General features: G+C 40.0%; 11 protein-coding genes and 4 long non-coding RNA genes across 43 annotated transcripts; 8 read left to right on the top strand and 7 right to left on the bottom strand.

The window, feature by feature from the left end:
• Positions 1 to 2,623: 2,623 nt before the first annotated feature.
• On the bottom strand, positions 2,624 to 3,946 carry LOC104909530 (uncharacterized). Its single transcript, XR_792385.3, has 3 exons — positions 3,839 to 3,946; positions 3,230 to 3,511; positions 2,624 to 2,720 (listed from the first exon to the last, which is right to left on the bottom strand). It is a non-coding gene; the product is annotated as an uncharacterized LOC104909530 (long non-coding RNA).
• Positions 3,947 to 32,761: 28,815 nt separating this feature from the next.
• LOC146544872 (uncharacterized) lies at positions 32,762 to 46,529 on the bottom strand. The gene is made up of 3 exons (XR_014881883.1): positions 46,490 to 46,529; positions 33,132 to 33,324; positions 32,762 to 32,999 (listed from the first exon to the last, which is right to left on the bottom strand). It is a non-coding gene; the product is annotated as an uncharacterized LOC146544872 (long non-coding RNA).
• A 55,991-nt stretch (positions 46,530 to 102,520) lies between these two features.
• Positions 102,521 to 134,983, bottom strand: HAO1 (hydroxyacid oxidase 1). Of its 2 annotated transcripts, none has more exons than XM_085218990.1 (8): positions 129,506 to 134,983; positions 123,152 to 123,330; positions 112,642 to 112,897; positions 109,162 to 109,337; positions 107,567 to 107,658; positions 105,295 to 105,453; positions 104,977 to 105,046; positions 102,521 to 104,325 (listed from the first exon to the last, which is right to left on the bottom strand). In XM_085218990.1, the coding sequence occupies exons 1-8, from the start codon at positions 129,640 to 129,642 to the stop codon at positions 104,255 to 104,257; spliced, it is 1,140 nt and encodes a 379-aa protein (XP_085075116.1). In that variant the 5' UTR covers positions 129,643 to 134,983; the 3' UTR covers positions 102,521 to 104,254. The 2 variants fall into 2 exon arrangements, with proteins under 2 accessions (XP_085075116.1, XP_085075117.1); XM_085218991.1 differs by having other exon boundaries at positions 102,655 to 104,325; positions 123,152 to 123,303.
• Positions 134,984 to 135,167: 184 nt separating this feature from the next.
• Positions 135,168 to 160,313, bottom strand: TMX4 (thioredoxin related transmembrane protein 4). The gene is made up of 8 exons (XM_085218992.1): positions 160,088 to 160,313; positions 151,703 to 151,818; positions 147,483 to 147,528; positions 146,234 to 146,362; positions 145,289 to 145,334; positions 143,350 to 143,451; positions 140,504 to 140,567; positions 135,168 to 139,213 (listed from the first exon to the last, which is right to left on the bottom strand). The coding sequence occupies exons 1-8, from the start codon at positions 160,258 to 160,260 to the stop codon at positions 138,921 to 138,923; spliced, it is 969 nt and encodes a 322-aa protein (XP_085075118.1). The 5' UTR covers positions 160,261 to 160,313; the 3' UTR covers positions 135,168 to 138,920.
• Positions 160,226 to 176,833, top strand: LOC146544871 (uncharacterized). The gene is made up of 4 exons (XR_014881881.1): positions 160,226 to 160,505; positions 161,220 to 161,344; positions 174,694 to 174,846; positions 176,711 to 176,833. It is a non-coding gene; the product is annotated as an uncharacterized LOC146544871 (long non-coding RNA).
• A 33,263-nt stretch (positions 176,834 to 210,096) lies between these two features.
• PLCB1 (phospholipase C beta 1) lies at positions 210,097 to 587,870 on the top strand. 2 transcript variants are annotated; one of them, XM_085218977.1, is made up of 33 exons: positions 210,097 to 210,507; positions 220,875 to 220,952; positions 318,871 to 318,939; positions 431,424 to 431,564; positions 438,013 to 438,092; positions 443,090 to 443,143; positions 443,719 to 443,794; positions 450,104 to 450,204; positions 451,598 to 451,764; positions 471,588 to 471,734; positions 478,999 to 479,156; positions 482,486 to 482,568; positions 489,419 to 489,503; positions 489,962 to 490,139; positions 494,663 to 494,733; positions 495,373 to 495,469; positions 499,646 to 499,730; positions 500,813 to 500,937; positions 502,268 to 502,422; positions 504,168 to 504,332; positions 506,197 to 506,296; positions 508,994 to 509,098; positions 509,461 to 509,570; positions 513,672 to 513,804; positions 514,381 to 514,434; positions 515,708 to 515,927; positions 519,520 to 519,700; positions 521,231 to 521,307; positions 521,401 to 521,490; positions 525,132 to 525,189; positions 526,143 to 526,229; positions 565,123 to 565,187; positions 584,609 to 584,748. In XM_085218977.1, the coding sequence occupies exons 1-32, from the start codon at positions 210,409 to 210,411 to the stop codon at positions 565,159 to 565,161; spliced, it is 3,468 nt and encodes a 1,155-aa protein (XP_085075103.1). In that variant the 5' UTR covers positions 210,097 to 210,408; the 3' UTR covers positions 565,162 to 565,187; positions 584,609 to 584,748. The 2 variants fall into 2 exon arrangements, with proteins under 2 accessions (XP_085075103.1, XP_085075102.1); XM_085218976.1 differs by lacking the exon at positions 565,123 to 565,187 and having other exon boundaries at positions 584,609 to 587,870.
• LOC146544870 (uncharacterized) lies at positions 513,493 to 518,997 on the bottom strand. Its single transcript, XR_014881882.1, has 2 exons — positions 518,383 to 518,997; positions 513,493 to 515,352 (listed from the first exon to the last, which is right to left on the bottom strand). It is a non-coding gene; the product is annotated as an uncharacterized LOC146544870 (long non-coding RNA).
• On the bottom strand, positions 568,960 to 628,266 carry LOC116216286 (uncharacterized). Of its 4 annotated transcripts, none has more exons than XR_014881879.1 (4): positions 626,798 to 628,074; positions 613,762 to 613,900; positions 571,035 to 571,146; positions 568,960 to 570,582 (listed from the first exon to the last, which is right to left on the bottom strand). XR_014881879.1 is itself a non-coding variant. In XM_085218998.1 (4 exons), the coding sequence occupies exons 2-4, from the start codon at positions 626,914 to 626,916 to the stop codon at positions 588,018 to 588,020; spliced, it is 336 nt and encodes a 111-aa protein (XP_085075124.1). In that variant the 5' UTR covers positions 626,917 to 626,942; positions 628,139 to 628,266; the 3' UTR covers positions 587,864 to 588,017. The 4 variants fall into 4 exon arrangements, 2 of the variants coding, with proteins under 2 accessions (XP_085075124.1, XP_085075123.1); XM_085218998.1 differs by lacking the exons at positions 568,960 to 570,582; positions 571,035 to 571,146 and adding exons at positions 587,864 to 588,095; positions 628,139 to 628,266 and having other exon boundaries at positions 626,798 to 626,942; XR_014881880.1 differs by lacking the exons at positions 568,960 to 570,582; positions 571,035 to 571,146 and adding an exon at positions 571,623 to 577,580.
• A 198-nt stretch (positions 628,267 to 628,464) lies between these two features.
• On the top strand, positions 628,465 to 829,410 carry PLCB4 (phospholipase C beta 4). 11 transcript variants are annotated; one of them, XM_085218964.1, is made up of 43 exons: positions 628,465 to 628,603; positions 649,144 to 649,203; positions 700,124 to 700,191; positions 738,061 to 738,161; positions 742,077 to 742,157; positions 742,448 to 742,507; positions 743,803 to 743,946; positions 747,338 to 747,451; positions 748,746 to 748,820; positions 752,277 to 752,356; positions 752,868 to 752,921; positions 759,294 to 759,375; positions 760,488 to 760,588; positions 761,215 to 761,272; positions 765,437 to 765,545; positions 767,257 to 767,467; positions 768,058 to 768,151; positions 768,763 to 768,842; positions 769,312 to 769,396; positions 772,124 to 772,214; positions 773,134 to 773,229; positions 774,679 to 774,779; positions 775,624 to 775,635; positions 776,457 to 776,492; positions 779,039 to 779,180; positions 779,788 to 779,872; positions 780,088 to 780,212; positions 782,473 to 782,524; positions 784,845 to 784,947; positions 786,816 to 786,980; positions 789,794 to 789,998; positions 795,354 to 795,442; positions 795,716 to 795,866; positions 798,113 to 798,162; positions 798,276 to 798,341; positions 805,258 to 805,373; positions 810,490 to 810,565; positions 815,555 to 815,730; positions 820,167 to 820,268; positions 821,944 to 822,001; positions 822,410 to 822,496; positions 824,705 to 824,741; positions 827,529 to 829,410. In XM_085218964.1, exons 4-43 carry the CDS (start codon positions 738,078 to 738,080, stop codon positions 827,615 to 827,617), a joined length of 3,822 nt encoding a protein of 1,273 aa, XP_085075090.1. In that variant the 5' UTR covers positions 628,465 to 628,603; positions 649,144 to 649,203; positions 700,124 to 700,191; positions 738,061 to 738,077; the 3' UTR covers positions 827,618 to 829,410. The 11 variants fall into 11 exon arrangements, with proteins under 11 accessions (XP_085075090.1, XP_085075092.1, XP_085075100.1 ...); XM_085218965.1 differs by lacking the exon at positions 628,465 to 628,603 and adding an exon at positions 628,676 to 628,796; XM_085218966.1 differs by lacking the exon at positions 700,124 to 700,191.
• Positions 827,614 to 842,322, top strand: LAMP5 (lysosome associated membrane protein 5). 2 transcript variants are annotated; one of them, XM_085218993.1, is made up of 8 exons: positions 827,614 to 827,674; positions 829,442 to 831,232; positions 832,707 to 832,799; positions 833,037 to 833,209; positions 833,302 to 833,433; positions 833,514 to 833,619; positions 834,958 to 835,146; positions 841,149 to 842,322. In XM_085218993.1, exons 3-8 carry the CDS (start codon positions 832,760 to 832,762, stop codon positions 841,325 to 841,327), a joined length of 819 nt encoding a protein of 272 aa, XP_085075119.1. In that variant the 5' UTR covers positions 827,614 to 827,674; positions 829,442 to 831,232; positions 832,707 to 832,759; the 3' UTR covers positions 841,328 to 842,322. The 2 variants fall into 2 exon arrangements, with proteins under 2 accessions (XP_085075119.1, XP_085075120.1); XM_085218994.1 differs by lacking the exons at positions 827,614 to 827,674; positions 829,442 to 831,232 and having other exon boundaries at positions 832,198 to 832,799.
• Positions 842,323 to 844,771: 2,449 nt separating this feature from the next.
• PAK5 (p21 (RAC1) activated kinase 5) lies at positions 844,772 to 1,011,889 on the bottom strand. 8 transcript variants are annotated; one of them, XM_085218981.1, is made up of 14 exons: positions 1,011,779 to 1,011,889; positions 1,011,092 to 1,011,166; positions 979,576 to 979,627; positions 977,432 to 977,511; positions 908,682 to 908,821; positions 889,777 to 889,876; positions 883,865 to 884,079; positions 863,785 to 864,582; positions 858,402 to 858,893; positions 854,817 to 854,950; positions 852,915 to 853,041; positions 849,293 to 849,418; positions 847,619 to 847,753; positions 844,772 to 846,999 (listed from the first exon to the last, which is right to left on the bottom strand). In XM_085218981.1, exons 5-14 carry the CDS (start codon positions 908,709 to 908,711, stop codon positions 846,844 to 846,846), a joined length of 2,313 nt encoding a protein of 770 aa, XP_085075107.1. In that variant the 5' UTR covers positions 908,712 to 908,821; positions 977,432 to 977,511; positions 979,576 to 979,627; positions 1,011,092 to 1,011,166; positions 1,011,779 to 1,011,889; the 3' UTR covers positions 844,772 to 846,843. The 8 variants fall into 8 exon arrangements, with proteins under 8 accessions (XP_085075107.1, XP_085075110.1, XP_085075108.1 ...); XM_085218984.1 differs by lacking the exon at positions 979,576 to 979,627; XM_085218982.1 differs by lacking the exons at positions 977,432 to 977,511; positions 979,576 to 979,627.
• LOC104909535 (estradiol 17-beta-dehydrogenase 2-like) lies at positions 964,736 to 977,530 on the top strand. The gene is made up of 4 exons (XM_085218995.1): positions 964,736 to 965,231; positions 974,611 to 974,730; positions 975,312 to 975,413; positions 975,894 to 977,530. The coding sequence occupies exons 1-3, from the start codon at positions 964,835 to 964,837 to the stop codon at positions 975,410 to 975,412; spliced, it is 618 nt and encodes a 205-aa protein (XP_085075121.1). The 5' UTR covers positions 964,736 to 964,834; the 3' UTR covers position 975,413; positions 975,894 to 977,530.
• Positions 993,103 to 1,007,472, top strand: LOC104909536 (D-beta-hydroxybutyrate dehydrogenase, mitochondrial-like). Of its 2 annotated transcripts, XM_085218963.1 has the most exons (4): positions 993,103 to 993,710; positions 1,000,876 to 1,001,028; positions 1,003,537 to 1,003,667; positions 1,006,448 to 1,007,472. In XM_085218963.1, the coding sequence occupies exons 1-4, from the start codon at positions 993,371 to 993,373 to the stop codon at positions 1,006,793 to 1,006,795; spliced, it is 972 nt and encodes a 323-aa protein (XP_085075089.1). In that variant the 5' UTR covers positions 993,103 to 993,370; the 3' UTR covers positions 1,006,796 to 1,007,472. The 2 variants fall into 2 exon arrangements, with proteins under 2 accessions (XP_085075089.1, XP_085075088.1); XM_085218962.1 differs by lacking the exon at positions 1,000,876 to 1,001,028 and having other exon boundaries at positions 993,242 to 993,710.
• ANKEF1 (ankyrin repeat and EF-hand domain containing 1) lies at positions 1,011,841 to 1,027,933 on the top strand. 5 transcript variants are annotated; one of them, XM_085218987.1, is made up of 11 exons: positions 1,011,841 to 1,012,021; positions 1,013,692 to 1,013,819; positions 1,014,707 to 1,015,053; positions 1,015,475 to 1,015,674; positions 1,017,223 to 1,017,372; positions 1,018,001 to 1,018,124; positions 1,018,948 to 1,019,770; positions 1,022,105 to 1,022,331; positions 1,023,436 to 1,023,617; positions 1,024,793 to 1,024,927; positions 1,026,435 to 1,027,933. In XM_085218987.1, the coding sequence occupies exons 3-11, from the start codon at positions 1,014,708 to 1,014,710 to the stop codon at positions 1,026,597 to 1,026,599; spliced, it is 2,352 nt and encodes a 783-aa protein (XP_085075113.1). In that variant the 5' UTR covers positions 1,011,841 to 1,012,021; positions 1,013,692 to 1,013,819; position 1,014,707; the 3' UTR covers positions 1,026,600 to 1,027,933. The 5 variants fall into 5 exon arrangements, 4 of the variants coding, with proteins under 4 accessions (XP_085075113.1, XP_085075115.1, XP_010704895.2 ...); XM_010706593.3 differs by lacking the exon at positions 1,013,692 to 1,013,819 and having other exon boundaries at positions 1,011,842 to 1,012,021; XR_014881878.1 differs by lacking the exons at positions 1,013,692 to 1,013,819; positions 1,023,436 to 1,023,617 and having other exon boundaries at positions 1,026,435 to 1,026,685.
• Positions 1,027,934 to 1,075,354: 47,421 nt separating this feature from the next.
• On the top strand, positions 1,075,355 to 1,140,569 carry SNAP25 (synaptosome associated protein 25). Its single transcript, XM_085218961.1, has 8 exons — positions 1,075,355 to 1,075,516; positions 1,109,870 to 1,110,004; positions 1,110,673 to 1,110,714; positions 1,119,248 to 1,119,296; positions 1,128,928 to 1,129,045; positions 1,132,982 to 1,133,107; positions 1,134,714 to 1,134,858; positions 1,139,002 to 1,140,569. The coding sequence occupies exons 2-8, from the start codon at positions 1,109,933 to 1,109,935 to the stop codon at positions 1,139,068 to 1,139,070; spliced, it is 621 nt and encodes a 206-aa protein (XP_085075087.1). The 5' UTR covers positions 1,075,355 to 1,075,516; positions 1,109,870 to 1,109,932; the 3' UTR covers positions 1,139,071 to 1,140,569.
• The last annotated feature ends 12,864 nt before the right edge of the window (positions 1,140,570 to 1,153,433 follow it).

The following is a 1,153,433-nucleotide window of genomic DNA, read 5'->3' as shown; positions in this document are numbered from 1 at the left end:
AAATTAAGAAGTGTAAAACAGTAATTAAAGAACAGTTGAAAAGACATCTGCTGAAATACACATTTTAGAGAATTCCTATAAAGATAAGAGCACTATTTCCTAATAGTTGTATAAATCCATAAAGACTTATCTATAATTTCACTGACAGATCACCACTGGAAAAAGAGAGAGAGAGAGATGGAGAGAAGAGAAAAATCATAAAAGCATTCCACCTGTATTGCTGGCAGATGGCTTATAAATGTCGCACAGACTTAGACCTACTACTGGCCCATGCAAGAGGTATTAAATAAACTGCTGAACATCTGCTGGTAAATACACAGCAAACAAGAATGCAACTCAGAGCCAAGCATCTGGCAAGTGCGGGCCACATCTCTGCTCATAAACTAAGCAATGTTTTCTGCTAATCATTAACAGAGTTATTGATTTTAGAAGTGTATCACACAGCTATAATTTTGTCAGAGGGTAGACCACATAAGTTGTTCTTTTTCTGGTTGTTTCATTTTGTCTTATTCCAAAAGTCCGTAAATTGACGAGCGGGACAAAAATTATAATTGACATCATCTGTGGGAAATATTTCATAAAACAACAGGCCCAGATGTAGGATTAAAGCCATGTGGTAGTAAAATACCACACTGAAAAAAGTCCAGATTCCATGATTTCTTACGAAAACAGATGTGCTATTACTCCACTCTACTTGTTTTTCAATGCTTTTTACTCCAAATAATTCTTTCTTTTTTTCCCTTTTTTTTTTTTTTTTTTTTTTTTCCACGATTGCACTAGGGAAAGATCATAAATTGATTGCAGATGGCAGCTTGTACTTCAAAATCCTAACTGTCACAATCTTTGAAATAAAAATAAATGAAACATTTTGTGAAATTATATTGAGCTGTGTTAAAAGTAATGAAGATTATACAAACATAGGTCTGTTTGTCATTTATACACCACCTTCAAGCATGACAACCAAATCTATTAGACAATACTACTCTCCGTGGAAGGTGGTTATTTTGTAAGTTCAGGATGTACTGCAATATAGAAGGTAATCTATAGTCTGAGTGCTGCTTTATCTAAGCCTCGAGAAGGTCTCTGAATCTCCTGCAACACAGAACCAGGCATGCATGTACTTGATTCTCTCGCATACAAAGAGGCAACATGGAAACAAGATAGAACAGTTCTGTGCATCCTGCTTTGCACATCTTTTTATATTAGTACATTCTTGACAAACGTATGAGAGATCTACGAAAGACAGACGCTTGTATGGTTTGAATTTTAATTTGTCATAGTACAGCGCAGAACGGCAAACAACTGCATTTCTTACTAAACAACTTACTAACATACGGAGATCATTACAATGCCACTAATTACAACTCGTTAAGTTCTAAATTTATGCAGTTTCACAATGGACTTGCAGAGATTCCCCATTTCAGTTATCAGAGGTTTTGTAAGACTTTATAAAATAAAGAACAGAACAGGCTTCCATCCCGTGTCACTCTAACTCCTTCAGACAATGTCTGTTTCCAGTAGAGCTGATGGTGTTTGATGCTGATGGAAAGGGTTTTGACTAGGTGTCTCTTTTAGGTGTTTCCTGAAGATAGAAAGAGCGAAAAAGCCATAGGTACTCATTTGGGAAAAGGAGATGTTTTGGCACTACACTTTAGGGGAGGTAGTGAAGCAAACAGGAGTATGAAACTATTAAAGTCTAGCCACTCTTTTGTAAAATATAAAAGAAGAATAAACCAAGAGTAGCGAGTGATTGAAGGAGCAAGAATGGAGGACTTTCAGGACCACAGAAATCATTAGAAATCTAGAGCAGGAGTCAGTGCCCACAATAAGATGCAGGAGCAAACTGAGAAATAGCATTGCTTCTTCTATTAAATCTTAAAATCTTTATATGGAAGAAAGTTACTAGAGAACCTCCTCTCTATTCTCTCTTTTAGGCAAACTTTTCAGAGACAAGCAGTCCTTGCCATCTGGCTCGGAAAACTTCATATCTTTGCTGTGAAATCCTTGCTAATGATGAAGCCGCACTTACAGTATCCCTTCTTCAGAAGCAGAAAACTTGGGCAACTATTCACACACCAGTCAAGAATCCCTCCTGCCATGAAATGCCATGAGTAACCAGACTCAGTTCAAGACATTAGATGCAGTGTACATTAGACAAAGTACATAGGAAAGCTGTCAGAAACTGAAGTGGTGTATGAGGGAGAAGGGGTGGAACTGAACTGTTGCTCAGTTGGCTAGAAAAAAGGTTTTCGAGCAATAAGGGGAAGACTTGGAGGAAGTTCAAACTGGGGTCATTTGCCTTTTGTAACAGATGAGTCTGAAATCCCATGAAGACTGGTACTCCGAAGCATAGAAATTCACAGCGCTACTAAAGCCTCTGCAGGAGGACAGCAGTTTAATACCACATCTTTCTCCCTAAGAGAGATCTGGTTCAAATCCTATTTAAGAAACTGTTTAGCTTTACACTGCCTGGTATTTTGGTCTGTAGGTTTAAGCTTTCTACACTGGAGCTAAGGTCAAAACAGCAAAAATAGAAGTTCATGGAGAAAGACAGCAAGGGTTTTGAAGGCCAGGTGAAGGGAAGGACTGCAGTGACAGCTAAACAGGCATACATACATACTTACACGTATTTCCATGCCTTCTGTGGCTCAATCCATACCCTTCCTCACCTCCCACTTATTGGGAAATGACATTCTGGATTGCAAAGAGTGTAACGCAGCCTTCAAACAAGGAAAGAGATAGTTCTGAATGCCTCCAAAAACTTTGCTTTAAACCACTGTTGCATTGGTAGACTTTTTTTCTGTATATTATTTCTCCTCCCATTTTTCTCCAAGGAGACATAATTCAACTGATGGTAAAAATTACTTTGACCAAAACATTTTCTGATTGTATTAAGCTGTAGAATAACCAAGGAATACTGAAAACCACTATTTTTCATGAAAATACTTTCCAATTAAAAACAGACAGCACATTCTTTCTTAATTTGCAATTGTTTCAAACAAAGGTTGCCTTCTGCCATCAAATTCAAAAGACACTTTTTCATTTAAAATCTGTTTTCCAAGTGAAAAAGAAAAGAATTGAAGAAAGTACACACTTAATGCACTGAACTGCCCAGAATGAACAACATAAAGGAGATATTTTTGTGAGTAGAGTAGATTTAAAAATCTAACTCCTGTTATGGCTGAGACCTGACAAGCTTACAGAAATAGTCAAAGAGAATTTATCTTACCTAATTTTCAAAAAGTTTTCCTCTCCAATAGTATTTGCATGAAATCTGAACCTGGGACATCATACCGTTAAAATCAGGAAATGAAGAGTAGTACTTTTTTGTTATTGTTTTTTGTTTGTTTGTTTGTTTCAATTCCAGAGGTAGTAACTTGTGCTCTTCCTCAGTAGCCGGTATGCTTTGGCAATTGTACTCTCAGGTTTTTCTTGTTATTTCTGTGATATCATTTTAGTATCATCTGAAAGGCTGCATATTATGTCTGGTCAGCTGAGTCCAGCACAGCAGCTAAAAAAAGTAAAACAGAAAGTAGATCAGAGGCTCTATAAGCAGACAGGGAATTCAGGAGATATGGGTAAGAGCAGGCAGAAAATGATCCACACGAACATACAGCCGAGCAGAGGAAAGACTAAAATAAGGTATTTGTCAGCTGACTCCTGGCCTACTTTTTTCTACAGGACCACTCCAATAACTATCTCATGTTTTCCCATAACAGCTCAGAGGCTGAAAACATTGCCCAGAGGAAAGCCATGTAGTAAGTGCTGTGCACAGAGTCAGACCCAGCACAGAGGAATGGCACATTTACTGATTTAGTTGGAGTACTCAGTGACTTACTGACTGTTCTGGCCCTCTTTATCACAGGACTTCTGGTCTTTCAAAATCTTCTATTGTTTCTAAAACGGCCAGCAACTTTCCCCAGCATTCCAAGTATTGCTTTTGCACGCTGGAAAAAGAGAGAACATGTTTGATAGAGACTGAATAGGTCAGAGAAACATAAGAACAGTTTTAAAAAAAAAGTTCCTAAATCAAGATGTGACCTTTAATTGAAAGAGGCTGCACTGGAAAGTTTCCATTCATTATCAGGTTTTCTTCGTATCACATTAAGAGCCTAAAAATGCATTTAATTTTCAAGCAAAAGTTTGGAAGATATTTCTGAGTTCACATTAGATGAATCAACAAGATCAATGGGCTACTTCTACAACTAGAATTTAAGATTTTTCTTCATAGCTGCTATCTCATTCCACCTCTAGCAGTGAAGGAGTGGAAATGGGGAATACATTGGGTACTGTAATTAAGACTGTTTCATCATCCCTGCTGGTACTCTTGACACAAGACAAAACTGCCCCACTATGCTGACTGAAAAAGGGGTGGTTGGTGCTAGAAGATGGTTTCAAACATTTGTGATGGATGAAAGGAAGCCCACAGCCATTAGCACTGTTGGAGACACAATTCTTATTATGAACACCATCTGCAACATGGACATTTTGGTCTTTGAAGAAGGAAATATGGAGCTGCAGACCACCAGCAGCAGCCTCGAGTGGGTGGAGCAGGGAGGAAACATACCACAGTAGTAGCAGCCACAGGATTTGTGATCAATAGGTAGGAGGATGGATCTGAACAGGATGTTGTTTGGTTAGCAGCCATACGTGCCCTTGGACATTTGAAGCACTACACACTTCACTATGAACAAGGGGAAACAACAATTCTTGAAACATATTTCTGCTCTGAATCAATTCCAGCCATTGTAACAAATCATGTAGAGATTTGTGTCTATCAGCAGCTGGTCAGAAGCCTCAACAGCAATCAGCAAGAGAAAGTGACATTAGCAAAATCTGCAGAAAGACTAGGCTCTGTTGCTGAAAAAAAATGGTAACATTTGATTTCATTTAAATGTCCTGAACATCCTGATACCACCAGTGAAGGAAGAAAACTAAAACAAGACAGAACACACACGCAATTCATACCAAGGATAGAGGTATAAAGGAGCATACAAATAACGTGGTTCATGTTTCAGGCACCAAGAACTCTCTCTTGCAACAAAGAAGCCTCTGAACTGCTAAGGGAAGAACGTATCTAGCCCAATTACATGACCTAGCACAGGCAAGACAGGCAGCACAATCATCAACATCAGTAGTGTTGCAAAACAACCTTCCAAGCAGCATTAAAAGCATTACCTCCTGGAAAGGGATAATTATGGTTGGCCCCACCTCTTCCATGCTCATGTTGGCCTTAGTAACAGCCACAAGAAGACAGCACTGCCAGTGACAAACTTATCAATGACAACTTCCCAAAAGCTGCATTTCAAACCACAGCAAATATTAGCCCATAGAGCTTGTGGTAAAAGCCTATGACCTAATTGATGGGGCAGCTGATAACATTGTATCAGCATGCTGCTGTATGTTTTCTGGCTGCGTTTGGACCCAGGAAGGCCACCTTCTCACTTTCCACCAAAAGAGAAGGACCTCTATAATTTTACTGCAAGATCAAAGGGAAATGGGAGTAAGATATACCAAAAATTACGATGTTAGCATCTTTCATATCATAAAATGGCTTAGATTGGAGGGCACCACCTAGTTCCAACTCCCCTGTCATGGAAAGGGTTGCCAACCACTAGATCAGGCTGCCCAGGATTCCATCCAACATGGCCCTTAATACCACCAGAGTTGGATATCTACAGCTTCTCTGGGCAGCTTGTCTTAGCGCCTCTCTGCTTTCTGAGTAAAAAATTTCTTCTTAACATCTAACCTAAATCTGCCCTCTTTTAGTTTAAAGTCATTCTCCGTTGTCCTAACACTATCAGATTGCATAAGTCAGTCTCCCTCCTGCTTATAAGCTTCCTTCAAGTATTGGAAGGCTGCAACTAGATCTTCCCAGAGCCTTCTCTTCTTCAGGCTAAACAAGCTCAATTCCCTCAACCTTTCTTCACAGAAGAGGTTCTCCAGCCCTTTGATCATCTTTGTGGCCCCCCCTATGGATCAACTCCAACAGCTCTTCCTCCTTCCTGTATTAGGGGCTCCAGATCCAGATGTAGTACTGCAGATGGGGCCTTCCAAGGGCAGAGCAGAGGTGGACAATTCCTTCTCTTTCCCTGTGGGCCATTTCTCTGTTGATACAGTTGGTCTTCCAGGCTGCAGAAGTGCATTGCTGGTCATGTACAGCTTTTGGTCCAACTTTTGGTCCATGAGGATCCTCAAGTCTTTCTCTATAGGGCTGTTCTTAATGAGCTCTTCTCTCAATCTGTGCTTGTATCTGGGATTTTCATCATCAAAGTTCATTAGATTATCATGTGCCTACTTTTTGAGTGTGTCCAGGTCCCTCTGGATGGCTTCCCTCCCTTCTATTGCATCAACTGCACCAGTAAGTTTGGTGTCATCAGTAAACTTGATGAGAGTACACTCAATCCCACTGTCTATGTAATCAATAAAGATGCTGAAGAGCACAGGTCCCAAGATGGACTCCTGGAGGACATCACCTGTGACTAGCCTCTATCTGGACGTAGAGTCATTGACAACAACCCTCTGGCTATGGCTATCCAACCAATTATTTATCCACTTAGTAGTCCAGCCTTCACATCCATCTCTCTTTAATTTAGAGATAAGGATGTGGTGTAGGATGATGTCAAAGCCTTGCAAGAAGTCCAGGCAGATGAAATCAGTTACTATTCCTTTGTCCACCAATGCTGTTACTCCATCACAGAAGGCCACCAGATCAGCCAGGCACGATCTGCCCTTGATGAAATCATGCTGGCTGTCTCATATCACTTCCACATTTCATATGTGCCTTAACATCTCCTTCATTGGCCTGCAGTTTTGCAGGTCTTCCATTCTCTGTTGTTTTTTTTTTTTTTCTTGGGTTTTCTGGTTCTCTCAGCATTCCTCTCTGCTACTGAAGGTGTAGAGGAAAATACCACTTGTACTCCCTGTACCATCCACTAACTGCCCCAAGTTCCCCGTCCTTTTGATAGCCCTCAGGCTTCTCTCAGTGATCTTTTTTTATTCAGCACTAGTTCCTCAGGGAAGAAAGAAAACTTGTTTGGAATAGACTGCAGAACAGAAATATATAACGCAAGATTCACCCATAAATTAAGTGGTAGGTTTTCTAGTTTTTGCTATTCTTTACAAAAGCACCAGTGGGCAGGTTTGCAATTGCAGCCTCTTTTCTCTCTTTTGGTGTGGCTTCCAGGTTATGAAAGTCAGTAGCACATGAGTCAAAAGTTTGCATTTTATTGCTCTCTGTTCACACCCAAGGGTTCTAACCTACACAAATATGCCAACTTGGTTGTGGTCTTTTGTTGACGTTGTTTTTCTTCAGTACTTCTGGACCACAACATTTTCCAGCAATGAATTTAATCATTTGGACACATACCATTCCAGGAGAATCCAGTCTGAATTCTCACTGAATTTCTCTGGCACTTCCTATATCACCTTTCATAAGAAAAATATCTTCCACTTTTCAGTTCACTCTTCCCAACTGCTCATCATAATATTCATCTCTATTATAGTATTCATCTCTATTATCTCTCTAATACTGATCTCTATCAGCAATGCTCAGTTGTTTTTTCCTCAGGTGCACATTAGCACAGTTCATCTATCCTCATATAAAGACCATGCTATAATAGAGACAAAAAAAGAAAAAAGAAAAAAGCTTTTCTTTGCATTTTTTCCAGTTCTGCTGCATCTTTTCTGAGACAAGGTAACAAGGACCACTTAGTACAATTCAGATGCTGGCAGACTATGAGTTTAGACAATAGTTAATAACATTCAGTTTTCTTCTCAACTCTTCCTTAACAATTTCTAAAGTGATATTTACTCCTGCTGAGCACAAAACACTGTTCACAACAATCATTGTTTTGACTGGCTTCCAGGACCTCACCCTTGATGTCTAACATTGCTGCACCATGTGAAATTAAGATTATTCCTCCAATGTGTATCACTCACTTATTTTGGTACTTAGCCACTGTCATGAGATCTTCCAGCAGCTATTTTCTCTGACAGCTTTAGTTCTGTCTGCATAACTTACATCAGAAACAACTTCTCTCACTTTGATATTTTCTCTTACATCTGTTACCTTCCCTTCCTTCTTCCTGCCCCACAATGCAACAAAGCCAGCAACAGCACATCAACAATTCTAACATAGAAATTAAGCACCAATCCAGCTATTCAGTGCTACGTTCTCATCAGTCCTCAAAGGTTGCTGCAGTACAGACTTCAGAGTCCACAGACTAATAATGTACCTCCATCATAATTTTCCACAAAGAGGCAAAGGTAAACAAACGCCATACAAATAAGACCTTATTTTATCTACCCAGTCTTACACAGCTTTTCGTAACAAAGCCCAGGGCTAGAAATGACCACATAGCAAAAAAAAATCAGGAAAAAAGTTACATATATATGAGAAAATTTACAAGTTTTGACATAGGAAAAGGATCCAAAGGATCAACATCACTTGCCAAAAGGCAATTTGTCTTCTTGTGTAATAACAGCTGCTAATGGGAAACACACTCATTACTCCATCACTGCTGGCCACCAGAAGTGGATTCACATACAACCACCAGCATCCCCAATTTCACTTAGAGCCAAATCACCTAGGTTGAGCCTTCATTGTTTCATTACTCAACTGAAAATCTTTTCTTACTTCTGAACAGAGGACTAGCATTTATAATTTTGGTTTTTGACAAATCAAATTCAATTAAGTGACAGAGGCCTTGGGGTTGTTCCTAGGCTCATTTGTTTCATTAGCTTTTGAAAATACAAAAGCCCATGGAGCTGTGCACTGGGTGTCCTGCCAAGAGTCCCTCGGTTTTGAAGGCCTCAGGGCACTAAGAGGAAAACTCCCATCAGTCTCATTGCCCAAGTTGCCAGTTGAATCTATCATGACACTTTATAATTTAGATACCATCAACAAAGTTTAATCAAAGTTAATTCACAATTTCCTGGTGCAGAAAGAACCACAGGGAGCCACGCAAAGTGTGCAGTTTCTTGGAATTAACTTGAAGAAATCACTTTTCACACACTAGGGTCCGAGGCACAGCCAACCATTAGCAAGGGTCCAGTAATTCAGCTGTCTAAATGCCTAGGAAAGAAGCCAGAGATTTTCTGAAGTTTGCTTTTCCTCATTATCTATTACTAAGCAGCACCTAGTCTATCTGCAGCAGCTATGTAGAATCTGCCAACCTACCATAAATTTCCTTTTAAGCAGCTGCATATATTTCACGACTATGTAAGGCAATAGGAAATGCTCATTTGTTAATGATATACCGTGTCCTTTCCAAGTTTTATCAATTCTATTAGTTTTCATTTCCTTCCAGAATATGGTTCAGTGTAAAAATTCACATGGTCAAGGCATTATCTACAGAGACCAGAACTAGGTTTCTAGCTTCCAGCCTCCCTGAGTTTGCAAAATTACTTACTCCTTCAGTAAACAGCTGAAAAAACAACCAAAAAGTGTAACTTTCGTTAGTCGTTTAGGAATATTCCTGACCAGATCTTTTATTATTGGCCTTTGAACCCATTTTTTTATTTTATCACATGCTTATTTTCAGAGGAGAAGTCGTATAAGTATCTATAGTTTGCTGAAAAGCATTAGGATTTCCTTTTTGCTTTAGTCTTCCCAACTGTATCAAGAACCATGAGAAAGGATGTTATAATTACCCCTGCTATGTTACAATAACTATGGGTCTGGGTGACCTACAAAGCTAAGAAAGAGCAAAAACAGTTGAAGACTTGTCCAGTGTTGGCCCAATGCAACTTCCTATTTGCACGTAGGATTCTGCCTGTATTACATTTCTCCTCTCTGGTAAGTAAACTATGGGAAGCTTCTTCAGTGCCTGCAAAAAGTATCAGTTCTAAACATTACTTACGGTTTGTATGAATGATTGAGGATTTGAACAGGGCACTGCATAAGGCTCTGGGTCTGCTTCCCTTCTAGAATTATGGTCTTTTCTTTATGGTGGTCAACCTGACTGGCATGTATATTTATTATCCATCTTATAAATTATAGTATTTTAATCAAACAATGCTTATTAACTGCAAAACTTAGAAGGAATAATGATACACTTGCATTATATCATATTGCTAAATTCACATTTCCAAGTCTATCTATTTACAATTTACCATTTACAATTAAAGTATTAACATAAACAACGCTGCAGCATTATTGTATTTGTAACATTGTTAAATTAATGTTACAAACAATAAGTTTAACTGGAGCAAACTCATTCTTCCATTACTTGCTGACTTCTGAGATAATTGGAAAGTGATCTCTCTTACTTTGACCAGTAAACATCTGTATATTCAGGAGTACTTTGCAAGCATTCAAGAGGTCACTAAAATCTCAGCAGGCTAGGAGAATGCTGCTTTCTTTAAAGGACGAGATTTTTGCTGGTTACTACTGTGAAGGCTCAATCAAGTCAGCAACTACAACAGCTCAAACCACGTGTGCTGTGAGACAGATTACACCCACTGATACTATGAGTCTATTCCAGCAACATGCTTGGTTGAAACATCTCAGTACCGCTATAACGCAACACAGATCTCAAGTGGCCAAGTACAAATTCATGTTAAAAAAGACATCTCTTAATCTCTCCTTATCACAACTAATACCTGGGCTGAATCCATTGCTCTCCTGAGGTTCTTGCTTGGTACAAGTGTCAGAGTAGCCATGCTGAACAAGACCCAGCTGTGGAAACTAGCAGAGGCATGTTCACCTCCTGGGCACTCTCTCAACTCAGCCAAATGAGGGAACAGACTAAGGATAACATCCAGTGCAACATGGGAGAGGTGTATGCACTATATTCCTCTGTGTCTTGCCAAGACAGCAGCACCCATAATTAAAGATATTGCTCATCTAAAAGGAAGTTTCCTGAGCATGTGCATTCAGACAGAAGACCATGCCTTTACACACACTCAGCTCCAAACTGCAGAACTTCCTCCCTTGTCATAGTTGTCTGTTTGTTTAACAGTGGTTTTTGTCCCATTTGGGACAGAAAGATTTTGTGGTTTTCTTGGGTTTTCTTTTTTATTTAAGAAGCAGAAGTCACTGTTGATTATTTATTTATACTACCTTATTGCTCTCATAAGCCAGGTCCCCATTAGCTGAGTTAATTTTCTAGAGTTTTAGACTGGCAGCTGTCCCATTATTCTGCAAAATCTTTGACAAGGGGAATATGTCAGAGACATACCAACCCATTTTTAAGTATCAGTTCCCACTTTGAATTTCTTTTAAAGCTTTTGAAGGAGAGCAATGCTGAAGCACAGATGGCATCATTAAAAGTAAACATTGGCCAGGATACAGTATAAATACCTTACTGTGCCATCCGTTCTAAATATAGGGCTAAATATAGGATATACCACAGTCAAGCCAATTGCATGCTATGATATTGGTTTACCTTTTAATGAGATCCACAGTCTTACTTTAAAAAAAAAAAAAAAAAAAGGAGAGAACTGTAACATGTGATATTCTAAATTTGCCAGAGTAAGGCACCGATGTTTGAATGCTAATTATTTGGATTAGGCTTAAAACTGCCATTTAGGGAGAGCCTGGATGTGTGATTCTCTTAGCCACAGTCCTTCCAAGCCTCAAGGGAGACAGTATTATTCAATTTATTAAGCTGGTGACAGCTCCTCAGCAAGCTGACCTGAACTAGCATAGAGCATAGCACACAGCTCCCCTGAGAGGAATCCCAAGCCAGTGTTGATGTCTACTTCCTCCTCTGTCCCAAGGTAACTGTGGAAGCAGTATAAAGCACAGCAGTATTACTTCCGCACACAGGCTGATGAGAATTTTAAGCACATAAGTGATCTAGAAATGTTAGTGCTGAGGAGGAGGGAGCTGGAACACACTAAATCTTACAGTTTTAATGTATTCCTAAAATGTAATCCCATTCTATCATCCTACCTGACTTAATATCTTACAGTACACTGTAGGTATCAGCAGTTCTTGCTATAACCAGTAGGTGCTGGTTAGGGTATGGTTCCCAAGACCATCTGGAGAATTAAATACGTCAATCTTCAAGTTACTAGTGGGAACCAGCTATCCCACTGCCTTATATTGCCTTGAGAAATCTTTCCCCAGACATAACTTCTGCACACTATGAAGTCTAGTAGTCCACTGGTAACTGCCCAGTCCTTTGCCGATGAATCCAAAAGAAAATACATGAGTTCACAATCGCTGTACTGATGATGTCTTTCCCTTGTGATAGAACATCCTCAAACAATACAGAACTTCTGCTTCCATACACTAAGGCCAATCTTCTCAACATAAACATTTCATAATTTTAATGTGCAGAGATAGAAAGCAGGCATTTTCTCTTCATGTATATAACCAACTATCAGTTTGACTTCTGGCTGTGTGAAATTTTGCTGCTCTAGAGACAGATATCAATGCAAAATAAAAAGACTACAGAGAAATTTCTATTCATGGCAGAACAGGAGTTGCCACCTAAGACTTTCAGTTTAGCAAAACAGCCAGTCCATTATTTTCTTCTTCATAACTATTCCTTATGCATTTTATCTGCTATGCTAGATGACTCTCCAGGGATTAAGGAGTTATGTTTCATTTTTCACTGATCCTTAACAAAATACTGCAAAAGTTTCTACAGTATAACAGAAGGGATGCTGTCATTGTTCCAAGCATATTATATTTTAGACTAGCTGAATAACCTTTGGGGAATCAGAATGCTGAATCACAGATAAAACATTACATACTCTTAGCCATTAAGCCATATTTACGCAGAAATTCATTCCCTGTTTTGGAATGGGGTTTTTTCATCTGTAGAGAAAGGGATTTTATTTTCAGCTGGGGGATAAGATCAGCTAAAAATCTCATAATATTTTCTTCCCAAAATACAATTATTTTCATTCTTCCCTTCCCATGTGCTTCACAGACACATTTGGTCTCATCAGAAAGGTTTGTTGATGAGACACTACTGCAGCAGCAGAAGGAAGAAGGGAAAAATACTAAAAACTAGCCCATATTTCACATCACTGTCTCTCCTCCTTGATCTGGTTGATGTGGGATAGTGGGGGTCACATAACCTTTATTTTCCCCTGCTGTTCCAGCTTATGTCACTTGCCTAGATTGCTTTGCTGCAACAGTGAAACAAGCAGCAGTACACAAACAAAATCTCAGGTTCAAGCTCTTCTTGCAAAGAAGTCCTGCAAAGAACTGAGCAGTGAGGAAGGGTGAGAGCCTTCGTTAGCACTTCTGTGCTTCTTCACACTGCTAAAACTACAGCAGTGTCAGATCACGGAGGGCAGCTAGAACCCCCATACCTAAATGTTTCTAAACGGCACAAGGATATTCATCCTTTTAACCATAACAGCCTGACCCTTGTTCTTGGAAACAGGGAAATGAAACGTTACTTAAAAAGACAGAATCCAGATCTTATCCTGACAATAATTAGAACTCTGTAAACATCATTTGTTTTTGTGAGAGGTATTTGAGTATTTGTATCTTCAGGTACATCTCAATTACCTTCCAAGTAATCACAGAAACGTAGGGTTTGGAAGGAACTTGTGGAGATCACAAATAGTCCAACAAACCTGATAAAGCAAGTTCCCTAAACTAGATTACACAGGAAAGCATCCACATATGTATTGAATATCCTCAGAGAAGGAGACTCCACAATCTCTATGGGCAGCTTGTTCCAGTGTTCTGTCACCCTTTAATTAAAGTTTTTCCTCATGTTTATTTGGAATTTTCTACTTTTCAGTTTTTGCCCATTGCCCCTCGTCCTGTTGCTGGGCTCTGCTGAAAAGAGCCTGGCCCCATCTACGTGACTCCTGCCCATTGGATATTTATAAGCATTGATAAGATCACCCAACAGCCTTCTTTTCTCCAGGCTGAACCGTTCCAGGTCTCACATTTTATTTACTAAAAGCTATTAACACAATTTCAGTTGCTGCATCGTAAGTCTTTTATTAGCTAGCAGATTTTTGCAAATATTTAAATAGGAACACCCATTCAATCATTAGGTTGTTGATCTTTTGAAGATCTGGTATGAACTCCAGCAAGTCACTTAGTATGTAATTATCAGTGGTGTTTTAAACACCATTGTTAAGGAAACCAAAGATGTTTTCTGCAAAGATTTGGGTTCTGCCTACAGACTTGTTTCATCATGAGCAAGCAGAGATTGTCAAGATCTCCACAAAAACAGATCATGAAAAATAAGGAAGTCACATACCAAGCTGCAGAACATTAGAAAATACTTAAAGATAGCAAGGCTTGAGTAATTATCTAACAAAAACTTTTACATCATTTGTGTCATCAAAAGTGAACAAATATAAGCAAAAATCTGAAGGGCCAGTAACACGTGAGACAAGTGTTTGCTAGAGTACTGAAGCCCTGATAAAACAGAGAAGAGCGTAAGCATCCCAGCCACCCAGGCAAGGCAAACCATAGCAGCAGAGGAAGTTGGAGTAATGTGTTCAGGCCTTACTGCACATAAAAAATGAGCAGAGCCATACAGACTCCCTCTTCTGTGCTGCCAGTGATCGCCCCATTCATTACAAACTGAATGTGAATTCTTTGAGGGAATGAAAAAGGGAAACTTAAACATTTGCCTTGCACTATGATACAGATATTTGTATTTCACAAATGCAAGATTAATTCCCACTCCTTCAATGCATTTCATAATCCTGAATCCTGAAGATGTCAATAAAGCTGCAATGAAAGTTAAGATGGGAGTTCTACCGTCTCATCATCAAATCCTCATGTGTGAGATCTTTCCACCCCTTTCAATAGTAACATGAAGGATAAAAGAAACAAAGACTAGCACGTGTGTCAGAACAGTCTCCTCAAACCATGCATAGGTGGGTTTCATTCTGGAGAAATGACTGTGAAATTCCACAGCTATTGTTGTGTAAATGTTAAGTATATCACCTCAAAAAAATGCTCTCATGTTTAAAAAAATAAAAATGCAGCAATTTGACCCCAGCTGTGGTTACTCAGTCACTTTTTACTCCAAAATCAGATTCAGCACTGATGAGCAGGAACAATTGCCTCTGGCTGTTACAGTTATGAAAGCTGTGGTAGAAATACCCACTTTCTTTTTACAAGGAAAGGTGTTCATGTTTCTCACAATTGAGGAAAAACTGAATCTGCACAACTCTATTCAGATATCAAAACTTTGATGGATATTTTCCAGGGTCTGACAAAGCCTAAATCATCAGGGGAATACCTCTTTAAGGATGTGAGAAAAAAATCAGTAAAAAGACCCCTTCTACTGTAAGACAGATAGTGAATTTGAATCTATCAGGGCTGCTGTGTAGTGCTTAGCTGCAGATTTCTTCCCTAAAGGTACAAATGACTTGCTTTATGCAGCTCTAACTAGCAGGAAGGCACTCAGTTCTTTGCTCAGTATGAGCAGTTTCTCCCCACTTCTGCTTCTTCACTCCCCACCCCACTACCACACACAGCAAAAGAGAGAAAAAAGGAAAAATAGTACCAGCTTATTAAATAAAACAAAACCAAAGCTGTACAACTGCTGTTTTTAGCCCCATTGGAGAAGTCTTTGTCTAGTTTTACAGGTCTAACATGTGTCTGGTCAAGTTCAATTTCTGAGGAAATCTAGATGGAAAACAATCAGGTGTTATCAACAGTATCACTGGAGCAACATCAAAGCCCTGCCTTAGTGCATGAGCCTTGATGCTCCCCAGCTGCTGCACACAGAATCCAAGGAGAAACTCCAGGATCTGACAGAGGTTGCAAGACACCTTGTAAAGATGGAGAAAATTAACCAAGCAGGTGTCTAGCATGGCTTGTTTCTAGTTTTAAACCGTGAGGGGAAAAAGAAAAAAAAAAGAAAAAAGAGTGTACTCAGTAACAAATGCTTTTTAAAACCGAAATAGCCACAAACAAGTATTTTGGAGATGGCTTCTGGTACTAGCCACAGCTGGACACAAGATTATGCCCAATTCCTCCTCCAGTTCCACAGGAGGAATTGAACCTCCTTTGATGACTCAAAAGAAACGAGTACATACTGTAACTGCTTATGAATTAGGACTTCGTGCAGAGGTTGTATGCCCTGCTAATTAGATACAGCCACAATTAACATGCCTCTGGCAGTTGTCAAATCTCAGGAAGTTTGATAGTAGGGCTCTCTATTACACTCCTGTCTCTGACTCACTGTTGCCTGGCCAATTCAGAACACAGTTTTACCTTGAGTCACAAACAAATGGGCAGGAATGGTGAGGAATTGCACAGGTCTACACAGGAGCAGACAGATCTGTTTGCTGGCCAGGTGCTGGAAGACGGGCAATCTTTACATCCTATGCTTTTCCTTGGGCAGTGAAGGTAAAGTATGAGTTGACATTTAGCCAGCAGCCCAAAGGATCCATCCCCTAAGTATAGTGGGAGACTTCACAAGTGCAAAAGATCCATTTCATTACCAAAAGCAGATCCTTGTATACTAAACAACACATCTTCCTCTCTTCCATATGTCTCCCATCTGAACACACAGCAGACATAATCAGCTCCAGCTGGGACATTTCCTGTTCCCCCCCCCCCCCCCCCCCCCCCCCCCCCACAAGCTTCATTAACTCTTTCTTTCTTTCTCCTACTAAGAGGAGCTTAGAGCATAGACACTTATCCCAACCGTCAAAGCACATCCCACAAAAATCATTACCTCTCATTCCTACCATTTCAAAACTCTATGATCACAATGAGCAACACAAATATATCCTTATATAGCACCTTAATAAGTAGGCATTGCAGAGATATTTGATCCATGACTAAGTATGCTAAGGATGTGTCTCTCCTACAGATCACTTCACTGTTATATTTATCTTTTAGAGATGGTCCCCTTCTTTTGGATTAATATCCAAGTAGGTTAAACCAGGTGATGCTCTTTGAAGTAATGTTTGTTTGCTATACTCAAAAATGAATACCTACTAAAAGACATGTCTAGCCAAACAGGCCATCCTCAATCAGAAGCTCTATCTGTCACTGACATCTGCTTGATGTTTCTAGGGCTCAGTACTTCAACAAATTTGTAAGACAGCCCACCTGTGAGGTAGGCACGCACTTCCTCCGCTTACAGGACTTACATTAAAGTCCTGTAAGAAAGCTGGGATTTTATGAAGCTGGTCTAGCCAAATCTCAAAGTGAATTCATAGGATAGGCATCCAAACAGAGTTGTGCATCGCCTTTCCCAAATTCAATATATCTTGTGAGCCCGTCTGGCTTCAGGTCTAATATTAACAAGCTGTGCCACTCACTCTGACCTCTCTATGACCACTAATTCCTTCCTATTCTCACTAGCCTCTCTTCCCAACATGCATTTGCCAGATTTTCTCCAAGATGACAGGATATACTGAAGTGGTAATCAACTCCAGCTGAGGTGCCTCCTGCTTCCTAAAGCCTGCTTTGGCTACACTGGTATTTGTCACAGGGTTTATACACATACCAATGCAGAACAAAATCCCATGACGCACACCAACATCTCCAGCAACTCAGCAGCCAAGCTGACTATCTGAGAGCCTACCACGTACCGCATTTTAAAATAAACACAAGTTTGCTTACATTGTATCTTGATCTTTCACCAAGGTCTTGGGCTCTGCCCAGGAAGCAGACAGAAAGACCAAGCTGAGCAGAAAGATGGCCTTGTGGTTAAGGCACTGGTCTGGGAGTTGACACAGCTGGGATTGGACCTTGCTTGCTTACCATATTTCTCCAAGACCTTGAACAAGTTGCTAATTCCTCAGGACCTTAGTTCTCTAATCTTCAAAATGGGATGCAACTTTCTTACAGCATCTTCCTTCACTATAGGGATTGGCCAACAATTGAAGTAAAAATGGGATTTTTAAATTGCATTTCAACCACATTCCTACCATTTAGGAAGGCATAATGGAAGTAGAAATGGTAACGTCACTTATTGCACACAATGAACTGAGAGCTTCACCTTGAAACCCAAAAGTTTTAACATGTAATAGATCAGAAAAAATCTTGTATCTGTGATGTATAGTGTTTCAGAGCAATACTGGTTGCTCAGGTGTCCAGGCTGTTTTCCACCATCCCCTTCCCACCTGTCCTGGGCAGATTCAGTGCACAGACTTGTGGTCAAAGCACTTGATGGCCACTTGGAGTACCTTGAGCAGATTCAAAGTTACACATCAACTTAAATGAATGATGTTGAAGCTAGAGGGAAATCTGCCTTGGAGGACAAGATTGGAATTCCAAGTAACATTAATAACTTACATGGTGAAAACTATGCCAGTAAGTATAATATCATTACAGGAAAGTAGGAATACCCGCCCGTGAATAGATGTGAGGACTGTACAGTACTGCTGCTTACAAGAAGAGAACTGGAATTTTGGCTAAATAAAGTTGTAACCATCACCCTGAAACATATGTGCAGGAGTAAAAATTGCAAGTTATATGAAGTGTCCACTTCATTTGGCTTTTGTAAATGTGGCCAGCAGGTCAAGGGAGGCAATCCTGCCCCTCTACTCTGCGCTGGTGTGGTTTCACCTGGAGTGCTGCATCCAGGTGTGGAGTCCTCAGTGCAGGAGAGCTGTGGACCAGTTGGAGCATGTCTAGAGGAGGGCCACAAAAATGAGCCAAGGGATGGAACACCTCTCCTATGAGAACAGGCTGAGAGAACTGGAGCTCTTTAGCCTGGAGAAGGTTCCAAGGTGACCTGATAGCAGCCTTTCAATATCTAAAGGGGAGCTACAGGAAAGAAGGGGACAGACTCCTTATCAGGGTCTGTGGTGATAGAACAAGGAGAAATGTCTTCAGGTTTAAAGAGTAGATTTAGGTTGAATATAAGGAAAGAGTATTTTATAGTGAGAGTGGTGAGGCACTGGAACAGGTTGCTCAGAGATCTAGTGGATGTTCTGACCCCGGAGGCTTTCAAGGAGAGGCTGCATCATGCCCTGGGCAACCCCTTTAGCTGTGCATATCCTATTCATTGCAGGAGAGTTGGACTAGATGACCTATACAGATCTCTTCCAATTCTAAGCATTCCGTGATTCTATGGTTCTATGAACTGAATAATTACGCCCTGACTTGTATCATTTTATGAAATTCCAGAAAAGAGTCACGGGAATGGTCTGAAGTTCAGAAATCATGAACTGCAAAACAAAGACTGAGAAATTGGGCTTTCTTAAAGAGAAGAGAAATGAGCTGCTGAAGAAAAAAAGGGGGAAAGAATTAATCTGTAGTGGTCAGAACAAGTAGAAATGTGATTAAGTTATATATATTAAGGAAAACACTGGAAGTAAAGGAACAGTGAAGCACAGGAATGTTTTTCTTGGACAAAACATCCACCATTAAGAGAATTAAGGACAAGTTGAGAGAAAATCTCTAAGGAGTGAGACTGATTCAGTCCTGCTACAAGCCAGATGATGTCCTAGAAGACCCGCATTCCCTTGCGCTGCATTTTTTTATTATACTTCCATTTCTGTAGTGACTGGGTAAGTAAAGAGCCCACATTATGGAAATATTCATGAAGTGAATCCACCTGAAAATTCTCAGGGTTGTGTTTTCCCAGATTCTTACTTTTGAGGAAGAATCACAATAAGCATGTGTCAAGGTGAATGTTTCATTGCTAGATTGTTTGCTGATAAACATTTAGAAGTGTTTGGAAGGTGCATTACCCTGGGTGCTTACCCTGGGTAAACAAGATAAAAACTCTCCAATTTCCCTAGTCATTAGAGGTGAATGTCCAGCAAAATGCCACGTAAATGCAACATCCTCAGTGGAAGTATCAGGTCTCCAAGTCACATTCCAAGAGCATGGCCAAGCTGGGGAGGAAGACAGAGGAAGAACATGTCAGCTTTCCTTCTGTGCTTTCTTTCAGACTCCATTCATCCTCCTGCTTCATGAACGTGGGGAAATATTTCAGCAAGAGGAGCCAGCTACTTTAATTACAGTATCCCTCACACACTCAGTGTTCATCTTAGTCTTCTGGGTGAGGAAACAAACACAGACCCCTTCCTCAACCTCTCAGCTGAGCACCACAGACTTAAGTTTCTTTCAGAACTGACTGATGAACTTATAGGATGAGAAACTGAGTAGTGATTTTGGACTATATTCAACAGAAGTATTTGAGGAATTTCTAAGTACAGAGAGATTGGACATTTTCGTCTTGTAGACATTAATGAAAGACCCCAACAAAAAAACAAGAATGCAAATAATTTACAGGAAAACTTAGAGTGCTAAGTCTGGGGGGGGGGGGGGGGGGGGGGGGAAAGGTTTATAAAGATACACACTTCTATATGACCACATAAAAACTTGTTAAGTTTTAGTACCTAGTAAGTCACCTATGTGTTAATTTTGAAAGATTAATTTTCAACCATCAAGCTCAACAATTGCTCACATTCAGTGAGTGACCCAAAATGTCACAATTTAATTATACACTGCTGAACTGTAAGTCTGTAGTCATAGAATGGAATTAACCTTTCAGGGGAGGTATGCAAAGGAGGAAAAGTAAAAGAATTGTCTCCATATATGCTTGATGCAGGTGTATTTATAAAGATACAAATCATTGGTGCCACATACCTATGTGTCTGTTAACATAACCGCAGATAATCATTCTACAACCTGTGCTGAACTGAAATTAGTGGGCTGCAAATCTGGATATTGCTCATATGGAATTGGAGCTATCTTACATACCACCTACTGATGATCTGGTTATGTCTCTCATATTTAGACATACCACACATTTAGGAAGTTCCTGGATTATGCTAGAACATAAGTAAACACTGAGTGAGTCCTGTGAAGGCAATGGCCATCACCAGACGCTTTAAGCAAAAGCAAAAGTGGTGTGATGAGCAAGCATGAAATAAGAACGTGCATGGAACATTTCTCAAAAACAAATCTTGTACGCAGATTCACAGGAGTGAACTGCTATTTCAGTGTTAATGTTCACATCCTTATTGCTAAGCACAATCTTACTTCATCATCGCACATCCATATTCTTCCCATTCTTGTTCTCCTACTCTAGGCTTGCTTACAGCTTTTACACTCTCCACATAAGAGGAGAGACCATCTGTTCAGGCCTCCTCCAAGGCCTATCAGCAACAATGAAAGCATATATCTGTTCCTGCCTGTTGAACTCACACTGCAGCCTCACTTACCTTACCACATCAGCTCTCCCTCAGCACATCAAGAGTTCAGCCAGCAGAAACAGAACTCATTTATAGTTTGACTTGCACTCAGCTTTCTCATTAGTTTGATGACTCTGGAGAGTGCACTGGGCTTCTATTAGAACAAGAGAACTAAGAAGGCATTTTGACTACATTACTTATGCCACTGTGAAGATGTCATAAAGAAGAATTCAGAACTGAACCACGAAGTCACAGCTAAACACTGATTTGGCCATATAAATGTACTTACATTATGTAATAAGAATACTTTTGTAATACAGAATATTTCTATAGAGTCTCAGCAAGATAATTTCTAGACACAGAAAAGAGAAGACTTTTTAGATTTCAGTAGAATATAATACACATATCTGGGAAACAAACAGAAAGACAGAAACGTATTTAAAGAACCAGGAACTCCAGAGTAAATTGAAGAATAAGAAGCAACTTTATTCTTTCTCAATGGATCGTAAATAACAATTCCTCTGTCCTACCACCTTATCTCTTTGTCAAAAAAAAAAAAAAAGCTATGCCAAATTTTTGGCATAAACTGACCTTACAATTAGAGACAGGCCCATAATGCAGAGCTGCATGAGGACTTCGCCATTCAAAATTCAAGCTCGGACAAATCCAAACATTTGGGGATCATCTTTATTTTTGTGTTTTTGCATGGCTCATCTCTCAGATCTCTGGAAGGTGAAGAGCATGGCAGCTGGTTCTGGTTCTGACCGACAAAATTATATGACTCAGTTGTCAGAAAAAAAGAAGAAAACTTCCCAGAAAGGCCAGTGTAGGGTTATGTCTGCTCAGCTGTAGCTCTAAAATGGCTCCAGCTATTCACATGGGTCATACACAAATATTTACCGGACTTTCAATCAAAAACAAATATTTACTACTCTAATTGCAGCAGTACTTGGCAAATGCACTAGTCTGCAAATACAGAGCATCTTCCTAAGGAAACACATACACAAAATGTAACGAATGCAAAAGAAAACTGCTCTTCCCGCTATTAGAAAGACATTTCCTTCAGCTTTCTTAAAGTTTTGCCAATCACATAAAGTCATCGCTGTTGTTTTATCCCATCATATCCTTGAGTCATTTACCAGCTTGTTATACCTTGCTGAAGTCTTGTGATCCTTTTTCAAAACAGTGTGGGTGGCCTCCAATCTATATTTGTTCCTGCACCAAGCCACTCCAACTGACTAGTGCTTCATGTGTAATACATAACAAGTCTTTGCTGCCACCAAAAGAAATTTTCTTTTCTATGCCCATGGAAAACATGATACCTGAAAGGCTGTTAGATTCTGAAAACTTGTAAGAAAAATCACCACCAGGCATACTTCACTCTCTCAAGTGGAAGAAGACAGATCAGAATCTGATTCAGAGCACCAGACACTGCTTGTGAAGGTTCACAGGTAACATTCATTTTTCATTATACAGTGAGACTTGCAACAACTAAGCAGGAAGGATTGCCCCATATATACAGCAGCTTCACGCTAAAGCCAGACTAAAATCTGAGCAACATGCTTATTCCATCAGGAGGCTTTATGGTACCAGAGAAGCTGCAGTTTTAAAATCAGGTCAATGCTATAGGTCATCACAGCTTTCATAGAATCACCGAATGGCCTGGGTTGAAAAGTTTCTAGTTTCAACCCCCCTGCCATGGGCAGGGTTGCCCATGACCACTAAAGCAGGCTGCCCAGAGCCACATCCAGCCTGGCCTTGAATGCCACCAGGGATGAGGTATCCAATATCCTCTTGGGCAACCTGTTCCAGTGTGTCACCACCCTCTGAGTGAAAAACTTCCTCCTAAAATCTAACCTAAATCTCCGCTGTCTCAGTTTAAGACCATTCCCCCTTGTCCTATCACTATCAACCCACATAAACAGTTGTTCCCTCTCCCTCTTACACTTTCTCTGTGAGTGAAAAGCCTGATGCATCACAGTTAAAATCAGAGGCCAGCTAGCCACTGATGCTCAAGAGAGCAAAGTAACTCAAGAGAAACACAAGAGGAGGCTAGAAATTTGTGAAACCAGAAGTTTTTAAGATGGATAACCCCACTAGATTTCTTTTCCCATTTAAGAAATGCTTGGAGGGTGCTGCTTCAAGTTCCTCTGACAGGTAATGCACAACATTTTATCATTCTAACTCTAAGGATTCTATGATTCTATGATCACATGTCCACTGAATTTCACAATAACTAACTGCAGCGAATCATTCTTAAAACTTGTGCCAAATGTACAGTAGCACAACAAGCAATAATAATCTAAATGTTACATAACTTATTTATTTTGTATTTGTTTTTTTTTATGTAGGCAGAAGGTATGATAAATTCTTTAAGAACCAAGATGTCTATTGTAATGCACACATGAAGAAAGCTAGGATGTTAGTGATGCTTTTAAAAGATGAAAAGACCTAATTAAAAAAAAAAGACAAGAGAAAAAGTTTCATCCTTCCATGTGAGATGCTCACTTGAAGTGTATTTACGTGACACTTAACAGAAGTGATCCTAGACCATAATAGACTCTCATAGGTGCCTTTGAAATATATTTTTAAACACACGTAACCACATTTTATAAAGTAGTTTGCTAGAAAAGCATCCCCTACACACATTTCTCAACACTTTTCTGGGATGCCTACAGTAAAAAAATATAATAATTATTTAAAATAGGAAGAAATCTTACTGGACAAATAGAATGTGAGAGCCAATTATATGTTTGTGAAACTGGGTAAGGCATTGTAAACAAGCACTTTGTAAAACAGAAAATTGAAAACCTCTGCAGAGAAAAGACACACACAAATCTGCTTTGTTGATACAAGACAGAAATTCTGCCCAAATTTTCAATATGTAAAAAATTAAAGTGCCTTGCTTGTCCTCAGTCTGTGTTTGATGTAAATAGCTTCTGTGCCTTCAGATCTAAGAGGATTTTTTTATAAGCTTTCATTAATAATGTACTGCATATTATAACAAATATTAACTTCCTTTCTGAAGCCATAGAAGACAAGAACACCCTTATATGCATCAGGGATAATTTTTATAATTTCATTTCCAACCTGGAATGTCAACCAACTTAAACAGAGTAAGATCTTTTTAGTGCATGATGAAATGCGCCTTCAACTGCATGTCATAAACAGATGGAAAATTATGCTTACCCACTCTATTCTCTACGACCAAAGATGGAGAGCCCACAGTAGTAGCTTCCAAGACATCAGTATATTAGAAAGATCCCACATATCCTATTAACATCCATATTCCAAAATCTCACTTAAAATAAGCAAATGCTATAATCCTTGATTGATTGTGGCACATTTGATAAACTGGATGAGGTACTGCAAGAGAAACCAAACTCAAAGAGTCAGGCAGCTATTTTTGTTGTAGATAATATTTTTATATTTTAAAAACTGAAGTCTTGAATTATAACATCTAACAATGATTTTCATTTATTAACAATTAAACTATTTACTTCTACTCTGGAATACTTCATAAAAGCATCTCAAATAGTCAATAAATAACAAAAATTAATTTAAAATGAACAGTTCTACATTAGTTATGAAGCATAAAAAGGAAGGTTCCAAGAGTTTAGCTTTGTATACTGTTTCAGTCATGCAATTGATGATAAAGTATTTAGAAAGTATTCAGTAATAATAGTTACATTTTCAGATGGCCATCTAATTTACTTCAGTCATCATACTTTGGAACACAATGATATTTTCATGTTTTGAAAGCCTTTAGAAGAGGGCTTTAAGTGTCCCAAGTGTGCCTGAAATAAACCTGAGTGAAGGTGTGCATCAACCTAACCCATATATTTTTGTAGCTAACATGCCCACAGCACGCTATCCATTACCAGTGATGGAACTCTATATTAGAAGCTTTAGGCTAGACCATCATCAATTCCTTTGTTCTTTCCTTCATCTCACAATAAAAGTTAAATTAAATTTTAAATAAATGCAAACGGGGAGAGAATTGCTCACTTTGAGTCATTTGTTACCATAAACTCGATGACTTACAGATCCCATCTTTGGACAAGTGTGTCATGAGACCTGCTGAAAAAAAGGTCTGTTTCAAATAATAGACACAGTGTCACACCCATCTGAATGGTCCTTCTGGTTTTGTCTTCACTTTGGGTTTGGTTTGGCTCTCTTGGAATGTGGTATTTCACTTTTTTTAAAAAAGCAATCTGCCAAATGTGGGCAGTGGGTGTGTCTTGTTGACAACTTGTGGTCCGCAAGAAATGGCCATTTTGCTGATTGTCAGAGCAATGTAATTAAGATCTTAAAATCAAGGGAGATTTTAACCAGTTACATTAGTTGAACAGCAGTAGTATTTGTTGAATGGCAACAATTTTAAGCTTCTTTTCAACATTCAAGTATGACTACCTCAATAACTCATCATCAGTGCAGCCTCTCTTAATCCCCAACTGTATCATTTGTCTGGGTTCTCCTTTACCAATCATTACGAGGTACAGCTACAACCTGCTATTACTTTGCAGATAAATAACAGCAGTCAGAATGAGCCAAATCTGAGATCCTTCTAGTCCAGTATGCTGTTTCCAGCCATGTCCAGGAAACAGCTGTTTAGGAACAAAACCAAAGTAAGAGAATTAGCCTTTCTGTGGTATACTCTTCCAGCAATCAGCAGCTTAGGGAAATATTTCTTGATTTCTAGAAGCAAACTGTTCCCACAAGATTACATACGTCCAAGGCTTGGTGGTCCATACAAACCAAATCTCAGAGGTTGAATCTTTAATCGATCATCCCTTAAACACTGAAGGATATGGCAAATTCTCTGCCAATAAAGATCATAACATTTCAGCAGATTGAAAGCACTTAACATTATAAATAAGTATTTTGGACTTCAGTATTAAAATGAAGCATGCTAGGACCCAGCTCTCATTTACGTGGAGGTTATTATAAATCATAGCAGCAATAAGGAAGAAATTAGGAGCAATCATGAATTCTATTTGCCATGTGAAAATATAAAAATTAAATAAGACTGCTGTAACTAACCACTCACATAGCTAAAATGATTTACTGCAGCCAAGAATTCAGTCAAACATTGATATGAAGAGAAGCACATGGACAATAAGATTATATTTTGTAATGCAACAGCAGTAGAACCTTTTCAAAGAACATTTTGGTGCGAATAAGTTCAACAAATCAGAAAATCCCTGCCAATATTGTGTAACACATATCAGACATGACACAAAAAAAGTACTTAAGTATAGGATACTCTTATTAAAATTATAGAATAATTTAAGCAGGAAGGGTCCTCTGGAAGTCATCTACTCCAACCCTCAATTCAGAGCAGGTGCAATTAGATCAAGTTGCTCATGGGCTTGTCTGATTGAGTCTTGGAAACCTCTAAGGTCAGAAACTCAAGAAATTTAAGCCATGAGGTGAGAAAAATCATTGCTTTTATGCTACAAATGTCAGACGTTATTCCTCCTATACAGAGTGCGAACACTGCAGTTATTACTCATCATGTCTGATTCTTCCGGCCCTTCTGCTGAGACTCAGAAAAAATATTTGATCAAGAAGTTCTTTGCAGAGGCCTCCCCTGTTCCTTCAGCTTCTGGAGTTGGTGGCATGGAGGAAAGGACAGGTTTCTACCACAACATTCATTGTTTCATCCAATACATTGTCTAAAAAAAATGTAAAGCAAGACAGCATATGTGCATATATATTTTCAAGGAATGAGTCAGACATTCCTAGTGAGTGACAGGTCTTGGGATAAAGCATCTCCAGTCTGTAAGGACACAGCAAGAAGCAGGCAATAGTCTTACCAAGGTAACCTGGCAAAGACATTTTGAAAGCTGCATAAGAGTTTCATGCAAACTTCAGATATTTCTGTGGGATGGCAACTCACTTGCTAGCATCCTGTACATGATGATGACAAGCCACAGTTTATGCTCCATGAGTTAAATGTATTTTATTTAGTTGTTGCAACAAAAACAAAATTAAATTTTACATCATAGGATAATAGATTTCAAGCTGTCCCTGCCAGCCAATAGGAGGGATATATATTAATAGCTGTCTTAATTCTTCAAAGTGCAACAGAAATGGAGCCCAGACATCAACAATTTATAAGCTCATCTGGGCAAATAAATGTTTGCAGATTATTGTAAACCTGCTTGCAAAGCATGTCTATAAGTGATCTCACCCTTTTTCTGAACCTGTAATACTCTAGGATTTACAACATCCTCTCTAAACTTAAATCAAAACATCACTGCTTGTTCTGATAAGAGCTTTAACTTCACAGACACTATCCCAACAACATTCCTTCAGTTAAACAAAAGGCTTAAATTTCTGACTACCCTGAAAGAGGCAGGTTACTCTTTCCTTCCTTCTCAGCTGCAGAGGAAACATTATGGTGAACTACAGAGGGCACACAGGTGAAGAAAGTTGATGGGCACACTTTCACAGCCTTACAATAGGGTAGTGCCTACCTTCTTGTATGTAAATTCATAAAATTCCATCCAGAATCCTTGACATTTCTGTCAAGGGCATTATAAACCACAAAACACCAAACAAACTGGTCAAAAACATTTGCGTTTTAAGATCAATTGCAGATTTTGTGTTGAAGGACACGGTTTAGTGAGTACTATTGGTGATAGGTGGATGGTTGGACTGGATGATCTTGAATGTCTTTTCCAACCTTGGTGATTCTGTGATTCTGTGATTTTATGGAACACACTTACCATTCTGAAGAACCTCCTAATGTATCTCCTACACAGGCTATGTCTAAAGCAGGATTTCACCTATCTGCAATCTGCAGAGAAATGTGTTGAGTTCCCAGACTTTCAAAGGAAATTTTCATAAGGGAGCAGCAAGCTTGGATTTCACAACCAGCCAAACTCACCAGTTCATCTTTACTCTTTGCATCTCTCTTTCAGTCTTGCCAGGCTTCATTTCTCTGCCGCGAGTCTTGCTGGAGGATCAGAATTGTTACTGCATTGCACAGCCTTTCATTCTCTTGACTCTCAGCAATGCCCTTAGTAGTCTCCCTTTTTTCAAGGGAAAATTTTGAGATTCCAGGAAATCTTGTGCAGAGACGCTCAACTCCATTCCTTGTAGCTTTCCCATACTATTTCCTTTTCCTCAGGAAACACCTTCATAACAACAGCTTTCATCTTGGGCAGTATTCCTCAACAACATCAGGCTACAAAACAAAATCTATCCCAAGCCCAAAACTGCTAATTTCCAATTTCTCCCACAGAGATCTGGCCAGAAGTAGCCTATGTTAGCATCTAATTAAAGGAGCATCTTCCTTTCCTTAGAATGTGAATTATTAGTACAGTATATGCAGACAAGACAGACAGAAGTGATGTATTCCCCATTTCTTGTCTCAATGCTTTGCTTTGTGGTAAACTGCATCAGAGGTAGTTAATCTTTGTGTATTGGACTGGGCTGGGCTGCCTATGCAGCTCACCCAGCTTGCTTCTCTTCTGTAGTGTCCTGAGGGCTCCCAAGACATCATCAGTGAGGAACTATTGAAGCTTGTCCCTTTTTAGGACTTTCAGTTACACCTACATGCCATGGTCTCATTGAAGATAGATGAAAGCCGTCTAACCATAGGTACAAGCATGTTACAAGTATGTCTGGATATGTGCCAGAGAAGATTCTCTGCTCATATACAGGGAATACTTTCATTCAGATCACACAAAGAATATTACTGTGCACTATGGAGAGAAGGGTTCACAGGTTCTTGCAAAATGCAGAGGGGAGGCAGGGTCTCTTAAGGGACTTTTCTTAAGTCTCTTCCTAGTCTGAGGACATCAAGTATTGAGGCATAGTCAAGCGCCAAACCTTCTCATGTCACTTGACACAAATAGAACCAACAGTAAAGGGAACACAGGCAACATTAAAGGATTATTTTCTGCTGGAAAGTGAAACTGGAATGTGGAACCATAATGAACATTTAATTATGACAGTCAAAAACAAGCCTAGCTGGATTTGGTGGAAGTCTTTTCATTGATTTCACTTGGCAGGAAAATTTGGCTCATCCTTAGAAGAATCCTGTTTTCTCTTGAGATCCCTTATCAGCCTTGCAGCATTAGAATTGTGAGTTGGAAAATTTGTGATAACATCTTTACCCTAATATCATCAATATATGCTACCATTAGGGAAACAGAGAATGATGAAAGGTGATAGAAGAAATAAGACTTGCATTCTCAACAATACAGATCCTCTTTATAACAATCTGCCATCTCTGTGTGTGAGAACAGACCTTCTCCTATTCAGTTTGTGGCTTTTTCCCAAGCAACAGTTCAAAATAATGACTAAAACAGGACAACATCACTAATTGTTTGCACCAAGTACTTTAAAAGGCCAGAGCAATGCATATGCTACCAATTCACATCATCTTCCCAAACCAAGGAACGAAAATATTTAAGGTTTTTGCTTTGCCCAAACAACCTCCTGTTATCCTGGCAACTTGTTTCCATTTGTAATATCCTACCCTCATGTATGGGAACTGTTGAGTCACAGTCTGAACCACTGATTGAGCACCTGGGGAAAGGACCAGGTCAGCCCTGGGAGCACAGGTGAAGGCAATTCAGCTAGAAGGTGCAGAGCGTGGCTCCACCTCTCTTGGACCCCGTTTAAGGGGTTTCTGTACTGTGGGTGGCCTTAGACTACTTAGGAAATCTTGCATGCTGCTATTTTCCAATTGTTGTCTAGGAAAAAGAATCCCTCTTGCCTCCCATATGTTGTCTTGCTGCAGGGAATAAAGAATTAACATTTCAGAGGGGACCTGTCTCTTACAACATGACACTCTTGATTATAACAATGGAACCCCAACCACAGCAGCAGCTTTTAATAAAAATAAATTAGTGTTGCTGTCATAAAAACAAATACATAACAATAATAGCTCCAGGAGAATTCAATCAACACAGATAATGAGCAGGGCTGTCACAGTACTTAATTTGCTAGGTATCTAGAATTTTGCTTTTACCTTTTACCTTCTAGAAAGTCATGTTACAGAAACTTCCCTGAAGTATGCTTTCTTAGTCTCCTCCAGACAGCTGAAAGTGAGATTCATGCACTGTCTGTCAGTGAAGAAGTCACTTCAAACCCACGATTCAAACAACAGTACTTTAAGAGCTTATAATGTTTATATTGGCTTTGTGTCTGTAATGCTATTTTGAGAATGGTCGGCCTAAGGCATTTTTTTCATTTCCAAACTGAAAGGTACTTTAATGGAGCCACGCATGCAGCAGTTTAGTTCCTGCACTGGGCTCCTTGCTGAGGTTTCTACCTGCCTGTCTCAAGGCAGAACTTTGCAAGTGCTCTGCATGGATCATTATCCAGATTTTTAAGAGTTCAGCAGTGGTGGCGAACTGCATGGTATTGAACACCACGCCCACCTTCTGTCCCAGGGCTGAGAAAAATCGGAGCTAGATGGAGCAGGGGAGGAGTGAGAAAAAGCAGTGTTTAGACAGTAAACTTTCCAAGCATCCAGGATAGAATGGCTTGCAGATGTACATTTTAAATGACATTTACATTCCTATTGTTTCCTTTCACTTGGTACTCATCTTATTCTGGGTTTTCTGATGAAAAAAACAATACAGCTGAGAGCTGTGTTCTTTTAGGTGAGAAAGAACACCCTTCCCTCTCAGTGAGACTGATTTTTTTTTAATGTTTTTTAGGTAGCATTTTGGGATTACGTGTGTAGGGGGAAGGTCTCCATTAGCTGCATGAGCTTAATCTCTTGGAACCTTTTCAGACCCAGCAGTAAGCGAATGCCTTCATATACACAGTACAAGGCCGCAGAGCAGATGCAGTGCAACACATATCATATGTTATGTATATCTCATGTTATATCATATACCCCAAGGGTCCAGATAGAAGGAGAAAAAAGGAAAGGGACAGCTTGATGTAATTTTTAGATCCATTCTTCCCCTTAGCAAAGACAGATAACTGAACCAAACCTTCAGATATTTATTTTATAAAATGGGAGTCAAGCAGACAAACATCTTTCCTGGCTCAGCAATCTTGGGATACTTTGGTCAACTCACAGGTGTGTCTGATGCTTCTCAGGTAACACCACATCTCTGAATCTAAAGTACTCTTAAACCATCAAAATCACGCTTCGATGTTCAAGTTATCTCCACCCTGAAAATGAGTGCAAATGGAGCAGGAGGTTTGGAGTACATACACTTGTGATTTTTGGATATTTGATAATGTGATTCTCATGCAGTTCTGCTTCTCATGCTGACAAGTTCAAATAATAGCACTTGCATCATACAAATTCAGAAGTATTGATTGTTACACATTGGTGTAAGGTTATGCATTCATGTCACAGGTAAAACAAAATATGATAATAAATACTGTAAAATATTATAATAAATACTTCATGACTGACTTTACAGTCAGTCATGGCTGAGATGCCTCATCTACCTTTTTATTACACTAATTCAAAATCAGTATCACAGCATGTGGACCTGACTTATGCAGTGTCAGTGAGGGAAGAATAATTCCCTCTGAACTCAGCAAACTAACTGGGATTCTTCAGGATTGCATTCTTTATGTGGTTTTGTTCAGATACCATTGCATATACTTTCTGAAGAAAAGAATGTACCTGATAGCATTCAGAGAAAGCAATAATTAGCTAGGAACCAAGTACATTAAAACATTCTTGTAAAGAATTTAAATAGTTATGGAAATAATGAGCATCTGGAGCTGAAGATCAAACTGAACTCGGTGTAGATCAATATTTCTGAACAGAAGTGAACTGCTAAAAAACTACAGAAACCAGTTAATTTCATTTTATTATTTGTACAAATACCAAGCGCTGTTCTTCACCAAATCTTTTTTCTTTAAAAAAACAAAAAAACAAAAAACAAAACAAAACAAAAAACCCTAAACTGTCATTTACTACTGTACTGAATAGAAATGATCAAACTGTAGTCACTAGAATGAGTTCTGTACATACTGGATTTGATTCTACTGGAATAGTTTGAAACAAATGTTTATATATACTTTCATTAAGTTTATTTTCTGAGAATGAATGAAAATAGTAATGTCTCAGAGCAAGGCATGCAGAAAATCAGCCTTCCACAGAAACCACAACTGCAAAGAATTTTATAAAAATACCAAATAAAGATTATTACGATATTAGAAAGTTTGATGGAAGACTTATCTTTCTCTAGAAATTGCCTGCACCTTAAGTATTTAAACCTGGTTACCTACTTATTTCATCATCTTCCTACAGAGAACAGACAGGTATGATGTGATGTTGAGTAATGAGGAATAAGGGGTAATTTTTCTAAGGTTTCAAAATTTGAAAACTGTAGCTTAACATATAGAAGTTTTAGTGTTCTTTCCTAAACCTGGAAAAAAACAAATTACCCTTCTTTTTCAGGTGTATTACAGCATCATTTCTCAGTTCTTAACATCAGTCCATACCTGACACACATAATTCAGATTAGAAAACAGTTGATAATTTGAAGAAATACTGGTGTTTTCTTCCACTGAAGAATTTCTAGCATTTTGGGATTCTCTTACTGTGATGAAGGTTAAGTGACTACTCTGTTTATCCACCATCTTGGGATATCTGAAGAGAGACATCAGCAGGGCAAAGAATAGTTGGAATGATATGGATTGGTCAAAGACCAAAGATCAGCTTCAGAGAGAGAATTTGAGAAATGAAAATGTCATTAAAGTCAGTTTATTTTCTTTTAAATAAATGGAATTTATTTTAGATAAGAGAGTTGGACAATTATGCAAATTCCTTTATTTCTGTCAACTCCAACTCTGAATCCTGCTCTTTCAAATTCTCTTCAAGGAGAAAACGTGAAAGGCCTATGTGTCCAGTTCCTGAACTTTGGTTTTTCATTCAGTTCTTCCTGAGAGGATGCACAGTGTCCAGAGAAATGAATCCCAGATACAGCTAGGACCTATAAGTGTGACTGCAACCCAAATAATAATAAATTAGAAGAAAATGAATTATTTGTGCCATTGAAAAATAAGCAGTAAGCCATCTTATTATAGTACAGGAAAGGGATGATTTCCATAGAATTGTAAGAAAAAAAAAATCATACCCAAATATTTGTTGTGAAGTCAGTATCCGTTTTGATGAATAAATGAATAATCGGCATGGCTGAAGGTGAGTAGTTCTGGGTATCTTGTGGAATATGCCTCTCTAAAATGGCTGGTTTTACCCAACTTCATCATTCACAAAGTAGTGCAATGTTAGAGCAAATTCTGCAGTGTAACTCAGATGTCATTCAGGTCCTGGGGGAGATAATTAAACAAGAGAGTCTTGGAACTATGGGTCCCATGAGACACAACTACAAAACATATACAGAGATTTATTTCTCTCTTAACTAAATTCCATTTTCTGATAGGGACATATTCAGTCTAAAATGGACTTGCTGACTTCATTTATTGTTCAAGTACAAAGCTACAGGAGGAATAGCATTCATCTGTTTTACAACAACAGAAGGCAAAGCCAAAACACTCTCAGTGTGGTTTTACTCCATGTGTTCAAGAATACTTTTCGTATTGTTAAAAAAGTCACAAGTCTTGATTTGTGCAGAGCTCATGATAATAAAACTGCACACTAACAACATTCTTGTCCAGTGATAAGGTGAAAGATGAAAATGACTAACGTGAAAAGATGCATCAACCAAGTTAAGATTTGAAAAGTAATATAAAAAGTCAAAAGCTCTGAAACCACAACTCTCTAGTATTTCTTTGGAGCATGTGGAAGGACAGATTGGTTTTGACTAAACTGTTTCATTCTGCTAAATAGTTATTTTTCATGAAAACTCCTCAGAGCTCCTCAACCCGTGGCGAAAATTCCACTGAGTTGAAACGGAAAGAAAGATCACCTTGACAGGATTTCTTTAATATGAAAGTTCTGAGGTGATGTGCTCAGCATTTTTGGCCGGTTGCCATGAAAGATAAGTCATTGTGTGCCAAGGCTTCCTCTGTTCTGTTAGAAACATAAAAACAACCATAGATGCCTTGGCTGAGATCAGCTTGAGGAATGGCCTCCTGGACACGGCCATCAAGCACCTGTGTGACTTTGCTGGACAGCTTCAGATGGCCAAGAACAGAGGTAGGTAGGTACACTCACTGCATATGTATAACCTTCTTCCTGAGCAATCCAGTTTCATTATTGGTAGGTATGACAACAATACCTACTTCTCTACAATACCTATTTCTCTAGTTACAGTAGTTCATATAGTGGCTATTCAGCTTCCATTGTGTCAAGCTCAATTCTGCAAACAGGCTTTAAAAATTCTAAGTTACTTCTATGCAAGCAGGTCAGAGCTTTTGTATTTTTGCATTTATTTTACAGCTAACAACATGCTTTTTCAATAATTTGCTAATAGTCTTTTTACACAAAGCATAACAAAAAGGTCTGGAAAAATACATGCAAGTGGAAATGGAGAAAAGGATTTCTTTACTCAGCTTCTCCAAACTGAAGTTATCTATCTTTCTTAGCAAGCTGACTGCCTTCTTTTCTTTGCTGAGGGCCTTTCTTAGACCCTTCTTCCTCTTCCAAATGATTCTTCTTTCCACTGCTGACAAACCCTTTTCCAAGGCTGTTGGAAGCAATTCAACTTATCCGTTTAACAGTACCCAACAAATACACACACAAAAAATCCCATTTGAACTATCCATGTTCTTCCCTTTTTTGAATTCTCCTTCAAAGAACCCCAGAAAGGACCTTACCACTGTGTTTTTCCAAACCACAAAGAGAACTATGCGTGTGTATGAATGAAAGCTGAGGTTCCACTTCCAAATTAGGATGTACATATGGGAGGAACATAGCATGGCACTACTTGGAATACTCTGGATAACAGAACAACCATTAGCATGATTCCTCTCCTTACTACCACCCCGCTACATTTACACATCAGACAACTCTCTCAAAGGGCAGACCTTCAACATTGCTGCTGCATCTGTCCTTAGACCAAGAGTCCTACATATAGCAGAGTAACTTTAGATGTATTTGATTTAGACATTCCCAAAATAATGTCATTTCATCTTAGCTTTTGATCCTGCAGATGGACACCACTCCAGTATAGAGACTACTGTTTCTGCTTAATTCACAAGAAATCCTATCATTATTCTATCATGTGGTCATCACTAACAGCCTTCAATTCGGGTCATTCCCGGTATCCAGCCTGGAATCTGAGATGCCATTAGTGACAGAACCCAACTTCTAGTCTTTAGTCTAAGTCCCAGGACTATTTTTAAAGGATTATTTCCATTCTGCTTCCACTCATATGCTGAGAACCTAACTTTCCTACTTGTCAAAAACTGGTCTGGACTCATAGCCACTCGAACAAACCATTTCAAAGCACCCATTAATCATTTATTTTTCATCTCCACTACGGAGATAATCCCTCCCTCATAATTTGAATCTGGAAGACATGGAAATTTTTAGTAGATTTAATCTCATTTCTGTTCAATGACTGTCCTGCCCATTGCTGGTGACAAGATGGGTAAGTTTTTTCAAGCTGAAAATTTTACATATTTCAAACGTGCATATACTTTGATTAAAAACAGCCATTTTCCTAGGCAGAAAGCTACTGAGCATTTGTGCTTCAATTACACGTCCAGACCATTTTCAGAAGGCACACACTGCAGCTGGCATAACTAGTGACACTGATCACATTTCACTGTTTGGATTTTTTTTCTAGATCTTCTTGGTGACCTAAATAGCTTTAAGCCAGAGATTTCACATAAAAAATGCAGAATATACTTCACATAACCCTGTGAAAACATGATCTCATCCCACAGAAGAACAGTGCTTCATAAGATGCCTCACCCTCACCAGATTTTGCCAGCCTTGGAATAGTGGCTGCCAACCCATGAAAGGTCCAAATTTTTACCACTCCCTATCCCTCCCCTCTCCTTCTCTTACCTCTCCTTTAAAGCCTTTACTGGAACCAGCTGCCCAGAGAGGCTGTGGATGCCCTGTCCCTAGAGGTGTTTAAGGTCAGGTTAGATGGGGCCCTGGGCAGCCTGGTTTAGTATTAGATATGGAGGTTGGTGGCTCTGCATGCAGCAGGAGGGTTGGAGCTTGATGATCCTTGAGGTCCCTTCCAACCAAGGGCATTCTATGATTCTATTATTCTATGATTCTATGTTTCGCGCGCTGCATTTTCCCCATTAGTTGTTATAAACATACAACTGATGACATCAAGATTGGCATCACATGTTCTGTCCTACAGACTTGCTTGATTAAGACAAAAGTCCAGCTCTGCACCAAGGAAAATGCCAGGGCTGGCAAAAAGTTCACAACTGTTTTGATCTCTGTCCACATGCAGTGTGGAGGAAGGGAAGGGGAAGGACATGTAGAAACGTTGTAGGGTGTGGGGTTTTTTCCAAATAAAAAATAGGTGCTCTCTTTCTCTCTGGTAATTGCCCCATCCTGCTTCATCTAGTGTCCAGTTGCATATCTAACTTGTCATCCATTAATAAACGCTCACATAATGTGATGCAACTACCTCTACTCTCCACTCAATTTATCACGACAAGTTCTTGTCAAAATCCACCAGGGAGCTTAAACTACTCACTAAGTTTTTAGACATTTCTCGTCTCCTTCCACAGAAGCTGACACAAGGGACCTAGTAAAGCTGAAATTCTAGGAAAAACATATGTTACCCTATCCAAGTAATATGTTCAGTGTTCAGTTGTATTCCTAGCCTTCAACGTATTCACTTGCCCTAACTCCATATTACCTTTTTATGTAGTAGACCAGCCAGATCTCTAGTAAACAAAAAATGATTTGGTAAGATATGAATTCCTTTGTCTTCTCTCTCATTACTTCCATCTCTAGTGCAGATACATTTTCAGCATCATTTCAGTCAGGGCTTTCAGCCCTTATGTGCTGAGCAGTGACACATTCGCTGTGAGTCTCTGGAAAATGTCCACAATTCCCACAACAACTTTCTAAACTCATATAAGGCTCTGCAAATGATTGTAATGTTAAGTTTTTTATATATATTCTTCAGTACCATCTTTTTGGTATTTCTGAAATGTGTAAGTGTAGTGATATCAGTAATAACATATCAGTAGAGCAAATACTCTACCATCTTGGTATCTATAGCTTTCTATTCCCCATCAGATGCAAAAGGTTTAGTACTTGCAATCTCTTATTCTCTTTCAGATTATATTTCACTCTAAAAGTATAAAGCATGAATTTTCTCCTACATCCAGTTTTTGCAAGTACAAAATCTGGATCGTTTGACCATGCTCTAGTGCAGTGCAAGTCTATGCAGTGTTCATAAGTGAGCTCATACCTGCTGTTGCCATCTACAAGCATTATGTAATCCAATAAAATCCATCCATTAGTGCTCACTTTTTAATTCTGATTAGCACAGATTAGCACTGTTTGAGAGAGCCCTTTTTTTTTGGTCTGCAAAAACCTTTCCATTTTCTTCCCTGTTTTCAGGATTTTGTTATCTCGCTCTCATGAGCCAAAATATTCAGTGATACTTTGCTTTCATAATTTTGTACTGTTTTCATAAAGAAGAAATACTTTTCAGAACTGTCATGCCATTCCATTAAGCTCTACACTATGACTATTGATGTATGCGCTGAACTAAGGGGTAGTGATCCTTGCACTCAGCACAAAACTAGGAATCCTATTGCTGGTGCTCACATTGCAGCTGGAAATAATGTATTGGGCAGCATCCAGTTCTGCCAACAATTGTCTCTGAATTTTTACATTATTAATGCCACAAAGTGAACTGTCCCACTGCCTATCCCTCTAGGACATTTCTAAAAGAAAAATATTCAGTTCTTTTTTTTTATAACTCCACCACAGTCATAGGCACAGAGCCAAAAGTCCAGAGCAGAACTCACTGTAGAGGCAACTTGCAATAGATGCCTTCTCTACACCGTCATATAAAACCATCCCAGACTTCCTGGCAGATTTATTCTTCACAAACATCACATTCCTAGATCCAGATCTAGGCTGCATCTACTCCTTGCTAGTCCCTACTGGCCTTCCCTTCTCCACTCCAATGAGGAGCTGGCAGGGGGCAGCTGATCAGGTAGGCTCAAGGCTACTGCTTCCTGCACTAGCACAGAAGGCATAAGCCCACCAGGCCCCATAGAGTCTGACACAATCAAGCACAGTAACGCTGTCTGCAGATGAAAAATCTTCTCATTTCCTCCCCAGCTTCCTCCGGCTTCTCTCAGGACAATCCAGATTCTGTCACAGCCATTGTATAGCTCCCCATGAGCCAGTTATCATCTCAACATGGTGCTTTCACACTAAATCCCTAACCTATGCCAAGACCGCATGAGTAGATTGTTCCACAAGCATGAGCTCTGAAACCCACACCCCACTATGACATTTCAGCTTCAACCACAGCCAGAGGTCACAAACCATTATACACAACTAGCTTCCCTAGGGATCCATCTTTTTCCAGGAATCATTGTCAGGGCATCTCCTTGGTTAGGTCACACCAGTTCAATATGGCCAGCCTGAACAAGAGAGCATAATTTCTTGCAGATTAGAGCAAAGAAAAAGAGATGCATCAGATGCTAGTTGGTACTTCTCGTGACTGCTTAGCATTGTGCCAGGCTCCAAAATCATGTCAAAGCTACATGACCAGGGCTTTGACTGCTCCTGGCTGGGCCCCACACAAGTAACAGAAAGTCAACAGGTCATCAGAAGACCATTTAACTGCTGTCACCATTTGCTCAGAGAGTACAAAGGATACTCCTAGTAACCCGTATCTCTAAAAGACTGCTAATCCACTTGCTAACGCCTGTGCAAGGCTGTTGGACATCCTCTCCACCCGTTACATCAGGGCAACTATGTACAAAATAATCAGTCTGTGCTCTAAGAGCTGTGAACAACCAAGTAAACTCCTCTCTGAGCAGTTATGTAGAACTGCTTCTGATATTGTCAGAATGAAACACAAATAACATAAACCTATCTGGAGTACGTGGAGCACTGTGTCCAGATGTGGAGTCCTTAGAATAGGAGAGTTGGTACACATCCAGAGGAGGGACATAAAAATCACCCAAGGGATGGAACACTTCCCCTGCAAGGACAGGCTGAGGAAGCTGGGGTTGTCCAACCAAGAAAAGAGAAGGCTTCAGGGAGACCTGATAGTGGCTTTTCACTATCCAAAGGAGGCCTATAAGAAAGAAGGGGACAGATTCTTTAGCAGGGTTTGCTGTGATAAGACAAGGGTAAATGGTTTCAAAATAAAAGAGGGGAGATTTAGACTGGATATAAGGAAGAAGTGCTTTACAGTAAGGATAGTGAAGCACTGGAACAGGTTGCCCAGAGAGCTGGTGGATGACCCATCCCTGGAAAAAAACAAGGTCAGGCTCTGAGCAATCTGATCAAGCTGTTCAGGTGTTCCTGTTCCTTGCAGGAGAGCTGGACAAGATGACCTTTAAAGGTCTCCTTCAACTTAAGCAATTCTATGATTCTATCAATATACCTCTTGATTTCTACCTCCTTTAGACACTATGAATAAAAATAAGTCTCTTCTTTTTTGCCTAAATCACCCTATCTGTAAAAGTGGAATAACAATGAGAGTAAGATACAACTTCTTGACACTGATACATGATTTCAATTTCTCTATTTACTTTTTTGTAGATTTGAATGAATAAAAAGGTTCTCCATAATTTTCATTCAAATGATTTCTTTTGGATACATAATATTTAAGGCTGACTTCTGCACCTATTGTTTAAACTGGAGATTGCATTTCTAATAGTTATTTAGCTCTGGAAAAAAGAAATTTTTTTCATTTAAACAATGCCCATAGTGTAACTTATTGTTAGTTTTTCTCAAAATCTAGTGTGGAAGTCAGAAATTGATTAAAAATTGACTTTTATCTCGGAATTGGCTCTGACTTAGAAAAAAAATCACCTTTTCCAAAGGATAATATTTTCCACAAAAAAACAAAACAATGAATTGAGTAGGCTTTTTTTTTTTTTTTTCTTCACAGAATATCAAAATGATTAAGATTGGATGGGATCTCTGGAGGCCATCTGGTTTAATCCCTCTGTTCAAACAGTGATACCTGGAGCATGTTGCCCAGGACCATGTTCAGGGCAACTTCTCTAATTTTTCATTAGCACTGGGATTATAAGTATTAAGAAAACAGACTTCCGTACACTTTCCTTTATGTCAGCCTAAAGCATGCTGAACATAATGCCATTAGAGGGCTACCTGCCTCAAAGGTAATCAACTTCACCTGAAGCAATATATTTTACGTGTCGACAATATGTTGAGATGGTAAAGGAGTCTGAATGTTAAGAGTTCTTCAAAGACATTTAAACCTTATGTGATGCACAGGTTAGATGTGAAGGAACTCCATTTAAAACAGTAGATGTACATTGTGCTCTATGCTAATGTAGCTGAAAAGAGAAACTTTTGTTTCTGTGCCTATTACAATAAGCTTTCTCCACAGTCTGTGGTAAGCCCACAGAAAATTTCACTTGATCTTTTCCTTAATTACGTTGCTGCCAGTTGATACCATTTCAGCAGAATGTAAATATCAAAGTAAATCATTGTCGTGCCAGTTGGGTAAGAAGCCATATTCAAAGGAATCAGTGTTTGATCCTCTGTGTTCTCATTTCAGCAAACATCTGAGTGACCTTACTGATATTTTCATTTGAATAAGCTAAAGCCTAGCATTATTTTTGTGTGGAATTCTCCCCCCCACCCCACCCCCTTTTTTGTTTTTAAACAATTGTTACACATGTAAAGCATCTGATTGATTAAAATTTACTTCCCCAAAGCAAATATTTTTAAAAATCTTATTCTCATAACCCTGTTTATTAGCTGAAAAATAAGACAGAAAAAAAAATAAATCTTATGAGGGCCAAGGCACAAATGGAATGGGATATAAAAGTCCACTAACACTTTAAAGATGTACCAAAGAATGTGATAGAAAATATCTGTGGTCACTTGAAGATGCTTTGAGGGGAGATAATTTCCATGAATTATTATGTGATAACTTTCCTGATCACAGTACACAAAACTCAAAGTTAGGATTCAGAATATTTTTTACTGCACAGGCAGAACATTTTCCAGGCTTCTAACAGTGAACAGCTTGGGTTTTCAAATAGGCACAAGGTAACAACCAGTTCAGTTGGAACAAGGAGACTGACGTTACAATGTAGGCAATTAAATTGCATTTGAACTTGTCCAGGAGTATCAGGACTCAAGTGCGTAATAACACAAGCCCAATTTATGGCAGGTCAGGTAGAGTCATTTTAACTATGATCCTAGTGTGACAATTCTCAGGCACCGTTCCCTCCCTCTGATCCCTGTCTGCTCTACCCAGTGGCTGCAGAGGCCTGACTTGTACAGTGCTTCAAAGAAATGAAAGTGGTAAGGAAAATCATTCTGTTGTTAACAATATCAGGTGAGTATTCTTGGGAAGAAGTAACTCCAGATAATCATTTACATTTTATTGAAGCCCAGTAATCTTTCCTGGGTGAGATGGACTCCTTAAGCATTTTATTAACTGCCACACCTGACACTACTGTAGGAGCAGCTCACCTAATATTATCTTAGATGAGACGTGGGAGATAAAAACATTCAGGCTGCTAGGTTTTGGTAGAAGGGAAAAAAAAAGAAAAGAATCACAACTGGAAGAAGATTGGAAAGACCAGACATATTCTCCTAACTTAGGAAAAGCTCATTATTGGTATTATTAGAGCTTCCTCCCTCAGTGAGACTATGAAATATTGTCCAACATCAAGCAGTTACTGGTTTAAAGATTCTGTGATTTTCCTGTCTTCTAATTTTCCTTTCCCAACATAAGGATCTTCTTTCATGTCAGTAGATGTTCATGAAAAAAGCTGGAAGGAGAGGAAACTTAAGTTGGTTCCCATCAGTTCACCTGCACCTGCAAATTACTGCCTCACAGCAGCTATAGATCTGATTCATACTACTTCTCCCATTTCTATTACTGACTGACTTGCAAATGACAGAGCAGGTATAACAGGCATTAACGGATGAAGTTGTATATATCAGAAACATTCAGGGAAGGATTACTGCTCTAGAACAGTTTTTGTCATTTTGTGGCCATACCATCACTAATGAAAAGTCACAAGGTCAGATGCTTGCTCAGTTGAAATCAATGGATTAGCATGGTTGTTGCAGGGGGAAAATGTGACTCAGGATCTCCCCAAGAAATAGCTACATCTCAATGAGAATGAACATCTGCTAGTTTGGCCTTTGGTCTCAATTTTATTGCCAAGCATATAAAAAGAAATGTTCCAATATTTTATTCATTCTTTCCCACAGCAGCTGACTCAAGTAACTTCCTTCCACCATCATCTCTTTTTTGCTAGACATCCTATAAGGCTCTACACAGTTAATAGTCCCATCTACAAAGTGGCAGAATTGCCCACTAGTTACACAAATATCTTAAGAACAGGGTATCTAATAAGGTAAGCCCAGATTTAACATATTACATTTTCATAGGAAGAGCTAGGTATAAAGTAGACAATGCAAGACAACAGCTGCACTAATGAAATCTTTAGCTACAACAGATGTAGCCTATGAAATGTAAAGGAGAACACACTTGCATCTTACTTCTGTTCTTTTCTTTGTTATCTGTACCCTGTTTTTTATTGTTTAAATGAAATTTCTGAATCATCAGGAGATTTCTGTGGTCATATAATGGCTGCAGCTCATTCCTACCACCCTTGAATTTCACTGCAGGCATCTGGCACGAACAGCAGAACTCTGGAAGGAGTCTTCTTGGTTTAAGACCACCAAAGAGAAACAATTATAGTTTGAAGAGAGTGAAAAGGAAAAAAATCTCAGTGGATATTTGTCAACTCTTTTTTTTCCCCCCTATATGTAAACCAATTTCAAAGCAATTTGACTAAAGAAGGTTGCAAAATTCAGTTTAATTAAAAACATCTTTTCCCTGTTTCTGTTTAGGAGAAACAGCAACACTGAGAAAAGTCTGGTCAGCCTGGTCAGTGTGTTGTTTAAGTGATAACAGTCTTTCCACAGTCAGCAAGGATAACTCTCATTAACTCTTTCAAAAAATTGCACTAGACTAGCACAAACAGCCAATAAAGATGAAGAAGTACTCGAGCATTTTTCTGTGAGTCCTTATAAACCTTGTCATAATTTTAACTCTCCAGACCACAGCTTTACTGCTAAGACTGTGAGACCTGGGCACGGCCTCACTGACATCTCTGCAGCTCATCTGCATTGATGCTGATGTAATTCAGAGCATGGACTGGACCATGGGGCTTCTTTCACCAAAGTCTTTCACCACGTGCAGTAATTTATACTTTTGTGGTTTTTAGCTGGTTTCCAAAGGAAATGAGACGTATGCAAGCAAGTTGTGTTTGTGGGTGTTTCATCCTGACGAGGAACTTCTGAACCCACTAGCCAATTTTAATTGAATTGGACTCATGAGTATGCATCTGATAGAAAGTAAGTTGCCACAAATGGAGGGAGACAGGTTTCACTGTACAGACTTCCTTGCTAACAATGAAGAAAGGCATAAGTGGAAGGAGAGAAGAGGAGTATATCAACACAGGAACAGTTACAATAGGAGTATTTTAGAGAAAGAATCAGCCAGAAGAAAGTGCAAATCAGAATAAGATGGTTTGAAAATGTTTGTGAAACATTTATAGATGATCAGAATATTTTTGACAATATTTCTACATAAAGGTACACAGTTCCATTAAAATGTTCCATGGAAAGAGACTTTTACAGTAATGTTTTTAACATGCAGAAAGACTTTCTAGTCATTTTTGGGAAAAAAAAAGACTTCTCAGAGCCCTTAGTTTTTCTATTTGAAACAGTAATTGTCTCTTCTCGTGAAATGTAAAAGAGCCATTGACTTGGGTGAACTTCATTCCAATGCAGAATAAAGAGAAATTTCAGATGTCTGGAAATTTTCATGAGATGAAAATGACACTGCTGGGACAAAACTCTTGAGAGCACGTCTACTACAATATCCAGCTATATCCCCACACAGATCTATGGAAGCAGACTACTTCTGCTTTACAGAGCAGTGGTAAAGCAGTGCTTCTCACTTTGTGTTTAAGCCTTTTATTTAAGCATTCTACTTCTGTATTACAGACTGCTTTATGGACTATTTGTGTTCACTTTGTATTGCATGTATGCGGCTCAGGGCATCAGTAAAGTCTCTTTAACTTCTCCAGGTTTCTACAGATCTCCCAAATCATCATAAAGGTTTCAAAACACCCATACTGAAATCATGGCTTTAGAAAGAAATGCAGCAAACATCACTTGGAAAAAAACAACAACCAGTTTACCGACTTCTGTCAGAGACTTACTGGGATCGACTTGCATTTTAGCAAAACGCACAGTCGTGCTCACTCAGGTGAGGGAGAAGGAAGAAAAGAGGAGAGAAAGAAATGCATTTTTTGTTATGTAGTCATTTCTAAATGTAGAAGCTGAATTCCACACGTCCTGATAAAATACAGAAACTCCTGAAACCTTCACTCATTTCTATTTCTTCAGATCTAGGCTGAAGGCCAAAGAACAGTACCTTAAACATACACACATAATAAGCTGCAACAAAACTGAAAAACAATAAGTAATAATACTCAGTTGAAAGCTTTCTCTGAACAAAAAAATTCATTTTCAGAAAAAAGAAGGTGAAAAGAAAGCATATACAGAGGCTGCTACAGTGTTGCATAAGAGTGGCAATGCTGCTAAGAATGGTAATGTTGCTCAGACTCCAATTTTCTATAGGACGTTTCAGTGCAGCTGGACATTTGGGCCCAGAAGGGGTTATAGGTGTGACTTTCAAAGGCCAGTAAAACCCAGTAGGTCAACGTGGGGGTTTTCATGGGTTTCTCTGACCCTTCTAAGTTTACATCTATACTAAAAAAATAGTACTCCAAATTCATCCCATATGCCTAATAGCACATTAAAATAGATAGTGGAGTCTAATGGATGAATTATTCCTCTGCAGGAAATCTGAGTGAAGATTAAAAAAATTAAGTGCAAAATCTTAAAAAAAAAAGAAAGTAATCTCAAATAGATTTTTTTAGAAGTACTCAAATGAAAACCATCTTGATAAGTAGCGTGCTGGTACAAACACTCTGCCTAACTTCTGTGCCATTAAAGACTGCTGAAAAGCAAACTTCTGCCTTGCAAAAGACAGATAATTTAGACCATGCTTCAGCATCCACATTTTAGAATGTTTGGCTTCTCCAGTGTGAATGTGAATAAGAAACAGCAGCTGCAGAAGCAATGAGGACACTAGTTGCACTGGTGGATTACTGGCCATGAGGAGGCACATTGAGTTCTCCACCTCTCTTAGTACAGCCCTTTGAACCAATGGAAGAATGCAAAGAATGCAAAGTGGGGCCTGACTATGAATATGATCTGACTATTTTCAAATACTGTTTTCAAACATTTGTTTCAAAACTTCTTAGCTTCAAAATTTACATGGGGCACTGCTGGACCTCAGTTCCAGCCCTCTCATTCTCAGCATTCTGATTAGCAGAATGTCCTGTACCAAAATGCAGTGTTCAGAAAGTACTAACATTTTAAGTTTTACACACACTTATAGTTTACTTAAGGGTAATGTAAGCACTACTCCTTCTAAACACTTAAATATTTTGTTTCTGATAATAAAGTGCATCTTCACACAATTTTCTTTATTGGGTAGCTATACATTGGTAGACAGAGAAGAATCCTACAAAAACAATAGAGGTATCAAGGCCTAAAATCAAATACACGTATGAGGACATGGGAAGCTGGAAAAACAACAAGAAAAAACAAAGTTTATTGAATACATGCAAAGAAAAGATCATCCTATGTGTGTGGCATATATTTGTGCTAAGTCTCACATTTTTTTCTGTGATATATATTTTTTACAAGGTTCTAAGCTTTTTTTATGAGGTGAATAAAACACACAAGAGCGAAGCCTCCAGCAGCTAAAGGGCAGTAGTAGATGTCTCTGCTATGCATTTGCTTCTAATAGAATTCCCATTTACTTTCCTTGAACAAATCAAGACTGTTGTTGGAAAAGGTTCTTTAGAGACCAATGACCCAAATTAGCCTTTCCCAAAGGAAGGAAAGAAGCATTAAAAGTTTGGAAACTTGCCCCCAAATATAAATGCACAAAATGCACTGTTGAGCAAATGAAGTGCACAGTAGTTCCTGATGAAATCCTGCATGACTTTGAACTCTAGCTGAGAGACTTCAAAGGACCTCTTGCAAAAGCATGTTCAAAATTCCACAATGCCCTGCACTTTCCCATACAAATTTTATCAATTTATCTTGGAGGTGCAATGCCCTCCCTCACTGGAATTCAGCTAAATGGTTTAACGTCTAGTTGTCCATTTTAAAATCAAATGTTCCTCTACCATTAGTCAGAGGTCTATTGCTCACTTAGCTCTCTTTTCATATCATTTGTTATCTCTAATTTGAATCACATTCAATTACCTCCTCCAATCCATGTCTTCTTTTTCTGTTCATTTTTTGGGTGTTCTTGTATTCTCCCCTTTTATCAACAGCAACTTTTAGTTATGCACAGTGATTACATTCTTCTAAGGATGTGGAAAGTGCAACAAGCTTTGGTTACTTCTTGAAGGACCTGGAAACCTGTCAGTGGTAAGGGAAGGATGCTGGCTTCCAATGTGTGGGAGAAAGGACTAAAATGAAGCACATGACAAAAATTAGCAAAAGAAAAAAGGAAGCTTGAACACATGGAAAGAATTTTGGTGAAACAAATAGGATCTGCTGGACCCTTCTCATATGATTCAACAATTCTGTTGTTGCACTGCAAGATGCAGTAATGGAAAACAGAACAACATTTAGAGGGTGGGAGGTAAACTGAAAACAAAACAGTATGTTACCTTATAGTGCAGAAGAGGTGAGGCTTACATGTTTATGGCGCATTAAAATGCATCACTCAGTTGTTTAGTGAAAATCCTGCTAAAATCCTTCCACTCATTTTGATTTTTTACATTTAATGTATTAGCAAAAGTTCTGCATTCCACAAAATAATCCATGATCTTCTCAGAACGGACTACTGACCCTCTTCGTGAAATAATCTTCAGATTTACAGAGTCTGAGCAGCAGTTTATCTCTGAAAATGTCTATGCCAGGTTCAGAAGCACGTTGCTTTACAACTCTGCTAACTCATAAAGAGAGCATGTCACCACATTTCCTGACATGAGTCTTGGTTATGAATGCCGCTTCTAATTTTCTATAGTAGGTTTCATTAGCTTTCACCACCCATTTTTACACTTGCACCACTTTTCAATAAATGTATCTGTAATGTTAACATTCCTCATCACTGTGTTAGGAATTCTTGAATATTTGTGGTTCTATTTGAAAAGATTTGCCTCAGCCCACCAGCGATACTAAACTGCAATCAGTTTTTACTTTAAAAACATAGATTTCTAGTCATGATAGATATGAAGAATTCAAAGACTCATTAGTGACTGAAGAAAAAGGCACTCAGGCAGTGGGGAAAGCTAGCTATTACTTTTAATAGGAGTCTAAGAGAATTCAGTTCGAAAAGGGTTAAAACACCAAATATTTAGTCACTTTCAAGTGAAAGAGATCAGAAGGCAAGTAAGAAGAATTCTCTGTTAATATAGTGGGGTTTCATGTATATATTCATAGACATTTTATTTCTTAGTATTTAAGCCATTATTGCTGGAGTTGCATGCTTTTGTTTCAGGAAGTATTCAACAATGGAACACACCAAAGCTGGGCCTTACTAAATATTGGTTTGCATTTACGGTGCTGTATTTGCACCTAAATTTCAAGAAGAAAAAAAGCGATCTTAGCCCTTGATTTCTAGCAATCACTGTGCAAAACAGTTAATTGGAGAGGCATGTCTGAAACCACAATCCCTGCCTAAGGTTATGTACTTCATGTATAGGTAGAATGACGCTCCTCTACAGGACTGGAGGGTTAGAATGAAGTTCTAATACTCAGAATACTGCAAGGACTATAACCATAGGCAATTATTCTATAATAAATAAATAAATAAATACAAACAAATAAAAACTAAGACAAAACAGATATGATAATTCTCATTCTTAGCAAAAGACCTCAAACATCTTCTTACCTGCTTTCAAATTCTATCCATTTTGCAGTGTTTATCTTCAGAACAAAGAAAATGGTTACACAAAACAAACAAAAAAATCCCACGAAAAACAAAAGATGAACCGGTAGAACCATCATAACTTTCTGCTTTCAGTGTAAAAGCCTGGCCTCAGCACACTGAGGTGTACATGAAACACAGAGATCCAGAGAAGCTTCTCCTCCTCTTTAGTATCTCAAATCTTTAAGAACCTCACAGTGCTTTGAGTATTTCAAATGCCCATGCACCTTGATGGAGCCTCTACATCACTTTCTGGAATGGAAACTTCTGGAATGGAGTCCATTTAAGACTAGAAGAACATAAAATGTCTGCTTAAGGCTGCTCTGATGCCCATTAAAGCCCACAAAATGATTTCCCATTGGCTTTACAAGAAGCTGTATGAGTCTGTAGGAAAAGTCTCAGTGTAGCAAATAAAATATTTTGCTATGATTATACTTGGATTATTCGATAGATAAATACCAGACATGGTGGGTGAGAGATGAAGTCTGAATTTCTACCACAGCCACCCAAAATGAACTGTAGGAGGTTTTCTTTTATTCTCCCTCTCCTTGACCAATACCACTGCCACCTGTAGGAGGACAAGCCTTAAAATCACACAGACACGGTTATATAAACCAACATTCCAGTGAACAGTTGCTTTGGAAACGCTTAAGCTATGAGCTGTCCTGCAATCCAGAAATTGTGGATTCCAGACATGAGCTAAATCACAAACCACTGCCCAAGGCGTCCTTTCAAACATTTTTTGTGTCATCGTTTCAGAAACAAAGCTTGTAGTATTTTAATCTCATGACCACAAGAGCTTCTCTATTGTAACATGTAAAGTTGATACAGAAAGTAAGGAAAGCACTTCAGCTTCCACCCCACTTCAGCTCATTGACAAATCTACAGTCTGTCAGGAATATTGGGAAAAGAGGGCCACAGTGGAACAGCTATTAGCTTATCTGCAGCAGTAATGATAAATGCCAAGGTGATAGTAGAGACTCTCTGGCAGTACTATCTGCCCATCTTAGTGAGGGAGATTCAGGGAACAGGATATGCCCAGACAGGAGGAGGCTTAAGTTCTTTGTCCTGCTCAGTCTCATATTTGATCATGTACTCCCACTCTGTAGCCAGGACTAACTCTCTTCCTTTCTGTAGCTATTGTTCTGTGAAATGAAGGGTGTTAAATGCTCTGGGCTTTGAGAAAGCTGAGCATAAGAATCTGCACAGACTGGAAAGGAGGGTACTCAGTCCTGGTCTCTACTTTCTGAACATTTTAATCTAATCTTAAAACTCAAGAGGTCACAACTGTCCACACTTCGTTTCATTTTTTTAATTATTTTTTTATTTTTTGCAAGCAAGAACCTTCCTAATTGTTTTCAACAATTTTTCCTGCATCTCAGTGTATATAGTTCTAGAGAAACACACATTCCAGGGAGATATCACCAGTTAACAAGAGATGTAAAAGAAAGGCTGCTACAAAGAGTATCATTTAACTTTTCATCCATGTCCTCAAATCCACCCTTCATTCTCCTGTAATTCACTGAATTCTGATGTCTTTGCAGGTTGCTTTTTTTACCTGTTTTTGTTTGTTTGTTTGAGTTTTTATTTTTCTGACATGCTTAACAACTGGCTTCTGAGAAGCAAGGAAAGAATGACATTCTGCACAGTCATTTGAAATCTAACAACGTGGCAGACACAAGTGAAATTATCACAGGTGAAATATTACCTGTAATATTTCTGGTAATCCCTACTTTGATTCAGGAAAATCCAGAACCTTCAGGGATAAAGGCATCAAGGAAAAAAAGGGGAACTGAAGAATCGAAGAAATTCACCTAAGAACACTTACTTTGTCTGTTCTAGAGTGACTTACAGTGAACTATTCTAAAGCAATAAAATACAAATAAAATTTTCTCACATTTATCTCCGTGGCAGAATGCAGATGTCTGCAAAAGTAAAAATATTCAAGTAATTCAGCCCACAGAGATTCCAGGAAAGTGAAAGGAGTTTGACTGATTCGGGATAACACAAACTAACAACTTTCCAAAGTTTTAGGATTCAGAGAGAATTTTAAATGTTGCTTGATCAGCTAAAACAATTTAGGCATTAAGTTTCTCCAACTTTGTTGCCAGAACTTTAGCAAAGAACTTCATGTCAATTTTAAGCAAAGATACCGCTCTAAATTGAAGACATTATGAGTCCTCCTCCCTGGCTTTCTGAGTAAGAAGATACGAGCCCTGGAGAACAAGGCATCTTTCAACCTTATTGAAATCTGGAAGCCAGAAGAACGCTAAGGATTAAAAATAGATTCAAGATTCAATTTAAATAAATAAATAAATAAACTCCAAGTTGAAACAGAGGCTTTACTTGTTTTCATAACAAAGTTAGTTTTGTCACTTTGCTGTTTATAGGTTACAGAGCAGCTTGCTTAATTTTTTTTTTTTCCTATGGAATGAATACACTTTCAGTGCATGCTTTACACAGTTTACATGCTTTCACACTGAAATGTTTTTCGAAGGATTCTTATGACATTTTGTCATGCTTATTGTAATATTTGTGTCTACGCATGTAAATCCCATGTGTTTAGAAGAGATGGACACTCTTGTTTCACCCTGTTAACCAGATCAGTTAAGTCATTATCAGTTAATCAGAGGACTGAACACCACACAGTCCAACCAAAGCCACATAAGTTGACATTTCTAACAATTTTGCAAGGGGCAGTGAGAAGAGCTCTGTATAAGTAAGTCCTTGTAAAAATGCATCATAAATTAAATTAAGAAAGTAGATTTTAGTGAGGAAAGTCGTACTGAGAAATTTTTTGCTAACTATGCACATAGTCTCTCTGAGGTGGATGTGGCTGACCAGCAAGCTCAGTCCAGTCTCTGACAATTGACCCTGGTAGGAACCCGCAGCTATTCAATTCCTCCTCTAAGAAATGACAAAAATGCTTTAAGGCTAGAGACTGGAAAAATAAAACCATGGAGGTTTCTACAGAGAAAATGTGTTTGGAGGGGATCCTTTGATATGCTTTGTTTATTGTTGTAAGTATCTGTAAATCTCAGCCTATTCTCACTGCTGTTCTGATCTGAGTTCCACAACTGGCTGTTTGTGTTACTGTCAGCTTCGTGGGAGATTTCTACAGAGATCTCTACATGATAAATACCTGTTTTCTGCAGCATGGTGCTCAGGTCTGGAATTTCTTTCTTTCTAACCTCGTACTGAAGGCTCATAAGTAGAGCACAGTGACTCATTAACAGTATTCAAGGTTTCCAGTCAGGCCCAAAGTATCCCAGGACGCAAAACTTTCAGAAAAATGAGCGTTTTGGTCTTCGTTGACCACGTCAACCAAAGCTTTATTTGTTTGCTCATGTCCAATAAAATAACACATTTTAGTGGTCAACCTTACCACTGTCTCCCCCACAGGTCCAGTGGAAATGTCTGAAGCATGAAGGTAGTTGGACTGTCTGAAGATTAGCAAGTCTATCATGCCTTATCTTGGTTGTAACCATGGAAGTAACAGAGAGTAGAGCTATTAAGAGGTGACCTGCTCTGTAGCCTCGAGAAGCCACTTTACATCTCTGCTGCCCTGCTAGAGACAAAATAAGGGAAAACCAAAAGTTTTCCTGACTCAGTACATGTCAGAATCTGTATGCTCTTATGAAAGTCTAAGGATATTTTACTTCTGCAGCTACTTCGTTGGGTTTAGGCATCTCCTCTAACTACTTATTCATATAATTACAACACTTCAGACTTCAGCAGGAGTCTGAAAACCAAGATTCATTCAAAACAGTACAAAGAACCTTCATCCTTGAGACATTGTTTGGGATTTAAATGAGTCCTCAGTTGAGAAACTCAAAACCTTAAATTTTTAATGAAGCATGCAAACATGGATGTTACCTTTAAATTTCAGATTGCTCAAGATTTGCTGAGCTCTCTGCAGTGCTCCATGAAGGCTGGTTTCCTACTACCCACATCCAGATCTGTGTGCTATGAGTACAGTATCACTCATGGAAACTCCCACCATGCTGAAAACAAAGATGCTGAGTTCTAAGGAGATCACTGTTGGTTTTGAAATGTGGGCTATTACATTCATGTTTAACATGTGGATTTGGAAAATGGAATTAGACCAAAAATGTATTTTTTATGACATTCTGATTTTTTATGAGCTTCATTTAGTTTTGCAACTCCCTGAAAACCACACAATCTGTAATCTTATTTTCTGAGGAATTCTTTATGCAAAATTTGGCTGGATTATCACTGAGACAAAATACTTCATGCATTGTATATGTACAAATGAGCCATAAATAGCCTCTTTCTTTCTTGTAAAGGAGGGTCGTTCCAGTGTTTGAAGTAAAACAATAAAGGTGACAGAGGACAATGCCAGCACCAATGCCAGCATGCAGTATGTTCTAGAAAGTCTTAAATTCCATCTCATCAAGACAGAAGTTGAAAGCAGTATTTGGAACCAGTATTATAATTATAATACTGAGTCCACTTGATTAGGCAGGATCTTAATTTTAGAATTCTGAAACATTTATGAAACAATGCTCACCCCCAGTAAACTGTTTGACTGTTTGATGTTTAATGTACTTTGGGAGATTGGGAAAAACAAGCTTTAGAGAAGCTGCTATATGGAAAGAAAGAATCACCAATCCTCCTGTGTCTGAACCATTAGAGAGCAAGGTCCATCAGAACCAAATGAGTTTTCCAAGCCTGCACAAAGTAGTATATTTATCCACCTCTGACACTTGTACACGAGAACAATCATGTATTTCTACATTCTACTCCTAGTTGACTCCATGTTTAAACTCCTAAAACTAGGAGAAATACAAACAGCTCTTCTACAGCCATATGGAGAGTTCAGACCCTAAGAGTCTTTGTTTTCCTATGCTTAAAGCAAAAGACTCTTTTTTCGTTATTGCCAGTAAAGGGAATACATTTCTTCCCCTCTCCTATTCCTTGAAATATCAGTACTCCATTGCTCTAAGGAGCATCTCTTCCCAGTTCCTGTTCTTTGGTCATATATATTATATAAATATTACTTTCTTTCCAGACTGTCTCTTGGAATCACCTGATGAATTCCTTCTAAAACAAAATCCAGGTATGTCTCTGGCTACAGTTCACTTCACAGAATGCTCTCAAGAAACACAGTCAATGAGATTCAACCACCCTTGTTCCTATCTTCCCTATGTAGGACTTCACTAACCCAGAAACACGTCTATACTTGGACACACATGTACCACTTCTCGTCATGTTTTAAAAATTTCACTCTTAGGCTGCAGCACAGCTTCTACATATATTTTTAACACATTTTGAGCTATAAAAATTCTAACAAGTTTTGGGCCATAGAGATAACAATGTGAAGCTCAGGACCACATGCTGTGCAATGTAAAGGAGCCCAGAGTGATTTGCTCCCGAGATCAGACCTAAGGAAGTTACCCCATGAACACACACACACATGAACACACACACACACCATGTAAGCTGTCTGATCCCTTTATTATATCAGATGAGTTTCCCAATAATCAGAGAATCACAGAATTGTAAGGGTTGGAAAGGACTTCTGGAGATCATCCAGTCCAGCCTCTAAGTCTATTTTGCTTGAAGCTAACAGTGAGAGCATTTTAGGAGCACAGAAGTTTCACCATTTAACTTGACCTTTACACAAGAGGAGGCCAAGATTAGGACTGAGTGTTGCCTCTACCCTCTAAGAATTAAATGTGTTCCTGAATCCCTCAGGAAGCTCCTTGTTTGCAGGAAGAAGACTTGAAGGCCTTTTGCACAATTTTTTCCCACTCCAGGACACAGCAAGCACATAATGAATCAGAACTCTCCTCCTCATGCCTAGTGAGACAACCAAGTGAGATCCTGCTGCTCTTGAGAATTTCAATTCACTATCACTGTCTAATACTTATCTGATAGATAAAACAGTCCAACTTCTTTTGATTTTTCAAGGCAGTTACTGCACACTTAGGAACTGATCATAGAATTATGAGACATGAAGCATGAGTTACAACCTGTAATTTTGAATATATTCAAGGTTACAACTGCAACCTTGAATATATTTATATTTAACTTAGGACATATCACACAAGCTAGTTATACCAATAATGCCTGGGACCAAAGCAAGTTGAAATATTGTTCAGTCCCAAAGTATAATCATTCAAAAAAGAGATAAACAGCCACAGGGATCTCCTTCAAATGAAAAATCCCATATCAGATGCCACTGTCCACTTACTAAAGTCTAAATTTCAAACCTCATTGTCACCATCTGGCAAACCCAAAATTATGCTGCCTTTCAATTGGTGTCCACTGTCAGAAGGAGCTCATTTTTCCAGTAGGACCAGGACATATACCTGGGCCACACAGTAAGTGACTCATCAGGATGAGGAACTAAATGTTTCATATGTTGATGACCTTGTCACCAATGTTTTGGCAATCCAAGGAGCTACAGGAAATTTAAAACAAGTGCATGTTTGATTCACTTTTCAACATGTACTGGTAGGAAGAGAGAGTTCCTTTAGGAAAAGTGTTATTTACAGACTGATGGTACCTTCTGGTCCAAAATCTGTGCTTAGTTTTTACCACAGTCTGACCGCTTGTATTGGATACAAGTGATTTTTGTATGCAGAATATCAGGCTAAATACAACTCTTATTGTGAAAGAAAAATGCAATAGGTAAAGGGAATTCCATGTAGTCCCATTCCATGGTTCCCTCAATTGACAGAATTTTTCTCCTTTATGATTAAGAAATTTTGAATAAGTAACATTTTATGCTCTCAAGAAATATCAAAAGTTTGTTCATGATAGATGAAAAGAAAATTGAGCTTTTCATTTTCAATTATTTGCCTATTAAAAAAGCAGAACATATTTTTACCAAATGACAACTTCGGTTTTAGATTGGTAAGCCTCTTTCCCCCTCCTCACAGATAGTTGTTGAAATAAAATGACTTCTGCCTAGTCTAATAGCACTGTTAAAAAATAAAAAATAAAAATTCTTTACTCTTGTCACCATCCTGTCTACAAACAAGTTAGATGCTATCAGCTGCTCTGGCAAACACCTTCCATCTAGGTTCCATCCTCTTTTTCAATGGTACTGAAAAGATTTTTTAAAAAGCACAACATCAAAGAGCCAAAGCTATTGGAAGTGCATTTCTTCCGCAGAAGAAACACTCATACATGGACCATGAAATGGTTGGAAAGGAGTACAACTCCTTTGGAATTTTCAGATGCAAAAAAGAAAAAGAAAAAAAAAAAAAAAGATAAATCAAGCTTAGGATTTGTATTAAAAACAACAACAACAACAACAAAAACCCACAAAACTGCAAAACGTGTGTGTAACAAGAAACATTTAACAGTGGCAAGATGATATTTGTCAAGAATAGTGGTAAAGCATCTTCATTTAACATCATTTAAATACAAAGTGATAGATTTAACTAACTTGTAGCCCCTTGGCCTTCATGGTTCTGTAACATACCGTCCAAAATCAGACTGACTGCTGCAGAGGAGTAATACTAAGCAGAAATCACCATGCTCATATTGGCACCAAAGCCTGGAGACTGAGTTCACTCTAGAGAATTCATTTTGAATTCTTTATTGAATATTGAATTATCTGGATTCTTTATTTATAATGAATTCATTATTCATAATATACCGCTTTGCAAAAAACTTTGCAAAAACAAGCATGAGGTGACAAAATGAAAGTGAAGAAAGGTACAAGTAACTAACATTTAGTGGAACACTGCACATTTCAATTTTACCTATAGCATCATAGCTACATTTTAGCTAAGAGAACAGTTGTGCTAAGTATGCACCACAAATTGAAACGGTTCTTCATCAGCTCCATCTATTCTTTCAAAATTATTTTCCCCATCTCTGTACATCTTTGTATTACCATCATAAAATGATATTTTTGCAATGGAGGGATGAAATAGAATACAAGCAATAGTGTAACAATTTCAAGATTAGGAAATTTCCAAGAGTTCTGAAGATTTTTCTGATCCAGTTCAAGCTTACACATGGTCAAGGCTTCACAAATTTTATGGGCCATCTGCGGGCCTAAGACAATTTATGTCTTCAGTATTATACCAGATCTTTAAGCCCTATTTTCACAAAAATAAAAAATGCATAACATTTCTGCTTAGCATAACTTTTCCTCTGCTGTTGTTGGTTTTTTTTAATATCACATTCCATCAGTGTGCAAAAACAGCTTTTGCTGTTGTCTTTTCACACTTCCTAATATGTAGTGTTCTTTCATGGTTCTGCAATGCATTTAGGTATTTTTAATGATTTCTCTTCTGCCTTTTCCCGATCTCCTTTCAATCTCAGCAAAGAAGCTGTGAATAAAGCCCTTTCAGGGTACAGTGAGAAGTGACCTCAATCTTTATCCAAACCACAAGCCAAAATGCTTGTGGTTTGACAAAGTTTGGTTAACATTTTTTTCCAGGTTTTGGCTCATATTGGAACTAAAAGTGACAAAAACTCTACTGAGAGAGGTCCATTATTGTTAGATTTCATTTCTGATTTTGCACAGGTGTGAATTTCAGATAGACTGGCTATCCAGTGCACTCCAGTGTTTGGGTAAAAGAGAAAATGTAACAGGATATCTTGTTTTTCTTGCATTTTTAAGTAGTCCCAAAGGGGTAAAAAAATGTCAATTATAAAGCATACACTTTTTCACTTTGTATGCATTACTCAGTACATGCTCATACTCAAAATTCTTGAATTCCTTCTCAACAGAGCATCAGTGATATCTGTCATGTACTAAACTCCAGTCAGAATGGAGTCTGTGTTTTCATTTTCTAGGCATATCAGCTATTTTTCTAGTAACTACTCTGCTTTGATGTCTTGCTTTTGCTTTTAAGCTCCATAATTTCGATTAAAGGAACTCTGCTAGGAAAGTTCAAGGAAGCACAGATAGGCTGAACAAGCTGGTATTTATTGGCATAAGGGTGCCACCTATTGTCATGACAATTATGTGAGAAAATATTCAACAGATTTTCCTTGGAAAAGATAGCCCTATTCATTCCTTTTTTAGATCATTATGACAAGATAATGTTTTTGTGTAACATATACAGAATGCACACATAAATACTACTTCTTCCACTATGTCTCAATGCTGCAGAGCATGATGACAATAGCCCCTGTCATCACACATATCTTTTCAAATATGACTGTCAGAAGTTGGTCTGCTATTCTTATTACTAGGACAACCGATAAGGTCCCAGGAGTGCCAGTATGCATCAGTATAAATCCAAACACATTATTTGTATTTATCTAAGCAAATAAATATAGAATTAGCCATTTTTTATGAGTATAAACCCACTGTTTGACCAAAATATATCTAACACTTCCTAGTTTTATGATTACTGAAATTTTAAAATCTATAAACTGGTTGAGTAACTTCTATTAGGTATCTAATCTGCTAGAGATTGAAAGCAGAGAGGGAACAGCAAGAGGGAATAGCAAGATTAAATTAAATTCCTGCAAAAAAAAAACAAGCACCACAACTTCACCACTACATTTGAAAATACTTCCCAATATTATTGTCCTACTTCTCTCATTGGCTACCTGGGCAAACTTTGTAGCCACACAAAGCACAGTTTTCAGCTAGAGAAGTACTGATTGTCATCCTGCTGACCTATTAACAATATATCAGCTCTTTTTTTGTTCTTTGCTTCAAACTTGAAGGCCATATTTCAATGACATTCCAGCATCTCAAAATACTAAATTCTTAACTACTTTCTATTTTCATGGTGTATAACGTAGGCCAGATTTATTTGAAACTATCTCCTAGGACATAGAATGAAGTATGTTATTTCAACTCTTGAAAAAACTATGGCAAACCATTTAGGCAGTTGCTTCCATAATACAAGAAGTACAAAACTGGAAAATGGAACATACAGATGTGTTCTTGAAAGAATTAGGAATACAAAACTAACTAACTGGGAGAAAAGATGTCTATAAATAAACTGTAGCTCATTATATATGGAAACTACTAATAACTATGCAGAGAGGATATATAAAATATATAAAAATATACAAATGAGTACATCTTAATTTAAGGAAGTGCAACCTCCAATATTCCACTTCTGCGGACGCTCACCTTTATACAGTAGCCTTCAATAATGGATAACAAATGTTGAGCAGTCAGACCACCCAGCTGCTGCTAAGCCCAGAGAAACATCTATTTCCAGGCCTACTGTTTTGGGACACTTCTATGTTGACAAAACACTGACAGAATAAACACACCATGCTGTGACAGATTAGTATCTGTGGTATTTTTAAAACATCAGCCTTAACTTTAAGCAAATCTATGGGAAATGAACAGGCATGAAGACACCATGAAGCTGGCCAATCTTATTAAAATCTAGCTAGATACAACAGACTCACTGGCTTACTGTATGTAAGATATTCCACACTTTTGTACCACTTTTCAGAGATATCAGGATACATATGAATACCTCTCTCAGAATTGGTTTGCTATTGACTTATGCTAGGCTTGAAATTTCAATTTTTAAGTTGGTTTTGTTTTTTGCCATCTCAAAGAAAACTCACCAAATCCACTGTGATGCAGGGCTCTCTTTTCATGAGCATATAGATACAGATAAACAAAAGTACAATCTACTTGGAAGATAAAAATGGCATCACTGTTAACCCTCTTGTTGAAGATCGTTTGAGCAAATGTAACCCTCAAAGCACATGGCTGTGAGTCTGAAAAGCTGAAGCTGTTACTATGGTTATCATGTTTACCTCCAAACCTGAATCCCAAACACCAGTATGAATTTGGCTCTTGCCTTCCAGCCACAGTTACTCTAAAATTAATATGGTTGTTTCAGCTTTACACTCAGTGTTCCAAGAAAAATTCTTATTCTTCATGGATAGTGGTAATAAGAGAAAGAGGAAAATGCTATTATAATTTGGCCACTATTTGTAAAAATGCTTTTTTTTTCCCTTTTTTTTTTTTTAGTTTTACTTTTCTTTATATTTGAAATCTGGGGGAAAAAAAAAGAAAGAGAAAAACAAGATCCCAGAAATCCTAGTTCTATTTTCTTATTATCTACAGTTAGAGAATCAGAGAAGCGTAAGTTTGGAGCATCCTATACCACCATAGTCAGGTAGGAGACAGACATCTATAGTCTGAGATATTCTCAGAAGATGCTGGTCTCTGTAGTCTTGGACTACAGGGATCATGGTTCAGCTGGTTCAGTTAGCCTCATAACCGTAAGTGGCAACTCACTCTCAGCAGATCCTCATCTACATATACAGCTGGAACAGAATCTCAGTTAGTTTTGCAGTATTACTACTATTTGTCAGCAGGCTGTTTCAGCAGAAGGTTCTCTGATTTGCTCTATGGTTCCCGTGGTTCCAAAGCCTGCAAGAATTACATGGCAAATCCAGAGAAGGATTGAAAAAAAATCTACCTTGCATCAGCACTATTGACACACAGAGTACTGTGTTCCCTGCATGCCATGGACCCTCTCCTGGATTGGCATGACTAACTCCTGTTCCCCAAAATCTGTTTGAAACTGGTACAGGTTATTGATTAAGAATAACAATGGCTACCTACAAACTGTAACATTTCCTTCAAATATATGACACAGGAGTCTTGAAGGAAATCTGGGACAGAATCTGTTTCTGAGTTAGCAAAATATTTCAAAGGCGATAAAGAAAAAAACTCTATTTTTACTCCATGAGCAGCAGCAAATATACATTTCACCCAGGCTGGTAACACCTTCAGTGAGGTTGCTGATGTCTCATTCATCAATAAATGAGACGAAATCATAGAATCATAGAATGGTTTGAGTAGCAAGGGACCTTTAAGACCACCTTGTTCCAACTCCCCCCCTGCTATAGGCAGGGACACCTCTCTCTAGACCAGGCTGCTCACAGTCCCATCCAGCCTGGCCTTGAACGCCAGCAGGCAGGGGGCATCCACAGCCTCTGGGCAACCTGTGCCAGCATCTCACCACCCTCACACGTAAAGAATTTCTTCCTGACATCTAGTCTAAGTCTACCCTCATCCACTTTAAAGCCATTTCCGCTTGTCCTGTCACTATAAGCACTTATAAAAAGTCCCTCCCGAGCTTTCCTATAGGATCCCTTCAGGTACTGGAAGGCCACTATAAGGCCTCCTCAGAGCCTTCTCTTCTTCAGACTGAAGAGCCTCAACTCTCTCAGCCTGTCCTCACAGGGTAGGTGATCCAGATATCTGTTCATTTTCGTGACTGTCCTCTGTACCAGCTCCAATGACTCAATGTCCTTGTGTTGGGAGCTCCAGAACTGGACACAGTACTCCAGGAGGGGTCTCACAAGACCTGAGTAGAGGGGCAGAATCACCTCCCTCAATCTACTGATGACAAGGTTTGTATGCATCTTGAACAGATGGATTTTAATAAGAACAACTATTTGGAGTAACACACACACCCCTTTAATTTTACCAACTAATGGGATGGGACCCCTGAATATAATGTCAAAGCACACTCTTCAGTGGTGAGGCTATGCAACTTCTTTGCAGCCACCTTCCCACAGATAAAAAGGGAATTAAAATAACTAGTCTGAGAACTTCCTGACTTGGTTCCTACCAACAGATTAATTCTATGCATTCTCTAAGGAGTCATAAATAGATTTTTCCAAACTTTGAATAGATTAAGTGTTTGCCTCAGAAGTTAAGACTTTAGAGGGATTTCTAGGTAAAAAAAGAAAGATTATAAAATTCTGGGCCTTGTCTCTCTGCACTTTACAAGAAGTCTGTACCCACGTAACTAGTTTCAAGCCATCCTTTCACAATGATGTGACCAGCTGTAGTAGAATGCACCAAGTGAACTAGGATTGACTTATTTTTCTAGATCATTTTAAGGACACTCTCAGCCGGTGCACCAGGTAGGTAAGGGGAGAAAGAAGGCGAGTTCAGGTTTCTAGAGCATCCAGTATCAGCATCAGCCTTAAGAGGAGTATAAAAGATGTAAAAACAGATCAGCTGCCTGGAGCTCCATATGGCTCAAACAGCTGCTGAAAACTCAGCAGCACCACAGCTTTCTCCTTCACTCTCTGTTCTGACAAAAAAATTGGGTTCCCAGAGAGGCTGGTAGAAAAGCAGATCCCTCCTACTTACAGCAGCAAGTGCCTCTATATTACAGCAGAGGCCTTCATAAACAGATTAAGTGTAGCTACAGCATAAAACAATAGGAGAAAGTATTATAGAATCATTTGAGTTGCAACGACCCCTTAAAGTCCATTTGGTCCAATCCCTCTGCAAGGAACGGGGATACCTACAGGTAGATCAGGTTGCTCAGAGCCCCATCCAGCCTGACCTTGAATGTCTCCAAAGATGGGGCATCCACCAACTCTATGGGCAACCAGTTCCAGTGCTGCGCTAAGTTATCTTATTGTGAAATCTTCTTTATATCCAATCGAAATTTCCCCTCCTTTAGTTTTAAACTATCTGCCTTTGTCCTATTACAGCAGACAGTGCTTAAGAGTTTGTCCCCTTCCTTCTTATAGCCCTCCATTAGATTCTGAAAGGCTGCTATCAGGCCTCCCTGGAACCTTCTCTTCTCCAGGCTGAATAGCTCCAGCTGTCTCAGTCAGTCCTCATAGTGAAGGATCCATCCCTTGGATCATTTTTGTGGCCACTCTCTGAATGCACTGTGATGTCTCCATGTCCACGCCTCTTCTGAACTGAGGACTCCACATCTGGATGCATTACTGCAGGTATTTTTAACAGATATTCACACAGATCCTGCCTCCACGGCTTTTGTGCAAAGGTCAGTAGTTTTGTACTATCATTACATATTTTTATAATTGGTAAAGGTATGTCAGCACATTAAGTAAAATCGGTGTAAGTACATTTATTGAGGTGAAGCTGAACCATCCCTGCTGAAATAGGAGTTATATACTGAAACTAGAAGGGCATATGCAGAAAATACCCTAAAGTTGGCTTCAGTGGTAAAGCTATACATAATGTCTCAACGACATTAGGCACTTGCTCAGGTAGAACAGGAATGCTTTAAAATCTTTGCTTTAGGACACTTCACCTCTGTATAATGTCAGTTACTTTATACCCACCACCCAGAAAACCACACATCTTTTGAACAAATCAAATATTCCTGATGTCACAGCTTATAATTAACAAAAACACTGAGGAAAGAAGAAAAAAAAACAACACACAAAAATAAATAAATCTAACCAGTGGTGCTTGGTTAGACCTTGATATTTATTTAGCATTCCCTTTGTTGGCAGTTAAATGCATGTTTAGTAAGGAGTGTCAACATGTTTTCCTTTATCAATTCAGCCACCTTTTTCTTTCTCCATTTTTCCCCACTCCAAATTCAATTTTCTTCCTGGAGATAGGAAAAAAAACAACAACTTCTATACATCAAGAAAACGAACTTGGACTCTGACTCTCATACGACTTTTCCATTCTTTGAAATTCACTGTGGATCTGTATATGATTGGGTTTCCTTTTGCACTTCTTGGCAAAAGAAAGTTTGGAGCTGGCTAGTGAAAAATCCACCCTTTGCTGTATTTTGCCCACAACATTACCTTCAAAAGCCAAAAATCACAATTTGATGTACAAAGGGAACACTCAGTGGCTTAGAAGCTTGCCTCCTCCACTTACTTACGCAGTATATATTCCCTTGAGTCTAAGCATGCACATGAATTCCCCTCCTTGTCTAGTCTTTCTGCTCTACTGACACTGCAGCATGATTGACACTGTCCATTGTCCACATCAGAATGAACAGAAATGAAACAACACCAGAAAGATGCCTGTGTCCAATATTTCCAACTAGAGAGAAGAGAAGAATGGTCTTATTCTTGCCCTAATTCCTGACAGAAAATATGACCACAACAAGTCTGAAAATACACCACAGCTTGTCTCTAATACCAGCATCACTGGAGAGCTGAAAGCCACCTGGCAAATACCTTTTACTACCAAACAGCTAGAAATTGATGTAAAAACTAAAGACTGTGATAATAATCAATGGAACTGTTTGGTGTATAAGTGAGTAAAAACTTTAATTAAAAAGAAACAAACCATCTATAGGTAGCTTCTCCATTTTTGTATGCAATAGTCATGTTCTGTGCTCCTTCCATGTTTGTATTCAGAAATCTGAGGCAACAAAAATTGGGCTCAGTTTCACTTTTGGTGGACTTGCTCCATGTCTTGTGAATGAGAACATGGCCTATATGTCATGTTCTTAGAGCAGGGTCAAGGGAGCATGAGTAGGAAAGGATCCAGTGGAATCCTCGATATGGATGACCATGGGACAAAACATACATGTCCAATGAGACTTTTGACACAAGGTGATCCTCCAACTGACCACCAGCACAAAGCATCTGTATACTATCATAACACTGTTCTATTTTACAGGGCAAGTTGTGCCCTTCACATACTAACACTAGGTTCTACAAGAAAGGACTGGAAGATGAACTGCGTGACAGCATCTACCCTAATTTCAGTAAAGTCTTTGTTGATACTCTGCAATGAATTTAGAAATATCCTTCAAAGATACCGGAGACAATAGCAGCCTTTCTTTTGACATGCCCAGGTATTCACTTGGGCTCTAAACTCACATAATATCAAATAAAAATACACATACTTGGTGTGACTTCTGCTGTTCCTAAAGTCAGTCATTAAAATGGATAAAACTGGAGGTACAGAAATCCTACTTGACAAAATCCCCTTTGTCCCTCATCATGTATATTGTAAACTTACAAGATATTGTAAATTTGCTTCACATAAACAGTGAATAATCTGCTTAGCAGTAGTGGCAGAAATGCAAATACTTCTTTAGCCAAAGGCAGACTAATACTACACTGGCAAACTCATACTCCCCACCTTAGTTTGGGAACGGTTAAAACAGTATAAAAGTGTAACACCAGTGGATAAAGCCTGTAGCATGCTGTACAGCCAAAAAGCAATATTTGAATTCATGTGGGGAAACATTTTGTGTGCTGCAGAAACCAAAACTCAGCTTTGAAGCCCCATGGGAGAGCTGATCTGGAAATGCTGTATAATTCTGTCTAAGTTGCCTCATGGAGCTGGAGTACAAACAGGTGACGTATTGTGTATTCTGGACTTCTCTTTGGAAAACTGGGCTCTAAACCACAAATATTTGTACACAGTCTCACCCTCTCACCAGGGCCATCATCTGTTTTAAAAAAAAAAAAAGTGCAGGAAATTCAGTGCAACAAGAGGACTGTCAGTCACAATTTTGCTTCTTATTCTAATACGGAGTGGGCTTTTTCTGAGAAGACAAAAGAATAAAATTAAAGGAAGAGAACGCTCCATCTCCTGGAATCCTGAGAATTTCAGTGTTCTTTTCTATTTGGTTTTACTCCACTGAAAGAGAAAAAACTTGAAAACACAAGCCCTAAAATATTTTTAAGCAAAAATAAATTATTTTAAAACTGTCTTTACTTTTAAGCCTTGGTCATATTGCAGCTATTGCCTTGTGATTTAGGGACCCTTAGAAATAACAAGATTATAGATCAGCTCTCCTGCATACTCCATAGGTCACAATCCAAACCACTAAAATTATCTAATTCACATGTTTTTTATTATGCAATATTTTTCCTGCCTGGAAAGAGCTTCCATTCCTTTATCTGTGAAACTTTCTGTTTGTTTTAAATAAGACAATGAACTGCTTTTAAAGACAAGCTTAATTCTCTTGGAGAATTCCCTGTTTGCTATTGTACCTCATACCCACACAGCAGCCAATTCAAACTGGCTGACATATAGATAGTTGCAGTAGCAAGTACCGTGGATATAATTCAAGTTAAAAGAGCACTTTCAGTGCTGATGGACAGACTGGCCAGTTTTCACCTAGTTTTGTTTTTTCATGGCTATCTGCCCTATGTGAATTGCAAGCCATACAAGTAAGAAGAGTAGTTTAAAGTAGAAAAATTATCCAGATTTTTAAGATCCCTTGTGGCTCAGCAAACAAAATAACTCTATGCTGATATTCTGGTATCCTCCTGAATTTTGCAGCTTGTATGAAGCATGTTGCATCGTTCTCCAGAAATCACCAAACTAATGACTTTCTCTGTTCATTCCTGCCAAGTAGCAGTTGGCAACTGTGGAACACACTTCGGAGAGCAATGCCTTTTACTGATGACATCTTTAGCGTTCAGCTACATTCTTGTTAATTTAATTGACCAAAACAAATTGATACTGGAACAAGAACATCACCTTGCAAGTTTCAGCATATTGTCATAGTAAATGGGAACCTGTACATGCAGATTCAAGCAATATTAGAAATGAAAGCTGGATCTGGAGAATCTCACCTCATCTACAAATTTTGTAAGCACCTCACAGCATTTAAAGAACAGTTAGCAAATTATTTCCCTTTAAAAGATTTTGTATGTGTGTGTCCTAATACAACCTTTTTTAAACTACAGAAACAGCATCACAGTGTGCAAAGGTAGATGATGTGAGCCACAGACTAGATGACCCAATCTCTTAGAGCATTTTTTGCAGTGCAGGTGAGCTAGTTCAGTTAGCTTTAACCTTGCAGTGCAATGTACCAACAGAGTACATACAAGTTTGAAATACCAAGAACTGCAAGTCTCTCCAGGTTATGAGGCACTGATAAAGCTTCACTGAGCAAACAGCTTCAGATGCTGTGATATTTCACTGTTCCATCAGTGTTCTTTCATCTCTCTTCACTAGAGATTACTGTCTGACTTCTCCAAGAGCTGTGAGCAAGAATATTTCTTTACATCTGCTTCTTTCTCAGGTAAATGGTGTGAGCTACAAGGGATCTAGCCAGGTTTCACTGCTATTTATCTCCTTCAGATTGTCTAGGTTAAAAACAATCTTGTGGGTAGGTCAGAGTCTCATTTAAACTTGATCACAATAGCTTTAACAAACTCTATCATTTACTGACAGTTTCATGGCAATTTATTTACTTTTTTCTCTACAAATCCCCTAGCAATTGAAAAAAAATGAGTATTTGAGCACTTTCATTTTTAATCTCCACCTTGAAATTCATAGATGACAAAAAAATCTCATGCTAATTTGAAACTGACCTGTTCCCTCAATGTGTTTGTCTTCAATACTGTACATTGCCTGGAATGAGAGAACTGCCTGGAATGAGCAGGTTAGGGTCAACGGCAGCAAGTTGAAGCCTGCTTCAAACTGTTTGCAGGATCAGGGATTTCTATGCCTGGAATGCATCATTGTAGTGGAGCACAGTTTTCAAACATGCATCTGTATTGAAACACTGAAACTCATTGGAAGCTCTTAAACACACCTTTTATGTAACTAAAGGTCAAAGGGAACCTCCAAATGTGAAATTTCTGACATCCAATCGAGTAGCCCATGTTAAAAATTGGGCCAGTATTTAGTTATGTCTGGAGAATACATGAGTTCAGCTGAGACAATTCACACTAACCTAATGTGTTTTTCAGTTTTTTTTAATGGTGAAACCAAATAAATATTCTTTTGCTCCACAGATGTAGTGGATCAAGGTTTAGCTTGTTGCACAAAAAATAAATCAGTTTATATTTCCTTGACTTCATTTTTCCAGCTTTGTCATTCTGTCTAAAAGCATACAGCACGGTCAAGCCAGGCATGGCTATGCATGTTAATAACCTTTGGAAAACTCTGGATACTTCCGTGCAAAATCCTTTTCATTTTTTCCAAAAAATTGTCAAAGCACACCTGGTAAAATATACTGTTCTCTCTCTCTCTCTTTTTTTTTTTTTTTAATTAAAGACTACATTTCAAAAAGCAGTTGAAATTGAAAAAAGAAAAAACACGACCTTAAGTGGAACCACAACTGTGGTGCTGGTTTTCAAATCAAAAAGACAGTACAGTCTTCACAGGATATGGCTTCCAGCCAGTTGTTTAATGCTTGTAGGTCAATATACAACCAACCCAGCTTCTGCTGCCTAATTGACAAACCACATATCAGACACAGGAAGGTTAACAACTGTTCTTTCTTTCACCTAAAGTCTGTGTTGAGTCCTTGGGCTCTCAGCCCTTTTTTATTTTATCATTCACAAATATCTACTGTGAGTTCCCTCCAGGCACAACAGACTAACTGCATGCCTGAAAGAAATGAGACCCCTGGTAAGCATTGGGTGTCTGGTCAGTCAGGAGCCAAGCTAGCTGTTCATCATGCTCCTTGATTTCAGTCTGCCAAAGAGGTTTAGACCCACTGCTCCAAGCGTAAATTATTTGTGGATGAATGAACCACGAAGAATTTCCTCCAAAAATATTTTTGATTAATGGAGTCATGACATCAAAAGTCAATGCATCACCAAGCAGGTAAATATCTCTTTTCAAAAATGAATGTTAAATACACAAAATTGTTCCACAAAACACCAACAAAGAAGCAGCCTTTCTTTTATTATGTTTCTTGTTTGTTTGTTTTTTATTTATCTTCAGTTTTGTTTTCTGGTGTTCCTGACCATTTAAAGGCAGAAATAACTCACACGCATAAGTAGATTCCTGGAGGAGAGCACATGAGCAAAGACTGAGCAGGGAAAACAAATATTTACAAGACCCAGATATATCTATTTTAAGTGATTATAAAATCACTTTCCATGTGTACTAAATGCATTTCCCCTCTTCTATCCTCTCTACAGCACAGCAATAAAGTACAAAGGAAAGATATGGACAATAACAGACCTCCATCCCATGCTGAATTAGTATAAATGGGATATGCTATATGCTAGATATTCCAGTACATTAAGGGATAAGAGAAGCCACTAATATTATTCCAGACAATATAGTCATACAGACTCCTGGAGATACTGCCCCTTCTGTACCATACTAGTAATGCCTTGTACTTCACTGATGAAGTGGCAACAAACTCCAGCAATGCAAGCATGGAGGTTTCAACTCTGTGGCCATAAGACACGTGTATAGTGGCAAAAAACATGCATGTGTTTCTTCCATTAATATTGAATGGGCAGTTTTCATCTGGAAGAGAAATAACCTAAATTCTTACATTTATCAAGTATTATATTTGAAGGAGACAATGAGTAGGTTCCATTAGCACAGATGAGTCAAGAGAAACAGGATGTTGTTCTGCCAGCTTCTGCTGACAGCATTTTCAGAATTTGCTGACCTTTGCTGTTTGTAGGTTCAGAACTTGATGTGTGAGGACTGCGAGCATACAATACCCTCAAACTGATAGAACTACCTTTCCAATATAGCTCCCAAAGAGGATAGGGATAGTTTGGTAAAAATGCTCTGTTTGGATTTGGAATTTAATTATCCTTACTGAAATAACCTTACACATACTGACTACAGATAGCAGATCCCTCTTAGGCCCCCTTTCTTGCTCCTAGTGTTTGTACTACTGGAAGAAGAGATCAGAATAGCTTTGTATCATCCTTCTAGCCACCTCTTTCAGGCATCAATTTCATATCTTCAAAGTTTTTTGAAGCACATTTTGAAGATATTGCCATTCAGCAAGGACCTCCTCACATACATAGCAATAATAAATATGAACATTTAAACATTTTGCATTAGTTAGCAGCTTGCAGAACTAAAAGCAACAGAAGCCAGGTTTTGTGTCTAAGCTGCTCATTTATCCTCGGCAAATCCTATCCTGCTTGATAACCTCTCTCCTTTCCCCTCCAATTCTAGTTTCTCCTACACACATAGAAAGGTATCATTAAGAAGGTCAGTACTGTACAAGGGGCACAAATACAGGTGGTTCTAACTTAAACTTGCATTGATTTCTGGCAGGAAAATTGCTTCAGCTTAAGCTTATATCTTCAAAGCTTTGACGGACAGTTATTGTTTCTGCATGTTTGTTTCTCTTCCTTACATGACACTGAGAAATGCAATTCCTCCTGTAAAGGAGGGAAAATTCCAGTATCCATCATATTGAAGGATTACAGCCATTGCCATTAGCCTGCAAATACAGCTCAGGTCTGAATTACATTTTCTCTTAGGGTATTCTGAAAGTGAAACTGAGCATAAGACTTGAAATTAAACCAGATAGGGAACAAAAAGCCTAGGAATATCTTCCCTTTCCAGAAAGTAGCTGAAGTCACTTTACATTGTACATTTTCATTTTCATCAGCTTGGAAGATAAAGCTCAATTTGTCTAAGTAACTTCGAGAAATGAAATTTTTATGATATAAAATGTTAAATAACAAATTCATTTTACTTTATTGCTCAAACACCAGTTTTCACTTCCACTAATTTAATTTTTCAGGCTTTCTGATCAATTTAATTTACATAAAACTAAGTCTGTTCACTTTGGAATTAAGTGGAATATGAATGGCCAACTGTTTTTCCGGTCTTTCACATTTTTCACATAACTGAGATTAAAAATCCAAAGTTTGATTTTTAAAATATAATGCAAATCCAATTGTCAAAAGTGCCTTTGCATTTCTGCTCCCACTGAAATCAACACTAAGAAATTCAATCTTCCTTTCTTGTGATTACAAGAAAAAAAAACAACACAAAAGCATAGGCTGCCGCATTGTTATCTTCTCTAGTCTGTAGAAGGCTTCAAATAATGTCTGAGGGATGTGAACTCTTGTCTTTTTCATTCTAGTAGTGAAGATCTAAATCCAAAATATGACAGTCTCTGTGAATGTTACTTACTCTTCCACTGCTAAAGATGACAGAGGAAATGCTCACCTGAACTTCTATCACTTTTTTCACCACCATAAGAAAAATCTGAAACTCTGCCATGAGTCCAGCATCTGCCTGTACAACTTGTCTGAAACAGTACAGTAGTTCAAATAACTTTTAGCATAGTTAGAACCAACACCATGAGGGGCAGAGACAACAGACTCATCTGTTTAACACCTCATCTCTTTAACACCTCCACAACAGCATCTCCTTCCAGCTTCTATGTCCAAACAGAAGTTCTTCTTGCTTACACAGTAACCCAACCTGACACATGGGCAGTGCAAAACCCACTTTCTCCTACAGGAGAATGACTGCTTTGTGAGACCACAGAAAATTAATTCCCTACCAAAATCAAAGTCTCTAACCAGACAGCAAGTAAAAATAACTGAACAATCACTTATTTTAAGCTCTTTCATTTTGAACAGTTATTTAGCAGGTGAACGAGATTTTTCAGGCTTCTCGATCTTCAAAAATAACGTAGCTGCCTGAGGGACTATGTAAGGTAATGGCACTATCCTCATATGTACTCTCCCCTGGATTTCAGAAGTTCACAGGCTATCAGCATATTACATCAGTATACTTCTTCCTCTATTCAGAAATGAAATTTTGTATTGCTAAACAGCCTTGTTCTCAGGTTTCTCAGTTGACTCTTATGCCACTCTCACTGCCCTCTTATTCAGCTGACATGGTGCCACAGTGGTAGCATTAGAAATATTTCTGCTGTCTTTCTAAAAATAATTTCACAACATCCAGCCTAGGCAGATTTACTAGCAGTTAACAGCCTGATAATTTCAGAGGATCACATATTCAGAAGGATCCTGGAAACAATTTGTTTTCATTTTCATTTTTTCCTCATTTGTTTCTCATTTTCTTCTATCATTTATTCTCATCAAAAAGTCTGCTGAAATGTAGAGCAAATCTGTTTTATGTAATGTTATAGCTTTTTCAAACCAGAGCAAATATTTGCAGATATTCTGTGTTTTAATTAACTGGCTATGGTCTCCTCAAAGTGTGTACATAGCGTTGGTCTATTTGCAAAAGAACTCCACTCACTAAGGAATGTGTCTGTTTGTTTTTTCCTCTTTTGTGTATGTAATATTTGCCATTACCTGGTATATCAGATTAGGAACGTTATATGAATACACTGATTCTGGCAATGAAGTTTGGAAGTAACTGTGTAGATTCTGTTCATCATGTTTCTATGGTTATTCATAAATATTATGGCCAACCTCAGTCAATATATGTCATTTGCAAATGAAATATGTGTATTATTTTTTTCAAATTACTAAAAGCTGTTTTCTTTCAAAACTCATTTCAAAGTACTCAGAAAACTCCAGTTTATTAATATAATTTAAAGGATGCCCAATGCAAACACAGTTACTCAGTGCCAATGTCTTCATGTTTGGACCAGTACACTGCTTTTATGCATTGTTTACCTCTGTGCTTGATTTGGTGGGAAGGAGAAGCGGGAGAAGGGCGAAAGCTACACAAACTTAAAAAAAAAAAAAAAGAAAAAAGTCCTCGGGCAATTTCTTTATCCCCTGACAAAAAGTGCAGTGCCTGGAAAATTAAAAGAAATCTGATCTGTAACTCCAGTGGAAACCACTTGTCATCTATTGTCCAGATATAAGAAATGTTACTTTTCCTCTTCCATACACCCTGAAAGAAGAAATACAGCTGAATGCTTTGCAGGGACTAGCAGGCCACTAGAGACCAAATGTAATCATCCACTGGCTTTCTGGATGACACAAGCCATGGAATTTCACCCAGTTATTCCTGCATCAAGCCTATAACTCCTGCTACAGCAACAAGCGCGGTCATCAGAAAGACATCCATTCTTGATTTAAAGACTTACAGTCCATGTTCCTGGACAAATTTTTCCAAAGTTGTTAAATGCCCTCATTGTTACAAATGCAGCCTTATCCCTGCTCTCATTGGATCCTCCTTTTTCTAGTGGTTGGCTCTTGTTACACCTTCATCTGTCAAGTAGATAAAACTCCGCAGTGCGCTCTTTTGACAGCATAGAAAACCGTATACCGTGAGCAAGTCACTTCTCAATAAAGTGAAGACCCTGAATTGCTTCTGTCTTCTGATGTAAAGGAGTACTGTTTACTTACTCTATTTTATCTTGCCTTTTAAATAATCTGTAAATGGAAATAGTCTGTGTATAAAGAATATGTCATGACTTACTACAAAAATAGCTGATACCTGGTTTAATCTCTCCAGTATTTAATATTATCATTAAGTTTAATATTATTCTAAGAGTAATGAACTCTCCATATACTTTCACCTCCATCCCTCACACTTGCCAGTGTAACTGGAGCAGATAAAATACCAGTATAAGCAGTCAACATATAGGACTCATTGTTATCAAAAGAACTCCATAGACTTGCAAACATTTGATCCTACCCTCACAGAGACATCGCTCTGAGCCAGAGTATCCACAAGCAACACATTAGTCTGTGTACTTCCCTGTTTATAAATTAAAAATGGAAAAGCAAGAAGCGACTGTTCAGTTTTCCAACCATTTGGATAGGAATGGAGCTGAACAATAAAATAATTTTCTCAGAAAATCTCAATTTCTTTTCTTTTGTTTGTGAGTAGCTTGAGATATTCTCAGATTCTTTTGAGAGGACTTATGAACTTCTTTGACATTTTCCTCACAGAACAACTTATGAGAAGTTTTTGTTAAAATTTTACTATTTAATTTAGTACACTACGTTGTGCATGTTGTCAACAAAAAACAGTCACTATTTCTATCCAATGGTTAGATACTTAGACCAAATCTACAAAGGTTGAATTAAGAACATTACACAGAAACAGTAAGTGTTTCAGCCTGTGCTTGAGCATTCACACATAAAAGTATCTTCTTATGAATGTTATAGGAAAGCACTAAAAAGGAGAGACCAGAATGCAGGAGGCAAGTTTTGATGTGGGACTTAGCTCAGGATGAGAAGAGACATGCAATAGGGATGCATATGTGGCTGATACACATATGAAATCCTGTTTCTACCAGCACTTCTTGGTTGCTGCATGGTACATTACTAATTGCACTATAATTATTCATGCTGCTTCATGCACGTTCAAAAAATATGGCTACATAGGTATTATGAGTAAGTCTGAACTGAAAGCCATCTTTATACCACCTGCTTAGGAGTAGAGAACAGGGTCAGGATGTGGACAGCCAGCTGGCTCATACTAGAGTAGCATTTAGACTGACTTTAGATTTATTTGGAAACATTTTGATAACTGGCATCTCTATAACCACAGGAGCAGAGCCATGAATTACAGACACATGCTTCTCATTCTGATGAATTTGTAAATGGAGGATATCACTCCATATTTCCTATATAAAAGTACCCTTTTTAAAAGTAGCCTTCTTTCTACATTTAGAGCTTATTCTGGAACTCTCTTAGCTAGTGTCTGAATACAGTTCAAATACAGTCCCATTGCTGACATTTGCGCATCCTTCTCTTCAGTGTTTTCTCAGGCAAAATTCCATTGGCTTTGAGAAAGATTTTGCTTGAGCAAGAACATCAGATTTGACCTTTCAATTGCACAGTGACAACTAATAACAGTTCAAAACAGATCTTTTTCTTTTTTTTTGACACAATTCAAAAAATCTCCACCTATTACAGTATGTTTGCTGCCACTGAAGCTCTCTTCTCCCAAAAATAACAGAAATAAGCTGTTTTTTCCAAAGCTACTTTAACATCCCTTGAAGAACTTCAACAGAGTTCAGAAGTTATTAAACCAGCACCTTTGAGAGCCCATGCTTGCATCAAATTCAGCAGCACAGTCAAAAGTATCTTTTTCCTGTACAAGTAAAGGCAAATAGCTACACGTGCAGTTATTTCTGTGGAAGAAGAAGGCTGTCAACTCAGCTCTTGTCCAGTCCTGTATCTGTTAGTAAATGTTTTTTTTCCCCTTCCAACCTCAAGACAAATAAGGGAGATCATGTGGTTCAGTGTCCAATCTAATCTCTTTCCTGTTAAATCTTGTGAATTGCTGTCTAAACAACTATTCTATAGAGCAAGGTCTTTGACTGACTGGCTGCACATATCATAGGGCCAGGTCAGATAGGTATCTCTTCACATATCCCATGAATGTGAGAGGGAGGCCAGTAAAATTTTCATGTTAAATTTACACTTCCTTAATTAAACTATTAACTACATGTAACAACAAAATCTGCCAATGAAAGGGGAAAGGTGACATTACACCAAAGGAGACCACATGAAGTTTATGCAAGCTTATGAACTAGTCCATTATTTCATTCATCCATTCACACTTTATTTTAGGACATTTAAGTCATAATTCCACTTTCCAAAACAGTCTGAAGCTCTTTCATCTTTTCAGTGGCTGAAGAAAAAATACTAAAGTATGCCCTCAAAGCTGAACAGGAGGTACTCTACTTCCCATTTCAGACTTACCTGCTGTTGAATCCTGAGTAAAACCTTGGCCTTTTGCAAGACAATAGCAACATTCCCACTTATTTCATCAGAACCAAGGTTTCCCTTCTCATATGTCCTATTTAAGACGAGGTAACTTAGAAAAGCTGTAATTCTGGGTTGTTTTTTTCCTTTCTAAAGTCCAGTAAGACAGTGTAACTATCATCACATAGAGGAATTATAAGTCATAATTTTGGAGCCTGCTCTTTTACCAAAAATATTGCCTGGAAGGCTGGAACAGTACGTCATGAATTTAAATCAACTACACCAGTCATCACTTGTGGCTTAGGGAGAAAAGAGTTGTCCAAATGCTGCTTAAGTCAGTGCTAGAGTAATGTTGCATTGTGAGTTAATAATGGAGAAAATACTGCATGGAAGGGCATATCTTTTCCAATCTTCTTGTCTTTTCAGTTTGTATTTCACCAGAAATTGTCATGTTTTAACATTTATATTAGTTCTAGCACAGAGCTTGCACAAGTGTGACGTATCTGTCCTGGTTTCTTTGCCCATTCTCTCTCTGTCTTGTTAGTATTTTCTGTCAAGTATAAGGAACTCTAACTATGGCTGTACCTGTTTCTTTGAGATTCTTATTATGTTACTCAGGAAAGAAAGCTGGACCTGTAGACAGTGTGCTGCCCCCACACCTTAAGAACCGCTAATGAAAACTAATTCTTCTGTACTTTATATTATTTACTTGATTTTTCTACTTTATGGTGCCACATTTCAGTAGCACATGAGGACACCGATGCATGAAAATCACAGAAAATTGAGAACACTCATAATGCCCATAGAAAATTCTCTGTGTCTATCTGCCTTGTCTTTGGAATTAAGAATTCTGCTTTGGCATTGTTTCTTACCAAGTGCATTGATCCATGATTTTCAGGTCAACTTATTTCACAGCTTTTTATTGTTATTTGGTATTATGCAAGCTGGTTTCACGGGGTTGGAGAATCTTGAGATAGAAGGACATTGTCAATACTGAAAAGATCAATAAAAAGGAAGATTTTATAGTGTTTCCCAGTGATGGTCAGACTCTTTGTTGTCTCTGGAATACCTTATATTGTCAAATCCTTTCCACAGAATGTCAGAATTGTAGGCATTGATAGCAACCTCTGGGGTTCACCAAGTCCAACTCCCCTGTCAAAGAAGGTTCCCTGTAGCAGTTTGCAGAGGAAAGCATACAGGTGAGTCTGGAATATCCTCAGAGAAGGAGACTCCACAATCTCTCTGTGCAGCACATAGCAGAGCTCTGTCAACCTCACAGTAAATAAGTTCTTCCTCATATTTGTATGGAACTTCCTGTGCTGCAATTTTTTGCCTGTTACTCATTTTTTAAAATAATGGCTTATTTTGAAGTCTCTCACTCCTCATGAACACAACTGTAATTTTCCTTGCTATCTTCAAACTGATCTCTATGGGTTCATGACTAAAACCAGAGATAGTTGTTCCTTTTTTGATTAGCGTTACTTACAGTAGCTATCAAAGAAACAGACTATCTCTTCATGCTCTGTAAGTCTGTACAACACCTAGTACAGAAGAGCTTCATAAATCATATGTTCTAGTTACTTCTGTAAGAATTAATTCTGTGAGATTTTTCAAATCTAACAAATTTAATTTGTCAATTTCTCTCTCCTCCAGTAATTGTTTTAAATCATGCTGCATTACAGCAGCTAGCTGGCAGAAGGAAAAGGGGTTTTAAGTGCTAACTTAAAATACGGAGAATAAGCTGACTAGAAGGACAGCTCTAGAAAACACAGAGTACCTAAAATACTGTCAAATCAACAACCAGTTGGAAATTTACTTCTGTAGTCTTCTAATTCCCTTTCTAGATTACGTTCATCTTCACGTTTGCAGTTCTACTACCTTTTAATCTTTTAGCTGTTCACTGTAAATCTTGAAATCATTATAACGGAACTGAACCATACTAAGGCATACATTTGACAGGACTGAAAGCTGTAAAACAGGAAGTCTTTAAGTTAAGTCGAAAGCTCAGAAAGCATCACACAGAGGCCCTAATAACTACTGAGCTGTAGAGTTACCAGGTTTGCCAAAAGCAACAGATTTCTTTCTGATCTCAGTGCAACTGCTTCCACACAAATCACATATGGCGACAAGTCATAGGGATTATGTTATCTATGCCTCCTCTGTTTTCTCCTTGTGTAGATTCTTATATTTTGACACTAATTCTCCTCCCCTATAAATAACCTTGTATATTAAATTTATAGCTTTACAGCTAGGGTTAGTTAAGTACTATTTGTTCTAGTTTGGAATATGAAATAAGAAGGAGTGTTCTTTAATGTTTTAGGACAGACATTACTGTTTAGGAATGGAAACAGCCTCCACCAGTCACTAGAACAACAAATTGGGAATTGGGAATCCCATATTTCGTCCTGGCTGTCTGAGTGAACAAATCAAGAAATCTTTCAGTGGCTCCAGTTCAACCATCAGTAAAGAGGAAATCTGATCATTCCTGTCTCCTTCAGAGGAAACCAATCTGCATTAAGCACTTACATATTAACATACAAATTACTATAAGTGCATAAATCTGTGCCTCAGTAGTAACTTGTAAAAGTTAAATCAGCTCACTGTTCAGGAGAATGGCTCAGAGTCCAACACTCCCATCATACTCTAAACATGTTAATTGTTACCCATGCAGCAGTTGCCAAAAGTATCTTTGGAAGTGGCGGGTACTTAGCTTGACTGCCATAGGCATAGTATGCTTTACCCATTTCCTACAGTGAACACAAAGAATACTGTAGATGCCATAGCACTGTTCACTGTCAGAAATGGAAAAAGAGTTCTAATAAAAAGTTATTGCAACCACTGTGTATGTATCAGTGTGTAAAGGCTTCAGGAGAATGGACAGAACATTTCTGCAACCCCTCTTGAGAAGCCAATTTGCTTCGCTCTAAATTTCCATCACTTTACCACTTAATGATGCACAAGATGCTGAATTTGTTTAGTTTCACAGATTGTTACTGGGCATATATACTGCTCATCCCTGGAAAGTTATAAAACAATCATAAGTATTATGATTATGCAGAGAGAAATGATGAAATAGAGGGAGAATTCACAGTTAGGACTCACTAATAAATTTGAGTGAAGAGTAAAATCCAATAAACAAACACTGCACAGGCCATTTTGTCCCTTCTAGAAACAAATTATGATTATGGCAGATATGTAAGAAGACTAACATGTTTTTTTTCTCCACTTCTTTCTCATCCATTCCCCACTCAATGATTACAGCATTTTGGCTTCTATTTTCTTGCTAAAGAAGGCAAAGTTAAGTAAGCAGGACACAAGACCAAGAGTCAACACAACTGGAGTTTTCTCTTGGCTATACTATTGACCTACTGCTTAACCTTTTCCATTGTATGGAAACAAATAACACCTTTGTGTGTCTTTATTTCTGTTCCTACACTTCACATGTTGTATGAGCAGAACTGTCCATACATATGCAGATTGTAATGCATAACAAATCTCCTGTCTTGGTCAAGGTCTTGACATCTTCAAATACTAAAATAAAACAAATAATGATTACAAATTGTCCAAACAGTGCTCTCTCAGAGAGGAAAATTTGTTGGCAGAGAAACTTGTAAAGAAGTGTCATTCTTTCCATTTTCACTTCCTCTTGCTAGTTCAACATTCAACTTTATATATTAATCCTACAAATATTCATAAGAAACTAAGAACCATTTAGTGGTCATTTTTCAGACCTAATACTGGTGCAGTCCTCATCAGGGCAGTGTACCCACTTCTTAAATTAAAAGCTGATTTTCTGAAGGCTCAGTCATGGTCAATGATAATGCAGTTAATAGATCACACAGTTTGTACTGGTAAAGGACGAAAAGTAAACAGAAGACAGCCTGTTACCTTAGAGTCGTTTACTTAATCTTCTCCTACATTTCTCCATTAGGCTTCTTTGAATGTTGCCTTCAATTTCTGGAAATTTAAAAAAAAAAAAAAAAAAAAGAAGAAGAAAAACAGAAACAATTAAAACCTGATATCACATGATTCATCGGAAAAGTAAGTAATAATGAGGGTTATAATGTAAAGCTAAAATCTCTTCCTAGTACATACTCTGCAATATGCTCGGACTTCCAGACTGTCTCCATAGCATAAAGGTGTCCATCCTGCCCTCCAAGCCAATGTCAGTTTGGTGAAAAACCAGGATGGATAAATGAAATCTTTGTTGCCAGTATGATTTTTTTTTCATTAAACAGAGATCTAGACATCTTACAAATAACCAGGAGAAAAGCAATAGCAAAATATACTTAAAACATTCAAAGCCTGTACGAGATGCTGATTGTCCATACCTCTCTGCAGCTTCCTCACAGTCAATATAAATCATACATTTGTGAATGCTCATGTTTTTAAAAGAGAAAGATATTTTTTACAATAAAATAATAGGGAGTATGATGTACACAGGAAAAGTATTTGTATATACATATACACACGCATACACACACACACATAGATGTAGGCTGCTCCAAAACTAATGTCTTTTATTTATTTCTGCAGAAACTACAGTAGATACAAAGAGCACAGTAATGCAGTTTGATAGAGTAAACACTCAGCTACAAAACACTATTTTTCCACATAGTCACCACCATTAAGCCATGCATTTTCACAGCAATGAACAATAGTCTGCATACCAGCACTCATAAAAATCTGCAGTAGTAAAAGTGAACCACTGTCCCTATTGCCACTACTAAAATGCACCACCCACCACCTCACTCTGCTCACATCCACTGTTTGGTTTCTATAAACGTGCCAGAAGTGTCGGTAAATGTCAGTGAGTGTGATATTTTTTACATGGAGAAATTCAATTACACAACTCCACATCAGATGCCATTTTGTCAGACCGCCCTGCTGCTGCCATCTGTTGCACAGCAGCAATATGTGACAGAATATTGGATACTGGTGGGAAGATTCACCCTCGACTGACATTTCACCAACACCCACCTCTGATGTCATGGCCCAACATAATAAAACAAGAGGCGTTACTTTTGGAGTAGCTTCTGTATATACACATATTATCATACATATATATGTATATATGAATACATAATCTTATGTGAAAATGTCAAATAAAAATAGCATTTTTCCCAGAACTACCATTTTAAAAGAAGCTCTTTTTTCCTTTAATATATAACAATGATACAACCCAAACTTTAGCTCCAGATGTTAGCAGATCTGAGTTCTCTGGCATAAAGTATGGTATAGCATACTGAACTCCTCTCAGACTATGCTTTAGAGTTCACTCTTGTTTAAAGCCTCATCAGAAACAAAAAAGGCTGAATGAATTTGAAAACACACTGTTCTTATGCAGCAAGGTAATATCTTAAATTCAGTCATCTAGCCAGTAAATTGTATAACAGGAAAATCCAAGTTGAAATATTCAGTCTGCCAAAGATTATAAATTCTTTGTTTTGCTTTGGAAACAAATGCACAGCAGAGACCAGAGTCATAGAGCTAGAAAAACATAACAAAGGCTTTGTTTGTAAGGGGATGGAACCACTGCTCTCTGGTCAGAGATGAGGTTGGCTGATGTGTTTTCCACAATAGTCAATCGAACAATTTCAGCACTCAATCCTGGCCAAATACTAATCTACTGAATTTATTACATTTGGTTTTCTAAATTAAAATTACCGTCTGTAACGTATGTGTGATAAACAGCACTGAACACGTGACAAGAAAAGTAGCTTGTGAAAAGCTGGGCAAATTACAGTTTGAAGAGCCCAGAGAACTGCGAAACTGCACACTGAATATTTTCTGCCTGAGAAAAAAAGCATAACAGCTTAATGAGGTTATTTGTTAAAAACCCCTCTGTTCCCCTCAGTAATGGTCTGTGCAGCCCAGGTCTGGAAATGTCGTTGGTTTGACCAAAGCAATACTATCATCTAACAAAGCCAAATTTAATAGGAAAAATTCCACGGTAGCCAGAAATAATACACGTACATGCATACAAAAGAATATCCCAACTTAGAATTTCTGCTGATTTGTTTGTTTGTTTTTAAGATTTCCACTCTCACAATCATAAATATTCTCAAAACAAAAGCTAATACAACTATGTAGCTGCATGGGCTGAGACGGGTGAAATCCCAGACCACTGAACACAGAGCATTTGCAGTTCTGCAGTCCCACCGCATCATTCAGCATCTTTGGTCAATAAAGTTTCTGGTAGTCCCTGTATGACCTAATTCCTATTTTTTCACAGAAACGTTTTTCTCTTTCACCACCATGTGCTCTCTTCAGAAAAGCAGTCCTGAAAACAGCAAGTCTATTCATGCCTACTTGAATAAAAATGAATGCCAATTGGTTGCCCATTTCATGCTTTCACTTTGACTTGTGCCAAACCATTTTTTGACATGATTTCTACACAGAAATGGAAACAGGTCTAGGCTTAGTTGAAACATGCCACACTGTATATACACCCTAAAAGAGTTGCAAATTACCCATTTCCAGTGTTGGGTTGGTTTTGTTGGTGGTTGTTTTTTTTTTTTTTCCTGTTTGTTTTTGTTTTTTTTTATTATCATAGAATGGCTTGGGTTGAAAGGAACCTCAAAGATGATCTAGCTCTAATCCCTTCCTTCCAAACCATCTAGTTCCAAATTTGGTGACTGGATAGCCAATCACTAAATCAGGCACTAGAACAGGTTGCCCAGGGCCCCATCCAACCTAGCTTAGCCATTTTTTTCCCAAGTTTCTGCAAATGCTATGAGTGAGCATTCAAAATAAATTTTTAATGAGGGATTCATACAAAAACGGATCCTGTATTACTGATCCCAGGAAACTTTAGGAGTTTTAGGAGCCAGCCAGCCAGGGTCTTCTTACCTTCCCATGATATCATTGCTCCCAGGAAATATTTCACAGTAGAAATAAAAACAAGTAGGAACTCAGATATGCTAGGTGTTGTACAGAGTCAACCCACGCCTAGAAACTGCTATGTGAATACCAGGCATTGACTAAGAGCTGCTCATAAAGACTACCTGTACTCTCGGTGGTGACGAGCGCATTCAAATGGCAACTCATCCCATTCATGAGATGGGATAGGATATCTCTGTAGATATCCATCTCTCTTTGCTCTCTGGAAAGTAACTTAGAAAAAGTAGTTCACTGTTTTACTGGTGACTGGTACTAGATAAGAAAAAAAAAAAAAGTTAAATGCTAATAACAAACAAACAAAAAAAAGACTTCCTATCCTCTACTTGCCAGTTAAGACAGATGAGGTTAAAATGGTCAAAATCACTTGCTCAAGATTACAAAAAAGGTTTATCAGAAAGCTAGAAGTAAAACTCAGGGTTTTTTGGGGTCAGCCCTTCCTTACTCAGGGTGAAATAGTGAAAAGGTTCTCACTGCTTTCCAACAAACAGAAATAGAGAAGGAATACACAATAGATTTCACACTTTGTGCTTCCTATCCACTTCTCTGTGAAAAGAACAGTATCCCTGTTGTTTTCTTTCTTCCTGACCTAAGTCAAAGACAGAAATGTAGTCCACATTTTCTGTTTCCTTGGCATTTATTCCTAGAGACGTTGTTTATGTTGTTAATCTCACTAGGGCCTGAACATTCAACTGAGATCAGTGCAAGACTTGCAACCAACTTAATGAATTCTGTGTAAGGTCTTAGAGCTATTTTAATGCAAAAAGCAGAAATCAGATCTGAATTTTCAAGGAGCAGGTTGCTAACATTCTTATTCGAGAACAATGTGAACATCATCTTTCACATGACTTTTGTTTCAGTGAAACCAGCTTCACAAATCTCACATCTGATAGATCTTTGCTCTTTCCAAATCTGGGATAAACAGAATTAGAAATCTGCCTGTATTTTCTTCTATTTGACTCTTATATTCTATCTGTTCGGCTGAGAAATCAGCATAGAGAAAGGAGGAGTAGAAGCACCTGTGCAGAAAATTCTCCGAGCAAGCATTTGGCTCACTATCTCCAGAAAAGTTATTTAATGGTGAATTATTACAAATAAAAAGGTAGAAAAATAAACAATGAAAATCAATTCTTCAAAGATTTAAAATGATATGTAAAGCAAGACTGAAACTCATTCTCCAATAGCTTGTTTGTATCAGGACATCATTACTGATGACATTCAAAAACAGAAAGTTCTTCTCAGTTCCCCAGAGGAGAAAACTCACATGCAGGTTCCTCAGAAACAACCTGAGGAACAATCTGGACAAAATGCAGTTTGATTCTGGTCTACACCTGTCTTTTTCTCACTCAGCCCCTGGGGTTGACCACCCGCACTTCAGCCACCTCTCTTTCACCTCCGATGACCTATTCTCCATTGGTTGTCGCATTATTTCTAACATCGCCCTTAAAACAATTACTCCCAGTCTCAAGAAACTCTCAGTGGAAGTCAGAGAAGTTATTTTCATAGCCACCACCAATATTCCATTTTGAAGATGAGTGCTGCATGGAGTTCAGGGAGGTGGAACACGGCAGCTATGCTATTATTTGGATTTAGCTGCTAGAAGGTTATGTGGAGTAGAGAGAGTTAAAAAACAATTGACATTTGTGATTTTAAGTTGACATTAACATAATGGAAACAGTGTGCAACTCCCATCTCCCCAGCCATCAAGGGTCTGTCAGCCTTAGTCAGTGTCCCAATGCCCTCTCACTTATCCTCCTTAAAGTAAATGAGTCGTTATGAACCTGACATTTCTTCCAGAGGCAAGCTCAGCAGGGTCCTCCTTCCCTCTAACTTGTCATCATCCAGAGTTTTATGCTTTAGTAACTTGAAACATCCTGTAAAATCTATCAGGATTAGTTTCCAGTATAGAAGCACTTGTACTTGATCCAAGCTAATCAAATGTTCTTTAGATACTAAGCCCCGGGGTTTAAGCAAGCACACCCAACCTATTAAGCAAAAACGACCTTCTTAGTGTGGCTACTATATCCTCCTTTTTGACCCCTTTTGACACAAATTTGGCTGAGATAAGACAGTTAAAGTCATTGTGAATGGGCCAAAAATAATATAGTAAGTGTGTTCCTGATCTCACTAGAATGTTGTAAGATGAAAAAAGCTGGGTTTTTTTAGATGAAACTAGACATTTTTTAAATACTAGTCAAATGAGCTTTTTAATTAATTAACATTTTGTTTTTAAACTTCTATATCAGTCTTTCCCAAAGGAATTAGTATCTAAATTAAGGATTTTAGAAGCTCATCTTATAATCAAACGCAGGTTTGAACTTACAAGTCACATGTGACCTGGCAGTCAAGAGGTTATGGTGAGTAAGAAGGTAGACCACAGAAAACCAAAGAACAGGAAACTTCTGGTCTAGTGTTGATGGAAAAGTTTTGGATTAGACGGATGCAGTACTGAATAACTTATTTCAAGCAAACAGCTCTCACAGAACTTTCTGACCCTTTTATAGAGGAAACACTGAAGATGTATGATGTAAGACTTCAGAGGTGCACATATTAAGCAGCAAAGTCTTCTTTTGAGTTATATGCAGTGGGATCTGTGTTTACACAGCTATACGGAGTGAATTCCGCTTCTTCCATTCACAGACTCCATTGACTGACTGACTTCCTTGATTTCAAAAACAATATTTATTATTCCATGGATGTTGCTATAATACTGAGCATGTCTAAATGCCTAGACAATTTTACAGAATTTCTGGAAGGCCCTGAATGTACATTAGACAGTCCCACTCAGTGCTCTATTAAAATCACTCTGCACAGCCACAGAAACAGTCCTTTTCGACTACTGACAATTCTAGAGACATCCAGGAGCTGGCAATCTAAAAAAGGCAAAGCATTTCAGTCACATTAAAATTAATCCAACCCAATCCAACACTTTCCATATTCTTGATGGGAGAAGACATGTTAAAATCAGAACTTCACATATAAAAAAGAGCTTCTATCTCTGATAGATACTAAGAGGCAGCAAATAAAATGGCTTAGAAACATGCTCTCCTAAAGCCAGTTCTAAGATTGTATGAGGTTGTGCTGCCTTAACTCAGCATAAGCCTGGATTCTGATGAACAGGATGTTAATTTTAATTCTCCCGACTAAAACGAGACACAATTTGTCAATGAAGAACATAGAGAAGGAGGCTGCTAGGCTATTAAGAGGAACTGAATTCCTTGAGTGAACTTAGGCTTGATTAAATTTCTGAAAATGTAACGTAACATTAATAGCAAATTTAAACTTTGACCAAGTTTAGCTCTTTCGTTTCCATTGGAATAAAAGCAAATATGTCTCCAGAGTAAAATGAACAAAATAAAAAGTATTTTTAAATTGGTCAAACAGTCCAATTCTCACTAGGGAGGTTGTACATACAGTTCCATTCACATTAATTGTAGGCATCAGTCTAAGAAAACATGTGTGATCGGTTGCTACAACTCAGCTGATGACTGGTAACTTGATGATGTGCTTGAGGCCAAAACCTAAGGGCAGGCTCCTGTGCTGGCTCAGAGTCAGCTGATGTTTAAAAGGACATTAATCTAAATTAATACCGAGGGTGTTTGGATTAAAGAAAAACAATGAAAAATGAAAGCTGATAAAATATATAAATTCCAGGGAGGAGTGTCTTCCTCATCCTTTGGTACATTTTCTTATTGTGACAACAGCGCAAACATTCCAGGTATTAACAAATCTGGAGACTTGGAAAAAAGCAAAATGCTTATACAATGGTTTGACTTTATCAATACTGTTATTTCACTTTCGTGCTCATAACAAAACTCATCCAAAAAGACCAAACCACCACTAAACAGACAAATTTTCTCCTGTTGTTAATCACTATAGCTTCCACATACATATCAGCAGTACACTTGCTAAAACAACAATAGTTCTAGAACAAGGCATTTAGAACCAATTCCTTTTTTTTTTTTTTCATAGAATAAAGGTGGAAATTATTTTCCAGGCAAGTATTAGATCTATATTGCTAATACTTATAATAATATTTTGTAATATAAAAATTATCACAAGATTTTGGCCAGGAGAGGAAAGGAAAAAAGAGAGAAAATAACTTTTTGTAGAACTTTCTCATCTCAACTTTGTGGATTTATGAAATGAGATTTATTCCTAGAAGTCAGATGTTAAGAAATATCAGATCACATTAAGAAGTAAATTACCTTTATCTTCCTTCCAGATCTAGATCACCATATCTTGGCCACAATTACTCATGCTAATATAGTATTCTATCATAAAAATCAGTATTTGCTAATTCTGTTAAGTTTTGCCACATTCAGGCTACGTTACTTGCCTTAAAATTCCAAGAAACCACACGCTTTGTTTGGAAACATACAGAAATAGCATGCTTGGGTGTAATTTATCTGAAGCTAATTTAGAGATTAATTTTGATATTGTGGCAACAGTGTAGGTAGGCGTGGGATGGGAGAGACTGTAGGATCAACACCATGGACCATTCATTATGCTGCTACGGAGCTACAGGGAGAAACACAGGGTTGCTGTTCGGAGGAGGGAGAGTTTAGTGCTGGAAAAGGACTGAAGGTTGTCTTGGAACAGAGATCAGTGTCAAAGGGGAATCCTGCTGTGAGGGATTTAGTGGTCTCAGAAACTGCCTCTGTTTTTATTACTATTTATAATTATAAATAGATGAGAGTAATTTTTAAATCTTTCCTTTCATAGCAAAATCCCAAGGTCATGGGAATTATCACCACCACAAACACATGATGAAGAGGAAGATCCAAAAATCTGCAACCACACAGGGTTTGTCAGTTCTGGCTCCCTCCCATTCCTTCTCCCCCTCTCCTCAACATACAAAGCTGATGCAGTACTTGCAGAGAAACCAGTATATCAGAACACAAGTCTTGTGCTTCCCTGTGAGATCCTTTCGGCTTACTCCAGGCATTCATTTGACCTCTGCTTGCTCCATTGATGCTAACATAGCTCTGATTGCGATGGGGCCCCTTGTCATCATCAGCAGCTGGGATTAGAGCCCAGTTCAGACAGTGCATTGTGAGTAACAGCTGTGCTCGAAAGAACAATTTCAAGGTGATCCTAGTTTTCAAGAGAAAAGCCCCTCATTTTCTAGAGCAGAAACAGTACACTGGGAGACAAAGCCACATCTACTTTTTGAGAGACAGCAAGGAAAGAGTCCAAGGAATCAGATAGGCATGATTGTGACAGTCTGGGTTCCGTGACATGCTGGCTTTTTCCTTGCCTCTCACCTTTCAGCTTTTTTTTTCCAGCAAAACTCAGTCTTCACATCTTTCAGCACTTGTACTCCAACACTTCCCAGCATAGCCAGATCAACCTGTGAGAATTTTTTCCTACCACATACTGCATGCCAGTATCTTATATTACTTTCACATCCACTGGCGCTCATCTTACTCTTTCTATGTTGAAAGGAGATTCAACTGCTGCTCAAACTACCCAGATCCTGTGAAGTTTGAAGAGCTCTGTCCTTATCAGTACTTCAGTGTAAAGAAATGATTCTGCTGGAAATTTGGGAATCATTTGAGAGAGAGTGAAAGCCTACATGCTAGCTTCAAAACATGACAAGTAGAGGATGCAGGTCATCATAACTCTAGTCACTCCCTGGGTGTCTCACTGCAGTATTGACCCCTCCTGGGATAACACACCACTCGCCACGAGTAAGCACTACAACTCAGTGAAAAGTTTCCTTAGCATTCGTTCCTTTGTCAATGACTAATCAGGATATAAGTCCAGGTATTTTTCCTACCTTTCTGAAATGCAGGCAGTACACATGATTACATCATAGTGGAAACATTACTCCAGCAACCACCATTAGCAGTAACTGCATGCATTGCTCCTTTCTTCCCATCTCTTCTGAGTGACTGGGTACTAGCAGGTGCCATGGATCACCTACTACTTACAGCTGAGTTGGATCTACCCCTGAACCAATGACAGACAAAATTATCTTCACAAGCATTGTTCCCTACTTTGTATTAGGAAAAATGGTTATTTTTACTGGCCTGTCTTTCAAATGTTTCTGTATGCACCACAAATCAGGACATTGGCTTGTCCCAATAAGAGCATCACCTTTTAATTCCCACCATCCTGGATAACAAAGAAACAAACAACAACAAAACAGCAACAACAACAACAAATCAGTAATTTTCCTCTTCTCATTCTTAAAAATGAACCACATGATACTCATCCTCAGTGTGTTCCGAGACTATTGCTTCTGATCTAGCAGATTTTTTTTTTTTTTCCGAAAGTAGCAAAAAGATTTTTCTTTGAATATATAGATACTTTCATGCTTCACAATTGCTGCATTTTATTTTGCTTACAGAGGAGAAAGTACAAGGTTTATTTCCAGTGAGCAGCAAATACTCTGTGAGGAATATGACAGAAGTCAAGAAGATAGCTAAGTCTATAAAAGAGAGCAGAACAGTATCATCCCATTTCTTTTTGTTATCACTGAATAACACAATGATGCACTGAGAGACTGCAGGTCGGCTTTTCCAAACAGTTTAAGCAGATTGCTGCTAAACAGGGTTCTCATTGACTGTAAGGCAGACACTTTGCAGCAGTGAGGCTACAAAAGCATTTGGAAACACATACACCTTTTTCTGAAATTGTTAAATTTATTACTTGTTAATCCCGTATCATAACTTGATGTAGCAAAAAGAAATAATGTAGACAATTTCCACAGGAAGCATGAACTTTCTGTAGTCTTGACAGGCAATGAAGCTCAAACTTTTGCATTTTAAAAGTATCCTTTGGCCTTTCAAACAAGAGAGCCTAAACTGCAACTCAGGAAATGCAAAAGGTGCTACTTGTTCCTTAATTGTAATGAGGAATCAGAGTTTTGTTTATAGAAACAAGGATTTTTTGTTCCTCTGGTTACAATAAAGCATTTTAAATGTGAACTGAGCTCAGAAAAGTTTTTCATTTTGTCAGGACTCCAAATTTTGCTGTTTAATTTCATGTTCTAGGTCCAGATGTAGCTAAAGAAAAAGAATGGTGCATTTTACTATCTGTGGGAATATGAGGCACAGCGGGATCCTGATTTCAGCTGGGATTTCTACTGCAGTACAACCCTTTACAGTTTTCTTTTGTAAAAGGAGTTGGTTTTTCAGTTTAAGTGATCTTGAGGCTAATTCCCTTTCACTACGGAGAACAGAAGACCTTCCTGTCCAGTTCCCAAAATCTTAGTAGTGACCTTGTTTTTTTTTCATGTCAGCCAAGAAGCAACCCATCCCTGTTACCACACAAGGGCACTTGTTTAATGTTGACGGAGAAGGAAATGTACCACCTACTGAGTCACCAATGCCACATCCTAAACACCTGGCTTTTGCCTTGCTAGGCTTCCATTTAAGTACAAATCTAGAACGAGTAGAGCTGTAGAAAATGTCTATAATAAAACCTCAAACCACACAACACCTTCCTGGATGGGAGGTATATTGTGATTTAAGTTTGTGGATTTCCAGAAGAAAATTGAAATCCCTTCCAAAGCAGACCTCCAGACGTGAGTTATCCTTTCTGGTTTTGTCCAGTTTCAGGGACAACGACTGCAAGTCACAGCCCAACACAAAAAATTAAATTAGTTTCCTTGAAGTCAAAAATAAAATCAGAGCTAAAAAACATGTTTACAGCAACTGCACAAAATTATGACCAAGTCTACCACAGCTTTAGATGCCTCCTTCTGGCCTAACTACCTTTGTAAGCATTGACCTAACTTCCTTCTATTCTCAAAAGACTTCTGAAAAATAAAAACAAATGACAACAACAAACATTTCTTAAAGCCAAATTAAAAACATTTCTTACACGTGAAATTTCTGTCTGTTAGACAACAAATAATTTGCCGTTCAGAGTACATCCCACAGTTGATAAACAAAGCAATATTTTACCACTCTATTGCAAAACACAGTACAACATGTTTTGGGAAATAATAATCCATTGAAAAAACATCATCTGGAGCAATACAATGCAGCAGGAATCACATGAACATGCTACATCCTGTGACTGGCTCTGAAGGAAATGTGGATACAGTCACAAAACATTGTGGGGCAAGAGGAAGCTCATCTTTTCTGTTGGACACCAGTTCACAGACAGGCCTGCTCACCTCTAACTTGCTCACCCACCACTCCCTTAATTCCCCACACTGAGAAGCTCAGCCTGTTAGCAGCCCTCCCACGGGTAGCAGTACCTAACCAACACTTTGAAGACACTTTCTGCAGTGTGCTGCCACAAGGCAGCCCATGGTTTCCACTAAAAAACAAACATTTATCTACCTATAAAGCTTCCTTCCAGATGTGCTACCTTAAGATATCTCTGTGCTCGAGCTCAGAGTCCAAAAACATGAGCATGTGATTCAAAGAAAGAAAGAGGAAAGGGTAGGGAAGAGTTTAATGATACAGAGTGACAGTTCCATAACTCACATTCTCAATGCATACAAATTTCCTTGCCTCTTTTAAACTAATGCTTGCAACCTATAATTTTCAAAAACCATACATGTTGCAGAAGGTGTTTGCTACAGCTGCTCTGTTTATATATATATACGGCACCACAATCCATCATTCCAGACAAGCATGTCACTGCCTACAACAGAGAGAAACCAAGTCCACGCAGACTGTCCCTGGACCAAGGTCACCTCAGTACACACCAACAATAAAGCTGCTAATAATGCTTTAGAGAGACTTCCCAGTACACACTGGAACAGCAAATCTACTTTTAAACTAGAATACAGACTTGAAACGTTGATGATAGCAGCAGTGAGTTTTCCTTTCTCAGTGCACATCCTCTTACCAAGAACTACTGGCAGCACTGCATTCATGCTCTAACAGGCCCCTGCTTAGAGGGCAGTGGGACTGGAGCATTGTTATTGCCATGGAATACTCAGCAAACAACACTGGGCAACTGCCCCCCAGCAGAAACACTGACAGTAGAATATCCTGATGAAACAAGTCAACTTAATTGATATTTTCTGTTTTATAGAACAGGAGGATAAAACTCCCCTGTAACAAAATAATTCTCTGTATTAGAAAATACAGAGAAAAGAAAATACATTTTTTTAAAAGTTATAAAATTTTTAAAATTTCAACATGAAGGCAAACAGTCCAATTCCTTTTTTTTTTTTCCCCTCACATTTTTTCAAAACAATCTTCAGTTTTCTGGGAGACTTACAGAATGTCTCATAACTATCCACTTTTTATGGAATAATTATTTTGATTGTCCCTCATCAGCAGCCTAAAGCCATGTTGTGAATTCTGGAAGTGACAGCTGAAATAAATTATTTGTTCTCTGCTCAGAGCTCATCTCTCTATCCCGCACACAAGCGGAGCCCCTGCAAAGATCCGTTTTTTCCCTGTCTGAGTTAAAGTCTCTCAAACTCCTTAGAGAAGGGGCACGGACAGGCATGACGGAAAATGGCAGTTCACAATCCTTACCCTGCAAAAGGAGTGTCAGCACCCACTTCCCTTCCCACACCAAGATAAAACACAAAACTGCAGCATAAAACAAATACAAGAGTGACAGGAAAGCTTGGCAAGGAGAAAAGATGAGGATACTTCACAGATTTTTCCTGAGCCATAGGAGCCTCCAGGACAGCTGCAAGTCCTGACAGAAGGCTGCTTCACCTCTACAGCATCCTCTTGCATTTCTGCAGGAAACATGCTTTCTACCAGCTAAATGAAAGAAAGCACAAAGACTACAACAAAAGACTTCTAGATCATATTTCTAATAGGTTCCATCTTATCTGAGTTACAGATTAACTTCAAACTCCAGCTTCTCCAGATGCAGTCAAAGGAACCTGGCTTCAGAAGCATTACTTCACACCTCAACCTGACACTTCACGCTTCATTGAAGATGCAGGGAAGAGCCTATCTTGTCTGTGTTCCTGCTTTATGCTTTGAGTCACATGTTGCATTAGCCAGAACACAAAGTAATTGCCCTTCAACCACTTTTCCCTCTCTAAAATGAACAAATTCTCTGAGGGGGCAGGGTCTTTTTTATTTTATTTTATATTTTATTGAGAAAAATAACAATCTCTAGGGGCCTTCTCATGTGCAACCTCCATACTGAAATAAGTCAAGTTACAGAGCAGCCTGGCTTTGCCTCTGTCCTTAACTCACTCTGGTGCAGTTCTGTGCCAGAGGGATCAGGGAAGAGGCTCTGTGCTCCAGAAGTGTAGATGTAGAGTCCCTTCCACCACTGTGATATTAAGCCATTCAAAAAAAAAAAAAAACCAGGCGGAAAAAAGAAAAAAAAAAAAAAAAAGTTCAATTTACACAGAATGCCCTAAGCGCCTATAAGCGGGACACGCCAGTACTCCCAGCACATCCCTTGCTTTTCAAATCATCTTTCAACTTTACAGCTCAGCGGTATAACAAAAACAGCTGCGCAGCACTGCCGGGTCCCTCCATGAGCACATCTCGCTGCTGCCCGCCTGCCTGCAGCTCCACGGTGGTACGGTCAGCCTGAGGGATGCCAGGCCCTGGGTTGGCAGGCAGGGACAGCCACACACACACAAAAAGCAAACATTTTGAGGATTTTCCACTGGGAGGAAAAATAACACATTTGATCTACACTGCTACCAGCTGACGTCGCCATGTTTTAAAGAGTTCCCCCCCCACACCCTGCTCACAGCATGCGAGGGTGTTTCTGCATCTCACTCTGGGCTTTTCTTCCTCAGCTGCTCCTTTTTTGAGGGTTTCCTACAGTTTTTGGTGCAGATGGGTGTGGAGGCTGCAGCGGTGCAGTCCAGCTGCCAGGGAGAGCAGAATTCCACAGAGCGCCAGAAAGTTGCAGAAGGTTCCAGAGGGGCAGTGGGCTGGACTGGCAGCAAGGCTGTAGCGCTGGGCACCAAACCATCATTTGTTGCGTAGTTTTCAATTATATTTATAAGGAAAAATTGCCCTCACTCAGTACTCTCAACGCTACAGTCAGGACTCACCTCCACTCCGACTCTGGGCACAAACCCGCCAGGAACAATACCACGGGGATGGAGGTGAGCTGGCGCTGAGGGTGCCCTCTCTAAGGGGCAAACTCAAATTGAAACCCGCGCTGCCGAAGGGCCGAACCCCTTGGCACGGTGAGGGCTGTGAGCCCCGAGAGCCCCCTCACACAAGAGGCGCGCAACTTCCCGCCAAATGCCCTCAGCGCCCGCCACGCCTCAGGGCGCCACTGCTGCGCCCCAGGGAGCGCGGGCAGCACCGGGTGCCTCCGGGCCGTGCTGCGCGGCTCGCGCTGCGAGACTCGGTGTCTTGCAGCACCACCTGCCGGTGCCTCTCCCTGGGACGCGGGAGCATCTCCCCGCGGGGCAGGAGCTGGATTAAATTTTGCAAAGCACCTGGGGACTCTGAAGTGACTGGTCCATTCTCGGCACTTCTGGGTTTCTGTATAACCAAGGTGAGCAGCTTTAAATGCACTTGCACGTCACAGAAAGTTGCTGCTCTGAAGGAAGATCAGACGAGCCACCCACCTGCCTGGTTAGCAAACCCAGCCTGACTTTCAGCAGTTACTTCCTTCATCTGGTTTCCTTCTTAGGCTCGATTCATCCAAATGGTGAAATCACGCTCACTAGCTTTAGTGAAAGTTGCTCCTTGCTTTGAGTTTATATCTGGTGAAGGCAGAGAGATTTGGATTTTTTTTACCTCAGTGGCTGACCAGAGATAATACAAATACGAAGAAATACATTACTTTCAAATTCCATTATATCTGACGTTCTTTTCTTCCTCAAAATTCAGGTGCAATACTTACTGACCCGTTAATACTGTAGACTGCCAGTACATGGAGGAATTATTGTGGAACTACTACACAGAGAAAAACAGTACGACTTTCATTTTAACCCAACATTTATTGCCTGCAGCAGTTAAACGCAACACAATATATGTGCTGTTTCTACGTTTAGCACAGTATAGAGGAATGCATAAGTGTTTTTTGGTATCCCCCAGCTCTGCACTCAGATCATTTGCTTTCTATTTCTTCTTTTCAATAGATGTGCAGCAACTTGCAGGACAGAGACCCTGCTTCATACAGATTCCTAGTGAGAGAGATGAGCCTGCATACACCAACAAACACCTGAACATAGTCAAATGCTACAGGTCTGTTCAGTGACATCTCTAACTTAACCCTTTTTGTAAGTATTATCTTAGCTGGATTTGGAGCAGCACCTCCTCAACACCCATACCACCCTGCATCACTTTGTATTCTGTCTGACCCCCTCTTATCCTGCTTGCACTTAGTCCCACCACCAATGTAGGAATGACTAAACAAAGGAAATCTCTCTAGCTCTACAGTGTGCTTGATTTGTGGAAGAAAAGTTTCCATTTATAGGGCCCAACAAACCTCCAAGGTTCAAGCAAAGTACAAGGTGCTAACGAACAGAGCCTTGACAAACATTGTTTTCCTGTGCAGGGGCTCAGTACATAATGATTTCATTCAGCATCTACTGTTCAAGCATGGAAAGTGTTGGTAAAGAAATCCCACAGAGTTCAGATGACCATTTTCCTAACTTAAGCTTCTCTCTCTACTCCTCCTCCCATTTGACTTCAGGGCCTCTGCCAGGCATAACATAAATATTCATCAGCTGATATTTGCAGTAGCTGCAAAGTTATGAATGAGGCCAAACGCCTTTCCCTCCTGCCCCCTCTGCAAAATGGCAGCTTCTGGTCTTAGCTCATGGCCAAATAACACTTTCCAAAATCCCCAAAGTGCACTAGCAGGCTTTTCAAATTCAGACAGATTTTTAATGCACAAAGCAGAAATACTGTCTACATAATATTTACCCTGGGATTACAGAGAAATATATATATATTACTTCACTATACTTTTAACTTTGTGATGCCTTGACGTAATAGACAGAAGTGTTGGCAGCTCAAAATGTTGGTTGGTTTATTTCAGGGGACATGACTGCTGCAGGTTTCCTTTCTGAATCAAATACCAGACATTTGAACCATTTGTTGTGCAGAAAAGAGAAACAGCTTTAATTCTTAATGCTGGTTTCTGAACCACCTGGGTGCTGTCAGAAGGAGCCACATGCACTGGAAAACACTTTTAATAAGACTCCTATAAGCCTGTCTTGAACTCTCGATCCTGAAAAATGGAATCCCCACTGCCTGTCACGTGCTTTCCCTTTGCACATTAGGAAAGGGCTGCTGTTTTACAAATGTTCCCTTGTCACAAAGCCTGGAATTACGCTCTCAGACCTACTGTAGGTCAGTAAGACAGTGGGTATGCTCACACTAGCAAAGTCAAAAGCAGAAATGTCAGAGAAGCAGGAAAACAGCGCAGATACTTTTTGAGTCTAATTGAGCAAGGTACAAATCCAGCCAAAAAAAGACCCAGAAGAGGATCTTATGCAAAGCAGCACTAGATCTTAAAGGTTTTAAAATCCTAAATCACTACTGTAATAGCATAATTCTGATAATGAGGCATTGTAGCTTAGGTCAAACAATGATGAAAATTTGTATCTCTTGCCTATTACATACTGATTTTGCCATAAATAAGTCACACACAAACACACAAAAATAAAATAACAAGGGAAGTGATAGTCTTGGAAGGTTTTAGAGGTTTGTGATCACCTAATTTGATTTCTACCATGAAAAACCCAGAACATTTCATCCAACAAGTCTCCAACAGTTTGTGGCCAAACCAGAGTATATCTTCTAGAAACACATTTATTTATTTTTCATTTAAATGCTACAAGGAATGGACAATTTACCACAGCCCTTGGGAACATCCCAACACTAATAACCCTTGCTGCTAAAAAAAAAAAAAATCCCATACATTGTTTTTAATACTTCCAGCTTTGAGTCTGTATGTCTTCACTTTTGAGATGAAACAACCTCAACATTATCTCTTTGCTACCTCCTAAACAATATCCAGTCCTGTCAATCTCCTTAATATTCAGCCACATACACATCTATTTGCACAGAAATGTATCAGAAATTTTTTGCTTTCGACATTAGATGCTCCACTAAAGCTACATGCTGTTTTCTTGCAGCAAATTACTGTATTTGAAAATCCAGAGTCCTTACTAGATTGATGACTTCATTGCTATCAGCTATTGCTATAGCTATTGCTATAGCTGATAGCTATTGCTACCATGCTGCTTAGGAGTATTTTGCTGGGACAGCTAAAGTGTCTGTGGTTGCATAGTTGAACAGTAATTAATTGACAACATATCAAAATAGAGATGAGCTGCTTCTGGCATTTACTATGATGCTGCACCAGAAGACAGTCTGCCTATTGCCAGCACTGGAAACAAAAACCAAGAAAATAATAATAAATAAATAAATAAAAATTAATCAAAACAACATCTCTCTACAATCGATGAGGAAGTGGAGAAAAGTGTGCTCACCAACTCTGAGTAGAAGAAGAAAGAAACTTCTCTTGTAGTCATTTCCTCAAGACAGCAGGAAGACGAGATTGAAAAAAAAGCTAGCTGTGGAGAAAAGAATACAACTTACAAGAGCTCTCACCTGAATTAAAAAAACCAACCCCAAAAAAACCCAAAACACATTTACCTTGATGCATCTTGTCATACGATATGCAGACATTCTGCTTTTGTAAAAATTTTGGAAAATGTCAGTCACTGTACTCTTCTAACCATGCAAAGCAATTAAGATTGAGACATACTACTACGTGAGGACCCAGGAAAGAGCATGTTTCCAGATACATACTACTCTTCTTGTACTCACAGCTAAGAGGCTTCTAACAGGGGAAATAAAAATTCTCCAGGGTAGATTGTTCAGTACATTACAGTGAAGATTCAGTCAGAATGAAGACTTTCTTCGTGAGTCTGCATGGAGAGCGAATGCACTCTTGGCTTAGAGAAGTTTACTTAGCAGCCAAAATTATTTCATATCATATAAGACCAAAGATTTTCAATCACCCCAGTAAGCAGTAACACAAGTTAATGTAGAATTGTGGGCTTGATGTACTCTACAGTTCCTCGTTCTTTGTAGATTCTCTGTACCTTTTGTAATAACTGACATGTTCCATACATATTAGAGTACAAATGGAAAAAGGATTGAGAATCAAAAGAAATAGTTTTTATCTTTATGGTAAAGGGCCTTTTCTGTGATAGGCCAAAAGCATGCATCATGTTACAAGAGGAAGGTTGTGGTCTACTCTGGCCTGACTCTGATAGTTTGACCCTTCAGCTTCATCATCATTATGATGTAGTGGTCAGACCTGATGCTCTGTCTGGGTTCCAGGAAATCCAGAAGGATCACTCCCTTCCTATCCCAAAATATATTACCTACTTAGGACTATGTCTTGACCTTTTTTTTCTGGAGAATTTACAGGTTGCCATTCCATGGACTGCCATTTTGACTCTAGTTCACAGTGATAACACCATATCTTGTCACCAGAAATGATGCAATACAGGAAATTGTCACCTTCAGCCTCATGTTGATTCAATAGGTCCTGACAAAATTGAATACAAATTCTGTTCCTTTGTGAACATTCATGGGATCTACTTGGCACAACATAGTGATATTCTAACACTGACACCATCATTTCCAAAGCACTGAAACCATATTCAGCACTGTACACAGTTTCCTAATAATACTCCACAAATGAGCTCAAGATGCTCAAGATCAAGTTGTTCTTCATTTCGTGGTGTGACAACTACACATTGCCATCTGGAACATGTCTTGTCTTTCACCACCCACCACCTTACTGTGCTCACATCCTCTGTTTGGTCTCCATTAACATTCAGGATGTGTTGACAAATGTCAATAGGTGTAATTTTTTCCACATAGAGGAATTCAACGACACACCTTTGCTTCATATACACTTCCATGTTAGCTATCCTTTTGTCAGACTGTCCCTCCAAGTCCATCTGTCTCACAGCAAAACAGAATATTGGCAGGAAGGTTCAACTTCAACTGCCATACTACCAACATCCACCTCTAATGTTGTGGACCAACATAATAATGTATGAGGCACAGCCCTCTTGTTCATGAATGACTATCCATAGGTTAACACGAGAAGATATGGTTAATGAAGTACCATGAGGGCGTACAGAGCTTCTCTGGCACCACTGCATAACCAGAAAATAAGCTAGGGATGAGACTGTCAGAGATAACTTTTAATAGATAACTACTGCACAGCTGTGGCAGTCTTCCAAGTTAACAGTAAGCACATACAATACAAATTTTGGGAGATTTAATTCTGGTAAGGCATAGTTTTTATGAGTAGATAGCATAAGGAGTGAAGAAGTCAAGAAGCACTTGTTTATATGTTAGTGTGTATGTCACACACCAGAGCTGTTCACACAAGAGCAAGACCTGATATTCAATCTCAACTTTATAAAAGGGCAACTTTGCTTGGGAAGTATCTGCAGTATTCAGGAGGAGTTTGGTAAAGTTTGTACAGCTAAGAACATCTTGGCCTCAGCATAGAACTTGCTACTTTCCTCCTGCTGTCTCAGAATTCCTGATAAAAGGTGACAATCAAGCATCTTGTATGACAATTTCAAGTATCTGATTCAATTATTATGGACCTAAAGGGATTTGTAACAAACTTTCAGTTAAACCAATGAAAACTGATGCTTCTTTGGAGGACAGGGAAAGAGACACCTGTAGGTTCAGATTCTCAGCTGACAGAGATCAGAACAACTCTGCAGACTGCAACAAAGCTACGCTAGTTCAAGATTTGGCCCTAAACATTTGAGACAAAGATAGAATCGGCATCCAAACAGATTAAGTGGGATAAATGTAATAGTGGTAGTCTTCTTTATTTACCCAAATGCATGACCCTTGCAGCAGAACTTCCAGAACAGCAGTCCCCATCTTCCCTGGCCCCTGGACAATATTACTGACTTATAAGATAACATGATGTAGGCAACAGTACTTCAAGGTCTTTGCTGGCCTCCCGCTTAACATCTTCAGGTTGTACGTAGCCTGGGAACCAGTGACTGGGATTCTTTGCCAAGATGTGCTTCATCTACTTATGCAAAGTATTGAAGTATCATATGCAACCTATAGCTCATGCCAAATTCCCATCTATGCAGATCTCCTACCTTCTGGCCAAATCCATTCACCAATACTCACACATATCCACGCCTCATTTGGAAATATAGCAAGTGGCAAAGACTCTACCCAAAGGTCCTAAGCATCTCTTTTATTACTTCTTCCTTGCAAGATCAAAACCAAGGACTCTGCAGGAAAGGCTGGTGCAAACATGGCAGCACTAGGCAGGACACAACAAGATGTAAGTTCACAACGCAGAGCTGAAACTCCTGAACTTGCAACCACTGAAAAAGCTATAGCCATCAGGCAAGAAGAAAATGAGGTGAGTTACTGCCATTCTTTATTTGCAGATGTCTTTATTACCAGATAATATTTGTGTCATTTTAAAACTGTAAGCAAGTTCTCTTTTTGCAATATAAACTTCTTTGTTTGCAACTCTTTCTACAGAGTGAAGTTTCTTATATGAAGGGCATGTAAAAAAAATTTTTTTTGCGAGTTTCTGGGTGAAAAATGTATGCTTGTCAACAGATTTTGACTATACCAAATTCAATATTTTTTGTTACTGTTAATCATTTGATGGCTGTAGATGTATAGCTCTGGAGTCAGAAATAACTTAGACTCTACTTACTACAGACTCTGAGGAGAGTTTGGGTATGTGAGATGATGCTGCTGGTCACATTCCCATTCATAGACATCATTCACATCTTACCTTTTATGAAAATTATCTCATATCCATGGCAGAATTCTGGGTCCAGTAACAATACATGCTGAATTAATTTGCTAGCCTCACCAAATAGAAAAGTACACATATTCTGAGTTTGTATAAAAGTTAACTTTCTACCACATTGGCTTATTGTAGGATTCTTGCATCTCTCTTTGTAGACTTAATGGCCAATCTTGAAAACTGGACAAATCTCATGTAAAATTAGCTTAACCATAAATACCTAATCTGTGGAACTCTTGTAATGAGCAAAACGTGCTTTGTATCCATTATGATTCTTCCTAACAGGAAACTTCAAGGTAAGTACACATAACTAAAGGTGTTAGCATACTGAAGGGCCTGGGGAGAATCCAAGAAAATCACAGTGTTTGATTGATTTATAGATAATAAGGAAGAAATATTAAGTCTACTGCAAAGCCACCACAGCCAGAGTTTGTCTGGCTAACTGGCAGAGTATTAGATGTGGTCCCAGGTGCAACAGGAGTCCTCCTCTCACAATGAAAAGTACAGAGGTTAAGAGCTCTTCTGTGACCCAGGTCTATTCACTGTTTCGGAGTACATCTTTGGACCTTTGCCAAAGATGCTGGGTATTTGCAATACGTAATGTTCACCTCAGAGTCATCTGCCTTAGGGGGAAAAGCAAGGTTTATAACTAAGGTGGTGAAAACGACTAAAAGGAACTTGGTTCTATCCTGTGACCGAGTGCTGGTGAAACTGGTTAGTCTCTTTATAAAATAGAAATAAGAACATTCTTTTCCTGTGTCTGTTAATTCACACTTCAGCCTCGGTTGTGCAGAGACTGCTGATGACATAGAAGCATCTTTGCATTGCACAGTGAGATCTTGACTTTGAGTAGAACTCACAGCTGCTGCTGTAATGAAATAAAAACAAATATTAATCATTGTCAAGATTATTTATTTTCCCCTTTCCTGAACAAACCATCTGTATGTATCTACCAGCCTTGCATACCATAAAGGTGCAAGTACAATGGATTACTTAATAAAGTTAATCCTGTGAGCACCCAACAAAAATGTTACGGAGATGTATTGATGGTCTCAGGGTCATTCCTTTCAGGGTGCTCCTAGGCACAATTCACACTGCTTATCTGCAATGATGACTTTGGAGCTGAAAACCACTACGAGGAAATAAAATCTTCGAGGTTTGGCTGGGACAGCCTCTTGGTGCCCCTTCAAGAACTCCAGGGCCTTGGAGAAGCATGAGGCTGACTCTCCAGAGCAGTCTAATATTGACACATAAACAACATACCTATCCAAAGGAAGAAACTGAATGACAACAAAAAAGCATTTTGCATCTGGAGGACATGTTCTCAAAGCAGCAAAACATCTTTCTTATGAGTGTAACGTATGTGGTATTCTCCCTCTGTTTGGCAAGAGATAAGAAAAACAGAAGCAAGGCAAAATTAAAACAAAACGGAGCATATAGGCATCATGAAACAATTACAGTACTGTGTCTCATTAGTATCCAAATTTGGGATTGGCAGTCTTGTTTTAAAAACAGTTTTCTTCAACACTCAGTGATAGAATTTAAAAGCTGACATATCTTCCTATATTGTGAGGCCACAGTCACAGCTGGTGTAAATCAGTGTGACCTAATGAAGTCAATAGAGCTTCCCTGATTTACACTAGCTGAGGTTATGGCTCAATAACATTAGATTTGCTTTCTAGGAGCGTTCAAGGAAGCCAACTTCTGTGTGTCCTATGATGAAGTGGTTATTTATAATGGTCTTCAGTGTGGTTTGGAGCCAAATTTCCACATCAAAAGTAGCTTTATAAGAGATATCCTTACAGTGAAGTTCAGTGAAAAATCATGACTTAAGAAGCCAGCTTTCCTTGTGCTCTCAGTATTTGATTTCAGCCTGAAAACCATTTGAGAAGCCAAGAAAAGCAGAGCCATTCCTGCCTACTTCCCCAGTTCTGCTTCATCTTTGTGTCGCCTACAGATCCAACAGGCCCTGACCTATACTGCCCGTTTATCAAACCAAGTTACTCTAAGTATCTGTTTATTTATGTTCAGAAATTCTCAGTAAGACAGACAAGTTTCATCCTTCACCTGAAAAATTGGGGATGGAGGTGGAGTTCCTACCAGTCCCAGAGCTATTTGTTTGATTTGGCCATGGGTAAAAAGCAAAATACAATAATGTGTCCCAGAGTTACAGCAAGAGGCGGAGGTCACAAGAAAACAGATCATGTCTTTCACAGCTCTTCAGCTCAAGTGAACTGAATTATGACTCCTATTATTTACTTAGTGGATTCCCCACCCTGTGCGCAGGCTCCGAATGTTCAAAAAGCAGCAGGTCTCTACTTCAAAGAACTGACAGGCTAAGCGAGGATGTAAGACCTATCCCAAAGCTACTCTAATCTCCTTCCCTTTAGATCTGAAAGGTGAGACGCAGTCCTCAGCTGACTTCTGCCATCTTCTGCCTCAGTCCTGTACTTCTTATGCTTCAGCACTCTCCTCTGCTGTACATAACTGCCCATCTCTCACAGCAAATACGTTCCTGATACAGCCAAATCTTTCCTCCAAATACACACCTACCTGCTTGTTGCAACTCAAGATCTGCAGAAGCATGCTGGTTTTTTTTTCCTCTCTTAGGAAGGCCCTGCTCCTTGCATGTCTGGCTTTGATACACTCTACCAGATGTTCAGACAGTGTCACAGGCTCTTTCCCTGACCCTGCCACTTTGACACAGACTGCCTTTGATAGTGCATGTTGCTAGGAATGGGTCTCTGGAGTCCACACCAGAGCTGAAGCCTCTCTGCTTCACACTTGTATCTACATAGCCTTGCTAGAGAGCTGTGCTCTTCTGTACTCTCTTTAGTGGATTTAATCCTCTATGGGCTTACAGAGGCCAAGAAGATAACTTTATGGTGACATTTTCAGAAGATCTTTCAAACTGACAGCAGCAGAGAAATCCAGACAGGCTGAATATGGGGGGGAAAAAACAAAACAAAAAGCAAACAAACAAAAAACCCCACACAGTATATAAATACCTGTCTCACATCTTTGGATCTTGTGAGATACCACTTTCTCCTCAAAAGTCCAGGATCCTCATCTTGTACTCTCTCAGGTGTTGCTTTTGGATCTTCTCTCTTCACAAAACAGTGGAGAAATCCACTAAACGTAATCCTCTTTTTTCCACAGTATATTCCTGGTCTACTTGAAAAGTGGTTAGAAAACTCCATTCAGATACTATTCAGTTACCAGTCTATCAGGTGGGTTGATTTTTTTCAATCACCCAGCACATCAGTTGACTGCTGGCTTTCTGGGTAGATAAATATGACTCAATGTACTTCCCTTACTACATATTTTTCTATGAAGACATTTTCTTTTGGTATCCATGGCTTAGAGCAAAGATAAAATCAGAAAATAATTTTACAGTTAAACAAGATGGTGTGTTCATTATTTGACACAGATAGGCAGACATACTAGAGCATCATAAATGCAAAATATGCAAACTGTTCTGTTCTACTTCTATGCCTTCTATAGGCTTATTATTTTCTTTAGTTATATTGCATAAGTTATCTTCAAAAACATTCTCAACCTCCAGAAAGATCCACTACCACTATGTTATGCATGGGGTGCTTCCTTCTCTATGTGAAGATGCCATGAGCTAAAGTTTTACTTAGATTGAGCATTGTTCAGAATGGCTGAGTCTCTCTGATCTTCCCCCAATTCTATGACATAAATAATTAAAACATACAAAAAAGTTTCATTAGCATTTCAAGAAGCAATTGTATTTGGTTGTCTCCAAATCTAGTAAAATTCCATTGACTGTGAAATATATGTACTTTTTCTTTTAAACAGAAACTAATTTCATTTCTGTCAACTTTGTCTCACAGCCTTTCATACTTGACTCTGTTTTTATTTTTTAATGTGTGTATATTCTTACTAGGATTGAAAAGGAAGACAGGCAATTATCAGATAACAAGCAGGAAAGAACAAATATAAGCCCATTTGCCCAAAGGAACTAGAAATAGTTAATTTTGCACCAATAACAAAATCAGTTTCCTCACCAGCAGAATTTACCCTGGCCCACAGCGTTACAGAACTTTCCTTGAATTTGGTTGGGGCTAAGACAGGAAACTGCATCTTCTAAACTTTAGAAATGGATCTTAAACATGTAAACATAAGATACTATCCCCTATCTTTTAAGCAACATTTATATTATTTAAAATAAACAGTCTTTCTGAAGTTAGTCTGTAATTGACATCTGACACAGTCCACATTGCAACAGATATGATAAGTGCAGTAAACAGCAGAAATTATGCTTCTCTATGCTCTGAGAAACATTCATAATTCCTTACACAGATAAACTTTATTTTGTTGCTATGCAACCCCCACACAACACACTACAATCTGCAGTAAATAAGAGAACAAATTTTCAACTGAAGGGCAAGCATGCGGCCTTTTGGGTTTTCTCCCCATTTTGAGTTCCAGCCCCTGCTTTAGTTCATATTGTACTATTCCATCATTTATGACAAAACTGCCTCTAAAACTCAATACAGGATATTTCAAATAAAGCAAAAAGGGAGAATCAGAATGCACAAGTTCTCCTGACACTGATGGGAAACAAATGGTATTGTTGTATCAGTGACAGTGGAACAGTGTAATGGTGGCTTTAAAAAAAAAATCCACAACAAGATTTTCAAAACCTTTCTGCAATGCTGATGCAAGATGCTACAGATTTATCCAATAATCTAAAAAACTGTAAACAATTGAGTCCAGTTTAAAAACATGACTTAGGGATCCAGCTGGATATAGTCAGCACGGTTTGGTGAAGGCAATAGAACTACCAAGATTTGCACAAGCCAAAGAGCTGATGTGTATCTGATTCACAAGCACAGTGGTTGTCTGATTGCAAAGGGCTTTGAGTCACTTCTCCAATTTCACTTTGCTGTTCAGTTCTTTATAACTAAGAACTCTGAGTTTCTGCAGCCTACATGATATAAGTCCACATACTTATTAACGAATAGCACATCATTATTAGGGAGAAGAAATTATATTCATAAGAAAGCAAGATTTAATTTCTGATCTACAGTGTAGTTTCTCTAACCAGTGAGAAAAGTACCTTTTACATTTTAAATTTCTACATTTTGATAGCTGTTTGCCATCAGAAATTTTTCTTTTATGGTTTCATTTTAACACTAAAAAGGTCTGTAAGCTAATATCAGCATTTATTGCAAAACACCTTCAAGTTTCTGTGTTGGTCTTGTATAAAGACTCATCTCTAATCACCAGTAACAGCACAGCAGCTTTCCATAAGTGCCTAGCAGAATAGGCTGTAAAACTTGAAGCAAGTAACTTCTTCAACAAGCAGTTGCTTACAGAAGACTCCTTCTCAGTCAGGATTGCAGCATGAGGCCCAAAGAGCAAATAGCATTGCTTTTTATCTAGCGTGCTTTCTGTACAACAGGCAACAGGCGAGGGGATCATCTTCAGATCTAAATCTTGGAAAGCAGTACTTCATGTCTTCGTATCAATGTCCTGCCAATCTCTTTTACAGTCCGGCAGCCTAGAGAACAAGTTACAAAGAATCATAGAATTCGGGACCTTTAAACGTCTTCTATTCCCACTGCCTTGCAACAAACAGGGACTTGCATGCCACCATCGGTTGCTCAGAGTACCATCCAGTCTGGCCTAAAATGCTACCAGGGATGGAGGTTCCACCATATCTCTCGGCAACCCGTTCCAGTCCCACACCACCCTCAATGTAGAAGACTTTTTCCTTATATCCAACAAATATCAGTCGAAATTTGGGAATGGTGGCCAACAAATATCAGTCGAAATTTCCAATTGCCTACCCCATGCTAAACTGGTTCATTTTCTTTTCCATAGAAAGCTATGTTCAGTCAGATGTAATCCACCCCTTAGTGACTGAGGATTTGACATCACTTTTCTATAGATCTGTGGCTCTTCTTACCCAAAATATTTTTTCATTTTTCACTTACTCTTTATGTCTACATATATAGATATCCTATATATAAAGTTGGGGTTAACATCAGTTTCTTTTTTCATCTCTCTGCAGGTTAACCTGTTTATATTGCAAATATTTCTGTCTCTCCTCTATAGGTTACTATGGTGCCTTGCACAGGGTGAATGAGAGCTATGATAAAATGTGAGGGAGAGGTGGTTATTACACTAAGAGGAAACACTGATGTCTCACCTGTCAGTGCCATTGCCAGTCGAAACTCTTCCTTCAGCATTTGGAGAACTTCTTTTGCTCCTTCTTCACCCTAAGCAATTAGGGTGCATTGTTATGCATACTTGCATCTATAGACAAGCTATAAATACATACCAGGAAAGTGTCATGGACAACTCTGACTCCTAAGTATTTGATAGCAAATTTGAGATAATTATATGATCTGGATACATACACACGTAAGAGATTCATTCTCTCACGCATACATGTGAATACACAAAGCGTAAAAAGCTAGTATAGGCATCTACAAACATATTTTTCAGATTTTTTTCTTTTACTTACTTGATAAACCAAGCCCCAGATGAGAGGCCTGCCGATGAATACAGCTTTGGCACCCAGAGCTAATGCTTTGAGTATGTCTGTGCCTTTTCTTACACCGCCATCTAGGAACACCTCCACCTTCCCCTCCACAGCCTCAACAATTTCAGGCAAGATATCAATCTAGAAGAGTGAAATCAGAAATACAGTTTCTGTAACCCTATTTATTTTCTGAATAAATTATTACGTAAAGAATTCAAGCTTCAAAAAAGCTAAGTGAGCAATTACTTGCCTGATTGTGTGCATAAATACAGCTTTGTGTGACTTGGCATGTTAGCAGACATATACACAGGTCAAATTTATTTGGACAGCCACTTAAATAAAATGAGAATCAGCAGGGTCACATAAAATGTCCATCTAATCTCATGATGTGCATCCAATACAAGCCTGTACAAGCTTTTAGGAAGAATATAAGAAACAGCAGGCAGAGAGGAGAGCCTATTCCTTGATATTATTACCCTAACATTCAGTGTTCAGTCGTTTAGGAATGAAACTCAATCACTGACTTCTTAAACAGTCATCTACATTTTTTGCTTAAATTCACTATTCATTAATAAAAGGGACTGGCTGGCATTAAGGAGCACAAAGGTAGGCACTGTATCTGAAGATAATGAGTAAGAGATCTGTCAGAAAAATAAAATAACACATTTTTTTCATTTGAAAACACATCTTGATCTCAGGAATAGTTGTAGAGGGAACTTATTTATCTAAGAAAAACTCAACTTTCTCTGAGTTTTGAACAAGGAGAGAAACATTTTCTTCTTCTGAACGCATATACTTCTCTCACTAATTTCCATTTACTCTCTGCACAAGTGGTAAAAGCAAAGACAAATGGATGTTCCCAAGATACAGGAAGGGAATTAGCTAAAACGTCAACACCGTGCAAGAAGTTTCAAGAAGAGATGAGCCTCCTGAATTCAAAGCTCAAGCATTAATTACATAGCAGCTGTTCCTACAACATGCATACAGTTCCTATTCACGAATATCAGGAAAGAAACAAGACTAGGAGCCAAGTACTAAGGAGTGTGCGGTAGTAAAACAAAAGGCACACCAATTCATGCCTTTCAAACACGGATGCAATTCATTTCCTTTCTAATGGATAAAAAGTGACTAGGAGATTGGGGAAAAAACTTGAAAGAGCAGTTTGTTTTTAGATTTGGATTAAAATTTTCTTGAAGTTTGGCACTGGCTGTGATTTTTTCCCCTCCCTCTGGTTTTGCTCTCTTGCCAAACATATTTTGGATTTATTTCCATATACAGAGACTACTTTCTACATCCTGACAAACTGTATCAACATTAAAGTGCTATAATAACTAAAGTATGATGCAAACCATAATTAAAACATAGATTTCCTCAATGTGTAACTAGACACTAGAAATATTAGCCAGCTCATGTTCTGAAAAGCCATGAAATTATGCTTCAAAAACAGAAACTCTTTGCATGATTCAATACAGATATTCTCATGGAAACTGCATTTTGAAATACACTTTTCTCTGTAAGATGAAATTCAGTGAACATGCTGGCTTTGATAGTGTCATCTTCTCTACACAGTGACACTGTAAAGAAGAAACTTGAAAAAGTAGTCCACAAGCTTAATTTCAGTTCTACTTCAGTAGAAAATAGTAATTCCTAGTTTTTGAGCTCTCATTTTTCAAAATGCTTTTTTTTTGTTTTTGTTTTTAATATCCTCATATTTTTTCTGCTGGGTTACCTCACACAGACTTGCACAAGATTTTCCAATACTCTTGGTGAAACTGAAGGATACATTCTCTGCAGAGGACAAGAACAGGACAGAAGTTGAAGAAAATTGATTTCAGAAGTTTTGGCACCCACACTCCATAAAAAGAACCAGTGGGTCCACTTGAAGACTTTCAAAAAACATCAGCAAGTGAATGGAATTGACTGGGGAAACCCTCAATTGTCCCTAAGGAAAGACTCAGAGAGCAGAATAGCTCTACAGGAAGGGGTGACACACCAGTGGGCCTGCCGAGCTGACAGCAGCTCGGGAGAAAAAGGGAGAATTTCCTTCTGCCTTTAGTTACTCTGTAACTCCAATTTTTCAGAAGTCTATGGAGAGTATTAAAAGTGAGAACAACTGTAGTAAGAGATTACTTCTCATAGATTAAGGCACACAACATGCATTTGCAGGTTTTCCCTCTAGCTATTATGTATTCAGTGGAAGGAGCAAGAAGCCAAAAGCAGAAAGAACTTGGTACTTATTGGCACCACTACTTACCGTTGCAGGAACTCCATCAAGCTGACGTGCTCCATGATTTGACACCAGTATACCGTCTACCCCAAGCTTTACAGCTTCTTTAGCATCATCAGCTGAAAATACATTAAAAAAAAATTCTTTCCAGAATGGGATCTTGAACATCATGATGAGGGAAATTATGACATCAGTAAAAAAAAAAAAAAAACAACAAAAAACACTGGAAGCTGCTGGGAAGCCACTTTGGGCTTCATCCTTCCATAGGCTCATCTTATCACAGATCAACAGTTCTATCTTGAAGCAATTAGGCTAGGAAGATCACTTGAAATGTTGGAACAGAACATTTTATCACTTTGGACTAACAGCAACTTTTGATCAAACTTGTTGATTTTTTTCCCCTCAATGCCAGTTAACAATAAGATTGTGGTAATAAACCACAGCTAATGAAAACACTTCGCTGTGTCGGTGTTCATTTAACAGAATGGAAATTCAGCTTCCCTTCAAGTAGCACACTCAGAATAGAATTAGGGTTTACAAGCACAATGAGCTGTCCTTCCTGACTGCATCTGAATTTAGATATAGCTGCTGTTACACCAACATCTCAACCTGAAAATTTAAAGTGTTGGTTGGGTTGTTGGTTTTTTTTGTTCTGCTTTTTTGTTGTTAGTTTTTTTTTGTTTGAGTTTTGCTTTTGTGTTAATATTTTTTTCATTTATGCAGAGTCTAAGGACCCAACACTCCTGCTGTTTTTCTCTTCGAACACTTGCATTCTCATAGATAGAGAGCAGCAAAGTGAAATGGTCCTTTTTCATAGATCTCCCAGATAAGTCTATTGGCTAAGGAAGAACTCACAGCACAGGACAAGGAAATAGGGACACCAACCACTGCTTAGCCCAGAAAACACCATGGCATGGCAAAGTGTACAGACTACAGGACTCCAATCCCTGCCTACTGAACTTCAAGGTAAACACATTCTATAGCCCAGCCATGCAAACCACCTGAAAACTCCAGGTATTTATTAAAGCAGTGTCTTCACTTTCTTGGCTATTTGGCTCATGTGCATTCCTGCATTCTCTGCAGTTCCATCAAAGCCAGTAAAAAGTACATCCAGGCCTTATAAGCCACAAACCTTGACCCGTACCTCTGACTGCCAAAATGCAAAATCTCGTTCTTCAGTTTTTCCCCAGATAGGAAAATAATAATGTTCAGTTTCTGCTGGAAGAAAAGTTTGTCTGATTCAGACTGCCTTCCACAAGGAGAAGCTAATGCACAGAGGCAGAACGATTATCACCCTCACCAGTTCATATTGCATTGATCCTAACCAAAACAAATGGACATTTGCTCATGTCTGCGATCTTCCACATCCTAATCATGCACAAGGAAGACAACTTTTTCCTTTGTTTTGCAATCTACTTTGGCAAATCTTCCCTGTTTAGCACAGTATACGAATATGAATGCACAATCCATCATATTTTTTTAATGTAAGCAAAACAGATGCTTGCCATTGAAACGTAGTGTAATTCTACAGAAAATTCAGCAGCACAAGCACTTTTTTTCCCTGTTGCCTCTGCAAAAAGGGATGCCTTGCCCTCTCCATGGAAAGCAGTAAAGCTACACACCTCTTAGGATTCCTTTTGCAACAATGGGCAGTGATGTCAGCTCCCGAAGCCATTTGATGTCTTTCCAACTGATACTTGCATCAATTGCATTGGCTACATAGACAGCCAGTCCGCTGTTTTCCCCGAAGTCTTGCCCTGAGGAGAAGGCCAAGTTGTTGCTTGAAAAATTTTTTAACCTAAAATGACAAAATAGTCTGTGAAATATTTAGTGGAGCCATAAAATATCAGTCCTTAGCATCAGCATTCAACACGTCTGCATTAAATGTGCATTGCATTATACAGGGCAGAAGTAAAAAAGCCTACCCAGTATTTTATTTCTGAACCCTTTTAAGTCAAAACCTCCTCCTTGAGAAATATTTGATAACTTTGTTGCAAATTCCTCTAGCCCAAGGCAACCCTCCTAATGCTTTCAAAGGAAATAAGACAAAGTTCAAAATCTAAAGGTTGAGCATCAAATCTACAACCAAAAGGAAAAATCCAAAGATGAAACTTAGGGTTTGGGTTCAACCATTCATCCTGCCACAGACATCCTCTGTGACTTTGGGCAGAACATTTGGTCACTCCTTTTGCCTGTTTCCCATCATAAAATAGGAGCAACCACATTTTCTGGAGCACCGTGAGGATAAACATAGCAGAGGCTGTGGGCCATTCAGACCCTTGAGGAGCAGAGGATGTGTGTGCTGAGGGAAATATCAGTCTTTCATAACATAATTCACTTCCCACTGAAGTCAAAAGGTGCACTTCTACTTTCCACTATCTGTAGCAAAAATCTCTTTGGCTTTCTTGCAGCAAGTATTTTCTTCACTTTTGTTTTTCATCTAGTGAATTCAGCTACTGGAGTAAATAGGAGACTACTTAGATGGGAGAGGAAAAGAGGGACGTTTTTTAAAACTCTATTAATTAGATAGGTCTGCAAGAACTCTTGCAAAGAAACCAGAATTTTCATCTAACTGACAAGACCAACATCCAGGCAATAGTTCTTGTGTACAATTCATCTTTTTTGTACATCTGCCTATAACATGTAGAGGAAAATGTTTGTATGAAAACACTTGCTATTATTTGTTTATTATAACCAAATCAACCTCACAAGTTCTAGGAACTGAATGGCAAACACCAGCCCCTGAACCAGAGTTCAATCTTAGTAGACAAAATATGGGAGGGGGAATTTGAGAAATTGAGGCTGCATTTATATTAGAAACAGAAGCAGCCCAAGTGCTCTCAAGCACCAGATCACCATCAGTGACAACAGTACAACCCAGGACTCTGATGTCCCACACCATGTTGATTGCTCCATACTTTGGAAATTGCGCGTCAATTCACGTTGTGCTATTTTATACTCATATTCCACATCTTGGGAACATGCAGTATTTTTGCACGGAAACTGGCTAGTTTCACTGCTGATTTCATGCCTGTAACAAGCAACATTTCACTTGGGTTTTCTGTTCAGCTCCAAGCAAAGAAGAAAATGAGAAAGGAGCAGGCTCTCAGCAAGATCCAGCTTTTCAGCTGTTGGTTTGTGGAGGGTGGGGTACCCAGAGAAAAACAGAACCATGGATAAGATTATATAAATAACCGTTGTTTTTCTTGGACTGTGAAATGCAGGTCAACACTTGAATGAATGTTGCCTTACATACGTTTTGGAGCACAATGGCACCTTGTTGTTGCTTTGAAACTGTTGAAACTCTGAAGCCAAGAAAAAGTTATCAAGTAACTGAGCAGAGCCCCACACTACCGAGTTTCACCACTGACTCCGCAACAAAACACTGAGTGTCATTCTGAAATCTGAAGGAATTTGAACCTTAAAAGATTACTCCAACTTCATATTATTCCATATGGTTCTCTCAAACAAAACCTTGTTACTGTTAGGTCAAGTGGGGTCAAAGTGTTTCAGAAATGCAATATTGCTTTTCTCAAATATTTTTGCGTTATTTGACTCTCATCCAGAAACTGTATAACCCCAGGTCTTAAAAATGACATTGCTCCTAAAAAAAAAAAAAAAAAAAAAAAAAAAAAAAAAAAAAAAAAAGCTATTTAAAGCAACTTTCCTTGGGGGTAAAGACAATCAATAATGCTTTGTTAGTAACAGATCTATAGCAGGCCTAATAAATGGGGCAATGGGGCATATGCATATTTCTAATGCCAGGTTTGTCAAGGATTCTTTGTATTCTGGTGTTTTCCTCACAAGATGGGCCTTTTATGCAGAAATCATTGACAAAACACACTTAACTCTGCCTATCTTTACCATTTCATCCACTAGCTTCTGGCATACGGGGCAGGGTACCTGACACCCCATGGTGGTACAGTCCCATGGTTTACCTTTGAAATGAAAATTATGAAAATGAAGGAACTTAGGATTTGGCTTTATATTACTTGCCACATTTTTTAAAATATATTTTGTATTTCTTGCTATATTTCATGCTAGGTATGGTATGTATGCAGCATATCACAGTTGTGAGAGACACTGGAAGAACACTTCAGATTCATCAATAATATTCAAAACTAGCTCTCACCTAGAACTCAAACCAAAGTTAATCCACTTCAAGATACTTTCAACTATCTTTTACTTTTTCTTTCCTTTTTTAGTTTTCATTTTGATTTCATTTACAGATTCTGAATAAGGGCAGTAGTCTTAATATATACCATGACTAACTGCGGCTAGTATCTGGTCCTAGTAAACACAAGATTCTTAGCTCCATTTTGCAAATTCAAAAATGCTGCATATCCCATTCATTCTTTTACTGTTCCAGCTGGACTGGGTGCTAACACCATGCCAGCACTTCAGCAAACATTATTCAGGGTGATCTTACAGCCTATCAATTCATGTTTGCAGGATGCAGTGAAATCAGGCCAGCATTAGCACCCATAAAACACTGCTGGAGAACTTTTAAGTTAAATTCTGCATAGGCCCTAAAATAATGAGAAACCAGAATTAGTGCAGAGACCTCTAACTTCTCCTTGAGATATAGAAAAAGTCCCAAAAGAGATGTAGGGGTGGATTGCTTTTGTGACATTTAGGAAAGCTGATCCCCTCCATTTCTGTACTCGGCTAAAAGGACAGTTGAAGTTGCTTGGAAAAGGACTCCACATTCAGTACTGAAATGGTTCCAGATGCACTGCAGTGTCATTGACTGGGAGAGGTCTTTGATGGTCACTTAGTCCAGCTTCCTGTTCAGAGCATGATCAACCCTGCAGCTGGATCCAGCTTCAACGCCAGAGCAGATTCCAGAGGATCATGCCCAGTTGAGTTCTGAAGGTGCCCAAAGATTAATTAGCAGACATTCAAAGAAATGCCTCATCACTAACTTTGTCAGTCTGCAGCCTCATGCAGCCTGACATACACCTTTTACATTGTATGAAAATACCAAGATAGCATACTTCTGCCCCTAAGCCACAGCAAAGTACACGAGCTCAGTGTGTGTCATCTGGAAGACAGACTGCACTGCAGCATGCTCACCCCACGCCCCAACTGGAGGCACCTACCTGAGGTGGGGGGGAAGCTGGAACTTGTTGCGCACATCATCAATACGCCTTCCGAGGAATGGTGTGTCCACAGTCACAAAGATTCCTTTGTAACCTGCTCTCTCTGCACGCTTCACTAGGGACTTGGTAACCTCTCGGTCCTTGTACACATAAAGCTGCAGCCAGCGAAGGCCTCCAGGAGCTGCTTCAGCAACTTCTTCAATGGAGGAGGTGGCCCAGGAGCTCAGCATCATTCCTGTCCCCATTGCCTGGCATGCTGGAGGAACACAAGGTCGCATTCAAGACTGTCTGAAACATGAGTGTCAGTGCATGTAATTTCACACTGCCTTTCCTCAGTTTTAATATGTTTTTAGCCCTCCAGTAAATATTATGTTGATAGTTTCTGACAGGGTGCTGCTGTGAGAACTCTCTGGTTTATTTTCTGTGCTTATAAGCCAATTAACATCAGTTGCTGTCTACATAATGTTTGGGATGACCCCTGTTTCAGTATTAGGAAAAAAAAGTATCATAATTAAAATAAATATAATCTCATATTAATTATTCATCCTAATGGGAACCTATTTGTAAGACTGGAGTTTGGCTATCACTTATCAGAATTTTAGAACACACATTTAAATACACATTCACATACTTACAGTCTTAAACAATCTAAAAAAATGCATTTAAGGTTTCCAGCTTTCTGACTGCTGCCACATGGCTGCACAGGTTGGTATTTTAGGACTGTCATTATCAACATTGTACTTCAGTCCTCCTCACCACTGCCATATATGCTCCCCTCAAGCACTTGCTACTTTGGTAAGTTTTGATCATGGCCTTTTAGCAACTTTTTCCCACTTCTAGAATGTTCACTAGCATTGCACATTTTTACTGAAGGCCTCTCCCACCACTTCTCCGAGCAAGGTGCCTATTTTCATCCCTACAGAGTATTTCAGAATATGAAAGAGAGAAATGGACACTGTCCAGCAGACAAACTTATTACATAGCTATGATTCCCATTATGTCTAGGATCTCTCATCTAACAAATGTTGCTCTTTTTATGGTTATTAGTAATTATAAAAAGGTAGCTACTGGTTTCAAGGTCAAGAGCTTCTCATTCTGCACAAAGGAACTTCCCATAGATGTAAGCCAGAAGAACCAGCTTAAGTGTATTGTCTCTCTCTCTAAATATTGAGCTGAAAGGATGGTCATACTTACAAAGGAACAATTTCATTTCTCCTACTCACACAAGAAAGGATTTTATTTCCTCCCTCCTTGCATTTTGAATTATGTTAAAACATCATTCTGTTGTTCATTTACCATTTTATAAAATGGGTAAAAGATCAGTTCCTGAAGTATTTGCTTGTAAAAGTAATAGTACAAGTTGAACATGTCTGTGTAGTTACACATTGCAAGTGGTAGAAAACGAGTGTGGTAGTATAGCTCAGTGGAGAACAGATTAAGTAGCTAATTGCATTTTCTCCAACTGAAAAACTAAAAGATGAGTTGGCTTCCCCTAAACATTGAACAACATTCCCATTCAGCTCCAAACCTACCCAAGAGTGAAGATAAACTTAGGAATACAAAGCTGATGTTATGAAAACTGCCATCCACAGGACGACATTTTATATCAATGCACATACAGGATCAATGGGGACTAAAAGACTTGACGGGGAGCCTCCACCATTCTTTCTTCTGATATCTCTGCCTCAACACCTGAAGGAGGGGAACCCCACATCTATCATGTGATCCCACACAAAGTTTCAGTCTTTGCAGTCTCCACCCAGCAATTCCTAGAAGAGAATACACCAGCGAAGTGGAGCTTTTTGGAGACTACTAAGGCCAAAAGGATGAGAGTTCACACTGAATGTTGGGCTCTCCTCCTCCCCCTTCCTTCAAAAGCATTGCAGCGAAATCCATCATAAGGAGTGAGCAGCCAAAGGTTAAACATCACCAAACAATACCAGATGGGATCAAGCAGCTCAAGATTCTGTCCTGGCTACCTCCATGAGGCTGAATTCCAACCTGGGCTGAATGACAAACCAGCTAACCTCATACAACTATATTTTTGAGAATATATTATTACTTATTTTAGGAGTAATCTATTACTTAATATAAAGGAAAGGAAAACACTGTAAAACTCAAATATTACATAAAGCCTTATTATTTTTGGTCTACTATAGTACACATATTTTTAATGTAAATAGACTTCTGTTTTAAAACCTCATCTCCAGCCTGTGGGAGGCATTCAAAAGTGGTCTTTATGACAGCATTTTATTATATAAGAATTACAGATCTCAGTTTGGAAATTCACAAAGAACTTGCTCAACCAAATTGGATACAACCTCCTATAGCCACAAGGCACCTTTCAGTCACTGGAAACAGCCATGCTTCACTCTTTTGTCTTGCAGATTTTGCTACTCCGTGAAGAGCTGTAACCTGCAGAATCAACGGATTTTAAGGAGTAGCCTAAAGAGACATCTAAAATAGGCTTCAGAAAGTGCTGCCCATTTCCCTTCTGCTTCCAAAAACCAGCATACATCACAAAAGACAAAATATAAGGCAAACAGATGTAGAAGGATCTACACTTCCTAATGGAAAATGAGGTAAGATAGCTTATCACCCACTGCCTACTTGAGAAAAAGTGCTTTACAAACAACTGATTTATTTTCTTTACCAATCCCTTGAAAACAGACTACAACTTAATCAAAAGTGTAAAGAAGTCAAACTGTTTGTTGAAAAATATCTCACAGATACTCAGTAGTCAACCAGCCCAATTGGAAATGTGTCCATTGTTTAAATAAAAATTATTTATCTGATCAAATACAGGCATATGCACGTAGGATAGTCTCCTGGATTGACATTTCAAGTCAGTGAAGTGAAATAGGCATGTACAGGATACAGTTCTTCCCACTGGCAGCCTCAGGTAAATAGATGTGTGTAAATGATTAAAGGTAGATAAGCTGAATTACACTGCAGCCATCCACTTCATTCACTGCAATTTTAAATTCAGTTTTTGTTATTCCTGCTGTTGCTGTTCTTGCTTGACTGAAATGCATAGGAACAAAAATCTGGGCTGAAATAAAGTATAAATATTAACTGACTCAAAATATTATTCAGTGGAGAAAAAGAAATGACTCCATTCATCTTATTAAAATCCCAGGCTGACCTCATACTAGTAACTAATGAAAATAGCCCTACTATTGAAAATATGTAGAAGGATGTGCCAGAGAGAACAAGATTCCAGTGGTGCAACAAGCACCCACCTAGCAAAGAACCTCTATATTGTAATCCTTTGATCAGTCCCCTTAAATTTACTAGAAACAGTTCATTCTCAGAGAAGTACCCAGAAATAAATTTCTTCTAAAAACCAAAAAACGTATATTGAGTGGGATGTCACAACTCCAATTCAGAGTGATTTGCTCAATCAAGCCCATTATGTGATGCTAAGAAACAACGGATCAACATTCCTGTTGCTCTGTCAAATATGAATTCATGAATGAGAGAGGGTTAACTAATCCAGCAATTGCAAAACTCTCAGATCAGATAAGGGAAAAAAATGTAAATGTTTTGGTTCAATCTGTTTTTAAGTATTCATTTATCTATAATCTCTTATTCTCAACTCAACATATACGGCCTTAAGGACATGAGAATTGTTGCAAAAGTGGAAAATGTAATCACAAAATTCTTCCCTTGTCTGACCTATGAAGTTAACCACTCTCTCGTAAAGCAGCAGCTCAACATGCGTATTTTGGATTTTCATGGTAAAATTCAAAGTCTCTGCACAAAAAAATGCTGATATTTTAGAGATCCCAGGTTGACCTGTGCATTACATTGATCCCTTGAAGCTCATTTTACCATTTTTGTAGACTTTAAAAAAGATGATAGTCTTGAAGCATTGCCAGTGTTTTTCCTACCTCAAATCAAGATTTGTTAAAAATATACTCAAATTTCTTACATGTCTAACAGCCATTGAAGAAAATAGAAAGAGTTCAATTCCTTTAGCAACTATATTTTACATTTCAAATATGGGGGACTGCAAATATTTCTCCTTATTATTACAAGTCAGTACAGGATCTATATTCTCATGGGAAACTCTTTCAGCAACAGGCAACATTTGCCAAAGTTTAAACATCAAATTTTTAATTTTTTTTTTTTTTAACCAGCCTTTCTTCATGCCAATCCAGATAATTACTTTTCTTTAAAAAAAGTAATCTTTTAAGCCCAAATCCAGAACGTTCGCTGAAGGATACATTTACCTTTGTAGACATTGCGGGTTCCCACTGAGGTCAGTGACAGCGCTCAAAGCCTGGCAGCAGGCACACAGGGACACAGGGGAGATTGAGGGATGTTGTCACTATCAGGATGGTGAAGCTTTAAGCTCTTTGTGCTTCACACAATTAGAAGGCCCAGTGCACCACAAATAGGGATATTATGGGGTGCTTAGGTGAGGGGAAGCTCCACTGACTTAGCTGCACAGCTGCCTCAGCCACATTGTTATCTATCTGCACTTCACCTGGGGAAGCCTGGAGACACTGGATATACATGAACTGAGCCTCAAAGACATCTCTTCTTACCAGGTAAGATAAACTTCAATGAAACGGAATTTTCTTCAGTAGTGGGTATTTCCAATGAAGTATTTTATGCAACAACAAATCAAGGTTGGCAATGGAACAGGATTTACTTAGGAAGTCTACAGGAGAACAGAGCAATATTGGTGAGGCACTGGCACAGCTGCCTGGAGAAGCTGTGGGTGCCCCAACCCTGGAGGCATTCAAGGCCAGGTTGGATGTAGCCCCGGGCAGCCTGATCTAGTCGAAGTGTCCTTGCCCACAGCAGAGGGTTGGAACCAGATGGTTTTTAAGGCTCCTTCCAACTCAAACAATTGCATGATTCTATAATAACATATCTCAACCCACTTTTTCATCCTGAAATTGTGTCCTTCCCACCTCTGATGGCATATCACTCCATTAACTAGTATAAAAAGGTACAGAGTTTACTCCTACAGGCAACCCAGAGCATATACTTCAGCAGAGGATGCCTGCTGGAGAGGAGAGTCCAGTTTGAGCTTTCATATTTTGTCATTCTCATTACCTTGTATGAGAATGGTAAATCTTGCTCTCTTTTTCCTGTGCAAATTCCCCTTGTTTTCTTTTCAGGGACATCTCATGGCAGTCAAAATACCCCACTGTAGTCACTTCTCCCGTTACCTGCTGTCCCTGAATTAGGGGGCAAAGGACATATTTGGGATCAACATGGTGTCCTTTTGTCACACTGGTATTTCTCAGAAGTAGCTATGTTCTTTGAGCTGCATCTCCTAAGAAACAGAGTTGTTTAAATTACTTAACATTTCTCTTGATGAAACACATTTGGCTGAGAGATCTCCTGCCCAGCCTTACCTCACTTACCTCACTTACCCCTTTCAAAATTTTCTGTGCAAGCTGGGCCTGCAGTTTGTTGACACAACATTTTGTCAGCTGTGCAGGAAAACTGGAGGCAGCAGGGCCAAAATGGATCTAGCCAGTCTGGAAGGTCTATCATGCTAGAGAGCCTGTGTATACACCGGAAAGTCCCCAGCCATACTAAACTATAATATAGATTTTTTTGAGGAGGAGGAGGAGGAGGAGGAGGAAGGGGCATGATAAGAACAGCAGGTGAGGGATGGGTACAAAGTCCTACTGTAGTCACTGTCGCTGAGCACAAACAGCAACAGACAACAAAATCCCTCACTTGGTGTCATGGATGGGCACACCAGATGAGCACAAGGAACCTGAATTCAGAGGACCAGCAGCATTAAAGCAAATGAAAAACATTTCATAAGTCTGTTGAAGCCAAAGGAATAAGGTATTGCTCCCAGCCTAGGTGAAAATGATAGGGCTGACAGTAGCTAAACAGAGTTGGAGAAAGCATTTCAGTCAGTATTCCTATTCTCTATTTGGCAAAGTAAACTGTGCAGATGCATCTCAGGTGGTGGTGAAATCCTTCGAGTCAGAAGTAACTCTGTTGAGAGCAATTGCAGAGAGTAAATAAAATCATCAGATCTGAACAACTAACATTCCAAGTTTTCAAAAGATCTGGCCAGAAAACAGTCAAGCTGTTCAGCCTGATTTTAAGCAAGTCTAAGAGAAATCAGTTACTGCAGTACTGCTTCTGAGTTGAAGCAACAGAATACTAGGAAATAAGTAAGAATTAAGACAAGAATATATAAATAGCATCAATATATAACAGAATGGAAGTATTGATAAAAATAATTGTTCATATCTGTTAATGTTCAACTGAGATGTCAAGAAACTGCTATTTCTTGTTAAGAAATAAAATCCTAAGCAGTATCCAGCTTCAGTATACTGCAAGGTGGATCCCATTTACAGAACCATGAGTGCTACTCTACTTCAAGGGAGTACTGACTGAAGACTATATGGAAATTACAGTGGTTTGTGAGCACAGCGTGAAGCTGGGGTGGCAAATTCATGTCATTGCATGAAGGAATAGTGAACATTTTTCAGACAAGCAGAAAAATACTGTGTAGAATTAGAAAATTTCTGCTGAAAGGTGTTTAGAGAAAAGCCCTTTGCTCTTTAATGGTGGCTAAAATTATTCATCAAATTTGGCAAATATTTTTAGTTAACTGAGTTGAAATTTGAGTGAGAAGGACAAGAAAAAAATCACTCTAAGTCAAAATGTCACGCGTTGATATTTTCAAAATGGAAATGTTTTTTTCCAAGCTAACACTTATGTTTCAAAAGTAAGCTATGGTTAAAAGCATTGGCTAGTAGGAAAATTCAATAAAACATTGTCTTTTAGATCAAATTAAATATTTCAGTTAATCCAAAACCATTTTCCACCCAATTTTTCAGTTTCTCATGAAAAAAAAAAAATCCTTTATTTGCAACATTTCCATACACACCAATTGACTGTAACTAAAATCCAGGGAATATACTTGAAGAAAGCCCTGAAAAAAAGTGGATTAACTTCTGCCAAGATCCATGGAATTGTTTAAAGGACAAGGAAGCATTATCTATAAGAGCTCCAAGTCCATTTAGACAAGGAAAGCTGAGGAGGAAACATATTGCTGCTTATAATATTTATGTCTACATAGTCTAGTTAACAAAAGTATAACAATCTACTCTCTAGAACTTGAAATCATGCAAATTCTGACCACAATTACAGCCTATACTGTTAGGAGTGGAATTAGTTAAACTTTAGAGTGACTTACAAACACTGTGTTCAGTCTTATCATCAGGAACTTTTAATATCACAATTCAACATTTTTTCTAAAAAAATAACCTTTTCCAATGAAACAGGACTGTTGATGAAGGTGTGTTTAAGGGAATCAGCCTGCATTAGACCTATTTAAGATGAGATACATGCTCTTTCCCACCAATTTGGTCACTTGTGTGGGAGTGTCACTTGAGCAGCCACAGTTCCCAAAAATCCAACAAGCCCTGAAGCAAAGGGTCTGCAAGGAAAGGGAGTTTTATCTAATGAGAGACAACATGACATAGATGCCCTTCTGTGTGGATGAAGGCACCGAAAAAATACAGCATTTCAAAGCAAAATGTTGTTGCTTAATAGAAGTAGCTGGGAGGACTAGGCATTGCTCTTGAAGCATGGAAAAAGCTTGTTATTTCTACCTGTACCACCTTGTTCTGCAGGTGAAAATAACATGAATCCGAGACCATCTCTTGAGGTTTAATCCCAGCCAGGCAGCTCTGTTGTTTGCAGCACCTGCTGCGTACTGCCTGAGCACACAATACACGTGTGCACTGTGGGTGCTCCACTGGGCAGCTGCCACGCTCCTGAGTGTGAGTCAAGGTTCACTACACCTGCTCAGACCAGGAGGGACAAGACTCAGACCACACCATGTTTTCCAAGGGCCATCACGACAGCAGAGGCACCACTGCATGAGTCGCTTCCTACATACCTGAGCCAAAATTCAAGCATACAAGTACGTGGTGTTTTCCAAAAGCCACAAGACTATGATCAGACTTTCTTGGCTTGCATGAACCATGGTGCAGCTAAAGCAAAAACCAATTTAAAGCAACCAACAATCTGGCCACTTCATTTCTGAGGTATTGCTAAGTTAAAGACAATTTGGATGTAGCAAAATCCTTGATCCCAAATGTCCCAATTTTAAGGAAAGCTTTAAGCCAAACGTGTACTTTACAGCTAACTCCTGTCATCTTATAAGGTCAGACCAAAAGCTTGGAACTGAATGCCCTGCTCCACCTCTAACAGAGCACAAAACCAAAGACTTTTTCTACAAGAAATGCTAATGCAATACAGAGGGTGTGATTTTAATTGCACTCTCCTTTGAAAGTGATGAAAATTTTACCAGCTCCAAGGATATGTTTATTTGGCCATATATTCAAACCACTGCCAGTACACCAAGCTCTGCTGTCTTGAAGATCCAAGAATGTTAAATGCAATAATCATATGTTAAAGTTTGAAACTAAATGCAAAAGAGTCAGGAAATTCCAAAATTAAGTTATCTACCGCAGCCATAACTCAGACCTGGTAGATAGCCTTAATTTATCACTTGATTGTATACGCAGTTACAGATTTATGACTTAAGATGTGGCCAGGCAATAGTGTCGGTGGGAGGTTTTGCTAAGGAACATCCCGGATTTTGTGCATTTCTAATCTCCCTCTTAACATGGCATTAATGTGTTTGCACTTAACAGCACTATGCCTCGGGGTTTTCTTCCAGCATAACCTTGGCCAGAAATAATCTGCGAGTGTTGCCAAAGGACAGGACAACACTAACACAGCTGACAGAACTCAGCTTCTCAAACCAGTTCAAGGTATTCGAGCTCCATCGTGTGGAGTGTGCCTGCACATACCATCTGGTTTTCTAATAAATCTCTTAAAAAAAAAAAAAAATAGAAGTATGCTCAGATACACTACAATCAAAGAAACCTTTGACAGAAATAAGATTCAGACTGTTCCTTGCTGACGAGCAAAATGTAAACCTTGTGTCAGGGCTGAGTTTGCTGGAGCCCTAGGACAGCAGCACAGAAGGACTGCAGCTCATCACAGGACACATCCCAGTCATGCTGGCTGTTAACAAGGATCAAGATCAGCTCACTGCAATGTTTGCAATTAGACTCACTTCACACTGGTATTTGCTGCATTGATCACGGAAATGTTGTTAAATTAAATAGCTCACAGGACTATATGTTTTGTAACCTCATTCTGCTCATTCTGGAGTATTGAGATGCACACCCTGACTCTGCCTGCTGCATACAAACAGTGTGACCTCTTCTGGAAATCATTTTGCAGCTTGAGTTAAATAAGCAAGAAAGTTTCACATCTGAATTATCCCATTTCTCACATCCTTTTAGGCTGTAGGCTCCACTTTGAAAGCATCTTTGTGTCAAATTTAGCCCAGAGGACCCTTATCTTGCTGGCTCCCTGGGATGTGCTCAAAGAGCTTTATACAAAGCAAAAAACCCCTAAAAAGATCGTTCTGAGATAGGCAAAAGCTTGTGCATTTCTGGAAGCAAAGACATGGATGGCCCCTGGAGTGCATAAAAGGTTCTGTGACAGGAAGCATTTCTTGTCATGGAAACCCATATACATTTATATTTATAGAATGTATATAAAATATATAGACCCTGTTTTCATTTTTAAAATTAGAAATGGCAACTAGGATTCCTACAGGCCAGTGAAATATATTTTGTTACAAGAAAGCAGAGCAGCTGTCATGGTGTGAAGGACTTGGTGAAGTGGGCAAGGAGGACACCAAGGGGAAATTTCTGACATCAGGCAACTCTTCAGCCAAACAAAAAGTGTCCAAAGCTGCCAAGACAGAGGCTCAAGCCACAAATCAGACAATTTTTATTTTTTAATTTCTACTTCTTGTGACTTCTCTCTATCACTTCATTCCCAAATCAAGACCAAGAGACTATCCCAGAAGGGCCAAAGCAGTGCAAAAATAACCTGTCAACAAATGTTGCACTAACATTATGCAGTTATAATAGCTAAACACTGTAGCCTCTTCTGGCCCTACAAACAATTAGGGAATCTATTTGTCTGCATTACAGAAGATTACAAAAACCTCTTTGCCAGTTCTCCAAAATGACACCTCTTTAATTGGAAGGCATTACAAGAGATAAGGGTTGAAAAGAGGACTCCTATGGTCATGACTCAGCCCCAGATCACCAATACAGGGATGTTGCACTCGCTGCACTTTTTCTCCTCCAAGTGCAGATCCCCACTTTGCGGTGTGTATTTGTTGGGTGACCTGGCTTAAAGTGGATAGCACTTTTTTCCCCTCCCTTTTCACTCTTGAAAATTAAGAGCTACTAGACTGACATGTTATCAGACTGCAAACGCAATTGAAGATGTATGGGCAAAAAACACACGCCTTAAATCTGAGATGCAGGTAGGTCACCTCCTTTTCTGATGTCCTTCTCCATCTGAAGACACTGAAAACAAAAAAAAAAAGCACTCGGCTGCCCCCTTCCCACCAAGACTTAACTTTGTTTATTCAGAGATAGGAGCAAGAGGACTGCAGGGACTCTGCACAATTTACCTTTAGCGGTCGCCGTCTCTCCATCAGGGTGAGCCATGCGCTGCATAGCAGTCGCCGCAACGCAGACCGGCATGCTGATTTTCTGCCCTAAGACTGAGGTTGACAGGTCCATTACAGACACGTCCCTGAGCACCCGGGGGTACAGCTTCCATCTGACACAGAGAAACAGAATAAAATGTCTGCATCATTGAGGTTATAACTCTGAATGTCCAAGAGCAGATTTTCCTGTTATCAGAAGAACAAATGGTGAAAGCTGGAGGGGAGGAAGCAGCACAAAGCACCAAGCAGCAGAGTGTTTGACCCAGAGCAGAGCTTCATTATATGATCCAGACACAAAGGGAGCTGCAAAATGCACAAAGCCAAGAAGAAACAGGCTAGAAGAGATTAAAAAAAAAAACACACAAAACAATGGAGGGTGAAAGGAAGCAAAGATTCTTTGAAAAGCATTGGCTGGTATTATTTGAAAGAAAAGACAGGAGCTGCAAAACAATGTTTACAGTGAATCTTAGCTTTTCTGAAAGCTCTGTGGCAGAACTAGATTACAGAGGATATGCAGGACTCAGGTTAGATACTAGGAAAAACTTATTCTCAGAAAGAGTGGTAATGCAATTAAATAGGCTCCCAGGGAGGTGGAGGTGTCACAGTCCCTGGAGGTGTTCAAGAACCACGGAGATGTGGCACTGAAGGACACGAGTTAGTGGGCATGGTAGTGATGATGGTTGGACATGGTGATCTTAGAGGTCTTTTCCAGCCTTAATGACTATGAGATTCTATAACAGAAGTCACCAGCTCCCCTTTCACCTCCCTCAGTCATTCCCTTAACAGATCAGGGAGCCAAAGGATACAGAATTTTTGGATAAAAGTAGCCTGACCAGTGCTCTCACGCCACCTTGTCCCTTTAGTATGAGTGTCTGCACTGAGAGCACACAGAAACAATTTGCCATGCCTCTTCCTGCAGAAAACAGATGAGCAGGAGCATGCCTTAGCTTAGCTGTAATCAGATGAGATAGTTGGGGAAATTGGCTGCACTACATTTCTATTGGCACCTTTTGAAATCCAGCCCCCACGAGGTCCCACCCCAGCAGTTACAAGCTGCTGTGTGATACATACTTCACTGAAAAGTAACTGCAGGCCCAGGGACGGCCCACAAAGAATTGAGACTTCCAGGAAAAGACCAAATGCAGCCACTATAATTTGGTACAGAAAAAGACTCTGTAACAATTGCTTTCCCAAGAGAGTAAATTATAATCTACTCCTTGAATGACTTGGCCCAGAACCCACTCAACTGTTCCTGACCTCGCTTTGCTTCCAATGCATCCACCATAAACCACACCAACCCAGACCCACGGCCATATTCTCCTTTGGGGCCTACAGCTCAGATACAGACAGAAGCCGACTCCAAATAAGAACCAAAAAACACCCACCTGAAATTGCAATTAGGCTGAACATCATATCACACAAAAATTTACCTTTGCCTTCTGCCACCAACTGGACAACAATTCATCTCAGAGCATCAGCTACACAGCACTTCAATATCCCAAACCATCTCAGTATGAATGCATTCATGAGGGAGTAGCCATGAAATCAGACTTTTTCTTATCAATGAGGTAATGTTGTAGCAAAGCATCGTTAGAATAATACCCAAGAAGGTGCACATCAGCAGGTGCTAGCTCTCAGGGGTTTGCTCTGAGCAAGGTGCAAAGGTTCTCTGCAAGCAGTAATAGGCTCACTGCCTCAATGTCTTTCTGATGCACCCTTCCCTCTGAAAGGACTTTCAATGTAGATTATGGCAATTGAGTTTTAATTAGAAGAAAATAATTAAAAGCTTAGTCTACTGCTGAACCTGACTACCTATTCAGCACTAAAATGCCTGATGGAAACTGAGTACTGTCATTAGCAAGGAGATGGCAACCAGAGCCTTCATTATCCTTAGGCTATGCTCTGTCTGTGAGTAGCAGTCAGCTTGGGCTTGCATACTAAACAGTCTGGTTGGGGTAGGGGAAGAGAAGAAAAAAGGGGGAAAACTGACAACACCTTCATTTTACTGAAAGATCAAGAGAAATTTCCATAAGAAACCTGGGACAGAGTCAGGATGAGACCCAAATTTCTTAAGCCATGGAGCACAAGGCCATGCCAGTTCTCCAGAAAGCACTCCCCAGGGAGGAGAAAGATGGTTATGATGCTTGGAAGGGATGTAGTTGCAGGACTCAGCTGTAACATTTGATGCCAAGACACACACTGTAAGTATGCCTCCTTGGACTTGTTTTCATACTATTGTGTCAGACTGTTATTTTTCAGGGAAAAATGAGCTGAGGGTGGGACAAAGAAAACATGACTTTTATCCCCCTTCTTCCTAATCCTCATTCCAAGGGCTTTTTCCTAGCTCTGAGAGATCCTTCCCCAGCAGATACAAAGAAAGTACAAATCCTTTCATAACCTTGTTCATGTTTACAGGCTAGCTTAGAAGCATAAGGATGCAAAATGCCTTCTACTGCAGACTCCTAGTACTCAGCTGTTCCTGACCCATAGGATTTTTACCTGGTGCAAATGTCTGCCACTTTCAAACACACATTTGAGTATCAGTCCTGAAGCAGCAAAATTCCTTCAGTGCCTCTAGCTCAGAGAAGCAGAGACAAAATCTTCTATTTTCCCCCAGGAAAGTGGGGTGTTCGAAGCAGCAAACACCCTCCTTTCCCACTCACTCTTAAGTGTATCAAATAATCGTCCACAAGCTTTTTGGTGCCAGATTTATTAGCACCAGTGTTTAAACAAATTTCTCTTCTGATCCCCTTAAAATAAACAAACAACAACATAAAAACAACACAGCTTTTCTCCTTGCATCTCACTAGGTTGTATGCTCTAGACCATCAAAAAAAAAAAAAATCAGTCCTCCTAACTGGGCACTGTCTGGGTCTCACAAAAAACACTGACAGGATCACCCATCATTGCACTATACTCTTTGACAGAAGCAGCATCAGATTTTACTTAACATGGATTTTTTCAGCTGCAAGTTTATCAGGCATCTGAAGAGACCTACTTTCTGGACAAACCATGTGGATATACCCTTAACAATAGTAAGCAGAAAACAAGCACAGTACTTCCCAGTATACCAATGTAAACCCTGCAGTTGGGCAAGACTCACTTTTCATACTCATTCTCCACTGTGAAGAACTACTGAAATTTTCAAAATGTAACATTTTCAAGCAACATCTCTCACTTTTCCAAATTCATACTAAATCCCTTCAACAGTGCATCACTAGCAGAGTGCTTGGGAAAGGACACACTGCTCAGACAAAGGCCCCCTCCCAGCCCCTACCTGCTTTGATAACCTTAACAAGAGGTTGAGGTCTCCTCCAGCTCCTACTTCCCAACTTCCCATCATAACAGACACGTGCTATTGCTGCACAGGGCCAAGTAATAAACAGTTGCTTTTGCTCAAGGAACATATTTTCTCTTCTCAGATGTCTCATCATCCATATGGCAACTTTTTTCAGGGCACTCTGAATCTGAGGTGGAAAACATGGCAGAAACCACAACCAGCTTATTATTAAAAGCATTCATTTCTTCTCTTTTCCCTGTGACCTGACATGCTTGTTTGATCCTACTCAGATTTTCAGTCTCTCTATTTTTTTTAAAGGCCCGTGCCCAGTCATTTTAATGCCCTTAACACCCAACTACGTGATGACACATTTGCAGGAAATATGCGTCAATGCTAACACAGATAAACAAGAAACGATGTTCCTTGTACACGACAACAAAATGCATCTTCTCCAAATGCCACTGGGAAGTCAGTGGCAGAACCTGTCACAGCAGATTATTGGAAATGTGTTCCTAAACACACACATTATTTTCATTAAAATGCTGAGAGATTTCAGATTGATTTCTTGAATGCCATCAAGCCAAAGGCAACTCACCCTTGTCTTGAAACATACTCTTTATTCAGGCCCATTGGTTTCTTGACAATTTGAGAGTGAATTTAATCACCAGACAGAGCAGTGTTGGAAGGACACATGGTGTTTTGGAACACAGAACAAACACAAGGTGAATCAAGTCAGATGCCATAGGGAGTAATGTATGCTCTCATGTCCTAAATAATTGTCCCTGTCCTTAATGCCTCATTTATGCAACTGATGTCTCCATATAAAACAAAGAAAAACTGATCTGGCTTTAGCAGGAAAATGCTGATGTTGAGATGCAAGCACTGGTTCTTCACATCGGCATCAATCTCAGATAAACTGGAAGCCAGAAGAGAGTTGCTGTAATTATCATTAGTCTCATCTTAAGCCTTGGTCTTTTGGGGGCACTTTATACTGCAGTATCTGATTACAGGTCCAAAGTACTTTAAGCTCCTGTGCTGTCAAGAGGACAGGACATTTGATTTTATCAGCAAATGGATATGACCTGCACTGTTCCAAAAATTGCATGAGCCATTCCAAAGGTATTGCATTATCTATCAACACAACCATTCATTTGCTACATTGCTCCAGAATGATAATCTATTTCTCTTGTAACTGCAATCATTACATTGCCAAAAAATTAAGAGCTCAAAATTAACAGATATTTTTTCTAGATATGCCAGCCAACTAAATAACCTTGCAGTGCACACCACAAATGTCTGGGCTACAAAAATCACACTCTGGGTTCTATTTCATTCTTTTTTCTTTTTCATTTAAATACAAACATTTATACATATAAATACTTAAAGACATTGTAAACATATTTAATCGGGGTGAACCCTATGTCCTGAAACAGCACACAATTAACTCTTATTGATTTCTCCAGTCAAAAGCTTGTCTGATCATTGCTAGCAAAGCTCTACGTATGCACTTCTTTCACAAAGTTGTCCGACTTCGTGATTGTTGTGGGTTTAAAGTCCATCTTACTTAATACTTACCCATCAGCTGCTCTCAGGAATAGGGAGATAATGCGTAACACGTTCAAAAACACAGACTGAGATTCAAGGACTGACCCCATAATAGTAGTCCTACATCCTTGCCATGGTTAGGACATGCCCCTCTCAACATCATCATAATAAAGGTTTTTTGAAGTTGCTTGTGCCAAAGTTAAGTCCTAAAACACAGAATAATCACAAACCCGTATACGAGGTTTGCCTTTCTAGATATGCTGCCAGGAAGCCATCAGACACATGGATGTTGCACTCAATAGTTTTAGACCCAAGGGCTAATAAATGAAATCCCACCACCACAAGAGGTCCTCAGCAGCTACAAGTGGGGGCCACTTAAGAATCAGGATCCAGGCCCTGGAAACCTGTGCTCAAATGATTCTGAAGTTCCACATCCCATTAGAATAGGTGGGAGGGCTCACCTTTGCAAAGAGGAAGGACCACCTAGCAGACAACTTCAATTACGATGCTCTTTCTTATAAGGAAGTTCTGTGCTAGTGCTGTAGGTGTCAGAAACTAGGGGACAGAGTATCTTATGCCAGGGACTGGGTTTTGGACTCTGATCCTAGCTCTCCCACTGCTCTATTGGCAACCTTCAGCAGCTCTGGCTGCCTTCCTTCCTTCCAGCCACGCTTGAACTGATGCTCTGGCAGTTGAGCAGCAGCAGAAATTCAGGGAATGTGGAACCAGCGCAACACAAAGTGATTCGGTATCAGTTTTGACAGTCCTCCACCAAACGATGCTTTACTCTAGGTTGAACCCAGCACTCACAGAACAAAGGAGTGAGTTTGGGTTTTGACAACAGGACAGGGAACAGAGCTACAGTCTGCAAGTCAAAACCAATTTTATAATAGTTCCCATCACTTACAATATTTCATGGTTAAGTGCTGACCATGGCTGAAATCTGAATGCAGCTCAGGCACACAATACTGAGCACTGGCCTTCACACCTTGCTCCCGAGCACATTGCTAGGATGCACAGCTCCAGTTCAGCAATACTGCACAGAAACTTAGTGGGGGAGGCCACTAAAGTAATTTAATTTAGGAGGAACAGTTCAGTCAAAAGTGACTTGGGGCCTAAAAGGTACAATAAAACAAGAAATCTTTGTCTGTACAACAGCTTAAAATATAGAAACAACAATAATTTCATCAACTTTTATTAAATATTTGTCCAATCCAGAAATTTTGCTTCCCTAAACAAAACAAACAAAATGCAGGTAAAGCTAAAAAGCATGCTAATGAATCTTAGGGACTGCTCTGATAGAAAATTTTAGCAGGGGGAAAGAAAGGGAGGAACTGATGTTCTGAGAAGGATTTCATTGAATTTTCTTGCTAAAATTTGCAGAGTTTCAGAAAAGATAAGTTTTGTTAGCACAAAATCTAACACTGTACCACATCTACTAATAATGCAAACACACACACACAGTCTACAACCTTAAATCACTCTCCTACCTTGAAAATGCTGCTACATTATCTGCTAATGTTTCTTGATCATCTGCTCCGGATCGGTAATAATCATACACTGATTTGGGGAGAAATGTTTTAGCATAATGTTCAAAATCAGCAACACAAACTGGCTTTCCAGACATGTCTGCAGATTTCACAGGATAAGTTTTTTCCTACTTACCTCTCTTTTAAACTCTGTATTTCTGTCTGTAAATCATTAACATGGGATCTCACCAAGATTTGACTTTCTTATCTATCCACAAAAAATATACACCAACTTCTTGTGTCCCTGGACTTCAACACCATGTTTCATTTCATGTGGTCAAAGCAAATGCAGAATATACTGGAATACAATATGGTGAAAAAGAAATGAATAATCAAAGAAATATATGGGTGTGATATGTATGACTTAGACCTCAAGTAAGGGATGTACCATTCCAACTTTCCATCAAAAAATACCCTGGTGACAGAGAGAAAAGGTATCATAAATCCAAAAAGCAAATTTCTGTTTCAGTTGACTTAGGAATGCAGATCCAGGCCTGGACTGGCATTTATAACCCTTAAGACTGTTCCCAGTTATTTACATTAAAACTGTGGATTTGGAATCAAGTTGCAGGGACACAGCTGCCAACCAGCTAGGACAGCTACTGCATCCTCATGCAAATGACAGCTGCTTTTTAATGTAATTCCACCTCCATAGCCCAGAAAGCTGTAGTTATTCTTAGAGTATTATGAAGTCAGATACACTTACCGGCTCAAAATAAAGTTATCTTACCACACGAGCTTATAGTCAACCAAAATGTAACAGAATAAGATTTCTTGATTTAACAAATACACATACATACTTCATTTGCAACAGGTATACAGTACTTGTTTGACAGGGAAAATTTACAGTTGGTCATGTGTATACATAATGCAGCTTTGCATTCTTCAGTCTTTTTTTTCTTTTTTTTTTAATAAAAGATAGATTTTGGAGAGAACAGACAAGTCAATCCTTAAATGGAAACATTCTCCAATGCACAGTGTAAGATGTGACAGAACTTGGCAGTGTGCACTGCAGTCACCACAGCCCAGCACACACCTCTGTCACTAGGCACAGCGCAAACAAACCAGGGGGCTGCCATTTGTTCATTATTAGTTACTTACAGTGCAACATAACAAAGAAATGCAGTGCAACAGAAGTACACCTGCAGCTTTCTTCCTCCAACAACATGTGGCTTTAAGTGACTTGATGTTAGCTAAATTCTTCAGTCTTGCTGAAGGCATCTAGTTAAACATAGACAAACTTCTGCTAAACCACAACCTTCATCTCTGCTGCTGGTTTATAAATAACAGCTAGGAACACAATATTCTGCAAAGACTGAGAGAAGTGTTTAAGATTCAGATGAGACTGCCAAGCATCTTTGGAGGAATATTTCAGGGACTGAAGCAGGAATGATGGTGCCAACTGGAAGGTCAGGTTCAAGAATTGTCTAAAGAGAATGAGGTTGTTGCCTAAGAAATTTGCAGCTATTCTGAACTGCTTTTGCAGATCTCAGGACCTCTTGGCTAAAAACATTCAGGGTGTGTAGGGGGTTCTTCTTCCTAGCCAGTTAGAATATTCATGGAAGAAATCATGTGAATGATTATCAATATGCATAGTTACATCATCAGGCATTCATCACACATCCATGATGAATACAATTTAAATGCAAACTGGCTTATATTGACATTTCTCTGTGCTCTCAGCACAAAACCTGGGGATATATCTGCTTTTCTTATTGTCTGCATTATCTATGCTGAAAACCAGGTATTTGTCCTAGAGCATAAAACTGTAAGCACTGCACAATAGTTAAATGTATTAATATATTGCTGAATCCAGTTGCACATAATTATGTTGGAAGTTTGCACAAAAACTACTGATAACACCTACACCATTTTGCTGTTGATCTTCCCCCTACACTTTTACATCTGTATCTACTTCAAAATGAGTTAAGCTCTTCATAACACTTCCCACATCAATCTTTCTCTCCATTTTTCTTTACATGCCATATTCACATGACAAAAGCCTGCCATGACTTTACTGGACATTATTTATCAATCATGCTAAAATTTCCTCTTCCCTCTCTTATCACTAAGTTGTTTACATATGATGCCTTATGGATCCCCCAAGAAAATGCCAAGCATGCTAAAGCACTATGGCTTCTTGCTGCAGCACAGACAGCACACCCTGGGAAGCTACAGCCCTCGGCACACCAGGAACCAGGGATGCTTCTGCTCCAACACACAGCTCTTCCTGCTGCTGGCCAGTTCATGAGTTGAAGCGTGGAGGAAATTGCTAATATCACTACAAAAGAAAAATTAAGCTAACAGCTTAATCCGCTGCTAAGTTGCAACCATAGCCTCTTTCTCACAGCACGAATGTAATCCGTTAAGACAGCACTGCAAATGTCTCTCCAGTGTATCTGACAGCAATGTACAGACCAGTTTTGACAAAGCTTCCTTCCAAGCAATTGACTCCTTATTTAATGCATCAATCTGGTTTACTGTCTCTTAAAATGAGGAATATCCTCTGTCTGTTTAATGAGACATCAGCTCTTTTAACTTGAACCTCAGAGCAAAAGAACATCTTTCGTAACAGCAAAGGGTAATCAAGGCAAACATCCCTGGTAAAAGCCAATGTGCAAGTGAAATGTTCAGATGTGATTTTATTTCCCCTCTGACCTGATCACCACCAGTGTGGCATTAACAGCCCCTCCCATATCAACTGTTTTCTCATTTGTTCCCTTGCCCACTAGAGAATTACAGAGGGAAAATAGCATCACGTACTCTGCCAGAATCAATTTTCACTGAAGTTAAATATATCCACCTATCTATCACAAATCCAGGAAGGAAAACCCACAGAGGGCTGCAAAAGACAGAGATACGACTTAGAAGCCAAACAAGTGTTTTACGAAATATCGCTACACATCAGTGTTTACGCGTGTTATTTGACAAACAGAGAGAAGAACAAACAACATGAATTTTTAGCCAGAATCGCTGTATTCCTATTGCAGAATTAGAGAAACAACATTGGTTATCTCTTGTGAAGCAGCAAAAAGTCCACTGAGAAAGAATGAGTCAACTGGGATTTTCTCTCTTCACAAAAGTTTAACTGGAAAAGTTAACTGCAGTACATAATTAAGCTATTTCAAGGTACAAGTGACTACTGAAGTGTTTCTCAAGAGCGCTGTGGAAAGCTGTTTTATAAAGTAACTTTTTACATAATTAAAAGGCTGTTTTGACTTTCAAATTCCCCGTGAACATTCCTGAATTTTCAAAAGCAGAAAGCATGTCCTGACAGACTTTAACAATGCCACATGAATAGTTTTCAGTATCTCTTCCATCAGAGCTGAAGGAACTGATCTTGGCCCCTTCAAGTCACAAGATTCAACGGAAAATATTCTTCTCCAGCAATTTGTGACTTCAGCATGAGACTGAACCAAAGGCAGTGGATGTAGTGCATGAATGAGGACAATTTCTTGCCAATTGGCATAGCAGCAGGTATGCCCAGGTATGGGGCAGGAGAGCCCCACGGAACATCTGTTTTGTGAAGTCACTTGGGAAGTCCAGGACTGCTGGAGTGGAAGGAACCTGGAGCATCAATTACACAAATAGTTCTTGGAGTAACTATAAAAATGGGTACTAAGAAAACAATCCAGGGAGATCTACAAAAAGATGTGCAGCACCAGTTTCGGCCTTGCAGCTGCACGGCAAAATCCACAGTCCTGAGAAAGCCTAGGTCTAGGAGGGGTGGCTTTCAACAACGTTGTGTAAAACTCACAGGCAGACCAAAGAATCATAGAATCACAGAACTGTAGGGGTTGGAAGGGACCTCTAGAGATCATCTAGTCCAACCCCCATGTCAAACAGGTTCCCTACAGCAGGCTGCACAGGTAGGCATCCAGATGGGTCTTGAACATCTCCAGAGAAGGAAACTCCACAACAGCCCTGGGAAATCTGTTCCAGTGCTCCATCACCCTCACAGTGAAGAAGTTCTTACACTTGTGCAGAACTTCCTATGCTCCAATTTATGTCCACTTCCCCTGGCATAGAGCTTACGCTCTATGGAACATAGGGAGGGACAAATCTAAACCTTGAATTAGACACCAGTATTATTAGACACCAGTAAATCAGAGACTTTACCTTCCATCACTTTGATTTCTATTGTGCATCTTCTACAGCAAAGCTCGGTACAGGCTATAAAGACCTCCTTTCAGCCAGAAACTCAGTACACCAAACAAAGTCATTTACTACCCAGGAATGAATCAGGGACCAGACTTCTAAATTTACATCTTATATTTCCAAATTGGATAAAAGGCAGCTTATTCCAGAGAAGAGTTGCAAAAGCATCACAAAGGAGACACAGTGCTTCCTCCTGGGCAGCTCTTTGCAGCCAAATATGTGAGTGTTCAATGAATGTGAATGCTTTGTGTGTGGGGGGGTATTTAATGCTTGGGAAAGGGAGAAAACCCATTTCCTTCCCACTAGCATACTGCAGCCAAGAGACCATCTGCAAAGATGTTGGCTGCAGTCATCCAGCTTTTCATTTTGAATGTGTGCTCAGCCCCTCAAAAGAAAAACGTACTACTCAACATCACTACTTCCAGACTTCAGAGCCAACGCAATTCAGTGTTGTTCACTGGCTGCAAAGAATGGGGGGCTGACAAATCAAGTCAAAAAGTCAAGACTGCTGCAGTTGCAATATAAGGAATCTAGTGCCATCCTTCCTCTATAAAAACAGAGCTTAAAAGTAATTTTCAGAACTTGACTGGATTTTCAACTGTAGTATTCCACCTGTTCATTTTCATAGGGACAATTTCAAACTCTCACATAATGAGACAGGAGCAGATAATTAAGTAGTAGAACATAAAACAAACTAAGCCTTTGTTTGAAACCACACCCCTTAGAATTTACATCAAGAAATTGATAGTGGCAAATAAAAAGTGACCTGCACATCATCCAACCTGCGCAGTAATTCCACTCCATGTTGAAAGGCAGTTCAGGAAACTCAATGTTTTGAGAATGAATTTGAGTGCATACTGGATCCTGTAGTTGTTTACATCGTCCACATACACTGACATGATGGTTCCTGGCAGTCACAAAACACCACTTCTGCCTCCAGCATGCCTGGCCTTGAGGCCTATTTCTTCAGCAATGACTGCTCCCTATGAGCTCTGAAAAGAGGAACCATTTAGACCTGTGATCTTCTTCAGCATGTTAGCAGGGAGACATCCTCCACGTTCTAGAGAGAGCAGCACACTGATGGTTAGAAGACTGGATTACTCAAGAGGGGCAAAACAAACCTGACACAGAGGTGACACTCACCAATGGTTCAAAGCTACACTGTTTTGCTCAGCAGCCTCCATATACCCAGCTGAGTTTTGTACTTACACAAGTTCTCTGCTCAGTTACTACCATGAAAAGATCAATCCAGGTGCTTTTCCAAACAGTTAATGGAAAGGTCCGTTTTCTCAAGAGTTTGAAGAGTCTTCACAAGCAAGCTACAAGCTACAAGCTTTTATTAATACTGATCTCCTGACTAAAAATAAATTGTTAATCAAATAAGCCATCTATACACTGAAAAAAACTGAAAACTGCAATAGAATCATAAATACAAATTTATATGAAATTTCAGTAAAAATATCCATAGAATAAATCTGCAAAACTTTAATATAAAAAAGAAGATTCTGTATAAACATTTCAACGAAGAAAGCCCACAGAGCAAGTGTTGCCCAGAACAAGTGCAGCATATACCGTATTCCAAGACTAGTACAGACATTTCACACAGATCTTGAGGACAGCAGTTGTTAAAGGCTGCGTTTCTAGCCTCTTTAAAAAGTAACCCATTGGATTTTTTGAGTGACTTGACGTCAAGCATTCATATTCAGATCCATCAAGGACTGCTTTTTAAAGTGGCACACATACCACACTTGAAATTTACACTGGTTCTCAAAACTCTTCAGTCATGTTTTACATATAGCTCTAGTTTACAAGCCTCACACTTAACAGCTTTATCCTTAATCAAAACACTATGAACAATGTTCACAGCAGCTTCTCCACGGACATTTTGTCTATGTTGAGATTGCAGGAACTTCCATTAAAAAAGAAAAAAAAAAAACACACATCGATCTAAACTGAGGACAGATGACAGAACACTCATCTTGCACAAGATGTTCACACTGACTTTAAAGGAAACAATGATCAAATACTACTGCAATATCTAATGAGTACTATATTTGTATGATTCAATTAAAATGTGTCTTAGTGGAAAACAACTGACTCTGGAACATACATTGACACTGCACTCTTACTGCATACAGAGTGGCTACATTTAGGCTTAGCAGAAAGACTTTTACAGAGCATGCTACTTCTTAGTTGTTTGCCAGACACAATATTACAACTCAGCATTTGCAATACCATGCTACAATATTTTCCTGCAAATGTTAAACCAAGTTGGAGATTAGATTTTAGAAAAGCAACTGCTGTGCAACCATTTAAACACAACTTGCTGAAGTCTGGAATAAGACACTGCTATACGTGTCAAATACAATCAAACCCAAGTTAGCATACTTCCTATTTTATTCATAAAAAACACAGGACCGATGGCATGCAGGTTGTGTTGTTTGAGAGACCTTAGAAGCTTCCTACTAGTGACTTCCAGATTCACAAGAAAGATCTGTGAAGAGATGTACTGATGTCACTTGCTGCCTGCTTACTTAATCCCTTCATATCAGTGATCCTGTAGTTTGGTTCATTATGATGGAAAATATGAACTTCATTTTAAATAATCCAAACATAACAGAGATATGCAAAAACAAGAACGGTAAATAAAGACTCCAGACAACCATCAAACAACAGCTTCTGATCTTTCTCACATCATCTCGAAAACCCTGCATCTGCTAGGACAAGGTGCCATTTCTGTGGGGTTTTTGTTTGTTCTTAAAAAGAAAAAGAAATTCAAGGACACCATATTGGAATACAACACTCGTGAGAACATCTTAGTCATAAAAACATTCAAAAAGCCCAATTATCTAGTCCTGAGCACACACAAGACATAACATCATTTAATACTTTTTTAATACTTCATATTCTCAGCAGTGTAAGACAAAGCCACTGGAGGAATAAGGATGTTCTGAATTTTTCAAAGTTTGGAGCATCTTTAAACAGCCAGAGAGGAATTTAAGATGATTAGCTCTACATTATTAAAAAAGAAGAAGGAAACTGAATAAAGTGTAATACTTACGCATTCTTTCTGACACATTACAAATATCACAATGCTCTACACAGCTCAAAATATTCTCTTCGGTACATAAAGGCATCACTGTCCTCAACCTGTGCTGGATACAGTTCTTTCATATTCCCCAGTGTGCAGGAGCTTTGGACCCATGATTGAAAGGATATATCAATTCTTATCTTACACAAGCCCATGTAACACCTGTCCCCACTCGTCTCATGAAATATGCTCAAGTCTCATTTTCATTTTAGATAACGAAAAAGGCAAATATGTCCTAGAAACTACAAAACTGTGCTCTGTGCTCTTACATGCACATTTTTTCCCTCTGCAGTAGCCACAAAAGCTTTAAGTTTTGCAAATACATGCTTAGTTCGAGCTTTTTATAAAAAAAAATTAAATATATCTCAACTGATATGGAGTCCTGCTGTCTGTGAGATTCTACAGCTTCTTAATTACATGGAAGAATACACAGATAACACAAGCCAACTGTTCTCATTATAGTGCAACTGCATTGCCTCCACATATGTGAAAGCATATTTACCTATCTCTACTATTGTAGAATGAGATTTAACCTCAACTCAGCTCACTCCATAAAAAATCATATTTAATAGATGCAGAGTAATTTTATCTGTTACAGCTGTATAAAGAAAAACTTAAACTTTCTACCATATGGTTCCAAGACACAATATGCAATAGTTAAGCTCAGCTTTTTTTGTAAAGTTGAGTAAATATGCTCTCTATGAGCATTAAAAATCAAATTTCAAGACAAATTGGCCCTAATAATATCAGTCTCAAAGGAAACTAGTATTTTGCACTTGCAACTTCTCTTCTAGTAAGAGAAATAATTTCATCTGATTACACTTTATTCTAGATGAAATTCATGCACATTAGCAAGTTTTATGCAATATAAAAAAGTTAATCTTAAGATATACCTTATGCACATGTGATCATACCTCAAATTAGGGACATTCACGATCTCACTATAAATATTCTTTACCTAAAAAGCCATTAACCAAGTCAACCAAAGGAGAAAAATACACTATCATTAATGAATTAGTTTGGGTTTCATACCTAATGCTGTCTACATAGCAAGGCATTTTGACTTTATACAGTTTGATACATATTTACCTTGATGAAAGTAGCAAAACCAAAAGCTTCTCCTTGCTTTTCACCCCTGCCTATCCCTCTTCCGTATGTCCTGAATCTAGTAACAAAGTAGAAAAGTGACAAAGCGAACCCTTAAGTGCCCCCTCAAATAATACTACTACAGCAGTATGAGCTCTGCCAAAACCATCCTGAATTCGAAACAGCAGAACTGCACTGCAGGTGTCAAGCCTGCATTGGGAGGAAATACACAACCCTATGGCTGCCAAATGAGTACTTCTTGCTACAATCTCCAAAAAAAAGAGTCATGCTTTGGCAGAAGTTTTCCCTGACCAAAATAATTTCTTTTAAATCTCTTAATTTTAAAAGATACATTTAGCATCTAGCTGTCATTCTTCATGGGCCTGAAGCTTTTGATCACTCAAACTTCTTGGGTCAAAAAAAAACCCAAAACAGCTGACAAGCCTAAGCTGTGCAGCAAGCCTCTGAATTACCATAGTCTGAAAAATTTGGGGCTACAAAAACCAGGGCACAAAGCAAAGCACACTGCATGATATAATTCCACAACAAACATTAAGAAAGACAGAAAGGTGCTGCAGTTGAAAGCAATAAAAATAAATCTGCTGTATACAATGTCTTTAAACAGAGGACTAGTAAGACTTCTTCCACTGCTCTATCGCTGATCTGGTGCTTGTGTGGCTTTTGGAAAAAAATTAACATTCAGACAGAAAAGTCACAGGCCTGCCAAGCTATTTAAGAATTCAAAGTCTTTGCCTTATTTAGGTCAGTGCTGAGACTCCATCACACCCCCTTTTCCCTTAAAAGTCTTCAAAAACGTCATAACACTCACTTTGATTGTCATGGCTGAAGTTATACAATACACAGCATTTATGCTTATAAAACAAACTCAGTGAATAATTACTAGTTTAAAAGAAAAAGAAAAGCCTGCTGAAACAGCAGAGATTTTCCGTAAACACAAGTGATAAATCAAGTGTAAGCTTCCGCTTCAGACCCAGAGTCTGATACTTCTTTGGTCCAAGTGTATAAAATACGCCCCAAAAACTACAATCCATGATCAGCCACCTGACTTCGACGCTGTCTTACTGAGCTTTCAGTCTCTGAATCAGCTAAAGGCTGCTCATTCAAGTCTTCCATTTCTTCTTCTTCACCTGATTCTTTTCCAAGTGCCAAGTCCTCTTCAGAGTCATCAACGCTTGAATTTGGTGCATCTTCTTCTGAGAGGTCTTTTACCTCTGCAGCCTCTTCTGCATCATCTGCAGAAAGCTCTGTGGCCTCCTCCGGTTCTTCTAACACTGCATTCTCTGCATTCTCCACATTCTCCTTTGTAATTACTTCTAAACAAAAGAGTTCCATATGAAGTTAGACTGATAGTCAGAATAATGTCTTTTAAAAGTACATCATTAAATACGTAAAATACATCAGGTACATTACAATATATTACAACTCCACAATATTCATGAACTTTGCTGAAAACTTTTGCATAGTACTATTTTTTCCCTTATTTTTCAATTCTTTCAAATAAATCTTCCGTAGTCTGCCTTTTCCATTATAATTTGTTTTACCTGCATATCAGGCAGAGAGCTTTCAAATGCTTCCACCAAGTTACAAACTAAAGACAGGACAGGTTGCTTGGTTCCTTGAAGAGATATCATTACTAAACAGATCAGTGAGAAAGTGATCCCGGTCAGCTCTGGCTGCTGGGTCAGTAAGCCAACTGGACAGCAGACTGCAGCAGTACACTTTTTCTGTCAATACAGTGATTCTGAAAAGAGTAATTTTGCATATTTAAGAATTCTGAATTTGTCTAAAGTCTTACTGGCAAGTGTCACAGTTGCATCGTCTTAAGCAGCAAACACAGATATACATAGTTACAAAATAAAGTTTAATTACAGTTCAGTTTTGACACCATTTGATAGCACAACTGTGCCACGAGGAGTTCTGGAACTTCACAGACATATGATCCTAACAACAGGCTCTGTTTTGTGTGCAAGCTTTTGCCTCCCACTCCCTATGGAGCAAAATGCTGGTCTGAAGCCCTCTCAATGGGCATCAGCAAGATGTACCCTTATTTTTTATTTGAAGTAGATGCAACACCCTACACCACATATTATTTCCTTTAAGATTAGTGAGTCACATTAAAGTTTCAGAGGGAAATTTAGTTTTATATGTGGTGAAGGAGAGGTTAAAAAAAGACATCTAATCACCAGGAAGCTAAATTTCCTCATATAGCACATACAGGGATATGGAAGTATCCTACCAAAGTGAATCACTTTTGCATGTAAGCAACAGATCTAGCAAAGATGCAGCTACACAAAATAAACAAAACCCAGTATATTTATATAAGAAATAGTAATTTTGAAAGCCTCTAGCCACTTGTCAGTTCTGTAAGAAATAAATACTGCTGTTTTTTAGTGGTGTTGGATTTTTTTTGTTGTTGTTTGCTTAACTTTCCTCTAAGTAAATGCTTTTATTAATATTTCAGACATACAAATTCCTGTCACTGGGTGATTCAAGTTCATACTTGGATTTACTGGCTGAAATTTAAGTGCTTGACAACACACTGCCCTCCCTCCTACAAGCATACATTTAAAACTACAGCATCCCACCCACTTAGGAGTTCTTACCAGATGTTTCATTTCTGTAACTTGACTTTGATGGACAAAGGCAGTCTGAAATCAAAACCAGCATCTGGGTGGAGAAAAAAAGGCTTGGTTAACAAACATGCAGTTCATTCCAGCAGCCCCTACACTATTTTATTTGTACCTGATGTAAAAATATAATCGGCAAGCTGGTGATGAGAAGAAATAGTGTGACTTGGGATACATCGTTACTCATCTTCCATCACCTTATTACTGCACTGATTCTGGATTCATTTCTTTTTTCTACTTCAGAGACTTTCAATATACTTTCACTTCAGACTATCTTCACTGGCAGGAGCTCTTAAAAAGGAAACTTGACAAAAAAGATTAGTGTGCTATAATTTGAATAGCAAAGTATTCTTAACAGCATGTAATTTTAGTACTCAGACGAGTGCTTTTCCATAACTCGAAATGTGCAAAAAGCTGTTGAACAGCAAGATGTTGCTCAGAGAACAAGTGATAAATGATGGGTCTTACCACCATCACAGATATGATAATTCACTCACTCATCCATAATGGATTTTTTAATTTTTTCGTTACGCTAAAAAATGTCAATTGAATTTCACAGGATCTCAAGAACAACTTCAGAAAGAATACACGGTGCATATCCACCCCTACCTGGATCTACACTGAGTGCTTTAACATTTAGTTTATACAATAAATGTTAACTGCTTTGGCTTTTAAAATGGAAAGTAACATTACTATCTCATTCAACTTTAAGCTCAAACTGCAAAAATATCAACAGATTTCCCTTCTGAAAGTGTCCAGGAAACAAAGAAATGCAGTGGTCAGAAAGTTCTAGACAAATAATATGTCTAAATATTTTTTTCTAGCCGTCTTCATAGCTATACCAAGGAAACACCTATCTTACTACTCATCCTTTTAGATAAAATAAAATCTAGAAAGTTGTATTAACTGGCTCGAGGCAAGAGCTGCCCGGAGGAGCTTAATTAAAAATCTGGGGGAATAACTAAAAGCTCAGTATACGAACGAATATTCTGTTTTCCATTTCATAGTTTCTGCCTCCTACCTCCCTGAATTTATTCAGAATTGAAATGCTTAGCACCTTCAGAAGAGATGCTCAAAACCAGTTAAAGATTTTTGTTGTATGTCGTACTCCAGAAATCTTCTTGGCCAAGATTTTCTATGCTATGGCACCTTACGCAGTTCTGACCCACTGCCTCCCCCGGATACAAAAGGACTTTAATCTTTCACATTCGATTCTGTCTTATGGTTTTGTCTCTTTGTTAGATCAGCCTACTGTGGAAAACAAACAATCAAAACACAGAAGGAAGATCCTTCTCTCATTGCCATAAGTTAAGAATAGCAGGAAACAAAAGAAACAAAGGATACAGTGTTAGAACTACATTTCAACCACAAAAGGTGGTAGAAGAGGTTGCAATATTAAATACACATTTTTTTCAACTTTTTTCAGTTTGGGAGTTGGGTCATTGTTTGTTTGGTTTATTTTATGGTATGGGCTTTTTTTGTGGAGTGGAGGCTTTTCTTGTGTTTTTGTTTGAGTTTTAGGTAAGTGGAAAAACAATTAAAAAAATTCAACACGCCATTTGCTTCTAGTTACCTTGATTTGTGTTCATTTTTTGATGAACTAAAATCTAGAAAGATGCAGCTGTATTAATTGTACAATCAAAAAACATATAAGTACTGCATATATTAAAAAAGTGTTTTTGCCTAAACATATGCACACTGCATTGAAATAACAGCTTATAAATGTTCATTACACAACTTCTCTTTATTTCATCAGAATTTGGGCTGAAGGGCAGAGATCCAAGTGCCCAAAACAACTGCAGGGAATGGCAATTTAGCAGCTTGTTAAGAACGTTAGGCTCATCACGGGTTGAACAGGCTTGGCGGTTGCAGGGTCTGCACCAAACCACTGATTTGTACAAAACTCTTGTTCCTATCTATATCTCCTTTTCCAGCTCACTTTCTCATTTAATGTTGAGATTAGAGAGTCACAGTGCTTAAGTATTACAAGAAAGTCATTTCAAATAACAGGTAAAGCAACTTTGAGTGTTTTCCCCACTAACAGAACCCTCAGGGTTCAGGATACAGCTCTGAACTTTAACATAAAGCTTTCTTTAAATAACCTTCCCGATGTGTTGAAGATACATATATCAATGCATGTGTTCTGGCTAATAAGACGTTAGGTTTTTCAGTTACTGATTAAGACTTAAAGCAAAAAAAAAAAAAAAAAAAAAAAAAAAAAAATCACAAAAGAGGAGGAAGTCTGTTTACTAAAGAGCGATCTGTAACCACAACATCAGCGTCCTGAAAATAAAGTCAATTAAAACCCTCTGAATCTTCAAAGCCTTTCAGATTTTTGTCCTTTCATTTTGAGTAACAGTACAGCAGCATACTTGCGTTGCTAACTCCCACAAATAGAATCCCATTTCAGCTAATAAAAAAATCCCTCTATAAAAGCCCGTTTTAAGGAGTTGGAGTCTTTACATCATCATTCTGACCACACACATGTAATCCTGAAGCCTTTAACATGAAAGAGTAATGCAAGTCATTGGTTTGGTGTATGGACTAAGCATACTGAAGCATAAATTTCATAAATAGGCCAAATTATCTGAGTGAACAGCCCTAATCTTTACCAGAAGTAGACAACAAAACTAGCAGGACAATCAGCAGTACTAAATACTTCAGGATTTTAATTGTATACTAATTAAAAAGCAATTAAGGACCAGGTACTGCATTGTAACTTATTAGCAAAGTTTTTGGTCCCATTGCCCTTCCCCACCCCCCCTCCAAGTTACTACAGACTCAGATTTCTAGGTAACTAAGAAAGTAATACACTTCCTTACCAAACCCAGGATCAGGCCAATCAGTAAGGTAGCCAAGATGAAGATTGCGTAAGAAATCCAAACGTGAATTCCAAGAGTGTCAGTGAGGTAGCTATGAATTTGCTGGAAATGAGAAGGTACTTATTAACTTCATATCAAACACTACATGTGATTTGTTCTGCTGAAACAATTCCATAAATCAGCATCTAATTAAGACCCTACACAACAGTATTTATATATACACACCAAACTCTTTTCACAAACCCCAGCCATTCTGGGGGGGGTCTACTATGACAGTTAAGCATACAATTAAATCTTCCTTTTGTTTTACTGAATTGTTCATGTTAATTTTACTGCAGATAGGCACATGGAATCTTACTACAGGTAGATGTAGGAGATATATTCAGAGCATAGAATAACGCATTATAGCATTCTTGGGTTCTTTATTTTCTGGAAGTACTTAAGTGAGATTAATAGGTCAGATGTACCTATGGCATAAACCTGTACACGTGACTGTCAGAGAACACCAGTGAAGGCATTTTAAACAAAGGTACTTTAGAAGTTAAACATTTCGAAACCAAAAAAGCAAAGATGTCAGATTCAAAGCAGGTGTTATCTTATATCCACTTCCCAAGCCCATCACCAAGCAAAAGACTCCATACAGAGCTTTATCCTCATAATTACACCTGGGAAGCAGAGTGGTGGACACCGTTGCACAGGATCAAAACACACTTAATCTTGGGAATTAATTCACTAAATAAAATAGGGCAATTTCTCTCTTATTGAAACTCTCTAGCTCTCAAGAGCCATCTATTCTTCACAGATACCAACTAAGTAGTTTCTTTTTTTTTTTAATAAGAGAAAAATCAAACTGCAACATGAAGATTTCTTTGAAATTGAACTGTTATTCAAACTTATATATTCATCTGCTTGAACTAAGCACCACATCAAATGGAACAGTCCAATAGGAAGTCAATTATAATATCACATCTCTTCTAAGAGTACATCCATTAGAAAACAAACCACAAACATTTACAGAAGCTTTAATATTCCAAAGTCCAAAATTCATCTCTCTCCTCTCCTTAATATAAGAAGAGCATCCAACATTTACTAAAGCATATGCAAGGACAGCACAGCAAAATGAGTAAGGAAATGGACAATTGAAATATCCATCTGAGTATAAAGCAAATCAGAGAAAGTTCCTTCTCAGAATATTTAATCTTTCTGGAAGGAAACTAGGCAAGGACAACATCACAGATAAGAGAAAAAACAGAAGGCTATAAGAAGTTATTGTTATCCAATGAAAGAAAGAATTAGAAGATAGCTTGCCCAGGAAACCTAACTGAAAGATTTATTTGATCCTGAGATAAACGCTTACTGGAAAGTGTTGCAAACTCTACATAAACTCCTTATACTTATTTTTTTGTACCAGATACTATAACAGCAAGACTTTTGCTACAGATAGTCTTTCAATCTCAGCTACACTTGATGACTATGAGAAAGAGCATGTTTCCTGGCCAAAACTGGAAAGATCTGAAAATGTTCAGTATTTGCGTACTGCAGGGAAAAACACCTTCCAAATGAAGCACCTCAAAATAAGTTTTGTAAGTTCAAAACATACTCCAGTGTAAGTGTTTCTCTCGTCATCATTTTTCTACTGTCCAAGCCTTTTTTTTTTTTTAATGCGAATCTTGTTGGTAGTTTGAAATACAGATGCAGAGTGAACATTTTCAATATTGATGATCACCTTTATAATCCAACTGCTACTTCTTGGCACAGGGCCTGCTGGCACTGCAAAACTTCTAGCACAAAGATACTACACATCCACTCTATTTTAAGCATAAGGAAAGTTTCAGTCTCATAAAATGATACAAGAAACATTCAACTATTTTGACTTCCAAACAGAATATTATTTTAAGCGTGTAGGTGGTATGGAATATACTACCACATAGTTACTTACCCTGATGCACCCAGAGAGATGAAATAGTCCTGCCATACCATGCATCCTAAAACACAATGAAAACGGAAGAAAAGGTTCTAGGACAAATAAAATTAAGATATACAAAAAACTGCCCAGAAGCAGAAAACGTATTCTTCCTATGGACTTCTAATAACTGTCAGAAGGAAATGAATGCAAATTATGTTTTCCCTATATTATTATTCATTTAAGCTGGCTCAGTACAAAGCACTGAAACAATGATTTGAGATAGCATTCAAATTTAATCACAAAAAAGCTCCCACAGTTCAGCTTTGAGCATCTTTTCCCCACTCACAGCAGCATGCAGCTCTGTAGCTCCTTACCCTGTTACTAAATACTGTATACCCACTGGATTTTTCATTTGAGTTTATACGTAATAGTTTTAGTCAAAATGAAACGCAGAGCAGTCATACCTTTGTTTCATCTTTTACAACATGCAAGCAGACTACACGATTTCAAAGGCAATCAAATACCCCAGAAATAAGATACTATGTAAGCATTATGCTGTCTCCTACTCTAAAGAAAGACACAAGACTTCCTTTCAAACAAATAAATAAGAAAAGGTTATAGCTAAATGCTTCTGCCACAAGCAGCTGGAAATCAAGTAATCATTTGTATAAACATGCATTTGATTTCAGTACTTAGGAGATAGAACTGGCACTTACGTAACGCTCAGTGGCTGTACTTTTTTCCTCCTTTAATACATTTTCAGAGATGATACAAACAAACCTCAGCAGGCATGAACAAAATCAAATGCACAAAAACTCATTTTGAAGGTGAGAAACTGCAAAAGGAGGCTGTTGATATAGACTGCTTCTGCAAAGCCTACATGTCTAGGGAATAAAGGCTTTTTGTCTTTCAGCTGTCAACATAGCACCCTTAATGAATACTGAGCTATAACATTTGTTAATAAAAACAAAGTATTACATTATAGAAGATGGAGACTTCCATCCTGCTACAGGCTCCACAGCTTCCCATTTTTTCTCTAGAACATAACTTTGAAGATCTTCCAACGTCCGTGAGCCTCGGTATCTGCGAAATACTCCATCATTGGCACTGAAAATCGTAAGTACAAATTAACAAACATCTCTTTAGCTCTATGGTAAAAATACAATCTATTCCTACATTCCCCACCCCCACACAGACCCCCCAAAAAACCAACCAAATCTACATACAGCAATTTGACTTGTCCAGGAAGCTCAACACTTACATATTTTCAGTGTTTCAAAATTTATCTGATAGATAGTTGCAGTTTTTCCACCACAGTTAGTTTCTGCTGTTTATTAAAATTGCTATTATATTCACTCTAAAGTGAATACAAAACATATGAAGAAGCAAACCAATTTTTACACACCAGAATTAAAAAAACCTATATATACACACACACACGCACACACACAAAGGTATGTACATGTATGGCTCAGTACCATGACTTAAAGGGTTATCTATTTATAAGATGTGATCCTTTACTGGAAAGACACAAAAAACAGCTTTTGTGATTTGTTTCCAACAGTATTGGTTGCAATGGAATTTACTAAAGCCACATAAGTTAAAGACATCCCCTGATGAGGACTTTGTTAATGTAATTAAAGCTATAAGCAACAACTGGAACTGAAACTGAAAGACAGTACTCCTTCATTGACATCTATATTTCAGCATTACGGCGTAAAACAAAAGGCCAGAGGGACACAACTGCAATGTACTGGCACCAAGTCATCAGATTAAGAACTTAGTAGTAACAGAAGCAGTACTACACGATTAATAAAAAATTTCTATACTATTTTACATAAGGCCTAGGCTGTTAATTATTAAAATGAGAAACTGAAAGTGATGAACTTCTTTAAGGTCAAGTGTTCCTGTTTACAGATGATCAGGTTTCTAGATGTCAATAAATGCCAACTGGCATCAGTTCTTATAAATTATTAAACAATGCTTTCAGACTGAAAAAGCATCACTTATTTAGGTACAAAACTGTTTGCAAGAAAAACCTTCCACTGTAAGTTAAAAATACACATTCGACGTTCTGTAAATGCACTGAGATAATGAGAAATGTTTTTTAAAAAACTCAAAAAAATTATGTAATCTAGTCAGCCATTCAGTCTTCCATACCACTGTACAAATGGGACAGAAAAGAGACCATTCATTGAAAGAGAATTTTTTTCAGTATGATACTTACTGGTAAATTGTAGGAAGTGTTGTGATAAAGAAACGACCACTCAATCCTACAAATGAGGAGAAAACACAAACAGTTATGTAAAACTGAAAACTTCCCAGCATTCTGACTCACCTATAAACACCTACAGATCAGTATTTGTACACTAGAAAGCTGACTGCGTAACTTTTACCACTGCTTTTAAAAACAAGTTTACAGTTTAATTTCAGAACTGCTACAAACTAACAGATACAAAATACTGTTGTCAAATCAAGTAAAATATTTTTGCTACAAGATTTCTCTTCGGAGAAGATGAAATTCACTCACTATTTGCACACTGTTTCTGACCAGACAGACTAGCAATGCAACCTTCCAACCAAAAGAAATAAGAGCCACAAAAAAAAAAATGCACTTCTATTTCAGGATCCCAAGTGCTTATGTCTGTGTACAGTCTCATCCAGATGACCACTAGAAAACTGAACCACTAATGATTGTAACAATGACAACAGTGCCTTTTTAACTCTGGCCTGGATTTTATTTCATCCTCCCGTTGATTTTAAATGATTTAGAGCTGCATATTTAAGACTGCCTGTACTTAAGTCATTAAATAAAGTAATTCATTTGCTTGTTGTTTCTTCAAAACAATGTTGTATGCTGCACAACCTATTTGTTCTGGTATCCATAGGAAGACAATTTGTCTCACGAACACAACTGTAGCAAGACAATATTTGGATATTTCTAGGTTCTTACCCTTCTTTCCCATACATTATTCCAACATAGGTAAATGTAAGTGCTATGCTAACATACTGATAAAAAAGCTTGGGATGCCTCAACATTCTGTTTTGTAAAATATTACATGTTTTGGCCATGAAAGTAACTTTTCATATCATACAGAAGGGTGGCTCACATCAGCATTTTGGGCAAACTTAAGAGATGGAAGAACAGACAAAGAGAGGTTGAAGCAGGGATCCATAAGGCTGGCTAGAAGCAATACCCACACTGAAAGCACAAAGTTAACAGTCACAACGTAACACAACTTGGAGGACAAATTCTCCAAATGATCAAAATGATTGTCTGAATAACCAAAAATCAGCTGTGAAGGGAAAAACGTTTGGAGTTTTCTGACCTTGTGTCCAGTAATGCTACAGAGTAATAGGTACAAGTGCACCCAGCATCACTGCCGTGTTTGGTACACTAACGGAAATCTCCCTGTCTATAGACTCATTGCAAGAGTCAGCTGTGAAACAGAAAGCTCCCAAACATCTGGTAGGCAGACTGGCTATAATGCTCAATTAAGGACAGTTGTCAAGTGAAGATACCGCTCTCTCCCTGCTTCCAAGACTGACAAGTGTGGGAGCTACTTGACACTACCACTACCTGACAATTAGGAAAGTCCACAAGATGGAGGAAGAACTTGCCTCAAAAACTGTAATATTCAAGACTACCAACTTAAAGACTGCAGAGCAAGAAATGAGATATACTGACGCCATCAATTTTGGAAAAAAAAAAACAGACTTCAGTGGTTATCAACCCACAGATAAACAGTTTAACTCTTTTAATAAGGGCTGAACACATTCAGCCATTCATACAAAATTATATTGGAAGGGAGACAGGTCAAATCACTTATGTAACCTTCCCTTTTGTAAAGTTCTGAACTATCTTCCAAGGAACCGAGTCATTAATTATCTTTCTACACCAGGAAGTTGGTAATGGAAAGGTATTTCAGCAAGAGTATCTGCCCATAGAAACAAAGGGGAAACCAGACTGAACTAATTCAGGCATTTTTAAAATTTCATTACTAATTATTCTTTTACTGGAAATCCCTCTATAGAGCAGCAGGAAAAAAAAAAACAAGAAAGATTTTCGAATCAAACCAAGCACAAGCTTCTTTAACGTTCCAAGATAGAAAGGCATCTTCACCTCAGTTTTTCAGCATTCATCTTTTACTGCTGTGGGGGGCAGGGTGGTGGGAAATCTTATAAAACAGTTTCAAGCTATGGCAGCAGAAGGAAAGATAAACAAAAATGCAAGCATAACAGTAGAATTAATCAAGCAGAAAGCAGAGCAGCACAAGAAAAACCAAAGTGGAAAGCCATGAAGACCTTAACAAGCTTAAGAGCAGACAAAGTTAAGGGAATACTGAAAAACTCTGATATTCTAATGAGGACTAGCCAGGCAAACAAAATGAGATAGCTAGCTTAAATCCCTCTTATCTGTAACCTATCCCTGAGCAAGTACCAATGGTCTTACAATGAGCAATGAAGTAAATAAACCAAAATCTGTTGCCAAAATGTACTGACACATCCTAAAACTTCACTTGGAAGATTTTTTTGCATATTTAATACACCTCCTTAAAGTGAGCTTCGGCGAGCTAAGAACACACTGCAAATTGTTTTGGCACGTGCCTAATACAAACTTTAACTGGCTAATAGTTTTAACTGGAAGTTAAGCATGTATTTACAAATCTAAAACCAGCATATGCCATTAGGTTGTCAGCAGAAAAATAAAAACAGGAAAAAAAACCTAACAGCTTTGGTATTTACCACTCCTCAAAAAATACAGAGGATACAGAAGCTATCTGAAAAATATCACTGCTTTCAACAAGCAAGTATTCCAAGAAGATTAGGTATGGAATGGTAGTGTCTGATCCGCCCCTCTGATTATTATCCTTTATTGATAATTCTGGTATTGACTGTATGGCAGGCAAGCTATGACCTAGTTGCCATTACGGAAACATGGTGGGACCATTCCCACGACTGGAGTGCTGCAATGGACGGCTACAGACTTTTCAGGAAGAACAGAAAAGGAAGGAGGGATGGCAGTGTGGCTCTATATTAGAGAGTGCATTGATGTTACTGAGCTTGTGGCTGGGGGATGATAAGGTTGAATCCCTATTGGTAAAGATCAGGGAAAAGGCTGACAAGGCAGACATCCTGGTGGTCGTCTGTTATAGACCACCGAACCAGGATGAAGAGACAGATGAGATGTTCTAAGAGCAGCTGGCAGAAACTGCGTGATTGCCAGCCCTTGTCCTCATGGGGGACTTCAACTTCCCCAACATATGCTGGAAATACAACACAGCACAGAAGAAGCAGTCTAAGAGGTTTCTGGAGTGTATGGAAGATAACTTTCTGATGCAGCTGGTGAGAGAGCTGGTTTTGCAAACCTCCAAAACTACATCAACACAAAAAGGTCAAATCTGTAATAAATCTTTGTTTTCCAATTTGAGTATCTACAGCCTTCATACTCTGAGCTGAATGGGATATTCCAGGTATATTATGCACACGCTGGCATGAATGCATCATTTTGGCCAATTCTTTGACTCACAGAAATCAAACACATTCGGAGAACATGACTCTGAGCAATAACAGAAATTCAAATATTTGAGGAATTTCTAGTTAAAGTCACACCTAAGACCTTTAGTACTTTGCATCACTCAAAAACCAGATAAATTCAGACCTGAAGAAAACTTCAAATACACAGTCCCTCCAGTTCACAACATAAGCATTCTTTACTAGGAAGATCAACATCTTCAAATCCTAAATATTTTATTGTCAGAGTCTCATTTTAGGAGTGCACTTCTAAGTTGATCACAGTGAAACATCGTAATCAAGACTGAAATCCCTAAACTTGAATAACACCTAAGCAAAGAACCTCTAATTGGGAGACAATTAGAAGATGGGATTATAATGGATCCTCATTCACAGTCTTAACTCCAGAGTAAGCACTGCTTTGTTTATGTGAAGAAGCAGAAACAGGCTATAAGTTTTATGTAAAAATTGCTTGTGTTCAAACTCACCTTTATTGAGCCGATATTAATTTTTATACACACTACAGGCAAACCTAACACCAAGAAGTCAGTATGTCAGAACATAGTTTACACAAACATATTCAAAACTTTGAAAAGAATCACCAAAGCAGGAACAAGTAAGATTGTATTTATGCTTCTGTGGACTGGTAGAAGTTGTTTTTGTAAGCATTCGCATACATGCATCAAAACAGGAAAAAACAAGGCTGCACTTTTAAAGCACTAATACAATTAAACAAGACAAACAAACCGCATCATAATGCAAATCACTAAAAGCCTATTAAAGCCAGCTCTCACTGTGGTAGTGATACTATACTCTGAAACACAGAAATTGGAGGCGACGGAACTGTTAACCCAGGTACTCTAGTAAAATAAAGCACATTCAGTTACTGATACTTAATTCCTTTTATTAAAAAAAATTGTCTACATACTATACCTGGCTCTTGAGTGACATCCACCTTCCCCACAGTGATATCCATCTGCTCACTTTCTTTTGCAAAACTCTCCCATATCAATTCAATCTGTTGACAAGCTGGACACCAAGGAGCATAACTAAAGAAGGCAGGGGAAAAAAAGGTTAAAATATTTTAATCTCTTCATACATATGCATTCAAATTGATTTACCATACAGAGAAAATACAAACAGATCAATAACAGGAAAAAATGCAGTTTTTCATAATCAAGTCTATTGAATAAGATAATCAAGTGGCTTTGCATCAAACTACATTCTTCTTAATGTTATTAAAACAAACAATATTTTTCAATCTCGTAGAAATTTGTATCTAAAACCATCACCAGACATTATTTATTCTATTTACATAGAAAAATAAATCTATTTTCATGGTAGCTATCTGAATTATTAAAACCAGGCTGCCCTCTGAAATGGTATCATTCAATTTAGCATTTTGTATTGATTTCCCACACCTCTGTACTTCTAGAAATTACATTTGCCTCAGCCTGCTACTCAATACATCAGAGCATGCCCTTTTCAATAGTGCTCTTTAGAGATTTAAAGAAAGTTCACATTAAATGTCTACTGTTTGCACTGTTTTGCTTTTCCTTAGGATTAATTTCAGCAAGATAAGAACACATTTTAAGAGTTGAGTTTTCTACGCTATTAGAGCATTAAAACCATTCAAATCAAGTTTGGCATTCTGACTGATATTATCAATACGGAGATAGATCAGCTGATTTGAAAGTCTAAGTCAGAAAACATTTATGTTCTGATAGAACCCCATTTGCCATCTTTATGTATTCTGTCTTAACAAGATTCACAAAGCCTGTGTCAAGCTTCCACAGCTTGCAATGCTTGGTTATATATTCCTATTAGGCATATATATGTGCTATGTCTATTTTTTCTGTGAGTTACAGCTCACAGAATGGGGGCCAGAATTTCTAATATTTTAAAAGATAAGGAATCAAAATTAGTTCACCTAGAGACACTATTTGTCACAGTGCTCAATACACACAACCACATTTCTCATTCTCTCTTAACAGAAAGAGGAAATCTCTACATGGGCCGAGTCCAATACCTGTAATAGCCCACATATCCACTGTACTCTGACTGGGGACCTCTACCAGACTGCCTCACCCCCTTGGTCTGACTGCCAGTTCTGCTGTCCAGCTCAGACAGAGGCGCTTCTCGCTGCCTGGTGGTCTTCTAACCAGGAATACGTACTCTCTCAAGCCAAAAATGTTTCACATAAACAAAAAAAAAAACCCTGAAAGAATTTCTCATGGAAGACATACAATCAAGCTTCCTGAGTAATTAGTACATTTCAAAACCACTACAAAAAAAAATTGTTTTGGAAACGAAATCTTATAATTTTGATGTTAAAAAGACACTAGTTAAAATCAGTAGTTTCTATTACAGTAAAATACAATGTGCATTTTTAAAACTAATATTGTGGTTTTTGTGAAACAGCATTTTTATGAGTACATCTGAAACAAGTACATAACTCTAATTGTGCCAAGAAACAGCTTGTCAATATTGTTTAAAAGGATGCTGGGAAAAAATCTCAACACACAGAGCTGCTGCCCTGTGGAGAGCTTTTATTAATAGTTTGACAGATACCGTACTTTAAAAACAGACTACATTTTATTACAATAGTTTGAGTGACAGGTAAGAAACCACACGTCAGATAATGCTACCAATGCTGCTCTAAAATTAAAGACAGAAGATTGAATGTTTTCTAAATCCAGCTTCTCTGGATGAGTCAAATTCATATATTAATCTCCAGCCTGCTTAAGGTATACTTGAAATACATACTTTTGTGTGTGTGTGTATATATATATATATATATATATAAAGACATATACACACACACACTAGAGAGAGCAGTAGGAAAGCAGCTCCATGCACGTGCTAACTAGTCTTTATTATAGTCCATCAGTTCATACGACCCAAGAACAGGTCATTTACAAAAGCAGATGCAACCTGAACCTCTTCAGTTACACTCCACAAACAGACAAGGAAACCACTAGCACTTCTGTACAAGCAGTGTTTGGGCTGTTGCTCCTCTAGCTCTCCCTCCTGCAGTAGTGGGTACATTTAACTCTTAATACGTTGTTTGCACAGTGTCTTTTGGCCATACCAGTGTTCCAAGAAAACAGCACTCAGGTCTTCTCAACTTAAATTGAAACCTACTGGAATTATAGCCAAGACCTGGACACTTGGTTGACAAAAGAAAGTTTCCCATAGGTTGTTGCATATTGAAAAGTAATTTAAAAGAATCTGATTGAAACACCTCATATCTATAAAATTACACATGCCAAGTTTGTTATCACAAGCATGTACATACTCATGATACTGCATCTGCAGCCTTACTTGGCCTCTTACACACCATAGAGCTTTACAGTTTAAATATCCTCATCCATCATCTCACTGCTGTAAATAAGGCAAATGCCTATCTAATGGTCTGAGCCATTGCAACAGCAATAGATATAATTGATTAAAATCACTGTTTCAAAGAAGCCAGGTGTCTTCCCACCCCAATCCCTTAAAGGATTAGAATTCTTCTACAGAGAGCATAAGAATGTCTGGAAGCAGAATATTAAGCTCTTTAAATCAAGACAAGCGAAGTCTATTTCCATCTCCATGAACAGCTGGATCAGCTCATGCTTGCAGTGATTTGTGCATTACACAGGCACAAGTCTTGGCTTTCAAACATCAGCAACTGCATTGACGGCTGCAATAAAATAAAACGAAGTAAAATCTGCTTGAATAAGCATGCCATTCAGTCGTATCACTAGAGGCAATTAGTAAACACAGAAGAATTTGACCTAGATTTCCTGATACACAATGCAGCAGGCCACAGCACTGATCATTTCCACTCTTAACTGCTTGGCTAGGGAATTGACCAATTCACTCATCCTCAGACAAACGTAAGTTATTTACTATTGCCTGTTTAGTATCATTATTAGTGACTATGGACACTGAACAGATGCAACCCTGAATACTGTACTTTGCTTGCTGGCAGTTTCAGGAAGCCACAGGAATCTGTGAACAAAGGTAAAACAGCTTGCAGCGACAGGCGGAGAATTTCAAGAGAAAAACAGCAAAACAGCGAAGATGGAGATCTCCTGTTCATTCTAGCTTCTCTCCTCTCCAAACTCACAACTTATCTGTTTCTTCTATGAAAGGCACCGTTTAAAACAAACCAAGCTGTTAGCCTGATTTCAGATCAGAAGTACTATAAAAATTAGAGGTGCAATTGTTGAAAGGTACCAGCAACAATAGAAAAGATATTTTTATCGCGTCAAGTAGTTATCACTTGCCTAACAAAAATTCTGAACACTAAAACAAGCTAATATTTAGAAAAAGTAGAGATTTTGTAACATCGAAACACAAGAATTTAAGTGCTCAGCCATCCACATCAGTCATAAAACCATACAACTGACTGACAATTCAATGTCCAATAAGAAAATACTGTAAAACAATAAAACAGTTGAAAGCAGAAGTCCAAGCTTCTCCCAAACCTTCAATAGGTGAGTAAAGCAGATGGCTAATTAGTCCCATGGCAAGACTTCATTTAAAATAACTTAAGCTTAAGCACCCTAGAAGCATGTAGAACAGTAGTTTTCAGACCTTCTCCATTCAAGTATTCACCCAAAAAAGATCATTTAGATCTGTTTTTAAGCTAAGGAGTACTACAAAGTAAAACTGCTATACTTGAGATTGTGTTCTTCTTTTAACCAGGTTTCTACAGCTTTCACACATGAAAATTCTATCATGAAATGCTGCAGCCCATCCTTCCTCACTACAGTCTGACAGAAAAAAAAAAAAAGAACAAGTGAGGAAGGAAGGTACTCAACTATGCCATAAGTCAAGCAGTCACTGTTTCCTCAAGAGACTAAAGGGAGCACAATAGCTGCAAGTGAGCAAGAGGAAAGAACTCCTGTAGGAACTGCAGACAGCCAAGAACCAGCATGAACTGGGAAAGAGGACAAGCAGCACAACTACTGTTCTTCTCAGTGACACACATTTTTCCCCTTCAAATTACACACAGAAACATGCCAAAGGTTTAATGAGTATAGAAACAACACATTTAGGCTAGCTATTCCTCCTTAATGGCTTCGATTGCTCTCCTTTATATCCTGTGCACTCTCCTCATCTCCATTATTTCCAACTAACTGTTAATATAAGGTATTATGTTTTATTACTGACAACTCTAATTGAAATCATTGCATTGTTCCTCTTCTCATCTGCAGCAAGGGCTACCAAGTAGTACACAGTACAGTGCATTTCCTATCCTCAGAGTCCCAAAACAGATGCTTCACAACAGTTAAGTCTGCAAATTGCTAAAACCCTAGCAAACATGCTTGCAGCATTCATTACAACATTTGAGAGGAACCAAATACCTCAAATTCTTTCTATAAACCAATTTCTGTGGACCAACAGCATTTTTTAAAGGTATTGCTGAGCTAGGTTTGAACTTGAATAAGAGCTCACAAAAGCTTAAGAGATTATTTTAGAGCCACAAGCAGGATATCTAGACCACTTCATGCAGCCCAAACCAAGCGGTAAGCAGAAGCCAGGCACTGCTGTTGACTGACCAGAATGGCCATGCACTAAGATGCTGTTCTGGGGACTTCATTTCAGAGCTAGAAAGCTAGCTCCCATTTTGTTGTATTTCCCTCAGCAACCTGATACGCATATCTTTTCCAGTAATATCCAAATCAAGGGAAAAGCAACTGTTGACCATTGTGGGCTAACACACTCTAAGCCAATGAAATCAGATTCTCTAGAAGAACATTTGAAATGCCACCCACCACTCATTCTATAGACTAATGAAGTGCACTTTAACCTTTCAAGAACAAGATGGGAAGCAAGGCCACATATATTGGAATTATTCAGCTTTCTACTTTCAAGAACAAAGAGAACTGTAGGAGTACCATCTGCAATCCAAAAGAAAAAACAAATGTTCCATTCACAAGGTTTTATTTTATTTTTCAAAAGGCCATGAAGGAGCATTCATCTTGAAAACAGAATGCCAAACAACCCCTGAAAAATGGATGCAAAATCTTCAAGTATTTCAGCAAACTAAGTTCCATCATTTGATACAGTTTTGTCCTTCTGACAATAGTAAAGCATCTGCTACCAAGGATATTTCAGATTCACATTTTATCAGTATCTGTTCAGCCACTGTGAGGCAAAGACAATGCTTAGTTATTAAACAAGAATTCACAGATCATTTGGTTGCTTCCTCTCAACTCAGTCAAGAGGTCTGCAGAAGCTGCACAACCAAACAGAAGCTCTAGCATTTGGGTTTTGTTTGTTTGTTTTTACTGTTAGGACAAAGAAGTCCAGGAATTCAGAAAATGAGACGATACTCTTACAAGTGACAAAGTTCCCCAATCTAACTGAGTTCTGAATCTAAGTGAATCGTTGAATAATTTACTGACTTCTAAAGTTTTACAGAGTCTTTTGAGCAGTTTAAAAGCATTAAACCATGCAAATGGCAACACATTCAGCTAGACTTAGAGCATATTCATTTGGAAGTGTAGCTTCCATAGGACGACTGGGCACTGACCCCTTGCGATAACTTCACCTACTGAGCAGTATAACAATATTTTAACTGTAAACGATAAGGAAATAAATAATGGGCCTATGCTGTATGCTATATAAGCTAGATTTGAAAATATGATTATTGCTTACTTATTACTACTATGGTTATTACTATCCTTCCTTTTTTCCTGCCCCCCTCAAAGCCTTGTTGAGAATTAAAACTGAGAACACCCAAGATCACGTAGCACCATTACTTCACTGATAGTTTCACTGAAGGGAACATTTTACATTTTACATCCTGTGTGGGAACTGAAGTAGAGATTTTCCTCGGTGGCAAACACATGAAGTGTTGTAGGATCAACAGGAGTTACTTTATAATCAGAGGCATAAAGACTACTAACATTTATCTGCTTCAAGAAGAGGAAGTTAAATTGAGATCAATCAAGTGTGGAAGGAGCTATGTTCACAAATGCAAAACACACCAGCCTGTAACATGCTCAAGGACAGAGACCAGGAATCAGTATTCTATCTTCCCAACAGACACAACATTAAAAATAAAGACAAAAAGCTCTTCACACTAGCCAAACATTATCATGCAGCTGCAAACTAGAAATAATGAAGCTTTTTACAATGGTTTATTCCAGCATCATACTTTCAGCACTTCAGCAAAGGTCTGCATGCTGTGATAGTAACAGCAGCAAAAAGTGTCTTTAAAAGACATCACAGCACAAAGTTACCCAGAACATTATCATCAAAATGCAGCAGTGCTTCTAGGCCTGCAGTTTTATCAGCTACAAATAACTGATTATTTATAAGTAGTCAGTCAAGTACACGCACTTCAGCTAGGAGGGATGAAGGAAGAAGAATCCTATTACTCCTACGAATCCTGCATACAAGTTATTTCTGGCTTAAGTCTCTCCATTCGTACAACCAGGAACAAATAAAAATAGTGGCAGCACATCATAGTTAGCCTACACTTCTTTCATAAAAGGAAAAAAAAAAAGAGACTTTTCTTTCCTGACAGCTTTTCATTAAAAAGTCTTATAAAGAAGCAGCAAGTTCTCTGATCGAAAGTTTGATGAACAGTGCTGCAGCCTTGCCAACAGACCCACGCAGTGCAGAAGTGAATCAGCGAAGTGCAGACTCCTGTCTACAGCACCAGCTCTAAGCTACATAAAAATCAGCAGAAGGCAAATCTGCCAATAGGAAAACAGCTGTAAGAATCATAAGAAACGAATTCTGAATCTCAAACTATTGTTTAGACAAAGCTAAGAATCTCAAACTTCATTCAGAAACAGTAGCATTAAGTTAGCATCCCATGAGATGCTAAGATTCCTTCTCAGAAGTAGAAGCATTAGAAGTGTGCCACAGAAAGTAGCATGGAGGACCAAGTTTCTTTCCCATATGAAGCACAGTCCATAGAAAAAAAAAGACCTAAAGGTAAATTAGCCAATGGAGCAGCATTTCACATAAGTAAAAACACACAAAGCAATCTGAACTGCTCATCATCCCAATCACTTCTGATTTCAGTCAGTTCCTGTCATCTTCTTTGCATGCACCAGTAGTTACTCAAATGCTTTCTCAGAAATACAAGAAAGCACTGAGTCACCTTAAGCAGGCTATTTCCTCCCTAAGATTCAGTGAGCTGTGTATTAATAGGCAAGTTCATAGAACTTCCACCTAGGGCCTGAATGTCAGAACAAGATAAATAAATATTGGATCAAAAAATAAAAATAAGACGACTCAAAACCAAACCAGCAAACCCCTGTCCCCTCATGCAAAGTGTGTATCCCTGGGCTCCGATCAGCTATTTCAGGATCACCTCCATCCATTCATTGATAACGTGAGGTCTCCAGTGAAATCCAGAGCACCACAGCCCATGGAGAAGTGACAGTCCTTCTCCTTCTAAAAAGATCAGGATAATTCAAATTCAATATTGAAGAAGAATAAAACTTTGAGCAGTTGAGGAAGCATTTATGAAGGAGCACAAGTTCAGATGTTGGTGGGTCATATCCTCTTTCACTACTTAGTCTGTTCAAAACTGTTAAACCACCTCCATAGAGGAGTAAATAGCAACACACCACAATAAAGCCCCGCTTCATATCTGCGCAGCACAAAGCTTACACAGTTCCTCCCTTTTTTCCCTTCTAAATGCAAACAGGCGAGCTCCCCTCGAAGCACAAGACACCATGTGCTCTTCAGCAAGTTTTACACCACCAGGGAAGTCACGACTCCACTGAAGTCATCCAGCAGCACTCAAAGCCCTGCCCACAACCAGCAAACCTCTCCAGCAGTCAAAAAGATAAAGCATCGGCAGCACTGAAAAAGTAACGAAGCATAACGCACAATCCTTAGAGAGCAAGAACACGAGAGCCACGGCACACCGCGTTATTTACGTAACACCACCCCTGCCAAGCACTGCATGCCCGGTTCAGCGCTCCTAGCTCACACAAACCTCAGTGAAGGCCCGCCCCACAAGAGCAGCACAACGTGCGTTGCCTAACGTCGCACCTGTGCGGAACACAAACCCGGAGGAAAGCCTTCTTCACCAGCCCCCAAAGCCCGGCGCACAGCGCGCCCCTCAGCTCCAGACCACAAAGGGGACTTCGCAGAGGGCACGGCAGGCGCGGGGCAGGCCGAGCCCCCAGGCCCAGTCCCAGGCCGCGGCAGCCCGCGGGCGGGCAGAGGCCTCCCCGGCTCCGAGCCGGGCCAGGCAGCACAGAGCCGAGGCGAGGCCGGACCCCGCGGCCGCCCCACAAGGGTGAACCCCCTCACACCACCCCACTCCCAGGCGGGCGAGCGGCCGTTACTCACAACTCCACCATCCACTGGCCCTGCAGCACCAGGCTCCAGTTGGAGCCGCTCAGCACCTGCACGCGGCTCCGCGGCTCGCCGGGGCTGCCCACGGGCGACGAGGAGAAGACCGAGGCGGTGAGAGAGCCGAGCGCGGCCGCCAAAAGTAGGACCGCGCGACCGCCGCCCGCCATGTTGCCCCCGCCCGGCCCAGGAAGTGAGGGCGGTGGCGGCCCCCGCCCAACTGCCGCCGCGGGGGCGGGGCCGCCGCGAGAGCGCGAAGGGCGCGTGGCGGGGCCGTTGGCCGTGTGGAGCTGGTTGTTGCGGCGGCGCCTCGTCGCGAGCTCCGGCCCTGCCCGCGCCAACGCTCCGCTGTACTTGAGCGGGTTTATGAGCGTTTGCTGTGTCGAGGGCACCCGTAATGGGGTGCCGTCTTCAGGTACTCGCGTTTCTTTACAGACTAAACCGAGGTTCCCGTTGGCCCCACTCCTTTAGCTCGCCCCGGCTGGTAGCCTTCCCCCGGAGTGTAACAGCTGCGGACTCCAGTCCTCTTAACAGCCAGCTTCCTCAGCCTGCTAAACTGAACAGAATAAAGCTGAGGAGATCATTCTAAACGTTTGGTCTTCCTTCCTGCCAGATACGGATTGTAGAATTTCCTAAAATCTTTGCTGATGCCTTGGTTTATGAGGAACTGTCTGAGAGGTTCTCCAGAAGTTAACTAGCTGTGTTGAGAAAATATATACATGTCAGTGTGTTTAGTTTAACCTGCTTGAGGAAACACTAGGACTTAATGCCTCTAACTGTTCGTCTAACAAGGCTCTTACACGTTGTTCTTCTCCATGGGAATCAAACCTCCTTGATCAAATCATTCCTTAGAGCCTGAATATATGTCTGGCCCTTGTTTGTTGAAGCTGAAGTGAACTCAGCATTAGTATCCAAACACAGAAGGATAAGACAGCCCATAATCAGAAGGAGAAGCAGCAGTGGGCTTTCACAGTCCTCACAGAACTGACTGTGCAGGGAGACAGACCCACCCGTAGTACTACGCACACTATGCAAAAGTGAATCGAGCAGTTTTCCTTGTTTGCTACTGCACAAGGGTAGGCCACATCTCCCAGTGACTCACTGGTGACTTACAATCTCTTTTCACTAGGTTTTCAAAAAGTACCTGCTATAACCAAAGAAGATTTTTTGTCGATAGCTTCCCAGCATTGCTGAGATCCCTGCCTCTGAGCTGTGAGCTTCCTGCCACCAGGATTAATGCCAGCTGAGAATGAAGTAAGAGTCTCATGTGACACATACTTTCTGTTCTTTCCTATGCAATACACAGAGACTGAAATCTCTCTATATTCCATTTTTTCCCCCCTAATCATTTAGCTGTTTTTGTGGTTTGTAAAAGGAAATATCATAATTTATCAGTGCCCTTCCTACTTGAATAAGTAGATTGAATATTGAATGTGGCATTTTAGCAATATTTAGACCTGGAAATATTTGGACTTGAATTATGCAATGAAGAGAAAAAATACAACAGTGGAAACTATTTGAGAAGACATATACTTAGTTAAAGTTCTTTTGTGAGTAAGAAGGGATTTACATTGCTGCTCAGTAAGAACTAGGGAAGCCTAAGATAAGTACACTTTTTTTTATAGATTCTCTGAGAAAAAGGAAGGGAGGGAGAAAAAGGATGGAGGAAAGGAAAGGGAAGGGAAAGATAGAGATGGAAAAAGGAGAGTGGAGGAAACAAAGAAAGAAAAGGAAGAAATGATTGACCAAAACGAAAAGTAGTTTTATACACGGTGGCAGTATTCACTTGCTGGAACCAAATCAGGTAAATTTATGTGACAAAGAGCTGATGTGTGGAAGGACAGACTAAGGAACATTTTATTGTACCAGGTCTTGAATGTTTGTCCTCGAAGAGAATGTGGATGAAAAAAAGATGGCAAAACAGGTCTCCATGAAGTGGCTCCAAATATATGAGGAGGAACTAGTAAAAGGACCGGGAGAGACAGATGTCAGGAAGAAAAAAAACAAAACTCCTAGGAGTACATCTAGGGACCTCTTTAGTACCAGGTAGTATAGGTAGCCACATGTAGCACTGAGGATATTTAAAGTTTAGATAAAGGCTGCTCAGAAGAAAGGTAGAGTTGCTTTCATTTCTAAAACAGCACCCAGTGGTCCTAAAATGGGGTAGAAATGTCATGGTGCTGTTAATCCTTCTAAAGTAGGTCAAGCTTGCAAAGATGGAGCAGATACACCTCATTTGAACCTGATTAGGAGCATGAAATGGGAAACATAAAAGGAGAAAGCAGGAGGGGCTGAACAGTTAATAACGACCACTGTCTGGGTCAGACCATTTATTACTTTCCTAATTACTTTAATCACTCTATCCCTTGTTAAACTTACCCTCCCTTAGCTTCACTGTGTTTTTGTTAAACATGTGCATCTTTACATTTTACTCCATTTGTGTCTGTTTCTCATCTGGCTTTCTTAAGAGAGACATTTTTCCAGCTTGCTTACTACCCCTTCTGTTACAGAAAGGGTTTAGGAGTCAAGATGTGAGTTTAGGTTTTGTCCACTATTGTAGGAAGCATATCCATTAACCACAGTTATTTTTTTGATAGAATTTGGAAAAAAAGGATTTATTAGTTAATTTATGTAGCTCCATGTTTTCATACTGCAAAGCCAGGATTAAATACTAGAAGAACTAAGGACGTGAAAATATTGTCTTTCAAATGGAGAGGTCAGTTTCTTTAGACTTCAAATCACAGTCTGAGGTGGTTTGAGATTTTCCTTATTCCACCTGTCTGCTTTCCCTTCTATCAAAGGCCTGGCAAGAGAAGCCAGTTTTTCAACTAGCTGCATTCACAATCAAGTATGTTTTATATCTTCAGTACACAATATCAGGGGGAGCTGCCAAAGGAAATTTCTTTCAGTAGCAGGACAGAGGGCTAAAAGGAGCTTAGAAGGGATGTGTCAGCACAGAGCATTCCAGGAATATAGGTGTATTTTGATTGTAAAATGGAAAGTTAAACTATAGTATTAAAAAACACCACAAATTAATGTGATAGATCTGAATGAATGGACAACTGCAAACATATCTTCCTTTTTCTCTGTGGTGCTGTAGGCACTCATGTCACAAATATTTCTGTACTGGAATGTTTATGTACCTTCATGACCAGTCCATATCTAACCAGAGGAAACACCAGTTTCCCAATCTTTCCTAACACTAATTTCTGTTTCTTTTGATAGTCACTAGAAAGTTTGTGCTTTGTGCTTCACAAATATTTTACTTCTGTATAATTTTTATGTATGTTTACTGAACTGTGATTTAGAATTTTCTGATTGTGGGGCTTTTCTCTAGAAGGAGGGAATTAAAAACCCTTTGATCTTCGGTGTGCGGTATAATGGTCTTTCCTTGTCGAAGACTTTTCCTTGTAAATTTGTTTCTGTTAGCTTTATTTTCTACTTTATTGAATGCTGTTCAATTATTAATTCAGGCGAGTGTCTTTTTAAAGGAATGTATTCTAGAATTGTTGATGTTCTTTCTTTTAGTGTGTGCCACAATAAATTCATGACACTGCCTAAAGCACAATAAATTATTATAACATTCATCTTTCCCCAAATGTTCCCCATTTTAATATCCACATTATTTTTTTCTGTTCCATATTAAAGTTCCAGAACTATGTTTCTGAACTCTTAGAATTTGCTTTTGAAAGATGTTTGTTAAGCAATGAAATATGAAGTTATTATCATACAAGCAACAGCAATTGATACTTCTAATTTTAACATAATCAGTCCCTGTGCATAATGAAATAATAGTTGCAGTAAGTTTTTCACTATCTGAGTAGTAAAAGAGTTTGAAACTTTTTTCCCCAATTTAATGCAAGTAACTTAATAGAGAATAAGCAATACGTGGCCACAAATAAACATTCCATACATGTTTTAAGAGGGATTTGTTAAACCTAAGGCATATTATGTTAATGGAGAAAGTTTTAGTTTGAAATAGATAGATCAGCAAATACAGCACATCACTACAATTAGATAACTCTTGGAAACTCACAGTGGCTATGCTTTTGATATGTATTTAAAGTGGTTCAAAGCTTTTATATCAGTTTGACTTTTTGACCAGAAATGTCCATATCTACCCTTCATAGATTACACTACAAAATTCCCTGAAATATTAAAAAATATATAAAGATTATTTTCTTCTTATGAGTGAAGTTTGGCAGAACCTTATCTAATGCCTCCCACCAAAAGGTAAATATACAGTGAGAACATGAAATCATATTTTGCACCTTCTTACAGAAAGCCAGAGAGGATACTGAAACCATAATACTTCCAGTTAAATGTAGATTCCAAGAACATTTCTGATTAACTTTGAGGCTTGCTATCCTGCATAAGTGTGAAGAACTGTTCTTTTAAGCACTCTGGTTCAAAGACAGGTTATATATCCACCAAGCTACAAGATGAACAGACAGCAAGTCATTTACAAGCCTTATGTAATATCCAGTCCTACAAAGAGTTGCATACTGGGGGATTGCTCTACCCACGTAGCTCTCCACCATGCACTCAGACCTCCGCATCCTTATCTTTGCATAACTGAAGCCCAGTCCTCCTACAAGATGATCTCCCACCTCTGATACGCATCTGTTCTTTTATCTGCCTGTCAAGGACATTCAGAATCTAAAAGAAGTTGCAAGAAATAGCAGAGCAAGCTTTTGAGTTTGTACATAAATCAAGGCAGATCTGATAAGAAATGCAATTTTTTATTGCCTGGCTTCTTTTTCTTTCTTTTTTATTTTTCTAAAAGTGAGTTCTCCTGCTGAATAAGGAACTAATTCTTGCAATATATTGTTCTTCAGCAGTCAAAAATCTCCAAGGCAAAAGAACAGTTCTCCTTTTAGATCTGACATCTCCAAAGCCTGATATATGTGGTCGAGTGATCAAGATGAAAAGGAATTATTAGGTTTTTATTAGAGTATAATCAATGGATATACAGGTGGTATAGATATATATCCAGGAGCTTGGCTAATATAATTTATATTGGAGTAATGAGAGAAAGTCACTCACCCTGCCCTGGGCTCACCAGATGAACTCTGATGGAGCAGATCTCCAGACAGATCCTTCCCCACTGGCAGTCAGCTCTTAAATGGGTCTAGAAGAGGTGGGGCCAGGCTCCACCCCTTCCTGCAGCACAGGTGATTTGCCTTCACCTGTGCTCCCATGGCTGACTCATTGCTCATCTCGGGTGATCAATCAGAGGTTCAGGCCGTGATTCAGCAGCCCCATACAATTAGATTGTGATGCAAGCTCAAGCTAGCAAGGCTCATCAAACATTACAACTAGTGCAAACATCTGTGTACGCATTTTGTTCTTACACATGTTGCTGTTTGACTGCAGTCAGTATTCTTCTCTTCAGTCAGTTCCCTTCTAACAATTGTCAGAATGACACAGGTACACACAGCAAAAGATTTAAAACATACTTAAATTGTACATCTTTTGCTCCAAAAGTAATACCTCTTATTTATTTCCATGGAAACTGCAACCGATACAAAGAACACAATAACATTCTTTGATAGAGCAAATTCTCAGCTACATATCTATTTTTCAATATAGTCACCAAAATTAGCTAAGCATTTTCATCAGCACTGAACAAGAGCCTGCATGCTGTGCTTGTAACAATCTGCATGGCTACTGGGAGCATGTTTTGTCTTTCACGTCACTGTCACGACTGCTGAAAAATCACCTACCATCTCACTGTGCTAACATACACTGTTTGGCTTCCAGAAATGCCCAGCAGGTGTCAATGAATGTCAATGGGTGCAATTTTTTCTTCATAGAGGATTTCAATGACACACCTTTACTCCATATGCATTTCCATCTCAGACACCATTGTGTCAAACTGTCCCATTGCTGCCATCTGTCACTCAGCAAGACAGTTTAATGGAATACTGGCAGAAAGGTTCAACCTCTACTGCCATACCATCAACTTCTGCCTCTGACATCATGGGCCAGTGCAATAAAATAGGAGCCAGTGCTTTCAGAGCAGCCTTTATAAACAGTTATTGATGTGGAATTATTCTGATTGTGCTCCTGAATTAAATCAGGAATAATTATTTTAAAGACAAAGAAGCTGTTCTTCTTTACAATACAGGAATCCAAAATTCAGGCCTTCATCTGGTAACTTTTGTTGGACGTGGCTTTTTACCATTAGTGACTTCTTATGTCAAATATAGCCCTTCTTCCGCTCCTTTATGGTGGCTAAGTGTTGTGTTAAAAGCATGAATGAAACTGTGTTGAAATCAGATAGATATAGAGATCATCCATTGACTTAAGCAGAGACCATACAAGAATTGCATATCCGAAAGCTACACTGGGTACTGCAAGCACTGGAAGTTCTTTTTCTGTTCCAGTGATGGTCTCACTAATAGTAGACAGCTCTCTTTGCAGTACATCATACTCATTTTAAACCTGCTCTGAATGCTGCAGAAGTGAAGTAATGAAGCAGGTTGCCCAAAGGCACAGAAGTAAGCTAAGGCTAAACTTGCAGATATTCTACAGTGGTATATCTTCCATGCGCTATAAAAATTTATGGTGCTTTTTTTAAAGGTCACAATACCTTCAAAACTCTGAGCAAAAAGAATAAAACTCACGTGTTTGGGAAATAAAACGCTAAGTTCTTGCTTGTGGTCAATTTTTGAATGAGTGTTTCAAAGACACTGCACGAGATCCACAAATGCAGATATTATTGCACATAGTTCTCAAGTCCACAAATTTCAACTTTTGTGACAACCTTTACGTATTAATTTGAATTCAGAGCTAGAGATAAGTAATTTCTAATGAAAACAGTTAAAAACAGGGTAAACAGGAAAGAAAAAGAGAACTATTTTCTAAAGTAACGCTATATCCACACTAGCTTTTCAGAGAATGTAATCAGTCTCTCTCACAGTAAGAAAATATGTCTTCATTTAAATGCAATGAAAAATAATCTGCTCCCCAGCTGCATGGTTATTTGGTATGTTGGCTTGATATAGTATTGTATGCCGATTTTTTTTCCAGAAGTTCTCTAATCATTTCCAAATTTTGAGAAAGTAATATTCATCTCTTCTTCAGTATGATAAAACAAGTATAAAACACTTCACCTGGACCTTTTATTTAACTGGCGAATGCCTGCAACTCTGTGCACATTTCTCTCCTCTCCCTCCCATTGACTTGTGCATTATATAGATAAAGGAGAAAGGACAAGTAATGCTGTCACTTTCCCACTGCACTCCCCAGTAAGCCTTTAGAGAATGTAAATGACAGCAAAGACAGTGTAAGACACTGGAAAAACAACCTACGCAGGGAAAAGTACTGAAATGCAGAAAGAATCTGAGAAATGTAATTGCATAACCTTCAATATTCTGCCATAGCTTTGCCAGTGTTATTCTCCTGGTAATTCTACCTTCTTTCTAAGTTAAAATAAGTCACTTGAAAGAAGAATTACAGTGCAATATAATCTGAGTTTCTCATCATTCATCTTCTATCAGTAGCGTCCAATAGGCATTTTGAGCCATTTATCTTTTAGAAAATGATCTCAAATTGTTCCTGGAGAATTAGGAACAAAATCAGACGCTTTCAGTCTTAGTCGTAAAATCACTCCACTGATTCTGGGGAGGTTTCTTGTATGAAAATTGGATTTATCGAAATAAGTTTTCTGTATTGAAATGTAAAACAGACTGAGTTCACAATTACTGGTCTCAACAATGTCTTTCTAATAAACAAAAAACGGATGAATGAAGAGCCTACCAAAGCAAGGGGATTTTATTGTGATAGATGGGTTGGATCACCTCTACAGAATTGCTGCAAAGTGAAATGAGAAGGTTGCTTATGTTTCATTATAATTTATGTGGCCATAAAAATATTTCTCTCTGCTGCTCAGAGGGAGATTATAGATGAATAGGCTTCTGCAAGGATGTATTTATGAATGTTACTCTACGGGTGGCGACTAAATGCTCTTATAAGTGCCAGAGAATGTGGTCCACCCAGATAACTGCTTCCAACATAAGTTTCCATCCAGCACAGAGCAACTCTGGAACTTACACTGCAGCTGCTTGAAGGTGACACTTACCAGAGACCCATTTGCTGCCACTGGTGAAAGTCTCTGCTAATCAGTTTGTCATCTGGAGGTTACAACTACTTCTCATTTACCTGGGACAGCGATCACGAGTCTGCTATAGAAGTCCCTATTTAGACTAAAGGCTGTTAGTAGAAATTCTGCTTGAAGAGTTACTGTTGGGTTAGACTACTAATTGTTAGATTTAGGAATCGTATTTTGTTGCTGGGACTAATGAAAGCAGAAGTCTATTTATATGCAAATTTTCTGAGAGAGAAGGACTGTAATCAAGCTTCCAGGAAGCTGAAGTTCTAGTCTTTTATTTGCCAAGGACACAAAAATCTTCAAATATACCATCAGTGACTAATTATCATACCATGATTAAATGCAAAATCCAAAGTGTCCATAAATATTTGATCCTATTGCAATTTTCAGACATGTCATTTGATAGCGAAGGTGACCAGTATAAAGGAAATTGATTTTTCTCTAGGGGTTTCCTGTGCAGAACATCTGTGAGATCTAGTCCTAGAATACAAGGGTATCAAGCGGATGAAGTCAGGGTAACATTTTGCTTTTGACAGAAAGAAGAGTAAGTATAGGAGCTGCACACTTGTCTGAAGTGTGGGCTAATGACAGGGCTTATTTTAATCTTTCTTGCAGAGCCACTCTTGCCAAAGGCTGCATTAGCAGATATCTAGAAATAGCATGCTTTGTAAGGAATATGAAAGTTAAAGTTGGTGAGTGCTCTGAGTCTTATTTGCCAATTAAGAACTGCTCAGCTCCACAAGTAGACAATAAGTGCATTACAAAAGTAAATAATCCAAAGGATGCTTAAAGGATATAGGTACACTATCTTAAATGACTAATTCCAAAAGAAACGTCTACTTGAGGTTCACTGTTGATTTCTAAAGTATTCCTACTTTTCAGCTTTCTGTGTGGCAACAGCTTCCTGGAAAGCACTTTGTTCTTTCAGCTTCATCCATATGCTTTTAAACCAGACTTCCTGAATGCTTTTTGTGCACTTGCAAAGGTTTACATATCCCCAAACATCTTTTCTTTTTTCATCCATACCAGCTGATTAAGAAAGAAAAACTATCTTGCTTTAGGAATGGCACATAGTATATTATATCAATGTTAGTGAAGACTAATTTTCAGGGATCCTGATCTGACCCTGTAATGAACTGCTTTTGGCATACACTTAAGAACAGATAAATAAGGCAGTTTGCAAAGTAAAGAGCTGCAAAGCAGCGGCTGCCAAAGCAAGCCCTCTTTGGCTTCAGACCCTCTCTCACCAAGAGAACTGTATATCCAAGGACTTCATTCTAGTCCTGTAACTCTGGTCACTCCTACAGAGCCCTGTTCCTGAAACAAATGGCATGCTTGCCCCTAAATAGTTTATGTCACAACTCTCTTACCCAGTGGGAATGCAACTGTCCCACTGCTCAAAACACAGTGAAAGCGTAGAATTTGTATTTCTGTGCCTCACCTAGCAGACAAGCTTTTGATCCAAGAGCTTCTGTAGCACAAATGATGGAAATTTTCTAAGCTGATGCTTTACATTTTGTTCTATTATTTTCTGTGAACTTTTCCATGAAGAAATGAAAAGTTGAAGAGGGAAAGTGTAAGATAATGATGGCCTCCTAATACAACTTCTTGATTTATATCTAAAATCTGACAGGCAGGCATTTTGCTGCAATCTCACTCAGAGATGTAAGAAAATAACCAGGATTTTAAACCTGAGGACAATTGAAGCCAAAACGCAAGGCATCTCAGAACAGTTATATTAAGTGGCTGAGAAGACATTTATACCAGTAACCCTGACAGAGACTTGACCATAATAATGAGAAAATTACTTTCTTCTTTGGCTTTATGCTCCTCAACAGGGCTGCTCTCAGTGAGCAATTACAATTAAAGAACTGTGCTTTAGTGGCCCTGATCAGCTGCTTCTAGGACCTCCACTTCATACTTATACATGTGTACAGATTAGGACAATACCTCACTGGGAGCAGCCCTGCTGAGAAGGACTCAGAGGTTTTGGTAGACAAAAAGCTGAGCATGAGCCAGCAGCACATGCTTGCAACCCAGAAGGGCTGCGTCAAAAGAGGAGTGGCCAGTAGAAAGAGGGAAGGGATTATCCTCTCCTATTGTGCCCTTGTGAAGCTCTGTCTGGAGTACTGTGCCCAAGTCTGGGGCCCCCAGCACAAGGAAGATGTGGAGCTGTTGGAGCAGGTTCAGTGGAGGGCCACAAAGAGATCAGAGGGCTGGAGCACCTATCCTACAAAGGAAGGCTGAAGGAGCTAGAGCTGGACTTGCTCAGCCAGGGGAAGTCTAGAGAGAGACATCATTATGGCCTTCCAGTACTTGAAGGGAGCTAATGACCAGGAGCTTTTTACATGGGCAGATAGTGATAGGACAAGGGGGAATGATTTTAAACTAAAAGAGGTTAGATGTTAGTTGGATATTTTTTATTCAGAGGGTGGTGAGGTGCTAGAACAGGTTGTCCAGAACAGCTGTGGATGCCCCATCCTGGAGGCGTTTGAGGCCAGGTTGGATGGGATTCTGGGCAGCCTGATTCACTGGGTGGCAACGCTGCCCATGACAGGGGGTTTTGAACAGGATGATGTTTATGGTCCCTTCCAGTCTGAGCCAATCTATGCTATGATATGATGATATTTCTCCCCACTGGCAAGTGGGCCCCATTCATATAATGAGCAGGGCAGTGTGCTCTGGTTTGACTTTTATTATAGGATTGTTGGTCTTCAGCTATGTCTTACAGGTGTACTTGATGCATACGTAGCAGCATTATTTTCTGTCTCGATGGCTATGGTACTTGGTTCACTACCTTGCTGTGCCTGGGGCAGGATTTTGTTACCTGCACCTTGTACTGCTTGCTCTGTCAGATTCTGTAGAAAAATGTCCGGGTTAGTGGGACTGATCTGCACTGGAATCATCCTGCAATCCTGGTTTAGCTTTTTACTTGTGGGCCAGCCCTGCTTTTGCTGCTCCCTGATACTTGAAGTGGAAAAAAAGTAGACCAGGGCTAGAATGAAAGTGCTGAGGGCAAACATCAGTACTATTCTTAAAAGTTAAGGTTAGATTCTTCTGGAATTTTATTAACAGTGAAAATTGTGTAGTCTTTCTCTGAAAATTTCTAGAACTGGGCTATCCAAAATTTTCTTTCTTCATTAAAATATTTTAATCTTTAATTGGTCTAAGCGAGGAAAGAAAATTGTACTTCTCAGATGCTATGTGCTGCATGATGTTTTGTTACAATAGGATATATGCTTGTCACAAACTCCTGTCTGCCAATGAAACCAACAGGATTACAGAAGTAGGATTTGCTTCTCTACTTCAGAACAGGCTGTTTAGAGAAACAGATTACTGGCTGCTAAGATAATCTTCTGGAAGAACCTACTTACTTTCAGCCTGAAGAGGAATGGAAACTACTCTCAGTTTGTTGAGAGAGCAATCTATAGCCAGAGCTTTTCGAATGTCTTGCATGCTTGACCAGAGTGTATAATGTTCTGATTTAATACTTGTTTACGAAGTATCAAGTTTTCATGACTGGCAAGCAGCACCTTGGAGAAATCAGATAAGGAATGTATACGTACTGCTATACCTAGGCCAGATTAAGTTAAAGCTTTTGAAAGTTTCAGTTTCAGCACTCACTGAATGGATTAACCCGGCTCCTTATGGCTGGATTCTAATTAGAATCACTGTATTTTTCTGCAGGGTAGCATAGCATATCTGGCATGCTTAATAACGTTTCCATGCTGATTTCACAGCTTTAACTGTCAACTTACTTTCATTCTGAAGAAATGAAATGGCTGTTTGTTAAAGTAAAATCTGGGAAGGAGAAAACAAGTTAGAAATGTTGGAATTCTGAGCTTTCCTGGGGCATGAGAAAACAGTGGAGTATGTATCCCACTTCATGAGGATGACTGCCCAGTAAAATGTCTTTTTGGATCAAAGTTTCCCTCCTCTTTGATTTGGAAGATATGTGTACCTTTGCCAGCACATTTTACAGCATGTCTTGAGGTGTTTTGTAGCAGTTTGCATCAATTCTTGCTATTTTTGATCTGTTTTGCAGTCTCTGTTCAGTTGCCTGTTTCTCAGGACATCAAGGTGATAGTACATTGTGAGGAGCTGAGTATTAATGAGGATAAAGGTGTCAAATCAGTCTCTTTGGCAGCTTCTTGTTTTAAGAAGCTTGTGAAGAGGTCTGTGTAAGCACTCATCCATAATGCTTTGCATATATCCTACATATGTTTTTTTTGTTTGTTTGTTTGTTTGTTTAAATCCTTAATATCTCAGTATGGTTAGTGAAGAAGCTGATACAGACAAAGAATAACTTACATAGCCCAAGGCCACTAAGCTCAGTTGAGCCAAGTGAAATGTGCTTCCTTCATTGAATTACTTTAACAACTCAGTCACCGTTTCTTATGTTCATTTCTATGTTCTTATCAGAACATAGTCTTAACCTCTCAAATACCCATTTTACACATAAGCACAATTGTTTTTATTGTTATTTGATAATAAGATTTTTGCAGACTTTATTTTCATGAAAGATTTTTCTGATGTGCAGAAGTTGGATTTTAACCTCACTGGCATTTTGGGCAAGCTATTCTACTTTTGTGTTCAGATTTATTTGACAAACTGCGTGATATTAAAAGTATACTAAGATTTTTTTTTTCAGTATCTCCCCTTCACTAAAAATTTGCACAGGTAGAATACCTTTAAAAACCCATATCAGAATACCCCAGTGAGAAATGCTCTACTTACCTAAAAATTGTAAGTCATAGGAAATGGTGTACAAAATCATCCTGAATCTGTGGAGTTGAAAGGAAAAAGAAAGCTAAGATTAAGTGAATTTATGGAATTTCTCTTAGCTTCCTGTTTGTTGTTTCTGAAACCTGGCTCCTCTTTCTCATCTAACTAAGCTAAGCTTCAGGGACTAACATCATCCTAAATATAAAAATTGCAGAGCTTGGTTATACATACTTCTACCAAACCAAGGCTTCTGTGCGACTCTCAACAGCAACAAATTTGTAGGGAAAGAGTACAAGCTCAGACTGTGTACCCGATCTTCTCAATCTTGGAAATATCTGGTACTAATACTTCAAAACTTTTCTGGAAGAGAAGCTTTTTTTTTTTTTTTTTTTTTTTTAAATTTAATGATCAATAATGGACTTCTGTGTATTTGTTTATCTCTTCTTCAAACATATTCATAGCTCTTAGATCCTTTAGCAATAGCTTCCAAAATTTGGTCATGTTTCATATTGCAAAAATTGTTTATTTATTTAAGACCTGTGGCTAAATAACCAGTGAGTTGCCTCTTAGTACTGTAAGAAGCAGAGAACAACAGTTTGCTTCCCTGTCCTTTTTATGATTCCTTACATTGTTAGTCAACTGGCAGCAGTGGAATGTGGGCTGTTGATTTATGAAAGGAAAGCAAATGCCTACTGTTGATGCAAATTCTGCTCACATCTACCTCTCTCCTAGCTACTTGGCATTGTAGTACGCTAATGACAGCTTGGGGCAGGTGTGATTTCCTTTTCTGTGATAAACCAGTTGTGTGCTTATCCTGTGAAAATGTGATGACAGATCAGGAACAATTCCAGTTAGACAACCCATGTCTCTTCAGCACTTGCTGTGTTGGTGGTTGCTGTGCTCAATCAATTAACAGTTTGTCAACAGTGGATTATACGATACCAAAAGTAAGATAGCACCTCCTACTAAGTAGATTTTGCTTCTCTTAGGATATTGGCACCTTGGTAATAGCATTCAGTTTCCTTGCCGGTTCTGCTACCCTCTTGCTGCTCAGAGCTGCAATGTTAAGAGCAACTTTGTTGTACTTTCTGAGACTTCGAAGATTTTATCAATTTTTTTCATGATGCCAGGGAAGTAACTGCCCCTGAAATTTCTCAGCAGCAAGTCAACTCTTCTGCTGCTGTAAGACAGGTGGAAAAATATTCTATTTCACAAAAGGTGAAATGGCTATTTTGATTTTGACTAAACTTTCTTGTGTGGTGTGGGTTTATACATGAGTGGTGTATGTGCTTTTTCTTTAGCAAAACTGTAGTTGTGAGTACTTCTACTTCCCCTGGATGTACTTCCTCCACCATGGTTTACTCAGATTTTCAGCTATCTTTCAAGATGCTCTTGAGACATGTCTATATCAGCAAGAAGAATTACTGGCTCTTTCTTGCTCAGTCTTGAATGCCTGTTCACAAATCTGCTTCAAAATATCCATATTGCTAGAGACTCTTTAATTTTCCCTTAATTTCTGTTTTGCGCATGTTTGTATTTTTTGTCATTTTATATTCTGGTGTGGCCAAACTGTTCTAGCATATTTTATTTATCTGTAGCATTTTAAAGTGTATGGTTACCAAATCAATTATTTCTAAGGTATAGGTACTAGACAACTAATTATGCATTTCCTGAGCTTATAATGAGACATACGGAGATATAAAGCACTTTAAGAATAAGCAATCACAAACTCCTGAAAGTTCAATTTTTGTGCTTATTGCAGGCCTGGAAGGCTGCTTGCGAAGACCCCCTGCACCTCAGTATATTTCAGTATGATGTTAAGTATCACAGAGTGGAGGCAGCATGCTGAACTGTGTCAGTTCTGAGCAGCACTGCAACCCATAGGATGGTTTTGAAGTTCAGCAGGCTCCTAAGGGTAAGTTGCCCAGAATACCTTTTTGTGCCCATCGTTCTTCCTCTGCAAGGCTGAAGGCTGTAGGAGACAGTTCCATGTTAGTCTTACATTGCAGTTAGACTTTATTAACTTCAACTATAAAAATGGATGTAAGAAATCCTGGTTAAAATTAAATAGTGTATAAGTAACTTGTTATTTTCTTGGAACATGTGATCACATTACTGGATTCTTAATGGCTGCTACTCCACTGTATGTTTAGAAAAGTCTTCTGCTGCCTCTACAGAAGAAATGAAGTTGTTTCACCTTGTGTCTTTGTTCACATCATAAACGACTCTCCCAGTTAAAAGTAAAGCTAATAACACACTATACAAATTATCTGCTTGCATCTTTAGCAACATTTTCTCTTATTCTAAAAACAAGAAAGATAAATTGAATATGGCAAAATGGGCTATGTCTAGATCTTGTGACTCTCAGCTTCTGACACCCTATCTATTTTCTCTGCCCTGGAGAAAATACAACAGAACATAAAGATAGGAAATAAAATTACTTCTTGGAGGCCTTGGTATTAAACAGTCCATGTTGGCTGAGATCTAGCAGAGCACTCACGTGCTTTCTCAACTTTTTAATGGGAAACAATACCTGTCATTATGCCACATGAAAAATGAGTCTTCTTTCTGGAATCATCTCAGTTAATTACCAGGCAAAAGTTCACATTTCCTTGTAAGATGAATTCAGATTTTGCTGATAACTTTATAAAAAGCAGTTTCATAGTGTTATCTTTGATTTTCTTGTCAAAACATTGCTTCTTAGTGCATTACTTCATTACAATAAATTGAGGGAAAAGAAAAAAAAATGCAAATAAAAGCAACTTTGAAACTATGCAAGCCACTGTGAAAGATTGAGACCTGGATTATCATACCTTCTTATAAGGATTGAAAATGCCCCTTCACTCTCCACCACCAGCTTCTTGCACAACATGCATGGAAGTATTGGATGAAGTAAATCTATTTCTTTTCCCCTGCCAGAAGCAGAAAGGTAGCAGTAATAGGCAGACTTTCAACTTCCACTCCCATTCTCTGCCCTAAGAGTGGGTGAACAACCAGGAAGCTCTTATGGGTGAACAGTTTTTGAAAAGCTCACTGAATATTGAGCACTTTGCATCCTGCATCTTATTAAAAGGCAATGGAAATTAGGTCCTTTGCCAGGTCTAAAAAGGCTGAGCATTAGAAATGTTTTCGTGTGAGAATTTGGATTCTTCTTTTTGCCATGTCTTTGGAAATCACCCTTGACTATTTAATGTTACTCAAGGACAAAAAGGGCAAGAAGAGCCAAATACTACTGAGGACTGCAGTAGGGCAGGCATGCTCAACCCACAGCCCAGGGGCCATATGCAGCCTGGCACAGCTTGCACTGTGACAGCCCCTGCCCAGTACTATCATGCAGTGGCTCTGACATGCAGAGTGACCCAGCCTGGTAGCCAAGCAGTGATGTGCTATGAACCCTATCTGAGCTGAAACCAGGGCACTGGGAGGGCACTTTGATTACTAATTCAAGTCATGGCAAATAATTTCAGGCATTTTCTTATATTGCCTGAACACAATCCTGTGAACAGCAAAAAATGTGCAGCTGTGCTTTCCATTTTGATGAAGGAGTTTGAGAACTGATTTCAAGATTGCAAAAAAATCATCAGTTTTTCAGTTTATTTGTGACTCCATTTTCAGTCAATATAAATACATTACTTGTGAAATTTTGAATGGAATGTATAGAGTTGCAATCAAAAATTTGACCATGTCTTTTTACCAGATCTTTGTAAGTTCTGTGTAACTAGAGAGAAATGTCCCTCACTTCGCAGTTGCACCTTATTCATGTCATTGCTTCCTGGCAGTACGTACATTTGTGAACAGCTGTCTTCAAGGAAAAAGCACAGGAAGAGCAAAATCTCATCAAAAATCTCAGTGGAACACCTGAGACCTCCTCAAGAATTGCAGCCACTGCCACTGAACCTGACTGATGCATTAGTGTTGCAAAAATAGTTAAATATCCCATTGGTTTTATGTTTTTTGTTGCTCTTTTTAAATTTGTTTTAATAAAAAATATTAAAAAGTAAGTTCTGTTACTTAAATACATTAACTATCTTGTATATTTTATGAGGCCCTCTCCAAAAGTAATACCTCCTATTTTATTTTGTTGACCCACAATGTTAGAGGCAGATGTTTGGGGGATGGCAGTAGAGGGTAAACCTTCCCACCAATATTCCATTCCATTTTGTTCCTGTGTGACAGATGGCAGCAGAGGGGCAGTCTGACACAATGGCATCTGGCATGGAAGGGCTTATGGATCAAAGGTGTGGAATTGAATTCTTCCATGTGGAACAAATAGTACTCACATTCGTCAAAGCTTGCTGAACGTTTATGAACACCAAACAGTGGATGTGAGCACAGTGATGCAATGGGTTATGTATTTCAACAATGGCAACAGTGATGGCAGTCACTTCTACTAGTGTAGTTTGTTCAGAGTGCAGCCTGCAGGCTCTTGTCCATTGCTGGTGAAAATGCATACCTAATGGTGGTGACTGTTGAAAAACAGTGTTTTGTAGCCGACAATTTGCTCTAATAAATGTATTATTGTGCTCTTTGTACTGATTGAAGTCTCCACGGAAATGATTAGGAAGCATCACTTTCAGAGCAACCTTTGTAGCTGCAGCCCTAGACAGCTCCACTTCACACAGCATGGCCTAAGCAAGCCAAAAGGTTGGATGCTCATGCAGTAGGATCTGAGCTGAAAAACATCTGCAGACTAGTTGTGAGGCATGTTCCAGGTGTAAAATAAATGTTACTAAAAATATATAGTGAACATCACTATATAATTTAGTCAGATTTGAGTGACAGATCATACAATAGAACCTATTTTAAAACAATAGAACATACTCCAAAAAAAAAAGAGAACTGATAAATTTAACCCATTTCCACTGTGAGATGTGTTGAACAGACTCTTACTTTGAGCCTGCATCACCTCAAGTGTGGAAGGAACAAGCCCCTGTTGATATGAGAAGAATGGGTTTAAGACCCTTTTCTGCCACTCAGTGCTATTTGCCCCCCCTCTAGGTGTATCTGTGGCTGCAAATGGTCTGAGGATCACAGATTAAAAGCTTTTTGTAAAAATGCATAGTAGAAAAATGATACACTCCAGAAGGTTTCACTGCCATTGTATTTAAATATAATATTCATTTAAGAGTTAGTTTAGTTAACTAACAATGATAAAGTCACTAAGCATTTTTAAAGTAAATGGACAATATATTCTTTAAGCAAGTAGTGTGATCATCTGTGGGCAGCATCCTAATTTAACTCTGATCAATCTCAAAATACCTTAGTGAGACATTCACTGAAAAAGAAAATGTAGTCACTCAGTACAGAGTGACAATGTTTAAATCCTAAGAAACCTATGTATTCTGTTTTTCATTAGCATACAAATACCTGAAGTATCCAGAAATACATCAATTTCCTGTAAAAACTGCACACTTTTTGTAAAAATACATTTGCTCAATAACAACATGCTCAGCCCTTTATTTTCTGAAAAATATCAAAGTATGCTTAATAAAAAGTAAGGAGTTCCTGCTGCTTCTCTCCTGGAAAGGGATAGCACAATTCATCACTTTTCATTCCATGCTATCTGATTTCCATTGTTATTAAATGAAGACAAATAGTCACAAGTTTTCTTAGTTTATGTTCTTCTTGCATGAGCAATGTGGGATTGATAGTCAAAACAAACTGACTGAAGGAAAAGTATTTGCTCTACTGAAACGCTGTATGCAGATGTTGAAATGAGAGGCATGCCAAAAATGCTAATCTTTTCCTTTCGATATGTTTCCTTGCAGATTTACTGTTACCAGTTCTACTCATTTTGTTGATGTACACAAGTTCCTGTGTGACACATTCGAGAAGTACTTAGAAATGAACAAGGGGCGGAAAGGGGAGGGGTGTTGCCTTTGAACATTTGAAGAGAAATGAAATCAGCAATGAAAATCTGTCCTGGCATAGGCTTTCCTGTAGAAACAATAGTTGCTTAATAGATCACTTGATCTTTGGAGATACTGTTCTAACTTTTATTAATTTATGTGCTCAAAGCGTTATTTATTCCATACAAATGGGAATATCAAGATATTAACCATTGTCAAACTGAAGTGAATAAATACTCTGGCAAGGCTCAACAGCATGGGCTGGCTGATCTGCAAGAAAAGAAGCCAGGAGTTTAGCATGAGAGTAATGCAGGCAGGAGGGGTGACCATGAGAAGTTAGGATCAGAGTTCAAAGTTCAGAACAGTATTTTTTTAAGAATGAAAGATATTCTGTCTTCTTTTATTCCTGCTTCTGCTTATATGACTATACACACACACAAAAAAAAAAAAAAAAAAAAAGAGAAAAAGAAAAAAAAAGAAAAAGAAAAAGAGAAAAAGAAAAAGAAAAAGAAAAAGAAAAAGAAAAAGAAAAAGAAAAAGAAAAAGAAAAAGAGAAAGAAAAAGAAAAAGAGAAAGAAAAAGGAAAAGAGAAAGAGAAAGAAAAAGAAAAAGGAAAAGAAAAAGAAAAGGAGAAAGAGAAAGAAAAAGAAAAAGACAAAGAAAAAGAGAAAGAGAAAGAAAAAGAAAAAGGAAAAGAAAAAGAAAAGGAGAAAGAGAAAGAAAAAGAAAAAGACAAAGAAAAAGAGAAAGAGAAAGAAAAAGAAAAAGGAAAAGAAAAAGAAAAGGAGAAAGAGAAAGAAAAAGAAAAAGACAAAGAAAAAGAGAAAGAAAAAGAAAAGGAGAAAGAAAAAGAAAAAGAAAGAGAAAAAGAAAAAGAAAGAAAAAGAAAGAAAAGAAAGAAAAAGAAAAGGAAAAGAAAAAGAAAAAGATTCTGGTTAATAAGAAACTGTGTGGAGCTTGTGTGAGCAAGTTTCTTAATGTTTTTTGTTGGTTTAGAGATGATTAATTTTTTTAAAGTTTGAAAAATAACTTCACAGAAAATGTGAAAGCCAATATAGTGATTTAAATCAGTGCTTGGACTATAATCAAACTAGGATTATCTTCACAAGCGAGTTTGAAGTTTGGTAGAAGCATTTAATCCCTAAATGATATACTTCAACTGTGAATTGTCATCCAAGTGCTTCAAAATCACTTCTCTCTGGTCTTTCATATATTTGAATCTGAGTGATTATTTCCTCTTGTGTATTCATTTTAGTCTACTATTTACCATGTTTCAAGCATCCACTGTTTATTCAGAAACTGACATTTCTGTCAAAAAAGTGTATGAAAGATTTTAAGGGCCTGGCTTTCCCTTGAAAAATTAACTTTCTGATAAATTTTCTGCCAGCTCATGAGTCATAGCAGATCTATTCCTTCTGAACAGTAAGACTATTTAATGCTGTATATATTGTATGATATAATGTGGAATTTTTAACTCCTTAAGCCACCACAACTGCAGTTCTAGTGCAAAAATGTCTTACCTAGGGATAAGAGAGGTTTGATTCAATGTATGTGATTAACAGTCAGGAAGTACACCTTCCAATGTCTCTTATGCCTCACACAGGTTATTTTTTCAGATACACAGAATTAGATCTAAATGCACAGAAAGCTCATGTTGAAAGTACTGGGGACAAGGCTGTACGTGCACATTAAAAGCAGAAGAAGGGCCACTGCACAGTGTTTTCTAGTGGGGGAAACTCCACAAGTGAAACCTATTGCTATTGTTACGTATGTAGCAACTCCAAAGGACAGTGAATGGCTCGCTCAGGCCGAAGAAAAGACAGAGGGCATTAGAACTGGAAGCAAGCTGGCAGAATGGTGGATAATGGATTAGTCAGTACATGAAAACATTATTTGGCATTCATGCAGTCTTCAGTTTCAAAGAAGAACTGCACTGTTCCCCTGGGAGATTATTTTAAGATGCCAAGGAATGTATGTGATGCTCTTTAGTTCTGAACAATTTCATCATGTGCCCATCCAGCCTGTTTTGTTGTTATTTTTTAAATTCAGTAGTAACAAGAGCAGGGTAGCTAATGTATAGTTACTACTCTTCTCCAGGGAAAGAGGAAAACAGAAATGGTATTCTGGTTTCCTGCTCCTCATTAGCTATTGGTCTCCCCAGATCCCTTTTGCAACGCACTACAGCCCTTGGTTCTCTCACTTATGTTAGTCAGGAATTATCTGCCACTACAAAGGCAATAAAAATGAAATTTTCTTTAATATAACTGATGACAAATTATTTTAGCTGCTAAATGCAAACAATTTTATAATTAATTCAGATTAATGTTGGAGGTTAATTGTCAGCCAGGGGTCCTGACATTTACTTTAAAACAGTTTTACTGTTCATATTGTCTTTGAATTAAATTGAGTATTCCAACCTAAGCGCAGCTGTGAATAGCATTGGCATTTGAACATGAATATCCAAATACTTGTGATACCTGAAAAGTCCCTTTCTTATAAAAGGGACTTTTACCAGCAACATTACAGCTGATTTAGATTGCTATTAGAATATCTAAACTATATTTAGGTTATTGCTGAACTAATGCACAAAAATAAAATTTGAAAGTTCAGTAATGAATATCAAACCTAAAGTCTTTTCCTTATATCTGATCAGGGCTTAAAATGAAACACTGTTGATGATCAAAAACTGAGTGACAAATATGTATGGATTCAAATAGAGGAAAAGAGAAAGGGGCTTTTTCCACAGCACTGGAACAAGAGACAGACTCAACATTAGCACTTGTGGTTATAAAGATCAGCTGTCTTTACCTGTAAAGTCACAGTCATTAGGGCAAAGCTGTATACTGCTGTAACATTAATTATTCTCCTTATATTCAGCTTTACTCAAAGTTTGTATGAGTTTGGAAAAAAACTTGTAACCTGTTGTAAAGAACATTGGCAAGTATTGACTTGTAAAAATAAGATATTGGATCAAACTTTTAATAAATAATTTCAGTTCACTCTCCAGTTAATCTTGACTGCTGTCATGGCTGAGAGGTAAGAACAGGCAAGAGAAAGATTCAATATGACTTTAATTCTGTTAGAGAAGCTTAAGATGCAAAATATAATTCCAGTACATTTGACTGACAATTAACTTCTTAATGTAAGATAGTGGATGCAATTTTTATGTTAGTAATGCCATAAGAGAATAGACTTTCTTCTCCTTTCCTCTACCTTCATCATATACATATGTATAGGAGCCCAGACCTGAAAAAAACAACTGCCTGGATCTAAGGCTGTGGCATTCTGCAGTGGACTGGAATAATTATAGTTGTGCTCAAAGGAGGCTTCAAAAATTGTTATTCAAGTTTTGTAGATGATGTAATAGGCAATGTGACAGCGAAGCTGGATAATAGACAGGGGTATCCATAGTCTCTTGAAGAAATGAGGTCCATGCAAGCTACCTGTGACATTGTGGGATGAAACTGTAGAGCAAGAACAATCACGGTATAGCACTTAAAAATATGCAGCATCAAGTAAATAGTTGTCTTGCTTATGAATACTGATAGCGTAAGTTTACTGTCTGAGTAGAGTAACTGAATTATTAGCAAGCAAGAGACTGTAACTGGTAAAAGATTGTAAGAAGAGAAAGTACTAAAGAAAGCCACTGACTGTACATAGGGGAGAGAACTTGGTTTGGGGCTATTTTTGGATTTGGCTTTCAACACCAAGACCCCGTTGTATGCTGTCTGGTTATGTCTAGTTATTTTGTGCAGTGTTACGCTTTCCTGTCACAAGTAAGAAATAATTAAGAAACCTCTTTGATGAATCTGATGAAGTTGAGCTTTGTAGATAACTGAGTAGTTTCAATTCCTTATGAGACTGGAAACAGTGCAGAGCTGAATGTGGCCACTGGGAGAGGCAAGGCAGACTCTGAAACTGTAGTGATGAATTCCAGCCCCTGGGCTGTGGAAGGTACCTAATGGGACAGAGCAGCCAATAAGTGACACGTTCTCAGGGGCAGCCATATTGTAGTGGCCAGCTCTAGAGACAGTAGAACATTTTTAGTCTACTGCAGCCCAGGAAAGAGCTCTTTCCCTTCTTTGGTCATCACAGTGATGGACAGAGCCATTCTGCCCTGCAGAAGATGACGTTGGAAGAGCTCAACATTCTTTTATTTCCCTTACCTTCAAATCTTTTATTAGATTTTTGGAAAAGCAAGATGCATGGCAGTAATGGACAAGAGTATACAGTGAATTTCTCTGCATGATGTAAGGAGAGGATGCTCTAACTAGGTGAGCTTGGCAGTAGACAACATGCTGGAGAGAGCAGTGTAAAGGGACTGAATGGTTTCTTCCAGAACTTATGCAAGACTGTTGGAACTGATTAAAACTGGAGTGAGCAAACTCTACTAGATTCACCTTGGGGCAATGATTGACCCTCTCCTTCAAAGCCTATGCCAGCTTTGGAAGCAAAGCACTTGATCTGCACAGCACTGTACCTGTACTAACACTGAAGCCAAGCAAGCCCTACACAGAGCCAAATCCTATGTCTGCAGCAGGGCATATGTGCAATAGATGGCACTGTTAGTTTGCAACTCAAGTGGGAATTGATGGTAGCTGCCATCCAAAAATAAATTTGTGTGCTGGGCTGAATAGCAAGTGAAAACTGCCACTGCCGCACAGGGGATTGATTGACAACTATGTTTAGCTTCTTGTGAAAGTTAGATGACACATGTAGAAGCAAGCATCAAGTGATTATCTGAACCATGGATTCTGTGAACTCAGTTTTATCTTCAAATACACCTATGATTCCCAAAACTCGGTGTGTGATGTAGTGCAGAATTTCTGGTTTGCCTTTTTGCCTTTTAAGTTCAAATCTAGGAAATGTTCACAGTTTATTCTTTCTCCTTGGTGTTTTCTTCTGTGACTTTAATATCTTCTTATACCCCTGTCCTTCCCTCCAGAAAGATCACGTTTTAGAAGTGTGCTGTGATCCTGTTTCTAAATGACCATATTCTGTATTTTCCACTGTGATTGACATAGTTGACTTAGGCAAAGGAACTGTGTAGCTCCAAGTATCCACTATACTGATCAGATACCGTGTTTGATTGAAACAAGTAGATATTATGATTTCAGGGCACCTTTGCTAAGTTCTAGGAGCTGAATAAACTTTACACTGCACGTTTCAGTAGGTGAAATCTCTCTATGCAGGACAGATACCCAGTGGAGACACTGTTCTAATTTTTAAAATCATGAAAGGCTTTTGACACTTGCTCTATTAATTTTCCACTAAGGACAGAGAGTCCTTAAAATAACTGTTTAGCTAACCTCTGTATGAACGGGCTCTGCTTGTTACTACTAAAATTGGAAGTACTCATTGTACTAATGGATTTTGGCTCTTCTCTACTGCTTTACCTTTATCTTTTAAGCATAGACATTATTTGAGCATTGGTTTTCTAAGCAAAAAGATAAAATGTGCATTTCAAATTAATCCTCCTTATCCTCTTTGCTACCCTTTCCCCTTAGAATTCCCTCTTAGAAGCTCAGAACAGCTAAGCAGCAGTGTAGTGCAGAGCTGTCAGCTAAACCAACACCACTGTGAGACTTCGCCTAGCTTTTCTAGCATACCTTTTTGTAGGTACCTGCATTTTTAGCTTGATTTCTTTAAGTCTTCATTCTCAGGACTTGACTTTACTGACCCAGTTAATAAATCTGGAGACCTCTGTCGTGAATTATGGTGAGATATCTTGACTCAATTTTGTGCTATCAGTATGTTACCATTAATTTCTACACACTAAGTATTTCATCCTATTTTGATTCTCCATTCCACAAATTTAAAAGCTCAGTGTGGAGGCTTAGGACTGCTTTGATAAACACAGTTAATCACTTCAGTGACTTGAGCACCCTGCGTATCATATCAAGCCTCAAACACATTCACTTGCTAACTTCAGATCCTAAAATGCAAACTGAGGTAGTAGCAGCAGGTTTCAGACTAATTTCCTGACTACCTAGAAGGGGGCAAAAGTCAACTGCAGCTCTGGATGTAAGGAGGTGAGCTGAACTTTGGAGCTGCATTGTACATTTGCATGCAATTAATTCTCATGCAACTTAAGATCTGAAAATCTTTAAAAAGCAAAAAGCTTGCTCTTTTGGGACTTTCCATATTATTGCTTATTCTCTCAGGATTTGCTGGGAGGGAGGAAAAAAAAAATACTCTAGAACAATTTTAAGTATGTGTCATTAAAAATGTGTATAACGATCCAAACATAAGACTATACATTGATTATATTCAAGAAAATGAGATAAAAATGCAGAATATTTGAATTCGTGGTTATCTAAATTTTCTTTGAATATCATCCAATCAAAAGAATTTCCAAGATTTAACACACTTGACAGCTAATTATAACTGAAATTAACATATTTCAATAGCCCATGGTACACTGTAATCTTTTTCTCAAAAATATTCAATGTGAGGGTGCTCCCAGAATTTTTCTCCCATTTTAATCAGCCTTTAGTGCAACTGATGTCTTAAAACAAAATGCTGCCATTTACTTCTGTTGAGTCTGTTTTTTTCACTTCTGTCATGCCACTGCCGAATTGCAGTGATGTTTTATATACACAGTCAGAAGCTGTTCAGTGCTTTCACCACCCATGATTGCTGCCTGATGTATTTCAAAGTGTTGTCATTAATCTCCTTGGTCTTGCGGTACGGTTTGGCCATTACCCAGCACTTAGGTACTGCACCCTTGACATCCCCAGGCTGATGTAAGTGGTGCGGGGAAGGCTCGTAACAGAGGAATTTATCCTGTTAGCCACGATTTTCACTGCACAGCTGTCACACCTAGAAGTTCGTTCAGATCTGTCTCCAGCAGATAAAGCATGGAGGTGACAGAGGAGTGGGTTTAGTACTTGTTGAAACTCATGAATACTTTAACAAGAACTTCAATGGATGTTACATTATAACCAAATTTCAGCCTGTCACTGAAACTCAGGCTACCTGTTCAGATGCCTGTATATGATTTAGTGATAAATCCCTTGTGATTTATAGGAGATTCGTGCTATATAACTGGGCTTGCTAAATTAAATTTGACAGGGTCAGCATCAATAAAAATGTCCAAAATACTCTTCTGCAGTTGCTGCAGCAATTTCCACTTTTATCAGCACTTTCCTGCATGCACAACCGCTGCTTTCCTATCAGTGTCCCTCATAAACTGCAACCATTTGCTGATTATTTCTAATGCTGTTGACCCTCCTTTTTACTCTAAATAGAGAAGCAAAAAAGCAGTTGTGGATGTTGCATTTTGACACATGCAGATGCCAGTAATCAGTCCATGCTTCCGGGCAGGTGCTAACCAAAGCTGTGGGGCAAGTCAGAAACAGGCAAAGGCCAATGACTGACAATTACTTGTGTGCAGGCACTACTCACACTGACTCAAGAAATGCCTGCATAGGGGCAGTAGAGAACAGTTTCAGTATAGCCTGATCAAAGTCTGTGACATAGCAGCCTCTGTCATCCGTTGAATAGATGTTAACAGAAAGTTAAGAAATTGAAAAAGCAGGGCTCTTTTGACCAAACTGCCATGCTGACTGTTGCAAGGTAGTTGTCATCTAGCCTTGCACTGAGTGTGAAACAGAGCAAATGAATAGTAATTTACTTGGTATTCTCCGAAGGTCTAGGAGGATATTGGCTATTTTAGATGTGGAATAAACACTTTGATTTCCAACGTAAATTAAACTATGTTCCAGCAGTGATAAATAGTTCTTTAGTCAGACAACATTTAGAAAGCCTGTGGCTTCTGTGATGCTTTCTGCCATTGATCCTTCTTTTTTTTTATTCCTTTCCCAGCTAGTCTGTGCTAGAAGAGATCTGATGTCTGCTACTCTCTCCAGGTATAAAAATCATTTGAGAAGGTTATAGGGTAACTGCCTGAATCTGCAAGCAGGGGAAAAAATACTACTGGCATTAGATGTAGAACTGCTTGTTTTTTATCACCTTGAGTAACTATTTTTCTGTAAAAAAGGTAAGCAGAAATAGGCCAATAAATATCTTGTCCATTCTGAAACCTCTGCTGTGATCTCTTGCACAAAAAAAAGCATGCTATTTGAGAGTGTCTTTGCCACTCACAACCAAAGATTGTGTGACTATTTTCTAGAATAGATTTGCTTCTGCTAGTTGGGGTGCACGACAGAAAATATGTTTTTTTTTTTTTAGCCTGCAAATCAAAATAGGTTTGGACTAGAAACAATAAACCTGCATCTTAGAGCTATTCAGGTAGCACCTCTTCCACTAGGGAAGGTGCAGATGTGCTCTATGTCCTACCATCAAAGCCTATTTAAATAGGAAAAAATAAAAGAAGAAAAATGCTCAGAATTCACTGTGATTTTAACTTACCATATAACTGCTCTACTCAGTGTGCAAGGAGCAAGCAATTGATGCAGTATTATATGCACTAGGTCTGTAGAACTCCACATTGCTGGCACTGTATACAAATCACTGCTTTACTTGCAGTGATGAAAGCTTAAGACGATCAAGTAAAGCTTTTGAACAGAGTTTTGCATTACAGTACTAAATAAGATATTTGTTAGGGGAAGACATTTTATAGAGGGAAATGGAGGTTTCACACTGTTTCTGTGGTGTGACGACTGTTCTTTTTAAAATTCCTTTAGTGGTTGCTTGCACTGCTTTCAGACCATGCACTTAGTACTTCAAAAAAAATCTATTCTGTAGCTGACAAATTTTAACAGAAATATTGTTACTAGGTCCTTCATCACTACTGATCTACACAGGTCTCAGACAATGCTGGCAGCTACTCAGCCTGGGAAGCAAGTTGGCTTCCAAGATAACAATCCCATTTCCTTAAGGGATTGTCATAATTAAGGAAGTCAGAGTGGAGTTAAGAATGACAGCGACTCATAACAGATACAAGTAGGTATGACCATGGCAAGTGGATTAAGATGGCTTATGCTGTGCTATGGGAATTAGCACAACTAACAAGCAGCTGGTGAAACACGCTGTGCAATACAGCTGGTTTCAGTGAGACTGTGGTGGAGTAAGATACAGTAGTCTGTTTTATTCATGCTTCCCAGCATTGTGAAACTATTGTGTGTCTTTGACCACGCAATTGTCTGACACACGTGTTCCCAGGCAGTACCACTGAAAGTACACTATTTTCTAAATAAATTTATTATATGTTTTGTCAGATCTTTGTTTCACACATGCTTAGGCAAAAGTATGTTACATGCAGCCCTTTGCTCATGAAAGAAAATGTCTCTGTTTTGTGGCATGAAGGCATTTAAAGCAAAAGAAAACTTTATTTTTATTAGTGGGATACCAATAAACCCTATTTTTGTATTGGAATTGCACACTGCTATGTGCTGCACACACATACAACACAGAAAATCCCAGCTTCAAGAGCGTAAAAGTCTCAAACACACTGCATTTGAAGCTGTCCTACTAATAATTATATGTTAAGAGCCTGTATTTAAAGAAGAGCCCCTTAAGTTATAGTGCTGAGATCAGCTTGATTTCTAAAATATTCAAATATTCTGATCTGCTGCAAACCTGGCAAAACTCAGTTGAAATCAGTTATCCTAGCCAGTTTGATATCACAGTAAGATAAACGCTTTTTTCTACTATAAAAGCTTGGTCTGACATCCTGTGCAGTTAGACAACTTACAAAAAATCCTTTTAACAATCAGTCTTTTCTTACTAAGTTTTCAGATAGCAGCTCAGTTGTTTTAGATGTTATTTATTAAATATTGTTTAATTAAAATTGATTAACTCATTTGGGACCTGAATCAATCCCCCTTATATCGCTGACGTTTTTTATCAACTTTATTAGCAACTAGATCTAGTTCTGAAGCCTTTTGGAAACCACCAGTAAAAATGCACTCAGGAAGAGCAACTGAGCTGTCATTTGTTCAGCTACAAATGTTCCAAGGTGTCCTGGTTTCAGTCGAAAGAGTGTTAATAGAGCACAGATGGTTGGTTTGATTGTGGCTGTAAGCAAATAAAAGTACTTGATAGTCTTTCCTGAAAACAGTGGGCATTAAGTCCACTTTCTTTGCTGGCAAGTGGCATATCTTGGAAGAGACACACAGCTGGCATTACCCAACACATTGAGGAATCCTCAGAGAGGCCAAGGACCAAATATTCATGAAGGATTAATTGCCTTCCTGGCAAGCAGCAGAGTCCCATCAGGGTGTAACTGATTGTCAGAAGGTGGGAAAGGTTGTGTTCCTGTCTGCAGAAGTTGTTCTGTGCAACTGGCAGTTTGTGTGACACTAACAGGATGAATGTTCTTTGTATTTTCTGAACACAGGGTTCAGGCTGAAGTGACATTGCCAAATCCTTTGACAGCTCAGGCAAAGATTTAAGGACTGCAGACAGAGGATACCTTGCAAGTTAAAACAGCCCATCTGTAATTTAGAAAGAGGCTGCAATAGATATGTCTAAATTGATTACTTTCTACTCTTAAGGTACAACACCTTCAGTCTCAGGCAGTAACAGCTGTTACCTATAGTATCAATCTCAAATGTGGTGGCTAGTGGGCAGAGAAGCACAAAGATGCTCAGTTACATTTCCAATTCATTCCTGTTAACAGGATAGTAAATGGGCAAGCAGCTTTTTGTTGTCCTCATGTTTCTCACTTAGGTAGTGTGCGCTGTGTATGGGAATGCAAGGTAAAGAGGAGAATTTCTAAGGACTCAGTCTGAATTAGAACAGGGAATAATTTGTATAGTTCTTGTACTCAGATTCTCAGATATTTGTTCTTGCATGCTCTCCTGCTCCTTGGTTACACTGTGGAAAAAAAATTAACTTCAGGTTTGCACCATTCTCCCCTTAAATTCCACTACTTGCTATTCTTTTAGAGTATTGACAAAAATTACTTTTAACAGAATGGTCATAAATTCTATCTGGAAATATGGTCATGGAGATTTTTGTGCACCTTTAAGGTACGCATCCTAACCCTAACCTCTGGGTTAGAGTTAGGATTAGGCTGGCTACTGCAACAGCCCGGGGATGTTTGTTGGGTAATCATGTCCTGCGATGAAAGTGAAACAACAGGATGATGGTGAGGGGGAAGTAGGGCGTTTTAAAATAATTGAAGGTTTTGGAGGGAAGCTGTGCTCACTATATCATTTGAAACGTCTTTCCTGACTTTTTCCCTGAAATTTGTGAGGTGCTGAATTGCAGTGGCAGAGATGACAAGAGCCTTCTGTCACGCTGTGTGCTTTTCCTCACAACTAGAGTGTGAGTCCTAAAAGAATTTATTGTTAATTGAAGGCCCAGAGATAGGAGCTGAGTCAGGAAATCTTCCTCAAGGTTTATTAAACCTGGAGTATTTGTCTCCTTTACCTCTTTTCTATTGCATTGTCTGGTTTATTTAATCCTAATTGCAATTTCCTTCCGAGTTGTATATCTGTGTGGCTACTAGAGGTCTTCATTCTTGAAAAATAAGAACAATAGATACAGCAGAAAGGAAGTTCTTCAAAAAGACAGTGCTGGAGGTGGAACTCTACCTAACAACTTAGGAGACTGACCAAACTTTCTACCTCAGCCACAATTTGGTCCTTATTTTCTCTTGGGCAATTCATTTAATTCACTTGATCCTTTTTATAAACATAGGCACAATACTCTTCTATAAGCAAGCTGTAATTTAAAGTCCTGTAAGGCTCTTAAGCTAAGCTATGTTGCTATCTGATATCTAACTACTACTGAGATGTATATTCAGAATGATGTTATTATTCATTAACTATAATTTTTTACATTTTGTCCAAACCAAATAAGTGTCAATTTAACTTGTGTTGCACATGACCTTTCTGTAATTCACATTGTATTAAAGAAACAACTTGTATTACAGAACTAACTGCAAGCAGAGATAGTGGAAAATAAAGATACGTATTTTACAGTCTATTAATTCTGCACCATTTCAGAGAGAGCAGGATACTTAGTGGATTACTTAGGCTAATAACATTTCTCTAGGCTACTCAAGGTCATATATAATGGATGATGTACCTTTTTGTGTACATATGCATTATGAATGGTTTTTGGACACTTGTAATCAGGTCTAGGAATTATGCCAATTTACTGTTGAAAAAAAAAGATGGTATTTAGCATTTGCATGGCATTTTACACTTTACAAGGAGAATTTTAACTAATTAACCCTTATGCATCTACAGACTACAAGTTTTATCACACATGTGAAATACAGTTACTAGAAGTTAAGTGATTTTCCAAAGTTAGAACCAAAGTCAGAATTAAACCTCAGATTGCTCACTCGGACTTGTGATCAGTTTAATAAGACACGTTACTCCATTATCCCCAACAACAGAGAGTTCCTAAAGTAAGGACTAGGTTAGTAGAATCCTAAAGTGTTTTGATTTATTTATGGGCTTGACTGTCCAGATACTATGTCTTTATAGAGTGAGCAAGTAAATAGAAATTGGAAATATTCTATCATCAGGTCTTTCTGGGAACATCTGGGTGTTGCTAGCAAGGATCCACAGCTGCTGGGTGTTATTTGCTTTTGTTGTTTGTAAGTTTACCCCACTTAATTGCCTTTTATACTAGCTAAGCACATATACGACAAGGAATTGCAGGTGATTAAGCAGAAAGTTGGAGGCCACACTGAATGTTACAGAAAGGAGACACTGAAGACTATAAAGTTGGTTTTTTTTTGCTAAAAAAATTGTGAATTGTCATTGGCTGAGCTAAGGAATATCTTTTGAAAGTTTGGTTTGCTAATTACCTTTGAATGTAGAAATGCTCTTCTTTATAAAGTCAGTTATGGAAAAAAGAGAGGTTAGAAAGTAGAAAGTTCTGATTTCAATGGATAGAAAGCTATATTACACAAGTGGGAGAGAACAGCTTCAGACAAAGATCCTAGATGGCTCTGTTTTCAACCTGGTAACCTGTCTTCAGGAAGCAGTTTATTTTTGATCAAGGGGTTACTTTGGTTCAATTCTTAGTTTAGAAAATATCTCATGGCTAAGAGTTGTTGGTTTTTTGTGGATTCTTCTGATCTTCATTGCTTTTTTAAAGATTATGCACACTGTCACTTTCTGTTTCTCTTATGGTTTCTACTCAGTTGTAAGTATTGCTAAGTGTTAGCGTGCTTGCTCTTTTGCAGTCTCCTCCTTTAAGTCTATTCCAAAGAGTATTGACTTGCGCCTGAAAAAATGGGGTGCTCTTACCTATTCCAAGCTGGCACAAACTCCAGAGAAAGATGGGGGAAAAAAAAATCCCAACCAACCAGAACAATAGGTCTTGTCCCCAGCTTCTGGCACCTGTTAAAAAAGAGGCAGAAGTTGTAGCCCGTATAGACAAATTGTTTCATTCAGCTTGCCAAATTTTGTTTTCTCAGGCTTAGTATAGTCACAGGTAAATTGAATTGGTTGTCCTTGCTTAGCTGTTGACTTGCCCTCATGCAGAGTTTTAGAATAACTTCAAAATCCTGGTTAGAATCCAGCATGACCTTGCAGTACAGTTTAGATCTGTTGCCATTATCTTTACCTAAGTGCTGTTCTGTGCATCAAGGAAATCCTACAAGGGATATTTTTTCTCTTAAAGCATGGACAGCATAAGCCAACTGTATGGAAATCTATCTCAACACTTTATTGAGACATCCTGGGAGGATGTTGGTTGTCATCAAGGATGACTGTCTTTTCTTCATAAATGCCTTTTATTCTAATCATCGGTAGTGTGTATTCATATACATATTAAAGTCCAATTTTTGTTTTCTTACAGATTAGATTTTGGAATAACTTGTGTCTGCAGAATAAACCAAGTTGTAATGAAAGCCAAGAAGATCTCAAAATGACATAGGATGTGCATTTGAGGTCACTCTAATACTAAGTACTATTTTAAAGTTGTAAAAATGAGAGAATGACAGTATAATGTTACTATGAAAGCACAATTCATCTTGCGTCTTTCAGTTTCCCACACTATCAGGCCTATTAAGCTTCTGAAACACTCTGAAGAGGCTTTAAAACAAATTGTTGATGAGAGAAGTTCTCATCAAAGTCCATTAGCATAAATGAGTGGTCACAGTAGCTGCGGCTGACATATTCCATATCTTTTCCCTATAAGAGTAAATCTGAACTTCTGAAGAGCTTTCAGGCTCAATCTTTTTCAAAGATGATCTCAGAATGCCATTTAGCATTCCCATTGCTTTTCACGCGCTTGTGAGAGAAGCTAGCTTTCTGAGCATAAAGTGTACATTCATCTTAGTAGATAAAATAAAAAAAATGGGAGGAAGGGAAGGAACTGAAGCATGGGTGCAGAGAAGACTGTTTCCTGCATTCTCTGCTTTGCACAGCTATAGAACAAAAGGCCTCTCAAAATGGTCGCCGGATCTTCTATAGAAAAGTCAAACTCCAATTCTCCTGTAAGAAGTATAAATATCAATGCAGAAGACATCATAAATTTATGGCATAATAAACCTGATATTAATCATGGTAATGCTTTGCATTTCAAACAGGACTGATCTACATAGAAGGGGCCCTTATCAAAATCTGTAGCTTACCATAAAAAAATCAAACTACTCAATCGTAATGATTTCCTTCATTCTTGTTCATAGTACAGTCACTTCAGTAATTCAGGTTTGTTTGTAATTGTCCATGCTTGCTAAACTTTAAGGACCAGTGTGCGGGCTTCACAGCCATGGTGCATGGCATGGATGGCTTGAATAGCACTACCTGCCAAGACAGGAGCAGCACCATAAGCAGGGTGTGTGGGTGGGTTTCACAAAAGGGCTAGCCCCTAACTGGGTACCAGATTTCTTTTGAAAGTCTTGATCCAAAAACAAGAACAAAGTGTATGAAGATCTGATCCTGCAGTTAATACTTGCTTAATCCCATTTAGCCGCAGACAAATCAATCATTATTTTCACCTTCTCAGACTAATTACTTAACCCGCATAATTTGAACAAATTTTAGAGCAAAAATTTTAGCATCTCCTTAAATAATATGGATGCAGTGTAAATTTTGAAGTTCTTTTGTGACAACATTTCAGAATTTTCTAGAATAAAGGAAAAGTAAGCATTTAATGTTTGTTCAGAGTTGAAAGGTATAAATACACCATTATTTTTTTTTATTGCTAATTATGTCTTAAAACTATTTGTTTAAAAAGGAGCAAGATTAAAACACAGATATATTAGAATGCATTGCTTATTCATGAAAGCATAAGCTTGTAAAGAAGGGAATAAAATTAGTACCCTTAACAGCAGTAGTAGAATAGGAATATCTGTTGTCACGCCCTTTGCGAGCTGGTTGTATTCTTCTGGTAAACAGCGCTTATCAGAAACTGTATTTTATAGGAGACTATTATTCCACACAAGCCTAGACCTTGCAATTTTATCTAGTATCTCTTTGATAATGCAGTATCAGTTACCAAATGTTGATCCAAGTAAGATTCCTTTCTCTCTGTTCACATATGCACAAATTTGTAGCTTTAGGATATCCTACAAATTATCTCATAGATCATTAGATATGCATTAGAGTGTTGTTATTCCAAATGTAATAAACTAAGAAAAGATGGATTAGAGTTTGTTATGATAACACTGAGGTCCTTCTACTGTTCTTGTCCATTGTTATTCACATGATTCCTATGTTGATCACAGTTACAGTTGATCTTTTTTCCATAGAAGAATAAAGTCTCAGATTCTGCTCTTAATTAACCTCTGTTGTGTTTTGTCTCAGAAGCTGTTTTTGTGTAGTCACTGGGACTAGTCTGACTATAAGAATATTAGTTTTTGCTGACTAAGAAGAGTTAGGGGTTGTGAATCAATGTTATTCTGTTGTTTTGTGCCAGTTCACATCACCTGAAAGTCTTGGATTATTTTCCAAGAACAGTGGAGAAAAAGGACTGAAATATTATTGGAAAGAAAATTCTGGTAGATGCTGATACTCTCACCTCTTGCTTTCCTTGGTATGAAATTCTGAAGCTCATATATGCTTTACTTTAGTAAAGCTGTTTTTTACTATATGTGCAATTTTTTTATCTGCTCTTTCAGAATCTTTTGCATTTTGCTCTTGCTGTCTTCTCATAATTTTACAAGCTGATACGGAAGCTACTATTCTGAAGCTGCTCCTTTCCCACAAGTGGACTCTACGAACCTTGTTTTTGCAGTTTTCCCATTTCTCAGAATAATGCATTTGTCAGATGATGCTACAAGACTTGGAATAAAGCCTGATTAAACAGCTGAGAAACTTGTTCTGTTGTTCTGGAAACAACCCCTGGTTATCCATCTTTTCTTTCACATTTAACATTTCTCTTCTGTAAAAGACTAAATGCCTGTTGATTGGCAAGTTATCCACAGAGCGTATGTATTCACCTCTGATTTTACTGCGATTAAGTAAACTTTCAGCTGACTGATTTATGAAAATCGTTCATATTTCAATCAGATTAAGACTTGAATAAAGCAAAAGTATTTTACATATGTGCAACCTAAAAATATATGCCTGAATTACTGTACAGACAATGATGATTTGAGAAAAAAATGGGTTTAGATCCAAGCACCAGTTCTAGGAACACTATTTTTGAAACATAAAAGGAATTGTTGTACTGTAAAATAATACCGTAACGTGTGAGTATCTTTCTTTTAAACTGATACTGTTGTCTGTATTTATAAAACAGTGCTTGAATATTCACATGTAACTCCTTATAAAGCTCACCTAAAAATCCATACATAAAGGCCATAATTGAGATGTGGCAATTATGGACTGGAAGACTGTCGTTTTCTACTGAACACTTAAAGCAAGCAAATCAATGCCAACATTTTGCTATTAGCAAGAAAGTGTGTTAAACAGTGAGCGTAAATCACAAAGCTATTACGGTGCCTTTATAAGGAATAGTTCAAGAACAGGTCACAACAAGGAGAGCTACTTATAACAAGTACGATTCTGGCTTCAGACATATTTAAAGTGTTTTACTGCATGAGGATTTTATGTAGATCACAGTTCGTTCTGGACTGTTTAACTCTTCGCTGCTGTTAAGCCTGTGAACTGTCTTCATTGGGTGGCTACTCCTGTGCTTCGGTGTTTGACCACATTGCTAAATCAGGCAAAACTTTTGGACTTAACTCTAGCTTTTGCTGTGACACAGTCGTCAGGATGTATGTAAGCATGCACCACAGCTGGGTCAGCAGTCAGCCAGGATGGTTTAGGCAGCCTTCAAGGAAGTCTAAGCTTAGCTACAGGAAGGGTAAGGACTTTAAAATGCAGCCTCTCCTTTATCTATGAATATCTATGATCTCAACCTGTTTCAGTGTATTCTGCATTATACCAGTTGGTATAGAGAATGTGAAGTTCTTTCTTGCTTACTGATGTGGAGACGAAAGAGGAGACATGAGGATACAATACAATTTCCTTCAGAGATTCTGGGTGCTCTCCGTATGCACTTTGATTGGCAGCCTCTCTTCAGGCAGTAATGGTGCCCAAATGATTGGCTTTTAAATAACAAATGCATAGAGAGATGTGACTACATTTTGCAAGCACTTCACTATTACTTATCTATTCCAAAAGTTACTTATCTAAATATGAAACCTGAAAGATGTTGGGCTCAAATGTGTGACACAGGTAAAGCAAACTGAGCTAATCAAGAACCAACAGTAATGTTTTGGGAAATGATCCTGCATGCAATGCAACAATTTCTTAGCGTATCTAGGGAAACTAATTTGTATGCCATGGCACAGACAAAGCACCTCTGTTCGCCCCTGTCTCAAATGTGGTTAGCCCTAGAGAGTTGTTGCAGATTAAATGACACAGTGCAGCAAATGCATTAAAGAACAAAACAGTCTTCAGGCATGCAGCATACCCATTTCTGGAAGTCTAACTTCAGGAGAGGCAGAGAAATGTGTTTATTGCAGACAACTGAACACTCAAGATCAGGAACTTAGAATAAAAATACCTTCAAAGACGTAAATGCAGCAGCTTTATTACAGTCACACAGTATCTTCAGTAGATACAGAATACTTTGATAATGCCACTATTTTTCATGTCCATAGTACTACATATTGTGCATAAAACAATCATTCTTTTCCTTTTCCTGCCTACAAAAATGTTGTACGTATTTCCTTCTCTCAAATTTATAGCACAGAAGACGTTTCTTTTAAAATAGCTGTATATATAAAGTACCTAGCAGCAAAGTGGCTTTCAAGTCATTTTTACAGCACTGTAAGGCAATATCTTTTTAACAGCCTTTTCTCAGACCATAGAAATGCTGCCATTAGAGGCAGGCTGTGGTTGTCTGTATCTGCTGGAAAGAAGGAAGTCTTCTACAGAGGTTAAGACTCTTCATTAGAAAATACAGCTTTATCTATTCAACTGAAAATCTAGTTGTTTTTGAAGTTTTCAGAGGCATTTAAAAAGAGTAAAGCAGGAAAGCCTTTTTATTCAGTTGCTGTAAGCAGCACGGGCCAAATTCACACAGCTATCAAATTCAGTGTACATCTACCTCTTTGTCTTTCCCCGGACTGTTCTAGACCTCCATATGTATTCCCTGGTTACCTTAACAGGTGTTCTCTGTCACTCAAACTTCGATCTGTGAAACAAGGCAAACTTATATTAAGGAATACAGCATCAACTTTGGAAACATAGCTCCTGTGCATTGGTATTATTGAGTGAAACACTACCTCCTGGTGACTGTAAGAGTAGCCTTGTCTTCCATCTGCCACCTTGAAGTACCAGAAGGCAACGCCTGCTCAAGTTCCTTTCAGCACACCTTGCTTGTACTTCGGGGTCAGACTCATATCTGAGCAGCAGCAGCATCCAGAATCCTGGATGAGTCACCTCCTGTCCCTTGCAGATTTGCCCTGGGCTTCAGGCAGACGTGCCTTCTGATCATCTCAGGATGACACTTGACATACATGAATAGTCTTAGCCTGCTGCATACATGGTTTTGGACTGATGGCTTTTCTAGTCACAAGATGCAGGTGAACTGGAGCAGAACTGAGCTGAGTGTAGCAGACTTGTATTGAGAGAAGACTGCTAGTATTACCACTGCCCCACCATGCCTACAGCCAATTTCCATTTCCCCACTAGGTCCTGAGAGGTGATAAGTGCAGGCTGCAGGCAAGAGGCATCTAGGAGGCACCCACTAACCCCTGCCACAAAAGCAGGAGTGATGAGAAGAACTGATGGATATTGTTTTGTTTGGGAAGTGGTGGCTAGTGGTTTCATAAACTAACAGCTTCGTAAACTGTTCTCAGCTGTGATTTATCTAATGGTCCGTGCTGCAGGCTGATTTCTTAATGGCAGCAATGAGTTGCAAAAGGCAGGCAAAGGAAGCTGAAATTGGGCTTGGAGATCTAAGTGTTGCAGAAGGGAAAATCAGTGTTCCTTCTGTTGAAAACTGATATTTCAAATAATTTGATTTAGAAACTGAAGAAAATAATGTTTGTAGAAAAAGATCTAGTTCTCCATGAAAGCATCTGCTATATCACATTCCAGCATCTTTTAGGGGTAAAAGTAGGAATGTGTGCAAGCATGGACAACATAGTTGTATCGTTTTTCCACATAAAGGCAGAAAGGCTTAGCAATTCCCATTCTCATACCTCAGAAAATACCTGAAAATGATCTCATATTTAATATTCATTTTACAAAAAAAAAAGTTATGCTGAGAAAATACTATTCCATAATGCTAATTCTTTTAAAAGATGTATGCATGAGAAGAGCGTTGGAAAAAATTGTTTGGCAACCTAAAATGGAATGCAGTCTAATCTTTGAAACACTCTTTCTGTATGGAGGAATAAACTTTATTTCCTAGATAATTACACATTTATTAGCTTTGCTGAAAACCCTTCTGAAGCACACAAAGATATTTTAGAGTACACAGTACACTGCCTTGTCAAATGAGGAAGAGACTGCAGCCCTGCACACCCAGACCACTGTACATAGCACCTGCAAAGTGTTTTCTAAAACATGTCAAATGCAGCGCCTCCTCAGGGAGACAAAATCCTATCTGGCAGGAAAAGAGGGCAACAGAGAAGTTGCTTAGGCTGCTACAGCACTGAGGAATAATGACTTGCTTTCAAATAAGAATTGAAATGAATAATTTGAAGCCCATCAGTTCTGCCAACCTTGTCTAAGTCTGGAAATCTGCCATCTTCCAAAGCAGTTAAAGAGGGAAAATGAGAAAACTACGACACCTTTGTGGCATACCAAAAGCCAGTTGTTCGTTACCAGTGAGTGGCAGTTTGTTAGGATACTTCTGGAGAATGCTGCCAGGGCCTGCATAGCAATAAGTTGTTCTTCTATCTTTGCAGCTTGAACTTATTATCCTCAGTGATCCCAAGTGTTCCAGGGAGCTCTGTGAAACTGCTTCTCAGATCTTTGCTCTTGTTCCATGTTGTTTTTTTTGTTTGTTTGTTTTGTTTCTGTTGCTTTTTTTTCTCCCAGATTTTGAGCACATGCCACACATTTTATTTCATTGCCTCCAGTTAATGAAAACACTCCCCTTCCGCATATGTGTTGCTATGGCATTAAAATTGATTGCGTTTTGTAGTGCCTGTTAGCATAACTCTAACTTTTCTATGCAGTATCTGAGTTGCACATTAAGATGCACTACAAAAAAGAAATACTGAATCTATCCATGAACTCTCCCTAACGTCACTGCAATAATGCTTTGAGATTCAGTTTGTTGTCTTTGTAGGTTGCATGGCATTTCCTGTTGACTATGAAGCTTCTTCTCATCTTCACACACGTAATATCTGGAATCCTTCACCTACATAAACAGTCTGGTATTAAAACATCGCTAGAACAAAATGAAATTTTCTAAATATGGGACAGAGCATGAGCAGATTTGCTGCATGTTATAAAGCTCATAATTGAGGCTCATTCTGTGGCAGAATCTCTGCATCCATAGACATGTTTTCCACCACTCCTTCCCACAGTGGTATAAGGTTCTGATCAGCTGCTGATGCAGCAGTACTCTTTCAAATCTTACCATGCCAATCATTGTGTGTGTAATGACTTCTCAAGGGAGAGGCTGGTGAGGGAGGGAATGAGAAGTTGTGTGGAAAAATACAGATCATGGCCTGAACTTGCGACCAAGGCATAATAAGAGGGAGTGTGAGAGCTTGTGAACATGGGCAGGCTGCCCTGGCCCGTGCTTCTACAAGCTGTAACTTGCTCATGGGTAGCTGCTCTGTAGCAGCACCTTGCTTATGTGAATGATATATATCCAGCCCCTGTGCTACGGGGTGGTGCAGATGCTCTGCTGACAGGCTGCATTGGTGATGAGGGCTTGGTGGACACTCTACTGGCTGGGGGAAATCCCAGGGAGGACACTTCACCAGCGAGCCACCACCAGTGATGTGAGTACCTCTCCTTTAAATCGATTCACAGTAACTCACTTCTGAATACTTTGCTGGGATTGGTGAGCCTTACGCAGAAACATTGGTGCTTTTGCACAAAAGAAGTTGTGGGGGCAGGCAGAACCACGTGCTCTCCCCTGTGTAGGAAAGTGCTGAAAAACTTGAGAGGTCTTAAGTGCAGATAATTTAGCTGCAGATAATTGAAGGGACAAAAATGCAAATACTGAGGGCATAAAATGTAGGGACCACGTTCCTTACTTTCCTACTCTACTTCGCTATGTAAGCAGAAGGCCTGAATACTTCCATAAAAACGTAAAAGGGAAATGGTTTCCTATTAGGGAAACAAACTGGCTCCAAACCAATGCCTCTGTTTCCATTGCTAAAATTTACCATGTTTTCTATTTTCATACAATAAAGCAGTGTTTTTACTAACATTCTGTTGTACAGTTAGGTATTAATCACAGATTGCAAAATTTGTATCAAATAATATCCATGTTCCTTTTTTAGATCAGTAATTTGAGGCATGAGGAAGTTTTCAGAGATGAATAATGAGGTAGAAAGAGAGGAGGAAGGAGACCTGAGTTTGAAATGCATGTTTTGCAGAATACAGATCCTAATTTTGTGCAAATAGTCATATGTTATTATTTTGCATCTCCTATCAAAAATAGAGGCACCCTATTTGCATGTGGTGTTCTGATTTTCTAAATTAATACAGCCTCCAAGTTAAGGGCTCCTTCAGTTCCCATATCCCACTTCTGTCTGTGAAAGCCACCTCTTATGAACTAATCCCAGGAAAAAATCAGCATCTACAACTCAATGGAAATCAGTGAAATAACACAGTAGATCAGTACTGTATATGATCAGCCACTTGGATCTGAAATTCTTCTGAAGCAGGACTGAAACTGCTCTGGCTTTGTAGTTGATGAGCTCACACTACTGAAATTTCATTGACTTCATTTAAAATGACAAACTGAAGTCAGATTGCTGTGTTTTAGCTCTGCTTTCCTGTCCTGAACTGTTCCACAAGGCAGCTATGCAGTAATTAAAACACTTCTTCAGGATTAAGTCCTGTTATCTTATTTTGACTTATGTTTGAGATAGTATCAATGGTTAGAATTTTATTGAACAGCTTGGTACCAAATCATATTAAACACTAATCATCAATTAATGTTTATATAATGTTAATCACAAGATCCTTTTCCCCATCCTATGCTGCTCCGTACATTTTTGTTTTTGCATCATATCTGAAAAATCTGTCTTTTTTTATCTGTGCCATGAGATATGTAGGAGAGCAGAGAAACAATACTTGGAAATCTGGACTCAGTTCTCAGTCTGTCTAAGACTTTTTGTGAAACTGTAGTCTCTTAGGGGAGTGATAATGCTCACTCTGAGCATGCTTCCTTTCATGTTGCTGATTTAGATAGTAATAAACAGCTCTTGTCCAAACAGCTAACAATATGTATCTGGAAAGTGTGACTGTAGTCATAGTTGAATTCTTGGTGTATTACAAGGTCATAAATAAGTTAATATTTTCTTGGCACTGTAAAGCAAATAATGTCTATTGCTCTTGTGTTTGTTTCCTACTACATAAATAAGAAAAAAAGTAGTTTGTTTAGTTGGCATTTAGATTGAGATTAATTTTGTAAGCACAGTCAGCTTGCAGATGATCTATGAAATACTGGAAATACTAACACTGGGATTATTAATTCACATCAGTGCATGTGCCAGATATTCTCTATAACTACTGCAAATCTCTTTGTTTAGAGAAGTAAAGAGGTATTCTTTATTATAGTCTGATGTTCTTTTTTAGCTTGGTTTTGCTCATAGTTCTGCATCTGCTGGCTGCTTTGAAACCTGAGATTTTGCAATAATTGGTCTTTCTTATTTGAAATTATATGTAATGACCTTTACGTATTTACAAGACTACTGGGAAAATGATTGCTGAATTCTAAATTAATCACCAGCTGCTTAATCAAAACTGTTACATAATGTCATAGAAAGATAATTGTAAGATAAGTTATTTGCTTTCAAAAGTCGTGTTTAAACTGATGGAATGACTTTGACCAAAATTTGATTGGGCCCTTTGGTTTGACCTATTAGTCTTCTTCATTTCCATCTTCCTGGAACAAGAGAACTTTTGGTATTGTTGAGCTTAATGTGTAATATCAAATTTGAGGAGAAAATGGGAGTAAAAAGATTGGCACTGTTTGTTGGTCATTTCGTACTGTTGTAGAAAATACACACATTGGCTGTTTCTCTCTTTCCTTCTCCTGTTAGCTATGTTTTGATCAGGAATATCACAATGTAGCCTGTGGTCTTCTTCAAAAAGGCATCTTCCTCCTCCACTTAACCTCCTACCTTTCTCTGACAATGGCTTTGTGTTTCTAACAATGTCTTCCGGTTGGGAGGTTGCTAAGTGTTGTTTGATTGCTCAGCGGGCATCCTGTTAGAGCAGTTTGCCTCCCAGACTGCTTTACCTCTAAGTGCTTTTCCTTGCCACAGACACACACTATGATAAAACAACCCAGCCATTCGCTGAACCTGTATTTCTAGTGTCAGAGCTTTTACTGAAATTCGAGGCTTACAGCATCAGCTATGGTTAACAGCTCGTGAACGGTTCAAGAGAATAAACTAAACTTTACTTAAAGACTTAGTGATTAAGCAGCGTAAGAGTTTGGATAGGCTGTAATAGCTTTTGGCTTATTGGGCTAAGCTCCAGTTTTTTGGTCAGGAAAGAAAACATTGTCCTCGGACTTTGGCAGTTACACTTATTCTGCTAGTAGACTGTAGCTTAACTAGTCCTTTCTTTCATCAGATACCTCATTAGTGACCACAGTGTTTTTTTAGATAACTAATGTTAAGAACTGAACTAAATTTAAACCAGCTAATTAGCTTCCGACCTTTTTTTTTATTTTTTTATTTTTTTGCCGTGAAGAGTTACAATTAATTTCAAGAGCTATTGTTCAAGGTTTACAGAAATTGCTCCAAGCCTTAGAAATACAGTTTAGAGCAACTGCTTTCAACTACGTAAATGGCGTTCTGTTGCTTTGTGACTAATGTTTTGTCAGTCATGGAATTTCACCCTTTACAACTGCAAGTTCTGTGAAGTAGCCAGAATGGGAATGAGAAGTCTCTGATGATTCAGAATAGTGCTTTAAAAGTTCTAAAAAGGGAAGAAAGAAGAAATGAAACGTTTGTCAATTACAGCAAGATGTAAAATTTTAAATGAGCTGCTTAACTTCAGGGTAAGGCAGATCATCAAAATCTTCCTGGCTAAATCTGTGAGAAGTAACAAAAGATATAAAAGCATTTGTGAAATCTTAAAACAACAACAACAACAACAACAAAAAAAAAACAAAAAACAAAAAACAAAAAAACAAACCCACCTTGGAAATACATCAAATTGCCAATCTAATAAACTCAACAAAAAGAATTCTCCTTAAATTTGTATTATCTGAAATGATTATAAAAGCCTTTCTATTGTGCTTCCTTTTTAAGCTACTTGAACCTATGCTATGGGTAGTATCTAGAAATATTAGGTTTCTTCCCTTTAGGAACTTAAGAGTCTAAATGGACAATACAGTCATCTGTTTATGGAAAGAAGACTAGAACAGATCTGAGAATATAATTCTGTTTTGCAGGCTTATAATCTTGTATAATATCTAAAGACAGGCCATCCTGTACCAGCTTGTGGAAATTAGAGAAGGGAGTCCAGGCAAAATTCACACCGACTCTCATTATGATCCCAAAAGACACCATGAGGGGATTCCTGTAATTCCAAGACACTCCAAGAAAAGAATAAACCAGGGAGTTCCCTCTTCTAATTGCATGAAGAACAGAGCACTGTCACATTCATTTGGCAACTACAAAGTGTGAAGCACAGAAGTTTTGGTTTCCAGAAGGGTTGTGGTTGAAGATTGTTTTCATTGCAACACCTGCTTTGCAACCCATCTTATTTTTGTCTTTTAGTTCAACACACAGCTAAATTGAATGTAAATAAAAGCAGGTGAGATGGGCTGCTTTCCAGCTGATTCTAATCTACCCACATAATTATTAAGAAACAGGAGGAAAAAAAAAAGTTGCAGGCATGACAGTGGTGTAAGTAAATGTTCAGCTTTGAAGACAGTGAACCTCTGATAGTTTAGACCAGCTGTGATTTAACAAATCTAGTAAGCAGTGAAGTTCTTCACAAATAACTTTATTGAACACTCTTAAATATTTTGCATGTTTTACAGGCAAGTTACAACAATCTGCAAAAAAATGCTATTAAAAAAATGATATAAACTAAATAGAGAAGCAAGAGCAGGTTATGTTATGTAGCAAAGGGTGAATTAACACTTTCTTTCCAGAGAACCTAGCTACTGGCTTTTTTACTTATGACTCTAACTGTGCAAATGTTACAGTAATTGAGTGTTTTTCTGGTAACAGTTTTGCCTAAAGTAGAGGTTAGGCAAGGAATGTCATGGCAACACAAGGGCCAATGGATCCTTGGGGACAACAATGCTGGGCACCATGGAAGGTTCCACTGGCAGGGGGCAACAGGATAGGATCGTGGCAGCAAGTGCTCATCCCTCTGCCATCACTAAAGAAGCTGGGAAAGCCAAGGGAGCAGCTCCCAGTTCAGAGCACCCGGCACCTTGGTGGGACTGGAAGAGGATGTCAGCGTGTGGGCAGGGGGCAGGCTCAGGCCCAGTGAGAGGAAGCACAGCTAGATACAGCCTTGGGATGGCTGGCCCATGCGGCTGGGCCAAGGTCAGGCTACAGCAGCAACTCACATACAGGGCTGTGACAGAGCTGGAGACTGTAGTTCTTCAGCATCTCTGGGCAGCGACTGACAGTCCCAGGCTGAGAAGAAATGGGGCCTTGTGCCATGGGCAGGGCTGGGAGAAGACCCCAGGGTCAGGACCTTTACAGCTTTAGTGCCCTCAAGGCCCTGACAGGGTTAGCGGGAAAGTAAGGAAAGTTTCTGAGTAAAAAGTAAATATTTCCATCCAGATCAATTTCAGCTTCTGACTGTGTACATGAAGTGCACGTGCAAAAAGTACATGCGTGGAACTCTGCTACTTGCTACAGTAATAAAGTACCATGGCATGAAATGTCATGATGGGAGTCTAAGGTTCCAGTGGGTCAAAAAGTCTGCTCAGCAGAATTCTCTGCCCAAGCCGTCAGGAGGTCATTCACCTTCAGGCAGGGCACTGAATGGAGGAACTGTGTAGGGTTTCCTGCAGCACAGAGATCTACAGGTGCCAGCTGTGTACCAGGACAATTTATCCACTGTAAAATATGGTCCCAGGAAGTGTAACAGTGTAACAGTTATTTCATATACATAAAGCTACAGCCTGTGTCATAAACAATTCCAAACACTGTGCATTCATCTTTATTCTCTCATTATTTTAGAGACATTTTATGATGCTGATGGGAAGGAAAAAAAATTAAAATGCTTTTGACAAGAAATAGACTTTTGTACAAGATCATTCTCTCCCCTTCCAATTTTCTTTTTGTGCTGCAGCTGCTGTTGCCAGGCTGTCTTTGTTGCTATGGTGGTGTTTTGTGTGCCAGAATTTTATATTCATTCTTTTAGAGTCACCTGATTGAGTGGCTGTGCCACATAAGTTATCAGCTTTACTCATAAAGATAAAAGATATATCAGTCTGCTGATGTTATTTACCTATGACATCAATAAATTGATCAAACAAAATACAAATATATATATGGCCACCAGCCATAAATTTATGGAAGTATTAATATAACAGGTGAATTCTTATAGTAAATGAGTGACTTAAAAAAATCTCACTTGGGGCTATTACCTTTAGTAGGTTTCATTTTTTGACATGACAGTCATCTACAAGGCAGCTTCACTATACCTTGCCTTATATTTGTCTCTCAGTGGAAAGATTTGAGTTTTATAGTCTAAACAAATTGAAAGGTGCCTTTCTCAGAATGACTGTGCTTTTACCAGAGATATAGAGCCACATTTTCTTTCTTTCTTTTCTGAAAAGTTGCTCTGTACAAGTTAACGATCCTGCTCCCACTGATAATTAAAGCATAATTTGGTCCAATTTAAAACGCAATTAGGATAATATACCTCTGTTGAAGATGAGTTTATCTTTAATCCCAAATCCTGCAAACACTGTCACTTATCTTTAACTCTCTGTACACCAAGACCACCAGTGTACTTAAGCATTTTCAAGTCAGGGGCCACTGCTTCTTTTCAAAATGTAGATTTACACCAAGAAATTCAGGATAGCAAGTGGCACTGAGATATTTCACATACATGTCTCTGAAATCAATGTTAACAAAGCTATGTTTTAATGCATAGCTCATATCACGTCATGATACAGTCCTTCAGTGTAGCTTTCTTTGTATCTTCATTTGACCTGACTTTGATCAATGCCATCCGTTACAGCGCTACCTGCCAACGTCTATTTGCACATCTGAATCTAAACATATTGTGTATTCATCTTATTTTCTGGAAATTAAATAGCAAAACATAAACATATTTTATACAAATGGTGACTTACAAGTATATTGCATTCTAGAGACAATCATTTTACAGTCCAGGCTGCAAAACCAAAAACATTCAGAAGTTAGTTCCTGCAATGCAAGACCAGTGTGTTTCCCATCTGATAAGTACATTTTTCAATAAGTGCCTTAATAATTTCACAGCCAAGTTTATTATTATTAGCAATACAACTTTATTTCAATTTCATGAAACTAAAAGCGGCTGAGTAAAGAAGAAACAGAATACAGGCATAACAATCTTGGTATCTTGTGAGCCTTACTGTACATTTGGATAAAATGTGCCTGCTTCTTCCTGTGCCTGACGTAGAGCAATCACTTAATGATAATTGTACTCTTTATGGGTATAATGATCCTGCTGAACGTAGCCTATTTCCAGGTCACTGATGCCATGCTTTGCGGAAAAGAGTTTCAATTTAGATGCACATAGAATTTAACTGTTTGAAACGTACTGTGTAGCAAAAAATGTATTCTTAGCTGGAGCAAAGGCTGATTAAGCAGCACTGATAACACATAAGCTAGCTAGCTTGGTTGAAACTGAATTCCCACTGATTTCACTGAGCCTAGGATTTCAGCAAACACTGAATATCAAGCAGTTTCCAGAATTGCTGCTTAGTAGGCAGTCACAGTGCCATTTCCTTTTGTGCTTCTTCCTCCTCTAAATGCAAAATCCATTAGATATCTGCCATTTAAAATGCATGTTTTCCTTTGGCCAAATACCATGTTCTGGTACACTTCATCAGATTAAGGCTGAAAAGCCACAAAATTGCTCCAAACAGTTTTTTGTATTTGAAATATCATATCCAAGCAAAAAAAGCTAATGCTGATTTATAGAGTCACTGCCTACATGATCCTGCTAATAGATTCCCAGCGCTCTTTGGTATCATCAGAAATCAAGTGGTATCATTGTGAATTATAACTGCTTTTTCCTAACAATTCAAAGGCTAGGTCAGGGAACAATGTACTTCAGCCTTACTGAGAAAACTGCCAGAGACGCCTCCACCTATGGCAGTTTCACATCTTTCAAACAGCCAGTTTTGGCAGACTGCCGTGAATACAAGTATTTAGGTGAGCATGCGACTGTGACACTGTAGTATCTGTGCTCTTTGCTCTTATTTTCTAAGGATTTAAATATTTCATTTTTTGTTCATTTGTAAAATACATTCCCTGTACTCAGCTCCGGTGAGGCTGTACCTCCAGTACTGCGTCCAGTTTTGGGCCCCTCACTGCAACAAAGACACCGAGGCCCTGGAGCGGGTTCAAACAAGGGCAACAAAGCTGGTGAGGGGCCTGGAGCACAGGCCTTATGAGGAGCAGCTGAAGGAGCTGGGATGGTTCAGTCTGGAGAAGAGGAGGCTCAGGGGAGACATTATTGCTCTCTGTAACTACCTGAAGGGAGGTTGTAATGAGCTGGGGGTCGGCCTCTTCTCTCGTGTAACTGGTGATAGGACGAGAGGGAATGGCTTCAAGCTGTGCCAGGGGAGATTTAGGCTGGACATTAGGAAATACTACTTTTCTGAAAGAGTGGTCAGGCACTGGAATGGGCTGCCCAGGGAGGTGGTGGAGTCACCGACCCTGGAGGTGTTCAAGGAACGTTTGGATTTTGTGTTGAGGGACATGGGTTAGTGAGAACTGCTGGTGATGGGTGGATGGTTGGACTGGATGGTCTTGTAGGTCTTTTCCAACCTTGGTGATTCTGGGATTCTGGGATGAAAAGGTAGTTGTGAAAATGGTACTGAAAAGCTCTCTCCCTTACTCCCATCAAAATAGACAATCCCATATCTACGTCAGTGCAGTCAAACCCTGAATTTGTTATCATTTAAGTCATAGCAAATCAATGGGAAATATCACAGCAGTGAATGAGCAAAGTTTCATTCTGCCCCATATTTGCATGGCAGGCTGATGCCAAAACAACTGAGCAAATGGAGTAATTGGCCATGGAACATGTCTGTTGTCTGCAGAGACTATTGGAAAGGTGTAGACTCAGATCCCACTGAAGGCAATTAAAAGTTTCTTATTGAAGGCAAAAAAGATGGAAGAGACCCAGTAAGCTTTAACAACTCAGGAATTAGGAGCAAATCTGGAGTCTGACATGCCACCTTTGTATCTTTCCAATTACAAACAAAAAAAACCCAACCCAAACAAAACAAAACAACAAACAAAACCAAAAAGCTTTCCCCGTTTATATAAAACATATATTTCTACCTAGTAATTTTTTAAAACGCTATTCCTTTGAAACAAAACCAATTTTTCTTTGTAAACATTCTTTCTACACCGTTTGCTTTATCTTAAAGAAATTTGATCTTCTGCCCCAAAATCTGAAGGGTCAACTGAAAACCTCTACAGAGAAATTTGAGATCTCTCGTGCTGTGTCATCTGATGCTTTCTATCCACTGTGGCTGCACAGGGGTGTGAAAAGAGACAAAGTCATTTTTGGAACACATATGACTTTGTTCTTCGAAAATCTTTCCTTAAAAACATTGGATTTAGGATTTTGTTGGGTGAAAGGAGATTTTGCCATTGTTGTCTTTTTTGTGGAGCATAACTAAATTGAATTAAGAAATTATGAGGAAGCTGCTTCATTTTTTGAGAGCACAAAGCTTTGGGAAAGCAATTTAACAAAAGTCACGATGAGAATTGTATGCACCATTTTCTTTAAGAGTCTTTCCTCTTTTGCTGCCCCATTCATCGCTTGGGGTCCAAGTACTGCCCTGCCATTACGCTTTTTATCCCGGAAAGGTATCGTTAAAAGTGCCCAGCTTCCCTCGCGCTCACACCTTGCGGAGCCTGGCGTCGGCAGGAGGTACCACTCATCGTCCATCTCTCCTGTCGGTAGGACAAGCGATCGAGACACTCACCTTCGGTCCCTCGTCCGCCACGCTGGGACGTTAGCAGGGACCCTCGGCTGCCTCTCCCGCGGTGGCTTTCTTCCCCGCGCTGCCACGCGTCTCCCCGTCGCCCTTCTGCGAGGCCGGTGCCTCTGTGTCAGCTCCCCGGTTCCCGGCCAAGGGTAGACCGCGTGCCACTCCCCCGGCGCGCTTCGAGGAAGGCAACTACCGGGCGCCAGAGGCCGGGGGCCGTCCCGCCCCACGGCGGCGCCCCGCAGTGGCCCGCGCCGAGCCCCGTCCCTCCCCTCGGCCCCGCGCTCCCCCGAGGGCCGCCCCGGGATCGGAGCCAGCCTAGGCCTCGGCCCGGGGCACGGGCCCGCGCACCGCCGGGCGGAGGGCGGCGGCCGCCCAACGCAACTCGGAGGCCGGCCAGGCTGCGCTTCGCCGGACGGCCGGGCCGGGCGGCCCCATCGAGAGCGGCCCGAGGCCGGCACCGACCCCCCGCCGCGCTCCCGGCCCGACCCCGCGGCGGGTCCCGCGGCGGCGCCGCTCCGTCCCGGCCGCGGCCGGCAGGTGGCGCCGCAGTGCTGCCGGCGCGGCGCGCTGACCTCGCGCGGGGGAACCTCGGGGGCCGAGCTAGGCGGAGGAGGGGCGGGCGGGGAGCGGGCAGCGCCGCTCGCGCCGTGCCCTGCCTGCGCGTGTGAGAGCGAGCGGGCGTGTGCGTGGCGGCGAGCGGCGGTATATAGGGGATGTGCCGCCGCATGGCTCGCCCTGGCCGCCGCCGCACCGGGTCTCTCCTCGAGCGCCGGTGAAGCCTCTCGTCCTCCGGCTCGGCGGCCGCTCCTTCGCCCGCGCCTGGCGCGCCGAGCGCGGCTCCCGGCCTCCCTCCCGGAGCTGTTTCTGGAGCCCCGCCGTCCCTTCCGAGGCGGCCGCCGTCTCCCGCGGCTTCTACGCTCCGGGGTGAGCGCGTAAATGCGGTGCAGATGGCCGGGGCACAGCCAGGGGTGCACGCTTTGCAGCTCAAGCCCGTCTGCGTCTCCGACACGCTGAAGAAAGGCATCAAATTCGTCAAGTGGGACGATGTGAGTAGCTTCTTCGCTCGGGCCGAGCGGCCCGGGCACGGCGCGGCTCCGCGGCGGGCACGGGGCGGACGGGAGGCTCCGGCTCCTACGGGCCGGCGGTCGGTCCGCTCGGCCGGGCCGCCCCGCGGGCGCCGTGCCCGCTGAGCGGGGCAGGTGGAGGTGGCGGGAGCCGGCGGCCGCTCGGCACGGCCGGGGCCCTCGTCCGGCAGGCCGTCGCCTCGCGTGGTCCGTGCCGCACCGGGGAGCGCTGCCGGAGCGCCAGCCTCGTGCGCCCAAACTTTCTCCGAAGATTGACGTCTCCTCCGCGCTCGCGTCCCCTGGCCGGTGCGAGCGGTGCTTGCGCTGGCTCCTTTCGCGAGCGTCCTCTTCTCCCGCCTCGTTTTATTCTGCACGTTTCCTTCTCTGTGGTTACATCGTAGTTGTTCTCTTTCTTTCTCCATCTGCCCTTCCCGTTGCCTTTCCGGGCCTGGTGGTGTTGCCCAGCTCTGGGCGCTTTTTCTCTCAAGTCAGGTATTCCCGCCCCTCTCCTTCCTTGGTTACTTGGAACACAAGATCTGCTTTAAAATCGCACCTGCTTGCCACTTGCTGCTTCCTGTCACACTTCATTTGTGTTCCTTTGCATAGAGCAGCGTGGTTGTTGCTTTACCTTCAGTGGGGCAGCTGTTCTGCCTTCCTTTGCTGTGCCCATGATGCTATCAGAGAAAGGTAGCCCTTCTCTGATCAGCTTTCTTTTTATCAGATCATGGAAGTAAGAATCCTCTGCAGTAGAAAAGAAAGGCAGAAAGGATGGGTCCTCTCCTAGCTTTGCTCTTGCAGTATATTGTGCCTCCGGTATAAGGTTGGGTGTTTGTGCCCCAGTTGTGCAAAGAGTGCACGCCCAAAAGTCTGCCTGTGATCTAGAGACAGAGGAGCAGGTGGGAAGGCAGGCTGGCACACTGGACAGTTTGACTGTTGTGGGAACTCTTGAGGTTAACTTGAAGGATGTAACACAGCTCTCACTTTCTCTGTGTATTTGGCTACGCTAAAGACTTGCACAACAACAACTGGAGGGACAGCGGAGAAGGGGAGAGAAGGGGCAGTGCATGTGTCTGACAGTTGTTCTTGTTCTGCTACGTATTGTGGTTTTGCCATTGCTCTCAGCCTGTCCGGCAGCCAAATGTGTAATCCTGAACTCTATAAACCCATGACAAATGCTTTCAAGGAAGGAAAGAACATCAAAGAAGTGAACGAATTGTAGAGTGGAATTGTACTTACGAGGAAAGGCTGATACCTTTCTAATAAACTCAGCAATCTGACCTTGTCCACAGTAATAAACAGTGCTTTGAAACAGGTTATGATTGTTGAGAAGATAGATGGAACTAAGCTTGAATGACTTGTCTGATGGTCAGAAAGATAGAAGGATTTTCTTTGGTCTGTTTTTTTTTTTTTTTTTTTTCCATTAGTATATAGACATAATAACCTCAGCCTTTGCCACTGTAGTTTTATTTTTGGTAAGCTATCAAGATGTTTAAACAGATAAATGTAGGGGTCAAGTGAATGGTAATTTATGTCTTCAGAATGGGGCTCCGAGTAATTAGGCAACAGTTGAAATTATTTGCATGCAATTTCCAGAGCATTGTGCTGCGTACATAGATTAGCCATAGAATGTCTGCTGTGCATGGAGAGCACCTGCTTCAAATTCTGAAGGTTATAGCCTGAATGGAGAAAGATTTTCAATTTTAAATGTCAGCATTGCAGTAATAAAAAAGGGCTAAAATGCCAAGAACTATGCTGTTCGTGTTAAGGGTGATTGTGAGCAACACATGGATATTACCTGGAATGTTACTGAGGGAGTTCTGTTGTACCCAGGGAGTGCTTTTATCAGCTAATTCAGGGAGCTTGTGGAAATTGATGTGTATTGAGATACACCTGTGTGATGCAGAATACCTGCATTAACTCATTGCTGACGGTGCTCTGAGTATGTATGCATGTTGCCCTGCCAGTCCTGTGTTTTGCTCATGGTGTTTTTTCTCAGCAGTGGAAGCATCACAAAATCAGACTTCAGGGGAAATTATTCTGTTCTGGCATTAACACTGTAAGGAGTTCTGTAGACCAATGCACATTTAGTGACTTTGAAAAGTGTTGGCCCCTGAGTAGCCAGTAACAACTTCAGAGTATTTGTTTTCTATCAAATGAAGCTGCTTGTAGAATTTTAAAGAATGATGATCGTTCATCTGAACCTCTGTGGTCTATTGTGTGAGTACACATGCACAGACTCTGAGTGAAACAATAGGCTGTAATGAGAAATGGTAAACTACAAAATGTAACAGTGAAATGGAATTGACCATAATGAGTACTTTGGATCTGCTGTGCTCACAGGGCTGATCAGAAAAGCTGGGCTCGCATACTGGTGTTTATTGCTCACCATTTTGTATATGTGACTTCAAAGAATGAATGGGATCCAATCCTTCATTCCTGTTGTAGGCATACCCTTTTAGTACACCTTCTTGCTGTCTTGTTTTGCAGATGCTCTACTGACGTTTTTCTTCACTTCTCATAAAGTAGGAGAGTTTTTTGTCCGTTCCTATGATTTGTACCAAGTTTCAGCCCAGAGCAAAATTTTTTCAGCTGATATAAATTAAAACACTGAAAAATAGTGCTTTTAAAAAATGAGAATGCAGAAAGAATTTTAACCAGGGCACGAGAGGCGTGTAAGGAATTTCTTGGTGTATAGAGTAATAGTTGTTAAAGAATGTGTTTGGTAGCTTTTGGAAGGATGCTGCAGGGAGCTATGCAGAACGCATCTGAGAAAAGCAGCAGTGCTGCAGACTTGGAAACAGACCCACCCATGGACACCCCGTCCTGTACTCCTGGTAGCTCTGTGCCTAACTGGTAACTCTGAGGCTGCCGATACATAGCTGTGGTTCTGATGTTGTTCCACAAGTGTCCATTCTGAGGAAGAGCAGGGAAGCGTGCTACATACTCTGTGAGAACCTCATCCAGTGCCTGCATCTCCTCCTGCCTGACCCCCCCAAGCATGAAGGTAGGCCACTTGGAAAGAGAAAAGCCTTACCTGAGCTCTTCTGGCAGAAGAGAGGGAGTGGTTATGTCACCTCTCAAGGTTAAATACAGGCAGGTGGAAGGCAGGCAGTTCAGGAACCCTGATGTTCCATTTCCTCTTCACACCGTTTTCAGTTTCTGGATTGTAAAATATCAGAGACAATTAAAAAGTTTTGGCTTTGCAATTCAAGTCACATGAGCGTGCATTGGCACTGGCTATAATATCACTTACATTCTGCCATGTAATGCCTGCTAGATTCTTCACAAATTCAATTTTGGATCAGAATGTAAAGCACTAAAATCCGACTGATGACTATTAGCCTATTATTTTGCTTTCTCTTTCACTGTTTCTCTTTTAATCTATAACAGTCTTATAGTCAAGAAAACACATTTTAGAGTTATTGTTATTGATATCTGGATTGGGTTCACAAAGTACTGTAAAGAAATAGCTGGAGTTTGAATGAGTGAAAGACAAGTGACCGTTCGTCGGGTTTTTGGGGATGCATGCAAGTGTGTGTCTGGCACATGGCACCTGTTTGCTGAGCTTCTTCATGTTGCCTTCAATTGGGATTTTTATAACCACTTTTCCTTTGCTACCATAAAGAGACAGTGAATTTCCAAAGTACTGGTGTGGTCTTTAAACAGATGCTTCTCTCTAAGAACAGCAGAGCACAACAACTATGCAAAGCGAGGGAAGGCTTGAAGAGGAGCTGACTTGATTCATTCAGCTGTAGTGAAACTAAGGGTTGTAATAGCTGTTCCTGATGAGTTTTAAAACAGTCTAAAATGAATAAATAAAAAAGCTGCCATTAAGTCTAAGTCTTTTCTCTAGGTGGTTAAATTTAGTGTAGGTATGTTGCTAGCTGAAGAGGTCAATGAAACTTGAGTATAAAGAACTTCCTCAGCACTGATCTGAATGAAGCCTGAAGGGGCTCAATCCTGCCTTGCCTGTGTCACCTTTTTGCAGTGGGAACAAGATGGGTATAACTGAGTTAACAAATTACTCAACAGCGCAGCTGAAGTGTGCTTTTCCAAATGCAGTAATTGGTACTGAAGCAAGTTAATATGATGGTGTATATTCAAAAATAGGTTTGTTATTAGCTCTTGCTTAAAGGCTTTCTTATCTATGTTAGTGATAATATGTACTTTACGTAAAGAATTTGACTGGTTTCTCTGTGGCTTATGCTATTTACTTTTAATTGTGAGTTAACTATTACAGTAAGGTAATGCAACGTTACCTAAGTTGAGGGGTGTGATTGCCTTTTTTTTTTTTTTTTTATTTAAAAAGAAATTTTTAGTTACTGAAACAGAATTACTAATAGGTAGTATTGGTTAGTGGCTGCAACATCAGCTATTCCAGTAAGGAGTAAAAATCAGCCCAGATCTATTTTAATACCTTATTTCTCTTGGAGTGCTTCTTTGCCTTTATAAATATTTTTGAGTTCAGATGATGAGTGCTATGTGGAGTGTTAGGCTATATTTGTTTGGAGTCTTTTAAAGAAGATTATCTGGGGTATAGGATACATTTACTTGAAACTTTAAAGGAGATGTAACATCCAAGTGTCATTGTTAAAGATAAGCTGAGAACAAACAGCAAAAAGAAGATCAGAAATCTTCAGAAGGACTTGAAGATGTTGCGGGGGGGGAAGCTCGTATAGCTTCCACCGCTCCCCTTCCCCCCCCCCGTATATTTTTAAACTCAGCATAGGTCTTTCACTGCAGTGTATTACAGAGCCTATGAGAAATAAGCAACTATTGTTCTCTGTATTTAAAACTAAAACAATAAACTGAAAACAGTTTATTTTTTTTCTGAATGTTTTCAGCCTGGAGGGAAGAAGTTAGTCAAACTCTTCAGATTTTTCATTGGTTTTCTGTTCTTTGTTGCTCATCTTCCAGTAATAAACAAGTACTGGCTCTGTGCTATCTAAAATATTTAACCTAAACGAATAGAAGTTGTGGTTTGGGTTGTTTGCAACGTGGGCAATTATCAAATTGTTTAAAATTTCTTAATATTAAACATTTAATGAAGAGGAAAGCATCTGTCCTGCAGAGTGAATAGATGTGTACCACAGAAGATCTGGTGAAGCCTTCATGTGGCTTAAGCTCCAGATAATATCTGCTATTGTAGAATCTGAGCATTTGGAGTGTTGCTAAATATTAAGGAAAGTGGAAATTGGAACACAGCTCCTGTAAGCAAATGAGAATTCTGTGTGAAGGGAAGTTAACAGTGAATTGAAGTTGTCTGCTGCATGCGTACTGTATGCATTCTTGACTTTAATGTTTGAGTGCTTCAAACTTTTTTTTTAACTAAAATAGACTGTGGTGAAATAAACTTAATCATCATGAAGTCTTTTATGTGTTATAAAGTAAATGCTTCATAAGCATCTCTTAATCTACTTTCACAAGAACCATTAGATGACAGAATGTGTTCCCAATTGTACTGTTTTAGATTAAAAAAAAAAAAAATAGACCAACATTAAAAACTACTAATTTTTAATTTGTGATCAGATACCTTGGACCTAATTTTTAGACTGCATCGCATCATACAGTCAGATGTTCAGAATGACTCCCAAGTGAGTTCAGATGAATTTGAGCTCAGCATCTCTAAAACTTAGATAATGAAACATGGAAACACAATTCTGATTTTCCCTCAAATCAGAATGCTGCATTTATGCTTATGGACAGTTTGGTTTAATTTGTTTGCTCATCATCACATAAGAGCTGTCTGGCAGAGATAATATCGTCCCAGTTGGCATTTGGCTACATACCTTTCTTTATTCCTTTCTTCTTGACTGCATAATTTGTAACACAACAAAGAAGGACAAATGGAAACTACATGAAACAAGGCTGTAATTAGCCCAAGACCGTGAACACCTTGAGAAAGGAGGCAGGGGTTGTTTACTTCTGAGTAACAAATCCTGCTTGAGGTAGCTCTTAAAATTGCAGGAACTTAGTCTTAATTACCAGAGAGCTGGCTCCTGTCATGTGGTGCCATCAGCACAGTTGCTCCAGGGTTTAACCACACTAATGTGAAGAATATTTCCCTGTGTGTGTCCCTGTTAAACAAGTGGGATTTCAATTTACGAGTCCCGACTTTCATTTTTAATCCTGTGTCCAGTCCTACTTTATAACTGCATTCCATTTTTCATTTCTTGTCCTGCTTCTAATCTCCTGCTCTTTTTTTCACCTTCTCCAGCTTCTGTTTTAGCAGGTTGTTCCTTTACAAGATGACTAGGGAGTGGGCAGTTTCTCCCTCCCTTCTTGGTAGTTCAAGAGGGAAGTTGTTGGGGCTAATAAGGCAGTGCTGTGAGCCCCATCAGTAGTAGGAGACGATTGTAAAAGTTGTCTTGCTTTTCTTTTAAAGATCTGTTGATAAGGATTTTGACTTAAGTGTTCATAGAGAACAATAGCAGTATCTGCATGGTTTATTGAAACCCATCTGACTTGTGATCGTGCAGTATTTCATTTCCTTGTAGGATCCACTAGAAACTTATTTATGATGGGATTGATTCACTATTTGCATCATCGGTACGCTATTGACGTTCTGATCTTTTGAACACTGATGTGTGCTTGGCATAAAACATGGTGCCAATAGTATGTATGTCTGCCTTAGCAAGTAATGAATGAAATACAGAGAGGTGGTGGTCAGTACTATTAAAGTGGAGGTGGCACTTCTTGCTCACTGATGTTGGATGTGGCTTAGGAGGCCTACACCTGAAATTTGGCCTTGATCAGTTGGTTACTGCACATTTGCACATTTATGCCTGTGTTCTGCAGTGCCTTGGAAGAAAGCAGCCTGGAGTTCTGTCATTTTGAAGACTCTTTGTTTAAAAATATAAAATGTTATTTCTATTGCAGGGTATGAAGCAGTGCAATCAATTACGAGGCAACTGAAAAGAAATAGTACAGAACAAAGCACATTACTTATTTTAGGCTCAAGTTGATTGAGAATAGAGAACTGGCCTGAAGTTAAAATAAATAAATAAAGGAGAGCCCCTTTAAAGGTCAATATAAATACTCATTTTAAAAATGCTCACTTGAATTCAGGCTAGTGCAATACACAGCACAGTGAGACTGTCAGAATAGGACCACTGGAAATCTTTCTATGTAAGGAATTTGCAGAGTCAGTCAGCCAGAGATCAAGCCCCTGCCTGGCTGAAGCACCTGTGGTGGCATTTAAAAAACCTGAGAACTTGCAATCATTTTCACTGACTGCAGTGCTCTGCTTTTTCTCTTCTCCTCTGTCTGATCACATTTGATTCTTGCCTTCATTACTTTCTTCTGCTTTTTTCCTTCTATACTTGCAGGGTTCACAAGAATCTGGGGATGTATAACACTACATTTTATTTTTTTTTTTTTTCCTCCCTTTCTGTTTTATTTTCATGTTCTGGATCTGATTGGGTTGGGGAAGAAATTGACCTCTGCTTCTCATCTCTTTGTCCTTCAAGGTGTTTCTCCTCAACCTTCTTTCTTTATCTTTTATATATCTTGAGAGTATGGAGGGCTGGTGGGTAGTGCAGATTATTTGTCCTGTCTGTTACCCTCATCTGAAGAGGTGTATCTGTTTGGTAACTGTTCAGGGTAGTGGTGAGGTAGTCAGCTCTTTGGGTGAGGTATTAACATGAATGTATCTCAGAATGCAGATGTGTCTTCTGGATAACAAATGGCATTTCTTTCCAGATAGTAGAATGTTTTTGTAAATAAATGTACCAAATAATTGTCATTTGAAATAAGTTTCTAATTCAAAACCTTGAAACACTCTTTTTCTTCAATGTCAAGTACGTAACGTTTTATTTTCGGTGTACCTTCTTGATCATTGCCTAGCTTTGTCATCCCTGATAGCAAAATAGCATAAAAGCCACAGACCTCTTCCATGTGACCGAGGCTGTGTGTTCATATGGAGTGGGCAAGCCTGACTCAAGGGGCTTATTTCCATTCTGCTCTCGGATGTGAGTGGTCTGGCTCCCAGTGGCAGGGACTTCAGAAGACTTAGCAGTTATCTTTTAGAATATATAAAGCGTTCTGCACGTGGCTTTTATTGCTGCTGTTAACCGTGTGGAAGGCTTCCTAAGACTTACGTACACAGAGCCACATGTACAGAGTTATTGTCTGATCCTCTGTTTGTGTAGTGTGACAGAGTGAGGTTCTTGTGTTCATCAGCGTGTTAATTACATTCTGCTTAATGTCAGAGTAGCGTGGCTAATTTAGAAAACAGATGTAATGTATGGCTGCTTTTTTATAGTTACTTTTAATATAAAATCTTTCTGGAGCACGGTAGGTCTTAAATTAATTCAGCATTATCCTTATCATGATGAGGCTTCCTTTATGTCACCTCAAAGATACTGTCCCCCCAATCCCAACTTCTTTCAGTCTGATTATAGTCAAAACCTTACAGCCCGCATCTAGGAAAGTATTGCTTTGACAGCTATATGTCATCAGCACAGACAAATCCAAACAGCTTTGGGGCTGAAGCAGCTGATTTGAAATGATAAACCACCGCAACTGATAAATGTTAGACATAATCTCTTCAGGCCTGTCTGTTTCCCATTGCTTCCTTCTACTTTTGTCCGTCCCCCCGGGTGTATATGTCTTATGGCATTGCAGAAGGACTTAGTCTTTTTCTTTTCTTATTTTACATAGTTATGTGTAGATTGCGTGGAACGTGAAGCAGGAAAAATGGAATAGGATGAAAAAGGAGAGTTATCTCAGAACAGCGTCGGTGGTGCTGTGTGCACAGCCTCGACCCAGCTGGGACGTGGCCCGCAGCACCGACTGGGACAGCTGCACTGTTCCCAGTCTCTGAAAGCTCGTGTGGAGCCATGTGGGGTATCGCTGTACTGGGGCACAGTTAATCCCCACGTCTTCCAGTGACAACGAGGATTTGTGCACTCACTTAAAAGTTTGAATTTCTATTTCTTCTTGGTGTAGAATTTGCTTTGTGTTTTTTTTTTTTTTTCCTCAGTATAAGAGACATACAGACTCCTCTGTTTCATGAGTGCCCCTTATTGGGAGTTTGTTATTCCATCATAAAGGACTGCAGCGATAGCGTAATATAGAAGTGTTATCTTTCTGCCTTAGAAATGACACTTAATATGTTAGTCTTTGCTTATGAGCCTGCCACCTCCAACAACTTTATTTGCGCTTAAAGTGCTCCTCCCCGCCTCCCCAAATAACCAACACCAACAAACTCCACTGCTACTACAAAAATAAACCAGCAAAAAAGCAACAAAAAAACCTCCACAATTAAATGCATTTGATTTTGATCTGAATTTAGGCTGACCTCACATAATGCTGCTTTGGAAGTAGGTGGATGCTAAAGCTGTACAATACCTATAACGCTTCAACAGAAGCATGCATCCTATTTGAGGAGATGCTTAGGTTTCCTGTGGAGATAAGGCATAAGCTATTTTTTTTTGCTGTCTGTCTTCCTCCTCTTTTCTCTGCTCTTTCTGCTACGTTCAACTAGAAAGTTTTAAAATATAGGGGTCTCAAGGAAACAGTGTTTTTACATATATAATGAAAAATGGTAGAGCAAGGATAGAAGGGAATCCTGTTAGGAGCAGGCTACATAGATTTCAATTATTGTTGGACATCAAGGAATCTCAGGGTGAGAGATGTAATGAACATCCACTTGTGGGAAAGACTTTAGTTTGAGCCTGTATCTCCTGGGCCAGGTGCCAGTCAGAAGACATGTATGTAGGAAATCAGGTCTCCTTAATGTTAGCATTTGCAAAGATGCTTATTTTCAAATTACCCAAACTATGTATTTTGACATAGCAAGCAGGTTTTTAGTTGATCTGGGGGAAATGTATATGTACTTCCATTACTGAAAGCATCAGTTGTGGGTTTTTTTTTTTGTTTGTTTTAAATACAGTAATCAATGGAAGTCTTACTGTAGTGTAACAGATACTGTTTGGGTTTTCTAGGCAAATTCAGACTTCAGGTATTAAATAAAGCTTGTAGGCATTTAGCTTGATCTATATATATAAGTTAATTTGGATTCAGATAGGACTTCTGATAACTATAGTTCTTCATTATATGAACTCTAGTTTGGCAGTATGTTATGCCTGTTTAATTCCACTTCTAGCTTTTCTGGAAATAATCCATGTGTTCATAGGTTTGGAGTTACTTAACGCTGTCTCCTAAGCAATGGAAATACATTATGTCAGAAAAATAGAAATTAGGCAGGTGATACTAAGTCTTTTAGTGGCATCCTGCAAGGGATACCTTTGGGATACTATTGGAATTCATTCAGATGGGTGGCAAAGTAACTAGTGCATAATTATGTGTTCTGTACGCTGACGTGTTATTTATTTTTTTCCATCTAGGACTCAACTGTTGTGACTCCAATAATACTCAGAACAGATCCACAGGGATTTTTCTTCTACTGGACAGATCAAAACAAGGTAAGAGGGAAAGATTCCTATTCCAGAATGGTTGGTTTTGTTTCCAGTGGTATGATGGCAGGAATTAGGAGGTTTTGCATGCCTGTTCTGACATAGTAATGAGCATTGCATCAGCCTATGTTTCTTTGCTCTTCTGGGGAGAAAGTATAAACATCTCATCTCTAGTGTGTAAAACAAGTTGAGAAGGGTGAAATTCTGGAATTCTGCTGTACACTGGTCGTATACAGCCATGTTAATGGTCTGGCCAATGAGATGTAAAATTTTTTTAGTTTACAGGCAAGGATCAATTTAGCATGCTGTTTTGTTTCATAGTTGTGGTTTCTCTGTTTTGCCCTCCATGCACGGAGGATGTTGGCTGTGGTGCATAACAGATCTTGGAATACCCAAAGGCCAGAGCTCCCTTTGAATTCTTCCTCGTGCTGCACTGTTCTGTGGCTGTGCCTGCTAAGACACGTCACTAAATTCTTACTAATCCTCACTGGACACTTACTTTAAAAAACATTCCAGCTTGCTTAGATCACTATTATGGCTGGGGAGCTGTTGGGAAGATCATGGCTTGATTCATCCCTGCTTTACACCACTTTCACATCTTGTCACCCCTTAAAATCAGCACTCTTGTGCTTCCAGCTGTTGGAGAGACTATGGAGCAGCAGCAGGGTTTAAGCATTGGTACCCCCAGTAACTGGGTGGAATTTGTTTCATAAAGATTATGAAACATAATGTCAAATTATTGTTGCTGTTGTTAGAGCAAAATGCTGTATTACAACTTGAAACAAGTAAGTTTTCTACAGACGAATTTTCAAGTACTTATGAAGTGCTTGTTGAAAACCTGGTTGTGTTGAAGCTTTGGCCTTGTTTTGAAGTATATGCCAAGATGACTAAATATGTAGTTGTGCTATTCTTCCTATAGAAACTCATTGTTTTCATTTGTAAAGCTATTTTTCACAAGTTCATGCTGTTTTTGTTTAGATACCAATGCAGAAATTATTTCAGGAGGTAGCAACCATTGAATATGCGGAATGTACAGTCAACTTACTGTTGCATTAGGTCATATTTATCTTCCTATGTTTGCTTTTTAAAGGAGATGGAACACAGTTTTGAGTCAGTGTATTTGGAAGTCGTATTGTGGAGCCGCAGTAAAAACCTTGCCTCACTATGTGCTTCTGTAAGGTGGTGCTGGTTAATAGCATGTTCATGCATTGACAGTCCAGTGCTGTTAAATCACTGTCCAAAGATGGGAAGTGAATTCCCAAAGAAGTTGAAGGATATGTCTGATTTATACCAACCCAGAAGCTATATCAAAACACAGCACAGTCTACTGATTTGTCCCTTCCCTTGCATAAACTAATTTTTTAAAGTTGAAAAATAATGGCACACTTTGTAATAATAAATGGAAAACCAGAGTTGATTGGAGAGTTTATTTAACTTTTAATATATTTGGCACTGAGATCTACTTCAGTTTCCTACTGTTGTCTGTAAAAACAATGTCTTGAAGCAGTTCTGTGAAGAACAGCTATTTATAGAATTGTTGTTCTCATATTCATGAAAAAATGTATTTATAATGCCCCAAGCATTTTTAAAAGCTTGGGTATTTGTACAAGAGACGTTAAGTGTCAGTTTGATTTTTAAACTTGCAAATCAAGCCTCTGTGAAGGGCGACAAAAGGGATTTTTCTGGTTAATAATTCATGACAAGTAGGTAAAGCTCATTTCTACGCCCCATTATAACAGCATCTAGTTGAAGAGAGTAAATGTTTCTAGTGGGGTGCTGATGCTGCAAGGACTGGGAAGGAAATGCTTTCTTCTGCTGTTGCAGAGAATGGTTGGATTTACTGTGGAATTACAAATATATTAAAAAAGGAGATTATAGGAAATTCTCTTCTTTTCCTTCTTTGTGTAAGTGGTGATCCTGCGATGACAGAGGAACCACTTGAAGAAATAGTATCAGAAGAATAGAGCCTCTATGTGATTGCTTTCTCTTTTTTTTTTTTACCTAGTTATTTTTTTGAAGCAACTGTCTTTTGTCATAAACAGGTCTGTTGCTTTCTTAATATGGATGGATTGATCTTGCATCAACAGAGTGATAAACTGTGAGAAGGGTGCTTGTGAGCATAGGCTGTCTGACACATTTTCCTGGGCAATCTCTGCAGACAGATGGGGAGATAAGGCATGAGTGGCAGCTGTCCTTCCAGCCATTTCATTGTCCTGTTTACCAGACACTCAGCAAAGTTGTAAATTCCCAACTGAGCAGTGATGTGGCTTTTAAGTTGGAGATCTAGCTCCATTGGTTCCTGTTGCTTTGTCAGCAAAGTTATCTTAAAACAAACAAGCAAGAAAACACCATTAAAATAGATATAAAATACATAAAAGTTATTTCACTTGTTAAAAGTTAAATTTTTATTTAACTTAGGGCACAGATGGTTGTACCTGTGCAACTTTCTCTAACTCGCTGAGCTGGGTCTTGCAGTTTTTTCGTTTTTTTTCTGCAAAGAAAGAAAAGTAATACATGGTGTCTGATATCTAGCAGTCTCTCTGAAGAGTCCTTTAGATTGAGCTCTGACTACACGAAGAACCAAGCTCCTGAAAAGGATATGCATTACTTTTCGTGCATAGGATGGATGTTAGAATTTCCCTTCCCGCATCTGACAGCTTCAGGCAAGGCAAACAGTAAACTGCCAAAGATTCCTTCAGTGGAAGATATGCATCCATCTGCATTGCTTCTTGCCTTCATGGCTGTGTGTGTTTTGACCACTTAAACACATCTGGACAAAGATGTGTTCTGCCAGATGCCTAGGCCCAGCACTGCTACTTTTGGACATTAACAGGTTTTATGTTAAAAAGTGGCTGATGCTGTTTCTCTGTTTAAATGACATCAACAGCAGAGTAAACAGTAACCTACAATGCAGATGCGTTCTTCTGATCATGTGCCATTTCTCTTTGATTTTTATATGCTTGGCTCGCCTTCACTGCCTATCCTAGTATGGTCTCAGCTGCAGTGAAGGTCTGCTAAGCAAGTCTGTTGAAGCTCTGATCTTGCAATTTGACAGGAGCAATGTGGTGTCCTGCAGTTTGATATGCTTACTGTGTGTTTGCATGTCTAAGTAGATATTGCTGTCACCAGTAAAGATAATACTTCAAAACAGTGTCATACCTAGCATTTTGCTATATTTTTCCTGATAATGAGACAATTAAAATGCTTTCATTTTAAACAGATAGTAGGACAACTTTCTGATTTCATTTGTAGTTTTCAATATTAAGGTATTTTTTTAATGAAGATCCTGGAATATTTGCTTCACCTATATGCAGAGTGCTGGCTGACTTTATATTAATTATTCTTTAAAAATGAAAATTTAATGTGACAAGCTAGTATCTCTTACATGCCTTATTGTTTCAGTAAAGTTTCTTTAAACTGTAGGAAAACCAGACAGTATTCATTGTGTTGTATTTTTATGACCTGAGTAAAACAAGTCTCAATTCCTTTAGAAACTTTAAAAACAGAATGTCACTTCTTTCATTTGTTCTTATTCATGAGTGTTGAAGAAAGATGAATTGGAACTCAACCACGTGAAGAGAAAGTCTACCAGAGTACAAAGGAGTAATAACAGAAAACATTTCTCAGAAAATGAGAAGATGCTGGAAGTGTTTGATGCGATTAGGCTGCTAGCACAGCTAGAAAAGGATGGTGATTCCTGTGTGAGTGTATCATGGATGAGCGGGCAGAATGGGACCAGAAATATGTATTGTTGGCCACTTTGTGCATTAATTTTTTTGCATTCCTTAGCTGAAAGTTCTATAACGTGGTCAGATGGATGTTAGAAGAAGCTACCTGTTGACTCTGTAGCTCTGACATTGTCTTAAAAAAAAAAAAAGTGAGTAAACTGAGGAAAACTAATAATTGTCTTTGAGGTAGAGCCCTTCAAGTTTTTCTGAGTCAGAGGAAGATAGTGTGATGTGCCTCCACTGAAAATGTGGAGGGTGGAGGCTTAGTTGCATCCACATGAAATGAGGAGCTGCCTAACAGTGTCATGAAACCTGACATAGGTACCTACTCTTGGGGAGTTAACAATGATTTCTAATCTGAAGTTTTCTAATCTAACAGAAGAGCTGTTGTAATTAGATGTCCTCATTTGTCCAACAGGATTTCTGCTGAGAAACTGCTTTAAGTGTTTTTGTGGTGCTCGGTAGGAAGAGACATGTGGCTGAAGTTTCCCTCCTTTGGTGGCTGCAGTTAGTGATAGCACCACAAAACCAAATGGTTTAGCAGGAAGCGGTTCCTGCTGCAAAAGAGAAAATGCAGAATTAATGGCTCATGCTTTTAAGTGTCTTTGGGAGGTGGGTTGATGAGTCCACCATGGTGTTGGGCATTTCTTCTAGATCTATCTTACCAGGACTACCAGGTGCAGACTATCTGAAGCCAGAGAGACTCAACCTGTGCAGCTTCTTGGTCTTGGCACTAGTTGCAGTTTTCAAGGGAAGGAGCAAAGTCCCTTTTTTTTTTTTTCCCCCTGACAGGGATAGAGTTGTTCATGTATGTAAACATCACTGACAAAACTGGTACCAATATGCTGTAGCTCAGCCACAGAATACAAGCTTGTTGCAAAAGCCTGTAGCAAAACTATTGTACCTTGAGCCAGATCTTTCTCATTTCATGAGATTGCACAATGTGATTCTGTGTATAATGGGAGAAGAATTTTTTTGGCCTCAAAGGTCCTTTTCTCATGCATCCTTAGGTGACTGTATCTTTGGGCCTGAAAACCCAACGTGGATGGCTGAGTGAACATGTGAAGTAGAGACCTGGGGCTGTGCCCATGTGAGTAGGATTCTGTAGGCAAATAGCTGGGCCTTTGCCTGCTTTTGTGGTCATCTTGGTTGACACATTGAGGTGTAATGTTAGGAGCTGGTGTAATGTTGTGAGGAACTGGACACCAGGGATGTCATTGCTTGAATATGCTATGGATGCAAATATTAGCATCTGAAGTTGCATGGCTGTTAGGTTTTTAATGAGAAATGGAAGATAATCTCTTCAAGGATGCAACTGCATGCTTAGGGACTGCTGAAGCTGCTAGGTTGGGCAATGTGGACACTGGAAGGTGAAATCTTGTAAGTGAGCTTTTCCTCCACAGAAGGTGCAGATGTGAAAGAAACAGAACAGAGATCAAATTGGCAATAGATAATCTAACTGGTTTGTGATTTTTTTCAGTCTCCAGGCACCAGTTCTTGCTTGAAATAGCTGAGGGCAAAGCATTCAGAGGTTGAGCCACTAGTTCTGATTGCAGCCAGACTGGCTATCCTGGAAAGTTCACTTGCATGCATGTGCTTGCAATCACAGTCTACTTGTGAGTAGAGAATTAACTCCTATCATGCAGGGGGATCAGCTTAACAGTGATTCTCAGTCACCTAGAAATTGCAGCTTGTGGTTTTTCACAACTATTAGAAAAGATGGTATATGAGTGGAATAGAAGAAGGTGAGGAAGTCGTTAGGGGATTGCCATAGGAAAGCGAAATGGAAGGAAATATTTCATGGAGGTCAACTTCCCATCAGACTGATTTTATTTTTAAAAGGAAATATCACTGCTTTCAAAACATGGAAATTGTTCAAGGCTCATTAGGGAAATGGTACTACATCAAACACGGAAGATCTCTAATGAGCATTTCCCACTACTAAATATCTCCTTTATTACTGTGAGGGAGGTAGGAATAGAAAATAAGGCTTGGATTTAATTCACAATATAGAGCCAGTTTACAATTTGTGAAATGAGGAGTTTAAAGAATGTGAATAAGGGGTGGTGATTCCAGGCAGTCTACTACCTTCTGAAATCCAAATCTAGGCACTTTTAAATTTTTGGTACTGAGAAGAATCCTAAGATATTTTGTGGTATGTAAGAAGTTTTGCTGTCTACTGGGAGTGAATTCCTTTAACTACGGGATTTCACATTGTCTCCTGTTCAAATAAGTTGAGAGTGAGGAAGTTTTGGATGCAGCTAAAAGTAAATGTTAAACATTTAAAAATATGTATACTGGAAATGTGAGTTTTTGTGCAAGCAGCAGTTGTGCTCTGGCTGTTGAAAACTGCAATTGCAAATTTCAGTTGAAATACTTTGAAGAAAACTGGTGGCTAAGTCCACTAGTGAGCATACCCTGAAGCAGCATCTTTAATGGGTATCTATGTTAAGCTTTCAAATGCTTTGTGTCTGAAGTAGAAATTTTCATACGAGTCGCATCTCTTGTAGTCATAACACTATCTTATGGATCAGTAGATACTTGGCCTTAATAAACAGCAATGAATATTATTAGTTCTGGCTGGGAGTCGGAAGGCATGGTTACCTGTCATTTTTTGCCATAACTTGGCAACAGGGCTGCTTTGCCTCCTGTTCTGCCACGTGCTGGTACCTTTGGTAGGTGAGAGCAGCCTGTTAGTGCTCATTTACTCCATGGTATGGAGTGGTTCCAACCTACAACACTGTGCACCCTGCTGTTAATTATGTTAATGTATGCAGGGCTTGTGGTAAGTGAAAAAACAGTGGTTTATAGAAAGTTAGTCTTCAGTCTCACTACTTTTTCTTAATTAAAAAGTCTCTTGTGTTCATGTCTACAGCTTGCATGTATGTTTGGCTGGATTTCTGCAGCATTTGCTTTGCTGACTGACCTATTATTAGCACAGTTCAAAAAATTGGCTTCTAGGACATGAGCTTGCCTGATTGCTGGGAGGATAACTGATCTCTCAGAGTGCCTGTCAGATTGCTTTTCAGCTGTAGTGAGCAAGCTGAGTTTCTTCTGCTTCCTATTCTAGGTGCTTCCCACCCCAACTATGCTTTGGTATTTTTTTTATTCTTAAACACTTTAGAAAATAGTGCACTGAAAATAATGATCTTTAAATAAAATATGTTCTGTATCTGTAAATGTGATCTTCCTCTGTGATTGTGTGTACTCTTCTAGTAGTCAATTTTGTGTGATAAATGTGTTTCACAGAATCACCAAGGTTGGAAAAGACCTACAAGACCATCCAGTCCAACCATCCACCCATCACCAATAGCACTCACTAACCCATGTCCCTCAACACAAAATAGAAATGTTCCTTGAACGCCTCCAGGGTCAGTGACTCCACCACCTCCCTGGGCAGCCCATTCCAGTGCCTGACCAGTCTTTCAGAAAAGTAGCATTTCCTAACATCCAGCCTAAATCTCCCATGGCGCAGCTTGAAGCCATTCCCTCTCGTCCTATCACCAGTTACACGAGAGAAGAGGCCGACCCCTAGCTCGCTACAGCCTCCCTTCAGGTAGTTACAGAGAGCAATAATGTCTCCCCTGCGCCTCCTCTTCTCCAGACTGAACCATCCCAGCTCCTTCAGCTGCTCCTCATAAGGCCTGTGCTCCAGGCCCCTCACCAGCTTTGTTGCCCTTGTTTGAACCCGCTCCAGGGCCTCGGTGTCTTTGTTGCAGTGAGGGGCCCAAAACTGGACGCAGTATTGGAGGTGTGGCCTCACCAGAGCTGAGTACAGGCGGACAATCACTTCCCTGTTCCTGCTGGCAACACTGTTTCTGATGCAAGCCAGGATGCCATTGGCCTTCTTGGCTACCTGGGCACACTGCTGGCTCACGTTCAGCTGAGCATCAATCAGTGCCCCCGGTCCATTTTCCTCTTTGCAGTCTTCCAGCCACTCTGCCCCAAGCCTGTAGCATTGCCTGGGGTTGTTGTGGCCAAAGTGCAGGGCTTGGCATTTGGCCTTGTTGAAACTCATCCCACTGACTTCAACCCAGCTGTCCAGCCTGTCCACCTGTGTGTTTGAAAGGGTCAGTTCCCTTTTTCTTTTTTTTTTTTTTTAATTGATAAAAGCTTTTGAAATACAACTAGTAAATGTCCATATAGCTTTACAGTTTGCTAATAGAACACACCTTACTTGCACTGAGTTTTTTTGCCGTTAAAAACGTATACTTGACCTTTCTTTCCTCTCCTGCAGTCTTGGTGTATTGTACAACAGCTTTCACACTTGCAGTTTGCATCACACAGAGCAGAAATGACATAGCCCTTAGCCTTGTACTCTGTTGTACAGTGTGCTTTCCTTTCTGTTGTGGAGTTAGTGTATGAGGACAGAAGGCCCTCTGTAGAGTCCTTTCTAGAGAATCATCTTTCAGTCTTATTTTCTTTGCTTTAATGACGTCTTTATATATATATGTATATATATATCCCAGTGTTGGGATGACACACAAACAACCTCATGCTATAAAGAGGTTTAGGTTCGCTGTGCATGACTGGCTGTAATTTCTGAGCATTAGTAACTACACAGATGCTGTTTATATGTCACCATTCTCCTCCAAATATTTTGCTGGGTTAGGAGGTCTATAAAATCAGTAGGCGGCCTCTGCCAGTGGCCTCTGCCAGTGGCATGCATATTATGTTGTCTCCTGTCTGTGGCCTGCCTTTAGGTTTTTCTGATACTTTGTGCAGCTCTGTCTCCTTGACAGACAAAGGTGTTGCCACTAAAATCCAGAGTTAGTTCTGGAGGATGCCAAATCCCACCAAAACAGAGGAGACTGTTAAGACACTGTCCCTTCCTGGTTCTGTTTTTTGTACATGTTCACACGTATGTGCTATTGGCAGACAAGCTCCCTTCTTCGTTTTCTTAGAGTTAGGGCTTTTCACCAGAGAGGAAATGAGTGTTCATTACTTCTAAAGAATCTTTCCATGTAGGTACGATTTCCAATGTATTCTGATTTCTTGACGTCATTGTCCATCCTTCACTTACTAAGAAAAACCAGTAATAGATGTACATTCTCATCTCAATTATGTAATATATGATATTGTAGGTCTACTGACGTCAAATCATACCCCTTGCACTAGAACTAGGAGAAAGGAGTAGAGATGATGACACAGAGGATTTAGGTTTTTGTCTTCACTCATTTCCAAGGAAAGGTGATTTCCAGTGCCTGAATTCCTATTGTGGAGATTGATCTGACTTAAGACTGGCACACATCTTTATCCAAGGTGTGCTTTGTGTGTGCTACTTTTACAAAAAACTCTTTTTGGTTAAAGAAGGCATTGAAATCCTGAATCTCTAGACCATGTTGAACACACTGCTGTCCACTTAGCTCAGTAATATTCTTGTCTTAGAGGTCACGTATGATAGCACTATTTCAAGATGGTGTTATCTATCCAAAGTGGAATTTTCCTTCTGCACCATATCCACAGAGAGATCTTGTACCTTATGGGAGCTAGGGATGACCAGAGCTGCTTCCTACTATCAGGATAAGTCACAGTGTGCCTGCTGAGCTCCACTTAGCCTTCTTAGTGGCTGCAGTGCCATGCAACTGGCTGTTGCTCACTACTAGCAGTGAGTCCCTGGTACCTCAGCACTGCAGAGTCTGCCTCTAAATTGGGGAAGCCTGTGAGTTGTTAGCTGATACAGCACAGCTGTGCTGCCAGCTCTCTTTCAAGTACTGCTTATTGAAAGCTAGCTTGCAGCTGACCTAGGTGAATGCTGTCTTGCTGATAACAGTATGTAGAATAAACTGTGCAAATGCTAATGTGTTTACCTGTACAATATGTCTTCCTTAGGAGACTATGGATAATTTGGACAGGTGATTTATTACACATAGAGCTGGTTAGTTCTGATTGATAAACAGCAGTAAGTGCTCTTTAACAACAGTAATAATTAAAACATCGATTAGTGGAGTAGCTGCCTGGTACTAAGTGATGATCATTGAAGCCACTGTTAAAACAGTAGTAAAATTCTGCAGGAAGTTTATCTATTATCCTAGCTTCTCTGTGCTTACTCTGTGCTGTTGGATGTAAGGCTTTATTGAACAAGAAATGCCATAAAGCAGAATACAACTGTGTGTAAATTAGAAACATGAGAAAAAAAATGCAGGGAGTGCCATTCGAAAAATTTAAATTCTTTATCTTTGACAGTAACTAGAACTTTTGCCTTTCAGTTCCCCTAGCTCAGGGTTTTTCTCTTGAAGTTTCATTGTCTTTAGATGTGGATTCACAATGGCCTACTAGCGTAGGCTGAAAAGAAATGTGATAGATTATAATAATAAAATGGCCCATAATTCATTGAGGTGGCTAATAAGTAACTGGTACTTCACAGTAAAGTAACATGGTTTAGCAACTGTAGTTTAAATAATATGCATGTACTGGTTCACTGTGAAAATTGTACTCTCAGGAACTTAGCTTTCTGTAGGTAAAAAAGTACATCCTCTCTGCAGTGTGTGGTTTTGAGTTAGTTGTAAACTACTTGTTATGCAAAATAAATTGGTTTATTCAAGTGGTATAAATAGTCTTAAGATTATCTCAAATCACTTTGTGTTGTACCCTTCTGCAGACATGGGAAGATGGAAACCAACAGCCAAATCTGCCAGCAAAAGTTGTTGGGAAAAGCCTGTTGGAGATCCTGCTGGAATACTCCTTGAGCATAGTGATGTCATATAGAGTCATTGGATGAGATGAAGAGTAATACTCATTAGACATACGTGCAGTGTATTTTAAAACGTGGGAAAATTGTTTGAAAAATGGTACTGCTTTGCAGCTGCCAGGGGTAAACTGTCAACAAACTGATTGCAGATGTCAGTGGTGAGAGAGCTACAGCTCACACAGTATCTTGCGTATCAGTGTGTTACATACTCAGATTTAGGTTCCTGTCTTGCAGACATGCATGTTGAATTTGGAATTGATATCCTTTGAAATCAAGGAGTACAGAAAGATAAAGAAAGAAGAGGAGGAGTATGGGTTATGATGCAGGAAGCTAGAGATCGAGCTAGTTGTTCAGACTTGTGATTGAAATATGTCCGTATTTACACTCATCTCCATAGTAGTCCTACATTTCACTGACAGAAATCCTTCTGGATTCATAGCCAGAAGAAGAGGAGAGAATGTATCTACCCTTTTGTAGTTACAAGGAGGAAAAAGTTTATCTTAGCCTCTTCAGAGATCCTGTTCCAAAGCAGTTAGTGGAAAAAAGATATCCTAATTCCTTGACAAGGCCTTTGCTCTTGGCTGGAAAGTAACACAAGACATTTCTCATAAGCTGGAGTGAAGCCGTTCTTTTTTTCTGCTTTTAAATGTCTGACATTTCATATAGAACTTACTGGAACTGAGGCTAAAATTGTGTTTCCTCCTCACTGTGTCTCCAGGCTCAAACTTTGCTTCGCAGAGATGATAGAATCTGCATACACAGTTCTGTCTTGATCTGTATCTGAGTTTCCTGGACATGTCTCATTTTCTCATGCAAAAATTTTGCCTATGCAGAAGGATGGCTTCTGTCATTTCTTTGTTTCCTAGATGAGCTCCATAGTGTGTGTGCTGTGCAACTCTGATACGTCCCAGTTTTGTTAAAATGGCTTTTCACAGCCTGCTTCAGAGCAAGTTAAGCAAGTGAAGTGGATTTACTTATGGTTGGAATGGCAGTTACAGACACAGTTGTGAATGATATGCCAGCATGTGTCACCATCTTTGGAGTGCTCAACTTGATATATAATACGAGTAGGTGAGGTAGGAGAGGTGGAGGACTTCCCCTCCATGTTAAGAAGTGCATAGGATCTGCTGGTCAAGCCGAGGGGAAAAGGAAAAACATAAGCAGTGGGACTGGAGAAGCAATATTCCCTCTGCTATAAGCAAAGATCAGAATCATGACTCCCTGAGGAAACTGAACATCCCCAAGTCACAGCATCACAGAAACACCAAGGTTGGAAAAGATCTAAAAGATCATCCAGTCCAACCATCCACCCATCACCAGCAGTTCTCACTAACCCATGTCCCTCAACACAAAATCCAAATGTTCCTTGAATGCCTCCAGGGTTGGTGACTCCACCACCTCCCTGGGCAGCCCATTCCAGTGCCTGACCACTCTTTCAGAAAAGTAGTATTTCCTAACGTCCAGCCTAAATCTCCCATGGCGCAGCTTGAAGCCATTCCCTCTCGTCCTATCACCAGTTACACAAGAGAAGAGGCCGACCCCTAGCTCGCTACAGCCTCCCTTCAGGTAGTTATAGAGAGCAATAATGTCTCCCCTGAGCCTCCTCTTCTCCAGACTGAACCATCCCAGCTCCTTCAGCCACTCCTCATAAGGCCTGTGCTCCAGCTTTGGAGCCAGCTTTGTTGCCCTTGTTTGAACCCGCTCCAGGGCCTCGGTGTCTTTGTTGCAGTGAGGGGCCCAAAACTGGGCGCAGTACTGGAGGTGTGGCCTCACCAGAGCTGAGTACAGGCGGACAATCACTTCCCTGTTCCTGCTGGCAACACTGTTTCTGATGCAAGCCAGGATGCCATTGGCCTTCTTGGCTACCTGGGCACACTGCTGGCTCACGTTCAGCTGAGCATCAATCAGTGCCCCCAGGTCCATTTTCCTCTTTGCAGTCTTCCAGCCACTCTGCCCCAAGCCTGTAGCGTTGCCTGGGGTTGTTGTGGCCAAAGTGCAGGACTTGGCATTTGGCATTCTCATGTGCCTACTTTTTGAGTGTGTCAAGGTCCCTCTGCATGGTGTCCCTCCCTTCTATTGTGTCAACTGCCCCAGTAAGTTTGGTGTCATCAGTAAACTTGATGAGAGCACACTCAATCCCACTGTGTATGTCATCAGTAAAGATGCTGAAGAGCACAGGTCCCAAGATGAACTCCTGGGGGACACCACCTGTGACTAGCCTCCACCTGGACGTAGAGTCATTGACAACAACCCTCTAGCTATGGCTATCCAACCCATTATTTATCCTCCTGGTAGTACAGCCTTCAAATCCATCTCTTTAATTTAGAGGTAAGGATGTGGTGCAGGATGATGTCCAAGCCTTGTAGAAAAATCGACAAAGATGACATCATGGATACACATGATCATGGAGCAGATCCTCCTGGAAGCTATACTAAGGCACAGGGAAGACAGAAAAGTGATACAGGAGAGCCAGCATGGCCTCACCAAGGGCAAGTTCTGCTTGACCAAACTAGTGGCCTTTTATGATGGTGTAGCTGCATCAGTGGAAAAGGGAAGCCACTGATGTCATCTGTGTGGAGTTCAGTCAGACCTTTGATATGGTCCCCTACAACATCCTTCTCTCCAAATTTGAAAGATGGATTTGATGGGTGAACTGTTTGATGTATGAAGATCTGGCTGCAGGAACGAACCCACAGAGTGGTGGTGGTCAGTGGCTCAGTGCCAGTATGGATTAGTGGTGTTTGTGGTCCTACAGGGGTTAATGCTGGGACTGATATTCTTTCATATCTTTGTCGATTTTTCCCCTCTGCTCTTCCCTGGTGAGGCCTCACCTGGAGTACTGTGTTCAGTTCTGGGCTCCACAGTACACAGAAAAGACAGGGATCTCCTGGAAAGAGTCCAGCAGAGGGCCACGAAGATGATAAAGAGCCTGGAGCATCTTCCCTATGAGGAAAGGCTGGGTGACCTGGGGTCTGTTCAGCCTTGAGAAAAGAAGTCTCAGAGGGGATCTGATCAATGTCTATACATATCTGTGTGGGAGGCAGAAGGACAAGGCCAGTCTCTTTTCAGTGGTGCATGGTGAGAGGGCAAGGGGAAATGGATGCAAACTGAAGCATAGGAAGTTCTGCATAAGAACTTCATGGTGAGAGTGACGGAGCACTGGAACAGGCTGCCCAAGGCTGTCGTGGACTCTGCTTCTTGGCAGATGTTCAAGGCCCACCTGGATCACTACCTGTGCATCCTGCTGTAGGGAGCCTGCTTTGGCATGCGGGTTGGACTAGATGATGTCTGGAGGTCCCTTCCAACCCCTACAGTTCTGTGATACTATGATCAGTGAGGTTGACAGTGGGGTCAATTTACTGAGTGCATACTCAGTAAATTTGCTGATGACACCACGCTGTGGGGTGTGGTTGACACACCTGAGGGATAGGATGCCATTCAGAGGGACCTAGAGAGACTTGAGCAGTGGGCCCAGGTGTGAACCTCCTGAGGGTAGCTGCTAAATCCAACTATGAGGTCTTCCACCTGGATCAAGGCAGCATCCAGTACCAATGCAAGCTGGGGGATGAAAAGATTGAGCACAGCCCTGCTGAAAGGGACTTGGAGATACTGGTATATGGCAAGCTGGGCATGAGCCAACATTGTGCCCTTGCAGCCCAGAGGGCCAACTGCAACCTGGGCTGCATCAAAGGAAGTGTGGCCAGTAGGTTGTGGGACGTGATCCTGCCCTTTACTTTGTGCTGTTGAGGCGTCACCTGGAGTACTTTATTTAGATGTGCAGTCCTCTGTGCAGGAGAGACATCTGTTGGAGTGCGTTCAGGGGAAGACCATAAAAAATGATCCGGGGGATGGAACACCTCTTCTACAAAGACAGTCTGAGAGAGCTGGGGCTGTTCAACCTGGAGAAGGGAAGGCTCTGGGGAGACATATAGGGATATAGGGAGTGGAGCATCTCCTTTATAAGGAAAGGCTAAGGAATTTGGGTCTCTTTAGCTTGGAGAAGAGGAGACTGAGGGGTGACTTATTAATGTTTATTAATATGTAAAGGGTGAGTGTCAGGAGGATGGAGCCAGGCTTTCTCAGTGACATCCAGTGATGGGGACAGTGGGTGCAAGCTGAAACATAGGAGGTTCCACTTAAATACCATAAAAAAACTTCTTCATAGTTAGTGTAACAGAACGCTGGAACAGGCTGTCCTGATAGGTTGTGGGGTCTCCTTCTCTGTAAATGTTCAAAACCTGCCTGGATGTGTTCCTGTGTGAATCTGATCTGTGTGTTCCTGCTCTGGCAGGGGGATTGGACTAGATGGTCTTTTGAGGTCCCTTCCAATCCCATTCTGTGATTTTTGTGACCTGATAGTGGCCTTTCAGTATGTAACGGGGAGCTACAAGACTAGAGGGGTCTGTGGTGATGGGACAAGGGGAAATGGTTTCAAAGTTAAAGAGAGATTTAGTTTAGATACAAGGAAGAAGTCTTTTACAGTAGGAGTAGTGAGATGCTGGAACAGGTTGCCTAGATATGTAGTGGATGCCCTGTCTCTGGAAATTTTCAAGGGGAGGCTGGACCAGGCTCTGAGCAATCTGATCTAGCTGTGGATGTCCTGGTTCATTTCAGAAAAGTTGGGCTAGATGACCTTTAAAGGTCCCTTTCAACTCTAAGGATTCTATGACTGTAAGCACAAGGTGTTGCCAGTGGGTCGTTGCAGTCCCAGATATGAGTACAGGCTGGGTGAACAAGTCATTGAGAGCAGCCCTGTGGAGAAGGACTTGGAGGTTCTGATGAATGAAAGGCTGGATACGAGCCAGCAGTGGGTACTTGAAGTCCAGAAGGCCAACAGTATCCTGGGCTGCATCAAAAAAGGGGTGACCAGCATAGAGAGAGAGAGGGGATTGTCCCTGTCTACTCTGCCCTTGTGAGGTCCCATCTGGAGTACTGCATTCAGACCTGGAGCTCCCAGTACAGAAAGGATGTGCTGTTGGAGTGGGTCCAGAGGAGGACGTGAAGATGATCAGAGGGCTGGAGCACCTCTCCTCTGAAGAAAGGTTGAGGGAGTTGGGCTTGTTTAGCTTTAAGAAGAGAAGACTCTGGAAAAACCTTATTGTGGCCTTCCACTACTTGAAGGGAGCTTATAATCAGGAGAGGGACTGGCTTTTAACATGGTCTGATAGTGACAGGACAAGGGCAAATGGCTTTAAACTAAAAGAAGGAAGATTTAAGTTAAATGCTAGGAAGGAATTTTTTACTCAGAGTGGTGAGGTGCTGGATGAGGCTGCGCAGAGAAGCTGTAGATGCCCCATCCTTGGAGATGTTGTAGACCAGGTTGGATGGGATCCTGGACAGCCGGATCTAGCAGTTGGCAACTCTGCCTGCGGCAGGGAGTTGGAACCAGATGATCTTTAAGGTCCCCTCCAACGTAAGCCATTCTGTGATAATACTGCAGCTAAAAATGTGAACCTGGAAATACTACAAGGCTTCTAATATGGACAAATGTAGGTGTTTAGTCACAGCTGTCCATCCAAATCCTGTAGATTCATGCTGACGCTCAGTCATGACCACTCAGTAACTTCCCTGCATTTATGCCAGGAAGATGGTTAATGGAACAGTCTTTTTGTGATCTGTTTAGCTAAATGACTGTAATAATGTAAGAGAGTAACAGATGCTGTTGACCATCCTTCTGTAGATCAAAGTTTGTATATGCAGGAACTATGCACTTCCTTTCCGAGTCACGCTTATAATTTGGACTTTCTCATTTGTTGCTATGGCATTATATTATCAGAACAATGAGAGACAGAAATGGTAATTCTAATGAATTAAGTCAGAAGTCCTAGTCTGTAATGATCCTCAGCTCAGAAGCAAAGGAATAGTTCTTTGATATCTGTGATAAGTCAGTGGGTAGCTAAGTAGATCTCTTCCTGATATTATTGGCATCTGAGGATTTCCAAGACTTTAGAACTACTGGTCCAAACTTCTTATGAGCCAGATTTCTCCAAGTCTTATGACACAGTACTGTGCTAACATCTGGAACTGAATTTGCTCCCTGACCTCTTAGATTGGGGCCTAGCAATCAGCTTCCCCTGCAGTGTGCGTTTGATGGGTTGCACCTTCTGCTGCTGAGTGCAGAGGTGATGAAAGAAAGTGAGAGGTGGAGGTGAAGCACCCAGCACTTCATTAGAAGACTAGCCCTTCTTCTTGGGATTTTCTCCTGTGAACCTCTTCTTAGAGGAGGGAGCAAAGCTTGTTTTATTTCTCCTGTTGTATAAAATGAGAGTGACTGGCCAACAGAAGATCCCTCGGTCTAGAAAGGTCTAGATGGAAGATTCTCCAGTCATGCTCTGCTTTGTTCTAAAGGGATATGAAGTGTAGAGCTCTATCATCTATGTATCAGAGACTGGTAAAGCTGTGTTGAGTTTTTCTGCTGTGAATTAATTTTGCATGTTTGAGTTTAATCAACATGATGACACCAACATCAGGATAATCTCTGAATCATGAGCGTTACAGGTTGACAGTAAATTCCCCAGAGACTAAAAAGATCTCAATTATATGGGTACAAATGAGAGAGAAACATTTGCTAGGGGAATTAAAAGCATTTCACACATAATCTTAATGGACTGTTTCAGAAACTGTAAAATCTGCTCCACTAGTATAATATCCTGACATCATTAGATATGTTGTTTAATTGGTTTGACTTTGTTTGGAATATAGATTGTTGCATGGTGTGAATGCTCACATTGATATTGTTAATTATGTTGTTAATGATTTACAGAATTAGTGTGAGAACATGAGAATAAGCATGGCATGAGCTTTAGAGTTGTATTCCAGACAGAACAGTATTGCTTCAATTGGATGAAAAAGGCTGTGTTTATCCTCAGTTCAGGTTTAGTTACGTAGGTTGCTCCAAAAGTAGTGCCTCCTATTTATTTATTTGGCAACTACTGCAGATGCAAAGACCACTACCATCATTTAACAGAGCAAATTCCTCCATTGAGGAGTATAGGGTGTGTTTACTTGACCAGTCAGTTTTTATGGTCCACTTCAGCATTTTGTTTTCTCTTTTTGTTTCATTCTGCTGGTATGCAGGTAGAACATGCAGTGATAATTTTGTGTGTGAGTATAGCTCTCATGGATAGTGATAGTTGATCACTTGCTATTGCTTTTCACTGCCCCCTGCCATCAGATTTATTCAGCTGGGAAGAACTCCCAGGGGTTATCTTGCCAGCTGACCTGTGGGTGCATCCTGCTAACACTGAGAGCTCATTGCTGCCTAAAGGTGTGCCTTGCCACAGCTGTGGCTTCATACTTGTTATGGAAGGAAGTTCTCTGACCTGTCAGCTGTAAGGGTGGTTGTAAGGAGCAGGCTGCACTCAGCTGAGGAATGGCTCTGGGCTTTTGGAGCAGGGCTGGTAGTTACTTTGATGGCTGTGATAGGGAGGCTGTAGTTACCTCTTCTATCACCAGTCGTTGCTGTGGTGTGTACCCCAACATGTTGTTTGGGCACCAGAAGAGGCAGGACTGCTACTTAGATCTTGGGCTCCCATCTGCTGTGTGAGGGATGTGGGGAAGTTCTGCCTTCTTCAGGGTGGTTCTTGTATCAGTGTTACTGGCAGAACAGGCATACTTCCTAGATTTGATCAGGCTCCGTTTGGGTCTTTGATGCTTGGTTCTGTAGCTGTAGGAAAAATAAGAGAATAACTACTATAGGCTTATTACTTTCAGTATAGGAAGGCTTTCTCAGGTTGAATGGAATACCTTCAGAAACTTTCATATTTGATATGATTTACAGTCATGGGGAACAGGAGGAGAGGTTAATATCAGTTTATGATCATGTACAGCAGAATGAACATTTCTGGTTTAAATCCAAACTTACTGCTGATTTATTTATTTATTTTTTAGAAGACAGATATTCTGGTGCAACTTCCTTGCACTTAGTAATTGAAGTGAAGATGCAGTAATTCCAACCTGTGTTGGCTTGAAGATTCAGGCCATGTTTGGACATGTTTTGTTTATCTGCTTTGTTTGTTTTAGAGAAATCATATGCTTGTTGTTTTTTTCCCCCCAAAGACTGTCTCTAGACAGTCCAGGATATTCTGGAGTTTGAAATGTGCCACAAACATAGATCTATGTGTGTGCTTTTCTTTTTGTTGCCCTCCTCAATTCTCAAGAAGTTAATACATCTTCAAGCCTCACAGAAGAGGCCTGAATATCTTTGACTAATAACCTCCTGATACAAATGGCACTGTTTGTTCCAGAGATCCAATTCCAATCAGACCACTACTAATTAATAAACTACTGGATAAACCAACAGGAACAAAAAATAAAATATATTGCAAGATGATCTATAAATTTTCTATTAACTCTGCGTTCTATCAAACTGATGTCTGCTGATCCTGAAGTAAAATGTGTATGTTATTTAATACTTGCAGAATGCAGGAAAGTGTTTTCCTATTACATTGTGTTGTTTTGACCTGTTCTGTCTTTGTCTTCTGCATCCTTTAATCTTTTTTCTGTTTTATGTAAAGAACAAGTGGCTTAGTAATGGTGTATGTGAGAAGCTTTGGTAAACTGGAATCACATCAGGGTTGACCAGTAACACATGGCATGGGGCTGGACTGCTGATCCTAGTCAGAGAGCTGGTGTGTGGGCCTGAGGGTAGGGGTGAAGAGAGGAGTCAGGAATGCAGGAGTGCTGTCTGATACATAGTAATCTCAGAGCTATTAGGAAACTTGTTTTGTACCCACTTTGAAATGTTGTGCTGCTGATAAATAGCTTTTGGCAATGGAAACCTTAGTTCAGAAGGCAAATTAAAAGTAAAGAATGTATGATTGAAGTAATACGGAAAATAAAGAAAAATAATAATCGTTTAAAAAAAAACAATCAAACCTCCTATTGCACTCTATGGTAAAGCTTTGAGCTATTTCCTTTAAAGTCTGGAATCTTTTTCTTTTAGATCATTTTCTGAGTATCCTAGAATGGCTAGGGTTGGAAGGGGCCTTAAAGACCATGTACATCTAAGCCACCTGACATGAGTAGGGTTGCCACTCACCAGATCACACTGCCCAAGGCTCTATCCAACCTGACTTTGAATGCCTACAGTGAAGGAGTACCCCCAACTTCTCTGGACAGCCTGTGCCGGTGCCTCACAACCCTCTGGTTAAAAATTTCCTCCTAATATGTAACCTAATTCTCCCCTTTTAGTTTAAAGCCATTCCTCCATATCACTCTCCATCTCTTTTTTAAGCTCTTTTTAAGTACTAGAGTGTGACAAAGAGTTTTCTTAGAAGTCTTCTCATTTCCAGGCTGAACAAGCCCTGTTCCCTCAAACTTTCTTCATAGAAGAGATGCTCTAGCCCTCTGATCATCTTTGTGGCCTTCCTCCGCGCCTGCTCCAACATCTCCACGTCCTTCTCTTGCTAGGGTCCTTGGGCCTGAACACAGCATTCCAGATGGGGGCATGAGGGCAGAGTGGGAGGTACAGTCCCCTCTTTCTCCCTGTTGGCCACCCCTCTTTTGATGCAGCCCAGGATACTGTTGGCCTTGCAGCCTGGAAGGCTGGCTCACGTCCAGCTTTTCATCCACCAGAACCCACAAGTCCTTCTCTGCAGGGTTGCTTGCAAAGAGTTCTTCTCCCAATCTGTACTCATGCCCGGGAGTGCTCCATCTCCTCCTTCAATTCTGGGCATAGGTGAGGATCCAGTCTTCCTTGACAGACTGCAGTAGCACACAGGACATCTCAGGGTTGCAAGCTAGTTTATCTTCTGCATGTAGGGATTTAAGAATGGACTGTTGGTCTGCCTGTGTCAGTGCACAATACCATACATCAATTTCTTGTGTTCCTGGGTTCTGCACAGCCTGGTGATTTCATCTTGCAGCCTGGCTTCTTGCTCAAGAAATTCATTGAGCTGGGCACACTTGTGACTGGGTCTTTCACTGAAATAGATTAGAAAAAAAGCCCTTTTTTTCTTTAACTAAGCAGTGTAAATTTCTGTGCCTTTGAAAATTCAGTCATGCAGTATTTGAGCCTGTGAGCTTTGTCTAGCCTTCTATATAAAATGGAGAGTCATGCTCTGGGGCTTCTGGCTTTTACCAAATTTGTGGTGATTAATTCAATGTCTATTTTAGGAGTGTTCTTACTGTGTCATGGCTAGTTTTTGAAATGTGGACATGGACTCTCCACCTCTTAAGCTGTTGTTTGCATACTGTATAGCATAATGTATTGCTGATGAACAGCAAGACCCTGTAGTTGTAGTTTGTGCATGCAGATTCGTTCCCAAGACTCAGGAGAAGCTGCTGGATGCTTTCATCTAGGAGATGCAAGTTGCACCGAGGTCCTCAAACTCGTTACAGGTTCTCATGGGGCAGCAGCAGTGGCAGAGGGAGAATAGCATGGGTGATGCTGGCTCTCATGGGAAGCCCGTGTCCTGTGGGGGCAAAATGAAATGCTTTCAGGACCGTGTGCGTTGAGCAGTGCCAGACCCAGGTAATCTAAAGTTCTCAAATTGGAAGTGGAGGCAGTTCTGTGGTTGACTGGATATTCTGGATGTGCAAGTCCACGAAGGGTGCTTAATATAGATGTGGCACTCTGCCAATAATTTTTATGTTAAACAAAATAAATGCTTTTCATGAATTACATAAGGATTTTCTTATCAGATAGATGCTGATCTGTATGAAGTGGTGTGACTATGCTGTGCCACTCAGCGCAGGCACATGCAAAGCTGCTCTGCCTGCAGCCTAGGGTTACTTCTGTTCCAAATGCTACTACTGCAACATGGTGTGAACCACAGGTGGCATGCTCTGTCGAGCTTGCTTGTTGCTGATGATATGGGAAAGTATTTCATTGAGCATGCAGCTAAGTATTAAAGCAGAATTCACTGCATGTTACGAATTCAGGGAGGGGAGAGAGAGAAGGGTTTGATTTTCTTGTCATGATCTCTGCCCCCTGCTTACCGTTTGTGTGAACGGGGCTTATTGTTGACTGATGCTGTACCTCGTCTGAATTTCTGCCTTTCCCAACTGGCAGCCATTAGACAGCTTCTTCTCTGCTGTTTATCCTTCTAGCAGTAACTCTTAATTCCTTGACAATTTAAAAGTCAATTAAAACAGCTTATTGCTGCTGATTTCTGCATTACTTGTAGCTGTCTAACCATGGCGCAGAAGATGAAGTGGACTGAGTAATTTATATGTTCCTGCAAAACTCTTACAGCAGAGTACTGACCTTCCTTAGTTCCCTGTAACGTTGCAAAGATGGAAGAAGGGGCAGGTCTTGTGGAGCAGTGCTCTGTGCAGCATATTAAATCGTAGTAGATTCTTTCAGTTGTAACTGTTCTTCTGCTAGGATTTTCTGAGCTTCCTGTAGTCAGATAAAAAAAAACAGACAAACTTCACTTGTTCTTTGCTGTGCCATGCAGCCGCCAGCAGAAGCGTAACATTCTCCAGCAGAAGCTAAATGGTGTTCATTGCCTGGTGCTATCTTCTGGGAGCCAGCATGTTTCCTCCCACCAAGGACTAATTTGTACAGAGCGGAGGCTTTGTTTTATTGTCTCCTGGCTGTGCAGAGAGCCTGATAGGCTCCTAGGACTGTGAGATCAGATTTTCCTATCTGAGCTTCTGATGCAAAGTAACTCTTCAGTGATAGTGAAGACACAGCTGCACCACTGCTGTGGGAGCAGCTGGTGTTAAACAGTCTGGTGTAAGCGTGATGCTTACTTCATGCCCCTGAAAAGTGATGCTTACTTCATGCCCCTGAAAAGTGGGTATAAAAGCACTTCAGAAAATGGGAAAAAGCATCTACTTGGGTAAGACCAGTCTGAAAGCATTTGAACCTTTGCTATTTTTTGTGAGGGCTGGTTGTGTTTTCTGGCCGTATCACATTTTTACGGATAAACATTAGCGTTGTGTCTGAATCTTCTCCGGAGGGTATTTGGCTTCCGCTTTCTGCAGGTGAATAGTAACAAGGCATAATTTAGCAAAGGAAAGGATTTCTGCCAGCTATGTGTAATCCACACCTGTTACTACTAGTGTAATCATTAACTTGGCCTTTTAAGTACCTGGAAATCATTATCAGTACAGAGGATATTAGGTACTAACAAAAACTTCCAGACATGTCAACTTTTCTTAGAGTGCTTTTGTTGCTGATTGTGTCTAACACCTGTGACCTGTTAAAAAGTTTTGTACTTACAGGGCGCTGAACTTTTGGAGAGATGTGAAAACAAAATAAGAAAACAGTAAACAAAAGAATGACTTAGCTTGGTGCTTTTTTTGGAGTTATTGCTCTTAAAATTTCTTCATCAGAAGACTTCATAGTGTGGTTCTTTGCACTTCCTAGCAGCAAGCACTAAACCCTTTGTGATTCAGTCAAATAGATTGATCTGCAGGGTATAAAAAGAGCTGGGCTCATACAGTACCTTTTAACTCAGTGATTTAGACAGACAAGCAAAATGATCTATTTTCACTAAGCGTTTAGGAGAGGACCTGTTTCCTGGCTTCCATACAGCATTGTTAAGCTTGGTGGGAATTGGTCATGTGCTAGTTAAGTGTGACAGCAGAGTAACTGAGCTGGGGAAATGCAAGACAGACAACCAACCATCTCATAAGCTTTGTTTGCAGTGAGCGCAGTTACAAAGTTTTGCATAGGGTAGATAGAGTCCCTTTGGCATACAGAGTTGTTTTTAGATGGTAAATCATGGTCTGGGATTATGTCTTTTGAGTTGTCAGAGTAGTACATGTACTTTGTCCAGTTAAGTAATGATATGTTTAAAACAAACAAACAAACAACAAAAAACAAAACCAACCAAAAACCCCTCTAGCTTTTCAAAATATAAATATGGCTATAGTGTGAATTGTTAGCTTTTCTGGTTTTGTCATTAGGAGGAATAATAATAAAAAAGATGTCAGACATCAGAAATATGGATGGATTTTTAAAAATTGTGTAGGTTGACACTTGGAATTATTTCAGCTTTCTTGAAAACGGGGAGAACAACCTGGAGTTTAAATTACTTCCGTGATTCATCCTCTGCTAGTGTAAAAGGAAAATGCTTTCATCGTATGATGAAACATATGAGGTGATCTTGTTTGCAGCAACACTTCTTGAAATGAGCCTTCAGAAGCCTGTGGCAAAAAGGTGAGGTGGGAATCTAATTGCTGTTTCCAGCTACCTTGTGGGTGGTGGTAGGGAATGTGGAATTGGAGCCTTTGAGGTGCACAGCAACAGGACAGGAGGCAATGAGCATGTGTGGTAGCCAAGGAAATTCTAACTGGGTGCCAGAAAATTCCTCACAGTGGAGAGTGTGTGTGAGAGAGAAATAAATAGCTCAGAGAGGTTGTGGGATCTCTGCAGTGATATTCAGATCCTGAGCGGATGGGACTCTAAGCAGCCTGATGTGTTGCTCGTGCTGGCTTTGTATGAGCAGAGCCTGAACTAGATGAGCTTGGGCAGTCCTTTCCTACGTGAATCATGCTGATTCTTTGGAAGCTAGTACAATTCCAAAGCTCAAGATGCAGCCAGGTGTACTGACCTAATAAGATGCCGTGTGTGATAAATTCACTCCCTTACTTTTAGGATGAATGAATCTCAGCAAATTTGAGGCATTGCCACGGTCCTTGTATCCTGCTAAGAAAAGTAGAAATATTGGATAGAAAAGTTGACTTTATTGTTCAAGATTGACTTTAGTAATTTGGTGAAAATAAATGTACATCACTGAGGCTGACAAATACATCCTGGTGTCTCATCAAGTTCATTGGCATTACTTTGCAAGAGACTGATTTATACAAAACCTGCAGAGTTTGTCTTAACTCACCGAACGATGGTATTGAAAGCTTCCACAGATGGTTTCTACTACCCTTACGCTATAAAAAGTTGTATATTATTAACACTAAAAGGTCCACTTAAAAGAATTTCTTAGCTTGGACATTAAAAAAAAAAAGTCATGACTGCAGCTGAGCAAACGAAACTTAAATTTTTCAGGGTATTTGCTGAATGCAGTGATTGTGGCAGATGCTGCTCTTTCCTTCTGAAAGGTTAAAGTGTATCTAGATTGATCTATAAGAGCTAGAGCAGTGGAGTTCATATCCTCAGTTTTTAGAGTTTTTTTGAGACTTATTTTATGTCAGCAGATGCTTCAGTAAGTAGAAAACTTTTCTAAGATGCCAGCTTTAAATTCAGTACAAGCCAATTGAGATACTCCATTATCTTATGATTGCTGATACCTGAGATTTAGGAATTACTGAGCTGTACTATTTGTTTAGCTCCTGAAAATACGCAGTTGAGGTGAGGTCATGAAAACTTGTCTAATACTGCAATGCTAAAGAATTTAATGTAGGTACTTTTAATAGAAATTTGAGTAATTTGGTTTTATAAGGGTCACTTTGCATTTGTTCTCAAAGCTGATGCTCTGGTATGGTATCAAGTACTGTAAAATTCCAGGATTTTTAATGCATCCTTGGAAATTCATAGCAAAACCTCTACTCAACAGAAATATGGTTGAGCCAATCCCTAATAGGGATTCTGTCCTTTAGATTAAATATGAAACCAAGGTCCCTTCTGTTATGCAGAAATAGCTCCTTCAGAAAGGACAGGTTGTGGCCTTGGCAAATGGGTCGAGATTACCTCTCTGTCACTTTGCGATGTTCCAGGCTGCCACATACACACCACACACACGTGCACAGCACTGTGCTCCTGCTCTCCTGCAATCTCTTGTGGAAAGAGAACTACTTGTATACTTGGCTGAATGGGATCCTCATCTGTGGCTTGGCATCCTGTGGCACTGCAAGACAAACAAGCATTTTATTTAGCAGGCATTGGTGTGTTTAATTTCTAAAGCCTCAATGTGAATGTAAAAAAGGTGTTTAATAGTTGCCAGCTAAATACTTTTTCTTGTTCTCCATTCTGCAGCTTCTTAGTAGATATTTAGAAACCAGTAGATGTTTAAAATGAAATTGTTTCTTTATTTGTTTATTTAATGCCAAGCTAAAATATTAGTTCTGGAAGTAATTACTTGAAAGGTGTGGTAGTGTGTGATGTTGAGGAGAAACCTTAAAACTTATCCAGCATTTCCCTATCATCATTACCCACATTATATAACTTGGAGAATGAAAAATTTTTTCAGCTCATGCAACGTTTTTGTTTTAATCCTTTTCTTAATATCAACTTTTACATTAGATTCAATATATATATTTCTAATTATAAAGCATGCAATTGTGTTTTGCATAGAGAATAGTAGTAAACAAATTACTATTGACTTCTGTTATGCATTAGTGTAGACATCTCAGCCATTTGAGCTCTCAGCTTGTTTTACTGTGTGTATTTGCTTGTGTTGAACGTGTTCCAGCTTTTCATTTCCCAAGGCATAATATTGGTGAAATTCCATGGGAAAGGGCTGTTTTGGGTATGTAAACATACAGCGTTTTTAGAGCTCAGGAAGAGCAGCACATAAAAGTTGTGGAGGTCAAACACATCCGGACAGCATGCTCATGGGCCTTCCTCCTGTTAGCACATCATGTTAGGATACCACATGAACCTTCAGAGATGGTCTTCCCCAATAGTTTTATCCATGTTGATGAAGTCAGGAGAAAACAATTCTGCTGTTATTTCCTGGATGATGTGTATTTACCTCCTAGAAAAGTTGTGCAAGAAATAAAGCTAGACTTGGCCTGGCCAGGGTTGATGGAAACTTCCAAAGAAAAAATGTCTGGACAGTCAGTGTTTTCCTTGAAGTTTTTGTTACACTTGCTAAAAAGAGAAGTAGACATGTAAACAAACAAGAGTAAGTCAAGTTAAATATGGAGATTTATAGTCTAAATAAGTAGATATTTATTATGAAATGTGCAATTTGCAAGTACTTCTTGCAAGATAAACAATAGCTGCCACGAAAAAAACAGCAAATTGAAATGTATTCACTACTGTCCCAAACATTTCATTTTCCAACTAGTGTTTTGTCCTTAAGCCAGTAACTAAACCTTAACATGGCATGGTAATTTAATGAACATGCTTTGTTGTCTCTGTATTTAGCAGTTCCTCAGTTTGGCTGAGCCAGCATGAGTTTCTTCCTCAGTACCTTCTGCAAATGATCATCCAGTGAACCTGTCTCCAGCTGGCCTTGCTGAGCTTACTTGGGCTGGCCGGGTATGGTGGGCATGCTGTGCTGGCAGCATCTGCTGGAAGGAGAGTGAAGTGACCCCAGCTTCATTCTTTGTTAAGGCCATACATTCTGTCATGAGAAAAGTGTTTGGAATAGTCGAGTGTGCCTCCTTAGCAGTCTTCTAGGCATTCTTACAGAGAGAGCCTTCAGTGTGGATGAGTCTCTGCAAGCAGAGGCTTCCATCAAAATCTGCAATCACAAATACTAAGAGGTTGGAAGTAAAAGGACATATGTGCCCCAAAGGCTGCCTCTGTGGCCAGGGATGACTTTTACAAGAAGGAGAAAACAAATTAGCTTACTGAGTATTGAGAGGGCAGTGAAATCACTGCAAAAGGGAGGTGTTCTTTCATTTTTATTTTTAGGGTTTGCATGTACATGTTTGTATGGGCACTGTAAACATGTGTTGGGTTTGCTTCTTTAGTTGAATGGAGTTTGCAGCTACTTTTGGAGAAAGATGCTTTTGATGAGAACCTTGTAAGGTATTACCATAGACATCAGTATGGTGTTAAGCTCTTTTCCTTTCCACCATTCTGTTTTATTATTTGAGACTTTCCCAAGACCAGTCATGTAGCCCCATCCTTGTATGTCTTCTATATAGGTTGCTCTGAAATTAATGCCTTGTATTTATTTCTGTGGAAACTACAACAGATGTAAAGAGCATATTAAAACCATCTGATAGAGCAAATTCTCAGCTACAAAACGCTATTTGTCAACTTAGTCACCACTATTAGCTATGCATCTTCACCAGTGTTGAACAAGAGCCTGCATGGCACTGGGGGCATGATTTGACTTTCATGTTACTGTTTCCTTTGCTGAAATGAATTATCCAGCACCTCAGTGTCCCAGCGTCCACTGTTCGGTCTCCAGAAACATACAGTAATAGTTAATGAATGTCAGTGGGTGCAATTTTTTTCCACATGGGGGAATTAAATTCTACACCTTTGCTTCATATGCACTTCCATGTCAGATGCCATTGTGTCAGACTGCCTCTCTGCTGCCATTTGTCACACGACAACAAAATGAAATGGAATATTGGTGGAAAGGTTCAGCCTCTACTGCCATACCCCAACATACCTCTGATGTAGTGGGCAACAAAATAAAGCAGGAGGCATTACTTCTGAAGCAGCCCTCGTATCTGTGGAAGTGGTGCACACTGCCTTCAGGACAGTTCTTTCTACTTCTAATCTTCACTACACTGGGCAAGAGGGTGTGTTATCTTTTATGTGTCTTTTGATGAACTTTGGAAATGTGTTGTCACTGATGTCTTCGTTGTTTTGGAGAAGGGTTTTAGAATTGTACCTTGAAAATTCAGTGATTGTCTGAAATGTGTGTCTGCTTTCAGAGAGCTCTGTCTCAGATCTTAACATTTTAAAATGCCATTATAAACAAACCGTCCTTGGCAGTATTTGCTGGAGATGTCACTGCCAAATTAAGGTAAAAAGCATGTAACAAACTGCCTGATTTGTGTGGCAGAGAGAATGTCAAGTTCTCACTTTCTGTGGCTTTTTGGAGACCTGGAAGGTTGCATCAGTTTTCAGGCAGTGAAAGGATTTGGTTCCATGCAGCCAAATACCAACCAAGTCAAAAACTTACAGTGTGCTAAGCAGAAGAAGGAAAAAAGGATGTCAGAGATGCTTCTTTCTTTTTGCAGTTTGTGGGATACGTACTTCAGCAGGAGCTCCTCAGGTACTGTGAATGGAGAACTACCCCTCAGATATTGTAGAGCATTCAATAGACTGCGTAGGAATTTTCTGGAGGAGATTTTTTCATTAAAAAAAAAAAATCAATAGTTGGGAAAGTATAAAAGACGCTGACAGATAATCACTGTAAAAGGCAGCCACTTCTGGTGTCATTCTCCCTACTGATGACTGTGGGTAATGTTGGGACAGTGTCTTGATATTCACAAGAATTCTTGTCTTTTTGACCAGCAAAAAAAGACTCACTCGTGAACAGTTAAGGGATTTCTGAAATGTAAATAATTTCAGCACGTCTTATTAAATATAGCCAGGGCAACTGGCAGAAGGCAAACCCTGAAAGTCAAAACGGTAGGAACAATTGTTTATGTTCATGTAAAACTGTTTTTATTCTATCGGCAGCCTGGCCATGGACATTTTCAGTCATTTGATAGTTCAGGCTGCAAAACTCCTACTCCTTTGAGCAGTGTGCCATAATATATAATCATAGAATGATTTGGGTTGGAAGGGACCTCTAAGACCACCTCGTTCCAACCCCCTGCTATGGGCAGGAACATCTCCCTCTAGGCCAGGCTGCTCACAGCCCCATCCAGCCTGGCCTTGAATGCCTCCAGGGAGGGGTATCTACAGCCTCTGAGCAACCTGTGCCGGTGTCTCACCGCCCTCACAGTAAAGAATTTCTTCCTAATATCCTTCTTAATATCTAGTCTAAATCTACCCCCTTCCTGTTTTATCATTAGTAGCTCTAATACTGAACAGTGCCAGAATCAGGTTTATAATATGCATCCTCAAGTAGTTTGAACAGTGTTTGAGTTCTTGTTTACTGGAAGATAAGTGCTTCTTGAGTATCTACAAACTTGGAATGGATGTGAAGCACCAGATTTAATGTGCCCTTGTACTGACACTAATAATCTTATTCAACTCTTGGGCGTCAGCGTAGCTCAAATGCTTGCTGCTTTTTTTTTTGTTCTCCCTACAGCACAGTAAATGTCAGTAATTACTCCCACATTATTTTAAATGCCATTGTAAGGCCAACTGTTTTAAAATGCCAGTTCTACTTAACATAGCTACAGTATCTTTAAGTTTAACTCTGGAAGGAATTCTAAGGAAATAAGCAACGGTTCCATAAGGATTAAATGAACTATTTCCTTTATCAGCAGCTCAAATATTGCTCATCCTTGTGTGCTTTCAAAGTAACACCAATACTTGTGTGCTTTTAAAGTAACACCAGTACTTGCAGTATGTATTTTTTACCTTCAAGATAGTTTTTAGTTATTTATATAAAAATTTATAATGGGGGGATCAAATCCTCAAGGTTTTGTGTAAGCTATTTTGAAGACTTCCATTCTACCGTTTTAGTGATAAAACTCTCTGAGGAAAATAAAGCAACAGATAACAGTCTTGAGCTGCCTTATTTGGGCAGGCTCTGTCACCTGCCCTTTTTTACATGTTGTATCAACAGTTTTGCTTGAGTGTCTTCAGATTCTGGAAGTCCTCAGAGGACCAGAAGGTCTTATTCCACACAAAGAATGCATGATGTTACCCAGCTCTCTATGTCGCTTTCCACCAGCCTCTGGTATGGCCAGAACAGATACGACTTTCTTCCTCTACCCCCTTGCTGTGTTGGGTGATTGCATGTGGTATTGTATTCCGAAGAAAGTGCTTTTAGTGAGGAAAAAGAAACAGATATGAAAGGGAGCTTTCTTTGGGAAACTCCAAATGAAATACTGGTTAGGTCAGAAAGGAAGCACCCATTTCTCTTCAGAAGTGATGGAAGGCCAAGTTCCTTTGACCAGAAAAATGGTGTGTTTTGCACACTGTTGTCAATTGGAGCAGCATTATCAAAAGACTAATGGAGAATGATAGGTTTCTTCTGTCACTACAAGCTGGGATTCTTCACTCTCAATTAGTAGATGCATGCTTTTGGCAGAATAAAATAACATATTAATGACAATAAAAACCTCATGAATTGTTCGGGATTTTTTCCTATAGATGGTGTAGGTGACAAGATGGAAGAAGAATCAAAGGAACAATCAGGAACATATATAGAGTATTTCAGTGACTATCTGAAGATGACAAACTGCACCTTAGCTGCAAATTTGCATCCTAACTCTGTCAGTGGTACTGTATAGGCCAGTGTATGTTTGAGTTTTAGTTGGTATTTAATATTTTTAACAGGTATCCCTTTTCTCAGGGCACAGGCCAATCTTAGTATGCATTTAAGTATAGCAATTTTATTTTCAGAGAGATGATCTTTGATTTCCAGTGCCCCTTCTGTCTCTCCTTCTATTTGTTCCCCAGGCTGACACTTAGAAGCCATGATTTAGTTTTTTTTTCCTATTCTAACAAAATCTGCTCAAAAGAATGTGAGTAATTGTTTTGTTAATATATTGCCTTGATACAAAGCTAGAGGATTAATAATGGTAAGTCTCCAAATAGTTGTCCTGTACAAGTACATCACCCTAAAAGTCTCTTAAGTGTCGTATCAGATACAGGCTATTTGTTTCTCTGACTTACTCTTTGACCTGCCTTATGCTTTGATGTACGAGAGTCAGTGTCTCACTGCCAGAGCTCAGCAGTTCCCACTGTCATTTCATTAAGGCTTTGTTCTTCTAAAACTGATTTCCACACCGACATGTGTAGAGACTTGTAATTCAGAGAAGGGAGAGCCACTGAGTTCCTTCCTTGCACCACTTTATTCACCTAGACTCCTTTCTTCTTCTAGGCATTCTACGTTCAGTCCAGTTGCTTCAGTTGTACACTGTGTCATTACCAAATTATGTTGTCTGCTAGCTTCTAAATACTAGTTTTGGAGGGAAGGTACCCAAATGCATGACTACTAGATTAGCCTTCCATTGATATCCTTCCTGGTAGTGTCTGTTCATATTCGTTCTGTGCTTGTGTTGTTGAGAGAAGTGATAGTCTTTTGAGCCACACTGAACTCCGGCCTTCACCTAGAATAAAGTGTTGTTTCCTGGATCTGTACTGTAAATGCAAGGTTCTGCATCATTGAAAAAAGTTTGCTTCCACAAGCTTTGATGAAAATTAATACTGGATTTCACATCGATTGTGTGATGTGATATGGAGTATATAAATGCTTTTATACATTGAAATCTGTTCCTTCTCTTTTACTTCTTGATGCTGACAGCTTAAAAAATCACATCATGACAGTGTGTGAGTCATTTATCTGTATTCATTATCTGTAGAAGATGTGTTCTGTTGTTCAAGTAGCATGTAGAAAGGTTTTAAGGAGAACATTTTAGGAGTTGAAGAATTAATTTATGCTGATAGCGTAGACTACAACTTTCCCTTATATCTGTTTGATATTGGCTAAAGTTATAGAAAACTGAACCAGCCATTTCAGCCAATTAACAGGTGTTAAACAGTTAAGAGAAATTAAACTGTTAAATCAAAAGTTTCAACTTCACATAGTATTGTCATGAACCCCGTTGTCTATAAGATTGGGTATGCCACAGAATACAGAAGGTACTAGCAGGAAGTGATCATCAGAGTTGAATTTGAAGAATGCTTCTGAAATGTGCCTGAATAAGTCGCTGCCAGAGGCACTTTTATTAGTTTGTAGGGTTCCTGATTAGAAATACAGAACTTTTTTACGTTTTTTTCTGTAATATCTATGTTCCAGTGAATGCTGTTGTCTCTGTAGCATGGAAAAGCATTATGATAGAGGAACTAGATTTTGGTCTTCCCACTTTCTACTGTCTAATGTGTGTTACTCATTTACATAATAAAATTCTCATTCCATGTATCTCAAGAGGTAAGTAGTATATTAACCTTTAGTCTAGAAACACAGCTGAGACATTAAGCGCCAACTGTGATGACAATATTAAATAACTCTTTTAGGTGCATTCAATTCTGACTCAGTGTTATTCTGATGGGGCAAGAAAGACATTTTTCCTTTCCATTTTACACAGACATTATAGCTGCAAGCACAATGTAAAATCACTCTTTTGCAAGCTACTTTATAGCTTTTGAATTCTGCATCTTAAAGGTGTAAGGCTTTATTGTATACTTGTTATTTAGAAGATGTCACACCATATTAATTAGTCAATGATATTCTTTTTGGATGTCCTGTTCAGTAAAAAAATCTTCTAAGATCACTGTTAGGGACCTTGTAAATCTTAGGTGTGTGGTTGCTTCAGAAGCAAGAAATTTAAGACCAGACTGGATCTGTGAGAACTTAGCTTTGAATAGTTATTATTGTTAAAACTGCCTTTTATTCTGAAGTAAACAATTAAGGCTGTATTTAATGGAATGAACAGCCTAGCTTCCATACAGGAGAAGCCAGATAATAAAGATGTATTTGGTAGTGTAGTGAAGCCTTGAGAATGAATGATCCAGTTGAGGTTAAATCCAATTGTCTGGGTGCTGTAATAGGAAGACTCAGGTTTGCTTTTATTCCTCCAAGTAGTTGGAAAAACTGTGCTACATTTTGTAATGAAAGATTGTGATATCATTTGAGGATCATGATAATAACAATAAAGAAGGATGCATGTTGTATCTGACTTTCTTTGGCCCACTTAGTGCAGTATTTGGTATCTCTAACTTATTGTTTGCACTATGAGATTAAGTATTTCATTTGAATGAAAATAAACAGAAGCTAAAACAAGGAAGAAGATGTGAAAAGTAAATACTCGAGGAAAAATATTACTGTGTACTTATAGCACTTTAATAGGTAAGAACTAATTCTTGTGATATTTATTTTCATTTGTTTAGCTCTATGAAGAGTGGGTTAACACAGTGCTGATTCTAAGAAACTCTCATACAACGGATGCTCTTGTACTTGGCTACAAAATATGAGCATTTTGGGATAGAGCTTCTTGGTGGCAGTCCTGCAGTGACCATGCTAGCAGACTCTCATTCTGCCCAGTGCTGCCTCATGACTTAATGAAATACAGGATTTTCCATGCTCTCAACTGGATTTAGCCTGTAGCTGCGAATGCCCTGTAGTGTATGAGTAATGGCTTTTAGAAATGCAGCTGCCAGTCAGATCTCATCTGTGCTATGACTTGTGGAGACATCATTAGGAGGCTCTGTGGGTTTGGTACCACAGCCTTGGCTTTGGTTTGGTAGGTGAATGAAGAGAGGATGGTGGTGATACCTTCTTAACCCTGTGGTTTCAACTGCCTGCTGCTTTTTGCTGGTGATTGTCTGTATCCCTTGCCTCATTCCATTAACTGGCCCAAGCCCCAGGACCTCCTCTTGGCTGGCTCTCCTTTTGCCAGGGCCCACTCCTGCTGGACTCTGCAGCTTCTCTTCGAAGTCAGAGTGGTGGAGCTTTAATTCCTTGATGCTAACTCTGGAGAAACTACCTTTTAACTGATTGATTTATGCAAATATAAATAAGAGTGCTGGAAGAATCTGCATGTTCTAAGTTCAGGGCAAAATTTGCTCAGTGTGCTTATTATTGAAGAAGATTCTCTGATCAGGCTTAAACTAATGGCATTTGGTAGAAATAAGACCAGGATCTGGTTTTAAAAATACCCTCAGTGCAAGTAAGAATAACATCTTGATGACAATCTCCTCATCTGCAGAAGTACAGCATTTCTGCCCTGCTTAGAATGCAGCTCTTGATGTGGACTAGGACAGAAGACAGCTGTCTTTCATGTGCTCCAACTAACAGTTAGATTTAACCTATTGCAAGTTAGCTTTTCTTCCTGGTTGTAGGAAAACTATTGGAGTAAATTACCTTTATTGTACAACTGAATTCAGTGACTCTCATTGGGATAGCTGGAAACTGACAAAAACCGATAGTGTTCCTGCTCCTGTTGTCAAGTCAAGAAAAAATCATTCTGAAACTTGGCAGCTTGAGCCATTCAGCTGCCAAGTGCATTTTACATGCAGCTCTGGGTATTAGCCTCAGTGTGGAGGAGGATAAAGGAAAGAAGGTGTGAAGGGATCAAACGCATTTATAGTTCATTCTTGTCTTGTACTGGGAGTGATGTTAAGTAACTTACACTCAGCCAGTGTCAGAGTGGTGTTTGCTATGGCATTACTAAAAAGAATAAAAAAGAAGACAGTGTTCCTCTAGAAACCAATTTGCTCTCTTGCATCTCAGGATTTGCAGTGAGATACCGTAAGAGCTATGGAGATATGAAGGTGAGAGAAAAAATAAATTGCAAAAAAACAATAACCTACCCATCCTAGTGCTAATGCAAGGTACTAGTAAAAACATAAGCACTCAGAAACATACAGGATTCTTATACTGGGGTTTCTCCTTTATTACTAAAAACAATGTATTAACCCTTCATGTTACTGCTTTTCACATATGCCGAGGTGACAGAATAGCATGTGTTGAAGAAACAAAAGGAAGCGCGGATCCTGAGACTATATGGATATAAGACTGCAGTTTAACACTTTAAGATAAAATATTATCTTCTGAGAAATTTCACTTGTTCAGAAGCAAATGCTCAGAGCCTAGAACTTACTTAGCTTTATAAATCTGCTCGTTGCATAGTTTATAGTTGTATGGGGCTGCTGAATCACGGCCTGAACCTCTGATTAATCACCTGAGGCGAGCAATGTGTCAGTCACGGGAGCACAGGTGAAGGCAAATCACCTGTGCTGCAGGAAGGGGTGGAGCCTGGCTGCACCTCTCCTGGACCCATTTAAGAGCTGACTGCCAGTGGGGAAGGATCTGTTCTGGAGATCTGCTCCGTTGGAGTCCATCTTGTGAGCACAGGATGGGGTGAGTGACTTTCTTTCCTTACTCCAATATAACAATTATATTAGCCAAGCTCCTGGATATACCATACCATCTGTGCATCCATTGATTATACATATACCTTCTGTACATCCATTGATAATACAATAGTTTAACTTCAGCTCCACTCTCAAGTTTTCATGTATGCCCTTTGTACAGCTAGCAAGGCTTCACTGGCAGTACTGGCAGCATTGGGTGGCCACAGACTTGACACAGGCCTGCTTGCATTAGGTGCAGTGTGAAATGGCCGTGGCTTTCATTCTGTGTTTGTTGCCTTTACAAATTGGTTTGTTGTGCTGGCTTTCTGCTGCTAGTTTCTGGTGAGCACGTGGTGAAGCCCTTCGTACAGAGCTTCTGAGACACAACGTGACTCTTAATGGTGAACTTAGTAAATGTGTTTAGGAAGTATCTCCTTTTGCCAGTGAGATACCATGTTTACCTACACAACAAACTGTCCGTTTTCCTGAACATTAGTGATTATCCTCAAATGCCAAGTAGCCCTAAGTTCTGGAAGTAAGCAGCTGTTGGCACCTGTAGGCTGTGACCCACTGCTTGGTAGCTGTTAATGATTCTGTGCATCTGCATGCTTCCTGTGTGCTCGTGAGAAAGTTGCTCCAGGATATCTCTTTTTAGTGAATTTGGGTTGCTTTCCTTTTAGAGAACCAAACATCTGCTATTACTAAGAAAACAGATGAGTACATTTTCAAATTATTGAATAGATAATTTCTTCAAATTTTTTGTGTTTATGAACAAAGCGTACTTAACATCTGAACTTCAGGCTGCACTGGCTGCATGTTATGTAGCTGTTCTTTCTGTTGATGATTGTAACTTTCAGTATAGTGGAGACATTTCAGTTCAGAGATTAGCACTGGCTAATCTGTATCTCATTTCTAAGAATATTCTGTAATGTCGCTTGAAATAAAAATTTCAATTTACTTTCCAGGTACATAAATTGTTCTCCTAAAGTGCTCATGGAAAAGGCAGTGGAGGAGAAAGCCCGGACTGCTCCTCTCTGCTTGAGAGAAGACCAAAGTGCTGTATTCCTGTCATCTGTGCAGATGAGCACCTAAAACGAGTTAGAATTAAACTGCACCTCCCTGAGTTTCAGACTATTTCTTAGAAATTGATCTTGTTATGAGAACTAAAATCCAGTGTCTGGGCTCTCTGCTGACTGCAGACACCCTCCACCAGTCTGGAGTTGATTTGAGAAGACTTAAGGTCATGGTTAGCTGGTGCTGAGCCTGGGCTATCCAGTATGTCTGAGAGACCAAGTTGTTTTGCTGGTCTGGGTACAGTGCTGACATGAGCACAGGGGATAGATGGTCCCTTGGAAGTTGAGGAGACCTCTTGAGACTATAAATATCCCTTTAGTACTGACCTTTCAGGTAGGAAGAAAGAACATAAGGGAATTTAAAGTGCCTTTATGCTTCCTATGTCTATAGTTTTCAGGGCTGAAAAAAGCTGCTGGTGGATGTATGAAAGCTGCTGGTTGCAGTCATGCTGCCTTGCCCTCTTGGGAGGGAGAAAGGAGCCTGAGAGCCTCTGCCCTGATAGTTGCCCCAGCAGATGTCAGGCAACGGGACAGCCCATATGAGTAAGAGAGTCTGTGGGAAAGCAGCTTGCTCTTCATGGCCTAGAGACTGGAGAAAAACATACAGTCTTTTAAAGCATTTTCAGGCACTAACTTTAGCAGATCTGTTTATTGGAAATTATTGTTATATTCTACAAGATCTTACATGACTCACCTAAGAAATTTCATGGCATTTCATAAGGATGGTAGGAGACTAGATAGAATTTGCATATAGCTTCAGCAGATCATGGCTAAACTTCATGTGAATTTACAAGTTATTTTTAGTATTTCTTTCCTCTTTGGCTGTTCTTTTACAATTTAATGGTTATGCTAGTTTCCTTTATACGCTTGGTGACTGATCCCTATGATGCTGGAACATTAAAACAGTGTAGTTTCTGTGGTTTTAAGGAGGACAGTTTGCCATGTGTGTTATATATTTGCATGGTGATTGGAATTATTTGCATAGTTTTCTTTTCATCTGAAGCTCCCAAGAAGTCCTAGTTAATCTCCAACAAAAACATTTGTCTGTACTCATACTATAAGAGGCTTTACTGTTGTGACTTTAAAATGTGCTTACAGTATGACTGGCTGATTTATGCTTATTTTCAAGGATTCTGCATTTATTTTGCATCCTATTTTCATCTTCAAACGTTTTGCAAGGTTATAAACACATACGTTGACCCTGTGAATTTTATTTCATGTATGACTGTCATGTACTTGCTGCTCACTGTATCAGTGGTATTATTTCTATAGAGTTTTAAAGTTTTCCAGATGAAAGCAACTTTCCCAAGCAGAACATCTCTCTCATGGCCAGGATATAGTAAGACCAATTCAAATGTACGTGAGATAATTCTACCTCTAGAAAGCTCTCGCTGGCTGAAGTGAAGTTTCCAGTGTCTAGATGCTGACTGTTTGTTAAGCTTTTTCCCATCTGTTCTTTATTGTTTAAATAATAATAATTAAAATGTCTAAACATGTGTATAATATTCTCCAAGGGAAAAAAATAATAGCTTGACACAAGATCTAGACAGTTTTAATCCTACGGAGAGATGTACGAGCTGACACTGGCTATGAGGCACTTCTTGAATACAAGACATTCAGGGTGAGAAACAGCATGACGCTAGTAAATGACAAGTGCTGGTGTACCTAATGGCTTTTGGCAGGCTGCATCGTTTTCTTCTGGTCTCTTGATGCCTAGAAAGGGAAAGAAAATGAAGTCTGTGTCAGAAATGGGCTGCAGTGTATGAAGAGCAGCGGAGCGATTGGGTGGCATCTGCAGTAGTGATACATATAAGCTATAAATAAACATTCTAGATATGTCTCATATTTGGGAATAGAAGAACTATTTGGTCACAGTTCTGCAGTAGCACATTCTTGGTAAGATTGAATAACTCAGCCTTTTGAATTTTTATTTTAGTCTCTGTTACTATTAGTAATTTATAACAGTTTATTAATTTGTTTCTTTTAAGGTGTGTTTATCTTGAGAGTGACAGACACATACTGTTTGTTAATCATATCATTACCAAACAGAGCTGTCATCTTAGTTTTCTGGCCTGAACTTGTCATGTGCATTCATGTTGGCAAAGGGAAAATTTTTGGACTGTGTTCAAGGTCTCAAGATTTTCCCTTATCTGGATGTCCACTTGCCTCTGTTTGTTCCCCTTTGGCTTTCATTTTTCAACAGCGCTGTAGAGAAACAGCATACTGGCAGCAAGGCTGAAGGACACAGCAACTTCTGAGTGAGGGATACAGAGTTTTCTCAGTAAGTGCTCTCTGATAGAGTACAGCTATTCACATCTCAAGTTGAATTCCCAGAATTTGTCTTTTGGTGAATAAGGACAGTTTAACAGCTGTGTGGCTGATTAAACCTAACCAGGGCTACACAAATTCAGAGATACAGACAGCCATCAGTTGCCAACTGACTTAAAACAGATTGTTAGCCAGCTCTCTGTTGATTTGATTAGTTACCCGAATCAGTTGTTTCTAAGCATATTGCTGCCAAAGTGCACTAAACAAAAACAGGGAACTTTGTGTATCTTGATCCTCTTCGCTACTGGCTGTAATGGGATGGAGGCTTTGCTGTGCATGGGCTGAACAGTGTGGAGGAGAAAAGGATATTTAGGGACTGATGACTACGCCTCTGCCCCACCCAGGCCATGGGCCTCTCTAAGATGTGGGAGTTGGCAGTGATCTGTGAGGAACCACCTGCTTCCTTGAGATTGCTGAGATGTCTTAGCTTTGCTCTCTGTCCTAACATCTGTTTCCTGCTCTTGGATTTGGAACTGTGAAGAGAGCGTGGCTGTAGGAAAAGGAGTTTCAGAGTTACTCCGGAAGCATCGTGGTGGTATGTACCAAATCTGCAGGGCAGCAGGGCTTCCTCCTCCTTCTGCTGTGCCACTGGGGGAGTGGAAGAGGAATAGGACACAACAGAGAAGGTCTTCTAGTTGTGGTATAGGTACTGGAAACAAGTGCAGAAGAAAGCCAAGCTTGTAGAGTGGCGAAACTGCCTAATTCTGTGATCGAAGCTTGCACCAGCTCTTGTGTGAGCGAACCTCTTCTGAAGCCTCCCAGTGTTCCCATGAAAGCTAAAGGAGTCTGAGTGCCCCTTTTTGAAATTAAGCGTGTGTTCAGCATTTGCCAAAAACTTCAACTGTTTTAAGGGCAAAGACTGAAGTTAATGATGTCCATAGATGCGTTTTTCTCAAATACCTTTTTCCAAGGGTGGCAGCATAGAAATGAGTGCGAGATAACCATTATGATCCCATGACTGAACATTGTATTAATGACTAGTAGTATTTATTTCCAATGTAAGTTGATGGTGCCAGGACTGGGAAGCAGCAGATATAGTAGGTCCTTCTTTATCTCCTTTCACATCTATTTCATTTTCATCTGTGATCACTATTATCACTAGTTTTTATAAAGTACTTTGTATTAAAGAACAGCACTAACTACAACAGTAACAAGTCTTTTCTAAGGCAATTATGAATCTAAATGCGAAGAAGTTTAAAACGTTTTGTTTTAAACAAACAAACAATCTATCAAACACACTAAATTAATAAAAGAATAAATTATGAAACATCTGAAGGTCAAGCAAATATAAGTATGCATGCTTATAAGCTGGGACTAATTCATTAATAGAATAACTTGTTTATCTGTAAGTATTTTCATAGAATGGCCTGGGTTGAAAAGGACCACAATGATCATTGAGTTTCTACCCCCCTGCTATGTGCAGGGTCACCAACCACCAGACCAGGCTGCCCAGAGCCACATCCAGCCTGTAGAAAGACTTATTTCTTCTTTTCTCTCCTTTTTAGATTTTAACTTAATATTTTCTTCTTTTAACCATTAAGAGCCTTACTGGTACACATTTTTGCCCTGCGTGTTGTTTGTATAAACTTACAGTTTAGTTTTCCTGTGTAATGTACTTTCAGGAACCTGCTTTAGCAGGGGGTTGGACAGATGTCTCCAGAGCTGCCTTCCAACTCCCAGGATTCTGTTAGTCTACTCATCTCTGATTCGCGCAGCCTAAACTGATCAACCTTTTGTGCTGCTCGTGGAACCAAGAGCAACCAGGCAATAAAGCAAGTTGTTGAGCAGGATCAGGTAGAGAAGATTTCCCCTGCCACGTCTCCCAGCACATGTACTTGTAATTCTCCTGGTAGATGTTTTACAGCTGTGTAAACACTCAATTATGTGCTGCTTCTTATCTAGGGTGCTTTCTTTGTTTCAACAACTATAATGCTGATCTTAATTCTGTGTATAATGTTTCCCCTACCAACTCAAACAACTCTTTCCCTTGAGTTTGAGTTCTTAATTGCAGCTTTAAAACAACTTTCCGATTTAATGTAACATTTCTCTCCTTTTGATCTTGAGACTTGCTTCAAACATGTTGTAATTGAGCATGCATCAGCCACATCTTAAACATTCTGTCTTAAAAATTGCTTTTAACCTGAAATTGCTTAATTTGTTGATGCAGGAAGGTCTTAATAATAAAAAAAAAGTGCAAAAAAAAAGAAAAAAGCTTGCAAACCACCAGTTTTTTTCTTTTATGGTTAGTTTAAGTATTAGAATCTTTTGAAGTCAGCTAGTTTTACTTCATGTGGTGTAAGTGCTGCTAACGTTTTTCAGACTCCAGAGGGCACTTGTCAGAGGACTTAAAATAGCCTAGTGATCTATCCAATTGTTTATTTTTGAATGTAGCTGTTACGGGAAAATTTAGAGAAAATGCATGCTTCTGTGATGTGCCTAATGATGTGCCATTGTGTCCCATTCCTTAATGATGCCTGAGCGTGCAGCTACAGATTGTATTTGTCATAGTACGGGTATGTATGGACCTGTTCTGCCGAGAGCTCTTTATCATGGTGTTGGCTGTGTCTGGCTCTTGTAAGAGTGTGAGGGGCAGCTGAGTGCCTTGGTACCACCAGGTCATCTCCAAGAAGCCTGAGAGTGTCCCTGGAACGTGTCAAGTCCTCATTTAGCTGGAGACTGACAGAAATGTGTGTTGTGGCAAGGTACTACAGAAATGCATATATCCACACCGCGTATCAAATCAGTTCTAAGAGAAGCTAATTTTACAGCTCCATTGAGAGGCATTGCCATCTCTAATGTAACGGTGTTTGTAGACCTTCTGTGCAAACAGGATGGAAGGGAAAGTATTTGAGTGACAAGTAAAATAGTCTGGGGAAAATGCAGGTGATACTTCTGGAGTCTTAAGAGTCTTGTTCTGGATTTGTCTTCCCCCAATCTCTTGGTCAGCAGGAATTATAAAATAAATTGTTGACTGGCCCAGTGCTCTTAAAATAGTGCATGTTAAATCATCCTTCTAGCCTTACTTAACTGCTGTGTCTTTTCTTCTGAGCTGTTAGCTAATGATTTAACCACTATTAATTGACTTTCCTGAATTAGTTTGTTTGGAAGGCTGTGGAAGATGCTGGAGGTCTCATTGTAGCTGGAAATGTGCTTCCTGTTAGTAGACACAAAACATGCTGTCTGCTGAATTAAGAAGGCATTCCTCCTTAAAGCAAAGCCATAAAGGACCTCAGACCTGCCCTCTGAGCTACCGCACTGGGTGTCACTAATCAATTCCCGAGGAGAGGGGTGAGGGTTTTTATAGTCCTTTCATAAAACTTGCTGTGAAGTATTGCAGCAAAAACACTGTTTTTTTTCTGAAACTGGATGAGTTTTTCATCAAAGAAACTTACTTTAATATGTAACAATTTCTTCACAATAACGAGTACCACTATGCCATAACTGTGGATAAGGCAGATTTTAATTTAATTGGATTATTTTTTTTAACTATAGCCTTCTTAAAGAGTTTTTGAATGAATGGACACATGGGAAAACCATGAGTTGATTTTCAAAGCAGTTTGTTGTACTGCATCAAAACTGTGTGGATGCTTTTCTTCAGCATTACAGTGGCCTAATTTGATTTACTTTATTTCACTTCCAAACTTAAGTAACAAAATCATATTAAAGTCATTTTAATTTTGAAGGAAAGCATCCAAATAGAGTTTAACTAATCTTTTTTAGGTCATATGTTAAACTAATGCCAGTTGACTTTTCTGAGCCTCCGTGTTAAGCTGTGCCCTGAGAGCTGTAGACCCTAAGAGCTTCCACTGTCTTCAGTGAGCCTTATTCTAGATAAAGGTGGCAATCTGTGGCCCAACTATGTAGTACTGTGTCACTAAAATGCAAGTGTATTATTCATTTCTATGCTGTAGGTACGCTTACTATGCGTTAATTTGTTGTTTGTGGGTTTTTTGTTTTGCTTAATACTGAGTTAATGAAGCTCTAAGAAAATGTTTTCAAGTAGTTTGTTATAATAGTTTGTTTATGCACATTGACTTATAAAAATATACCCAAAGTGTTTGAAGTACATTTGCACTCGTGGTGCAGGTGAGCCAGAGTACTGGTGGCATGCACTGTTGCTTTGAGAGTAAGTGCTAGGTGATGGGTTGCAGTAAAGCAGCTGTAACCCACCTGTAGGTTTTAAGCAACTGCATGCCAGACTCTAAGCAGGTGCTCATACTTCCTTTGACTGTCACTGTCTGGAGAAAGCAAATGCGTGTGTGTTTTACTAGGTCACTGGACCTACCTTGTTCTTGCACACACCTACCCACTCTGATATTGCTCAGTCCTGGTATGTGTTTGGGGGACTGTGACCATCCTTATGTTATTTTGTGTGCTTGTCTAGGAGGGAGGAAAGCATGCAGAGGTGAAATATACCACAAGGTATGGTGGGCTCTTTGTAGGGCCCATCACCTTGTTAGTGCAGACACACTGAATCTGCTGAACGGCTTAAAATCTGATCAGTTCAGAAATCTGTTCTTGATGTCAGTTTGGAGATCACTCCATCGTGCCTTCTGGAATGGAGATGCAGCTGTGGAGGGGGTGCAGGAAGGATCCTTTTAACTCTTGATTGTGCTGTATATTCCTTAAGGCATCAGGTGGTGTCTTGGCATCTAGAAAACAAGATGTTGAAAGCATGAGATACATATACGTAAGTGCATTCATAGATGTCTTTTATATTGGTAGGTAATTCTGTGATTCAATGTGAGAAGATTTTTAAAGTGTTACGGTGGAGTCTCAGGAAGGTGTTGCAGAGGACAGGCATGGGTTTGTTTGAGAGGCTGAATCCAAATGTTAAATTTTCTGTCTTTTCCTGTTTTTATCAGAGGCTGATGCTAGTGCTTAACAAAGTTAAAAGGTGTGTGTTGACCTCAGTGGTATTTTTGAAGTAGACCTCAAACCTCAAGTAAAATCCTTATGTTTTGATATTCCTTTCAGGGCACTCCAGAAAAACGAAAGTTTGAGTATGTCTTGGCAATAAAAACATTACAAGTACATGAAAGAAGCCTCCAAGGCACCCTGCTCTAGCAGAGCTGGCATTCTGCTGGCAAGCAGAAACAAAGGGAGATGCATGCCATCCAATGCGCATCCTGATCCCAACCTGTTCTGACAGCTGCTTTAGTCTGTCTGGTATGGGTTTTCATTTTTGGTTGGTTGGTTCTGGTTTTGGATCCTTGTGTTCTGCAGTGCACCACTTCAAGGCAGGTAGTTTTGTGAGCAGTTTTTAGGAGAAGGGAAGGAAGGTGAATTCCCAGATTCAAAATGTTCACAAGAATGCTGATTTTTAACATCCTACAACTGTGGAAGCTGGCATTTCCAAGGCATCAATGGTATTGGGCATAAGCTATCTGTTTCAAAAGTTCACTGTACTTCTGTTAACTCTGTGAGCATCTAAGGGAAATACTGATAAAAGAATTAGAATCTAGCAGTCTGAAGACCTCTATTTGAAGGGAGGGCTTATGCCGTACTGTATTGGCTAAGCTGTTACAGGTATCCTACAGACTTATATATTTATAAATACACTTCAGTAAATACTGTGTATAAAGTATGTGCAGTATAAAGTAGTAGATATATATTTAGTAGATAAATCAATAGATACATGATGTACTATGTATATCATGTAAGGTTGTCCTATGGCTTATAAATTCTATGTATTGTACCTTAATATCACTTACATTATCTGACTTACATTGATTTTATTTATCTGTACCACATTTGTCTGGTTTTATCAGGCAGCTTTTAACTGCAAAGTTGTGTGATCTGCAGGACAGAATCTGAGGGCATGCTTGTCTCTGCCAAGGCAGCACTTAAGTCTCTTCATCTTTCAGGTCTCTACAAGACATGTTTTCTTCCCTGATAGCTCTTTGACAGTGTTCAAGTGCCTTCTCCTACAGAGGGACTTAGGCTGAGATGACTCAAAGGAAATAGTACTATCTAGATGGATGTGAGGAGTTATTTGCAATACTGAAATACCATCCTAGAGGTCAACCTGGCTATTGTAAGCCATAACATTTTCCCAGTGTAGAGGAAATTACAGCAACTGGCTTCTCTCATGAGAGAAGAATTTACAACCTATTAGTATTTTCTAATTGAGACCACCAGCAATCTCAGCTCCATTCATAGGTGACACGGTGGCTTTGAAATCCTGAAATGGATCAAAAGCTGTGTCACGTACAATTGCCACTAAAATTGCAGACCTGGCAGGGAGATTTACCAGGCAAGTGGAACAGGGTGTGCAGTGTTAGCATCTCCACCTTACTTATGTCACGCTTGCAGTTGGTTATGGGTTGTAAAAGACTTCTGTCTCTTAATAGCATGGTTCACCTGATCACTCTGACATGTTCTGGTGGCCAGATCCTGCACTATCCTTTCTGGCAGCTATTCCAGCTGGCAGTTGTTATCACCTCTTTGAAGAAAATCAACCACTTCTTGTCGTGGTGGGTTCCTCTTCCCTTTGGCACCCCGGCTGTTCATCCCACTTCCAGCCATTGATAGAACAGATCCTGAATTTTCTGTTTGCTTGTTTAATAAAATATTCCAGAACTGTTGGTGGCGAATTCAAATGTTTCACTGCATTTCTTGGAGATATGGCACGTTGTTTCATGATGCGAATGGTCATCAATAACAGGGCTTCTTCTAAGCTGATACAAACTCCCCCATCTCTTTTCATTCTTCTGTCTGTGTGCTTGTACTTGTTTGAAATCCACACGGTATTTTTGCCCCAGGTTGTTGACAGTGCTGTTGGCAAGATTAGATTCTCGTGTACAACAATTGCTATTAGAGCAAATATGCACAATATTGTTAATCTGACTTCTAGGAAGGTGCATCTCCCAATAAAACTGTAAAGGGGAAGAATGTTGTACAAATGATTCATCATTTGCAAAGATGATTATATATTTTGTCTTCCTCAGAGTCCTCCTAAATGTGAGTGAATGTCTGGCATTCCTCTTGATTAAAGAGGAATCCTGTTAAAATAAAAGGCATAAAGCTAAGAATGTATGCCCTTAAAGTTGTAATCCAGTGGTCACAGAAAAGTTAGTTCTCGTGGATTAATCCCTGTGCAAGCTGAACAGACACAGTTTTGTTTTCATTTCAGCTAGAGATCTTGTGTCACTTCAACCAATTTACTTATCTGTGGCCTTTTTCCCAAGAGTGTAGTAAAAATAATGTTTTCTATTTCCTTCTGTAATTTTGATGTAATTTGTAAATTCTCTGAGCTATGGGTTTCTCTCTACCACGACCAGGTCTGCACTCATTTCTTGTGTCATATGGCAAGAACAGGTAGGAGATAAACACTGGGTGTCCTGTACTAATGAAAGCCTTGATAAAAGCATTGCTATACCAGCTTAAACATGTTTTGTTTGTTTTTTCTTATTATAGCTCTTTGTGTTCTGTTGAGTTTGTTGAAGCTAAGCCATAAGTAGTTATGATGTCTGTCTACAATGAGTGATTTCCTGACTGAAGTGTAATGACAAAGTTCATTAAATATAGCTCTCATCCCGGTGTGTACACAAAGCCGAATGAATGCAATTAAGCTGTGTCATGGGTGAAGCTTAATTATAACAACAGGTGAAATCCTGCAGCATGTTCTGCCCTTAAAATGGTACAGCCATGCTGCGCGACACATAATCCAGCACTTTGCTCCAGCTGAGGTATTTACACAGTCGCCTTCTTTTCTCCACAAGAAACTTCTTAAGGTAGCTGTGCTGTGCAGCATATGACCAGAAGCTGGAGGCATCCGGTGGCATGAAGTGCAGAGCTACAGGTTCCCCCTTGTGCGTCCCGCTGGCAGCATGCTCTCCCCTCCCTGCCACAGCACAGCCCAACTTGCTGACCTTTGGTTTTGCGCAGACAGGAGTTTAATTGCTTATGGATGAGTCCCAGCTGGTTGCATCTTTAAATAGTTGTGAATGCTTGACTGGAAATAGTGTGGTTCAAAAAGGAAAAGTTCCTTAGCCATCCAGCATGCTTGGCTGGCTGCGATGGCAGCGGGGCTGTGCGCCAGGGCTGCCAGGAATGAGTCCCTTGGGTCTCAGCCAGGCTGCAGCATTGAGTGCATTTCCCAGGCAGTGACCCAGTGGCAGCTCTAATGCTGCTGTGTGCACCTGAAATGCAATCGCTGTGTGGAAACCTTGCTTACCTTGGGAGTGAGACACAGCAGTCTCTATGGAAGTATGCAGATGATGTATGTTGTGCCAGTAGCAAGCACGATTGTGGCCAGTTGTTGGGCACCATTTAACACAGGATACTTGTCAAGAGGCAAACAATAATCTGTTTCATTTTGAGCCTGCTGATGTTTTATTTATCAGAGGCAAAGTGCTACAGTTTGTTCCTCACTGCTGTGGAGCAAAGGTGGAAAGGGTTCTGTGGGCTGCCTCAGAGTTGGTCCTTCTTTGTGCGGGGATGCAAAGAGAAAAGCTGGTTTCAGGGAGTCTGAAACGCTCTGTTTTATTTTTGTTTCAATGTGTCCAAACCAGGCAGAGAAGTGTTGGTTAATACAGTGGGAAGCTGTTAGTTCTGCTGGATGCAGGCGAGCAATTTTTCGTGGGGGGTTTAGTGCTTTCTGGACTGTAACTTTCTGGCACCAAACTACTCACAACATATTGAATTCTCCAGCAGAAGCGTGAGATGACACACAGGATTTCAGGTATTTTTATTAGATAACGTTATCATTCTTTTCCCTCCCTTACCAAAGCCTTTGGTTTTTGCAGTGGATTTTCTGCTGTACTTATCTGCTGCATTCAGCTCACCAGAGCAATCCTGTGCTTTCGTTTCTAAAATTGGACTTCACTGATACGCCACAGAGTTCCTCTGCATGCTGCAGTTAGTTGAACAAATACACAAAGCCCGGCTCTTACTGAGAGTGTTTTCTTTGAAAGACATGACCAGATCTAGAAATTGTTTTCATCAAGCCACAAAATGCTGTTTATTCATTACAAACTGAACAGATAGTGGATGAAGCCTTGGCTGTGTGACAGAACATCCCTTAGAAGGAAGGTAGTGCCTGTGGCATTGGCCAATTCATTGCGCAGGGCTGGAGTACTGAGTGCCCTGGAGTTGTTTGGCTGTCTCTGTAGTCTGCGGTGTTCAGAGGATGAACTCGTTCTGCAGGAAGCCAGTCCCTGACCTGATGATTGGAAATAAATGCTGTGAGCTGCCTCTCGGATCCTCCCCCTCCTTGCTGCAGTGATCTCTCATCTAACTGAATATCTGCCCGTGGTGGTGCTGCCTGCTTTCACCCAGTTGATCTAACAAATGTACCTAAGCTGTTATTTTCATTTAAAACACTTAAAATTTAGAGTTTCAAGCAGCTAAAAAACTTCCTCAAACACAAATTATTTGTTGTGGTGACTGCTGGTTGGAAATACTGTCAGTGACAATTAAAGGAATGAGCATACAAGCAGTACATAACGTAGGCAGCCTTATTGCCAGTGTTGCTCTAGGAAGACTAAAGGAAGGCATTTATTCTTTGCATATCAGTATTTGAATTGACTTTCTGTGTGAACAAACTCCTCGTGGGACTTCTCCTGGAATGGGAATCTTAAAGTGAGAATTGTAATATTTAACAATCTTAAAAATATTTGCTTGCACTTAAACTCTAAGAGTTAAAATAATACCTCTATGAGCTCAGCATGTCTCTGTGTTAGTTCTGATGTATTGCAAGTTTGATTAATGCTAATTTGTGGATGTAAAAGGATTTCTTTTAGCGACGTAATTGTAACAACTAAGAAGAATAAATGTCCTCATTTAATATTTCTGTAGGTGTCCTAGTAATAGACATCCTATGTTCTAATTATATAAGAAATCACAGTGCTTGTACTGACCTGAGATCATATATACTTGTAGGATAAGAAGCAGAGCTAGGTAATCAGATTCATTCTTGACAAACAGCTCCAATTGTACCTACTTATGTTAATACCTCATGAAATGATCCTTTAATTTACAGCTGATTGGTAGTAATATGTAATCTCATATTTTTGGACAAGGTTCTACAGCCTTTCTGCTCAGGGTCTCTCAGATTGCTTACTGATGTCACTTCCTTTTTTTGCTTCCCTAAAGGTATTGTGGGTAATCAAAGGAAGTATTTATCTTAATGAGTTAGTATGTTAGTAGGTCTTAACTGCCAAGGTAGTGAAGTTATGAAATTGCTTTATGTTTTTTTTTCTTAAGTTTACTACCTGTAGTTTTGAAATCCAGAAAATAAATCCATCTGGTATTTGCTCAATAAACCAGGAACTAATTGGCTGGTTTCTGATATACAGTTTTAAGTAATAATTTTGAAATTATTATGGGCCTGTTTATTTATGGGTGATGTTTACTTGTGAGAGGAGAATGTTACTGACTTCAGTGTATATTAGCAAACTGGAAGGAGTAAGCATCTTTAGGTTTAGAGAGCTAGCTGTAACTGCCTGGGAATTGCCCCTGTACAGAAACCTTTTTAACTTCTTCTGTTATTTGATATCAAAATAAATCAGGGACTAAAAGTACTAATTTGAAGGGTGGAAAACAATTGCATTTTACAAAAGCTTTATGGCACAAATTTGAATGCAAAAGACAAGAGGATGAAACAAATGAGGCAGAATCTTGTGTGCTATTTACTTACTTATTTTTGGTTGGGAGTTGATACCACTTTGACTAAATCCTTTTGAGTATTTGGTTCTTTAAACCCTTTGTCTGCCTTAAGCACCACTCTCTGCTTTGCAAATTAAAATCTTTCCAATAGTGTGGTGGAGCAGCTAGGTAGTTGCTTTTAATGAAGATAAATGATAATCACAGCAGGATTTTTTGCTTGAATAAGGGTTGGTGCTCTGATTCAATTTGGCTCTCGTGATTTTAGCGACTGTGATGTCCTGATTCAGGAAAGCTTCCAAATCTCAGCCTGTAGTGTCAGAGCAGAAGTTAGGTTATGCTCTGCCTGTTCCTGGTGAGGGAGGGATGGCTTGCTACATGCTTCCCTGAGTAGAGCTGGGAAAGAGTGGAAACCAATTTGATTAAGCAGGTCTGGATAGCAAAATGACTGGTGGTTGTAACTAAAGATCTGAATCTATCTAGCTGTTTTTGTGCTTGGCCAGATTAGCGCGTAGAAGGGACCAGTTAATTTCACATGATGTTCTGGTTGCTTTGTGAAACATCTTTCAGCATGTTAAGAGGTGATAAAACGTTGCTGTGTTGGTCTGCTGCAGGCTGAGTCCTTATTGGTGCCAAGAAGTTCCTGAACGTGCTGTGAATGTACTCTGCTTCTGAAAATGCACTTCAGTGCATCTCGATAGCAAAATTAACACCAGATTGGAGGGGAATCTGAATGACAGTAAAATGAAACTGGATGGCAAGGATGCAAAAGGGAAAAGTGTGGGTTGTATTTTCAGTCCCAGAATGCCCGTGAGCTCTGACAGGGCAGTCTTTTGTTCACAGTACTTGAGGTATACCTCGATACACCTGAAAGCAAAACTTTGGGCTGGGATCAGAGTGTTCACATCTTAACTAATTTGTGACCAAACTGAACTTTTCAGTTTTAATGAATATTGCATCTGAAGAGCACTATTATTCCATAATGGAAGGAAGTCTCACACGGTTGCTCTTAATGTGGGTCCCATTTCTCCCTTCTGTATTGCTTTAGCATGTAGTCCCTAGCAGGCAGCAACCCATGCTGGCTGACAAGAGGAGATCCATGCTGTATATCAGTTGGGCAATATTGTTGTTCAAATGGCACTTAGAAAGTTTCTAAGTGAACTTAATATTGTCATAATACTAGACTCAATGCAGAGAATACTTCTGTCAGGATCTTAAAATGCTTCAAAATAATTTCTTTGTTACACAAATGTGTTGTTACATGCTGGCTTTAATAACCAAAAAATTGCTGATATGAAATGTCAGTCTACTGTATGCTTCACTTATTTTTGAGATTATTCCTATGGCACATTACAAATTTGATTGGCTGTGCAACTCTAATGAGAACTGGAGCTGGAAATTTTTTTTTTTTAAGTCTTGGGTAATTTCTGCTGTGCCTCTTATATTTAAAAAAAAAAAAAAAAAAGGAAAAAGAAATGTTAAAAAAAAAAAAAAAAATGTGAGAGGGGAAAAAGAGAAACAACCTGCATCTAGAGTTGGTTGATGTAGCCCTGCTCATCAGTGCAGCACTGTGGAGTTGGTGAGGCTGTGCTTCAGGTGCAGAGAAACTGGAAAAGAAAGAATGTTTAAATTATTTTGCTCCAAATGACTTGTTTTAAACAGCTTTGTCTTGACGTACTGTGAAATGGTGGTGTGTATGTGTCCATGTATGTTTATTCGTGTGCACGCATTCAGACACAAATGCACACATTGCATGATAGTGTAAGTACTGCTGTGTTAGTATATACCCTGTCACAAGACTAGCAGCAACTGCATGTCTTAGTTGCAATTTCTGACTAATCTTTATGAAATGCAGTGTTCCTGAATGGGATTGTCTGTGCAGTTAGAGGTTTACTGTAAGGTTTCTTTTCTCTTAAGTAGAACTGGTTAGAGCATCTCGTCTCCAAATGTTGGGGATGTTAGTTTTGTTTTTGTCTTTTAACAGATTGCTTAGATCATCATAAAGTCAGCTTTTATAAAGCACTTATGGTTCCAGATGAAATATCATGAGGTTACACTGGAAATAATGGAACTGTTCCTTTTTTCAGCCACCAAACTGAAAATGTTTCCTTTTGCAGCAAGAAGATATTTTCTTAGAGAAGTCTGACAACGTATTGTTTTTCATCAGATCTTCTTGCAAGAAAAAATCTTCCTGGCTTATGGGCTCATCCTGTAACTCAGGAATAAGAGCTTCTGTACTTGCAGCTTCTGCTCTGTTACATGCAACTTGATCAGAAATGTCAGCGCTTTGTGGTTGGCTGAACAGATGGCCGTGTCCTTTGGTGTGAGGCTGTGCTTTGGCAGTGCAGCAGCTGGAGAAGGCCGGGCCTTTGGGTACTCAGACCCCTTGTCAGGCCTGCCCTGGCTGTACTCGCTGGTTTGGTTGAGATACGAAGGAGCTTGTTCTTCTCCTGCATCCTTCTATCACTCGAGTACTGTCATCACTCATACAGCAGTCAGGATGTGCATTATTTTGCTATAATAAGCAGGCAAGGACAGTGTTTTATTACCTACTGTCAGTTGAACTTGTCTATCTTAATGTAGCACTGTGCCTCTGCGAGGTTTTTACAGGTACCAACTGTGTGCTACCTACCAATGGCAAAAAGGTACCTTCCTTGGCAGGGAAGACAAAGCGTGTAGGTGTAAAGCTGCCAGCACTCAGGCACTAAATGACTTGGGAAGTGACATGCTGATTATGTGGGTGGTGGCGATACGTCTGCAGTGTGATTTGAGTATGTAAAGAATGAGTGCATTTAAAAGCTACAGGAAAAGTTGTAGGTTGGTTTGGTGTTCTTATTTCTTTAATTCTTTTAATCTTGAGCTCTTTCTGATCTGAAATGTACTTCCCTACTCCCCTTTAAGAATAACAAGGGAAGAGACAGTAATTTACCACAAAATAACTGTTTTCATCTGGAAAAATCTGTTTTGGCCTTGTGCTGACTTTCTATTTACTGATTTAAAAAGAACAAATATGGGAAATTACTTTGGAAAGTGCAAGATGTTGTTTTTCAGATGAGTTATTGTGGGCGGTGTTAAAAATAAATATTTAAAACTTAAGAAGAACTTACTAGCATTGCACCGAAAGTTTCATGCTCCTAGGTTTTATTTCATTTTGTTGAGGATTTGCTCTTACCCTATGTATTGAAAATGGATGGGATTTCATTGGGCCCCTGACTACAAGACAGGTTTTCAAAGCCTGGAGCATGTCCAAATAAGAGTAATGAAGCTGTGAAGAGTCTGGAGCACAAGACTTATGCAAAGTGGCAGGGGAAACTGAGATGGTTCAGTATGGGGAAGAGGAGGCACAGGGGAGACCTTATCGCTTTCTACAGGGACCTGAAAGGAGGTCATAGTGAAGTGGGAATTGGCCTCTGCTTCCAAGTAACAGAGATAAGATGACCGGTAATGGCCTCAAGTTGTGCCAAGGAAGGTTCAGGCTGGATATTTAGGAAGAATTTCATCTCAGGAAGAGCAGTGAGGTATTGGAACAGGCTGCTCAGGGAGATGGTGAAGTCACTATCCTTGGAGATGTTAAAGAAATGTGGAGAGGTTATACTGAGGAACATAGTTAGTAGGCATGGTGGGGATGGGTTGATGGCTGGGCATCACGATCTCAGTAGTCTTTTCCAACCTTAATGACTCTATGGTTCTATGACTGGGAGATAAAAGTGTGGTGATGCTTTTCTGAAGAAGTTTGGATTGTGCAAAATCTTGTTGTTGACAAGATAGCTGCCTACTATTGGTGTTAGGCTTGTTTCATGTTGATGTGATCTGGGTATGTGCTATGAAAAGCAGTTGGAACTCACCATACTCATTCTTTTATGCTCTGCCTACAAATGTTAACAAAATGCTGGGGCATTTTAATTGTGTAAGACAGGCATGTCCAACCCACGGCTCACATGTGGCCAAGTACAGCTCACAGTTGGCCCACCTCTGCTGCTGGGCTGTTATGCTGGCAGCTCTGTGGTGATGGCTCTGCCCTGCTGACTGTGCATCCACTGCTTAGCAAGAGCCAAATGTTGGTGTCCTATCAATGCTGCCTGGGCTAAAACCAGGGCATGAGTAGAGTGCAGTGCCGTTATGGCAAATAATTAGATGCATTTTAATATGTTGGCTAAACACAGTCTTGTGAACAGCAAAAAAAAAAAAAAGTACGTGTAGCTGTACTTTCCATTTTCATAAAGGTATTTGAGAACGGTTTTCAAGATTGCCACAAACAATTGGCAGTTTCTTTAGTTTATGTTTGTGACTCCATTTTCAGTCAGCATAAATACATGACCTGTAGGTTTTCAAATGGAATGTACAGAGTTGCAATTAGACATTCAACGCAAAAATTTGATCACGTCCTTCTAAACTATTATAAGCTCTGTCTTACTGGAGAAAAGTATCCCTCACTTCACAACCACACCTTGTTCATGTCATTACTTTTTGGCAGCATGTATGGTTGTGAATAATTATTGTAAAAAAATCTCTAATGAACACCTTGAGAGCTCCCTAAGAATTGCAGCCGCTGCCACTGAACCACTGATGCAGTAGTTTCCCAAAAACAAGATCAAACATCCTGCTGGTTTTGTTTTTCTCTTTTTTTTTTTAAATGTTTTAAGAAAAATATTATAAATTATTAAAGTAAGTTTTGTTACTTAGATACCTTAACAAAATTATATATTTTACAAGGGCTGCTCCAAAAGTATTACCTCCTATTTTATTATGTTGGCTCATGTCAGAGGCAGGTGTTGGTGATGTGGCAGTAGTGATTGAACCTTCTCACTAATATTCCATTCCATTTTGTTGCCACGTGCCAGATGGCAGCAGAGGGGCAGTCTGACACACTGGGGACTGACACGAAAGTGTGAGTAAAGCAAAGGAGTGTCACTGAATTCTTCCACGTGGGGAAAGAATGGCACCATGGACCCTGATGGATGTAATGTAATGTAATACAGTGATAATTTGTTAGTTTCTCCTGTTCTCCATTCCTCCATGCATTTTACACCAGTCTACATTCAGAAATAGAGACTGAGACTGGGCGGTTGTGATTTTGCTTGCAGCCTCTGCTCATCAGTCAATCAATTTTAAGATGACTGTTCAAAACTACAGGGGTTCAGAGGCGGAAGTAGTTCTATATATTCTTTTTTTCTTATGTATGTACAGTAGAACTTGGAGGTGTTTACTGACTTTCTAGTTTACTTTTTCCTCTTATGAATGCACTTAGCTTTTTTTCTTAAAAAAAAAAAAAAGTGCAAGGGAGTATTTGCAGTACAATTGTCTTAAGTGATTGGAGCTGTTATTAACTCAGTCCATCCCATGGATGAGAACACATCTTTAAGATCTTGAGTTCAAGTTTTGTCTGGGCATGAGACCAAGGACTTCAAATTTACATCCAAATCTTATATCTGATCCTATGTTAAATGCATCCAGATGGTTGGTGATATTCTAATGTTAACAGTCTGCTTCTCCTCCCTCTGCTGCCTTCTAAGAAGTTGCTGACAAGTCCTTCTGACAGTCTTTTTTAAGTAAATGAGATCGAGTGTATTGAAGGTCTTTTATAGCAACAGCCCCTGAGAAAGGTTAGACTTTGCAGTATTCCTGCAGAATACTTTTTCCTACGTGGCTGTGATTTTGGTTCATCTTGGATATACACTCTTTCATCTTTATTATTATGCAGATTAATTGATGTTATTCTAGCTCATTGCAAGGATGCGGAAATTAAACATTATTTCTTTGTGATCTGAATATAAAAGAAATGGAGCCTGTCTTTTGACAAAGATAATTTTGTTTGTTTTCATCTAATGATTGCCCCAATCTTAATGCATTTCAACTCTTTAACTCCTTATGTCTCTAAAGCTGATATGGCAGTGTTCTAGCCTTTTTTTTATGTACATATTAAGAGATGTTTTTAAATTTCTTCACATTGTTGACACCCAGCAACTCCCAAACAGATGCTATCCTTGGTAACAGGTTTCTTTTGCTTGGGTCTGTTCTGTGGGTGAGTCAGGTCAGCCTCCCACTTTCGGCCTCTTTGTGCCACGTGGTCACGCGGTATCGGCTGTCCTTAATCTCCACCTAAGTCCTCTGTGCCTGCTGTAGCCTTCCTGTTGTGCTGGCCTAAGCAGTGCTTGGCCAACAGCAGAGCTATGCAGGTGCCAGGTGGAGGTGAGTCTGGATCACTCTGCTCTCTGACCAACTTGCTGATAGAATGGGTTCAAACGCATCACTTAGGATTCTGTACGTCCTCTGCCTTCAAACTGACTGTGCCTGACACTGGGTGCTGCATGTTTTAAAACTGCCCAGTTTGCCTGCATGTAATGTGAGGTTGCACAAAAGCTCCTTACTTCTGTGAAAATACTGTGTGGTGATGGGAAAGCAGTTCCCTTTCCTGGGCTGGTCAGCTGGATAGCCCTGGTATGACTCTTGTTTCTTTTTGAAAGAAATGTATGGTAAAATTGATTTGCTATTAGTCAAGAGATCCTCCATAGGAAAGCATAACGTCTTTCCTGATGTGTAGCATTTGTTATATTGCATTAGAGTAGAATTCTTGAAGAGTATTACCTGATTCACAGAAGTGTGTCCAGTGTTTCAAAATTGCTCATTTTAAATTGGCTCTTCCTTGAACTGTACAAGTAGCGATTCTCAAAAGTCTGCAGATGCTGTTCACTGCTGTTGGACTAGATCCATACAAGTCTCCAATTGAGGCAAGGGTTCCATCCACCTGGAGAAGCTAAATGCTGGTAAGCCAGGTGCAGAGCTTAGAACCCTTCTGGATTTACTGTGAGTCAGCAGGGTTCATTGGCTGCCTCCAGGTGCACAGCAGCTCCTGAGCAGTCACTGTACAGGTAATTCCCCACTCAGGGAGCATAATGTACTCTTTTAATCTCAGCGTAGAGATTTTCACAGACTCAGAAGTTATTCTTTACTTGATTGTGTGTTCTCTGTATATAAATAGACATGGCCCTGGAGGGACACATTCTCAGTATGCATGGGACTGTGTCTCCTACCAGCAGTAATTAGAGATATGCATTGTGCCAGCTCAAGGTTTCAACATTGCTGTTTGTCACCTCAGCAGTCCAAGGACGGACTGTACTAAGACCAACTCATGGTGGGCGGTGAGGGTTTGCAGAAGACCATGATGTTGGATCCACAAAGAGTTAAAATTCTGTGTTTTTTGGAGATGGGCTACATGCAACTCCTTCTGTCAAACCGGAGCGATAATGCACTGACACCGATGCGTCATCTCTCTGACAGTGGGATTTGTACCAAAGGAATATGGGCTTATTCATTCCTGTCCTCTCGGGCCAACCCAGCTCAGCCTGTCAATTAGTAGTGACTTTTCAGTTTAGAACTAATTCATTCTGATTTATTTCAAACCTAGGCCTACAGTTAACTCATAAAGCTCAAAACCCTGCTAGAGCTCTGGAAAGTTATATCTTTGTGATGGGAATTAGAGACATTGTATTTATAATACATGAAAACTTTTACAGTAATTCAGGAGGAAACTCACTGCTTGCAGTCTGCAGAGTGAGCTGCAATAGCTTCTCAGTTGCTGAAAAGGTAGCTGCACTTCACTGCACCCTGTCAGCTTTTCAAACTAATCCACAGTACTGCTATAATCTGATTAGTTCTCTTTTAACTTTAGGCAATTCATTTAGCAGTTTTTGCATCACTCAGTTCGTCTCTGAACAAAGATAAAGCAAAGTTCAGTGAGGTAGTAACAGTACAGGAAGTGAAGTAAGCTGCATGCACTGTGGATAGATAGCTGTGATTTATTTGCCTGTATGGTGGCAGGAGAGGAGGGGTTGGAGATGGCCAGAAAAGCACTTAAAAGGGGGATCTAAACTAGCATTATCTGCTCCTTTTTCTTCTGTGTACATTTTTTCTCTGTCTCCTGCTGTGAAAGATTTACTGATTTGCCTGTGTGCAAATGTCGGAGTAGAATTCCTGTAAACCTTTATTAGCTGGAAGGAAGTCTGTTTTGTTGCCAAAAGGTTGGACTGGAAATTAGGAGACGGGGACTTGTTTTCCAGACTAGATGCAGACTTCCTGGGTAATCGAGAAAGGTTCACTTAACCTTTCTTTGCTTCAGTCTTGATTTTTAATGTGGGATTAATTTAATTTCCCTTCTCTCTTCCTTAATGTCTTGTCTCAGCTGATACCTTTTCGAGACAGGACTGTAACTGATGTAACCTGGGTCTTGTCGAGACCCTATGGATGCAACTTCTATCAGAAATGAGAGTTGTATCCAAAAAGCAGAGAAGCCGATGTCTTTCTTGGAGAGCAGGCTCCATTAAAAAGTTTATAGTTATTTGACTGCCAGTGAAAAAAACAACTTTTCAGCTTTCTGTGAGGTGTGGGAGTACCATATGCCAAACTAAAGCTCATCATTTGAAAATGTCAGAAAGTTTCTTCTGGGTTGTTTCTAGCTTGTGAATTTATTTGTGTTCTTGTGTTTTCCACGGAATCAACTAGTGGCTAGTTGGTATGGATGCTTGTCTGCAGGCAGATTTCTTAGAGCTGTTTGCTTAATGCTCTTGTACAATTGGTTAGAAAAGGTGGCAGTTTGAGCAAGATGTTTTCTGGCGGTACCTTTGCTGTTTTTGCTACTTGTGATGTAATTAAAAATGCAATATTTACTTCTGTATTCTGTTGTAATAGGGAGTAATTGTTCTTAACCTGTTGCTGAGAAGTAGCAAGTCACTGCAGAAGCAGCAGCCAAACGTCCTGCCAGGCCTCCTGGGCTCTGAATGGAGCAAGGCAGGAGCTGTGGGCTGGAGTGAGTGTGGAGTGGCAGTGTCTGGCATGCATCTCGCTATGCAGCTTTCATTGGGCACCACATCCTTTCTCATTTTAATGCAACAGCAGTGTTGTTGTAGTCTGACATCCAGAGCAGCCAGCATACTGTGCAGTGCTTACTTGCATAGCTTCTAGGTGGTACTACCTGAACTGCTGCCTTACTGATCAAACTTTAAGGAAGAAGGTTCTTTACCGCTGGATAAATAAAGACAAGGGAACTTCAAATCACACTCTACTGGTCACACTATGACATGTGGAGCAGGTATTTTTGATCTGCAAAAGCCTTTGAAAAAAGTCTGAGGTTGTCATATCACTAATGCAAGGCTGATGTCAGTTTTTAATAGGTCGAAAAGCAGAAGGCTTTGATTGGTACTGGTGCAAGGACCGATGCAAATACTGGTAGCTTGCAAGGCAGTTTACCTGGGAATACTCAGAGCAGATAAATTGTGTATTTTGCTGTCTTGTGGGGAGAGGCAGTGTGGTGCTAAGCGTAAGCTTGGGCCCCATGCAGCATGCAAAATTCAGAGTAGTGTAAAATTTTCTCAGCAAGATGTATGCCTGGGATCTACACGATTCTATAAGTGACTAAGTCAGACTTTATTAAATTAACTCACTGCTGCCTGTGTGTGGTGATGCTGTGCTTTCAGAGATTCATCACATCACACTTCTGTCCGTGTGGAGCTTTTCTGCCTTTGGAGTAAGATGCAGGGAGCATTAGACAAACCTTTGCCAGAGACTACTGTCTTTCTGTGTTAGGTTAAAAGGAACAGTCCTGTCTGATTTAAACCAATGCAAAGGGAAGAAATTATCCCTCCTGTGGGCTGGGACCTCCAGAGGAGGCTGGTGATTAACCACCAGCAAATAACAACAGGGTCTGCTGACAGTTATCCAGGCTGGATTAGCAGTGATTGCTTGCAAGTAAAGACCTCTGACGCACTGTTCATCTTCTGAGCCTTCTGATTTCCTCAGAATGTTCCTTGTGGTTGGGCTTAAATTAACTATTCAGTACTATCTCAGAATCTTTTCTCGAAGCTTTCCTAAGTCTGCAAACACCAATAGCCCAGAATATTTATCATTTTACGCGGGGGTAGGAGAAGGAGAATTAAAAACTGAGTTCTTTTATTGATACTATCCAAATCATCATCTTTGTAACTTGTGTTTTCTGTGATTTTTCTGAAACTTGGGATATTCCTTCCAGCATTACTTTCCTTTCCAGTTTTGGCTCTGGGATGAAATACAAATCATTTGGGCTCAGAAGAGTGGTAAGGGTGAAAGGAAAAATGATTAACCAGAGTCAACTGGTGTTTCTGCTGTCTGACTTATGAACCATTCTGTCCTATATCCTCTGTGAATTATTCTTACGTCCTTTTCATCTGGGATAGCATTTCATGATCACTATTATTGGATGCTTTAAGTAATGCTGTAAGTGATTTTACCTCAGGAAAGGGGATTATATGCAACTAATAAGCATGATAATGCAAGTGAAAGACAAAGATAGAACTGGTTGATTCAAGGATGAAGAACCGCTGCTGGAAATACTTGAGTTTCTCACAATATGCAAACAGCCCTCATTAACCAGGACATTCATCATCCAAAGTGAACCTGACCCTGACTTCACACACTTACCTCCTTCTTTGGACTCCAACAAACTGTTTCAAAAATACTTTACACTGTGATCAGCAAGATTGAGAAAGAGATGTCTGCCCCTAGCATTTCTTGTCCTCTTGTGTCCTTTTTCACCTGTCACAAGCAATCAGACTATTACAGCAATGAAGTCGGGAGCAAAGATGCTTCAAGGCCCACTGTGCTGATTGTCCAGGAATAGACTTCTGCCAGCTCACTGTTCTTGTCAGCTGCTGACTGAACTTGAATCTTTGTCCAGACTTCTTGCACTGTGTGAGAAGTATCTCAATGGATTAGGAACTGAAATATAACATCTTTATATGTTTTCCCTTTTCCTTTAAATGTCTCTTCCTAATTCTGCCTTCAAAAGGTATTTGAATTTCTGCCAAAGCATTTCTTATTAATTTTGTAGAGTGTACAGTGTCTTGAGAGATGGTACTTCATTACATATTTGCAAGATGAGACTTTTTTCACTGGGCAAACTTAATGGCCTTGTGGTTTACTTCAGATTAGGGGCAGTCACTGGATTTTGATGCACTTATTTTTTTTCTTGTCTTTTCAGTCTTTCTTGTAGATATAGCCACATTCTTCTATTCAGAAAAGCATCATGTTGCTCTTCAGCTTGCAAAGATTGCATAGCGTATGTATTGATGATTAAACAGGAAATAGCTGAGAGGGAATATGGCTTGAAGAGTTCATGGTGCCAAGTGAGTCTTTTATATTTCCGGAGTTTGGCTTTCAAAAATATTTAGGCCTTGTGTTTAACTGATCCATCAGTCTGACAATACATTTGCCTGTGTATGAATTCACTTGATATATAAGGGTCAATGCAGTGTTTGTATCCACAGGCTTTGCCTGTTTGTAGCAGAATGGAGTCAGCTTTGGAGCAGATGGTGATGGAGACTGACTGGTAAAGCCAAGAACAGTGGCATCTGAGCAGCTCCCTCTGAAATTGGTGGCAGAGGTATGGAGCTACCTATTGCTACCGAAAAGGATCAGGCAGGCCAGTCATCTTCCAAAACAGTGAGTAGTGCTGTGATACAGAGCAGAGCAGGCAGCCAGCAGCAGGCACTCTTGTGCTTCATTTTTTCCCCCAAAAACCTGGGAAAAGCAAACATGGTAGCAACATAGGGGCCCTTAGGCTTGCTTTGTTTGGCATTCATTGAGCATCCCATTTTATTTTAATCTAGGTGGTTTTGTTTTTGTAGGGGGATGCTAAATTTCAGGAAAGCTAACTTTCAGTCCTTCAGTAGTTAGTCAGCAAAACACCCTAGGAAACAGCCCTCATTGGCAAGGGTGCAAAGCAGAGCTGGCAGATCTTTAAGGAAGCTTTCCTCAGAGCACAAGAACTCTTCATCCGCAGGTATAGCAAGTCAGGAAAGGAAGACCAAGACCTGCTGGTCAAACAGAAGAGGAAGAAGAAAATGCAGAGGCAGAGAAAACAGGGACCATGAGAAGAGTATAAGGTAGCTGCTAAATCCAAATGCAAGGTCTTCCACTTGGGTCAAGGCAACATCCACTACGAATACAAGCTGGGAGATGGAAGGATTCAACACATCCCTGCTGAAAGGGACTTGGAGATACTGGTATATGGCAAGCTGGACATGAGTACCCTTGCAGCCCAGAGGGCCAACTGCAACCTGGGCTGCATCAAAGGAAGTGTGGCCAGTAGGTTGTGGCCCCTCTACTTTGTGCTGTTGAGGCGTCACCTGGAGTACTGTATTTAGATGTGCAGTCCTCTGTGCAGGAGAGACACCGATCTGTTGGAATGCGTTCAGGGGAAGACCATAAAAATGGATCTAAGGGATGGAACACCTCTTCTACAAGGACAGTCTGAGAGAGCTGGGGCTGTTCAACCTGGAGAAGAGAAAGCTCTGAGGTAACCTCATAGCAGCCTTTCGGTATCTAAAGGGGAGCTACAGGAAAGAAGGGGACAGATTCTTCAGCAGGCTCTGTGGTCATGGGACAAGGGAAAATGGTTTCAAGCTTAAAGAGGGTAGAATTAAGTTGGTTATAAGGAAAAAGTTTTACAGTGAGGGTGCTGAGGCACTGAAAAAGGTTGCCTGGAGAGAGGAGGTGGGTGCCCTGTCCTTGCAGATTTTCAAGAGGAGGCTGCACAAGGCTCTGAGCAACTTGATCTAGCTGTGATGTCCCTGCACTGCAGAGAAGCTGGACTTAGATGACCTTTAAAGGTTCCTTCCAACTCCAAGGATTCTGTGGTTCTCAGAAAGGAAATTTGTCTGATTTTTATGCAGATGCAGGAGGGAGCTTCCCTCACCCAGGAGGTGTCTGGTGGTCTTTCTCTGCTCCTTGGCCTCCATGTGGCCATAGACAGTATCCTTTATTTTACGAAGTGCTTGAAGGCTGCTTGTCTAAGTTGACTTTTACAGCTACATGGGACAGCACAGAGTAGTGTCATGGTTTTCTTTTCCTGCAACAGTCAAATGTGCTGCTTTAACAGTACAGCCTACAGCTTTTGAAGGGAAAGGGGTCAGGAGGCTGGACACCCACCTCTGCCTTCCCGAGCAGCTTTTCCTAGTCACTGTGTGATATACTGAGGCAAAATTGCTAACTCCCAGTGTTGTGATAAATGAGTCAAAGAGCTCTGTGATCTAGTGATTTATGGGCAGAGGGGTTCTGTAACAATAATTGGCTGACTGTCAATGGAGTCACATCTGGTTTTGACTCGTGTTCATCTGTCAGTAACCCTAACTCAGGCAAGTAGCTTCTCCAGTAGTTGCACAGAGGTGAGATGAAAAGCTCTGGCTTGGCTGTGGTGCGTGGTGAGCCCCTGTGCTGTTAACGGAAGCTGACAATCTAGCATCTCACTCCATCTGCTCCCAATTTATACCTTGAGATTTATTGTCCTTTGAAAATATGAAATAAAGAAACAGAATTACTGATTCTGAAAGCTACAGGAGAAGTGTAGTGTATGTGCCCTTCCATACTTTGGAAGTTTGAAAGCTGAAGAAATGTGTTTTTCAGTGCAAGCAATACCTTTGTCCAGTCCTGCACTTAAGGTTTGTGACAGTCTTTTGGCTGATGCTGCCATCAGGAACAGGGACTAACAGATCTCTTGTGTTTCTATAGTCTGAACTTGAAAGTTTTACTCATACACAGCAGTAAGAGAGATGCAGTGTATCCCGGCCAGTCCCAGAAGCCAGGATATCCAGAGGAAGGCTTCAGAGCCATATGTTTTGGCATTTCTTCCTTAAGGGCTGAACCTTTCATGTGCAGAGCAGTGTAACATCCTCACGGTTCCTTATGGCAGTGAGAGCTTGCGTTCCAGGCAGACAGGAAACCTTGCTGAGGCTTCTCTGAATCCAACTCCTGCAAGTCAGGAGGTGGGTCCTAGCTCCAGCTGGGGACATGGCCGTAGAAAAAGTTGATGGATCTGAGTAATGTGCTGGGTTCTGTAGATTGAAACAGCAGAGGCTGCTTCTGGCTCTTGGTAGAGCTGTTTGTGGAACTCGAGGAAAATGTTTCAGGGCTGGAAGTTTGCCAGAAGGCTGTATATGCTCTTGTGAAATCTACATTGCTGTAGGTAGCCTAATGCTGGCTCAAATGCAGACTTAGATCCCCAGCCTGCAGCTGTGGCGAATGCTGGCGTTCCCAAAGTAGGTGAAGCTCTCTTGGGATGGGGTTGGAGTTCTGCTGAGCTGCTCCGTGTTCTGCCCTCTCAGTGATATAGAGGAAGGCAAGGGCAGCACTGATTACGGAGGATAATGTGTGTAGTAAATGAAGCAGCAGTTAGGGAGTGAAGGGTGTGAGGCGCTGCGAGGGTTGCATGTTTGCTAGAATGACACAAGAAATTTGATTACCAGCATTCTTATACATATCACCTTTGTTTCAACTCCTTATCCACGTGGTTGTGATGGAAAACATGATTAGATGAGCCTTTATAACAAAAGGAAGTGGCCTGAAAATAAAAATCCATCAAAGACAGAAATAGGAAAATAAAAGAAAAAATTGCGAAGGTAAACAATTTTTTTTTTCCCCTAAAATCTGGGAAAAAAAAAAAAAGGAGCATCTGGATATAGATATTTGAGAATGTCTAGTGAAGCTTTTGCAACCTTTTGGAATAGATCACAGGCAGACTGTTAGTCTATAGTGAGAGCAAAACAGGAAGTCATTGATTAAAATGGCCGTACCTATTGAGTAATGATTGAAATTTTGCCATTGGTTATTTAACTGAAATTCTATATAGTGTATAAATAAAAATAGTGAAAAATATCCTGTTGCAGTGTTTAAATAAGTGTGTTATTAGAGAATTTTGGGGGAAAGCAGTTGAACTGGCAGTGTAACTCATTTTTATGTATTTATATTTTTTGTGGAAGACTGCTTTTTCTTTCTCTCAAAAAGGAAGGATTCTGATTTAAAGTGAAAGGAGAAGACCTCATTCATACAGGTTTTCAAACAAGCAAATGCTTATTGAGTATTAGATTATGAAAATGCTTTAACTCTGTGGCTCTCGATTCTGAAGTCTGCTAACTCTTATGTGTACTTCAGGATTTTCTCCCAGAATCTCCTCTGAAAGTCATTCAGAGCACTTGTAGGTCTGCTATGTGTTGTGTAGCTGCAGGGTTGGTGTTGCACAAACTTGCTTAGAGTGCAGCCATGTTCGGGTAGGCATTGATGTCCCTGCAGGTTGCGCAAGTCTCTTGTTTTCCTTTGAAAAGTATGGCCTCGTGAGCTTAAGCAATTTTCCTTACCACCAGTCAGCTCAGTGGCTCTTGTTCTCAAGGTGTTCAAGATGAGATGCCCTGGGAAGACCTATTTGTGTGGTTAGATAGTTTTTAAGAAAAACAACAACAAAACCCTTCATTTTCTTTAGCTCTCATTTTAGCAATCTAAAATATTATACATGCCCTTTGGAACTTGAAGATGGTAAATACCTTCAATGGGACTTTAAGTACTTGTGCAATATCTAATTTTGAAGGTATTTTTGAAAACATAGCTAAATCCTATGGAAATTCATACTACCTTGCAATAGGACTGGTGAAATCGTAGGAAAATTGTTATGAGAGGTGTTTTATGGTGAACTTTGGCATGTGTATTCGTTAGCAGTTGTCTAGTTGCAAGATTATCACATATTGCCGAAGAAATAAATAGGAAGAGACAAGCTTGACAGATGCAGCATCTATAACAGCCCTTTGAGCTGAGGGAGTTTATTCTGGTTCTATAATACAAGCCACATTGCTTGATGAGGCTCTGACAGAGGTTCTTCAAGAAGCTTTGTGGTGGTGGTTTACACTTTTGCTGCCAGCAGGAGGACTGCTGCAGGTCAGTGTGTGACAGCAAGGTCTTCTCTTTGCCTCAGGCTTTAGGACCTGGGTTGCCCCGCTGGCACCGTGCTGTCCTGCAGCTGGGCAGACGTCTGTGGGAGGCAGCATGTTGTGCATCCACAGCAACCTTCACTGGAGAACATCTGCTAGCCTCTTTAGCGTATGTTGCCTCTTCTGGTTTGCTTCCTCTGTATTATATTCACCTCCCTCCTGCTCTGGGCCGATAACGTTTAACGCTTGCTTTCAGTGCTGTGATCAGAAGTGATGCTGAGCAATGAAGGGAACAGCCTTCCCTGAAGTCTTTGGTTAGTTATCATGAGGACTTGAGGGGGAGAGAAGCAGATATTTGCAGCTGCGTGCAGCTGGAGAGGGAGGCTGCCTGGCTCACTACTAGGCCGTGGAGCAGGTTACAGACTTGCTTTAGAGGACGCTAATGTTCCTACCAGCTTGTGTGTTGAAATGAAGTGTGTCTACTGCTAAAATATTTCCTTGTTTTTAAGTTCCCCCTGTTAGGAAGTGCATGCAGTAGGACAACACACATAGGCTGCTTGGTTTTCTTTCTGTGGGAAGCGAAAGTGTGTTCCTGTTTCAGCAGTGGGGATTGGACTAGGTGATCTTTCGAGGTCCCTTCCAATCCCTGACATTTTGTGATTCTGTGAAAACAGCCATTAAGATGACATTATATGGAAAAGTATAAATTGACAACCTGTAGAAAAGAAGTAGAAATAGGCATTAAGACTGAGAACAAGAAGTAAGGCTGAATATTTTGTACTTGCAAGTCACACCACTGACCTTTTGTTATCTGGCCAGCCAAGCGATAACTTGATAGCTAATGATGAAGCAACAAATTTGTCCCTATTTTTTTTTTCTAAATTACTGTAGTGCAGTATTAATGCAAGCTGCCCTGTGAAATGCAATCTGTCTTAACCATCCTGCTGACAGCTGTTTTCTTCAGCCCTTGATTCATGGCTCATTGGTGGCTGCCGATTGCCCTCACGGCCACCCTGGCATTTCTGTTTCCATGGCACTGGTTTGCATATACAAGTAGCACTGTGGTGTGTGCCCAGCATGTTTATACCGGGCTCATGGTTCACCCCTGAGAAAGAGGTATGAGGGCAATTGGTGAAATGAGCTTGCTGGGGATTAAGGATGAATTGGTAACTTCATTTGCCAGTGACAGAGGACTTGCTGTGGTATCTCTTTAAAAAAACAAAAACAAAGAAAAAAATGAATAGCAACAACAAACAACCCAAACACCAACAAAACAAAAAAAGCATAAAGGTAGCTTTTTCTTACACAATCTTTGCCTTTTTTTTTTTTTTTTTTAGCATTTTTGTGGTATGGAACTAAGCTCTAAGTTCAGGTTAATATTTCCAAGTATCTTGATGATACAGTAGATTTTTAACTCCTATTTTAAATGTTTGGTGTGTGTTTGTTTTTTATATTAATTCAGAGTCCTAAATTTCTGTTTCAGCAGTCTGCCTTAGGGCACTATCCTATGAATGCCCATTCTGTTGCTTGTTGAGAACAGCTGCTATGCTAGTGGGTACATGCAGCAGACAGGAGGGGATTCAGTCTTCCCAAATGGAGAGAGGCATTTGTCAGGGATGCTTTGCATCTTCTAATGTGTCCCAGATCTTTCCTTCGAAGAAGGATGACAGCCTTACTATTTGTGAATCTGCACACAAAAACCTTCACTTATATTCTAAAGTTAAAAACAAGCAGCACAGAAATAAAAAACAAGATATCTGAAATGATGTAAGATTGTTCAATCAATAATTTTAAAAGCTTGAAAATGCCAGAAATGGTTATCTTGAGAACCTACCCATTGACTTCTTATGCACATACATTATGTCTCAGTCTTTAATTTTGTGATTCTGTATCAAATTTTCTCTGACTTCTGCCTCATTTGCTGCAACAAATAGGCGGTGTTCTTCGAAGGGACGAAGTTTATCAGACTTTGTTTCATCTTGCTGCTCAGTGTCCAGCTCATATCTGTGTCTACCCATTGTGTGTGACGCTGCATTCAAGTTTTGCTGAGAAGATGGTGATGGTAGTTGCCTTGTAGACTGAGGTGCCTCACTGTGAGGTTGAAGTGAGCCACCAGAAAGGACTGTCTGCTATCCTGCTGTCAGGTGGGAGATGTTAGCTTGATTGCATATTAAGAAAGTAGGGCATAGAGAAAGGAGGTAGAACATATCCCCTGACTTGGAGATGTTTAGGTAGTTATGTGGTTGTTTTGTATTTTCTCCTTGAAATTAGGCAGCATTTTTATGTTACAAGCATAGTTCCCTTGGTCTTGGTTCTGTCTAGAAGTACTGGCTTTGTAGCAAATCCAGCTCTACTGTGCATCATAAGAATGAAGAATGCATCACTGATAGCCATTTATGCAAGCTTGAAAACATACCTTACTGCAGGCATGTCCAACCTGCAGGCTGACATGGCTGGCAATGCAGGCAGCAGCTCTTCCCAGCCCCAGGCACATGCTCATCACTCAGCAACAACCAAACCCTCTGTGCACTGCTGTCGCTGTGTCGGCTGAACCCAGAACACAGGGAAGGGCAGTGTTGAGTCCAGTGATGGCAAATAATTGCATGCATTTTGATACACCGGCTAAGCATAGTGTTCTGAACTGTGAAGCTGTGCTTTCTGTTTGGTAAGGGTTTGAGAATGGATTTCAAGATTGCAAAAAAACAAAAACAAAAAAAAAAAAAACACCAACAAAAACAACCACATCAATTTATGTTTCCAACACTATTTTCAGTTAATGTGAATATATTACCTGCAAATCCTGAAATGGAATGTATAGAGTTGCAATCAGATATTCAACTCAAAAATCTGCTTGTCTCTTCACTGAACTTTTGTAAGATCTCTTCTACTAGAGAGAAATATGCCTTGCTTCATAACCACACCTTATTCATGTCATCACTTTTTGGCAGTACGTTTATGGTCAACTGTTTTCAAGGATGAAGCACAAGAAGAAGAGTAAAATTTCATCATAAATCTGTAATGAACAACTTACAGCTCAGTAAGAACTGCAACCACTGCTGTTGAACATAACTAATGCGTTGGTGTCACAAAAAAGATCATACATTCCACTAGTTTTATGGTTTTGTTCCTCTTTTTTTAATATTTTAAGAACAATATTAATTTTTTTTACTTTTTTTTTACTTTAACATTATTCTGTATTTTGAGGGCTGCTAAGAAAGTAATACCTTCTGTCTTATTTTGTTGCCAGAGATGGATGTTGGTGGGGTGTCAGTAGAGGTTGAACCTTCCCACCGATATCCCGTTGGATGTTGTTGTGTGACAGATGGCAGTACAGGGGCAGCCTGACACAATGGATTCTAACATGGAAGTGCATATGAAGTAAAGGTGTGTCATTGAATTTTTTCATGCAATAAAAATGGCAAACTCATTGGTGCTTGGTGAGTATTGATGGAGACTGAACAGCGGATGTGAGCGCAGTGAAGCTGTGAGTGGTGCATTTTTAGCAGTGGCTGCAGCAACAGTGGTGGTAGATTTTTACACGCGTGGCATGCAGGCTCTTGTTCATCACTGATGAAAATGGACAGCTAATGGTGATAACTTTGTTGAAAAAGATGTTTTGTAGCTGAGAATTTACTTTATCGAAGAGTTACTGTGCTCTTTATATCTGCTGTAGTTTCCATGGAAATAAATAGGAGTTGTTACTTTTGGAGTAATTTATGTGTATGTGGTCCACGACAATCCTTCTTCACTCAATGTGGCCCAGGCAAACCAAACGGTTGGACCCCCATACCTTACTGCAAGTTTTGAAACGTTTGGCATCCAGACTGTGTGACTCAGATGTGCTGAAAACATGTGTTGTAATGCCTGTGTCCCTTGAGGTTCTCCATGTAGGAAGCTGAGCTGCCATATGGTTCTTTCCCTAGAGCAATGGGATAAATGCCCTGTTTTCCTAAACGCCAAGGAGACCAGCTTGGCATTGGAGGTCAGCAGCACTCAGGAGGACTGATGTACGTCTCTACTGCAGTGAGGGCTGGCTGGGCTCTCCCTGCAGAGAAATGAATTCTTGGCATGTGCTCATCTGGCTAGCCATCCAGCTCCCCAAGGTCGTGAAAGTGTTTTGTGTGTAGAAGGGGCTTGGGAGCTGATTCTGAAAACTGGTAATAAGTACAAAGACATGCCTGAAGTGGTTTGCCTGACACCTCCTAGCAGCTCTGGAGAAAGAAGGGCTAACAACAAAACATGACTAATTTTGGTAAGACTTGAGCTTCCCTTCCTGTTTTTCCCAGCCTCATTTACTTGTTTTCTTTCAGTTTCCCTACCGTATTGAGTAGCAGCCTTTCTCTCTGTATGTCCTGCTGCTGTTTTCTTCCCTGTTGGTCAGCAGCTGGGCATTGAGGCTTTACTGGGGCTGACTCTGGCTGCCCAAATCTCCAGTGCAACCTGTTCCTCTCAGGGCAAAGCCATGGAGAACTGCTGCTAGAGAACATCGTGTGGACTGGCAGGGGAGTCTCTAGTGTTGAAGTACGAGTTTGCAGTTGCCAAAAAAGGATTATTAGAAAAAATCTGCCAGTAGTATTCTCTTCTCTAATTTTGAATTAAGAAAACATTAAAAGCCATTTGAAATGCTTTGTTCTCATTGTGAGATCACCCTTATAGATATAATTGCAATGTGCTTAATTGAGCCACTTTTACTGGGACATCTCCCAGGGAACCATCTTTGCCTAATGATTATCAATGCCAATGGTTGTTGCCTAATCAGGTCAGTGCCATAAATTCTGCTTAACAAGAATGCATTCAGTGAGTATCAAGTGATTCAACAGTGTTTAAATGTGTATTCAAAGTGTGGGATGCCATGCTTAAACACAGGGAAAACCAAAATAAAATGGAAATCAGTGGGCTGAAATCTCAAAAACAGTAAGTGCTATCTTTGTCCCTTCTTTTCATGTAGCCAAGGGTTTCCTCTAAGTCTTAAAGCTCATCTGGAATGTTTCATCTTTCTTTTTGGGGAGAGTGCTCCCATGAATGGAAGCTGGACTGGTGCTTAGGAAGTTTATACTGGTTCCCAACTGCCCTGATTAAGTTTGCTACTCATGCAGGACTTTCCAGAGACCCTTAAATACTCTAGAAATGTATATATATTCAGGGATGTTATTTTTGTTGTTGTTGTTCAGGGATAGTTACATAGCATAGCTGTAAAACAGAGCTGTACACCCTGGAGCCACTGTTAGGAATAGCTAGATCCTTCTGCTGCTGTTGATTTGAGAATCTTATGATAATGCAGAAAGCCTCTCATTTTCCAGGCACTGTGAGAATGCTTGCAGTCCCTGTATCCTGCTGCTTTCTCCTTGTCCTGAATACAAATGGAAGCTGTTGTGGTTGTTTTTTTTTTTTTGCCCTCTACAAATGCAAGCTGGACAGAAACACACGTCCATTTCCCATGGCACAACTTTTATTTGAATGGGAAGGTATGCTGTATCAGGATTCTACTGTGCAAGCTGTACTCTGTATTTTTGATCTGATTATGTGCCCTGCAATCCCTTTGATTTATAATAAAGTATAACTGTGATGTTTTGTGAGTATGCAGCACTAAATGGAATTTGGGGGTGAAGCTTAATCAGCTCTATGTAAAGATTAAGAACAAAAAGCATGTACTTTTTAGCAGGAAACTACTATTTAACATCTGATATAAATTCTGTGATGATCAGAAGGAAAAAAAAAATCCATCTCTTAATCTGGAAAGATATTTATGCATCAAATGTGTCTACTGTAGTAAAATAACTTTTTGGAAACGTACTGAAATATCATTTGAGTTTTCAGTTCTCCCAATACTTTTCTTCCTTGCTCCATGCACTAATTTAATGGATCGTTAAGAGTTTTAAATAGAAGTAGCTCTATATTCTGTTACATAGCAAGACTGGTGTCAGAAGGTATTTTGGAAGTCACAGGAAGCAAGGCTGGCATTATAGTAGCTACTTTATTTTTGCATTGCTTCCCTAGCTTTGGTACATAGCCACCAGATGCAGAGGGACAGGTTGTGATAAATCTTTAATGGGAGCATTACTTAATATTGCAGAACTAAAATAAATAAATAAATGCATAGGAATGGAAGAGATGCTATTAGCACATATGGCATTCTGAACTGAGTGAATTTTCATTCCGGCACAAAAGTGAAATCTGTTGCTTAAAGCTTTGCCCTTGCGAAGTATTGAGTTATTCAGATTTGGTATATATTTTCAAAAGTTCACATTACATTTATTTCGTTTATAGATTTAAAAAAAAAAATCCTAAATAATAGGATAATAATAGAGTGTGTTTCTTATTCTGGAAAAAACTTCTAAATGGTAAAGCAAAGTCTGGAGCTGAAGAAAATATTTTCATCCTGTAAAGGGGAGACTGAAGTACTGTACAGGTTAATGATTTTTTGGAGGTCTCCCAAGATGGATTTAGCAAAAGCAGCAAACAAATGCTGATTTCCTGAATCTTAATCTAGTGTCGTGAGTATAAACCTGGCTTTCCTTTTGCATATGAGCTCATCAGGAGTTAAAGATGCGAATGCTGCGGCCCACTTCCTGTTCAGCAATTACTGCTGTAGAAGGAGAGGCCATCAAAATTCATCCTTGGGGTAGGTTTCATGCAGTTGTCCCACCCATGGAGGCTAGCTGCTGTGGCTTGCCAGCCCTGTAACCTCCTTGCCAGGCTTTGCGGTGGTACTCAGTGTTTCCAGCCTTCAGTTGTTGCTCTTAGACAAAGGCAAAGGATGCAAATTTCTATTCATATCTGAGCCAGTCTTTCTTAGGCTCCCTAAGAGGATAGGAAGGTCACTTACAGAACCTGACACAACGTAAGGGTATTCTCCTTTTTTTCTTTCCCCTTCTCTTCATTTTATTCCCTAGTGCAGTTGTTTCTCCATTCCTTCTTTATGCTAGATCTTTTCTAGTGGAAAGTAATTCACAGGCTGCTCCAGTGTAATGTGTCAAAATGCTTATTTCAATGTTTATTCCTGCAGCCTTTATTAAATAGGACAAGGCTGGGGATGGCCTGTTGCCTCTGTCAATTATGATATGACCATGAGGAACTGTATTTTGGGAGAGGTGAAGATGTGGGAGAGACAACACAATTCTCCATAAACTCTGCTGTGTTATTTGCACAACCCACAAAATAACCTCTTAAAATATGCAGAAAGGTCAGTGAGATAATGGAAGGATTTAGCTACCTGGGCACCAGTGGCTGTGTTCCATTAACAAGGAAATAAAATGGGAGGTAAGTGTGTGCTGCTAGCCTTGGATCTCTTCCTAATTCAAAACACGTGTGAACTGGCAAAGGAGAGAGCATTGCTAGTAATTCAGAGAATAATGAGTAAGGATGTGAGACTAGAAGCTTCTTCACAGCTGTGAAGAAGTTGGCAGAAAATAAAAGTTTAACCAAGTGATTGTTAAATGCACCTGAAAGATGAAGTGTAGAGGAATGAGGGAGAGGTACAGAATAACACCAGATTCTTACATCTAGATGTTAGAGTAGTTCACTACAAGATGTTGAGTTCCTTCTGAAACTGGCTATTTCATTTTTTGCCTCAACGGGAACTAAATGATCCCTTTTGAAGTTTTGGACCCGAAGGTGAGTGTTGAATGCTTTGGAACATGTTGGCCATGGGTGGGATAAATTTATTCAATTTATCTAATTTATTCTAAGTTTGACTTGTTTCTGTTCCAGCAGCCATCCTTTAGGGGCATAACTGGCTTGCTTTAAACCCTCCCATCATGCTGATACAGCTATCTTTTTGTGTTGATGGCTGTTTCACTTTATAACTTATTTGAAGAGGTTTGTTGAGCTGTTGTTTGGTTCCCTTTCTAGAGGAAGATGAAGTTTAATTAATCCAAAGATCAAAAACTATTTTTCTTGACTTTGTCCCTTTATTATTATTTTTTTTTATCCTGTCTGATCCAGCAAGAAACATACTCTCATCAACTGAGAACTGATCATACAGGTCCCCCATAGCAATGTTGTTTTCTGGAGCAGGAGAGAGCTGATTAAAGGCAGAAACTGAATAAGCTGAAGAAATGCAGAACAAATCCTCTACCTCTAACCTACCTTCCTTTTTGGAGCTGCATGTTTTGAGATTGTATGGGGAAGTGCAGTGTGATTAAAGGAAGGAAATCAACTGTTCAGATGGCCAAAATAATGCCAAAGAAAACAGAAAAAAAGGTCAGCAGAGGAAAGAAAGAATAGGTGCAATTAACCTGTAGAAATAACAAATCATGGGAATGGGATGTTACAGGTTGCTGGCTGGAAGCAAGCAGAATGAGAGGAAAAGATTATTTCTCCTCTCCTTCAGCTTGATGAACCTTCTAGTATTAGTTTCCTTTCAGAAAAATCTGGAAGAATTTTTGGCATCGCAAAACAGGTCTGGATTTTCAGCTTTACTCACCCTTGTATTGCAGGTTTCAGCCATTAATAGATAATACCAGAAACAAAATCAATGTCACCATTTTCAGAAAACCTCAGTTGGTGCAGTGAGGAAGATCTCTTGAAAATCATCAAGTGAATCCTGAGGTGTTTTGAAAACATAGCCAGTCAAGTTTACTAAATGGAATACTGATATTTTTTTGAGCAGGCTTACGGGCATCTGTCACAGTGAAGATATGCTGTGATGTTCTTGGAAAACATCAATGTATTCTTAATATAGATGATGTTCTGAGATTTTTTTCATTATTGAGTTTTTGTCTGGGGCTTCTTAGAAGTGCTTATGTGCCTCTGATAATGCAGAGACCTAGGTTCATTGTGTTCTCTGGTGCTTCCTGGTCAACAAAGAGCAAAAAGGTGTTTATACTAGCAGCTGGTGGTGTAACTTCAATGTGGTAAGTACCCATCGAGCTGAGTTATTATTTGTGAAAGATGTGCTGAATCAAATTCTGGCTTTAGTCTTTTGTATTTGATTCCTTTTGCTCTTTTTCAGGAGATAAAATCATTGACTTGCGTTAGTGAATGTAGTTGTCTCTGATAGAGTAGTTGAAGCTCTGTTTTCTTGCCAAGATGCCTTTTTTGCTATGCTTTATAAACTGAAAGCTAAGTAAATTAGTTGGAGATACACCGAATAACAGGCAGTAGTAAAAGAACTCACTGCTGGGACCAGTGGTCAGAATGCATTGTTGTAAGATGTGGACTAGTCTTCAGTACATTTGAATGCCAAGTGTGGAACATTTGAACCTTATTGGGTACAGCTCTGAAGATGCACTTGGAGGCAAGTCTTTAATGGAGGCAAACTGTAATTAGAAGTTAGTTGTCTCTTCGGTGGACAGTCAATATTGTGCCTCCCAGATAGTCATTTCATACTTGTGATAGTGTGCATTAGCTTATTTTTAGCCATGGAAACCCAGGAACCTAGCAGTCTGATGCTATCTCTCCAGTTTGATTTTCTGTACTAGGTTTCCTTCTTTTTTTAGACCTACTTCCATCCTGTCTCTCTCCAGATACTCCTTATTAAAATAATTCCTTGTGAAGTGACAGGCATACAGAGACCTGAAAAAAGAAACGAGGTAGAGGATGACTGAAGGTGCTGATAAAAGGCAATCAGTTGGAGAGAGCAAAGCAAAGCATGAGGCATCGGATGTGATCTGTCTGGCATGTGCCTAATTAGCACATGCCTTCAGCCTTGTGGCTGGGCAAGAGATGGGAAGTTCACCGAGCGAATTCACTTTCCTTCTCTACAAACCGGTTTTTACACACGGGGAGAAAAAAAAAAGTAAAAAATAAAATAAAATAATACTTCCTATGATGAGCAATAGGACCCTGAAAGAAGGCGTAGAAAACAAAAAGGTTTTACTGGAGCACTGAAGCAGCTAATAAGGTAATTAGAACTGTGAAAAGTTGACAAAGCACTTGACCAAGACAAATTGCATCCCCAAGTGCGACAGGAAATGGGCAAGGAACTAGAATAGCTTCTTTGAATGAACATTTGACATGAGCCCTCATTAACTACAACACAAGATGCCCAACAAGTTTTTGTCCTTTTGAAGCGCAGAGCTTCATAGGACTGGGAAGGTGGCTGACCTAATGCATGAAGAGGAAGGAATAAAATAATTCAGAAGAAATAAAAGTAATGCAAATGTATTTACTAAGAGTGAGGAAAAACTGGGAAAGGAGGAAGTTGCTAGAAGTTGATGAAAAGATTTATTTATCAGTAGTGGTTGTACTGCCATTTTAATAGCAAAAAGTCAATAGTTAAGTGTTTTCATTAATATGCAATTGGCTGCAATTAAATTAGCATGTACATAATTTGTGTTCTTAAGTGTAGGGGCTGTCGTGCAGCTTGTTTATGTTGGACCTAGCCAAAAACAGCACTGAGTGCCACATGGATTTCCAGGCTCTGATGGGTACACATAAGAATCCTATCCTTGCAGCTTTTGCTTTTGTTCTGAGGCACCTTTCCTCTCCTGCCTGTTATTGGGCAGTTACTTAGTATGTAAATGTACTTGCAGTTATTGAGTATAAAAACAAAAAAAGCTGTGAAAGAAATTCAGAAATGTTTATCTGTAGAGATGCTGCCACTTGCTGCCCTGGGAGGTTGGCGATTGAACACAGGCGTCCTTTGTGGGCATCAGAATCCAAACTCTGTTGTTGTCTTCCATGAAAACATGTATGGGTTAAGATGCATTGTTTTGAGCACTTGTCTGTGTGTTTCTGTCTTTCCAAATTTATACTTGAAACCAATCAGGTTGTTTCTGTTTAGAAAATAAGAGGGACTTTGCTTTTTTAAAAAAAGTTCTAATACTGTATTTTATTTACATCTGCAACGTGAACATTGCTTTATAAAAGTGCAGGAATGTGCTACACTTAAATCCCTTGCATGTATCCTGCATAAGCACTTTGTCAGTGCATTCTGAGCTTTTTTAGATCATGTTTCAAAACACTTCATACAGTTGATAAGAGGATAATGCTGGAAAAAAAAGTAGAATAAGGATAATAACTACATATTTCCTACTGACATAAGGCAATCTCGTACTGGATTCCCCTTATGGATGTACATTCTTTTCTCTGACCTGATTTTGCTCTTTTTTGATGTGGCAAAATAGTCCTTAGACTCTTCAGAAAATGATGGATATCTTCTGTGAGGCAGAGTGAATGAAGGCTTTTGCATTCTATCGTTATAAAAGTAGATTCAGCCTCATTAAGATGAATGGAAAGACTCCCATTGATTTCAGTGGAGTTGATTCAGGCTCATATCCTCAATTTAATGAAAAACATTATCCACATGACTCTCATTAACTCTGTTTGCAAAACAGACAGCAAGATATGACTCCAGATTTCTTCCGAGGCATACTATGATGATGATGATTATCTTGCAGAGCAGGCAAATGCACCTCGTGTTAGAAGAGTATCATTTACTGCCTGAATTTTTTCACATTACACCTGTTTTCCTCTTAGAAAATAATTTGCTCACTGAATGGGTGGCGGGAGGAGTAATTTCATTCTTTTTTTGTTGTTTGCTTCTTGAGTTCAAGCTATTGGCTTGGCCACAGGTTCAGGTGGGATATGCTAGCATGACTGCGTGTCTGTGGCTCGCAGCGTCACCCCGACAGGGGGCTGTGCTGCCCTGTGCTGGGGTAAAAGGCAAACAAATTACCTCTTGAATTTTATTTTTAACATTTGCTTATCAGAAGGGTGACCAGTGCGTGCTTTTGGGAAGGCTACTGTAGTACTTCATTGTGATTTTTGTTTAGCTGTAGGAAATGTCATTTCCTTGCACTTTTTTAACCTTGTGAAATCATTTAAAAAATTGTGAATTATAACAGGGGGGCAAGATGCCAAGGCACAATCAGCTAACAGAAAGGAAATTAAATTTGAATAGGCAATATGAAAAACCTGGTCCCTGGAATCAGTTGTGAAATTCCCATTGATGTCAGAGATGCTATTATTTTACTTTAGATGTTTGTAAGTTCAGTGAAGTTATGGTTACAGCCCTAAGCCTCTTCATGATTGGTTTTTAATTTTGAGGCCCAGTTTCTGCAGCAGTCAGAATTCTTTGTGTTCATCAAGGAATTTTCTTGCCATTGTAGTTGAGAAGAAAACTTCTAAATAGTTATAAAACAAGGGAAATAACAAGCGTGTTGTGTTTTAAAATCATGTAATACATAAGCTTGTTTGAAGACTTTCTTGATATCAGTGGGCACAAATATAAAATACTAAGTGTCATGTAGAAGGAGTCCTGGGTGTGTATTTGATGGTGGTGGTAGGAGAGAGATACCCTAAAACACTATTCTAGCTAATTAAAATGATAGTTTAAGTGAGAATTTAACCTAAATAATATAAAAAGGGATGTGCAAACTTTACGTTACTGTAGTCTAATTAAAAATAGATTAAAAACAGATTAAATGTCTATGAAGACAGCAGATTCCACCAACACCGTAGATCTGCTGACTTTGGATTTTGCAGATGTGGGCAGGTCCCATTGTGTTGTTTTTTGTTTTTTTTTTTGCTAATAGATCTTTCAATTGTCACAGGATCTCCATATTTATTTCTGCAAAGGGAGGAGATATGATGTGGGTTGTGTATCCCGGTTTCTTAGTTTGAAGAGGATGTTTGGCAATCACTTCAAAGATGGTACATTTTCAGGAATTTCATGTTTGTTTATTTTTAAGTTGATTTCCTCTGAGTTTTTTGTTTGTTTTGGGACTTGTGTGTACATGAGGAGGATCAAATTTGAAGGGCTAGGAAGGAGCAGCTTATATTTATTTTTTACCACAAAAAGAAATATTTTCTTCTTCTCCCACGTGTCTAAAGGACGAGCTGTGAAATGCTAGGGTAAGTTGAAGTTGACAGTTCATGGCATGCACCATTGGCTCAAACAAAACAGAGGAACTTTTTCATGTATGTTTTCATACTTATGTGAAATTTAAAATTAGCCTCCAGATTATTTTGGCTTGGCTGGTCAGAAGACAAATGTGAATCTGCCCCCCCTCAGATATCAAATACAGCCACATGTTGTCATTTGCTTTATGTACTACAAACAGAGACAGATGCTGGCAGCAGGAGATTTGTGAGAAAATAAGCAGTAATTCTGCAAAAATAGTAACAGGGAGGAAATAATCTTATTTTGAGAAGTAGGAAAGAGAATATAGGGTTAATTATCTTCTCATAAAAAATATTCGATCAGCATTAAAAGAGGATGTCTCTCTAAGACCTTAGTTTAAAATAGAAATCGACCATCTATCTTCTGTATCATTTCCAAATCAATGTTCTGAAATAAAGCTCTTTGGTTTTGGAGCAAGAAGGAAGAGCACCCAAAACTGTGTAGAAACTGTAGAAGCAATGCTTTCCTTCGCAGGGAAGTCTGCACTTGGCCTGACATCAGTCAGCATAGTAGAATCTTGGTGTGTCCTCTCTCCTGAAATCAAAATGTTGTGGAACTGAAGCCCTCAAAGCCCACCCAGTCCCAACCCCACGCCATGGGCAGATCTGCTATCCACTAGATTGGGCTTCTCAGGACCCCATCCAATCTAGGTTTGAATGCCTCTGGGGATGGGGCATCCACAGCTTCTCTGAGCAGCCTGATGAGCCTGAGCACTTTAATTTGGTCAGAGTGAGCATCCTGAGCCTATAGTAGCAGTACAATGGGTTTGTATGAGGAAAGGAGACTTTATTTATGTGAAGAGTCATTTGTAGAACTCTAGCCTTGCACGCACAAACCCAGCGCTAGGTCTGTGCACTTAAAATTGCTGGTGGAGAGCAATATTGTGGTGTATCCAATGACATGAGCCCTTGCCAGCAAATCTGTTTGTCCACTCTAACTGCTTTAAAATGAAATCAAATCTCAAAGCATCACCATACAAGTGGAAACTCTACAGCTGCTTAAGGGTCTCCTTTAAAGATAACAAAACCACCACCCAACAACAGTGCTACTGCTCAGTCAACAGAGACAGCAGATGTTGCAAGATCTGTTTGTTGAAGTCTGGCACTCGAATTCAGGCACCTGTCACTGGGAACACAGCCACTGCGAGCCTGGCTACTTATCCTGTATATCCCAGGAATGGGAACATAGAGGAAGATGAAACCACAGAAAGGGAATGGCAGATGAATGGAAGCAGGAGTTCCAGATTGCAAGATGTGATGCTGTGAGCGCCCACCTGTAGTCAGCACAGCTATTGTGCTTCAAGGAGTGCCAGTCTGTAACTTTCAACAAATGTCTGGTTCTTAATTTCCTGTATAACCTTTTGAGGATTTCTGAAGCTTACCCATGTACAGGATGGTGGAGTAGTTAGGATTAAAGACTAGAAATACATGAAATACATGCTTAGCATTAAACTTCTATTTATCATTACCTTACTGCAGTTTTCGTTGCTTAAAAGAGAGTGGGCCCCTTAATCCTACTGCTGATTTTTAGAGCAGTTTTTAACAAACATGTGAAGCAGGAGACAGAAATTAAACATTCTTCTTGTCTGATGGTCCACTCTCAGCATCTTACAATGTGTGGGCAATGTGCTGGGGAAAGGCACCTGTGGCAATTTGTTACAGTACTGACTTTTAGCTTTCTGTTTAATGAGGTATCAATTGAGTGGACAAATGTGTTGGCTGCATAGCTCTGGAAATTCAAAAATGTGGGAGTCTACCTGGGACTTGATCCTCTTCTCACTGCTGTTCTTGCAGATTGAAGAAACTTCTGCTTGGCTGCTGCCCGGGACTGATGCCTTTTACCTAGCATCAGGAAGGTTGGACGGAGGCTGGTGCCTTCGCCTGTGCTCAGAATCATGCAGTCATTAAGGTTGGAAAACAGCACTAAGATCATCAGGTCCAACTGCCAACTCATCACCACCACACCCACTAAACCCATGCCCCACAGTGCCACATCTACTCTTTTCTTGACAATCTCTTTCAGTCAGGTCTTGCCTTTGCTTAATCCTGTCCTCCTTAGAGGCCATCAGGAAGGGCACAACCACCCCTGAACCCAGCAGCAGCTGAATGTACCAGCTGGTGCTGTGTGGGGGTCGAGAGAAATGATGAGCAGTCAGTGCTGGCTCAGGGTGAAGGACCAGCTCCTTGCACTTCCCATGCCATCAGCTTGAGTGTGCATGTGAGTTTTCTCTGGCTGTTTGGTTTGTTGTGAAATGGACTTTTACTTCACCACACCAGCCATTTTGTACATATGTGCCAAGCTTGGAACAGACAAGCAGTGGCTTTGCTAGGAACTGACAAGCCTGGGGGGAAATGCTAACAAAGGGATGGGAGAGAGATGAATCAGGTGGGTATTGTGCAGGTGGATGGCCAGCTCCTGCCTTCAGTGAGTGCTGGGTGGGAATGGAGCCTTCTTGGCCCTCAGCATTTCCTATCTGCAACAAGCTACAAGTATTTTACTACTACTTTTTTTTTTCTTAAGACATATCCAGAGACATCTTAATTACAAAGTGTGAAAATTAAAGCAAGGGATTAGCAGTCCATGTGGGACCATGACCCTGCCCACAGCAAGTGGATATGAAACAGAGAATGGGTGTGGTAACAGGATTCCTTAGAAACAGAATCTATTTTTAACTTCACCAAACCCTCTGCTTTATGAGCAAAAACCCTGCAGTTTTATGAGAAGGAACTGCAGTGCTCAGTGAGCGTGAGGCAGATAGGCCTTGCCCACAGGTGTCAAGCCAAGGGCTGTGCAAGCATGGCACTGCTAGCCAGCACTGAATGCCAGCCCAACCCCTCTGCAGCTCTGTGGGAGCTGAGTGTGCCACCCGGGAGCCTGGCTTGGTGGGACACATCGGAAGGCTGCCATTGGTTTCAGCCCACTTAAACCTATCACCAACAGCACTGAATCACAAGTGGGACCTGTCTATTCAGCAGCCCAATGAGGCCCAGCTCAAATGCTCCTCTCCAGATTGTGTGAAATTTTATTCCCTGCTGGAGTGGGCTTGAGTCCAGCAGGCTACCTTGCCTGCAGAAGTAGGGCAGTGACTGTCATCCTGGCTGTGTGGTGTAACTGGCAACCTGGGGCATGGGGCAGCATCTTCCCGAGGTGGCTGTGAGCTGTCCTGGCTGCCGGGAGCAGAGTCATACAGCCTGACTGTGCGGCACACTGGCCTGCTTCTGCTGGAGCTGGAATAGCGTCTCAGTTGTGCTGTCAGTGGCATACTGAGATGAGGTCGTGTACATTTTTTTTGTGTCACCTGTTGAAGTCAGGCACTGAGAAATGCTGGATTTATCTGGCAGTCTCTGTTTAGCACTGTGCTAGTTAGCCTGTTCCCGTGTTTGCCACAGTTTTCCCCGGTTTTGATTCTTGTAGTTGCTGCAGAAATATTGCATGTAGCACTGAACTCTGCTGCTGCTCTTGGTTGTGTAGCAACCCTAGAATTGTTTGTGTGATGGTGTGCATCCCTGCAACACTTCATTCAAGGAATGTGAAAACTGGGCAGTGTCTGACCCTTCAGAAAGGATGCACAGAGAAAGGTATTAAAACAGTGTAAAAGTTAGTCTTTGTTTTTGGTTAGAGGTGGAGTTCAGAACAGTATGCGCGTGTTTGTCCTGCAGTTAGTGAAAAGTGAAATGACATTTCTGAAGCTCTTTTTGGTCTGCTGCCATTCATTTACAGTACTTTCATTGCTGCGCTGGCTTGGAGATGAATGTTCAAAGTGCAGCTTTGCCAAAGTTCCTCTGTCCTTCAAGAGTCATAGCAGGGTACATAAGTCATACAAGCTCATTTCGCAGAGGAATTATTTTTGGCTGTCTTCCTCCATTAGCACTACTAGTGCTTATACAATTTATTCCAGTGGGAGCTGTGCAACTCCCACACTTAGTGCATTTGCAAATTCCAGCCTGAAGTTTGCTGTTATCACTAGCTAGAAGATGCCTGCAAAAAGGAGCATGGCATGATTGAAAGCAAGAGAGATGTGTTGAGACGTGGTTACTTGTAGAGGGCCCTGAAAGTATGGTCAGTTGGACTTAGTTTTGTGTCACATGTTGGACAGGGAAACTGCTTTGGCTTATTCTCCTTTCCTCCTCTTTACCTCTCTGTACAAAATGCTTTGGCTGTCCTAGGAACAGAAGACAGAAGCAGAGATGTAGCTGGGCAATAAACTACGACTTGTTTAACATGGCCTTGGCTAACCTGAGGGGATGTTCAGGGCCTGGGGTGATGATATGGCTTTCTCCTATACTCGATTATGGCAGCTTCTTACAGGTAGTGACGGTGAGAAGGATGGGCTCCCCCAGCCCCTCCCCCACGCACCTGCATAGAGAAAAGAGGAGGGTTTCCCTGCTCCTGAGATCTCAGAGGTTGTTTGTGACATCTCTACTTAGACCATAGGCATGCAGGTCTCTGATGTTTTTTTTTTTTCTGATCAGGAAGTGTGATGTCAGTTCTGAGCTTCATGATACAGGAGGGATTTCTCAAGCGTGGGTCAGGTAACTGTCTGTCGCTGCTGATTAGCTTCATTGTAAAAGTAGAAAACACAGGATGTTGAGTTACTGAAGGAAACATGAAAAAAGAATTCTGAGCTACATAGGAGTTTTTCAACGCTAGCCTGCTGTGTGAATTCTGTTTATAGAGCTGTGCTGCTAGAAATGGAAATTCATACTGGCTAGTATTTTTCTCCTGTATCTTGCATCTGCATCACTTAGTAAATGAGCTTTAAGTAATTATGTGGTGAAGTCCTATCTGGGCTTGACAATTAGACTGAGACATTGCAGTAGAAGCAAACAAACAAAAAAAAAGCATAATCATAAATAACAGACATTGACTGGGTCTGCCAAAACCTGCAATAAAGAAATCTTGCCTCAAGTCTTATTCCTGGCATATAGATTAAAGAAACAGAAAAAAGGAATCCAGCAGTGTTCAGTATAATTCGAACTGCCATGCATCATTATTTGTCAGCTAGACTTTTTTTTTCCCCCCGTATTTCTCTTGCTGGAGCTCATCTTGATCCCAAAGGTAGAGACTAGTTTCTGAAAGCACGCAACCATGGCAGGTCTCAGCCAGCACTTCTGCATGCAGTACAAGTCCTAACAAAGAAATGTTAAGAGTGTAATATAGATATCCAAGCTGTTCATCCTTTGGCTGAAAACTATTGCTTTGGTTTTACTGACTGTTGTTGAACTGGGCTTGTAGGTTGCCCAGAAGATTGCCTCCAGCACTCATAAGCTGTAAGGACAGGACCTCTGTAGGGTTCCTGAGCTTTCCTCTGGCAAATTCTGCCCTACCCCATATGGGTGGTGCTTCCCTCTATGCCTGTATAGCCCAGCAGCAGGCCCTTTTTGGTGAGAAATGCAGCCCAAAGCTCTGAGTGTGGCTGCTGGGGCTGAGCTGAGAGGGCAGATCCTGCGGCTCTGTTGGGAAGCAGTCCCGTTATTCCTCAGAGAGGAGCCTGTATTCAGCCTCTGCTCAGACTCGTGCTGCAGTTGAGGGAGAACAAAGCATGTCTCACTGACAGAGCGGGTGATGCTGTGAATTAAGATGATAATCTGTAGAGAAGTAGTTGCAATTGTTTGTGCCGATCCTTGGAGAATAAGTGTGAAATTATAAATGAAGATTGCAGTCTGATTTATATATGTAATTTCTGTAATGTATTTCTATGGTGCTGCAGAGCTAATTATAGATGACTCTAAATATGCTGTTGCAAACTTTTAAAACATTTATTTTAGTGCTCTTGAGAAAGCCAGTACCAAGTTTAGTAGGCTATACTGAATTACTGACCTAACAAATTACAACCATGGCCTGCTGTATGGTATTGACATTATGGATTGTAATGTCGTCTTTAGAAGTCATTACAGAATTTAATTCGGTGCACGTTGAACTTTGATATTTACATTGGGTGGGATACTGGTTCCATAATGCACGAGACACATGTTAACCTGTGTGCATAGCAGGCAACTGTTGAAATGTTTTTTGTCAAAGCCATAGTAACTGCCTAGTAAAGTCAAATCAGCCTTTTTTACCATCTCCTGTGGAGGGAGCAGTAAAGGCAGATGTATGAAGGCTTGCAGGGAGTGGCACTTAATACCCTGTGCGGTGCAGTGTCTGCTGTGAGGCGGGCTTCCCTCACCAGCACTGCTGCTGGTGTGCAGTGTGTGTGCTGCCATGTTACAGCAGCATGTTACGGGGAACTGCTGCCTCAGTTGCTGAAGTCAGAGCATCGTCTTGGGCAGCTGCTCAGTGCAGCAACGTGCTAAGACCGTCATGAGGAGGAGCTCTGTGTTTTAGGAGAGTTTACGTAGCCAGAGTAAACGGTAATTCTCTGGCTTTTTTCCCTAAGTTTCTCTTTTAAATCCATTCGGGAAGTGTGAGTCTTTCCTGTTCCTTCATACTTTGTGGCATTTTGTTAGCCTCAGAGTCTGATGGAACAGGAAAGCCCTTCCAGAGAAAAACTGATGTGGCAGTGGAGGAAGTTAAGAAATGCGCACTGTGTTGCTTTGTCCTTCACTGAGAGTTATTGTTAGGGAGAAGATGTGCAGATTTCTGTCCCTGTAGTGCGAATAGAGACTAAACCAAAACGAAGAAATGCCTCCTGTATTTCTGACATGAACAGAGTTGATATAGCCAGCCTACAGTTTTATTTAATTCTGGCTTTTGTTATGGGGAAAACCATATACTGTCAGCAGAGCTAGAACAATGTTGCATTATTTAGGCTTTTGCTGGATAGTAGATCATTCAAAATCTTCTCAGAATGAGAGGCGAGGAATTATTTATGGAATGATCACATGTGGATACTATATCCAGGGTGGTAAAATCTAGATTGTTTGATGAATTTGGTGATAGTTAACATGCCACTCAAATACTTACAGGATTTTTCCTAAGCATAAACAAGTTAGTTTGTTAACGCAAATATTTAATGTAATGAAAAATAAGAAATACCTCTCATACTGGAGAGGTTCTGTGGTTTTGAACATTGAATTTCCCAAATGCCTTCGGGCCTGTGTTCCTACTTTGGTGCCATAATGCACGGGGATGTGCTCGCCTGTGAAATCAGCTGCTGGGAAGTTCTACCATCTTGGGAAACGTACTTGTTCGAGAAATTAATCTACTGTTTAATCTGGTTTGATACTGTAACTTAATTTGTTTTGCTGCTGCAATAATTGGCTAAGGTTTGATTATTCATAAGGATAGCTGCAATTGTAGCTCCAGGGCTAATTTCAAGTTCCATAGAAATCTCCAGCTCCTTCAGCTTTTTAATCGACCACGTTATTCTGTTCTTATTTAATTGAGGTGGTAAATAATCCCCTTGAAGAAACTGAGACCACTGAGAGAGATTAAGCCTCTACCAACATGAATAAAAACTTAAAAGGAAAGATAAACACATTAAAAATTAAAAAGCCCTTCAGTATTGAAATAGGTAAATTCTGATCTGTACTGGCATGCAAAGCCAGATTTTCAAATAAATTAATTTGTTTCTGCACATTTTTTTGTGAATAGAAAATCATATTTGCTTTAGGAAAAGAAGCAGAATGCCGTTTCATCTTCGTTCATGCACAGCGCAAGAACTGCTGGTATGCAGATCAGTGCTTTGAGTCAGTTTTAGAAGATTGTTGGAATTTATAATCCAGAATGAAAAAGAAGTAGTTTTTGAATGTCATATATCTGCGTGGTGGATTTTTTCTTGTTCTTATAGAAGAGGCAGGTTTAGCAGGAATACAGGCTGTCCTGGAGTCTATTTTACATGATTTGCTCTATTACTGTCCTCTGAAAAAACAAGCAAACAATCCTAAGATTGTGCTGGAAGCACTGAAGGCCATATTATGTTGTTGTTTTTTTTGCTTCTTATGCAGTACATTGGAGTGGCTTCACCCCAGAAGAGAACAGCTCTTACATTACTCCAAAATAAACGGCAGCATTCTGACAGGATTGCACTCAAGCTGTGTACCACACTCAATGCTGCACAAAACAAAGCAGCCCGCTTTTTACATTGCACGGTTGCAGTTTAGGGTGTGTCAGCTTGTCCCAGCAGAGGGTCATGCCAAAATGGCTTTTTTAGGTTTGACTTTATGCTATGAATTGCTCTGCAAAAGCTCTACAGTGAAAATGCATGAACTTCTGTAATGCCAGGCATCGGCTTGAGTAAATTTAATAATGTAACATCATCCATAATGGAAGAACTTCCTGTGGCTGCGTGGATTTGGATTTCCTTAGTCCCATTGACTAATAGCAGAAAGTGTGATTCAGTGAATCCAAAATCAGAGGTACTGGAAAGCAGCTGGTTCACGAACCCAGTGATTGTGTCATGGTTTCTGCCCATTTTGAAATAGAGTACATTCACTTCAGTCACCTGTGATGAGGCTGTGAGAAACCTTGTTGTCACAAGCAATTCATTTAAAAGACCCTGCAAAAATAAGGGAATATGGCAAGAAGCAAGAAGTGGCCTCTATTTAATTCAGTTTGCTCACTGGCACACTGGGAGAGATCATGGGAACCAAGGGAGTGTGATTTAATTGGATAAAATATTTTTTGCTGAGTACATGTAAAGTTCAGGAAAGACGTCCAGAATCTCTCGTCCCTCCACATGGTGCATGTTTAAATCATGCAATTCCTGCACATGAATTAGGTCTTCTGAATAACGTTTTATAAATAAATAATAATCCCCAAATAGAACTTTAAGCATCCCAATTGTCATCATAAAGCTGCAGGAGTTGGCTACAGAATGTATCAGTCTGACCTTCTAGCAAGTTCCTGTTTATTTGCTCTCCCTGGCCACGAGTCTTCAAGCTGGCGTAGCTGTCAGACAGTTTCTCATTCTGAGTATCTTCTGTCATCATCCGTCCTGTCCCGATTTGCAGCCAGCCTCTTTGGCTTTTCTGGGAGAAATTTTTAAGGGTGACCAAGCTCCAGTGGGAAGCTCATCACTAAAATGCGTGATCTAAGGGGTGCGTGGATCAGAATCACAGTAGGTGACCAATAACGTAAGCCTCTACCCACACACTGATCTCATTGTTTTTCAAAATAGATTTGTGTGCTCTTCTTGTTTTTCGAAATACCTTTTTTTATTATTATTATTTGGAAAAAAATAAGCTTGCTGATTTGCTTTCTGTTTACTTTCCATAACTTTCTTTGAAGATGCTAACAGAAATAGCTGTTTCTCAATCCATGTAATTACTAAAAGAAGCATCAATTTTCTAAGTCTGCCAGGCTTTTTCCTCCCTCTAACTAGCATGCTTTTACCCATTAATAGCACTTTTTAGAGTTATTCCAGAGTCAGCCCTGCCTGCTTTGAAAGACACACTGCTTCCTACGCTCAATTTTTAAAACTAATTTTATTACACGTGATATTTCATGTAAAAAGAAGTGAGACACTGGCTAAAAAGATAGTAGACATATTGAGAGATCACTTAGGCTGCAAATCCAACCACTTAAAGGCTAGGAAATGCTAAAAAACCTTGATTTCCTTATACATTTTGAGAATAAGAATATGAACAAGTATTCTCTGCAGTTGTTTTTTTTTTTTTTTTTTTTTACTACTAATGTGCAGATTGAGAACTTCTGGAGGGTGATTTTGTCCAGACAAGACTGTATTTACACAGCTCTGGTAGAAACAGATACAATTTGTTTGGCTGTGTTGAAATGCACAGGTATTGCTGCAAGCAGGAAAGCATTAGATCATCCCACGTGTAAGAAGTTGCTGATATTTTTGAGTGAGTGTGGGACATGTTTTGGAAACAGCTTTGGCTCACGTTCATCTTCTTTGCAGAAATATGTCTTATTTCAGAAATTGCAACTTCATTAGAGGAAATTGGTAAAATTACCCTTTCTGCTACTTCAAGAATCAAAACAAGGAATGATCCCCAGCCCAGGCAGTTATCCGGCATGGTTATTTTCATTTTGAATGGTTAGAGTTGGGCAAAGAATGGAGGAGCTGACAGGTCTTTTAATGGAGAGGGCTGGCCGACTGCATGCAGGGCTGCTGCACGTCTGTTAGAGAGGAGCAGATTTAAGCCAGTCTGCCTGGTGTGAAACATGTTGGTTGTGCCCATAGGTGCTGCCCTCGTGATGCTTGTAAATGCAGTGATAGGGAAATTACTGCATGTTTTAGTAGCTTGGATGTCTCAGCAGCATTGTTGCGCAGATCCACAAATGGTTGGGTCTTAATTTGCCAAAATTGCCTGTCAGTCCTTTGGTACTTTTTCCAAGATGCGTTTTGGTTACCTTCAAGAAGGCAAACTGCCTCTTGAAAAGCCATCAAATATTAGCATGCTGCTGCCAGAGGAGAAGTACTTAGGGTAATTATGCTCTAGAGAATGAAACTTGGAACGTTTGTGGAGGAGAGAACAGAAGATTGCACTAAAACTACCTGCTAAATAAGGAAACAGCGTTAGACAGCAGGGTGAGCTTGCTGCTTTGCAGTTACCTCTACATACTGGAAGAAAGTATAAACAGGAAAAAGCAGGCAGTGCCCTGGGACGAGGTAAAAATGGCTTTTCTGTGTGTGTGTGCTGTCAACAAGGGGAGACGACTCACAAGGTGCTCTGCAGTGCAGCAGTAGAACGCTGAGCACAACCAAATGTGAGACAGCAGTGAGTCCCTTCTGAGAAAAGTGCGTTCTAAAGTGTAATTCAAGATGAGACCTAATCACAACGTGTCTATGTGTCACCAGGTCTACTGCTGAACTCTGCCTATTCTGTGTGCCTTTCCATGCCCCAAGCAGCTGGCTACTGCAGGAGAGAGCAGTTGATAATTAAGGCTTGAGCGTGGTTTAGGGCAGAATATTTTGGGAAACATGGCTTGGCAAGAGCTCAAGATCTTCAGACAAGTTGCCGTTCACTTCTTCGTTTTGTTTGTGGAACAAACCGCATTTCCTCATTCGGTGTAAATTCTGGTTTTAAGTTCAGCTGCCAAGACTAGAAGAATTTTAGACATACACATGCAAATACATTAATAAAAATAATTTCCCAGATGTATCTAGAGATTTATAAAATAATAATGAAAATTATGCATTCAAATAAGTAGAAGATGAATGTAAATTAAATCTTTAGAGATTCACCCGCCAACTCTGATCAGGGTATTTTTTTTATTTTTTTATTTTTGCTTTATCCATAAATGCTGGGAGTATGCAAAAATAATAACTTGTATAAAATAAATCAGCAAGAAATTTTTTACTTCAGTCTATTGAATTCACTCACTAAGAAATACTGAACAAATAACTGTGTCCTAAACTACTTATATTCACAAGGTAAGGAGCAGGCGGAGGTAGTAAGGACAATTACAATGAGACAACAGCAGGTGAAGTGCTGTAGGCTACAGGAGAATGGAGTGAGTGTTCTCCAACAAGGAGAATTGCTTGTATGTTCTTGCAGCATGGGGAGGACATCCTCCGCTCCCACTGTTTATGTACTTCATCCTCCTTTAGAAGAACAAAGCATCAAGGATTTAACCCACAAGTCTTTTCTTTGTGTGCAACTTACCTTGTTTATATATGATGTTGACAGAGCCCCAAACTATCTGTCTCCTTTGGGATGAACCTCCTCTGCAACTGCTGGAGTGTCAAGACCTACTGAATAGCCCACTTTTGGACTAACATATAACAAATTATTCTCTTATCTGTCCCTTGGGATTTTATAAGCAAAACTGTGCATTGGTTGGAATGGTGAGAAGTCAAGGATTTAGCTATAAATAAAAAAGATTATTTTAGATGTATAGATTAGAAAGGATTTTCTGGATCCTGTTTAGTGCATGTATTATTTTCACATTCAGAAAAAAGTCAAACTCCATTTTAAAAAGTGATTTTTGCTTTCAATATCTACAGTAACACAGTTGTAAATATTGCCTATAATTATTAATGGGGAAATTATGTAGCCCCATTCTTATTTCTTTTTATACTGAGTAACTCATTTTGTCTCTGCTGATGCTAGAATAGATATATTTACAGGTGAAAATGGTACTGCTTTTAGCTTTCCTTTTGTTGCTGTGTGGAAGCCAAGCTCTTTTAGTTTCCTTGAATCAGAGCATGCTCCCAGCTCTCTGCTCCCATGTGAAGCCCTCCCCATACCTCCTTCATGTTACATTCAGCTCTTAGGACTGGTGAGGGTTAGAGGATGCTATGTCAATTCTGGCTTATGTAGTTCATCAAAATTCGGGTAAGCTTCAAAGCTTTGTGTGCCAAGAAAAAAATGTATCAGCTTAGGTAGATATGATCTGGCTGGCAAGCTCATACCGTCTCTTTCTTTTTTGTGTTTTACCTCCGTGTTATTATGCTCCTTTCATCGTACAATCTAAAGCTTTGCCTATAAGCCTGATGCATCTACAGCTGCATAGGTCTGAGCTCCTCCTTTCCATTTTCTGAGATGTAGATGTTTTAGTTTTTCTCCAGTCTTCAGGTTTGATACGGAGTATATGCAAGACCAGGATGATTTATTTAAAAATCCACTGAGATTTTCATCCTGTTATAGCAGATATGTTAACAAAACCAGTGATCCTGAGATATTTTGTATCTTGGGGAGAAATCTTGGCAATGTCTTCTGATGCTCTTTCAGTTTGAAATCTCCAAAACCAAACCTTGGACCATGAATACATTAAGTGCTTTCATTTACAAAGGTTAATTCACGACTTTTCAGCTGTCATTGTTAGTGTCTGAAGCATCATGTTTTAGCTGGAGTCTCCTGTTGGAAGGTAGCCTAAATTACAGGTTTTCCAGTTTAGTAATGTGTTGCCAGGGCCCAAGCTGGAAGAACTGGAAGGAAATACACATTGTGCTGCTGTATAGATCTCAGTTGCTGATCCTTTTGCCTTTTCAGTTGGTGATCCTTCTGCTTCATTCCTCCATAGAAGTCGCAGATATGTGCACAGAGCCTGTATTGATACCTTGAAACTCTGTGTACTTTGCAGGGAGCAAAGCAATTCCAAGTTCCTAATCTCGCTTTTGTTAAATTTAAATATATTAAAAATATTTATTGCTTTAATATAAGGAAGCCAGAAGCTTTCGGCTATTAACACAAATTAAAAGTGCAGTCTGCAAACTCCTCCACAAAAAATGCTAGCCAGAAAGAAAACCATTCCAGAACAGTGCAGTTCTGCCAAAACCGCCCTCAGCTGATGAAGTCTCTTCTAAAAACATATATCCAAACCCATAAATGTGTTGGCATTATTTTAGATGCATCAATCTAATGTGGCGTAAATAGAACATTACTTCCATAGCAGAAGTTAAAGGGGTTTGCTCTTTCTTTGTCTTGGAGAAATCTCTCACTGAGTGAGCAGTTTCCCTGAGCAGCAGCTGGGGCTCAGGACTCTGTCCATGGGTGTGAGCAGGGAGGGAAATCCCTGCTGCAGCTCCATGCTCCATGAGGAGCTCTGCTGAAAATAACATGCTTTGCTTGCTTCAAAAGCAGAGCTGTAGTGCTGGTCCTTAGACTCCTTTATCCCTTGTCAGCATGAAGTAAGGATGCAGGAACATCACCCCCAGAATGTGATATGGTCCGTTCTAGGAAGGCGTTTAATCATCATAATCACACATCATTGTGACTTTTCATTTAAAACTAGAAGCTTTTTAATAGAAATGCTGCTTTTTTATCTGCTGTTTAAAACTTCAATTCAGTGTACTTTTCATTGTGGCTCTAAAGCTAAAAATTGCCAGGTTATTCTCAGTTATGTGAATAAAAATCAGTCAAGTACCATTATGAAGGCTGCCTACAATATGCTTTTGTATTTTCTTTGCAAGCAGATCCTCCCTCGCCTGTTTCCTTTCTTGAATACTGGCCGCACCTCATCAGTTTCCCCTCTCCTCCTGTGGTTATTCATTTGTGTGCATGCAGAGAGCAGCTCTGCAAGAACAAGTTCAGCAGAAGCAAACTGATCCCAGCCCTCAGAGGTGCTGGTGGCCATGCAGCACTGCTGTGAACTGCCTGGAAAGGAAGGCTTGGGATGAGAAACACCCAGCTGCAAGCACCAAGGGCACTTGTGTTGCTCTAGCGTGGGAGAACAGCTCTTGTGGGGGCTGGGCAGTTTGCTGTGATGAAGGCAGGTGGGGAATCTTTACTGCTGAACTCTTTTCTGCTTCCTGACAATTTCTTTGGCCCTAAGAGTTGTGAAAACTCTGGTTAGGCACCATCTGCACATCCAAGTAAGAAATTTTCCTTAATGAAGCAGTGAGAAGCTATATGAATAGGTATAGAAGACTTGTTTAGCTTTCTCTTTATTAAAAGAGTATTTAGCATGAAAATGCCTTCTCATTTTTTTCCATTATAGCTCAGTGCTTCAAATGAACGGCAGATAGTTTTTCCTGTACTGGAAAATGCTTCTGTTTGTAAGTCTGCAGGGGTACGTTGAGAGACTGAGCATTATTAAGATGTCAAAAACTTTTCAGTTGGTCTTATGGTTCTGTAGGAGCACCGCAAGGGCCTTGCAGTAGTGATGTTGTGTAACTTGGCATGTGAGGAAGGACCTGCAAGCACAGAAACCTTCAAAGGTATTTGGAGCTGATTCCCAGAGCAGCCTAGCTGATCCGAAATACTAGTTCTGGCCTTGCAGAGGCTGAGGTCCTCCAACTATTTTTGAGTTAGGAACAGATAACGATCACCAAGATAAAGCCTAGCTCAGATTGAAGCTTGCAGATAGAATGACTACTTTCTACCCACAATAAACTGTTTGAGTGTTTTAAAAAATAGTAAATAAATAAAAAATCCAGGCCCTGCAAATCAAACTCCTTGAAACAGTTTCCCTGAGGGAGATGGTCCACCATCTGGTTGCAGCTGATTGTAGTTGTACATCACCTTCCTCTTTTTCTGAGGAATGGAATAGATAGTAGTAGGTGCTTCATATCTCTCTGTGGAGAGCATCACGTAAGAAGAGCTGTAAGAGGTCTGGTGGCTTTGGGCCAGGTTGGTGAGTTAGAGTATTAATCTAATGCTTTCCAATGGCTCATTAAAAAGGGTAAGTAGGAAGGGAATTAAGTACTTTGGACTTGTGAAGGGCAACTTTATGCAGACAAGGAGAGATTGTCAGGGAGTGATTTACTGTTGACTTCTGATGCCTCATAGCTGAGTTGTGTATTGGCAGGAAGAAGCATGCAGGCAGGTTCCTTAGGGCCTGCCTCTCTTGAGGAAGAAACAGCTTACAAACTGTGCAGTGGCACTTCCAGGAAAATGCATCTCTACCTTAGGTCAGCTCCAATTAATGTCACTGACAGACCTGCTGTTTGATCTTGTAGCTATCAATGCCAGTTTCTTTTCAATCTTCCCTCTTTTAAAGCTTGCCTTTGGTATAAAGAAACAAATTCTTAATGATAAAGGAGAAAAAATATATTTTTTTATATTTTTAATAGAAGGATTATATACACCTGTGAAAGCAGCCTTTCTACTTAGTGCAAAGTATTTTCTGATTGTGGAGAATTTCAGTCCTGAAGTAATTTGACTACGGCTGATTTATAAGCGCATTGTCAAGTATCTGAAATCTGAATGAGGTTTATGCTATAAATGGTTGTAAACTATTGAGTTTGTCTACATATTTAGTCTGAATGTGGATGGCCAGATATTTATTTTGCATATCTTGTAATTGTTCCAAATCTCATTTGAAGTTTGACCTCAATATTTTTTTTTATCATGCTGTGAGAAAATTATAATCACTTGTGTTTTTATTTTAAATAACACTTAAAAAATGTAGAATAATAATAAAGATAATGTAGAATAGAATAATTTTTTCTCGTTAAAGGAATCTTCACTGTTTCCATGGGCAGAAAATGTTTAATATAGAGAGATGGAATCCCTGTATATTAAAGAAACATTTCATTGTGATTAACTGTTCCCAACAGAAGATGCTGTTTAAATTTCTTTGGGAAGTTTGTTGCAACAAAATGCTGATTTCCCTTGAAAACTGTTTCCAGATGTTGACATGTGGAAGCATTAAGTGGTGCTTGTTTACAAAGTGGTCTTAGTTTTTCAAAGTTTATTTTGCCAGGATGGTGTAATTCAAACTTTGAATGCAGAATGTTTTATCTACATATCATTTATTAGTGAGACTGGTAATACTTAGAAGAATTACCTAAGCTTTCAGGCGCACAGCTTTTTTGGATTGAACCTGGAACCGCAGCAGGTTTCAAAACTATGTGAAAGTTGAATTTTCAAGTCAGTTAATTGAACATCAGTTAGACTGTACCCCTGCCCTGCAGTGGCTATGGCAACACAGCAGCATAAAGTGAAGCAGGGGTGTTGCAGCACAAGGAACATCAAAATGGAGATTGGACAAGTGGAGGCTTAAGCACTGCCTGACGGTTCAACCAAAAGGAGCACTCTGAGCAAAGTGGAATTATTTTTGTTCAGTACATAAATGAAGTAATTAGATATCTACTCTGAACCATGCAGCTGTTGCAATGCACACCGACTTTTGCTATGTCTCCTTGACATAGTTTTTGTGAAATTCTGTAGGACACTTGATCCCACTCTCAGACTTCCGTGCCATTGAGGGCTATTTAGCAGAGCTCTCCAGCAAGGTTGAGGAGGATTCCTGCTCCGTTGCTGGCTCTACGTCACCAGCAAGTTCCCCAGATAGAGTGATTCACTCGACATCATTCTGGGCAGTTTAAAATAGGAGTGAGCCAGATCCTCCACTGGTACAAATTGGTGTTACTATATTAAATTCAGACGGGCCTAATTATAAGTACTTAAGCAGTCACTGAAGGTTGCACAATCTATTGCTTTTGTTGAGTGTGTGCTCACCCATAAAAGTGAGGTTGTGCAACTGAGCTCTATATGAATACGTCTCTGTCTCAGCTGATAATTGAAAACAAACAGAGTAGGATTAATAATTCACTTCTCAGGAATTTCTGTATCATAAATTATGAGGGGAATCTACCAGTTGCATTAAGAAAGATTATTCTGTTGCAAGATTCATAAGTCCCAATGGCAACGACTGGAGGTTGCTAAACAGGGAGAAATTGGACTTGTGCAGGGTTTTGTTTTTCTCAGTTGCTATGGCTTTCAGGCCTCCTGCAGCATAGAAAGCACTTCCCAAGCCAACACAGAGGAATTTGGTAGCAAAACTACTGTTGACATGAAAAGGGGAGGACAGACTGTTTTGATGTACAGGAAATGTGGCACTTTGCTGTCTGATACCTGTGCCTTTTCAGTTTAAAGACTGTGTTTTGTAATAGGGGCTTAGAAAATTGTCTTTCCTGTCTTTGGGGAGGAAGTTGCATTCTGTCTTCTTAATTAGTTGGTTGGAAGATGAAAGCAGGTGCCCTGGAGGCAGGGGATTCCAGGAGGGTTGGAATTTTTGAACCAAGGAACTTCTAAGAAATGGCACATTATGAATTCTGATTTATCTGGGCCTCGCTGAATGCTGCCATCAAAGACATTTACGTGGATGTGTATCCTGCTCTCATCTACCTAGATGCTGTACTCTGTGCTCTAAAGTACCATGCTACTGATTTTGCAGTCCTGAATGTACATATAGAAAGTAATTATGGAGAACAAGTTCATTCCTTTTGGATATCTGATGGTGGCTGAGACCTTGGACTTGGTTTTCCTGTGGCTTCCATGATTACTGCCTAGGAAAGGGTCCTCAAAAATTAAATGCTCTTTTCAAATTAGGGTATAAAGAAAGATATGTGGAGGATTTTAAAATCTGCTCTGAGAGATAACACAACAGAGAGGTAAATGCACAGAGAGGCCAGAAGATAGGTACTTGGTCTAGCCTTCCTGGTAGCTAAGCCAGTCGGCGCTGTTTAAGTAGCCCCAGAAAGTTCCATTCTTCTGCTCTTCTTCTACAGCTATCCATCGTGGGTCTCAGGTCCAAGACCTGTTGCACTTTCCATAAGCAGGTGGGTGGGGTGCAACTGACTTGCAGGGAAGAATCAGGACCTGGAGCAACGCTGTGCTCCTCAGCTGGAGCATTGGGTTGGGACCTCTTGGGCAAGCAGAGCCCAAACACTGCAGCCTGAAGTGGGTAATCCAGCTTGCTGCTATTCATCCTGTGTGGTTCACCATCTGTAAGGTCTGTTTTTCTTAGGCATCTTTTATTTATCTGGTATTAGAAACTGTTTTTAATATTTGTCAGTTCTTTCAATATACAACATTTTAGTTTCGTGGCATGCAATGCATATACCTGTATCTTCTATAGAACAATTCATTGTGGTCCAGAGACTATTTCGGGGCATGAGTATTGTTTACGCTGCTACATATAACCCCTGGCCTTTCATCCAGAAACACCACGCTCCTGTTTGGTGACAGCAAAATGATGTATGTTTGCTCCTTAGTGTGCGGTCTGTAACACTTGTCTGTTCTGTGCAGCATGTTTTACTCTGGGCAGTTCCTGTTGCTGGATTTGCATTGTGTCACTGCCTTGCCTCAGGACAAACCTGGAATGCAGCACTGCCATAAGTCATGATTTTCAGATCTGAAATTTCTATATCCATCTATCCATCTGTGTAGCTATAGTTTATAGACATTCCTCATGCAATTATTTCCCTGACAGTGGGAGGTTATTTGGACTTCTGTACATGAAGGGCCTTTCTGCACTCAGAGTATTGAGCTCTACCCTAAGTCCCTTGTGGCTGTTATGTGGAAGAAAGATAATGTAGAAGAGGAATGTAGGTATGGAGCAAGACCGGGTTCAAACTGGACATGAAAGTTGAGTTCCTGAAACATGAAGTGCTCCAGCTGCGTCAGGAGTGCTTGTATGCACACGCCATGGGTATTGGTGTGTTTTGGGTGATTTCCTAAGGGGACCTATAAAATACTAACTTTTATAACCCTGCCTATTCTTTCTAATCCCTATAAATTTTCTTCTGTTTCAGTCAAGCTTGAGCAAAAATAAATAAATAAATAAAATAAGTCCAAGTTTCTCCTCAACAGGATAGACTGAGGAAAAAAAAACAACTGCTCATGTAATTTCACTTGGTACTATACAGGAGAGAATAGGGATGGAGAGAGGAATGTTGTAGATGTGTAGTCACATGGTAGAGCTCATATCTTGTTAGACAGCAAAAGCCTATGAGAGCTTTGCAGCAATGAGTCCGGTAAAATGAAAAAGAAATAAGGATACAAAGTATTAATTCCATGGCAAAATAATGTCAGTGAGAAAAGCTTTTTTCTTCCCCTTGAAATTAAAAAATGAAATGGTTCTATTCTGCACGGAGCTCTCTCATTCTCTGCACAGCATTTGCAATTACTGCTGGAAGACTGAAGCGCACTGAACTGGTGTAGCTCTAATTGTAGCATGGTCCCGTTCTCACTGAAGTACGTTTAAACTATATTTAGTATGTAATTGAGCTGTTCTAACATGGACTATTAGTCCAAATACTACTGTAAATGAGGCAAGGAGTATTAAGATGCTCTTAAAGATTGTTAAGCAATGCCAAATAGATCAGATGGTCTTGCTGTGTCTTGTGAAATGGTTCGTATTGCTGGGGGAAAACCAAACCTGTGTAACATTGCATGAATGTGCATGCTGGTGGGGGAACCACATTCCCCTGTCTCCTTCATGCTTCCTTCTCCCGAATGCTCTGTGTCCACAAAGGTGAGGGCACTGAAGCAAGAACTAGCATGGAACCATCAGAAAAGGTTCTGCCACAGAGTGAGGCTGGAGGGGAAGAGATGTTTGTGGGAGGGTCAGTGCTTTGTGGCCATCCTGGGGTGAGCATCCTGCTATACTGGCCCTGCTGTGGAGTAGAGCAGGCCTGGGACTTGGCCCTGTTCTTCCCATGCTGCCAGGGCAATGCAGAGCTGATAAGCCCCTGGTGACAGGAGATGGCTTGTGGTACGCGCGGGTAGGGAAGGACAGGAAAGTGCCAAACAGGAGGTGTCATCACGTGCCAGTTTCGTTCCAAGTAAAGTATGTTTTGTATAACCCAGACCTGGACAGATGATAAAATGCTTGTCATAAGTACGTGTTTTTGTTAAGCACCGCAAAATTCCTGGAACATGCTAGCACTGTGTCTGTAGTGCTTACAGAGCTTTATGTGGACTATTCAAAATGTTCTGACCATAATACAGTAAGTTTTATATTCCAGAGACAGGATTTTCTGTTTTATAGCATTTTTCACAGTGACAAGCATCAAAAACCTAAAATTATATTAAAATAAATAATTAAAAAGTACAGCAATATTTCGTGATCTAGAAAGTAAGCTTGACTAATGTGACTTCTACTGATTCTATATATCATGAGACATGATCATATTTGAGCAAACTCAGTTATTTATCTGAGACATTGTGGTGCTTATAGAATAGACTAAGTGCAATACAGTATGCCTTGAAACTGTCCTCAGTTTTTACAGAAGTCACTGCAGACAGGTGAACCCCTGATATGGAAGATAGGGCAGTGGTTTTTTTTTACTAATGTAATAATCATGTGTTGCAATTTTTCCTTCTAGGAGACAGAGCTGCTTGATATCAGTCTTGTCAAAGATGCCAGATGTGGAAAACATGCCAGAGCTCCCAAGGTAGGCATTTCTGCTGTATTCTGATTACCTGTTGCATTGATTACCTAGGTAAAACAGAATGTGAATTACATGCAAGAATTTTTTTTATAAAACACTCCTTTAGATTATAAGAAATGCTTTGTCTTTGCTTCATTTATCGTAGTTGCTGATGAGAAGTATTGTGATGGTTGTGCTGTTGTCACTGATGCTGTATTTAGAATGCTGATGGAAGCTTTGCTGGCAGTGGGTGAACAGAAAACTGCTGGTTTGTCTGGCACTGTGGTTAAACTTGCTTATGTTTCCAGTTTCCCCGATGGCCAGGAACTGATGGTTGTGGAGCTCCATGTTGCATTTGGTATTGCTTATTTTCTTATTTGAGCGCCTCTTGAGGACAGAAAGAGGAATTTTTTAATTATTAAACTGTTCTCAGAGAGGTCAGGGTATCAGTTCCCTTAGGCCCTCTCTGATACATTGCACACTCATTTGCCCTCTTTAAAAACAGTAAGTTGTAGATATGTGTTCTCCGTGGTGTTTTCATTTGGACAGAAGCAACACATAAAAGAGAAAAAAAGAAAAACAACAACAGAGTGCACAACTCTGGAAGCAAGAGTGTGCCTTGGGGCATCGCAGGAATGATAAGCAGAAAAGATCTCCAGAGGGTACTGACAGTATGGCCTTGCTGCTCCTTAGCTGCAAGCCTGCGAGTTTGCAACAGCCCAAAGCAATCCTTCTCCTGCCTCCATCCTGGGGAGGAACACAACCAAATCTGCGGGCTGCAGCTATACCTGAGTCTGCCACTGTGCTCTTTGCACCCAACCCCAGGCCGGGGACAGCCCTGCAGGTTCCTCAGCATGTGAGATACAACATGGCAGTGGGAGAGGTTGCTTCTTCGTGCCAGAATGTAACTGCAGTTATCTCTGAACAGACTATTCACATCTGGTTTGCAGAGTTTTTCATGTAATGTTGGCAGCATTCTAAAGGCTGAGTTATAATTGAAATGCAGCAGAAGTACTTTATGACATCCACATTAATACCAAGTGAGTTCACCATGATTAATGGTTCTATGATGAATAGCAATAAAGTATTAACAATGGCTAGAACATTATTTTAAAATGCTACCCGCTTTACAGAGGACATTCATGTTCTTCTAACAAAATGTTTTTAGCTAAAATTTATGCATAGCTATTGCCTTGGTGACTTTTATTTATTAGGTTATATAAAGGCTGTTTTTGTTGCCACACGTTATGGATTGACAGCGGTGGTGTTAAATGAAGGGTATGAGAAAATCCTGACTTTTAGGGTGGTGAAATGCACCACCTGTGTGAATGAGTTTGCTTTTTGTCATAGATTTATGTGTGGGCAGAATGGAAACAGCACCTGGGTGGGTCGCTGATAGAATTTTGCAAGTGATATGAAGCAAAAGGCTCATTTTGGGGCCAGTTGTGCCTGTTTTGCTTTGAGCTGTGAGGTGGCTCAGCAAAAGAGTGAGTGTTTTAGAAGCCCTGCTCATGTCTCGTACACAGAAGACACAGCTCATGCAGCAGCAGGAAGGCTTGGCCTTAAGTCAATCACTGGCAGCTTGTGACTGCATGGGGGTTTCTAGGAATAGCTTGATACAATGGCTTAAGAGAGCAGCATCACTTCTGTGTGCTATTTGCCAAAGTTCCAGGTTTTAGAGACTCATCCACAGCTGTACTTTCAGATGGAGCAGCCCTGGCACTCAGGTGAGCATAAATACTGAATGATGTTTCTGGGTGATTTCTGTACAGGAAAGCAAAGCTGTTTCCATTAGCATACAAAGAGGTCATTCACGATCTGCTCACTGTACAGTAAAAGTACAATATATATGACGATAGTGTTGTGATGATGAATCTGAGCTGTATCCAGCATGGTGGGTCTGTTGGGATCTACTGGTACCTGCCGAGCATCTCGCCTTGTGTAAAGTATGATATCCAGCATAACTTGCAGACAAGGCACAGAGTTTCAGCTGCCAGAAACAAATACTTCTTGCTGCTGTGGTACCACTTCACGCATTTCATAGTCATCCCAGAAGTTATCTGGTGGGATCATCATTGACAGCAGAACTTGCTTCCTTTATTTGCCTTTCCAGATGGAATGGACAGTGTGTTGTTTTGCACTGGCACAGCTTTCACTGTACAAGAGATTTAGGCAATTTTCTATAAATTCCTCTGCCAGCCCCTTCCTCCCCCCTCATACTATTGTACAGTTTTTAAACTATGTTAGGGGAGTTCTGCTAGTTTATGCCGATTTTTCCATCTATTTTCAGAGTTTTAAGAGGGAGTGGATTCCATATGTGGATTGTCATTAAAAACTTGAGAAGTTTGTGGGAAACTTTCAACCTTATTTAGTGTATGTCTGATACAGTGTTACCTTTTGATAGAAGTGTCACCTTTAATAAGCTTTGACTTTTCTATTAAACATAAAGCTAGCAATTCTTTTTTATTTTTCTAGCAAACTAAATTTGAATGTGATTAACCACACTCATAGCAAACTACCTAACCTGTAGAGGTACACTGCATCAGAAGACCATCAGCAAGTAGTGATTTTAAAGGACTATAAGTAGGCCTTGTTACCAAAAATAGTTTCTTCCTCTTCACCATCTGGAATATACACTTCTTTGCCATAAGTCACTGTATCCACCAGCGGGAACATTTCTTTGGTTAGCTTCATGAATGTGGCAAACTTTTGTTCTTTCTGATGTCTAGCAGCAGAGTCTGTTCTCATGCTGCATTCAGGGTACCTACTGTGCAGCTGTTGGCATTGCTAATTACTGAAAAGCAGAGAAATACAAAGGGTTTTTCAGACAGCTTCTCTTTAAGTCTTGTTGGTTGGCACTTAATTTTCACAATATTTGTCCATAAATCAAGAGAAATTTTCTGATCGCTGTGTCTTCTAGTCACTACTGTAAGCAAAACTAAATACTTTTTCATTCTGGAGAAATTTTCCTCAATTAAACAGCCAAATGCTTTATTCTTATTTAGGAGGTATAGTACTCTGTTTGATTCTATTTCACAAGTAGTTACAGTTAACGAGCAGTCAGAGTGAGATCCGTTAGAATAGCCCAGCTCTAGATGATGGCCCTGGAGCCAAGGTCATAATCTTAGAAGTGGAGAGTAATGATTATCTGCGCTATTGCATTCAGGAGTCCTGCAATGCATCTGTGGCTATTGCACTTCAGCTTCTTTTGTTGGAAGGGGGCTTTGTGTTCATCCTTCTAGAACCTTCCAGAATCCTTTTAGAAAGCTAGGGAAGATGAGACAAATCCAGGAAACTTAAGGAAGTTGCCATCCTTTGGACTGTGCCATCTACTTTGGATGCCCAGCTGAAGGAAGTAGAAGGCACAGTGGTTTTACAGCAAAGAAAGTGCAGCATAAAGAGTAAAGGTTGTATATGGAAATAAGCCTCTTACCTAGAAATGTAGCCAGCTAATGATGAAGTGATATCTTTAGTAGGTACCTAAGCACATAACAGCTGGGGGATGCAAAGGTTGTCCTCCAACCCCTAGATTAATAAATAGTGTACTCAGGTGACCCTTGTGTTACCAAGAAACTTCAATATTACCTTCTTTTTTTCACATCTTGTCAGGGATAAGTCCTTCTGTCTTCAACTGCTGTTTGCAGGAAGAATAACAGTTCTCCATCCCACTGCAGTATACATACAAAGGTATATTCTTTGGAAGAAGGGCAAACCTTACGCAGTACTGAACACCGCTGAAGATCTCTAAATGTGAAGATAAATGAAAGTAATGTTCTAAAGAGAAAAAGGGAAGATTTACCAATTTTGTATGTTAGAAAAAAATGCCTGAATTCAAAATACAATGAAATTTATAAAGTAGTGTGGGAATTATAAGGTGATTATCAGAACGTAGCCTTTTTAGTAAGCATTAGAATCATTTAGGAAGGGAAGAAGATAAATTTTGAGAGTAGGAGATTAATATGCAGTTCATTTCTTCTTTCGGAAGATGTGACTGCACATAAATTCAGCAGAGCCTTTTGGAAACGCAGCATGCTTTTTGACACAGAACGGCATCAGCAGAGGTAGAGCATCAGGATGCTGAGAGCTCCCATTGTTTGTACTTACAAATGCAGAAGGCCATGTGGAAACCATTAGTTGCGATGAAGCAATTATTTATTTCCTTTTATTCACACGTTACCTGGTAGCACTCTCTCCAGCTTTCTTTCCTTTGGTGTGCAGACTAATGAAGACTAGCAATTCCTGTTGTAAAGTTTAATGAAGTGGTCTGCAAAATAAAATAACTCAAACACTGCAGAGAAACATATGCTTTTTTACGATGAGACACACAGGTAGATCTGATCATGCACACGGCTCTGTGAGGCATGGACGGGCCACTCAGAAGAATGTCTGTAATCTTAAAATCGAGATGTAGCATTAACCCTTGGTGAAAGGCGAGGCAGGGAAAATGGGTCTGCAGCAGCACGCTCACAGGACTGTGAAATTCACACTTCTTACTATCTTGTATTTACTTTAGCCTGTAACAGTTTCTATGGAAACTAAAATCGTAATGCAACTGTGCAAGTGTTTTTGGTAATGAGAAGAAATTTCGGGATGGGTTGGCACGAGTGAGGAAATAACCCCATGGCAAATGTTCACATTTAAAACTTTAGATGCATTTGATCAGTATGTTTTCCCTCAAAAAAATCATCATTCATCAGGAGATAAATTGATTTAAATGACATATGCTCTGGAACCTGCAGGAGAGGAAATTATGAATGATGGGATTGCGCTCATGCCAAAATGTTTACAGTGCGCGGTCCCCAGTTTGAAAAACACTCTCTGCCCCCTGGCCCCGAATATTCTCACTTAATAGAGGATACTCTATAGAGAAAAATAATGAAGCCTCCCTCATATAAAAAATTTACCAAGGCCTCAACTACTAGAGTATCGTCAGTAGCCTCTGCACGTGGTGGGTTTGCCTGAAATCCCGAGCTAGAGTGCAACGATTTCAGGATTACCTCACCTTCAATTTAAAAAATACATGTATCTTCCTCACTGCAAAGAGCTGGCTGATTGGTGACACGTTTGCAGAGAAAAACTCAACTCCCTGAACTAGTCTCAAAAACTAACAACATAATCTAAATTATGCAGCAGAAAACCTGGTGATTTTCAGGGAAATTAGGTCTTTATTTGAATGCTTAGAGCTATCAGGGCTGCTGCCTTGCAGTGCCTACTTCTGTGATCACTGCTCTGACTTTGAATCAGGAGGATTTTGCTGGGTTTTGAGTAGAACTGGTGCAGGTAAGCAGGAAGTAAGGCTGCTGCCTGGTGTGTTGCTAATCACTATCTATTTATTTCTCATCTTTCAAGCCTGCACAAATTTACAAATGTGAGGGGAGAATTCTTGAACCCACTCAAAGCACATATACACAAATAAATAAATTACAGATGCAGATAAAGTATATTACAGATTGATTTATGTTGGAATAAAGCTATAACTTGTTACTTATGAATACAATGACAAGAAACCTAATTCAGCTAATTGATTTGTTTATGGTATCTAACTTAAATTTTAGCTAGCAGACATTTTATGGTCAGGTTTTTTTTTTTTTTTTTTTGTCTTTCTTTTGCTATCAGAACAAAAGAAGCTTCCATCTTGAGCACATTTGAAAGCTGTACAGATATTCATTACTTTGCGATAAGGTCTGAGCTGAGGCAAGTGTGTTGTGTTTAATAATCTTCGCGATTAGAGTGCCTGTGGGGAATGACAGATAGATGTAGGCTTTTCTTTTTTCCTTTTCTTTTTTGTGGTCCACTCAGTAAATTCCCCAGAAAATCCCCTTGCTGCCTGCATGGGGTGCGGGACCTCTCAGAGAGGTGCAGCCCTGGCTTTTGTGGCACATACTGTTTATCACTCTGCCTGTCTCAAATGTTGCTGTTGCTGTTATTTTTATCTACTGATAAGTGCATGTCACTTTTCCTTCAATAACCTTGGTGTAAATTAGGAACTCTAATGTAAATTGTGCCTAAGCAGTGCTCTATTTCTGCCAAAATCAAATACAAATGGAATGAATACAAAACTCAACAAAAATGGGATATGCATGCAGCTCACCTGCTTCCCAGTCACTTTAGATGTAGCAATGACATCCTCAAACATCCCTTCCCAGGTTGTTCACCATCAGTACTTTTTACATAACGGAGAGTATATTATTATATCAACATTTGCTTAAGTTGAGCTTAATTAAGGAAAGTTAGGATGGATTTGTGTGGATGATATTAGCACAGCGTTCATGTGGGCACAGCTGTAAGGCAGGGAAGTGGAAGCAGCAGAAATGCTGCAGACACCATGGGAGCTGTGACCATGTGAGTCCTCCTGGCCTGGCTCCCTGTGCTTGGCATCACTGCTCTACCACAGCCAGTAGGCTCCCATGGCAGCTGGCATCTCTCCTGCCACATCTCCCCTGCCAGGGCCAACTGCCTCTGCAGAAAGAAATGGCTAGGATGCTCTAGAATTATTATTATTTTTTTTTGTAAACTAACCTCTTTGGGAAAGTGTTGCATCTCCAGAAATAAAGTTGACAGTGCTGCTATCCTGGGAGCTTGGACAGGAGATTCTCACTTCTTGATCACCTAGAAAAACAGCATCATTGGAAAAAACACTCATGGAATTGTGGAAGCAAGATGAAGCTTCCTGCGAGCTCCGATGAGGCTTGGATCCAAGCATTCAGTAGCAGCGCTGTTCTCTTTATGCTTCATCAGGTTGCAGTTTATGTCTTGAGCACAGAGACTGCTTAGTGGTGTGGATGAACACCAGCGAGTTGCACCTGCGCTCTGAAGCCCACAGAGATTCCCCCTCTGCCTCCAGGCGCAGCTCACTTGGCTGCTCTTGCCTGAGGCAGAGGCCACCTCCGAGATGATCCATGTCCCCTTGCACCACTGGCATGGCTCAGCACTGTCAGGGTGTTTTATTTACAGCCCTCTGCTCCCTGGGGAACTGGGACCTTTCCAGAAGCCTGGCGTAAACTGTAAATCTTAGCCATCGGCTTCGCTGTTTCCTGGCATCCAGGTATAGCAGAAAGCACAGGTTTTTGTCCAAGACTTTCACTATGAATCATTGCCAGGAAGTTGTTGTTTTTTCCTGCTCACTGACTGTTTCAGTTAAATTTCTGTGCTGCTTGGTTTTATGTTTTCATTTGTTATGTTTATATCAGATCTATCTCATTTATTGTCTGTATTCTTCTATGCCAAAGTATGTAGCAGAAACCAGATTACAAGAAATTCTGTAGTTCAGGAAGCACGGAAGTATTTTATAAATGTGATATTTTAACTTGACTTGTAAATTTTAAAAGCTAGAATAGGAGACTGCTCAGCATGTAGATGACAGTGGAGTTGCTGAGAATACCAGTGTCAGTAAACCTGAGCTTCAAATGTTGCTGTTGAGGCTGCTGTTGATTAATCCTGCATGCTGAGTACAGTTATTTCTTTCTACTTTAGTGTGACTTTTCATGTGATTGTGAAAAGAATTGTCAGAGACAGCTTTGCATGCTTGCAAACACCTGTAATACTCCAAAATTATTTTAAATCCACACATGAAGCACTTGTATGAGTTTTGTGACTGCAGTGGGGGGATTGAAGTAGTGCACTGGAGGGCACAAATTCATTGCTTACCGAAGCATGTACCCCATGCAGAGCAACACTTGGGTAATGTTTCCTGTCTCCTGGCTGCCATAGCATTGTTGATGGTAATCACCTCTGCCCTGTGTCAGAAGGAAGGTTGAAGCTGGGTTTCTTGCCTTCCCCTCCCTATGTTGGGACTGGTGGGAGCAGAGCTGATTGCAGTGTGGGTATCTGCAGGCAGATGGCTACAACAGTAGTACTGGACAGGGGACTGGAATCCAAAGAGATTGAACCACTGCTGGCACAGCCTGGCGTGTCATGTAAGTCATAGTAAAGCTTAGTCAAATCTGATGAATGGCATCTTTACAGTGGCTAGCATATAATTTAAAAATCTAGGATAATACAGAGTTATTTTGGAGGTGCTTTTAGCAGTGCTGAGATGATAATATTCATAGAATCATAGAATGGCCTGTGTTGAAAAGGACCTCAAAGATCATCTAGTTTCAACCCCCCTGCTATGTGCAGGGTCGCCAACCAGCAGACCAGGCTGTCCAGAGCCAAATCCAGCCTGGCCTTGAATGCCAGGGCATCCATAACTTCCTTGGGCAACCTGTTCAGAGGTGGAATAAACAGGCTCAGATCAAAAATGCCAAAGCAGAAACATTTTTCTGCAATTGTTTAGAACAAATGATGAAAATTCCCCTATTTTATTGGAATATGCATTTGGTGGATTTCCATGATATCCGTATCTCCTAACTTACTGGTTAGTGAAAACTGCTGGCTCTAATTGATGGAAAAGGTTTGATCTGTTTCTGATTGTCTGTGTATAAATGACTCTCTCGGTACTTCCTTGTGGAACCAGACAAAGTGATCGGACCTAAAGAAATGAATGCAGAAGCTGAGCAATGTGTCATTGATTTTAAACAAGTGTAAAGTGTCTTTGGTCGCAGCTTGGAACTCTGGAGAAGTTACTGAGGAAATTTAGGAGTCATCATAATTTTCTTTGCTGCTGAAGCTATTTATATTACATTTTTGAAAGAGTGAGGAAGGAACAAAGTTTTTCTTCTGCTCTAGTGTGCAGTGGATATACAAGAATAAAATGTGGAGATAAGTACATCCAAAAGTCTGATCATTTGTTTTAATGCTGTAGTATTCTTCTTCTTAAAAAAAAAAAAAAAAAGTCAAGCACACCTTTCTATAATGAAAATAGGATTATGCTACCTACTAAAACATAGGAATAATCCAATCTTAAACAAATCCTAATTGTATTTTTGTAGTATTAACAAAATACTTTATCGTTTTATTGAATGCAAATTCCCTCTCTGGTTTTTCAGCTTCATTGCCTTTCAGCCTAATCCTGGGTTAACGAATAAAATTATCAGCTGTTACCTCTGGGGAGCTCAGGCTCTGGGTTCTGCTCTGACGGTGTTAATGAGCCAACCATGGGGATCTTCCCAGAAAATGGATGGGCCGGTGGCACTTCTGTTACACGAGCAGGAGCATGCAGGGAGCAAAGTGGTTACTTATGTGTCAAAGCTAAGGGAATGCTTGCCATAGGCAAGGCAAAGTGTGCTGGAGAGCTTGAGTATCACAGTTTGTCCTAGAGAAGGTAGAGAAATAGCAGGTTCAGTGCTGATCTTAACTAAAGTTCAGTTTAGCTCTATTTTTAGGTAGTAGAAAGGTCTCAATTGAATTGCAAAACTAAGCAGAGTAAAACCTCTGTGCAATTGGAAATGACAGCGATCAATTGAAGTGAAACTTCATTCTTTTAAAGACTGATTCCACATTTGTGAGTTTCTGAGTTGCACTGTTTAACTTGGCGAATTTGGTTAAAAATAAAAAAATCAATTACCTTTGTTCGGAGAAGAAATACCCTTGGCTGGGAGTTTGTAGGGAGTTCTTGACTGTGGTGCTTTGCAGTGTCCAGTTCTGTGTTCGTTTTTGGAATAAGAATGGACTTGCAAATGTGCCTTTCAGGAAATAGGCTAAGCCCTAGTGGCTGGTATTTTCTTATCCTCTTGTGCCCTATCTCTGGGTCAGGGTTCAGCTTCCCTCAAAAGGGAGACCATTTTCTAGATAAGAGATTTCTCTTAGATTGATCATCCTAACAGCCATTAAAAGAATGTATTTTTCCTCATATTTCCTCATTTTTCCTTAGGGAAAACCTAAGCCAAGTATCAGTATACGTTAAAAACACTAACGTTGTAATCCAAATTGGTTGGTTTCTGCCATATCCACAGCACCTGCTGCCTGGGCTGCAGAACTGCTGCACTGGAGCAGATGGAGGTTCTGCAGCAATTAGTTCTCCTCCAGCAGGCCACGGGTCTGCCAAGATTTTGGCTATCTTGAAGGGTATTGTGGCTGAATTTCTTCTTTACTTGCAGGTAGATTATGTCTAGTCTGCTCCTAGCACAGAGTTAATGCACAACTAATAAATGATTGAATCTAAAAAAAAAAAAAGTACAATTTCTGTGTAATTTTTATATAAATATATATATATATACACGTCAGAGGAAATTAGGCCTTCTGTTGTGTCCAAATACCGAAGTAAAAAAGCCACACATTACCAATTCACAAATTTAAGGTTTTATGATAGAAGGATCTAGTAGTTCTGAGGTGCTGTAGATACTGCAGGGTCTGGCTTGCAGTGCACTTAAATGCTTTTTCTGTTTTGAAACTAGTCCTATATTGTTAATGCCATAAGTGAAATTACACAGATTTTTTTGTTGTTGCTCTGAGTTAACCTCCTTCCTCCAAGATTAATGAAATACAGAAGGAAAATCTATATGAGAAATTGTGTTCTGCGCCTGGGATGTGTTTTATAAACAGCTTCATGATCATGTTTGCTGATGAAGTGGCAGAAGCAGAACAGTAATGTTAGGCAGGGTCACAATATAAAAGGAGGCGGCTATCAAATTCAGCTCAGAAATAATGGTAGCAATTTGCATGTTGTTAAAACATTTCAGGAAAACCAAGTTCAGGTGAGCTGGACCAGAATATTTGGATGATTACTTTTGAGTTTGGCAAACATAAGGAACTTGTCTGTGCCAGGATGGCTGATAGAGCAGTGTGAAAATACAAAGCATCCTATTCTGCAGAGAAAGACCAATGACAGAGGTACTTCAGGATTGCCGGCACTGGGTACCTTGGCTGCATTAAAATCCATGTGTCTGTCTTCAGATGAGGAATGCATGTGTGAGTGGGACGGCAGCAGAAGCTTAGTGCTGGCTTTTGGTAGGACCCATGCTCCATTTTGTTGCAGAACAACAAACAAAGGCACTAAAAAAACCAACAACAAAAACAAACTTGGCCAAATGACCATTTTGTATTTTATGAGAAGGACAGCTGAATTCTGCTAGCCTAGTTGGTCCAATTTGATCTCGTTCTGCCCCAACAAGAATAAGAATTTCTTTCTATGCATCTTCTCCAAGCTGTCTCAGGGACCTGCCCAGCCTGCTGATTCTGTGGGCAGCAGGAGGCTCATAGCTGCAGCCCTGCAGGTTTTCCTCCACTATTTCTTTCTGTTTACATGCAGCTAAGACAACACTCTGGTTTTGTAGGGGGAAGTCATCTTTTTCTATAGACAAATTTACATCTATTTGTTTTGATTCTGTTATAGCCTGTTCTTCACAGCCATGGACTGTTTCTAACTGGATAAATATTAGAATTATCAGGATGAGAGCAACAGGAGGGGAACAGAGGAGCTGTTTGTCTGAAGGAGAATGTTTGACAAGACAGTGTAGGAATGTCATTTCCTGAACTGCTGTGGAGATTTGATTTTACTTGGTGCTAACTGGAAGAACAGGATAGTTTTGGCTTTGGAATTACCGACACACTGTCCTTCTTAATGGTCAGCTGGGCACTGTGTGCGTTGGAGTTGAGACTGCTGATAGTGTAGATGTTCGCTCCTGCTTTGGTCCATGCTGACCCAGCACATTTTGGTCTCGTGGCTATGCACTGTTTCTACTTTTCAGCAGTATTAGCCATCCACTTTTGATTTGGACGTGGCAATGTTCGTGTTATCCTATTATGCAGTAGTGTAAGTTAAAATCATTTTTTTCCTCCTCCTACGTTCCAGTGTTCTCAGTGGGCCCTTGCAGATGGTGCCCATTTGTTTTGTTAACAGTGTCGGATGTTGGACGTCGCAAATCGTATCCATCAGATTGAACTTTGCTTTGTACTTCTCATTGCAGTCGAAGTAGAAATGCTTCTGCATATGTCAGAGGAGCTATATACTGTTGTAAATCGTAGTAGGAAACACTGAATATGTTCTAGCTCTGTTTTAAGGCAATGATATGTTTGTATTTCAATTGGGGAAACTAATTTTTTTTTACACTGGATTTTCTACATCCTGCAAGAGTTGGGAGAGCTGCAAACAGTGGGAGGACAAGTAGGATTATTTAACTGTTACTTATGTAATAAAAAAGAAAATTTGAAGGCTGTGCTCAGCTCTGGGCATATTTTGATGATGCTTGCCTTTTCCTTTTAGTTTATTTATAAATTGATCTCTGAAATCATAATCACTTGATATTGCTAATTTAATGTCTTGTATGTGACACTTGCAGATTATGTAATTAAAAGAAGGCCTTTAGTTGTTTTTTTTTTTTTTAGCTATCAGCTTGATTAAGAGCATTTAAATGCCCATGCATCAGAATGGAAAAGTACTGTTTTCTACTTTAATTGAAAACTTCTTTGTGCAAATTACAAATGCCAAGGTAAAACTCATCAGGCTGTAAACAAATGTTACACAATCTCTATTAGCTTTCTGGCACGTGGCAAGGCCCGATTACAGTCATGCAGTTTTATGCTCTTTACAATGATGCTATTCTTGGAAATATGGAAAATGAGTGTTTAATGACAGCCCTGCAGCGAGTGGTGCTCCTGGGGAATGAAAAGGAGTGCTGGAGGCGATGGTCCCCTCGCTGTGGGCCATCACACTGTTGTAGGTGCCAGGGGTCTTTTTAGTCAACACCTTTGTGCTGACTAAAAAGAGACCGTCTGCTGGGGCTGGTGGGTCCATTGTATTTACTCCAATGCTAAGGAAGAAAACTGAAATTGTGTAGCTTCACCAAATCAAGGAATGTGAACCTGAGCGTCTTTCTAACGCTCCCATGCTGGTTCTCTCACCCTTATTAAGATCCCCTTATGTACATTACCCACTGAGAGCTCATTTTGTGATGAGAACCAGGAAGCAAAGATTCAAAATTGTCTGGGCTGGATTAGGTGGCTGAGCCATGCACATGCCATTTTAAGGCAGTGCCTTGCTATCCTATCTGCTCCCACAGCCTGTCTCATCAGAGTGCTCAGCAAGCGCTTGGGAAGCATTGTTGGAAAAAAACTAGTAATGACCAAATATTTCTTCGGCACATACGGGGAAGGTGTGACACCAGAACTGGAGGGCTGAGAGGCAAAGTGTTGTTTAAGGAGATTTGTACATGAAGTAATCCAGAATTAGGATGAGCGATGAGAATGTAAAAGCATTGTCAGAAGCTTTTCCCTGAGTAGTAACTGTGCCTGTTAGTCATGCAGTTTATTCTGATGATAAATTCCAAACTATTTGGAGGATTATTTAGAGTATAACAAAAATTGAATTATCCTTCACTCTTGGAGTTGATATCAGACGTGTTACAAAACTGTTTGATATAAAGTTATTTCAGTTGCAGTTAAATATGAAAGGTACAATTCTAACCTTACATAGCAAGGGAAAAGATGATGAGAGAATAGTCAGAATAGTGGAGCCTGGTGTAGATGCAGGTGAATATTTTCTTTTTTCTTCTCAGGAGAGCATGTTGTGGGTTGCTTGTGGGCAAATGGACGGCATGAAGAAGTGCATGCTGGTGAGGTGAACGTCATACGGTTGTTCTTGCTGCTGAAAGTGGGGGGCTGGCAAGAGGGAAGCTGAGAAATGCATCTTTTTGTGAGCCTTTGCATATGGGGTTGTGCTGGGGAATTGCAACACTGTGTACATGTGAGTTACTGTGTACATGTGAATATGGGCTTGTGGCTTCTACAGTATGCAGAATAAAAGCAAAGCGTGCATAGCCAAAGCACTCATTTTAAACCAGTGCTCTCAGTTTTGGACAGAAGGAGCAGAAGAATGCATTTCAGGCTGACTTGTGCCAGGAAGACAGTTGTTTATGCAACCCAGTAGGTTTATAGAAGTGTGCTTGTCATATGCTTTAGAGCTGGAGCTCATTTGTATCAGTTGCTGTAAACTACAGCTCTGTGTGAAGCCAACATTTATTTATAGGACTGCTATCAGTACTGGCCACACTTCCCAGTTTCCTTGATGGCAAAGCAAGCCCACCCCTGAAGTAAATAAACTCATAAATAAACTGCTTCTCTTGCTGGAGCTGTGAGCATAGGCAGAAGTCTTAAAATTTCCTTTTTTTTACTTTTCATTTCTTGCTCTCACATTAGTAAATGATTGCAGTTTGGTAGGGGGATTGATTTTCTTTTGTTTGGTTTTAGGAAGTAGAGGATTTAGAAATGTCTCCAGGAAATGAACAGGTGATCAACAAACACATCACCAAAGGAAAGAAAAAGTCTCAATATCACTTAGTTATTCTTGAGGTACGTGAGAGTATTCTTTAAAATTCCTGTCACCAGAGTGGGTCGATTGGCTTACTTCTAATTTTACGTAACATAGTAAGTTTTGAGCTTGAAAAGCCAACAGGAGTGGTCTCTGCATGGCCACACTGGCTCTTTTCCAAGGTGCCCTTGCCACAGTTCTGTGGTACAGCCCACAGAACTGTCACGTTGCAAAAACTGGGCTGACTTGTCACTTCGTACGTTTGTACATATCTGAGATAGAATAATGCTCAAACTACCAATAAAAGCAGTAATATTTGAAACCGTGGCTGGCGAAAAGTACAATTGTATATTGTGTTTGAAAAGCTTTCCATTCCTGAAATGATGTGGCCAGCAAATGATGCTGAAATGTTTTTGAAAGCACTGGGATGGGAAGGCAGGGTGCTGACTGGGCACACACAGCCCAACATTCAATATTTTTGTTTTCTGTGTAATTCGCTGTATCATTTCTGACTTCTTTGCATTCACGCCTTATGAGCTTAATTAAAAGCTCTGGAGACTTTGTTAACAAATGTAGAGTAAATTTTATTTCTTGAGCATAAGACTGAAGTGAATGAAGTTAAAATTCTAATGAGTATTTTTAGTAAATAATATCACAAGGGGACTCTACATCTACATTTTAGAATAGAGCTATTTAAACTCATTAGTTTAAATGTATTACTCGTCTGAAATAGTTGGTATTGGATAAATTCTTGTGCTAGGCTAAAGATAGTGCTAGATTAAAATTATTAGGTTGGTTCAGTTTTTTCAGCTTCTTCTAGTAGTGGTTTTATACATATTATGTCCAGGAGTCCTGTTGCAACATTTCAACTGGGCTGCCTAGAAAATCTTCCTTTAGGAATGTGGGAAACGCTGCTTGCTTGTTGCATTACAACCATTTGTATCCCAAGGGATACCTTGCCCTAGGGAACTCACAGGGCTGCAAACCATGTATGGTCATCTTAGAGTCACCTTCAGTTCGGTTTGGTTCCCCAGCTCCTTTTGCGTTGGCAGCGGGCAGCCTGGATGGAAGCCACAGAGCCAGCTTCCCCAGACAGTGCCTGGAGCGACCAAAGGAACTGTGGGGTGCAGCTTCAGCAGCGTTGTTTGGTTTTTGGTGGGAAACAGCTGACTAACCTCCGCTGACCAGCATAAAACCAATACATCTTTAGTACATCTGCATATTTGTTTATTTACTCTCTCTACAATTATTTTACCTGGAATCAGTACAGGTACTGCTCTGAAGTGGTTTCAAGTGCCACTTGAAGAACCTTCAGTTGTGGATTTCAATCCATGTCACTGTTTGCTTATACACAACCCACCACTGTATTTATATATGGAGTAGTTGCATTTTAGTGAATGCTTCTCTATTTTGTTTAAAAAGTTTCTTCACAGTTAGCACAGTTGCTTCCCGTAAAATCACTCCAAGCAAATAGCTTGATTCAATGCTGTGCAGCTCACACCACTCGTGAGGGTCCTGCGTTAACCCACAGTTCACACGAGGTTTATAATTTGTTTACAGTTTCATTCCTTTATCTGCAGTGTGTTTCTTGGAAGAAGAAAATATGTTTGACAATCTACCTGGTGTTTGAGAGCTAAGATGCAGTTTATCTGATGGTACCTCGGTACCCATGTCAGTGGTGCCTGGGCCGCACAGTGCCCTGCCCGTTAGCATCCTGCAGCTCGTCTCAAACAGCTGAAGTACAAGGTGGGGCAAAGGTGGGTATGGACAAAGCACACCACCTCCTGCTACTCTGATCTTTTTCTGTTATGTGTCCTAATCTAATTACAATTTCATGTTTTTCTTGGTGTGTTCAAAGCCTGAGCTGTTTTTAGTTCTGTAGCCGCATGATTATTTATTGACATTGTTCCAGTGATGAAAGAGATGGTTTACAGAAAGTGAAAGATCAAGATAAGTTATCTGCAGTACTATAAATGTAGACTTTCAGTTGTGCTTTATAAACTGCAGACTAGCAGGAATGGCACAGAGAATGTTTGCAAATGTATGTGTTTTTGTAGAAAAGCCAAGGAGCAGAATAGATATTATTTTGAGATCTGTGTCTAATGCAATTTTATGGTAGTAACTAAATCAGACAATGCCCTATATACATAGTTCTGCAGCTATGCAGGAATAGTGTGGATATTGGAAGGAGCATTGAGAAGTACATATGGTCTTTAAAACAGGATGCATGTTTTGTTTTATTGAGGTGTTTCTTCCCCATTGCACTCTATTGATTCAAGTCTTTTCCTTGCTTATGTTTCAATTTTATGAACCTGTAGAGCTTTTTTTTTTTTTCCCCCAAATAAATTTTCTTCCACAATTGTAAATTGTAGGAGAGACTCCTTGTAGGTAGAAGGTCCTTCAAATCAGAATAGTAAAGTATTCTCAATTGATGACATGCAGCAGAGCTTAACCTCAGCTATCAGCGAGAAAGGTATGTAATATCTCATCTATTTCCATAAATTGAGGAAGAAAATCCTGACAAGCTCATTGCATTTTATACACATGCTATTTTAACTCTCTAATCTGAAGTAATTCAATCTAATTGTGCCACTCAGACTCATCAGATGCTTATTTTTTTGAATGAGAGAGGTCGTTGTTAACTGTCAGAGCCTAGGAAGCACCAAACATTTCTAAAGCTACAGTAGAAGGCAGAGTTGGAACTCTGAATATTCTTTCCTGCTCTGTGCAGTCTGAAAACTGAAGCAACTGTGCTGTGCCTGTGACTGCATTGCTGCTGGTGGTGAGCATGACTCCCTGATGTTCCTTTCACAATTATTTACTGTCAAATAAAGACATCTCAGAAAAAGAAGCTGTGGAAAGGCAGCTTTGTAAGACAAGGCATAGCCAGAAAAGTGCTGGTGTTAATGCTATTCTACTGCTGTCATCTGGCTAGGATGATTTACAGCAGCTGTAGATAAGTAAACGATGTAGTGGTTCATGTTCATGGCACTAATGAAGTGAACTTTATGCTAAGTTTATGTCACTTTATGTAGAACATAAAATGTTCTGATAGCAATTTTTCCCGTAATTACAGTTTTTGTTACTTAATTCCTTATTGGGAACTGATATGAACATCAAGAAGCTGGGTTTTCCTGCTTACAGAGATCTTTTTAAAGAGGCAGATCATAAATGAATTTTCTGCAAAGGAAGCTGAGAGAGGGAAGGAGAGTGGAGATTGGTTGTTAAGAGAATAGAGACAAGCCTGTGAGATGCTACATGCAGCGCTGCTGTATTTGTGCTCATTTCCATTTTCAGGCTCTGTCTTGAGCCTATCTTCCTTTGCCAGAAGGTTCTGTGCACATGGAGGACAACCGTCTTCTTCAAGCCATTTCACTGTAGTTTTGCTATGAATTCTATCCTTGTTCAGTCAAGAAGACTTCCCTTATAGAAGATTTCAGTGTCTTTTTAATACCTTGTTTGAATTGAGCAGTAATATTTAAAACAAGATGCTGAGGCTGTACCTGTCAGCAAATTCAAAAGAGGTGTTTTAAAAGCTCTTAAGTGGAACAGTGGCCGAATATACCCTGCCTGCTCTTGGTATAATGCTGTGGCAGGCCATTCAGTGGAGGTCACTCTGTAAATACTTGCCTCCTTAGACATTTTAAAAGAGATATTTCTCTTTTCTATAACTGGGTAATCTCTGACTCAGGATGCTGTTAATTAGGCAGAGGATTTCAGCTCCTGAAAGATGTGCAACCAAGTGCTAATTGTCCAGGAAGCAGCAGCAGTGGAGTGGGCTGTGCAAAGGGCATGGCATGGGCTTTTATTCCTTGGCAAGAGCAGAAATTGCCTAGTGCTGGAATTTGAAAACTGGTTATGTTGTCAGGAGGTAGGTGTGGTTTGAAGGAGTACACACGAAGATTTGATTTACTGAGAACAAAAGGAGGAGGATGAAACAGTAGCTTCTCCTGGAAATTATACCAGCCCTGTGCTGTTGAGGTGCTGTTACAGAATATGGAAGATGCAGCTGTCAATTCCCCTCTCACATGAATCACATGCTGTCTCATTTCTCACAGTGAAGTTAACATTTTATGTATTTTAAAAACAAAGGCAAACAAAACATCCTTCTTTTTCTTGTGCCCCACTCTGTTGGCTTTGGAGCAGCATCCTGGATCTTCTGAGGTTTATTACTTCTCACTGCATCTAGCAATCCAATTCTTAAAATACTGATGCATTGAAGAAGGGCTGCATTTTATTATTTCACTTCAAAATACTGTTGTCCTCACTGATGTTTTATTTTAAATGGTTGGTGTTTTAATGAGAAGATCTTTCCTAAGATTTAAATAAAAGCAGACAAAGTTTATAATGGAAGACTAGCTGAGCTGCAGACTTTGGGTAATATTACTGCTTACAAATCAGCTTCATTTGTTTCTGAGCCACTATGCCAGCTAGAAGAATGCAGCTCATCAAATACACTTCACAGAAATCAGAGCGTGACTAATACTTTGTGGGAAAGATTTGTGCAAAAGAAATGGCCAGAGGAGCTCAGGTCTGTAGCAAAATATTTAAAAGAACAAAATCTGTGGCTATTCATATATCAAATAACCTTTTCCCCCAAGGAACAGTACTAGGGCTTCGGCGTAGTGAGAGGAACATAGCCTTTGTGAAAAACATCAGTGAACAAAATATTCTGCATATTGGAGACATCTACAGGGAGCACAGTTTCTGAATCAAATTATCTTACTCATGCAAGCTGCTTTGTTCCAGATAAACAAAAACAGACAGGCTGTAAGCAGATTATTAAAATACAGCACAATTAAAGAAAACTCTTGGAAATACAAACAATTATTTCCATTTTAAATGTTCTCAGTTTAGCCTTAAGACTGCCAGCACAACTGTATTTAGCTAGGCTTTGTAAATATGAATTGCACAAAATCTAGTATCTAGCAGTGCTTTATTCAAGATTTAACTTAGCACTAGGGTAAATTTTCCATCTAAACTAAATGAAGAAGCTGAAGTCATACTGCACCTTGACAGGAGCGCTCAGCAGTGTTCAAAATCCATCACTTAGTAGTCATCATCAGCAGCGATTCTGTGAGAAAATTCTTTTTTGTCACAGTGATGTTAACTGTATTTCATGTATTCTAAGCAAGCAAGTCATAAGGAGAGGAAGTAAGGATTCTGTAAGTTATACAGTGTCGCACTTTGCATTCAGCACTGTGATTTCTTTTGAAGTGGAGACAGCAGATAATAACACAGATAATTGCCACTACCACATAAAAATAATTATTTAACAATTCTAGCAACAGAAACTAAACAGTAGATACTGTAAACAGAAGAACTGTGAAGAACCTTCATAAATCCCTAAGAAGCCTTTTCTCTTGGAAGTTACAAGATTTTCCAGTGAAAATGGTGCTAATTTTGAATTGGTGATGGCAAGTCATGTGCAGATGAATCCTCAAAGATAAAATCAGATTTCAGAGAGAAGTCAAAGAAAACTCTGTATTTCAAGAAATAGGTTTGTAGCACTAAAGGTAGTATTTAAGCACAACTAGAAAATACTTATTTTAAATACATACCTACAGAAGTTGGTTATAAGTCCTAATGTAGACAGAGGAATTAGTCTTATTTGAGGAAACAACACAAACACTTGAGCTTTTCAAATTAGTGCCACACTTGTGAAGTGTTGGCTTTTATGTTAAGGTATGGATCTAAAAGTTTAGAGTTTGTCCTCCAGTGGCTGCTGCTGAAGTAGCATGCTGGTAAATTGGGCAGCTGATAATACCAGAACTGCTGAGAAGGCTCTGAGGTGCTGTGCTGCAGTGGGAGTGGAGAGAACCTCAACTCTACAGAGCAAGTACCAAGCATTTGGTAGGGGAATGTGCAGAGAAAGAAGTTCTGGTTGTGATCCCAGCACCACAGCTTGTTATTTGTGATCTTAATAGTTATCAAATGCAATAGATTTATTTGTCTTTAAGTATAGTAGGTCTTGTGTGCACTTGGGCATATAGAGCTCCTATAAGCAGCCACCAAATTGCTAACTTTGGGTTCTTGTTGAAATGGGAATTTGATCTGTGAAGCTGCGTGGCTGAAGGAGGTGGGGGAATTTAGGCTAATGCTAACAGAACAGTGTTGCAAAGTCGTGCAAATGTCATTGGTTTTATTGTTTAATATATTTGAAAAATATACACTTTGCTTTTGTTGTTTTGGCTGAATCTGTTTGTGCATACACTGACATGTCCTCCAAAAGAATTGGTTTAATTGGTGTTTGTCATGCTCTCAGGACTTTATTTTAGCTTCAATATTGCTTCTTGCTGTGCTGTTACTCAGCCCTGCAGGGAATTTCAGGATGTATGACACTGTGACGAGCCTCCACAAATAGCTGTGCTTTCTATAAACTAGGAAGTGTATGTGTGCTGTTTTCATTCGACGCTCTCTGAAAGGAGTTAATACGTCCCTCTGGGCATGGGAAAGGAGCCGAGGACTTATGTTTGCCAAGAACTCACAAAAATCCCCCCTTGGGCCTTCAGTTCTCAGCTCAGTAACTCACCGAGAAGTACAGCTTGACAGAAGCCATACAGGAACTCCAAGACTAATGTAATTTTAGAGCTTTTGCTAGAAAAACTTGCATAGCAAAAGCCCTATTACAGGTCCAGCTGTAGAAGTGCAACGGTTCTTTTACTGGTTGAAGTTCAGCTCTTTTAAAGGAGTGGGTCTACTGACAAAATAAGTTATTGCTCATAGGAAGCAAAGTCTGTACTGGGCTGGTTTGCTGTTCCATGCTAGCAGGACTCAAAGATAGGCAAAGACTTGAGTTTCGTGTGTGGCAGCCACCTGGAACTGCAGAGTGACAGCAATTGAGAATTAGGGTCTCAGATATACCAAGTATGAGATTGTGATTTATTGTTGCTGTCAGTTAAATGAGGAGAAGGATTCTGCAATCTACCCTAATGGAGTTGAGATACTGAAATTGAATTTATGAATGAAAAATGCCCCGGCCTTAGTTAAATTTAGTGGCTCATCGACTCATTGGTAATTGTACACTTGCAATTCCTTCATCTGGACTGGACTTAAAATATGTACTATAGTGATCAGATTAAATGAAATTTTAACGATCAGCCAGGGTTAGGCAAAATACTAATTAAAGCCAGGAAGTCTATTAATATAATTAGCCTCAGGGCAAGACCATTCAGGAACTGAAAACAAATTATTTGTAATGTCCTGTCATTTCATAAGTAAAATGTTCTAGTCTGCAGAGAAGAGATGAAAAATGGAAGCCTTTGATTAGAAATGAGAAGGGCTAGGTGTCTTCTGTGTTTTCTATGTGCATCTAGTTTGCTTCTGACCTCTCGCACCAGCATGAGGTCCTGTTCTCAGCTGCCAGTGACAAGTGAAAAGCCACCAGAGAATTTGGTCCTATTGTAAACTGTGTGTTGAGGAATTGTTTTCACTTTTTTTTGAGAGCTACTATCTTAACCAGTGTCATTAAGTAATAAGGAAGTCTAGAATTGGAATGGGTCCTGAAAAATATAACAAATCATTGAAAGCTTTTATTTTTGTGTTGAACCATTCTCCTTTCAAGTTGTGTGTTTGAAAGTGAGTTGTGCAACACACGAGGAGGGATGTTCGTCTACTTTCTGGGCCTGTGTTTTTTGTAGGAGTCTTCAAAAACAGTTCTAGAAAGCGTTCTCAGCTTTTGTAGACAGACATGTTTGCAATGTCACACTGAGTATGGAAAAGGTGGGAAGGACTTGGGTGCCATTCTTTTCTGACAATTTTGGCTACGATTCATAGTTTGTCAGTAGGCATTCAGTTAATTCAGGACTGTGGTGCAGAAAACTTGTGAAGATGCTGTTGTCTACTGACGGCCTCTTGACATGTCCCATACCCTTGAATTGAAGGAATAGAACATACTGTGTTGAGTTGTCTGTGTCTTCTTGTGTCACTGGCAAGGGAAACACTCTTCATTTTCTTATCATGCAGTAGCCACACTGACACGTGCCAGAAATCCCACTGAGATAGGAAGAAAAAGTTTGCTGCCATTAAAAACAAATACACTTTTTTGACATAGTTGGCAGATCTAAGGTCACATACCTCATGACTTGACAGGATTTTTTTCAGTAGATCAATCAGTAACACCATAAAAGTGTTGTTTCATTTTTAACTGTCCCGATCCCCTAGATATCCAACAGCAATCCTCTGAAAATCCTTCTGTGCCCAAGGGCAGTTTCTTCCTGAATCTCATTCTAATTTGTAATGTAGGTTTTAGAAAACATCTGCAGTTTGCAAGGGTGGCGTGGACAAAATCTGATTCAACTTTCTAGGTTGGAATTTTCAGGGTTTTTTTTCTGTCTCATTGATGCAAAAGACAAATGTGTGATGCCTCTTATTTTTATCTACAGCAGATAGCTATGAAACATTTTATTTTAGGGTTATGGAATGTTATGTTGTTAAATATGTATGCGAGTTATACTATCGATTAGACAGTTATGGTTTCAGTTTTTAAACTTAGATGCTTTGGATTAGGAAGTAGCATTTCACGAACTTAAGGTACAGTTTAAAAGGTATCATTATTAATTGTCTAGAATTCATGTTCTTGAAACTGAGTAAAGCATAATGTTTAGAAACTTATAAAATCTGAAATATATTGTTTAATGATTAAGAGTTCAGAGCAAAGAGTGAGAAGTGTTTTTTTTTTTCCAGCATTTTTTATTCTTTGCTATTTAGCTATGTGGCCTGGGATTGGCTTTAGTTTAATTTAAAAATCCGATCCCTGTAAAACAGTTCAAAATGCATCTTTATAAGAAGGACATACAGCAGAAAATGTCTACAGCTCTTTCAGCTCAACGTAAAAATGACTATGAACAGCCTTTTAAACTGTTGGGATTGTCTCCTGCCTGCTGCTCCTCTGCTGGTTTTGCTTTGAAAAACAGGTTTACATTGTGTGCTCTGATGATACCCGTGGAAGAGTGAGGAAGCTACAGAGCTGCCTCAAGCCCTCTTGCTCTCAAAGTCTTTTCTTTGTCATTATTGATGTAGGAGTAAGCTTCAGCAGAAGAGCTGCTTGGTGGTCCTCTGGGAAGAACGTTGGACAGGCAACACAGATCTTTTCCTCATGCTTCGTAAACAAAGTCAGTACTCAGTTGAGATGTTTGATCTGTGGCTGGATGTCAATGAATGATTTAAAAGTAAAGTTGAACTCCGTTGTTAAGCAATCTATTTGGAAGGATACCTGAACCAGTCACAGAGCCAAACATTCACCAGAAGTTTCACCAGCAGTGTGTAAAACTGCAAAAATAGGCCCTGATGCAAAATTATGTTCTTACTGTTCAGCCCCACCAGGAAATACTTGATATTTCCTGAGACACATTAAAATGAGGAAACCATAAAACCAAACAGAAAAGTAATGTGAATCAACTGTGTCTACATTCACTCCAGTTGCTTGATGAAGGATCATAACCTAATTATAGGTTCAGCTCTTAATCTAGTAAATTTTTCTGAATTGTTTGTTTTGTAATAAACATTTGGGGAGGTGGAAGGGGAGGGAAAAGAAATGTCATGCTCGTTTTCTTTGAATATGAACAAAAGCTTTGGTTTCAGCTGTCAAGATATCTGTCTGTGTGAGATGTTTTGATGACCCACCAGATATATTTTAATGTAGTTTTATTATGTAGGAACAAGAAACCACTGTCTTGAAAGACTGAAGCATTAGTTCCAAAGGGACTGTGCCATGCATTGTGATGCTTTGGGCTTATTGTATTAAGCATGAAGCTTGGGCAGGCTTTGTTATCGTTCTGCTGGTCTCCCTAAGGTTTGAAGCTGCAACTGTTGTCAAGCCAAGCATAATAAGAAGGGTGAAGCAGGTACCAAGCTGCAGGATTTTCACTGCTTTATCTTCAAAGCAAGGATTGGCATTTACAAACACTACTACATAAAACTTTCATATGTTTGTTCTGCAGAAACTGAACGTAGAGCAAGAAGAAGTGCCAGCTACTCATGTAGGTATAGGTTTAGGTGCTACCAATTATGAGCTGCTGTTAAAATCTGTTGCTTAAAAGGAGAGTCAGAGAGCAGTCGTTCTGAGAAAAATCAAGAGGCTACGTGCAGTGTATTGCAAAATATATAAATATGTAAATGATATACACAATGTATAATTATATGTATAGCATGTATGTACTCACACTGCATACTGCAAATTAAAGGGAATTCAGAGAAGAATACAAATTATTAAGGCATTGCATTCGCTGTCTTATGTATAAAGCAGGAAATATTTATTTGTTTTTCACTTGGCTGAATAATGACCAGGCAGTGTAACAAAGCTGAAGTCTATAAGGCGACCACAGGGAAAACAATATCCTACCCAGCAAAAAGAATTCAAACACACCTTATCTTCACCTCCTGTTTGCTGTGGTAGAACAAGTGGCAGCAGCGGCAGCCGTCAAAATAAGCCACGCTCACCGTGGACAGGATACGGTTGACGAAGCGATAATTAAATCCTTTTCTCTGGCTGCCTAAGCCTGCTTCCAACTCCATAACACAGATAAAAATGTCTTTCCTTTTCAGAAGCTCCCAGCCTGGTCTCTGCTATGCAAAAAAAAAAAAAAAAAAAAAAAAGAAAGAAATCCACCAAAAACTTGCAAAAGCTTTTCATGAAAGTATTCATGAAATGTCTCCCAAGTTGTGGGCCTCCATTTTTCACAAAGCTGGTTTGTTGACAAGTACTTGTAGACCTCAGGACAAGTCACCAGCAGCTGCTCTTTTCTGTGGGTGAGTGCATGATGACCCCAAAGTCCTTCCCACAAATTAGACGCTTGCCTTGCAGTGCTCTGGCAGCCTTCGTTTGCTGCTCAGCTGTGGGAGCTCTTTCCTGAGCATGGAGACCCTGGCAGAACATAACAAGTTACTTTGGGGGTTAGACTGTTCCTCTGGACTGAGTGAAATACAAGCTAATGCTTGGTTATGCAGAAATGCAGTAAAGAGTGCCTTTTTTGTATCTGTCATGATTGTAATTAATTAACTGACCCTATTGTAATCATCAATTAATTGCCAGAATTTTGGATTGCACTTCAGCATCTTAGGCCAGGACAGTGCTGATTTTTGTGCTGCAAGCATAATTCAGATTTGTCATCTGCTTCATGCAGCCGGATCTGGTGTTTGTGCAGAAGCAGGAACTCTCTCTTGCTGCCCTGCTTGGCTCCAGCCCCTGCTGTGTGCCCCCTCTTCTGCCCAGCCCTCCTCCAGGAGAGCTTGTGGGCACGGGTGAAGCTCAGCGGTCGTGGCTTCAGTTGCTCAGTGACATCAGTGGGGATACTGACGTAAGGAAAATTAAACGCATGATTAAGCACTTGGCTGAGCAAAGGCCTGAGCTAATTCCCTTTTGTAAGCAGATTTGGACACAAATTAACACTAGATTTCTGTTTTCTTTTGATTATTATAGGGGTTTGGGTGAAGGTAATTTAATCTCCCATCAAAGGCTTCAGCAAACACAGGCCTTAGAACAAAACATTCAAATATAATTATAATAGAGCTTGTCAAAAACACTTAGCATCATATGGTTAGGACATTACTGGGACTCACCTCTGCTAGCTTGAGGTACCTGAGTAACTCAGGCAGAGCTGGAAGGCAGATGATAATAAAATAGCAACAGAAGAAATATTTAATTCACTGGGGTTAATAAATGTAGGCAGTAATGCACCTATGTGAAGAAGCAAACAAAACCTCTGTTATGTTTGTCAGAGTGAAAAGCTCATTGGTGCTGGGTTGCTTTTATGTTGTTGTTCCTTTTGTTACTGTGGTGTAGAAAATTATTTTCACTGTTCTTTCAAATCTGCTGTACCCAGGTTACTATGAGGGTGAAATAAGTATGAGCAGAGCATGGCTCGTAATGGCCGCACAACTGTGTGGGTTGGTGGTGCTCTCTGCTGATTTTCTGGCCTCTCTGAGCAGGAAATATTTTGATAATAATCATCTCCAAAATATTAAAAAGGGAATTCAGCAACAACCTCATCTTTATAAGCATCCCACGCCAGATATTATTTTATCTTCATATGAAAAAAATGAATTGGTGCACAAATATCTGAGCATATTTCTGTGTATCTTAACATGCTTGATATGAGTAGCTAGGTTCAAGTCCCCATCTCCCTGCATCACGGGAAGTATCCCTGGGCCTTCATGTTCAAGTATCAAGCTCAGCATAAACTACCAGTGCTCTTAAGGGACCCACGTGGTTTAAGCTAGCTGGGGATCAAGTGTGTATTCTTCACCTCCATCTGCAGAACTACCGTGCTGTATGGAGTTGCTGCAGTCTGAGTGAGATGCAGGTACCAATGGTGAAGCTGACTGTGTTTTGCTCCATCTGTGTCTGAGCAGTGTGGGTGGGCTGCCTGCAGTGAGTGCTGGTCGTGGGGAAAAGGGAGGAATCGTGCACATTTGATTCCAGGTTCCTCTGTATGAGCACGTTCCTGTGTGTGACTGCTCCCTGCAAAGTTATGATTATCTCTGAGATGCTGCTGTTGGTTACACAGGTGTGGATTCTTTCTTTTTTTTTTAATCTGTCTGACAGGCACAATTTTCAAGATGTATGGGCAGTAATTCTGTACTAAACAAAAGACTGGCATAACTGACGTGGGTAAATGCCTATTACTAGAAAATACTAAATGAATTGGTTGGCTGTCTTTCAAAACTTAAAAGCAGTATTGCTTTCTGTTGGAGCTGTACACTAGCTAAATTATGTTTTTCTAGCCATTTTTCCTGTTTCGCTGATGGCAAGAGAAACAAGAGCTACATTTATCTTTACATTATTTCATGAAGCAGATGATACTGTTTCAATAAGATGCTTTCTGAAAACAAACCAACGCTTTATTTTATTTCTAAAATAAGGGCATATTTAAATTGCCCTTATTCATTGTATCATTCTTCATTTGTCATACTTTGAAGTGGTAAGTTGTCTCCATCAACAGCACAGAATCATCTGCATGAGGTGCAGCTGCACGAGGAGCCTGGAGCTGGGGACATTACTGACACCGAGAGCGTGCCTCTTTCTCGTAGCTGCTAGCAAAAGTGCTGAGATTCTTATTGTATTTATTTATTTTAATTTTGTGTTGCTGGAAGAAATACTTGAGAAACAGTAGAGCTCTGTATTTTGGTGCTGTGTTATTTCATAGTTCTTCTAATGGTTTAGTAGCATTGCTTCTTTACATACCATAGGTTTTGTGAGAAGAAGGCGTAATAAATAGTAATTTTTATACAGACATGTAGAGGAAAAAAAGAAAGATATTGACAATTTATATCCCCTAAAATACATTGTTGAGCTTTATATCCTGCAGTTTTATGTCATTGGGTTTCAGTGTCTGCCTTACTGCCTCAGGATAGCAGAGTGCTGTTGACCAGCTCAATTTGTATTTGCCAAGCCAGCTCCAGTGTGGTGACGTGCCAAGGTGCTCCCTTTTCTTAAGTGCATCAGAGTCTGTGTGTATGAAGCAGGAACCAGGTCCTTCTACTTTGCTGCCAAAGAGCAGCAGTAGGAAAGTCCATCTAGTGATTCCACTGCCAAACACCATAGAATGTAATTAAGGTGGGTAAGGTATTTGAAAATTAATGTCAAGCTACATTTAGTCAATAGCAAATTTGTCTATCAGTAATAAACTGAGATGTTGCTCAGTCTCTCCGCTTGAAGGATGGATTGAATCCCTGCGTGAGTCACTCTGGTCAATTGTCTGCAGAAATGGGAAAGACCTATTCCAATTCTTGATCTAACTTCACTTTCCAGGCAGTAGCTGTCGTGTCAGCCTTCTCTTTTAACAGTTCCTGCATTTTTTCCTAGTTAATTTCCATCTGGATTGCTGGAACTAATAAATCAAGGTTTTGGAAAGAGAAGCAGTCTTCATGTTCGAGGGAAGATGAAATAAAGTGAAGCGTTATCAATGGTGCAGCTTTACATCCAGTTGGCTGTCTGTTGCCCACTCTCTGACAGATGTAATAGTGAACAGAGAAAAGCACTTTTCCTAATGTAGCTGTGTAAGACACATCTATCCTAAGTATATGAACTTAGTGGTCAAAGAAGTTACGGAAAAGGGGAGCGGTGAGTTCTCTTTCAGTCTAGCAGTACCTATTAGTTGAAATATAACCATGTCTAGAACTCAGATCAGTGTATTCTTTTGTTTTGTGTAGCAAAATTGTGTACAAATTCACTTTTTTCTTTTTTTTAATGGATCAATTCTCTGCCATAGTACTGTGCAGTCATTACTGCTTTTTTTTATTTAATAAAAAAAACAAAAAACACACAGAAATAGCCACATGCAATCTGTGAAACCACTGTTTCTTACCGCTTCTGCTTCTTCAACAATTTCATCACTGTGTCCTATTTTAAAGTTTGAGGAATGCAGTTCATATTGACAGCCATCAGGACATGGCCTTGGTGTTACCTTGGTGATTTTGAACAGGAGATTATTTTATTAAGCCAAAACACTTGAACTGAAGTCAGCACCAGATACAGATCTTACTTGCCCCCATAATACAGAAACAGCTGTTCTGTTTGCCAGAGGATAAGAAACTGCCTTAGAGATGACACTTGCTGATTGTAGGTGAGAAGGACATGTTTTGTGTTTGCTTGGTTTTTATCGGGGAACTTCATTTACTGTTGGAAATTCTTTACATTGTTGTCAGTGAGGATGAAAACAATTTTTGTGAGAGAATATTCAGCAGTAGGTTGACATCCCCCAGGGTCTGTTAGAATGTTTTGCAGGAGAGAGATGCCAACCCCATCATGTAAGTCTCACACTGGGCACACTTCTACTCAGATTGCTCAGCAGTAATGCCCAGAGGTCAGCATCAAATTCTTACTTTGTTCTTGAGGGACTTAAATCTGTCTTAAAGTAGCTCAGGGTCAGCTCTGTAGCTTTTAATGGGCAACTATCCCAAACAAATTTAAAGAGATGGTAGGTTGTAAGCTTTTTTTCTGTTTTGTTTGTTTTGTTTTTTAAGGCTTTCACACTCTGCCTAAGTTTGAGCTTCTGAGTTCCTAAGGTCATTCGGTAAGCAGTGAACCTGTGAAGGTCTGTGCTTTGCAGGAATGTGAGGCTGGATTCCATAGCTGTGGATAACCTTAATGCCAACATTTCCGTTTCCCTCCTGGTGTCATCTTGCATAGATTACCCATTACTTTGCCTAACCAGAAGGGTGCTTTTGGTATAAGCATCGACAGTTTCAAAGCTAATGTACTGCATTGTTCAACATTCAACTTAAATAATCCCAATCAAGCCATTTGAGACAAGACTATAGGAATACCTTTTCTCAGCTCTTTTGGAGTATCTCCCAGTAATTTCCAAAAATCTTCTAGAAGAACTGGAATGTCTTTTAGGTATAAAACCTGATTACAGTTTCCACTCAGTGTGTATGCTTGTCAGAACTCCACTATCCTAGAAGATACAGTATCCCAGTACAGTTTATACAAACAAACAAACAAAAACCAACTTGTCCATGTCTCTCCTCCTTTTCTATGCTGTGGCTATAAAACTACACTGTTCTGTGGCAAACCATGGAAAGTTTTACTGTGGTACTTAGGGAAAGTAGCAGCTTCTCATTGCCATTATCTGCATATTCCTGGGCCTGTGTTGGAGGCAGTTGTGGACGCGTCTCAGTTTGTACACTGCAGTGCTGTGAGTCCATCCAGCCTTGCTGCAGATGTGGGCACGTCCTTTTTGGGTAGGGTACAACATTGACAAATTCTGTACAAACAGGCCTAATAAATGTGAGTCACTTTTATTCTTGGAATTCATTTCTGCACTTAATTATGTGACTGAATTGAAAGGAGCCATAAACAAAATAGCACAGACAGCTAAGTTCTGAAGGAAGTCATCAACTAGAGTCTTTCCATCAACAGCTTGTGGGAAAAGTGGGTGATACCAGAAGGAGAGATGAAAAAAAGGATGACAAAATGTCAGCTTGGGCTGCATATGCAAGAAGAGTGAGTAGGAGTCAGGGAAACAGCATCTGCAATAGTCCTACGGCTGCAGATCAGGTAGGAACATGGTGAACCACCTGCAAGTGGTGGTTCAGCACCATCCTTACACGCACTTTCTCTTGCCCTTCCCTGTCATGTCATGCTCTGGGGTTCCACCAGCAGTGGGATTCTGCTTGCAACATCATATGGGCCGCTTTGCTATGGATGGGAGACCTTAGCAGATAAAGAATCTGCAAATACAATGCTATTTATTGGTTCTCTTGTTTTATTTTAAATGAATAACTTGAGGAGGTTTCTTTTTCTCTCTCTTTTTTTTTTTTTCTTTCTCTTTCCAACTTTATTCTCAGTAGCAAGGTGTGTTATTTGTGGAACTGAGGATTTGGGTTTACGTAGCTTTGCTTCATGTTGCTGTTCCTGCATTCCTATACAGTGTGAGCTCAGTTTTTTTGCAAGGTGGCTTTGGCCTTCGTAGAAATCTTCAGGATAGCATCACAGTTGCTGAATATGCCATGTGGAGACTGCTAAGCCCATGTGATAAGTGCAGGAGGGCAGAGAACTGGCAGGTGAGACAGAAGGAAGAAAAAGCAGGGAGAGCTGAAATACGAATTAAAAATCATAAGATCTTTTCAGTGCGCAAAAATGTGGATGCTAAAGAGACATTGTTTTATCCTTGAGGATTGTGAGGAAAAAGATTTGTTATGTTATACTGTACCCAAGCATGGGTAAGCCTCTAACCTGAGAAAGCAGAGCTGCTGTAGTAGACTGTCCTGCTCAGCAGCACGTTCCTGCAGTTCATGATATTCAGGAGACTTCCTCTCCCGAGTCTTTTTGGGAGCTAAAAGAAGGAGCTGGAGCATGGCATGGGTCCATGCATTTATATTAGCATGGCTTCTTTCTTCATTCCCTCAAATCAACATATTGGCAGCAGTCGTGAGTCATGTTTCCCTGAACTCTAGCTGGCAGCAGTAGGAGGGCAAAGAAGTGATTGTGTTCCCTCCTTCACACCAGTTATACTGCCAGTAAGGCATTCAGAGAAATACAATGGGATATTGTGCTGCAAGGGTTGCATGCTACTGTTTTGATGGGGTGGGGAAGAGGTCATTATTTTTGTACAGTGGGAGCTAGCAATCTGGTACAAACTGCTTTAGAAAGTGCCCAACTTTCATTATTACCAAAGTAAGAAATGTATTATACGGCAAAAGGACTGCATGCTGCTTATGTTGTGGAGGGTATTTTTTTTTATTATTTTTATTATTTTTTTCCACCTTTGTCAGATATTTTTATCAAGCAAAAAAGCTCAGGAAACCCATTAATTTTCAATCTTTCTGGGGGTATATATGTGCCACTACTGGTTGGTAATTATACCTTGTTTTCCAAAAATCTGCAAATCTGACTTCAGCTTCTTTGGGAAGGAAGAAATGCCTTTGCATGGCTAATGGGCTGGTGTGCTGCAGAGCAACCTGCAGGTGCACTGTTCAGACCCAGGTGGAACTGAAAGGTGGGAGCCACCTTCCTGAGCCCAGTGCCTTTGGAGGTGAACACAGTGCTCACATCTGCATGCAGATTTCTTGGGAAAGCAGCCAGCTCAACTGCAGGAGCTTGTAGGAACCCTTACAAACACAGGGGTAACAAGGAATTAGATGTTTGAGTAAATGGGAAAATCAGTATTGGCCTAAAAGGTCACAATTCACTACTAGCAATGTGTCAGGGTCCTTGTCAGCTAGTCTTTGGCTGAGACACCAGCATGTCTGCAGGGGTTTTCCAGCAGGGCTTTATTCAAGACATGGAAATGGAGTACCTGTTCTATTCCTCCTTAAATTTGGGAGATACTTATGACTTTAGTGTGACTTTGAATAATCTCCCTAAAATTTTCCTTTGCAGTTGTCACACGTGGTATCTCTCTGGCTAGTTACTACTGACTCTTTGATTTGAGTGAGATTCTTAGAAGTAAGCCTAGAATCAGAGAATGGCTTGGATTGGAATGGACCTTAAAGCCCACCTAGTTACTCCTAGTTACTACTCCCAGACATGGGCAGGGCTGCCCCCACCAGCTCAGGCTGCATGGTGCCCCATCCAACCTGTCCTGGAATGCCTCCAGCTTCTCTGGACAGCAGTGCCAGCCTCTCACAGTCCTCTGATTAAAGAATTTCCTCCTCACGTCTAACCTAAGCAGCACTTGCTTGTGCTGTGTCATTCTGAAGATACCATAATACCATTTCACCTGTCTTTTATATGCATGCATAGAAATTGAAGCCTGCTAAATATCCAAAGCTGTGCTGTTTAGTGGTTTTTCATTTGTCAAGATGAGAGGAAGGTGTCAGGAGCCCTTGAGGTTCTGGAGACAGATCACATTTTATGGCCATGAAGGTAGTGAGGACTGGGGCACAGCTCCCAGCTGGGGACTAAGGGCTTTGCTGGCTGTATGGGTGGGTTCTGGGCCCTTCTGGTCTTGTGGTCCAACTCTAGGCATTGTGGTGAATTCATCTGGAGCACAGTGAGGGAAGTGGTCTTGGAAAGTAAAACAGAAGTAGGCAGTATTGTGTCTTTAACACATTGTATTCAGTAATATATTCTCTGCGTGAGCTGCAGATTATGGTTTGTATTTGTTCTGTTTTCTGTATAATATTAAGCGTTTGAAAAGTATCTGAGTGTACAGCCATTGCTGTCCCTTAATGGAGGTGTTCTCTGGCCGCATATTCATACGGTTGTTCATCCCTGTAAAACAGTGTGGCTGCACACTGGGCGCACACACAGTCATCCTTAAATATTAACACTCGCAGCAGGTTATTTTTCTTAGCAGACACTTCTTTTGTATCTAGGTGAGGATACTTCTTGTAATTCCAGGAGTCGAGTGTCATTGATTATTGGCTGTCGCAGCTGCTTGATGTTGAATGTTGTTTTGCTGTTTATCAGTTGCTTGGTTTGCTACTCGTTCCACAGCTCTGCAGAGTGAGCCCATTGTACACCTGCCTGTGGGACTGGTGCAGCCAGCAGCCTGTGCCACACAGGTATGCTTCACTGTCTCCTTTCGTGCCAGCAGAAGGCTTGTGCATGCCAGTGCTTTAGGAGCGTGCTTTGAGGCAAATCTCCCCTGATTTGTTTCATGTTGCAGAGCAGACAGCATACACAAACTGGATGAAACTAAATCAGAAGTTGTGCTCTAGGTGCATACCTAATGCACTCCCACTGTTAACGGGTGTTCAGCTGCAGTGCTAAAGCAGACATCCGTCCTCAGCCCTGAGATGCATAAGGATTGAATGTGAAGGTTTCAGCATGAGCAGTATCTTTGCAGTGCAGATCTGCTTCTAGCATCCTCACTGCTTGCTAATATACTGATAGCCAGTGACATTAAACTTTTCCCTCCTGCTTTAAGTTAGGACATCCCATGCTGGTCTTCTGTGGAAGAAGTGTGGTTAGTCTCACCGGCAGAGCCCATTTCCTGCGGTACGTGACATGCTCACCTTACAACTTTTCATCTTTGGCTGCTTTAGGAGTTATACTGGATCTTGTGGCTTACACAGGAAAGTAGAGCTGGGAGAGATCCTCCACACTCTGTTTTTATGACCTGTACCCTAAAATCTTATACAAAGACTTGTTACATTCTTTGTGAGAGTTCCATAGGTTAGGTCAGCTGCTTCTGCAATCCAGCCTTGGCTGCACCAAGGTCTCTGAATGCACTATGTCCAAGCACATCTGAACTGTGCACACTGTGCAGAGAAACAGTGTAGAACTGTCAAATGGTTTTCTTCCACTCCATAAGCATTGCCTCTTTTGTGAAGATGTGGTATGAAATAGATTAAGCATTGAGTTGGAAATCTACATTGTGCCACTGGACCGGTAAGCTTTCCTGATTGCTAGAGCATAGCCCACTCCCTTTCTTGATCAGATGTTCTCATTTTCCTCTGAGGATGTGGGTCAGCTTGCATACAGAAGGCACTAAACCCCTTGCATCTTAATCTGCAGTCTTTCCCAAATTAAGAAGTTGGTGTCTGAAAAACATGCAAATTCTGCGCAAGGTGGCAGGCTGAAGCTAAGCTTGCTCTTAGCTCACTTTTCTCTTTCAGTTTGGGTCAGCTACATCTGATTGCCATTTTCATGTTTGATGTATGCCCTGTCTCTTGTGGCACTTTTAAATAACACTAACACCATATTCCAGTTTAAAGAGAGAAACTGCTGCAAAGCATATGGCTGATAAACAGTCATAAAAGAACAACAATTACTAACATTTAGCAAGGAATGTACAAAGAAGCCACGTTGTTCTCCCTGTAAGGAAGGAAGAACGTTGTCACAGTAGCACAGGCTCCATGGAAGTGATGCCTTGTTGTTTGCTGCCTGATGCCATTTTAAGCTTTCTTATCAAAGTGCTCATACCCATGTAATCTTGAGCTGGCTTTTATTAAAAAAGTATGAACATGATTTCTTTTGCTCACTCCCAATTCCTTGTCATGGTGTTGAAAAGGGGCAGTTAATAGGGGCATAAGATGTTTTTCATTTCATGGGAAGGATTACAATCTGGCGCCAGTTGAAGTCATTGAGATTACATTGTCTTGTCCTGGATTTACGCTGACGTGGATCCAACCTTTGGGATAATCCTGTAGTTCTTTCTCTGTCAAATAGCCCTTGCCATCAAGATTTTGTTCCTAAAGAAGTCCACCTTTGCCCAGCCACTTCAGTCTTCTTACAAATTTGCAGTTTTTCCATGGCTTTAAAAGCACTTTTCTCCCCCACATTTTCCATTATGAAATAATAGGATTGTTTCAGTGAGAAAGAAAATGTGTTTTGACACCATTGTGTCAGAATGCCACTTTGAAGGTGATTTGTTGAACTCGTGCTTAGTTCCTGTTGGCGTTCCTTTGAGGTTATTATCATTTTGTAAACATTAGGTTACAGAGTACCAGCTGCTTCTTTTTTTTTTTTTTTTTTTTTTGCTAAATAAAACATACAGTACAGCCCGTTCACATGAACTAATCTCCAGTGCCCACATTGTTTTGCAACTATGGGACCAGCATCTGCAAAAATAAGAACAAAAAACAACCAACCAGAATAATATAGAATAAGGAGCTGGAAGGCTGCAACTACCGCCTCTGCAGGGCAGTTTGCAATGCTTCCGGTGTTTCTTCAGAAAAAGAAAATCCATAATTTATACATGTTTATACTCACTCCCCACATATAATTTACATCTGAGCCCTAATGATCTCTTCCTGCAGCTGTTGGCAGAGCAGGTGTTCAGGTCCCAGCCAGGAGGCCTGAACAGGTGCTGCATGGCCAGGACTGTGCTGAGACATCTGGGCAGGTTCAGATGAGTCCTTTTGGTGCATGCTGCCCAAGGAGCACGTGCTGCTAGCACCCTGAGCCTGTCAAGTGCCTGTCAGGAGAGCAGAAACGGTAAATGAACCGTACGTAAGTTAGTGAGCATCAAACAATTTATGAGTTGCCGCATTGTCCATTTGGAATTTGATGTGCTGTAAGGGCTGATGGCAAACCGGAGCAAGTTATCTTAAGTTCTGACTGTTTAACAGCTGTCTTTGTACTGCAGTAGGCTGGTGATGTTCAGCTGTGCTAGCCACGTTAGCTGTTGGACCCTTGCCAGAAGCAGGCAGCTGCTGTGGTGTCTCTCTTCCTCATTAACTGGTCATAGAATCATTGAAGTTGGAAAAGACCTCTAAGATCAATCAACCCATCCTCACCATGCCCACCAACCGCGTCCCTCAGTGCCACATCTCCATAGTTCTTGAACACCTCCAGGGATGGTGACTTCATCACCTTCCTGGGCAGCCTGTGCCAGTGCCCTAGCACTCCACCTGAGAAGAAACTTTCCTAATATCCAACCTGAAACTCCACTGGCACAACTTGATACCACTGTGTCTTGTCACATAGGGCTGACAGCTTTGTGCCGGCACATTGAGTCTGGTGCTTCTGGGAAGCTTTGGACTGATAGATATTGCAGGCTGGATAAATTTGTTCTGCCTCCCCTTGCTTTGTGTCACATAATGATGACAGAAAAAATGGTACAAGGAAAAGGCTGCTATTGTTAAAATAATTAATCTGGCTGATAGCCTCTTCCTAAAGGGCCCTTGGGAAAGAGGACTGCCAAACATAGGCTACAAGCTGGGTGAATTTGCATAATGTGAAAGGTGGGACATTGAATAATAAATCTGTATTTGTTATCTTGGTGCGTTACAATGAAATGAAAGTACAGCCAGCACCCTGAACTCCAGGACATATACCCTATAGTATTCGCTATAGTAAGCTAAAATGATCTTCATGTGAGAACAAAAGGCAAAAAATTAAAAAAGGACATTAAAGCAGGGTATTTTAGAATAAATTTTGAAATGCTAAAAACAGTGAGTTAGTCTGGTTTTGATTTCTGCTAGTCCTAAGGATATTAGCATAGATCTGTTTGTATAAAGGATAGAGCCCATGAAGTGGTAGTAGTGCATCTAGTGTGGGATGAATTCAACAGACTGCTTCTGCTAGTTTTCAGTTTTTTCATCAAGTTCCCTTGACAGAATTATCTGCTCTGACTTTAAGTCTGAATCACCCTCCTCCAGGGAATTAAAGCCTCTCATTGATTTTTGAGCATTAGTGGTCATTTAGGAAGGCACCCAGACTTAGATGAAGACCTTTGATGCTTTATTCTTGGAGAATAATTACTGATTATGATATGTAATTAGAATTCTTTTCCAGCCATTGGGCTACTTGTTTTAATGGATCTAAATGCAACATATTCCAATCAGTGAAAGTTTCTAATTGTATAAAGCTGTATTTGGCTCATGTCTGCAAATATTGTGCCACAATGCCAGTCATTTGTTTCCTGCAAATGAAGCAACAGGGCAGGTATTAGCAGTATGTCTGCCATCAGTGTAGGACAAGTTGGGCTTTCAAATGCAGAAGGATACTTGCCATGTATGCGGTAATAGGGAAATTGCTGCTTTTAACACCAGAAATGAAATGCATTGGAAAAGGAAGCATCTCTAGAGCCTCTTTTTCTCTTCTCTTCTTTAATTAATTCAAACTTTGTGTGAAATGATGGAGAAAGTATTTTGCTTAAACTGTAACTGGCTGATTTCTCAAGTACTTTCCTACCCGTGATGATTTTGAAGCTGCTATTACAGCCAGTTAGCACCAGAGTGGGCTTTGTGGGCTCATCAGCACATGATTGTCCTGGCTTACATCAACCAGGCAATAGGAAAGGCAAGAGACCTAATGAGGGCTCAGGGCAGCCACCCCTGGGAAACCATCCAGAGGTGCAGGAAGGTGCCCAGCTGTGAATGGGGATGCTGCATTGCCAGCCCCAGCCAGATGCACAACAGGTTTTGCCACGCAGGCAGAAGCTGATCAGGCACTGCAGGCAAAGCAGGAGAATGTTTTATCAAAATGTCAAGGAAGCGGTTTAAGACACACTGGCTGGGCTTCTTGAGCTAAGACATGCATGAAAATTATCTTAAAATCTCCATCTGTAAATGCTTAATCCAGCAGTTAAGAAGAACCATTGTCTTGATGTTAGCGCAGTCGGTGGTGCACTCACCAGCTGTCGCTGATTGCCACGGGCAGGAACCAGAGGTGCTGACTCAGCTCAAATGCGTAAGCACAATTAGTGCTCGGGTTTTATGACACAGGGGTTAGAGGGTTGCAGCACTGATTTGAGTAAAGCAGATATCATCACATCTAGACTGGTCTCCGTAGGGCAGTTTTGAAAGCAAAAAAATAATAAAAATAATAAAGCACAACACAGACCGTTTTCCACTCTGCCTCTACCTGCTGCAAAGGCTGCCTCTAGGCAGGTGCTCCCATCACTCCTTGCTGGGCAGTCTCAGGCCCTGCTCCTCTGTGCTGCAAACCAGCTCTGCCCCCTTTTGTCCCATTTAAGGGAAAGGTTAAGCAAGAAGTGTTGATTCTCTTAAAGTGAATGGTGGTTTTATTGTTGGTTTGATGGGAACCAGGTGTCGCCTAACATCTGACTTTCCTGGAGATAAAATACTGCTTGCTCAGCATGCATCGCCATACTCAGTGAGTTAGCAGTGCTGCTCTTTGGCTTCCTGGCCTCTTCTCTTACTGTGTGTTACTTTGGCATTCTTCATGCTTTGCAAATTCCCTCCCTCTATAATTGCCTAATGTGTTGCAAGTCTCTTGTCATTATTTATAAGAAATTCCTTTCCATGTACATGTCTTTGATTCCCTGGCCCACTTCAGTGGCAGATGCTTAGGGGCAAATCTTCAGCTGGTAAAAATAGAACTCCCTGCAAAAGTGATAATTTACGCCAGCTGAGGATCGGCCACTTGTTCTCTATCTTAAAATATCCATCTCTGAGAAGCAATTTGTTTCTTACCGCAGAAAATGCTCCTATCATCCATTTCTTATTTCAAAACAGCATGAACATTTTTTAGACCAAGCTTTGTTTTTAATAGAAGCAGCATTGTGTAATCTGGACTATAGTGCACGTTCATGAAAGGCGTTTAAATTGGTATTGTATTTCTTTTAAAAATATTTTAAAGAAAATGTTCTGCACTTTGTAGGTATTTTGCTATGAAGTAAGCATAATGCTTTACACTTGCCAAATCTTTCTGCCACATTCTGGCAGAATATGTGCAGTTTTCCCAAGCCTTTTTTCAAGTTGCTCTGTGGAAGCAGCATATTTCAGCTAACGTCAACAGTATCCTCCATTTTAAAATGTTGATAAGTGTGATCATTTTCTAGTACAGCTAGAATTTCTTATCATAAAACATAATGGATAAAAGGAGGATTTACATCGTTGTCTTTATAAGCCTGTGGTGCCCGGAGCCCAGCTTGTACTGCTGGGAGCATCACCTCCTGCACGGCACGGCCGTGCCTGCAGACAGCTGAGAAGAAGCAATCAAATCTGTCTCATCCAAATTTTTAATTCTGTGAGGAATTTGAAATTGGTCATATGCATTGGAAGCCACTTTTCAGTGACTTTTGCTGGGTATGGTCTTAGATGTTCTCAGTATGGTATGCCCTAAACACCCTGTTATGCTCATACACTTGTGCTGATTCTCCTGCTTGCTCGTAAGAGGTCTGTGTTCAAACCTACCCCATGCCAAACACACCAAACTGTGGTACTTATTTCTGCGGATTAAAAAGACCTATTTTTTACCCTCTTCTTTAAAGGATGAAATTTTTGCTTAGCGCTGCTGCTTTTCTTTCTAAAACTATGTTCAAGGAAGCCTTAAGAAGTGAGAGATCAGTTTTAATGTTCAAAGTAATCCAGACTCCTGAAGCTGACTTTCATTCAGCCTTTTAGATGTCACTTCAAGTTTTATGCTGTACGGGCTTTGCAGTGGGGTTCCCATAAATGCCCTAGCTCTGTATCAACACATAACCTATATAAATATGAAATAATCATGGGTTTCTTTTGCTACGTAGCTAGCAAATTCATATCAAATGTCTTTAAAAAGGAAAAAAATATATGTTTTAAGAGAAAAAGTAAAAGAGTGAGATGATGAGGAGGTAGAGACAGGGAGTTCAATACCGTTTAGGATGCTGTGACTACATTAGTTAAAGTCTGCCTTCTTGCATAACATGCTATAGTTGACAGGCTCACTGTTCTTTCTGAAGGACCTACATTTTATTTCAGTTGCCCCACAGAGATAGCAGAGTTTCTACAAGTGGGCAAAGCTACATTGGCTTTGCTACTATTTAATCTTGGAGTTGTCTGGTCAAGTTTTCAGCAGATTTTTTTGTTAGGTTTTCTCTTTTTCCCCTCTCTTCATTCTTTTTTCTTTTCCCCACGGCAGTGAGTTGCTTCACTTCACCAAAAGAAAAAGGGTGGGGGGAGGTGTCAGTGCTGGAGTTATCAAATGAGTGAGATAGAGGCTGATGCTTTCTCAGCAGTCTATCTGTGCACATCTGCTGGTGGCATATGAAAGGAGAGAAAGTTTTTGCTAGTCCTGACAACCGTCAGTGATAACTGAGCCTGACTCTCATGTTATAGCTGATGGTGCTTGTTCCAACTTATTTGGACCTACTTAATAATCATAATTTATCCTAAAAAATAACCTTCTCAGGGTATTAAAGTATGCAGCGGTTGGTGAACTCAATGTAAAGGTTATCTTAAAGCCTTCCTGTATTAATCCAGCTAATTTTCAGGTTTAGGATGCAGTTGGGAATCTGATCATTGTTTTAAAAGCTTTCAGATTTGACTTCTTCATTTTATACATGTCTTTCAAACTGTACTTAATACAAATCAGTCATGCAGTGAGCTACCGAGCATACGACCTTTGCTTGCATGAGCTCCATACTGAATACAAAGAAGGAAGAAAAGATGAAGACCGGAACATAAAGACTGTATATGTTATCACTTTTGTACAAAACAAGGTATAGACAAGGTATAAGCAGCTGCAGGAGCAGCATCTCCTTCCGCTCTGCAATGGGGAGAGACTGCTTATGTTAGAGGGAAGTCTGTCCCTTCCCTCCTTAGAACCTGCACAGGCCATAGTTTGCTTCTAACTGTTTAATATGCTCTGATGTTCATTTTTTTCCAGTGTTCATGCAATTTTCTTTGCCAGTGGAAAATTACTTAAAGGTATTGCTCTGTTGAAGCTTAGAAGTCTTCTGGTCTGATGATCTGTCTGTGGCTGGACTGCAAAGGAGGTGGAGGGAATTCTCCATCAGGTCTGGATCCTGTCCCCAAGTGCAATGCTAGCTTGCATTGATACCCTGAATATTAGCCTTGTGGTCAGGCAAGTGGATTAAAAACAAGGCCATTATGGAGCCAGAACAAGTATAAAGCTATATCTGATAATTCCATCTTGTTTGTCTTGTTTACTGGTATTGTTTTCATAGGTGTAATTAACATGCCAGCTGAGAACCTTGAAGCGGATGGGGAACATTAGTGGGTAGCATACAGTTGTCCAGCAATGCAGCAGCAACTTCTGAAAGAAAAATGACAACATATAATCCATTTTGTCTGAAATGCCCAGTGTATGAGAGCGTCTGACTGAGACCAGTCAAGATATGATGTCATTTTTCCTGGAAAAGATGTTTGTAAAGTGCACTGCATCTCTTGTGTTTGGTATTTCTTCTGCTCTTCTGTGAAACATTCTTATATGGTGTCCTGTTAAAATCAGTTATTTGGCAATGTAATTCTGAGAACAGGATAAATTTTAAGTACTTTGTCTCTTGAAATCTTTGTCTCTCAGAAAAAATGTATGGTTTTCAAAATTAGTGCTGAGCAGATCAACCTTTAGGCACTTAGGCATTAGTACATCAATCAGTCTACTAGTACGTGTTGAAAATGCATGTATGTGAAAGCCTAGGTGTGTTTGCACAGTCACAGATGCTCAAGATGCACATCAGTTGCCTAATACATGTGACATAGTCAATTTTCATTGGTGTTTTTTTGCCGAATTAACAGTATAAATGAATTCTTAGCTTAAAACTTGTCCAGTACAAGTTGTCAAGAGAAGACTGGAAATGCATTTCTCTAAAGATGAGCAGTGGTTGAAATATTAGAATAAAAAATTACAGTTAATGCTGTTCTTCTAATGTGCTAGTTGGTATCTACATTTCCCAACCTTTTGCTTCTCACATAAGCGCTTCTCCCCAGCTCAGCACTAACAGCAAGCACTAGAAAATAACTACAGAACAGTCGTGGCCCACCATTTTAAAATCCAATTCAAATGGGAACATCCAGTGTCAATATCATGGATACTTCAGGTTTCTGGTGTTAATTCATTTTAAGACTGTGTTATCTAATGAAAAACTGAATCTAAAATGTTGGTTTTGCATAATTGTGTAACAGAACAACTGCAATGCCCATTTAAATACTCTGCCACATATGGCCTGTTACAGTGGGTGTGGAAATGCTCTTGAAATGTAGCTGCCTGCTGTCACGTTGGAAGATTTGGCCTACCATTTCCTTCAATCCAGGGAAGGAAGTTAGACATGAATCTAAAATAAATTCTGCATGTGGTTGTTCATGGTGCGGAAAATGGCTGCAAACCTTTATTTGAGACATTGCATTGAGTCAGTCCAGATCACTGAAACAGCATGCTTTGAAATAAAAACTGAGCACTGGCCTGTGTAGAATTATTTAAGTTGTTTTTCTCTGCATCTTAGGTTGGGGGAATAATTGTCACCTACTTGGTTTTGAAACCTTTCTTTTAACCTTTCTTTGTTCACCTTTACCAAGCAGCTGCAACTTCTGCAGTACCTAAAGCCTGACTGCTGTGTGGACTGCTATCATAACATAATGACATTTATAAACCATTAGCTTGTCTACTGTATTATTGGATATATGTTAAAGCATGTACATGTGTACATATCTTTAACTACCTACCTTCTGTTTATATCTGATCTCAGGCTTTTCCTCGTAGTGAGGAGACAATTTTTTGACTGTGATTGTCTCTTAATTTTAAAATGCATCATCTTGATCTTTTAGTTGACAGTGCTTTGAGATCCCCATTTTCTTTCAGAAAGGAAAAACATCAGTTTGCATTCTAAATATCAAAAATATGATTTAGTGAAAACAAAAGGGAATAACTTGTCAGAAGAAACATTGCAACTTTAATATTCCTTCATTTGTGTTGTAATATTGATATTAAATGGTATCATAGATTATACTGCAACCTTTTTTTCTTTTCTTGCCCACACAGAGTATTAAATAAAAGAAAATGCCACAGAATCTGTAAAACTGTCTCTGTATATTTGTCAGGAAAATGTAGTAGAGTGACATTATGTTCAGGACCCAGTCAGAGTGGTAATTATTCTTTCAGCGCTTTAAAGCTGTACCTGTTCCCTGCGTGTTAAATGGCTGCTAGAGTACAAGGCAGCACAAGTTAATTAAATATTAATTGTGACATGGAAAATTTGTCTTGTATTAATTGTTTGGCTGCATTGATCCATAACCTGCGTTTAAACAGCACGATGCCACTGGTTAAATCTGTATACAAGGCAGCAGTTTATGTAAAGCCCATCAACAACTGTATGGAAAAATACATTTTTGCCCTAAGTGTGTCTTGAGAGCTTGTTCCAGGTTAGCTTTGCTCACAGTGGTAGCACTGGTATCAGGCAAAAAATTCCACGCTGAAGTGTTCACACAGCAGCTGTGTGAACCTTTCTTGGGTACAGTTCTGAGAGCTGTAACAGAAATGTGTTGTGTGGTAAAGAGCATGGGTCAGAGCAAGTCTTCTGCTACAGGGAATGTGTCAGTGGCATGGCTACCTTAGCAGCTACTGTGCATCCTGAGATGGCTGTTCTGCTGAAGACATTTCTCTTCTGCCTGAGACAGAAGAATCAACAGAGAGTATTAACAGGGTCTGTTCTGGATTTGCAAAGCTCCGAAGTTTTGTATCTCTGCTCCGTAGCATCCAGCACCTTGCCTAAGGCATCCCACCTAGCTCTCAGAGGGTGTTTCAGATTAAGTGCATATTCAAGCTATAGTAATCATATGTAATCAGTTTACTGTAGATTTTAATGGAAGGTAATACAGTTTCAAGTTCAACAAGTGCAACAAAAATTACTCCTAGTTTTATCTTACCACCAAAAAAGCTTTCCTATGGTTTGGTTTAATTTTTATGTTTTTAATCACTTTCCTTTTCAAAGTGCATAATTTTGCATGACTGTACTACTGAGTAATTTGTTCCTCCCTAAAAACATCAGCAGGTTTAATGCTGAAGTGTTTCACTGTGTGTGTGCCCTGTTGTTTCACAGCACAGACTACGTTTTCTGAATGTTACAGCACCTAATGCAAATTTGGTTTTGGGGATGTGTGGCATTGTCTAACCAAAGGACGAGTCATGCACATGTGTAAGTGTGAGAGTTGCTCTGCATGTGTAGGTCTCTCGAATGCATCAATTGTTTTGATTTCACTCTGAACAATAACACAAGTGAGGGCACAGCATAGCCAGAAGTCAGTGCAGCAGGTCTTTGCCTCTTGGTGCTTTCAGCTCCCATCCAAGTGGCAGCGATGCAGCACCCAACCCATTACTTGACAGAGCTGCCATCCGTGCCACAGCTGTTGCTCCCTCATCCGCATCATCTCACCCAGTCCTCCTGTGCTACTCTACTTGTTTAGCTTCATCTTTTTTCCTCTTTGTTAAGCTACTCCTTTTAATTTCACAGCTGGAGTCTTAAAAGCCTGCCCTGTTACCTTGTTTGTCATCAGCGTTGCTGGAGCCTCACATCTATCCTACCACCTTTTCCCTAGCAATTATTTTGTTCCGAGGCATTGCCTTTGCAGTCAGCTCACTATACTAAAACCAGCAGCAAAATCCTTAATTATTTTTCTCCCGACCTAGTTCTTTTTTGAAGTCACTGTTCAAGTGTGTAAAGCCAAATATCAAGGTCTTTAGGCATATCAGCACAGATGTGTGGACACTTTTCGCAGGACTAAACACTCCCATTTGATGGTGCTGTTATGGTAGGATCTGATGTCTTGGAAAGTCAGGCACATAAGGCAGAATTTCTTAATTCTTGGCTAATATGGAGATGTCTCACATAGCTTGTATGGTGGTTCCCATCAACTGAATGTGGCAGGGAGGAGCATGGTGCTGACAGAGAACAGCAGAGGTGGCTGTGTTCCTGATCAATTTCACTCTCCCCAGGCCGAAGGCAAGGAGAGCCCCTTTGAGATGTTGCTGGTCAAGGGAGGGACAGGGCATCTTTGAAGGTGACATGAAGATTTTCTGTGCATTCTGTGCATAGAAGGAGTGTGGCTCAGACAAGGGCTGGCCTTGTGTGCTTTTCATTGCAGCTATGTAAGAAATGGATACAGCAATCAGACTTGGGTATCCTTTAGAAAGCAGATGCCAATTATAATGTATATTTCTAGTATTTATCCTAAATATCCTGTATTTTCTTGCAGTATCACATTTTCCAATAGAAAGGAAGTATCATTTATCTTTATAAGCAATTTTATCCTTGTTTGTGCTTATTAACTTTTGTTCCTATATTAATCTTCTGTTCATCATTGAAACTTATTTGTGCAATCCTCTGTAATCACCTATTCATGGCCCATCAATTTAGAAATGATTATTTTTTAATATTATTAATATAAAGATGATGCTATACCGATTCATCACAGCTGCCTAAAAGTGATTCACTTCCACTGTTTAAACACAGCATTTTCCAAACTCGCTGTGTTTGAGCACATTGTTGAATAGCCGTGGGCAAATTCTGTGCATTCATTTCTCTGCTTAAAACTGCTCAGTCCCAGCAGCCTGCTTCTCAGAAGGATCTCTCTTTGCCATTAACTAATTACCAAGAACTGTAACTACTCCAAGCACTCAGCAGAGGTGCATAGGGCTTGGCCGGTGGGCCCAGACACGGGTGCTCCACATTAGATGTGGCGGAGGACACTGTTAGTAAGAGACATGACTCTTCTCTGAATTATATGACATGTAGGGGTAGGTATATGAGCACTGTTTGGGAGCTGCTGGGCGTTGTTCCCTCCGTGTCACGGACACTGGTGCACCTGCACCACTTCTGTGTCTTCCTCCTGAAGGCTGCATGTCTCTGCACCATCACAGCTGCAGGCTTTGTGGTGTCGTACTTTTCTATATCCTGGATTTTTCTGATATCTGTGATGTTCCCCCTGCCCTGCTGCCACCATTAGCACTGATCAGATTCTGGACTGACTCTTGACAAGTGCAGAGTAAAGGGGAAATAGAGAACTGGCAACTGAGATCCTGGGAGAAGGGGAAGAACTATTTATACAAAGGGCTGTGGCAGATTCCACACTCAGGGAATGCAGGACTTCCTAATTGAGTTTGTATTTTCTGTAAATAAAGCTCAGCTCAGCTGGTTGGCCAGCTCCACTCATTTCTTTTTCTAGCTGGCCTCCAGTTTCAATATGATGGAGCTGATTTTGGCACATGTTAGCGGGTGGTTATTTTGTCATCACTCATGGCCAATATTTTTCTGTTGATCGTTGAAAACCACTAGGATTTCTTCTAAATGACCATTTTGTAAGGCTTCTCAGCTGCCTAGCTGCAATCTGTGAAAGTTAATAATCCATTTAATAACTGAAATCCTATTTTGCTAGGATGTGATTTTCACAGGTTGGTGGTGATACTCAAGCTTTGTTGTGTTCTCAGCTGGCATAGATGAAACACAGCTTCTAATAGAACAGGAACAAACCAGCTTGTTGCTTTGCCTTTTTTGGGGTCGTCTTTATTTAAATGAAACTGGTCATTGTCATTCCACATTTTCACCTCTGTGAATAATTGGTTTGTAGCGTGTCATATAAAACTGCAAGCTTCCTGTGACAAACCTGCTTGTTTCTTTTGGTTTTGTTCTGTTTTTTAATTTCAACCTCCATCTGTCATTCTCTCCATTCTCTTTGGGAGGAGAAGGAAAAAGAAAAGAAATTTAGAGAGGAAAATTAATCAGGAAATTCTTTGTCAAGCTCCTGTCCTGCCTGCAATAAAGGTGTCTTCTCACATCTACACCAGTGCTTGTGCACAAGTTTTGTGTACCCAACTGAAGGATTCTGCATGGTGCTGCTCAAGCCCTTAAGCAGCTCTGGGGCTGAAACGGGTACCTGGGCGACAGGGACAGAACATGCTGGTCTTCTTTTACATATTTTGCTTTGCTCAGCTCTACCACCGCCCTCATCAAATAAGCTACATACAGATGAAAGCTCTGTCTTGCCAAAACAGGATGGAGCTTTTATTGAATATGGACCTGAGAGATTAATTTAGTGTTCCCGGGAGCTAAGAGCATGAGAGTATCAGCAAATAAAATTGTGGTTTGGGATCCAAATTGGATAATGAAGTTGCTCCCATACTGGCTTGTCTTAATTGAACCAAATGGCATATTTAGTTTGCTTCCCTTATTACAAAATATATAGTATACTTTCTGTTCGGCTCTATTTTCTGTGCCTGGTCATTTTCCTTTGTTCTTGAGGTAGTGAGAGCAGAAAAGGCCCTGATCAACTGTGAGCCCAGCAGCAAGCTGGTTTTATTCCACCTTCTGGGCTCATAGTCAGGAGCCCTTGACAGGCTGTGTGAAGTCCAGCCCATCTCCACAAACCTTCAGGGTCCTTTGCCTCATCAGGGATAAGCCTGTTCAGATACCATCAGAGCACCTTCACCTCTGTGAGGTAACTAGCATACCTTTTTCACTGTGCTGAGCACGGTACTACAGAGATCTCACAGCAACATCACTGCAGAGTTAATCAAACTCTTCCTTCTATTGGTTTTCATCAGTTTCTTTTTAAGATTTTTTTTTTCTTTCCCAACCTTTTGAAGAAAATACAGGCAGGAGTAATTTAGCACCCTCCTCCCCTCCCTCCCACAGTGCCCACTTTTGCCTCTGTTGACATGTTTTGTAGCACTCTGAAAATGAGTAGTTAAAATAATTTCTGGAGTCTTTTTTCTGACTCTAAAACAAGAAGAAAATTCTACCACCCTTTAAACTAAGTGTGTCAAACTTCAGCTAAGTCATCTATAGGCTAGATTAATGCTGGACAGAAAATGGCCCCTTACCTCTTCAGCCCAATCCACTTACTTAGCTGCAGGATCATTCCTTTTCACTGCTCTTTGAAGAAGAAGCTTCTTGTACTGATTACATACTCACGACCTAACATGCTGTCCTGCTGGAAGTTAGGAGGAAGACTGTGAGGAGATGAGGAGGAGTAAGGTTGTTGTTTTTGTGTGCAATTCAAGAAGAATGCTGTGAAATGCTTCCAACAAATTTCCTAACTTTTTTATTATCATATATGCAGTAGCTGAGAAATGGTAGCCTGTCACCGTCTGTGCTCTATGCAGAGTTGGGAGTGGATAAACACCATTCTGTTGAGCCCACTCAGCTCAAATCCCCCTCCGGGCCAGCCCCATCCCTGCATGGCACCCTGTGGATGCAATGGATTCCTCCCCTGCAGAACCTGGGGCTTTATTTCAGCATAGGAATAGGCAAGTGGCAACCTACAGGGAAAACAAATTCAAACTTCCCACGTGGCAATACAGGGACTTACCACTGAGTCACTGAAGCTGCTTACGAATATTGCTATAATATTTACTGAAAAGAACTTTGCTGCCTGCAAAGCCAAATGTTCAGGCTATGTAAAATTCCATTTTCCTGTTTAACTTGTCTGTTTTCAGCTGCCTTTTCAGAATTTCAGACTTTTCTTCAGTAAGAGGTATTCAGCCAGGAGATGGCAATGGCACACATTTGTGGAAGTTCATTTTTGGGTTCTTTTCTTCAGATGCTTGAGAAGAGTGAGTTACAGAGGGGACTAAAAGTCTCTCTTTAAACAGAAGACCCCTAGTGTGTGTGTGATCTTTTGAAAAGTGAAAAATACTTGAGAGGGTATTTTGTTCAAATCAAAGTGGTCACAGTATATATTTTACCTCAGCCCAGTAACACTGAATGCATTTCATTTCAATCCTACAGAAACACTTAAGTGCCTAATTAATTGTCTTAGAGGTTCTTAGGTTTTGATTTAGAGTGTTCATTTAGTGTTTTGCTTTGAAAGACAAAGGAAATACAAAACTTGGGAACATCAAGATTTACAGGTCTTTCAGTAGCTGAATTGTGCTCTGCTATAAAATATAATCTGACAATGACTGAAAATAGGAGATTTGTACTTCTAAACATTGCTTGAGGGGTTCTGGAATGAGCCAGCAGAGTAAGTAGCCCTGGTCCCTGGCATGGGATACCCCAAATCAGAAGCAACACTTGGAGCCTTTGCCCTTCCCCTTACTGATAACAGGATCCCACAGGGTGCTCCAGCACAGACATCTAAGAGACAGAACATCAGTAATCAGTTCTTTCAGCCTCTAGCTTGTGTATACAGGAGTTGGAGTGCAACTGTGAAACTGTTTGGTGCTAGAGATGTGGAGATGTATGGCTTGATGTAAAATAGAGGCATTAATTCTAATGCAAACACAGGATCAAATTTTTTTAGAGAGTTTTTGAACCAGATATTGAGTACTCAACAGCTGATTAGAGTAGTAGTTAAGCTTTTAGGAAAAATCCATTAATATACATATTTATTTTTCAATCATTTGTCTATGGATATTAGAATATGCAGTGCAGAAATTCAGGATTCTCAGTCTTAAGCCCTAGTGCAGAAAATGTTGATGTACCTTTATAGACGTGTTGTTGGTACAAGTGTGTGCCAACACATGAATAACATCAAGTGAGAAAAAAATGTCAAGGAATATTTTCCCTAAAAACAGTAAGTATCAGTGTTACAAGATTTGTATGCCTTTTTTTTCTGTTTTGCTTTGCTTTTGTTTTTGAAATACAGTTGCTATTAGTGTCAACTTTACTTGCTACAGAAGACCTTCTGTGTTAGTAGGGAGTTTTATCCTGTTAATTGCTGGGTGAAGTTAATTCTACATTACATGCCTGACCTTTACATCTGAGGACAAAGGCCACTTAGGACCAGATTCATCGAATCAGACTTAGACCTAATTGCACTCTGTATTGCAGAATGCAGTGCTGTCCACGAGACACTTTCATATTGGAGCGTCTTTATAATAGTGTTAATGGCATGGTGCATTGAATTGATCTTGGTAATTGTATTTCTGCAGCTGTACAGAGTCTTGCTGAGTTTTCAAGTGATGGAAGAAAAATTGAAATTGAATATATTTAAATTCTGTGGTAATAGTTGCATTGTTCTTGTGTGTACCTGATATCTGTACTTTCTATTCAGAAAATCAAAGATGTTAAGTATTTGTTCTGGACTTTTACCCCAGGATTTCATATTCACATCCCTTGCAATAATGCTGGCAGTGATATAACTCTCTCTGGAGCAACAATCCCTAACATTCTTAGTCACTGTCTTCTCTAAATGATTTATAAAAATAGAAAGAGAATGTGTTATTAAAGTTAGGCTTCAACTAACTGAATTTATTTAAAAAAAAAAAAAACAAAACAGATTAGATACATATATCCTTGGTTGCCGAGATTACAGAAATCATTCTCAGTTTGGCAGAAGAAAGGACAGGTATAAAAACAGTTTCTCTTACTGAGGCTGAGTTTGTGTTACTCCCAATGAAGGGCCAATTTTCTGCTCTTGTAATACTGCGATAGCTGACCTCTAGAGGACATCTGTGATTTTATATCAGGGAGATGACTGGTTTGGGGAGTGATACCTATGGTTTACAGAAGAACTGAAAAGTTTATGTGATAAATTCCACCAAGATTTTAATGGTAGTTGTCTTGCCAACTCACAACTGTTAGGGGTTATGTGGGTCACAAAATGAGTATGAAAACTAAGAAGCATCAGTTTTATGTTGCTCTTTCAATCACAACATTATCATTTTCCTGAGAAGTAAAATGGAGATTATTTTTAACACTTCACAATTAAATCTCATTAAAATTCTATAGAAAAAAGTTAGCATAAGGACTGTCTCCTCACTTTCTATGAGAAAATGTTTGCAAGCAGTGGAGAAAAGACTTAGTATCTCAAGTAGATTCTTCTAATGCACAAAATAGGCTCCTGCTCAAACTGGTGGGGATTGGCATGATCCCTCCTGATTTGATAGTATCCTTAATTCTGCCAGAGCTATTGCAGCAGCTAAATCTGAGGAAAACTGTTCATATTTTGTGTGATTTAAGTTGTATGTTCACTGAAAATTTGCATTAAAAAAATAAAGGCTACAGTCCTTGAAGCTAGAATCAGAATTACAAAGCAAGTACCACCACGGAGAAAGTTCATCTTGACAGGAACGTGCCACCTCTAACACAGGCTGCCAGTAATAAAGGCGCTTTGCAGACAAGAATCAAGAATCCACTAAGGTTTGGGAGATTTGCTGCCATACTGAGACCATAAGACACATCGTCCTGATCACCACTTTGCCTCCTTCCTTTATTTTCTTTTGCTGCAAGTTTTGATACAAAGAAGAATTACAGGTTTAACTAGTGCTTAGATTCTTGTTTTTCCTTTACTCAAAGCAAATACATTTGTAGAAGAGGATTAGACAGTGTAGTTGTCTGCAAAGTTAAATAACGGCATAGGTTTCTTCTGCTTTGTTATGCAATTTAAATATTAACGTTGGAGTTCTGGCTCCACCTGAACAGCAACAACATGGATACAAAAACACAGCAAACGCATTTCACATTTTTGCCAAATGATAGAGCTGAAGAGGAGCAGCAAATATGTTTAATTAACTCTAATGAAAGTTCATTAGGTGAGAAATAAAAGTGACCGTAGAAAGAATTGTAAATATTTTACAAAATCACAAAAATTACTGTCACACTCCTTTAAGGTACAAAATTGGCTGCAGTATTGAAATGCTAGAATTGGAAGGAGGCAGCAATTTTTTTAAAAGAATAATACAGAGCATGGAAATGGAAATGAAAATTTCAGGTAGCTGGTTATGGGTAATGTGGGGTTCTTTGCTTCTTTTAAATCCTGGTTTGAAAGCTGTTTTATTTCAGAGCTTGGAAGGGTCTGGCTGGGCAGGGTTTTTTTGATAGCTGCTGTTTTTTTACATCTAATCCCTTGCCGTCATACACTTGTCCTTTGCAGATTCTGATCCAGCTGTCCTTTGAACTTTGAATGGATCTACTGTTCTTAATGGTTCTACAGCACAGTAAACAAAATTAGAGTTGTTGGTTGTTTCATGAGACAGTAATAATAGTCATCTTGTGCATGCAGAGTAGGACCATCATGGTTTAACTTCCCTGTCACGCTAAACACTGTGTTGTGTTCTTCATGTTAAGGTCTTCATGCCTTCTTCTTATTAAAAATTACCTGGTTCATTTGCCTATTCACTATAGTAAATCTATAAATGAACCTTTTTAAAATGGTTGTGTCCCTTCAAAATGACTCCTTCAAGCTGTTTCCATAGCTATCATGATACACGATTGAAACTACATCCCTGAAAGAATGAACTGAGTCTTGGTTAGGCAGCTCTGAATTGAAGAGTATAGCTTGCTTGTAATGAAGACGAGAACAATTATTCTGAATTACTGAAGCCTAAAACCTAAAGTTCTCCCTAAAGTTTGAAAATGTCTCTTAATTTCCTATGCATAGTAAATAAATTTCTGGACTCCCAGCCCAGTGATGTATAATTTTGAAGGTTGGAAAGGCGTTCATGTTGGTCATGGGTTTTGGTAAGTTAATGCTCATACAGCAACAGAATCTAGGGCTAAGAATACTTCAAAAGTATGCTATACATCCAAATATGCAAGATTCTCCTAATTAAAAGCTGTCACCCTATACATTGAGCCAAAACTTTCTATGCCTTGATTAAATGCAAGTTTTTCACTTTCGTGCATATCCCCAAAATGTATTTTCTTTCATTCCCCATTGTTTATACCTGTATATGGATGCAGATGGATGCAGATTTTTAAAAAGTGCACTATGCAATTTGTTGTTTTAGATTTGGGTTGAAAGTAATTTTATGAACAAAATACGGTCATACCTTGTAGAACTTATATGGGTTTTGTGTAAACATCCCCTAGTGTTGCAGAGATTATATGAAGCACCTGATTGGTGCTGTTTTGCTTTCTTCAAAATTTACTATCTGAATTTTAAACTCACCTTTCAATTTATAATGATAGAGCTCAGTAAAGGGCTCTTTTTTTTCCACTCGGAGCTATTTATATTCAATCTTAAAATTCAGTCTTAACATTAATGTAAGTACATGGAGGAGCTGGAGAATCATAGAATCATAGAATGGCTTGGATTGGAAGGGACCTTAAGGATAAAGTTCCAACCCTCCTGCCACAGGCTGCCAACCCTGTTGATTACTTCCCTGGAACCTAGAGCTACTGATACCAAAAAATAAATGAAATACTCATTTATACCTTCTATATGGATTCTTTTTATGTATAATTCCTTACTGAACATTCCATCAATGTCCCAGACACTTTTTGTTACTGGAAATAATGCATGCCTCTAAGGAAGATAGTTTTTCATTTATTGTCAGTATGGGCAAGGAGCTTATGTGAAAATTAATTTTTTTTTAAATATTCCTTTTGTACTGAAATATTAAAAATCAGAAGGTGTGTAATAAACAAAATGCTCCCATGTTTATAGGAAAGCAGACGTAGGAGGTCTCCAGCATCCTGTTTGTTTGCTAAGACAGATGAGCAGCTGTGTAATCAATAGAGCGATGTTGAGTTATTCTGGATGAAACTCTGGCCCCCATGAAAACTTGAACTTAATATGAACTGGTTTCAATAGTTTCAGTGTTGACAAAAATCTGATGTATGGAGCTCTCAGTAAATACTGTCAGTCTAAAAATAAATCTGAAGAATTGCTCAGAAGATAATGTTGTAAATATACACATGCCAACAATATTTAAATAGTCTTTGTGGAGAGACTGAACTCCAGATTACACAGCTCAGTTCAGCTTTACCAGAATTTGGGAAAATATTTGTAGTTATTATAAGGCTGCTAAACAACAATTAAAAGCTAATTGATTGAAATGGTTCAAAGGTTCAGTTTTGCATGCATTCATGAAATGAATGACATTCTGGTGGCTGAGCATATTTGAAGAGCATGAGACAATCTTGTGCAGCTAGAAAAACTTGCTGCAGATACTTAGGTAATTAAGAGAGAATCTTTGCACTTTGAGTGCAGAAGGAAATTAAGCCCATTTCTTACGGAGCTGGGAGGTCATCAGAAAGAATAAATAACACTTGGAACCTGGGAAGTAGCCCTCGGGGCATTATTAAAGTGAATGTGTCTGGATTGCTCTGTATTTTAGAGCCAAATAAGCAAAGCTGAGCTGGATTTTTATCTTCCTCATTTTTATTCTTCTGGAGAGAAGGATTCTGCCTGGGGCCATGGCCAGAAGTTTCTTAGGAATTATGGCAGTCACTGTGCTACAGACTGTGGGGTCAGGCTGCCCTGCCCCGGGTTCCTCTGCCCCTGTGGGGTCACCAGGCTCCCTGCAGCCACACTGGGAAGCAGAACCTTATGAGCTGGAGCTCTCGAGGGTTTGCCCCCAAGCCCTTCTTCAGACTGCCAGCTGAGGGGAAGCGTGACTCAAAATGCTTTGGGCATTCTTCATCTTCAGTCTCTGCCAATTAGCAAGGAATCTTTTTTTTTTGTCCCCTGAAAACTGTTAAGTAGCCCTGAAGATGTGTTACATAGTGATGGAGCTTTAAGCATCAGCTTTGCACCTGCAAGGGGCTGTGAGCAGTGTTGCTGTAGGTATTATATTTGGATGAATTGCAGAAATATATTTTTTTCACAAGCCTTATTTATCTTCTAAGAAATTGACAGAATTGCTCATACAAACACACAGCATAACATTTGAAAGTCACCCATCAGAACTGTTTCTTCCTTTGCACGAGGATTTTGGTTTATTTCATTTTGCTGGATTTGATGAGGATTTCAGTAAAAATGACAATAAAGGAAACAACGTGCTTTGAAGTAGTGTTGTACACACATTGAGGCAGCTATAAGTGTCATTTATCTGGATCTTAAACTGAAGCACCTTAAAGAATATTTTGAAGAGCTGTGCTAATAGAAACAGCATAAAAGCAGTTTGAGATATTTCATATACTGCCTACTTAAAATTCTACCCATGGTTTCAATCCTACCATGTTATTTTCTTCCTATCTAAACTGCATCATTGCACGTTATGTGCAGCATTATCAATGTTGCTTTCTGATGTACTGCACTTCCTTAACCTGAGGTTCCTTTGCAATTTTTCGAGGGAGAAATAGCCTACTTTGGAAGTGTCTCAGCCATAGGTTGTTATTCTGTACGTGCTGCTTTTTGGTCCTGTGCAGACATTTTGAAATCTACTTTTAAAAGTTAGCTGAGTCACGTATACATGAGTAAGAAAAATAAATCTTTAAGAGATTAGGTCGTTCAACATGCTGTTCACGTTCTGGAAGAAGGGAAATAACATCTAGAGCTTTTATGTTTCAAACACAGATTTTCATAACTTAAGGTAGGATTTGGTTTACTTTTTTGGTTTCTTTTCTGAGTGATTTATGGAAAACTCTTCCCTGCTTTGAAGAGGTTACTACAGTGACACAAAGAAATATTAATGTATTTTTCTAGTTTGATAGCCCAGCTTCAGATTGTATAATATTAATTTTTCATTAAATTCTGTGAAAGCTCTCAAAGTTCTTGAAATTATATCTGCACAGATTTTTTTTTCACCTACTTCTCTTGTGTTTCTGGAATTTACTTGATAGGTAGGCTGACTAGAATTTGTTTTTGTTTGAGCATGATCATCTCATTATGGGCTTATGAGCACAGAGCTGTCACATGACTCATAGAATCATAGAATGGTTTAAGTTCAAAGGGACTTTAACACCCACTCAATCCCACCCCCAGCCGTGGGCAGGGCTGCCCCCCACCAGCTCAGGCTCCCATCCATCCTGGCCAGGGGCACCTCCAGGGAGGTGGGCAGCTGTGCCAGGGCCTCACCGCCCTAATTTGAAGCCCATTATATTAAATTGGAATGAAACGAATGGAATTATTTCTGTGACCTTAATCTTCAAATTCCTGATTTCTCATTTAATATATCCGATTTCTTCCTAATATCTTGGTTTTAAAAGTACTTCTTGGAGAGCAGTAGTGCGGTACTCAGGAATCAAGAATACAATGTAATTTGTGAGTTGCCTTTTGATATTTACAGACCTCAAAGACAAACCGAACTACTTAGTCTGTACAAAGTGAAAAGATAACAGCAACAACAAAAACAACAAATAGAGAAAGGCAGTTAAACTGTGAGGGGTCTGTAGCACAAGTCTGATGAGGAGCAGCTGGGGGAACTAGGCTTGCTCAGTCTGGAGAAGAGGAGGCACAGGGGAGACTTAATCACTCGCTACAATTTCCTGAATGGAGGTTGTGATGAGGTGGGGGTTGGCCTCTTCTGTTACCTAGCTAGTGATAGGATGAGAGGGAATGGCCTCAAGTTGCGCCAGGGGAGGTTTAGCTTAGATGTTAGCAAAGGTTTCTTCTCCAAAACAGTGGTCAGGTGCTGGAACAGGCTGTCCAATGAGGTGGTTGAGTCACTATCTCTGAAGGTGTTCAAGAAATGTTTATATGTGGTACTGAGGGACATGGTTTAGTGGGGAAGTATTGGTGGTAGGTGGACAGTTGGAGTAGATGATCATGGAGGTCTTTTCCCACCTTGGTGATTCTATGAAAACAAAAAAAACCTCAGAACACTGAAATGCAAAGAGAGATCTTCATATTGGAGATGAAGAATCTCATTAGAGAACAGCAAGAAAAAGCAAACTAAAAAATGGTTTGCATGTGTAGTCTTTAAAGGGAATGTATTTACCATACAGGTAGTATTAACGAAATGTAATATTCCAGCTCCATGGCTTTTTTTTTTTTTTTTTTTTTTTAGAAACATAACAGATTGTTTTGTTTTGCCATGTGTTTTTAGCAGTGGAAATAATACACTACTAACACCCTGACAAGGAATTTGTCTGGAAGCCCAGAGATGTCTCGGGACTTAGTTTAAGTTACAGTGATGTTGCTGAGATCTCTGGGCTTCTGAAAGTTCCCTCTATAAAAATACAGTGGGCATACTATGCAAATTTGAATAGAACAGTGAAAGTGGTAGGAAAATAAATTGATTTTAGGGTTTTAGGATTCACAACTAGTACAAAAACGTTTTTTTTTTTTTTCCCCAAGGTGCTTACAAGCAAGTGAGAGCCCCCATTCCTTGCAGTGGGATTTGCCTTCAGGTACATTGCAGAACTCACAGTGGAGCGCGAATGTGGCTCTAAGAGACTCACATCTCATTAATTAAAGTGTCAAATCCTGACACCACTGTATGATTATTATCTCCCCACTGCCATCCCCCCATCTAATTAGGCAATCAAGGGAGGCTGCAAGTTGTTGCCCACTCTCTGGTTGCTGGTGATGTGGAACAATGATTGGGAAACTCTATGGACTGGGAAACTGAACATCTCAAGAATATCCTTCAACACCGCTGCTTGTAGCGAGCAGATAGACTAAATGCCAAGTTCTTCCATTGCTTTGTGAGTGGTCAGATCTAGCTGTTTCCTGTTTTTCAGTTGTGAGACAGTTGAATAGAGTAAGCTCTGAGTTTGTTATCTGTTAGCAAAACTTGTGTTTTCACTTGAATTTTTATTGTTGAGATTGTGTAAACAGACCATGAGTATCATAGTAGGCAAAGGAAAATAAACAATTTGCAAGCATGAGGTTGGGCCAAGTATGAGAGAGAGGCCAGCACTGCTCTGTATCTGATGCTGGTGAGTGGGCCAGACTGCTGACCTGCTGACCACATCTACTGGCCTGACAATTAAGAAAGAAACAGGGACTTTCAGTGTTGCTCTGACGATGTTCTCTTGCAAAGTCTCCCCTGAGTGCTTCCAGGACACAAAACAACCTGCCAGTTCCCTGGCCAAACATTTCTCTCAATTACCATCCTGCCCATAGTGACATGTAGTAACTTGAGCAGCAGCAGCAATACAGAACCTTGTAGTGATGGCAGCTTTTTCTTTGCTAAGCATCTGTTTTTTGTTTATCTTCCTCTAAAAACAAGAATTAAACCTATCCAAAGGAGAGAGACATTTTTACTGTTAAAATAATTAAGGCAGGTTTGAAACAACTGCTATTAAGGAAGGTGCATAAGGATCAAGTAATCTTTTTTGTTTTGTTTTTGGTGAGTATTTGTAACAGGTGCTTTATGAGTTTATATTTAAACAGACACTTCAGGTGTTCACATGCTGTACTACTACATAAAGTAATGCATTTTAACAGGCACGATCCAGAGTACCTCATTCAGTCTGGGTAAGTTCCCATATATCAAACCATGCTGGGCTCCTTCTGGCAAACTGGCTCCAACCAAGGCAGCGTAGATTGACCCAGCACAGGAGATGGAACATGCATTCACTGCCCTTTGGGTGTTTAGTTGCTTGAAGAGTTAACAGAACTTGCTGTACATAGAATTGAAAAAATATTTCCAAACAGTTTGGTTTTTTAAAGCAGTTTCTGTTTAGTTGTGTTGTTTTTGTAGACTTCTTGCTTATTTCTTATCCTTCCCCTCCTCTTTCCTTCTTTTCTCCATTTCCTCTCTCATTCAGAAGCCAAAAAAGGAAAGATGGAAAAGAAGGAAAAGAATGTAAACACCAATTCTCAAGGATCTATTTGGAAAGACAAGCAGAAATTAAAAAGCCTTCCAAATTGCTAATCAGAAAAATGACTTCCAATCCTTATAAATGACACTGTTCACAGAAGCAGTTAGTTTTTCCCAACATGTGAATCTTCTCTGCTCTCGAAGAGGTAAATAGAAAAAGCAGGAAGTAATAGGTTCCAGCAGAGAGGAAATCAAATGAAATTAAAAAAAGAGATTATAAGAATAGACAAGACCACAGTTGTGAACTTGGGCATTAGTTTGAAAATCGTGGGGCAAAACCATTTGTTACTGAGTTGAAATGACATGGGGAGGATTTTCTTGGGAGTGCTTTTATTGTTGGAAGGAAAAAGAAAGTGGGAGGCTTACAGGGGTGCTGTAAGGCATGTAATTGTTTTTGCTGATTGCTCTGATGGGACTTTGGAAAGAATTTTAGAAAAGAGGCATAGACATTGACTTAAGATGTGGAAGTAACCGTGGGAGGGACTCAGCTGGATAGCTGCTGGAGCTCAGTTCTGGGCTGAAGCTGCCCAAAGTGTTGCTGCAGTGCCCAATGAGAGAAAAACAGTGTGGGGAACAGCAAGCAGGAGAAGGCTTTGTTTTGTAAAGCAGAAAAGCTGGGTTCACTTTTCCTATGCCTGAGCTAGCACCTGAAACTAGCTCTGTAATATGGTGGCATTATTTTGGAGCTTAACGTGTATGGAAATCATGCCTATGAAAACCTAATTTTTCATGCTAAATTTGATATTCTTATGTCTTCATCCATTATGTGTCTAACTCCAATATAATTAAAATTATCAAGAATGTTCCCATTACTGCTTTATTTGCACATGAATTTAAAATTGTCTGGATTAATTTAAATCTGAAAAACTGTGCCCATGATTCTTTATCATACATTTCTGGAATGAGCACTAAAATATCTTTTTTAAAACTTCAGCAGAATGCAATGGATCATCCTGCAGTTGGTAGAGTACAGCCTACAGGGAGTTTAAGGCCCTCAGTTTGCATACATGTAAGGGCAGTTTGTGTTATCATCTGTTAGCATCCCTGATACGCTCTCGTGACCTTCACATTCCTATATATGACCCTATTAAATTTGTAAGGAAGCACATGTGAATCTGTGCTGTGGAAACAGAAAAATACTGCGTATAGGGTTCTCTCTGCAGACTTTAAGGCTTTTTGTACAGAGGGTTTTACCGTCTTCTGGGATACAGAACAACACTGTGCTCTTCTCCTTGGAGAATTCAGCCATGAGTCACAGACTAAGTTGTTTTTTCTTTATGCCCATGAACCCTATGGCAGTGTGAAGGAGCCACCACTCTCACCACCTCTGTAGCTATTTTGGTACTTCCTTATGTGAAGCGAAAGCCCAGGGAACTGGATGCAGCCCCTGCAGGTGCGAGGGACCAGGGGAGGGAGAGGAGAGAGGTGTTAAAACATATTAATTTATGAAACTAGTCCTTGGGGAAGGTACTGCAACCCTCATGTGGGCATCCTATATAGGTGGACAAGGAAGAAAACAGAATGCACTGCTGAGATGGAAAGCACCGAGAGAAGCAGCAGGCATGGCTCAGCATACCATGCTGCTCATGACCTTGTCTTGTCTCCACCGCTTCCGCCCTGTGCAGTTCAGGACAAGGAGAGGAAGAGCTTGTGCTGTGCTGACAGATGTAAGGAGTCTGCTTCCTTCTGCCATAAATGCTTCTAATGGCCTTCCCAAATAAGGTCATTAGCTGGAGGAAAGAAAGCTGCGCTGATGGCTGAATTCTTGGGGATCAGTTCAGTGGCACATATGGCTGTAAGAGTTTTGGAAAAGCACAAGGGTGTCGTTAGCATGAGTTTCACAGCTGCTGTCAGCAGTGCACAGCTCTGCAGGGCACTTTGGTGAGGCTGTGCACAGCAAAGCTCTCATCTCTTGCCTGTCACCAGGCTGACAGTGACAGGAAGGAGGCAGAGCAAGCACGGCCCCAGCAGCAGCGTGGCTTGGCAGCAGGCAGACATGCCGTGGGCTCTTGGCTTCTGCAGAAGTATTCTGTAGAATGAAGTTGGACAGGGCTTGCTTTGTGTTTCTATTTGAGAGATCAAGAATTTCTACTTCCTAAAGGTCTCTGCATTATCAGGTTTCTTTTGTTTGTTTGTTTCAGCAGCACCGCATCCTGCAGCTACACCATTACCACTTTGTGGCATTTCCTCCCCAATATGCACTGTTCTAACTGCTGGCAACCAAAAGGCTTTCAATCTGTAATAACCAAGCAAGGTAGTTTTCTGAAGGAAAATAAGCAGATGTCAAGGTTAGGGTTGATCTTGGGATGGCAAGTCCCTGGTAATAAGCACTTTGTTCTGAAAGACACGCTCGGGCGTTCCACAGGAAATTCTGGCAGTAAGGTGTCTGTCGTGAGTCACAAATCTGTTGTTTTATCTGAGGCAGTCGATCTCAAAGCTGCACTATATCCAGGGCAAGGTGCCACTGCGTCGAAGTTTATTCAAGGGTTTGAGGCACGGTGCACTGAGAGGCTGAGGGCTCTGTGCATTTGTCACTTCCAACTCCTATGCCGTGTGCGCTTCGTATTTGCTACATCTCTTCCTCTCTTGCACTGAGATCAGCATTCATGTACATTGCATGATTTTTGTAGATTTTTTTTCTTTTAATCTTGTGCATGTTATTACTTTGCTTCCATGGTCATTACATTCAGAAGTGTCCAGGCTTGCATTTGCAGGGAGCATTCTGTACGCATGCCCAGGGCTGTGAAAGCTTTCGCCTTCTCTAGAATTCAGTGACAGGAGGAGGCTCTCAGCTGCTTGCTTCCAGAGCCGCCTCCTCCACAGGATCACTGAGCCACCTCCTCTCCACATCTCCTTCCCACTCCCAGCCCACAATGCCCAAAGCTGTGAGACTACAGCCCTGCTGCCCTCCAAACAAATTCATATGATGAATATTTACGTACATATTTTCTGGGCTAGTTATGAGCCTTCCTTGATTTATCATAATCAAAAAGTGATGTGAAACAAGCATCTTTTTTGCTTCTAGGGAAACATTTAGAAAATATTTCCCATTTTTTAAAATGACCATTTAACCAGACAGAGTTTGTTTTCCTTCTTTGGTTTTAATGAAGAATTAAATATAGAAAATTCAGTGAAAGGTATTTTAAAAATCTAACTCCAAAAGGATTAAAAGATTTTTTCATTTAAATAACTTTTGGGGAAAAAAAAAATCAGTGACAGTTTTATGTATTTTCCAAGATTCAGAAATGGAGCTATGACAGAACAATAGAGTCTTAAAAGCATCAACTAGTGTCATAGGAAAGATAAATTTAGGAAAGTAGACAATTAGTTATAAACAGGCAGGGCACACAATGTTATCTACCAAGTGTTTTAATAGTCATGAAGATGGCTTTTAGCAATATTCTGTGGATTGGAGCAGCTTGTGTTTTAGGCTAACTACCCTGAAAAGGAGAGCCCATCTTAAACTTCTCACCTGTCTTGTAACAGCTTAAATCTCATGGATGCAGTTGGATTTGGTTTTGATATAATCATCGTGATGGAAAGCTGATCTGTTAGACTCCCGTGTCAGTTTGACGGTCTGCCTTTCTCTCTCTCCTGTTCTTGTTCTTCTGAATATCCCTAAAATGAACTTTCAGGGAAGATCCCTCATACTGGAGATTCCATGTTTCTCCAGGAGCTTTACCTACACTTTGCTGTCCTTCTTGTGCTTTTTCTCCCAGCGCTTCATCACAACCTTCCCAGCTGCTCTGAAAGCTCAGCCTTCTCCATCTGCCCGCAGTGAACCTGGCAGACACGTCCTTCTGTCTCTCTGCAGCAGCCTTTGTTGAGCCTGAAGTGCTATTACAGCTTCACTGCTGCTCCTTAGGCTGGAGACTCCCAGTTAAAGCAGATTTAGTTTGCATACTGTTCAGTTTTAGATTGTAAATAGAAGATTCTTTATGAGGTAAGAAGCCTGAGAGTAGGGTCTCTGGCTGAAAATGTTGAGACAGTTTTTGAAGTGCAGATTTGTTTCACCGTGTGTGTTTATGATGTGAAAAAGCTGGATTTGAAACTTCTTTTTATGTGTTTTTGTACATATGATACCAATTTCAAAATACAAATGATGAAAGACAGAGAAGGTGAGCAGCTGGCCTAGAGCACAGCTTTGTAACTCCAATTAACATACGGCTGCTTCCTCATCTATCTAAGATACTGTGAGCAACAGAGCTGTTAAAATGCTAAGAGGCTAGTGAAAAGTAATTATTTTGGCAGGGCTAGGATTGGGAAGGTTAGTTCTGCACAAAATACTCCAGTATGCAAAACTAGGAGTAACTGCCCATTTTCCAGCTGGATTCACAGTATGCTGCGTTAGCTCATTCAAAGGGTTGCCTGCAACTGGGAAGGTATCACCATCTGCTTTGTTTCCTGTGAACCCACACACACATCGCTTTCATTTCTCTGGTACTATATGCATTATGGAATAGCTAATGACCATTATTGCAACTCATTGCTTATTGCAGCTGGAGAGCAAAGGCAGGCTTGCAGTCAATGGTGTGCTGTGCAGGGAGATTTAGTAATCTGGAACACCTGCTGCCCTCTAACCAAGCAAGGGAAATGCTTCCCTCATTTGGCTCTTGTCCCCCTGCAGACTGTTTTCCCACTTGCAGAGGGACTTGAGTGTTTCACGCGTTCCTGTAAGTAGATTGTTTATTTTGATGGTTTGACAGCATTACAACAGGCAGTGGGGATGCTTCCCATTATAAATAATTTTAATTATCTTGGCAGATCTTTTCCTTGTTTAGTAACAGATTGCATAACGTGGTTTGTCAGGTTACATTGTGATGTTTTTACTTCTGAAGTGTACTGTAAATCGCCCTACTTCTAAGCAGCTAGTAAATCTATAACATTGTTTCTGGCCCACGTAGAAATTGATGTTTGTTTACATCAAAAATCTGCTAAAATGGGATGTCTCACATCTCTCATGCCATTTATTTTGGTGTTGCCTAACCATGTTTTCTGCTAAAGTTGCATTTAATGTAGTTGAGCTTTTCAGTTGTAATTGCAAATTGTGTCAATCGAGCTGACCTTCATCTGCTAGATTTAGGTGCAAAAAATGTAAATATTCTTGCCAGTTTTGTTGACTAATCAGTAAATCTGGTTGAAAAGTGGCATAAATTAATTTTGCAAAGCTATCAGTTGCCTGCTTACACATAGAGAAATCTGTGAGCTCTGAAAATGTGAAGCTCTACCCTGAGAGGAGGATACTGCAGGTAATCTTCACCTGGACTGTCCTGGGAGAAATGTTTCCCTGAATTTTCACCATCAGTTTGTAGCAGGGGGACATGTGATGCATTGCTGCTATTAGCAAGCCAGACATAAAGAAGATTTTGATTTTAAATCTTATTGCAGAGTTGCTTGCAGGTTTGAAATAAAATTATTGATTCATGTATATATTGAAACTGGACACTTAAATGTTGCGAAGCAGAAAAAATAGTGTTACCACTTCAGATGAGAAAGTTGAGAACATAAATACACGTTCTCTAAATCTCTTAAGCTTTGCTTGTATCGGTTTTTATGTTCTCAACCTCTTGAACAATGCTTGAGACTCCTTAGTAGAGCCACAGGTTTTCAGACAACAGGTTTTCAGGGCCTCAGTCTCTCGGTGAGGCATAGAGAGACTGACACGGAAAGGTTGCACGGAGGAGAATTGCCCAGCTCTGTTAAATCCAGGCTGTCCACTCCTGCGTGTTTGAAGTTGTGCCATTAGATTGAGGAGAGGTTCTGTGCAGAGCATACCACGGAGTTACACAATCAGTAGCAACAGATTGCAAATCACATTTGCAGTCTAAAAAATACCCTTAGTATTCTCCTATTGCTTTTCAGAGAGAAATAACTCATTTCTTCTTCACTTTGAAAGTGTATCTTCATAGCATTATTGCATGTTTAACTGCAGTTCAGCACCTGAATTTTTGTTAAATATCGAGTCATCTGCAACAGTGTTCCTACCTCAATTTCTCTTTCTTTGTTCTTTCTAAGTAAATTCTTGGAGAAACTGATAGGATTCAAGTAAGCAGAAAGCAGAGATTTTGTGTAGTTGGTTGAGCAACTCCCTTATATGACATTTTATGAATGATACTTAATGTGATGGATATTCTAAAGAACTTGCATTTGAAGGGCAGAAACCCAATTTCTGTGACTGATACATATTTAATGGAGAAGTTTAGGTCTGCCTTCTTCATCTTGCCATCTAAACTCCAATGCATAGCATGCTGTTTCATCAGTCTGTCCTCAGCGATAGCATAAGCGATTAACCAGTTAATACACATCAAAAACCATGCAGTTTTAGGCAGGAACCTCTTCCTGGCTTCCTCTGACTTCCCTGCTTTGCTTCACAGGCACAACATGTGCCCAGAGGCAGCAGAAACTGCAAGACATGCACAGAGGGCTGGGCATGGGCAGAAGACATTTGAATAGACTTAGAAGGAGATAAGCCAGGCTCGCTGCATCCTCAGAAATGGGGGAGGCTGTCGGACAGGGTGAGCTGTTGGTGCTGATTTACAGCAGCATGGCCCCCCTTCGGGGGGCTGCCACACTGACGCTGTCACTCTGTGTCTCCTTGATTCCCTCAGCTCATTTTTTTCTATAAGAAGCAGCAGAGTCATAGTGTAACCACAAGTAACTTCAAAGAGTAGCTGCAAGATTTTTTAATGCTACAGAACTTAATGCTCCAGTTACAGAGGAGTTGCTATAATAAGAATTCTTGTGATATGTGATGTTTTTCTGTCAAGTATCATCTCTCTCAAATAAGTGGTGTTATATATTTGAAGTTGTTTCACTCATCTGCCTCTTCTTTTTTCCCTGTTCTATTACTTTTTTCTTAGTTTGAGTCCCTTAAGAGATAGTAAGTTTTGTTTTATTCGATAAATTGAGAGGTCTGAAATGTTTCCTGACTGCGGAGGAAAGTGCTGTTGAGCATGCCATGGCAGGCTGCTATTGTGACAGTGGCCAGTAGCCTGCGGTAGCTGTTCAGATGGACCCAAAGGTTCTCAAGTCACCCTGAGCTGCTGCCAGCCAGAGTCCCAGGACACTTTGGCTGAGCTTCCCAGGATGTCTTTATCAGATGCCATCCCTGTTTTACTTCCAGCAGTTTGATTAGACAGGCCAGAATGGTTTCAGTCCAGTGTTTTGTTTTAGCTGCCCTTTGGTTGTTCGTGGTGCACTGGACTGTGATTTCCCATGACTTCTGAGGTTAAGTTTAAGCATACATTTTAGTCGGAAAAAACTTACCAGGAGAGTATGCTGTGATCTGTGCTTAGTGCCTTGATCTGTTGTTTTGATAAGGATGGATGCCATCCATCTTCAGAATTCACATTGATCAATGTTAGTCTTTATCTAAAATTCATGAATAAATAAATGAATTTTGGAATGTTTTGAAGAGTGTACAGTATTGGAGCGGTGAACTTAACTCAGAAGGCATTGTCATTTGTCAGTGGTACATGTTACATGGGGCCTAATTCTCAGACTGGAATCAGGATTGTCGCATTCAAGTCGAAGAGAATGTGTGTACTTGTACTCAGCACTCAGCCTTGCCCAGGTGAAACGCTCAGTCTTCATGTGGCCATTCAGCAATCTCACTTAGCAAAGCCAAAGCTTTTCATCACAGCTTTTAAAATGTGATTTTTTGCACTTTAGTAACTGTAATGACAAAGCTTGACAGAAAATCATCACCACATTGCAAAGAGAATCCAGGGTGTTCCTGTTTGAGAAATATCTTCCCCTACAGAAAAAAATACTTAGAAACTGCACTTTCTCAATGGAATTGTGATTTACTGTTTAGTGAAGCTAGAGAAAGAGAAAGGTGTGATTGTTTGTAAAATGGTGTGACCATTTTACAGTGGTAATCATAGGTGATGTCATTTAGCAGGGAAGAGAGTATTCTTTGTGTGCATCACTGAACATTTGTATTTTTGTGTTTACAGACTTGGCATGGTGGAAAATGCTGGAAAAAATAGCTGTCATTGATAAGCTTAGTTACCAAGTTGCCAGATTACATAGCAATCACTGTGTTAACACAGTTGTAGGAGACAAGATAAACTTCTTACTAGCAGAGTGAAGTATGACTTGATATTTTCTGTCAGCTCCATTGGTGGGACCTTTTTCACTTCCAAAAAATATTTAAAATGTTTCCTTCAGTGATTAAATGCGTCTTGTATCTTTGATAGCTCTCAAGGTCGAAATAACCTTTGTATTAGTCCTAATGCTTTATTCATAGCCAAGGAGTCAGAGACTCAATTATAAATGCATTGAACTCATTGAGTGAACATGAAACTGAACAAGTGACTGTATTGACAAGAAACACTTTGATTATCATCATACAGCGGAGCTCTTCATCTGTACTGTGATGAGGCTTTGTATTCTTGTTTGCTTGCTCATTACAAAGTCACTGGTCACTCTTAGCTTTAAATGTTAGAACAAATGCAGCAGTGAAATTGATGGAACAGTAACCTGTTAGCTATGGAAAGAGGAGAAGATGGACTATGTTTTTTTCCTGTTCAGGGTTCTATAAAGGCTTTTCTGGCTGGTGTAGGACATGAATAAATGTCTCACTGCCTTACCATTTCTACCAGATGTGCTGTATCTGATGAAGCCTCAGCAGTAGTTCACTTTCTGTAAGAGGTTTCTGTAACCTCCAGTGGGTTTTATTGCATCAGGAGTAGAAGGAGCAAAAAGAAAACAGGGAGAAGAAAAGGTTTACTGGGAAGTCTCTGAAAGGAGAAAACTTTTTTTCTCTTTTTTTTTTGTGGGGTTCAGGAGGTGATCCACCTAGCTGGCTTGGGGGTGGCACAAGGCTGGCAGGCAGCTGGTGCATGGGCGATCTTAACAGGTATACTGTGCAAAATATTCTTCAAAGCATATGATAAATTGAAATGGAATTGCTTTTGTATCATAAAAGTGGCAAAGGAGGGCTTTACACACTGCAGTTGGATATCTTAAACTGAATGATGTTGTTTTGGACCTCTATCTGACTTTGTGAGTTGGTGATTTCTTTTTTCCTGTTCTTCTTTTTAATTACCATTTCAGCTTGATTGATACTACTATGTTTTTTGGAAAACAAACAAGCAAACAATTCTAAACACTTGTTTTCATTTTATATATGTTAAACTGTGGCAATTTATGTACCGATAGCTTATCTCCACCTTGTACATGGCATGGAATCCAATATTTGGAAAGTTCACACTTTTTTTTTTTTAAGTGGAAAAACTGTTGATATCTATTACTTAACAAGTGCATAGAAGTCTTTGCCATGGAATATTTCCATTGTTCATTATTTTATTTGATTTCCATCATTGTATGCATTTCAATGGCTGTGCATCTCTTAATGTAGATAACAACTCCTAATTCTAGCTATTACATATACATGAAACTGTGTATTAGTCAGCATGCAGATAGTTTCTTATCTACTCAATATGCAGCACTACAAAGTGTCCGTAAGTACAGCGATTAAGTGCAGGTTCAGTCACGCACTCTTTAGCACCTGAAGCCAAAATTCAAGGAAAGGGCCATGTAAGTTTCTGCCATGCTCACCCGAGCCACACGTGCCAACATGATGTTATCCCAGGGATGGGTGTAGCTACAGAGATGCTCTTGGCTTAGACTTCAAGGGATTTTTTCCAGGCTGCATTGAAATGCAGCGACTATGTTGACTGCCATCTCCATCTATGAATGGGATGTGGAGAGCTGGAAGTGCAGCAGCCACCTGAGCATCACAAATTTATGGCAGGAGTTCCTTTAAATATTTACCTGCTGTTAAGAACAAAACAGGTGAAGAAAAGGAAAGTGTATCTTTGTGGAAATGGATAAGGTGCAGCTGCTCTAAATACATAGCAAGAAGCTGTGATGTTGGAAATTCCCTTTGATGTCACAAGAACTCTCTTTGCTGTCTGGAATTTGATGGAACAGGAGCAAGATGATGTTTGAGGCAGAAATTCTCATTTTGCTGAGCAGCACAACTGCTGGAGTTTCTCTGCTATTGCAGAACATGTCATGTGTGGCATTTTGTTGCTAGGCATTTGCTCGGCCGAGTTCTGGTTTCTAAGCTTGCTTTTATATTTAACTCACCCCTTCACAGCTTGCCAGTGATTTAACCCCCACAGATTCTGATTTTCCCTTCCTTGTGTAAGGAAATTTCCTTCTTTCGCTCCATAAATTTAAATCAAGATGAGGTCCCTCAGCTGAGTGTAGATTTACATTTTCTGTCTCTAGAGAAACGTGTGCAAAAGTGCAGCTTGATTGGTGCAGTTGTCAGAAAGGATGTAAAAAAAGTTCAAATGAAGCATTGGCTTATAATTAGCTTTGTCATTTTTATTTCTGCATCACATAAGTAGCATTTAAAAAAAATCATGCAATTATCCCTATTTCCTCATGACTGAGGAAAAAAAAATCCCACAGAGATTCAGGGAGAAACTGCAATAAGAGAGCACAAAACTTGGTCTTTGAAGAACAAATGCCATGCCCCTTTCCATTTATTGAAAAGGAGGAGGAGTTAACTTAAAATTGCCTTCACACTGTTTAGATAGCCTTCTGAAAGTGGGGGTCCGCTCCAGGATGTTGTTAACTGGGGTTTTTTTGGTAGACTTATGACTTATTCTGATGTAGCAGCATTTGTGAGCTGTAAAACCATTGTTCATACCTGCCAGTGTTTCTTACTGAAGTGATGCAATGAAAACACAAAAGAAAAGGGAAAAAAAAAATCAAGCATTCTACTCTTACTATTGTCAGAGGTTCTCAAGCTGTTCTGGCAGCTCGTGCATGCGTTGTATAAAACAAAACCTTTTGGATAGCTCTGGGGGCTGCCCAGTGAGCTGTGTGCCTTACCATGCTGACTAGCTGGGATTCCTGGGGCACCATGGATGACCAGAGCACTGTGCTTAAAACAAGGGCAGTCACTGTTCTCCATGAGAACAATAAACTAGAATATTTTAGTAAGGGAGAAAAAAAAAAAAAAAGAGGAGATTGAGCTTGTTTGTTCTTTCCTATTTGGAATTACTATGAGGTGTTAATTTCATTTCCCCTTAACAGCACTAATAAAATGGGGATGAAAAGTCAATTGTTATTACTGTAGCAGCAGCAGCTCAAGTAAATTATTTTGATAAAATTATACTAAAATATTTTTAAATAAAACCAGATATTTATTCTCTGGAGTTTATTGTTGCAAGATTCTCATTTAGGTATAAAAGTCCATACTAGTTACACAAGAGGGGATACAACTGCCTGACCAACAATAAAATGTTCCCTGGAAATACTCACTGGAGTGCCTTGAGCTATGAATATTGCAGGCAGCTTATTCTTAGGAACTACAGTATGGAATGTGATAACAGAAGCTACTCTTTCCTGAGTCTTGTACAGATCTCATGGTTAGCAGCCCTGCTCGTGGCAGGGAGGTGGAACTACATGATCTTCATTGTCCCTTCCAACCTGTATAATCAGTGAATGTACAGATGTTATAATTAAGAAATAGACAAGAAAGTTAGGCTAAACAGGTTATCGTGCTAAAGAAGAATGGATGGAAAGCTTATCCTTGTCCTGGGCTTGCTGAGGAAGACTCCAGCCAGGCTCCACCCCTTCCCATAGCACAGGTGAATTGCCTTCACCTGTGCTCCCATGGCTGACTTATTGCTCACCTCAGGTGATCAATCAGTTCAGGCTGTGATTCTGCAGTTCCCATACACAACCCAAGCCACTCCATGATGACTCTGATTTTGTGATCAAACTTTCAGCACCTCCGTGATTAAAAGCAAGCACACTTTTAAACTGAATGTACATTTCTTCTGTCTCACTCTTTTTGTACAGCATAAATAACTATGATTGATTCTCTGTAATTATGATGGTTTCCCTGACTTTTATGGAGTTAAGCTGATTTAAAATATCTGAAAACTATCTTTCAAGATCAGTTGCTTGCATTAGGCCTTGACCATTTATGCTTATTCTCCATTTCTCTTACCCTATTACTTTTCTAAATCTTGACTCTTCTACATGTTCTGAAATGACAGAATATACTCTGTGGTTGCTAAAGGAAATAGATCGCTGACACCTGCAGTACTGCTCTGGAGGAGAAATTTGCTGTTCAGAATGGGATACGTATGACAGTATTTCCAATGTTTTCTATCAGGTTGCACTTACACTTTAAGATATGTCATAGTGCCTCTATTGCATTTTTCACTAGATTGTAATTAGAATGGTATATGCAGGAAATCAAAAGAGGAGTCCCAGAGGCACGCTCCTCTCGTACATCCCTGCAGAACACACAGCAACACACTGGGCTCTGGTTTGAGACCAGTCAACGGCTGCATTAGAGAGAGAATTTATTTTAGAATCTGGAACTTCTTGGGAAATGTCAAGGCTTCCAAGTCTGTAGCTCTTACTCGTGGAAAAGTCCTGTTCTTTCTGAGGTTAAAATAACTATTTTGGAAAGACGGAGAGAGCTTTTCACAGGCCTGTATGCCAGTTAGAAAACCAGAGCCAAGTCCCTCAGTAATAAAAACATGAAGCTGAAACCAGCTGAGTTGCCTTTGTCCAGGAGAGCTTTTGGCTGCTTTCTCTGTTTCCCAGAGCTGTAGCTGCGGGGATTAACACATGTTATGATTTTGTGCTTTGGCTCTAACTCAGGTGCACTTCTGTGCATAGAAGCAGTGATCTGGGAGGTGCAGCCCGAGATAACCTGCATGAAGTGGATTGCCTGACTTGCTGCAGTGATTTTCGGCATGCTCAGAGACATTGCGGTTGATCAGCAGCTCGTACGAGCGGCATGCAGCTCTTATGTAGGCACCATTGCTGGATTTACGTTAATTCTAGGAAAGGCCACTTGAGCCTAGGATGTTAACAAGGACAAGTGGATGTTTAGAGAGGATCACACTGCGGGGGAGTTGTGCTTCTTTATCCTTACTTGGTCCTGACTGTACCCTCCAAATACATGCAGCTGTCCTGAGGAAAAGGCTTTCATTTTCTGGAAGAGAAGGTGGCTGGGGATTTTCTTCATTTTCTTTCAACTGTTTGTGTATTACAGATACTTTCTTGGTTTCCCTTGGGGAATTGCATAGGATTTATTTATTTATTCATTTATTTTTTTTTTGCGAAGCAACGTGGTACTATCATCCAGGCCAGCTTTGCTGTAAGGACTATGTAACAGCTAACTGTGTATGGATTGTTTTGGTAGAGGTGCCTCTAAAACTTTACCTCTCAATTACAGTTACTGCATTGCTACCTGTGTAATTTGAGATTCTTTGCAAATTGTATCGATCTTCTATAGTGAAGCTGTGAAGAGTTTGGGGTTGAAAGTAGTAGCGATGCAAGCCAGTGATAGAGACCACAGCAGAATGGCTCAGTGTTGTGGAGCAGGGATATTTATTTGGTTTAAGTAGTCCATGTCTGGCCAGATAACGTTCAGTGAATTCACCCTCAGTATAAAATCCTGAGTGTAAATCTTTTTGCTGTGTGAAATACTCAAGAGAAGTATGTATCAATCTGCACACGCAGAAAGGTGAAGAGTACAATGCAGCATTACAAGGTAGGCAGACGTCCTTCCAGTGGCAGCGAAAAGGTTGTTCCCGTTGTTTTCATGGAGCCAGTTGTAGGCAGTCTGCAGAGATTGCAGGGATTATCAGATATGATGCTCAGACCTGATTCGTATGCATTGTTCCTTCTTTTTGTTTCTATTATTTCATTTCTGTTGCCTCACAAATGATTTCCATAATCCTTTCGGTGATAAAACCAAAATAGAGATCTGTCATGATTATTGTTTACTATGTTGTATATTTTTTGATGTTTTCTCAAGTATAGTTTAGGTAGGAGTAAAAGCAACACAAACATAATTTTTTAGTGGTACTTTTTTATTTGTGAGGTGATACAGGCTTTGGAGAAGAACCTGTTTCTAATGTGATTTCATTTGGTCCACAGAAAACAAAAATGTCACCTATAGCAGAAACAGCACAAGGCTGAGGTTTCAGCTATCTTTAAAATAAAGATTCTGTTGAATCGGTTCTACAGCTGCTTGCAGTTTTCAATCCAATAAGCAAGATGCAGCCATTTAAAAAATAAATAAATAATGTCTGTGTCCGTATCCCAAAGTATAACTCAGCTACATGGTTGCAGAGCTCAGCTTGCAAATTCAGCCAAATTTAAATACATTTAATTATTTTAAGTTAGATAATAGTGATAGTTATTTTTATATTAAATTAATAAACCATGCATTGTATTTTTAAACCGAAACACTGCTGTGTTCACAGCCTGCTGCCTTCTTCTTTCCCTGGAGATGTTAAGCTATTACAAGTCCAAAGTCTATTTCCTTGCATTTCTTTAGACTTCAATGCTCTTCTGTGTATGCCATCCCATCTGTGCCAGTCAGATCATTTATCATAATTGCAAGATTACACCTTAAAAGTATATTGGTATTTATTATTTGCTTGGCCGGAATGATTACTGGAGCTGTCACTGCGTGCTTTGAAAGTACACTGGTATCCACTGTAGTTCAAACAGCAAGTGGAGGATTAGAGAGAGGTGGCTGGTCCTGGAAGGCTGCTGAGATGCAAAATCTCATCAAAACCATACAGTGTGCACACCTCAGAATTAAAATTATTGCCATAATAAAACGCTGTTCCAGTTTAGCCTTCATGTCCTCTTTTTGCGTGAACTCATACCTGAATATATTTGTAAAAGTATGTTGCAGTAAGAGGGGCTGGGTCCAGACCTTCATGCAGGGAGAGCTACTCTTTAAAAATACTAAGTGTATGATGTATTACTAATCACCAGTCTGAATGTTCTGGCTTTCCTGAAAAGTTCTGCAGGCCTTTTACCCTCTGGGTCTTGTGACTGTAAGCCCAGACAACACCTGAGTGAAGATTAGTCTAGACACTCCTTAAAACCTTGTCTCTACTAAATGGTTTTTGGACTTGAAGTGAGAATTCAGTGGAGAGCAGGCTGTCTGTGGACTTATTGGCTATAAAAAGAAACAGTAAGCATGTCCCTTATTATGTAAGAGATTAAACGTGAATGAAAAAAACTTTCTCACCTTCATTAGAATTTGATCTTAAATCAATTATCACATATTGGCTAGCTGTGTGAAGTACTTCTGGCACAGATGTTTATTCCATGTTGCTGCTGTTTGTGATTACTCTGGAAGCCAGTAGGATAAGTTCGTAGTTAAGTATTTAACCTTCCTTAGGTCAGTTAAACATCTGAAACAGTCTTAAAAGAAAACTGTTACGTTCCAAAATTGATTCCTCAGAAGTTTAGAAAAGCTGCCTGTGGTATCCTGGCACAGACAGCAGTTGGGCAGAGGTGGATGCATGAGCTGGAGTGTCTTCTGCCCTTTCCCCTTCCCAATTAAGTCTACTCAATGGGGAAAAGCTGCTCAGGGAGCAGCTAGCATTACTTGCAGCTGGTTAGCAAGTGCAAACTGCCACTTCTGGAAGCTTTGTCTTGGTTGGAAAAAGTGCTTATGGAAAAAGCTAGAATGTAAACCTCAAAAAAGTAAAAATCCAACAAACAAGTAAAACCAAGCAAATGAACCAATCTAAACTCCCAAGCACAATTTAGCAAAATTAACTGGAAGCGGTCTCAAAATGATGGCATCGCTCAAGTATTCTCAGGAGGGCCCCAAAAGTGGCATAATTGAGTTCAAGTTCCCTAGGGAAGGAGAAAATCTCTGTGCTCAGGAGTGTTCAGGCACTGTTTGACTGCTTGATGACTTCCTCCTACCTTCATTTCTGTTACACCTCCTCACTCTGACAGACAAAACCTTTGTTGAAGTTCAGGCTCACAAAGTCTCCCACTCTTTCTAAAATGAGGAAAACTCTCAATAGAAGACAGACAGGGTTGTTGATAAAGCACCAGCAGCCCCTTCTGTCAACGTCAAGATACGAAGGCCTGGTTTCATGCTAGGGTACATTTTCTTCATACGTCCTGCTGCTGCTCAGAAAGTCAGTGCAGGTTTATCAGCCTGCACTGTCAAGAGATCAACCCTCTGAAGGTTTTATCCTTTTTAAAGAACTGTGAATAAATTGGTGACTTGGCAACATCTTCCCCAGTTCGTTGTTCTGCTTTTAGAAGGACAGAGAAAAACTTGCCCAGAAAGGAAAACCTTCATTTCCAAGTGTGTACCCTGGTCCAGCTCCCTTAAAAACGTATCTGCAGAGACACTTGTCTTTTGTTTTCTAAGCCACGTATTTGCTTTATTATGTATATGTGTGTGTGTGTTGTGTGTGTATATATATACATGCACTCACGTGCACATGTATATGTACACATGTGCATTTTTAATTCACCATAACATTCACTAGTAACTGTAAAGAAATCATATAGGCTTGATACTAAAGCTGTTATTTCTCCTTCTCCATTGCAATCTTTCAGAACTTCCTTGTTCTTTCATTATGTGAGTTTTTAATTCCAATTCTGTGCTTGGCTGTGTTGTAGTCCTTCCACTGACACTTGTTGCAGGACTGACAGTAGATTGCAGGCTGTTTGGATTTGGGTACACCTCTTTCTGCACTAAGATGGAACATGCTTATGGTTTCATCTGTAATAATAATAATAAAGGTGACTGTATTGTGATGACTTAAAATTGAATGAATGATGTGCAGGATATTTTTATTTCAGTTGATGAGCAGCCAGCTATATCTTAGTATAGAATATATTTTAGAACTCTTCTCATTGATAGTATCTGCACTGGTTTATTGCTTGAGTTTGTAGTCCGAAGCCAAGTCAGGACACGTGGGATTTATCATTTATTTGTTTATTGAAATAGGAAAAGTGAATTTTCTTCCAGAAGCAAAGTGGATCACTATGTAATGGGTTTCATGCTTTAGCACTGGTCAAGAAGTCAGTGTACCCAGTTCTTAAAAAGCAAGTGGACATACACTTGACATAATCTTTTCCCTACTGAATGTGTTTATGTAGGAACAGTGCAAAGAATGAATGCGTGTAGTACAAGTTGTCAGGGAGCTGCAAAGATGTTTATTTTCTTTCCTTCAGGTACTTTTTTATTTTTGGCTCAGTTATGCCAATGAACATTGCAGATCAAAATGCTGTTTGTTCAGGAAGGAAGCTAAAGGTCTCAGATTCAGAGCAGGAATAACTGCAGGGTCAGTGTCCTTATGCTGATCCACAGCTTTTGAATTCCTGTGAATTAATCTGGATTTTTTCCTACTTCTGTTGGCTTCAAAAGTCTTTTTGAATGTATCTATTCATCAGCATTGAATCAAAAGCTTGGCAGCTATTTCTTGATTAAATAATTATTCCCAAACTAATAAACATCGCAGCAGGATTTAATTAATATATGCCAGGCGTACAGCTTTTTTTTTTTCTTCTAAAAATACAATGCTCTGAAATTAGTACCTGCAGAATAAAGGTGCAGGCTTTTTTCTGCAGTCAGCCATGAGAAGGGCAGGTAAAAAGTAAGCTGCTGATTGCATCCACTTACCCCTCTCTTTAGGCAGGAATGTTTCATTTTTGAAACTTTCCTGCAAGAAAAACTGCAAAAAAGAAACCAGTAGCATCCCTTTACTTTACTTACCCCATGGGGCTTCTATTACTGTAATAAATAAACTAGGCTTTCCAATTGTATTGTTACATTGTTTTTGCACTTATTTGTTAGCAATGTTGTTAACCTTACTAAATATTGATGTAATTGCTTAATTCTACTACTTGATAAGCCTTTGAAGATACCATATGTTTTAAAGATAAGGTTGAGGCATCTCATTAGAATAGGATATGTTTTATTGTCAATAACATATATGTGCAATCTGTTCTGCTCTTTCCCTCTCCCTCAATGTGATACCAACCTGCAATTAGCTTTTTCTCAGGGCTGATTTCCTTGTCTCACTTGGGGGAAAGATCCCGTTTCTCCACCTGAAGTGTTACACTAAAAACTCAAATTTGGGAACCATCTCCAGGAGACCAAGTCCACGCTGAGATTCAGTTAACATTGATGATAAACATAGGCTTAATAAATGTTAGAAACAAGTATTAGCACTGTATGTTCTGTAGGTGTGCCTTCAAAGAATGTAGGCAACTTTGAATGTGTTACCTAATAATGATTCCAGACACTAGCTATATGGCTATTATGAAGGCATACTGGTATTTTTGACCCTGGATTAGGGAAGAGCAGTTATGAAAAATACTTGATTATTTTTGCATTTCACTTTTCTCTTTGGTATCATTAAAAATGAATCTCCTTATATGGATGAGCTTCAAACTAATTTTAGCTGCTTACTGGAAAGCATATTTAAGAACAAAAGTCAAAACCCCACAAATGATGTTTAACAGCCTCACGTGTAGTTTTCTAGCAACTAAGGAATTCTACCACATTCTTCATGTTCACGATAAGTATAGACTTACAGAGTGATATAGAAAAATCTTTAAATGAGTTTTCCAAATGTATCTCATTTCATGACCTTGATAAAATGCATATGTTTAATGCACAGGAGGGATGGATAACCATTACCACATTTTGCATGGAGTATGGTCTGCTTTGAAGTTGGCAAAATCTTTTCCTGGAGACTTTGTAGGATTATGACTTTTACATGAACAAAATTGCTTCCTCTAAGGAATGTATTTCCAGATGGAGTGATATTCAGCTTACACATACTGAGGTGTAGCATGACTTCAAACAACTCCGAGATACAATGGGAATGGATATTATTTATAGACTGTTCAAGAATGACAGTCATGGAGATCAAGGAATGATCTCATCTTTTATTCAGACAGTATCATCAATTCTGTCTTCACTGGTGCCGTGTGTAACATTGACTGGCTGAACTGATCAATTCATTTTCAATTTGCATAAACATTTCCATTCCTGGACATATTTAGTGCTTAACTTTGACTTAATTAATCCTTTTGAAGGGAATGGGACAAATTACTATTTTATTTTGACCAGAAAAGAAAATATTAATAAATGATTTAAATTTTATTCTGCAGCTTCCTTGGATACCGAGTCCTCTCTTCACTGTAATTTTTCTTTCTGCTTGTATTACGTGTCTAATGTTTCCAGGAGGGAAAGATTATTTGGCGTTCTGTGTATCTTCAGTTTATATAAGTGATCACTTTTGCTATTAACTGCTTTTGTGCTTAGTTGGTTATTTAATCCACGGAAGATGTTCAGTAATTTTTAAACTTCTTTCCTGAAAGAAGTTGAGGCCTTTCAAATACCTTACCTTCTCAACGCTAACAGCTTTAAAAAGTCATTGCCTTTATGGCACAGATCCTTACCAGAGATTTGTGACTTCACAACTATTTATGAATTCAGATTTGCCTTTTAAGAACAGGAGCTTCCTGTCTCCTGTTGAATATGTATTTCCGAGCACGCTGAATGATTGTCTGAACGATCTGTTTCTGAATGAACACACATGCTTTATGACAGTCAGAGAAAATGTTCCCAGCATTTGTCAAACAAAGAGGGTAGCGACAAAACCCTGGTGCTCACACCACGAGCTCTTTGCCAACTTCTGCAAGAGCCTGCTGGGCCTGAGGGCTGAGCAGAGCCTCAGTGGGACTACCAAGAGACAGGAGGAAACAGGATGATCTGAGGTATTTTGAAGTGTGTATATACATATATACATACATGCTTTCTGCTTAAAATTAACCCACGTGCCTTGGCTGGAAGCCCTTGACACCGAGATGTTCTGTGTAGGACCTTTGTGCCCTTCTGCTGTGGGGGATTTCTGATTTGGGCCGCCATGGGTGTAAACCCGTGGGCCAGCACGAGTGCTGTGTCCTTGTGAGGGTTTCTGAGCCCAAATTATTCCTTACATGTAATTAGGAGTTTCAGACATGTTCTTTCTTCTCCCTGTTCGTTTCATTTCTCCACCCATTGACCTTTTCCTGCGTTTTGAATGGTGCTAGCAAAGTGATTCATTTTACTGGATACAGACAAACTTCTGTGCCTCCTTATCATGCCAGACAGATGCCTACCAGCATCATTCGCTGGCCTTCCAGGGCTGAGAAAATAGCATTAACAGCTGCTGCTGCTGCTGCAGAACAAGTGGCTTTAACATGTGCTGTAGTGTGGAAACCGAGATGATGTCTGCTAAGTAGAAAGGTTCAGAACTTGTTTGCTTTGTAACAGCAATACATGCAATGTCTTTTCCACATCCAGTCTGGAGTGAGGCTTTCCTGAGTGCACACAAATGCTCTTATATAAGGCCAAATCAGAGGTCAGGGTTTCTCCTGTTGGACTGTGTTGAAGGTCCCACTGTGGAGACTCACAGGAGGTGAGTGCTACTGGGATCTTGCTTAACCCCAACCCTTGCCTCTTGAGAGAGATTAAACTACACCTTGTTGAATGCAGGAATGTTCTCCTCATGGTCAAGTTTAAAGGAAACCTCATTGGAAAGTTGGTATCAGGCTAAGGATTCAGGAGATCTGGCTTTCCTGATCTGAATTCCTTCATAAAATGTTTCTTGAATTTTCCCTGTATGATTCTCTATGCCGTTCTACTGCCAGATAAATTAATTGGCCTGAATTCCCCAGCCCTTGAGGCTCTTTGCAATCTGGCTCTGGGCGATGGTTCATGCAAGCAGATGGAAGTGTTCCTATGGACAGCAGGGATGCAGGATCTCAAGGCACATCATATTTCCCAAGAGTGTAGCTTTTGACTTCATGAGCACACTCAGTGTCCTGCAAAAGAGTTGTACCTGCTATAAGACTTGGTTGGGTTTTTTTTTTGTTTTGTTTTGTTTTTTGTTTTTTTCTCCTCCATTTTCAGTAAAATAATGTGGGTGACTGTTTCCAGCTAGGTTGTGACTGTTTCCAGCTAGGTTCAGCATGAGCCACTGTTGCTTGATCCCAGGGAAGCACGTGGTTCTGGTTGTAATCACTATACTGCATAATATTAGACACAGTCCTCCAGGTTGGAGTGTGTTAAAATGCACTGAATCCCTTTCCTCACAAAGTATGAAAGATAGTTAGGCAAACAGAGCACATTTTCACAGCATAGATACAGGCGAAATATGAGGGAACCAGTGCTGCAAAATGTTTTGTATAGCACTTAATGATCAGCATTCTTGTGCTAATCTCTCCTCTCTAGGAGTATTTCCAGTTGCTCCTGAATGGTGCACATTCGTTTTATTTTGTTTCCTCTGCTGTCAGGCTATGGCTTAATATCAGCTGGCAGGTGAAAGTGTTCTGGGCTCCAAGGTAGCAGAAACGGATATTCCCCTGGGAAGAGAGGCAGATGTGTGATCACCATGTCAGGCTACGGAGAGCTGGGGAAGAAGGTGTCATTTATCAAATCCCATTAACTTTAAAATTATATTCTACTCTACAGATGAAAGTGGATGTTTTCATTATGTACAAGACAATGGATGGGATAGACTGCATAGCACAAAACATTTCAGAACACTTTAAAACATTACCTGACAAAAGTCTTTCCAAGAAACAGATCCAAAGAGCATTTCTCTAAGCCATTTGTCGTTGAAACAAATAATATTTGTGTCCACTGAGAGCCAGAGGAGAGAGCATTTTATTTTCTCTTTGCTGGTGGGGATTGCTGACTTTTCCCTACTTGCAGCTGTTCTGAAAAATTAAGTATTTTCTTTCAAAATCAGCAACGTTACAATAGGTTATACTGAAAAGAAATTGGCAAGCCTTCTCTGCTCAAAGCCAAACTGTGAATAAAATAGAAAAATGCTACTTTTAAGTGTAATTTCCAGTTACTATTTTATCAAGCATTTTAATTTTATTTTGAAGCTTTTTTTTATTATTTTTTCCTATGAAAAAGCCCACAGATTGATCTCTGTGAATAAAAGAATGGAGATAAAACTTTAAGAAGGGTTGAAGTTCGAGAAATACTGTGGAGAGATGGACTGAGTCTTAGTAGTAGCCTACATTACACACTGTGGAGTTCATGCATTACAATATTAATGCCTATCTGCAATTTTTATTTAAAACAAAATGATTTGTGCTTATATAGGAAACAAAAACCAAACAGGTACTTGTTCTTAAAACTGTAATTACAAGAAAAGTGGGAGCTAAAGCCATTAGCTGGCTCCCACTTTGTCATTGCAACAGATTGGTAGATTTTTTGCTTCTAGAAATGGATGTCAAAAGCACCAGCTGAAGTTGGTGCAAATAAAGGGCATTAGTAGGATGGATGCAGATCATGCTCATGTTCACTGCATGTCAGTGCCCGGATGAAGTCTGTGAGCCAGCCTGCCATCATCAGTATCCAGATGACAGAAAATGGTCAAAGCAAACATGGGAACATAAGTTTGCTGTGTGATGTTTACACATGTGCCTGAGGGAGGTGACTGGATAGAGTGAAATGTTCTGCTTTGTTCCAAGGCTAGAATATGTTGTGAACGTGAGCATTCAGAAGTTACTTGATACACATTTATGAAGTGTGGCTTATCTTCGTTTTATAGTTTGAAGGTACAGACTGAAATAGATGCATTATATAATGCAAAAATCAGAAAGAAAGCTGAGCTAGAACTGAGAATCCAGACTCCCCCACAATGTGGGTGTCTGCAAGTTGGGGGTTGCATCTGAATCGCATGATCAGAGCCTTGAGGTTCTCCAAAATGCCAGAAGTCCCAGCAGCAAAATGAAGCGCAGCCGCAAAAGGGCACCCAGCCAAACGGATGGATGAGAAACTGCTTTGCAGCTTCTGCCTGACCTCGAGGGGTGCTTGATCTGTGTACGTCCAAAAACACTTTGTTTGGGCCAAGGCAGTCTGCTTCCAGCTGTGATGCATGCACATAAGGGATTTTGAGATTAAGTTTAAATTTGCAAAGGTATTTTCATAGCAAAAGGAGCAGACGCTTGCAGGAATCACAGTGGGCACCTGTCTGCCTCAGTGGGCAGATACAGAATTTTGAAGAGTGACTGGAAGTTACCTTAGAAGATGTTTATTGTATATTTTTCAAGTCAGGGAGAGACATGTGCATATAAAGTCTGCTGCCAAGCTGTGGTCTGAATTTTACTGTGTGAAAACTCCTGGGGAAAAAAAAAAAAAAAAAAGTAAGTGAAAGTATTTGATACAAATTTAGGGAAAAAAAGCTAGGATTTGTTCTTCTGTTTGTTTTTTGTTTTGTTTTCCCAATGTTGCTCTTTCTATGTCTGTTCATTTATATTCCATCCTGTTCTGTGACATGAAATCCATCTTTTCATTGCCTGATGAAGATTGGAATGCATGTTAAGCAGGATGAAGGTGTTTTACAGAGATTAATTAATTACTGAGGCAGCCAATTAGGTGTTCTTAAAGGAAGTCAGTGCAGAAAATACTTGGTGTGTAGGATTACACAGAATGCCATATCTCAAGCGAAATACATGTGTAAGCATGTACCAAGCAGAGGCCAATGTGATGCTGCTGGGAGGAGATGCATAACAGCAAGTTCATTAAGCCATAGCTTTTGTGTTGCATTTACTCATGTCTGTTTTATTAATTGGAACAGGTAAGAGAGAAGGCGCAGTTGAAAACACAATGAATAAAATTTATTTTCCCCACGTATAGGTGGAGGTGTGTATGTGCTTGATGTATGGACTGCCCTTCTCCAGCAGTACTCGGGGGTTCTGTCCCCATTTCACTTCATGATGGGCTCAAACCCTGTGCAACAGTGCTTTCCTTCAGTGGTGGCAAAGGGCTCTGCCCTTTGGTACTGCCATTCTCTTTTCTTAGGTACTTGGGATGTGATTTGGAACAGCCCAAACCAGTTAATATAGATGCTGTCAGAAAAAGCTGAATCTCCAGAGAGCTGAAACTTTCTTCAGAAAAATATATATTCTGTCAGATGTTTCTGCGGTTGCACAACTGATGAAATAGTGAGGTGTTTTTCCTGCCTTTGAGCAATTTCAGCTCTTTTCATCTGGAGACAGTAAATACCTCCTCCTCTCTCCCTGAGGTCTAATCCTGAATCCCAAGTCAGGCAAAACATTCAGGTCCCTCTGTGGTCACTGAGGCTGGAGCACCAGCTGAGAGCACATTGCCTCTCTGGACCTCACCCTAACAAAGCTGGGTACAAACCCAGGTTGGATCTGTTGTGAGTTATAGGCTCGTGTTTTAGTGGTTATACCAGTAGTGCAGGCCTTGAGTCTGTCCTCAGTTTGCTTAAAATTCAACAGTTTATCTGTGCATCCTGCAGTGCCAAAGTTGCACACCCTGTGGCTGAACTTCCCTTCCTCTGTGATTTGTAAGAATCGTAGAATGGCCAGGGTTGGAAGGGACCTCAAGGATCATGAATCTCCAACCCCCCTGCCACAGGCAGGGCCACCAACCTCCCCATTTAATTCTAGACCAGGCTGCCGAGGGCCCTATCCAATCTGGCCTTGAATGCCTCCAGGGACAGGGCATCCACAACCTCTCTGGGCAACCTGTTCCTGCACCTCACTACTCTCTCTGTGAAGAACTTCCCCTGACATTCAACCTAAATCTTCCCTCCCTCAACTTAAAACCATTTCCCCTTGTTCTGCAGTTATCAACCCTTTCAAAGAGTTGATTCCCCTCCTGTTTGTAGTCTCCCTTTAGGTATTGAAAAGCTGCAGTGAGGTCACTTCTTCTTTTCTCCAGGTTTAACAAGCCCAGCTCCATCATCCTGTCTTCATAAGGGAGATGCTCCAGTGCCCTGATCATCTTCGTGGCTTCTCCTCTGGACCCTCTCCAACAGCTCCCTGTCTTTCTTGTGCTGGGGGCTGCAGACCTGGACACATACTCCAGATGAGGCCTCACAAGAGCAGAGTAGACGTGAACAATCACCTCCCTGTCCCTGCTGGCCACCCCTCTTCTGAGGAGCCCAGGATACCATTTGCTTTCCGAGCTGCAAGAGCACACTGCTGGCCCACGTTAAGCTTTTCATCTATCAAGACCCCCAGGTCCTTCTCCTCAGGGCTGCTCTAAAGGACCGCTCCTTCCAGTCTGTATGGATGCCTGGGGTTCCTCCGGCCCAAGTGCAAAACTTTGCACTTTGCCGTGTTGAACCTTATCAGGTTCACCCAGGCCCACCTTTCTAGCCTGTCAAGGTCCCTCTGAATGGCATCCCTTCCTTCTACCGTGTCAACCACACCACTCAGCTTGGTGTTGTCAGCAAACTTGCTGAAGGTGCACTCAATTCCCTCATCGATGTGATTGATAAAGATGTTAAAGAACACCGATCCCAAGACAGACCATTGGGGGATGCCGCTCATTACCGGCCTCCACCTGGACATAGAGTCACTGATGACCACCCTCTGTCTGCGGCCTTTCTTTCCTTGTCTGTAAGACACCACTATCAACCTGAAAGTGGTTCCTTAGAAGTCTGATATCGAGTCAGTAATAGGATTCTGCTTGATTGTAAACTTCAGGACTGATTACTGTTTTTGCCCTTATTAAGTCTAAATATTGCACTGGCAAGCTGTGTGTAACTACAAGTTCCTATGCTTCAGAATGCAACTTCATGAATATAACCTCCATCATATACCACAACAGTTGTGAGTAGAATAAATTATTTAAATAATTTGAAAATAATGAAAGTTCATTAAGAGGAAGAGTTCATTTTAAAGGTTACAAAAAAATCTGTGTCATTATTGTATTGTTTGAACTTTCAGCAAGCATTTATATTGGCCTAACATGGAGCTCAAGTTTAGAAGACTTCACTGATTTACAGTGAGAAAACCAGACATTTTGTCTTTTGGATAAGTAATTCTCATTTAGTTGTAGGATAACTCACTTGTCTAATTTGATATGACTTTTCACTGAAGTGGGTGCTCTAGGCAGCAGTTTGGCTGCAAACCTACTGGGAAAAGCAAGAAGAGTGCTGCTGTCAGGAACGTGTATGCCAGTCCCCATCCTGTGCTTGTAGTTACTGTGCTGTAGTTTCTCTAAGAAGCTCTGGGTGTGCCTTCAGTTCCTGCAGATGCATTTCAGAGGATGAAAGAAAAGCATTTTCTTTAGAATGCCGACTGGTAGATTTATAGCACCCTCCAGAGAGTACCTGCCAGCTTTGGAGTGATGGCAGGTTTTAAGGAAGGACACCTTATTATGCTTTTAAATAGTTGTATGTAGTTAAATTGCAAATAATGCTTAGTTCTGAGAAAGATAAAATGGAAAGAGTCTCATTGTATTGACTATTTACTCTTTCAGCCTTAGTCCTGGCCTCGGAAGCCCAAAGACTTTCTGTACTAAACTTGGCCAGTGTGAAGCAGGAGGACATTGCTGCTCCCTGGAGGTGACTGGAGATGTCCCATCTTCATGCCCAGAGGCAAAGGCATGCACGCAGGGACAGAGCCACTCACTGCAGTCACAAAGTGAGTCATGTCCTGCCCTTCATGGGCAGTGTGGCTGGCTGCCTAGTTCCCCTTGGTGTACTGCTCTCCTGGCCACAGCTGCTTGGGACATATGAAGGGCTGTAGGCTGTGGGTGCCAGAGTAGGGTGCCTGGTGCCCACAGGATGGCTTGCTCTAAACTAATTACCCTTTGGAAGGGTCCATCAGCAGCCATTGCTGCATATGAGGCGCTTAAGCTGTGGCCTTAGGCATAGTCCTGAGTTTAGAGAAATTCAGTGGTTTGTTTTTGTGCCTGTTAGTTGAGAAATGCGTCCCTCTGGTTTATCAGTTCCCTCGGGGAGACCTGCCACTTACTATTCCTGCTCTTATTTCTCCTCCAATATTAATTAATCCTTGTCAAGTGAAGCCACAAATTACTTGTCGGATCAATGACTGGGTTTCACCTGCTTTCCCTTGGGCTTTCAGTAAGAAAATGGTATAGCTTACCACAGGTGGATTACCACAAGGGATCAGACTGTCATGGGTGTGCACTATTGCTTTTTCTGCCACTGCAAATAAGAAAAATCAGAACTGACAGCTGCAGGTCAGCACACGTTTTATACTAAGCTATTGGTAATGAAATGGGTTGTCAGAAGAGATGATTGAGATTGGGAACTAAACAGGAATCTGAGTATCTGAGGTTTGAAGTGCAGACATGCACTCTTTAGGAAAGTAGGATTACAAAAACAGGGAAGGTATTGAACGGGCTGTAAATACTGTGCTCCGTTGTATGTGGAAATTAGTTGAGACCTACTGCTGGAAGTGGCTCACAGCTTCATCTTAGAGCCTGATTTGGGACATCTTAGAGGGGGATACTGCAACAGCAGAATTGCTGTTGTACACAAGGTTGTTAATTTATGTCCCTTTGACTTTGTTTCTCTTATCTTCCACCGTTTTATCCCTTCCTTTATTATATTGCAATCCATTTTAAATAGAGTCTGGTGAAATTTGAGTGGAGAAATTACAAATGCAGCGTACTGATGAGTTCTCTGGTACCGAGTGCTCAGCAGCGGACTGACGGCTGTCAGTGCCCAGCAGCACCGCTGTCGAGTGCATGCAGATGTGCTGCTGACGCAGTTCTGATGGGCTGGGGCAGGGACATGAGAAACAGCACGTTTGCTTCTTTTGGGGAGGGAGAAAATGAATAAGGTTAGAGTCATAATTTAAACATCACTGAATAAACATCATTTTACTGCTGTGTACTTTTTAGGCATTTATAATCAACAGCATATATTAAGGCCTTGTCAAGCTTGGGAAGTAGGTGCTCAGGATATTGAATTTATTAAATTGGAGTTTATTGAATTTCCTTTGAATTCTTTCAGTGATGTAATGTCACCAGCATGCTTATCGTGCAGCTGGCTGCTGCACAGGAGGCTTCGTTCTTTGTAGCAGAGAATAGATCCATGTGCTGTGGATGTGATGTCGATAGCAGCAGATGCTCTGAGCAAGTTAAAAAGGACAAGATACTGATCCCAAACTTACTTCTTCAGTTCCCCAAGTTAGACATGAAAGTGTGGATTACCTGAAAACCTAGCTATCTTCAATTTCTTTTCCTTGCCATTGCGAGAGTCTTTTTCAAGACCTGTCATTTAATCATAGAATCGTAGAATGGTTTGTGTTGGAAGTGATCTTTAAGACCACCTCGTTCCAACCCCCTGTTATAGGTAGGGACAGCTCCTGCTAGACCAGGTTGCTCACAGCCCTATCCAACCTGGCCTTGAAAGCTTCCAGGGTCAGGGCGTCCACAGCCTCTCTGGGCAGCTTGTTCCAGTGTCTTACCACCATGTAGAACGTGTTCTCCGCTTCTCACCCCACAGGTGATCACACTTTTTAGCTAACAGCATTTTCTTTGCAGTGTGCTTCAGATACAGGCCTTTGCTGACCTACTTTGTATAACCATAAATTCTTATCCTACAGTCTTACTTCTGATCTGCTGTGGCCGATGCTTTTGCCTGATCTTTTGGATTTCTCATGCAACTTGTGTCTCTGTGGCTTCTCCTACTGTGCTGAGCAGTACATGTGAGAGGGTCCCAGGACAAGAATTCATACACTGCATGAAGTTGCAGAGGATAATATGATACAGTCTTGGCTACTGAGATTCATCGCCACTCTGATGATATTTGTAAGCCGAAATAATTATCTTTGAGCCACTCTTCCTAGTCTGAAGATGTTTAGACAGGAGATAATTCAGCGTGGCTGCAGCGCTATATTGATCTGTTATGAAACTCTGTCAATGAAAAATTCAGTCCTGAGCAAGCTGCTTGGCAGATAGTAGATTTTCCCTTTGTGTTGCTGATTCCATCTAGTTATCCATTATACCTCAGTGAAAGAATGAAATTACTCAGCACTAAAAAAGGTACCAGATTGGAGCCTAGCCCGAAACTTGTACTAAGTCCCTTGTCCAGTCTGGAATATGATTGCTGCATAAATGTTCATCTTCAGGAGGGACTGAAGCAAAATGGACTAGATCAGTTGAGAAGAAAGAAAGAAATGGAGATTTGCAGAGGACATCCAAGGAGTCAGCTGAAGAAGCTTTAGGTTTGTTAGTATTATTTGTAACAATCCAGCCCCACGTTGCCCCATAAGACAATAACTTGGTTTGCTTTTATTACTTTGAGGACTTTGCCTGAAAAAATCAACAGGATTTTGGAAAGCTGTGAAATCTTTGTTACTGTTGTTGACTTTAATCATTGCAGTATAAATTTGTAGTCCCTGGAGGGAGAATTTCTGTGCAATACCTTTCTGTATTTATTACTAAAAAAAAAAAAAAAAGATTCTCAAGCTATAGGTTATTATTTCTGCATTAGTCACTAACTGCAGGATGAAACTGGAGGTAAATTTAGCAAAGTCTTGTCTTTGAAGTGTAATAAATGTATTTCTGCTGGATTTTATTAACCTTTCTCTCTAATTAAAAAGATAACAGTAGTGAGATCTGAAGGTGAGGTTGGTTCACATAATTCAGCTTTCTGACATACAGTTTTAGGTATCTGATTCTGGTTGCTTTCAGATTTCTCTGCAGGTATTTGTGGGGTTCATCCTGTACTTTCCTGGGTTTAATGAGGTGTTTGGCTGTAAGAACACAAAGGACAACCTCATCATGGATATTGGCTTAGTCTTTGTATTTGTCTGCTGTGCCATTTACTACTTGGATTTCTAATAGGCTCTCTCTGTGGAAATGAATACATTTTCTCCATGCTGCCCATTCCTCTGGATTTCTTATGAGTCTTGAAGTTCTTGATACTTGCTAGGCTTCTTTGTCTACTCTTATGCTTTTGTTTGGTTTTACCAATTTCTGCAAAATTCCCCAGGAGCAGTTCTGTACAGCGGCACAAAGATGCCGCATGTGAGCTGTGGGATGTGCCTTGGAGTCCCATACATGTTCAGCCCACTAATTTTATGTTTTTGTTGCCCCACCCCCCTTTTAAAAAAAAAAAAGTCTTAATAAAAATACCCAAAAAAGGAGTTTTGTTGTTTATATATGTATATTAACTATATTATATATTTTATATGCCGCCCGAGTCAATTCCTCTTCACTCAATGCAGTTGGGTTACCTAGGATTGCCTTTATTGACATCAGATAGTATTGTAGTATTGTAGAATTGTTTGAGTTGGGATGGACCCTTGAAGCTCATCTTGTCCAACTCCCAATGAACATCTTGTCCCAACTCCCACAGCTCAGCCAAGTTGCTCAGATCCCAGTGACCCCAGGGATGGGGCACCCACCACCTCTCTGGGCAACCTGTTCTGGTGCCTCACCACCCTGATTGTAAAACACTTCTGTCTTATATCCATCTTTTAGTTTGAAATTATTGCCCTTGTCCTATTGAAAAATACTGCTTTCAGTGCTTATTATTGCAACAGTTTTATTTGACATTATCACCTTAAGGAGTCTTTGAATGCTCTACCAACCTAAAAAAGTTTCTGTTTTTTAAAGGGTTTCAGCAATCAGTTTCAAGTCTGTTTTTCCTGAATAAAATTACAGTGCATATTTTAGAAGGAATTCAGAGCCATAAAGATCTGCAGATGTTCAAAGTCATTACATTTTTAAATTCCAGAAGTGCTGGTGTCTCTCAGTGAGAAGCTTCCGAAGCACCAGCTCTAACTAGCTGCTCATTCCTGAGCGAAACATCCTTTCCGTTGTTCTGCATGTGGAGCACTTCCACAGTCAGCCTTTAGTTTGTTGGGGCTCTGTGAATTAGGATGTGCCACAGCACTGCAAAAAATGCTACTACGTTTCAGTACCCATAGAATATTTGAGAGAAGCTTCTTTTTCTTGCAGAAAGCCGTAATATTATATCTGTTCTAGATATTTTCTTTCATTAAAACTTCTTTACTTTCCCTAGTCATTCATTGAGGAGCTGTCTGCCTGTTTTGTAACCATGGGTGCAACAGTGCCTGAATCGCAATTTATTCACTGGGAGAGAAGGGAAGCAGAACAGAGCATTAACCTCTGCGAAGACAAATAAACCTTATTCTCTGTGTGGGAAATAAGTCACTCTGAAAAATGTCCTTATTGAGCACAGCTTCCAGATGGCTGTGCTCATGGCTTCCCTGGCTCTGCCTAATGCGGAGTTGCACAGCGATTGCTTTGAGAGCCTGGTGAATTGCTGGGGTGTCAACATCCCAGGGAGGGTTTAGACAGCAGCATCAGGCCCACTGCATGCAAAAGTCTACTCTCTGCTGAAATTTGTGCTTTACAAATGGAAGCTTTTATTTGTAGGAACAAATGGTGTCTTGCTTTAGACTTTCCTTTAGCCACTATGATTAAAGCTGCTGAGAAACTTCCTGTTTTCTGCTCAGATGCGGAGCTCTAATCTTTGCAGCCCAGTGACACAGATCTGTTTATATGCTGAGAAGCTTTTGGTTTTGTTTCGCATTGGCTCTGCAGGCTGTTGTACCACATGAAGCAGCCAGTGATCCCATACTGAACACTGCTATCTCTGGGAGCACTGCAGGGTGCAGGCAGGTGAACACTGGGTGCCTACACTGCAGCTGCCAGGCACATCGTGCCTCACTGGTCCTACTTGCTTGCTTCAACCCGTTCATCTATAGAATGAAGCAGAAATAAATAAACAAGCAACTACTTGAACTGTGTGCTGAGGCAAAGCTACCGTACTGCTTTGTCTATGAAGTTTTTAGAAATAACATTCAAACACTTTTATTGCTGTCTGTATTGCTTTAAACTTCCTGATTTGTGACCAGTGGACAGTTTTATTGCATTCTGTGAGCTTTGTTTCTGAGGCAGAATGGTTTTTATTGTTTAATGAATACTGTTGATTTGGGGGAAGAATCTCCCTTGGATATTGTCCTACTAAAAGAAAACAATCCCTTAAAAACCCACAAAACTCTTATCTCTTGACCTTTAAGTTTTTATGGCTGTGAGCATGTCTGCTCTGCACCCTGGGGCACAGGGGTGCCTAGGGACTTGAGCTGCTGGTCACTGCCATACCAGGAAATTTTCAGCTCAGGTTGGAAAGCATTAAAAGTTTTCAGGCACTCTGAAATTTTTTCCTCTGTATTTTCCCTCTTGCTGTATTGCTTTCGAAGAGTTCCTTCTCACTCTAGACCTTCCTTCTGGCAACCTATGCAGGAGGCCCAGATATTTACATTAACAGAAAAAGTCTCCTTTTCTGTGTGACAACTATGAAAAGTTGGCTTGTAGTTAACACTAGATGCTGTGAAAGCCAAATCCGCAAAGATTCTTAAAATCCATTTAAGCCTCTATCATTTGCAAGCATGTCTTGATAGAAGGAGTAACTTTTCATCTGCTTGGTGTAGTGGTGTAACAGTTCTGAGAGCAAGTGAAGTTAATGTACATTTATGGATTGTGTTATCTGGCATATGCAAGTATGTTTGCATTTAATCCATGTGTCATTTTCCCTGGGCAATTGCTTAGTGTTGAGTGCTGGAAGGAATTTGCTATAGAAGCATAAGAACAAAATGTTGATGGCACAGTTGATGCCCAGCCTTCTCCACTTTCTGTTGTGTTTTTTTTTCCTGAAATACCATGATTATCAAGGTCTTTTCCGTCTGCTGGTAAGTGCCTTAGGTAAGGGTCATTCTCTGTGAATCTTTTCTATTTACAATACACCTCATTAGACCATGTTTAGAATTTAAATGAATTACTATAGAGCAATCAGCTACTGTAATTGCACTGGGAGCAGCCCCAGCACTGCTGCTGCTTGTTCCTGAGGATCAAGACACTGAGAAATTATCTCGCCACATCTTTTTTTTTTGGTAGCTTTAATTAGCTTAAGTTTTGTGTCGTGGGCAGAGCTTGCTGGGCTCACAATCAGTAAAGTGCTCAGAATAAAATAAACCAGCATAGACATCTGGTAAGGTAGTAAGTGTGGAGCCCTGAGCTTCATGTATCACGGGAACATCATGCTGTTGCTAAATCCAGAGGCAAAGCCTTGGATATAAAAATCCCTGTGAGGCAATTTCTACAGTCATTTAAGATGCCAGTATGATTTATTGCATTTTACAACATGTGCCATTTAAGTGAAATGAGCATGAGATTAGTGAAATATGAATTGAGTTATAGAGCTGAAATAGAAGTGAATTTGAGGTCTTGGAAAAAGTGGAAATGAAATAAACTGCAGTTAGAAGCAGAAATGATGTTAGTATTGTCTCACACTTCTGCATGGCCTTGAACACCACATAGGTTTTAAAGACAGGATGGTTAGGAAGATACTTGGAGGAGCAGAAATGGAAGTCTGGTCTTTTCACTTACCATGGATGTGAGAAATGGTCATCTAGGGACAAAGCTGGAATACTGGGAGCTGCAGGTTACCTGTGGGATTCCTGGATGCATTGAAATCACTATTGATTCCCCTCCAGTTATTGTGGTCGGTGTTTTAAAGTAGGAGTACTGAAATTTTCAGAACTAAAGGAAGCTATCTCATTATTTCAGTGGCTAAATCAAAACACAGCAGAAGATCTCTCAGGAGATGCTGAGAAAATATGATTTCTTTGGTAGTAGATGTCCTTCTCATTTAAAATGTGATTAATATAATCATGGATTAGGATGTAGTCATGCAGTAGGAATATCATGCTACTTTTTAAAAGGAACAGAAATATTAAAGACATTCTGAATTAATGAAGATTTCCAAAGCAGATATTCCAAATTTGCATTCATTTTCACACAGATGAAAACTTTTTGGATACTACTCTCCCTTTTTTTCCTGTCTCCAGAAAACTGCTAGCGCACCCTGAATCCCGTGATATGGGAGACAGGCTGCGGTGTTTTATCCAGAAAGGGAACGGCTTACAAATTGCAGGCTGCAGTGCTATGTTACTGATAGAAAGTTGTATAATAAACAGCATGCTCTTGCAAGTACAATTTAATAAGCAGGCATTGGTCTTCCATGCTAGTAATCTCATTATTGCTTCTGATGGGTTATGTTTTTCATTATGTATTATTTGCACTACTCATCATTTACAAATATATATCACGTCTCTATAGGTAGAAATATCGCTGTCCTTGGGCTCTGTCTGTTAGTGAGAGACTTTGCAAGATGTTAAGAAAAGTCATCTCCCTACTCATCAAATACTGAGACGTTTATTTAAATTTAAAAAAAAAAAAAAGAAAGAAAGAAAAAAAAAGATGATGTCTCTCAAGAAGTATTTCCAAGTTGGAATCTTCGGTTTGCTGTTTGTTTTACTTTGCTTCAGGGTGGTTAACAAAGAATTTCTTTGGTGTGGGGCAGCCTTTTGTTTTTGTCATCTTTGTGCCAGTCTGTCTGCCCTTCCTTGTTCAAGCATTGGAGTAGAAATTGGAAGATAAGAAGATGAGATAAGAACAAAGTCATAGCCTCAGCTCCTGGCTTCTTGTGAGCATCAATCATACAAGCATCAATCTGTTAAAATGAGCTTTTGTTTAGTGGGATTTCTTTCGTTTGTTTGATCTTTGTCTTGCTTTTTGTGGCAGGAAGATAGTTTCTACTGATACCAGGAGCATTGTAAACTGCGAACTGAGGAACAGTTTTAGTCAGTGGAAATTCTGCAGGGGTTATAGGCTAGACACTGCTTAGCAGACAGCTTTGTCTCTGTAAAGCCTGGAGAGGCCCTGCAGAAGAAGAGGTGCCAGTTACATACTTGCAGCCCTTTTGAGTCAACAAGCAGTCAGGTGAAGTGCTGGCAAGAGGCTTTATTCACACTGTGCCAGCAGCACGACTGCCAACCAGTGAAATTATCTCCTGGCTAACATTTGCTCTGAAATGCGCAGACCAGCTGTATCAATGCAGCAACAACCACGTTTGTCATAGATACCCCAGGGCACTTTAGGAAAAATAACACTAGCCTACTTGCCAAGTTTTGTTTTCCTTTGATCCTGCGTTTAACACTTTTCCTTGTAGCTGATTGGATTTAATACCAGAAGATCCAAGATTTCAGTTTTGGCAAAGTATGTGCAATGACAGAAGTGTCAGTGTAGGCATGAACTCAGATGTAAATACCTTTATATTGAGGTGACTGTGTAGATACTACCCTATTTAGTTCCAGCTCCCTGATTTATCTCATCTGCTGTTAGTGAAAACTGTTGAATTACAGACACCAATACAGAAGGCCTGACCTTCTCAAGCCTGAGGAGCTGCATGAAAGTTAAATCGTAAGAGCAGTAAAGAAGCCGTGTCTGGCTTTGGGCCTGAATTAACCAGGAAGCCTTACTTAAGATCTTACGCTCTTTGTTCTGCTCCTCAACTGCAGAAGTGTATGAAAACCCTCAAGTTACATCTCTGCCCTGAGATGATACGAGACAGGGGAGGTTTAGGCTAGATATTAGGAGGAAGTTTTTCACACAGAGGGTGGTGAAGCACTGGAACAATTTCCCCAAGGAAGTTATGGATGCCCCATTCCTGGATGCATTCAAGGCCAGGCTGGATGTGGCTCTGGGCAGCCTGGTCTAGTGGTTGGCGACCCTGCCCATGGCAGAGTGGTTGAAACTAGACGATCTTTGAGGTTCTTTTCAACCCAGGCCATTCTATGATTCTAAGATACGTGAGAACTTCAGACAACATAGGCAGTAGATTAGTGAAAAAATACATTAGGACAGAAGCGCCTTGAAAATAAGAGTGAAAATATTTCAAAGGGAACCTAAGAGATCCAAAATGGAAAAATAAATAAAATAGAGATGAAGAAACCAAATGAACTACACAAGTTAATTTGTAAATACTGCCAGCTACCTAAAGACATTGTTGTGCAAAACTTGTGTTGGAAAATGTATTACAGAGGCATGGCAATCAAAGTCTGTCTTAGTTTCCCTAATTAAAAGAATTTGTTAATTTTTTTTTTTTTTAACCCTACTTATAACTCTGCCACGCTTTATTTCTTTACAATGTTAGTTCCTCCTGCAGTTTGTTTTGAAGATCTATAATGTGAAGCTTTGGAAGTGCGATCGCATGGCCACAGGAGGCTACAGAGACCAGAAAAGTGGAAACTGCAAAGTTTTAAACACTGATCAGGATCTTCAGTGGAGAAGCAATGGAGTTATAAAAAAAAAAAAAAGTTTCTGTGAAATTGTGGCGTACACCAAAATTGGAAATTGTCAAATGGAAATTAGAGAGCTTCATGTGAGCTGCTAGTGCAGCAGCAGCACTGTACCATTCATGGGTCCTTAGCATGCTGCTGTCCTCTTCTGTATCTGCAGAGATCCAGGAGAGGGGAATGCAAGCATACAGGGCAGCAGCTTCAAGACTTGAAACCATCTCTGCATTTGCATTTGAATTGCATGACCAGCACTTTATGCAAGTCCTTCAAAGAGTAGGCTGCAACTCTTTAGGTGATATGAGAAATACTGTCATCTTTCTCAATTAGTAAGGAAAAAAATGCAATTTGTTGGATGTTATACAGCTTTTTGTGGAAAATGCTTATGATGTCTGTATGGTAAGATTTTCAGAGGAGGAGGAAAAAAGGAAATAATATCAGAGAGCCATAGAATCACAAAGGTTGGAAAAGACCTCCAAGATCATCCAGTTCAACTGTCCACCCATCACTAACAGTTCTCACTAAACCATGTCCCTCAACAGAACATATAAACATTCCTTGAGCACCTCCAGGGTCAGTGACTCCACCACCTCCCTGGGCAGCCATTCCAGTGCCAGGCCACTCTTTCAGAGAACAGGATTTCAGAGCATTACAGCTCTACAGTTGCCTGACAAAGGTGAGATTTCAATCCTTGGTTTACTTCCTGGGATATTGTGTTGAATAGCTCCATTACTCTAATAGAGAAAACTGTCCTGACATGGCTCTGTGTAAGTATACTTGGGGAACTTTGCCTCAGCATTGAGGTGCGTATGGTTAGCAATAATAAGATGGACTTTTTACTATTTAAAAAGCACTAGTTAAATGCAGAGGCATTATGCTAAAGAGAACAGATAGCATGCAGGCCCTACACATAACCCTGTCCGCGTTCAGTAGCTGGACTCCATTCCTACAGTTTGATCTCAAGATAGAGCATGTCAGCTTGAGAACAACTTCGTGTCTGGGATGAATATTCCTGTCCACCTCTACTGGAACATTTTTGCTGGCAGAAAAATTCAGAAGTCAGCTTTTGACTACTTGTGAAAGAATAGCGTGTTCTGTGCCAGAATCTGGCAAGAAAGTAGTAGGCTTTTTGTATGGAGGCATACACTGCTAAGAAATTACAGTACAATAGAGGTATAATTGGAATATTGTGAAAGAAAGCATGAGAGTTCCACCTTTGATAATTTGGTGGTAGACCAGTTACTGTTATGGATGTTCAATTTACTGAAGAAAATTTTTTTCTAGTGTTAACCTTATGTTTGACTTGTGTCATAAAGGATTCCACTGTTCAGTTTTAATGCTATTTCCTACACGTGAGAGACATCTGAAATTCCTTTGCGAGACTAAATTGTACACTTATTATTCAGTACGAATGTGCTGGTACTGAAAAGCATTACTAACATTTCTTGTAACATTTCAAAAACTGCCACAGACTGCACTGAATTTTGGGATTATTACCTGAGCTTTTCATTATTTCGTGCTCATATTCAGACTTCCCATTCAGCACTTCCAGTGCACAGGGGCAGAACTGTGCTGGGATGTGCTTATTTATTTCTTAGACATGTGGCCATCTCGTCCAAGGACAGACTCTGAATTTTGCTCCCCATTTCAGTCAGCTGCAGGTCAGAGGAATCTTACCTTCACTATGCATTTCCCTTGTGTGTGAAAAACAGATTGAAAATGTGAGTTACGGAAGGTACAGGAATCAGTTTAGAAAAACAGAATTTAGAAAATTTTATCATTAATAATAACAAGGATGACAATAATGATGTATAGCCTGGATTTTTAGTTTCTTTCTTTAAAGGTAGGTGACTCGTGGCTTTTGAATGCTTGGGGTTGACAGTGTTATGAATATAAATCTAAAATGTATTAAACATAGACTGAGGTACAAAAAAGTGGATAAATAATAGTAAGTTACATTCTGATAACTCGGTATAATTTGCTGAATTTTAGAATTCATATTTTCCTTTTAGAAATTAAATAAATACATTTATTTAATCCAAAAGCTACTAGAAGTACTAAAGCTACTGAACCCATCTTGATTCCACTTAATAGCTGTCTGTATAGCTAACTTGCCTTGCATTTTTATGTATCTCTATTTTGAGAGCTGAACAAACACTGTATTATTTTATCAAAACTAATTCTGACCATATTAACAGCAAATAAAGGACAAGCTATTGCACCCTAACAGTTAGCAGAAAAGAAAACTGTAATACAGGCTGATTATATGGTGTGCATTTAATTTTCCTTTCAACTAAACAAAGTCAAGGATGGCAGCTGCTCGAATTCACAGAAGAGAGAGCCACATAGGCTGAAATAGTGACCCAGGAAAATGAACAATTTGATGTCTTGTAAGAGAAATCTGAACAAAGAACTGGAATTGTTGGAGGAAAAAAATAGCAATATCAATGTGAAAACTCTTATTTCTGTCTCTTATTTCCATGATATCATAGAACAATTTGAAACGTTCGAAGTTTCATTATGCCCTGTGAGAGTATCATGGTCTAGCACATTGGTGGACTTCTTCCTTTCCCTTTTTCTCTTTTTCTCTTTTTTTTTTTTTCTTTTTTCTATGGGAGTGCACAGATAAAGGTATTACCAGAGCTGAGCCAAACAGAAATTAGTCCTTCCCTAAGAATTCGTCTTCCTTAAGCATTATTTTTCTCATTCCAGAAAATGGATTGTACTAATTTCAGTTCCAGGTCCTTGGGGATGGTAGTTCCACTGGGTCTCTGATTTATGAGAATCTGTTTAAAAGTGGATTTAAAATTACACTTGAAAAACATGTGGAAAAAACTGTTTTAGGCATGTGAGCCCTCATTTCCAACTGCTTTTGGAATTTTGCACTGCTTTGTTCCCGAAGCATACAAGTTAACAGAAAGCCTTTCTGTTTCTCCTCAGAAATACTTCCTTCTTTGTGTCTTATACCACGAAGAATTTTCTTGCTAGCTTCAAGAATAAATATTTAAAATAAGACTTACAAAGGAAAAAGCAAATGTCATTGTTGCAGGTGACATTGTTTTACAAATATCAAAGCCACTTACTCATTTCTTCTACTGCCCGAAAAACAATCTGTCTTCTCAGTATTTTGTATCCGGGCAGTACAGTTCTTCAAAGATTTTAAGGGCTTATTTTTAACTCATTTTAAATAAGAACTTTTACAAAAGTGTATACACTTCCCCTAAAAAGCATTTCTTATTTCATAAGCCCACATTATACTGTCACACCTTTGGAAACGAACATGTCAGAAAGTGGTACAACAAAACAACAAATAAACTTCTGTTCTTTGTGGGAAAGCTCATTCCAGCCATACTGGAAATGTTAAAGGTTCTTACAGTACATATAAAAAGAATGTAATCCTTTTTAGAAACAAATTAAAAAATAAAAAAGGTGAAATTTCAGCATATCTTATATGTGAATCTGCAGTATGTTGATTTTAATGGGACCACTCAGGTGCTTTAGTTAAGCATCTGCTGGCCAGCCCAGTGACACCTTGGCTGTGTACATATCACCCCATCAGCGTGAGTTACACCAGAAATTTAGGGACTGAGTGCAACTGAGATACCAACTCTAGTTTTGTTCTGTCTTAGTCTCCTCTTAAGCACAGCTCTCATCAAAAGTCATGAGAGAAATCAGCATCAGTAAGAGGAGGAAGGGACACACTTCGTTGCTTGACTCAGTATTGTCTAATTACTCTTCCATCAGTGGGAAGCCATCACCCCATTACTATTATATCCCATCTGGGAGCGTTACATGAGAGCAGCCCACACCTACCAAACTCTTCCTGTATTCTGTGGGTATCTTCATTTCTTTGTTTAACTGAATGTGGGACATACTCATTCTGGCTTTCATGTTAAAATCAATGGGATTATTCACAAAGACAAGTCTTAATGCGCTTTGTTACACATGGTACAGCTTCACTTCTGGGAGTTAGCAGCATAGTCCATTACAAATCTTTTTATTCTCAGAGTGCAACAGTTGGAGCAATGAAGTCCTGATCACAGCTCTTCCTGGCCACTGGATGGGATGGTGACACATATGCAATTAAAGCACCTGGATGTCACAAGAATTGGTGTCCTAAAGTTGTGTTTATTTTGTAGGACAGCTGGGTTCCCTGTAGCTATATATGAGAGCAGCATCCTTCCTTTGAAAGCAAGCTGAACCTGTAGGCAAGGGGGAAGCCATGGCAGGCTCCAGCAGCTACTCTGATCTGATAAACCAGGAGATCTGGAGGCCATGGTGAATCTAGGGGCTGTCTTTTAGTGCACACTGAATGTATATTGATATTTGAGCCACACAGTCTACAGATAGTTAAGCTGCCTTTTGAGCAACGCTTTGCATTCACATTTTGTTCTGTAATCTTGATGCATTATCTTGTAAATGTTTTGTACTTGCTTCAGCACTTCTGCCAAGACATAGCAAAATGATCCAGAGGTACATGAATATGGCTTGCAGTGTGGCTTGCTCACACTGCAGGTAGTCCATAGGTTCTGCCTGTATGTTATATTCAGCATCTCTGAAGTCCATGTACATCATGCTTCCATTAATGGCATTAATTTAGAATTTGGAAGCTCTTTTAAACAACTTTCAGAGAAATCCACTTAGGAAAATCCTTCTTTTGCTTTTCTTTTTTCCCTTTCTTTTTGTTTGTGGCTGTGCATTTTCTCAGTCAAAAGAGAATTTATTTGACAGTTGATCTAATAAAATATGCTGCGGTCAGGTATTTCCTCAACTGCTGCTGACACCTGATCTATGGGGAAAAAACATGTTGAGTTGCTCTGAGCTTTTAAAAAATACAATCTTGTTTTTTCGGTAGATGTTTGCTTCGTAACAGTAAGCATACTTCATTGTCTGGAAAGAATGTTAAAGAAGGTCTCTAGAGGCTGGCTTACTTTCATTTTAATAGGCGTAAGAGTGTCTTTTCTCCTGCACGGGTGCAAATTTTCAGTTTTCTCCTTATCACCAAATTAATTGAGATCACTAATTCACCATTCATAATTCTTCTTCTTAGTTCATGAAGTCAGTGGGCATCCTTCCAGAGCAGCTTGCTTGTTCTAATGCTTGTTGGTAAATGTTGTGTTGAGTTTGGTAAAAAGCAAATAAGCTTGCTATGCTCTGTGCTTTCATTCCTGATCCATTTCAATCCTTTCACTGGAGCAGGAATTTGCCATTATATTTTTAGGCTACTGAAAGAGCATGCAGAGCCTCCATGAACAGCACAGCAATGACCTGAGCCAATCATCCTGACTCCAGAGGGATGTGAAGGGAATCGAGGGCCTTCAGCTATCATGCTATAACACTAAGTAATTGGCTGAGGCTCCTGCTTTGGGACAGTCACCTCTCTAATAGCCTCTCCAGTGTTATGTGCCTAGAGTTGGCTATATGAACATTCTCCTTGCAGTCTTAGAGCAAGTGTGGCCAACAGTGAAGAATTGCACTGTGATTTTCCTTGACTTCTTAGATGAACTTCATAAATTTATTTTTTATTAGAAACTTTATACGTTCTGACTAAATAGAACAAAACATAGGCAAAAAAAAACAACAAAAACAACAAGTTTATGGAGAAACACTATCAGGAAGATGAAGGAAGATATTGAACCTGTTAAGAAAAGTGGAGCTTTTTGTTGGAACGTGCATATAAATGATAAGCATGGGTAGCACTTAGCAGCTTTACCAATTATGAGATGCCTGACAAAAGATGTGGATATAATTAGACCTGATTTACAGATGGGACAAGAAAGCAAAAAATCAAGGACTTGCAAAATGACAGCAGAGAAGAGTCACACTCTGAGGCAAGAAGTGTCTCAATATTCTTCTCAAAAATTTCATCTTGGATTGCTGTCAACTTGGCTTTTGCAGGTGCTTTTATTTTTAGGAAATGCATATGTTAAAACAATTTCAGTCAGTTTTTCTTATTTTTTTTAATATGTTATTAATTTCAATCCATTGTATTTGTCTGTCACACTTCATTCTTTGAAACCATCCAGTAAGTTAGTAGAGTGGCTTTACTAATTTTTCAGAAGGATTATCCTACAGCTACTATAAGGAGGGGCATCAATATTACATCCAATTGTTCTTTAGAAATCTGAATCAGACTCTATGTACTACACTTGTTTAAAGAGAAATGCAAACTTGACGTGGCATCAAAATAACAAAGATGAGGTTTCCAGAGTCTGATGTTTAATAAAGATAAATGAAGAACATGGAAATTCCCTTTTATTTAGGGCTGCATTATAAAAACTTTGTCAGATTAAACTGTAACCTTCCTATAAGGGTGCCTACTGATGAAAAATGTCAAGAAACTGAATGTGACCTAAAAATGTGTTCGCTAAAGATTCCATCAGAATAGTAGGTTATAATCAGCTGGTTTGAGGACAGGAGTAAGTTTGTGTGTGTTGATTGTCCTGGTGTTCTGTAATTTAAATTTTCTCCAGTACTCAGTAGGTCAGGTATTGGGGTAGATTACAACAAGTGTGATTTAGAAGATCTTGTCATTTGTGTGAGTTTCATACTGTTCAGGATATTTATACCTATTCAGTAGCCTGGTTTAAGAAATAGGTTAGAAACATGATAAGCAAAAATACATTTATGTTGGGAATTCTGCCCAGAACTTTCCTTTGTAATACCTCCATTCATAATTTGTTTTACCATTCACAGTATTTTCCCAAGGGAAGGCTTCACTTTTTTTCCTGCTCAAATAGGAAGCATCCCCATATTGCTTCTTTCAAAACCTATTGTTCCCATCCTCCAGAAACTTAGTAATGAAACTGGATTAAAAACAAAATCACTTTCTTGATGAAAAAAAGGGCATTTCCAAATTCCTGAAAATTTACTGCCTGCCGCTGCAAAGGGCAGCTGCCACAAGCATCATTACAGCATGCTGACTCAAGAAAAAACAACTCTTCTGGCTTTTCAAAGCAGCATCCTTGTGTACATAGTCACGTAAGAAGGGGAAAGTCTTAGCTCTTGAGCTTGTATGCTTCATCACTTCAGAGTCTATTTAACTCTGTAAATATGACACATTTTATTTCTCCTTCCAGAAAATATTTAGGGGGAAAAAATCGAGACTCTAAGTGAGGCAAGAGCAGTTGGTAAATTCAGTATATTTGACTTTACTGAGGTAGGAGGAAAATGAGGAAATTAAAACACTGAAAATCAGTGCTTTATGACCTCTCAGAAAAGATGTCTGTTGTTTGTGTTTATTTCCTTATTTCCTGGTAAAGGAGAAAAGAAAGGAACTCTAGAATTGCAACATATTCTTACATTACACTGTGAAACATCAGATCCACCTTATGAAGTTAAATTACAGTTCCTACTGGGGGTTAGGATCACTCTGTCTTTGCAGCACAGAGGAATTGGTGTGCATTTCTGGATAACCGCTTGTAGCAGCATCAGGAGTTAAACTGTGCATCTCAGTCACTGATGGTCTGATCCAAACTCGTTAAATCCTTTCAGCTTTAAACTACGGCCTGGCTCTTGTAAATCTTCTTACAATTGCTGCTTTCTCGGACAATCTTCCTGTCTGCTGCTCCTTGCTGGCAGCTGATCGTTGTTGAAATTGGCTTTGCACTGCAAATACAGCTGTTCCTTACCTTAGCTGGAAAGTCAAAACAGTGCTTCAGAAGCACACAGGTCTTTGAGAGCAAAGGCTTATCTTAAGTTATTTAGTGTATTTAAATACCGTGATGAACTGTTTACAAAACAGCCTTCATCACGATCTAATATTAAAGCTCATTGGTTCCTTGCTTCAAAAGCACTGTGTGTCTCTCACTAATGCTTTCTGTGGGAAGTGCATTGCACTGTTTGATTTATCTGATAAGCCTAAATGAAGAAATTACAAACTACAAACTGGATAGGGGCCAGGTCACTTTTAAAAAAGCTTAAATTGACGAAAACCATCACAACTGAAATGTTGTTTAGAAGTTTTTAAATTCTGCACTGAAGTTGGTACACCAATAAGTTGTATAAAGTTTCTTTATAGAAACTGTATGTGAAAACACATACTGCCAGATAACGTTTTGGGGAAGTGACATGGAGGATATTCCCATACTTGCAGAGTATTCTTCCACTTTTGTACATTGTAACTATTTATGTGTGGGAAAGGAGCCAAGTGGATGAAGTGTACCATAAGTGCTGTAATTCTATGTGCATGGAATAGTTTTAATTCGCTTTTCAAAAAGTATTAGCCTTTATGACCTCTCAGAAATATTTTTGTCAGACCCTGCAGTGCATGATTTTGCTCACTCAAATGCTCTGCTGCGGATCCTCAGGAAATTTGACAAAACAGGGACTACAAAACTGCCCCGGACTTTGCTCAGCTCTTCTCAGCCCTTTGTGTACTCTTTGGCTCTAGCCTGGCTGTCAGGTCCATTCGCTCCACTTTCTGCAGCTAAAAGCTGATTTATTGAATTAACTAACTGCTTGGATAGTTTATACACATAGGGATATATTTTATTTTCCACTGCTTTGAAGGCTGTTTTATCCTTTAGGTTGGAAAGCCTCTTATCTAAATGAAACAGCCTTAAGTTGTTGGATGCAGTTCATTAAATTCTTGGATAACTAAGAGTCTTTCTATCATTTAGCAAGTGATATTAGGGAGAAAAGATTCCCTTTCTTGGTGTAAGAAATTGAATTCTTTGCAAACTGGCATGATTTGAACAAGGCATGTTTAAAAAAAAAAAAAAAAAGTTAAATTTCCTTTGCCATTTTTTCACTCTTTCTCAGCCACTGTAGGTCCAGGTCAATATCTTTGATGTGAGGAGAGTTGTTAAGGATGTAAGTTAATGCAGAATTCCGGTTTTCTCTTTATTTCTCTGCATCATCTGGCATTTGTATTCAGGGATTATCAAAGTTTTTGTGGTTGTTTTTGAGGTTCTAAACATCCTTTGGCTCTTTACATGTTCATAAAATGATGTTTAATTTTTTCCACCTTGGGAAAGAGTAACCAATTAATATCAAGGATGCAGCTGTATTTTTAATTGAAGAGCTGTTCGCTGAGTTTTGTCTGCTTTTGTTAAGAATGTCAACTACTGACCTTGTTGGTTTTCCTCTGAAGCACAAGAAAAACTAATAGGAAAGGAGAAGCTTGAAGAACCAAGCTGGACAGGATAGATGACACTGCTTCAAGTAGTTGGTTTTTCACAATGCTCCATATGTGTATGGGCAAATTTTGGTTCAGTTCTATAACATATACACAGAAGTTGTTTTCTGTGCCAAAGAGTCTGCAGCTGGATTTTTCTTATTGAGATGATGCAGTCAGTTTTCTTTGGGGATCATTTTCCATTATGCTCATCTCGATACTCTGATATTGTTTAGCTGCTCACAAGTATGTAGTGTTTGGGATTTCCACTAGGTCTTTTCTCCATGTTGATGTGTTACGTGCTTCTTAGTCTGATATCAAATCGATCCATCCACAGTTTTTAATATTCTTTTTGTTGATAAATTCTCAATAACATAGAATGCAAAACAAACTGCTTAAAATAATGCTCATGACTTTCCTGCAGAATTCCTTCTCTCTGCAGCAGCTCATCAAAGACTGTTCTTTTGGTATGTTTTCTAATCAGCAATGACTGAAAACATTTCCTATACTTTCACAGGTAGTAAAATTAATTTATCATGCAATCTCCCAAATCCAAATTCTGCATCTTTCCCTTGTTTCCTTTGTCTCTCCTTGAAAGACACAGCCAGAAAACACATTTGTAGTTCTTTACTCATGCTCCTAGTAAATTGCACTTTTTTTTCATAGAAGTTATATTGTGTTCTAAAATAAAAATCTGTTTCTGCTCTTTTTCTGTTACATATTTATATAAGAAGTTAAAATCTATGTAGGAAAATCATCCTCTCAGTAGTAAAATGAAGCTGACCAACTATTAAAAAACAATCTTAAATCATTTCTGTTTCAGTTGTAGATTACTACATATACTTCATCTTAAGCAGTGACCTCACCTGGATGAATTACTTAGCCATGTAGGCTTTTCAGCTGATACTGTGATAGGAATCAGGATTTCAGAGTCCAGACATCTCTGATGAAATGCTCCCTTGCCTTTGTGGCAACTGGTTTGGATGCCTGCAGAGCTGGATGGTGACGGTGAGCTGGGGCCATCCTACCTTAGGAGATCTGCAGGAAATAGGCTCATCCATGCTGGCTAATTGTGCACCAGATTTCAAGAGTCCGTAAATGTATCTTTGCTTCTGAATTATTTTACTGATACGTAATAAAGTGAAGTTAAGGTTTTCTGACAACTGCCAGTGCATTAGAACCTGCCTTTGGCAGACAGTAATGAAATGGGTGTGCCAGTGTGAGCAGAATCACTGTCTATTTTGCAAGGGCTGAGCAGCTGGTACTGTCCAAAAAGTACGTTTGGAGCTCAAGCACGAGCAGCTTGTACTTTTATTCCTGCAAGTCTCGATGCTATTCCCTGTGATGTCACTAGGGCAGAATCTGATGCTGCATCATTGAATTTGTTTGCTATACTACTAATGAGTTTCCTGGAATTAAATATTTGAACGTAATGGGAATAGTGGTTGTTCACAGCAATTAAAATCAGGTAAATTGAAACCTTTACTGATATGCATCCCATATGACTTTGTAATAATAATAATAAAAAAAAACTTATAGCAATTATTATAACCTGGAGTTCTCCCAGTGGCAACAGAAAAATACGTCCTACAAACAGGTAAGAAATAATGCTGATGTGACGAAGCAGGATGTCTCATTCTTTTATATCTGTGTAACTGAAATGGTGCAATAATAAGCAGCTTGTTAGTCAGATACTTTCAATTATAGCTTTCTGTGTTTCCTCTGTTATTTTTATACCTGCCAGATAGTTGATGTATTCAGCACTACAGACCGTCTGGATATGCATACTTCCACCAGCTGAAAAAATACATTAAAATGAAAGCTCTAGCCATTATAGAGCACTCATAAAAGCATAGTAGGCAATCATGCAGTTCCTCTCATTCAACCGCAGTGTTTCAGAACTGGAAGAACGATACCTTAGGAGACTTATAGATATGTGAAAATTCAGCTGTTCTTCCAGCTGTTCCTGCTTGTATGTGGTATGTGAGCCACTGTACAAATCATTTGATTCTAAGACTTTATAGTTCCAATAGTCCTATATATTTTTTATATATTATTAATTACATATATATATAAATATAGACTCAGGAAAATGAATTAACAGAAGAAACATGAAAATTAGAGATGTTTCTTTTCTCAGCTTTCTCTTCATCTCTTTCTTTAAAATCATGTTGGAGAAAATCTCAGAGTACTCTGAGAATGGAAAAAGTGAAAGGAAGAGTGTGTGCTAAAGGTTGTTTTTAAAATAACAAACCACTTGCAGCTAATCGAAAGGGATTAAAACTTCAAAGAGCTAGAAAGCACCTAAATGAATATTGTTCATGGTAGTAGATTTCTTCTAGATATTTTGCCTTTTCTAAGTTGTCATTTAAATTAACATACACTGAGACATAAAGTATTTTCATGTTAATCACAACTATATCAAAAAGGACTGAAAAATACCGCATGGTAGGTTAGGAAGCTTGTATTAATCCTTGAGTTTGATTAGAATGCAGGGTCTTTAAATCGTGCTCAGTTTAAAGGTGGCAAAAGTAAAACTCTGAGAAAAAAATGGACATTAGAAAGCAGAACCATGCACGTCTGCAGGATGAGTGTTGGTATCGTCCATGGTCCTGTCATGAGAGCATCGGAGGAGCTGGACAAGACTCTAGAAATATTCCACGTCATTAGCTGGGCAGATGGTCAACTTGAGTCCAGTTTGATTTGCTTAGATTCTTTTTTTAAGGAGCATCTTTTGGCTTCATACACACTGAGACAATTTACACAACAATAATAGTCCCAAATGAAGGTTTCAATTTTAAAACAAGACATTGACTTTACTTCTGTGCATAACTAGCTTTGGAGATATTGTGCCAAACTGGAACGCATTTTTGAGCCCTGGAAATGAGAAACAGTTTCAAAGAAGAAGTGTTTGCAGATATTTTGGTTGTTTATTGATCTGGTACACTTTTGCAAGATGTATGAAAACATATTTGTTAACAGAAAAAACATAGCAGACATTTTATTTTTACTGGACTAAACATTTCAGGATTAATGATCATGAATTTGATAAAAGTGAGTCAATCACATAAATGAATATATTTATATATCAAACGTCCTGTGAATTCTGTGTAATAGTACAGAAAGCAGTTTGGAGAACACTGTTTTGAGCATCTTTGATGTACTAATTGGAGTATATTCATTTCACATGATTGTCATTAAGAAAGACAGACAAAATCCTTTCATGGAATTCTGTAGGTGTGATTCCCACATATAGACGTTCTGTCTAGTCAGTTGATGAAAGATAAACTATTGATAGTTTTTACTTTGGTCTCAACAAAGGAAGGAGAGAGAAGAAATGTATTACCTTGAAAGATGAGTCTGTCAATCCACTTGCTTGGAAGTTTTCAGACCCATAGTGTTGCTAAGGGATGTGTGACAGGAACAGTATCTGAACTAGCTCTGAAATCTGAATGGGGGTTGGTAGTGGTAAATTTAATTCAGTTAGCAAGAGCATTTGGTTTCTGAGGGTCACACTGCTGCAGCTCTCCGCTTCCTAAGAGGCAACAAAGGCGTTTGGTCTCTTTGTGTGGATGGGGTTTGTGTGTGGGGCCCTAAATTGTCTCCTGTAACCCACTCCCACCTGCCTCTCATGTGCTCTGTAGGGAGAGAGGAGGCTGTCAGGTGGGTATTTCATTCCTGGCTGAGGTAGCTGGGAAATTCCTGCCTGGGAAGGTGCTTCGTGGGCCAGCAAGTCAGTGCTTGGTAAATCTGCTGAAGTCCTGAATTGTCCATAGTATAAGTGGTCTGGAGAAGCTCAGTATTTCTTACTCACTGTGCCTCTGCTTGTGCTTCAAGTGTTAAGATCTAGCATTTGGAAATCTGGGTCAAATATTCAAAATGTACATGCTGTATATATGTATATATATATATACATTTTTGTTGATGAACACTTTCTGATAAGGCATTCTTGAAGATAAGACTTTGTTCTATTTCAAGAAAATCTGTGGGAGTTTTTTCTTGGCCAGAGTTACAATGTAAAGTCTTGTTTTAACAAGGTTCTTTGTTTAATTTAAGCATAATGATTGAATGATTCATGGAAAACTCTTTGCATATGAAGCTGTTGAATTAAGCTTCTTTTTTTTCTCTCCTCTTCCTCTTTCCTGAGATACATAAAGCACTAGAAAAATTAAAAATTAAAAAAAAAAAAAAAAACAAAAACAAAAAAACCCAACCGAAACAGTTATGAATACTTGAAAATCTTATTCCACACATTGGAACTGAACTCTACTTTTATACGTTTTATTTCAATCTTTTAAAGTGTTGAGGTCATCAGGAGACAAATAAAACAATGTGGGATTGTTAAAAGCTTTAGAGTCTAAGGAATATAGAAATAAAAAACATGTAAAACATTTAAAATGTACAGCTAAATGTGCAATTCTAGCTACTTCTGTGTAACTGAAATTTTCTCTTCATTAAATGCAGTGTTTTGAACTAAGAATGTTCCCAGATTTTTAGTGCCAGAAACAGAGAACGTTTGGAAATCATAAGTCAGAATGACAGAAATGTTGGAAATAGCTGATTTACACAAAGTTTCTACATAGGGTTTGGTGGGTGTTTTTTTTTAGCCGTCTGTTTTTTGGAGGGTTTGGGATCCCCTGTGTACTTATTGCTTCAGTAGGACTCCCGTATTTAGCTGACATCTTAAAGGTAATGTTTTACTGCATGAGATGGAGAAGAAAATTGTTTTGATTGGCAGCTGTTTAGGAGTAGGGAAGATATGACATGTTACATGCACAGGACTGTTGTACACAATGCACGCTTGTGTAATTTCATCTATATGCAGTCTAGACAAAGGAGTCCTGGTCTATGCCTGCCACACAAAATGTAGTATCAGGACAGCATTTGAAAGTGAGAAATAGGACTGTATACACTATTGTTACTGCTGTACAACTCAGGATGTGGTATTTTCTATAATCATTCATTTAGATTATTTGCATTTTAAATCAATGTCTTCAAACACCAAAAAAGATTATCTTGCAGCAGTTGAGTTGCATCACTTTCAGGAACCTAAAAGTTCTGGCTGAGTCTTCTGATACTCTTCCAGTTGGCCATCATGTCATCCATAACTGCTAGGCCCTGAGGGAAGTCTTTAGGGTCTGCTCATGCTTAACGTCCTCCTGAAGACAGGCAGCTGCTCCCAGGAACACTGCCATTGCTCAGTGAAGCATTAGGAACACGAGAGGTTGCACTGCATCCAAGGTGAGTGCTTGGATGGGTTCAAGTCAGTGCTTGAGAGCTGCACAAAGTGAATCCTGAATGCTTTTGGCTTGGAGAGGCTAAGGGAGAGTTGGATAGCAGACACAGGTTGTTGGGAGGAAGCTGGGTCACAGTCACTTTCCGTGAGAAGTGATTGTGCCTCCTTATTTATTTGATATCCAAATACTTCATGCAGCATGAGGTGACCCGCAGCAGCAGTAGAGCTCCCAGGCTGCTGCTTGTGTCGTGATTCTCTGCATCAAATGAAATGTTGTGAAATGTGTCGTTAATTGGTTATAAGGGCTAATCTGTAAAATCTCACGGCATCGTTTTGCATGTATGTATGGCAGTGTGTTTTTAAAAAAGGAGCACATCCTGTCAGACAGATGGTGTGTAGCAAGCTTTCAGAAACAAGTTGAAAGAGATGGCGATCGTATTAAAAGATGTGCAGCACTTGCTGTATGTGCAGAGGAGAGCGTGCAGTAATTGGAATTTCAGCACTGAGCTACGTTCTCATAACTCCAGCCACAGCTGAACACAGTCTTTGCAGAGATTGCAGTTAAAGTGTCGTTGTCATTGAACTCCTTAGGTTTACATTATTTTTATGATTTCCAGTGGAAGAAAATGCAGCGGGAGAAAGTTTGGAAGTCTGATTGAAAACTGTTTTTATCTGTCTGTACACAAGATCCTGATTTTTAACAAATCATCTTTATTCAGTGGTTGCTCGTGAATGTGGTAGAAAGTCTATAATTCCTTTTTTCATGTTCCTGCTTTCTTTGTCTTCTACTTTCTATTTTTGTTTTGGATTGATTTATGGTATATTTTCCCTAGATAGTTTTGTGAAGACTGCAGAAACAAGTAGAGAGGGTTTTGTTTTTTTTTTTTCCCCTAAGGAGCTGAGAGTCCTCTACCCATTCTTGCGTCATTTTGAGGTAGGCCATCTGATCTTTAGTGGATTCTAATACTGTTTGTGCCATCGTTGTCACCTCCTCTGTACTCGCCTGCTTACACTTCCCATCTTCCCCTGGGAATCTGTCAACCCTTTAACTGCAGAGAGGTCATGGCATAAACACTGGCTTTCCTGGTGTGGCTTCAGAGCCAGTCTTCAGGCAGCTCTGCTCCTTGAGCTGGAGTTCCTGCTAGATCTCAGTGGGAGAGAAGATGCAAGCTAACACCCAAACCTCTTCATTAAAAGAGGTGTAAGATGTTTCTTTGTCAGAAATCGTCAAATCATTGTGTTGCAAAAGGAAGTGATGTGACTTAAATGGGGTTCATCAATAGCCTGCTGCTTATTGAGCATCGTATGGACATGTTCCCTAAAATGACAGAGCTTCTGTAACTTAGATGTTTAAAAAATGACTACAGTCATTATTTAATAGAAATCACTCTTCTGAATGTCTCCCAAACAGATTGATATGTTCATAATGAGGCCCCAGTCTAGCAAAGAGCTTACTCTCAAAGCCAGTCCGCCTGCTCATGAGCCAGTATATTAAATGCAGCTGCAAACAGCAGCAGACTTTCAGTCTCATTCCTCAAAATGGAATTATCAGAATAATCCAATTTACATAAAAGAAGCTGAATTTGGTCATACTACTTGGGTTGTTTTTTTGTTTGGTGGTTTGTTTCCCCCCCCCCCCCATATGCTTTCCTATCAGCACAGGATCTTCATCTCCACAGGAAAACCTGCTGACATTTTAAACAATCTTTGGTTTGTAGAGCTTTAATAGTCTTCAAGATGTTGGCAAAGGATATTTTGCTGATCTGCTCAGCAGCATTTGCAGCTATGTGAGCTATGTGTGGTAATAAAGGAGCAGAGCTCCTTTGTCGTGGCAAATACACCCATGGCAGTGGTGAGAAAGGACCTGAATTCTGTTAGTGTCAAGATTATCTCCTTTCACTGAACCCATAGCTATAGATTGGTAATAATCTATTTTAAGTCTGTGCAGGGGAGCACATTGCAGATTATGCTGAAGTGCCTCAAGATACACAGTGGATGCCCTTTATTAATAGGTGCTACATGGCAGCCAGATAATGTGTTGCTAGAAGGGATTGTGTGTTTCAAATTTTGTTAGAGAAGTCATAAACAGAATAGAAAAATATCCATCCTAACAAGCCAACCCAAAGAGAATGATCTGTCTTATCTCTTGCCTTTAAAACCTGGAGAAAAGTTTTGTAATTTGGAAGACCAGCTTCATACTGATACTGCCTGGTTGGCTACTTGCTGTGCACTTCTAAAGCCCTTACTGAGCCAGCTCCAAATTATCTTTTTTTTCGGGTGGGGGGATGATTTTGCTTTGAAAAATAAATCATCCAATTTCAAATATGGTTCCATGTTGTTCTGTGATGCATGACTAATGTGTGTTTTAGACAAACTATAGGATGATCCATCAGAGATCCATCTTATATTTGACTATAAATATGACGGGAAAAGGTTACCTTGTTTCTTATTTGTTGATGTGATTGCAGTTCATCACCAGCAGTGATACTGTGAGTGATAGCTTCAGCCAGAGAAAGGAAGAAATGACAAGTATGTGAAAGAGAATAAAAACAGACAGTCCTATCTGAGATCATAAAGAATGATTTTTCTTTTCAGTTTAGTAGAAGCAAATATCAGTTTCATTTTGGGTTAGAAAAAATAGGAATTAAAAAGAAGATGAACTCTCATCTCCCAAAGAAATTAAACACTGCTTTATAACATCCAGCCTGTAAATAAAATAGAAAGTAACCCATCTAATAGTACTCCATCACTGACTTAGTATCTTAGGGGCATTTCTCTAGCTTTTCTCCTAGATCCTTATTAACACAATTTCTTTCTCTTTCTTCAAATCCACATCACTGGAACACAACAACTACTTTTATATCCCTCTTCTGCCTTTCTGTTATGTAAAAACACATCATTAATTTGTTTATTCATGAAAACTTCTTTGTCTCAGAGCATAGACATATTCCTCCTTTAAACTCTCAGATCAGATTATTCTGTTTTCCTGCAACACTTGCCATTATACCTAGTATTTAATGAGGCTCAGCATTCTATGATAGACAGTCTTGTAGCTTCTTTCCTGTTAAAGTATACCATACTTCAAAATGTTCTCCCAAACCCTGTGAAATACTTGGTGAATGTATGCATAACTCTGTTGTCTTTTCAGCTGAGGTCTCGTGGATGTACAGTTTCTTGTGAGATCCATGTGAAATGGCTCTTGATATCTTTTTTTCTAAATATAAAATGTAATTTGTATTAGTTGAAGTTTTGATTGTTTTTCAGAAGTTATTGAATATGAAGAAGTACTGTAAATGACTAATGTATATGCAGACAGTGGTAGGAAAATGTTCATGAGAGAATGAATTGCAACCTGCATTATGGATTTGTGAAGTTTTGAAATCTCTACACAGAATCTGTTTCTGGATCAGTGAAGAAATTGAGTGAAATTCTGTGATGATCTAATTTGCTGGCCATTTAAAATATTTATGCCAGACTGAAAAATCTTGCTTGATAGGAAACCTGAGCTTTCAAATTACAGTGACCCTATTAAAGGGTTGAATTCAGTCATGCAAGGCTGTTTTTCATCTACTTTTGCTTTTATAGACTTTATCTTGAGGTCGTCAAGCACCAGGCAGTTTTCATGTTTTGTGAGTGCATTTCTTGGAAATGCTACAGCCTAATCTGATAAAATCTGTAAACTACAAAATAACCTGAAGTTGTTTCTCACATGCTTAAGCTACCAGTGAAGTTGAAGTTCAGGCTATTCTTAGCTTGTAAAATAGTGAATATATATCTTTCCTTGGTGTAAATGTTATGTAGTGAGATAGATGTCATAATATAAATAATGCATAGCCTTTTGGACTTGAAGAAGGAGAGCATCACCAAGCTCATATTATTCATTTTTTATAGTTAAGGTAGTCAATTCCAGTCAGTCTTTTTAATTTGCTATCAAAAGCTAAGTTCTCCTTTCTTGAGCTTTATCTATAATCTAGTAAAATCAGAGTGAATCCTTCTGCTCAGGCCAGTACCCTTTGAACAGATGGTGTAAATTCAGCAAGCAAAATAGTTCACATCTGCTTAAGAGCCAAAATAACTGACAATACGAGGCTGCAGCTATTAACTGGACAGTTTCTCATCTGTACTGTGCTAATACAGACCTCAGAAGCTTTGAAAGGTTTACAGTAATGATTTTGTAATACTATGTGTTAATAGCATTACGATTTTTAATAAAGAATTAATAGACCATAATGTAGTATGATGTCATTTAAAGTATTTGAAGTAAGACAAATTTTCAAAACTGAAGTATTTGCAGAAGAACTTGAGTATTTTGTGATATGGTTACTTGCAGGATCCAAAGCTGCGTGAACTGTTGGATGCTGGGAATGTTGGAAGTCGACTGGAAAATCGAATGATAACTGTTGTCTATGGACCAGACCTGGTCAATATATCGTACTTGAACTTGGTGGCATTTCAAGAGGATATAGCAAAGGTAATATGCTTTTATCTGTGTCGTATGAAATTAGTGTTTTTTAAAGTATTGCTTTGAGATATAGATAAATGAGATAAAAGTGGAGATTGCTTTGAAATGAGCCTCAATTCTGCCATAGAGCTGTGCTGTTCCATATGAAAGAAGAAATGTGTGATCATAATTTTCTGGGAATATATTCAGCAAATTTTATGTCGCAGATGTGTGCTCATCTTCAGAACATTGCTTGTTACTCTATCTAAAGCCCAAGTAAGAACTGTGAAAATAATCATATATGCAAATTATTACTCTGCTATAAGGAGTATAAGACATATTGATGTCTTTCTGTAGTTATCACTCTTATGCTAGTTCTGTGTGTGAAAAGTAGGGACAATCTGTCAACTTTTTGTGGTTGACCCATGTCAGAGCAGTGTGAGTCTACAGGTCTGCCTTGCATCCTCAAGTGTGTCAGCAATCAGACACTTAATATAATTTGCTTTCGTGACATTTTCTGTGGGTGCTCAAAATTCAGTTTTACTCCAGCATTTTGCCTGCCAATATCTCTTGAAAAGAACTGTACCTTAGCAAAGTAATTTTTCCATGCAGGTAGGTAGTACTTTCATTTCTGTTCGACAGACCACAGCAAACACAGTTGTGTTTGTCAAACAAGTTACAGTTGTTACTTGTACGTGTTTACTTTTTTCCTCCTTTCACCTTCTGTATGACTTAATTGTATTAAATGAAGTGGAAGCTCTTGAATGTATCTATCCCAAGATGGCATCCAAAAGCATCTCTTTCCACTTCTGTTCATGTAGATAAACTCAGATGTTAAGTAACCTCCAAATAACCATGCACTGAACACACTTTTATACAGCTTTCATCCTAGAGTCCAGTCGATTCTCTGAAAAGACAATTTCTCTACAACCGACTGCTATTTAACAACGGTGAGAAGTTACTCTGTTGTTACACAGGTGCCAGAAGATGTCAGGCCAGTTGAAAAATGATCAGGGTGAAAGTTTTAAACCTAAATGGATTAACTTTTGGTTGCCAACTTTCTGTTTCTGCTTTCTTCATTAGCCAATTGGTAAATCTGGTGGGAACACAATTCCCTCTGTTTCTCTGCTATGAAAGCATAAAGCAGAGTTCATGGTGATCCCACTCTGCTATGTGGGAAGTGGTGTTCTCACACTTGAGAACACGTAGCTATAATCTACAGGCATAGTTAAGAAAGTCAGCACTGCCAAAGTGAAGGCAATTGATACAAATCAAGGGGAAAACTAAGCATATGACAGTAAATTAAAAGGTATGTTAAAGCTTTAATAGCAAAAATTATTAGCCTTTACCAAGGGAGAGGGAAAATCGCCTAAATCAGAAGCATATGTCCTGTCTTGCTTTCTTGTCTAGCCAGCAATCACAGAACCATAATCTGCTTGGTGAAACAGGTCAGAAATTGATATTTTAGAGCCATTTTCTGTTTGTAAATGGAGCCTTAAAATGCTGTCGACAAAATCATGTTTTGGAGAAACTTTGCTGTCCTAAATCCTGAGTAACTTCTGTGATCTTATTAACAAAGAATCTGAGTTTCCTTGTTATTAGTAAGTGTGGCAGGCCAAATAAATGCATACTTTATCAGTCAGGCATTGTTGCCTGAAGGTAGGTTTCGCAAAGCATTGCAGATTAGCTTCACTTACTTTGAAATCTCACTAAATATCCTGATCGTTTCAATTAAAACAGAGTTTGGTTGCTATTGAAGACATCTAAGAATTCTTCCTTGTTTAACATGTTTTCTTACTTTATATAAACTAGACCACAGAATTTGGTCTTTAGCATCTTCAGGAGCCATGGAGTGACTCAGATGTCATTATAAGTAAATACATTTAGCAAAAAGAATCTCTTTGGGGAGCTTAGAAGAAAATGTTTAAATGCAAGAAGTTTTCAATGTCACACATGCAAATTTTGACCCTAATTGCTACATTTGGGGAAAGGAAGTGCCAGTGAATAACTCCCCCACCTTTCCTTTTTCAGTGCATGAATACTTTTCTTTTTAACCCTGTATTTCTGATACCTAACTTTTCAAGCTGTCTGATATCTATCAGTCAGTCATCCCTTATAGGAGAGAGGCAAAGTAAACTGTATAGATCTTAACAAGGCAGTTTAAATAATTCAGCTATGAGATTTCCTTCCTTTGCAGAAAGCTTACTGTCCATCACCTCCACTGTTTAAGTTGTGGGAAAATTATGAAGACCTGAACTGTGGCGTTTTGAAGTTGCTTTCAGTGAGCTAAATCAAGAGCTAAAAATTACAATGTTTTTGTTGCATTTGCATTCCTCCAGGAGAAGGCAACTAATATTTAAAGTATGATAAGCTTAAGGGTGCTGACCAGCTGGTTTGCTCAGAGAAAGCAGCTTGAAATCCCTTAGGTAATGATTTGAATAGCACACTGCAAGGCACATCTGGATGATGAACAGAAGTAGCTCTGCTGCAATTCTTGCTTATTTTCAGCATGATATGTCCATGCTTGTCTCAGGACAGGGCTTGTGAGCATCTACAAGCAAGTAGTACTGTAGAAGCCAGGATAAAGAAATAATTTTACTCTTGGACTTTTTCTGAGCAGATGTTCTTTTTCTGTGTCTCTTTTCCAAGATAAAGTCCAACCTGTGAACCTCTGTGTCTCCTCTATGATATTTTATTCTCCTGCCAAATCCTGTAATTTCAAAACTGAACTTCCCATTTTTCCTGTCTCCTTCCTGTTACTCTCTTTCCTGACTCTCACATCAAATCTGTTCACACAACTCTAGCACATCCTGGCCATAGAGATCCCTATTCAGAGCCCAAGGAATTTTATTTCTCTTTAGTTTCATGAGCATTGTATCAGTTCCATTGATAAGAACTGTGAATTCTTCTGTACGTAAAATAATATCAAAGATGGTTCACAGGTTGTTTGTTAACGTGCTTCCCAGCATATACATCTTTTTATTTTCCAGCTTTTTTTTCTTTTAATATTTAAGAGCTTTTTCGGTACAGTAAAATGTTAAAATGAGATAAATACATATCTTTTTTTTATTTTTCAGATAAAATTTGTAATGATATTGGAAGTGCAGGATTTCAGTAATTTTCTTTGTTACCTTTCCACCAAAAACAAGCATGCAAGGACATTGTCTCTCACATAGTCAGTTCTGATTTGAAGGAAATGTTTTGAAGAATCTGTTCTGTCATTTCTTATGAAAAAAATCTCATGTCTCCCATTGAGATAAATGTCTTAGAGAATGTATCATGATATATGTAATGGACGAGAGAAATAAGTTCACTGAGCAACAGATCTCAAAATGAACTGTTGCTTACACGCTACCTACCTAAGCACAGAGCAGTTACATGATTTGTTAGTTAAGTTTGCAGGATCTGTATAAATATGAATTAGTGTAACAGAATGTAGCCAAAAGGAGAGCAGGTTCATGAAGCTCTTACTGTGACGGATGTGACTCGCTTGGAATTGAATGTGTTGGAAGGCAAGCTTCTTCCCGTACCGAAAGGGATCAGCCTGCAAACAGTTTGTTGGCATTGCTGCAGCCCTATTTCAAAATACCTAGATTTATATTTTCCTTTTGTGTTGCAACTGTACAGGAGTCTGCTGCTACTGCGGTGAATCAGAGCTGTTATAACCTTTCCGCAGTAGGCTGTTTTCTTTCAACACATAACAGCCTTCTATCCCGCCGAGCGCTCTCACCAAGTGCTGCCTTCTGGAATCGCTGCTGCTGGTAAAGGAAGCTGCACGGAGCATCGTGCATGGATTTGAGGGGCAGGCTTTACTCTACACTGTATAGCAAAACCAAGGAAACGGAACCATTTGGTGGTGAAAGCAGTGAGACACATCTTGGCTCACAGCTTGCTGCAGCCCATCAAAGTCAGTCAAAAACATCTCCCTTATTTCTTCGGGTCTCTGCTCAGGGCTGTTGTTTCCCCTCCTGCTGAGGGTTCAGACCAATGCCTGGGAAGATGACGTGATCCTTGGCATGTTTTCTGATCTTGGTTTTTCAGTTGCAGCTTTACAGTGCCTGAAATGAACACTCTAAAAATGTGAGAAGCAATTAGTAAGTATTACTTGAGATGTGGTACCTGTATAATTAGAAATGGCCCAGCCTGCCGGTAGCCCTTAGAATGTTTTGCAAGGGCAATGCGATCACTAGAAGAGCCCAGAAAAGCAAGCAAAGGAACATGGCAAGGCTGTGTTTATAAATAACATTCGTGACAGGCATGTAATAACTGAGTTCCCCTTAAATTCCTGTGAACAAGCTCTCAGACAAAGAGAAGAAAGAGCTGGGGTGTGGGTTACTCCTGAAAAGTCATCAATCTATTTTTTAGAAAATAGTTTTAAGCCCAGCAGAGTCAGTGAGATCAAAACAAAGTCAATCAAGATCTGCTAAGAGATCTGTTTTTGATTTCTCAACAGTATTTTGTGTTGCCATCAATCTTTGTAACTGTTAGTGTCACAAAGAGAAGTTTTAACTGCTATTATTAGTGTCCAAACAAAGCAGTGTTTACAAGATGAGCCTATTTTGAGCCTGGAAAAATGAGTTGCCAAGAAGAAAAAAGGACTCTGCACTTAATACATGTTCTGTTCCAGGAATCGTAGAAGAGCAGTCGCACTGCTAAAGAAGCTGACTTTTTCTCTTATTATTTCTCACACCCCTGTGTTGTTTTTTTAAATTAGACCTAAGAAGGAAAAACAAGTGAAATAAAAATGGAAGTAGTCATGAGAGGTGGAGGGGAAAAATATCTCAGCAGCAATTGTTTAACTCCTGAACAATGTGGCTCTTTGGAAGGGAGGCAGGAATATCTGTATTACTCTGCCAGGAATATCCCTCCTGTGCAGTGGCTGAAGTGTGAATCTGTAAACTGCAGATTTATAGCTCTGGTAGTTTAAGGAGGATATCAAAAGCCTATACAGAGGTATGATTATGGGTATCTCTATCTCATCCTTGTTGTAAATGACTGCGTGAGACTGATTATAACTTTAGAGAATAAATCTGAACACCATAAAAAATATGTGTATATAAAATACTAACTTTGTGAACTGCCTAGAATTGATCACCTCATCATGTGGAAGCTTGCGGCTTTTTAGGTAAATCAAGCTGGTAGGCTTCAAAGTAATGTAGTAACATTTGTTTCATTTGAAGCCAATTGTACTCTTCATTACCAGTAATTTCTGTCAGAATGAAGTTCCCCTCTTTCATATTTTTCCTCAAAAACAGACGAATGACAACAACAAAAGAGGAGGTTGAAGACTCCTGAAGAGTCTGCATCTGGGAGGGTGTGTGGTCATGGGAGTTCTGCATCTGCACTGATGTGAAAGAAAACTCAATTTTAGTTTCAAAGAAAACTCAGAAAATTTCATCAAGTCAGGAAAAAAATCCCATTGTTTGAAAAGACATTGTTTATTTTGTTCCTTTCTTTAAAGGAATGAAACATAGGCAATCCAAAACTGCACTTGTGATTAAAAAGAACTGCTTTTCAAATTTGAAAATAAGTACTAAGTTAGCAAGAGAAAAAAATGTGCTGAAGTTGTTAAGGAAAAGCTATTAGGGAAACGAGCAACAGGACAAGCTGAGAGAGTCTGAACTTAAAGTAATATGCATGGATCAGTCTTGTTGGAAGCCTGGGAAGGACTGGGACCACAGGGAAGGACTTCAGAAACACACTTAGGAATGAGGAAGAAGATGAAAGGAAAAGTGAGGGAGATCTGGAAGAAGCACTGTGCTTGCAGGCAATTTTTCTAATTGGAGTTGCACCCTTTCTCCCAGTATATCAGAATTGAATTTTTTTTCTGTATACATCTTTGGTTTATTTTTAAATGTGTTTCTCATGTTGGTGGATCAGATCTCAGACGGAGCCTGTAATTACAGTTCTTAATTCAGTATCTGCCATAAGAGATGAAGTGTGATATTTGTTGTCTGAATTGTTTCAAGTCTATAGAGGGAGTGATGAAGAGGCCCTTATAGAGGACTTACAAGGTGAGGCATTGCAGCAAGAGACATGTTATGTTATGGTCTGTACCCTGCGCTGTCAAATTTGTCTAGCTTCAGACAGGTGTAAAGCCTTTCAGCCTCACCTTAGAAGATGGTTGTATAGAGTCTCCTTTTTTTGATCCCCCAAACACACAAGAAAATGTATTTTTCTGGAGTGTGTGTGTTACATCTCCCAAGCTCTTAAATGTGCTTTACATAGGACATTTGTCCATATGACTTTTTTCCGATACTGTGGAATGAGATGTCGTTAAATATATACATATATATATATAATAGTCTTCATTGTTTGCAGAAATTCGAATCCCACAGACAAGGAGGGAAACTGTGGCTGGAAAAATGAAGTTCAGACTTTCATTAGGCGATTCTTGCTAACTGTCACTTTTAAAAATATGCAAAAGCAAAGTAAAGATCTAAACTACGCCTCATTTAATCAACTTTTATTTCTGTAGGAATGGTCAGATGAAGTGTTCAGTTTGGCAACAAATTTGTTGGCACAGAACATGTCAAGGGACGCATTTCTGGAAAAAGCGTAAGTGGCCATAGTATTTAATGCTGTGGGTGTTGCTTTTTTATCTGCGTCATTTTCCTTTTCTCTTGTTAGTCACATTGTCATCTATTGTTTCTGCTTTGATGAGTTGTCAGTTTTGTAAACACAGGCTGTCCGTTCTCATTGTTTTTAAAGCTTGTTATCTAAATATCATTTTAAAAAAGTCTTGGTATAGTTCTTCTTACTAAAAAAAAAGCAGCAAAAAAAAAAGAGCAAAAAAAAAGTATTAAATACCATCTTCCCATTGTATGCAAAAGTAGCAACTTCAGCTGTGGTCTGAAGATCTCTATTTAATATTGAATAATATTCTGCTTCTGGATTATTTATCTTTCTAATCTCTCTGATTTTAGCATGCTTTATAAAGAAGCTGTAAATCTGCTCACTGAGGTTTGTTGGCACTGTGCACAGATTCAGATTTGTTTTCAGCAAAGTACAAAAGCACATTTGGAGTGTAAAAACACATCTCAGAAAGGAAAGAGAACTAAATCTGAGAGTAGCAAGACTCAAACGGATGATAAATGCACGTGCTGAGATGACTTTACTTAAGTCATTGGATTGAGAACAGCATAAAAAAGCCTACCAAATAATGATGACAATTACTTAGGATATTTGCTGGCCTTTTTTGTTCTTAAAGAACTACAAGTTGACTGGTTAAACGCAGCTCACTGTTTTCCAATTCTTGCTCGTAGACAGAACCTCATTCCAGCAAAATACCATGTAGAGGCTTAGTTTACTAAGACTTGTCTCTGTCCAAGAAGTAAGTTAACCCACCTGTTTTGTGGACCACGTAACATTGCGCATACCTGGTTTTACTATATGCACTGTTTTTAGTCAGAAGGTTCCTGACCGGTTAACTTCCAGGAACATACTTTTAAGTTACTTGTTTGTGAGGAGTGCACGTTTCCTTCTCACAGTTTGGGTGGTGTAGATGGAAGTCAGCAATAGTTCTCAAAGAAACAAACTTTGAAAGTTGGATGTTAAAGGAATTCTAGTTTTGTATCTGATATTGCTCTGTCACGACAGCAATGAAATACTAGGCAAACCAAATCCCAAATGAATGGAAACATTTAACATTTCCTTCTGGTTCTGCATGCTGACACAGTGTGCTAACCTAAATAGATGGAGGTAACTTCTGGAAGGTCTTCTAAGTTCCTTCATGGATCAGTGGAGAAATGAATTTGTGTAAAATAGGGAAAATGTTTTTTTCCTTCAGGTCTTTCTGGATGTCTGCAGGCCTTGGAAGGGCTGGGCACCCTCTCCATCACCTCTCTCCGTCAGGAAAGTGCATATTAACAGTCAGCATCGCAGGGCTTGTATTGGACTCATGTATTTGCTCCTGAGCTGCTGAGGTTAAATTAGATTTCACTTTATCAACACAGCTCTGTGTGAGAGAAAGAACAGACATTGCTTCTTTCAGCTCCATAGATTGTAGATGAGTTACAGGGCTGATTTGATATTGGATTTCCATGTCCTTATCACTCAAAGGCCCAGATGGCCAACAGACTTGGCTGACAGGTGTGTGATGGGGAGGACTGGGGCTGTACTTAGTGTGTGCTTTCCTGTGACATTCAAAGGAGTATGTTGTCACACGGTACAGTAGAGCCAGTCTTATTTGAAGCCATTTTTCTATGATTATTGAAGCTTAATATTAATTAAAGATAAAGTCACTGAACACATTTTGTCAATTCAATAGCAAGCAAGCATGTTATTCCTGTGTCTTTTTTCCACTAATTAATAAATCACTTGGGAACTGTTGGGTTTCCAGGGTTCTTTGCACAGATGCCAAATCAGAGTCACTTAAGGAATCTTTGACTTTGAAGATTAAAACTATTTTCCCATTATAATTACTGTTTTGAGCAAAGAATTGATTGCAGTCCTGTCAGTACCCTTTTGATGAAATAGAAAAGCAAATTGTATTAGAGCAGATTTAGAAAGGAATGTTTTCTTTGTGGCATTCAGTCCCTTTTAGTGTTTGAAGTGCGTTACTAAACAGATTGAGCAGCTTCTCTGCTTTGGTCAGATGAGAAAAACAGGGTTAATTTGGGAGGATATAGCTAATAAATCATGACATTTTGGTTATAAAGTATACGTTCCTCTCTTGTAATGTTGCTGTGTATTTTTGTGTTGGGATACAAAAATTACTGTTTCAGTATACTAGTACTGAAGTACTGCCCAGTGCTGTAGTAAGCATGAGATGGCTTTGTTGTGGAAACTTTGGGACAGTGTTATGTCCAAAGTTTGTCGCTCTTGGAGTCACACTAACTGCAATGTGAATGTGTTCAAAAGCTTCAAAAAATAGAAGACAACAAAACTCCTTTAATGAACCACTATGACTTTTTTAAATCTAGCTCAGTGCTGGAAGGCTGGGGTGGGTAGTGTTTTTCTTTGGTGACACAGTAGCACAGGATATTTTAGTTTTCAGGAGATGCATGGGAGAACATAAGGATTTGTGAAAATGTTCCTATGTTACTTAGGGATATTAGCACGTATTATGTCTTTGAAGTGGTTACAAGTGGCATTTTCAGTTGGCAAGAACAGGAAGAGTTATTAGAACCTTGCAATTTATTTTTCTTTTGGTAGGCCAGTGGGTAAAGTGAAAAATATATTTAAAAAAAAAAAAAGTGAAATACTTCAACATTGCCACATTTCTCAACAGATCACATTACAGAGAAACTTATTTATAGTTTAAGTTAGATTCAAGTGGAAGAGATGAAGCACTCAAAAAAAAAAAAAAAAAAAAGATGAAGCACTCAAAAAGTAGGCTGCTGCAGGCAAGCATTGTGCTGGTTACCAGTGGTCCTTGCGTGCTAGGAGGAACATCAGATGATTGCTGTAGGCCCAACTGCTTCCCATAGCTACTCATGGCTACTAGCTCTGACTACTGTTTCAGTAGGCACTGAATCAGTTACTTAAAAGATGTGAACAAAGGAAAATACCTCCTTATCCCGCTGTCTCAATCAGCATGAGAGAAATCACAGAGATGCTTTTAAATACTCAATTCAAAAGCTGTATAATTGCCAGCCTGTATATGGTTTCAGCATGTAATTTTTATTTTGCCGCAGACTGGAAATATTATGGGCTTGTCCAGGACTGCTAAATATACACTACACTCTTGCTGGTGCAGACATTTCATTTACCAGCAATTTGGCTTCTTCCCAGCTGAGGAGTGGCAATGTTAAGGGTCAAAGAGAGAAAACTTCAGAGCTGTGTAATAGGAGGGTTTAGGGAGGTAGATGTAGTTGTGTGCAACATCCAGGGGCAATTTCAGCCACCATTCCAGTCAAGTTTTGCAGCCTGCATGCCATGCCAGAGAGATCATGAGACAGGCAGGCAGGTGGATAAACATTTACCTCTGTGTCTCAGCTCTGTGTCCAGGTGGAGGCCACTGGCAAGACCAGGGGCTGGTCTTGGGACTGCTGCTCTTCAACATCTTGATCAGTGAGATAGACAGTGCAATTGAGTGTACCCTCAACAAGTTTGCTGATTACACCAGGCTGAAAGGTGCAGTTGCTACAGTGGAAGGGATGCTGTTCACAGGGACCTGGACAAGCTTGAAAAATGGGCGCACATGAACAGAATGAGATTCAACAAGGCCAAGTGCAATGTGCTGCACCTTGTTTGGGGCAATCAAAATACAGAAAATATGTGTACTGAATGGGAGAAGAACTCATTGAAGGCACCCTTTGGAGAAGGACTTGGAGGGTTCTGATGGAGGAAAACCTGGACATGAACCAGACGTGTGTGTTTGTAGCCCGGAAGGCCAACAGTATCCTGGGCTGTATCAACAGAGGGCTGGCAGCACGGTGAGGGAGGAGATTGTATCCCTTTATTCTGCTCTTGTGACACCCCATCTGGAGTACTGTCTTGGCATGGGGCCCCCAGCACAAGAAAATGCAGAGCTGTTGCAGCGGGTCCAAAAAAAGACCAGGAAGATGCTCAGAGGGCTGGGGTACCTCTCTTATGAAGGGAGGGAGTTGGGCTTGTTTTGCCTGGAGACGGAACGTTCCTGGGAGACCTCACTGCAGCTTTCCACTACTTAAAAGGAGCTTATAATCAGAAGAGGGACTCGCTTTTTGTGTGATCTGATAGTGAACAGGACAAGATTTTAAAATAAAAGGGCAGAGATTTAGATTAGAAGCAAGGAGGAAATTTTTTACTCATAGGCTGCTAAGGCCCTGGAACGGATTGCCCAGAGAGATTGTGGATGTCCCATCTCTGGAGGCATTCAAGACCAGGTTAGATGGGGCCCCGGGCAGCCTGATCTGATTGCTGACAACCCTGCCCATGGTAGGGGAGTTGGAGCTTGATGATCTTTAATGGCTCTTCCGAGCCATGTCATTCTATGATATTACTCAGCTAAAGGGAGATAGTGTGTCCTTGATATGTGCTTATGCATTACTTCAAACTGAGCATCTTTGTATGGTTTATATGTGCATACTGCATGCCTGTATTCAGCACCAGGGAAGAATGTTTTTATTGAAGATAATCAAAGGTAGAATTAGTATTTTGGAACAGTAGCAAGACAAAATGCAAAATTGAAACTGCCATTCAGCCCAGTGAGAATTTCGTAGTAGTGTAATCTGTCAGTTGTGGATTTGAAGATGCTGAAGCTGAAACAGCATATATGTCTGCACTGGGCCTAGCTAAAAGGAAGAAACCTCCTTCAGCAAAAGGATGGTGAGTGGCTGACAGCTTGGGTGAGAAGGAGTTTGGGGGGATGATAACTATGTGCATTAATGGTATTTGCAATGCCCTGTTGCAAGACTGATGTTACTTGGCACTATAGGTGCATTATTGTTCATGAAAAAGATATTCACTTATCATTGGTATCTCAGAAGATTTTCACGTTGGCAAAAGACTTGATTGGAACTTAACACATAATCACAGCAAAAGTGTTGAGCTGTAACATTGGTGCAGAGATACTTTAAAAAGTAAGAATAAAATGGTAATAATAAAACAGCACGCTTTTATCCCTGCAGATACACAAAACTTAAACTACAGGTGACTCCAGAAGGACGCATTCCTCTGAAGAAGTAAGTGTTGCTGTCCTTTCTTACCATATAGTCTTATTTAATCTTTGAGTATGAATAAACATGAACATGTGATCCTTCTCTTTAGAATAATCTGTCTATAATATATGTTTTGACATACTCCAAGGAAAGAGTGGCCAGTGATCCTCAGGATGATTCTGTTCAACTATATTTTGACAATAGATTGCCCTTGTGTTTTTCAGTGAGATGTTAAGCTTCTCTGCTCTTGTTCCACTTGTGACTAATTTTTTAAAAAGCCTAACATCATTTATTTAGCTCATAGACACATTGTGAGGATTAAATATATTCAAATTGTGTATCACTGAGGCAGTGTTTTGAAGAGAGTTGTGGTGACTTTCTCAAGTAACTATCTTCTGTAATAGGGGCTTGTGTGGGGTAGAATTAAACTCATGGCGAGCACCATTAATCTCACTTGTGTTACTAAGCAGACTGCTAATGGAAGTAAATGGCTAAAGACATGATAAACTGGGAAGCAATATCCAGCCTTTAAGCCACGTGGGCCATCAAGGCATGTCTTAAAGCCAATTAATTCCCTCTGGTTTGTTTTCATTTTGCAGCATATACCGCTTGTTTTCTGCTGACAGAAAACGTGTAGAGACAGCATTAGAAGCCTGTAATCTTCCATCTTCCAGGGTAAGCATCTGAATTTATTCCTAACCTGACAAGGTGTTGCATTTGTATTCAGTGGTGTTTACTCTCTGTTGAGTACAATTTGGCCAAGGCTGATCGTGCTTCACTGGATTAGCTCCTGTATGGGTCCTCAGCAGTGGAACTGTTTTTCCCACAGAGTTTACTGTTATCCATTTGAATATTGGAATATCTCTGATTTGAAATATGGACCAAGAGTGCCTGGAAGAAGTGCAAATAGATTGTAAGATAAGCCAGAAGGTTGTATACTCTGCTGTGGAGTAATCCTATGAAAATGTTTTAAGCATCAGTAACCAGTACACAGTTTTCCAGGTGCAATTTGAGAGCACTGTTTGGCTTGCCATGAAGATAATGATGTAATCTGTTTCCTTCTCACAAAAAAGACAATTTAAACTCATCTATTTAAATAAAAAGTGTATGGAATAAATGTTGAACTGATATAGTGTCAAAGCTGTTAATGCTGTGGGGATGTCTCATTGTATGCTGCTCAGCCAGGAGCATTTGCAGGTTGGTACTTCACCCTTAAGAAGGCTTCTTCAAACAGAGTGAAATCAAGTGAGTGATTCTAGTTAATGCTACATTCTAGTTAATTCTAGTTAATGACGTCCTTAGCCTTTCCTCCCAGGTGAAGAGTCTCGTTCAACAAGCTTCTTGCAGGATAATTCCTACTTACTAAGTGTAGGACGTGGGACAGAACCAGTGTGTAGCAGAGGAGTGCCTTCATCTCCTAATTTCTTCCTCTTGTAGAAAGCGCTGTGCCATGGTGTTCATTCAACCTTTGTTTCCCCAATGGTGTCATAATAGAGATAATTCCTGCTGCTCCAGAAGTGCAGTTGTGCAAAATCTTCACAGGCCAAACCTCAGATAGCACTTGCCACTGAGACCTTCCTTCATAGATTTCAGAGTATTTATGTAAGGGATTACAGCAACATTAGCTAAAGGAAAGTGCTTTAAATATTACAGTACAAAATAGATGTTTGTCTAGTTGAAAATGTTCTGAGGTTAGAAACATGAAAAGATGTATTTTCAAAGCAGATTTTCATTTAACTGTTAGCAAACAATTTTTTTTGTAAGTTATGCAAGAAATGAGTGAAGCGCTGCTTTCAAAATCAGTTGTTTTATTGCTTCTATGTATTTGATGCCAGGAAAGATGAAAAATAATTTCTTATTTCTCACTGCAAAAAAAATCTAAACATCTCTGGAGTCCTTGAAAAAACTGCAGTCTTTTTCTGCTGTTTATTTAAGCAGAGTCAATTTTACATAGAGATTGCTGGATACTTGTTGCTGGGATACCATCATGAAAATGTATTCATAGTGTAAGGTAGATCCTTTCTTTGTGTGGGACAAAAGAGATACACGCTTCATGCAACAAAGAAAACTGTGTTGATCACCTTGGAAAAAAAATGTCTTAGTAGCTAAGCTATCAAAAAGAAGGAATCTCTGAATCTCATAGAGGTAAAGAAGTAGAAGAAAACCAATTCTTCATCTACAGCTCTTTTCTTGTTCCTTCTTTTCCTCTTCCTGTTTATTTGATCAAATACATTTCTTAGCTTCATCTTACAGCTTTTCTGCCCCGCTAACTGTGGGACAATTGTTGTTCCTGTAAAGTCTTGAAAACATGGAACTGCAAGCAGCAAACAAGAAGTGAATATAAGAGATTCCTTCTCAATGAAAATGCACCAGATTTTTCAGAGTATTCAAGAAAATGTCTCAAGAAGATTAAACACTTATGATTTTTGTTCTGTCTGTTTTTGTGGGTTTTTTTTGTTGTTGTTAGTTTGTTTTGTATTTTGGTTTTTTTTTTTTTTTTTTTTTTTTGTATCTGTACTTGGTGAAGAACCGTCTAAAGACTTTCTCTTCAGTTTTCCTACAAAAACATACCTCTCGTTCCTTAGAAAGATGTAGGAGTTGTTAACCCCATGTTATATCTTGCTGCACTTCTCAGAACATGTGGATAATGCTAAAACACGAAATAAAATTCAAATTCGTAATCATTAATAAGAAGATGCCAAATCATCACCCAGTAGTCTTGCATCTTCCTGATTCATAGCTTTAGGGCTGGGACAGTCCCTCATGTATCTCATGTGATGACCTTAGCATAAAACAGCCTATGCTATGCTGCTAATGAAGTGTCACAAACTTCAGCACATGCTGGCTCCTCTCTAGCAAAGTCTCTGAGTACAGTCTTGCCAGGAGACCTTGTGGGACTATGTGTAGGCAATATATTGTGTGGGAGAGGAGGAAGAATTCTCATTGCTTGGAAGATCACCTTGTAGGTGAAAAGCACCAGACAAACTCCCCCAAAGATCCTAAAATGAACTCTGTATTTCATATATAGGGACCTTCTGACAGGGGCTGGTTCTCCACAGCACTGAGAAAAGTTGGACTTGAGGCAATGGGATAACTTAAGGACTTCAAGTAAAGAATATTTTCAAACTACGAGTATTTTTAGTTCTGGGTTTGACTTGTTATATGTAGAGTCTTGCTGGACCAAGCCCTGCATGATCTGATTTCCAAAGTATTTGTTATTGGGCAGATCTGAAAACAGAGGATTGTTAAATAAAAATGGAAGAAAAATAAGAAAGTTTTTAAAAATGCCAGTGAGATTTTTTAGGTTGGCATCAGATTCCACTGTAGTTTTAAAAATCTTGGCTAGGTTTTTTGGTTTCGTTTTTCCTTTTGATGGGGGTGGAACTGGTGGTTTTTTGTTGTTTTGGATCGATATTTTTTTTTAGTCAAAGGTGCCTTATAGCTTTTGAAGAACTTTATTTTAGTTGCCTCTTTGGTTGTGAAGGCTAGTTTCTGCACTGCAGTTAATGTAGAGGTTCACAGTGAAGCACCAGCAAACTTGACTGTTTACACAAAATAAAACAAGCAACTGTTGAATCCTATCTGTGCAAATAATCTGAATTAGCTGTTGTGCTGCCAAATATAAAACAAAAAGGATATAGATGTTATGAAAACAGAAGGGTTACCAGGCAAATCGTAAATCAGCAGTGCTTGAAATTAGTAGAGAGTCTTAATCACAAAATAAAATTGCATACCAGTATTTTGCAAAGCCAGAATTGAGAGATGCTCTAATATGTAACAGAAAGTTTGTGATTCAGTCTCAAAAAAGAGATTAGCACATAAGGTGCGTGGGTGGTTCCAGTGAGATGTGAATGGCTCAGACCAGAATGACGAATGGGGCAATGTATGTGAATCGCTTTTGGCAGGCAGAATTTTGGAACCCAAGCAGAGTTGTCCAAAGTTGTGCCTGGGGTGGTGAATGCTTACAACAAGGCTTTTCTCTCCCCTCTGTATCTTTATAGCCCACTATGTTATTGGTAGGAAATAATCTAGAAGAGTCCATATTTATGGCTGGTGACTTCTGAGGTATATTTTCTTAACTAAAGCTAAATGAGAAATAAAAGCCTAGGTCTCAGATTATAAGAAAAGACCCACATTTTTTTTTCAGTGTTGAGTACTTCCAAATCCTTTGAAAGGGAAAAAATATGTTAAGTCAGTGGGAGACTAATTCTTTGATGGTCACAATATTAACATCAAAAATACCCTTAGGAGAAGCATGGGCTTGGGACCAATAGCCTGTTGAACAGTGATTGTAGCTGTTGTGGATATTGGGATGTCATCTTGAAAATGTGCAAGCTCTATGTATTCCAGCCTTTAGGAAAACAAGTGTTGGTAGTCCTCTCACCCAAAAGTACAATAGAACTGATCAGAGTGCAGCAGATGAATTTCACAGGTAAAGTTGTGCCACCAGGAGTCATCTCCAAAAGCAACTCTTGCCATCCTCCAGCTTCAAGTTTCACAGAATCACAGAATCACAGAATTGTAGGGGTTGGAAGGGACCTCTAGAGATCATTGAGACCAACCCCCCTGCCAAAGCAGGTTCCTTACACCAGGTCGCACAGGTAGGCGTCCAGGCGAGACTTGAATATCTCCAGAGAAGGAGACTTTCACACTTCTTCATCCACCACTGCAGTGGATTTAGCATTTATGCCACTGGGGAGTTATCCAGCTCAGCAAGCTGATCCCATGGCAAAACATACAGGGTCATTTGGGATGAGTGAACTCTGAAACATCTCACCCTGCAGCAGGTAGGTTCTGAGCAAGGGATGTGTGAGGTGAGTGGAACAAGTTATTGCCTGAACTTTTCCAGCTGAGTGAAGGGAAACAGTGGTTTTCACTGATCTTGAGTGAGTGGTTCTGCGAGCTAAAAAGTTAGCAATGGAGAAAACCACCATTCTCATGATAATGCTAGGAAAAGTCTTTGGTTTTACAATGTAATCTAGGAAAAACTGCTTTTCTCTTTGTGAAGGCCCAGTTGCCAGCATATGGGTAAGCTGTTAAAGCTGACCGTGGCACATGCTATATAGGTGCTGAGGACATTGCTGCTAGCTCCTGTTTTCCCTGCTCCTCATTTAGAATCCTGTGCTGGTGAAACTGCTGCTTACAGGTTGTGCTTGCACAAACAAGTAATTCTCAAAACTGGGGTTTGCCAGGATTCTTTGCACTGCCTCTGCTGATATGTACCTCACTCCGAACTCCGGGGCAGCGGCTGTCCTGATGTTTACTCTGAGCCTCTGAGTCAGGGAGAAGATCCTACAAGCTTTGCTAGGTTTAAGCTCGTGTAGTCTGCAAAACTAAGGAAGGAGTAACGGTGTGAGTTCTGCTGCCCTTCTCTTGCCATGAGCTGAATGTGGTGCTTGGGGATGGCTGATGAGGGGGAGCAAGGAGCTGCCCAGTCTGCATGTGTGAACACAATCACTGAATGTTGATTATGGTACCAGACCCACTTGGGCCTCGACAGATTTTGTGGATGAAAGGAGAGATAAAGTGACGCCCCCAGATATTTTTTTTATTTTCCTTTTAACTTAAAGCAGGAAAAGTATTGCAGAATTTCCTTCCTTCTACCAAAGGCTTGAATTGACACTTCCGGTTCCCTTGGCAACTGCATAAAAAGGCAGAATAAATAAAAGCAATGATAGCCTCCATCAGCAGCTTGTTCTCGATGCAAGTTGGCTCAACATCATTTATAAGCAAACAGCTTTGTGTTCAAATTAAAATTTTCTTCTTCCAGTCTATTGGATTCAGGCATTATTTTGGAGCCATGGAGGGGTTCATGTGCTTCCAGAGATGACATTTCATAGCTTCTGATAAAGTTCACTTGCATGGAAGAAATTCAGAATCAGATTTTCTGTATGTGCATTCCACAGTTTTTGTGGTTCTGTTTCTCTTATTTCCTTATGAGATTTTCTCTCCGTGAAATACAAACTGCTGTGTAATTTTCCTCTCAATGCACTGATGCAAAGGCAGAAGCCGGTGGGCACATCATTATTGTTCTGCACCAACAGAGCTGCTCGGATTGCACCTTCCTTGGGGTCTTCCTTTTTTTTTCCAGCCTCTCCAAAAAAGCAGTCCATGCTGTCTCCTGCAATAAGTGTTGAGCTTTAAGTCAGCACATGCAAGGAGGAGGAGAACTTTTGAGTTTGCAAAGGACTGTTTTCCTTATCCTTTTCAAAAATCATCTCCTTTAGAAACAGTTGTTCTGTTTTTTCAGAGAAAAGTCAGGTATAATGTCAGGGATGATGGTATTTCAGGTATAAAGTCAGGGATGATGAAAACACCATCTAGAAGCAAGACTGAATGTAAATTGTCCTTAACTTTAGAAAAGGTGAGAGAAAGTGCTGGTGTCTAGTTTAAAGCATTTCTATCAATTTCTGTAAAAGCAATGTGATTGCCTAATCAGCTGCCCTCGGTGATTAGGGCAAAGAGGTATGGAAAAGCTACAGTGTGTGAGGAGATTTCAGTAGTATCTTGAACGTGTACCTTCAGGAAGGAAAAGGAAACATTTCTGCTGCTAGCAGAGATCAGGATTGTCAATTAGGACTCAATGGCCCAATTTGTTTCCTGGTTCTGTGAAAGCTTGGGGAAAACAAGTACTGTGTACTGCCATTTTCCTCACCTAAATACATTGGCCAGCTCACTGGCTTCATTGGGATTTCGCTGTCTATAGATAACACAGTTATACTGGGAGATGCTTCTTTCCTCTTCATAGGTGCTCCACGAAAGAAAGAACTTTGCATTATGGAAAGAAGACGGATAATTTATTTTATTTTAAACGTACTTCTTAAGCTGCTCTGTTTTTCACAGGAATTTCTTATTATGCAAAACTTATACTCCTCTAAGTTGCAGGAATGATATTGAAAGAAGAGCAGTAGCAAGTGATCTGTTTACAAAAAATCATATTAAAATGTCATTTCAATCTTTCACTATTTTTTTTCCATTTCACAGAATGATTCAATCCCTCAAGATGACTTCACACCTGACGTGTACAGAGTGTTCTTAAACAACCTCTGCCCTCGACCTGAAATCGACCACATCTTTTCCGAGTTGTAAGAAAAGACACTCATTTATTTATTTTTTCCCCTTCGCTGATTTTCTGGGATAGGGGTGGTAGTGAAGTAGGTTATTTAGTCTATAGCACCATGTATTGACTACCAAGAACAGATTTCAATGTCAAGCAAGAATAGTGTTTAACCTAGGATCAAAGTTTCCTCTTGTCCCAAGTTTTTGCTTCCTTTTCTAATTGCCAGAATTGACTTGTTAGATGCTATGTGAGCTTAACTGCCAGGTCTCATTTTGTTGTTTGGTTGAAGACAGTTTAGGCTTCTGTGAAAATAAAGGAAGAGTAATAAGCAATAAAAAGATGTAATAGGCATGAGAATATGTTTAACCACTCCCAAAAGCTTAATTAGGAGTAGGAGAAAAAACAGTAACTTTTAGGATTTGTGCAACTGGAACTGCCGCCATGAAATTAAATTATCAGCCATCTACAACTGAGTACATGCATTCAGTTACAAGCTATAAAGCTCATGTTGAATTATTCCAAGATGATTCTGGCCCTTAGAGCGAGTCACTGTGCTTCACAGCTTTAGCAGAGCCTGATCAATGGAATCAGAACATGAAGCAATATGAAAACAATTTCTGAAATACATCGCAAGACCACCAGAACAATAACTTGATCTTTGCTACGTGTGTTCTCTTACACCTCTCTGTGCTTATTTTCTCGAAGGCTGAGGTATTAGAAGAACTCAGCCATGACCTAATTTGCTTCCACTGACTTCCCATTGCTTTCTTGCAGAGCAGAACTAGGCCAGTCCCAAGTGCTGTGGAAAATCGTAAGCACCTGGCAATGGGCCTTCATAGATTTGCATCTGGGCACAAATTGTACCAAAACTCTACTCTTTTTACTAACTCTAAATAGACATCTTTTCATTTACTTTGCAGAGTGCTTAGGGTTTTTTTGTTTTTGTTTTTTTCTTTTTTGCAGGTTTATAAAACAAGCAAATACCGGAATAATTAAGATAATTAAGTCAGGGCCGCTGTTTTTTAGCAGTAAAACCAAATAGGTAGGCCAGGAGTTGCAGTGGAGTGTTTGTGGCAAGCTCAGGACTGAATTCCAGATCATCTCTTTTACTTTCTCAGATTGCTTTGTTCCAGGAATTCAGAAGAATGAAAAGCTTTTAGCATTGCTCTAATTCTTCCCATTGATGTCAATAATGCTGAATGCTTTTAAAAATCTTGTTCCTAGATGTTTAATGAAGAATGTTTGTCATTAAATGCTGGCAAGGTAAACTAGTCTGGAGACCCAGTGGAACATCGATTTTTTTCTGTTGTATGATTGTTTGAATTTTGTTTCAGTTTCCCTGGGAAATTATAAAACATTGAACAAGATTTCAAGGAATCATATTTTAATTGCTTTTCGTTTACTTTAATTTTCTCTAGTGGTGCCAAGAGTAAACCATACCTTACTGTTGATCAGATGATGGAATTTATAAATCTTAAGCAACGTGATCCACGATTAAATGAAATCCTTTATCCACCATTAAAACAGGAGCAAGTTCAACAACTGATTGAGAAATATGAACCCAACAGTAACCTAGCGAAGAAAGGTCAGTGGCTTTTCTTTTCTCTCCATGCTCAGTTTCTGATTTGAAACTGTAAATCAATTATAATGCAGTACATACTAGAGCAAAATTTGGTTCAGAATCCAACTGCGTTTCCAGCTATCTGCTGTTGAATCATACAGGCCTGTGAGACATCGTGTGGTTAATTTTTAAATGTATTTAGTTGGAATCAATTTAGAGAGGATGATCTGGTTTTGGTATTTATTTTTCTGTTTGTGTAATTGTTCTAAACAGTTGCTTTGGTATGCAGACTTCAGCAGAAACCGTACTGTCACAATGACCAAAATGTGAATTTTACAAAAACAATTGAAATTGATAGGAACAAAACTAAGATGATGATAATTCTGTCTAGTCTTCTGTTTTCCTATAAACATTATGCTGTGCCATAATCACAGAAAATGCCCTTTTGAAAATCTCAGGTGCTGTCTAGGGTGAAACTGGGACTATTGCCAAATAGAGTGAAAGAACTTCTGTGTACATCTCAGCAGATTTTTGTTACAAGTGTAAAAATAGCATTGAATTTGTGTCTGCATCCTATTTTATTCCAATCCATGTCCCGATGATTACTGCAGCTTCTAATGTATTAATAACTTAGAAATTCTAGGGGTGTGGGAATATCCTGAAAAGCAGATCTGTATAAAAATATTGCTTTGGTTCAAAGATTTCAGACCCATCCTTACTAGCTGCTAAGCACTCTCCTTTGAAGAATCAGGGTCAAAACAGCATCAAAGAGATGAAGTCTTTGAATCCTCAGTTAAATAAAACTGACAAGGCAGGATCCTATCAGTAGCTCTTTATAAATAGAATTTTTTCTTCTACTGTTAGAATATTGGCTGCAGCTTCTGGCCCAAAGTAATTACGTGAATGCTGTTAGGTCTGTAGTAGAGTCCATAGTAACAATTACAGAATTAGTCAAAATATACAGCCTCTTTATAGTCCAAGCTTCTTCAAGTGCTGCATCTGAATCTACATGTTTTATTCCCAGGCTGGGATCCCTGTACTACTACTGCCCAGTCTGTGCTTCTCTGCAGTATGGATTCAAACAGCTGAGAAAGGCCACTGCTTATCTTGTACCTTGAGTGCTTTCGCAGCCCTCTCAATCCCCTGTGCAGTTAGCAGGTTGGCTGTTAGGCTAGTGTGGAAACAAATGTGCACACAGAAATAGAATACTAATACAGAGAACAGGAGGTAATTCAGCTGATGTCTGTAAATTTGTGTGAGTCTTTTGTACACTGCAGGCTATTTCACCTCTCCAAACCTCACCTGGATGAGGGCCCTGACAGCATCTCTCAGGCAGCAGAGCAAATTTCAGCTGTCCCTGCTGCAAGTTCAATGTGGCTGCCTTTAGTCAACCTGAGGGTCTTGATACAGTCATCAAGACTGTCTGAAAGCAATACACTTGTAGTTTTTCTCATAAGGCTTCTTATTTCTGTAGCCCACATAATTTTGGTGTTTTGATGGAGAGCTAACCCCTATTTCTTTGTCATGCTTACACAACCCTGTCTTTTGATGTCAGTGAGAGTACTGGCACAGGATGAAAACACCGTGATTTCCTTCGTCATCCATGCAAATATTAGAGTATTGCTCTGTGCTTATCTTATTTCACATCAGCTGCAAGGAAATCTGTATATAAAAATTATCCTTACTACCCAAATATTGGCACTTCGTATAAGGCAAATTAAAGATTTATTAGAAGAAAGTGTGCTAACAACTCCTAAGTCACAGTGAAACCTCCTTCTGACTAGCAATAAGGAGGGAGCATGAAACAAACCTCATAAAGAAGTGTGTTAGGATAGTATTTGCCAGCACCCTCTTAGTAGAATCTGTGGGACTCTTACAGTTTACCTTAATTCACATTGGTACACACACTTGGTGCACTTACTCTTCTACAGGTGCTTCCCTCCTTGTGTACGATTTATATTGTTCTTTCAGAATCAGTTCTCTCAGAAAAGGCTGAATTTATAAAAGGAAAGTCAAGTCAGAGAGTCCATTTGTTTTGTATTTATTTTGTCTTCAAACTCATGCACTGATGTCCAGCAAACTCTCACAAGACCGGCACAACCTGTCATCCACCTCAGCATTGCAAATACCACCTTTTTCTGTGCATCCTGCTGTCAGCTGAGTTGTGGCAACTGGCATGTTCTGCTAATCATGCCCCAGTGCAGATCTTGAGCATACTATCTTAAAATTAAAGGAAATGGCTAATTGGGAGCAGGATGGGGACACAATATTTTCAATACTTTAGCTCTGAGTTGGGAATGCAGTTCACTGTATATGAAATGAATTGTAGGTATATACTCAATCCTACACTTGGTGTGTGGAATAGTTGCCAGCAAATACTGCATGCCTGTAAAATGTCACCAAAATATAACAGTGCGTATTGAAAATAATGTTAAAACTTTATAATACCATGTTTTGTGAAAAGAATTGTTACTTAAGCTTTCTGCTGTCATGAAGGTCTGTTCAAAGGCTGAATTGTAGATATTGGAGACTGAAGCAATACACTTCAGAAATGCATTTCCTACCATTAAAACTATACTGACTTGGACCATTGAGGAGAGATGTTATTTTCTGTTGACTTGAAGATAGTCAAACTACAGTCAGGTGTGGCCCAGTACTACACATTCATGACTTTGTTGGCCTCAACTTCTCACCTCTGCTGCTCAGATACTGTATTATATTTTGTACTATATTGCATAAGTGTCCTTATTTGCTGGTGCCAAGGTCAGTGGAGATGTAGGGATGGAAGCAAAATGTTTGGAATAGCCCCAGTACAGTCAGTTAAAATAACTAGCATGGGTAGAAACCTTAGGGTACTGGAATAAGCAGCCAAAATTTGTAAGAAGAAAGCAGAAACCTTCATCCAGCATAGTTCTCTCATAAAGCAAAACCCAGCAACTCTATGAACAGAAAGGAACTTGGGGTAATTTCCACATAATCCACTGCTTTACTGAGGGCAGATTGTTCCTGACAAATCTGCTGGCCTTCTATTATAGAGTGACAGAACTGGTGGACAATGGAAGGGCAACTGATGTCAGCTACCTGGACTTCTATAGGATCTTGGCTTTGTACCACATTCTTATCTTGCAATTGGAAAGATACAGATTTTAACTGTGGCTATAAACTAAAAGAGGGGAGATCTAGGTTAGATGTTAGGAGGAAATACTCAGAGGCTGGTGAGGCACTGACACTGGCCCATAGAAGTTTTGGATGCTCCATCCCTGGAGGCAAAAAAGGCCATGTTGGATGGGGCCGTAGGCAACCTGACCTGGTGGCAATGCCCACTGCAGGGAGGTTGGAACTGGATGGTCTTTTAGTTCCCTTCCTACCCATGCCATTCCATGATTTTAAGAGGTCCCAACTAACTGGCCCCTCTGGACAAATGTGGTATACCAAGAAGCAAAGAACAGCGTGGGAAAGATGCGGCAAGGCACACAAGCAGAGGTAATGGTGTGACAGAATTACATGACAAGCAACAGCATGGGGAACCAAGTTATGGGTGGCCTGAGGATTATTTCATCACTCCTGTACCAGACCAATGCAATTAAATAATAGGAGCAGGGAATAGCACGTTTTGCAGAGTTTGGGTTTGAGAAGCAGCCCAGATTTTCTGGCATTGCAGTATATGTATTTGTTCTTTCCTGGCAATGAAAAACAACTCCATAAAAATAAATCACAGATAAGGTCCAGAACAGAGGAAAATAGCTGTAATTTAAACCATGTCTTGTGAGTAATGAATGATTTAAAGTACTTTGTGGTAGTAGGGACTGTAAAGGCTTGTTTGCAAACATTGTGTGATATAAATTGCCAGCCTTCACTCCAGTTACATCCTTTTTCTTCAGTTTGTTCTAGAGTTTGCACCTTCACACTTGCTCAGCGTGTGTGTTTGTGTGCCCCTGCCTGCTGACAGGTATACTGTCTTGCTTTTGTAAGCTGCCTTTCTGACCAACTCTGTTCCTCATCTCATTTCAGATTAACTCTTCATTAGAACATCAGGCACTTAGTAACATGCACATAAGTGGTGAAAGTCTGACCACTTTCACTTTAATTTCTATAGTGTTTCTACATTTATTTATTTAAACGACCAATCCTGTGTTCAGACCTCCCACAGAAATAAAGGAATTAATGTTCAGCATTTTAATGCAGGAAGCCACGTTCATTTGTTGGGCTCTCTTGTTGTATAGTTTTTGTATCACCCCCAGAGAAAATACCTTTTACAGAACGCTTAAACAAGTGTAGTGACAAACATCCTTGCTTTTCATGTATTTAGGGCCACAAGACCTAGATTTCTAATCGCCTTTTACAAAGATATACAAAGTATATATTGCTATATATTGTCTCTTTTTTTTTTTTTTCCAGTGTACAGTATCGTACACATCAAGTTGCAAACGTGAAATGAATAGCTTCAGTTCTCAAGGAATTAAAGTATTTGCTGAAAGCATGTATGCTGTGGGAGTAAGATTTCGTGTTTGCAATATGCAGAACATCCTGGCCTCAGTGAAATAAATCCCTCAAGCATATGCTTAAGTTTATGGGTGGTGTGGGAAGAAGGGATAGTTATACAAAATCTCTTATGCTCCATTTCTTAGAACATCATATTAATTCTTTATTGAATCTTAATTCCTGTAATTACTTCTACTTCTCTCATAGCAAGTTAAATGAAGTTCTAATGAATGGTCATACTGAATCTCTACTTTCACATCAAACAAGTGTGAAACACTTGGCATCTAATAATTCTCCATTTTCTAATCACTATAATAGCTCTTTTTCTGTACATGTTGCAGCTACATTTTGAGGTATTTTGAACATGATAAGCAAGAACATATTTTATATTTTAAACTACTGCAACATGGCTTCTCAGGTACCTGGTAAAATCAAATGCCTACGAGGTTACTGGATGAGGGCCTTAGGTTGCACAGTTTTGATTAAATAAGCTGCTTGTGTTTCTGCGTGCTGCTTATATTTGTAATATTGTATATGGAACATGATTGAGCTTTTGAAACATCAGCAGATACATGGGCTTGACATCTACATAAGTTAAGCATAAGAAGTGGTATTTTAGTGTGGTTGCAGCAAGTTGTTGTGATTAATGCTTTGTTCCATATAGTGAAGGAGATTATTGTACAATGTATAGCATGTTTCCTTATCAGGTGGAGGCAGAAAGAAGTTCCTGACACTGCTGAGCAGTCTCTTGCTGTCAGCAAAAACATGCTGTGTGGCTGTTAGGCTTGGTTAAGTAGCATTTTGTAATTTGGCATTTTCAGGTTACAAAGCATTTTTGTTGGGTAGATGGCATAACTACAAAAATAGTTTCCTTTGCAAATTGCCGTGCAGATAAAGGGGTGGGTATTAATAAATCAGCTGCCAAGTTTGTTGATTGAGAATTTTCTTACTTGCTTTTACTTTCAAGAAGGCTTGAATAGAAATAAATTTTTTCAGGATCTTTCTACATTATGGGGAGGAGAAGGCACATCAATGTTGAATTTCAGGTATCTCTGCTTATAGTGTCCCAGCTCTTGGGAGTGATGGCCCTTGATTGTAAACTCTAAGCATACAAGACTAAGAGTGATGAATGCAAGAGAAATAATTGCTAGTGAATAGAGTAATGAAAAAGCTGACGTCATTCCAGAGCAATAAGATATGCTACCAACCATCCTACTTGGTGGGAGCAAGAAAAAAAAAAGGTTATGAATAGCTATTATTTTAGAGTGTTTTTAGTGGGAGAGATTGTCTTGACTGTAGTATAAGCTTTAAAATGGTCTGGAGGGGCTTTGGAGATTTTCCTGACCAATGGATCTCTACACTGACTTGTACTTATTAGGGGCATTTCTGAGATAAGTAGATGTTTTGTCTTAAGTATGCGTTTGTTTAAATTCTATCTTTGCCTGTTTTATTTTAAAGTGCCAGACCTTTAGATCTGCAGAAGAAAACACCTTTAGATTTTCCATACTGCACCTATTCATAAATCTTGCATGTCCATTTTATTTAGGCATGTATTTAGAAAGATTTTAGGGCAGCTGGTTTTGTGACTTCCTTTGAATTTCAGTGTTAATTCTATTTTTCTAGTGCATATTTATTGACAGTTGTGCTGTTGCTCCTTTTTTTCTTAGATAATGAAGTAAATTAAGCAATTAACATTAGATTAAGATGCATTTAATTTTATGCAGCATTTACTACATGTATTTTTTTCCCTTAAAAACAGGCAATATTTGCTTCAGTACAAATTTGTTTTTCCTACCTTAAACATGAATACATTTTAAGCATTTTGGTCCCACTACATTAAATTCACCTTTTAGTAACTGCTTTAACTGCTTAAGAATAATTACACATTGGAGTTCTTTCAGTGGCAGAAGGGGGTCATTCCCTAGGCAACAGATTGTAATGTCAAAAACAAGTACTGTGCAATTGTGGCTGCACTTCTAAGACATCCTTCATAATATTTAAAGCATAAATTCTGATGTATAAACCATTCTGTCAAATGGTGGAGCTTGCTGGCACTGAAGCATTTGCAGAAAGTGTTCCAAACCCTTCAGCCTTCTCACTGCAACACTGGATATTAAGAGTATTTATCAAAAAGCCCATTAACTTTGGGATTTATAGTGCTTTCCAGCATTCCAATTTTCAAGAGGATTGCACTTAGCATTGTTTCACATTTTTAAATGGCAACAAAACAATAGGTCCCAATCACAAATTATTACTGTTTCAAAAGTGTAAGCCACACAAAGTCATAGCCTGTTGCATGTTGTCACCATACAGAAGTCATAGCCATGTTATTCACTACAAGTGCCATTACATAGCTTGCTAGAAAGCCCTTTAACATTATTTTTAAATATAAATATAATATAAATAAATCTATATACATATATGCAGCAAATGTTGGTGTGAATGATGCATCACCAAAAATAAGTTCATGGAAATTATACTTATGAAAATAAGTAAAGTATGTAAATTTTGTAAATATGTAAAATATGCTCCTATCCTGTATTGTGCTTCCTTTTTAGTTTTTGTTTGTTTGTTTGTTTGTTATTAGTGAAGTTGTAAAAGTCATATCTTGCAATTATTTGGAAGATTGCTTCTCAAATGAAAATATCTTTTAGAATGTTAAATCCTCAATTATGATATCCTGTAACCCCCTTTTTACAGATAAAGTGCTTTATCTTCCTAACTTGACTGTAGCAACATTATAACATGAAATTAAACACTGATGCAAGCTAGTAATAATGGATTTTGCAGCAGTGAACAATAACACAGCAGTATTTGGCTTAGTAAAAAGTGCTAAAGTTTTTACCTTTTCTTCTTCGATTGCATTTTAAAAGTGTAGGACCTGCTGTGGTTCTGAGATGTAGCTACTTATGCATAGAGTTATTTTTTGCCCTAGAATTAATGATAGCATTTATAAAAAAATAGGTTTAGGATTCTAGGGAGGGAACGTCTCCTAATCTTCTGTATGTGCTGTGGATACTTTGAAAGAAAAATAAACTTTGCAGAAATGCATTTTGGGACTAATACCTGGTACCAGGAATAGCTGCACCGATGTCAGTGAAACTGTGACAAATGTCAGATGGACAGGCATATTGTGGAATTCATATATTCAGAGCTGCAGAGCATAAATTAGTCATGATAATGTATGTTCAGCAGTTAGAGCACACCTGTGTCAGTATGTGAGCTGACCATAGTAACTTCTGGTTCATATCCAGGGGATGGGCTCCAGGATGAAGCCTACAGGCAGTCCCCTACATCCTGAGACTGAAAATGGTTCAAAGAACCTGGAGTGGCAAGACCACGAAGCCAACATAAGAGTAGGTCTTGGACTATACGTGGGGCTGCATCATTCCCTTCATCTGAAGCTTTTGCTAAGGGATGGAAAAAGAGAATCTCACATCAGTATTGCTTTTCAGGGGGTCTGGAGAAATGTTTCTCTGCTGCTGTTGCCTGTCTGCATTGTGTTTGACTCAGCCTCAGACTATCAGAGCCCATAAATAGAAATTTCACTCTGAAAGTTAAACAGCTTTTTTTTTTTTTTCTTGTTGCTGTGCCACTGCCTCTTTTATGGAACACAAGGAGGTATTCAGTCTTAACATTAAGGATTTATGATTTGAAGATGAATATCAGATAAAGTTTACTTCTGAAAAAATAAAACAGCATAGACTTGAGTGCTAAAGGAAACAAGCACAAAAAAACTTTGAATGAACATTTTGGGTCTTGCTTCTTCATTGTGATGGCTACTAAGGCAGTGCTTTGCAGCTGGAAAGGGCCCATGAGGACAAATGGAATACAAACTGCTGTGATCCAGTTGGTGAAATGTAGAACTGGTGACAGAATAGCACAGTTTTCTTGGCTCTGCCACAAACAAGCTCAGTGACATTTGCCCATTCTCTTTCATGTTCCTTTTTTTATTTTTTATTTTTTTGCCTCATCCTTTTGTTGGCTTGGATAAATTGAGAGTTTTTTCCTTGAGAAGCTAAGAACAATCCCTGAGTTTTTTCTGTATGGTTGGTAGCTGTCATAGCGGGGCTGTTAACATAGTTGGAGTGTGCTACTATAATTCAAAAACCATATGAGGAAGTTTCCCTTGTAACCTCAGATGTAATCATCTCCTATAACAATATTCTTTAGCTGGAATATGACTGTTGCCCATAAATACATCAGGGTAACACTGGGGAAGCAGAAAGAAGTGGTAAGCTAAGACAATGTTGGCAAAAGAACACAGAGGTATCAAGTGGCCTTGAATAAATTTAAGCTGGAAATTAGGAGAAGTTTCCTAACATTATGGTTCTGGCACAACTATCAGAGGTAGTAATGAAAACAGAAAAAAAACAGTAACAACAACAATAAACACAAGAGCTCAGTTTGTTCATGAAAGGGATTGTATAAAGCAATTAATGCAATGCATGCAATTGCAGGATTGAGTTTAAGGAACAGACAAGGAAGTCCTTTCTAAGGAGCTGAAGTCTTTTTTTTTTTTTTTAGTTCACGTGAACTGGCTTTGTACAACCATGCCTTTATTCTTTCCCATTTCTTTTTAATATTAAATCTTTTCTACAACTGGAGGAGTTTCTGGAACTAAAAATAGTAACTGTTACGAAGGCTTTTCCAAGCATATTTCACACCTATAGAACGCTCACACTCTTCTCTCTTCCCATTATGCTGCAGAGCAGCTTTTTTGGCAAGTGCAGCAGTAGCTTATGTAGAGAAGTATCACTTAAGAGAAGAAAGATCTGTAGATTTAGATGTCTTTTAATGCAACTTAGCAATTGGAAGTAGGCCACCATTTAAAGTTATTAGGTCTTGCAGGATCACTACAAGGCATTCTGCAGATCATATTTTCCAGAGGTCTGGGAAGGCAGTGATGTGTTCCAGTAGTTGCCTTCATTCAGATTGTGAAGAATAACTGTAGTATTTCTGGATTAATGGTTGTCTTGTCTATTTTTTTTTTTAATTCATCTAGTTCTCTGACTATTAAAGAAATCTGCCATGTTGTAATGTGCTTATTCCACTGCTAGAACTAGTATGAAGGTGTTCTTGTAGTGTTTTTAGATGTTTAATTGGATTTAAACTATCTACTTGCCCATAGCGTGTAAAACATATCCTGTCAGAAATTATTTCTTACTGCGTCTGAGCTGAAAAGCAGAAGAGACCGTACTTCTATCCATAAAACCCTGTAACCCCATACACTTTTTGTTCATAGTCATTATTTTAGATGATTGCAGTTTGAGGCTTAAGCCACTCAGAAACAGTCAAGCTTAAGATTTCTGCTGGCATACTGAGATGTATCTCACTGTGTTCTGCCTTGACTTAATTTGTCCTCATGTAACGAATCAGAGCAGCCCATTTGCTGGGGCCCTAAGCACTTCCTTCTCCTGGATCTTGCTGGAGACCTCAACAGAAGTCCCAAGTAGCAGGCATAGTCATATGTAAATAATAGTCATGGTGAGTGAGTAGGTCTTGAGGACAGAGTTCCCTGACGTTGTGGGAACATCTTTTGCATTCCTGCATGGCTCTACATATAGTCCTGCAATGACAGATGAAGTCATGTAGATATAGATTCCCTCTGATTGAAAATAGCCAAGGTCCCTCGCTTGGAAGAACCTAGAATGCAGGAGCTGATGTAAAACTGCTCAGATAAGGCCAGGACTGCGAAGCAAAACTGAATTTGTACAAGGAACAAAAAAGAAAAAAAACAGAAAAGGAAATGCTTGCCAAGGAACAACTGCAGATCCATGTGATTTGCTATAGATTTAGATGTAGAATTTCTGACTTAGAGATGATGTTGATCATTGTTTCAGTCTTGAGACTTAGCAGAGCATGTTTGTTTATCTCTACAACAGTGGATTTTCCCACCTTCCTTAAAATTAGGAGATCTTCAGATACATATGCATGCATGTGTGCTAATATTTCAGAAATTATTTTAGTTTAAAGAAGGAGCTATCTGTGACTGAGTATAAAACAGTGTAGCTAAGCTGAGTGTGGAGTAGAGCAAAGACTAAAGCATTATTACAGCTTTGTAAACATAGTCTTAGGAGTTTGTTTAGAAGTTAGATACATAACTGGAGTCTGTGGTTAAGTGTAACAGTAAGGTAAGTAACAAGTAAGAATGTCCACAGAACACTCAAAAGAGATGAGAACCAAGGAGAAATTGTTTGATGCTATATATACAGGGATCTATTAAATGTGTATAGTGAAAGAGCTGTAATACAAAAGTGCTTGAATCAGGTTGTTGGACATTTGAGAACTTAGCTATCAAATTTTATATATGTATATGCACACTGTTTTCTAGTAATAAAACAGTGCTTTACAGTATGGTTTTTTCCAACAACTGTACTTCTCTACACATCACCTCTGCTTACCAGTGTATCTGAACAGTGTCCCTGCTTTTATACAGCAGAGGCTTTTAAAGCTGCTATGAAAGTTTAGAGAATCAATATCCATTAAAAGAAATGTTTCCTACATTTAAATTTTGAGGAAGAAAAAACGTTATTAAGATCTTGAAAGAGTGGTCAAAATCACCTTGCTTATATGTCTTACTGCTTTCTAGCACTACTAGTGATAAATACGAACATTTCATAGACTGTAGTCCCCTGCCTTAGAACTCTTCTTTTGTGGGTATTTGAAGTGAGCTAAAAACAACCTGTGACTTCTAATAAAATAACATAGAAGTAGCATGCTTAATATTGCAAGATCACTTTAAGGTTTAGTAAAACTGATTGTTCATACCAGCAGACACAAGTGAGATTTGGAAACTTCTCTTTTTTTCACATGAAACTCTATCTTCCTTTCCCTGTGGAGATATCTGCATCCTTGGAATGCTTCCAGGTTTTGATTCTGGTTGAAAAGAACTCTGTTATAAAAATTTGGGGTTTGCTATTTGGGATGGCTTGCCTGAAAGCCTATAGGAAATATTTAACTTTTAGGAAATACTTTAGCTTGAAGAAGAGAAGGCCGCAGGGAGACCTCGTTGTGGCCTTCCAGTACTTGAAGGGAGCATATAAACAGGAGGGGGTATGGCTGTTTACAAGGGTAGATTGTGATAGGACAAAGGGGAATGGTTTTAAACTAAGACAGGGGAGGCTTAGGTTAGATATTTGGAGGAAGTTTTTCACTCAGAGGGTGGTGACGTACTGAACAGGTTGCCCAAGGAGGTTGTGGATGCCCCATTCCTGGAGGCATTCAAGGCCAGGCTGGATGTGGCTCTGGGCAGCTTGGTCTAGTGGTCGGAGTTGAAACTTGATGATCGTAGCAGTCCTTTTCAACTCAGGCCATTCTGTGATTCTATAATTTCCTCTCTAAAGCAAACTAAGAATCTTGAGCTCCTCTAAAACTCACTCCAAAAATCTGACTTCCATTTACCAGCATTTTATTGCAAAAAATAACAAATTGTATCCAGTGTTAGTTTTCTATGTGCATTTGTACAGATGATTAAATAGATGTGATAACTTCGTTTGAATGACAAATCTTTCTGATTCAAACATTTAATTCTGCTTTACTTGCTTGATGATCCTTACTCTGAAAAATATTTTTAATCTCACTGTCCTTGGACACGTGATATTTCTACAGGATTCACTGATACTGAGCAAACTTTTTTATGTACACTTCTTAAGCACAGCATGTTTACCAGCCAGCATTTTCTCTCTCTGACTGCTTTTCATTCAGTAAACATTTATTTTGGGTATTGTATATGAGATGTAATTTTCTATTTATATTCCACTTTCCCTGTCCTACCACAGTATCCCCATTGAAAGAGCAATGAGTCTTGGTCTCTTCCTTTTTTACTGGATTTTCTGTTGCTGGGTGTTTGGTTCTTTTTTTTCTCAAGAACACATTGCCAAAGAATGCTTGTTTTGTTTTCTGGCAAAGCATTATGTTCATTGAATCTGTAGGAATTATGTCAGTATGTCTGTAGGCTAAGCATCTTTTTGGATATATATGTTGATATATTTCATGCTGTGCATGTTTACTTCTCAATCGCTTTTTTTTTTCTTCCTAACTATTATTTTTGATGCTGCTGTGAATAAATGTATTTCTGTACTCTCTATCTTCTCTGCTTTTTGGGATGATGGATTTCTAGGCATGTTCAGCTCTGCATTTTGAATTGTTTTTTAGAATTATTAACTGCCATTTTTGCATGTTCTGGTTTGATTTCTTTCCCATTTACCTGGTTCATTACAGCTTTATCATCTTGTTTGGATATCAGCTCCCAGAGAACTGTCTGTTCTTTAAACATTTTGTTATTAATTCCACTTTTTCAGTCTGTATGAAGCTAGACCTACTGCCGATCAGTGTGGCAGACTCTGAACTTCTTTCAAGCAGTTCAGCTTTCAGATTCAAAGGAACTGTGATCTTCTAATCTGACCCCAGTTTACTTCTGTCTGTTCTTTTTGCAGATTGTTTTTGTCCAATTAGGAGTAATTTGAATTTAGAAACTCTATTAAATGCTTCACTAATATTCAGATACAGCAATTAAAATGTATTGCTCTTTCTCCCCTTACTTATTATTTGATAAAACTGTTTGATTAGTACTGTGAATATTTTGCCTTGCTGATCCTGAGAAAATTGCTAACATGGAGGAGATATTGTCTTCCTCTGCTTGTTGTGTATAAATGATGGTTGGTATGTAGATGCTTGGGAGTATCTGCAAATGTGAATCAGAGAACTGAAAGTCTTTTCTGTTCCAAGTGATATTTGTGAAGTAGAGCAGCATCGACTTTCCTGGGGTGCAGTAATAAAATTGTAGGGTTCAAGCATTTTCTGTCTGGGCTGACCTTGTACCATATTCTCTTGTTGTAATTACTTTGCAGTTAAGAGGGTGTGACAGTGCACTCCTGTCCAGCCCTAGTTTACAAAGCTCTGTACAGATTGAAATTCCAGTTACACCATAGCAATATTATAATAACATGTGTTTTTAAAGCTGAGCAGGTTTCAACATCACTTCCAAAAACGCAAATACTGCAAGTGTTATCAGAATCACTATGGCACATTGTCTCCCACACTGTGAATTTTATGCGAGTTCATTCTTGTGAGCTTCTCTGTTTGCACGCAAACCTAGGAGGATATAGTAACTGAAGTGTGACCAGTGGCAAGAGGTGCATCAAGAGCATCGGCATCCTTCTTTTATATCGTGTATGAGAATTTCAAACTGTAAAACATAGAGCTGGTTTGTGCAATATAATACACAATTGAACATATTGTGCAGATCTCTCAGAGGATTATAAAATACCTTTTGTCCCTGGTGGATTTTGATCTTTGAGTCGAGAGGACTCGCTCAGTTGTATGCATTTACTATGAATGTAATTAATTTTACAGATTGCATTGAAATAGACTTGATTTCTCTGTTAGACAAAATGCCACAATAATTCTCTGTTGTTGAGTAGGAGATACGAGGTGTCAGTTAATTGCTTTTTTTTCATTTTTTATTTGTTTTCTGTTTTACTTTAAGAAAATCTTTTGGCAGAATTGAACCTTCAAATTTTGTTACTGAGTGAAGAACAGCATAGGCATAAACAAATGGAAGGCTCTATTAAATTTGCAGATATATGAAAAAAAAAGTTAAAGATCCATGCAGCCAAGCCTACTGACTCCTTAGAAGGAAAGGGGCATTTTAACTGTCATACAAAGACATCCACATTCACAGTTGTGAAGGCACAAAGAAAGGCTGATTTTAAAATTGTGTGACTGAAGTGCAAACAAGAACAAGAAAATATGTTGTATTTTCTCCTTTCTGTTGTGTCTCTTGCTGTCCTGCTCTGCCACAAAAATTTACCCAAAGAACGGAAAGGCTCCTGGGGACAGACCTGAGCATGCTGCAGGTCAGGGGAAAATTAAGTAGCAATCAGGTAGCTGTGTGTACAGCTTAGCTGCTGAAATACGGGGGACCAGACAAAGTTTAAATCAAACAGTTGTGTTGAGAAGTTTGTAGGATTAGCTTTACTTTTACATTTCCTCCAGACAGACTGCTTCACTACTGGGGTTTTATCCTGTGCTTCTGCAGAAGGCAATGACCCAGTGAAAAAGCTTCTAGGATGCTTTGAACCTCACATCCTTTTATCTTGTGCTTGGGAGGGTGCTGCAGGTGTTGAGTTAGCAGGTCTTTGTTTACATTTTCTAGTTGCTGAGCTGGCAAGCTCCCAAGGTTCCACAGGCATTTCCACATCCAGAACAGTATGCTGGTCATGCTGGCACACTGGAGAGGTTGAGTAAGCAGGAAATTTTCAAATTACCTGTCTCATTAAAACAAAGATAGTTGTGTCAAAAGCAGTTGGTGTTTTTGGCAGTCCTGGAGACTGCATGAGAACAGTTTTACGTGCAAATGTTATCAATTTCTAGGATGGCATGGGAAACTGCAAAATATCCTACCCCTGCAAAAGAACTGCCACAGGCCCCTGATGTGAGACTCTCTAGTTCTAGTCAAAGAGGATCATAAAGAACCTTAAAACAACACAGTAAGTCTTCAGATAGAGAAGTCTTTGAAAAGCATGTTCACAAAGTATGGCATATCCTATCAACCAGTTTAATTGGCAGGCTAGAACTCCTGTTTCCTGACAAATTTGCAAGCACCATCTCCCAAGAATGGGAAGATTCCAGGTCTCATAAGCTGCAGAAGAGAGCAGTTAGATTGGTTCTTCAATATTTTTAACATTAACCATAGAACAGAAGAAATTGATGGGTTGATTTCATTACCCCTATAGATTCTGTGCATTTTCAGTATGTCCGTCAAGAAAAGTATGCCCTCTGCCTGAAGACAGCTTCCAAAAAAAACTATTTGAGATGGCAGAAGCGAACTCTCTTGTCTTTTACGGCTGACAAATGTTTACCCCAGGGAAGTCTTGTTTCTTACGGGCAAAATGGCAGCTACATTTTAAAGTGTTTTTTCTTTAAACTGCTGTCCATGAGCATTTACATCTTTGATCTTGTGTAAAAGATCTAGAAAGTATGCAATCATGTAGTTGTAGCTGTTAATAAAGTCTTGTGGAAGAGCTTTTCAGTATGTTTATAGTCTTTTCTCCCTTGTCACTGTTTTGAAGCAATCAGATGGAGCCAGAGATGCAGAAAAAGATCAAGCTGCTGCACAAGCACTTCACATGTTTCACTTAATGAAGCTGATCACAGCCTGAGAAATTTAAGTGTCTGTCAGCAGCCCTGTTAAATATATCATCCTTCACTAGGAAATCACTTCTCTTTCCTACCAAAATTTCCTTAAGAAAATATTAAGTTTATTTGAGTTCATTTGACTGTGAATCTGGTGACTTTTCTCTGCATTGATTTCACAGCCGATCATATCGTCTGGAGCTATTCAAGATATGTTGTGGAACGTCTTGTTCACAGGCTACTTCATGCTTTGTTGCAGGTGAAATGCTGAGCATGGGAGCATTCCTAAAGTCCCCTGAATGGGCTTCCTCTCCTTTTCTGTGTTGGAGAATGAAGTTTGAAGACAGCTAGCAGGTCAATTACTGATAAACTTCACGCCAAGTGAATGGCATATGAAGTTCAGCTTCTAAACATTAACAGTGAAGGGGACTGTAGAGGAAGGATGTTTAGCATGTGCAACCAAAGTGCAAGTAGCATTTAAATCCACAGTGCAGAAAAGCAGAGCAGGAATAACCCAGGACCTACACAGAGTAGGAGTCAAGGTCCTGTTCCTTCAGCAGCTTCCTTCTCGTTTGGGGAAGAGGCTTTGGAAGGCATTAAAACTCTTAAATGTGAAGAGAGGGATGGAAAAACATTTTCAGAGCTTCCAGCACCCCTAGCTCTTTTATGTTATTGCTCAGATTCATTTCTAATTTCTATAGTTATGTAAAAGTTGACATAATTTATAGATGAGTGTTGAGATATGTATGGAACTGCTGAGTCACAGCCTGAACCACTGATTGAGCACCTGGGGAGAGGATCAGTCAGCCCTGGGAGCACAGGTGAAAGCAATTCAGCTGTGTGAGCAGAAGGGGTGGAGCCTGGCCGTGGGTCCCCTGTGAGGGGAGCTGGGGTTGTTCCCTGCAGCCTCCTGCTCGTTCTGGCTGTTTCCAGAATGTTCTAGAAGGTTCTAATGACTGCAAGTGGGGCTTAGCCACTCAGCAATGCCTGCAATGCCTCTGGGAAAGGAAGTTTAAGAAAGTGCAAAACGCTGCACATCTGCAAAGAAGGTGTTGAGAAAAGTGTGAAAAGGAGCCCTGTGAGACCTGAGGGGAGGGCTGCAGGTCTTGGGGCCTGGCCGCCCCCCAGAGTCTCCACCAGAGAAGGTGGGTATCTTCCACCTGCAGGGAGTGGAGATGTTAGGCTGGAGCCATCTCCATTCCCAATTCCCTGTGCCAGATGGTGGAGTGAGAGAGGATTTGGGAATGAAGCCAAGCTTGGGAAAAGAAGGTTGGGGGGAAGGAGATTTAGTTTTCGTCTTTGCTTCTAACTATCCTACTCTGGATTTAATTGTCTAACATGCTGTTAATCTCCCATAAGGTGAATCAGTTTTATCCTTGGCAATAATTGGTGAGTCATCCCTTACCTTTTTTTTAATTCACAAGCTTTTCATCTTATTTTCACTCCCCTTTGACATCCTTTTGAGAAGGGGAATAAGGGAGAGGCCTGGTGGGCAGCTGGCAGCTGTCCAAGGCTAACGAATCTGAAGTAAAGCATGCGGGGACAAAGGGAAGCTTTGTGCACATGGCAAATACATGGGTGTTTGTGTGTGATTTTTTTCTTAGAATGATAATGTATTTAGCAGTAGGAGATCCAGTGGTACTGGGAGAAAAAGCGTTGAATGTATAAATCAAACATCACAGGAAAAAAGGAGTAATTTTTAAGTTTCTGCTTTCTGAATATTTTAATGAAGCATTACTGAGTGACCATATAGCAAGACTCTAATTAATCAGAGAAATTACAGAATTAATCTCATTTAACCTCACTGAGAATTTGTGGGCCAGCTTCTCCAACTTTGTTCATGTCCCTGGGGATGCTATCCTTTCCTTCTGTCATAGCAACTGCAGCTCTCAGGTTGGTGTCTTCAGTGAACTTGAGGGTGCGCTCAGTTCCACTGTCTGCTGAAGGGGACAGTAGTATATCAATACTAGTGTTCTGCCTCTGTTCTGGTGTCATCAGACCAAATTTAAAAGGCATCATTGAATGAAAAATGGCAAGCCATTTAAATATATAAAGCACACCAAATATTTAAAAGTTGCTTTGAAGGCCTAGCGTTTAGATGACTGTAAGGCAATTTATATATGTGGTGAAAACAAGAAAAGTAGAGAAATGAGTCTGTCTTTTCCATGTGTCTTTTCCTATTGTGTGTCTTTACTTACTTTCTATATCTAATCATACCATGAAATCTTTGTAATATGTATCTGAAGATAAAGGGTGACAGGTGTCATTGGAAGAAATGATCACAGATTATTTTTTCTTGGTAATGTCTGAGGTAAATTTGTAGCATGCCTACAAAAACAAAGAACAAATCATACCAATAAATTGAGGCTATTTCATTTCTGATTGCTTTCCACTGAGGATCATCCTCGCTGTAGTTGGCCACAGAATAACATTGACATTGGTCACAAACAATCTACTCTTTAATATCCAGAATACAGAGTCTCTTTGACATCTGTCGTCTCTGTTTCACAGTCAAACTCTCACTGGTGCAATATCGGCTTTGATACTTGCAAATTGGATCACTTTATGAAATGCGTACTGCTTAATTATGACGTGGGAAATAACATTCTACCACCAGAAGCTCAGATAACTGTGCAGCTCAGAAAGTGTGTAATTATACTTGTGAATAGTTTTTGCTGTGCTTTATGTTAATACTAATGGAAACGCAGGCCCTCAGCCTTGCTTCCTTTTAATCCACGGGCACCCAAACAGACTCGAAGAGATTTTGCAGTCCTCGCTTAATCCACAAGTTTACCTTGGTATATTGTCCCCTAATTAACCATAGCTTCAGTTCTTTATTTGTAAAACAGGGACGGACTGCAAGAACACAAGTTATGTAGGTATACTCTTGAGTATTAAAAACAGAGATCACTTTGAGATGTTTGAACATTGCCTATGGGAGCTGAGATTATAGTCTTAAAACTGTGAGTGGACTTGATGTTTTTCTTTCCAACCAGTTGTTCCTTACAGTTGTTGTCATAAAAATGAATGGTAATTGCATTGCTCTGTATTATCACTGCATTTCTTGTCATATGAATAGCTTCGTTTTAATGCTACCATCTTAGGTTGTTATGAAAATTAACTTAAGAATGTTGCATCTTTTCCTCTGTGATCATGAGCCAAATCACAGGGTACAATACAGATTCCAAGTAAAAGCTTTATGTACTATATTTGCATCATGTGATTACAAGCTTTACAAAAATGACTCCAGATTACCCATTGCTTTTCAGACATTAAAAAAATGTGAGTTTATCTGTTCTACAGATAAAAACAGAGTTGACATTGAAGGAGAGAGTAACATAACTGTGCTAGAAGTAGAACTGAACTGTTCCATTTTCAGTGCTGCAATCAGTTGACTAAAGATTTTTTTGGGGTAGAGATACTATGCTGTACTGTTTTGGGGTAGAGGCAAGAGGTAAGAAATTGTCACTGTTGGAAGTTATCAGTCATGTATCTTTGGAGAATCTCGAGGCAGCTACAGAAGTTCTGTTCTACTATAGGAAGTAACTGAATTAACTGAAGCTAAAAACTAAGTAAATCCGCATGTGAAATCCAAACAAAATTGCAGAAATACCAGGTAAAGAAAAATATATCAGATTGGTTCAGTTTAATGTTAATAATTATAGGCTACTGGATTTTTTTTTTTACTCTAAATATATAAATCAGCACTAACACTACAATAGTAGAAGATCTAAATAAAAGAGATTAGTTCCCTCTTGAGAAGTAGTTCATTTAATTAGTTTACTTTGTTTTGCAGTGTAGTAGCCATCATACAACACACTGAGTCATATTCAAAAGTGACTGAAGTTAACCTGTTTCTTTGAGTGGTTCTGTTTGCTCATTTGTTGATTTCTTCCATCAGGGATGATTTCTTTGCTTCCCAGAATACCTTCTTCCCTTATACATCGTGGTTTATTTTCTCTTTTCATGTAGCAGTTTGTACCTCTAATTTTCCTGTGCATTTGATTGTCACTGATAATGACTTTGGTACAGGTAAAGAGATGCGCACTGTGTATAACTGATATGGCTGAAAATAAGATCATTTTAAGAAAAAAAATATAAATTAATAACTAAAGGCCAGTCTGTTGCATACATCATCATGTAAGTGTATCTTTGCCACAATATCTGTATGTCATAAAATCTATACTTGAAAGTAACGGGTGCTTTCCTTTATCTGTTTCTCTCAGGACAGATATCAGTGGATGGATTTATGCGGTATCTGAGTGGAGAAGAAAATGGCGTTGTTCCACCTGAGAAACTGGATTTAAATGAAGATATGTCTCAACCACTGTCACACTATTTCATCAATTCCTCACACAACACCTACCTCACAGGTACATTGTTTGAGAGACCTGATTTCTTCTCTTACAAGAATTCATAGTATATTTGTCTTGATATGATAAAGAATACCAAAAGTGACAGTGGTAAGTGATGCAGTGCTTAGTCTTCAAGGAAGCAAGGGGAACGCTTATAATTTGTTTTTCTAGCTGCTCCAACTCATACATCAAATATATCTTCATTAACAGATGAGCAACAGTTGTGTTGTTTAGATAATGTCTGATGAAGGCTAATGAGGTTCCTGGAAAGTTTCCTTCTACTTAGATAGGATTCCAAGAACAGGTTCTTATTTAAGAAGGAGAGGCAATGTGTTTTCTGTGGCTACCAAGAATAGCCAAACAGGTACGCAAAATCAATAGGAAACATCTCTGTAGCTAATAAATTTGCCTTAAATGTTAAATCTCACAGTTTTCTGAGTTCAGGGAAATTTACTTTGATTCAGAGATTGGAGAGGTCCCAACATGGCATGTAGCTTTCTCACAGTCAGTTCATATCTGCAAGAATTGGAAATCTGGTTGTTGACTACATATCTAATGTCTGAGCTGAGATTTTTAAGTACCATCAGTACTACTGATAGCCAATACCACACTACAGATATCAGAGCTGATCAGGGCAGTCCTGTCCTGAAAGTCTAGAAGTGTGGAAGCCAAAGAACAAAGAATTAAGGATGGAAACTTGTTATTAGTGCAATCCTTTCTAAATTTTTAATTGCAACATGGATGACCTAACATAGTTAGTTTAGCAGAAAGTTCACCTTAAAATCATAAAATTCTATGAACTAGAACCCTGAAATTGTCCAAATTCCATTTGATTTTTATGTGAAAGTCTTCAAGTTGTCTCAAAATTGCATCTGCAGATTTCTTCATCTGCATGACCAATGAATTGCAGAAATTCCATTTGAAAGTTTGATCCTCAGACTTAAATTAGCATAACATTCCTGACTTAGTAAACTGGGGGAAGTAAATCAGAATAAACCCAGGGAATGGAGCAAACTAAGTTTGAATCTCCTTCAAATTCCAGTTAAGAGTGTGTATTTTCATATTTAGAAGAACACATACCCTTGCCTTTTAGTGGGTTGATTATATTCAGTAAGTGTGTGGCAGCTGGCTTACAGTGAGATTTATGATGCGATTTTTATCCGTATATTACAAAAACTGACAGCCTTAGATTTTTGCATTGAGACTAGACCAAATACGACAATAGACATTAAATTTTCAGTCTTCCAGAAAGAACTTAATTCAGCTGAAATCGGTGAAATTAATGATCGCAAACTATTTTTTATCCCAAGATTTCAAAGGGCCAGCTGAAGTGCTTATGGCATTGGAAATGAAGCTCGAGTAACACCTCTGCCCTCGCGGGAGCTCTGAAATAGCAACTAATCTTGTAATAATTATTAGAAAAATAAGAAAACCATTCCATCCAGCCTTACTTTATTATTTCTGTTCTTAATATTCTACCAATTATTTTCCCTTTGTTGGTTTTTTGAACCCAGAAAAATAATACACAAAGAAACAATATTATAACATAAAAAGAAACATGTGCACACTCTGAATTTATTTTTAATTACCGAGATCATTTTCCTAGCCTTTAGTAGAAATCCTTGGCAGTACATCAAGTCCTGATTATTTATTTAAAGCGTTAGTGCTTTCTTTTTCTTAGGGAAAGGTATTTTTTAAGGTGAAAACTCATTGATAAAGAAGTAATTTACAGAGAACCTAGGCTAGATTAAGGGAATATCTTTTAGAAACTTTTTTCCCTGTTTTTCACTGGTGTCACATTTATTTTTTTATTTACTTCTCTGAACTCTTAAAGTGCAACTGCTTTTTTTGTTTTCTGTTTTCTCACCATCTTTGCCTCAGGTTGTCACAGTGGGGGTGAAGTTGCTGCATTTCTCTCAGCAGCACCCAAAGTCTAAGAGAAATTTATGTATCATTGCTAACATTGCACACATTGACTGTGCAACTTGTTGCATATATGACATGATAAATATGAAAATCACAAGTCTATAACATGTTTTTTCTTTGAAGAAAAAGAATAGCCACAGTAGATTGTGGAGCTATCACTTCAGAGCACGTAGCCAGCATGGGACTATGCCACTTACCCTGAGCATGGAATCATAGAATGGCCTGGGTTGAAAAGGACCATAATGATCATCTAGTTTCAACCCCCTGCTATGTACAGGGTTGCCAACCGCTAGACATCTGCTTACCTGCTTGCAGTCCGGTACTTTCAGATGTTTCTATAAAGGGTCTTGTGAGAAACATGTTCTCTTCTCCTTTATTGATGCTATGGTTGCTCCTGTAGCATCCTCCAGCTTTTCTGTTCTTAGTGATTCCTCAGTCACAATTGCTGTCTATCATCTGCGGTCAGCCCTTCCCTAAAGCCTTTTTCACTTTAAAAGTCTCCAAAACACTATCTCTACAGTTTCCAAGATGACAGCAGCATACGGAAAGGAAGGAATTATGGGCAGTACTCAATCTGAGCATGAGCTTGTTCTAAGAGCAAGAGCAATTTTTGACTGGCTGCTTCATGTCCCTCAAGCTGTTCTGAGCTCAGGTGATCAGCTGAGAAGATCAAGGTCTCTGGTGTCTGCCAGCCCCACCAAGTCCTTCCTGGTGAACTAGAGGGTAGGAGAACTCAAGGGGTTGTTTCATTATTCCCCTTCAGAATATTATGAAAGCTTGTGTAACACTAAGGAAAAGGGATGAGTTTTAGAGATGAGGTTGATTTGAACATGACGGCTTTGCCTCAAAGGAGGGAAGCTGCAGACCTCGGGTCTGCTTGCTGTGGTCTGTTCTGTGGAAGCAGCTTCCAGAGCTACAGTGTTTACTTCAGCCATTAAATTAATTTAGCAGTTAACTTTAACTAAAAAAGAAATCGGTGGAGAGTAAGCCATTGTTGCCTCACAGAGGAAAGATCATATTTGTTGAAGGTCTAAGGAGTTTGCTGAGGCTCCAATTTGATGCCCTACTCTGAAAATAAATTCCTGCACACCTGTGCAGAGGACTTTCTCTCTCCTGAGAGGCAGGGTGGGCTGCAAAGAAGTTCAGGTGAGGAGGAGGGGTGGATCCTGCTGATCCATTCCTAGTTCAAAGATGGGGCAGGAAAAGCTACTTAAGTTTTGAATGATTAGACATTATGATAAGGAAGATTGTTTTTATACCTTAAATGGACAAACTGATAGTTTTGCATATGATGTGTCAGATTAGTGAGGATTAAGATTAAATGAACTGTCAGTGTACACATATATACAACTTTAGGCAAACACTCAGATCTTGGGCAGCTTCTGTAAGTTGGTGATTCCTATTTGTGTGAGGCTCTCTTGCATCTTCATCTGAGACTACTGGCTTTTGTGAGAAAGTGATTACTCAGGCAGACCTCTGATTAAAAGATCCTTGGACATCCTGCTGCGTAAAAAATTTTTGTATGTTTGTTCCTGTTTTGACAGCTGGATGCTTGTACTTGTCTTGTTAAATCTTAGTTTACATTTTTATTGTCCTATGGGGTACATGTTCCCCTTAACCAGTTTCACCCAGGCCAGTTTGAACTCTCATTCTGAAGCCACATTCCAAATAAGAGAGTTTCTAGTTTTTAAAGTGAATAGAAGCCATGTAAAAAGGAGAGAAAAAATTGATTAGATTGTATCCTTAACGCAAAACAGTCATGATCAGCACTTGACACCAAAATTCATAGAGGAAGTTTGCTTCCAATAGCAACAGAGGTCAACATAAAGACTAAAAGAAAAAAATTGTTTGATGAGATCTGACTTTGGATTTTCAAGAAGAAAAATAAAGATCATTGAAGTGTTTTGCTACCTGTCAGTAGTACTTCATTCACTACCACAGATCTTCTGTGCCTTTTATCGTCTCTCTTTTTATTTTTTTATTTATTTATTTTTGTGTGTGTGTATATTTTAAGGCCAACCAGTGGCAGGATAGTGAAATAAGAGAACTGTTGTTTTCCCCTTCTTTAAGGAGTATAAAACTGTGTTGAAAAGAGCAGAGGAAAGTCTCCTTTAGTAGGTCCCTGTGGGTCTCACGCCCTCAGTGCTGTTGGAGAGACTCAGCTGGGTGTGCAGAAGGATTGCAAGGATTCAAGGTCTAATAGGTCCCACTGCTAGGAGCCCATAACACCCAGTGCCAGTTCTGTCCTGTAGCCTGGCTGCAGCAGTGCAGCTGCACAAGCGCTACTGACAGCTAAGCACAAATGCAGACTCAGACTAACTAGCCCCAGCCCTCCTGGCATGTGCAAGAGTTACATCTTCCGCTCTGCTGGACCTGAATTGCTACTGACAAGTGTATTCCTGCTGCTGGCTGGATCAAGCCAGACACATATCCTACCTTGGTCCAGTGTAAAGCATTAAAATTAACAGGTGTAGGGCAAGAGCATTGTTTAGACTAACAGTGGCAGAATTGCCATGCATGGGTTTTAATTCAACAGTCCTGTGTGTAATGAAATATCTTGAGAGGAGAATAAATTTAGATAAATGTGCTGTGTCTGAAAAACAGCACCTTTTGTTACTGCTAGAGTCAAAAGCCAAACTCCCAGTTGTACAGGGGTCTGAGTTTGCATGTTGAAAGCTACAATGTATGATCAAGAGCAGGGATTGCTTTTCCAGGGCTTCCTGAAGAGATGAGATCTAGCATCATGTTTATGTAGGGCAAAGGGAGTGTGCAGCTGCTTTTTCATGCTGAGAGAGAATGGTGTAGTAGGTAGTTAAGGTGGCAAGAACAGCTTCTGTTTCAAGAGTAATAAGGGGACAGCAAATACCTGGGACCAATTTTGGGGAAGATAAACATCTGAAGATCATCATTAAATTTTAAGTTCATGCATTGCTAGTGTCTTGCACTTAGAAAAACAGTAGTGAATAAACCCAACAAAGATGCATTTGCTGAGAAACAAGTCACTTCTAGCTATGGAAGTGTGGGGGGGGAAATGTGGGTCATGTTCTCAGCTTGCATGAGTATAGGCTTATTAGCCTTAGTGTCCTTTTTCGTGTCAATTATAATTTGTCTCCATGTTATAATATGTTATAACATTATGTATGTAATATATATATTTGTCAAAATCTGTTTCTACTTGAGAAATGAGGTGGTAAAAATATTGTGGTGCTCTTGTGGATTCTATATGTATTATAAAAGGAGATGCATAATGTTTTCAATTTCCAGTATTACAAATTTGATCTGTACACAGGATATTAAAAATACCATTCTGCAGCTATTCCCCTTAGTGTCTGTGTTAGCACACTTTGGAGTAGATGCGGATGACATGACAGAAGTTTATAAATAACATAGGTTAAAAAATTGAGCAAGCACCTCTAATAATCTAAATTTAGAAAAATAAGCTATTGAGAGTATTGAAATCCTTGATATCATTCTGTGCTTGGACTAGGAGCCTTTCTTAAGATTGAATGTTTTGGAGGTTAAACATCCCCTTGCCCTTAGCAGGAATCCTTCCAAAAGGGTTGAGCCTTATTAATGAGGTAGTGTGGAAAAGTGTTACATGGCAAATGATGCATGTCATGATTTCCTTAAGCACTTTTGAAGGTTATGGATCTTGTAGTCCAAAATCCTTAGCAATAATGACCGGTCATCTCTCAGCAGATATAGTAGTTTGTTAATCATAAAATAATTTGTTAATCAAAATGCAAATCAAAATGTCTTGAGACCAAGGGAAGAGAACATGAAAACAAGATTTCTAAGTGGATGCGGTTTTTCAGGCAGCAGAGCTCAGAGGACCCATTTAATGTCAGTTGCTTAGATTTGAATACATGGAAATGTGTGCTGTTGTACCTGATCTGTGCTACTGCTTTTTTTTATACCCTGTAAAGACAAAGAACCACGGATTACCACAGATACTGAGATAGCACCAAGACGGTTATTGTGTGAGTAAAGATAACCTGCCATAATCGAAGGGGCATCACGCAAGAAAGTGAAGGGAAAAAGAGACACATCATCACTTTGCTCACTCCATTTAGATTTTCAGAACCTTCCAACACTAGTCAAATTATGTTATTAGCATATATTTCCTGTTGGTTCCAGTAGGTGCTGAGAAATTTTAGGGATTTCAGTAGGAGTAATGTTAGTATGTTTTGAGTCTTTATGATTATTTCAGTTCATGCATCAGACACACACAATAAACGGGAACTTTCCAACAAGAAGAGGTTTTCTGTTACTGTTTATAATGGAACATAAAAACACAGAGAAAACAGACAGTGCTGTTGGTGAAGCCAACTGAAACATATAGTTCTCAGCATAAAACCTAAACATAGAGCCAAAGAGACAATAAAACCAGGATTAATCTGTACTGTATTATATGCTTGTCTGGATAAAACATTTTGTGTAACTCCCATCAGTGAAGAATCTTCATAAATGAACTCACTGCCTCCTTAAAATGCAAGTGAATTCCCTCCAAAGGATGCATGAAAACCTTCTTGGCGCATCTGCTAGAAAGCAGGAAGCTGCATCCATTTTCTTAACATAGAAAGCAAGCACTAGGCTGGTCTTCTGTTATCTTTCTCTCTGTCCTTGAAGAAATTTGTATCCATCCAACTGGAGCCCAACCTGTTTAAACAGCAGAGAGCGCTGTGGCTGTAGATCCTTCCCTGAACGCAACAACTGGACTTGTTTGCTTAGTGTTTAATACTTCTGAAGTTTGGGAAGAACTAAGTCTTCCTTGTTTATTTTTTTATTTATATTATGCCATTGTTGGGAATTGGTAGTCTAATTAAACTTCTTCCTACATAATATAGTATCACATCAGGAAATTTTACTGATCAACTCAGTGCAGTGGTTACAGTGTTAAAATATAGATTCGAGACCTGGTAATGGTACCTACCATTAGTGATTGTGCAGGAGGTTGATTTTATCTTGCAGTGAACATTGCATAATATTTGAAAATTGCTGTCCTGAGTTGCCTTTGAATTTCACATTGTTTGTTATAGAGTAACAAAGTTCTCAGACCTGATACAAGTTATTTCATATCGATTCTGTCTAACAGAAGTTTATGAATTGGCTTCGATAAAGTTATTTCTCCTCACTCACAATGGTTTAACTTATGGCAGAACGTAAACCATGACATTGACTCTGCCTAAGTCATTTCCATGAAATCATTATGTATTTTGTAATGCCTGTGAGTGTGTTATTCCTGTCAGCCGAGGGTAAAAGATGCTGTTAACTCTAATTATCATTAGATTACTTGTATTTATTCCCGAGGCCTAAAATGACTCTCTTTTTTCATGTCCTTGTTATGTTGTCTCAGCTGGACAGCTGGCTGGGAACTCTTCAGTGGAGATGTATCGGCAAGTGCTTCTGTCAGGCTGCCGCTGTGTGGAGCTGGACTGCTGGAAAGGGAGAACAGCTGAAGAAGAGCCGGTCATTACGCACGGGTTCACTATGACAACTGAAATATCTTTCAAGGTACAGCAGTACAGCGTGCTGGGGTGGCTGGCTTCAGCTAGGGCAGTTTTTTTTTCACGTAAAGTGCGTGAACGTTAAATTGTTACCTTGTTGCTATTGTCAGAGATGTTTTTGATCTGAAGTGTTAGAAGAATGAGATAGACATATTTTGCTGTAGTATTAATATTGGTAGTCAGCTCAGGTTGTAATGATACCTCGAGATACCATTTTGGAAGAGTGAAGAAGTAATTCTTGTTCATCTGAGACACTAACTCGCTATGGAAATATATTTCTAGACTTACCGGTGTGCAAGAAGACGTGGGAAAATGTCCATTTCTGAATTTGGTTATATTGCAGGTGATAGATGTGGTTTTTCTACAAATTACAAATTTGAAGCATGTCTCCCACATCTGAAGCATGAGTTGCTGTTGTTTTTTCTTCTATCTTATATTGCCTTCCTTGAGGAAAAAAATAACAGTACTACTACACAGACAAAACACCAAATTTCACTCAACACCAGAAGATTCCTTACTTTTTGTCGATTTGTTTTCTCTAACTCTCCACTGATTGAATTAATCACAGGAAAATGTAAAACACAACCTTCTTTCACTTTTGGTATTAACTTTCTCATGAAACTGATGAAAACCGTTTATGTTTATATGCACAAAGTTTGATTGCTGAAAGTCCTTTAGTTAGGGTAGATAGCTCTCAACTTCTTTGAGTTGGAATTTAAAACAAAATTAACCTGATTGTTAAAAGGAGGGTTGGTAGGAATGAGAATCGCCCTGGTAGCAGCCATCCTGGTAGCTTAGAAGTTCAACTCTAAGCATTGTTTTTGCAGGAGAAGCGTGGAAGCGTGGAATTTTTAAACCAAATCAAGTTTATTTTGTGTGTCAGTTCAGGGCAAATATTTTTCTCCACACAGAAATTGTAAAAATGTATTGACTGCTGTTTTTCTTTTCAACACTCAACATATGCTGCTTGGATTAAGAGGAGCAAAATGATAGTGAAATAATGTGTCAGAAGTACATGAATCAATTCAGAGTGATTACTGGGTCTCGAATATTAAATCATTTGTCAGTTCATGCTTTTGGCATGACCACAGTCACGCAGACGGACAGTGTCTCAGACATTCACTGTCTCACCTTTCATTGCCTCAGATAGACTTTCTGAAGTGCAAAGAAAGAAACAATATGTACTGCCCATTCCTATGTTGCTGGAGTTTTTGTTCTGAGGTTTTAGTGGATTTTTTTTTTTACCTGTTTGTTTGCTTTTTACCTTGCTTCATGACATTTAAAAGATTTTTCTCAGCAGCAGACTGCGAGCTGCTGCAAGGAAGTGATAGGGAACCAATATTTTTCATGCCATAACCAGGAATCTGTGTACTTGTAAATACCTTGGAGACCTGTTTCAGGTGAGTCATTCTGCAGCAGAAGTAAAATATGGCATTTACCATGTTCTTTTCTGACCATAGAGAATTTGCATTTACATTTGAAGGCATTGTGAGACCGAATCACCATTATGCCACAGAACCAGTATCTGAGGTTTTCATCCTCAAATTTCATCAATGTCATCCTGTTTTTTACTCTTTTAGGCTATTCTTCTCCATACGTGCTGAATTTTATCCCTTTTTGCAGCTGAGAATGCAGTTGAAAATGTCTTCATGGATTATTTACAGCTGAAGCAGTGCATAAGAGCCTGAAAGGCCTCAGAACTGCTCTCAGCAGTGCTTTCACACCCAGTCTCCAGTCTTCTTAAGCCCTGGGTCGTGCTCTGTAAGCAAAGCGGGTAGGATATAAGTGGGTGGAGACCAAGCCAACAACAGTGATGTGGGTAGAAAGCATTTAGATGAGATGACTTAATATTTGTAATCCTATTCTCAGCCTTGCTGTTCCCTTGCAGTGGCAAAACTGCCAGAGATGGTCTTGAGAGTCCCACATTACAACCAGTGTAAGGTGGCATCAGCATTCAGTGATTTACTGGTGCTGGAAGGAATGTGCAGCAAGAGTCACTCCGTTGTATGCTGTTTGCCCATGGGAGAATCACTACTGTGAAACTGCAGCTTCCTACCTACTTTCATGCAGCCTTCTGCACCATTTACTGTTACCTCAGTAAATACTTTGCCTTTCTGCTTTCTTTAAAGACTTAGTTGAAGCATGTGAATAGTTAGTGATATGTGAGGCATTCGTATATTGGATGGTTGCAGTTTATTAAATGGAGTCATTCATCACCTGTTGGAGTGTGCTGAGGAAGCTACTTTCTCATCTTGTAAGACATGCTGTGACAGTTTATGCCTTTCATAAAGGCTGTAAATTGTGGACATAGCATAGCTTATATCAGCAGATCTTGACATGGCGTATGCATTTCTTTCAGCCCAGAATCAGAAGGAATGGACCAGAAAGTCTGCTTTCATGTTAGGAAGTGCATTTCTTTTACACTTTTGAATGTAGCATTTTCAAGTACGGAAAGTGAATAAAAGGAATCCCCATGGAGTGCTAATTTGAAATAAATAAATCTTAAAATTTTAAGTCATTATTATGATTTGGGATGGAACAGGCTTATGAGATCTTTCAAACTCCAGAAGTTGACAGTGAGAACAGTAAGATCTTCAGTACTCAATAAGTTTTTGTGAAAAAAAGATCAATATTCCAATAGGAAATTGAGAATCATTTCTAATGCTGAGTGCATCGCTGTATCATGTACCTTATTAAAGTTAGTATCACCAAATGATTAAGCTACTGTATTTACAGTTGTTACTTTCTAGCAAGAGCAAAATGACATTTCTACATAACTTTATATTTCTGAGCCCTTTGTGATTAATACTATGCTGTTATACTTCAGTAACTTTCTCCTTTCCTTTGCTCTAGAGGGTTTTCTCTGATCAAAAATCACAGAGAACTAAAACTTGTAAGTCAGTCAAGGATTTTAAAGGTATCTGCTTATGTTGATTATATGAGTGTGATATGAGATAACTTTGTAGAAGATATGAGTTTGTCAGTGTATTTATTATTAAGCAAAATAATTCATGAAAAGTATAGCTTCAGGCATGGAACAACACTGTGCAAAGACCAAGTTTTACATTTGAACTTCTGATTTAGGCAGACATAGGTCTTGTCTGGAGAAACATGCAGGAGATTCATCAAACATTTTGGAGATGTGGTTACAGTTCAGGCTGAAAAAATTGGTTGCTGCAGAAAGCTCATGCATAGCTTTCAAGGATGTTAGAAGATCTAAGTATGATTTTAGGTACTTTGGATACAATTTCTGTGGGGTCGTATCTGTTTTCAAACACTAAAATACTGTTTCTATAGAGACATGAGTTTGTAATTGTGTATATTTTGATTCTTTAGGAAGTAATAGAAGCTATTGCTGAGTGTGCATTTAAGACATCGCCCTTTCCAATCCTCCTTTCCTTTGAAAATCATGTGGATTCGTAAGTAATTACCCTGTTTCCCTATATGGTGTTATATTTTTTTTAACTAAACACAGGATTGTGAATGAAGTTGAGGCAGGTTTATCATCTGATGTGATCAACAACTCTTATCCAAACTAAAAGCTTACATCAGCTTAAGTAGCTAAAATTATCAGAATGAATTGGGTATGTTCTTAAAAACCTTCCTGAATTAGAATATTTAGATTCTTTAGATAGACAGAGAAAGTTTAAATAATTACGAGACAAATTTTGTTAATTTTATAGATTCAGTATGTCCTACTGAAATGAAGTGGTACTTCATCAAAGAAAAAGAAGCAATATTTCTCCTGCTTGTGACTCTGTTCTGCACTACAGACATATTCTATGCGCAGTATTTGGTCTGCTTCTCATGTTAGAAATAAAGGCCAGACTAGCCTTCACCAGAACTAGTTCTCTACTGGTACTTGACCTAAACTAGCTAGGATTGCAAAATAGGTGGCATGTAAAGCTAGGAACTCTTCACTTTCTAAAAAAAAGAAAATATCTATTTGCATAAGCTGTTTTCTCTTCAGGGAGCTTTGTTTGTTTTAATTGCAAATGATGCACGTTTTACTGCAGCAGAGAAGCAAAAAAAAAAAAAAAAAAGTGAGAACACTTTTAAATTTGTACCTGTTACCTATGTTGTTATTACTAACCTAGATCTGGTTTTCATTTTTATATTTCACATGATCTTTTGTTTGGTTTTGTATATAAACCCCACACAGTTAAAAATGAGATGACATTGGCACATAGCATGTGCATTAACTTCAGTTGCCTTGCTCCCTTTTGTTTTCTACTATGAAAACATTTTCAGCACTTCTGGGGCCAATTTGGGTTGAGAAACATTTCTTTCATTTAAAAGAAAAAGTAATCTTTGGGATGCTTTGGGGATTTAATACAAATTAGAAAAAGTGTTGGCACTTTTCTCTTCAAAAAGGAAAAAGGTGAGGGTTTGCTGCTTTTCCACTGTTCTAGGAAGAATGTTCTTTTTAAAAGACTGGTAGAGGAAGCTATGTATGAATGTGTTTAAGAACAGAGTGACAATACTGATCAAAAATGGCTTAGGTAGAAAAATTTTATATCTCAGAGCTGCCATACAATGCTTTTACCTTTACAATACATTTACCATATAATACCATACGATCCATTTTTTTTTACATGGGTAGATAGTGATAGGACAAGGGGGAATGGTATTAAGCTAGAGGAGGAAAGATTGAGATTACATGTCAGGGGGGAATTTTTCTCTGAAAGGGTGTTGAGGTGCTGTGGTAGGGGGTTGGAACTTGATCCTTGAGGTCCCTTCCAGTCCAAGCCATTCTATGATTTTATAACCTTTCACAATAAACTTACGCTATGTTTTGTTGACAAATACGTTCTTGCACTGTGCAGTTTATAAGACAGTGTGGTTATGATTTAAAAAAAATCTACCTAACTGTTAAGTCCTGCTCAGTTGGTTTTGTCTTCCTCAAAAAGACTACACAGGTGCTGTATTTAATTTCTTTCTCCAATCAGTCCCTGCACTCTCTTCTTTTTGGGTTGGTTGTATCACTTCCAACTCTTTTATACTCACATACTGCAGTAGGTTTTAATTCACAGTGCTTTTCACAGTACTTCTAAATACAATTTTTTGTCTTTAGAAAAGTTCTCAACCATCATTCTTAAATCCATTTCATTTTGTATTCATTCTTCTCTTTCTATTAAAATGTATATTTGGAGAAGGTACTTCTAATTTATCTTAAACAGAACAGTTATGTTTTTCTTCTTCTAAAGTCATTAAGAATTAAATCTTCCAGAGTGGTTTGTTGTATGTTAAGAAAATATAGTAAATAATTGTGTAAGACAAACTTCGCTCAGATGTAACGTATGTGCACAAAACTGTAAGGTGAAACTTCATCAGAGTCAAAGGTGTGGTGACACTGAATGAACTTATCAAAGAGCTACCAGAATTACTGCTGCATTACTCCAATCTTAAGAATTTCTCCCCTTCCCCCCCAGAAACCATTGTATCTTCCTCTTCAGAAAACTTCAGTCATAAAAGAATGAATTATCTCAATGTTTTGTTGTTTTTTTTTTTTCTCATTTATTTCTATTACATACATTTTTAGTGAAGCAAGTCTAGGAAATCAATATCAAATATTTTCTCTTTTTGAGCTTCTACTGCTGTTTGTGATTTTTTGCTGCAGTAAATCATCAGACTTAGTGTGTGTGAGTTCTAATTTTGCTTTGGCTGAAAATAATTTCTAGTTATTTTACTGACTGCTACAATTATCCCTTCATTTCTTCACTGGTTTCTACAGAAATCTGCAATTAGTCATGCCACTCAAAGAAACCTTCATCTAATTCCATGGAATGCTTCCTTTGTCTTTTCCTTTACTTGGAATGTTGTTTTTCTTGCAGATCTCAAAATTGAGTTTGTGAGTATTAACAAACAGTGCTAAGTGTTTTCGTAGAACTGTCAAAACAAATCTTAATGGCATCAATTCCTACTTCGGAGTGACCAAATTTTCTCTTCTGATTATCAAGTTACAAGAGTCAGTCAGTATGCATGGGTGAAATGCTGGTCCCCTACAAATGGATGGAAATGTTGACGTTGGTTTAAACAGAAGTATGGTTTACCCTGTGATTTTTATGCACGACTGTTAGGCATTGCAGTTATCAGAGTTAAGTTGTACGTATGACTGGATTCGTCACCACTGAACTTAAAATGCAGTTTTTCTTCTCCTGGATTCTGTTCACAAGAGTATTCTTAACACTTTTTGTTCAGCTAAGAAATAAATTAATTGTTTGTTAGCACATAGTTAGTCATCTTGTTTTACTTTCTTTCAGATTTTGTTGTAGGATTCCTCTCAAACACGCAGCATGTAAATAACTTTAATTTCCTTTACTTTAACTCTACCATGTATTCATTCTTGCTTATTTTTATGCAATGAAAAGTTTAGAAAAACAAGTAAATTGTAGAATTTAGATTATATACATTATTATGCATACCATCATTTTTATTAAAATCTAAATATGGATATAGAAAAAGACCGTAAGAAGAAAAGACATGCTTCTCTCAAAAAACAGGAAACTGACTTGAAAATTCCTAAAAGACCTCAAGAAGACCTTGATGTTTAAAATTGAGCTTACAAGAAGATAAGGTATCTGCAAATCTGAAAGCAGACAGCCTATAATTAGAAATGCACTGATGACATAGCAAAAAGGTTAAGTGATCCTTGAGCAATATCCATAGATTTCTTCCAAGATTAAATTTAATTACAGTTATTCATACCACTGATTTCTTGTTGGAATTGTTTCTTCAAATATTAATGGAATTATTATCACTTTTTCTTCCAACACTTTAAATTATTTTAAACTTTTGTGGGAAGGATCTGTGTCTTTGTTTGCTTTATGCAGAATAAGGACCTCTGCAGAAGTGATAATACAGTATTAGGAGTAGTTGTGTGGTAGTATCAGAGAGCCTCTATGAATGACCTTCATAAATGGCGTAGCACCAACACGGTAAAATAAAATACAAGCAATGCAATAATGTTAATGAAAACATTTCTTCACATTCTCTGTACTTCCATATCTCCAGGTGTCACGTTACCAATTTCTCTTCCCTTGCCCTGCCACATTCTAAGGGCATATGTATTCATTCCATGTGGTAACCATCCATATCCACACAAGTGAAAATCATCCAGCAGATAGAGTTAGCTGTTTTGAGACAATCAATTTTCATTACGTTATAAGAAGGCTAGGAGAATTTCCAATAACAATAGATACGGACTTTTTTTTCCTTCAGGAATTAGCTGAGAATTAAGAACTTACTGTTCTTAACAGCACAGATAGAAAATGCATTGATGTAGAAAAGTTGGTTGCTCTGATTCATAATTTTGAAAAGAAAGTAAAATAAAAGGAAACAAATACTCCAACTTGTAAAGTACTTTAATAGTAATAGTATTGCTAATGATCTCTCTCTCTCTTAAAATGAAGTATGTATTTGTGGGTACCACAGAAGGTACTACTTGTTTAAATACTAAACTCCTACATAATTCTTATCTCCTAAATTTATCACATTCTTTCTTGGGGGCTTTTAAAAATAACAGTTCATATGGTCCAGTTGACAAGAAAAAGTAATTCTGTTATGTCAAGATTTTTTTCTTTGACATTGTCTAGTATTGCAAGACTTTATATTTGTGATTTTTTATTTTTATTATTATTATTTTATTATTTTTATATTATTAACATTATTATTACTTCTTAATTTCCCTTTTCCTCCTTTTTTCCCTCTGCAAAATGATTACATTGGAATTTTTGTGCTAAACCAAAAAGTGCTGCATTGAATTTTTCTCTTTTGTAAAAATGGAAGTCCTCACTATGTGCTCTATGAGGTAACCATGTAATTAAACCTGGAATGGCAGAAGAATTTGTTCTAGCTGTTTTGTATGAAATTTACTAGATAAAAGTTGTGCATTCTTTTTCTGTTTCTTATCAAAAGTTCTTTTTTGGAGTCGATGTGCCCATTTAAAAATGCTTGTGTCACAACTCACATCTAATTTGTAAGACTTCAATTATTGTGCTCTTGTGATTCAAGGAAATGTCCCTTGGACTTTCTGGGCCCTAAGAGCATGGGTGTACTCACATGACATACTAGTGGAGATGATTGAAATTATCTCCATAGACCCCTTGTAGGAGGTAGCTGCAGCAAGATACTCAGTCTGCTTTCTTACTGGAACAGAATGTGGTGCCTTTATTTTCCTTGGTAGCTGGCAGTTAGAAATAGCTAAAGCACTGTCATTGCCTGATCTATTCCTCCTGTCACCATCTCCCTTGTGGGTTCTTAGTTTCACTGCCTTGCCTGTCTTCATCTTAATTTTCCGTCCTCAACTAAAAGTGGCTCTTAGCGTTTTTGCAGAATTGGCAGCATGTAAAAGAAATTAATGAAATACTGTAGTAATTTAAATTGCGTGCAGCACTTCTATAGCTTGGTGGAATAATTTAAAACCTACTCTCAGTATGTTTTGTAAATGACTGAGCTAATGACCAGTTCACCCTGTATCTGCTTCAAGGGACAGCCAGCATGCTGATCTTGGGGAAATTACATTTTCTGATTCAAATGCCACCCAGCCTTTATCTCAGCTCTGGGTTGGCCCTGCTGAACTCAGGAAGAGCTCCATTGCCAAGTGCTCAGTTGGTGGCTAATGGCAAAATAGACATTGAAGTCGCTGTATTCCTAGTTTGCAAGAGAAAAATGAATGCTACTTTTTTCATACATATCCAGTTCTACTTCGTCATGAAAAATAGCTTCACGATAAGATAACATATAAGCTTATATCATCTGTGTATCTTTCATAGTATGTGGTTCATAATTAATAATAATTGAGGAGGTTGTATTAAACAAACTTTAATCAAAACTTCTCCGGAGAGTATCAAAAATGAAAATTTTGAAAGAAACCTAAAGTCTGGATGTTCCAGACTTTGTTAGACATATATAACAAACATGCACAGTTGTCTAAAATTAGAGAGTCATTTTAGCACTGCGCTGCATGTTAAGATGATTTGAGTAATATTTCTAAGCGATGTAATGTATCCTCAATCCCAGAACTCCTATCACTGTGATACACAGCAATTTCATTATTGTGTTACACTTTGGGAAAATTGATTATGAGTAAAACTTGCTGAGATTGAGTTTATTTCTAGAGGATGTCAAGACAACCGCTAAAGTAACTTACTGTGGTAAAATTCAACACCAGATCTGATTTAAAAATAAGGATATAAAGAATCTGACAACAGGCAAAAATAATCATTGAGCAGTTCCACCTGATGTATTTATATTGGTCCCAGCTATGTATGTATTACAGGCATGCATATTTAATTTAAAATGCTGTTACACCAGCACTTACTACAGCAATTCTCCAAATTGACATAATGCCTCTTAACATTAGTACTAATTACATCTATGCTATGACTTCTGCCAGTGAGGATGCAGCAGGAGGCGGGAGCAGCACAAGCTGCTGGTGCCAACCTCACCCATGAGGTCCGCAAGTGGGCCAGCACCATGTGGGGGAGAGCATTGCAAAGCTGCTTCTGGGAGCAGGGCTCGAGCAGGAGAGACTGTAATGCTACAGGCACAGCACCCAAAGCACTCATCTCACGTAGGCTGAAACAAATAGGGTGGGAATGTGGGCTGCTGAGATGAAATCTGCAGTGAAGCTAGCTGTTCCTCTATCGGAACCTTTAACTGATGCATTTTTGCTGCTTTTGAAACCCAAGTAATGTCTTCTTCCTATTCTTGCAGTTGTGCCCTGGAGACTCAAGGGCGTGACCTTGTAAGGTGACAAATTTGGCACACTGGCAGAGGAGGCTGCTCTGTATGTAACTGTAGGGTTCTGATGCCTTAGGTCAGGTATGATGAGAAAGGAAAAAATCCAAATGAAAGGAGGGGGTGTGAGAAGAACGCCTAGCATGTGGGTAAAGTAACACAAGGAGGAAAACATGTAATCTTTGAATAAAATGTTGTCTGAAAGAGGCAAATTCATGCAAGTTATTTCCTTGAAGGTAACAACTGACATCCTCATTTTTTTTCTACTAAGTGCGTGGGTAAAATACAACTCCAGAGTTCAGTTTTACCATTATTCAAGTGCCTAGTGACTTCATGTGTCATCCTTTTGATAAGCTTTATCAAAAGAATCAGAATAATTGCATGATATATCTATGTCAATGTGAACAATTCACAGTGATTGAATCAGGAAATTATATCTTGTTTAGGGATATTAGGTATTCCATTACTGCTGCTTTCAGTCTGTAGCATTAGTAGGACTCATTGCTTTCTTTCTTTTCTCCCCTTTAGCCCTAAACAACAGGCAAAAATGGCAGAGTACTGCAGATTAATATTTGGAGATGCATTGCTTATGGATCCATTGGAGAAATACCCGGTAATATGGTTTGGTACTTACAAGATCACAGATATCTTGCAAATTTCTACTTCATTCAGTCCAGCGTCATTCTTTATATGCAGCCTTCCAAGACAGAGTCTAGAGAAGGTCTTTAAACAATTTGTAATGTTGGTGACTTAGTTATATCATTTGTGATGCGAAAGTTGTTTTGGTACACTGAATTGTAATCTTCTAATTGCAATTGATTCTTATAGCCACTGATTTATAATGTTTGCTTTCACATTTGAACTTATGAAATGTCTACAGCAATAACTTCAATAAGGTATTTTTCTTCTCTTATATGCCCTCCATAGCCCTGTTTCACTTAATGAAGGCTACCTGTTGTTCAAGAGGTACCAGGGTTCATAGAGGTTACAAAATTATGCACCATGTAGGCCTTAAGAAATTGCTGTAAGCTTGTTTCTTGTTGTAAAAGATTTCTCTTTCTTTTCTGAAAGCTTGAACCTGGGGTTCCTCTTCCAAGCCCTATGGATTTAATGTACAAAATTCTGGTAAAAAATAAAAAGAAATCACATAAGTCTGCAGATGGAAGTGCCAAGAAGAAGCTCTCAGAGCAAGCCTCCAACACGTGTAGTGATACATCTAGTATGTTCGAGCCTTCCTCCCCAGGAGCAGGTATGATTGGAATCTACAAATATGCTTCTCACTTATACACAAATACTTAATTACAACTGTGTTTTTCAAGCCATTAACGTTGTTCTTGTAGGGTAAAGGTACACCAGTGCAGGTTTTGCTCAACAGAAACAATGCCAAGTGTCATTACTCTAGGAGTCTTGAGAGGTCTCAAGGCTGAGGGATCATTTATAGTGTGACCTAAAAGTCAGTGAAGTACACTAACATTTACCTGGACTATTTAGGAAATAGAACAAGCTACTAACTCCATATACCAACTATAATTTAATGCGTATATACTAATAATGCTTAGGGTATATGCAGGGGACCACTGCATTAGTCCCATAGTGATAGACACTGCAGAGTATTAGTATACAAAAAAATATGGTAAGAGAAGAGTTGCTCTGAAGAGCTTAAAGTCTAACTAGAACAGAAAAATAAAAGTGCAGGGAAAAAAGGTTTGTGCTACATGATGGGAACAGATCATCAGCAGGACAAGCAATAAAATGTGTGTATCCCGATTCCCAACCTAGTGTCTGTTCCCAGGACTACAATTTCTCCTTCTTCATAGGACTGAAATTGTGAATTGGTAAAAGTATAGGTGTTTATGCCCTAATAATGGAATACTTTAAGTGTGGATTGAAAGCTCTTCTAGAATATATACTTCTTGCCATTTGCCATTATTTTTTTTTACCCTCTTGTTTATAATTTTTTTCAAATTCCGATTAATCGAGCTGAAAGTCTTCATGCTGGCAGTTTGCCTCAAGCTCAATTAAAAACAAAACAACAACAACAATCTTGCTGTATTTGTGGATAACGGTGTTTATCCTATTAAAAGCAAAGAGAGAATGAGTTTGCAGCCATTGTGTTAAGAAACTTTAAAAAGGTCATGCTTTGGATTAGAGCTTAGATTTCGGAAGAAGATTCATCATGGTGTCAGGAATGATTTACTTCTGTTTTCATTATTTGCTTTAGACAAACCAGAAGAAGCAGAAAAATTAGCAAGCATATGCCAACCTCTTTCTTCTCAAAACCTAAGGGAAACTGGTTTGCTCTATGTTTTTTTTCTCTGTCCAATCTGCGTGGAAGGTAACAGCTTGGTACTTCAGGAGCCTCCCTGTGAGCTTTTATAGGAAAAGACTCGGGCTGTGAATCCTGGATATTGATGGTTAGGGAAGGATAGTGGAATAAGTCCCATAGCAGAGTTTGTAATTTTAAAAATCAATTGTGAATATTATGTCTGTATCACCTGTGTAACAAATGATCTGTATAGATTTCAAAGGTGAACACCTAGAAAATACAAGAACTGAGATGGCAAAATTAATGTGATCACTTGATTCATCTGTGAATGTGCAAATGTATACTTGTAATCCTTGACAGCCATTGTTTCTCCTTTAGGACCTGTGCCTCTTTTGGAAAATGACAATAAGTCAATATTTTTTTACTCTCAGTCATTCATACACTATTCCAGATCTAGCATCTTCACCTTGCAATGTGTTTCTGTGGGGATATCCATGCTGCATATGAGCACTCGATAAACAACAGTGAATTTATATTAACAATACTTGTGGGGAGTGAGATAGTATTAATCTAATTTTATCGAAGAACAGCAGAGTCTGAGAGGGCTTAAGAACAGTTGAGAGCAAATGACAAGAAACATCCAGGATTTGCTTTTTAAGACTATGCTAAATTTAGAAGTATTCAGAGTGCAGAGATTTCTGGAGATCTCAGCTACAACTATGAGTACTGAGCATTTCTGTAGATTATAGAACCATAAAATCTTTTCAGTTGGAAGGAACTCTTAAAGGTCATCTTATCCAGCTCCCCTGCAGTGAATGGGGACATCTGCAGCTTGATCAGGTTGCTCACAGCCCTGTCCGGCCTAACCGTCCCATCTCTCTTCTGATCATCTTCTATTCAGTATTATAGTGTCAACTTCTTCTACTCGTCAGCTGGGATTCAGCTTCCTTTGGCTGCTTGTTGTGTTGTCCACTGAGCACTCTTATTCCTCCACCACTATGCCCCACTTACTAGGGAACTTATTAGCATTATTGATGATTTGCAGGGGAAAGTTGTGCTGATCTGGCCTTCGTGAGATTGTAAATGAGTTTTTTCACAGCAGTGCAAAAAATACAGAGATTCATATGTCAATTAATAGCAAATTTCTCTCTGCCTTACATTGTTTGAGCTCACGTTTAAATTAAGCCCAAATAAGTCAGTTTTGTGTTAAGTTTATAAAACATACTGTATGAAAGCTCAGCGATGGTGATATGGTAGCAATGATTAAAAAACAATTCTAAAACAGGAGTTTTGCAGAATGGTTGACAGATTCTTCAAGACAGTTGTAAAAAGTAACTTCAGCAGGGTATAACATCAGTAAGTGGAAAAAGCTTACATCCCTGAAGCTGTCCCCATAGATACAGCAATGCTGGCAAAGCAGAAAAGAAATTTCTGAGATAACACCTGTGTAAGTCTCATTTTGATAAGTGAGAATCTTAGACCTGGTTGCATAAAGAAGCAAACAGGTGAAATTTTCAAATAAGTGTAAGTAGTTAGATCACACTGCTAAAAGTGGCAGATCTGCTGGATGCGTCTGTATGTTGTAGGCCTTTGCTTCAGGAAACCAAAACTTGCAGTAGGAGCTCTCCCTATATTTGCATTACACTTGCTCAGACTTTGTGTCCCACCAGTGTAACAGGAAAAAGAAGCTTCAGTCTGAGCACAGAGCCGTGCATGTGAGGGAAAGTCAATGTGGACATAGCCATAGGTTCAAAAACTCCTAGTTATTCTGTGTTTGCAATCCTGTATATTATTTGTGTTGGATTTGCAGTCTGATAAATAACTTGAAAATGAGATCTGATCACCTTGGGAGTTTTCCTGTTAAATATTTTTTAATAAAAGAATACTGTGTTGCATACTTCCCTCCCTGGATGCTTCCAGCAAGAACAAGTTGTTATCTCAGCAGTGCAAGTTGGCTGAAATCTGCCCATGTCCCCCTTGTAGACTATGGGAAGTATTATTTTGCCAGTCCAGATGAATTGATTGAGAGCTTCCCACCCAAAGATTATCCCTGTAAATCCTGTGAGAACATGACTGACTCTTTGTAGTACACTGAGGTTCCCTGAGCCATCCCTTGAGCCTGTTGAGCAATCATGTTATTTTTTTCAATGAAATGTTCAGGAAGAAGTGTATTCATGAATAAAAGCATGACATTTCAACATCTGCATCTGCAGCCTGGGTAGTCATCATTTCATTGTGAAAGACACACTCATTATTTAAATCATATGTGATGTACGTGGCCAGAAAGGGCCCCCTAGGCATGATTCAAGGCCTCTTGGAATAGAGGGGAATTTCTAGATTCAGTGGGCTTTGGATTAGACCCTGTGGTGACAGTAGAAACTGAAATACTGTTCTCTGGAGAGTTTGGGAATGCTGCACAGTGGTTAAGATTTTTGTGCTGCCAAAATAATTGCCACTGCTGAAGAAAGCTGAAAGGTTTATGGAATGAAACCTTTAAAAAAGTGTTGTCGATCTCAAAGGTGTGGACAAGTGACTGCAGTAGAAGTTAAACCTGCTTTTCCAGAGTCTTCTAAAGGTACATGGTGTATACCTTGTGGCTGCCAAATGCACAGGAGGAGTTACCTAAGAGAAAGATGGGTTGATTTCCAATGCAACCAAATCAAAACATTGGGGAGGGAAGAATATTCATTAATTAAAAATAATGAATCTGTGTCTTACCTATAGGAATTTGTTAATACATTGCAATTGGAAACAAGTCTTAAAATGTGTTTAATTTGCTCCTATTTACTCTGTCAGTGTGCTTTCAGGGGAAGGATGATCTTTATGCATCTTCATCACATTACTCGATTTGCACTGCCCTCAGCCGGTACAGCTGAGCAATGAGTCCAAGCAGTCAGATGCACCAACGGCGTATCAGTGGAGGGAAGTGTGAGCAGACTCCTGCCAGCTGTGCTACCTGGGTGCACACACTGTGATATCTTCAGAACAGATGCATTTCTCTGAGCAGCCCTTATTACCGCAGCACATGTGAATGTCAGTTTTGATGCGTGATTTCTTCACCCTGTGAATGCTGTGATGTGTGTGCTTCCCCAGGGGGGCAAAAGCATTCGCTGAAGGTCACGCAGGGATCCTGTAGCAGCGAAATCCTAAACCGCAGAGCTGTGACCATAGCATGGGAACAGCTCTATGTCAGTAGTTTGTAATATTATACCTGCACACTATGCACACACCGTGATGCTTTTTTTGGTGCTGATACCTGTGCTGTGATTTCCAAATAGTAAGTGTCCAGCAGCTGAAAAGCAAGAATCTTTGCTTGATTAGACAGTAGGAACTTACCAATGATAAGGATGGATGAATCCCTCTAGACAGTTTATTTGATTTGTGCTGTGACAAAAAGCACATGTATAATGTCTTCTCTTTTAAGCAGCGTACATCTTTCACAGATTTATCCCTGATATTTATAGCTAGTTTCAATCAGTAATTGTCTTCTGCTAAAAACATTTCAGGAGAAGCAGAGATTGAGAGCGATGATGATGATGACTACGATGATGATTGCAAAAAGTCGTCAATGGATGAAGTAAGGGCATAGATTTGTTTTATGGTGATGGATCGATTCCAGCAGTTCTGGGTTGGCTGTGTTACCAGGAGTGGGACTGCCATCTAGTGGGAGAAGGAAGGCAGAGCACCGGCAATCACTTTCTGAAGTTGGTTGTCAATGGGTTTGGAACCATATCTTTATTTTGTTTATTAATATTTCAATTTTGTGAAAAGTAAGATTTGATAACACTAAAGATGATCTGAGGCAACTGTTTGTGGTGTATTTGGCACCACTGGAAATAAAATTGGATGTTGAAAATGTAGAGCTATGTTTTTTATTTATTCAGTTGTACAGATAAGTGTGGTTAGCACTGTGTACGTATCATCATGCATATGTAAAGGTAATGCACTTCTTTTCCTGAGAGCCATGTAGAAAGAAATAATACAATGACATTTTAATTAAACATTTACATGGTATAACATCTTTCCTTCATTAGTATGTGAAGCTCCCATGTGAGGCATTGAGTTCACTAAGACAGGATCACACAGAATCACAAAATGGTGAAAGACGATACTTTCATGGTTGATAGAAAACTGGGCTTTGGTGTTTTTGACCCTTGATAGCCATCATGGATTTTGACCAGCCAGAATGTCAGCATTTTCCCATCTCTGTTCTTAGGGTACTGCTGGAAGTGAGGCTATGGCCACGGAAGAGATGTCTAACCTGGTGAACTACATTCAGCCTGTGAAATTTGAATCATTTGAGGTATCAAAAAGTAAGTAAGCTAAGCATATCTTTTACTGAAAATTGTCTAGCAAGTGTTCAGAAGAAAGGTCTGGAGAAGTGCTTGCTTGGATTCCTCTCAATTAGATACGTGGACCCTTGGTGTCCAACCAGATAAATCCATGTTTATTTTGAAACGTGCATTACTGTAAGTATTGGGCTTTGTCAACTATGCTGCCATTTCAAAAACAGTTTAGCAGATATTTAATCCGGTTGTTTTTGTTATCCATAGGTGAAGAATAACTTCATGAGTTTGAGAAAATTGATCATAAATATTCCAACAGATGGAACAAATGCTTAATGTTTTTTCTGTGCTACTTTTATGGAGAATTCAGTGTAAGCAGAGAATGTGCCCTTCCTCGTATACAAATTTACTCTTCTCTGCCTCTGTGTATTGTATAGAAAAAGCCATAACTTCATCCCCTGCTGGCATTTACAGAAAATGCCTTGCTAGGAATGCGGTCTGTGGCATCCTCAGTAAACAGTGCAGCATCTTTTCCTTTCTTGGTGCAAAACCCCCTACTGTTTGCCTGCCCTATTTCACTTTGTTTTGACAGATTGCAATATGCCTTTTGAGCCTTTTAGTTCAAGAAGCATATAGCATTTTAATTTGTTATGGATTTGTGGAGGCCTTAGCAGAGGACATGTAATTGATGCCTAAGTCCATATCTGCACACGCAATTTCACATTTACGCATTTTGAATAATAAGCATAGAAATAGTCGTCTACCTGTTCACGTGTATTTATGTATGGACACATACACATAAGCGTTCACAAAATCACGTGAAGTTGTGCTTGTTCCCAATAGTAGCATTCCTTGGATGTTTATAATATCCATTAGCTCTAATGAGAGTTATGAGTACACAGTGGGAAGAAGATACTCCTACTGGAAAGGAAGCCATGTGAATCCTAGCAGGACAAGTTCATGCTGCTGTTAGAAAATTCTCTTTAGAGAATGTAGATTTCTTCTGTTCCCATGCCTGTGCCTTTCCAAGTTTTGTCTTTTCTGAAGAACTGCTCGTGTCCAGATTTTTTACATTGTCTTTCTTGTTTTTGTGAACTCATTATGTTAAGTGATTAATATTTCAGGTGTTTGTATTAAAATAAATAAATAAATAAATAAAATCACAGTGTGCAAATAGTGTTAGGTGTTTAAAGAGTGGCCACTTGAACCTATGGGTTCTGGTCTTAGTCTTGGCCTGGAATCTCAGCTGAACCTTTGTTAAGTTCGTGAAGATAAGCTAAATAAGGAAAGAGTTAAAATTGTTTTTTATTTTGCTGTCTATTGATTTTTTCCCAGGCTTGTATTTTTATTCACCTGCTTCTTGTGTTTTATAAAATTTCATCTTTTCAGCTATAAGAGATTTTTCTAATTTTGAATTATTTAATTCAGAATTTGTTTTGATCTGTGATCCTCACCTCTGTTGTGGTAACAGCATCTCGCTGTTGCTATCATTCTTACATTATAGGGAGTGCATTTTTGGTCTCACATCCAGGTTGATAACAAAAATATTGAATACAACTAGGTCTGTAGCAGTTCCTTCACTAGGTATATTCCCCCTCTCTGACAGCTAATAATTGCAACTGTCTCAGGATATTATTTTAAATTGGTAAGAGTTTTTCAATTAGTTTATCCATTCTATAGTGAATTCCTCCCGATAAGTAAACAAGTTAATGTATAATGAGGGAGAAATGCCTCTCCTGGATAGTTTTTTCTTCAAAGGACAGGTTTCTTAGACCTTTCCAGGTACTGTAGAGGAATAAGTTTTTGTATTTTGTTTAGGAATTTGCTTAAGCTCTGAACATTTAGTGACATTTGCCAGCTACTGGTTCTGGTTTCCTGCAGATTCTATTTTAAGATAAATACTGAGAAATACTGCATACTACTACTACTACCAAAAAATAATAATAATAATAATAATAATAAATAGTACTCTAAGTAGAATAAAAGCTATGCTCGTTATCTTTCCTTGAACATTTTTTTCATGCTTTATGTAGCAGTCCTACATTGGTTGAATAACTGTGGAGATAGAATGCATCTAGTCGCTGTTTCCTGGTAGGACCATATTTAAGTAGCTACTGAAGCAATGAGATGAAGAAGTAGAATAGCACTGCAAACAGAAAATCACCGTTGTATTTCAGTGTCTTTTTATGAGATTTCACTTGACAATTGAAATGAAATGAGATTTCTTTTTTTGTCTGGTTGCTATCAGCTGAAATGTTTTTCTCAGATGATACAAGCAAAGTGTTTATCAGGAGCTGCAGGAGAGCTTCCTTTCATGGTATGCTCACAGGAATCAGTGATTGTTCCTAAATGATCCATAAGAAACAGATAGTTCAACTTAAAGAAAGTAAGCCTCAGAACAATCAGGTACATAAAAACTTAGTCATCAGCAGCACAGTGACCTGTTCTTACACAGGTGATAGTCTGCATTAGCACTGTATGTGCACATTGCACACAACATCCCATTAGTGAGGAGGGGCGGAAGAAGAAGAATCTCAGTGCTGTAAGGTGCTTTGATGGGAGTGAGCTGTCTGGAAATAAATTTGGGAGAAAGAGAAGATCCTGCTTGTTGGAAAGGAAAATGACTGGTAAGAAGGTAGCCTCTAAGGAACGGTAGGAATCTTCTACCATTTGGAGATACAGCTATAAATAATGGAAGTAGCATGATGGTTGCTAATTAGAAGTAGTGGCCACTGCAAACTTTGAGTTCCAGCTCCCCTAGAGATAGAGAATAATTTTTGAAACAGCACAATCACAATCATCCTCTGGCTCTTCAACAAACAACAAGAATAGCTGCAGCCATCTAGTTTGCAGATCAGTATCTGGCAGTACATTTTCTTCTCACCTTGGCCCAGACATTCTAGCTCCTTATTTCTTTGGAGCTACTGCTTCCTTTTTGGCTTCCTGTAATGGAAATGCCCACCTGTTTCTCGTCTCCTTCTCTCTGCAAGATGAGTGCTTTTGTTCAGTTTTATCAGTCTCCTGCAGCTTCATGGTTTGACTTCAGGGAGCTGGCCATGCTGGCCTTCAGGTCATCCCTGGATTACTGTAACAATTTCTTCAAGAATTGCATTAGGGCAAGCATTTTCTCCAGTGTTTGCTTTCAGTAGACTGGTTAGGGTAGAGAGTTCATGTTCCACTACATGGACTGTCTATCTCACTTTTAAGGTGAGCAGTGCTGAGGTATTTAATGGCTGTTATCTCTCAGTACTGTTACACATTCTGTACAATCTGCAGAGCTGATTGTGATGGAATGGGAAGCTGTTATGTTACAGGAATCCTTACCTTCTGTATAAAATTTAAAAGAAAAATTACTGAAGGTTAAAGGGCCTTGACTTAGGCTCTGGTACATGTCACATGGTACTTTGAGAGACTGTGCAAACATTAGGCAAAGTGAGTAACATGATACACAAATCACTGTTCAGTACCACTGAGTTACGTGCTTAGCAGGGGCAATATATCACTTCATGTCAGAAAGTTTGACCAAATTAAAGAGGTTATAGGTGCTCCAGAAAAGTCCATCATTAGGTCTAAAGACCTGCTGAAGCACAGGAGTATGCCTTCAGTCATGATTAGGTAGTAGTGTTTCCATGATTGTTTGAGACAGATGTGAGTTTCCCCTGACATCATGAAGGTATCAAGAAGCCCTGTAGGCACAAGTAGCATACTCCTTAGTTTAATCTGATATGGACATTAGCTATTAGAACTTGAAATTGGCTCAAAGCCATTGTATCTGCCTGCAGAGAGTCTTGACATTTGGCAGGGTTTTGTTCCCCACAAAATTTGCCATAATACCTCTGTCTCATGTGTGAGCTTTGGGCAATACCTGTCTAATATATGAACATGATATTGTGCAGGCAAATATGAGAGATCTCTAACATACACTGACTTTCTTTTACCAGCAACTAGTACAGTGGGTATCTCAGGCAGTACAATTGCCCTTCATTTGGGCAGTGCTAGTGTGAGTTTGGATGGTGCCTTTGAGTATATGCAGAGCAAGCTTACAGCTGTTCACAAATGACTTCATATATAAATTCTTTGAGATTAGGGTGAAGTGAGCTGGTGAGCACTTGGTTAGAGGACTGAAACTAAACTAGTTCATATATTGCATATGATTTCATGCTCTAATATGTCACTGTTTTTCTCCCTCCTGTAAAACTGCAGAACGCAACAAAAGTTTTGAAATGTCTTCCTTCGTGGAAACCAAAGGGCTTGAGCAACTTACCAAGTCTCCGGTGGAATTTGTGGAGTATCCTTGACTTTCAGAAGGCTGCTTTCCTAGGTTTTCTATATCTGAGATCTATTACAGGGCTTTATTGAAATTAGAAGACGTGAGCTGGAAAAATATGGAAACCAAATGAGATTTGTAGACTTAACTGTCTTCATAGATGATTTAATTGGGCTGGACTGATGAGCTAATTTAAAAGCTGGCAAGAGTCCTTGTACTATGGGTTAGGACTGCAGGGAATAGGCTCAAACTATATATTGAAGACCTATTATTTTTTATTCTTTTTGATAAATTTATCGTCTTATGTGAAGTGATCTGAATTACAGTAAGCAAACTGGCAAAATGTGGCTGACTTGCTTTTTGTAAAGTCATGCAAGAGAGTTTTCTTTCCCATCTAGTTCCAGGAGCACTGACTTTATTGCCACCCAATTCTATTTTTCTATTTAGTTTACTTTTTCTCTTGTAACTTTTAAAGAAAAGCTAAGGTGGAATCTGTTTAAACTTTATGATGCTTCTCAATGTCTCATCCTGGCTGCAGTTAAGAAAAAAATGACCAAGATAAAATAGTGCCTTAAAGAAGATTAATGGAAAGTAATTTCTACAGATAACCTGCAGCATGTTCTCATCTCTGAGATTTGTAGACTGAACTATAAGAAGTGCAAAGTCATCATTTCTGTCTTTATGTAGAGGCCAATTCTAATGCTCATTCCAAAAGAGCAAACACTTCTACTTTTTAACTGAGAACCTCTTTCCCTGCCACGGTAAGATTCACTGTTTACAGCTAAAAATGCAATCTTAGGAAAATTCTGAGTTAGGAACTATAATTATAAATGGAATTTTATGAATGCGCTCTTTCTTAAGCATATACCTGTGCTATTTCTTTGTTTATTCTGAGTATTTTGTACAGCAACATCACCTTTAATTACCCCATTAATTTATATCATCTACAAAATTGTGGGTCTCTGGTATTATGGTTGTGGAAATCCAATTAGGAACCTAATGCCTTCTGTAAGGATCATTTGCATTTAAATATTGCAGTTGCGTGACCTCTCTGCAAAGTCATTTTTGATACATGTTTAAAATCTTAACTGCCCACCATTTAGATACAACAAAATGCAGCTAAGCCGAATTTACCCAAAAGGAACACGTGTAGATTCTTCAAACTACATGCCACAAGTCTTTTGGAATGCTGGCTGCCAAATGGTTGCTCTCAACTTCCAAACAGTAGGTAAGTTGTGCTGCTCTCTTGATTTTGTAATCTGTACTTTTCTACTTCTCTGATACAGTTCCTGCTAGGTAAGAAAGGCTTTATGCATCAGAATTGTCCAGTGGTTGAACTACAGGGCTGTAAATTTACCTTTTGAATGCAGTTTATCTCTTAACTGGGAATAGTTGCAATTAATATTTGTAGCTAGTGTAATATTTATGTATATATAATGGCCTCCATATTGTCATCGTTTCTAAGTGGCTACCATTAAGCAACATTTGAGAGTTAGCTGTGATTTTTATCCAGTCTTGCAAAAATCTCAGTACATCAGGACATAAGGGATGTATGCAAAAAAAAAAGTGGAAAGAAAATTCCACTGGAAAGAAGTAAGAGTTAAAGAAACAAAGACATTTAGGCCCCTATATGCAGGAGTCACTTTTGAAATAGGTGTGGTGCCTTCAAAGATTATATCCGTTCTGAGAATTATGAATGTTTCCAGATACTGGATCCCAGGACATATCTTGTCCATGGTATCATGTTATCATTCCCTTATTATTCAGGTGTGGCGGCCATAGCGGTGAGGCCAGTCTCTTTTCAGTGGTACATGGAGACAGGACAAGGGGAAACGGACATAAACTGCAGCATAGGAAGTTTCGCATGAATGTGCGTAAGAACTTCTTCACGGTGAGGGTGACGGAGCACTGGAACAGGCTGCCCAGGGAGGTTGTGGAGTCTCCTTCTCTGGAGATATTCAAGTCTCGCCTGGACGCCTACCTGTGCGACCTGGTGTAGGGAACCTGCTTTGGCAGGGGGGTTGGTCTCGATGATCTCTAGAGGTCCCTTCCAACCCATACGATTCTGTGATTCTGTGATTTTTCATTTCCAGTAGAGCCCACGTACATGCTACCACTCCATGGAACTACACACAGTCCGGAAGTCCACAGAGTAATGAAAACTTCTCTGAGCAGATTTCAACTAAGTATCAGACTCCTGCGTCTATTGTTAACAGGGGTTTGACACATTAAATATTCTGCTGGCCTGGATACAACAGTGCAGTCAGTACAACACTAAAGTACTCAGTACCTAATCATTAATGCTCCTTTTCAAATTTGAAAGTTATCTTTTGAGTAGTCTCTGAAAGGTGCCTTGTGGATGTGATTCCCTTATGGAAAGAATCCAAGAGGGTGGATGCAATCACTTCTGAAAGTTCTTTTAATAGATATAGCACCATAAATAGCTTTTGTAGTTGTTGTAGTTCATTTGAAATTAGAATAAATAGTACTATTCTATTGCTTTTTCTAAATCATTATCTATCCAGAAAATAATTCTCATCAATATTTTTAATACCTAGATTTGTCTATGCAAATAAACATGGGAATGTATGAGTACAATGGCAAAAGTGGATACAGGTTAAAGCCAGAATTCATGAGAAGACCAGACAAACACTTTGATCCATTTACTGAAAGTATTGTGGATGGAATCGTAGCTAACACCTTGTCTGTGAAGGTATGTACATGCAGCAGTAAAAATACTCTCACAACAATGTCAGAGTGTGGACAAATTTCTGTTGTGCAGAGACCTAGCAAGTAGCCACATTAATTCAGGGCAGTACAATTCATTTCATTTCATGGGGTGATGTTTAAGTTTTAAATGGCAAATAATGTTCTGCCTCATATTTCATTGTAGGTTAAATAAGTGTGTTTTTATAGTATATATTATTTTTTTGTAGAAATATTTGGATAGTTGATGAATTTAAGAGTAGTTTGTGGTTTTATTTATAAATGAGTGAATTTAAAATGCTGTGTTACAAAGCAGTCGCTTGCAGTGGAACAATTAGAGCAGTACACTGGTGTAAATAAATTTTCTGGTTCCCTTTAAGTTCTCCAGCAATACTCTGGAACCATAAATGTCAGCTGCAAGTCATTGCCAACTTGCTTTCAGTGGTTCCTGTTTTAAGGACATCTAATGAAGTTTAAGGACTGCCAGGAATCTGCAAATTGAAAGCTACTATGAATGTTTGTAAGGATAGATTGCATTGGCTATGACACAAATTTACACTCAGTATAACTCCAGTTATGAAAACATAAACTTTCTGAAATCCTGTTCTGCTTTTAATGGACTTCCCATTAGACCAGTGTCTGTATTATGGAATCCACCTGCAAAATATCCTGTTTTCTTTGAGAAAAAACAAGTATTTCCTCTGGAGCTGCAGACATCAGTGTAACAGGTCCGTGCTCAGAGGGCTATGAATAAAGCAGTAATCTGCCGACATGTATGGTAAAAAAAAGAAAAAAAGACAACTCTGGAAATGACCTCCCATGGTGACCTGTGGCCACGGAAGCTTTCAGTTCCCCTTGTGGGTTTAGAGGCTCATTCTTTTGCCAGTTTACTAAATAGAGGTGGAAGTCATTTGACAGTTATTGGAAAATGCAGTGTTTTTAACAGGAATGAGAATCCAGGAATCATGAGAGCTGTCAGAAGGCAGCCACTTCTACCTGCTCTGAGTAGGCTCTACTAGGTATAAAGGCAATGTCAACACTGATCCACTTGAGAACAGAATTAGACTTTCTTTAGGTAAACACAAATTTCTTATGTTACAGAGGCAATGCTGTAAATGCTTCTTCAATTTTCTGAATTAATTGCAGAGCTTTCTTACACTTTTTAAAGATGACAATTGTGTTTCCTGTTAAATTAAGAACTAGAAAAGCCCACTATTTTATAGTTGTATTTTGTTCAAAGTCCTCACCCTCTATGAAGAGCCTTTATTAAAATATCTATTTTAGCCTTTTTTTTCTCTCAGTAAGAATCATATATAGTTACTCTACTGCATATACCTCTTTCCTTCCAGCACTGTGTTTTACACCTGTTATTGAAACTGGTTAAAAATTAAAGGTCTCAAAGATACTGTGTTGTGCATAGAGAAAATAAGATAGGGGAATGAGATCCAAATGACTATTCTTGCAAAGCGAAGGGCAGTAGCATGATCTCAACCACATTATTGCTCACAGGGGAATTCAGGGTCACAGGTCCACAGGAAATCAAACCTCATAAGCTGTGCCTGCAGTATTAAACAGTGTTTCTATTTATTTATTTAGATTTTTTTTGTTTGTTTTGCTTTTTGCTTGTTTTGGTTTTTTTTTCTTTGAAAGCACATATTATCTGATAAATAATGAGGATTATCCACCTGCATCTTAGCCACTTTCCTAGTTCACCAAAGCTCTCTAGTGACATCCCCTTTGTTTTGATCTTAGATTATTTCAGGTCAGTTTCTTTCCGATAAAAAAGTTGGTACCTATGTAGAAGTTGACATGTTTGGCCTGCCTGTGGATACAAGAAGAAAAGCTTTAAAGACCAAGACCTCGCAAGGCAATGCAGTTAATCCTGTCTGGGAAGAGGAAACTATAGTGTTTAAAAAGGTTGGTGTAACACTTGCTTCTCAAACCAGCGTTGAGTGTGTTTAATCGCTGCCCAGTTAGCTAATTCTGTGTTCTACAGATTTCATTTGTTAAAAAAGATAAAGAGGTTTTGAACAGCTACTTCTCCAACTTTTGTTATTAACTATTTCTGGTATAATTTTGCTACTGTAGTCATGCCAAGCCCATAATGAAATAAATCAGTTTCAAGTCACCTCAGTTGTTTCACTAGAATACAGCTAGAAATAGCAAATATGTCAGTGAACTCATCTGCATGGGATGATGCAGTGCCGTCATATAAATGAGCAAGTGCAGATTCTTGAAGCAGTTTAGCTGAATTTCCATGGCATTTTGCCTCAGCTGGATAGCCCTGAAAAGCAGATCCTGTTAACCTGCGAGTGAGGTGATGGGAGTACAGCTGTAAACAATCTGGCTGTCCACACTAGCTCGTTCAAAGCAATCTTGTCTCTGCTTATCTCTAGTGTATGCCATCTTAATATAACATAGGTTATAAAGCTGCATAAATCCTAATCTACCTGAAATATGTGATGTAGGAGCTGAAAATACTGAGCATGTTTCAGGACTATACAACATGGATGTCTTACTGTGCTTCACAATATACCTACAGCAAGTTTTCTAGCAGGAACCGTACTGTCATTTGGATTGTATTTATTGGTTAGTTGGGTCCTGAGTCCAGGTATTTAAAAAAAAAAAGTAATTTAATTTTTCTTGGCAAATGTACAGCTCACAGAGATGTTTTTACAATTGGTCCTTGCAGCCCTGCTTTCTTGGGAGTACAGCCCTTTTCCCAGAATATTTTGTCTTCTGAATAACTTTCCTTAAGCCTGCTAGAGCTTAGGTTTGGAAACATCATTAGGATTTTTCTTCTATAATGAACTTCTAATTAGTGTACTTCATTTCTCTGTTTAGTTACAGTTATGCCCTGACTGCCTCTCTGCTCTGAGAAGCATAGATTAGTACTTTTAGTTGTGTTGAAAATAAATTGTAGAGATTTTTAGTTTTGAATTGTTGTTTTTTTTTTTTTCTTTCAATGTCTATGTCAATTTTAGCAGGATGTGTGAAAAAAACACTCACCTGCACCCAGCTCCAAAATACGTGTTATTTTATGTACATTGACAGAATAAGAAAATGAGATTTTTTTTAATTGTACACTATTTTTTAGAAGTAATATCAAATATTTCAGTCTTAGTAAAGTAGCTCAGTAGCCAATTTTAGTTTGTTTTCTTTTTTCACTGTTTGGCCTTCTTTTGTATTTGGTGGCAAGATAGCATCCAGTGCTAGTAAACATCCCACAGGGTTAAACCTATTTCCCCTGACAAATGAGTGGACTGCAGCACTCAAAAACGCTACTGAAGTCGACACGGTTCGTGTAATTCAGACATTAACACTCTGCAACTTGTGTTCAGTTGCATGTTGAGTTTTCAATACTAAAATACATTACCAGAGACTTTTTTGGGAAGTAAATAATCCATTTGGTGCTGACACAAAGGAAAAAGAGAACATGAAAGACTGACTAATTAAGTGGAAAGCATTCAAATGTGGTAAGAGTTGAGCTGAGTCCCTTGTATCATGTTGAAAATGCAGGGCCAAATTGTTGGATTCAACATATTGTGCTAACATCTCACCTCAAGTTCCTTGAAAGAGGAACAGTTCTATGAGAGTCATTTTTAAGCACAGGTGTATCCACCCTGATCTCTTGTATGGTAGAACCGCCTGTGGATGTGTAGATGTTACTAGCTGTTGGGCTTAATTTTATCTTGCTGTCTGGTATATTGCTAAGTTTTGTCTGGATGAAGCTGTTTCATTCAGAGCAGAAAGTTAATAATGCAGCAATATTTCTTTTTAGGTTGTTTTACCTACCCTGGCATGTTTGAGGCTAGCAGTGTATGAGGAAGGAGGGAAATTTATTGGCCATCGGATATTACCAGTTTCAGCAATTCGACCAGGTAAACCCCTTTCTCCATTGAAGCAGACGTTGTATAGTGAAAAGAAAAAGCAAATCCAAATTCCAACTACTGTAGTTTACCAGCAACCTTGTAGATTTATACGATCTGAGAATTTGAATAATATATTTCAACTTTGAAAAGGAAAATACCATATTTCACCAGAAATGTAAATTTCTAATCAACCAGAAAAAACATCAGAATTAAATATCAAAGGTGTGGTTGGTACTTGCTGATCCTTAGTAGATTTAAAAAAAAAATTAAAAAAACATCTTTTTGAGAGTGGAGATGGCTGGGAATGAAAACAAAAGATGCTCCGGTAGTGTAATTTTAATATGCATGCAACAACTGACCTGTATGCAAGTTGTAGCTCTGCAAAACCTTTAAATCAGTCTCAAATTACTTAAGCTGTCATTGTCAAATATTAAGAATATATATAAAAAATAATTCCTGGCCTCTTCCAAATCATATTATTACCACTATTATAATTAATGGGCACTTGAATGAAAATTGTAATTTTCCAGATCAAGAGACTTGTTAAATATTTTGCTTCAGAAAGGTACAATGACATTGGCATTTTGAGCAGAAAAAAGTGTCTGACTTCAATACCAACTTTCCAGTGAGGGGAGGGGAGGAATCTAAACTAGGGCAAGCATATGGGCCATAAACATACTTCCAGTGGAAAGTATCTTTCACAGTGAAAAAGGAAGAATATCTTCTTACACTATACCTGATCTAGTTGATTCCAGCAGTAACACATAACTTACATGTCCCTGTATCTAGCAGTTGTTGTCCATATTATTCCTCAAGACCTTAGCTGAGGTACTATCTAAATCAATCTCTAAATCTCTTCCAGTACTTTCTAGATCCCCTCTTATGGCCAGTGATGTCAGGGCTTTTCTAAGAACTCCAAGCCATCCTGCCTTGGCTGGTGTGGGTCATGTGGCCTCACTGTGAGCATGGTCAGGTAGATGGATGTGACTGCTGGGCATCCACTGCTCTGAGGATTTCCTCAGTGGTCATAATTTCTCTTTCCTTTCTCCCTTCCCTCCTCTCTTCCACTGTTGGCCACACATTCCTGGCTGTTGTGCCAGCTCTACTGATCTCCATACCTCTTTGTGAGCAAGCTTAGATTATCAGTACAGCAGAAAATTCCATTTTTATGCTAGGTATATTTTCTGCTGGGTTAATGGATAAGCTTGCTTCATGGCAGATCCGTGTAGCTCCAGAGGAAGACGTGATGGGTGAGAGAAAAGGGAGTTGTGAAGGATTTCCATCATCTGGTGGAAGTGAGCTCTTACCAGGGCTGATCCCTTTCTGCGGCACTTACCCTTCGTGTGGCACAGAGTCCTTTCAGCAGAGCATTAAATCACATTCGTGCTTTTAAGTTTGTGCTTTTTAGAACAGAATCATACTGTGTTAAATCATACGAGCACTTTTGAGAGCTTTTATCCTCAGGCATTTTATTCTGTCCTTTTGACTCCGGTATTTGTTTACAGCATGAGATGGAGAACAGCGTGTTGGTTTTAGTCTTTTGTACGTGCTGAAAATTTGCTGGAGGAACTAGAGGGGACTGAGAAACCTTTGTAGTATAAAATTTAGCTCTTTTCTGAGACATTATTGAAAACCATCATACTGTCACACAGTATTGTCATTATTCTCAAAGCAAGAATTTAGCTGTTATTTGGAGAGGGAGTTGCTTCGATCAGCCAAGTGAGGATCCCTCCAGATAAACTCATCCTGCTTGTGTCTTGTATTTTACAACTACCCGTATGTTTGGCTCTGTACTTGTCCCTTCAGACAACAGCTTCAGCCATCATGTAGGAGACAAAGGATGCAGCTTTGCCACACTGAAGACAATTTGCTGGGACTGGAAGTCCATTTCTCCCTTTCCTCCCAGCAATCCCATTGTTTTATTTAAACTAAGCAGTATGGTGAGGCATTTGAGGGAGCTACACTGAAGGAGGACTCTGAGAAATTTCTGATGTTCGCATTTTCCAAAGTTTAGGTTGCTGGGCTGTCTGTCCACAGAGTCAGGCAAGTCAGGCAGTGGGTGGCCAGGAGAAGAGGCTTGGGGCTGCCAAATCCATGATTCTTTGCCATTTACTTGGCTAATCTGCACTGCAGTGCTGTATATGTACATGTGTTACAGGACAACTGTCTTTCAAAACTGTCTGAAAATGTTCCTTATTCAGATGTATGCCTACAGTTTGTCACATGACAGGATTCACCCCTCACACACTTTGTAGATAGAGTGCTACATTGTCTGTATTTTTAATTAGGGATTACATCACTGATCTCAATTTTACTTGTCAGTTTGGATTCCTGAGTACTACAACGGTCACTTTTGAAAACATAGCAAGAGCTGTGAAACAAACAACCAAATAAAACTCCAGTAAAAATCAGTACAGGAGAAAACATTCAAAATTATATTAATGACAATGTTTAGCATTATTCAGAGATGTGAAAATAAAGTGTAAATACTATTTTAAGCTGCAGTGTCATGTGCCTTTCAAACAGTCCCTTGTCTGCATACTTACTTATCTCTGAAACCCTTTAGGTAAATCTTACCCTGGTAGAAGTCCCTGGGGTTGCTGGCTCATTTGGAGCCAAACTATAAATAATAAATGTTAACACAATTGCATTGGACATATCCATAGAAGAGTTTTTGCTCTGAACTGGTTCATTCTTATTTTACAGGCTACCACTACATCTGTTTGAGGAATGAGAGGAACCAACCTTTGACACTGCCAGCTCTCTTTGTGTACATAGAGGTCAAAGACTATGTGCCTGATACTTACGCAGGTAATACTGTGAAAAAAAGGTATTCTGTATAGTACTTCTGTTGTTTTTATTTCTAAAATGACAACATTTTTAGTAGTGTTCCTTTCTGTGCCTCATGTGAAGTAAAATCCAAGTTGGGTGTAAGCTTTGAAAAGCTATCATAAAACACTATGTTCAGAAATGCGCATCCACATGACCCAAGCAGAAAGTCAGAGAGGGTACATTAGAGTACTTGCATGTGGTGATATACTGTCATTCACTACTGTTTCTATGACTTAGAAGTATCTCTCAGTGGCAGATCTGTAGGAAAAATACAGCATCTTAAAGCCTGAAGAGCGTATAACATAAGAGGTTTGGAATTGATGTATTTGCATTATTTCTAGATGTGATCGAGGCCTTATCCAATCCAATCAGATATGTAAACTTGATGGAGCAGAGAGCTAAGCAGTTGGCAGCACTGACTCTGGAAGATGAAGAAGAGGTAAAGAAAGAGGTAAGGGAGGTTTTACGAGTCTCTGCAAATTACACTGCAGTGTTTAAAGGTATCTACTTCGCTTAGAAAGTCCTTGGAATTGTGTGTGTTGATTGCTTAAATCATGCAAACATCTTGCAAACATCTCATCCAGAATGAGACTAGAGTGTATGAGTGCACAGCAGCACTGTGCTGTGTGTGTTCCACTGAAAGAAGCGTGTTTTGCAAGGCACACAGTACTGTTCAGAGGTAAAGACACACTGAAAGCTGATTGGGAAACTGAGTTAGGTTTTTGCTGATGTGCAGCATTTTATGTAGCAGATAAAGTAATTGTAAGTCATTGCCTGTTGTTTTCCAGGGTGGTGCTGAAATTGCCCTTACAAAAATAACAATGCTGTACCAGCAGCTTTGCCTGAAAGTATTGTACAGTATTTCAGGCTCTATTTATTGCTCTTTGTTGTACATACAATTGCATAGATGTAATTTTGAGCGTAATTCATCATGCTGACAGTTTAGCTTTGACTTCCAATGAAGTCTATGTTCCTCCAGATGTTCAGCCTCTCTTCCAGACATTATCACTGTGACACCTTCAGCATGCTTTGAGAATATCAACCTTGTATTTTGAATATTGCTTGTGTCAGACATTAGGCGTGTTGCAAGAATCAAAAGGCACTCTGCAGGGGCCTCTAGCAAAGATGAATGCTTCAAAATCCTAAACTGCCCTCAGCTACGCTAACTGCCTTCTTCAATTCTCAAACGTGCAAAGCATCATTGAACTAGATTTTGTAACCAATAATACATTCCCAAAGCAGACCAGAAAATTGAAAGTCATTACAATTCAGTGGCCAACAATTTACTCTTTGTGCAGTGTCACAAGTTCGGCTGAATGAGGACACTATGAAATGCTCAGTAGTATCTTAGATAGCTATCTAGGACACTCTACACATGAGATTCTATTTTAATAGCAAAGTCTTTTTTTAACATAATCCTTTAAATACCTTAGAGGTCATTTTTACTTTTGAAAAAAAAGTCCAGATTTCTCTGGTCTGTACAGGCTTGTTTGTTTGAAAAATTTTATCATGCAGTATCTTCTTAAGTAAGTGCAAAGATGGAAAGCTGAGTTATAGTGCTTTGGTAGTGTCAAGGAGCTTCAAAGCTTTTGGGATAAAGGAGCGAGCTTTAGAGTAGTAGAGAAATATTTTTTAAAAGAAAACTGTAGTAATTGCAGTGGAGCATTTACTAAAAATGTATAACCATTCAATTAGATGCAGTAGAAATGAACAGGTAAAAAATTTCCACTCAAAATGGCAATCTAAGTATACCATTGTTACTATCTATTTATAAACTATGATTCTAGATAAGATAATTGGCAGCTGAGCTGTGCTTGGAAATCCTGAGTTGCCTGATCATATCTGATGAAACATTTTCTTCAGCAGTCAGTAGGGCTGACTGATTTGTTTGCTTACACTTGCCCACGAGAACCACACTGATTAATAACGACAAGCACATTCACTGGCAAATAGCTAAATAATTCTGAGTATGTTTGCCAGATAATGTACGTGTAAGTACACCTGGATTCAATTTCCCTATGTACAGTTTCTATCTATACCCTATTAATGTTTGCATCTAAATCTGTGCTGCCTCCAAGCACATACCCCCTCCACACACTCCTTCCCCTCTTCTCACTCACATTTATGTATCTGAGCTGCATTCTTGTGTCTATCAGAGGAAAATTGAATGTTTTTCTTTGCGACCTAGAAGTTTAAGCTGCAACTTGCTTGGTAGGAAGTTCCCCTGACTTCTTACAAAACAGTGGTCAAAAAAGACATCTAATAGTGAATTGTTTTGAATGAAGAAGTGCACCTTTCTCTAAGCTTCAAATTATACTGTCTGTTAATTATTATGTACAGCACCTATTCTGTTTGTTTTGTAGTATTCCCATTATGAATTACAGTGGTCAGTAACAGAAATTAACTACGTACAGTAAGGGAAATTAAATTAATCTGACACTTGTCATAGAAAGATTGCTTATACTTTGCCAAGAAAGAGCCAAACTGATTTCAGGGCTTTCCACCTAGTTTGGCAGTGCAGCACAGATGTACTCAGTACTAGAAGAGGATCTCCTAATCCCAATACATCGCAACTCTTTTTCTCTGCAGAAATAAAAATACAGCCCATATAAATAAGTACTTGTGTGAGTATGTATCTTTCAACTTAGTAAACATACTGTCTTGCAAAAGACATGGCAATGTGTAGAATACAAACTATTTTCTGTGAATATTGAAACTATAAATTCTTGGGCTGGATTGCATCATATTTTAAAAAAAGCCTAGAATGTTCTCCACTAGGGGAAAATTATGTTTACTTTACTATTCTGTGTGATGAATTATGAGAAGAGAAAGTGCTTTTTAATGAGATTAGATTGCTTGATGCAGTGAAAATTACTCTTTATTCACTTCCTGATCCTGTCTCACATTTCTGCCTTAGTTTCTGAAACCAGCTGTTTTATGTCCCGAACTGACAGGCTATATTAATAGTTTCTCAACAAGCTGCAATGCAGCATTTCACATACAGATACAGAAGAAGACAATACCCATTTTCCACGCAATGACTTTTAGGGTGCTAACTTGCCAGAAGATAGGAATCCTAGCATTATGTGTGTTAAATATTGATGATCTATATAGCAATATTTTTTTTTATGTCATACTAATGAATTGAGAATTTCTTTGAGAATTGTATTTTAAGGGGAATTGAGGGAATAACCATGTCTCTGTGAGTTGGTCACAGCTACAGCTTTTGCCAGTCGCATTGCTCTACTGTCAGAAATGCTGGCTAGGTCACGTTTGTCCTTATTTTATTGCAGTCATCGCTGCTTTGAAGAAGTAAAGTTTTTGGTATTAATTAATTTTGGCATCATGTTTCTGACTACAGAATCTCTCTCCTATAACTTCGGTAGAAATAAGCTGTTGAGACAATTCTTTTTGCAATATAAACTGTGTTGTGAGGGCCAAGATGAAAGAAATCTGCAGCAGGAGCAGCACAAAGCAGATCAAAATTATTTTGTCTCAGCTGATACAGTGCAGGCTGTTATTTTGCAAGTGTGGAGTAATCAAGAGGGAAAAAAAAAAAACACCAACTGTGGTATCCTGCCTCTGCATGTAATGTGATTACCAACAAAGACTGAAATGGAAGCAGCTGAAAGAACATATCCAAGACTACCCTGAGACACCATGGCAACTGGCCCCTTGCAGGGACAGCAAGAAGCAGGGCTTGGTCATTTCAGAAGTAAAATTGCTTCCAGTGACCTACTGTTTGTACTGTACTCACCCTATCATTTACAAACCTGATGGCCATGAAGAAAATTGTAAAGTGTTTAGTGCATAATGAAATGCATACTGTAAGCCTGAGCTTTTAGAAAACTAGAAAGAAAGAAAAGATTGTAGAAAATGCTTAAATATTTGGATACCACAGGTGAATTTATGCAGCAGGATGGAAGTACTGTTTACATATTATCCTTGCAGTGTAATTACAAGAATGTAAGATCTTGGGAATCGCAAGTATGTCTCTGTGCTGTAAAAACAGTGAATAATGATTGTGTTGCGGATGTATGAAATTTCAAAGTAATTTTATATGCTCATTTTGTTCACAGCAAGAATCTAAGTAGCATTTTTGTGCAACCTTCTCCATTATGCCTAGAAAAGCATTGTGGCAGAGAACAGTGCTTTTCAATAAAAAACAGATTTCATATCTGGTGCAGTTAATATATACTGTACTGAAAAATGTCCCTGATGAGTTATACCTGCTTAAAATACTTCTAAAGAATAATACATGCTCTATTTCTTCTTGAAATTTACCCTGCAAAAATGTACTGCCTGGGCTACTGTGGCTCTTAAAGATACCTTTTCCTTTTTCCTTTTTCCTTTTTCCTTTTTTTCCTTTTTCCTTTTTCCTTTTTTTCCTTTTTTTCCTTTTTTTCCTTTTTCCTTTTTCTTCTTTCCTGTTAAAAGTAGCCTGTACTTAACATTTATAGACTCTTACAATTGTGAAGTAGACTAAAGTAGATCTGGAAATTTTTAAGACTGTTAGTTGGAAAGAGTAATGTAAATTCTTATGTATTTTCAGGTGGACCACGGAGATGCACCATCTGAAGCTAACAGTGAACCTAGGCCAGCACCAGCAGAAAATGGAGTAAATCACACTGCCTCTCTTACACCAAAACCAGCAACTCAGGTTGTCCATAGCCAACCAACACCAGGTAAAAAAAAAACAAACAAGCAAAACAAACTAAAAACCGTCTTTTCAAAATAAATCTGGGTATTAATTTTTATGTACTTTACATTTCAAGAACAACATTTTATTTGGTGTTTTCTTATTTTGTTTTTTTTTTTTTTGATGGTGGGGAGGTGGTGAGAACATGGTGATCTTTGTTTGATCTGCTTTTTTTGTTGTTGTTTGCTTTGTTTTTATAAATTTGGTGGACAAATTCCCAGTCTGCTGTTAGGGCCAATCTTCTTCAAATATAGAAATATATTCTATTTAAGAGCTGCTTTTCTGGTATTCTGTATTGATTTATTTCCTGTAATAAATGGATGTTAAACAACAGTGCTTATAGTTTAATGACTGAAGACTTCATAGCCTTGTTCAGTAGCTTCTTCCTCATAAATGAGACAAGTGTGGTGGTGATCTCTGTGTTTCTTTTCTCAGATAATTAATGAATTCTTGTATCAGTATACATCCTATATCACATACCACAGTTTAATATGCATTTAGATGACACAGTAATGGCTGTTGTTTTAAAACAGTTGGTATTAGTCATCTCTTTTACTTCTAGGTTTGGTGAAAGCACCTGCAAAGACAGAAGATCTTATTCAGAGTGTCCTCACAGGTATTAAATATACAGTTTATACTGTACAAATGATACACTTTTTGCCAAGAGAAACATATTTTCTGTGAAATGGTCCATCTGGTTTAGACACTCTTTTGAATAGTTGTGACTGCAATAACTCATAGAAAATGTACATACCATGTCTTCTTCCTCAGCTGTGATGCTATTAAATGTTTGAGCACATGCTTCTTGAGATCACTGTCGGGTTTGCTAAGAATTATTCCATTGTTGCATTCTTGTAGGGACCCCCCCAGAAAACCAAAACAGCACTATTATCTGAACAGAAGCTAACTTTGCACTGAATATTGTCAATAGTAGTGAACCCATTTTATCTCCACTAGACTTGCAGTGGTCCCATCACTCCTACAACATTGAAATTACCCTGTTAGGTAACGCAGACTGACCCTGCTTTGCAACTGGGAGTCATGTCCTTCAGCTTGGAAACAAATTTTAGATTGCAGATCTCCTACCTCTTTTTTTTTTTTTTTTCCTTTAATTATTTTTCCTACATTTCCTTACACTTGATCTTTTGTGAGATCTAGAAAGGAGTCTTCAGTCTGGCTTCTTTTCCTTCTTCACTTTTTTTTTTATTGCTGATTTGGAGTGAGCGTGTGCAGGTTGTGATAGCAGACACTGAACTTGAGCTGTGATCTGGGTTCACAAAGCTTGACAGTGACAGCCCTGGATTGCATTTGCCTACTGACTTCGTTAGACTGGCAGACAACTGGCCATGAGTCTCCATCATGACAGAAGTGAAATCACTCCCAGAATTCCATGATGATACGAGGGCAGATGCCCAAAGCCAGTGCCCACATCAAGGCAGAAGGGCAGGCAGCTGAAGTGCTGTTTGTGAAGGGAGTTTATCATGCTGTGTGACCCATCCAGAGAGAAGGCAGTCCTGAGGTGTTGGTGCAGTTCCTACAAAAAAGGGTAGTGATCATATTTGTGCAAGATGGTATAATTACATGTCAGGCTGATGGGAATCTTTTGCATCTGAAGGGGATGAGGGAAGAAAGTACGTGGTTTTTATTTTGCTGGTCATGTTGGTGCTTTAGGCTTTCAACTCGCTTCCTACTCTGAATTGAATTTGCCTAAGTATTTTCAATAAGTTTAGCTTCTTTTCAGAGAATTCTGCTCGGTTAGTTTCAGCTAGCACATTTCACTTGCCAGCAGTAAAACAAGCGTTCTTTGTTTCATTTCAGCTGATGGTGTTCTTTGATTAAAATCATATGTTAATAGAAAATTGAAGTTGCTTTTGTTATTGTCCTTGTAGAAGTGGAAGCACAGACTATTGAAGAGCTAAAACAACAAAAGTCGTTTGTTAAGCTTCAGAAGAAGCACTACAAAGAAATGAAGGACCTTGTTAAGAGGCACCACAAGAAAACCACTGATCTTATCAAAGAGCACACTGCAAAGTATAATGAAATCCAAAATGACTATCTGCGACGAAGAGCAGTTTTAGAAAAAACAGCAAAAAGAGACAGTAAGAAAAGGTAAATGCATTTTCTTTCTTTTATGATAGATAATTAATATGGAGGGGACTCTAAAAGCACAGAAAAAATCAAGCCAGAAGATTTGTAGATAAAATCAAGTCAGAGGATTTGGAGATAAAATGATGTCAGGTTTTTTGATATGAAAATCATCAGATAAAAAGTCCTTTCTGATATCCTGCTTCTCTGCCAAAAGTCAGATAAGTTGTTCACAATTTTAAAACTCTTTTCCCGTAAACAAGATCATACAATATTTATCTTGGAGCTTTTCTTAGATCTCTGCTATGGGTAGGAGATTCAGCTCTACTGGCAACAGCAACCAGTAGCTAGGTGGTGAATTTAATCACTGATGGTGACATTGAGCTTCCCCTACATACTGGTATAGTTCAGGAACCAGAACACAGTGTGAAAGAACTGAAACCTAACTGGATAATGTGTTTACATTCTTAATCAGATCAATTGTGGTATGTTTTATCACAGCACCCCATCATCTCCCATTCTGACCTGCTTTAGGAGGAATATCAGTTCAGTGCTGGTTGAAATCAGCATCAATAGTGAAACTTCTGCCCCACACCTTATAATGCAGCTTTATAAAGTAGGTCTTTTTTTCCAGCAAGGAGAAAGTTTTGCAGTCAGCACATAATCTTGCTGATACTGAGCAACTAATTTTCCCTAGGCAAGCACAGTGTGCTGCCAGATGGTGGAGCAAGACCCAAGTGTTATTTGTGTTTAGAGCAATAGAGCAAATATTTTGAAGTTCTGGATGGCGAGCATTGTCTCCACATTAGAACCTTGGAAAAAAATTATGCCACTACAAAAAGGATCAGCCCTATAGTTAGGTAAAAGAAATACTTAACAGTTACTAGCATTTGTGGTTTAAGTGGTGATTGATCCTGGCCACTTGGGAATATCTTAATGATTGCTTTGCTTTGCCTCTGCATGCACACTCCTTCGGTTCTATCTCTCTTTCTCAGTCTCTCATTGCCATGGGTGTGCTGATACCAATTTATATTATTTGCTTAGATAATAAAGGAGAGTCATATTTGTATTATCAGTTTGAAATGTTTGACTATTGGGACTCATTTATTTTTCCACAATTTTTCTCTTATTCACATGATAAGGGACTGTGTGTTGCAGAAGATCATTCTTAGCTCCTGGCAAAACAAATGCACATGTAGGTACCACCTGTGTCTAATACTGTTAAAACAGTATTAGAATGGCAAAAGATACCATCCTAAATTTTTCTTTCTCACAAGTGCATCTTTCTTAGTCTAGCACAATCTATTTTTTGAAGTAATTAAAAGAAAAAAGCCCTTTAACTTTTGCATAGAATTGAAATAGCTGCAGTTCTTAAGCATAAAGACATTGAACAAGGTTTAAAAAAAATTACTTGGTGCTTTTGGTAGGGACTGTTGAAGAAAAATGTGCAAGTATGCTCTGGCTACTGCTGCTGTACTCTTAATTGTAAGTGACTGTGATTCAGTCCATGACTTGTCCCTAGGAAGGAGCTCACTCACTTAAAGACTGGCTGCCAACTGCAAATACAGTGATATTTATTTGCTGTATTTTCCATCATCAATTTGTGTGACAGATAGTGGCAGACAAAATTATATCATGTTACTTTTTTTCTTTGGCATACTCTATTCAACTTTATGCCGAAAAACAAACTGAATAAACAGAATGACTCATCTGTCTTTGACTAGAAAGGATTTTGTTTATTTTGTTATGGTTTGACCATAAATCATTCATGGTATCAGGCAATAAATGCAGTCGGCTATGTGGAGCTGTCATAGTGATTTCAGAGATGTGTAGTTTTATGTACAGATACTGAAATATCTGAAGTTTAAAAAATCTGATGTTGAATTTTTAAAGAGCAGGAGTGTGTATTGAAGGCTTTTCAGATTTGCAAGTTTAAATTGTCCCAAGCAGAAGACTTTTTTATAGAATACTGTCTCTCAAGGAGTAAGGTAGTTTTTACTGTTTTAAATCATAACTCTAGCTGTTTACCTTCAACTGCAAAGTATGAAGCGCTACTTCGTAAGGAATTCCTGTGCCAGATTTCCATACAAATATGTTGCCTCTGATCAGAAGCAATGAGTGCTTTGTGCCCATGCCTAAAATTGGGCCTACATTCAGTAAAGCCGATGTCTGTGGGACAGTTGAACTATTTACTGATCACAAACACATGTACTATGCTGGTGCAGTTCCGAAGTTTCTATTTAATAATCATGTCCCTTAAAAGACAGTATTTTAGAGACTAGCCCCATTTCTTTTTCCTAAAAATACAAGAGAAATATCAACTTGAAAATATACAGTGCAACGGCATTATTTGCTGATTAACATTCATCAGTGTTGTCTTGTGCCTCTGTATGTAAATTATCCCCACCTACCACACTGATACCACTTAACCGCTTAGTAGAATATTCAAATAACAATACAAGAAATACAAATAGGTTACCTTGGTCTGTATCCTCAGATTGATGGAAGCAGCTTCACAATGTTTCATTTGAAGTTAGGCTGAGTGAAACCAACTGCAAACTTGAACCTGGAAGAGGAGAAGGCAGCCAGTGCAGCAAGTTCTCTGCATTGTAATCTTGCAAATGTCTGAGCAGCAAACTCATTTTTCTCAGTCAGCCCCCTCTGTTCAAACTTCAGCTGTTTTGTCCATCTCATGCACTGTTCCTGAGGTTTCCCAGGCAACTGATTTAACACCTGAGTACAACAGTAAACACAGCAGCCAAGCAGAGACACAACATCATCATATTTTTTAAGAGTGTTTTTCTTGGGTTTAGTTTCCTGCTGGCCTGAGAGTGATACTGTTTCTGCTGTTTATTTTTGCCTTGAGCAATTTGGTGTCTTCATGTCTCCTTTCACCATTACATCTATACTTCTGCCTTAGAAAAAAACAACCACCTGGTTCTCAGTGTTTGCTTTTTTAGCTTTTTCCTTACATTTTTTCTTTACTCCTATGTGTTGCCTTTCTGAGGTTTATTCCCCACTGGGATGTTAAATTTCCTTCTGAAGTCAGGAGTCCATAGAGCACTTTCCTCTGTGTGTGCTATGCATGGCATTTCCTGAAGGGGGAGAAAATACTAAATAAAGGAATGCTCCTAACCATTTTAAGCTTTTTTGTAAATGCAGATGTAAATTATGCTTTTAAATTTATTGCTAAGCATATGCAAGGATGACTGTTTTCAAAATACTTAACATTCACCATTTTTACTGAGGACTGTGAAGCTTTGAAATTCAAGTTAGGTGCCTGGAAGTGGGTAAACAAGTTCTGTGGGTAAATGTTTATATGGTTAATCTTGGCAGTTGTATTTATAGCTCAATTATACTAAGCCTGGTTCACCCCACCATGGCAGGTTTGTAATACAAGGTTTAAAAGCAATACAAATCTCATTAGTAACAACACTGTTTTTCCCTAAAAGATTAAATTAGTGGATTTACTACAGCTAAAGTCATCGTCTTGCCCTGCATGTGATGCCAAAAAACTTATTGATGAACTACATGTTACCAGGTGAAAAACAAGTTTTTGATATGGGGCAGAACAGGCATAGTGGCTTAAAGCCAGTGTGTATGTGTATCTTCACAGATCTGAAACGGGCAGCCCAGACCATGGTTCATCAACTATCGAACAAGAATTGGCTGCCCTTGACTCTGAAATGACCCAGAAGCTAGTCGAGCTGAAGGAAAAGCAACAGCAGCAGCTGCTAAACCTCCGACAGGAGCAGTATTACAGTGAAAAGTACCAGAAGCGAGAGCACATTAAGCTGGTACGTTTGTTACAGCCTCTGCTTTTCTTTAGTGTTTTCTGGGTTAGTAAGTAACGAAACCACTGTGATATAAGAATGGAGTGTTGCTTACTCTTGCTTGGAGTCCATTTCAGAGATGATTTTCTTGTGATCCACTGCAACTCTAAGAAGTTGTTGTGTCACTTTGTCACCAACGCCTCTAATGTACTTGGACGGCCTTGGATAAAAAGCAGAAAGGCAACAGGTTTATTATTACTACCGTGGAGCTGAGTGCTTACCTCTAGTTACATAAGCCTCAATTTATTGCAGCTTTTGGATGATGTTCTCATTTTGTTCTGCCACTTTTTTTTTTTTTTTTTTTCCAGCGTATAACACTGAAGAAGGTAGGATTAGCTGGAAAATAAATAGAAACACCATAAAATAAATAAATGAAAATAGTTTCAAATGTTCTCCAGGGCATAGAGTTATGCCAAAGAGTGTTTCTACTGCAGATGAATGCTTCGAGGGGATACAGGACATAATCTGTATATGGTGAAGAAATAGTTTTCATGCATCAGTCTGAGCTGGCTTGTGTTTTTACAGCTGGAGTTTGGCTGACAACTACAGCAAGATCATAGCCCTCTCACTGCTATAGAAGAGCCTGGACAGATGGCAGCTAATGCTGATGGATGTTCTCAGGCAAAAGAGAACATTTTTAAAGAGTGTTGTGAGAGCATAAACTGTTTCTCAGCTCCGGACAATCCTATCTCACACTTTTTTTTTTTTTATTCTACAATGTTTTACCTCTTTGCTGTTGCGTGAGGTGATTTGTCTGCTCTGTCCTGCCATCCAAGAAGCAGATCATAGGAGTGATATGCCTGGCAGTTGCTCAGCAAGGCCTTCTCACAAATATGTTCCCATGGATCATAGCTCAGAGCTGACACTCCCAAGTGGTGCTCTGTTTATCATCAGTTGCATGTGAGCCATTTCAGTGTTACCCAGCAGGAGTAGCTCCAGTGTGGGTGCGTAGAAATGGTTACCTGTGCTGCAGAGAGAGAGTTCCCATTCAAGTAACAATTGTTGGCTGAATCACAGGGATTTTACTTTTTATTAAAAACAACAACAGCAACAACAAAACATTCTGTACCTACATAGTTGAGCTGATACTGTAAGTTAAGTAATTTCTCATTCCAAAATGAGAAATGGCAGTTCCCAAAGCTAAGTCCCATCTTCTACATAATCCAGTTAGAAAATATCATGATAAATTCATTTTTTAACACAAAATATTCAGATGGTTTTTACCTCCGAGTTCTGCTGGGATTAATATTTGTTGCATATAAAATCTGCCTTGCAAATGAGAGATTCTTTCTGATTTTAGAGCAGAGCCTGTTCTCAGTGTCTTTCTTTTTTATCTAAGGAAAGAAGAGCTGAATGAGACCAGATAGACATTACTATGCATTTCCTGATTTATCTGGTTCATGTGATTTATCACAAACTTTTGGGGAAACTTAGATGCATGTATGATGTTTAGCTGAAAATGTATGTTTCTCTTTCTTGGAATTCTTTTTTTAGCTTATTCAGAAGTTGACAGATGTAGCAGAGGAATGTCAGAACAGCCAGCTAAAGAAACTGAAGGAAACGTGTGAAAAGTAAGGTGCTATTCCCCTTATATAATTGATTACATCTCTTTATGGTTTTCATTTAGATGCATTTTGAAACTAATTTTATTTTTTATGCATTAGAGAAAAGAAAGAATTGAAGAAAAAAATGGACAAGAAGAGGCAGGAGAAGATCACAGAAGCAAAATCCAAGGATAAAAATCAAATGGAAGAGTAAGTGTATTCCTACATTCATATCCTCACACATTTTGGGGGAATGCAAAATTTTTCACTACTGGAAAAATCGAAGTCTCAAGCCTAAATCCAAGCTAGCTTTTAGTCAGATTGCAGTACCTCACCAAAGCAGTGGAGTCCGTCTTACTTCCACTGATATTAATTCGACTTCCTGGGACAAATCTAATCTCCTATTGTACCAACATTGGGAGCCTGTGTGAGCTGCAGAAGTGCTGATGTATGGTATGGGGACATGTCTTTGAGTAGCTTGATGGAGTCAAGATGCTTTTAATCCAAAGACTTTTCTTCTACGTATGACTATAAATAGACTTAGCAACCTCAGTTCTTGAAGGGATTGATTTTACTTTAACTAAGTTTTTATTTCTGATTTATCTTTGCTTCTTAAAGCTGCTATCTAAGAGAAATAGCAGTAATACACTGGAAGGTATGCTCTCTTTGTGGTAAATGCAGTGCTACTGACTCTCCCTCAGTGGCAGTTTTTGCAGCAGGCAGTTAATTCTGGTGAGAGCTGGGCTCTGAGAGTGTGGTTTCTGTGAACCACCAGACAATACAAACTGGAATTATGCAAGTTGGTTATATTCTTCCCAAGGGCTTGGCATCTAGGTTTGTTTGTCCTAATTAATTTGTTTTGGCAAGCTGCACAAGAAGAAAATGGGACATTTTAATCTTTGCCTGTTTGCTGAGATACTCTTTGTTACTAGTCTTTATTTTAGTGACACTTAAGAAGAGTTAAAATTTCACAGAATCTTCAAGTTTGGAAAAGACCTCCAAGATCCTCTAGTCCAACCATCCACCTACCACCAATATTTCCCCACAAAACCATGTCCCTAAATGTTCTTGTATCTAAATGTTTCTTGAGTACCTGCAGGGACAGTGACTCAACCACCTCCCTGAGCAGCCCGTTCCAGCATCTGACCACTCTTTGCAGAGAAGTAATTTTTCCTAATATTCAACTTGAACCTCTCCTGGTGCATTTTAAGGCCATTCCCTCTAGTTCTATTGCTAGGTATATGAGAGAAAAGGCTGACCCCCCTGCTGGCAGCACTATTTCTTAGACAAGCAAGGATGCCATTGGCCTTCTTGGCCAGCTGGGCACACTGCTGGCTCCTGTTCAGCCGATCGTCGACCAATACCCCAGCAGGTCCATTTCCTCTACACAATCTTTCACTCTGCCACTTTGCCCCAAGTCTGTAATGTTACTTGGGGTTGTTGTGGCCAAATTGCAGGACCCAGCACTTGGTCTTGTTGGACTTCATCCCGTTGGCCTTCACCCAGCAATCCAGCCTGTCCACATCCTTCTGGAGGGCCTTCCAACCCCCAGGCAGATCGACAGTTCCTCCCAACTTGGTGTCATCTGCAAACTTACAGAGGGTGCACTCAATCCCCTTGTCCAGGTCATCGTGAAAGATGTTAAAGAGAATAGGCACCAATACAAACCCCTGGAGATTACCACTTGTAACGAAACACTAGCTGGATTTAACTACCTTCACCACCAGTGTCTGGGCCCGGCCATCCAGCCAGTTCTTTACTCAGCAAAGAGTATACCTGCCCAGGCCATGGGCTTCCAGCTTCCCTAGGAAAATACTGTGGAAGACAGTGTCAAAGGCTTTGCTGAAGTCAAGGTAAACAACATCAGCAGCCTTTCCCTCATCCACCAAGTGAGTCATCTGGTCATAGGAGATGAGTTTGGTCAAGCAGGACCTTCCTTTCATGAATCCATGCTGGCTGCACCTTACCACCTGGTTGTCCCACACATGCTATATGATCTCACTCAAGATGGTCTGTTCCATAACCTTTGCTGGCACTGAGGTCAGATTGACAGGCCAGTCGTTCCCTGGATCCTCCTTCCAACCCTTCTTGTAGATAGGAGTCATGCTGGCAACTTGCCAATCCTCTGGGACCTCTCTGGTTAACCCAGTGCTTATTGATAGATGGTGGAAAGTGGCTTGGCAGTCATCTCTGCTAGTTCCCTCAGCGCCCTCAGATGGATCCTGTCTGGTCCTATGAACTTGTGACAGACCGGGTGGAGCAACGGATCTCTCAGTGTTTCCAACTGAACTGTGGAGGTTTATTCTGCTCCCAATCCCAGACTTCCAGGATAGGGGGTAGAGTCTTAAAGACAGATGTAAAGAAGGCATTGAGAACCTCAGCCTTTTTCTTATCCTGGTGGTCACATTCCCCATCACATCCAGTAAAGGATGGAGATTCTCCTTAGCCCTCCTCTTACTGTTAGTATATTTGTTAAAAACAAAATAAAGCAAAACAAACACTTTATTATTATATTATTATATTATTTATATTAATTTATATAGATTTTGGAGCATCTCCATAGAATCTATGTATTTGGTAACAGTAGAAGAAGGTTGCAGAAGCTCATACAATGAACAGCATCAGATAATTTAAGAAACATTATTAAATTTAGAAATATCTTATAAAAATGATAACAGAATGAGAACAATTGATTTTGGAAAAAAAAAAAGGGAGAAATAATATGGTTAGAGCTGGTAAAATAGCATGTGCTCATCTAAGAAAAGTGTGGTTAGTTGTTACAAAAATATTATAGCGGTAAAATCAAAATGCAATAGGAAATTATTTGCTAGCTGAGACGTTAATGAGACACTGGTGAGAAAGGCTCAGAAACAGACATGTGAAAATTCATTTCTGTTTCTCTTTTCATTTTTTCCTCCTCTGTCCCAAGAACTTTCTTTCTCCAGGCTTTTCAGAGAGCCCATGGGAGAGGTAAGATGGGAGCAACATGGGAAACTTGGCTTTCCTCTGCCAAGTGATGCCATTTGTCCTCACTTTTGCAGTTGGGCAGGGCGTAGTTGAGACCTTCTGATGAATCCTGAGTCACCCCTGCTGGACTGTTGCTTCATTAAAGATTTTCTTATGAAAATTTGAAGGAAAAAAAATACAGAGAGAGGAAACATTATGTTAATTGTTCTTAATTATTTTTTCTAATTCTGTGTGTGACTAGGGGTTGTTTAACTACCTTGAACCATCAGATTTTAATGCCACCAGAATAGCTTGCAATTCACTATTAAGCAATTAAGTTTTAGAGCACTGTCCTGAATCTGATCAGATATCCACAAAATGTTATTTTGTGCGCATGTATCTTTTTGAGGGATCTTGTCTTTACCAAAAGTTACCTAGAAGCTGTCTCACTGAGTCACTTTTAAGTAATTTTTTCAAGTTCAGCTTTTTATAGTTCACAGGGCAAAGCTGAGGACCAAAGTTAAGTCCTTCATCAGCAGTAGCATCTACATACTGACAGTTTATTTCACTGCTATACAAAGTGCCACAATGTGGCAGTGTGCATCTGCGTGCACTCCCCTAGGCTGACAATTGGGTCTCAAAAAATGCTGCCATCACCTTGAAGGTATGGCACTTCCCTATGAGAAAAAAAACTATTATGAAAGAGCAGAGGTGTTGCTGCAGTATGTCATGGGGAAATCGAAGCCTGTTACAAAACAAAGCACAGCAAGGAAAAGACAAAATGTTAAATGGGCAGACCCATACATTCAAAACATTGCCTTACTCATTTTGAAGGAAGCTGGGAACATTAAAATGTATTGATGTGATCTTATGGACTAATGTAACTTGTTGATTGCTTTTTCCAGAGAGAAGACTGAAATGATTCGATCATATATCCAGGAGGTGGTGCAATACATAAAAAGGGTATGTCAGGCTGCATGTTTATTTTTCATTTGGGGGGCAAAATGTCACCTTTCATATTTTAGGTTCTGTTTTACACTACAAATTCCAAGCTTCTGTGTAAACACTCCGCTAGTACAGATTTCTAACAGATGCAGTGTAGATTTCTATTGACATTCCACTCAAAGAAAAACTGTAATTTTAGACATATCTTTGTAAGTTTTAGTATTTAAGGTAGGAGGTAGTAATGAGTGCATATTTTAATAAAGTTGTAATTTTTTTTTTTTTCTGATCTGTTGTTTATTCATAGAAAATATACTCCGTGGTTTCTTTGGGATACTAAGAAATGTCTTAATTTTGAGGCTTTTTTAATTGGTGTGCTTTTTCATGAATGTAAAGATTGCATACAGAACTTTTAAAGTCAGTAAAAGTTATTTGTAGAGTATATTTTAAGCTCAAATACACCTGTACAGTTACTGAAATACACAGAGCATTCTGAGAGCTCTGTAAATCAAAGGTGCAGAATTTTATTACAGATGTTAGTATTTCTGTAGCTATACGTGTTTTACATTGGGCTGACAGTATGAACAGCAGTGCTTTGATGTGGGAAGTTGTTATGAAAGTTATACTGCTATTGAATATTCTCTTAGTTTTATTTCAGAGAGAGTTAAATTCAAAAGCTGGCCCATTTTTGCTTACAGAGGCTTTGATTCAGGAAACAACATAAAGAATTAGCAAGTGAAGTATGCTTAATTCCTATTGCAGTTAGGCATATACTTGAGCACTGTATTAGATGGGGCCCAAAATTTGTTAACGTGCTCATTTAGGGCTCTAGGACTTTCTTCTGGGAGCAGGATTCGTCTCACACAGCTCACAGGATAAAAGCTGAAGCAAAATAATACAAACTACTGCTAGAGAAGGGGTGGGAAAAAGAGGGTATGCGGTATCTGAAATGATTTTCTACTGTTTTCTTACAGCTAGAGGATGCTCAGAGTAAAAGACAGGAGAAACTGATAGAAAAACACAAGGAGATTCGTCAGCAAATACTGGATGAAAAGCCCAAGGTAAAGAGTTTTAAACAATATTATAAAAAATGATCTTCAGGAAATAAAGTATTCTATATAGCATGTAAGTTTATATTTAAACACATGAAAGTCCATACATAACACCGTGGCTATTTTCTTTTAATACTCAGAATGTAAAAAAGGTAAATCAAGTAGCAGCCTAGTGAGGAGCACCACTACAAGTCAGGTGTCATAAAGCCGGGTTTATGTATTATTACTCATGATATCATTAAAAAGCTCTTGGTGTAACTGGTGCTTCTGACCAGCAGAGTGTGCCCTTCCCTCTAATGTACTTTAGCAGTACGAAAACAAAACACAGTTTACATTGAAAAGAAAAAGAGATATCTTTGTAGCATACTTGCCTCAGATTATTATGATAATGCATTTTTGTGGAAAACAGTAAGAGTTTTCATAGTGTTAGCTTATAATATTCTGTATTGCTTGCTGGATTTCCCTTATTTCATTTCATACAGCTGTGGTATCTGCATGCACTCTTCTGAAATACTGTTTCTGATCCAAAATGTTGTGGGCTGACTCCTGCTCCTAGTGAAGTTGGTGGTAGTTTTGCCAATGACTTCAGTGGAGAAGGTTTGGAGTCTTCTCTTGTGCATGATTTTTCTGCAGGAAGAGAGGTTACTGTATAACCAGACTGTCACACAGATACCTTTTTTCAGCAGAGCTCATATCCAAGTATGGCTCTTCAAAGCCCATTGTGTCATCTCTGCTTTCATTATTTCTCCACTTGCTCAAGTATGTGTTCTAGGCTTCACTTTAATTTCTTGTCTGTGTCTGCAGTCCTATTGTTTACATGTTTGTATTACAACTTGAATTTCAGTATTGGATGTCATCTAATTGGTGTTGTCATGTCATTTCTGTGAGTTACCAAGAGAACAAATTAGGCTAAGGTCTGCATAGCTAGAAATTTACAGTAACTTAGAAAAATAAGTATGTCTGCATTTCTGATTTCCTACTCTCATTTTAAAAATGATTTTTGTAAGTTGCTGGAACTTATCATGTTATGGGCATCTGGGTCTAAAAAACGCGCAGAATATTATGGTTTGTATTTGATGTTACAGGATCGTGAGCTTCTCAGGCATGTGAACTAAGAAAAATGGAATTTAAATGCTGATGTATTTCAAAGAACAATCTCATAGTACTTCACAAATACTTGAACACAGTTACTTGTGCATCCTTTTTAACTTGATGTTTTTAGACTTTATTGATTTGCTCATTAATAGCAAATCTGCACTGAAAATGTGTTGCTCAGGACTTGGGTTGCATTTTGAAAGGTTATGGTGGACTGATAGCATTAAACTCCTCAGCTGTCCGTGTGCCAAGCATTAGATCATGGCACAGAGCAGCTCCAGATCCCTTGTCTTTCCCTGCCTCTGGCCATCAGTGACAGCACTGCAACAATCAGCACTCCTCAGTCAGTGCTCTCAGGTTCTCCAGAATAAATCCTCTACTGTAATGTGCCTAACAGAGCCTTGCTGCTTTTTTTTCTTTCCTTTCCCACCTACTGAAATGGGCAGAATTTTGCTGAATTTGTGATGGTATGTGTTGTTTGTTGGCGTAAGAGGATTTAGGCAAAACATAATAACTCATTTTATTAAGGTGTTATTTTTTTCTTCGTGTTCATATTTCATATTCATATCCACCTCATAAGCTTCCTTAGTGACAGGGCATGCAATATAGAATAGATCAAACTCATTCCCAGCTGAGAACCACCAGTGTATTTTATGCATACAGCAGCCTGTCTAGGGACAGCTTTTTTAATAGGCTGGGCTTGGATGCTTCAGTGTCGAAACACCCACTACAATTTATGCTAGCTGTGTCAAAAGGGTTTTCTGGCAGTATCAACAGCTCCTAAACAAAACGTTAAATATGAGGGAAAGAATTTTTAGTATTGTTACAATAATTCCATTGGAGACAGATTGGCCATCATCAATCACTGTCCTGTGGTTATTTATTACTGACTCAGTTTGTTGTGCTATGACTTTGTGCACAGTGCTCTGTCAAAACCGGGAAGAACATTGTTTCATTTCAAAAAGTGTTGGCAACAGACTGCCATACTAGTGAGATAATTTATTTCTTTTTCTTTTTTAAGTATGAGTTTGCAGCCTCCTTTGTCATAGTGCGTGTAGGTCACCAGAGGAAAGCTTGCTTTAGAGTGCTGACTTTCAACCAACAGCTTAAAGAAACTGCCCAAACTTGATGCAAATTAGTTCCCCACACTGAAGGCAGGCACTCTTTGTTTAATTTTAAAATATTGTGCTGATAGATGAAAGCACTGAAAGCAGAACTGATTCACATGCTGAAACTCTGCTTTTCCACCATATAACATCTTTTTAATGTTTAGATGTGAGACTGTTTTTGAACCTTGGTCTGCTGGGCTATTATGTAGAATATACGGGTTTTTTCCCTTGGAAGAATTGGAGATCAGGTAATGTTAGGCAAAAGTATGGAAATAATTCTTCAAGTAGTGGTGCCGCTGACAGATGAGCCCTAAATCTCCTACTGTGTCTTTGTAAGTAATTAGAGCATCTTTTATAAGTGTTGTCCATTTTGTTGTTGTCAATGTTGAATAACGTCATCAAATCTCTTTTTGTGTGTGTAGAAACAAGGTAACCATTTGCACAACCATGTTTAGGAAAGGAGAAATATCCCTTCTCCTTACAACAGTAAGCCACTTCAGTTCTAGGGTCTTCCTTTCATTCCGTCAGGCTGGGAAGGACCTCCAAGGTCTTTACTCTCAGGACTGGCTGCTTTTACAGAAGGTCAAATAGGTTAAAAAAAATCTAACTTGAGTGCCATTGTAGTGAACACACAGTGGAAACGAAGTTCAAATGGTCTCATGCTGTCCTTTTCCTAACAGCATCATTGCTAAGTAAAGCCATATGTATTTTCTTCTTTTTTCTTTATGTGTACATTATCTACTTGCTATTTTATCATCAGCAACAGCTTGTGTTTTTTTCTGCTCTGTTCCAATTCTTTGTCTTCTTTTCTTAGTCTTAATACACATTAAGCTTGTCCTGTCCATATCTTCTTCCCCTTGCTCATCTTTTCTATGTACTATGGAAGTGCCATAGAAAAAGCTCTTTACACCACAGTACTGAATTCTGCACATCAGAGTGTGATTTTAGATTCTTCTTTACAGTGTGTTTGCCACTCACTACCTAAGCACAAGAGAGTGTGTTGAGGATGAGTATGCATCTCAATTTTTGTCCTTGACAGCCTGTGCATCACATTAAACATAAATCAGGTGTGTTTCCTTCCTCCCATTCTTGCCTCCAATTTCATTGTAATTACAAAAATCAATACACATGAGGCATGACAAGGAATTAATTATTTTTCCAAGAGTTGACTGAGTTACAGTAAATAGACCCTAGCCTCCTTTAATTGAAATCAGTGAGGCTTTTGTTATTGAGGCTCATGGGCTAGAGTTACACTTGAATACCAACACTAACTTAGTCTTTTGGGCTCCTGAAATCAGTCCCAGCTCCCCATTGCATTAACTGGAGTCTTTGAGCTTCAGTGGACCATGGTCTTAGATCCAGAGCTGTCAAGGGCAGTGCAGGTCGTGCACTTCCTGGGTTTTGTAGCTCATGTTCATGCTTCTGCTTGCACTTCTACTGCCCACAACACCAGCACAGCCAAGGCCTGCCACATGGTGTGGGCTTTTCTAGCAATGTGGAAGATGCACAATTCTGGGTAAGGCTTGAAAAAGGCACAACGGATCTGTAACAGAGCCACAGGCTGTGCAGACTTTATTGTGTTACGTCTCTGTGGTCTTTTACTGAATGAAAAAAATGTAGCCTTAAGGTAGAAAATTTCTTTTTCCTCTCAAAAAATACAGTGAGAACAATTCTTTAAAATTATAAATCAGTTATTGATAATGGAAAATAAAAGCCCTCTGCTGCATACTAACTCATTTCAAAGAAGACACATTTATTATTTCACAGTTTGACATGTATAGTTGTGCCCAGTGAGAGTTGGCACTTCTGTATCCAATCAATAATTAATATTAGCACTGTCCCTGAAAAATTTATGGGTCCTAAAAATGACACATAGTCATATTATAGCAAAAATGAAATGATGTACATTCTTTATAACAGTAAGCCACTTTAATTCTAGGGTCTTCCTTTCATTCCATCAGGCTGGGAAGGACCTCTAAGGTCTTTATTCTCAGGACTGGCTGCTTTTACAGTCACGTATCCTCTAAGCCTGTTTTTGAAATACTGCTGCCCAGTGACTCCTTCCGACTGATAATATTTGGAAATTCGGTGAATGATTTCATAGATTTCAGATAAATGCTTCTTGATTCCTTAAAATATCTTTGCAAAGGTGAAAGCTTGTCAGATTTGTTTTATGTAAAGCTTTGTGTCCATCTTCATGCAGATAGTGGTGTGAAACAGAGCTGTTGCTGCCAGTTGGGTCAGCAGAATCACCTCTAACTTCTGAAAGTCAAATACAGCAAATGTATTTCACAGTACTCTTAGATTTGATTTCAGTTAACCTCCGAGCACAGAGCTGATCTATTAGCTCATCTGGAAGAGAGCAGTTCTTAGGAACTTTGATGACTATTCCAGTGTCATTTCAGCTCACTGCATAATTCACAATAACAATGCATTGTCCACCAAAATCCCTTTTTTGTCCTTCATACCTCTGTAGGAAGCCAAAATGTCTTTTGATTTAGCTGTGTTTCAATTCAAACCTTTCCAAATGCATTCCAGTTTAACCATAGGCGATCATTCAAGAATTTCAGAGAAGGCATTTGGAGGAAAAGTTTATTTCAGTTTACCAAGTTTCATGGGACCTTGCACTGCATGGATTTGGTTTAGGTAAAAGTGATTTCTTCTGTTAATTCTTTCAGTTTAAACATTACCAAGTTTAAAAGGAAATTTCTCTTGAATCTGTTGCTGCTAAGCTAAAAAGATTGATGGCAGTAACTGCTGGGAAAAAAAACAAAAACGCAAGTAGAAGGTTTGAAAATAATTTACCGTTTGTTTCATTGCTTGACTTTGGGTTTTGGTGCTTGTATATTCATCAGAAGGGAGTAATAAAATGCTTTTCTGCCTCATTAAATGGGCAACAATATGGAGAAATGAATGGAATTTACCCTCATTGAACAACAAGTATTTCAAAGGACTGTTTGTAAATGAAAATGTTTGGACTGTATTTCTAAATCTTCCTGTGACTTGATCCTTAAGTATCTGGCATCTTCCCACTTCTAGAGCAGAGACTGCATTTACGTTGGAGGATGCAGCTTTCATGCAGCATTCACTTGATCTTTGCACGTTGCCCAGCACCTCTCATCATCAAGTTCTAAGTGGCAGTCAGTCTAATTATCTGATCAGCTTTGAGTGGTTTACGCCCTGATATTTCTTTAAATGCTTTATTAGTGTGACTGTGAGGGAGTCCCCAGTTGCAGAGTGAGATTATTTTTCAGGAAGCAAGGTTGTCTTTTTTTTTTTTTTTTTTTTTTTTCTGTTTCTCCCAGTAGATGAAGTGCAGAACGCACTTACCTTAGGTCTGTGAATTGAATGGTAAATAATCTTGCTTCACTCGTTAAAATGGAATAAGCTGACCTTTATCTTACATCAATTTGTTGCCAATAAAGCTTCCTTAAATTCTCTGAACTAGCTCATAAGTAGGCCTGAGATCAAAACACTTCAGTCCAAATAACAGCATGCTCTAAGGAATATTTTTGAGTAAGACCTTGCTTGTTTGCTTGCTTACTTGTTTGTTTATATTTTTTCTTCACAGATTCAAATTTTTAATGATCAGTTATTTTTCCAGCAGAATAAATATTGCTGTGTGAGCAATGAATATCAGGTCACAAAAGATGTATCTAAAAATTTGAGGTGGTATTTATTGTGTTAGTTAAATGTCTTCCCATATTAGTCTCACAGATATTCGTATGTCATGGGAAGACACATGAATACTAACTTTCAAATCAACAGTATCACATTTCCAATGCAAATATGCTTTTTAAATTTAAATTGATTTTAAATAAATAAAAAAAAATACAAACCTATTGCAGTAAGAATGTAAGTATGAAAAAGCATCTTAGTGAAAAGAGACAAAACATAAGAAATAAGATTGCTGTTTGTTGGTAGAAAGTGTCAGATTTCACACATATATTCTTTCTAATGGAAACCAGACAAAGTTTTGGGTGTCCTACAAGGCTGAAACAAAAGAAAATAAATGATTTGAGAAAGCACACTTTTTTTCACTTTACCCTACCATAAATACAAAGAAAGCTAGCAGAGTCAACGGTGATTTAAACTGGTGTGACTGGAGGCAGAGTATGGTGTATAATGGCGGTTATGTGGCAGATTTGCTTTCTGAGGGTTAGTGAGATTTTCCTGGATGACATGCTGATACATGAGCACTATGATTTTTTTTTATTTATTTATTTATTTATTTATTTATTTTAAAGAAAAAAACTGTTGTTATCTACTCAATTAGCCTTTCTGACCAACCTCAGAAAGCCAAAAATCAAAGCAGATTGCTGTTACCCCCTTTGCTTGGTACAACCCAACACGGGGAGAGGCCTCACCTCTCAGAACCTCCCCTTTGGCTGTAAAGAAGGCAAATAACCTGAATTCAGTGACAGTGCCCCCTCGATTCCATCCTTTCATTGGCAAGAAGTGCAGCAGCACTCAAGTCTGGTTTGGGGACAACACAGAGGTTCGTATGTGACAGACCTATTTGAGCTTGCAGAGGGGCATCCAGCTTTGCATCGACTGATGACCACGGCAGCACAGGGTGGCATATAGCAGACATGCTGTTTCACTAGGGAAAGCTGCAAGATTTTACCATCCTTGTGGCTTGTGTAACATCATGGGATTGATAGATGGGAAGAGAGATCAGCCCAACGGGGGAGGAATAATAAGCAATGAATGTGCTATTATTTACCATTAAGCAGATAAAAAGATGTCCCATCCTCCAGTCTCCCTCTTCATAACAGACTACTGCAGTGAACATCCATCAAAGTGACAGAACAGACCGTGTTTTCTCACTATTAGGGATGCAGTTTCAGAATATCATCACCATTTGCAAACAAAATCACTTGGTTAAAGAAAATGACTTGTATTTCTACAGTAGCTGATTTTACTGTAATGTGTTGTTACTTTGATCATCCTAAATTCTTAATTTGTGTTAGTAAGCTACTCAATTAAGGGGAGAGGGAGGAATTCACAAATTGCCATATGCATGGTCAGTAAAAAAAAAAAAGTAAAAATTGTCTTTTCTCCCTTGGCAGGATTAATTGCTGAAGTAGACCTTACTTCTGATGTTAAGATTAGTGAATGGTTAATTCTTCTTAACAAAAGTACATTTTCTATGCAGCACTGAGCACAGTGTGTTTTACCATAGGCTGAAGAAAACAAGAATGTGAATAAAATGTTAGAAATGAATGTATGGCTTCTTCCTGCAAGGTCAAGTTCAGGACGATAAACATCCTAGGCAGAGCACCTTGTCTCTGCAGAAGATGCTCTTCATTGTACTGCAGGTAGCTAAGGACAAGAAAATACCAACCCAGAGTGAGCGGTACAGCATTGAAAGGCCCCATATTTGTTCTCTGTAGTCTTCTAAACCGCATCGGTCTGCAACATCCCACATCCCATCCTATTCTCTGCTTTACAGTAGAACAAATGAGTGCCAGCTGCTACTTAGTAACCTTTGTCTTTGTGACCCCTCCTTTGCTCATTTCTGCTCAATATTTATTGCTTTCCAGAGCTGAAATTTTCTGGAGAATGGATGGGTGGCTTCAAAGTAGCAACTGCCTGTGAGAAAAACTAGCCTGTTTGTTAACAGTGTTATCTCTGAAAGAAAAACAGAGGCCAGACATTTTGTGTCAGAATGCATAGCTTAAGTTGAGCAATATTTAAATCTGCCAAGAGAAGTCACTGCTAGAAAATCAGTTGTGATTCTGCCAAGACAAGTGTTTTCCATGGTAAACCTTAGTGAACACTGTAACCGCAGCATGCTGTTGACTCCCCTTCTTTCCTCTTCCCCTTTCCTAAGTTATTCTAGTACTCTGTGTAATAGGTATTCTAAATATATGCATTGTATGTATGTGTGTATATATTACATTTGAATGTCTGTTGGCACACGCAATTCAAATGTAGAGCTTCATATGGCATCTTATACATCTCCACATCACTCTGTGTCTGGGTGAGAGTGAACAACAAATGCTATAAAGGCAGAGACCCGTGCTCTTATACTGCTGCATTCATCACTGAGCAACAACAGTGACATATTTGTTAATTATCAGATTTTCTGTGCAACTTGACAAATGATAAGAGATTGAGTCTGACAGAGCTAATGGAAAAATGTTAGAAGAAATGTTAATGCTTACTGTGTAAACTCATTAGAGAGATGTTTTAAAATGCATAAAGTGAGGGAAAAATATATTCCTTAATGAACAGAGAGATGAAATCACTGGTCCTGCAAAGATTGTTTTATATGCGTAGCTTTGCATATGTAAATGGCTTCTTAAGGCATTGATTCTATCCCTGTGCAGGATCAGTCTGCAAAACAGAGCCAGTAGTGATAGAGCTGCTGTGGATCTGCCCATGAGGTAGCAGTGTGCATTGCAGCGCTCGTTAAAGACACAGGTCGCTGTTATTAGTACAGTCACAGGAGAAGATGGGTGCTGAATTTATCTTGCAATGCGATTTCAGGATGATAAATGTGTTAGTAGAAAACAGTAACAGAAATTTCAAAAGCAGAGTCAGGGTTTAAATGAAATACATTGACTAAAAAGTATATTGAGAATTATAAAGAAAATCACAGGAGTTTTGTTGTTGTTTTTTAGAAATTATAAAAAAAAAAAACTGCACCAAGGACAGGTTGTTGCTTTGAGATGCATTTATTTCCCCAGCAGTCTGAGAGTACTGAGTCTAGTGGGGAAAGAAAAATCCTTGTACATCATCCAGAAGAAAGAGAAAGTGCACTCCCAGCATCTCAGCCGTGTCAGTGTGTGCTTTCCTTGCAACATGGGTGCAGCTCTCTGGGGTCTGGCAGCTTTCCTTAGTCAGCAGCAGAATAGTGGGGAAGGGATGCAAGCAAGCTGCTGCTGACTTGCTTGTTCTCTTGGAAGATTAGTTTTCATTCAATTTCTCCTATGACTCATTTCTAACAAATCAGCGTTTTCTGGCAGAAATACATTACGTTAGTTGTGGATGCTAGCATATAGGTTTAACTATAGTGACTCAGTACATTTCCTTTTATTCAGCCATTTGATGGTAGAAAGAAGTTCTCACCAAGCGATTGTGGAGCGTGACTAAGCACATAAACTACAGCTAAGAACTGTAAATGATCTCTTTTATGGAGTCCTAGTGATTTGTAAGATTTGTGTGGAATAAGTGGTTGTGTCCAGGAAGGCGAAACATCATCCAGAGATGGTGAGATATGGAGCCTGTCTTAAGGATGCTCAATGCTTTTAACCTCTTTTAACATTGACCTTTCCGGAGATTGTTTGTAGGAAAATTATCACGAGAATGGTGAAAGTTGATAGTTTTTAGTTCTTCCATCACCAGCATCCCATGTCCCTGCCCCCACAAAATTGTTTCAGAGTTTAGATGAGCATCTAATGTAAAAAATTCCTTTTCAAACCTACCAAATATGGGACAGCAAGTTGCAGTCCTGGTTAATTTCATCCAGTTTGCAGTCCTCCAGGTTTTGCCTCCAGCTTATAGAAATGAATGAAGACACTCACTAGGGAGAAAATTGTTATCAGGCATACCGTACTGTCCTGGCAATAGCAGGCAGCGTTTTCTAGTCTTTTTTTTTTTTTTTTTCCCCTCTTTCTTCTTGTATTCCTCTGCTTTCCACGTTCCTCAGTTTTGCAAACTCTCTCACTGTCTTGCACTGACCTCTCTTTCGCAGTATATTGTTTCTTTTTATACTCTCTACTTAAGTATCCTTTACTTTGTTTTTTAAACTCTTTTCTCCCTCTTGCTTTTTGCCATCACTCACTGCTATTAAATTTCGAGGAGTGTCCACAGGAACTCATAGGAATAGTGTTTCTTTCAGATTACAAGACTAATTAGAAGAAGAAAGGGAAAGGTGCTATAAGCTGACATGCTCTGCAGGTCTGTGAGCTTGACTGTGTACCTGGGTTACATTCCAAAGTCATCCATCACGTGGAAGATGAGATGCAGAAGCCCCAAAGGTATATGAAAAAGTAATTCATAATTACTCATAAGCACTCAAAAACTGGGTGATGTAATAGGAAGAGTAATATTTAGAGTGAAGTAAATGGAAAAAAATGAAACTGAAACCAGAAGACAATAGAAAATAAAAGTGAAAATGGGTCTAGAGAATTTAGATTCAAAATTGAGAATAGTTGAAGACCTCAGAGAGAGGAAAATGAGAAATATAAATGAAAGAATCTGTACTGCAGAATGGAGTATAGATTCTTGGCTCCTTTTCCATTTTTACAATTTTTGTTTTTTATCCAATCCAACACAGCAAAAATGCAATGAAATTGCGTCCAGGAAAGGGGCATTCTTAACTTCTGTACTCAGAAGTCTGTGAGCAGTAAGCACAGTGGGTTTTATTGTGATGAATTCTGAGTTCTGTAATGTCAGGTTTGTGCAACAGCATGCAACCCATAGACTGCTGCAAGGTACAGCTCTGCTTGAGTTCTGATTGACAGTGCTCCTCTGGTACACTTACAGTCACATGAGGAGGAAATGGACATTTATAGTTTTGCTCTGGAGACCAAGACCAAGGGCAGATGGTGGATTAGATGTAGATTGCTTAGACCCTGTGATTGCTGTCCTTGGTGTGGAGATTAATGGTAGGTTTCTTATAGAGAGAAGGGCCACTAGGCCCTGTAGCAAGTGTACTAGGTAATGGGCATGAGCAGCACAGGACTGATGGCAGCAGGGAGCTAAACAGTGCTGCACTCAGTTCTCTAGGAATGTCAAACCAGTTGCCAATAAATTGCCAACTATTTGTTGGTTATTCTGGATTCTTCATTGTGTTGAGTCCACTTTGTCACATTCTGCAAATATTGTTGGACATTTCAATTGCTGGACCAAATGCAAAAGATGCTGTTAGTTAACTACAGATGTATTTCTAGAAGGAGAGACTAAATGGCAGGTACCTTCTGTCTATCTGTGCAGCCCAGCATTGTAATCACTGAGGCTTGGAAGTGAATTGTTTGGTAAATAGTGTATTCCTGCCTCCAGAATGTAATTCCAGTGCATTCGGAGTTGGAATTTGCAGAACAGTGTCATGCAGTGTGGAAGGAAGTAATCTGTTTACATGGGTGCCTATGTAATTTCCTTCACTGTCTGGCCTTGGCTCCATTTGTAGAGGAATGGCATTAGCTCCAGAGATGGAGATGCCTCTTCCCAATTGCCCTGTAGCAGAGCAATTGGGCCTTTTTCCAGGTACACAGAAAGAAGCTGTGCCTTTTTAAAAAGAGCACAAGCTGAGTATCACGAACATAGGAGTACTAATAAAAAGCTTACAGCATTGATAACTCTCCCTTCTTTGTGTTATCCCACATACCATCTCCTTTGCTATGCTTTTGTTTGAAAGGGTCAAACAGACACAAAGTTTTCAAGTTAAAGAGTGAATTTCATTGAATTCAAAATGAAAAATGTTCAGTTTATCTAAAAATGAAATGAAGTAAAAATAAATAAACCTTTAGCAATTACATCCCACTTTCAGTGAAACAAATACACTTAGTTTATAAATGAAGGAAGCCTACTAAACCTTGCTTGGCAACAGAAACAGACTTCAATTAAGATGAGATAAAAACTGGAAAGCTGATTTCTGTGATACGATACTGTTGCCACCACTCTTTTTTGGTTTTTAAAATATGCTTTGCAAGTATATCTATCATAAACAAAATGCATGTATTAATGGGCAGAGATCCAAAAAGTTGTATTTTACAATGATCTGATATTCAGTTCAATTCAAATCTTCAACAAGATTGGAATAAGAAGGCATTCCAATAACTGGAGGTATCCCACATGTAGTTTTAATCTGTAAATTCGTCAGTGGAGCTTTAGTCAAAGCAGACTGAAGTGCTGGATGGGCCCTTGGTTTGTGATGTGAGCGTGAGCGTGTAACTTCTGCTCTGCTAGAGGAAAGAGCAGATTGTCTGCACTCTGAATTGTCTGAGCATTAATCAGTGAAGCATTGCTTGGGTCAGGCTGTTACCTATAAACTCATTAACCCCTTCTTATGCTGCTACAAATTTTAGTCAAAGGGAAATATAAGGAAATTTCATGTGCAATAGATGTAGTCCAGTTGTTTGTTATATTCTTGAATATGTGTTTGAGTCCATGTCTAACAGAAAATATTTTATGTATACTAGATATATTAAGAACATGCATATGCTATATCCATAGAGATTGGCTTGATAAATATATTCTGGATGCATCTGTTAAATTAGTAACAGCCTTGTAGGATATAAAATGCATTATTAAAAAATAATATTAATGATTGTAAAACTGGCTCGATCAGCCTTCAGTTAATTACAGTCTGGTTCAACCCTCAAGGTGTTTTTTTTTCCTGTAATATCACCTGCTTAGTATGCTGGTGGCCTTCTGGAAAGACAATAAATGAAAACTGCAGAGAAGGAATTTTATTCTCCTAACGGGAGCCTTCATTGGCAGCAGAAACAGCCAAATGATATGAGGAAAGGGACCTTGGGAATGTGTTGGTGGGGATTAAAAGTGTAAAGCCACATTGATTTGGTTTGATATACCCAGGAGAAGACAAACCACAGCACTACACATTAGTGCATGCTTTTCACAGCTTAAGAAGGAGCCTGTGCTTGAGCATGTCCAGGATAGTGAGTGATTAGCAGTTCTGTTGAAAACTCAAGACTAACCTCCTAGCTTCAGTACCTAAATTAGAAAACATAAATAACCTTCAACTCTGTTTATCCATATAACACTTCTCTCCTGAATTGTTAGGGATTTGTTAGGTTAAGCACACCTGAGATTAGATAATAAGGAGCACATAAACACTTAGGTAATAAATATAGGAAAATGTCATGAGAAGAGAGTTTCATTGTAAACGAGCTTCTAGCTAAATTCTCTTTTCGGCAGTCTTTGTGTAAATTGCAGTGACTGTTCTGTTCAAGGAGAGAGTCGTGGCAGTGCTTATGCACTTGCAAGTACTTGTTTCTGAATACACTCACAGGGAAAGAGTTTGAAACATTTATTTTCTCACCCTAAAGGTTGGCACATTGCAAACCAGAGAGATGGACTGGCAGGGGAAGTGAGAAGTGAAGCATCAAAATGTCACTGTGCATTTGTCATGAATGCATAGACAAGTCTATCATGGGATAAAGCTCAATCTCTAGAGCTACATAAACCCAACCGCTTAACACCAGTTTCTCAGATGATTTTTCACTCTTGTTTTTTGTGAATGCTTATTTTCATAGATTGAAAACAAACATTCTTTTTCTTCCTATCTCTTTCCTTTTCTATTTTTCTAATTGAAAGTTGAAAATTGTCATTTGCTTTTGTGTTTAGTTATCTGGCATAACTGCCTCCTGGGGTGATCAAGGTGCCCTGGCCTCTCTACCTGTTGCTCCTTATGAGGAGCATTGTGAACTACTGCTTCATTGTGAACTACTTCTAACGAAGTTCAGATTAATGGTGATAGTTTCATGGTTTGAAATAAAGAATTTAGGGTAGTTCCTACCTTGGGCGTTTGTTCTGTTATATTCTGATAGGTTTTTTTTCCTGTGGACTAGATACTAGTCTGATACTGGACTAGATTCGCTAGACTTTTTATTACCTTAATTATGTAATTACTGTATACCTTCTAGAACTTGCTTGTTAAAAGTTGTGGAGATCCCATAGTGATTTGAACCTCCCACATTTTTCTTCGATTTTTATATTTTGCTAACAGACTGTGTCATAACACTTCATCTTCTTCACCCATAGAGTACAGGTGCTTCATGATTAGCACCTCGACTGCCCCTACAGCTGTCATTACTGCTCGTCTAGTTAGGCCATTCCCAAACCAATTGTCAGATTCATTCATAGTGTTGTAACAAAGTTAATCTTGTGTTACTTTCTAGCTCACAAAATACGGATATATCTTACATTTAGCGTTGATAACATATAGTGGCAAAATTCTCCACTTCCCTGAGTTGGTTTGTTAAGACTATGGTCTGTCTTGCTTGCACAGTTACTCACGTGCAGAGGGCACATGTGACTGTCCATTCTGGTGATCTACTGACACTTTTCCCGATGATAAAGGGTATTGTTGCACAGCTTCCGCTAAAAGCAGTATTCACCATTAAGTTTTATGGTGGCTTTTCAGGTCATAATTTCTGTTTCTCCTTCAGGTATCTGAGCAAAGTTATTATTTGATGCATAAACCCATGAGAACATGCAATATTAATAATAGTGTAAAATTACAAGTGTTATGTTATGTGAGTAGTAACAATTTGGCCTTCTGTTTTATATGAAAAGCTGCCTTCAGAGCATTATTTGATCCCACCTCTATTTCCTTTCTAGATTTATGTTTCCCTGAGGAAGTGTCTTGGTTAGGATCATCTGTACAGTTCTGTACAATATACTGTTATTGTGCAATATAAACCATAAATTATGTTTTTTAATACTCTGATTTTCCCTCTTGGGAGTTTCCGATCAATAGCCATAGGAGCCTCCTGCTTCTTCCTCAATATCTCTCAATTAGCCCTCTCAATCCTATTTGCAGCTATTAATGCTCTTCCTGTTTTAGTCTGTCACTCACACTCGAGTCCTTCATACATAAAGCTTAATGTAATTTTTGTAAGAGCACATGTAGAGGCAGCAGTCCTGGTCTTGCTATCACAGTGTGGCTCCTGAGGCCCTGGCTGCCAGGGGAGCCTTCCCACCACACAGACCACATCACTTCTGCCAACTTCCTTTACAGCTCAGGAAGAATGGAAGCAATATCCAGCAGCAGTTACATAGTGTATGTTTCTTTCTCATTTCACATAATAGCTTTTAAAAACGTTTTAATTACTTAGCAGCTACCATTTTTGTTACAGGCAATTTTAAATACGCAGTTAGATATGGGCTTTTGAGGCATTCTTTGTGTCATGAACATGGTAATTTGTAAAGAAGCAGAACTTCTAACTCATTTTTAACTCTCTTAAATAATGTTTAACCCTCATCTTAATTGTGCCCCTTCCCTTTCTGTAGCTTTGTGTTGCAGTTCCCTGTGATGCAGAATACAAAACAGGGAGGTGCAACAAAATGTTCTCATAGAATATCCTGAGTTGGAAGAAACTCACAAGGATCACAGAGCCCAACTCCCAGTTCCACGCAGCTCCACCCAAACCCAAACCCTGTGTCTCAAAATGGTGTCCAAATGCTTTATGAGCTCCGGCACTGGGGCCGTGCCCACCACCATCTGGGGCAGACCTTGTCCCTGTCCCCCACCTGCCCCTCCTCTGAAACAGCTCCACGCCATTCCCAGAGAGCAGAGCTCAGCGCTGCCCTCCACTCCCTCAGCTCCTCTGCTCTGGGCTGAGCAACCCCAGGGGCTTCAGCGTTCCTCACATGCCTTGTCCTGTAGACCCTTCTCCATCTACATAGCCCTCCTCTGGATGCTCTCAAATAACTTCACATCCTCTTCGTTCTGTGGCACCCAAACTGCATCCACTGCAGGAGATGAGGCCACACAGTGCAGAACACAGAGGACAGCCCCTCCCCTTGCCCGGTGGCAGCGCTGGGCCTGGTGCCCCCCATGTTGGCCCTCCTGGTGCCAGGGCACACTGTTAATTCAATTGAAATTGCTTGATTTTTATTATTTTTTTTTAATATTCTCATCCATCAGTGAAAAAAATAGGTTTCAGTTCCTCAGGGGTTACATTTGGGGTTTATTTCTGTAGAGCTATGAGCAATTATAGCATTAATCATAGGATTATCATAGAATCACAGTTCAGCTCAGATTCAAAGGGATCCGCCCAGTCCCACCCCCAGCCATGGGCAAGGCTGCCCCCACCAACTGAGGCTGCCTGGTGCCCATCCAACCTGGGTTGGAACACCTCCGGGGATGGGGTACCCACAGCACTCTGGGCAGCCTTAATCCATAGAATTGCTGCCTGTTAATATGGTGAGTCAGGTTTTGGCATGAATGCCAAATAACCCTTTTGGGAGGCTATTGAGCAAACACACTGAGCAGGAAAAAGTAGTTCCCTTTGTCCTTGTTCTACCTCTCTGTAGACATTTATTTTCCTGTCCATTTTCTTCAATAATTTCCTTTCCCTGGCTTGCACTTTCTCAGGACATTGTTAGAGGCATTGGATAGTTACAGTGCAACAGATGCTGTTTGTGAACCTCTGACGTATTCACAGGGCTCAAATCAGCTTAAGCTTTCTCTGGGTATCAGCCCATCAGATAAAGTAGATTCTTTGCTGCCAGAAGTCAGGCTTTCCCCCTTTTCTACCTTTCTCTTGTTCTTCCCCAGTTTGTAGTCTTTCATTGCCAAACTCTCTTGGCAGCTTAAGATGATGTATAGTTGAATAGTCTTTCTCTGTTGTTGCAATGGAAAGGTGATTTGCTTTCACCTCTGCCACCACGTAACAACATACAAATTTGTTTTCAGGGTGTTCTGAGCTATTGTGGACAGACCTTGCCATCCAGGAGACAGCTGTACAGGCAATATTAGTTTCTCAGATAATGATAATAAGAACCACAGAAACACATTTTCTCCTGATTTTCCCATTTTTACATAGAATAATATGGCTTTTTGTTGTTGTTGTTGTTTTGGATTTTTTTTGGACATGGATGTTATGGATATTTTACTATAAATTCCTAATTCAAAGCAATAACTTTCAAGCTGCTATCTTATCTTAATTTATAGTATGTGAGATATTATTAACTTATGTTTATTGTTTTAGTTTACAGTACTTTAAAAGCATCTGACACATCAAATCAAGGTTGTTGGTTTGTTGGTTGTTTTGTTTTTTTTTTTTAGGATATTTGGGCTTATTTAGAATGATAATTTGACTTCTTAACATGTATATTCAAAAGTATAGTATATACTCACCATGTAGATGACTATAGGATCAGCAAATTAAAATAGCTCTTCATTTTCCTAATGAATTGATCATTGCATACAAGCCTTTGGAGTTAAAAAATAAAGAAAGGCAAAATTAAAAACACGAATGACATTTTTTAAGTACTTCAGTGAGTTATGCTCTTTTTGAAAATGTTACCTGTAATGACATCCAGATGCCTACTTGCAGTGTTACCACATATATCTTACTAGATGTTGAGTGTTCACTCTTTTTATTGCTAGAAGTTGATCTGGTGCTATAAGCAGCAGACAACCATGGGCTGTAATCATTCCATTCTGCATTTCCAAGAGATGGATTAATTTTATTTAGTGGCTGAAATCATTGCATCCTATTTTTACTTTTTTTGGCAATCCTAATTACTGTGTCATTGATAGACATTGTCAGTGTTTTTGAGGAAAACTATTGTTGCTTTGCTTGGTATTCTGTACCAGTGATTCTTTTAGCATCCTTTCTTGAAAATAATTGCCTTTATGTCATTAGGGCTGGATTAAATTTCGGCATAAAGGAAGTATTTCACTTCCGTGTGATTTTCAGGATCTTAGTCACTATAGATACACAGATGTGGAGTGCATTCTGTAGGTCATTTGTTGAAGTGTAATGCGGCTGCTAACTAGCAATACAAAAAGGTGCTGTTACCCAAGGGATATTTTGTTACCTTCACCTCTTGCTATTTTCATGGATTTGTGCAAATAAGTTGAAAAACAATTTGAGAATGAACCAAATGGGATGCTTTATTTTTTTTTTCTGCTTGTTTTAGACTTTCATCTTTCCATATTTCTACGTTGTTTTAAATGAGTTAAGCTAGATTAGAAGTCTTCTAAATTTGTGTGAATTAAAGGGGACGTGATGTAATTTAAAGAGATGTAAAACTTTGAGGTGGCAGGCACTCCTCTCTTCTAAACCTAGATAAATATCTACAGAAAAACCACCTACATATTCAAGTCCTTTGATAAGTAAATTGTGCTAGGAAGCAACTCACCTAATCCATTTTATATGCACGCAGATTAACACAGAACTCCTAAAGGTTCCAGTACAATGTATGATACAAATTTTGATTGAAAATGGTAGTGTTTGTGTGGATTTTCAGTAGTGTCAGCAGATCCAGCTCGAACCTCTGTAATTAAGGAGACAGGCATTGCATTATTAAGCGAAGGGTAAATTGAGATTAACTTTTCTGACAGACATGAAACTTCCTTCATGTATGAGAAGAACACTTACGAGATGTCCTCAATATTACTGCGCCTGATTTTGGTCTGCAAAAAACAACTTTTTTTAGAACAGTTTTGGGGTTTAGAGTATCTGTTAACAAAGATGCTTTTACCACTATTAATAGTATTGCTGTAATTTTGAACTTTTCTTTAAACCCCACTAAGCCTTGTACAGAAATTCTCTGGTCCCAGCTGTCCTCTTTCTAAATTGCTGCCTACGCCACCTGCAGACTGTGAATAAGGCACAATGTGTGCCCTCAGGAAATTTCCTTTCTTTCCAAATGGATGGATAGCAAACAAATGAAACAGCATCTTTGCTCAAGCAGCCTAAGGTTTTAGTCCTATATAAAGAGATGAGAGAAGGCAAATATTTCAAAAAATATATTAGCTTTTTTTTAAAAAAGCTCTTTAGCTTCTAGAAAAACTGAATCAAGAATAGAAGGAACACAAGTGAGTGTATCAGAGGACAAGAATACAGACAGTTTGTGAGTGATGTTGTGGAACGGAATGCTTAGAGATGCAGGAAGAAGATGTAATTTGGGAGACATAATCAGCTGTTTTGTTGCCTGGCAATACAAAGCAGTGCCAATATCCTCTGAGTGTTTTATGCTGTTCCAGAGGAGCTTCAATTATCCCAAGCATACTGGTGAGTGTGAAGTTGGAGTTGAAAGATTTACAATTTACATTGCATACCTTCAAATCAAAAGGAATAACAGTTTACCACTCTGTTTGAATTTATTGAATTCATTATTGAATTTCAATAATGAAAAAAAAAACACAAGGAAATAAGTGATAAAGGATAACATTAAATGTTTTGCACTTGCATCTCATTAATTTATGACTGTGGTTCTGAAAGGAGAATTAAAAAAACATAAATTCAGACTTTAATCATGAGCTTAAATTAAAGCCAACCTTGTTAAGGAGTGAATATTGACATCCTAGTAACCGCTCATCATAAGACACAAAGTGAATTTTACACGGCTTATCAACAGCTCAGATTATTTTTTTTCTAAGACTGCTATGGGAAGAATTATTCCATTTGAAAAAACACCCTTTCATATATTGATATTTACCCTGACAGCCAGCCAGAGCCATTACAGATGTATATTTTTTCTATTCACATCTGAACTTTTCTGTTAGCCATTTCTGTTGCATATCTTCAGCATGGTGCAGCTAAGTGTTTTGACAATTTGAGATATCTCATTACCTTGCTATGATTACTGAGCTTGAACCTAAGAAATCTGAAGAATGGCTAAATAAGAAAAAGTATGTTTTATGGGTGAAGGAGATATGTCAGATTTCATCTGCCTTTTTGCTTGTGTGCACAATTCAAAACTAAAGGTATGCATTTCAATTTTGCTTTCCTGTTTTGCTGTTCAATGCAGTAAAAATAAAAGATGTGTTCCTGCTGCCCTGTATTTGCTTAGCCTCCAAAATTGTCTGTAGCTTGTACTCAGAGAAGAAGAAACTCAGTAAAATTTCAGTTGCAGTTGCTGTTTGTCATTAGGCAGCACTGCTTTAGTGACAAAGGAAAGAGAAAGGCTGAGGTTTTAAAGTACAAAATGGCATGCTCTGTGGAAACTGAATCTCAATTTCAGAGGCCTATGAGAGTTTCAGTTCCCGAAGAGCTCGCAGCGAGGTGCTCGGCACAGAGCCAGGTGGCAGCTGGACAGAGGTGCTAGGGCCCTGCTTGCTGGCTCTGCCTGGGCATAAATTAAGGTCATTCCCCGTCACTTAGAGAGGCAAGTGTTACTGCTTCCCCAAGCAGAGTTTCACAGCAGTGCACCGCTGTGGAACACAGTTGATGGTAAATGATGAGGTATGAGAGGGGAGGGAAGCATGGGTGATCAAGGTTGAACCTGCCTGCATTTGTGCTTTCAGGGAAACATTTGCAGTGCTTTTAAGTCCCCGGGAACAGATTCACAAACAGTGGAGAAATAAAATGAAAGGAATCTTGAAGCAGTGCTTCTGACTTAAAAATCTTATATAGCTGAAAATACAAGGTGGACTGTGACTTTTAACTCTGGAATTCATTCTGCAGCTGTTTCAGAGGAGGCAAAAACTGTGCCTTCTAGTCTGTGCTGATTTTCCCCATTTGCCTTCATCCATTACTACCCTTTAGTTTTGGGGTTTTTTTGTAGACTCACTGACCTATGTACTTTGCTCCAAGTACATTCTTCCAGAGTCTGGTTTTGATTGTGTTCTTATTCTGCTCTCAGCCAGTTCCAAATTGGGAGCTGTTTGAAATTACTGCTTCTTGGCTATAGGATTTCAGGCATCTATTTTCTTCTGGCTTACTCCTCATTATAACCCTAAAAGCTCATCTAGACTTGTGGTCAAGAGTGCAAGCTATGAAAAGAGCTGGCATCAAGCTTGACAGCTTTGTAGCAATTGATCATTTGAGTTGAAAATTGGTGAACAGCTCTGTTTAACTGCAGTATGATTAACAGAGCAATGCCATGTAGTATATGCCCAAGCTAAGGTTTTGGATATCATAGATTGTTGTTCCCTTATGACTTAATTTAGATATTCCATGTGGTACTCTAAAATAAAGAATTCTCCAGTGCACCATAATGGCAAGATTTTCCCTTGGTCTTTGGCCAATATTATATTAAGTGATCACTTTTAAGGTCATTATTGAAGTCACCATGTATAAAAAAGGAGTTCAGCATCAACTGATTGATTTGCACTTTCAACAGCATTTCACGTATGCATACTTCTAATTTCTGACTTGTGCTCTGTTCAAAATGAAACAAAACAGGAAAAAAACAGCGCTTAAACCAGGCACCAATGCAAATAGAACTGTCAAGTGTATTACTATTCCTAGTTTATCTCAGTTCTGTACTATTTAAGACATTTTTCCCTTTTGTGATCACTTAGTGATGGTCTCAAACCACAGCTGACTGATAAAGCTAATGATATTTCCTAACATACTCTGCACCTTTGAGAATGTGATTAAAATATAATGTCTAATGCCCATGTAATCTCAACTTATCATTGCTGTCTTTATTCTGAACTCAAATGTAGCATAACAGAACGAAAGACAGTCACAACTAAACCTAAATGCAGATGGGGTTTGATGAGTACAAGGTTTTGCCTGTGCCAGGTCCTACAACAAGCATGATCTTGTTGAAGATCATCAGAAAGCATTCAAGTCTGCTACATTCGTTTTGCTATTATTTACCATAACAAATTGTGAGGGCAAAATTCAGAATTTCAAGTAATGATCTCACTCCGTTACATTTAATGCAGTTTTTATCCAATCCACTTCCTTTGTTTTCTCCACAATGAAAATGTTAATATCCCATCATTACAAAATTTGGAAAGAATTTAAGGAGTGTGTATCTGCTGGGGAAGTGTGGCAGTTTCCTTTTTTCTCTGTGATCTCCAAAGCAAGACACCACACCAACAGACGTTTTGTACACTAATGATAATTGGAGTGAGGGAATAGTTAAGCTTTTCTCTTACTTCCTTCATACATTGCAGGCTTTCTTCTTTCATGGTGATGAACACCGACAACAAATACACATGAGCTTGTGAATCCCTTAAAACCGTGTCATGCTTGCTGGTGCTGCTGGCACAGGCTGCCCAGGGAGGTGGTGGAGTCACTGTCCCTGGAGGCGTTCAAGGAATGTTGAGACGTGGCACTGAGGGACATTAGTGTGCATGGTGGGGGTGGGTTTGGTAGACACAATGATCTTAAGAGGCCTTTTCCAACCTCATTGATTCTATGATTCTTTATCAGTGGGTAGCAGATCCCCTCAAAAGGTGTTCTACTGCACTTGGTAGTTGCAGATGTTACTTTTTAACATGAATCTATTAATATAGACCATATTTAAACATTAAGCTACAGCACACACAGAGCAATTGCAAATTGCTGTTTAAAGGCTCTAACAAGCAAACAAGTATGATTCTTACTAAATTTATCTCTTTTCCTAGGGACAAGATTGCCAAAAGAAAACCATTTTCTTCAAAGTATTCTTAACATAACCATGAGTTATGTTAAGTTTGAGTTTTCTATGAAAGATAATTAATTTGTAAATTGAGCCAAAGGAAAAAAAAGTCAGCGGACTTGATAGTAAAAGCAAGTCTGGGAATGTAACTTCTAATGAAGCATCTGTTTACTTTGTTCCCGTTTGAGAAGCCTCTCTTCAATTATGTTTGTTTTTAAGCATCTTGCTTAAAAGCGCAGGCTTTTCTAAGCACAAACCATTTCCAAGCATAGCATAGTGTCACAGACACCTTTGTCTCTTTCCCACACAGCAGTAATAAAAAGACACTTTCGCAGGCTTTTAAACTGAAAAATAATCAGACCCAGCAAAGGAGAATGATGCTCTCTACTAAACAAACCCAAAAGAGAGCTATTTAGATTCACTTAATCTGTGCTTTCAGGACCGGGCCATGTTTGTTATTACACTGTACAGCCCTAATAGACACAAGACACTGGAATTTTTAATCATTAGTAGTCAAGTGGTATCCTTGCTATGTTATCATGTTTCATGTCTAGCAACTAGGAAAATAATAATGTGTGCTCATAAAGAGTGTTCTTACTGCATGACAGTCAGGTCATCTTCATCTTTTGGTTCTTGGGCAGATCTCTGACTCTGCAAAGCTGTGAGAGCTTTGCTGTGGGTTATGGGGTATATGCAACCTTAAATTTCTAAATGGGTCACTGGCCACAGCTAAAACAGGCTTTCTGCTGTGCATTTACTGCCTATAATTGAAGGCACACTGTATGAAAAGATTGACACAAAACAGACTCTGGAAGCAGGTCCAGCAGATGAACATAGCGACAGGACTTGTGCCACAAGGGCCAGCTTCTATAGAAGTCTGAAGCTGATATGCCCAGGACAAAAAAAAAAATTTTTTTTGCATGATAGAGTAATCATAATCATAAGCATTTTAAAAATGTCATTCTTCTATGGATAGTGGAAGTTCCAATTTATACAAAAGTTGAAAATTTGGCTTTGAAATTTGCAGTTGGGCTTCCTTTGATTTAAAAATAAAAAGGGATTTCCCTGAGTTTTAATTTTAAAGGATAACAGGGATGCCTGGCATTTTTGCAGAACTGTTGTGGGTTCCTCAATTGTTACATAAATTCTAATTTTTTTTTTAATACCTACTTTGAATTCTGTATGCATGCATTTTCTCTCTCAAAGCTTTAACTATGGCAAAGTATCAGAACTCGATGAAATACCACTTCCTGAGGTAAATGTTTTTTCTAAAGCTTTTTTTTTTTTTTTTTTTTTTTTTGAGAAGATAGTAGATAGAAACTCATCTGTTTCTTTTCTTTAAATATATTTCTGTTCTCTCTCATCAACAACTGTAATGTCCTTTCAGGGCATCTTTTGAGTCTCAGAGGGGCAGAGAACTTCTTAGTAAAACCATGTCTGGCTATGTGGCAAATGCCATGGGCACAGCAGGGTCAAAGTGTTTGCGTATGGTCCCTCCTGTGATTCCACCAGTGAATGACAGAGCCTTCCGGAGGGAGGGGAAGTACTTACGGTGCTAGACAAAATCAGGCTAACAAGAGCTGTAAGTTGGAGCAAAGCTTCCCAGGGGATGGCCCTTCCTCTGTTTGGTACGCTTCAGTTAATAACTTCTTTTAGATTGTATTCATCTATTCATTTGGCTTGAGAACGCCAAATAACATAACAATGTGTCTGGGAATAACTCTTCACTTTTTTATTCAGTAATATTCAGTTCACTGACCAAATTTTATTGTAGTCAATGTCCAACCATTTATTTTTATTTATGCTGTCTTAATAATCACCCCATTAGCACTGACTGCATTAAGATGATAACATTGCCACTCCCTGTGTTTGACTTTCCCTTCTCATTTTCTCCAGGTGTGATGATACTGATATGTGATGGAACATTTTCCGAATAGCTTCTTTGATTTCCTCCTCAATGTATAGTACATAGGTCCCTCCAAAAGTAGTGCTTCCTACTTATTTCCGTGGAAAATACAACAGTTACAAAGACCACACTAACACTATTTCATAGACCTAGCTTCATACACCATGCTAAACTGCCCTGAGGTTCTGGCTGTGAACTTTCACAGCAGGAGCTGCTGAATGCTCAGGACTTTTAGTAGTTTGGCTTCATTTAGAGGTGCCAAGTGCTTGAAAATATATCAAAGCAAAGCAGATTCAGAGCTGGTGTGGAGATCACTTTGGAAATAAAAATATTCAGGATTGAAATTCATGTTGATGAGTACTTTGCAAGGAACTTGAAACTTAGAAAAACTTCAGCAAGACAGGGGCCAATCTTTAAATATTAGAGATCAGAACCAGGCAGGGCTATTTGAAAGTGGGAATTATTTTCTCTGCTTTGTACAGCATCTGGTAGTAGCTGAGGGCAGAGGCAGCTGCGGGTCTTAGTCGATGTCAGGTCTGACTCATTCTGGTAGTTACCATGTACCTGAAGCCCTGAACATTGCGGGGAATCTGGCCTATAACGACCATCATCGTTTCTACTATTCTTGCATATCTTCTAGTTGTAGACGAAAAAAAATAGTTTGTCCCACTTATCCCATAAATGTATATGAGACTATGAGCATGAATGGAGAATGTCCCCATGACTATCCGTATATCTGATTAGAAACCCTACATGAATTTTGTGCCATGTTTTTAATTCCTCTCAGTAGCTGATACTTTACCATTGTCACTATTTGTTTAAGTGGAGACAGCATGAGAGTGTTTGGCTGTTCACTAGATGAGCCAGAGTCGATATGTAAAACAGCAACTTGTAATTACTTTTGAGAGTGCCTTTAGGAAATAAGGAAATTACACTTATTTATTCACATGCGCTGTTTTAGAAAGAAGTCAGAGGCATCGTACTACTTCTCTGTTGGAACAGATGTATCTGGTATGCAAAGTGTACATGCCACATGTGGGCTAACTATGAAACAAAATTAAAATTTTAATCAAACTCTCAATGCTTTTATGAAGTATTAAACAGCAGATTGTTAGGAGTGTAAGTAGGTCACACATTGTGTTGAGCAATTGTGCTTTGTCCTTAGCCATCTGGCAACATGAATCAACGTCAGCTGGATGCAAATATAACCCTGCAAAGGTGACCTTGGTAACAGGATTGGTCCATTGAGCAGAGACTATAGGAGGGTTACCTGCAATCGCAAATATACATCAAGGGAAAAGCCAAAAACAGAGTTTCCTGATTCTAGAAATCTCTACAAGCACTTCTACTGGTTAGGCAGCCTGCTGTTTGTCAGTGGTAGCTACATTTAGTTTCAAATCAGGGAGTACCTTAATCACTACATATAAACCTGGATTTCAGCGGGTGATTGAGAATCCACTGAAATTGTGGTTGATATAAATGAGGCAGAAGACACCAAATGCAAATGAAAATGATTCCTTTTGGTGAGTTGCTGTTAGAGAGAATGCAGATGCAATCCAGGGATGTGTTTCTGAGGAAACTTAGTTTTTGAAGTGCTCCATTTTAAAAGTCTCTGAAGCATAACCCAGCAAATAGACAATACTTGTAGCTCAGTTGAAATGATATTATCAAGACAAACCTATTTATGGGTCTATTTATCTAAAAGGAATAAAAAATTCCAAGAGGAAAACATGTATAATAAAACTTCTCTGTGTTGTTTCCAACTCAAAACAGCAAACAGCATTTTCTATGCATTAAAGGTTTGCTGGATGCAGAGTTAACTCTGTATTTCACTGCCTTACTTTAGGTGTCAGTGTTTGAAATCTTTGGCTTAAATATCTTTCATAGTGACATGTCTGCATAGCAAAATTAGAATCTGATTCTGATGGTTCCCAGTCCTGTTTGGAAACCACTAATCCCACAAAGTACTTTTGTGGTCTAGTCAAATTTTTCTAGTTGATTGCATTTACAATGAAGTCAGAGTTTCCCTTGTTCAGAAAGTAAAAAATAGGAAAGGCAGATTTAGGTATTTCTAGGTTCCATGCTATTGACAAAATGGATTTAGCATATGTCAAACTTACGGCAAAGAGGTTCACACTTACATTGTCCTGAACAAAGGAAACATTTTCCTTCTCAAACAGAAGAAACACTCTGAAGTGTGGAAACCATTAGGTTTCCTCAGCCTGCCTTCCCTGCATTATGACTCATGTGGCTCTGTGGTTAAAAGCACCACTACAAAATGAAAATACAGTGCTGTTGTCTGCACACAAAAATGCTAATTTAAAATATTGTCAACCAATTGTGTTTAAAACTTGGAGTGATTCTCTGGTTACAGAGTGATTCTCTGGCTAGGCTCTATTGGAGTTCAGAGCTTTTATTATTATTATTTCTGAAAGTATTTTCTGGAACATAGAAATTACTCTTTTTGCACAATAAATGTATCAAGCCACATTTATTTCTCTTTCTCTCATAATGGAGAAAAAAAACAAAAAACAAAAAAAAGCTGCTGCTTAACCTGTTGTGTAGAGCTATTGTAAGACAGTTAGGATGTGAGCAGGATTTAACTGTTTATACCTTCCCACCATAAAGAATGTCAGGCCAACGTCCAGTTAAGGCTACAAGAAATGCTACTTTTGGTCAACTCACCTGAATGCTCTGAGGATTAGAATTTGTTCAGCTATAAGCAGGCTGGCATTACAAAAGGAAAAGCAGCAGATGTTGAAATATTACTGAGGGCTGGAGCACCTCCCCTATGGGAACAGGCTGAGAGAGCTGGCGCTCTTCAGCCTGGAGAAGGCTCTGGGGGGGAACCTTATAGCAGCCTTCCAGTACCTGAAGGGGGCCTACAGGAATGCTGAGGAGAGACTTTTTATAAAGGCATATAGTGACAGGACGAGGGGAAATCGTTTTAAACTGGAAGAGGGTTGATTTAGACTAGATATTAGGAAGAAATTATTTACTGTGAGGGTGGTGAGACATTGGCTGCGGATGCCCCTCCCTGGTGTTCAAGGCCAGGCTGGATGGGGCTGTGAGCAGCCTGGTTTAGAGGGAAGTGTCCCTGCCTATAGCAGGGGGTTGGAACTGAATGGTCTTAAAACCCAAACCATTCTATGTTTGACATTCATGTAGTCTAAGAATACTCTTGTCTGCTGAAGATCACTTTTTCAACATATAGTATCAGGTTTAGTTCTAAAACTGTTTAGAAGTATATTAATCTAAATTGCCACGTCTCTGAGAAGGTTCACAATAACCCATAGCATATGACAACTACGGATACATGAAAAGTGTAACATCTGATTTTGCTCTAAGCTTTTCCTTTAAATGTAAGGATTATAAATTGACCTACAAACACAAGCTGCCTTGGGTATATCTTGATTTGCAATCAGTGTACAGCATAAGTTATTTTTAGATGTGAAATATCTCTGCATCCACAAAGTGTGGTTATTCACTTGGTATGAATGCACTAGAGAAATAAGTAATTTTACAGTTCTAAAGTGACTTGTAATCATCTTTTTGCTCTTTATTAGATTTAAATCTTTTTCCAGCAGTTATGATTCTTTCAGTTGGATGAGTGTTTCTGATTGATCACCAGGTCAGACATAGTAATGTCTCTTTGGATTCTCATACATGAGGCTGCTTTAATTCCAAAAAAATAACTTGAAAGACCAACGCTGAAATGAAATCTTTGAATCATAGAACATCCAGAGTTGGAAGGGACCCACAAAGATCATGGAGTCCAATTCCTGACTCCACAGAGGACCAGCCAGAATTCAAACTGTATGGCTGAGAGCATTGTCCAAACATTTTGTGAACACCAGCAGGCTTAGGGCTGTGACATTGTAAATTTGTACACTGATTTCTAAAGATAAGTCTAAATGACAGACATTTCCTAGGATATTACTGGATTCTAGCACAAATTCATAAAGTTGGAACTCCACAGAGACTCTTGTCGTATTCAGAGCAGAACTTAAAGATAAACATAAAACTCATTAAAGCCATTACTTCTAAGCACTTGTGTATAGCACTGCTTAACAGAAACTAACAGGGACAATAACTCCTTAATAATATAAAAGAGCTCTGGAGGAAATGAAATTGATTACAGATCATGTAAAAATGAGCAGGCATTCAGAATGCCAGAAAACATGCTGTAACACTTGGAGATTGAAAATTTGGATCATTTCCGTTAATACTTGCATAGCTGCATTCTCAACTATTTCCCAGAGTCCTAAAACTTTGTGGTTTTAAATAAGATTATTTACAAACCAACTGACTCTAACTTTTAATTAATAACATTAATTGGAAAACGTCCTTACAAATTGAGTTTCTCCCTTGACATACTTGAAATAAATAAGTTATGATGGAAAACAAGATAGAGATAAATTGAAGCACTGTTTCCAGCTTTCAAAGAGCAGGAATTGGGTGATCTTCTAAATAACAAAAATACATTTCATCCTCTAAATATCAGTATATGCATTGATATTTACGCTCATTTTATCGTTACTAATTTAATTGCATTCTTATAATAAGAAATGCAGATAAAGTAAGTGCTACTGTAAATATTTTCTTGCATTTGTATCACTTCCCATTACTTCTGAATTTCAGCAGTTATCAGTGCTGTTCAGCATCCCCAAAACTGACCAGCTGTGGCAGCTCCTCAGAGCTCTGGTAAAGCACTACAGCCCCTCTCCTGGCAGAGCTCAGATATGCCCTGGAGGGAGGTAGCAACCAACTGTCACTTCACAATTCCCTTCTCTAAGAGTTTCAGCTGCTGGTTTATTGGGGGTGTTGAAGTGCCTGCATAAATGGGGTTGAGAAGAATCAAAAACTGTTTGATTAGAGTTCACATGCAGTGCATAAGGTCTCACTTGATGTTTTCATCACCTTGAGAACCATGTGTGGAGGGAGCTGCATCCAGCTCTAACCTCAGCCTTGTATCCTTCCCTTCCCTACAGTTGGCAGAGGGAGATGTGCGACCCCCAGCTTGCTTCTGTGTTTATGGTCCTGCCTGCTAATGTAAGCTCCAGTAGGCAGCAGATGATATTAATGCGCTTAATTAATTTAAGCCACAGCAGCTAGCGAGCAGATACAGAATTTGCTCAGCCATGCCTGCAAGAATGGCATAATCTTCAGGAGAGAAAAGGAATATTGCTAGGGATACTGTCTGCTTTAGCTGCACCAATTTAATTTATCTGTGAATTTGAACTGAAGTCCTTCTTCTACTGGAGCTTGAGTAAATGTGAAATATGGCAAACATGCTTTAGCCTCCTTGCACTTTGCTGAAGTAGTAAGGCTCCATCTCTACAAGAGATGATAGTGTGTGTGAATTTGCAGAGCTTAGTGCAGAAACCTTAGGAGACCGTAAAATACTTGGTTCTGCAGGGACCCGTCACAAAAAGACAGTCCTGCCCCATTTGCCTCACAGTTTTCAACCAGATGAATGGTACAAAAATTTGTAAAAGGTTAAAGCAAAGCACTTGTATAACGAGAGGCAACTTGAAGTACTTCTTTCTTATTAAACCTGTTGAATATACATTCATCATGACTGTTATATTAATTATGCACCTTTTATATTTTTTGCAACATGATAGATTTCTCCAAGTACTGCTATTGAAAAAAAAAAAACTGAAAAAAAGAAGATGAACTAACAATAGTTATTTGAATTAAACTTTATCCTAGGAAAAGCAAAATGAATAAGACCTGGGGAGAGATTAAGAATGCTTTGCAGGGAGTAAAGAAAAGGAGGCTTTAATGCTGGGTTTAGGAGAATGTAAGTGACATAGATAAGATATTAACAACAGAAGAGTAGAAGAGTCATTGTACAAGGGAGACAGATGCAAATGCACACCCCACACCAGCACAGCCCTCCTCAGTAGCTGAGAAGCACTGAGACAGCAGTGTACTCATTGGTCAGACATACAGTGACACATTACAGGAAGAGCATCTGCCCTCTTTCACCTTACAAGAACAATGGAAGATTTTTCAACAGTTAATGCACCAAACAGAAACCACAGCCTTAATGTACAGGATTTCACATGACTCCAGACCGTTAAGGGAAGTCTGACAGGTATCTTTGGGGTCAAAGAAAGTGCTAGTAATAAGGTTGGTACTTCTAAACTCCAGATAGTTCTGAAATTGTGAATGTTCAGGCCTGGTTTTATAAAGCTGTGAGATATTTTTGTTTGCCTTTTTAATCTTGTAATCTTAATGCAATGTCTTAAAATGCAGAAGTAGCCTAGCACAGCCTGTTCAACCTGGTGAATAAAGAGATCTCCAGTTACTTTTGGTACGAGAATTTTACCTGGTGGCCTGCTATTGCAATAGTTTTGGTCCAGATCTTCTTACAAGTGCATCAGAGTGGTGCTGCTGAGACGAGCCACTCGGTAGCCTTTGAGAATTAGGAATCTTCCAGTCTGATGTTTGTTAATGTCATTTTTCGTAACATTTACCAGTTGCAGTTTAAACTCTTAAATTATTCACATGCACAGGGCTCAGACAACTAGCTTATTTGTTTTCATAAAAAAAGCTTTAGAAGAGGCTTTGAATGAGATATATGCTCTGTCTGTTGACTTTTATCTTCTGACAGAGTGCCTAAGAAACAACAAGGCTTTGCAAGATTCAATGCAAGTGGAGAGCACTTGATTGCCAGCACTTGATTTGACAAAGCTCTGAATATATGTCTGTTCAGAAATCTGCAGAGCTGCTTTCTAAAGCAGATTTTTTTACATTTGTACATCCTCTTCGCCATAGCATCTTAAGCTTCTGTGAAAATGCAGTACAGAATGCTTGGAATGATTAGATCTCCTCAATAAGAGCCTAAGCAGATTTTACCTTTTTGCTGTGGGAATCAGGCAGAGATTTTTGGAAAAGAAAGAAGACATCGATTCACTAGTAAGCAAAAGCAATACACATACGTCCTGTAATTGTGTCTTCTTTCAGTTTATGGCCGTTAGTGAAAAGAGACAGGGACTGCACAGCTCTTAGTCTCTGGGAATGTGGTATGATGATGGAGCCTCTTTTCTGGCCTGGTGGATGCTGGTTTCCTGGTAACTCTGACATTTGAATTAAGGTTTAAATCTCAGGAACGTTAATGCTTGGAAGCAACATACCGAAAGCCTTGGGTGGACTCTTCATTAATCAGTGCTGCTCCTCTATGCCCATTTTATCTTTACTGTTCCCATGCTTGTGTGCTCTCATACAACCATGTTCCAGAAGTGAAATAATTGGCCTATATCTGCCCAGCACAATCAGTAGAAAAAATGTTTGTATAATCCTGACAACAGAAATGTGGGTGGATTAGGTCAAACCCAGATGCCACCTGCAGATATCCCCTTGGCACACAGCTAGAGTATTATTCTTCTCAGGGCCGGAAAGGGCTGGAATTCAGACAGCAAGGCTGGGTGGTCCCCAGATTTATTGCGCCAAGAAAGAGTTCCAGCCTACTGTGCTCTCAGTTCCTCGGGCTGGAGATATAATCAGTTAAGCCATTCTGCAGTTCTGTAACTTTGGGAAGATAAATCTCAGAGAGTATATCTCCTACTTTTTTTTCGCTCATCACCTGGCCTCACTGTGTCATTGCTTACTGCAGCTGTTCTTGCGAAACTCAGAATAAATCAGTAAGTCTAGAAGTAGTCCACCAGCTGAGTCAATAACGCATTGGTTTTGTAGCTAATTCTTCAGAGTTATATGCTGGTTGTAACAGGAAATCCATGATTTTAATTAACAGTAAGTAGGAAATAGTCTGCTGTGAATTGATCTTGAACAGGTACTGCTGTAGTAAATTAGCTCAAAATTACCAGAATGTTCCATTGAGCAAATTGATATTAAGGCATCTTGAGTTTATCAGCTGTAGTTACATTATCTGTTAATGCTAGCTTTGGGTTCAGAAAAGAGTGAAACTGAAAATTTTTTCTTAGACACAAATTAATGATCTTAATATACAATACTGGGCATAGGGATAGAAGGGATTTCTCTCACATACTCATGTGGAGGCTAATTGGCATATGTATTACATCTTACCAAATAAATGGAACTAATAGCAATTTGACAAAAAATAAGATCTGTTTATTTCACAATCGTATGTTTAATGAAATTTGGATAGATGATGTTTTCTTTGGTGTTTGAGAAAAATCCTTTTATCTGATGCTTCATTAGAAAAAGGACTTGGATTTTAAACATTCTTAGGAAATAAATCTCCTTTCACTGCAGAGAAAGCTGTGCAATCTGCTATATTTAACACAGAGAAGGATTTAAAATTGCTTATGCTATCGTGCTAACTCTTTGAGACAATACTATGCTGTTGCTTTCAGATTCTAACAGTATTAACATTTGAGCTGCAAGTTTTTATTTCACACCATTTTGCAGATGGGAGAGTTGAGACCTTAGCAGCAAAATGACTTATGGGGAGTTGCAGAGGAAAGCAATTTGGCAGATAAGAATGGTAAACTATGTAATTAGTATGAGGCATTTAATCAGTTTGAGGCACCCTTTTGCCTGATGCTAATCTCAATTTCACTGGCATTTGCTCGTAACCATTTCAGAGACACTACTGAAATTACTTTGGATATGTACTGGTGTGGTTTAAAATGATCTTTTGGTACAGAAGAATAATTTTCTTTGGTTCAGAATCTTCCAAATTTGAGAATCCTTTATGAAACAGGAATGTGTATTTCACCTTCAAGATCAGAGGGTGGTGTCTTTTACATCCCCAGGGATGATTTTCATATAAAATCCATGTATAAGTATGTTACAGTTTAGAACAGTCAAATGTTGAGTTACATTTGCCAAACTGGGCCAATAAGTCTATTTCTCTAAAAGCATTTACTCTCTTCGACCCTTTGACCTGTTTCCTATGAGGACAGAAGGAAGAATACTGTGTCAGTCTCTGTTCTTACAGAAATAACTAGGTTAGCTGTTGCTTAACCAGGCATAAGTCATGGCGTTCCAGGCTTGGGTGCCCTGTACTTCTACTCTTCCTAGTAAAAGTACAATGTATTCTTTCTTTTCTTTGTTTAGCCCATTCCTATTGGGAAGCTAGGTCTTTTTTGCTATTCTTCCCCTTTAGTTGACCAAATTGGAATGCATTTTTTTGTAACTGCTGATGAACATTAAAATAATCCTTTGCCAGCCCGCTCTTCTGGATTAGCTATAGTAACACCAACTCCCTTGAGGTAATTTGTGAAGAGCAGTTGATTTGCAGGTGTTGTCTGACTACCTCTCAAACTAAGGCAAATGGCCAATTACATTTGCAGAGTGAGGAGTGTCATTCAGTGTGCTCTGACTGATAGCAGTAGCAAAATTCAGATTGACTTTGTGTCCTAAATGAGTGTGTCTTTGAGATTTTCAATGAAAATCATCCACGGAGACTTTCCTAAAACTTGTTGGCCTCGTTAGCATGGCGCATTAACTGTTCATGCTTGACCAGAGAAATATGAACTCTGGAGGAAAGAGCCCTCAGTTGGACTTGCTGTATCTTACTATCATTTATTATATTAATGGAAATATGTTTCTGAGAAACAGATTTTAATCTCCTGATCTTTGTCCAGCCTGCAAGCTAATAAGTGTTGATCTACGTCTAGTAAAGTTGATAGATATAATGGATCTTATAGATATACATGGATCTTGTACTGAGGTTAAGGATTTTTTTCTTCAGTTGAAAAATATATATTCTGACAATCTTTTGGCATTTACGGAGCTGTTTTGTAGAAACAGTTGTGTTTTCTTTTCTTAAATGATATAACTAAAGTAATCAATCATAAGCAGGAATGGAAAGGTACTTTTGCCCAGGAAGAGAAATAGCGCATGTGAAGACTATTCTTGCTGCAGTTGCATTGTGTTTATGTAACTTTAGTGTGAAATTGCAGAGTGATTGGTTTTACTCATGTTATTGCTAAATAGTGATTTTTCACAGCCACACAAAATAATTAATCTGAAATAATTTTCTCTTTCACTGAGATCAAACCCAGAGCCATTCTTTTCCTCCTGCGTTTCTTCTTCTGTCTAATTCACAGTCTCAGATCAATTAAAAAGAAATTTACCTGTCCATCCCATTGCAGAGGATATTTTCTGATACAAGGAAGATAGGAATACAATCAAGCTTCAGAACTTACTAATATGACAACAAGTTGCTACCTTGAATGTTTTTTGTACTGTTTCCGTGTTGCCATGAGCTAGATTTTGTCCTAAATGTTTGTTTGTGCAGCCCTGCTGTTGATTACATCCATGGGAAAGCATGCCCTCTATCCTTTCCTTTCCTTTTTTGTTTTGTTTTGCAATTCAATCTTCTGTTTGTAGATACCTATATAAAGAACACTTATGTAAAACGCATCTGGTTTATTATTTTGAAGGTGAACTCTACAGTACACAAAACAGCTGCAAACAACTTTTGAAAGGGAGTCATAGCTTAATAATAACTTAAGCCAGAGCCTCCATTGATTAAATACTGGACAGTATTACTGTCATCCATATAGCTCCTTTTTTCCTCAGTATAGTGGCTAGTGAAAAGTGGTGGCTTCTTAGCTGTCCTGGGTTTGAGCAGGAAGATTTTCCCCCAGTTACCATCAGTGAAATGGAATCCTTTAGCCAGCCAAGTCCTTCATAGAAGCGTTACAGCACTGTAAAAGAAGGAGGTAGGCACAGAGGATCTGTATCTAAAAATTTCAAGTCCCTTGGGTTGCACCATGACTTGTAACTTTTCCATTTGCCTTCACACTACTCCTCAAAATCTTTCCTTCTTGCTTTAACATGGTGAATTTTGCTGCTGTGGTCTCTGAAAACAGTGTAAGTGCTTGCCAAAGGCTGAGCCAGCAGCAACACATGTAAGTTGCAGAACAACTGAGAGGGATGTGAATTATTTATAGAATTAAATGATGTGCTGTGAAGCAGCCTTTGTGGATAAGCAGTGTTCTTCCCTTTTTATTCTTCCTGTTACAATATGCTTTTCTTGATCATAATTTTTAGTGTTTGCAAAAGATAATTGTAAAGAATACAGTCACATTGCCAACATTCAATTTGAGGTATTATGTCAGAACAATTTATGGCAGTGAATAGTCAGATTCTGAGCCACCTTTCTGTGCATGAGCAAGAATAGAACTCTGGACTGATTGTGGCATTTGTTCTTTATAATAATGTCACAATAAATGTGAACACACCACAGCTCTTCACGGATTCTTAGAAAACAGAAAGTATAAAAAGCAGCACTTCTTGTGGCCATTCGCACAAGTGAGGACACATTCCTCACATTATTATCAGATAAACCAGAATATATTCAATGTCAGTATTTTAAAAGCTTAAAATTACACTGAATGGTACCTTGACTTTCTGCTTTAGAAGGTGTCTCCAGAAAACTACTTGGAAACCAGCCTTCTGTAGGCAATGAATAGCAGATAATGTTTTAACACTTCCCCATCATTAGTGGTGTTCCCATGTGTGTCTGTTGTCTCACTTCTAATAAATGCTACAGATATCTAAAGTATGGAAAAGTATGTATTTTTTCTGTGTTGTATTATCCATACATTAGAGATTTCACAAAAGGCTGCTTAGCACAATGTCTGTGCATTCCAGGTGATGTTACTCACTCTAGATTCAAGAAGGTGCTCGGGGATTTGAAAGATCATGTGCTATGGTCATGACCTTCAGAATAGAAAACAGTTTGAAAGTCAGTGTTCGTTTTAATCCCTATGTTTCTTTCTGATTTTCTTTTTCTTACGCTGCAAGACAATGCCTGGATCTCCAAAACTAGTGAGCACCCTGTGGTAAATATATGTGTGTATATAATATAAGTCTGCTACACTAACGTCATTTGGATTGGGAAAATCCTAATGGTGCAAGTGCACAGACAGTATTGTTAGTAACTGCATAAACGGTACTGGATTTGAGTGGTTTGCACCCTACTGACAGCTGAAGAGTTGTATCTTGTAACCTTGTAATTTCCCATCACTGTGGAATTCATGCTATCCAGATATCTCTGTTAAATTTGGTGGACTGTGTTTTGAGTACTTGCTGAATAATGAAAGGGAAAAAAAATCCTCAGTTTGCTTTTGTAGAATTGTTATCTCTTTTGGATGTTGCTGCTGCTGCTGCTGCTTTTTTTTCTTTTTTTTTTTTTTTTTTTGTTAATGTTTACTTATTTTGAGCCTGATGTTCATCCTCCAGGTAGGTAACATCTGTACCATTGCAAATGCGTGCCTACTTTGCACACCCAAATCCTATTGTGTGAGCACTGACCAGTACAGACCAGTGGTCACCTGCATGCAGAGTGGACACATTTTCACAAACACAAATGTTTCCTTTGCAGGAGGCTTGATAGGACTGGTGCCAAAAGTAAGAAAAAGCAGTAATACTGCACAGACAAAGGAGTTTAGCAAGAGGATTCTCATTAGTGTTTTCCAAGATTAGTTTAAAGGGAATTCCTAGTCAAATCTTAACGAGGCTTGAACAATTATGAGCTTCTCTGAAATAACTAGACCAACATCCAGAGTAACAAAATGTTTGTGTGCTGCAAACATGTACATAATTTTGTAAAAACTGTCAGTTTTAAGTAATGCTTTCTCTGATTTGTCTGTCAGTGGGAGCACAAAACCAATGAAGTGTAGAGATCAAAGGAACATAAAAGTAAAGTGCATCAGGAGAACTGATCAGGAACTACAGGAAAAAAAGTGGCTTTCTTTTTACACTTTACATTTCACCTTCTTGCTGCTACGTTTTTTTCTGCTACAAACACTCTGCTTCCTCAGCTAATACCTTAGATTCATTTTGCATGTCAAAATGGTGCAAGCTACCACAATCACTGGCACCCATTGCCTGAACATCTTATACGCAAAGTGTATCTTTTAACACCATTTGTGTCAGTGCTAATGCAGTTTTACAGTCCATTGGTACTAAGGTGAGAAAGAGTTCAAGGAGAAAATAAATAAAAGTTTCTTTCAGTTGTTACAACAGAGTATAAAATGGTGGCAGAAGTTCCTTTATTAAGAATTTCAACCAAATCCGGCCACACTGTTAACTAACTTCTTTTCTTTTGCCTGCTACTGTGACTCAATTATAAGGCATTTACAAAACTGCATGAATGTAGAAAGGAGACATGGTGCACAAATGTATTGTTTTGCTTCTTTGCCCATTACCAAGGAAGTGGCTCCATAATTACATTCAGTTTTTAAAAAATTGCTTGGAGAGGAAATGTTTTGTGGCACATTGCAAACGTATTATTTTGGTTATTAAGCTATTTTAATGTTCAATATTGAAACAGAGAATTTTATTTTGTGCTATTGTTTGTTTCTATTTAAAGGTTTCAATTTGCAATTTCATTTGTAGCAAACATGACAGCCAACAGCTAAGGCAAAATAAAGTTGACCTCAGTGAACTTGCATGCGATTGTTCCAGGGCTGATTCTGACCTAGTATCACCACATCACATTTAAAGCCATTACAGCTCTGGCTTTTGGATATACAATAGGTATATTGGTATTACTTTGAATACATAATAGGGTATAAAGTACACGAGGTGCAAAATGTCAAGATTTTAGTGGCACTAACTGTATCATAAGAGCCATGATTTAATTCTACAAACAGAACCAAGTTAGCAATAGACTCATTCAGTTGCTATAGCTATGAAGCAGTAAATCACTTAATACTGAAATCATGCTTATTATAGAGTAAAAGGAGACAGCGACCACATTATTTAACACAACAGAGAATAAAGCATACTGCAGCCACAGGAAAATGGCACAGTTAACTTTGTTTGAAGGCTACACTTAGCAAGAACCAAAAAGTCACCCTTATTCTAAGTTCTGGGCTATAGTTTTGTAGCCATCTTCTAGTAACTACAACTGCAAGCTAAAAACCGTGGGTCTTTTTGTTTGATGTTGGAATACCTTCAGGACTTCCCTAATCCACTCCTTAGAGCTCTTCAAGAGAGTTGAAGCTCAGGGTGCGTAGAGTGGTATGTGATGAGCCACAGCCATCCCAGTGGGTCAGCTCTGAGTAGCATGCAGCTGCCTGCAGCATTTTGGGGTCTTCTAGGCTGATGGGACAGCCTGAAAATCCTGCCTCTCTTTGAAACTGTCAAAACAGACGTTTCAGAGAGAAATACTGAATCTGAACACAGGCACAGTAGTGTTGTGTCCAGCAGCAACATGTCCCACATCTCATCATGCTCAGGCACTGTGGCAGGGCTGAGTCACAGGGAATCAGCTGACTGGTGAAAGTCTGCACCACTCTCATAAGCACTTGCACTTGTCACTGAAGGTTTTCCATGCAAACTTCACAGGGTCCATGGCATTAGGCATGACTGCATTGTGATACCCTCCTGCTGTAGTGTCTGGAGGTATTTCTTCAAGCACAGCCTTCAAGTAGCACAGGTGATGCTTGGTTTTTTTAATTCAGATACTCCTATCCCCTCCCCTCCTCCAAAAAAAAAAAAGTGTCATTTCCTATGATGAGCTGCAACTTAGCAGATCTCCCACGTAACACTGCTGAAATATTATCTTCTGCCAGTATGGAGTGACAGGTTGTGATAAATAGAGTGATTTCTCTGACTAACACATTCCCACTACCTAGTCAAATATTAATGAGCCCGCACACAGAAGCATGAAGTAATCTTTTGTTTTTCATTAAATACGTAGATTAAAGAACTGTTATTTTACTGTAATGAACAAAATTATGTCATTTCAGCTTAGAGTAATTGTTAATCACATCAAATTGAAATGATCCTTGGTTTTGTTTTAAAGAGCATAGAAGAACAAGAAGTAGAGGAAAAACAGAAGTAGAAATGGAATATGAGACTATAGTGAAAGTGAGTGAAACATTCCCCTTTTTATCTAGTAATGCTAATGTTGTTTTCATTTTACATGTCAAAACTTTGAGTCAGGAGTGTCCACAATTTACTGCCTGATGGTTCCTCTGAAATCTTTGAGCAATTACAGCCCTGATTATTATCTGCTAGCTGCATAACATATGCTGCCACTGGCCATTACATTCTTTTTATACCGGGAAAGCAATTTTGTGGCTTCTTCAAATCATACCGCACCCCATTGTCTGCCTGCCTGCTTTATTTATTGCTGCTTTTGCCCCACCTCAGTGCAGTGGTCAGGGGCTGTGTGTCACAGCATGATTATACAAGCTCTCTCTGTACAGCCCTTTGGATCATCAGAATATCCTCTGTTCTCTGCTCACAGTAGCTGCAGTACTCACATATCAGAGAAACAGGCACTATTAAATGTCTCTCCGAAGAGGTAAAGAAGATTGATGTGAGGGGATATTACAGAGGTATGAATTGAGAGCATCTACATGTAGAGGATGAGAAAGGGGAAGGGTGTTGAAGGTAGGAATTCTGGGCACCTCTCAAGATTAAGCTACCAAACAGATAAATTTAATATTTGTCATCTGGAACACCAGAGTATGGGATAGTGAGAGAAAAGATTAATGGGGGCATGAGAGCAGGAAAGAAAATCTGGGGGGGGGGGAGGGGGACGGGGGAGTGGGGGAAGGCAAAATCAGTAAAGTGGAATTAGTAGAGCTTAAGGGAAAAAATTAAAGGTAAGAGAGTGAGTTTTTAAGGGAGGAGGAAGGGAACAGACAACTGGGGAGAGGCAATCAAAGCTAGGGAGAAAGGTGAAAGTCCTATACAGAAGAACTAATGATTAGAACATGTTAACAGAATGTAGTAGAATTTCAAGGATGTCTGCTGTCATCTACACTCATGGCAGGAGGTCTTGAATTTTCCCTGACTAGAGAATGGCTATAAACCACAAGCCTTTGTCACTGAATCAGTGAATCCTGCTTGGTTTGTATTTATATTTAATAAGTCTCCTTCTACTGAAGTTTCTGGAATGCTTTGGTATGCTTTGCTTTCCTGTGAGGAGAGAGCTACCATAGCTTCTCAGACAGGATTGTGTGTGGTAACAGAACCTACTGTTCTGCAGGTACCTGGATGCAAAGGGTTCTGGTTACATGCCAAGCAGGCATTGTTTGTTTTTCAGCATCCCCTGGCTCAACTCACAGACGTGCAGGAGTAAAAGGAGCCTTCTCAAGAGCACTGCAGATCCTCCCTGCCAGGGAACATCCCTGCTTAGCTTTTCACTGTTCCATACAAAGTCTTAACAGTTGTTTTGTGATTCATAGTCCTTCTTAGTGGCAACAAAGGCTCAGCTTTTGGGACTACTCCTCCAGTCAGTGTGGTACCAATACCAGTGTTAGAGATGCAGCTTCAGTAGTGGTAAAGGAACACATTTACTGTGATTGCTCCTCTTCTCCCTGGCCAACATCAGTGTGGCAATTCCTTGTGCTTTCCCAGAGGTTATATTATCAGAATGAATAGGAACGGTTGTTTGTTTTTTAAGTACTTATGAGGTATACTTCCAAGGACATGTATGGAAGGGTAAGAAAAAAGGAACTAGCTGTGTATATTTGATCTGGGTCTTGCAAAATAGATATTAGCTTCTAAACTCTGTTGAAATGCAAATGCTAAATAAGTTTGATTAATTGATAGCATGTGGCTATAACTTCTCAGACTTCTTTTTTTTTCTGTGGATTACATGTTTCTGCCCAGGTGGACACTAACATACTCTTCATGTATCTCTCTATATATCATTATATATTTATTATTTGTTTTAATATTTTTACTATTGAGAAAAGGATACTTTCAAACACTTCAAAAAGAATGCAGTTGATTGTAAATATTGCTTAGTTCTCTCACTGTGGTAAGGTCGAAGATTAGAGCTGCTAGGTGGGGCCCTGCCTACATGAATGTTGTTTTCCTCTTGGAAAACAACAGGCAAGGTACCTAAAAGTGCATGTTTCCTGAACAAAATAGTTGTGACAAAAGAAAGTAGAGCCATAATGAATGTGTCGGCACCTTGCCAATATTCAGAAGAGTGACTTACTAGAGATGGCAACGTTAAATTGGCAATTGTTCACTGAAGAACTGGAATTTTTTTGTTGTTTGTGTTTAGGTGTCATGAGAATACTGATTTCTCTTCCTCAGGAATGTTCTGACTTCCTTTCCTGAAAAGCAGAAGCATAGGGATAGATCTGATCTGCCTTGAAACAACTCAGTGGACATTTAAAAGAAGTGCTTACCTTTATTCTTGTCATACATCACTTACATAGCAAACAATATGCTGTCAACTTCATACCCCCTGCTTGGGTTAAGTCAGGATATCTTGGGAGAATGGCGGGCTATTCAATTGCTCCTGCACAGTTAGAAGCAACTCAGACCTAGGATAAGAACCTTTGGTGGCATTACATAACCACTTAGGACACCTCATGTGATCCATCCATCACTCCACAGTTCTACTCACTCCAAAGGAAATATGAGAATGATGGAAAAATATTGTGTTTTTTTTCTTCCACTCCTTTCTGCCCTATGTTCTCACTGGTACAACCACAGAGTAAGGCATTTTGAATGCTCTGAAGCAGCTGGATAGGAGGAGGTCAGGCAGCACAGAAGGGAAGAGAAAAGTCAAGCTTTTGTGCAGGCCATCAAGGAGTGTATCTCAGCTCTCTCTCCCATATGAGACACCACTGACTTCAGGCTGAACAGAAGGAATGACCTCAGAGCATATGCAGGAGAGGTATCCAATCCTTTTAAGTCGTTGTAGTAGTTGTACAGAAATCTAGAGAGATTACCTAAATTCAGAGCTTCATTCAGATGCTGTCAAAATCCACTAATAAATATTAGTCATCTGTAGCAGTAACTTTCATTTAGTTAATAGTGATTCATCTGTGTCAACAGCTGAAACTTAAAATAAATTTTTGAGAATAAGAGAATGTGGACTTAAAAGTCTGATCTGAAGATGCATCTTTTTTTATTCCATACAAAATATCTGGTCCAGTAGGACGTTTTGACCAGGAAGGAATGGCCAATGAGAGTTCTGAAAAGTAAGGCCTAGTGTTTAGTGCTACACTTTTCTTATCCTTTGAGCTCTTTCAGATAAACTCTTCAGTGCATAGTAGAGCATTTCATTAGGCTACAGCCATGTGTAGGTGCTGTCTAGAATCAAGCTGACATCTTTTCTAGACCTGGATTTTTGTAAGTCTTATAATAGCTGTTATGTACAACTAGAGTTCTACATGGTGCAATGTCAGTCTCCGTGTTCAATTACTGTATGTCCTGTGGGAATGATATTGCATGTGGTAGCTCACATTCTGACATCTTTACATTCACGAAGGAGGTGGTAATGCCTAAATAAAACATAGAGCTTGGAGCACATAAGGCAGATTGTTTCACCAACTGCTGATGCTGAAGGTTAGTATTACTAGAAACTATTAGTATTACTAGAAACTATTAGTATTACTAGAAACTATTAGTATTTATACAGATTGTCTTCTGACTTTCTTCTTGAGATTATTGAATATTAAGATATTTAGAAGTACCTGTTTGGCTCTGAGTTTTGTCAGGGTGTTACATAGGTCAGTGGGATCTCCATGTAATATTACTGATCACAGAATTGTCCTTTCTGCTGAAAATTCCAAAGGTTCAGTTTTCAGAGTTCAAACTTATCTGGTTTCAGAAGTTAGTACTCCTGATGGGACTGATGACCTTGGCAGCAATTAAATCTTTCCCTGTTCTGTCAGTTTTACACCTTACACTGATGCTGTAATGCTGCTGAAGTTGAGGCATGATAGATGTACAAGTCTGTGTAATGCTAAGTTGCTTGGAAATTACAGAAGCTCCTGGGAATGATAATTCACTGTCAGTCTTTCTCTCAAAGAATCATTGTAATTCTGAGCAGAGGCTCACTCTCTGTGTGGCAGAATGGAATAAATTCTGCAGTAACTACTCTCTAATTCCATGTCAGTGTTAATGTCTCCTCTTGCCCTGGAATACCCTTAATTCCCATCTGTATTCAGATAGATACTTCTGGGGCTCACACTTGAAAACACCAATTGGTTGAAAATTAATTCAAATTTTTAAATTATTATTTGGATTTTTTACTTTTTAAGTGATTTTTTTTAAGTCTGGGGTTAATTTCTTGTAATATCAACTGCCTCTTAATGGCTGCTACTTCCTCAGAAGTAGATTCAGTTCAGTGATATAGATATAAACCATGTTTGAGGATTTGTTACAGGCCAAGATCATCTCTATTGTCAGATGCAGAAATTGCTTTAATATGAAAAAGCAGTAAGCTTGCTCAGAGGTCTTTTATGTGTACTAGATGTCTGTATTCTCATACAAACACGAGTAAAGTAGAGAATACAAATGTAAATATGAATGCTTCCTGCATTTTGAGCATCCTGTGCCCTGCTGTGTTTCACTTCCAAAAGTTTTCTAGGTTATTAAACTTCACCACCCAGTCTCTCTAATGTGATCATCTGTTTTAGGCCCTCACCAGGACAGTGTCCATTTTCATGTCCAATTCTGTTAGTACCCAGAGGCTTTCTGCAGGTCTCTCTCTTATAATACACTGGAGACCAGAAAAAAAAGGTAATATCTTTGATAAATATCTCACCTAGAGTTTTTCTTTACTTGTCCTTCCTGAACAAATTATGTCTAGTATGAATACGTCAGTAATGTAAATTATTATAGAAAATCCCTGTTTATGCCAGTGAAGGCATTATTTTTATTTACTTAGAAATTACCAGATGCTGTCCCTTTTCCACTCATGTTTAGTAAGGATATGCAAACAAACATACACGTGTGCCATAAGAGCATTGACTCAGTATTCACCTTTGTTTTCCTCCTGCAGCCATTTAATGAGCATCTAGAAACAGTTTTTTAATAAACATGCATGCAGTAGGGACATCTTTGAGTGTCTTTTTACAGAGTTACATATTAAGTGCAGGTTACTGACAGTAGGAAATCTCACAGTGGATAGGCTGATAATCAAAGAGATTGTCTTTTTTCATGCACAAAAGTGTAAATCACTGCTGTCTGAAGATGAAGAGTTATATTATACACAGAAAGCTCCATGCTCTGCCTTTTCTTATTAAGTAAAATTAAGTACAGAATATAGGAGACAGTAGGGTGAAACAGCTTGGTAGCTGTTAATGTAGCATGCAGGGAGAGAGCAACTTGTTTGTCTGATTTTAAGAAGTATCAATCTGAGATATGCTTTTTGATTATCTCCATCAGACATACCTTTCAACACAGACTATTTCAGCTGCTTGCTTCTAATTTCTGTGGTGGGAGACATAATTCCCATTATCTGTTTTAGTCATTGAACGTTCTCTTTGACTCTTCATTGATACTGTGGGCATAGAGAATTCAGGGAAGAACACCTGTCAATTAGTAGCTGTGTTTTAAAAATAATTCCTCTTCCCATCACTGCTGCTGCTGCTGAGGACAGCGGCTGCAGTCAGCAGCTGTGACTGATGCAGCAGTCCATGCTGTGTGCCTCTGACAGGTGCCAGCATAAACCAGCTCTAATGACACAAGTGCCAAACTGGAGTTTCAGCATATCAGTGAAGTAAAATACAAGCAGACAAGGGAACTTCTGTTCTCCTGAGATCAATTCTGCAAGACAGCAAGACTTAAAAGAGTAGTTTGAAGCCTTTCTTAAGAGCCTGGAACCATAACAGCAGGTAGAAACTAAAAATGGTGGCTCCTCCTCATGTATATACTAGATGTTCCTCTGCAACCAGCTTCCCTCTGTCTTCTAAAAAAATAACCAAACCACTTAAATCTCCCATCCACATTTACCTTACACTTGTAAATGATCCTGTGGCAGAATCTTCTTTATCAGCGGTTCTTCGGGTTATATGTGTTGCTGTCCTTCCTTTGCATTAATCACTGAAGTTCTTTTCTTTTTTGTCTGAAAACAGTCATACCATATGATGAATACACTGAAAATGCGACACTGCAAATTAAACACGTGGATAACAGCTTGTGGCTTTGGTACTCTGTGTTAACATGTGACAAGCAGAGAATAGTAAACTGAGAAAGAGTTCTCCTGTGAATTCAGTGCCCCCATTATCTCTCCTTCTTTATCCGAAGGGCTGAGGAAAACGTTTTTGTTAGCCAAGACTGCTTGGTGCTTTGGCTTAATTTTCACTGCATAATTTTAAATACAGATTGTGTCTACAGTGCTGCAATTAGTGGATAGCCTAAAGACTTATTATTTCAAACTAATTGATATGTAAGAAAGTTTAAATAACGTAAGTGATAAGAATTTTTTATGAATAACTTCTGCAACTAACTCAGAATAATCTTATAACTGTTACATATTTGCAGTTGAATTAATTTTCCCATCATCATTACTAAATCTAATGCTTGTCTGTATTTCTGTAGCTCTAAATATATTTATATTAAATGGTGAAAAGCTGGCATTATATAAGTCATTGTTCTGAAAGGGATTTGAGTAAGTTAACAATCTCACGCTGTTCTACTTGCCTTCCACCATTTGGAATACTCCCAAAATTCAAGATAAGTCTCTGTTATCCTCAGTAAAAATGTGTACTCCACACATATTTTAAAGAGAGCTTTAACCCAAGCAGTCATTGTTTTCAGAGTATACTGTTGCTTCCTCAAATAGCTCAGTCACTTATCATGAGAGGCCTGTATTTTTCCAGCGCTCATTAAACTTATCTTGAACTAGACTGCGATCAGAATTGGCATCGCAGAACACATTGTAAAGTTATAAGACCTCTTGAGAACTTTTTAATGCCTTTGGAAGATGTCAAGTGCTGTAGTAGTAATAAAACACAGATAGAGCATTAAAAAGATAAGTACTTCTAATGGAAAAAGGGATGCTGCTTCTGCCAATTTTTCTTCTTAAATTAGGTTTTGCACGGTACAAAACTTTTACAAGATAGAAGCTACCAACAGTGATACACACAAATGAAGTTAAATAAAAAAAAAATCAGAGCTCTGAGGTGGTCATGTTATACATTTTGATGGAATCTCAGTGGAAAAAAAAGCAAAGGGCTTAGTGAAGTTCCATAGGATTCATCTCAGTTCAGGCTTGACCCTCTGGTGAACTATATACTTGGATGAACAGTACTAACTTCAGAATGAGAGAGGCCAGGGACCAAATGCACTGATGTCAATAGAAAAGCTCACTCTTCCTTGTAGGACTGTGCAGCCTCCACACACTGAGATGTGTGGAGAAGGAAGATACCAAAGGGACTGGTTCCTCTCTGTGCTGGTATTTCATCCACTTTTATTGGAGCTGCTCTTTCTTCTTGGGGGATATCGTGCTGTCCTTGGCTGGTTGTGCCTTAATCTTTCTCTCCAGATAGGACAGCATAGGCAGAAGGCACTTCGTATCCTTCTCACACTTGTAGCTTCACTTTATGCTTTAAAGAACTTCTTTTCTAATTAAACATAGTCTGTCCCTCTTCAACCCATTCTTTTAATACAGCAAGTTGTTATCAGTGTGAAGATAACCCTGTTTGGTGTTAATAAGTTGTAGTATTGCTTATTTTTCCTATCTGCTAGTTGTACCTTTCAGGGAATATATCTATTCCTTTTTCTGGCAAAAGGTCTGACCAACAAAAAAACAAAAAACAAATGTTGACAGTATCACTGACAAATCTGTTCAAGGGGACTTTAAAATGTCCGATTTCACTTCAAGGTGAAAAATATACCATAGAGCAGACGTAAGCATGCATGTTGTTTATGCATGCTTGCTCTTGTTTATGATTTGCATGTTGTCTATCAGCATAGCTCCATGAACATAATCCACCATACTTGGGAAGAGCTGACCTCTGCAGCTCTGCTGGTTGGTTGAAGCTTAATGCTGGGGCTGGTAGTCATTCATCCATACAAACCTTAAAGAAGGGCAAAACACTCTCAGAGGCTTCCCTTCTTCATGGAGCTCAGGGTGCTCAACAGAAACCCGCATCAGGTTGTATGCAGAGAGAAAAAACTGGGCAGGTCTGGATGTGACAGTAGCACCTGACTTCTCCGTGGAAGTTTGTTGTCTCTGACTGTTGAAGCAGGCTTGGATTTTAAGCAGCATCCAGGTCCTGTTTCCTAGACACATTCATGCTTTGCAGTTTCCTTCAGTTGCTAAGACAGGGTAGTTGAAGATCCCAAACCTCTGAAACCTTTCAGTGAGGAAAATGAGCCTAACTCATCTGCAGCACTTCTTGGTGACTCATATTCATTTCAGATCTCTGTTTGGGAAGTAGTTTCACTTCACGCCATTTTGTGCAGGTGTTTCTTTTGTCTGAACTGGTTAGATTTTGCCTGTGCTTAAATGTTTACCAGTACTGTAGGTCCAAAAACCATCAAAGTCAGTCACTGTCTCCTCCTAAAGATAAGTGAACTTTGTCTTTGCCCTTTAACAGGCATGAGTTCAAGTTACTCTATGCAGCAGTAGGACAGGCTTTTTGCTGTTTCTGTTGTGTTATGAGTTACCTTAGTTACCTTATATGTCATATTTTGCATTGAAGGATGCAGCTAGCCATCACCAAACCAAAGTTTTCTGCATGGTTCATTTGAACTTGATGGGTAATTAGAGAGTTGCCTCACTTTGCAATAGTCAGTGTTAATATGACCTTTGAAAAAAATGTTTCAATAAAAAACAACTGAACTGAAACATTAATCCCTTGAACTTAATCATGAGGATGGCTCCATTAACCTCCCTTTGCACAGCATTCTGTAATCCAGTAATAGCAGTGCAGACAAGAAGTTTTCTTTCCTTTTAAGTTCATTGTAGTGTCAGGAAGTAAAAGCCTTCAGGCTATTTTTAATTAGGTTGAACCTTTGGGCAGTGCTGTTCTTACATGAAGCTGTAAAGTTTTAAACAGTTGTAGTTAAAGTTCCATACCAATTTTGCATCTCAAATAAAAATAATAAAAAAAAAAAAAGTGTTTAGTAATACAGTACGAAGCAAAGGAAGTGGGGGATATCTGGATGAAAATCTGATGAGGGTAGAGAGATGTGAAGGTAACAGTAATACATGGACACAGTGTAGCCATCACTAACATCAGACTTTGTATTTTTAGTTGCAATGGTACATCCAGGTTTAATGTTCATTATATAACAAACATGGGTCAAGTCCAACTTGTCACTGCTATACTTAGTCTCAGAACTTTCCCTACACTTCCCTCCTGGAAGTACAAAGGCCAAAACACTGAACTGTTATTTCTGGAAGAAGAAAAGTGAAGGACAGTAGCTCTGGCTTCGGTGTTAAACTCCTGCTAGGCGCATACTTAAGCCAAAGTTTACTAACAAAAAACCTGACAATATTACATAATTCATTCTGAGATGATTAAAAACATGGACTGCAGTTGAAAAAAGCTCAGTAAACTATAGATCATCTGGCCCAAACTGATCGTTTTGACAACCTGTGAAAAAAAAATGAATAAAAATAAAAGGTCTCCTAACCCCATCTGTGAAGCAGAGCAGAAGTCAAAATAGAACTCGGCAGTGGGATAAAAATATGCTTCTGTACTTGGTTTTGTTGCTTTTCCAAAGTGCTTTTCCAAGACATGGAGAGCTGAGCTATCTCTCTTGGTGAGGCTGCTGTTTGAGCACTTAAGAAAGGTCATGAAGATGTTTTAATCAAATTAGAAATATTGAGATTTATTATTTGCTGATCAACACCTGCCTCAAGTTTTTAAGCTTCCAATTCTAGCACAATAGTTTAAAAGTTTAAAAAATTCAGGGCATCTGAATGATTTGGATGCCTACCCAAATTTTATTCATCCAAATTAATTTTCAAAATCAGCTAATGCAAATTGATTATTTAAAAATATTTTCCACGCAGATTAAGACGTGGGTAAGTAGGGAGGAATATGTTTAACATTCAGTCATTCATCCACTTAACCTCTGCTTTTCTTCTGGGAAAAGGAATGTACACTCTTAAACTTCTGGAAAAACAAAGTAAGGTGCAGGTGATTTTCTTTTAAAAAGTGTTTCCCACGTCAAAGGAAGTTTTCCTTTTATTGATATGCTTGGAGGAAGAACAGGCTGCTTTGCTGAAACAACGGATATAAATTACTTCCTCAAAATAAAATCTTAGCTTGTAATGCTACAGTTCTTTCTTGCCTTGATGCAGCCTTATTTGAAGATGAAAGACAGTGATCAGAGGTAGAGTTAATGATCAGAAACATACCAAGACTTATTCGACAGTTTGACAGTTGTCCTGCTGCCTAATTCCAAAGCAAGTGGGAGGACATTAGTGGAATTGAGACATTGTGATAAATTGTATAAATATTTTCCAGTGTCTACCTAATATAACCATCATATGCACATTTGACTGTGTATATTTGTGTGTGTCTGATACCTCAGTATTAGATTCTAAATAGATTTTTTTTTCATTAGAGTACGTTAGAAAATAACAAGTCAGTTGCTAAATTGGCTCATCATTTGGGGAGATGTACATCTCTGATAGTGAAGAGGAAGCCAGATTCATGTTGAAAGTGAGTGAGTTAGGAAACATTTTGGAATAGCTTTTGTTGTTACAAAGGATTACAGAGCTGCAACTACTTGAAAAGATTTTCAAAGAAACTCTTTGATCTTTATTCAGATAGTGCTTGCTTTCTAGTTTAAAAATGTTCATTTTAACAGGATATTAACAGAAGGACGACTGCTTAGTAATTTTCTAAGCAGACTTTTCAATGAGCTTCCATCCTGTAGAGACTTTCTGATATGATCAGCCATAGTCAGCACAAGATAAACTTCAAAGTGCGGTGTAAGGCTTGATCAGTGAGATTATTTTTTAAGCTAATGATGGCTTACTTCTAAAAACCCATGCAATTCCCTGGCAATAATCAATAACTTCAAAATTATACCAAGCATGTACCTTAAGAAACACACCTTAGTATGTGTTCAGAACTCAAAACAGGCTTGAGAATTTAGACAGAGCAGGAGAGCAGAGCAGGCTATCTCACTAAAAGGAGATGCCGGACTTAATCATAGGATAATTCTCTTCTTTTTCCATTGAGTAGCACAAGGATGCCACTAGAGAGAGACAGAGAAATAGGTTATTTGTTTCCTTTTCATTTCATTGTTGTATTTGAGAAGAAATCACTCTGTTCAGAGGGAATTTTCTGCAATACCGGTGGAACTGTTGTGGATGTTCTGCCAATAGTCAGACACGGGCTACACTGTAATTATCAATTAGCAAGATGAATGTCAGAGATTGAAAAATACTTTGTTAAACTGTATTTAAGAGTTCAGTTCAGTATTCAGACTTCAGTTTAATCTAGGATCCAAAAACTGTGGAGTCGATTTCACCACGGTTTTTTCAGATCCGTACTTATCAGCTCCAGAGCCCTTGCACAAGAGGCCTCAAGCACCTTTCTTGTCTCTCTTCTCTTTCAAAAATAGCCACAACCTCACACTCTGTGGGACGGCACCACTTTTAGGCAAAACACATTATGTAAGTGGCCCTGCGGATTCCAGGGCCCCCTGGAGACACTCAGCTCAGCTGCTCTGGTGCTGCACAGCTCTGAGAGCCTCATGTCCTCTGGCCCACCCGGGATTTGAAGTATTTCTGGACTATATTGTTGCTGTTATAACCTCCAGATGTCATTTAAAAGGACTTTCTGAGGGATTGTTATGGCCTCTTCAGCTAAGAGTTGCAGTACTGCAGTACTACTAAGGACATGCTGTTGGGCCTCTACTGCCTGTTTAAGCCCTGGAGGCATTATGGAAATGAAAATATCATGATCCGTAGAAGGTAGTAGATGCACTTGTTTATTTTGAAGATAGTATCCAAAATATGAGTAGCACTTCTTATAAATGGACCAGTAAAGAAGCTCCATTTGAGCTATGTCATTGGAGTTATTTATCCTGGATCCACCCCAATAAACAAAGGGCAGTATCTGTTGATAGATGAGACTTCAGTGGAATTTCTCTGGATTTATTGCATTGAATCAGAGCAGATTCTCTTCTGCTCACAATGAAGCTAGCTTTCTCTTGTAATAATGAAAAAGAGCAGAATCTAGTCCTAAAATATTATACATATTTGTGAAGAGGGGATTGTTACCATTAGTATCAACTCAAATTACCTTTATTCACTACCTCATGATATTCATAAGTCTCACATTTATACAGTCATCAAAAAAACCTGATGGCTTAAGAAGGCATTTTATCCTCAAAAGAAACCAATTACACAAAATACTCATCAGAAAGAAAAATGATTCCAAATGTACAACTTAACAAGATACAGAGTAGGTCTTTGCATGAGAATAAATTGCTCCACTACTAAGAAATAGGAAACAAAATTACTGTGAAGAAAATCCTTCCACAGAAATCAGAAGAAGCTCTCTCTTCAAAGAATATTCAAGAGATCTGAAATTAATAACAACAATACAACCATCAGTAGGAAACATCACCAGTTTCTGCTTTTGCTGTAAGGAATTTCTCCAGCTTAAAAATCTTCAGCAGAGGTAGTACACACATCTGTGCATGTAGCACATACATGATCTGAGCACCACTGATATACATCTCATCACTCTAATGTTTATTTTTTAATTAGCTCTTAGAATAGATGTTGCTTTATTATGCAGAAAGAAGATAAAAGTTTCATTATGAGAGTGTTCAAATCTGGAAGCCCTGATCCCAAGTTTCTTCCCAGTCCCTTTGGTTTAATTGAAGTTGCAGTTAATAAAGGTGGAGACACATTGATGAAGGCCCTAAGGTTACAATCTAATGCCTTGAGACAGCAGATGTTAAAGGACTGTTTTATATGGGGACTTGTACGTTGGGGAAAGCATAGCAAATCACCTGTGCTTTGATAGGAAGAGACACAGGGCTGAAACTTGGAAGACAGCAGTTAGGGGATGTCAAACAGGGAACATATGAATAAGGGAAAATAACACAGTACACCGTTTCTAGGCTCCTTAGGTTGTAAAGTGCTTCTGGTGCTATGCTGATTTTTTCATTCCTGTTGTGGGGTAATTTCTGGAGTTTCTGGATCATGTAACCTGTTGACATGGGAAGCCAGGGGTGGCAGTAATGGATCACTCAAAAATAAAACTATGAACAACTGCCCACGAACTCAGGAGGAGTACTGAGATCTTAACAGTGTGGGAGGATTAGCTTGTTGCGTTAGACCTTGTGTGAGGAACTAGGGGAACTTTATCTGAGAGAGAAAGAGTTTGTGGTGCAGCTAACAGAAAGTCCCGGAGATGGTGTCACTCATGTCTATCGTGGTCTGAAAAGTAACTGTTATTTGTAAAGGCAGTGATGGGTGTGCACTGAAACAGAGATGTTCTTGACTGAGGACAGGAATCATTAATAGAAGATTTCCACTCCGTGTAAAGATGACACAGGCTATCATTTACCTAGTGCAACATGTTTCCTGTGCCGTCTCTGTTACTGATTGCTCTTAGGCTTTCTTTAATGATACAGTGCATCAGCATCTTTTGAGATAAGACTTAGGCTACCAGTGCAGCTTTGTTTCACATTTAGCTATGTTGTCCTTGAATTAAGCCCAAACGTTAATCCAGTGGCATGTTCTTTTATGCACTTGTCTATAGCCCCTGGTAGAGAAAGAAAATACTTCAACTCTTGCTCTTTAATGAGCTCTGCACATGTAGTGATGTTAACTCTGCTTTCCCAGTCCTGAATTTAGTTGTTCACAGCTTCCCAACAAACTGCATTTCCCAACTACTTTCTTTGGGCCATTCTTTTACATGGCAGAGGCAGGTAAATAGCTTTTAGGTATTGTCCCAGGGCTCCTCAAACCTATCAGCCTCACCTCAAGTCAACATCTCCTGCAGCCCCTCTGGCATGCTGAGTGCCATGGAGAGACCGAGTCTGAGGTGGCTCCAGGACAGCTGAGCAGTGCTTACTCCTTTGCCTTCCCAGCAGAAATCTGCTTAGTGGAAGAAATAACATAGCCCTTAATAAGAAACTCCTCCTGTTTCCAATTAAACAAAAATTGCTGCCTATAAATCACTTGATTCCTGAGCTCTGTTCCTCAATTTTACTCTCCCTGTTACTGACAATTCTTGCTACTCTATGTCTTTTAATGCTGTATCCCTGCAGAATGGCTTTCTAATTAAGTAAGCTTTGAAAATGAAAAGCAGCAGAACAGCAGCTTGCTTGTTCTCTGTACCCTTAATCCGGGTGTCCTGTATGTGCTATTTTGGAAGCTAAATTGAGGTCGCTGACATTATGCATATTTGTTGTCTGATGCAGTCTTAAAAGCCCCAAATCCTCTATTCAAAATTATCTTTAGGCATATGGGTCAAACATTTGCAGGAATCAAAACAGCATTTGGAGCTTTTGCAGATTTAGAGAAGCGGGGGAGGAGTGAGAAAGGGGCTGCAATCTCAGGGCAGCATATCTGTTGCAATATGCTTTCACTGACCAGTGAAGACATCATTGTCTCTGAAGTCAACAAAATAAACAGTCCCAATGATATGTGAAGAGGAAAACGGGAGCTTTGCTAAGCAAAAATGTCCTGTAGAGGTTGCAGTCACCCTTTTGTTCTGAATCGTGCAGTGACTGGTTATTACATCTTGTCAAAATGCATTCTACTGAAATTGCGTGGAAGAAATTAATGCAGTTGAGCTTATATCATCAATAAAACAAAAGAACAAGTTGTATTTATGTGGAATTAAATATAACACTTTGTGTTGGTAGCGCCACAGTAATGGATACAAAGTAGTATCAAAGTGCAACTGGCGAATAAATATAATAATCATGTACCAAAATAGTCATTAGTTTGACATTTTTTATATTCTCTACCTTAAGGAATAATAACACAATTTACAAAATTTTCTCATTTGGAATCAAAGCTTGTGAAAATCTTTTCAAAAACTTGAGAATGAAGGGTTTCGTTTGGAAATGTGAGAGATTGTTGGAAATACCAAACTGTTCAGTTTTACCTGGAGTGCATTTTGCCTGAAGAATTGAGCCAAGACGTTCCAATTATTTTTCATTCATAATTCACTGCATTACTCACAGCAAGAAAGAGTACAATCAAGGAAACAAAATGTTTATGAATAATGCAAAATAAGGTAGATTTAAAAAGAAGGGATAAAAGAAACACAAAACTTAAAGAACTGGCATAAACAGAAAAATTGCAAGAAGTATGGAAAATCGGAGACTAAGAAAAGTTTGTTTTGGTTATATTAAATATTTTTAGTTGGAAAAGCTTCATCAAAACAAATACATTGTTAATGAATGTTTTTGATTTGACAGAATTTCATCAAAATTCCAACCCATTTCCCATTAAAATGTTTGACAAGTTGTATTTTAGATATATATTTCTCAAATACTTTTTGCTTGAAGATTTATTCTTCAGGTGCTTCTCAAGTAGGGGTGCTTTGGTCATTTCGAATTGAAAATATATTTCTTAAAAAGTGTGAGCTGGAATGAAACCCAGTCCCTCTGTGGAGGTGGTTTGGTTTTGCATCAGAAATCTGCCTCAGGAATGAGATTTTATATGTGGGATGATACTGTCTGGTCACCCTGCTGTCTAGACCAAGGATGCAGTCCACCAAGCTGTGGAAGCTTCTCTTCTCCCTCTTGTGACAGAAGAGAAGGAAAAATAGTCTGGAAAACACTTTAATTACCAACTTCCGAAATGCACCTTAAAAAGGTGCAATGGGATGGAGCAGCAATCAGTGTTCACATTAACAGCTTCAAAGGTGTTGCTTTGGCAGGAGGGGAGAGGGGTTGGACATGGTGTCCCCTACAATTTCCCTGGGCAGCCAAGGTGGAGGAGAGGAGGTCAGATGGCAGCAGAGTTGTGTGTCAGCCAGCTGTGTGCCTGTCTCTTGTCTCGAGCAATTGACATAGGCTTGGGGGGAAATGTAGCAGACTTCTACAAGACCTTAACAACTGCACCAGCCCACAGGTGCATTCCCAAATTTGCTAAGTGTGATTTTTGTGAAGTTGCTCCAATTACAACTGGATTGGGAACTCATTTGTTCTCTGTGACCACAGACATACTCATTGGAGGTAATTAGGGTCATGTTCTAACGCACTGGCTATATTTACTACACACAGTAAGGCCTTTGCTCCTGATACCTGCAATTCTAAATCCAGTTGCCTGAAACCAAAAATATTTGTGTTTGTGCACATATCTGCTTCCCAGGGTGAGCTACTACAGAGCTTTCCTCCACATCTGAAACTTCTGTGTAGCTCATTGCTAGACTCTTATACTTCAACATCCTAATGTGTTTGCTTTCCCACAGATATCTTAAAAACAATTTTGAAATTAAAAACAAAACAAAATAATTTTCAGCAGCAGAAGGATAAGATGTATTTCAGTTAGCAAAAACAGAAGAGTTCAGTATTCTAAGCTTGAAGTTAATGACAAGATAATATGAAATACTCTAAATGTGGAATAATTACCGATTAAGGGGTTTAACATATTTATTTTATTTTCTAATTTTCTAAGATTTTTTTTTAAGCAAAATGCTCAGTGTGAACTTCATCACTCCTACTAACTTGTGTTGGCATGTGATCGCTTTTTTCTTGTTGGTTGTAGAAATTGGTAGAAAATGTTCATTAGATCAGATTGTGAGTCTGGAGGGGATTGTTGAGGATAGTCTGAAACCAGAGTTTCTGCTTCTGTAATCCTTTATTGATTAAAGATCATTATTTTAATGCTGTTATTTTGGTAGGGTTAGTAATAATAGCTGGGTCTAATGGCTATTAATAGTTTTAATAATACTATTGTTTTCCTTTCCTGAATGCATTTTCCTTACTTTAAGCAGAACAGCCATATTCATTTTCACCTCCACCTTCCAAGGAAGTGTTGCCAAGGCCTTTCTCTGAATGATGACCCTTTTTGGAAAGCGGTTGTAGCCAGGGATGCTGAAGAGCCCTTTGAAATGAAAGGGAATGTGAGCCAATCAGCTGGGCAGCTGGCTGGCCTCCAGGAGCTCTGCTCACTAAAGCACAGGCTTAGTCATGTAAAGCCTCACACATTTTCCAACCTCTTGGCTAGCTGCTGCTTTGCTGCAGTTGAGATTCAAAAGCTACAGATACTATTAGTCTGGGGCACAAGAGTGCTTGAGCCTGTTACTCACCTGTGCTGCCCAGTGCCTGCCTGAAGTCAAAGGGGAGCCTCAGGCACAGGTAGCCTGAGGAAGCCCTTGTGTGCTACGGATAACAGAGGCAGGACAATTATAAAGCCTCAAATAGCTGCTGTGAGCAATAGTTTGTAGAATTGCAAACCGTGCCAGTTACATGAAAAACAACTTGGTGTCATAGTGGTTCACAGCCTGTTTCAGGCTTGTTATGTACATGTATAGTTTGATAGATGGCCATACTAACAGTGGAGGACCAAATGCAGTCGAGGATGGTGTACCTCATGAGCTTTGATCCATACCTAAGCTTTATCTCTCTGCTTTCATCTGTAATTTGGGGGTAATAAAACCAATACATGGCCATTGGTAGGGTAAGCATATAGAATCGTTTGAGTTGGAAGGGACACTTAAAGGTAACCTAGTCCAGTGCCCTGCAGTGAACTGGGACACCTACCGTTCAGTCAGGTTGCTTAGAGCCCTGTCCAGCCTGAGCTTGGATGTCCCCTGGGATGAGGCATCTCTGGGCAACTTGTTCCAGTGTTTTTTTCCTGCCAACTATGCTATACCATGTTTCCTGTCTCTCAGATAATATATTATCACAATGGAGACAAAAGAAGTATACCTTCAGAATGTCTAGATATACAGTAAGAAAACAAATGAGAATTCAATAAGATACAAATACCACATGAAAGAAGGGTGCTATGGTACTTGATTGTATATGAGTTTATACAAATGTGTATTTTAGCAACATGGTGTATTTAATGCAACCATTTATGCCTTGGGCTTGTTGGTGTTTGTCTGCAGTGTGACACCAAGGGGGAAATGGAGGCAGGAAGAGCAGGAAGATTGCCAGAAACTAGGCAAGAAATGAGCCTTAGAAGAACTGACAAGAAAAGGCTATGTCTTAAATCTTCAGGAAAAAAAGTTGCAAAATGTGTCTAATGTAGAACTAGACCAGGTGAGCTAAGGACGTTGATTTGCACAATAGGAGAAAGAAGAGGCCTTACAGAAAAAAAGTCAGAAATGCAGGATGAAAACCAGGACAGAAGCACAGGGAGTGGGAATGGAATGGCTCAGAGGGAGGTGTAGTGGTAAAGTCATGTGCTGTGGACAGGACAAGGATGATAAGAGTAGAGTAGGTCCTAAAGTTTGAGTGAAAATGTGTATTACCTGTGAGAGCTGTCACAGTCAGGTGAAAGAAACTCAAAACTAGATTGCCTAGATTTAAGCATAGAACTGACGGATCAGAACTCATAGTATCTTCATATCTTCCTGAAAAAATACAGCTCAGAATACAATTGAACTAAGAAACTATTGCAAAACTGCTGCAGCTACAGTTAGCAGAATCTGACTCCCTCTTTTTAAGAAGGTAGGTGGATGAATGGATGGATGACAGACAAATGGATGGATGGACGGACAGATGGTCAGAGCGCTCGCAGGATTTGGCTTTGGAACTCACCCTGTTTGCTTCCTCCATGCTCAGATTGGTCATTATAAAAAAATTGGCTTTGTCTTCAGTTGAAACTTCCATACATATTAATGTTTTCTAAAGAATGGATCACACAGATCCTTATATGGGCACTAAAAACAAAGGCTATTTGAGTAAATACTGGGAAAGGGCCCACAGCTTCCTGAAGACTGATAGCCAGATTTCTTTCTGCATGCCTGTTGCATCCTGTTGATGATATAACACTTTTTCCCCAGTTATGTCCAAAACACATACTGCATTAATCAGATAATGTAACTTTCCATGATCTAACCCTAAAAAATATAATTTAATGATTTCGCCCTTCTCCCCCCCCGACTCTTTTTGACAACTGAGTTTTTCCTTATGTTTTCTCCAATCATTTTCAAACTCATGCCAAGAAATTTGGCACAAGTTATTATATTGTTCTCTGAGCAATATTTGTGGTGTGATTAATATGTGACTTGCTACCTGAAGCTTAATTAAAGCCTTAATCTTTCAAAGGTGTATCCACAATCCTTACTGCTCTTGAATAAGGAATCCTGTGAAGGCCAGTAGGACTGTGGACACGAATACAGATAAACCACAACTATCTTAAGGATCTGAGTAGCCCAACACGGTACCCAAAACCAGCCTTATGCACAAGGGACCGCGTTCTCCTTCAGCTTTGCAATGACTGCATGGTAATTAATGGGCATATCATATGTGTGGTGCTAATGAAAAAGAAAGAAGTATATTTTTGAATCAGGCAAAAGTGAGTTACTAACTTCCCTCCTCACCTCTCATGTGGTACTTTCCCCACACTGTATCTAACGCTAGTCATATTAGATATAAATGAAGACAACTTCTTTGTTTTGTTGTAGTTGCAGGTGGAACTTGATCAGGAATATCAAGACAAATTCAAAAGACTGCCTTTGGAAATTCTGGAGTTTGTACAGGAAGCCATGAAAGGGAAAATTAGTGAAGATGGAGACCACAGTTCTGCCCCCTCTTCTCTGGCATCTGACAGTGGGAAATCAAATCATAAACCTCTGCAAAGTGAAGAGGAATTGGAAGAAGATAATTCAGAAAAAGTGTTTGATACTACTTTTTAACTGCCCAAGTACTAATTGGTGCGCCAGGGCACACCACTCCCCAACTACTTGGCTCTGCTTTCCTGATGTGGGCTGCAACTGAAGCACTTCAGAAGGCAGGAGGAATCTGTATTCAAGTGCACATTTCCCAAAAGGAACGTTTTAAAAGAATTGTGCAAAGGTCTTCATTCCCATTCTTCAGCTTATTATTATGCTAAAGCGTAGTGCAGTTGTAATGGGAAAATTAATATGTTCACCATCCTCTCTCTCTCTTTGTTTTTTTTTGGTCAGTTTTCAGTGGGTAATTTTCTGACCATGTTCACTGCTAAGAATGTTTAATGAAGACCAGAATATTGAAAAGAGACAAATGTGTGCAGATTTCCTTTTGAAGTGCCAGTGCAAAGTGCTCTAAACTAATACAGATCCTAGAGAATATTATAACAGTACTTAATTATATTTGTTTCCTACTTTATAACTGCACCTTGACAACTGTACCATCATTTTACATTTGCACTGAAACATTTAATCCTTTTTAGCTTTGCAAGCACTGGTGGCTTGCTGTCTTAATATTATGTTTATCACGGGGACAGAAATATAATTGCTGCTGAAAACTCTTGGAACTGTGGAGAAGAGAGAGAAAGAGAAGAAATTTGCCTGGAGATTGTTGGTGTTTGTGTACGTCCGTGTTTGTTACACCATGTGAGTGCATATATGTTGGTATATATATATATGTGCACACACATCTGTCTGTATGCACACGTGGCATGTTTATATTTAAAGTCAATGTGGTCTCTTGGTGAAATGAAAAGTTTCAGGGATACGTGTATAGAGAATCTTTATGAAAGCTAACATCTGGGTTGTACTGATATAAAATAGTCATTAAATCATAAAGTTCTTTTTGTGGTGTTAGTGTTGTAAATCAAAGTAGTTTTAGAATATAAATTTGATATATATTTTGCAGACTTAAAAGTATTGATTTTAAGTATCATATTTTAAGCTTACTGAATTTGATAGGATTATAAAATGTTTAGGACTACAGTATTTGAAGTTGAGCAGAATCTTCCATTATTTTTAGGACCGAGGTTCGGTTTTACTAAGGTCTGGAATTTAAAAGGCAAAATATAAAAGCTGATCATTGATATTTAAAAATATATATTAATCCACTTAACTGACTAAGAAGAATCAAAGTTTATGTACTGTATGATATGCATGAGAGAAGTAACAGCACATTTTCAGAAATTTATATCAAATGACAAAGAGACTTCATGAAAGTCAGGATATATGAAAAGGTAAAGAAATGCTATTCTCTGGCATCCCATATTAACAGAAATAGGAATTATGAAACATTACAGATTGATTCTTGTTTGTGCCTGAGCCATTGCGTGATGCTAAAGGCTCTTCCCTTGGATGTGTAGTGAAAAGGCGTGCAGATTTGCAGAGAGGCTTGATCCTGCAAACTCACATCCACAACTGACACTGCATACCGCTGAGCTCAGTGGAACTTCTTAGGTGAATAATGTTCATATACGTGTTTGCAAGATCGGGGCCTTACTTTGTATTCAGCAGTGGAGAAAGAAATCAATTGCATAGGGAGGCATTTTAATACATCATAACAAGAAAGTTACTTTTCTTCCTTTCCCTCAGGATTTTAGTACTTTAAAGTAACATTTTATTTGAATTTAAGCAATAAGATTCAAATTGAGATTAAGATTTCAGTTAAGGAATTGTGTATATATTTAAGTTCAAATTATGGAAGACAAACAGTATTTTCATGTTTCTTTTTTAAACTTAGAGTGAAAAGAATTGCATAGTTTGGAGATTGTATTTTGGATTAAAACCGTCTTGATTTACGATGATGAAAGTAGTGAGCATAAAACTCAAAAATCTGACTTCCACCTTAATACTAGGAAAGGGGAATCCTCTGTAAATCTTTATTTTGCACTTTGAAATCAATATTAATCATCTATGGAAAATGAAGAGTCAAGATGTAATGCTGCATTTTATAAAGTGAAAATGACATTGTTTAAATTATTAAAAGAATAAACTGATAGCAGTGTTGACAATAAAACTGAAGACTGTCGCATTACAGAACTCATTGTACAGTGCAGGCTTATAGGTAAAATCTTAGCTCCTTTGAATTTCAGTGGTACACTCCCATGGACTTCAGCGGAGCCAGGGTCTCACCACAGTCCTTGAAGAAACTTGGGCAAATACCAATTAATCTTTTATTTATATTTAAAAATACAACAAAACTATTCTGGTTGGGTTAAGTATACTATCGGCTGTAGTCATTTTACAGTACGTTTGTATTTGACCATTTACTGTACTCACATTTTTTTATATCTGTACAGTGCCACTTTCTGCAGGTGTAAGGTAGTGTGTAATACTGTACATCTTGCATTGTTCAAACTATTTCAGTGAAACAGATATCATTTAATATTGATATTACTTGAACTAGAGTAAGATAATGAAAAAGGGTCTTTATGATGTGCAAGTCTTGTGCCTTTTATGTATTTGCCTTGTTCCGTGTTGAATGTGTGGAAATGCTGTATTGTGGATTTTCTGCTGTATAGAATAGAGCCGTCTATATTAAACTAGGTTGTGCACTTCAGATATCTTTACACTACTGAAAATAGCTTGTTTTTGGCAGTATAAACAGAATTTTAAAAATTCTAATGACAGCCAGACATTTTAGATTTAACATGTTCATAATTATGTTAATTAATGCTCATGTATTAGCTAAACATTCACTGAAAGATAACTAAAGGGACATCATTGCTTGCCTTTCTTTGAAATCAGTGTTGCTCTTGTACATTGTATTAATAGTGTCTGTAATTGATTAGTCCTTGATGATTTGCTTTCAAAGTAGGATAAAATATTTCAGTTAAAATGTATATATTTTTTTGGTTCTTCAATCTATGATTGTTTCAGAGGCATAATTCACATTTTTGTAAAAATTCTATGCAATTTTGTGGCATGATGTTTCTTCCACTTGTAATTTTATGTGCTTACATTACAGATCCAAAGGACAAATAAAAATTTCTTAACACAAGGTGGTTGTTTTCTCTGTTCATTGACTCACAAGTGGCAGCTGACTCCAGAAACCTTCCTGACCTCAAAGACCTTATGCCGAGCCCTTTGCTCCCAAGAAGAGCAGTGGCGCAAGGCGACAATGAATTCCCCCCATAGACTCTTCTGGTCACAAAAATAAGAACACGAAACTGTACGTAAGGCTCTCCTCTGCCCCTCGCGGGGAAAATCTGCATTTGCTGCTGTCCTGAAAAAAACAAGGAAAACAGGAAACAGGAAAAACGCATGGCAGCTCATGAACTGGTAAGAATATCTAATGGTTTACACAACAAGACGTTATAGAAGAACAGTTGCATGATTTTTCAGTCATACCTGTAAAATACCTCAACATTTTAGAGCTGCCTTACTTCTTTTCACTTCCCCAGATGTTCTGCTAATTATCTATGCAATTATATATGTGCTGTGAATTGTACCTGTGCAGAGGCCTTCCACTGAGAGCACTGGAAAATGAATCTGTTCCTTTGGCTTTTGACTTTCCCCATTTAATTTACAATGTAAAAGATTATCTCTGGGAGAAGAGATAAGCAGGTATATTAATCCAGTGTACTAAGGGATATACCTATTAAAATAAATAGTCCCCAAGGCAGTGAGACTCGAATTACATACTAGAAAAGATTTGGGGAAATGGGGTTTGAAGAGAGGAATGGACATGGCACAGTATAAAAGCAGAAAGGAAGAAAGGAATAGAGATAAATGTTGAGACCAGGAATTTGACAGAGAGACCAAGAATAGGAAAGAAATGGAAGGAGAAGACAGCAAAAGAAAAGGAAAATGGATTTATTTCCTTCTGAAAGAAGGAATAGTGGAGTGTGAAACCATCAAGAGCAGGGTTTGCCAAGACTCTATCATGACAGGAGGCAAGAGAGAGGTAAGAGTGGAGGTGGATGGGAACTCAGTGCAGATGAACAAGACTGAGAAGCAGCATGGCGGAGAGACTTACAGGAGCATGTGGGTGAGACCCCAAGAGGAGGGCAGACAGCGACAGTGAGCACAGTGAGAGAAGATGGAAGGCTACGAGAAGGATTGTGAAATAACCCCTGGCTCCTGGGAGGGGTTGGCAAGACAGGATTCTTACAGTCAGCCGAGCAGACATCCCCATAATTAGTTGTACTTCGGCAGCAGGAGACATATTTGGTTACTGAGGAAGAAGGGCAACAGCATGGAAGAGCTATTTGGAAGCCACCCAAGGGACAGCAGTGTCACAGAGGCCAGGCAGCAGGGGCAGACCTGTGTACTTTTGTGCAGCTGTGGACTCCAGGCAAAACAAGACTGGTGGGTCACTAAAGATTCAAGTGGGTTCTACAAGTGGTCCTGACGGTGCCAGAAGAAAACCAGTCCCACCACAGCAGCAAAAAATCTGTTACTATCAGCTAGGGAAGGTGACTCAAGACTTGACTTTGCCTTCAAAGTGAATGCTTTAATGACTAACTCCAGTGCCTGGTTCCAGGCTGAGTTTTGGATCCTCAGCTCCAAGAGCCTTAAATTGCTTCTTTCACAGTTATGTTGCTTCCAGGCAAGGGCTGGAGGGTGCCCAAAAGTAACTGAAATATTGGGGTGAAGGTACATCAGGGATTGTTGCTGAGCAGTATGGGGAGTTCAGAGCAAATGAACAGGGTTAAGGACTGTACAACCAGGCCTCCTAAAACATGGGCATGCTCTCACACCCCCAGGAAGTCATTTCAGGGTAAGCAACTGCACCTCTGAAAGTACTGAATGGGGATTTAAAGGCACAAAGGCTATTATACCCCCAGACTTCAGGAGAGTTCTGAACATGAGAGCTGCAAAAATCAAAGCCTTGCTGGAAGCATCCAAGCTGCTGAAGCCAAGATTCAGTTGCAAACCTCAGGTCAGCATTTCTTATTGAGCGATTAGCTTCAGTGTCTGCATGTGGCTTGTTTGGGTTTCCATTCAAACACCTTTCTAAGAAGTGTGTCTCTCATGATCTTAACTCTAAATCTGATCTTCACACCTGACATCAGATACAAAAGAACCAGACAGAGTGTTAATTTGAAAACAGACAAATCCTTTCCCCCATTTAGCACTAATCATTCATAGTCAACATCCAAATGCCAGACCACTTCTTTTCTGTGACCCTACTATTTCCCACAGAGTTGAAATGCAGACCTCCCTGCCCAGTTCTTCGCAGAAGCAGAACATCCCTAAATATGCACAACAAGATTTACTTAGACATCATTAAGGCTAGTTTTGCCTCAGACATGATCCTGGCCTTGCTTTTCTCATCTTCAAGAGCTCAGTAAGAGAATGATACTGTCCTATACAAAAAAAAAAAAAAAAAAAAAAAAAAAAAAAAAAAACTACCCAGCAAAATGGTCAGAATAGGACATTAAAGCCATGTGCAAGAAGCAGCTGGTGATGATCACTGTATGGAAACTGCTGAGTTATGGCCTGAACCACTGATTGGGCACCTGGGGAAAATACCCAGTCAGCCCTGGGAGCACAGGTGAAGGCAATTCAACTGACCAGAAGGGGTGGAGCCTGGCTGTACCTCTCTTAGACCTCATTTAAGGGGTGACTGGCACTGGGGAAGGTTCTCTTGCTGGAGATTCCTCTTTGGTGGAGCTTTCCCCTGTATATCTGGAATCTTCTGGTATGGGTGAGTGATCATCTTCCCTACCTTTATAGCGCTTTTCTATTGTGCTGGTTCTTCTGTCATCACACCTCTGTTGTAATACCTTTCCTGTTGTGTTGATCTGTCTAATTGCTGCAATCACAAAGTTAAGGAAGTTGACTGAAGAAATGCATTCTGGATTTAAGGAGTTTCTAAAAAGAGAGGCTTTCCACTGATACTAGTAATACAGTCAGAAGAAGAAAGGCTTGATCTGTGTTGCTTTTTACAATGTAATTGTATAGTGGAAATGCTAAATCAGGACTTGAGCTGGTGACTGAGCACTTGGTAGGAAGGCATGGCCACACCAGGGGAGCTCAGATGCAAGCAATACTTCTGAGTGACCAGTAGGGGTGGAGTCAGGATCAGACTTAACCTAAGGGTTAACAGTGGAGGCAAGGGACTCTCATTAGAGAGCGTACCTGAAGTCTTCTGAAGAAGCCTCTTTTCTTTATTTCTGTGCCTATGCCTGTTGGATTTGAGTGAATCCTCACTTGCTGTAGCCCGAGACCTTGCTACTCTGCTTTCATTGCTGCACTTTCTATTTCATTACAAATTGTTTTCTGTTTCTTCTAAATGTGTGTTTTTTGAGGTGTGTTTCTTGAATCGCTTGGGATTAGTATCATGGGAATAGCATATATGTGCTATGAAAGAAGGATCTCAGATATATAAGAAAAATCTAAGTGTTCAGCTCTCAAACAGTATAAAGACCAGACGTAACACACTGCCTGTTGTATAACTGAGACAATTTTAAAGGCTTGAGTTTTTGTGGGATGGCAGGCTAAAAAGTACTGTGGGGGAGCATATTGTGCCTTTTGAAAAGGGCTGCTCAGACTACCTTGCCTCAGAAAAGGTTAACCAGAACAGGTAGAAGGGCTTTATGTAGCACTGGAGGGGCCAAGTTCTAATTAGAAACAAATTGAAGCCAACCTGGCAACTGTAAAGAGATTTGAAACTTACTGCTGTATCACTGGTGTAAGCCTAGCTACTGAGCAGAGTGCTTTCATTGCTGAAAACTAGAATGAAATTAGCATTTCCAAACTGCAGTAGATAACAGGTGTGTTCAAACGTGTAGATGTAGCTCTGTAACAGGGACTGAATCTCTTAAAAAGAAATAAACTTATTTTGTTCTATTCTTAGGTGATGTTTCTAGTTTGGTTAGTGTGGCTACATTTATCTGATCTCCTAAAGGCAGCAGAGAACTGCAAGCAGAACCAGGCAATTGCCATCTCACACCAGAGATAAAAGGTGTGAAATACTCTGTCCAAATCTTGTATCTGGATTTTCAGGAAGGTTCCAGTATATTGTGATCTGAAAGTTGGGCTTTCACAAGAAAATCACTGGAAGCTGATGATCTCTCAAGTCTCTTGGAAAAGCATAGTGAGAGCTGACAGATGGAAACTGTAAGCAAGCAAGTTAGAGATGAAGTGCAATACTTTTTTTTACCTTCTGTATAAATGTACCAGAGATCATTAATCATAAATACTAAAAGTAGATGTAGATGATGAGCTGCAGAGGACATGTTGTGTAACTTGCACTGTGCAGCCCATGCAGGTGCAGCAGAGAGGCAATGGCTGCCATGTGTGATCTGATCCAACTGTCTCCCTTGGACTTAAGGTCCATACATTTTATCACAACATTTTTCTTCTCTTGAGGAGCTTCTTTCCCCCACAGCAGGGCATTCACATAAAAGGCTGTGACTCCCCTGTGAAGGCTTTGCAATGTCCTCTTAATTGCCAACGTTTATAGCATAATCATGAGCGTGATCTTTATGGTTGAGCAATATGGGATGTCTCTCAATAATGCAGCTTTCTCCAAGGACATTAATCAGTAAAACCATGGTAGCTCAGGCACTGTCTCCAATAAAAGGAGTAAATCAACCCAAGTGCCCTCAGAGCTTGCCATCAACCAAGAGGAGCTGATGATCTCTGGCTGGAGGCAGAACCGCGAAGTCTGTGTCTGAGTGCAGCCTGGTGGAGGAGGTGGTGGCAGTGCTCAGTGCATGCCACAGTTTCAATGCAAGGGTACAACAGTCTCAGCAAAGAGCTCCTTTCCACCAACTCTTTCCTATGTAGATGAAAAGCCTCTATGATGCAAAGGGCCTACTAGAAGAAGGAAAAAAGCCTCTTTCCCTTTAATGAATAAACACTGGTCCATACTTCCACTTTCCTGCACCAAAATGCTCACTCTAATCTTTAAGCACCACCTCTGCTGCCTTCAGTGCCTGTAGGGCCGTGAGATGCTGTCAATTAGTGACTGCAGGAGAGAGATTGCAGAAACCTTCACACAGTAGCTTGCTTCTGCAGTGCACAGAGCAGCAAATGCCCAAACAGCTACCGGACCTGTGGAGAGGGAAAAGCCCTTCCCCAGGACACAGGAGTATTTTTCCCTGTCTGCTCTTCATTGTTGGACTGACAGCAGAGTTGGGTTATGGTCAGCGCAATTCTGCATGTGGCTGTAGGCCCAAGTCTGGGATCATGTTTGCGTTGCATCTATTCTGGATAAATGCTGCTTAAGGAGCAGACCCTTGGTTCATTCAGCATAGTGACTTCTGCCGTATAGCTGAGTTGGTGAGGGGAGCATATATGGTGTTTTTGATGGAATGTGATTCTTGGATGCGTTCACAGCTTTTTTTGGGAGGTGGAAATGGACATTCTTGATTCTTTGTTGCATTAAATTTCTCTTACTGCACTGTGTAGGTGCTTTCAGTTTCTTGCTTAAAGAATGGTGACCACATCCTGATGGCACCCTGCTATCTTCATGATAGCAACCAAACAATTACTTTGTTTTCCCTGAGGAAATTCAGCTTGAGGTATGTACACGTTCTTCCTTTGTGCTGGAGTTATTTTGTGAAAAGCGATGGTCTTCTATTTCCATAATTTAAAACCATATCAGTCTTAACAAATCCCTGTTCTGTCACTCTGGTGACAGATCAGGGAGTGGTGATAACTTTCTTGTGTCAAAGTAACTAATGAGAATGAAATTATCTGGCTCTCTGTGGAAATGCTGCTGTTCTCAGCTCCTGCTGGGATGCTGCTGTTTCCCAGTGGCAGTTGAAGTGCAGACCCTGGCAATGCTGCAGGTCCTGTGATGGAGGAGCCCGACAGTGTCTGTTGGCCCAGAGAGGAGTTGGTAAATGTTGCAGATACTGATAGAAATCTCAGGATTTAACTGCACCTGCTTGCTGGGATAATCTATTAATTGAGGAGGTAGTATCTTGCCTTGTGGAATTAATAAAGCCAAGTTTTAATTTTCCTGTGTTCCAGTCACTTACAAGCACTGGGATAATCAGTGATGTACAATTTGACTATGTGTAGCACTATCTTGCTGTGTTGGCACATGCATTCTCTGCCTGCCTGGTTGCTTTGCATCCCAGTCCTAAGCTTACGAAGTCCATTTGGTGTTTGCTCTAGTGTATCTGCAGTGCCAATGGGGAACATAGGTCCCACTTACTGCACTCTTACTCAATTTCTGAGCACTTTGGAGCATCTCTAGAAGTAAAGAATTGTCTTTATAAGATGATGCTTATAACTACTTGTTCCAGACAAGGATTTCTTTGCTGTGTCTAGAAGTATAGAGGATAATTTTTAGAGGGTGAAATAGGCATGTAATCCAATTGCAGGTGGAGGGGGACTGCTCACTGCTGCCTCCTCCTCTCCCACACCTGCCCTATTGCCTTGTGGTTTCTGTGCCTCTGGCTCCTTTGGGGCTGGGATGAAGCCTGTTTGCAGAAATGTGGCAGGGCTGCCTCTACCACTATTGCTCCATCTGCTCACATACTGCACAGACTTCTATACCAACCAGTTGCTAATAATGATTTTTTTAGCCAATTTTTAATTTAGAGTGTGTAGTGGAAATGCTAAGTCACAGCTTGAACCACTGATTGAGCACCTGGTGGGAAGGCAGGGCCAACCCAGGGGAGCACAGGTGCATATGAGTGACCATGGGATGGAGCCAGGATGCACTCCTTCCCAGACCTCAGGCAGAGGAGATGAGGGGATCTCCCTGGAGATCCCTGTGTACCTGAGGCCCTCTGAAGTTAAGCAGCTGCTTTCTCTTTTTTGTGTCCACAACTGTTGCATTAGAGTGAATCCTCATTCACTGCAGTCTGGGATCTAGCTGCTCTGCTGTCATTGTTGTGCTTTCCATTGCATTACAAAGTGAAAATCCAAAGTTACTTTTTTTGTGCCTGAAAAGCTGTTTTATACTTTCATAAGAGACATCAGAAAAGCTCCATCAGTTACAGGGGTCTCTTCAAGGGAACTAATTACTGTGCTAGGCATATATCTATTCTGAAAACTTGATATATTCACATGCTGCTGAAAGTCCTTTGGAGGTCTTAGAGCTCACCAGAGGATCCTCTGCTTTGTGTGTGTGTGTGTGTGTGTCTCAACACTTCAATGTATGTTCTAGGAAGGAGTTGGGCTGCAAACCCTATGTTCACAATTCAAAGTGGTGGTGTTCTTTTTGGAGGGGAGATTTTTCTAAATTTCTTTCTAATATATTGATCACCTTAGATTTGCCTTAGGTCACTTGTTTCACTGTGACTGCCCACTGCAATGCTCTCAGGGAACTGGAGATAGGCTCTGCTGTTGCTAATGTCCCAACTGCAGAAATTAACAGGCTGCCTTTCGATTCTTTTAGCAGGGAAAGGTTAGAATTAGGCAGAAGGTGGCAGCCAACAGATGCAATGTTGTCTTATTTCTTGAATGAATTTCAGTGAGATCCTAGGGAGCATCAGGTATTTGTTTTGTCTTGTTTATCAGCTCCACAAATGCTCAGGAAGCTGAGGTCTCCATCCCAGTTCAGGAACTTTTTTGATCCTTGTGGTCATCCTGGTTACAGTGTCAATAGAGCTTTTCCCTCTTTTCAGAGCTACAGATATTAAGGTATATAGTGTACAGCAAGGCTTTAGAGATGTTTTAGGGCTGAAGAAGGGGGTAGAAGTTCTAATTTCCTTTGTTTATAATAAGCAGATACTTTTTTGCCTTAAAAACTTGGACTCCAAACCTGTATGGGAAATGTTAAGGCTCAGTGTGCTGCCTGAAAATCACCTGAAACTCAGGTGGAGAGATTGCATTTCTGTAATTACTCCCATCCTGAGCCTGCTGTGGAGGAGGGCATCAAGACCTGCACAAGTCTCAGCTTCCAGTAAATGTGACATTAAGAAAGGCCAGCAAAATCACTGTTTATGCTGGAGTCCTCCTCACTGTGCAGAAAGTGGTTTGGAAGATCTTTTTCCATATCCTCAGAAAGAAGAGTGGTGCAAAGCTAGTGGCAGAGAAGGCATCCCATAGCCCTGTGTGGAACTCAGATGATGTTACTGCTTGCAGGAAGACAAAACAGAGCAGTGTAACAAACATATTCCAGTCTCTCATCTTTTGCACTTCCAGATGGCTGTTATAAAACACAGACATGGTATATGCCTGAATCTGAAACAGATGACATAACTGGTGGATCATCTAACTCTTTTGTGTCTGGACCTTATGTCCTTTGGGTGCATTACTAATCCTTGTGGCTCTCCAAACCAGATTTTTCTTCAATGTCTCTTTTTGATAAAGATCCGAATGGCTAAGTGGCATAAATTATTCTTTCTGCGGCCTATTATAGAATATGATCACTAAAATGCCACCAGATCCGTCTCCTTCAGATAGTGGAAGAATAATAATATGCTCATCATCTAGCCAAGAGAAGGAATGGGTCCAAGCCACACCAGCTTTCAGCAACTCAGCATCGTGGATGCAGATGGTGCCAGTGCTGTAGGATATGCACTTGAATTAGTTTTAGAATGGCCCTAAGAACTGGGGCCACATTTATAATGCTTTAAATCTGATGGTAAAAATCAATATAGTGTATCTGCTGTGGGGTGCTGGCCCAGAAGTGTCCTGAAGTGCAGTAGTTGGGCATGTAAAGCACCCATTTGAGAGTCAAGCTGGGACATCCTTGAGACTACGTTACACAAATAACTTATTTGTAGTGATAAGAATTATCGTCAGTAATCTTACTGGTGCTTTCAGCAGTTGCTGACTGCATTCTTGCACTTTGTAAGTGGCTGCGGTGGGATTGTTCCTAATTTGGGAACTGGAAACTGTTTTCACAAGACTGCAGGATATAATGCTTCTAAAAAAAAATCAATAAACATAATAACATGTACAGTAAAATGAAAGTTAGCAACTCTAATTTAGAGAAGGCTATAAAGTCACTAACCCTAGGAGCAGCTATAGAACAGATAGTTGATTAAAAGTGTGCAATATTTTTATAAAAGGGGGGGGGAAGGGATGGAATATGTTTTTATACAATGATTTTAGGATATGTTTCTGGCTAGTGTTCCCTACCTCAGCAGGAATACAGACAATAGTCAACAGTGCCTGATCCTGCTTTCCCTGACAAAATTGCAAGCTGTCACTGGTTGCAGCAGGAACAGGACTAGTCTTTCTTACAATGCATTACACCAATTTACTAGGCAACATTCCATTTGACCACCGTGGATCTGATTGCAAATGGAGCCTATTCAGATGTACTAACAGGCAGGTATTCACAATCACTGCTGCTGGATTCTGGCTAAATCTGTGCTCTGTCAACAAGAGACTTGTAAGGCAGGAAGTGAAGACAGCAACATCCCATTCAGACACAGGTCTGTTAAAAAAAACCCTATTGCTACAGAGACATTTCTACTGTGTTTGCTTAAAAAGGGTATTAATTTAATAATGAATGGCTTTTCTTGAATGATAAACACTAAGTCTAAATTTTGGTGATTGGAAGGTATTACTTCTAGTACTTCCAACTGTGTGGCTCCAAAACAACAGACTACATACAATTTCCTGTATTTCTCAGAAGCAATCAAAAAAATGACTGGGTGGAGATGGGGATATTATTTCTGTCCTAGACAGGTCACATCCCTGATCCGATGCATCATGTGGGCCTAAAATATTTGCACTAGCCCAAGTGTGGGAGCAGCTGTGGCATGTGTCCAGGGCAGAACTTTGCGTTTTTTGCCTTTCTTTAGTTTTGCTAAATGTAACCTGAATTTTATCCTTCACTGGATCATCACGGTTCCTTCACAGACACAAGTGATGGGGACTGAGGAAAGCTCTACAGAACAGTGGTAAAACGCTCAATACTACAGGAAGGCATGCATGTGATAAACTCTTTTCCAAAGTGTATATTAATTTGAGATAGGGTTTGTGGTTTAAAAAGATTTTGTATTGTAATTCCTAGCCAGTGTCATAGACTGAAACAGAATCAAAGTTTGTTCTTCCCATGTTCACTTCCAAAGGTATGAGATATGCCCTACGGTTCTCAAGAGTTTCTGATGGCCAAGTAGGACTTTTCAGTAACAAGAGAATCTACAGCTGGAAATGTAAAGCTCCCAGTTCAATGTGAAATGATAATGATAACATGGGCTGCTTTGAAATTGTTCTCTCAAATCAATGTTAATGAACCAGCAACCATGTGCACGTACCCTGAGACAGTGATTGACATGAAAAATGCTATTTCTTTGTTATCCTGGGATCAGATGTGTTGGCATTGACTATATTTTGAACCAGTTGTGAAAGTTGAACAATACCAGCTCTAGAAGATATTTATAGCATATTACCATTTCAAAAGAGACTTTTTTCAAGTCTCCTGAATGGCATTAATATTAAATCCTCTGGAAAATCTCAAAGTGTGAATTTGCTGTGAGTCCGCTATGACAGACCATCTCCCATGAGAAAGAATGAGAGGGGGGAATGTAGCTCAGCAAATTTGACAATTTAAACATCCCCAGAGAAAAACATAACCAATGAAATTATTTTTGTGTATGTGCTGCATTTGGGTGAGGGGGGTGTGTGTTTTTGTTATGCAGATGACCACGGGCACTTCTGCAGAGTAGAAGATACATTTTAACAGGTAGTAAAACTGTGCATTTAACTTGGGATCAGTGGCCTAATAGAAACAGTTGGAAACTGACATTTAAAAAAGATATCTCAGTCCTGACTTGGGCCAGGCAGTCAACACCACACTTTGTGTGCATGGATGTAAACTGTGAGGGGGAAAAAAAGAGCATGGACTTATCTACACAGACTTGGAACTCTTGGGGCAAATGTTCCAAATTAAGAATGAAAACATTCCACAATTTACGTCAAAACTATAAAAATAAGCATTTTGCAGAGCTCATGCCCTGACTGAAGTCAGAATCCTCATCCAAAACATGCAGAAATGACTTTTAATTACTCCAGCTCATGACAAATGAAACTCATTGGTGTTCCATAGTTAAAATATCTGCCTTATCTTGATTATTTTTTTTTTTCCCTGTAAGCATTCCCAGATGTAAGAGGTACTGTATAAATATCCAGAACAACAGTGTGATACCCATAGCAGGGGACATAGGAAAGGGGGAAAGAATAAAGAAAAAGAAAGCAAGAAGCCTTATCTGTAGCTTTTAAAATATCAATATTGTATGATGAGCCTCCTACAAAAAGCCCTAGGAAAGCCTGTGGACCCATTGCACTAAGCCTTGCCATAAAAGTATGTGCACCCAAAAAAGCAGTCAAAGAAAATGTTCATTTTCTGTAGAACTGAGAGCCTCTCTGTCCATTGCCTTGGTGCAGTTTGTTGAGGGTGGACAGAATAGAGAATAAAAATGGTTTTCAGTTGTGCTGGTTCTCAAAATGCCTCAGCTATGAGCAGAGCTGCTGTGCTTAAACAAGCATTTTCCCATATTCCATACAGATTTATAAGGATAGCTACACCAGTTTAACAGGTACTAGCAGTATACTCCTCTGCAAGAAAGAATGTATCACCCTCTTGATGGACAAAGAGTGTTTAGCCCAAAACCAGCAGTATTCTGTGTCTCAGTGTCTATTCTGGAGTGTTGGTGAAGTTCTCTTCTGCATGCTCTAAAAATGACCACTAGAATAGATTCCCTGCAGGGACTATGCTCTGAGCTACTGTATGAGGAATGCAGAGGCTGTGTGCTTATTAAGGAAACCAGGTTGTTGGACAGCATTAAGGAAAGGAAGTTTGGGAAGCAAGAAGTTGAAGTTTACTAGCAGATATGCATGAGGTTTGAAGAATTAAACTTTGAGAATATAACTGACGCTTTTTGGCACCATAATATACTGAAGGCTCTTTGACCTGGTGACTGTGCCATCAACTGAGACTGGCATCAAAAGCTGGAAGTAATTTATTAGATGCGGAATGTTAATGCTTTTGCAAAGGTTACTGGTTTACAGCAGAAGCTATCATTATGACTTCCCCAGCAATACTATATCAGCTTGAAAAGTGGAAGTTATTCACAAAGCTTCATTCTTCATCAAATTTGTTCTAACAGCAAAATCACAACCTTCTGCCTAAGAGATACATGCCCTCCTCCTTGACATGCTAGAAAAGCTGTTTGAATATCTGACTGAGCTAACAGCAACAGTATGAGACAGCATAAAAAAGTGGGAGATCCCCATCAAAGCACAGCTCAGCAAGGGACAAAGTGGTCAGTAGTGCTGGACACCTGGTGCCTATCAGTGGAACTGTTAGTAAAAGTGTTAAGTCTGATGCTAGTGGGAAGGCCTGTATGTTAAAGCACTGGACGAAGTGAGCAGCAGTAAAAAGGCATTGAGAAGGCATGTACATTAGAAGGCAATGAAGCATCCAACACATCTACAGGCAGGTTCTCAGGCCACCTAATGCAGGACACACAGGAGAATGATACAATCCTAATATCTCACAGGTGGGACATGATGGAGAGGCTGACCCTCAATGACTCCTAATGGATGTAAGAAGGCATCTCTGAAGCCAATGTCTGGTTGCTAATGGAAGAAGTTGACAGACGTGTCTGTAGAGACCTTTTTTTATCCATGGCATCATGAAAGCTCCTGGATACCAGCAGCCTGGTGTCTGCAGAGGCTGCATATTTTCAGCTGCTTGTGAACAAGTGAGAGTGTAAATGAATTAATTCATATTTTAGTTTTTAAATGAAATCATTTTTCTCTGAAATATGGATTTGCTACACCAGGTTGCAATGTTACTTCCCACAGCTCAGTCCTTGCAACCTGATCTCCTATAGAAGCATTTGATAGCATCACTGATTTGTGAGTAGAAGAAAGAAAATAACTACGTCAATCTCTAGAGTACTTAAAGCTTGTCTAAAATGCCAGTGAGGGTGCCTCCTGCCAGTAGTGGTCAGGTGTTGCTCCTTAGGTTGGAAAACTTCCCTTTTGCTTTGAGAGCCCCTTCACAAGAAGTGTCAGGTGCAGAAGGAGGGCATTCCCTTGACAGAAGAGAGATACTGATTGAGCCTACCTTGACTGTCAGAGTGCAGTACCAATTTGTGATACACTGCCTAAGACAAAAGGCACTTCAGCTGAGAGAATAATTTGCAATAATAAGGAATGAAATATAACTTTTCAGGATAGCTCTTGTCAAGCAAAGATGTACCAAAGCCATGATGAATTTCTGGAGAATTTGACGAGCGTTTCCTTTGCGTAGGGCTCCATGACACCTGACTAGCAAGTCATTTGTGTTTCCTTACAAACTGTAACTGTTGAACAAATGCTTTCATCAAAAACTGGAAGGGAGTGCAGCTGGAGCTCTTCTCTCAGTACTTCTGTTGCTTTTTTTTTTTCCAAAGCTGCTAGGGAATGGTAAATAAAAGAAAACTGCATATGTGTATCTGTGGAAATTGCTAACATAAATGAGCAGGATCAGTATAAAAACATTAAAGTTAAAAAGATGTTGTTGCCACAAAATCCTATGTGCAGCTTGCATAGATTGAGGGGAGAGGCATGCTTAGAGTTTCTAAGTCCCAGGTATATCCATTTTTGGCATGTTGCTGGATTACTGAGAGAAATCTCTTGCACTCATGTGCAGGGCAAAAAGTTATTCAGGAGAAAAATCAGTGTTTTTCCAGATGGATCATAACTAGCTATGGCCAAAAGCCATAGAATCATAGAATTGCTCACGTTGGAAAAGACCTTAAAGATCATCAAGTCTAACCACAACCTGGCCAAATTACCTTAACAACTCTCTGCTAAATCATGTCCCTGAACACCACATCCAGACTGTTTTTAAACACGTTCAGGGATGATGACTCAACCACCTCCCTGGGGAGCCTATTCCAGTGCTTAACAACGCTTTCTGTAAAGATGTTTTTCCTGATATTCAACCTAAACTTACTGTGGTGCAACTTAATTTCCTCTTGTCCTGTCACCAGCGAGAAGAGACCAGCCCCACTCTCGCTGTAAGCACCTTTCAGATATTGGAAGAGCGCAATAAGATCTCCTCTCAGCCTCCTTTTCCCCAGACTAAACAGCCCCAGTTCCTTCAGTTGGTCCTTGTAGGGTATATTCTCCAAGCCCTTCTCAAGTCTTGTTGCCCTTCCTTGGGCCTGCTCCAGCACCTCAATGTCCTTTCTGTATTGAGGTGCCCCAAACTGATCACAGTACTTAGGTGAGGCCTCACCAGTGCTGGGTACAGGGGCAGGATGACTTCCCTAGTCCTGCTCACCACACCATTCCTGATACAAGCCAGGATGCCATTGGCCTTGGCCACCTGGGCATGCTGCTGGCTCGTATTCAGCTGACTGTCCATCAGTACACCAAGGTCCCTTTCCATCAGGCATCTTTCCAGCCACTCCCCTCCAAGTCTGTAGGGTTGCCTGGGGTTGTTGTGACTAAAATGCTGGACCCAACACTTGGCCCTATTGAAACTCAAGCAGTTAACCTTGGCCCGTTGATCCAGTTTGTCCAGGTCCCTCTGTAGTGTCTTTCTCCCCTCAGGCAGATCAACACTTCCTCCCAGCTTGAGAAAAAAACTCTATGTATCTTCTCACTGGTATTTAGTCCTCTTCCTGAGTGAAAGCTGGCATATTGCAGGACAGATGATTTTCCTGGAATTTTTTTGCAGTGCTTCACACTTCCCAGGAGTTGCTTCAATATGACTGTAATAGAGCTGTCAAAATAACAGCTTGCAGTAGGAGTTGTGATCACACCTCTCCACACATGCTGCCCCCACCTCCTGCAGCACCTGCTTGTAACGGAAGGCTTATGGATGGGGCTAAATCAAGGTGACACTGCCTGTAAGCACAGGATGCATCTCAGTGTTCGCTTGGCTGACACTCCCAGCAGAGCTGTGCCTCAGATTCCTGCACACTTCTTTCTCCTGAAGTTTTAAGAATGTGGTCTCAACTGCAGCTCAACTTGCTCACCAGTGCTATCAGTGCCTGTCTCAGACTACCTACTATGCACCAGTCCCTGCACCTTCCTACAGTTTTGGTGATTTTTCTCTCTTGCTCCATGACTTCCAAAAGGTTTTTTTAAACCAACAGTTTTGCTCTTTTACATTCTGCCTTCTCAGACTAGTAGTATTTTTGCACTTGCTGAACTGCCTGTGCCATGCGTGAAACACATAGGACACTGACCCAGCAGCAGCTGGCTGATAAAGGCTTCTGTATCTTGTTAGGGCAAGGAAGGCAGTGTTGGAATGAAGACTGGTTCATGTTCACTTTGAAATCACTTGAGTAGGCTACTGAGTGCACCTTCAGAAAGTACTGCCGTAGGCCTGCGTGGAAAGGGAGAAGGCAACAACTCTGTGTGAGTGCAGCGCTGGTTCTGCCATGCCTTTACCCCAATGATTATTGGAATTTGTCACACCCAAATCACCTGCCAGTGTAAAACTGCGTAAAGTTGAATGGGTGGAAACAACAAGGCAAAATATTTATGAAGGGACTGCAATCTCCATCCATCAATGTCCATTAGTGTTTGCTTGGAGACACCAGTCTTTTCCTCTTCATTAGATATCTTAAGTAACCAAAACGTTCCTGTTTGCAAGGCCAGCATTTTATGCATGAGAGCAGCATCTCTTGAAGACTAAAGCTGTAGGCTGTGCAGGTCCAATATATCGGCTCAATCAGATGTTTAAGCATCTCTGCAGGAATGATTGCTGTCATTTAATTTGCTGATTAGTGTTGTCATACCTATTTGTAGAATACAGTATAATTTATGGTGAGATCCCTGGAGGATCTTCAGTAAATGCTACAAGTAATTGAATCTGCTGATTTCTGAAGGTCAGATGAAAACTGAACATTATTATGACACATTATTTGGTGATGTCACCAGATAACTTTACATTTCAAATTCACATCTATTGATTGTTGCTGTAGACTAACCCTGAAAAAGATGAGTGAATAAAAATATGAAGAAGCCTAACTTCTATTTAGCAAAAACCTGAGGTAAATTTTCAGCCCTTTCAGAAAAAAAAATATACGTTTCTTGAAGAGATGAAAAGTGAAGGAGACTTGTACCACTGAGCCAAAGAGGGAGAAGAAGCCTCAGAGAGGTAATTTAGGGAAACATCAGGAAATGGTTTGGGTTATCTTACTGAAGCAGTGGCTCACTGAGGAACTATGAGGCTGCAACTCCCACAAATAGCTATGATGCCCCAAGCTGGTACTGCTGCATTCTGCATCTGTTCCAGCAACCAAGCAGATTTCCCTTAGCAGTAAGACTAATTTTATCTGAGTTGTAAAAATGAGGTCCTCCAATTTGGTTTGAATAGACTTCAGAGTTTTTCTGTAAAAGCTGGCTGGAAACAGAATGAAGTTCACCTGGTGAGATGCAGGGATGGCTGACTTCTTAGGGCACTAGGTTACAGCATCTTGCTGAAGAAATGGTTTGCCAAAGGAACAAGGCTCTAAGTATGATGTTTAATTGTCTGCACCAAAAATTGCTCAATGATAAGGAGTGGATATTTCTTCTGAAGAAGAAAAAAAAAAAGCGAAACTTCTTCATTCTCCTAGAAATCCTTTCAGCTTTCTGGTTTAACATAGTTTCATCTCCATCCCCAAAGGAACTTCTTGTAACAAAGTCAAATAGAGATTTATTAAAACAAAAACAAAAACAAAAAACTTGGCATGGTATGAATAGGTAAGACGCAAGGAGTGGGTTGAAGCAGTTTGGAGAGAATATCACTAGAAGGCTGCTGCAAGCCACTATACCCTGTACGGTGCATAACAGCAATTCATAAGGCATGCATTGCTGACTTCTTGAAGCAACTCCCATCCACTGATGCTTTGCAGAGGAAAGTTGGGCTGGGTTGATAAATTCTGCAACCAAAGTGCACTTTTCTCTTCAGCTGCTCTGTAAATCATCAACCTGGAACACTACAAGCTACACAACGACTCTATGACCTGCTAGAACAATAAACTAGGGCTTTAAGGCCATCCAGGCCACAAAGACTTGAGCATACACATTTCTTTGTGTAGCCTAGTGACAAAAGCGTGGATGTGCCCAGCACTGAGTGCATGCTGGTCTGCTGTGATGGAGCAGGGCCTAAATACACACAGACACTTCAAACAGAAGCAGCTGTTAGCGAGGCTTCCTCTCCTCGGGAGGACACTTTACTTGCAGGTACCGTGTGGGAGCTACTGCCTGTAAATCCCACAGACTTTGTTGTTTTACCAGCAACCAGGAAGGGAGCAGTAAAAACCTGCCAGGTTGGTTAGAAATCAGCTGAGTGACAAGGCTGTGGAAAAGCCACCTGAAAATAAATAGGCAAATAATAAAATGCATGAGCGGCCTCCCAGGGTGAAGTTGGAAGAGCCTGTGTCTCAGTTGCATGCAATGCCCCTTTCTCGCTTTCCTGTACTGGGCACGAGTACTTGTGGGGAAAAAAGGAACAACAAAAAATAGGGCATTAGCAGAGAGAGAAATAACATGGCTATGTGCTGTTCTCCTGTCTGCATTTGGCATGCGACTGGCAGCCCATCTCTGACTCCAGGATGTGAGGTGCAGCCCTCCATGCTGCTGCTGCTCCTGGAGAGAACATTTCTCTGTACTTCATTTATTTTGTAAATGTCATAAGCTCTGAGCTACTCGGTGGCTCAGGGCAGGGGATGCACGAACACCCTGGGAGCCTGTTGTGTCTCACAGCATTTCTGTGACTAGCAGAGCAGGAACCCATGGTACAAACAGCACAAATGGGTTTTCTTTCCCAAGCATCATTCCCTTTAGGGCAGCGGTGGGTTCAATCTGACAAGAGGAAGCTGTCTGCCACAACAGTCCTCATGTACCAAGTGTGGATCTGTTACATTATTTTAGTGCTCTCCGGGGAGAAAGTGAGGGCATGTGAAAACTGATAAATAACTGCTCCCAGTTCTGGGTCTCTTATATAAGATGCTGATTATAGAAACTGAGGTGCACTGGAGTGGGACAGAATGCAAGGATCAGACATTTTAAAGGAAAGTAGGTCTGGGTTTTTAGGGGGGAAATGGAAATTACCAGCCTTCATTGAGGCTCAATAAATTCAAATAAAAGGGTGTTCTGTTGTACCAGCAAGTCCATCTTGGCCACAAAATGAAGTCCAAGAATCCTTTGCTGAGAAAGTACCACTTGAGGAAGAATTTTACTTAGAATTTCTCTTTAGTGATGAGATGATGTAAAGCAAAGCCAGCTGAGAACAGAACTGAGAATAAATGAGTTAATAGCACAAAAGCTAAACAAATATTGTTCCAAATTTCATATTCCTTCCCAAGCTTGAATCATCACAACTGCATAGAAAGCAATTTTGTTGTCAACCTGGCATTAATATTAATTAGTGAAATTTTTTTGCTATGTTTTCCTTTCCTTCCTTTTAACTCCAAAATTAATGCTCAGGACAACTTTAATCCTAAGCAGAAAAAGAAAACATCTTATATACTAGGCTTAGGCAACTTCAGAAAAGAGCAGGGTTTGGACAGTGTTAAGGTAGGCTACTATTTTAATTCTACGCACAATTGCTCACAGAAAAATAGGGAAGGGTTTTGTAATGTAACACAATCTCGGTGCAGAGAACAAAACATTAGTTATTTGCCATCTCCTTCCCTTACAAACACAGACTGTAATTTGCCAGTTCCCTACAACTGTTTTATTATAGCCAAGTTATGAAAGCTGTGGGAATGGAAGTGAGCTTTCTATTTCATAATGCTAGTGCCCAACCCCCCCCATACCCTCAGCATAATTGTATCAGTAATGTGTGCATTTACTGATTCACTCAGATTGTGGTGAATGCCTGGAGGATGCTCTTCAGTATGTCATATTAATGAACTGATCAGTCCCATGCACTAAAAAGCAGACATGTAACAGTAAACTACTTGAGTTGCATTTCCTCAGTTGATTAACCTTATTGGATTTCTGACCACTATATTGGAAGCAGCATCATAACTTTCTACTTTCTTTGTAAGTATATTTTTGATGCATAAGTGATAGAAAGTGTCTTTCAGAAAAAATATTGTCTTAATGTAAGATGTCAGGTTTGAAGGAGAGGGATAGATATGGAAAAACAATAAGTAGGTGGCCAGGTGCTGGTGATAGGTATGTTTGCACACCAATGGTATTTGTTTCTGGGTATTTTTCTATCACTCATTTCTATTACATATCTAAATTTGGAGTGTACTTCCCATGTAAATTCAGACACGAACACAATTCCTGACCTGAGAATCCACTTGTGTGATTTTGGTGAATCCTTCCTTTGAGCCAAGTTCTCTCTCATCCCAATTAGCAACAGTTTAAGTTGCAGTTCTTGTGCATAAGGCTTGCTCAATGAACAGTTTCTACTCCAGTGGGACTCTTTACATGCCTATTTTAGTGCTAGCATTTGTCAGCGGGTCAGCACCCACTGGGATGCTGAAAAAGATCTATTCAGTCTAGACGCACATTATTTTAGATCACCCCAAGGACCGCTGTGAAGTGCATTGCCAGCTAGTAAGCCTCTGGCCCATGTACTCCTGGAGAAGGTCTGCTGGATTGCCTCATCTGTGTGATGTGCCCTAAACCACGGGGATTTCATGGGTGTTAATGGGAGTTTGTGCTCCCTGTGGCACCGCATAGAGAATGAGAAAGATGAATATGTGTCCGTATTGCAGTGTTTTCATGAGGCAGGATTGATAAATGAGAAGCAAAAGCATATTAGGGGGAGGAGTAAAGCTTCACTAACATAGCTTTTGCAGACTACAGGTTGTAAGTACTCTGTTCTGTGATTTTCCATGTGATCTTCCAAATGGTGCATTTTCAGGACAACAACCTCAACAGTGCATAGCTGGGGGATCTAATCCCAAAGCTGCATATGGCTGTACATGAATAGGACAGTCTTTACATGTCCATATGTCCACAAATAAAGCAGAATCTGGCCCCAATTAACTGTGGCCTCTTGCAAATGGGGCAGTCATTGCAGTAGTGATGAACTGACATCTTGCCAAGTGACCTACAATTTCTCCTTTCTCTCTTGCAAGACTGCAAAAAGAGGAGCAAAAGAAGGAAATACTGCTTTGTTCATATGACAGTTCTGTGGAGAGGAGAGCAGAGGGAATAGAAGTGTCTATAGGAGTTTGTATAGGTTTCTGTGTTTAGCAATGTGTTGTTCTTGGTTTTTTTTTTACAAGTCATGAAAGGAGAGTATCGTCCTGTAGGTAATGAAATATTTTTGCAACCAAGTAATCCTTGGGTATAAAAAAACCTTTGTGCACTGGTAGTTCAACCATGAAGATGGCAGAAATAGGTGCCCTATCTAGATTTTTGAAAAATAATTATATTTATTGGATAAGGTGAGGTTTTGTTAGCTAGGCACCTTATTCCTGTAGGGAATCCTAAGGAAGAATTTATGTTAAATGTAATTTGATGATAACAATACTTTTTAAATAGAGCACAGAATACTGTGCTATCTAAATCTTAGTCCATTTCTTCAGCTCAGAAACGCCAGTAGAAGCAGAAGATATTTTCTACTCTATTGCAGCTTTTATTTCTTACTTTTTTTCTTACTGTATTTTAATATTGATTTACAGACTTTACTTATACAGCTATCCAGTTCCTCTCTCCAGTATCTCTAGACATACAACTAACCAAAACAAGCTTGCTATGTTCATCAGTTCTGTACAGTGCAACTAGGACAATGAGAACTGAGATGTCATAAAGACTTATGACTTGATTTTCAGAGTAGGTGAGGGCAGCTAGCACAAGGTATTGATTTCATAAGAAGCTCTAGATCCTCGGTGCACATTTTAAAAAGTGCCACAGATTCTCCAAAGTAGCATTTTTCTCAATATCTATGTCAGAAAGATCAGCTCAGTGTTTTTTGAGAAACTGAACAAAAAGAGATTTTTTTTCTTTGTCAAAACAAATGTATGAATAGTAATCTAGGACATCAGCAGGATCTAACTCTTGTGCAAAGTCTTACCCAATGGTTTAATGCACCCTTCAGAAAGTGTGTCATAACCTCAGTACCACAGAGATACCACTTCACTGAAAGTGTCACAAAAAGTTTTGCTAGATTTAAATAATTTGGTGTTTTGGTTTTTGTTGCTTTTTAAAAAAAAAATCACCTCAATGTGTAACATCTACAGAAACTCAGGAAAACAAACAAAAATGTTGTAATACGCTTCAAACCAAATTTGCAGGTGGTTTGGACTATATCTTTTTCAAATGTATGATTAAACGAAGCCCTGCTATTTTAACTACTCCAAATAGAAATGCAACCATTTAGTGATAGCTTTTTTTGGTCTGGTTTGCAATACTTCTTGAGGTGAGCCGTTGGTTTCAAAGAGTGGTGAACTACTCTGCTCCCATTGCTGGGATGCAAATTCTGAAGTCTAATAATGCCATTTTCATGTTTCCTAGTTGTTCAATGCTTTGCTTCTGATAAATTTAGCAAAATTTCCAGCTGTACTGAGACTATGGAGACTTGAGGTTAGAGCTGGAATAAACTGTAGCTTCTTATTTTCTACCTGGCTCTGAATGACAGTTAATCATACTATACTCACACATTTTCTTCTATACGTTTTTATGGGAGTTTTCACCTAAAGTAGATTAATTTTCAACAAATAATTTCAAATAAGTAATGTTAACAAATATAATTATTTCATTTTTTAGTGAAACCATTTTCTTTGTTATTTGTATTGTATTGCTTTACTTTTGCACTGGTCAAACTGAGTATGTTTCCTGAGAAAGATCTGCATTTGCTGCAATCAGAAAGGCAAAGACAAAGGTAAACACAAAGGGATGTTGTCTATCAAATGTGGGGTCAATTGCAGGAATGACTTGTAGTCAGGCTCAAAATACAATTTCTTGTTAAATATTGTTTGAGTTATTCGAAGATTTCATTATGAAATTCCATTTTGAAACCATCTGTACTGAAAGTCAACCACAGTTGTATACTGACTGCATCCTCAAAAGTTAAAACCTCAGGTTCTATTAATTTATTATTTTTTTTATAAAATAGCAATAGTATGCTTCCGTTGTCAGAGAATGAGAATTTCATCCTAAACCCATTCTTTTGGTGCAGAGCACAGTAACTACTACTGGCTACTGAACTAGCAGGACAGCACAAGTGCAAAAGAAAGTGCTGTTCCTCTTTGATGAGAGTTCAGCACTGGCATGGGCAAATATGCATTAAACTGAATTTCAGTCTGCTGGTAATGAAAATCTTGTAACGTAACTCTGCCTTGAGGACTAAACAAGACCTCAAACAACTGCATGTTTAGTATGCTCAGATGAGATATGAGCTTTTAGGTGAGGACTTATGAGAAAGCAGATAATTTGAATAGCATGCTTTCTGCTGATTGCCAGAAATATTTACATAACACACCTATATGGACTGAAGCTCTTTTTCTCCACTACTTTCAAGCATATGCACTAACTTCTTACTGGGATCCGCACTACCTGGAGAGTATTTCTGTTTGTTTCTTCTCTGACATGGAAAACAATCTCTGAAGTACCACTCCTACATCTAGGTCCTACAAAAGTGAGGAGAGGAAGAAAGAAAAGAAATGTCATCCATAAAATGTGCTTTATAAAAGTATGCATAGGTCAAACATGCTTAATGCTTGTACCACAGACTGATGGCCTTTCTGTCAGCTCTCATGGCCATCACAAGTTGATCAATTTGAAATTAATCTATAAGGGGTAGAGACATTTTATTTTCATTGTTTTTATCCTGCTTATTTTCTTCTGCTTGCCCAAACAGTTGTCATTAGAGCTATTAGAGCAATGCTGATTTATATGAGCAGGTCATTTGGGCTTTCTGTCCTTTATTTGGATAAAGGCATGTTAGCATGAGATATGCTGGGTTTATCAGATAATGATACTTTGTAGTTCTTCCTCTCTTGTCCCTTCTCCAAAGCTCCTCGACTCTATTTGCAATCTAGTCAGCAACTCCCGTGTCTCCCCTTATTCTGCAATTTCACACACTCCTGCTACCGTCTGCTACGTTTCTGTTTCATGAAGCTTCTCTCTTCATCTTTATATCTTTTGTACAGTAACTCCTGTCATTATGCTGGTAAGAAAATCTTTTTATCTATTTAGTATTATGATAATCACTGCAAGTGTTGGGCAGTTAATATTTATGGGGAAAGGAATAATGAACGAAATGATTGGAAAAAATTTATGTTCCCAACAAAGCTGCTTAACAAGCTATCACTAAAGACATTGCACAAGTGAATATCTGCATACTTTTGTGTATTTCAAAATTTTTCATAAATATTTATATTATTAAGTCTATATTACTGTTTTTCATTAGAGAAGTCTACCAATATTTCAGCATTACAATAGAAATGTTCGTTTCAAAGGGGTCATTCTGAGAGAAAGTAAAAGTATCTTAGTATTACATCAGTCATGCAAAGGCACGACTTGAAGCTGTTTGTCTTCATGAATTTTGTTCACTTAGTCAATCTAATTTCTGGTCACAGCAATTTTAATGTATTGATTTCTAGCTTTGTACTAGCCTGGTAAACAAGATCTCATCATAATTCCTGTCTTGTGTCAGTAAGTCCTTTCCTCTCAAGCAAATAAAATATTTTAATCTCCATCCCTTATCATCTTTCATACAGGGCTGTATGCCACTCATTTACTCAGAGCTGTAGATCTGGGTGTGTTAAAATGAGAAGCATACATGTGATCCTGTCCCCATTAACTCTTGTTAGCTGATGTCTTGTTGTCCCAAGCCATACCAGTTTGCAAATGCACAGCTTCTCCATTTCCAAGGGGACTATGTCAGCCTTGATTTATGCCTGCATTGCAGTCGCAGAAGTGGCTGGACTGCAATACAGAGACGCATGAATAAGTTTGGTGACTAGGAGGTGTTCAGCCACAGCAGGGAGCTCAGTGCAGACTGATGTGATTTTTGGTATCCAGGCTACCTGAAGCATCTCTAGCTTACTCTGCACTCCTTCATAGTTTCTTGTGCTTATATAGTTTTAGCCTTTTACCTCTGAACAACACCCACTCTGACAGAGAACATTATACCTAATTCTCAGGTGTAGCAATTAAATTAGTGAGAAATCAAAAATTTGAATGTGAGTCTGAAGGGTCAATAAAATTATGAATGTTCTATATTCACAATATTCTGTATTTCTGTAGAAAACTGACTGCCACCATTCAGCTAATTCTGGATTTAGATCACAGTCTGTACATATTTACTTTTGCAGGTTACTTGCAAAGAAATTTAAGATAGTAAAAATCTTCCATGTAACTTCAAAAATAGGAATAAGTTGAGGTTTTCCCAGGTTTAGCCCATTAATCCATTGTTCTTGTATTCCTCCAACCAGGTATTCTGATTACTACACTAAGCATGCTAAAGAAATGTAGATATTTTAGCTATAATAATACCCAGTAAGGGAGCAGTGTATAAACTTAAATTGAGTAAAAGGCCAGCAGATGTTGCGCCAAGATTAGGATATAACAATTTTGTGTCTATCTGAGATCTTCTCCTTGAAATATTTGTCTTGAGAGTTGTGTAACACCTTTCTTTCTGCACTGACCTCTGCGATAATGTGCATCAGGAATTTAATAATATCAAGAGAACCAGACAGCAGCCTGGGAGTTAGTACAAGGGCACATGAATAATGGCATTATTTCCAATCAGAAAAATTCTAAATTTAAATCTATTACTGAAACTAACAGCATACTATACAGCTCTGCACCTTATGTACCTACACAAAACTGGTGGATAACAGGAAACAATAAGGCTTGAAGAAAAAGCCGGGGAAGAAATCTCCATGAGCACGTAGAAGGGAAAATTAAATGTTTAGTGTTATTTTGCCTTCATTTCAAGGTGATTTTAAATATAAATATCCTTCCCTGAATAAAGTGAAAGGGTAGGTTACAACATGAAAAAAAAATACATGAATTGGAAATTCTTACTTGCTTGGAGCTGTTCATTGTCTTCAACAGAGGCATTTCATACAAGGCAAGGATAGATGCTTGCACTTGCTATCTGTGTACACCATAACAAAGTGAAGGGCTAGACTTTTGTTTAACTTAAAATTATCTTCAGCAAAGCTATTGATGTGAATCCCAGAATGCAGGACAGTTGTGTGCACTACACATGTGAGCGTTTAAAACAAACCTTACTTACACACATACACGTAACTGCCACTGAAAATGTTCAACAAAGTGAAATGCTTTGAATGGGGATGGATTCCTGTTTTTGGGATTTTTGTGAGTAAACATGGCATAACTGAAAAGCAGATCTGTTGTTATCATTAAGGGTGTCATCTGCACGTAAGAACACAAAAGTAATAACCTGCAAAATTAAGATAGCGTAAATGTGATTCTACCATTTCCCAGGAGCGTCTGGCTTTGCAACTTTAGCAGTGTCTGCACAATGCAGGGCTTTTTTTTCTTTTATGATAATAAATTAATTCAGCATTTATAGTCAGGGAGTTCTAAAAGTAACAATGCTAATTCATTGCCAGAAAAAAAAATGAGGCTTTCCCCTCTGAACAGCAGGAAGATGATCCAAAACTAATAATGTTAGCGGTGATTCCTGTTCTGTTTTTATATGGTCGAAAACAGGAAGCTGCCTGACACTGATAAAAACCTCTTCTGAAAAGTTGTCATCTATATTCTAAATTATTCAGTTGAATGCATTGTCATTACATGCATACTAAACAGGAAGCAGGTTCTTAAAAGATGAGCTAACAAAACAGTGGGTTTGCAGCGCTGTCTTTTTTCTTGATTTTGTTCCTTCTTTGTTTTTTGTTTTGTTTTGGTTTGGTTTTTTTGTGGAGAAATGTCTTATGTACTCTTTTTCACAGTGTGTTAACCAATTATAGACATGAAAGATGAAAAACACCTATTATTTCATTTAAATCTTCCCTTAACTATTGTCATAGCTGGCAAACCCACTTCTTTTTAAACACAGCTTGCAAGCTCCTCTTCCATTGTACAGAGAGTATATTATACAGTAAAAAATAAATAATTAAAAATAATCATTGTAACTTCCTTACCTGTCCAGGAGATGTGTATTTCCAAATTCCAAGATCTCTGCCAAGACATCTGCGAATGATGCTTTTATTTACTACAAATGTAGTTTCCTCTCCTGCTCTTGTCCACAAATCCATTTCCATAGGGCTTCTCTTGTAGCGTCTGCAAAACACAAAGCTGACAGTGAGCACATGCTGTGTTAGAAAGGTAAAATCACCTGGATTTTATTAAAAGAGAAGACAAAGTAGACTCACAGTGAAATACAGCACCACAAGTGAGCTTTTTCTTTTTGCTTCAATACTTTATAAACTGCAACATTATTGGCAATGGGGAAATGGTAATATATTTCTCACCATTGTGATGGGGGTTTTAGTTCTAAAGGGAGATCTTGCAAAAAGTAGGCTGGCAGAAGTCACTCTTTATATGTGTATAGAATAAACTACTTAAACTGAACTGCATTATCAAGAATAATCTTTTTTATGTATTGAAAACAAAACAGGCTTTGACTTCAGACTTAGGTTGATGATTGGAAATCAGTACAAACTTCATTGAAGAACCAAACTTATCAATATGTACGTGGTTACATACAGTCGCCTGCTCTTGGGACACCTGCACTCTGTCGCAATATCTGCTTATATTTTCAGCTTCCTTTAGGTCAAGGGAAGCTTGTTGTGAGCACTAAGATGTCAAGAACAGTGAAAAAAGTATCTCAGATAATAGGTCCTTGGAGAATCAAGGATTTTAACCCACTGTCGAAGTAGAATGACTTTGAGTCTTCCCCAGTTTTGCCTTTCTTATCCAGTCACACAAGATGAGTTTCTTTGTAAGGGGCAGCAACACCCTAAGATCAGTTCAGACAAAAGATCAAGGCTGTTCCCTTAGGAACAACAACAACTTTTTTTTTGTGAGGCTGAGAAGTCCACTTGCATCCATTATCTCTAATAAGAATGGACTGAGGTTGACTGGGTAACCAGCAGTCTTCAGGATGGCAAAGTAGGGAGCATGTACAAAATGTTTAAATAAACTCAAGGAGGATGGTCTGTTGTAATGTAGGAAACAAATCTCCAAGATACTACTATTGAATCCGAGGTTCCAGAAAAATATTCAGAACTATTGACTTGGGAAAGAGTGTTATTGCTTAAGTGAATATGGCTCACCAAGCTTCATTTTGACAGTTCTTCACTTTTAACATATTAAGAACCAATGATGAATTTCTATTACAGTAGAATAATATGTCTGGAATTCATTCTCTGTTTCATTACTCTAGCATAACACTAAAAGGAATTATTGTTTGGTTTTCATTTTTGGATGTATTCCCCTGTTCTCATGCAATGTTAGGCAGAATTGCACCATTTAATGGTTAAGAAAAAAAGACAACACCAGGAAAGCTGATTTCTCACCTATGTCTTACTGCCTGGAGTTCTAAATTAATTATCCATCTTAAGGGAAAATGGATGTTCAATAGGGAATAGGGGACAGCTGTTGAAGAAGAGTATAAATAGGAAAGGATTTGAGAGCAAAAGAAAAATGTGCACTTTGAGCTAGAAATATGTGTAAGGCAGAAAAATGTTCTTGATTTTAGACTTTTAGGATGAACTTGACTCTAATACACTGAACTTATCAAGACCTAGGTTTTTCTAGTTTGTTTTGTTTTGTTTTAATTCTTTGGTAATAAAGCCTGGGGGAAGGACAAAGGTGTGCTCTTACCAGGAAGGTCACTACATATGGAGGTGTGTGACCTATGGTGCTGGGGCATCCTTTGTGAACACCCTACTCTGCAATCTGTCTGGGTGTGACACAGTGCATGTGACTTCTGAATACAAGTGTGAGAATTGCATTCTGCACTGAAGTTACCTCAAGTTACAATAAATATTCCTTTGCCCACTGCTGCGATGCCAGTGCCTGCCTGTGTACATAGTGATTCTGTACGTATAGTAGGTCTGCACTTGATTTCTAGTATCCATAAAGACAAGACCAAAAGAATACAAGATTTGTAGCAGTGATTAGATTATTGATCTACCACAAACAGAGTCCAACAGAGATGAGAATAATTTTACTTTTCCTTCCATGTCTTGATAATCATAACATCTGAATCACTGTACAAAAACAGAATCATAATGTAGGCTAAATGATTAGAGAGAGAGATAAGAAATACTAATTTCTTCAAATTATGGCTACCTAGATATGATAAAAGAAGAGAGCAGGATCACAAAGAGAACTTGATTATTACTATTACATCTTTTTAAGCAAGTAAAGTTGGGAAAATGAAAGTTTCTTTCAAGGCTTAAAGTAGACTGTAAAAACTGCACCACAGAGTTTCACAATAACTTCTGGAAAAAAAAGAAATAGTTGAACTTTCAAAAGTGGAAAAATACACTTTTTTTCAGACAACCATGAATTCTGATTGAAAGTTTTTTCCCCAACTGTTACTTCTGTCTCATCCTTTTTCTGCCAGTATTTAATTGGGGATTCCATACACAAAAAAGTCCTACCTGTTCTTTCTTTCTTCAAACTAGTGAGTGGAATTACCTCTTTTATGACTTTCCAGATAAGTACAATTTTAGATTAGAGTGTTTTGAATGTACCAGCTTTAATTAGGAGTTGCTAAAATAAGATTTCATACCAGCCCTGCAAGTGCTCATTGATTGTTATGAATCTGAATTATTTTTGTTTTAGTTAAACTCTTTTTCGTGGTTTCTTTATCTGCATTGACATATGGAACTTATACTGCTGTAATGGCTGCTGTGCAATATGGGAAAGAAAAATTAGTTAGCTCTGGATGCTCTGCTACCACAAACCTCACACAGCCATCTAGATGCATTCTACAATGCCTAGAGACAAATGTCTGAGAAAATGGTTAAAGAAGTCAGTACATTGAGCCATCGAAGTTGAATGATTTGAAGGTTTCTCACATTTCACGTCAGGATTATTTTAGAGTGTTGAATCTGGCACAATTCAAAGCCATGAGCCTTCTCTTGGGGACAGATACTTCTTGGGGAGAAGCAGGCTAATGCTAGGTACCTCAGTACAATCCTTGAGCTGCTCCATTTACTTCAGGCTTTCACTGATGAGCTCTGGTTGAATTAGGTTCCTGGCTCTGGAGATGTAAAGATTTACACTGCTTGCACTTGTGCCTATAGACTCTAAAGTCAATTGTCTCCTAAGTATAATATAATATTCAGATGATTTCAGTTATCTACCCCAATATATAAATTTCAGCCTAACTAGTATAAATTGTCAGTACCTTTTACCTCTGGCAGTCTTATTTGCTGAAGGCACAGCGTGGTGCCAGCACGTCTATCCAGGTTGGTCATTAAAAGCACACGAGCAGGCTCATGAGAAAAGAAACAAGAGAAAAAAAAAAAGAGTATTTCTCTTTTAGGTAAAGTCCTGCTCTTCCCAGCTTTCTGCATGAAGCCAGATAGTTGAGTGAAATGCTACTGGAAATATAGGAAGAGTCGTCAGTGTACACGTTGAGTTTTTTGTTTTTGCTTTTTTTAAAGATTCTGGAGATTGAATATGTGGGAGGAGGACAGTGTACAAGAAACAAAGGAGAGTGCAAGGGGAGGTGTGTTAAGCCTACAGAAACTGAAGGAGCTCGTATCTGATACAGCTAGATCACAGGGCACTGAGCTAGGGAATGCTCAACTTGAGCAGTAATAAGACACCCATCCACTCTTCGAGAACAAATAAAAACAACTGTTGTGCATGAATATGTGCACTTTTTTGTTTGTTTCCCATGGTAGAGGGACTTCATGTAACTCTTTAATTTAAACCAGCAAAATTGGAGCAACAAAGAATTAATTTCTCTGGGTCTTGTTCTGTAAGCATCAATTATAATGTTTAATCTACATGAGGTGCTGCTAAGATTAGCAACCACCTCTTTATTATGCTGCACCCAAAAGCATTCATGTGTGTTCAGATTAAGATGTAAGATCATACAAATATTAATTCTGGAATCAACCAAAGTTAACAGTTGTTTTTTTTTCCTCCTAAGGGTATAAACATTTTTTAGATTAGATATTCATGTTCCACTAAAATACATTTTTAAGAGAAATTTCTCAATAAGAGCTTTGCTTGACAGTGAGTAAAAAAACATACTATCAGAAGGTACAGAAGAAATAAAGGACTAGCCTTATTTACAGCAGTGATGCTGGCAATCAAGACTTTGATACTTGCTGAAAGAATTTAACTGATATTAGAGAAAGGAGGGATGCACTGCTGTGAACATGTAAATCATTTATGCTCTCAATTAAAAATTTACTCAACACCTACAGTTTTTGCCTGAGATGTCACTGGAGGGGTGGGGAAGGGAGGATGGAAAGGTAACTCTGCTGCCATCTCCTCCAAGGACATATCTTGCCTTTTAAAGGACATTCAGTTTTGTTCTATATTTGCAGTTTAATCAACCTATTAATTATCTTTGGAATAAATTTGTGTATTTTTGTCTTCCTTTGTATTTTGTCCCTTCTCTGTTTTCTTTTCGTTATAGCAGATCGTTGCTTTTGCTTTAATGTAGCATATTTTAACTCCTATTTTCTACCATGTCCTCTTTCTTGTCATTATTCTTCTTGTGTGTTCTCTCCTTCATCTGCTTGTGCTGCTTTCCTTTTCTACAGAGATTATCTTTGTTGTATTAGTCTCTCTCCCCCCACTCCTATATTTGTGTTCAATTCTCATGACTGTTTTCTCATTTAGGTAGGCAACTCAAAATAAAATAAAATAAAAAATAAAGGAACATAACAACATAAAAAAACATAAGAAAGCAAAACAAAACAAACACCCACTATTGCCATGTCTGTGCTGTCCAGAAATCATGGCATGTGCTGGCTGTTAGGATAAGAGATCATCATCATTATGGAGAGCACTCACAGGAAATACTAAACCTGGTGTTCAAAGTTTATCAGGGCTAGGAAAAAGAAAAGCTGATGTTTATGGTTGTGTTGGTATTCAGGCTAGGTCAATCTGTAGATTATCCATCTGCTGAAAGGTAGAGGTTCTAATTGTTTTTATCCATTCTCCTCCGTTTTCTGGAAAACATGTCTAGGGCAGAAAGATGAGGAATGTCTGTCTTAACTCTGTGCAACAAGCCTCCATACACAGAGATTTCCCCTGCCCCTGGTAGCAGCAATTATATGGTAATGATACAGTTGAATCTGGAGCTGATCTTCAGTTCATTCTGCTCTTTTTTCTTTCTTTAAATGATGGGGACAATCATACTTGAAGCATCAGTTACAAAAAATAATATCAGATTGTCCTTCTTGTTAAGGTAATGCTATCAGGAACGCCCAAGTTGTCTTTTACTTTTAAGAATGCTATTGCTGTTCCTTGACTATCTATATGATATGTTTTGTGATTCAGTTTGACAAATGACGGTCCTGAGAGGCAATCTAACTAGCATTCTACTTACTCTCTCACTTTGGGCCTTGTCCACCATCCTTGATGTTGGCAGGGCTGACATTGAAGACATTGAAAAATGTAGGTTTTTTGTGTTGTTATTTTGTTTTGCTTTTTTAAGTCAAAGCACACACTTCAAATCCATTTTGCATTCTGTTTTTTCTTTAAACAGAATTATGCAACACTTATAAGCATGTGTTAAAAAAATGAATAACATGATACATAAACTAATGTCAGCAAGGATAAATAAATTAAAAGAAAAAAAAAGGTGTGAGTGTGGAAGGAATAACCCAATCTCTTATTTAAAGCTGTTTTGATTTTGTACACAGGCAGAGCTGGCACACACTGTAGTATTAAACTTACTGTGCACCCAGGCTGGGATCATTATATACTCTAAAGGACATTTTTTAGATGGCATTTTGTATCTATAATTTCAAACAATGTAGGTTTTCTTAGTCAAAGCCTAGATTTACCGCAGTGTATTCAAAAACACTGACCTTAGGAGAAGAATATTAAAAAGAGGAATTTTCTGGCCCTTAATAGAAACAACCTAGAAATTATTATTATTATTATTATTATTATTATTATTATTATTATTTAACATCTGTATCATTCGTATGTGGAATAACTTCAGCTAACTGACTCTAGGGAACCTACTTCAGCTGTGGATGATGCAGATGATCTGCAGATGTCACTTTCAACCCCTCCAATTCTGTAATTACTTGTCATTGCTGTTATATTATGAAATGTCACTGTACTATCCTATACTGGACCTCAGTAGGAGTGGTGTCAGTGTTCTAGTCTATGGACAAGCTTTGTAGTTGCGTAGAGCAGAAAACACTAATTGAACTTTAGGAACTGAAGAATTACTTGGTATTTTAAATTTTTCTTTGCATGTACTAACTGCGCCTTGAAATCCCGTTAGTTTAAATGTTGCCTTCATGATTGTACCTTCCTAGTTTTGTGGGATCCTGGTATGCATGACAGTTTGTTGACAGTGCAAGCTTGTGACAGAGCTTCATCTCCCAGGTTGTTTTTCAGCTCACATCTGTACCTCATTTCCTGTAGCTCAAGAAGAGCTTATGGCTGTAAGCAACAAAACAACATGGGACAAGGGTCTGTAGCATCATACACTTCTAATGGGATCGACATCCTCTGTAATCCATAACAATGCCTCCCAATATTCCCGCAGTCTTACTTTAGTCTGGGGGCAACTGATATCTTCTCAATATCAGAAACCGACATGTTAGCTCCTAGTTTTTATTTTGAAACTTTAAAAATACTTATATATATTGTGACCAATAATTTTTTTGATTAGCTGACTGGTGAGGCTGCTTCTGTCTCTTCCTTTCTACCCTAATTTCAAGATCCTACTCCTCACTTGCAATTTGGGAGGGAGGGAGGAGAAAAATGGCATTTTGCAAACAGTATCAGGAAGAATTAACAGTTCATAATGGTATAGGCAGTACTTTGGCGTAACTACAAACCTCATTCATCATTCAGAAATCATTTATGTTTCAAAGCAGTGAATTATTCCTGCATGAGCTGTGTTTTCATTTGGTAGTCAAAACCCATGCTGTAACCTTAAATAAAAAAAAATTAAAAAATTATACTTCCAGTACTGTAGTAGCTGAGTAGCAAACAAACAAATGAGCAAAATAAGACTCCAAAGCTTTCCAGATGGCTGATACTCAGTGATGTGCATTTTTTTCTCTGGAGCTTCAAAACATATTTAAATTATGAAATTTGGTGTGCTTACAAGAACTTGGCAAGCATTCATTAAGGTTTTAGTCTGAGAAGTGATACTACGAAGTTAGAGAACAGAAGATGAGCAATTGAGAGCTAATGTCCTAGTGCATGTGCAGAACTGTAAATGTGACCTGTAGCATGTGATGCTGATTCCCTGGCTCTGACTTTGTGAAGGGTCATGTTCTTGCTGTTTTCCCTGGTGGAATTGGTGAACTGGTGAAATTGCACCGGTAATTTATCTGCCCAAGTTCACTTCCTTAACATCTCCTGCACTCTGTCTCTAACTTCTGCTGAGGCCAGGTCACTTGATGCAAGCTTCACCTGCTTCTGACAGTGCTTGGAGGTAGCTGGCACACACCTGGCTGTGTGCCTGCAAATCCCTCTGTGCTGCTGGGGTAGACTCAAGTTTACTCAAGCCCTACAAGTAGAACTCCTTCCTTTTCAGGGTCAATAGGAAAGGCTGTGGTTGGTTGTCCGGAGTTAGAGATTGTAGTAGCAGATGGTGCAAAGTGAGGATGAGTGGAGGATGACAACGATGGAACCACAAATAGTAGTTTTTACTGTTTGTTTTGAATATATTCTGAGGCTAGTCATGTTGAGTTTTCAACCTGGGATCAACTTGGCTAGCAGGAAATATCTTGTTCTCTAAAATCAGGGGAAGAACAGCCCTGTGAGGCAATGGTGGGGACAAAGACTGGAAATATGTCTCTGACAGCATGTCTGTATTTGAGAGAAGTGGACACCTTCATTTGTGTCTCAGCTCTTGCTGTCTGCAATCACAGGAGTCTTTCTCAGGCTCCTTCAAGCCCATCCAGTGTAAGTTCTTAAGGGTCAAGAGATAAAATCCTGTTACGCAGCTTGAGGAGAAAGCCATTGACTGATTGAGGCTGCTAATAAGGCCATCACATTTTGTTTCTTGTACAGCTCGTTGTCTGTGTGATGTTGTTTGTCACTGGCCTGATGGTGGAGATTGCTGCCCACTCCTCAGCAAGAACATGTTGCTTACTGTACATCAAGATACAGGTTTAAGAACCATAAATGAAGAGAAGAAATGCAACAATTTATTTTTATTTTTTTTTAAAGCCACTTGTGGCCTTCTAGTTACCCTAGTACCCCTGGGATCAGTAAGAGTATTAACCATTGTGAGATACTGCACAGAGTTGATCTCTGTTCAACACTAGATAATAGACAAATCACTCAGAATTACTCATCTGTAGCTTAGCTACTCAAGAAGATGATGTGGCAACTATTCATATCAAAAAGAAGGAGAAGACAGGTAACCACAGTTCCCTTGTGTGAGCTCTATGCATGCAGGGGACCCACTAGCCATCCATTCTGCAGTGATGTCAGAAGTACCTTAAAAGGGACCTCCTGTAACCCTGTCCCACTGTTCCCCAATAGGGAATGCCACTGCCATTGCTATTGCATTAATGCCTCGTTCTTGCTGCCCCTACCAGAGTAACATCCTGCAGTAAGCAGATGTATAAGTATTCAAGTGACCAGCCTGCTCTGCACCTACCAAAGTGTAGCTTGTTGTCTACTTCTTGTTAAAAGTGGTTCCTCTGGGGCTCAACCAGCTGCTGTCTTCTGCATTTGTGGACTCCTGCCATGTGTCACTGCTAGTAAATAAATTAAAAACAACTGCTGATAATCAGGTGAGTAGATAAAAAACAGCACAGCAGGAGCTGTGCTTAAGCCTGCGCAGTGGATATGGTGGGACTTCTTTTTAATAAGTCACTGTCCATCAAGTCACTATCAAGTAATAACCTGCAGATGGCTCAGCAGTGGGTGGCATTAACATATTCAGGCCTCTCTGGCACACAGGTGCCCTGCACTGTCCTTTCCACTGTCCTTCTTTGCCAGCAGACAGCCTTGTGTTTTGTCACTGACTGTCAAACAAGGTGAACAACTCATGCTTGCTGTCATACAAAATACAAAATACATTTGGCTGACTCCCAGTGGGCTTACATACCTTCATGGAGAAAAACAGTTAAGTCCTTTTGATGTCACTAACTTTTGCAGTGGTACCAGAGGAAAAATGTGTCAAGCAACAGCAGAATTAAAATACCAAGGCTTTCAGACAGTTTGCTGATGTGATCTTTCTTTGCTATCCAGAGTCACAGTCTGAACACTCACAATGTCACATTCAAGGAACATCTCTGATGTTGGTGAGCATGGAAGGCAACTATGTGCTCTACATGCTCTCAGACTTGGACCGCACAAATGACACAGATGACATCAAGGCTGACTGCACTTCAGTAAGACCAATGATATCATGCCACAATTTCTCAGGGAAGTTTTGAGAAAGAGAAAAAACCCTAAGCCCTAGAAAAGGAAAAACACAAAGGTATGCCAACAGGAGAGAAATACAAGGTAATGTTGTTAGTTAAGTCAGCTTTTCTGGAAAATTTAAAAGAAAATATAGAGAAGATTCTGGATAATTTTACATTGGTCTGGAAGGAACCTTCTATTGCAAGCAGAATGTCGTATAATCCATGATAAAATCTTGAAAAAGAACAGACTAAAGGGTCTCTATTCTTTACTGTGCCAATTGCATAGCTGCTGCAAGTACTTGCTACTAATGCTCTTAGGGAGTGTCTTCAATTTTCCTGCTTAATGGAGGTAAATTTCCTATCCATGCATTTTATAATAAACCAAATGACAAGTATGGAGATATTAGAATACTGGGTGTTGAATAACTCTTAATGGTACTGAAAACAAGGAACAGGCAACAGCTAAGCTAAAAAATCAACCAGAAAAATTCACAGATTGGACTACTTTGTCCTCTTTTAGGGTTTAACTCTCCCATGTCTGGAAAATCTTAAATTAACAAATCCTTGCATTTTTTATTCATACTTAGAGAAGTTCTCAGCGCAGATTTCTTATAATTGGTTATCATAAAAGCTCTGTTTTTGTCTCTGCTGCATAATCCAGCTTCTAGAGAAGTCTTCTCTAGCCACATGTTTCTGTTCTACTGCATTCAGTAGATTTGGAGTCCAAGACTGAGGACAAGTATGTTGCAATACAATGAGGAGACTACTTAATATTCTGAGTAGATTCCCACCATACTTTTGAGAAGTAATATTCACTCAATTTACTATGGAAGTAAATTCAAAACCTCAAAAACAATAATTGCATTGCTTGTCATTAATATTTTGTTGTAGGCAGAGGAGAAACATTCCTTATGTTCCCACTTGTTCCTATTCATGTGTTTTTGAATGTGTCTAGCTTCCTGAAAAGCCTAGGAAGAAGCTAATTATCAGAGATGATTTTATTTCATAATGAATCAGGGCTAAGATACTGGAAGAGATCTTGTTTGTCAAGCAAGCTAATGCTTAATAAGGCAATCTCACTTTTTTTTTAATATCAAAGCATTTAGTATGGTATGTGTCTACAGCACAAGTGTATCATAGCTGACACAAATGATCAGAATCATGAATGGTCTGGAACAGGATGGTATTTACAGATGTGGAAAGTGAACAATCTTGTGAAAAACATGCTGCAAAAAAATGAAAGTTTCAGAGGAAAATCTTTTTCATTATGCTGTGTCCTGTCTAACCAAAATACCTGCGTAGCCAAGCATTTTGCAAGGGAGAGCTGGTAGTGACATCTACAGTTAAAACTGCCTCACACTTTCAGTTTTTTTGCCAAAATTTTAATTGCCCTGACTAAAATATTCTAAGCTTGCTGTCTACCTCAGGCTGCAACAAAATGGTTCAGCAATGCTCAAGAAAGAGTTATTGGGGGAAAAAAAAAAGGCATTTTAACTACAATTATTTAACTTCATCATATCACTGAGTATGGTGATATCCAAAAAAAATTTTGCCTTACCTGAAAAAAAAACACAAAAACAAAAAACAAACTCCTTTGTGTGGATATTCTGACACGTAGTAGGTTTGTGGTTCTAAAGTGTCCTGCACTCTGATGTTAAGTAAGAAATAAAAATGGAAGGCTCAAGTGACTTTATAAACCTATCAAGGAATGTATTTGGTAAAGTAATTTTTCTGATTGAGCTAGTTTCCCTGAAGAAAGCTGTAATTTTTAGCCAACACAATTGTGTGCTGTGGCTTACTACCTCTCATGGAGGCAGCCATATTAAATTCTGTCTGCTTCAGCTAATCACTTCAGCGATTAGATCTTCTACTATATTTCCTGCAGCACTATGTTCTCAACTTATGTGAATTATTAGCACTGCTCACCTTTTCCTAAACCTTCTAAGTTGCCAAGGTGTAATCTTCAGCACTGACAGACTTTTACATGTACTCTTTTAACACCAGAGCTGAAAAACATTGTCCTGCATTGAGAAGTCCTTTTAAGTGGGGAAAATACTAATATTTTGCAAGGAAGAAAAAGAAAGGGAACATCTGTATCTTGTCCACAGCAAAGCAGCAAGTCAACTTAAGTACAAGCTGTAAAATTTGTAGTTCCCGGATTCGTTCCTAACTTATTCCAAACTGGTTAAATAACACTTTTTTTTCCCCAATTCATTGGAAGTGCTGCTGAAGTCAGAAGGATATTGGTGGAGAAACAAGGATGAAAGTGTCATCATCAGTTGCAGCTTGTTTAGAAGTCTAGTTTGTAAACAAAATTGTAGCACAACAAAGCTTGTAATGATGGAATTGATCTAGATCTGTGGGCTGACCCTATCTCTTAAGGCTCCATGGGAGATTCTCTGACCCTCTGCATGGCCTAATTTCCATTCCTTCAGATGCGAAGTCCACTTGCTGTTAAAACTGACATTGTTAGTACCTGCAGTATTCTTGCAGAGCCACAGACCTGGTAACTTTCTTTGACCACCTTTCTTTCAATGAATGAGAGACATCAAGCCATGTAGGTAACTTCAGAAAGTGTGCACGAGAACAAAGTAAGGCCTTTTGTAAAGAAACTGTACTTTCACTGATTCTGAGATAATACTCTTTGTCTGCATTTCACGTGGTTACTTAAACATTTCAAGTCTCTATACTTTGCGCTTTTTGTGTGTGTGTGTGTGTGTGTGTGGTTTTAAAAAGATAATAAGCCTGAATTTAATCCTGGAATAAAACGCCCTTGCATAGATCAACCATGGCATATTGTCATGCAGAAGCCATTCTTGTGGGTGAAGGAGAAAAGAAATTATGAGAAAAGGCAGATATCATTAAGAACCAGAATACTATCTACACTTAGAGCTGTTGCAAGTTCTATAGGCCTGAACTCAAACCACACAAGTTTTCTAGTGAGAGTCAAATAGTGTTTGCTAGCGAGTAAGCGATTACTCATCACTGGAATTAAAATAATTGTCATTATTACTTTTATATTTTATAACAATTAACATACTCCCAAACCAACCAAAGAAACATGCTACTCCAACAGCTATGAAAAAGACATGAAGTGTATGTACACCTTCATATGTATACATGCAAATCATAGAGTCGCAGGGATTAGAAGGGACCTCAAGATATTGAGTCCAACCCCGCTGCTAAAGCATGTACCCTACAACAGCTTGCACAGGTAGGCATCCAGATGAATCTTGAATTCACCTCTGTAGAAGGAGACTCCACAGCCTCTCTTGGCAACCTGTTCCAGTACTCTGTCCCGTATCCATTTCATTTATTTAGAGACAAGTACTTCTGGAATGACAAACAAACCTTTCTTCCCTAGCCCCATGTCCATCTCATGCTAAATCTGATGTCCTCCAACTTCATTGGCTGTAACTACTGCTCTGGCATTCCTCCAGCTCATGCGCTTCTCATTCCTGTTTCTTTGGTGTTTTCTTTATGCTCTTCCTTTGTCACGATGCACCTTACCTAAGCCTTATCTGTAGGCTCACTTCCCTTCATATATTTCTGAATACCTACTTTTACCACCATGCCTGTGAGGAATTTCTAATTGAGTAGACACAAGCAAATAAAAACGTCCGCTTAGAATAACACTTACCTCAGTGATAGAAAAGTCTCAGTGGGAAGGTGTGCTGTGCTGATAGGCAGTCCCAGAATCGTGTCATTGTTGCTCTTGCTCTCATCACCTCCTTTCCATGGCAGCTCCAGGAACACCATGCCAGCTCTCAGAGGCAGAACAATTTCTATCATATCATATATGATATGATATCATATCATATTGTGGTACAACATTTAGCACCAACAGTTCATGCTAGAACTTCATAGTTTGTGGTACAAAATGATATAAATTTTGTCAGTTGCCCATGGAAGCGCTTGCTGCTGTGCTACCAGACTGAGCAGTTCATGGCAATTCAACACCTTATGACAGTCTAGCCAAATTAGTTTAGGTTTTTCTATGCTTGATTTCTCAACTCTTTCTCCACAGCTTCCTCAATTTACCCCAGGTCATGTCCCCAAGCAGGGCCAGCCATCCTTCCTTACTCCCAAATGCTATCACAGGTTTGGTGTCAGTGGCACTTTGGGGTCGCCCAGCCCAAGGCCCTGGGAGGCCAACGACAGCAGTTTGCTAATGATGAAGTCGAAAAGGGTGGCTGTAGAGAAACAACCTGCTCTGGCTGTAAAACTCTGCACTTTGTTTGTCTTTGTGGGCGTTTATGATTTTCCTAGATGCAGAGGAAAAGACTTGTCACAAAAAGCCAGAGAAGGGAGGGAAAACCGCCACTGGGCACAATGATAGCAAACAATGGCACAGGGAGCAGGGTGTTACAGGGCCAACAACGTTGCAGTGGTCTGCAGTTAGGTTGGGGGGTATCTGCAGAGGGGATCCCACATTTCTGACCGTGGGTTCACCCAGAGGAACTCAATGCAGGCCACGCAAGCTGAGCTGCTTCTTGCTTCAAATAAACCTCAAGTTGTCCCATTGCAATTTGGAGACAAAAATTCAAAGAAAAATCATAACGGTATAAAAAAGGCAGCCGACCTCACAGCGTGATTTAAGGCACGGCCAGGTCTCAAGATTACCACAGAAGACTTTACGAGGCGCTTTTCGCTCTGGACCCTTTCTTTGATGATCGTCTGTGGACTCAGATGGTCAGCTCCTGCGGTACGGTAACGCTGTCTGCAAACCTTCCCCTCAGACTGAGAGAACCGGGGTTCCTCCACCCCTATCCCCAATCTTTATCCCCCCCCCCGGCAGTGCATTCCTGTCAAGCTCGGAAGGCCTGGCCGCAGCAGGGAACGCGGGGAGGGGGATTTCTTTCACGCCCATTCAACCGCCCTTTAAAAACATGTAGTAAACACAATCACGCCGGCACGGGCATCCTCGTCGAAACACCGCCCACGTAGACAGTCCATGAAGCGTATGCGTGTATATACATACACATGCCTGTGTGTTCCATAGAATAGAGCACGGCCGTGCGTGGGGGCGGCGCGGGCGGAGCTCCGCGCCCGCGGCCCCGCTGCCCACTTGCCATGCGCTGCCCGCGGCCCTGCGCGGCGGCGGGCGGAGGAGGAGGCGGCGGCCGCAGCCGAGGGTGGGGAGCGCGGTCCGGCTCGTGCCCCGTTCTCCCAGGCGGCGGCGGCGGGGGTTCCCCGTTTCCCTCCCGCTCCTCTCCGCGCTGCGGGGGCTGAGCCGGGCGCGGCGGCGGGGGAGGAGGAGAGGGAAGGGAAGGAAGGAGGAGCCGCCGCCGCTGCGAGGCGGGCGGGCTGCACACACACAGGCAGAGTGTGCGGAGGAGGAGGAGAAGGAGGAAGGAGGAGGAGGTCGTCGCCTCGGCGCGGCCCCGGCCACCCTGCGCAGCGCGGCGCGGCGGGGCCGGCGGCGGCGCGCGCCCCGGCGGCTGAGGTAAAAGGCGGCGGCGGGCTGCGCGCGGGGCGGCCGTTGGGGGCGGCGGGCGGCATCGCGTCCTTCGCGGGGAGCGGCCCCACCGCTCCGGGCCGTAACCTTGGGCTCCCCGCTCCGCCCGCCGCGGGCTCCGGGAGGTTCCGGCGGCTCCGGCCTCGGAGGAGGACGTCTGCAAACATACGTCTGTCTGTCTGTACGTGTGTGAGACTTCCTATGGGTGTGCGTGCGTGTGTGACTGGGGATCGAATTCTTCTCATCCTCGCTGCCAGCTGTGAGGCTCCTTGTAGTTTCTGAGTGCATCCGGATTTTGTCAGTGCTGGGCGGCGTGACAAATGTTTCTGTGTAGTGAAGTATAACTTTCTTGTGGGTTATTTTTCTTGTGTTTTTTTTTCTTTTCCTTTTTTTTTTCCTCTCTCTTTTTTTTTTTTGTTCTTGTTTTTTTTTCTCTTTTAGGGAAAACAAAAAAAAAAAGCAAGCTCACCTTTGAAGGCTCTGGTTCTCTGGTTTGTTTTCTTTCAGATGAATTGAATGGTCTCTCGGGATGCGGTGCCCGGGTTGCCTGTGTATGTGTGTAATTGGCGCAGATGTTTGAAGCTGCTTTCTTAGGTGGAACTTCCACAGCAAGGTGCAAAGCAGCATTTCCATTTTGCCAGGAAGGCTGTGCACCCTGTTTGAAGCCTGACTTTGAATTATGTGCAGTCAGACACCTGTTACTTGATGCTGGTTATCCTTTCCTTTTGCACTTATTCAGCCTTGCTTGTCTTTATTTAATATCTGAAAATACTTAGCAGGTATTCTTTTATGCTGGTGTCTAGTAGAAACCCAGGAATCTAGTGCATTTCCGAGCTGCATAATGCATCTTCATTAGATAATACTTCCTTAAAGAAGGATGATTTGGGGAAGTTACAGAATAATCTTAATCTCTTAAGGAGTTTATATAACGTTGAAGTGCCTATGGGGATGCATCTGTAGGAAAGACAGATGGGGCTATGCGGAATCAAAGTCTTTCATGCCATAAATCCGTAGTACGGTGCAAAACGTTCTCATAATACATAAGGGTTGTTTGCAATATCAAGCTTGATGTTGCACAGTGCAACATCAAATTAATAAACTGAATTAATGTGTAGCGCAGAGAAAATGTTGCGTTTCTGATTCTGCAAAAGGATGGAGCAGATTCTTTCGTAACACGTTTGTGTTGGTGGTTGGATTCTGTCGTTTACAGCAGTTTGTGCAAGCTGGCAGCATTGCTACAGGTTATTTTCTCTAACTTCTGAAAGTGTAATGCCAACAGTATTTGCCGGCTTCCTCTGGAGAAGGGTTATCTAATATTGCTGTGCACCACAAAATAATTATTATTATGTAGAGCTGAGCAATTTTGTATTATAAAGGGACAGTTTCTTAATATGAGTTGGGAACAGACTCATTTCTCTCTGTGGTTGGTAACTTTGTAAAGTAATTAAAATAAATTACAGATTTCAGGGATGAGAATTCTCTTCCCTAGCTATTATTAATACTAATCTTGCTTCAGATGTCAGTTTGATTCATCTTGTGGTGATATCACTAAAACCCAGGTATTAATGTGAAAGTCAAACCTCTGGTGAAAATATAACTGCGTGTAGCTGTCAAAATAAAGTTTTGAGATCTGATTTGATTGCTGGATGTGGATACGTACTCAGTAGAGTAACAATGCCTTTTATTTTATAGACATGCACCCACGCAAAGGAGCTTTGTTCTAAAACAGTGTTCTCTGTCATGAATTTATGCATAACGTATGCTCTGCTTTTTCTTACTGTGCAGAGAATAAAGAACTTTGAGAGGGAAAGAGGTAAATACTAGAAGGGGAAAAGAGAGAGATTTCAAATGAATTTCCCCTACTGACACAAGGAATACCTCACTGTTATATGCCACCCAAACTCACTGGTTGTGTTCAGCTTTCCCATTTTTCTAAAATAATGGTGAGTTGTTTTGGGTTGATGTATGCTACTGGCTTCCACTGTGGACTTTGGCCATTTGTTGCACTAATATCTGGCTACGATGATGAACTTGGGGCTGTGTTGTGAGTCTGTCAGATACTTGCTACAGCTTTATAGGAATTAATGACTTCATTTTTACCAGGTTTACATACATTGTGTTGAACATTTCCAGGGGTGTAATGTCCATGCTGCTTGAAAAAGAAATGCAAAATAAGTCTTTTTTTTTTTTTTTTTTTTTTTAACCTTGTCACTTTTAGTGGTTGCCTTGCATTGTTTAGTGGTTTACCTTTCCTCAGTGGTTATAGCAGCTCAGTTGCTATTCCTTCCTGTTCATAATTTGAAGAAGAATCAAGTCTGAGAATGCTGTTCTTAGATTTTCTTGAAAATTGAATTAATCCCTTTTCCAGTAGAAAGAGAGAAAGGGACAGGAATGATTATCAGAGCACTAAAAACAAGAACAAAAACTTAATCCAGGGATTTTACCTAAGAGTGACTAGTTATGAAAATTGATACATCATTCCTTTTTGGAGAAGATTAAAACTATTGAGGAAATCATCGATCCTGTTAGATTTAGAAAACTATTGTAGAATACTTTGCAAGTAAAAATTTCCATTAAAAATCTCTGGTTGGTTGTTGGTGAGGAAATCATTATGAAAGGTTGCATAAGCGTTATTTTAGTGTGGCTAAGCCTGGGCTTATTTCCATTCTCTAATAACTAGGTATATTGTGCCACTTCAAATATTGCAAATTTGATAGCTTGATTTCATTTACTAATTTTGCAAGATGTTTTATACATTCAGTTTTGGGAGTGCTCTTGGATGTCATCAGAGGTTGCATGTGGAGATATTTGTGATGTAAATTATTAACTCTTTGAAAGCTTTGTGGTGGTGTGTTTTCAAGGTTGATTCTTTTTTTTTTTTTTAATTGTGCTGTTTAGAATTTGAGAGATGTTTGTGTACCATTTGCCACATGAAAATGACTTGTGTATACGTCAAAGGCTCAGATAAATGTTATTCAGGCTTTGAGAGCAGTCTCTCAACACAAAAAAAAGCCCAACAGACTATCTGTAGACTTGACTTTGCTGTGTGTAACAAAGATCTGATTTGTAGTGATTTTAAATGTATGGGATGTCCAAGGTATAAATACAAGAAGCACTGTGCTTTGACGTTAACCTGCTTTGCTTATGGTCTCACCCAGTGAATAGTAAGCTATAAAAATCTGTTTCACTGTTTCTTATCCACCTCAAAGATTTCTGGAAATTTCCTAGCTATGGATAAAGCCACTTGTAAAACTGTAACACAACACTTTCCCATCCATTTTGTAATTAACTTACTATGCCTATTAGTAACTTCCATGTTTGACAAGGACATACTTTACTTATCTTGTAGTGCTTAGAGCAGAGATGCAACTTTAGAAGTATCAGAACCGCCATTTCACCAGCTGTTCTCACAGCAGTAATGCCCAAACTATAGTTTTGAGGGCATGGAGTAACTTATATGAGGCAAAGAAATAGTGCAGCACTGTTATGGCTTCAGAGATTTTATTCAGCACCCTTCTGGATAATGACTTGTTGATCTTGTCCCTGTAAAGATCCTGCTGGGATCTTGGAGTAAAACTGGTACTTACATTCCCTACTTCTGAAGACCTACATCAGCTTATGTAAGGTGGTGAGGCACTGTGGTTTCTTTTGTCAGTTTGTCTATAGGAGACATTGTCCATTAGGCTGTTACTGCTGTTAATAGGATGGTGCAACATCTAGGTAGCATCCGCTCAATGAAGAACTCGTTAAAGCTGCACCCAGGCAACAGCAAAAGCTTCTTGCCTTCTGGAGAAGAGTGAAACAAAGTTCTCTCTACCTTTCTGCTAAAGAGCCCAGCCTTTAGGCAGATTGTTGTGAAGTCATACTGGCCTGTTTGCCTTGTTACTAGGTTTTCATGAATGGTATTTGCCAATGTTTTTAATGCTTTGTTTCACCTTTGGAGTTCTAAGAAACATCAGTCAGTCTTTTCAGTGGGAGGGAACCAGGGAGAAGCGCAGGTGTCAATGAAAGGGTAGGCTGCTGTAATGTAATCTAACTGCTCCTGAAGAAGGAAAGATATGGTTTCTGTATAGTAAATCCACTTGGCTCTTTAATGGCTTAAGCTTCTGTTACTAGTTAGGCCATTGCTTTGACACCTCTGTTGCTTTCCACTCTCCCATTGCTAGCAACCGGTGTTCAGTTCAGACTTGATCCTATCCCACCAATGTCTATGAACTGGTTGTAGAGCACCAGAGATCACAAAACCCATAGGTATGGGGATGGAAAGATCTCATTTATCCTCTTGTAGAGACCAACTTATTGAATAAGTAGATAAATTTGACTAAATCTGATTTATCAGACTTTCTGCAGTTGCTGTGTGCTTTCTGGTTGAAATTCTACTCCACAACCAGGCAGTTTGATATTACATCTCTCCTCTTTCTTCTACCTGTTACAGTAAGAAATGATGGAAACTTGAATTAAGAATGTGATTGCTGTCATATAGATCAAGTTTTGGCCTTGAATTTCATTTGTGTGGAAGCTATTATCTTACCATAATGGTGATGCAACTCTACCCTTGGAGAATAAAGGGCTTGTTCTTTTCTCAAGACAAGAGCTTATTTCTTAATGAGTAATGACAACTTGGAACTCTAAGCAGCTGAGGTGAGGCAGTCTGTTTGGAATGTGGTCTGTTGTGCAGACTGTGGACATATGGAAATCAATTCTGGTAAAATAGCTGCACAACCACACACCTCTGCCCTCTTATTTCTGAAGAAGTTGATTTGAGGTCTCCCAAGTTGTGACTTTCTATGCAAGCTGACCTCGCAGTTGATAACTTCAGAAGGGGATGAGAAGTTATGTAAAGGTGTAGGCTCTTGGTTCATGAGTGACTGCTCAGATTAAATTTGCGTTTCCTTGTCAGATGTTATACTGATAGATTTCTTAATTCTGTGAAATGCTGTAATCTAGACCTTTGGTGCTTGAATTTCTTTGTGATATGATATGAAAATATGGAGAGAACAAGGGTATGGATGTAATTCACCTGTCAGAGTTGTATAAAATGCTTTTCTATCTGCATTGGAGAGAAAATATATATTCAACTGAGAAATATTTGTATATTTGATTAAGTAGGAAACTGGTATGAGAAAGGTATTACAGCGCACACTGTTCTGGAAGATGTAGATAGGTACTGCTAGAAAAGGAAACCTACTTGAACTTGAGCATGCACTTGCAAATTGGAAGTGATCAGTGAGGAGGCTAGTGACAAATAAAGGGGGCAAATTGAGAAAGTACTTAAAAGGTTAATAAAAAGCATCTCTTGGATTCCAGTGATCTAAAGTTTCCATGATCCTGTGAAGAACATTTTGTGAAAAATGTCAGTGAGATATTGGCTGTGGTTTAAACAAGATAGGCTGGATAAAAGAACTTCTCATGACAAAGTGATGGCTTTTCCTCCTTGATCTTCTAGGCTTCATTCTGAACTGTAAAAGGTTTTCTGTTCCCTTTTTCTCCTCTCTCTTCCTCTTCTTTCCTATGCTTGAAATTACCACATATCTAATGTCTGTGTTTTGGTTTTCCTACCAGATGGTGATGTTCATTATACATGTTGCTGCATGTACTAAACTCACTGCATGTACAGATCTTTCCTAGTTTTCCCTTAGTTGAGGCTATATTCTGGATCCAAGATGCTTGTATCTATTGCTGCCTTTAAACACCTACATGGCTGTTGTAGCTGCTGAAAGGTGGCATAGAAAATGGAGTTGGTAACTATGATAAGAACCCATTTGTTTTGAAATATATAAATTAGAGTATAATATATACATATATATATACATATAAACCATATTTTGATGTTGATACCTTAATGCAAGTTGTTTTCTTCTTTACACAGACATGATTAGGGCATGTAACTTTAATCCAGAATTCTTTCCAGAAGAGTTAGTGGAAATAGAAGATGGACGACTTAATGGGAAGTACGACATGGAGCCATGGAGTGGTTACTGTGTCTGGACTGATTTATTGAACCAAACAGAACTGGTATAATCTTTCCTATGAATGGTCCTGATCAGGAAAGAAAAAGCCTTGCTGGAGAAAGGGCATCAATTTGTGGTAGGTTTGTTTGCAGAGATGATAGTGAAGCAGAATTACATTAAGGGAGAGGTTGTGGCACAGTCTGGTGATGAAATGGACTGTGTTTTGTACCTAAGCCGTGTCTGTGAGGTAGACAGGAGGTGTCTGATGATTTACTGTTTTTTTCTTAATTTTCCTCCAGAAGTAACACTTGAGGACTGGCACAGATTAACTGGGCTTTCTGCTGGATGCAGAGGATTGTACTGCATGTCTGACATCAGCAAATAATAGACTGAGCAATTACTTCTTTCTGGTTGTGCAGTTTGCTATTTGTGTACCACTTCTCTAGCAAAATATGCCCAGGAATAATTGTCATATACTAAATAACAAGGGAAGATGGAATGTGATTGCAGGTTTATCAGAGCAGCTTGCAAATGAGGTGCTGCAGTCTGGTATAAGAACTGTTAGTTACAGCCTAATGTGACTGCTTCAACATCACCACTCAGCCTGTGATTTTCACACTGGAAATCTTCCGCATCTGTGTATGCTGCAGGTGCAGGGGAACTCTTGGAAATTCCCCTCAGCCTGCGTGCTATCACTCACATGATGCAGCTGTCTGCCTTGATTGGTGAATTCCTATGCTGAAGCAGAAGGTCTGTGTGCCTCTGTCTGAAAGAGGAGAGATGCAACCTATGAAAGTAACTGAGGGCTCAAACAGGGCAGTCTGAATGGGAGTGAGATTCACATCCTTCTCATTGTCCTGTAGAGATGTGGTGCCATATTCTCTTTTAGGGTTGCCCTGCTACAGCTGTTGTCCAAAAGGCTCTTCTGCTTGCTCTAAAACTAGAGAGCTAGCCCTTTGTCTTCATCCTGTGGAGAATCTGTTGCTTTTGTAATCTTTCTGCCTCCATTCAACCTGTATAGCGATTGCTTCCAAATCCTTCATATCTGGCAATATCTGTTAGAGTCTGATGCAATTTTTCGGCTATGAAATGCACAAGCTTTTTATTGACCCATGAGTATAGTAGGTGGTAGGGAGCAGAAGTAATTTCTGAGGGAAAAGCTTTGCCTCGGTCAGAACTAAATGGACAGCTTTTTAGTTGCAAAGTTTGCCTTTTCTTATATTGTTAGTCTAACACTGCTAACCTCAGGTAGTTTCTTATCTACATGACTGTGTCCTAAAGCATTATATACATTTGGCCCAGTGTTTTTTTTTTTTCTTTCTTCCTGCCCGCTGCCCCTTTTACACAGATTGAACATACTGGAATCTGCAGATATGCTGAACCTGGCTGACACATGCTGATAAAATGGTCTTCTTTGACATGTCCTAATGAGGGCTTAAGGTTAACCTGACGTCATTTAAAAGTGGTTTGTAACTGTGTGCCATTTCATGTGTGTGTCTTTATACAAGAAAATGTCTTAGAGCTAAATTAGCCTTTGTGTCAGGTAATGGAAGAAGTATTTGCACTGTTCTCATGGGAGTTATTGCCATCTCATCCCTTGTTAAATTAACGAAGACTCACACCTTGGAAGAAGCATATGGTACCTAACTCTCTCTGAGGCGTATCCAATTAAAATGTTGATGTAATGTTGATGACCTTGGTTGCTGCTACTTTTGTGAATGGATGCCTGGGTTGTTTACAGAGGAGTTTGAGAAGCCCAAATGTCTCTTTTGTGTACTTACCTGTTGGTTGCATTTATTTTGAAAAAGACAGACAGCTAATAATAATTTTGTTGTCTTCAGTGAGCTGGTAGTAAATATGAATTGGTGCTTGGATCGGAAAAAGAAACAGCAGTATCAGTCTTCTGCTTTTTGGTTTTGTTTCTGTCTTGAGCTGTATGAACTCTACTGAGGAGAAATAGAGTGTTGCTGTTTTTATTCAAATGGTATGGAAGGTATTTTTGCTAGTCTGTTCAAGTTCATTTAGGAGAATTTGTATTAATGAAGTCTGCAGTGCAAACTGCAGTTGATAGGGGAATCATAGCTCATTACAAATCTTTATCAGCTAGTCATTTTCGTGTTTCAGTGCTGTTCTTTTCACTAAATTGTAGTCTCGTGACAGTAGTGTTTTTTGATTATGTTGATGGAGCACTTACTCAGTTGGTTGTTTTTTTTTTTTTTTTTCCCTTGGTTATTTTATTTTGAAAAAGCTAGGCAAATAGTGGTTTCCAAGTTTTGCCTAGATCCTCATGCCTTTGTTACTAACAACTTTACATGTAAATGCAGTCCCAATTGTTGAGAAATCAGAAGTTTGTTTGCAGGGATTCTTTGCTATACAAACATATTTGTTTTGTAAACTTTTCTTGTATTTTAGAACTCCTTTGAGATGAAAGCAGTACTTACATGAATAGCTGTTACTTGGTGTGAAGTAAGTTAATCTAAAACCAACAAAAATCCAACAAAACTGTTTAGCTACAGACTTTTTTTTTATTACAATTATTGTAGCTCTTCAATTTTCAAAGCTAATTCAATTGAATCAGTCTGTCAAGAAGTACATACCTGATTTAGGCAAGCATAACTAAATAAAAAGTATATAAATGTTCACTGTAATCTTCACCACTTTTGCTTCTGTTTCATCCTTGATGAGGCACTACTTGCTTCTGGTATAACCTCATCACCTCCCCACAGTAAAACAATTGAGAATGAATATTGTGAAAGCAGAGATATAATTCCAGTCTCAGCTGCTTGCTTGCTCTGTGAAAAACATCTATTAAGTTGGTCTGAAATTATGCGTAAAGAGATACAGGTAGTTCTTTAGGTGATTTTGGATCATCAAATGATAAATTTGGTGAGTAGTTTTCCGTGATTCAAATGCTGAGCAATGCGGAGATTTCTTTAAGGTACTTTAAGACTCTTGAAAAATGGAAAACAGATCTTGAAATTCAAGGGCAGAAATGGCAGATAGAATTACACTGCTGTGTTCAGTTGTTCTGAGAAGTTTCCTCCGTACTACTGTAATTTAGTGTGAGAATATTTACTGTTTTCATGTAACTTACATTCTTTGCTTTTTAAAATAGAATAGGCTTGGAGGGGTTGTTTGTTTGTTTACAGAACACAGTCAGTAAAAAGAAAATATAGGAGATTTTTCAGTCATGTAAAATTGTTAGATTTTTGCAGTCTTAGTTCTGGGATGATCTTTTTTTTTTTTTTTTTTTTAATTTCCTGCTCTCTTAATACAGAGTGACAAGTAAATGAATCATTCCTGGCTTTCTGCAGCATTTGAAGTTATGCACAATAAAGTCTTCCATAAGTGATTAGAAATTTTTACCACAGTGTGGATCGTTAAGGTGTTGGCTTGCCCACTTCATCTGAAAAAACTGCAGAAAGTGTTTTTTCAAAATGTTAGAGGTAGTAATTAGCAGAGCAAGATGTCAGGGTTTTATGTTTGATTTTTTTTTTTTTTTTTCCCTGAGTTATGAAACTATATATCTAAATGGTGTTAAATTGTAGATGCTGTGGTATTTGTTGTGTAACACACACGCACACACACATGTGTGTGTGTGTATATATATATATATTTCCTTAAAACTGATTGGTAATTTAAATTATAGAGGCTTTCTTGATAATACTACTTAATTTCATAAGCCACAACATGAAATCCCCCAATAGAGAAGAAATCAACTGTATTCAGCAAAAAGCAGATGCTTCTCTGTGCATGAAATAAATGTAAATTCCTAGCTGTCTTTTTCCTTTTGCAAAATTTGATGATAATTCTCAGTTAATTTTAAATTACGTATGAGAATTCTTTAAAGATTTCAGGTGAAACTAGGCAGATCCTTTTTCACTTCCGCGTCTCCAAACTATTATCACTTTCCAGGATTTAAACATCAGACTGTTTGAAGGCTTTGGGACTGTTTTGTTTACCCAGGTGTTCTGCGATCAACTGGTAACCAGTGTGTTTCTTAATGACTGAAATGAAACCTTAACAAAAGTTGTTCTTCATGTTCAGCAGTGTCTGTTGTCAAAGTGTGGCTGTAACGAGCACGTAACCGAAGTCAATTTGAGTCTTATATTGAGCTCGAATTCACTTTGCACCTTATCTAAGGTGCCTTTCAAAAAGCTGTTACAAGTTTCTGCATCTGCAAGATTGATAGGCCAGAAGTATTAGTTTGCGTAGTGGTCTATTTCTCATTGTTAAAAGAGAAAATGATGGATAAAATTACCACATGAGGAGTACATCACTGTAGATGTGATTTGTTCTGCTCACAGTGCAGCTAATTCTGGGAGAGCCCATGAGATAAGGGTTGGTGGAATTATGTTCTTCGAAGAGCTCCTGAGAAGCAGGGTATATAAATTTTAGTGTTAATTGCCTTCATTCTTTTTTGGGCTTGATCAAATAAGCAGCTGTGTAGGCCGTGTCTAGCTCAGTGCAGCTGGCATTGCTTTGCCGTCAGGGCTGTGTTTTGGCCTGGCTAAAGGTAGAGCAAATGTTTTCTCCTTGTGGTTTCTCGTATTTAGAGACTTTGTTGCCTTGCTAGGTATTAGTGAAGCTTGGGTGAAACTTGTCTCCTCAGTACTTTGAAATGCTGTATGAATATTGTTGTTATTGCTATTTTGTACCAGTCTACTCACTGCCTCTAAAAAAGTTGTCACTAGCTTAATAACTCTCAGAATCAAAGTGGGAGAGAGGGAGAGAGAGAGAGAGAATGAAAAGGCTGTTCAATCTAGCATGTAAATTAGTAGCTTCTTTTTTTATGTTTGTTTTTTTTCTTCATTCTTGACATTAGATTTGACAAAAGAGAGAGACAAAATCTGGAAAGAACCACAGTACGTATAATAAGAAAAAATGGTGATAATATTCCTGCATCTATCTTGGAGGGCAGCACCTCCTTCCACCCGTAAAGCTTTCCTGGCATCTCAGTTGGGTTTACCCTCAAGAATTGGAGGGAGGCATGCCTCCCTCCAATAATAAAACTGAAATAAAACTGAACCAAGTACTGCATGCTGCAACTGCACAAGTCCAGCTCTTCAGAACTTGAGCTATAACTACATCTCTGTCCATTTTGCAGCTGAAGTTCTACATTTGGTTTTAGAACTGAATTTGACAATTTCCTATTGGGTATACATACAAGGAGGCTCAAATTATTCCTTCTAAAGGAATTAAGTTGGCTCAAGGCCCACGTTACTGACTAGAACTAGACTGAAAGTTACTTCACTATCTGAACTTCTTTGGTAGGGGAAGGATGAGGTCTATCTTGAAGGCAGTCTCTTTGCTGTTTGTTGATTATGAAGTCTTGCCCCGCATTTTCTTCCCATGTCTGTTGGACGTAAGCAGATCTGGCTGTGGTGAGAATTTTTATAATTGGATTTATTTGTGTTTCAGGTCAGGATTTGGGTTACATGCAGTATGACCCTTAGCCTTCTACACAAACTGCCACTTCTGGCCTGATTATGATAATTTTACAGTGCCTTTCTCATCTGTTGTGGCAGTGCCTGACAAGAAAGTTCATAATCAGACGCACACCAACCTTCTACAGAGCACCTGAGAAAAATGTGTAAATACTTTCAGTTAAAGTCCTTAAAGTGTGAGCTCATGTACAGTCACAATGTAAAACTCAGAATTCAGGAATGGTAGATTTGGTATGATCCCTTAAGAATTCTTTATTCATGCCCTAAATTGCAAGGTTTCTGGGGCAGGGACTATGCTTGCATTATTTATTTTACAGCATTTATTGCAGTTCATTTTTTTTTCTCTTTTGACCTGATTGGTGACTATTCATCAATGCTTCAGATGAGGTAATACTCTGCAGCACACTGTTTCTAATTGGAATATATGCACAACACTTTTGTATGTAAGTTGAAAGAAGGGATATCTGTGTTGTTTGGTTCAACATGTTGAAGCATCTAAAGGTATAAAGCGGCTTTCAGAATGACTAGGACAGTTTGGTATCTTTTATATTCCAAATCTTGAGTGTTTTTTTTCTTTATTTTTATTTTGTCTTTTAGTGTAATAAAGAGGGCTTACAGAAGCTTGCAGCTTCTTGTCTGTTACCAGTAGGGATTCTGGTAAATTACTACTTGACCTTGGCTTGCAAATAAGAATGTAGTAAATCAGGGGCATGTACATACTATACCAGAACATACTCCCAGGAGTACAGCTTAATATATGAAGTAAAGCATTGCTCAGACTGCTTAGACTGACATGTCATACAGTACTAGAGGCCATTGTCTTTAATACTTCTGTTATGGAACAGATCCAGTTCTGATTTATAGCCCAGCAGTAGCAAGGTTCCATTCTTTTCAGTTTTAGAACTATAGTCTGGTATAGAAAACTCTCAAGCAGTCTGTTCCCTTACAACCTTCATGGCAATAGTCTTACAGCAGAAAATGTAAATGTGCATTTTGGTGTTATTTCTAGGTATTTCTATGTAAACCTTGTAAGTTAGAGTATACCTCAGGAGCTCCATCACCCCCCCACCCCTCTTGGAACTGTACAGCCATAGTCTGAATCAGCAAAGCTTTCTTAAAGGGACAGTCTCAAGTCAAAACCATATATATGGCTTAGTTTTGTTTTTCAAACAGTGTGCTGAAGCAGTTGCACACATCAGGTCTGCCAAAGAACATCCCTGTCAGTTTTAAAATCATTTATCTGTCTTGTTTTGGTTCTATTTTCTCCCTCTTTCTAGTTCTGTAAAAAGCAACAAAAGCAAATTCCAACAGCGTAGTTGGATGGAAAGCAATAGAAGAGATAAGGTAGAAATTGCTATCAAATATTCCTAACATACATCTAGAAAGATGTTTGAGCTGTATTTAATTATTTTGGTCACTCTGTAGTTGTGCACCACTCAGATCTAATGGCGGTTCTGGAAACACTTCTTAGGTATTGTGTACATGTTGAAAATGCTGTTTCCCTGGATGAACTTATAACATGGGTAAAGGAGGAGCTTTGAGCAGAATGCTTCTTCTAGGATAGAGGCAACAGAACTTAAGTGTTCATCAATTCTAATTGAACTATTAAACAATTAGACTAAAAACGAGAACTGCATGTTATAATTGTAGTCCTACTTGACTGAAAGCTAAGTTATTGGTTTGTTTTTAAGTGCAGGTTTTTATTTTGGGCAACTTAACACAATTGGTGCTGGCTTCCAACATCAGAGACTGGTTTGAATAAAGCCTGCAGCACAGGGCTCCGGGTATTTGCACAGCAAGGCTCTGTAAACCTCTCTTGCAGGTGTGTAATGCTTTGATCAGCTTGCTGGACAAACAAAATCAAACAGATGTCTCCCAGTTTTCTGCTTGGCAGATATTAGTGGATAGGAAATCCGGCCAACCATATCAGATTTTTCCCTCAAGAAAGTGCATAAGATGGAAAGAAAAAAGGCATTGTACCAGCAGTTTAATGTTTAAACTCAGTGTCAAAACGCAATGGCAGAACAATGCAAACTGATAATGCAAATGGCTTTCTTGGGTGGTTTTCAGCTCCTGTGCTAGTATCTGGTAGAAATTATTTACTTTCTTGCACTGAAATATCATGCTATTTCCATCACAATTGTGCCACTTTTAGCTAGCTGGTTGCAACCAGATTTGGAGATAGTAATCAAAGTTGTTTTGAAATGCATCTCTCAGTTTATTCCAGTGAAAATTTTTCTTTTATACTTCATATTATTCAATGACTAAACATGTTTACTTTGAACTGCATATGTGCGTTAGGTGGGTAGCAGTAAAATAAGCGAGTTTAAGCCAGCTGTAATTTAATTTCAGCTTGGTATGTTTTGTTAAGACAAGAAAAGCTGCTGGCACTTAGGCCTTGCAGTGCATTGTGAAGTGACTGCCAGTCTGATTTTCCTGTGGAATTAAAACAAATTGGAAAGCAAAGTGAGAAAAGGAAGATATATTTTTAAGAAATTAAATGTCTGTTCTGTAATTTACCACCCTCTGTTGCTTTTGTTGATGATTTCTTATTATGTAAGCTTCTTTCCACCACCTTCTTCTTGAACTTGTAGCAAAACAGTTTTATTGTGGTGCAACATCCATTAGAATAAAAATTGTCTTGAATATATTGCTGTCTCTTCAATGTGTAGCCCAGTAGGAAGGAAGAAAAGTATGGAAGGGAGCATTTTCCAGAGGCACAGGTGGCTTTAGTAATAAATAATGTTCTCTGAAGTAGTTTAAAAGCAAGGAGGGAGAAATGTGAGTTAATGACTGCCAAAAAAGAGACTTTACTTAAAAACTGAGAACATCTATTTGGTTCACTTGAAAGAGTTTGCTATGATTAAACTTTACTGGATTATCTTAGCCTGATATGGTCAGCTATGGACTTTCCAGTGTGTTATGGAACAAAAAGGCTTGAATAAAATGGCATGCCCACTCAGTGTTGTTTTGCACTATGCAACTTACCTAGTATTATAACTGATACATAGTTATCTCAGTAAATATTCAGCGGGAAAAGTACTGCTGCTTAATCTTTTTCTCTTAATGTTGTCAAGGATTGTGATAATAAAAACATAGATCAAAATATGCAATGTTGGAGCTGTCGGTCTGCATTTTGAAACATGACTAAGATGAAATGAACTTTCAGTTTCTGGCACACAGGGATCCACCCCCCCCCCAAAAAAAATGAATGAGCTTCATTAGGATTTTTGTGCTCATACTGAGGTGATTGCAGTGATTTAAAGAGCTGATGGCTTTCCTGCCTGGCCTGAAAGGAGCATCTGTTCTCTTGCTTTCTTCCTGCCTACTGCTAGTTTCATGGTGCCTGCGTCAACTGCCTGGGCTGCAAGTTGGAGTCTGGGATTGTCCCTTCATTTATGTTTTCTTTAGATATGTTAAGGAATCTTAGTTGCTCCTAGTCAGAAGATTATTTTTGTGAAAATAATTGACATCATTGGCCAATGGAGAATAAAAACATTCGCATCTAATTGAGCTGGATTCTTTGCAGTGCTATAAGTGAAGTTTTGAATTGTTATTGCTTTCATGTGCAGTGAGTGATTTCATAGATCAAAAACCTCTCAGAACTGCAGCGGGATTTTGGTTCCAGAGAATTACTGTAGGTGACTGTAAAAATAGCGTTTGCATTTTTGAGAACGAAATATCCTCTAGAGGCACAGGTTAAAATACATGCAGGAACTTCAGGATACCCTCAAATTCTGAGATTGAAATTGCAGATTCTTTCTTAGGCTTATTACATTTGCGTACTGATAAGAGTTTGTGGTATCTAGTTTGCACTGCAAACACTGCTGTTCTTCGCTTGGTTTAGATGATGTGGTTTTATCAGATAGGTATAACTCAGTCACTGTATGAAATTGTCTGAAGATTTGTTTTGCATACAAATAATTTTTGAGAGCTTACCTAACTTATTAATTAATATGTTTTTCATAAAATATGATTTCTGTCAGTTTTTTTTTTTTTTGGAGTTCCTGTGGAGGTGGTCTGCCTGTTTTAGGAATACATTCTGCTGAATATTGCTCAGCAAGCACCAAGTAGTTATACATAGTTCTATCCAAAAGTAATGCCTTCTACTTATTTCCATGGAAACTACGACATAGGAAGAGCACAATAACAATAATTGACAGAGCAAATTGTCATCTGCAAAACAGATTTAGTGTAGTGACCACCATTAGCTTTGCATTTTCACAAACAACAGCCTGCATGCTGCACTCATAAAAATTTGCACTAACTTTCACCAGTGCTGAAGAAAACGACACACTGCCTCGCTATGCCCACATCCACTGACATCTCTCTAAACATTCAGCAAACATTGCTGAGTGTCAATGGATGCCATTTTTTCTGCTTGGAGGAATTCAGTGATACACATCTGTTTCATACACATTTCTGTTTCAGATGCCATTTTGTCAGACTGCCCCTCAGCTGCCATCTGCCAGACCGCAGTTAAATGTAACAGCACTGGTAGGGAGGTACAACCTCTACTGCCAACATCTACACCAACATCTGCCTTTGATGTCATAGGCCACCATAATAAAACAGGAAGCATTACTGCCAGAGCAGCTCTCCTGTTTCTCAACTATACGTACCCAGCTGCTGAGTTGAGAATTCTCTTAACTCATGAGTGCATGGCTGGAGCCAGATGTGGGACTAGTATTTACTGTGTATCACACAAAACACAGCAACAGGTTGTCTGCTTTGTTTAATAAGTTTCTGACTTAATTCAGTGAAGCTAAATGCAACTGTCCTTACTTGTTCTGTATTGGATTTTCTGTTGTGGCATTCCTATGGCGGGAATGGATGAAATTATTTTATCTTTGTGTTAAAAATTATTAACAAATGAATCTTTGTTTAGCTGTTGCTTTTATCTGTGTCAGTGAATCATAATGTCCAGTTTTCATTTACTTGGGAATAGGCAGCTTCAGGCCCTACAGCCAGTGCTATCCAGGTCAGTATCAGTGAAGAAAAGGTATGGAGTTATCTGGTAATTGAAAAGGCTACTGATCTTCTGGATTAGTATGTGAAATGTTCCAGAAAGATATGCCAGGGGCTCAAATTATGTAATGCTTTGAGCAGGAAGCCACCAAATTGTGTGTAGAGTGTGTCGCCAGCACCAGACTGATGTCCCTGGCAAGGTTCCACTCCAGGAAGGAGCTGAGGTTTCTTAAAGGCTTCAGGCGAGAATGAACAATTCAGTACAATAGCTTTGCTAGAACAGTTTGCTCCATTGAAGAGAGGACCTGGCAACCCTCTTGTTTGCTGCTGGGAGGCAAAGGGCTGACATAACAGTACTTTGGTATGGTTTCCTGCCCAAAAGTGTGTATCAGCTGGCACTCTCTGCTTTTTTTTATTATTATTACTTATTTGCAGATCCTGAAAAAAAATATTGCAAAAAAACAAACTTCTTCAGGAATTACGTGTACATGTTGTTGCATAGGGAATGTAGGTCTGTGAAATTTAAAATAAATAAATGTGTTTAACAGTAATTAACCAGCACATAAACTATGGTTGAAGATTCTTTTTGGCACAAAAATGAGTGAAGGTTTTGTAGGTAATGACTATTTTAGAGTAGGATGCATTCATGCACTAGAATCATCGTGGTTAAATTAAGATTTTAATGGTCTTTTCTAAATTGGGTAATATTACACTGCTTTTAATTAGAGTCGGGCTAGAGGTCCTTATTGGAGTTGTAAAGTTTCAGTCTCCCAGCGGGCAATAAAAGCAAGTTCTCTTCAATCCCTAGCTAAATGTTCTTAGGTGGGAAACTGCAGGAGTTTCCAGCAGTGTGTTACTGTCACATCATTCTCCTTGATCTTTTCAGGTAACGATGGGTAAGAAAGAAACCTTATATCATTGCTGACAACATTGTTTTCTTCTGTAATAGCTATGAAGTAGACATATGGGATCTGCTGGCAAATGGAGTCTCAAGGAAAGTTGTCCCTCACGATGATGAACTATCACAATTTAGCTGGAGATTTTGCAAACTGAATTCTCTAGAAATCTGCAAGGGAAAAACTAAAGTATGCTCATCTCTCCCCACTGTGTGGCAATTTTGCCAAGTTGTACTTTGCATTTAAGCTGAGAGAATGGTCCAGAAGACCAGTCAAAAAACAAATCTTACCTTTCTGAATAGTAGTTCAGGACTGTGTAAAAGCTTTGTCTGTCTTAGTGTTTGTGGCACTTCAGTAGGAAAACTTAAAACTGTATTTGATGTTCATGGCACATAAGTGAAGAGGTGTGATCCCAGTGGCTGAGATCAGGCATTAACAGGTTTTCAGAGAGATCTTGACAGTGATTTTTGGGTTGCTTGGCATTCCGTTAGGGATAGAATTTTTTGGTGAATGCTGCAGTGTAGACTTTAGGGCTATTTATAAAAAAAAAAAAAAAAAGTATAACCACACCAGCACACGCTGATGTCTTCAGATGTGCACAGGAGCAAGACTCAGCTCACTTACCCAGACTGCGTCACCTGCGCTGTGCAAAACTATGAAGTGTTATGGCTGTGTTTTCTAAACAATTTTGAAAACAAATTGGTTTGCTTTCAGTGGTTCAATTTCATCTTGTATTTCACATACACAGATGGACTGATGAGAGTAGCAAGTTTCTGCACTATAAACTAGGAGCTGCTCTTGATTTATGCTAGAATCTTATTTTGAATACTAATCTATTGAATTCGGCATATACCATTACTGCTGGAGTTGCCTGGTTCCTTTATCCACAAGGAAGGCAGATTATTTTCCTCCTGGAAGAAACTGTTCTTCTGTGACTATGTAGGGTTTTTTAGTCTTAGCAATTCTGATTCACCCAAAAAAATGTATTTGTACATTCACAGTGAAAGCTGGGTTGCCAGTTTCTTTTCCTATAGTGACCAAAGAGACCAAAGTTATCAAAAAAGTTTATCTTTTTGCTGTAAGGCTTGGTCCACTGACAAGCACAATATCTATGAGGACACCTTTAGTTAAGAAAGAAGGAAGAGAGAAAACTATCAAAATACAAATAATTGGATGGCTATTTTATGAGAGAGATTCTGCTTATAATTTGTGATGGGCGCAATTACTGAGTTGCTAAGGTTGGACCATTTAATTATATTTCAGAATGGAAAATACTATCTTGTTTCCCTTAATTTTCTGAGCAGCTCTTTGTGGACCCTTAGCAGCGATCTGAGTCCCCAGGGTTCTGTAGACTCCAGGGCCAAAATCTGATTTAAGCCTTACCTGTAATGTGCAAAGAAAAAAGATAATTATTTTAATCTGTTATAGACCTCAGCAACTGTATTGATGTTCAGTTGCACTTGAGGTCTGTGATACCTGTCTGGTGAAGTATTCAAGAAGTTAGGAACATAAAATCATTCATTCTCTGCAAAAAGGACGTATCCAGGTATTAAAGACCAACTTGCTTATGTCTTCTTTAGTATTGTTGTTTATTGGGACAAAAAAGAAATGAAAATATTAGGAATGTTAGGTCTGTCTCTTTTTTTTTTTTTTTTCCTTTTTTTGGCTTTACACCCTGTTGTGAAATGGAAGATAAACTTGAGGCTGCAGGACTGTTTCACTTCTAGCAGTTAAATTAGTCTGAATTAAGGATTGCTCTGCATTTCTCCCTGTGCAACCGAAGTTTCCGTATTTCTGTCAAGAAATGTGGAGACTTAGTATAAGACCACTGGAAATTTTGAACACAAGACTATGAAGAGATACTTAACTGATGAAAAGCAAAGGATCTTCAATATTTGCATAACCGAAGAGAAGCTGATTTTTATCATTTAATTTTGAGACTGTACTAATCCATTTATACTGAACATAAGACATTTCAGAACCCTGTGGTAATTCTGTCCTAAAAGCTGTAAATGATTAAAAATAGTTGAGAAACAGCTTCTGTTTCTGCTGTGTGCTTTAGGTGTGGTCTGATGATATTGATTTCAGTGAAGCTGTGCTAGATTTTACACTCATATAACTAAGCTCAAATTTGGCCACAAACTGCAGGACAAGGATATCCAACATGCATCTTGCATTGAAAACTCATAGTTTGTATGCCTGAAAATATTTTTATGATTTGTTTTCCTAACAGTAACATGTTTTGAGTAATGAATTTATACTAGCACTAATCTGACTTCAGTTGACCCTAGAAATAAAAGGTCACTTTATGTGTAATTGTGAGATGGTGGATACATCCTGTGTAGTTAGGAGCTGCTTAAGCCAGAATTGAAGTGCACTAGCAAAAAAAGGAGAGCTTGGGGCTTTAAAGAACAGAAAAACACCACAATGCACTCTTTCCTTAGAAAAGTGTAATGTTAATATTTAATAAGAACAAAATGTCTGGCAATTGTCTGTTTTAATAGATTTCTTTTTTTGGCAATGTCAGAAGACTTCAGCATAACAAGAAACTACGTTCTTCTGCTATTCTTGTTGCTGTAATTATGATTGCTGTAGCTTTCAGTGCCTAATATGATACTTGGAGCGTTTTATGCACCAACTTTTTGAGGCAAGTGCTGGACTCTCAGCATGCACTGGAACTGTATTGGCTGAGATTTTTGGTTCCCAGAAGCCTCTCTGTTTCTGATATTGTTGGGGTGTCTGTGTATGCACACACATACACATGCATGCATTTTTGTTTTTATTTCACTTGTCTATGCTTAATCAAATTTAAAGGATATCAGATCAGCTCTAATCTTGACTATATGCCTACTGGATCCTCTCAATTCTAGGCTTCAATTTATTTTACTTTAAAGGAAAAAACATGAAGTTAATGAAAGGGAAAAAAAAAAAGCTTCTGTTCTAATGTACAGGAGTTCTCAATAGGATCTTGTACGGTTAATGTTGTTTGCAAAAATGAGCACTTCTTCCTTTCAAAATGTTTTCTAATGCGTAGAATTCTTATCAAAATGTGGATTTAACTTGATTTTTGAATACATTTTCCCACTTAGTTGTAATTTCTGTAAATCTGTTTTGCTTGTTAAGTGGCTGTTGTCCGCATGTCCAATAATGTGCGTACTCTGATCCATAACAAGAAATTATTTCTAGTAGAGAAAGGTCTTGAAGTAGCTTACTGTGTTTCATTAACTAAGTAATAGCTTGTACAATTAAGTCTCATTTATTTTTAGGGGAAGAAAGTGATTCTCTGCAATGGAAATTTCTACGGAGTAATTTCTGATCTTCAAGAAGTAAGTGTTTTTTAAATTGTGTTAACATTTTAATCAACTATAGAACTTCAAGTTTTAAAATATTGTTTAATGTTTCGGTGCTGTATGGGTAGTTCTAATAGAATCAGGAAGTAATCTGAAAGAACAACAGTTTAGTTTCGTGTTGGGGATAGGCTTTGTTAGGAATTGAGGTCACAAGTCTACAACTGCAGAGAATGCTGATCTCTCTTGAAAACCAGATATACTGACAGTAAGAGAGGTGTGTGTGTGTATGTGAGGATGATCAGTGCCACAGACAGCCGACGGTATTCTAGGTTCTCGGTGGCTTTATCTTTTTGTAGTAGCCTAATATTCTGTAAAAGGGTAAGCAATAAACTAACCTTTCTTTCATGTGTAAGCCTGACTAAACTTCTGTACTTATGTGGAGCCATTCATAAAACAGCTGCAAAGGCAATGAATGTGTTGTAGTCTCTGCGGTTGTAGCCATTTCTTCTTATCTCAGATTTGGAAAAAAGTTTTTTTATTTTTTAAACACTTGGGACTGGATCACCTGCACAACATGTTGTGTTCACTTCATACATACTTTAGCCTGACTGTAGTTTTATATATGCCTTAAACTGTAGTTTAATCCAGCAGGCAGCTAATCACCAGACAACTCTTTTCTCACTCCCAGTTGGGATGGAGGAGAGCATCAGGGGGAAAGGTTGGGAGGGAGAAGGGGAAAAAAAAAAAACAAAATAGAACTTGTGGGTTGAGATAAAAACTCTTTACTAAGAGGCAGGCTCAAGCACTAGGTGTAGGTGAACCTCATGAGGTTCAACAAATCCAGGCGCGCCTGGGTCATGGCAACCTCTGTTATCAGTACAAGCCTGGAAAAGAGGAAGCTACAGGGAGACCTTAGTGACCTTTCAAGATGTAAAGAGGAACTCTAAGAAAGAAGGGGATGGACTTTTTAGCAGGATCTGCTGAGAAATGGTTTCAAACTAAAACAGAGGAGATTTAGGTTTGATACAAGGAGAAAAAAAAGAAAAAACAAAAAAACAACTGTGGTGAGGCACTGGAACATGTTGCCCAGATAGGTGGTGGATGCCTCATCCTGGGGGACATTCAAGGTCAGGCTGGATGGGCTCTGAGCAGCTTAATCAAGCTGTAGGTATCCCTGCTCAATCAAGGAGAGTTGGACTAGATGACATTCAGATGTCCCTTTTTACTCAAACCATTCTATGAATCTCTGTAACATGAAGCTCGGCATAGTATTCAGTGGGTGTTCCTAACCAGAGCAATAGTTTAAAAAATAAAAAATAAAATAAAATACACTGATCATAGCACTGAGCTTGCTGCAGTTCAAGAAACATTTGGACAACAGTCTCAGAAATAAAGTTTGAGTTTTGGATAGTGCTGTGCGGAGCCAAAGGTTGGTCGTGATGATCCTTATGATTCTCCTTCAGCTCAGGATATTCTGCAATTTTATTCATCATCACACTGTCATTGATTTTTATGGAGATGAAATGAGATAATGATAGTATATTTATGGGTTTGAAGTGCAGAACTCTTTGTTGAGTGAAGGCATTTTTGTGTATTTTTCAAAAAATTATCAATGTTCTTGTGTCAGCATTTGTATGACAGTCTCTGTCAGATACAGAGTTGAGAATATTCACCCCAACCTCATTATCAACAATTAAGTGATTATTTTCTTTGTATCTTGTCTTCAGTAAAGAGCCAATTGCATCCTGTCTGTTAATACTTTTTATGTGATTGTATACTTAATGACTAAAAAAATCACTTTTGTATTTACATGGAATATAGAAGAAAAGTCCTCATTCCATGATTGAGATACAGCTCAGGTTTTTGGAGTGGAGTATTCTGCTTAGGAATTAGCATCTTGGTGGAGTTGTCACTGGCTGTTCACCCCAGAGGCAGGCAATAACTGAGTGTGACTACACTCTAGAAATACTAATGTTTTTCTCAAACTGATGTCTTACCCACCTCCTGCTTTGAAAAAGCTGAAATCTTTCTGAATGGGGAAGAGAAAGATGCAATTTAAAGCCATTAGCAGAGATAACTTGAATTGTAAAAGACAATGAAGATTCTCACTACTAAAATGCTGTCCATTCATGTGATTTAGAGAGATTATTGAATAAGTGGATCCTCAGCCCAGAGTTTGTGAACACCTAATGGTGTATTGACTAGAATCGTGAAAGGCAGGAATATTAAGAGCAGGCTCCTTCAGGCTAGAAGTTCTTGTGGCATAGATAATTATCCTCTCAACTGTGTCTCTCTAGGGCTTGTAAACAGTGTTTGTCCATCCTGCTGTATGTGAAAGATTGAAACAAGTTCACAGAGGTTCTGTATGCTCTGATCTACACTGGCAGAGTGAGGAAAGAAGAGCACCTGAACCTCAAGGTTCATAGAGGGTAGCAAAATGACTCAAGTTTGTCTTGTATTCAAAATCATTAACTTAGTCATCCAGTTGCTAAAGTTTTCTCTTCCTATTGTGCTAATAAAATAGTAGACAGTCTTCTGGCTCTTCTAAAACCTAGGTTCTTAAGGGTACTAAAGCTTAACAGAGTATGTGTACTCTTATCCTTGTAGCTGAAGCAACAACTGTTTTTACTTTAACAGTTGGAGTACTTCATAATTCTGGATGACAAACTCATTCACTTTCTAGGGCCTCCAAAATACTGGCACATAGCTGCAGACATCTTACTGTAGCTGTGAAAGTATTGCAAGTGCAAACACAAACAACTGTTAATGTGATGCTGCTCACGCCAACATACTTCTAAGAACTGCATGCTATAATTTCTTAAATTGCACTGTTTACTTTCTTTACTTGAAAAATCCAAATTCTGATTAACTTCTATCCATGTAATCTTTTTGCTACCATCACAGAAATATTTTGTGCTTGTTTTTCATATGCCAACATGGAGCTCCAGAAACTCAGATTGATCCGTGGTGCTGGTATGAAAACTATGTGGTGGATTTTAGTCCTGAAGTATTTGCTTCCAGATCATTAGATAGGTCACGGTAACCATTCCCCAAATGGAAGTTATGCTTTAAATTTAAAGACAAGGAAAGAGAAATTGCTGCCTTGTTTGAGCCCAGTGAAACTTGCTGGGTTTGCTACTCTCAAAAATAAATAAATAAATAAATAAGCTTTTAAACTTAGTTTTAGTTTTAGACTTTCTCCTCTGAATATCTTCTTACAGTCTGTGAAAAGCACATCAGTAAAGATATTTCTGGGGGTATTTTCCATTTGAGCTGAGTTTGGACGTGTAGCAACTATTCTATCTGTTTATTTTACTTCTGTTCTCTTAATCAAGTCCATTGAATCCTATAGTCCATCATATTCTATATGCTTGTTATCTTTGGCTTCTGGAAACTGTACTTTGTTAAGTCTGAAAAGTTATTTGTTGTTTGTAAGCAACATGCTTAGCTTACTTATGTGGAGTAAGTAAGTTTCCCTTCAGATAGACTTTTTTTTTTTTTTTTTAGAAAAATTATCTTATTTCTAGCATGTTTCTAAGTCAGGAGTGCTTAAAATATCTTGTCATTAAAACTTGGAGTCAACAACATAATACAAAAATAGAGAGGAAGAAGAAAAATAACTGAAGCTTGCTGCATCCAGACGAAGCATTGTTTTCCAAATCTTCTTTGCTGCTTGGTGATCATGTGTTCTCCATACTTTCCTTTGATAGACTGTTCTGTTTAATTGCAGCAAAATCTAGTGGTGAGTACACCCTTTTGGAAAAGGTGAGCCTGGGAGGAGCAGGAAATATGTTCTTAGGAGAGTTTTCAGCTGAGAAAGGTTAGCGGTTTAGAAGAAGGGAAGAGAGCTAAAAGGCAAGTGGTGACAAAAGCACCTAGATCATCTATGGTTGTAGTTAGTACATCAGTTGTCAGCTTCCCTCTAGGAAACAGTTCCCATTCTCACTGCCAACCTCTGATTTCTTGTCACAGGATATGTGTTTACATCTACAACCTATGTAAGTGACTAGTGGATTAGATAACAGATCTGACCAAAAATTGGACTTGCTAACTAAAATCCTAAAGGGTTATTTTTTTAGATGACTCTTTCCATTTGTGCTGTCAGAATGGCAGATAGTGAATGACTGACTAATGGATTTCTAGACAAGTCTTGAAGTTTACCGGATAACTGCCTCAGAACTATTCATGGCTTTCTAAGATGGGAGCTGCGTATATCCCGTTGTTTCGTGGTAGGTCTATCTTAAACATGCTGGAATCTTCAGACATTCTGATGCAACAGAAATGATAATAGAGTTCTTGGCTCTTTATTGTTTTATTGTTTGATAACTGTATATTAATTATAACTCAATAAAAAAAATTTGGTCGGAATAATTAACTTATTTTTCATTCCATAGGACAAACTAGCAATCATCAGCATGAGTCTAATGTGCGAGGGCAGATTATCCAATAACTGCCTACTGTGAGATTCCTGTGCCTGCATCTAAAGCATCTGGTGCTGGCATCCCAGACAGTGCTGTAGTAGGTGGGCCTTGGGTCTGATCTAGTCTGTATATCTGTGTCCATAGTTTACTGGGAAAGGTCAGACACTGAATGATGATAAAGGCTTTTTATTCCCAAGTGTTCCTGCATGCCTTATTCTTGTTGGAAATGGTATGCACTTATATATATAAGTGCATACCATTTCCAACAAGAATATATATATATATATGTGTGTGTGTGTGTGTGTGTGTATACGAGGATGTGTGGTAAGTAAACTGAGTTACCAGTTGTCTTGGGCTGAGAACAGTTGTTTTCTTATCTTTGGATATCTCTTTATTTGGCTGCTTTGTAAAGCTTTTCCCTCTATTTTTCCTTCTTATTCTTCTGGAAGAAGAGTACATACTGTTTTTAGAAAGATATGGGACTGCTAGATAAAGAACTAAGCTATTCTGTTATTTAATTCAAAATTTAGATTTCATCAGTGCCCAACACTAGCACATTGTTCCATTAAGAAATGCAAAGAGCTTATCTTTTATGTGTAAGTGGGCAATGTGGGAAAAACTACAGTGAGTGAGAGAACCCAATCTGAAAGGGAGACAAAATATCAGCCCATGTTGCTAAGCCTCAGTGAAATCTGAAGAAAGTGGAGTTTTTGTTTTAAAAAATAATAAATTTGCTCTATAGTCTCAGCTTACAAACACTGACTTCAGTGTTTTTGGAACTTCTTTTCGTACTGATTTTTTGCTGTTGCTTGTTTGATAGTGATTTGAATTGACTTCTGGTCATTTGCTCAAACTAACTGACAGGAGTATGCCTCTGGAAATTGAGAGGGAAGAGTACAAAGAAGTAGAGAAAATTATTCCCTTTCCAGTTTCTTAACCTAAAACTGGGTGGCATGGCTCCATGAAAACTGAAGGACAGTTGTGGTGAGGACAGAGGTGGTAGTGATGATTCCAAGGGATGGCTTTGCTGTTAGGTCAGTGGGATTTTTGGCACTGTACTCAACTCAAACGAAGTGTATGAAAAATAAATGGTGGGCTAAAAAATAGGCAGAACAATCTGGAAACTATGGAGAGAACTGCAAAATAAAGCATGATAGGAAAAGCAGGTAATACAATAATAAAACTGTCAGATATAGGAAATATGTTGTGGGAGAGGAAGCAACAGGTCATGTGTACGTATGAGTTTGGATAAAATGTTTTATTCATTACTCTGCTCTCTTCTACTGGAACTGCCTGCCAAACCCTACTATTGATACTCCAAGATGATTTGCCCAGTAGGTATTTTCTTTTAAACTAATATATATTCTTATATTGTGTAAAATAAATAAATAAATAAAAATAAAAAAAAAGTGCATTAAGCTTCAGGTCTCACTGATTTTTGGTGGAACATAAAAATTACTAAATTACTGCCAAAAAATGTATTGCATTTGGAAAGGAATTTTTTTCCCCTTTCCTGTGTTTCCAACTTCTTTAAATCCCAAAGCTATGAAAAATTTTGCAGGGATGTTTTCTGTACTTACATTTCTGGTCTGCTTTAAAAGAGAGATGTTTGGTTGAGTGTTCAAGTAAACAGATTCTAATAAAAAAACAAAACTCCCCGTCAAGCTGTGGATTTGCCAGAACCTACTTTTGTTCTAGTTTTCTTACCTGTCCTAGCTCTGTTACTCTTTAAACAAGTATTATGTTAGATAACAGGGAATTTTCTTGTGTGTTTGTTATGGACGCTACGCTATTGGCTGTTGTTTACTACAGCAAATCATTTTTTATCCCAATACCTATGAAAACAGAAGTCTGAGAAGATTGCATATGCTGTTCTTCATTAGAATGATTCCTGACAGGCAGTAGAAATATCTGTGACAAATCAAATTTACATTCAAAATTTCTTTTATAATTATTGAGGTTATCATTTTTCCTTCTCTGTATACATCCTCCTAATGTACTAAGTGTAAATTTTCTAAACATACTGCACAAACTAGAAAAGTAGGAAATAACTCCTAGAAGAACTGCTGCCAGATCTTTGAAGCATGTACTGAGTTATTGAATCTGAAACACAATGTGCAATAGTTGCTCTGCCAAGTTTTGAAAGTTACAGTATGTGGAGTGATGCGACTCCTTTTGTTTTACACAAAATAACTAGACAGCAAAGTGAGAGATATGGAATGTTGTTTATTAATGACGCATACTACTTTTCAGTTGCTTATATTTTGAACTGTTGTTTTTTCTTTTCATATTAAACATTACAGTGAGAAGCAGCAACTAACTTGAGTAAATAGACTTCTAATTGCACTTTTTGCTGTTTGATTTGTAGAAGACTGAGAATCTCAAGTGTAAACAAGATCATTATAAGCTCTTTTGCAGTCTGGGGTTAGCAGTTGGGATTGTATCTTCAAAGGTGCTGTAGACATTACAGGTAGTTCTTGTGCTGATATAGACTAATTTTCAAGATCTGCAAAGTCCTTTTCCCAAGCCTTTTGTTTGTGGAGGAATTCAACCATTTATACTTGTTTTGCAATGAGTGTTTTTATAAATGGGTGAAGGAAGCACTGCCTCACATACCACATTAAATCAAGTGGTGGATGGTCAGATGTTTATATATGGCTCCTGTTGGTCAGCTACTGACAAGTTTGAGCTCAGTCTGACAGAATTCATTCAGTCGTTTTCTTCTTGCTCCTTCTCTTGGTTGGAGATTTTAGCCTTTACAAAACCACCATGTCTTTCATTTATACTGTATGGGAGGAGAAAAGCTAAGTAACCTGGCTGTTAAAGTATTTGTGGCTTGTTTGGTTTGAATTTATTTATGCTGAACAGCTGGCTCTTTGTATTCAGGAGGTCCTTTCCAGCAAATTAGGTGTGTCTGCCTCATCTTGGTACTTAGCTGATCTTTCCAAACTGTTTCTGAAACTATTTGAAAACCAAGTGTCATTAAATATTTTTTAAAATACGGTTTCCTGCACATTGATTCCTACATTTAATCCATTAAGCCATTTAATTCCTTCTTGGAAAGGCAGATATATTAAGGGAAGCTCATGATTTGATACACCTAGAACTTAAGTATGCTAAGGTTGAGGCTGGTAACTATCTTCCCTTTCAAGAAGTAGTTCTGACTGTTCTGTCCTAAATCTGAGAATGAAGGATTCATATCAAACATTGGTATGGCATTTGCTTGTGATTGTGCTGGAACTTAACAGGCTGAAATCTCTAATTTGGTATAGTGTTGTTTTTAATTGGACTGGATAATATATTTATAATTTGTAGGAAAAAAGAAAAATACTTGCACATACAACCCTATCTCAATTACCTGGGTCTTTATGATTGAAAAGCTGTCTTTTTCCACGTAGACATTTATGGCCTGCTTTTGTGTAAACACATCTGGTTTTTAAGAATTGTAGATAGGCATTTGCAAGATATTTTGATGGGTCTGAAAGAAACCTTAAGAGATTTTTACATCATCTCTTTTATTGTGTTGGTTTAGCTTGCTTTTTTCTCTGTTCCCTTATCAAACTGTTTGTTGCACAGGCTACGGAATATATATATATTTTTTTCATACATTGTGCAGTATAAGCAATGGTGAACTGTTTAACAGTTAAGACAGTTTCCATGTGAACATTTTTAAGGAAAATACAGGCTTTTCTGTTTTCACAATTGATGTGTTTTCTAATGTCACATAAAAATTTGAAATCTGATTTCTCATTGTTAAAACCTCCTGTGTTGATCTGAAATTCAGTACAGGTGTGTTTTTGCATTCACTTTAATGCCCATTTTGTCTTGCAAAGGCATTGTAAATTGGTGGGAGCATGAGTGGGAATGAGAGCCTAGCAAAGGTGTTACAGCAAATGCTTTTTAAATGTGAGGTAATATAATTAAAGCAACCTTATCTAGAGTATCTAATCAGTAGGAGCGGAAACCTTCTGCATTGTGGGAGCGCCTAATTGTGGACTGAGTATTCCTTTGTGGAGCTTCATTTATTTCTATTCTCTGGTATGATTCAACAGCCTATCAGTTCAGTTTGTTCATCCAGTGGAATCTATAAAGAGACTTAAGAAGACAGGGTTTGTATATGAAGAGATTGTACGTGCACATATCTCCTAAAACTATGTTTTCTAGGAAGCTTTGTTGTTCTCTGTGTGATGTGCTTTCACTTCTGCAAAGGAAGCTTAGCAAATGGGATGCTAAAGGCTGGTGTTGCTGAAAAGCATTTCTGCTCTACATGAGTAGAGCTGGATACGCTGTAGCTGGGTGTGCGTTGTGGGCAGGTGAGGTATTTTGTTTTTTTGTTTGTTTTTATCTTTGGCACGCTCTCGAATTTTGGCTGCATGTACTCTCTCCATTCTCTTACTGTCCGCTGGTGTACATCTAGCAACTGAACGTTGGCAGCCAAGTATACAAGACAACAGGTGACAGAAGAGCAGGAAATGATGCTATTGACTCTGCTACCTCTTGGACATACGACCTCGGCTGAATATTATGGAGTAAGCTTTATGAAACATGCAGGCATTGACCATAAATTGCTTATCAGCTTTGGTTTGATTTTTTTCTTTTTTTTTTTTTTTTTTTAATAAATAGTTATCTTCAGACCACAAGGAATTTGTTTCTGTAGCTGTGTATTCTTGCTGGTATTTGATGTGTTTTAGTATAAATATCACAGAATCACAGAATTGTAGGGGTTGGAAGGGACCTCTAGAGATCATAGAGACCAGCCCCCCTGCCAAAGCAGGTTCCCTACACCAGGTCGCACAGGTAGGCGTCCAGGCGAGACTTGAATATCTCCAGAGAAGGAGACTCCACAACCTCCCTGGGCAGCCTGTTCCAGTGCTCCGTCACCCTCACCGCAAAGAAGTTCTTACGCACATTCGTGCGAAACTTCCTGTGCTGCAGCTGATGTCCGTTTCCCCTCGTCCTGTCTCCATGTACCACTGAAAAGAGACTGGCCTCACCGCTATGGCCGCCACACCTCAGATATTTATAAACCTGGATCAGGTCCCCTCTCAGTCGTCTTTTCTCAAGGCTAAACAGACCCAGTTCACTTAGCCTTTCTTCATAGGGGAGATGCCTGGAGCATCTCCCGTATGAACTTGAGTCAAGTGCTTACATATTAAAACAGCTTCCCACGTGTTCTGGTTTACTGCTAGGAAAAGGTGAACGTTCAGTATAAATGCTGTATTTAAACACTAGTCAAATATTTATTATTGTTGAATGAATGACCTGACAAGGATGTGGTTGGACTAAAATGTACAGGTTGTATTTCTGAAAGTGGAAAGCTTTATTAATATTTGAAGAATGGCTTTAATTAGTCTTGACTGTTGGTAGGTCTGTTCACTTTATCAATGTACACTCAGTATAGCCCTTTTCACTAACTTATAATTGGCAGTTTCCCATAGGAAATAATCATTATTGGTATTATAAAAGCACTTTGTATCTATCACACTTGGGAAATGAAAGTTTTGCAGAGGTCAAAATAAAGTGTGCCCCCAATTATGCTAATAATTCATACCACAAATGATCCACTGGAAGGTTTAATAGCTCGGTAGTACACTCATACTTCCTTAAAGTAGGAAAAAATTGTATTGCATTTTGATATTCTATAAAAAAAAGGAAAAGGAAAAAAGTTTCTCTCTTATAATCTACCACCTGATTTGTCATAGTGACTTCAGGATCTTAAGGTTTTGTTTTTAAAATAATAAATCTAAGAAGTCTTCCACTTCTTTTTTTCGCTTAAATAAAAAAACAAACAAAAAATTTAAAAACAGTAAAGCATGGCATTTTCATTTGCAGATTAACACTATAATCTTACACACCTGTATCCTTTGCTGCAGGGAAGGTGTTGAAGTCATTTAAAAAGTTATGTTTAAAGAAAAAAAAACAACCTATTAAAAGCCAGTTAAAAAAAAAAAAAAAAAATTAAAGCAAGCTGAATTTTTTGTTTGCTTTGCCTGTCAAATTAATTTCCTTTATTTCCTCTGAGGTAATTCACTTCTGCAGTTCACTTTAAAGATTTAGTAGCTAGACTATCCAGAACTTCTCAAAACATCAGAAACAAATCTTCAGCATATAGTTAGAAAACATTTGATTTTCCATCTTCTCACTGTTGTGGCATGTCCACCAGGTAGGTCGTCTTTGTACCAGATTGCCTGTTCTACATGAAATGGACTTTTCTTTTGGAATTCTTGGGCTAAAACATTAGTGAAAGGCTAAATGGGATAATGTACTCCTGAGACTGATTTTACTAATACACCTGCAGTCAGTGTGCATCTACTGAGTTCTTAAAAAATATTGAAAAGGGCCGTCTGAAAGCTAACACTTGCAAATGTCTCCAAATTGAATTATAAATGTTTCTGGTAAACAACATGTTTGCTGTGTGTTGTCAGATCCACTTAAAATGTCTGGCTCTATCAGGTATGCATGTTTTGCAGCACACTTGAAGGAGAAGAAAAAAAAAAAAAAAACAGGGAAAGAAATGAAATAAATAACTCGAGTTTACTCGTGGTTTTTTGAAAGCGTAGAACCGCATTTTAATTATGCATTTCCTTGTTTAAAATGTTTATTTTTTGTTTCCCCTCAAATAAAGTCTTTTCTAATAGCTTTACTTGAAGAGAGGGGCAATTGGTTTGTTTCTCTTCTTAGATGAACTGTTAATAAGGAATGTTGACACGTATGACATTCACATAGAGAGCTGATCGAAATTTGCATACACTGTGATGTTGAGCTGCATTAGGAAAGTTACTGATTTCTGCTTTATTAAGGGTATTGTTTTGTTTCCAGCAGACATGAGTTATTGCAATGCTGCCTTCATAAAATGTATGCTACGAGAACATTCTTCTGCAATAATTTTGTGGAAAGCAAGGCCTTTAATATAAAAATGTTTGCATAAGAACTGTATTCTGGTGCAATTGACTACACTTGTACTTATGGAACAGAGTGTGTGTGAGCTGCTGGTAGGCTTGAACTTGAATTTTGCTCATGTCCTCCTGCAAATATTTTTCTGTTTTGACATTTATTTTTTCATTCTCAATTGTCAGGTGTTACGCTTGGTAATAAGAGCACAGACCTTTAGCTGCTGCTAGTTCTCTTCAAATGCAATTTACTTTTCTTCAGTGCATAAATGTTTCTATTACTCTAATCAAACTGTTCCTGTTCATACATAGATGATTATTTCTATGAAAATGCACATAATCTTGTGTCTAGAAGATAAAGGCTGATTTGTTACATTTATATGGTACAGTGCATACACATGTAATTCAGTGCAGGATTCTGATTTCTGTACATTACACACAGACTGTATTGTACTGTCTAAAACCTATGTTTTAAGTGTCAGGTGAAGAATGGAAGTTGAAGTGTGAGTCCAAAAGTAAGTTCATTTAGCATCTGTGGTGAAATATAGATCTATATTTACAAACAGTGAGATGCAGAACTCCTTATTAAAGTATTGTTTCATTGAACTTTTTGAGTACTGTGGTTTCTACTTTATGGCAATGTGAACAATTAAAACCTTTGAATTTTTTTGACTGTCCTAATTATTTTTTTCCTGTGAAGCTTTCTAATACTGGTCTCATTCTGCTTACTCTACTAGTGAGTCAAGTATGTCTCTTGATTATACATGTGCTTTTAGACCAATGGGGACAAACTGATCCAGTTTTTCCTTCCTTCCAGGTGCAATTATGGGTCTCAATATAATAAAAATAAAATGATTGAATATCTACAGAGGTTCATATGACATATTTTCCATTTATTTTAAGTTTTGAAGCTAGAATATCTTAATTGATAATCCCATAAGGTTTGTTTTTTCGTGAGCTCTCTTTTATCTCAGAGGTTCTGTATTTTCAGGGTATTGCCAGTTCTGCAAAATGTGGCTATCAGACTATTGCAATTATAAGCTGAATTCATCTTGCAGTTAAGAGGAAAAAATCCAATGGTTTTAATGGAGGAAAATCAGATTTAAGGAACAGAGCCTGAGAAGTCCTTAATTGTTCTAATCCCTGCACAAATGTCCAGTCAGAACACTTCACAGTCGCTGTACCATCTTGTATCAGTTGAATCTTCCTTGATGTGAAATATAAGGAAAATCTATTATTCAGTAGTCTGCAGTATAGCCTGCTGAAGTCAGTGAGATCAGCTTTTCCATTTGTCTGAACATACTGTAAGAGAAATCAAGGAGATTCATAATTATTTTTTAAAGTCTCTCTATTTCTCAAGTTAACTAAAATTTCCTTCATTTGGTTGGCAAAACTGTTGGCATGATAAGGGCTCCTTACAGAGTCTTGCAGTTCTCATCAAAATCTTTGTAGCCTGCAGAGTTTTTGATAGCATGAGTGTTTCTGTTGTTGTTTTGCAACTTTTATTTTAGTGCATATCAACTGTATGTGTCCCTGTTCTTGTGCTGATGTGATTTTACTCCCATCCTGTAGTCTCCTGTAAATCTATCAACGGACAGGTCCTGTGTGGGCAGGACCAGTTGCAGTGCAGGAGCAGATGACTTTTTTTTCAGTGGTTGATTTTGGACAGCTCACATTGCTTAGCTGTTTTTCTGCCACTTAAGAATTCTTCAAAGAAAAGTGCCCCTCCATCTGTCAGCAGAGCAGTTAGCATAGTAAAGCCAGGATGTCTGCTGGTATCATGATATGCTTCTGCATTTCTGGTATTTTTATGTGGCAGGAGCTACTCTGTTTGAGGAATTATTGCTCTCAGTTCTCCTCTTAGAATCTCAGTTCCACTAAGGTTAAAACAAACCAAAAAAAACAAATCTAGAAAAAACAAGTATCCAAAGAATGTTCTGATGTGATGTGTCCGTTATTACCTTTTTTTTTCTTCTCAGATGTAGAGCTAATGTATTTAAGTATATGATCCTAATCCTTCAGCACTTCCTCAAGCATTGATTTTTATTTTCTTTGCTTCAGTAAAACAAATGGTCCCAGACTCTAAGTAGAGGGAACACTTCCCATGCACCTCATGTTCCTAAACACAAACTTTTTATAAAATTGTTACTTCTACAGAAAACACCAAAAATCAATGTGGAGATTGAGGGCTTTTTGTTTTGTTTTGTTTTGTTTTTTTGCTTTCAGTGCTTGTGCAGAAGGGCAAAGAAGTTGCTTCCATGTTGTTTGTCTGAGTGCTAATGCAAAAGCTGAGCAAATTAGAGGCTTGTGTGTTGCTGAACTAAGCAAACAATGCAGCCACTTGTGCTACCTTTATTTTGCTATTATTAAAACTGCATTCAGAGTAAAGAAGTGGGTACCATATTGATTTGCTGCTGAAGCAAAAGATGAAAATGTCAGTCTCCTTAGTACAAATGGGAATACTGCTTCTGTTTAGGATGTCAGGATTTCAACAGCTGTGCTGTCTTAAGCATGCTGGCTGCAGAAATAAAATGTAATTAAAAACTAATTCTAGGTTACCATTAGGCTAGTGCTAATGGAAAGAGTCCCTGACCTCTTCATGGATAATGTGCTTTTCATCACAATTAGATTTTTCTCTTGTTTTTACTGCCCATGTGCAATACAGTATTGCTACATAAGAGATTGTTCAGCCCTTTCTCAGTACCGTGCTTTCCCATTGTGTATCTCAAGTATATGAGTTTGCAGACTGCAGCAGAATGTTAAAAACAGCTCTCAGGAATTTGTTGAATTAACGCTTTGTTGTTAGGATTGCTGAGTAGCATTTTAGAGCAGCACACAGGTAAAATTTGATGGCTTAGATATGTTAGGTCACTCTTCACAGCTAAAGTGAAAGATTGCAGAACATAGAATTCCTTCAGAAGTCTGAAAGGTTGTGTTTGATTCTGGTTTTGTTTCTGAAGAATTAAACAAAAATCCTATTTACAAAAGCACAGTACCACAAAACCAACAGTGAAACAGGGTTTGTTAGATGTTGCCAGCTAAATGGTGTAAAGAGAAAATGATGTTGTCGTGCAACTCTTGCTTTTTATTTTTATATATTGATGTTAACTTAGCAAACTTACAGCTGAGGCCTTTAAATCTCTGGTTGAGTAGTTTGAAATCTGGTTTGTCTTGCAGGTAGAACCGTACAAACGCCAGGTGGAGAACATCAGTAGATTTATGTTTTTCAAGTTCCTCTCTTTTTTCCACAGCAGCAGTGCAGAATAGAATATATTGTTGACAGTGCCTTTTTTAAAACTGTTTTTTTTTTGTTTTTTTTTTTTAACAGAGAATTCTCAGATGCTGTAGGTCTGAAGAGTATTTAGCAATCAAAGAGAAAAAGCTGAGAACTTATTGCAAACAACCATATGACTAATTTGCAAGAAGAGGGTACTTCTAGCATTACTAGCAGAAGTAACTGTAGTTAGTCAATTGTTAGCCTGGATGCAGTTTGAGTAAGTGGTTGTATTTGTCTCCATAATATTTCAGTAGTTTCAAAATATGTTTTAAAAACTTAATTTGGCATTGCTTAAAGTACTCCCTCATCATGCAGAAGACAAAAGCTGTAAGACAAAAGCTGTACAAACAGAGCATAGAAGTAGTTTGGCAGTATAAAAATCAGGTGGTTATTCCTGTAAGCTGTATCCTGTTTGATGTACAGAAAATTCTTCATCAGTGGAAGGTAAGGTCGACATAAATGCAGCCAGTTCCCTAAGCAGTTTCGGTTATTATTGATACAATTTTTATTTCTGTACTAAGCAGTAAATGGACACGGTCTTTTTTTGTTTATGCAGGGATTTAGAAAAAATTATATTGCCCTTAATTCTTCTAACTTTTATTAGGAAAGACATTGAAGACAAATAGAACAGTGACAAATCTAATAATAGGTCTTTTATGCAGTGCTGGTTTTTATATTTTGCCAAACTGGAGCATTTCTACATCCAATTGTGATTTTAGGTTGAGTCATCTTTTGCAAAAGTGGAAGAAGAGAAATATAGTGATTTAATTTTGATTTTATTTCAGCTGTGTTGATTCAGGTCTGGTTTTGAAAGCTTCATGCACAGAACTTTATTATTACTATTTTTATGTATTTTTTGAAAAGCGATTAAACTGTGGTCTCCACTTTCTTTTGGTCATGCAACATTTCTAGAGTTCTACTGCTCAGCTTGCATACTTACTTTTTTGATTGCTGTATGCAGATTTTATAGTGGTATGTTCTTACCAGCAATTTTAGTTCAAAGGACAGCTGTGAAAATGTACTTGGAGTTCTTTTAAATAAGAAGGGAAATCCTGGAGCCTCAGGAACTAGGAATGGCAGTACATTTGTGTATGTAAACCTACGGAGTTTGACTTATTTCCTTGTGTGCCTGATGCTTACATTGCTTTGTATATTTCATATGCAAGTATTTGCCTAAGTAATTTTTAGGGACAAGTACTTTTAAGTACACTAAGGCAGCTATTATTTTCAAAGTCTCTACAGTGCTTCTGGCACTATAGGAGCATGTAATTGTATGAATAATTGAATGTCATCTACTTGAACAGTTAGTAAAATAGGAAGCTACAGTGAACGTATTGTTTGCTCCTTGTCTCTTTCACTCTTTGTGGTGGACAAATGTAAATATTTCTTACCTCCCTTTGGCATTGTATTTTGTCACATGCAGTACTGCCATTCCACATATGGTAATTACTATTGGTAGATAGTTTTTAGGAATGCTTTCTTATGCCACCAAACCCTCTGAGTCAGGAATGCCAAAACTCCTTGGGCGTGCCAGGGAAATACTGTGCAGAACGATCACTCTTTAGAGTGTGCATGGTCTGTCTTTTCAGTTTTTGTAGTAAATGCTGCTTGTGGGAATAGGATGAGGTTTTGCATTGTCTCTGAAATTCAGCAAGGTGCATGAGGCATGGCTGGTATGCATCAAAGCTGAGACTGGTGAGGAGCACTGGATCAGATGGAGTGCTGCTGTGCTGTGGGAAGGCACGAAGGAACTGTTCTCACAGGATAGCTTGCCAGCAGGTCTGAGCAGTGACAGGGATGACGGCAATAATAGCTCTGGATTTCTGCTGCTCTTCCTTAATGAGGGAAAGAAGGCAGTGGAAGAGCATGTGCTAGGCTGTTTGAGACTTTGTATTCAGTGGGCTTTCTCTTATTTTCCAGCCCAGCAACTTCCCTGAACTTGGATAGGTTTTATCTGTAGTGAAAAGGCACAGGCACCAGTACTTCCATCCTCAACCCCCACAGCTGTTCAGAAATCCTTGCAGTTGGTGGCAGCTAGATCTCTTGTGCAGTGTGAATCTGGATTTCCTTCCTCTTCTCTTCTAATGAAGGAGGGATTCACCTTTTCAAATATAGAGCAGTAACCTTCTCCCTCCTCCCACTTATTTCAATTATCAGGTGTGCACTATATCTAGGAATCTAATTTTAAATTAACTTGTCACCCTACATCCCATCTGTAGAGGTTTACAATTTTAAACCAATTGCCTTTGAGGTGACTTTATATACTGCTCCATTAATATATATGTATCAATTCTAGGACACTTATGAACTGTGGAATAAAATACCCTCCTGAGCAAGATGAGGGAATGGATGCAGTTTGCATTTGATTTGCTTTAGAATCAGAGCTGTGATATGTCAGACTTGATGGTGAGTGGGGCTGTGAATGGCTTATAGTAATTGTATAAATACCAAGCTATTTTAGGACGGTGTTAGACCAGATACCAAGTACCAGATGAACTTAATCTTAATTGTGTTATATTATCTGTGGATATTTTATTAAAATATAGGAGGGACTAAACTTGCTCATGCCTGGCTCTGTCAATATTTAGATGACCAAGGGTATTGACTTCCACTTGAAAGCGTTTTACATTAATTTTATTAAAGAATTATGTAAATAATATGATGGGTGACAAGATAATATTCATGAGACTGGTGAATCCCTAGATTTTGTAGTTGTATATCATACTGGTGTTGATGATACGGTAGAATAAAATTCCTGTGTGATTCTGTGCTGCTTTTGCTGTTACAGTTCCAGGAAGGGCAGCATCACACTCAGGCCAGCAACTAGCTTACAGTACAAAGGCTGCAGTCACCTGGGGGTAAGAAGCAGCTCTCTATGACTGAAAAGAGCCATACTTAGTTTTACACTATAATCCTTATTTTGTTCTTAATTATTTAATTCTTTATCCTGAGGTAAATGACATTAGTACTGCGGTAGAGGAAAATCATTTTCTTTGGGAAAGGAGACTTCTTTTCCTTTCCCTTTCATGCCTCTACAGTTGTGTCACTACCAATGAAAATCTTTCATCTTTGCTGGCAGGAATACAACTCATTGCTTCTTTTAAAGCAAAACAGAGCCTTCTTTGCACTTCTAGGTACATCTGCAGCAGAAGGACTAGGGCGTGAATAACCTGTGTTCCAAAACCCCCCGATTGATCTGTCCCTCTCTCTCAGACACCCAGCTTGTCTAGGCTCCTTCTTGAAGGGGTATGCTAATGCTGAGGGGTCATTTGGAATCAGCAACAGGAGCAAAGAAAAGGTGCATGTGAGATAGGGCAGGGAAGACATGAAGCAGTGCCCAAACTATAGTGTAGCGGCAAGGGAAGATGGCATCTGTCGAATAACTACATTAGCATGGGACTAAATAAATAAAAAACCCCTCTCAGTGCAAGTGTAAGATTTTATCATTTCATTAACAAAAACCAGACCTGGCTGTTGTTCTAAAAGTAGATGCTTAACGAATCTTTCACTGATAGTTAAAAATTAACCAGACTTTTGTGTTTCTACTTAGTTTGTGTACATTAGTTTGATTGTTATACGTGTAGTACAACTTCTGACGCATAAGTAGAAAAACACAGTTGCCTTTTGGAAGTTTAGATGACCAGTTCATAGCAACAGCAAATTAACCCATTGATTAACAGATCCAACATTCAATCTTGGTGTTTCAGTAGCAAAAAGACTGGTGATCGTTGAGCTCCTAAATAGCGAAAGGTTCTAGCTATATGCTATGATTGCAGAAAGGCTACTCATTTGAACATAATTCCAAGGAATTTATTATAGAGGCCTTATATTTAAAGAAAGATCTGTGCAAATTCTTTATCTGTGGCTCAGAAAGAGTCAAAATACACTGAAATGGTAAGTTATTCTCTCTGAAGAGAATACACTTCAAAAACAGGATTCATAAACAGACAGACATCCAGCCATGTGATGTACCCAGAGGCAATCTTGTAGAATGAAGCTGGGGAGGCTGTTTAGCTCAGTAACATGGGAATATTTTCCACAGCTTTGCCTTAGTAGTTTTTGCATAGATCTGTTTTTATTTGAGGGGGTAAAAATGTGATTAAGTGGTAGTGACAGGGAAAATGAGACCGGTTGTGGAAATAAAGCTGAACAGTATTTTTAATGTATATTTAAAGATATAAATTCAAATATATTCTCAGTTAACTGCTAACTATTCTTTCACTATGTATCATGTGGCCCTGTGTACTCATGCTAATGGAACTATATGAGGGTGGCTGGGAGGATGCTTCCTACATAGCTGGAATGTACTGCAGTTTTTAGTCTTTGTCTAAGGATCCTTTCTTATGCTTTCTTTGCTTATGGCTTATGGAAAACAAAATTTCTAACCATACAAATGTGCTTCAGGTTAATGTTCTGTATACAGTGAAGACTGGTCAGGGAGATGGTAGTCTTACATTCTTGACATTTACTTATTTTGAAATCAATGTTGTACTGACATTCACTTCTGTGTAATGTAGATACAATAAAAAATGTCAGCTTTCCATGGCCCACAGACCAAAAAACAAAACAAAACAAACAAACAAACAAAAAAATTGAAGCAAACCATCAGCAACTCTCCAGAGTATCTACTCAGTTCCTTTTTTATTGTTAATGTCAATCTGCCTCATAGAAACATTTTTTAACAAAGAAACATATGCTATACATAGCAAAAAGGATCTCAAAAAAAAAAAAGTTTTATTTTTTTCTGTACCCCCAACCCTGGAGTTAGACAAGTAATCCAGTAGGACAACATACTACAAGTACTTAAAGAAGGGAAAACATTTTAAAGTAAAAATATTACCTGCAAATATACTTCTATATGGATATGTTTATATACATACATACATACATACATACATATACATATATATGTGTGTGTGTGTGTGTGTGTATATATATGTATATATACACACACACATATATAAAACTCATTATAATGTATCTGTTTTTAAATTAGAAATATGGAAATAGATAAAATATGTTTTATAATTGCAGGGTTAACTTGGATATATAGTTGCATGCATGTGTATGTTGAGGTACCCTTCTACAATACAGAAAGAAAAGAAAAAAAAAACTTGGAGAAAAAGAAAGAACAAAGAAAACAAAGTAGTTGCTGAGTTTCAGTGCAAAGCTAGTTTGAGGAGAATGTCTTGGAAAAAAAAATTCAGTGTTTTCGAAAATAGTTTCAAGACCTAGGTCTCTGAGGATACTCAAGTCCTGAGATGTGCTCTCAGCATGGCATGTTCCGAATCTTGTCTCTCTGGAATCTGTAAGATATGCAATGTTCTGGCCTGAATAAGGCCTCTGGAAGCACTTTGTGGGTGCTGATGCTCAACAGGTTTATTTTCATGGGAAGTAAAGCACATCAAAACTCTGCTTGAGGAGAACTTAGATTGATGATACTATGATTCTAAGATTGCAGAAGACCACTGTGATCACCTAGTCCAACCTGTCAATCCATCACCAATATACCCACTAACCCATGTGACTGTGTGACATCTATCCTATTCTTGAAAACCTCCAGAGGCAGCAACTCCACTAATTCCCTAGCAGCCCATTCTGATGCCTTACCACTCTTTCTGAGGAGCAGTCTTTCCTAATTTCCAACTCGAGCCTTCTCTGGCGTAATTTGAGGCCATTGCCTCTAGTTCTATCGCTGGCTATGTGGGAGAGGAGGCTGACCCCCTTTCCAGCAGTTGTAGAGGGTGATAAGGTCTCCTCTCTGTCCTAAGTCACCTTCCTACTGGTAGATTTCAGCTCTACCATTTATATTTATCAGAAGGCAACTAGAAAATAAATAGTGGATTTTTCCTTCTTTCCTCAGTTTGTTTACTTTGTGCATTAGAGTGCTTTGTGATTTACAGTTCCTCTTCTCTTGAGCAGTCAATCAGGCATGCTCCTGTTTCACTTGTGGTAGAGATCAATTTAAAAGGTTACTCAGTCTCAGGAGAGAGAAGCATGTTTTAGAAAATAGGTAAATGAAATTGTAAAATGAAAGAAATAGTTGGGTAAACTAGGGAGAACACAGTAAGATGAAGTCTTTTGGCTTTGTTTATAACATACTTCTTCCTACTTTTTACTTGGCACACTGAGGTCAATAATGCTGTGATTTTTACATGGCTAAGATGCATTACACTTCTAGGTCTCAACCTAGACTGCATTGCAGGTAGATGAAAGGGTTCCTTCACAGGGAGACAGGCGTAGACTGTTCTGCTTTGGTCAGGGAACAGTAATAATTGATTGTTTTAGGGATAGGTCCACCATACAAGGTTACGATTTCCCCAGTAATAAGTCTTGGGAAGAGATTAACTGCTAATGTGCAGTGAAGGAATGGTATTTAAATAGTTGCTGTTACCACTGTTAGTTTTAAACAAAGCTAAATACAAATGTGTGTACCCTAACTGCTTCTCTCATTTTTCTGCTTTTATAAGCACGGTTTAAAGCTATGTAAAGAAGAAAAAGCAAGTATGGAAAGGAGGGCACATTCTAGCACGGGAAGATGTTTTGATGTCTTACCTACTATGCGACGATTTACTCCTGTACTCCATGAAGCTGGCTGTAAGGAATAGCTTGTTTTGATTTTTTCACTGTTCAAGAGAAATATAGCTCAGTCTTTCAAGGGTTTTTTCTTGGTGACCTGCAACATTCTTTGTTTTTGTTTTTATGTAAAACTAAAGGTTAGGAGGTGTGTGGTTTTAGTTTGTTTCTTCTTTTTCCTCCGCAGAGCTTATGCTTTAGAAAGGGAGAAGACATGCCAGTGTTACTAAAGTATAATCTTCTATTTTGGTTTGGGAACTTAGCAAAGGCAAATCATGGAAAAAATGTCTTGGAAGTATGAATAGTAGCTGTTCTGCATTACTGAAGTATTGCTTTGTACTACATAACTCAAGTACACGCTAAAGGAATTAAAGAGTCAGCAACTTTATGGAGAGAAAAATCTGTAAACATACTTGTAAACATATATTTTCATTTTTCAATCTCCATACATATGTATGGCAAACCAGATTAAGTTTAACAGTATTTGTGTTTGTTTCCTTTAAATGTATTTTAACTTCTGTGCAAAATTTCCTTCTTCTGAGTCTTATTTTCTTTTGGATGGAGTTAATATGTTTTTCTTGCATTTAAAAAAAAAAAACCCTGCCTTTCTTGTTAGCATGCTGATAAGTGTTGATCTTTTTGATTCTTTAAGTGTAGTAGTGTACACATTAAACACTTCTGTCAAATTAGGATTTTAAAAGACAGCAGCTTTTTAAGTGTATGATGGGTGTATGCAGCTGTATGCTTTCATTTCTTCTCAACTCTGATTCTTTTGCATCAATTGCAGCACAGCACAAATACTTTTTGAATATTTATTAGAGTATTGTTCATGTTTGCTCAGACATATTTTCACACTTAATTTGTTTGTAGGCTATTGGAAAAGAGTACCAAAAAACTCTCTCTGTAAGTTTTTCTTCTTAGTGGAATTACTTCAACTCAAGTTTGATGACTGCTTTGTTTTCCTCTCTTACTGGAGCAGGTTTGTCTTTCCTGAGATGTATTTTTAGTAATATTTTTAATGGAATAAATATATGCTAATAAATTTCAGTAGCAGCAAAACCTTGGAAGTATTTTACTCAAGTTTTAGAATAGGTCTTTAAATGTATTTTCTTCGATCATTTCAGAAGGGGAGAATTTGGTTTGCTGTGTGTCATGCAACTTTATTTGTGGGACCTGTTTCATTAATGGCAGTGTGAACAACTGCTGTTATGAATTTGCTTTAGTGAAACAGAATTGTAATAACCTCAATGTGTGGAAAACTATCATGTCTCATTTTTGTGGCTTCCACAGGCTTTGAGAAGGAACCTGTTCTTATGAAAGCAGAGAAGTTTACTGATAGTCAATGAAGAACATTTAGGAGCAGGTGTAATATGTAGCAGTTGTTGTCTGTTTAGACTGAACTAAGAGAGAGAATAGCTTTTCAAAGACCAATCTGTGAGGAGCTTTATCAAAAGACTACTGCAGAGTATGTTTTGTAGATGGCTTTTGTTTTCTGATTTACTCTCCATAGGTATGATTCAGTTCCTATCTCTCTTTGTCCTTTACTGTAGACTTGACTTTCCTGGCTTTTACTTTGTTTGGAATGTTCTCAGTGATGCTCCTCCTGAAGCCAGACCACCTTCCTCTACCTTTATTCCACTAACTGTACAGTGGCGTGGGGTTTTTGTTTGTTTTTTGAGGGGGAGGCTGTTTGTTTGTTTTTAATATCATAAAAGGCGGTATGTGATATATTGGGGGTTTTTCCGCCTCTTTTTCTCTTCCTGCAGTGAAAGGATTTTCTTTGTGTTTTATTTATTTATTTATTTTTAACAGTTTGTATCTCTAAGAGATCATGTGTGTAGATGAAACTTTAAATGCAGTCAGCTCTCTTCATAGTGGCAATAATCCACTGAATAACTGGCACAGTTTTTGTTGAGAAGCTCATGCAATTTCTGACTATCGACTTTTCCACAGAGGCATAGTGAGACTTTTCTGTAGCTCAGGTCATTCAACCATTCCGTTTCAGTGATTAGCTCAGCCACTGAGAAACTGATTGAGAAATGGAAAGGAGTATCTTGTTCTTCTATGAGTAAAACTGAGAAGAGATCAATATCTGAAGTTTCAGAGGACACAGTAAACAAAACCATCTTGTTCTGTTCCTTCACTTCAAATAGTACTTTTTATTCTGTAAAGTCATTTAAGTCCAAAATATAAGTTAAAATCTCTCCTGCAAATTCAGAGTCTGCTTGCTGATTTAAGATTGATTTAAATCAGTAGTTTCTGCTACCTTTTCAAAAATATAAAGGGAAAAAAACCCCACAAATTCTTTTTTCTAATCTGAATTTAGTTGTGTTTGTTTTGTAGAAAAGGTGCTTTTTTTGCATAGCAGACAACTACCATGCTTCTGAAGGTTGGCCTTTGCCTTTGGATTCACGTACTCCCCTATATATACTGGATCTATTTCTCGCCTGCTTATGAGGATGAAGCTCTGTGCAAGCTGTGGGCAAATTTGCTTTTGGTTAATCAGATTGTTTGGTGTCAGTACAGCAATTGTGCCACAGAACCAGAAGAAGGTGTTTTCGAAATACTTTCCTCAAGAATCCAAGTCCCATGGAAAAGGTTACTCCAACTACTTGGAGCGTGTGTAATGGCAGGGAGATCTGAAGTAGGGTGACCAGCTAGGTGGTAGATGGAGAGCGCTGTACTGTTCTCTTATTTCCTTCTGATAGAGTTTCAAGTCTGTGAGTGTTCACAGCAGGCTGCTGTCATTCTGAACAAGGTCACTTCTTGTACGTCAACTACTTAACAGAAATTTTAGGATGAAATCGCTTAACTTGCTTTAATACAAAATTGCAGTTGTTTTCAGGAAGACACTTAGATAATTAAGATCATATTATTTAATCTTTATTTTTTTCCTTAAAGATAAAAAGTAATTTCAGTAAATAAATTAATAAAATTTTCATCAAGCATGCATCTGTTCCTTCCTTATTTCACACCTGTCAGGGAAGGTATTTATTCTAACTCTGTGCTCTCATATAATTACTTTTTCCTGGTATTCATTGAATAACAACAGCTGCCAGTGTTCTGGTCAGTTATAATCATGAAGTGTTCCACACGAGCTGATTTCTGTAGTTAACTTGGGTGGTGATTTTGAAGTAATTGTAAGGCCTTACTCTGTTGGCCGTTTTTGTTTTCATTGGACTTGTTTTATTGGGCAAGGAATTCTTCTCATCTCTGCTACCTTTAGTAAAATTGAGGAATAACTCATGATGCCAATGGCGTACAGTTGTAAGTGCATAAAAGCCCTTTTCATGCACTCTCAGGAGCCTTTGTAGCTCTCCATCCGCATTTTCAAATAATGAGCTTTGGAGAAGAGCCAGACTGATACTGAGTAACAAGCATTTTGAATGAGTAGCATTCTCAAGTCCCATTGCTACCCTGATTGTATTCTGTAGCTTGTTGGCCTTCTGGTGAAAAACAATATTTCTATTGATCTCATTGTTTATAATCTACAGGAGAATTAAGTGCAGTTTTTGATCAAACAAAACTAGTTAATGTACATTAAAAATGAAAAGAAAAACACCTCTGCAACACTTTTTATTGCAAAGGAAGGTGGGAAGTGACTTTCTGGCATTCGGTAAACTTAGGATGCAGAGGATGTTTCCAGATGCTTTTACTTCAGTTAAAGCAGTGCAGCCTAAACTGAGATGTCCACAATTAAACAACAACAGCAACAACAACAACAAAAAAATAATAATAAAAAAAAATCAAAATAAAAAAGCAACAGCGGTATAGAAACTGGAGCAGTGAGTGAAAACAGAGAAAATGGTCACAAGAGAATGTATATAATATAGGTTAGATGAAGAATGAGTTAAGTAGAAAGAAAGAATTGTTACAGCGTAGCAAGAAAAAAAACCACAACAGTTTTTACATACACAGAGACATGTAGACGTAGTAGTATTTTATAAGCTGTTTAGCTTTATGGGTAGGATTTCACACCTAGCTTTGACTGCCTAAAGCAAGGCATCTTAGCTATTGGCTTGGCAGTTCTAAGGTTGCAGAAGAGAATATGACACTTAGGGGAGTGATTCATCTGCCTGGATTAGACAAATATCCTAGGATAGTGTATGACTTGTCCTCCGGAGGTGTCTGGCATTTTGCATTCACTAGAAAGTGCTGGACAGATAGCTTGTCTGTGGCATGCAGCTCTTGAGTTAGATGAGAGAAAGCCATGCTTCAGCCTCGTATTCTCTGTAAAGCTAACTCTGCAGTTAAGTTGATTTGTAGACCTTCCCTTTTGCAGTTACCACAAGTGCTCTTGTCCAAGGTTTACATATATTCATTTTTTCTTGTGTTTGTTATTGTTCTAGTTCAAGTAGTTGCTTTTCAAATTTGCACATGAATGTGTGCTAAAAATTACTTGACTTACACTTGCAGTATATAATCTGTTACTGAATTTTGTTTAACATTCATTTCATATTATCATGTAAATTAACACGCTGTGATTTGTGTAATTTGTATTTGTATAAAAGGAAAATGTTAGGCATTTGTTTTAATTTTAGAATAGCTGAAAAAGGCTGTATTTTCTTCCCCAAGAAGAGCAGAGAAAACCTTTACTGAAAGCATTTCCTAATGACAATGTCCATCAGAATTCCATCTGAAACTATTTATTGTCTATGGTCTGCATAAATATTGTAAGAATAAAGGAAAAAAAGATTTCTCTATTTTCACTATAACGGATAAAAAATTTGATCACGCTTTTTTGATGAAAAAGATTGCATTTACTTACTGTTGATGAGAAAATGGTTCTAAAAGTTGCAGGACAGCTACTGACTTTCAGCAGTAGCACAGTAGTCACTTTGGCTTTTCAGTAGTTCTTAGTCATGCACTGCTTATTGACCTTCGCAGATGAAATTTTTTGAAGCCTCACATATGAATACCATTTTACTATTATATGAAGCTCACATAAATGTTAAACAACACACGTCCCTTGCACACTCCTCTGCTGCTGAAGGGAGCTTTCTTTTCACTCCGTCGAGCCAGCATCGAGGCAGCTGTGAGTGTATTGCCATGAGTCCACAGTAGCCTTTCTGCCTCAGGCAGTTGCAGGAACTGGGAGTCTCAGTTCTGCTCCACTCTGTAATTCAATCTACACAGCCTCTTCATTTCTGTCCTGTCTTCTTCACCCTCCTGTGGCCTTTTCTATTTCATCCTTCCTATTTAGGATTGTGTAATAGAACTCACAACAGGAATTAGAAGTCTGTATTACTACAGTTCAGGTGTATTTTCTCTCCTGCTCTCACTTTGCAGCATTGTGAAGAGCCTGGTCCATATCCTCTATCACCATCATAGGTACTAACAGAGCAGCTGTCAACTTTTCCCAAATCCATCCTTTCTCCAGGACAAACAAGCTGTCCTACAGCTTCTCTCTCCAGGGCCAGTGCTTCTATCCCTGATCATCTCATGCTAGAACATCTTTGCTGAACTTACTCCAGTTTGTTGAAGTTTTTCTTGTATTAGGGAGTCTCCAAAACTGTGGTCTAACAAGTGCTGACAAAAATGGGACAGTCATCTCCCTTGCCCTCTTAGCTGTGCTGCCATTAATATGGCATTCACTGCTATTGATTGATTCTCTTGCTGGGACAGAACACACTGCTTCATTGTGCTCTGCTTGCTGCCTGCTGCAAGGACCTGTGGATTTTTTTTTCTGTGAAGCAGCTCCCCAGCTGGCCAGTCCTCATCTCTTGGGTTATTCTCTGCAATTACAGAGCTTCCCATGTATGTGATTTGGCATTTAACCTTGGTGATTGTGGGAGGTTCTTCTCACCTCACCTCGGCCTTCTGTCAAACTGGTTCTCCAAGTTTGGCGTCATCTGTGAACTTCTCAAGAGTGCTATCTGTGATCTTCTTTATGTCATTGACAAAGGTGTTAAATAGGGCAGATCTCAGGATCCCATGGTACTTGTCAGCAGCCTCCAACTAGAGTGTAATCCCTTAGTCCCACTGCTGTCTACACCTAGCTACCTAGTTGTCTAGCCACCTGTGCTTCTCAGGACCTTAATAACATCCCCGTTTGGATTCTAGGAGTATGCCAGCCTTTTCATCAGCTAATAAGCATTGCTTTTTCTTGGTCATCCTGGCATATACTATACAGGCCTCCTTGTCTCATGGTGTGACTGCAGTCTTGGGTTTTCATCACTATGTTATACATGATGGAAGTAAATTTAAGTTACATATTATTTGCTGTTGTTTGTCCAGGCTTCCTATTATGATGAGAGTATGGTACATGTGTATATATTCTTTCCTTGCCAACATCCACAGCCTGCGGCTGTGATAGGATCTTCTCTCATTCTTCTAATAAATAGTTCATCTTGCCTTTCATCAAAGACCTTTGTCTCAACATACACCAATTACATTCCTATAAGAATAGTGTGAAACCAGTAACAATTCTTATTGTTGACTCTCACTGATCTCTCAAAGCAATTAAATTGACTAGTCTTTCATTCTTTTGTGACTGAAACATGAATTGGAAAATAAGTTATTTGCATGTTGATAGGGTGAAGTATTTAGTTGTAGACTCCTAACAGATACAACTATAAATGCACAAAGAAAGAAATGAATTACTATCAGTAACTATCGCTCTAGCTGTATTTTCCTGTTGAAGGCAGGCTGTGCTCATGACAAAACGCTGAACTGGAAAGGAGTTCGCTGTCTCTTCAAAGATGAGCAAAAAGATCTGCAGGTGTTTTTTGAATTGCCTTGTTTGTTTGTTTTTGTCTAACATGCTCATTTGGTTTCCTTTAAACTTGAGAGACTATGAGAACTTAAATATTTAAGTTAAACTTATTAAATAGAACATGGTGCACTCAGGTTTAGCTATGATGTGGTTGGAGTTGATATTGATTTCCTAATCCATTCTATATTATACTCATCTGTGTAAATAAGGAAAACAATATATGAATAGTGTGAGGGATTCATTTTTTGCTGGGACCACATTTTGAGCTGTGAGGAAACAATATAAGATATGTTGAGAGTTAAATGAGGAAGGAAAGCTGTGTGCACTGCAGAGGTGCGGTGGAGCCCTGGTGTCTGAATTAAATTGTGGAGAGATTGTTCTAATACAGCCCCACCTCTAAGGGGAGCAAAGTCTCATGCAGTAGGGATTGCCTCGATACTCTGATCATCCATTCTGGCACAAGCCAAAAGGAAATACCTAGATGAGTTTCTCAGATAACATGAGGACATTAGCTCATAATAAAGCCTTTGTTTTGTGAAATCTGAGTTGGTTAGTGCTCTAACCAACATTCTCTAATGTGAGAATGTAGTCCCAAAAGGTTATTAGAGTTCCTTTGTGAGCAGCTTTTTCCCATGTGTTACTATGAGCCCTTGGTTGGAGAGAAAAAAAAAAGGTAATAGCCACAAAAGAAAAGCTTGTTAGCACCTATGTCTCACATGCAGAACTGACTTCACTGTTATGTTAGAGCTATTACCCCTTTTTCCTAGAGGCTAAGTGTTTCAAGTCATTTTCTTGTATTCATAGTTCTTTATCAGCTCAGGTTTTTGGGGTAAGGATTATTGGAGGCCCTTACAGTTATCTCCAGCGTTTAATACAGAAACGTTTCTGATATACTGTAGCTGTTAAGTTAAACTTTATTAGAAATATCAAACAGCTTTTCTTGTTAGAGAGCCTGAAGTTTAATTTAAGCAAGGGCATGATCTTTTGTATGTTTGTATGCACTGGCATAACAGGATTAATATACATAACATTCTGACTTTATTTACTAGGATTGATGCCTGAGGGCTCTAAGTTATACAGATCTACATTTTTGGATGATACTAATTCTTAAAATGGTGCTTTCTAGCTCTAGAAGTAGAGGACAAGTAGTAATGAAAATCTCAAAACAGTCCCAGGAGATGACAGTATTCCTGTTGCAGAGATGATAAAACACAAAGGTAAAATATGTTGTCCGAAGTTCAGTAGCCAAACATTGTCAAATCAGGTGTTCAAACTCATGCATCCTCTTTCTAGGGTGTTCAAACTCATGAATCCTCTTTCTAGGGTGATATTCAAATCCATTTTGTGTTTCTAGAGCTTTGAAATTTTCTGTTGCTAGCTCTGGAAGGCAACTTTTTCATTTTGTTTGGACTTCGCTGGATGAGATGATGCTTGGGGAAAAACAGGGTATATTACCATCTGTTTTTATTGTAAGATTCCAAAAGGATATGATAAAATCTGTACCATTAGTACTGTACAGGCTAACTTGAGGTGTGAGTGTGCACACTTCATAAGACAATGTTTTCTGCTATTACTTTTCTCGTAGATACCAAGAAAAAGTTTACAGTACAATGTTTTCCATGGAGAGGTTCTGGTGGGAATGGGCCTTACTCATACTGATACAGCATTGACAGAAGAAAAAGGCAGGGCAGAGTTTGAGTACTTCAAGAGCTGGGTCTATTCAAGTACGTTCTGTACGTGAAAATGTCATTTTAAGAAAATTTTCTACGTAGAGCTACTACAAATGGGTGTAAAAAAAATAATTCTTCTGTTTCAGGTTGAATGATGTCAAACACTTTGATATCTCTGTTTAGGCATGTGGTATCACACAGCATTTGAGGCTTTTTGGCTTGTGACATTTTTCCAAGTGAAGTGGGAGCACGTGTTCCTGTAGGAATTTCAGCACTGGTGTGTGTTTCCTCTGGGAGTGATGGGGATGTGGGGATGTCATGTTTTGTCCAGAAGGCAATCTAGAATGAATGCTGCCCTCACTCAGTTTCTTTCTGAATCCTTTGAGTTGAAGACTGTGGAAAAAAATCTGCTTTCTGGCAAAGGGCCTTATAAAAAGGAGGAAGATATTGAGTAACAAAATATTGTGTAGTAAACTCACTGAAAAAGTCCGTATCTAGCTTGCTACTTATCTCAGAAGCCTTTCTGCAATCATCATTTCTGAAGCAGTCAGTGATAATTTACACTGTACTTTCAGTATAAAACACATGACAGACCTGAGTTTTCTGACAGCTTTTCATTTAGTGCATCCAGGAAATGTAAATATTATCAGTCTTCAGGATACTATCAAGTGTGATAAGCAAATATGAGTCATCTATGTTTTGATTTCATTTGGAAATAAAATAAATTTCAGGCATTTCCTTTAGGAGATGGTCAGAGAAATAGTGAAATCAGTCCTTTCTGTTTTAGAGTTACTTATTACATTTTATGCACATCAGTTTTATTAGAGTATCTCAACAAGATGGACTGGGAAACAACTGTGGCAAAGGGCACAAGGAAAGCTTTTGTATGACTGCAGGCACAGTTTGTGTTGCCAAGTAAACACAAGATGCACAGTCCTCACTCAGAAACATGTGGAACTACATCTCATAGCTTGCTTTCTTTTCAGAAAAAAAGATATGGCGGTAACATCAGTGTGATAAAAACAGCTCTGAAGAAATCATTGAAGAGAATGGAGTCAGGCAAAATTGAGTGTAATCAAATAAATGCTTTTTCAATAGAAAAAATCCCAATTTTGATTGAAAATTTTAAACTAGCCTTGATAATAATTTTGATCAAAATCAAGAGAAGATTTAGTGAGAAAGAAGCATTTTGAAAAAGGAAGTGAGTTTTAGTGCTGACTGCTGGCATGGGTTGATTTATTACCATTTCAAGGTAGTATTGTCAATATTGCTGTTTTGGAGAGTGGAGAAGTGAAAAGGTACAGGGTGGAAGGATTTCATCAGAGAGCATGGGTGATGGCAATGGGAAGACATGGAGAAATAATGAGAGAACAAGGACTTCTCTGGAAGGTGTGACGGCTTGCTGTCACACCCCTTGAGCAAGGGTGTAACTCAGATTATTTTCTCTCCTGTGCAAAATGAAGGTAGGGAGAATATGGCAGATGATTTCCCACGTGGATGGAAGTATAAGGTAAATAGGTTGTGTTCACTTTTTCCTTTGCAGCATTGGTCCCTGCCTCTCTCTGTTCTTTCCCCATTGGCTGAAACTCTCATGCCGAATCAGTATGAAAAGCAGGGTACAGTTCTGCTGTCCGGATCTTTTGCTCCTGAACTCCTCTGCTTACTTGCACATTCCCATGTTCCATTGAATTATCTGCCTTACTTCTTAGGTTAGAACTTGCTTTCCAGAAACAGTGGAAAGAGCTGTTTTCCTATTATAGAACAGAATTTAATGGGGGTGGGCAATAGAGGACCTCTTCTGCTGGCTTCTTGGGATTTCTAATGTTCTTAATGGCTTGTCATTGAGCCTTGCTCATTCTGGAAGCTGGATGAATTGTCACTGAACCTTGCTCAGTTTGAGTGTTGTGTCCTTCCCTCTCTTTCAAAGGTGAGTGGTCCCTCCTTATGTGCTATGAACTGGTTTATGTTTGGGGAATCTTGGCTAGACAGAGTAAATACCTGAGCTACTAGACACTGCTGCTCTTGCAGTAGCTTCAGCTTTGCAGGTTGTGTGTACATCATCTAACTTCAGAAATTAGTCATGTCTCCTCCACTTTTTCTTTCACCTTCCCACTGTACTTCCATCACCTCATGCTCTTTATTTTATCCATCCTGCTAAGAAACTCTTCTGCTCCAACTTAAGGTATATCCTTCCCACTTTACAGTCTATCTTCTTCATTTTTCTAGCCGAGGACTTACAACCTTAATATCAGCTTTTCTCACTCTACTGTTGTGCATTCCCACAGCTCTGACCTGAGAATGTGGTTCCTGTCTCAAACTTGTGTAGTGCTGGAGGCAGAGGTAAACCAACTGGCTTCACAGGGTATAGCTGCCAACTTCATTTTTGCATGAGGCTGTAGCAAGAGCAGAACAACTCTAGACTTTTGCTTATGTGCAGTATCTAGCAAGAGGTGCTGTCTCTGTGACTCACTGTAACATTTCGTATGTGGAAGTGAGGAGCAGCTTTCATTGATATTACCAGTGTACCACTTAGAAGGGTTTTATGTACCAAACCTTATCAAAACAGATTTTGATAATTTAAAAAGAAAAAACAAGAAATCTTCCTAAACTTGCCTCAAATTAGTAGCAGTACTTTCAAACTTCAGAATGATCCTAATCAATTTTCTTTCGCTGTCTTTTAAATGAAGGGATGTGTAAAAAATTACTGAAATGTTTTTTAGATTATTGATGTAAGGGCTGCTCCAAAGCTGCTACTGAATACCCAAAGACTCAGTGATTCCTCACACAAGAATACTTACTAGACTGAGACTCAGAAACATCAGAAACATAAGCTAATTCTTGTATGATCCAGGGGCTAGAAGTTGAGACGCTCAAACTGTCGAAAGCTCTGCAATGACCATTTCCTCATGAACAATTGGTGAGATTGTGAGAAGAGATTAAACAAGCCCCAGATTTTCAGGGAGCATTAGACATCTTATAATTCTAAGGACAGTCAACTTATTGATTGGTGTTGCAGTCATTCTTCCGATTGAGTTGTATAGTCACCAGAATTTCACAAGAGGTAATTATTCTGCAAGCAATGCCTGCAGTTGAAGCTGTCCTCCTTGCTTTTGTTGTATGGTAAACATTTAGAAATGATGTATGTAAAGTTGTGCTTTTTAGTTTAAATTTTAATTGTTTATATTTTAAATTCCATTGCTGCTTTTCTTTCAAAAGCCAATGGTTTCATCTTTTTTAACTTTGTTGCTAAAATGCATTTTTTATTAAACAAAATGAACAGTTGTGTCAATTAAGTAGAGAATATTTTTATACATCCAAAAAAATACAATTAGTTCCTCACAAACATTAGTAAGCCCTAGATAGTAAGCAGAATGAACAGGTACAGTGCCTTATTTTATTACATATACAAAACATTCATAGTTTCTAAAATTTCCCCTGTAAAAAATAAGAAACAGATCTTCACTTAAGTCCTACTTTATCAGTCTTTTTTTTTTTTGTTTAACACTGTTTTCTTTCATGATTAGAAATGAAGAGAAGTTCCTTGGAAAGCATTGTTTAGAGCTGCTACTGATACCTTGTTCTGCAAAAATGTGCTCTGCATATGAAAATCAGTGGGAAATTCTCCTGCTTTCCCTGGCACTCTTCAGAATTACTTCTGATTTCAGTCTGCTAAAATCAAAGGCAGAATGCCAATCCACTTCTGTAGAAGTGCAAATTCAAAAGCTCTTGTTTTCCAGCCTGATACTCACTCATTTCATTAAGTTTAATGAAATGTTTCTTTAGCTATGGAGAGTTGAACTGAACTGTCAGTGATACCCTTACTAGTGCCTGTATTTTATTCAGAGACACCGAATAGTGGTAGCCTGAGCTGTTTTTAGTGATTTTTGCTGTGTGAAGTCTGTGAACAGATTAGAATGGATTGCTAGTTAATGGGGGACTAGGGGGGCTATTTGTTTTTATTTGTTTGTTTGTTTCTTCTTAGTGAAAGATATTAAATTTAGATCTCTTTATGTGGAAATAAATCCATTTACTGTTTACAGACATCCATCAAAGATTCATATTTTAAAGAGAAAAATGGGGTCTGAGTACCCAGAAAGACTTAATTAAAATGGCTGGTCATGCAAGCAGCTTTAGGTGCGTTCTGTGCGTTTTCAAAGTATTGACTGATTTGTTTTTGGATTATGTGTCCATATATTCTCATGAGAGCTGTTCCCTTACTTGAGCTTTAAGACTGGAGGTTGTTTTTTTTGTTTGTTTGTTTCAATTTGAAGTGCCCTTAGGAGCCAAAAGCTCATACATCAGTAGCAGTAGAGATTTTTTTTCAATTGTATGATTCAATGATTTATTGGTATGTGAAAGTACTGAGGTGACAACATTTTTGTGTTGTAGCTGAGGACCTGGTCTTCACTGTCTCTATCCAGGCTTTAATCAATGTGACCTGGATGAGAAATAGTTTAGTATCATTTCTTCTATGTATGGTGGGTTACTTCCACTGTTTTTAAAAGGTAGGAGCACTGCACACCACTTTTCTTTTTGGCAGCACATACTCCAGTTGCTTTATTTTCCCAGTTAGGCTGGAATACCCCCAGTTTCAACTTCCAAATGGTATTTGCAAGGCTGTTTTTTTTTTTAATTTCTTCTAAAGGCCTCTATTGCTTTGTTCACATTGGGAATAATTTGTTTGTGGTCTATTCTCTATTCAGAAATTGAAACTTCCCTGCCTGGTGAATGAGTAATGCCTTGAATAGACTAGCTGGGATTGTTCACAATTTACTGTTTTTTTTTATGCACGGTTTAAATCCTGTTAAATGTGTAGTGACAGTGTGAATTTGATTTCTAACTCCTTCTCCTCCTCCCCTGCGCTCAGCTGTCAGTCAAGTTTCATGATAAATATTAATTTTTCTGGAGAGTGTTACACTTTTTCTCAGGTTTGCTGCCACCTGAACCTGCTCTTCTGAAAATGGGTTGCTGAGCACAAAGGTTACTTGCTGTATTTGTGCTGGTCACCTCTGAAAAGTGGATCTCTGTGAGGTATCTGAATGGATCTGATTTTAGTTACAAGACGTGTACATCAAACATCTTGTCAGACGTATCAACACAGGTTTGTGTAGGAAGTTGAATAATGTTTTAGCTAACAGCTAAAATAATCTGTCATCTCTGTCCTTAATGCTTTTTTTTTTTTAACAGCACAGAGCCTTTCTTCTACAACTTTGTCATCTTATTACCTCATCTCACATTTGTATTATAGCTATCCTAAATCCTGCCAAATTGAATTACTTATTTTAAGCAAATGAAATCATATTTTAATGTTGATGAGTATGGTTTAGTGAAGCAGGTAATTGACAAAAAGAAGTTTTGGACTTCAATTAGACAAAGTTGGCATATCATATAATTCATTGCAGAACTGAAAATTTTACTAGATGTAAACAAGCACAGAAAAATGCAAATTGATTGTTTGAAACTCTTCCATTCTAGCACAAAAGATTTCATCACCTCAGATGAGATTTTATCCATGTGGTTTTATTGTAGTGGTTTAAGTAATCAGGATTGAAAGAAAGATTATAAGCCTTTGATGCTGTGAGATATTCCAGTCTTTCAGGAACAACCTTCAATTATTCTAGCCAGGGTTTGCTTTAGCTTTAAAAACAGTTGTGACTTTGTAGGCCAGTTCAGATTAAAGAGAAATTCACACTACTGCCCCAAACTGGAATTTAACTCTCCTTCACAAAAATCAAGCCTCTCTGGGCCCCAGCCCAAACTGTGACTGAAAATCAATCAAAAGAATATGATATTTATGCGAGGAACAGAATGATGTGATCTGTGGTTGTGAGATGCAGCTGGAAATGAGGGTATTGGAGTGACAACTCTGCTAATGTTGGTGTCTGATTGCCTTTTGGGACCAGAGCTGCCTTGTGAGCTTTGGCAAACCATATAAAATGCCTGCACCTTGTGTTTTACTGTTGTACTTTCTTCACAGTGGTATTCTGAGGCTTGATTAAGATTTTCCATGCTCTTCCAGAACCTCAGATGAAAGGCATGCACAGAAAACTTAATAAGTAGCAGGAATTTATCAACTGAGTTTGACAGAATTAATAGATATTGTAAATATGAAACCAAATGCTTTTTGTAAGCTTTTCACTATGTTTCATCCCTAAAAAGCATCATTACAGATAGGGTATTTTAAGAATAATAAATAGACCTCTGTATATACACTTTGTATTGGGATGTTCTTCGTGTGTATCAACTCACACACCTCATTGTTTTAGGGATCTGGAGGCTTGGGAGTGCGTGCTTCGCTCTAGGTATATCCACATAAGGGAAATATTGATTAGACTATGTCTGCAGATAATTTCCATTTCTCTTATAAACGTATGATTGTTTTGAAGTTCCTTTATGTTTTCCAAAGAAAAACATGCAGCTAAAAACTGACTGCTTTTGTATGTATGTTTTCCCTCTCAACTTTTGACCTATCCAAGTATTAATAGTAGAGAACAGAGACACTTGACCGCAGATTACTTTTAGGGCCATTTTACTTACTCCATATAAATGGCAAACACAGGGCTGACTAAGTTAAAGTCAGAAGGGCTTTCGCTAGTGAAAAAAAATTGTGGCTGGTTTGTATTGTACCAAGAGCTATTGCCATCATGTCATAGTTGCTTTTTTTATGCAAAACAAACAAGAATAACAACAAAAACAACCAACCCAAAACCTCACACCACAACCAAAAAACCTTCATCACAAAAGATCAGAGGAGTAAATGCAAAACAAAATGAAAAGCTAATAATATAATTTGTACGTGCAGTACCAGTAGTGTACTCTAGTTAGAAACTGAATATTTGTTCAGGTGAGAGGGATCATTTTTTGGCCCTCCTCTGAATGTGCTCCAATATGTCCGTGTAGCTGCTGTGCTAAGGACTCCACATTTGGATGCAGTATTTGAGGTGAGCTCTCACCAGTGCAAAGGAGAGAGGCAGGATCACCTCCCTCGACCTGCTGGTTGTGCTTCTTTTGATGCAGCCCAGGATATGCTTGGCTTTATGGGCTGCAAAGACACATTGCTAGCTCAGTGTCCAGCTTGCCATACACCAGTACCTCCTCCTCCTTTTCGACAGGGCTGTGCTACATCATTACACCCCCCTGCTTGTATTGATAGTTTGACCAGCAGGTCCTGGTTCTGCCAAGCCAACTGTTTTGTATTTGACCATAAAATCTGTTACCAGGCATTCTTCACAGCATGCTGTCTGATAGGAAGTGTATGTCAAGCAGAATTAATGTAATCAGTCTTGTTGCCTTGTCTCTTTTTTTCTGTTATGATTATTAAAAAAAAAAAGTATACATGTTAGAGCACTGTTTATCATAATGCCTTTGTTTCTTTTTCATCTACAGTGTAGTTGGTTTTTTTTTTTAGCTCTCTCCAAACATCTTATTGTCATTTGCAGTACTGCACAAGCAAATTCTTTTATCATTTCCTAAATGGTAATTTCAGACAAATTATAAGTCAAATAAGTCATCTTTTCAAAATCGGCTTGTTTTTTGTTTGTTTGTTAGCTGAGGGCAGGGAAGGAAGATCAGTAAAACGGGAGATAACTACAGAGACAGCGCCAGACAATTTGCTTTCTATGTTAGTTGACATTTTGAAGCAGCATGCAGTGATGATCTAGTGTCATATGGTGATATTATTGTGATAATGCAGACACAGGTATTTATTTGCATGATGTTGTAATTGTACAATTGTCCAGGAAGCACAAGCTTTACTGTAAAGCACTTGGAATCCAGGATCTCTATCCTGAGTTCATCACTTTGCTTGCAGGTGTGAGCCGCTGCTGAGATTCTAATGCAGTAACTGTGTCCTGTTAAAGTGCTATTGGCTTATTTAAAAATCAATAGAGAGGGGGATGTGGAAGGAGAAGGGCTAATATGATAGAACAGCATTCATTGGTAACTGGTCCTTTGGCAGGTTTGCAGAGAGGCTAGTTGTGTGTGAGGACAGCAGATATGATGGCTTATGAATGCCTTTTGTTTCTGAGGGTTAGCCTTAACCAGAGCAGTGGCAGGCACTGGATCAACTGGTCAAGTGAGTAAATGGTAGAATACTTGACTTGGGGTGGAAAGATGAATTATTTTCCCATCTTTTGCATTTTCCTTTTCATCTGTGTTCTGTGTGTCATTGTGTAGTGCCCTGTATTGTAGGGAGAAATGATTCAGGTTTTTGTAGAAGGAACCTGATTCTCATATGAAGAATGGCCTACAGAATAGCACTGTCAGAGTGGGCCCAGTTAAGTTTTTGCTTAAGTTTATGCTACATCCATCCTGCAGCTTGCTGTGTGATTACAGGATCAGGAGTTATGTTTGAAGTCACTCCCATCTACCTTGCTTGGGTAAATGCCAGTAAGGATGCAACAGCGCTAAGGGAGATGTCGGCATTGCTGGAGAAGCAATGATGTCTGGTTTCCCATGTTGAAATAGAGCCCTCTGCAGCATCACACTTGTGGGCCTCACTAGTGTCGGCAGGCTATCTCTGCACACATGGCAACCCCACCTCCAGCAGCAGCACTAGCTGTACTCAGTGTTAAAGGCTGACAGACTGATTTGAATACAGACTCATTTTCAGGCTCCTTCGTGTGCCATTTGTTTTTCACAGAAAAGATGGGCTGTGTCAAAGGATGACTAGATTAAGATTAACATCAAGTTTTAAAAAAAAGATGCCTTTAATGTTTTATTTATTTTAGAATAAGTGTAAGGAAAATGTATTCTTAATAGTTCTATACAATTGCTTTGTACAGTTCAGATTTGTTGTGAGAAAGTAACATCAAATTTAGCTTTTGGTAGGTTGTGGGTGATATAATTTGTTTCACTTGGATTTAAATTTCATTGATTACAACTTTGCCAGTCAATATTGAGTGTTTTTATTTATTTTACTGTCTCCTGTATGTAAAAAAGCACAAGCCCAAGCATGAAAGCAGTCTTCTTAGTGAAAGCAGTCTTCTTAGTGAAAGTTGGCTACCCTTCAGTAACTGCATTGTGTATTTTAATGATTTGAAACTGATAAAGCTGAGATAAATCAATCTTCCAGTGTAGATTAGACTTTGCTTCATGGAAAGGGCTATAACACGTCAGTAATAGAAAGTGCAAGGACTCATTTAATTTCTTAAATAATTCAAATCTTATGAAACCTTTTTTCTAATACTTTGCTTCTTGTCAGACCCTTTGGGCATTCTACTGAGCAGCTGAGGTAAAACAAGTGTGTCTCAGACACTTGACAGCTACAGTTTTAGTCTACCCTAACTGAAAAACAGCAGAGAAGAAAATCCCAGTAAAATACAGAATATTTCTACCTATCAGTAGTTAGTGTTATTTTAATGTGCTTATATGCATCCAGTCAGTTAGGGCCAGTAAGCACATATGTTCACGAGCAGTTCCTTTGTGTGGAATTACACATTTGGTCACTTTCTGCATTTTCTCATATTTTTGCTGCAAAATTGGTTTGATTTACTTTTAGCTGGGAAGCATTTATGGGAGTGATAGAGACTGAAATTATCTTTCATTCGCACGATAACATGCAAGAAAAGTTTAAGACAGTAAAAAATATGACTAGGAAATCATGGAAATAGGCCAGTGGTCTGACAGATTGAAAGCTGTAATGAAGAGGCTGTTGTTATTTTTGAAATATATCAGATTTTAAATCAATTATATCTTCCTAATTAGCTGTCCTTCTAATTAAAATAGAATGTTGAATTGCAATCTCAGTGACATGAAGTTCCAAGAGCATTTTATGGACAAGTAGAAGGCAGCAATTGCATGGGGAAATGCGTGATGTGAGTGGATGGCACAGAACTGCTGGTAGGGAACAGCACTGGATTGCAAATTGATGAAGAGCAAAGGTTAGTTGGCTTAAATGCAGCCTGGATAGAAACTGTTAAATTGCGGTGAACACAGATGTGAAGGCACCCAAGACATTTTCCTTTTAAAAATTAAATGAAAGAAAACATGATATGTACCAATTGAGTTAAATGAATCAGTTGTGAAGAGCTCATTCTGTTTTGGAACTGTGATATGATGGGTACAGATATACAAATAAAGGCAAATAAACTGGCCTAATAAACAGTGGTTCATGTAATAAACACCATTTTAGTCCTAACTTGCAACTGGAAGATATTTTGCATGTCCAATAACAGCTTTTTTTTCCCCCATTTGCTGTGCTTATCAATTGTACAGAGAACTATTCTGACTTCTTGGCAGAGGTGCTGTATTGTTCCCCATTGAAAGAAATGCAGTAGAACTTTGCTGAAACTTTTGGAAAATCTATAAAATGTAATGGCATTTTTGTGTTATGGCATTTGATAAGGGACACTGCCAGCTGAAAATGTAGTCACATCTTTATGATGTACAGCGGTTTTCATGTCCTATTTCCTTCCAGCAACAAATTTCTTATATTGAATAAAAAACCTATTCTATTTCTGCAGGTTATTCACTTTTCTTCCATTTAAAAACAATTTAAATTAATCTCTGATCTGAGCAGCAGCTCATGCTGACTGCCTCTTCACATGTGGGTCAACTTATTCATGCTCTGAGCCAAAAAGTTCTGTCTTTAAGGTGTCAAGAATGTTCCTATTCTTTATATAGTCTTCTGTCAATCCTGTTTCTAGTTCTTACCAGTTCAGTAATTTTGATAACTTGAAACCAATGTGCTGTGGTGATAAAATTTTGTACTTACGTATGTTCCTGTTTTTGTATAGAAAGATAACTTGTTAACCTTTTCTTTTTTTTCTTTCGTCCTTTTTAAGTTATTATTGTTATTACTATTTTAATGATGAGATAGTTTTATAGTGACCAGAGGGGGGGGGAAAAAAAAAAGGAGCTTGACTTGTAATAGCAGATGAATTTGGGAAATATGATGAACAAGGAAGCTGCTACATAGCTTTTGGTTCTTTTACCAGGCAGACTATATTTCACATAACAGTTTACATGACAGATAAAGTTAAATAGCATATGGAAACGATCTTTGGATGAAATCCTAGCTCTAAGTCAGTGTCAAAATTCACATTAATTTTGAAATCATACTCATTGTCTGATTCATAACCAATTCATTTAAAAAATAAAATGCTTGGAAGAAATTCTAGCCTGCAAAAGCCAGGAATGCTGTTTTTTACTTGTAGAGTCTAGGGGGAAAGGAGAAAGTAAGAATTGAAAAGTCATCGGTTTTAATATAATTGAAAAAAGTCCAAACAGCTCCATGAGCTAGTTTAATGCAGTCGCACAGCTATGGTTTTACATCACTCATGATACAGCAGTAACAAATATGACCTCACCGATTTCTTTCTGTATGTGATGTCAAATCTAAGAAATTAGAGATGCATGCAATGTGCCTGAAAATGAAAAACAATTTTCTCTGTGAAAGGATGAGATACTTGCTTGACTTTAAAAAGAAACGTGATGCAGCTTCATTTGTGATCCACTTAACCCACAGAGAAACTATATTATGAATTATTTCATGCATTTTCTCTAAAGTCATTCCATATAGATTTGTAATTCGGTCTGCAAGGGCCAAATCCAGTCCAGATAAAACCTTTTGCATTCCACTTGCTGCAGTGGAGCAGACTGGACTATAATGTATGTGAGCAAAGTGACAAGATCACAATGAGTAGTCTATCTCTTCAGTAATGATCACAGTGAATCCTAAGAATGCCTAAAGAAAAGCATCTTTCTTTTGGCAAGAGTGTGTTTTGTAGCTTTTAGAGGTTTAAGTTGTAAGGAAAACAGTGTCTGTGTAGACTATTGTCTATGAAGTAGAGTAGAAAACCAGAATGTCACGGTCAGACTACTTAAAGCTCAGGTGGAGAATTTGTCTTGTCACAATGACAGCAAATACACTTTGAAAATTAAGTCAGTCATGTCCCTGAGGTCATTTTCTCTTTTTGTCTTTGTATCAGTCTTGTTTTTATTTATTTGCTTTCTTGGAGCCCTGCAAAAATTCAGGATCATGTTCCACACTAAAGCTCCCCCCAATGTTCCTCTGTTTCTTAAGTCTTGGTTTTATTTAGCTTTCCTGTAGAATAAATTGACTGTAGATTTTGTTCTTCTTTTTGCAAATAATTATTTTTAAGCCTTGCTTTTTTCCATGACAAACCTCATTGAATTGAGGTCAGTCATAGGCTTAAATTATATGCGAGACTGAAGGATCAAGGCTTTTCTGTATTAAAGCATGACTTGTATACAACTTCCAAGTAATCCTTCTAGAATGAAACGATTGTATGAGGCTTCAATATGTTGACTATTCACTGTCCTCAGTATTTCAGTATAGAATATTTTGGACAAATCTCTTTTATAAGAGGATAGTTGAAGTACTTAGCAATTCACTCTCTTTTTTTTGAGATACCAGATAATCTGATACAGTACTGCAGTAATGTCTTTATGATATTTACTTCTATAGAGAATTTCTTGGAAAATGATAGTGCACAGCATTGATCTGTATTTTGTGGCATTTAAATGGTAACCATTACAAAATGAAACAGGGTTAGCATAAAATTTGTGTAGGACTTAATTTATCCACTGAAATTAATTAGAGCATTTAGTTGCTGAATGACAAATCATCGAGTAGTGAGCTTAGAAGAGAATTTTTATCAAAACTGTCCTATTAAACAAAATACAAATTTTAACTGTTTACATCATTATAGTTCAAATGCTTGCATAACGCTTCATGCTTGGCTCTCTCCATGTTTGCGTATTTCCTTGGTAAATTGCAGTTCTTTGTTTCTTTAATGTTATAATTTATTTATATATGCATTTGAGTATTCTCAAATACATAAAACTATATAGTATTTTAGCTTTTATTGTTGATTCTGAAAATGTTTAAATTAATGTTTTGAAGAGCTGACCTTTTTTTTCCCTTCCATAGTATATTTAATCAATGCATACATTTTTATTCAGTTCTAAACATTATCATTTGACTGTAGTGTGACATCACATATTTCTGTACGTGACCATAAACTCTTACTGAAATATAAGGCTTCCAGTGCTGAAACCATTACTATTCTAATAACATAAAAACATCCAAGGCTCGTAGCTTCCAAAGGAAATGACTTTTAAAATGGGAAATGTGGCATAAAGTTTAGCAGGAGATCCATGAGTACTGTGTTGTTACAGAAGCATCTTATACTTTGTGGTTTAAAATGGAAATATTAATTGGATGTTTGAGCTCCATCCCAAAGTGGCCCTCGCAGACTGCTCATCCTGGCAGTGTCTGTGCCATAGCCTTGTCTCAGAAGGAATAATCATTTCATATAAAAAATGTATGACCCTTGGATGCTGCTTCTTGCTGCCTTGATTAAAATCATAATTCCTCTATTATTTTTGGTTGAAATGTTAATGAAAATTTAGCAATGACCAATTCCTTTTTGAGAACTGAGTATAGATAGCATAGTCCAAATCAGTTGCCCTCCTTGTTTCTATAAGGTAAGTACTTGTCCAAATAACATGATAAAGTCATTGTACTTGTGATTATGCAGAGCTGATTCCATTCACATTAGAAAAATTTGAGAAAGAAAAATATTAGGTAGTGATAAGCCTGTATCTCATACAGGCTTGTAAGTAGAGGTGATACCTTGTAGACCTGCCAATACACCGGGAACTCCATGTGTAGCCTTATCATAAAATATGTTTTATGCGCTACTGGAGAATAAACGTCAGGATATGGCTGCGTTGTGGTGAGGCTTTGATAATTCAAGACAATTGAAGCCCTGGTGAACAAACGATTGCAGTGTTGCTGCCTTGTGCTCAAGAAAACTGAAGGAGTCAGTAAAATATTTTAAAAAATATGTGTTAAAAAGACCGAAGGCAGTGTGCCAGTAAAAGTTTCTGTTCATGCATTAGAAATATTAACATAATTTGTTTAAAAATGAAAAAAGTAATGATAATAAAGCAACTTGTGTCACTGAAACCTACAGCTGGTTTCTAGAAGTGAATAACTAGCATTGTGCAAATATGGAAGTGGACATAAAGTAAAAGGATTGAAAAGACACCATTGTTGAGACTTTTCTGGTCAAAAGTAATACAAATCTGGCTTGTGTAAATGATATGTGGGAAATGAAGATAGTTATTTAGTTTGATCACTGTGAGACAAGACAAAAGGAATGAGTGAATAGGAAAACTGAAGATAGAATTTTGTTGGAAAAATACAGTTAGTTACTCCTTCCCGCCATTATCTTCACTTAAGAAGGAACAGTGTTTCTTACAGTGTTTCTTCTTTGAGAAAGTGTCTTCCATTGTTTCATTAGCAAAAACAACAACAACAAAAAACAAACCACGTGATGTATATATAGAAGTCATGGTAGATTCTTTTTCTATCACCATGAGCTGAGAATGGACACTTACTGGTCTCCAAAATATCTCATTATGCTCTTACGCTGCAGGGCAGTTTTAATGAGAGTCAATGTATTCTTTTTTCATTCAAATCTTTTGTGAGAGAAGGATATGTAGAAGAAAATCTTGTTTTATTTTCAGTTATGAAGAAAAAGGAAAAAATATCAGACAGAGGAAAGACTATATGTAAAACATACTGCTTATTTTGAGATAAAACTACTTTGCTCTGACTTTGCTATGTTGTCACTAACTTTTTATGCTGTCAAACTGCCAGTATCTAAATATCTTCAGAAATCATTTTGCAGCTAGATGGAGGCCAACTTTTTCTGTTTTCAAGTTTAATCCTTCAGAACACAAAGTGAATTTTTGAGGAATCGTCTTTTGGTATTTCTGCTTAATTGTTCTGATAGGAGCCCTCCACAGAACTGTGCTAGTCAGAGCACCCAGATCTTCAGCAAGTGTAAATGAAGTTTTTGCTGGCTGCCAGCTACCTAAGTTTAGTGCTTATTTTCTATGTCACGTGTGTATTTCTCCCTCCAGGCACAAAATATTTGGCTCCATTCACAAGACATCTCCACACATGGGGATTTACTTACGGTGTGGCTGCTGTGTGGTGGCTATTTCCCATCACTCTTGAATCACTGCTACAGGAGTCAGAGCTGTCTCCAGTGACTAATGATAAGTTTCATCAAGCTGAATAAAGCAACTACTGTTACAGTGAAAATATTTTCTCTTTTTCTCTATGTTCCTGCCACATCCTGTCTTGAAGAAGCTTCTTGTTTACTTTCTGTGGCAACTGTGAGCTTCTGCTTCATCAGTCTGCAAACCTTTATAATTGGGTATAAGTGTATGTCGGCATTTTTCTTCAAATGGCATGTGGTTTCGGAGATCTTCTACATATTTTTTTTAATTGTTCTAAAGTGAGTGGAATAAATAATATAAAAGATTCAGTACAGTGCTGTAGGAAGGAGGAGGGGAGATGTGTGACCATCATTTCAAGAAAGTGAATTCTCATGAGCTCCTACAGTGTGAGTCTACAGAACAAACTTCTGGCTGGGCATGTTGGCTGGATGCGTAGATTTACAACATGAATCTTTGCAAAGAGGCATGTAGGGAGTTGCATGCCAAAAACAGATAGGCATATACATTCCCAGAACACTAGGACCTGTTGAATAGAGGGATATGGCCTTCATCCCACAGTTAGTGTTGTGCCAGTCACTGCAGAAAGTGACTGTGGGAAAACATAAGCTTCTCTCATACCTTGGTCTTGTGCAGTTTAAATTCTTGCAGTGATGCAGTGATCTCTAGAGTAGGTTTGTTCAGCTAATAAGCTAATACTAGTATCAAGCAGTTGAGCAAGGTGCATTTACCAGAACTGTTGGCAGTCAATAACAACTCTGTACTTCCAGCTGCTTTTAACATGTTTCATCTATTCAGATGAAAAGCTGCACAAAGAGGAATGCCTTGAGGCTATAGCCAAAGGAAATGTGAGAGGAAACTAAGCTAAAAGCAGAAGTGCCTCTATCCATGGAGAGCCCTCACCCTGTACCATTTAGCAGTTCCCTTCTCTACTTCAGGAACCTCTGTCTATTGGTGTCAGTGCAAGTTTCCCCATTGACTAATGTGAGTGCAGGATTTCACACTAAGTGTATAGAGTGGCCAAGTCATTGACTGATGAACATCTGCACACCAGTACTAATAGAAAGATCCTTGACTCAATAGAGAAGTAGCAATTGCAAAGTCCATCAAACAAGTAATTTTGGTTCGCTTCCATTTACTGCTCTAGCTGTGGTACATTACTATATGCTGGTATTAAGAATCTCACCATTACGAATGCTGTCTCTCTTCTCCATTCATTTGTACATGACTTTTATTGCTCCTGTTATGACCCTCTGTAGAAGTCAAGGTTTCTTACTGCTGTAAAGCAGTTTGAAATTGCAGCCCTCAAGTCCTGTAAAATGTTAATCTCTAGTTCCAGATTTTGTCAAATGCTGGCTACCGTTAGTGAGCTGCAGTTAAAGCACACCTAAGGCAGCACTTGAAGGAAAAGATTAATAATTCTGGATTGCATGAAATCAGAATGTGAAAATGCAGGTTCATGTTGCATTGCTATGGGTGTAATGCTTTTTTTCTTTATTAAGTGAATTGTTTCTCCCAACTCTATTGTTTTTTTTCTTCATTCCACTGTAATTTGCTATTCCCTGTGCTCATGTATCTGTTTGTCAGTCTGAAGTGTAACAGTGAACTGAGTTCAGAAAAAAAGGGGGGAAAAAAGGAAGGGTAGAGGTAGAATTTTATGGTTTGTTGTTGTTTTCTCCTAAAATCATTGAATTCTCATAAAAAGCTGCACAGACACAGCAGATGAGTAGGATGACAGTAGGCTGCCAGTTTACTTAATTCTGCACAAAATGTGGTGGGAACTCCTTAAAATGTCTTTGCCGGTGGGAAATTTTAGTGGACATCATAGATTGCACCCGGTGAAGCAGTGTCTCTAAAATAAGTATCAGTGTTCCTTGTGTAACTCCTATGTTCCTTTTATAATTCTTGTTTATGTTCTGAAAGGTTTAGAGGAAGCCCACGTCTCTATTATTAAGGGGTTTGCACATGGACAGCCAACCCCCCTACTTTCTCAGTATGCCCGTTCCAGGATTTTTAGTTTGCTTTTTTCTAAGAACGTGGATTCTTCTTGGTGCCAAATTTAGGCAGACTTTATCATGTGCATTTATAAACTTGATCTGGCCTGAAGTACTTCACTGTAATGAAAACTATTGAGGCCAGTAGTCTTCAAGGAAAGAGAACAGCAGTGCTATTCCTTGCTCTCTCCTTTCCTCACCCAACAGCGTTGTTGTGAATTTCTTATTCCAAATAATCCAGCAGACCTTCTGTTATGGCAGGAATTACAGTTCCGCCTGAAATTTTACTGCAGTACTGCTAGTCACAAATATTGTGCCTCAGCTACAACAATATCCCAATTTTTAGCATTCTGTGCAATTGACTAGCTACACTGGGGACCAGAAGGATTTTGTTTTGATGGTTTTCACAGCTGTTTGATCTAAAGGTTACTTTTACTGCACTCTCTTTTATAATAACTGAATGTGCTTGAGTTTGTAGAAACAAACAGAAGATGTTTGCTGTTCTAACCCCTCCCCTCTCCTTTCAATGAGTGTTCCTGGTCACATGCTGGCACTGCCATTCTTATCTGAGTGGGTGGTTATCTGTGCGTCTGGCCTCTTCTTCTTGTCTCTTTATCGATCCAGCTCTTCAGGAGCAACGTTTACTGAGTGCAGTGCGAGGTGCAGAGGCCTCAGAGTGGGAAGCAGGACCTCTCAGCAGGCAGCCGTGCATTTGCTCATCTTGGGGATATTTATTTATTTATTTATTTAGCGACTTGAGCTTTGTGTTTGGTTTAAGCAAGCAGAAGCAAAGGGAGGGTCTGTGTACATCTGCTGTCTCTACTGCAGCAATAGTAAAAAGGAATTTACTGCCTGTCAGAATGGTTAGTGGCTGGGGGATGGTCCGTTCTCAGGTCGAACTCTGTGGGTTTTGTTCTTTCTGATTCCCTCTGATCTCTGTGCTGGTAAGGGTACTGAAATTAGGAACAGCATGTGGCAGGGGCAGTTCTCTCTGTGCTGAGCTAGATTGATTGTGCCATTTGTATGTTTGCTGTGATGATGATTTCAGAGGGGATGAAAAAAAAGTTAACTTGTACAAATGTTTTAAATAACAAAGGGTGTAACTAATCCTACAATGCTGTAATTGACATCTAGCTGTACATGACTACAGAGTAGCAAATAATTAGCATGAATATCAGCATTCTGAAGGGCCCAAGAACAGTTCTGTGGTTTTAACTTGGTATGGAATTTACGTGGTTGAGTCCTGGCATACACAGAATACTCAGCTGGGTGCACTATGGCGATCTGTAAATTACACAACATGATTTAAAGCTCAGCTTCACAAAAACAGGATAAATTGTTTTATGTGTATCAGGCCAGCTATGTGTTTAAGGACTCAATTATGTACTTACAAACTGAAATTTATTCTGAACTTTCACTCTGTTTTTGTTGATCAAGGTAATCGTATACTTTAATTTATTACCCAGTAGCTATGTGCATAATTCCCATTTGACATTCCATGTGACAGCTTGTTGAAATGGGCTCCAGACTGCAATTAGCACCATGTGATATGGTTAGGCCTCAGTGGCACCTCTTGTGAAATATTTATAAATATTGCCAATTGGATGCTTATTTATAACATGCTTATTTCTTTTTTATTACCTTGAGAGAAACAAGATTAGTAGGAGCAGATGATGCATCTTTAATCTGGCTAACTGATGAGACTTGCAGACAAGCTTTTGGACACAGACTCTTTCCCAGGTCTGTGAAAAATAGGCCTGATAATGCCAATTTGATCATCTGTTTATTCTGCTCACCAAGATTTGTGGCAATGATGGTTGCTGTTCTTTCCTTGAAGAAGACTCGCTGAAGACTACTTGTGAAGCTGGGCTAGTGGTCACATGAAATGAAGATCTAAAGATTACATAAAATTTCTGTTGCCCCTTCTCAAGCTCTGCTGGGATCTTTCTTCAGTGAATGGTGCTAGAAGCAGCTGCATTTTTGTGCCTCAATTGCATACAAGCACAAACTTGCTTCTTTTGGAGAGAGTGCACAGGAGAATCAGATTTCAAAATGGCTGCTAGAACCCTGACAAAGAAAGCTTTACTTAGCCTTGGTAGGCTCACTGCACGTTGCCGAATATGGGAATCCATTTCATACAAGATCAGGTGATTTCTTTGCCATGTTTCTGTTTACAGAAAAGTTTCAGGTAAAATTGCTAATATCACCTGTAGTTAGTGGAGTTGTTCAACTTTGTTTTGGATCTGGAGTGGAGTGTATGTTGCTGCAGTCCATTAACAGATTTCCTTATGGTGATGGTGTGATGCCATGTGGCTTTGAAGATCCTTAAAAATATTAGAGCTTATTCCTGCTTAACTCAGAGCATTGCTGATGCTTTTCCTGAGGTAAACAGACTTCATCATAAATAATTGTTCTATTTTTGACAGACTTCAGAAAATAGTGCGAAATTTTCATTTGTGCTTCTCTGAAAAATTTCAGAAGTTATTATCATGTAGTGTAGACTGCAGAGCATGGAGAATGTGAACAACCCCTTCATGTGGTTGTTAAATCAGACTGAGAGTTTGTATTTGCCTGGCACTTGGCTTCTCTAGGCGCTTGGTTGACGGCAAGCTGGCTGGAATTTCACTTGCATTAGGCACGGGCAATCTTTGCTTATTTAAAGGCAGGAAAAAGAAGCAACAGGTCATTTCAACTTCTCCTGCTAATGTGTTACAGTTGTCAGACACATATCTAACTCAGCTCTTGTGGTTTGTTTCATGACTTAACATAAAGGTAGAGTTTTAAGTCTTGATTTCAGAACTGCTGTTTTAACTCATCCCCTTGAAAGTTAGATTCTTCTCTTAACTCACAGCTCCATCTACTGTTGGTGCACTTTGTTATATTCAGTCTCCCCTGTCCATCTTCAGGTTTGTTTTTTTAAATTCATTCATGCAGCTAAAAACTTTTTCCTCTAGTGCACTCTTTCTTTCTGGGGCCTCCTTTTGTCCTCATAGTCTTCCACAAGTCTCTTTGCCACTTTACTCTTTCCTGTGAGTGAGTACTGTACCATCATGACACATCTCTAACTAACAATTTTAGGTGTTAATTGAATCTATAAATTGGATCACTTAGGGTCAGAGACAAGACTGGTGCATGAGGAGACAGTGTTTCGTGCATTGTGCTTAATGTCTGTTGGAAAAAGCTTCTCAGCTCTAACAGAATCTTTTTTTCTAGATTCTGATGTCATTTTCCTGTTCTTTTGTATTGATAAATGTCTTGATAGAATTCAGTCTTACTTCACTCATTCCAATTTGAAATGATTTCTCAGATTAGATTGCTACTTTGATATCATTTTCCCATTTGCTTCTTTTTCTGGCTTCTTGGACATCGAATACCAACTGCCCTTTTGTATTTTCAGGGCTCTTTACTGTGATTCCCTGTGGCCTTCACCTCTGCTCTGTTTCACTACATAATAAGATACATGCCTTCACTCCTGAACAGTCCAGATCCCAGTCCTTCTTTGCTTACTTTCTGCATTCTCAACTCAAGACCTCTTGCAGCAAAAGATGCTATCATAACATCTGGCAAGCTGCATCATTATCCTTCTTCAGTTCCTCATAGAAAGTCTTTCCTATAAACAAATCACTGTTTCAAGACAGTGACCAGTGTTACCAGTTTAGCTATGTATGCCTCTGGCAACTTCTCCCACGAGGTGATTAGGTTACGGAATATCTTTGGCTCTGTTCTGGTACAGTGCTACACAGAATAATGTGTAGCCTATGACTGCAATTCCAAGGTGGTGTGGAAATACAGATGATATCTTAATATGCTCTTTATAAATATTTTAGTTGCAAGAACTTGTGGGTGAAACCTGACTGTGGCAAGCAGGCTGGTTAGAAATATAGGAATGGATGTGCAGAAGGATCATGGTCTTCATTCTGTAATGCATCGCTTGTTCATGCTGTACTCAACTCTGCATTACTGAGGCTTGCACTTCTGTTGGGAAATCCTACCAACTTTGTTGCTCATCTAAGGAACGCATGAAACACAGACAATTAAAATCAGCTAGCATTTATTCTGGGAAGCTATAAATGTGACAGCACTGTTCAGCTGCTCCTTTGTGATGACTATTAATCATTCAAGATGCTTTATGAATGTTAAAAAAAAAACTGTCCTGGCACAGTGCAGTGGAGAATGGCATACTTCATCCAGAACTTCCAGCACTACTAGCCATAACTTATCTTTTTCTATGCAAAGATAAATAGCAAAAATTTTCCCATGAGACATGTAAGTGTTGTAACTGAATCCTGTTCCTAAGGGTTTATCTTGATACTGTGCTTTTGTGGACTGTGTGGGGGAGTTTTTTTGCCATTAGTGAGATTTAGCAGATGACAGAATATTTTATACTGAACTTCTTTTTGTTTTATTGCTTCACAGAAGGAAGAGTTTCCCAGCACATCAGCCTAATTAGACCACTGTTTTTCCATCCAGTCCAGAACTACTTTGTAAGTTGTTTGAAAACTAGAAATTGAAAGATAGCAGAATTTGTAGAAGTGGTGCTATTGCCCCCTCGTTCTCCTCTTCCCCTTCTTCCATCTCTTTCTCCCCTCCCCCTCTGTCTCTGAGTTTAAGCTTTTGGTATATCAATCTCTTAATCTGCTATAGATTTATTGGTATATGACCTAGTTTCAATACATTACCCCATAATTACTAAACTGAAACTGATTAACTGTATGAGAGAACAAAGAGACTGTTACTTTGGTAGACAATTTCTAGGTTTTATTTGTTTCACAGTGATGCTGGCTCACAATATTTTATATTTTCAGCCTACTGTCTATTCTTATTTCTGTAGAAATATACAACTAACCTGATTGGGAGACAATTTTTTTCTGAAACTGCAAAGGAAAACAGTATACACTTTTTTTGTGTGGTGTCATTACAGCTGGAGTAACTTATGTAATGTGGAGAAACAAACGACTGACGTTGTTTGTCTGAGTCTGAGACAGTCTGAGAGCTGGCAGTGTCACTAAGACTTGGTAACCTGGTCCAATAACATAAGATATCCAAGACCCAAAAAAGACAATTTTTAAATTGAGGAGCCAGCTATAGTGGCAGCGACTATCATATGGGATATGAGCTTCTGCTGCCCTATAATTGGTGGATTGGTAAATTTTGAGGCAGCTGATAGTATCATTATTTTCACAGAGAACTTTCTCAGTTTATGAAGAAGATGTCAGGTGTCATGGCCACATGGGGGACCAGCTTGTGAAGAAAAACTTCATGATGTAACAGAAACACAGATGTACGTTTCTGTACAGCAAAGCTGCCTAGGCAGCTAGTGGGATTCCAGATGCATTCCCAAATTGCAGCTGACCTTAAAAAAAACAGAAAACAAAAATAACAAAAAAAAACCTGTACCATAGGTTTGGCACTTGCCTAGCTTTTGTTTGATTTATAGTAAGCTCAGTAATTCTCATGACAAAATCAAGCCAAGAAAAAAACGATTAGGGAGATGTTTCATCTAGTTCTTGCTCTCTTTAAATAGGGGACATCTCTGTGACTGAATTTTGAATTCTGTTATTGTGAATGAGTGTCATGTAATACTGGCAACAGATGAAGCTGCTGAGGTGCAAGGCATGCAGGCTAATAAAAAGTACTGGATCAGTGACCACCATTGAGAAAGACTTTTTCATGCTATCTTTCATTATGTAGGTCAACAACTGTCCAAGATTACAAGACCAATGGAATCCTTTACCTCCAGTCATAAGAGTTGACTGTAATTAGCATTACTTAATTTGTTACTACTTACCATGGCTATTGCAGCCTGCTCAGTTTAGGATGCATTGAGTATAGTGCCTAAACTTTTCACTCTAGAGAAGATGCTGCACAGTGAATGTTTTGGAATTCCCTCAGATTTGCTGTTGGAAATGTGACTATTCCTGCAGACCATTCCCTGTGATGCACTTGAGTATCTCACTCTTTAATGCATATCTGTCATGACAGCTCATTCTGATAGTTTCTAATTAATTTATTAAATATTCCTGGAGAAGTTAGGATGTTCACTGATAAACTACCTAACAGTCACTGTAGAATGACCAGCCTACTTAAATGCTCTGGTCTATTGGATCAGTATCACTATGGGTTCTGGATTGCCAAAGCAAGTCTCAATGTGAGCACTGGAGAAAATTGGCATCTTTTCTTCTACCATCAGTACTGTGCAGAGAAGTCCATGCATTCCCAGCAATGAGGGGGGAAAAAAAAAGTAACTACTTGGTACAGTCGTTACTTTGACTTGCCTTTTTCATCCAAAAAAATGCTTCAGCTCTGGGCCAAACAACTCAGTACTCTCTGATCTCGTTTTCCCAGGACCATATTCTCTGTGGATATACCAAGTGGTATTGCTCTACTTTTTTTTCTCTTTGGCATAGCATTAGTCAAGTATCACTGTTAATGCCTAAACTGAATATGTTTGTGTTACTGTTAAAGTTTAAATCAGTGATTAGAATAGTTGAAAAAATGGATCTTTTTTCCTGGAAATACAGCTAGTGCTAGGCAGTACTCACTAATACAAGCTTCAGAAATTGTGGGTGGATGTTATTTTCCCAAGGGGTGAAATAGATGATAATAGCATGGCAGATGACAAACAGCAACGTAAGTCTCTTTTGGAATTCAAATGAGTTAAAGAGAATACATGCTGTTCAGAAATCAAGTGGATAACAGTACTCGGCTGTGGTAGAACAGGGTCCAGGCTTAGTTCAGAAAACATTTGTATTGTTACTGAGCTGCAGGGTTTGTTTGGTGCATATGGATGCCTGTGTGCGTGTATCTTGTAAAATGAAAATGTGCCCCTAATGATTTAAACTTTCAAATACCAAACATAATTAGGTTATATTTGGGCTTACTTTTAAATTTAAGTGCTACTTGAGTATAAATAAGTATTTATCTAAAAGTAAACAAAACAAGCTGTAGCATCTGAGTCCAATGCTAAATCTCTAACATGGTTCTGTGGCCTATGAAGGTTCATCTTAATGAACTACATTTACATTCTGTATAAAGCTGTACGGTTGTCCTTGCTGGCTTTGAATATTTTGTGTGTCAGGAGCCTGAATGAACCTTTCTCAGAATCAGATAGGGTTTTTTTTAACAGCAAGACTAAAAGTGTGAAAACCTGCATGTGAGATCCTCACAATACAGCAGATATTAGTTGATTTTATTTGCTGCACAAGAGCACACAGTGGCTGAGATCTGTTTAGTGCAGCAATTTGCTGATAATATTGGGAAAGAGGGCTTGTATGCAATAAGCATTTTTTAAAATACGGAGTTTAAAACTCATTCCAGCTGTTCCTTTGTCTCATCCTTCTTGCTTCGTCAAGTGGCGTGGTGGCTTTACAATTAACAAACTCCTTGCTTTGAATATACCCTTGGTGCTTCAGTGTGAGTTGCCTAGCAGTGTCTCTCTGCTGATACAGCTGGAGCCTAGGAAGGATATGTATGTCACCTTTCTGTCAAAGGTTACCACTGTTGGTTCTTAATCTCCTTAATAAATGCTTAGAAGTTCAGTAGTCTTTTGTGAATTTCTTTTTCTCCCTGCAATTTCTCTTTTTACAGTTTATTATTCAGAGTCCAGAATGAGGCATTTTATTGTGGTCAGGATGAATAACAAAAGGAACAAAAGCATGCAATTTGTAACAAAAGCTTGAGTACTCCCTTTGTGAAATTTAACATCAGTTGCTACAAAACAAACAAACAAACAAAAAAAAACAACACACCTTGCCTTTTTCTTTCTGTTTATCAAGTATATCATACCTTGATGTTCTCTGCAATTGGCAATGTTTTGTATTCTGCTTGCTGAGCTGGTGAAGTCTAAATGTTTCATAAAAGCCTCCTGGGGAGAAAAAACAAGCAGTTTCTCCTTCATGCTGCAGGGATATTAAGGCCTCATAACTTCTTACTGTCAGAGGTGGGAGCCAGGGAAAAGGAAGGTGGGCCAGTTTTGCAGAATTAGGCAAAAGAAGAAAAAATACAAGCAAACCACAAGCAGCAATTTATTGCTATAGTTTTAATCTAATTTACTGAGTCATTCTTTTGGCTGGAAATTTTTTCATTCTCATGTTTCACAGTGGTTTGATGGTTTTTAAACCATCATAAAAATGAAATGAAGCGTGGTGGAAAAGATACAGGAAAAGATGTAGGCTGCAGTCCCACTGCCCTCCCTCCTTGGGTACCTGTGTCTGGGTTGTAAGGGTGGAAATTTAGTCCAAACTAGCAAATTAGATAGTTAGCATGGTTTCATGTTATTTAGAGCTTGTTTGTGTGATTGTAATAAATTGATAATACACACTTGTGGAAAAAAGGCCCACCAAGGAAACCGTTTAAGAAAGAATATTGCCTGTGGCTCAAGGCCTCTGAGCACTAAACAGCAGAAGAAAATTCTAAGAAAAATGTGGTTACATGATTGGTCTGATCACATCTTCTCCCCGCTAGGTATTAGCTCATAGTGGTAAAATCTTTATAAAGTCTTGTATGGTGGTTGTATTATTGGATGGATACTTCTTTAATAGTTAAACTCAGTGGTTCATTGATGCTTCTCCTCTTCTCCAGGCAAAAATAAAAAATGTAGAGGTGACATCCCTAGCAGGTGTAAGATACCGCATACACCAAATTGCAGGGAACTCTCAGAGGGAGCAAAAAGTATTACTGTACTGCATGTGTTTTCCTCTCCTCTCATGTTGGATAAGCTCTGTTTGTTGCCATCCTGTGAACTCCATCCCTGTAATCAGTAGTGAGCACAAGAACAGGAGTATTTGGTCCCTTAATAGTGGGGAAAAAGCTATGAGCTGGCTGTGCGCCCTGAAGATGCATGCTTGTAAAACTGGCGTTGTTCAGTCCTTAGGTATTGATAAAATCACTTCTGCCCTAACACTTCAGTAATAGAAATACTACCATGCAGGTGCCCTGTGGTTTCTTCTTTATAGTTGGAGAAAGGGTTAAGTTAGAGAGCATGTGGACACTCAGTTAATGGCTGAAGATCCTTGTCTGGCAACATCTTAACGTCTGGTTTGGGTTGGAAGGGACCTTTAAGATGATCTAGTTCCAAGTCCCTTCTGTAGGCAGGGACAGCTCCCTCTAGACCAGGTTGCTCAGAGCCCCACATGGCCTGGCTGTGAACATCTCCAGGGAGGGAGCATCGACAGCCTCTGGGCAACCTGTTCCAATCAAGTGAATCCATCTAACAACCCTATGCATTCTGCTCAGGGCTTGTTTGATACTAACTGAAAGTTTAATGTGGGCAAGTGCTAGCAATGATTATACACCATTCAAAGATCTGGGATTAAGGCCTCCATAATCTGTCAGATTACTTTCATATAAAACAGCAGTAATCCTATTGAGGGTGATGCTTTTAATTGCTTACAAATTGATGCGGACCTGTCTATTCAGAGTGAGTCTCTAGCATCTTATTTAGCTGGTTGGCAGGACAAGGGGAAATGGTTTTAAGTTGAGGAAGGGAAGATTGGATGTCAGGGGGAAGTTCTTTACAGAGAGTGGTGAGGTTCTGGAACAGGAACCCGTCCCTAGAGGTGTTCAAGGCCAGATTGGATGGGGCCCTGAGCAGTCTGGTCTATTATTAAATGGGGAGGTTGGTATGTGGCAGGGGGGTTGGAGATTCATGATCCTTGAGGATCATGAACCTTGAGGTCCCTTCCAACCCTGGCCATTCTGTGATTCTGCTTGCTTATTAACAAATGAACTCGTGAGTTCTGAAATTTAAAACACAAATGTTAAATTAAAGGTATCAGTATGACTATTGAGTTCAGCTAGTTCTGTCTAGCGCACATTTCCAGGTTTCTGAGATAAAAAGAAAAAAAGCAAACAAAACAAACAAACAACCCTAAGCATGCACGGACTTGATAGACTACCTTGGATGTTATTACCAAACAGTGGTGTTACCTGAGCTAGCAAGCCTATTAACAACTTGGTCATGAGATATTTCTCTTTTACTGTATTGCTATAGTATCTGAAAATCAGCAATATAAGAGAACCCTATGACTTCATTAGGTTTGAAAGTAGACATATACACTGCCTAGAACTGAAATAAACTGTGACTGGAGAAGCATTTGTAAGAGTTAAAGTTGGGAAGGTCAGATCTAAGGAATTAAGGGTGTGGTTTTCTGAAAGTGTTTAATTACTTGCAGCTTTAAGTGGGGGGAAGCTCATTTTAGGAATGAATCCTGTAATTCTTTGCATGCTTCTTTGCATTCATAACTGAGAATGAAACAAATAGAAATATACCACTTTGGGTTTTTTTTGTTTGTTTTCTTTTGCTGGTCTTTTTTTTTTCCACACCTCACAGAAATGTTTTATGGTGATGTATATTTTGTTATCACTGGAAATTCATAAGAATGATTTATTTGCATTCAAGAAAGTAAACTTTAGTGCAGTATGACACTTGCAACTATCCAAGACTCAAATCTCTTTTTAAAGATTGTTTTTTATATTTTGGTCTATAATAATTTTGGTTATTTCAGTGTAACATACACTGCCTGTAAACATACAAATACATGGTTTCTTCGTAGAACAAAATTATGTGACTTCTTGCCAAGAAAACAGTTTTCCTGGCTGTTTTCCTGCATGTGTCTTGGTCTGTCCATTTAACTCAGCACAAAACACATTTGCAGAGGATCTGTTTGCTAGGTAAAAAATCAGAGTAACTGCCTTGACCCCATGCTGGGAATATTAGTCATGGAGGCTGGCTGTGTTTGCGAAGAGAAGGAGGGAAAAAAGACATGACCCATTTGATTGCACTCCATTTAAATGAGGCAGATCCCTGACGATCCCCCCAAGTAAATAAAAACACTAATAAATATTTTTAGAAAGATCTCTTTGCTCTACCCTGCTCTCTGCTTATAACAGGGTAATGCTTTGCATATATATAATAGATTTTCAGGAGTCTGGTCTCCCAGTTTTTATCATCTTCTAACCTTCAATGCAGACTCATCTTTGTTGGTTTTTATTTTGTTTGATTTTTTCAGTGTGCGTTGTACTTTACAAGTAACTCTGAATCTTGTCTTGGCCTCAATTGGAAAAATGGTTCAACTTTTGTGTGCTATGATTGTTAGTAATGAAAGCTTTATTTCATAGTGGCAACGGGAATTGTAACTCTTCAACTGTGCTCAGTGGTGAAAATGTACAGCCAAAAAATGAGATATAAGATCTTTTGTTGGACTACTTCTGTGTTCTGGGATGACAGAGCCTATTTCAGTCCATCAGTCATTCTAAGGTTTCCATGGAGTTTAGCGATGTCAGAGAAGAGCAAGACCTGAGTGCAGTTTGCTAAACGGCAAGGCTGTATTATATTATAGTGGAGAAGTGTTGTCTTTTTGCATTTTTATAAACTTATGGACAAATAAAGCACATTTTCTTGATGAATTGCAATTTGGTTTTGATTTCTGTTGACCCTCAGCTGAAGTAATAATTCTAAAATGTGCTTGTTTTCCTTCAGATCACCTCAGTGCGGTGTGTGATGATTTCAGACTCTGAGATTGTACCATCTTCTATACCATCTATTTTAGCTTTCATTGCTGTTTTCTTTGTGTACAATATTTTGTTTATTATCATATTAACTTACTGAACTGCAGCCATTTTCTGCCTGCACTGAGTTACCTTGTCCTAAGCATAATGTTTAGGTTTCTCTGTGAGTATATTGGCAACTTAGAGGCATCAAAATTAGGAGTAGTTACAGCTTTGAGTTGTCTGACATTTTGGAGCTGCCATGGAAGGTAGTAGAAATAAGAGGAGGAGAAATGGCACAGTGAGAAACTACAAAAGTTGTAAGTCTAGTACAGGCATAATTAAAAGCTAACATTTGACCCTTTGATCCTCTTAGAATTTAAAAACTTTTACAATTACCTTCAGTTTTATAAAAAATAATCTCTGCTCTGGAGAGATTATTGGCAAGGAACTGTGTGTTGTAATCAATAGCACAGCATTTTCTTATGGGGAACTTGCAAAGGGATAGGGGAGGAATTAGAAGGTCTCAAGTTAGCTTGGATCTGCTGAAATTGTGTAGGCTTTTAACAGGTCCTGAATGGGAAACAGGCCCTGCAAGCCGTGTTGATTCCGTGTTATATCCTAGCCATTCCAGTGTCTTTGCTGTGCATTATTTTAGGGGTTCTTGTAAAGTTAAGGTTGTAAAAAGTAAAAGTCAGCAGGCATTACTTAAATTTGGCCAGTTTTATTATATTTGAGAAGAGTCAAAGAATCATAGAATGGTTTGGGTTGGAAGGGGACCTCAAAGATCGTCTAGTTCCAACTCTCTGCTATAGGCAGTTACCAACCTCTAGATGAATCACTAGATCAGGTTCCCCAGGTCCCCATTCAACCTGGCTTTGTATAACTCCAGAAAAAGGGCATCTGCAACTACTCTGGGCAGCCAGTCCCTCACTACCCTCTCTGTGGAAAAAATTTATCCTGACATCTAAACTGAGTCTCCTCTCTTAGTTTAAAACCCTTTCCTGTCTTATCACTGTTCACTCATGTAAAAACTTGATTTCCCTCCTGCTTATAATCTATCTCCCTTTCAGTTCTGGGAGGCTGAGGTGGGATTTCCCTGGAGCCTTCTCTTCTCCAGACTGAACAAGCCAAGCTCCATCAGACCGTCTTTGTAGGAGAGGTGCTCCAGCCCTCTGACTGACCCTCCTCTGGACCCTCTCAAGAAGCTCCATATGTTTCCTGACTTGAGAGCCCCAGGCCTGGATGCAGTACTTTATATGGGGCCTCACAAGGACAAAGCAGAGGTGAACAATCACCTCCTTCTCCTCAATGGCCACTTTTGGTGCAGCGCACGATAATGCTGGCCTTCCAGGCTGCAAGTGCACGCTACTGGCTTGTGCTAAGCAGTCCTGGTAGAAGAAAAAGTAAATCTTTCTCAAAAAGGCTACTTTCAAGAAGCTCTTCTCCCAGTCTGTACGCATATCTGGGATTGCTTTGTTGAATCTCATTAGGTATATACCTTTCGGATTTGTCAGGGTTGCCAGAAAGTGGGGAAGATAGAAGTCTTAAGAGCAGATTAAGATTTTATGCTCAAGATGGATTCAGTTATATTACTAGGCCGCTTGCTGCTTTTAGACAGTGTTGTCTATAAAAAGGTACTTGTGCATGTGTGCACACATACTGAGGCGTGATCAGAATAATGGTTATTATGGTAAACAGTGTCAAGTCTCTGCTTTGCCTGTTTGTCTTAGAAGACAAAATGCTAAAACAATCTGTTCTTGAACATACATTGCACTTCAATCAGAATACCTGGGTCTTGTTTCTTAACTTTAGTTGTAACAAAAACGTATTCTATGTAGAGGAGAAGCAGCAAATTATGTAAACTTATTTTTACGACTATACAGATTGGCAAAATATACTTATTTTTTAAAGGATTTATTTCTTGGAAAGCAAAATGACCTCTGAGCTCAGATCCTTTTTATGTCTGAGTTCAGCAGAAAAGGAATTTCTTGCCTTCCTCCACCCAGGCCAGTTTCTAAATTCCTGAAAGGCAAAGCTTACACAGCAGGAGAATGATCTGCTCTCATACAGACCAACTGACAGCTCCTCCTGAAAGATCAGGACCTGTTAATACATTCCACATGTTCTCTGTCCCAGTTTTTCAAATCGATTATTTTGAAAAGCTAAGTAAGCCTATCTTTATTTTGCAGGAAATGTTTGGTGCCATTAGGCGGCAATGCTGTTGAAAAGAACAAAGCTGGAATAGCTTTTGATAATGTCTACTGAGAAGCGGCTATTTGCTGTGCAAGTGATATGAACCAGCACTGTTTGTTCTCACTGGGTGCTGAGCACTTGGAAATTCAGGCACTTCACTCATGAACCTAAAAATGAGTGAAATTCTCTTAAAATCTTAAGTTTTGATCAACTTTGAAAATCTGACCCCAATTGTGTAGTGTGAATATGTGCTATATGGCTGTTGTACAGTAATGCAGTTGTATCTAGCCGTTACTGTTTATTACTTGACCTGAAAAAGGGAAAAACCTCTTCTGAGATAAAACTCTATGAAGCAGTATTGTGTTTTTGTGGGCCTGGTCACAGTGGGTTCGTGAGTTTAATACTTAGAATGCAGGAGCTAGCACAGTGTGGGATGTGAAACCTGGGTGAAGCAGCTACAGACTGTAGTCTTATTTCCTGTGAGAGGTTAAGATTTAATGAAATGTTCTGTAATCCGTAGCAGTGTTGAAGCATGCTTGTGCTTGGTAAATGGATGGAAGAAATGTGGAGTTGAGAAAAGTTGTGGAGACTGTTTTCAAGTACATTCCTTCAGGAGAATAATTTTTCACTTCTACTGAGTCATGCAGATGGTTGCATAATTGATTGACATTTTATATGCAAGTGTCCTCCAATCCATCTGCATTCCCTCCCTTCACACGTTGCCTTTTCACTCAGTTCTGTTACTGGTATACCATGTTTGGCAATGTTTTGGTATGCTGAATTTACGTGACCAAATGCAAAGTTTATTTATTCAAATATAATGTCATGGCCCAACAAACACAGATAGGAATCCCTAAGCTTGCAGCTCAGCATAGTATCTCTTTAAATCTCTCTGCTTTTCAATAGTTTGGAGAGGACTAGTCAGATATCTGTTTCCACCTCCTTGCCATTGCCTGAACAACCAGTTTTTGTCCTCTCTTTACCTTTTGTACCAGTGATTTTGTCCATGGCAGAGACTTGTGTAGAGACCTCCACTGGTAGGCTGTCCAGCATTGTGAAGCACCTCAATTGTATCACTGATACTATAAAGAAAAGAAAGAGGAGGGACCTTCCTTCCCCTCAGGCCAAACTGCCTAAATCAGGTGTGAGAGTTTTTATTGTTCTTTTCTTGGTGTGTGGTGTTGATACTTTTTTGGTTTTGTTTTTTAGGAACTAATTTCCTTCCTCTGGGAAGCGACAAAGAATTTGTGTGTAGGAACCCTGTCAAACTGATATTGGAAAGACAGATGCATAAACTAGAAAGGAACATCAGGCTTCAATCTGTAGCCATGTCATTGTTGGCTGGCAGAAGTTAGGAAGGGCTCTACGTGGGAATCAGACCTAGGATTTCTGGTGTTGGGTGTCTCACATGGGCAGTCCTCAATACAAGGATCAAAATTTCCCTTTAGAGGCATGAATGTTGTGCCCTTTGTGTCCAACATTTATATATGAAAGCAGACAATTTTAAGTGTGCACTGCAGATAGCTGCATAGCTGACTACTTATTTATCTTCAGCGTGTAGAGTTTTGCTGGCCCAGCCAACATGCAAGCATTTTTCTCCCACGCTCTTCGGCATTCTGTCCTTTTAGAACAGGACTGTAAGTTAATATTTCAGCTTTATTTTGTTAATTTTGCATGCCACTGTAATCAAATTTGTTTACTACATGGCTTTTCACTTCTGTGATACCTGGTGTAGGGAACCTGCTTTGACAGGAGGGTTGGACTCGATGATCTCTGGAGGTCCCTTCCAACCCCTACGATTCTGTGATCAATAATTTGCTGAATGCAAGGTTTTCATATTACCTGCCATGAAAGTTACCTGTTATTTACATATTCTTAAGAAAAAAGTTACTATTCAGTAACAGCCGTGATGATACTTTGACACCTGCAGAATGAACAATCTCTGACTCTCACAGTTTGTACTCAGTAAAATGGTCAGTCATGTTAAGTCAGTGATGTCCATTTTTTCCATGGTAAATCCACTTGAATTTGACAGTTTAAGACTTCAAGATGCTGTTCCTTTTATCCTCAGTTGATTTTTGAATTTGAAATCTCTGAAAGTTTTGTATCAGTGAGCATGCTCTGTCCTCTATCCTCTTTGTGCTGCTGCTGAGGTTGGAAAATGATTACCTAATATTTCTGTTGTAGCATAAGCAGGGTTGCTTGGGGTGGCACGTGGCCTGCAGCTAAACTGGCAATTGAAACAAGATCTGACATGAATCTTTGTATGTCTTGCCTGTAAGATAAGCCTCCATGCATGGTATATTTTTAATGGCTCATGAATAGTCAAAGATGAGAGAGGGAGAGAAGAAATTGGAATAGTCAGAATTTGAAGGGCACAAGAAACTTGTATCTGAAGAAGAGACATAGTATGATGATAAAGGAAAAGAAGAAATGAGATGAGTATGAGAGTTTGTCAAGACAAAGAGATTTGAATTGCAGCAGTGAAACCAACTAATTCAGCTAGGTGGGAGGTCTTTGAAGAGCTGGAGGACATCTGAACACGATGACAGGCAGAAAATGGAGATATCTTGGGGAAGGTGCAAAGTGGGCAGCAAGGGTTATGTTATACACCTGCAGTTTGGGAATGTGAGAGGAAAGATGCTTTTCCTACTGCTGATGGATAGTAATTACTTTTTTATCATAGAAAGTCCCAGAAGTTAAGTCAGTACTTTCTTCTGTACCTCTGATATACTTGCTCGAGAGAATTACTTGCTTCATCTGCGCTGTGAAGTGTTGCTACAGATGTTGTTAGAAAAACCAGCAGAAGATTAACGGCAAAAAAAGCTCAAAGATAATCTGCATTTAGCTCCAACTTTGCTATTTCTGTTTCAGTACTTAAAATATGAGTTCCATGTCCAAAACCTTTTCTGTTTTTTCAGCTATTCTCAGTTAAAGAAACTGGATAAAATCTGTTAACTTCATCTCACTGTAATAACATTATCTATGAACATAATGCGAATAATTGCAATCCTCAAAATCCACTAGAAATATGTTGGTTCTCTTGGTTCTTGTTTTCTTTTTTTACTTTCTGTTCCCTAACTTTTTGATGTATGTTTCTTTTAAATCCAAATGTATACTTACAGTTTTTTAAGTCTATGGGAAAACAGTGAAGAAAGCATGAGGGCCACATGAGGGAATTCCATATTTATTTTTGGCATTTATTTCCATGAAGAGGAGGCTTCTATTGACGCAGAACATTTCTTCCTTTATTTTTTTCCAACTTGCAAATGTTGTTGAAGCATTAAAAGTTAGTTCCTGGCTGTCAAGATTCCAGAACGAATGTTTGCATAGTAGAATGGATGTAATATTTGTGTAACTTTGAAAACAGCTTTTGGGCTGGTGTTTTTTTCATAAGCAGGATATGAAGCTGTATGAAGTATTATTTCTGAATTGCATGTTGCATATACAGAATTGATCAGCTTATAGACGGGTGATATACCACAGTTGTTGCAATGCCAAGTACAAGACACCAGCAATAGAAAAACAAAGGTGCACGCTGTTAAAGGTGTTATTTTATTCTATGTAAAATATTCTTCATTATAGCTAAGGACTTAGGTTTGACTTACCATGATTTTGCCTAGGGGACTTGGCACAAAACTGGAGAGTTAGAGCTTTGGAAGATAGTATGTTGAATATAGGAAAGGTAATAGTTGTATTTCAAATTAAAATCTTCACCTGCAGCATCTGGACGTCTGTGGAGACAGTAATTTACAACCTATGGAAAATTACTCCAAAATGATCATTTTAAAAACAAATTGGCAGAAGAGATGCCTTGGCTTCAACTTGACATTCTTTTAGAAGAAAATAACAAAGTAACAAATAAGCACTAAGAGATCCTTTGGATTGCAGGGCCATTTTTTTCTCCAGTTTGTAGTTAATTAGCAAAGTCAAGCAAGGTGGTGGAGTGCATTCAGAAGTGGTGTCCTTCTGAATGCAAACGTCAGAGAAGCAGATCTGTTCCGAGGTGAGTCCGCACAGTACTTACCAAGCCCTAGCTGCACCCAGGACTTGGCACATTAAATACTGCCCAGGAGGCTCGCTCTGTTTTGAGGACTGGTGGAGAAGTGAGAATCCTATTTCAGCAGACCTCTGATTTGGTGTGATGCCTGGTCCCTAGCACTGTAAGCTAGAAGCCCAGTGGCAGTGGCCCATAGATGCAGGTCTGTGTACAGTACGTGCTGCTGATTGCTTTCCTCCAGTTCTGCCTACAAGAGATGGCGTGCACTGTTGGGATGTAAATCATCCTGCATGAAAATGATGTTATATGAACATACAGTACTTGTTACCTAGTAATTCTGAATTACTGGGCTGGCAGTTACTGTTTCGTGTGAGTTAAGTAAAGAAGTCTGTGATATATTCAAGGACTATCACAGCATCCATAGAGGCTGCTTGTTACTCAGTAGCACCTGGAGGAGATCTCCTGACTGCTTTGGTGCTTTTCCTGGGCACAGTCCTGAAGATAGTTGGATAAACACAAGAACAGTGTTTATTTTTCGGCAGGGTATTTTGAATGATGGTCAGATTTGCTGCTTCTCTTGATCCAGATTTGCAGTCCACTTAAACGGGAGTCTGATTAGATTCTTTGTGAGAGAATGACACATTTAACTGTAGATGTAGCTATTTTCGGAAGTCTAGCCACCCATCCTTGTACAGCTAAAAGTGGTTTGTCCTGCCACAGACAGAAGGATGACAAGATATTTGAGCTAGCTAGCCAGTTAGGCCAGACTCTCTTGCTTCTTAAAGATTGTGTTGCTGGAATTCTTTTAAATACTGTTCTTCACACATTCATGCAAATTAGCTAATTACCAGCCTCTGCTCAGGCTTCCATGAGTGCTGAATAGTGGAACAGAATGATTTAATTTCCCTAACATATTCTCCTGGCACTTTTGCATACAGAATATGCCGCTCTAAAGTATCCCTTGATACTAGATCCTTGGCAGTACTCCAAAAGGAGTTCAAGTTTAAAGCCATTCAGCATAATTTTAGGTTTGGTAAACCTGAATTTGTCACCTTCCCTGCATCGTATAATTTTGCCATCTGCAATGTGGGCTTTCCTCTTCATCTTATGTAAGTGTTTAAATTGTGAATCAGTATAGTTGGCTCTGATTGTGCATCTGATATTCTCTTGGGAGAGCAATTAAACTGAGGTGATCATATGAATATCAATTTTTGCACATTCATTATGTTTTAAAAAATAACTGGAGTTCTCTGTCACTTCAGTAAATAGGTGTGATTTTTGTGATTTTCAGTTTTGAATGGTGCTTGTTTTGAAACACATGCCACTGTCAGGCAGTAGTAGTATGTGTTAATTTCCCATTGAAATTTCTTGAGGAGAGTTTGTATGCAAGTCAGATTGGCTGAGTGTAAATCATTTAAATCAGAACATTTTGGGATGTGTCCAGATTTAAGCTAAGGAAAAGGAATTGGGTCAAGGGGTTCTGTTTCTGTTGAGTAGTTGAATCCTAATCCTAGAAACATTTTTGGTATGTATTAACTTATTAATTTTACTACAGCTTCCAAATAAATACAAATATAGGAAAGCATGCCGTGAGCTTCGGACAGGCATGAGGGGTAGCATCAACACATTAATTGTAATAGGCCTTGCTAATCAAGAGGAAGTTGTAGATCAACTAATTAAATATTGTTGGTTGTCTGTCTGCCTTCTTATTACATACAGTGCTTCAATGACTGATATGCAAATTTTCAGAGCTAACACAATTTCAAATTGAGAGTATTGATTTTATGTTCCATAGCTGAACAATAGCAGTTTCTTGCAGTGAAACAGTAAACATAAGATAAAAGTATAAAAGTATGTGATATTCTATGTTCAGCAGATCAGTGTATTGCATTTGTTGTTGTTGATGTTGTTGTTGTTGTTGTTTTTTTTCCTAAACAGAGAGAGATGGTTGTGTCTTTCAAAAATCCCAGATTAAGGACCCATTTCAATTTATTTCAGCAGCATCAATCTTATAAATGCTGGTATAAACATTGTGAGAGAAACAAAATAAAACACAAATAGTAGCAATGTGAAATTGGTTGTAATCTGCATAGTTAACTCCTTAGAGATGTTTGTAGATCATAGTATTGCCGTTACGGTTGAACCTTACTAATCACATCTTTGTTCAGATGGGAATATCTATAGATCTGTCTCAAAAAGCCCATGTCTTACCATTCTTAATTCTTCGCATCCTTTTAAGGTAGGCTGAAGCTGGATTGAAAATTGTAGGTAAATCCCATGTAAGTACTATAACTTAGGTTAGCTGTGTGATAATAAGGACTGTATGGAAAAGTATACTTGGTCTGACTTTTTTTCTATTTCAAGCTGTTAAAAGCAGCAGTCTGACACTAAGCTAAGATTAAGTGTAATTTGCAGCTCCTAAAGAACTTTGTTCCAGTTCCTTATTCCTACAATAATTAATTTCTAGTGAGGCTAAAGATAAAAAGGAAAAGTATTTCAAAATAGTGTATTTATGTAGCAAAAACATCTAAAAGTTTTCTTTCAAACTTATAATGTCTTATTCTTTCAGCAAAATATTCCTAACCAGATCGCATAAACTGAGATAAGGCTTTTCAGGTTTATTCTATGCATTGGCTCAGTGTGTGCTGATATCTTATCTTAGCTGTCACAATGTGCATGGCTTCTCATTTCTGACAGAGCTTGTATATCTGAATTATCCTGATTATGGGTTGCACTAGAAATCAGTATTTTCAATTACAGGATCTGCTTGGGGGGAAAAAAAAAAAAAAGTCGCTTAAAATTTTGTGAACTTCCCATAACTCTTAAATTGTAAGTTTTACTTGCAAGTTTTTACTTGTTTTTACTTGTAAGTTTTCAAAGAGCCTGAAGGGAACATGGCTTCTCTAGGCTTCATCAGAGAACTGACGGGTCCATTCCTAAAGCTAACGTGATGCCTGTGTGGGAGGAGGGTTCTTTTTCTGTTCTCTTTTGTTTCCTGTTTGCTTTTGTTTATTTATTCATTTTATTTTTAATGTACCCCTTCTTTCCCATTACTTCTGAATGAATGCTTATGACTGGATTGGCGTGTTTCCTAATACATTGTGATTATGAGAGCCTATTAGGGATTTGTTGGAGTATAGTACACTGTGCTGGAGGACAAGTGAGTTGACACTGCTGGTGTCAAGAGAGTTGAAAGGGGAGGGGGAGAGAGAGAGAGAGAGAGAGATAGTATTGACTAGAGTATGATAGAAGAAGACAGGTTGATTAAACTGTGACTGTTTATCTTACAGACAAGGAGGTCTTCACATTCAGATCATCAGTTGGGTTTTTAATTTTAATTTAATTATCAGCTAGAAATACTGTTACTGTATCTTTTTCCAGTGCTACATTTTGTTTTTGACTTTGAGAATACTTTTGTGTGCTCTGGTATTTCTAAGGAACAATATCTATTGAGTAGTGCTAAGCATTTGCTAAGCAATCATTTTTGTCTCATCTTTTCTCTTATGTGTCTACAGTGTGGCTTTGTGAAGCACAGCACCAACAGTGCACGGCATCTAGTCAGAAACAGAAAATTATAATTTAGTGGAGTGTTTGTTTCAAATTTGTCATTCAAAAATGTATTTAGAAAATACCAGCCATTCTTAAGTAGATGTAGTCATTGGAAAATCATTAGCTATTATCTTGCAAGTACTTGTTTTGTCCTCGTTTTAGTTTTCTCTTCCCTAACCCTTGCTTCAAAATTGTTTGCTTCCCTGATGATCATGAGATGCAAAACTGCACTGATGCACTGGATGGCAACTCTATGCTCAATTTATTAGTGTCTATTACTGCCATTTGTGCAAACATAGTACATGGTAAAGCAAGTGATGACTACTCACTCTCTACCAGAGCAGATATTATCAGTATTATCTTGCCTGGGTCCTGAGACATTCTGTTAGCTGTATTGTGCTGTAGGTGTTTGAAATCTGTGCAAACTCAAACCTGTCCAGTTTTGGTGTCAACCTCTATACTGCACAGTAAGTCACAGATTGCCAGACTGACAGATATTCATTGTACTTTGGGACAGTGCCAGTGGGATTTGGAGGGCTTTCCTCCAGATGGATGCACCGGTCTCCCATGGGAATGTTTTTGTCTTTGCCAGCCATCTGGAGATCTTGTAGGAAGATTTGATGAAGCTACCTGTCTTAAACTTTGCAAACAGTGAGTGTGCTGGGAGCTAACTCTATCATTAGTCATCCTTTATGTATAATTTTTTCAGTTGAGTAACTTTCAGACGACTCAGTCTCTGAAAACAATCATTGCAAAATTGATTATCTGTTAAGAATTGGCATTAAATATTCTGGAGGATTTTGCAAAGGGAAGAGAGAATATCTGTGTTCCATGGTGGATAGGGTAAGAACTAGGGAAGTCTTTAAAGTAAAGTTTATTTAATCAGGAAGAACTTTTTCAAATAAAAGACAGTGAAGTACTTGAATAGATTGCTTACAGAGCGTGAAGCCTTCAGAGCACTGGAGGTGTTTACACACATCTCAGTAGATGTGACTTCATCTTTCACATCTTCCAAGAGTGAAATTTGATTGACTGTTCCTGGAGAAATGCAGTGGATGACTTTTCTGAATCTCCTTCAGTTCAGAGACATAATGTTTTGTTTCATTCTTTGTTGACTTTTTCGTTGATTTTGTTTGTTTTGGGGTGTTCTTTTGTTTTGTTGTTGTTGTTACTGTTTTTTGGAAAAGATATTGTGATGAAAACTTTCATCTTAAAGAAATTCAGAAGGTGTGTATTTCCTTTGTTTAATTCCTACAGAATTAGCTGGCTTTTGTTCTGGAAAAAAATTCAAATACATTCTGAAAATATATTTAATGGAGTTAAATACATTAACAAAAATAATGGTTGAATTTATTATGCAGTAACATTCAGAGATAAACAAAACTACTTGAAATCATATGTTTATTGATTTGTTATTAATAAGTGAATGATACATTAATACACAGGAACAGCTATATCTCTTTGGCCAAAACTCAGTTTTATAAATCCTTAAGAAACTATGCTTTTGGTGTAAAAACCTGAATGTGGTTCACTAGTAAAATATTGTGGTATCACAAAAGAGTCTCTCTACCTTGAATAACGCAAGTTTATCTATACAAAAATGCAAATTTATACATAAAAAAATCTTAAAGCTGTTAAGATACAGGCTATTTGGAATATTGTTGGAATTGCATCAGAAGTTAAAATCCTGATTATTTTGGATCTTTTAGTCACTAACTGTAGAATTTGGAGAAGCTTTATTCATTTTATTGAGAGAAGTAATATTTGAAATGAAGGTACCCAAAAGCTGAGATCTTCATCTAGCGATGGAAGCTGTACTAATTAGCTTTTCAAAGCATGTAGAGGACAGAAGAGGTTTATGCTGATAAAAATAGTGTAAAAATGCAGCTAGTGTTCATTCTTCATAATTATAGCTCACCACTAGTCACATCTTGCAGCTGTGACACTTGCTTTGATGTGCCGCTCTACTAGTCATATTAACTGTAATCTGTCCTTTCACATCTGCCCAATGTGTCTGTATTGTTCTGTATATATTAAAGGATCACTGTAAATAGGAAATGGAGACTTGCTGCTTTTACTATGACTGAGGTCCTTTTTCCGAGGTATGACCATTCTGATAAATCACTCAGAGTATCTAATGAAGGTGCTTTGATATAGAAGGAATTGCAAAGCTGAGGAAAGTTTATCTTAAAAATTGATTCTTCTACAGCATTTAAATCCAAATATTTTGGAATATGTCTCCAAACATATTCAAAGCATAGAATAAGAATGAGTGAGAAACCTGGAAATTAACGTGCAAGTGTGGCAGATCCAATGTAATTACTTCATGAATTTTACTTTTGCATGAGTGTTAGGAATGACAGTTTTGCTAGCTGTGATTGAAAAGTACCAAAACAAAGTAGAAGCATGGTGCTTATTTCAAAGATGCATGGTCATGGAAGTCTGCTAGACATTTCTGAAGATATAGTTCTCAAAACTGATTGGGATGAATCCTATGATGACAAGAATCAAAAATGTATGCTTTATAGCTGGAAAAATTGTCCAGGCTGTCTTTGAAGAAATTTATGTTTATTGTGGTATTGTGGTATTCAGAAAACTGGCCTTAAATAAACTGTAAAAAAAAAATCACAGGAAAATTATTAACAAACATTTGTGTTTATTAGAGGAGTGGGCTGGGACATCCAGGTGAAATTCTCACCCTAGGAAGAAGACACATCACAGAGAAATATTCAGTACATTCAGGGGAATCGGGCTTTCAGGGACATAGCTCTGCTTCACTGGGCTTTTGGATGCATTCTTTCAAATGGTACCAAATTTGCAAGAGTGTTTAACATGTAGTAGCACGGGTGATGCTTTGCTAAAGTTTACAGAAGGGTGCGAGTTAGATGAGTCTCGGGGGCATTTCTGATCATTTTACTGAACAACTTGTTCAGTAAATATTCAACAACTTGTTGAATATTCCTGTATATTAAGTAACTGTACACATGTAAATAAGCAGATTGGTCCCACCTCTTTGTTCAGGTATGGGTACTTAACTTGTAAGCACAACTGCAGTAGTAGAAATGTCAGATTAAGTATTCTGGTAAAATTAGACCATCTCTGTATAAAATTAATACCATTCTGCATCCAGTGGATGATAAATAGATCATGCCTGTCTTCTGCCATTCATAGACGTGTTCCTGTCTCTGAAAGGTGTCTGTTTTCCTTGGAATCTTTCCTACCATCTGATTAACACTGCAGTAAATGGTCAAATTTATTACTGTACCAGAATATAAACTATAAATCTTGAAAACATTTAAACGGTATTTTTTTCTCCCTCTTTTACCTCATCTTCCTTTCCCTTTCCTTTTCATTCGGAAGGGAAAAATTCAATGTATTTATGATATGCTGAGCCTATATACAATAAAAATATGGAACAATCCTTTTTTAATTTAAGATGATCTTTGATTAATCCTACTGCACGTAAACATTTTAATTTTAGGGGAATTAAGCATATGTCAGCATATAAACAAATATAAACAAATAAGATGAGCAAGCTATGAAAAAAGGTAACGTTTGTTTTAATATTTCTTGCAAAAACTCTTCAAATTCATCAGAGTTGTCCATTTTTTTCTTCAGCCTATTTTTTGTATTCTTTGTTTCTACCACTCACTGCCATTTTCTGTTCATCACACATCTATTTCAGTTATTTTCAATGAATGAAATAGGGCTTCTAAGTACAGATTTTGTCACTATGTATTGCTGTGAAGCAGGAGAATATTATATTACACAAGAGTAGAAAATGAAACAAATTAGCTTTAATTTTTCTACCCTTTCTAGGAGGTGTGCTAAACATGGCACTATGTAGAGAAGCAGTACTCATTTTGTGTACAGCACACAAGGATTTGTCATAAGAACAGAAATACCCCAAGTGAAATAAAGTTGTTACATGTGATCAACTTGATTCTTAAAAATATTATGTATTGCTTCTTATTGGTTGTTAACTAAACTACATTCTCTAATTTTGAATGTTTTTTTTTTATTGTGTAAAATATAAGGAAACGTGATGATCAATATGGAACTGACCTCTAGCTAATAAAAGGAGTAGGTAGATTATGATGATAAAATGGACTGAATGTGTAATTGGTCCAAGACTGTAGTTATGTTATTAATTATTTTTAATTAAGTTTGTCCTGTTGTTGTCCACAGTATGCAGAAACCTTCCTTAAGTAATATCTCTGTGAGTTCATTCCATCAGTATTTCTCCCAGATCTTCTCTTTTGCTGCTTATTATACTTGATTAATATTGATTTTAGCAATGTCTATTACCGCTCTGTATTCTTTATTAGCGGTTATTTTTGTACCTTGTTAGGAAGAAAACAGATTATCAACTGTACAGGAAAACGCTCCATGTGGATTGGGTTTAGATCAACTTAAATTCTAAGATCTTGTACATTTTGAGGTAACATTCTAGTATACTACTATTAAACAAGCTGGACAGTGCAATTTAGCAAGTCTTGATAGTAAGGCATACATTCCTTTTCATTACGCAGGTGGGTCTGCCCTGGGGGGGAAATAATGTTAAATCAGATCATCTTGTTCTTCATCAAGTCATATGTCCATTTCCTTTTCAATCCCTTTAACAGCCCTACCGTAAATAACTTTTCACTACATTAAAAGTGTACAAAAACCATTCTGAGTGGCATAGAATTAAGAGCTGTGCATTTATCACAACCAAACTGTATTGGCTAATCTTTATCTAGAGATTTCCCAGTTAGTGAATTTTGATAGAGCATCAATCTGTCCTTCTGACTAGGTCTTGCTATATGTTTAAACCAACAAGCTGTCTTCTGTGAGATTCATTCTGTACTGCTCCCAAATGCTTGGCAAGCAACTTCTCTCCCTCTGCCTCCATGAGAGAATGACTGAAATACAGTTCTAATGATGCTTCAGATGGCTCATAGCGTGCAAAATGCCTCACAGTTCATTATACTGATGAGAAATGCCTGTAGCTTCAAACTCTTTATGCAGCCAGAGCTGCAAGAAACCCTGCAAACTGCTTGGGAATAACTGGAAAAAAAAATGAACTAAAATTTGTTTTTGCATTCATTTGTTTTTATTTCATCTTAATGATATTTCAGAGTTAATCAAGTCAGATTTCTAAAGTTTTTGTTTGCAACCATGTGGAAGATAGATGCAGAGATTCTTAATCATCTTGGTTTTTTTTTTTTTTTTTTTTTTTTTTTTTTTTGAGTGCTTTGGAAAAAAGAGAAATCATGAAAATTCTGGTGGAACTCAGTGTTTCACAGGGTGCTATTGGCTGGTCTTCAGCCAGCAGAGGAATCCTATCTTGCATCCTTTGTACCTCACAAGTGTTCCAGACAGTCCTGCTTCTCTGTAACATTGTTTATAATCACAGCCTGCTATCCGAGTTGTTTCATCTTTATCTGTTAGCATTTATACTCATTTATGTTTCTTACATAATAAGAAAAAAAGGTTTGACATGCCATTCAGAATGTTCTTGAAGATCTGTCACCTGTGTCTAGCAGGTAGGTTCTATGTATTGGAACAACTTACAGGTACCTTAGGGGGTTCCTGTAGATCATTCCTTAGAAGTTGGTATAGGAGCTGAGTGCACTGTTCCTTTGCAGTGCATACTTTCTCATAGCTGACTTTCCTTCAGTTTTCTGGCTTTGCTTTCAGTTTCAACCTAATCCTTCAACAGTGCTTTTATTGAAGGGAGCTTGCAATTTTAAAGGCTGCAGCACAAACCTGGAGTTTGGATTTCACTCAAGCTTTGCTGAAGTAGTCTTATCTTGTAGTGCACCAGCCAGGAAAGGCTAGTTGTTAGAAGACAGAAATCTATTAGAGACCTGAATTTTCACTGTCTTGATGTGTTATATAGGAGCATGTACTGTTTCTATATTGTGAAAATGAATATTGTGACAATACTGCTAGTATGGAGTAATTTGTAGAGGATTCAGTTACTGCAAATGGTTATTTCAACAAAGACAAATGTTAATGAAGAGACTGTGAGAATGCTGCTGCAGTCTAAAATCACCTCAGCTTCAAAGATTTGTGATATTTGCAGCCTTTCTGCCAGCTTGTTTTGAAAGCAAACGTGCTGCAAAACAGCATTCATACTACAGTGTTGTAACAGAAGTTATGTTCACCCTACATATTGTAAAGGGTAGAAGACCCCAACATCCCTGGGCAAACACTAAATGAACTGAAAACAGCCTTGCTGTAGCAGCATGGAGCTCTGCAGACGGAGAAGCAGGCTAAATTAATCTACATAGTGAGGTGGCTTCTAGCATCCCGGAAGGCTCAGAGCTGACTTGCATATCTACAAATTATGTTGCATAGCATAAATGTGCTCACTGAATGCTGGGATAAAATGCATGTGCCATTGAAGTCTGAACTGCTTTGTCTCTGTTACTAACTTCTGTATCCAAAATAGCTGAACTTTGAACAGTGTTGCCACTGAGGGAGCACCTAGTTCCAGCTGGAAATATGAATTCATTCACCCCGGAATACTTCTGTGTTGTCAGAACCCTGGGTTGAGACATAGCGTTCTCAAGAGTCCTCTGTACTTTTTATACAGGAATAAATGTTTTTCTTAATAGCAATGAGCAAATAAGTAAATACTTATTATAAGTTAAATTATTTAACATTTACTTAAATTTGAAGGATCTAGCATATACATATGTTTTTCAAGAACAGTTTATAAACATTAAGTAAACAAATTTTATGATTTATATGTAAAGCAGCGCTGTTGATGTGTTTAACTTCAGCCACAGATACTGCTACAGAGTTGGTGGGTGCCTTTTCTATGTAGTGTGGTATTGCTGACTGGATGTTGTGCTCCTCAGTTCTGTTTGTGGTACGTGCAGTCGCGAGGGTACAGGCAGTATACCTGAAGCTCTTATTTGTCATTGTGCCTTTTGGCACATGACAAGCTTTGGATATCTTGTAGCAGTTTTATCCTGGTATCTGTTTTATCCTTGTGATCCAAAACAAAGCTACTCACTGTAAGAAAGGTAGATTTGGGCAGAAGTAACATTATCTTGTGCCTACCAGAACTCAATCTAAACAGGAAAGGAAGTCAGATTTACTTAATTTTATCAGTGTGCTGTCAATTATAGAAGCTTGAAAAGAACAGCCTTTTTTTCCTAAACCTGATAGTTTTGCCATGGTGATAGGTTTGCATATTTGAGTAACATCTTATCTCATGTATGAATTCGGATTTCTAAAGGAAAGTTCCATTTTGCTACTTATCACATTCAGCACCAGCAAGATCTTGTATTCAACCTGACTTTTGCCATCCGGAACTTTAAAATCAGGTTCCTTAATATCTTAAAAACAAATAAATAAATAATTTTGTCCTTTTTTGTTCTGTTGAACAGTTCTGCTGTATCTTCTTTATTGTCACACAGGATTTTATTTTATTTTATTTTATTTTAAAGATAGCTCTTGAAAATGTTTCAAGTTAACAGCTAAGGTAGCTGTGAACTCTGGATTTGTTTGTTTATATTTATTTATTTATTTTAATTACATTAAGCAAGTTGTGAAACTACATTCTAAGCAGGTAAATTTTTCATTAAAGCAGAATTAGCAATGTGAAGCCTAAGAAATAGCAGACTTGTTTGAGAAGAGTAGATCAGAACATTAGTTGTAGAAGAATCAAAGTCATGAGAGGAAGCATACTAAAAATCAACCAGTTCCCAAATTCACAGTGATTTTTCCCAATAAAGTGTGTTAGACAGGGTTGACTGGTCCAATGTCACAGCTTGCAGCCACTGAAAAGGTTGATGTTCTTCTCTTGGCCGCATGCTACCAGTCTCCTTTATGCTGCTTCTGGCCAGGACTCTACTTCTGTATGAACTGAATACAGCACATGAAGCTAGCTCTGGCTCTTTGCAATGTTGGTAAGCCAAAGTTGTGACCTTACTGTGCTTAGTCAGGGCTGGTCTGAGGAAAGGAGGCTCTGAGGTGGGCGCAGTGAGTTTTCCACTTCTTCCACACAAATCTGTATGCATGCGAGTTTACCTTTTGCGGTGAACAACATTACTAATTAACCCTCTAAAAGCCTATGCTATCTAGACTTTGGAGAAAAAGTGCTACTCTAAAATCTTTTCCATCTGCTTCTGTCATGTTTTGTACTTCTGTTTCAGGAGACGCAACAGCAACTCTATTCCCTCTGCTGCTCTGTCCTATCAGGAAAACCCTACCTCCCCAGCAATGAGCAATCTCAATAAACACAGACGGGGTGCCTGCCTTCAGAAGGCTTCTAACAACTGCTCAGCATAAAAAACTTGCAAAGCTCTCTCACTGTTACTCAGAATGGTTTTTCACAGAAACACCGGCTGAGCCCTCTTCCCTTTTGCCTACATATACCATTTCACTGAGATGATCTGAGAAACTATCCATATATGGAGCAACGAAAGATTTAATTCCGAAGTGCCATAACAGTGCAAAACCCCCTCTGACATGAATGGGAATGGTGCAGGCACAGATACTGTGGAAGTGCACTGACAAGAAGAAAGATTTCACAACCTAGAAGCCATATTAATGGATTAAAATTAAATCAACATGCAACATTCCTGATCCAAATTTTTTATTTGCACGCACAGTTGTATCATATAAAATTATTAAAAATAGGTAGTTTACTCAGTCTGGGAACAAATAGGATACAAGAAAGTGGGAAGTGGGATGCTGTTATGTTATTTGACAAACCATTTGTGACTCTGACAAAGTGATGTTTCTGTTGCATCACATTGTCCATTATTTTTTTCTGGCAATAGCTGTATTTCCTATGGAATCCTGCTACAATCAGTGGTATCCAGGGATAGTGTTTCTTCTCAAGCTTTTTCCATGGTATGCAGCTTAGTTTCCAACACACAAGTCGCACATGCTGACAAGAATCAGATGCACCTGTTCCTTGACTACAATCCAGTCCACAGATGCAGATTTATAGAGCCTAAAAAGAAAGGCTTGGAGGGTGTGCACTAGTTGAGCTGGGTAATTTTACTGACAGAGGTTGTTTTTAGTATAAATTGTGTACTTGCATCTAAGTTTAGTGTGATTATAATTATGTCAGAAGTTTTGTTATACAAAAATAAGCAGCTGCTAAAGACTGAGAGCCACTAGGGACCATAAAGTATTCAGAGCACCGATTCACGTTTGGTAATGCTTTGTCTAACATGCCCACTGGGATCTCTTGCCTATGCTCTACCTTTATTCCCTATTTTAGTGAAGCATGTTGTTCTTTATCAGTCATTACAGAGATTCCTCAGTTATGTTTTTGCTTTTCTTGTTGGACTGCAGTGTGCTCTTTCACCTTATTTCCTTCAGTAACCTTTGCACTTCATTATAAGCTCCGGATTTTTCCTTGCAAAGCAGCACTATACAGAAATAAATATAGTGTGTGTAGTCTTCACATTTTCCTGGGCTTGTCTCTAAAACCTCAGAAGATTTATAAAGATACCAGAAATATATTTACCTTGTGCAGAAAGTGTGGTCTGCAGAAGTACAGCATGCACATTAGTGTGCTTACCAGGAAAGGAGCAAAGAAAGGAACTGCTAGCCAAGGGCAAAGAACTCTTTTCTTTAAGCTTTCAGTCAAAAAACAGTCTAGACATTTTTATCACATTAAATAGTCTGGAGCATTTAATAGGGATGTGACAGGAAGAAAAGCAGTCTGAAGTAGCTGACAAAGTTTCTTGTGAGAAAAGCCTGCTGGGCCCAAGATTTTATTCTGTGCAATGGTAATTACTGTGTTGGAAATGTTAAATGGTGATAAATGGGGCAGAGCTGGTTTTAGACATGTAATGATGTTGCTTTTACCTGCAAGGTCTGCTGTGCTTCACATGTGGCACTGCTCTTGATTTTGATGGGCATTGTGCTTTTTGAGTGTGTGTACCACATGTTACTAAGTTGTAGGAGTCCAGGTGGATGTGATAGCATTAGTTAAGCATAACAGAACACTTGAGTATAGTACAGTCTACGCAAATGGCAAAACAATTTTTGTCTCTGTAAGGGTCCCGTTGTCAACATTTTTCTGTAACGAGTTGCTTCTGTTGATTCCCATTTCGACTTCTCAGTAGACTCTCCTGTCCTTGACCTCCACCTTGTGGTCAAGAATCAGTTGTTTCCCCTTCCCAAACATCTCACTCATGTGCCCCCTTGATTTGTCTGCCACACAGAGGAATGCTGAAATGCTGAACTCCTCTTCTCCGGGAACACTGCCATCCCCACTCCAGAGCGGTCACAGCAAATAACCCCACTCTGCTTTTGCCTGGAATGTTGGCGCTAGTTGTGTTGGTTATGCCACTTCTTTCTTCTTTACCCCACCTCCCACAGACACCAGCATGTTGTTTTGTTGATCTTCTGTAGGATATCCTCCATTCTGTTTCTTTCCTTCCTAGCCCTATTGTAGAAATTCGGCTTCGTACTTGGAACAGTCTCTTAGAATTGCTTTGCTTGTGCTGTCCCAAACATTTCCATTTCAGCTATTCTCTGCTATGTGGTGTTCTTCTAGTGTTGTGAAAATGCTTCCACCTTCCCTTTTCATTTTAGTTGCATTACCCTTCTCAGGTATTTCATCATGTTATCAAAGCCCATCTCAGTATCAGAGATCCTATCCCAACCTTTCTACACTTTTTTGCTGGTTTCTTCCTCTTTTTTTTTATTTTTATGTTATTTACTACAGATCCTTTTCATTTCTTTCTTCCTAGATGGTTGTCCGGAACTAAGAATGTCTTCATATGTCAACGTGATATGCATATGCTCATCTTTCCTCAGTGAGCCCTGCTTGCTTATATTCCTATATACCCATTTCAGCATGAGGGTAGAGGTGTCTTCTGCTCTTACTATGTATGCCCCTTTCCACCTCAGTAGGAGTAGGTCATACTACCTACAAGATGACAAAAGAACTGATGAGGAAACTTACTCTGTACTACAGGCTGGGCAAGCTATCAACTCCCACTGACTTATTTTGCTACATCGTAGTGTTTGGAATTCAGAGAAGTCCCTTGACTCCCGGCATCTCCATTTGGTCCAAAAAGGTCTGAATAAATGGCATCTCTGAGTATGCTGTAAATCTTGCTGCTTGTTATGAGATGTCAAATAAGCATTCCAAACAGCCTGTGTATGCCATACCATACTAGCAGACTGGCTCTCCTTTTTGTCTCCACAGTGAACAAATAGGTTATGTACCAACACTTTTATTTTTATCACTTTTGGAATACTGTGTCAAATCATCCATTTGGAGCAATAAAATACCTGAAATGATTCTCCTTCAGAAGTTTTCATGTACATTACGGATAACTGAATAAGCCAAAATGCATTCTGCAGGAAGATTTGGAGAGGCTGCTGGCTTGGAACACTATCCCACCCCTCAATAGTTGACATGACTGATTGTGCCCCACATTTTAAAGAACAGTTGCATTAATATTTCGAAAGGAATTTTAGGGACATTGTTCTCAAGTAATGTAAACAATTGAAGGCATCAGTAATGAGTGCATTAGCACTCCTAAAACTGTTTTATCAGATAAATTTATCAGAGATGTCTCATATAGTCTCATTTTACCCAGGAGAGACAACCTCTGTCGGTTTAGTAATGACCGATGTGACAGGAAATGTAGCACACTGCCAAGGGAATTGTTTTGATATTTGCTTAGTAGAAACATACATAAAGATTTTGGTGTTTTTCTGAGGCAGGGGTCAGTGAAAGAGACTGTGATATCATGGTTTACGAAGCCCCATCTTTCATTTATGTTGAACTATAAAATTATTGGCTAAAAGATTGGTGACTCTTTTTTAGGAATGCACTCTTTTTCCTACTCTCTTTCGATTACTTTCAGAGCTTCTGGGCAATGGCACAATGGCTATTTGAAAAGAGCTGGCTTAAACAAATTTTAAACAAGGCTTACTCTGCCACCTATCTACAATAATAAAGTAAAAATAATAGTAATTTCAAGTTCAGCACTGCTGTTATTTCCTTTTCAATCACTATGGAATTAAAGCTATAATTAACTATTAACTTGGTGTGTCTCAAATATGGCTGTCAATCTTCTGTTCTGATGAAAAGACAGCCATATTTCCAAATTATAGGTAACATTTTATTTTTAGTCTTGCTTACTTTCGACACCTTATGTTTCAGAAATGTGGTGATCTCATTTTCAAAATAGATGAATAAATAAAGATCAGTTATATATTATATCAGTTATATTAATGAGCTAATACTGGATGTTCTTGTTGATTAAAGATGTATAACATTAATAACTTTTAGTTCTGGGACATTTTACTGTGACTTCTTTCAAACTCTCTACACGGGTAAAAATCATCATCAATAAAAGTGAAATTAAGACACTTCTTGCTAAGCTTATGTTATAGAGAGTTAAGAGGAAAATGCCAGGACTAAACAACAGTATTGCTTAACCTCAGCTTAACCTGAGTCCCTTGACACCTAAATGAAAAACTGATAGTGTGTGTTATTCCTGTATACAACAAGAGAAGTGTTTAGGAGCAAGAAAAATAGATATATTGATTCTATACAATGCTATTTAGGCCGGACAGTTTATGATAATCTTCTTCCATCTGTTAAATATGATCCTAACTCATAGATTTACGTTTTGCACAGTGATATTGAATTGCATACTAGGAACATCAAATTTCTTTCTTCTCTTGATAGTGTTCAGGAGGAATCATAGGAAGAGCCTTTGTTGAAGACGATTAGTATATTCTGATTCTTTGCCTGTTTGTTTTGTTTGAACCTAAAATATTGATTGAAAAATAAAATTCAACCAATCATCCCAAAATACCAAAGCTGCAAGGAAGCTGTGATCTGCTTCAACCAGGTTACAGCCATCCTGCTGCTGCCCTTACTTGAGTTCAGATTGTATCACAGAGCTAAGGAAGACAGGCTATGCCTACAACTTTCTGCTTCCCAAGGTTTGGATTTACCACAGCCACTTGGTCTGGATGAGTGGACAGAAGGGAATAATTTCATTCCAGCCATCTGATAACACTGTTTTCATTTTCCTGTCTCCTAGCTGAGACTTAGGGTAAGCAGCAACATGTGAGTGAGCTGGGTAAACAGAGGAAGTAAATGGTGATGAAAACAAGAAAAAGGATATTGAGTGAAAGGAATCATATCATCACAGAACGGCTTAGGCTGGAAGGGACCTTAAAGGTCATCCAGTTCCATAGCCCATGCTGTGGGCAAGGTTGCCACCCACTAGATCAGGGCTCCATCCTGGCCTTGATCAGGTCAAGCGGTGGGACACCCATGACTTTTCTTAGGAGCTTGTTCCAGTGCCTCATCTACTGCTGACTAAATAATTTCTTTGTAACATCTAACCTAAATTTTCCCTCTTTCAGTTTAAAACCATTCCTCCTTGTACTGTGATTATGTAAAAAATCTATATACTATGTCTGTGTAAAAAATTGGTCTCCCTTCTGATAATAAGCCCCCCTTGAAGGTTTTTTTTAATGTTAATACATTTTAGATCACTGAAATGACCTCTGAAGATCATCACCTTTGCTTTTGTCTGATGCTTTAAGCCAACAATCTGGTTCACTCTTGTTTTCTCAGAAATCATCTGCAAAACCAGTTAGAATTGAGCCCTGCAGATTACATTGTCACTATCCTAATTTTAGATTTTAGAATAACATCTATGTTCTTGACAGATTATTAGTTTTTAAAATATCTGTATATTTTGAACAAACTCATATTAAGTCACGTCAAAACTTTTTAATAAAGTTTGGTTTGAATTAATGTATCTGACCATGGAAGGGATTATTTCAACCACAGAGATTTAGAAGATATTACAAAAATGTGATCCTGACCTTTCATTAGATTTTATTAATACAAGAGTCTGTGTGAATGTTTGCAGACTAACAACTGTAATGTCAAAATGTGTTAATGGGGCAGCAGATATTGTATTCTGCTTTATTTTTGAGGTACCAATCTGTTATTTCCAAAGCTTTTCCTTGTATTTTAAAATGAAAGGCTGTTGTTATTAGTTTGGCTTGGAAATTTGTGTTACCTTTTCCACGGTATTTGTAGTTAATAATTTAATCTTAGAGTCGTGCAGTTGTTTGATGGCCTCGGATCCCCAAACTTGCATTCGTAACAGGAATGTTGCTCCATTATGGTTGTTTGGAGTTTCTCCATACTTCCATTGGATTTCTTAGCAATTTAATATTAAACATTTATTTATGTATTCTATCACACTCAGATACAGGAATAACTTCTGTTGGAGAATACATAACCCCAGAAAGAAGCTGAAAAGAAGGTTCTGAAGTTTTAAATGTCAGAATCACTCATAAATTTAGTTAACATAAAAGATACCATACTTCATACTGGTTTATCTATATTGCTGTAATTATTCAACATTTCAGGTTTTACAGAGTTGTGAAGAAAAATTGTGCGTCAAATAATTCAGGAAATAGTTGATGTACTGCAAGTGGTACACACTTCTCATTTGTTGGTTAGTTGTTCGTTTTGTTTCTTTATTTCCTTAGACTGATTTATGAAGTAGACTTTGTTTTAACACTCTACATTTGAAAGCCAAGGAGTGAAGCAATTAAAGTTTTTAGAACTCATTGTTTCTTAAATCAAAATACATGGTATATACGCATCATATGGTACAGCAATTCAGAGAAGATCTTGAAAATTATTTATGGAATCCATTGCTTTTATCCAGTTCATTCTCTGTTTCTACCTCAGGAGAGGATGACTTCCAGGATATGGCATGTTTAACACTGTGCTAAATATTGAATGCCTCTAATACTTCTCCTGTTTAACTAAAGAGAAAACTGATGCTTTCAACTTTTTAAAAACAACTTATTTTTATGTGTGGTTAGTGTTTATTGTTAGAATGAGCCAAAATGGGGAAAGTTCTAGGAAAAGGTTCTTCATTGTATGCTCATTTTGTGAAATTACACGTGATCTCAACAGGTTAGAAGCAGTAAGTTACTGTTTGATGGATACTGAAGTATACGTGTAACTAAAAATTAATAATCATTGTATCTTTTGATGAGGCACTTTGCTAAATTCCGTGTACATTTGGCATCATTAAGATAAATCATTCCTAGAGAAAATCCTTGCCTTTTATTTTTATAAATTAGAAAATGCAAACATCAAAATTTCCATCACCAGAAAGAAAGAACAACAACAACAACAAACTATTTGTAACGTTTGTGATTTTGCATCACTGCTTTGTGTTTTGTTTGTTTGTTTGTTTTAGCACTTAAAATTGTTAATAAGTTCCAGTTATACTAGGGTAGCTCTGAATTTTGCTTTGCTATTCCTTAATATTTCTGATAGCCAGAACTTGATCTTGTTGTATGGTTGCAGTTGTACTTTACCCAGAATAAATTTATTTACATTTCTGTATTATTATTATTTTTCTAATGTACCACTAACTTCTCAGAAAGTGTGGTGCCCCTTGAAAAAGGATGTGTGCTAAGTACTTAGGGCAGATAACAAGAGCTTTGGAATGACTAGAAAAACTGGGCAACACTGTAGGTATTAACAAATCAGGAGGGCCTTTGGACAAACAGAAAAACAGCTAAGGAAACAATGAAGTTGTGTTTGACTCCTGTGGTCTGTCATAGGAACTCACTATACTTGTTAGAGATAATGGCTGTCATCTGAGGTGATGACTGAAGCACAGTTCTGATGGAGGGCCATCTCATCTTCAGCACTATGGCAAAAGCAATTTTTGTTTTCTGTGGTTAGCAGCAAATGCACTCATTCCTTAGCCTGAAGCAGTGGGCAGCCCCACTGACCTGATGTGAAACGCTGAAGAAGAGGTTGGTTACAAACAGGCCACTTCTTGTTTTCAGCTAACCTTTCAGCTGCCCCTGCACGGCAATGCATTCCAGCAATTAAAACAAAATGAAAAATAAGACTATTCCTAAACAATACATTTTCAAGCGCCTGAGCTCTGTTGTATGTCTTTTGTTCTTTCTGGACATTCTTTTTGGGTAGAATGGTTCTAAGTTGCTTGCATTAACTGTGAGAATAATGTGTTTAAAAATAACCTTCTGAAAGAGCATGCTCTTTAAAAAAAGAAAAAAAAACAACAACAACAAAATTTAACCATAAAAGAGCCTGGAGAGCTGTGAAATCTTGGAATTGCACTACAGCGTAATACAGATGCTGCGGAAATTCAGCAGTTTGGGTCTCGCCGTTATTTTTCACAGAGAACTTAAAAAACAACCCTTGTATGCGTTTTCCATATGATAATGCTGGTACATTTGGGGCAGAAGAAATTTGTCTCTGAGGAGTAAATACATCTAGAAACAATTGTGGTATTTGCATATGACAGTATTTTGTAGCATTTTTATAAGAACGTCATTGTTTCACTGCTTGTTAAGTGGGTGGAAGCTTTGCACACAGCTAGATCCTCACTCTAGATTACAACCAGCAACTTTATTCCTGCAGGTAGACCTTCTGGGTTAGGATGAACTGCAATTAAAGCAAGAATTTGTTCAGGTCTGCTGATACGGAGCTCGTTGTCTTTGTTATGATAAACCTTATCACAACAGTGGTGATGAAAGATATATTACTTAAAGAAGGGAAAGAGTAGGAAATTTGTCAGTTTTGTTTTTTGTTTCCTTGTGACAGTAAGAATAAAGTACATACACCAGGGCAAGATTACTAACCTTGCATAGTGTTGAGTTGCTGCTTATAGTTTGCCCTTGCCTACATGGATGGTAACCAGTGCGCTTTTTAGGTAGTGTGATTTGAAGAAGTGAGTGGTGTAACACAAAGTATGGAGCCTCCTCAGCTTTAGCTTAGCAGTGAGTGATTCTTTCCAGAGGCAAAAATAATGTCACTGAAGAAAATGCTACAGATATTTTTATAATTCTCGTGGTTAAGCATGCTGCAAAAATTGAGAGTTACTGTGTTTTAGGCTGGAGTAGATCAGCTCAGAGGGATACTGCTGTCCTTTCCAACGCTGTCTCAACATTGACAGGATGTTTATGGGATCCAAGGAGTATCCTATCCATCATGCTAGCCAGCCCTGTGAGTTAGTTTAGAATATCACCTCTTTCCCCAAACATTTGTCTGCTTTGTTTTAACAGAATCCCTTCCTCCTCCTGTTCAGCCACACCTTGTCCTTTGTTTGGTCAAAGAATGAAAAAAAAAGCAGCCCTTCTCCCCCTGCACCCCAGATTAAGCATAGTACAGCAAAGTATGTAAAAGAGGAAGACTTTTGTGTTAAATAATGCTGTTCTGGATATGATTAATTTTGTGTCCTCACCTTTCAGGTAATCCAGGTGAATCAAAAGGTGCTTTTTCTTGTGACCCAAATTATGACCTCGGGCTTAAATTGGTGTTGAAAGAAAGGAATATGGATATAGCTCAAAAGTCATTTAACTGCTGCACTTGCGAGGCTTAACCTGCTTCTCCCTTGTGTTCATTGATAAAGACCTCAGGTGTATTTTATATGAGTAGGTTTTTTCTGCTTTTGTGAATGGTATGTATTCAGAGACTTTTTTATATTTTAAGAATCCTAAATCAATGAAAATACTGGATTTTAGTTTTTAAAATCTGTTCTAAAACTTTAGACTTAGAATTTGACTGTTTTTAAATTTAGTTCCTTAATCATCTATCTCTCTTGGTTAAGTCTTCACACGTTTAGTAATTATTAAATTTCTGTAAAGACATTACTTCTTGATTCTTGTTATGGAGATGCTGTACACATGCACGTATTTGTAATCAAATGCATGTTGCATTTGTTTGTTTTGTTTGGTGGATAGCTGGGGATTTTATTTCTTTTTTTAGCTTTGGTTGACCTGCTTAGAAACTGATAAAGATTCAAAGAGCTCCAATGAGTGACAAAGGAGTATTTTATACTTCATTTTGATGATCGTAAATGCTGAGAGGGTTATGGAAGAACATATTTTTAGATTTGTGTAAGAGATGTGAGAGACTGCAAAGAGCTTTTCTAAAAGCTCTTTTCTTCACCTTCTACATTGCTACTAAAGCATACAGCTTAAAAATCTTGTTAGATTTTGTCTGACTCCTTGCTACATGTACTCAAGCCATCTTTCACACTTCTTTTCAGTACATCTGTAGACTGTGTTGACTTACAAGAGAGTACAGCTAGGGAAGAGGTATGTGAGATGGTAAATAGCAGTGAACTTGAGTCCCTGACACAGACCTTGATTGCTTGCTAAATTATGAGCAATCAAGCATGTTTTCTTGCAGGTAAATGCAAGGTTATGTGAGTAAGGACAGTCATTCTAATTTGTATGACAGAGGGCTGTGCTGGGCTTCCATGTGCTGGTCTCAACCCTTGTCTTCAGAAAGGCTGCTGGAAAACCGGAGAGTGTTGAGGCTGACTCCAAGATTTGTAAAGTGTGCTTTTCAGTGAGAAACTGAACAATTCAATCTATTTAATTTCAGAAATGAGGTAATGAATCAACTTCATCATAGGAAGTACCCAGACAAGGAGACGATAGCTATCAGTTATCTTTCAGTGACTAAATGATTACATCAGCAAAATTGAAATTGTCAGTAAAGTTGCATGTTTGTAGTGCTGAGGTAATTAGTCTTTCTGAAAGATATATGTCCATTCAAACACTTGTTACAAACAGAATTCAGAGTGCTAGATGCTGAATGAAACGTTGTGATATATTTTATACAGCGGTTCTGAGCTGTTGCAGAGCTTGTAGGTTTTAAAATCTGTGTCTATGAAAAACTATTCTTCACAGCCTTGAAAATGTCATCATGTTTCTTATGAATTAGAACGGAATACCTCTGCCTTTCTCAGAAGGACTTCACAAGCTGGTGACATGTATTGCTGCATAAAATACGTAGCATATTAGAACTGAGTTTGATTGTTTCAGGGAATGAATTCATGTAACTTACAAGGCTTTGAAAACATAACATGTATCCTTGATGTCTACGCATCAATGAGCAGAAAAAAGGCAGAAGGTGAAGAGATTAAGCAGCATCAAAACGCATTTTGCTTTTTTTTTTTTTTTTAAGAGTTGAAATATTTTTTTCAATATAAAACTAGCTGTTCTTAAAGGTAGTTTTGGACAGAGTCCTTTAGAAGTAATATCTAAATCCTTTTGTACTTCTTGTTTTTCTTTCTTGCTAGAACATCTTTGATAAGAATAAGAACATGGCAGAGAAGAAGGGTACTACAATATTCTTAATTTTTTTTAAGCACTTGTATCAGTTCTGGATTTAAAGTTCAGTCAAAGTAGATATTTCAGTCTAAGAACATCATGGAAGCATTGTTACCTAGTTGGCAGTGTTTTAGTCTGCTATTCGGAGTTTTGGTGTAAGCAAGCACTGCAGAGATGGTTTGCATAGCATTGATGTCACAGAGCACTGTGCTTTCCCTTTAATTGTATGTATGCTTTTTGTTCTACTTACTTACACAAACTTTGCTTGGGCTTATTGCCTGCATTATAACAGAGGAAGAATTGTGCTGGTTACACTTAGCCCTGTATCGTGTTACTAGAACTGGTCAATAGTGGTTAAATGTAAGATTAAGGCAAGCATAGCAGGATGTTTTCCTCAGTATTTGCTTCCTGCTTCCTGAAATTTAGATGTTTCTGACCGTCATCAACTTGTTGAATCTCATTTCAAACACAGTGGCAGGGAGAAGCAATTTTTTCAGCCTGGGTTGTCCTTCTCTTTGAAGGCAGGGGATCTCACTGGCACTTTCCTGTAGCAGTACCTTCAAGATAGTGATGACTAGGAAAAAAATTGTGATGATACAGCAGGAATTTGGGATAACAACTTCCTCCTTTCTGTACACCTGGCCAGCAAACATAAAACTAACCAATCCCACATTAAGGTTTAGTGAAGAGTGCTGTCTCATGATGCAGAGGGGGTAGAAAATTGAATTACAAGTTGCAGCACTGAGTTTGCTTTTGCAGTAGTGTGGTTTCAGATTGTCCCCATCTATAGAATGGTCTAACAGCTATGTGTTGCTTTGTTGCAAAAGTCACATCCGTCTTCTGATGAGTGGAAAGCCTTCTGTGTCAGCACAGGTCCAGTAAAAGCAGTGCCAGTATGTGTACTAGGCACTCTCTGGGGACACAGAAGGGGAAAATAGTCTGTCAGTCCTTTTCTGAGCAAGGAAGGATGCTGCACCAAAGGTTTCGTTGGGCCCCAACAGAAACAACTGGTGACCCCTGAGGAGGATGGCCTGGGTTTTCCAAGGAACTCCGAAGTCAGACCCTGTGCAGGGGAAAGCAACATAATCTAGGAAGCACCACCGTGGTCTAATGTGTGAAGGAGTAACCAAGATAATATTTATCCTAGATGTGGCATCATTAAGCTGTTCATTTCACAGAGTAGCTGGGATTTCCTGTGCAAAATGAAAAGCAACATAACGTAGAAAGCACCAAGTTGTTGGACAGGGATTTGGCAGACTTTATTGTAAGGTTTGCATGTTCTGGTTTCTGTATTGTATTCTAATTAGTGTCTTCTGTTATTCATACTCAAACTTCCACACTGAGCAATGATACTAGGTAGTTTCATGTAATGCCATGTATTCCTGAATAATTTTTTCCCCATGAACCTACATGCTGTTTATGTTTTCAGTTATGTATAAAATCTTACTGAAAATACACAAAACTTTGCAAAGTATATATAGATTTTGAAATAATTAATAAAAAAAAACACACAGAGGAAAAATGTATTTTGCCTATGTAATATGCAGCTCAGTGGTTTTTGGTTTTTTGTCTTGTTTTTTTTTGTTTGTTTGTTTTCATTTTAATTCTGTCATCTTAGTACCTGATGTTTTCCTGAGAAAAGAAGTACTCCTTTTTATTATCAGTTATGATACTTTGTATTGCCTAGGGTTATTCCTAACCCTGCTCTAGGAGTGATATAACAGGTATTTAAACTAAAGGGATGCTAGTGGCAGGTGTTTCTTTCAAATAATTAAGTTGACACACATTTTCTGATCATTTTTTCATTTGAGTTATGGAACAAAAATAATCTTGTGAGTAAAACTTTTCATCTGGAAATGCACAGTGACTTTTTAATATCCCTTTGTGAACAGAAAAGCTAAAAGTCACTATTTTTTCTGTTTGGACTTCGAAATATTCCTTTAAAAACACAGCAATTGAACTCTACCCTTTCATTCCATTTCAGGTTTTTCTTCTATAATCATGGCAAAACCTTATGAATTTAACTGGCAGAAGCCGGTTCCCTCTTTTATGCAAGATGGAGCTGTGTTTGATAGATATGAAGAGGTAAGAGGCCATTTGCATTTCATTTGCTATTCCCTTTTAAATATGCAGATGGTTTAGAGTATTTCATGTTTTGTTCTCATCATACAAGAATTTTCACATATCTGAAGAAATGTATCTGGGGGTAAAATACCATTCCATTTTATTGCTTTACAGCTTTTTGCTTTTAAACAAAATAACTCCGAAGTATGTTTAATCTCACTGATTTTTAATAAACTCTGAGCAATAGAAAGGGAGATTTGGATCAAAATAGCTGTAATATCATAAAGCTCTCATCTTGCAGATCTGTGAAGCACACTACTGAACAAAGTGCGTTCTTCCATTTTTTGTACATGTATCAAATTGAGTTGGGGTGAGCAGAGGAGTTATATATAATATAATATATAATATATAAGCTAACGACCTACATCTTATGGGGGAAAGTAGGAGAGCATAAATCATTAATATTAGATCTAGAGTGGTTTTATCTCCATTAGAAAATCAACATGTAATCTGTCTGAAATATGTTTACAGTGATCCCAGCTTCAGCTGTGCTTTAATACAAATCTATTACAGAAGTGCAAAACAGGACATTTTACACAGACAGTCAAAATAAAAGGTAGAGACATTCACCTTATATTAACCACTGATGCACCTCTGAGAATGCTTTTTTCAGGGTCTATCTTTAATCTCATTTGGACAGGAAGTTATCTCAGTGAGTACCAACAGGGATACTAGGATTTTCCTTTTACCTTTTGAAATGTAGCTAAATGTGTTTTTCTTATCATGAGGACTGCCAAAGCAGGCACAGTTCTTTCAACGTGTGTTTTCAGTTTTGGGGACAGATAAGCTAACAAGAACTACTGTTGAATGCCTTAGAAAGAAGATTCCTAAAAGCTTTGTTTTTCCTTCAGCAAATACTGTTCTGGAAATTCATTCTGTAAGCATCCAGGTGCGAGGTTATAGGCCATGATTTTTCTCTTGCACCTTAGATGAGAAATGGAGACTGAGCACATGCAAAAGAGTTCAAGTGCTCAGGTCTCAGTGTGGTATATACTCAGTGAGGTGCCTGGGTTCTTGGTATAATGGTAGAGAGAAAGTAACATTTTGAAATGGAATACTTCTGCACTGTTGGCTGTTGTACCCAGCAGGCACTCATGCAACATTAGCCAACAGATGGTACTGTGCATCTACGGATTTAAATGGAAAACTATATAGGTCACTCCAAAAGTAATGCCTCCTATGTCTTCCCAAGGAAACTACAACAGATACAAAGATCACAATAACACTATTACAGAGAGCAAATGCTTGGCTACAAATCTGTTTTTCAACATAATCACTACCCTTAGCCAATCAACAGAGATGAACTAATCAAGATGATGTTCGTTTTGTGGTGTGACAGCTATACCATAGCCATCCAGAACTTGGCTTGTCTTTCTTGTTATTGTCTCTGCTGCTGAAATGCACACCATCCTCCACCACACTGTGCTCACAAACATTGTTTGGTCTCCATAAACCTCCGGCAAGCATCGATAAATATCAATGAGTGCCATCCTTTCCACACAGAGGAATTCAGTTCCACATCTTTCTGCTTCATATGCACTTCCATATCAGATGCTATTCTGTCAGACTCTCCTCTACTGCCATCTTTCACACAGCAACAAAATGGAACAGAGTATTGGTGGAAACATTCGACCTCTACTGTCATATCACCACCATCTGCCTCATAATAAAACAATAAAACAGTAGGCATTACTTTTGGGACAGCCTTCATGGAATTCTTGGTCCTTGCAGCTGAACTTATTTTCTTCCAAAACTCCATAGAAAGCTGATCTTACTTGCCACAGCAAGAGCAGAATAGTGTCTGTCCTTCCATGTGATGTGGCCTGTCTGCGTTATTTGCTGCAAGTTTTGCTGCAGTGCACTCCAGGTTTGCTGTGTTACAGCTGGGAGTCTGGTTTGCTTTACTGAAGGGGATCTCTTCTGAAAACATTAAAAGGCTTTCACTTGGGTGACTAACTTTATATTTCATATGCAATTTTACAAGGGCTATAAAAGAAAAACAAAACCAGTGACTCAGAAGTTAAGATCTGTAGTTTTTAAACAGTGAACTCTAGATGGTGTAGCTGTTTCATACTGTCAGGTTTATGACACACATATGCTATGATTTTATTTTGTTGCGGTAGTAAGCAGATAGACTACAGAAGAGAAAAACAGCATTGCTTTAGGGATATAATGCAAGCATAGCAAAATCCAATCCCTGTACTGTTGGGCTTGTAATTTAAAAGATAAATGTTTCAGACCTGCATTCTAGTTTTCAATGAGATTCTGTACTTAATTTCCCTACCTTAACTTTTCAGAAAAGACTAGTGGGGAAAAAGATAAATGATAAGTGAACTAAAGTCACACAGCAAGTCAGTGCAGAACAAGGCCCCAGGAATCCCAGTCCAGGTTATGAGTGACTGAATAGCTCTTGTACAGCTCAACGAGTCCTTTATTGCTTAAGTTTTGTTGAGCAGTTAGGAAGATCTGGGTTACTGTAGTGTGGAGTGCTGTTTTCATCCATCTTTTGCTGATAGGTGAGTCATTTACCTGGCAGGATTACAAAATGGCAGAAGTATTTTTTGAGCAAAACAGTATTGATTTTGAAAAGTCTAGAATAGAACTGTCTCAGAATAAGAGAAGAAAACAATCAGACACGATTAGGAATCTGACTGGTCATGTTGCATGTATATATTCTCGTGGTAGGTGCCTTCTTTACAATGCAAGAAAACAAATTGCAGAAAAAAGAATTTAGTGAAAACACTGAAGGCTAGGGTGGGACATCAGCATGAATACGGCTTGTATAAACACCTCTGTGAAAACATTTTTGGTACATCAAGAGCTTTTTGATAGATGGAGATGCAATAAATGACAAAAAAGCTGCCTGCCTTTGATTGTGAGTAATCTCTCCGGATAATGCAAGAGGCAATCATTTAGATTGGTACCTGTGTTTTGATATGAAATACTACAGGACACCAGCGACTGTAAAGCTAGTAATTCTGAGTTGTCTGGCAATGAGTACATTTAATGAAGGATGAGTGCTGTGGTGAAGGTGGGAAAATAGAACCTGTGGTAGAGAAAGACAGCCAGAGCAGTGCATGCTGGAAGCCTATGTGTAGTGGTATTTGGTCAGACAGAGCTGCAGCAACTTTCTTTTTCTGTCTCAGCTCCCTGTCTGTAAAATTAACATAATTGTTTGCTACATGGATGGAAAACTACGATGTGCCAGTCCTATCAGTGCTATCCTACATTTTAGCTTAATTTGTGATGCATTACTTGGGGCTGGAGGTATATGGAGGAAATTTCTTTTTTAATTCAGCTAATCTGATATTTTTGCCTTGTCTAGTTCTTCTCATATGCTATCCTTTCTTAATTTCTCTGATAATTGATATTCTTCAAATTCCGCTTGCCAGGTACTCTGGCTACAAAATACTTGAGCAACATTGTCATTGTCATAGTCTAACAGAAAAGTACTTCCTGATTTCTGAATGTTAAAACAAAATGTTACCATTTGATGATCCTGAGCACAGTATGAACAATAAATAATTTTAACCCTTACAAAACTTGAAGTACTGAAGTTTTGATAAATATTTTTAAAGTTCAATTTCATTAAGACTTTTGAGGTAAGAATCAGCATTTTTATTGAATAAAAAAGAAGCTTTGTAGTTATATAGAGAAGAATGAAAGTATTAAGTGCATCCTAGTGATTAAAATGCTGGCGAAAGGACGCATCACTAAAAATTATCATTTTCTCATAAGCCTCTCTCCTTATTTCTAATTGCTTAGGAATGACAAATTCTCCAAGGGAAACATGTAATAATCTTGTGTCTGTTGAGCAATACATTAATTCATGACATTTGACACTAAAATAATGGTCTATTATTCTCTTTTCTATAGGAATCTTTTGTCTTTGAAAGCAATTGTCTCTTTCAAGTGGATGAATTTGGCTTTTTTCTGAGCTGGAAAAGTGAAGGAAAGGTATACTATGGTTATGTCAGGAATATGTATTACATATTATCCCACTTGTTTCATATCCTAGCTAACTTTGAAAGATCTGTTGTGCTACTTTATATTAGAAACTAACCTTAGTTCTGTTCTTTCAGAATTTACAAAAATGAAGTACTTAAGAAGGAATTAACAGAAATGTAAGGGAAATGTACTGTTTAGTGTTAATCAATAGTGACTGCAAATGAAATAGATTATTTTGGTTTTATGTCCTAACAGATCTTTGAACTTGTATATATATATATATTTTTTTACCATTTCAGGAAGGACAGGTGTTAGAGTGTTCCCTGATCAACAGTGTTCGTTTTGGAGCTGTTCCAAAGGTACTCTATAGTTAGCTTTTATTCTTCTTTAAACAGAGAATATTTAAACTGAAGGCAAAATGTGTAGTGGAGTTCATTTATTTAAAAACTACAGACGGCAAACCTTTTCTTTTGCAATCACATTCTAAAATCAGGTGATTTGGAGTAATTGCACTGGGAAGAGTCTGTAGTCTGATCTTCCTGATTTAGTACTGTGCCTGGCTTTCAGCATGCTCTGAAAGCGGAACAAAAGATACTAAGTGTATCTATTAGGTATTCTTAATTACTTTTCTAATACTGTATTGTAATACAGTTTAAGAAATCTGGAAAGAAAAAAAAAGGTTTTGTATTCCAAATTTTGCTCCTATCTGTTCTAAATTTGTTGTTTCATTAATAAAAAACCTAAAAGTTTTGTTTGCATCTGTGTTCAGCAGTTATATGATCAGAGAGGGCAGAAATAACTGGGATCAGTGGTCACTGCCTGTGCTTTTGAAGAATTTCTGTAGAAATCTAAAACTTTAGAAATATTTTAAATTGAGTAAGCAAAATGAGAGTTTTCCTGAGATGAAAAATGGTCCTCTTTCCTCCAGCCCTTTAGTTTAGAAAATTTCTTATGAAACAAGGTTAACACCTCAGCATTTCTACTTTGAAGTGCTAAGTGCTTCTGTATTACCTGTAGATAATTATCTCTTAGTAGTTCTCTTGGGACTCCATAAACTAAAATGCTTTCCCCCATGGAGAAAGGGGCACAAGGAGAGGTAGTGCAGTAAACACCATGCTTCACGTGCAGAGTGCTATAGCAATATGCTTCAGATTTCACCTCTGTCTTGTTCTTTATGCCCATCAAATCTATAGTATTTGACCTTCAGAAGAGAGACCAACTTGTAAGATGTATAATTAAGAAACAGCCCAAGAGTCACACAGATGATAACTCTCAGTAGTTATAGATCTAACCAGATTGGGATAATTTATTTATAGATTAATATTTTTCTCTATTTTCATTCTTGCAATTGATTCAATTTACTTTTTATGACTAAAATATATGTAATTTCTTATTTAACTTTATGAAATGTATTTATGAAATGTATTTAAAGTACTTGGTTTGCGTCTGAGCCTTCATGTTTGTGTTCATATTTGTTAAAATGTACAGTTTTCTGGATTTTCACACAGTGATTATAAATGAAAGCACTCATTTAGGATGACTGGCAAAGATTTAAAGATGTTAATGTGCATGGAGATAAAGATGCATCTTTACCATAGTGCGTTATATAACAAAAGGACTACAACTCTAACAAGCTCTCTATTCTTCTTAACAGGATCCCAAAATACTGACTGCACTTGAGGCTGTTGGAAAATCAGAAAATGAGTTGGAAGGACGGATAGTGTGTGTTTGCAGTGGTATAGATCTGGTGAACATCAGCTTCACTTTCATGGTAGCAGAAAACACAGAAGTTGCCAAGGTACTTCACAATTAAGGAGTGTGTGGGAGGGGAAAAAAAAGAAAGCTCCTCAATAGTAAGCAGTTGTTTTTCTTAAGTAAATCAGCCTACTCTGCTGACTGAAATACTTGTTCAAATGTTTGCTGCCACACTCTCAAAAGGACAACAAACATCCATTTGAAACATTATGAATATCTGCATACTGTGCTAAAAGGACATGGTGATTTTACCAGCCTTTGTAGGCATGGTAATTTATCAAAAGTAGGGAGACATACAAGACACAGTGTTCCCCCTAACTGTTAAGCATCTTTGTGTGGGGCTTGCACAGTAGACTATGTGGAGATTATGCTGTGAATTTGTAACACATAGTGATACTAAAGAGAAGTGCAATTACTTTTATTTCCACAGTAAGCAGAGCTCAGCCCTCCAAAATTTTATTCAGCGATTATCTAATTGTATCACGGAGTTTACATTATTTGAAAAAACAAAGACAGGAAAGAAAATTCTGTACAGTTGAGAGGATTTCAGTGTACCCAGGTTCTTTTCCGTTTTCCCTTTACATGGAACAAACAGTGGTGCTTTTTTATATGACATTGTTCTCAGAGTTAATAGTTGCAACTCAAGTGTAAGTTCTGGGGCTTCACCAAGGCCTGGAACTTAATCTGTCTGCTCAAAACTGCTCTGAGAAGCTTGATCCTGAGTACTGGTACTGTACGAATCCTGTATGAATACTTAGACCCAGACATTCAAAGGATTTCAAAAAATCACGTTTTTTGCTTTTCTCTCCTGATTGTCTATATTTAACAGCGTATTATACCTAGTTTTGCCACTGAAATATAGACTGATGAGAATACTGATGAGTAGTATACACCTGCTAAATCCCCTCCTTCAGAATTGAGCGTCTGTTTGCTGAACACAGCATTATTAAATCCCTTGGCAGACTCGGTTACTTTTTCATTGCTTGGTTTCATATATCTTTAACATCAGAAGTTCTGAGTAAAACTTGGTGAAAGGAGATATGCTTGTATAACTTGTATGGAAACACTACACTGATTTTACTGGGTGTATTTTCAGCAGGCTCCCAGGGATATAACATGCCACAGTTATGATTTGCAAACATTTAAGAAGCAAAGTAAAGAAGATGCTGGCAGTATTCACTCACTTTTATGCTTAACCCAAAAACATCTCTGATTTTCTCTGAGAGGGGAAAAAATAAGTAAATAAAAGTGCAGTTAAGTTTGTTAGCCCTCTTCAATATCAGTAGACTGTGTTAGACTGACTGGCTTGTGAGGAGTATGTTGACCTACAAAAACTGTCACAACAAATGAGCTGACTATTCTGTCTAAAATACAAACTGCTTCATTAACCAGCAATATGCTTATCAAAAAGTATCATATGCTACACTCTTCTTCGGGTAGGTTTTGACAGGCTTGTTGGTGTAACAGTATTATGTTTGGGAGTTTTACCACCATGAACTATATATCCATGGCTTGTCAGCAGTAGTCATCCTCCCAATCTAATACGTTTGAGACACAAGTGGGACAGCAAGGTAAATCAAGACAAAACCAATGTAAACCTTTTCTAAGTTGCATCTAAAGTGGCAGTTTACTGAGGATATAGGTACATGGGAATCGATTGGGCCTGTAGTGGTACTGGTGAAGGGCAAGCTGAATGTGAGCCAGCAATGTACCCTCTCAGTCCAGAAAGTCCCGGGCTGCACCAAAAGAAGCATGGCCGGCAGGTTGAGGGAGATGATCCTGCCCCTCTGCTCTGTGTGCTGTGAGACCTCACCTGAAATACTGGGTCCAGATGTGGAGTCCTCAGCACACCAGATACATAGACATGTTGCAGTGTGTCCAGAGGAGGGCCAAAAAATGATCCAAGGGATGGAACACCTTTCTTACATGGACAGGCTGGGAGACGTGGCACTGTTCAGTCTGGAGAAGAGAAGGTTCTGGGGAGACCTGAGAGCAGCCTTTCAGTACCTAAGGAGAGTTTCTAAGAAAGAAGAGGACAGACTCTTTAGCAGGGTCTTTTGTGATAGGAGAAAGGGAAATGATTTCATACTAACAGAGAAAAGATTCTGATTGGATAAAAGGGATATAAGAAAAGTTTTTTACAATAAGGGTAGTGAAGCACTGGAACAGCTTGCCCACAAAGGTCTTGTGTGCCCCATCCCTGGAGACATTCAAAGTCAGGCTGGACCAGGCTCTGAGTGACGTGATCCAGCCATAGGTGTCCCTGGCCAATTCGGGGGAGTGGGACTAGGTGACCTCTAGAGATCCCTTCCAAATCAAACAATTCTATAATTCTCAGTCTTCACTGAACTTCAAGTGTTAATTTTCCAACAGCCACAAAGTAGGGTGTAGTCTGTTTGATCGCAGTTAGCTTTCGTCGATACTCCAAAAGCTGCTTCAGTGTGATAGTAGACAGTGAATATACAAGGGAGAAATTTACATTTAAAGTTAGCAATCCTGCTTAAATCCAGTCATACAAATTATTGTGTGTAAATTATAACACAGTTTACTCAGTAGATACGCTTCCTGTGACCTAGTAATCTGATAATCTGCTTTCCCCAGTCTAGGGCATTTGAATAGGCCAGTGAATGTTTGGAGGCAAATTTTCTTAGTGCAGAAGCAATGCAGCGCTAATGTGAAGGCACTCTGGCTGTATGCTGACCTATCCAGAGTTGGCAAAACTCCAATGAACCTTTTGTAGTTTACCAGCATAAGATCTGGACTTTGTCTTTTTTCCTTATACACCTTGCTGATACACTAAGGATATTGTCTTAAAAGATTATCCTAAGTCAAGTCAGCTCTTTTTACGTTCCTTAAATGAGGACTTAGTGCAAGGACCATCTCTGGCACTGCCCTGCTGGTAGAAGAGTTTGTGTGAGCTTTCCTAATTCACCTCAAGGAAGTGAATTATCTGTTTAGAGGTGAAACTTTCACTTGTCTGGTGGATTGGGATGGGAGGCAATGAGGGAAGGAAGGGGGAGGGGAGTAATCTTTCATATTGGCATAGCTGGACTTGGTAAAAAATGGACATTTTCTTCAATAGCATTACTTAGAAATTGAAACACAGCTAGTCTGTAAGGCACTGGACTGAATAGCAAGCATGTGCTGAAGTACACTGCTAATCATCTAAAAAACATACAGGTAAAATGGCATCCTTGTTGTCCAGCTAATAATATTTGGTATTGGAGATGACTGCAGTTGGGAGAGCTTCATTTTGATGTTCTTAAATTTCTCACTTTTTCAGTTGGAATAGTATTTTTCATTTTAAAATTGATTTCGGTTTGTATAAAATGGTTAAGTGGACCACCATGGTTATGATAAGGAAAAAAAACATTCTGTTTCAGTTGAACCTGATTTTTTTCCTTCTTCTTTTTTTTTTTCTTTTTTCTGTGAAGCAAGTTATTAGTTGTTTGCCCAAATCATATAATTTGAAAACTCCAGCCCTGGTGCTTCATAGCCGTGCATATCCGTACTGCATTTGTCTGAGCCTGTGTACAGAAACAGACAAAGTAAGTTTTCCAGACGCTTTTAGAATAGACCCTTCTAATGCTGCAGAAGTGATTCCAGGATGCAAAGCTTTGTTGAAGGTGTGAACTATACACATCAGGCAACTCACATCACAGTGTGTGTAAACTTCTGCTTTCCAGATGGAATACCTGAAGTAGGAAGAGGCCCTGTTATTTTTGTAACAGAATTTTTATGCAATATCAAGTAAATCTGTGTTCCTTCTGATCAGTTTGGGGATGGCTTTTCACTGTCACTAGTTTAGTGTCCTGACTTTCCCTGTCTTATTCTTTAAAGGTACAGTAATTTTCACAGAAATGATTTTTGTGATATGTAAGTTGAGAGAAGAGGGACATCTACTGGTCAAAACATCGATGGATAAGGGCAAAATATCAGGAATCCCAGCCAGCCACTTGTTTCTAGATGAGAACTGAGAGTCACCGCTGTATTCTTCATGGGTTTCCTGAAACATCAGGCTCTTAAGCCCTTTATTCTGATAGGTAGACACCTATCCTCCCTGGCTTTCCCACTGCTTGAATTAAGCTGACTGCAACTGTGGAGAAATTGCAAGGAAAAAGATCAAATAACCTCAAGAGGTCAGGATAATGCCTATAAATAAGTCACAGATGACCTTATCTGGAATTGCTTGATCTGTAGATTACAGGGGTTTTTAGCCCTTCAGAACTTATGCCCCTTTTAACACTCCTAATTTAAGGTTGATGGCTAAAAGAGAGCTGAAAGGTCAAATTTATCTGTGCACCCTGCTGCTTTGCCAGTGTTTCGTCAATGAACCTCAGCTAATTCAAGGTTACTAAGTGCCTGAAAGGCATTTGAGTACTACAGCAAAATATGAGTGAGTGCATCTTCAATAAATTTTTCATGAATCTTCTCATTAAAGAGATATCTGACAATGTTAGATCAGACTAAAGAAAAACAAGACATATTGCTTATCACAGCCTGTTTGTGTTGGCCTAAATGTCTGTGTGTAAGATATCTTTGTCTTCATTTTTATTTCCTTTCAAGATTAATCTTTCTCTAAGATTAGATAGCAGGGCTCAGATTCTTCTTCTATATGCATGCAGAGTAATTTTTGGTATATGGAGAACAGTTCAGGAGTAATATTGACAAATTAAAGGGACTGAGCCGTATGTTGAAAATCTGAAAATATTTAGCACTAATGTGAATGAGAACCAAATATATCCTGTATTTCTGTCAAAAATATTTTGTAACTCCACTTTATGTGAACCCAACTGAAGTGTTTTGTACCTCCCTCATTTAAGACTTTCATCTTGTTTATAGGATTTTTCTTCATTGGAGAGGTATTACTTTGGAGATGCTGAGATGCTGAGCACAAAGAAGGACGGTTGTACATTTGTATGTTTGCATAGGTTTACAGGTATTTTAATGTAATCTGTAAAATTAGCAGAACTGTCTTATCACAAAAGCAAGGATGCTGCTATGTTCTTCTTAGTGTATTAGCAGGCAAAAATCTGAGCTCTTCTTTCATCTCTTCCACAAGGTCATCAAACAAATGTATGTTTAATCTGGCAATGTTATGCTGACAGGAAACAATATATTGCCAGCTTGATGTCTGTCACAGTAATCAGGTTTTGAATATTTTGCAAATATTTCTATAGTGGATATAGATATATCTACAGATATAGATATAGATAGATATTAGGAAACTATTCTCATTCAGAAGGATGTTCCATATTGAACAGTTGACAGAGAGTTTGAGTATATTGCACTGAACCTATATGTGTGGATGAGGATTTTTTTTAATCTTATGCTGTTTCACTTCTATATAGCATGTTCAAAATCCAGACACTTTTTTTTTCCCCTAAGCTCTCTTATTCCCAGTTTTAATTTGAGGCCGGCTGGTAGCCGTGGGAAATGTCGGATGAAACAAATGCTCCAGAAACTGCTTTAGCCCTGAACACCCAGGGCACCCAGATGCTACATCGTCATGCAGCTATGTAGTATGGCACAGATAGGAAAATGTGGCTCTTGAGCTGCCATATCCTGCCCAAGGCACATACTAACGTAAAGATGATTCATAGATGGGTAGAGTTACTCTTTTGCTTGCTGCCAGCAGAGAAGTGATGCTTCTGTGTTATATCAGCATTTGGCTGCAGTTCTGTGCCTTTTCAGTGTACACGAGGCCTGTTCCTAAATTGGCAGGAAAGACCTTATCACTGAATAAAGATTACAGAGTATCTCCAAAGTGGGAATCATTGGGATAATTCCTGCAGAGAAATTATTTACTAAGTGGGTACTGTATTGATTTCTCACTGTACCTATATTTTATTCTGTCAATGTTCCTTTTTTTTTTTTTTTGGCAACTCTTCTTCATGTGCAGAAGTAACTGCTATTGAGTGCAGGGTAACCTTACTAGCGAATGTAATTGTTACATCTGGTATAGTTGCAGTCTGTTGCCTTCAAATCAGAGTGGGTCTGTATGTGTTTATTTCCTGTTGAAATGGTGACATTGCCAGTACTGCACTGATGACAATTTTTAGCAGAAATATATGTCTTTTTGAAAGACAAACTTATTCACAACATGCAATTTGCTTAAGTAAATCTTGAAGACTTCTTTTTTTTGTTCGTTTGTTTGTTGTGTGTACACCATTTTATTTTTCGTGTCAGTGTTAAAAGGTTTTGAATTCCTTGTAAGGGGACTAGTGAGAATAATCCAGATCATATGAGGAAGACATTTTATACAGCCATGGCAATGTTAATGAAGCAGTTATGTGACATTTTATTCTAATTTGTTAAATAAAATAATGCATAAATCAGAGTCAGATTTTCATTGTACAAGAAATCAGAAAGAAACAGGCATTTATCCTAAAATTATCACAGTCTTCCTGTATCAACTTAGGTGAGGGAGCATTTGTAGAAAAAGATAAGTGTTTCCTAAGTCTGTCAACAGCTTTCAATTGTATCAGTTTTAAAAAAAATGCTCTGTCTTCTCATGAACCTTACTTTCCTTATATTGCTAGACAGCATACCCATACTATCACTATTAAGTCCTCTTATTCTTGAAGCTGGGAAAAGAAAAATGGGAGAGTAATCTGATAGTTTGTTTCCAAGCACAGGTTTGCAATCTACTTTAGAGGTGATACTGTGTCCTACGCATCTAAGCATGTGGGGATATGTTTTTTTTCCCTGGCAGAGACTTGCTGATCTTGGAAGTGTAGGGTAGGTTAGACTATTAGGGCACATTGAGACAGCAAGGGCAGAGCAAATGTTACAGGAAAAGAGAAAGAGCAGTGCTTAGAGTGATGTTTAACTGATGGGGTTCTACACTTGCATTACCTCCCTATCTGGTTTTCTGCTTACTGGACTGGCTTCTTGGTTGTATAATGCTCTCTCACTCCAGGATGCCCATCTTTAGGCAGTATCTCATGTATTTCAGATGTGCTAACAAAATCAAAGATAAATAATTCTGTGCATTATAACAAGATGAATGCTTTAATCATAGAATCATAGAATGGCGTGGGTTGAAAAGGACCTCAAAGATCATCTAGTTTCAACCCCCCCTGCCACAGGTAAGGTCACCAACCACCAGACCAGGCTGCCCAGAGCCACATCCAGCCTGGCCTTGAATGCCTTGAATGAGTACGGGAGTCTGCTTAGGTGTTTTCTTTACTGAATTGACATTTCAGGCCTTTTTAGTATTATTTTAGCCAATGGTTATTAACTGTGGGCAGTTCACCATATGCAATTTTCTAAATACTTTAGTATTCCTTCCATATAAATGCTATTTTTTTTTTCATCTAATTTGCAGATTTGCAGCACTTATTCATGAAAATAAAAATATATTCTTCTCTGTGTATTTGTAAGTGTAAAATTCTGGTTTCTGCCCAAGTCAGTCCAAGCAGAAGCACAGAATTTGGCCAGAATAAAACAAGAAGCTTTATTCATTAGGTTGATATTAAACAGTGGACCAAATCCCATCTCAGTTCCACCACCATAAATTATCTGTTGAGTAATCCTAGTATTACAGTGGCATAATTGAGATTGAACTTGGCCTTTAATGCTATCATTTATTTTTTTTTTTTTTTCTGGTAGCTTTATTCTGCCAGCATTCTCACTAAAATCAATGTGAGTTCATGTTAAGGTCTAATCCTTAAGCTTCTTCTATACAGCACTGCAAAGTCTAGGTATGAGCTATAGTAGAAAAGTAGATCCATAAAAAGGGGTTACATAAGTGCTATAATACTGTTGTTGGCTGAAAGTTGGACTGATGATTGCAGGAATGTTTTCCTTTTTAAGGATGAAAGCCAGAAAGAAAGCAGGACTGAATATGTAACAGGATGTTAGATGAGGTCAGCATTGGAGAGAAATTTTTGTACCTCCCCGTGGTTTGCTGTGGCTTATTAATATTTTGTTTCATTCCTTTCCTAACATTGGACCAATTAAATATGTCATCACATATCATATAACGTTGCTTATTAATTGCTAATATTGTCAGCAATGACAGAAAAGGAGGCATATATTTATAGTGGTTATAAATAGGAAGCTTAATAAATCAATCAGTGGACTGTTTCCCTTTGCAGGCAGTAAACAGTCTTAATAGCACTGCAGATGCTGCATGTGGTACTTGGAAGAATGAAAAGCACAGTCGCTTTGTTTAGGGAAGGATAAAATATTAATAGGTAAAATGTGGTTGGGCTTTTATGTGGTGTTATAGCCTGTGAACTGAATGGGTTCTTTTCCTTAATTCAGAAAGTTACCATAATCCATAGCTGCAAGGAAGAAGAGCCTTCCACCAGGTTTTCTTCCCTCTTCAATTCTCCTAATTTATTGCTTCTGTATTTTGTTTGTCAGCAATGGGTAGAAGGACTGGGATCCATCATACATAACTTTAGAGCTAACAATGTCAGTCCAATGACATGTCTCAAGAAACAGTAAGTTACCTTCTTTTCTTCCCTTAATTTTTCTAGCCCTGTAATTTCCTTATTTTTTTCATATATTTTTTAAAATAATGTGTATTGAAGAAAATTAGTTTAGTGTTTCATTGTAACCTTTCATTGTGATCAGAAGAGATCTCAAGTCTGTGCTAGGCTTCTGCCCAAGAGAAATTCTAACTATTCATTTGATTTATTGATACTGACTGTTGTAATTATTGTCTGTGTTGTTGCTTCACTGATTTATATGGAAACAGAATCCCATAAATTTTTCTTCTTTTCAAACTGATCCTGTTAATTGATGCACTGGTTCTTTTGGACTGCTTTCTGCTTTTACAGTTAAAGCACTGGTCTATCTTTAAACACTAGAAGTCTACAGAGGAATATTTTTTAGGATGAAATAATTACGTGTTCATACTGATTTCAAAGAGATGTCAGTAATCTTAAGATGAATGTAACTGTCCCAATTTTAACCAATAATATTTTAAAAATACTTATTTCTTAATTTCAGCTGGATGAAGCTGGCCTTTCTAACAAATACAAATGGGAAAATTCCAGTTCGGAGGTAAGCACAATTGGGCACTCGAGTTTCTATCAAGTTCTGATTTTCACAATTTCACAATGCACAATTTCACAAAAGGTCTATGGCTTAGTAATTAAATACAACACAATTTTGTCACCTTCTAATACCTGTATAAAAACAAGCACAGAACTAGGCATACTGAGCTGAGTTCCATACCTCCTTGGTAACCTAGGGAGAACTTCTTATCAACCTAATAATTTTTCTCTTTGTCCATTCTGAAGAAGATATGAGTGCTTATAATTGTTTTCTAAGTCACTTAGAGCTAAGAGCATCAGTTTTCTTGTCTTAAACTCCTCAAACTCTGGATTAGGTTTTTCATAAAATACTTAGAAAGAGAACCATATAAACTTGCAGGCCAATTAATTGGAGGTCAAAGATGTACCTTGTAAAATGTAGTTCTTTGTAAAAGAGACAGGTATAGCTCTGTCAAAATTACTTCTGCTTTTATAGGAAATTCCAGGATAATATTTGGTTTTCTCCACATGGTAAAAGAATCAATAGGTTGATTGTTGTCAGTGACAGAAAAGGTAGAAAAGAGGTGTTTTTTTTTCTTTTGTACAGCTGTTAACTATTTAGTGTTACTGATTTTCAGTCCTCTCTGGCTAGGCTGATAATTCTCCCTGCCCTGCTGTAGATGTTCTTGCAGATACTTTGAGCTTCTTTCCTCCTCATCCAAAATGTGAAAATCCTACTTTTGAGACATGCTATTTTTTCCTAAGGAGGAACCCATAGAAAGGAACACTAAGGACTCTGTATATAATTTTTTTAGTCAAGGGAGAACAATTGGACTATGTGTCTACATAATGTGCAGAAAGACAAAGTGTCTGCCATGCTGTCCTCCAGGTTTCTTAGTTTCATGATTCAAGTGACACTTCAACAGTATTAAGGCTGCTTCAGTGAATTCATTTTTGAGCTTTCACATATTGCCAGCTTCCAGTTTATTCTTCATACTTCAGCTGAACTGCCATGAGGTACCTCCTGGCAGAGGTCCCAAGAGGAGTATCGTCTGAAGGGTAAGAGTAAGGGAAAAGTACTAGGAGAGCAAATTCATTTTCAAGATTTCAGCTTTATGTCTGAACACAGAGCTTTATTTTCCAGAATTGATTAATTGTGTGCTAGTTTATGTGAAACTTTTACCTTGAAATATTTTACCTTGCATTTAGGGAGACATAAGTTTGTAGGTTTGCAAACCAACTTGCTTTTGCATACAAAGCCACATACTGCTAAAGAGAATCCAGTCCACTGGATCTAATGTATTAAATTTTCCTGCTAGATTTATAGTTTGGATTTTGGAGTACTTAAATGGTCTTTTAAAGTTGAATAATTTTTCTTAAAAGTGTTTTAAGTTCCAAGAGTGCCAGGTTGACACAAATTGGTCTCTAGCAGCTTAACTCCTTGCAGAAGTGGTTTGCAGTATGAATTTCTGAAGAACTTACTCTTCCACAGGGTGCAGAAGGAAACAGAACTTTTACATCTGGACACTTCAAAGGGTTCATTATGTTATTGTGGGTAAAATGTAGCAACCTATTTGAGTTCATCCTGTAAGTGCAATGTCACACTTTCACAGGAATAGGAGAGATGTCAGAGACAGGAGGAAAGGAGTAGCGGAGGAGTGAGAACGTAGGAGGAAAATTAGACTGCTCTTTAGACTCAGCTTGGAAAAATGGGTGAATCAGAGCTCTATCCTCCCTTCTACAGGAGAGCATCAGTTGAGGACACTATGATCATAGAAGTGTCCTGATCCACCTACTTACTATGAACACAAGTACCTAGGTGGCTCAGCTGTAGGCAACCCTGCCTTCTCCTCCCACAAACATTTAGCACAGAGGAGGAGTGTGGAGAGAGAAAAGATGGAATAGAAGAAGCCAGGTGCATAAAGGAATCACAGAATCGCAGAATTGTAGGAGTTGGAAAGGATCTCCAGAGATCAAGTCTGACCCCCCTGCCAAAGCAGACTCCCCCCTGGGCAGTCTCTTCCAGTGCTCCGTCACCCTCACTGTGAAGTTGTTCTTCAGCATATTGGACCGCAACTTTTTATGCTCCAGTTTATGGCCATTTCCCCTTATCCTGTCCCTACAGACCAGTGAAAGGAGATTGACCATGTCCCTTTGTCTCCTACACTTAAGATATTTGTGATTATTAATAAGATCCTCTCTCAGTCTTCATTTCTCAAGGCTGAACAGACCGTGGTCACCCAGCCTTTCCTTGTAGGGGAGATGCTCCAGGCTCTTTATCATCTTTGTGTCTCTCCTCTAGTTTCTTTCCAGGAGATCCCTGTCTTTTTTGTACCAGGGAGACCAGAACTGGATACATTACTCCAGGTGAGGCCTGACCAGAGCAGGGTAGAGAGGGAGGATCACCTCCCTTGACCTGTTGGCCATGATCCTTTTAATACATCCCAGGATCCCATTGGCCTTCTTGGCTACCAGGACTCACTGCTGGCTCACAGCCAGCGTGTTGTCCACTGGGACCCTACGTCTTTCTCCACAAAGGAGAAGATAATTTGGATGAAGAAATCAGCTGAGGGAAGGTAAACCAAAAGATTTGGGAAATGTGGACAGAATGCTTCTGCTGTGCACCATGAAGTGAGTTTCATACAGTTTATCCAAGACTTTCCCTGATAACACTTTCCACTGATTTAAACCGCTCGTACTTCCTATTCAACAGACCTCAAGATTGCTGTGATCAGTCCCTCCCATATACCTACCTGTTTTTCAATTCAATATCTTCTAGTTAGCCCCATTCTGTCAAATATCCACCTCCTCCTGTTGCTTGGGCACACTTGTGGCAGTGGCTGTAGCTCTAGGGAAAATCATACAAAGACTATTTTCTCAGAACAAGAAGAACCAGATGGTCTGTTGAGCCATAGAAATGTGTATCACAAGATCACATTTAGTTCACTTTTACAAGGAAATGAAGTAAAATCCTGGAAAAAAAAAAATATCATCAGAGCTCTTTGCATTTCTTCATTGGTTTAATACAGATTGTTACAGCTAAAGCGTAGACACAGAGAAGGACAAGCCTTGAGAAGGTGAATGATATAAATATTCCTGAATCCTTGTTATCATGGCTGGGATTGTGAAGTCATTAAAATTATTCTTAGCTACTTTTGGATTTTAACCTACTCTGGGGCATTACTAATAATATTACTAATAACATAAGTGCAGAAACCTTCAGGGGAGCACTAGATATTTTGTATTTTCTGACTCCAAGACTACTGCAAATTATGACTGAAATGATGAGTGTTGTTTGTTAGCATGAAAAATAAGCAACTTTCTGTTGGCATAAAACAAATTTTCTATAAGTGCGATTTGCACTTGTTGAGATAAAGCATGTTTAGAAATTAACTCAATCTGTGCTCATCCATTTTGTGACTGTGTTGAAAAGAGTTTGAGCTAATTCAGGTTCTAACTATGAAGATTTATAAAACAATAAAAAATATACTAAGCTATGATAAGTGATGATTAAATCAGTTTTACACTTGTTTAATTAAGTTGATTTGAAATTATATGTTTTAGTACATGTTTTGTGTCAATTATTCCAGTGCATCTGAAAGAAGTGTCTGTTTCTACAGTTAGGTGTTTTTTGGAAGTGATAGTTTAAGATAATTTTTTTGTACAGTGTATGCAGTGGTACTTCCAGTGCTACCCAAACTGATCATAGAATCATAGAATTCTTACAACTGGAATGGACTTCAGAAGGCCATCTAGTCCAACTCCCCTGGGATGTACAGGGACACCACAGCTAGATCAGGTTGCCCAAGGCATACTCCAGCCTTGTCTTTGAAGTCTCCAGGGACAGGGCATTAACCCCATCTCTAGGCAGCCTGTTCCAGTGGTTCACCACCCTCACTGTAAAATGTTTTTTCCTTATATATAACCTAAATCTGCCCTCTTTGAGCTTGATAAATTCAGTGAAGCCAGAAAAAATGATACTTCTAAACTGTCTTTGCGTTGGCTTGATATTTGTAACTATTTGAAAGTGGTAAATGTTCAAAGTAATAAAGTCATTGAATCCATCAAATGCAAGACAGATTTATACCCCTCAGTGCTAGACTTGGGAAGTATTTTAAAAAATGAGGAAACATTAACATGTTGCCAAAAATAAAAACAATTATGTATTCAGACCCAGTGGAATGTGAGGAGTTAACATTTGTAGGTATCTGTCAACCAATAATTTGCTTGAATCAGAAATGACTCAATTTTTTTTCCAAGATATGCAACAAGATGAATATAAATCTGTTAGGATGAAGTCTCCACAGGTAGAAGAAAAAGTAGATTTATTTACAATATCCTTAGCAAAATGAAAGTGTCATATTATACTTTGAAAGTCTTATTTGATTCATGCACTTGTTTCTAGACTGCTGCTCTCATTGCAAATTACGTTTGCTGTCATCTTTGAAATAAAAAAGAGTTTGAAACAAAAAATAAGTTTTTTATAGCTAGGGAATCTTGTGTCTCGTTTTCTGATTAGTTACTTATAACAGTATTATATAATTTTTATTATTGGACCCAATTCACAAGAACAAGCATAGAATTTTTACCAGGCCAGAGACAGATCATAAAATGTAGAACTGACATTATTCTGTGTCTTCAAATCAGTAGAAAAATAGCTGCCTGAGTTTGTTTATTTGTTTATTTGTTTGCTTAAGAAATAAGTGCCTAAAGTTAAACTCAGTCTGTAATTTAGTGAAAACATCTTAGTACTTACCAGCTTTGAAAGTCAAATATTTATTTATCCTATTATTTATCCTACTCACTCTCTTTATCCTTTGCTTGGAACCTGCTTTAGGAGTTGGGTGGGAATAGATGATGAGGTCCCTTTCAAATCCTATAATTCTGTGATTTATGTGCCTAAACAGGAACATAGAAATCTAACTGTTGTAAGAACAAAGTAAAAAACTCTTTTTCTTATACAAGCCAGGATGTCATTGACCTTCTTGGCTACCTGGACACACTGCTAGTTCATCTTCAGCTGAGCATCAACCAACACCCTCAGGTCCATTTCTTTCACACAGTCTTCCAGCCACTCTGCCCCAAGCCCGTAGTGTTGCATGGGGTTGTGACCAAAGAGCAGGACTCAGCATTTGGTTTTGCTAAGCTTCATCCCATTGGCCTTAGCCTAGTGATCCAGCCTATCCAGATTCCTCTGAAGGGTCTTCATTCCCCCAGGAAGATCTACACTTAGTCCCAACTTGGTATCATCTGCAGACTTATAGAGGGTACACTCAGTCCCCTTGTCCAGGTCATCAATGAAGATATTAAAGAGTATTAGTATGAAAATATTGACACAGGAGCCTCAGAGCATTTTGACGAATAGAATAACTGAATTACAGTGACAAAAAATAACAGCAGCTGTTTCACATCTCTTTCCTTGTGAAGTTATTTACTTTGCGTGAGACTAATAAGAAGCCTCCATAAATGAATGTCTTGATGATAAAGGGCATCATATTCATTCTCATTAGGCAACTGTAGGGTCTTTCTCACTGTACACATTATCATAGCATTAGAATTAGATCCCAGTTACAGACCTCAGTTTTCCCCTTTAGACTGAGGTATCAAAATTGGGAATTTGGGAAGCTTAGACTTAGACCATTGTAAGGAGGAGGAAGTGTAGATCTATTTTTTTGCAGAGATAGAGATTATTCAAATTTGTCTCAAATGGGAACAGAAAGAGACCAAATGTTTTAATCTTATCAAATAGTTAGACTTTAATTGGGTTTGTTTTCTTGCAAATGAAACCACTTTGTCAGTCTCATGCATGATGAAATCATTCCTGATTTATGGAATTGAATGTTAACCAGTTTGGTGGAAATCTGTTTAATTGCATAGTATTCCTAAAACTGAGACTTTCATAATGCCAGTGAAATGACGGAGCTTTCAAAGAGTGAAATGAACACTGCAGCTGGTTAAGGAAAGAGGAAGGCGTCTGCCATTGGGAATGGTTCAGGCCCGCATCACAAGTTGTATGGGAAGCATAGGTTAATGCTTGGAAAGGAAGTCACAGCAACCTGTTATGCTCAGAGGCATCAGTCTTCTCGCTTGAAGAAACTGCTACTTCTTAAACACATTTATCTGTGCACGGAGTTGAAAAGATTCAAAATAATGCTTTGCAAAGCTCTGTATTGCTGTTCTTTTTGTGGTTCATCATTTTAGTGGATTTTCTAATGGATGGCAGGCAGAATAGTGCTACTCCTTGAAGCTTAAGCCACTTTTTCAGCCTCTCTGTTTCTTGGAAGATGCAAACATTCATCAGCTGAAGTCAGAGGAAAACATGGGCAGTAAAAAGCAAGAGACAGAGAACTGATTGTTTAAAAAGTGACTAACTTTTTTTTCCCAATCTTTTTTGTTTTAGCATTACCAGAACCTTTGCATCAGGTAAAACAGAAAAAGTGATCTTTCAAGCACTCAAGGAATTAGGTCTTCCCAGTGGAAAGGTATTTAGCAGTTTTGAATAACTTCTTTGTATATGAATAAACTGATGAATCATTCAAATTCATATCAGTGATCAAAGCCATTTAGTGTAAAAACATGCCTGTTGTTCACAAGTATTTTATTCATCACTTCAGGTTGCTTACTAAAAACAAGATGTATTTAATGTGCTTCATGATGCAGCAGTCCTTGAAATTCTCAAATAAGGCTTCTCTTCTTTTTTGTAATAACTGGTCCACTCCTCCTCCCCCGGCATTTATACAAAGTACTTGAATGCAGAATATTGTTGCGTGCTGCCCTCTCAGTTTCGTTTGTTGAGTTCCTCATGTTCTTTTCTCCTTTTGCTCCCTTACACTGAAGTGCTGCCCAGCACTGTCCTGCCAGCAGCCCCAGAGAAGTGACAAGTGACTGTAGTTATGACTAATTTTTTCACCCTGACTCCTGCCAAAGGTCTCTTCTTTCATTTTGGAGACTCCAGCCCATTGTCCTTGGCTTTGCACCTGCCAAGGCTGGTGAGAGGCAGCATTGCAAGCTTAGCAGCTCTCACTGTCTCTAGCTGGAGAGAGGAGTGTAGAAAAATGTGGATTCCCAGTGGACACAGTGCCTGACACTAGGGATGAACTTCCTCACTGCTGCAGTGCTCGTCTTGTTCAGTCAAGAAAGGGCATGATACTGAATGTGTAAGCTGAGCATTCCCTTCTATGGAAATTTCAAACACTCTTTTATAAGAGCTGCTTTGCTATTTAGAGCCACTGTACCAAATCTGAAACTTTTTCTTGAAATGCCTTGGCTTCAGTATAAGTATCTTGTAGTTAAAACACTATTGTGGAATTTCCAGGTTTTTTTTAAGCTCTTTAGAAAAATAAGTACTGGGTTCCATGTCTTTATTTATGTAGAATTAATGTGACTATGAGATCAGAATATAAGAATGTCAAACAGATCTCTGATAAAGACGAATTTAAAACTGTTTGCAGAAAAGATAAAATAAACTAAATAAAGTGCATAATGGGTAAGGAGCTAAAACAGTACTTGGTTGCTTTTTCAGATGTAAGATACGCTCTACGAGAAAGAGCATATTGTCTTTTGCTGAGTAAATGCACTTTGCCTTTTATTGCAGAATGATGAAATTGAGCCTGCAGCATTTACTTACGAGAAATTTTATGAGCTCACCCAAAAGATATGTCCCAGAACTGACATAGAGGACCTCTTTAAGAAGATGTAAGTTCAAATTGAATATAATCTTGCTTTAAACTGATTTTACAGTAATTTTAGTCCATATCTAATCATAACAGAACACAGTTATTATCTAACCTTTAATCTTAGTAGCATCAGCAGTATTTTAAGACAAACTTCAGTCTTTCCCCTTCCTTGTCTCTCAGATTGTTAATGTAAAAGTTCACTCTGTATTTAGAGCGACTTTCACATAAGTTACAGAAAGTGCCTGGAACTTGTGTTCCTCCCATCCCCATATCCCCACCCTGCATTGGCTTTATTAACTACCGTAATTTTAACTTGCTCCTTTAGGTGATTAATATAGTATGTTAACTAACTAAAGTAAGTAAGAAATGTGAAGTTTCAAAAGCTTCTTCCTTCAATTTATTCTCAGCTGGAGGGCTTACTTGCTGTTTCCTGAAGTAACATCTGTTAAGTTATAGTAATTTTGGGAGATACACTGTGCTGAGCATAGACAGTTTGTTTTCTGTGACTGTTTGTTTTGAGATTATACAGCTACTTCAGGTAGAAAAGTTGAAGGTTTTAAAAGTATTGACAATGTCAGCATGCAAATCATACCTACTGTAGCATCATATATGAAAACTTACATTCTCTAATAAATTTCTTTTCAGCAATGGAGACAAAACTGATTATTTAACGGTAGACCAATTAGTGAGCTTTCTAAATGAAGTAAGCTTTTTCATACATTAACTACCATACAAGTCTGTCTGCAGTGGCTTGCTTCTTCCAGTCTTTTCATTGCATGTATCATGCCATTATTTGCTATGCTTTTGTTCTGCTGATCTTTCCATTGTGGTAACATCCAGGTGCAAAAATCAGCTCCAACCTTACATGTTCTTGTGCTTTCTACATGTTGGCTTTGCAGGTTGCATCTGCTGATTACTTGCTGTTGTGTTATGTTGTATTATGTATGTTTTATAAGTTTTATAATGTTAGATTCAATGCATTTTTATTATAAATGCATTCCAGTATTTTAATACAAGAGATTATTTTTATCTTAAGGCCAAGGATAAATATGTCTGCTAATTTCTCTGAATAATAGAAAAAATAAAGTAGGCTTTTACAAACTTTGGTTTGATTCAATACAGTAGAATATCCATCTCTTACAAATCTAAGAGCTGAGAGGGTATTTTAAGGGCTTCTATATTATTTTTTAAATAGTAAATGTGTAGCATAAAAGACAATATTTTTATTTCTGTATTTCCAGATTACAGTTGATGGCAAGAGTATTATTTCTTAAAAATATTGTGTTTGCGAAGTAGTTCAATAAACAGTGTGGGGGTTGGGGTTTTTTTTGTTTCTTTTTGCTTTGTTTTTCCTATTTCTAAAGCACAGTAAGTTATTTAAGACTGACTCGTTCAGAATTGCAAAACTAAATCCACTATTGTAGATTTGACAAGAACATACGCATAGAAAATAAATGCATTCTACCTGTGTTGGTACCAGTAGATTCTTGTTATCTGGAACATGGATAGCTGCTTTACTTCTCTGAATGATCTTTTTGGAGCCTCACAAAAAATCTCAATCTAAAATTATTTTACTATTTATTTATCAATCTATGTGTATATATATATATATATATGTATATATATATATCAGAAATATATTTCTGATATTTCTGTATGAAAACTCAAGCAATAATTTCTCCATATATCAACTTCAGAATATAGGTTTTTTTATTCAGCTGGGAGCGCATGCCTGATTCCAACCAAATTACATGTAAAATATACTCAGAAAAAAAAGCCAGAACATTAAGATTGTGAGATTAGCATTTCATAACTAATGGCAATGTTGCCCTTTAGTTGGTTACTAGAGTTCAGGAAAAAATAGTCAAATGGTTTTATAGAGGCACTTGCTTCTGACCATTTGAAACCAATGCCTTTGGCTCTGTGTTGTAGATATTCTGGTCTCTGAATGTATTTGGAGTTTAAAATTTAAGTCATGAATTAGAAGACACTAAAAAACCTGGATCTCACACCTGAAGCGATCTTTTCTGTCCCCTTCACAACAGGCCAGGATTGCAGTTAGTAATGATGTTTAAGGCTGGAAAATACAAAAAGTTTATTGTGATAATATAGGGGAAGGATTTGTTTGGCAGAGTTATTATTCATGAGAATCTTTAACCTAAATTAATTTGGATTGAGTTACCTCCTGCACAGGCCACAGAAGCTGTAAGCATTAGGGCTCTTTAAGGGAGCACAAGAATATGTTACTGGCTGTAAGTGGAGAGTGAACATCTTTCCTGGAGTTTTTCCAGAAGAACCGTTTTCTCTGTTTGACTTTTAAGTGCTGCTGGCTGACAGCTTATTTAATTATATATTGGTGTTAAAATTCCTGAGAAGTTTTAATAAATCTAATTATTGTCAGGCACTGAGTACTTTGCATAGGTGTTTTTTAAAGTTTGAAAACGTAGTAGAAAAGCAACAGAGATCACTACTATTGAGATTTGCTCCTGCCATTCATTTGCAGCAATAAATTATAGGCCAATTAACTGTCAAAATGGAAATTCAGTAGTCTGACCAGGATTCATCTTTTCTCTTGGGAAGGAGGTACGAGGAGATCCTTTTTTTTCCCTTTCTTTCTCACTGCCTCTCCTCTTTCCCACTTTCTCCCTCTCTTCCCACCTCTCTCCTTCTCATTTGCTCTTCCTCTTTTCCGTTCACTTGCTTGCTCTGTCTTTTTTTTTTCATTTCCACAAAAGGATGTCATTCTTAGCCCACTGCACAGAAGAAATTCAACAAATATGTAAAATTGATTTTGGCATAAGAGCTGCTTTGCATCTCAGTTTCTATCCTCTCAAATAGGAGACTGGAGGCCAGGTTGGAAAGGATAAATAATCTTTTCTCTTTCCAGAACTATGCAGGAGTCTTTTCTCTGCATATTTTTAGAATGTTCATTTTCATATGGTTAAGAATGTCTAGTGTAAAAGGTGTCCTGTTTCATATTGTAACCAGAACAAGCAAAAGCAGCTTTGCTGGACATACACAACCAGTCTTGGGGCATGTTGACTTTTTAAATGAAACATCATGCTTTTAGTTTTGATCAGCTTTTATGTTACAGCTTTTCTTGCCAACAAACTCAGTAGTGCAGAAGATTTCATAGGAGGCACCAGTAAACATTCTAGCTTTTTTTAAAATAACACTTTATCAGTTGTAAAATTTGCTTTCTTTTTTAAACTAAGTAAACATAAAAACATCCTTTTAATAAGTAGAAAAAAAATACATAATGACCAGTGATCATTGCAACAAGAATATTTTGCTCCTAGCTTCTTTTGATAATTCTGGAGACTCCTTCTCAAGAGGAACCTTCTTGCCTTCCATTTATTTTATTCTGTTTGCTTATGATTAATTATAGAAGGAGAATAGAAAGAGAACTTTTCTTGAATAAGAATCTTCCCTACTATTTCTTAACATTTTTTGAAGTAGAGAATTGTCACTAATGATAAAAGGTTTCTTAGTAGATTGTGCTGTTGCATGCCAATGTATTGCTGTTGTGTGTTGCTTAGCAAGTTATGTCCTGCATCCAGCTGCTCTCATTTCATATTTCATCTGAGTTTTACTTAGATATCCAGACAGCCAATCTGTAGTGAATGAAAATGCTATAATTTAGATGCTACATACTGTCAGTAGCATTATTTGAAAGATCCCTCCTTATCTGCATGATTAAATTGGCATTGGTTGTAATTTCTTGGAATCAGTAAAGCACATTCATCAATGTATTGAATGTAAGAAAAGAGGTAAAGTGCTTCTTTTTGATTGGAAATCGCTTTTTTTTTTCCTGAAAAAAATGCCAAAAAATTTACACATGAGGAATTACAGCAAATGCTGATACTGCTGTTCCAAGCCTGTCCACTCCAAAATGTTTATCACCAGTATGGGGGTGGCCAGTTACAGTTCTGAATTCTGCTTAAACTGCAGCTTGAAAACTGTGCATCTACTGGGGTAAAAAAAAATGTTTCCACAGTCATGTTTATTTCTTTGTTTTATTGCATCTGCTTATTTGCCACTACTCCATTCAGTTCTTTATATTTTAAATTTTATTTTAATGAAGAATCAGGCACACAGTGTGCAGCTCTAATCCAGCATGGAGGAAAACAAATGTTACATAGCACAGTATTAAGCAAAAATTGAAAAACTCGGCGGATTAGTAGGGTATTAGAAATCACTGCAAAATTACATCAAGAACATATTAATACTAAATATATTAAGAAATCCTAATACCGTAAATTTCTGTGAAACGAAAATACTTTAAAGATCTTTTAAACTGTTCGTATTTCTTCTTTTTTGAGTATTTAATATGACAATGTTTCTGCAATTCACAGATAATCAACAATAGTTGCATATCACTTAATTCGGACTTAAAATTCTTTATACTTCAGCCACAGATATTGCTGAAGACAGGAATTTTTGCGGAGATGTTTACTGTGCCATCAGTAAAGCCTGTCAGTTTACATGACATACGAAAAGGACAGGGAAGAAGAGAGAGAATTTATTAAGACAAGTTTAGCTATTTATTTTCAACATTTCATTGAGACATATACCATGTGCAGTCATTATTTTAATGAACAAGTAGCAGTAAGACCAGTTGTACAGTTAAAAGTATTTTGAAAGAAATCCACTGTGTGGTCAGACTGTATAGGTTTCTTACAAAAGCTGAGGTTTGTGTTCTGTCTAAAGCTGAAGTTACTGGTGGGTAGGATGAAAGTGATAGGGCTTTTTTTTTTTTTTTTTTAAACGTCCACTTCTTTCTTTCTCATCTGCAGTAATGAAATGCTCTTGAATGACAGGCATGCACTGTATTGTTTTGCTGAATTCCACTGTTTTCTAACCTTAGCATCAACGAGATCCTCGGCTCAATGAAATTTTATTTCCCTTTTATGACACAAAAAGAGCCATGCAGATAATTGAGACGTATGAGCCAGATGAAGACTTGAAGAGTAAAGGTAAATGTGGGAGGAAATTCAACGTTTGCTCTTCTTTTATCCCAGTGCAGTCATCAGGACAAAGAGATGATTTCATTTTAAATCGAGATGTTCCTTAGCATCTAAAGAATGCAAGAATTTATCTCAGCAGTGGCTTTATATCTCACAGTGTATTTTCCTTTCTTTTTTTCATAAATACAACTTTGCTGTTGAGCAAAATAATTAAACTTAACACCTTTTGTTTGGTTGCTTGTGCTCCGGATCACCTAGTTTAAGAAACAACATTCATTCACTACTCTGTAGCAAGAAGCAACTGACTCAACCAATGTTCATGCTCTGTAGCAAAAAGAAACTGACTCATCTTCAGTTACATTTTGGTAACAGAAGGGACAAGTTAATGCTGTGTGGTTTAGTAACCAGAGACTGCTCAGGAACACTGGAAAAGGAAATTCTTCCACTTGGTCAGTGCATGGCAAAAATGCAAAGATCAGTCTATTGATTATAGGATGCTGAGCTTCTTTAAGTTGTGAAGAGTTTAAGTTTTTTGTCTGCTAAAGTTTGAGAACCATTTTCTGCTTCAGCTTTCAGGTTGTCGGTGATCAACAAAAAAAATTCCTAAACATTAAATTCAATTTTCTCCCTTTTTCCTTTCTTCCAAAAATCAGAATCAGCTGAGAGGATTTGAATAAGACATTCCAGGAGAGTTCAACTCTGGCTGACACAAAGGACAGAAAATTTAAGCTCCAGTAGAGGATTTTTTTGAGAGTACTAGAAACAGAATTAAAAAAGCAGGTTTACTAGTATACTAAAGTTCTCTGCATAAGAGAAAAGCTGTCTTAAACCTAGAACTGCTGTGAAATGTGCCTTAACAATTGCTGAGTACTCATACGTGACCTTAGGGATTGCAGTCTTCAAATTAGAGCCAGATAACTCTTTGCAGTGACTCTCTGTGAGTAATCCCTTCTTCCCTACCTCAGATAATTTCTGATTTCTCTGTGTCTTGGCTGCTGTAAAAACAGATATTGTAGTACTGATTATTATTAAGTTTATCATTGCAATTTATCCCTTTATTTATTTTTATATTTTATGAATCATATAACAACAGAGAAATAATGGAAGGATGTTATGAATTTTGTTCTCTGAATCACTGTCTGTCCCATGTTCGTTGTAGAAAATGGTTTGCTTTTCACTGTAAAAGAATAAAGCTGTATTTCAAACAGCAAACGTGAAAGTATCCTGGAGTTTACTAACATTTTGCAAATGAATACGTGCAGTTGTTGTCAGGGTACATCTCCACTTGTTTTGCTGAAAGCTTATCAACAGCAGTGTAGCACATTCAGTGCAGGACTAAACATTAGAAGGGAAAAGTACCATAGAATACTTAAATGTAAGCTCTCAATTTCTGGCTCACAAAATCCCAGAGCCCAAAATTGCTAGGAGTGTTCTGAGGAGAAGTCATTTGCCTTATTCACGTCCTATTGATGACTTAGGTCTACAATGGTAAATGCCAGATGTGCTATTTTCTTACACATCTATTTTATTTTCTGGAGACGTAGTAGCAGATTTTGCACTAGGGAGAGTGTTGCTGGTCACTGGAAAGGGAAAGCTATTTGCTTGCAGAAACCTGTGTAGACATACCTTTTGTGCTAGGGTTCACGTTCTGAAAAGTAGTTAGTATCCTTCTCACTATAATTTCTAGCAGTAATTCACTGTGTTTTCTTCTTCCTTCTAGGTCTCATATCAAGTGATGGATTTTGCAGATACTTGATGTCAGATGAAAATGCCCCAGTTTTCCTAGACCGTTTGGAATTATATCAAGAAATGGACCATCCTTTGGCTCACTATTTTATCAGTTCCTCTCACAACACGTATTTAACAGGCAGGCAGTTTGGTGGCAAGTCTTCGGTGGAGATGTACAGACAAGTGCTTTTGGCTGGATGCAGGTTGGAAGCAGTAGATATGTCTTTGTTATTTGTGAATAATATTCTGAACATACACCATGCATTTTGGTGATGATACATTGTAGAAGTGAATGTGAAAATGTAATACTGTGGTATATGAGACTTTATTAAGACTTCACAAAAAACATTGGAAGACAGCGGAACATAAAAATCAGGAGACAGGTTGTGAGAAAGATAAGTTTCATATCAAAACAAAAAATGGATTTTTGAAGCCTTCTTACTTTGTAATTAAGAACTTTATGAGTAAACAAGAATCAGCTTATGATTTCCTGCTTGATTTCTTGACATACTGATGTGTGTCACAGTTAACTGAGTAAGAGAATAAATTAGGCAAGTGCTACAATACTAAAAAATAATTATCATTCAAATGTTACCCTATGCATACTATATTTAAGGTAGTACTCCCAGTGTTATAAAAGCAATCAGAAATTACACATGTGCAGCTTAAAAGGGATTGTACAGTGACTCAAACTGCAGAGTAATTTACTCAGAACTCACTGCTCAGAATGTTTCTTGAGTAGCTCACCTGTACTGAAACACTAAGAAAGGTGATATTTTTCTTGTGCTTTTAGGTGTGTTGAGCTGGACTGTTGGGACGGAAAAGGTGAAGACCAAGAACCAATAATAACACATGGAAAAGCAATGTGTACAGATATTCTTTTCAAGGTAAATACCTAATCTCTCCACCTGGAATAAACCCCAGTAGGCCACCTGGACAAGAATCCATGCAGGGTACCCTCCCCTTCTGAGCATTTGCAATTGCTCCCTTGTGACAGACTGACAAATTATATAGGCATTGTTTCTTCTCCCCAGATCTTAAGGCTAATTTCTGACTTGCTTTCTATATCCCTGGGTTACTGCTGCTAACTTTTTTTGCCCCATATTATTACATCTTGAGGCTCCTTGCTCAGCAGAGAAAATATCTTCTCTATTGTCTGAGAAGTTCTTTGGCTGTAGAAACAGCCTGAAGATGCAGAACCTGTTCTGGGAGTGGAAGTTCTTCCTGTCAGGACAAGGTGGCAGACATCAAAGGTTGCATTGATGGGTTGCAGGTGAAACTGCAAGCACTTCTGGGTGCTGAGTGCAGATTTGGGTGGAGGGTGAGGGGGAGGAAGGGAAGAAAAGAGGGAATGTACAGATTTTTCTAGTTCTGATTTCAGTAGGCACATTTGAAACTCAGCTCTGTGTTTCTCAGGATGGGGAGGAAGGCAAAAAAGTCTTTCGTTGATTATAATTTGATTTATTCTAATTTTGAATCCTATTATTGCATTTTGAAGGATGTAATTCAAGCCATTAAGGAAACAGCTTTTGTTACATCAGAGTATCCTGTCATTCTTTCATTTGAAAATCATTGCAGGTATATAGTGTCTCTTTTTATTTTTATTTTTTAATAGTACAGTGGTTGAGAAAGATAATACAACTCAAAAGTAGTAAGATTTGAATGAACTTGTAAACTGTATAGGGCTATGCAAATATACTGGCTGTCAGCTGGAATAGACTATTCTTTAATGCAGTAGTCAATCTTTAGCTAGCTTAGTAATGGCAATATTTTTATCTGTGCTCAAGCTGTGAAAGATATTTGTATGTTCCATTAGCCATGTGGAATTCAGTTAATCTACTTTCTTGGTATTATTATATTTTTGTCTGTCAGATAATACACTTTTATTGACACTTTAATTACAGTAAAGTAATGTGTCTCAATTGAGAAAAATTGGGTTGTATATAATTTGGGATGACTACTTTCATTTGTGTTTTTCTGTTTTGCTGTATAATAGTGATTTAGATTTTTTAATATGTAAAAAATGAACCATTGTAATATTTTCCAGCAAATATCAGCAGTATAAGATGTCAAAATACTGTGAGGATCTTTTTGGAGATCTCCTGTTGAAGCAGCCTCTAGAAACACATCCAGTAAGTTATCTTGTGACAATGTGTCTATTTTTAAAATTAGCAATATTTGAAAGAGATGAAAAAAATTGTATCATACCACCTATAGTGGAATTGCTGATGACTGCCAGTCCTGTGCTTTCAAATATGACTAGTATATTTGAGTTTATACGCTGTTTACTACAAACATCTGATTTATTCAGTCTCTTCTGTACAAGGCTCTGGCAAGCAGCTTGGGGAAAGCCATTCCCTTGATGTGTGATGTAATGCCAGCTCCTATATAAAATACATCACTTACATTGTATTTCCAGGTCATACATAACTCTGAAATTTGTTAGTCATTGTTGAAAAACAGTTAATTCTAAATTGCACGTTCTCAGTTGAGGAAAACTTTTTTTTCAGCTGCACTTCGCACGCTTCATGCTCTAGATCAGGCCTGACAGTCTAGTGGGGTAGCCCCCACTAGTGCATTAAGAATTAAGTTAAGCACAGAGAGTTCCCTGCAGTCTCATTTGGACTATTGAGTGCACTGTAATCTGCACGCACTTCACTCCCCTCTGCGGCAGGAGATAATAACAGTCACTCCTCCACAAACAGAATGTTGGAGACTTTAATAACTTGTTATCCACTCCTCCAGTCCTTTCCTACTCTCCTAAGCAACATGCTTGCTGCTTGCCAAAAGTCACCCAAAACCTGCAAGTGCTCTTCAGTGGTGTGGGAGACCAGGGCAAAGAGGATTCTGCTTGATCTGTCAGCCAGCTCCTGTCTTTGTGAAGCCTTTCCAGGGTCCTTCTTGTATGATCATCTAAATGTTTTTTCTTGGCTTTCCTTGCACATTGCAGGAACAGCAACTCACCAGCTTGATAAATATCAGGTTATTGCTATGAAAGGTGTCCCCAAAAGGACTAAACTTGTCCTGTTGTCTGCTAATATATATATGGCAACTTGGCACATTCCTCACAAATGACAGCTTCCAGCAGCTTTCAGGCAAATCTAAAACAGGCCAGAGGCTGCCATGCTACTGCCACAGAGTCCAGTATTTAGTCTCTGCTGTCTGTGTTCCTTAGCACTACTGAGCCTTCTGCATTTTGTGTTTATTTCTCATTGTGGGTGAACTGAGTCCTCAGCTGCTCACAAAGCAAATGTTACAGAGATGGCTGCTTGAATTGTTTGTGAGTGCTTGTTTTCTGATACTTATACAGACTGAGGTGGAAAGAATCAAGAGAGAAATGGCAGTGGCTGCAGCAAATTTGTTTTTAAGTAAAAGCGAGTATCATCCAAATGGGCATCCAGGTATGCCCTGTGCATGGGGATGGGGATAAATGAGCTCTGTGATACTGACATCTAGTGGAATTACAACCCAAGCACTCTCAGAAACAGTTTTGATTTGTCTTTGACATGCCAAAACTCTCTCGACTGAGGTAGCTTGGTAGTTATGGGTATTGTTACCCTCCTATAAAGGAGGTTTACACCCATTCTTTTCAGATTGGGATAGGCTAGGTTTTTTACTTCATTGTTATTTGTCACCTCTACCTCTTTTATTGAGTTTCAAGTTGTGTTTGTTTTTTTGTTCTTTGTAGCTCAGGGTTGGATTTAAGGATCAGAATATTTCTTCAAATAATTTTTACTAGTCTTGGCAATACTTTCTGATCCTTATCATTTACAGCTTACTGGGAGCCATAGTCTTCTGCAGTGACTTCCCATGTAATATCTTTTATGTGTTGTATAATCAATGAATGTACAGATGTTATAATTATGAAATATACCAGAGAGTTTGGCTAAGCAGTTATTATACCAAAAGAGAATAGATAGAATGCTTATCTGTATCCTGGGCTCACTATGAAACTCCAGAAGAGATCCTTCCCCACTGGTGGTCAGCTCTTAAATGGGTCTAGGAGAGGTTCAGCCAGGCTTCTCCTTCTGCAGCACAGGTGAATGGCCTTTACCTGTGCTCCCATGGCTGACTCATCGCTCGCCTCAGGTGATCAATCAGAGGTTCAGGCCGTGATTCAGCAGTTCTCATACATGTGTCTAAGGTGGAAAGTGTCTTACTTATATCCAAATTTCTGTTTCTTTGCTGCAGTGATGTGACAGGACTTAAATCACAGGATTTTTTATTTTTATTTTTATTTTTTTTACTTTTTTCTATATTATGTGTATTCTTCTTGCTCTGATTGGACTAAAACCTTAACTAGTACTTCCTATGTAAGTCAGACTTGCCATTTAACTTTTACAAATACTGAAGATGTGACCCTGTAGTCCTACTGGCAAAAATAGTGCTTGCCATTTGGGGAAGGACTGACCAGATTTTTTCATTCACTGGTGCCAGCCCTTTTTTACTCTGTATGTATTTGTGGACAGCCTCACTTGAATTATTACACCTCAAAGGGATGATATAAAGTGAGATATTTGGAGATCAAATTACAAAGATTACACTATAACTTGAATTGCAAATGAGCCATGGGGAGAGAGTGAAACTAGGAAGTCCTCAGATTACGTGTTGCAAGTTACATCCATGCCTATTGCTAGGCAGGAGAGGATAGGAGAGTAGGGCTGCTGAAGATGTGCATAGCTTTCCCTTGGGATAGGGAAGTAACAGAGGAAGCTGTGTAATTGCAGACTGATTCCCATGGTTGTGCCTGAGGTGGCACTGCTTTTTCACTGTCCCTTAAAATGGTTGTCCTAAATTCAAAATTCAAATGGGGTTATAAAGAGGTGAAATTAAAGTCTTTTCTATGAATTGTTTTACAGCTTGATCCAGGTAAAGCCTTACCTTCTCCTAATGACCTCAAAAGAAAGATTCTCATAAAGAATAAAAGGTTGAAACCTGAAGTAGAAAAAAGTAAGTAATCTTGTTAAATATTAAATTAAACAAAGTCCAGGTTGATTTGAATTGACTTTGTTACTAAGGTTGTCAAATTGCTTGTACACTGCTGTTAAAAATTAATTGTATGTAAGTGACATTTTGTTTGCCCTTGTGTTTCCTATGTCTTGCTGGATTCTAGACCTTGCTGTCTGTGTGTAGCATGATCATAGATAGACCTAGAAATGTAACTCTGGACTTTATCAGATTGCTGTTCAAGCTGAAATATAACAGAGATAGAATATCTTGTAAATTCTGCCTGCACTAGTACGTTTACACTGCTGTGCTTTCCCAGGATAAGCAAAAAATGAAATGGAATTAGAAAATGATCTTCTAGTTATTATTACCAGTTCTGATGTTTATCTTCTTTCATTAATAATAATGTTACTATATTAGTTTCTAGTATGGTTAAAGTGACAAACCCTGGTTCTTCCCCAGTAAAAGATAAGCATGGAGACCTTCCTCTAACTTCAGTGATACATTATTGTGTTCATTCTGTCTAGCTGAAATGCACATTCTGTCTTCCTGAAACACAGCTGAAAATTCAAGTGCATTGCCTCCATTTATATAGATCAACCACCAAAGAGGCAGCTCTCTGCTTATTCTGTAAGAAAGTGATACACTTGCTTCAAAGGCTTTTAAAATCTGTGAAAATATTTTCTGTAACTTCAGTGAGCTTTGAATACAGCTCTTACTGACCACTTTCCAAATCTAACAATCTAATGATGCTTATATTCCGTAATGTTTTATTGCTAACTGAAAAATTGATCTTAAAAATCTCATTACATAAAGGTACCTCTCAAGATCAGAGAATCATTTATTATTGTTCTGATGTATTTCATTGTGCTACAAACTGTTGATAACATGACTAATTTTTTTTTAATTTTCTTATGAACAGAACAGCTCGATGCTCTAAAAAAGATGATGGAGGCTGGTGAAACTGCTGCTCCTGTGAATATCTTAGAGGATGATAATGAAGAAGAAATAGAAAGTGGTGAGGATTTCCTAGAAAAGGACTCTCGGACATTGCCTATTGTAAAACATGGCCACACAATCATGGTTGTGGCAGTGGCAATAACTGTGAGCTCAATGCATAACGATTTATATAAACTTCTGGCCTTGCCATCTCATCCCAGATAGGTACCACAGCTGTGGCAGGTTGTGGTAGAAACATGACCTCAGTTAGTACTTCATGATGATTTTTAAGTTCCTCTTATTGATCAGAAGTCATACTGTAGCAGCAACCAAGTCAATTTTCACTGTGTGTATATGTGCTGGGGATGAGGAGGGGAGTTGGGAATCTGTGGCCTTTGCTTTAAAAACAGGTTCTGTCTCTATTTTAAGCTTATGTCAGTGTGTTAGATTATTGCATTTTAACTGATAAGGATGAAATCAAGAATAGGATTTTTCTTGCCAAAATTCAGATATCTTCAGTGTTAGCATCAAGATTTGAGCCTGTGATGTGGAATGTGTTTATGGTCAACAGAGAAAAAAGACATTTCTAGGATATGACTCACCTCACCTCACCTCTGTCCGTGTTCAAAAGAGGTAGCTCAGGCACTGCCTGTATGTGACTGTACCAGTGTTCTGGCCTATGACTATCAGACACTGAATGTCCCAGCTTTAGCCTATCTCATGATACTTTCCTATCACAAAGCCACTGCTGTCAGTAGAGGTCACAGTGATTCAAATATGGTATCTGTTGCTGAAGTTCTAAAAAGACTGAAGTATGGTGTTTTTTTTTTAAAGGTCTCTTCATGTCTTCAGATGATGTAGGAGTATGGAAGAGATTTTGTTGCTTGGCAGGCTGATTTCCGCTGAAATACTTCTTTCCAATAGTATTGTGTTCTAGACTACCAAGGTGTTTGAATAAGCACTTATAGAATTATTATTTAAGTCCAACTACATGGTGTGGTTACTGATTATGTGCTTTTAAGAGACTTTTTTAGCTGCTTTGAGAACACCAGATTCTTACAGAAGATTACCCTAAAAGCAAATGGGAAGGATCCTCAATAGCAGGAGCACATGAGTAGAGACTGACTATGTACATGAGGGGTCTGGATGCAAATAACCTTTTATATACTTATTATACTTATCTAGAGAACCCTGCCTTCATTTCTTATTATTTCCAAAGCCTACATTATTGGTGATTTTTTTGTTGTTCTTTTTTTTTTTTTTATACTGTTTGATCTGTTGATCAATTGAGTCATTCAAAAATACACTAAATAAAATCTCCCTTACTAATTGTGTCAAAGACATAAGAATCTCAGATCAGCTGTAATAACTACTACATTTTTAGAAATCAAATACCTTGGATTTTTTATATGGAAATCTGCCATAACCAAAATTACATATTCAACTGTTGTTTGTTTCATGTTTCACATGAAAGCAGCATTTGCTGTGTTTTTTGCACTGATTCTTCTTTTTTTTTTTTTTTGTGCAGCTGACCAGGAAGAAGAAGCTCATCCAGAATATAAATTTGGGAGTGACCTTACTGTAGATGATTACAGTCAAAAAGAAGCTGTTGCCATCAGTGTCAAAAAGGTGGGATTACTTCTTACTTACATTTCTCTGGAAGCTTTCCATGGATGTAAAACACATTCTGTTTTGTGGAAACATCACAGTACATGTTGTCAGAAAAGTCCAACGCAAGATCTTCACCAGATTCCTAATATTTAGCTTCATGAGAAGAAAAAAATTTGTGAATCAAAATACCGCATGTTTAGGTAGAGTACTCATTAAGGAAACAGAATCAGTATGTAGGAAAACTGTGTACAAGAAGTGAAGAATTTGACCAAAAATACTAATTGAGGGCAACAAGCAGTTTCTTCCTTCTGCTTCTGATATTTTACTTTGTATCTTGGTTTTAGAAACCTAGTATGAAGTGAATATCAGCTTCCTTATTTAGTAATACTTTCTTGCAAGACTACAAATTGTTCTCTATTTTCAGGGATTCCCTGCCTTATTCTTCATTGTTAACTCTTAGGGTAGCTTCTCCTTCCATCTGTAGTAATAAAGGCAAAATAGGAAGACCACCGTCCAATGGGGTGGTATGGTGGTGTGGCTATACCAGCAAGCCAGATGGCTTACAGAGTAAAAGTACTTTTTATTCTGATGATACCTGGTTTGGTGCAGTTTAGTGTTTAGTAACAGAATATTATTTGGCAGTAATTAGATACTGAACACTGGAATTCAAAACTGCTCTGGCACTGAAGGTATTATTGCTTCTTGTTACAGGAAAACAAAACAAAACAAAAATTAAGTATTAATGTACCTTATTAGATCATATTCCTCTGCCACACAAGTATTTAAGCTTTTTTTTTTTTTTTTTTTTTTTTTTTTTTTTTTTTTTTTTGCCTGCCTGTCTTACCTTTGGATCTTACTCCAGATAGAAGTAGAGGTATGGAAAATCTTTCATAGTACTGATTGCCCTTAGCAGTGCATCCCTCTTTAGCAGTATCACTGAGACATCAGATCTGCTTTCTGGGTTTTTCTTCAAATGTGCATCTTTGCTTCTTCAGGATTTTTATGGCTCCTCCCACTGAACAGTACTTTAATTTATTTGCTGTAGTACCTGAGCAATTTTTTAAATTCCAAATGATTCGCTCATTCTTAGTATATACCCTTTGGTAACTTCTCTTCTTTGCTTAATGGTGACATGTTCCTTACTCTATAGGAATGTACACTCAGTGCCAAGTCTACATTTGTCTGTCTAAGATTCTCAGTAGTGATAATTCACGATTGAAGACAGACAACAGAGAGGCTCACTTGTCCCATTGCAAATAACATCTTGAGACAGGCCTTTTCCATCTGTGGGCATTTAAAGCACAGTTTATGGCAGTCTTAAGTTTTCGGAGTCTGATCAGCCTGCATATACAAATGATTTCTTTATATTCACTGAGTGTCTCATTCTTTCCGTCTTTGAAACTTCCTGCCCCAAGATATAATGATAAGGACTAGTTGGGGCTTAACTGTATGGCATCCTCTCTTTTATTTCCACTGCTACCTAGCTGCTGAATTTTATGGATTGTTTACCCAGATTTGAAATAAACTTAGAATTTTTGCAAGTATATGGGACAGATTTTCCACTTTGGTGTGTGACTCAGGGTTTACTTTTTGCTAAATGAATTAACTTTTTGAGTGTTTTTTTTTTTAACCTTACTGTGAGTATTTCCTATTGCATTTTCTTTGGGTAATGCATTTATATTTTTTTCCCCTTAGGCTGTTGAAGATTCTGAGCAAGAAAACAATAAAAAGGTGACACATAGGATGTTATGTAGTTTATTTTATTTCTTAATATATAAAAACCACCTTATTACTTACCTTGCATTCTTACTGGTTTAGCAATTTTATACAGTTTAACTACTTCTACAGAACATTTCTGAAAGTGACTCTGCTTCCTTTCCTCTTCTTTTGCTGTATTAGGTGATCAGAAAAGGTGGGGACAGACAGGAGTGCGTGACTTGTGCCTACCTAGAGGTGTCTATTCTTGGTCTGAAATGTCACGTGCTGGGAAACAGCAGTTCTTTGAATGATGTTGAGATGCATCATCCCTGCTTTTTTTTTTTCTTTCTTCTTTATTTTTTTAACCTCTTTCCTAACCCCGACTACACTTCGTTTTCCACTTGCTTTTTCTCCCTTTGCTTTCCTTTGGGACTTCTGCATTTATCTTCTCCCAAGAATCCCTTCTGTAAGAGTCTCCCACCTTCCACTCTTCTCTGTCCTCTTCTCTCATTAATATCGCTCCTATTCCTAACCACACTTTATTTCACTGTTTTATTTTCTAAGTAGCTTCTGATTCTTTTCTTGATGGATGGGAGGTAAAACTAACCCAGAGAGACCGACTCTTCCCTTTTTTTCCCCTTAATTTCCTAAAAAGATTGTATGCTTTCTTTTGTCTCTGCAGGCTTTAAGAAAGATCCTATTCTACCCCTCTCTAATCCATAGTTTTTAAGTTCAGAATCTTTTAACTAGGAAAAAAAAAAAGAGAAAGGAAAAAAGGAGCATAGTTCATTTACTCTAAAAAATTGTGAATCTATAGGTACTAAGATACAATTAATGACTAGTAGATTGTCTTAGAACATTGTCATGCAGCTAGTGTGCCATTAATTTAATCATACAGCTGTAGACTGTAGGATACTATCATCTGACAGTAAGGCTTACATGATCTCCTTTGACTTCTTTGCAACTGACATTCACTGGATCAAGATAGTAAAATATTGTTAGCAGGAATTGGCAGGAGCAAATTGAAGGAGTCTGTTTTATTACAAGGTGGGTGGTTAATTCTTCTAAATATTGGCCTTCCAAAAATGACAACACTGAAAACAATTAGTTCCTTTGAAGAAATTTGGCCTTAGTTTGATCTAAACTTTATTATCAAGTGTTGACCTCGTAACAAAAAGTCTGTATTCTACTAATGAAGACTTGTATAATTAGGCATATTTAGGGAAGATGTCTGTAAATCCTCAGTATTTGGATTCCTGTAATGCAATTGAATTGAGTCCTTGTGAGTAGCTTTGAGATATGGTATCATTTTGATTTCATGGGCCATTGTAAGTCTACAATGTGACTAAAACCACATGTATCTGTACTTGTTCTTGTAGTCTGGTATACCATGCAATCATAACAAGTCAGTGCTATATAAAAGGTTCAGTTGCATGTCCATAACACTGGAAAGTAGATTCACTTTTCCTCTAGTCTCCTGTTTCCTGGCTACATGAGTTGCAATAATGTAGGTACTAGGAACTGCATCTTTGTTAACACTTTAATGCTGTTGCATATACTTACTGTCTCAAGAAAGCACTTTCTATTGCTTCCTGTTAGTCACCATTTGATGATACAATAATGAATGAGGATTTCTTGGCAAACGCAGATTGCATTCTGAAGATAAAATGCTTATTACTTTCTTGTTTAAGTTCACTGTCAGCCTGCAGAATGCTACATTTCTTGGTAATTGATTCACTGATAGGAGAACAAGCAAATAAGTTTGTGGGAAAAATGCTGTGAATGCTAGCCTTTCAGAAGTTGCTTAGATTGACAGAGATTTGTGGGGTTTTTTTCCTCCTTCTCAGTGAAATGAAGATTTCAGACTGATTTAGGGAAAGGAAAAGGTTGAATGTGGATCAACAGGTAGGCAGATAGATCTGCAAAAGTTGATAGGTAAATCCGCGTGAGAAGTGCTTCACCTTGTGGTTTTCTATCCCATGAGATAGCTGTAGAAAACGTTTGTTGTTCTATTAAAATGTGGAGTGTCTTTATGTGGTGGGTTTTCATATTTGTCATTGTAAGTGGACAGTGATACAAACTTGATACTGTATCTTGTTGGTCTGGTAGCATTTGTCTGTCCCATGAAAGCTGTAATTCCAATATTCTAATCTGCTTTTATTAGTAAAGCAATTTAATCAACTTGTGTTTTGATGTTTAGAAGGTTCTACTCAGCATAGAGTGTACACCACCACCATATCGCTATATCGCTATATGAAATTGCGATTCTCTGGGATTTATTTTACAAAGATCATTATCACCCACCATTTTTCAATCCATTGTAATATCCTCAAAATTATCCTACTAACATCACGTAGTATTTACTCACTCTAAGGATCTTTCTATCTTCAGTCCTATAACAATGAGAGTGATTGGTGCAAATAATTCTTTACTTCTGTCATGAAATTTCCTTTTTTACTATTTCAATATGCATTTAAAAAAAAAAACAACTTTCTGCAGATTATATATAATTTTGTATCACATTTGAAAATCAAAACAGTATTTGCATGAAATAGTGATCGTTATTAATATGTTTTCAGGGTTTAGTAACTGTTGAAGATGAACAAGCATGGATGGCATCTTATAAATATGTAGGTGCCACAACCAACATACATCCGTATTTATCAACAATGGTCAACTATGCTCAGCCTGTAAAATTTCAAGGTTTCGACATAGCAGAAGGTAACACGAAAGGTTGAATGAAATAGAAGTATTTGGGTATCTACAATTCCTGAATTTAGAAATGGTGTAAGGTTTTTAGACTTTGTTGACTGTCATCTATGTGTTTTTCATTTTGTTCCCTGAATATGAAGTTAGCATGCTATTCCATTGGTCATCCACTTGGAGTCACTAACTTACTGGGAGAATATGAAGCTGTTGAGATTGATTGTATTTTAGAGGCTCTTCCAACTAAGCTGTTTTTTTAGTTCATCTTTCTGTAAAGTATGGTGAGCATGATTATCACAGTGGTCAGTAATTAGAGGATGCTTTCATGTTGCACAGTAGACCATTTAGCATGTTACTTTGTTTTATCTAACATCACACAGGTTCTGAATAACAACTTTCTCCTAAACAAAACATTAAAGTTTTGTCGATTTCCAAGAAACTGAAAGAAAATGACAAATCAGAACTATTACTTAATTTCTCTTTGGTGTAATTTGATTCTATGAGTGACAGATAACGAGGAAATGGAATAGAACTGCCTACATTATGCTATTTAGGTATAGTGCATGGTTTTGAATTTTGATGCATTATTACTAAAGTGTTTTAAAATTTCTTTTCTTTCTAGAACGTAATATTCATCATAACATGTCTTCTTTCAATGAATCAGTTGGACTAGGGTATTTGAAGACTCATGCCATTGAGTTTGTGAAGTATCCTTTCAGCCTTTCCTACTATTTCTCTACTAATGCTACTAATAAGCAACAAATGAGTTTTTCTAGATTTACAGTATTCCATGTTCACAGTGGAACAAGAAATTAGCTCATAGGATGAGGAACAGTAAAATGATGTAAGAAATACTGAGGATAGTAGGATGTGGGCATACATTTCTATGTTGTTATTTCATTTTCCTTGATAAGTGTTACAGTTATAATAAACGACAAATGAGTCGGATATACCCAAAGGGAGGCCGAGTGGATTCCAGTAATTACATGCCTCAAATTTTCTGGAACGCTGGCTGCCAGATGGTCTCACTGAACTATCAGACCCCAGGTAGGCAGCAACGACCAGTGAACCTCAATCCTAAAGAATGGCTTGAGCAGTAACTCTCAAACAGATGCTGTGGATTTGCTTCTGGCATTTTTTGAGGAAATAGACATATGGCTAAATAATGTGGTGGGGAGAAATTATGGAAGCGTAAAATAAGAAGTAACAGAAAGCCATGCATTGAAGGAAAATTAAAACCACCTTTCATGGAAAAATAATACAATACTGTAACTTTTCAAATTATTATATTTAATAAAAAACTTTAATTGCAGGGGAATTGATGTTTTCACAAGATGCTGTTTTTGCACTGTTTGATGCATGTCTCCAAAATAATGATGAAGGAATGTAAAAATTAAGACAGTTAAAAGCAGTGACTGTGTGTGTATAATCAATGAATATACAGATGTTATAATTAAGAAATATCCAGGAAAGTTAGGCTAAGTAAGATTATTGCAACAGGAAGATAATAAATGGAAAATGCTTACTGATGTTGTAAGCTTGCAATATTCTCCACACGGAGCGATCTGCAGGAAGAGATCCTTCCTCAGTGGCGGTCAGCACTTAAATGGGTCTAGGAGAGGTGCAGCCAGCCTCCACCCCTTCCTGCAGAACAGGTGAATTGCCTTCACCTGTGTTCCCATCTCTGACTCATTGTTTGCCTCAGGTGACCATTCAGAGGTTCAGGCCGTGATTCAGCAGTTCCCATACAGTGTGCCAAATGGATTTCTAGACCACGTAGTGTCAGAGAGTGGGCTCTGAGGTCTATCTTAGAGAACATGCCAAGGAAAGTAAATACTTCTTCACAGCATAAATAGGATATCTATTGTTCCTTTTCAGTGAAGGTGTGAGAATATCTTTTTGTTCGCTTGGTTTCCTTTTTTGAATAATCTAGGAATGTCTTCAGGCGTATATGGAACAGACCAGTTTTTCCATTTCCTTCTCTAGCTGCGATAGTACTATTGTTTTGTATTTTTTACATTTCTTTCCCATGAATTGTGACTTTGGTACTACAGGCATTCCTAATGATCCCAAGCTCTGTCATGCAAAACTTGGCACGCCTGCCATGAATGATTTATAGCTGAGGAGGCAAGAGAAAGCTGTACTGGAAAACACTGTAAACCATTCCTCTGGACATGATTTGGAGGCTGGAGCAGATATACAAGCTTCACTCTTCTCCCAGTATGCCTCTGCCCACAGCACATTGTTCTCAGCCCCTTGTATTGCAGAATAAGAGTGTTAATTGTCTAGTTGGAAACGAACAACTTTATTAATCTTATGTGATACAACTGTTGAAGAACAGTTGAAGAATTAGAAGCTAAGGCTGCACAATAAAGCAAATAATGTCTAACATGAGCATATGAGAATTTCGTATTTTATGTAACAGAGGATATGTAGGAGAAATTCTGTGCCCTTTCATAGTTAGCATTTGTGAGAAATTGAAGAACTATGTTATCCATAAACAAGGATAGTATATTCCAGTGTAAGTTGAAACCTGTAAGAAAAGAATATATTTTTTAATAGAGTTTGGGAGAGGGATGGATGGAAGGCGTTATGTGTTTACTCTTCTGTCTTTATAGACAAGTGCCGTAAAAAAGCATTGAATAAAACTCAGACACTTTAAAAGTTGAACCTAAGCAACTGTGCAGTGATCTCCGGTTTCTTTTGGTGGTATTTTTTTTTTCAATTAAATCCTTAGGAAATCAGTATTCATTTTACCTTTTTTAAGACTTCAAGATACAGACATCTTCATCAGAGGTAGCTGTCTGTGGTTACTGCAGAGTACCCAATTCCAGGATGGTTTGGGTTTTTTTTTGGATGTGATGTCTGCCTTAGAATTAATTCTACTGTAAAAAGTGCTTCTCTCACTCTGTTGTTTAAAGTGATTCCAGGTCACTAGCAAGACTGGAGAAATTTGTTCTGTAAATATCAAAAGTTAAATGACTGAAATCCCATCCCAGGATATTAATCCCAGACTTAAGCTTTGCTGTCAACTGAGTGTGTTTGAATTCAGGAGAGGCTGTTTTCTAAGGACAGCTCAGTTTTCAGTTTAGTTGATAAAACTCTTACTACTGTGATGAAATCTAAAATTTTTATATTGCTTCTTTATTTCTTTAGATCTGTGTGTATTTTACATACATTAAGTTTAATTTTCATTTAAATTTATTATTCTGGACAAACAGTCTTATTTTCTTTTCTAAAAAGGATTGTTCTTGACCTGTGTTATTCAGGAGGAAAGAGTGATTTTTTTTTTTTTCTCTCTTGACAGATTTAGCAATGCAGTTGAATCAAGGAAAATTTGAATATAATGGATCATGTGGGTGAGTGATGTGATTTAAACTGTTGTCACTGTGCATCAGAACACTTTACTGTGGCTTTAATATAATTTTGTCATTCTTAATTATGCGTTACAAAAGAAAAATGGAATGCTAAGTGAAGAGTAGAAATTAACAGAATGCAGGAAAAATGATCCCCTGCAAGGAGGCATTGTAATAAATATGCTTTTTAATTATGCCCAGCTTTTAAAGACAAGATAAAAGAGGCTTCGTCAGTTATGAAGATGATCATTAATACTATTCAGAGTTACTTAAGTCTATCTTCAGCTTCTGATCTCAATCTTTTTTTTTTTTTTTTTTTTTTTTTTTTTTTTTTTTTTTGAATATTCAACTCAGAATGAAGATTCACATTGCACAGTTCACAAAATAGCTAAATTTACTTGGGCAGGTAATTTTAATACATAGGAAAGGTGTTTTTTCTGTGTGTTATTTTTTTTAGTCTGTGTACTTTATGTAGAAATCAGATTTCACAGAAAATAGTGAAGTGTTTCATCTCTTAAGTTCATGCTCATTATTTTCGTGTGAAATATGTTTTTCAAATGTTTTTCAGTGTTGATAGATTTTTCTCAGATGTTGAGATTATTCCTTAATAGGATAGGCTTATCATTGATAGCAAGAGAAGGGAGGAGGTTTGAGGAATTATAGGAAGAAGACTAGAAACACACTGAAGTCTGCGAACTCATCCTGTAGAAGGAAGAACTGTTTTGCTCTTATTTGAGAAGGAAAATCTGAATAGATGGAACTTGGCAAAATTCGTCTCCTGCAGAATGGATGATATAGTACTTTGGATATCTGTGCCCTTTTCAAATGTAAACTCTTCCAATAGAGACTGTTGTATTTGACAGAGGTGCAATCTCTGGTCATTTCAGTCAGAAAAACAGAAGAAAGGAAAAGCTTTTTTTGTGTAAGAGTATGATTCCTTTCTTATTTGACACATAAGCCTAGTAGAGTGGTGCATACATCTGACAGTTTCTCTGACAGGCATCATTATGAACTAAATTTCTTGTTTCTTATGTCAGTCGTCTGGTACTACAGTAATATAGTGGTAATAGTAATAGAGAGGTAGTAATTTAATATGCAATGTAAATTTGGTGCTACTTCATTACAGAGAAAACGCTCAGGGCATTGAAAATAAAAGAATGACATTTCTTTCAAACAATACTCCTTTTTTTTCCCTCTGATTTACAGTTTTCATACTAGTGAAATGAGAAAGTTCCTCTAGCATGAACATTTTTTATTTCAGCAGGCCTGGAGCTGAGGCTCAGAATGTTTCTGATACTTTTCTTCTGCCCATAGTCTACTTGAAATTAGTAAAATATTGTGAAATCTCACATATTTTTAATGTAAGATTAGTGGGAAATATTACTTTTGTAAATATAAACCAAGTTATGAAAAAATGGGAGAAAATACTTTTTTTTAGTTTTTTGTTTTTGTTTTTTTTTTAGTTTTCACAGCATTTTTAAATTATTCCTGAATTTTTTGTAGGCCTTTATATGTTACATACAGATAATTTCCTAGAGACACTGAGTGCGGATTAAAAAATGATCTTCTGCTGCCTCTCAGGGCTGCAGAATTAGCAGAGTTGACTCCAGCTACACGTTTTCTTCCACCAGTGGAAGAAAATCCCTTTTATATGTAGCACAGCAATTCTATGGATCAGTTACTGTTTTATTCTAATGGCTGAATCCTTGGGTTTTGATTCATCAGTGCACATATCAGCTTCATTGATGTGTTGATCCAGTATGTAGTCCTCAGGGATGGATGTAAGTGTTATTACGGTAGTACCTTTCATGCTACTATAATTAACAATCTGTCAGTACTAACATCAGCTGTTTTCCCTGAGGTTTTATAACTGAGATGAAAAAATTAGTTTCAAGCTGAAATTTATTGTATGAGCCTTGACTCTGTGTAACTGTTTCATTTAAAAATAAAATTGAATAATTTTTTGAAAGTGTTAAAGAATTAAAGTAAATGAGAGCATCTATTTTTTATTATATAACTCACTGTATTTTTAAAACATATTAGTAAATTATCTTGAAATGTCTTTTATTATATTACATTTATTTTGCTTGTGAAATTCAGTTGATTTAATCTCTTGATTTAAAGTTAAGATTAACATTTATATGTGTTCTAGATAACCATATTTCCACTTTTACTTCCTCACACTTGCAGATAGAAAGGCAATCTGTAATCTACAATGCTGTAGGAGAGTTCATTGTTTAAACTTGGAACATCCATTTTATCTGTAGTTAATTTAAGTTCAGTTTCCACAAAAGAATAATTTTCTTGTTTTTCATGAAATAAGCTATCTACTTAAACCAGATTTCATGCGCCGACCGGATAGAACATTTGACCCTTTCTCTGAAACTCCTGTAGATGGTGTAATTGCTGCAACGTGTTCTGTACAGGTAAAACAGCTGCAAAAACAAAACAAAACAAAAACAACAACAACAACAACAACAACAAAAAACCAAAAAAAAAAAACTTCTTTCATCATATCACTCAAATCACATTTAAATGTGAATAGAAATAAGATAGGTGCAAAAAGTGTTCGTATTGTTTGGATTTTTTCAGATTTTTTTCTTTGTTTCTGTGTTTACTTGATTTGATTTGAACATGATATAATTTATTTGTTATTACACATTATCACCAAATGTTAAACGCCCCTATGCTCTTTTTGATTTACATCAGCCCACACAAATGAGTAAGTGAGTGGAGTTCATTTTTGTGGATAGTATGAAACTGTATGGACTTCACTTTCACCACAGAGAAAGAAGTATGGGCATATGTGGACAGATGTTTTCTAAATAAGGAAACAAAAATGGTTCATGTGATAAAGGTCATTACTTTAGAATCATCTATGAGTAGCAACATCCATGAAACTTCTGTTGTAGTTTTAAAATGTGGTTAGGCATTATGTTTTGGTAATTCCTGTTTTGTGACTTGACACTTGCCGTGCTCATTCCCTTAGCCTCTAAGAATGATATAATAACATCAACAGTTCGTTCAAGATTTGCCAACTAAAAAATAGAAACAGTTTCATTCACAGTGATTACTGCTTTGCACTTACTCTGAGTTACTTTTTACTGGAGAATGCTATGCACATTTGGCATACAAGAGGATATGGTCCTTACAGTGGAGGATATACAATCTTATTACAGAGAAAATATGGAGTTCATGGAGTAAGCATAGATATTGTGGACTTACGGAGATAACAGTGCTGAGAGAGAGAGGGACAGATAGACTGATAGATCAGATTTGTGAGAGGAATATGTCTTCAACTGCACAATCTTCATTCTGAATTTTATTTGTACTATAACTAGTACAAATAACTAGTAATAGTTAGAATCCCTGACAAAGAGCAGGACTCCTCTTGAAGATGCGTGCTGTTATTAAAAAAAAGAGAAAAGCCAGTGATGGTACCCCTCAGCCACATAACTTTTCAGATTTGTTATCCAGAGTTGTTCCCTGGAATATTAGATCATGAAAAGAAAAGAATGTCTCAAATGAGCTTAGATCTGTGAAATTGTGTTTTTCTTTCCTTGAGCTTAGTAATGAAAACATCAGCTGTATTTTTAAGTAATAGATTATCTTGATGGAATAAAAATGTGCCCTGGAGTAATCACCTGCTGTAGCTTGATTAATCTTGACTTGAAATGAAATCACAGCAAGTCTTCATGTACATAGCAATACAGAGGAGTCATCTGCACTGTTTATTTGTTTTCTTTTAAATGTGATTGGTTTAAAACATGCACCAATGTGAAAGCAGAGCATAAACATCCTTTCACTTCTCTGTTGTCAAGATTTAAATAGATTCCAAACAGAAAATTTTAAAGCGTATTTTGAGAGCAGTTGCAGAACAGTAGTGCCCGACCTGGTTGTTTCATTCAGCGTATTTTATAAATGCACCTGTGAAACAGGACCTAGTTGAGCTTACTGACTTATAACTTCTAACAGTGAGCACAGAAATGATTCTGTTTGTCACATTTCTTATTTACAGCTTATTCTAAGTTTGTTTAGTACAACTAAAATGAAAGCTCAGTATATATTTTAAGATCTTAGCACAATGGCTTTCCAAGTAAATGCAATTTTATCAGTAATTTTACCATTTTCATATGATTAAATAAATATATCTGTTCTATACTAAGCATTTTTCAGAGTGCCTTCACTAAATTAAAAATGTTCAGTATTTCCAGTATGTACAATGTGCTGAGTACATTTCTTGGTTGATATTCTCTGTACTGCTTTTCCTTACCCTTCTGTTATTACTTTGCAGGTAATATCTGGTCAGTTTTTATCAGATAAAAAGATTGGTACGTATGTAGAAGTGGATATGTACGGCTTACCCACGGACACAATACGTAAAGAATTTAGAACACGCATGGTGATGAACAACGGTCTGAACCCTGTTTACAATGAAGAATCATTTGTATTTCGAAAGGTAGGATATTTGGAAAGCACTTTTTGTGATTGGCAGCTCTTTTGCATATAAGCATCCTTGCTCACTTGATCTGCCCCTCCCTGCTTCAGTCTGACTGCTGACATGAATAAGTACTGCTCCCATAAAAAAGGGTTTGTAGGGTTCCTGTTTACTACTGTAAACAATTTAAAGCTGAAGTAAGCTTTCAAGAGATTTTTATTTATTTTTTTTTAATTTTGCATTGTTTTGTTTTTCTAATGGATAACCTCTGTAGCTGTCACATGATTTTTTGTTTCTGTTTGGCTCTTCCCTCCCCTTTGCTTCCTCCTCCCACTCGGAGGTAACAACCTCATCCATGGCCATGCCTGTGTTCAAGGTATGCAGTCTGCTCAGAATGAGCCCCCGCTGGTGGACACCATCATTCCTTGGAGATTTCTTCTTCCCTGCCCTGGCAGTGGTTGCTATCTTGCACTGTTCCTTCAGCCCAGAGGGCAGGTGAGATGCTGCATCCAAAGCTAAGGTCAATGTTATTACATGGAAAAGTTGGAAGGGTGCTGTGTTCCTCAAATGTGTTGCCAGCTCCCTCCTCCATGTGCATTATGTACCTTTTTATTTTTATTTTTCCTTTTTTTCTTTTATTTAATATCAAAAGAAAAACAACCCTTTTTTCTTGGTATGGGGGATTTGAAAAGAGACATCAGTTGTCATTGCCCGTGTTCAGTTTTTATCTCTAAGTCTATATGACACACACAGACACAAACATACATATATAATGTCAGCCCAAGTTTCATCTGGAATATGTGTTAGCAGTGCTGTCGTTGAGAATGTCTGTTTTGCTTGCACCTGTTCTGTTGTCATGTAAAGCTGTTGTTCTTTTATTCCAAAGTGACAGACTTTGCCATGTGGTGATACTGCTTTACACTAGGGCATAAGACATGCAGCATCTGCTTTCTAAACAGTGTAACTAGATTTTAATAGAAATGTAGTTAATGCAAGAGATTATTGTAGACTCAAATACATTTTGAAATGAACGTGAATCCTAGTGCTTTTCTGTATGTATGAGGAAGCTCAGAGAAAATACTTAGGTATACGACAGGCAATCATGCTCCCCTTGGCTTCTTGGCCATCTGGCCAGCATCTGCTGCTTTCTAATTTCTTAGATCAAAAGACCCATGAAGTACAGAGTGCACTCAGTTTCACTGTAAAAGAGGAGTACTTGTATATCATGGCATGAGTATAATGGGTAATGCTAATCTAATATTGCTTGGACTTTAGGCTCTGCTCTGTAATATATAGCACGTTCTCTTGAATAAGTCATACTGTAAGTCAGCCAAGAGATTATTTTTCTTCATATCACGTCACTGTTATATCAGGCTTAGCGTAGTAATCAGGACATACATTGATAACCAGATGTGGTGAGTCACATAAGCACAACAGGAACAACTCTTCTAGTTAGAGGAAATGAAGTTGTGAGATGCACAGTGCTAAAATGCCATGAGGGTGGGGTGGGTGAACAAACTAACACAAAGAGAAATATAACCACCTTAGTCCCCACTTGTACTCCCTAGTCAATCTCTATCTGAGCCAGTAAAGTATTAAAAGATTTACTAATCCGTGGCCTGTTGAGGAGAGGACTTACCTGCTTTATTTGGGTTACAGTATTCTTCTTAAGCTGATGTTTAATAATACACAGCTGCTTTTAGGTAACACGTTTGATTACACTTCTATCATGTTTTGTTATTTTTATTTTAATTAAAATAAATTTTCAATCATTCTGAGCCAAGTACAGTGTTGTCAACTGTGTTGTGTAAGGGGGAGGTGTGGGTCAGGTGTGCTGGTGGTAACATACTGGGAATGTCTAGTTATTACTCATCCTGAGCAAGTAAATCAAGACTTTTATGAGTAGCTCAGCTGAATTCAGAGACCAAAAGAATACTTTATTTTGTGCCCTCTATTATCTAAAATGAAAGTGACAAGGGAAAGGTCTAAGATAGTAGATACAGTTTACCCAGGTCTTCTGTCTGATGAGCATCGAAGAGTAGAATCGCGTAGAGAAGAACTGGGAAGACCTTTCCTACCATGATCAAGATAGACTGGTACAGAGACTGCATGTCTTGGTTTATCTGTCTTCTCCTTGCTGCTCTGCACACAGAAGCAGTGTCTGTGCCGCAGGGACGGCAAGGTTTTTTTTGCTCTTCTTTTGATCAGACAAGGTAGGGGCTGACAGATACAGATACCTGACAGCATCTCTGCACACTATGCATATTTCATATTGTGAGTACTCACTTCTGCTGGCAACACACCATTTCAGCAGGTCTTTCAACCTGTCTGCCCTCTTCTGTCTGCTTCTCCCCTCTACACAACACATAGCTCAACATGCGTTCATATCAACTTACGCTTGCATTAATTCCATTCTTCATTGCCCTTTTGGATACATCCCAAATCCCATCTTTCTCTCATAATTCCTCCAGATTCAGTGTTACCTACTCTTCGATTGCCACGCTATCTGCCATTTCCCCTGTAGTATTTACCTGCTTGCTTATTCATGTCACTGGCCTCCAATAATGTAAAATAAGTATGCAAAATATTTAGGTAAAATAACTGTAAGATGTATTATTGTACATTTTGGAATTACCCATTATTTAGAGTGGAAAAAATTATTTTCTAGGAAAGGGTAATTTGAAAGTATGCTATTTGCAGGGACTGGCATTATCTTTCAGTGATGATAGTCTGTTTCTGGCATACAAAGTGAATGAGCAAATTGCTTCGACATGAGGGGTGAGGAGGCTGATAATGTACTAATCATTAAATGTCTTCATTTTATGGCTTTCCAGGTTATTCTCCCTGATCTTGCTGTCCTGAGAATAGCAGTATATGATGACAATAATAAGTTGATCGGTCAGAGGATCCTGCCTCTAGATGGTCTACAAGCAGGTTACAGACACATTTCACTTCGAAATGAGGGCAACAAACCACTCTCTCTTCCGACGGTTTTCTGCAACATTGTGCTTAAAACATATGTGCCTGATGGTTTTGGAGGTGAGATAAGCCTGTACTTCAGTGTATGGTAAATTTTGAGTGCTGTAGAATTTACTGTATTGTAGAATTCACTTCCAGTATGCCAGCTGAGAGTAGAGACACAATGCTGGAGGACTGCAAAGATTTAGTGTCTTTAACACTGTGGCAACCCCATTTGTTCAGTTAAGAAACAAAGTTTCCAACCAAGTACCTCAGGGTAAATGGTTGTTAAATGTATCCTGTTAAATTCCAAAATAATGTGGAGAATATACTAATATTAGGGTTATCTCTGGTTTTCTTTTTGTTCAGAAAGATGTTAATTTTTTTTTTTCTGACATACGTTTGCAAGGCTAACGTGTATTTTAGCTATATTGTTTGTCCAGTATGTATAAACAATTGCAGCAGAATCTAGATGCACATTTTTTCAAGCAAAGGCACTTTTATACTCCTGAGAATATTGGTATATATTAAAAACAAACAAACAAACAAACAAAAACTGGTGGTGGAAGAATTAAGCATCCAAAACTGTTCTGCATTTGTCTCTCCCAATTTTACATATTTTAGTGTCTTGTAATTATTTTTAGGGAAGTTGTTTTTAATCTGAGCCATTCCCATGATCAGTTTGGCAGGGTCATTGCCACATCTGGATATGAACAAACAGAGAATAGTCACTACACCAATTTAGTCTGTGTAATGTGTAAGTTCACCCTGAGAATGAACTTCTGGGAAATACCACCGCTATACTGCTACAGAGCAGAGCCTAAAGTCCAAGTTCTTCACAGCAGATGAAATTCACTTGTATATTAGACAATACATAAATCATTTAAAGCTGCAAAATAAAAATTATGGAAATAATGTTAAATGTTAATGCTCTGACTCAATGACAAGATGAAGCTTACCTTCTATGTGATTAGTGAGATGTTGATGAAAATGGAATTTTGCTATTTGCAAAAGCAGTTTCAAACCTGATGTCTACCCTAAGAGTTCCTGCAGCTACTCTGAGTGGCATTTCCATAGTACAAACTAGAGGAAGATAATACTTGCTCAATACATTAGATAGCGTATCTTCAAGACTGTTCGGTGGTATTTATCCGGACTTTTAAAAGTATCAATAACTCCATGGAAAAAAATTAGGCATTTACAGAACTATTTGTGTAAGTCACATATGAAATCCTGACTGTGGTAAGTCAGATGGAGCTCTGCTACATGACTTGGAGCACTACCATGCCTTTATGCAGCATGTTTGAACAACAGTAATTCAGGGATTTAGTCTGAAGACAAATGTAAGCTTCTGCTTAAGCTTGAGATTCTCAAGGTTGTAACTGAACAGTGAATCTAAGGGACTCATTTAAGCATATGTTTTAATTCTTTTCAGAACTTGAGTTTTTGACAGTTAATGGCTCTATTAAAATATTTTCTAAACTAGGGGCATACTTCTGATTTGGAATTGGCATTTTACTGAATGATATCACACCACTTCTTCTGTGAGTAGGATTTAAACCTAGTGGAGTTTAATTTGTCTAAGTGTTGGAGCATATTGATTGTATAGGGAGAAAAATTGTTGTTTTTTTTAAATGCATTATACAAATTCAAAAGTGAAAAACTTGTATTTCAAGGAGCGTTTGAACACCAATTAAGAATTTGCAAATTGTATACTGTTCAGTATTGGCTGATATACTGTTTGGTCACCAGTGCTTTTGATAGTTTATCTGGTAAGGGAGAGAATATAGGAAAACATTAATACCCCTAAGTAACTTTATGCTTAAGTAAAATACTGCTAGAATGAAAAAACTGATTGTCTCGTTGGGGAAAACAGGCTCCATATTAATATGAATAAAATGAGTTCAGTTATTCTCTTCTCCCATCCCCAGATAGTTTTGATGTGTCTTGTGTATTTTTCTCATCGGTATAGAACAAGCTGATGAACAACTGGGAAATAACTTTTGACACTCAAGTGGAATCGTTAACATTCTCCTGACATGTTTTTAAGTACCTGTCATCTGCAGTGCACCTCTCTTTGTTTTATGAGCTATCATTAGGATCTTTATGATTATTTTAGCAAACCTGTGGGAAGGTATAAGTTGATTCAGTAGCTGCGTGCTTTTTTATTATTATTATTTTTTATTTTAAAGATTTCTTTTAACTTAAAGATTTAAAAACTTGCACTAGAGTTATTAATTCATAATAGGCCTTAAAAGATGCGTAACTATTTATTTATTTCTTGTAGGATTTACTGATTTTTTTGTAATTTTTCTGTGTCAGATACTCTGTTCCCAATAAAATAAAATGCTGATGCAAATTAATGCAAATGAAGTAGTGTTCTCCAAAGAGAAGCATCTGTAATTGAAATCTGTACGTCAGTAAGCATGGTTACTTAAGGTAGTTATTAGAGCCTTCTGTACTCTTCCTTTTATTTAATTATTTTTTCTGTATTTAATTGGAATTCTTTTACAAAATGCTATTCCCTACCCCCACCTTACCTCACCAGGGAAAATGACAAACGTAAGCAAAGGACAAATGACAATGTGAAAAACAGTGATGAGTCACATCCCACTTGTAGAAATGCTGAGCCTTTGGTGATGTACTCCTGTGGTTAGTAACACAATTTACAAAGGTCTCACTCTCCCAAAGATGTTAGTCATTTTTACTTTGAAGCTCATGGTAATCAGGTTCCATTTTCAACTGACGCATCGTGTTCACAGGTTGCTCTGAGTGTTCATGGAAAAGTACATGCCAAGGACAAAAAGGCATAGTTACTAAGTTAGGAAGGGGACTGGAGCACCTCTCCTGTGAAGAAGGGCTGAGAGAGCTGGGCTTGTTTAGCCTGGAGTGGACCCTAGCGAGACCTTATTGCGGCCTTCCAGTACTTGAATGGATATCATAAGTAGGAGGGATACTGACTACTTGCAGAGGCAGATAGTGATAGAACAAGAAGAAACAGTTTTAAACTAGAAGAGAGGATATTTAGGTTAGATGTTAGGAAGAAATTATGTATTCTGAAGGTGATGAGGCACTGGCACAGGCTGCCCAGAGAAGCCCCATCTTTGGAGGCATTCAAAGGCAGGTTGGATGGAACCCTGGGCAGCCTCATCTGGTGTGTGGCAGCCCTGCCCACAGCTGGGGGTTGGAACTTCTAACTCAAGCCATTCTATGATTCAATCAGTTCTGAAAATAAATGTCTGAAAATAAATTCTACCTGTATTTTGTGTATGTAAAGTACAGGTTCTGAAGATATGTTTGGGTTACGACAATTATTGTTGGCAGTATGTTTGGTACCTATCAAGGGCAATGCTATCTATTTAGTACAACTCTGGGGGGAAATACATCCAGTGTTTTCAGAGAAGACCACAGAATAACTTAGATTGGAAAGGAGATTGCATAGTCCAGCCCCCAGTTTGATCAAGAAAGATAGGAAGCTTCCTTTGAAAGCTTTTAATGAGTTGGGTATTTTTTGCAAACATAGTCAATGGGCCAGTTTCTCTGGCCCAGTCATTGTAAACTGATTTGGAAAATGGCCAAAAGTATGACGTGGGACATAGATAAAACTCAAATGATGGAAACTGTAAGTTTCAGAACTGCTACTGCAGAAATAATTGTCTAGCGAGTCTGTCTAGGATATAAGGATACAAAAATTGTCGTCTTATAAGGAGCTAAAAATAGGGGTTTGCCACATTCGGTAAAGAAAAGGATTCCTTGTAAGTGAATCATCGTGCATAGTCTCCTGGATTCTCACAACAAAAGCTCAAGTTAATGAAATGACAATATTTTTTAGTGAGTGATGAGTCAGTCTGCAGCATTTAAACTTCCTTTCCTAAGTTACTGCTCTAACATGCAAGGTTTATTAACTGAGTCCAGTGATCCTTTTGTCCATAATACTGAATAACGTTTCAGAGACATCATTACAACAGATTGTTGCTATGGTCTCTGAAAATGTGTTAATATTGTAAATAGTGAATCAGTTTAATTTATAAAATTGTTTCTTACTGTGGAGGGCTCCCATTGCCATTTGTGAAACTTTTGGTTCTGAGATTAGTCATGGAAAGAGATTATTCAGCACAAAGGTAAATGTTCCTGTGTCTTTGTCTTCCTTCAGAACAGTGTTTACACATCCATCGCTGTATATGGAAAACACATTCTGTAATTTATGCTGTTAAGCTTACTCAGTGCAATTTTTAATTTTACTTTTACAGATTTCTTTTATGCTCCAGTGGGGTAGTAGGGGGTAGAGGTGGAGGAGGAAGGCATAACATATTCACCCTCATTCCTGATCCTAATTCTTATTTCATGTCAGTACTGTTGTTTCTAATTTTATTGGAAGCAGCTAAGGTTGCAGTTCAGGTAGTAGGTATGCTGACAGCCAAAATGATCACAGTGCTATACTCTCTAGGCTCATCCACCCATCATGAGAGACAGCACATGATAGCGTTGGATTTTATTGTAAAATAAAGAGTGGTTAGAGTATTATTGTTTGTGTTTTGCTGTATGAAAGAAAAGGAGCTGCTCCTAGGGAAGGTGTTTGGTTTATTTCCTTAGGCAGAGTAAGCTTCTGCAACATAAACTTGTCTAGTAGTGCCACGTATGTAGTTTGGATTAAGAACTCCAAATAGAATTCATACATTTTCATGACAACATGTGAGGAGTTCATGGTAATGGTATAGTTATGGGTGACCCTGGGTGTACAGCACCCAGGGGCTCATCTCTGCTTGTGTATTCAGGAGGATTCTGTGTGCCCATAGGGAATGGGAGAAGGATATTAGCTGGAGTATGGGATGCCGGAGACCAAGGTTGGAAGAAATGGTGCCAGCACCCACTACAGCCCACATTCTGCTTAAAATCCTGGAGAAACCAACCTCAGTTCCTCACTGTCCTCTGGGAAGCTAAGGATAGAAGAATATTACTGGAATAGGAGGAAATAGGGAGATCCTTGCTGTTTCATGGAGCCTTTCTTTTATACTAACTCCCCTGATAACCTGAATAGGAAGTCAGCACCACTTCAAATAACCAAGAGACAAAGTTGTTAGTGCTGTGTCACTCAGCAGATTCCATTCTGGTCTCAAATTTTAGTGTCACAACCAGGAGTAATGCAGAGTATCTTTGCTTTGATGGAGTTAGAATGTGTTTTCCTGAATAAACTGCCTGGATTAATACCACACCCTTGACACTTTTTAAACTGATTCGTGTTCCTAATATGCTCTGATGCTATTTTGATGAGCACTTTCTGTCCTGACAGATTTACTGTATGAACCTGAACAATTTTTGCAAGTCAAAGCTCATTCAGTAATAGTAAGGTAAAGGTTTTGTAAAAGGTAAAACCGAATGCTTCTGAAAATGATAAAAAAAAAAAAAAAGATGAGATTTTTTTTCTTTTTCTTACAGATATTGTGGATGCTTTGTCAGATCCAAAGAAATTTTTGTCTATTACAGAAAAAAGAGCAGACCAAATGAGAGCTATGGGTATTGAAACTGTAAGTGGAACTTAATGACTAACACAGCTCATTTGTATTCATATCATGATGCAAAACACATCGTTTAGAAGTAGAAACTTTGGGAAGTAAGAAGAGTGGGTAGGTTTTTAAAATATATTACAAATACTTTACTGAGAATTGTGTTATTTGAAAGTACGCTTCAATTTTCCAAAGCATGTATTGAAGTAAACAAGTTCAGAAATTTCCTGTACACTAAATGTTGTACTACAGGTAAAAGCAATTAATTTATTACAATGTGAATGTTTCTTCCAGAGTGATATAGCTGATGTACCAAATGACACTTCAAAAAATGATAGAAAAGGGAAAGCTAATAACGCCAAAGCAAACGTGACTCCTCAGAGTAGCTCTGAGCTTCGACCAAGTACCACAGCAGGCTTTGGGTCTGGGACCGATGCTAAGAAAGGTAAACAAAAATCCTGAGCCAATCCTTCAGTTCTGGTGCGGTTCAGAAAGCTACAGAGAAGTACTTGTTTCTCGTTTTTAGTTTTGCAGTTCTGTTTACCTTTTGAAAATAACTTCTTCAGTCACTGATAGCAGTCTTCGTCTATTTGCAAGAAAATTGTATATATTACCAGAAAGACTCTGTAAATTCAATACAGATTTATTTTTCTAAGTGACTCCTTTGTGTAGCTGCGTGCCAGATACCAATAGTAGAGCCTACATGACTGGGAGAAATTTACCAGAGATGTACTGAAGCCACACTGATAGGAATGACTATTTTCTGGCAATATTCCGCAGGAGTTGTTCTACTTTAGTTTTTCTCTCTACAGATCCCTTGGCAGAGTTGCAGATTTAAGTAATTAAAGTATTTAGAATTCATTGGATTCTGTAGAGATTTCCCAACAATTAGAGATATTTTCAGTGTATGGTTTTACTGATTATGGAAATGGCATGTTTATTGTCAAAAATATCCGTATTAAAAGTGCTCATTTAGAAATGAATAAGTATTTTTTTTTCTCATTATTCATTGTTCACTTTACAAAATCACCTCGTGGAGCCAAATGGGATTATTTGTTTTTCACAGATCATCACAGGTAATGAAGATTAAGTGAGAAAACAAATCCGTACAGCTGAATGAAGCATAGTAAATATCTCTGTTAATTGCCCACAAGAATTAGTCTGGTTCACTCTCTTTCATTCATTTTGGCCCAAGGGGATCAATGGAACGGAAAGGAGCACTGTTCTTGTTCTTAAACATTAGCAGACATAACTGAATACAAACATGTGAAAGGGTCAATCTTTTGAGAAATAAGATGCCGTCTATCATGAGTCACTTCTGGCAATAGAACAGGTCATCTCTGGCACCTTAAAGTTTTCAAAGTTCTTCCCCAGATTTTTTTATGCAGCAAGATATTTTCATATTTCATGTATCATCATCAAGATGCACAAATGTTAGTTCTGTTGAGCATTAATTAGGCATGAAATTTGCAGGAGGTGGCAATTGATTCCTGGTTGCCATGGAATCAGACTTGAATAACTTTACACTTTAAAGTGAAAGCCTAAGGAAGTTTGTTTAGAAAAAGGCACACCTGTTGGTGTCCTGTTTGTTCCTCAGTTAAATTCACCTTAGAAGACAAAAAGTCCTTTACAAGGAGGGAGGAATCTGAAGAGTCCATGAACACTATTACCAGCAGTTAACAAAACACATTGAGTTAACAGTTAACAAAATACATTGAGGTGTACTTAAGAGCCGTCTAATGTTGTTTGGGTGTTTTTTTTGTTTTGTTTTGTTTTGTTTTGTTTTGTTTTAAATCAAGGAAGACCCTACAAATTATAACTCTTATGGCATTGTATTGGCATTTTTGTTCACGGTTACATGTAGGATATGCTGAGTAGTTAACACATATAAATATGTATAATATATCACGAAACATTTATTAAAGTGTAGAGATGAAATGACATTGTTTTTTGTTTGCATTGCAGCTCAGGTGATCAGAATAAATTTTCATTCCTCTGAACTTTTATTTTTATATGATAGATTTGATAGTGGCATTGAATTTTAATTTCCAATTCTTTCTTTTATTTTGAGTTTCTCATCCATTTTAGTTCTTCTTTAGTCTTAAGCTGTACGATTGTTTCTTTTCCTAGACCTGATATTAATCTAAATGCAAAGTTTACTTCTACTAACATACAGAATGCAAGTAAAATTTCAATTCCATAATTTTTGTGTTTTAAATGAAGGAGAATAAGTATATATAGCTCTTTATGTTGTCATGCACAACCTCACCTAAGAAACATTCCCCCAGAAACTAGAGGTGCTGGAGCAATCTCCAGCTATGTAAAAAATTCTGAAATTTGCAAAGTTGGACTTTAATGTACATAAATTGTTTGTTGTGTTTTCAGAAAATAAACTTTTCCAATTTTTATATTGCTGTGTTTGGACACGTCAGTGCAGAATTGTATGATTAAAATACTCTCATCAATTCCTTTTTTTCACAAGGCAATTGATTGAGCGGTATATTTGAAAAGGAAATTAGCAGTATTTTTGCTACGTCTTAATGAATTATTTTTTCATTAACCTGACTTTTTAATGGTACAAAACAGTAATTAACTGTTAACTAACATGTGGATTTCTATGTTAAAACTCTTAAGTATGAAATACAGTTCTATGCATGAAGTTTTAGATAAACTCTATCAATACCTTCCTAGGTATAGACCTAATTCCTCAAGTGAAGATAGAAGATTTAAAGCAAATGAAGGTAAGCATGGGCATAGGTTTTTCAAGATGTGTTCCTAATTATTTGTTTTAAGTAGCCATTATTTTATCTGTTTACAGTCAGTGTGACATTGATCCAATTTGTTTTTTTTGTAGGCTTACATAAAACATTTAAAGAAACAGCAGAAAGAGCTGAATGCCTTAAAGAAGAAGCATGCAAAGGTAAGATCATTAAGAGCACTTGGAAAAGCACACTCTGATTGAAAAAGAGCTGCAACTTTCACTAGTATGGACGGTTCCTAATTTAAGTGAATGAAAACTAAGGAACTAAGACCACCAAGAAAGGGCATTTCTGTTTTAATTGTACTCCAATTTATGCTCAAGTAAACTAATTTTCCCTTTAGCAACCCTTTTTTTTTATGACTTCCTGACTTTTGGTATGCTTTGTTTGACCCGTGTAAGGATCCAGAGCTCACCTTTTCTGGATGATAATTTTATCTAGCTCCTTCTTAGATGACATACTGACACATAGCTTGAAAAAAGTGCAGTAGTGATGTGAGAGGGTGCTGCATTAAAGGCAGACCCTGGAGAAACTGCAAAATTACCAAACAAAACTGGAAAGTGTAACTGAAAAAATGAAATGCACTATTCCTCTTCATGTATGTTTGTATTACCACTTTATAGTTATCTACTTGGATGGTACTGTTGACAGTGGTATCTCAAATATGGCAGTATCACAAGTATACTTTACGTTATAAAATTATGACCCATTTTCTCCTGCTTTTTATTGCTAGGAAATCTTTTCTCATGTTACAAACAGTGGAATAACAGGTGAAGATAGTATTTTGGCGATACATGCACATCTTTTCTAGCGTTTGCAGCAGCAACTCCCTTGTTCACTTTGATTGCAGATTTCATGAAGATCTGATCTAATGTAATAATCATCTTGGCACTTTTAGTGTCACTGTATTTTTTTTCATGGCTGTCATTTGGACATGGGGTACTATGTATAATGAAGTATGAGGAAATTACTTTCAATAATCAACACTTTCTTGTGACTCGTAGTATTAAAAATAGTATAAGAAAATTGAATAACTATTCAACTTTCTGACTCCGTGCTGACTCTGTGCAGAGGGGAAATGAGTGATTCCCTCACTTTAATGTTGTGTACAAAGCCCATGTTCAAGAAAAAGTCTCTGCCATACATGTCTAAAGTAGCACTTCTATCCCGTAAGGATGGGCTGCTGTATCTTGCAAAAATCATTGCATAATAGGTAGTTTCTAGGCCTTCTTGGAATTGATCTTTTAGGAGGCTTCTCACAGCTGGATACTACCAAAAATTTGGTCAATTTGCTCAGGTTTGCACTTGCTTTTTCTAATCCAGGCAGAAAATTGCCAGCAACAGTAAGATGCTGTGCGCTCAGAAGGGCTTTCAGCATTTGCTCAAGAACAGTTATTTTTGTTCTGAGCTATTCTGTGTCCTGCTGTTTCCAAGTATGAACTGAGTGAGTGCAAGTCTGCCCTAACAAGAAAATGCTTGTCTAGAACATGTCTTGCTAAAGGCCTATGTAAGTGCAACTTTTTAAATTTAAAGAGCATCTGATCAGAACAGTGTGGCCATAGTAGTATATAGATAAGCTTAAGAAAGTGCCTAGTATACTCATCAGTATTTTTAATGCATTTTATAAGCTGGAAAGGAGTCTGAGAACTGTGCAGTTGATAATCCATGATCATTTGCAGAATGTCTTTGTTTTAAACACACTGAACTTAGAAGTTCCAGAAATAGGTTGGCTCTTATGTTGCTGTAGACACTCCTGAGATCTGGATGAATAAGTAAACAACAAAGGAATTGTTCATGTCATTTAAGGAAAAAAATAATCCAACTCTTTTCTGTCTAAAGTTGGCCTTGTGGAAAATGCGTTTTGTAAATGAATGCATGCAAGTGTGGAAGAGAGAGAGGGTGGAGGAGGAAATGACTCTGTTGTAAGCAGTGTAGGAGCTAAACTGGTAGCCCAGAGCAGAGTTAGCTGAGGAAATAGCAGGAATAAGTGTCCTTATTATTAACAACATACACTCAATGTAGAGAAGTATTAGCATACCTGCTGAAATGCTGTCAGAATTTGGTTGCTTTGTAGGAAAATACGCATTGTATTATCAGCCTTCATTTAATAAATGTGTAGGACAGTTATAAACACCACATTTTCAGATTAATGATTAGAATTTCTTTTGCAACACCCACAGTACAGCTTCAGTGTCCCTGGTGCAGGAAGGATGTGCAACCCTCCAGTGCAAAAGGCCCAGTGGAAAATTGGTTTTATTTGGGTTCTGCTCTGTAGCTTAGGCATTTACAGGGCTTTTGGAAGAGTCGTCCCATCTGCCAGGTCTGTGTTGTGATTCAGTGGTTATTTCAACTTCTTGGTATGGTTTAAACATTTCTCTTCAAAAGGTATTAAACCTCTCCTGCATATCACAGGTCCTACCTGTTTTGTACTCTACATTCCTTAGAAATGCCTCAGTACCAGTATACCTCAAATGTTAAGTGTGAATGATCCCTGCATTATGTAATTATAAATACTCTTTTAAAAAAGGAGTAATAATAATAGAACAAGCATAAAGTTACATCACTGTGTGGGATGTGTGTGTATATATACAGGTACAGTTGCAAGAGATATATCACACAGGAAAAACAAAGTAATGGCAGTATGTTGAGGAATAAGAGAATTTTATCATGCTTCTGGAATCAAAATGGCTGAAACACTGACCAGCAGTAAATAAGAAGGAGGATAGCATTAAACAAATACACAGCCAGAAAGTACTGCTTTCTGAAAATCCAGGCACCGTTTTGTTTTTGTATAGGATCCTTGGAGAGCTGGATTTAGAGTCTTTATTGTTCCTTTTTCCACTTCCATATGGGAAAAATATAACCTCTCATCATGCTTGTCAGTATTCAAGAGGCATTTGGGTAATGTCCTTAATATGCTTTAACTTTTGGTTAGCCCTGTAGTGGTCAGGCAGCTGGATAAACTTTGTAGGTCCCTATCTGTTCTATTTTATTCTACTCTACTCAATGCTACTGTATCCAAGTAGAATGGAGATTATTACAATTCAGACATTCTGTGACTGATAAAGTTCAGTCTGCTCATTCCCTAATATCAGAACAGTGGCTTGCCAAAAACTGCAGAATTTTGAATTTCACAATAGTGAAGAGTTGAGATTTCATTCAGGATTGAGATTCATGTAAAAGATAAATATGCAGAGTTATTTAAAAGCAAAATGAAGCTTTTAAAGAAATCCATACAGGTAATAATGGACTAAGCAAGTAGAGATTAAAGACAAAGCAAACTATAGTGAATGCTGGAGGGGAACAACATTTCACAAGTCCTGTAATTCTGTGAAATTCATTCTTCTTCCTTCAGGCTCTCTGTTCTTACCCAGGCTACAAACTTAAGTAGAGGATTGGGTTCAAAAACTGATTCATTTGCAACAGCTCTGTTACAAAATGAAACCACTTATTCTGAAGTAGGGAAACTGTATTGGTACACTTGACTCTGAAACTGAACTTACCTCCTATACTACAATACTCATTTTGTTTGACATTTGAAAATAGAGTGACAAATTTCTGTAATGATTACCATTAAAAAAAAAAAATCCATGCTAGATTTAACTTATAGTTAAATCTTAGTTCTGGTAATCTGAACATTCAATCATTTTAAAATAATGCAGCCAGCAAATTTTGTGTTTTGCAAAATTTTTTAGAATCTTCGTAGGCAGCTTTTGAAACACACTGTTTCCAGACTACAGTCCTTCAGTTTCCTTCGTATGAATGTTACTATGAAACTGCAGAATAACTGAGTGATTTTTGTTGGGTTTTGTTTTTTATTTATCAAGATACTGAGTACAGTAAATGAGTGGCATCATAGGAAGATGGAATAAAGAGCAAGAATACATACATATATAAGAGACAGTCACTGATTTCATCATTTAACAACCTGCTTCTATGGACTCCTACTGGATGTTAATCTTTTGCAGGGATGTTAGAGTTTTTGTGCCTCTTGTGGTAAACAGAGGAGAGAGCAAAATAAGGAAGGATTACTCAGTATATTCTCTATCTGTCAAAGATGCAACAGATCATCATGGTAAACAGCTTTGTCAGTTTCAGAGGTGATATTCACAGATGTCCACTTACGGAATTTAATATGGCCATAGACACTATCCAGATCTGCATAGTTATCACCCAAAATATGAATCCTATAGTCAATCTCCTGTAAATTTATATTGATACTGAATGTGTGTACTGTTTGAAAAGAAATCTTTTCAAGAAAATGACCAAGAAAAATAATCTTCATTTCACAATGTAAGAGAGAAAGTATAAAGGACTCTGGGGCTCTAGATTAATACAGTTCTGCAAAAGAGGTTGTGGATTTGGAAATAATAGTTTTTTCTTTATTTCATCATTGTGGTATTCTGTAATGAAAGTCTTCCATACTTCAGTTTTTAGTTGTGTAAAGGAGTATTTAAGTTACTAGAGAAATTCATGTGGAAATAATGATTTGTATGCTAAGATCTTACATCTTGTCTTCAACAGATTGACTTATGATTTTCTTTCCCTTTGTTTCAATGGAACTATGTCTAATTCTTTACTTCTTTCTATAAATAGTCAGGCAGTGATTTGTGTCCTTCTGTATCAGTTAGCTGACCACTCAGCTGAACTGTGGCTTCAATTTTCAATATAATCATTAAATGCAATTTGTGAATATATCTGTGGAAAAGGCGTATAAATTCAAACCACAAATTCAGTAGTGTTGAGGAAATCATGAAAGGTATAGCTGAGGAGAATTTTATCTGCAAACATATTCTGAATCAGTCTAGAACACTTTTCCACCTGGAACTTTGTGCCTAAAAATAAAAAAATGCTGAAAGTGTTTTAAGATGTTAGAAAACCACTTGCATTTTCTAAAGTCTTGACAGAAATTTTGGATGCAGCAGCTAGGTGTAATGAATTTTCCTTTGAGTAAAGACAGAAAATCAAAGTCTCATCAGCTCAATCACTTTAAACAGTGTTCCCATGTTTGTGGTAATTTAATTCAAGAGACCTCTTGTTGTTGACTCCCAGTATTTTGTGGCTTCTGTGCAGTGGTTGGCAGTAGTCCATCTTCCTCTTCCAACTCTGTTTATATTCATGTCCAAATTCATGTTCTGCAGAGTGGATGGGGAGGAGGAGGGAAGTGAGGGGGGGTGAGGATAAGGTCCTCAATAGATCTTTTACATTTAAGATGGAGTTGTCTTGGAGCAGTAGCAGTAGAGGTGAGTCTCTTTAAAAGTTCACAGTGAATTTGTGATGAAGAGATGAGACTTTAATCATGGTTAAATTAGGTAAATTTAAATATTCTAGTTCTAAGTGATAGGACCACCAGAATTGTATAGCCATGCCTTATCAGTGTGTAGATGGCTCATACTTTGCAATATTTTCAGACAGTCTTTCAGAGCAAGAACTATATTGTTTTTTTTGACTGAAGGAAAGTGTGTAGTTAAGCAATGAGATGCTCTTTGTCTGTGCCTTCACCTGTGGCTGTGTTATGCTGTCAAGTTGTCAAGTTTGTGTCTTTTTTTTTTTTTTGTCCATATTTTTTCTTACATGATTAGTCAGTAGTAGATATTCCCTGGCAATGCTGGCACTTTTTAATGGTAATGGAGTCTATTTATTTCCCCTTAAATCTTCTGTAGAACAGAGAATTCAATTCTCCACTCTAACTACAAAATTTGTGAGTTGTATGTGTTCCCTGGGGGAGTGCATATGTTGTGAGTACCAGGCTTTTAAAGTATGACATTTGTACTAGAATTTTGGTAAAATTCAATGTAAGTCTTTCACTAGGATTTTTAAATGAGGAAACAGTGATAAGACAAACAAGTGTACAGAAAATAGGAACAAAGAACAATAGAATAATAAGTGCAGCATAACTAAACAATGAGCTATAAAGCAAAATAAAGTCCTGGTAAGAGGCCATATTAGTTAATGCAATGGTTTTTGTCTTGTTTAGATAAAATGTGGAGCAATTGAATAGTAATAAAATAGTGTAAATTAACATACAACAATTTTTCCTCTTATAATGTAAATTAAATATTTAGTGCTCTCAGCTTTAGTTAAATATTTGCATCGTAAGCAACTGTTCTGATGAAGGAGAATACGAAATCAAGTTTAATAATGAAGTCTACATATAAGTGCTAATGGTGTTGTTTCTGGTACAGTCTTTGTAATGGAAAGGAAATGCCTTTGCACTACACCCAAGTGGTTGCTTTGATAATTCCTCTTTTCATTATACAAAAAATTTTTTACTCCCCTACCATAGATAAACTTCTTATAGTTCACAGTGTAAATCACATAGCTGTAGTGACACCAGGTTATCACTAGTGTGAAATACTCCATGAGTAGCTCTTTACTTCCAGTTTGTCAAGGTGTGCTATATTGTTTGGAGAAAAAAAAAAAAAAAAAAGTGGTTGTTTGCAGTAGGCTGCATGTGTAGTTGAGCATCACATTGCACTGCTTTCTATTGCTTGGACAGGGAGATGCTCTGCAACGGGACAGAATTTCTTAATGATGAGATTGCTGTTGTTAGGGGAGTTGCAGACCAGATTTTCAGAACTTTCAGTTAAAGATTTAATTTTTAGCTATTATTTTTGGACTTGTAACTTTATTCTGTTTTATAATGGCCAACAGGCTACTGCTTTATTCAATACAAGATACAGAGGGGAAGGGGATTGGGGTGAGTTTTGTTCCCCTTAATATTCAGAAACCTTAAGTGGCGTTATATGAGCTTGTAAATATGATTTTTTTAATGTTGCATTTATTCAAAAGGTTAAGTTAAATGGATAGTAATAGTTGGCATTTTTTCCCGTCATTGTTTTGTTTTAAAGTAACCATATATTATATTTTTAAGGTGCAGTATAGATTTTCATTTTTTAAAAAGGAGAACTGCTGTAGCACTTATGGTGAAATATCTGGAAATTAAATACAAGATGGCTAAACCAGATTAAATTCCATTGTCAAAGTTATCTGTTCGTACACTGATACTTTTACACTGTAAGAAAACTAAACATTAAAAATCCAGCAATCTAATTGTGAGGTCCTACTGTTTTCCAGGAGCACAGCGCTATGCAGAAGTTGCACTGCACACAAATTGACAAAATAGTGGCACAATATGATAAAGAAAAGGTATCATACGAGAAAATGTTAGAGAAGGCAATCAAGAAGAAGGGGTAAGATATTATTTTAATGTTTTTAATAGACTAAAAATAGTTCTTACGCTTCTGTGGTCTGGAAGAAAACATTTGTAAAAAAAAGGTCATTCAAATGAATGAACTGCAACTTGAATCAATATCCTACATCAAACTGAATTTGAGCTGTTTGAAGGCTTTAGCCATGGGCCATAAATGTTGTATTCAGTTTGCCTTTCTCTAGTTTTCTGCTGTCAGTGTGTGAAATATAAAAGCGAAAGAGTTGCCAGAAATATTAATTTCTTTGGCCTGATCTGGTCTCACTACCTTTTCCCAGGAATATGTCTGTTGTATTCAGTAAGAGATGACTAATGCCCTCAACAGCTCTACTGATCAGGAGGAGGCAATGATTTGATCTGACAAAAAAACTAGCTTTTAATCCTGAGCATTTAAAAATAGTAGAGTTCTGCCATGCTGTCAAGTTGAAGTTTCTTTTTAACAACAACTACAACAGAAAAAAAAAACAACAACAAAAAACAACACCTTCAGATGCTCAACTGGGATAAATTGCTTTTAATCCTTTGACTTGGGTAAAGCTGCTTTGGTTTGCATTATCTGAAGTGCTGGCCTTTATCCATGTGAATCTTTTAATCTCAGAAAAGTTCACAGAACATACTGATGACTTTAATAAAATGTCCTTCTTGTAGACCCATTTGGGATAATATGACAGGACTTGTTGCTACCTTGCTGCTAGAGTTTAATCTGGCAGCAGTCTCCTCTTTATGTTTCACCCCGTGGCTAGAATTTCTTTGAGATAGCAGTTTGTTTTATAATACCAGGACTTTGAGCAGCAATTGAATTACTTAGTTCTATATAAAGTTATGATAATAGTTAGTCTTAAATGCACACTGTTAGCATCAGACAACAGCAGCTGGTAACACTTGCTAACTGAATGCTGAACATAAGTGCATCTTTAGCATTGGTTTCTTGCACAAACACTTTTTAGGTTTTTTTAATTATTTGAAATGACAGGGTTTTTTTAAATACTTGGTTGTCTATTCAATACACTTAGAACAGAAATAAAAGTGTCTGAAGTGAGAAAAGTAAGGAAAATTCTCTTCCCTAAGTAATGAAAAGATTATGTAAACACTTTAAAAAGCTTATGCATATTGTTTCCAAGAAAGGAGAATTGATAGCACCCAAATACATATCCATCCTTATATCTAAATTGGAAAGATATGGATTTGAAGGCTCAAATATTAGGTGGATAAAACTCTTTTATACACCTATCAAAAAAATTTTTTTTTCAGGAAGTATCTGGTAATTTGAATATGAATGCTTCAAAAATATATTTTAAATGCTCATTTACAAAGTTTATTACTTGAAAATGTCCCAGAATGACAGCCAAGGAAATGGAATATGTCCTGTACTCACCGAACCCAGGATCTCTCATTCATCAGATTGTTTCAGCTAAAAAAAACTTGCTCAGATCTCACCTCTCATAAGAAGATATGTTGAGGGAGTTGGTCTTGTTTAGTTTGGAAAAAAGAGGGCTCTGGGGAGATCTCATTGTAGCCTTACAGTACTTGAGGGGAGGTAATTATCAGGAGGGGGACTGACTTTTTACATGGTCTGATAGCGGCAGGACAAGGAGAAATGGCTTTAAACTAAAGGAGAGGAGATTTAAGTTAGATGTTAGGAATAAATTTTTACTCAGAGGGCTCTGGCACAGGCTGTCCAGAGAAGTTGTAGATACCCGCATCTCTGGAGGCATTCGAACACAGGTTGGATGGGGATCCTGGGCAGCCTGATCTAGCAGTTGGCAACCCTGCACATGGCAAGGGGTTGGAAGTAGATAATCTTTAAGGTTCCCTCCAATCTAAGCCATGCTGTCATTCTATAAAATATTTGTAATCTAAGTAGATCCTTCCAAGAAAAGACTAATTTTCCAAAGAAAATTGTCTATAGGACAAATTAATTTAATTTGGCTTTGATTCAATTTCAATTGAGTAAGGAAGGTTTTTGGCTTTAAAAACTATGCACCGGATTTGTAAGTAAAGCCAGTGCATTTTACTACAATAATTATGAAATTAGCCCTGGACATTGTACTGCAATTATCTTCAGGGGAGAAAAGTTTCCTAGTGCTCTGCTATTTTAGAATAGTGTGTCAGAAGAGAGATGATCAGTGTTCCTGTTGGCCTGAGCAGAGGCCAGTGTCTCAGCTTGTCTAGGCAAAACAACAGATGAAGGTATATAACAAAGTTAAAGGTGGTAGTGACAGTCTCTGGGCAATGAATAGTGAAAAGCTATATGTAACAGTGCTTTCCAGAATAATCCCAAACTGGGGCAAATGTAAAAGTAAATGATAATCTGATTCCCAGTTTCACATAATTTCATGGTTTACTTTCTGTGTCTTAATTCTTACAACACTTCTGTCATGGACTCCAGATGATAATTTTAAATTATTGACGAAACTTGTTATTTGTTTGTTATGGATTTGTTGGGTTTTTTTGGAGGAGGAGGAGAGGGCTCTTTTAATTTGTTTGTTTGTTTGATTGATTGATTGTTGTAAGTAACTAATTCAGAAGCAAATCCAATACACAGCTATATACTGTTCTTTACCATGACTGAATATTTCCCTGGACTTGACAGCTGCCAATCATCTGATGGCACTTCAGTTTCGTAATTACTGGTATCTTATTACCAACCAAATTAAAATTGCCTGTCAGATTTCCTACTAAAATGCTTCTTAGTTGTACATCAGTGTTTCAAGTGCTTCCTTCTGGACTACTGTGTATGCAGCCCTGAAACCCCTTTCAACAAGGTACTTTGGCAGAGCCATCTCTTCACCCCACAGTACAGCAGTGTATTTCAGGACAAGCTGAGATCTGAGCAAGTTTTTTTTGGCTGAAACAATCTAATGAATGAGAGATCCTGGGTTCAGTGAGTACAGGACATATTCCATTTCCTTGGCTATCATTCTGGGACGTTTTCAAATAATAAATTTTGTAAATGAGCATTTAAAATATATTTTTGAAGCATTCATATTCAAATTGCCAGAAAAAATATTCCTGAAAAAAATATTGATAGGTATATAAAATAGTTTGTTTTCTGACTTTGTTGAGCAATTTCTTTGCAGCCTGTTTCTGCCACATGGTGTGACAAATGTTGACTGCATAATGTTCAGCAAAGTAAAATTTTTAATCACATGCTAATTCACCAACAAATGGATGGGATTTTGCTCCCTGTGCTATTTCTGTTGTACACTTAAAATGCCCAAAAATCTTGAAGAAGCTTATGGAGACATGCATGCTTGTTTCCCCACTCTGAAATGAAGTTTGAGGGGCACGTGAAGATCTTTCTGATTTATCAGAACTGTCCAGTAATTAAAGTGCATGCATGTGTATGAGCATGGACATGTGACTATGAGTTGGGCTGTTGCTGAATGTTTGTTTCTAGCTGTGACTTGATGGTTTTATCATGTACTGTCACTGCAGTTGTAAACAATTCTAGCTTTGTCCAGGCTGTCTGGAAAGTTTCCTTCAGATGTAATAAAAACACTGCATTTGTAGGGAAGGCTTAATTGATGGTTTTGATGACTAGGACTACGAAAAGTCTGGTGTTTGGTATTTGAAACAATTAGTCTTTTTCATAGGATACGTATAGTCGGACTCTGATTATGGCTACACTTGTGCATAAGCAAAGATGCTTTCTTTGAAGCTTTTTTTTATTAGGCAGAGGTTACTATGGTCAGAACTTATCTCTATTGCTTTTATTTACTTCTGAAGTGTCAAATGAGTCAAATCTTTACCAAAAATTTCCTACCGTGACCAGAAAATGAATGACCAGGCCTTCTGGTGGCACTTGGGAACACTAGGCACATCACACTACTATTTTCACAGAGAATTTTGCCAGTACTGTTTGATAATTAAATTCTGTCTTTTTCCGTAAGTTTAGCTGCACTTTGATATTAAAATAGGTTATAAACTTTTTAAGAGTTTCATTAAGAGTTTAAGATTATAAAATGAATGTAGCTGCACCCACTGTAATGTTACATAGTTTTACATCAGCAGATGGTCCAGATGATAGAACTTTTACAGTGCTGTCAAAATAGACTCCTCTAAATTTATTGTATTATTCCAAACTGAAAAACTGAGACTTCCAGTGTGTGAATTTGTATTCTGTTCTGAAAACCCTTCTCTAGATAAAAGGTAGCAAAAAGATATATAATGTTGTCAGATGGAGCTTGCAAAAATTCATTAACTTAAGTGAGATAGTAACTGAAATTGCTGTTGTTTTTTTACTGTGCATCCATCCTATCCAGTGCACAGCCCAAAAAATTAGGTTTATTGAGAGGTAGAAGTCATCTATCTACACATAAATCAAGGGAGCATCAGCACGGGCCCTGTGCTGCCATTTTACCAGCCAGTTTCTTGAAATCATGGTGTTCCTGATTGAAATAAATTTTGCAACTTGTATTCAACTCTGCTAACTTTACCCAAGCGTAAAGACCATGCTGTATTGCCTATTGCAAGGGTGAGGGCTGTCTTCAAGATTTATTGTTTTCAAGTCACATAAGGTATTTAATGTCTTGGATTCATCTACATGGACCAATGTAATTTGCAAGGGTAATGAGGCCTCTTCTTTGCAACCCTTTCGATTCTGTTTTCCCACAGTGGCTTACTTAGACTTTCAGCAGTCATTCAAATTAAGCATGCCCAAACTACTGTGTGAGACAGTTATTCAAGCAACTTTTCTTTCTTTGCCTCAAAACAGTAACAAAAATGACTTTTAAATCAGAGGATAAAATCATGGTGATATAATGAATATGCTTGTAAGTTTTCAGACAGGATCTGGATTCTCTTAGCGAGATATTTTAGGTTTTAAAATGAAACAAAGTACCATAAATGAAGATGTTTGTCATATCCTCAGCAACAGAATATTGCAGGGGCAATCTAGAATTAATTGTGTGTTGTTTGAATTGAATGATCATTAATCCAACAATGTTTTGTAAATTGTGAATAAATTACCAGAAGAAATAATTTCATTCCAATACGCTGTAGCACTTCAACATTGATTAACATTTTAATTAGTAAGAGCTGACTGGATGGGAAGATGTTTAACTTGTGGCACACATTTGCAATTTTGCTTTTTTTAGAGGAAGTAATTGTGTTGAATTGAAGAAAGAAACTGAAATTAAAATTCAGGCACTAACGTCAGATCACAAGTCTAAGGTAAGCAAACAGCCAATTTTAACATATGCAATATCTGAAATAGAGATTTTGAGACTCGAGTGGTATTTTATTTTCTTGGAAGTAAATGAATGATTTTTAGCAATAATAACGTCAAAAAGAATGGGAGTAATCAATTGTCTAAAAGTGCTTCTTTGAAAAAAGCATCAATTTCCTGCTCTTTTAACACTTATTGAAGAAAGCACCATATGCATGCCTTATAAAGCAAAACTGATCATTTATGTCAGTTTTAACTAAACCAAAGAGAAATTTGGATGCTAGATACATTCCCACAATATATACATAAAGAAGTTTATTTTTCATTTTCTATCCTTATCACCATGGATGACACTTACTAGTGTTTCTCCTGCCTCCTAAGAAAGCAAAAGTCTTAAGTTGTTCTTGAGCCAAGTGCCTTCTTATTTGTATTCTTTTTTTTTCTCTAGGAAATAGTTCTGTTGTTTTCTTCAAGATCTAGAGAATAAAATTGCTCAGAGGCCAAGTCCCAGTTAATCTAAAAGAGCTTTTTCCAATTTATGATTCATTGTTCATATTGAGCACAGAGCAACCTCTATGCTAACACTATGCTCGTTGGCTTCATACTTTCCTTTAAAGTTTTATCTACCATTTTTTGACATGCTTTCAAGTTTCTGAAAGATATTCCAAACAGAGGGTAGCAGGAACACTGTAAGACATATCCATGTACAAAGTGGCTGAAGGGAGAAGATTGCAGGAGAGTGAACCCAGTGTGTAAGTAGGGGTGCTAATGTAAAAGCTGAAATCTGTGAAACAAATCAGGTGAGTATAGGAAATACAAACAAAGCAGCCTTTTGAGACTTAGAAAATTAGAGAATTAAGGTTGTTTTCACCTTTTCTTCTCCTGATTTTATTATTTGATGCTCTTACTTCATTTAAAAAAGACCCTGGTTTTCTAAATAAGAGTTGTTTATTTTTGGTGCTTCTTCAGCCATAGACTTAGGATAACACCCTGGAAAAAAAAATATAGAGTACCTTTCTCATCTTCCTATTTCCTTCTCCAATTAAAAGTCCAGAAGTGTTTTCTTAAAAAAGAAAAAAGGAAAAAAAATTGCGGGCAAAAAAGATTTCATTCATTTCTTAGTGAAAAAACTCTCTGAGGAGCACTAGGTCCCTATCACCTACACATAAGCTCCAAAACTCATTTGAAATTATACTGTGTAGAAAATTCTTTGCTGTGATCTTCACTTCCCACTTGTGTCTGGAGTTAAGGAGTCTAATACATATACAAAGGACATCCAAGTGTTCATTAATCTTCCAAATCCAAAAAGTATGACTCATGTTTTCCCTTTCCACAGATATATGTAGTTTCTGAGCTCTTTTTTTTCTTTTTTTAATCCAGCTTTCAAACCATTTTGTATAAATATAATCTGTACCTGTAAAAAAAGGTTGACTTTTGTCCACTCCCATGTCAGGTTTTAGGATGACATATTCAGAGGAGACTTAAAAGTAAGCTCCTTTGAAATGACAAGCCTCTATGTGTTGAGTAACTTCTGTAGAATACCTCTTCACTTCTACATCTGTGGTTTTCTCTAGGTTAGTGGTTTTCAGTATCTTGCTTGCTGTGGCTCCATCACAATTTTCCGCATTAAGTATCAATTTTAGTATTCTCACAGACTTCTTTTGTTTCAATTACTGTGTGTAGGCCCTTGAATTATTCCCAGAGATCATTCAGAGGTTTGGAAGCAACAAGTTGGAAAACAGTGATCAAGACCGTAGGGAAATTAACTTTTATGCTAGATGAATGTAGGTGCAATTAAATTAGATGAAATTCTAAAAAGCTGAATGCATTGCACTGATATCATGGGACTTTGATTAATTAACAGTATTTGCTTCACTAATTTGAAATCAAATGGTACTGTAATTCAGTTTTAATTACAGCTCATGTCCTCCAGTGCAACTCTGTCACAATATACATGTACAGTTTTAGCACCAGAGACCTTTTCATCTACAAAAGTCTTCTTTCTTTTCTTATGACTCTTCTTGTCATAAGAAAATATGCAGCTGAAGTTTGGCCTAAAATTAGATCTGAACGTCCCAATGTACTACACACACATTTACTGAAGCAGACGCAAATTACTCCCATGCATTAAAAATGTAGATCCCAACATCACGCAAGCTGAGGATGAAAAGAGGAGAAAAAAGATTACTTCAAAGATTATTCCTGCTCGAACTTAGTCACTAAAGAAGCATCTTGCATATATCCTGTGCAAAATAAAGTTTCCAATCAAGGTTTTAATTAGTCTCTTAGGCCCAGAGAAGGAGCAGATGAAAGGACAGGATTACAAATGATCTGTAGGGCAGGAAAAATTAGTTACCTCATGGTTATTTTTCTTATCACTTTAGGTAAGCAATACTACCTTAAGTAGGACAAGAGTGCAATGCAATTGCAATAGTCATTTTTTACTGTGATGGTAATAAATTGGAGAAAAGTAGGGATGTACATGGAATTTGTTACATGAATTTTGAAGTGTATCACAGATCTGTGGCAAAATTGGATTTCAGATGATTTAATGGCCTTGAGTTCTAAGGTCATGTCAATCACGGTCAAATTGTATATTTCAAATCTTGTAACAGTTGTTCAGCAAATCCCTTATATCCTTCTCACCAGGCTATATCTTGTTTTCCCTGAAATAAGACTTTGAGTTTTCATGATATGCATTAAAAAAAAGAGACATTCTCTTTCTCACACCCAGTGAAAAACTTGTTTGGGGAGCAGCCATACCTACTTCTTAGTCTGCATGCTGATTTTGAATTTAGTAGCATGTTTATCCATGAACACAGTCAATTTTATATTATTATTTCCTATATTTTCAGATGAAGTACTTAAGAATACTGCCATGCTTAAGTCTCTTCGTGGTTTTCTGCTTTGGTATCAGCATACCTGAGATGCTGGATTCCTGCCTTCATTTTCTTCTGTAGTTTATCTGTTTCAATCATTTAGGAACAGTGATCACGTTAAACATTTGTAGTTGGCACTTGATTCTTTTCTTAATTTCTTTGGACTTTGTGGAAGTTTTTTTTCAGTTAAGTCACAAAATACTTATTTCCACCAGGTTTTCCACTACTTATACATTTATTTATTTCACTACTCTAATAAGTCATGATTCTTTTTATGCAAAGTTTGTTTAGCATTTCCTGTACAAGGTAGGGAAGCTTTAAATAAAAGCAAACTCTTTTTTATTTTATTTGAAATTTTAATTGAAGCGTCTAGTTGTTTGAGGTGCTGTAGATCTTAAAGAAGGATGTCCAGAAAATGTTTAATTCATAAATTTGATTAATCTTTCTTTGAAATTGTCCACTCAGCATTATAAGGAGCTTAGACTAAACTTGCTTCAAATTCAAGTGACGTAGGTAAGTGCTAGAGGTGAGAAGGTATCTGCCCCTTAAGTTTTCTGTAATGCCATCCAAAAAAATGAGTGTTTTTTCCTTACCAACTTGCAAGCGTTTATTTTGACTTGTTTTAAAACTAGATCTTCTTGTTTTTATGTCTGTGAAGACAGCACTGCCTTAGGAACTTCTTACTAAAGATATTACCTCCCCAAACTGCACCATATCCTTTAGTGCATGTATCACTCAATAGCTCATAGGTTTTGATTTAGTGGTACACTGACCCATCTGCACAAAATTAAGTATTACTTGTTTTGCTGGAGATACATTCAGACCTAAATACCATGATGAATTAGGCCTATATTAGTCCTACCAATGTTCTGCCTCAAAGTGCTTTTGTTTGTTTATGTTGTTTTTCCTGACAGCTGCAGAAAACTCCAAGTAGTGTTCCATCAGATGCTTCTGCCTCAAATTGTATCTGTTCTGATATGGAACACGTATTTAACTGTAATTAAATGCAGGTCTTGCTTTCAGGTAGTGATAGTCACCCTGTTCTTTTATGAAATTACTCGCTCTGGTGCTTTTCAAGTGCCCTTTTCTTTCACTGTCACCAGAGTGTGCACGACAGTGTGTTCTGCATAATGCAGAGCTACTGCAGGCCCACATCTAAAATACTGGCATTAATCTCTCAGTTTCTGAGCAATATTGAAGCAGTTTTTTAATTTGAAGAGTAAGGTCTAGCTTTTTGAAGAAGGCGACCCAAATGCTATTAGTTACCATAGTAGCACTGGAAATGACTGTCTGACAATAGGTTTATTTTTTAAAAGACACGTTTTACATACCATTTATGGAAAAGTGAGGTAGCTTGTCAAAATATCCAAAGATTATTATTAAAGGATAATAAAATATACCTTTCTATTAGCTTCTTTTCTAAATCATTGACTGCGGCATATTATTGCCAGAACGACTCTGGTGATTTAGACTTCTTCACATTGTCTCTTGGGAACTTTCCAAAACTTTAATCTCTTTATTCTTGTGAGTCTTGGGAGATAAGCGTAAGAAGAATACTTGTCAGATTCCCCGCTGACTTAATGAATATATAAGAAAGATATGTAGTCTATCCTAAGATTCAGGTTGTATTCAATACAGAATTTCTCTGTAAAAATGAATGTTTATAAAACAGTCTCCACAAAATCCAAGACTGTACTTAAGCCCTCAGAGAAATCCTGTTTACTATTTTTTTTTCCCCCATTTTTAATTTCAATATTCTTAATATTTATTTTTTCCTTAAAACCAAGAATATGGCAGCATTTTTATAATGAATGTTGTTAGAGAATGTTTTAAAATAATGTTAGTATAGTCAAGAGCATAAATACAGCCAATTTAATCAGGGCATTTTAGATAATAGTCTTAATGGTATGGGTTTCTTTGTTTTTATAATACACTGTGGTGTATTATAAACAGTGGTTTCATTATTCTTTGAAGCAATTTCGCTTCTGTGACTTCATTTTTGTGTTTTAGCTGCATTCTTCAGAATCTTTGTTATGACTGTCTCCACATCATCTTCAGCAGCAGTAGCAGTTATCTTATAGCCTTAGAACCAAATCTGCTGTTCTTTTTCTACAGGTCAAAGAGATTGTGGCACAGCACACTAAAGAGTGGTCTGAGATGATCAATACGCATAGTGCGGAAGAGCAAGAAATCCGTGATTTACACTTGAACCAACAGTGTGAACTACTGAAGAAACTGCTGATTAATGCTCATGAACAACAGACCCAGCAGCTAAAATTTTCACATGACAGGTGAGCAGGGCAGTGCTACCTGTTGAGGACAGATTGACTCATGCTTGTTGTGTAGAATGCTTTATTTCTTATGCTTATAGTTTTTGTACTGCTGTCAAAGATGCTGTACTGTGTGTGTGGGAGAAGAAAACTAAGTCATCAGGTAATAGAGTAATGTGGGAGTGGGCTTCTTGACTGGTTTAGGTTATGTGAACTTCATTGAAAGGCAGTGAATGTGATGAAGTGGTGGTAGTTTGCATCAGCTGTGAATGTGCTTGCACTTTGCCTAGGAACTTGAATTCAAGGCTGGGAAACTGAGAAATATCAAATACAGAATATCTTTTGAAGTTACTAGCATTTCTGAATACATATGTTTAGAGCATTGGTGGTTACAAGAAAGATCCATGAGACAAAAGATTGTAAAAACAATAGCGATGGAGTAATGGTAATAGTAAGCTACATTAGACTAGTGACGTCCTGTCAGAGTCACTGGAAATGTGGATGATACTGCATGATGCCACTGCTTGCTGCTTGTGTGATTGACTGTCCTGCTCATTTGAAATTAAAAGAAATTAAATATAAATAGTATCCAGTCTGTTAAAAATTGTAGTAAGTAGAGATGTCATTATATTCTGCTATGATCTATTATGTGAAGCAGATTAACAACACGTGAATGCAATATGTGTGTGTGTGTACATATTCATATGCAATTGTCATCAGCATCTTTCACATCAAAAGAGTAGGGAGAAATGAATAAATAACTTAGATTTTTAAAGTCCTTACTGAAAAAAGCAGCTTATTTTTGCATCAGAGAGAACACATGCTGGGGCATGCAAGCTTTCCATCCAACAGAAAATTGTCACAGCCAAGAGTTTTTAGTGAGCTCATCTTTATGTTAATCTCTGTGTTAACCCATGTATTCTAGCTGTCCTTCAATACATACCCCACTCAAACTAAACTCCAAGAACTCTTACATTGTAATATAAACGCATTGTTCAAAAAAATTCTCGTTGGAGGAAGGTGTAGATCTCGATACTGTAACTTTGAATCATAATGAACAGCATTGGCCCAGAGAAATCACATCTCTTTGGTTTGGAGAGTCCAGTTTTCTGTCTTATATGAAACGTGTTGCAGTGCTTGGAAGATACTCTACTAATGTTTTACCTGCTCGTGGAATACGATTTCTTTTATTCGTCTTTTTGGAAGTAAACTTTTGTTTGCCTTTCATACATTCTCTCATAACCTTTAAGGCCAACACTGTGGGAATCTGTTAGATCTACACTAGGGCAAAGTGTGTTGTTTTTTTTTTAAAAAAAGGGGGGGGGGCTTTTTTTTTTTCACATCTTTGTGTTTAGAATTTCTGCATCCTTATGTTGTTTAAATGGCCCTATATAATTTCTTGTAAGTGGCTCATATACTCTGATCAGTGGATTTTGCTATTGTTAAAAATTGTCTGTGTTCAGTCTACATATTGTTCTATTTTCAGAGCTACTGACTGCCAGACTTCAAAATCTACATCCTGATAAATGTACTTTATTTTCTCAGCTGTCCCAGGAGTAACAACCTTTCAATTTCTTTTTGCTTTGTTCATTGCAATTAGTTCTTTTCTGCTTATTCAGGAGTTTGTATGTGCAGACTGGGGATTTTTGTATGTAAAACAAATGTGAGAGTGGATCTCAGTGTATTAATATTTCAGAGGAATTTGTAACATGGCATTTGAAATGTGAATAGTGCTGCAAAGAAACTTTACACTTAATCATTTATAAACTATTTCATGGAATGCGTTGTGTGTATACACGTGTTTATCTGTGTAGGTAGAAATAATAGCCCAGAGGCAGCTCTGGTAACCATAGGAAAAGAAGAGTCTATCTGAGTGCAGCATGGGAGGTGGGTCATACTGTCAGTGTGCTGTTCTCACTGCTTCTCTCTCTGTGAGCTGAAGTAATGAGTTAGCTATCATAAAAGAGGACACGGAGTTGGTAGGAAAGATCAGTCATATAAAACGATGTAGCTATCTGCTGCGGGGTAGATAGTTTCCCATCGTGTGCACAGAGAAAACCAATTGCAATTCATGCTTTCAGCTCGTTTAAAAACAAAGCAGAAGACAGCAGTAACTACTAAAAATCTGAAGCTTATTGAACTCCAGGGGTGCCATCCCCCCCACATGGTTTAGCTTTACTGACTTGAATATAGTGAGTTTGCAGCATTTCAGAAATTGAGGACCTGAAGCTAATGTCTGCAGCATTATGAAATTGAATAACATGAGAGAGAAATGAAAATTATTTCTTTTTCTTTTTTTTTTTTTCTAAGACAAGTTTTCTATATAGTTATCCAAACAAGACTTGGTGACAAATTAGCACAATTCAGTGTAATCTAAATATATGTATGAATTCCCAAGGTAAGCTTATATGTTTAAAGTCTTGTATCCTCTTAGAATATGCTTGTACAAATTTCAGCATTTCAGACAGTATGATACTGTAGGAAATAAGCAGTTAAATCTTGCAGTTGCTTGTGTGCTTTTTCAGAATCCTTTCTTTCTTTACCATCCTGGCTTATCTGCATTTTGCAAGTAACTTTGACTAGGGTATCCCTGTCACCTCTGAGCAGGAGGGAGTGCTCTGCTGTGACATAGTGCTGCCAGCCAGGACAGCACGGCTTGAACTTGGGACTTTGTGTGAAGCTCAGCATCAGGCAGTTTGGCAGTAAACTGATGCAAGAAACTTTGGCCGCATCTTTGGGAAACGCTGTTTTAGAAACGAAGAATGGTCCCTACAAATGGTCCCTAGTGATTTTAAGAGGAAGATAAGATTTTTCTTGACTTTTATTAAAAATAATTTTTACTTCTTGCAAGCAGTGGAAACCAAAAACACAATGAGGACTTGTTAGCAGTGCAACTGAGAGCTAAATCACAGCTGCCAGAACAGAGTAGTGACATGCAGACAGGCGTTGGATCTTCCAGCCATATCTGTGACTGAAGTTTTTTTTTGAAATCATCAGTGTTGCACAGCAGTCCTCTAGTCCTCCTAACTTTTTTCACTCTGAAATTATATCTGGTGCAAATAAATTAAATCAGTTTCAACACCCACGCTGAACATTTTTCATATCCCCATGCACAGAAATAAAAATGAATAACTTCAGAACTGCTCTCAAAGTAGTTTACTTGAAAACTACTTCAAACCAGTATAGAAAATTTTTATTTGGAGAAAGGATTGCTAGAATGAAATGTGCTGTCAAGTGAACATTTTTAGAGCTCTGTCTTATTTTTACTGTGATGCTACTGTTTTACAATCTGTATTCGGGAAATGTTTCAGCTCACGACTTTTTGGATAAAAAGAGAGTGCTGCATTTCTTTAATAAAATTCAAAACATGGAAAATATAAATCATGGAACAAAATTTCCTCATGCTGTTTAATGACTTCTAGTGATTAAGGAAAGCATAAGAAATTCAGTGACAACATTTTGTTAAATTAAGCGTTTTGTTCTTTGCCACACCCTTTCTGTGCATATTAAACACTTAATATTCTGGGTTAGTAAGGACAGTTGTTGTTTGGCACTCTAAGATCACATCCAGGAAAAGAGACTGAGGCACTGCCTTGGCTTGCAGCCTGTGACTTTTAGATGCTTTTGCACTATTGGGGATTTCACAATTATTATTGCCAGTTATCCACTGTCTAATTTCCATATATTATTCCTGTTTAAATAAGCACTTAATATCAAGAGCTACCAGAGCCAGAATATTGAGCAGGCAGAAAGCAAGAGCTAGCCTTCAGGGAAGGCCTTTCTGTAGCATGGCTGCTTCACCCAGCCTGGAGAAGAGCTGAATTCCACTCACTCACAGTTCATAAGCTGTTTCTGATAGTCATCATCTGTGCTGTTACTTCCAGCAATGAACAATGACTTTACTGACTCTACTGACACAACCTAGTTTCACAGAATAGGCTTCAAGGTTCACTGGGTCATCAGGAGAAAATAAGCACAGACCTGACCACAGTCTAAACATAGGACTCTCTTCTCAGTCCCAAAGTAGAAGTCTTGACAAGATGGCTGTCAGCTCATACCACAACCAGTAAGTACTACTACTACTGTTGCAGTCATATTTGGAGTGCAGGATAGGTACTACACAAGTTTCATTTTCATAACTGATAGTAGCTCTTACTCAGATATTTCCTGTGTATTAAAGAGAAAGGAATATTTTCTACCTCTTAATAACATTTGAAGTGTGAATGCTTGGAGCTCGTCTTTACAACTATACTCTCTGGGACAAATGGAGATTTCTGGATGCCTGTTCAAATTGTATGAAGTCTACCCAAAGGAAAAGCAATTTTTATATAATCTGGTTTTTCCTCATCCCTAATGCTTCAAGTACAAAATAAACTGCAGTGTAGAGTAACAACAGGAAACCAATTTCATCAGTGATTGTACTTTGGGTATTAATAGTTTTCTTTGGTTTTGCCTAGGGAAAGCAAGGAGATGCGTGCAAACCAGGCAAAAATATCTATGGAGAACAGCAAAGCCATAAGCCAGGATAAATCTATCAAAAACAAAGCAGAAAGAGAGAGGTAAGTATCAGAACTTCTTTCTTGAAAAAGGAAGAACACTGTCCAAATCTGAAAGGTGAACTCACAGATGAATTATGTTAAAAGCACACTTTTATGTAGGGAAACAACATCTGATTAGTGTTCTAAATATGTATTTTAGATGACTATTTTAAGAAAGATGTTACTTTTCTCATGTCTATTATTTTAATAACTGTTTTGTCCTGGCTGGGGAAATAAAGAGGTTCTTAACTTTATACGTATCAGCAGTGAGTGACTGGTGTAGGTCTAAGGATTGTAATGACTGTGCATATAAGTGCAGTGTACTTCTTTGCTGTTGCTTTTTTAATGAAATTAGGACTATTCTGAAAAGGGAGTATGAGATTTGGTGATAGGTGGACTTGGAATAACTGGAGTGGCAGTATCACTTAAAACACAGGAGGTGGTACCAGTGAAAGGTTTTCTCCCTTTTGTGCTGCCAAATGGAAGAGGAGTTGAACACAAAGCAGGAGTGAAAGGGAAATAAAAGTGATGATAGAAAGTGTAAAGGGTGATGAAAAGTAGGAGTGAATAAGCTGGAGATGTACTGTACAACAGCACATGTTTATACTCTGCTCCTGAACTGAACCATTCTCTTTCTTATTATGTGCCAGTACTGGGAATGTGAGCAGCATCCAGGCTCAGCTAACCAAGAGCACTGTTGCATTTGTAAAAGTGGGTTATTCACAGCACATTTGGGGAAGATGGTCTTAATTGACTTGAGAGACTAGAGAAAGAGTTGCCAGTGCTAGCTACTGAGAGTTTTTGGAGAACTGTTTTGCTTTGTAGCTACTTTAGTTTCCAAGTAAGTAGATAGAAGCAGAATCTACATGATGATGTCTTGTAAGATTTCAAGGTTTCCTCTTCACTTTAGGCCTGCCATCTGACTCTTCTTTTCTCTTTGCATTCCCTCCTTGTTACTGGACTGTGTTGGTCAAAAGGCTTGAATTTATTCCTGCTAAATTAAGCCCCTTGAGTGTTACAAACTCCTGGCTTATCAGGCAGATTAATTATCAGAGGCCTTGGTAATTGTATGCTTAGTTTATGTAAAACCTCCAGTAAAAACTCATAGCCAAATCTATTCTCATATTTGAATGCAGTTCTGGTTTTTAGGTTTGCAGTTAGTCTAATTTGTTACGATATTCTGATACATTTCATAACAGAAATCCTAAGAAGAAACACCTACATCTTAGTCTCTTATGTAAATAGTAATTGTATATTCATATTTTTTGTACAAGTAATATATTTAAGAACCTTGAAGCACTACTAAACTAACATTACATATCATCATCAGATGTTTTTTTCCCTTTACCACTCTTAGAGATACAGCACTTTGCTCTAAATTAATTTGGATATATAGAGTGTGCAATAAAAGATATGCAAATGAATTAACAGTTTTTAATTTCCATCCACTATTCTTCAGAAAGGGAAAAAGTCAAATTTAATTCACACCTATCTTCATCTCTTTTTTCAAGCCTTTAATCACACTGTAAGGTAATTGGAAACAGTTAGTTGTAAAAACCAGGACAGTGTTTGACTTACCACTAACCCCTCATAATCTGAAACTAAAATATACTTTATGATTCTCTCTGTCAATGCCTTCGAGTTTCTTTTTCCAGTAAGTCTTCAGTCTTCATGGACATTGTTTGTATCTTTTCAGGCGAGTCAGAGAATTGAACAGCAGCAACACGAAAAAATTCCTGGAAGAGAGAAAAAGGGTAACTATAACATTAACAAAGTCAGTGGACACTACTTCTGGATGTTCATTTTCACTTCTGTGCTGAGAATACAGCTCTAGTAAACAAACAAATGTTTGTCCTTGCTTAGTTCCACATACTTCTAGTATGAAGATCCAACATGAGAGGGAACTTTTAAATCTGTAAAGTTAATGTTCATTGTTGTCTCTGCTACTTCAACATAGTGTACGTTATGTAAAATATGTATAAACATCTGTATTTTTATATTAATTGGTCTTTTTAAGACTGTGTGATATAAGGGCAACCTATGATTTTTTGGTACCATCCAAAGGAGGCAAGACTGTATATACATATAAGTTCAATTAAGTTTTTGTTTCCTGTATCAATAATGTGTTATATTTTTCTCCCAATATTTTCTCTTGTTTATAGCTTGCAATGAAACAGTCAAAGGAAATGGATCAGTTGAAAAAAGTTCAGCTTGAGCATTTAGAAGTCTTGGAAAAGCAGAATGAGCAGGTATTTTATTTAAAATGCTTAAAACAAAAGCACGGTAGTAGAAATAGTGACCAGAATGAGGCTGAATAAAATACTTCTAAGTGTAAGTCATTACCAAACTGAGAAAGATGACTTGTTATGATCACTCACCTATTTGGGGAGTTAGAATGAAGAGGTGAAATGACTTAAATAATAATACCAAACCAGTTTGTTTCATATAAGCATGTGAAAGCCAGAGACTCAGCTGGTCAGCCATGTTGGTGCTCATTAGCTGTATCAATAATAAAAAAAAGTCCATCATACATACTTTAATGACTCCCCCAAAAATACCTCAAGTTTCTGTCATTTTTGAACCTATACTTCTAGTGCTGCTTGGAAATTAGACGTAATGCTCAGAGCATCTCTGAATTGCAAGAGAGGTTTTAGTTTGGACTGAACTGTAGAGAAGTGTAGTAGCATGGGGAGTCTTATCTGTACTAGTGCACCCCATCCTAATTAAAATACCTTATTATTTTCTGCTTGTTTATAAGCATTTTTTTAAAAAGGCAAAAATTGGAAAAGCTACTTAGCAAGGAAAGGAAAACTCTAATCTTATTTCTGGTAGGAGCAACACTGTTCTGAGCAGCTCCCTTGCTGAAAGATTGAGCCAGCAGAGCTGTGATAATCACACAGAGTTGCAGTAATGCACTTACACAAGTGTAATCTGGAAGGGGAATACATCCAACAGTTCAGTGAGATGAGAGAGAAGGGGTGTGTTTAATACCCTTTACTTTCAAGTGTTAGGCACTTATTTCTTTATTACTAAATTTTTTAGAACTTGAACTCTCTGGCAGACATACTATGAATTAAAGTAATCTTGCAGACGGAAAGGGAAGAGGGCAAATCAAATATTTCTGCTATCACAAGAGAGTCTTACAGCCCCATATGCTGCAACCAGGTTAACTTGTTGGGTGGTGACAGCAAGTAAAGTCACAAGTAGCAGCAAGTAAGCTTGCTCCATCCCCTTCTGGACAAGAAAAGCTTTTTAGTCTGTTCCCTACAAAGGTTTCTGTCGATGCCATCTGTGACATCCAGTGCTGTTGGATCTGTCTGTCAGTCTGCTCCTGAGCTATATCTGCACACAAGTGAAAGGTGGGATAAGGAGACACCTGGGAGGCAATTGGATTACAGAAGATCTGTGGCATCACAGACAACTCCCTGTAAACTGTGCTAGTTGACAAAAAGTGATGGGCTTGATACAAAGATAGATGTTATCAGTAGTGTCTTTCACTGTTGGCTTCAGAGGGCTTTAGGTCCGGCATTTGAACACATAAGGACAAGAGGGAATGATTACAGCTGTGCTTTTAGCCACAATGCAATGGAAACGTGTAAGGAAGATAGGCTGCTGGGAAATTTTTTTTTTGCCCAGGGAGGTTGTGGAGTCTCCTTCTCTGGAGATATTCAAGTCTCGCCTGGACGCCTACCTGTGCAACCTGGTGTAGGGAACCTGCTTTGGCAGGGGGGTTGGTCTCGATGATCTCTAGAGGTCCCTTCCAACCCCTACAATTCTGTCATTCTGTGATTCTGTGAAATAACTGAATTATTAAAGGAGTCACCTCTGCTAGCTTTTAGATTCTTCCCTTACCTGGGGTTACAGCCTCCACTGCTGTGCAGACAGTAACAGTCTACATGAACCTGCTTGTATTCCATTTTACTGCAGAGATGAGGTCAGCTTACATCAGCAGTGATTAAATGGAGGGAAAATTGTTCACGTTCTGGTTATCTCTTTTGTGGGGACATCCACCATGGGAAGAGTTCCTTAACCACTTTTTAATCCACTCTGATTTGATCCATCATATACTTCCATACCTGCTCTTCTGACTACTTCCTTTCAGCCCCTACAGTACACCAGTGCAAACCCCAGCAAGGTCTTGCTTTGTTGCTGTATGTATTTATGTGGGAAAGCTAGTTGGATAGAGGTAAAGGTGGTATTTGTTTAATGCGTATTTCAAAGTGTTGGGGTTGTTTTCCTGATCAAACAAATGAAGAAATTTTTCATACAAATATACAATGCAGGTAAGTAGAATTATGGGTGGAAACAGCCTTCGGTACAAACTGTTACGGATTTAAATTTTTGTTTTATGTATGTTTTCCTTGCATTAATTTTTTAGTCTCACTTCAGTTTTCATTCATTTAATTTGCTTCTTGTTGTATTACTCGATTTTGACATTATTATTTTTGTACAAACAGCTTTTGAAATCCTGTCATGCAGTGTCTCAAACACAAGGTAGGATGGATGTATAATAAGCAAACTATTATTTCAGTATGCTTTCCTTCTAAATTCAGTCATTACCGTTGGAGCCTTCCTTGTAAATGCAATCACTGGGAAGTACCTTTGGATAGTGAACACAATGTTAATCTTGCTTGCACACAGGTATTTGAGCCTGAAACAATATAAACAGTCTTTTGTGCTTTAGCCCCTCCAATTCAGATGCATACAAACAGCAATGTAGATAAGAAATATTTAGAAATTAACTTGTATTGTGCATTACTATTGTTACTGGAAGATATGTTCAGATTTTATAAATTGTATGCAAAGGTGTCTATTGATCTAAGTTAAACTATTGTAGTGTTAACATACATTTGATTAACTGCTAATATTGATAGACAATACTCACATATATTAGTATACTAATAAAATAAGAAATTGCACACTAAAGATAGCAAAGGATAGAATAGATCAGTAGAAGTAGCTTGTTAGTGTCTGAAGAGAAGACTTCCAGCACTTTAAAATTCACTTTAAAATCCAGTGCATTACAAAGTACAGTAATTATTCTGTGTGGCTATGCTGCTCTAGTGTTCTAAATAATGACTACTCACAAGAAATCTCGATTAACCCTTGTCATACCAAGGGAGATAGTTGTACTAAGCTTGAATATCCAGTTTTACAGTATTGCCTGACCTGAATTATTTTCTTCGGTTAATAACACAGTTGTATATTTTGTCGCTGAGTGTGACAGCACCCACTTTTGCAACATTTGTTTTCAGACATCTAATGAAGAAAAAAGCATTCATCAGGCTAGGAGAATATATTTTTATTTTAATAAATGTGGTTCTTAGCCTGTCTCAGATCTCACTAGAGAGCAAGAACCTTTTAAGGAGTTAATTTCATGTATTCACGGAGCTTTAACACTGCCTCCCAAAAACTCATTGTATTGTGTTCATGTGTGCACCTCAGAATGCACCGTCAGAACTGGCCTCAAACTAGCAGAAATGGGCATTGTGATCCTATGCTAATGTGTTCTTTGAAGCCAAGTTATCTCTAAAATAATTACGTACACCGTACAGTGGCATGCGGAATATTTATAGGACACAATGTGCTGACAGTTAAGTCACAAGCCTAAAACGTAAAATGTGTGAGTCACTAAGGAAAAAACAGAGAGTTTTGTTTTAGCTGGAATTGCACTTCATACACAGGCAAAAACAGCCAACATTTCAGAAGAGGTTGTACATATTGGTTTATTTATTATGTTTTCACATCTCCATGTTAAAATTATTTCTTCATTACTTTCAAGCTTTTAACTCATTTAAATGGAGAGCATTGATTAATTTTTAATCATATTTATGACAGTTTCTTTGCTGTTATCATAATTACTTTTTTTCCCCAAGATGATGGTGATGATTATGAAAGTACAAGGCTAGATTGTTCAAGAAAGCACATCTGCACAAACATACATTTACCTTGCCAGATGAATGGCTATGCATCTCATTACTTTAGATCTGCATCTGCTCATTTTCACATATGCAAATGTCTTTATTCATCCAGAGTAGGTGACTACTTGAGCGGGAACTTGTATATCAAATTTCCCTGTCAAAGCAACATTTACAAGTTTTTCTGTGACAGTTGACTTAAATCAAATCCAGTAACTTGCCTAAGAATACAAAGCAGTTATACCAAAGAAAAGATTTGTTTGGTTTTCCTCTTCCTAAACCTGCCCTAACCCTCAGAAACTTGGCTGTGAAGATAACTTGACCTCTGGGTCAAATCATTCAGAGTCCTTTGAGTTATGTTCCCAAATTGAGAGCTGTCACTGAAAATGAATAGATGGAGACTCCCTGGATCTTTCGAACCATGGAGTTTCAAACTAAAGCACTATATGCGATCTACAAGGAGCTGCAGGAAGGATGAGTGTGTATGAGTGTGTGTGTATGGGACAGAGAAGAAAATGTTACAAGCTCCTTCTAAGCAGAGGATTCCCAGGCCAGATACCATTTGTACACAGTGCTTTAACTCTGCTTGCAAAGCCTGCGGCATGCAGTTTGTTGCTGGATTCATTGCTGGATTCCTCAGAGTGCAACTGGGTGTGATTTCATGTAGATTCAATGTGTGTAATCCCATGGAGGGCATGTAGCAGTAGTCTAGTCTTGAGCTGGAAAAGTCCTTGTCTGTAATAGTAAAAGACAAGTAAGCTTTCAAGGCTAGATAAAGATTATTTAAAAAAAAAAAAAAAAAGGCCAAAAAAAAAAAGCAAAAAAAAAGCATTATCTTGCATACTGCAAGGAGGATGTTACACTGACTTACTTTGATCATTTGTTGTCTTTACGGAAATAATTTAGTCCCAGATCATGGATTAAGTCTGGATATTTCAGGAAGTAAGCGCACTGCAGTACTCACACAGTAGTGTGTTTGTGCAGACATTCCCAAATATGTTTCTGATCAGGAGAAAGAGTTCAATCAGCATGTGCCTAGTAACACCCCTCGTCCCCTTCCCCCCAAAAATCGGTGCTTTTGCATTTTACTGTGTATTTCTTCAGAAAGTCAACCCATGCATTTTGGAATAAAATAAAAAATATTTTCCATTAATTAGCAGACATCTCATTTTGAAAACATAATGGCTTGGTGGGAGGAGGGAGAGACGTAATGTTATTACTCATATATTTAGTGTGTTTAGCCTGTATTTCACTTAGATGCTATCATATTAAAAACAAAACAAACAAACAAAAAAAAGCAACCAGACTTCAATCTGAACACAAGGTCTAATGCAGTGATTCCTGCGGTTATTTTGGAATGCAGGCAAAGGAGATGCAGCAGATGGTGAAGCTGGAAGCAGAGATGGATCGCAGGCCAGCAACAGTGGTCTAAAGCCTCAACATGCAAATTGAAGCTGGAGAACATAGCATCCTTAAAATGAGAGCAAAATTCAAAATGTTATTGCTGAGGTAGAAAAGTCAGTTTTTATTTTATTTTATTTTTTAATATAGAAAGTATAGCTACGGACCACAGAGTTTTAAGTTTGCATTGTTTTGTTTTAACACTGGGCACTGAATTTCCATTGTTGGATTTCCATGATTAGAGTTTCCTTTATTCAGAAAAACACTAATCAGAAGATGAAGAGTTTGTAAACCGTCCTATATTCCTTTTGGTATTTCAGCAGACAAGTTGTCTGCATCAGAATTACACAGTCGGAGCCTTGAAACACAAGAGATATTTTTAACATCATCTCATATGGCAACAAAATTATAGTCAAGTTGTTATTTACCATTTGTGTTCCCATGTGTGCTATATCATGTAGAAACCCCGTGCTGCCACATCCCAACAAGTGACTTGTCAGATGTCATCAAGCCCATTCAGCTGGATCTTTTTTCTAGGTCAGAGTAATAACATTCGTCCCAATCACTCTAATGAGTAGAGTCTGGGCAATTCTTAGTTATATTTCAAAGTATTTTTCAGGCAGCAGGCAGTAAGCAATTGAAAATTGTGTATCTTTGAAGTACAGTATGTACTAAGCCATCCATCAAATTTACCAACTGTAACAGTAACTTCACAGGATATTTCTGCTGTCCTGTAACGTCATTCACAAGTGCCATATCAACCCTGTCATGTCTGAAAGAAGATATATCCTGTGTAAGTTACTGCAATGGTTAGCATGAAGGAAATACAGTGTATTTGTGCCAAAATTGCTCAGTGCTCTAAGGGATTGTTTTTAGGCACTTTAAGAAAAGTTTACATCGTATGTTGCTTGTACAGAAGTTGCATTTTGATCCTGTTGCTGCAGATCCCAGATATTACAGTTCATTGTAACTTAAAGATCGTTTTAATGGCTTTTGCAAAAAGTTTGTAACTGTGAAAATGTAAAAAGTATTTATACACTTCAGAATCATGACATTGTAGAAAAAAACACATACATGTTGCCACGTGATAAAACTAGTAAACAGAAATGCTAAGAGTACGTTTGCATGTGATACAAACACTAATAAGACAGTAATGCCTACTCTGTGACCACAGTCATTCTACTAGCTGGTAAAAACTGAATAAATGTATGGCACAGAATCTTGTTTGATTAATTACAAAGACCTTTAGCATAAAAAGGTCTCTCTATGTATGTGTGTATATTAATTACATGGGCATTCTTGATACTTCTAGTAAAAGAAAAGTACATAAGTAATTTAATTTTACACAAAAGTATTTATGCAGATTTTCAGAATTTCATATCAGGAATAATCTTTTTATGTCCATTAAATACAAAAACAATTTGCTAATGTGTTAATTTGCATGTTTCCAAAGCTTGCTGTAGTTATTGCAAAACAATGCATGTAAGCATTCTGCTTGGAACTTGCCCATGCTGCCAATTCGAAGATGACTGCATGGAAAAATGGTAGTTTAGAACAAATCAGATTCCTGATTTCAATGTACTAAGCACCACCTACTTTGTTGTATATGCCTGTACAAATGAATTCTACATATTCCTATAAACAAAATAAATGAAAAGAGATAATTATGTTATTGTCAGTCCTGAGATGAAACTTTCAACTTCTCTAATAAAATTTTAAAATTCGAAACCTCTAGTTGTGACCAATAGTGGATTGCAGGGATGGTGTTATTATTCCCTATGACTTTTTAATATGATGTATTTCCTGTAATGTGCATAGTGTAAATATATTTATATCATAGTTTATTTATTGAAATGAGTCTTTTTTTCTTTTAAGTGATAGAAGAGCTGTGCAGCGTTGGTCTTTGCAGCACCACAGAACAGCTTGAGTACAGTGTAGCAGCACTACCCCGAGAGTACAGCTGAGAGAGAGGTCAGTGAAGTATTTAGGTGTTTCAGGTAGGATGTAAACAAAGCTGTGATGCTCATTTAAAATTCCCATTTTGATGCACATAACCGATGGATGCACCTCCAGCTCTTTATGATCCATGGTATTTTTAGTTGTGTGTGGGCGCACGGAATGGCTGCACCGGGAGCAGCTATCCCTGCTAACTCTGAGCATGGCTGGTCCTCTTTTCAAGTGCTGGAGAGAGCTGGAAGTATTTTCAGAGCATGCTGGACAAGTTTCGGCATCTCAAAAAAGGCAGTGATTTTTATTATTTCTTAATTAAAAACATCTTCTAAAATACAGCTGGTGAAGGCAGTGCTGTGAGCTAGAATTTAATATTGGTGCCTACTACAGTGGTTTCTAGCCAATTAGGAGAATGAAACCAAGTACAGAGGAAATGAAATGGTAAAGCACTGAATATTCTAGTCTCAGTTACCAACCTAATTGCATACCTCTCTACTTCGTTAAAGAATTAACTGGAAACGGAGGACCTGGCTTCAGTCCACTTTCCCATTTCAAGTCAAATCAAGTCTCTCTGTCTTAATTCTCTGACAAGTATCACATACATCCTGGATCTAGCTGTTTTAGGAAGAGAAGAAAAAGCTGTCCACAGCCTCCTTTTGAGTCTGTGCTCACTGTTCAGCCAGGAGCAAGGCATTGATTGAGTCTGAGAGAAAACGTGTTGCTGTGAAACTGCAGAGCTGGGTTAGCCTCTGATCCGGGCTCAGCTCCCAGAGCCATCGCTTATTTCATCCACTGACAATTTAGCATAAAATGCAGACAGTAATTTGAAATTAAGTGATGAATTCCATCAGCTAAGCATTTCAAAATACTGCTTAAGTAGTATTTGATCCAAAAATTATTTGATGTTTGGCTGCTAATGTAATGAGGTGAGAATTTCTATTGAGATGAAATAGGCTAATCAATTTGAACATTGATACCGAGTTAAAGCAATTTAAAATATCACTCTCCACTGTAGTAATGGATCCCACTTCACTAAAATTACATCTAAGGAAAAGATAGACTCTCCTTGGCTTGATCTCTTCAGATAAATTTGGTGCAGCTGTGATAGGGAAGGTCACACCAGTTTGGCTGCACAGGGTTTTTTCACTCTCACTACACTGGGAGCTAGTCATTAACTCACCTGTGTTCAAATACAGGTGATACAGGTGAGTTAACAGCCCCCCACCCATCCCACTTGAGTGCAATCCAAGTGCACTCTCCAAACCACAAAGTACTCCTCATGGGCTGATTTCCTTGCAGGCTGCCTGAGGAACGGGCTGGCAGTGGCCAGCACATCCCAAAGCTGCTTGGCTCTTCTTTTTTTTGCTATGGAAGGCCACATGAACGCTGCTCTGCAGGCTGGAAGTAGGGATGCTGGCAAAGCCATGGAAGTTTTTGTTCTGGACTCAGAGCTGTGGGTCAGGCTTGACCTGCCCCTGGCACAGCTGCTCTCATTCAGCAGCTCCCTGAGGGCCCTCCTGGGTTGAGGGACAGCTGCTCAGCATCATGCAATCATTTGGAGCTTAAAAACTACCTCAGGAATATTTAAAACTAAGTGAGGGGTTAGAGAATGGAGTGGAGGCTAGTTAAATGCTGCAGTGAAAGACCTGAAAAGGCATGGCATTAAGCTCTTAAGAGAAATACAGTCTGATGTGCTCAGAAGATCACCCAGAGAAGGTAAGTTTGCTTTTTTTCTCTAAATAGTTTACTATAACTGTTCTGGTTCTAGTAGGAGGGGTAGGAATAATTCTTTCTCACCAAACAAAATGTAGAGAAAATAACAATATTTAGAATGCAGCATATGGGAAAGGAATTCAATGAAATAGTTACAATCAATCAATGTGTTTTTTCAGCAACTTTTTATTTTTGAAGAGCTATTTCTCAGCAGGAAAACCCCTCTCAAAATCCCTCTTTGCAGTTGTCCTCGGGCAGAGAAAGGGCAGCTTCCCAGAGCTAGCAGCCTGCTGTCAGAACTCACCTTAGCACACCTCCTTATGCACAGCTTGGGACTGCTTTCTCCAGACTCCTTTTTTGGATCTAGAAAAATGAATTAGTAGTGTAGCAAGGCCATACACTCCAAATAGCGGCTGTCCCTTTTGCTTTTTATGGAGGAAAAAGGATCCTTCTTAGGTTTCAGTTCATTAATAGCTGATCGTGAGACTCTTCAGGCTTGTAAGGATTGGGGTGCGCCCTTCTCTTCGTACCTTTGTGGAGGTCGCATCGCGTTGAAGGGTCATAGCACTCCCCATGCGAGGCAGAAAACTCGTATTTCCATATCGCTTAGCGGTACGGGGAAGGCGAAAGGGGCGGCTGGGAGGGCTGTGCTGCGCGCAGCTCCGCCGAGAGCGCCGGTCGCGCAGTCGGAGGGGCTGGGGTAGAAGAGGGAACCGCTGATGGGAATATGCGGCCTGTCCAGCTCGGGGCGGCCGCAGCACTGTTGTCTGCGTACCCATTGCTCGGTGCTAAAGCGTGCCCGAAATGCCCCTGTGCCTCTAGCCCCAGCACGCCTCCCCGGCGGTGTGGGTGCTGCCGGTGAGCGCTGGCCCGAGATCTCAGGTGTGCCCCCGGCCCTCTACAAAAGGGTGCCGGCTTCGCTCCTGACACTATCGCACAAAAATAGCTGCCCGTTTCGTTCTAAATTAACACGCTAAGCAGCTGCTCGCCTTCGACGAAATTATTGCCGGTCCGTGAACAGCCTGGACTACATAACCCTTCCTCCATCGGCGGAGGACGGCTGCCGTCCCGGTTTAGCTGCTCGCGTTCCGCGAACGGCGGAGGACGGCCGCGTTCAGCCCCGCTCCGACTGCCCGTCGGGCAGCCCCCGGCCGCCTGCCCGAGGTCCCCGCTCTCTGCCGGCATCCCCGCGGGGATCCCCGCGAGCCCCTCCGCCGAGCGCCGCCCGGGGGAAGCCCGGCTCCGCTCCCCGCACCGCCCCGTCCCTCGGCGCTGGCGCCTCCATCACCGCCGGCAGCTCCCCTCCTACTCCCGTCCTCCCCCTCCCCGCACACCCACACACTCTTCCTTATCCCTCCTCCCCGGCACTCCGCACCGGAGCGCTTTAGCAGCCTGTGCGGCTCCTCGGATAGGAGGGGCTGGAGCTTTTTACGAATTGTTTTTCCCTATTTTGTTTTTTTCTTCCTCTCCTCCGGAGCGGACGCACTCGGAGCAGCCGCCGCCGCGGGCACGCCGGGCCGAACAGGGAGGATGGCCGCGGGGCGCCTCCCGGGGCTGCTCTTCCTCTTGCGTGAGTACCACGATATCCCCCTCGCCCCTCCGTCGCGACCCGTAGCCATGTCGCGATGCGGCCGGCGCTGAAACAGTTCCGGCGCCGCTTAGCCCCGGTCTTGCTTCACCGCCACCGGCCGTTCCATCGCCAGCGCCCGCTCCGTCGCGACAGGACAGCCGGGTCGTGCGGGCTGGGTGCGGGCTGCCGGAGGGACGAAGGGCGGGGGGCCGCCGCTCAGCTCCTCTGTGCCCGCAGACTCCGCGGCTCGTCTGGCTGCCGAGCAAGAAGTTGAAAACCTCTCCGGGCTCTCCCCTAACCCCGAAAGAGATATCTTTGTGGTGCGGGAGAACAGGACAACGTGCCTCATGGCGGAATTCGCCGCCAAGTTCATCGTCCCTTACGACGTGTGGGCCAGCAACTACGTGGATGTGAGTGGGGCCGGGGGAGCGGCTCGGGTGGGCGGCGGGGCTGGGGGGCGGCCGTCGGGGTCACCCGTCTGAGCCCCGCTCCCCATTGGCAGCTGATCACGGAGCAAGCCGACATCCCGCTGTCGCGGGGCGCCGAAATGAAGGGCAAGTGCGGCACCAACGAGTCGGAGCTGGAGATCTCCTGGCTGGAGCGGGCATACACCCTCAAACTCTTCTTCCTGAAGGTACGGGGCTGTCCCCGCAGGCTCGGGTGCGGGAGGTGCGCGGCCGCGTTGCGGGGCCCTGAGCAGCCCTGTCCCCGCAGGAGGGTCACAACACGTCCCGCGGGCCGGAGGCTTTCTGGAGGCTCAGCCGGATCCAGTTCGCCTACGACACCTCCGAGCGCACCTACTTCAAGGATGCCGTCAGCCGTAAGCGCCCGGGGAACGGCGCTGCAAAGCGCATCTGGGGACCGGTAGCTCGGGGGCAGGGGGGGGGGATGCACCCGCCCGACAACTCGCGACCGGGTGCCGCTTCTGAACCCCGTATTCATTTTTCCCCTTTTTATTTTGTTTTTGCGTTTCTAATCGCCCGCGGTTGCGGCGGAAGGGAGAGCCGAGCTGTAGCTCTGCCCGCTGCCTGCGCTGCCCATAGCCCTGCCGCGGCGTCCGGGAGTGCGGGGACAGCGGCTCCGGCTCTGCCCCCGTCCTGCGGCACTTGACCCACGCAGCAGCTTGTGAGGCTACTTTTTAACTCCGTCCTGATGGCTGTTGAGTAGGTGGGAAAGCAGCGGTTTCCCCCGATAGTGATGAAACGGACATTGATGTTCTTAGCTCATCCACACCTGACAGTGGTCGAGTCATCCCTCACTCAGTTTCCTTTCTTTTGGCTTTCGTTTAAGTTTTGTCTTGCTTCTGTTCAGAAATGAGTCATCTTGCACTGAAAATATTGTCCTTCGTGAATATTTTTTTTTTTTTTTTTTTTCTTCAGCAAGGCTTTCAAACTCCAGTGCACAGTGCATGATGAGTTTATGGCATGAGACTTGCTGGTTGTGGAGCTGTATTTCCCAGTTCTTTCTCCTCCCCCCTTCCCCCCCTTACTGGTTGTGTCCCCAAAATACAGTGGTGACAGTGGCTCAGCACCCTCTGCGGATGCAGAACACTTGCTGCCTTTCTGTGCTGCTGGAGGGGAACAAAGGGCTGCAGACCAGTGGGAGGTGGGAGGCTTCCCTTGTTCCTCCTTGCTGAGCTGCCTTCCACTTTCCTTTGTGAAACATGCTTGAAATAATGAGAAACTGTTCTCTTGTAATCTATACTTGGGTGAAATAACCACCTTTGTTTTCAGGAAGGTTGTTATGGCCTATGTTGCTCTGCAGTAAGACCCTCAAACTGCATTGCTGATTCCACCTGAATTCAGGGTTGAATTGCAGCTGCTGGAATTGCTCTTTCCCAAACACAGGGAGCATGAGTAGTCTGAGGCTGTTACCTGCATGGACATCAATACCCACCCTACCTCCGGCTTTATGGACTTCAAGTCCTGTGGAAGCAGTTGTGACCAGGTGGCTGCAGTGCGGGTTTTGTCCTGGCTGGATGGGGGTGTCATGCAGACTGCATGGTGCTGTCCTAGGAGAAATACTGCTTTGAGAGCACTGAAGCGTTCAGCCACCATGCGGCATACCCAGTGTTCGGTGTATTAGCTTTGTTATAATCAAGTCACATTGGTCCCTCCAGAGGCAGGGCTTGACCTTGGCTCTTTCTGCTCCTTGGCAGCTGGGAAGCACACAGCCAGCTCCCATCGGCTCTCTGCCTTGGTCACCCCAGCGGGAAAGTCCTACGAGTGCCAGGCACAGCAGACCATCTCCCTCATCTCCAGTGATCACCAGAAGTCCGTGCAGCTCTTGTTGTCTGAAGTCCGCATCCAGCCCTTTGACATCACTGCGGATTTTGTCTTCAGTGAAGGTAAGGCATGGGATGAAAACGTGTCTTGTGTCTCCGTGGCTCTTTATTTCCTTGAGGAATCGGGGTCCCATCTTTATCACAACGCTATCTCCTCCTTGGGGTGGGTTGTCTGTGATCCTTGCAGGGACTTCAACTTCTATGAGTTCAGCTCAGCTGTTTGGTCACTGCACAAGCTCTCATTGCATGAGCACTAGCTTTTTAAGACCCATCTAGTTGGGTTGGGAGCCAGTCCCCAGGGGGCCCCATAGGGTAGAAGGGTCTCCTTAGCATCACCGGAGCTGTTTACAGGACAGCTCCAGGGTCCTGAGCCACAGCACATTGAGGGAAGATTGGGAATGTTTGTGATGTCCATTTCAAGGATGACAGAAGTGTAGAAGGGACTTGGCAAGAGACCTCTGGGTGCTGGTGTTCTTCTCTGTGTTTACTGACAAGAAGTCTCTGCTTCAGTATTTGCTGCTGTGCTAGGTGGGCTGAAGTTCAATGTGTCCCTGTGTGCAGTCCCTGTGCTAATGGCTTGTGGGGCCTGGGGGAAGGTTGGTGCTTGGGGACGTCTGTGTGAGGAGCAGATGGGGGTGGCAGGAGCTGGATGGATGCAGTGGCTCAGGAGAAAGCCGGGAAGCTTTGGTCTTTCTTGATGCAATGAGCTGCCTGCCCACCTTGAGATTTGCCTTTAGGGATTATAATGACACGTTTATCCTGAGGAAGATGTGGAGCTCCTTTTCCATAGCTTTCACCTGTGGTTTCCCTCAGGTTGGATGAGCGTGTTCCTCTGTGCTTCAACACCAGGTCCTTTTTTTTTTTTTTTTTTTTTTATTGCTTTAGCAAAATATTTAACTCCATTGTTTTAATGAGATGCAAGAAAAAACTGTGATAGCCAAATCTTTTAACAGCAGGCTCAGAAGATGGTGGTATTATTTTCAAGCCCAGCATTGAAATCATAGGCCTTTATTATTTGGCATGTGGGAAATACTGTAGAACACGTGTCGAGTGCTTCATGACTCATGTTCCTTTCCCTGCTGTAGTAAATGCTTGCTATTGTGTGCTCTGGCTCTGGCAGTGTTCCACAAGTCTGAATTACTCATGGTAAGGCCAGTTCTGGATGGAATTAGTTTTATCTGTGAAACAAATATGTTGTTTTTTTTTTTCTTTTTCTATAGAAGTAGCATCATATTTTGCATAGGCTGCAGGGAGAAAAAGGTAGTATTCCACAGTCTGCTATCACTTTTGTTGCGTGTCTTCATCCTTTCCCTGTTCCTAGGGATCCAGACTCCCTTCAGATGGGGGTTGGCTGGACAGACTGAAGGTAAGAGGAGAGGGTGTTTAAAATACACAGTATGGGGCTGAAGCTGGGCTGCAGCGTCAGTGTGATACCGCGCTTGGAGTGTGATAGCTCGCAGTTACAACAATCAGGCTCTGCATTTGTTGCCAAAGGGGATAGCTTCTCTTCTTGTGATAGGCTCTTTTGGTATCAGTCTGTAAATATTCTATTTCACTGTTGTTGTTCATTATTATTGTATGGCTTTGTTTGCTCATTTTATGCAGGTCATGGGGAGACCTCAGCTGATGTTGCAATTTTAAAATGCGTGTGGGTAATTCCTCCTGAGTACTGTTTCTGCCTTGGTCAAGCTTTCTGGTTTGTTGCTGTTCCTCTTGTTATTAAATTACCTCTTTTGATGTAATTCCATTGGAGCACCTGGAGAGGATGGGTAGGAATGCTGGATAGTGGTTATCTAAGAGCGGAGCTCCAACCCCGGCTGCGGCACAGCCCCGCAGTCTGCCGTGTGCTCACCACATGCATGGCAGAACGTGATCCTTTGTGGGGTCTGAGAATCACTGCCAATCTGAAATTACAGTAATTAGCCTTCTCCTTTTTGGTTCATTAATTTCCCATTAGGTAAAATTCCTATTAATTATGAACAAGCTACAGAACATTCTAAAATATATTTTACCAGAGAATGAGACCTGCTAGAGCAGGAGAATCACCTTACACTGCAAAGTAGTGGTGGGGAATGGGCTCATCATTCATCCTCGCATTATCTTGCCCGGAGGAGACTAAGGAACTTGCAGTGATCAGATTACTTTCATTTTTTCGAATGCCGTAAGTGCCGGGGTTGTTATTACTTTTTAAGACATTACTTTCAACCAGCACACAGACATATAGATACTCCTTTACCTTTTTCAGTGCAGGTCTTTAATGTCCCTTCCAACCTAGGCCATTCTATGAAAACAGCAGGATTTTTTTTATTTGGAGATTGGAATTCTTTTTTTAACGGGAAATGTGTGCATTTCTTCAGCTTTAAGATCAGCAAAAAGAGAGCTAAAGCAAGAGAGTGAGAGGAGAACATCTAGAGGGGAGAAGGAACAGCACAAACTCTTCTGATTTTCATGAAAATCCTCCAAACTGCAGGCACACTGGCATCCAAAGGCAGGCAGTGGGTCTTCCTCCTCCTAAGCAGCCCCAAAAGTGAGCTGTTTTCTCAGGGTAGCCCCCCTTTGTGAGGCGTAGGACCACAGCTAAAAACCACGCTGCCTTTTTTTAAAAAAAAATAAAAAATAAAAATAAACACAAAAAAAAAAAAACAAAAAAAACCCCAAATCACTTACAAAAAAGAATCTCAAAAATCCATCTTGCCATGCCAAACACTGCTGGGCTGTTCTTCCATCCGTTTAACAGACCTTGCACCAGATCTTGGCCTTGTAGTTGTGACTGCGGAAAAATGCTGTCTGATGGGTTTTTTGTCGTTTTTTTTTTTGTTTGTTTGTTTGTTTTTTTTAATTTTTTTTTCCTTGCTGCTGTTTGTTCTGCCGAAGGAGGCTGAAACAAGAAAATGGGCCTGGTGAGTGGTTTTGTAGCCTTCTGCTGAAATTGGACGAGCACTCACCATAGAAACCGTGGCGGTATGTGAGCTGCGCTGCCTCATGCTGCCTGAGGAGTCTCAGTGCTAAGGAATGGAGCACACCTGGGTGCATCCTTTGTCATCCTCCCACAGCTCTGTATGGGGCTATGGGGTGGCCCCGGGGGGCAGCCAACCTCCTGGCATCACCCCAACTTACTGCATAGTGAAAATTCCCAGGGAACCTTTGCACCCTGCTGAACTGAGTGTAAACCTCGGCAGTCTGGAAGAATGCTGAGATCTGTGTGACCTGAAGCAAAATCTCAGGGAAAATGAGATGGAAAGGGGCTGTTTTCCTGCAGAAACTATTGATATAATGTGTAGATGTCTGTTCCCAAAGTGACAGAGTTGGCTGATTTGCTGTGCACTGAGCAGTGCCTCTGCCCACACTGGGGTTGCTCAGGTCAGATGTCTGAGTGTGGGGCTGCCTGTAATTCCTGCACTCTCTTTTCTGACACACTTCTTTTCTGACAGGGTGGGAATAGCACCTGCTGCTGCATCCTTGCAGGGCTGCAGGCCTCAGCATCTGCATTGCCTTATCTTCTAGGGATGAAAGTGCAGTATTGATGTTGAAGGATAGAGTTATAGATGTGAAAAGATGTATTATAATGCAGTGTTCATACGGTGTTAAAGTACAGAATTCATCCCCCGAGCGCACAGTAGCCTGCAAGCTGTAGTGCTGAGCAGATGGTGTGTACTTAGTGCTTTGGGCACCTCCCTGCAGGGCTCCCCACAGCCCGGCCCCGCTTCCCTGTGGTCTGAGAGCGGGGGTGTCCCGCTCCAGGGGACAGAGCGGATGTGTCTGGGTGAGGGTAGGTGCATGGCTGCCTATAGTGCCTGGCTGGGGGGCTGCATCCTATGGGGTGTGCTGCTAGAGAGCATTAGCTTTGCCTTGTTGTTTTTTTTTTTCCTGCTGGCATATTTTTATTTTCTTATAATCCTCTTTTAAGAAGTGTCATGAAAAAGAGTTATCTTCTGTGGCTGGTTAGAAGAACTGACAACTTTGTGAGTTGTGACTCAGAGACTTAAATACAGCCTGTGGATGTGAGTTTTGGTCTCATCTTCTGATAAATGTGCTTTGTATCCAATTTGCTTTGGCAGAAGATGGAAATGCAGGTGCTTGAGAGTTGGGTTAGTCCTGCAGCTTTTGGCTTGGACTCTTGCTCTGCCCGCAGACCTTTACATTGACCCCATTCTGAAAATCCAGCACTGCTCCTGTTTAAGAAAATGTGTGTGGGCAAACCTGCCATCTTTGAGCACAGGTGGATGCCCTCAGCTGGGATTACAGCAGATTTGTTACAGTGTTCTGTAGTATTTAAGCTGAGTGCTTTCCCATCTGTTTCTTTGTGCCTACGCGCAGTTGGGGTCAGATCTGACCACGGCTGTTCCTGCAGTTGGCACCAGGCAGCTGCTGTGGCTCTGCTCAGTATTGTGAGCCCAGTAAGGCCTCAGCATCCTGAACTGGGGGGAATTCCACAGAACTCTGGGACCCTGATTTGGTTTTCTGTCTCTTCTGTTTTGTTTTGTTCCCCTTTCTTCTTCTTACAAACAAAACCCCTGCATTGCAGCAACTGCTGAACCGCCTGTAACAGTCCCAGTGATTAATTGCTCCTCTGATGGAACAGTGAGCAACTGGAACTGAAAGAATACTTCCTTATCAGACTATATCTCACTCTTGCTTTTTTGTTTCACTTCATTTGTGGCTTGAAATGTTCCCAAACACATTGTGGGGATGTGGGCTCTGCTCTGGGAGGCAGTGCATCTCCAGAGGTGCCGGCAGCACTGGAGATTCAGATACATCCCTGCTGTCGCTTCCTGCCTGTGCTGAAAGGTGTCATGGTTTTTCTACTTCTAGCAGTAGGTATTTTGAAAGAGTAGGTTGCAGGGTTTGCTATTCCAGATCTCTGCATCTTGCTGCATTGCATCAGCTGCTAGGGGAGCCCATCTGGTGTTTCATGACGGGAGGACTTCATGGTGCCTTTTCTGGAGTATGTCTGACATAACTTCTTTTTTCTGCCTTTTTTTTTTTTTTTTTTTTTTTAAGAAACTTACTGCTACCTCTGTTGTTTACGGTAGAATTCTGGCACTGTGAATAGGACAAGCTGGGGACCGGAGCACTGTCCCTGCTGTACTGATAGACGTATTTTTAAGGGCTGGCATTCTTGTTTTGGTATGGCAGCCCCGCCTTGGCACCACCAGCTCTGCCTGAGCATCAGCATGGATAAGCGAGGTTTTAAGGAAGTAAATCGTGAACCTATTGCCTGTAATAGGCTGCGGTAGCGTAAGGGAGCTGAATTAAAAGGATATTTTTTTCCACTCTTGGTGACTTTGTATTTGCAAGCTAAATAGAAAAGTGTGCTGCTGTCATAGCAGTGATTATTTTCTAGGGGTTTATTGAATGATGGTGAGGATGTGCAGGCCAGGGGGAAAACCAGAAGGGAGGCTCATGGTACTTCTGTTCGTCCTTTTCTGTATTTGACAAACAAGATGGGCTGCTGTGATGCTGCTTGTCCACAGGCACAGTGCTCTGCTAGCACTGGGATACCTCCCTCAGGCAGCTCGCAGGGAGGGGGAAGGGGCTGGTGGGTGTCAGCCCACAAGCAGAGGGGAAAAACCCTTTTAGTATAAGCAGGGTCAGACTGGTGCAGGTTTAAGGCATGCTGATGTCAAGGTCTTGTGATTATCACCTTCATAGTCTCTAAATAAACAGATCAGGGTCAGGAAGCTTGCTCTTTTGCTGTCCTGCTCCCAGCGCTAGTGCTGTATTGGTATGGCAGAGCTTTGAAGAATAGTTTGTGGGTCTGAAAGCACTTTATTCCACTGTGTCAGCTGGCATGGTAAAAGACACTTCCTCTCCCTCCAAACCTGCGCGGTCTGTGATTTCAGTTTCCTCCAAAGCAATTGATTTTTCTCCCCAGGACTCTGACGAGTGCTGCTGTCTCTCTTTGTTGGTGTAGCTACTTTTGCTATGCAGGGAGCCCGGCGTGCAGCTGACTTGGACTTGGACAGCTTCTCCAGGAATATCAGTTTAGTACAGCAGCAGGAGTTAACATTTGCCATGTCTCACTCATTTCTCTCTTTATCTCCTTTTCATTTTTCCCCCTGCAGAACACAAGTGCCCGGTTGACCAGAGGGAGCAGTTAGAAGAAACCCTGCCTCTGATTTTGGGCCTGATACTGGGGCTGGTTATTGTGATAACTCTCTGTGTTTACCACATCCACCATAAGCTCACAGCCAACCAAGTGCAAATTCCTCGTGACAGATCTCAGTACAAACACATGGGATAGGCAACAGGACCCAGCAGCACGAATATTCATCAGGTAAAAAAAGCAAAAGCAATTTTTTCTATGGGAGAGGAAAGGTTATGTGGGAGGAAGAGATGGTATTCACAACACCCAATTGCAAATATTTTGTGAAGACTTATGAGGTTAGGCTTCAATATAGTAAGTGCACAGACTCAGCTGTCTCCATAAGACAACCAAGCATGTCTGATTTCAGGAGTCTGTCTGTGGCAGTAGGTGCTATGAATACCTTCTTCATCAGCTGGACCCAACACCTGCAGACAAGTACTTCACATGTCAAAGTCTACCACAGGGGGCAAAATGGTTTTGTTTCTTCTTTTTTTTTCTTTATTCCTTAAGGGATTCTTACGTCCCCATCACGCTGCTCTTGGCATGTGTTCAGCCTCTGTGTTTGTGTATTTCCAGAGAGCAGGGCTGGGGGGACAGGGCCATTGCATGGACTTCATTAAGATCCTTTGAGAAAGGGGCTCAAACTGCATTGCTGGCATTTGCAATCGTGTTAAGGAAAGTAAAAAAAGGTACAGGGATGTATAAGGAAAAATTCGGGCCAGCTCCTCAAGCCTGCTGTAAACTGCAGTACTGCAGCAAGGCAGACTGCAATAAGCTAAGGAACTGACCCCATGCTGGAGGGGGAGTGAAGAAAGTTTGTTTTTGCTTCCTGGAAAAAAAAAAAAAAAAAAAAACACAAAAAAGAGTATTGATACACAAACTATAAAGTGCCATGCTACTGCAAGTCAATTGAGAAATGCTTCTGGCTGGACATCCTGCACGTATTGTGATTGTTGAGATGTTACATTGCTACCTGCAACTGATACCTTCACAGTGAGACAGAAACAAAAAAGAAAACAGAAATATCCATGTTACTATGCAGATTATTCAGGTATAATCTAATGTAACAGAAAAAATGTAAGGAAACCCTTGGAATCTAACCTTAAATGTAGGCCATTTTTAAATGAATTAAAACATGTACATATATCGTACTTGATTTCCGTTGTTATTTTGAAATGCTGTAATAGTTTTTCCCAGATCTGCGGTATCTAAGGGGACAGGTGTGACAATGGGCAGTCAGATGGGATGTATTCAATGTAGACTGTGGTTCTAGCAGTATTTTGCTACAGATGGATTGGTGATGTATTCTGTGGTTGCTTGATGTTCTGTTGCTTATCGGTCATTTTCAGAGTTCTGACCTCAGTCACTTCTTTCTTATGTGTGTTGTGGGTGATGGCATGTTTCACTTGGTACCACCCAGTTCCCACTGAAACCTTTGTCTTCCCTTGGTTCCTCAGGCCTTGCTTTAGCTGAGGGAAGGGAAATAACACCTTGTTCTGCCTTGAATAACTTGATCCAATCAGCAACTCTCTCTTCAGCTTAAAATAGAATAATGAGCTAAGGAAAGTAGTAATTTCAGTGTTGAAACTGTCACTTGGATTTAGATGTATTTACAGCAAAAGTATGCTTGGGTTGGTTTTTCCAGCCACATGGCAATAGTAAAATTAAAGCACCGCTGTGCTACAGTGGAAGAGCGGCTGTCAGTCTGCACCAGCAGGTACCTTGCTTGACAATACCACCATCTGTAATGCCAAAGGGCTGGCTGGTGAGGCACAAACCAGGGTATGGGAAGTGCAGGAGCTGTTGGCTTTTCCCTGTGTGATGCCGATGTGGCTGATGACTTAAGGTCTGACATAGAAGTCTGAGGATTTGGTTAACTCCAATCATGCTTACTTAAAATCTCAACAGAGAACTCTTTGTATGTTTCAGTTCAAACCATATTTTTGCTAAGTTACTGAATTTTCCATCAATTGATGATTTTCCAAACTACATTTTTGAAATTCTTTAGGAAGTTCAAAAAGCTGTCTGCAATAACTTGAGGATGGCAGTGCTTCCATTGTGATCTCATTTATATTTAAATTTTTTACATTTCAATTTGTGTTTAGCTTTTAGTCATAGATGGCTTATCACGAGTTAGCTGCAAACCAAACGCTTTGCTTTATGGTTGTTTATGAACATATGGTAGAACATGGATATATACAAGGAACTCGTCAACCTACTAAGCTCTATAAGGACCTGTAGTAATTAAGTACTTACTGAAACAGCTGTTAAGGACTTCCAAAGTGGTTATGAATAGAACTTTAATTATAATTTTTGATATATTTCTGAGGAAGGCAGTTACATTGCCAATAAATGCCCTGGTCTCTGCTCTGGCAGTTACAAGTAGTTGTGAATGGCTTTAGAACGGCTGAGATGAGGAAAATGCACCGTTTATTAGTGACAGCAGGAGCACGAGGTAAGTGGAGTTGGTTATGTGCTGCTTTTGACTGGCTCTGGCTTTATCTTAGGGACAAGGGGTGAAATTTCTCGAAGGACGATGGTGAGTGCATTCTGAAACATTTACTGATGTCGACAACCAAAAAGCACATGGCCTACTACAAACCCTCATTCTTAGACCTTAGTGCCTAACAAGCAAACAATGCAATGTCAGAGACCCATTAGCTAACTGATGCCCCTCCTGGGGTAGCTGAGTAATGCTTTGGGACCATGTTAAGGGGAGAAAATAGATTGCCTCAGGGACAGGAAGAGAAGCTGGAAATGTTTCAGTGGGCCCAGTTCTTCTGGAGTACTTCAGATACAAAGCTGGCTTGGTCTGCCAACTGTTTCTCATAATTTTGGGTACTTTATGGCTGACTGCAGAGGGACGTCTGCATGTTCCTGCCAAATGCTGCTGAGCAATGAAAGGCTTTTTTTGTGCATTTTATAAAGAGAGTGTGTGAGTGTGTGAGTGTGTGAGTGTGTGAGTGTGTGAGTGTGTGAGTGTGTGAGTGTGTGAGTGTGTGAGTGTGTGAGTGTGTGAGTGTGTGAGTGTGTGAGTGTGTGAGTGTGGGAGTGTGTGAGTGTGTGAGGCACAGGGCACCTTGCTTCCAAGGAATACACCCCTCACAATTTCTCTAACTAAATCACTTGCTTCAGCTGGCAGGGACACAGTGGTAACTTCTGCCAGAGGGAAGGTTTGTTGTGTGCAAGGAGAAAGTGAAGGGGAGTCTGCTGTGGGGAACAGGATGGTTCTGGCCCAGGCAGGATGGACTCATCTGGGACTGGAGGGGCTCGGAGAGAAAAAATCATCTGTATCCCCAGTCATGGAGTTCTGTCTGAATAGACTGAGGAGCTCCATTGCTGTGATTATTTCTTCCCGTTGCTTTTACCCACACCCTAAGCCTTTGTGCTCTTCTCCTTAAGACAATTTAAAGGTGATGCCAGTGGGCCTTACCTGAGCGTTATGCATCTTCCAACGTGCAGTTCTTCAGGTTAAATTTAATATATTTGCACATATGAACAAGGAACCTTTTTCTGGTTACTGGCTTGGCCATGCCGTCTGTGACATTATGCAGAACTTAGAAAATACACACAAGACATGGAAAACAACCATGCTGAAAATAAAATTATGTATTAATTTATTTAACTTGCATGTGCATTGTCTCACCAGTAGCTGGTGAGCACCAAAAAAAAAAAAAAAAAACAAACCAAACCAACAACCTTTGCAACTGACAAAACTTTCAGTAAACTCAATGAACACTGTCTGAAGTATCTAATGATAAGAAAGTTGCAAAAAATTCTCCACTTGAACAGTCTAAAGTGTGCTGAATATTAAAGAGGAAAACCCACCAACCCCATTTTTATTCAAAGATGGTTTAAAAAAGTTTGACTTTGTCTAGTACTACAGTGTCACCTGTAAGCCATTGCCTGTACCTGTGCAGCCTTTTTTTTCCTGAGTTGTCAAGACTACAAAATACAAACACTTAAAAACTCTATAGATGCCCTGCTTCCTCAGCTGGCTTTCTGCAGGTCTGTAGCAGCAGAGCATGTTTGTGGCAGGGCAGAGAGGCTCAGCTAAACGCACTTCCTTGAAAAGTGCAAACAGGGTTAAGAAGAGAAAGCAGAGAGGGGTGAGGCATGTATGTTGAAGAACATCTATTCAATGTTCCACTTATATTTCTCTCCCCTTCTGTTTGCTGCTTTTAATTGCTACTCCCCCTTCAACTGTCACTTAACTTTTAAGGGTGGTACTAAAAAAGCATCTGTCCTATTGGCAAGTCTTTTACTGGGAGGAAGATCTTCAAGAAACAGCTCCTGCCAAGTTTAGGTGTTTGGTTATAATTTGCTATGATAAATAACAATATATTCACTATGAAATTTTGTATTAAGAAATAAGCTAATCCTGTTGTCACAAAATTGGCTTTTCATTTCACAAAATGAGGTCAGTAAGAAAAAAATAACTGGAAAAACATGGCTTTCATACTATACATAATTAAAAACTAATCATTAATAAATTAAATTTAATTTATCATTGGAATAATTAATTATGAAGCACTTCTAAAAATTTTAAAGGCAAAGCTATAGGCCTACAGTTAACATGCAAGTTCATCCAACAAGTAACACAAAAATGTTCCATAGTAGTCAACTGTTGTATTAACATTCAGAAAGGTCTAGACAGCAGCACGACTTCTATATGGCAAATATCTCATAATGTATCACAATGGTCTCTTCCAAATCCAGAAAACGCTTCCATCAACTGCTGGAGCATGACATAAGTAATGGATATTTCTGCAAAAACTAACCTGACTTTGCAGCAGCGGGATGTGAAGGGACTGCCAGGTTGCTGGGTGACCCTTGAGCAAAGGTATATCTGTGTCAGTTCCCATAGCCAGAGAAAGGGGAACTGACGGCCCCGGTCCTCAGAGCAGATGGCCGAAGCTTGGATTGCTGCCATGAGGCCAGCAGCCCCCAGAGGGCAAGCACTGAAAGCAACTGCCCTGATGGTGTTCTCGTTGACACCCATTGATCTTCAGGCCGCTGTGACAGCAGGACAAAGCACCATCCACACCCCAAGGGAAAATCTGCCAAATTTTCTAACTTCCTAAAGGACTTTTTTTTTCCATATTCAAAAGGGTTAAAAAAAGTAGGAAACATTTTTATCTTCTCAAATTCTTGCTAAGTTACACATATTACTTCAACTAGCACAATGGTTACATGACAAAGTACTGCAAATTATCAAAAGTACTGTACAGAAAATTACAAATTCATTTCAAAATACATTACGCTGCTATGACTGAGATTAAAAAAAGTGCTTTTTTTTTTGTGTCAGAAAAGTGTTTTTCTGAAGTAGAAGTAGTGCCGTAGCCATTACTTTTGAAATCCCGGTGTTTCGCTCTGGTTGTGCTATCCTCTATTCATTATCTTTCCCCCCTTGTTTGCATCTGGTGCCTTCTGCCTGGATGGCCGAGATGAGAGCATGGCGCAGCCACAGCACGCGTTCCCCTGCGTGGTGGCCAGGGTCACCTCCTGGGTCCTTTGCACCCCTACAGAGCACCCCTTTGGGTTTTATAGACCACATTACTTCCATGGTAAGGTTTGCTCACCCCTTCCCGTGGTTCCCACACAACCGCAGGGATTCCTGCCTTGCCATTACTTGGCCCCTGCACCAACCTCCTCCTGAGAAGTGGCTGCATTCAGCGGTGCCGGTGCTGCCTCATGAGGGGCACGATGCAAGAAGGGGCCCCGGCCAGCTTAAGGAATGGGTGTCTCAACAGTTCCTGCGCCGTGGCTCTCTGCGAGGGTTCCCGCACCAGCATCAAATCCAAGAAGCCCCGGAGGACAGAGGAGACCTGCAACACCATGCTGGCATTAGGAGCAGACAAAGGCAAGATTCCCAGCATATGCTGAGTACTTTGCATGTCCTTTTTCTTGTAAAGACAACAGATTCTCTGAGCTTTCCTGAGACAAAGATGCACCGAGTTGAAGGACCATGCATCGTTCATGTTGAGAGCACTGGGGTGCAGAACAGCACACAATACATAGCCTTGTATGCAATGTAAGAAAAGCAGTAACACTTCTCAAGATTGCTGAGGGCTCAGGTCTGACATTATCCAGAACTGCACCCAAGAGACCCAAAGGCATTGGCGACGGGCATGGCTGTACCAACCTGTACAGAGCAGAGCTTGCATAACTGCCTTGCTCTGGTCCTCAGGCAGGGCAGGAAGTGCAGGGAGTGTGAGGCTCTGCCCAGCCCCCTTCTTGGGCACTCGCTGCAAAAGCAAACTCAGCACTGGGCACAGAATTGTTTAGTAGCTTCCTGTCCTCCTGCATCAGTCTTACATAGCACCCACTGCTCGAGGTGGCACTTAGTGACAGAATTTACACTTCAGACACAGCAATGTGTGGCTGTGGTTTTATTACACCTGTGTGTGTGTGCACAAGGCCCTCATCACCCATGAGAAGTCTGACCTTGTGCATGTCCTTCACGCGGGGTGGTAAGTTATCCCGGATTCGGCGCATGGCCTGCAGCGGCGGCTCATTGAAGTAGGGAGGTTCGCCGTCGATCATCTCTATCACCATGATGCCCAGCGACCAGATGTCCACCTGCAACACACAGTTGGTTCACAAACACAGCAGGGAGCAAAGAGTGAAGAAACAGGCTTGGCATTTGAGGGTCACATAAACTGCAGAGCTGCACACCAACTGCTGTCAGCAGCCATTTTAAAGCAGTAGTTGGGTGAAGCATCCCCTTACTCTTTTTAACCAGCTGATAACACTGACTGCACTGAAGAAATAACATAGCAACAATATACAAACTGGGTCTGCAGCTGGTCGAGGTGATGGCCACTGGAACACTGCTAAGGCACGCTCATAGGATAGGCTGCCTGTACCCTGTGGTGCGGCACTTGAGCTGCACCACTCTGAACCCACTGACTCTCTTCCCTGCACTGGCTCTGCAGCACTACAGAAAAGTGCAGTGAGTGGAAACACAGTGCAGAACAGCTGCTGTGAAATCAGGTAGTATTTCCCTTGAATACTAACAACTGTAGTAGCACCTCCTTCTTACCCCTTGGCAAACACAAGCATGCACTTATTACACCCAGGCCCATTTACAGCGATGGCAGGTAGCACATTATATAATCCCTTCGGAAAATGATTCACTCCAGCTTAAAAAAAGAAACACCAATCCTTTTTTTTTTTTTGTCCCAGTCTGCTGCACAGCTGCTCCAGAACCCCACTCTGATGGCAGTAATTCCTGTCATTTGCCAACCTAAATACCATCAGGGCCAGGCTATACTTATTCCGCTCTTCTGCCAGCACTATCCTTCAGCTTAATTTTTTTTTTTTTTTTTTTTTTCTTTCCCTATTGGTGGGGAACCTAATGTAGCTGTAAGTTCAAGCACTTTATAATCCCTTCAGTGTCATTAATAGGCTAATAATAGACTATGTTATTATCTCTGAAACGTCTCCTACAATACCACACACTGGGGCAAATGTCAGTGCCTGCAGGGTGCACTCATTTGCAGGTAGAAGCGCTCCCTGTCTGGGCCAAACAGAGCTCTTCTTGCATGTTCTGAAGATGCATCATTCTCCTGTCCCAAGCCTTGGCTGCACAGCTTGCTTCCCCTCCTTTGTATGCATATATATGTGTGAGTGTGTATCTCTCTCACATATACGCAGCATGTATGTGTATATGCACACATAAATAAGTACATACACACACACACACACACACCCCCATCCACCCACCAGGGTTGCTCTCTGTAGCTGTTATACAGGCTCTATCAAGCAGAAGCTGACCAGGGAGAAGAAAATGCAGTTGTGTCCCGAGCTGGGGCTTGAGATGCTATGCTATCTCTGCTGAGACTGAAGAACTCCCAGGCTGGCAGTGCAGAAGTACTGAGCCAGGTCCCACCAACCAGTCCTTTCTGTTCTGAGATCAAAGTCTCTGATAAAAATATATGGACTGCCTCTTTTTCAGAGGGGCCTGCAGTTCTTAAAACAATTCTCACAATGTACTTTGTTGTTTTTTTCTCATTCAACTAATCGGAGAATTGACTGCAATAAGAACACTACAGAGTATGGCAACCCACCTCACTCAAGCTCTTGCATTTGGGATCCTAAAAGCCCTGCAGCACGTACCTCAGTGCCGTAGGGCATGCGTGATATCACCTCTGGTGCCATCCAGTATGGCGTCCCAACCAGCGACTTCCTCCGCGGCACCTCCTTGGACACCTGGGCACAGAACCCGAAGTCGGACAATTTGATCTAAAAAGCAAAGACAAAGAGAAAGCCCCTCTTGTGTAACAAGGCACACGCTGATCCAGACAGATATGCTTCCTGCTGGGAGAAGCCCTTGACTCTTGCTGTAGCAGCTGGGATGGGGCAGCAGCATGGTTTTGGAAGTGAGGTTGGAGATGGAGGATGAGCGTAGAGAGAGCTGGCTGATTACGCAAAACGGAAGGCAAGAAAGTGGCAGAGGCTGGCAGCAGTGCCCTCTGCTCAGATCATCTCTCACAGCTCCTTGTCATTCCTCCAGCAAAAGTGCAGAGGTGACCAATGGCCTATAACTCAGAAGGAAAGCAAAAGTTTCAAACGTACAATATTATGCAAATATATTAACTCAATGTTTGCAGTGTATGTATATTTACTAATATTCAATACAATATCTATTGGAAGTGATACATATCACTCCTACTATTTTATCAGCTTTGAGATTTGAGTATGCCAGAAGACAGACAATCCCATGTTTCTTTTTCTACACAGAGCATGATCTGACACTCCTAGAAAGCAATACCGCCAACCAACAATTTTCCAAGTGTGCTGTGGTCTGCCCCACAAAACTGTCATCTGTATGTAGTAAGGGGCTTGAGGGAGGCAGGGATAGGCGGAAGACTGCTCCAAAATGGCTGCAAGAGATGAGGGACCTGCATCCAGTGCTGGGAACTTGGGAACTGAGGAAAGCATTGTCCTTGAGTAGCTGTGGCAGTGACCTGAAATAGAAATAATGGGATACACGAGCACTCTGGAGAGCAGCTCCTGCTGCATCATGTGCCTGCTCGTACTTAGATGCAGGTGTTGTTTTTTTTTTTTTTAAACCAACAAAAATGCTGGAAAATTATGACCTTCCTCCTCCCCCACTGCTGTACAACACCAAGGTGAAAACTCCTCCAAACTGGTCCAAAAAAATCAGCTGGCATGACTTTTGTGGCACCACTACCTTCCAGAGACCGCTTACTCCTCAAGGCAGCTTCTGCGTTCGTTTTTCCAGGTATTCTTCTGGAGGCCTAAAAGCTATCCCTGGGCTTTTCCTGGAAGCTGCTCCACATGAGGGCAGCCCCTGGTCCCTCAAGCTGCATCCCACACAGTGCAATGGCAGCCAGCACCCAGAGTCCATGAGTCATGAAGCCAGCTGCATGCTGGCACCTGGGGATGTGCTGTGAGTCCAAACGGCCTCAGCACAAGTCAAGTAGGAAGTTCTGTCAATTGCTGCATTGTGTAGAGCAGCAGTTTATTATCAGCTCTGATTTGTTTTCTTTTGGATTTAGTACAGACCCTACTTAAAAAAACAACAACAACAACAGTGGGTATTATTTTTAACAGAATTACAAAATGACTGCTGGTATTTCTAAAACAAAGCCACCAACAGTCAAGTCCTCCACGCTAAACATATTTTTCAGTTTACAGGATGAAGAATGGAAGAAATAGTGAATTTTGGAAGCAGAGCCCAGTCTTCTTTTGTAGGAGCACAAGAGATTTTGCCTATCTATTGCTTGTTCGAGTACATAAAAGACGACGATTTTCTAAAAAAAGATAATTACACAACACAGCCATGAAGAAATCTGCAATGCAGATAGTAAGTACCAGAGTAATGAGTATAATGAGGCACTCTATGCAGGGCCTGAAAGCAGTTCAGATGCTATTTCAGCAACATGGATCAAAATTGCAACTGAAAAACTCCTACACATGTGGAATTTTCTCTCCCGACAAGGTTAAAAAGGCTGGCCTGTGATGGCTGCAGGAAGAAAATCCCTCTCTTGGTGATGCTGGAATCAAATGTAAACTACGTGGGAGAGAATTGGATCAGGCCTGAGACGCCTCAAGTTTCACCTTCAACACTGGAAGATTTGGGTGCTCTTGGTCTCATTATGACCCACTCACTACATCCTCTTTGGGTACATTTGTAATCCCACTGTAGCAACCGTGAAATCCTGCCTATGGGAATCCCTGGGCATGATTGAACTAGTTTTTGCTTCAATTATTTGATGTGGCCACAAGATGAGACTCAAACTAGTGCACAAATGAGGCTTTTACATGTAACAGTTATTTGCTCCCTTCCACCTATGCCTTGGAGCCCTGAGTTCTAGGTGCTTCAAATATTACTGCTGTGTGGCCACAAACAGTGCAGCTCAGCCCCACTTTTTTTTCATAGAAAGGAAGTATGAATTTCCTTTGGGAATGAACACAGTGTTGTTTTTTTGGCACGCAACCTTTCTTTTGCTGATCAAGCAGGTCATGTGCATTTTCTCTCCCTCTCTCCCTACATGTAAACACCACAAAGAACAATTCAGTGGCCCATCCAAATGCAGGAAAACACAAGATAGGTGCTATCAACCACTTCACAAGTGTACCTATAGCAAGAGCTATTCCCGCAGATGAGTGTTTCAGCACTAAGGTATAACATTTCCTAGTAGTACAGATTGAAGATGCATCCCAACCAGCTTGTTAAAACAGAACTTATGTATATAAAAGCTTGCAAACTAAAAGATTATTGAAAGTAGTAAAAAGACAAACTTCTGCACGGCATCAAGGTAGGAGTGGGGCAGAACTGAAGGAAGTTCCCCATTACCTAAGCATCACCCTTTGGCATAGTTTCTTCTGTCAATGCCTCCCAGGGGCTGTAATTCCCCATGGGGACTCTGCATCCAGTACAGATGTCAACCACTGGCCAGGCCTGTGCTTTTCTGATTCAGCTCTCTAGCAAGACTGAAGCTGTCATTTTGTGGGTCTGGCTCAGAGCCTGCTGTAGAATCCTACCTGGAGCTCAACCTTACCATACACAACTCTATTCCTCTCATATAATCAATAAATCCCGCAAAGGATGAGGCTGTTTTTCCCATCATTTTGTCTTACAACAGATTAGGATCAGAGAAACAGAGGGACCCAAATCTTCCACTTTCCTCCCAGATAGGAAGTAGAAAACTAAGTTGCATTTTCCTTTCCCCTTTATTTACTCCCTTTAGCTCTGCTACTTCTATCACCCTGGCTGGGATTTGAGGGGAGGGTAGTGGTACTCTGTCAGTGCCACAATGTTCTGTGCTGGTGAGGGGCACAGACTCCCTGCCAGAGACTGCAGGGATGACATCTTGGGTTTAAATTCCCCACCAACTCACAGGTGCCAACGTTCACTTCAGAAGAGCATGGAGACCCATGGGGAAGGTGGCATTCTGAGCAATCCTTGCTCTGCACATGACTCCTGCCAACAGCTCTGCCACTGGCCAGGAGCAAAGAGCCACTTCTGTTCAAGTGCTTTGGTTGCATTAGGATCAGGAACCAAGCTCTTATCCACTACAACTCCTGGCATAGAGCAGAAGAGCTGCTCAGAGACTCAACTTCTTTATTTACTCTTTTTTTTTTTTTTTGGAAGTTGGCATTACTTTGGCAAGCCATGTGCACAGCTGTTTTTGTAACGGACCCCATCAACCCCTAAGGCAGACCCCTCGCGTGCCAGCCAGAGATGGCAGGAGAAATGCTCAGCACTCACCCGCCCATCGCTTGTGAGGAGGATGGAGTCGCTTTTGATGTCGCGGTGGATGACACCCTGGTTGTGCAGGTAGGACAGAGCTCTCAGGACAGACAGGCAGACAGTTGCTATCTGCTCCTCGTTCATCCTGAAACAGCAGAATGGAAAAACATACTGAGTATTAAGGAAGAAAGCAGGGAAAGGGAGCTGGAGTGGAGAAGCCCAGGTTCCTGTTCACACCAGTACATGAACTATTTCTGTCAAGAAAGGGAGATGATGGGTGAGGAATAACTCTGCAATGAGGTTGGAGCAAGTCTCCCTGTAGCATTAAAAGAGCAGAGTCTATTATGTGATACAGTGTATTAGAGTGAGCCTGTTTCCCTATGGGAATAACGGAAATGCCTTATTTACAGTAAACTTCCTGCCTGCCAAGGAGAATAAACGACTACTGGAATGGAATCAGGCATAGAATGAATATAAAAACATCAGACCTTGGGCGTAACTTTAAGACCATTACTCTTGCCTTTATGATTATTATAACAAATTGAAAGTATTTCATAGAAGAAAATATACAGCAAGAGAATTATCAAGTCCTCATTTCTGTGCACACGTGAAAAGCCCCGCCATGGAAAAAGCTGCTGCTGCAGCATGACAATGATTGACTGGACAGGTCATGCACCACAGCTGGGTGTCCCCAGCTTCACCACCACTCCAGCAAAAGGCCTAAGGCATTTCTGCTTTAACTTCGTGATTCTATTTGCAGTATTTCAGCAAAATCTTTAAGAGAAGGTCACATAATGTAAAAAAAAAAAAAAAAAAAAAAAAAAAAAAAAAAAAAAAACACCAAAAAACACCAGAAGATTAAGGAATGTCTATTTTGAGTTAAAAAACAGATGACAGCTCTTAAGAAGTGGTGTCCTGGGAACTTCTGCTTGCCATTAAATTCCTGTCAAAAATATCTCTTATGGAGCTTTTAATATTTTGGGAAGCAGCAGTTAATAAATGGCTTGCAATATTATACTTTATTTTAGCACATCAGCCAAGGCAACACTTCAAAATAAAATACCATGAACTTTTTTTTGTAGGATCTATGAGGATCACTAAACTGTGAAAGAAGACAAATTTTCACGTCTAATTTTCTTTTTGCTTTTTGTCTTGTTCATCTAAGTACTCTCCCACTGAGCTGTTGTGGAAGTTCATGTTGTTTTATTCTAAATGAAGAAATTACAGAATTCCTCCTTCCTACCCCATTTGGTCCTGCTCAGCAGAATGAGGTGAGCAAGGAGCAGATATAAGATAGACTGTAAGATCCAACTCAAAGAGGAACTGGGAGAAAGGTTCAGTACACTACAGCCTCTGTACTGGTCAACTGTCTTATTTAAAGGCATGACATTAACTGAAATTTGGGAACCAGCTCTACTGTAAGCACAAATGCTGAGAGATGGAAAATACTTTTCCCGTTACATGTTAGGCTCAGTTTGTAGTTAACGCTTCTGACAGCGCGGCTACGTGGTTATGAGTATCAAGAGAGATCAACCCCAAAACTGACAGAGTTATGAAAGCAAAGCCAACACTACAGATCACCATATAAGGAAAAGGAGCTTTTTTTCATCTCTTGGGGAACTAACAGATAAAGGTAATCTCTGCCAAATTAACATTGAAAGCTCTGGCAAATCTCTGCCTCCCAGCAAGCCCTTCCAGATATTTCTTTTCCTTCCTTTTAAAAAACATCTGCACTGACAGAAAGCCATCTGTAGTGGCATAGTTATGCTGGTACTGTGAGTGTGCCACATTATGTGTACATATACATATGTGCATGCACGTACAGCTATATTATAGACATCTGTACACACATACAGCCATACCCACACAGACATATAGTTATGTATGCACCACTGGGATTGCCTGCAGCTCGCAGCCCACCTGGTGTGAGTCACGATGTCTGTCAGAGCACCGCCCTCTAGGAACTCCATCACCACCCACAGCTCATCGCTGACAAGGTAACTGTTGTACATGTCAACCACGTTTTCGTGATGGTAATCTCTCATGATTACAACCTGTGAGGAAAAAAAAAAAAGATGAGATGTGAATTGCTGCAAGCACTGACACTTGTTTTGACCTTCTTTTTCACTGCGCTTTTCTCTTTGTGCTTAGTAAAGGTTCTGCTATGAATCACAGCCTCGCTAATCCTTATGGCAGTGCATAAACAAAATCCATGTATATACGTAAAGTAACAGTCATCATAAACACATCAGGAAACAGGAAGAACCTTTAGCTGCTGAATTGTAAGGCAGATAATTGTGGGTTGTTTTTTTTTTTTTTTTTTTTTTTTTTTTTCCTCTATGCTGCAGGACCAGGACTGGTTATTTCATTGCTTTCTTACCGCCAGCTGCTTTCAGTACAACATTCATTTAGATCCAATCAATTGCTCAGCTCAAAGTCTTCCTCATCAGGCAGCAAACTGTACCTTGTACAGTACTTTAACAGAAAGCTGGTGATACTGGGGCTATTCATCTCCCGGCCCCCGGCAGGGGAGTAGAACTATGTGATCTTCGAAGTCCCTTCCAACCCAAGCCACTCTGTGATTCTGTGACTCAACATTAAAGGGATCTGAGGCCTCCGGTCACAGACCACAGCCGAGGTAATAAAACAGAAAGAAGAGCACACAGGTCAGAGGCACCCCAGAGTTGTGGGGTTAGCGAGCAGATGGCCTGTATGCACTATGGCTGAAGTGGCTGGGAGGGATTGAGCTCTGTTCTGCTCCTGGATGCTCCCAGACTGTGAGGTACTCTGCATTGTGCTACCATATATGTAAAATTAATGAACTACAAAGATACAGCTTTTCTCATTCCTTGCTAGTTTAGTTTGCCTGGAAATGGAATAATACCTTCACTTAAATCTGAATGATTTAATACAATGGAAAGGATAATTGCTAATACAGGGTCACAGTTATGCTTTTAAAATGCTCTGCAGTTGTCAATCATAATGGCAAGTTTTGGAATAATTAATATCTTGAGGCCTAGTGGATAGCTGAACCTGCTCTGGCATCTGTGCCTCACGCCAGCCTGGTTCAGTCAATCTTTGAGCACAGTGCAATGCAATGCTGCATCTCAGCATTTACAGCCCTTCCTTTGTGAAGGTGATTCATATGCAGGAATTTCTGTACTTGTGAAATTTCCTGGAATCATTCATCTCCATAGACAACTGAATTTTGTCTTGAATTCTAATGCTTTGAGTTACTGAGTGTAGTGCTATAACACAATGGAAAATGCAGCAATGATAGTGCAGTAATAAAGCCCTAGGCTGCAGCAGGGGAGGATAAGCTCAAATGATACAACTATGGACATAGTAACAAAGGAAAAAAAAAGAAAAAAATCTGCTTACCCTTAGAAGGCCTCAAGCATGCAGGGATCTCCAGTGAGATCCTTTTACTCCACTGCCAACCGTTAAATGAGGTATGGGATGGGGTGGATCCTGGCTCCAGCCCTTCTGGTCACTCAGGTACATTGCATACACCTGAGCTCCCCTGGGTTGGCCCTGCCTTCCTACCAGGTGCTCAATCACTGGTTCAGGCCATGACTTACCATTTCTGCTAGACTGAGGTTCCAAAACTAAAGATGGAGGAGAGCTGGCAGTTTGGGACAAAGGCTTTTTCAGAGTGTAGTAGTCATGAAAAACACTGTGCTCTTGAGGAAAGCCTAAGGCAAGACTAACAAAGCTCAAGGAGAATAAGTTCACTTGAATGATTACTGCTTCATTTAAACATTACCATAAAACAGATGCTGAGCCAGGCGTATGCATGCTTTATGTGAGTGCTGTGAGCTCAACCACCACATCTAGAAGTGAATATACAGGAGAGGGACTGCACTAACAGAAGCTCAGCCAAGGTGCCGACAACTGCACGATATTGAGGTATGTCAAGAGAGGGGACAGGGATAGAAAACATCAGCCAGGGAAGGCTCTGATTACCCCTGTGTAGATGGAGGGAGGCGCTGAAAAGAAATTTTCGGATGACACAAGTGACTGGAGCATGTTAGGGAAGCAGATTGGTCCTGCACAGCTTGTCGGACCTGCTTCATGATGTCACCACCACCACAGCAAGAGATGCTCAGTTAGAGCTACTGCAAAGCAATTCAGTGCAGTCTTCCAGCAGAGGTAAAATAAAGTCAAAATAGCCAGTGTAGTCACGAGTTGTAGAAAGGACAACTGTGCAAATACAAGCAAGCTTTTGTTAAAAAGCTTCTATAAAGCAAAGATTAGGCTGGTGCAGATGGCCCCAAGTGCCCCAAAGCAGTCAGCACTCGCACGAAGTCTTGAAGGAAATGAAGTACAAAAGGCTGAGCTGTCACTATTGCATCTAGCCTAATGCTTGTACCCTGGCACCTACAGCACACATCGATGTCATCCCTGCCCTCCAAGAGGGCTCTAGGGGACCTACATAACCACGGGTCAGTCCAATGCCTGTGCTGAGCAAGCTAGTGGAAATGGTAACTACTATAGTGTGGCTGTAAGGATCAATGACAAATTGGATATAATGGGGAAGAGTGTAGAAAATTGTGTCTCAAAAACCTGTTGGAGCTTCTTGACAGAGAGTGATCCTGCTCAAGAGCATTCTGCTAGAATTTCAAGGAGGTGACAGGTCAACAATCTTTAAAGAAAATCTTTCAATTAAAAGCTGTTTTATTTTTTAAAGGTTCTAAGGAAACCAGAATTTAACGTGCTGAAGGATGATCCTCTTGTAGTTAAAATACATGAAACAAATGATAGGATCAGATGGTTTTCACAAGAGGTTTCCCTGGGGAACTGCAGTGTTGTTGGCATTGATCAATGTACTCATAAGGGATCCCCAAAAAGCAGAGAATACCGAACACTAACTTCTATGGGGGGGGGAAGAAGTAGGAACTCTTCCAATTTTAGAAGGAACTCAGAGCACCAAAGAACCAGAAGAAAAAATGGCAAATGAAAATCAGTGTTCTTAAATTTAAGATAAAACACACAGAAAACAATTCTATAAAAACTGCAGTGGTCTCCAAACTGGCTATGATCTCCCAGGAGATGTGGGATTTAATATAGATGGTCCATGAAAAAGGGTTTGTCAGCTCTTTGCTTAGTACCTATCAAAAAAGGAAAAGGATCACGTGATTAGGAGGGGAGGGATACACCAGAGTATGATTTGTGTGCTTCTTCAGTATTAGGGTCAGTTAGGATCCTCCATCTCAGCAGACTAAACTGTACCAGAAATGGTCCAAAGAAGGCAACCAGGCAGTGTCTGTGCACCTGATAAGCTGTGTGGACTAGATGACAAATTTCTTAGTTGTTTACTGTGACTTCCCACCAAGTTATTATAGGTTTAAACCTGGGAGAAGATGTAGCTCAACTGAAACTGATCTAATTATTTCAGACACCATGAAGTGTAGGACTCAGCCCTCTATTTCGGAAAGACATTAATTTGGCATTGTGGCCTCTGTTCAGATCATGTCTTATGCTGCACTGCCCACAGCAACGTACCTCATTGAACAGCAGCTCCCTCCTCTGCTGTTTCCTGAGATCCATTTTCTTCACAGCGACTTGCTTCCCCGTGTGCTTCTCGGTGGCAATGCAGACTATCCCTGTGGAGCCCTCCCCGATCTTGATGAAGCTGTCCAAGTACTCCCGGGGATCACCAGGGCTGACGACCAGCTGCAGAGCAGCTCTGAACTGTTCGTGGGACACCCTGGAGGGCTGCTGGTCTGAGGAGGAGCCCCAGCTGGGTGGGGGATAAGCACTTGATGTGATACTTGGAGAGCTGGGGTAGGAGGCGGTGGAAATATAGGGAGAGCTCGGCTGGAGTGATGGCTGGTGGTAGTGGGATGCTTTGTGGTAGACCAGAGGATACTGGTAGCTGCTGCTGGAATAGCTGACTTTACTTTGACTTTGAGGTAGCTTTACTGGGCCCCTTGGGTAGGTGTCGGATCCAGAGAGTGGTGGGCTAACTACCAGCTGTGCTCGGTCGTAATCCACCTGCAACACAAAAGCAGAGGAGTGGACATGAGTGAAGAGCTGTGTTTCCAGCTGCCTGGCCAACCCTGACCGCTCAGCTCACTTTCTGCACCCCAACGGGGTGCCAGCACAGCTCACTCCTGCATGGACTCGCTGTTCTGTAAGTGACACTGCTGCCTGCAGATTTCGAGACCATTAGGCTGCCTGCCCTCCCATCACTACTAAAATGAGGCCAGTAAAGACCGCTTGGTTTTCTGTATATCCCAGGTTCTTTTTTATGTCCACGTACCCATTTGGAGACATGGTAATCTTTGTTAAATAGAAGTATATGGTCCAAAGGAATGCATTTACTCTGTATTAGCAGTGCCCTGCAGGTTGTCTGGGCCATTTCCTCCAGCGAAGCATCTCTTTCAAAACAAGAAGCCCTTTCACAAATTCAAATTCATGTCTTTCCTTCCAAACACAAATTTCTGACTTTTGACTCTCACCCGTTAATCCTTTCTTTTGCTTCTTTCTAGTGATACAGGAATGACCTCTTCTCGTGGAGGTGGTGGTACCCTGAAATTCCCACAGCCTCTACTCTGCCCCATCACCAGCTGCTGGCTGAGCCACTGCAGAGCAGACACAGCCCTGTTATCTTTTCTTTTTTCATCCTGTTCAGTGTTGTATAGCTTAAAATAGCCAGGCCTTCCCCACAAGTGGAATCAGGACTGCAGCACCCTCCGACCATGGCAGTGTAGCAGCATGGAGAGAGCACTGCAGACCATGAACAAATGGCAGAAGAGCACCAAATTCAAAGCATGGGGATACATCACAGAGAGCTACAACCAAGGATGCATGTATCCTGCTTGAGGTGAGAGGAAAGCTGCTCAGTGAAGTCTTCAAAGGGACTTCCTCCAAGCAAACTAAAATGAGGATACTAATTCAATATACCATTACGTAAGTCATTTTCCAAAGTGACACACTACTTAACTGCAGTGTTGCAAAACTGCTAATTTTCATTTCAAACAGAATACAATCGTGAGGAAATTATCCCAATGGGAGGCCTTTGTCATCTGCAGGTTCCTTCCTTCCCTTGTATTTTCCCTAGCTTTTCTAAGCTACTTACACTGAAAGTCAGCAAATACTTCGCATTCATAAACAAAACTGTCTCTATCTGTGAACAACCGAAAAGGATCTAAAGGATCTAAAAATGCACCCGAAACAAAAGTATTATTTTCTTTTCCCAGAAAAGGGCATCTCCACGTTTATGATATTCCGTACATGACTCCTGACGACACGTGGGGCGCTGCGGGGTGGGGGTGGTCAGACACAGGCTCATGATGTAGCACAATTACAAATAATTACGGCAATGAATTCATTTAATCAATCAATTTCTGTGGCGGCCCACAGGGATGGACAGCGCAACAACCCCGACACAGCTCACGGCAGCTACTATTGCTGCTGGCTGCTGGCCAGGAGTCCCTGATCCATGTTAGTTAAACGCACATTAATCTGAATTTGGCAGTGTAATCAAGGACCCAACTGAACTGTGAAATTGAATTCTGCGCTGGAACATCATTTGACCGTTTTATGCGAAGACTGCAAAAAAAAAAAAGAAAAATCTGCCGCAGCATCAATCTATCACTGTAGGCTGCTGCACAGCGAGGAGCAGATTCTAGCTGGAGTCACTCGGCTGCGGGGAGAAAAGCTCGGAATGAAAAAGTGCAGTGCTGTATCAGTGCTTCTGGGCACCGTGTGTGAGCCGGGCATGCCTGCCTGGTGTCCTGCTGGTTAGTGGGGCACAGGGATGCCTCTGCATGAGGGCTGTGCAGGCACTTCCATGGCAGCGTGCAGCTGCAGGCAGCCGTGTGAGCTCCCAGCCGCACGGCGCCCACATCCAACCCTGGCAGCGCTGCACGGCCGCCTCCTCGGGCGCTTTTCTGTATGAGCGTGACATACAAATGCTTACGGTCAGGATTTCACTTATGCAGCTGTGAGATAGAAGGGGATCAGAGACATCGTGCGTTTCATGAAGGACGTGACATCTGCCCAACTAATTAACACAGAAAAGCGCTCAGATGGTTTGGTAGAGGGAGGGGAACTCAGTCCAGCCCTGTCCCATATATCCATGTACACAGAGCCACACAAATGATTGCTTTGACTGAAAATACACCATTTTTATATCAAGATGGGGAAAGCCCGAACTAAAACTAAAACTAGATAAATCCGCACCCATGGATTGCGACTGGGTGTCACCCACACCTGCTCTTTTCTGAGCATGTCCTATGTGTCAGGAAAAGCAAATTCCACAGTGAAATTTTAAAAGGAAAACTGAGATGTCCAGTGTCCTTATCTGAAAGCTTTCTGCAGTTTGTGTTTTGCGCACCTGCAGTACAACCATTCACTTCCTACACCCCATGCAATGAAGTAGAGGAGCCCAAGTGACTCCATCAGCCTAACCTCTCCTCCTCAGCCATGTCCTCACACAGTTCTTCACAGCGTGGCAAAATTGAGCACATTTGATTCCGCTAATAATGCCATTATTTCTGTTACTAAATGCAATTACATACCAAAAGGCAAGTCTGTAAATACTACAAAGGAAAGTAAAAACCAATCCTGTTCTCATTCAAGATCAGGTCAGGGGAGCAGATGAAGTCACAGCCCTGCAGTGCAATGCGATGTGCTGCTGCTCATCTGGCTGCAGCCTCACTCAGGTCTGCACACGGCCACCTCAGCAGCCAGGTCTGACACAACACGTCTGAAACCTGCTGCCAGAAGAGGGCATGTGTCTCCTTTATCTGACATCTGTAATAATACCCATCTGCACCTACTCTACAGATTTACAAGTCAAAACGCACATCTTTGTTAAATGCATTTTGAAGCCATACATTTGTGCCTGAGGACTTTTTCAATGCTTACTTTTCCCCCCTTTTAATTATACTTTAAAGCCAATTTCATCTGTACAATATCTGATTTGAGACTTGATTCTCACTTAGTAAACCCATTCAATGAACCATTATCTTACTAATGCCTCCTTGAAAAGAAGATTCCTCAGCAATCATCCAAGACACGAAGCTGCTATTCACTTCCAGGAGTTGCGGATGGGTTTGGGAATTGAAACTGCTGCATTTAACAGTGAATCATCAAGTTTCAATATACCAAGGCTACGCGAGGGCTTTTGATGCTCAAAGGAGAGCAATGGCTCAAAATGAATCTTGCACTAAGGCATCTTTTTCTTTAATAAAAGCTGTTACTGCATTTTAATGGGATATTTTACAAAGTGTCTGCAGTACTCTGAGTCCTGTGAAATACACCTCCGCCTTCCATCTTATTGAATGCCGTAAATCTGACAGGAGCAGGCACAGGAGGGTTTATGAGCTATTGGTGGATTTGTCCTTCTTTTTTCTCAACTCTGACAAAATTATTGTTCTAAAAGAAAGAAATGGCAGGTAGCCCATCCCAAGCTTTCCTCACAAAGCTTACAAATTCTAGAATATGTATTTTAGCACCATACTCTTGCACACAGTTAACTACATATAGGCATCCCTCCCAGCAAACCCCAACTTAGACAAGGCACAGGAAGAAACCTAGCAACCTTTCTACCTTCCCACCCCCAGTATTTACACTCAAACTCAAAAGCCCAACTCTGTGCTTTAACACAATCAGCACCAAAAAAAAAAACAACAAAAAAACCACTGCTCTCCCTTTGCCACAGGATGCTGACAGTAACTGCAGCCCAGCATCAGCAAAGCAGCCAAAACCTAAGCAAGATGCAGGCATGCCCCTGATATGAAGCCATGCTGTATTTGCTGAGGTTTGAGATGACATCTGGGTCTGAAGTTGGACAGGACTAAGTTCTCAGTGCACAGAGGCTGTAAGAAAATGCACTGTTCAGACACCATCATAAGCAGAAGGGCTATCATCATGTGATAACTACCAAGCTCAACACATTTGGCAAATCACAGCAAGCTTGCTGCCTGCTGCTAAGGGAACCCAGTAACATTAAATGAAGAATCTACACCAAAGGAAAAACCATCTCTTGCAGAATATTAAATGTTTAAGCAGGTCTTTGTTTGAGCAGTGTGACTTGATGGATAAGAGATTCCCTTAGCTGAAAAAGACTGCAAGGAAGTAGGGTAGGGTAGGGTAGGATGGCTTGTATGGGTAATATTCTTCATGCAACTTAGAAAAGGCAGAGCAGACCACAGCTTCTGCAGAGGAGCTGCTTGTAGATATCACAGTAGAGTTGCTTTCCTATCTCGACCCTTATTTTTGTGTGAGGAGACGCTCTGATTTTATTCCACTGCTTAAAAAATGAAGGGGTGAGGGATAAGTCCCTTCCCTCACTGGTGGGAAAGGGTTAATGAATCTCATAGTATACACACAGACCTGCCAGACTGATGGTTGTGTGGGCTGGTATGAGCTGGCTGAGCTGCAGGCAGCTCCTCTGCCTAATAGACATGCTGGGATCATGGCTGTCTTCCCTCAGCAAACCAGAAATGCTTTTCTAAGTGGCACAGAGATGTCAGCAACAACGACTCAAATACAAAAAGTACCTGACATTCAAACCAGACCACCTTTCCAGCTCTGCCAACATCTGCATTAGCATACAAACTCCTAATCCTGTATAAACTGCCAAAGAACTCAGGGTTTTCAGAAATCCCAAGTAAAACTCATGGAAGTTGGGCATCTCCAAATTGTTCTTTGAATAAGTATCTTAAACCTCTGGTCCCCAGCATCTGTTTTCAGATACCCAAGTAAACTGAGTGGGGTTTTATATCCACCCAACCACGGTCACATGCTTCCTACCACTGTGTTTCCAAGCACAGCTCCATACCCTTAACTTTTTTGCACACACTTAACTTTTTGTATTCCCATTTTGGAAGGGTCCCTGTCCTGGCAGTACCAACACCAGGGGTCTTAACATTACCTTAGAGATGCCTGCTGCAGTTTCAGACAAGCGAGGGTAGGTGTAGGAGCTGTAGGAGTGTCCCTGCTGGTGTGCTTTAAATGCACTTGCTCCATAGGGCATGGCTGGCTCCTGCAGACCAGAGCCCGACCTGGACCTCTGCCTCATGGTTGGCTGAGGGCTCGCCGGGTCCACGTAGGATGACTTGGGCCTCTTGTCATAGTCATCCTTGGCTGGGCTGTGCCCCCAGTCGCTGTCGCTGTACTCCAGCCTCTCCTTGGGGCACTCGCTCTGCACTGACGCTCGGGACAGGGCATAAGGGAAGGGGTCTCTGTAGTCGAGTGAGGATCCACTGGGAATCCTCTGGTACTCCAGCTTTAGACCTCCATATTCGAGCGGTTTGGGCTTTGCCTCCACTTGTGCGTGGTAATCTGGGAGGAACCTGGAGAGGTCTGATTTCAGGGGTGCCATTTCTGAATAATAGATGTCCCTGGAAGTGACTTTCATCATGTGCCCATTCTGCTTGGCAGTGTAGCCCCCTTTGTAGTACCTGTCTAGCTCTTCCCCATAGAGAGTCTTGTCTCTATACTTGTCCATGACATAGTCTGTTGTTGTGTCTGACTCACTGGAGTACTGCGAATATGTGATGTACCCATTTTCCTCCTGGTGCCTTGGCACATGGTTTGCATTGCCTTGGTGGTGTGTGGGAGGACTTTCCTTCCGCAGGGAGTTGGATCGAGTCACGGAGATATTGTCAAACTCTTCGAGCAAGCCGTTGATTGAAGTATCCTTCCGAGGCTTATTTCCTCTAACAATAGTCTGGAAATAAAAAATTGCTTTGATTAAATACTGACTTTCACTTAGTATCTGACCAACAAAATGACTGAAGTCTGTGATTCACCCAGGAATACGTGTGGTGATGCATCACATTCTTCAGGCACACACCTCACAATAACCTGTTGCCACAAAAAAAAGCCTTCAAGAAATACAATCGAACATGCAGAAATGAACAAATGCAGTGTCCACCATAAGCTGAGATTGAACATACAGCTTCAATTTAAGATATGGCTGTGCTGCACCAAAAGCAGAGACATTTAAGAGTACTACTTGTGTTTTAAAAAACGAGGTGTGACTAAATTAGCCATTATTCACTTGTCTACTTCAAGGCAAGCTGGTACTCTGGTTTGCAGAGTATAGAAAAGTAAAACTATCATTCACTGCCAACTTCTCCATGCTACTTTAGCAAACTGCTGGAGTGGAAAGTAGCATATAATTTATCAAGTCCCATGTAGCTTTTTTTTGTTGCTATTGTTGTTTTTTTAACAGTGCACTACTGTGTGAATTATCACCAGGGACTGCCTCTTCATTAATTTAGCATGAGACACACACAGGGAAGATGAAAAATAATACTTACCTATGCCTCCTTACAATATGTAGCATCTGGTAAATCCCTGTGCATGACCATGGCTTTGAGATAACTACATGATGGATGCCATGTGGCTGTGGCCCTGTTTGTGTCCTGATACAGTAAAACTCCCCTAGATCCCCCAGCCCTGGATGAGGAGGGCTTAGGAGCACTGCAGATACAGGTCAGGTCCTACCCACTGCCTTACTCAGCTCTATCCCAAACAATGGTCCTAGCATTAGGATGGAAGCAAGCAGTACTTAGTTATAGCTCTCCTTCAAGATAACCTGACTATTTTTAGCTAGCACCATCTGAAGACTGTAACAAGTTATTGCATCAATTCAGCAGTTGACACCCACTGAGCACTGCGTCATGTTTATAAATGCCCTGCAAGAATAAGATGTACAGACTGAGGACCGGGGCCATAAATCAGCACGGCTCTATTGAAACGAAACTTCCTTTGCTGATTCACTTCAGCTAAATATCTGAGGTTGTATCTTATTTAACTCACTTAGTTTCTAAATGGAGTCGCTGTGGCCATCCCGAGGAGCTGTCCTTCTGCGAGCAGCTTGCCTGTGCTGCACACTGATAATGGTGCACCATGCTGTGTCCAGCCTGGCTGCCGGCCCTTCCTCCACTGCAACACCACCAGACATGGCTGTATCAGAAATGCATCTCTGTAAGCCTGACCCGAGGCTGATGAAGCAGTACCAACAAGACAAAACAAGGAAACATCTATAAAAGAAGACGGTGCACCAATAGGGTCTAAAGCCAAATGCTTCCATACAAAGCAAGTGGCTTCTCCAAATGCAATGACCAGCAGCAGGGATGGGAAGCCATGGAAAGGGCTCTGCAGCACAAGCAATACGGCCCTTTGTATTGCAACTTGGACCCAATTTTTTGCCTAGGAAAGGTCTGCAATGCAATCAGAAGATAGGACGGGGCACAATTTCTCTTTTAAGAAAAGTCTGGCCCTCTTCCTCATCCCTCTTCAACTCCTGCTTTGCCCCATCACCGCTAAATTGACAGCAACATACTTCTCTGTTATTCAGAAAAAGACAGCTGAGAAAAGCAGGACTAGGGGCAAAGCAATCCTGACCTCAGATTGATCCCTCCTCTTATTTTTGTCTGTAATTACTTGCCTGGTTTGCTATTTTGAAGCTGGCAATACTGAAACAATAGGACAGAAAAAATGAGGATCAGCAAATAGATCACTCCTCTTGCTTCTGAAGCATTCAGCAATGCGAAAGGAATTCGTTTTGTTAGGCTACAGTCGCTTTGGCAGGATGAATGCATGATCATTCATATTTAATTATCACATAATAAAACAGCACACTCAACAATGAAATGCTTTTAATTGAAAACAAGATTGAAATACCCAATTGCCATCTCGCTTCCCCGGTGTAAAAGCATGCCAAGGAGTAAAAATGCCAATTTAATGATCTCTGTGGGACTAGCCTGCACAAAGCAGAGGTTTCCTGGAGCAACCTGTATTGTGCCCGCACAAAAGGACCTCAGAACCAGAGGGAACCCCTGGGAGCAGAATGGCCTCTCTGGTTAAAGGAAAGGGGTGTTTTCCTCCCTTTTCTCCAAACAGATGCTCTTTTAAAGCAGGTTTTTTAAATGCAGGTGCTTACGGGATTTGGGTGATGAAGAATCACAAACAGGTATCTCAGCCTGCATTGCAAGGAAATTTCAGAAGAATGAAGCCAAAGGATTATGTGTTTTGGAATTCATCGATGACAAAAACCCAACGTTTAGGGATTTTCTGCAGACAGAAGCCACCGTTTTGACAGTGAGGATTACAAACAAACAAACAAACAGGTTTCTTAATATTAGTAAAACCGTCATGTAGGAAATCCTGATTTACCAAAATGAGCATTTGCCACTGAAGCTCTCGTCTATGAAGAAACCTTGGTTACCCCTGTGACCTCAGTGCAACCTAATCCTGATCAATGAAGGGGACTAAGATCTCAAAAGCCCTTGTTTTCTCCCAGCAGCCTGCGGACAACCACTGAGGAACAATGATTTACAAGAATGATGGCTGGAATTCTCTTTGCTTTGAGCTCCTCTCTACCAGCACATGAGAAGTGCTGGGACCAATCCCTCAGGCTGAGCGGGCTTATGTGCGCTGGCCTGACTCTGCATGGCCGAATGCTCTCAGCCTGAAAGCAACATCTGTGACTTGGGGAAAAGTCTGCCTGGTGCTGACTGTGCCTGGGGCTGGTTTAGGAGGATGCTCCCTTGCCCAGGTGAGGGGCTTGAGCAGCCGAATAGCACAGATTTTTAATTTTGTTGCCTAATGACAATCCTTGGCACTGTTTCATCATGCAAGCACAGTTCTTCAGTGCGAAGGGAGGATAAAGTTTACCTATCCTAGAAGAACCTAGCAAGTCTAGATTAAAATGCCTCGGCAGTACTGCCTGAAATCTGCAACCATGTCAGTGAAGCACTGCCAGTGCCGGTGTCAAAGCCACACCGCTGTCATTACTGCAGCAAACTAGGATGTGAAAGTCATTTGTTGTGAAGAAAGAAAAAAGGAGAGATATGATATTAAGGTGATGCATTTTTATGGAATAGTCAGTGATATTATTATTACACTATAATTATTATTCTTATGCCATCATCATCAATATGTTTATTTGCTTTGGTTTGTTTTTAAATTTAGCATTTCCCTTATATAAAAGAAAATACATCTTGTTGACATGCCCCTATTGCTTAATCAGACAGTCTATTAGAGCTTGACTTCTATTTTTATTTTATTACGAAAACTTCTAGCACTACTGCTATCAAATAGAACTTGTGATGCTTACACACAGTGCCTCCCTGGTGGGCACAGTTAATTCTTCATAATTTAGTAGGCTTAAAAAAAACAATTAAAATCCCAAAGCAGGCATTATTCTATAAAAATAATAAACTGCTCTGTAAAGATGCCCACAGAGCATCAAAAATGACCAAGTCAGAGGCGCTGTTTCTAGAGAACATGCTTACACTAGCCAAAGTTAATTCCTCCTGAAGTCATTTATTACAGAGGAGATACACACTGGGGCTCACCAGGACCCTGCAGTTTTCCCATGAACTGCAGGATTTGCAGAAATAAGTCAGACTGAAAATCGCCCTAACTATGGCCCAAATTTCCCAACTGAAGCCTAATATTAACCAGAAGTAGCCAGGTACAAAGGCATGTGGGAGTACTGGGGAAAACCCAAATGCTGACGTGGCATTCTCAGCTGGGGAACTCAGCACGGTTACTGCAGTGCCACGCTGCGTGCGCAGGGAAAGGCTCCTTGAGACCAAAACACAACAGCAGGAGCAACAAAAGATGGAAAATTTTACTTCTTAAAAAGCAAAACAAAACAAACAAACAAAAACACACACACACACAAAACAGCTTAAAAAGCAAAACGAAAACCCTGTAAGAAAACTCAACCAAAACAAAAAAAAGGGATACAAACACAGTTTGCCTGGTAATACCTGGCAATTAATTATTCATTTTTTAATAATCTTTTATAAGCTGAAAGAAACAACTGCGCACAAACAAGGAATTCCAAAGTTGCTGCAGGCAAAGCAGCCGGTTACAAGCAATGCCATATTCACAAAGGTTGATCTGCTAAGATTTATGAGATCTTTGTTCGTGTCTATTGAGATCATGTAATGGAAACCTGTACAGTGCCCAGGCATGCATGAAGAACAGAAATCAAACCCTACAGCGGGTGCAGCCTTAACTGGGTTCTACCACAGAAAGATGGGATTTGTTATAGTCAATACCCTGTGTTCATTAAAGGATACTTTTCAAAGCGCTGCAATTCAGGATGGATCAATGTTAAAACAGATGAGAGAGTGCTGGAGAATTTTATGCTACTATTACCATCATACATTAAAATCAATGGGATGCAATCTCTGTGAATTAAAGCGTGTTACTCCGAAGCTGTAGCTCTCATTTCATTTCCATTGCTCTCCAGACAGGTCTGGCGTTTGCTCTGGATACCGCTGACAGTAGACATCCTTCATGGTGCTGCTGGAGCGGTCTGTCCTGCAGCGATAAGCTATAATGGATCTGTCTGCAAGAACCGCTGTCTTGCCTTGCATCCAAGAGCAGATGAAGAACAGCTTCTGCGCTCAAATACTGTATTAACCTTGACAATAATGAAGTGGGTAATTAACTGTTTTGCCCTAATATGACCTTGCGTTTATTGTCTTTAAAACTACTATACTTTACACAGTCACTAAGAATATATCATCCTTTGTCCTTCAGGAGCTGTGCTTTCAAAAGTCGACAAAGATTTAAAATCTCTGTAATGCCTGGAATGGGGGGAAAAAAGTCTTTTTATGAAATGTCGCCTTATAAAGAGCCAATCTAAATTCTGATTTCACTCCTAGCCAGCTTATCCCCTCATTTTCATTATACGTAAAATAAATGCACAACCTAGGCATATCTGACAATCATTCTTTTCTAAGGGAAAGGGGGCATACAGCACAGCTGGTAAAAGCACTGTATGTGGTGAAAGCGTTGGTAATTTATCTTCCTAGTGTTGCAAGACAAAAGGTTTGGAAGAACCTGAAGCTGCATTCACGACAACACAATTTACTCACTGGCATAAGCAAATGTGAACAGCACTACCTGTTCACCTGGAGAGAAAACTGATCCTTGTCACTATGTCAGAAGGAAAACTCCATCTTTCCCGGGAGGTAACATTTATATAGCTGCAGTGTAGGACACGAGAAGTGTCAGAGGTCTGTGTTTGATCTGTTCTCACTTGTGGGATCTCAGAATGAGTCACATCTTTGGAATAACGCAAAACGGCTCACCACATCTTCACAACCTGCTGGTCTTCCTTCATGGTGAGACAAGACAAGTGAACACAGACAATCCCATCCCTGTCCCCTCCTGCCTTGCACCACACTACTTTGTGACTGTGAGCAGACATACAAATTCCATTCTGGGACAGCTCTTAAACAAGATCTTCCCAATGCACAGGAAAACTTAAATATGAATGGAACACACCAAAGCAGAACTCAGCCCAGGGCTGCTGCAGTGCATGCTATAGGCTGAGACATGCTGGTCACCAGAGTTGACCCAATGTCACCAGATACATAATAGCTTTTATGTTCACCCATCAGCTCTGCAGTGCGTTTTGCTGGGGCTTTTCAGTGGGAGCAGGTCTGAAGGGGTCAGATGAGCTGTCAGCATCAGGCTCCTGCTGCTGCATGCCAGCTATTAGGAGCCCTATAGAACTCGTCCATGGTACACTGCAGACACATTTCTAAGCACACACTGGCATCGCCAAAATTCTTTTGCTGCTGCACAATAAAGACAGCACAGCAGAGAGCTGAGCTTGTTATAATACACAGCCCTCAAGTGTGTACATGCAATATTACTGCATCAATTAATCCAATACTGGCAACAGCAGAGAATAGGTAAGAAGCTGGGAAAACGTTGGCACGGCCACATGCTAATTACTGAAAGAATTGATAATGTAGAAACGAAATTAACATAGCCCGAAAAATATACATTACTCAATGGATTGAAATAAAGGTATAGCCACAGGCTTGAGACAAGCATAATAATCTTAACAACAACACTACTGCCAGCTGTTTAAAATTCCTCAAAAGTGAAATGATGGAAAACTAGAGAAAAGCCTAACCAAAACTGCACTGTGCAATTTGTCAACCTGCACAGCAGTTTTAAAACTTAGTTGCTATAACAACAAGAGCAACATTTCATTATAATCTCATTCACTGGTGATCTTTTTGACAATTTAAGATACAGAAACTTTAACAAAACATTTAGTTTTAAAATTCCACTGAAATATCTACATTCTAGTAACTTCTGGATTGTTTGTTGGTTTTTTTTTGCTTTTTTTTGTTAATTTTTTAAAACACAAGCATTGTCATTATATGTCATTTGAAATATTATTAGAGGATATTAAACATCCAATGTAATTGATTTGAGCCTCTTTATACAGTATATTATATATAAATATATTTATAGATTTAAATATATTTATATATATGTATATTATATATATGTGAAATTCTGTATGTAATATGTTTACAAAGATCTATCAGACATACAAGAAATGAGGGTAAGTGTGATTTAAAAGTTTTAGTTTGAGTGAGAAAATCAGTGTGTCTGTTAGTGATGAGCTATGTGAGCTCAGCAGCGAGAAGAATGGAGAATGAATGGCTTTCCCCCAGATCCCTCCGCACTCCTGCCACTCAATACTGCCCAGCTCTTGGGCAGATCCCCAACCCAGACTGATACTGAGAAGCACATTCAAGAAACATAATAATATGATTATGCCAGTTTGGACATTCCAGAAATGTAAAAAAATTTCAAGGAGAAGAAAGCAAAAAAATGTGAGAGGAGGAAGAATTGATAACCTATTTAAAGATCTCTTGTTCCATTGACAGATTCCCTGAGAAGGCAGAGTAGAGGAAGTAAAATTATTTCCCTCTGGAGTTTTTAATGCTTAGATTGTGCCATACTGTATACAAGCACTGGATAGGTGTCCCCACCAGAGAAACTATTTTACTGAAAATGGTGAAGAAATGTGAGATAATACAATATAAAAGGAATCAAGAATTATAAATCAAACAAATGTGTAAGGGGGGGTCTCCTATCATGTGCTGCAAGCTCAGTGGTGCGGAGCAAAAAAGAACGTCCTTCACAACACTACATCACTCTGTATCTCCCTCCCAGAAGCCACATGGGAAGGAGCAGAGCGCTCTGGGGACTGCAGACCTCTCTTAGCAGCTGTCACAATTCCATCCATTCACTGCATAACGTCATGATATGGAATACTTATGGAAAACCATGACAATAGCTCTCCCCCTTTCAAAATCACATCATCTGCTAGGACATCAGTGCCAGTGTTGTTTTGTGCTTGTTGTTCTTTATTTTTCCAGAGGAGGGTGCAAATCAAACTCACTAAGGACGTACCAAGTGGTAGCTGTGATCCAGCTCCCACTGGTGTGGTTGTGGCTTGAAGCATCCCACAGCCCTTACAGGGCAGTGTTCCACAGCTTCCCACCTTGTGGGAATGGAATGTTGTTTCTGCATTTGATATTAAAAAGAGCAATTGGTTTGAAGAAGTAGAACATAATGCATTTGTATTCTGTAACTTATCCTTAGAAACAGTTGATCTAAAAAGTAAAATACTATATATGTTAGTGGCATGTTTTAGAAACATTATTCCTGAATTAAGTGATTCTTTCTTGCAAAACTGTAATAGTTATTAAATGTTCCAAACAATGCGAGTACAGTGTGTTAGGGATTAGAAAACATATTGTAGAGTTGTTCTGTTAGGATAAGAAGTTCCCAGCAAAAGAAAAACAGATTTAGCAAACATCAAAGAAGTTAGGGCCTCTACACAAGGGCAAACTGTCTCACTCCGTGAGAAGGTTGGGATATGACAGGCAGACACCAAGATACTCCCCTGTCTTTCTCCCAAGCTTATCTTCGTGGAAAGAAAGACAAGCAGATATCCGCAAAATAAAGATCAGGTGTGGAATAAGCTAATTAACTAACTACAGATTTACACTTATGCAGCAAAAATTTATGTTTGTCCAGTGTTTCCATGTTTAAGAGTCGAGAAGACTGTGAACCTAAAGTACTCAGCCAATGAGGAACCAGGGGAGAAAGAGAGAAGCGTCGGGGAATAGGGAATAAAAAATGCAACTCTGTTTTCTGGGTGCTCTCCTGCTTGCAGGAGGCCCGCCATTGCAATTGCGAATAAAATCTGCTTTATCAGAGATACTGTCCTAGAAAATTATTTGGATATTTCCAACAACCTGGACTGACTTCAAAGACAACTAAAAGCTACAATACTCGAAACAAATCTGGAAATGTGGAAGGAAAAAGGCCATGTTTGATATCAGTGACATCCTTCCCTCCAAAAAACACAATTCTGCTTTTCAGTGTCTACAACAGAAGAAGGCTAGAAAGTCACGACCTCAATCACAATGAAATATCACCTCAGGCAGAGCTGCATGTGACATGAATAGTTCGATATCAAATGACAGAATTAAGGGCAGTTAATGTAAAGCAAGTGTTCCTACTGTATCTCAAAAATCTGGGCTTGAGAATTGATTCATGCCTGGATTACCGATGTGCTCTGGGAGAAAAGTGCGAGCAATGCTTTCTGTACAACATCCTCATCCCGAGGCACGATGCAGATGCAGAGGCTGTAATTCGTGAAAGCACACTGCAGTGTAAGCCCTCGTTGTAGCTTGAATGACATTTCCCCAGATGAGATTCCCCTCATGTCCTAAACATACCCATTAATAAACGTGAGGTTGATGGAGTATTAACCCAATTAATGATCCTGGTGCTTTTTTTCTTACTGAAAGATTTTGGCTGTAGCTTGATGGAGCATTCTGAAATACTGAAGTAAATTCCCACATGGTAACATCTAATGCTAGGGAAGTAATTGCCTTTATCTGACAGCTGTGGCAGGAGGACACTTGTCTGGGAGGGCAGAGAGGTTCTGCGGTCACTCCATTGCAGTCTCTTCGGCTTTAATTAAAACAAAGATTTTGACAGTCTGACAATTCATAAGAAGCAATTTTAACCATATTACTTTCCATTGCAATTTACCACAGTAAATGAGGTTTCATGAATGGCACGTTTGAAAAAAAAGTCAACATGTTTCACATAAGCCTAGCAAAGCATAGGCTCGTGATGGTTACTGCAGTGAGGGATTTGTATGCCTAGAGTTACAATGCCAAGGAAGACTGGGATAAAGTGTGTGGTGCACTGGTCACACTGGAGGGAAAGAGGTCACCAGTGCTCTGAGAAATAAATTCCTCTGCAGTCGGTGCTGTGAAAACGCTGTCTGTGAAATGCTTCAGTATCATGGCCTTAAGAATGGCGAGAAAGTTTCAAAGCTTTTTAAACCTGATCAGTGTCTCTGAGTATTGTGAGATCCTTCATAAACATAATGCGATGGGCGAGCAATTGGCTGATGGGTCAGTCCCAAAAAGTTGCAATAAATGGGGTTACACCTGGCAGGTGTCATTAGCAGGATTCCTCTATGGCTCCATTTTAGGGCTAGTTCTCTTTAATAGCTTCATATATCATATGAACTACCATACTCCGATGTAGGATAGAAGGTGTTTTGACAACTCTGCTGATGATAATAAAGTTTGAGGAGTTGTTGATTCCACTGAGGGTAGAGAGCCCTCGCAGAAAGATCAAGACAAAGTGGAGAGCTGGGCAATCACCAACTGCATGGAGTTAATGTAACAGGATCAGCGCTGGATTCTGCACCTAAGAAGGCACAACCCTGACTACATTTACAGACTGGGGGGCTGAGAGGTTGGACAGCAGACCCACTAAACGCGATGGTTGACAGCAAGTTGTACGTGAACCAGCAATGTGCCCCGGCACCAGGAGGGCCAACCTGGGGGGCATCAGGCCCAGCGCTGCCACCAGGTGAGGGGAGGGGCTGTCCCCTCTGCTCTGCACTATGCGGCCTCATCAGCAGAGGGGGTGCAGTCTGAGTGCCACGGCACAAAAAGGATGTAAAGCTATTAGAGAGTATCCAAGGGAGGTCTGTGTAGATGGGGAGTGGTCTGGAGGACAAGCTGCGTGAGGAGCGTTGAGGCCCCTGGGTTTGCTCAGCCCAGAGCAGAGGAGCTGAGGGAAGGCCTCATGGCGGCTGCAGCTCCTCGCAGGGAGCGGAGGGCAGTGCTCTGCTCTCTGGGGACAGCGTGGAGCTGTGTCAGGGAAGGGGCAGCTGGGGATTTAGGGACAGGGTCTGCCCCAGAGGGCGGTGGGCACAGAACAGGCTGCCCAGAACAGTGGGCACAGCCCTGGTGCAGGAGCTCAGGGAGCATCTGGACACTGCTCTCAGACACTGTGTCTGATTTTTGGGTGGTGCTGTGTGGAGCTGGGAGTTGCTCTGTTACCTTTATGAGTCCTTTTCAGCTGGAGATATTCTACAATTCTATAATTCATCTTTTCCCAAAATTTCACTTTTTGATTTAAGACAATTTAGAAATCTGCATTAGTAAAAGCAGTAAAAAAGCAGTAAATTTGTAACAATTTCATACATGTTGCAAATTACAGTTTCTGCTTCCAAGTAAATAAATTTGTTCCACAAGGTACACTGTAAGTGTACCAACAGAAATGCCCCACGTGGTACTAAACCTCACTGAGTGATTTTTACCCAAACATGGATAGACATGCAGAGTGCTCTTGCACAGGAATCTGTGCTCAGTTAACTTTACCAGGCAACTGCAAGGAAAGACTCAAAGAGTCTTTATTTATTCACTCCTGCAAATGAGAAGTGCAAACCAAACACTTTCTCTGCAGGAAAAAAAACACAGAGAGAGACTTCAGAGGACCATCCTCATTGTAACTCACAGGGATGATAGTAAGGACAACACCACAAGCTCATTACAAGAACATGCTGAAACATTTCTGGAGGAATCCTGATTTCTGTTGCAAGTTTTCTAAGGGAATACTGATGTAATTGATCTGTAGGGCTGTGACACCACCAAGCACAATGATCTCCCTGTAGCACACTGTCCCTGACATGCTTCACGAACCCATCTGCCTGGAGAAGTGCTGCTCCCTGTCCTCCCTCCACTGTTCTGGCCAGAAAAGAAGGGCAGTGTGACCCCTGAATGGTGCACAGCTAACTCTGCATGAACTGCCATATGATATGTGGAGAAATGAGACTCTGCTCCCAGCCTGCCTCCTGTCCCCAAGACTTTTACCTGGGTGGTTCATAAAAGCTAATTTGCTTAAACCAAGTTTCTGCGCTTACAGATCCCATGGCTACTAGAAAGTGATATTTCAAATGGAGGCATTTTCACTGGAAGTTTGTGCTGTGTTCTGGGAATTACTAAATGCCAATTAAGACACAGACAGAAATTACTGTTTTGTTTGGACTAAATACATTTCATAATCTCTCGCTGTTTAACTGTGTGTTCCTAATTAAAGCCTGTTGGGTCTGAAGTTTGCGATTACAAAGTGTAAGCCCCCAGCCTACATACATCCTTTCTGTTCACTTTTCTCTCCCCAAAGATCTGTATCTAACATGCTCTTATTTTTTCTGGCCTGCACATTTCAGCCCATGAAAGTGGCACTTCAGCAGAAAAACTGTTTAAAGTTCTCCAAGGACAAGTCAGTGTTGATCTCCTGTAGTACACAGCACTTGCGTGCCGTAATTGGATCCTGTGTGAAGGGGAGTGCAAAAAATAAATGGCAGCAAATCAGCTTCAAATTCCTGGAGAGCCATCAAAGCCCAGACCTAATTATTGCAGAGCAGGAGACAAAAAAAAAATCCCATTTACACCTGGTGCTTTGGCCTCACAGGTAAGTGAGCTGCTTGGCAACACGGTCTTCCTCCTGATCCTACTGCTTTTGATAGTACTCTTTAGAACATAGTTTAGTGGGACTATGACCAAGATGGTTTATGCTCTATACAACAATGGACCAAAACAGGTTTATCTGTAGATCTAGGAATAAATGTATCATGGAGACATGCAGAATATGTAGCTACTATGCAATTATAGTCATGGCATGCTTAAATGCAAGCCCAAGTAGCAAACACTGTCCTACTACTGATGTGAACTGCAAGTGCTATATATTTTGTATATAAATATCCATTGTATACGGAAATCTTTTCCACAAACCCATTACAAAAGGAGGATAAAAGCATATCTTTAAAAGTGCCATCAGGAACACCAAAGCAGATTTGTCTGCTGTCTGTACCCACGTATGTCATGCAGTGAGGCGAATTTCCAGAGATTCCTTGCTGCCACCTAGTGTTTCGCACTGACAGGCAATGAAGAAAAGAAACTTTCTAGTGTCTCCGCAGCTTTACATTTACACAATGTTGGCAGAACTGCTGGGGTTCAGCCAGTCCACAACAGCAACCGCCGCCCCAAAGCACCACCTGTACCTGCCTAGTCCCGCATAGGCCTGAGTCCTGCTTCTATCTCCACAGAGTTTATGGGTCAGAGCAAAGTTTTGGCGGCCAAAACCTTGCCTAAACAAACAGGAAGAAAATAGCAGCCAGGTTAAGAGTGATGGAGTCAGAGCCCTGCATGTCAGGCAGTACACGGGGAGTATGGCTCATTTATCAGGGCAGGTGAGAGAAGATACTGGAACATCTCTAAATTTATCATCAGAGACTAACTTCTACACTAAAAAAAGAATGTGATTAAAGTGTCCTTGCGCAGGATCTAATTCTCGGCTCATTTCAAGCTATACAGCGCTACCTGGAGAGTGCGCCCAGTCTGGTACTCCCAGAGGAGACTGGATTCAATTTCTGAAATGCTGATACTGAGAATATGCCTTTTTTTGTGTGTGGACCTGTAGGTGAACATCTTTATTGAGCTCTAAATCCTCAGCAGATGCAGACAGTGAACTGAAGATTCACATGCAAACTTTACTTAGCGTATTGCAAGGTCCTACACCACCTACATAAGCTCTGATCAGTATAACTGAAGCTTGAAAAAAACACAGCCCTTGCAAAACTTCTCCAACATTAACATTACTTAGAATCACAATACTGATGCAAACAGCATTTTTTATTATTTATATTGGAAAAGAACACAGTATGAAAGCAAAGCAACAGCTGATCAAGGACTTCCTTGCTCAGAAAGCCAGAAATGCCAGACTGTAAAGAATAACTGAGAATGTATCAGGGAAAAGTACCATGGAGAAGAAGTGCCTCCCTCATTCTAGGATGACTATAGCCTGCAGGTGTGACTGTAGTAAAAAAAAATTGCATGCATCAGTTAGTGTACTTTTGACAGAGGTGAAGAAGAGAACAGATCTGAGGAGGATACAAGGAACAGAGAAACTAGTATTAATGGAGTAGGTCTGCATTTCATCTGAACTTCCTGCCTGCGGACCATCAGTGCAGAGGGACAGGCAGTTTGCAGCACAATGGTGCCAGGAACTGTCATTACAACAGCCCTGCTCTGCATTCCTTCCCAAGGTGTGCTGTATCCAAGGCTGCCAGGGTTGCATTGATCACCGAAACCAAAGACTTCAAAAGAAAAAACTGAAACAAACAATTTATGATCTCTAAGATGTGTCCTCTTCCAGATGAAATTATTTACATTGAGACTGCATTTTCCATAAAATGAACTGTTAATATGAAAAGAAATTGCTCCTATTCCCTTATTCAGGCATTTTCTGTCTTGAACTAAACTCTTTACTCAGCAGCAATATTATTCCAAAGGACTGCAGTAAAAACCTGTAATTTTATGAAACCAAACAAGGATCAATTAAACTGAAAGCTTCCATCATGAAGTGTAGTACATATGAACCTATGTGGCTGATTTTTATTTGTACAGTGACAGATTTCCTCTACTACTACACAAAATTGGCAACACGGCTCTTCTCACATGAAGCATGTGTCACGGTAAGACACATTCTCGGACACTAGGTGGCATATTTGCATTACATCTGTACAAGGAGATTCAGAAGAGATGCCATCACTTAGAAATGGGGGAAATCAAATAGCCCTCAAGAGTGAACTGAAATACGCTGCAGTAATTCTTACAGGCACCACATAGCATTAAATGCATTGCGGTTTAGTCATCAAAATAAATTGAAAGTAGAACTGCGTAACAGCACTATTTAAAATGTGGCTGAAAATACTTGTAGATGAAAATAATTGCAAAGAAAGGGCCCTCTCCAGGTCATCCAACCCCACCTTCTGCTTGGAGCAGAGGCAGCATTGATGACCTGTCAGGTTGCTCAGGGCAGTGTTCATTACAAGCTGCCCTCTGTGAGAGTTCAGCCTCTCCGGGTCACCGTCCCACTGTTCAAATCACACTCACTGGCAAAACCTTTTATTTCCACACAACATTTTCTCAATGCTGCAAGGTGTTGGCTCTTGCCCTTTTTTAAAGCTTTTCCTCTGACCTTAGCTCCTCGTAGACCAGCACATGCCAGACCCCATGTGCAATCTCAAAACAAGCAATTAGGAAACCTGAGTTCATAAGCATGAATGATCACAGTGCGGCTACAAGGAAGGCCCACAAGGTGTCAGCAGCCTTTTGTGTCTTGTTCTGGTGAGAGCAGTGCTGTAGACCTGCAGCTTCCTGGTGGATGGGAGACAGCCTTCTTCAAGCAAGAATCTCCAACTGTCCCATTCATGGAGGCATCATGGAGGAATAAATAAAATCAAGGAGCTGTCAAGGAGACAGAAAAACGTGGAAAGACAAGGAAGAGAGGGCAGGACAAGCACCGCTTTGTCCAAGTAGGTCAGGGAAGAAAAGGAGCATGTCTGCTACTTGTTCTGTCAACACACACAGTAAACAGAAGCTTCGGTTTTCTAGTCAGAACTATTAAGAGAGCCACAGCCAGTAACTCATTTTTGGATTATTTTTCCCCATCTTATATACAGGCTGAAATATAGTAGTAGAAGCTTAATAAGGTTTAAAGGATTACAGTTAATTCGCTGCTATCCAGGTCGATGTTTGGGATGCAATAGTGGTGGAAACTAAAATTACAGATAGGATAAAACATATAGGTTGCAACACTGAAACAGGATGAATGGGAGGAAAGTCAGTGACTCCGCAGTCTGCCACGTCAGAAATTCTCTGCCCTGCAAAGCCCACACATTGCACAACACCAGGTAAATGAACTGCAGCAGGCTAATGGCACAACCACTATGCATCTCAGAAACAAATGGCATTTTTTTCCTCCAATAACTGACGGAAAAGCAAAGTAGCTCCTCTGTTAACTGCACTGGGAAACACAAGAAGGGATTTTAACAAGTCCTCCGTGCCACCCTGTTCCTGCTGACAGCCATGGACATTCAAGCATCTTAATGAAGCACCTTTACAAAGCCAATGCTAGGCTCTCATCAAAAATCTCCCAAATAAGGCTTCTCATACTTGTTTTCCTAATACTTTTAGCAGAGTGTAGAAAGCATGAAGAATTCATTGAGTTTTGCTGCCCAAGTGCAAAGTGTTTGCGTAGCTATTGACGCTGAAGCTTTCAAAAATTAAGGGGCTGGAACTCAAGTACAGCGTAAAAGCAATATCAGGCCAAGCATGTTGCATGCTGAGGACAAACAATCAAACCCTGAATTGCAAGTACACGTAGGACAAATGCAAAATACTGAAGCAAGAGAACTGAAAGGCTTAATATCAGATCTCAGGCTTCATGAAATCCATTTTAAGTACAGTAAGACATAGGTCACACGGAGATGCTTTCAGTGTAAAATCAGCCTTTTATGAAAAATCTCTCCCAACACCCAAAACCTACAATCACCTTGTCACTTTCCATTTCCCATGAAACCTTCTGCGTCACTTTTACTCATTCTTGCTGGTGTCTGAAATACACAGCACTTTGCTCGTATCTGGGTCATCCACACTGATAAGGGGAATCCTATTATCATTATTCCTTGTAGTGGAAATGAATGAATTTGTACAACCAGCTCAAGTTAGTATTCAAGCTCAGATATTACCATGACGAGCCACTGCCAGCCACGTGCAAAAGGACTAAATGCCTTTAATCCAGCCAGTGCAGAGACACAGCAATGAGTCTCCTGGTGGGAGGAATCATTCCCAGGATATTTGGGAGACCACAGTGCTGCCTCTTCATCACCTCTGCTCCTTTTAATACAGATGGAACAGTTAGAAAATGTATGGCTTACTGTTTTACTCAGAGGGATACAGTATATGAACCATCAGTTTCTATCTGTTTTGCAGACTGAGAAACAAGCAAACAACCCTAGTGGGGAAGACAGCAAAACCCACAGAAATCAACAAAAGCCCTTCCCTTCCTCTGCTTTGGCTTTGGGTTAGGATGAAGCTTTGGGTAAAGCACAAAGCAAACAAAAATCAATTCTGTCTCAAAAGCCAGAAATCACTCTCTTTAGCTCTATAACCTGTGCTACCACTCAGTCACAAAGGAGTCCCTCTAAGCAGAACACCTCTGCCTTGCACTGCACTTCTGGTCAATGCAGAACTAATTAAAAATACAATAAAAATAATAAATGCAGAATAGACAAGTTACAGAACTGCAGAAACCTCTGTAAGGACCAACTCTGGTTGAATGCCTCAGCTTGACTTCATACTGTGACTCAGGATACACTTCATTATCAATCTTCTGTTACACCTCAGTGCATTTACAAGTGTGTTAATTAAACCACATCAACTGCTGAGTGGAAAAGGGGAAAACTGTAGCAGTGTTATGGTCTTGCAGACTATGGCTTCCATCTTTTAAATGCAAATGCATTTAATATCATCAGTTCTCACTTAAATCATGAAGTCCTCAGTGTGTAAATCCCTTTTTAACAAAGCTAAAGGTGTTCGGGAATTTGCACATATACAAAATTGTTCTGAATTACGTTTACTTCAGTAATGCTTATACTTTCAGTTTTGGAGTGGCCACAATTCAGTTTATCTCTGTAAGTTACGTCAACTTAAATGCACTAATTCTTACCATGGAATGAAATTATTTATTGCAATAAAATTAAAAGCAAGTTCTCAGATAGTAGTCACTGTTCTTAGTTGGCCGTAAGACCAACTCTTTTGCTAGCATTATGGAGGAGGCCTACTTCAATAGGCTGCAGAAGTCTTAGGGAAAGTAACTGGAGAGTGAAAGCACAATCTCTTGAGTCCTTCAGTTTTAATCCCAATTCCTTTTTCAACTCTGCCTTTGGAATGACGGCATGCAAATAACTGCAGTTTGTGGAATCTACTTCCAAATTTCATCTTCCATCTATGCAGACAAACCTTCCTATGGGTCGCTCTGCCCCACTGCCATTGTTGGGATGGGGGGAGAGTTACAGAGAAACCATTACCAGGAGATGCACCATGGCACGATGCTGTTGGATGTATAGATGCATTATAAACCACTGTGGCCCAAGACTATATCAGGAGAACAAGCTCAGCTCAGGAGCTGTATTTTGGCTCCTGGCCCCAGCCTGCTTCCGAAGAAGCCTCTTCTGGCAAGGTAAGATTTAGTTCAGAACAGAATTCCCATTACATGGGAGTAATACATAGACCTCCTCCATATATAGACAGACGTTTGATAAACAAACAGAAAAACAAAAAGAGACCATTTCCTGGAAAACTGTCCATGCTTTTCTCCATTTATAAGTGCTGCAGTTATTCATTCAGGGCTCGATCCTTCACCACAGTGTATATTGCCTCATCAGAGCTCTACTCACAAATAAAACTATGCATGTATGTGTCCATTTGCAGCACTAGTCCTAGACTCACACTTCTTTTAAGGTGTTTAGAAATCTAATTTTAAAGCATTTTAAACTTAAGGATTTATGGTTCCAGAACTACAGAAAATAGATGGTATTGCTGCAAGATAAGAAACCGATTTAAGACATCTTTATGCATTCATGTCCCAAGGATATTTTGGTGTTTAAAAGGGCTGTGAAACACATTTGCTCTTCTACTCCATCTGGCAAAGGTTTGCCTACTTTCTGCAAATTATTCTGGGCCTCATTTATACAATGAAGTGTTTTATCACAGCAAAAAATCCAAGACTTTGCTTTTTACCCTTTATCCTGCAGCAACGCCCAGCAATCCTGATCAGCGAGTGCTGAGTGTCCTTCAGGTGCAGGCAGCAAATGCAAATTTCGCAAAGAGCACTTATCAAATATAAATACAGGGTCTGCGCTCTCAGGATTATCTGATTTTCCCTTGCTTCAGAAAAATCCGTGAGGATGAAATCCTAAATTTATCTTTCAGCCACATGACAGCAAGGGATATATGGTACTGCCAGCACGCAGGTGGCATTTACTGGGACATCAGGATGTGCAATTTCAGAACCATTACTAAATGAGGCTGTTTGTCTGACTGTATCTTGCACTTCTAAGGACGGGTAGCTCAGAGCCAAAATGGCACCCATCTAGTGCTGCTCTATCCTTTGAGCAATGTTTTTTCACCACCTGTCTGGTCTGAATTTCCCAAGCCACAGCTTGGGTCTGCTCCCTCCATACTATCACCCAGAGAAGGGCTCTGCTCCACCATCTGCATTAACCTGCAGGTGCTTGCAGGTGGCAACAAGATCCCTCCCTGAACTTTTTCCTGGGCTTAACAAACAATACAATTTTTTTCCTTCCTTGTACTTATCCCTCCCTGCCTGCCTTTGCCTCAAGCACCTTTCTTAAATTAATTATCAAGGAATTTTATGCTGCAGAGGAGCAACATTTGGAGACTCCACTGGGACTTGCGGCTTTTTCTTCGGCAGCCCAGGAATGCGAACACATGGCCCAAGTAAGGCCTGTGACACATACTCTTCTGGGACAAGTTTTATAAATACAGTTTTACCTCATAGCTCTAGTATTAAACATTTGGATTTCCAATTCTCTGTGCTTGCAGCTCTGCCCCTTTGCCCCAGCCATGCCTGCTTCCCAGATGCTCTTGGTGATGCAAACAAACATCTTCTGTCCCTTGGTGCTCGGTGGCCAAGCCTGACATGTCTTCCTTCTGATCTCCTTTACATTTCTAGCAATGTGGGCAGAGTAAGGACACAGAAGTGGTTACATCACAGCTGTCAGATAACCCTTCACTGAGATGTAGTTCCATACAGAAATTAGAAAAAGAGGTGCCCAACGACACCTCATGCAGCAAGTACTTTCTCAGTGCAAACGCAGGCATTTTAAGGATAAGCTCATGCACAGCTTCAACTATGCAATTATAGATAGGTCAGGAAATTCAAAAGCAACAAGACAGAAAGATCTTACACAATACCTTCATAGGTGCGAGCTGAATGGGAGTGATGCATGATGGGTCCACCATAGGCTTCGGCCTGTTGGCCGTGTCCGCCAGCAAGCTGTGCCATTGCTGAGGTAGTCCTGTGAACTTCTGCTCCCGGTGGTCAAAGCCAGTATGGACACGATGCTCGAAGTTAGAGGGCCCAGAAATTTCAAGCCTTTTCTTTTTCTTTCCGAACATGGTGGAAAAACCTGGAGAAGTAACAGGGAAAAAAACATCTTAATGCTTTGCTGCAGCCATCAGCTGTTCACTCTGCCATATGGACAATTCTGCTGGATGTTGTTAGCCAAATACCTACATAGATTTTCCTCCAAGCGTACCATCTTTGAGGTCTATCCCCCTTCTCAGAGGACATTCTCAGAGGAAATCTCTGTTTGAGATTTCACATACTTAACTAAGTCTCTAATCTACACGTCAATGATACCTTCTGAAAAAAGAAACTGCCCCCATAAGCAGAAGAGAAGGCCCCAGGTCTTACTTCCTACTCCTTCCTCTGCTAGCCTGCTTGTGCTGCAAGGTACATCCCACAAAAGCTCACAGCCCCAAGCTTTACAGTTGCAGCTCTATACTGCTTTGTTCAAACAGCAGCACCCTGACACACCACTAGAACAAATACACAGCTTTACATCTTAAATCTATATGCTACATCTCACAGAAAAGACAACTCAACCTAGCTGAGAGCCTGGCCCCTGTATGTTCACAGCTGGATTGCAGCCAGCAGCAGTGAAAGCAGATTTTATTCTCACATTGCCATTTTAGATGGTGTGTGCATATCTAAACTGATCTGGTCTAAGTACCTTCATCTGCATTTGTAATGGGTCCTGCTTAACAATACTATCAGATGCCATAATCATTACATTCACACAGCACCAATTGTCATTCTGATGGCAACAAGGTCCTGTGAAAGACAACAGTGCATCTCCAAAGTACCTGGGTTTTTGCTTGAGTGGGTGCAGCTTGTTAGCTTGGGACCAGCACCCTCAGGCGGGATTAATTACAGCAAAGGCCTACTCATTTAGAGGTGCATGACGCAGGAATAGCTCATTCTTTTTTTCTGCAGATGATGCACACCACCTGCATTAATCTGGATGGGAAGAGAGAAGTCCCTCTGCTACCAATGCCACACAAGCTAGGAACTGGAGGCTGTCAGAGCAACAGTGACCTTCCATGCTTGTATGCTGCTGGACAGACCAAAGTTGACCCTGCTGTCTGGTAAAGTTCTGCTACAGCATTTACTCTGCAGAAACTGAGGTTTTTTGATCAATTACATTAGTTACTTCATGGCATGATTGGAGGCTTAATCAAAATCCTTCTGTTACTATCAAGGTGTTGTTAGCACCCTGGGATGGTTAAATCATACATTACATCCTATTTGTGATGGAAATTCTCCCAAACTTATTTTCTCACACTGCGATCTCAGATGGTTTTTTTGCAATGTGTCTCACAGCCTTGCATCAACTCTAAAAGGAGGAGCTCAACCTGTGTTTCAGGGACTGCTGGACTCTTTTCTCATGGGAAGTACAAGTGCAACTTATTTAGCATCTCTACTATTTAGCACCACTTAATTAGCATCACTGTGGCTGACCAGAGGCACTCAGCTTGGAATATTGTGCTCCAAACTATTTGTTCAAAAACGCTTACAAATGTCAGTGAGGCAATTTGCTCCAAACTTGATTCTGACTTTGTGAGGATTTCAGCTATCTTTGCACTATTTTGTGGTTCAGCTTCACTTTGGCTGTCCCTAGGATGAAAGTGAGTGTGTCTTCCTCCCAGGACAGCTGGAGAGGCAGCAAGAGGATCTGCAGGGGGCATGGGTGGATTGCTGGTGCAAGAAAGGTTTCAGGGCAAAGTGGGAAGAGGAATTAACGGCAAATCAAAAGAGAAGAAAGTATTTGCTCACTGCGTCAGCACAGGAAACAGCCAACATGTTGACCGCTTGGATTAATCCTTGGGTTTCTGGGTCCCACCTTAAACCAGAGCACAGTCCAGTGATAAGGCAAGTTCAGAAGTTACTTTTACAAAGGATTCCAGAAAACTGATGCCTAAGAAAGCAAGAGAAATCCCTGGCCCCAGGGAAACAAAGAAAGGTCCTGCTGCTTTTCAATGAAATATAGCCCTGTTCAAACCCCTCTGCTTGCCTCAAGATAGCTCTCCACCTCGATCTTGTGGCCATTTCAAGTGGGGCTTGCTAGGTCCTAAAGCAACAGAAACAAAAGTATTTGCCTTGAACAGCAGCTACGCAAAGAGGCCAGCAGCTCTATAAAACCTCTCATATCACACAGGAGACTCAGCTGTGAAGACACTGCTTCACCTTTATGGCTCAGGTGAAGCTGTTGAGACAAGCGAAGAAGAAAATACAGTTGCACTGCTGCCATTGCAGAAGAGATGGGATGATAAATCAGGTTTTTGTTCTACTCTCATTCCATCTTACTAGTTCATTAAAAGATCAAGCGCGTTATTAGGAAATTGATTGCTGGCTGCTTTATACCTCCCCCCGTACATTTGCAAGTGAGAATGTCTCCCTTGTGTGTGTTTTCTTTAGATGGGGCAGACATGCTCCTGTTGGCCCCTTTTTTTTTTTTCCTTTTCTTTTTTGCAGGTCTCATCTTCTCTGGCTTCATTTCCCTTCCCTGAAGTCCCTCCAAATTTGCCCTGTTTGACAGTCTCTCCATGTCTGCTAACCTGAATTACCTTCCTCACCTTTTTCTCTTGAAACTTGATATAATCATCACTTTGCTACCAGGCCCTTTTTCCACTTCCAACATTATGACCCTTTTATTTTTCTTACTGATGGTACCTTGCAGCACTTGCAGAAATGTTTCCAGACTAGCCCAAAGTCTTAGTAGTTGAACTCTGTTACTCACTTTAAAGGCTAAGACAGGAGCCAGCAGTTCAGGCAGTAGGTTGTATTCACCATTCATCCATGGGGCTCCACTAATCACAGCTGGCATCAGATCAATGGCACTGGATTGATTTCATTCACCCTCTGGGATTTGAATCTATAAGGCTATTGGAGTTGCATTTTAAACCAGCAGCACTAGAAATTTGCTTCTTCATCTAATCAATACTCGCAGAGTTTCCACTCCAGACTTATTCCCTAATGCAACTACTGGTTGCATGGAACCATTCAGAGCCCCAAACATCAGTAGGTAAAACCTCATCAGCTAGCAATGGCACATATTACCTTTAAAAACAATAATAATTCAACAAGACACTATTAGAATCATAGACTATGCCAAGTTGGAAGATGCTCATCACTGCTTCCAGCACCGTGAGGAGCTGCAGCTGCCATGAGGCCTCCCCTCAGCCTCCTCTTCTCCAGGCTGTTAAACTGTGTTTTGTTATATTGTTCTCCTTCAATTTTAAAATACTACTGCAGATGAATGTAAATGTGAAATTTGGTTCAGTGACACCTTTACTTTCTCAGTAGAATATTTAACTCTCAGATCTGATACTAAGGCCACCATTCACGTAGGGGCAGCAATAGAAGCTCTCCCTTTTGACTGCAGCTCATGCTTACATCAGCTTAAATCGACCGTGAAGCTCTAGCACAGAGACAGGGATACAAGCACCTCATACAACAAGAGACAGACTCAGCCATGCAGGCAAAAGCACAAATGCTGTGCATCTCTGTGGCTGAAGAGCATCTCCCATGGGGCTGTGCCCATGACAGGTGGCCCGGAAACCCAGCTGACAGCACCTCTGACACCACTGGAGTGGGGCAGGAGGGCTCTGGGCACCGCAGGCTCTTCACCAGCTCTTCAAACAGCTACTTGGCACCATCAAAAGGAGCACAGCCCTGTCTGGCTCTTAATGGCATCAATAACAAATGCTGTGTGCTGTCTCTCTGCTTCATTAGCCAGCAAGGTCTCTGTTTCACTGCAAAGCAAAGCTGACCTCTCCTTACCATGTTCCCTCTGAACAACTGGAATTAATATACACAGCAATACCAAGCAAACTTCATTTCATTTGATTTTTCTCTAAGAATAATAACAGGATCATTACAGTTGGAAAAGACCTTAAAGATTATCTAGTCCAACCATCCACCTACCACTAATACTGCCCATTAAACCATGTCACTAAGTACTACATCTACCCTTCCCTTAAATACGTTCAGGGATGGTGACTCCATTATCAGGAAAGGAGCCTGTTCCAATGCCTCACCACTCTTTTGGAGAAGAAATTCTTCCGTATATCCAACCGGAACCTCCCCTGGTGCAATTTGAGGGCACTCCCTCTAGTCCTATTGCTATTTATTTGAGAGAAGAGGCCAATCCCCACCTCTCTACAGCCTCTTTTCATGCAATTGTAGAGAGCAATAAGGTCTCCTCTGAGCCTTCTTTTCTCTAGACTAAACAATCCCAGTTCCCGCACCACTCCTCATAAGATTTGTGCTTCATCCACCAGCTTCTTTGCCCTTCCCTTGACACACTCCAGTGCTTCTACGTATTCTTGTAGTGGGGGGTCCAAAACTGAACATAGTACTCCAGGTGCAGCCACACCAGAGCTGACTACAATCACCTCCCTTCCCCTGCTGGCCATCATGGCCACTTGGGCACATTGGTGGCTCATTCTCAGCCAAGCGTTGACCAGCACCCCCCACGCTGATGCAGCTTTCCAGCCACTGTCCCAAGCTTGTAGCACTGCATGGGGTTGTTGCGACCAAAGTGCAGAACCTGACACTCGGTCTTGCTGAACTTCATCCTGCTAGCCTCAGCCCCCTGATCCAACCTGCCCAAGTCCCTCTGTAAGACCTTCCTACACTCAGGAAGATCAGTACTTCCCCCCAGCTTGGAGTCATCTGCAAACTTACTCAATTCTCTGATCAAAATCATCAATAAAGAATTAAACAGGTCCAGCCACAATACCAACCCCTGGGGAACACCATTAGTGTCTGGTGACAAGCTGGATTTCACTCTATTTACCACCTTCTCTTGGCCCAGCCATCCAGTCAGATTTTTTTGTTTGTTTGTTTGTTTGCTTTTAAATACAGCACTTCATGTAATTGAAGGCATGGTCACATTCTTAGAACATTACCACACATGTAAACATTTACGCTGTGGAGAAGAATCTTCCATGGATTTGCACCTACCTCAAACAGCCTTTGAGAATAGAAGGATGCAGGTCAGGCTGCAGCTGCCAGGGCTGTGTGACCAAACCAACCTCCATTCACTAAGCTTTGTCAAACCAAAATCACTTCAACTACTCTCTCCTTTTCAAACCACAGCACTGAAGCATTGCCGCACGTGAATGATGCCACTTGTCCCCAGCTATATGGGGACATGGTTTGAGGAAGCCAAGCCAGTGACACTTCCTGATTCCGGCTTAGAAGAGCGTTGGTTTTGTCCCCAGAATATGCCATATAAGGTACTTCATCCTCAGACCACAAAAAGAGAAAATTTAATCTTTCTGCCATGACTTTATTGATCTGATATTTAAAAAATGAAGCATTTAATCAACATGGAAAAGCAGTAAACAGCCTGGAGAAATGAATAAATGAAAATGCTCTCCAAGGCTTATCAAACTGTTTTAGCAATAGAAGGCACCAAGGTACGTGAAGAGAAATGATTGACCTCTCCATTTCCTCAGGATGTTGAATGGCATCTGTGCAACATAAACGTTAACAAAATTTCTATCAAGCACACAGAAAGCATTCTTTTAAAGAAAACATTCATTCAGGCACCACTTACCCAATCACTGTCACAGAGCACAGCTATCCTTTTGCAGTTGTTAGCAAAATCTGATTTCCTAATGGAGTTGGTCAAGAAAATATCCTGCAGGCCATGGGGCAATTGCCTGCATTGAGCAGAGACACAGGGAGGCTGGTGGCAGTGGGGGGCTGCCTGCCGGGCACCCTCACCCGTCCCTCCCCATGCCAGAGCACTCACCCTTAACTAAATTCCTCTTGACAGCCTTCAATGTATTCCTGACCATGCCAAGTCTCTCAGCAAGTGGCACCGCTCTGTCCAGCTCCTCCTGCGCTCTCCCCTACCGAACGAGAGGAAATGAGAGCTGTCATACTGCTAAGGTGTTGCTATTTTTGTGGGAATGAGCATAACCAGGACGTCTGTCCTCTGCTTGTAGGTGCTTTGCTAACACACAGACTGGTTGGTTACTGCTACAAGTGTGGGGCAAGGTGATGCTCAGTGCTATGTCTGGGGGGAGGCTGGTATAATAGCTAGTACTGATAGCAGTGCAGTCACTCATAAGGTTTAAGAAACCCTGCCCTGTAACATCCAGTCTTCGTGTTATTCACTTCCCCTCTCAGGAAAGGCACACTCTCTGCTCTGCTGGTGCATGCCAAATGGTTATAACAAAGCTCCATCCAGCTGCTGCAGGAACAGAGGCAATCATGAAAACGCACTATCGGGAGTAATCATGGCACCTCTCACTTAATGCTGCTTAGTGCAGTTCCTAACAAACTGAATTAGACTCATCCAGCAAAGCCTGCCTGTTAGATCTATACAAGGCTGGGAAAAAGTGGCTCCTTTTCATTTGAGTCCTCTTCACACACAGAAATAGTTCACTGATCACCGCAGTGCAATAGACATCAGGACAAGCCCAAATTTCAAGCATGGTTTTTGATGATGAGTCAAGTCATGACATGCTGAAAAAAAACCCTACATCTGAGACACCTGCATGTGGAAGGTTATGGCAGACAGACCAGCAAAGCAAATCTACTTCGTTGCCTGCTGCAACTGCAGTGTGCTGCCTCCCAGTCATATACAGAGGGACCATTCAGGTCCTCGCAAGAGGGTGCATGAACTTAGGGCACCTCCACGGACGCAACAGCCTCTCTATGACAATCTGAAGCCTTGCCCAACTCGTGTCCCTAAGTTTGTCCTATTGGCTACCATGGAGAGATGACAGGTGCTCCGGTTACACAGACTCATATCCTTGGCTCCAGCCATACTCATATCCTAGGACTCTCCCCTGTATGTGAGATAGCGGATATGGAGACAAGCTGATGAATGGAATTGCTGAAAGTGTAAGCTGATGCAAGTAGCCCTGGAGAACAGTGGCACTTATGGCATGTATGGCATGACCAGCTGAAATAAAAGGGAACACAGAACACCTTATGACTTACGGCTTAAGGTGTTCTATGTATCTTTTATCATATCCTAACTAGGAGCTATTCACTTAAATTATCAAATGTGTAAACAGAAGTCTGTGGATTAAGTAGCAACCAAAGGCCAGGCCCTGTTCCCAATGAAAAAGTGGGATATGCTTTTTATTCCCCTCTCAGAAGGGAGCTCTTCTTTTAGATTGAAAATTAGGCAAGTAAGAAAGGTTTATTTCATGTTGTACCTTGAAAACTACCAGGGAGTCCCAAGTGCATCTGCTAGCCACTGACAACAGCACTTGCAATCCCAGACAATCCTGCTGACCAGCAGTGAGCAAAAGACTATGAAATTCCACCATACTTAAAAGCGTAAGATAACCTTATAAATAATATAAAGTGAGATGGGTATTTTTACTTTAAAATTTAGTTCTTAATGACTGCATACCACAGCTACAGAAGTACCATTTCTTTTCCTTATAATTTCAGCAGCCAGATGCTGTGTCCCATTAAATCAAGGGAATACTCTGTGCCCAGCAGCATCACTTGCTGATAGCTACAGGTAGATGCCTGCCCTGGGAAACCTGGAAGTATTTCTTACCCAAAGCTTTTGCTGCGTGAGCACGTGGCTGGGTCATAAATAATCCCTCAGGAAGAGCTCATTTTTCATCATCTGTCTCAGTCCAGCAACATTTTTGCTTTTTAACAACCAGCAATTAGTTCATTTTCAAAGAACAAGCACACACCACAGACAGTCCAGCACTCCACGCTGGTTTTTTCTGCAAGGACTCCCTGTGGTTCCTCTGCTGTACAATCTTGTAGCTTGGGGGCAGGCATGCTATTTGGAAATTGGCTTCGCACATTGAACATTCATCTGCTGTGAAACCCAGAGCACAGGGCTGCATCGAGAGCTGAAACCTCTTGGTGCCTCACAGCTCTGCAAAGGCAGCCACATAGCCACAAAACCTGGCCAAAGCCAACAGCGTTAGCAAATTGCTTCTTTTTTAAAAACTCTGACGAAGAAACAGAGGTTGCAAAATGGGAGATGGGTGTAAGTTGCTTTCCTTCAGTAATTTCTCATTACTAATAATAGTTTTCTGTCATGCAAGTACCCCAGCTATTCTCCTACAGAGCAGACAGAATGTAATAATCCATCATTAGCTTTGCCAGCTTCCATTCTCACTCTGTGATTAATTGTAACCTTTTCCAATATTTGATCATAAGCGAAAAGAGTACAAACTGAGAAGCACAAACTAAATTAATGTGTCAACCAGCTTGCATAGCCAGTACTTGAGATAAATGTGAGTCGGATGGTATTCCATCTCAAGGAGAGAGTTACTGTCTGTTCACTGACTGATGGCAGCTCTGAAATACTCCAGAAGCAAGAGGCAGAATTCACACTGGTTCTCCTTCAGCTGGCACAGCTGCAGCTCCCCGCTGCTGAATCACATCAAAGGAGATCAAACCTGGCCATGAATGAAGGCACAAACCCCAGAAAATTCACAAGACAAAAATAAGGCAGGGCATTCAGCCCTGCCACCTGCCTTGCTTTCAAGCCAGGGGTTTACAACAGCTCTTCAGTGCAGCTCCAGAGTTGGGCTGGCTCTTGATAAACCTGTGTTAACTCACTGTCCAGCAGCTCTCCCTCAGCTACAAATTGACTTTTTCATTCTTTCTTTTTAAGAAGTGAAAGTCAAGTCCATGGGTCATCATATACAGGATGGGAGGAAATCTGCAGAAAACATTGATTCTGGCCCACACAGAGTAGTTTGCTTTGCTGCATCATTTTGCATACACAGGCTGACATATCTGTGTGTATATATATAAACATTTATATATATAGCTACCAAAATGAGAAAAATGTTTAATATTCTTTACATGAAACAATAGCAGCAACAATAGTTTCGTATTTCTTCTTTGCTGTAAGGATGGCTCTAAACTTTCTGGTGGGGCTCATTTTCTGCTGCCTACAATCAAAGCACAGATTACCACTGGAAAAAATCAACAAGGTTGGAAAAGACCCCTAAGATATCTAGTCCAACTGTCCACCTACTGCTAAATGCTTTCCCAACAACATCCAGACATTTCTGTATGGGCAGAATGTCTTTTGTTTGGTCATTCTTCTACTGGTCTTATCTAAAGGGTGATCCTGTTATTTCTTTTACATAAACAGCTTCAGACCTCGTTAAAGGTACTGCTTCATTTGTCAAGTGGATGGTTTACACTGCAGGCGGGAGAATGCCAGGTAGGTTCATCCATTTGAGACCAGTTTCTCCATGGTCTCTGTTTAAACATCTGCCTTTATTATTTTAGTGTTTCGATTTGGAAACAGTAAAACAAACCTTTAGAAAGTGTTCTCATGAACTCTACCAATGAATCAAGATGACAATATGTAACCACTCAGAGACTACAAAAAGGATCTACGAATCTTGAATGAATTAAGCCAGCCAACACAGCCTCAATATTGAGAATCCTCCACCACACTGCTAACTAAGCTCTTCTCCATGTAAACAGCACCACTGATGACAAATCAATCACCTGTGACCATAAGGATTTTCCACCCTCTTACCTATTTGATTCAAACATACAGAAATACTATTTTCATAGCATGCCGACATGAATTTTAGGCACAAACATGCTTGATGGTCAACAGGATACAACTTACTTGTCTACATCCCATGGATTTTCAAAACTCATTATATTTTTTAAGACAGGAAAGACTCCAGAGTTTTAAACACTTTTAAAATGCATAGGTCACTTCAAAAGTAATGCCTCCTATTTATTTCCATGGAAACTGTAACAGATACACAGAGCACAATAACATTATTTGATAGTGCAAATTCTCAGCTACAGAACACTATTTTTCAACACAGTCACCACCATTAGCTATGCATTTTTACCAGCAAAAAACAAGAGCCTGCATGCTGTGCCCCTAAAAATCTGCACCAGTGGAGGTGATCCACTGTTTCACAGCTGCTAAGATAGCACTGCTGTTAGGAAAATGCTGTCCACACAATCCATCTTTCATCAGATCAAATGGATGGAAGTCAGAAGGTACCAAATCCACACTATATGATAGGGGTGGTTGGACAGTCCAGCCAAAACTGACAGCGTGCTCCACAGCCTCCAAGCTGGTATAGGGCTTGGTGTTATGTTGTTACAAAATAAACAGTGTCTTGCTCTCTGGCTTCACTCTGGAAGCTTGAGGCTTAATCAGGGACAAAATGTAGCAATCAGAGTTGATGGTTAGCTGGGGTTGCAGGAAAACCTGAAGAATCACTCCTTTCCTACCCCAAAAGATGGCACACATCACTTTACCCATTGAAGACTGTGTCTTGAACTTTTCCTTCAGTGGGGAATTGTCATGTCACCAACCCTACAGACTGCCATTTTGACTCCAGCTCAAAGCAGTGATACCACATCTCATCACCAGTAATGATGCGATCAGGAAACTGTCACCTTCAGCCTCAGAGTGGTGCAGTAGGTCCTGACAAACTTACAGATGGTGTGCCTTCTCTTCCTGTGCAAGCATCTGCGGGATACAACTGGCACAAACTTAGCAATATTCCAATGTTGTCGCCATCATTTCCAAAGCCTCGAAGCTGATACTCAGCTCTGTGCTCAGTTCCCTGGCTGTAATCTGCTGATTCATGTGGAAAACATGATTGAGACACTCTTCATTTTGTGGTGTGACAGCTGTGCACAGCTGTCTGGAACACAGCCTGTCTTTCATGTCACTGCCACCTCTTCTGAAATGCAGCGCACACCACCTCACTGTGCTCACATCCTCTGCCTGGTCTCCAGAAATGTTCAGCAAGCGTCAATGAATATCAATGACTTCAATGTTTTTCTATATGGAGGAATTCAATTATTTTGCTTCATATGTGCTTCCATATCAGACACCATTTTTCAGACTGCCCTCTGCTGCTGTCTTTCACACGGCAACAAAATGTAACAGAACATGGGTGGGAAGGTTCAACCTCTACTGCTGCACTACCAACATCTGCCTCTGATGTCATGGACCAATATAATAAAATTGGAGACATTATTTTTCGAGCAGCCCTCATACCTGCTTTCATCATAGAAAAATATATTCAGACTGACATCCTGACCACACCTAATAAGCAGAAAAGTGTCATCCTTCCTAAAAATGCTCATTCACCCTACAGCACTTGGCTCACTTCAACCTTAGGTCAAATTGCCAGTTTTTCAGAGTTACTGTGACACTGCACAATGTAATAAAAACACATTTAAACAATTATAAGCTGTCCAGAACCTGTCACTGTCCACGTTAAGCACTACAGTACTTTCTTTACAGCTCATTCATCACAGCACAGCACAGACTCTTGATAGACGGCCCATGAGAAATGCACAATGAAACATAATACAGGAAAAAAAATAATTATAAAAGGCTACGTATGCTACTAGAGAAACAGTAAAAGCTGGTACAGAGCGGCCAAACTAGGATTTATGTACTCTAGGGAACAATGCTCAGTTTTTTTATTGAGAGCTGCTCTTGTACAAGGACTCACTTCCACACATCGAATGACATGCGCTTCCCTAATTTAGAACTCGTGTGATTCCCGGTGGATTTTAACGCTCAGTAATTTTCAGTGAGTAGCTTAAATGCACGTATTGTAGTCAGTCACTCTCTATTATTTTATACACACTCACACTCATGCAGCAATGTACAGACAGAGCCTCCTGCAGTGAATTATAGTTTGCAACAGCTCAAGGCACGTTAAAAAGGGGAAAAAACAAACAAGCAAAGAAAAAGAACTAAGCAAACAAAAAACCCCCACAAATCTCCAACCCCAGGAGGTATCTCAAAATACTTCTAACCCTAGCAAATGAAAAGATTCCTGATTTTCAGAAACAAATGATCTTCTGGGTGCTCAGCTTGAGATAACTAGTGGTAATAATTTTGCTGGAAATGCTGGACACCCACAGGACAGGGTGTTACGTAAGACACCCATTCAGCACAACACCCCATACCTCAAGTGACTTCTGAAGCTTAGAAGCAGTTGAAATAATTTCCTGAGATTTTATTACTATATAGTATTTCCAAATACACACTGCTATACTATGAAGGATGTAACTAAGGACTGAGAAAGAGCCGCTCACTTTTAATGTTTCTAACTAAAAAAACCCCAAAACATTCAGGAAAAGGAAGCTAAGAAAAAATGTGATGACACAACAGGAGAGCAGAGAAAGGGAGCAGAAAGAGCAAGAAACACCGCAGAAAACCACAGCAGTGAAGCAGTATGACTTAATTACACATCATCATTTCTACAGGTTCAGGTGACTGTACAGTAAGAACTGCAGGAATATGAAAACACATCTGTCAAGAGAAAAGACTCAGAAACTGCCTGAAAATCACCTGGAAAGTTGCTCTGACTGATCGTGCACAAGGTTATATGTAATCTGCATCCTGGGCCACATCCTCAGTGGGCCGACAAAGCCTTGGCAAAACACATGGACTGCCACTGACATGCAACACAATAATAATAATAAGGCACTTGGGCATTCAAGTAACTTTTTTCTTCCATGTAAAGCTCTTCGGAAACTGAGTTTCTTCCCCAGCACTTGATGGTGACCACGAAGCTGGCATTACAGACATATTGCTGACCAAAGTGGGTTGCTGGGGGTGCCTTCACTAGCACAGGTTACTTCCCAGCACGCAGAGAGCAGACTGCAGGGTCAGTGACATGCACCACCAGGGATGTACAGCTGTGACAGCACCACATGCTCCAGAGTCAAGGTGCTAATGAGGCAGGGGCTCTGGCTCTCAGGAATTGCTCTTTCCACTATCATTTTCATTTGCAATATAAAGATCATTTTGCAATGTATGATCTAAAGCAATGAAGGCCACGTAATTAATGGAGAGTCTCTGATAATAAAAACACTTTCCAGAGTGAAACACGTTGTCTGACTTGTGTTTACCAAAAAGAGGAAGAAAATGAGATTATTTGATATGCCAAGATATCTTCAAAATGCAAACAAACATGTCTATAGACTAACACATCCACAGCAAGTATTCAGAAGATTAAAATCATGCTTGTGGGTTTCCTGCCTTACTATCAACTTATTATCAAGTTTTACTCTGCATCACTTGAATGCGAAGGAGAAACATTTCAATGATCTAAAATAAACTGCAAATGCTTAGATTCCACTTTACATTTTTACTTCTTACATATTTTCCAGTCCTTTTTTTCTCTGCATAGAACTGAAAAACTGGTTTGAAAGTTGATTCTTATCCTATTATGCTATACTCATTTTCCATATTAAAAATGAGAAGCAATCTCTTAAATGATTTGCTAGAACTTAATCTTCTTCTCAAAGTTTTTTATACAAAGCTTTGGACATTTATAAAGCAATGCTCACTCTATCCTCTTCCACTTCATCATGCACCACGGTCAGCAACTGCTTTTGAACAATTCCTCAACACTGAGTTTTTCAGAGATAAGAAACCTTGCTGTGTAAACTTGTGGTGTCCCTGAACCTCAACTAGGAAGTGATGGGTCTCAATCATTCTCAATTTAACTGGGAGATAAAGATTTAATGGATAAATAGAGACCCTTTCTGCTCTAACTTTGACACTAGTGTGGAAATTCTGAGATTGGCCCCAGATAAGTCAAAGGAAGACATAATATAATGTTAAATCTTAGATACAATGACCAAAAAAAATCATATTATCTCTGGGTAGTCAGTGCAAATCTAGAAAGATGAATGCAACTGTGAGTTTCTTCTTGTTTCCCAACTTTTAAATGGCTAAGATAGAAATGGTTTCTGACTGCGTATGTGTTTTGAACAACCAAAGAGGTTACTACATCCTGGAAGATCACCACCAACTCGTGAGGGACAAGGCTAGAACAGAAAGTGACGCTGATTTCTTCATTCAGAGGAAAGATGCATGTCAGTCACAGCATTTGGCTGGGCTCATTCATCTTCTGCTTCTGGGAAAAGCATGCTTTTCCTTTTCAGGATCAAGTACTTCATCTGAAATGGTCCAAAAGGCCATCGTCAGCCTCAATAAATAAGTAAATAAATAAATAAATAAAAATCAATAAAAGTAGGCTGCCAGTTGACTATGTGGCCAGCTAAGAAGACTCCCAAAACCTCGGTCCAGCAATACCATGAGAAACTGCTACAAAACCATGTGTATGAATCAGTTCAGCTTGGAAACTTTTAGACAACAATGTCAAAACATCCCTTCGAAAAGAAACAGCCCTGCTTGAACAACATGGCATTGTCCCTGCCCAGCTTGCAGCCCAGCCCAGCTACCTTTGAGCCAAACTCTCGAAATCAGGCGATTTTGCTGAGAAATCACCACCGTTAACAAGGAGTCTGTGAGCAAAGCCAAGATCTCTGAGTGTTTTCTGAGAAGTCTTATTTATCACAGAGAAGGAGATGCTGACACCACAAATAAGAGAAGAGCTCGGCCACCATCTCACAGAAATCAAGGTCTTATGGTTCCTGCTCTACCCAGGGAAATCGTGCTGGGAGACAGCAGGCCCCAGCTCTTCTTTTATATTCCTGGAAAACACAACTTTAGTGTAATTGTGTCTCATTAAAGGTTCTTAAAGTCTAAGTAGCAAAAACATACCACCAATTAAGGAGGGAAAACCTCTGCATGCTGGCTCTGGTTGGATTCAGCACTGCTTTCAGGGGCAGGAAGGCTTGTTAGCTCATTCATTCCCGACTTCGTTACAGACCAAATCCAACAAAGCTGCTGACACAAGTGGGAAATATCAAAGGCTAAGTGGGAAAAGCGACTGTAAAAGAACACATTAAGAAAACATGTGCAGTTATTCTAGAAGATGGGGACCAGGGTTAGTAGTTAGTTAAAAAGAACACTGTGCAGTTCACTGGCTGAGATAAGTGTGCAGGAGTTGGAAAAACATCACTTTCACCACAACAGAATTACTATTCAGGATCAAATGAAATATCATGTCCTACCAAAACTTCATTTTCACCATTTTCCGTAACAAAAAGAGAAGGACAAGCATAAGAATCAAAAGCTATTTTTAAAAAGTTAGAACTCTAGCAATGTCAGCTTTTTTTTTTCCTCACTTTTTTGGAGCATACATTTCAATAAATTCTCTGATTATTTTTTGTTTTGTCTGTCTGTGCTCTACAGGTGGACATCAGAGAAGATGACATAATATGTGTGTCACGAGGCAATATAAAAGTTTCAGAAAGATGATTCTAAGATGGCCGTGATATTCAAATTATTCAAGACATTGCAAACGAATGACAATAAAACCTTTATAATATAGCCCTGTAAGGTAGCCTCTGCACTCCAAACCTACTGAAAACCTCCTGCATTCTTCTTCCTGAGTTTTAAATCACTTTCTTGCAGCAACTTGTCATAACTGTCCTCCTGGAAATCCAAATGATCCAATTACCATGTCCACTGAAAAGTGCTAAGCAAACTGCCTCCAAAGAATTAATAACAGTTTCTTCCACCGAAAACCTTCAGTGCTTTAGGAATCAGGATTGCACAGACTTTCACGAAGGGAAGAAAATAAACAAGAGTCCTCTGCATCCAGTAACAAAGTATGACTTCAGTTCCTCTGAGTTGGAAATACTGCGTATATTGAGCTCAGGTCATAGGGTCACAGAATCACAGAATGGCTTGGGTTGGGAGGGACCTCAAGGACAATCAGGCTCCAACTTCCCTGCCAAAGGCAGGGCTGCCAACCTACATATCTAATACTAGAGAGCAGTCATTCCTTCTGCTGAAACAAACTCCTAGGCATGTGGTTTGCAAAATGCTTTGGTGTGCCATTTTCCTGTGAGAGAATCTGAAGATGAATCGATGTCCTAAGGTTTTTCATTGCTTAGCAAGAAGCTTCAAACTTCACAACTAGTAAATTAATATTAAATCAGTGAATACATTTGGAAGTTATAAGTGATCAATACTAGGCTCTGCCCAACAGGAACTGAAAATGCTAGTCTGCTTCTCTAAGACAGAAGAACGTGGGATTATCTGCATGTTGATGGACCGTAAGTGAGCTACATTAAGATCACATTCTGTACAGAACTTCTGCACAGTGAAGACACAACAGCACACAGAAAACCATCATAGACGCTGTTTTCACAGAATCACAAATCACAGAATTGTAGGGGTTGGAAGGGACCTCTAGAGATCATCGAGACCAACCCCCCTGCCAAAGCAGGTTCCCTACACCAGGTCGCACAGGTAGGCGTCCAGGAGAGACTTGAATATCTCCAGAGAAGGAGACTCCACAACCTCCCTGGGCAGCCTGTTCCAGTGCTCCGTCACCCTCACCGTGAAGAAGTTCTTACGCACATTCGTGCGAAACTTCCTATGCTGCAGCTTATGTCCGTTTCCCCTCGTCCTGTCTCCATGTACCACTGAAAAGAGACTGGCCTCACCGCTATGGCCGCCACACCTCAGATATTTATAAACCTGGATCAGGTCCCCTCTCAGTCGTCTTTTCTCAAGGCTAAACAGACCCAGTTCACTTAGCCTTTCTTCATAGGGGAGATGCTCCAGGCCCTTCACCATCTTTGTGGCCCTCCGCTGGACTCTTTCCAAGAGATCCCTGTCTTTTTTGTACTGAGGAGCCCAGAACTGGACACAGTACTCCAGATGAGGCCTTACCAGGGCAGAGTAGAGGGGGAGGATCACCTCCCTCGACCTGCTGGACACGCTCTTCTTAATGCACCCCAGAATGCCATTGGCCTTTTTGGCCACGAGGGCACACTGCTGGCTCATGGCCAACCTGTCATCCACCAGGACACCCAGGTTATTAGCAGAAGTTCCAAAATCATCATTATTGGCCCTCCTGAAAACAAAGTGGATATACTCATTTTATTACAAATCTGAATGCAGTATTCAGAAAGGACAAAATAGTTTCTCCTGCTAAATTGGCCAGCACACTCTCAGCTGCAACAGTGTATTCCTGCACTTTGCTAGCTGACTATAAACCTCCCTGGTCAAAATCTTAAGACACATTTCTGTACAACAAAGTAATAAAGAGAATAACAAGACTGCAGCCTACTCATGTACATGCATTTACATGCACGAACACAAAAACTCAAAAAGATCAACTACTTAATCCTAGTTAGGTTTAACTGGAAAGGAGTTTTTTCTCCTCATGCTATTGTGGACCAGGAAAGTATTATCTGTGGAATGTAGCACAGCACCGGCCACTTGTCTTCACTAGCATAAAGAGACACTAAGAAGTGCTGAGAGGGAATTTCAGAGCCTCAGTCCTGCCCCAAGGTAGCCTTATTCCCAGCAGCAGCCCGTTTAGCCATGACTAGAGAGTAGGCCCAAGCACTTCCAGGCAGTAGCTCCCTCCCTTACTGTACTCTGAAGCTTACTGAATGCGACAGCCCTTCCTGCTGCATTTGCTGACTCCGGATCGGGTTGCCAAAGCACCAAGAAGAGGATAGGCAGCTGCCAGATGTTATGGAGAGCAGCTCAGCCAGATGCTCAGCAATATTCCTGCAAAGAGGCAGATCTTTATTTGGGGCCTGGGTCCCTCCCCAGAAGGACTGCTACAATCCTCAAATTTTGAGTCTTGTTCCCAAAGATCCTCTACAAGGCAACATTTATTTTTACTGCTTTCCATTTCTCTAGTTAGCAGAATCTTAATACACCATCCATACCACTCGTTTCAAACAATACTGTTCTCTTGGACCCCCCACAGCATTATTTGTGTGTGAGCACATATGCACACCTGCTTGTTTGAAAGTTCTCAATGGAGAACTGCTCCAGCACTGAATCCACCCCTGCTCCTGCACAACTTTCCCTTCAGATAACTTTGCATATTCAAATGATCCCCAACAGCCCCATGAACTGGAGACCAGCAGCACACAGCACCTTTGCATGGAGCTGCAGGAGATGCTGCGCCACTACAGCTTCTAAGGAAGAGCTAGAGGTGTGCTTCTGTCATTCCAACCATGCTTACAAAACACTTGGACTTGAAAAAATAGCCCCAGACGACAAACATGAGAAGCACTGAAGAAGGCAGCCCCTCTCCTTGCCCCTGGGTGGATGGTACCAGAGCAGCAGGGGACCTTCCCTGGTGGCAGCTCCATGCACCACACACAGCACAGCCTGGCCCCGGCTCTGCTACGTGCCCGTCGCTCTCAGCTCTCAGCATTCATTAGCGTAAAAAATTCCAGCTCGACACAGCCTGACTCAGCCTTCGGTTGCACTCTGTGCACCCACCCTAACTTGCATAACAGTGTGCACTGTGCAGCCCTGAGTTCAGCGCTACTGACAGCTTTTCTAAGTTACTTCCAGCTTCTTTGGGATAAATGCAAGAAAAAATTCTGGATGGCTTTTAAAATGCTTATGCAAAACATCATGGGCTGTACAATACCTTTTCCAGTAAGTCCTCCGTAGCATTCTGAAGGTAATCAACTCTGCCATTATAATCACTATGTATAGGCTGGATGATTTAACTGGAAATAAGATAATCTCAACTCCCCGTGTTTACTTGTGGCCTGTCCTTGAAAGTAACCAACACTCAAGACACCACAAAAGCTGGAGGCTCAGCTCACCCTCACCCACATATGAGATGTGGTATGAATAAATCAGTGCAAATTCCACGTGAACTTCTCTCTCACTAACAGGGGCTCAGCCTGGAAAAGCTGCACCTGCAACAGAGCTGCCAAGTGTACCTACACTACCCTTAGTGCCATCTACACAAACAGCTGATTCAGCATATTGATTCACATAAATGCCAATTATGAAACTAGATATTCTATACACAAATTAAGAAACTGCTTATTTGTGTGAGTTACAGGGAGGGAGTACTAAAACTAAAAGCAAACTCCCAAAATTTCCTATACCTTCAAACACCACTGTAAGTCAGAATTATTAAGGCCATTGCATAACTGATGAGAGCAGAGCTGAGTATGCGCTGCTCTGGGTTTTGTACCTCTCTGAAAGTCATCTGCACAACCCACTTAACTCTGGCCTGGTATCAAGCTGTCTCATTGCTGTTTTTGTTTTCTGTCTCATCATCTAAGCCTCAAAACCACTGTTGTTGGTTTCAGTGGAAAAAGGCTCTGATCTCAGAAAGAGCCACTCTCTTCTCTATTTACTTCTGTCTTAGCAGTACAGGAAAAATAACCCCAAATGGTGACAGCCAATGCAAAGGCAAAGGTGAGAGGACATGTGGTTGACTTGATTTGAGAAAGCTTACTTCATATTCCCCGTCTTTGTAACAGGCCAGAGGAAGTCCTGCACAGAAACCAAAGTGCCTAAACTTTTGAAACAGTAATGGCTAAGTAACAGGATAAAAAGATTAAAGTAATGACATGCTGTTTTCTATAACACTGCAGGTTTAAACAGAAGCTCCTGGCATTGTTTTTTGGTGATGGGAATGTACAACTGAACATTAAGTATCCTTTGGCCAAATCAACATGCTAGATACGTTTCTCCATGCTTCAGATCTGCTCTGAAACCAGCCAACCCAACGATCACACCATGCCTCAGTAGATGCTGAGTCCGCAGTCAGAATGAAATGAGCTGTGGTAAAAACAACTGCAGCAGTTCAATATACCAATGCCTGCTTCCCTCCCTCCCTCTGGTGGCACCCACTCCTGTTTCAGTGAAATCAAAGCCTCAGCAACTGAAACCATGCCCCTTCACAAAGAGTTTGATGTTTCGTAAAGATGCACATTACTTGCTCTGAATCCAGCAGTTTACGTTTATCAGAAAGGAAAAAGAATGACAGAAATTTCTGACTTGGAAAATCTCAGAGTCAACATTTGTAAGTTAAGTCTAAGTTTAATTACCAATTTATGCATTTTTTTCTGCTTTCTAATAACGAAGAGTACACTCCTATGGGTATGCATCAATCACACTAACATGCAAAACCATCCATCTGCTTACTAACAGAGTTTCCTAATTCAAAGGTAAAGGCAAGCAGAACAGCAATAATCAGAAAGCAAGCATCTGAAATGCTCCACTGAACTCTGCTCCAGGAAATATAAGAAAAGATTTTCTTCTACCCTCTTCCCCCCCACCAAAGACAGCTTTCTAGTGCTGCTGGCATCTATCACACATGCAGAGGCAAATGCTTCCACACTTGGTAATAATCAGTGCAAGGAAACTGCAGATCGGGGGGAGGAGAAACTCTATTCTTTCTTCATCCTGGCTAAAGGCAAACTTAAAATCTGAAGCGTGCATAAGAACTTAGTAGAATCTTTCTCTACCTTTTTCACTCTCTAAGCAGAGCCAGGTACATCTGCAGCACTTCTACACTGCTTGTTTTCTGGAGCTCTCTGTTTTGCCATGCCCATGCTGCAGCCAGGCTTCTTCTCAAATGACTGCTTCTGTCAGCTTCTACCTTTCCCACCTGCTGTACTGCTCAATTACCTATTTATGCAAAATCATCTTTCAAATCCTCTCAGACTTCATCTCAAACACACCTTCATCTCCAGCCTTGTGCTCACTGTCACCACAGTTACCAACAGTTAAGTTACCCTCCTCTACATTTTTGACTCTCAATGTTTGCTACGAAATAAAATGAACACAAAGAACCACTCCAGCAGAATAACTTTCCATGGTAGCAAATATAAAGGATTTTCCTTGATGTCACACAAATGGCTTGGGTGGGAGGGGACCTCAAAGATCACTGAGTTCCAACACACAGCGGTGGGCAGGGCAGCCCCCCACCAGCTCAGGCTGCCCAGGGCTCCCCCAACCTGGCCTGGAGCACCTCCATGAATGGGGCACCCACAGCTCTGGGCAGCAGTGCCAGGGCCTCACTGCCCTCTGAGTAAAGAATTTCTGCCTAACATCTAACCTAAATCTCCCCTCTTTTAGTTTAAAGCCATTCCCTCTTTTCCATCACTATCTGTTTGTGTAAAACATTGATCCCCTCCTGTTTATAAGCTCCTTGCAAGCATACAAAAACATGAATAAATACAGAACAAAGCAATACAGATGCAGAGAAGCAAACTTAGGCGCTGCAGGAGCTAGGTTGGAAATATAAATATATACAAATTATGGTTACAAGGACACAGAATAAAATCAAAACCAAATGTAGAAGAAATCTCTAGATGCCTAAAATAAAGATTAGGTTTCAGAATAGCTATTGTACCTTTTCTACCTGAGAAACAGTTTTCAAAAGTCTAAGACATAAAGACTTAATCAGTCATAGTACTTTGGTCGTATCTCATCTGTAAAATGATCTATTAAATTGCAGGAATAAAAGTGAGGTTTTTCTTCAAGCTTCTCCAGGAAGAGATTTGTTTGAAAGAGGTCAGTTCAGCCTTTCAGTCAAGGTAATCTCTACTGTTTATTTAAAAAATACAGAATGAGGGAAAAATGACAATGGGCCAACACAGCAAAATTTCCCTATGGATGCAACAAAGCAAAAACCTGCAGGTCAGCTTGCTTTCAGCTGGGAGAAACAAAAGCAAAAATTGCAATCAGTCTGCAATTCATAAGGATGAATCACATGGTGATGATTCAAACTGAATTGTTGACAAAGTTAGCCTAATGAAAAATCCTGCTCAGGGGAGGGTGGCAGTACTGGAGTTCGTTTTGGCAGAATTCAAGACACCAACCTACAAGTCTGGTTTGTCAAGGGTCTCTGTGTCAGAGCAGAAGAAGGTGGACCCCATTGAAATTATTTCCATTATTTTGTATTTTGCTCCTGAAATCAGCAGCTTGCCCTTTCCATCCTCACAGCCCCATTCTGTCCACATGCCTTCGTGCTGCTAATGCACAATTATGATTTAAATACATTGCCTTTAAGCTTTTGAGTCACCAATGGTCATTTAGGTCAATACATTTGTTTCTTCTGCTCCTTTGAATATTTATGGGTTTCAGTGTTTTTCCACTTCTTAGTCCCACTGTAACTCATTTCTGAGCCTCCTATCGCAAAACAACAAATGCCAGGCAAACCACATGCTGTGCTGCCCATCTGCTTCCACTGACGCCTTTCCTGTTCACCCCATGTTTCATCCGCTCTGTGCCTTCCATGATCTTCATGGCAAAGTTTTCTCATTATTAAGTCCATCTATCCTGATGAATCAGAAAACAAGAAGAGTGGCACTATCCATTACCAAAGCAATATCCACTACTGTCAATACATAGTTTTCCCCAGTGCTCATCAGCACCAAGCTCTTTTACTCTAGCACAAAACGCTGGAAAAAAAAATGCAGAAAACTTTCAGTGTGCAACTGTTTGTCATGCAGGTGGGGAACCACCTTGGGGCGGTGACACCATGCAACCAGCAAAAGAATTCAGTCACTTCTACTTGCTGTGACATCAATTTCATCAAAGCATGCTCCTAGCATTTATGAAACAGCCTTGACACGAGTGCCTGTAGTGAGAATGCAAGGAAGAGAGAATACCTACGAGGGAAACCATGAACAGGAGGGATGAGTGCAGAGCACAATTGTAGAAATTGTGCTGGATTTCTCTGGAAAGGCAGGAGCAGCACAGATATCAATGTGAGGAGGTGGAGGCTGGTCCACAGGGCACAGATGTAATAGAAAATTGAGTAACGGAGGATAGGCAAGTAGAGAAGGAGCTAAATCAGTCAAGTAATTTTGACTTGATCCAGCTTCAACGGGGAAGGCCAATGGAGCAGCTCTTAAGGGAATTAAGGAGTGTTTTTTCAGCCCCATTTTACACAGGATGAAATGATGGTAGAAGAATTAACTTTGCATGACACGGTGGCTGCTGCAGGTCTGCTTTGCTGGGTCTGCCCCAAATGCTTCTCCCAGCACTCTAATCACTCAGAACTGAATATACTCACACAGACAACTCCTCAGCAGTTTCTTTCCCCCAGCAGGAGGGTTTCATGAATTCATAAAACCTCTCCAGGCTCAGCCCTTTTTACCATTCTCCCTCATCCACTGAAGCAAGTCTTTCTGAGATCAGTAATGCCCCACCTCCATCCACAGACCTTCAGAAGTCACAGCACATGTGGGTGATCTGTGCCTTTATGCAAACGTGTGTTTGGTTTACAGCAAATTCATTTAGACAGGAACAGCCAAAGGAGGATCACTTTCTGCCTAGGTTTGGTAAAGAATTTCTACCCATTTGGAGTACATGTTCTTTGTTCCATGCTTTTCCCTTCTTCAAAAGAAATATGTGCTTCCATAGCTGTCTCCATGGAAACAGCAAACGCAGTACACCATGTGTCCAGTTTCAATATGGAAATCTGTATTTCTTAACACAGGGTGCTAAAAACTCAAGCTGGGATCAGAAAGCCTGGTCTAGTCTCTTCTGGTTTATTTGTCACCACCAGAAAAGTTCCTGTGGGCCAACTTATGCCACACATGGCAACATCTGTGCAAACCTACTGTTGAGAATGACCAGTTTGGACTTCAGTTACACTTGATATAGTGGAAGGATTAGACAAAACTTTTAATTTGCACACTTCATTAATCCAAATAGCACCAGTTCAGTTTGCAGGCTACCAAAGCTGCTAATGGAGATGAAACTAAGTATTCTGCTTCCTTCCTGAAATTTGTTTTGAGACCAAACATTGAGCAAATTTAAAAGAAGTTACAGAAATTTTCACCAGTTTTTATTTTGAGGAGAATAAAACCGCACACATTTGCCACTAACCTGCTTTGGCTGCTTTGTGTGATTAAATCCATTATTTTCCCAGCCAAACTGCAGGTACAAGTCTCCTTTCCCCCTTGGGAACTTAAGTAACAGAAGAGCCAAAGGTTCAGTTCTAAGTCATATCTTAATTCTATGGCAGTGGCGTTAATTCACATTACACTGAGTCCTTTCATACAGATATAAGGGAAGCAATTAAAAATGACTTTAACCATAATGTTAGAGAACCATTCTGCTCCTGGACATCTTGAAATTCTCTAACGTGAAAACGAGAACTGAGCTTGTTTCTACATGCTCAGTTGGATTTGGTCCCCAGCACAGTGCTGCATCCCTCTGCAAGGTCACATCCCATGAGGATATGCAGCAACACCTAGACCTCTATTAAGCTCAACTCCCAAGGAGAATTGGGCTCCTTGAATCATCCCATCACTTGCAGCTTTCAGACTATCAACGAGGATGCACAGCAGCTGCACAAACAGAGCACAGGTAGAAAAGATAGGATTTGCCTTCTGACTTGGGAAAACTGGCTCAAGAGTAATGAAGTGTATAGCTTTTCTACAATCATTTGTTCAGCTCCATAAATCCCAGTGCATAAATCAGGCTGTCGGGGAGAGCAGCTGTGCAGGAATCTCTGCAGGAATGGAAAAAATGCTGCAACCACCTACAGCATCAGAGCAAACTGTCAGGAGCTGTGCCGGGTGCCAGACCAAAAGCTGCTCTCATTTCACATTGTGTTACTGCTTTGATTTAAAAGGAGTTGCTCAGTTGTAATACCATAAATATCAGCAGAATGACTCTCACTGGCAGCCTGAAGTGAATATTAGGCAAACAAAATCCAACACTTTCTAATTGTCCTTCACTCAACAGTACCTGTTTAAATTAATATTATGGCAAAGATATTGAAATTGTTATCAGAAACCCAAGCAGAGACTGCAGGTGTTAGAGCTTTCCACCAGTAAATGTTTTCCTTGCCACTAAATACCTTCCCTTTCAAAACAGAAACACCACTTACGGTGGCTGACATCCAGAAACCCATGGCAGATCTGGATCTGCAGGAGGGTGCGCTGTGAGCAAGGACAGATACGGCAAACAAGGAGAAATACACAACAAAGGCGCTGGGGAAATCACAAAGGAATAGCTGAGCAGGGACCCACCTTGGGGCTGAGCTGACCAGGCGGTCTCATCCCACAGCACTGAGAATCACGGGACCAGCGTGCGTTGGAGCTCACCGCTACTGCAGGCTGAAGAAACGTCTCCTGTGAGGGCAAGCACTCAGCCCAGCCCGAGAGAGCTCCTGTTGGTAACAATCAGAAAACAGTTATGGAAAAGAAGCCAAGAGAGACCAACAGGAATATCAGTCAGGTGTCTGACGAAAACAGAAATAGTGTATTTCTCATAAATACAATTCTGGAGGATCTGAAATTACTTCTGGCCTTGGGTTGAATTCAGCACACAGACTCAGCTGCTCAGAAATGCAGGCTTTATTTAAAGAACTACTGAGGAGGGAAAAGGGTGATGTCAAGAGGCTGCATGGTTACACAGCTCAGCTAGGGTGGGAGAAGCAGGTCCAGATCTCTTCAGGGTATTATTCAAAGCAGAGATTCAGAAGAGGACCTTCAGAAGGAATTTGCTTAACATCACCACAGTACTGATGTCTACGTATCTCCTTTCAACATTGAAATACCCACAGAAACTGAGCCTGGGACTCAGGCTAGCCATCCCTTGGCAGCGCAACTCAAGCTTCTCTTTCCACCTCTGCCGAGAAAGACGGCCATCCTTCCAAGCTTGCTGCTCAGGATCCCAGAACATGGAAGCACACTTCATACCCACCAAAGTTAACAGAGAGGAGACGTGTCTCTGTTTCTGGCAGGATCAAACCCAACATACCCTACATCATTGGCCAATGCAAGATTCATTACTCCATCATCAAACCAATACTGACTCCTGCACCCTGCAGGATGAGGTCCTGCTGCTTATACCTCAGCCTCCCAGCTGCCAGGAGAGTTACACAGACAACTCAATCACTGAGCAGCAACAATCAACTCAGTGAGCAATGGGATTTCTACGGACAGGGAAAAACTCAGAACGCTGGGTAAAAAGACCGCCTGTGCAGACAGGGAAAAGATTTTGAGTTGACACAAGGCTTTTGCACATCACTGAAGCTCAAATAACTGCAAAATTTGGCCCAGAATATCTTTTGCTTGGTTATTTGCTGGCATCACATAGGATTTTTTTGAAATATATTTACAAACCAAATCTCTTAACACCAACAACCTCAGCACCACCAAGGAATTATGCTGATTCATCTCTTCTGAGGAGCTTAGTTTAGTTGATGTCAAAGAGCCAAACTCATCCCAGTCGTTACAAAATTTATAGCTAATGTGACCAGCCAGGAACTGCATCTGCTGCACATGCGGTGCAGTCCTGCCCTGGGGGACTCACCTCCTACACAAACACTGCAGAGCAGGGAAAAGATCTGGATAAATGCCATCTAATTGCATGGTGATTTGTCTACATCTCTCTCAGAGCCTGGATTTGATTTAGACCTCTGAATCCACATCTCCTCATATCAGTATTGCACAAGGAGGTCACAAATTCAGAGATACAGCTCAGGTCTGAGGCTGAGGGGGTTTACACCCTGATCCTACCCATAAGACTAACCCTGTGCTTAAAGCAATGCAAGTACCAAAGCTCACATGACCAAGGTCTGACTTTTTTCTCCAACACGTGAAGTTGCTTAATTTGCCACTGGTTTACTCAAGAAGGTAACTGTCTTTTTTTGGGGGTAGCTCTTGTCATAGATTTTGACTATGTAACATATTTTCAGAATGCCATTCTATGGCTGCATTCAGAATATTTTCAGATTGCCACAGCCACTTTAAAAAGCATCAGTGAAACTAATATTAAAAATGACTTTCTGCATAATTCATGTCCTTCAGAAACCACTTCTTACTCAACTGGAGAACCAACCAGCCATGCATTTTACATCACTTTCTCATTTCCTTAGAAGCAATGTGTTACTTTAGGGAGAAACTCCACATATTTGTGCTTCACTTCTAACTTGGACAATGCAAAGCTCTCTAGCACATCCCCCACATGCTAATTAAGTTCAGTGTGATCACATGGGGTGGGAAGCAGTAGTTTGCCGGGTGTCATGGGAGGCAAACTCAAGAGTTAGACCAGATTAATTATCTGGCTTAATCAGACCAAGGGAGGAACTCTATCGTAGGTACAAAATGCTCTACTTAATTTTCGTATTTGTTTCCTTTGGATGCTTTAGCATAAGAAAAACAGTGAGTGTTACACAAGCATTGGAGAAAGCACTTGGGAAGCATCTAGCACAATAAACACAGGAATTGGTACAAGAAATAGAATTGAGAAAGCTTGTGGCACACACAGCCACGGATATACCTGCTTCAGAGCATCCTAGAAATTCACAGCCACAGAACTGTGGGAGGATGGCCCATCCCTGAGAGCTGTCAGTGTGAGAGTTCCCACCACAGCCACCTCCAAAATCTCCCTTCTGCCCAACTACCTGAGCTGAGGACCCCAATTCCCCAAAAGCCCTGTAGTTTTATTCACTTGTTAATTTTTCCTTTCATCACGGCAGAGCAACTGTCACATGTTCCACCTAGTAAAGATGGATCATTCACTCCAACTAATTAAATTATATTACTAAAGACTTGTGTTACCTCATAAGAACTCGTCTATGATGTGCCACATACGAGGGTATATGAATTAAATAAAAAAGATGGAAATCTGCATATCCTAACTGCTCAATCCTTCAAAAAGAAACCCATCACTACACTATATTTTATATTTAATTAAATATATCTGAGTTGACATTTCTTAACAGTAAGCTTGGAGCTCTTGGATAAAATAAGGTAGACTATAACTTTAAAATACTGGTTTAGAGAGCCCATACTACTCCAGCTGAAACTTAAGAAACACTCAAGGAAAGCATCTCTCCCACACGCTTGGCATGAGATGATTTGAATGAGACAGTAAGTAGACCCCAAAATCCTGAACTGGGAAGGCTACTTTTCAAATAAATCCTGTTTGCAGGCTTTTATTACGGCACAGCACTGCCTGTGTTTAAGATGGGGCAGAGCTGCCTACATGCCCAAATGTGGGTCACACAGCAGGGATGTGGGACAGCCCATAGATGCAGCACTTCTTCCACTGCAGCATGTCCACCCATGACACCAGGCTGCAGTAACATGCACTTCAGGAAAGCAACGAGCCCTCCTTTTCTTTTTCAGTGTTCAGCTGACACTCCTTAATGTAGGTTATACAGAAAGGAAATACTGTAATACTTTCTCAAGTAATTTGAGGAATGGAGACCCAGAGTGCCTTAATTAAAGTTAAATAATCAAGTTCAATTTCTTATAATTAAATTTAACACCTATCAGAGTTAATAGGCCAAAAATAATAAATCACATGGGAATAATGAGAAAGCCAGTCCAGAAAGTCCTAGAGTGAATAATTCAGTTATTCAAGTACCAAAATCTGGCACACATGCCAGCAGGAAAATGGACTCCATGAGCAAAGTCAACCAGGAAAACTGCAGGAAAATCAAGGCAGGGGAAATTCCAATTTCAAAGATTTTCCAAGCAGAAAAACATTTACCTTCAGGATTTTTTTTTCCCATTAAGTTTCAAGAAGACTGCAGAGTTGGTGCAGGAAGGATGAAAATATTCAGGAATGAAATGATTCAATAACGTGCTTGTATAAATCACTCACACACACACACACACAAAGAACATTGCTGGAGAATATTTTCAGCAGTCTTCATTCTCAGTGACACCTGGACAAGACACACACACAGCCCTGCAGATCACTGCAATGGCAGGTCACCACGGTCAAGCTGGTCAGAGTACACTGTAGGCATACACAGAATCAACTGCCACTGTTACTTGAAAGGTCTCTAAGAATTCAAGGCTTAAAAAAACATAACCAAAAACCAACACAAACAAAATATTAAGAAGAGTTGAGGCATCCGGGAGTTTGGCTCAGTGCCTTTTTGCTGACATTATATGCTATTTTTTTAGGATATTTTACTTCTTCCTGAGAAAGCAGTGGTTTTAATTACCAGAAAATACGGTGTTTGCAGCGAGCTCAGAACTGTGCCCTAGAAATCAGTAACAAAAATTTTCAGCTCTGCCTATATAAACACTAACTGGTTTTTCTTTTCTGCTCTATCTTGAAAATTATAATGACCGACAGATGACCTCTTCTTGTTACAAACTCACACAGAGAAGCAGCTACACGCCTTGTACAAAAAGCAACTCAAATACGCTGGTTTAGTGCATCAAATACTCTCCGAGTGGATCTCTTTAACTACCAGCAGTAGACATCTGTGTTCATATGGCTGTAAAAATTACGCCAAGATGAACAATTTCTTGATCAAGGTATTTCAATAGTTTGTGTAAGCTATGCAGAAATGCAACTATTTGCGTTCAGGACAGTGAGAGTAGGAAAACTGTGCCAGAATCAGGCAAACCAGTGATGCTGTTGTTGCTATGTCATCAAAACATTTACAGCAGATCTCACTAGCAATGCCCCACAGTAGGAGTGTGTCATCAGACATGCACACGCATACTGACATCTCTGCATGTCACCCAAACAAGTCTGTACCAGGGGGTGCACCTTCTGCTTGCCATTTCCCCCACCACGCATGCTGGTCATGACAAACAGGCATGGAAGTGTCCCATGTGCTCCTTACTGTAATTCATGCATCTCAAAGAATAACCACAGCTAAGCGAAAAATTTTGGAAATCTGTATTACTGTCCATGCTGGCTAAGCCTGTGCATCTGTTCAGCAGGCAGGCAGTAACTGTTGACCATCATCTGCCTGCGTCCCAGATCCAAATCGCAAAACCCAGCCTTGCATGCAGGAAGGCTCTTTGACGTCTGATGGCTCAAGTCAGAAGTTACTTTTTTCTTCCCCCTTAACATGCTAAAATCTCTCAGTGTTACCAGAAGAGTGCCTCCATCAGGCATTCAGACACAACCACTGCTTAAGTCTTTTTTCATTCCCATCCATGCACACCTGGACCTGCCGTGATAGACAGATTGTACTCCTAAATTCTCCTACTTCTTCCTAATTAATGTGGAACAGCAATATGAGAGCTGTTTCTTGTGGCTGCAATGGAGGAGGTGCATCATCTCCTCTAAGTAAGAGGGAGAGCTTCTACCAGCACACATCTGTTTCCCTATCTTCTTGAGGAGCTACTGACCCTCCCGGAGATGAGGAGGTGCCAGGATGGGCAAGAAGGGGCTTGGTGGAGCCGGGACTGAGATTGCAAGGCAAAGCTGGAAGAGTGAGAAAGGCTGCTGGGCATGACACGTTGGGGCTGAGCACTAGTGAGAGGTGTGTGCCAGCCCCTGGAGCACGGATGCACGATGATGTCCACCCTAGTCACAGGAGAGGAGCGGGAGCTCTTATGTGAAGCAGAGCAGATGTCTGTTTCCACTTTCCAGTCTCTAATGCACATCCAACAGTAACCAAGCATGCAGGACAGGCAGCCTCCAGTGGTGCTCCATTTCCCATACCTCCCATAAACCAGCAGTGACTGGGGCTGCCAGCACCGCCGATCCCAATTCCCCTCTTCCTGCTGCAGCTTTAATCCCCCGCCCATCTGCTCCCCTTGCCTCTGCACAGGGTTATCATGGCACAGCCGCTTTTCCCTGCGGGCAGCTGACTGACAGATGCACAGCAGGGGGATATTGGGCCTCTTCATATGATTATCTTTTTCTCCCCGGGAGGGATTTAGTTTATTGAGGTTGTTGCTGAGAGACTTCAGTTTAGACGAGTGTTTTACTCATGAGATATAACCCAGTGGGTGTGGTTTTGCTTTCCTCAGTCAGGCGAGATTGCGGGGATCACTTCTGTGTTCCTAGGAAAGGGGCACAAGGCCTGAATGAGCTCCTGGGTTTAGAATCTCAGCCAGGCCTTGTTCAACTGCCAGGTTACCCCAAATGTACCTGCCTGCCCCCCAGGAAGAGGCTCCACGTGACATCTGCTCTCACTGTACTCTCAAGCTCAAGAACGAAGACAATGACTCTCCTTCTGCCACAAGCATGGCTTGAAATACACTTCTGCACAGCATATACCTGTGTATACACAGGTGCACATGTAGATATACGTGCACACAGCTTCAATCAACTTTCCTGTACCGGTACCTGAGGGTTCAGGCTTCATTCAGTGTTTCCTCTAATGTCAAATTTGCTAGAGAATTTTTGTAAATAACAGAAATTAGAGATTCTCCATCACATCTTCCCAAGATACGGGGTCTTGAAAAACAACATTTGTTACTGAGATCCTTGTAGTTTTTGTGTTCTCTGGACATACACCGTGAAAAATCTAGAATGCAACTTCTCCATTTCTTCCGATTGTTGCCCATTTTCACAACGCTGTAGAAAGCCTTTCCGTTGCTGCTGTGATGACCCCTCTGCTAGTCCCTAGTTGCTGCTGTGTGCAGCCGAGCAGGCTCCAGCCAAGCAGATCTGTGGCTGTGCCCACGTGGTCCTGCAGCACGGCCAGCACTATCATCAACACCTTCTGCTGATGCATGTGTCTGATCCTGGCCTGAGGGTTCAAAAGGTCCCCAAGGGAGGGATGAAGATATAAACAGCACGATCACATAAGCCTCCTTAGGAAGACAGGCTAAAAAGAGATTTGACTTTCTACAGTACCATGATATGGTACATTAAGACGGTTTCAGGACACGTGCAGGGCAGCAAAGGGATCACCACCTCTGTCTGGGCTGCAACAAATGAACACACTGCTATGTGCCCTGCAGGCAGCTGCCCAGGGAAGGCAAGCATTCTGCAACACGCCCAGTCACACAGCTGTCTGCCCAGGCAACAGGACCTTCCCAGCTGAGCTGCCCAAATGGTGCTGGTCTGAAGCTGCCCAGAAGCGGTAGCAGCTTGACTCTGCAGCCAAAACTGTACTCAGCCTCAATACCACTCAGCACATTTGAGGTGTCTAGTTTTCTCCAGCAAAGACAAAGGTGCTCCATTACCCTGCTAGCACTGTCCTTCCTTATAGCACCTACAGGTATGGATTTCATAGTTCCTGCCAGGGGCTGAACCAGTGGCTTCCCCCGGTCCTGGAACACCGCAGCATTGTCCAGGCAGGCAGCGAAGCTGTGGGAACTGAGCCCAAGAGACTTCAGGTATTTAAAGCCCCAACTCTTACTGAAGTGATTAAGTGATTTGCTCTGTCACGTTTCTAACAAACAGCAGGAGGGGACAGCCTTGCTTCACCCAGCCAGCACATCTGCATCCATCACCCCTGCCAGCCTGGGACACAGCCACGCTGGCACCCCATCCTCATGAAATGTATGAATCCAAGATTCTGCTCCCTGGTGCTAATTTTGCACCATTACTTTTATGACTCCTTCCCACCCCGTAATAGACATAATTACAGCCACCACAAGATTATGGTAATGCCTTAAGAGCCATGTTTGAAGACGGAGATAAACTCTCACTGGAAACCATACGTTGATTGTTTTCCTCAAATTAGGGAACAATTCTCTATAATTAAAACATCCCTAACCCCTCTGTAATTAACACAGTGCAGTCAAAACCAATTAATAGGACTGGTGTTAAAAAGGTCTAATTTGTCTAAATAGGGCAGTGTATCAATGAGCAAATTATATATTGCCCCTAGGAAACATACCAACACAACTCTGCCTAACCAAGTTGGTGAAAACGCATATACTGAATGAAGTATACTTGTCTCCATTTGCTCCCAGACAGGTAACATCACACCCTGGTTCATTCTCAGAGCTTCATTTCTACCCACCTCCTCCAGCCCCTTGGCTATAGGATCTGGGGATGTGCAACAACTCATGCACAAAAATGCTACTCCACCAACAGGATGGGAACTTGCAACACCAGCCAGTGCAGTATTAAAACCGGAGAATTTCTGCACTGGAAAATAATGTTCCCATACATGTTAAAGCTTCTTTTGTATTCCGTGGCATGGCATAAGCTGCCTTAACTCTCACAGTGACAACTGTAGGCACAGCGTAAGGAAATTTTCCTGTAAAAGTGAGCTGCGCTTGGTCCAGAGCTGGCTCCTTCCGTACAGATATACTTTACAACCCATTTGTGCTCTGATGCAAGACACTACATGAAATGCCAAGAAAGTGGCTGCTGCTCATTTGCAGTGTTTCTGCAGAGTGCCAAGGAGCAAAGGACTTCACAAAAACATCATTTTCAGCAGTTCCACTTTTGGGGGAAAGCTGGACTCAAAACCAACCCCTCTTCCTTGCAGAAGGGGTTCCATGCCTGAAATAGGATAACACTTGCCAACACTGCACATGAAGGAAAGTCCAAGACCATCTCATTGCAATTGATTTTTTATTAGCCAAGTCAGTAGAGTGATAATTATGATAGCCCCCCTGGGTTTATCACTACTCACCCTTTATAGGGCAACAGGGAGATAAACGCAGCATTTACATGTGCATATAATTGTTTTATTTCTGCATTAAATATTCATTTCCAAAAGGTTCCCAGCACACACAGCACTTCCTGAAGCACCATGCAGAAACCAGGTTTGCTGTCTCCTCAGGCATTCCCGTTTGCTGCAATTCCTGCACAACCAGCTGCTCGCTAACATGCATTTGGCCTCAGCCAGCCTTCATGCGGCTGAAGCAGTACCGGCTTCACACGTGGAGGAAGCTGCAGGCAGCACGTTGGGAAATCTCTAAGGCTGTCCTGCTACACCCAGAAAGCAAGTCTCATCTGCTACTGATGTCAGATTTCAGGCAGCAGGAGGGGAGCAGCATGTTACAGAGCTGCAAGTGCTGCTAGAGCAGCTACAGCAGCACATGGAAGCACACAGGCTGCCTTCGCCTGCTGCTGTTTTGCCTAAGAAAATTTTTTAATCTTCTTTTTCTTATGCTTTTACCTGCATTTTCCTTTTCCAGAGGAAATAATACGAACTTGGAGCTGTACCTTCCACAATTACTTTGGCCTGAATGAACCAGGTATGAATTACACACAACCTTAAAAGCAAACACTGACGAGAAAAGCACTATGCTCATAACAACAAGGTCCAAAGCACAGGAATCCATGCAAACCCAACCCTAGCAGCAGATGATTTTGCAGGGATAAATAAGGTCCTGTGAGTAGTTCCATCTGCTGGCCCACCAGAAATGGCAACAGTGGGGGAAAAAAAAACTAAAAACAGAACAAAATGAAACAAAACCCCCCACAACCAACACAAAACTCCCCAAAAATATAAGGTTTACTCCAGTAATGACACAGTCATCCTCCCAGCTGGCTGCTTAGTCACACACAGAGCCTCAGACATATGTAGAATGGTACTTAAAGTTGTTTTTTTTATCATTAACCAGAGCAGGAAAGGAGATGAGATGTGAGGTGAAGAGCAAGCACTTTGCAAATTGCAAAGTTTACTTTACAGGAGCCAGGCATACAGTGAGCAGTAGGTTGGCACCACTACCCAAGTTCCCATATGCTTCCCTGCTTAGGAGGTGGGTTCAGATCAATTCATGGGACATTTGTTACTTGTTTTCTCACCCACAACAGAGAAAGCCCATGACAACGTCTGCCTGAAGAGCTTTTACAAGACCTAAGGGATTAAAACATTAAAACGCCCCACAATTGCCATTACTGCCAAAACCACGGAAGACAAATGTGCTGAAAGCCTGAAAACACTCATCAGATCCCGGAACAGCTCACATTGTTAGGTTTTGTGCAACCACTGCCTTTTTCCAATGAAATTATAAACCTTCCCTTAATGGAATTTGACAACTGAAAAATAGTGAGATTTAAAATAACAAATGGTCCCTTGCAGCATCCCCTGCAGCAAGGTTGGAGACACGGAACTGACCTTCAGCTTAGCCGCCAAACCAGAAATACTGCAAAGAAGGAAAAGTGTTGGGAATACCTGTGTTAAGTCAGTAGCCATCTTTCCCCAAGAACAGCTCTGCGATGTCAGACTTCTTCCTTCTTCTTAATCACTTAAAAAGCAACAAAAAGAGGAAACTGCTGTGCACTGACAGGACTGCAAAGGCATCAGAACCTGCTGCAGAAGCCAGTAACAAATGGCCTCTGGAGAAAGACTGAGGAACCCAGAGCACATCCTCCCCTTGTAACGGGGCACACTGTCCTTAAACTGCATCCGTATAAAATGGAAATGCAACTCACAAGCTGGGAGAATGTCAGCCCCTTACACTGCAGCAGATGAGGTGGACTCTGGTATGTCAGACACCTTCAGGGTCAGTCTTTGCAAAGAATGTTGATAAAATGGGAAGAATATGAGAGAAGGCCTTAAAAATTACTGGATGTGAGAAAAATGCCTCAGAATGAGAAATCTGGAGCTCAATCTGTTCAGCCTGTTTAAAGGAAGATGGAGAAGTAATGTGATTACAGTGTAAAACTCCCTTCACAAAGAAAAATACAGTGTAAAAAAGAGCTTTGTTATCTCTAATAGGGAATAAAAGGAATCATGGTTGAAAGCTGAAGGTTATGAAGAGCGGGTGAGGAAAGCCTTTTTACACCATGAATTGTTATACTCTAGAAGAGGCTATCAAATAAAGCAGTGAAAGCTTCATTCCCTGGATGCCACACAACACCACACCTGCTCTTTGTCGGCTCAAGGCAGCACTCATACACAGCAGAGTCAGGCAGTGCCATAGGAAACTCTTCTTACTGCTGCTGGGAACCAACACCTTTGTTGGCTCGGTTGGGCTTTTGTTGAGGCAACATTACAGGTATTTGATTGTTATTTCCTCTTCACTTTTCTGCCTGGGAAGTACCTAGTGAGGGATATTAAGCACAAAGGAAAATGTTTGTTCCTACCTTTTTTCTACTCCAGAAATCATCCAGTGTTTGCCCACACAGCATCAAAACGAGCATCTCTTATGCTACTTATTAATGTTTAAACATGCTTATTTCAAATGTTTGCAGAGTTCTTTGATAAGTAATGATTCCAGGTAAAATAAAAATAGCTAACAAAGAAAAACAAGACTGGCTGTTCCTCCATCACAGTACTCTCAGAATAACAATTACGGGGGAAACATACAGAGAACTTTATGGAGGTGGCTTAAAGCTATGGATGTTTATATTAAAGCCCTACAACGTTTGCAGTGACTGAAGATGACCTTATAACATATCCACTTGTGGTCCATATTTTTCAGGGCAGTATGACATATTTCAACTTTCTCTTGTCCTGAGGGCTACTTTAAAGTTTCTCAGTCTACGGAACACTCAGCCATACAGAGACAATGCAATACAAGCAGCATGCACTGCTGATGATAACTAGTAAGGAGGCAAAAAAAACAACTCCAGTAATTAAGGTGAGGATTTCCAGAATGTTCTATGGGAATCAGATCAACTGGAACCATGTTTTAAATCCCAGACTAAAGATCTCTGCATCACACCAGTTCCCTTAGAGCTGCAAAACAAGGACCCAATTCCCAGCCCAGCAGAGGCAGGATTTCAGCAGTGGAACAGTGGTTTAGGAACAGAATTACAGAAAGCTCCTTCCTGCAACTGCTAACTTCATCACAGAGTGACCCAGAAAGCTTTTGCAGAGTACCTTTTCTTCTTCTCTGTCTATGCAAAAAGCCCATGTCCCAACACAGACCTTCTGGTTCGTTTACACTCAGTGCACAAAGCAGGCAGGGTCAGTTCTACCTATTGCAGAAACCTCTCCTTTTTGTAAGGCTCATTTAAACCCTATAGAAGTCCCAAAAAAGGCTTGCTATGCCACTGCTGTGGAGCATAGGATTAATGCTGGTCCTTCCACAGAGAGGTGAATGTCATTTGCAGAACTGTGTTAATTCCTGATTTGAATTTAGATCATGTTTTTAAATAAAGAAAAAAGCTCAGAACATCCGCTGGGAATCCATGACTTGGATAAACCTTAATAAGTCACTAAATACTAAATAAGTGAGAAGTGCATCCAGACTGCAGTGCTGTATAAAGACAGGAAAAAAAGCAAGATCAATTCTAGAGAATAATGGCTTCAGATTGCATATTATAGGCATGGCTGATGTGTTTTGAATGATAGGATATCATTTAGCGAGCTCAAAATCAGGAAGCTCAACTATAAGATATGCTCTCACAAAGAAAGAGAAGAATAGAAAAGTTGGAGGTTTAACCCAGGGCTTTCCTACACAGGCACTTTTCTCAAAGGAAGGCAACAAGAACTGGGAGAGAAAAGGCTCTAGAACAGATAGGACCACGATGGGGGCTGAGGAGACAGCAAAGTCTCATGTTAATTCCAGCCAAACTCTCCAGGTGCTGACAGTTGATGTAACATGCCCTCACAGTAACCCCTCTGGCGTGAATGAATGGTAACAAAGCTCAGGCACCACCAGACTCCTCAAAATTTCAGCATAACCAATTTATCAGCATCTTCAGATTAAGTCATTCTGCAAGATGGTTTTCCAGCCCCAAGGAAGTAGATACCCACAGCTATTGCTGCAGCTACTACCAGCAACATGCAGATAACAGGAGATTCTCCTGCAGCTTCTGGCTGCCTCAGCAGCACCATCAGCCTTTTTTACATGTACCAGTTTGTTTTGGCTTCATTTTCAATATTAGCCCATACTATTCAATGGTGCTCCCTGAGCTTGCAGAGTGTTACAATAAAAGACAGTCTAACACTTGTCTAGAGGGTGGCAATAGGGAAACCTCCCTTGGGTGGAAAGGAAGCTTGGCATCTTACAGTGGATTAGAATGCAGCCCACATCTTTACATTGCTCTTCAGTATGGGAAAGGCCTTCTACAGAGAGATGCAGAAGCAGCAGCTGCACTGAAGGATTACATTCGAAGTACATTACTTTCAAAATGAATGAAAATTGTCTCTTAACTCCTAATCTTTCATACTGTAGACTCAAGTAAAATGGATATATATATATTTAAAGTCATGGGATTTAATGTAGTGCTTCCCGGCATTGGCTTTAAATATTTGCAGTCAAAATGTGAAACCACTCCTTTCTTCTCCCTTAACTTTATCTAAAACTATGAATATTCTATTTGCTTAAATATATCCGGAACAAAGGAGCCTCAGAGAACCACAGCTTTTATCTGGGCACTCTTCTGCACCCTTCAGGATACGCTGTGCTTGGGAATCATTGCAGAGGACTCAGCAGCCTGCCACCCACCCAGCTATCAGCAGCACATGGACGGAGAGGAGCCTGCAGGCACAATTTATAGCTGATGCGTAACATCATTGAAGAAGCTCAGAATACCAATGAACAGTTGTGGAAGAAGACCAGAGTGCTGCCACTTGAGCAGAGGCCAGGAGCAGGTCAAGCCTTGCAGAAGAGGGGCAGCGTTCCCTAAGCAAAGCAGGACCATGGTTCTGGTTTGGGAAACTCAGTTTATTACACTGAAACGTTAAGACCAGGAACAAGGGAGAACTGGAAAGCACATCTCATGATGAAAAACCAAATGATGAGCAGGAGCACTAAAAAGATGCACATTGCCACAACAGGCTATGCATAAATGGGTACTATGCAACTTTAAGGAAGAAAATATAGAGTGCAAACTATACAGGAATGGCAGAGTAGGGACAGTGCCATATGGCAAAAAATGCTCAAAGCTCAACAGGTAACTGTATCAACCCCAGCAAACTTGCAATACCATGCTCAATTTCAGAAACCACAGCAGAGATGTGGCAGCCACCTGAGCAGAGACTGAGATCCCACCCTCTGGCTCTTCTTTCATAATGGAAAATCCCAATTACTTTCATACTGACTGGTTCACCATCTCAATGGCCTGTGTCTGCAGAACCTGAACTCGCTGACATCAGAGGTGCCTGCCTCTCAGTCAAAAGAAACCTTTTCAAAATGGCAAAATTCAACACAAACCAGCTCACAAGGCAGACAGCAATCTCAGTGTTGTACACACAGCAACTCCCTCTCCATTAACTCTATCATCTGAAGAGAAATCTCAAAAGCGTTATGAACTGTTCCCTGTAACCATCATCCTAATGTTCAGCATAATTAAGCTGAAAATAGTCAAGAACTCTTAAGAAAAGGAGAGGGGAACCAAAACCAGCAGATATACTCATGACATGACGCACGCTGAGGCGGTGCTTAGGGCCAGGCTCTGGCTGCGTGTGCCTGGGGCTCTGATGTAGCTTACTTAGCAGTTCCAGCACTGTTTCTATTGACCAGGAGGCTTATTTTTGTACATAACCCATAATGTCTGTTCACAGAAAAGTAACAGGCTGATAGCCTGCAGGGGATGAAATACTGATGATCCTCCCAGTGAGACCAGGCAGTTTAGAGAAAGGACTGCAGCATGATGCTGCTGGGGGCTCACAAGCAAAGGCAAAATAAAGGAATGCCTTGCAGAGGTGCAGGCACAGGAAGGTAAGAGGGGGCAGAAGATGATAACAGAAGCAACAGAGCAAAAACCCCACACATATCTCACTAGCAAAAAAATGCAGACCCCAGCAAAATCAGTTTAACAAGCAGTAGAGAGAAGGAACAAGTAGCCATTGCGTTCAAGCTGCTCTCTGAACAGCAAACACAGACATACAGACCTGAGGAAAGAGGATGGTGTAAAAGCATGCTGGAAAACAACAAGCAGACCACAGAGCCAAGAGGAAGGAACCATCAACCTCAACCTCCTGCTTCTCCCAGCAAGGAAGAATAAATGCCAGTGTCAGCAGTATGTTCCTCCTGGAGGCAGCATGGACACCGATGACTCACTGCCTTTGTTTTGTTTTGTTTTTTTAATATGGAGAGAAGTCAGGACAAATTGTAGACATGCTTTACTGCAGAAGAGGCATTAGGAATTTACAAAAGAGTTGGTAAGACTGAGTGGGCTTAAAGTCCCTAAACAAGAGCTAAAAGAGTCAATTCCACCTGGCAAAAAAATCAGTCTTTTTGCCTGCCTTTCAGCTTAACCTCTGGGAAATCCTGCTTCTGCTCATTCCACCCCAATTTTGGGGCAAGCTGTAATGTCCAGTACAGAAAAATCAGACACCTGCACAGGAGCCAGAAAGGAAGGGAAAAGAGCCCTTATCCTCACTCCAATCTCTTTTTTAGAAGGAGGATATTGGAAAGGTGAGCAGAGAAAGGCACTTTCAATTTTTTTCCATAAGTTATTTTTTTTTTTTTATTTCCTTTTGTTCTTCTGCAATAACTTGATCAGAACAAATAACAGCTATTTAATTAGAGAGTTAAGGTCTCGATTACACTAACCACGCGCTCCTGGCTTTGCAAATAAGATGCGTTTTCTTTTGTTAACAGCAAGACTTCAAGTGCATCACTGCACTAATTACAGCAACCTAAAAACATACAATGAAAAATTAAAAGCTGACTATTATTTCTTTAATTTTCAGAAGGGAGTCTATCTGGGTAGTTTTTGCACCCCACTTTTCTGAACATTTGAACGCTGCCAGGAAAATAAGATACCTGCAAATGGACCTCGCTCTGGCAACTGCAACCATCAGTAGTGGTACTTCTGCAGAACCTCAAACTTGACTGCCTCAAAGGCAACAGTCACAGCAACAGAAGAGCTTGGAGATTTCCCTGTTTTTCTAAGCAGGACAAGTTCTCTTCCCTGCACATCACTTTCATCAGACAGAGAAAAAGGATAAAAAGAGCAGTGAATGCACGAACAACCACAGAGACAAAAAAAGAAAATTTCTGAGCCCCCAAACCATCACTGTGACAACACAGAGAACAATCGAGGATGAGAAGCAGACTGCCACCGTACTGAGAATGAAGTTCACTTTCAGGAAGACATTTGCAATAGTATGCAATAACTGGAGCAGGGAGATTAGTTAGCTATTTTATGTAAGAAAGACTGCTCGAATAATCAGTTTTTCTGATGTTGTCGTGTCTTCTCAGTTGTTAGTGAGGAGCATAATTGCTCCCTGAGAAGCTGAATGATTTTAAATTAGATGGAAAGATGGTCACTGCAAGCAAAAATCATTTTGAACATTCCCATCCAAAGTCGTAGATTTATAAATATGACTTGAAATGAGATGAATAATTAATCTGGCAGCATTCACTTAATTTGCCTTCTTCCTTTTGTTTCTTCCTTGCTATGCACAAACATGGGAAATAAAAAGCAGGAAAATAAATGAATTTATCTAGATCAGCCTCCTTGCCAGATATGGAAGCCAGTAAAGCCAGCATCAGCAATTAAGCCGAGCTTACATGAAAACAAATTTGCCAAGTCACTCATAATACAGCCACTTGGCATTGGCCTAAGGGCTTTTCTTCATAGCTACCCTCTCTCCAAGCATTGATCAGTGCCACCGACTCATGCTGGCTGAGGGATCCCTATGGCCAGAAGCAGGGAGGCCACCCAGGATTTTGGCTGCACCCTTAAAACTCACCAAGGATGGGGTAAGTTGAGCCCACCTGTAAACTGTCTACAAGGAAGAGCTGTTCATCTTACCGCAGGCACCGATTACTCTGAAAATCACATGACGGCTACAGCAACTGCAAGGCCTGTTTCTCACCCGCCGATTCAGATGAGCCACTTGTTTCAGTGTGGGATAAACCCTGCCAGAGAGGAGCAGCAAAGACACTACCAGAAAAAGATGCCCATTTGACCAGTGAACAACAGTCACCAGAAATCTTAAGGGAGGAATGTGGACATTTCTCCCTTCTCGAGCAGGCTCTGCTCTCAGCCTACGGACGACAAGAGCTCTGCTGATGAAGATGATGATGCATCTGTGAGAGGAGCTTTTAGGAACTGGAGCAGAGGAGAAACAGCAGCAAGAGGAGGAGAAGAAGCCTATATAAGCAGCCAAAGTCAGAAAGAGCCAGTACTTTCTTAGGAAAAAGAAACATAAAAGGTAGAGAGAAATCATGGGGAATTTTGGAACCGACAGATACATTTTAGAAGTGAGCCAAGAACCAGCCACATCTTATACCATTCATGCAACCCTCATCCTGCGGCTCCAAATCAAAACCATCCTATGCACATGCATCCCACCACCTAGTGAAAATACAAGGAGACTTTCAGGCCCTGACCCCACAGCACCAGCTGAGGCAGGGGATCAACAGCCTCCTGAGGCCTGACATTAAAGACAGGTGTTTACAGAATTCCTGCATTGAAACTGAAGCTTGTTGAGGTGCCAGAGCCATAAGGTCAGGTAGTACACCAGCACCCCTGGCACACCCATCCAGCACAGCAACAAGCCCCACTGCAGCTTCTACTTTCTGAACTGCGTCAAATGAATTAAAGCATCACCAGACCTTCCAGAAATCTGGAACAGAGGAAAGCCTACAGTGTGGGAGCTGAAGGACCACAGAGCCCACCTGGCTGTGCGCCTCATCCCAAGAGACCTATGCGTGAGAAAGGATGCTGCCCCGTGGGTCACAGCCTCGCTCTGCCATGGCACTGGAAGTGGGTACTGAAATATAGGGAATTACCAACTCTTACTGTTAATCCCTGATTTTGGCATGTCTCACTTCTCCATGCAGCATCCTTGGGATATCTTTGGTAAAGACTTGATCATTACTCAAGGTTTTTTTGTAAGCATGTGTGTGTGCACATCAGGTAAATCAGCTGGTACCTGTGGCATGTTTCGTTCCTCCATGGCTGTGCAAAGAGCTCACTCTAGTCCTGCAGAGTGCCAGTGCTGCCACTGGCATCACGCACACCCTCAGAACGCGCCGTTCACTGCTGTGCTATTAGTGCTACCAGCTTCCTTCCTCATTCGCTCATTCCACGTGCTTCCAAGGCCAGGTTTTATTGGCACACATCTCCATCAAAGCATCTTCCCAAGCACATACTGCATTGCTTGGGAAGCCACAATGGATGATGATAGCACTCTCATGCCAAGTACAAATCATCTCAGCTTCAACTTCCTTCTGCAGTTTTTAAATGTAACTAAGCACAGGTTTGCAATGTCTGTTTTTAAGGGGGTAAACAAAATCTCTCGTTGACTCTGAGGCACTGTTGTACACGTCTCAGTTTAAGTGCACAAGTCCAGTTTAATTCAGTTTGACTCTTCATGCTAAAATAGCTCGAAGAATCAATGACCCAGCTAGTTCTTGGACTGAGATCTGAGACCATGCAGATACTACTGGCAATTTCAATTTACACACTCGCTCTTCCTGCTTTCATGTAGAGGCATTGTTGTTTCTTTTTAAAATCATTACAATTTGCACGAAGGGTAAAATAGCCCCTTCTCCCTGCTAATTATTCTGGGAAACAAGTGAATCATTTCACAGAAATTTCAATCCAACAGTCAGCATAATGCAGGAGATGGCAAATTTCACCATCAAGTAATTCAAATGTTGTAGTCAGAGGAGCTGGCAGGGGGGCTGCAAAGCACAAAGCGCCTGATACACCGAGCATCCTCAGCTACCCATGGTCTTCATATAACAACAAACAAAAGCCCCAAGAGCAAGTCTGAGTTTCTAGCTAACTCAAAAGACTCACAGCTGAAATGCCCCCCTGCAAGCTGCCCGCCCACCCTACAAACCCCGCTTTTGACCTGCAGCCAGCCTGCCATCCTGCAGCCCAGCTGCCTGCCCCCCAGAAGGGTCAGACCCTGAGGACTTCCTTCAGCACAAGCTCCTCTCCATTTCTACAGGAACCTGACCTGACCCAAAGTCTTGTCTGAGTAAATGATGGAGAGCAACTGTAAAGAACGCATGATTATGAGTGCTGGTAACCACAGCTAATTCACATTTCACATAGAAAAATAGGGGGGAAAAAAGGAGGCATGGCCTTCGCACAGCCTCCCTAAGGATGGCAGCACAGATTTACTGGCAAAGGACAGTAGTGAAGTCCCCTGCTTCCAAAATTTTTATTACTTTTACATAATAGACTATCACGCATTTAGTAGCATGCTGTGAAGCGCTGTCATAAATATTTAAACTGCAATGACAAAGTTACTGAGTTCCAGCCCACTCCTGGTTTTTTGCTGCTTGCTCTCTCAGGCCCACGATGAAGAAAGCCTTGCTGTATCAAGAATAAAAGTGTTACATGCATGAACCAAGTCCTCTGCACATACCTGACCTCAAGTAAAGCGTAAGGAACTTACACTTGTTATTAAAAGGTCTTTCTGAACTGGAGCCCCCCACAGCTGTTACAGGCAAGCTGTCATCAGCAAGGCTGCATTCCCTGAACATTTGCCTGATGACATTAGTTATTACATTTGATAGCTTTATAGCATTATTTGAAGCTTGCTATTTACCTAGTTACACAAGACCCAGCAGCTTAGAGCCTGCTCTCTGCCTGGGCCGCAAATCTCTGCAACTACCTCCAAAATAGCCCAGATTTTATGACCCGTTAAGCTTAATGATAAACCCTTGGATTTATGTTCCAGGCTAGTGAGCAATGGGAGATCAAAGGCTAAGCTTCGATTTATCTGCAGGACAAGGGAACACGTTATTTCTATATTCTTATTTTTCTCAGCATTTGCCATGATGATTGTAACGCTTTGCTATGACATCACAGTACTCCAGAATGTTATGTCAAAATCAATACAGCACTTGAACCTTTTGCAGAGATGGTATTTCCTCTTCCGGCAGGACAGGCATGCTGCTGGGGCAGCTTTCCATCCTCTGCCTCCCCTCAGCAAAGGATCCTGCTGCAGGGATGTTAGCACCAGACCTCCTCGGTGATGGCTAACACAACGATTTTCAATCTACATACACTGTTGGAGGTGGGGAACTGGTCTAGGGTGGCTCACTATTCTGCACTGCACCATTTTTCTGTATCTGTAGTGCTCTACTCGTGATGTCGCCTGTGCCTGGAGTTGATGTAGGTTCTGTTTCATGATGCTTTAGACCCTGAATCATGAAAAGACCAGTGCATTTGTCAGTCTTTGGCTTGAATGACAACCTGACAACTTTCACACATTTTTTAAAACTGTGTACGGTGAAGCGATGCTACTCAGCATGGCACAGAACTCTGCTTTTATTATAAATGTTGCTGTTCCAACAATTTCTCTGAAAAATCTATGCCTCTGAATTTGGGGGATTGAAAGATAATCTCCAATCTTCCCTTCAATCATACTTCAAAAGGAAATAAAGAAAAAAAAAATGCCCTATGTTATAGGCAAAAAGCTTCAGAAACTGTAAGGACCACAAATGTTCACACAACTCAGAGCTTCACATTTGCGTAGCTTTATGCTGCTCAAAGCCAGCCCCTTGGCCCCAGGTGCTTTTGTAGCTCTGTTGCCAATACCACTGCTCATCAGCTTTAACAAGGGCAGGTGGTTACATCACCAAGGGTCAGAGCAAACCACTGGAGAAGTGCTAACAAACACCATGATGTTATAAGGCTAACCTCACTTATAGGGATTTTTTTCAATGATTATTACATCTGTTGTACTGCGCCACACAGGTATATTCATACCACAGTAATTCTGAGAGAGGATGGGAAAAGTAAACATTAAAGGGCAAACTGTGAGTAGCTGAAGTTTGCAGAGCAAAGAAGGTGTTTAATATAAAAGGGGAACCTGTCAGAGGAGTGGTGTGTTATCCAGTCCTCGCATGACTGACAACTTGACAGCCTTTCACACATTTTAAAAAAAGTCTTCAAAAAGCTTTAGTTAGCAATTATCACCAATTTTCACATTCAGTGCATGAAACAGTAGATGCAGTTTAGCATCTCGCTACATCAGGACAGTTGATTATTACTCTTTTAAAGAACTGGAAACTGATGTAAAATTTCTAGTTGCTGTTACATCAGTAAGATGCCAAGAGGCAAAGCACACAGGAAGAAAAATGCGTGTTAGAAAACAAAAGGCAGGGCTGTAGCCCTTTGTGTTGATGAGTAGCAGCATCAAGTTCTACCAGATGCTGAGGAAAAGTCAAAATGCTGCTTCTTCAAGCACTAACAGGTAATAAACCTCAGCTGTGAAGCAGCTACATGGGTAACAGCCTTCTCATTTTACAGCAACCACAGGGGCCTGCTGCATGGAGCAGTATGTAAAGCCAGAGCAGACTGCCCACAAAGGAAGAAGCCCTGGCCTTGACTTCACATAGCAAACCCTGTTCTTGAAGGAAGACAGCCTGTTGACTGGTGATGTGTTCCATATTCCCTTCCCCATAAAGAGAAAAGGACTCAAAACAGTTATCATTAGTCCTCCAAGAGACTGTAAGCCAGTTTTCAGCTAGCAATGCCCTGCATCAACTGATAAATTGTCTCATCCCTTGTACTTTCTCAGCCGTTGAAAAAGCAATATTATTCTCCCCGTGAATCCTGACAGTGCCAAGAGCTGCTCTTCAACGAGACCAGGCATGGAAAGCAGACACCCAGGACAGAGAGTTGACTTGGCCTACAGACCAGAAGAGGCAATTATGTTATGCCAGAGATAGGACAGCAAAAGGGACACATCGATGTCCCTGATAAAAGCCTCAACCCAGCTGAGCAATTCTCTTGCTTCCCAAGCCCAGGGTTCTACTGCCTTAATCATATATGTTAGAGTGAAGGCCTCTCACCTTCCAACCTGCTCCTAGGAATAAACCCTCAGTGGCACACATGGCACATGGTTACATACATGCTGTCCTAGAATGGTCTGCAGGGTATCCATTATCTTCCTTAAGCACAGCCATATCACCAACTTTCAGTTTTGCAATGGGAGCTACTGCCACAAACTTAAATGCATCGTCAAATCCTCCCTGACTTCCAGAAGGACAAGGCTTTTTCCATTGAGCCAAACAAGTGCAATTATAAACACCCATACGTGACAGCTTTCTAATTTGTTTTCTTTACCACTTCTCATCCTTCATTACTGCCCTCAAAATGTCAGAACAGAAAGTAAGAACTTAAAAGGAAATCACCACTTGCAACCACCACAGCAACACCAAACTATTTTAGGAGCCAGGCCTCTCCCAAAATATGTTTATAAAGGAGCATACATCACATGCTGGGAAGATGCAAATATTCCCAGGCTGCATCATTTCACGCTCTTGCATAAAACTGGGGAGTAGCCTGAGATTTCCTAGAGATTGCAGCCATCACCCTGGCACTGGAACACTTTCCAGGAGCATACCAACCTTTATTTTTCCAACACAAAATTCCAGGTTACATTCTTCCCCAAGCCCTGCTGGCACACTCTGCAGCCCACACTGTACCTCCCAAACAGCTCCACAAACAACTTTTTCACTGGTGCTTTGGTCTCCACTCCAGTTTGGTCACAGCTTTTCCTACATCTTGGTTTGATTGATTGATAACATAAAGCATGAATAGGACAATTTGCTATTTGGAAAAGAGGCGTTCAGTATGCAACAGAGTGAAAAACTCACATACTGCTATCCTTCTGTGAGTGTTCCAAAACCTGGTATGGAGGCATGCTTGCTTTGCACTCACCTTGCTCTGATGAAAACCTTCCTGCTTCCTCAGCATACAATATTACCTCTGTCTATTATGCATAAAACCAAACACTCTCCAAAACCTAAGCAGAAACATCACAAATTAGTTGCCTGCGGGGGCTTTATATTCAAGGTAGAGTCAAACTCAATAGATGTAAAACTAGTCCTCTGTGGTAAAGGCAGGATTTGGTTCAAAGTACAACCTGTTTTTAAGTTTTCTGACATTTTATTTATATTTCAGAAAGAGTTCAGTAACAACTCGTTTGCACAGCATCTCATGTCTGCATCCTTCAGTTGTATCTAAGCACCCTTCCATAGGTGACCAGTTAGACAACTCATGAAAACTCTTTAGAATGTATGCATTTCTGTGGCCCAAGCAGGCCAACGAGGCATTAAGCGTTATTTCCATTAGCCTGCAAAGTGCCAAAAGCCTCCTGGGATGGACTGAGTCTCTTCAGCTCAAGAACAGACCTTCTTTAAAAAAGAAAGCTCAACACCTGAAAGCACAAGAAAGCTTTCCAAAGCAATTATCATAATCCCTCCCATTACCCACGGAGAAGCAGTGGCTCAGAGGTTAAATAACTTCTCTGAGGTGGCTCAGCAAGCAGCACAGCCTGGATTAGAGCCATGCTGCCTCCTGACTTCCAACTCCACGCTCAGTGCCTTAAATAGCTCGAGTGCAAGTAATTAGCTCTGTGCATAAACCCAACACAGGGAATGGGAGAGCTGCAGTTTAACTTAATGATAAAAAAGTCTATGGAGAATCCCAGCAGAGAAACATTAAGTTGTAACTTGGTACTACCACCTGAACAACCTGAAAGAACGTGTAGAGGAAAGCTGGTGCACAGTTTATTGCCACCTGTTTTGGAAGAGTGGATTATTCACACACAGCAGAGTATGCTGCAATAAAATGTTTGTAGCAGCTATCACTAGGGTAACTCTTGTAGCATTTATTCACTTCTGTTTTTACTGACATTTAGTTTGTCCTCCTTTTTGTCAATACCGATTTCACCATGCTTCTTCTCTTTGTGGGGTACCACAATTGCTATGAAAACAATGAAACTTTTGCTAGGGCAGGATATTGGTGATATTGCACATTTCTGTTTGCATTGTCACACTGCATTACTGTGCATTTCTACAGTCATCTCTGGCACATGTAGCTTTCCCCTGTCAGAAGTGACTGCGTGTATGTTCTTTCACTTCTCCACTGCCTACAGCTCTATCACGCTCTTTTACTTTTCAGCTGCCTCCAGCAGAGAACAATACATCTAAAATAGTCAGGAAAAAAAAAAGAATCTCTACTGCTATTTTTGGTACTCAAGATCTTTGGCATCACCTATTTTTGGAAGAATGTCTTTGTTCAGCATGATCAAAACTCCCACCCCGTGACACTGGAGCTGCACATCCTGCTGCAGCCAGGGCTGTTCACTAATAGCCAACTCTGAACAGCAGAGCTGATGCACAGAACAAATCCAGGGGAGCCAGAAAGAAAAGTATGAGAGCCAAGATCCCCCCGTCTGTGAGACCTGAGTGAGGCTGTTGCTGCTCTCCCACACACTTTGGCTATCTTCACCCCAGCACACTGCATAGGCAAAATAAGATGACTGGTGCACCTTGCACAATGAGCTCCCCAGGCTAAGCACACAGCTTGCCCTACATCCTTACAGCTCAGCACAACCCCAGCCTGGGTGGCTCGTGGTATATAAACAGAAACCACTATGCATATCTCTTGTGCTTTAATAAGAGCTTTGCTTAGGGGATAAGAATGATCAGAAATAGGAAATGGCAGTCTGACCTGTGAAAGAACTAAATTCATACACTTCTGCTTTCTTACTTGATTTAGAAAAACATTCAAGCACTGTCTGCTCTGGAACTTACCTTTGTACTTGCACCAGACTCATCTTCCAAAAGCAGCAGCACTCTTACTCACCCCAGGCAAAGAACTAGTAGGAAATGATACAAAATAGGTGACATTGCACCTCATGGCTAACTGCATGACATGATGGGAGCACAGTGCTTCTCACGTAACCACAGAGACAGGCACTGCTTGGAAAGGGACAAACCTTAAACCCTTAGGGACAAGACTCAGCTCACATCCTACAATTTTTATCAGGGCTACAGGGCAGCAGTTCTCAGCAGTACAGCCGAGCCACACAAGAGCCAGATACTGTGGCAGTTCTTAGTCCCAAAACACCTATGACAGCCCCATCCCCCTACCCCAAGGAAAACTGTTAGCACTTGACCTCCAGGTGTGAGAGCTATAGGCTTCAGGAAAGTTCATCACAGCACTCCTGGTTCTGTTTGGGTGGAACCACTGACTGTTACACAGCAATGCCTGGATTTAGCTTCCACAAAAATCAACGAAAAATCAGCCAAATCACTGGCAGAATGAGCAGCCCAGCTGCCCTCAGCTCAGCAGAAAGCAAAGCACAGGTGGCCCAAGAAATCCTGCCTAGATGGACAAACAGCACCACAAGTCCAAGGGAACATCAGCTGTAGGCTGTTATACGACTAACAACCGTACGGTTAGAAGAGTGGCATGGTCAGCATAGTATTTTACTGGCTTACAATTAGAAAGATTATAATAGTAGAAAGAGATGATCAAAAATGAAATGCATGCTCACCTGTGTCCTAGTCTCACAGTAGAAAACTCCAAAAGGAAGGACCTCCAACCAGAGATCCTTTGCCAGTGGCAGTCAGCCCTTAAATGGGATCTAAGAGAGGTGCAGCCAGGCTCCACCCCTTTTGCTCACACAGCTGAATTGCCTTCACCTGTGCTCCCAGGGCTGACCGGTCCTTTCCCCAGGTGCTCAGTCAGTGGTTCAGGCTGTGACTCAACATTTCCCATACAGATGTCCTGAGGTATTTAAGAAGGAGGGTTTCTGTTTGCTGTTTATGCATGTTCCAGAAAGCACTCGTGTTGGTACCCAGTCATACCTATTAACAGTTTTAGTGGATATACACAGCAGATTTCTAGTTTTAGGTTTTGCAAAGTAAAACAGTAAAAGAGAATTTATGAATTTGAACAGTTACATCTCAGACACCTGATGTTCTTAATTGGAGCAACTTCAAGCAGTAACTGGATGTAAGTGCCAACCCGAGGCCGATTAGTGGAGAAATAGAAATGCAGGTGCTCTCCCCTCTGCTCCTCCTCCCTTTTCTCTCCCTCCCCAAAACCGGTGCTGGTGTCACCCCATACCTAATACACCACAGGAGCCAGAGCCCTCCTTGCTTCAGCTGTAAACCTAAAGAACATCCCCAGCTGATGTCAAACAGCACAGTTTGCCCATAATTACACCACTTTCAGTACTGAACATAGGGTAAGAGGCAAGACTGATGAGTTAATGCAGAACTCATGTTTTGCTAAGAGACCAGCAGAAGTTGGCTCTTGGCTGACTGACAGCAGGAGTCTATGCTGGTGAGCAAGTTCTTTGCAAAATGTTTTATTGTCCCAACCAATAGCATGCTCACTCCACATTTTCATTTTACAATTAGCCATCAGGATACAGAGATTTCCCTAGAAGTTGAATATTCCAGTTGTGCATATTCACAATGTGCTGAGAAGCAAGTGGGTGTCAAAGAATCCAAGTTAATTGCACGGACAATAGTGTACGTGACACATGCACAGTGACTGGTTAACTCTCACTTCCTTGTGGTAAGGTTAAAAAACACCAAAATGAGTAATGCCATTCTGAGCTTCTGCAGAGGTGAGGCAGTACCATGGTACACCGGCCTGAAATCTTCTGATTAAAATCTCACCTGGAAAGTGTTTGAAGCAGAAGAAAAAAAGTTTTGTTTCAGCATTCTCAAAATAAGTAATGCTGTCCTTTCTTCAACTCGAGCCATCTTTCACTCAGTTTACCTCAAATTATGATGTTTGATGGAGGAAAAGCTTAATTCTACAACAAACACTTTCTCTTCACTTCCAAGGGGCTGCAGCAGCCCAGAGCAGCCTGAGGTGCAGCAGCAGCCAGCGCACAGCTCCCAGCGCACAGCTCCCATGGCTTCAGCCAGCACCCACCCTGTGCAGCCCCTGGGCTCCCAGCAGTGCCGGGTGAGCAGCGTGTCAGCAGCCGCCGTGCAACACCAACAGCACCACCACAGCTGGAAGAAGCCAGCAATGAGTAAGGGCCATTTTGTGACGCTTAGATTTTGAGAAGAGCATCTCCGGCAGCACCCCTTGCAGCGAGAGGCCCACACGCACCGCAGCAGAGATTCTCGCAGCCACCGACTGCAAGGGGGACCGGGGGCCCAGCTGGCAGCTCCCGCACTCAGCAGCGGTATTTACCGTGTCACAGTACGATAAAGGCAACGACTGAGGAGCGGCGGTCCCGACAGCCGTCAGGGCAGAGGTACTTACAGATAGTACAAATCCTTCCGAAGACACCAACTCTCCGCTCTCGTTCGGCCAACGCAAAAACATATTTTAAAGACCCGGAATTAACAGCCGGGCCCGCAGAAGGGCGGCCTCACCCAACGGCGGTGGGAGCGCTATCCGTACCGGCAGCCCCTCGGCTCGGTGCCGGCTGTCGGTGGGAGCCATTGTTTCCTCGCACTAACGCAGGCCGGTGCCTAACAAAGAGGACGGCGGGGGGGGCGGGCCGCGATGCCGACGGGGATGCCCGAGGACCGATCGATACCCGGCGAGAGGCGCCGGCCGGCTCCGTTCCCGCCGCCGTCGCATCCCGCCGCCGCCGCGCTGTACGGGCGGTGCGGCCGCTCCCGGTGCGGCACTGCAGGTGCGCGCCCGGCCCGCGGGTGGCTGCGCGACGCCCCGCGGCGAGGGGAGCCGGCAAAGTTGGGCGCAACTTCCTCCGGAAAAGCGGACGGAACCCCCAACGCCTAACAATAATTACAGCGGCGACGCTGAGGAACGGCCGGCAGAAGGCTCGGCGAGGCGCTTCAACGCGGCTCCCCCACGCCCACCTCAGCCTCCGAGGGCAGCGGCCCCGAGCCGCGCTCAGCCGCCCGTTCCGCGGCCCGCACAGGTGGGCACACGGCCGGCCGCCCGGCCCTTTGTTTCCCGCCCGCCGCCGCCCGGCCCGCTCCGCACCGGCACCGCGAACCGGGGCCTCCGCCCGCGCCTCTCCGGCAGCCGCCCCTACCTCGACCGCCGCCTCTCGCCGCCCGCAGCGCCGCGTTCCGCTCCTCTTACAGCCGGGCCGCGTACGGCTGCCGCTCCGTTCCAACCGCGCTCGGCCCGGCACGGCCGCAGGTGCCGCCGCCTCGCGCCCAGGCAGGGCGGCACGGCGCGGCACGGCCCCGCCCTCGCGCCGGGAGTGGTGGCGGCGGCCCCGCCACGCCCCCGCCGCGCGGAGCCGAGCGCGTTGGTCGCCGCGCCGGGGACGGCGGCCGTCCGCGGCCCCAGCACCTGCGGCTACGGCTGGAAGGCGGCTCACGAGCGGCCGTGCAGAACCGGTGCTTGTCGCTTGTCGCGGCGCGCGATTACACAAAGCAAGAGGCGCGGCCGCCGTCCCGGGCGGTGCCGCTCCCGCCCCGCCGCACCTTGGGCGCCGCGTCCTCCATCCAAACCCGCCGTGTCTGTGAGCCCCCGAGCGAGGGACGGGCTGCGGGTAGAAATAAATACATAAAAAGCGAAGGCTCTGTTCCTCGCCGCCCCCGCCGTGCCTGCAGCACATCCCCAGAGCTCGCACGGTGCGCGGCACTTTTCACGCACCCTGAGCATCCCCGCGCAGCTTAACCGGCTGCGCTGCTAGAAACCACGGGTAAGGCTCCCGGAATTCATCCTCCGTGAAATAAAACAACAGCACAAACTCAGGACAAATGACCCAGGCACAGCCATGGGCCGGTCCCGAGGCCGGTCCCGGCACCTCCAGCCCCGCCCCTTGGCACGGCTTCGCCGCCAACGAACGCGCACAGCTAGAAAAGCAGAGCCAAATGTTTTTGAAACCGCCTTCTTCAGCCCCAAACCGAGAAGCCCACCCGCTAGCTCTCTCGAGCCCTCGGCTGTCTTTTAACGACCGAGAAACGCCGCTTTCGACGCGGGAGCTGCCACACGGCCCCGGCTGCCCGCGCCTCGCCGTCCCCTCTACTCCGGGCATCGCTCCAACGGCCCCGGGAAGGGCAACGGGGCGGCCTTCCCCGGCTCGGCCCCGCGCTTCCCCGCTGCCCAGGACGGAGTCGCCACCGGCACCGGACGGGCGGGAGGCGGCGGCACCCCGCGGGCTGGGAGCGGAGGCAGGCTCTGACCCGGCACGGTTCGGCTCGGGCGGCCCAGAAGGGCCGGGTCGGGCTGCACCGCCGGCGGCACGAAGCCCTGCCCCGAGGGTCGCTTTCATCGGTGCAAAATAAGCTCTCTCTCCTACCGCTCACATCCCAGGAATTCTTCTGCACGATGTCCTCTTGTCTCGAAATTCAAAGCGCAGAAGTGCATCTGTGGAACAGCAGCACCACGGGAGCCGTTCCTCCGCCCTTAGAGCCCCATCTCCTTCCACTTCTGGCCTTTCCCCGTTTGCCATCGGTGAAAAGTATTCATTCAAACATCATTAATTTTAAACAGAAAGTTACTTTCTAGCGCTATTGTTAGAATATGGCAATATCTGTGCCAGTTTTTCTTAGAAGGTAGAATTCATGTAATACTCTGCAGCATTTCCAGGCTTGATTTTCACCAACTTTTTTAAAGTCTATAGATGCCAGCTTTAAAATCACATCTGGTAAGCAGGCATTTCTAGTTTTTCCACGAGTACAGAATCACAGAATATCCCGAGTTGGAAGGGACCCACAAGGATTGGAAGACAGGAAAGATATCAGGAGTAAGTCAGCATCGGTTCACTACGGGGAAATCGTACTTGACCAATGTGGTAGCTTTCTGTGATGTCATCACTAGCTGGGTTGACTGGGGGATAGCAGTGGATGTTGTGTATCTTAGCAAAGCTTTTGTCACTCTCTCCCACAGCATCCTTGTTATGAACTTAGAAAGCATCAGACAGATGAGCGGAGAGTCGGGTGGATTGAGAACTGGCTGACTGGCAGAGCTCAGAGGGTTGTCATCAGTGGCACAGAGTCTATTTGAAGGCGGTGCTCCCCAGTGCTGGATCTGGTCTTGTACAGCATCTTCCATCAATGACCTGGATGAAGCCCACCCTCAACAGTTTTACTGATGTTACAAAGCTGGGAGGAGTGGCTGACACACCAGAAGGCAGTGCTGCCATTCAGCAAAACATGGACAGAATAGAGAGTTGGGCAGGGAGGAACTTGACGAGGTTCAGCAGGAGCAAGTGTTGAGTCTTGAACTGGGGAGGAATAACTGCACACATCAGTACAAGTTAGGGGCTGACCTGCTGGAGAGGAGCTCTGCAGAGAAGGGTCTGAGTGTCCTGGTCAACTACAGGTTGGCCACATGTAGTGTACAATTGTGGCCAAGAAGGTCAATGGTATCCTGGGTACATTAAAAAGAGCATGGCAAGTAGGTTGAGGAAGCTGATCCTCCCCTTCTGCTTTGCCTGGGGAGGCCACGTCTAGAGTACTTAATGTGTCCCTAGTTCAAAAAAAGGCAGGGATCTCCTTGAAAGAGTCCAGTGGAGGGTGACAAAAACTGATTAAGGCCCTGGAGCATTTCCTGTATGAGGAAAGCTGAGAGACCTGGGAATGTTCAGCCTGGTGAGGAGAAGGCTGAGAGAGGACCTCACTACTGTTTATAAATGTCTTAAGTGAGGGAGTGATAGAGGCAGATTCTATTCGGTGGTGAGGAACAGCAGAACAAGAGTGAAGATGTGGAACACTGGGGAAACATCTGTGGTGGAAAACTGACCGTAGGGTAGGCTCTCACCTCAGTTCAGCCTCTGCGCCTCTTCAAAATTTGTTTGGAGAAAGGAGTTCCAGCAGGGAAATACAGCACAGGGGCGTGGAAATTGACTTAATTACTAATAGGATAACTGTTGTATTACTCTAGGTAACACAAATGCCTTCTTAACCATGACTGGAGTGTTTCTAGAATGCAATGACCAGAGGTGACAAGATGCCATGCTCCAAAAAGGATAGGAAGCATGGAAAAGTGGGATGGCAGGCCTGCAGGTACTCAGGGCCGCAAAGCTATCAAGATCAGTGACATCTCATATATAACATAAGTTCCAGTTTTTGTGTAATGTATCCACAATTCTTTGTAAGGCATCATCTGTCCATTCTGGTTTCTCTGCTTCTCAGTGTTGCTGAACTTTCCCTCACATTTTAAAGAGAAAAGGGGGACTATTCTTTTGTAAATTACTTTCATTTATTCTAATATCTTCTCTGAAAACCAAGCAATCCTGATCTTTTGTTCTACTAATGGGAAAAATTATTCTGGATGTCTGCATTTGCAGTGGAAGTGCTCAAAGTAGCTTTCCCTACAAATAGATTGCTCTATTTAATGCTATTACAAGAATTACACTAGGAAAAAAAAAGTCATTCTTCATTAAAAAAAAAAAGCCTGTTTTTATTATCTAAATTTTAAAAAATAATAATCCAATGTCCCATATAGTTATGTTTGAGTGTTCACCATTTCAGACAAAGTAAAATAGTCAGCAAAATGATGCTCCCAATGATTGTTACATTTATAATACATTATTTGACCTTGGTGGTTTGTTACCTACCACCTTCTTATAGAACTTACTGTTGTTCTCATTTCCATCTCAATACAGAAGGGACAATGATGTTTCATGGGGGCAGGATTTGAGGACTGGCTTTATAATGATGCTGAGGGTTTCATCAAAGGAGCAACAAATCTAATGACATCTTCACTATTACTCAGTTTTTTAACCAATGGATTTGCTTTCTGTTCCGGCCAGAGACCTACTAAAGATCATAAACTCATGGATAGCATCAAAGGCCTATTCAAGAAAATATGAAGTAAAATCATTGCAAGGAAAAGGAAGTGATGGGAAGGAAGCAGAGAAGCATAAAAAAGAATAAAAGAAAAAAAAAAAGTATGTCCTATGTAATTTATGTAATTTAGGTGTATTACTGCCAGCAATTTGTGCTGCCTCTGAAGGCTGCTCTAAGCCCACATTTACATACAGTGTTCTATAGGAAAGCTTAAGACTGCCTTTACCAAGGGCACGCATCAATCCCTGCAAATGCTCCATTAGCAGAGGCCTGGCTGTGCTGCTGTGGCATCGGTACCAAGTGTTCATCAGGGGGACCCAGGGCTGAGAACATCTGGAAGGAAGCTGATACAACAAGTGCAAACAAACCAGGCCCAAACCCTAACTTAAACAATTGCAATAAAATAAAGAATCCTGGGCTTAGGCTTTGCCCCAAAGCTGAAGCTTCCCCTTGTGCATCTGAGCAGGAACAATGCAGGGCATGGCAGCAAACGTTTCCTCTCTCTGAGTCGGCATGAGTGACATGTGTCTGTAATGCACAGTGCTGCATGTCAAATCCTGCCACTGTGCATATGGCTTTTGGCAGGGGAATAAAGAAATTAAGCCTATGCTGCTTTATCTTAAGTCTCAAGTGTGATTTGGAGAGAATAGTCACAGCATATTGGCAAAATGGGCTGACACTTGCTCAACTACAGTGCTGGGAGAGAGGCTCCATGCTGCTCTCAGAGAGCTGAGGCAGGAAGGTACAGTAACTCACCTGCACCCCATGCTGTGCCTGGAGAAGGGCTGGCAGAGGGACTTGGTGGCAGCAGCCAGCTGAGAGATACCCCAAATGGAGGGCAGCCATGGCCCTCAGTGTTGGAACCTCCCAGTGTGTGTCCCACAGAAAGCTCTGGGCCCTGACGTGATGGGTGCAGCCAACGAGGCACCAGATACCCAGCATGGAAGCTGCTCTCTGCAGCAAAGTCAGCTGAGCTACCTGAAGGAGGAGACTGACTACATCATGCTTTCCATTAGAAATACATGTATGCACATACCCCAAAGGTAAAGGTTCAGAGATTCATTTTCCTTTTGGCTTTCTCTTATACAGTGGCATAAATCAGAAATATCACCCTCAACTCATTGCCGATGCACTGAGGTAGAACTGATGCAAAAAATAGGTAAAAATGCAACGTCCTTCTCTCAGAAAAAAAAACAGAGCACAGGATTTATATATATCCATTTATATATGCATGTATAATAACTCATCTGCATTTAAATTTTAATAATTTTTAATTAAAATTGGCACAGGCTGCCCAGGGAAGTGGTGGAGTCACCGTTCCTGGAGATGTTCAACAAACATGTAGATGTGGCTTTTAGGGATGTGGCTTAGTGGGCATGGTGGTGATGGGTTGATGGTTGGACTAGATGACCTTAGTGGTCTTTTCCAACCTTAGCAATTCTATGAGTGTGAAAAAATGATTGATAGCACTGAATATTATGGCCTAACCTGCACTGTAACAATGCAAGAAATAGAAATAAGCCCCTACAAATGTTAGACAAAGCCAAGCCACTGAAGTGACCATTTAAACAACACGTTTCTCCTTTGCATGCACAGAAAGATGTTCTTTCCTTCAGATCAGTCAAAATGGAGAAAACAAGTGGAGATTGGAACCAAGAAGATAAAGGGCTGTTTTACTTTTCCCAGTATGAGCCTCGGTAAGAATTTGGTGATTGCAGAGTCTGGTCTGCTGACCACTTCACATGTACAATGAGTTTTGATAATTATACTCCTTCCCTTAACACTGTATATCCATCATATCTGAGATTATACTGTGATTTAAATTGGAAGACACTAATGTGTTTCTTACTTTGCTTGTGCACCTTGACACAGATCAGCATTAAAATTATCACGTAGTGGAGTGTCAGTCATCAATTTGGAAAAATGGAAAGTATTAGGTAATTTCAGACTTAACAGCAGATTCTTAAACAAATATGCTAACAGCGTATCCTGATCATAGGTGACAAGAGAGCACTAGGCACCAGTGAATAACTATCTGTTGTTCCTTCAGAAAATAATTTAAAAGCCCAAATGAAGAACAAGATTAATTTAAATAATCAGTTTTGCATTTCTTGTTAGCTGATTAAACTGTTGATTAAAGGCCCTTATTTAAATCAGTGCCCCTGTGCAAGAGTGCAAGCCTATGAACATCAGCCCATGATAGTAATAAAAGACTCTTTGGAGAAGAAATAGCTTTCATAGAATACTGAAAGACTACCATCCTTCCTTTGAAAAAAGAAAAATGAATCTTAATAAACTAAGCAATTTTTCTCCCTTAAGCTCTTAACACTGTAAAAATAGTAGGAACAGAACAATAAGTCATAGGATAGGATATTCATTGCCTTATTATGCAGGTATGACTGAACTTGGGATCCCTTTCACTAACTGTTGAAGTGGAAGATGAAGTATGGATGGAATAATGTAAAAGACAGGTTTGAGATCCCTGAGTATTGCAAATGAACACCCTGCCCAGATGTTTGGCCTCTCGAGGTCTGCAAGCTGTTGCCTGGAGAGGATGGCTGGAGGGTGCAGGGTGAACAGGACCATGATGCCTTAAGCACCACAGTGCTTCTCTCCAACCCCTGGACTCTCCAAAAATGGTTTGTAAGGGCAACATCTCTAGTCCCAAGCAATTGCTCTCGTAATTATTCTTCCTCAAATCTCATCTGAATTTAAGATGCCTTTGTTCTTCTTATCAGTCAAAATCAAAGCATGAAAACATTCATAGTGAAGTTACAGCAAATGCAGAAAACCATATTTCACTGAGGGCAGTGTGGATATCATCAGCCTGTAGTCCTCATGCAGATCGCTTCCTATTCCTCTTGACTTCACGAGATGTGGGATTGCTTGCTGCAAAGAATGCACTGGTACAACCCCATGGTCCCTCTCCAAGTTTACAGGGCTGGCTGCAATATATTTCTGTGCTGCCCAGTGCTCTTCATGCACTCCCAAATCCCAAAAGGGATCTCTATCCCTCTGGGACAGTGCAGTGGTGCCAAGGTTGCACCAGACTCCAATCTCTGCTACAACTGCTGGAGCATAGAGCCCTGTGGGTCCTGGCACCTGCACGCAGGAGCTGTGCTGTCATGTCTGTCATGTGGGTGCTGAGCAGATACCGTCTCAGAGACCTCTTGGTTTTTATGATAAAGCTACAGTAATCCACAAATACATTTATGTATTGCTTTTATTCCTCCAGCATTTGTACTATCCACCTTTGTGTCACTGCCCTGCAAATCTGCTTCCAAAAGGCTGCCTTTCTTCTTCTGAAAGCATTTCCAGTGCTTAGCAAGATTTCAGAGCCCTTGACTTTGCAGCTGGCAAAATTTACAACATGTTTACAATACCCTGCATAATTTGGCTATGAGATAATGTACAGCGTAGTCCTTCAGTGGTGCACAGTGGGAGAAGAACAAGTGGAAAAAAAAAAGAGTGATGGAAAGCCAAGAAAAACAGATGGTAGCAAGCTCTTCAAGGGGCAAGAATGTATAAATAACTGCAGATTTTTTATTTTAATTTTTTTTTTACCAAAGAAAAAAATATTATTAAATAAATAACACAGGTTTTCGGAAACACGAACTATATTGAATGTGCATTTTTTTCAGTATTAAACAATGGCACTTCATCAAGACTGATGGTCTGTACTGCACATGTTTGCCTAAATGAAGCAGAGAGAAGCAAACTAGCATTTCTCAGAAAAGTTCTTGTTAGACCCGAGGGCCACATTTCATGCCTCCTGGAAAGTTATCTGACAGATAACATGTCAGATCTTTCACAGACGTAAGGCAGAGCAGCCTGGACTTACCACGCCATTTAGCAGCATTATATCTCTGGCAGTCTGTGTCAGATCTGCCATTCTTCAAGAGCAAAACTTCACAACTTTCTAAAGTACTTCCCTGTTCTGCCATTAGAGCCAGAGGAAAACTGCACCTTCTTAATACCCCAAGCACACTTCTAAGACGATTAAAGGATCAATTTTTGTCTTTATTTTCGACCACATCATGTCAAGCAAAGGGAGGAGAGAGCTGCTTAAAAATACCGAAGTATATAAATAACCTTACTTTCTTCCAGCAAAATATTTTCCCCCCTCTTTATAAGTCACCCAGAGGAAGCCAAGCAACATATGGGATGCATGAAAACTGCTCTCCGCCAATCTGTCAATCCATTTTAGTGATGCCGTGCATCAACCCCAACTCTGTTATTAACAGCCTTCCCTGCACTAGGGCTGCCAACTGGCCTGCAGTCAGCTATTCGCCATGAGACAAACCATCTCTACACTGATCTATGGGCCTGCAGAGCAAAAAGCTGTAAGGCATCAAATCTCACATGGTTTTCCTCTGTAGCCATGGTGCAAAAACAATCTCTGCCTCATCGCTGATGCTTGTTTGCTCACCCGCTGGCGGCAGGGGAAGGCAAGCGAGCAGACATCTAGCAAAGCTTTTTCTGTTAACCAGCCTCAACAGTGGGTTAGAGAGCAGAAAACTCATAGGCTGGAAGGAGCTGCAGCCTCTGATAAGGGGCAATAACTTTTTGATATGGCAGCTGTGGAAGAGGGCTGTGTCTTAAGCCTACAGAGTCATTCCTCTGGGCTATGGAAAGAATGGTAGGTTTGGGGAATAACACTGAGCCAGTGCTGCAGCAGTGCAAATCTCCTGGTGAAGCTCTATGTAACACAGAGGCAGCTACCAACCTGAAGCAGGGAATGAGTAAGAATTGGATCTGAATTCCCAAAGCACCATCACGCATCAGCACTTAAAAACTACTGCATCTTCCTTGCATGTATGAAATGAGGAGGCTCTGTTTTTCTTTCTGGAGATCTGGACTCACATGCTAGCTGCCTATAAAACTTAAAATGTCTTCTACCAGCACTGCAATAAATCACAATGCTCAGGATATTTCTTGGAAGCCAGAAACAGCAATGGGAAAGAAGGGTCAACCTCATTGTGTAACTGCTTTTCCAGAGGCAACACAAGCTTAGTTATGCCCACAACACTTTTGATGATATTTTCATCCAAGCCTTTTCTGTTCCACCCATGCAAATTCGAATGCTCTCACTTTAGTTTTTAACTCCTTCTGCTGAGAGCAGAAAATGAGTCCCTCCTCAAAATCATGTGCTTCCATGTTCTGGCACTGATTGCTTTTGCTAGGTAAGAAGAATCCTCACTAAAAATCCTAGTCCTTAAGAAGCAATGAGCCTGCAGATGAGCCTCCCAAATGCCAGCAACTCTGACTCCTGACCCAGCAGGTACCAAGTATTCCTCCCTCTAACTGTAACTCCAGCAGAACACTAGATAGACCCCGGTAGTTTTTGGGGATCAGGGGACCAGGAATTTGCAGCAGTGCAGCTGGGTTCATATATATCTGTGCAAACTTCTGCTAAGTCAGTGAGGTCAGAGGCTGCTCCTTTCAAAGCAGAACAGGTTTCAAAGGGACACGACCTGCCAGAAGAGGCCACTGTTGGGAATGCCTCCAGCTCTCCCCCTGAACTGCAAACTGAAGCGCTTCCTTTTGTTAGAGCATATGGCCAAATCCTGAGTCCTACACATGGTTTAATGCCAAGAGTGACTATTAGTTTGGCATCCTGCGCTGCAAAGAAGCCATCGGGAGTTGTGCCCAAATGAGAAGAGGGGCTGAGGCAGGCAGCTTGTCCCACTGCCATTTCAGCTTGTGCTGCATTTCCCCAGGGTGCATAGTGACCGTCACTTGGCCCTGATACTGCCCACTCACCACTGTGTCCCTGGATTAGTCCAGCTCTTGCCATTCTGTGCTCTCACCAGCCACTTCATCTGAGACAACATGCGTTTGGATTTCACCCTTATATTACAGTGTACAAAAGACTGCACTAAGAGTATTTTGCTACCCAAAGCATTTTTCCATTATACATTTTTTTGCAGTACTGGGTAGGCTAATATTGTAGAATAATATAATTGCAGTCACCAGGCAGAATATTTTCTATAGTTCCTTTGACATTATCAGTACTCTGAATATATTCTCTCTTCCTTAAGCTTCCAAAATTACACTGATCAAAGCAACCTGCATTTATATACTGATGTGCTCCTGCATTCAAGAGATTTGCCAAGTGCTAAATATAAGTTTTCTCACTCTAGACAAAATCAAATTCAAGTTCCAGCTGCTTCTGCTAATATGCTGCAAAGGTTTAGCAGTACAAAGCCATTGTTGTAGAAGCAGACACCAAAGATGATTATATTAAACTGAAAGAGGAAATGGTATCAGCCTAAAATTACTTTGCTGGAGATCCCAGTGTTCATTTCCTTCCTCTGACACCAGCAGGTACCTTGGGTCCTTTACAGTCACTGCAGACAAGGCAGTGGCTTTGCCAAGACCTCCCTCCCTTCCCAACAGAGCGCTGACTTAAAAATCAGCTTAAAGCAGCACTGAAATTCCCAATGTAAAGAACTTCCTAATTTCAGCAGTAGCAAGAGAGATGATGGAATATAAAGCATACGGCACCAATTTAAAAAATGTTATTCTCTCACTCTTCCCCATTAGCTGACATTCTTGGGTATCATCTCTGAGCACCTTTCATGCTACAATTACACTGATAGCTACACGCACGAGATACCTGTTGCAGACAGATTTCTCTGGGCTATGGCACACACATACAGAGGCTTGCCAAGATACCTCATTCTCTCCCTGCAGCCCTTCTGATGCTACCTCTGAACACAGATACAGATAGCACCAGGTTCCTTGCTGTTCTTGCCTTACAGACACCAGCTGACCTAATTTAGAAACTAGACTGAGACCCCTGCTCATATTTGGAATACAGAACAAACCAGCCCCGGTCCTTAGAGATTTACACACAGACACTTTCCAACCATGGAAAGGATTTTCACTGTTCAAAAGGCTAGAGTTAACACAGGTTAACTGCTCTGGTGAGGCCGTACCTCGAGTACTGTGTCCAGTTTTGGGCCCCTCACTGCAAGAAAGACACCGAGGCCCTGGAGTGGGTTCAAACAAGGGCAACAAGGCTGGTGAGGGGCCTGGAGCACAGGCCTTATGAGGAGCGGCTGAAGGAGCTGGGATGGTTCAGTCTGGAGAAGAGGAGGCTCAGGGGAGACATTACTGCTCTCTGTAACTACCTGAAGGGAGGCTGCAGTGAGCTGGGGGTCGGCCTCTTCTCTCGTGTAACTGGTGATAGGACGAGAGGGAATGGCTTCAAGCTGCGCCAGGGGAGATTTGGGCTGGACGTTAGGAAATGCTACTTTTCTGAAAGAGTGGTCAGGCACTGGAATGGGCTGCCCAGGGAGGTGGTGGAGTCACCAACCCTGGAGGCGTTCAAGGAACGTTTGGACGTTGTGTTGAGGGACATGGGTTAGTGAGTGCTATTGGTGATGGGTGGATGGTTGGACTGGATGGTCTTGAAGATCTTTTCCAACCTTGGTGATTCTGTGTGATTCAGGTGCTTGGCAACATCTAAATTAAAAGGACAAACTGCAGGAGCAGGCATCCTGGAACAGTAGCACAGTCTCTAACAAATAAGCCACTATCCAAATCCCGTACAATACAACACAGCCTGGAAGGAAAGGAAAAAATGCTGACAGCCCCATGGTTGTAAAGGACTGCCAACATGAAGCAATGACAGCACAGTGTGTGGCACCTCAGTCCTGTGGCCTCTGAACACAGGAGGCAGGTTCCTGCACATGGAGCATCCTCTGCCTTGCTCCACTGGTAGACGTGCCCAAATTATGTTGGCATAGCAGAGTCACTGGGGAGTGGGCACTGATGGCATGCTACTGAAATCAGTCTGCATTAGTGTGGCTGATGGTGGACGGAAAGGAGAAAAACACTGTCCCTCAATTCAGCAACAAATAGCAAAGGAAAGGTTAAAGTCAGGTCTTTAGAGATATTTATCTAATTCATTCTGATATCATGCAATGAATGCTTTAAAGAGGGTCTTACTGAAACTGTCTGTCCTGTGCAAAAGGCACATTGAAAATGTGCTACAATAATCAACAGAATCAGTGATTTAAACAAAAGGGTGCCAGGCTCTTGGCAAAGCTGTTATTACATTGCTTTCCTTCCTGCTGCACTGTTTATATTTACTTCAGTGATGTCTCTTTCAGAGGATGGATTCATACAGAAGGAGAGGGCTTTAAACTCATCCCCAGCCAGAAGAGGATCATGGAGATAAAAAAGACCTGCAAAAGGAGATCCAGAGGGTCTGAAAACTGAAAGCAAAGGTGAATGCAGAGGACTGAATTGACTGTACTAAATGGATCACGCTTGAAAACCAAGGTGATGAGCCACGTTTGCAAGGCTGGGATGGTGCAGCACAAGTACATGGGCAGCATGCCAAGGGGCCTGCAGTATTGTCCAAAGGGAACTTTTAGAGGGGGCAACCAAGAAGGCAACATGCAGCAGGGCCTGAAGCTCCTGTTCCCAACCTGAAGTAGGTCAGTCAGGTGGTGCTTGCCTGTCACTGCTGCTGTTGCCACCCTGGTTTGCCAAGCCTAACCACTGTCACATAGCAGAGGTATATTACACGGAGCTTGCAGGTGTGCCAAGCATGTCACCAACCTTCATCTTGGCTACAGAGGGAGATGGAGGATGCAAGGAAGGATGCAAGATTTGATGCCAGAAATTCCTGAGTAAATAATGCAGTTTTAATTTTGAAGGTGGTGAACCTGTCAGGAAGCTGATCCTCATTTGATTTGAAGCAGCTACCTTCTGCCAGGTAAAAACACAGACCCTGAGCTCACTTGCAGCTATGGCAATAACCGCGGCCAGCTGGAAAAGCCAATAGGGTGCATTTCTCCAGCAGGATCTCCCAGCAGGAATATGCCTCAGTGACATAAGGGCTTTACTTGTTCTATATCTGTACAGAAACCTCACATTTGTAGGGATCTGGCTTCAAATAAATAAACAAGAAAGACTTAGGCAGGAACTATAGGCGTCCTCATATGGCTGCAAGCCAGCTCACCTCCAGGCAGTGCAGGGCTGGCACTACACCACTGTGTTTGTCATCAGCATTTCCTCCTTTGGCTAAAGGCTAGCTTAGTTTGCTACAGAAGAAGCATAGTGAGTGCAACAAAAAAAAAAAAAAACAGTTACAAGAAAACTCTCACCTTCTGTCACCTGCCCAGGCCATGTTTTGCACATTTCTTCCATGCAGAAAACCACTTATGGCTTGAATATGGGAATACTCTTTTCTGTGGGATTTTCTTTCTTCATCTAAGTATAATTCAGATATGTGGTTGGTAAAAGATAAAAGTTGAAAACAAGGATGAGGACCAAGCTCAGGGCTGGTGGTGTCACACTGCTCCCTCTCATAGAGCTCCCCAGCAGATACTAATCCAGATGTGATTACTCTCTCTAGGATCTTTAAATCCAGGCTTTGAGGATTAAGGAGTCCCCCCTTTCCAAACAGGGGAATCCTCCCTTAATCCAGCCCAACTGGCACAGCAATGCTGGGGAAAAACAGCATTTTCTGGGGGAGGTAGTCCTGGCTCTTTGTATTTCAAAACCTTTCAGGAATGTCATGTCCAACTGGCCATGTTTTGAGAGCTCTTCAGCATCACTCCAAAGTCAGAGTCTGGTTGTAGACCACACCTCACAGCCAATGCCCTGCTTCCCCTCTGCTAGGTACCATTTCAGGGTTACTTTGGGTCTTCCATCCCAAGCACAAGCCCTTTTGAGCCTTGCTGCCCTGCCAGGTTCTTTGGAAATGTTCCCTCCACCTACCATGGAGTCTGTGGGCTTATCACCACTGCTTAGCACCCAGTGGCTGAAACAAATAGAAACAAAAACTGAGGAAAAATGCCAGCACAATATAGTCTCACTTGTCCTTATCACATGTTCACCTCTTATAGGCGATCACCACTTTCAATCTGCATTTCAATGGCAGCCAAATACAGCAGCAAGGCAAAGCCCCACTGCTTTCTCATTCCTACTTGCAAACACCCCTTTCTCTCTGTGGATAGTTTTGGTGCAGGACAGTGGGCACTGGCAACCATTTGTCCAGCCACACTTCAAGCTTGTCCCCAGTCCTCCACCCCAACTCATCCACAGGCCCTCACACACCAGTTCCAACTTTAGACTTCATTTTTCTACTGATGGGGCTGGCTGAAAGAGTCCCTCCCTGCTGCGCCATTAGTTTGTGGGACAGCCAAGAGGAGAAAAGAATACTGACAGCGTAAAGGTGTGTCACTGTAAACCTGGAAATTCACTCCTCCAGCTTCCAGGGTCATACAACTCTAAGAAAGTCAGATTTACTCTGTTAGAAGTTAAAATATATTCACGACCTACATAAGACTGTTTAAAATATACGGAAGGCCTATTTACGCAGGAGGAGAAAGCCTGACTCCTCAGTATCTAAAACCTGAAAATAAACAACCCTTGTTCTAACATCAGCTATGAAAAGCATCTTGAAATATAACCCACTTTTAAGGCTTTGGGGTGCCGCTAGTGAATGCTGGAGCACACTGCAGCACTTCCTGCCTCAGGAGCTCCCTCCAGCATGGTGAGAGGCTGTTTGGGCTCCTCCTGCGCTGCTGGGCTCACACCATAGCAGGTCTGTCTGCAGCCCTTCTCAGCCCATTGCCATTAGAGGTGTAGAAGGCAGAGGAGAGCTCAGTGGATACCCCAGGACTGTCAGCCACACTGATTTAAGCACCCCATTAGCAGAGGGAATCATCAGAGGCAGAGCACCCCCCATCACACTGATTTATGCCTCTTCATCTGCAGCAGCAGAGATGATTTTTCTTTTTAATCCGTTTTCACTCTGGCATGCTCCAGCTTAGTGAATGTGCTTTGCTGGGGGAAGGGAGGTTTGATTTGATTTGTGCCAGAGCTGGGAACAAAGACACAGAAAGCAATCACTCTCTCTATTGCTCGAAGCCCGAGTGGGGAAGGGAGTGCAGAACCAGCTGGCTTTTTTCCTTTTTCCTCCTTATTTTCATAAGGGTTTGCCCAGCTATGTTTGCACATGGCACTAATAGGCACTCAGAGGCAGTAACATCACTTTAAGCTTTGAACTGCCTTTGCAGAAAGAAACGTTCCTCCCTACAGGCTCATCGTCATGGCAACAAGAAATCCCCCTCATATAAGGGTACCGCTGCTGGAGAGGCGCTCTGCCAGTGACTGGTCCTGGGGGATGCAGCCCTGCTCAAGGCAGGCACACAGGCAGCCTGTGGCAGGAGGCTGAACCCCTGGGGAGCAGCACCCGGGCCAGCACTTTGTGCCACTGACTCAGAGAGAACATGGGGATAGTTGAAGTGCTGCCAGCTTTGCCATCAGGTTGTGCCAAGGGGGAGATAATGGCAGTTACATCTTCAGATGATCACAAGTAGTACTTGTGGACTTTGAGAGTTACTGGGATTTATAGCATTTTTCTCTGAACTAGAGTTTAATCTAGGCTGCGCTGCTCAGGCACAGTGACACTGCATAGGGTATAGTGCAAGGAGACCTTGGCAGCTCCAGAAAATCAACACACTTTCTCTTCCACTCAACAACGGAGAATCAAGGCCAGGTACATTTAATTATTTAGCTCACACAGAATGTCTGTGGCTCTCTGGGAGTGCAGGTACTCTATACTTGCAGTTTGGCATTTTGTTGCTAAGATTCCTTTCTGTTCCATAAACCTTTTTGTTTAAAAAACAAACGTATACAACTCTGTTAACTCAATACTAATTTGACATATTATTATAATTGCGTAAATGATGGCAGTTGTGATACTTCTGATTATACATCTGCTCTGCCAGAGCCTCATATTTTACCTACGCCTGCTTCAGGCACACAGAGCCATACATCTTTGCCCTCCACAGAAGGTTTGGAGCCTCGCAGCAGCTGTAAATGTACAATTTTACAAAGGTAAAATTTTGGAAATCTCAAATATTTCTGACTACTAAGACTATGAGGCTATTTGCTGGGACTCTTTTTCTCCCTTGCTGAGATGACAATAAGCAAGCAAACATGAATTTGGCTATCTACAAGTGCTTCTCTCCTCAGCCACATGCTAAGGCATTCAACAGAGCAACCTGGACCTCAACAATCATGAGGTGAGAGTGTGAAACGCATTAATGAACAGTCTGAGCACTCTGGCTGCTCCCATGAATGCAAACTGCTGCCCCCAAGCAATGTTCAAGTGAACCCCAAAGTGCATGTTTTAGGGATGCTGCTAGTATTACTTATTAGCAATTCATACCTGGAGGACTCTTAAAAGCACAGGGTGACGAGGTTACAGCTCTGCTTATCTATTGTGGCACAGAGGTGTATTTCAGAAGATCACCCAGAGGAAGCCCTTGTAGCAGGCACAGTACAATGCACAGACAGTAATTCTTGCTCTTGGGAACTTCTATCTTGAAATTTGGATCATTTTCACATGGAAGCCAGACAAGGACCTGAAAGCAAGTCAAGAGCAAATGATAGAGTGACGTTCTGCCTGGAAAATCTTATAAATGCTGGTATTATACAAATACCCCTGCCAGTACAAAATATTAAATGGAATCACTCACACCAGTCACATATCATTTCCCAAAGGTGCTGAATTGATTTGGGGTGACAGAAACTCACCTGACCCCACATAGCCCCTCAAAGTCCTTTTTCTTTTGAAAACCACTCAAACTAACGTGCCTTTTTTCTTAGAGGACTGGCTGCTGTTATTACCTGTTGTTCTTGGTTGGGCTCCTTGCAATTCCACTTACGTGCAAATAATGGCAATGTAAAAGCTTTGTATTCTGCCCTTGTTTTCTATTGCAACTTGTATTATCAAACAAGAAATGAGATGCTGTCCATTTCATGTGGCACTATTGCCTACAGTAGGATTTCAATAATTGCAAATAAGAGTGAGATTTGGCCACATGATAGATGCAATAGATGATCTCTCTAATAAAAACTAAATGCACATCCATTGGTTTACCCACACTATTACAAAATAATTAGGCTGATGCACCATGCTTCGATCTCTATTAATTTAATATCCCAGAAATCACTGAAGTATTTCTGGTTTTACCTGCATTTTGTTTCTCCTGAGATTCAGTGCTAATGTGGCAGCAATTTAACAAAACGAAGAGAGGTATTCATTGAAATGAAATCTTTGTTGCTTCCCAGGTGAAGAGTTCTCATTTCTAGACTAGTTCTTTTTCTGTATGGCTCCTCAGATTTACTATCCTAGATATTTTTGTTCATCCTTTGAAAAGCTATAAAGATGCTGTAAGCAAGAGGTTTTCAGGAAGACCAAAGATAAAAACTTCTCAAGAACACTTTGAGCACCACAGAAAGTTAATGTGAATTTCCTTGGTCTCCACTGCAAGGCTATTAAACACAGCAAACTGTGAATGGTTAACCTTTACTGAATGCATCTGACTGCTGATTTTATAAAGCCAGCCTCCAAGAATCTCACTTCAAGGAGAAAGAAAATAAAGGGGTTTCTGATAAGCACTAGCACTTGAGGTACAAAGAACTTGCAGTAGATACAGCATCTTCTTACATAGCTGTTTTAGCCTCGAAAAAAGAAGCTAAGTTGGAAAAACAGTATGCTTATTTGCAGTAAATAAAATGAGAGACAAGACTGAAGACTGCAGGTTATAAAATCCAAATGTGGAGACCACTAAATGGCTCAATTTGCTGACTTCAGGTAGTACTTCCTTTTTGCTCGATAAATCAGCACTGAATGCAAAATGTGGTCTGGTAAGCTTTTTTCCCCCCTTCTTTCCTTACGCATCCAGTAAAGTTAACATTATTTCATTCAACCAAATGCCACTTCTCTATATGTTTAACTGCATTCTCATTTCTACCTAAGAGTACCTGACACAATTTGCCAGGAAAGCAAAACACAAACAGATCACCCAAACCAAATAAATCTTATAGTTCAAACATCAATGAAAAGTTAACACAAGTGAATACATACTCAGCTCTAATTTCCTACGTGTACGTGGTACATCCTAACACTTAGTGGAGAGGCTCTGTTTATTTTCAGACAGACACATCTCAAAAGATTAACAAATGAGAATCAGCTTTTTCATTAGATGAATGGCAAACTCAGACAATTAATTTTGGTTTAATCTCACCTGCAACCAGAATGGCCTCTTCTGAAAACCACCTGTGTACAAACCACTGATGACACTAAGACACTTGCAGGTGGGCCATTCTGCACAGCTGAGGCTGCTCGAGAGCTGTACTCACAAATCAAGAAATTCTTACATGAAGGAACACATCCACTAGTTATATCTTGGGCTAAGGGCTGGCATACTGATTTTGCCTGATTGTCACGCAAAAAATATTATCAAGTAATAGTTCCCTCAGCAATCTTTATGTAAAGTGAAAAATGCTAAAAGTGTCAAGAGAGCCTTGTTGTTTCTTTGGCCCTGCTCATACTCTGTACACATTTCTGAGACCAACCTTAAAAAGCATCCACTTATTTAATGGTTGTTCCATGAGCGACTTTAATTATTTGGTTTCTCTGATGCTCAGCTCGTTACTCAGAGCTCCCTGGCTGCCACATCAATGGCTCTGGCACTCTCAGTGCCCTGATGCCCATCCCTACTCTGATACAGCTACTGCAGCCTGAGCTATCACAGGTCCAATCTTCCTCCTGAGATAGCTGCCATTAAAGCATTTTGTGGCAGACTCCAGGTGGTGGCTTGTATGGAACTATTGAGTCACAGCCTGATTGAGCAACTGAGGAAAGGACTGGTCAGCCCTGGGAGCAAAGGTGAAGGCAATTCAGCTGTGTGAGCAGAAGGGTAGATCTCTCTTAGACCCCATTTAAGGACTGACTGCTACTGGGGAAGGATTTCTGGTTGGAGATCCCTCCCTTGTGGAGTTTTTCCCTGCTACCCTTCACAGATGGGCAAGCATTCCTTTCCTGTTTGTCTCTTTTGCCATTCCACTCCTGTATTGCCTTTCTGACTGTAACATGGCTGCATGGGCACTTTGGGAGATTCTGGACTACAAGTAGCTTTCTCCCAAGCAACCGGAATCGGTCTGCTCTAACACATTACTCAAGCCATCTGTATTGCCTTCAACTCCTTCATGGGAGGTGAGTGGTGACTGCTCTTCTGTCTGAAGTCCCAGATGCAGATCTGGCCTAATATACACTGACTTCTACATACTTGGAATTAAGCACTATTTATACAGATGCTTCAGTTAGGGCAACCAAAGGACTGGGTGTTCTACGCTGATTAAAATTGATGGGATTTGGATATCCAAATCCTTTGGGTAGTTTTGCAAATGTCAGCCACAAAGTGCAATAAACTCATATAATGTATATGCATCCTTTTCTTTACTGGGATGTAGTAGGAGCCATTCCTAGTTATAAAAAACAGTTATCAGTGAGAATAACCCGCACCCCAAAGCAACGATGAGATGGTAGAATTTATTCTGCTGCACGGAACTGTTGATTAGAACCATCACTCGTACCACTGAAAAATGAACTGCCATAGAGAAGAACTACCCGGGAGCTTGCTCTTTCATTCTGTAGTAATCATTCCACACAACATAATTATCATGAACTTTGCTGATGACAAGACTAAAATACAAAAACTCAAGAGCATCTCCATGTACAGAGTTGATCAATGTACTTGCTAAATTTTCAGCAAGTAAATAAGTTGGGAGAGATCTCTGCTTGTCTGCATGACATTTGCTGCTCATAAGAAAATACAGGCTTGATTGTGTTAATTGCAGCTCTTTCATCTGTCAGCTTCAAGCTGTGTTATAACTGACCTAGATTAAATACGTAGTGCTAAAGAGATCCAGAAACAAGGAGAGAGATAGATGCCATAATTCTGTCTTCTATCTTGTGATGTTCCAAGAGATCCCTTCCCATTTGGGCAGCAGTGGAGAAGGTAATCTTGCAGCCTGTGCTGGATATCTAGAAAGGAACCTGGTCTTTCCTGATAGCCTTTAGAGAAGGATGGGTTTTCCAGCAATGAATGGTAACTACTTTGAACCTCCTTCCACTGGAGATGGTCTTTATCTGATGGTTATATAGGAGGTTAAGTGATTGGGTTTGGAAGAGTACCCTGCAGCCTTATGAAAGCTATGAGAAATGCTGGATGCTTAACACTACCAGCTTTACTCAGAGTAGGCAAATGGAGGCCACTGGTGTTTCAAGCTGCTGCTCCCACTGTCTCACACACAATTGAAGGTTAAAAGACTATCAACATGCTGGAAAGTCCCAGTTTCCTACTCCTGGCCTCCTTAGTAGGTCACAACATCTTTCATTCCCTTCCCATTCACCTTGCTCAGCACCATGATATGTAAGCAATTCTCAGTACAATATGATGCCTTTATTATTCCACAGCCTGGCTCAGTCAGGGCACATCACTGCAGGCGTGCAAGGCAGACAGGATGTTGATGCCAAAAAGCTCTCACTTTTAAAAATGGTGTAGGCTTAACTCTGGTAATCTGAAAAGAAGAGAGACACAGGGACACACTTTAGTAATGTCCTCCTGTCTCCTGAAAAAGGCACATCTTCACATGAAATTCAGGTGTTCAGTCTCAGGGACGCAGCTTGGCTGAGCCCCTTTGGAGGCCAGATCCTGCCTGGGAACTGGGCTAGAAAAGTGCACTCAGGAAAACAGTTCACCCATAGAGGACCAAAAAGGATTTTCTAAGTGAGATGATTGAGTCCAAGTTAGAATAGATGGAAAATACACAGTGCTCTAGTGCCTTCTGGAGGAGAAGGATGCTGACAGGCTGGAGTCAGCTGAGAGCCATCAGGATAGCACTGACATGCTATACTGGAGCAGGAACCCACTGAGCTGAGGGAACCTTCATCCTTGGAATACTAAGGAATGGAACAACAGCACATCCACAAACACCATCATCACCATACCCTGATCTGGCTCTGACAAATAGATCTCCAAAATGACACCTGTGGCGCTCTTCAGTAACTTGCCCAGAGAGACAAGAAATAAAATCAAATGCAATAGGATCACTGCAGGTGAAGAGCCCACTTAACACACACACACACACACACACACACACACTTGGATGTTGTTATTAATGAGGAATTTTGTTTGGAAGAATCACTTGCCACAAGCTATTTGAAACAGAGTGCTTATTGTACCTGCTCTGCTCTTGGCAGGGAGCTTCCTTTGTTTTCCTGCACAAAGAAGCCTCTGTACCAGAAGCCACTACATATTTCTGATATATACTGGTACATATAACTAGAGAACATGTCAACAGGCAGAAGCAATTTAATTTCAGTCAGGTATCATTTTCAAATTCTCAGCCCCTGACCTTCAACTAAAAACTTGGCTATAGAGAGCTAGAAAGCACATCTGTCATCATGCTGGGGAAAAATAAAATAAAAAATAAAAAAAGAAGCAAAAGACTAGAGCATGTCTGTATTTATAGTTAACTGATAGTATTTTTTGCTGTGTATTTAATGAGCTTCTCCCTAAAGAAGGTTTTCAAGGTTTCCCAAATATGGTTTCTGCTCCAGCCTAAGTCAGTGTGAGATCTGTACTCTTTAGAAAAGCCCACGTGCTGAAGTCAGAAAATCTGCATTAATATTAATGTTGAGCTGGAAAGGAATTGGGAGTTGAAATACTTAGCAATTTTAAGAAACATATTTAAAGATGCGTTTACCCAAAGACACAACAAGTTGTCATCATCAAGCAGTTTCAAAGGACAAAAAGACATGATGCTATCAACTTTTTCCAGTGTAGGAAGGATGAAGCAAATGGCAGCATCTGACTGATTATCCCAGGGCACTTCCACCCTAATTGTCACTCCATTTCTCCTTTCTGACCCAATTTCCTTGGCTGCACAAGTGGGATAATAATGGCTAACTTAAGAGTTGTGATGGGAAAAGGATTTATCTCATAAAACATCATTTAACAACACTAGTGATGTAGCTAAAGCCCCAGCATGCTTGGTAGCAGAGAAATACAGGACATCTTCCATGAAGCGCTTGTAGTTCAAGCAGATGGGGCAGACTGAGTGAGGGAAAACAGTGCTTGCTTTTCTAAATGGTGAATAGTTATTCAGGTGAATTATTCTATGCATCTGTATATTTTTCTATTCATCTCAGCTTGAGCCAGTTGCATAATTTGTGAATATATTAAGTGAACAATTCACATGATGAATTTTGTACTTTTAACCTCATACGTTTTGGCTCTTCACAGAATCACAGAATGGCCAGGGTTGGAAGGGACCTCAAGGATCATGAATCTCCAACCCCCCTGCCACAGGCAGGGCCACCAACCTCCCCATTTAATACTAGACCAGGCTGCCCAGGGCCCCATCCAACCTGGCCTTGAACACCTCCAGGGACAGAGATCCACAACCTCTCTGGGCAGCCTGTTCCAGCACCTCACTACTCTCTCCGTAAAGAACTTTCCTCTGACATCCAACCTAATCTTCCCTCCCTCAACTTAAAGCCATTTCTCCTTGTTCTGCTGCTATCTACCCTTTCAAAGAGTTGATTCCCCTCCTGTTTGTAGGCTCCCTTTAGGTACTGAAAGGCTGCAATGAGGTCACCCTGCAGCCTTCTTTTGTCCAGGCTGAACAAGCCCAGCTCCCTCAGCCTGTCTTCATAGGGGAGGTGCTCCAGTGCCCTGATCATCTTCGTGGCTCTCCTCTGGACCCTCTCCAACAGTTCCCCATCTTTTTTGTGCTGGGGGCTCCAGACCTGGACACAGTACTCCAGATGGGGCCTCACAAGAGCAGAATAGAGGGGGGTAATCACCTCCCTGTCTCTGCTGGCCACCCCTCTTCTGATGGCTCTTGATGACAAAACCTCACAGAGTGATTGAGGTTGGAAAGAACTTCTTCATTTGTTATCTAGTCCAACTCCTCTACCCAATCAGGGTCAGTCAGACTAGGTCGTTCAGGACTGCATCCAATTGGGTTTTGAATGTCTTCACAGCTGGACAGCTTCTGAGATGCACAGCATTACCAGCTTTAGCAGTTTCATTGCAAATCTCCCAATAACTGGATATGCTTTGAGAGGAGATTAGATTAGAAACTCACCAGAGACCCCTTCCAAACCAAATTATTTTCCAAGTCCACAACAGCCAGGATCATCATAATGACAAGATGCCTTCTGTTTTAAAAGAGCTTTCCTAGCAGTAAGGACACACTTGAAGTTCTGTCTCACTGACTCATGAAACTAGAGCTGGAGCTCAGGGAAAGAGAATGTGCAGATTTATAAGTCATTAGTGGGCTGCAGGGGATGCTCCAGAGAAAGATAAAGGTGGATGCCAGAACATCTGAGGCACATTGTGTTTCTTGATGTATGGGTTATCACTCCAGTTATGGATGAAAGAAGCCCAGAGCAGCACTGTAGGGCTACCAGAAGGGGCTGAAAGGGAAATGGGGCCCCTGGAAGAATTCTGCCCTGAGGAGTTCTTCTTAAGGGACCTTAGAGGCCAGCACAAAATTTGGCTGGGCGTTCACATCCAGGAGAGCTTCAGGGCTGGGGAATTAGGAAGTTATAGCCCTGGTTGTTAGAATGCCAGAAATCAGAGACAGATGCTGAGAACAATCCTGTTTCAGGAATAGCTGTGCTTTTAAAGTGTTTGAGCTCCAATTCAGACAAGGATTTAAGGAAAGGCACCAATGCAGACAATGATCTCCACAAGGTCTACCATTAAAACATTACTACAAGTCCTCAGTGTGTAGGAAATTCACTGGTAAAATCTCAGAGAAAAAAGTTTCCTGTTGCAGGCAATCTATTGGTCAATGAAGCACAGGACTCTGTAATTTAAAAGGCTGAGCTGACTGATATAATCTTTGAGAAGGTTTCAAAAATTTCTATATTATACTTAATAAAATAGTATGCATTTCACTCAAAAGAGTATTTGTACTGAAAAGATTGATGCTTGTGAGTAAACAAATGAATTAATGCTACCTGTGGTATGTAAGTTTGACGTTGTGACACATGCCCTATGACTTCGATTGTGCGCCCAGTTTTTCAGAGGGCTGTATATTTTTAAATGACTGTGTATTTGTGTCACAAGCACACTCTGTCCGTACATTACAGCTTGCTACCCTACTAATCTCTATCAGAGCATTGCTCATTTTCTCCTCTCTGCTCCCATTCAACTCAATTAATGGGCTAAGACCAAACAATATCTAACCGTGAGCAAGAAGCTTCAAGAAAAAGAAATGAAACTTGCCTTTAGAGAGAGAGGAAAGAAAAAGGGAGAGGGGACAGGGATGGGAAGAGGATTAAAGCATCAAACAAAATATGTAAATCAATAGGTCAGTAACTTCTTGTGTTGCAGGAGAATGCTTGGGATGTTAATATCAACCTGAGCTTATAGTTTTCTTCTTTAGATTCACAGACAGCATAGCAAAGTGCGTCAAATGACTTTCATACACCTCTTTTAATAAGCAACTTGGACCTTTTTTTTTTAAAAAAAAAAAGTGTTAGTGAAGACTGAGTTGGCAGATAAAAAGTGAAGATATTGTTTTATTGCCATAAACTACAGCCAATGGTATGAAAATGAAAAGGGAAAGCCATTAGTTGCTCACTGCTTTTACTTCCCTTTATGGGGTCTGTAGGGTGGGGTAAAGGCCACATCAGAGCACTGCAGGATACAAATACCTGAGCGTAGGTTCATTACTTAATGTTCAGGTTCTCTAACTAACTGAAGTAGGATGAAGAAAGTATTTCGATTTTTCTAGCGGGAAGAAAGAAACAATTTTACTCTTCCAATCTTTTCCTACTCCCCCAATCTCTTTTGTGTTAGTCTATCTTTTCCATGTTTTTGCTGGGGGGAAAAAAAAAGAAAGAAAAGCAAACAAGAAAGAAAGAAAGAAAAATTCAGTGTTATCTCTTCATTTAGGAAGAAAACAATACTATGTGTCTGTAAATAACAAGAAACAACAGAAATCTGAACTTTAAAGTCTATTTTTCCCTATGGTATGGAACTAAATACAATTTTCTCATTATCTTTCACAGATACAATGTTTTACATTACAAATTTCAATCAAGCAGGAGGAGAAAAGAAGCTTCAACTGAGAGTTATTTCCACTGGACTACCTGGAAAAAGCTGCTGATCAAAGTGACTCCAAGTGCTCTCACTGTTTTGTTTTTTCAGTTCTTGTATCTGCGGGTCTCCTGAGTGCAGTCCAGATCAAGACAAGTAAACTCACACCTCCATTTCCTCAGCAGAGTGAGCCCAAAGGAAAGCATTGTAGAACTAATACAGAATTTAACCTTATTCAAGTGTTTACTTTTACCCCCCTCTGAAAAGGGAGTACTCAAGTAAAAACCAGGCCAAGCCCAGCACAGCTCAACTGTCGTGTTCTGTGAGCAGCTGAATAAACCTGCCCCAGCAGCAACGCTGTCAAGTTTTGAGGGCAATTCACCCCTGGACTCTTGTTTTTCAGCTCTGCTTTCTCTTGCCCTGCTGGCAGCAAAAGAGTAGCCAAGGTAAGTCTGCACCACATCAAAACCTCAATCCCCAGAAGGTGACTCAAAACTGTGTGGTAACACTGTAAAGCTTCCAAGTCTCCTGGACATACAACTTCATAACATAGCTTTCAGAAGAAATATTACTGTTTCTTGCTCAGTTAGAAGCATCGTGTATGTGGTAGTGATAGCAACCAAAAACCAGAGCTTCGCAACTGCGCTCCGAAGACTTTTAGAAGCACACAGCTCCTTACAGCAGGCATTTTGAACTGCACAGCCAAATGAAGCGACAGCTGAAACACAGTGACCTTCCACAAAAGAAGCATCCTCTTCAGGCAGACAAGCATTTGAGCAAAGGCTAACCTAGCTTTTCCAAAAGGACTATATCCTTAAGGATCATCAAACCTAGCAGCAAACACAGATCTCTGTTATTCCTAAGAGAACAATTCCCAATCATTGCACAAGAGCAGTGAGTGGGAGACAGTTGCCACTTGAACGCTTGTTGCGAAGCAAAAGACCTGCCTTGGATCAGAGCGTCTCTGGGCACAGCTCCTAGTGCTTCAAGCAGCACCGCAGAAAGACCAAGCTGGAGGTATGGTAGAGCACTACAGCAACAGCACAATCCAAACTCAGTTCCCTTCTTTCTGGCTCTTCCTTTTCCTCTCAGGCAGCTGCTATTGAATTCACCTGACCCACCAACAGGCTAGTGGGCTGATACACCTATTTTAGAGAAAAGCTACAATCAGGTGGGCTCAAGCCTGCTGTGAGGTGATCAGCTCATGCCCACACCCACCCTAGTGAAAACCTCAAGACATGCTGCTGACAACATCGGGATGGCTTTGCTAAGAGGAACGCAAATCTGAGGCAATGACTTAACTGCTTAGCTCTCATTGCAGCTATCTTTATTCAATCCTCTTGCTTAATGTGAGAAACACCAAACCCCATGCTGAAGTACAGTATTAATCAATAACTTCTGGAACAGGCCTGAAAACAACAATCTGTTGAGTAAAATATTGTAGCCTCCCAAGAGTTAACTAAATTCAAGGCAGGATGCAGCAGAAACCCTTTGAGGAGTTATCTTAGAAATTACGGTGCAAAACCCAAGCTGGGTGACAGCCAGCAGTGGAGCTAAAGGATATGTCACTGCTGCCCCATGGGTCACCTACTGGCACAATGTCTTTACGCTCATGAATATGATAAGATGAAGCGCAAGGCAGGCCTGAGGTCCTGACTGTTCCCAGATGTTACAGCAGCAGAAAAATAACATTGCTAGCTTTGAAGGGTTTTCTTGACCCACAGTACTGCCTCTCATTTTAATGTTTACTCATAGATAGACTGAGATGAACCACTGTACAGAGAAATAATTCCCTTGACAAACAGGGCTGGGTTTTTTGGGTAATTTTTTTTTTTTTTTTTTAGTGGTTCAGGGTGGCTGGGTGATTTTCTTCTTTTCAAATCAGAGAACTGCATTTCTGGGAAGGATCCGGAAGGTTCACTCAGAAGAAGGGTGGAAGTAATGCCATCCACCGCAAAGCGCAGCCGGGCTCGGTCTGGCGGCGAACCGCCGACCTCAGAGGGGTCCCTGAGGCCGCGGGTTCCCCTGAAGGAGCGAGAGGACAGCCGGTGCGCAACTCCGCTTTCTGGGGCGGCCGGCAGGTGGCGCCATTGCACCGCCGGCGGCGCGGGGCAGCGCGGGGGTGGCGCCCCCGGGAAGTGAGCTGTCTTCCGCTGCGGCGCGGGAAGATTCAGGGAGAGACATCACTAAAAAAATTCTTCGTTTCTAAACAAAGTGCCAAGTACCGTTTTCAAGTTGTTTGTTTGTTTGTTTGTTTGTTTGTTGTTAGAGAAAAAATGACTTCAGTCAGAGCACACTCAAAATTCAGCACATTTTTGACTGGCCCTAAAGATAATCCGTCTGTGACAGTCCTGCTCCCAGACAACCAATCTGCCTTGCACCCAAACACCAACTTCCCCAGCTGAATCAGACTGGCGTGCAGCACGGCAGCCTCGCGCCTACAGTGCTGGTGCCTGAGGGCTGAAGCGTCCGAGGCCCGGCATGGGAAGGTGATATCCCTCTGCCCAGCCTCATCGAGCTCCGCTGAGCTGCCTTTTAGGCTCACCTTACAGCTTCCGTGTGGAAGGAGAGCACAGAGGCTTTTAATGCCCACTCAGTAAATCTAGCAGAGGGGGATGGGAAGCGTGCCCGCAAGCTGGCCGCAGTGCCCACGTGTGCCTGCACCTGCGGCAGGGCAGGGGCTCTGCTTACTCAGCCCTGGGCAGCTTCCTTGGGTGCTCGCTCTTCTGGCACGAAGGGTTCAAAGATCTCCAAGAGCACTCAGTGGGGGAGATGAGTTCCCCAATACACATGCGCTGCCATTTCTCTCTGCTTGTGAACCAATTAAAGCAAACCGGGCGTTTGCATCATTTGCCCACTTGAAATAAAGCTCAGGGCATTTGTGTACGTGCTGGGTGGGGTGTGCAGGTTGGTTTTGGGATGCATCTAGCAGCAACTCCATTACAAAAGCACTCAGAGCTGGGTTGCTGTGATGCCATGGTGCTACCAAGCTGTGAGATGGGACCTGCATGCTCACAGAGAGCAAACAAGAAGGACGAGTAAAGCATGTGTGGGTTGTGCTGACAGCCTGTCCCATGCGCCCAGTACCTTTCCAGTGTGAGTGGGGAATAAACACAACACCCACCTACACCACAACACAGCTAGCAGTGGAAAACTTCTTGGTGACACCCCTTAAACCAATCCTCTTTAAAAATAGAAGGGGGAAAAATGGAGATGCTGTTTCAAGAGCAGTTTCTGACATTGAGATCTTAGTGGTGATCAGAAGCTACCTCCACGCTGATCAGGATGGGAAAGGTCTTGCTTCCAGCCCCACTGGCTGCCTCAGAAAAAGCAGGAAGAGTTGGTAGTCGGGAAGCAACAAGCTCATACGGGAGCTTTTCTCCTGACCCTCTGTAAGCTGAGCCTGGTAGCAGCAGGATTTACCTTTGTCCTCCTTGTTCCTCAGCCTAGCAGGCTATTTCTGCTGGTGCAGGGGCCCTGCTGCACCCTGTAGTCCAAGGGCATTTCTCCACCCGGGGACAAATGCACCCCTCTCCATGGCACTGCTCTGCTTCCCACTCTGTCAGCACAAGGAGTAATGGTTCCCTGTCTGAAACCTGCCTTCAGTCAACAAAACTCCTTCTCGAGCACCCAGCTTGTCTCTCTCATCTCTGATAAGAATAAAGCCTTTCCAGGCTGACGCAGTCCCTGCAGGAACAGGAAGCTGTTCCTGGCACAGTGATACAGCCCAACATCTTTTACAGGAAAGCAAGTGCTGGTGCCAGGGGGCAGCTTCCCATTCTGCATCCACCCAGGTCTTTTCCTGGACTCACTAAAACTTCCTGCTTTGCAGCAGTAGCAAGAGCAGTTAATTGAAGAGAGCTGCAGCATGCTGAGCAGATGCAGGGATTATTTCTACTCCGTGGCTTCCCAATGCCACACACATTGCCTTCAGAAATCCCTCTAAACGTCACTAGCACATGAGGAAATGCCCTTACAAAGTGAATCCGTGAATTTCACCCTTGTAGAGCAACCAAGTGCACAGCAAAGCCAAGACAAACACAGCACTGTTCTCTCCTGAAAATGTATGTGGTTTGGAAACCTCTGCTGTTGCCATATCCAAGGCAATGATTCATCCTCCCAGTGGGGTTTTGCCTTGCCTCCACATGTTTTGCAATGCCGCCCGACTTTATAACAGCGTGGCTGCACGCAGTGAATCCTTGCTAATTTCTCAGCTTGCCTGTGAGAGAGGAGGAGCTAATCCTTCTAACAATGATTTTTCTCTTTCACCAGTTGGTCTTGCTGGCCACAGACTTATTTCTTGCAGTGATCCTTTCTTGCCTCCTTTATGCCTTTGCATTCATTTTCATCGCATTTTTGACCTGTTTTATTATCTTCTGGTCCTTCAGCATCGTGGAGAAGAACATTGACATAAAAGGGAGAGCAATTGTAATTCTCGTATCCAACAGCTCAATTGGGAGGACGTTTGCTAGGAACTTGGATAAAGCAGGTTTTAGGGTGTCCGCTGCACACTGGCCTCCTCAAGAGGAGGGAACAACTGCGAAAGAAGAGTGCTCTTCAAGAATGGAGGTAGCACAGCTCCACATGACAGATGATGAGTACCAGAAGACAATGAAAACCTTCATAGAAAGCCACTTATCCCTGAAAGGTAATTTTTAGGACAAACTTGAAAACCTGATGTATGTATCAAAATGCTCAAGATTGTGAGATCACTGTGTTTTATCACTGAATGAGGGAGGCAAAAATGCCTTAGGTAATGGGTTATAACACTTAACTGCATTGCTTTTTTCTTGTGCAATACAAAAATTTTGCTTTTTCAAGGGAAAGAGACTACTCTGGTGGCTGTGAAGGCGCCAGTGGAACCCAGCCCCCAGAGGAAGGCAAGGTAGGCCAAGGAACAAGGGGAGAAGGTTTCACCAAGGCAGAGAGAGCTGGACTCACCATGGGGAGAAAACACAGGAATGAAAGGGGGGTGCAGAGACTTGGATGATGACCCAGGATAAAAGCAAATGTCTGATTTTTAACCTCTTGTGGATTAAAAAAACCTGAGGTTTCTCTTGTCTCTTTGTCTGCTGTGGGATTCATAAGAAACAGCCCAGTCAAAACTTTGGCTGGAAAGTTGGGACCATCTGAATACCACAGCTGCGATTTCTGTGAGAAAACAGGACTGAGAGCAGCCATAGAGCCTTCCTGAGACTGCACAAGGCTAGTGTCCTACTGAGGAAGCATCCGTAAGCACTCCATCTGGAGAACATAACCCATTCTCTCTAAGTGTGGGATGAGGGGTGCTGGTAGGCAGGCTGCCTCTGGCCCTTGATGAATTAGCTGTGCTACCCACCAGTCTCTGTCCTCACGGATGTTGGTTGGTTTTATGCCACTTGGGAGTGACAGAACATTAAGTCTTCGCTTTCTGAGCTAAAACCTCACTGCCCACAGGCCAGTGGGGATACAAGGGAAGAGGCCAACTCTCTTCTCCACCATACCTCCTAGCCAAGGTATGTCTAAGCAGTGAAGCTGTCTCACTGCTTCCCCGTACTGCTTCCTTCCTTCTCCAGCTTATCCATCCCTCTCTTCCTCACTTACTGTGGTTTCTCTGAGTCTCCTTTTGAGGGCTCCCCAAGGTAGCCTCCCTGCTTGCTAACGCTGATACAGGATCTCCAAGAGCACTCTTTTCACACCCTTGAGAAATGACGAGACCCCTTGCATTGCTGCCCAACACTGGAAGTTTTCTTTGTGCTCCCAGGCTGTGCACAGGAAGGACGTGCTGCAAGACAGAATACACACCATGGGGCCTCCCTACTGCAGACACCCCACCAGAGACACGGCAGGGAACTCCATCCAATTCCTGCAGCCAGCTGCAGCTATTGATGGCCCAACAGCACAGGTTATCTCCCATTGCTTTTCTGCTCAGAAGCACACAGCAGACCAGAAATGCCTGTGGTCGGATCCTGTAAATCATATTGGTAAAGTTTGCCTGAATAGGCAAGGCCTAAAAGCTCACAAAACTGACCATCAGCTCCTGCTCTGGAAACCAACAACTGAGACTTTGTTAACCAGTATAATTCCATGGGAGATGGTGATTTCCATGGGCCTGTACTGTTTTAACTACACGATGATCTGCCCCAGTAATATCTTTTTAAATTTGGGTTACTTTGATCATGGTGCTGGGTAAATAAAGGCTTTTGTAAGTCTTTTTTTTTTTTTTTTTTTTTTTTTGAATCTTTATCGTAGAATCCGTAAGGTTTTACTTTTAGGATCTCCTGCACTGTATTCACTTCATAGATGCGAATGTATTAAAATGTATTTCCCATGTGCTGACCCAATTGCATAGCACATCAAAGGTCTGTGTCAGGAATTTAAGGAAAACAAGAAAGAACAAGACTTCAAACTTTTCTTTGTTTTCCTTGTTAGCAGTTTCAAGTGAGTGCTGGTATTTCTTCTGCAAGATTTGCTTTAATATTTTTGTCATGGGTTAAGTGAATCTGCCAGTACCTGACTGATAGTAAAGCAATTAAAACCAAACCAAAAGACTACATTGATAGGTCTCCATATACAAGATGACTTTGGTCAGCAGGATCTGGACAAGACAGCAGTTGGTATTGTGGGGCAGACAGGGAAGAACAATTTTGTAACTCTCTCCTTTTCAAGATTTCTCTTATGTGCTTTATTTGTATACAACTATTGGTTTCCAAAGAAAGGAATATTCATGTTTGGTTTTGTAGTATATTTTTTAAATAACTTGTTCCCATGGGAAATCTTAACCACCATGATTTGCTAGTGTAAATAAAAATATTTTTTTTAACATAAATGCAGCTATTTTAGTGTAAAATGTGTCACTTTGGAGACAGGAACCCCTAATCACAGCTACTCCTAGAATTGAAGGCTTTTAACAGCTGAAATCATCTATTTGTTATCCTAGTACCGGCCCACAGATGTAGGTGAGCTAACACCTTTATTTTGAGGTTGCAGTAACAATATTTAAGGTATTATTAGGTATAAAAGTTTGTACAGATAGCATAAGGATATAGAGAAATGCAAACCAGCCCTCTTCCAAATGTATGATGTGTTTTCTGATAGCTTAACTCGGCTCATAAGAAGTCTTATTTTTTTTAGCATTTCAACTTTTGGTGCCTCTAGATTTTACATTTTCTATGACTAGCAGGTCAAAGAGACAGGAGGGGAAATGGGAGCGAACGAGTCTTAATTGCTTACCTCCAGGAGCTGGGCTTATGCTATCAAACATTGTGAGAGCTCTTGGCATTGCACCCAAGTGCTCAGGGATCAAGTTGCTTGAGAAACTGCTGCGTTGTATTGCTCTTCAGGCATGTTGCATGGAATTGCTGGCAGCCACTTCTTGACATTCAGGGTTGACTGCAGTGAGGGTGCGGCAGGACAAGGTGGAAAAAAATGTGGAGATGGGCAAGACCCAACAGATGGCAACCTGACCGATGTGGGAAGAGTTCAGAGCACTAGGCTAATTAATTGCTGCAGTCTCAATTGCTGCAGTACCTTAGAGTTCAGCTGATCAGACATACAAGCACAGCAGACACTAGGCTAACAGAAATTAGTATTTACTGCTTCATGCCCAAAGAATGACTGCTTTGAGCTTTGCAAAAGATCGATCAAGTAACCCTGTTTTCCCAACTTGCATAGAGTCTGGCTCCTCACGTTGAAGTGCTGGGACAAGAGAGAGTGGAGAAACTGCTGTTTCACATCTAGTTTCAACCTACTTGTGTGTTAGAGAATATTTGAATTCTGTTTTTTCATTTGCTGCTCTGAAAAAACTTCTTCTGTCTTGAAAGATTCCATCTCCTCCTTTTGGTGTCTTAAACTCCCTCAAGGCTTTCTGTGTTCCAGGCTGCACTCCACCAGCCTTTATAACGTATGTGGGTCTGTGGATGGCCACTGAAGTACATAGAGCAGCCAACATGGAAGAGTGTTTGAGGCCAGCTGTTCTCATCCCCAACATGCTGCTGGTAGCGGCTCCTAAGAACTCTTCCTAAGTCACTCCAGGCGAGATCACCTGGATGATTTAATCAATTTAAATAGGCGGGTTTAGTTAATCCAGCTGATTGCTCTGAGGGCATCAACCATCGGTGGCAAGTATTGCCAATCCTGGACAATGAAGGGTGGCTCCAGATGCAGTTGCTTGCTCAACCCTGTGTACTGATGCTGTCAGAAAAACAGAGTACTGAATTATCAAGGCAGCCCCATGGCCTATTGGACAGTCTCCATCTCTTCTAAAGGACAGGCTGTTCTTGCAGTTCTCTTCTATACTAGATATTGGTGATAGATGCACTCTGCTAGCTTCTTTGCTTCGTTTCCCTCAGCGTCCACTTACTTTAATTAATCATGCAGTTTAGTCCCTGGAGGCACTCTTGTGATTGAGAGACCAAGGAAGTGAGAGCCCACAGTGTGCCTCAATGGGAGGCAGACATTTGAAGCACTCCTTTGCACAATGGAAGCACTGTACAAATTCTTTTACTTCCTAAGGACTGCAGTGCAGTAGATCAGATGATTTTATTAGAAAGTAACACTTACTCACTCGTTTTTCCATGCTACATTTACCTCAAGGTGAAAGGCTAGGCCATACAGTCATTCCTAAGCTCAGAAGGAAAATTGAGAATTTTTTGCAGAATTATAGCATGGCACAAGCAAGGCTGATGCACAACAACCGACCGCTCCCACTCACCTCAGAGACAGATCAAACAGATGTGATAATCACTGAATCACTGACTGCACTAAACTACAAGAGAGCAGGAATTATGAATGAATAAGGTAGAGGAAATCATATACTCATGCAATTTTAAAGAGTGTTGCATTATTTAAATATACTCACCTACAACAACTGCAGGCCACCTTGGATAAATTGTGCTATTTTCCAGTCTGCAAGTGACTATGCTTGGAGCTGAGTCAGATGATTAATTCTTGTAGCTACGGTTTTGCACCTTTAATATAGGTTATCCAGAAGCCTTTGAAAAAACAGTTTGTAATGCATTGCCTTCTTACCTTTTGGAGATTTATCAAAACCAGAGTACTTTACTAGAGAAGTAGCAATCAGAGCCATGCAACTACCTAGGCAGAAAAATCAGATCTCATTCTGAAATATGGGTTGAGAGGAGTTATTCATTATTGGAAGAAAGGGAGAAAAGGAACCTGTGCATCATCTATGCGTGGTTTATTTTTTTCCTTCAAAAAGAAGCTATACATCAACAGCTATGGATGTTTTGCAGGAGATCACTTTTCCTTCCCTCAAGTGCTTTTGTAATTCTCTTGTTTCAACAGACAACTTCTCTGCCAAGTACCCTTGGACATACACATAAAAAAAAACATGATTAAAGAGTTGCACAATCCAGAAATACTGCAGTAACACTTCTCCATCTCCATCCCTTGCTCACTGCCAGTGGGCAGAGCCTGTTTGGGTTTGAAATCTCTGTGCCTCACACATCACATTGCTGCTGCCAACCCTCTTGCCTGCTACTGCCGACCTGAACCGCAGGACTGTGTGCTGGCCAGGGCTGGCACTTAAGACCGGTGCAGAGTCCTCAGGACTGCACAGGATCACAGGCTGTAATCCTGTAATCCTAGCAGGAGTCAGTCTGATCAGCTAGTCTGACCTGCATTTTATAGGCCAGAGAACTTCATCAAGATTTCAGAAGAACAAAGCAGGCAGCCAGCCATGGAGCAGGGAAAGCGAGAGCTGAGCCATGAACTGTGGGTTCAGTTTGCTGTAAAATACAGCAGGTGCCCCTGGGCCCTGCTGTGCACATCATTGCTTTGTTTACCTCTTCCTTGTTGCATAGAGGACTTCTGTTTGCAAGCCAAGATATTTAAGAATTAATTAAAAATGCATCTTCAGCTGCTATATTTTCAAAACGTGTTTATTTGCATGCATTCAGAGCGTGTTGCCACATTCACTCCTAATACCAGCAACGCATATATTCTACGGAAAGAGAAGGAGGTAAAAGAGCCATATGCTGCCATTGCCTCTTTTTTTTTTTTTTTTTTTTTTCCTTCCAAATAAGCTTTTTTTCCAAATCTTATGTTTGCAGGTGGCAGGAACAAAAAAAGATTATTTTAACAAAAAACAACCAAACAAGCTCTGGTAGTTGGATCCTTATGTTATATCAGCTCCTGAATTCTGCCAAAAGCCTCTCTTAGCATCCTAAAGCTGCACCCTCCTCATTTTGCCCCCATTTAGCTTGGGAACTAGACCCCCATCATGTAAGTTCATTGTAAGTTAAACCCCAGACAAGGGTTCCATTTCTAAGTTTCATCAATCACTAAGCCATACGAGGCTGAGGAATATTTTTAAAAATCACCAGTAAGGGCATCTGCATTTATGTAGTTCTTGAAACAAAGAAATGACACATTTTCATGCATTTGTAGTGGTAGGATTAGAGATGTATGGTAAAATAAAAGCAAAACTACCTAGGAAACTATTTATTAATCAGTTTTGCCCGACACTAAACTATGCTGGTCCCATAAATCACTTTTATTCATGTCTGTTAATATAACCTCTATGCTAATGTAAAAGTGTCCCAAATGAGGACTTAACTTTGCACCAGTGTAGAAACAGAGCACTACCATTCATTAACCAGAGTTGGACAGCTTCCAACTAGACAAATATTTTGGAAAACACCACGATTATAACTCAAGGAGTTCTACAGTTTTATATCTTCCTTAGAAATAAGACCATTTGTCAGAAAGAGTATTTGCAATGGGGAAAGGGAACCAAGTGAAAGAAGAGTTACTTTGAACTCTGTTTTCTTATGTTACAGCATGTGAAGATACATCTTAGACCTGCTGAGACTTGATTTAAATTTTATAGTAAGACAATGCATATAACAATTGAATTGCTACGCGTGATAAATAAATGCTTCTTTGATACACACAAATAAGTTATATTTTAATTACAGAGCTTTGGAGTAGATTATTTTAACTCTTGAAGCTCTCTATCCAACTGGCAGACTGCCTTTGCAATACTTACGCTGCAAATTCCCAGGTAACTCAGAAGAAACATTTTCGGTAAGAAAAGATGGGCAGGAACAAACTCCTTCACTGCTCTCCTTGCTGCAGCATGGAGGACTTGGCTGGTCCCACAGTCAGCTCAGCCATAGCAGCTTTGCTGTGGCACTGAATTGTGGTACTGAAGTTCTAAAGATTCTAGCATGGAGCCATTTTTACCTCAGGTAGATTGACTTAGTGATAGTGTCTCCATGAGAATTGCACCAGATTAGATCAGCAGCAGTCTGCCATCAGAAGTTAAAATCAACCTGTTTTTCAGGTTTATTGTATTATAAATACATATGGTAAAAACTTCATAGACTTGTTGCTTTGTTGTAGCTAGCCAGTTGATTTTTTATGAAGAAATTGTCCAAGAAGTAGATCCCTCTTTTTGTTCTTGGGCAGCGTGTTCTAGTTTCTCGGAAGCATTCACTGCCTTGATTTGGTCAAGCAGTTTGAAACTGCTCTCTGAAGTCTCAGCTGTTTTTCAGGACATGAAATTATCCTGCCCGACAGCTACACCAGGTAGCACTCACTTCTAAACACTCCCCAGTGATAAAACCCACATTTATATCTAAGTCTGACCATCTCAGGAATACGAGCGTGAGCTTTCCCCATATATCTCTGTAACACTGTTCAGTTCCATCTTGCCTTGTCCAAAATGTAGAAACACAATGCATGCATCACACATGTCCATTTAAGCCTTGGAGTTGTGCCAAAAAGCATGCAAACAAACAAACAAACACCCTATCAACCAAAAACCAGAACTCAAAACTAGCCAACCAAAAACCACCCTAGTTTTTATATGTTTTATGTCTTTATTTTACTTTTAATTTTTCTAATTCCCCATATCCATCTGGCAATTTGAATTGCCCTTTTACTATAAAAGGGCAAGTGCCTGTTCCCCATTAAAGCCTTGTTTCCCCCACTCCCATTTTGGCACTTGTCAAACTAATCATGATAGCACTGATATAAAGCAAAAGCTCCACTCGAGTCACAGGCCTCCCATTCCTTCCTTATGGCCACTTTTGTGATTTGATATTTACATATATTAGAAGTGCATCTTCTCTCTTTTCTTGCTACCCAAAACTCGCACAGAATTGGGAAAGCTTTCAGTCCTCATCAGAAATTTCAATTCTCATCCTGCTTTCAGTTTACAAAGGCCACATTTTCCACAATGATGGAAAATTCCCAATCAGTTCCATTACCCATGCATACAGTGTGACTGATTTACGGCCTTTAAAGGGAGGGACAATTCCCTTCTTCCCCATTCCTTCAATAATAGAGAGCTCCAATGTTATTTATAAAATGTCCAGAAAATAAAAATTGCAGGCAGACAGATGAGAATCAGTGACATACTCTTAAAAAAAAAAAGAATGACGCCAAAGTCCCCAAATGTTTGTATGCTGGAAAGAGAGGTGGCAAGAGAAAAGCTTCCTTCATCCACTTGCTCTCTGCACTTCCCTTTAGACCCCTCATGCAGATATTTTATTCATGCTCCCAGCTCTGGGGCACAGGTTGCGTCTTTGTCAGTCGTGTGGAGTCACTCAGTCTGATGTGAAACAAGGTAATGCAGTTAAAATATGGGAGCGGGTAAAATAAGACTAAGTCTTACTGCAGTTTTCTGAGAAGCAGAGAGGCAAAGTGCTGAAGCAGAGAGGACTGTGACAAGGCAAGTCTTTCTGCCCATTCCCAAAGGGATGCACCATGGGCCACAGCTAGCCCAAGTGCAATTAAAATACATCTTGCACCACACTTTATCAATCAGATACAATAAATGAGATATGATAACAATTTGATATACGAGTGGAGTAATGAATAGAACAGTGGTACAGACTGGCAAAGGACAGATGTGTATCAAGTGTGTTCAGACTAAGTCACATTCTTCAGGGCAAGCATTACAGGTACGAATGGACAGGTAACAAGAGACCAGTATATGTGTTGTTCTAGCTTTCTAATATCTTTACAAGTCTCAGCAGACAGAGAAGGCCAATGGCTGGCACAGAAGTTTATCCAGAGGTTTCCTTGGGTTCCTCCTAGGACACAAGAGCAGTACTTTTCTCAAATCCTTTTTCCAGCTCTCTTTCCTTACAGCAAGACAGGTCAACTCTCTCCTCAACTGTCTAATTAGTATTACCCTTTCCCTAATATGCATCGTCTGCAGAAAACTAAGAGCAGACACCAGGTTTAAAGGCTCCCTTAAGTAGACACTACATTTTTATGGATCAGAGCCTTTTGGTGCTCTATATTGCAACTAGGTAAGCAGATAAATGTCGCCTCTCAAAGATTATTCACTGTGCCTCAGACAAACAGGACCCAATCCAATTCATTTGCCTTATGAAATAGAAAACTTTAACCTGAATTTGTCCCTTGAGATGTTTGGATGCAATAACTTACCATTACAAAGGGAGTAAGTACCTTAAAGGGAACAAGTCCCAGCAAGTGACTGTTTCTAATAAATATCATTTGATTTTTCTTGAGTGTTTCTTGGAAAGTACTTTACTTTCTTTGATTCTAAGAAAAAAAAATGAGAAAAAGCTAATGTTTGGCTGGTCATAAAATTGTTGTGAACTTGTACAAATAATCTGACATCGCTGCATTTTGCTGCACCTTTCAGTTGTATTAGGTTGTTCATACAGTTGGATTTTCTCCTATGTAATCTGTTGGGCCTCCTTGTAGAACTGACAAAAAAAAAAAAAAAAAGAAATCATAAAAACAATTTCAGCTCGCCAAAAAAAAAAAAAAAAAGAAAAAAAAGATTCTGAATTCCAGTGTTCCAATGGGACCTGTAATAAGAAATCCTGATGGGTGTGGGAAGGAATAACTGTCTTTTGACCATCACTATTTCTAATAAGTCTTGCAAAATACGAACCTCCCTCATCCCTATCACGGATGGATAGTATAGAGCTCATTACATACAGGTTTCTAATTAGGAGTAATTTAAAGTGGCAATATTTCATGTCGTAATTCAGGAATTAGCTGTATGAGTAAACTTAGCTCATACCCTGTTAATTTGGCAGGCACATATGGGCTGATGAAGAAGCCATCACTCCTGATATGGGAAGAAGAGGAACCAGACATATGCAGGCTACCTGAGAGAAAAACCCCTCGTAAATGGAAGATGGTTTTCAGGGTTCCAGGTAGGAACCACTTGTAGCAGCTGAATATAATCAGATACACTGCATTTCTCTAGAAATGTCTAGATGAGGGAGAAAAATATTTTTAAAATGTTTCATCAAATAGGTCTGTTTTGTTTTTATTTTTCCTTTTAAAGACACTTTTTTTAAGTCTCACTGAGCATTTGGTATCTTCTGAAACAAAGCCCATTTTACTTGGCCAGCACAGTGGGGAAGGAGGTGGGAGGCAGCATCCATAAAGATCCTGTTAATCCTCTGCTGCTGCTCTCCTTTGCTCTGGTGACATTGGAGGGGCACAGTGCAGAGCTGCACAGTGCAGATGGAGCTTAGCACGAGCAGCCCTTTCCAACCCAAGCCCTCACCCTGTCCCCACAGCCCCCATAAAAAGGGAACTGCAGTAGGAGTGGGATGGCAAAGCAGTGTCTCTGTGGTTTATTCAGCTCTGGTAATCCAAAGCCCATAAAGGCTGAAAATGCTTTTCAGGATGGATTTTTTTTTTTTTTTTTTTTTGGACATTAATATTTCCTTTCACTGTTGAGCTTGTGGTTGAAATTGCAGGTTGGTCAAAACTTTTCTATTTGCAGCCCTCTGCATCACAGCCCTCTTTTGCCCACTGAACTGTGCCCTGACTTTCCTGAAGAAGAGAGTTCTGCAGCCCTTTAAGCTCCTGAAGTCCAAAAACTGAGGTGAGACAGCACACTCATGGCTTAATTACACACCTGACAGAGCCAAGCAGCACCTCCTGCATGGCCAGCTTAGCCCTGCTGGGATGGGGCAAGGTCCAGAAGTAAGTTAGTGACAGAGTGAGTTGCCAAGGATCCTGGCTGGTTGGTCTGATCTTTCCCTGGAAAAAGGGAAAGGGCCTCTGGCTCTCTATCTACAGCTCTACCATCAAGCCTAGTTCTCAGCAGCAATCTTTGCTTTGATATTCCTGAGTTTTGGCTCAGGGCTATGAAGCATGCTGTAGATGATGTGTTGAACATTCGGTGGAACTGAAGTCTATTCCTTCCACTACAACACACTCACCAGTGGCTGCTATGATGGAAACAGCACAGTGCAGGCATGATGAGGGAAGGAATGCAGTAAAATGGCATCATCTAAATGAAGTTATATGAAACAAATGAATAGCACTAAAGATCTACAACTGTCCTAATATTTTTCGGCAGGAAAGGAATCCCATGGAGCAACACGTTAATATTCTAAGGTCACAAAAAGAAGATGCTACAGGAAGGAGCACAGCTGGGATCAAAAATGAGGGAGAACATGAATAGTGACTTCAGTCACAAGACAATGAAAAACTGCAGATGAAGACAGAAAGCAACTTCTGAACTGTGAGACAGGTCTCTAACTCACTTTGAAGTCTAATGTGTAAGCAAGAGGACACTGATGTTTGGGGTTATATGTTACATACTGGGATGTACATAATGTACATACTGGGATACACACACACACACAGAAAGAAGAAAAAAAATGAAGGAATAATTTCTCTGAGAAGAAAAAAGCAAGGGCTTAGCTTTCTTAATCTGAAGCCACAACTCAGAACTACCTGACTGATGATAAGAGATGCCATCCACCCAGGAGCTGGATCCAGAGAGAAAAAGGAAAACTTTCAGAACAGCTTCTATAAGGTATTAAATCAGCTTGATATCCAGCCAGATTGGAAACAAATGTTTTAATTCCAGAATGTCATAGCACTGGGAGAGAAACATGCTGAAGAAGAAAATTTCTGAATGAACACCTTGTTTTTAGTTTTAGTTTATATATCTATATTTTTTAGTTTATATATTATTTTAGTTTATATATTAGACAAGCAACTTGTTATACTAATAACACCAATACCACTTCTGCAGAATATTCCAAGAAAGGTGTCCTTTAGACAGAACCCAGTTTGAACCAGGGCTCTCAACTCAGTGTGTCATTCCATTCTGTGCATGCTACCTTGTGCAATTTCAGCTGATAGACATCATTTTCTCTCCCAAACTAACACAGAGGACTTGTGTGGGCCACCACCTGCCTACTGCTTTTCCCCCTCAAAGTGATCTTTACTCAAAGGCCAACATCTACCTGTGCACAGCAGTCTCCGCTGTCTGAACATAGAGACATTGTATGAACAAAGCTCCCAAAGACTCCACTGGAAATTTTGCTTGCCCAAGGAAGTGAGGATGGTCCATGTTTGTTTATAAAGTTTCCCAGTCCACTGAGATGCAGAGAGCTACTGCATACAGGCATGGAATTGTGACTGAGAGGAAATACCATCAAGAGATAAGCTATAATATAACTGCACTTAAAAGTGTGTTTAGAACAAATTTGCTATATCCAACTAACACTGAATTTACAGACTGAGATTCCTGAAGCTGATTAAGGGATCTGAGTGCCTGGTTGCTTTTAATTTGAGTGGTAATGAGAGATTTGAATTCCTTTAACCAAACAGAATGTTTTAGCACTAATGCATGTATTAATTGTGAATCTATGACTGATGCTCCTTCTTCCTTGATGTTTGTATTCCTACCAAAAAAAAAAAAAAAAACAACCAACACTAAGACAGCATTCCCAGGTTGAATACTTGTCAACATTGGCATTCTCTCACTAGCACTCTCTCTCCATTTTTTTCAGGCCCTTTTCTCAAGCTGTTCCTTCTTGAGCAGAGGTTAGCCACACAGCTAGCTCCAATGAAGGCAGAGCCCAGCATGCAAGTGCTACTCACCTCCAGACAGTGACTGGAAGGTGTTTCAAATAGCCACGGCCTTCCAAATGAGAAATGTCCCCGTATGTGTTTACAGTCTTCTAGAAAAGAAAAACAGAAGGGGAGGAGTAGGAGAGAAGAGAGGACAGGGAAGCAGTATAATAATGATTAGCATAATGGGATTTGCTATTCTTGTTAATAGTTTAATCAAAATAAACATTTACTGAACCCTCTTATGCGCTTGCCATGATCAAAGTGCTTTATATTTAGCTTAGCACTTGTAAGCCCTGGTTAGCACTGTCTGCATCTCTGCTGCCCACTTAGGCAACAAAAAAGCCTGGCAGTGGGACCTGTATTTCCTGACACCTAAAAACCCCACCATGCACAGGTGGTATTTCCTCAGCTGCATGGGTGCTGGCTGTGCTGCATTTGCCAGACACATGATACAGCATAGACAGATCTCAGTGTACGTGGGACTTGCTGTGTATGTGCAAGTGAAGTGCAGACGTGCTGTGCTCCAAGGCACCACTTGCTCCACCTCTACCCATGGAGCTATGCATGCCTCTCACCTGTGCTGGAGGTGGCCCAACACTTCTAAAGCTTTGTGGATGACACACAGTTGGATCTTGCACTTCTCATACAGTCTTTACTTGAGGAAATCACTTAGCAGCATCCCCTGCTTTGTGAGTTCATTAACTAGTTGCTGAAGAATACATACAAGATACAAATGCAGACAGATACAGAGGGATGGGGCAGGATGCTGGTGGCAGGGTGGAACAATACACACAGTCTCACAGAGCTGATGGAGTGAGGGTGGGAGGGCCACAATAGCTTTGTTAGGTTTTGTCCTAGAGCAGTTATAATTGCTACTTTGTACCCGATCATTTATGATATATTACACTATGTTCTGTGATATGATACCAATATGTTCTGTGGAACCCCAGGCATTTCTTATAATCCTTATTGTTCAGTTTGATTTTAGGCAGAGAAAGACTGGCTTAAGTATTGCTTTCATGTCTCTAAAAAAAATGATGCTAAAAGCATGTAAAACCATGCTGTTGGTTTACCGCTATACAGCTAATTTAAATTGGCAAAATAATAGCAAAAACAACTACAGGTGATACTGTTGTATCAGCACTGAAAAGCATGGAAAAATACAACTGCAATAAATCTTGGGATGTATTATTTTAATTTTACTTTTCTGGAAATAAGAGGGGGAAATAGCACCTTTCCAGTGTGTCACTTAGGTGCACTTTGTGCTGCACAGTACCACGGGTCAAATCACACCCAAGGCAAGGCCTGAAAGACATCAAGCTCCTTGCCACAAACACATATTCAAAGAGAAGCAAGTGCTGATAACTCTGGAATACAGAAGGAGTTAGGTTATACGCCTCCACACAGTTAGGAAAATTAGAATAATTACAAGCTTATCAGACCTAAGGCCACAGTGGAGCAGCAAGCATGACACACAAGCTTTGTGCTAGGACTAGAGTGCTCCAACTCCTTGCTTTTTTTCCAGTCGATGCAAGAGCCTGGCCCCTCTGTAAGCAGCAACAGGAGCCTTATGGAGTTTGACAAAGGGGCAGAGAGAAAGCTGAGTGGTTTGTAGTCCTAATCCTGTGTCCTGGGAGCCATTTGTGTGCCAGACAAGCTTTGGGTAACTCTGCTGACTCATTATCTAACAATATATAAACTCAAACATCTCACTCAAGATTCAGATACATACCTGAACCTTTTCAAAATCGTGGTTAAGTTTGATTTTAGGAACCTCAGGTTAGGAGCCTCAGACATGGGTTATTCCCTCAATCAATCGTTTCTCCAGATGAGAACTTAAAGAAACTGTTTTCTCAGGGTTTTGTCTATAAAAGGAGCACAGAAGCTGAGCAAAAAGTCAATTATCTTTGTTTTTCCCTACTCCTTTTTGAATGCAAGAATTTTCTTTGTTGAAAGACTAAGAAGTGATCTATAATAAATAAATAAAGCAATGAAGCATGAAAAAGCTGATGTAAAATGCTGTGATAGAGTTAAATATGTCTTTTCATAAAAATAAGTAAATGACTAGATGAAGATTATTCTCAGTTCCTTCAGGAAACACGAATAGAGCTTTCAGAGAGAACAGAATCAAAATGACTACAGAATTACATGTGAAGAGAAATAATACATACCCAGTTTCCTACTTGCACCCTCAATGGAGCACTTAGGTGCAGACAATTACCTCTGAGTAAAAATAAAAAAGGAAGTTTGAGAATCCAAAAATCAGGTACAGAAGAACATCAAAAAAATGCAAAACATTAAGCAGACTAAGGAGTGAGGGAATGTAGATGAAAGGAAAGACAAGAGGAAATGCCAACAACACTAATAGCATTCAGTGGACCACTTGACGCTGGAAGTCTGTCATCAGCTTGTCTGCAGTATACAAGGTAGCCATTTTCTACTGTAAAAGGCCTGCTCCACATTACTATCCTTCATCAGCCTCTGAAATGACCAAAATTCAGGGACTGAGGCAAAGTGGCATGAAGTCAACAACTTTTAGTTAACATACTAATTAGAGAAGTGAGTTTTAAGTTAGGTCTTATGATTTACTACTTGCTTTATGCACTCCCCTACCACGTTCCTCTCTTTGCCTGCTCGTTTGATACTTCCTGGTCTCAAGTGGAAAACTTCCAGATATCTATAGATGCGTTGCTGAGACAAGATTCCTCTTCCATCAGTACCAGGAAATCAACACTGATTTAGTTAAATTAAACATGATTTATGCTGGTAAATTAGCGGTAATTAATTCCAGAGGCCCAGAGAGGAATTTCTAAAAGTCATTTAGTCCATCCACCTGCATAATAGAGGACTTGCACTGGTCACTCCTGACAGAGCTCTAACTTCTTTTCACAAGGAATCTGGGAAAGGTTCCGGTACTTCAGCCTCCCTTAGGACCATTAATCACTAAAAATGAACTCTGATTTTCCCCTGAAACAATTTAGTCCACAGTTCTTCTCTTAACTGTCAGGGTCATGAAGACCAGATACTCCATTTTTTAATTTGCAGCGGTCAACAATCTTTTGGAAAGGATTTAGACTCCTCCTCAGCCTCTCTCTCCTGAGGATCTTTACTGAACTTACTCCTTCTTTCCTTCTATACCTTTCATCAGTCACGCTGCTTTCCATATTGAACCATCCCAGTCTTTAAGTACACTGGCCAAAGGTGAGTGCTGTGCACCTACTGCCTTGGAAGCAAGTTGACTGTGAGGATTATGGCACTTGTAACAGTGGTACTGATGCAATAACATGGCATTGTTTATTCACAGTCAGCATATATAACCAAAATCTTTCATCATTATTGATAAATCAACTACGCACATAGCTGTTGTTCTCCAGTCTGTTAGAACATTACAATAATCTACATTAAGTGTTGCAATATATAAATTTGTATTCAATAGAAGAACCATGCACTGTCCCACCTGAACAGCAGGCTGGTCTTGTTTTCAGTCACATCTCTAGTTTGCTAATATCATACAGAATTCTAATCCTCTACAATGTGCTCACAGCCTCTTCCAGCATTGTGTCAGCTGCAAATTGAAACTGCATTCCTCTCTTCTATTAGCCAGATTATATATGCATGTATCTTGCATAAACCAACCCCCTCAGAACCTCCTTCAAAAACATCCCTTGTCAACTTGTCACCAGCTTTGGGCCCAGGTATTTTCATCTATGACACCCTTAAAAGACTGCATATGAAACAGCTCCAAAGGTCAAACCATTATCAGTGTGCTGTCATAGTTTAGGGGGAAAGTATCATAAAGTAGCTTATGTTGGAAGGGACCTTATAGATCATCAAGCTCCAACCCCCAGCCATGAGCAGGGCTTCTCCCCACCAGCTCAGCTGCCCAGGGCCCATCCACCTGCCACTGAGTGCCTCCAGGGATGGGGCACCACAGCTCTGGGCAGCAGTGCCAGGGCCTCACCAACCTCTGAGCAAAGAATTGCTTCCTAACATCTAACCTTAAATTTCCCCTCTTTTAGCTTAAACCAAATTACATTGGTTTGAATCTCTTACATCACACACAAAAAAACCAACCTGGCCCTAAAACCAACACGGCCCTTTTACTCATCCTGCTGCATTCTTCCAGGCACTCCTACATTGTTTGTTTGGTTGTTTGTTCATACATTTTTTTAGGAACTGAACCTTAGCTGATGAGCCTATAATTCCAGACCTGCTTGTTAGCACCACTTTTGTACCAACAAGCTCAGACCTGCAGATCGGACTCCTGGGTTCTGCTCCAACAGACCACTTTAACACACACTTAATTGCAAGAGTGAGACATCTGTGGCTACAGAGGAGATGAGTGACATGATTAATATTACTCATGTGCTGATACGTTTTTCTACTTCTAACGTACAGATACATCAATTAAGCCCCCAAACCAACCCAAACAACGCATGCTTTAATAAAATGCTTAGGACTTTAAGAATGCAAATACCAGTAAATATTAAACATTGATCAGCATGGGTGACTGAACAGCAGAGATCATTCTTTGTTACAGTGTGATCATCTCCACTACCATGAATTCTTTTGCTATTGTCTTGCTTTATTACCTAGTTTATCTTTCTCAAGTTTCCCTTATCTTAATATCAGTAACATAATGCCTCCAGGAGATTTTTCAGACTTGTTAGTCCCTTCATCTAGGAAGTTAATGAATTTTAACACGGTTTAACACAAGCTGCTAGTGATACTTCTAGCAGAAGATTTCTGTGCATTTTAAGTGTATTATTATGCTTCTGAAAGTCAGGATACTGACAGCTGAGGAAAGTTAGATTAATCTCACTCCCAGGTCAACTCTGTTCAGCTCAGTTTAAATCAACAAAGCTATTACATGCTGCACTTCACCTCCCTGCTGCAGGATTGCCTGTATCAACATCCCAGGATGAAGTAGCATATTGAAAACAGTCTAACATACAGCAGGGTTAGCACACAGCAGCTCATCATCTCCTCAGACTCCAGGAAGCCACTGTCGTTCTCCAAGTCAGGCATTTAGCTCAAACAGGGCCCTTTATCAAACAGACCACTTACACCTGCTGGGCTCTCCTTCCCTCTCTACATTGGACTGCTAGTCAAATGACTTCTCTGCCGTTTGCACAGTCACCTGTATCTATGGATCTATGCTTGGCACCCAGCTCGGATCTATGCTTTGTTCTGCTCAGTTCTCTCGGTTTGGGTCACTGCTTGTTATTTGCTTCTGAACACTTGATGTCCTCAGGCAATTAGGCTTTCTTCCACTGCTCTCCTGGATAGTTCCATCATTCTTTCCACACAACCCACTTCTCCAGATCATCAAAGAGACCTCAAAGGACACTTCTTATCCCAAACTGAATTTATCTTATCCAGACAGAATTGGGGAGTAATTCCAGATACCAGAGCTCTCTTGCAAGCTAATTATTCTTCAAAGAAGTATTAGCAGTCCCAGGGAGCATCTAACTATTGATTTTCTACTCTGTACAGTTTCCTTGCAAAATGTAATTGTTCTATTCCTGTCTGGCACTGTCACTTGTTTCTCAAAACAACCTGAGAAAATAAAAATAAAAGCAATAAAGGGCACCAAGAAGGGCACTGTAAAAAAGCAAACTGAGAACTCTATGTAAAACTTGTTACATATTCAGCAGCCTGTGCACTCCATGACTGAAAACCAAATGTAACTGTTACGAAAATTCAGGCTTGAAGGAAATCAAATGGAGAGAGTATTCTAAGGACTCTGGCACTGCAGCTCTCTTCTCTGTATTTCTAGCATAAATGTTCCATGATTGGGAATGTCACTGCATATATTGGACATATTGAAAATATCAAGTATATAATTCCTCTGTGTTTGCTACAAGCTCCAGCCCACTGCAGGGTACTTTTGATAGTTCTTTGATTCTGCCTGGTGAGCCTGTCTGCTGAGGCACAGGCAGTCTCCAGAGGAGCCAGAACCACTTCTGTTTTAATCGCACCACACAGCAAGGAAGATAAGGGAGAGAACAGGGAGAGCAGGTTGGGCATACAGTGCTACAGCTGTGCCCACGTCCATGCTGACAAAATTCCATGATGTAACTTAAAGCTGCTCCCTGAGCGGTTTTGACCAAGAGAGTGCTGCTCAGATCCAGTTCAAGAAGCTGCATTTGGGATTCTTGTGCCAACTCTGCTATTCCCCTGTAGTACAAGCCTCGCAGGGTGAAGAATCTATTTTGATTTCTCCTTGCCTAAAGGACTAAAGCTCTGGAGGATGAGGACTGTGAGTGGTTCTGAGGCTGTACGTCCCTACTTGAGTCTGTTCTAATTGGGTATTGCCAGCGCTTTGTCCTTGGATGTCAAAGGACAGTTGGGGGGGGGGGGAGAATTGTAAAGTAGAACAATTACAGTTCATAGTGGGTTATTTTTTTAAACTTTCATCAGAAATTTTCAAATACAGTCCTTCCTATTTCTCATTAGAATCTATATAATGAAAGAAAACAGCAAAAAAGCCTATTCGCAACTACAAAAAAATAGTTGAGCAAATTTACATAAACTCTGTCCCAGTGCTGCTGCTGCTAGGCAGAGGAGTTGCTGCTTGGAAGACAGCTTCTTTGTATGTCAACACTTAGCTATGCATCCTGGCATTCATTATTTAACAGCCTCCATGTGGCATACAGCTTTCAGAAACACAACATTCTTTAGCAACCCGGATAAGAACCCAGCTCAAATGTTCCCTCTTCTGACCGAGCACACTGAAACAGCTTCAATTCTCACTGATCTGAAAGCACAGCTGTGCAGAATGCCCCACGCACCCATGCACTGCCAGAACAATGTGAATGGGCTCTGCTGTAAAGGAAGCTCATTTCAAAAGTAGAAGCATCAAGAATAGAACAGCTATATGAGCTATATGGCACAGTGTCTGAATTTGAGTCAAATTCCTGTTCCCTGTTCTTCTGGTACCCTTGGAAACATCTCAATAATCAAAACCAAATGCTAGAGCGAAGGAATGGTCAACATTCATGTGCAGTGTTTATCATTAAAGCCTTAAATCCCAACTTCTAAAGCCAAGTGCTTAAGTTATACTCTTAGCTGCCTGTGAGGAGCATTAAAAATGAGTCAGTTTAAAGTGACTGAGCAGCTGAGTCCTGTCAGTAGGCACTGAACCTTACTGTGCTGCTGCAAAGCATCTGCGTGGCATTTGAGGGCCCATCAATGGCTGGGTAATTGCACAGCAGCAAAAACGAAGCAGAAGGACCTAAGCAGAAATCAAACCCTTAGGATTTAAAATACATCTATTTTTAGTTTCTCAGCATTGACAACTGCACTTTCCTCTACACTTTCAGGCACCGCATGTCAAGAGATGAGGGCAAGCTACACAAATGCTGCAAGCCAAAGGAGAGGGCAAACTAGGAGAATCCAATCTCCCAGAAGCAGACTGTCATTCTAATACATTATGCTTGCGAAGGTGCCAGTACAAATGATCTCCTACACACTGTCTAGGCTGGAAAGATGAGCCCCCATCATTCTGTAATAGTGCAGCTGCCATTTCTTACAGTGATGCAATGGTTAGAAGACAGAAAGATCCCTAAGTTGAGAAAACTGCTCATCTGAGGATAAATTCACTGGTTCTGAAAAATGTGTCTTTTCTCACAAAATTAGGATTCCACAAGTAAGAAGGAAAAGAGGTTACAAACCACCCCAAAGAATGATATTTACACCTTATTATGTACAAAGACCTTGTCCTGCCAACCATGCACTCTCACACTGAGACAGAGGCTGGCCTTATATGCATTCCCACTTACTGAAGGGCCAAGCAGGGAACCCCCTGCAGTTGCACTGAGACTGCATGCTTGGTAGTACTTCGGGGAGCTGGAGATTGAACTACTGTAGAGAAGCCAAGCCTTCTTCCTTTGGGTTTTCACTTTTTAGGAGCAAAACAGGCCTATTGATTAATTCCTTTTGCGCAGTGCATGGTCTGGGACTAGGTGCAGGTGGGTGAGTGGCAGGTGGTGTCTCTTGAATCATTCTCTGAGAGGTTCAAATTGCATTCGTGTGCTTAGCAGCAAACTTCCATATTTGTCTCTTCTACTAAATGCCCCCTTCATTGTCTACAGCAACTTTCCTTCTCTAGTGCCCCTCCAACTCTACCACAAAGTTGACTTTTGGCATCTATTTAAAGAAAAAAAAGCAAACTTTCCCCTCAAGGGGAGCTCATTCTGTACACGGAGCAACTTTGACTTGTAAACAAGGAGAGTAGTCTTCTCTCACACTCAATCTCTGCTTTGCTCTGTGAACACAGGCCACTTTTTCTCCACTTCCTTACCCAGCCTTGTGCCCTTGCTATTAGCTATCACGCTGCTAAGGAGAGGAAACACAACTGATACTCAATTTAAAAATGCAAAGTAATTCCCACATGGCTATTTCTAGTAAAACTGGTGTCTAGGCTCCTCCAGTTTAGACTGCCTGGCAAATTATCTCCCATGCTCTAAGTTGTCCTTGAACAAACATGCACAAGGGCAACGGGCCCTTATGCCATCAGGCCTCTGATTCATGCCCTTAGCTAATAAGGAATAATAATAATAAGTAAAGTCATATGCACCCTCACATTTACCAATATGAAGTCCTTAAGACACCATTTTGCAGACTCATAGGTGTGCTGGATGGGTGCTTTTCCAGCAGACTGATGGCTGGTCATCACCTGAAAGCATAACCCATCCTCATGTCAGTGTTACTTTACTTTAGAAAGATGTACCCCTCTGTGGGTATACAGCTGCTAGCCTCACCTAAACCTTTGTTCCAGGTTGAACAAACAACTGCCCTTATGCAGCTGATAAGTCAATGGCAGCAAGGTGCAGAGAACAGAAATATTGCATCATGTAAAGTCAGAGAAAAAGCAGCACCCTCCTGTGCTCATGTATATTTACTGCACTGAAAACTCAGCGGTTTAGCTACTAATCAACAAAAGGGTTTTTTTTTGTTGTTGTTTTGGTTTGTTTTTTTTTTTTTTTTTTTTTTTGTTATCCTAGGTCTCTTTCATTGTACACCAGCCCATTCTCAGGGATGCAGCAGCTTTCCTGCTACACCTCTAAAACATCCGAGCCTGTCTCGTTTCTCTGTGGCATTTCCTTGCTTCTCAGCTTGCTTCACCTGCTTCCCACTTGTGAGACCGTGCAGTGCAGGTGGGAGCTGGCACATCTGTACAGTGCTATCTGCTTACTTAAGCCTTGTGCAGAGCTCACTGTCCGGAAGGGCAGGCGGCACACCCACCCGGTGATGCTCTCCTCCTGCAGGACTAGACAACGCTCATCTTTCTCCCGCGCAGGCTGCCATCTCGTGGGCATCCCCGGCACATACATTTGCCTGGAATTAGTTCCCAAGCGCACGTAACTTGCTCCCTTTAACATTCTGCACTCTGATCCAAACAAACCTCCAGATCCCTGGCTTAGGAACGTCATAGCGGAGCAGAGGGGATGGAGTTGTTCACTTTGTAGCACAGTTGGTAGGACAGATTTTTCATAAAAATAACAGCTTCCCTAGGCAAATCTATAGGTGTCTGTGTGAAATTCAAAGATTAGAAACAGTGAGCTTAACCTATTTCTTACACGAAAGCTAAAACCCCACTGCCTATGTTAGTGTATGGACTCCAAGCTGTTCATAAGCTTCACCAATACGGTGCAATCAGGCAGCTCAAAGTAATGGAAATCTTTGTATTGACTGCAGAAAGTTTGAGTTCCAGTCTAGAAACAAGAAAATCAGAGCTAGCTAAAAACTCGCTAAAGAAACTGGTGCTTTCATGAACACTGTGTCCTTAGTGAGGTAAGCCAGTTCTCAGAGGGAAGGGAAGGTCCTGGCACATCTTATTTATCTTCCTTCAGGTTTCTGCAGTGTGAGTCAGATTTCACATTTCTACTTCTTGCTTTGTGAACATTTACAGAATTAAACCAATATAAAAATGTTCTCTACTTTTTCAGAGCTTTTCCCTACAAAATTAATCCAAATTACTGAACGTTAATTCTGGGCAGATTTGGAGCGGGATGCTTGGGGCTCAGGTAAAGCTATTTTAAAATTTGCTAACATCTTTGCTGGATCAATTTATCTTCATTAAACAGATCTGCTATCTACCTGAGCATCACTGGAGTCTCACAGCTGTCCAACAACACAAAGGCTTTTCATCACGTTGAGGTGTTCTGTAAAAGCCATTGTGTTCCAGCACATACCCTTTCTCAAACTGAATTAACTTTCAACCACAGTAAATCCTAATTTCATGTTTTGCTTCATTTTCAGTAACCTTCAGCTTCAAAACAGTTTATCTGATGAATCTATGTCCACAATATGTAGTTAAGGCAAAATGATGGAGAAAACTGCTTTGATTTTGCACCGTTCTAGCTCCTGTCAGCAGGAAGAGAAGGAAACCTGACCTTCCCTCATCCTTACCCTCCACCTCCACCTGAAGCTCTCCATTTGCTATGCCGCAGTAATCGTTCCATGGTGGAAGTGGGCACTGGCCTGTGGGGAGGACCAGCTTGAGCACTTTTACTCATTTTGCGGTAGCATTTTCAAGTCAGAATCATCCAACATTTGTCTTGCATGTTAGAAATGAGACAAAACATGTATTTCTTGTTTTCTTCTTTCTGGACTAATATAATTCAAATTATAGGGAGTCTGCCCACTTCTCATGATGTCTGTGCACAGCGTACACCCGATGAACCATGGCACATACATCTCTAAGCCAGGGCAGTTTCAGTTCAAAAAGGATTGGCCATTTCAGGTTAGAGAAGAAAGCAGATTTTCCTCCTTTTGTGTGAATTTCCCCACCCTCCCCCCCTTTTTGTTTGTTTGTTTGTTGGCTACTCATCCTGTCCTGTCAGAAAGTACTTAATGCTAGGGACTTAATGAAATAACTTCTAGCAAATGGAAAAAATAATCTCTGGGATACACTGGACATTGTACCAGTGACAGGTATTTGAAAATATTTCATGCAGAGGGGCATTCCAGTCTTGTTCTTCAGAAATGAAGCAACCTCCTTTTTATGTCACGCTGAGTAATACACGTGGCATCCTAAATCTATTTTATCAACTGAGTCCAGGGTTTATAAAACTGTGCAATAAGATTTTAATACAGCTCATCACATTATACAGAACCAGCCATCCTGCTTAGTCTTCAAAGACTTGATATTCCCCAAGCACAGCCCACATGCAACTGCTGCTATCTAATTACATGCAATGACAGCCTCTCTTCCTTTGACACTATAGCTGAGCGTTCTCTGGCTGAGTCCTGAACTAGGACGCACAGCTTGCCAGCTCTAAAAACTGCAAGTGTTACTGTTCAGAATGTCTTCAGCTGTCTAACCGCACCAAAAATACACTGTTTTAATCTTCTTCCTGGAAAGCTAGTTTTTCCAGTTCCAAAACATTTGTCTGCAGAGGCAGGCTTGATTTCAGCTTTTTGGATAGTTGCAGCAAGTAGTTGTGTGTTAAGCATTAAAGGCAGGAATGTAAACTTTTATGGTCAGGATGAGTTAATGACTTAATTAGTTTATTTAATGCTTCTTTCGGTTAGATAAGCATTATTTTCAGGGTGTTAATATCGAGAAGTCCTAGCTATCGTCCAGAGCATGCTATGCTATTCCTTGTACAACAGCCAGAAGATGAGCGAAAAGGTCAGGACACTGAGCCAATAAGACACAATGGATAGCAAAGAGAAGTGTCACGTTGATATGAAAGGAGCGCACTGCAGTCACCTCCTGCTGGTCACAAATCCTGATCTGCACTCTGGAAATCATGACATTAGGTTCAAAAGCATAAGAATGTTTAACAAAAGAGGGGAGTGTGTTTGCCATTTTCTAGACTTGCTTGGCGGTGTGGAGCTTTTAGGAGGCAGTTCGTCACATTCTCGGCATTTTTCTGAAGCTGTGACAGAGACATTTCACACTGACAGTGCCTCTTGTGAAACCATAGATGGCTTTGCAGTTACCTGGAGAGGCATCAGAGGCATATTTGCTTCAGAAAATAAAAATAATAATGAATTCCATATGACACTGGAGAAGGGCTGTAAGAAAGACATCAAATATCATTACTCCTACCCACCGCTGAGAGTGGATACCACTGAGCATGGCAGATGGCAGATCTTGAGTCAGCTCCAATTTGCAACGAGTGAGAAGAGAGGGAAACAAAGGAGGGGTTTGTCTGAACCCTTCTTTTTTTTGACTCAAAGCTCACTTTCTGAGGCATTTTTTGTGATAAGGCTCTGACTTATCAAGGAGGCAAGTGGTGGGTATCACCTGTGGCAATCAACATCACTTTGTGGACAATTTTACATTTGAAAGCATTTCTTTGAAGATGTTTGCCTTCAAAAGGGAGTGCGCAGGAGGGTTATCTGGCTGAAGATTTGGCCTGGGAGCAAACAACTCCAGCTTGATAGGGGAGACTGGGAGATGATACCACTGTATCCTGTGAAGACAGGATACAATTTGGCATCTCCTTGCTTCCTCTTATCTGCTGACTTAAGTTTGCAAGGCCTGGAAGACGGGAACAAAGGAGTTTCTGCTGAGATCCAAAAGCCAGAAGCTGACTCTCCAAAAGGAGATGACTCAACCACTTTGGACTTATAAGTTTGTACTGTTGTTAGTGGTTGTCAACTGAACAACACAACCTCCACCAGCCCATCACTACTGAAGATCAACATCTAAACTACGAGCAATGCTGGAATCCTGGTGCTGACTCTTTCCCTCTTGTTTTCTACAGAGACTCATTGCTTTTATTTCCTCTTTCTTTTCTATCATCCATCTTCCGTTCCCCATCTCCCTTAGTGACTAGGGTTTGTAATAAACTGGTCGGGCAAACATCTGACCTGCGGTGTCTTAATCTTGCCATTAGGTACACAAATATTAAAGAACCTTCTCTCCCTACCTCCTATAATTGGAGCAAGACAGGGCTGAAGAAACTAGAACAAGAGAATGAGTAAAATAAACAAGATGAGTAGACACAAGAATAGGCAAAAAGTGGGGTGCAAAGGGCATTGTCCCTTTCTTCATGTCTGCCTTTCTCCCAGTGTTAGGGTGAACAGAGAGCTGCACATATTACTTCTATGTTCTCTAGCAAGCTCTGTTTCCTCCAGCCACCGACACTTTGCACAGGAACTCGGTAAAGCACAGCTCCTTTACCCCTGAAGATGAAACTGGAAGTCCAGAGGAACACAGTCCATCCCAGATTTCTTTCACCATTTTCTGTTCCAACCATTACATGAGAACAAACTGACAGCCCATCAGAAATTCTATCTGTGTTTTGCAAGTAAGGACAACACCGCAACATTCTCCTGCTCAACATAAAAACTACAGTATCGGGTTTTTTTGCCATCTGATTTGTTTCAGAACAATAAGTAATAGAGTTAGTAATGTCTGAGCAATACTTTTTCCAGAGGAATCTAATCATAAATGCCTTAATCCACAGGTAGGCAGTTGTGAAAGTAGTCTGATTTTCCAAGGTGTGAAAGAAGGGCAACCACTGTGATGCACAGCACTTTGGAATACCTAGAAGTCCCTCTAGCTCCCTAAGAAGGATTTGGATGTCCCTGGGAAGCTTCCTGTTCAGTTCTCTGACTGCACTAACCGTTAAACTTGCGGGGTGCCCTGGAGGAAATCTTTAGGACAAGATTAACAAGTGGCTGTTCCCAGTGTTCTCAGTACAGAATCTTGTTCAGATTCTGACCAGTACCAGCCTCTAAGCATCTTCCATTTCCCCACCTTCTCCTCTGGAATCCTGATCTTTTTTTAACTTGCTGCAGGAAAACTACAACCATTCTGAGTTCCATACGATAGTACGTATGAAGATGAATATAAAATCATACAGTTCTTATTTTAAATGAGTTTTAAAAGAAGGAAAGGGGATTTCAGATACTATACAAAACACAGAGTTATTAATTCAGGCTGAATATTAACATATGTGCAAATATATGTGTGCATACATGCATTGAGAATGATATACATCCAGAGAAAAAGCGTCCCAACAAATAGTGAAACTCCACCATCAATGACGTGTATGTGAATCTACCTGCCCACATTTACTGGACTACGCACTCAAGATGTTTCTAAATGTGAAGGATAGTTTTTTACAGTTCTAATCCACAAGTCTCAAGCTAAATTATTCTGTTGCTCTGACAACATACTGCTCCTGTTCTCAGATAAGAGCATGCCATATTTGGGTGCCACATTTTAAATATCTTTTGAAATTTATTTGGAATAGAAACAGCATAAAACTGAGAGGTTAGTTGGGTTACCTTTTATTTTCCAGGAGATTACTTTTGGCACTGCCTGTGATCTTTGTGTTACTAACAGGACAAGAAAGCTGTGAGAGCAGAGGCTAGCAGATGCAAAAGAGAGCTGGGTAGGAGGTACGGAGGAGGAAAATCTGGAACACCTCTCCATCTTTTTATGCTGCAGGGAACCAGACAGGGAAACTGGCGGGAGGACAGATGGTTATCAACTCATGATTTTGAGGGTTGCATAATATTTTTTTAATGTAAAGACAATGCTTTGTGACTCAGGGTTACGGAAGAACAAGTGATTTTCTGAAAGCTAAAAAAGGGCAGCATCTCCTAGCGTGCTGGAGCACTATCAGCACCACTCAGGATGGTATCTAGACATCTTATCTTGAGTTTAAACATTCCACCCCCTTCCTTGTGCCTTTCCAAGATACTTGAGGCTCTAAGTCCTATTACGCGATGCCCACTGGGGACTTGAACAGTGCAGAAGAGACCACACAGAACAATTTAAAGCCTAAGCAAATATAGGCAGATCAGCAGCTGACAAGAGTAAAGAAACCACTGCTTAATCAAATGACTCCTATAGCACTCAGGGACCTTTGCTCAGCAGTGTCTAACTGTCCTTTCAGCCTGCAGTAAACAGAAACAGAGACTCCACCAAGGAGTACCTACAGGCACCTGACATCACACAGCAGGCACAGACATGGGCCATAGCAAACCACATTGATTTAGGAGGACAGCTATAGCATAATATAGAAGATGGATTAAAAATTCCCATCTCATGGATCTCGAAATACTGAAGATGCTTTTATTTCATGCCGTATGACCGAAGTCTTCTGCAGTGACGGAAATCAGGTAGGGGAGAAGCAGAGCTGTCTGTGGTAGCTTTGTGCTGGGATTAACAGAATCATAGTGTTGTTAAGATTGGAAAAGATCTCTAGGATCATCTAGTCCGACCATCGACCACAAAACCATGTCTCTCAGTGCCTAAGTTTCTTGAACACCTCCAGGGACGGTGACTCCACCACCACTCTTTACAACCTATTCCAATGCACTACCACTTTTCCTGAGAAGAAATTTTCCCTACTATCCAACCTGAACCTCCTCGGGAGTAACTTAAGGCCATTACCTCTCATCCTATCACTGTTACCTGGGAGATGAGGCTGACCCTCACCTCACCACAACCTTCTTTCAGGCAGTTGTAGAAAGCAATTATGTCTTTCCTGTCCATCCTCTTCTCCAGAATGAACAATCCAAGTTCCCTGAGCTGCTCCCATAAGATTTGTGCTCCAGACCCTTCACAGCTTCCCTTCTCTGGACACACTCCAGGGCCTCAGTGTCTTCCAAGGCAGAGCAGGGCCCAAAACTGAACAAAGTACTAAAGATGTGGCCTCACCAGTGCAGTACAGAGGGACAATTACCTCCCTGCTGCTGCTGGCTGCACTATTTCTGAGACAAGCCAGGCTACCACTCGGCACAATCCAACCCGTTTCTGACTCGCGCATTGCGCTGCCTCAAAGCAAGCAGGAAGCCCGAGATGGGGAATTTGCCGTCCTCCCGCGGCGGTTGGCGGGCGCGCAGCTCGGCAGGTCGCACCGCCAAGCGCCGGGCTTCCCCGGGCCGCCGGCCGGCAGGGGCGGTGCCTGCGGCCACCGGGGAGGGGTAGCGGGGGCCGGCAGCCGCCCTCCAGCTCCGCGGGTCCGCGAGACACGGCGGCGGGGCGGTATGTGGGCCGCGGCCCCTCTCCTACTGTTGCTGCTGCTGCCGCTGCCGCTGCTGGCGCGCCGGTGGCGGCGGGAGGCGGCCGCGCTGGAGCCAGCCGGCCGGGCCGTGCTCATCACCGGCTGCGACAGCGGCTTCGGGCACCTGCTGGCGCTGCGCCTGCACCGCCTCGGCTTCACCGTGTTCGCCGGTTGCCTCCGCCCCGGCGGCGAGGGGGCGCGGCGGCTGGAGCGAGAGGCGGCGGCGGACGCCGGGCGGATGCGCGTCCTGCGGCTCGATGTCACCCGAGGGCGCGACGTGCTGGCCGCCAAGGAGCTGGTGCTCAGCCACCTGCCCGAGCGAGGTGAGCGGCGGCGCGGCGCGGCGGGAGCCCCGCTCCGTGGCCGGCGGGCGGCCTCCATCGGGCGGCGGGAGGGGCGGCAGGCCGGAGGACATCGAGCGGCCGCGGGGCTCGGAGGGCTGCCGGCGCGGCTGCCCGAGCGCTGCGAGGGAGCGCGGCTATTAGCGGTGCTAACTGCAGTTACTACCAGCGGTAATGACAACGGTTTGCGTTAAAAAACCGGTGCCCCTTGTGAAGCGGTACACAAACCGGAGGCCGTAGCCCCGAACGATACCGAAGCACGCACACGTGGGCGGGAGGTGGGTGCGCGTCCCTTGTGCGGCAGCTGAGGACATCGCCGGCGGCAGGGCTGCCCCGGGAAACCCTCTGCAGGTGTCTGCAGACAGAGCTGGGAACCAAAGGGGCATGCACAGGAGGCAGCGGGGAAGGGAGAGATTTCTGTTTTGTGAAAGAGGGAATAAAGAAATGCGGAGGGCAGCTGCTGTGCCTGTCGCTTCTCAGTGCAAGTTGGGATTTGATAAGCTAGTTCACAGAAGGGTCACTTAGAAGGAAATCTGGCAACCGTACACCCTATAGGGAGCACGCTCCAGAGAGAATGGACAGAGTCTACATGGCACAGTAATTGTAAGCAGCATAAATCCCAGTTCATCACCTCAGAAGCTTGACGGTGTGTGCAGAAGGGCCACGTTTACATTGTTTCATAGTTAGGGCTGCCGGGCAGAAAGAGCCAGCCTACTGCTGAGGGGTGCAGGTGGCTCAGCACGCACACCCCCAACTCAAACGATTCCCTCAGTTACAGACCAGCGGTTCCTGCTCATAGCAGAGAGTAAAGCATGCAGAAATAGCTTCACATACGAGGCCTCTGTCTGCCTCATTCATTAGCATCTTGGGAAGGGGACGAAGTGAGAAGTGAAGTAAGAAAAAGCCTCAATGCTGCTCATTAAGTCCATGTATTTATGGTTGATCTTGACCTTATCTGATTAAGAGGCAGAGCCCTCCTCTCTCAGGCTCGTTCCCAAGCTGCAGGCACATCACAGATGGCCCACAAAAGCTCTTACAGGCCAGATGGGGCACAAAGACTGGGTCACCTGAAACTCTGGGTTACAGATAAGTTAATTTATCCTGTAATTCTGGTGGTTCATGCGGCGGTTGTGTTCGTGCAAGCATTCAGACCCTTGAGTCCGCAGCTCAGCATGAACTTGCTGGTTACCCCTGCTGCTTGTAGGCATGTGGACATGCCTTCAGATCAAGGCAGATCTCACCACTTCTTGCAGAAGGGGACACTTGAGCACAGCTGGTGTTGAAATGCAGGTACTGTGCGCCCGCTGCGTACTCAGAGAGGGTTTTTCAGTCAGGCCCTTAGGCCCAAAATGCAGCACTGGGCATGTATACACAAAGCACAGAATTCGTGAAATATTTTCTGTTGCTTTTGGGCTGCAGCAGCATGAGGGTTGTGTTGTAAAGGCAGAAAAGAAAATGTAATTTCATAGAAGCAGATAGAACACACGCCATTTGGGAAAACTCCCAATTATCAAGTAATCTTCCTACATTTGTTAAACAAGAAGGAGCAAAGGAGCTGTTTTAATAGCTAGTGTTAATAGAGCGAATGCCACAAGTTGTCTTCATAATTTATAAAATACAATTATAAAATATTTTTATCTCAAATGTAATGAAACTATGAGGACACTCTACTTATATAGAGTCTTCATTCAAAATATTTCAGAAGGAGTGTTCCTTCTTGGCACCTCTAAAAATAGATATATTTCCTTTGGTAGTTTATAAAAGTAGTTTCAGTGTAACAGTTCAACTCAAGGTTAACTCTTAGGTGAACCATTTTATTTGATAAAGACAATAATTTATTTACATTCGGGCCAAAGATTGTTTCTAATGTGGATTGGTTTTTTTTTTTTTCACTGCAAAGAGAACTCTGAACCATTTCATTTATATTCTGAAATTACCTAGAAGGAGAGAAAAATGTGTGGCTGTGAACACTTCACCTGCTGCCCAGTGGTTCCCAAAGGGTGAGCAGCAAAGGGTGTGCCTTAATGTCCCACTGGAGAAGGAACTCTGCAGTGAGTTTTCCCTAGTGGATCATGGAGCATCTAGGGCCTGCAGCATGAGACTAACCATGATGAAAATCAAGTATGTGTCAGCTATTTGCAGGAAGGAGAACAAAGAGTAGATGGTGAGTCCAGTAGACTGTCTTAAATAGGCATTCGTCAGCAAGAAAATCTGCTTTTTGTTTTTGCACAAACTGTACAAACTGATGCAGAAATGCAGTGAGTGGTGCTGAAGGTAAATCAGTGTGATTTACAACAACAACGGTGAAATCTAAATTAGCTTATTTTAAAAGCTATGAAAGCATTCACCTTTAAAACAGCTACTGGAAGTCCTCTGTATATCTTCTAGTTTGTAAATCCTGCTGAACTCTGCTGCCTCTGCCTTCCCCAGCCTGGGGTAATTCTACTCAAAGAATCCCTGTAGAAACTGAGAGAGAAGCTTTTGTCCCCAGAGTCACTAGGATTTGTTTAGGGACTGTTGCCTCTCTTTTCTTTACTACAGTCAGTCCCATTCAAGTAAAAAAGATTTTAAATATGTCACATTGGCAGGCTAGGATCTAAGTTTAGATCACTAAAATACTCCTGTATCATTCAAAAATGCTCAGAAAGGAATAACGTCATCTACCTCTAGGTTTAATGCAATCCATTTCCAACTAAAACTTTAGAAGATGTATCAAAACAGTGAGAAAGTTAAACAGTTTGCTGGTTTGCTAACTCTCCCAGTACCGACAGAAACATCAGTATTTTGGGGATTTTCTTCTTTTTAAAACCTGATTTCTCATCCTTTTCTATTCTGAGTAGATGCCATTGTGGAAGAGAAGGATATTCGTTTAGGTCCTACCTCTCACTACTAGCTTATCATATACTGTCCTCCACAAATTAAGATTTCCTGTTCGTAGAGTCCTTGCAGTATGTCCCTAGTTCAGTGCCATAGTTCAGCCCAGACATCATACACAAATGGACTTATTCTCACAATGAAGACAACCACAACATAACATTTGGGGGAATGGATGGTGACTCTAGAAGGTACGACACTGAAACTCAGGACTCTCAGTTGACCTGTTACAACAGACACCCTACATTTCCCTCAAGCAGACTGGTTTGCTTCGTCTCTGCATTTTTCAGTAGGAAATTGGCATCACATTCTACTCCATTTGGCTAGTTTCCTTTAGTATTGGGATCATTCATGAAAGAGCCTGCCATTTTTTCAGAGTCCCAATTTAAATAAGAAACTCCAAAGATCAGTGAAATCAAAAATACACATTTGAGTTTTGAAAATTTGGTTGAATTTAGATATCTTCTCTGTGCGGGTGCTTCCATAGACATGTGAACACAGACAGAAATGTGTGTTTTATAAACATACAGCTTGACTGACTTGAACAAGAAGAAAACTTCAGTAAGAGTTTCTGGAAAGAATATCAGGTATCTCTTGAGTCTAAATACAGACTTTGGATACGTGCTTTTTGGCCAGCATGCTTTGAAACAGTAATTATCTGGGACGTTATTTGAGAGCCAGTGTCCTCCTGAAAGCCTCACTAATCTTAAGTTAGGTTTCCTAAAGTGATTCTTTACATCCTCTGCTATCTCTCTTAATCTTTGTCCTCAGAATCCATTTTCTTAATCAGAGATCAGTGAAGATCTCTTTCTGCTTGCCAGTTTATTTCTCTCCTGTCTGCTGTAGTACAGTCTCACACTCCTCTTCCTAAACTATGCCCCAAACTGAGTTCTGTTACGACAGTCTGAGCGGTTTTTGTCTCCAGATCAGCTCCTTTTATTTTGACATGTCTGTGCATGGACACTCTGAGGCAATGTGATGTCTCTTTCCTTCAGCTGTTTTGTTTAATGTAATTTGTGCCCTGTCCTTCTAGGAAGCAGCGAACTGACTGGCTCTAGGTATCAGAGATTCACATCAAGTTCTACCAAGGACCATGCCATTGACATTCTGACCAGAAGTCTTTCAACATAGCACAGATCTTCCCAGGGCTTTTTATGGCCACTATGTTTCTGTATCGCAGACAGCCCCTGGATTTTCCCCAGGAATTCTGTTGTTGAGCATGGGAAGTACTCCCGCATCTGGCTAGTTTTGTAATCATGTCTGATTCTGTGCTGAAAACTGCCACCTGGGATCCCTTCCCTCTGTAGGATCCAGCAAATTGTTATTTGCATGTGACATGCTGTACTTGGGAAACCCTATACAGAATCAGACACCCAGGGAACAGGCGAGAGGAGCCCAGCCATTGGTGTCACTGGAGGGTTCTTGGAGACTTCTTTCCTAGGACTGTATTTCTCAGGTTCCCTGAGCTGCATTTGTACAAAGCAAATGTACAAAATATTTTGTGTGAGGATTACTGCATTAATTCTTACTTCACGTGTTTCAGGAAAGGAAGATGAAAGCTGATTCCAGCAACCTGATTGCAAAGCTATTGCTTTTCATAAGGTAGTCATTGCTTTGAAAGAAAGTGGTGTGTGGCTATAACAAACTGCTCGTTATTCGGGTAGCATTTGGCAAATTGATTCAACCAAAAGAAGTGGCAAGAAGATTTGCAGAATACTTCAGAAATTTTCCCATTTGGAGATGTCAGAATGTTCTGCTGACCAACAGTATGTTTCACTTGAGGGCAAATAAAATACTTTGAGCTGACTCTGAGCAAAGTCTCTTCTTATATTTTAGTCAATCTTTTCCTCAAAAGAGTCTGTTTCAGTTTAATTCAAGCAATTATTTTTTCCCCTTGACTTTGATCTGGCCACTGAAAAGCAAGAAGGAGCTATTATTCTAGAAACTCTCCGTGTTTGTACACATGGGCTAGCCTTACCACAAACCACCTTGGGTCTTTGAGTGCAGAAGGAAAAGCTGGCAAGCAGTTAAAGAGAAAACCTTTACCTTGCAAATTAAATTCTTTATTTCATAGTCCAGAGAAAGAAAATGAATCGCTTAAAGTCCAACGGCTGTATTTCTGAAGACCTCATGAATTCTGGGGTATGTAGAGCAAGTGTTCTTGCAGTGCTTTGCAGGATGTAGTGGCAAAAGCAAAATGACATTTTTGTTTCAGTTAGAAAAGATCAAGGAACAGCTTTGGCAGTGATATCAGACTTCACTTTGGCTTGTGCTTCTTTAAAAATAAACCTGAGTAGAGAGACCTGCACCCTAACCAGATGGAGTATCCAGCTACTCAGTCCATCTGCAGATCACATCACATGCAAGTAGACAAATGTTGACAATTAGCTCTTAGAGGACTCTAATCCAGTGAAACATTCCACAGGGAAGCCAGTCCCATGGGGTTAGTTCCATTTAAGAAAGGGAAATCAAGCCACAGAATGATGGAATGATCTGGGACAACAGAGCAGCAGCAGGGAAAAGAAGGATATGCGGGATGCTAAATTCGAGGGGCTGATTTTTTGGTCCATTTCCTCTCCTCTGTCCTACCAACATCTGGGGCAATGCCAAAGAAGGGAATGCAAAGGACAGGCACAATGAGTAAGACAGAAGACAGTCTGTATCTATGATCATGAGAGAGGTCCAGTGTCAAGGCCTGCTGTGTTATAGACTCCTACATGATGGCCTATTCACTTTGGAGGACAGAATTATTTAAGTTCCATGTGGTAAATGACTGATTTTGAGTGCTTTGCTCTGCAAATGAGACATTCACTGAAATAACTTAGTTTCTTTAAGCACCAAGTTGCATTATGTAGCAAAATAGTGCATATATATTAGGAATGCTTACAGAGCTCTGCTTTCCAAAGTAATTCTAAAAATTGTCTGTTTCAGCTTTAACTTCTTCTGTGAATGAAATCCTGTATTAGCAGTTCCTGGCAGAGCAGTGGGAGGACCAAAATACAATGAAACCATCACAGTAGCTTTGCTGGGGAAGTTCACAAAGAAAAGAACGAAAGGGTTTCTGCAGCACTTTCACCGGGATAATCAAAGGTCCCATCTTTTCCAGCATGGGTACAGGAGGCATCACACATCCCCTCTCTGTCCAGAGGATAGAAGAAGCACTGTTACCCACTTGCCAGAAACCTACACCTGGAGATCATGCAGAAGGCATCAGAATACAATGATTTACCTCAAACAGACATATATAACATCTCTTAAAAATACATCAGCAGAACTAGCAAGGCCAGCAGAAACAAGCTGCAAACTTAGTTATTTATTAGTCCACTCTGAGTACTTCTTAATTACACCCTTGGTCACCCTTGAGATACTCTAAGTTAGGGTCTGAGAACAGAAACAGCAATGCCTACACTTACTGCTTTACCATACATCTGTAGACAAGTGCTCTGTAGGCTAGAACAAGTCAGCGTGGTTTCATCAGCATTTAGTCAGCATGTCAGCTCTAATCTGCGAGCACGGCCACACTTCAGCAAAAAGCATGTCCAACAACCAAGATTCTGAGCGCTGCACAATGCTTGCATGAAATGTTCTGTGGCTTTGGGCTAAAGGGCTTGGTGTAGTTATGTCAGAACAAGCTCTGCTGCCTGTAGAGATCTGCTTGTAAATGCGGAAATCTTACTGCATTTTAGGGGGCTGGGCTTCTACAGCGAGTCCCATTGTTAGGTGGGAATAGAGCTGGCCAAGGCTAAGAAATCCAGAAAACACCGTAGCCACAGACCTTACTGGGCTGCTTTACCCAGTGCTGTGCCTGTGTACCCAGCTGTGTCTGATTTCAGAAGGAACTGAAGCTCAAAATCCTGAAAAAAACATAGGCTCCTAAATTAGTCAGGCTCTTTGAAAATATTACCCCTTAGCCTTTAGACTGCTTAATGTAATTTTCACAAAGCTGCTCATTGCACACAGTGGGATTCAAGTAATTAAAATATCATGATACACTGCATTGGCAGTAATAAGTAGTCTCCCAGATCGTGTTATTCATAAATAACTTAAGGAGACTATAAAGTGAGTGATTATTAAATAGCACTGAGACTTACATTGTCCAGATAGTGGGCAAAATTACATCCCTTCATTAAACAAAACATTCCCACATTTATAAGCGAAAGACAAAAAGATAATGCAACTGAAAAGTTGTTATTCAGCTCACTAGTGTTGTTTGGTTGCCACGGGGTGTTTTTTTCCAGCAAAACATGCTTGCTAAGGTATTTCTCTCCTTTAGGTTTTTGGGGGCTTGTGAACAATGCAGGAATTTCAACATTTGGTGAGACGGGGTGGCTGTCAATGGAGAAATATGAGAAGTTTGCGGATGTGAATCTTCTTGGGAGCATCAGGACAACCCTGGCTTTTCTTCCTCTGATAAGGAAATACAAGGGTAATGCTAATCCACCGTTATTTGAAGTTGTAGAATAATTAGATTACTATAATCAGGGTAATGTAGCAGCTATAAAAGAAGCCTTAATTGTCTTCCACTGAACTGAAATGACAGCTTCCTTCTGTTTGGCCTGAATGATCCTAAGAAGATGGTGAAATCCTAAGAGGAAAAGAACCCTTAAAGATTCTGTCTTTGGAATACACAAGGAAAAAAAACAAACCAAAACAAAAACTGTTTACAAACAATGAATTATCTCAGTATTTGGCTGAAAATAGAGTAAAAAAAATGCTTACGGTAGGTTATGGAGCCCAGGCAACATTTTGTAAGCACTGACAATCAGGAGACAAAGATCCAGTAAACTCCTGTTTAACTTCTTTTATGCAGGCTTTACTGTTTTATTGTGTGGCATTTAGGAGAGGAAGAGTAATCATATAGAGGTGAACTAGAGACATCCAGCTTCCAGTTCCAGGCCCGACAAGATCCTCTCTATGACTTTGGACAGAGAAACCCCACGTATGTGAAACAATGCCATACAGAGATGCATGGTATCAAATGGGATAAATGCTGTAGCATGAACCTCCATATGCATGCACTTTGCCCTTGCTTCTGATGAGAAATGGCTTGAATAGCTCTCTGCAACATTGCAGAATGTCTCAATTGCTTTGCAGTTTGTTCCTTCTCCATCTGCATCTGGGAAACAAAGACACTCTTTTCCTCTCTCCTCGCTTTGCTGAGCTTGTCTATTTCAATTGTAAGCTCTTTAAGGCAAGGATTCCCTCTACTGTGTGTGTACAGCATCAAGCATGGTAGGGCTAGCTCTTGTATGGAATCCCCAGATATCACCGTTACACAAAAAGCTGGTAAGATAAAAGCATCCTCTTTTTTCCTACTTTGCTTCTTTCTGCTTGGTTGCCTTTGACTGATTTTTTGATGGAAGAAAAAAGCAACTTTTAAATACTGCAAGCTGGAAGTTTTTGTAAGAGAATGTGTTATTGCATATACAGTGAGAAACTGCAAATGTCTTACATTGCCATTACATAAGGAGAGATTGATTTCTTTCCTTGATGTCCTGCATACTGCTAAAACTCTATGCTGCTCTAAAGCTCCACGGTAACTCCCAGCATTCTCTTAGGAAAACTGGGTTTCAGTTACCTCAGGCAAAGAGAGAATTTGAACAGTGTGTCCCCCATTCCGGGTGCATGCTCCAAATTGCTTAGTTAATGGACCAAGGAGGGAAAGGTTATCCTACCGTCACTTACACAGAGCCTGTGTCCCAGTGGAAGAGGCTTACTGCCATTTCAGAATGAGCAACCTGTCCAAGAAGAGCTTCAAGATTATTAATACTTGTAAAGGAGGATATTTCCCTTCAGACAAGTACTGAGCATCTAATTCTGAGAGGAACAACATAACTTTTCCTGATGGCGAGGCCAGCTGACGTAGCATCTTCATCAGCAAGCTGGTAGTCATTCTGTCATTACTGGATATGAGACTTAGCCAAGACACTGACTGTAAGAAAGCAGGGGACATAATCCAGAATGACAGATTTCACTGCATTCCCATGATACCCTTTTGATAGCCCAAAAGCCTGTACCATTTGGTCAGATCTGGTGCCCAGATGTTCTCTGCATCTGTGGCAGCAACAGGGATGGTACTCTGTTTTCTAAATTGCTATGAGGACATTCTCTCTCTCACCTCTGATATGAATATATATTTACGCATACATGTACCACATACACACATTTGTTACTATACGATGTGACTGTCTGGTGGATGCTGACAAATAAACAGTGGAATGAGACAACAGCCCAAAGCCTCAAATCAGAACTCTATGCATTTGATGTATGCCTGCCTGCACTTGGTGAGAGTGACAAAAGGAAAGGAAGGCAGCACAGATCATGGAAATCACAGCTGTGTAAGACTGCACACATTTTGTCAAGTCACCTTTCTCTGGTAAAGTTTGTCCCTGTACGATCTGATTAGGGGTTTATATGCACACTTTTAAGCTAGAACTCAGTGCAGAGACGTCATTAGCACAGAATAAATGGTATTAGTAGTCACATAGCCATAAATGATATTTGTAGTCACCTAGTCACCAAAAGGAAAATCATTCACTTCACTCCTCTGTATCCTCCTATTATTAGCGTAGCCTTTTATTACTATTTTTTCAGTCTAAAGATCTTAAGGGAATGCTTTGCTTCCATCTTTTTTCATCTGTTACCTGAGTCAAACGGAATAAGCAGCACATTGGGAATCTGTCATCCTCTGTCTGGTCCAGAGTGTGTCACTAGATGGAAGGAAGCTGCTTGCATGATGGTACCTGCTTTACAGAGCTGAGTGCACAGTTTTGCTGGGACCACAAATTTACACAGCACAGCTTTTACATGTTGCACTGTAAAACAACATCATACTAAATAGTACCTTACTTGCAATTCAGCAGGCTTGGGCAATCAATTCTATTTTAAAGATCAAGAGTGACAAGTTTTGATATTTGCGCTGTTTTCTTTTCAGGACGCATTGTTTTCATGTCCAGCATCATTGCCTATTTTACTCTGGGAAATGGCATTTATTCTATGACCAAGGCGGCTATTGAAAAATTCTGTGATGCTCTAAGACTGGAAATGAAGAAGTTTGGCGTCCAGGTAAGTGATGTAATAAATAGCTGCTCTGTGAAAGTTCCTGCTATTTCAAACACTGTTTTTTGTGTGAGAAAGAGAGAAAATTCACTCCTGAAACTTCCTCCAGAGCTGAAATGCATCATTTAGAGGAAAGGAAGTAAGTAGCTTCTACGAAGAGTACAGGACAATGGTGTGGGGGTGGCCAAGGCAACCAGAACAGGCAAATGGTAAATACTGTCTAATCTTATGCAAAGCAAGCTGCATACATCCATACAAAAGGGATGGCAATAAAAGCTGCTCTCCTGAAGCCATAGATACAGCTTCCCCCTGGAAAGTGGTTCCTCTGTGGCTAATCAGTAGGCTGGAAATAACAGTAGGCAGCAGAGCTGGGTGGTGGTTGCAGCCCTTAGAAGATCTGGGGTAGCATGCCATCTCTGTGACAGTGCTGCAACTTGCACCCTTTCTTCACATCCTCTATAGTGAAAAAACTTTCTGAGACAGGCTTGCCTAAACAGTGCCATGCTTTTAACAATAACTTTTAACAGTACAAAGCAATGGAAACTTTCACAGGCTTGCTTGCAAAAGCAAAGAGCCCAGGTCTGAGAGCTGTGCATCAAAAATGAAGGCTTGTCACCTACCAGAGCTTTTCTCTCCCTTCTCTCACATAAATGCTGAAAAGCTCCTCCCTATATCTGGGAATAGCTACTCCGCAAGAGGCAGTATTCATGCAGAGTAATTTTTTATGCTTTTGACCTAAGAGAAGCTGTAAGAGTGCTCTTAGTGCTGTACCTAAGCAACACTGATGGTGAGACCTGAAGTTTAGATCATGGAGTAGTTTCACAGGGCTTTTTCCTTGGAGTCACTCTACTCTTCTGAATCACTGAAAGCATTCCCTAGAGAGTTTACGTTGGCGTACTCTTTTACATACACAGACTTGGAGCATTGTTCATAAGGTTCCTGTTAAAGAAATTACAGCTATGCTTCTATCAGCTGTCCCTCTTGGATAAATATAAAATGCAAGTGATTTCACACATCCTAATGCCACACAGCATGATGAGGATTTGAACTGATTAGCTGAGGATAATCTCAAATGGATGGAAGAGCTTAGTTTAACAGGTTAACTGCTCTAGTGGCTCTAGGATTTTTGCTGTTCCCCCACCCCTGGAATAACCTCAGCACACAATATAGTAGATCAGGCTGACAAACACTTCCAGAGTATCTATGAGAATTATTTCTCTGTTTCTCACTGCATGCATGGTGCTGGTTGGCCTTTGCCTCAGAATCTACCCTGCAGGGAGCCTGCAGAAGATAAGCTTCCTCTTCTCAGTGCTCCTCTCTCCTGCTCTGCTGCTCCCTTTTTGCTTTCAGGAGGTAACCTTGCCCAGAGGTGGCAAGGAACAGATGGCGCCATGGTTCTGTCCCATTGAACTCTGTCCAGGCAAGCTGGCTACCTACAGGAAACAAAGTGTGTGTCTTCCACTTAGAAAGAAGGCTAAGAAAATGAGGGAAGGGAAAAAAAAAGAAAAAAGAAAAAGCTTAATATCTCCTAGCCAACTTCAATAGCTGCAAGACATGAAGTTTTGAACACCCTTTCTTTAAAATATATGTGGGAATTTTACTATTGACATTACTTTGGCTAATAGTAAGCAATTGGAAGAGTCTAAAGCAAGGGTTCTGAAAGATGCCCTGTGGCAAACCTACCAAAGGCAGCATGAGACATTCCCAGATACGCAGTCTGACTTGGGGCAGTGGGGAGGCTACCTGCACCCCTTCCTGTGGCTTGCTACAGCCTCAGCAGCAGACTGCAGAGCACTGGTGGCTGTGCAGGCTGAGAGGCTGGCATGTGGCAGTGCTGCTGCACCAATGGTAGCCCTTGGCAGATGAGCTGGATGGCAGATTGGGGGCATTAGGGTTACAAATTAACACGGATTTCCAAAGAATGTTTGTCAAATCCTCAAGTCTTTCATATGGCTCAGCACCATTTTTCTTCACCTTGTGTTAAGAGTCTTTAGAAATCAGGTCAGTTAAATGCCATGGAGTTTTGAGTGCTGTACATCTACAGACAGTTTTAACAAGCCAGCTGCTAGCTGAGGTATTCCAGAAAAAGCATGCACATTGGAAGTGCTAAGCTTGCTCTGAAGTTCCCCAGAAGTCAGCAGAACAGCAAAATAATGCATGCAAAGAAAACAGGCTGAGCAGCAAAGAGTTTGTACACTTTGAATTTAAATCTGTGTGCACAGAAATCTGGAAATTTTTAAATCAGTGAGAGCTCCAGAGTAGCACCTCTGGCCTTTTCTGTACTTGTATCGATATACCCATTTCTTTTTATTATCCCCTTGGGGAAAATGGCGTTTCTTTCGCCAGGAATTGCTCATTTCCTTCTGTCCCAAATGGACAAAAAATCACCAACTGCAAGATTTGCCACTGAGAGAAAAATTGCAAGCATTCCACTTCGGAGACATCAAAGTTATACCGAAATTATTTGCCTCATAACTGTCAAAACATTGACACCACTAAGCATTCTATGCAAAGCAAGGATGCACTACTGCATTCAGTGAAGGCATGAACATGTAACAATCAGAGTGAAGTGAGGAAGTCAGAATAAAGCACCTCTGCGATGGCAAATGTTTCATGGGAATACACGTGATTTCAGTAAAGTTTTCAAGGTTGAAATTTCCACAAAGCAGCATTTTCTGGAAGAAATCTGTTCGCAAAGAGCTTTGTATCTGTTTTACTGCATGTGGTATTTAACTGAATTCAGAATGACTGACTGCACTTTGATAAGCTTCACATCTTGCTTTCAGGTCTGTATTATTCAGCCGGGAAATTATGCACGATCTACAAAAATTCAGCCACCAGTCAGTGCCGAAGAGATCTGGAATGAACTCAGCGAAGAGGAAAAGGCAGTTTACAATAAGGAGTACGTTCAGGAGCGGGCAGACTTTTTCAACAACATTCTCAGCAAAGGAAGCACAAATGGCAATGAGGTTGTAGATGCTATGGTAGATGCTCTCATGTCTCCTGCACCCAAGGCACGTTACATGGTAGCAAAGCTTAAGGAAAAAGCACTGGTGTTTGTATGTGCTTTATTCCCAACTGTTGTGATGGATTCTGTTTTGTCTTATGCACTGAGTAAAGTAAAACTTGCATAGCTGACTTTGATACTGTTCAGTGACTCGGCAGTTTGTTAAACTGTCAAAGCAAGGGCTCCATGTAGTGTCCCCGGAAACTGTATGATGACATCAATTAGCTGACAGAAATTTTGGAGGGTATCCCTACTCAGAACTATCACTTGTTTACAGAGGAATACATCATACATTTGTCCAGCAACTGTATTTCTCTCATGGAAAAAGATAGGGCCACTCATGCTGCTCTAGGTATTGCCTAGAAAATTTAATGCAGCTTTTCCTAATGCAGTACCAAATTGCGGCGTTGCAGACGTGACAGAGACGAAATGGAGCATATCCTAAAGGGCAACTCCATATCTGAAATCATTATGACAGAGGTGAAAACATCTTATTTGTAGGAGCCTGAATAGTAATTTATTAGAGGTGATGGGAAGAGGTTAATGGAAAAGTTAGGCATGACTAACAGACTTTGAAATACTTTGAATGGAGATAAGTGGCTTCAGAAAGTTAGGAAGAGCTATGTGAGTAACAAAGTTGTGTTTGTACCAATGGAAACAGTAGCTTGGGTAACTACAGCTCAGTACTTTTTCTGGTATTATGGATAAATGTATAACAAAGCATATGTGTATGGACAATGAAAAATAAGTAGCACATTTCATTTATAACTGAATATTAAATTCTAATAAACTCTATTTATCTAATGTCTGGATTAATCTGTGCATTAACCCAAAATGTAGTCAGAGAGCTGAGACCAAGGCAGTAGGTATCAGTATGCATGCAGTAGCAACTCTTAGCTTAAAAGAACATATTAAGTGTGAAGTTCTGTTTTTGCTACTATTATAGGAATTAAGGTCTGATTGAAAAAAATAAATATCTATTAGCATGAACAGGAAAACCTTGGTAGCCTGCCTACTTCTATGACAGAAATTGAGCACACTGGCTTCATTAGCATTTGCCTACTACCTGCTGTGGAAAAGATTTCTGATTTAGACATTCAGTTTTAAATGTGATTTGGTTGTGGTGTGGCTCAGAATTCTCTACCTACAGGAGCAAAGATCACAGAATTATTGGGACCAGATAAGGTAGATACAGGGCAGCAGCATGAAGCATTAGCCTCCCCTGTGCCAGGTCTCCCATATCAAACCAAAGATTTTTGTGTAATAGTCAGATTTTTGGTCTGAACCATAAATTGCAAGTTGTACCTGGGAAGTCTTTCCTAATGGTTTTGATTAATTACTGAAAAAATTCTCTCTTTCATAGTAGGTAGTTTGCTGTCTGAGTCAAGAGCATGGTGGAGATGAGCAAACAGACTGACTGCTGCAGGTCCTCTCCCAGTAGCACTCAGTGGTAGAACAGCCATCTTGCTGTACCTTTTCTAAACTGTGGAACATTCCATTTCTGTTCCCAAATGCTCAGCTTGTCCCTGCAGGAGGCACTGGTAAGAGGACAAGCCAGGACTCCCAGCCGGGCCTGTCAGCAGCAAGATTACCAGATGGCTATCATCCGCTTTCCTCATTTAACCACAACTGAGCAAGGCCAAGCAAGGAAACAAATGAGGTTTATTCCACTGAACCAACTGATTTTCTGTATAGGAATTCCCCCTGCATGACCCTAGGGATTTCAGCAGCCTCACACTGCTTTGGAACAGGGGTTTCATGCTCTTAAACATTCTTTGTGCAGATTACCCTTCGTTACAGTAAGCAGCACTGAACTCAACAAACAGCTTTGAAATCCAGATGTTTCTCCATCAGGCTCAGAATGCACACAACTCTCCAGTCTCTGCCTCAATAATTTTGCTTTCCATTTAATGTTCACCTTCTATTTGCCTTCCTAAAAGCTGCAGAAATACCTCAGTGTTGCTGAGGGATAGCACCTTCAGAAGAGTTGTCTCCCAGTGACAGACGACATAAGTATTTCCAAATGCAAATTCCTTTTATTTGCTGTGAATGTGGTGAAGCATGTGATCAGTATTTCATTAGCTTCATGTAACATCAGATGAGCAACACTCATTTATTTCTTTGTCTTGCCAACAAAGAACTTGCACCACGTATACCTCACATAGAGTACAGCAACAGGCTGAATGAGAACAGATGAGACAAGTGAAAGCAGTTTATATTTTCACTGCTGCCTAACCCGTCAGTGTGAAAGCTAACTGAAAAAGAGCTACAAAAAGATTATCTTTCGTTCCCCCTAGCTTTTTAATATTATGATCTGAAGATAAAGAACTAATCAAGAGAGAATCAGAGCTTCACTTATTGACAGGCCTGACAAACTCCCACTGAAAATCATCAGGAATTCTCTCATTACATGGGCTTCACAGCGTAGCATTAGACCTAAAAAAAATCAGAGGGAATGACTTCAGAGACCCAAGGCTTAATAGAAAAGAGACTCTCACAAGAAACGGTGATGAAAGGGGTGCAGCATTCCTTTTTTGCACGGACTTATAGGTTGTAGAACCTTCAGGATTAGTTAACAGAGGCTTTTAGTGAACAAATACTGCCAACTAAGTCTGTGACAAAGTCTGAGGACATCCAGAGTAGTCCACTCCACTCAAATTCCTACCCACCTAATCTCACCTGACTGTAGAAACCCAGCAATCCTGCTGGCCCGTGCAGTACCTGAGGAACACATAATGGGAAGTGGGCAACTTCCAGGCTGCTCCACTATCCCTTTTGATACTTTGCCACTGTTGGGTGAGGAATGCCTCCTGCTTACCTAGTTACTGCAGGGCTTTCTTACTAAACACTTCCATAAATTATTTCATGGTCTTTCTCTTTTATGCAAGGGCTTATTTCTAAGAGCGCATATTAATCAGCAGAATGAACAAACATTATTTTTGACAGTAAATGATTATAGAAAGTGCATGAAGAAAAGACAAAAAATAAGCTAAATCTAAAGTTTAGTGAGTTGTGCACTTATCTGAGTAGTATTAGTAGCTACACACAATGTCATCAAGGAAAGAAAAGAGAAGGGAGCCTGGGAAACATCTTCCCCAGAAAAGCACTGCTCTTTCCAGAATTAGACTTGTTGCCTAACTTGAGCAGTGCAGTTTGAAAAAGGCCCCCGTGACAAACTGCTCTGGTGGGCAGCAGAGCTGTCACTCCACAGTCGCTATCACTGTGCCTGTGCTCATCAGCATCAGTTATGCATGTGCCTTGTGGACACCGCACAGCACTGCAGTGCAATGGGCCAGGCTGGGAGTTTTACTGGAACTTAGCAATATTAACACCCTGGTTTGCTGCCCTGGTGTGACTGTATGCTCTCTCAGTGCAATTCTCAGCTGGCTAGAACAGTCCAGACAACCTTCCAAATTAGCCAAACATTTGTGTCATGCTGGCAAATCTGAATGACTTTTGGGCATAATGCACTATGCTGCAGTTATCTTTTGCAGTAGTGTCAGAATCTTGAGAGATGAGAAACAGTAATAATTACTCATGCAGTAAAAGGCCAAAACCATGCAGCTCCCAGGCATGCCTTCCTGCTGAAGTCAGGTTATCAGCAAGCCCAGCTCCGCTGCTGTGAGCACGATCCCAGTGCCAACAAGCATGAGAGCCCTTGCAGAGAGCAGCCTTCCTCCAGAGGCCATTTGCCCTTGTGCTTCCACACTGACAGTTAAATGCCAGCACAACACTAAGCCAGAAAGTTCTACGGAGGATGACAGCTATATTATTCCACTTGTTCTGTACAGGGGCTATGTAGCTCTGTCAGTCTGGCACATTCTAGTACCAAACAAAACTGCATAGTCTTTATATTTCAACTGCTTTGAAGCAGCTATTCAGCACTGAAATCTCTTCATGTGTAATTAGACTGCTTTGGAGCTATAAAGTGATCACGTCAGTAATGGAGGCTTTACCCATCACGATGAGGCATGTATCTTGTAGGACTGATTGAGGTTAATGTTTATGAGAGAGAAACAAGGGGAAAACATGCATGCTCTTCAGTAACAAATGTTCTTTGGAATAGTCCTGGTTAGGAGTTAATTTACTACACATTATCTCATGGCTAACATGGTGGGTAAAACCTCTCTGCTATGACCTGCACAGATTGCATTCATCCATGTTACCATGAAGGTACCTCGGAGACTGTCCCCACACAGTAGTGCTGTACCTATTTAGATCTTGCATCACATTGGGCCTAGAGACAATATAATCTCCATAGAAAACAATCAACAAAGGCAGCAACGTGCAAGAGCAATAATTCAGCCAACTCACACTACATGGCACTAGCATGAAATAGCTACTGTGCAAGCAGCACTCCTTACAAGGAAAATAATGAAATGCTCTGTGCTAAGAAGTACCTCTATCTATTTCTGTGACTCACCACACAGTCTTGTGCCGAGGATCGCCTGCACTTGTGTTCTGTTGGATGCGTATCCAGCTGTGTACCACCACTCTCCTGACAAAACATATGTCATATCAGACATTGAGTTTGACCTTGAACCTCCTAATTCTAGAGGTCATTTCTGCAAAGAGCTCAACAGCCTGTCCTGGCTAGGCATGCAGCCGGGCCCAACAACAGGATGCAGGGCCAGGTGGCCAGTGGCACTTGAAGGTTGAAATTAGGTGGAATCATAGAGGCATTAAGGTTGGAAAAGCCCACTGGCTGAGACCACTAGCCCACCCCCACCAAGCCCACTAACCATGCCCCTCAGTGCCACATCCACACCGCTCTGGAGCATCCCCAGGGACACTGAAGGCACTGAAGGCAAAGTATGGAGGATGCACAGTCATCTTGGAAGAAGACAGCAGCAGTTGGGGCCCCCGCTGCAGCTCCCTCAAACAGCACTGTGCTCTGCTCCTTGTTTGTTAGTGCTATTTTCCCTGTGGATACATACGTTTCTTCCTCCCATCAGATCTACTGGCAGTTAGGCTTCAATTCGAGCCTAACGTACATCGCGCTGCCACCCAAACGCTCTGGGATCTGCTATCGCGCTGTTTTCTCCATATCTCTACACTTCAGTCAATGCCTCCTCCCGCCATCCCCCGCCCAGGCTCCGCGGTTCCTCACCTGGCCGCCTCACGGCCCGCGCGCCGCCAACCGCCACCCGCCACTCCGAGCGCGCGCCGCCGTCGCTAAGGGAGGCGCGCGGCGTTGCCCGTCGCTACGGGAAGCGGCGGCGCGATGGCGGCGCGCTGCCGCGGAGGGACGCGGCGTTGAGGGGAGCGCGGCACGGCAACGGAGAGGATTGCCACGGCTACGACGCCCGCACAGAAGGCCGCTTCGCTTCTTGCCGACTCCGCCGGACGCTGGGTAGCGTTTTCTATTTCCCCCTCTTTCATTCCCTTACTGCACAAATTCCTAACAAAACTCGACCCGGTCACTTTTAAGAGATGCTGCAAAGAAATATTATCTGCCGCCGTTAAAATATTACGGTGGTTTTGCTGGAAACTGTTGGTTCATAACGCTTTGAAACAGGCTGCTTTCTTGCAGCTTGGCTCGTACAAATGTGCGAGGCACACTTCAGTTTCAGACTGATGTGCAGGCGGGTTATCCTGCCCACCAAATGGCATTCTGGGCAGTGCTTCTGAATACCTGCTGTTTTGGCATGTGATGGCTGTGCAAGCTGTGGCTCTAAGTGCTGCTACGAGTCTCAAGGATAATCCATAAAATAAATCCAAATGCATACGCACTGAGTAGTATATCCATTCGTGCCTTCATCGGATGTTACTACAAATTTTTACCAGCTACAAGAGTGCTCCTGTGCTCCTTAGCTTTACTAACCTCGTTACAGGGAGAACATAGTTTCTTATGCAGATTTGGGGGGGGGCAAGTAAGGAAAAGAGGACAAATGTTAGCCCTAATTGAGCTCCTGAATAAATGCTGTGAAAAATCCAGGCATGTGAAGAAAGTGCTAAGAAATACTGGAAAAATGCTCAAACAGAATGACCTGTCAGTTCTCCAGACAGCATGACTAGATGAGTATTGATTTCCTTGGAGCTCTGCAGATTGGCTTGGCTGTGGGAGAACACACCTGGTCTCCCCAGGACAGGAAGGCAGGCTGCAGAAGAGCCCTGGAGCCCGTTGGGTGCCACAGCCCTCAGAGTGAGGCACACCCGTTTGCTCCCAGCCAGCCATGTCATCCAGGGCTCAGGCAGAGCTGCTGTTATGCTTTTCAGGGATGAAGCCAGGGGATGGGAAACTGTCTCCTGTTTTGCAGGATAACAAGAAGCGACTGGGTACTGTTTTGATTGCTTAAAAATTGCTACAATAAGAGGAGCCTGGGCTCTCTCAGTGCTTGCAAATACTGTGGGAAGAAAAAGTCAGTCCCATTTTGTGAATGAAACCAAGTTCCATAACTACAGCGGGGTAGTGGGGGAAAGAGAATGAGAATATGAGAAAGCTGCACTCCAACTACACATTTTTAAAAACGCTTCTCTTCCTGAATTCCAGAGGCATAAGCAGCATAAGAGCCTTCCCTGTAGTGCCTTCTTACTGCTCCTCACTGCAAAATTTCCTGTCTGGGCACTTTGCTCAGAAAGCTAAACACCACAGGGTATTCTGGTTTCCCTCCTACTCAGAATGGGCCTTATTTCTGAACTCTAAACATTAGAACTAGAGTGCTGCTATAGTTGCAACACTTATCAGAAAAAAATATAAAATCTCTGCAGTTATTCCATTTCTCAGAACATCAGCATTACACAGTAATGACTCAGGGGACAGATCTGAGTTACTACTGGTTATGTGTTGTAAGATACTATGATCAGAGCGAGGGTTGTACAGAATTACCAGAAACAAACAAACAAACAAACAAAAGCATTTTAAGCAATGTCACATTGAAATTAGAGAAAGCTATCTAGCTGAGGGAGCAGCTAACCTATTCTGGACAGATTACACTACCAGTATTTTAGTGCCCACTTTAATGCTTTAGAAAATTAGCCTCTTCTAAGAATAACACCACGTCATGCTATTTTTTCTTGCAGCTTTCTTTCAGGCCTCCTTTACAGAATGGGAGGTAGTGCCTCAAAAAGTCTATTGAAATTACACATTCTTTACCTCCCTTAAAACTCACCTCCTCTTGGACATCCATAAAACACTCAACAGCATCCAGGCAAGTTGTTACACGGTTCCATTTACACTCTGTCACCAAGAAAAAGAAAAGTTCTCTAAAGGGACACTACTACTCCACATTTTTTGTTGTATGCCCTGTAAGTGTCATTTTTGGAGCAGAGGTTGATCCAAGGTTTGCTGAAGCTGATAGGAAGCTTCCTATTCACTTAATAGAAATGGTCCTGACCATTGCTTGTTCCTCCATACACAAGAACTGAGATTAGATACCAGAGAACACAAAGATTAAAAAAAAAATCATAACCAATGCAAATGTAAAGCTGATGTTCTGCACCACAGTTTTCTCTAGAAGCATTTGTTGCATTATGTGAAGGAATTTTTTGCCATGTCAGTGTTCCTGCCTGCACCTTTTTTCTACAAGGGATTTACCACAGAGAAATTCAGTTTACCCTCTTATGTCACAGCCCAGCAGAAAGCTCATGCATCAGCTACCTAAGAAGGGAGGCGCTCAGGTTCAAACAAAGTGATGCCAGTATCTATTTTGTGTTTTAGCAAGACTTGTAACAGGGTCTTGTGATTTCTTTAAAATCTCCATTTGCGGTACTAAAATGGCAGATAATCAACCTCTCTTTAGGATTCCAAGTAATTGCAGATTATAACAATTCCTTACATTTTCTTAACATTAAGTTCATGTTGAATGAGATTTCTTTAGAACATTCTGATAATGAGAAAAAGCAATTTGCAAGGTGCAGTGTTTATGTAGTCTCTATATGTTCACACAGAACCCTGTGCTCTGCCAAGTAGATAAGTTTATTTCCATGCCTTGAACATAGTTTGATTCCTGTAATTTCTAGCATATGAGAGTAGTTTCATCTGTGTGTTCGATGCAGAAATTATGGCCTTGAAAGAAGCCATTTTTTCTCATTTCAGAATGTTACCGGTAGATAACAGACTTCGAAACTTACAGATCTACAAACTTCTCCAGTGTGTTCACCAGAAAGACAAGAAGCAAATAGAAAAGCTGATCCAGAATGGATTTCCAAACCTCATCAATTTCACCGAGCCTATGGATGGACACAGTGCTCTTTCTTTGGCTTGCATTAAGAACGACATCGACATGTGCAGTTTCTTGCTACAGCAGGGAGCTCATCCAGATGTTCAGGACAAAATGGGACGCACTCCAGCCATGCAGGCAGCTGAGCTAGGCCATAGCTTGGTTCTGGAGTTACTAGGAAAAATTAAAGCAGACATGACTGTTGTTGATAATGAAGGAAAAGGTAAGTAAAATGGAACCTCATTAAGCCAGTATAAAATGGCTCCTTTCTGTGTTACGTACTTGATGTATATGTTATGTTAAATCTGTGGAGAGGAACCATGGCTGAGGTTAATTCTTAAAGCTCAACAGAAGCTCGTGACCAAGTAGAAATTAAAATTATTCTCCCTGAACAATCTGGGCCCTTAAATCACAGCCCTTCCTATGCATCCTCCCGTTATGACCAGTCACATATTCAATTCTGGTTTACTCCCCAAGTTCAAAGGCCCTAAACTAAAAATTCTTTTTTTGTATTTACATGCCCTAATAGAGGTTAATGGATCTCAGTTGAAGGAGTTTGTCTATTCAGTTGTGAAGTTTACAGTATAAGTAACCCCTCTTATCATTTGGCATTACACCATAATCACTGTTGTTTTTCTTTGCAGGTGTTTTGTTTTACTGCATTTTACCTACTAGACGGCACTATCACTGCACTCAAATTGCCCTGGATTATGGTGCAGATATTAACAACTGTAGTACTGATGGGAAGCCTGTATTTCTGCAAGCCTGTGAGCAAGCTCATGATATTAAAGAAATTTGTCTGAATTTCTTGGAAAGAGGAGCAAATCCCAATGCAAGAGACCCAGTATGAATATTTCAGTACCTAAGAATGCATATAGAGGAGTACAGAATAGCTACCAGTTGACTGTAGTATATGACCATAAATCCTCACATTAAAATAACACAGCAGTATCAAGTGCATAACTCTGTGGGCATATCTATTCCCTTCTTTATTTTCTTTATTATCTTTTTTTTTTTTTTTTCAGGAGCAGATATTTAAGTCCTTTGCTTGTACCATGTATCTTGTGTTAGATTTTTGTAGATTAGAGTAAAAATATTAAAAAAAAAAAAAAGTATAACTGGGCCAACTCTTAAAAATTGTGGCTCATTATACTTCAGTGGAGCAGTGCTTATTTATATTTTGCCTGGATATGCCCCAAACTTCTCAGGATTGAAGTACTGTTCACTAAAAATGTCACTCCAGCATGAAAAAACTGAAGGGGAACAACCAAGGTACTAGGGAGATATTAGAAACTCTTTTCTATAAATCTCAGTAATTTATGTGTTTACTTGCTGAACTGAACAGTGACATTGAGGACCAAAACCCTGTGCTATTGATCAAGTCATATCAAGAAGAATCATTTAGGCTGAAAAAGACCTTCAGGATCATCAGCTTTTCCCTTAGAGCTACACATGACTCTTGCTTTGGTCATAGCATTGCAGTAATACCTTCACAGTTTGTAGTTATACCATTTTATGTTAAAAACATTTGGCCCACCACCTCGACTCTGCATACCTGCAATATGATGAGATACTTGCATTTTAGTTTTAATATGATGGGCACACACCTGGTAACATAATGGGAATGGTTTGCTGGATCCAGAGAAAGATATAGGGAACAAAGCACAGTTCAGTACAATAAATCCACAGCTCGCTGTTTGCTTCCTACCATTCTCTCTTCTTTCCCCTCTGTATAGCAACAGGTAAGAGATTCTCAGTGGTGCTGTGGGGTATTAGGTTAACGTGGACTACCCCTGATCTGAAAGGTGCTTTTTTCTTGGGACAGTCACCAAACCTACCAAAGTCAGCCATTATAAAGAAAATATGTACAAATAATATCAAGCATGCACTATCATCAAGAAAGAAAGAAAAAAACCCAACACAGTATTAATGTATTAGTATGTGTCCTTACAGGCAGAATATCAATGAAATTTCCCAGCTGTTGTGTCTACTCCACAGCACTCCTCCAGCCAGTTTTCTTGTATACTTTCATAACAGAGGTAGTATTTTCTGTTAAACTTGTATACATGCAAGAAAGCATGCACACAGAAACAAGAACTCCCTCAAACAAGTAATTGATTTTTGTGCAACTATTTGGGTGACTCTGGTTACTAATGTTCTTGAGTCACTGGGATTTGATTACTCTTAGTTAGAAGCATTAAGACTAGATTCCTGAAGTTTGCTTCCAAACATCTTTGAAGTTACTAGATTTGTCTCCTTTTTTTTTTCAGTAGTATCTAAAAAGTCATTCAGTTTTATGCTGCCTTGCAACAATCATATTACACCAGAGGACATTTTCAGCCTAAATTAGCATACACTACCAATTCTGAATTGTATTATTGCTACTTTGCAGGTTACAGGTCGCACTGCCATAATGGAAGCAGCAAGAGAAGGTGTTCTTGAGGTGGTGCGTGGTATACTTGAGAGAGGAGGTGATGTTAACCTATTTGACAATGAAAGACACAATGCTGCACATTTTGCAGCCAAAGGAGGCTTCTTTGAGGTAACTTCCATGGTGCTGTTTGGGTTTTTAGTTTTGTTTTTGAAGTCCAGATGATCTCAGATGATCAAGGCATAATAATTAGTAGCCACGAATCTCAGAATTAGAGAACCTTTTTTTTGTACCTCTGAGTGAGTGCTGCTGTGGGTGTCTGATGTGAACAGTTAACTTGTTTCCTCAACATGCATCATGTCACAGTTGTATAATGTGGATGAGATCTTACCACTGTAAGAAAGGCAGATATAAACAGCTGCAGCTAGGCAGTTTCTGCCCTATTATGTCTTAATTATTGCCTTTAAAGTACATAAAATTATGTAGTTTGAATAATGCATACCATGAATTTGCATATAGCGTTACTGTAAGATAGTCACCTGCAGCAGGCTAGCAGGAGCAAATGTTGTCCTAGATATCTACAAATGAACAGGGCTTCTATTTCCTAAATAAAGCATGTACTATAGAGAGCAAAAGCTTAATGAGTGCATTGATCAGCTGGGCATGGCAGGGAAATTCACTGTATAAATATATTCACTGGGAGTAAATGACACTGCATTTTATTTGTAAATCACTCTCATACTTCCCCCATCCTAAGAAACACAGATGTCTTCTGGTGATACTGTCTTTGTTCTTCTAGATCTTGAGGATTATTTCAGCTTATAATGGAGACTTGGGACTGATTGCCATGAATGGTAACACACCCCTTCATTATGCTGCAGAGGGAGGATTTGCAAATTGCTGCAAGTTTATAGGACAAAGAGGTACGCTAAAAAGAAGTTACTTTACAACTGTATGTTTTCTGTGTGCTTGAAAAAAGATTTCACTTGGGCATCTATGAAGGATTTGGCTCTTCAGTATCGTGTGGCAAATGTAATTCTCATTAACAAGTACCAAACATAGGCTGTTATTATTTATATCTACTAACAGGGCTAGGATGAGGTAAAAAACATTTCTCAAAGAAACCTGCAGAAAGATCATGGGTTTGTATAACTTGTATTGACACTTGCAATAGAAAATTGTATTTTGCCTTGCTGATCAATTAATCAATCCAATCTCAGTCACAAGGAAAGCGTAGCACCCATGAATACACCAAAGAAGCTGTGATCATTTTCTAAATTAGATGATCATATTATTCCAGGTTTTCTTCCCATAGGATCATGCAAAAGCCTACATTCTATTCTAGTGATCCTAACACTTAGCTTGTGGTCTGTCACCAGATGGCAAGAGTGGGATATAAAAGAGTGAGCGACATTCTAATCTTAGTTGCTTCTTAAACTTGCTCGCTTCTTCAAGTAAAAACGTAAAATTCTCACAGAACTTCTGCCTTTTAGTAGGTACTCAATAATGGACAAAGAAGTAGAGCATGAGTTGTCTGATCAATCTCACTGTGGGAAACAGAAATAGATATGCTGTTAGCCTTCCAGGCTGGGGTCACTGATATAGTTCTATTTATTAACACTGTTTATAGTTAAGTCTGTAGAAAGTTAAAGACCTCTACTAATTAGCTTCATGCATAAGTTTCTTATATTATTAGTAATTATTAAATTCAATACATTATCAATGGAAATGCATTCATATTTTTAGGCTGTGATCCTACATGGACAAACTTGTTAGCTAAGACTCCAAGAGCTGTTGCCAAGGACGGAGGTTTTAAAGCAGCAGCAACAGAATTGCGTAAAATTGAGAAGAACTTTATAAAGCAGTCCAAGCCTGAAGCTAAGGAGAACAACCCACTTTGGGCACTGAGGCTATACGATTGGTCCTTAGAGCACCAGACTACCCTCCTCCAGGCATTTGAGGCTGTCGACCAAGGAGATGGGACTGTAGCCAAAGATGATTTCATATCAGTTATTCAGAAGCGGTGTTCCTTCGTGGACACTGAGCAAATACAAACTATTGCTGAAGCACACGAAAAACCTGACTCTGAAGGAATAAACACTGAAGAATTTTTTAAAGGCTTTAAATACTTGCAGAAAAACTGTCTGATAACATCCTTTGGACCCAAAAGGAAGAAAGGAAAGAAAGGGAAGAAACGAAGAGGCAAAAAGAGTATTGCTGTCCCCATGCCAATTTGTGTTATTCCAAAGAGTGCATGTCTGCTTAGGGAAGATGGCTTCCCTGTATACATGATTGAGGCTGTTCAGAGCACTGCCGAGAGCTACCACACTAACCGAGACCACCCATCTGCCCATCCCGTGCACGATGACCGTGCCTGGTACACAGATGAACCAAGGAAAATGTACATGAATATTAACTTCCTGGTCAGAGCAGGAGACATTCTATCTCTACAGAAAGCTTTTGAGGAAGGTGTGCCAGTAGACATAAAAGATAAGTATTACAAAACACCTTTGATGACTGCATGCACAAGTGGGAATATAGATGTTGTGCGGTATCTCCTGGAAAAGGGGTAAGAATTCTGGAGAATTTTTAATTGCTATTTTGAGAGCATAAATTTGCAGCAAATAATTGGATGCTACAGATTATAGTTTGCTTTTTTACTTGCATAATGTTTTGCATAAAAATTCTGTAAGATGCTGAGTTGCAGAGGTTTAGTCTATTGTTTTGGTTTTGTTTGTTTGTTTTTTACATTTTAGTAATGAGGAAATAAAACCACTTAAGAAGTTACCCAGTTCTGATTTTTTTTTAGTCTAGATTATTGACATTTCAGTTAGAGGCAGAGTACCTACAAAATCCATCTAGTTGTTTGTTGATATCCATGTCTCCAGCAGTGCATTTGGGACAAACAGGAACACAGGAAATACTATACGAACATGAGGAAAAACTCCTTTACTGGGAGAGTGAGGAAGCACTGGAACAAGCTGCCCAGATATTTGAAAAACAGCCAGAAATGCTCCTGTGAAATCTACTCTATGGAACCTGCTGGAGCAGGGGTGTTGGACTAGGTGATTTCCAGAGGTCTCTTCCAACCCTTATGATTCTGAAATCTTCAAAACTGAACTACCAAAATTAGAGGAATGAAGTATGTTGTCTGAAATCATCAAGACATATCTAGGTGAACCAAAAAGAAAAGCAGTCCTGGACTTCCCTGTCAGGCATTTGCACGTCAGGCCTTTGCATGCAAATGTTTTGAGAGAACGCAGCCTACAAATAATCACTTCTCTGCAGCCTCCGCAGCTGAAGCAGTAGGATTTTCACCAGAAGTGCCTGTTGTTATTTAGCCTGTTCCCAATTCAGAAGTGCTTCAGCAATTTTTAGTCTGGGACTTCTGGGGCAATATTTAGCCTGGGAAAAATCTTAACAGCTTAAAAATTAAAGCAATTGAAGAGATATTCAGTCATACTTATGTAATAGTGTAATCTCTTTTTTTGTGTGTGTGTGAGCCAACTGCCACCATTTATCGCCATTGTGATAAATGTTTACATGAACATTTTTCAAAGACAATGATATTTATACTAGCTTTCTCTTCTTCCTATAGCTAGAATTCATTTTAACGTTCATTTCCAAGGACAAGTGGGTCTAGTCATTGCTCTAGTTCCTGTAAAGACTTAACAGCACGTGCAAATAATATATATATATATATGTATATATATATATATATATACACATATATATGCACCTCGGTAATTACATCGGTGTTCCTGCAGCATGTAAAGCTGTGTAAATGTGCATACTTCCAAAGATAAAGATGCAAGAGTTATCAAGTTAATCTAGCAAATTCATTTCCATTGCTTTCATCAAACTTCATTAGCACTGGAGTCACATCTCATCATATTCAGATCTAGAAAAGTAGTAATTTAGTTTAAAAAAATGGTTTTACTTCTGAGAGTTGAAATTGATAGAAATCACAAAGTGGATAGGAAAGTTTTCAGGACAGCATTTAGCTTTATATCTTTCAACAGTGTGAACATTCAGACACTTTTGTTTTGGAATGGGAGTTTAAGTAGCTTTTAATGACCTTTCCACCCTAAACACAGAAGAAATTAAATAACTGCACTCAAGTTTTTTGAGATACCCTTCATGAGGCTTTGACCCGCCTCTGAACCCACACATGGCATACGTGGAGGACAGATCTGGATGCAAACAAAGGAGGGCCTATGACCAAAGACATGGGGAAACCATATTTTTTTCACTTTTAACACCACAATGAGGCACTAATGGCTCTTGTTTCCACACCTCTGTTTGAATATCTCCGACGGCTGCCAATTGCCGAAGGGCTGATAACACTTTTCTCAAAGTTTCATTTTAAAGCAGCATATTGCAAGTGTTACCCCAAAGCACTTGCATCCTCCAGAATGTGTCACTAATGATCTGGGAGCAGAATGATCTAGTAGCTGGAGAAGTTTGAAACCCTCAGATTTTCTATGATAGATCTTCTCTAACTCATTCTTCAATTGGACAGTAAGCAAGTTTGCCATGTCTTTCAAAGCACCTGCTCTTGGCCCAGAAGCTTTCTGCCCTGCTAAAGCTGGCACACAAGCAATATCAGCAGATCGCAGAAGGACTAAACGTGAATAACTGTTTTTCTCTGTACTTCTGAGAACTTCCCTGTAGAGGACCCCATGTCAACTTAGAGAGGAACACGATCACTAGCCAAGACATGTTGATAACTAAGATTAATAGAGCATGCTACATATCATATTCTAGAACGGTTTCAAAGTAGCAGTAGCAATATGAAAATACTTATTTACATGAAGTATGTCATTCAGTGTACAGTTAAGACTGACTATACTTAGAGCTGTATCTGACTTCATCTGCCACAGCATCTCTTACTCTTTTGCAGGGCGGATGTAAATGCAACAGACAATTTCATGTGGACTCCCCTCCATCACGCTTGCTATAATGGACACCTAGATATCGCTGAACTGATGGTAAAGGCTGGAGGAGCAATAGATGCACCTGCAATAGGCAATGCAACACCGCTAATGAGAGCCATAGAGATTTGTAGATTGGACATAGTACATTTTTTAATCAATGCAGGTGCTGATGTCCAAACAACAAACAGCAACGGTAAGTATCAGTGTCTTCCCCAGAGGGCTCCTTACTTAACAGTATACATGTTTCATAAGGAATAAAAACTTACTGGAATCCTAGAAAGTAAAGAAACACAACTAATTGCATGATTAATAAGTACAACTCTTCTTCCACTCCTCTGAAGACCATGGCTGAAAACATCCCTGGCAAAGCTGTTCCTCACAAGCTATATTCAGAGATATAAGTGGCTAGATTTTTATTTTTCCCCCCTTAAAGCCAGCTATTAACATTATTTTATGAAAAATTAGATTTTGGTTTTGGCCAGTGTGTATTCTGCTACTTGTTTAAATCGCTTATTATGCGTATGCAACAAAAAATTTTCTTGCTGCTTATGTTGTAAATACTACTCCATGAGAATAAAAGTGACTTAAAAAAAAGCAAATCTGAACTGATAATTGTTACCTCCTCATGGCAGATCCTTCAATTAGTATTACTTTCTCCATTTTAAGAGTAATTTAAACTGTTAATATCACATTTTAAATCCTTGCTATAATGTAGGAAGCAACATTGCCATATGAGATTTTCCTTCCCAGAAGGTGAAGCTCTGCTTATAGAAGTGCTGTGTATTCTGCATTCTTGCTACCGTGAAATTCTCTCTATATATGCGGGTGGCAGCTGATTCAGTGCTAACTTGTGCCATGGGACTTTCCCTCAACTCCTTGCCAGCTGCAGAGCAATCACTGAATGGTACAGATACATATAAGAACTTAGTCTAAATTCCAACTCTTATAATGTACTAGCCATTTCGGAGTGCTAAATGCTCTCAAAGATCAAAGTTACAACCTGAAAGACCAGTATATTAAGTTGCAAATGTCAAGACATTAAGAGCAAAGAAACAACATCCAAGAATTTCTGCAATATCTTGTCTCAGGGCTCATTTCTGCAAGCCCTTATTTTTGCAAGCAGTGCTGATGACTGCCAACCCTCACACCAACAGCAGCCAGGTTGCTGGCACGCTGAATGACTGATAAAGCAGATGCCTAATTAAATTATGTAGACTGTAGCACGATTATCCAATTGCAATAAGAAGTGCCAGGAAATATTTTCATGGCTTACACAGGTGTTTATTTTTAAATACAGGAAAAAATGCTCTTGATATTGCTAAGGTATTTGCAGATTCTAGAATAATTGACCTGCTTCAAAATAAACTGGACAATTTGCCAAAGGTAACAGAGAAAAAAGGAGCAGAGAAAGGAAAGGTTGCAAAGCCAAAGACATCTTCTACACAAACTCTTGCAGAAGTACAAGATGTGAAAAAAGAGGTATGAGAAATGGTGCCAAGGGACTGATTTGTTAATAGCGAGAGTGCTTATTTCTTTCATTTATTTGCTATTCAACTCTCTGTAAAGCATGCAGCTTTGTTAGAGTATTTTCAGAAGCCAGCACATATTTTTGCCAGGTCTTTTTCATTGGTCAAATCTGTGGCTTCATAATTTATGAATTTTATGCCTTCCCTAATTCCAGAACTCTGTCTGGGGCACAGCCGTTCCTCTTCTTTCCTATCTCCTGAAGATCATGATCATTCCACTATGATGTTGCAAATGCTGAGTCATTGGTAACCATAATTTCTCAACAGAAGCATGTGCTTCTTCACAGGATAAGACAGGATCAGCCCTTCCAGTCAGGAGGATAGTCTTCTTCCTCTGCTAACTGAACAAGTTGAAGTTATCAGGCTTGTTGGCTTCTGATTTCCCAGTTTGTCCACTATCCTTCCTTTTCTACTGTTGAGCCAAGTCCTATTTCCTTGAAGTCCACACTGATCTGTTTAGCTGTTGTACTTCTGAATATTTTCTGTGCCCTTCTAGAGCCTTGAGAACCTTGCTGTTTCTGAACTATCCATGCTGAGACATAAGCCTCAGAGATCACATTCTGCTTGTTCTATTGTGGATGAGGTCTTTCTAATTCACCAGCCACTTGCTAATCAGATCTGGAAGTCTATTTAGAGAGAAAAATGCATCTGTATCTGCATTGCTGGAAATCTGCTTCATCAGTCCCATCCCAGATGTTGAAGTAAATGCCACAGCAGCCAAGTGCTCATTTATGCCTTTTGAAGATAATGAGAGTTTCCGAGAGATAGTATAAGACTTTCATAGAAGGGAGGATGACAGCCATAGGTGCTTAGTTATTCATCACGCAGAGCAGTATCGGAACACCAGCAATACAAGGCTAGTGTCTAGGGAGTTTTAAAAGAAGCTAACACTTTGAAGTCCAGAAAGGAGAGTCATCTCTTCCTTTTTAAAGAGCTTCCCCTCACAAATTTGATATTAAAAGAAAAAAAAAAAAAAAGAACAACTTTAAGAAAAACAAATGATAGTTAATAGATTCAAATACACAAAATACCCTGTGAAGGGATGGTAAAACAAGTAACAGAAGACATAGGATGCATGCTTTGTTTCCAGATGTAACGTATTTAACTGATTAACCTCTTTTCTTCCAGCTATCACATGCATCTCTGCCACCTGTAGAAAAACCCCATCTTGAGAAACCAGCACAGGACAGTGTTGTTTATCTGAACTCTCTGATAAGCAGTGGTGCTACTAAGAAAGATGACATTGTATTCAAACCCAGAAAAGTATGTACAGTAGCAAACCATAAGTATAGTTTTATGTCAAAGGTAGATTAATCACATTCTTGGGAAGTCAGTATGTAGAGCTTTGTAACTGCTAATTAATTATAGGTGGACCAATTATACCAGCAAAGAGACTGACCCAGTGTCAAAATGCAAAGCACACAGCATTTCTCACAACTTGCTGCTCAGAGACAGTACTACATATTCCAGTCATGTTTTCACAAGCTGACCTCTCTCTCTCATTACACATTTCTGAATAGATTTTTAGAAATCTTGACATTTCAAGAAAATTCAAAGCAAAAAGAGACAAAGGTTTACACTTTTAGTGAAGATATTATAGAAGGGGTCCTAGTTGATTCCAGTAGGTTTGTTCTAGATTTTTTGTCTGCTCTCTTCTCCTCCTTTAGTTGCTGAAATGCAGGAACACAGGAGTGGCTTCATCCAGGGAAAGAAATATTGCTTGAAAGTAAACGTTACCTAACATGGCTCAATCAAAGATGAGTTTGTTTTGTTTTCTAGCTAGTTATGATTTTATTAATTTGCTTCTCCTCTGTGCATGATAACCTACAAGTACAAGGCTTTGCTGTAGAACCAAAGCCAGAACAAACTGATGTTTAACAAAATGATGTGACACAGGGTATAGATTATCGCAAAACAACAATAAACTAAAATATCACATGTGTATATGTATTATATGCATACAATTATCACGGAAGTCAAGCTCACATCAAGTTTTAAAGTAGGATTGAAGTAGACCTACAATAAAATGCAACTATGTTCATGAGATAAATTTTAATATTCATGCAGCACACTTAATGGGCAGGAGTCCTTGTGTATGGGACCAGCACCAATGTCCAACTTGCCCTCTCAGTCACATGGTTACTTAATTTGTGACAGTTACTGAACTGCATGGAGTCCAGCCCACTAAGTATTTATACCCTAAAGTTAAAATACTGAAAGCATAATTTTTGCATTGGAACTTGTTCACATAAGTAACTGAGAGAAGAAAATGGTGGATCACAAAGCATGTGTATGTACATATTTTTTAAGGAAAAGAATACCATTACTAACCAAGAAGTTTTTTCTGTTTCACGTTGGTTTATCATTTCCCTAACTCTGACTTGCACTAGTTTTTGCAGTGGTCTCAGGAATAAGACGACAGTGATTCTATGGTTAATTACTATTTTCTGCTATGAGAACCTTGGGCCTGAGTCTGTCCTTCTGAAATAGCTTTGGGCAATCTTTCCCCCCCTTCCCATTTGCCCTGAGCTAAACCCTCAGCATATTACAGATGAGAAGTGATAAGAGAGTACTCTGCTTATATATAAAAAATGCTGTGCTATCTGCAGGAACTCTGCACTAGTTTTCTTCTGCATCTCGGGATGGAAACAAGTGCCACAGCACAACTCTGTTTAGCTAACAGTTCGGGTTTTTTTGTTTGTTTTTTTTACTAAATTCTTTAGTCACAGAAGTCATGCCTAAGTTAACTACAAATATTCTTCTTTTCTAGATTTGGACCCCTGATGCTGCAACAAAGGAGCTAGTAAGAAAGCAAGAATTGCTCTGGGAGCAATCTACTCTTGGTGGGGACTCAGAAAACTTTGAGAGCCCCTTTAAGAGGAAAGTTACAGAATCAGCACATCTGCTGAAAGAAGCTACTTCAACACATACTTGAGAGGACGAAGAGAGGGCTACTCTTTTGTAAGAAAGGGACCAGGTGGTACTTAGTAAATTTATCTCAGTTACAATTAAAAAAAATAATATATATATAGCGCTAGTTCTTCCTCTGTACACGATGTTGCCTGCACCACACAATCTTTTGTTAAGAATTTAGTATTGGAAAAAATGTTATCCTTGCAATTGTAAGCATCTGAGTTGGCTCAGTGTATTTATGGAATAGTCACTGTTGTGAAACACATACCTTTGTTTGTAAAGCAAACTTTTAGCAAACTGGCCTAAACTTTGAAAAACATTCAGAAATTTTGTGAGAAGAAATTTGCAAGTTCCTGTACTAATAGCTACATCCATAACTAATCTACATCAGTGCTTGTCTTCTCAAACAAATGAAGTCAACAGATGATGTCCTGCCATTAAAATGAGTTACGTGGCGAGGGAGAAACTGGTGTCTTACAAACAAGCTGACCAGGCTACCATAATTTAGTATGAAGAGGTACTAAAAGTTCATTATAGGAAGCATATAATACCAAGATTTGTATCTTAGGACCAAGATGAATCCGCTGAGGGATGCAGCATTTCTTGAGTACATCTGCAAAATAGTTGAGAGCACAGAAGCAAGCTTGATTCGGCGCTTCACAAAGTCAGTAGCAGATGATAAGCCTTGGGTAGGCAGAGGCTGAAAATACTGAGAATGTTCAGCTTTGAGAGCAAAGAAGCAGGAGTGAATACCATGAAAGATTTGAAAGAAGCAAAGAATGTGAAGAAGCAAAGTAAAACCTACCTATCCTTTTGTAGAGTACAAGAACATTCAGAATACTGAAAAACAGGAAAGAAGGGAGAGCAGCCCATTAAATAGGGCTGTACAATGTGTAAATATCCTGTGGAACCTTCTGCCCAATTATACTTAGCAGCTTCAAAAATATATGTTTACATAGATTGTGAGAAGAATCTAGTTAAATAACGCATAAGGGATAAAATGCCATGGTTTCAGGACCTCAGCTAATATTACAGGAAGTTTTCTAGCAGTGCAGTTCACTCCATGCTCATACAGTGCAATGGTATTCAGGTCCTTTAAGTGAGAGACATTGACATGGGCAAATAAAATCAGCATTAAAATAATAATTAAAAAAGTACTAACAAATCAGATGCTGACACAGCTCAAAAAGTCATCTGGATCCAGAACACAGTTAATTTTGAAAACTTCTATTTCTCTTACTTTTAAAGCTGCGAATCTTGAATTCTGGAATCTGAGCTTCAAAATAAGTTATTTCCTTCTGATCCATCATTACTTGCAATAAAGACCAATTTTTGCTATTGTTGACATGCACATAACGCAGCATCTCCATGCCTGGATTTGCCTAGGTATGAGGAAAGAAGTGATTTGTTGGAACTTACTGGAAAAAGACTGTGATGTTATATCCTTGTAATCGCCACTCACTGCTTGTGTGACATCACATGCAGGAAATCCTTTTAAGCTCCAGCTGCACATCCAAATGTTAAAAATTAGTAGATACCCAAGACAAATGTGAAATACCTCACTAAACCTATCTACTATTTGTATTTTCAAATACCACTGCTGAACATATCATTTAGGTAAACACAGTTGTGTATGATTAGTTTATAACAAGTTGCTCACTTTGAAACAACACCCCTATATGCGTAGCATTTTAATAGTCTAATATAAAGAAAAATCATAAGGGCAAGTGAGATACAATTTCAACATATCAGCTGTCCTGGAATTCTTAACATCAGCATATCATCTTTGCCTGTCAGCACAAAACTTCCGCTTGGCTGCAGATGGTTGTGAATGAAAACAACAGTGAGTGCTGGGCCTAGAAGGCAGTGCAAACAAGGAGCAGAATGCTCAAACAGCAATGAATAAAATTGCATCTTTAAAGGAGGAGAGATGTGAGGTCAGTTCACTAAACAATAGCTATCAAAATAGTCAAGCAGGAGAGTTAGAAATTCCTTGCTTATTTTGTAAGATAATACAGTTTTTGGAAGAGATTAATCAGAAGAATTCCCCACCTTTAAGAGGCTGCTGCTCAGCTCTCCTCTGCGCAAGTACTACAGAAGCACTGCACACCTGACTGGCATTTGTTAAGGTAATTGTAAGCATTAAGGTAATTGGAAGAGAAGTTAAATGGAACAAGCTAATCTAGACAGCAGAAGGTGTCAACTGTGTCAGCTGAAATAATGACGTAGAATTAAGCTTGCTGGTGAGTAGCCTCAGAAAGGGCTACTGGAAGGAAAAAAAAAAAAAAAAAAAACCAGCACTGAAAGGGGTTGTTTTCAGCTCCCACAAGAATTCCTGATAAGCCTCATCCTTGTGCCTTTTCATCCCAGCCAGAAAAAGCTGGGAACTCTCACACAATCTCCTCACGTCCCACAAAAAGTAAGGAAGGAAGAATTGTGCCTTCACTGTACACAGCATAATGTAGAACAAGATATTTGTTCTCCCTTAAGCCTGCATTACTATTCTGCACAGCAGGCTGCTACTTCATCTCTCACAAGTATTTGTGTACAAGCAGACTGAAACAGATAGGATGGCTTTAGCCTGGAGGAGCACTTCTGGAAACTCCCCATCATACTACAGCCCGCAGGCAGCATAGAGGGGGCTGGAGGTGCAGGTCCTTTGCCTGATGGCACACTATGCCATCAAGATACCAGGCCTAGGAAGTAAAACAGTCCTAGACAGACCTCTGCATGACAAACTGGGGCAGTCAGTATCCATCTACTCAATTTTCTTGAGCACACAGTGTTACATCAGGTATTTTGAACTTTTTAAAAATATTGGAATTGGTTGGAGGAGGAACAAGATAGGTGCACATACACAAAGAAATGCAAAGCATTCACACACCTTCTATATCCAATCCTGTATTTCCCAGAAGGAGATCAGCCATGTTAGAAGATATCCATCCCAGGATGTAGTGCACCCGTGTGTTCCAGCTGACCTTGGCATGCTGATTACACCCTACAAGCTGGAGCAGAGTCATTACCAAGGTGAACTATTTACATGCTAAAGACCAGTTATAAGCTAAGCATTTAAAGGAACAGAAATTCATGCAAAAAATCTTAATGAACTGGACACAAAATATGACATGGCCTTCACACGCTGACAGCAAGGCATACATATACATCAGTATGGGCTACAGTAAGAATGAGCTGTGTTTTTTTTGTCTTCACTATTACTCTGTGGGTGCTACATACTCTTAGTAAATTTAAGAAGCTACGTGAGCAAAAGATGCTTGTAGGCAAAAATCAGTTGTTCATTTCCTTTGAGATAGGTGTTCATGTATTATGAATCAGAAAGTGTGCACTACTGGAAACAAGTATAACTACCCCAGGGGGTTTCTACTGCTTGTCTTAGCCACAGCACAGTGGGACTGGCTTTCTGATGGAGAGCAGTGATGGAAGAGGTGAGAGGCACATCACCACATGCAATGCAAGGTTAGCTACCAACACACAGGTGTGGAGACAGCTCACATTGTGCGAGAGAAGAAACATTTACCACAATCCACACAGGAAGGAGTTACAATTCACCAATTATACTTCTGTTAATGAGGGTTTGAAATAGTTGTAAATCACAGAGGGCTTCCCTGCCCAAGGCACTGTTTGTCTTATGCCACCTCCTAGCAATTGGACCTACCAGAGCTAGAGCTTCCTCTTGCTCCTCCTGTGGCATTGGGCAGCAGCCTTTCTTCATCTAGGAAGCACTCCCAAACATACCACAGGAACATGACCTAGGAATCCAAGTCAGGAATTACTACTCCCACCTCCAATTGCTTTCTTCAGGTGGTAGGGCTTTTTTTCCAGCTGATATGGGGCTGCGTTTTAGGCCTTTCAATGTTTGTCTTAACATGAAGAGCTTATCAACTGGGCAGTCACTGTGCTGTCTGCTGATGGTACCAAACAGTAACTGGAGTCACTATTTATATACCTGAGCCTACCCTGTATTTGTTTCCAGAAGGAAGAGGCAGTGACATTTCTCACCGTGTAAAACAAACACAGAAATGCCTTGTGGCATTTTCAGAGTGAAGTACACTAAGCCCACCAAGCTGACTGGGTGTTAGAAGTCAAAACACCATTAAAGAATTCCAGTGTTTGGAGAACATGCATGAATAGTCACCTGATTCAAGTACCCTAAGGCCAGAAGCCAGTGGCTGTTCTCTCTGGCATCTCTTTTGTTCTACTGTAACCTCTCTGAATGATTCACAGGGTGACAGCAGAAAAACCTTGACTCTTATTTTCTTTTGAACATGGTTAAGAGCTTTGAGATGGAAAGGTGACAGGAGAACAGTTGAGAGACTGAGCAAAGCTCTCAGACTTCCAACAGAAGTAGTCAGCCATTAAATATCTGCAATATTTTGGCAAAATAAGACCAAACAAAAACATCACTCAACTATACCTGCATCTCAAGTCACACAGAGAGTCACTGAAAGCTCTGCACCACAGATGCAGCAGCTCTGCATAGCAAGCAAAATGGGATAATTGTTGGGAAGGCATTGATCAAGAATATAGATGCACACATTGAAACACACTGGCCACATTTCTGTCAGTCTGACCTTACAAGGAGACTAGAAAAGAAACCAAGTTTAGAAAGAGTCATGTATTTTGCAATAGCTTGAACATGAACGTTATCAGTGCTTTAGCCCTACTGCCCAAAGATAGTCATGACTACCTAAGGATACAAATATCAGAAGTTTGATTCAGTCTAGAGACAGTTGCATGATTTGGGACATTTCAGCACAGACGTAACACTCCATGAACACTGTAGAGTGCAGAGTGGTCAAACAGGCTCAAGAATATCCTGTTGGCCCTTAAATTTAAGAGCTGCATGAAAGGAGAAGCCTGGAAACATGTTTTGTTTTGACACTGCCTACATAAAGAGACATCTCAGTCTGGCCACAATGGAGAACAGCAAGTTTAAATTAGATTCTGCAAAAATAGAAGAACAGATTGTGAGTTTGACCCTTATTCTGACCTCTAAACTTTTTTTTTTTTTTTTTTTAAACAGAAGTATTGGCTTTTGTTTAATGACGCAGAAGAACAAGCAGAGGGGTTCAGCTGGAGTTTGAAAAAAAAGTAAGAGGAGTCAAGAGATGACCTGCAGAGCTTACAACTAGCATCTGCAGAAGGAAGAGTATTGAATGGTGAGCAGGGAGGGGAGCAAAAGACTCAGTGCTAGTGGCCTGATCATAGAAAAGCTGAGTGGTGACTTCATGGACACTTTTAAAGGATACCAAATGCTAGAAATAGACCTTGGAAGCAGGGAGTAGAGCACCACTCTCCAAGTGAGGGATCCTTCTAGAAAGTTCAATCAGCTGTGTCAGAAAGTACTGAGAAAAAGGAAACTTGCAGGTGGTAGTTTAAACATTGAATAAGTCTCTTGATAAAGGCAGCACAAGTGAGAAATCAAAGGGGAAAACCAGTGGAGAAAAATTAAGCAGAACAGAGGGCAGCAATACTTAAAGAAAAAGGAAAGATGATGCCTGCACATCTGTGACTAGATGCTTTGTACAGCAGTTTTGGTTCATAGTCTGACTAAGGCTACATTGCAGCCTCTCTGCAATTTCCATTTCATGTTCAAGACACTTCTGAATCTTCAAGGACCATTTCAAACCCACAGGCTAGCTACTATTGAAGTAAGTGCTTCACTTGCCATTCTATTGCAGTACACAGGACCAAGTATTGGTGTTGTAGATACTATAGTCACACATCATTTGTGGGAGCAAAACACAATACTTTGACATCAAAGAGCTTTTCAGAGGTTCTTATTTACTCAGGAAGCCTCAATGCTCCGTAACAGTTCCAAAACTTACCCAATACTACAGGAGATAACAAGATAACAATTGTGCACCAACACATACTTGAGGGATGAGACCTCAGCAGACTGTAAGCTTCTTTCGGGCCTAGGTTGAAGTTTTCTGACACTTAACAGCATGCTCCTTCCTTCCCAAAGATGGAGGTAGCTTGCTTCATGCACCTCTAACTCTCCTTTTCATCTACTGTCCTCCCACCCAAATACACCCATTTCCACCTATTGTCAAAATGCAAGCACACACAGTATGTCTGTCCCTTTGTATAGTTCCTCTTCCTCAAGGCTCCTCTAAGCCACACTATAGCTTCACCAGCTTGCCTCTGCTATTTCTGTTAAGGGTCTTAAGGCTCCAGCTGTGTTGTCCAAGCAAACAGTACAAATCACCACTTTGGGATGATGACATTAGCATAGCTTCTGTAATGGCCACAAAACAAAATACATTTGACAAGAAGTCTTCTCACCTGGTCCTCAGATTATTTTACAGGCTTCTTATATCCAGCACATGTAGTTTTTCTAGTTTACCCTTTATACCATTAAATACACATTCATGAATCAAAATGTTAGCAAATGCTTTTCTGCTCTACTTCCTATTTTTAATACATTTACTATTCACAGTTGTTTTTTGGAAAGCAAATCACAACAAAAATATTGTTCCAGTCACAGCAATCTATTCTCTTATGACAATAAAGAACAGGCAGTACAAAAAGTTGAATTCTTAAGCTGCTGTAAACACAGCAGAAATAATAAATATGGTTATGGCTTAAGACCTTTGAATGGCTCTTGAATAGCCCACATTATGAGTTGTTTGAGCTCGAACTCCAGGAAATTTAATTTAGCCTTACTACTGCTACAAGTCCCTTGCCATAGCTCTGAGGAACGTCTCATTTGTAATAACAGAACAGGGAAGAGTTTTAAGAAAAAGAACTGAGTAGGCTTTAAAGGGCTGGAGAAATAAGGCTTTCCTCATTTCCAAGCAAGAGCTTCCCTTGTAATCTCCCAGAATGAACTCAACAGGGACAGGGCTAAGTCATGATACATTCCCATTATAAGCCTTTGAGATCCTCTAGAAAGATAAAAAGAGCCAAGAAACATGAAATAATAGAAAAACCAATGCAATCTTACTGGAAGGGTGGGTGATGAAGCTGTCTCTCCTATGACCACCAGTGCTTGTACAACCTGACAGCTCTTGTCCTGTAACACAAGGCTTCCAAGGAAATCAAACACAATGGTGGGGCTGCTCCACCTGTCCAACTACTACTTAGACATGTTGCTTACAGCAGAAATGGAGCTCAAGTACCCCAAAAGAAAGAAGCAGAAGAGCTGCAGAAAAACAAACAATGAACTATGAGAATAGGTACCTGGTGATTTAGAGTAATTAAAGTGATTTGCAGTTCCTTCTGAATGGCTGAAGGAGACAGAAACCCAGCACATTACAGGGAGCTGCTGGTGAGCCATGCAGCCTCTACAGAAGGAGGACCAGAAACACATAAATCAAAAGCAACTTCAGATTGCCCATTAATTTTGAATGCTTCTGCCAGCAGTTACTATCTGATGGGAAAGAATGAGCTGACATGCATTTAAGAAAAAAAGAAGAAATCAAATACACCCAATTACTGAAAGAAATAAGTAGGAAAATATTTCATCATCTCTTTTATCCTCTCCCAACCCTTAATCCCAAACTTCACAGTTCCTTAAACCAACTGGAAGCACCCACACTCTAGCCCTCTAATACTACTTACCCTTCACACCCCCCATCCACCTCCTCCAGCCCCCAAGCTGAGGGCACCTCATTTATGGAGGTGCTCAGCCCTCCTTTCCCAGCTACCTCTGACTGGGCTGGTTAATTGCAAACCACTGTGCTCTTCCCCTACCTGCCTGAAAGTTTCATGGTTCCTTGAAGTCACTCTGTGCCCCTTACAGCCATACTAGTTAAAGAGCTCTTAGGTTCTCAGTTAATGAGGAATATCTACCTTTGTCTACCAAGCCTCTTTCTGTATGCTGAAAGGCATCAGCAGCTTTTGAAATGCTCCTTTGCATGTATTTTTTTAAACAAAGAAGTAGAGGCCAGGCTGCTAACCTCATGTGGTTTGCATTCTGTGAGCAATTGGAGGATGAAACTCTTCCAGAATACAAAACAATATTCAGCAAAAATGAATTTCAGAGATGTGTGTTGCTTTGTTTACAGGAACTAATTTTAAAATGAGTCTTGAGCATTCACAGCAAGACCTGCTTAGGGAGCACTGAAACAATGTTGGAATATTTTCCTCCTGATAACAGTTTTATGAAGCTTGCCACCAAAACCTTCAAAAGTGACCATTTCCTTGGAGCTCCATAAAGGTACATTTTTTTAATTAAAAAAGGGGGAAAAAAATAAAAAGGAAATTTCATCCTTAAAGACTTCTTTTAACAGAATTTCCACTAATAGTTTTCACCAAAAAAAAAAAAAAAAGAAAAAAAAATCTGCAATATTTTGCCAGTTATATTTACTTGACTCTGCATGCTCACCCAGTGGTGAGCATGGGAGAGGTTTGCTGTGCTGATGGGCATTATTGGTTGTGTTGCTGGAGCAAATTCAGGAGTTTTAGTGCATGACAACACAGTTTATATGTGCTGGAGAAGATGTAAAGTAAGATTCTTAGATTTAAAGATACAAGATACTTAGATTTAAAAATTCACCCCAAATCTAAGATGCCAGTGACCACCATTCAACCCTTGAGCTACAGACTTTCCTGTCTTGAAGGGAGCTGTATACAAGCAGATAGTGATAGGATGAGGGAATGGCTTTAAACTAAAAGAGGGGAGATTTAGGTTAGATGTTATGAAGAAATTCTTTACTCAGATGGCAGTGAAGCCCTGGCACTGCTGCCCAGAGCTGTGGTGCCCCAACTCTGGAGGCACTGAAGGCCAGGTTAGATGGTCCTGGAGCAGCCTGAGCTGGTGGGGGGCAGCCCTGCCCATGGCTGCAGGCTGGGGCTGGGTGGGCTTTGAGGTCTCTTCCAGGCTAAACTATTTTGTAAATCCATTATTCTAGTAGAGCTGCTTGTTCATCTCTTCTTCTGCACCTAAAGGCCCACATGCAGAGCCTGTCTGACAAAATCTCCAGCATCCATCCTCAGCATTTTCAGTTTGAAACTCGGTTCCAGAAAGTGTGATAAAGACAATACTGAGCCCACTCCTATTACAGAGTCACATATCTAGGCGCTGCTTGACAACCTTGTAAAGAGGCAATGGGAAAAACAAAAAGAGCTTAATAATCATGTAGGAAAAAGGAGGAGGAAGGATGCAATCCTGGCATACCCCATCACAGTGCAGAGAGGCAAGAAACACCCCGCGCCACTTTTGTAGTGAGAAATGCTTTATAATTTAAAAAGGCTTACATTGCAGCGGCTGAGACGTCAGTGCTTTTCCACCGGGTTTTCTGCCTGCAGTACTGACAACTGTCAGAAAGTTGCCTGGAAGCAAGAAACTCTGCCAAGACAATACAGCACAAGGGAAAGGCACAACTGAAAGTCACATCTGAACAGGCAAGACACCGTGCCAAAGCAGTCAGCAGCCCTGTGGATATTCTAGACCGTTTAATCCTTCAAATATATGCCAAATATATACCTGCAAGTCCTCAGTGGACAGTTTTGCTTCGCTGAGAGACTCACTCCTAAGCAAAGCAAATATTGGTTCCTTCCTTCTGCTGCAGCCTCTAATAATGACACATCACAATTTAAGCTAATGATCCTAATTGTCATACAATGCAAATAATCAGCGCCCTAATAATCCTGTTCTTGGAGGTACAGTCCAGCAAGTAGGTCTCCCCATCCGCAACCCCACTGTGCTCGAGGTAACCGCAGCAGAGCAGAGCAGAGGCACTTGCTACCCAGTGCTGTCCGTTTGCTTCCTGGTAGCACCTGGCCATGCTGCTGGGCGGTGCCCCCCAAGAGCAATGCGCAGCAGCCTGAGCATTGAGGTGATGCTGATGTGCTGTGGCACTTGCTGGCGCTGCCTGCTTTCCCTTGCTGTGAAGATTTGTTCCCTGCTGCAGATGTGCACAGACTCAGCCCAAGGCAACGGTGAGAAACTCCCTGGCACCATCTCGGTGGGGGACCGCTGCTGGTGACGGTCCCTGAGCAGAGGCTGGGCAGGAACCTGTGTGTGAGCAGCCCAAGCTGTCTCTGCGGTGCTTTTTTAACCCTCGGGCTGTGACTGCAGAGGGGAAGGCAGGAAGTGGAGCTCTGCACGGAGACAGCCGTAGCCGAAGGAGGAAAAGGGGCCGTTGCCAACACACCATGAATCCCAATTGCTGCCGGGGGAAAGGTCCCTTCTCGAGGCTTTTCCCTCTGCTGGGTAGGAGGAACCGAGAGCATTTTGCACGCTCTATTTTCCTGGCAGCTCAAAGCAAAGCTCGGGGCTCAGATGTCATTGTGAATTGCTTTTTCTGTTCCTTGCAAATATTTAACCACTATCTTTTCCTCCTGCCAGCCTGCTGACAGCACCAAGATGCCACTGCAAAGCACAGGCCAAAAGGACAGAAGTACACTTGCTTTCCTTCAAAGTCCCTCAGCAATGCAGGGCTGAGCTCTCAGTTGGACTGCTGAGCTGAAAAGAGACCAGCAGGGTCTAGGGGACAGGCTGTCCCCAAGCAACATGCAGGTGGCTCACGCAAATGTATGGCAAGAATAGCCCCACACCCCCCCACACATCCCCCCTCGCTGGCCACTGCTGCAGGATTTTTGTCGCGGTGTTTTCTTCCAATCTCTGCCGCCCTCTGCTGATGCAAAGCCAAGGCAGAGGAGAGCCCTTGTGATGAGCCAAAGCGTCAGGTTTTTGCTGCAAAAGCTCACTCATCCTCGTTAAACCGCCAGCGTAGGCTCAGCCTGTGTTTTCTTTCTCTTTGTCCCTGACAGAAACCCTGAAGCCATAGAGCACATCGCTCGGGTAGTTTTTTCTTGTTTAATCACACCACAGTGCTTTAGAAGTTCATCCTCATTGCAAGAAGTAAATACTGCTTTAACCAATTTACAGACAAGTAGGGAGAAAAAAAAAAAAAGATGAAGGTAAAAGGCTCTGTCTTGAAACTGCATCCCTACACTTTCAATTTCCCACCTGATTTTCTCCTTGCACCTTCGGAAGCCATTCTGCAACACTTAGTCTTAATCCATCTGTGGCTGCTTACAGCCCCATATTCCCACCTGCAGTTCAGTGAAAGCATCAGACCACCTCTTGTCTGCATGGAGTGCACACAGGACTCTGGAGAAGAGCAGGCAGCCCGAGAGCCCTGTGCCTGCTCTGGAGCCCAAAGGCAAATGCTGTCCAAACACCCGCTGGACCAGCACCAGGCAGGTTACTCCCACCTGGCTTTGCACAGCAGCAGGAGGGAGGCAATGCAGCCCTGCAGATAACATACCGACACAGATGTCTAGCCCCTTGTTTCCCTCCTGCATCTCTAGGAACAATCACTTCGTTCCTCAAAGCTTGAATTTCCCCGTCTGCAAAGTGAAGGCCTCATTTCCATCGTAAAGCAGCTTGAGAGCCATTGATAATGAGATTTATGATTATTGAGGAGTTATTTAGTACAGCTTTTAGATTCTTCCTCATTGATTTTGCTTTACAGACTCCGTGGCTCCTGTTGCTATTACCGTTAGCTCACCCCAGCCACTCAGAGGTTGTTCCTAGAGCAGGACCCAGAGCTTGGAGCTGCACGGGGAACAGCATTGGCTGCGATCACCAGAAGACTAAGGCTAACTTAGATCTAGAATATTGCTGAGGAGCTCTGTGGAAAATAGCAGATGACAGCAGCCCCAGAGCAGGTAATTCCTGCAGCCGGTTCAACATCCCTAGGCCAGGTCTGCCATCCCACACTTCTTTGCCATATAACCCCCGGTGAAGGGCTTGTGCTGTAGGTGAGTTCTCTAAGCTGACATAAGCTTCCATCCTTGAAAATGAGTTGTTTTAATAATCTAAACTGCAAAACATCAGAGTAAAGGGAGACATCCTGTTTGAGTCACAGTGCTTGGTTTGAGGTGAGAATCGCAGTCTCACAGGTTGGATGGGACCCCAAAGCTCACCCAGATCCAACCCTCAGCCATGAGCAGGGCTGCCTCCCACCATCTCAGGCTGCCCAGGTCCCATCCAACCCAGCCTTCAGTGCCTCCAGGGATGGGGCACCACAGCTCTGGGCAGCAGTGCCAGGGCCTCACTGCCATCTGAGTAAAGAATTTCCTCTGACATCCAATCTAAATCTCCCCTCTTTTAGCTTAGGGGTGCTATGGGTGCTATACTCAGCAGTGCCTCTGGCAGGTTCTCGGAATGCAGCACCTCCAAATGCTTCGTTGTCTTACCCTATGGTCGCTTTCAACCTCTAACCAAGTCCCAGGCAGGAGCTCAGTCTTTGGCTTCTAGCCCCCAAAGCTAGGTTTTTATTCCAGCACATTTTTGCTCTGCTCTGAACCCCACTCACAGACAGACAGCATCTGCAGACAGGAGATGTTGTGGCAGGAGACACCAATACAGCTGGTGGTACTGGGAGAGCCCGCGTGCTCTGGGACATCTCAGCAGCGCTGGGCCATTTCCTCTTTAGGACACAAGAAATCATCATTGAGCTGCACTGACAGATTTTGATTTTCATATACTGGGAGAAAATGGTCAATTCTTAATAAGGTAATTGAAGTTCCTCTTTAATAAACCAGCACAAAAGCATTTTACGGCTTCTGGCTAGTATCCAGCGTAACTGAAGTTCAGATCAAGGGATCGACAAAGAAACATCCACTGCATCTAATGTTTATTGACCAGCCTTTAAAAGCAGCAGGCTGCGGCAGGAGCTCTCTGGAGAGCTCTGCTTCTCCTCCAGTGGGGGATGTCTGAGCTTTGGTTCGCGCTGCTGTGCCGCACGCAGTGAACGCCTCGCAGCCTCCCGTCTCCCCACGGAGAGATCCCAGCTTCCCCTTTTTTCCGCCATCCGCTTCCATCCGTTATTGCAGCAGCGGCTAAAGCTCAGTATGAGGCAGCCTGCCTTAGATTGGGCATTAAGGCTCGGCTTATCATCACCAAAACACGATGCTCCACTCTCATTGTTAGGCTGCACTAATTAATATATCCAAGGGGGCTGTGGGGAGCGCGCACTGATGTAGTGTGAGTGTGGCAGAGAGAGGCTGGGTGGAAGTGTGCTGCTGGAGTCTGTTGCTTTATTTAACTCCAGATTTCTTTGCCTCCCTACAGCGGCAGCTTTCTGCCTGTGCATCTCTAACGGTCTCTCCATCACAGCCCCCAGGCATCACAACAACTTTGATTTCTTAAAGACAGACACAACTATATTTGTACTGAATTATTTTTACCCATAAATAATCACAGATGTGAATACAGCACAAGAAATGAGCGTCTTAACAAAACCAAGCCCCACGCTCAGCCCTGACACTGCAAGCTGCTTGGGAATAATCTAGAGTTTTCAGGTCAAACTAAAGGCTGTGAAATAAAATCCTTAATGCTCTCATTCTCCATTTTCTAGCAAATCTGGGTGGAAAAAAGAATGGTGGCCTTTTCCTGCTGTAATTTCTGCTGGAGAACAGACTTTTCCAGTTTGTGCTACCTGCTTTTATCTTCCCTTGGCACTGCTTTAATCCTTTGTGCCCTTCTCTCTCACTGCAGCAGCTGAAACCCATCTGGCCTGTCTCATTTCTCCTCTTCTCTACTGCATCCATCCTTCCCCTCCTCCAGAACTGCATCTCACGCTGGGTTCCCATTGCTTTCCTAAGATGAACGCTGTTCTAGTTTTCTCCTCCACTCTCAGTGGTGCTTCCGCTACACCATTTCCAGCACCGTATGTTTCTCCTTCTTGCATCTGCCTCTTCCTTCCCACAGTTGACTTCTTTTCTTGCCTTCCCTTCACTAAAACAAGCAGCCAGTTGGTATTCCCACCCAGGATGAAGAGTGCTAGGCACCACTCTTGGGTACGGTTTTCAATTCCCATTGCTAACAGCCATTCTTCTCCGGTTACCCAAAAGGGAGCTCAGCAGACAAGTTTTCAGCTGCCAGCTTAGGAAACATCCTCGGGAGTATTCTCTATTTTTGTCGATAGCTCTTCCTCTGCCACCATCACATACTGAGATCATATATCTTAGTATTTTTCCATAAGAAAAGACAAATCAGCCAGAATTTTTTGACCTTCAAAAAGCAATCATTAATTATCTCAAGTCTCCAAGAAGCAGCACAAGTGCAGCAGTAAACCAGCAAGAGCTGACTTTGGAGCCCTGCAACTCAGTACAGCAACAGAGCAAAGCAGCACACTATCTGCATATATATCAAAGGATATGAAGGGGATGGCTGTTAGTGAGAATGTACTGGATACAGTGGGACCTGATCATAACACAAATGGTAAGGGATAAAGAGTGGAGATTGTACTGGTTTGGGCTGGGATTGAGTTAGTTTTCATCATGCCTTATATGGTGCCACATTTTGTACTGTGTGTGATCACAGCAGTGCTGATAACACACCAGTATTTTAGTTGTTGCTGAGCAGTGCCCGCACAGCATCAAGGCCTTCTCTGTTTTTTGTGCTGTGCTGTCAGCAAGGAGTCCAGAGGTGCATGAGGAGAGGACACAGCCTGGGGAGCTGACCAAAGAGATGCTCCACACCATGTGACTTTGTACTCAACCCCTTAACAGCAATGAAAGCTGGGGGAAAGGAGGAGCCACTTGGAGGGGACATCAGAGCAATGGTGTTTCTCTTCCCAAGCAACCGTTACATATGGTGAGCTCTGCTCTACTGGAAATGGCTGAATATTTGCCTGCCAAAGAGAAGTAGTGAATTAATTCCTTATTTTGCTTTGCTTGCACACAGAGCTTTTGCTTTACCTTTAAAATGACTTTATCTCAAACCCACGAGTTTTCTTGCTTTTACCTTTCCAATTCTGCTCCTCATCCCACTGTCAGTAGGTGAGCGAGTGGCTGTTTCGTGTTTGGCTGCTTGCTGGGGTTAACCCACACCACAGCTACAATGAGGAAAATCTCAAGGAAACTTGCACGTTTGCACACACCAGGACACATGCAAAGATTTGCCTCACTGGCCGGATTACAATTTGCATTTATGCTGCTAAAAAGCAAATGCAACTTTGGGCCAACTGAGACCATACCTGTAATTCCAATTAAAATAACCCAGATGTGTGATTGAGTTATGTTGGCCACTTGACACATTATAATAGCAGGGGTCCACCAGGTTCATACCAACAGATGAGGCCAGCAGGATTTACCGGGAGTCTGCAACAGCACCAACTAAGCCCATTCCTCTGGGCTGGGGTTTCAGGGAATACTGCCTGGTCTGGCCAGCATTCTACCAGGGAGATGAGGGCAGGTGGCACAAGATGCAGGGACATCTCTACAGGAGCTGTCACCTTTTCCTCACCTTCATTCCTCTCTCCACAGGCCAAGGCTCCTGCTTTCCACCCATGGGCTTTGCCTCAAACTTGCAGGACACCCACAGCTCCACAGCTCCTTGCCTGAGGTTTGGCAGAGCCCTGCCCACGGTGCTCTGGTTACAGCATTCAGCCACTTTCCAGCACTCGCTTTCTGCTTCACCATCTGCTTCTAGAGATATTCTGTTATCACATTACTTTGCAGGGACTGATGATGCACAGAAATAAGCAGGTTTAACACTCACCATTATGCTGTATTTCTGCAAAGACAAATACTACATGTGGCACTTCCTTTGGTGAGCTTAAGTACTCTGACCTTTACGACTCCACAGACTTGGGAAGCAGGGAAAGGAAAGCGTAAAGAGTGATAAAATCTCTCACTGCTGCTCATGCCAGTGTTATGTCCCCTGTGTCCTAGGCAGCCTCTCTGGGTATGGCCATGCTCTGCAGACATGTTGGATGCATCAGGCGCTGAGGCCAAACCCCATGGGGCTCTAACCCCGAGGTTCAGAGGGCTGCGGATAATTTGATATGGCAGGAGTTAGGTGATCACAGTTTCTGCCACTCAAGGAAGCTCAGTATACTCTCCTTGGAAGGGGCGGTGGATCCCCAAGGTACTTGTCCTCAGAAAATGGCAGTGCTTGCAATGGAAAATATACACCATATGCCTTTATCAGAGTGCTGGATCTCTATATTCCACACTAATGCGCTTTCCTGTATGTGATATAAAGACAATTTTATCACACACAGATGGAGTTGTATCTCTGCAATTACCATCCACATGCCTGATCTTCACCTGCTTTTAGCAAAGGTGTGATCCAAAGGACAATGAAAGTAACATCTTTCTAAACTGTCTGGGTTAGATAAGGCTGTTTGCCCAGCCACACATCATAAAAAGGTTTAAAAAAAACACCTCTGAAGATCAGCTGTAAACTGTAATATTATACAAAAAGTACATTACATATATGTATATAAGCTTTATATATATGTAAACTATGTTTACACACGTAGATGTGTTAAAGGCTTTGCTAGGGTTGATTGGTTCCTACAGGCTGAGCTATTTGAATTCCTCGAGATAAGACGTAGGCACTAATTTTATTCACTGCATTGGGGACATTAAGCTAAGATATTTATATGAAAAAACTCATATTTTTCAATAGTTGGAACTCTTAAGGCCTTAATCAGGTTAGAGGGATTTAGAAGCTAGATTGCGATCTGCATCACATGGGAAATAGAATCGCTTTTTTTCTAATTCTATAAACTGATGATTTGAAAAGGAAGGGAAATCTCACAATTTTGGCAGGCTTCTGTTCTTCACGTCTACACAAGACGTGCTCCAGCAGCCGGGTGTCATCCTTCCGGTTTCCTGCAGCTCTGTGGTATTTCAAGGCTGTACTGCAGAAAACAGATGTATTTCTATGGTAATCATTTTAACACCTTTGACATTGTTTTGTAACTACCTTGGATCCTGTTGCGCTTCACAAAGCTGCAGAGGGAGATGAGGGCTGACAAGTCTAAATTTAAGGAGCGGGGCAGACCTGATTCACCTTCTGGCAATGACACTGGGTCCCTGTGTGAGCGGGTACATCGCTGGTGTTTGTGCGATATTTTGGCTTCACACAGGTTGGCCCACAGCTCCTTCCTGCTTCAGCCATGTGTTTCAGGAGAAATTTTCCTGGTGAGAAAGTGGGTGGTACCTGGTCACTGGCAGCACACCCCCATCACATGCTACAGTGCTGCAGGCAGGGTTTGACCTGCATCCCCCTTCACCAGCCATGCGAGAGGCCAAGGATGGCTGGGGCTAGCATAAGATCAACACAGTAGCACACTGTGTGGGCAGATCAAGTCTAAGCTTGGTGCCTTGCTGCAAAAATGTCTGAGCCAATGCATGCCTCAATGGCAGCATTTGTATTTGGCAAATACTCTGTTTAGGAGATCCTCGTATTAGCCACTGGGTGAATATAACTCACTGAGAAGCAGCCCTGCGGAGAAGCACCTGAGGGTTCCAGCAGACAAAAAGCTGGATGTGAGCCAGCCACGTGCTCTTGCAGCCCGGAAGGCCAACAGTATCCTGGGCTGCATCAAAAGTGGGGTGGCCGGGAGGGAAGGAGGGGATTGGCCCCTCTGCTCTGCTCTTGTGAGGTCCCACCTGGAGGAGTCCTGCCGCATCCAGGCCTCAGCACAAGAGAAACGTGGAGCTGTTGGAGCAGGTCCACAGGCTATGAAGATGAGGATACGAAGATGATCAAAGGGCCAAAGTACCTCTCCTATAAAGAAAAGTTGAGGGAGTTGGGCTTGTTCAACCTGGAGAAGAGAAGGCTCCAAGAAGACCTCATTGCAGCCCTCCAATAACTGAATGGGGGTTATGAACAGGAAGGGGACTGACTTGTTACGGAGTCTGATAGTAACAAGACAAGGGGGAAAGGCTTTAAACTAAAATAGGGGAGATTAAGTTAGATGCCAGAAGGAAATTCTTCACACAGTGGGCAGTGAGGCCCTGGCACTGCTGCACAGGGAGCTGTGGATGCTCCTCTGGTGAGGGGCAGTTCTGCTCACAGCTGGGAGTTGGCATTTCGTGGGCTTTGAGATCCCTTCTAACCTAAGCCATTCCATGGTAGTCTCTCTTTGTCATGCTACAAGTATTCATCAGGACTTTTTAGAGAGAGGAGATTGTTGGTGAGTTGAGGATAACATCTTATTTTGCTTTTAGTATTTCCATACTGTGTGACTTCTGTCACACCCAGTGTCAGTCCTGCTTCTTGCAGACAATCTTTTTCAAAGCCATTCTCTTGGGCAGGTTATACCTCACATATCAGAGAGAAAACAAGAAGAGATCCACTGCTGCCTGCATCCCCTGCCCAGCCACCCGCAGCCAATAAAGGCTAAGCCAAGCTAAGGAAGTAAATAGCATGCTGGAATCTCACTCCCCTGAAACAAAGTAAATATCTCCAGTATTTACAGTACCAAAGTTATATTGGAAAGTGCTCCCACAGAGACACTGACTCAACAGGAAGTGTTATTGGGGTTTCAGCTAGCACAGAAACTCAAGTCCCAGCTGCAAGGCCTGCTGCCATCTCTCAAGCAGCGGAGGGCCAGGACCATGCAGCCCCCGCCTTCTTGGGTGGTCCAGGGTCTGGAGTGTTGCTAAGACCCTGGGATAATAATAAAAAAATACATAATACTCAACGTTTGTTTTAGTCAGTGATATAAGTGAGGTCCAGGATATAATTCAGAGACACATGCCTGCTCTTTTTGTTAACCTTGTCTCTCTCCTGCTCATTACATTGCTGGATACTGCAATAGCCTGGAAGCATGGGGCCTCACTGTGAGGCACTGGGATTTCCCTGGGTACACAGCAGCTTTGCTCCAGACATGGGGCAATGCTCTGGACTTGCTCTTTCCTCACTGCCAGAAAGCTGGGTCTGAATGCAGGATCTGGCAGCTGGCAGAATCTCAGGCTGAACAACTTATACTACTGGAAACAGAAGGGAAGACAACACTCTAAATGCTCTGCGAGCACACTTTGTTGCTGCTTCAGCCCCTTCAGTGGCTCAGATCCCCAGCTGTGGAGCTGCAAGCACCTTTCCACAGCATCAGGTCAGTATTTCCCAATGTGCTCCTGACTCAGCCACATGGGCACAGACATGGAGGCTGGTGTGCCCTGCTCTGCAAGCTGCTTTCCCTCAGAAGCTTATCTCCCAAATAAGTGATTCCTGAACCTTCTCAAACAATCATGTTTCAGGAGGAAGGTGAGAAAAAGAAAGACCGTATGGGACTGGATTTGCTTCTGGGGAAATGGAAGACAGCATGGAACCAAGATAAATACCCTCAGCAGCAGCATGGAGCAGGTGCTTCACACACCACACCTTTTCTGTAACTCATCCTGAGCAAACTGCACTGAGTATGTGCTACCCTGTCCCAAAACCTGACCCTTCTCTCACAGAAATCCCCTGAGTCTCAGTCTCAGCCTTCCTTTCACTCTCTCACTGTTTCCAGCTGCCAGTCCCCCCTCAATCATCCCAAATCCTCCCTTCCTCAGATCTCAGCAGGGCCATCACCACAAGGAGAACTTGCTTGCTGCTGCTCAAACCATATCTGCACTTCCTGGCTCTTTCCTTTGAAAGCTGCTTGGGGCAGTCTGAACTGTGACCCAGGGGAATCCTGCACCAAAACCTGGGAGCTGCAGCAACTCTCAGCTCCTGGCTGAAGCCTGAGTTCCCACCTTGGGAGCAGGGTGCTGGGAGATCCAGCCCTCCTCCATCCCATTCTTCCTGGGTGATGCTGGCCGGGGAGCAGGACTCCAAAGGCACATAGCAAAGAGAGCTCCTGGAGCAGTCACCAGAACAACATTCCCTCCAGCAGAGGCAAAGAAAGGAAGAAAATATATTTGTTTTCATTTTTATATAAAGGCAAAACCTTACTAAGTTTAGAGTTCCTCCACTCATTTTGCTTCTCAGACCTACTCCAGTGCTCTCAGTGCATCTTTGGGGATGGGTTGAACCAGATTGTACTCCTTGTTTCCCAGCAGGTGAAGCCCAGCTCTCAACATTCATTTTTACAGCTTCTAATTATGTTCCAGCTACAAGCTCATCCCAGATAGGATGGAAATCAGGATCCTTTGACATCCTCCCCATGTTCTACCTTCCTGTCCTGCTCCTCAACGCATCTGGTCAGCAACTCTCTGAGTTACCTACTCTTTGAGAAAGTGTTTGTGTCTCATTTTGCCACAAAACTCAGCGTAGGTGTTTTCCTATTGCCAGCCACCCGCTCAGACCTCCTGAGGGGATGCTCACATCCCCTGAGCTCAATCTGTGCACCGAGTCCTCTGACGCTAGCGGCAGGCTGAGCACTTATCACCAATAACATGACTTCCTGGGGAGTGGAGAGGGAAAGTAACCCAAACGGCCATATGAATAAACAGCTGAAATGATGAATCAGAAAAGCACAGGCTCATTAAGTACGTCAGGTCTTATGGTAACAAGCTCCTGTAAAACAAAAAGGGAACAAAAAGGCCTTTTTCATTCACAGAGAGAAAAAGTCTGCTAGTGTTGACCAGGGGTAGATTCTGACTGCAGGATGCATCCTAGAAGGGGCAGCTTTCACAGCCTTCAGGCGCATGTTGGCCTGCAGCTCTCCAGCCACAGCTGGCTGCCCACCAAGGTTGCAGCAGTGCCTGCAAACACACTCTCCTCTCCAGGCTGCATGCACAGTGCAGATGGAGATGCTGAGGGGATGGCAGCTGCAGCAAAGACAGAAAGGCTGCACTGCTTGAAATTCATTTCACTTACAAAAACTAGCTTACCCAAACCAGCATGCAGCAGCAAAAAATGCTCATCTCCCTTGCTGTTCTGTAAGCTTAAGAGCTAATGGATATATTTAACTTTTTTTTTATTGCTCCCAATCTGAAACTTCACTTTCCAAATTCCAGCCCAGACCAAACTTCTACTGCCAAGTTACAAACCCTGAAATAAGGCACTAAGGAATATGTGACTGCAATAGAAATGATGGCACTGCCTCAAGTCAAAAGGGACAGGATTGTGGCTTATAAATACTTCAAGGTGACAGTATATGAGAAGGTTGGGAACTATGAATATTTTTAATAGATAGCAGGAGTGAGCATTCACTTAGAGTAGTAAGGAAAGAAAATATTTGTAGGCAGAGGCAAATTCTTGGTGGGAAAGAGGCTGAGAAACTCTTTGCTAGTGGCTCCTTGGGCCTGTTTCCTGTCACTTGGCAGATGCAAAGGATTCCAGTGGGCAGTGAGGCCAGATCCCTTTTAAGGGCCACACCATGACTCAGACCAAACTGAGCTAAGGCATTAAGGGAGAGCTGATCACAACCTGCCAAAGCACTAGCACAAATACCATCACCTTCCAGCAAAAGGTAACCAACCATTTGCTTTGTCTCTCCCATATAAAATAGCAAAGTCCATCTCCAGCCACTTCTACAGCAGGAAGAAAATGAAGGCTTCAGGCATTAAAGGTACATGTCTCTTGCTAATATGTGAACTCAAGCAAGTTTACAACATCCCAACTAGGCAGTCTGCTGTTGTGTCTGCTGGCTGATGAACACAAAAACAAAGGGACTGGCTATGGAGTGAGGATCATCACTTGATGAGCTCTGCAGCGTCTCAGTGTTGATACTGGACATTGTGACCTGTGGAAATATTCTGCAATGTGTTTGCCTTCAGCATACACTCATACAAACGCGTGACCCATGCTTATGCTGCATAAGTTGCAGAGTGTTGGTGCCACCTAGTTCGGTGTTTCTAAAAGGCGGAAATAAAATATTAGAAGAGATCACATTTTCTTTCAGTGCCTTAACAGTCCCTTATATTTCTTTACACCTTTTCTAGCTTACAGTTGCAGTGCAGCAGCCTTCGGCAGCAGCACAACAGCCTCTGGGTTCAGTCCAAACCTATGATTTCCTTCAAAAGATTACTTGGCAGTGCTTCATGCTGTCAGGTTATGTCTGCATCCCCATCATCCTGCACACGTTGGAGCAGAAGAAAATATCTGGGGCAGTATATCTAGCTGCCCTCATCACTGCAAGCAGCTTTGGGACTGCTTCTTTCATTACTACTTCAATGCTTTTCTCTCATTTGAGAGTCGTGGCACACATCGCTCTACTTTGGCTAATTAATTTTTAAAGAAGCTTTGTATATTAATGCAAATTCTATTAGCAATGCCTCTTGGCAGCCTGTGTATTACATATGATTCCGGTAGCATGACAACACTTGACAGTCGCCACAGTGCTAAATTACATATTATTATTTCATGTCCCTTTTAATGTTTTTAAGACACATCCTTAAAATAAGTCAGAATACTTACCATGCTTCTACTAACTCACAAAAATACTCCTTCTTAATTTAGCAAAGCATATGTTCTTATTAGAGCTATAGATGCCAGATAAGACTGGCACACACCATGTGCGGTGTGAAATGGCGTAGTTGTGTTGCCTTCAGTGGAACTGCAGAGACTGATATCAACAGTGACTGACATGCTATTTCTTTGCAACTGAAGCTTGATATTCCAAGCTGGATGATGATCACCAGGGGTTAGCCACAACATCTAATAGCAAGCCCGTTTATGCTACAAGCTATTTTCGTGATTCAAGTTAATAAATCTCTGCTTGTATGCCAGCCACTAAAGAGGGACAAAAGGAGATGCTGCACAAGTAAAAATCACCAAGTGGGAGAGCTTATAGCACAAAGATTAGTGGCAGCAGCGACTACACTGGATTCCAATGCTTCATATGAAACAAGAACAATCTGCTGACAAGTTGTATTCCACAGCAAACAAATTGTGCTGACTGCTCATGATCCAGCACAACTTGGACATAGAAGGGCACCATGCAAAATCCAAGCAGAGATGATCAGAAGCAGGAGGTAGTACAGGAGGGAAAAGACGACTGAACAAGGCTAGAATATAAATGAGGAGACTATTTTTCGACCATGTTCATGAGGTCAGCAGGGCTGAAAGCTTGTGATGGGACACGAAAAAAAGAGATAACAGGAAAAGGGAGAAGTCCTGAATCAGACAGGGACATGGCTAGCCCCGAAGGGATCAGATGTGAAAGACCAACTCTTCGAACAGTAATGGAGGTAGGAGATATGGCTTAGTGGTTGTGGTAGCAATGGTAGTGGGAGGATGGTTGGACTAGATGATCTTGTAGGTCCTTTCCAACCTTGTGATTCTATGATTCTATGACGTTAGATCCCAAAGCAGAAACAGAGGCTCCAACAATCACCATGTAGCAGAGGAAAAAAACAAAAGATTGGCAAATGCTCTTTGCCCTTTTGTGCCTGGTCCAGGTATTCAATTTTTTACTGCTCTGCTAGTCCATAAAAGTAAAACTAATCAAAAGATCTCAGCTCCCTGTGGGTGTTAAGTGTGATGCCACACAATAAAGCTTATTGATTTCTTTATTTTTTTTTTAAATAAGGAAAGATGCACACACAGCAGACATGGGTACACCAGCAGTTAAGCTCCCAAAAGCAATACACTAGAAGTAAAGCCTCACAGGTAACTCTACCTCAGCCTTCATAACATTGTGACAACCTAGAGCTGTACCTTGGGCTTCGTCCAGGCTCCCTGCTTCATGTCACTGTGCAGGACTGGATATTTTACTCCAGCAAACATTGCTTGCCCTCTCCTTTCTTTGACTTGGTAACCTTAGCATCCTTCAAATGAAAGAAGCAGATCCACTGATAAGGTCAAGCTGCTCTCTGTCTCTGAGGTATTTGTGACTGTTCAGCTGAGTTTACCTAGGTAAGACAGGTGTCGTAATGGAAGGCAAGCAGGGCCAGCCAACAAAATGTGGTCAGATGTTAAGTGTCCTCGCAAAAATGATTTGTGACTGAATAACATTGTGCCTGTGTCAGGAGCCAGCAAGATAAAATAGGTCAGCTCAGCTTTATGGCTGACTCCTGCTACAGACAGACCTACTGGAGATGTTGCTGCCTGCAGACATTTATGGTTTTCCAAACAATGTTTTTGTTTTTCTCTGCAGGTTGTGAGCTGTGACGAACAACGCTTACAAACACCATGACACCAGCCAACACATGCTGTGGGACCACAGAGATAGCTGGCTCTGCAGTGGGCAAGTTGCTAAAAGCAGTCATTTGTGTCCACATTCACTTGCATCTTCTCCATCCCCTTCCTTACTGAGAAAGAAAAAAACACATTTTTGTAATTACAGAGCAAAATGGCACATACTTCCTTCACGTTGACTCATAGATGAATACCAAGCTGCCTGGTCACTCTCTGTAGATCACATCCTTGAAATGCCACGATATTGCCCATAAGTAGTGCTAGTAACTGCTATGAACTATGCAAGAGGTACTGTGCACTTGTCATGATGAGGTCAAATGGCACCATTAGTGCCACAGTAATGCTGCAAGAGGCTCATGGCTTGAGGTTTGTGCTCACCTTAAGTAAAGGTCTCCCCAGACCATTATTTCTATCATCTGGAGACTTAGAGCAGCTTGGGGGGAAGCAGAGGCTAAGAGAAGTGTGGTGGGCAGTGTACAGGGGATACAGGCACCATTTGGAGCTTGTGAATGGCTCTCTGTTCCTTTTGAGTCTCAACTCGCCCCTTGAAAAATGCAGATATTTGATTCCAGGCCAGATATTGAACCCCAGTTTTCCTCAAGGCCTCCCTTAGGCACACTTTTGTTCATCCAGAAAGCAGAAGGGAGGGAAAAAAACAACAAAAAACAGCATTGGCACAGCTTTGCACTGGTCTACCACATCCTGCTCTTCAGGTGTCCCCTCTTACTCTTTGAACGACCAACTTCTACTCTCTACTCTCAGGTTTAGTGATTAAAATGCTGAAAGAAAATTATCCATACTTTTCTCAGCCATAATACATGACACCTCCAATGCCAGCATGCTGCCCTTCCCTCCCCCTAGTAGCTGTGAGGTAGACCACAGTTCTTTTCCACTGACTGAAATTTGATTGCTGGTGAGAAAGACTTTGGCAAAACCTCCTATTGAGGCACATGGCACATATGATAAATCAATGGCAATCATCCCATCCCTAATGTCAGAATTTAAAGAGATGTAATCCTATGATATTTGAAGATTTCACAAGAACAAGTTTCCTTTTTTTTTTTTTTTAAATTCAGCTGTGGGATTTCCTGTTACTTAAATAATCTTCAAATTATTCTTTCTGGTTGGAAGGAAGGAAAATTTTGCTTTACGAAAGCATACAGAGATGCCTCAAAGCAGTTCTTCTCTACTTCCTAAGAAAGAAAGGTCACCACTAGAAAAGACTCAGGAAGCAGAGAACTTGCATGTACAAAGACAAAATGTAAGTCAAATCTAACCTGCTTTGAATAATTTTGACTTCTGCTCAATGCAGAAGAAAACGCATCTCCAGGCAAGACTGCTGGGAGGGAGAGGGTGTGCTCCACCACTGGGCTCCTTCCTGGGCCTCAGTTCTAACCAGCCCCAAGACCTTGCAGTCAGCAGCATAACACAAGTATTAAAGATCTAAGCCTAAGTTGCTTGGCTTTGCATCATCTGAAAGTATGTTGCTGGGGCTTTTAGAACACAAGGTATGTTTATTCATACCCTCACCAGCTGAGACATACTTACACAGCAGACCACCAGCTGCAGGACACACATTATACTGCAAGGCTCTGTGAGGGTGGGCCCCAATAAAATCAGCTCTACCATCACTTCAGAGAACTTGCCTATGCACACTGCACTCAATTCCTGCAGTGAACCAAGCTTTCTGACACTGCAGCAATGGACTTCAGGGACTCGCTAAAGGGAGCTTCCTTATCTCCTAAAGAGAGATTAAGGCATCAGCAACTGCAGTCAGGAGCACTTGCCAACAGCTCATTCACAAAGAGCAAGAAGTAGGGAGAAAGCATATATCAATATTGAAATTCACTGGTGGCAGTGCTGGCTTGCTAAAAAGCAGGTGAGCCTGAAACCCTGAAACTGGCATATGGGAGAGGCTTCAAAAGGTCTGATCCCATCCTGAATCTGAAAGCACCGCATATGAAGGGAGCTCATCAAACAGCAGTTTCAGTGGCACAGGGAGAAGCAATCTGATCTTGAGCAGAAAGCAGAAAAAAAAACACAGCTCCTGTGAAACTCGAGTGGGAGGGAAAGAACATAAGACTTCAATAAAATCCGCTTCATAGCCCAAAGTTATGAAAACAACTTAGAAATTAAAGGAAAACAGAGCTACCCTGAATGCCAACTTGTGACTTTAGGGCAGGGGGCTCATGGTTTTTTCTTTGATTTTGAGGATATTGCCCATGAGGGACAGATCCAACAATCAAAACATAAAAACATAACTAACTCTCTAAGGGAGAGGAAGGTGCCTGTTTCTTCTCTCTGGTAACCCATGACGGGATGTGTAGGAGCAGCACAAAGCTGCACTAGGAGAGGTTCAAACTGGACATGAGTAACAATTTCTTTACCACAGAGTGGTCAAACACCAGACCAGGCTTCTTAGAGGGGTGGCGGATGGCCCATGCCTGTCAGAGTCAAGAGGCATTTAGACAATGCCCTCCGTAATATGCTTTGACTTTTGGTTGGCCCTGAAGTGGTCAGGCACTTGGACTCTGTAGTCCCTTCCAGCTGAACCATTCGTCCTAAACTGCTGATGGCCATGCCAGGAAAATTGCAAGACCCCTCCTCAGGTTGCCTTGAATGCAATCCATCAAGGAAGATGAGGAAAGTCACCTCACCCTGCAAGTGCCCAGTCTCTTTGCTCAGTCCTTGCTGAGCCTTCCTAAATGTCTGTCAGTAGATGACAAAATATTTCTTGAAGCTTACAAACGTCTGCACAAAAATAGTTTATTTGCTTACAGTGCTGGGGATGCAGCATTATGGATGCTTTCAAGTCTCTTGAAGTACAGTATAACATGAGTTACTGGAGCAGAAAGCCTGAATTTTTTTTTTCCTTTTTGATTCCATTTCCCATTCAGGCTCTCTCTCATGCTATAAGGTTTTTTTTTTTTTTTGTTTTGTTTTGTTTTGTTTTGTTTGTTTTGTTTTTTTTTTTGCTTCCTAATATGACACACTGGTTAGAAGTGCAGGGGTAATAAATGGTTCCTTTGTTGGTCACCTTATTAACAAAGTATTGGTAAAACCAAAATTAATGCCCAAATAAATTTCCTTGCATTTATAGAGTAATTTTCAACACCAAACCCAAAGATTTTTCATGACTGTCTTAGTCACTCACAGAATGGCTTTCAAGGAAGGTTCTGGATAGTCTGAAAACTCAAATCACGAATTAGGGCTGCCTACATCACAAAATTATACTCATCAACTGAGTCAGCACTGGAATAAGATTAACATTAACAAGATTTGATAGACAATAAGACAAATTTAAGGTACTGCAGAAAGTTCATTACAGTGCAAATGCACTATGTAACACTTGCCACTGGAAAAATTACTACTGTATATTTAAAAGCTAATTTTCAAAAATCTGTTTTGCAGCAACTTTGAGTGCTCAAATGAAAAATGGTGTTACACAAGTGAATGGGTTCTTAGCCAAATTTTGCTTCTAGCTATGTGTGCTATTACTACAGCTCTTAATGAGATTTGGTCTTAGAGCTGAGAATCAGAGCAGTAATATGCAATTTTATTTATCTATATACATATTTCCTCTGAAATGGTATTGATTTTGAGCTTGGTGGAGGAGTTATACAAAAAGCTCTAAAACAATTTTATTTATTTATTTTTTTTACACCTGTACCTTGGCAGCTGGCAATTTTCCATAAGCTAATATAGGTCAAGTTCAGCATGGTCTCCTTCTCTGAAGTGACCCGTTGCAATTTGGGGTGCCTTGTCTTTAACTTGCCCTGCCTGAAACCCCAATAGAAAGCTGGCACTTTTTAGAGGACAAGAATCCTTGGTGCTTTTGGAGACCACCTCCTCTAAAGTCAGGGAGAGTGTCACACCCAAGCAAGTGGCTGAAGCTACTGACCATGAAAATATTTCTGTTCTATGGCAACCTTGAAGTCTCAGACAGCTGGGAACAGCTTCTGCCCCCATATCCACCCAGGCTGTGTGCTGGTTTTATCACTCAACTTCAGACCCCACCTTGTCCAGATTCCTTTCTTGGGCTTAGCCAGAGGGGAAGCACAGTTCCCTCCATCATTTCTATTCAGCTTCCTTTTGCCAAAGCTGTTCTGCTTTGCTACTGTTTTATTCCAATTTTAGCCAGATCCTACATGGCCACTGAGAATCAGTTCCCCAGATTTCCCATGGCAGAGCTAAATATGTTGGTGCTATAGGAAAAACAGCACCATATGGCAGTTGTTTGATCACTAAGCAGAAGATGCAGTTTTTTTGAAAACTCATGAGCTCCACCTGTCTAGAAAGTTTTTTCCTACTCCTAGACACTGCAGGCTTGTTTGTGCATTGCTCATGTCCAGAAAAATGCTAGAGATTCACTCTAGACACGCATTTATTCCTGACACATTACCCACAATCTGCAGTGGCACTATTGTCTTGAAAGATTATGTAGGGCTGAATTTTCCCCATCAGGAATATCACTAATCTTTGATACTCAAGCATCCATAGCTGATGGGATTTTCCTGCACATTTCCAAGGGTATTGACTCAACCTGGAGCCACTATATTTGCACATAACCTCACAGGCATATATAGATGAGAGTTCAATTACAGGAGGCTGACATATTAATAGCCTGCTTTTAAGAGCCTCTGACAGTATCCTGGACTAGTACTGCAAGCCAAGAATCCTTGTTCAATGTATTTGATGTTTATATCTATATTAAAATCACTTAAGTACATAAGTAGTATTCAGTGCCCCGTGGGACAAATGGAGGTGTTCATTCTGACCTGCTCCACAGTGCCAATAAGAGGCAGATGACTAGTTTGGTACACTTTGTGCATCATATCATGGTGTGGACTGGATGCATCTGCAACAGAAAAAAGGTCTAGGAAAGACGAGAGGGAGAATAAACATGATTTCCAAGTGCAAGATGCTGTCTCTGCTTTCTTTCTGTTGTGCAACTGTGCGCTAAAGGAAATAATTTTGCTAAAGATGCTCCACATCCTTTGTGAAATTACTCTTTAAATACTGATTCTCCATCTGCTGCACAGCTTCAGATTTTGAAAGACAGTTAGGGACCTGGGTACCAACAATTTCACTTGGGTGTCCGGCTCAGTATAAAAATTAAATTCCCATCTTTTTGTGTAACAACATACATAGGGAGTTCAACCCTTGTAATGAGGAAAACCACAGACACAATCTAGAAATGATGCAAGAAAGACTTGACCTTGAAACAAGATGCAAATCATTTACTTTGCTGTGAAAGTGAGGTTATTGACCGCATCTGTGCCTCATATACAAGAATAACAAATTGTGTTACACCAAAGACTTCACTTGTTTGAAATAGGCTCTCAAGCATAAAAGCAAATGAAAGTGAAGTTTCTTCTCAACATGCCTCAGAAGAAATCTTACTTCAGATAAATTCGCTTGTCACTAACATCTCCCTCCCAGGAAGCTTAGCTGGTAGCCCCACAGGAACTGCATACTTTAACACTGACAAGGTATGGTTTATTGAGTGAAAACAGCCTCAATAACGATTTTCATGTAGGAAGCCGCCTATCAAAGTTCTTATCATATAGGCATCAGGCATTTCACCATAAAGGTAGGGCAGAAAGGGCTACAGAGACCAACATAAGTTGTATTCTTTGTTCCACACCAAGGCTCTGGGACTTCAACAACTCATTTCCTTTTCTTCAGTCCTCTGACAAGTCTGCAAGTCACAGATTAGAAAGATGCCTTGACAATAAATAGTCCCCTTGGTAAGGCTGAGATGTTGGCTGCCTGAACATTTTCTCCTTGAAAGTAACTTGGAAATATTGTACCTTTGCTGTAGGAACTCAAGGACTTGAATTTTCCTAGACTGTTCATTTTTAAATAGGTCTTTTTTTTCCCCCACACATTTTCACACACACCATATTTATACATGCATTCACATTTTGAATACTTCAGTTTCTATAATTTAAAGAAAGTTATTTTAAAAACTCTTTAAAAAGGAAGCACTTGAGTCATCTATCCATAAGTCAAGCACTTTCATTATCATGAGTCTATCCAACAAGGACTCCAAGGAAGCCCAAACCCAAAATGAATAGCTATCCTAAAAACCTTCTGAGATATCAATAATAATTGAAGACCATTCTGTAAGAATCTTTCCAGGCTAGCAGATGACTTATGGGAAGTTTGAGTTAGTCTCCCAGTAAGTCAAGGTCCCAAATAGCTATCTTAGTTTTTATCTAATGCCTAAACTCAGACATGATGGCAAAGATACAATGCATTTAACAGAAGAAATATATCACTAAGTCAGTCATTTGACTTTTGTCACTATGGGATCTTCCATAAAATTGGAATCTTGCAGCAACTTTCATTTCTCATTGCTATTCCAACAAATTGCCATAGAGCTGGTATGTGGCTGCTGTAAATTTTCTGTTGAAGCCAGTGGCTTTACACCAAATCAAGTCAAGTAATTCAAGCCCATAATTCATCCCTGTATAAAAATTAAAATTCAGTATACTGCCAATTTTTCTTCTTGGTTGTACAAAGGTCTAAGAAGTTTACTCAAAGAAACAATTGGTTCTTCCATTCACCCTTGGGTCTGCTCATTCAGACCATTTATGCACTCTCCCTCTCCTCTCTGAATAACATTGTAGCAGACTGAACACTGAAAATGATGTATTCAAATAAAACTGCACTTACATTATTCATTTTCATTAAATAAGAATCTTCAAAATTCATTTTCTTCACAGCTTTGTATTTTTGTTTTTGCCACAACTGGATGAAAATTAATCAACTGCTGGATCGCAATGAGGAATATCAAGGATGCTGATTGCTTTGACATACATCCTATGCTCTTCTGCTGCTTACAGAATTGAGTATTTTTGGTCCCAACAGTCCCACAAGACACCTAGTGCATGTATCAGTCATTGCCTGCAGCCAACATCAGCACAACAGTTTGGTAAGGACTGTGACAGTTCTCACCAGAGTTCTGGAAAGTGCAGAGCACAACCCAACTTTTCCCTTTAGGAATAGATATTCAGAGAAGACAACAAGCAGCAGGACAGCTGCAGAGAGGCCAATACCCCACTCCAGGGGAAAGCAACTCCAGAGAGCAAAGAGCACCACAACTTCTGCAGCAAGCTACTATGTTAAGTAGTAGATATCCACTGCTGTCAGCAGGACAGCTGCAGGAGAAGCAGCCTTGGCTTTGACAGGGTGGGATGGAAGAAAGGGCTGAGGATTTTGTGAATCATGCTGTGCTGCTGGCCTCCAAATCTCACATGCCAATGACTCTGTTGTTCTCACAGTCTGCCAGGACTAACTTGTCTCTGAGAAAGTGCACTTCGGAGAAAATAAGAACTGTAGGGACAGGCAGCAAGCCTTTGTAGTGTCTCCCAGAAACGCCACACCTCTTCCCACATCTGGCTTTAAGGAAAATTTTTCCTCTCCCCCTTCCACTGACCTCTCCCTGCACTCCCCAGTGGAAGAAAAAGTCAAATGCCTGCTTAACTCCACACTGGAGCAAAGGAAACAGCACAAAGGAGCGCTACCCTGTGTGCTGAGCCAGGGCTACGGCAAACCACTGCTGCCACATAGCAGTGATGTGTCAAGCTGGGCAGCACCATGCCTCACAGATATATCTGTTACTATTCCATAGGGCTCTTAACACTGCAGATTTAATGTCTTGCTTCCTTCTTAGTATGGTTGACAAGAATGAGGCACTTGAAAAAAAGATACATCAAGGTCCTCAGAGCCAATTCTGGCAGGTTATGTTTTTAGCAGGGAACATCACTTCTCTCAGCAGCTAATTCCCACCTCCTTTTCCTTCCCCCACATGACGCACCCTGTTGTTTAGGCACTAATGAAGTCATCAAAATGGTTATGGGACTCTGGAGATCACATCAGAAATTCCATATCTATTTTAAATGCCTGTTTCATTCACAAATGTAAAGATTTCTCTCATAAGGATACTCCTCAGTATCTGATTTATTGGAGAAAATAGATGTGATTCAGGTCAAAAGCAGAGAAACGTGTCTGCTGTATTACTACAAAGAAAAGTGGTCTGATCAATAGTTGCCTGCATACTTTCTCACCACAGAAAGGACAGCTGCTCCAACACATGGGAAGAGATGAGTAAGAGTACAAATGAAAAAAACACAATATATCCTCTCCTCAGTACTTTACAGGGCAAATACAGCTACTAAAGAGTCGAAAGTGAAAGACTGTTTGAGAAAAAATGGTAGCCTGGAGTTTTTTCCTATCATTCACAACTCAGCACTGCCTCCAGATAAACTTCTGAGCAACACAAGGGGCACTGATGAACTTCACCCACAAATCATCATTTGGAGCAGAATGAGATTGCTCTTGCTAGCTCACTTAAGTAATTTGATATCAGAATAGCCTTCAGTATTCTGATTTCTTTAGAAGAGTCACATATCTCAGAATTTGGATAGCAGAGAAAACAGCAGTTATCTTATACATATACCAGCATTTTGAGATTCTCTACCAAACTAGACTTGAGAATGGATTCATCTAACTTGAAAGTTAACATCTAAACTAGTTGGAAAACCCAATCTCACAGGCCTGCTATACACAGGGATTTGGGTTGCCTCAGGTCTAGATCAGCTCCAGCTTCATCAGTCTGGCCCTTTCTGGAAGGCAGAGATGATAAACCATGGTATGGTTGCTCTGCTGGTGCCAAAGCCTGGTTTAAGTCTGGTTCTTACAATGGTAGCTTACAATAGAGAGGGATGATTCTTCACCACGGTTGACTTGCATAATAAATATAGCTCACTTCCAGTGCCACCTGTGTAGCCCCTGTTAAGTTAGAGAAACTATCCCAGCATCTTCATTGTTCTTGTCCAATAGGAAACCGGGAAGTTAGTGAGTTAGAAAGTTAGTAATGGTATTGGGACCTTTGACATCTGTTACAACATGTCAATCTGTGCAAGGTCTTTGACATCCATTCAGTAATCGATGAAGTTATCTGGAGATAATTCTGAGAGCAAAGGCATTCACATCACAATCATTCATATCAGATTTGGCTGCACATAGGAGAAGCTGAAGAACCTGAGAAGTGAGCTCTCCTCACTTTACGGAAGAGAAGAGCAAGGATAAGACATTATCAGGGTATGATAAGGAAGAAACATCATATTCCACCTTCTCTGGGTATCTTTCATCCAGGCTGCTTATATATGGTCCCTCATCAATATCATGTGCTCTGGAACATCTTCAAGCACTAAAGAACTGAGTTTCATGCCATGAGCCAGCAGTGTGCCCTTGTGGCCAGGAAGGCCAATAGTATCCTGGAGTGCATCAAGAAAAGCACAGCCAGCAGGTGCCATTACTGGTGTTTTTCCCTCCCTGCCCAAATAAATAACAACAGCAGTACACTTCATACTAGACTGAAGCCTACAATTAAGAGTTCAGTCATGTTCAGATATCTAATTGGCTTCTCCTAAGGGAAGGACAGGCTCAGCAATGTGTTGTGTACACAGAGAACCAAACAGGTCTTCAGAAAATGATACCTTAGAAAATTGTTGAGGTCCTTTCTGATGATGGCAGGAAGTAAAAGGGAAGAAAAAAAATATTAACATTTACAGGTCTAATTTTTTGAAATGGATGAAAATTTGCAAGACTTATTAAAAATATGCTTTCTGGAGGCAGCCAGCTGCTGCCTGCCACCTCCCCCACACCCATGCAAAAGCAAGTGGGATAGGTTACTGCAGCATCTTTCTTTGCTTTGTTTTTTTTTTTTTTTTAAATTGTTTTATTTTTAGATCTCCTCCTCCAGTTCTCAGAACAGCTCCTGCACACCCCTGTCATGTCAGACCCATTTCCCCCAGTGGATTTCAGATATTGTGATATTTCAAGTATCCCTAGTTGAAAACGTCAGGATAGATTATTTTGCTTGATCTCAGTATGACTTTTACTTTTTGTCACCAGGCTCTTGAGAAATACTTACTTCTGAGTAAGTCTGGGACAGCAAAACTACACTGCACAAGGTTCTATTTCTTTTATCCCAAGTTTTGATGCTTGTTAGGAAATGTTACAGCACAGATTACACAAAAGTCAATCCTTTCTCCTCATCTCAAGTCAAACCAGACTTAGACCACACGCTCTGAGAATGGCAAACAACATATTGGGGCTTTCTTTCATCAGATAAATTAGGGTTTAGAAGTGGAAAGAATAGCTGGGCAAGTTACATCTCCCTTTAGTCTGTTTTCATCTGGAATTTCTATACCATTATCCCTTGTTGATACAATTTCTCATTAAAGTATCCTTAACTCTCTAAGAAACCAGCATATTCCCCGTAGCAGACTTCAGAATATTTTCAATCCAATACTTCTGGTTGCTTTTAATTTATGGAGGAGCAAACTACAACAACATAAAAAGAGTAAACAACCACCACGCAACTTCCATGGCTTTGTAACCATCACTGAGATCTGCTGCATAACCAGTAGTCCTAGAAGAAACTGGTGAACTTGGCAATACATAGCTTGAGTCCTCAAAACTGAGCTCTGCACTTCACTTGTGTGTTGCATTATAAAAGCAAACACATTACATTTTTCAGACAAATCTAATCCTTCTTTCTCAGATGACAACAGCTAATTCATGGCCAGATAGGTTACCTGCAAAGCCTATTGCAGTAGAAAGAAGTATCATTATCTTCTCATTTCCTTACAGCTTCCACAGAGAAGGAAAGTAGTTTTAAGCCAGATTTTGACCCAATGCACTGCTCTTGAAGGGGATCATCAGAAAGAATTTGTATAATTTGTACATACTGGCCATGATGTGCATTGAGTGTTCAGGATTTTACTGACATTGACTGTTGGCATCTAAGAAAGCTTCTCTGAAAGATACCAGACCTAATATAATTAAGATTTTTTTTTTTAGATTAGGAAAAAAAAATGTTATATTAATGAGTCACAGGCTTTATCCTGCCGAAACTGGTTTTTACAAGTAGTTTAAGAATTGTGAATGAAGCTCATGCCTTTATAAGTATAGCATTTCCCTATGCACAAAAGGTGCCTGGTTTGGATCTTTTTCTTTCTTCCCGTCATTCAAAATAATCTATTGACAACTCAGTTGCACATAAGGACCTGTGGAGAGCCAAAAATCTAATGATCTGTGTCAACAGCCTTTTGTAGCACCAAATAACAAGGCTGCTAATTGCTAGACCAGCTCCCTCCCCACCCACCAAATCTGCGTCAGAGATACCACAGAAAAAACACAGGTATTCCAAAGCCCCAGCTTCTGAGAACGACTGTCCTCGCGGAAACATGCCATTTTATATTTGCTGATTACTGGGAGTTTCCCCAATGATTCTGACCCCTTTTGTAATGAGTTGTCAGGTTTTCATACGTAGTCAGAGCTACTGTCCACAAAAACACTCTTTACATGAAGAGTTTCAACTATTTGAAGCCTTATGCACAGGTGATTGCGTATAGAATATACATCTTTCAATGACATACAAAGAGCCTACAAGATACTTGGTGAATATTTTTACTCAGTGTGCTTCCCTGTTTCTATTTGGCATGGTCATTTAGCAATGCAATAGCTACTTTTTTCTACCAAGCATTCCTATCCAGGACATCCTCATGCACATCCTACAACTACACCGGAAAAGTGAAAACAACTTGCTCAGAGCAACAGCCCAGTGCCAACTCACTAGGAGAGTTCAAGGGACATTCAGTGTATAGTTTTATTTAGTTTGCAGGCTTTCTGCTAAAGGAATTGTATCTCCATGTGCAACAAACATTCACTGGAAACAGGTGCTGTATTAGATCAGTCATTAGTGGCAATCTGATCTAACATGCAAAGTAGGAGTATTGAGGAGACAAAAACAGTTTCTTCCAACCTGCACTGTCTCCTCGGTTAGGTGGTTATGAGACTATCTCTAGAAAAATCAAGATCAAGAAAGACGGTTTCCTCAGAGAGGCGAGTTATAACCAGAATTATACCAGTTTAAACACCTCCCAGATTTATGGACTTCAGGATACAAGAAAAGTTTACTGAAAGCAGAAATGCATAGACCAGGAAGATCTGAAATGGCTGTTTTCTACTGCCTTCTACCAGTCTTTTTATATATGCATATGTATGTATTTCATATATACATTATATGTGTATATATACATATACACACATTTGTGTGTGTGTGTATACATATATTACACTGCAAATTCACTGGGGCAGGGAATACCTCAGCCATTGTATTTGCACATGATAGAAGATATGTTCAGCCTTGCTTTAGGCTTAACTGTCATTCTTGCTATTTATAACTGCAGTTATCTTCAAATTGTGATACACCCACCATTCCCAAAAGACTCAGTGCTACCCCTTTGGGAAAGTGCTACAGATCAAGAAATAAAAATATAGATTTCTTATAGCATTTTAAAAAAAGCAAACCTTATAAAACTCAATTGCACAACCTCAACTTTACAAAATTCAGGTTATGGGTTGCTGAATGCTCCTGCACTGAGGCAACTGCTTCACACTGTTTATTCTAGATGCTGCCCCATAAACACTGATGCTGACAAAACTACAGTTTAGCTCTACAGCATGGCTTGCAACAACAAGGAAAAAAACCTGCTGGAAATCTCTCGTTCTCCCCTGCATTCTGATTCGCAGTGCAGGCAGGTGGAGCTGAAGGCTCCAGCCAGCACAGCGTTTTGCTGGCTAGGGATGCAGCAGTCTGAACAGAGATTGCTTGGAGAGCACAGAGGGTTGCTACCAGATTGGTTTCAAAAGATCTTTAATACAGCCAAAAGGATAGAATTCATTTACTCAGGGAAAAACAAAACAAAACAAAACAAAACAAACAAACAAACAAAAAAAAACAAAACAACCAAAAACCGTGTTTGAGAGTATCAATAAAATCTTTCAATTTCCACCCCCCAAAACCTCACTGCAAATTTAGCAGATTTATTATTAGCTGGCTGAGATGAGCAATTGAAATATAACATTAGAAGACACCTAGGTGAATTCAGCACCTAGTGTGGATATGTGGCAACAATTTTTTCTCCAGCAGTGTGTGGGAGAATTCCTCTGTGCTGTGGATTCATACCCAGCACCAGGCAAGGCTCCTCTAGCTCACTGCCAAATAAGCAGTGGGACTGGTGCATAGGATGGCAGCAGTCCCAATCTCTGTGCAGGAAGAAAACAGTGCCAGTGCTAATTATTCATACAGGTAAGCTAGATGCATCTCCTTTTCTACAAGGAAATGCCATGCCAGATACTAATAAACACAGGTTGCTTTTCCCTTCAGCCTGTGCTATAACATTTTCTGTTTATGACTAAAGATAAAAAGCAGCTGCAGAGCCATGACCCTCCCCACAAACAAGAAAAACCCCACAAGTAATATCCCCAGATTGATCATTAAATTGAGGCAAATTCCGATACCTTTGCTAACACCCAGAGCTTTCTCCAGCTTTCAATATGTGCAAGGAATGATTGACTTATGCAATAAAGTTTTAAGTCTATCTTGTTGGGTAATCCTGTGCCAACACAAGAGGGCATAACAACGCTGTCCTATCCATGCTGGGCCACAAGGACCTGGCTACTACCACGTGAAGTAAAGAAAGAAATGGAGAAGCCAAGAAAAAAATTCTTAGAGTAATCCACAAAATTAGTCAGGCAAAAAGCTTACCATATGATCGAGCTCCCCACACACCAATGGGGCAGCTCCTACCCTGGCAGCTCTGTCCTGCTGCAGTGTTTGGTCCATTTTCTAGCCCCCGTGGCTAGATGTAGAAGTGCAGGAAGGATGGTTTTCAAACAGCTGAAAGCTAGAAAGCAAGTTGTGGGCTCCAAGGGGTACGCTTAATTTTTTTGAGCACCACGCATGAGGCTGGATTCCCAGTAAATTCAAGTAGCTGTTTCTAACACACCCAGGACTGCTGAAATCTCCCAGATGAACGATTCCTGCCTTGAAAGGACCTTGGCTCCAGTGCAAAACTATTTCTGCCTTAGTGTGATCGATTCTGCAAACCTGCAGAAGATCTCAGATCAGCTGAAGGTTATATTCTGCAGAGAGACTCCAGCACCGAGACAGAACACAAGGCATGGAGCAGGGCACTGGGGCCACATGCCAGGTAGGTGACTCACAGGAACAAGGGGAAGCTCAGAATCCCAATAAAAGATCTTAACTACTGTCTAGGCCTTCCCTGCAGAGCTTGGTGAAGCTTTGTGTGTTTTCCCCTTGAACTATCACAAACAGTGCCAGATATTAACCTAATCACATCTTAATTGCAACTTCATGGGTGCAGGGTGGTGGAAAACCCCACAGGAACAGATCACGCTCATAAACAACACATATACCTGTTTTAGATCCACTGAAAGTTGTGTACTGGTGGAGCCTGGAGTAAGTACGAGAGAAAAGCAAATGCTCAATTATGTCAGTTACTGGATGGTCCTTAAACCCAGGATGGCATCCAGGTAGTGTTGAGAAGAGGTAACAGTACTGAGCGCTCTGGGGGCTAAGCCTTTGAGCAGAACCCTCCCACACTCACAACCATCACTGCCATTGCAAAGACCAAAACAGTCCTTTCATTAGCTGTGCTTCTACAATCCAACAAACCTCATCATTTCAGCTGTTTCTTGCCTACAGATTTTTTCCATCTTCTGTTCTTCATCTCTTACTGTCTTTCCCTAAACACCCACGTGCCAAATCTCATCCTGCTATGTTGAGCTGACAAATCGCAGCAGTAGCAGACAGTCCATCACCTAGCAGCTGAGAAGCAGTCTATAAATTAACCTTTCATTTTTGGCCTTCCTTTAGGAGGGAGAAGGAAACAGCCAACAGAGATATAATAAAGGCTTAACCTCCTGCTTCCAGATGTAGGAAAAGAAATAGCAAACCATGAATTTAGATCATGACCAGCTAAGCAGTGGGAAAGGGGCTCCTCTGCAGCTTTCTGTGCCTTGGAAGCACTCTAATGGCCACACTACCCCTCTCTTCCAGAGCAGCCAACAAAACACAGTCCCTGCACTAAGCCAACTACTGCAGAAGTGTTCTCAGCTCCATTTCTAACCTGCCTCTCCCAGCGCTTTTCCTTCTGGCAAAACTCATATTGCCTGAAGAGAGGCACACAAGGAGGCTGTCTCCTTTACCTGGCCACATAGCCAGAGTGACAGCCTTGCTTCTAGCACAGAATTCCTCAGCCCACAGCATCTCTTGAGCCCATAACAGCAAGCAATGAAAGCACCAGAGGCAATGCTCTACTTTAATCTCCCCATTATCTGGATCATCCTGGCTATGAAGAATGCACTGCTTGCAAATGATGGTATAGGAACTGCTTCAGCTGTAGTAACAACACTATACTAACAACTAAAAGGCATAATTAAAGAGTCATCTTTTATCTCCACACCTTTACTACAGAAAAGTGCTGGGAGATGAATGAGGAAGCCCACATCTCTGGACATCTTTCACAGCATTTTTGGTACAAGTCAGGCAGGTGCCACAGGCCTGCTACAGGGCAAGAGGCAGCACTGCTATAGGCACTGATGGAAACTGGAAAGGCAGCTGAGCCTCATTAAAAGCTCCATTGGGTTACACAGAGGTCACATGGTAGGCAAATTCACCTAGCTATGTACACTTGTGGTCTATAGAGGCTGAGGGAATCCTCTTAATAAAGGACTTTTTTTTTTTTTCCCCCACAAAGGTTTCAGTATGACTTAAGGACAGTTACTCTGACAGTCAACAAATAATGAGGATCTTCCCTCTTTACTGTCTCAGGAAACAATCTCTAAAGAACAATAAGTGACTAGACAGCAATTTGTATCACCCCCCAGACCACAGCTGTCCACAGACTTTTACTGAAGTCCACAGGAAAAGTCTTTTGGACTTTGGGTCAGATCTCCACTTTTCCCATTCCTTTCTTGTTTTCTTACACTGGAAGAGTGCACCATAATCAGAAAACATGAAAGCTTTCTCTTCAGATGATTCAGTATGCTACCAAACCTAAGAAGTTGGTGATTTCTTGGCAGATAACTCCATTTCCAGCGAGTTTCTCCATTTAAAAAGTTCTTTGCAGGACACAAGTAGGAAATAAATGAAACTGAAATAAATCTCAAAGTTTCTGGGTCAACTTTTGCTCTCACTTAAGATTCTGGCCAAAGGGCAATCATGTTTTCCAATCACACTAAGAGATTAACCTGTATACCCAGGAAGTCTTTTTGTTAGACTGATGCATAAAACATGTTTTGGCCTTAAAACATGCTGAAAAACACTGCTAGGAGTAATTTAAGCTTACTTCTATGTATATGAAAGATGAAGAAACAAGAATTAAAATCTTGGCCTAGTTATCTGTCTGGTCTGGTCTGTCTTAAAACTCAGCCCTATTACATAGATTAAACATGGCCTTTTTTGAGTCACCTGAATCATTCCAGATGAGCATCCACATGCTGGAAAGTTAAATCATTACCCAGAGGAACACTTGCTGTTTCCCCTTGTATGGAAACTGCCTGGCTCCACCTCTCCTAGACCCGTTTAAGTGCTGACTGCCACTGAGGAAGGATCTCTTCTTGCAGATCACTCCATGTGGAGAATACTGTGATCCTACAACATTGGTAAGCATTTTCCATTTATTATCCTCCTGTTGCAATAATCTTACTTAACCTAACTTCCTTGGATTTTTTTAATTATAACATCGGTATATTTATTGATTATACACCCCTCAAGTAGGTTGCTTGACTGGTGTCATCCCCTTTTGTGTGGAAATTAAACAGACACATAGGTGTTCTCAAGAGCCCTTAACAACAAATGAATCTCCAAGAGAATGAGTAAGCTTACATCTTCCCTTCATCCAACAAACAAAAACCTCCTCTCCAGGCAATTGCTCTGTTGCTTTCTGAGCTCTCCTTGGGGAGATAAGTTACAGAGGCTGCACCAAGTCCCACTGCACTGAGCATTGGCCAGATATATAGTAAACAGAGAAAAATATTTACAGACTTAATGAGAGGAGAAAAAGCAATGGTAACAGAGGCTCTGAGATAATTTAAAAAAGGAAAATACAGTGCAGGATATGTTATAAAACATCACCATGCACTGTGCTAATTAGCCCTTACAAGGGAGCTTTCTCAGCACAGGTAACTGATTTTCAGAGCGGGAATGTCTTTTCCAGAATGGTACAACAATGGTTCAACAGTGAGGCTAAGAGTAAAATTCAAGTCACTGCCCTCCTCCAAAAGCTTGGCCTCTTTCACTACTCTACACAGCAAATAGCAAAAGAATTTACCAAGCAGGAAGGACCATTTCTTCCACAGAACGGTGATAAATCAAACAAGAGGAGATACCCAACCACTGAATACATACAATAAACTTGTTCCGATGTGCAGTGAACACTTGTGGGCTCCATAAGAAGCAGCAGCCCTGCCTGACATGTATAACAGCATTAATTAATCTAATCCATAGAAACAGCAAATAGGGAGCAGCGGAGTGTTTGTGTACACAGGATCTCAGAAAACAGATTGGGTCCATCAGTCCAAGCCCTCAGCTTTTGAATCCCTTACTTCCGTGAGTCCTCCAAAGCCACATCTGGAGCCAGACTTTGTCCTCAGAGGGACTCAGCTGCGCATCAAGTTTTTCAGTGAGAGCAGTAGGTGGTAGCTTTGGTAGCCTTGAAACTGCAAGGTCTCATGGGCACAAGTCTCTGGATCTGCACCAAAATTAAAAAAACATGCATTTGCATGCTTGTCAGGATTGCACATCTCTCTTGTCATTTAATCAGGGTGATCTGAAGTCCTGCTGTATGGCGAACAACAGCTGCCAGATACATATTGTTAAACATGGGAAATCTTCTACATTTATCTGGATTATTTCTACAGGGTGCAATAGTTTGCAGCCATTTCAGGCACAATGCTTTGCTATTCCCTCCTATGCATTTCTAAGTAAAGCCACCCCCTTTGTAACATTTTGTCAATCCACTGTGCTGAAAATACAAATATTAGGGAAAGGAAAGTCATCCAACAACCTCACTTCCAGGTTCCTGAGTCATTTAGCCTCAACTAGAATTTTAACTATACAAGCAGAGAGCAGCACTAGCTGTTACATCAGGGTTTTGGAAGAAAAGGGAAAGGAGGAGATGAAGCAAGCCCAGGAGACAGCCAACAGGAAAACATCTTTAAAACTCCCCTGAATCGGTGACACTTACCTGTTTGTTCTCTTTTATGCCTCTGGGTTTCTCTGAAATAGAGAAGAGTAATTATGAAGTGACCCACTTTTCCTTCCTCCTTTAGTATAAGGAAGAGACAGGGGGAAGGGGAAGAGAGGGAGAATTGCAGAAGGATAACATCAAAAGGGTGAAATAGGGAAAAAACTTCCAGAAGGTAGGAGGGTAAATTGTGGTGACCTAGTTTAAAGGAAGAGCAAGAACTAGACCTACTAACAGTCAACACCTTCCCACACACTTTAAGGAAAGGAAACAGCAAGGGAAAGGAACAAACTCATTGCTCATAGCACTTTTTTTGTCCATACCTCTAGGACACAACTTGCATAGCGGAAGCTCCACAGAAAAGAGGCTACCCCTTCTATCACCATTCTTAATTGTGCAAGGGCAGGGGCTGGGCAGTGGAAAGCATTCTGATAGAAGGTGGAGCAAAGTCCAGGCCAGGTGCTAAAAAAAATTCTGGTCAAATGATCTCAGACACTTTGCACCAGCTGAGACTCCCTCACCCCAGAAGGGGGTGGCAGTCATGTTGAGGCTAGATGGAAAGGCTGATCTTTCTCCTTGTAAGTGACCAAACAAGTGGTACTACCTGTGCTTGTGTCAGAGGAAATCACAGGAAATCACCTGACCTGATGGCATTATCTGTTATGGCAGCTCTTGCCTTCACATCAGTCTAAGCCGAGTATCTTCAGATCTTCATCTGCTTTGGTTTTCACCATTTGATGTGACAACTGATAAACTCTATAGGGGAGCCCAAAAGCTGTCTATCTTCTAGATAGCAATCAGTATCTGGAGGCAGGAGTGTTCTGGTTTGTTTTACAGTTTTGTCTTTTGCTTTGGGGTTTGTGAGGTTTCACGTCTTCCTTAAAACAGCTTTTCCTCACTCAGTACAACCAGACACAACTAATGTAAAGTCAGTAGCGCTGTATGAGTTTTGACTACTACAACACATAATAAATACGTAATAAACGTATGTACTACATGGGTGGCAATTATAACCATAAAAGAAGGGTTATCCCTATCTCACCTCCAGGTGAATTATCATCAGCCAACTTGCTGAACACATCAGAGCTCCATCGATTTCAAAGCCTGCAAACAGAATGAATTGCACTTCTCAGTTCTGAAAGTCTGCTCACAGTTTTAAATAGCTGGTGCTTCCTATAAGCAAGCAATATTCCCAAAAAGTATAACCACATTTTAAGCATGGGTAAAATCAGTGGGTTAATTTGCACTCGCTTAAAGCTTAGTGGTCAAAAGAAGTATACTCACAACATTATATAGGGAAATGTATTGCACCACTGTGTATCTGCGGTCATAGAAAAATTAGTCAAAAGAAACTAAACTGTTTGTTCTACTCAGCAGACTGAAATTTAACAGTGATGGGGCACTACAGAAGCTTGCAAAGGACAAATTTGAAGATCCATTTTTTTTCAACTGTTATCCTGCATCTTTGCTTCTGCTGTTTCTACAGGCATAAAATGCCTCCAGTGCTGCAGAGCAGTACGTGCATGAGGCACTGATCCACTGCAAATGCCAGGAGCTCGAGGTCCCCACTCCAGCTGTTTGTTTGGTTGCAGCTAAGTTTTGAGAATTTGGCTCTGTAGCCCATTACCTGAGACAGGCTGACCTGGACCCCAAGTGTCTAGTGTCTTCCTTCTTTTCTCAAACTCCTATTTGGCAATAGCTTTACCCAAACAGACCTCACCTGGCCAGTGCCAATAATGCCCAGCAATGCAACCGAAGGATTAATGGGTATTTTGTGATAAGCAAAAACTCATGCCTTTAAGTGGCTTCTGCCTTTAATTCAGCTTTTAGATAAGTTTTTGAAATGGTTTCCAAGTTAAGGTCAAATGTACAGGAGGAGAATTCAAGCTTGTCCAGATCTCTTTGGAAGGCATCCCTTCCTTCTGTTGTAGAATAGATCATAAAGAATGTAATATATAATACAGTCTACTGAGTATATGTATTCTGTCATATATATATAGGTCACATGCCACAAGCTACATTCTACAAGCCATGAGCCATATGCCATGAGATATGTGCTGCAAACTACAAAGCTATGTCACACAAGCCACGTGCCACTTGCCATGCATCAGCCACATGGCAGCATTAACTTGCTAGTATAAACTGCATGAACAGGAACATTTTCTGGAGTACTGTTTTTCCTTTGATAGTTGAGGCATCTGGACTTGAATCACACTGATGTTCAAGAGGGAAGATTAGACACTGGACATTGTGCCACAAAGTACCAGGAATGTTTTGGAGAGCATTCTAACAGGTTGTTATCAAGTAGACAGAGTTAAAAACAGCTCTTTGATTTATTTTATTAAAGCAGCAGAGATCGCTTCAATGAAAAATGGAGTTTAACCCTTATTTACCGTCTCTGTCACATGGACAGACACGCTTGTGTACATACCTACTTTTGATTACAATATGCAGTACGAAGGGTCTAGTCCTTCTTCCTCTGTATCCCATATCTCTGACAGGCTCTCTGTGCCTAATGCAACTTACGCAGAGCCTTCTTCCCATGTCAGTAATAAGTTAAGGTTTTATTATACCTCCTGGTAGCACAGTACTATAGGGTTGATTCTGAATGTGTATTCTCATGCTAATTGACTTCTCTCTAAAGTAGTAAAGGTAAAGGAAGGCTCTACTGGCCCTCTCAGCTGTGTTTGTTAGAGCTACTCAGCTGTTGAGATATTTTCCTTCTGTAATATGAGTGTCTACATCTCATACCTCTGAGCCTGAGGACAGTGGTCTCCTTTTCACCTGCTTCCTGTGACTTCCTTTGTTGAGCTTGTCCTAAAGCCCCCACTGGCAAACCTCCTGGAGACCCTAGACCAGCCGCACCTCCTTGCTAAACCATAATCCCTGGTTATTCAATTACGTTGTTGCTATTTATCCTTTTGGTTAATAGATGTTAAAGATTGGCATTGCTGGAAACGACTCAAAGCAGACTACGTAGCAGTGGGAAGGTGCCCAGCCGAGGCTGGGGGAAGTGGAAGCAGCAGAAGCAGCCCAGATTCTCCAAATATTTAAGTCCTAGTTGCCTGCCAAGGAGCTAGTTGGAAGGCAGGTACCAAAACACTTTGGGGATCTGGCTTTGCACAGCTAAGAGAGTAATCAGGAAATCAGCGGGGACTCATCTCTGAGGGTTTATGTTAAAATCTTATTTTCTCTTTTTCTGAACATAAGCCTCAGAGGAATGCTGGCTTGGCTTGAACTGGAGCACTGTATCAGAGATAGGTCCTTTGAAAAGCCCACAGATTGCTTGTGTATCTAGAGAATATGAAAATGCAGGAAAAATAAAGTAACTTGGGCCTAGCTATTCCCTCAAATTTAACCAGAAGTAGCCTGGGGTACATACATGCAACTGCCACTGATGGTCAAAATTCAGTAGTTACATAAACAGCAGTAAATGCCACGAAATAATTAGGATCTGAGCATAAGGGGGTTGATCCTCAAATGACTCCAATTGCCCAGCTCTTCGGGGACTAGGGAATGCCCTGGCATCCAAGTCTGGGAAAATGCAGAAATCAGAAAGGCTATAAAGTGTTCAGTGGCAAAGCAGGTATATTTTTCTCTTCTCTTTTTTTGCTCCTTCTGTCCTAGTTCCCATCCGCATACTAGAGGCACAGATGAGCAGCACAAGGTATTTCCCTCTCTGCTAACAAAAAATGGAAATGCTTGGGGAATGTGGAAGGGACCAAGGCAGTCTCTGCATTATGACCATCTCTGGAAGAGCCCAGGGATTAGCAGTCCAGGACCTGGTGGCACTACTCAGCATTTTGGTGTATGCTTGCTTGCTGCCTCACAGCACAGCTTTGCAGCATGCAGGTTCATGTTTTGGAGACTGGAGGTGATTCTGTGAGCAAAGAGCTTCAATTGTCTGCAACCAAACCTCAAATTATGGACAAAACATGGGCTGTCGTTTCCTCCCTGATATCATGCTGCAGGCTCTGCCTGCTCTGCATCATTCTGGCTCCTGGCCGGTAACACTGAAACCCACTTCATGCCACCCTCATGTAGCAAAACATGTTCCCTGTCTCATTACCCACAGGCTGTGCCCACAGGTACTAGTTGTTCAGCTTACTGAATATTTGCCTGAATAATAAGGAGGGAGCTGAATCATTCTTAGAGCAAATTCTAGTTTTCTCTCTCCTCCTACTTCATTTTTAGGCTTCACTTCTCACAGCTCTCCTTCACACAGCATTAAGTGAGTGTTTATATACTATTAGAGACAGTCAATAAACTCCCCCCTCTCCCCTTCCCCCCCTTTTTTTAAGAAACAAAGCATCCCCAGACGATGCTAGAGAACAAGCTGAAATTGCTTAGTAGTGCTTATTGCAACAGAAATCCTAGTGCCGCGGTGCAAAAGGCTGCCCCCCCCTGCATCTCCCAGGATAGAGGCATACACCTTCCTGAGCAACATATCTCCTCCCTTATTCAGTTAAAAAAAAAAAAAAAAAACCAACAAAAAACAACAAAAAAAAACCCACCTACAAACCAACTGTAGGAGAGGTATTTGTTTCTACTGAGCTTAATGGGCAATGTTCATGGTCTATTTAGTGATTCTGCCTTATGTTGTTTTATTAGAATACATGATTTCTGCTGCAGCAGAGCTTGAAAATTAATCTGAAATTGAACTCAGTTTTCTCAGTAGAAACCTACCTCCACCCCTCCTTCTGCCCCCTCCTTCTTCTGTCTTCCTTTGACCATTTCTGAACACTCTTTCCCTAAGTTATGCTGTTTTTTTTTGTTGTTTGTTTGTTTTTTGCCTTCGCTGCATTTTCCTTACAGGCTTTTGACACAAGAGGCCAAATTCATTCCTGCTGATATCCAATGGACTGAAATTCTTCTCAACAGTGTTATTTGGCTGAATCCAAACTCAGCCAGGATTCTGCAGTCCTGGTGGCTTAGTCAAAATAACAGTTTATAATTTCTCTCTCACTTTCCTTATCTACCGTCACTATGAATTATTAATAAGAACTAGAATTGCTCTCTTAAAAATTGTACTTCATTTCAAAACCACCTACCAGACAAGCTGTCTGAAAATTTTTTCTTAACTTTCTGTGTGTACTGAGAACTTGCAAAGCACAATGCATGTGCACGGACTGCCTGGATTTCAGATTGAGACACACACTGGGATTCCTCTTGCCTTCTGCAGTGCATACCTAATTGAAGTACTGGCTACTGTTAACCCATTTATCAGCTCACAGAAAAGGTTTGCCTTTCTACCCTGTCATTTATGATGCTAAACCCATGTCCTGCTCAGGCTGCTGATCCAGATCCCTCACCTAGAAGGGGGGCTGTCTGCACAGCGTTGATCTCACTCTGCTTGTCTGTCTTTACAGCTCTTAAATCTTACAGGTTCTCTCCTTCCCTGCGGTTTTCGTGTGCACAGCTCATCAGATACTCTACTGCAGCAGGGAGCCCCTCTTCCCTGAGAATTCCTTTGTTGTATATTTAGCAAACTTTTGACTGCTTCCTTCCAAACGAGACTGAAGGACATATTTTCGTAGGAGAGGGTGAGAATTGCAAAGCGTGATCTACAGTCACGTTTTTCTGTGGGGAACTACAGAGCAGGGGAGGAGGAACCACCGCAGTTCTTTTGCCTTCCCCCCGCACCTCCCTTCCCCTTCTCTCCCCCACCCCCATACAACCACAACATGAGACAAACGTGCTCCAAAATACAGCTGCAGAACCTTCCCCCTCTTCCGGTTTTCCCTGCCATGGCAATAAGGGAAAAAATCATAATGATTAGGGTAGAATTAGCACTAATATGGGACTGATGTTTTGACTCTCTGTCACTGCAGACTATTTAGAAAGCCATTAGCATGGTGTCAGAGTTAAGCATAGCCAGTGCTCAGTGATTGCTCACAAGAGAGGCTCAGACGGAGGCACCTCTGCTCGTGGGTAGGTCTGGATGGTTCCATACACGAACGTGCGCAGGCTTATGGAATGAAAGGGAAGGGATAACTGAGGTTATGAAAGAGTGTCGCATTTCAGATGCAATCCCCATCCTTCATTAAAATCTCTGCTAAGAGATACCTTTTACAGAAAGATGTTTTGTAACAAATGAGAGGATTTCCTCCCCATTAAATATCACACTACAGACAGCTCCATTTGCTCCAAATTAGGTAAGCTCTGAATAAATATTTTAATTAATCCATGATAAATAAGCCAAGCTTTTTCTCAGAACAGAATCACTGCTTTCCTCCTTGGCAGCAGTGGTCTGTTCTCTCTCTGCTGTATGCATCACGTACATGCCCAGGTTTTTGGTGATTTTTTTTTTTTTTTTTTTCCCATTCTCTCTCTCTTTATCTAAACCTGTCTCTCAAACGATCGGTTACAGCACATGTCCTTATCTGTGGATTTCCTTGCATTTGCCTGCTCTTATTTCAGGGGGGAGGAGAAGGGGAATAATCAGATTAACACACTCAGACCCGTGGCAGGACGTTCTGAAACATAAAAAGAGGGAGAGAAGGAAGAATTCATACATAAAAATAGAAGCCCACGTAGATTGGCCATATATGGAGTACCGGGAACTTCAGAGGGATACCCTCTTCGGACCACCCCTTTGGCGGAGGCATGCTGCTGCAGGAGGCCCCCTTCCCCCCCCTCCCCGGGCGGTTCAGCCCCCGGCCCCCAGCCTCGGCAGAGGGCCGGCGGGGCCGCTTGTCAGCGGGGCGAGAAGAGCGGAGCGGGCGGCGGCGGCGGCAGCGGCGGCGGCGGCGGGATGACTCAAGCCCGCCCGCCCGGCCCGCTCGGCCCCCCGCCCGCTCCCGCCTCCCCCCGTTCCCCCCCCCCCCGCGCCAGGGAGGGCTATTAAAAGCTGCTGACGTAGGAGCGGACGGCCATCTTTGATGAGGGCACGGCTCTCGGTCCGTTGAAGAAGGAGACCCGAGGAGGTCAGCAGCGGCTGTCCTTGCCTCCCAGCTGCGGCACCGAGCCACCGAGTCCGCCAAGGCTGCCCGGCAGAGCGCTGCACAAGCCGAGGTAAGGGCGGGAGACCACCGGGCCACCAACTGCGCAAGGGGAGGGGGCCGTATTAATGAAAATGAAGCGATAAAAGGATTTGTTTAAAGAGGGACCCGCTCGGCGTTTTGTCTCCTGTATCTGGGTTGCTACAGGGATGGAGGAAGTCGAGGAGAGGGGCGTAATTCTGCCGCCAGCCTTATCGCCAGCTGGAACCATGGCAGAGAGCCGAGCTCTGTGTTTCCTCCGTATCGGGCTCGCTCGAAGGCGGCAGGAAGCCGGCGGAGAAGGGCGAGCAGCGCATTTCTAACGCGGCCCGGGAGCAGGGTGCTGCGGGCTCTCTGCTCGGCTGGGTAGCGCAGGGCTGCAGCCGCCCAGGGCACTGCAGCGCCCTTCCCGCGCCGCACCGCGCAGGGCTGCGGCGGCGCTTCGGCACCGCGGACGGAGGCCGGGGGCAGGTCGGCAGGGAGTACTGCGGCTCTGCGGGAACGGGAGGCGGTTCAGCACCGCGGACAGCGTCCGTCTTCAGCACCGCGGAGAGCGCCGCGGCGCCCCGGGCGCGGAGCCCTGGTGCAGACGGAGGCGGGCGCGCTGCAGCGCCCTGCGGATCCGCACCACCCCCGGCCGCCAGCCCCGGGCAGCCCCTGCCCTGCCGCATGGGAAACGTACTGACAACTGCGCTGCTCGCTCCTTCCGGGACGGGACATCAGGCTGAAACAGTTCGGGTTTTGCGGGGTTCCTCGTCAAGTTGGAGTGCAAAGGGGTCGAAATTAAAATAAATAAATAAATAAAAATAGTAAGCTTCGGTTCTTGAAATTCAGCGGCATTTAGCAATTCAGCCTGTCTCCCACCCGGCCCGCTGGTGGAAGGGCATTGGTGCAAGGGAAACCGGAATTATGTAACATCTGGTCTGTGGGGTCCCTCCGGACCAGCGGCAGCCCCTAGGGCATCCCTGCACCCACAGAGAGTCAGCCCCAGGCGCTCTGCAGCTTTGAGCCGGGGCAGCTCAGCTCCTCATGCAATGCAACCAAACCCACCTTGCACTCTTGGCCCCGGCTTTCCTGTCCCTGCTGATCCTTTTTCCCTGATCTTCTTGCCCCTGGCACCCCATTTTCCTTCTCCCCTTGGTAAAGCTCACTGCTGGCAAAGTTGGTAACTTTGCTGTTTTCTGCAGGGCAAATAAAGAGGGGAAGAGGGGAGTGGGTTGGGTGTCCAGACATTGCACTGCGTAGCTGCGTCAAATGAGGGCCGCGGGATCTGTCAGATTTACGTGCTTGGCTTGAGTAATTGCTGCTGGTTTCATTCCCAGCTGGAAAGGGGGCGGGGGGAAGGGGGTGGGGATGGAGAGGCCGGTCTGTGGTGAAGCCTGGGGATGGTAGAACAATCCTCCAAGCCATACCTGGCTACTGCCAGCCCTGGTATGCTGCATCCACAAGGACATGCCTGCCCCTCTCCTCCCTGCTCCATCCTAGCTCTGAACTCCACAGACCATGACAATGAGGCTATGGGCTAGAGGGGAGGGAATGGGGCCATCTGGGAGATGAGAGCTCCAGGGGATATAGCTGCAGAATTGACCCTCCATATCCCTGCATGTCGCTGAATCATGGCCAAAGATACCAGTCTAGGAAAAAGTGGCAGTGGTTTTCCGTTGCTTCTGCATAGTGCATAACGGGTTGGCAGGGAGGTCACTGATGAAGAGTTTGATTCCTAGGATGAGTGCCAAAGACACAGCAGAAGTGACCAAAGTAAAGGTATAAGTAGGCCTGATTTGCTAAAGCAAGAGCTTGAGGCTCCCACTGAAGTCAGGAGGACTGGAAATAACTGAGCATGTTACGAAACAAAATGCAGCTAAACAGCAACTCCAAATAAACACAGTTTAATTATATTTCTACAGCTAGCTAGGAAATCGAAGTGAGATATCCAAGAGCACTGACCAGATTCTGTGTCCACTGAACTCACGAGGGCAGAAAAATAAAGTACCTTTAAAGTACATCTAGTGAAAAAGCTCCAGTTTGCAGATATACTGCACTGGAGATGGAAGCTGCTTTTCAGGTCAACAGAACGCTTTTCATTCATCTCCATACAGGTTAGGCATAGCAACAAATAGTGAGATTAAATTACTAAACCAAATAAACTGTAGTCTATACCTAATGCTTGCTCGGCTGTAACTGAACAAGGTAACTAATCAACATGTTCTCCTGACAGTATTAATAACTTCAGCAATTTTTAGGCTTTTGTGTCACAGTGCTATAGCCTCTGTATATGTTGCAACATTCGAGGTAAAATGGAAAGTATACAGCAGAATGGAGAACTCAATCTCTTAACAGTTCCTCCTCTCAGGAATGTAAAAAAGACTAGGAAGAAAGGAAAAGAGTTTCCTTGGCTTGTTACACAACCATACTTTTTTTTTTTTTTTCCTGATATTTTTTCCTGAATTTCTCATAACTGTAATATAATCACAGCACTTTTATTTGTACATCTTAAAACACATACACATTTATTTCAGACTTCTAGGGTTTAAGTCACTTAAAACCACAACAAATGTAAACTCACTTTATGGCCTTTGCTGGAATGAGTACATTTTTCTGTATCTGAAGTTTCCTTCACTGCTAGAAATGCAGTCACCTTTGGGCTGGGTGAGTGCCAGGTAGGCTGTAACAGTATAATTGTTGAAGCTTTTTAGAGCATCTAACAGAGAGAAGAATAATGTGTTTGAGAACTGCAGCAGGATGCAAGTCTCAGGCAGATCACAATTACCTCTAGGAGGCTGGGCTTTGGAGCAGGCACCAGGGCTCATATATCTACTCCTGGGAGAGCTGGATATAGTTTGCCAGGAACATCAGCTGTCAAAGAACAGCTTATTTCTTTTAGCTCATCATTTTTGAGCCTTTACTGATATCTGTGCCCTTACTTAGATAAACTCTGGCTTCCTTTCTTACTGACCTTGCAGATTCAGCTTCTGCATCATATTACAACAAGCACTTCTCCAAAACATACAACTTATATTCCTACTTCTTGCCTATCACCCCTTTGTTATTTCTTCCACAAATACCTCAGATACACACTCCCACCAGCAAAATCTGCCTCTCATCAAACAATAATTTTTAATAAGCTGTCCTGCATCTCACTGGATTTTCCAGGACTTTTCTTACTGCCAAGAACAAGCATATATCAACTTGATAGGCTTCAAGTTGTTCCTTCCTGCTTTATGACGACCTGTGGCTGATGTTTCAAGACTCAAAAATATTTTGAATGCCAGTGGATTTGAATGGCCTAGAGGAAGTGTTTGGCTCATCTGCCCTGTTACTTGAGAATGAAATTTATCTTTGCCTTCACATCTGTCATTGTTTGTGCTTCTATTTCCACCTCTCTTGCCTCACTGTCATGCAGACCTACAGTCCTCTTCTGCTTACTTTTAAAGAGCATTATGATGAAAGAAACACAGACTTGGACAAAGCATTAAGATTCTGTCAGGATGGGAGATGAGCATGGACTTTTGATTTTGATTATTTTAAGGCTTCTAATCCAGAATCAGTCGAAATCAAGGAAAATAGTTCCAGCAGTGAGCTAGACTTTGGATGAATCTCTGAGTAAACTGCGTGCCAATGGAGATGTGTACAGGGTATGGAAAGCATTCCACTCCCAACAATGGGCATATATTTGTTAGACCTGAAGCCCATGAAGAAAGTTTGCACATCATATTGTGAGTCTTATAACAAAAGACAACATTAGCAGCTTTGTTTTTTTAAAGGGAAGCAAGATATATTCCCTCTGCAGACATGTCCCCTCTAAAATCATTGCATTATACCCTTTTCCTTTATTTTATTTTGTGTGTATGTGTTGTTTTTGTAGTAGTTGCTTTTTCTAAAGAGAGATAAGCTTTGTCATCTTATTTATTGGAGGAAGCTGAATTCCAATACGAGCATAGGGAGAAGAAAGAAATATTATGTAATTCATTATGGCTGTTCCTGGCCTTTGAAAGCTGAAAGCTAATGCTGGCCAATTCAACTATTTGAAATTATTTTTTCTTTTTTTCTTTTTTCTTTTTTGGAAAAGCTAGCAATGCTCCATTTCTGTTTTTAAATGAGAGTTAACTTATTATCAGGCCACACTGTCAATTGGTGTGCATTAGCATAACTGAGTGCTGTTACACTACAGGCTGATGATGCTGAGCTGGGGCTCACCATTCATATTTTATAACTGGAATTAGTATACTTGCTGAAGGAACAGTCTTTTCATGAAACAGATGTAACTCAAAATATCTTTTCTCCAAGTCCTGTTTGTACCAGTCTGGCTTATTGTTGCAGATTCTCACAGCTTCAAGGTTCAAGTAGTTTCCTGCCTCACAAGTAGTGATGGTAAGCAATGATGAAACAGTGAACAGGCACACTGCACATTCTGGCTGTATTTCAGGTTGGGTTCTACTGCACTCTGCTGGTATGTAACTTCAGCAGAACTTTGTTATGGCATAACACCCAAAAACGCAGCCCAGTTTTTCCCAGGTGCACATTTGTGTGCTGCAAAAGCCAGAATTGTGAAAACGAATGTGTTGCAAAATGAAATCTGCACTTTCTGTTGAATTAATGCAGTTCGATCTCACAGGCTGCATTTCCTAGCAGAAGTAATCCATTTTTTTTTTGCCCAAGCAGGAAGTAGTGGGAAGTTTTCTTTCATTCCAATAAATACACAAGAAAATAGGCATCTTGCCCTAGGCCTTTTAAGGCAATATTTTTAACTGTTTGACTATTCAGCTATATAACTGATAGAAATATAAAAGAGCAAAGGCATAGCGGTCTTGCTGTCCCTATTTCTAAAACAGAAAGAGGAGAACTGTTTTTATACATTTTTACACATTAGAGTTTTTCTTGTACTTTTAATACAACAGAGTTATTGTACCAGTTTACTGGCAGAATTCACAAGGAAAATGATAGTTATCACAGCCTGTGTCAGTGCTAATCACTAAAATGTATATGCCAGGCCATGGTTAGAGAAGGATGCTTCATGTACGTGATTTTTAGAATTATTGCAAGATTTGCTATTTCTTACTCAAAAGCTACCAATTAACAGGGAGGTACACATACAAAGGCACTACGGAATGATTGGTAGGACAAACTTGTAATTCTACATTGCTCACGTCCATCTCCCACATTTTCTCAGCTGTGTATTCTCACTAAAATATCCCAGGCTGCAAATCTCCAAACATTTTCGCAGTCACTTGCCTGTCAGAAAGATAGAAGATTAGCATGGAGTGAGTTGAAGACTAAAGGCTCTGGTCACAGCACAAGCTATGGCCTTTGTCATGAGTTATTTATGTTATAATTACTCTTCTCCCCAGGGAGACAAACTGTTTCTGGGTCACAGCACAGTTTTACCAGACAATGTAATTTTGTTTTTCATACAAACCAGCTATTTGGAAGATGTGCTAACTGTTCATTTTGGTTTTCCCCCTCTCCTGGAAATGATAACCCACAGTGGAACTGCACACATGCCAGTTTATTGATCTGCCCCACAGAGGTAAACGTATTTTCTCCAGCTACTCTAAAAATGTCATGAAACAAAAGTACGATTCTTTGGAAGAGCTAATCTGTCAAAATAGTGTTACCATTCACTGATTATTTTTTTAAACAGACGTATTCCATGCATATTTAAGTATCTTTTAAAAGAAAAGGAACAAAAATTAGCTTTGCCACACTTTAGATGCAAATTAAAGTTCTCTTTTTTCCCCCTCCATGTTAGTATTTTCGGTTTGGTCTGATTCTCATTCACTTTCTTAGACTGCTCATCATTTACCTTAAAGGGATTCAGACAAGCTGTCATTTCTGTAGGCATGAGGGACTTGCTATTTAATTCGGTCCAGAGCTGTTCCTGCTTGGCATGCTTCTGTTTTGCATACACACACATGGGCAGAGCTCAGGTCTGCTGTGCTCAACAGTGCTCACTCCATAGGTGACCAACATCACTGGGAGAGAAATTTCTGTTCTCCATTTATTAGGCACTGTCATCTCTTAGGAACAATTTGTTGTTGCTGAAAGCAGTAAGAGAGCTATCACAATTTACATGGACTAGAGATGCTCAGTAATGGTCATTTTAGCTTCAGATATTATTGTTCAGATATTAAAGCAGAGGGGTCTGCACCCAAAATATCTGGATTCAGGTGCAAGTATAACACACTAAATAAATATAATCTTTGTCAAATGCCTCAATTACTTTCATCTACAAAGAATTGAGATTAAAGCAACTTCTAGTTTGCATTCCACAGCTTTAGGTGCAAGACAGGTATCTCCTATCTTTAGAAGGATATTTTTATGTAAGTTAGGGCATAGCAGTCTGCAGTGCCTGAGATTGGTGACCTAAAAGTTAATACATGCAACATTGTCCCTGTGTAGGTGAATACTGTTAGCCTTCAAGGGGGTGTTACCCATGATCTGTGCCCTCCAGACCTATGGAAAGCTTGGCAGAAAGGTGTCATATAGACTGAGAGTATTCAATTTACATTCATGACAGCAAGAAGAGAAAGGAACCTCATACCAGAAGGCAAATGTAACGTTCACACATTTGGTTGTATTCTCATGGACAGCTACAGCACAATGCCATGAGTTTTCCAGAGCTGTGTTGAGCTGCAGAGAGGAGAGCAGTGCTACAGCACCAGTGCCAAACTGTCAGTGTGACAACTGAATATACAACCCAGAAATGTTCTGTGAATATTTGATTGTTTCAGCCAAACATTTGCTTTCCCAGAGAGTATTCACCTAAGTGACACTCAAATATGTGAAAAGCCCTCAAGAAACAAACTGAGGTATGCGAACCCAATTAAATCAGAATTCACCACCAATTTCTAACAGCCTCTCTCCCCAGAGAAGCATTTGTTTTATTTGCTCAGTTGTATGGAAATGTCAGTTGGTTGCCTAAACTTCTGAAGGATTGCCTACCGGTTTTTGCCATTAAAAACATACCCTTAAGACAGGGCACCCATTTTTGCATTTCTTGTTAAAAGACATCTTTTATCATACCAACAAGAGTAGTAGAGATAGAAAGGCCAATCAATGGCAGCAAATGGTTTAAAATGGCTGTTGATGAATTCATGAAGAGGATTATATGACATGCTTGTTGGTGGTCACATGACACTAGACCAAATAAAGCAGCAAGTCCCCTCAAGTCTAATTTTCATAAGAGGTTTTCCTTATTAAGAAAAAAAAAAAGAGAGAAAGGAAAAAAAGCTTGGATGACTCTCTGATGTGGTGTAGGCTTGTCAGTTTAGTTCATTTTAGAGTTGAGCACATCAAGAAAGAGACAGTGGAAAAAACCCTCGAGGTACCAGGAATGCACTGACTATAATTTAAAATGCTCTAGCCCACTTTTTTTTTAACATAACAAACAGAAGGGCCATCTGCATACCTCCAATTTTCAATATTAGCAAGGTATTTTTTAAATCATTGCATTGTCTAGTTCCTTTTTTCTTAATTAACTGTTCTAAATTGTACAAAATGCTCTTGGAGCAACTTGTAGACTCTGAAGATGATTTTCTGAGCCTGTTAAACAATAACTGGTGTGCGTTTCTAAGAAGTTGACAAATAAGAATGCAAGTGAGCTGCAGACATCACAAGACCATGGTTAGCTATGGTAGTACCCCAATTCCCAGATTAGCACCCAGGGTGCTTAATGTCACAGTGTTAAGTAGGCTGATAGATGGTAGCATGTGACAGAAGAGCCTAGCAGCACCTTTTGTCCTCTGGAAGCCTCAGTAAATCTGCTATCTTTTTGTTTGTGGGTCTAGGAGTCTCTTCCCCATCCTACCTCACCTCTCCCTTAGCTTTCTGCTCTCTTCGTCTTTCCTGAACGCTGTGGGAAAAACCACACACCCAGGAGAGGGAGATGCAAGGAAAGAGTTTACAACCTGGATATGGTTTACATGGTCAAAGCACAGCAGAGACTTGAATAAAAATCTAGTTTCCTCCAGACATAGTAATTTGCACAGAACCTACCTTGGTTTTACAGCTTTATCACATGCAGAGTCAGGGAAGCCAGAAGGAGATTCGGTGACGGAAACAAATTTTTGTCACTCAACCTTATCTTCATTTCTCTAGACCATATTGAACAGCACTATCAGCAAGTAGTGTGTATCTAACAGCCCCATTCTGGACAGAGATGTCAGTGCTGCTACACACAGAGGGGACTTTGTTCAGCACGGGCCACTCATAACATAAAGAGACAAGCAAGGAAAGAGTGCAGGTTGGAGATGAAGAGCTGACTGCCTCCTTACAGCAGGCAGCAACATCATTCCATCTTTGCCAGATTCATCGACTAGGAGGTCAGAACAGGTTACTCATCAGTGAGCTGAACCCCCTATAAAAAAAGAACATCCTACAGGCTAAAGGGCTTTCCCAGACTAATTGCTTCTCCAGTAATACAAAATTATCCAGTCCTGATGTCAAGAATTGCCAGTGGTAGCAAAAGTCACCATATATGGTTTTTAATTGAACAGTAAAATCCAGTAAGTTTTTCACTGTGGATGCAACTACTTGCTTGAAAATTAAATTGCTATTGAATTGCTATTTAGATTGATAAGAAGCTCTGCTGCTGCCCTACTTTGATTTTCCCATGGTTACTCCTATTTCTTTATGGAATAATACTTGGCTTCCTCAGTACCACTCATGTTCTTGAGATCTCCATTCTTTCTGAGTAAGGATCTCATTATAATATTTCTGTTTCTTCTTTGCACCCAGAAAGCCTTTCCTTGCACTTACGAGATTATGAGCAAAGATTTTAAAAGGTTCCCCAGCCCGGCAGTTGAAGTGATAAAACACTGAGCCAATGGCCAGGACAAATTCTTTGATGCTGGGAGATTAAACCTTCAAGTACTGAACATGGCACTCCAGAGATGTTTACAGATTTCAATTTCTTTAGCTTCTGTCTATGGTCTAGCCTGTTTTTGTGGTGGCATCTCCAAAAAGTGTGCTGTTGTGCATACAGCCAATCTCCAGACATTCATGCCTGCAACCAGAATCAATTTCTCAAAACTATCTACTTTCCGTAAGAAGTCAGAAAGCCTTCAAAATTTAATCAAGTTTTCCACTATCATCAACTTTGTGTTTCAGAGACAAAAGCTGAGCAAAACATTAGTGGCTGCTAGCTATTCACTGCAGTATATGAGACAAGCACTTGTTCTGCAGCAGTTGCATTAAAAATAAAAATAATAAAAGCAAACTACTGTATGAAATATCACAAAGCACAGACAAGACTTCAGTTTTTATTAGAAAGCCTTTTCAAGTGTGTTAGAAATAGAAGCCTATTTTAGAAGAGTCATGAAGTTATCGGTGCAAATTAATAGTGCCAGATGGGGGGTTAAATTACTGCCTCACAGCTGAAGTCATGAGACAGAATGAAAGTGGTAGACTATAAAAAGGGCATCACCAGAAGAGATGAGATCCCAGTGTGAGGTGGGATTTGTGAATGCCACATTCATGGTTGTAAGCAGTTGCTCAGATGAATGGCTTTACGAGACAGACAGAAAGGAAAATAAGTCCCAGTCATTCTGAAGATTGTGTCTCGTGGTTTACTGCTTTGCTCAAGACAAGCAGCCCAGCAGCACAAGCTACAATTAAATGTTATGGAGCTTTGTCTCCTGTGCTGGCTCACAGTCATCAGGACAGAGGAATTGAATAAATGTGCAGCAGGGCTGGTACCTATTGAGGCTGCTGCTAGGTCAACAGGGATCTTCATCAGAAAAATTCCTCTGAAAATTCATCAGAAAAATACCAGTTTTAAGGTCTTTGTTACAGAAAAATGACAGTTCTTATATTAAGAAAACAACTCCTTATTAGTTGCATTTCTCATAACATTTCAGTTTCATTTCACTTGGGTAGGAAGAACATTGCTTCATACTGCATCCCCACTTTCAGCAGGTGAAGTGAAAGAACAAGGAGTGAAAGAATGCTTTTACTATGAATAGGGCAAGATAACAGTGAAGAAGGATTACAGGAAGGTCCAATACAGAGTCCTCAACACAGAAAGGACATTCCAAAAAACAAGTAAGAGCATTTTTTCAGTCATTTAGATGAGCACTTGGAATAGGAGTGTCCTAATGCATAAAGACCTACAGGAATGTGCCAGAAACATCAGTGCAGAATGCTAGCAACTGGATGGCTGAGAATCTGCCATGGGCAGGTCCTATTGGCCAGAAATAGTCCTTTGCTGACAGACTGTGCCTGTAACAAGACATTCTGCTCAGCTGAAAGAACCAGAACAACATGGACAAGAAAAGGAAATTGTTTCCAAGGAAGGACACTTCCCATTTCAGCTCAGCACTTACTCCCAGTGGCTTAGCTGGGGTAAATCAGTACAGCAAGACTGAACCACATGGAAATCCTGACTTAAGAACACACTTGAAGTGAAAAAGGAAGGTCTTTCTGGCAGTAATTAAGCAATTTTTAAATCTCTGGGCACAGTAACAAACGGGACTACTCAAAAAGCCAGTATCTTAAGTGCAAATGTATTAATAATGCATAGCTGCATCATGCAGAAAACATTCTGCAGAGCTGCTCCTCCTTTCAAAGACAAGAGTAGCATGAACTGAAGCACACTGCGAAGAGTGGAGGTTCAGAAAGCATTGAACACAATGTGCCCTAAGGAAACAGGGGCTGTACTTATTGTCTTCTGCATGCCACCGTATACAACCCCTGCCTAAATCTCTGGGTTTATAATAATTTAATTCATAGACTGAGAAGCCAGGCAGAAAGCTACATACGCACAAGCATGTGGTGAATTATACAAGGCAGGAAAGCAGCCTATTCTCATCTAGTTGAGCTCATTAGGAATTTTGCTATGAATCACTGTGCATCTAAAGGAGAACTTGCCCAGGTCCTCTCTCCAAAATGGCAGAGCAGAACTGACTCACCTCTACTGAGTCAGTTCTTTCAGTCCAAAGCAGGAGCAAAGCTGAGAAAAATATCCCACAAAGCTGAGATTCTTTTAAGGCACAACACAGTTATAGAAGCAAGAGAACAATTTGCAGCAAATCAATTACACAGTGAAATCTTTCTGACTTCTGGGATTGTTCACCACAAATTGTGATTTTTCTTTACTTTCTCCTCAACTGACTTGCAGAATCATTTCTGAGAAAATTTCTTCTGGTTCTTCAGACTTCTCACTGCATGCACATGAACCCTTCCCCTCCTCCCCCAGCCTTGGTCTGTGTTTCTTCAATTTCATGCACAAAGTACAGAGGATTTTCTGCTCCCTTACTGAGTGTACAATGGCTACAGATGGACTGAAAACTTGTGAAAATTTAGATCCAGAATTTGCTCTTTGTGAATATTCTTAATGAAATATTTTTATTTTACTTTTTGGAATGGTGCTTTGGCAAGCATTACTTCCAGTACTTTCATGCACAGGATTTTTGATAGGAATCCCAGAAGCGGTATGTGAAACAAAGTTATTTTAAGGGACCAGGAGGATGCTATTAAAAATGCAGGACTGCAGTTGTAGGTATGTTGGTCACATTTTCTCAGTTGAGCTGTGATGCTCATCTATGCAGAAATAGCAACCGTCACCAGAAGCAGTCACGAGAGATGCAGCCCCTAGAGAACCACACTAAGCAAAGAATATCCAGGACAGTGATACAGCTTGTCTGGAGTGCAACTTCCTTCATAGAATCTTTAATATCTCTAAAAGACCTCCTAAAGAAAGATGACAGGCAATTCAGGACTGCCATGAGTAAAAAGGCAAGAAATGGCAATTGCAGGAAGGCTAATGTAGTATGATACAGTTATATGACAAATTTGAAGTTCCTGGCGATGCTGATACAAGGCCATTTAATCTGAATTTTAGAAAATTCACACTTTCTCTGCTGCTATATGTCATAATATGGGGAAGAACTATGAAGCTGGCTTTGATCCAGTGAAATTTAAGAAGTTTTTGTTGCCTTGTTGATAATCTCATTTTCACAAACTCCTGCCCCATAGTCGCAGATGGGACATAGCACACAGAAGCACGAGATTAAAGTCTACCTCTCAAGCCAGGGGCGAACTGCATTGACCTGAGATAGACACTTGGGATCCACTATTTAAAATTTCTTAAAAGAATTGCTAGGACCTATCTCCCTTCAAAGGAATGCATGTGGGATTCTGATGGTGAGTAGCTATCTGGCATTCTTTGACCAAATTAAACACACTGCAGGACTGCCAAATACAAATGGACCAAAGGGAAATGTCCAGATGTAACTGCAGATGTCATAGGAAATTAAGCCATTCACTTGTGTTTGTGATTCAAGAAGTTCTATTTCTAGGTCAGATGACAGTTTAGTTGGGCATTACTGCAAACATCTCTGACTGATCTTGAAGTTTTCTGCCTAGAACTCACAAAAAAGTAAAAGATAAGCACCGTTTTTCTGGAAAGCACACTGTAAAATTTTGTGAAGAATTAACTTTGTAAAGGTTAACAACAAGGTAATGGAGTAAGCCATTAAAGGACGAGGTTCTCTAATACTCAGACAAAGATGAATTGAAGAAAAGATTTGCAACATTACTTGTCTCTGTAAAAAGGAATACTGGAAGTTTTGCATATGTAAAAAAAAGTAAGCATTTCTTCTACTAGATACAGTCATCACTGTTTGTGATTAATTACATTTTTGAGTAAATTATCAGTCAGATTTACTCGTCTGTACTGTTGCTGTGTCCTACTGCATTATATCTTGGTAGAGGTGCATTTAAATCACTGACAGATGAGCAAATACAATGCAGAAAAATAGTTTGCTTAATAGATCAGACCAGCAAAGAATACAGAAATATTCTTTAATCAGTGCTATTGAAATTAATTTGTTCCAGAATTCATTTACCTCACTCTGTATGTGTCTCCATTACTGTTTAAACTAGCTGATATTTCTGAAATGGGGACATATTAATTATATATCAAAGTTTGAACACTCAGAATGTGAAATGTTGGAGAAAAATGTTCAGGATTTTTAACCATTTTCTACCTATTCCAATACTAAAGAGAAGAATACTTCCCTCCAGAGGTAATATTATCTTCTGCATTTATTTTAATAGCTATCATGTTAGCAACCATGGCTGCAGAATGTCTTATAAAGTAGTGAGTTCCCTGGGCACCAAAAATGCACATTTGCTTTGCCAGTAGATAGAAAGGGAACCATTTCTGTTAAAGTTTCAAAAAGGTTAAGAATAATTTTTTAGAAAAAAATACTTGTGCTTTATTTCAATTCTGCAAAAATACGTAATAAACTAAGAATATGGTTATGTAAGAAATTAGATAGGAAATTAAGCTTATATGAGAAACTAAGAATTTTAATCTTCGTGGTAAGCTTTTTGATCACTATTTGATGAGTTTATAAAATCATTACACTGCATACTTCTACATAAATTGATGCTTTTTTCCATATTTTTGCTTACTTGTGTCTATCTATGTGTCTGGCATGAATCTATTTTAACTCCTGCCAAAAAGTCTATACTGATGAATGACATTTGTACTGCTGTTTAGTCCAAACCCCCTGAAGTATTTAGACTTCTTATAGACTGCAAAGCCAAGAAATACTGATAAACAATTAGTTCTGGAAAGAGAAGATGACAAAGTTTTGTTGCTTGCACTCTGAAGATGTTTAAGAAGTTTTTCTAGTCTCATAATTCTGGTGACGGAAATGTAGTCAAAGTAGGAAAGGTTTACATCTCATTTTTGGGTGATATCAAGCAGATGATAACTGATTGGAATTCCTATGGCTAAGCCATTTCCAGAGACGATGGATTAGATGTTCGGGATAAGACAGAACCTGTGCTTGGTAGCCTCTAATATACTAATATACATCTCCTGTCTCTTCTAGAAATAGAATTAAGCATAAAGATGTAAGGCCTTGGACATTTTATAGGCTGAAACAGTGAACGCTGTGTCACATTTCAGAAGGGAACATAATTTCTTAAAAACAACACAACAGCAACAACAAAAAACAGCTGGAGCTTTAATTCTGATGGTCCTACTGAATTATTTGTTTTATTTGTATCATTATATGCATTTGTAACTGATCTTTCATGGTGCCTCCTGGGAACCTGTTCAGATCATTGGCTCACAGAGGAGAGAAGCACCCACCACAGAGGCTGCGAAAGGATGCACTATGGGTTGGAAGCAATATGTTACTCAGGGAATATTTTCAAGGTGTTTGCAGAGAGATGATTTTGGGAATGTCTGAAAGGCTCATATTTCTTCTGTCCAGTTTTTGAACAGACAGTAGTTAGAGATTCCTTCCTTATTTCAGGAGTGGACGTCTACTGAGGGTCAAAGGGCAGGTTTCTTTTTTTCTTTCTTCAGTTTCTGCAAGAAATAGTTCATGCCATGAATTTCCACAGATTTGCCCATAGATCTTTAACTGTTTAACACTGTTCCTCAGTGGTTATGGTCTTTACGTCTGGAATAGTTAAGACAATAAATCCTAGTTGTCAGACTTATACTCCAAGGTAGTTGGGAGAGGAGAGAACATACTTAATGACTCTTTGCTTTTCCTTGAAGTGGACAGAAGTGACACAATGCTGCTCTGGGATTTGGCTCTGGATTTGATAAGTTCTTGAGCAGGGACCCCTGAGGGTCTATTAATAATTCCCTGTGCTGGCTCAGGGGGCAGACTGTCTTGACAGGTCATCTTCACATCTTACCATTAATACAGTTTCTAACCAAGGTCAACTGCTAATCAGCAGTGGAATGAAGGAGCCTTCTCAATAGTTCAATTGCAGAACACAAATTACCTAGTCAAGTTTCATTGGCTCAATGACATTAATTTGCTCCTGATCTAGTGCTCCCAGCTCTGCAGTTCCATATGTTTATTAATTCTAGGAATTAAGCCTTCATGTGAATTTTGTTGTTACATTTGCATACAATAAAGTGAAGATATACAGTTTCTACTCAGTTTGCCATACTTGTGCTAAAAAACAGTGTTTGCTATGCTTGTGGTATTTGTGAGCTTGTATTAGTTGCTTAAGGCCTGTTGAAATGTCCTGGAAATACAATAACCTTTTTAAGCTTTGGGGGAGTATTTTATTCTTGTTTCTGTCTTAAGTCAGAGGAGGTTTGAAGCAGGAGAGCTTGCCAAAGACTAGGATTCCAAGTGCATCATGAGAAATTTCCCAAACCTATCTAAAATAACCAGGAAAAAATTCCCTAGTGGATGATCTTACTCCTGGAAATAATCAACTTATATCCAAGGGCTAATGGGTCGGTCTATTTTTTTCTGTCTCAGATGGTTTTATGCATTCCTCAGAAGAAGAGCTAGGATGGAGACAGGTGACTGGACTGGGAAGATTCTTACTGTGATGCAGCACAGAAATGCGTCATTTCAGTAGCAGAGTGCCCTCTTTTATCAAAGGGGGAAACTACTTCATATTGTTGAACAAGAAAATCTCTGCTTTTAAAGAATGTTTATTAAATATGAATAAATATTGACAGTTTTCATTATGAATAAGTATCTGTAGTTAGACAAGGTAATCAATATGAGCTCTGAAGATACTAGAGATAAAATATGCTTCCACTGGGTGTATAAGAAATACTTTGCTGCTTCAGCAGAAGTAAGATTACCTCCTCTGAGTAAAGGTCTGCAGGAGCTTCTTTTTCAGCTTAGTTGGACAGGGAAGGATTTTAATACATAAGTCACCCCAAAAGTTATGCCATTTATTTAACTTCGATGTAAACTACTGCAAAGATCACAAAGATACAAAGATCACAATAACACTATTTGATAGAAGGAATTCTCAGCTACAGAGCAGTATTTTTCAGAACAGTCACCACCGTTAGCTATGTATTTTCACCAGCGATGAACAAGAGCCTGCATGCTGTGCTCATAAAAATCCACACCAGCAGAGGTGATCCTCTGTTGCTGTCACTGAAATGCAGCACCCATCTGTAGCATCTGATGCACGGACTCAGATGTGAATGATCCAAATTGTTTATTACAAGTTCTCACATCACTTATATACACCTTCACAAGTTTTCTTTTTCTAGCATTCCTGTCCACCCCTACAACTTTCCCATCCACCTTTACGTGTCAGCAGAGCATTCTACAAAACACTCTTCAACCATTCACACAGGTGCTTATCCACTCAGAGCCATGAGACATTCTTTCTTCTTCTAGAGGTGTCCTTGGTTCTCATGCTGTTTATCTTGCTCCACAGCTTCTGCTCTGAACAGTTTTTCTTGTATTCCCACACCCATCACCTCACTGTGCTCACACCAACTGTTTGGTCTCCATAAATGTTCAACAAACATAGAAGAATGTCAGTGGGTGCCATTTTTTATGCATGGAGGAATTCAGTTCCACACTGCTTCATGCACGCTTCCGTGTCAGATGCCATTGTGTCAGACTGCCTCTCCATTGCTATCCGTCACACAGCAACAAAATGTAATGGTGTCAAGGTTCAACTTCTACTGTCATACCATCAACATTTGCCTCTGATATCATGAAGTAATAGAATAAAATAAGAGGCATTACTTCTGGAGCAGCCCCTGTATTTTTTCATTAAAATGGGAGTGTCCTGCTCCAGCCTGTTAAGCCAAGTCCTCAGAAGAGGTCTGCTAATTTTAAAAGCTTCCCTCAATGATCCAGAGATGGTTCAGTGTACTCAGCCTGAGGCACTTCCCTGCTTTCCAAATGAGAAGAAAAAGTGGACTACAGAGTGCTTTCTCACAAGCTGTCTTTGTTTCTTAAATACAGAACTCATATAAAATTAATTATCCATATTTGCCAGCATCAGCCACAGCTACAGCTGTTTCCATATGTCAGGACAAAGTTCTAAGTCAAGGCCTCTATCTTTGGGGTGCCTAAAACTCTGAGACTGAAGCTAAGTCTGCTTCACAGACTGCTGCCAGATGTCTGTGGGGCATCAATGATGGTTTGTGTTCATCTAGGACCTGTCTGAAGTTTCTGACAGTGATTATCCTCAATGTCTAATGAAACCTAAGAATGTAATTGGTCTTTTTTGTGATTCTGCTCTATGTTATTTAACCCAGATTTTAGGCAGCTTCATGACAAGGAATGGAAGGTGTAGGGAAAAGAGAAGAATATAAACAATTTGTCAGTCTGTCATCGTGACTCTCTGCACCTGGGGTTTGAACAGAGGCAGGGCAGAGCACTAACAGCTGCATGTTGCCCAAGCAGATGCATACCGCAGAACGTGGACCCTCTCCCTTCCCACTGCCACTGTGCCCTGTGCCCTGGAGACAGGCACCAGGGGCTGTCAGTTCCTGCAGGATTCCAGCACTGGATCCTGCAGCAGTCTGCACAGACTGCGGCAGCTGAGAGCAAATCCCCAAGGCAGAGGGCTTCATTGCATCAAATATTAAGATGGATACTGCGGTATGCCCTCCCTGCTTTACTTCTGCCTGCGTTTAACGCAAAGTAAAGCTCCTTCTCAGACTCCCCGCTGCAATCGTAGAATTTTAGAATCATAGAAGGCTTGGGTTGGAAAGGACCCCAAGGATCATCATCTTCCCACCTACCTGCCACAGGCAAGGTTGCCAGCCTCTATATCACAGACTAAATCAGACTGCACACGGCCCCATCCAACCTAACCTTAAACACCTCCAAGGACAGAGCATCCAAAGCCTCTCTGGGCAACCTGTTCCAGCACCTCAGCACTCTCTCAGTAAAAACGTCCCCCTGACATCTAACGTTAATCTCCCCTCCTTTAGTTTAAAACCATACCCCCCTGTCCTATACCATCTACACTCATAAAAAGTTGATTTCCATCATGTTCATAAATTCCTTTAAATACTTGAAAACTGCAATGAGATCTCCCTGCTGTTTCCTCTTCTTCAAGCTGAACAAGCCTAGTTCAAGCCTGTCTTCATAGGAGAGGTTCTTCAGCCCTTTGATCATCTTCATGACCCTCCTCTGAATTCTCTCCAAAAGCTCCACATCTTTCCTGTGTAGTGAGGCCCAGATTTGAACACAGATGGGGCCTCTCAAGAGCAGAGTAAAGGGGGACAATCACCTCCCTTGCCCTGTTGGCTACTCTTCTTCTGATGAAACCCAGGATACCATTGGCCTTCCAAGCTGCAAGAGCACACTGCTGGCCCATGTTAAGTTTTTCATCAACCAGGACCCCCAAGCCCTTCTAGCATGCCTACTCTCAAGGAATTCTTCTCCCAGTTTGTAAACATACCTGGGGTAACCTCAAACCAAATGCAAAACGTTGCACTTTACTTTGTTTAACCTCGTTAAGTTCACAAGGGCCCACCTTTTGAGTTTATCAAGGTCCCTCTGGATGGCAGCCCTTCCTTCTGCTGTATCAACTGCACCACTCAGCTTGGTGTCATCAGCAAACTTGCTGAAGGTGCACTCAATCCCATCACCTACAACACTGATAAAGATGTTGAAGAGTACCGGTGCCAAGACAGACTGCTGGTGGACACTTAGGGTTACTGGCCTCCACCTGGACATAGAGCCATTGACCATAACACTCTAGCTGTGATGTTCCAATCAATTGCCTATCCACCAAATATTCCACCCTTCAAATCAATGTATCTGCAATTTAGAGATAAGGATGTAGTGTGGGACCATGTCAAAGGCTTTGCAGAAGTCCATGTAAATGACATCAGTTGCCAATCTTGGTAGCAACACTTGCAGAGAGGATTTGTGCGTCTGGAGGCACTTGGAGGTCCAGGAGGGGGAATGGTGTTCAGCTGTTGGTGGGACTGTCTGGAAGCAGAGGAGCCCAGCGGGCAGCTTGGAAACTAGCTATGATTACAACTGCAGTGGCTTCCAGCAGAACTCCTGGGCCCTTCAGGGTGAACTTTTGCATGGTCTGTGTTCATCTCTCAGCCTGGTACAGCAGTTCGCAGCAAAGGAGAGTCAAGAAATCCAGCAAACACGCCATGATTAATCAATATGTGAGCCTGAATGAGCAGGTAGGTGCTGTAGAGAGTGTGAAGGTTGATGGAGGCTTTGCATTACATCCCTCTGAGGAGGAGGGTGATCCTTGTTCTTGGGCAGCCATCCAGGTCCAAAGTTGTAATAAACTCCCCAAATAGATTATTTTTCTTTAAAAATAGAGCATACCTCTCCCATAGCTCCTTAAATAAATCTCTTGCCCCTGTTCCCTTGTGCTCAAGGTCACCTGGAAGTGCAGCTCTTTCACTAGCTGTAGGCAATTCATCACATGAGGAGGAGGACAGAGAACCTGAGGGCTAAGACCACAGCCATGTTGGCTGTCCTTGCCAATTGCACAGCTCATCTGGGCTAAGCCTGGGGCATGTCAGACATGGCTTGGCCATCAGTGAGTGGGCTCCATGCTTACAGAGGCTGAAACACAAAGTTGTTTTAAGGCATTCATTGTTTTAAGTGACATAAATAGTCTTTTTCTTTTTTTCCCCTCAACAATGGATTTTTTTTTTTCTCACTTGCTTGAACAAAGGACTTTCAGTTTACCAGATGGGTCCAGGCTCAGTGTCCTTGAGATGTGTTTGTTATATGTATTTTCAAAGCTTAAGAGCTGTGGTCTTCAATATACCCGTGGGGTAAGTCTGCAGGCAGCAGCTGCACTACGCCATCTCTTACACTACATGGATTTTTTGCTGTATATGCCATTGGTGTTTCATGAAGGAAGGAATTATCTCCCTCTTTGCATTCACTTGTTAGGTGTCTGCCCTATGAAAGAACTGAGCAAAGTTGCTTTCAAAAAACTGAATTCTGTACCTAACATGAAATTGTTCTCACGTTACTAGGTCCAGGAAGAGGACTCACTGATTCTTCATCCACTTACATTAAATAAAACACATGAGAAAACTATGATTGTTTTAGATTTAAATTTGATTGTGTTCAAGTGAAGTTCGTGCCCCATCCTGCTGCCTTAACTCACAGGAGTGGTATCTATAAATACACAGTAATGAGGTCAGTATTCCTAATTGGAACTTATTTTAACAAAGAATGATTTCATTAGCAAGCATTGTTCTTGTCTTCAAAATATTTCTCTCTCTCAAAATCCTCAAACATGTATTTGCAAAAGCATTTTTTGCTAATACTGATAGACCAGAGCATTTCTATCAAAATCCAAAAAAACAGTTATTTTTGAGTGGGTCTCAAATGAGAGACACACTGTACACTCTTCAGCTCCATCAAAACACAAGCGCACCATCTACTTGCGATGCCTTGCATTGAATGATGGCCACTTAAAAGTCCAAATGCACCTTGTGGGGTAGAGTTTCCTTGTTTTACAATATCTGATCTCACAGATCTCATAGTGTACCGGTTCCTAATTCTCACTCGGAAATATAGACTGAAGTCACCTACTGCTGCTGTCTGTGCCTTTTGGGAGGATGCCTGCTGCCATTCCTCTTGTTTAGACATTTCCTCTGTGTCACTGACTGTGCTGGGCCAGATGTGCTCAGTGTTAGGAATTGTACACCCCCAGCTCTGTCTTATCTTAGTCATTGCCCTGTGGTCCTTGTCATGCTGCAGCTTTGTAAGCAATGGCGCCTCTTGCTCCCAGGCTGCTGGGGACTGAATCTGAGTGAGTCATCTCTGCAATGCTTGGGAGGAAGCATTGCTGATAGTCATCTGTCCTTGGGAAGGGCTCTGTTCCCATTTAGAGCGCTGGAAAAGCAGGCTGTCTCAACCCAAAATTTGTCTGGATTTCTGCTCAGGTGAATGAGTGCAGGTGTGCTTAAATAAATATGAATCTCAAGAAGGTAGGGTCTGGAAGGCAAATCCCATGTTTCTGATGTAAAACAAGTTATATTCTCGTGTTTAGACAAATCAGATCAGCTATTACTATTCATTGGTTGCAAGGAGTACTTTATTCCCTCATTTTGGTATGGCTATTTAAAAACCGCAGGACAAAATTCACCTCACATAGCTCCCAGTGGTGGCAGAAAAAGGTTTAGGGATTTAAACAAAAAAGAACTGGAGTTTTCATTGACAGGATATGAAACAAAATCCCTCTGCCCTCAGCGGTGCAGCACACATCCTGCTCCCCAGCTTGAAATCTAGAGCTGTAGGATTTTGACAGTGAGACTGTGGGAGTATCCAAGCATAATTCAAGGAGAATCTTGTATTTGCTGAATTCTACGACTTGAATTCTACGGCTTATGACTAGACTGTGATTGCTTTCAAAGGCCAACTACTATTTTTTTTTCTGAGTTTATTTTTGCTGTTGCTATTGCTGTTGCTACACTGGAACAGGTTGCCCAGAGAGGCTGTCGATGCTCCCTCTATTGAGGTATTCAAGGCCAGGCTGGATGGGGCTGTGAGCAACCTGGTCTAGTGGAAGCTGTCTCTGCCTATAGCAGGGGAGCTGGAACTAGATGATCTTAATGGTCCCTTCCAACCCAAATCATTCTATGATTCAATGATTTTCTTGACTTTATGTGAACTGCTTTCTGCCAAGCTCACTGCTGTAGTTCATCATCTGTCAGCTGAGTGAGTGAGTTAGTTTTGTTCCAGCAAATGCCATAGTGAAAGAAACCACTTGGCTATGCTGTGTGTGCACCTTCCCATGGGATCCTCACCTTCTGCAGCTCCAGGTGTGTTTTCATGCCTTAAATGAATGTAAGGCAGTCTGGTTTTTTTTTCTTCATTTTTTTAAAAACTATTTTTTTTCCCAGTAAAAGCACTTCTCTGTTACAATAGTGAATGTGCTTTGGTCCCTCTTCCTGTCAGCAACAGCTGTACCTGCATATCTCAGAGGAGATCTATTCTTTGAATATAAAAAGTTTCAATGGGAATCTCCATAGAAAGGGTGGCTTCCCAGTAGCCAGGCTGCTGGGGCCAAGGATCAGTCAATTGTCATTTATTTTATTTACACGATCACATTTAATCCTGTAATTTATTGCTTAGCAGAGCCTGGTAAATCTCATGCAACTCCTTAGGACTCACCTAGCTGACGCCTTTCCAGGGCTCTTCCCCTTCAGATTCTATCACTGCTTGTTTCAGTAATCCACCTCCCTTAGTGAGAAAATGAACTGAAGCAGAGAAAGGGGGAGTTTTGCAAAACATTCTTAATCTTTGACCTTTGAGGGCCATCATCAGTATGCTTAATAAATTCAACAAATAAGGATGCAACCAAAAGTCTCAGGAAAGAGGCAACATTCTCACAAAGAACTAGAAAACTTTCTATTTCCAAACACAGATTGAAAAGGTTAAAAACCAAAACAGGCCATTTTACACGCCCTTGCAGGCCTTAATTCTTTTGCAAACACGTGCAAACTGAACAAAAAGAACTAGCTAAATAAAAATCCCCATGCAGAGAGGAGGATTTTGATCCTCTGTTAAAACAGTTTGAGCGGAAAGGATTTTGCAGCCTCTCTGTTAATCTGGAGATCACGTGGCTGAAAGCGATGCCCTTGAGGCACACAATCTAGCCTGTTGTGGAGTTGATTGGTCAACAAAAAAAGAAAGGAGAAAAAAAAGAATAGAAGTTGTGCTCCTATATTAGTACAGCTAAATCCTCGCCTGCAAGTCTGGGTAATCTTCAGAGCACTGAAGGAGTATGCTGGATTTTTTTATGAGCCTGCAATGGCTGAAATGGACTTCAGACAAAGAAAGGTTTCTAAATCAGCCCTGTGAGCCTGTAATAAATAATGTGTTCTCATACCCTGCATCAGGGAAAGCCAATGCGCGCCCTTGGCCTCTTTGGATTTGTAATACTGATTCCTGGGAAAAAAGTAGCAGCTAGGAATTAGTTGTAGGTGTGAATCAGAAAGCAGCAGAGGCCTTTGAAAATGAGTGAATAAGTTTTGCATATCCATGGGGAGCTATTATGCATTCCTGTGGCTAATATAATTTGTTGCATAGCCCAGAAATGTCAGATGCTTTCAATATTTGACTTGTGCAGTTGTAAGGGCATTGTAAGTACACATTTTAAACAGTCATTCCCAATTTATTATTCTTTGTATAAAGATTCACCAGCAATGATAGTGCATATGATACTAAAATCTTCCTATTTAATCTCCCACTCATGTCCAGTGAAAGGAACAGAAGCTTCTCTCCCTTGTCTGAATGGCATCTGAAAAACCACTGGCTTTTGGGAGGGTCTAGTTTTGTCAAGGCTCCAGCTTCCCTTAAGGAAGATGAGCTGTCTAATGACAGCAGAATTTTTAGCCCTTGTGAAGCCTTGAAATTACAAAAAATAGATCTGTTAGTGGGTTTGAAAGTGGATTCTCAAGCCTATTTACCACATAAACTGCTTTTAAAAAAGATACTATGCTGTGTCTTTATGTTGTGCTTGCTGCATATTACATATTCATGTGTTTATCTATTTATCATCTATATGTAAACAAAGAATGTGAGCAGTTAAAACCTAGATAGAGTCCTTTATTTTTATAATGTGTCTGTGGCTATAGTGACTACTATTTCTTTCTTGAAGCAGAGTAGCTTGTCAGAGTTGCTGGACTTTCTTCAGCTGTAGCTCCTAACTTTCACAGTTTAGGGCAGCCAATACTGAGCCAAGAGCACAGCTGTCTGTCTGCAAAGCATAGTTGTTCAGAGTATCCTGGAAAAGACCAGTCCCCTTTTTTTTTGTTTTTCCATCATTACAGCTCTGTTGCCCTAGAGAAAATCCACAGGAAATACTGAAGAATCATAGAATCATTTGACCTGAAAGGGATCTTTAAAGGTCATGTAGTCCAACTCCCCTGCAGTGAACATGGACATCTCAATCAGGTTGCCCAGAGCCTGGTCCAGCCTGACCTTGAATGTCTCCAAGGATGAGGCATCCACATCTCTCTGGGCAGCCTGTTCCAGTGCCTCACCACCCTTATGGTAAAAACCTTTTCTCTTATATCCAATCTAAATCTCTCTTCTTTTAGTTTGAATCCACTTCCCCTTGACCTGACACAGCACACTCTGTAAAGAGTCTCACAGCCTTCCTTTAGATACTGAAAAGGCGCTATCAGGTCTTGCTTCTCTTCTCCAAGCTGAACGGCCCCAGTTCTCTCAGCCTGTTCTCATGGGGAGGTGTTCCATCCCTTAAGTCATCTTTCTGGCCCTCCTCTGGATGTGATCCAACAAATATATGTTTCTCGTGTACTGAAGATTCCATATCTGGAGCAAGTACTTCAGCTGAGGTACTTCAGGAGACATTTTTTGGATAGTGGTTTCTTCGCCTCAGGCCTAACATTTCTTGTACCCTTTCTATTTCACTTGCAGTACTGCATTTCCACAAAACAACCCCCCCCTCTACAAATGGCCACAAGCCTCAGGGAAAGAACTCAAGTTGGTGAACTCTCAACTTCCTTGCTACCTACTTCAAATGTTGTGTGCTATAACAAACAGAAGGATGGCTGGACAGATGAATTGATAGATGGACAATGAAATCATATCGTTAAAGCTGAGGCACTGTCTCTTCATTTGAAGAAGAAAAGCACATAAATAATCAGCTATAACCAAGAAACACAAACACAACGTGACTTTTTATTCACCATCTTTCTTGAATCCATCATAGCTTTAAAAAATCCCCATTCTTCAGTTAAACATCTCAGATAACATCATCAATCCAGTTTCGTAATGCTTATATTTTGTCAGTGCTGATTTGACTCTGGCGACTTAGTCAAAGAAGATTTAGTCTTTCTGCTAAAAATATATCAGGTCTTCAGTTGAAAGTGGCCATGCAAATACCATCAGAGAGAAATGAAGAGAAAGGATGAATATTATAAATACAATGAATTGCTTTATTTACCACAAGTGTATGTCTATAGGGGAAAGTTGTCTATTTACTTTCCTAATACTCTCAAGATCATAAGTCACAGAAATGTACTTCCCTATTGGAATGCTTGTATGTACCAAGAGTTGTATCAATTGTCATTCATTTCTATCAAGATCACATCTGCATAGGCTGAAGTCTACACTACCAGCTCTTGCTAGAAAAAGCTACTGTTTGGCATTGTGTCTGCACCTCAGTCCCCAGGCAAGCACACTGGAAACCAGTGAAACCTACCCAGAGAAGCCCAGAAGAACAGTGAAGTACATATATGCTTCATTGGCAAAGCAGTGTTGCACTTATAAAACCTCAATGTTGCTATGAGGTAAAAAAGAGTATAAGCTAAGATTAAATGTTGAGGAGGAGTGAAGGAGTAGGGCTTCTGCAGTACTTAATTCAAATAGCACACTCAAGTTCTGTTCAGCATATGATAAGGAAGTCCTTAATGGCGGTATAAGAGAGCTCAGGGTGGGGGGTGTGAACCCTGGACTGCAAAGCAGTCCTGCAAATACAAGCCACACAGAAATAAATGAAACGTTGTCTTCCCGAGTCTGCCGACAGCCTGTAACAAACACCGTCAGGGGAAAGCCTTATTACTGTCTATCGCCTTGAAATCAAAATTACAACAGCACTGGTACTGATGGTGTTAACTATTTCACTGCCAATCTCTTTAACAGAATTATTGAGCTACGGATTTTTTTTCATAAAATTTCTTTCTGTATTTTCCCAGCTACCAAAATCACCATCCGTTCCATACTAAGCTTCAAAAAAACACTGGTTTTATTCAGAGCTTGTCTCTTGAAGCCCTAAAAGCATCAGGGCTTGTAAAGAAGGGCTTTGTAACTAAAGGATAGTACCAAATTAATAATATTTTAACATACGAATTAAGAATTCTATAACTGTTTTAATGATGGAGTTATTCTCTATTCCATTAAATTAATTTATAAAATCACTTCTTAATTAAATAAATTACTTCAAGATTTCCCTTTTTCTTACAGACTTTCACAAAATACGCAAAATACAGCATTGCTACTTCTTCACAAAGGCCAATGCAAATGCACTCTCCTGCTGTAAAACTCATTGGCTTCCTTTCTATCATCCATTTAGCCTAAAATTTCTTTCTTCAATTGTCTGTCTGCTTTCAAGGATCATTATAAGAAACGTGAGGATGATCTCTACTGTCTTGCATTTACTGCCATTGATTTGTTCAACTTGTTTTCTCCACTGGCACAGAGTCCGCACCTCTTCATTTATGAAGATGCGGAAGGAGGCTCTTCTCCCTCAAACACAAACACACAGCAGCCAGTTGTTTGCCTTCATGCTGATATGTAAGACATGCCCACTGGCAGGACTGAGTGCAAAAGACAGAGCAGATAGAGCTGAGCTAGGGCAATTTTCTCATGCTGCATCACAAATTAAATAGATGAAATGCTCCTGACTCACAAACACTAACTGCAGCATTGGGGAGTAGTTAATAGGCACAGACACCGTTCATCTTCCATATTACCATGACTTTATAAGGTTGAATCAGATTGCTCTGGCCTCTGTGGGCGACATGAGCAAACTGGCTGTTTCTCACTGCCTACCACCAGCCCACACTATGACCAACCCTTTCCTTGAGCCCAGTGAAAGCAGGTGTTTCATACCATCCGCCAAATCTCAGCACTTAGCAGTCATGTTCTGTAAACAACTCTTAAAATAGTGAGGAAAAGAAGCAATAACACTTCAGTGCAGATAGGGGCTACACCTTTGGTGCTACAAGATGACAGTGGATGCCAGACTTGCTTGCTGGTCTCCTCACCACTGCCCAGGTTTAATTCCAACCTTTGCAACAAAAGATCGTTTTGGTTTGAGATGCTCAGCAGAGGTGATAATTAGCTAAAACCAGGAGATGTGGGAGAGCCCTGGATGTGTTCAGAGAGAGAAAGGGCTGGACTGGGAGTTCTACATGCTTTTGAGAAGACTGTGCAGAGGGAACAGCATCTTTTGTTCCGAACACCCAGGAAAAAAATATGCAACAAGCCTTGTGGGAACTTCCCTTATGCTCCTCAGGAAAATACACCACGGAATTATTCTACCTCATACTGTCTCTTAAATCTTTCAATAAACATCTTGCAATAATTAAATTCTATAAATTTATATATATTCCACCTATCTGTCCATCTATCTATCTACTTACCCATCCTACCTTTGTAACTGACATCTAAGAGAAACAGAAGGGCACAGATAAAGTCTCAAGAAAATCTGTCTTTAAAGCATTTAAAACTCCAAACACTCAATTTTTATACTTTCACAGAAACCCACATGCACGCTGTTCACCTTCCGTGTACTGCTAGGATTTACCAGCATGTTGCCAGCTGGTAGCTGCAAGCCTGACCCTGGTCATGGCAGCGGTGAAACTTCCTCCAACCTGAAATGGGGCATGACTTGTCACTCCTAGCTTCTAAAATTGGCCATTAATCAGATTTAGTGGCTTAGGAGCAGCATAAAGAAACCCAGGTTGCACTGTAATCAAAGAGAGGAAAAACTGGCTGCTTGCCATTTTTGCAGTACTGGAGAGTATTTTGAGAAGCACCTGAACAAATTTAGGGTATGAATTGCACTGAGAATTGTGTCACAGTTGGAAATTTCATCTGCAGCTGAGCAGAGTCCTTTGGCTTTTCTCCCAGATTCTGGCCACAAAATTATGTTTGTCACAAGTCAAGATATTTTATTTAATCCTCTATACTAATACCTGGATTTCTTGTCCTGAGCCACCAAGATCCAGCTATGCAAATGGCAAGTGAGGTTGGAGGATATTTTGGAGTAGGTATCTCCTGGAGGGATGGGGAAGCACTAAGCCCTTTGAGCAAAGCTCATATCATCCCCTGTGAAATGCTGGCCAGCCATTTCCAGAGATGACTAATTCAAACTGAATGAGCAACTGCTAGGATGGTAAGGGCAACAAACAGTCCTCCTGCCAAGGGAGAACTAACATAGAGTCTGGTCTCTCATGTCATAAGAAATGAGAAAAGTTGTTACTGCTATTCCTTATATTTCAGAGATAGAGACAGAGACCAGGAAGAAGAGAAACTATTTAATCTGAAGACAAGCATGGGAATGAGCTGGCTGTGAATTAGTTTTGACCAGAAATAAAATGTTTTCTATACGTGGAAGAAGTGAGGGTCTGTAATAGTGTCTTAGCAAGATTAGTGAGAACAAAATAAACTTAGGGAAACACAGGACATTGCCTACTAAATTAGGAATGAAGCTGTATGAGGCAGTCACCTGTGGTAGCTGGGAATCAGTCACTGCAGCCTGTTCAGTCCAGGTCTGTTCGGTATCTCTGCACTGTCAGCAGCTTCCTCTGGATGTGATGCCTGCTCCTGCTTTGAGGGTTTCCTTCTTCACCATCCTCCATGCCAATTGGTTCTCTCCCACACAGAACAAACAAACAACTTTGCTTGTAAGGTTTTGCTGTTACTGTCAGAAAAAAAAAAAAAAAAGAAAAAAAAAAGATAAAACATGTGAGTACATAGCTCTGGAAATGACTGCAAGGAGATAACATGTTGAAAGATTTATTTTCGAAAATGATTTTGCTATCAGTAAAAGGGATAGGAAGTCAAGTTATTATTTCTATGAAGAGAAATTGTTACAAAATGGCTGTTCTGCTTCTTTCATTTTTTTCTCTTTGGATGCAGTAGGCTGATAAAGTGACATGCACGTGTTGGAGCTGCATAAAACAGCAGTGTTGTCTGACAGCTGACAGGACAACAACGCCTTGCTTTGTATGGGGACAGGGTGGCTCCAGGCGTTTCTTTTATGACCTCCTCTTATTCCTGAGATCTCAGCAACAACTTGTTCCACCTCGACTGCTGCTGGCTGCAGCGCCTGGGGGAAGTGTGGAATGTATTGCTCATAACTTTCCTGTGCGCAGAAACGGGAGTCATGGAGTTGTCGTATCAGTACAACTTGTCTGCTGCACTGCAACTGCATGTACGTGCTCACACTCATGTACCCTCCAGTGCTGGGGACAGAGGTGCCCATATTTACAGGAAAAAGTCATTTCTCTGGTAGCATTTATGTTGTGTAGCTGCATTCACAGTAAGTAATCATTTTATTGAGCTTTTTGTCATTACAGCAACACAAGCCCAAAGGAAATCTGGTTTCCAGTTATTTTTTCCAACACATTCAGAAAACAGCCAGGAATCATAATTTTGTCTAATTATACTTCCACATCTTTATTTTGGCCTTTGACTGGGGAGTTCTCATTCCAACTGGATGGGGGCTTCAACTCAGAAATGCGCTCACTAGCATTTATTCACAAACTCTTGTTGTCTTGACCAGAACACTCCCGAACAGAGGACAGCCCAAGCTCTGAAACACTGCAAAGTAACAGCAAAGAAAAAAAAAAAAAAGATGAGGTAGGAAGACTTCAATCCACATTGGGTAGATGGGAGACAGATTCAGTTGTTAAATATGGTCAAGCAGTCTCATCAGAGGGCATCCCAGATGTCTGCACAAGGCTGACAGATTCAGTCAGCAGCAGGAAACCAAACACCTAAAGCATCTGACATAGCTCCAGAGACATGTCTTTAGGCAACACAAGCAAGCCCTGAGAGTAAAATAAGTTGTCTAAGATGATGCAGGAAGATGGTGACAAAGTAGGAATCACCTCTTTCTCCTGAATTCAAATTTGCAAGATCTCAGTGCCAGTCTTTTCCAAAGTGACTCCCTGTCAAGCCCTCACCAGCAGGCATTATTCTTTGCAGAATTACAAGCAAAAAGCAGAGAAGAATCGGTTATCACCAGGCTCTCAGCCACGGAGGTGGAGCTGTGCCCAAAGGCATGCAAGCAAATCACAGTGAGAGAGCAAATGAAGGTAGATGAGGACCTTAACATACCCCACAGGAACATGAGGCTGCTCTGGGGCTTAATCTACAACATGGATGTGACAGGGTTGGTTTTTTTGGAAATATTAACTCCACTGAAAGTCTTGGGCTAACTTAGAGCCAGACGATAGGCTGTGCTGCAGAAGAGATACAAAAAGCAGTCTTCCTCTAAGATTTTATTTCAAAGTTATTAAAAACAGGGAAGACTGGAGGAAGTGGGGAAAAGCGTGGCCGAGGTGCTGGGCAGCTGAGCAGGGAAAAGGATGGACATTTTGAGGGTGGGATCCTATAAAGCCCTGAAGCTGCCTTGCACCTGGCCATGTCCCATGGCTGAACGCGCCTTGTGCAGCACCTAGGGAACTGTCTGACTGCAAGGGAGGGAAGGCTGATGCTTTCACCTAGAGCTGAACTTCTCCACTTTGGCAGTGCGTGTCGCTCCCTCTGCCAGCGAGCAGACTGAAAATGAAAGGGGGATAGCTGCAACTCAAGCACCTACACTCAAACAGCACAGCATCCTTCCTGAGATGCCTGATGACTGAAGTCTCTCACTGGGTTTTCCACTGCCACACCACTGTGGCAATCCTTTCAATCTTCCAAAAAAGAAGCGGAAAGTGATGCACTGACCGACTTTTTTAGTAGAATATGCCAATGCAGTTATTCTCTGGCCACAAATATCCATGGGAAGAATAGATGTATCTTTAATAGCAGGGAGAGTGCTTAAAAAAGAACACTTTATTGCAGTGTGGCCTTCACCACAGTAAATTGCAGCATTTTCATTTTCCTGTATTTATTGCACTGAAGTGTTTATATCACTGTGAAGCAAATATTTGCTTTCAAAGGTCACTCATTGTCTCTCCCTTCCTTTGGGGATATATTTAGATCTCTGAGACTTCACTATAATTCTGCAAGGATATATAATGTTCTCACTATGAGATTCTTCATTGTGTCTGACCACTACAAAAATATCAAATGCAGAATTCAAAGTATAATTGGCAATATACTTCCATTAGCCAGTCTTTTCTCTTGGTATTTTTCTTTAACCCTTAGTGTCCTGTTGTGCTTCTCTACCAGCACTGGCACACATGTAAGACTAGTTCTCAGAGAATTTGATATAAATCATCCAACACTAAAGCTATTTGCTTTGTCTAGAAAACACAGAGCACAGCTTGGTACACAAAGTTTTTTGTAACAAGTTCGGGACTTTTGTTTTTTAACAAAAAATTATGAATGTTTGTAGGTAATCCCACAGGGTTTCTCCTTTTTGAAATGGAGAAACCAAGATCCTTGGGAAATTCTGAGCTTGCATTTGCATATATAATTAATGTAAGTATTAACAAAAATTGACTGAGTGCAAGCAAGTGGCTGTAACTTCTGTAGCAACTTATTTTTATCAAAGTTGAAGATCTAAATACCTCAGTACATCACAACTTTGATTTCTTGATCTATCATCTACACAATGACTGTAGGCAAAATAAGATGTAGTCTACTGAAAGTAAAGAGCATATTTTTAAGAGGTTATATCTACTCATACTGAGGATTCCTATGACCATTATAGACTTTTGATAGCTGGTTCAAATCAGCCTGTGTGAGAACAGAATCCAAATTATGATAAGAAATTTATTCTCCAAAGTCATCAACAGTATCCTTGATCAGTTCCCATTTTACCAAAATAGCATCAGGCTTTAGCAAGTCCAAAGATAAGCCACTACTTCATGCTTTTGAAATCCTGTCCCGCAACCAGTGAGAGCAGCTCCATTACTGTTTACCTTTTCTTGACCATTACTTCAGTTTCAGTGCTTTAATATATCAAGAGGAATATACAGGCCCTGAATTTTTCCTGAAAACATCACAGAAGGAAAACTTCATTTGTTCTGTAGTGATGTAACTCCCTTTAGAACACACAAATATGCTCTCAATGAGATTTTATATATATCAGTTTGTTGCTGAAATTTCATGAAACTGAAATGGAATTTCAGACTCTATGGGGCTTTTCAAAGAAAATCTTATGACTAATCTGTGCTATTCCACATTTAGAACTGCAAAATATGCAAAAAATTTAAATCCATTCCCAACCACCTGCAACATACATGCAGTCTATCATACTGCCTGCAAATGAGTAACCTTTATTGATTCTTATACATGATTTTCTATTAAATAAAGTTGAATCAACACTGCTGCAGGGTACTTCTGTTTATGACTAAACCTTGATGTAAAATGACTTGTCTGGAAGAATGCTTCTTGCTATTTCTCAATCCATTCTAAGTGCTTTACAAATACCAAACAAGCTCAATAAACCTGTCAAGTTTGATCACTTGCTACAAAACATCTTTCTGCTTACAACTCTGACATTTTTTTTTAGTTTGATGAAAAATAGGATGCATCTGTCACTAAGATGTCAACTGATGCTTTCAATTAACTGAAAAGGATAACCCTAAGAAAAATCACAATATTTCACCCCTTTGTTGCTTTTTTTGCACCTTCCAAAACTACTGCTGGCTCATGATCCAAAATTAATAAGTAAAAGATCAAAAGCCAGTCTGGAGTTTATTTGAGAACTGAATTTTCTGTTCTCAAACAATTTTTGTTATTTGTGGTGACTGACAAACAGACTGCATTGTTCATTATCGTCAGGAGAAGCACTCATCACACCTTCACTCACACATCTATGATCACTGAGATCACGTGGGATATGCTTAGAGACGGAACCAAATCCCCAGTTTACAGCTAGGAAAATGCTATCAAGTAGACAACAAACAAAACCAGCTTTCTGCCTCTCACAGCTACATGTATATACCAATTAGAACATGTCTACATTTTCATGATTTTTACTAAAGCTCAGTGCTCTAATAACTTATTTTTATCCCAGTCAAGCTGGCTCCATTTGCTTTTCAGGAGCAGTGTCTTTTTGGAGCTGCATGATACATCTCAAAAGGCACTGTGAGAGCAGCAATGGAGTGGAAAGATTAAGGTGGCCTTGAGAGTGTCCCCACACGTTTACAAGCCCTTCAGGAGACAGATTCCTGATTCAATTTTTCCTCCTAATCCTCAGAGTGCGACAGTTTCATAAAGCTTATTTACTGCTGTTTGTGAGCATCCTTGAAATGCCCGATATCAGTCTGAATATTAGCATGAAATTAAGCTCTGTATTTGCATCAGCTGGGGCTGCAGATGAGATGCTTAAGCTTGGTTCTTCACACCGCTGTGACCATGCAGCTGGCAAAATGGGGTGGGCTTCTTCTCCAGAATATATTTGGAATCCTAAACATTGTGTGACCCATTGTGTGGAATGTCAGCCTTCCTCTGACAAAGATGTAGCGATGTGCTCAGTGATGAAAGCGGGATACTGTGCCAATAGCTTCAGGGTTGGCTCTCCAAGATGGACTTCTTCCTGCTGTATCTTCAAAGAGGAAAAGCAAGTGAGGACACAGCTAATGAAAAAGCATGAAGGTCACATATTCCTTCTTAGATAAGAAAAACAGCAAATTTGTTGATGAAGCTTCAGGGAAAATGCAAGGAGCTTTCTGCTGTCCCTACACTTTTCTAAGCCCCTGCTTGAGGCATGATCCAGAAAATATCTTGGCCATCCAGCTTTACCTGTTCAGCCCATGCTCCTGTTGTTATGATGCAGACTGCTCAAAGCAAGGAATGAATTCATCTCAGATAGAAAATAACTCGCTTTTAAACTAAGTTATTATTGTTGAAATTTCAGAGCCAAGTTCTCCCTTGCTTTATAAGGGTTGTACATAATGCAAAGAAAGAACAGAAAATAGCCTCTGGGATTTTGCTTTCCTAGAGAAGATTTACTGAAAGGGGCTCCTTTTGTCGTCTTTCTGTAATTGAGCATGATAGCATGTGCTTTATGGCTGTATATTCTCAGTCCCCCACAACTTTCCATCTCTTCTGCACCTGCAATGAACAAATCTAACATTCAGTGAGCAGCAATTTGCAATGTGCCATGCTTGAATCAAGCAAAGAAATAAGCCGGTGTTGTTGTTGTAAAGACCTGACAGATGGTAGGAAGACCCGCCTTTCTTAATCAAGTCATGCTCAGTAATCAGAGCTAGCTTGAATTTATAACAAAAAAGAAGCCCTAACCGAATGAGGATTAGTAGGTTGCATCCTGATCTCTGGTTAGGAGGAGCTCAATGCTGCTGATCGGTATTGAGAGGAATAACCAAGATGAGAACCTGGGGGGAAGATGACGGCACTAATTAACTCCTGTAGCCCTTTCACTTGAAATGAAAGATTCTCCCAGGTAGATGACTTCATCCAGCCTAACTGTAAATATTATTTTGGAGTCTGAACTAGAGCAGCTTGGGCAAGTCACTGCTGATACAAAAGTTTCATTGTCTTTAACTTTGAGATTCATTAGCTGAGCATACAGCCCTCCAAGCAATACAGCTAAATTTAGGATGTGAGGGCATAAGCTTGACATTGGTCTCCTTCACATTTAGGCTTTTAATTCTAGGAAGAAAAATTGGGTGCCAAGCCCACTTCCAATATGAATAATGCCTCCTGACTATTCAGCTGCGATGTGTATAGCGTTCGCATTGTTAAGGATAAAGGAAGGATTCACTTTTCCTCAATTAACATGACAAGAATAAATCCTTTTTCCTAAAGAGTGATTAATAGTACAGGATTAAGACATCACCTTGAAAAATCTTGTGCACTCTATACTACATAGGAATTACTGTCCAGAATGAAAAAGGTTGGGTGAAGGCATTCATGTTATGAAAGGACTTCTGGGTAACTGAAATTTAAGTCATTTCAGTGCTTCAGGGAGCCTAACCTCGCTGCTTCTTTCCCTTTTCACTGTCTTCCAGGCTTGCAGGCAGCTGAGCAGAAATCCTTGATCTGCAGCTTCCACAAACACACCCACAGCTAAAATGGCAGAAGATGCGGACATGCGCAATGAGTTGGAAGAAATGCAGCGGCGTGCTGATCAGCTTGCTGATGAAGTGAGACTGATAGCTACAGAGGAAACTTGGGTTTGGGGTTAGGTGGGAGGCACGGACAGAAATATGAGCCAATCTGACAAAGGATTTCTAGGGCTGATGGCATTTTCCATCAGCTTTACACTGAAGGTAGAATTGGGAAAGAAATGAACTGTGGTACAGTTTAATGTTATGTTTAGTCCAGATTAGGTAGTCTAGATTAAGATGTTTATAGATTGTGAGCTTGGCTTAGGTATTAGGATGTGCATCAGCTTGACTGACCTTCAACCAAAAATCAGCAGTGTAATATTGTCTTAGGATTCCTTCAATTTGCCAAATCTATGCAATATTAAATGTCACCATTTAGGTCTCTGAAAGGTCTGAGCTGAAACCCACTGATTTTATTTCTAAAGTGGAACACCAGCTGTTCTCAGCACCACTGCTGCACCACACAGGCACAGGGAGTACAAGCTTTAGGGCTGCTCCAGGCCGATGCAGCAGGAGCTGTGGCATCAGTATGCCGTCCCAGAGCATGGAAGATGAAGAGATCACCAGTCTCCTGCTGATGTCCTGATTTGGAAGAAAGGCAAAGAGCATTGGAAAAACATATTGTCAGCATGAGCCCAATGTTCCCATAGTGGTGGGAACTATGCTTTGCCAAATCTAAGTTGCTTTTTCTCTGCTTTTTTCAGTCCCTTGAGAGTACACGTCGAATGCTGCAGCTTGTTGAAGAGGTAAGGATCAGCATTTTATTTGTGCTTCTGTTGTGAGGGAAGGTGATGGAGAGCCTGACACACTGGGGGTGATTTTTGCCTTACTCACATTGCGAGGTCATGGCCACGGCTTTATAAGCCGTTCTCTTCTTCCTTATCCCTCCCCAGGCACAAGGGTCATTTGAGACACCATGCCTCAGTTGCCAAGTGTCAAACTGCAGACCAGCTGCTGAGGCACGGTGTTTTGCCCATATCTGAGAACCCACTGAGGTAGGCTGCTTGAGATAAGCTAAGGAAACGGCCTCTGAAGGTGACCTGAGTGAGGGACAAACAGCTGAGTTTGCTGAAGAGCTCCTCAGCCTCGTGCCAGTACCACTCCAATGTCCTTGCTGTAACACTGCAAAGAGAAGGTGAGAAAGACCCTCCGCCTGCTTGCCCTGTCCTCTCCAAGTACCTCCTGCTATATAAACACTTGCAGCTATTTATAGAGCATCAGTCACCACAGCATTTAAGTACCACTTTATGCATCTCTGAAACATTGATTAGGCTTTCATGGCTCTGAGATGTCCTAAACTGACAGCTCTGGAGAAGAAAGTTCTCTGTTTTTCCACAGTGCAGAGGAAGGGAACTTGGGCTCAGTCCCCACTGCTAACACAGCTTGCACCTACCTGGAAAGAAGGTGCAAGAGCAAAAAAGGTAATTCATGCTCATTTCAGCCTCTTTGTAATGAAGGGATTTAAAAGATGGGCACTACCAAACTCAGCCCAGGTTACTTACAGCGATCAGGCAGCAGGTGGTGGAAAACTTTGCTCCTGCCTGCCAGGCCATGTTATTTTCAGACACCATGTGAGCTGTGGCTCTGGAGCTGGTGACATTTTTAATCAGGGTCATCAGTACTGACAGTCCCAGTACTCCTGACAACTGGAGGAGTCTCCAGCAGACGCAGCGGGTGGAACATGACATCAAGTCCCATGTTCAGGAACAAGCACAAACCCAGCCGTAGGCTTCACAGTGTTGAAATCAGTCAGGGCTGTGGCAATCAATGGAGTCCAGTGGAGACAAAATTAAATTTCTGTGCACAGGCAGACGGGCAGATGGGTCACTGAGCATAGTCAGCATTGCTAGTGCACAAACACTTCAGATCTGGGCCTCTTGTAACCAAAACACACCCTTGTCTTGTGAGCAATTTGTCCCTTTTCACTGGTCATTCTCCGGACATGCTATTTCTAACCATCACTTTATGCCACCTCAGGGCTGGATGCAGTTCACTGATATACACGAGAGTTTTATATGGTTACCTCCACAAACACAAGACGGGAGAGTCTGCTGCCCCAAAATGCCTAGATGAGGTAGATGATGAGTGGGAAGGAAGAGAGGCACAGGAGAGGGAAGTGATTTGCCCAGGGCCACACCATCAGTAAATATCAGTCCTGTCTCTTCTGAGCCGTATTTCCGTGACCTATGCACTGTTTGAGTTTTCCTAACATACTGAACGAGCATATTGTGAATGCTACTGGAATTTCAGTATTGAATCACGGCAAATGGCAAAGCAAGAGGAGACTGGGGCTGCTTAATTTACCAATTAGTTTACGTAGGATTCTACTGCTTCTTGGAAGAGCTCAGCATCTCTCCAGACCTGCCTTTATTCAGATGCAGCAATATTTTCTTATGCAAATACAGAATTTTTAGAGCTAGCTTAAGTAGTCAAGGGAATTCTTTCACAATGAACTGAATATTATTTTCACCAATGTGACAAAAAAGACCTTTAAAATTCTTCTGTGGTCTGAACAACTGCTGGTTACTCTAACATCACCTCTTCAGTACATTTCAAAAAATGCAGCATTTAAGGAGTGAAAGATTTTAGACTGAAAAGACAAACGGTGAGTGTCTTTGAAATTGAACTTGCACTGCTCTGATTTAATAAAAAAGATCCAATTAGACTCACTTGCTTAGCAGAACCTGTCTAGTGAGTAGAGATAGAAAATATCTGTTGTCAGTGAAAGAATGCTTACTATATTCTTTTTATACAGCAAATCCATTACCTACTGGGGAACAGGATATCTCCACTTCAAACATTATTCCTATGCACATATATATGGATTCCAGTCATGATTGGTTCCAATCTATTAGATACTGGGAAAATACAGAATAAACTGTAGAGAAAGAGAAGTGCTGTCAACTCTGGGAAGCTCTATAGCAGCACAGTGCTGAAATAGAGGTCATAACATGAAGGACAAAATTGATGTTCACAAGGGCTCTATGCCCTCCTTGCCCAAGCAGACTAAAGCTGAATTTGAAGACTAAACTCTGGTGCTCTTCCCAGGAATGTCAGAGAAGGAAACGGAACTATTCTCCTTGCTGAAGGACTAAGCCTGTTACTGCTTGTTTTTATAACCCATCCTTCCAGGGAGCTGTTTCTGTTCTAGCACAACAGGGGAAGCAAGAAGTGGTGAGTGGACATTATGAACTGGCCAATGCTTTGTTTGAAGGCAGCTACATACTGGCATAGTAGATTACAAAGATCCATTTGCTCTGCGGTGCTCAGCGTAGCCACACAGCACATATGTACATCTACATTAACCAATGGCCATTGGACCCACTCAGTTACTCAGCGCTAAAAATACCTGCATTTTATGATGTAGCTATGCAATGTTCAGGCCAAAATACAAAATAAAAATGAACTTAGGCAGGAGAGTAAGACTAAAACATAATTTGTAGCTGACACTCCTATTATTTTCTTGTTTAAGCTTTTTATCTCTGAGGCAACTTCATGAAATGAAGAATAATGCATTAGAAAAAAATGTAAGTCCAGTATTATATTCCAGTGGAACCATCATCACCTTGAAAGAAAATCAGTCATTGTAGGGTGGAAGAAAAAGATGGTTTCTAGCTTTGACACTGCAAGGATATGAATGTCAAGATCAGTACTGTGGAAAGCCCAGCAAGAAAGCACTCAGCAACAACTAAAGACAAGAGGGTTGTTCTGAACATTTAAATCTAGACAGAACTATTTTCTCCTCCTACGTGCTGTAGGGTTAGGGTCAAGTTTACCAGTATATCAAAGCTGAAATGGTAAGTTAAGGAAGTTCAATAAAATCAAGATGCATCCCTAATGAGGACATTGAGCTTCCTTCATTTGTGGCTGGGTAGTGAGTTTCCCGTGATATTAATACCAGAGTCAAATGCTCCTTAATTAATGACAAAAGAATTTTTTAAAAAATCTATTAATTTAGAGTTTCATTCAAAGCCTGTCAAAGCTGATTTGAAAATATCCCCTTGACATCATTAACTATTGGAATGGTTTTATACAGACAAGAGTTTTAATCTGTGTAATTCCACAGAAATACATATCTGGCACAAGGGAAGGTGATTCATAATTTGGTGTCAGCATTTGCTAAGTAGAACTAAACCCGTAACAGGGTCTATGTAAATCATCTGGAAAGCACTCAGAGTCAGGGTCATTGAGCAAGAAGAAAACCAGGAATATGTGATTTGAAGGGAAGTTACATGCAGATTCCTATCTGCTTAGATTCTGAGCCCCAGGGTGAATTAACAGGCTCTGAGAGGTAACATGGCTCCTTAATCAGGCACAGAGAGACATTACAGCATTAATGGGGTGACAGCAAACCTGGAGCAGGAGCTGAGGAAATGCATTACTACTAAAAATGTTTCTTTGACCACATTTTTGTCTTTAGAGGGTTGACATTTCTCTTTAGTGTCTCTGGGAACTGCTAGCTACATCAGGCTGTCCTGGTATATAATTGTCTATATTATTTTTTTTCAAAACAAACTCTAAAATCCATATTGATTAAAGCAAAATTCTTCATTGAAGTGGAAGTTTATGTATTCTTCACATAGCTGAGAGTGTACGTGAGTTTTTCAGGCTACATCTCGAAATGCAGAAGGGATTTCTAGTGATTCCAGTTCTCTATCTGATACTTTACTTCCATTTATCATTATGAGAATCAGACTTTGGCTTAGTCACTGCTGGAGTAGCTGCTTTATGTAATGGCTAAGGACAGGATGTGACACATTGTATTTCTGGAGGGACTATTGGGCCCTGTGAGATGTCATTCCAACTCCCTTCCTTGGGAAACTCAATCTTGTAACAGTAATAATAAGAAATAATACAGCAATGCATTTCTCCAAAGTGCTGTCAAATCCCACTGAACATCTTGTAGATGCATTTAAAAGGCTTCGATTGAGACCCTAATATTTAAAAGATTTATAAAGCTGTTGCAGAAGACTGAGGATAACATATAATTATGACTGCAACAGGGATCCAAATTATGCTGTTAAACTGGCTTCACTGAAGCAGACTATCTTAGGGTGACATATCTAGGAGTCATCCCAGAAGTAAGCCCACAGTTTTAAATTCATATATTCTGGCTTTCTGATCAATACCTTTGATCACAGTCCAGTGGAGAACCTGGGTATGTGCTTCACAGAAAGCATGTTAAAGCTGAACTCAAACCGACTTCTTGTTGGTTTACCTTGAGCCAAACACTAGAATTCAGGGTTACCAAAAATTTAAAGGTCATTGACTTTCATGAACTTTATGGAGTCTATATGGCACTATTTCTTCTAATGGAATTAATTTTTAAAAGTTGAAAGTGATGGCCTCCTGTTATGAGGGGGTCATCCTGTGTGCAAAGTTTGCCAGGTCTGCATACCCCTTTGCTTTGGTAACACACATCAGACTCCATGGAAATCACAGTCTGGGAGGACAGGCAGGCTGACCTGCCCACTCCTAGAGTCAGGGCTGGGTACGTTTGAGGGCTGCGTGGGAAAGATTCTATGTTTTACCATCTGTGGTGTACCTGTTTTATGGGTAAACAGAGGAACTCCAAAGCTGTCAGTTTAATGGCTCAACAAAAGCAATTCACGCTGTGCCATTTACTTATGAAGAACAAGAGTGTGAAATGTTTGCTGTACCGAGACAAAATCCAACAGTTCAAATGCTTCTCTCAAGTGCAACAGGGAGACAAAGAAAGTCAAAACTAAACCTGAGAGAGAAGGCTTTTGAAAGCTGACTTCAAGTGGCATGTACTCCATGAAGTCTGTAGGGTTCTGTCGAAAGTGTACTTTTCTTTTCTCTGGCCAAACTACCTTTAAGCACCCTGTTTTTTGAGAATTCTTATTTTGCCATAAACTAAATGGAGGATTGCCTGTGCAAGAATTGGAGGTCTTGAAAAATTCCTTCATTACACAGAAGACAGAAATGCCCTAATTCTGGGGAAAGCATACTATAAAGACACCTTTTTGTAACACCACAGATCTTGCTGCTTCTGCTCATTCATAGCTTACCACTTAGGATCCCACTGGTATTGGGAAGCAATGTACACGAGTGCCTTTCTTGGGCACTCTGGACCAGAAAATTACAGCACCAGCACACAGCCCCCACCCCAGTGACAATGGCTCTGCTGGGAACTTGTTGCCAAGGTTATATGATCAGTTGCTGTAGAACATGATATACGCTGATAATGTGCAAACACAGCTTTCGTCAGCTCCTGCTATGCGCTCTCTCAGCAACCAGTTCAAGTGTGCCTGCTGACATCTGCTCCCAGTCAGGCTAGGGGGAGTTTCTGGGGCAGTTATAGTGCAGGAAATGCCAATATTTTCTGCGTTTGGGAGGTCTTTCCTTTAGCACCAAGTACACCCTGTGTGCCACCTTTTTTCCTCTATCTTCCCTTAAACAAAGCGGGTTTGTGGCTTCTACAGATGCCTCAGTCTGCTTTCACTAAGGGTCAGATACTAAGAGGGTTTTTTTCCTGCTCAGACATTTGGATGATGAGCACATTTTCCAAATAGTTCTGTATCACAGACATGCTTGGTTCTGAGGTATCTAAAGGCAGATCACAAGTCTGGTTCTGTTTTAAATGCATGAATGCAACTTTATATACTTTTTTTAAACTGGCTGTACATAGTTAATTTTTTGTGAAAAAGCTGACAATTAATGCTTAACCAAAACTTGGAACAGGAGGAGATTGTCACTTGATGTCTGAATCACCTCTTATCTTTGTCAGTGAGCATCTTTTTATTAGCTTCAATATGTTTTGGGTTAGACCACAGATGCAGAGAAGTATATTCAATGCACACCCTTGATATTTTCGCATTAGTATTAATGCTGTGGCAGACTGAGCTACAGATTACCTTCTTAAGGGAAAGAGTATTGCCTGATAAAATTAAATGGCACTGATGGTCAGGTAAGTACAAGAAATTTGCACCTCTTTTGCTCTTTGTGAGTATTTAATTTGAAATACAAATTGTAGATTCTAATTGCTGTATTCCTCTTTCAGCATAGGTCTTGTTCTGGTCACTGGACATCTTAACCACATAAAAGCAGTTTGCTTAGATCTCAAACTCTGAAGAAACAGAAGGTCAGAGGGTTAAGGAACATCAAACATTTCTCAGCCTAGTTATGTTTGACTCACTGAAGGCTGAGAACTATCACATTATCAGCTGCAGAAGTTTAAAATTCAGAAAAGCCCTATGTCTGACTGCACTGTATTTACTCAAACCCAGGAGGACTCAGGTCCTAAGCAGCCTCTTCATGTTTGCACAATGTATGTTTTGTTAAAATACTATAAATAATTCCAGGTAAGCCACCCTCGGGTACCAAGAGAGTAGAGAGAGCACAGTAACAAGCTACTGAACAATCCAGTGCTTAGCAGATCTGACATTTGCTTGTCCCACAGAAAATTTAAGCTTATTAATGGCAGCTTCCTTCTTCTAAAAAGGCAAGTCTAAGATGACTCTTGGATTCTAAGTTTCTAAAGGCTGTGAAAATAAAAGCTGGCTGGCACTCAAGCAAGGGTGGTACGAGCAAGAAGGGAGAGAGAGCAGCAGCAGTAGCTGACAGGTCGCTGACCCAAGGGCAAGTGGGCCCTGCAGACTGTTGTACAAGAGACTTCTCTCCTCATGGCAATTTACACAGGGATTAAACAAGGGGAGGTGAACCAGGCTGTGCACATCTGATGTTTTCCTCAGTTTCTACAGTGACATAGACATTATTATTATCTTAAAAAACAAGAATGACAGTGAGGAGGGAGGCAGATGAGAGTGCAAAAAGAGGCATCATATCTCCCTCCTGAACCAAGCAGAGTCCTTCTTGAAGCCAAGCAGAGAAGCACAGCAGCTGTACCAGCCAGCCAGCCCGAGTGCTGCAGGCAGTCCTGTAGCTGAGCCAAGGTACGCAGAGTGCTGCTGACACACTGGGAGCACCCTGCAAACATGCAGTGCAGAGCTGATGGCCAGAGAGACATCACTGCTCCTGGACAAAAAGATGAGTGAGCAGGGCAGTAGGGAGGAAGGTCAACATGAAGCTCTTGATGTGCCTTGAGGAGAGAGAAGATAGCCTAAAAAACCCCTAAAGGACAGTCAGGACAATCATGCTCAAGCAACCGCATCTCCTCGGCCCCTACAAAATCAACACTACCAGTTCTGTCTGCTTCCCAGGGGCATGGGGAGCTTTATGTTCATGGAAGCAGTTAAATTACTGCTGCACATATTCAGGTAACTCCTCTGGCAAGCTGACAGGCCGCAGAAGACTTACTGCATCTGTTACTGAAACGCAACATTAAGGATATTGTTCAGGCTATTAATTATTCACAGACATTATCACTGCTTTAAGCAGAATAGAACTAGTTTCCCCATTGTAATTAAAAAGGAACTAGTCTAATCTGTGATATAGCTTTGTATCACAGCACCCAGAAACTTGAGACACTTGATCACAACACAGAGTGGTGATAATGCATGTAAAAACTGCATCTGTGAAAGGTTCTGCTGCTGGTTCAGGCAGGAAGGAACTCTGATGTGCTCAGCTTTGCCCAAATCCCACTCACAACAAAGGCAATCAAAAGACTCCCATTAACCCCTGCAGGAGATAGGATCAGTGCAGATGTGTTTTAAGAATCTTGCCTTCAAGCTCAACACAAAGTCCATTGATGGATAGTAAAGGTGTGGGTTGGCTTAAACCCTTATCTATTAGATCTTGGTGCCAAATTATATGAGTTAATCTCAATAAATGCTACTCTACCTTAAAATGCATTTCCTAATTAGGAAAGCTGACTTCTGTGTTGCAAGAGTGATGTACAAATCACTCTGTCTTATTACCACATATGTTTGTGTGTCATCTCTCTATTCTGTGGGATGAAAAAACACCTGCAATTTCAAAACCCCCTTCTTCCCTTCTCCCTCTACAGAGAACTTTGAAACAAACACTCTTTTTAGAAATGACTCTTGAATAAAGTGATTACTGTAATCTCAAGGTCTGGGACTTTGTGCTTTCTGCAGTAGTTCAGTATCCCAGGAAATCCTAAAGTGCTGGTGGCACAACTAAGAATATATGGTTTCCTTTACAGTGCTCAGTCACATAAGGGGTTTGGACAGTGCTACCAGCCCCTTATGACCTTGTCATTCTTTTCACTGTTTTCCTTTTGTCTTCCTATGTCCCGTATCTAGGACTGAGTGTTCCCTCACTGATCTCTCTTTCTCTCTCTCTCTTTCTTCTCTCCCTCCCTCTCCTTACCTTGCTACCACTATTGGGATGTAGAGTAAAGATGCTGGTATCAGGACTTTGGTTATGTTGGATGAGCAAGGAGGTAAGTTCAGATTGCTTCAGTAAGGATGTAAACCATTCTCAAAGTACTGTACTAACTGTGTGCAATTCTGAAAACCAGGGCCATAAAACACGTGTGGTTATGTATGAGAACCTAAGGAACTTTTTGTCTCTAGCTTCTCTGTCTGGTAAAGGAATGTACAATAACTGTGTGAGAGTCTGTATTTCTTTTCAACTGTTTCCCATTAATATCAAAGAGAGCTGCAGGTTGAACTCATCAAAATCTTCATTTCTTCAGCAAGCATTGGGTTGAGATCCAGCTACATGACTTGCCTCCATAAATATAAAATCCAATATTATTCCATCAGGTGCTTTGTAATCTTCTCACTTGTTTAGCTACAAGTGAGAGGCAAGCAGTATATGCATCCCAAGAGAAGCTTAAAGGTTTTAGCTTGTGCAAAATGCAGTTTCTTGTTGTATAGAAGTGTCAGTGAGGATAACAGGAGCTTAACATTAAAAGCAATAGTACAATTGGTTTATTACAGGGACAGTGTATGAGCCTTTAGACTTAGACAAGTCCCTGCCTCTGGATGACTGTGACAAAAAAAGAGCTAGACATATTGAATGCAACCCAGGAAATTACAGTTATCCCAGGAAATTACAGTTGTGCCCTTTATAGTATTACAAAGTAAGGGTAGCTCCTCCTGCCCCCCAAAATAAACCAATATTTGCAGCAGACCCACAGGAGAAGCAATATGGTGTTTCCAAAGAGAAATTAATCAAGAGAATGTGAATTTGTAGTGTTCTGTATCAAAGCAGCTCCCCCCAGAGCCCACAGAATTACTTGGCATGTGCATGATACGAAACTGTCTTAGGAAATGCTTTCTACAGTAGTGACGCCATATTGCTCATCAAGCCCAAACATAGGTTATAGGCAATAGTACAACATTATTGAGAAACAGACTGCATAACCTGACAAGTTCTTCTCATCTGTTACATCTCTGCTTCCCTGGCACTAAAATGAAAGAAAAATAATAAAAGGACCTAAATAGAAAGTAGTTTCTTCTGTTTGCCTTTATGTATGCATATTATTGCTTCTTGTATTATGTTTCCCTTTTAAGGAAAAGAATTTAAACTAACCAAATATTTTTCTCATCAGTTTGTCTTGACAAGAAAAATATTACAGAGCATATTTTGTTATCTATGGATATTTTTTATTTCCTGAACAATGGCAGTAGAACTGTCACTGAATACAGAAGAAAAGATGTTATTTATATTGAAACAGACAGCACCTGTGTAGATAATGTGCTTTGTTCCAGAAATGAATTATACAACGAAATACATCACAAATATTGTCAGAGAAATTCTGTAAATAGCCAGGTGTTTCTAGCGATTTAACTCAGAAGTAGATCAGCAGAAACTGTACCAGTACCTCTAACTACCCACTACCCTCGCATTTTGCTTTGGAAAAGTACGTTCCTTTTCTCTAACTTGTTTTTCCACAGACTGCTAGGGGTATTTATTTTATTTTTAACCTTAATTTTGTGTTTTTTTGTTTTTTTTTTTAAACTTTGGAGTGCTCTTGGAGTACTACTGACAAGCCCTGTGCACTTGAGTTATCTCACCTAGCCATGCTAGGAAGGAAGTCAGTGGGAGCCAAGGCACTGAGGTTGGTGCCACTGAGCTCCCAGGAGTCCAGGCACCTCAATGTTAAACTCCTACTGACCGTGGAAGCTGGAATGTGTGTTGTATGGCCAGAGACACAATTAGTTGATACTTTAAGGAAAGAATCAGACAACTTAAAAATCTCCTTAAGTTGGTTACGGTCATGCCTTAAGTGGTTCAGTAAATTAAGCTTGTGACTATACAGCATGGGTTTCCCAATGGAAACAGCTTACCAAGTGCTACAAACCCTGGGAATATTTTAATCACCGTGTTAAATGTTTAATTTTGGTTTGTCCATTTTAGCCATATGTATCTGTGATAATGCCTGATTTATTTATTTATTTTATTCTGCTTTAGCGATAAAGTACATCTATTATTGGGCAAAGTACAGTAATGATTACTTTGAACCCTCTGTAATTAGTGCAATCTGTGCAACTCATGGATGTCTCAACAGATTATCAGATTAAGGAAATAATTTGCTAACACTGTCATGTGATCTCTTTTCAGCTGACTGTACAAGTCACTTTAGATTATTAGGTGTTAAACAGACAAAAACCATGACATTGATCTTTCCAGTGGGCGGCAAGAAGAATATCTAATCGTTGCAGAGCTCGAAGCTCTGTTTCTAGGTTTCTTTACAAAATAGTTTGCTTTGAAGTTAAACATGCTTCACAAGAAAAGCATCTTGAGTTAACCCAATCTAAGTAGAACAAAGTAGAACTCATTTTCTGATACCATAAGCATAAGTCTTTGGGACTGCAATGTGAGGCACTTAGACAGTAAAGGCACAGAAAAGAGCTAGTCTGGCTAGCTCCTATTGCCTAACAGTTTGGTGCAACAGATCACAGAGTCTACTGTGACCCTCCAGAAAAGTGCAGCTTTCCGAGAGCTTTCATTACTCCCGTTTCACAGAGAATGGGGCTGCCAAGAAAACTAGTAGCCTCTTCTGGTGCCCTCCAAAGTCACTGGGAATCTGAGTGAGCTCTTGGAGTACAGAATCACAGAATGGCTTAGGTTGGAGGGGTCCATAAAGATCATATAGTTCCAATCCCATGCCATGGGCCTTCCAACCTGGCCATAAAGATCATATTGTTCCAATCCCCAGGGCCTTCCAACCTGGCCTGGAGCACCTCCAAGGATGGGGCACCCACAGCTCTGGGCAGCAGTGCCAGGGCCTCACTGCTCTCTGAGTAAAGAATTTCCTTCCAACATCTAACCTAAATCTTCCCAGGTCCCTCTGGATGCTGTCCCTTCCTTCCACTGTGTCATGTGCACCACTCAGGAAGTAGTCCCTCGGCAAAACAGAACTACCACTTTTTGGGTCGGGTATTCTCACCCAAGCCCATTTCACACTATCTTTCCATTGGGGAGCCCACAGGAATGAGATGAGGTTCTTCCTGAATGAGATTGTTTACAACAGTGAGGAAGCCTTTCCCAGAGCCTACCTGCATCCATAATGCTTATGTGTTTTTTTTTCAAACCCGATATTGAGTCTCCCATTTAACTAAATATACATATATACATATATATAAATTATATATTCATACAACTTTTTAAACTAAAATGTTGAAATTCCATATTAAAAATGTCACACAACAAAGTATTATTGAGGAGTGACAACTGGTGTCCTTTTCAAAATATGTCTTTAAAACACTCTGGCTTGGAAAAAATGTTAACATTTGCATGCATGCTGGTTAAAAACAGACTGTAAAAATGAAATCGATAGTACAAAGCAGAAATACAAAGATAAACCTGGACTGCTGAACTGGTGCAAGCAGAACAGCAGCTTTCTTCTACCAATGGGAGGGAATTTCCTTCTCAGAAACTCCCATCACACTGTGACAATTGGGAGGCAGAGTAGTCTGGATTATCACAGAATCACAGAATCACAGAATTGTAGGGGGATGGGTGGTTTTTTTTTTATATATGGTGATATGATCGTGCATATTACTCATTCATTACTAAGAAATTTTGTTCTTGTATTCAAAGTGAGGCAGGAAAGAAAGTATGTCCAGTAACAACAGTATTCACATAGCCCTTTTTCATCCATGCCAGGATTGAGGAAAATCCACAACTTTGATAGCTGCCAAAAAAGTGTCAATGCAACCAAACCTTAAAAGAAACTGCATGTGCAAAAGCACCTTGCCCATGAATAGAGTAACTTAGCTTACCCAATACCTCTATACACCAGATCAAACTGAAGTATGGAGACAAATACTTTGGAATAACCAGGAGATCTCCCATGTAAAAGGGCTGGGACCTTGCCAGCTGAGCTCTCTACAGTTCTTCCATTAATTTTGAATTTTAAAGTTTTTCCATCAGTTATGGCTGACCTGTTTCTGCAGCTCTGGGGAAATAACTGCAGTGAATATAAACATAATTACAATTTCTTTCCTCTTGAAAGCTAAGCCTGCATGCAGGCCTCTTCTCCAGCTTATCTCCTATTTAACACCTAGCACAAAAATTGATCACAGAATCCCAGGGGTTGGAAGAGACCTCCAGGTATCAGGAAGTCCAATGCCCTGCATTAAGACAGGTTCCCTACAGTAGGTTACACAAGAAAGCATTCAGGTCTATTTCCTGTATCTCCAGGGAAGGAGATTCCATAACCTCTCTGGGCAGCTTATTCCAGTGTGCTGCCAGCCTCAAAATAAAGCTTTTGTCATTTTGTATGGAACTTCCAGTTTGAGATAGGCAGTGAGATGTTAGAAGCAAAATTGCTAGAGGTGCTCCAACAACACCTATGAGCTGAGCTGATCACAGTTAGAAATGATTTGCTAGTTAGTAAAAAATAAAAAAATCCAGATTCTACAGGGAAAATAGCATTAATTATGTTGCAAGTGTAGTGCAGAACAAAAGACAAACAGATCCCCCACAATTGCAGGTTGTGCCTTGTCTACTGTTATTTTTAGTACCACTTGACATGGGCTCACAAGCGCTCCCCACCAGCTTTCTTCCATTCGTATGCATGCTTTGCAAAGCCTTTCAGAGTGGAGCTAGGTCACAGCTCAGGATATCTAAAAAGGCTGTTCTAGAAATGTGCTTTGATCCAAAATGATTCTTTGTGGAAAACTGGATCACCAGCTATCATTGGAAATTGTTAATCTGCTGACTCTCTTTCTAACTCAACCCTCTTGGTATGCAATTATGATTAAAATGTACTCTCAAATGTCCTTTTTTAAAGAAAAAAAAATTAAAATTGTCCTTGGTGGAAATTGCTTCATTCCACATTTCTTCATTGAAGGAGCAAGCTCCCTTCTTCAAAGGCATTTAACTGAAATTCCGAAAGCCCAGGCCCAAATATTGGTTGAAGAATATTTTTTATGAACTGCAGATGGGGATGCAAAGGTGAAGCACCACCATATTGTCCCTGCCCTGTTCTTAATCCAACATTGTGCTAAAGATGCTTTTGCAGCTGTTTTTTCTCAAGAAGCCAAAGGAGAAGCTCAGGGATGCCCTCACCACTGTTGCCCCCTTCCAGCCACTTCCCCAGGGATCAGCCACAGAGAAGGGATTTGCCAAGCTGTTATAGAAGATCACTGGCAAATGATGCCATAAAACTAGCCGAGCAAGCGTATAGTACCTCAGATGCTTGCAGTGTTGATACAGAAGTAATTCAAAAGTATAATCATATAGGTTAAAAAAATATACCCTTGCATAAATCCTAAGGCCTGCCATCAGTTTGCTGTAAGATTTGAAAGCAGAAATATGGCCACTATATTTTAATTAAAGTGGCATTCTCAGACTAGAATAGTATCAATATGCAAAAGGGACTACTATTTAGCAGTTTCCTGGGGGAAGAAAAAAAAAGAAAGAAAGAAAGAAAGAAAGAAGGAAATCAGAATGAACACACCACTAATGTGTATTCTGCCGCCAGACTGAGGCAGTGCCAGGTATCTTATATGCCATACATATGATATATATGTATATAAATGTACATGCAGGCATAATATATTTAAAGAACACCGCAACAAACTATCAAAAAATGTTTAAGCTCCAATCTTGAAGTGCTTCTGTAAATTAGTGATAAAGAATATGATCTTTGCTGGTGTGAGTTTGCGTAGGTTCATGGCAGTATTTGCCAGCAGACTGTCTTTCTTAAGACCTTTAATACAATGCACAAAGTTGGACTAGGGGAGGTCTTTGAGAACAACAAATTAAGCTTTTGATAATCATCTAATTACTTGCCAACAGTGATTCATTCTGGGCGAGATTTTAATATCATTCATACCTAAACAAAGAGCGACCCCATTAAGTTAATTCCTCTATAATATTTATGCCTCAATAATTGTGATTAGATTCATGAATCTATTTACTTGCCTGTGAGACCAGAACTTTGACAGGTATGAACTGGTGTTGCTTCATGAAGCCAGCATCACTATGCTGATTTAAACCAGCTAACAGTGCTGTCCACTGTATTATCAACTAGAAAGTGGTTTTAAGAACTGTCTAGACTTCTGGGCTACACACGTGGCATAGTCTTTTTACATTGATGAGGTTTCCTTCAGTGGAAGATAAATTAGTTATGAGTCTCTTTCAAGAAATACTATAAGCATCAGACAAATCCTAAAGAAAGCTAAATTAAGCCAGACTCCTGGAGAGAGCCATACCTTAAACAAAAGTCTTTAAGTCATGTCAAATATAATCTTCAATTAATACTCATCTATTCAGGCAGAATAGGAAACAGGAAAAATAAAAAAAAGCTCAAAATGCACTTCTACACTCTTGGCTTCAGAGATCTGAGCAAGGAAACATGCTTGCACTAGAAGCTAACCAGTGGTACCTTATCTACAATTGATCCCTGCAGTCTCATCTGACATTTCTATTGCCCAACTAAGGTTAGGAAAATACAGACAGCAAAGTTGGAAGAGAGGTCAGTACCTCTTGTCCCCACAGTGTCAAATAACATCTGGTAACATCCTTTTAATTGAGAGCCCTGAGAACCAGCTAGGCTCTGCAAACAGCTCTCAAGAGCAAAAAGAGGGAATTTGCAATGGAAATTTAGCAATTCCCTTCATGTTGCATAAACCAGCAGAAAAGCCAACTCACACTCCCACCACTGCCTCCCAGAGCAAGAGTGCTGCCCAGCTGCACAAGACTTAGAGCTAGTGAGGAGCAGGAGAGCTTGGAGGAATACCATCTTCTACCATGTACTTGCAGTTCTGGTGAGATTCACAATCTGTGGGTACAAACTGTGGGTACAAACATGAAGTACTGCTTCTGCTCAAGCACCCACACCAAAATGTAAAATTACAGTGGGCTTTAAAACAATACAACCTAGTACCTCTACAAGAAATACATTCATTACAAGAAAGACATTGGGGCCCTGGAGTGTGTCCAGGGAAAGCCAAAGAAGCTGTGAAGATTTTGTAGCACAGGTGTGATGGGGAGCAGCTGAGGAAACAGGGATGGTTCAGTCTGGAGAAGAGGAGGTTCAGGGAAGACACTGATCTCTATAACTGCCTGAAAGGAGGTTGTTGCAAGGTAGGGGTCTGCCTCTTCTCCCAGGTAACAGTGAGAGGATGAGAAGTAGTGGCCTTAAGTTGTGCCAGGACAGATTCAGGTTGGATATTAGGAAAAAATTCTTCTCAGAAAGAGTGGTGAGGCAGTGGCACAGGCTGCCCAGGGAGGTGATGGAGTCACTGTCTCTGGAGGTGTTCAAGAACCATGGAGATGTGGCACTGAGGAACATGGGATAGTGGGCATGGTGGGGATCATCTCAGATTTGATGATCTTAAAAAGCCTTTTCCAACCTTAACGATTCTGTGATTCTAGTTATTTTCTCAGTAGATTATCTATCTGGCAAAACTTGAGTAATGTACCTTTCAGATTTCCTTCTCTGTTTCCCAATACTTTGCTCACAATATATGTGCTCCTTTTAGAGGACACTGCCAGGTAATTCTGAACCCCCTGGAATTGGGGTCCATAATGCCCATGCCATCAGGAGGCAGGCACATCCAGCTGGGAAGAAGGAGAACTGACAGCTGAAGAGCAGATGCAGCCAGCAATGCTGACATGGCACTTCTTCTCCAAATCCAGCTTCATGCAAGGATTAAGCAAACATTTTAAGTCCAGTATTTGAATTATTTCAGCTTGAATAATTTAGGACAGTATTTTCAAGGCCCTCTAGGGGTGAGATGCCCAACTCTCATTAAAATTAATTAAATACAATTCATTTTAATGGGAATTGAGCATCCAAATCCCCCAGACAGCTTTGAAAATCTAAGCCTCCATTGTTATTAGAAGCCCAAGTAAGAAATTAGGCCTATTCATGTTCTCAAACAAATCAGGAGGAGTTTCATACTGACGTCAATAGGCACATGATTTTTTTTTTTCTAAAATATTTTCTTTTTTTTCCTTTTTTTTTTTTTTTTTTTAATCTTGGCAGAGCTCAATTAATGTCAGGGATGACATTGGATTTCTCCTGTAACCAATGCTGTCTTAGTCCCTTTCCTCTCAATTCAAATTCTGTGTTTATATTTTTTCTTCTCAATACAGGGAACAGGAATGTGATTGTTTCACAGACTCCTTAGGTATATACATATATTTACTGCATTGAAATGCCACTCCAAGTAATTTTCTCATCACATGTAGTACTTGAGTTTATCTTCAACAAATGTTGAAGCTTTTCCACCAGTGTAAAATACCACAAACTCCACATAAGATCCCCAATCCCACTGGATCCAATATCTGTTTATGTATTTACATCACTGGAGAATCTGGTTCTACAATTTTACATCATGGCATTCTGTTTCTCTAACACAGTAAGTTATTCTGAACCTTTAAGTCACTAAGAGAAGACTAAATCATTGTCAACCTTAAGCAGAAATAAGACAAATTCTCTTTAATGCCAGCAGAGACAGTGCTGGTTTTAGGCTGTTTACTGCACTTGATGCTTCAGTCACTTGCCCCGGAGCAAATCAGAAGTGACCCCATTGAAAAATCTTACTCTTTACCTATTGTTTATTTTCATAAAATTGGGGACAGAAAATGTATGCCACAGCTGGTGGTCCTCTTTCAGTATCAGGCTCCTGTGGTGGCTGTAGTTGCTCTCTGTTTGCAGGAGTTACTCCTGATTTGCAGCATTCATGCAAGAAAGAAAATCAGCCTCAAAGCCATATGCAGATTTGAGATTAACCTCCAAAGCCAATCAGAGAGGTGGGCTTCAGTTTTCTCAGCCCCTGGAAAAAGGAGTACTTGGACATAGCTCTTAACAGCTCGCACCACCACCTCTGGTCTTGTTACTGCCAATTGTCTCACTCAGTCCCCACTAACCCAAGCAATTACACTGACACACCTCACCTAATTCCAAGGCACTTGTAAGCGTAAGTAACTGAGGTATTTTCCATGGAAAGTTCCTTTTCTCTTGTATTAACATGAATAAATGCAAAATAATAACATTTTATCTTGCTTTCTCTTGGATGTCATTGGTGTCTTAGTAAGTGGTGCATTGTATTATGTTTCTGGACCTTAAAGTTTATAACCCTTACTTTCTACATCATTACATCTTGCTCAGATTAATATATTTTGAACATCTTCCTCCATTGTTTTACTCTTTCCATATTAGTAAAAAACATCTTTGGCATCCAGAACGGCTTACATCATGTTAACAATGCATCAGATTGGATTAATGCATTGTAACGTCATTACTGATTCAGATCCACATGGTCATTTTTCACGTTCTGTTGAAGACAAAAACAAACAAACAAAAATACAATTCATTCCACACTGTCATCCCTTTGTCCTGACCAGAACAACTCGATCGTGTTGAAGAAGGCATGAACCATATCAACCAAGACATGAAGGAGGCCGAGAAAAATTTAAAAGATTTAGGGAAATGCTGTGGCCTTTTCATATGTCCTTGTAACAAGTAGGTACTGGGTACCGGCTCTGCTATGTGGTGTCCAGTTTTTTTTGTCACAGTGAATGTCTGAAGTTTTTGTCTTTTTTTTCTTTGTCCTTTTCCATCTGCTTCATTCTGTGGGGATAAAATACTTGTGTTTAATCAGAACAACTGGAACGCATCGAAGAGGGAATGGACCAAATCAATAAGGACATGAAAGAAGCAGAAAAGAATTTGACGGACCTAGGAAAATTCTGTGGTCTTTGTGTCTGTCCATGTAACAAGTAGGTGCTGCCTGCCTCATCTCTTTGAGCACTTAAGGCTGATCCCAAAGGCCTTGTGAAGCTCATCCTTGCTAGGCACATGGACAGGATGAGCATGTGGCATGCAGAAAGAACGATTCTGGTTCAAACGCATTCATCTCATAGCATAGACAAGTGACTGGAAATTACTGTAGATGCATTAAAATCAGGCATACTGCAGTGAAAGCTTCACTGTTGACACCTTCTAATGGTATAACTTTCAACATTTTACACAAAGTGTACTGAGTGGTTCCATTTTCCCGAGATCAAAACCACTGGAGCTACTTTATTCCTGGAGGTCCTAAATTTTAAAACATTTTTGCAAACAAGTTTAATAAGGAACAACAAAAAAACCCTATAGTTTAAAAATGCAGAAGAGGCAATAATAAACACTGGTCAAAATTATAGATGAAAACCATACTTCTCGTTGTTCAACAGAAATTGTTCTTGACAAAACTGAAGAAGACATGACATTTCACGATTGGAACTCAATTTGAAATGGTTTTTATCCTGTCATAAACAACCAGATTTGAGAAAATCCAAGCAAAAAAAATTATCTCATTTGGGTAGCACGTACACTAAGGAGAAATGTTGAAATGTATCAAATGTGCTTGCATGCCATCACTTTTGAACGAAACTGTCCTCTGGTAATGCAAAGCTTGTTTTAAGTGCCAGATGAAAATGTGAAGTACTGTTATGTGGTGTAGGAAGAGGGGGACAAAGTGGGCAGACCAAAAGTCCTCAAGGAACAGCAAACCCAGCATACAGTGAGTCAGCAATCAGATAGGTTACAGTGAAAGCATTTATAAGTGATTGGCCAGACACTGTACAGAAAACAAGGCAGAGAGCAGTGGTTCTGCAGTACTGTACTCTCTTCCTGCATGGCACAGATGCTTTCTTCATAGTCAGTCCTACAAAGATTATCCAGATCAAATGAAAGTGAGCTGCCATGGAATTCGGTGGAAATTTGGCCCAGAACAGAAAGATTATGACTGGATTTCTGCCTTCTCAATCCTGATCTATTTTGAAGAGAATTCCCTTGGGACACAATGCAGTTACTGCCTTAGATTTCAAAATTAGTTTTGCTCCTGCGTACCCAGCTACAAATACTTTGCGGAGGTAAACAGTCTGCACAGAATATGTATGCTATTGCCTTGATATACAGAGTGGGAGAGAGGCAATAAGGCATGGAAAGAAGGACACACACACATAGACCTTTTGAGTGGGCCCTCCTGCAGTCAGTTCCAGCTCTGATATTGGCTGCATCCCTGATAGCCTTCTGAATTAGAACAGGCAGTTGAACAAGTGCAGGAGAGCTGTAGGTACAGAAGTATGCAGCAGTACCTGAGACACTCCCACACTCTAAAAGCTGTTGCAAGCTAAAGAGGAACAAGCCAAGACAGCATCTTGCTCCTCCTGGAGCATATGCCAACAACAAAAGTTCTTCCCTGAAGCACAAAAAATCATCATGTATTTTGCAAGCATCTTCATTTTTCAGAGCAGATTTAATTGTTTTATTCTGTAGGAAAGGCTGCTCTGAACTGACAGCCAGACCTGTGGCATGGATGGGGTTAGTAGCTGACACATGGCACTGAAGCATTTAGCACAATGATTGCAGTATCATGAAATCAATAGGTGCAAGAACAGGAAAATACTGTATGCATACAGTGTTCATTTTTCAAGGTGTATCATCCCGGCTATAAGGCAGTATTCTGCCTCTGCAGACTGCAGTCCTATTTCATAATCTAGCACTGCTAATCAATGAACATGTTTAGAAACAAAATATGGATGAACAATGCTTCTGTAGCTGTTCCTTTAATCACCGTGCCAGGAACCAACTGGTACAAATAAGATGATATTCTGAAAAGTGTAGTGTAGGAGGGAGAGAAATCCAGATAGTTCTGAGCATTAGTATCACCATGATCTCTTAGTGCTTTTCTGGTTAGTGGTAAATTAAATGCACATATTTCATAAAGATTAACTGTTTCACATATAATTGTACTCTGCTGTGAATATAACTCAGTGAGTCATATCAAAATGTAAAGCTTGAAACTCCATTCTTAGAAGAGCCACCATGCCCATGTCATTAAACTTAGGCTAGACTGCAGTCAAAAGGACAAATGCTACTGACCTTGAGCAGGCCCAGGCTCCACCTGTATTAATTGCAACTCCACAAGAAAATAGAGGTTGGGCTCTGGGTACATCAAATCATTCACTTCTAATGTAGACTCTGAGTTGTGTGGGTCTAAAGAGCAGACAAATATCTGTAAATATATGAGAGCTACTTTCACTTATTTCTAGTAATGTGAGACTCAATTGTTAGTTTCAGAGATCTAAGAAGAAATAAGCCAAGCATCCTCTTTCTAACTCTTCACAAATTTAATAGAAAGTAAGCAACGAAACAACAGTTGACTATTTGGGAAATATCCTCTTTGCATCTGTATTTTAATTCTATATGGAAGGATGCAACACATCTTCAGGCTTAACAGATACAGAGCTCCTTCAGGGGGCAAGGAAAGAATATAAAACCAGAGATGAGTTTGTTGTGTTCTTTCCTGAAGTCCCCAGAAGCATGCTGTTTCTCTCCCAAAATCCAAGCCACAGGGCTGTTTATATGACTGACTGTTGCTGACTGAAGAACAGGGAAAATATGGGGATTTGCAGTTCCCAAGAAGTCTGTTGAAAACTGCTCCATTTCTAGAATAAAATCAAGAATTTGCAGATACAGATCCTCAACACTCATGCTGTCTTGTTTAAGTGTTCAATCTTGTCTGACAGCTCCAATGCAGCAACCCTAAATATGCTACACATGCTAATCTGCCACTGAAGGTATGCCTGGATTTTAATTTTCTGTCCACGGCAGCTCAGTCAAAAATGGCTCTTTGAAAGTGAATAACAAATATAACAAATACCGTGATAGGCTACTATAAAGTCCTGTAGTTTAAAAATCCTGAAGGAAGTAATGATCCATTTTTGCCTGTGTCTTGCTTATTGTGAAGGCTGTTACTGCTGATGCATTAAGAGTATGACGAACTATTGGAGCAACTGTGCTTAGTGAGAATGCTTTACTTCTTATTCATGCCTGTAGCTGGTGCATGAAGAAAATGTAGAAAAACTTCCCTTTCTGATGCTAGATTGCTTGTATCTATTCTTTTCTCCTGCACTCATTTCACTTCTGCCTATTTTACTTTTTGTCTCTGTGGACAAAGGTTTGTACATCAACTGTAGATGTATGATTACTATTTTCATGTACCGATATATTATTTGAAAATCTAACAAACCCTATGAATTTTATGATAAAATAATTCCCGAAGCACTTTGGAAAAGGTTAGGGGCTTTAACTGCCTCTTATGCCACATATACGTTAACAACAGCAAAAGCCCAATGTTCTGCATTGTAAAATGTTAAAGTCTAGCCAAATCCTTTTTACTCTAAGAGGGTGTGTTGCTGTGATGTGATGTACACACTATACTTGGCAGTTATGTTTTTATGTCTGTCTGCCAATACGTTCTCTGTGTTTGATGTCACAACGTATGTGTCACTGAAATGAAACAGTGTTTTCTACTTATCTGTATTTCTTCTCTCTCATTTTTTTTCTTCTTTTTTTTCTTTTTCCTTTCTGGAAACTCAGTCAACATCCAAAAACTTGTGTGAAGTGTTGTGGACTTAAAAGTTGCAATTCACCCTATTGGATACTAAACCTCTGACCATCACAGTTGTTGTGGCAGTAAAGTTAAAAAACAAAAACTAACCTAAACAAAAAACCATCCTTTTACTCAGGGTTATGATATATCGGTATACAATCAATGACCCTCTGAAAACTCATTTGCTTGATTCAGCTTCTAGCTTGGAGAAGTAAAATTTTGCATTTGTCCTTGTCCACTGGATGCTTTGTTACTCATCAACTTTTTTGCATAGGCTTAAATCAAGTGATGCTTACAAAAAAGCCTGGGGCAATAATCAGGATGGCGTTGTAGCCAGCCAGCCTGCACGTGTTGTAGATGAACGGGAGCAGATGGCCATCAGTGGTGGCTTTATCCGCAGGTGAGCCTTTTTATCCACTGTTTTCTCTCTATTTTCCTTGCCACTGATACATTTAGATTTCTTCCATATGGTCATGAGTTCTGTGACACTTGTTAACTCCTTCAGTGACACTAGGTAACGTGATGGTCCCACAGTGTCACTGGGTAACCATGCACTAAAGCATTCAGCAGCTCTTCCTTTCTTTTCTAAAAGAAAAGAGCCTTAGGCTCTCTGCCAAAGCAAAGCCAAGCACAAAACTTGAAGTACAATTTCTACCAGAGGTAAATAGTTTTTGAGAAAACCACTTTCCTACTCATGATCATCCAGAGAATCTCACTGAACAGGGAATGATGCCCCATTCCTCAGCTGCCCAAAAGCCAAAACCATGTGGAAACATTTACCCTTCAGTGGCAATCCCTGGCACTCAGGTGAAAGCTACTTTGAAATACACAGCTATACTAATGGCAACTAAACTGCAAACTTTCTCCAGTATATGGGGATTCAACAACAACTACATACTGAGTACAGTGCTTATAGAGCATGTGTTTAGATGACAATGTTATCAGCTGAATGGAGAAAGGCATATCAGTAGGCAAAGCTTTGATGCCTGAAGATTAAGGATGCTGGATTAATTATCTTTTCCAAAAACTATTATCCCCCCCCTTTTTTTTTTGGCTGCTGTGATAAAAGGAAATCAATGCGATAGAAACAATGCTGTCATACAATCTGGAGCGTGGGATGGAGTTGCCATTTAAGCTTGCTGGGTCTGCCATTCACTTTTTTTTATTATTGGTGGATGGCAGCCCCATCAAAGCAAATGCTGGGGCATGCTAACAGAATAGCAGTCAAGAAAGTTATGCCACGGCGTAATTCTTCCACGAATAGCTTGTAGTGCCATTTTAGCACCTCAGTGAAGACAAATTACACAAGAGACTCAAAGCAGTCATTTTATGAGTGGGAAACATTTCCAAGTGCCAATCTTCATGTGCCTCTTCAGTCCTGGGAGCACTGAACTTGGTCCTTAATCAAGTGCAAGCAACTGTAAAAGATGGGGCTAAGAGGACAGACAAAAGACAAATAAACTGGGAAAGTTTGATTCTATCTATTGAAAACAAATTTAAGTAAATACAAGGTTGGGTCAGGATTTTCTTGCCCAATATTTTGGCAAGCCCCAAGTCCGTGAAGAATGAACAGTATCCTGTGTGGTTGAACACAAGCAGCTGCTACAGCTTTAGTTCCACTGCCCTCTGGCATTTCCCACACTGTAATCACACACAGATCCAAATGAAGCGTCCTTTCATTCTTCCACATCTTTTGAGAAAGCCCATTGCTAGATGTAATAAGTGGTACAGACAAGCTCAGACAGCAACACTTTTAGGAGCAGAAGGAATGAACAGTACAAATTGAGAGTGACAAACTCAGATAATTAATCCCAGCATCCAAAAAACAAGCATGTGAAGGTTTTCAGGACAGCTACTTAATAATCCCCTTTTTTCAAAGCTGAGCACTGTAGCATGCTCCACAGCTGACAGGCAAGGGAGGATGCAGTAGAGGTTTGGGGTGAATCAGTTTCAGGGGATCTCTTCTCCCCTTGCTTCAAATAATTGGTTGGTTTTATTACTTCAAGGGTAACAAATGATGCCCGGGAAAATGAAATGGATGAGAACCTTGAGCAGGTCAGCGGCATCATTGGCAACTTACGTCACATGGCCCTGGACATGGGCAATGAGATCGACACACAGAATCGCCAGATTGACAGGATCATGGAGAAGGTAAGAACTGACATTTCTAAGAGAACCCCAAAAAGGGCAGTGTTTTCCCTTCTGCAAGCACAGGCTGTGCATAAGAAGGGCAGATGTGTCTACCAGCTGGCTCTCAGCTCCTTAGAAGAGATTGTTCTGTAGTTTTAATTCTGCTCAGAGAAGGACAGATGACAGAAATAACTGCTAGCGCTCCTCTCTCTTCTCCTTCCACATCTTTGGGCCAAAGCAGAGCTTACTGCTGTGGATCTTTAGTAACTTTCAGTGCCGGTTGGTTGAAGCAGCATTTTTGAGTTTGCAAGACAACAGCTAGTGAGGAGACCCCTTAGCTCACATAAAGACTACTTCTGCAAGGGTATTGAGAAAGGACAAATACCCTGAGTTGTGCAGAACCGTGGAATTTGGACCCTGGCACTTCCTGACATATTTTAAGCCTTCCCGGACTTTCCTTCCCTCATAAACTGCACAGTGATGTAGAATTTAGATTTAGGATTGCTTCTTTAGAGGACCAGTCACAAAAAGAGGATGGGGATGCATTAAGCAAGGCTTTGCTGCATGTTAACAGTCCAGCTAGGCTTGTCATACTGCCTGATTATAATCATATTACAACACATCCACCAGCTCTCTTGGTGTGTGTACATAGAACTAGACCATACATGGGCCTGGTGAAGTCTAGAAGCTCAGTATTTCTACTGTGATATCACCAGCTAAAAAGGTAGAAAGCGCTGTTCCAGTGCCAGACCTGCATTGCAGATTTCTGAAGCATAAAGCAGCACCCTCCAAACCTGGCTGGGATCTCACTGCCACACTCACATCTCAAGATCCGCAAGCCATCTGCATTCACACTGGCAGCGCTCCAGGCACAGGCAGTCAGGCTGAAGTGACATAAGAGGCTAGATCTTCATCTGGTGTAAAATCAATACAACACTTGACTTCAGCTGAGATTTACACAGCCTGAGGATCTAACCCAAGGACTTACATGTGCTGCTTAGAGTTAATGCTGACCATAAACGGTAGAGCTTGTACTCTTCTGCCTTCTGGCACGTGCAAACCTTCTCAGATAAGCAGGATGTCCATGCCTGTTTTTCATGTCAATTAATTATACCAGAGCCTAGTATGCACACATATACACATGCATACACACACACACACAAAAAAAAAAAAAAAAAAAAGAAATAGCAGTTAGGGATTCAGTCAGCTCACTTTCCTTATTTGGGTTTGATTCCAAGAAGGATTGGGTGAAGAATATGTTGCCTTACAGGCAGGAAGCTAGTCTCTGACACAGTCATACAACATAGAAGAGTGCATGGTTTTGTGTCAGTCAAAAGTGTGCTTCATAAAGCTGCATCTATTAGTCTGCACATTGGAAAATGTACAGTGTCACCATGATGCCATTCTGCAGCACTTCCTACTTTAGGGAAAAGTGAAACGGGTGGTTGGAGGTGAGAGTTTTACCATTGTTGTTCATATGAAAAGCAGTAGAAAACAGCAAATTAATCTACACTGCAACAAGGGACTGGAAAATTATCCACCCCATGCCATAACTAGATTTAAATAACAAGTCTATGATATACATTATTTTTTCAGAGGAAGAACAAAGACACACACATTAGTAGCTATCCTACTCATGACATAGCATAGTAGCAGGAGACATTCCCTGCGGATAGAAATCAGATGCATCCTATCCATGTCTGCAGGATGCTATCACAAACTGCAGTGATCCTAACAAGGATTCTCCTATCGGCTCATGCTTGTAAACATCTGGAACTTGAAAATACTGACCAGGCCCCTTGTGAACATGAAGAACATGGGCCATATCTCTAGGCAGTGCATGCTGAGAGCAGCAGCTAACTGAGGGACTGGCGTTCCACATCTGAGTGGTTTTCCTACAGGGTTAGGTGTGCAGTGTTTCATACAGCAAATGGAAAAAATGTTGCTAGCTAATGCAATTCATTAAATCCAGCCTCATAGGCACATCCTGTTGGTCAGAGCCCATGGCTAAGAAGAGTGCCGCATTTCTGAAAGATGGACTTGCAGTGTACACAAAGGAATCATCATGAAAGCAGCATAAAAATAGGAGTCTTCAGTCTTAGTGAAAATCTGCTGAATTTCTTTGAGTAAGAATGTGTGGCCCAAGCAGTAACGAGATACTAGAAAAGGAAACAAAATATTAGGATAACCCTCTATCAAAGATAGAAATTACTGAATCTGGATAATACCAAAACCAAAAAATGTACACTTCCATTCTGCAACGAGACATGGCAATAGGCATCACCCCTGGCTGGTGGCAGGCAATGCAGGGGGGCTGGAGGGTTTTGGTTTTTTTTTCCGACCAACTAGAGCACTGTGCTTTCAGTCAGCTATCATCACTAGAAAAATCCTTGGTTGGCATATGTTGCAAAAGCTTGGGTACCTCACCAACCTAACCCAAATGCTTCTAAAGCACTTACGTTAAACTGGATGTGTGCATCCAAACCAGAGCAATTTCATAATGCAGAGAGGTAATCTAATCTATTCATGGTAATCAGATGAGACAACAAATAAAAGGTTTTATCCTTCCTTTAGATCAGAGAAAAAAGGACAAAAACTAAAATGATGATGTGATAAGTAGGTCAAAAGGGTCAGAAACCATCACCAGAAGACAGCCTGTTCCAAAAAAGAGCCATTAATGGAGAGCTGGGCGGAAAGTAGAAGGGCTAAAAACATTTTGTCTTCACCCAGCTGGGAAGGTCTGGGCAAGGACTCCCACTGACTTGGATGAAACATCATTTACCAAATTTAGGCTTCAGTATTCCCATTTAGAAACATTATGTTTCATCAACACTTAACATTCAATCAATATTAATGTATTTCATGATAAAGTTAAATGCTTTCAAGCCATTAATTTATCTTTCAGGTAATCTTTTGGCAAAAGCTATACTGCAATAGACAAGGTCAAATTCATGGATAAAAAACAGAAACGTGGTTCATACTGAGTAGTTATGGTGATTTACTCTTGCTGAGGATCTGGCACATGCTGCTGTACTAAAAATACATATTTACATGTGCCAGAACAATTAGGGAGAAAAGCCTAAGATGCTTAAGAGTGATTTATTGCATATCAGTATAACCATTTTCAAAGGTTTTGAAATGAATGTGGGAAAGATGCTTCAGCCTTTGCAAATTGAAGATTTAAAAGAAATCTGCACTATTTGGGTACACCCCAGAGAGCTGGGAATAATCAAGGCAAAAAACAAAAATAAAAAATGAAGACATCAAACTGCAGAAAAGAGTTTGCTATTTGATGTCATGCTTTTAAAGTAGTAACACAGCTCTCACCTTTCCCACGGTTCTCATTTCAAACACTGAAAGCATTTTCTATCTAGTCCTCTGCTAGCAACACAGACTTGAAAGGAACTTTGCCAGTTTTTGTCAGCTACAATAATGTCTTTGACTCCAAAACTAACTTCTACAGAGCGACAGAAAGCCATGGTTAAAGTCTCTGCCCTCTCAAACAGAACTCCAAAATCTGTTGTTCTATTAACAGCACTTTTTAAGTATGGCAAGTGTTACAGCATGGAAGACAGTGAAGTTAACAGTTCAGGCCACACTGGACTAAATTCCAGTTTGATTTTTTTCAAATAATGGTAGAATTCCAAATCATGATGGAATCCCTTCCTTCTTAATTCCCATCTACGCGGCTGCCTGATCAAAGAGGTTACCCTGTCTTGTGGCTACACCGAACTCCTTGTTGAGAGAGAGGAGTAACGGCATCACTCCTGCTTCTACCTTCCTTGTCACACACACAGTCAAAAGGTCCAGACAGAGTCCAGGTCCACTGAATCCAAGCCTTACAGAGCACCGGAAGATTTTCCGGTGACATCCACATGCACACCACAATTTTCATCCTGTCATCCACCACTGTTGATGGTGCAAACGATTAGCACCAGCCACAGACGTGGCATGGCATTTAAAAGAGTTTAAGAGAAATTGAATACAAACGCAAAAGCTCACAAAAACTCAAAGGCTGCTCAGTGTCACAAAATCAGGCTAATCCGTAACTTCCATTTGTTTTGTTTTTCCTAACAGCCAAAACTAAAGGAGTGCCCACAGAGCACTGTGCACCTTCTCTCTCTGCTACATAATCATCTGTCCCCTTTCTTTGTGTTTCCCTAGGCTGATTCCAATAAAACCAGGATTGATGAAGCCAACCAGCGTGCAACAAAGATGCTCGGCAGTGGTTAAATGCAGCAAAGTGCATTTCCTTTTAATGCTGACCCAGAGGGCAGTACCTTCATGCTTTTATCATGGTATTTACCTACTAGGTTTGCACACATGCACATATCAGCCCCATTGTAAATGTTGTCCTGTGTAGTTTGTCAGCTTTCCAAAAATGATACTTGTAATTAATTTTTTTCTAGATATCTTTCTTTCCAAAGGTTGTACATAGTGCTGATTTGATGGCTATAGCTCACTATGATGTTTTTTGGGATTTTCCCTTTCCTTGTTTCTGTTTGGATTCCTTTTCCTTTTCCTCTCCTTTTTTTAAATGATGTTTGCTGAATGACAACCATGTTGGAATGCTAAACGTGCTGTTAACCTTTAAATATACAGTATTGTTCTTGTAAAACTGTGACATTCCACAGAGCTACTGCCATGCTCCTGTCTTTGGGTATCATGATGTTTAAGCACTTAAACCTGCTGTCTTCAGTTCTTCATTGCCATTATCTGTTGTTATGATTTCATGATTAGACAATGTGGAATTATCTTACTATAACAAGCATTGCACTACAAAGTGATGTGATTTATGCATTTATGCATGAGGAATAAATAGACTTTTAGACTCCTACTTAAACAAGACTTTTTCCCATGGCAGTAGCATACCAACAATGACAACAAAAGCATGCTCAGTATTCGGACTCTTTTGGGACTATGTTATACCAGCAAGTTTGCAGTCGTGCCACTTTTTCTTGTTGATATATATATATATAGAGTTATTAATCATGATCATTTTTTTTAATTATGAAAAAAAGAGGGATTTGGCACTCACCATTTAGCCATTGCCAGCAAAACGTGCTTGGCTGAAAATACGTCAAAGACAAAAAGAATAAGTGTAATATATTGGGTTTGTCTGCTGCTTTTGAAGACTATCTTTTGAAGGAAACGACTACCATATGAAATGGTGCAAAGAAATTAATTTTTATAAGGCTCTCTCTTACTAGTCGCTATCCCCATGTGGTTTGTTATCAGTACAGTTCTCTGTTGCTTACCTAGAGCTATGCACACCAAATCGCTGAGATGTTTAGTAGCTGACTTAATTAAAAATAATAAAAAAACCTAAATGAATGAACTCTAGATAAACTGTGAGATAAATATCATTTACAGCATGTAATATGAAATTCCTTATGTCTCCTGTCAGTTTGTGAAGTGATTGACATTTTGTAGCTAGTTTAAAAATTATTAAAAATTATAGATCTCAGAATCCATGCTTGCTTTATCTATTTGTTGTTCTATGTGTCAGCGAGACCCAGTTATTTGTCACTAACTGGGAAAAAAAGAAGGGCAAAGAAGTCCAAAGACTTTTACTAATTGGTTCTGTATGAGAACTGGAAACAAATGATTTCTGTTTGCAATATTGTATAACAGAAGTGTCTGCTCTAAAAACAGCATTTTACACTAAGTACAAAGTGAATATTATTTTAAATAACTTGGCTTGGATTGTTGAACACTGAATCAAAATATATTTTCTTGTTCAAGGGAAAGGAAAATGAAATAAATGATATGCTGCAAAAGGATACAGTCCCTTAGTCAATACAGTTCATTCCTGTGTGGATCTGGACACATGATACATACCTCTTTTCAATGAACACTTTCAACTAAGAGTTTGTGTAGCTTGCTAAGAATATATATTTTTAAAGGACTAACAACAGCTAACATTTACTGCCAGTGAAAAGTGTTATCATATTTTCCCAGGGATTTTTTTCCCTATATGGACAAATTATGATTAACTCTACATGAGCGACAGTTCATTCATGCATCTCACATGGCCCTAAGTCAAACTACACAAAGAGCACAAATGCTAGCATAATTAAAATCACATGCTAATGTACACACAAGCAGTATTTTCTTAAGCAGCTTCCTATTTTTAGTATCTACTAAAAATTCATTTATGTAAATATTTCTCCCCCACTACTTTAAGCCAAAGAGTAAACTTCAAGCAATTATTGTTAATCTGCCGGCCATTTCCAATCCTGTTCATTCAAGGATTCTAGTACTTGTGACACCACTGTCATTCTGCAACGTCAAGGCTACTGAAAAGAGGGCAGTAATCATACTGGAGAATGTGACAGTATGAGAAAAATATATGTGACAGTATGAGACAAATAACAAATACAAGGCGATGTGGAAATAGTAAGGGAAATATAAGAGGGTAACAGTGATACTAACGGAGATCTCATTCTTGCCTGTGAGACAATAGAGCATCCATCTGAAGAAAATCAGGCTTTTGAAGGCCATTATAGCTGTCCAAAAATACACAGTGTTGTTGTAGAGGAAAATCACTACGCCTTGATGTCTGTTTTTGTACTGAACAAAGATGAAGAGAAAACCAAATGAAGCTTTTTGCCAAACTGAAAATTTAAAGCCTAGAAACATTGAAATGTTTCACTATATTTGTTGTCATATCTTCCTGCCCCCTGTAGGCAGGGCCTCTGAGGAGACAGCTGAAAATGGCTTCAGTAAGTAAACGTAATATATTGCATTTCTCTGATGTTTTTGAAAAACTGACTTTTGCAGGATTCATTATTCTAGAATTAATTCAAAGAAAGCTTCGATCTCATGCAGTTTGCTCCTAGAACAATCTACTTCTGTTCATTAAGTTTTTCACTCAAATCCCTGATGCAGCAGCTGACTCAATAGTTTTAAAGGCAATGTTATTTCAAATGTGACATTTCCCCTTTTTTGTTTGTCCCATCCTGCTCTGCCCAAGTTTCCCACAGTATGGTGCAGGCTTCCCCTGACCCAGTACACAGAGTGCAGGGTTACCTTCTGTAGAGGCAAGGCTCACTGCAAGGAAGGGGACAGGCAAGGAGCTGGAATTACAACTCCCCTAAGCCCTAAGATGACAAGGTCCATGCTTAGTGGCTTCTTTTGTATCATACACACCCTTTCTTTCCTAGTCTAGGTGGGAAATATCAAAGTAATCATCTAGAAGGATATTTGAATGTCATTCCTCAACAACATAAAACACATAAGTAGTCTAATGTGCTGTGCAAAAAGTCATCTTCATTAAATATCGAGCCTGATTTCAGTAGTGAGAAACTCAGACAACTGGAAAATTTAATAACATCCAAGAGGCTCATCCAAAAGAAAACTTAAAGCCTCAGGATGTTGATACTTCTTAACATCAGCATGACCACACCAGTTCTAAGCTGGTTCTGGTTTTTCAGACTGATAGAAACACACAAGAAAAAACTATGGGTCTTACCGTGTCGTCTGATAGAGCGTATCTTATGACAAGAACACAGACTTGATATAGAAGTACAAAGTGAAAAATAATTAATTGATTAACACTCCTTGCAGATTTGGTGTTAATACTGTATATGACAAGAAAAAACTCTAACAGTAAAGAGCTTTTTTTTTTTTTTAAAGAAATGCAAATTGTGTGAGCTTACTGGTGTTAAGTAAGATACGTCCTTTGTTTCTGAAGATAACTATGTCACAGTTTGCTTGACAAACTATAAAGCCTCTCCTTAGAGAAATGCCTGTGCCACATGACACATTTATTACAAATGTATATTAAATCCTCAAGAGAGATAGGTGACAATTACTCTCCAAAACACTTTGTGTGCCACAGCAGTAGCTTCCACAGGCTTTGGATCTCGACCCAAATATGGCAAGATTGCTCAAGACTTATTTGAAGGATCTGAAAGAAGACAAATTAATTCTCATACTCTTTTCCTCCCTCTTTCTTCTCCTACATGTACATATGCACATATAAATCTTTAGTTTTAAAGGCATTGAAAAGAGAAGAGCTGAGCACTTAGTAATAAGGAAAATTACATGTCAGAGACAGCTTCAGTACATGCCCTGCTGCTGTGTGTGCCTGTAGGCGGAGGTGTGCAGGATGTGACTGCTGTCTTCTGAACCATTTTGTTGCCTTTCCAGAAAGAGGTGGGGACAGTTAATTTGGAATTTAATAGAACATAAATGTAGTATTTTTAAACCTGTGGATAACTATTAAAAAATGCAGACATAGGAGAGGAACCCTGCTGAGAAGTTAGGGCACTGGGATGGTTTGATGGGCTGGGGCTGTGCTTGGCTAATTCATTTTGCAAAGCACTTTCCAAAGAGCTGGATCCTCTGCAACAGGAGTCAGAGAGATTATGCTTGTGTTGTAAAATACTAAGCATTATCTGTTTGTTTAGTTTGAATGTTATTTTGTAATTAAAAAAATAATAATCAAGATGGCCTTGAGGGAAATCAAAATAAATTATTACATGGAACCATCCAATTCCCAGGCATTTCAAATGTATGCTGAGATCACTGCTGCCTGAGCAAATACTGCATATACTGGGGAAAACAATTTGGACTTCTAGGAGTCAAGCAGCTGGTAGTGGATAGAATGGATGCGTGTTTCTGCTTGGTAGGCTTCTTTTTGCTGAAAATGAAAAGCAGCAACGAGGGTGTCAGGACTGTTTCTGCCTTAGTATAAAAATAAAAAATGCTCTGGCAATCTTTCATGGGAGCGTCCTAGCCTTGAAATGCGTTTTCTCCCCACAGACCAGACTCCAGCTCCCTCCACGCTGCTTCTTACTCAGCCTCCAGTACACCCTGAACCTCTGCCCTACTGCTTCTCCTGTCCCCTTCTCTGATTTCTCTCAGCTCATCCCATTCCTTCCCTCATCTCCCAGCACCCTACCAACTGCTTTATGCCTTTCCTTTTCAGTTGTTCTCAGTTGGCCTTTTTTCAGTCCTGTACCCATTTCACTTACTTCACATCCACCTACCTGCATGTTTATCAGCCCCAGGCTTTCAGTCAGGCTGTCTGCCTGATTCCAGCAGGAAGAACCTTGGAGAAACAAGGAGCCTCTTGCTTTTCATTCTACAGCTGAGCACTGTACGTACTGCCCCACTACAACCTGGAGGGACACCCTGTAAAAAGCCTTTCTCAGCCCTGTCAGTCGCAGCAGACAATTCACACGTTGCCAGGGGAATTTTTTGGATAGCATATCCAGCTCACCAAATTTGAAGTCTTCAGTCCCCAGTACTGGTAGATTCTAGTGTTTCTCCATGAGACAGCTGGAGGACCTTTTTTTAACACAGATAAAACAACTTCCCTTTACCTCCCCAAATTTTATTTATAGAAAAAAATAGATTGTGGCAATTTTAAATTGTAGCTTTCAAAATTGTGCTTTTAAAAAGCAGTACGAGGAAGCAGGATTCCCTCATCCCACCTGGGATATATTCCCTATGCTGGGTTATGTCACCCAAAATCTCTAACAATTCAAGCTGGCATAAGAAGGTTAAAATGAAATAGCATATCAGAATGGTTCAGCACACTTCGCTATAGGAAGCCCTAAGCTAATTTGCTAAGTGTTAGCTTAAATAAAGGCAGCTGTAAATTCCACTTACAGCACAGTAGGTTTTCCATCTCAATTCCAATGGAAAGTTCTCTAAAACGAACAAAACAGCCCTTATCTACATTCGTGGGGGGCTGATTAGACCTCTGAAGCATAAATATGCATAAATCCCACTGCACTAAGGATTTTCTTGCGTATCAAAACCAACAGCGTGGAAACGTGAGCAAAATACCTTGAAGAAAACGTAACTGTTTTAACTTCACTGCACAGTACTGCCAGGCTTCACTACATCAACAACAAGCCCCACTAAGGTCAGTGTTTTACAAATGACTTTTGATGATGGGTAGGATCCCTAGAAGCCTAGGTGGTCCTTCAAACAGCTGGACCATATTACAAACCCTGTGAAAACACATGCTGAAAAGTTAACTTGGAGAAAATGGCAGCTATCATCTTAAAGCATATTTCCAGTGCATGCTGCACATATTTATTTCTTAGATTATATTAGAATATGAGGGGAAACTAAGCAAAAACAGGACACTAAATGAACTGCTGCTTCTCTCAGGCTGTCCTTACAGCCTTACCCTCAGATGTCAGCCTATATTCATTGACTTGCTTGGCCTTGAGCTCAAAAAAGAAGAAAGCCCATTTGCTCTCAAAATAAAGTACAATTTTACTTAAAGCCCCCCAGGTACACAACAGAAACACTAGCAAGTCAGACAGCTGGAGAAAAGGAAAACGCTGGGGCCAGAGAAAAAAACAAACTGAGTAACAGTAAAACACACGCTGAGAAGCAGAACAGCTGCAGTGGATGTGAGGACACAGCAGGACTGCAAGCCGCAACCTTGCAGTGGTGCAGTGCTCCGAGGTGACCTGATTTAAAGACATACAGCAAGCAGGCAGAAAGGACTTGGCAGTAGAGACACCTGCATGGTTACCTGAATGGGCAAAAACCTGAGCAAGAGTTCACCTCTGGGAGACTGCTGACAAAGCAGAGCATCACCTGTGTACTACTCTCTTGCAGAAGTTGTATTGTTGAAATCGAGGAGCATTTACAAGAAAAGGGGACAAACTGGGAAAAACATTGCTATATTCTTTTGTTAACATTGCTTGAGAAACCGATTACCACTCCCAGATGGAGAACCAGAAGAGGCCAGAAGAGAACAACTCAGTGGACCACACAGGGAAGGAGAAGCAAGGTACACGTGGAGAAGCAAGGTACAGGTGAGAAACGATCGCCTTTACGTGGTTTCATTTACTTCTTGACTTAAAACATGCATGGCTCTGTCCAAGACCAACAACAAGTGCTGGTCAGCAACATCTGCTCTGGCTGCTGCAGCCAGCCAGACCATGGGCACCACACAGTGATGTCACTGTGAAGTTTGAGAATCTCCTGCCAGAATGCCTATACAGTTCAGTTGGACTCCACTTGCCAACTGACAGAGCAAAGACTGGCTTACAGCTGAAATGGCTGAAAGTACAAACATCAGTCAATCTCAGAGAAGAAATCAAAAGCAAGCCACCTGAAGCAGAAACTTCTGTTTCTCATTCAGAGACAGCGGTTGAGTTCTCAGTCTCCCCTTCTCCTGGTTCTCCAGGACAGGATCAAGGAACAGCTTGTGATGCTGCTGTAGTATCAATAAAATAAAAAAAGGATTCACAAAGTGATAGAGAAGAAACCAGATGATCAGCTCAGACTTCTTCTGAGGAGAGTGCTGGCACAGCCAGTATCTTCTCAGCCCTCACCTTTCCAGAGAAATTCTGGCTATTGGTGGAAAGTGACCAATTTAAGACCATTTGGTAAGATCACAGTGGAAACTACATTGTTAGTGATGAATAAACATTTCGGGTGGAAGTATTGGGAAAGAAAGGGCCTGTAAGAGTTTTTGAGACTGAAAGCATGAAAAGCCTTGTTTGTCAATTTAATCTGCATGGATTCACCACAATTCAACACAACTTTATGAGATCTCCCCCACTTCCCAAGAGGCAGAGGAAGAGGCATTTGCTATTTGTAGAATCAGTTAGATTTGTAGACTGTAGATCAGTTTCACACGTTGACCAACTCTCACAATACTCTACTGGGAGAGGTGGAGGGTCTAATAAAATAAGCTTTGTTAATAGAGGAGATGAGGATGACAGTAAATGTTCTGATCTGTTTCTAGGTATGTTAGAGTTAGCAGCACTAAATAGTAGAAATGTAGATAAAATATATTTGGGTTATATCCAATGACTTTGAACTGATGGAACAGAAAGATATCAGGATATGATGAGCCTATTCATTTCAACATACTTGTAACATACCTTACCATGCAAGACCAGAATTCTTTTTTCAAATGTGGAATGAATTTAAGGAGTACAGAATTACCTACATGTTAATTCTACGTGGAAGCTGAAAAGTTGTATTATCTTATTATGGTTTTTGTTTTTGTTTGTTTTTTAATCTTATACCTCTTAGGTCCCAAAGAGCAAAAAAACCCAAAACAAAACAAAACAAAAAAAAACACAACAGTGTTTATTACTTAAAAAAACTGTATCATTAGAACTGCATCACAAAGTTTTAGTCAGCCTACACTGCGTGTTTAAACTGGTATTTTAATACCCATTATTGTCTTTAGCAATTACAACTCTTAGTTCCTGTACCTTGCTGTCTTTCACCCCCAAATTGATCATAACTAACTCTTCTCCTCTGCACTTTTTAGTTACTCTCCTACTGTAATTCATATTTCAGGAGAGATTACCTACAACTGCTTGAACACTGAAAGTGAGGAGTTGCCCAGAAGAAAAGAGACACGGCTGCAGGAATATCTGAACAAGAGCAACCCGAGGAACAGCCCAGGCCCCCAGCCCACTCAAGGGACACCTCCTGGGCCAGAGCGGAGCCTGCTAGTGGTGGATTTGGAAGTAGGCATGCAGACAATGGCACTTATGGGGCCCCCATCACTCAAGCACCATAAGAAAGCCCAAGCCAGCACTGCGTCAGCCTCTGCTGCAGTAGCAGGGAGCTAAAAGTGCTGGTTTCTAACCTGCTGGCTGCTGCCACCAAGCAGCAGCCAGACCCTGGGGCCACTTCTGCTCCTCCCCCTTACAATGCTCTGCCCTTCGTGGTACCTGGTTCTACAACTGGCTCACCATAGCTTCCCTGGCACCTGCAAGCACCAGAGCTGCAGGCTCTCTGGGCTGCCCCACCTTACCTTAACCAATCCTTTGCAATAACTGTGCTGGCAGCAGCCATGCTGATGGCACCTGACAGACAGCCCCAGCAGCCCTGCCCAATTTACACCTGCAGCTCTGGCAGGGCAGATGTAGCTGACAGGCCGGCACGCTAGCGCAGGACCCACTGCACACAGCGGGGACAGCAGCACCCAGTTACAAGTTCATAAGGTGATAGTTCATAGACAGATCATTCCAGAAATAAGGCATTTGAATAATAAACCTTTCCAGCTACCAAGTCCTTTTAGTCAATCATTCATTCAATGGTGAAAAATCTAAGATCAAAAAGGGATTTTGTCTCTCAAAAGTAAGTAGAAACAATAGTTCTAACATTAATGCTTTCCTTCGTTTTAAACTGTAGAGAGTAAGACTGGATGTTGTTTGCGAGCCACATACACTAAGAATGTTCTTCCCAACGAGGGAAAGTTAGGAAAGACTAATTAACTAACAGTAATTTAATTACTGAAGACTCAGAAAGTGAATGCCACTTTCTTTGTAGTGTGAATGCTCACATGGTATCGCTCTAAGTTATCAGGCAATAATAACCCTTGGTCTAATTTCTAAGTTAACATTTACCAAGGCTCCACGTGCTTTGGAGAGGCCATCCCTGAAAAATCAGAGAACAGCATTCAGAAGATATGAAAAGATCAATATTTAACGTTTCTTGTTACAGAAAGGTTATAACAAAGATAAATTTGAGAAGTGTCTTAAATATTAAAATCACATTTCTTTAACATCTTAAATGCTACGCATTGTACAAAGATGGCAGTTCCACATGTAACTGAAGACAGCATAAGGCAGCACTGCCACTGACAGACTGCAGCCCTTCTCCCTTCATCTCTCCTTGTGCCAAGCCAGTATTCTGTACATCCATATAGTGAGCAGAAATGCTGAAAGCTGGTCAGGCTTTTCTGGGATTAGACCAGTTCCTTAATGTAGCTCAGCACTGGATCACCGCTGCCTGGTGACCAAACATTTGGGCAAGAGAGAGTTTGAGTGAAGGAGAAAGAGAATGCAGAAGTGAAACAAGCAGACAGATATAGGGCTGCCTTGCTGGCCGCTCTCCTTGCTTAAAATACTGGATCTGGAATGTGGAATCACTGAACACCACTGACTTTCTTAATGAAGTTGCAATATTACGAGCAGAAACAAACACTGAGTACAATTAATTAAAAAAAAAAAAAAAAGTCTAAACTGAAATTAAATACACAGCTGAAGTGCTGAATAAGAAAGCAGCTTTCATCCAGAAGTTGCTTACTTAACTCCAGTAGAGTCAACCTAACCAGGAGCAGCACACAATGATCTGTTACTGTTAGCCTGCATGAGCTGACTGCTTTTTGTTATAGTTCCACCTTAATTCAACTGAAGACAGTAGCAATGCACTGCAGGAAAGAGCCTGGTTTGTTATGCATTAGGTGCCAGCCAGATGTTCTCCTTGCCCATCAAATCCCATACGCCAACAGCATTTGTGTCACAGCAGCACCTCCAGGCTCTCACTTAGGTCAGCATCCCTTTGATATGTGCAGGGACAGCCCACTGCTGCCCAGCAAGTTTACAGTCAAAGCAGACAAGAAAGTCCACAGTGTAGTTACAGAAAGGAAATTACAGGTGGCTTGGTACAAGCTAGCATCTGTACACCACAGGGAGAAACCAAAGTGGCTCAGGGCTATCTTCTTTTCTCTCCAACGTCTTTACCGACACGGGCTCATCTTCGTTGATTCTGGCTGGTAAATGTGTGGACAGTGCTGAAGTCTGAGTGAATGCATTTCTCCTCGGCTATCTGCAAACTCTGCAATGGTGTAAGTCATTTCGTGCCAGTCAAAATCCACCTACTATTCAGTGCAGAAACATCCAACATGTTTCTGTAAGTTTTAAAAGTGAGAATGGCTGATGAGAATTGAAGTTAAATAGTTCTTTGGATGTATTACTTTAACCATTGCTATGCACCAGCTTTGATTTTCACCCCCCAAATCTTAACTATAAAATACCTAAGCATAAATTAGCCATTCAAAAGTTCCAGTCCTGTAAAACATTAAGGAAAATCTGTGCAATGATGAAGGGGCTGCAGCCACCACTGAATCTTTAAGCTGTACTTTACATCTTGTCAGACCATGTTCTGTATTGCCTGGAAATGCTCAGCTTAACAGTTTCTTGCTTCATGCAAACTCCTGAAGCTTTGAAAACCACGAAAGGTAGAAAATACTTTAAAATACTCAAAATAATTTTTGGAAAGTCTCCGAAATACAGAAAAATCTTCTGAAAGGGGACAAAAGCGTAAGAAGTGGGTGACAGAGCTCAAGATATTATGGTTTCAGTGAAATCCAACAGATAGCTAAGCTGAACATTTATTCTGCTTTATTTCTAGTCTTCTGACAGTGGCTTCTAGCTAAGTATTCAACCCTGAACCAACAAAGCAAAGTTTCAATGTTGAGGCTGAAGCTGGATTCCTGAATCTTATTTTATTTTAATGGGAACTAACTAGGACACAGGGGACAGACTTCAGCCAATGAAGTAACACAGGCGATGAAAATTAACATGAAAAATAAAAAGTTGCAGGCCCATAGCAGTTTTGTAACTCGTGTAGCATCTTCTAAAAAAAAAAAAAAATATCAGAAGTACAGACACAATTCCATGAATACTCTCTAGGACTAAAAATCAATTTTATATAGCATACAATGCTGTGATACAATCAGTTTCTGAAGTCAGTGATTCACAGGGAAATGACTGCGTTATACACAAAGACACTGACTTGCTGCCAGTGAGCCACGCAAACAAAAAATGTTAATAACTGAGACAAGAAATAAAGCAGAAAGCAAGCAGGAGAGAAAGCTCTCTCAACAACACTGCCTGTCCTTTCACAACGAGTGGCTGACAGAACTTCAGTTTGAATGGAATGCTTAGAAGAATTAACACTTCAAACCCCAAGTGTCTGGGGTCGACCATATTCCTTGGGTTTGGCCTATCACTTACAGAATGAAATCTATTTTTACACTAAAGAACTTAAGTCTTTTGAGCAATTGTTTTGCCCCTGTAGCACTGTTTCCCAATGAAGAACTTCCATTTTTGACCTAAAAACCACCATGTTGTTTAGACAAACTGAAACAGAGTTTAGCGAATTAAAACTTGAAAGCACCACCTCAGGTTCTTGTTGTCTTTTCTGAACTGGACTTCAGTACTGATGTGTGATATCGTGTAGTGTTAATATACAGTGGGACAAGGAAGCTTATCCTGGGAGGGCATGGGGAGTAAAAACAAATAAAACTTGAAAATGCACAAAAGATCTGAACAGCAGCTTCCACAGAACAAAATGGCAGAATTCATGGATAAATCATTTTTTTCCTTTTTAATTTTTTTTACCTTCAATTTTTATTTCCCTTTCTTGGTGAACTACACTTACATTTCCCCTTTTAAATTGAAATATTATTTGGCAGAAAAAGACATTTTTTTTGTCAAAGCATCCCTTTGTTTTTCAACTACCTCTGTCTCTTTCAAGAAATGCCCGACACCTGCAAAGGCACATTCTGCAGTATCTGAATTTAAAGCTGAGAATAACTTTGGAAAAAAAGGTTATTTTGCACTCCAACAGTAAAGAAAATATGCTGTCAAGACAAACTGCAGCTGCTTAAATCATTCCTCTGCGAAACAATTTCTTTCCACAGGGAGAACTACTAGAAGTGTATTTTTTCATCTGCAAATGGCTTACCTGCTCTTCTGCCCAGCACAGCATGGAGGAAACTGAGATGAAGTCATGCTTCCACTGCTTGTGGGTTGGGTTGTTTGTTGCTTTTGTGGTGGTTTTTTTTTTATGTGTGTGTGGTTTTTTTTTGTTTTTTGTTTTTTTTTTTTAAACAAGTGCTTCAGAAAAGGACAGGACATTTCTCCCTCCAGCCACAAGCAGCCCAGCTAAAATCAGCATGACTCGACAAGCGAGAGTTCACAACGCAGCACACACAGTGTGGCTACTGGGGGAGGTTCTGATGTTAACTCCAGCACACTCCAGCATATCACAACCATGTGAATGCAAGAAGAAAGAAAACACTGAGAAAATACTGCCATTCAATCTAGTTTTGCTCTGAGGGACTTGGGTCAGGGGATGCCTCCAAAAATCTCTGTGGCTGTAGGTCAGTTATCAGTCAAAAACGCATCAGCCTGGAGTTGGTCCAGACAGCAGGTAGCGTAGGGTGCTGGCTGTCTTTGCATTCAGAAATAGATTGATTTGGGCAAGTCAGGGAATTGTCACATGCCTTCTTTCCATCAGGCACACTCTGGAAACGCAGCCTGTGCATCCCTTCCAACATGCACATCCAGAGCCACAGCACTGCCCTATGCTAGACTGTACTCTAGGTCTCAGGAGACAACAGTCTCAGGAAAAAAAATAAATAAATCAGACCTAAATGTTTACATTTGCCAAAAATAAAAAACTGAAAGGCAAAAGCTTCATTTTTCTTTTCAGGTAGTGTGAAGATAACAGACTTTGCCAGTAAAGCGGGTCATGTAAGTATGTAGGTAGGAAATAAAAGTTTAGTGAGAAATAAGGACTAATGATTAAATTAAATGAGAAAGTAGCACCGAGTACCATTATTTTCAATGAAGAAGTGATCTTCAGCTCACCCCCAGGGAAATGAAAGGGATCTCTGGAGAAGCAACAGGCTTGGCAACACAGAGATGCAAGGACACGCTGCACACCCTCAGAGATGCGCTCACCAGTACTTGTTGTAAGTCACTGATGCAGGCTAGCTGCTCTGCCAGCCCTGGCACATCAGCTCCTTGTTTCCAGTGCTGGCTCTGCATCTGCTTGTGTCTCTGTATTCTCCAAGGACAGGAGGCTGAGGAGAAAGTACAGCAGCACATCATGAGGCTTGTGCTGCAGCCCTGTCCTGAAGGGCTTTGAACATGAGAGATGGTTTGAAACTGGGGCACCCTTGTTCAGCCTTCTCCAAGCACTGAGCACCGCGTGCCATCCGGTGGCTGCTGGCCATTAAGGGCTGAGCTGAAAATGTTGAAGCAAGATTTGTTAATGTAGCTCTTTGGGGAAGTGCTGGATTAGCCCGGATTAGCATCTGACATTGTATTTGCACATAATGAATTATGTAAAGCAGTCCTGTTCATGTAAAGCAGATGTACTACCACATGACTTCAGCTGCAGGCAGTTAGAAATAAAACAGTGGATTCAGTTAGGAGGAGGGGGAAAAGGGGATTTTGTATACATCCCAGCATGCACTGCATCACGCTGCATATTGCACTGACGTCTGAGAACAACACAGCACGGTGATTTCAGCATGGGGAGCAAGACACTCCACGTTTAGGGGAAACTATTTTCCTTTGATTCTCTGTTCAGAGTTAAATGACTCAGGAAACACCGTATAAGCCTCCAGGAACGGCAATCAGCTGTAACCACTCTTGAAAAGATAATAAGGATGCAGTCTAATCTTTTTTATTAAACAAAAATGCTTTCACCCAATAAGATTAGTCTATGCATTTTGATAACATGCTCCCCTTCAGAGTTAGATCTTTTATCAACTTAAATGAACCCAAGTGCTAATTAAACAACCAGTACAGGGACATTCATCAGCCAGCAAGAACAAACATGGGAGAATTAAGCACTAGGAAATAGGAAAGACAGGATGGTGAATGTTTTCAAAACAAACAGAGATTAGATTAATTTAGACTGAAATGTGGTCAACAAACCCTTTAGAAATTACATATGGAAAACGTAGTATTTGGAGAACAGGACTCCTTGAGTTCAGTTATAACAGATGCTTCTTACCATAGGCAAACTTCACACAAGTAAGTGCAAACTGACAAAAAAAAAAAAAGAGG

This window comes from Meleagris gallopavo, chromosome 2 (genome assembly GCF_905368555.1).
Source record: "Meleagris gallopavo chromosome 2, MGAL_WU_HG_1.1, whole genome shotgun sequence".
Lineage (NCBI taxonomy): Eukaryota > Metazoa > Chordata > Aves > Galliformes > Phasianidae > Meleagris > Meleagris gallopavo.
This window is presented reverse-complemented; position numbering and strand designations above follow the sequence as displayed.

Coding starts and splice junctions, on each gene's coding strand:
- HAO1 (XM_085218990.1), bottom strand. CDS start 129,642: ATGTCTGGAAAGCCAGTTTGTGTTGCTGATTTTGAACATTATGCTAAA. Junction 107,659..109,161: donor TGCAAAAGGAATCCTAAGAG/GTGTGTAGCTTT, acceptor ATGTATTTTCAG/CTGATGATGCTAAAGAAGCT. Junction 105,454..107,566: donor TTGATGGAGTTCCTGCAACG/GTAAGTAGTGGT, acceptor TCACTCTTCTAG/ATTGATATCTTGCCTGAAAT.
- TMX4 (XM_085218992.1), bottom strand. CDS start 160,260: ATGGCGGGCGGCGGTCGCGCGGTCCTACTTTTGGCGGCCGCGCTCGGC. Junction 143,452..145,288: donor ATCTCTCTGGGTGCATCAGG/GTAAGTAACTAT, acceptor TCTCATTTCCAG/CAAATTCATAGCTACCTCAC. Junction 139,214..140,503: donor TTACAGAAATGAAACATCTG/GTAAGAACTCCT, acceptor TCTTTTGTTTAG/AAGTAATTACAAAGGAGAAT.
- PLCB1 (XM_085218976.1), top strand. CDS start 210,409: ATGGCCGGGGCACAGCCAGGGGTGCACGCTTTGCAGCTCAAGCCCGTC. Junction 443,144..443,718: donor GGACGCATTCCTCTGAAGAA/GTAAGTGTTGCT, acceptor TTCATTTTGCAG/CATATACCGCTTGTTTTCTG. Junction 494,734..495,372: donor AAAAGTCGTCAATGGATGAA/GTAAGGGCATAG, acceptor CTCTGTTCTTAG/GGTACTGCTGGAAGTGAGGC.
- LOC116216286 (XM_085218997.1), bottom strand. CDS start 626,949: ATGATAGAAATTGTTCTGCCTCTGAGAGCTGGCATGGTGTTCCTGGAG. Junction 613,901..626,797: donor GAGACTTTTCTATCACTGAG/GTAAGTGTTATT, acceptor TGTGTTTTGCAG/ACGCTACAAGAGAAGCCCTA. Junction 588,096..613,761: donor AATACACATCTCCTGGACAG/GTAAGGAAGTTA, acceptor TGTTTTTTTCAG/GACAGCAGCAAATGCAGATT.
- PLCB4 (XM_085218966.1), top strand. CDS start 738,078: ATGGCAAAACCTTATGAATTTAACTGGCAGAAGCCGGTTCCCTCTTTT. Junction 773,230..774,678: donor TGAAGAAGAAATAGAAAGTG/GTGAGGATTTCC, acceptor TTTTTTGTGCAG/CTGACCAGGAAGAAGAAGCT. Junction 780,213..782,472: donor ACTGAACTATCAGACCCCAG/GTAGGCAGCAAC, acceptor CTCTCTTGACAG/ATTTAGCAATGCAGTTGAAT.
- LAMP5 (XM_085218993.1), top strand. CDS start 832,760: ATGGCCGCGGGGCGCCTCCCGGGGCTGCTCTTCCTCTTGC. Junction 832,800..833,036: donor GGGGCTGCTCTTCCTCTTGC/GTGAGTACCACG, acceptor CTGTGCCCGCAG/ACTCCGCGGCTCGTCTGGCT. Junction 835,147..841,148: donor GGATTTTGTCTTCAGTGAAG/GTAAGGCATGGG, acceptor TTCCCCCTGCAG/AACACAAGTGCCCGGTTGAC.
- PAK5 (XM_085218981.1), bottom strand. CDS start 908,711: ATGAGACCGCCTGGTCAGCTCAGCCCCAAG. Junction 858,894..863,784: donor CTGCAGCAGGCATCTCTAAG/GTAATGTTAAGA, acceptor TTTGTGTTGCAG/GTGGATTACGACCGAGCACA. Junction 853,042..854,816: donor GACATCGTGACTCACACCAG/GTGGGCTGCGAG, acceptor CTGCTGTTTCAG/GATGAACGAGGAGCAGATAG.
- LOC104909535 (XM_085218995.1), top strand. CDS start 964,835: ATGATTTTTCTCTTTCACCAGTTGGTCTTGCTGGCCACAGACTTATTT. Junction 965,232..974,610: donor AAGCCACTTATCCCTGAAAG/GTAATTTTTAGG, acceptor TTAATTTGGCAG/GCACATATGGGCTGATGAAG. Junction 974,731..975,311: donor GATGGTTTTCAGGGTTCCAG/GTAGGAACCACT, acceptor TTCTATTTGCAG/CCCTCTGCATCACAGCCCTC.
- LOC104909536 (XM_085218963.1), top strand. CDS start 993,371: ATGTGGGCCGCGGCCCCTCTCCTACTGTTGCTGCTGCTGCCGCTGCCG. Junction 1,001,029..1,003,536: donor TCTGATAAGGAAATACAAGG/GTAATGCTAATC, acceptor TTTTCTTTTCAG/GACGCATTGTTTTCATGTCC. Junction 1,003,668..1,006,447: donor TGAAGAAGTTTGGCGTCCAG/GTAAGTGATGTA, acceptor TCTTGCTTTCAG/GTCTGTATTATTCAGCCGGG.
- ANKEF1 (XM_085218987.1), top strand. CDS start 1,014,708: ATGTTACCGGTAGATAACAGACTTCGAAACTTACAGATCTACAAACTT. Junction 1,015,054..1,015,474: donor TGTTGATAATGAAGGAAAAG/GTAAGTAAAATG, acceptor TTTTCTTTGCAG/GTGTTTTGTTTTACTGCATT. Junction 1,022,332..1,023,435: donor CCAAACAACAAACAGCAACG/GTAAGTATCAGT, acceptor TTTTAAATACAG/GAAAAAATGCTCTTGATATT.
- SNAP25 (XM_085218961.1), top strand. CDS start 1,109,933: ATGGCAGAAGATGCGGACATGCGCAATGAGTTGGAAGAAATGCAGCGG. Junction 1,119,297..1,128,927: donor TATGTTGGATGAGCAAGGAG/GTAAGTTCAGAT, acceptor GTGTTTAATCAG/AACAACTGGAACGCATCGAA. Junction 1,134,859..1,139,001: donor TTGACAGGATCATGGAGAAG/GTAAGAACTGAC, acceptor GTGTTTCCCTAG/GCTGATTCCAATAAAACCAG.